This window comes from Tamandua tetradactyla, chromosome 3 (assembly GCF_023851605.1).
Source record: "Tamandua tetradactyla isolate mTamTet1 chromosome 3, mTamTet1.pri, whole genome shotgun sequence".
Classification (NCBI taxonomy): domain Eukaryota; kingdom Metazoa; phylum Chordata; class Mammalia; order Pilosa; family Myrmecophagidae; genus Tamandua; species Tamandua tetradactyla.
Genome location: NC_135329.1, coordinates 11,703,423 through 12,672,169, shown reverse-complemented (window position 1 = coordinate 12,672,169; position 968,747 = coordinate 11,703,423). Strand labels below are relative to the sequence as shown.

The window sequence follows — 968,747 nt, the reverse complement described above, 5'->3', positions numbered from 1 at the left end:
GATCAGTCAACCGCGTGTGACAGTCTTTTGGGCTCAAGGTGTCTGAGCGCAACCTCTGACCAAATCATAAGCTGACCACTAATGCATGTGGATTCAGGAGTGATCCTATGATACCAGACCTACAATTAAAATTTAAAAAGACAACAAACAATTGAGTAGGGATATTAGTGGCTACACAACCTGGGAGAGACAGATTCTACAATTTAAGTCCAGAAAATTACTGAAAAACAAACCAAAAAATCCTTAGAAAAGTAAAACAGAAGCTAGAATTGCTACATTATTTTACTGAAAATGTCTATGTTTCAACCAAAGGTTATTAGATACACTATGAAACTGAAAGTGTGTCCTTTACTCAGGAAAAAAGAAAGTAGTCAATAGAAACTGATTTGAATGCGCCCAGATGTTGGATTTTGCAGACAGAGTCTTCAAAGCACAAAATAATTTAAAAAACCAAGTTCAAAGAATTAAAGCGACATATGAAGGCAACGACTCGACAGATTGAAAATTAAAGAAGAACCAAATGGAAATTCTATAGTTAAAAAGTACAAAAATTGACATGAAAGAGTCACCAAATGGGCTCAAAAGCAGGTTTGAGATGGCAGAAAAAATGAATCAGTAAACTTGAAGATAGAACAAAAAAAAAAATACAGAGGAAAAAGAGTGAAGAAATGTAAAAGAGTGTCAGAGACCTGTGGTGATAATGTCAAGTGTCCAAACATAATGTAATAAGAGAAGGAGGAAGAGGAGAGGGTGGAGGAGGAGGGGGAGGAAGAGGAGGGGGAGGAGGGAGAAGGGAGAGGAGGGAGGAGGAGGAAGAGGAGGAAAGAGAATGGAAAGAAGAAAAAGGAAAAAGGGTGGGGGCAGAATACATTTGAAAGGATAATAGCTGAAACCCTACCACATTTGCTAGATCACCCAGCTTTGAATCACCCTGATTAATGAAAAATATTAAGCCAGAGAAGCAAGAAGCCCCCAAAACTTTGAGGTTGAACACAAAGAGAATGAAGACATAAAGCTTGGATCTAAAGCCAAAGAAAAAATCTTGAAAGCAGCAAGAGGAAAACAATTCTTCATGTACAGGAGATTGATATTATGATTAACAGCAGACTTACCATAAAAAATGAAGTCAGAAGGCAGTGGAATGACATATTTAAAATGCTGAAATGATCCCATGGATCATGGAGATGTAAGAAGGAATGAATGAAGAAAAACAGGAAGAGGTAGAAATATGTAGGTAAATCCAAAATAATTTTGCAAGTTGGCAAAATAATATAAACCAGGGTAACAAAGTATGGCCCATGAGCCAAATCTACCCAAGACCTATTTTGTATGACCTTCTAGGTAAGAATGTTTTTTTACATTATAATATCTGATAGAGACCATATGTGGTTCATGAAATTTAAGTATTTACAGTCAGGCCCTTTATAGGAAAAATTTGCCAACCTTGATACAAAACAATAAAAATAATGTATTATGGGGGTTTAAAATATATGTACTACATGGCTGGTGGGTATGCAAAATGATACAACCCATTTTAAGGGGGAATTGGCAATATGTAACAAAACTACATATAGATTTTCCTTTGACATAGCAATCTTACTTCTACAAATTTATCACCAAAGTAGACTTTTATCAACACAAAAATATGCATGCAATAGATTACTAACAGCATTATTGCAAAAAATATTGGAAACTACATAAATGTCCAAGCATAGGAGGTTATTTTAATAAATGGTTGTCCTTCAGAAAAATGGAGTACCATGCAGCTGTAAAAAAGAAGGGAAGATCTGAACTAACTGACATGGAGTGATTTCCAGGAGATATTAAGTGATAAAGTCAAAGCACAAAGAGTATAAAAGTATGCTAACTTTTGTGCTAAAAAAAGCAAGAAAAAGCAAGAAAAATATGCTTACTACAAAAAAAAAATGAAAACAATAAAGCTGGCTACTTATAAGGGGTAGGGGAAATAGAGTGGAAGGAATTTGGAAGGGACTGTTACTATCTTAGTAAACCTTTATGTACACTTTGGGCTTTTGAAGCTATATTAGTAGTCTACATACCCCAAAAATTAAATTAATAAGAATGGGAGGGGAAAAAAAACCTAAAAAAAAAAAAAAAAAAAACACAGAAACAAAATTAATCTAATATATTTAAATGAGTATCATAACCAAAGGAAGGAAGGAAAGAAGGAAAAAAAAAAGGTAAGGAAAAACACAACAAAATAAACAATCTAAACAATATATGGACACAGTATTTGACTACATATATTTAATCTTGGGAAAATTACAGCCTTTGGGGCCGGTGGGGAGAAGAATTGCAAAAAAAATCTTGAACTCTTTGAGTAGATCGGTGTTGTTGTGGTACATAGTGAAATTCAGAATTCTGAAACTATTTGAACATATTATAGGACTTAGCAAATAAGTCAATGGTTCAATGTGTTGATGTTTTGTGGAGGAAGGAAGATATAAATATGGAAGAGAAAGTCTAGAAAGTCTAGAAAAAACACATTGTGGGTGGAATGTATTGGAGTTAGTGTGAACTCATGATTTCTAAAAATGTATATTTAAGTCTATATATGCTTATCTGCACGTATGTATGTGTGTAGACATGTATGTGTATATGTAAGTGTATATATATATATATGGGTTTATAGAGACATGCCCTCCTTTCTGTTGAAAGGGCCGAGTTGCAAAGACATCTCACTAGCAATGAGCCCTTCTAGTGCCCAGATCTTGGCTTCTAATCCCATCCCCTATTAAAAGGATTGATGGTTCTGGAGAAATAGCTGATTCTAAGGCTGGGACAGGTTATATCATCAGATAAGTCTGGAGCATCTTGTTATATCAGAAAAGAAGAAAGTACTCAATAAATAATAGATGTCACAAAGCTCCTGGAACCACATGGAGGGGTCTCCCACCAGCTAGATCTGGGACAATTTGAACACCAAAATATTTTAGTATAATTATAAAATATAAACCATGGAGAAAGATGAAAGAGACAAGTAAACACATGGGGAGAAAGGAGGGCTCCTGTTTACTACAAAATACTAACGATCAACTAATAAATATGGAAGGAGTGTAAAGAGTTGAAAATTATTTTGCAACTCTCATGGCAAAGATTGGATCAGGCAAAAATACTAATGTTTCCCAAACCTCTGGGAAATGTTGGTGAAAAGCAGCATGCTTAGCTCATCTTACAGATGGCTTCTTAGTTACTAGAGAGATTTTTTAAAACCAAACAAAATCCATAGTTATGAAGTGTGGAAACCAGGCAAAACCTTGACCAGGCGATCGAAATCCGCATCACCCACTGACCTGTGGGACGGGCACGTGCCCCAGAGAGGCGACCCTGAGGACACAGCAGCATCGGCTAGCAGGGTTTTTAGCCAAGAATGCATGACCTCATTTCAATCACGAGGAAAGGTCAGGCAAAAGCAAAATGAAGAACTTTCTATTATTATTACTAAAAGGTGGGGAACTGTATTCTTCAAAAATATCAATGCCATAAAAGATACAGAAAGGCTGTTGGAAACGTTCCAGATTGAGAGGCTGAAGAGACATCGTAACTAAAAGCAATACTTGATCCTAGTCTTGGTCCTGCTTTGGAAGGTCAAATGCTATGATGATGATGCCAACTGATAAAATTGGACTATGGATGGTAGATTAGAAAGTATCCATTTAAATCTGTGAAGCTGAAAACTATACTATGATTATAAAAGAAAATCTGCCTATTCCTAAAGACATACTGAAGTATTAGACTATGGTAATGTGATGGTTCTGGAAGAATCTATGCTATGTTTTGTATGTGTGTGTGAGAGAGAGACAGAGGGAGCAAGAGAGAAAGAGAGAGAGAGAGAGCGTTCACAAATCTGGTAGGTAAATCTGGTAAAAGTACAGCGGGGCTTTGTACCCTTTTTATTTTTACAAAATTTTTGTAAATGTTCTATTACTTCCAAATAAAATGTCACTAAAATTAGAATATGTATAGAATGTAAATATACGACATGAGTAGTACAAAAGGCAGGGGTGGGCAGTACATGCAATTAATCTGCTTTGAATTTTTTCCATTATCTGGAAGGTTGTAAAAGTACTAATTTCTATTAGACTTTAATAAGCCAAGCATGAATGTTATCATCTTAAACACCAAAATGATAGCAATAAACATATTATCAGCAAGCTAATGTCGGGCAGGGTGGGGTGGTGGGACGGGAACAATAAAAATTTTGCTTAATCCAAAAGAAGGCAAGAAAGGAGAGGGAAAGAACACAACGCAAGTAGAATAAATTGAAACACAAATAGTCAGGTAACATATTTCAACATAGCCAGGAAGACTAGAAAAGAGAAGAGGAGAGTTTATGAGAATTTCCCTGAGTCCCTGAGGGGCTGGATGCCAAGGGGGACTGGCCCTGCTCTGTGTGTCCCCAAACCAGGGCTTAGACCAGTGAGCACAGGTTACCCTTTGGCAGAACAGCTGGAGCTGTCCACACAGGCGTGGGCTGCCCCGGGTGCAGTTTCACTTGCAGCCTGGGGGTCTTGGGTGGGCATTGATAGGCCACACCCGGCAGAGGTTAGGAGCTTGGGCAACCCTTTCCCCTTAAAATGAGACTGATAACACTACTTGGCAGAGTTACTGCAAGGGGGGAGTGCAGGCAAGCAAGCAGCAGCGTGCCTAGCATGCAGAAAGGGCACCGTGACTGGGAGATGTGATTACATATTATTATCATTTCAGCATCCGAGAAGAGATTGGCATAGACCACGGTTAAGACCTTGCCAGCTTCAGTTTTCTGTGATTTCTTCAGGAGTTCATGTTTTTAACTTGATGATGTGAGTCATCCGCGATAATTGCTGTGCGGTGTCACAGAGGCTATGCCTGGAAACTAAAAAGTTACGTGTTTCAGTGACCTGAAGACCGAGACAGACGCTCAGGCCTGCTTGGTCCTGTCCTCCCCCCGACTCCTGGGGTGGCACATCCATTTCTCCATGCTCCCACCGGCGCATGGGATGCAAAGCCCTTGCCCATTCCCAGAGCACCCGAGGATGTGACGAAGAATCCAAGTGCCTGCTTGGCATCAAGGGATCCTAGCAGAGACTGGGCGGCTGGCTTCTCCCTTCTGGAAAGCTGTTCCACCGTCAGGCTCGTGGGCCTGTGGAGAGTGACGAGCTCCCAGAACAGCTCCTGCCTTGGTAAGGTCAGGACAGGAAGAAAACAGGTAGTTTTCCACCCCGCTGGGAGCGAAAGGCACTGGCATCTGTGCACACACACTACGAGAAATGAGCTTGGCTGAGATCAGTCATCCGTGTGGGACAGAGCTGGGGCCACTGGGGACCTGGAACCGACAAAGGGCCACCAGGGCCTCGGGCCTTGGAGAAGGCAAAGACGCACTTGGGTAGCCCTTAGGGAAGCAGCTTCTCAAGCTGCCATCACCTGCGAGTTTTAAGAGCACGGACACCGACCATCAAATGCAGAGATCAGTTTTAATTGGCCCAGGGTGGGGCCCGGGCATCAGCGCTGAGCGATGCGCATGTGCTTCCAGGGCTGAGAGGCACAGATTACAAGGAAACCCAAAGTATGTCAGCCTGACAGCTGGCCAGGGATGAGCTGGGTGATTTCCAAAGCAAAATGAAAGCATCATATGCTCTCTAAATATATAGATCTCCTTAGTGTCTGTCCACACAGAGACCCAGGATACAACTTTCCACCACTCCCTTCCTTGAGGGAAGGCAGCCACTTTGTGCCCTCGCTCAAGCATTTAAATACTCACTTTGAACTCTGACTCCCTCATCTGTAAAATGGGGAGAAGACGCCTCCCTGCCTTTCTCATGGGGTTGTTGGGAGGCTGTGTAAATAGCCCAGGTGCCCACAGGTAAGAGGTGACTTTTCCCCCTGGGCAAAAGACCTGAGTTGCCCCAGGTGAACCCATGTGGGGAGGCCACTCTTCAGGACATCTTAAATTCTCCCTGAAAAGTGCAATGTCCTCCCAGCAACCTTACAGGATAAGGAGGGTCAGGATTTATGACCCTTTTGCATTTTAAAGGCTCAGAGCAGCCAGGTGACTTCCACACGTCCCCACAGGGCACCGCCAGCCACCATGGCCAGCCACCCAGCCAGTCTCCTCCTTGGCTGGGAACTGGAGCACCGGAGATAGCCGGCGTTTGTCCCCTGCACTGTTGGGGGCTGTGAGCAGCTCTTTTGGCTGTCACCCAGGCTCCTACTGTTGGCCTGCGAGCAGACCTGCATGGACCAGCTGAGGGAAGCTGTTAGAGAGCCGCGAGTCCAGCCCAGCTGTGGTTCTAACACTGAATGCCCAGTGCGCTGAGCGTGGGACGCTAGCCAGCGCCCTCTGTCGGCGTGGTGCTTGGACATCACACGCCGGTCAGGAGACGGTGACACCCAGGGCCAGAGAACCTCTCTAAATCTTCATCTTAGAGCCTAGAATGGCCTAGAATTCGAGAATTGGCGGATCTTGGAAATCATCTCACTTATTGTTTCAGGAAACTGATCCAGACAGGTTATTAAATTCACCACACTTCTCCCTAACATAGTCTTGTATGCTTCCCTTGAAAGCAAAGTCTTTTTGAAAGGATGTTACGAAAATGTTTATGATGTATATTGTCATTTATCCCAAATTCCCAGAAAAGGGCAATTTATTTTTTTGCTGTATCTACAAGACCAGGATTTTTCAGCAGCCTGAACCCGCCAGTCAATCCAGATATATCATCAGGACTTCCAGAAATGACAGAGGATTAACAGTGGCACAGTTTTTGGGTGGACACAATTTTTAGTAAAACCTGATTACAAAACCCATCAGATATGGTTTGAAAGGCCCCAAACCACCTATTTCTAAATACTCAGTGGCCTGGGCTGACAGCCATGGGGAGAGACCAGCACCAATTTCAGACCCCATCCCAAGCACAGAGCAATGCCCCAACCACACCCACTCAATATCCAGTGTCATCAGCTTTGCCCCAAGAGGTGGGAGGAGGTGTGAGGGAGCAGCCCTACCAGGAAGCAGCATATCTAAAGCTGACCTGCAATTTTGCCTTTGGCCCACTGGGTGACCTCAGACAGGGAATGCTTCACTTTGGGATTGGGTTTTCCTCAACTTCCCCATGGGGACAATTGAGGCCAGCCCCGGGCCAGGAAGGCGTGGCCCACGGTGGCAGGTTCCAGAGCCTGGGCTCCTTCCACGCTAACATCCCCCACAATCACACGCAGCTCCAGCTTTACCTCAGCCACCACAACCAGAACTCTAAAGGGGACCCGGGCCACCCCAGAACTGGATGGGGAAATAACGATGGTCAGTGAGAACCCACGGGGCAGGGGTATCCCAGGAAACTAAGTGGGGTCTCATGATGTGGGCACATCAAGAGGGTCTCCTCCCAGAGACAAGTCAGAGGTTCCGGTGCAAAGGAAGAGGGCATTCAGTGCCTAGGGACACGTTATTTCCCACAGAGATGTCCCAGTGCAAGGGAAAATGTGGCCTAAAGCAGGAGAAACACTCACCTTTCCCAGAATACCGCAAACTCATTGCTGAGCATCTCTCTACAAGCTAAGCTTCTATTTACTGGTGTGTTATCTCTTTCAACTCAAGACCTTTTATGCCTGAATCTGGCACGTTGATCTTTGCCCAAAATACTACTTGTATCATGCCACCTTCCTGCTGAAGAACTTTCAATAACTCCCTATTTCCCACTTCAGCAAAGTCAAATTCTATGCCGGCCACGTGACTTTGGACAGGTCACTCAGCCTCTCTAGGGTTCAATTTTTGTCAATGTAAAATAAAAGGTTTAAGTTAAATCATCTTAGAAGCCCCTTTAAGCCAAAGACCCAATGATAATCTCTATTGTCCTTGTACTAGGTTTCAAAGTCCCACTTCATCTAACTCATCGCCTCCTCCTGACACCAAGCCTGCTCTGAGTTGGGCAGGCCTGTTCCCTGTTTCTCAAACCCTTTGCCTTGAGACCCCACTTAACCCTTGGGTATCCCCCAAATGTCCTCCCTGGCCCTCTGTATTTATCTCAGCCCTTGTCATCCTTCAGTGCTAATCTTGAGTCTTACCTCCCACAGGGAACTTCTCCAGCCCACATTCATCTCTCAGTTCTCTTGGAATCCTGTTGCTTTTAAAACTAGTTTCACCTATTTTGGTGCTCAATTCTTCTCCGGTGATTTTATGCAGATCAGCTTCTCTTCCCAGAGCACTCCTTACACCTGGTTTATAATCTGTCAGAGGGCTCAGCCTTACTCGGGGTTTCAGACAGCTAACTGACAGAAGCAAAAATGTAACTTGATGAAAATGAAGAGTGACAATAAAGTCCCCCAAATCTACAGGGTATAATACCATCCTGGGAAAGTAGAACTCTTGATCCCCCAGAGAAAATCCTACGCTTTCCGCTCAGAGCAGGAACTTGGAGACAAGTAACCAAACTGGGCTGGGGGTGGGGATTGAGGTGTCCTGATGCAGAGGAGAAAGTGACACGAGAGTCCCAGGGACATCTCTGTCACCAACTAGATAGGACCCGAGCAGGGGTCTTGTTAATAACTTGAAGTTCTTGGGTCCCTAGAGTTCTCTAAGGTGCTTTTCCACTTGTTTTTGGAAAAATGGCATTTTTAGAAGGCTGGACCTGCAATCTCCAGGGAGGACTCCACGCCCTTGCAAAACAAAGTTTGATGTGGTCGGTTGACGCTGTATATACACAGAAAAACACGTTCTTAAATTTAATCCATTCCTGTGGGTGTGGCCCCATTGTAAATAGGACCTTTTGAAGAGGCTACTTCAGTGAAGGTGTGGCCCACCTCATTTAGAATGGGTCTTAATCCTGTTGCTGTAGTCCCTTAAAAATGGAATGAATATAAAATATATAGAGAGAGAGGAGGAAGGCAGGGAAGCAAGACGCTGAAAGCAATGACATCCAGAAAAGAAGTGAGAGATCAGCACATACCACCTGTGCCTTGCCATGTGACAGAGGAGCCAAGGATTGCTGGTAGTCTGTCTCCAGGGAGAAAGCATCACCTTGATGATGTCTTGATTTAGACATTTTCACAGCCTCAAAACTGTAAGCTTGTAAGCTAATGAATCCCCATTGTTTCAGCTGAACTATTTCATAGTATCTGCTTTGAGCAGCCTAGGAAACTAAATAGTTGGCTACATTTATTTGTTTTAATGGTGAAAGAGGTATCCTTTTCTCTAACAAAGAGCTCATCAAGCACCCAACTTTGGCTTTGTATTGACAGGCCTGTCATGAGTGTATTGCCAAGGCACTGAGTTTTTATTCACAGGCATGACATCCTCCTGGGAAACTTATGAACAACCCGAGGAAAATTAAATCATAGCAAAAATAGTATTTTATTATAGACAATGGTTTCTTGCCAACTTGCTTTTGCCAACTGCGGTTTTGAGATAATGAAGTTTCAGATTTATAAATCCAAATTTTCAATGCAGGAACCTGTTTTACAGGTGTTTACTGAGCTTACGTTAAAGTTTAAAGAAAAGCCTTGTTTTGATTATTCCCCCTTAGGCTCTGTTGTAATGCAGGGTGCTCTGGACTCAGACTCAGAAGTGAATCCAGGCTCCTGGAATCTGATGTCACGCAAGTTCCTTAAAATCTGAATCTCAGTTTTCTCAGCTATAAGATGAGGATGATAGTATTGTTTACCTTAAAGTCATCTTCACCCTAGACCGAAAGCAATCTCACATACATGTATCCTTGGACTCTGAGTAGCATGCAGTAAAAAAAAAATCAGGGCTGTAAAAATGAGGTACCCATGAACAAGAATTAGCAGGAAAAAAAAAAAAGAGCAGAAATGATTGCAAAAACTTTAAATACAGAAATTATCAGACAGAAATTATTACACTGTTATGTTTAAAGAGTGAGAGGCAATCAAGTATATCTATAGGAACTCAAAACTATAAAAAAGCAATAGAGGAGATTTGGTAAAGAACTAAACACAAATTTTAGAAAAAAAATCAATTTTCAAAATCATCAATAATCAGGTTTAACAGCAAATTGGACACAACTGAAAGATAACTAAACCTAAAGATAAATATAAAACCTAAGCACAATTTACATAAACTTAAACACAACAGAAAGATAACATGGAAGATATTTCATAATAAATGGCTTAGAATACAATATAGAAAGACAAAAAGAGGGCATCATTTAAAAAGAGATTAGGAGACACGGTGCATAGAGTGAGAACATCTAACAAACATTTCATTGGTATTCCAGAAAGAGAAGTCAGAAAGAATGGGGTGGAATTAAGAGATACTGTCTGAGAAATTTTCAAATCTGATGGAAGATATCAAGCCACAGATTCAAGATACACCACCAATGCCAACCAAGGTAAATTAAAAGAAAACCATTCCTAGATACTTCATAGTAAAACTATTGATAAATATAAGACAAAAAGAAATTCTTAAAAAGCAATCATAGATTTTAAAAAAAGAGACCACCTTTAAAGGAGTGACAGACTGATAGGCAACTTCTCAAAAGCATCAAGGAAGCCAAAACACAGTGTAATGATATATTGAGTGTGTTGAATGAAAGGGAGAGAAAAAAAATCTAGAATTCTAAATCTAGAAATAAAATCTCGTAAGAATGAAGGTGACTTTTAAGAAATATATACTTGGAAGAACTGAAAGCAGGAACATGAGTGGACATTTGCACACAGGTGTTTATGGTGGCAGTATTCACGATTTATAATGAATGGAGGTGGCCTAAGGGTACACTGACTGAGGAATGGGAGGGGCAGCTGTGGTGTATACATACGATGGAATATTGAGTGGCTGCAAGAAGGAGTGAAGTTGTGAGGTATGCAACTAAATTAAGTGAATGAACTTTGAAGACATTATTTTGAGTGAAATAAGCCAGAAATGAAAAGAAATATTGTAAGGCCTCACTAACATGGACTAACTATAATATGCACACTCTGAGAATTGAATTTGAGAGCATAGGTTATCAGGTGATAGAACTTGGGCAGAGATTGGGCAATTGACAGTTAAGGAGTACAGAATGTTCAATAAGGCTTATTGTAAAGGTTCCTAAATTGTAAGTTCTTACAGAAGTCACATCTATTCCTGAGTTGTAACAATTATTTCTAAATTCTGAGATACTGAGTTCCTTGTGTGTAACCTGGTAGTTCCCTAGAACTTTGGGTATCTGTGTGACACCTGAGACTCAGTGTTCTACAGCTTTGAAGGTTGACATTACTCCATACAGCAACTGTCAAAGAAGCTGAGAAACAGACAAGACTTCAGTGAGAGATATGAATGCAGCTGATCTGGTAAATCAGAATACAGGGTAAAGCATGATATTGACTGCATTTTTAAACTTCAACTTCTGTGTGAGACCAAAGGAAGAGATGTTCATTTGGTACAAAGTTTATATCTTCAGTAGCACAGTACCTAATTTAACCTGCATGGTCAGTTCATTCAAACAATATAATTACATGGAATCTTGAATAGGGGATGAGATCTTGTTATTTTGTGCAGTTTAATATAATACCCTGATACACCCCCCAGAGTAATTTGGGCAGAAAATAAAGTATTTACAAAGTCCCCTTGAGGGACTGGGGAAAAATGTGGAAATATTAAACTTTCATCAACTGTAACAAAATTAATGTGTGCAATTTGGGGGCAATGAACAAACCCTTATGGCACTTTTGGATGCTGTGCGAAAGTGACTCTTATTCATGGAGATAGAGAGGGGAGGAGACTGTGAATGTAGCGGGTGGGAGGTGTTGGGCATTCCACACAGGTGTGGGGCCCAGAGACTACTACCATTGAGAGTCTGCCCCACCCCCCGGCCCTCCTTCTACATCTGTGTTCAGATTTCCTTCTGGGGAATTCATCACGGAATTGATATCCTGCACTGCTGCCCGCCCAGCAAAGATGGTGAGGATGTAAATCCCATTCCCAAGTTCTGGCCATCACAATTGGGCAAGAGGCAGAAAGGGCATCCTAAGTGCTTCCAGCTCCTCACCATGTTGTCCAGCAGCAGCAACACCACCTCCAGATGGCATCGCCTCTGACCAAGGACTCTACTTTATTGCATAATCCACTTAAAACGGGCCCAGACCCAGGGAACTAGATGGCCTTTCCATGTCACCACCACCCACAGGAAGCCAGCATTGTGGAAAACTTTAAGGGCCACTCAAAAATGGAACTTGATGTCTATACCCTGACAGCTTTCTTACTGGATGGACTGTCTACCTTACCTGTGTAATTGAGAGATTGGGATTGAAGGGATGATTCTGATTACTGAATTATTGTAGGGGCGTTCCTTCTTAGAATAGACAGAGGGAAATATCTGAAAACTTTTAATTGTAATCCAGCTGCCTTGATCTCTGATAATGATTGTATAGCCTTTATCTTGTGCCCTCGTGATTGTAAAACCCTTGTGACTAGCCTTCACTTGTACCCATGTATCCAGTTTTTCAACTTTAGAAGCTTGTGCCCACTAAACACAGCCCCTAATGCTTATTGATGAAGGGTCCAGGGTCAGTCCAGAACTAACCCACCCCAAGTACAAAGTTATCTTGATAACTAAGACTGGCTCCAACCAAAATGGGTCCGCCTGACATGCACAGTAGCTTAGACTTTAACCTATAAGTCCCCTATACTGCATTAGAATACTAAAAATCACACTGATTATCAGGTTAAGACCATAATTTTTCTTTCACATATGCTGTTGACTAAGCATGCCATCAATCTGCAAACACTCCATCATTAAATCACCTCTGCATCATCTGGAGCCATTGTGCTCATTATCCTAAACCCTGCCCATCTTTCAAGGCTATAAAACTATCAGAATTCCTGCAGTCTGAGGAGACAGATTTGGAGCCAATAGACCATCTGATCCCCTGCTCGTATGCATCTAGTAATAAAGTTTTTCTCTCTCTGAAACTCCAGTGTCTCAGGAATTGGTCATCTGAGCACATTGGGCAAAAGAATCTACTGCCTTTGTCCAGAAATAATTTGGTGACCACAAAGGGATGATGCTTGGGGCTCTGGAGCCCCAGGAGAGCAGGTAAGCCTGGTGGCTGAGCCTTTTGTGACAGTTGCACTGTATTTAGTCTAGAGGCTGGGCAACCAGGCTTCTCTGTTCTGCTGGCACTCCAGAGACCTTCGGCACTTTAAAAAGATTCAAAGAGAAAAAAATGTTTCCAGTCTGGACATCTGACTGGATGAGTGAGTCAACTAGGAGTAAAAGTGGATTAGGGCCTTAAATATGGTGGAGTTCCCTAGATCTAGGCCTGGGCCATGCTTCCAGAAAGATCCTCCTTGCTCTGACCTCTACAATTCTGTGTGGGGTTTGAGGCCCTGACCTGAGTTTGATTCTTCAGCATATTCCTGGAAAATAAATGTTGGTGTTCGATGAAATTAAGTAGGCCAATTTAACTGCTGGCCAGTGTGTTACCTAGGAATAGTGTTTAATGCTTGTTAATTGGTGTGTTAAGCATTTAATGCCTGTTTAATTGGTAGCTGGTGTGTTTGGTCTAGTTATTAATTGGTATGTTATTTAAATATAATACGTCAAGTATCTGTTAAATTTGTTAATTAATGTCTTACTGCATTTGTATTGGTCAAGTGTTCCTAATTGGTTACTGACTATGGAAATTCTTTAAAAAGGGAACTTTGGGGCTGAATTGAAATTGGAAATATTTTAGTTGTGAGTCTATGAAAAAAGACTTATTTCTATAACATAATCTGGCATCAATATGATTTGTAATGAAAAATACAACCATTACAGTTAAAGTTAAAAATATTACCACTAAAATTGTTCTGCAAAAAGGCATAAATGGAATAAGATAATGTATATTCAATCCTTTATTTGTCCTTCTCAAAAATATTTCTGTTTCTATTTCTTGTGTAACTAACTTCTTATTTGGGTCTGCCTGTTCAATGTATATTCTCATACTTCCGGATGAGAATAACAAAGTAACAAAAATTCTTTAAAAAAAAACTCTATTGGAATTGCTTAAGAAATAAATAGGTGGATTTACATAAATACATAAATTATACTTTCTTTCTGAAGTAAGAAAAAAGAAAAAAACTCTCTGAGCAGCAAGATTGAAAAACATTAGTTTTGTAATTACTCTAAACAAACCCGGAGAGTAGAAAGAAACTATGCTGAATTTCCCTAAAGGCATAACAGTTTGCCTTTCCTCTGGGAAAGACCTTTTCCAATTGTCTCTGTCACAGTTTTTAGTGAGATAGACCCAACAACTGGAAGTGAATTAAAGAAGGGTGTAGGAGCTCTGAAAATCCATGGCCCTCACCTAAAACTTTTAACTAGCCAGCCTTCATTCTTTTTGTCCAACCTATCTCTGCCCCCAGGGCTTTAACACCTAAGGTAGTGACGAAAAAGGTGGGGGAGGTGGGGTTTAGATTCTTTTTACTTGGCCTGGAGATTAGAAACCATAATCACAGAAAATGCTACAGAATAAACCATGTTGGTTAATATTATTTTTTCCAATATTACTTCTGCAATGGTAACTATAGAAATTAGATCATTATTAAAATGTGAATATTCTTGGGATAGGAGTAACTGAAAAAAATCAAATTACTGGATTTCAGTAAGTGAAACGAACAGTCTTTGAAACTATGGAAAAGTTTTCCTGGATTTAGACTTGGCACAGATAAAAAAATATTTTTCAGAACTTGATGATCAATATACTTTTAAAATTGTTTGTAATTTTAAGATATTATGAAAACAAAGAGTTTTTTTTTCAACCTCTGATAAAAGGAATTTTATGGTAAAATTTGAATTGAACAAATGTGATTTTATTCTGCTTGGGTATGTTCTCCCTAAGTTTATACAAGCTTACTGATAAAATAAGCTAGTATTATAAGTATATTCTCAAAATTCCTCTAAAAATAGCCTAACTAGACAGGTTAGGTTACTAAACTGAGCAACTGTACCTGGTAATAATAACAGTATAATGAAATTTAAAATATGCTAATGCTTCAAACATATCCTATTTAAGAGATCAGTTAAGTCTAGTGGGAAATATAAATGAGATTTTTATAACTTTGATTGCCTGAATTTCAAAGAACCTAGTTTTTTAGTTACTTACCATTTGTTACCTGAATACGTGGAAGAATTTAAATTTGTAGTGGCTTTGTTAATGTCAATCAGTATTTTTTGTTATGAATAGGGAATAGGGAAGACCTAATTCTTAGCTTCAAAAAGTTTATATTCTAGTTAAAATATGCATGTACAAGGGCATACATAATAAAATAGTAATTATTATTATTATTATTTTTGTCATGGGCAGGCTCCAAGAATTGAACCCAGGTCTCCGGCATGGCAGGAGAGAATTCTGCCACTGAGCCATCATGGCAGTGCCCTAAAACAATAATTATAGAGGAATAAAAATGCTGGGAGAATTTAAAAAGCAGGTAGGTAAATAAAGAAAAAAAAAAACAGTAGCATTGAATAAATAGGGCTCTAATATTTTTTTAAAACCACAATTTAATTTTGTAAACTAATATATTCTTGGTATTATTTAGCACTTGGGAATAATGTTGAAAAAAATTTAAGGTTTTTTCCTAGAAATAAATACCTTAAATATTTAAAAGCTGTTTATATTTCAAACTTGGAGTTCTGACTTTTGAAGGTAGTGCTGAATTGAACTGAGACATTTTAAGCATATTGTAACGTAATCATTTGTGTGTCGTAAATATAAGATATATAAATGCCTGGCTGTGTTCCGAACCCAAGCATAAATTTCTTTTTTCTTCCATTATTTTGTAGTATCTCTGTCTCTTCTCCCCTTCATGAATAGTGTTATTAGAAAAAAGTATGCATGTTCAAAAAGTTTTGTGAACTTGCTATCAAATTATTATTTCTGATTATGTGCAGCCTAACTAAATAAAAACTATAGGTGAGATAAATAGTGTCTTTATTATTTCCCATACTAAAATGATCATATTTTGTCTGATTAAAAGTGAATTTTGTTCATATGCTGACTACAAGCCCTGAATACATATAGAAAGTTATAGGTTTGTAAAAGTGAATTCTGTCTGTCATAGTCAATGCTGACCAAAATTTAATATGCTGATTTAGCATATATTTCAAAAAAGAAAGCTTTTGTGTCAAACCAGGTATTCATACAAAACTAAAGTTTAGTTTTCTCCCTGTTAAAATGATGTGAATTTTTAGCCTGCTCTTAAAGTTTAAAAACGTTTTTTAAATCATCTGAGTACTCTGTCTAGAAAACAAAGATTTTACATCAGAATAATATCCTTGTTAATGTTTTTGTTGGTTATCATCCTTTATTTCAGAAAACAAGTCTCCTCACTTTTAAAGAAAAACTGTTACAAAAAAATTTGTTTATTCACCTTGTAAAAGTGAGGTGCTAAAATAGTTTAACATATGCATGTAAGGTTTTGGGAAGTATTACAGTGTTTAAAGGGGTTTTCTATCCTGCTGCTAGTTAAATTTGTATAGGTAAAACATTATTCATATATTTAGAGATTGTACAATATACAAATATTGTACAGTGTCCATGTCATACCTTGGTAGTAATCTGTATGAGGTTAAACAATGGTATGGCGTCGTTAGTGATGGTTTCAGCTATTGTTAAAAAAAAACTACAGATCATAGAAACAGCCAGATTTACTCATCAGTTGCACTGCTTTGCTCTGATATGTCTCTAAAAGTATATGTGGTCAGCTATAGGTCAGAGATTCATCTGCAACAAAGAAAGACTAAAAAAAGAGGCAGGTGCTCACTTTGGCAGCACATATATTAAAACTGGAACAAAACAGAGAAGATTAGCATGGCCTCTGCACAAGGATGACACGCAAATTTGTGAAAGATTCCATATTCTTTTAAATAGAAGAAAAAAAGAGGCAGGACAAATATATAAATTTTACTTTATCTGTTAATATACCTCTGGTAAATGTGTAAAAGTGAAAGAACGAAACCTCTGCCATGGTTTGTTAATATCAAACAACTGTCTAATGTTTTTATTTCTGAAAGTAGCTTCATTTAAAAATGCTTATAAAAATTAAAGCACAGATTGTACGCTTTAACTGTTACCTTTAAATTCTAACTCTTTGCCCTTAGTATAACCTAGTACTTCCCTGGCACTTAAATATCTGTGTAACACCTGAGACTCAGATTTAGTTCTCCGGCTCTGAAAGTCAGCATTTACTCCATATAGCAGCTGGTTAGAAAAAAAACAAACTGAAAAAATATAAACTCCAATTAAAGATGTGACTAACTCTTATCTGGTTAAAAGTAAGATAAATTAATATACGAAGTCAAAAATAATATTGTCTATATTTTGAAACTTTTAACTTTTGTGTGAGACCAAACAAAAAAATGTTTATTTTGTCTAAAATTTAAATTTTCTGTAGCACACTATCTAATTTAACATGTCTGCTCAGTTTATTTAAACAACCTAATGCAGCTTTATTTGATATGAAACCTAGGAAAAGGAATAAAATTTTAATATGCTGTACAAGTCAATGTTATACCCTGATGCATTTCAGAGTGTTGGGGGTAAAAATAAGAAAGTATTTGCAAATTCCCTTGAGGGACTAGAAAAAATGAAACTATTAAACTTCCTCATCTGGGGAATTTCTGACATTTTCTCAAGCAAGAGGGTCTCCCAATTTCATAAACCAAGGCCTCAACCTTGAGGCTTGCCTTTATGAGACTTACTTCTATACTAGCAAACTGAGGCGATTTAAGATTAGTGCCTAAGAGTCATCTCCAGAGAACCTCCATTGTTACTCAAACATGGTCTCTCCCTAAGCCAAACTTTGACCTTTCCTCCTACACAGGACATGATTTCCAGGGGTGTGAGCCTGACCTTGGCATCATTAGGTTTGACTCCTGAGAATGAACCTGGCCCTGGCATTGTGGGATTAGTTGACCAAAAGAGGGGAAAGAAATAGAGTTTTAATGGCTGTGAGATTTCAAATTGAGTTGAGAGGTATCAAACTCAATTTTGGAAGTTACTCTTAAGTTTCAGTAGATACTGCAAACTGCCGCAGTATAGCAAATCCCAACCAGCAGTACTCCTGGAAACCCTAAAAGATATCCTAAGGCTCCAGAAAATTTTAGTAAGTTTTTTTTCAGATACTTAAAACCTTGAAATTGTTCCAATACCAGATAAGATCTGAAACCCAGAAATACCAGTCTCCCAGAGGACAGAAACCAGTTTCATCCATTTGCCCTTTAATGACAATGTCCCTTTTCAGCCTTGAAGAAGTTGGAAGAGTCATCGCTCAGATATCCCTCAAGATTGAGAGATAATTATCAAATAAGAGAGAGGAGTTGTGACTGAGAAATTGGGATTTAAAGGGATGATTTTGATTACTGAATTATTGTATAGATGTTCCTTCTTGCCTTCTGGTGTATTAGAATAGACAGAGGGAAATACCTGAAATCTCTGAATTAAAATCCAGCCGCCTTGATCTCTACTAATGATTGTATAGCCTTTATCTTGTGCCCTTGTGATTGTAAAACCCTTGTGACTAGCTTTCACTTTTACCCACTGATCCAGTTTTTCAACTTTAGAAGCTTGAGCCCACTAAAGACAGCCCCTGATGTTCATTAAAGAAGGGTCCTGGGTAGGTCCAGAACTAACTCACTCCAAGTCCAAAGTTATCTTATAATACTAAAAAGCACACCCATCATCATATTAAGGCCACCATTTTCTTACATATGGCCTGTGACTAAGCATGTAATCAATCTGCACATGCGCGATAATTAAATCACCTCTAATTGCATCATCTGGAGCCATTGTGCTCATTATCCTAAACTTTCCCATCTTTTAATGCTATAAAACTATCCGAATTATTGCAGTTGGGGGAGACAGATTTTGGGCCATTAGGCCATCTGCTGACCTGCAGTTTATTACCCAGTAATAAACTTCTTCTCTCTTTGAAACCCTGGTCTTTCAAGAATTGGTCATTTGAGCACATCAGGCAAAAGAATCCACTGTCTTTGTACAGTAACACCTGAGCAGGCTGATAAAGATTGAGGCCTACATAAAAAAGAGATAATATGGAAACTAGAGGAAATACTCTAGTAAATCATTATGCCAATCAAGCAGCCTTAATCACGTTTATGATTCTAACTAAACCCTCAAAAGATAAACATCCCGAGGGATTCAAAGGGGCCATTATGAAATATCAGCATTTAGCCCTTTCACTCAGATACTCTCTGGCACTCCTAAGAGAACTGCACAGTGTTACCAGAAGATTTCAAATGAACATTAGGCAAATTTCTGCATGAAAATACTCAGCATAGTACACACAAATTAGTTACCATCTTAAATTAACATTGGTGGGGAAACTTGAAAAAGACAGCTGAGGTTATTTACAGTCATGTGTTCAGTCCAGTCCCTTAGGGACACATTGACTATCCTCTATGAATTGGAAACTGGAAGGCCCATGCATTTAGGAATTTCACTTCTAATATGAGATTCTACCCTTCTGCATGCAGACATGGCAAAATATCGCAAGGGACTCATTGACTGTATTCAGTCCTATTAGCAACAGGTTAAAGCTGCCTTCCCTCAATATGTTATTGACAGTCTCTTCATGAACTCCAACAAGCGATTTCATCTATTGGAAGGTAAATTAGAGAAAAACTAATCTTGAACCTCATCAGAAGAGGCCCTATCAGATACTGTTAACAACAAACCCAGCAGGCCACTCCAGGGAATCAATCCTTGGGTTCATATGTTACCATTAAAGCAGGATTTCAGATATTTCACACAATTTAAAGGCTATTCTAATAGAGGACCTAAAAAACTGAGGACTTTCATAGATAACACAAGAAACAGCCAATTTTGAAAGTAGATGCTGACCTGAGACCTTCAGAGCAGGCTCTGATGACCTTGGCTAGTGGGCAGCTTCTGTCCAAGTCATTGGACCAATACTCCTGTTTAGTTCCTAGCTTGTTTTATTAATTATTCTTTTTGTTTCCTGTAGACATTTCTTTTTCTCTTCTATTCTAATTGTAAGGTGAATACAGACTGATTCTATCTCTTTTCTTGGATGACCCTGCACAGTAGCCTCTGCCATCGATCTGGATTGTTGTGTATCTCCAGACCCCCATGATAGAAGCCTTGGAGCAATTCCAGTCTCATCAAACAAGACCATAGAAAATTACAGCTGATGGCACTTCCAATTTTACCTCCATGGACAAATTACCTTAAAAATAACCAACCTGTGACTTTGCTAGTGTCCTCTCCCAAAAATAGAGCCAATTATTACAATCTACTATTTAGATATTAGGTAATTCCAAATTTGAATTCAACAGCCTTTAAAGAGGAATGAGCCAATTACTAGACACCTGGAAGAAACCAAACAGAGATCAAATATATGTAACTCAACTAAAGTAAGACCTTGGTGCCAACCTCATTTGTGACAATTCCATTTTATTTTGGATCTCCATGTGCTCCCACTGGCTACTAACCCCCTTTGCAGCCAGGATGCCTGGTCCTGTTTGTCTCAGACTAACACTTCGGGCACTTTAGGCATAGTGTCCCAAAACTTGTCTCTAAACAGAAACTCTAGTTCTGTAAGTCACTCAGGCTGGAAATTCTGACTTAGGCACATGCTTCAAAGCAAGGCCACCCTTGATTATCCACACCCTCTACAGAGGGTAATTAATTACTAATTGTTTATGTGAACCATCAGAGGAGTGCTCCTAACATGGGAATTATACAAATAGCAAGGACTTAAGAAACTTATCACTAATTGTTGGAAATGTATTAATAATCCACGTCTGCCCTAGATGAAACAAAAATCAGTCTCAACTCATTGGCATGAGTAGTGATGGACAATCATACTGTTCTAGATTTCTTATTGTCTATCTATGGTAGGGTATTTCTAATACTTCTTGATGTACTGGGATCCATGAAACAGTCATGGTGGAACAGGCTATACGTCACCCAAAGGAAAAAAACTATCTGTCTCCCTAAGATTGATCTGCATGGACTATGGGATTTGTTCTCTGGGCCTGAATTGAGCTACTGAGGTCCCTGGCTCTGAAACATTTTACAGGGACTAGTAGTTGTTCTGGTTTTATCACCAATGGGCACGGCATTGGTCCTCTGCATTCCACCCAGAATCTTAACTGCTTCTGAGCAGCCACAATCTTGTTAGTTGATCACCAAGATGATGCAACAACAAACAGGTTAAAAAGAGCTCCCTCTTTCTAATATGAAAAAGTTAGAAATACCCCTAAAGATTGGGAGAAAGATCAAAGGAGAAGCAGGAGTTATGACAGAGAAGATAGAATTTAACAAATGAGTATGATGGCTGAATCATAATACTGATATTTCTTTCAGTCTCCAGTGTCTTGGAGCAGCTAGAAGATAAAACGTAAAATTATGGATCAGTAACCCACACCAAACTCTGAAATCTGTTCTGTAATTACTTGTTACAGTGTACTTTGAAATATGTTACTTTTTTGTATAAATGTTATATTTCACAATAAAAAATGTTAGAAAAAGAAAAGGTAATAAGAAGGAAGAAAAGTATAATGGAAGGAAATTACCTTTCATAATACTACCAAAACTGTAATGTATCTTGAAATAAATTCCCCCAAAAGAGGTGAGGTCTAGATGAAGAAAAATGTAAATATTTACTTTGAAACATTTTTTAAATGACATGAATAAATAAAAACATATACCATGTTTCTGGATGTAATGAATAAATTAGTAAATTTGCCATGTCATCACAAACAAATTTGTTAATTTAACGAAAGCCATAAAATAATGGTGCTAACCTCAAAACACTACCAATTCAAATGTTGAATAATTGGAGATTATGTGAATTATTGTACATCCAGTGTTCAGAGTACAATACAGTCATTAAAATGTTGTTTTGAAACATATTTTATAACTTGAGAAAATGCTAACAATATAATGCTAACTTTAATTGTTCTTTATTTCAAAATATAAAAGACATGAAATTGTTTTCAAATTTATTTTATAATTAGCAAATTATAGGAAAGAAGTATATCAAAACTTCACAGTTGCAATTTCTGGGAAGTAAAATTAGGTGATTTTGTTTTGCTTTTATATGTGTTTGTAAATTTACCATGATAAGTATGTTGTTTTTTTCTTGTCAAAATAAAAATGCTTTCAAAATTGAAAAAAAAAGAGAGAGAGAGAGAGAGGATCTCACTGATTTTGGAGAGAATTGACCAACCTCCAGGCACTGAAGATCTGGATTTCCAACCTTACCTGGATTAGTCAAACTCTCACAAGAGAATAACCAAAAGGCAGGGTTGAGAGACTGAACAGACAGACAATGGCCAGATCATGCTAACCCACAACCTCTGTAGCAACCAGTCCAGAGAGTCAAATCACAGCCTCTGTAGCAGTCGGCCCCAGGTGGTCAGGAATTGGTCGATGACTGTCATTGTCCCTATTTTGGGGCCCTTATTTCCAACTCCGGAGCAGCCAAAGCCAGATAATCTCCCCGAACCAATCACACGAGATGCTTCACTTCTAGTTAGCCCAAGGCCAACATCCCAGGTCAACAACCTCCCATCAGAGCATATCTAAAGCAGTCCTTCCCCTCCCCCATTTTATGTTTACTACAAAGCTTTCTGGCTCCCCAGCTTGCTTTTGAGTCTCTGCCAAATGCAAATGATGGTGGCTGACTGCTTTGCTGAAGCGAACTTTGAATCGTCTCTGCTTGCTCTCAGTTGGATGGTCTCCATATTTATTTCCATAAAATTAAGAATTTTGCCCATCAAAAGTCTCCATAAAGAGAATGGAAGGACAAACCTCAGAGTGAGAGAAGATACTTGCCATACATGTAACTAACAAAGAACTTGTGTGCAGAATATATGAAGAACTTGTGCAACTCACTGGGCCAAATACCAACCCAGAGAAGAAAAATGAGAAGAAGGTTTGCATGGGCACTTTGCAAGGAGGAGCTCAAATGGTCAATAACCACGTGAGGAGGTCCTCAGCCTCATAGGCAGTCAGGAAAATACAAATCAAACCCATAATGGAATTTTTTTTTCATAATGAGATTTTTAAATGGCAACACCAAGTATTGTTGAAGCTGGAGCAACAGACACTCTCATGCATGGCGACCAGAAATATCCATTGGTAGAACCATGTTGGCAAATGGCTTGCCTGTATACAGTCAAGTTGAGCGTGTGAATACCCTACGGGCCAGCAATTCCACTCCCAGGTATACAGCCCAGAGAAACTCATGCCCACATGTACCAGGATGCGTGCGTGTGAATGTTCATAGCGACCTTGGATTTACAGCAAGAATCTGGAAAACACCCAGACATCTGTTGGTGGTAAAATAAATTGTAGTATAGTAATTTATTGCAGAAGTATAGCACTATGCTTTATATAGTATATATATGTTACAGTAGGATAAGTCATTAATTATAATAGTATAGGCATTTGTTGTAGAGCACTAAAAATGAACATAAGTACAGCTAAAAAATTCAATATGAGTAAATCTCACAAGCGTAATATTGAGTGAAAGAAAAAAGTGCTGTGAAATACCACTTATTTAAAGTTAAAAAAAAATGGGCGAAACAATGACTTGGTTTAGGGATGCATAGACAGGGAATAAAACCACAAAGAAAAACAAGAACTCATTATTACAATGTCGGGATAGTGATTACCTTGGGGAAGAAGGGAGCTGGCATTGGAAAGGGCCACACTAGAAAGAACTCTCAGGATACTGGCAACATTTGATTTCTTAATTTGGGTGGTGGTTGCACACACGTTTGCAGCTCTTCATTAAACTGCATTTAAATCGTAACGTACTTTTCTGAATGTTTTCCATAATTCCCAATAAAATAATGGGAGGGAGGAAGGGAAAAGAAAGCGGGAGAGTGGAAAGAGCTCTCAGCCGAAGTAGAAGGGGCTGAGATCACCGTCTAAAGCCACCACTGATTTAGCATCTGCTTGTGCCCAGCCCGCCGCCGGAGTCTACCCAGGGGGCCCCCACCCGCTGTGCCATTTGTGGCTCATAATTGCCCAGAACTCTGATTTTCTCCATTTTCAGATGAGGTCCTGAGGCTTAGAGTGGGCAAATACCCTGTTCAAGGTCAGCAGCAGGACCGGTGCTTGAATTCCGTTTCAGGCACAGTCCTCCACCCTGTGCCTCCTTCCATCCCTTTGGGGGTTCAAGGGCAAGTGCCCCTCACCCCTGCTCCAGCACTGGGGCTTCAGCTGGAGAGGGTCAAAGGGTTGGCCTAGAGCATGTGTAAGGCCCTTGGCAGTTTAGAGGTCTCTGCCTTTCTAAACAAAGGGAGAAAGGAAGAACGAGGGTGGGAAGAAGGGGCAGAGAGGGACTGTGGCAGAGGCACAATCTTACTATAATCCTCAGTGTCGGGAGAAATTCAAAGCCCTGGCTGGCCGTCCACTCATTTCAATCAGCACCCAATAGAATATTTCATACGATTAAGGAATCTGGGCAATGCTTTAGAATTTATCATTGTGAAATCTGCCTTCCTCTCTCCGTTTAGCAAAAATGAAACAGAACCAAGTCCACAAGTAGTAATAATCAACATATGCTAGTAGTAGTAGTAGTGTTCCCATTTGAAGGATGAGAAAATCAAGGTGGGGGGGTGGGCAGAAGAACTTGCCCGAGGCCACACTGCTTAGCAGGACCCAAACTAGAAGCCGGGGTCTCTAGGAGCTGACACCCAGGGCTTTTTCCCACTACAGCAGAGCTGCTGTCTGCACGTCTCTCCTGTCCTGACACCTGCCTCTCGCCCCACAGCTTTTGGGCATCAAACCTCAGTATTCTGTAGGTGTTCCCAGCATTCCATTGCACAAGAGGCAAACCAGCCTTCCTGTGTTCCAGCTGAGCCTTTTGTGCTTCATCCAAAGGACTCATTCCACGCCCCAACCCCTCGCCCGAGCAAGATGGGACACCAGCCAGGCTGGTGCATGCTTACCTTGCCCCAGCAGCAGCAGCAGCAGCCCCAGGAGGGAAATGCTTGGCCGCAGCGCCATGCCTGGATCCACCAGGTGTCTCTGGCCTCCGGATGAACCGCGTGGGTGGATGGATGGGCTGCCTCTTGCTCCTGCTTTTATGCTCCTCTGTGGGCTGATAGTGCACCTGTCATAAATTTTACTGTGTTCACCTTTGAAAGGGGGCAGTGGCTGCCTGTAAATGATACACATTTGCATTTAGACAGAAGATTTCTTAAGGTAGATGGGGCACAGATGGGTAGTAGGCCCTAGGCATGGGCACTAAAACCCGAGGGCCCCGAGCCCCCTGCAGATGGTCTTCTCCTCTGGCGGGTGCCTTGGGAGTGCCAGTGTTGGGGGCCTGGTCTGCCCAGAAGAGCCCAGGTCTGAAGAGCCAGGGGCTGGGCTGGGATTCCAAGTCGCTCCCAGCTATGGGAACTTAGGTGGCTCCATTAACTTGGCCTTAGCTTTTTCACCTAGAAGCTGCAGAGCTAAACAACATAAAGGGAGGGGAAGGAGTTCATAAACCAGACAGCCACCTTCCAAAGTGCGATTTCTTCTGCTCAGTCTGAAACGTGTTCCCACCAGGTCTCAGGAGTGCTGCTGGGATCCAGAAAGGTTTGTTTCTGTCCCCACCTCCAAGCCCCACACCCACCGGGCCTGGGAGTGCTGGGCTGGCACGCACACTGCACGTGCTTCGTCTGCGCATTGAATTGAGAGATGCAGGCTGGAGCCAGAGGACTGGGTTTGCGGGATCAGCAGTTTCCTTTGGGAGAAACAAGTCAGGCCTACTGGGCTGGGTCTAAAGTGGACAAGCAGAGCTAGAATCTGAAACCTCCTGGGAGACAAAATATGCTTGAGGGTGAAATTTGGCCTTTCTCCATGAATATCAAGGTACAATCACCTTTGGTTAATATTAACAGATATATCTAAAGCATCTTTGCATTTTGACCATCCTTGAGGTAGCAAGTCTGCAAGCCTGAACTCAGACCTAAGAGACCGGAGCTGGTTTCCGTTAACCAACCTCAGACCCTGATCTGCGGCTGCTGGACATTTTCCTCATACTTAAAAAAAATCAATTATGGCTCTGTTGTCTTGAGTATGAAGTGAAGATTAGGTGCCCTCAGTTCCTGGCCCCCCTGATTTTAGGATGCTATCTTCCTTTCTGGTCTGCTCAGAGAAATGAAGCTTGTGGGTGACCTGCAGACTGGGCCATGCCAAAGGGCTCAGCCTCAGCCTCAGGGCTGCAGCGGGGTCTCCGGCCATCAGGCTGGACCCAGAGCCTGCCAGAGAGCAGCACTCCTAGAAAATGAAGAAAGGACAGCAGGGGCCATGTGGGAGCAGACACCCCACACCCCAAGCAATCAGGTACTCACTATCAGCATTGAACTGCCCCCAAGTTCAATGACAGATCCAAAGCTGCTGCCCCACTAAGAAAGCTCTCAGGAGTCCACCCAGCTCTATGCCAGCAAACAGCTGTAAGGAGCATCACTGAACTTGCATGAACCAAAGGGGTGTTCACAAGTCTCACTCATGCACGAACCAGCTGGGGGTGGGGAGGGAAGCAGGATGGGAAATGGGCAAGAAAGGCCCAGCTCTACAATCTGCCGATTCACTCTACTCTCTTACTCTTCTCTTGGCAACCACCACAGCCCGGCAGGGCTGGACCACATGCCCTCTTCTATCTTTTACACGTAGAAAAGTTGGGAAAGGCCTTAAAAATATTTTTAACTTCTGTGAGGCATTTTTAATAAGACAGTCTGAGTTACCTCTTAGATACAAGAAAACTTTGAGTCTCATCAATGCCTGAAGGAATCCTTACCAATGGGGAGGTGGCAGGAGGGTGGGTACCATTTCTTGGGCACTCTTTCCAAGCACTGGAAGGGCACTTTGCATATGTTAGCTTGATATGCACCTACTATCTACCTGATCTGCTGACAGCTGCAAAAACATAAGCAAAGCTCGTTATCAACAGCCAGGTAAAAGCTCTGTCACTTGTCAGTAAACGTTTGTTCTTTGACTTTCACTTTCTCCTAGAGGAGAGAAGGAGCTCTGTTTTAGCGTCCGTCAGCAGACGTTCCTTTTAAAGGGAAAGGCCCATGCCTTCACTGCTTTCAGGAATGGCAGTCTGTCTCCGCCCTGCTCGGAAACCTTCCTGGTGATGTGAAAAAGCTGAGCATTTGCTGTTGTCCAATAATCCATAAGGGGGTGCTAGACCAAATCTCAACAGGCCCAGTTGAATTACAACAGCACAGCCTGTAGACTATTTTTTAAAACTGGGAGTTACTACCCATTATCATCCCACGAATTTAATTCCATGGGTGATCATCCTGTTTCAAAAAAAATGAAAGAATAGAAGTCAAGGACATTGAATTTGGCAGGGGTAAATAATGTTTCAGGAAACTCTTGCTTCAGCTATCAGTAATGATGGAAAAAGTATTTCTTAATGTGGGTTGTAGTCAAAATAACTTCAAACCGCAACCTTATAGTAGGAGGTCCACCAAGAAATCCCTAGACTTCAGGAAAAAGACAGAGGCTGATTTCTCCCTCTGGTTAAAGATGCAGCTAGACCCAATTCCCTAGCTCTAGAGCTAGAAACAAAACTTGGGAAGGGCTCAGGCCTTGGAAAGAAAGAGATGTACAGTCAAACTTTTTAGTGGTTGTGAGCAGACAGTAAGTCAAAATGTTGTCTTCTTTCAAAACACACACGTGATCTCTGGTCATGGGAAGGGGAGTGCGCACCAGCGACCTTTCACCTCCAACAAGACCCACAGGGGGCCCTTTCCATGGAAGACACCCAGCTGGGAGAGGGAGGCTACACGCCAGAACTGCGGGGGAGGTGGAACTCAGCACTTTCCTTCTCAAAATAGCTCTAATCAATTCCAGTGAGGGCCTGGGAATTGTCAGCCCCCAGTTTCAGCTTTTCTGCAAGGTTATCACAGATTTAAAGGATATTTGAACAGACTGCCTGTTTTATCAATACTGCTTAGAAAGAAAAGTGTCTTCACATAGGAATATTAAACAGAGGAGATCAAAACATCATCCACTCAGAGAGACTCAGACAGAAAAGGAGCCTCTGAAGTTAACTGACCCAAGCCTGGACTCTCTACAATTTCCCCGCAATTGGTTGGTTGTCCAGCCACTTCTTGGTTGCTAGTAACTCCTCTGAAAGGTTGTTCGTTGTCAGAATGCTCTACTTGTCAGAAGATTCTAATGTGTTGGATTAGGGAAGAGTGATTGGATGAGGTACCAGCAGGCAAAGCAAAGACCTAGTGATAGAATTTTAAGGGTCCTCAGCAGCCGTCTCATCCGTTCTTTCAGTTAAAGCCTTCTGTAATCTAGCTCCAGTCTTGATCCCAGGGCATGACGGAAGTCAAGTAGAGGCTGACAGGTTTCCTAGAGTCCTCTGTCAATTTGAATGCTGGCCGACACACAGCTTTGTCTATCTCTTGAGCCTGCAAAGAAGAAAATGGGATGCAGGAGGCTGCTGCGATGAGAAATGTGTGGCTGAGGACCCCCGGTGGATAGGCCCTTACCAGCCCTTCCACCTACCAAGGCCTGAGGCCTGGGGCCCACTGTTCTCTGAGGATGACTCTATCCCCCACAGCACAGGGATACCTAGTCTGGACTCCCAGGGAAAGCACCTGCTGGCCTCACCACGCTCACTCCTTCTCCATGGAAATAGTTTTGATGTTCCTGGTGGGTGCCGAGGGAGAGGTGGGGATCTTCCCTTTCTGCCATCTTGGCACCCCCGACACACACCCCAGGATCACCTATCCCACTGTCCTGGGCAAACAGGCCTTCAACAAATATTTATTCATTGGGTGAGTATTCTCCAGGGCAGATGGACAACTGGCCTAACCAAGCATGTGTCCGCAAAGACCCTTCCCAGTCACAGAAGTAAAAGGGGACTTGGGTTAGGACACCCAGGGCTCCTTCGTGAACACAAGGCCTGGGCGCACACACGTAAAACACTGTCCCACGGAAGTAGTTTGACTGGCTTAGCTTCCCTTGGGCCGAGATTTTGCTTACAATCAAGATGCTAAAAACAAGAAGAGCCTATTAAGGAGTAAATCAGTAAGGGACAAAATTAAGAAAATGCATTTCCGGGGGGAAAAAAATCAATTTTCAAATGTTGTAGCCTTATTAATAAAAGGAGAAGGAATGACAAGGCAAATCCCCATAGAATGAGCACTCCATGAGAAGGGAGCTGGGCTGGCTTGTTCTTTGCTATGTCCCCAGCTCCAGCATGGTGCCTGTCATAGCAGATACTCAGCAGAAAATGGGCGACTAAATAGGTGAATAAAAGACAGGGCGTAAGAGACCAAGACTTCTACTAAAAAAATCAGCTCAACAAAATCAAAGGAATTAATAACAGCTAAAAATCATGTTTTTAGGATAGAAAGCTAGGGAAAAGGAGAGGGGCATGTTACTGCAATACCAGGAAGCATATTGAGAAAGACAGTGGAGAAGCATCGTTGGGGACACGGGGTCCCTGACTTTCCCGAGGTCTCATCCTTATCCTCCCATATAGCAGTTCTCAATCCTGGCTGCACATTGGAACCATCTGGGGGAGTTTCTTAAAATATGCCTGGGCCTTGGCCTCACCCTCAGAGATTCTGATTGATTGGTCTGGGTGGGACATGGACATGGGTATTTTTTAAAGTTCACTGGTGGATTCTGATGTGCAGCCAGGGTCGAGAGCCACTGCTCCAATGGAGCCAGGATTCGCAAGGACCCATCAGCACCCAGCACTGAGGGATGCACAGGGCTCCATCTCTTCTGTCATGGACAAGCTGGAGGTCCAGTGGATGTGGCCTGACAGCAGAACAGGCTACCGCCAGCCAACAAAGTCAGGCTAGCCTGGTGGTCTCGCCAGAGGGGGATACACGGGAGCACACCGGGTGAGGCACCGGGGCTTCTCCCTCAGAGATCAAGGACTAGGTGGGAAAGGGCTGAATTCCGGGAGAACTGGAGATGGAGTCCCTGAGCACCAGGATGTGTGGGCAGAAGGTCCAGATCTGCCACAGTGCCCTCAGCAACCCACAGCTGTTTCTTTTCTTGTGTCTCAGTTTCCTCATCTGTGAGACTGACAGAACGACTTCCATCTCTGACTTACACAGTGAGGAAAAGGCTCAGGGCGGTTGGGGTGAGATGACATGTTCATTTCAAGTATAGGGGAGGTGATGGGGGAGGTCCCTTTACAGCTGAGGGGGTGATGGGAGAGGCCCCTGCAGCACGAGCCCTGACATTTTCCAAGTCACACGGTTCCTCTGCCTATGGGACCCTCTGTCTCCTCTTCCTCCAGCCATCTCCAAGCTCCATCCCCCAGATGCCCTCGCAGCACTGACTAGGTATCTCATTAGTGCAGGGCTTCCCAGCTGTGCTGGCTTGAAGCTGTTATGTACCCCAAAAAAGACCTATCCTTTTACTTGATCCAATCTTGTGGGGGGAGCTATGCTTCTTTTAATCCTAATTCAATGTTGTGGGGTGGAAGCTGATTGGATTGTTTCCATGGGGATGTGACACATCGAGTTGTGGGTGTGGTTTTTGATTAGATGGTGATGTGACTCTGCCCATTCAAGGTGGGTCTTTATTAGTTTACTAGAGTCATTTAAAAAGGAAACATTTTGGAGAAACCTCAGAGCTGACAGAGATGTTGGAGAACAGTTGCTTCAGAGCTGACAGAGATGCGTGGAGTTGCTTGGAGTGCCGACAGAGAGTGCAGGTGCCTAGACAGGGATGTTTGGAGCCCTACAGATGTCGGCATGTGCCCTCCCATGAGATGCTAAGTAAGCCAGAATCCACCTACAGGAGCTATGTGAAGGCCAACAGACGCTTAAAGAGGAAACCACTGGCATCAGAAGCTAGACGCAAAGGAACCAGGAACAAGGAACAGTGGGTGCCAGCTACATAGCTTCCCATGTGACAGACATAGGACTTTCTTGAGTCAATGTATCTTTTCCTGGATGCCTTTGTTTGGACATTTTTATCTCCTTAGAACTATAGACTTGTAACATAATAAATTTCCTTTTTAAAAGCTGTTCCATTTCTGGTATAGTGTATTCCAGCAGCTTTAGCAAATTGAAACACTGGCCTTTTTGCTTCAGCACCCATGGAAGGTGGTAAGGTGTAATGCACACAAGATAAACAGATCAAGCTCCTTGGGGCCTGACGTGATCAGCCAGGGGTCTTGGACAACCCCAGGCCCCTGTCACTCATTCCTGCACCTTCAACCATGTTCAGATTTAAACAAGACTCATCAAGAATCTATCACGTGCCAGGTACTTTGCTGATCACTCACTCATACATGTGATCTCATTCCATCCCAGCTCAGGGGTTTCGGAGCCTTCCTCATCCAGTAAGTTGTAAACAGGAGGTTCTGATCCAGTTATTCTTATCCCCCATATCCCTAGTTTCTCCCTGGGATGCACCTTGTGAAACAGCTTGAAACATCTTTCAGGAGGGAAGCCCAGGGAAGCCTCTTGGATTCTGAACTGGTCGGAGGCAGCCTTTGGCAGGAGTGCGGCAACGTGAGCGTCCCTCCTGGGTGCTCAGTCTGAATGACCCATATGCCCTGACCAACGCACAGCCTGTACTCGGGGCACTTGCTAAGCTGCGGAGGAAACATAACCTCTGGTGCAACCACCAGAGGAATTTCCCCCCCCGTGCCCTTGGTACCATCTCAGAAAGACCAGAATGTTCCTCTATATCCCAACCAGGTAGGCATCTGGCTGTGTCCCCCCTAACCTCACGTGGTGTCACCAGGTAGGGAAGGTCAGAACTGGTCCGTGAGCTCCTGAGCCTTAGCAGTCATCAAGGCCACTCCACCCCCATTGCACAGATGAGAAGATTGAGGTGAAGAAAGAGGAAGGGCTGGTCTGAGTCTATGGCCTGAACTACTTTTGGGACTCCCGATCAGAGTCCAGTGCTCTTTCTCCCTCATCGCGTAGAGCAGAACCACCATGGCCGCTGGCAGCAATGGTGTTTGAAGTCCAATTTTACGGATGAAAATACAGAGAGGTTTAGTAACGTGCCCCAAATTTCTCAGCGACTAAGGTTATGGCCCAGAACTCTTGCCCTCTCCACCACAGTCCAGGGATGGCCAAGTTCAAGACCTGGAAGATGCAACACAGACCCTGCCTAGTAGATACCAGTGTAAATCCCAGAGACTGCCCCACCTCTGTTTTGGAGAGGAGAGGGCATGGACCCAAGGAGAAGCTCTTTGCTGCCACTTCTAGAGCTAAAAGCCCCTGGTCAAGGCATTTGACTCATCCGGGCCCTGTGCGGCCGCAGTAGTTGGATGCTCTGGGGAGGAAGTGGTGTGAAGTTGGGTGCTTTCCTCACCAGGGGGGATGGGGATCCCACAGGAACTAATTTTCCCATGGCTAAATTCCCTCTGCAGCTTGTCTAAGGAAGCTGGGATCCGTTTCTCCAATCCCCAGGGAATCGCCAAAGTTTTTCCTCAGAATCCCACATGCTTCAGACCATGCTGGTGGCTCCCACATCAACCCTTTGGGTCCTGACCCACGCGCCCCCCCCCCCCCCCCCCCCCGAGCATTCAAAAGGCATGGAAGGCTTTCCCTGAACCAGGGACCCGGAGGGTGGGAGTGGGGGGGCGGGCGCCTCTCCCGGGGCCCAGGGCAGCTTACCAGTTGACGTCGCCTCTCCATCTGCACTGCCGCTGGGGAATGGGGCCTCTGGGCCTTTGGCTGTGGGGCAGGGAATCGCTGCCGCATGGCGTCACCAGCTTGCTCCCGGGGCTGGGCACGCGGGTGTTTATAGCTTTGGCGATGATGCACAAGCGTGTTTGCTTTGCCAACTCCCCCGGCAGGCCCACTGTTTAGCTTTGATTGCCTGAGCTGGGGAGAAGACAGTGGCATGAGGGAGGGCGGGGAGAGGCGAAGGTGAGGCAGATGTGGGCCGACGGGGCCAGGCAGGTGGGTGCTGAGTTCCAGCCACTGGAGCAGCCTCCGAGGAGCAGTGTCACTTCCGGCTTCTTTCTCAGCCCTCTCCACCCTGCCGCTGTCCCCGCGCACCTCTGCCTTCAGGCTCCCGGCGCCCCTTTCCTTCTTCAGGGATTCAGGAAGGGCCTTGTTCATAACTAGAGGGCTAGCACTCCAAAAAGACATTGAGGAAAAGGAATTTACAAGTTCCATATTTTCTCCATTCTAATCCGCACATGTTTGCATACTGGAATATTTTCATAAATGGGCTTTGCCTTATCCACAGGAATGCTGGAAACTTGCCCCAGATCACACAGCTATAGAGCCTGCCTTAATCCTGGTTTGACGGCTCCACAAACCAGTTCTCTGAACGTGATATACAGTCCATTCTTTCTCCTTAATTAGTCCTCAGGGGTCCCCTGGGAGCACGTGGGACCAGGACCAGGCAGAGGTGTGGGCCTCAAGGGTGGGTTCTCCAGACAGTGGCCTCTGGAAACCCGGGGTGCCCTCAGACAGAATCCTGGAGGCTCCTTCCAGCTCCCTCTCACTTCCCTCTTTGCTTCTGAATCAAAGCCACCTTGACCCAAGTGTTCAGTTGTTGCTCTTTCTTGACTCTGAGACCCAGGTTGTCCTCACCAGGGTGAGGCTCCAAGATCTAGAACTTCGTCTTCTCTTACCTGGGTCCCTTTGGGCACCCCTGAAGGTGCACCAGCCAGGCCCATCCTCCTCCCTCACCAGGGTCCTCTTTCTAAAATACCTCCCTCTTTCCCATCTTGCAACGTGGCTTCTGCCCTCCTGCTGTACGTGGATGCTCTAAGGTCAACAATTTGCTCAATCCAATGGGCACTGAGGTCCTCAGACCTCCTCTTACTTGCCGTTTCACCCACATTTGACACACCTTTATCACTCTTCATGAAACCACTCTCCTTTGGCTTCGTGCTTCTGGTTTCCTGGTCCACTCTCCTCCACCCAGCCCGGCTCCTTCTCACTTCTGTATCAGTTTCCCGTGTGGCTGCCATAACAGATTACCACAAACTGGGTGATTTAAAACAACAGAAATGTATTCTCTCACAGTTCTGGAAACCAGACATCCAGAGTCGCATTGGCCCCAGGACCACACTCTCTCCAGTGGCTCTAGGGAAGAATCCTCTCTCGCCTCTCTGGGTTTCTGGTGATGGCTGGCAATCTTTGGAGTTCTGAAACTAGCACTTGCAAAACTCCAGTCTCTGCCTCCATCATCAAATGGCCTTCTTCCCTGTGTGTGTGCGCACACATGCGTGTCTCTGTCTCTTCTCTTATTACAAGAACCCCAGTCATATGGGATGAAGGGTCTACCCTGCTCCAGTGTGACTTCATCTCAACTGATTCCATCTGCTACGACCCAATTTCCAAATAAGGTCCCACTCTGAGGTCCTAGGGGTTAGAACTTAAACATGCCTTTTTTGGGAGACACAATTCAACCCACAACAAGCTTCCTTTGTCAGCTGGAGCTCTTCCAGCCTCTGGCCTGGACCCTCCCATCCCTACGTCTCTCTCTCTCTCTCTCTCTCTCGCAAGGTGAGCTCAGTCACACTCATGGCTTCACGTAAAATCTGAGTCAGTGATTCCTACAACTTCTATCTCCAGGCAGTCCTTTCTTCTAAGTTTCAAATCTCATAAACTCATTCACTGACGCCACGTCTCCACTTTGCTGTTTCATAAACACCTCAAACTCATGGAGTAAAGAACTAAATGCATGCCCTCCACCCATTCGTGTGTACCCCTGCAGGAGACGGCCATGCTGGTTGCAGACAGGTCCCAAGGCCCATCCTTGAAAACTCTCCTCAGCCTAGATAGATCATTAGTGGGTGGGTCCCATCAATTCCAGATCCTGAAACACCTCACAAAACCGTTCACCTTTTTCCATCTTCACTGCCCCAACCTGGACAAGCTGCTATTGCTGCTTTCTAGGAATGACTGCCGTAGCTGCTCCCATGTCTACCCTCCCTTGTTTCAATCCCTTTTTTTTTCTTACCCCTCACAGCAGCCTGAATGATTTTTTCAAAGAGCACACCCGATGTCACAAGTTTGTATAAAATCCTTCAACAGTTTCCCCCTATCCTCAGGACCAAGTCCAACCACCTGGCTGTGGCTAACCAGGCCCTGAAGAGGTCTCCTCCTCTCCAGCCTCGAGCCCCACTCTCTCCCTCTTCTCTGACCCCAGACTCACTGGACTCCTTTCACTTCCTTGAACAGGTTGGCCTTTTTACCTCCTCAGAGCCTTAACACATGCCGTTCCCTCTGCCTGGAATTCTTGTGTCATGTCAACCCCCATGCCACAACTTAGCTTTACTCACTCTCCTTCAGGACTCAGTTTAAAAATCTCTTCCTAAAATGCCTTCTCTGACTCAACCAGTTCCCGTCTCATGCCCTCCTGGCCCTCTCTGCTTATTCTCCCACACTAAGCACACTTGTCATTACTTGTTCAAAGTCTGCCCTGTCTGTCGGTCTGACTGTGAGTACCAAGAGGATAAGGGGCCTATGGTTCACCGCTGTGTCCCCAGCACCCAGCATGGAGCTGCACCACATCAGGTGCCGATGATTGCTGAGTCGATGGATAAAGTCCAGGCTCACTCTGGTCACCCCTCCAGGTCTCCTGGTGAACAGAATCAAGCCCTGCCCTCTCTAGCAGTTTGCTTATAGCTCCATTACATCACCTATGTCAACTTGTTGGGTATAAAACACGTGGCTAATTGGGGCTGTGTCCTCTGCTGGAAAGGGTAGGGCTTATGTTGTACCCATCTCAGTAGCCCCTGCCCGTCCCCAGCATGGTGCTTCACCCACAGAAGGCAGACATGGCCCAACAATCCCACTCTTGGGACTACAAACAACACACTGTTGCACAAAGGAAGGGAACCCTGCCTGGCCTCTGCCTGATCAGAAATGCCCCTCTGCTCTCCAGAGTTAAGAAATATCTTAAAATCGCCCTCCTGAAAAACAGGAAAACCTGCAAATTTCTCAGCAGTGTAAAACACAGATAGTAAACCAATCAAGGATTGCCAAATGTACTTGAAGGTCCACCAGCACCCCACCCTGAGATGAGCCCCCGGTGGAGTGAAAGTGATTGCAGAGGGCCTCCTGGCTGCTGCAAGTTTATAAATAAACAGGCTTTGCTAATTTTGCTTGAGTTTGGTCTTCTTTTTTTTTTTTTAACTTTTTAATTTTGAAATAATTTCAAACATTGTTTGAAATAAGGATAGTTGCAAAAATAATACAAACCCCATACAGAAAACTCTATATAACCCCTCCAACCCCAGAAACCCAGATTACCCAGTTTTTTACATCTTTCCAACTTTGTCACATGATTCTATTTATCTACCTATATCTATCTATCCATCCGTCCATCTGTCCGTCCGTCCATCCATCCATCCATCCATCCATCCATCCATCCATCTATCTGTCTATCTATCTATCTATCTATCTGTCTGTCTATCTATCTATTTATCTATCTATCTATCCTCTGAATATCTGAAACCAGGTTACCCACATCATACTCCTTAAACACATAATACTTCCATGTACATTCCTACGAGAAAGGGTATTTACTTACGTAATCACCTTAGGTGCAATTATCAAGTTCAAGAAATTTAACATTGATAGAAAGCTTACATTCTATATTCCATTTTTTTCTTATGTCTCAATAATGCCCTTTGAGATTTTTGTCCTCCTTTCTTAGATCCCATCCAGTATCATATAGTGCATTTAATTGTTATTATCTCTGTAATTTCTCTTCCTTTTTTTTTTATAATTGTGGACACATACATACAACATAAATTCTTTTCTTCCCAATCCCTCCCAAGCACATCATTCATCGGAATGAGTCGCATTGATAAGGTTGCAGTACACTCACCACTATCCTTCACTAGACTTTTCCCTTCACTCCAAACAGATACTCTACACTCGTTTCACATTAACTCCCCACTACCCTTGCACCCCACCCCCAACCCTGGCAAACTGTACTCTAATTTGTCACTATGGGACTTAAGTTTAATATCCTAAATCTATAACAATTTTGTTTGCTTTGATACCAACTTAACAACTTCAATAGCATATATATCTATGTTCTTATTATGCCCCCATTCCCCCACCTTTATGTAGCTCTCTTCACAGCTTACATATGAATACATCATGAGTCTGAAACCACTGATTTTTCATTACATTTTATGCATTTGCCTTTTTGATCCTGTAGGAAGTAAAAAGCAGAGCTACAAACCAAAAATACAACAGCATTTGTATTTATCTCTATCCATGTCATTACACTCACTGGAGATCTTTATTTCTTCATTTGGCTTTGATCTATTTCTATTGTCCTTTCCTTTCAACCTGCAGAACTCCCTTTAGCATCTTTTGCAGGGTTGCTCTAGTGATGGGGAAGTAACTTAGATTTTGTTTATCTGGGAATGTCTTAATCCCTCCCTCATTTTGAAAGGCAGTTTTGCTGGATATAGAATTCTTGGCTGGCAAGTTTTTCCTGTCAGCTCTTTAATTATGTCGTCCTGCTGCTTTCTTGCCTCCATGGTTTCCAAGGAGAAATTGGCACTTAATCATATTGAGGCTCCCTTGTATGTGACATGTTGCTTCTCTCTTTATCTCTGGCATTCAACAGCTTCATTATAACATGGTGTGGTGTGAGGCAGTTAGGTTTAGCCTGCTTGGAGTTTGTTGAGCACCTTGGATGAGTGTTTCATGTCTTTTGTTAAATGGGGGAAGTTTTCAGCCATTATTTCCTTGACTATTCTCTCTGTCCCTTTCTCTCTTTCTTCTCCTTCTGGGACTCCCCCAATGTGTATGCTTGATGGTCTCCCACAGGTTCCTCAGGCTCATTCATCTTTCTTCCTTCTTTCTTCTTTCTGATCCTCAGACTGGATAATTTCAATTGTCTTATTTTTCCTTTTAGCAAAGGTTTTAGGTTTACCAAAAAATCATGCATAAAATACAGAGTTCCCATTTACTTCCCTATTATTGACACCTTGCATTAAAGTGAGAGATCTGTTATAGTTCATTGTGTTATATAGTCTTGTGTTGTTGCTTTTTTTAAAAAAACTATTCTAGTAATTTATATAAACAACCTAAAATTTCCCCCTTTTAACTGTATTTGACTGTATAGTTCAGTGCTGTAAATTACACTCACAATATCTTCAAGTCAACAGACTCTTCTGCTACTAGCTCCAATTTGCTATTGACTCCTCCAAGGAATTTAATTTCTGTTCCTGTGGTCTTCAGCTCTGTTTGCTTCCTTTTCATAATTTCCATCTTCCTATTGATATTGTATTTTGTGGTCTTCTATTCTTTTCCTGATTTCATTTAGTTCCTTGTTCATGTTTTCCTTTAGTTTTTTTGTGCATATGTAAGATCATTTTTCTAAATGCAGATGTTGTACGTTTTCAGGAAAATCATGCATAAAATACAGAGTTACTATAAACCACTCTATTTAGGACCATTTAAAAAAATTATTTGAAATGTCTTAGATCTGGTGCTCCTCATTGATGGTTTCTAATGCTTTAAATGTTCTTTTGCTTGGGCCACCACTTCCTGCTTCTTTGTATGTTTTGTAGTCTTTTGTTGAAACCTGGACATTTTAATGTGTTATTGAAGGAATTTAGACCCTGATACGTCTGTTCCTTAAGCTTGTATCCAACTAGTTTTATGACAGAACTTTCCTAGAATGCCAGGAGCTAAAAAAGAAAGAGAAAAAGAAAAGAAGGAAAGGGAAAAAAAATTTTTCCCCAGTCTTTGAAGATTGACCTGTGCAAGTGTGCTCCCTCAGGGCTTATCCATACAATGAGTTTAGGAAGTACCTCTAAGCCAAACCATAGGGGCATTCCTGGTCCTTTCTTGACAATCCCAAGCGCCCACTGTATGTCTTGCAGCCAGCAATTCCTGGTCCCAGCAGCCACTTGACTGCTTTCCCACAACCTTCTGTTGGAGAGCTCGTGAGCCACCTTCACACAGAGCAAGTTCTGGAACAGCAAGTCCCTCAGGCCACCACAGATGGGACCAGATATGCTATGTGCACGAGGGTTACTCTGCTCCCTCCAACACTGGGACCAGAGAGCTGCCCTGGAATGAAATCCTATCACTTTTAAGTAGACCTTTCCTTGACTCACCCTGTAACTGTAATCCTGTAACTGCTTTCTGGAGCTTTGAGAAAGATGCTTCTGGAAGTTCTTCTGGTTGCTCAAAACTGGGCCTGAACTCTACTCTCTTTGTGTTGATTTCCTTGGCTTTTTTATTCACTTGTCCAATCCTGTGTGTTTATATTTTGTTACTGTTTCCTTTTGGGGCTGCATCCTTGGTGACTTGCTTCTGCCTGTCCCTTCATATTGTCCTTTGTCCTTGAGTGTCCTTTTGCCTTGAGGAGGAGAAATATGGAGCAGAATGCAGATGTAGGGCCTATGTACCTGCTGTTCAAGCAGGACGCACAGAGTTGAGAGTTTGCAGTTTTCTCCAAGCCAGCATCCTTTGAGGACAAACTTTGCTGTGGGTCACCAATAAAACCAGATGAGACTCTCCTCCCATCCTATTTGTCCTGAGGCTTGGCCTTGATGTATATTGATATATTTTGCCTTCCAGGGGATTCAGATTGTTGAGTCTGGGTTCAGAGGTGGCTGACCATTTAAGCCAGGGGCCCAAGACGTGAAGTTTTGTAGCACCACTTGACATTTAACCAGGGGTCTTTCCAATCTAACCAAACTCCCCCTCTCAGAAAACTCCTGCTTCCTGCAGGTACTGTCATGACCACTATAGCTCCTGTATCTCTATAAATGGGAATTTCACCAAGGATAATTAGGGCCTTCAGTGGACACTTTGGGGAACATTTCATTTAATAGACCTCCTCATTTAGGAGGTATCTTACTGCACAGAGAAGTAAAATTCCTCAAGGTCAATAGGCAGCATGTTTTGATTGGTACACTGAAACTTGTAAATGGAGTTCTGATTCCAAAATTGCTTCTTTAAAGAAGTTTTGGTCAAGGCTGACAAGGAACTTGGTGCCTTAAGGTATTAAACCACCTGGGATGAAACCACCTCCCTCATTAAACCTGCACCTGCTAGCTCCTACTCTTCATTATTCCCTGCTCTTCCACTTCTTCCTTACACATCTAATCCAACCCTTCTGCCTCCACCTCCTCCTTCCGCTTGTCCGGATCCCTTGCCTTTTCTTAATGAGCCCCCTGACACTCCAAAACATCAGTTTCCTTTAAAAATATCCCCTGTTTGAGAATCAGCCATGTCTTCTACCATGGAGTTTAAACCCTGGTCTCAAGCAGAACTAACAGCTGTTGTCAAAGATTTCCCCAAGTCCTGTCCAGGCAGACATCTCTTCCTGAAGAATTCAGAATCTCTTAGGGGCCTATAATCCAGGTTTGACAAATATTTGCCAACAAATGCACATGTTGGTAGAAGCATCAGACGTTTAATTATCAATGGGAAAAGCAGAATAGACTAATCCAGAGTCAAATTCAAGGGGTGCCATTGTACATACTAGGCCAAAAGGTCTAAAGACAGCCCAGAAAATAGGATGGAATATTTTTTACCAAAAGCAATTTCTGAAGCCTTCCCTATAAAAATTGATTGGACCTTGATTCGGTCATATTAGCAGAGAAAAGATGAATTAAAAGGAGATTTTAGGGACACACTAGAAATTACCTTCCAACAAGATTCAGGAGTCAGTATCAAAGTTGATGGACCAGCAACCCTCTCAACTTATTCATTTGTTAGTGGGGTCATGCCTGAAATCAGAGACAAGATTCGCAAGCAGAAAGCAGCAATGGGGCACGGCGCTGCTGCCTGAACTGTAATGTCTTTAGTGGAGCACTTTGAAATTTGGAACAGAAACAACATCAAACTCAAAATAAGCGTATGGCCTTGCATATTAAACAATTCTAATTGACCGCCCCCCCCCCCATTGATAAAGATGCCTGTAAATATTGTAAACAGAAGGGACACAGGAAAAAAATATTGGGCTCATGCTATCCTGTTTCACCAGAGGGAAAGCCCTTCCTGGTATTGAAGGCAATTGCCTGGAGGCAGAGCTCCTCCCAAACCCACAGCTGTCTGCCCTAGATCCCTGTACCTGGGCTGCCACAGCTGGTTGGGACTGCTGCCTCCGATTGGCCTTGGGGTGATTGTTTCCTGAATTAGGACAGCGGAGGCAGCATCGCCCCAGGGGGCTGGGCCTCACCAGCTCTGCCAATCGCTCTGCACCATCTTCTGGGTTGGATATGCCCGTAGCAGGGGCCAACCCGCCGTGCCCCACCCCCAGCCGCCCTGCCCTGGAGGGAAACCCTTCTGTCCTGCACCTGAGTTTTTAGGACACGCTAGGTATCAACCCCTATGGTCAAAAAGGAAATCTGAATTGAAACAGAGCTTAGAGGATCTAGTCTCACCTACCCAAAAGATGGTCTAGTATTGGAGTCACTGGAGGGAAGTACCTGAAACTGTAGAACTTTGTTCCAGCAGCCTTGATTCTTGAAGACAATTGTATGAAGTCACAATTTTTACAATGTGACCGTGTGACTGTGAAAACTTTGTGTCTGATGCTCCTTGTATCAAGGGTATGGAAAGATAAGTAAAAAAATATGGATAAAAAATAAATAAATAGGGTGGGCCACAGTGGCTTCAGCAGGCAGAGTTCTCACCTGTCATGCCGAAGACCTGGGTTCAATTCCCGGTGCCTACCCATGCAAAAAAAAATGAATAAATAATAAACAAATAAATAAATAATACAGGGATAAGGGGTAAAATAAATTGGGTAGATTGAAATATTAGTGGTCAATGAGAGGGAGGGGTAAGGGGTATGGGATGTACAAGTTTATTTATTTATTTATTTTTTTTTCTGGAGTGATCCAAATGCTCTAAAAATGATCGTGGTGATGAATACACAACTATGTGCTGATATTGTGAGCCACTGATTGTATACTATATATGGAATGCATGTGTGTGAAGTTTTGTCAATTAAAAAAAAAAAAAAAAGATGGTCTAGGACCAGCAGCATCAGCGTGATTTGGGAGCTTGTTAGAAATGTGGACTTGTGAGGCAGGTGTGAAGAAAAGTCTGCAGCTTCTCCTGGAGTTTCCCCACCCTGAATTGGGTTGGGGAGGACATTTTCAAGAGAATTGAGTGTAGGGTTTGTCGTTATCCTTGGGCTAGATATTTGATTACGTGAGAATGACCAGGAAAGCTGGGGGAGCTGGGAAGAATGGGTCCAAAGAAAGTCTCAAAGGGGGCTGGTGAGAGAGAATAAAGGCCCTTTCTGCCTGTGCCTTGTGTCTGGCTCATGCAGAAGACAGCTACCAGTGGTTTCGCCTGCTTCCTTGGGTTAGCATACTCTGCTTCAACAGACACGAACCTCCACCAGGTGCCAAGTACGGGGCTTCTTTTTGTTTCTTCTGGTTTTTTGCTGCAGCTCTACCTGTTGAAAGCTTCTTACCCCATTTGGAGATCTGAGAACTCCCGTGTCATGAAAGCTCTACATGAGAGCCCAAACGTCCCAGGCACCAGACCCTGTGCGCCTGTGAGGGCACTGCCCAGGAACCCAGCAGGGGAGGGAATCACAGCACCTCGTCTCAGGCTTCTTCTCCCTCGGGCCTCAGAGACCGCGCCCTAGCCAGGCTGTGCCGCAGCCTGAAGAAGGAGCTTTCTCCTCTCCTCTGGCCACACTTGGCTCCTTCTGCCAATAAGATCCCACAGTTAAGAGGCTCCAAGTCTCCCTATAATTTGACCTAGTGAGGAGGTAGGGCTTTAAGGGAACATAAAGGTCGCCCACCTTGTAATAAAGACTCTCTTTCCCAGTTACTTCTGGAGGGCCTCTTTTGTGGCTCAGATGCGGCCTCAGTCATTCTAAGCTCAATTCTGTAAGTGAAATCATTGCCCTCCCCCCTACATGGGACATGACAACCAGGAGTGAAAGGAACCCTCGTGGCATGGGAGACGACTCCCAGGGATGAGTCTGGCCCTGACACTATTGGATCACCAATGCCATCCTGACAAAGGGGGCAAAGTATAACAAATAAGAGATCAGTGGCTGAGAGTTCAAACAGAGTTGAGAGACTACTCTGGGGGTCACATTTATGCAAGCTTCAGTTAGACATTGCTACCTATCATAGCTTGCCAAACCCCAACCAAAATCATTCCTGCCAATCCTGAAGAACACTTAGGGCATTAGATAAGATTCTACAAAGGTTCCATGCACTATGGTAATTTTCCAGAAATCAACAACTTTCAGTTGGTCCCTGAACCAGATAAATCCTGAGATGCAGAGGGGCCAGCCTCTCCAGAATATCGATCCCCCCCATCGCAAATTATCAACAGCCCCTTCCAGCACAAAAAAGTTAGAATGGGCATAGCCAAATACCCCTAAAGAGTGGGAGAAAGATCAAAGGTGATAGTGGAGTTATGCAAAGAAGGTAGAGTTAAACAAATGAGTATGATTGCTGAGTCATTATATTAATATTTCTTTTAGTCTCCATTGTCTTAGAGCAGCTAGAAGTAAAAACCTAAAATTGTGGAATTGTAACCCATATCAAACTTTGAAATCTGTTCTACAACTAATTGTTTTGATGTGCTTTGAAATTTGTTACTTTTTTGTATATATATATATTATTTTTCACAATTAAAAAAATGTCCATTGTGATGATAACTGCACAGCTGTGTGATGATATTGTGAACCACTGATTGTGCACTTTGGATGATGACATGGTATGTGAACATATAACATATATCAATAAAAATAAAAGAAGACTCCCTTTGAGCTACCACCCTTGCCAGCCCCCCGTCTTTGTTCACACCATAACTCTGGCCTGGTGCCTTCTTCCTGTTTTCATCTGACAAATTCCATTCCACCCTCTAGGTTCATCTCAAACTCCACCTGTCTCAGGCAACCGCAGTTGGGGGCATCTGACTTCAATCCCTGCTCTGTCATTTTCTGGCTATGTGGCCCCAGGCAAGGCACGTCAGAGTCTGTTTTCCAATCTGTAAAATTAGGGTGGTGATCCCTACCTTGGAGGGGTGTGGAGTAAATGCAATCAGGTGTATGAAATGCTCGGCTGGCACCTGGTTCCTAGTGGTACATGAGGATGGTACACGAGGGGCGTTTATTAGGAGGAGGCCATTTCCAGTCCGCTCTCCCCAGCTGCATCTCTCTGACAGCCTCCAGACTGACCTTCTGTTATGGGAGAAAACTTGCTTAAAGCCAGGCCTTCTCTGGGTATCCCTTTTGGTCTTGTACAAAAGGCATTTGTTGAATGGAAATGAGGAGTGACCTGCAATGACCTCTTGGAAAGAAAAGCACTTCTCTGTGCCTGGAGGTGCCCCAAAGCCCACACAGGCCTCACTGCAAGCACCTGCCTTGGGAGCCCAAGGGTGGGTCACAGTCTAACCCCAGGGTATTGGAGCATGTTGGCCTCTTCCTGTTCCCTCTGCTGCCTCCTGCACAGGGAGAACAGTGAACAGCAGGTCTGGGCTTCGGAACCCTCCTTGGGCAGGGATGGGCCTGGTTGAGTGGAGATGACACTAACAATGGCCCAAAAAAGGAGCTGTGCTCTATCTAACCCCCTGCTTCATCTCCTTGGGCACTCAGCACAACCTATGTCTTCGTACCAAGCAAATCGAATGGTGCCAAAAGGACTGTGAGGTGGATTCCCATGTACTGACATGGTAGGAGATAACATTATTGAGTTTTTTGAAAGCAAGATTTAGAATTGCCATATAGAATGATTTCATTTGTGCAAAGCAATGCAAAACAAAACTAGTCAAACCAAATTATATCTATATTTTTGTATGTGCAGAGCAAAATCTTTTGAAAGGTTGCCTTCCGACTTCTAACAATGGTTGTCCCAGGAGTAGAGAACATTTTTAAGAAGGAAGATAAAATATATATATATATATATATTGCTTTAGAGAATTTTTTATTTAAAAATTTTCTAAGAGAAATAATGTTTTGGAAGACTAGTTTAAAAAAATGAATGAACAAGTCCACAAATAAATAAACCAACGGCTTGAGCCTATACTCTATCTTCTCAGGAGTTTACTCTTCCATAAATCCAATCTCCCCTCAGGTCCTCACTCTGTGTAAGAGCTCAGCAGTACCCAGGCTCATCCCCTTGAAAGAGAAAACTGGCTGGGTGATGTTTTCTTTTGGGCTGTCACTGTTGAAATCACACAGCCAGGGCTGTCCCTATCTCTTGCTGTGGCTGTCATGACTAAAGCAATAGCTGCTGTCAGTCTGGCCAGAAGCCCTCCAGGGAAAGGGAGAGGAGGAAAGGAAGACTTATCCTTCCAGCACACTCAGAGTCACCCCAATGATCTGGGACCTCAGCTGGGCCAGGGCACTGGGCCAGCCTCTCCCACTCTGAGGGTGTTTCCTTCCCGAAGTTCCTGATGTCCTCTCCCACCAGCTGACTCCAGATAGGGGCACCTCCAGTCATTGAGAGGTTAGTGCTGGTGTTCCTCAAACAGCAGAAGTCGGGCTCCTGAGGCTGTTCACCTCCTCCCCAGCCACCTCCAAGCTCTGCTTGCATGGGATTATGTAAAGAGAACAGGCCCAAATTGTCCTGTCCCAACTATTCTTCCCCCAGGGCAGTAGGTGTCCACTTACAGATGTCCCTATGTGTACATCTGTACATCTGAGTTGTGTCAGAGCAACTCAAAGCAAGGAGAACCTGCTCAGGCTGGCAAAACAGAGTCTCTTCTTATTTCAGTCCCCTTCTTCTAGGATGAGACCAAAATGATGGACTGATCAGAGGTATTGTCCACAAAAAGAGACAGGATGAGCCCTTGTCGAAGTGGAGTGGACCTTACTAGAAGGCCAAATAAGGGGTGAGTTAACTAGCCATCCAGCAGCCTCCCAAAGCTAAAGTATTCCCTAGACCCCCCCAAGATAAACCGAAGGCATTTCTGGGGTTCACCTTCCTGGTCCCCTCTCCTGCCCTCTACTCAAATCCCACCCACCCCCAACACCTCATGCTCCAGCCCTACCAAATGTGTCACACTCTCTCACCTCTGAGAATCATATGTCTCTTTCTCTTACTGCTGAAGGCCTTCCCTCACTATCCATCTTTCTCCATTTGGTTAACCCTTGCTTGCAATCTCTGCCCCTAAAAAACCAACCTTCTTTTCGCCCTATCCTCCTGGGTGTTCCTACTCTGTCCAGGCCCCATGGCACCCTGTGCATCCCCCCGGTAATGACACTCATCCCTGTTTGTTCACCCATGAGTGCAGAGCTCGCTGAGTAGGGCTGCCTCTCTACAGCTCCAATTCCCAGTATGTGCTGGTACATAGTAGCTGTTCAATAAAAATGCTTTGAAATGAGTGAAACCATAAATTTGGGATTTAGACTAAGACCTAGAACTTAAACTTCTCCCATCAGTGCAAGGAAGAAGTCAACTGAAGTCTCCCTTTCTTGGCATACCAAGCTCAGTCTGAGGATCTCTGTTCTCCCTGTCTTTCAATCCCCAAACCTCTATCACCTGAGTCCGTCTATTTGTCCTTCACCTTCCTGAAGCCCTCTCAAACCAGCTTGTGTGGTCACATCCCTAGTGCAGGAGGAGGAGCTCGGGGGCTAAGCGTGAGAGGCCAATGCCATCTGGCTTTGGTTCTGACTTACTGTGAGGTTTGGCTATATATACCTCCCCTGCCTGTACCCATCCGTTTTCCTTCTTCATTGACCCTTTATTGTCACTACAAGACACATGCTTCAGCTGGGCATATAATAGGTGTTCAATAAATATATGTTGAATGAATGAATGCTAATTAAGGTTGGGCCTGCCTGTCTTGTGGAACAAGTAACACTCCTCTCCCACTTGAGAATCCATTTGTGTCTTCTGGTCTCTAGAAGGTGAAGAGCCTCCAGGGTTAAAAACAAACTACAAAATAGCCAGTAGAGTTGAGTCCACAGTGGGGTGGACACATCTGGTAGACGGGGGTGGGAGGGGGAGTGGCCCTGAGCAGAGAAGCCGGATTCCCAGAAGACACTGGGTGAGACTGAAAGAGACATCTCACTACCCGCCCTCCACCCACACCTCCCAGCTGGGTGATCCCATGCCTTGTACAAAGGTACGAGGGGGTAGAGGGGGCAATTCTCTCCCTGCTTCATAACAGTTGTCCATCGGGGTAGCTCCCAGGAGTTGGGAGTGTCGGGGGCAGCAGAGGGGGCCAGGACTGCATGGGCAGCAGTGGTGAGACCCCCTCACTTGGCCATTCATGAGCACAGACTCCCTGGAGGTCCACAGAGCGAGATGGAGGGATTCCACAGGAGTTGGTAAGGGCTGGGGATAAGTGAGAGTCGGGAAGGCCAAGGAAGCTGGGGAGTGTTGGGGACCTTCGAGGTATGCAATTAACTGCACAGGGACCCAAGGAGATGCTTGTCCAGGGAAGACACTGCACTCAGACAAGGTAACACAGAACACTCCAGAATGTCCCCTCCCAGCTCTGTCTCTTCAATATTCCTGGAACTCAGCTTCCATTTCTCCCCCAGTCAAGGGAGCCAACACTGATCTTTCTGCTCTCCTCAGGCCATTCCTCCAGAATGCTCATTTGTTTCTTGAGGCTGAAACACACCCACACCACCCTCCCCACTGCCCCTCCCCACAGCCACGCTGCCAATGCACACTGGTCTATGGTCCCCAGGCAATGTCTCTCCTCTCCCAAATGGTGTAAGGGGGGTCCAGGATCCATCCCCAGGGTTGAGCCATTGCAGGCACTGCTTCTGTCACTCCACTGAGTGGGATGGATGGGCAGTCCTTGTGGGGAAGACAACCTTTTTAGCGAGAGCCTTGCTGCCTTCTAAAAGCACTGGTCCCATGCGCCAAGCCCTTCAATGTTGTTTCCACAAAGAACTTGGCATAACACTAAAGGCTGGTTGAGTTGAGTGAAATGGAATTTCCTGGTAGTCCCCCGGGTGGCCTCTGTGAGGGAAGGAGAAAGGACAATTGTCATTGTCTGAGCCTGGGCTTCCTAGGAAGCCCTGTAGTAAAGACCCAGCCCTTGTCTTCCCCTCTGTGCTTGTGTACCCAGCCCGACTCCTGCCTATGTCAGCCAGGATGCTTTCAGCCGCAGGTACAGATGGCCTGGTACCACGTGGAGGTGGCTCAGGGCTCAGCAGCTCAGGATGTCAGGGCTCTGGCTTTGAGTCAGACTTCTCCTTTGATTCTTTTTGCTGTCCCTCATGGTTACGAAATGGCTGCTGAGTCTCCCCATTTTTAAATTTAAAAGGCCTGTGGGCAACAGCTTTTTTCTTGCATATCTTTCTCTCTAATCAGGTCTGGATGGGCAGAGCTGGGTCACGTGGCCAACCCTAAAACAGTCGTTGGCAAAGGGCGGGAGGGGGAGTGAGGTGCCCACGACTGGCTTAGACCAAGAATGACTCAATTCCTAGGATGGGCACCACCTTCCATGCATATTGTTGATCAACTTCCTAACACAACGGGGCTTCTATGGAAGACCGAAGGCAGTGTTGCTGTCGGGAGGACAGCTAAATTTGTCTTCCACATCGCTCACCAAGAGCTCTCATGCCAGAGAGGGTTTCATTCGATCAAGAGGAACAATAAAACCTGCTCAGTAGGGTAACCAGGCAGTTCATTTTATGCGAAAGATACATTTTGAAATTCTTGACATTTTAAAATTCGCATAAAGACCAATCCTGACCATGTACGGAGGTAATTTTTGTTTAGCAGCTAAACTTGTATCCCTGCGTGGCCATGGCGTGAACACAGCATAAACTTGCCCAGCCAGATTTAAAATTATGCAATTTGTTAAGAACTTGAAAAACTTTACAGACTCACATCATTTCATCAGTCATAGATAAATTGAGGCTCTGCTTATATTTTTATTTCGTAGAATTTCTAATTTGCACAAAATATCCTGCTGTCCATTTCAAAGCCGAGATAGCCATGCTGTGAAGTGAGCAAGTGGGTGGGTGGCACGAGGGGCAGGTGACCTTGGAGGATTAACTGAAGTAGCACAGGAGCCAGGGAACCAGCACCGAGACTTTAGGCAAATTACTCTTTGCCTCAGTTTACTACATTTGGCTGGTCAGCTGGCTGGAAGGCCCTTCTCACCCTAAAACTCTATGAGTTCATAATCTCATAATGATTCTAAAAAATTGTGTGAAAAGCAACAACTTCTACATTTTACACTCCCATGGAATGCTTTTCTTCTGAAAATATGCAAAGGCAGTTTAATGTTTACTACTTTGAAGATAAGCAAACAGTCACTGGGGAAGAGATTTTGAAGTCAGTCAGGACTCCAAAGGCCAAGGAAAGACAGCAGCTTCTTCCCTCTCCAACGAGCGGGCAGAGAGTTTATAAGTTGAGTCTTCCTGACCCGTGATGGGGAGGGGGTTGGGGTTGGATTCCGTTTACAGCCTTCCTTGACACTGCCTTCAAGTCTCAGTTGCTCTCTCCATCTGCCAAGAAAACACACACAATTATGAGACCCAGGCAAACTCCCGGGTCCTCAGATAACTTGGATCTTTCCCCGAATTTGGCCTTGACTCCAGCAGTGATTTGAGAACTGTCTGGCTGGAGGGACTGAAGTCACCAGGCTTGCACTTCCCCCAGCCTCCCAGCTCTCTAAAGTGGGGACCCGAGGTCACTGTGTTCTTGTTTTGTTGGACACTGTTGGCTCATGCAATATTTTGAAATGACTTTGGATTAGCTCATGTTTTAAAATGGAGCAACTCCATATTTTAAAATTCAGATTTCTGGCATCTCTTGAAAAGTTGGGTGGTCTAGAAATATTGTAACCGGCATTCCTATAGGATAATAGTTGGCTTGAGCCGAGTAAGCCCTTCTGCCCTGAGATATCCTCTCCCAGCTCCTGATGGAGACGCTGAGGTTCGGTTCCCAGATGTTGTCTTGCAGGGCCCAGGCAGCCATTCGGATCTGAGAGCTCCGAGGCAGCCAGCGGGTACTAGGGCTCGAATCCTTCCAGAATGCCAGCCTGGTACTTTCCCAAGGGAGGGCACTCTGGAAGGAGGGATGGCCCCCTCCCACTACTCCTTGCCCTGCTCCAATGTGGGCCCCCAAGAACCCAGGGCAGAGTTATTAGCTGCCAGGCTCCCGGGTCATGGGAAGGAGAGACTCACTGTCCTCCACCTGGTTCCTGGAGAGTGTGGAGCAATTGTGAGGGCCACATTTTCAGAGCTGCATCAACCTGTCAGAACCCAGCCTGCATCTGGGGGACAGTGACCCCACTGCGAAGGCTCAGGAAGCCGTAGGACGTGAGGCCGCATCAACAGAACTTGGGTGTCTCAGCGTTTGAAAGAGAAAACCTGGGCCCACCTGGTTCCTTCCTCGGAACATGGAAAGGGCAGCTGCGTGAGGAAAGGTTGGATTAGTTACTGCTGTTAATAAAGCACTAACACATACAGCTAATTAATACTGGTATAGTGCTTACGAGGGGCCAGGCACTGCTCCAAACACACAATGAATCACTAACTTTGATACAAACACTAAGAAATGGAAACCTAGGAGAACAGATCTTGGCTTAAGCGTTGTTGTGCAAAGACTGAGGAGGTTGCCCAAGTAGGTAGTAAGCTCTCTGTCACTGGGGGAAGCAAGCAGACTGGAGACCATCATGATGCATCAAATAGGTGGTTGAATTAAATAATTCTTAAGGCCCCTTTCACTCTGGACACTATGATTTAAAGATTTTAATTTCAGGGCCTCCTATGGAGGCTGAGTCAGGAAAGCCGGAGTGCTGGTGCAGGAGATTGGATAAGGCGTTTGCAGAGGGCACAGAGTGGGGAGTGCCGCGAGGCCAGTCTGTTTGAGGTTGGGTCAGGGACAGACTGTCCATTTACATAAAATTCCCCTTAAGTTCCTCTGTGCACTTCTGCAGGAACAGGTAGCTACGCCATGCCCATAACTGGTGCATGAGACTTCTGGGGGCCGCTGAGCTGTCCACCGGTGCTGATTAGCCTCTTGGTTAATTTTCCAAACCACAGGTGAGAACCCATTAGTGGGTGATAGAATCAGTTTGTTCGGTTGTAACGAGCATTAAAAAAGAGTAAAAAATATCCGAGAGCATCAGAAGTAATTAAATAGTACAAATCGTTTCATTACATTTTTGTTTCAATTGCATGTGTTTACAAATACATATGTAAAATCATATATGTGCGTGCACTGAATCATGGTGGAAAAGTGTTTCAAAGCCACGGGGTTGCGACAGGGCAGGCGGGACTTGGCTCAGGCTAACTTTAGGGAGGCAGGTTGGGGCGGGCCGCGGGGGCCGGTCCTGGGGGCCGGGGAGGCCGGTGTGCAGGCCCAGCCAGGGAGTGCACCCCCCACTGCCCATCTGCTTCCAGGAGACAAGGGCGGACGCCCACCACCCTTAGAAAAGAGCCCCCACGTGGCCCCTATCGGCCACTCCTCCCAAGGCCAGGGCAGAGGCTTCCGGAGCGGCCTGGCTCCCCCAGCTCCTCAGAGCAGACGGGCTGCAGCCTGGAGCCCCCGCTGCAGAGGGGACGCCTCCCTCGGCCGCCACCTGCCCTCCGCGCCAGGCCGCCCACCCCCGTCCAGTGGGCCAGGAAGTCCCGAGGCCCCGGCATGCTCCCATCCTCCCTCCAGGCCCAGTCTCGAGGCAGGCTGCACTTCGGGGGAGCCCAGAGGCCCGGGAGGGCCCCTCCGTCCCCGCCCGCCACACTGGCTCCCGCCACACTGGCTCCCGCCCCGGCCCCCTCTGTGAGTCACATCCATGGCCCTGCGTCCACTTCAGCCCCTTCTGGGGCCCGGGTCCTGCCACGTGCAGTCATGCCTCCCTGTGACAATGGTCACCGTGCGGACACTGAGACACTGCCCACACTCCTCCCCCAGCCGCGGGCTCAGCCCGGGCCTCTGGAGTCTGCGCCATCCCCAGGGCTGCTCCTGGCCCTTTCCTCATGCGGCCGCCACTTCCTCCCACTCGAGACTGCCTGGGTCGGGGCTGAGAGTTCGCAGCGGCCCCTGTGACCCATCCTGGGCTCCAGAGCTACTTACTTCGTTGAACAGAGTTATTTAGTATTTTGCGTCTGCAAACTGGCAAAGCAACAGCGACGTGGCCTTGGGCAGAGCTGTGCTGAGCTGTCCTTCCGGGCGGGAACTGGCCTCCAGGAGCAGTTCCTTCCTAAGGGCCTGTGGGAGATGGCAGGTCTCAGCATTCGTTCACTGCCTGAGGCCTGCAGCAGGCGGCTTAGGTGCAATATTAAAAGGAGCTTGAGCTGGGACAGTGTCGTGTTTTATGCCTTTCGCCTTTCATACTGGGACTTCAAAACCCCATTTCTTGAAAAATCTGTATTCCCTATGTGCTCACGCAGCTTGACCTTCCAGGGTGGTTTGTCTTCAAATCAAATGCCAATAATGAATCAGCAAATGTTTAAAAGTTTTAAATTTTTCTGCAAATGTTTTTGAATAAGTCGTGTGTGGGTTATTACACAATTCAAAGGAACAAGAGGATGTATACCCTTCTCACTGCAGGGTAAAATGCAAGTCTCTTTCCTTCCCCCTCCCCACGCAACCAATCTACCCCACACCCCACACCAATTGGAAAACAGAGGCCAGTTTCTTTTTGTATCCTTGTAGGGATATCCAGCACATTCTCTCTCTGTATGTCTTAGATCATCTAGTAAAGCCTTACCAATGAAATGTGTCCTAGTTTGCTAGCTGCCAGAAAGCAATATGCCAGAAACAGAATGGCTTTTAAAAAGGGGAATTTAGTGAGTTGCTAGTTTACAATCCTAAGGCCGAGAGAATGTTCCAATGATAACAAGCCTATAGAAATGTCCAATCAAAGGCATCCAGGGAAAGATACCTTGGTTCAAGAAGGCCAGCGAGGCTCAGGGTCTCTCTCTCATCTGAGAAGGCACATGGTAAACACGGTCATGGTTTCTCTCTCATCTGGAAGGGCACATGGAGAACACAGTGTCATCTGCTAGCTTTCTCTCCTGGTTTCCTGTTTTTTGAGGCTCCCTGGGAGGCGTCTTCCTTCTTCCTCTCCAAAGTCTTGGCTGATGGACTCTCTGCTTCATGGTGCTGCAGCATTCTCTGCTCTCTCCGAAACTCTTTCATTCTCCAAAATGTTTTCTCTTTTGTAGGACTCCAGAAACGTACCAAGACCCACCCAATAGAGTGGAGACATGTTGTCACCTAATCCAGTTTAACAACCACTCTTGATTGAATCACATCTCCAGAGAGATGATCTGATTACAGTTTCAAACATACAGTATTGAATAGGGATTATTCTGCCTTTATGAAATGGGATTTAGATTAAAACATGGCTTTTCTAGTGGACATACATCCTTTCAAACCAGCACAAAATGAAACGAAGCGTCCACAACAGATAAGATGGTTTGTGTTACCTGGAGTGGCTTCTGTTTTCTACACTAAACCCAGATTGGTATAAAACCTACGAGGTAGGTGTTCCAACCCAGCTCTCGAAGAGCGCAGGTCGGTGCAGCCTTAAGACCAGAGAACATGCCAGGCAGAGAGTTAGACATGCATTTTATTGGGACTCCTGATCAGGAGAAGATCTTCCCCAGAGGTGGCCAATGGGAAAGCAGAAGTCAGTGGTCTGCAAAGGGGCAGGGGGTGCCAGGGCTTTAAGGGTTTAGGACAAGGGTGTGAGGACAGAGCTTCTGAAGAGTCTCGTGATACAGGGGGTTGGAGGTTTGTTTTCAACAGTGGTCAAGGGAGGGGAGTTCTAATGCTTTGTTTACTATACCGCCTGTACATTTTTCCCTCCCTCCGGTCCTGGGGAAGCCTGATGACCTTTAATTTCTGTCCTTGTCATTGTAGGCTGCTTTGTGCAGTAACTTATTCTCGACATGGGGTGGGGGTGGGGGAGACAGGCGCTGGGTCTCCACAGTCAGTACTATTGCTATCTCCATTTTACACAGAAATTGAGGTCCAGAGTGATTAAGTAACCTGTCTAAAATCACACAGCTAGTAATTGCAGAGCCAGGATTTGAACCTAAGCAAGATGATGCCTTTACTTTATGCTGTTAGATGTTTTTGTAAAGCATTCCCCTTTTAATCTTACTGGGTAAACTCTTAATTATTATGTTGACAGATGAGGAAATTGAAGCTCAAATACGTTTCTTATGCAAGGTTGCATGGCTAATAAATAGAAAAGCCAAGACTGAGCCCGCCTTCTCTGATCTCCAGTCCATTTCTCATTCTGTACTTCCAAACACCGCTCTGAGTCCTTTCTTCCAAAGAGCTAAACTCACACAAGGATTTCAGGGAAATTAGCGGTAAAAATGCCTGACGTTCCCTTTGGTTTAACTCAAGATGCAGATTCACTGTGAAAGAAAATTGAGTCCAGGTGACCCTTCTGTGGCTGGGTGATTGTCAGTCTCTCCACTGAGACCTTGAAATAAGGCCCCAAAGTAGAAAATGTGATTTCCCTCAGGAATCTACACATCAGAAGACGTGAAGCCTATGACAACTGTTTTTCTTGACATTTGCTGCATATTTCGTGAGCTGAAAATATTCCACAAGGTCAAAGAGTCAGGCTTACCAAGAGGAATTCAAGAGATGGCCTTTCACTCCAGAAGGACAAATTCTGGACAGTTGCTGGTTTCTTTTCCATGATGACACTGGATTACATTGGGCTTTCTGTGGAACAGGTTTTGACCTAAAATGATATTACCACTCAGCTCCAATTAGCCTTTGTCTATTTCTAACACCAAATCCACCAACAAAAACCATGATATATCATTTTTGACGGCATTCAAAATATGTAACCCAGATTTTAAAGGCAATTCAGAAACAAACAAGCAAACACAGAGTCCAAAGATATTTTGAGGTATAGCAATATTCTTTAGGAATAGTTCCCCAGAAGTACATTAAAGCCTGACTATAGCCCTTTGGACACACAAGTTCTGGTCTGTCTATTAAAATGGAGTCTCATTACTTTGTACTCACTTCTTATGAATGATAAAGTTCTGATCTATGAAAATTCATTTACGAAATAGTTATACCAGCTATATCTATCATTTAAGGCAATTTTCTTTCTAGGCAAAATGTAAACTGATTTAAGGAATAAAGGATCTATCTGCACTGACATAGTGAAGTGAGAGTCCAGAGGTGGGATAGGCCCAGGCGGTTTTGATCCATAGTGTTAGCATCAGGGATATATGCTCTGCCACTGTCTTGGCTCTTCCCACTGCCTCTTTGACATCCCCCAAGACTAGGTCTTCTCACCATAGTCTCCTCCCCCATCATGTCTCCTACCGCCCAGGCTCTGTGCCCTTCCCTCCACTTGCCATGAGGCCACCTAGGGCCATCTTCTCCAGTATGCATAGGATCCTTCCCCTTCCCTCTCTTGACACATCAGCTAGTCCCTCCCAGTTGCTCCCTACTTTAGCATGACCACATGTTGTCACTTTTCCCAATGTCAAAAATCAAAACAAAACTTCTCTTGACCTCACATCCCCCTGCAGCTTCTTTTCCACTTTTCTGCTTTCTTTGATGGTAAAATTCCTTGAAAAGTTTCTCAAAACTCTTAGACTCTAATTCTGCATTTCAGTGGGTTCTGACTTCACAATGCCAGCAACACAGTTTCAGGTTCCTCCATGACCTTCATGTTGCTAAATCTAATAGTCAGTTTTTAATCTTCATTTTATCCTATCTATCAGCGGCATTTGATAAAGTTGATTACTCCTGGATTCCAAGAAAACACATTCTTTTGGTTTTTCTCCTCTCTGATTGGCCACTTCTTCTCAGGCTACTTTGCTGACTCCTCCTCATCATATTGACCTTTAAACACTGGAGTTCGCCAGGGTTTGGTTCTGGGACGATTCCTCTTCTCTATCTACACTCATACCTTCAGTGATTTTATCCACTCATTTGGCTCTAAATTCCATCCATATCCTGTCAAATGTTAAATGATCTTTCTTCTGAACTTTAGGTACATATAGCCAACGGCCAAATGAACATATCTACTTAGATATCTGATGGACATCTTAAACTTAATATTTCCAAAACAAAATTCTTGACGGTTCTATTTCCAGGATAACTCAGCAAGCCACTGCTAGACAAACTCCCACTGGTCACGACTATCAACTCTGAACAAAATATAAAAAACTACCTGGAGGTGCTGGAGAATAAGCAAAAAAGCAGTCTCTGGAGAGGATTCAATTCTTAGAAAATAGGGAATGTAAGGAGTGAATTTCCACTTTTTATGACTTTAAATCTGAAGCTAGGCCACACTAGGGCTCCTGCAGAGAGAGCAGATAAAACTATGTTAGAAAACCTCCTGTCCTTCTGGGCCGAAGATCCAGAGGACAAGGTTTTGCAGTAACTATGGACATTGAAAAGGGAGGTGGGGAGAATCCAGAAAGAGAGAGAACCTTAGGGAAAGAGATCCAACTGCCCAAATCTCTGACCAATTCCTAAACCATGCACGTATGCATGAGGCAGATTCAAGCAGTCCAAATAATAATACAATAACTGAACTGAAACTTGAACAGTGGACAAAGAGACAGTTTACAAGTGATCCAAACAAGTTAATTGCCTGCTAAAAAACAACAACAATAACAAAAACAACAACAGCAGCATTTTTTTGAGCTTTGTAACAAAATCTAGAATCTCCATAAATTAGCAATCACAATATTAAAAATATAATTCAAAACTATTTGATATATGAAGAAATAGAAACTGTGACCAACTCTCAAGAGAAAAGATTATTAACAAAGACTGATCCAGAAATGACCTAGATGTTGGTATTAGCAGACCATAATTTTTAAGTGGCTGTTATGACTGTGCTTCATGAAATAGGAAACTTCAGTAGGGAAATGCATACTGTTTTGCTTTGTTTTTTTTTTGCATGGGCAGGCACTGGGTATCATACCCTGGTCTCCAGCATGGTGAGAACTCTGCCTGCTGAGCTACATCCATTTTTAAAAAGCCAATGGAGTGTGCATGGGTGGCTCAGTGGTAGAATGCTCACTTGCCTTCCATGTGGGAGACCCGCGTTTGATTCCTGGGCCATGCACCAAAACAAAAAACAAACAAACAAAAACCAATGGAAATGTTACAACTGAAAAATACAATATTTCAAATAAAAAATTCACTGGATAGGCTTAATAACAGAATGGAGATAACAGAGGAACGAGTCAATGACTGTGAAGTTCGTGCAATAGAAAATATCTCATCTTAAGAACAGAGAGACTGGGGTAAAAAAATGAACAGAGGCTCAGAGACCTGAAGAACAATATTGAAATATCCATGTATGTGTAATTGGAGTCCCAGAAGGAAAGAAGAGGAATGACGGGACAGAAAATATATATATATTTGAGGAAATAATGGCCCCAAATTTACCAACTCTGTTAAAAGACATACATGTGTAAATTCAAAAGCACATGAGAACACTCATCATAGTTAAACTGTTAAAAACTAAAAATGAAAAGAAGATCTTGTAAGCAACCAGAAAAAAAGGAAACACAACATATAGGGGGGAAAACAATTCAAATTACCATTGATTTCTCATTGGAAACAATGGAGGCCAGCAGCCAATGGACCAACATTTTTAAAGTACTGAAAGTAAAATCTTTCAACCCAGAATTCCATGTTGAATAAAATATCCATCAAAGAACAAAAGTAAAATCGGAACTGTTTGTTCCTACAAAGTCAAACATAGAGTTACTATACACCCAGCAACTCCACTTCTATATATATATAGTCCCAAAATTGAAAACAGTGACTCAAGCAGATACTTGAGCACCAATGGAAATGGGAAATTTATGTTATATGTATATTACCACAATAAAATCTTTTAAAGAAAAAATGAAGGTAAAATGAAGATGTTTTCAGATAAAAGAAAACTAAAAGAATTCACAAGTAGCAGATCTTCACTACAAGAAATGATAAAGAAAATTCTCAGACCAAAGAAAAATAATACAAGAGGGAAATTTGAATCTTCAGGAACAAATGAAGAGCATGGAAAATGATAAATAAATTCCTGATTCTCACTCTGCTCCACCCCAAACTTCTTCCACAAACTTGCCTATCTCAATAATGGAAATTCCATCTTAACAGTTCCTCAGACAAAATCCTTGGCATCAGCTTTCTCTCACACCCCAAGAAGTACTCTTGGCTCTACCTTCAAATCAAAATATATTCAGAAATTTGCCATTTCTTTCTACCTCCTTTTGCCTTCCTGGCCCCATACCGCCATTATCACTTGCCTGGATTAGTGCAGTAGCCTACTAATCAATATCCCTTTTGTTACCAGTAGATTCTCCATATCATAGCCAAAGAGATCCTTTTCAAAGCTTTGCCAGTTCTTTCACTCTTCTGCTTAACACTCTCCATTGGGTTCCCCATCTCACTAAATAGAGGGGGAAATCTTTACAATGTTCAACAAAGAGTCCAAGTGATGCAGCCCCTGCTACTCCTCTGGGATCAGTCCCTTCTACCGCTCTTCCCTCTCTCCTTCACTCCCATCTGGCCATCTTGGCTTCCTTGCTGTTCCTCAAACACATGAGGCATGTTCGTTTGCATTTGCCCTCAGTACTTTTCTCTGATATCCACATGGTTGACTCCCTCAGTTCTCTGCTCAAATGGAACCTTTAGCAGAGACATCTTTTCTGACCATCCTGTGTAAAAAGCAACATAACACGCACACATATTCCCTCCCTCCTTCACTTGTTTCAGTTTTCTTTATAACCCTTAGTGCCTTCACAGTAAATGAAATGTTTGATGAATGAATGACAAAAATACCATAATACAAGGCTAAAAGTTCAGATCAAGGGCCATGAGAGTTCAAAAGGAAGAAATTACTTATTGAGCATCCTCCAGGTTCTATCACTGTTGGCTATATCATATCATTTAATCTGCATTACTATCCTGTATAATCGTCTATTGCCATTAATTTATGGAGAGATGTTGAGTGTTTTGTCAAGGTCGCAAGGATAGTCATGATGCAGCAGAATTCAAGCCAAAGTTGTAATCATTTCCATCGATACATTCATTATATAACAAAGCTCCTAAGATTCCATCTGGCTTAGGTGAGGGGAGAGAGAAGGAGTGTCTAGGTGAGCTGTTTTGAAGCTGTTATGTATCCCAGAAAAGGCCATGTTCTTTTAATCCATTCCTGTGTGTGCAGATCTATTATGGGTGGGACATTTTTGTTAGGTTATTTCAATTGAGATGTGACCCACCCCATTTAAGGTGAGTCTTAATCCTTTCACTGGAGTCCTTTATGAGAGGATAAAAGACATAAAAAGCCCAGAGAGCTTAGAGAGAAAAGCCCCAAAGAAGAAAGCAAGGACCCACAAAAGCTGAAAGAGTCACTGAAACCAGAAGCTGAAAGCAATGAAACCATTGCTTTTAATGGTTTGAAAGGAGGACCAGCAGACACTGGCCATGTGCCTTCCCACGTGACAACGGTGCCCCAGATGCCAGCAGCCTTTCTTCAGAGAAGGTATCCTCCTTAATTTGGACATTTTCATGGGCTTAGAACTGTAACTTGTAAGCTAATAAATCCCCATTGTTAAAAGCCAGTCCATTTCTGGTTTGTTGCATTTTGGCAGCTTTAGCAAACCAAAACAGAAAGCTTTCTGGAGGAGATAGCATTTTAGTTCCCAAGGGATAAGATATAGGCAGGAGGTTAGCATAGCTCAAGATCACAAGGGCCTGGGATAGGGTGTGAAGCTGCTGAAAGGTGAGGGACATAACAAGGCATATGTAGGGGGAGGGGTGCTACCAAGAACAACCTTTGTTATTTCACAACTGAGCCTGAACTTTCTGGCAATCAGAGCTGTGGCCAAAGAAAGCTGATGATCATGGGAGGCAATAAGAATGATAGTGAAAATGGTGCTTATCTGTAGAGACTGCTCCGGAGTTGACAGAGCACTTTCACATCTATGACCTCACTGACTCTCTACCATAGCTTGGGAACACGGAAGCTGGGCTGGGGCAACTGTAATTTCCCCCATTTTACATAGGAGGAAGCCGAGGTTCCACGCTTGGGCACCAGCATGGGTCCTTCCACCTGAGGGCCGATGCTTTTCCAAGGCATTGAGGTCTCTATTCTTGTGCACGGTGGGAGCTGCAGGACCCCGTGTTGACTGCCGTGGAGGGCGTTCGTCCACCGTCATGATAGAACAAGACTTGACGACCCTGTGGTCAAACTCAAGGACAGAAGGCAGCAGCCTGATTCACCTGAAATGTTCTTCCCTTTAGGCTGTCAGACCCAAGAGCAGATCCTATTAACATCCCTTCTCCTCACCCCAGGGAGGCTCTCCCCATGCAAGCGGGGCTATTTGCACAGGGAACCACCTACTCGGGATTGTATCCCATCATGAAGACCCGGCTCCTGGAGGGTTCTGGTCTTCTAGGAGACAGTACTGCGTGAGGGCAGGGCACTGGAACTCCTTTTTCCTGGAAGAACAGAAATGGCAAAATGCTCCACATTCTCTCCTTTCCCCAGACCAAGAACTGCCAGCTCAGCTGCCCAGGTGGCCTGGGGAGAGTGAGAGAGGAAGGCTGTGGGGGGCAGCCACCTTCCCTATCATATTCCTTCCCACAGTCCTTCAGGAATCCTCTATCCCTTGAGTCTCCACCCCTGGAAGCCGGCCAGAGCAGGGTGCTGTGGCCACCTATTGGGCACTGGGGATGCTGCAGTCTTGGGGGCCCAGACAGGCCTCATCTTTTGGAGCCAGGTGAGCGGGGATGCCCCCACAACTCTCCCTGCTCCTCCTCACCTCGGGAAAACAAAGGGGGCTGCAGGCTGGAATTGCTGGATGGGAAAAGCTAGATAAAAACCAAAAGAAAAAGCAAAAGCCACACAAAAATATCCCCAAATACCCAGAGCTCTGCGGAACCAAGGATGACCCCTTCACACACACACACACACACACACACACACACACACACACACAGCCACAGTGACTCAGCTCCTGGCTTGGAAATTCTTGGTCTCCCCAGGGAAGGGCCTAAAGCCCTGTTTTCTTTTCTGATGAATTCTTTCCCCCTGGGTGCAGGAGATGGAAAGGCATTCCTTTGCGTTTTGATTTAGGGGTACAGAAGGGTGCTCTGGAATCCTTCCTGTCTCCTACTCGGTTCACCATTTTGGCAACTTGCACTGAACAGTCCTTGCTTGGTCCCTCAACCTTCCTGCCTCCACCAGGCTTTTAGGTGCATTTGTACCACGTACCCTGCTTCCTTCCTGAGACTGTGGAAGGGCACCTTCTGGGGGTCCGGCTTTCTCACTTCTCAAGGATCCTGGCCCTGCATTTACCCCCTTTCTTGCCCACATTATCCATTTCTCCCCCACTTCTGGATCACTCCCAACTCATGTAGCCACGCTTTAATCTTGCACACTTAAAAATATTCGTGCCCTCCCTCCTCCTGATACCGCGTCCCCTTTTCTCAGAGCAGAACTTGAAGGAATAGTCCAGGCTGTGTCTCTACTTCCTCGTTCCCTGCTCCCTCTTCACCCGCTCCAATGGGGCTTCTGACCTCACCGCCCCACAGAGGCAAGGCCTGCAGCGACCTTTTGTTCTCCTCTAACTCAAGCTCCCAGCAGTATTCGGCACAGTAGACTGCTCCCTCCTGTTGGGGACACCCCTTGTTCTACGTTTCTAGTGGGTAGCATCAGTCCCACGGACACTGATGACTCCCGCATTTCTGTCTCCAGTCCCGACCTCCCCTGAGCCACAGGCCCATTGGTGTGACATCCAATAACCGAACTGGTGTGGGTGAAGCAAGCGTCTGATTCCCACCACACCACCCCAGCCATCTCCGCGCCACACTTTTATCCCGATTGATGACATCACGCTTCTCTCAACTTCCAGGGCCAGGACCAAGGTATTGTTCTTGATTCCTTTTTTGAACTCACCCTCCATTTCCCACCTACCAGCAAAGTCCGTGGGTTCTACCTTCAAAACAGTCCAATCTGACCGCTTCCCCTTGCTTCCACCCTCAGGCTCCCCATCCCCGGACTGTGGCAACAGCCTCCCCTGCTGCTCTACTAGCATGTATGCTCCACGGGGGCAGGCAGAGACTTTGTTTAGTGCCTGAAATGGAGAATGACACAGGATAAGAGCTCAATAACCATTTGTTCAGTGACTGGAGAGCTCTGCTCCCGACCAGCTGTGTAACCTAGGGCAAAGCAGCTACACCTTTCCCGGCCCCCAGTTTCCCATCTGTAAAATGGGCAGTTAGATGTAGCAATTGGGTCTTCCTCTGGCTACAACCCTCTGGATGCCTGATGTGTCTGAATTACTTGGTTTTTCGGCTCAGGGATTCTGCCAGGCCATCCTGATGACTGTGGGCAACTTGGGGAAAAAGGCTCTCATCAACGAGGTGGCCTAACCTTGCAGGCAGGGGTTGCCAGGGCAGCTCAGAGGGCAGGACGTGAACTCAGAGGTGAGAAGGAGGGCATTAGGGTCTGTGAGTGTTCTTCCCCGGAAAGTGGCCTCCAGGAGGGCAGGGATCTTTGTCTGGTTCATTTAATTTTATGGTCCCAGTGCCTAGAACAGTGCCTGGACACAGCATGCCCAATAAATGGTTACTGGACCAGTCCATCAACAGTGCCAGGCCCTTAAGCAGCACCCAGAACTTGCGGGCTTCCATTCTTGTGTGAGTGTGCTCTTTGGGTCATGCATGGTATGAAAATAGCAATAATAATCCCTTCCATCAGCAGCGTTCTTTGCAAAGCGTTTTCCATGCGTCATTCCATGTGACCCTCATGACAACCCCATGAGACTGGGACCATTAAACGTTATTATCCCCAATTTACAGATGAGATAACTGAGCCTCAAAGGGTTTGACTTGCCCAAGGCTACGTAGCTGGTAAATGGCAAAGCCTGGTCTCAAACCCGCGTTCTTAAAGTGTGCTCCAGGTGCTATGTTTGTGTGTATGTGTGTGTGCTTGCTCACACGTGTGCAGCTACTTGTGGCAAGCTCTGAGAATGAGCAGGAACTGAAGCCTCCGTCAACACCAGGGCCCTGGGGAGAGGAGGGGTGCTGCGGGGAGAGGAGGGGTGCTGCGGAGAGACGAAGGGTGCTGTGGGGAGAGGAGGGGTGCTGTGGGGAAAGGAGGGGTGCTGCAGGGAGAGGAGGGGTGCTGCAGGGAGAGGAGAGGTGCTGCGGGGAGAGGAGGGGTGCTGCAGGGAGAGGAGGGGTGCTGCGGGGAGACGAGGGGTGCTGCGGAGAGACGAAGGGTGCTGCGGAGAGACGAAGGGTGCTGCGGGGAGAGGAGGTGAGGAGCTCCCGTGGCCTGAGCCAGATGAGCCGGGCCTGTGGTGGCCTGTGCGGAGGGGACTGCCAGCTCTGGACACTGCCTGCAGCGGGAGCCGAAAGGGGACGGGGCCTGGGGTGCAGAATCGGACGCTCCCTGGGCTCCGAGAGACGAAGAGGCCGCGCGTGGGCACAGCCGCCCTTGGGCCCGGGCCTGCACAGCTCCCCACAGGCCCTTCCCACGCCTCGGAGGCCGAGGAGGCGGGCACGATGGTTGGAGGAACGAGAGAACCAACTCAAACCTTTCTCCCCCTTCCTGGAGAAGGCACCAGACTCACCCCTTTCCGCTTACTCTGGAAAACGCCTCAATATATTTGCCCAGACCCCAAATCCCCCTGATTACCAAAGTCACTTAAATGTCTCTGTGAATCATACCTGCAGTGTGCACGCACGCACACTCACACACACACACACTCACACACACACACACGCTCCAGCTACCCCAGCCACCCCTCGCCGGACCCTCCACGCTGAAGCCTGGGCCTGTGGCACCCTCACCCCCACCTCCACTGTGGAGGTCCTCTGTGCCCGGCTGCAGGCTGCTCTCTGTGCTCTCGGTCAGGAGCCCTCCCGCCTCTGCCTCCGAAGCCTCCCGCAGTCTCTGCCCAGCTCTAACCTCCTGGGCCTTCCACTCACAGCCCCTCCCCCTCCCCCGAGTCTTTCCCCAGCAGACACGAGGGCAGTGATGAAGGAATGATGGGGTGAGGGTCGGGGGAGGCCAGGACAGGTGACGCCCCCCCACCTGCCTCCGGTCATCCCCGAGAGTGTCCAGCAGCATGGCGGTCACCTCTAAAGCTAGTGCAAGGGGGATATGTGGGGACACGGAGCGCTCACCTGCAAAGCCGGCAGGGAGATACGCCATCCCAGTACCCGTGTCTTGCTGGCAGGGCAGCGTTCCCTCTGGGGTCCCCAGCAGGCCTGGAATCGCCAGAGGAGGGATGTTGTGATTAATCACAGGTGGGTGTTTTGGGTTCATTCGTTCAGCCAGTACGTGCTGAGCCCCATGCCAGACTCTGAGAACATCAAGTCCTTGTTCCTGCTTCACAAGGAACTTGAAGGTGCAGCTTCTCCGGTCCTCCTATCTGGAAACAGGCCCCAGAGCTATACCAAACAGATGATTCCTACTACAAAGTATGGTTAGCAGCTGCTTATCAAGCGGGTATTCACTTGTCCCTGTGATGGTAAAGTTCATAGATCCACCTAACAAGGTCATGGTGTCCAGTTGTTTGGTCAGACAAGCACTGGCCTGATTGTGACTGTGAAGGAATTTCATAAATTTGAATCATCCATCAGTTAATTGCATCTACAGCTGATTGCATCTACCATCAACAAAGAAGATTGCCTTCAGCAATGAGAGAAGTCCCGGTCAATCAGTCAAAGACCTTAAAGGGAGATCTCAGCCGTCAGAAAATAGAATTTCCATCCCTACTTCAGCCAGCCAGCTTCTCCTAGGGAAGTCATCAAAACCTTCATTGAAGTTCCCAGCTTGCAGCCTGCCCTGAGGGATTTGGACTTGCCTATCCCTACAGGCGCGTGAGCCAATTTCTAAAATAAATGTCATAATATTTACTTAACCTGCCAGCTCTGTTTCCCTGGAGAATCCTGACTAATAACGATCACCTACTCTCCCAGGCCCTCCTTTGCTAAGCACTTCACGTGAATTATCTCATTTGATAGGGAGGCAGCCGGAGAAGGTTCTGGTGGCAACAGTGGGAGGTGGCTACCCACCTAGGTCGGGTGACCAGATGCCCCAGCTTGCCAGAGACAGTCCCATTTGATGTCCATTACTGACATCGTTAGTCACAGGGCCCTCTTTCACTCTCAGGAATATCCCACTTTGACAGGTAAATTACAGGTCTGGAGGAGGGTTCACGCACCCGGGTCCCTCCAGTGTGGTGCACCCTGTTCCCGAAAGGGACACCTGGGCTGTGATGGCAGGCGCTAGAGGGCACCAGTTAGCTGTGCTGGGTTGGCCAGCCACACGGGCAGCCAGAGGGCATTTTCTGCCAGAGGAGCAGAGAGGCAGGACCTGAGAGCCAGAGGGGCAGGTAGAGGAGTAGCTGGGGAAGGGTCCAGCGTGCTCCCCCACCGAGTCCTGGCTGCACCTTTTCCTGGCCTAGACTCAGCTCCCCACCCACTTGCCCTCCCCTGAGCAAGCAGGGCCCACCCTCTGCACCCGGGACTCCTACGTGGGCACAGGGTGCCTGGTGTTCACCTCCCCTCTCCTTCATTTCAGCCTGGCCAGGTCCTGCCAGCTGCCCCCAGGGCTCTCCGGTGGGGTTTAGCCCACCCTGGGCTGCGGTCCTTGGATTGCTAGCCCTGCCCTTCCGATGGGTTGGAGCTGGGCCGCTCCTGGGTCAAGTTCAGGGGAAATGGCCAGGCCAGGTGACCCCACAGCCCTCCCGAGAGTGGGGGTGGGGAGGGCAGGAATCAGGTGGAGGGAAGGACCCACAGCACAGCAGGCCAGCAGCTGGGAGCTGCCCCCCCACCCCCCCACTCCCCCTCTCTCACGTGCCGGTCTCAGCGTGCTCACCTGTGAAGACGCCTGCCGCCCACCCAGAGCCCACCTCTCACTGTCCAGGTCCAGCCAGAGGTCCTGGGGGTGCCACCGCCCAGTCCAAGACTCTGCCCAGCAGCAGGAGGCAGGGTTGGGCTGCCTGTGGTCACCTTCTCTTCCCTGGGGACCACGCTTTGGTCCCAGGTTCCCCGCTGGCCTCTTTCCAGTTGATGGGCCTGAGCTCTGGGGCCAGCATAGGGGAGAGCCAGCCTGCCTCCTGCACTGGCCGCCCGGGCCTCTGTCCTGAGTCTGTCCCAGAGAGAGGAGGGCACAAAAGGTGGGGGGGGAGGGGTCTTCATAGCACAGACTTTGGAGCCCCACAGATTCGGGCGTGGGTTGCAGCTCTGCTCTCAGCTGGCCGGGTGACCCTGGGCACGTGATCTAACTTCCCCGTGCCTCAGTGGACTCACTGGAAGAGGTAAGAAGCGTGTCCACTCGGCAGGGTTGCTGTGAGGACTAAAGACGGTAAGGCGGGTGGTGTGGTGCCCGGCGAGCCGGTCTCGCGGCCAGGGGGCCCCCCGCCGCCTCGGCACAGCTTCCCTTTCTGTTGTGGGGTCCTTGTTTGCGACGTTAAGAACAAAGCTGGGTCTTAAAGCACACAGCAGTGGCTTCACCCAAGCCACACAGATCGCTTTTCTGGTTGAGGGTGACATCACGCACGCGGGACCCCTGTCAGCAGCCTCCGCCTGCTGCCGACCCATTCGCTGGCACTCTCAGCTCATTCGGCAGACACCCAGTCCAAGGATGGAGGGCAGGTGCTGGTTTGCCCAGGAGAGTCTCAGATTTCAGCTGTTGTCCTGATTATTATTTAACTATTAATTATTGGTGCCCCCCCCCTTCAATCTTGAAGTGTCTCGGTCTGGGTGGAGAATCCCACGGCCACCCTGCCTCTTGAGCACTGGGCATGGAGAGGTGGCTACACAGCCATGCCATCAGGGCTCACAGGCCAGTGAGGAGACAGACTTACAGCAAGCAGACAGACGGCCAGCACCCGTCTGCCCCTTCAGGAACTGCCAAGAAGTATCCCTGGATTTACCTGCCCTTCTTGGCTTTATTTGTTCCTACTTATGTACAAAATGACCCTCTGGGGCCAACTGCCACCCTACATTTCACACCTGCTAAATGACAGCCCCGGTATGTGTTCTAATATGATTCAGGCATTTGTGAATTTTTTAAAGAACTGTGACTATCCTATCTGCTTTCCTCATGTCCTCTAGACACCGGTTTTCTGGAAGAAGGGCCCCAGTTTAGGTTTTCATTCTCATGGAAAAGTGCATTGAAGGAAAATGAGTGTTTTCAAGGCGCATTCTGAGTAGCCACTCCTCCCAATTCATGCCGGAGCCCCCTCCGTGGCCTTTAATGAAATGGGACAGGAGGAATCTCAGGACAAAGGAAAGGAGGAGTAAAAGGAGAGGAAAGGAGATGAGAGAGGTGGTGAGTGACGCCCCTGAGGTTGGCCGGGGCTCAGGGCTGGAGGGACTGCAGAGCGGCTCCCACCTGTGCATCCGAGTTGGGCTGGAGAGGACAGCTGCCCCCCAGGGACTGTGGTCAGCCAGGCAGGGGCGGGGGGCGCCCACCCCCCACCCATGCCAGACCAGGGATGCTGTGGGATGGGGAGGCTGCAAGAGACCAAAACCTTCTGACACCCTCCCGCCCCCAGGCCCATTCTCCTTGGCCCAGGCTGCCTCAGTGGACCACCCACCCCCAGCGCCCGCTCCTCCCAATCTCCTGCTCAGTTAGCTGGAGAGCACCAGGGCCCCGTATTTGCAGCAGAGTCTCCTTGTCCAACCCACAGGAGTCTGACACCTTCTCACCCAGGGCCCCATCTCATGACTCTGTCTCAGAATCACCCACCATGAAATCACCCAAAAGACTTGCAGCGATGAAAATCTTGACGCTATTGCAGGACCGTCCAACGAGCATCACCTTATTTAGATGTGCCGCCCCCGAAGGAGAAGAGAAGGAAGGAGGAGGAGGCAGGAGAGAAGCAGATAGGGACAAAAGGAGAAGAAAGAAAGCCTGGGTGATTCTGAGAATCCAGGGGGAGCGGTGGCGTCATCACGCGGAGGGTTGCACCCAGGTCAGTGGGTGGGGACAGGACACGGCGACTCAGGCTCTGTGACTCATTTACAAGACGGGGCCCCCCATGTCCAGGAGAAGTCTTCCACTTAGTAATTCCTTCAGCACACGGTTATTGAGCTGGGTGACACTCAGATGGGGCACAGTAGAGGGAGAAAGCACTGACGGGAGCTGGTGGCCTAGAGAGGAAAAATCCTTCAAATGCAGAGCAGGGGGCTACCTGTGGAGGGAGGGCTCGGGAGAGACTTCCCTGGGGTGGCGTGGGCAATATCTGAGGCAAGCTTCCTAGGAAGAGTAGGCGGGAGCCAGCCAAGGGGACGGGCGTGGAGATTCGGATAGAAGGAAGACTTCATGCTGGAAGCCACAGCTGGAGGGTGAGAGAACTCTAAGTAGTTCCTTAGATTGTGCAGGGAGGGGTGGTGAGAAATAAGCCTGAAGAGGTCAGCGAGGGCAGATCCGAAAGGGTCTGAGATGGTTCTGCAGGCACAAGGACGTAAAGGAGCATGTGAGCAGACGCCTTCTTCAGGAGAAGCCCAAGTCTGGCGTGGGCAGGCCGGGCTTTCCTAGACTAAGGGCTGGTTCTGTCCGGGAGAGGGGACTGGCTCCCGGGGGCCAGCCTGCGCTTTATCACCCATCACCCCACGCCATCCTCCGTCAACCCTAAAAGGGGGCCAAGGCCCCTCACCAGCGAGCAGCAGAGTCGAAGTTGGAAGCTGGGGCCGCTTGAGCTCCTCACCACCTGCCACGGTCCCAGCTCCCGCGAGGACGCCCCAGGACCTGCTGTGCAAATGCCACTTTGCAGAGCTCCCTTCTGGCCCGTTCACGGGATGCCTCTTAAAACAGGCTGGATCCAGCCAGTTCCCGCCTGGTCCCACTGCAGAGCCACGGGGCTGGGGGCTTCAGGGCTTATGGACTCCCATGGCCTCTCCCTGCCCCGAACCTCCATATCTCCAGGGCACCACCAGGGCACCCGCCCCTTCTTCGGGCCCCAGAGGGCTCAGAGGGATCCTCAAGCTGACATTCTCTACTTCAAACAGGAGATTCAGGTGGGACCCATGAGGATGGGGGCCCTGGACGCCAAGAGGCTGCTTCCACGGAGCAGGAACAACCCCAGCCCACGGCGGCTGTCCCACCAACTGAGAAGGAAGGAAGATCATCCTGCCCTGGGCTCGCATACCGACATTGCTGATATTTCCTTGCTGGCAAAAAATTTCCAAACTTATTTTTTGCTTCTCCCTCTAACGTTTAATCTCGGGCACAATTCAAGGGAAATGCAACTCAGCTTTACTTCTGATTCATACCCGCTGAGCTCACCAAAACCAGAATTATTTGGTAATAGCTGCTGGGTTTACTGGACGCCCTCTGGGATCTGTGAAAATCACTGTTCCTCGGAAACAGGAAGTTTCGACAGGAGGAAGGAGGCTGGTTGCAAAGATAAAAATTTGCAGCCTCTCCGTCTATTAGAGAGGCACGACGCTCTCAGCACTTCCTTCCTTTAGTCATTCAGCCAGCACATATTCAGCACCTACTATGTGCAGGTGCTGGGGATGCAGAGAGCACCTTTTTAAAGGCTCTCTGACCTCAAGAAGTCCCGTCACTACGTCTTTCTCTCTGAAGCTTAGCATCCTGGAGGAGGTGGCTTAGGGGTGTGTCCTGGGCTCTGGTAGCCTTGCTATGGCAGGAGGGTTGAGTGGAACGAGCCCTGAGCTGCCAGATCTGGATTCAAATTCTGCCTCCTTCACTTCCTAGTTGGGTGATGCAGCCCAGGTTATGTAACCCATTCCCTCACCAGTATAATGAAGATAAAAATACCTGCCTCATGGGGAATCTTTGTGAAGATACAAATAGATAATACACTTAAAACATAGCACAATGCCCATGATAGGGTGGGCATCCACAGAATGGAGGTTCTCCTCCAGGTGAGTTTCCTGCAAGGTTTCCTCTCCCAGGCTCCTGGGGTGCCTTTCATCAGCTCTCTGGGAAGGAGTGTGCTCCAAATGGAAGCAGCTGAGGCCCGGGGCTCGTAAACCAGGTCCCTCGACCAATCCGTAGCTGAAATATGCCAGCGCTGAGCTCCTCGAACCTGGGTCAGAGCTCCTTGGTCACCTCGTGCAGTCTCAGCTGACCCCCTCGCCCACTCTCTACCCTCTGCGCTGTCTCCTGGCTCTTCCCCTTGGAGAAGGTTCTACTTGGAAGGCGGCCAGGTCTCCGGGCCAAGGCCAGAGCAGACGGAGGGCAAGACCAACCTGGAATGGAGCCTTGTCCGGGAGCACCGCTACCTGGACCTCCGTGAGAGCCTGGATGTAGGAAAGGACGGGGGAGCCTTGGCCATCCAAAGGAGGCCCAGGGCCCCAACACTCACCCATGCTGGGGCCAGGTGGGCCAGGCTGTGGAAAGCTGATCTTGGACAGACAAGTCTAAAGACTGGCAGAGCCCCCGCTTAGGGAAGGCCACCAGGGTCTGGAGGTGGAGGGGCTAGCCTGGCGGTCAATTCCATCCCAGTACTCCCAGCAATGGGACACTAAGCAATCCACAGGACCACTCTGACCCCCAGCTCCTTGACTCTGCGATGGAAATGACAGTCTCTGACCTCCTCCCTTGCGGGACCAAATGGGATAAAGTGTGAATCTGTGAGGTCATTTTGTTAATGTGTCAAAAAAGAGTCGTTTGGAACCCCTCCTCTGGGCTAGAAGTGAAGGCAGATGTCCTCATTGCCTTGCTTCCAGGTTCCTCTAGCTGTCAGCATTCAACAGACACAAGTGCACACACACACATATGCACACACAACTTCTGAGCAGATAGGGACTCACCCCTGCTCAAAAAGAGTAGCATTTCTGGCTGTGAAGTAAGGGAGAGGGGGGCATCTGCTGTCTCCCAGCTCATTCTGGACCACATGGCCTCGCTCAACATCTTGCCTCCCCCACCCTCCCCGAATTACTCACCCTCCTGGAAACACAACTGGTGACTTGTGGGTGAGTAAGAGGCCCAGGCGCGTCACGGGCAGCTCTGGGGAGGGTGAGTGAGTTCAGCCCTCCCTGAAGCAGGGCCACTGTGCTGGGCACAGAAAGGTACCAGGGGACCGGACCCAGGGGACCCCTGGCTGCACCCTAACGCCCCTGAAGTTGGCAGCTCAGCCTTTGCTGGGACGCTGCTCCTGGGGGGCCACCTGTGTCGATGCTCCCGTGACACCCATTCGCTACTAATGGCCAAGCAAATATTTTTGGTCTGCTTCCTATTTTCCATGTGTTCCATTTCCGAAAATTTGGTGAGAATGGGATCACAGCAAAGAAATGTACAAATTCAAAGTGTTTTGACATTTCTGCTTTACATTCTTAGAGTAGGGTGCAAATGGAACCTGCTACTATAAGCCAAACAATATGCAAACTAGACCGTTCTGGCATTTAATAAATAAATAGGGCTGCATGCCAGGTTCCCCATACCTCAGATGGGTGTCGTCAGGCGTAAACGGCAAGGAAAATCACGCCAGGGCTGCAAAGTATGAGGCAGCCCCACCCCGGTGTTCTCTGCAACTGGGACAAGTGTCCTTACTCCCCAAACAGTCACTCCCACATGGGAAATGGGGGTCACCCCCAGACTCTGCTTCACCCAGCTCGTGAGGGGTGTTGCTTAGAGCGGGTTGTGATGTCCTCTGAGTGGCTCCAAATGAGAGGGATGCATTCAAGATGGAAGGACTGCATCAAGCATTTTCAGAAACGAGGTGCTCGATCTCAGAAGAACATGTTATGGCGATGAGCGGGTTGATGGCACATTTATCTCCGAAAGGTGGGGTGGGCGCACGGACTGGCCCCCCACCTTCTGATGCCCCCTGCCGGCTCCTCTCCCCATCGTCACTCTTTATTAGCACTGGAATTGCTTACTTCCATGCTGCTTGTTAGAAGTCCCACATAAGGCGGAATAAACTTCAAGCAACAAATTTGGGTGTTGAAGAGATAGGACTGTGTTCCCTTCCTACAACTCGCTTCTCCACCAGAGCCGCAGAAAATTAATCACAGTCCATTTAGCATTCTCCCCTCTTCCCCTAGGGTAGGGATTGATTTTCTGGAGGTTCATGGACAGCCAAGACATCGGGTGACTTTTCTCGTGGTCACCTGTCCCCACGGGCCTCTGTTGGGACGGACACTTCTCCTACCCCCAGCCCCTTCTGGACACAGCTCTTTCTGGATCCCACTGAGGCCACAGGAGTCATTTTGCGGCTGTCAGCCATCCAGGGACAAGGATGTCTCTGCAAGCCGACTCTGTCCTACTCCCTCCTTCCGTGGTCTTTCTGGCTCTCTGGACCGCATTCCCAAGACTGCATAACCTCTCTCTTTCTCGTTCCCCAACTTCTCCTCTCTCCACCCAGCCCTGGGGATTTTTCTTTCGTCTTAGAAGGGTTGTTGGCTGGAAGTGAGAAAGAGAGCTGCTCTCTATCTTACTGTTTTCCCTAAACTTTATGTCTTGGTTCCCCTAAGGACTTGGGTTTAGGGAACCCAAACTTGGAAGGTCACCTTTGTCTACCTGCATTTTATGGTGTCTGCCTCTCCTCAGCAACCAACCCAGACCTGCTTGAGAGGTCAAAGAGCAAAGAACAGACCCTGGGGGGATGGGTGAGTGTTTCAAAAATACCCTGTCCCACGAGGATTTCCGCCACCTGATTTAGGACCTACAGGACAACTGTAGTCATGAAGTTCGGGTGGCCCAGGCATAACGGTAGACAGTGAGATCAGTAGAACAGAACAGAGAGTCCAAAAGTAGACTCCCCATATGTGGTCAACAGTTTATCAGCAAAAACCAAGGCGGTTCAATAAAGAAAGAAAAGTCTTTTGTAATCTTAAATGGTGTTGGATATTCATCTGGGAAAAGTGGGCATTGACCCTTAGCTCATACTCAAAAAACATTCTGAGATGGATCATCAACTTAAACATAAAACCTAAAACTATAAAGCTTCTAGACGAGAACACAGAAGAAAATCCACATGACCTTGGGAAGCCAATGATTTCTTTAAAAGTTCTCATAAAAAAAACAACAATCCCAAAACATAAAAAAAAAACACCAAAAATGATTGACAAGTTGATCTTTACCAAAATCTGTTAAGCAAAAGACATTTTTAAGAAAATAAATAGGCAAGCCAGTCTGTGAAGAAATATTCACAAAACATGTATCTCACAGAGCTCTGGTATACAGAATATATATTAAAACTACCAAAAAATCAATAATAAAAAGACACATCTCCCACAAATACAGCCCCAAAAGATGTGTCACAAAAGAAGATTACAAATGGTCAATAAACATATGCAAAAATGCTCAACTATGATTGTTAATGAAGAAATGCAATTACATACCACAGTGTAATACCGCTTTGCACACACTAGACTGACTAAACTTAAAAATGCTGACACTACCAAATGTCGGTGACAATATGGAGCACGTGGAACTCTCAGACATTGTTGGTGGGGCAGAAAATGGTAGAGCTATTTTGGAAAATTGTTCAGCAATTTCTTTTTAAAAAAAAATAAACATGTACCTTCCCTGTAGGTCAGCAATTCCCCTCCTAAGTATTTACCCAAGATAAATGAAAACAGGTTCACAAAAAAGCTTGTACAAAAATCTTCAGAGTGCCTTAGTCATAGGAGCCCCAAACTCCAACAATCCAAATGCTCATCAAGGTGAGTGAATATAAATGGAGGTATCGTCATACAACAGGCCACTAAGTAGAAATAAAGGTGAAGTAGCCACTGGTAGACACGACATGGATGAATCTCAACTTTATTATGTTGAAAAAAAGAAGCCAGCACAAATGAGTTCTCGGACAGGTAAAACTAATCGATGATGATAAAAATCAGAACAGTGGTTGCCTCAGGGTGGGTTGGGGTGGGGAATTGACAGGAAAGGCACGTGCAGGAGCTTTCTGGGGTGATGGAAACATACTCTATCTAAACTGGAATTGTGGTTACACGGTGTACATATCTGTGAAACTCATCAATTGCGCACTTAAGATTTATGCATCTCACTGTATCGAGCGTATCCCTCAATGAGAAAGAAGTAGCAAAATATGCTCCCATTAAAACTTAGCAAACTTGACTCATGAGACTCAAAACAACTTAATTTCTTAATACAGCATGGTTTCCAAAAAAAGCATTCAGGTATGGCTGTGACCCCCCTCTCAGGGCTCCTGGTGCTGTTTGCTGTCTCACGGTGGTGGGGGACTGCGTTCCTCAGCCACTTGTGAGGGGAGAAATCTCGGGGCTTCTCAGCGGTTCTCTCTGCCTCTGCTGGTCCAGGGCCCAAGATGGCGCAGGGCTGGAGGGTCAGGGGCTGAGGAGAGCCCACCCGGGGCAGCGCGCCAGGCCCCACCACTCCGCCCCCAGCCGTGTGGCTGGGGGGCCAGGTGGGTCGTGAAACTGGGGTGGCAGCAGCTGTGGGGCCCAGGTGGGAGGAAGGCAACCAAAGATGATGTCCTCAGGAAGGGGTCCCATAGGCTGTGCCATTCTGTAATTCAGACAATGAAGAGACAAGCTTGGCAGGCACCGGTGCTGGGCCTCTGTTAACATCTGGCGCTCACACTCCCCCCACCCCCCCAACCTGCTCCTTAGGCTTTTCTGCCTCCTCTTGGGTCCCCATGCCTCAGGTTGGGGTGGGAGGTTACAGAACCTCTGCCTTCTGGGAGAGAAGGAGACACATGCTCTAAGCACCTCCTGTGTGCTGGGCCCGTGCTAGAAGCATCCATGAGCATTCCATCTCATTCCTTACAACACCCGGGGAAATGGGAGTCGTCGTTCCCATTTCGTGGATGGGGAAATCGAGGCTGAGAATGTGGCATGGACTTGCCCAAGGCCTCATGCTAAGGTAGGGCTAGCCCAGACACAAAATGAATTTCTGCCCCCCTGACTTCATTCCCTTCATCACAATATGTCATCGTCTCAGTTGCAAGACTGAAAATCGTTTTAGATTTTCTACTCTGACCCCCTTTATGGCTGCCCCCTGCCTTAACCACCAGTTCCTTCGAGTAACCCCTTCCCTTGTTGGAGATGCTAACCCCTTCCACTGAGTCAGATTTTAAGGGTATGGCTGAAGAGTGTTCTCCCAGGAGACAGAAGGTAAGATTTTCATTTTTCTGAGATAAATTGGACAAACAGTGATGAGAACAGCAGTTTGAGTGTGTTGTGCCTTCCAGGGTTTGAAGAAGTTCCATTCTTTTTTTCAAACTTTCCAACATCACTGCGGGTGGGTGCTAGGGACTCGCTCTTAGAGACTTCAGAGAAATGAGATGATGTGACCTCACAGCGAGGGCTTTTGACGACAGATCAGAGAACTTCAGTGACTTGAGCTGCCTTGAAGAGCTTACGAGCCAGACTCACGGGGCACCCCCCAACCTGAGTAACAGCCCCACTGTCACGCCCCTCGGGAAGCCTTCCCGGATACGCTGGCAGGCTCTGGGTTTCTCCCGTGGCTCCTCACCACAGTGACTTGTGTGTTTTTTTGGAACCATTCCCCCGCCCACCGCCCCAGCCCCGTTTCTATAAGAACGTGGAGGACAGAAACGACGTCATTCATTCAATCGGCACCCACTGAGCAACTGTCAGGGGCAGGGACTCAGGAACACACGGCAGCCTGGCCCAGCCAGCCCTGGGTTTCTTGGGACAAGCAGTCCCATGGGAGAGGCAGCCATCAAACACAGCACGTGGGTGTATGGCTGTAGGCAGGTGAGGGATGTAATGTTTTTGAGGTCTTAAGTCCATGTTCACTCTCCTTCTTATTTTGCTCCAAGGAAGGGTAGACACGGTTAAGAGAAAAGGGCGTTTACCTCTGTGTTTTAAATTGGATTTTTTAAAGTTCCTAGCAAGAAATTAAAAAAAGAAAATCTTGAAAACTAGACTTTACTGAGAAAGAAAGGGCTTTCTAAATGTTTAAGGCTCCCCTTTACCTAGAAGAGCAAAGTTTGGGGCTGAACAGAGCTTCCCCTTACACCAGAATCTGCGATGGGAATCTCCAGCCCACAGAAGGCACTGGTCTCTTGGTGCCAAGGAACTTGGAGAGAGAGATTTGAGGCAGAGACCCTGTGCCTCCACCCAGGGGTGAGCGAGGAAGCAGCACGGATAGATTTGAGGAAGACCCCACACGTAGAGGGGCTTTTCCTTCACGGTTGAGCCTCGGGACTTAGCTCCAACATGGGGGTGGCTAAGATAGAAATGGTGGATTTTAGGCTGAAAAAGACCCAGGAGCCAACGCCTCTGGTTCCCCAGGGCCTGATGGCTGAGATCAAGAAGTTCCTACAGAAACCCGTGGCAGATGTAGAGCTGGGGGCCTGGGCAAGGGGGCCTGGCGGCAGGGGCTGGACAGCCCCAAACCAGGGGCAGGCCAAGGGCGTGGCTGCAGGAGCTGGGGGGCCAGAGCTGCATGCCCAGGGGCCCATCTTGGCTCACGGCCCGGGCTGAGCGACCAGACCGTCAGGTACATCAGTCCCAGCAGGAGGAGCAGCAGGAGAGGCTGGGAGCACCACGCCAACAGCTCCGAGCTGGGAGGCCACCCACCCCCTGAAATCACAGGGGCCTGCAGAGAATGACGGCATTGAAACTGGACAGCTGTCCCCACCTCCACCACCCCACCTGAGCCTCCACCTGTGCCCCGCTGACAGTGAGAGGAAGGGGAAGACAGAGGGATGGCAGAAACCTGAAAACCTGAGGATTTTCCTGAAAAGATAAGGCTGCCTGAAAAATCCTTTTAAACCAGAAGGGGCTAAGCTACCTCAAATAGGCATATGTAAGGCTCTTCCTCTAGAGAAGGGTGAGATCAGTTATAGGAAACAAAGAAGCACCGTTTTGTACATCTGAGCTACAGGTTTTGGTCCAGTCCCCTCCCAAGCACACACACATACACATACACACACTCTCTCCAAATATATTGTTACACACCGAGAAGTGTTAAGTGTTTCAAAGAACAGGCCACTTTGAGAGTGAGTAACAGGTGGGAGGGGGTTAATTTATATTAATGAAGGTCCTCTGGGCTGAGTAATATTTAGGATGAACCCCAAAGAATAACAGCCAGGAGAGATCCCAGACAGACAGAGTGGCATGTAAAATAAATACCCTGATGGGAGAAAGAGCTCAGCAAGGCAACAGCCTGAAAGGGGCCACTGGGTCTGGAGTATATGGAGAACTGGGCAGGGGGGCTGGCAGGAGACCTGGGTAGGGGGGCTGGGGGAGTACATCACGAGGTTTGCATTTTATTCCAAGGTCAATTACAGCATTGCTGGGTGTCAGCAGAGAAGTCAGTCCTGCCTGCTGCCCGCGGAAGACCGGATAAGTGGGGTGAGGGCAGCTCAGGGCAGAGATCCGGGCTGGGGACAGAGCAGAACTGTGATGACAAGGGGTCCCCAAGGCTCACTTTTTCTTTCAGTGTCCCCTGAGCCTACCACAGTGGCTGCAAAGCTGCCCAATGAAAGAGTGACTGACAGTGAAGTGAGCAGATGCCTTCATGGTAGAAGAAGCTTCTAGAGGAAAGACTCCCATTTGGGGTCCTAGCCCAGTCCAGCGGGTCCGGCCTTCCCAGGCCAGCACTCTTCGCTGCCGGCTCTCCGTGGACTGCAGCTGGGACGCAGGACGGTCTTTAGAATCTCAGTGTTCTCGGACCTCCGCACAGCCTCGCTGCCCCACAAGCCGATGTTTCTGAACTGGAAACCTCCCAGCCAACAGCAGGGCCCGGCATGGAAGCTCCCAGGAAATACCCAGGAATTTCCGCAGCGGTCACCGACGGGTCCACGCCGGGTACCAGCCAAACCAAAGTGCTCTCGATGGAGACGGGGCACGAGAGCCACGGTGGGGAGGGGACAGCCACGCAGGCTCACTTCAGGCGTTACTTGGTCAAAAACTCCGTGAGCTGCCGAGGTCTCAGTTAACAGCCTTGGCCCCAGAAAACCAAGCCGGGCCGGGGACTCCACCCTCTCTCTAGGAGCGCTGCCAACAGATCTCGCAACCCGGGGAGGAAACGCAGGCCGCGGAGCACCAGGTACCTTTGCCTGCCGAGAGCCGGAGAGCAGGAAGTGCCCCCAACCCGGGAGAGGCCTGGAGATAGGGCCCGAGGCCCCAGGGATTTCCCAGGTTTCTTCCCTTTGAAGGTGGGGGAAGGGCAGGTGAAGGAAGGAGACAAGGACCCAGTTACATTTCCGGCGTTCCACCCTCTGGGTGACCGGGGTACATCCTACAGCCCTGCCTGGTCTTTCCCAGCGCACGGAGCTGGGGCTGCAAGAGCGTGAGCACCGCGTCTCTCGCGTACCTGAACTCTCCTCCCAAAGTGCAAAGTTGGGCCTGTGTTGCTGTTGTTGTTTTAAAAGAAACAAAAGGTGAGAACGCCACCGCACAGGTGACTTGCGCAAGCCGCCAGCCGAGGGCGACCCACCCACCACCTCCCGCCCCCAGCTGTCGCCCTGCTCCTGACCACCCCACCCCGCCCCCACCCCCGGCACACCCTGCTCCTCAGGCCGGCCCCGCCCGCCGCCAGCTTCCCGGTTTAACCAGAAGGCGGGAGGGGCGGCGCCCCGCGCCCCGAACAATGGGCCACGCAGCCCTCAGCCCGGCCCCTCCCGCCGCCAGGCCCCCTCCCGCATCTCCCTGGAGGTCGGGGAGCAGCAAGGGCCCCCCACCTCACCCCACCCCGCCCCGGGAAAGCCAGGCTGAGCTCTAGGCAGTAAAAATAGACTCTGTTTGGAGAGCGCTGAGCACCGCAGACATTATCTCACCCCTGCTCCAGGTCCCCGCAGGCAGGTGAGGGACTCGTTCCTGCCTTATGGCCAGGAGCCCAAGCGGAGAGGATGGGGCCGGCAGACAGGAGGCCGCCTGGGCCCGGCCCAGCACCTGCCCCATACCTGGCCCACACCTGGGCAGACATCCTGCCAGCCCCTGCCGCTGCCCCCAGGAAGCCGGTGCTGCCTCTTCGGGTGGGAATGCCCCCAGCTGAAGCCCTCTGCCTCCTTCCAGCCCCCTAATCCCTTACACCCACACCCACCCCCCACCCCAGGCCAGCTCCCCGCCCTCCTCGGAGGCTGCATCCCCACCCGCCCGGCCATCCCTGGGGTGCCGGGTGGCGGGAGGAAGGACAGGGCTGCCCGGCCCAGCCCCCCCGCCCCCCACCCCTGCCCCGGGACTGCGCCTCACAGGTGCTCCTGCTAACTCAGGATAAACCGGATTGGGGTTAGGCAGGTGGGGACATGTCGCTCCTGGAGGAGGCTCCTGGCCTTTCAGCTTCGTGACACCAGGAGGGGGAGGGCGGCCACCGCCTCTGCCCAGTCGCTGGACTCTGCCCACGAAGCCCACATTGGAGCCACGGCCCATGGGCCCGGGGGAGGCCCAGAGGCAGCCTGGAGAGCCGAGGACCGGCAGCGGCTGGGAAAGAGGCAGGCCCGGGAGGCAGGAGACTCCACGCAAGCAAACCCTGGCTGGCGCCTCGGCCAGCTGGCACCGCCTTCCCTCCCGGGTCCCCACCTGCCCAATGTGGAGTTGGAGTAGAAGAGATCATCTCCCTGCGTAATGTTCTCACTGTCATTAGGTTCCCAACCCCTCCATCGCTTCTGTCAATAAAACCCAGCCTACCCGGAAGATGAGAGTCAGCCTTTGTCTAAATTCAGTTCAGAGCTGGGTAGGGAGTAACAAGGGCCACGGTGGGCAACGGCTGTGCAGGGCCGCTCTGCGGGCACTGGGGGTGCTGGGGGACAGACCCCAGGCCTGCAGGGCCTGCTCCCTCCATTCTCTTGTCTCCAAGGCCAGGGCTGCCACAGTGCCCTGGAGCTCTCAGCCCAGAGTCCTGTCCTGGGAACGTGGCCGGGGGGTCCTGCAGGAGGCCATGTGGGAAGAGCCACTTGGTGAGCCAAGGACAACTGCAGGGCTCGAGGACGAGTCCTAGAGCCTCTGAAAGCCAGTGCTGCCCCAGTCATCCACCAGCAGGGAGGGCCCAGAACACAGAAGCTCAAGGCCTGGCAAACTCCTTCACTTAGCATTGGAAAACTTACTCATGTGCAGAGCCTGCTTTGGTTTCTGGTTTACAAAGTATTTTCCCATACGTGAAATCACTTGACCCACACAACAACCCAATAAGACACTCCCCCGTCCTATAGATCAGAAAATTAAAGCTCAGAGAGCTTAAGCAACTTTCTTAAGGGATTCCACCTGGAAAGTGTAAGACTAGCACTGAACATCTGGTGGTCCAATCCAAAGATGAAGCTCTCTCCAGGCCAGCTTGTGCCCTCTCCAGGCCTGGCAACCGACATGTTCAGCCAAGACTCAACTCGTGGGCCCAGGGCCTCCCAGCTGGCATGGCTGTGTGGCCATGGGTGAAGGAGCCCACCAGGCTGCCACCGAGAGCCCGTCTACGTCCCCCGGGAGCAACGGTAAAGTGAAGCCCCTCCATCCATGTGCTGGGCCTGAAAGTCAGGGCAAACCTTCCCCAAGGTTTTACAGGGCCAGATTTCTTTCCTCCTGCTAAACCCAAAAATGTTCCCTCTTAGAAGAGTCCCATTAGCTGCCTTCAAATATCTGAAAAGTCATGAGGAAGAGGGAGTAGCCACCTTCCATGGGGACCAGTGATGGAAGGTGCAGGTGGCACACCGTGCAGGTTGGGGGTGGGTGCATGAAAGGCTGAGCTCTCCAGCAGCAGGAACTTCCTGGGGATGTTTCAGGCTGCGTCGGAAGGTGGTAAGCTCCCCGTCACTGGAGGAGTTCAAACAGAGACTGGCCCACCATTCTTCCCTGGCAATACTTTGCAGGAAATTCAACCACCACTACTGGATTGCTGGGTGGGAAGAATGGACTGCATGATATTCAGACTCTAATCAAGAGTCGAGGATCTTAGGTAGGAGCTATGTTCGCAGCTTCTATCCAGTGCCCCAGTTTCTCTCTACAGGTGCCGGGTTGCATCAAATTACAGTGTGGCTTAGCGTCTCTTCTTCCTGCTGTCACAGACTGGATGGAGTTGAGGGAAAGAGACAAGAAAAGGGAAGGGTAAATCCTTGGGCCACAGCAAGCTACAGGTCTGACATGGGAAGGTTCCCCCGGAGCTCTGTGCTCCGAGGATTGAATGCTTTGAGACTGTCATTACCTGCCCTCCCGATCAGGTAACTGGGGCACTCCCATTGATTTGGGCAGCCGCCTGTCCCCTTTGCCACAGTGACCAAAATGAGTTGTCAGGCTGGGTCAAGGCAAGCCCCAACTCAGCGTGTGGGTGTTGGCCAGCTACCTGCATCCACAAGACAGCTGGTCTAGCCCCCGGCCGTCCCTCCCCCGCACAGCAGCTGCCTGGCCAGACTGGCACAGTGGGGAGGGGCTCTCTTGGGATGTCTCTTGGGCATCTGGAACCTGGAATTTCAGGTGGAGGACTTTGATCCCAGCATCCCAGCGCTGTCCAGGGCACACCCCGAGCTTCACAATTGTCTGCCGCAGTTCCCTAAGGGTTACAGGACAGTGCACAGGACAGACCCCCTCCTCCAGGAAGTCTCCCAGAACCTGTGTTCAGCTGAGTAGAGAGGACATGGCGCCTCTCCTCTCCACTCCCTCTCCCGCCTGCCCCACTTCCTGCTTGGCTTCTGGTTTTCCCCTAGGGGTATTTACTGACAACCTGAGTTGGGGTGGGGCACAACCAGACTCCAGGCTTGCCACCACCTGGCCCATTGTCTCTTAGGAGTCCCAGGAATTGCCACCACTTGTTCTTTCTATCGGCAAGTGCTCCCAGAGCACCTCAACCCTGCAAACCAAGACCAGACATCCACCTCAGGGAAAAGAGGGCAAAGGCGGGTCTGGTTTCACCACTTATGTGCTGTGTGTACCTGGGCCAGTTACTCAGCCACTCTGAACTTTTGTGCCTCAGTTTCCTCATCTGTAAAATTACAATCGTAATGACTCAAGTCACTGAGTTACCATGGAGCCTGAACGAGCTAACCCACATAACAGCTCATGTGATGTTAGAGCTGTGCGGCTGTCAGCATTCAGTAAATGTCAATATTTACTACCATCAGGATCGTTGTTTTTCTCCTTGGTACACATGCTGTGGTCATTTCCCATGGGGGCTGCAACAAATGACCACAGACTTGACCTCTTGCAGCTCTGTAGGTCAGAGGGACAAAATCGGTGCCGTGGGCCTAAAGCCAGATCATGGGCTGGGCTGGTTCCTATACCGTCGCCTCTCCCAGCTGCTGGAGGTGCTTTCATGCCTTGGCTTGTGGCCCCTTCCTCCATCGTCCAAGTGAAGAGTGCAGCATCTCCAAATCTCTCTGTCTAGGACTCTGACCCTCCTTTCTCCTGGTGAGGAACTTCACGATTACACTGGGTCGTGTGAATGATCTAAGCTTCCCATCTCATTTGCAAAGTCCCTCTTGCCGTGCAAGGTTAACATGTCTGCTGCTTTGGGGGACTGGAACAAGCATGTTTTATTCTGCCTATTACACCAACAGTCTATTATTAACTGAAGAAAAGGAACTGATAGGAAAATGCCAATGGACTAATGTCATTTCTGTAAAACACAACCCCACTAGTACAGAGAGAAAATAGAACGAAATAGACGAAACCATAGATCACAGTATTCTCTGGGGGGGGGGTGCTCAGGACTGATGCTTTTTTCCTATATTGTTTTAATTATTTTACAATAGGCACATACTCATGAATAACGGGTAATTAAAACTTTTTAAAGCAAATTGAAAGGAAAAATGCGAAGAGGCAGAGACCCCATCCTCGCAGTGTTCGGCTCCGGGTCACCCAACAAACCAAGGCCAAAACCTCGGAAGGGTGGGCCGAGCACCCTGGGCGCCGGGCCTGGTGGGCGAGGGCCCTTTGGGGGTCCCCACACCACCATCTCCCACCCCGCACCAATCACCTGCTAACACTTACCCTCCAGGACTGGGGTGCGGGCCGGTCCAGGAGGGCTCGGGGACAGGAAAGGGACGGGGCATTGCCATGGAGATTGGCCCTGCCTCCTGGCTGGACTGGGAGATGAGCCGGGAGAGGCCCAGGTCGGAGGTGAGGGAGCGGCATTGCCGTGGGGCTCTGGTCCTCCCTCTTGCTCCCTTCGTCACCCTCTCCTAGTGTCGGACGGCCCCGGGAGTTCTCAGAGAAATCGAGTCCTCAGCCAAGGGCCGGCATCGTGAGGGCTCTTGACTCAGTCACAGGAAAGAATGCAAGGACTAGGCAGTGTGTACAACCAAGTAATTTTAGTAAGCTCGATGCTGGAGAGCCCTAGGAAGTTCTAGGCTGGATGCTGCAAAGCTCCAGGAATTCTCTGCTGAGCGCTGCAGAGCTCTGGGAATTCTTTGCTGGATGCAGGACAGCCCCGGGAATTCTTGGAGTAGTGGAGCCCTCCACCAGGCGCTGATGCAAGGTTCTTGACTCAGCTGCAAGAAAGAACTTGGAGTCGTCAGTGTGTGCAGCCAAAAAATCCAAAGACTAGCCAGTGTGCACAGCTCTAACCTTTAATATGCAGCGAAAGTGCACGCTCGAAGGAAGATGAGCTTGGCCTTCTCCAAAGGAGGAGAAGCAGTCTGAGGTTGGGATCCTCGAAGTGTAAGGCCGTGGAGGGGCCCTTCCCGCTCCGCCCCTGTGAATGAGCGATTTCTGGGCTCACGTTCCACTTCGCAGGTGCTGACCTGAGCGAGGGCTGGGTGAGCGCGGGCTGGGCAGGTGTGCGCTCCGAAAGGAACTTTTGTTACGGGTCTTACAGTCACCTCCCCACCCTCCGCCCCTATCTAAATGCCTCACTAGAGCCCCACCCTGCCCAAACCCCCCTCCAACCTCTTTCAGGCCCTTTCCCATCCAGGTCAGACCCTCTCTCTTTCCATCAAAGCACACAGGCTCGTGCACGCGCATTGAGTGAGGCCGGGCCCCGGGCCCTGTGTGGGCTGCCCTCCCTTCGGCCCAGCGCCTCTCCCAGGGCTGGCGCAGGCCCCAGGCCTCCCTGCTGACCCCCACGGCCGGACCACGGGCAGTCTCCTTTGGGCCCATTGTTGTCCCCATCCCTCTGCCCGGGGCCTCTTCCTGTCCTTAAGGATTCAGCAGAGGTGTCCCCTCTTCCAAAGCCCCCAGGGTTCCACTGGCAGTGAGGGGCTCCGAAGGGCCACGGCAGGGCAGGGGGACAAGAGGGAGCAGGGTTCACTCCAGCTGCATCGATGTGTATGGAGGCAAAGGAGGGGGGAGTGTCACAAAGGCAGAGAATCAACTGTCGGGTCCTGTTCTGCTCTGGAGAGGGGGCTGGGGGGCGCTGGCACTTACTCTGCTGGCAGGTGGGGCGGACAGGGGCTTGGGGATCCTCAGTCATTCGGGGAGAGGGAGAGGTGAGTAGGCCGGTTCAGGAGGCAGCTACCTCCCAGAGCGAGGTCCTGTGCCCGCGGGGGTGGGGTGGGCGGTGGGGGGTGGGGAGCTGACCCAAACCCTCCCAGCCTGTCCAGCAAGCCAGAGGCCGGGCTGGGGAGAGCTGAAGCCTGTGGTTTCCCAAGGCCATGGCCAAGTGGGGGGAGGGGAGGGCGGCAGACCAGGGTGTGAACTGCGAGGCTGTCAGTTCATCTGACTGTCAGGAATTGTTGGAAAAGGCTCGCCCAAAAGAGCCTTTGGTTGGCGGTGGAGCCCTGGGGGGGCCGCCTTGACCCTGGGCCCGCCTCCCTCGGGCCAATGAAGGAGGAAGGTCTAGAGAGGCCGGCATCAGCCAGTAGCAGCACTGACGATGGTGGCCGAGTCACCTTTGGGACAAGATCTCAGGTCATCCTTAAAGCCCCCGAAGAACTCGGTGTTACAATCCTCACTTTGCAACTGAGAAAATGGGAATTCGTGGAGGCTACATGACTTGCCCAAGGTCACGCTTCTAAATGAGTGGCCAACTGGGATTTAGACCCTTGGAGAGCCTGGCAGACCTAGTGCGCCCCCCACCCCCCAGCTCGGCGCTGCACCGCGGCCTCAGCATGGAGAATCGGGAGTTGCTGCCTCCTGGCTCCTCGCTGCTGCCCACCGACATCTGTGGTACGAGATGGGCAGGGCTGGGCCTGGCCTGTCACCAGGACCCTGCAAGCCTCTCGCTGTCTCCTGCTCTCCCAGTGCCCCGGAGCGCTTTGATCACCAATGCGTCCACCCTGCTAGGACGGGCTGTGGTTTGTAATGGATTGTCCACTGGAAGCAGAAAACCATGCATGATCTTCAAACGTATCATTTTAAAGTGTCTTGGCCATTTTTAAGAACCTTTTGGTTTGGGAATTTGTTTGGGGGGGGCAGTTTGCTTCCAAAGCAATGGAATAAAATCATATTGTTTATTTAAAACATCATGACTAAGACAAAAAAAAAAAAAAGACTGCAGATTTGAATATTCTCTCACATCCCAGCAACAACACGCTGCCTTGGGTGTCATCTGAACCCTTCTTTCCAAGCGCTTCATATCCTCTACACAGCCACTTTGTAAACTTCCATCTAATAAAATGACAGCCTTTAAGATAAGAGCTCTCCCAAGAGCCTTTCCATACAGGGCCATGTAATGCCGGCAACCCCCAGGCGGGCCATGTTGGCACCATTTCACGGTCAGCTGAGGTGGGAGAGCCAGCGCTGGCTGGTTGCTGGTGCTGGTGACAGCTGGGCCCCGGCCCAGTCACCCCCCCTCAGACCCCGGCTTCCTCGTCTGGGCCGCAGGGCCGGCTCACACGGGGCCGAGGGAACGCTCACATGTGATGGCTATTTTCAGCCGGAGATGAAAGCCTCTCCTTAAAATGACACGGGCCTCGAGTGTCACCCAAGTGCACAAGGGACCCCCTGAGGAGTTTCTAAAGCACTTTATGTTTTAGAAACTCATCTTTCCAATCCAGGGGGAGATCACAGTGGCCTGAGCTGGAGAGACACGTTCTGCCCTCCTGCAGCTTAGGTTTCAAGGAGGAGAGCAAGCCCTCAACACCTCGTTAACCACACTCAATGACCACAGGGGAGCAGGGCGCTCTGGGGGGAGGTGGGGTGATGTGGGTCAGGGGAGCTCCTCCCCGAGGCCGCGACCTTTACAGGGGAACCTGAGACATGAGCAGGAGCTAATTAAAAGGAAAGGCAAAGAACTTTCCAGCCTAGATGAAAGCTTTAGCAAGCTCCTGAGCAAACTGTGTTGAAGGAACTGAGAAAAGACCAGCGTGACAGTTACAAAAAAAAAGTGAGGCTGGAAGTTTGAGCAGATGAGGCTGGAGGCGAGCAGGGTCAGACCCGGGAGGACCCTCTTACACATTTTGGACTTACCCACGGCAAAATGGGAAGTCCTTCATGATGCAAGCAGGATCTTATTTTGAAAAATAGCAACTGCATTTTTCTTTTGCATGTCTGTGCCCGTGACCCTCTTCCCGGTTGGCTCAGTTATCCCCTTGCCTGGGAATTGGTTTTAGGATTATCAAAGCAAAAGAGCAATGAAAGAGATAATTAACATGACACCCAAAATTGGCATTTTTCAGCCAGACAGTAGTTTTGTTAAGAAAGAGAACATTCTGGATATTTAACTCCCTCTTTAAGATGTCATGGAGCAAGCTGATGGAATTGATCTTAAAGCTTTACCTAAAGAAGGGAATGGAGAAGAGAGGAAGCCCTGATCTTTGGGTCTGGAGGAAAGAGGGGAGGCAGAGAGAGAGGAGCAGAAGGGAGTTAGGGTACATCCTTGTCTTCCAGCCCCCAGCCGAAGTCAGCAGAGGTAAGGTGTGTTAAATGAAGGAGGGAGAGGTGGCCCTTGGAGGAGATTTCCCCAAGCATCTATCTAGAAGTCATCAAATCAAAATATATTTGGCAATTTGGTGTGGTCAGGCACAGGGAATATCTAACTTCAACTCTTTCAGGCTACCTTGGGTTTCCGTGTGACTTTAAAATGATGCTGACACTATTTAAACTAAAACTAAAGCTCTTTAGTTTTAGTCTTGCACTAGACGTTGGGCAGAAGCAGACAGATTGGAAACCCACTAAGTTTTTAAGGAAAATGCATTGACCCTAAAAATTGCATTGACTTTGGCCTGTCATAGTCTTAATAGTTAAAGCCTAAAGCAATCCCTGGGCTCCAGACCCTGTCGCAGCAGGAAATAGGCATGACATTCCCAGACCCTTGGGGAGGGGGGGGAAGAGGGGTAGTGGGGACCGGCAAGGGGATTATGGACCAGGCAAAGCCTCCCAGAAGGAGAAGCCCAGAGACAGGGGACAACAAACAAGGGAATTCTCCCCTAGAAAACAGTGCAAGGGCTAAGAGATGGGCTAACCAAGAATTTTACTCCACAGCCGGGGAAGAGAGCCTTCACTTTATTACGATTATCCTGTTCCTCTTCCATCTGGTACATTGTGGATGGAGTGGAGACTTTTGGTTTATATATTGTCAGACGACAAGGAGCTAAAAGAAGACCACACATCGTCAGATGACCCAGGACCTTATTCAGGGTGAGCCTTTGGGTTGCCTCCTCTGGGGAAGGAAGGTAGGAGTATTGTTCAATGTATGGGTCTAGGGGAGCATATGAATTTTGGGGTGTCCAAAGGGCAGACTATCATAGAATTGCTAGTTGCTTATCCCAATATCTGTTCCTCCACTCTTCCTTAGCAATGCAAACCCCAATTCTGTTACCTAAAGATTACCTTTCTCAGGCTCTCTTGAACTAGCTCTGACCTTATGAGTAAGTTCTAGGTAATATAACATGAAGAGAAGTGTCATAAAGTTTTTCAGAGAAGTCTCCATAAAAGGGAAGGGTCAAAATGGAGAGGGGGGGTGGGGGGAGCCCTTGTTCTTCACTTCCTCCGGACTACTTCCTGGGAAGTAAACATGATGACAAAGTTTTGCTAGACCTTGGACCATGGAAATGAAGGCCACCTTTTGGAAATGGCAGAGAGAAAAGCTGGAAGGACCCCGGTCCCCGACAATGTTAGGAAACCACCATCTGGCCCTCAACTTCCTGACTTCAGACTTTTATATAAGAAAGTAAAGCTTTGAGTATTTGAGGTTCTGTTTACTTGGTTTCTCTGAATGTTTTCTTATTTATTTGGACAGCTGAATGTAGCCCTAACTGACAGGTCTCCACAACAGGTTTTGAGCAGGGGAATTACATAATCAGTTTGGTGTTTTAGAAGACCTGTCTGGTAGGTTGAAGGTGATCGTAGGTATCCAGGTGAGAGAAGACAGGCCCTTGTACTGGATAGCCAATGGGCAGGATAGAATGGTAAGCTTCGAAACATATTGAGGCAGTGGAATAGACAGGACTTGGTGGTGGCATACAGCGATATGGGAGCATAAGGTAGAGGTAAGAGCCAAGAGCAGGAAGAGGGCAGCTAAGGAAAATGGCATTTCACAGAACGGGGGAGGGTTGTTTGCAGTGTTGACTGCTGTGCAGTGGTCAAGTGAGATAAAGTCTGCAATGCCTTTTCAGGATTTAGTCACAAGGAAGTTAAGAGTCTCAGGACAGGGCGGGTGGAAGCCAGAGTCCAGTGGGTTGAAAGCAGAGTGCGAGATGAGGAAGCAGTGACTACAAAGAAAGATAACACCTTCAAGACTCTAAGCTATAAAGCTGAAGTGGGAGGTGGGGTCAAAGGAAGGGTTCTGTTATTTTTAAGATGGGTGGGATTTGACCTTGTTTAATGCTCCTGGGAAGGGACCATTGGAGAGGTGGAGGTCAACGATGCAATGAGAAGAGGGGGACTATGACTGAAGAGAGTCCTTGAGAAGTAGGAACATTGGTGTGACCCAGAGCTCAGAGGAGGAAGGGGACTTGGGGAGCAGAAAGGACCTTTCTCTGCGGTAGCAGGTGAAGGAGGAAAGGTAGGAGGCACATGACAGGTTGGGAGATTTTGTGATGGGAATCCGAGGAGAGTCCCATCTGATGGCCTCCATTTTTTGAGAAGTGAGAGATGATGTCATCTGTGGAAAGTAAGGGATGAGGACAAGTTTTGAGAAGAGAGAAGGGCAGTTTGAGATAACCCATCTGGGGAACGGGAGAAATTGCTGGCCAGAAAACTGCAAACGGGCTCCCGGCTGCACCGAGGCCCAGGGCAGGTGGGAAACGCTTTATTGGCCCCATCTTCAAGGCTGTGTGATGTTTTTTTCAGAAGAAAATTCTTACTCTGGGTCTCACACCCCATCCTTGCAGGGTCAGCCTTTCCACTGCAGCCGAACATTTACACCTGCAGATCCTCCCAGCAACTTGCCTGAAACTGAGCTCAGGATCTGGGCCACCCCAACCCCTAATCAGGTCCTGCTCTGGCCCAAGTTCTAGTCCCAGAACCAGGCACCCTGGACTCTGGCCTCCCTAGGGGCCCCGTCTCCCCATCCTGTCTTCACCAGCCTTCTCCTGGGCTGTTGGAGAGCACCCCACCCCCCACACCTGCTGGATTGATCCCCCCAAGAGTGGCTGCGGTGGTTGTGCCACTCACCTATCCAGAACCCTTTGCAGCTCCCAACAGGTAGAAACAAGGCCCACATTTCTGCTCACTTTTAGGGTCTCATCTTAAATACCACCTGTTCTGGGGAGCCCTCCTGGACCATCTCCAGACCAGGGAGAGTTCACAGTACCTTCACCCCCCGACACCTTCTCCACCTCCTTTGAGACCCTCAGAGAACTTGAAATTATTAGATCCTCCCCCGACGAGACAACAGGCCAGGTGTGGGGGTGGGGAGGGTTGCTGAGGACTTCCTTGTCCCCTCTGTCTCCCCAGCTCTGAGGACAGGGCTTGGCATCACCGGGCACTTCACACAGTATGCCGACTGACGGACTGATCAGAAGATCCAAGCCTGTCATTCAAGGCCCTCAAGAGCTCAGCTTAAATTTCCAGCACCCCCTAAATTGACACAGGCCCCAGGCATTTGGGATGGATCCCCAACCCCCAAACAAGTCCCACACTTTCCTTGGCCCAGGCTTTTGCTCAGACTGTGCCCTCTGCCAGGCGTATCCGCTCGGCACCCCACCTGACCTGCTTGTCCTCCAAGCTCTAACCCAGACCCCTTCCTCTGTGAACTCCCTGTTACCCCCTCACCTGGCAGACCCCTGCCGCAGCCGTCAGCAGCCGATGCCCAAATCACAAGCGCCTCCTGCTCACACGTCTGTGCTCCCCGCCCCTGTGGGCCCAGCAGCTTGTCGTCTCCCCAGTGGCTGCTTCGAGTTTGTAGTTAATTGATATTGCAAGTGAAAACATTCGCTTGTGACGCAAAGCGATGTCATGTAAACTATTGGTATGAAGTGTCTTCTACAACTCTGGGTCATCAAAACAGCTTCTCCCCGTGTCGTGCACTTAATCAGGACCCAAACAGTCTTTTCTGAATGAATGAGACCGTTTCTCCCTCACACCTGTAGGAACGTGAAGCATCCGTCTCCATTTGTACATTTGTGTCCTAAATGTGGGTCTCTCACATTTACTGCCTGGAAAAGGTGTCTGTTTCCATCAGTGAATGAACTTTGTCTTTTCAGGTTTATTCCATGTTTGCTTGGGAAACAAATGCACGCCTTATGCGTGGGAACAAGGTAGCGGCTGTGTTTGCCAGGTACCGACACGCCACTGCGTAAGGGAAAAGGAATCTCTTCTGCAGCTGATAGATTTGAACATGTTCGGCAACGTCTGCCTGTCGGGCTGCTGCACGAGAGCCTGTCGTGGAGGCCACAGAGAAGTGTCAAGTGCTAAAATAGGGAGGAAATGACATCACTTTTAATGGCTTTTAGTTTATTTTTCCATACTAAGCTTTCATGATTGTTTTCTCGTTCAGAATATAGTCATCGGGGTTCTCAGAAAATATTACCTAAATCACCCCAAACGCCTTTCTAAATGTCTGGAAGGGCAAGGCAGGGCGTCATTCTAGAGCACCGCAGATCTCGAGGACCCACAGCACCGGGTAGGTGCTTCTCCTTTGGGTAAGGGATGAGGTTTTCCGTATATCAGCAGGACCATATCCCCGTCGTATCCTCAGAGACTCTGGGCCAAACACTGTGGCTCAGCAGCTGAGTGTTGATATTTTGGTTTCTCCCTTGCTTACATAAGAACTTGTTAAGTCATTTAGTTTAAATTCCAGAGGTGGAGGCTGAAGCAGGTCTTATTTATCTTGTCCTTCAAATAAGTGGAACTTTCCAGAGACAGCAAATCATGGAATATGGCCAAGGTGCTGCGAGCTTCACTGCAGCGCTCTGTCTGCCAGGCCAAGGGGAGCCCGCCTAGAGGGCAGAGCCAGGAGTTACAGTTTCTCTCCACTCCACGCAGGTTCTGCAAAGGCTGGTTGTAAAGAAGGGTAGGTGGACCTGTCCTAACAGCTCGCAGCTTCTCAGGAGACAGTCTTTTCGTTGTCTTGTTGGAGAAGGAGTGGAATTTCTGTTGTGGGAGCACGGGCAGGTACGATGGCAGTGTCCTGGCTCAGGTGCACGTCCCTGCCCGGGGCTGGCCCGGGAAGGTGACCCGCGGCCCTCCTGCTGGAACTGTGCCGGACCCGGCGGACAGCAGGGCCCAGGCTACCCACGGGCAAGTATCCCATCCATCCTTAGAGCGTGCAGAGCCCAAGGGAAATCACACCCTTCCCTTTCAAAGATAGCATGGAGCCCAGTTTCAATGACTGTGCCAAAGCCAAGTTGCATCCATCAGCTTTATAACTAAGGTCGTGGGGTTTAACTCCTTGGATTTCCTTATTTCAGTGCTGTCTTCCTCCTCAAATGCCCTCACGTACAGGGTCTTGTTCAGGAGCCCAAGGGGCACACGTGTCTGGACCGGGTAGAAAAGACAGGCTCCAGGAGGCATTTCTTTTCCCTTGCGCAGTGGTCGCCTAACGAACGGAGAAAGGCTGGTGACCAAGTTGCACTCACTTGGGAAATTCTAGGTTGTCCCAGGAACCCCTCGCCAAGTCATCTTTCCTGAGGAAGAGGAAAACTGCCCGTCCTTGAAACTCTAAGTGTCAGAACTTACCATCAACTGAACTGGTTTGGCCCACGATGGTCTAGGAGTCGAGGTTTACCTACCAAGTGTGAAATTCTCCTGACAGACCCTGCCAGTTTGAGAGCCCCGTGGAGGGTTTTTTATTGTTTGTTTGTTTTTTTTCTCAACACCGAAAAGTGACCTGAATGCTTTTAAGGCATTTACAGCTGTCCCAAGAAGCAGGACTGCTGGTAGTTCCATCTAATGATCGCCTGGCAATCCTCAGCCTCTCTGCTTACCAGGTGGGGGTAAAGGCAGAAAGGCAAACAAATGAAGTGGATTTTGACAGGTTACTGGAAGCTGAGACATGTTATAGATGTGCCTGGTCATGAGAGGTAAGCGTAGAGACATAAGCACACGCGTATCTCTGCACAAAGGAACCCCACAAGCCGGTGGACCCCCGATGGAGGCAGCCTGAGCAGGTGCCTCCTGGACAGGTCACACACAAGGGAATACCCCGGGTGCTCGAGGAAGTGCAGGTAAAAGCGCCCAGATGCTGTGTCTCCTTGGCCTCTTGGGCAGAGCAGGCCTGTCTAGGGCAGGTGCTGACACTTCTGACCGGTCCCCTCCCTGGTCCTGGGCCTTTGGAAAGAAAGGGAGGAGAAGTGATCTCCTCTGCAGGGCTCTTCTGATATGACCGTTATCCCTGTCCTCAAATAAGGCTCAGAGAGGTTAAGGCTTTCTCAAAACCTCAACAGCCAAAGAGGAGTGGGGAGGCCTAAGGGTTCAGGCTTCTTGGACTCCTGGCCAGTGCTCCCGGGTCTCCAGGGCATGCGGCCCATCCGCTGAGCTTGGCTGAAGCAGATCTGAAGCAGGTGGTAGAATTTCTTCTCAGGGGGCTACTTCTCAGCCAACTTCAAACCACCTCGGGCATTAACTCATGAAAGCGTGCTCCCCGCCATCTACACTGCAAGGGAAAAGCACGGGAACAGATGTTACCGGGTTACTGACAAGGGGCCTCGCTGGCACTTCTGGGCCTTCTACCTCACAAGCCGTGTCTATTCCGAAAGGGGATGAGATGTGCTCATTCTGCGTATTTGCATGCCCCAGCTGTTCTCAGAGCCCTTTCCAGCCCGTGATCTCATTTGACCACATCTGCAGTATTCTTTGAAGATTGCTGGGTTTCCAGAGTCAACCTGCCCAAACAAAATACCCCCAGGAAGGGATGGCACCTCAAACTTTTACTGGCTGACACCTCGGTGGGAGTTGGCAGCTGGCTGAGAATTAGGCCCTGAGAAGTGGGATGGAGCTGGTGGGGGGAAGGGGAAGGGAAGAGGCCAGAAAGGGGGAGGTGGGGAAATCTTGGCAGCCCACCCCACAGTGTTGCAGAAAAAGATTTCAGGAGAGGCATTATTCTCTGCTCTTCCCCTGCCAAAGACAGCAGCACCTGTAAACAACTGGTGGAGGGTGCTAGGAGAAAAAGAGAAGGGATAGGAGAGGTGAGAAGAAAAGATGGAACAAACCAACCAGCAGAGGCTCTTCGATCTTAATTCATTTTATTCTACAAAATGCTACTCAATTGAAAGTGGAAAAGCTAAACAAAAACAAAAACAACAAAACAAAAACCCGCGGGGGGGGGGGAGGGGGGGTTAATATGTTCTTTCTTCCATAGCAGCAAGCTTTTTCTAACAAGCTTTCTTTAGTGCAAATACTGTAGGCTTGTATTACAGTAAAATAACAAAAAACAAAACAACAATAAACACCATCAGAGCTGCTTCAGGGCAAAGCTACTCCTCAATTTTCAAGACTATACAAAGATTTTGGGCTCGCAGTCCTGCCTGGAGAGGCCTATTCAGGAGGCTCTCCTATGGAACCATTTCACCATTACAATTAAAAAATAATAATAGTAATAAAGGTGCTCAGAAAAGTCATTAAATTCCCCACCCAGCTATGTGAGCCTCGTGCAACCGTGTGTTTGCCTCCAGGGTCTTCAGTAGATGTCCCCCAGATTGCTGACATGTCTCAAGTACAGTTGCACAATATGCTTGTGATTCTCCACTGGACACCCAAATGCTATATATACATCTCCCACCACAGACCAGACACCCAGACACCTATTCTCTATACAAACTCGAATATTTTCTTCAATATCAAGTAACCACAAACTAAAATAAATGGAATAAACCTTTAATCATACAGAGAAAATAATCTGAGGGGAACAGGACAGGATCTCGGCTATGTCCTCTTACAATACAGACTTCTGGGCAGCCACTGTCCCCAGAGGAATGGCAATCCATCTTTAAAAACAGAACATTTTTATACAGTTTATACAGCACAGATCAGCAATCATTTTAGAAACGAGACAAAACAAAAAAGCATCATTAACCTAAATCAGAAAAAAAAAAAAAAAAAAAAAGAAGGCAGAGGGGGAAAGAGGAACTGATGATTTAATGCTATCTGTTCCTATTCAGGCTTGGTACAACACAAAGAAGCTGTAAACATTTAAAATAAATAATAAAATAAAGGTAGATTTTCCTCCCCCACTTCCCATGCCTCCCTCCAGATGGACCCGGCTCAGCCCGAGCGTGTTGTTGGCATTGGAAACTTAGATCCTTGGGTGCTAGATGGCCCAAACGCTGGAAGGCTGAGGAGGTGTCAAATTAGTAGCCGGATGACCGGGCTTCCTTTCAAAAAGCTATCCGAGGACATGGGCACACCTGGAAGTGCACACGCACGCACACACACTCGCACACCAACCTGTCAATAAATAGTGAGATGCTGGCTTTTAAGATGAATGCCAAGAAGAGTCAGCAAGCAGAAAGTAGCAAGACCGCTTTCCTTAAGTTTAAAAAAAGAAAGTTCTACACACACGTATCCTATTGGTCCACAGATTGTACAAGGACTCGCACGACCCCTCAACCATCTGAGGGGCCCTCGGAGGGGCGATGGGAAGAGAGGGAGCCCCGGGAGGTGGGGGGATGTGGCGGGGATGGAGCTTTGAGAACAAATTCCAGACTGAAGGAAGTCCTGCCTCGGAGCAGAGAGGATGAGAAAGGCCATCTCCCCTGAGTGCTTCTGTTTTTCTTTTGTTTGGGGATTCTGATAAGGGGGTGCTCTGATGCCTGGTCTTGTCCTCAGGAAGGTTTACAAAAGGGCCTAATGCTGCCTGGCGCATAGTAGGTGCTTTGTCTTTTCCTTCCTAAAGGGACAACGCAGGCACCTGATCAGGGAAGGAAATCAACTAAAAGTTAAACGATGAGACTGCAAGGAGCACGGCTGGTCCATCGAGGAAAGGGGAGAAAAGTCCCAACGCGCCAGAGAGTTCAACCCATGCCTGCACCCCTGGCCAAGTGGGAGCAGAGCCCGGGTAGGAGCTGCAGCGGGCTCTGATGGCTCTTGGCCCTGAGAGGCTTGTGTGACAGGCTGGGGCGGGCCTGCCTGGCCCTCTGCACAGATAGAACGATGCTTGCCTCTTTTGGAAAACCTGCCCGATGAATCCTCTGCTTGGAGTCGGCTCCAACAATTTCCTAAGCTTCGTGCAGGCTGTCCTTCCTTCCCTGGGTCGGCAGCTGCCCCCATCCACCCAGCCAGGAAGAGGACTGCCCCCAGAGAGGCCGGCCAGGGGGCCAAAAGGGGTGCATGTGTCACACCAGCCGGTCAAGGAGGGCCTGCCCGCCCTGCCGCTCACGGCCCAGCTGGGAACCCAGGGGCAGCCAGCAGCTCCCAACCCAGGCACAGAGGCACCCCACCCTGGCCCAGCTGCTCCCTTAGGTGGAGCCCAGGAGAAAGAAACAGCAGCAGGCCTGATGTCCAGTGATTCTGGGGCAAGGGTGCGTGCATGTGCATGTGTGAGAGAACTGGAGAGCCTGCCAGCAGGAAGAAAACCACAGACGTGCTCATGATACAGGTGAGGGTTCAGTCTTCCCCAAATCCCCTGGGGCTTGGAGATGTGGCTCCCAGGACACAAGCAGGGAGCCCTGCACGGGACGGCAGCTCCCAGGCCTCCAAAAGCCTGTGGGTTGGCTGGGGCTCGGCTTGCTGCTCGTCCCCAAGCCAACTCGGCTTGAAAGCTGAACCGCAGCCAAACTCTGTCTCAGGAATGTCCAGCTTGGCCCCAACTTCCAGACTGACATACCTAGGAGCAGAGCTGCACTAAGTGACAAAGCAAGGCGTAAAGGGACTTCTAGCAATAAGACCAGAAAGCAGCTCCATTAAAGAAATATATATTAAATATATATATGCGATATATATATATTTGATTAATCTGAAGCCAGAAACCCAATCTCGCGAGGAAACCCCTTCCTGGTGCCTCTTCCTGGTGCGAGGGGGCAGCATCACAGCCACAGAACGTGGGGAATGGAGACTTTAAAATATTCTGAACAAATCCTTTTCTAAAACCCTCCCTCTGCCTGGCCACCCGTCCGAGTGCGCCGCCCGGTCATCCCGGGATGGGGACATGACGGATCCGGCTGCTCCACGTCCGCCCGGCTGGCCCGTGGAAGTGGGGATGGACATGAAATAAACCCACCGGTGGCCGCGGCGTGCGAAGGGAGCGGCCGAGGAAACGTCTCACTGTTCAGTCTAATTTTGAAATCTACCCCTCATGGGTGGATGTGAGCAGCACAACACACCGATTTCCAGGGCCAGCAATCGGTTCGAGCGCTGCACGGCCCACCACGGAGCGTCCCTCCAAGCAGAGGCCGATTCCGGCCAGAGGCCATGTCCCAGGACGCCGTGTCCAGGTCCTGCTGGGTGGGAAGACCGGCCAGAGCTGTGACCGGGGCGGGGGGGGCTGCGCAGGGCTGGGCTGTTCCTGGAGGCCAGGGGGGCCCTTCCCGTGCCTGCCGCGGTGGGAGGGGGCAGCTCGCACTCAGATGGCAGCAGCCGGGCAGGCGGCGACACCGACCACCAGGCATCGGGCATAACAAGGGCTCGGGGCCAGCTGGGCCCCAGAGCAGAGTGGAGTGGTGGGCAAAGGGAAGGGAAAAGAGGAAGCACTTGATCCCTTGGGGAGCTGATCATCACCGAGAGCAGAAACACTCCCAGGGCCCTCCCAGGACAGAGGCTGAGCAGCGGCGGCAGACACCACTCCATCTGTGGCCTCCGGCCTCGGAGTTCCCGGGAGGGGCTGCTGGGCAGCCGTCTGCGGAGGGTCCAGCCCACGCTCATTAAATCTCCGTGGGTGGTGTCGCCCTGAGAGCCAGCGTGGGGGAAGGGCAGGGCCCGGCTGGAGTGATGGGTGGGTCCTAGGGAGGGACGCCACCCCGGCCTGGAGAGAAGGGTCCAGGGGCAGGACAGTGAGGCAGTAATTAGGGGAGACGCCCTGCTCGAGACAGCGGGCCAGGGACGCTGGAGAGGACACCCGTGCGGCTTCGTTGGCACACTTCCCGGCCCGGTAATTAGGCGTTCAGCAAATGCACCATGCACTCCCAGCTGTCTCACTCACACCCCGTCCCCTGGCCAAGCTGCTCTTCCAAGGGCCATCTCGGAGGGTGGGAAGGAAGGGTCCTCAGGCCTCCAGGGGCCTCCCAGGGCTGGTGGCTTCTGCAGCTGAGGGTTCCGTAGACGGTGGCAGGCCGGGAAGTGGAAGGGGAGGGAAGGGTCTGTATTGCACGTTGACTGTCCCCCAAGCAGAAGAGTCACCTGCTGCCCCATCTCCAGAAGCGAAGGCTTGACTATTCAGACCACCCGATGAAATGTCACGGCCAGTTTGATGAAAACCAAGAGGGAGCAAAACGGAGCTAGGGGGAGGTGGGTGGAGCCCGAAGGCGCCATGCACGCTCGGTGGGGCTGGGGAAGGCGCCCCTCATTCCAGAGACAAGATGGATCAAAGGGACGGCACGGTCCAGGCCTGGTCTCTTCAGAACCAGGGGGTGATGGAGACGCCCCAACCAAGCTCCCCGAGGTTTTTCAAGAAGCAGGACTTGCTTTGCAAGATGGATGACAGAGGAGGCCTCGGGACTCCCGTGAGACAGCCCCGAGGGTCCTGCCGTGCCTCGGTGCCAAATCCCACCTGGAGCTCCCCAGAGCCAGGACACTGCAGCAGGGTCCCCCTCTGGCCCTCCGGGCCCTGGAGCATTTGAAGATGCTGGTCCCTGGGGAGGAGGCAGCAATGAGCGGCCCCCCCGGGCGGGTTACAGAGCCAGCAGGGTGGGGGAGTTCAAGGAGTCCGAGGACTGGTCCCCGCTGCTACTGCTCCTGCGGTGGGCCTTGGAGCAGGACTCGGAGGGCGAGGCGGGCGACTCCTGCTCCAGGACGCTGGGGTAGGTGAAGACGAGGTTAGAGGTGCCCGGGGTGATGGCGGGCGTGGAGGTCACCACGATGGGGGTGTGCAGGGGCTCCTCCCCATAGAAGCCCCCCGCGATGCTGATGGGCTTGATGACCGAGCGCTGGGCCTTGTCCAGCCCCGCCGCCGAGGACGCGGGCCCGTCCTCTTCCGGGGGCTCCTGCTTCACCACCACGGCGCTGACTCCACTACCCCCAGCGCCCAGGGGCTGCAGCCCGGGGGCCGGGGGTGACCGGCGCTCCTCGGGACTGACCTTGCACACGGGCCCGTGGGCCACCAGCATGAACTCCAGCTTCTCCTTCTCCTTCTGCAGCTCGGCAATCTCCTTCTGCAGGCCCGACTTCTCCTCCTCCAGCTCCTCCGTCTCCTGGGGTGGGAGGGAGAGGAGGGGGAGGGGTGAGGTCACGCCGGGGGCCTGCCAGGGCAGCCCAAACCCTGATGAGAATGGAAGACGAGACAGTCCTCCAGCCGGGTCACACACCTGGCCACCAGCCCGCCTGGCCTGAGCCACCTGGACACTCAAAAAATGTCCTTTGCTTGCCAAGGCTCAGGATGCCTCCGGGAGGCCTGAAATAACAGCTGGAGGCTCACCTGGTGCCCAGCCCTATGGGGAGTGCCTCACTCAGTCCCAACATTCATTTTATTTTATTATTATTATTTTTTACCGGGAAAAGCAGAAATGCAGCCACCCACCCCACCACAGATGATGGAGTTGAGTTTCCCATTTGGGGAGTTGGTGGGGGTCAGCACATCAGAGTGTGGTGGGTTAGCCCCACCTGGGAAAACCACCTTCCTGGTGGGGGTTCTCCCCTGCCAGGTAAGTATCCAGCCGCCTTTTAAAGCAGGTGTGATTGCATGCCCATTTTGCAGAAGAAGCTGAGGTCAGAGAGGTTTAGCCAATTGCCCAGGGTCACAGAACGGGGGGGTGGGGGTGGCCGGCCGCTGCAGGGGTCCTCGCTCTGCTCACTCCCTGGCCTTGGCCGGGACTGGCCCGCGGGTTCCCCGGGGGGTGAGGAACAGTGCGATGCTGCGGAGAAAGGAGCACGTGGGGGCGGCTCTCCCTGGCGCCAGCCCCACGCCCCAACCTGCACACCCCCAACTCAGCACTAGCAGCTCCCCGAGAGTAGGGGAAAACCTGGTGGCGCCCGCCACAGCCAGCCAGGCAATGGGCTCAATCCCTACTAGCTGGGGCGCCGCACCCCCACACGCCCTTCGGCTCCAGGTTCTGAACAACGTGGTGGCACAGCCCCCTTGCCTGGTAAAAGGAGCCCCCAGCCCGCGTCTGCCCAGGTCCCCCCAGCCCCCAGCGCCTCCCTTAGAGGAGCCAGGGGAGGCCCAGCCTGTCTTCAGGGAGGGAGAGGAAGAGGGGTGCGTCACTGGTGCCCCCAGCACGCATTCCCATCCAGAAAGGGGGGGGGGCAAAGGCAAGAGCTCCGCTAAGCAGAGAAGCTCCACTAAGCATATTCCGGAGAGAAAAAAAAAGTTTCCATCTGTCTCAAGGGCCTGGCGGACGTCATGAGCTGGCGGGGTTTCCTGGGGAGGATGTGGCTGAGGGCGCGGGGGTGGGAGGCAGGCAGCGGGGAGGTGGGTGTCAGGGGGGCTCTGCTGGGGGAGCCCCAAGGGCTCTGCCTCCCCTGGGGGCCGAGGGGGCCCCTCATCACGCACGGCCCTAACGCGTCTAGGCGACTAATACATCGTCTAACACGACGACGGACACCCCAGAGTTCTCACGGTTCCCATCCAGGCCCCAGGGCCCAGGGCAGGGGACGGACAAAGGGAAGCCCAGGTGGCGGGTGGCACCAGGAGGAGGAAACCGCAGCGAGGACCTGCGAGGTGCGCGGGGGCTCCCGGGCCCCATCAGGGCTGCTCCTCACGGGGCCCCGTCTCCTCGCCGTGAGGACATTCCACCCAGGACGGCCAGTCCCGCCCCGGCCTTCCCCGGGCACACGGCCTGCCTGCAGGGCCAGGTGCCACCCCGAGCGACGCGCCGCTGGTCAGATGGGCTCCCTGGGAGCACGAGAATGAGGGGCTACCAGGCGGCATGAGAATGAGTTCTAGGGCTGAACAGGGGTGGGTGCCAAGGCCATGGCTCAGGCTCCAGGCAGGGTGGGAAACCTCCGTAAGAAGGGAGTAAGAAAACTCACGAGAATAAAACTCGCCTGCCCCCTGGACCTGCCTCCACCAGGACCCAGGAGCACCAAGGGTCCTGCAGGGTGAAGGAGCTGAGATGGAAGGGCTCCCCCGTGCCCAAACCTGAGGGCATTAGCCAGGCAGAAGCTGCTAGAAGCACGGGGGTGGCCGGCGTTGCGGGTCTGGGCCTGCCGTGGTTCCTGGGGCCGAGCAACGCGCCCTCGCCAGGGAACCCAGCGAGTCTGAGGCTGGGGCCGCTCAAGTGCAGGGGACAAAGGTGCTGGGGCCAGGGTGGTGGCCAGGCCCGTCGGCCCAGGCTGTGCCAAAGGCCGGCTCCCTTCCCTCTCCCTTTTAACAGCCCCATGCGGACGTGTGTGCCCGAGGCAGGCGTGGGTCTGTGTCCACTGACAAGTGGGCAAGGATGGGTGGGGGGACGGGTCGGGGCTCCCACCCCACGCTGGGCTCCTCACCGCCTGCAGCTTCTCCGTCAGCTCCCGGCGCCGGTTCCGGCACTTGGCCGCGGCCAGCTTGTTCCTCTCCCTGCGGATTCGACGCTTCTCCTCCTCTTCGGGGGACAGCTGGAAGCCAAGGTTAAGGACAATTAGGTTGGGGCAAAGGTCCACAGGCAGTTGTTTTTTTTTCACTTAGGCCGGGGAGGGTGGGAGGGCAAGGGGGAGCGCGGCCGTCGGGGAAGCCGGGGTGGGAAGCCCCCTGGGGGTGCAGGGGCCCACGTGAAAGGGAGGGCAGGGCAGTGCCAGTGGGCGGCTCGGTGGCCCAGGCCGTACGACAGCGTTCGTCATGGCGGCCCTGACTCATGGCAGTGCCAGCGCCAGAGAGAAGCTGGCGACGCTCCCCCAGGGCAGCCCCTCCCCGGCCCACCGCAGCCAGGCCTGGCCCCACCCACTTAAGCTGCTTCTTCAATCCCTGGCCAAATCACCCCTCCTACCACTCCGCAGGCTCTGCACCCTTATTATCCTCATTTGGGTAAGTAGCTGCACCCCAAACCCCCACACAGGTAAGGGCCGTCCCGGGGGGCAGGGGAGGGGACCGAGGAGCCACTCCACATCTGATGTCCTGGGTGGCAGCTACTCGCGGGTCAGCCCGGAGACCACACAGCACCAGGCTGCACAGGCCAGGCAAGGGGTCGGGGGGTCCTTGGGCAGGAAACTCCCACTCCCCCGTGCCCACTGTCCAGTCATTCAACCAGTAATCACCTGCCGTGTGCGAGGCACAGGGCTAGGGCATGGGAATTTTCAATGAACCAAAGACAGCTCACCCCCTCTCCACCCTGCAAAGAGCTTAGTCTAGATTCTTCCAAGGAGGAGGTTAAGGCTCCTTCCAGGCTCTCCCCTACTCATACCAGAGGGCAAGGCCTGCTCCTCTAGCAGGGAGGGTGTCCTGTTTACCTAGAGCCCCTTCAGAGCGGGGTCCCAAGGCCCCTCTTAGGCAGAAACGACACAGGAGATGGTTGGGCCAAAGCAGAGGGCAAGTCAAAAGGAAAGACCATCCCATGCGGTTACCAGGCACCCATGTGTGCACCTACTGTGTGCACCTACTGTGAGCCAGGAGCTGTGCTGGGGCTCAGAAGCCCCCTAGGAGATAAGACCCAGGTCCTGCCCTCAAGGAATGCCGGGGAGAAAAGATGAAGCTGCTTCGGGGTCAGAGAGCTGCCCCACTGAGAGGTGCAGCAGCCCCCCACGAGGAAGGGAGCCACCCTTCCGGCGGGGCACAGGTCAGCGACCCCCAGCTCCCCTGCGGCCTGGAGATCTGCAGCTGCAGTGTCCTGCACAGCAAAGGAAGACACGGCACCCGAGAGGACAACCCCATTCCTGTCCTCACTGAAGTGACCCTGCAGCCAGGGAGGGAGCCCCTGCCCCCAATCCTCCAAATGCTGGCAGGAGACCCTGCCAGGTAGCTGCTGAGGAGTCAGGCCATTTGGCCCTCGGAATGTCCTTATGTCTCTTGACTTTCAGACCCTCTTCCAACAGGCATGGTGCATGGCCCAAAGCAGGCAGTGACCTGCCGGGCTGAGGAAGGGGCCACGGCCAGTCTCGCCCTTCGCCCCGCCCCCCACCCCTGAGGCTGCCTCTGCGGCTCCCTCGGCCCACCTTCCTCACCTCCTCCGGCTGCCCCTCCCCCAGCTCCCACCAGGCCGATGCCTCCAGGGGGAGGTGCCAAGTGGGTGCCGCGAGCCCACCCAGCTAGTAGGGCCCGGGCCGGCCTTCCGGTCCCTCCCAGAGACTCACTTTCCCCAAGCCCTGGTCCTGGAGTCCCGCGTTTGGGTCCCGACTCGGCCCTCCACCGCCCCGGGCTCTGAAACCCTCCAGGCAGGCCCAGAGGCTCCGCATTTGCAGAGCAGGGTGGAGAGATCCGCAGGGTTCAGAGCCGCGCAGAGAAGGGCCATCTCCACATGGCCTCGGGCAAGCCACCCTGCCTTCCCCACCTCCGCCTTCCCATGCAGGAAACGGGATCCAGAATCCCGGCCCTGCCTTCCGTGCTGATCAGACGAGACACCGTGTGGAAGCCCCTCTAAGCCGCCGGGTGCGGTCCAGAGACCTCCTCTTGGACGCTTCTCCTGGGTCCTGAGAGCGTCCCAATCCAGCTGCGGCCGCATCCACGGGCTGGGCCGGTGGCCCCTGGGCAGAGCCCCGAGGACGTGCTGCTCCCGGACGGCCTCAACCCGATGCATAGTGGGTGCCAGAGGCCTGCTCTCCTCCGTTCCAGGTTCGGGGCTCACCACAGACAGGGCCGCCAGGGCCCCCCGGATTCCTGCCTGACGAGGAGCAGCAGGGAGGCGGTCCTGGCCGGCTCGGGCCTCCCTCCCCCGGGCCACTTCCAGGCCCTGCCAGCCCCCAGATTGGCGTGAAGCCTCTGCTGTCCCCACCCCCACCTGGCGGGGCAGGGGCCGGTGCGTGGGAACTGTCGGCATAGGAAGTGCTCAGGGGCGGGGACGTCCACATGGTGGTGGCGTGAGTGTGGCGGCTCGGCCACCGGCCTGCCCACAAGCCGCACATGCCCGGCCCTGCCACGGCCCCGGTGTCACGGCCCAGCCCTCAGACCGGTGATCCTGGCGGGCCTGGGGGCGCCACAGAGGCACCGGGCTGACTCCTGGGGAGGTTCTCCCTGACGGGGGGCACCAGGATGGTGGAGGGTGGCTTCAGAGGAGAGACGAGGCCAAGGAGCCCAGAGGGCCAAGGCTTAGGCCAATGCTGCCCAGGCTTCCTCAAAGCTGCCAGAGGCTGCCTGAACTCCCAAGTGATGTGGATAAAATGCTCCCGGCTCTCTCCCTCCCTCTCAGAATAGGAAGGAAATTCTCCAGACAGATTGTCTTAGGGCATGCCTAGGTGGTGGGCCGGGAAAACCAGGACCTGGGGGTCAGTGGGGTGGAGCCCCGGCCCGGCTCTGCTCTAACTCCCTGAGCGACCTTGGGCAGGGCGCGTCTCCTTTCTGGGCCTCAGTCCCCTCCTCTGTAAAATGGGTGGGAAGGGAAAACTAGAAACGATGGCCTCCAAAATCCCTGCTAGGTATAAACCTCTAAATCTGGTGTCTTCGGCTCAGAAGATAATGACAAGTGCTCACTGCACCCCGTTTTGCTGCTCGGCTCGCCCAGAAGGTCCCTCAAAGCCTAGCTGTCATTCAGGGGCCAGGTCCATCCTGGGAGACTCCAGCTCACCGAGACTAAAACTCTGTGCCCTGGACTCCCTGGAGGAAGCAGAGGTATGAATGGCAGCACCATTCCAGCTGCAGTCACGGGCAGTGACGGGGAGGGGCTGCTGGACAGGGCCCCAGGGCTGACCGCCCCAGGTCACCTCCCTGGGTCACCTGGTCCAGGCCCTGCCATGGGCAGAAGAGACCCAACAGCCCCAACAGCGTCCTTGGAGGAGCCGGGCCCCTGCCAGAGCTTCCAGCTTCTTGGAACAATAATCCCTGTGACTCTTCAGTATCCTGGGAACTTCCAGTCCCGGATTCATGGTGATCCACCAAGTCCCTGGGTTAGAAAACTATGAGCCCTGGAGAGCTCAGAGTGGGAGGGGGGACAATAGTGGAAATGGGGTGTCCATGCTGCAACTGGAGCAGTTCTCTTTTGTAACAGTTCATTTGCACAAAGGGATCCCACAGCTCAAGGATCTCCCATTCCAGTTCAGCTGGCGGCACACACAGAGGGAGCCACGTGCTTCCCGGGGGAGCAGGCCCAAGTGCAGGCTGTCTGCCCACTCTTGCCCAGTGGCCCCAGGCAGGTGTGGCCGGGCCAGAGTTACATTATCTGTCAAGGCAGCATTCCCTTCTTTCTGGAATTCTGTGTGATTCCCACAGCAGGGCTCACCGCTGCCCTGGCTCACGGCTGATAGAGAATTTCCAGGGCCCTGCCTTTTCCTGGTTTTCCTCTCAAAGCTGGGCCCTTGGGGGGAAGGCTGCTGTCTGACCTCCTACCAGAGCCCCCGTCCACCTCCAGCATCTGAGGAGGGGCCCAAGGCCGCAGAGCCACTGCCCGTGGGGAGAGTGCACGCCAGGCCCTTGACATGGGCTCCCGCTTCAGCTGCAGGCCTGGGAGGGAGGGAGACAGACATGGCCAGTGCCAGCCCGGGGTCTGACCCTTTGGGTGGGCTGGGGACCGACCTGGGTTCAGACACAGGGGAGACAGCGAATCCCAAAGGGCCCACAGCCATGGCTCCACGCTCCCTGTCCCGAGGTCCCAAGGACACTGCTGCTGGCAGGTCACGGCAGTCCTTCCCACCTGCCTGCACCTGACCCCTGACCGCTGACCTCATATGAGCAGCAACAAGTCCTGCCTGACAGTATTAGCCCCATGTCACAGCCGATGAGACAGAGACCCAGAGACTCAAAGGGACCCAGGTGAGATGACAAAGCCAGGTAGGCGTCACTCCCGGGTCTCCAGCTCTGCCGCCCACGACGGGGAAGAGGGGCTCCTCGTCCTCTTCCCAGTGCCCCCAGGACATGAACTCCCCCCCCCCAGGCTGCAGAACCACATGTGGGTTCCCGAGGCCCCCAAAGCCCCCCGGCGGGGCCCGGGTCACGGGTCTGAGACGTACCTGCTCGTCTCTCCTCCTGCGGCCCACGGTGGTGCCGATGGTCTTGATGACGCCAGGTCTGGGGAGGGCCATGTGGCCAGGGATGGAGGCCAGGCCCGGCAGGGGGCTGTAGGGGTGCGAGCGGGGGTAGGGGCTGGACATGGAGGTGATGACAGTGGGCTGCACCATCCACTGCAGGTCCTGGCTGGTGGTGATGGCGTTGATGGTGGGGATGAAGGCGCTGCCCGAGCCAGGCATATCGACCCGGAACTTCTGAAACGAGGAGAAGAGCTAGATGGGGCCGGGCAACGCGGAGCAGAACAAGGACAAGCAGACACGGGAGGTGAGCGGCAGGGGCCGCGCCTGGGGGGGACAATGGCAGGACACCAAGTGGGCTTTCCCGACAAGCCCTGAGCAAGCCCTGCACCCAAGGCTCAGGGGTAAGGGGAACTGCTTGACGTCCAGGGACCTCCCGTGAGACCTGCTCCGTGCCTGGGGTCCTGGGAGCTCCCTCCCTCCCCAGGGGCTCCGTCCGGGAGGAGGCGGTCACGTGCGGAATGACTTCCACGACAGAAGCCGCCCCCCCCCCCCCGCCACGTACACCCAGCTGCCCGCTCTGCAGCCCTCCAGGTGGGCTGTGCCTACGTCTGCAGGGGGCAGGCCTGTACCCAGGACCCCAGAGCCCGAGTCACCTGCCAGTTATGCCCCAATTATTCCCCAGGCACCAGCTCGGGACACCCTAGGAGACTCACACGCCAGCAGCTTCCAAACAACCAAGATCACCAGGAACCTTACGGTGCCCAGGTTTGCCCCTGAAAAGGTGTCCTCCAAGCAGGAGAATGAAAAGCGGTGGTAGCTGTGGCCAGACTGCCTCGGGCTGGCTTTATTCCTACTTATCCCCTCCCCCCACCAACCGCGCATTTTGCTTGAGGCAGATACGCCACCTTTCTCCCTATCGACTGATCGATCTGTGTTCACAGATGGTCTGGGGGAAACGTCGGGGTTGCTAGCTCTGAGCTTTCTCCCCATCTCTTAATTTGTGGCCAGAGCACATGGCAGACCTCTCCAGGACAGGCTACAGGAAGCATCTTATTTAAAGTACGATGACAGAGTGTGAAAATGAAACGTGCGGGGCCCCTCGGCAGCTGAACTTGACCTTTCTGCAGGGCAGCGACTGCAGAAGGCGCGACTTCCCCAGGCCTCCTGCTTCCCGGGGAGAGGCTGCCCTAAGGAAGCCAGGTGAACCCTCAGTCCTAGGAGATTCCTAGTTCCACAGAAAGGCTCTCTGCACACTTCCTTCCTCAACTTGGTGGCTGAAACGACAACACCAGTAACAGCTCGCATTTGCCGAGTCCCGGGTACAGAGCAGCTGCTGTGTTCGTGATCTACACAGATTAGATCACTGAGTCTCCTTCTGAGGTAAGAGCTACCCTTATCTCCACTTAAGAGTCAGAAATTTAGGCTCAGAGAGATTAGGTCATTTATCCAAGGTGGGATCAGGGTTCACATCCAGCTTAGCATGACAATGAAACCAGTTCAAACATGGTGCCACCCAAGCTTCTTTAGCACAGCTTGCTTCTCCCTCAAAGCCCATGGTGTCAGCCCTGCCGTGGGTCCCTGCAGACCTTCCCTCTCCCCTCTCCCCAAAATGCTTGGCCCTAAGTCTCTGCCCCTGGTGACATTTGGGTTCCTGCTGCGTAAGAGAAGAAAAGTCCCGCGCTGCAGCCGAGGGAGCGTGGGGACTCACTGCCCTGCCACTGCCCTGTCCCTGGTCCGGGCAGTGGAACGCGACTCCTTCCCCTCCCAGACTACCCCCCCCCCCACCCCCGCGGGCCTGGGTCAGGAGCAGTGAAGAGACCAGGCCAAACAGCAGATTCTGGGGATCCCTGAGGAATGCCACCCAGCGTGAAGCTGTGCTTGTGAAGGAGGGAAGGGTGCAGTGGACAGGGAAGTCTCCGCATGCAAAATGGCCTTCAGGGAGAAAGAAAGGACAACAGATTGCACTGTGAGGGGGCAGAGCATGAGAGAACACGCGGGCACAGAGGAGCAGGCATGGACACCGATTCCCAGCCAGCTCCTTTTCTCTTGGGCTGCTGGATGGCAGGGCGGGCCTGGCGAGGACGAGGGCGGGGAGCAGCACAGCACTCGGAGTCAGGAAGCCTGGGTTTGAGGCCAGGCTCAGCCACTAAGTGCCATGCCCTTGACGAATCACAAAGGATGGGTTCCCAAATTCACTGCACTGTCACGAAGATTAAATAAGTAGCTGCTTGAAGAGGTAATCACAGACTGCAAAGCACTACGGATCAGTGGCTCTCAACACTGGCTGCACACTAGAATATTCTGAGTTTTTAGGGGAGCATCAAGGCCAAGCCTCACCATTACAGCTCTGGAATCACTGGGTTGGGAAGGGGTTCCGATAATGGTATTATTTAAAAGCTCCCAAGGAGAATTCTAAGGGGCAGCCAGGGTTGTGAAAGGCTGCTCCAAACAAATGGAAGATGGTAACATCCCATCACCACCATCATCTCCTCATCGTTTCCTACCACCGTCCGTGTGTCTGCACTCTGCACAGGTGGCTTCTGGGAGGATCGCCAGCTCCCCACTCCAGGGACGCACCCGGCATCTTATTCTCTCTTCCCAAGTCAGGTCCTTTCTCAGCGGCCTGGCCCGGGGTTTGACGTGCACACGAGGCATGCAGAGTCATGGCTTGATGTGACTCCTCACTCCCATGGGGGATCTGTCAGCACCCAAGATGTGCCCTCCCCACCCCAACAAACAAAACTGCTCCCATTTTAAGCTTGGGGAAGTAGCTAAAAGCCTGGGGCAGAGATAGCTTAGGAATAAAGGGATGAGCCTCGGGCTCTCTTGGGGGCCTCCAGGCCACTCGTCCAGTGGACAGCAGGTCTATAGAGCGCATTCCCAGCGCACACCAGCTAAAGTCCCTACAGCAATCAGCCTGGTCTAGACAAAACAGACAACAATAAAAACAAGGCAGTAGGTAATAACTGCCTTGAAACACATGCACACCTTGCTTCTGATGGGAGGTACAGCCATCTGGCCAACACACTGGCTCCGAACCATGAGGAAAACAATGTCCCCTGCCCAGGGGGCACTGGAGCTCCAGGGAAGAAAGCTTTTGTCTCCAAGAGGAGCCTCTCTAGGAGACACACTCAAAAGTTTAAATTAGATCTGGCAGATGTGCTCTGTCTTGGTTCCGAATGCATTATTCAGAAAGTGACAAAGGGAAAGGAAAGAAGCGGTGAGGTTAGCAGTTTGGGGCCCCGGGAGTTCGCCTGATATCCTCGGACGTGACAGAACCCCAGAATCGGTCAAAGGCCACCCCAGGGATACAGCATGGTGTCCCGTGAATGAGTTCACAATACACGGAAAGCAAGACAGGGGCTCCCAACTGTGAGCACCAGGGCACCCGTAGCTCTGCTGCAGCTCCAGGTGTGCTAAGGGTGGGCGGGACCTAACTTGGCTCCCCTGGGGTGCTCCAGCCCCTCTGGAGGCTCCCCCTTCAGGGACGGGGTTGAAGAGGTGGGGTGGCTGTGCAGCATTCCTGCCTGGCAGCCTCCAAGTGCTCTGCAGACCCGTGTCAACCGGCCAGCCACTGGGTGGTGGTAAGAATGTCGAAAAAGGACAAAGTGACCCCCACCAGCCTCCAAGAGCAAACTCTCCCCATAAAGGGCCAGGGGGTGAACACTTTAGTCTTGGCGGGTAGTGCACAACTCAACTCTGCCACTGCGGCACGAAGGCAGCCAGACAACAGGCCAGGCAGTGTCCCAATCAGGCTTATTTACCAAAGATCTCAGGCCACAATTTGCTGACCTCCTACCCCAGAAGTTCATTCTCATCAGCTGTGCTCAGGTCAGAAGGAAAAGAATAAGGAGAACATTTAAGAAGGAAGAAAAAGAAAAAAAAAAAAAATCAGACCAGAAGCCAGGGATGACTCTGGCTCCCTGACGTGACTGCAGATCCCGGGGTCAAAGTGGGAGCCCGGGCACAGCTACTGCTGGTCTCTGGGCACCAGACCCTCCTTCACCACGTGGCCCCCCGTGGCCATGGGCTGCTCAGGAAGTACGTGTGTGCCCCCCACCTGCTGCCTCTAAGGCTCAGACCACACGGCTGCCCTAACTTCATCAGGTCACGGAGGCCTCCACGGCTCGGCTCGGCTCGGCAGCTGCTGACTTTGGAAAACGACCTTTGTGGACGCACAGCAGGGCTGAGGATTCAAATGAGGGTCACAACAACAGCCTTTTGCAGAAGGATCTGGCACTTGCGTTTGGAGCCCCCAGGCACGGCTGGGGCAGGGGTTAGCCAGAGACTCCCTCCCGAGCTGGGCAGAGAAGGGGTGGAGGCGGAAGTGCGGCCGGCACCCTGGACCTGTGCCCTTTCCGTCACAGTGACTCGACGAGGCCACCACACTCTCAAGGCAGGAACCTCTGTGGCCTCTGTGACCTGCGTCACCAGGCAGGCAGGCGTGATTGTACGTGCCTGCGAAGGGACAACCCCCTTTTTTTGATTCCCCAAACAGGCCAGGCCAATTCCGACATCCCAGCAGATGGGCTCAGGGAGTATCGGGCACAGGCTGCTTCCTGCAACCCATAATACGCTGTCTGAGGTCCAGTGGGCCTCCAACGCTCTATATTTTTACAGGATTCTGGATGCTCTCCAAAGCCGTCTATGTGGGGCTCAACCATTCCTCCCAGATTCTGCAGTTGACACCACACAGTGCCTGTGCCCCCGCCTCGCACGCAGCCCCTACGACCCGGGGAAATGCCTGTGGGTCATAACGAGACCTGCTGCTGCTCACCCTGGCCTGCCCCACGCTTTACCGGACGCAAACACCACCTCAGACGGCCTGCCTCCGCCCGCCTCGTCCCCCTCCCTTGGAGACGACCACTCTATCTTCTTTTACCTAATCACCAGGGCAGAGCCAGGGAAAGAACAAAGTGGCTGAAATGGCGCATCCTCCAAAGTGCCTGGCTTCCTTCTTCCCAGGGACTCCGAAGAAAGGACTCCGAAGAAAGCAGGGCCCTTCTGACCCAAAGCCTCACCCTGAAGCCCTGGAGAATTCACTCCACCATTCTGTGAACCCTCTCGTGACCCCACCACACCTGGGACCCCCCTCTGGACCCCACCACACCTGCACTCAGTGAGAAAGGCATATCGGCCCATCTTCCGTGGAATCTGAGGAGGGAAAGCACAGGGAGTGAAGCCTCGGTGCCACAGGACGGGGCTGGGAGACAGGGCCAGGCCGAGAGAAATCTGGCATCTTCCCTCCCTGAGCCAGCAAGTTGCTGGAGGATTGAGTTGCCAAGTGGGATCTGGAACAGTAATAGATATATTTGCCTCGACCAAGGCAGCTGCTGTCATTTTGAAACGTGGCCACCAGAAGATACCACACGGATGAAACGTGTCCACAAAGTAATGGGGCTCCTCTGCTTTTTCCTTTCTTGCTACAAACAGACCAGAAAGTTAGCTTCCTGAATTCTCAAAATCATTATTTCTGTTCGACGGAGGGAAAAAAAAGTCTAATGCCGAGAAGACAAAGTGTCGTCTTCAATGAAGCCTGTGCTGGTGGGCCTGGTTTGGAGTGCATTCTCTCAGCCAGACACCCGAGGCAGAGACCAAGCTGGGCTCTGGGTCACATTTGGCCTCGGCCCCAGCCTGGTCACCCAGACCTTATTTGGCAGATTTGGTTCCAAAGAGCTTTCGGCAATTTCCAAAAAAATCAAATTTGCCATCAAAGCACAAAAATTGCTAGGAGGGAGGATTTTCAAAAGAATTGGCTGAAGATAGTTCCCAAAGAGAGGCATGGAGAGACCTTCCAGAATGTTAGCAATCCAACGAGTAAGGATTCATTCCCCTCAAGGAGCCAATACAACAGTAATCTGAGCACACAAATCTGGTGTGCTGGCATCCAGAGGAAAAATAAAAAGCTTGGTTCCTAACTTCTCACTCACCTCGAGCACTTCGGCAGCAGAAGGAAAGTCATGGAAATGCATTCCGGGTTTCTGGTTAGGAAAATGGCACTGCCACTCAGACAATACATGACTGCTGTCTCACCCCGTTCACTTTGATGAAAACACGACACTGACTTCCACTATCAAGAAGCAGAGCAACAGACAGATTCCTGGGATAACATTTTGTTTGATCCTAATCTACAACATCTGTTAAGATCAAGGCCAAAAAATTTAAAAAAAGAGGAAAGAAAAAAGGAAAACACCAGACCCTTAATATACACTGCCTACTTTCCTACCAATTCTGAATCCCTTCCCCCAAAAAAGCAAACTCCAGTGTCCTAATACAAACACATCAAGAGAGAAAGCCTTGGTAATTCGAAGACATTGTGCAGGCACCCTATGAACAGACCGACTGAAAAAACAGGAAAAGATAAAAGCAGCCCCTTTTCAATGAGGCTTTATTTTGAGCAAAAGAATTTTTTTTAAGGAAAGTACATTTAGAAGTCAAGTGGTTACCAGTCAACCACTGTTAAATATAAGGCATTTATTTGTCCCTGATCAAAAAGAAAAAAAATCCTAAGAATTCCGAAAACTAACCAAGTTAACATTCTCCAAAGCTGGAAAAACACATTCCCAAGGTGGTTCTTCTCTGGATGTCCCCTAGGGGGCACTAAAGAGGCAGGATTGGGCCTGACTTGGGAATCACAGTCATTTCTGGTAAAAGTTCTTTGATGTGAGGAATGTCCCAGCCTGGTACAGTTGGCAAAAGTTCACTCCGGGGAATTTTGTGCGTTTGTGTGTGCGTGTGTCTTGCGAGGGCGTGGTTGCTGGGGAAAAGAAGAGAGTGAGTCTCGTACTCCTTGATTCAATAAGGGAAATATCCTCCTTGATTTATTTTCACAAGTTATCTGAGGAAGAGACAAATGGGAGGCCTTGGAAAAATTCTGCGTTTTGTTTCTGGTTTGCTTTTTTACAAAAAGGGGGCCCAGCTGATGAAAACAAGTTATGAAATGACCTATGTTTGTGTAACTGGCTGGATTGCGTAACGCCCAGAGCCTGAGACCGTAATAGCCAAGTGAGCAGGCGGTGCGTGTATCTAGGACGTGTTTTCCTAGGAAAGCTAGGAGAGAGAAGACAACAACATCAAGAGAAAGAAAAAAAATAAATCAATCCAGGAGGGGGAGATGTCTGCACCTATCACGGCCAAAACAAAATCACCAACGATCAAACTTTGAGATTAAAACTATAACTGGAACAGGAAATATTTTTCATGCTTCGAGTTCCAGCCATATTCAAGAGCAGACGCTTTTGAGATGAGTTATCTAGCCCCTCCAAACGTCACTGGAACTCACGGACAGTATGTTACGATCGAACTTTATGAAGCTGGAGAGGAGAGGAAAGGAAAGCTCTGGGTTGAATAAACAACAATAAAACTCACCAGAAATATTGTTCCCCTCCCCCCGGAAAATAGAATGTTCCCTTCCCCAAGAAAAAACCAGGGTCTTACATGGATGAGTCTTCTGAGAAGCCATAGAGGAGGAAAGCTCAGCCACTCTCTGCCATGACAGTCTCCGGGTTGAGGAAGCAGAGGCACATAAAGTGATTACAGGTTTTATCTGGTATGTAATAAAGTTACCTTGAGCCTGAGATTGGGTGGAGTCACAGCACAGACTTGTGAAATAACAAACGCGTCTCAGGTCAGCTTTGCTCAAACTTGGAGAGGCGATGGAAAAACCCTCCACCCCCAGGATCAGGCGGGCAGACAAACTTGTCTAAAGTGGCAGCACTTTGCCAGTCCCTCTGCTCTGGAGGCAGCCTCGCTGGCTGCCTGGTGGAAGGGGCAGGCGTACAGGCGAGAACCCCGTGCGCTGGTTATTACTAATTGCAAAATCCTCATGTGTTACAGCATGCTAGGAATTGGCCAACAGCTGTTTTTTGCTTCAGTAATGAGGCCCCATTACACTGTGCCGGAGTGAGCTCTTTTCCTTCTTCCTAGCACTGGTTTCCTGTCTGATTTTCTTCCAAATCAGGGAATTGCCTCCACTCACATCCTGGGCTCCAAGCCCCAGTGACACAGATTACTCAGTTGGGGCACTGGTGTCCAGACTTGGCTTCCCACACAGGCCCCAGGCTCTGCAGCCAGGTGGCGGGAATGGAACATTTAAATGTTCACTGTCCTGGGAACGCAGCTAAAGCAACAGGGAAGAAATCAAAAGATCCCTCTGGTGAGGGGAAGAGGAGAGGGGCGTTCCGGGGGTCAGAGGGAAGGGGTACAAATGACTTCAAGTCACTGCCTAGTGACGTTTACATTCAGTTTTAAAAACGAAAACAAAAACACCAACATGGCTGGAAAGCAGATACAATGAATCACTTTTCAGATAAGATTTCCTATTCAAACCCTCGGTCCCTTATTAACGGTGCCCCCGGCTGCACTGTCAAATGTGCAGACTCCAAACTGGGCTCTCTATGTGGATGCTTATGGGGGCAGCAGAGGAGGTAGAGGGAAGAAAAGGAAGAGCCGTTCTGGGGACTCTCCAGGTACGGCAGGTAGCCTGGTTCAGGTCTCAACAAGAGCCATATTTCCACTTTATCCCCCAACCGGCTGCACCTCTCCATGGGACGACCCCACCCCTCCTGGCTGGCTCCAAGAGGTCAAGTCCACGGCCCTCCTGGAGTCGCTCCTCCTCTACCCAACTTGCCTAAGGCTATCATAGATCCTGCTCAAGGTGGGCTTCAGGTTGTCCTGGGGCTTGAAGACTGGCTGCCAACCCCACCCAGTAGGCACCCCACCGCCGCCACCACCGCCGCCGCCACCCCAGCAGCACTTTCTGGTATTTATAGACACGCAGAGGGCACACACAATCCCTCCAGCGCAAACCAGTCCGGCTGCTTTAGAAACAAGTTGTTTTCTTCTCCCAGGACTATCCGGGAGCCTAAGCGAGGTCTCTTTCCTTCACTTCTCTCTGGGCCTCTTGCCCAGAGAACCCCCAGATTCTCAAGGCATCCCTTCCGGAGGGGGGCCATATAGGGGATGGACTCAGGGACCCGCAAGCAGACACCGAGTCACTCAGGGCTGGCCTCCTCCTGCCTGACCTTCGCACCTGGTTCCCAGGGCTGCCACCCTCACCCCCGTCCTGGATTACTTGAAAAAACCCCACCTTTTTAGAAATAAGGCTGCTGGAGAAAGCGGGGAGTGGGGAGAGGGCTTTCCCATAGGACGGGCCCCTCGCTTACTGGAGGGGCATAGATTTCCCGATTTCCTTGTCTGTCCACCACGGGGAGCGCGGGGGAGTGGAGGCGGGGAGGTGGGGGGGTGGGGGTGGCGGCGGGGGAGTAGGGGTGGGGGTGGATGTTCCCCGGGACGGGAGTAACAGGCTCCTGGGAAGGGAACCTGCAATCGCAGAATAGGAGCTAAGCTGGATGCGATGGATAAAAATGGGGTTTTCAAGCCCTCTCCCCGCTCCGATTTAAAAAAATAATAATAATAAAAGTGGGAGAACTAGGTAGGATGAGAATCCCGAACTTGGAACGGCGGGCCGCAGGTATTTCTTCGCAAAGACAAGAAAAGGAAAAGAAAGAGAAAGAGGCAGAGGCGGCGAGAGGAGGGCGGGGGGTCCGCCCGCGCCGCCAGGTGCACCAGAGGCCGGCACCTACCTGCTGGCCGCCGCCGCTGGAGTACGACTCGGCGTGCGCAGGAGAGCCGCTGCTGCCCCGGGACGAGGTGTCAAAGTTCCCGGGATAATCCTGGAACATGATCCGCGGTGGGAGCCCGAGAGGAAACAGGGTGTTTGTCTTCCCCCGCCCTCGTCGCGGCCGCGCACTGGCTGCTGCGCGCTCCCTGGCTCGCCGGCCGCGCCCCGGGGTCTGGCCTGGGCGCTCACGCTTCTCCCCCGGGGCACCCGGCGCGGGCGCGGGCGCGGAGGGCGAGGCAGCGACCTCTGCGAGGCAGGACCCCCCGAGCGCCTCTCGCCCAACTTCTCTGCGGCCCTCGAAGCGCCACGGGACCAGCCGTCCACCCGGTTCCTCCCTCTAACCAGTCTGCGCGTCCGTCGGTCCCTCCCCTGCTCGCGCCCTCCCGCCCCCGCCGGGACCGACGTCCAAATCGAAAAGTGGGAATTAAAAAAGGATGGGAGCTCCTCGAGCCCTGCCTGCCGAGTGTGGGAGCCCCAGATTGTAGAGCGATCAAAAACTAAAAATAAAAATAAAAGAAAGAGAGCGAGAGAAAAGAAAGGCTGCCCTTGGTGGAGAAACTTCTATTTCCTCCTTTTCGAAAAGGGGCCCGACCATAAACTTCCTGTGGCTAGACCCGCCGCCTGCCTTTCGGGGCTGCCGGACACTTGGCCAGCAGGAGCAAAGCAGCCCGCGCGCGTCCCGGGCCCCTGGCGCGCCGGCGGCCACGCACGCCCGTGAACTTCAAGCCCAGCCCGCGGGCGGCGAGAGACGCGGGCCCGGCTCCAGCACCAGCTCCCGGAGACACCCGCACTGCTTCCCGGCGCCCGCGCCTCGCCCGTCGCCTCGCGGGCCCTGCCTCTGCCCGCCGGCGCCTCTCCCTCGCTCTCCCCGCCGAGCGCCGCTCGCTCGGAGCCCCTGCGCTCTGCCCGAGATGAGTCACTACAGTGGCACGAGTTCAACTCCACACTCTTTATTATCCAGCCCCCGTACCATGTGGATTCACTCACGTCAACCCGACTCCACCTTGCAGGGAGGAGCGCGCCCGGAAAGGCGGGAGGGGGAGGGGGAGGGGGAGGGAGGAGGACGCGGAGGAGGAAGGGAAGCGGGAGACGGCGGGCCGCTCGGACGCCAGCTGCCTGCCCCGGAGCAAGAGAGGAAGAAGGTGGCGGCGCCTCGGCCGCGAGTCCGCGGCGCGGTCCGGGGAAGCCGAGGCACCCGGGTCCTCTCCCCACCCTGTCCTCATCCCCTCCCCACCCCCAGGCCCAGAGCCCTTGGTCTCTTCCATTGGCGCACGTTGCCAAAGATGGTCATTTGCGTTAGAGGACGTGAGTGCGGGTTTCCTCGCTCTCGGGTGACGTGGAGGGAGAGGGATTCCCTCGCCCGCTCCCGAGCGCGCCGCTCCGGCTCCCCCCTCCGCCCGGGCCGGGGCTCGGGGCCGCCGCGCTGCGCCTGAAAACTGAATCACGGCCCTGAGGAGCGAGCGGGCGGGTTTCGGGAGGCGCCACCGCGAGGCCGGGAGCCGGGCGCGCACAGCCGCTGGCAGGGAGGGCGCGGCCGTGCGCGGTGGCCCGCGCCCTCCGCGGCGCCGCCCGGTGTCCCGGCGCCCTGGGCGGGCAGGCGACCCAGGCTACCCGCGCCGCCCTGCGGCCAGGCCTTGGGGCGCGGCGCCGCGGGCCGCCGGGGTCGGGCTGCCAGCTCTCTGCCCTTGGTGGCGGGCTGCCCACTGCTGCTTTTTTTCTTTTTTTCCTTTTTTTTTTGTCCCCCAGCGCTCGGGTTAATTTGTTAGGAGTAGCCTTGAAGCCGAAATTAACCTGTCAAGACATTCCGACCGCCCTCCATACCGGACAATTAGAACGCATCTAATAGGAGGAACTGGGCAAACTGCAGGTTGTTAATTAAAAAAAGCAGAGGAGGAGGGAGGCCGGCGAGAGGGTGTGTCCCCACACAGTCTTCAGCTGTTTGGAGCGAAGTTTGGGGCGCGGGTAGTCGGGACTCCTGGGTCTTCCCGCCTTGCTGGGCGGGGCGGGGGGAGGCGCAGCGTAAGAGCCCCGGCTTTGGAGTCTGAACGTCTGACTCTGCTATTTACGTGCTGTGAGACCTTGGACGAGTCCCCGAACCTCTCTGGGTCTCAGTTTCCCACTGTAAATCGAATACGTTGGGCCAGGTGACTTTCTAAGGCCCCTGTCAGCGCTGGAGCTTCCTCAGTCCTCTGCAGAGATGATGGCGTGTGAGCGCAGAAGCACGGTTCTAGGAGTGAAGGGACGTGGGTCCTGATCCAGCCTCTGCCTTAGCCTCGGTTTACCCGACTAAGTGGCGCCTTGTGCACGCCACAGGGTCCTTGAGAGGACCTTAACAGACTGTTAAACGCTCTGCGCTCTGACCCACCACAGTTCCGCCCTCAGTTTCTTGATCTGTAAAGTGGAGGTGTTGCTAAGAAAGAAAAATAGAGGCGGGAATTCGAAGCTTTCCCGGGGCTCTATATAAAGCGCAGGCGTTTCCGGGACGGCTGGCGGCATCTGGTCGCCTTAATGGCCCCAAGATACGGTAATCCCGAACAATACTCGGGGTCATTGTTTACAATTATAAAACACATTCTGTCCTGAGCTCCATCCCCAAGGACGCGCGCAGCGAGGCGAGGCCGTCCAAAGACTCCTCGCACCTCGGCCGCCGCGCTCCACCCGGGGTCCCCAGCTCGGCGGGCCCGGGTGTGGGTGGGGCGGGTGAACGCGTGGGTGCTGGGTGTTTCTTTTGTTTTGTTGTTTTTTAAATCCCTGCGTTCTGGCCTGCCTGGGTGTTTACGCGCCTTTCCCAGCAGGACTGAGTAAATGCAGGCCTTTGACGCAAGACGGATCAGCTCTGTCCTCAGCGGCAGCAGCAAAGCGCAGAAAACTCAGAGTGGGGGTGGGGATGAGTGCAAAAGAAGAAATCGTGATACGTTTTCCCCTCGTCTCTCCGCCCCCTCCCCGTGCCCAATGCCCCCAGGCGCGGGGAAGGCAGGCCACGAGGGCCTCCAGGCACCCTAGCGAGAGCTTGGGGGGCTGCGAGGGGAGGAGCGGCGGGTGCGCCCGGGGCCCTCCCCCGCGCAGCCGCGTGTCGGAGCGGCGGGAACAGACGCACTTTTGGTTTTAGTTTGAGCGGCAGCGGCAGCCCGGCCCTCCCCCACCCCGCGCTCGAAAATCCGGGTGCCTCTGGGTCTCTCCCACACGATCCTTCCAGTAACGCCGGGTGGGGAAAAGGAGGGGGGAAGGGGAGCGGGAGCGTCCACCGTGGCCTCCGCGGTCCCGGGCGCGCCCATGCCTCGGTAGGCGCCGCTGGGTGCAGGCGGGCGAGCGCATCCTCGCGCCCTCGCCCGCCCCCGCCTTGCCCGCACCCTCGGCCCTTTCCTTTCTTGTGGGTTCCCGTAAAGCCCAGCAGCCCCGAGACGTCTGCAGAGCATCATGGAATCTGTGCTGATGCAAGTAGGCAGCCATCTCCTTGGTGCACCCCCGGCCTGCCTCAGAGCGCTTTGATCCCGCCTTCCCCTGCTCCACAGCCTGCGCTGGCTCCCACCGCCCGCCGGGAGGTCTGCTATCCTCCCGCTGCGGTCCTCCGACGCGCAGAGCTGCGTCCTGCCCCTGTGGCAGGACTGACCGCGCGAACCAGTGGGTTCCTCAGCCGGACTGTCTATGCCAATCGGAGCATTTCGTCTGCAAGCCCTGCTTTCTGCGCCCTCCGACGGGAACCATTGCAGGATCGCCCGGTCAGAAAGAGGCCCTCGTGGAGGTCCCCCCCCCCCCCCCGCCGCCTGGAATAACAAGGAAGATAGAGCCCGACATTTATTGTGCATTCACCAAGAGGCAGACAGCACGTGGAATGTTGTAGAGGGATTGTCTGTTGTAGAGGGATTGTCTGATGTAGTGCTCACCCAGCCATGGGAGGTGGGCATCATTTCCCAGTTGCAGAGGGAGAAAGGGACATTAAGCAGCTTGTGCAGGGAAACTGGTTGTAGCAGGTTAGTGACCCAGTCGGAAGCCCAGCTGGGCCTCTCGGGCCCAGGCCATCCTCCTCTCACCCAGGACATGGAATGAATCCTCTGCCGCCTGCTGGGGTCTTTTCGTTTCTGTTTTATGGGTCTCCTGAAAGCATGGACTTCATCTGGTTCAGGGCTCGAGGTGCCCCTCTTAAATAAACAGTCCGGTACCATCGCTCAGTTCAAGAAGGGGGTGATGTCAAGCGAGGGAAGGGAAGGAGAGGAATGGGGGGCCACATGTGGTTTGGACCATCTTCTTGCCGCCTCGCTGGGTCTCCAGGACCAGCCGGCCACACTTTTGCCAGTTTCTTCATGTGTCCATCCAGCCCAAAGTTTGGTCCCCAAGAGTAACACCAGGAGATGACACAACTCCCAGTGTGGTGTGCGTCCGGCTCGCGGCTGCACTGGGCACACTTCTGAGTGCCACATGTTCATAAAGCCCCTTTACAGGGCATGGTCATACTTGTCCTCACCAGGACAGCCCTGCAAGGGATGTGGACAGCGGTCAGTGACTGCCAAAGAGGAGGGCAGGGGATGGCATGGCAAAGCCACTGACTGGGTTCTAGCCAGTGGGGGTCGGAGCCTGAACTGGAACTTAGCTTACCTGCCTCTAAATCCAGCCCTCTGCCCCTTACCTACACTCCAACCTCTCAAGGTTAGAAGACAATTCTGCATCTTGATTCCCTGTCCTCTATCTGTCATGCCTGACGGTGGCTGTCATCGGTTGTCTATAGTAACCGTACATTTTGGTCATGTCTTAGCATTTCTGAAAGCCAATGCGTCTTAACCAATGACTATTTAATAGAGAAGTGTTTCTGTCTGTCCACAGGTCTGCCAGGGCTCCATCAGGAAACTGGCTTCAACCCGGATGGGTCCAAGGAAAAAACCTGAATGGAGAAGCTCCTTGCAGAGATGTGGCGGGGTCCAGCCCTGGGGTTGAAAGGAAAAGGGAAGGGAACAGAAATCCTCCAGCCTACTGAGCACTGGGACCATGGGAGACAGGCTGTCCCCGGGGCGGGGGAGTGGGGCTGCCGCTGTGGAGAGCCAGAGACGCTGCTGAAGCAGGGAGGGAGGCAGGAGAAAATGCTGGACTTCTCCCCCAGGTCCTGCCAAAGCAGTCCTGCCTGCCGGGAGGGAAGGGACAACACACGGAAGGGTGGCTAGTGAAAGAGGGTGGGGTGAAGAAAGAGGGCACTCAGCAATGGGGACTAGACCAGAGCTGTGACGACACCCATGCTGCACTCACCATCAGGGGCATTACAGGATGGGGAAAATATAATATATCTGCGAGTCTCACTCCTTGCTCAGAGGGGCTCAGTATCAGAATAACTCCACCCCCAGATTTATCAAACCACACCCCCTGTTCCTTCAAAAGTCACTAATAAGTTGAGCCACTAATCCAACTGTGTTGGATCACTGAGTTGAAACCACTGACCCAAAGTGACATAACTTTTCAGCATCTGGGGGAGGGGCTGCGAAGCCATGTGTTCCTCCCCTCCGGTGGCTTCGCACAACCTGCGGAACGGGCACCCTCCCAGCTTGAGTATTCTGAGATGTGCCCTCTGCCTTCCCCCCGACATGATTTTGGACACCAGAGAGAAGAAGCAAAATCGAGAAAGTCCAGAAATGAGCCCACTAGAGACCATCGTACTGCTAATACTAAAACTGAATGCTCTCTATCTGGGTGGTGGTTACACGTGTGTGCATGTGGGTAAAAAAATCATCAGGTTGTATTGAGATTAGAGCACTTGATTCTTACCCCTCATACTAAAAAAAAAAAAGAAGAAGAAGAAATAAAGAACGAACAAAACAGCAACATTTTTGTCGCCTAAGATTGCACTTGGAGTATATTAAAGTTTGGGCAGACTTTTCGGAAAGCAGAAGGCGTGGAAGTTTTCCTGGCTGTGAAGGGCACCTGTGTGTGGCCCCTGGCAGAGTCACTGCCCTCGAGTAGGACCTGGGCAGAAAGAGGGGACTTCCCCATAACTAGATTTAAGCCAGATACATTCCAGAGATAAAGCCACAAGCGCTGTATTCAGAACCATCTTTATGAGTCAGAACAGAAGTTCCCCCTGGTAGGAATGCTTCCTGGGTCCGGAGAAGAGAAACAGGGCAACTTCCCTCGTTTCCCTTTCTGGTTCTAAGATCTGAACAAGGAGAACCTGTGCCTTGTGCCACGCCGGGAGGCTGCAGGTAGAGCCTGCTCAGGGCCCTGCTGGGGCCTCCGGGCCGCTCCTCAGCCGGGTCCCAGGGATTTGCTGAGCATTTGCCGGGGAGGGGAGCACAGGAGAAGTCAGGCGCAGTTTGCGATCTGGCTGGAAAGAGTAAAGAGTAACACACACGTGGGGTGGTCTCTACCCCACCCCATCCGGGCCTGGCCGAACGGGACGCCCCGCGGTCAGGATTGCATGGATGAGCTGAGACTGGACTGTGAGCGTCAAACCTGAGGCTTTGATTTGAAACCCTTGGGAAACAAACCCGCTCTTTTCACTGGGAGCCCAAGCGCCTCACCACGGGCTGCCGGGAGTAGAGACGACCCGAGGGAGACAGCGCTGCGCCATGCAGAGATTTGTAGTGCGGCCCACCCATGGGACTCAGTTGGACCTCAAGTGGTCCTACGCTTAGGCTTTCCAGTCCTTTGGATTCAGAAGTTTCCTTTGTTCTTTAAGCCACTGTGAGCTGGGTAAAAGTGTTCTCACGAATGCATCAGGGAACAGACAAGGAGTCCCTACTATTTGCTAGACATTTCAAGGAAGACAAAGACAGGCTTTAAAAAAAAAAAGAAAAAAAGAGCCTTTCCGCAAAGAATCTGGGACTCGGTGAGGAATGAGACTGTCCAATGACTTTAAAATGAGTCAGAACACACAAGCGCCATAAGGCAGCCACCGGGTGCCCTAGCTAATGCAGGGGGAGGAACATTCCAGATTGAACACACCAGAAGAAGCCTTGTGAAGGTGACAGCAGGTGGAACCGGCCTCGGGGGTCCGTTGGGATGTCAGCAGCTGTAGGTGGGGAGTTCGCAGAGCAGATGGCCTTAGGAAAGGCCCAGATCCTGGGAAGCACACGCAGGCAGAGGCAAGGGTGATTCGATCAGATTGACTGAGGCCAGGGGAGGATTTAAACTGATTATCGGGGTGAGTGGTGGGTGGAGAGAGAATGGTCCTGGCTGTCACCAAATACCTTCAGGACAGGCGAAAGCCACAGGTGGATGCTGGCGTTGGGGGAAATACATCTGATCTCAGTTTAGGGAAGACAGCACCACCTGAAAATAGCACAGAAAGCTTCCAGAAGATCAAAAAAGAGGCTGGAGCTGCGTGGGAAAGGTTTCCAAGGGGATTCAGAAAACAGAAGGGGGCCTAAATCATCGGACCCTTAAAACTCTGTTTTGTGCCCGACATGAGACCACTGTGGAAGTCCTTGCCAGAGTTTGGATTTAATTCCAAAGGCAAGGCAAATGCACACAACTTTAGAAGCATCCTTACCTCTGGGGGGTAGGAGAGGTGGTCTGGGGGTCAGAGCTTCACCTGTATCTGTGAGTTTCTTTTATAAATATGCAATTTATTACTTTTAGACGTTGTTTCTCTTAAAAATACACAACCTGGGAATTTTTTTATATAGACCAGATATTGGATGATGTCCCGAAGTTGTTTTTAATTTTGCTGTGTGGGACTATGGCATTACGTTTCCGTCAGATATTATCCGTATTTTTCAGAGATTCCTGCTGAGAGCATAGGTTTTTTTGTTTTGCTTTGTTTTGTTTTGGGAGGGGTGCATGGCCCAGGAATCAAACCCAGGTCTCCCCCATGGAAGGCGAGCATTCTACCACTGAACCACCCATGCACCCCCATGTTTGGTTTTTGTTGAAAATATTTCAGGCAAGAAAGGGAGGGCGATCATACACACACATGCATACACGCAATATATGTGTATGTGTGTGCATTTGTGGGTGTAGCAAACACAACATTGAGCAAAAGAAGCCAAACACAAACAATATTTACGGTGTTGATTGTTCCCTCTATATAGATTTTTTAAACGGCAGCACTGATCTATGGTTCCAGAAACAAGGAGAGTGGTGGCGCTCGCAGGGGCCAGCAGAGATGGGGAAGGGCCGGGCCTGAGGGTGGCTCAGTTGTGTTTCTTGGCCTGGGTCACGCTAAGGCAGGCGTGGGTTCACGTCGTCAAAACTCAGCAAAACTGTGCACACGATTTGTGCACTTTACAGTTTGCAGGTTTTACACTTCAGCACACTTACCAAAAAAAGTCACCCCTGAGACCCCCGTACCCACATCTCTATATGAGAGAAGGGCAGAGAGCTGAAGCAAATACGACTTCCCTTAAAATGCTGTAATTTTTGAGAAGCAGGAAGACGTGATCTGAGCTCCGCATTAAGCCTGAGTTTTCCAAACAATCTTGTCTGCTCCCCACAAAGGGGAATTTTTTTTTCTTTTTTCTTTTAATGATTCAAGGGGCACATGTAATGGGGCTGTGGTCTGAAGTGGAAGAATCCAGCTTTATCACCCTATGGCAGGGGTGTACCCAGAGCAGAGACGGAGGCAGCCCAGGAGGGCAGGGAGGAGAGGCCGGGGAGGGGGGCAGGGGGCGGGCAGGGGGCCTGCCGAGGGGGAGGCCCATGCAGTGTGCCCACCCAGGCAGCTCAGGCCGCCCCCCCTCCCAACGGACCCAGGCTTGCTCAGATTGGGGCTGGGGGGTTGGTGCGGTGCAGACTTGCCCAGCCTCAGCCAGACACCCCAAGTACAATCCATGAGGCAGGGCCGGAGCAGCTAGCGCCCTGAGAGCACCCTGCTTTAGGGTGGTGGCAGCTGTATGTCAGCTGCCCTAAGCCACTGGGCACGTGGCTGCTGGGTGGCCTGCACACCAGAGTTGCCTTCTGACCGCAGCACCTTCCCCCCACCCCCACCTCTGAAGTCTCCAGAGCTGGGGAGTGGCAGCCCTGTTATCTTCACAAGTGAGCCCAGCATGCGATTTCCTGCCCAGGCCACGTGAGCACTTGAGCGGGTAGGGGGTGTCCCTGGAAAGAAGGAAGCAAGGGGAGGAAGGAAGGAAGGGACTTCGCTGTTCTTTTTTTTTCTTTTGAAGCAGCTGTGATGTTTCCGGAAACTGTCCTAGGTTTGCAGGCAAGAGACCAGGCTTTGGGTCCTGGCTCTGCCAGTCAGAGCTGCAGAACCTTGAAAAGGTCACTTAATCTCCAAAGACCTCCATTTACTCATTTGCAGAGTGGTGCTAAGAATGCTGGTTCTGAGCATAGCTCATTGCCTCCGAAAGGGCCCCGGGGCTTAGATCAAAGAGCCCTGGGTTTGAGCCCTGGTTCTGCTGCCCCACAGCCCAGTAGCTACTGCCCAGGGCCCCTTTGAGCATCACCCCCCACCCCCACCCCCCCAGATGTGGCAGTGATGATAACACTAAAATCTCAGCCCTGGCGATGGGTACGTGTGTTATGTATTTATCCCTGTATCTCTATCCACCGTTATTAATTTACACTCTGCCTAATTCCCAAAAGGAGGTCTGGGGCCATGGGGAACGTTCAGTGACAGCCTGAGAAGGACCTGGCAGGGGGCTGATGCCCAAAAGTAGTGCATTCCTTTCTCTGCCTGCGTGGCGGGATAGTGGCCAGGCTCAGGTGGGGATACTGTCTCTGAAGATGTCATGCAAACTGGGAAATCTCCTATGCAAGAGAGCTGGAGAAAGTGGGAAAGAAAGGAAGGGCCTGGGGAAAGCAGAGGCAGGAACGGCCACCAGCTGCGCCACAGAGGAGGAGATTGGGGTCTTGGAGCTCTGAGGCCTTCCCCTCAGCTAGGGGTCCTGGGGAAGTCATTTCTCTGCGCATACCCCCCGCCCCCTGCACTCACCACAGCTGGGTTGCCCCCTAAGCTTTGGCATCAGGAGCATAAAGCGACTCTAGGAGGAGCAGCGTCTACAGGGGTCTGTAGATGCCAGGGCTGGAAGGAACCTTAGAGCTCATTTGGTATAACCCTCTCCCCATTATACACATGGGGAAACTGAGGCTCAGAGAGGGAAAAGGGTGTCACCCAGGACGGCAGAGACACAGGTGGGACCAGACTCCAGTGCCCAGGTGCCAAGTGCACAGCTCTGCTTCCAGGCCTGCAGACCCTGGAGCCGGGTGCATTTCCCTCACTCAGGACAAGGGTGTCCGGAAGCAACACTGCGGGAGCCTCATCCCCTCCCCAGGTAAGCGTGCCTGGGGCGCCACCCTGGTGTCCATGCCCAGGGGCACCTAAGCCAAGGGATTGAATCCACAGCTGAGAGCAAACACAGGGCCTTATGGCGAGGGCCACGATCACAGGGCGGGGCTGGTCCGGGTTTATTATCACGTCCATTTCTTTTCATTTGCAGAAGGCAAACATTCCCCGCCCAGGGAGCTGGGAGCCTCTTTACCCGCACCAGAGGACAGGGTTCGCTCAGCCTGCTTACTTGGGTGCTTCCATTGTATCCAGCTCAGGCAAGGGGAACAGAGATGCAGGTCAGACCTGCGGGAGAACTTCCCACACCACCGGGACCCAAATAACATCAAAACAACAAATAACATCGAAAGCTGTGCCATGTGGGATTGGGGGGCGAACAGCTCCGGCCCTATTCCTTGCTTTGCTTCTTGACTTTTGACAAGAGAGTTAACCTCCCCGAGTCTCAGTTTCTTCACCTGTAAAAATTCAGAGGTTATGAGGATTAAATAACACATGCACGAAAGCAGCCAGCGTAAGTCCCTGGCACAGGAGCACACAATAAATAGTCCTTGCAGCTGTGTCTAGCAGGGTGGGGAGCCTGGTATCTGCAGATGAAACTGTTGCGTAATAGGTGCTTGTACGAGGTTGGCTCTGAGGCTGTTTTGCCTTTTGCGGCCTTAAAGACAGGAGAGGAAAACGACCCAGGTGTGAGGTCACTGGGGGGCAGGGCATGGCCTTGGGGGCCTTTGCAGCCCCCTCTATTCTCCCAACTTCGCTTTCATTTCCACGGTCCCGCATCTCCCCTGGGCCCAGAACAGGAGCCTTCTGCCTCCTTCCCAGGCCTCGGGAATTCACAGCCGCCCCTTTCCCCGGGGCGCCTCTGCAGGCCCTTCCCTTCCTTCCTCCTGCCCTTGGTAGTCCAGGTGTTCTCGCTCACTCCCATTTCATAAAATCCAACTCCTCCGAGCGGCTCTTTTTGTGTTTGTTTGTTTGTTTTCCAGCAAAGCTGGGAGGGATTTAGCCTAGACCTTCAGCAAAGCTCACAGAAGAATGACGGGGTCCAGAGGCTGCAGCATCTGACCAGGGAGGCGGAGCAGCCTCGAGCCCGAAGTGGCGGCGAATGCCCAGGGGGCGAGCGGATCCTGGGGGCAGGGCAGCGGACATGCCCCTTCCTCACCTCCTTCCTCCGGGGGTCCCGTCTCTGCAGTCAGGGCTGGGGGAGGCCTGCACCCAGCGCCGCGCCCTGCTGTCTGCGGCTTGGGGGAGGGGCGTCCCAGCTGCCAGATTCTTATATCTCCTCCTGCGGGGATAGTTTGTTATCGCCCGAGAAATACTTAGCAACAGGGCGGTGGTGGGCTCCAGAGATTGGGGCTCCAACCGTTCGGTTTGACCTAAACAGATTGTGGGAGCTGGAAGAGACCCCCAGGACTCAGAGTCCAGCATCTCCCCCCAAAATAGCACAGAAGTTTTGCAGGGTGGTAAAAGGTGGTCATCGATAAAAGGATTCTCATTTCAAATAAATTTGGAAAATCCTGGCTCAGAGCTTCCCAGAGCTCTTAATAAGCCTTTGTGGACTGTGACTGTCCAGCTGGGGTTAGGGGACGCCCCCAAAAGCATCTCCTGCACACAGTGACACAGCGCCCATCTGGTGTTATGGAAGGGGAAACTGAGGCACCGATGCATCAAGGTCTCCCGACTCCGTGGCCTGTAGGCTTTCTCTGACATCGGGGCCAACCTGACCTGTCCTCTTTCTGATTTTGTTTTTGCATTGTCATCAGGGGCGGGGGCAGTGGGAATGGAGAGTTTGTTTATTTTGACAGATTTTGTATGCTCTGAAGGACAAAAGTAGGGCCGACCGTTGAGTTGAATTTCAACTCCACCCAAGTAAGAACTTTAAAATAAGTGGGCCTGCCTGGACGCAGACCAGGCTGACTCGGGAGTTGGTGGCTGTACACCACGGGAGATGTCCAAGCCACCAGTGGCCGTTGGGTGGCCCCCAGAAGGCACGCCCATGAGCTCATCCCCAGAACCTGGGTCTGGGACCTTCCTTGGGAAAAGGACTTTTGTGGATGTAATGAAATTCAGGGACTTAGAGGAGGACCTTATCCCTGGGTGGACCCTGAGGCAAGCGTCCTCTGAAGAGCTGGCCAGTGGGAGAGCCCGTGGAGGAGAAGGCCGTGGGAAGGCCGGGCAGAGAGCTGCAGCCACGGGCCAAGAAGACTGGCAGCCTCCAGGAGCGGGAAGCAGCGAGACCTTCCCCCAGCCTCCCGAGAGGGCACGACCCTGCCTGCCCCTCGATTTCAGACTTTGGGCCTCTGGAACTGAGAGAATAGATTTCTGTTGTTTTAAGCCATCAAGTTCATGGAAACTCGCGGAGGTAGGGATGCCGTGGAATGGAGATGCGCTCTGGGTGCATGAGAAAAGCCACCCTGCACACCCCAGGGCCTCCCTCAACCCTGAGCTTTGCCCGTCACCCCTCAGCCCTCAATGACATCTGACTCATTATTGGGACAGCTGTGCCAGGCTTTCCCATCTGTCACAGGAAGGGGATGCCACCGGGACACCTGAGCCCACTTAGGAGAAGCCAGCAGAGGCAGCTCAGTAGCCAGACCTAGGCTGCAGCTTCCCAGGGTGCTGCCGTGGATCAAAGAACCTCCACCCAGCTCCTGCCCACAGGGGCGGCGGCTCCCTCCACCGGGGGTTCGGATGGCCTGCTGGGCCGGTGTCTGGTGGCCGCCAACCCCTAGGAGCTGTGGGTATCAGAGCAGCTCCTGGTCATCCACCCTGGGGAGGCTGGTCAGCAGGGTCCACTTTGTCTCCTCGGGTCCCCTGAAGTAGGCCTGAGCGGCGGAGATGGGCGCGACCTGCCACCTCCCGGCCCCGCCCCACCCCAGCTCCCCACACGGTGCAGGAGGACTGGGCACTCAGGACGGCGCTCAGCCGGGCCCCTCCCTCGGTTACACGCGTGCACTTCTACACGCACTCAGGGGCTCTGTTGCAACAGCCTCCGGCCTGGAGACAAGAGATAACACGCCCGCCTGCCCGCCTCTTCTTGCCTTTCGTCCTGGCAAATTAAGACCAAATCCAAGTTGCAGGGCAGGAGAGGATCGGTTACCGGGTAAACAAGAAGGCTGTGCTTCGACTGTCTCGGCAGCAGTTCAGGGAGCCATGGGGGCAGGAGGGAGAGGGGCTGAAGCCGGCACCCCCCCTCGGAACGCCCCGCGTCGCAAAGGCAGAGCACGTCTCAGTTGCTCTGACCTCAGAGCCAGGAGCCGAGCTGGCTGGGCCCATTGGGGCAGCTGTTGCCATCCTCCCCGGGGAGCAGATGAGCTCTGCACCCCTCCATGTCACGCCTGCACCCCGGGGGAGAGCACGGCTGGGGCCTGGAGTGGGAGCCGGGTGCTCCTGTGCTGTCTGTCTTGCCCAGAGCCCAGCAGCCCTCGGCACCCCCTCCTCTCAGGGTTGGGGAGGGGTCCCCCTGCCCCGCTGCAGGTACACCAGGACCCCCCAACAAGGGCCCAGGGCCCCAGGAACCCAGCCTTGGAGAGGGCCTCTCTTTACTTCTTGGTTTCCCTCTTTTCTGAATTCTCCACAAATCCCAAAACCCACCCAAAATACAACTTAAGGGAAAGGGGGAACATGGCCTTGTCCACACCTCATCAGACACACCAGGGTCTGGGCCCTGCCAGTGTCTTCCGCGTGGGGTTGTTTTGCTCACTGGGGCAGGGTTGGCCCCAAGCCCCCCGTCCCCCACCGCCTTCTCCCCCTCCCTCCACTGCCCTAATTTCAGGCTCAGCCGTGCACATTTAGGGCTTAATTAAACTCTTGTCTTGCTTTCAGAAAAGACATTTTCTGCCCCAGGGAACTGCTACCGCGTTTCGTGGGGAGGGCAGGTCTGAGCAGGCTCTCAGGTGAGTATCTGCTGAGAGAGAGAAGGAACAGTGCCACCTGGAAGCTGCCAACCGGCAGGGGCTGTGGGGAGCCAGCAGGGCGGGCCCCCAGCTCCGCCAGGGCACCCCGGGGCGCAGAGAGGCCTCCCCGCTGCGTGCTGTGTGCTGCATCCAGCGCTGTCCAGGTCACGCTGTTCCCGGTGCCCGCCCTGCCCCGCCAGCGGCCTCCAGCGCCACTCGCCCCTGCCCACTGCCAGCCATACCCTGGCCTCGCCCTCCAGGGACTCCTCCCCACCCCAAGGCACCCTGCCCGCCTTCTGGGGCCCAGCAAGTGGGGCTTCCAGCCCAAGGACAAACTGCCCTGTGCTGCTTCCTGGAGGGACTCCGCGGTGCAGAACCACCTAGGAAGCGGTCTCTGTGGGATTATGTAGTCTTGCCGGGCCGCAGTGCCCTCGCCTGTAATACTGATAATTTGGGCTATGGTGGAAGGATTGAATGGGAGAGAACACGTTTTGCAAACTTAAATAAAAGGCTATGCAATGATTAGACCTTATTTCTACCAAGACTGAACAGGCCATGAGCAAAACTGCCAATGGGGCGTGTTTCCCAAAAGATCAGCCCAGCTCCCTTCCCCCACCCTCCCCCCAGTCCCGTTCTGTGCTAGAAGTGCTGAGTTCTCTGCTTGCTCCCTGCAGCCCCTGCCCTAGCCCAGAGAGAAGCTGATCTGGCCACCCCCTGCATTCCCTTCCTCGGGCTTCAACACCCCTCCCACCCACCCCCAACCCACCCCACTGCCGCCCAGATTACTCCATTGGTGTCCGCCACTGCTGTGTTTACCAACAGGGAAACTGAGGCAAGGAGTGGGAAGGCCTGCTTGTGAGATGGCCAGTGGCTAGCTAGGACTCCTGACACCCCCACAGTTCCAGATGTCCTGCCGCTGCACCGGGACGAACCTGCTTTCCAGAGAATTCTTAAGCTCCTGCAGGGGAAATAATTTAAGAAATAGACAGTGTCCTGGGGCGGGTGTTGGAGGTCAGGAAGCCAGGGGCTGTCAGAGGCCACCCGGCTCAGCCCCCTTGGGAACCCGGGCGCTGGGGTAGGGGTCGCCGCCCAGTGCCCGGCCTGGCCTCACACCCTCGCTGCTGTCTGCACGGGTGGACAGGGCCGTCGCTCCCCCCAGAGGCCGGCGGCCCACAGGCAGGATGCAAGGGATTGCCCACGGCCGTCCCCAGGTGATCCCTGCTGGCCCAGTGACCCTGCTGCTTCCGTTCTTCCAAGACCCTTCCTGTGGGATGGCCCTGCCCCAGGACGGGGGGCTTTTCATCTTCCCGTGGGAGGCCCCGGCTGACATGGTTTCAGGGCCCTCGCCCGTGTGCTCGGGGCAGGGAGGGGGTTGGGGCTGGCAGGACCAAGGAGGTGGGGGTGGGCGGAATGGCAAGGGTGCTGAAGAACGGAGGTTTGGCCAAGGTCGGCCCTTCGAGCAGCTCAGTGTTCCTCTGCGTGCCTCAGTTTCCCCATCTCTAAATGGTGTTAGTCATCCTTAGAGCTACCTGGGCGACTTGTGGTCCGGGTTAGTGACGGTGAAGGTTAGATGTTGGCCCATCACAGGTGAGAACAAATGGTGGCCCTTTGTGCTCTGTGACCTGGGGACCAAACACCCCATCTCACAGGTGGGGTGGGACCACACAGCGTCACAGTGCCCCGTACAGGGCCCGGCACGGAGATTGCCAGGCCCAGCCCCAAACCCAAGCCTACGGCCCTTCCCACTTCCCCAAGGCTTCTGGGGGCTTGGAGGGTCCCACCTCCCTGGGACCTTCTCTTTGCTGGCAGCTGAGTCACCTGAGCCTCTCCTGGGGCCTGGGCTGAGAGCTCCGGCCCTCGCGGGGCTGCCGGCCAATGGTGTGGCCTCAAACCAGTCTCCCGGCTCCTCTCAGCTTCCCCCCCAGTGAAAGAGAGCCAACGGCCGCAGCTTCCCGCACTGGGGTGCTGTGGGAATTAATTAGGGCTGGTTCCAGGCTTTGAGATCCCTGGATGAAAGGCTGTGGCGAAGGGCAGAGGGTTATTACCCATTATTAGCTCTGTTATATCCCACCCGGGGAGCCCAAAGCCTCCTGCCCAAGGTAATTAGCACCTTGCAGGGGCGTTTTGAGGGTGATGATTTTCCCATTTCACACGTGGGAAAACCAAGGCACGGAGAGGAGTGGCGTCACACGGGGCAGGAGGGACGGGACTGCCCAGCGCCCCTGGAATCTGGTGCCGCCCTGGCCCCCGAACCCCCAACTCCAGGGTGCATTCGGGGCGTCTTCCTTTGGACCACTGGGTCAGGGCCACAAGGGGCCCATGAGGGGCTCCGAGGCGGCGCCCCAGCACCTGTTTCCCCGAGTCTTCATCCCCATTACGTGGTCCCAAGGCTCCTCGGGCCCCAGGAGCAGGCACTGCAGGGAGGGTGGGGGGGAGGGCAGGGGAGAGGGTAGGGGGAGGGCAGGACAGAGGGCAGGGGGGAGGGCAGGGAGAGGGCAGGGGGAGGGCAAAGTCACGGGGGTGGGTGGCAGGCAAGACCCCAGCAGCCTCCCCCCACCCCCACTCTGAGCCTCTGTGTATAGACTCTTCCTTTCTCTCTCTCTCTCTCTTTTAAAAAAACTTTTTTATTTATGGTGCTAGAATATACATAACATAAAAATCATTTTAACCATTTTAAGTGCTCAATTCTTTGCACACTGACAAAGCTGTGTAATTTTCACTGCTATTTCCAGATCATTTTCATCGCACTAAACTCAAACTCATGCTCGTTTAGTAGTCGCTTCCCATTCTCCCTTCCCCAGCCCTGTAACCGTTCTGATTTGGTCGCTATGAATTTGCTTATTTCACGTAAGAGAAATCGCACAAATGTTTGTCCTTTTGCGTCGGGCTTGTTCCGCTCGCCGTGAAGTCGTCAGGTTCCGCCACGCTGTCGCCTGCACCGGCACCTCCTTTCTTTGTCGGGTGAAGGCCACCCCACTGCGCGCAGGCACCACGCCGCCATGGATTGCTCTGTGGATGAGCCTTGGGGTTGCTTCCGCCTTTCGGCCGCTGTGAATCAGGCTGAGGTGGACATCGATGTGCAGATACCTGCCACGTCCCTGCATCAGGGCTTCGTGCTATAAATCTAGGAGTGGGATTGCCGGGTCGTTTGGTAATTCTATCTTCAACTTTCTGAGGAACCGCCAAACTGTTTCCCACAGCAGAGGCGCGTTTTACACCCCACCACGGTGCTCGGGGGTGACTGTTCTCCCCATCCTCACCAACTTCTTATTTTCAGCTTTTATTTTAAACCATGGCCCACCTATGGCTGAGAAGTGATGTCTCACTCTAGTATTAATCTGCATTTCTTTAGTGGTGAATGATGTTGAGCAGCTTTTCATATACTTACTCACCATCTTAATATCTTTATTGCAGAAGTATACCCAGGTCCTTGCCTCGTATTTTATTGGTTGTTTGTCTTTTTGCTGTTGAGATGTAGGCATTCTTCATATGTTTTGGATAGTCAAGTCCTCTATTTCCTTACTGCCGTCTTGTTCAGATGTACTATCAATGATCAAAAGTGGTGCATTGATACCTCCAAATATTAGTATAGAATTATCAGTTTCTCCCCTCAGTTAGGTCAGTTTTTGCTTCATATATTTTGGGGTTCTGTTCTGAGGTGTAGATATATTTAAAATTATTATATCTTCTTGCTTGATTGAACCTTTTATCAAAATATAATTTTCTTCTTTGTCTTTTGTAATCTTTTTTGACTTAAAGGCTATTTTGTCTGACAGTGCTATAGTCACGCTGGTTCCTTCTTTTATTTTTATTTTTTTGTTAGAGAGGTTGTAGGGTTACTGAAAACGCGTACAGGAAAGACAGAGTTCCCGTAGGCCCTCCCTATTGTTAGCACATTACATTACCTTGGTACTTGGTTACATTACCTGGTACTAGGTACATTACCTTGATATTTTATGGTACATAATCCACAGTTCACGACAGGACTTACTGTTTGTGTGGTACATTCCTATGTTGTTGTTTTTTTAAAAAATTATTCAAGTAATATATTCTACTTAATTTCCCCCTTTTTTGTTTTGTTTTTTAAATGTAATTTTATTGAGATGTATTCACACACCATACAATCCATCCAAAGTTTACAATCAGTGGTTCACAGTATCATCATTAGTTGTGCCTTCATCATCAGAATCATTTTTTAAGAATACTTGCATCACTCCAGAAAAACAAATAAAAAGAAAACCCCTTTCCTCCCCTTTTACTGGCTACTTTTATTGCACTCTACCCAATTTTAAGACTTATCGTAGAAATAGGTTACCAGGACAGTGTAGTAGTGTCAAGTAATATAACAGTGGAACAGAAACAACACCCAGCAGTAGATCCGAACCAACACCAGCAACTGACTCTTTTTTTTATTTTTATTTTTATTTTTTTGTCTATATAGTTACACAGTCATTATCAAAGATCAGGGCTACGGGATTATGGTTGCACAAGTTCAAGTTTTTCCTTCTGGCTATTCTAAAACACCAGACACTAAAAAAGTATCTGCACAGTGAGTCAGCAATCATAGTCATGTGTCAAATCCTAGTTTCTCAATTGCACCCCCTACCTCTCATTTGATCTTTCTCGCAGTCCTCAGGGATACCTGGGCAAGGATCATTTTAACTTCTTCGTGCTGGAAAGGGGTGTTGACCTTACAAGGTAGAGGAGTGAAGCTGGTTGATGTCCTAGGCCTCATCTGGCCTAGGATCACTAGGGAAGCCTTAGGTTTCTGAAAAAACAAACTTAGAAAAACTTTTATAGTCCTAAGTAGAGCGCAGGGCACTTTCTAGGGCTTTCAGGAATACTGTTGGTTGGGGCATGGCATACTGCGGTAGTTTAAAATATCTGGCTAAAGCTCACCTAAGAGTCACCTCCAGAATGACCTCTCGATTCGATTTGAAATATTTTAGCCACCGAAACTTTATTTTGTTCCCGTTTATTTCCCCCTTTTTGTCAAGAATGCATTCTCAATCCCATGATGCCAGGGTCCGGTTCATCCCTGGGAGACATGTCCCACGATGCCAGGGAGACTTACACCCCTGGGAGTCATGTCCCACGTAGAGGGGGAGGGCAGTGGGTTTATTTGCAGAGTTGGTTTAAAGAGAGAAGCCACATCTGTGCAACGAAAGAGGCTCTCTGGGGGTGACTCTTAGGCATAATTATAAGCAGGTCTAGCTTTGTCATTGCAAAAATAAGTTTCATGAGGGCAAGTCTGAAGATTGGCTTATTAAATTGGGAGTCCCTAACACTTGAGAGAATATCAGGAACTGCCCAGATGGGGAAGTTGAATAGTTTCACATTTTCCACTAGTCCCTCAGGGAACTTTGCAAATATGTTCTGCCCACAATACTGTGAAATGTATCTGGCTATTACATTAACCTTTACGGAACAATAAGATCTCATTCCTTATTCTAGAGCCCATGTAATTAAGTTGTTTAGATAAACTTACCAGAGAGGTTAAATTAGATAGTCTATTACAGAAAATATAAACTTTGGACCAAATAAAACATCTCTTCCTTTGATTTCACACAGAAGTTGAAGTTTTTTAAATACAAACAATGTCATCCTTTACCCTGTGTTCTGGTTTGCCTTAGTTCTAACCATGTCCTAAATTTCCCCTTTAACCACATACAGATACATATATATTTCAGTGGCATCAATTATATTCACAAATTTGTGCTACATCAACCACCATCTAACTGAGTATCAGAACTTCATTCTTTCTATGGCTGAATAACATTCCATTGGAATAATATTGCATTTTGTTTATCCATTTATCAGTTGGTGGACACATTTTCCATCTTTTGGCAATTGTGAATAATGACACTAGAGCTTTGGTGTGCAGGTATTTGAGTCCCTGCTTTCAATTCTTTTGGGGTGAATAACTAGAAGTGGGATTGCTGAGTCATAGGGTAATTCTACACTTAACTTTTTGAGGAACTGCCAAACTGTCTTCCACAGTAGCTGCAACATTTTACATTCCCACCAACAATGAACCAATATTCATATTTCTCTGTACCTTCTCCAATACTTGTTATTTTCTGTTGTTGTTGTTTTTTTAAGTAGCCATTCTACTGCTTGTGAATGGCGTTACATGTGGTTTTGATTTGCATTTCGCTAATGGCTAATGATGTTGCATCTTTTTGTGTGCTTTCGGCATTTGCTTATATTTCTTTGAAGGAATGGCTATTCACGTCTTTTGCCCATTATTAATTAGCTGTTTTTGGTCCTTTTGTTGTTGAGGTATAGGATTTCTTTATAAATTCTGGATATTAACCCTTATCAGATATGTGGTTTCCTCCAAATATTTTCTCCCATTCTATAGGTTTTCTTTCTTGATAAAGTCCTTTGATACACAAAAGTTTTTAATTTTAATGAAGTCCCATTTATCTACTTTATCTTTTGTTGCTCATGGTTTGGGTCTAAGAAACCATTTTCTAACACAAGGTCTTAAAGGTACTTCCCTACATTTTCTTCAAGGATGAAACGAATAAAGTCCTGGTTCTTTTTTTTTTTTTTAATATATATATATATATATTTATTACATGGGCAGATACTGGGAATCGAACCTGGGTCTCTGGCATGGCAGGTGAGGACTCTGCCACTGAGCCACCGTGGCCCGCCCAAGTCCTGGTTCTTATATTTAGGTCTTTGATCCGTTTTGAGTTAACTTTTGTATATGGCACGTGGTAGGAGTCCACTTTCGGTCCTTTGCATATGGACATCCAGTTTTCCCAGAGTCATTTGTTGAAGAGATTATTCTTTACCAATTGAGTGAACTTGGTAGACTTGTAAAAAATCAGTTGACCATAGATGTGAGGGTCCATTTAAATTCCATTGGTCTAAAAGGTGTCCTAGTCCAACATTTGACTGTTAATAATTCCAGAAAAAGAGGATGGAGAAATTGGATGGGAGAAAATAAAGAAATAATACACGGCAAATTTCCTAGAACTAATGATATGGATGTCCAGTATGAAAGGGCCCTCAAAGTGCCTTGTACGTGAATGAAAAAACATCTGTCCCAAGAAACATCACTATAATATTTCAGAATGGGCAAACAGAGAACTTTCCCAGGGTGGGAAAAAAGAGTTCAGATGCAAAGGATCACAAATGGAATGAAATCAGACTTCTCAACAGCAGTGTTGACCGCAAGAAGGCGTTGGGGCTACGTTTTCAAAATTATGAGGGAAAATAATTTTCAACCTAGAATTCTATACTCAAACTATTAACCAAGTGTGAGGATACAAAAATGTGCAAAATTTCATACCTGCAGAATCTTCACAAATGCAAAATTTTTTTTAAAAGTTGACCTCCTGTGGATCCTTTCACAGGAAGCTGTTAAGATGACATCCTTTCCCCTCAAAATGAGGTAAAAAGAGGTTGATTTAGGAAACTAGGGATTTAAACAGGTGAGAGGTGAAGAGAAGTCTCAGCTGACCACTGTGGAGGGAGTCTGAAGCTCCTCCAGACTGGAGTCAGAGGATGAGGGTCTCCATGGGTTAAAACGACATGGACCTGACTGATTACCCGGGGAGGGGGGCAGATTAAGGGGGGCTTCTGCTCTGTCAGGTGTGGGGTGGCTGGACCATAGTGCAGCGCCTTGAGAATTCGTGCTGAGAATGGACATAGAGAGAAGTTAGGGAAGTTTGGAGAGACCCTTCCTGATGGCCCATGTTTTTTTCAGAAAAACAGGAGGTTAGCAAAAAGGAGAGGGAGAGGCAGACAGATGGGGGTCCGAGGCCATTGGTAAAAGTTTGGAATATCTGTCTCAGGAATGAAAAACACAGTTGATCAGGGACAAGTGAAAGGACTCCTGAAAGTTGGGCACCACACATTTGCGTTGGCATTTGGTCATTTGTGAAAACCATCTGCACGGGGCAAGGTCAAAAGCCTGATACTTCCACTAACCCGTTTGGTAGTTTTGGTCACTAATAATTTATTTTGAAATAACGTTAAACTTACAGAAAATTTTCCGGAGCTTCTAAATCCCCAGATTTCGATGAACGTTTTATCACATTTGCGTCATCATCATCTCTCTCTCTGTATATCTTTTGTTTCCTCTGAACCATTTGAGAACAAGTTGTAGATAAGATGCCTCATGACTTTTTAATACTCCGGTTTCCATTTCCCAAAAACAACACCCTCCCCTCATCATTACCAAGCAACCCTCCAAGTTAGGAAAGCGACATGAGGTCAATGTCATCGTCCAATCCACGGATCCATGCGTGACTTCACATGTCCCAACAATGGCTCACCTGCATTGCCGGTCCAGGACCCGAGTCAGGGTGACACATTGCATGCGTTTGTCACGCCTCACTAGACTTTTTCAATCTGGGACAGGTCCTCAGTCTTCCTCTGTCTTTCATGATCTTGACAGTCTTAAAGATTTTAAGCCGTGCGATCTGTCAGCTGTCCCTCAACCTGGGTCTGCCTTTTATTTGCTCACATCCACTCTCAGGCCATGCATTCTTGGCAGGAAGCGGGAGAAATGACGCTGTGCTTGTCTCAGTGGGGGCATCGGGTCAACCCGTCCCACCGTCAGATGCTGACCTTCGTCACCAGGTCAGGCTGGTGCCTGCCAGGGCTCCCCACCACGGACTCACTGTCTTTTGCTTCGTCTTGGGTAACCATATGGTGGGGAGAGTCCCCGCGACTGCACTGATTTCTTGCCTTAATCAGCCAGTGTGAGAATGGGTGCTGAATGGTGAACATCTGTTTCTAGCATTTGTTTTGCATTTATTAGTTGGCACACTGGGGTTAGGGGAAGCTTTCCTTTCTCCCTCATTCATTCACTTATATCAGTGCGGTGGTTTGAGCTGTACGTACACCAGAAAAACGTCAGCATGTTCTTAGGCTTGGTCCATTCCTACAGGTATGAACCCATTGATGAGGTCATTTCAGTTAAAGGGGTGGCCTACCTCAGCTGGGATAGGTAATAATCCTATTACTGGAATCCTTTATAGCAGAATGAAATTCAGGCACAGAGAAAGCCTTGGGAATCAAGAGGCTGAAATTCAATGAACGCAGAAGAGAAGGGAGAGGCCAGGAGAGGCCACCACACGCACTGCCACGTGGCTGAGAAGCCCAGGACCGAGGGCCACCAGCAGCTAGGCCCTGGAACCCCAGTCTTTGGGAAGAAAGCATCTCTCCCATGATGCTTGGATTTGGACTTTCTCTTAGCCTCAAACTGTGAGCTCATCAATTCCTATTGTTCAAATCGACCCATTGCATGGTATTTGCTTGAGCAGCCAATGAAATCAAAACAATCAGCATGGATCCCGAGTTTTATTCAGAGGGTTGTCATCTGTTACTACTCTTATTTATTCTGAAGCCCACGTTGTTGCAGATTTAGCCAGACAGAGACCCCTGTGCTGTTGGATGTATCCTTTTGAGCATTTCCTTGCATTTTTGTCACAAAAAGGCGTTCCAATCCCATTTTATGTTTTCCCTGTTCCAGCCAGTTCTCCGAGGAACCCTTGTTTCTTTTAGTGGAGAATGATATAAGAAACTGAGCTCTGGATGCTGGGTGGCTTACTGTAATTGGGGTGTCATTACCGCTAGGTGATTGCCTCTAGCCAGCAGCATTGGCTGGTAGTTCCAGAATAATGTTAAGTATAAGCAGCCATCCTGGCACCTCTTCTTCCTTTCTTTAATAGCCAGATCTCTGGTGTTCCAGCACCATACGCGATGCTGCCTATTGGTTTGATGTAGGTGGTTTTAAATCATGTTTTAATTATACTAAGAGCTTTTTAAAGCAGATATGGATGTTGAATTTATAAAATACATTTTTTGACATCTATCTAAATGGTGAAATTGTTTTCTCCTTATGACTTAATATGAATGTATATTAAGTGTAAAGGTCAACAGTATTAATCCACACTTGCATATTGTCCCTGAATAAACTCTATTAACTTCTAAATACAAGGCTTGATTCAATGTGCTATTTTCTTTAGAAATCATACATCAGTAATCATAGGTGAGAAGAGCCTGGCATTCACTTTTTTATCGTTTTGATCAGATGCTGCTGGAGTAGGTGAGACAGAAAAAGAATGCAGGTGAGAGCAGCAGGGAGGGGACTAGGGGCCAGAGAGGAAGGAGAAGTGTAAGGAAAGTGGCAGTGGGGGTCCCTGAGAGGCATGGGAGAAGAGGATGCCCAGGAAGTTGCAGCTGTGGGGGTGCAGCCTAGAATTAGTTTTAAGAACGGAGCCCTTCCAGGTGGGGTTGGGGCTCAGATGTCATCCACAGGAGTGACTTGTTGAAGGAAATTTAAAGTCACAACCTGGGCGAGGTCAGGAGGCTGCAAGGATGCTGGATTGGGAGCTTGCCTGGGTGCAGCCATCTCCCCGGATGGAGGCAAAGCACTGGCTGTGCCAGGAGCAGCGGGGTGGGGGTGGGGGGGTGGGGAGCACATGGAGGAGAGGGGGTGCTCAGCTGCATGTGAAGACCCCACAGGGGGAGCTGGTTCTTTTCCTTTGCAGTGAGGGTGAGATGGCCTGATACGGAGCCAGCGGTGTGGCGCTGGAGAGCGCTGGCCTGGCCTGGCCCGTGAGGGGGTGAGAGGTGAGAGTGGGGAGCTGAAGGCCCTTCTTAATGGAGGAGCAAAGGGGGTGTGGGGGGATGCTGGCCGTAGTGCTGCCGAGGGAGGGGCAGCTTTCCTGGGGGCCCGTTCGGCTAACTGAGAAAACAGATGCAGGGCACTGGGCGAAGGCCTGTGCAGACCCGCGTCCCACGATCGGCACTTCAGTTATTATTATTGTTGTTGTTGTTTGCACTAAGTCACTAACTGGTCTCCGCCGATGCGCCAGGCAGTTCCAGACACTGCCCCCAAACTGTGACCGGCCCTTCCTGCTGCCCGGCAGAACTGGGTGTCTTTCCCCCACCCCTCTCTCCCTTCCTGGCTTCCAGAGCCTTCGGGCAGCCTTGGCATTGGCCGGGTCCCGGTGGCCCCCCTGACAGGCTGCGCGGGCCTCAACTGAAGCGCGAGGAGCAGCCGGTCCAGAGGGGACGAGGGCGTCCCTGCCGGCCACCTGGGTGCCACCCGCAGCCTGAGCCCAGGAGCGCCCAGATCCCGGGGTGGGACAGGGAGGGAGAGGCCCCTGGCAGGCCCGGCCCCCGGCCAGGCAGGAGCAGGAAAGAAGGGGGTGGGAGTGCGGCCCCGGGGCCCTGTACGCGGGAAGGGTCAGGACTCACGATCCTGGAACAACCCAGCGCCCGGGCCTCCGCGCTCCTTCTGACCTCCCCAGGGTCCCAGCCGGGGGGCCCCTTCCCCGGGGTAGGGCCTCACTCCTCAAAGGACAGCACATGCAGGAGAAGCCAGCGTCCCCGAGACACCTTATCACAGAGCTGGGAGGAAACAGAAAGGAGAGCAGGGCAGGAGGTGAGGGACCCCCTCAGTGGGACACGCTTCCCCAGCGGGGGCTCTGTCCGGGGCTGGGGGCCCCTGTGATGAGGAGGGTATCAGTATTTATGGGGTACCCACCGTGTGTCACAGCCCCCGTTCTGCAGATAACAAGAGCAAAGCAGAATTCGAACCCCAGTCACTGGACCCCCCAGACCCGGGGCTCGATACCCTCGTGGGCAGTGCCGTGCCCTGTCCCCACTGGACTTTGAGGCTCCCCCATGACCTGTCGGGGACTTTGTGTGAGCGACATCACCTCCCTGGATCCCAGGTGCCCCTGGTGGAAAATGGGGAGGATGGTGGTTCCCACAGAGAGATGCAGGAAGTAGGAAACCAGAAAGTGTAGGTGTAGCCTGGACGTCAGGGTCCCCATGTGCGAGGCAAGATTGGTGTGAAATCCCCAGGATTTCCTCAGGGCCCCTGAGTTAGGGGTTCTCTCTCTGTGCCGCGCTATGCTGACCCAGGCTGACCCCCCACTGTGTCCACCCAAAGCCCTCTCCCTCCCCAGGGCTGGGTCACCCCTGTACCGCACACAGAGAAGGGGCAGCGGGCACTGCCGTGGCACCCAGCACGCTGCGGGGGGGTTTCAGCTGCCCTCCCCCCTGCACAGCCCCGAGGCCCCAACCTCAGCCTCTCACAGGCTCCGGCCTCCCCCCGTCCCTCCCCCCCACCTTTTCGCTCCCTGTTGTGCCCTCCCCGGGTTCTTCTCCCTCCTTCTAGAGGCTTCTCTGCACCTCCAACCCAGCCAGGCGCTCGTAGACAAAAGGACCTGCGAGCTGCAGCCGCCCGGAGAGACCCGCCGGGCGCGGCAGGGAGGGCGTCACCAGGGAGGCAATCTGCCTCTCGGGCCACCAGCCCCCTTGCTGGCCACCTGCCCTAAGGTGTGGATGGGGTGGTCCATGGCAGAAGGTCAACTCCTGGGTTCTTTTCTTTGAAGTCCCTTTGGAAATAAAATGAAATGAAGCAGCATTAAGGGCACATAAGAGCCCAGGGAGGGGCTGACTTAGGGAAATGACAACCGACCCGGCCCACTGACAGCTCCGCGCCCTTCAGGGACCCTGGCTCTGCCCCCCCACGACCGTGCTGGGGGCACTGGGGGTGGCAGCCTCGAGGGCCCCCTGGAGAAGCCTCGGGAGGGGCAACGGGCCTGCTTCACCCTCAGCCAAGCCTCTGCCATAACCCTGGGGCAGGAGGCGACGGCAGCCCTGCCCTGGGGACGCCCTGCTGGGGGGATGGGGGGTGGGGGTGGCCGAAGCCAGATGCGGGCAGGGGGCGGGGCCCCGGGGGCGCAGGAGCAGCTCGAGCTGCAGGTTTGCACTGCGCCCCCGGAAGGGAGAAGTGGGTCCCGCTTCCGGGCGCAACCACTGGCTGTTACTCGGAATAAGCTGCTTCCTTTCTCGGGGTCTTGGTTTCTCATCTGATAAGAGGTAGTGCCTGGCTTCCTGGTGGGCGCTGGGCAGGGGCTGGCCGGGCCCTGGGTCCGGGGGACACTGGCTGGGGGCTCCCCTTTGGGGCTGGGACGGGGCGCGGGGCTGGGAGCCACCGCAGCTGGCTGGGGAGGCCGGAGAGACCAGGAGAGGGTCCTGAAAGGGTTACCCGGCACCCAGGCTGCTGCGGGCCTGGAGACAGCAGCAGAAGAGAAGAGCAGCCTCTAGCCCCAGGAGTGCACAGTCCCAAGGAGAAGTGATTGGAATGGCTCCCCAGCGCCAGGTCAGCCACTGGGTCACTCTGCAGACATGTGCTTGGACCCCCTGGTTGCTGGGTGAGGCCACAGCCCAGCCTGCCATCCCCGGCCCGAATACGCCCCACCCCAGCCCCATCGTGGTGTCTCCACCCACTCCCGTCTGCCCCCAGTTGTCACCACGACGCACCCCTCCTGAGGGGCAACATCGCCTCGGACCCCCCACCCCTGGCCCCCCTCCTTCCGTCCCATCCCCCCTGGGGACCGGATGAATGACGGGTGACTGTGCATCGGGCTCCGAGTTATGCCCCGAGTGTGGGGACAGCGTGATGCACCATCGGGGGCCCCCTTGGGTGAAGGACTGGTGTGGCCTCAGCCCCAGGGAGCTGCCCCTTCCAAGATCCGGCCCTTGCAGCCCAGGCCCCAGCGCTGCGGGAGACCAAGGCTCTAGAGGCCCGACCTGGGACAACTCCGGAGAGCTGCGCAGCTGCCCCCGGGCGAGCCGAGGCTGTCTCTGGGCCTGCAGCCCAGCTCGGCAGCTCGGCCCAGTTCTGCTTCCTTCCCCCTTGTCCACAGGTGTCCCTCCAAGGACACTCCCCAGTAAACATCCTGCAGGCTGACTCGGTCCAGGGCTTGCAGGAAGCCAGCCTGACACAGACAGGAGAGACGTGGCCCTCGCTCCTGAGTTCACAGCCTAGTTGGGAAATCAACAACAATAACAATAACCACCATTTACAGAGGGCTTCCTATCGGGCAGACGCTGTGCGACGAGTTTATCTCCGTATTAGGCCTCTCTCCGTGGTGAGACAGGAATGCAGTTCAAACTGCTGAAGCAAACACGAGAATGCATTGGCTCAGGTAACTGGCCATTCGGGAGTTTATCTCTTGCTTCAGCCGCCGCTGAATCCACGTGTCTCATAGCATCAGCATCTGGCCGGACTCGGCAGGTGGACTCACCGCCCTCCCCGTACATGGGACGTGACTCCCAAGGGTGTGACTCTCCCTGGAAACATGGAACAGGACTCCCAGGATGAGCCAGGACCCGGCATAAGGCACTGAGAAAGCCTTCTTGACCCAAAAGGGGAAGAGAGAAATGAGACAAAATTAAGTGTCAGTGGCTGAGAGATTTCAAGCAGTCAGGAGGTTATCCTGGAGGTTTATTCTTACACATCATATAAATATCCCCTTTTTAGTATATGGTGTATTGGAGTAGCTACAGGGAAGTACTTGAAACTGTTGAGCTGTGTTCCAGGAGCCTTGATTCTCGAAGACGATGTGTGACCGTGTGAGTGTGAAAACCTTGTGTCTGATGCTCCTTTTATCCAGGGTATGGACAGATGAGTAAAAAAAATGACAATATATATATATATAATCGGGGGATAAGCAATAAAAAAATTGGGTAGATTGCAATACTAGTGGTCAATGAGAGGGAGTGAGGGGTATGGGATGTGTGTTTTCCTTTTCTGTCATTTTATTTCTTTTTCTGGAGTGATGCAAATGTTCTAAAAATGATCATGGTGATGAATACACAACTATGTGATGATATTGGAGCATCGATTGTATACTTTGGATGGACTGTATGTGTGCGAAGATTTCTCAATAAAATTATTAAAAAAAAAAAAAAAGAATCTGTGGCTCTGATAACAGTGTTTGCTTTTGCCACAGGCAAGATCTCTCCATTTGGTGGCCCAAAGCCCCAGCTTTCATTTGATCAGCCGAGCAAAACTCCAGGGGAAAGAAAGTTTCAGCGGCTCCAGTAAGTGCCCAGTAGGATTCCTACTGACCTGGCTGGGCCACCCGTCCATTCCTGGGAACCGCCCAGAGCAGGGGAATACCCTCATCAGGTGGCCTGGGTCACGTGCTCCCTTTGTAGCCAGGAAGTGGGTCAGCCCCACGTGGACCACGTGGATGCAGCTGAAAATCCAGGTGGTGTCACCAACCAAAAGAAAGGGGAACGGATCCTGGGGGCGCTGGCAGCCTACAGCACTCGTTCCCGGGCACCGAGCAGGGCTGTGGCTTGGCAAAGTTAAGGGAATTGCAACTAGTTAAGGAGATAGGAGGGGGACTAGAGTTGAGACTCTAACCCGGGCCTATCTGGCTCCAAAATGAGCCTCTTTCCCCTCTGAATGAGGGGGAAGAGTTCAGAGAATGTTCTCTCGTGCTGGCAGAGTCAGGCAAGGCCTGGAGGAGGAGATGGGAGTTGGGAAGGGAGATGAGGACGTTCCGGGAAAGGAGAAAACTGGAGTCACCCACGGCCTTTGGTTGGAGGCAGAGGGTTCTCTTAGGGGCGGGCTGGCAGGGGTGGCAGGAAATGCGGCTGTTTTTCAGGGGCAATGGGGAGTCACCGACATTTCATGAGGGAGAGACTCGGCCCTTCATCAGCTCACACGCATGGCCTCAGAGGTCATTCAGGACGCAGTGGCAGAGATAGTGGGAGGATGCATTAGATGGGGAGAGACTTGAGGCTGGCAGGCCAGGAGAAGGCCATGGCCACAGCCCAGGTAAGAGGTGCTGAGACTGCATGGGCTGGAGAGAGGGGGCAGCAGCTTCACCACCACCCACCCAACAAGGGCCCAGCCCAAATCTAATCACACCCTGTCCCCAACCACCCAGCCCCCTCCCCACACCCCCTGCTGTTTCCAGTTTTGTGGGATGGGTCCTAGGATCGTCTGGGACTTCCCCACACTCAGCTCCAGCAGGGCCGCTCCTGAGCCCCTCTCAGCAAGCTGTTCTCAGGGCCTGCCTAAGAGCTGGCCTGGCATTTCCTCAGCCAAGACAGACAGCGACAGAGCCTACTGCTGGGCCCACTTCTCAGCTGCCTGCGGTGGACTGGGGGAGGGAGGGTGGACCCTCCCAGCTCCCAGCGCAGGTGGCTTGGGAGGGGTGCACTTGCAAAGAGCGGTGCGGAAAGCGAGCAGGGCTTCCTGCCCCCCCCTGCCCCACGAAGGCCTGGGGCTGATGATGCAAACCACGGAGTGTGGAGGTGTGGTGGGCCATCACTGCCATCAAAGCCCAGCTGGGCAGCCCAAGCTAAGAGGCGAGGGGTGGAGGGCTGGGTCCTCCAGGAGGATTTCACAGCAGAGCAGAGCCTCCCGGCACTGGAAAGAGATTCCCACTGTCCCCTAGCCAGGCAGGTGCGTGTGCACGTGTGTGTGCGTGTGTGTGCGTGTGCATGGTGTGTGTGCATGTGTGCATGCGTGTGTGGCCTTCGGAGGTCCCATTCCCTGGAGACACCTATGCCTGTGGACATGGCCTCAGGCCACATCTGGCTCCACGCTGCTCCCCGGGGCTCTTGGGGGAGAGGGACCGAGACATGTCCTCACGGGGTCCCCAAATCTTCCAGTGAAGTGACTCACGGGGCGCACTGCTCCCTGTCACCTCGCCTGCCGCAGGAACTCTCCTGGGCCTGCCAAAGGGGAAGTGTGTGGGCAGCTCCGGGATTTCTCAGGCAGCTCCTGGCCCGCGCGCCCCAGGGCACTTGCTTCCTGGGAAGCAGCCCCTCAGGGATGGGGCCCCTCGGGAGGGGTTCACTGCCCCAATGGGCAGCCCTCCACGGTCTCAGTGATTTGGCTCTTTCCGCAAATTTCCACTGGTGCCGAAAGGAGCAGCTCTGGCTCCCTAAACCTCCTTTCTTGGGGGAGAACTGAAGGTTTTGCTTTGGGGCAGCAGTGCTGGGGTTTCGCAGCTCCCGCCTCCTCAGGGTCTGGGGGTCAGCGATGGCCGGCGGGGTGGGGAGTGGAGTGGGTGGAAGAGGAGGGGACCCCAAGTTGGTTCCAAATGATGGGGGTGGGGGAGGCTCTGCCCGATATAATTCTTCAGATCATTTATGACGTTCAAACCAGAAAAATCTACTCTGAAAAGCTGCCACACCGCCCTTTATCATTAAAGACAGCTGAGGCCCACGGCATTCAGCTTTGGGACCGGACTGCCGGGAGCCCCGCGGGCCACAGTAGCGTGCTTAGCCCCAGGGTTCGGGATATCTTGCTCATCCGCAACCCTGGGCTCCTGTTCTTTTAACTTTACTTTAAAAGCCTATTATATTGACAGTTTCAATTGCCACTTATTTAAAATCTTTTTGGAAGCAGGCAGGAGAGAATGAATGCATGAAAACGTTTATTGTGAGCGTCCTCCGTGCCAGGCCTGGTCCTCAGCCCTTCACAGTGTGGACTTCGCTCAGCCACCCCAACCCCTGAGGAAGCTACGAGGAGCATTTGGGTAACTGAAGGACAGTGAGAATAAACGATGGGCCCCAGGCCACCTCCAGTGTCCTCCCTCTTACCAAAGATCCTGCCCCTGAGACAGAAGGAGTGGAAAGAGCCCCGAGCCCTGACACAAGGGGGACGTCAGGACGCTGGGGGCAGCAGATGCTGTCAAGGGCAGCGGCGGAGGTGATGGGTGGTGGACAGAGGGTCCCTCTGGCCTGGCTGTACCCAGCCCTCCCGTGGAGGCATCCTCTGGGCAGCTGACGCCCTGGGAAGGGCCCTGGCGCCAGACCGGCTCTGGCCCTCAGGAGCCTGCAGGTCCTTTCAGCTTAGACAGCCCCAGCTCCTCCTTCTGGTAAACCTGGTTCCCACAACAGGGATGAAGCCCAGAGACCACCATCCCGACCTTCCACTGCACAGCCAGGGAAACCGGGGTTCAGAGAAGGGAAGAGAAGCTCCCCAGGCCCCACAGTCAGCCCGGGCGCTGCAGGCAGGATGCCCTCAGTCCCACTCGGCCGCGGCCTGCTTTCCTTAGAGTCCAGCAACGGGATAGGGGTGGGCAGATGCTGAGTGGCGGCAGAAGAGATCTCTGAGCTCCTGGTCGGGCCGGTGGAATCTCCGCTGGTTCCCAAAGGGCTTTTGTGTCACCCTGGGCTGTGAGTCAGAAAAGTGTCATTGTCACACCAACCCGGTGCCCTTTGGCTTTTGGGGTCAGCCAATGGCTTCTGACTCATCCTAAACCAGCCCCGGGAAAGTGGTGACAAAGGGCTCTCCTTGGCAGCCTCCTCTGGCCCCAGATCCCTCCCCAGCTGCCACCCCCACCCATCCCCAGCCTGTGCTCGCAGCAGGTGTCTGGAAAGGCTCTGTTGGGTGGTTCGCCTGAGGATGGCAGTGGGAGTGAGCAGCCCTGGGTTCTGGCTTGGGCATGGCCGTCAGCTAGCTGTGCAGCCGTGGACGAGGCCTCGCCCTCTCTGGTCTCACTGTCCTCATCTGAGAAGGAGGGGATTGTGCAGGGGGCCTGGATATCCCTCTGCACTCGGACACCCCAGGACCGTGAGTTGCTGCCTCTCCTTCGTGCTATTTGCGTTTTAGAGAAAAAGAACCGAAAACCGTGAGTCTTCTCACAGAGAGCAAGTGACTGGTGAAGAACTGCTAGGCATCAGAAACAAACGCCCTGCTCTCTTCTCAGGCCCTGTTCCTGTAGGCCCTTGGGGCAGGTCAAAGCAGTCCTGGGGCCCAGGCCAGGCCAGGACACAGGGACAGTCTTGGCTGAGAACGTCACACCCACCCGCGCCCCCGCGCTGGCACACCCTGACACCCTGAGCACTTCCTCGGGCACCCCCCACACCCCCAAGCTGAGGCAGCCCTGGAGTGGGGTGCAGAGGCTCCAGCTTCTTAGAAAAAGCAAGGCCCCGCCTGGCCCAGGCCCCCTGCTGGCTCCCCTGCCCTCAGCGTCCCCCGACCCCCATCACCCACAGGCACCCCCCCAGGCCGCCCCGATGGAGTGAGTACCCACCTCCCTCGAGCCCACCAGGACCCTTGCCAGGGCCTCCACTTCAGAGAAACCCGCTGAAGGCAGCACCCCCAGGGCCAGCCCGGGGGAGGGCAAGGGGTGCCCCTCAGCAGACCCTCACCCATGAGGGACAGAGGCCCTCTCCATCGCACAGGTGACAGACGAGGCGGGCAGGGGTCACCCACAGGCCTTGGGACAGCCAGGTGCCCAGGCTGATGCACTTTGGAGCTTGGAGGTAACCAGTGCTGGGGAGCGGCCCCCCAGCTCCCCCAGTGACCCCTTTCTACCCTCCCTGAGCCCCCACCCCTGCCTGCTCTCCCATCCGTGGGTCACACGACAGGGTGATGGCGCCACAGCATTCTGATCACTCGTGGTCACCAATCTCATCGCCATTGCTGCTCCTCCGAGGTCCCCAGCGGTGGCCGCCCGGGCACTGTCCCTTCCTGTGTCCCTGTGGGAAGTCCTCCCCGCGTCGCCCTGGGCCCCTCCCCTTCCTGTTTGCAGGCTCGGGCCCTGCTGGAGAGGGAACTCCTGGGTGCCACCCAGGCACAGGGGACCTGGGGTGACCGAGGGGCTTTCCGGGTACAGGCTGGGACAGGGTGCTCCCCGTGTAGGAGCCGCCGGTAAGGCAGCGAGCATGGGGAACCCTGCCTGGGGGTCCTTCCCCCCCCCACACCCCAGGTGCTGAGCGCCGGGCCCTGAGCCCACCAGTGGGGCGGGAAGAAGGAGGCAGCCTGCGGAGAGCACCTCCCGTGGCCCCGCACGCCCCCTCCCCAGGCCTGCTCTGCGGCAGCAGACGAGGGGGGCAGCACCCCCAGGGGCCCCTTTCCTCCCACTGTAACTCAGTGCTTGCTGCACCCATCACGCTCCCTCCCAGGGCGCAGGGGCCACGGAAGGGTGGGGGACGAGAGGCATGGCCACCCGCAGGGACCTATGCTCTTTCCAGGGATGGTACCAGGACCGTAATCCCTGCCACCACCCCCGCCATGTTCAGTGATCCCAATAGCTGCGTTTACTGAGCGCCTGCTGTGTGCCAAGCCCCCCACTAAGCTGTCACATACAGGTCTCATTAGTCCCCGTAAACAACCGGTGAAGTCGCCGCCGTTGTGCCCATTTCGTAAATGAGACAGTTGAGCTTCAGTCTCTTGCCCAAGGTCACCCAGCTGGGAAGTGGTGGAGCTGGGATTTGAAACCACGACCGTCAGGCTGCAGCACCTGGGCTCCTGGCCACCGCACACCAAGGACCGGGAACCAGGGGCCAGGGGGATGAGCTCACAGAGGAGGGTCTCCTGCCCGGCTGGGGCACTCGGGGTTTGTTCCAGCAGAGATGAGTGGAGAGTCTCCCCAGAGGGGGAGCAGCGTGAGCACAGGTTCAGGGGTTGTGGCGTGCGTGTGGGGGACTGTGGGACTGAGCCCAGGGTATGGGGGGACCAGGCCAGACCTGTGCAAAGCCAGGCCTGGTGGGGGAGTTCTGTGGACACAGGACAGGCCCCTTTGGTTCGGCCTGTGCTCCCCAGGGTCGGGGGGCTCCTCCCACACCGTGCTCCCTCCCCAGCCCGTAAGCCAGCCTCCGGGACCCCCCCCCTCCCGGTGGCCCAGATGCCTGCAGGGCCCAGAGAGGAACGCCAGAGCTGCCCAGAGGCGGCTGGGTTCCCTGGCTGAGCCGAGATCTGGAGAAAACCCGGAGCTGACAGCCCATGTGGGTGGTCTCTGGGAAAGCCTGGGAGGGGACAGGGGGCAGCCTGCTCTGTCCTTGCCCGGGGCTCCTGGAGCTCAGCTGGGAAGGGCTTGGAAAAACAGGCACATCCAGGCGGGGCTGGCTGCGGGGGGGCCTCCAGACCGCGGCAGTCCCCAACTCCTCACGGGTCACCCCAAGGTCGCCCCCACTGCCCGCCTGCCCGCCCTGCCTGCAGCGCCTGGTGGAGCTGGGACAGGCTTTCTTGCACCCCTGGGGGGATCACTCCACAGCCACAGAGCCCCGGGCAGCCTCTCTGTGCAACCCCCGTCCCCGGCCCCAGCCCCCGCCTCCTGCCAGCCTGTGCTCTGCTCCCCCAGCGCCAGGACTCCTGAGCCCCGGGGCGGAGGCAGCCAGGCCCCTCCCGGCGCTCGGCTCCCAGCCCCAGGGAGACTCGGAGGGGCAAAGGGGCCGGAGAGGGAGGCCGTGGGGACCCTGTTCCCCTTGGGCTCCCCCTGTTCCTCGGGCTCCTGGCAGGAGGCCCAGGTCCGGGCGGCCCCACAGGCCGGTGCGTGACTGACATGCTGCCTCCCGGGCCGGGCTGGGCCTGGCGGGAGGGCCTGGGAAGGTCGCGCTGCTGGGCTGCGGGTGGCGGCCGGGGAGGCACGGAAAAGCCATTTTCTTCATTAAGCATCTGGGTGGAGACCGGAGGCAACAGCAGGAACGCCAACGTTCCCAGCTAACCAGACTCGGCCGGTGGGCTGGGCCGGGAGCAGGCGGGCTCGCCTCCTTGGGCCCTTTAAAGCTCTCCCTGCTGCCCCTCCTGCGCGGCCAGTCATCGCGACGCATTTGTCCCACTGGGTCTGTGGAAGCGGAAGAGGGGCCGAGGCTCCTAGGACACGGTTGCCATCTGGGTGTGGGCTGGGCCCGCCGGCGCCCACTCACCGGCCTAGGCAGGGAGGGTCAGCCACAGACCGCCACGCGCCCCGACCGCTCCGGCCCAGTCTTCTGCACCCTGGCAGGATTTCAGCCCAAATCCACCCCAACGCACCGAGGCCGAGCAAACCTCCACCCCTGGCACTGCTCTTGCCTTCTGCCATCCAGCCTGGGTGCCCCAGGAGCTGGGACCTTGCCCCCGCAAAGCACCAGGCCCACAGTTGGGCTCAGAGCTCATCCCCTAGGCCAGAGCTAAGTGCTTCTTTCTGCCAAATGAGGGACTGGCCTGGGGAGGGGACAAGAGTCCTGCCAGGAGCTGTTGGGGTAGGCTAGTCCAGAGGTGACAAAGGTAGAGGGGTGCAAGTGTTCTGAAAATGATCATGGTGAAGAATTCACAACTGTCTGACAATATTGTGAGCCCCTGATTGCATATTATGGGTGGGCTGTACGTGTGCGGAGATTTCTCAATGACAACGTAAAAAAGACGAGTACGATTGCTGAATCACTATACTGCTACTCCGTCGGACCTCCAGGGTTTTGGAGCAGCTAGAAGGGAAACACTGGTATGGTGGAATGGTAGCCGGCAACATACTCTGGGATCTGTTCTGTAACTACTTGTTGAAGAGTGCTTTGAAAACGATTGCTTTTTTCTTTCTTTGCTTTGTATATATGTTATATTTTATAATTAAAAAACATTTAAAAAGAGATGATAAAGGGGGCTTCAACGAGCCATGTGGGGTGGGGGCAGAGGGGATGGGGGGAGGCAGGCGGATTAGAGAGGGACTTGGGAGGTGGCATCAAGGGGACCAGGGACGGGGCATGGAGGGTGGAGACAGCAGGAGTTCCATGTGACTACCTCGGGGTGCCAACCCCGGAGCCGGGGCCACGTCCGTGGGACCTGCCATGGGCCTCTCTGGGCCTGGGCTCCCCCCTCCCAACTCCAGGGGGTCCCTCTTCCCTCCGACTTCCCAGGGCAGCAGCGGCCACGGTTGTGTCCACCTGCTCCAGCCCCTTGCAGGCCCAGCGCCCTGGAACCCTCATGCTCCCAGCTCTACTTGCAACTTGATCATGAAAAAGCTCAAACATATACAAAAGAAGGAAAAAAATATATATCGTGACCGCCCCCCCCCCCCGCCACTGAGCCTCTCATGCAGCTTTAAGATGCAGCAACATGTTCTAATCTCTCTCACTTCCCGCTCCATTTTTTTCTTGGTATTTTAAGACAATCCCAGAATTCATACTATGTTACCCATGAATAGTTTGTATCTCCAAGGTCACGCATATTTCCTTATCATAACCACAACGCCACCTCTCTGCAATTGGTGACAAAGTTCTCGGTGATTTCTTAGTATGGTAACATTTGGTTTGTGCTCAAATTTCCCCAATGGTCTCATCTGTCTAGAAGCGGCTGTGGACTTGATTTCTGGGTCAGGGAGGTGGTCGTGGGCCTGGGGGCAGCGCCACTCAGCCTAGCGTGTCCCACCCGGGCAGGTGACAGGGAGTGGCCCTGTCCAGAGGAGTGCACGGCGTGGGAGGACACGCAGAAACCGCTCAGCTCTCCACTGCGGGGCCCTGCGAGGGGAGGGACCTTCCCGGACCAGCCTGGAACCCGGAAGACGTAAAATCCTCTCGCCTCCCCAGCATGGTCAGGACAGACTCAGTGGACTGTGAGGCCCTGAACCCAGGCCGCGCCTTCCTCACCGGCTCCCCTCTCAGCGCGGCCTGTGCCCTGGCCTGCCCCTGGGCCCGGACCTCTCTCCCTCCCTCCGGGGTCCTGCCCAGACCCCTCTGCAGAGCCCTTCCTGACCTGTGTTCCTCCTCTGCCCAGCCCAGGGCCCCTCCTGTCTTGTGTTCTAGCATAATCTCCCCGCGCCACTGGGGAGACGGTTCGGTGCGGCCGAGGGCTCTAAGGGGCAGCGGCGCCTCTCTCTCCTCTGCGTCGCACGGCCCCGCGCGGACAGCACCCTGCACGCCTGCGGCATGAGTGTGATGTGCAAATAAAGGACTGAGGCAGCCAGAAAATAAGTGGAGGAGTAGACAAATGCTGGAGAAGTGTGAGGAGGGTCCAGCACTTTCCCCAAGTTTTCTGTCTCCAGAAACCGGGAAACAGATGGAGCCGGCGCGGGTGGCAGGGGTGCTGCCGTCCTGCCCGCGCCCCCTCAGGCGAGGCCTTCCTGCCCTCTGCCCCTTGTTCAGGGGCGTCCTTCCCTGTGGCTCCTCAGGCCCCCACAGGGCTTTGCTTTCCTGGCTGGCTGGGCGCGGAGCGGGCACAGCTCACCCCCAGCCCCTGTGCCGCTGGTGGGCTCTGTTTGCCCAGGGTCATCTGGTTTTAATCCAGTGGAATCTTCAAACTTTCCACGGGAACTTCTTCTATTCTACACTCCTTCCAGGCGGGCTGGGTAATCTCAGCGCAAGCAGGCCGTGTGCTTCTGGACTGCTGCTGGGGGATCTGCCTGCCCCAGCGGCCCCCAATAGATGCATGTTGGCGGCGAGGGGCAGGACCTGGGCCCAGCGCCACCTCGGTGCCACTGGACCTTGAGCAAGTCCCTTCCCCTTTCTGGGCCTCGGTGGCCTTGCCTTTACAGTCCACAGTCCACCGAGCATGTCCCCAGACTCTGATCCGATAGTCACAGGAGTCCCATTATCCCCTGCTAGTTTTCCATCTGCTAAAATAAATACCAAGCAATGGGCTGGCTCAGACAATGGGAATTTATTGGCTCACTGTTTTGAGACCAGGAGAAGTCCAAAATACAGGGGTCAGCAAGGCGATGCTTTTCCCTGAACTCGGCAGCGTTCTGTGGCTGCCGGCGCTCCGTGGCCCTTGGCTTTGCCGTCACGTGGCGATGCACGGGGCGAACTCTTTTTTCTCATCTGGGTTCTGTTGACTCCGGCTTCTGGCTTCTCCCTGTGGTTTCCTTAGAAGGCCTTCAGTAATAGGGTTAAGACTTCTCCTGGTTCAGTCAGGCCACACCTTAGCTAAAAATAACCCTCATCAAAAGGTCCAATTCACAATGGGTTCCCGCCCACAGGAACGGAACATGTTCTCCTGGGGTACACAGCCCCAAGCCGCCACACCCCGATTCTGTATTTTAATAAAACCAGGGCTCAGAGGGGGAAGTGATCTGCACCCCTGGCAGGGCCTGGGTTTCCTTTTCCTTGGCCGGTGCCTCCTGGCCCCGCTGTGGCTGCTGAGGGACGCCCATCCCAGCAGAGGCCGCAGCTCATGGGCAGGGGTGCTGGGCGCAGCCTGGACGGGCCCCGGGCCTCGGGCTCCAGTCGGGCTGGCTGACAAGGCACCTTCGGCCAACTCCACCCCTGGCGTGGGGAATTCCCCCTCACTGGGGTGCCCAGGGGTTAAACACGCCCCAGAGAATGATAAAGTACAGAGCACGAGCAAGACGGCAAGCGGGGCGGAGGCAGGGGGTTAGTGCTTATTAAAGTGCTTGGAACTCCCTGGAAGGAAGGACACAGAAAACCCAAAGCTTCGTTCCACCCTTGCTGTCCACTGTCCAACGGCCAGGGTGGCTCTGAGCTGCAGGGGGGTAGGGGGGTGGGAGGGCTGACCTGCGCTTGTGCAGCCTGGGAGGGAGGGGCATGGGGGAAGGGGGAGAGGGAGGGGGAGGGGTGTCCACCTCGCCCCTCCCACTCAGAAAACCCTGGCCCTCCCTCTGGGAGTGAGGGTCAGCCCCTGGCACAGGCAAAAGGTGGCCTCGTCTGCCACCCCATAGCACCCAGGGAGGAGGGCTGGGGGCCCCTGCAGGGGGACTCTGAGGGGTGGTGAGCCCGAGGCACACAGCCGCGGAGGCACAGGGAGGCCAATCCCCGGGGCTCTGCTGTGGCCATTCACACGTACAGGCCTTGGTGCCCTGGGACCCAGCACGGCCGTCTGGGTGGCAGACACCAGGCCCAGGGCCCGGGGAAGCTGAAGGCCGTGTGCAAGCAGGCCGTGGCAGCGTGCACAGGTGTGGCAGCACCCTGGAACGGAGGGCCGCCTTCATGGGGCTGTGTAGGGGCCGAGCCTGGGCGGGGGGTGGAGCCGAGACCAGGTGGCAGGACCCTGGAGGAAGGGCACAATGCGAGGAAACAGCCGTGGGTAGGACCAGACTCCGGACACAGAAGGCGAATCTCAGCTCCCAGGCGGGCGGGAGGAAAGAGGAAATCAGCCCAGGGCCCGGCCAGCCCTGCCCGGCGCCGGACCCCTCCTGCCCTGCACCCAGGCTGAGCTGCCGCCACCACCCCGGCGGAGCTCCCTTCCGGGAACAGGGGCGGGCGCCCACTCAGGGCTGCAGGTCTCTATGGGGTCCATAGGTGAATTGGGAAAAGGTGCTACCTCAGGGTAGCTGTGGCCTGAGGCTGGTGGACAGATAGGTGGGGGGGGCCGCTGCATTTTCACCCCCCTCATCCCTCGTACAAGGTGGGTGTTCCCCTCCACACCTGGGACCCACCAGTGCTGCCTCGGGGCTTCTGAGATCTTCCTTCCCAGCCCTACCCCCAGCACCCCTGTGGCTGGGGGACACCCTGCTTTGTCCTCCCCCCAGGCTCACAGAGGCGAATGAAGAAGCCCTGAACAAGGAACCAGTGGTGGCTCAGCCTCCGCTCTGGACTGTCTGCGGGTCCCTCCCCTCTCCAGGCCTCAGTTTGCCCAGCTGTGCTCGCGCTGGACCACATGGCCTTGGTGACCTTGGGGGCTCGGACATTTGATGATCGTTGACAATAGCCGGAGTGAAGGTCACCCCCAGTCGGGGCAAGGCCCTGCCTGCCCTGCCTGCCCTGTCTGCAGAGTGGCCGGAGGCAGGGTGGGGAGCAGGGAGGGACCAGGCCTTCCCCCACTGCCTGGGTCTCTGGGGTCCCAGGAAGATGCCATAGGTGAGAGAGGCACCTGTGGGGATACCGTGACCTTCCTAGAGTGGACTGACAACTCGACAACTGGGCCCCCCCACTCAGCACCCTGAGCCCCATGAGCTTTGGCTTGGAGAGGCGGCTCCGCACCAGGAAGCCTGCTGCTGGGGCCAGGGCCAGGGCCGGGTCCTCACCTAGCGACCCTGCCAGTAACCGTGCGCTGGTGCTTACCAGCCTCCGCTCCCCGGTGTAAAGCAAGGATCACTCTTACCTCTTAGGGCTGTCATGAGGGCCGGAGACGATGCAGGTAAGGATCTCCCACGTGGCCGCCACGAGCCAGCCCCTCAGCCAGTGGTCGCACCACCCTAATCCCGCCTCAGTGCTCACATGCCCCCCTTCTGTCCAGCCAGTACCCCACGGTCGCCTCCCCCCGGGATCCCCAGGCCTGCCAGGGGAAGCCCATGGGTCCTCTGAGGATCCCAGTAACATCTCTGGTCTCCTTGCCAGAATCTCGCTCAAGCCCCTTTAGACCTCAGCCAGAGCTTTTCTCTCTTTTCCAGAGCTTCCTTGGAATGCACGTGCTTCTCTAGGGGTCCCCTGGGCAGGCCAGGTCCGGTGCCCCTTCGAGCTGATTTCCCAGTGCCTGGCACAGGTCCTGGCACTCACAGGCATTTTAGAAGAGAGGGTGAGGTGCCCTGACGTGGCCCCACATGCACAGCGGGCTCACTGAGGCCAGAGCGCTGAAACAAGGGGAAACCTCCAGCCCTGGTCCCGACTGAGCTAGGCCAGGTGCTGGGGTCCTGAGCTGACCCCCTGCAGCCTCCAGGACTGGCCAGGTGGGGTGGGCTAGCATTGGGCTGGCCTGAGGACTCCTCAGTGACTGTGCTAATTGCCATGGTAGTGCCCATCCACGGAAGCTTATGACATCTCAGGTATGTTGCATCCATCACCTTGTTCGGCCCTGGGGCCTCCCAGTCAGAAACACTCAGCGGTGAAGCCAGGGGGTCGGGACGGGTCCTGGCCAGGATTCTCAGCTCTGGCTCCAGACCTGGGTGCCTCACCCTGATGGGAACCTGCCTTCCCTCCGGCCGGGGAGGTCTGGGCGCTGTTCAGGCCAAGCACCCTTGGGCCTCCCCCCAGCCCAGGTGGGAAGATGCTGGCACAGGAAGACCTCCCCACCACCCTCTGCGGCTCCTGCGCTGGGCAGGTGGTTGCCCACGGCCTTCCCTTCCGCCTCACTGCTCCTCCCAGGTTTCAGGGCATTCCCAGGGGACCCCACCCACCCCACCCCACGCCCCGGCCCTGGGCTGCCCCCACACCCATGCTCGGGCTCTCCCAGTCCTCACAGTGTCGCCCAGGCCTGCAGCCCGGGCCCTGGCACCTTGGCTGGCTGCCCCCATCAGCCTCTAAGCCAAAGGAGTCATCTTCCAGGCAGTTCTTACCTCCATCTCTGCCTGGTCACTCCTCCAAGCACCCTCTCCTGCTCTGTCCCTCCCACCCCAGGTGAGACTCCTACCAACGTTGCCAGCTGGGAGCTCCTTCCGCTCAGCTGGCCTCCAGTCCCCACGCCGACGAGCCTTCCTGAAACAACGTGACTTTGATCCTGCCCCTGCCCTGATCACAAGTCTTCTGTGGCTCCCCATTTCCTCCTGGAGTAGCTGGACCCCCACCTGGAGGGGAGGCCCTGAGGAGCTGCATTTCCCCTCGTCCCCACCCCAGGCTCAGCCTGGAGACGCTCCCTCCTCACTGCCTCACTGCAGGCACCTGCCTCAGTGCCGCCTCCACCTTCCTGCTAGGACATCCTGCCGCCACCTCCTGGCTCCCCCTGCCCTGCCATCACACCAGCCATCACACCCACCATCACACCTGCCCTCACACCCATCCCTGCAGCCTGCCCACGGCTCCCTTCAAGGTGGTCTCACCCCAGTGCCTTCCCCACAGGTGGTTATAAGCAGTTACCCACAGGATATATCGATGACAGAGAAAATCAAGAAATAATTCAAAGGAATGAAAATAAGGGAAACGGTGTGAGAAATAATCCGAGGCAGACACGCCAAAGATGGGCGTGAAGACTAGCAAGACCGCACATGTTTATGAAATGATGTTGAGTGAAAAGCAAAGCAGGGTACAAAGGTGTCTTATATTGTTTTTTTTAAACACATCAAAAACTAAATCGGAGGGCAGGCCACGGTGGCTCAGCAGGTAGAGTTCTCGTCTGCCATGCCGGAGTCGCGGGTTCAATTCCCATGCAAACAACAACAACAACTGAATCAGAGACAAGACGTGAAGGAATTGACCCTCTGCTCCTCAGGACACAGCTGGGATGTCATGTCTCGCACCGAAGAAGACTGGGGTTGAACCTGTGCCTGCGCCCTGCTGCTTCCGTCAATGGCGGCGACGGGCCGGGGACGTGCTGGGGACGTACTGCTGGCTGCGGGGGACCCGCCTCCTGGGTCCAGGGCCAGGCAGCCGGGCTGTGGGGCGGGACCCTGGCGGGCACTCCCCGGACACCCCGAGGGTCCCACTTGCCTGGCCGGGCCTGTAGGGCTGAGCAGGAGGGGAAGGTGGTGGCGGTGGTGGCTGCGGCAGCCTCGCCTGTGCTCGCTGTGTCCTCAGCCCGCAGCTCAGTGCCGGGGACGGCCGGGGCCTGGGGGCAACGCAGCCTGAAGTCAGTGGCCATGGCCTTGCAGCCCGGCAGCTCCACCGCCACCTCAGGACTCCTCTGCCAGCTCCTTCCCGGGCCTGGCAGCTGCAGGGACTCGGTGGCCGTGGCCACACTGCTGCGTCTTGGGTGGCTGTGCCATGTCACTGACTCCAGAGCCCCCCGAGCCTTATCTGTCTTACTCTCCTCACCGGCCTGGAGAGGGGGCACCTCTTTTACAGATGGGGACCCTGGGGCTCAGGGAAGTTAGCGCCCCCGTGGTGGAGAGTAGCCTGTCAGGGCTCCGCCCAAACTCCTTGCGTCATGGCTCTTGCCATCACCCTGGATTCAGGGTGTTGTGGATTCAGTTCCCAGAGGAGCTCAAGGCAGTGGGAATGGGGCCCAGGAGCAACTCCATGGGTGTCTAAGGGAGGGGCAGAAGGAATGCTGAGCCCTGACTCTGCCTTACTCGGTCCTTTGCCTTCTTCCAGTCAAATGTCACCTCCTCAGTGCAGCCTTCCCTGACTGCCCTAGTGAAAAGTGCCCCCCCCCCGCACTGCTTTGCTTCTCTCCATAAATTGACCTCTGCACACGTCACACAGTTTACTACGCACCTCGCCTATGTTCTCTCCCCTGACAGGGTTGGTAGTCTAGGAGGGCAGGGGGTTTTGCTTTTTCCACTGTTCCATCCATGGGGCAGCCTTGGGCACTGGGCCTGGGGAGCCAGGGGGCCTCCGGAAGTGTGAGGCCAGCAGCAGGGGGTCGGGAATACTAGAGGAGACTGTAAGGCAGAGGCAGAAAACGTATTTTTTTCTGTCACTTGAAGCTCAAGACAGGGAGTGGAAAGGAAAGGAAAGAATTAAAAAAAAAGGGCAAAAAAAAAAGTCAATAAAAATAATAATAATCAAACCTAGCATTTTTAGAGTCCTTGCTCTGTGCCAGCCCCGGCCTAAGCATTTTACATGTCCTGCCTTGGTAAACCCTTCTGCCAACCCCGGTAAACCCTTCTGCCAACTCTGCAAGGTCTCTGCTAATAGCTTCATTTTGCAGAGTAGGAAACTGAGGCCACAGGGTGGGCTTGACCCAGGCAAGTCGGCTCTGGGGCTCGGGCCTCAGCCCCGCCAGAAGCCGGTGAGCTTGGGGTCACTGAAGTGGGCCTCTGGCCGGGAGCTCATCCAAGGGGACGCGGGCCAGAGGTGGGGTTGCATCAGGAGATTGAGTGCCCCTGAGCCTGGGCGGCCAGGGAGGGCAGGATGGCCGGCGAGGCAGCTGGGGGCGGCTGGCGGGTTGTGCAGTCGGCCAACCCCTGTACGTGGGACCGCTGCGTGGTCTGAGCGAGTCCCTTCTTCCTCCCGTCACACTGCGGGGGAAACCAGGCGTGCGCTGGAGTCTGGCTGGCACTGAGACGGGACAAAGGGGGATCGGCCACCTCAGTCCCCAACTCAGTGTGCGGGGGGCATGTGCAGCACTTGGGGGCACCATTGAAGTGTCTCCCCTCCCCAGGGACTCTCAGAACGTGAGGCTGACCTTTGCCCAGACCACCTGTCCTCGGGCATGACAGCCGCCCCCAGCTGGGCTGTGACACAGGTTCAAGGTAAAATCCCTCCGCAAGCTTCCTTCAGCTTGGACATCCACATGACTGCGAACGCCTTCGAAGTTGGTCGTTGGATAGGGGCACTCTTCGGGGGCATCGCCTTACGCTGTTGATTTCTGGACTTCCCAAGAGTTGCCATCAGAGCCCTAACTCCCTCCCTTGCTCTCTGCAGTGGTTGCCTACCCCGGAAGAGTCAGGGGATCAAAAGGGTAGATGCGTGTGAAGTACCCGGAACAGAGCCTGGAATAGCAAGCGTGGCTCTTGATAAGCGCAGACCTGGCTCTTAGCACCCACCGCCACCTCATTTTTAGGTGGCATTTAGTACCTCTAACTTCTACTCTGTTGGCACCTGCACTAGCAGCTAAAAGTTATCTGGGGTTGGGGAATTCTGTTTGGGGTCAAAAGTGTGATCATGGAGGAAAAAGGGACAGATCTGCTTGGGCAGCTCCTAAACTGACTCAAAAGGCATGCCCCAAGGAGACTGTCTGGAACAAGGCCTCTGTGGAGGGACTGTTCCACTGGGCTCTGAAGAAGGGGGCGGTGGGCTCAGAATATGGTATGACTTTGAAGTCAGATTTTTTTTTCCAATTGTAGTTGACTCTGGTTCAACCATCTGAAAATAGGTTGGTATTTGTTTATCTCTATGTAGCCACATGGATATTCCTATATACACATATAAAGATGACGCCCAAGTATCATCTGTTGGGTGCCTGTAAACACACAGAATGTCCTGTGGTATGTCTGGCCTTGGAAGGAACAGGCCTGGGCCTGCCTTCTGCTTCCAAGTCATCTCGGCAATTCCAGCCCCTCCCGCCCCTTCCCCCTGGGGAACAGTGGCAAAAACACATAAATGAATGTCATGTACAGGGGCTTGCACATAGTACGTGCTCAATAAGTGCCTCTCCATTTGGAGACGTTGAATAACATAAGTTGAAAGAAAAAGAGAGACATGGGTTCACATGGTTTGAGTAATAAGGGTGATAGAGAGGGAGAGAAAGAAGGCGACGGAGGATGGAAAGAAAAAGGAAGGAGAGAAAGAATAGAGGAATGAATAATAAATATACTAGCTTCATGGTAAATTATTTAACCTCTTTGAGCCTGTTTCTTTACCCATAAAATGAGGACCGTAACACCTACGTCATTAGTTATTATGAACACAACAAAAGACAATGCAGAAAATGCATCAAGTATAGAAGGTCACTCTCTGCTCAGTAGGGCAGTTATCACCCTCACCAGCCAGCCCACACCCCAAGTCTAGCTGGCATCTGGTGTACTCCCCCACTCACTCTCCTGGCCCTGCATGTAAGCACTATGGGTGCATAGACAGGGGTGAGGTTTCTTCTCTTCTGTTCCTTTCAAAAAGCAGTAATGATTATTAATCATTATGATACCATTCGTAGAATTAGACTTCAGCTTACTTTTGGATGATGTAAGAAGAATTGTGGGACGGGCCAGTCCCATAAACTGGGGCAGGTTCTGGGGTTAGTTCTGTTCACGGGTCTGAGCAAGAGGCAGACCAAATGTGGTCGTTTTTCCTGCAAATCTGTGTCTCCAAACCAAGAGTGTGCAGCCACCAGGAACCGAAACTGAGTCAGAGGCAAAAGTGAACTGTGCTGCTGCTCTGATTTCACTGCCTGGGGGAAAGCATGGGCTCGGGCAAAGAAACAGGTCACTGGGTTGTCTGTTCTCCAGCACTGCCCGGGGCCTGCAGCCCTGCCGAGCGTTACAGCAAGGCCTGGTGTGCGGAGTGGGGGGAGCTCCCACACGTACAGCTCATCTCTCATTCGTTAAACTCAAGATGACTAACTGTTCTGTCTTCCTGGTGCTCCAGACAGGGTCACTCATCCAAAGGCCACATTCATTGGCAGGACTTTTTTATAGGGCCATTTAGACTCTTTTAGAAGGCCAAAGTCAGCATCAGAAAAACTTTTTTCTGGTTTGCAATAATAACTGTTACTATTTATCAAACGTCACGGTACCCCAAGCACCATCTTCTGTGTTTTGAGTGCTTTCCTTACTTAGTTCTCACAACCTGGGAGGCAGGCATCATTTATTTCCATTTTACAGATGTGGAAAATAAAACTTGAAGAGATAAAGCAACTTGCCCGGAGTCCCACACTGCAGCTCAGGCTCTCCTACCCCCACCCTCTTCCCACCTCTGTGTCCTGTGACCTCACATGGGTGGCTCGAAATCAGGCATGGTGGGAGTATTTGCACCACGGAAACCAGCACACACTGCGAATCGGGCCCTTTTCTTTGCCGTCTGAGCACAGTTGCTAATTATTTACCAGCCACTAAGTAGGCAGAGCCAGGATTCAAACGCAGGTCTCTCTCATCCTTGAGCTCATACTCCTTCCAGTCCTTGGCCCCAGCAGAAATGGGCTCTGACAGGGCACTGTTAGATGGTGGGGCCTCAGGCAGCTGAGCCCGGGAGGAAGGCTGACCGCGGCCAGTCAAGTTCTCTTGTGCCACCTCCCCAGGGCTCCGGAGGAGACACCCCGATCAGTCCGAGTACTAGTAGTGAGCCCTCCTGAACACTTGTCCTTGGCTGTGCTGGGCTAAAGATTCAACTTAAAGAACAAAGGCTGAGTAAGCTGGAGACAGGATTTATAAGGTAGTAATAAGAACATGCTCTCATACATGGCACCTTCATTTTCAAAGCATTTTATAGCTGCTCACTCATTAGTCCTGCACAGCTCTCCATGTGCAGAAAACTGCTCAATGGCAGGCTCAACAGGCAAGAAGTGTTAAAAAACGTACAGGCAACCTTTGTCCATTTACCAGTACCATTTGCTGCTGCAGGAGCCTTACTGCACTTGGGGGTAGAGATAAAGTCTCACCAACAGTGGTGATTGAGTCCCTGGCAATTTAAATATGAAGCAGTTATTCTGTTGTTTAGTCCCCTCTAAGAAAATCAGTTCAAGCCTCCCACACATGGGAATCACCCCTATACATAGGAATACCAGTGGTAAGGGCTTAAAAGTCTTTAAAAAGAAATCATGGTGCTCGCTTGCTTCGGCAGCACATAAGCTACAACTGAAACGATATGGAGAAGATCAGCACGGCCCCCGTGAAATCCACCCACATTCATGAAGCGTTCCATATTTTTTACTTTGGATGGATTGTACAGTGGGTGAATATATCTCAATAAAATTGAATTAAAAAAGGCAAAAAAAAGAATTCTCGCCTGCCATGCGGGAGACCCAGGTTCGATTCCCGGCCCATGCACTTTCCAAACAAACAAGCAAGCAAACACACAAACGAAAAACCAATCAAACAAAAAAAGTCAGCAAATGGTGCTGAAATAGGGGGATACTCACATGGAAAAAAGAATGAAATGTGACCTTCGCCATACAGCATAGAAAAAAAAAATCATGTACTTTGCCTTCCCACAAACCTATGCATAGCACAGGATCCTTCACTGGGGAAGAAAAAGGAATTCGTCAGTTAGAGAGCTGCGCCCACACGAGAAATGGCTCTGGGTCTGGAGCAGGGGCCTGGGTGGAGTGGGACTCTAGCCCTCACTGGCGGGTGGCCTTCCCTTGCCCTCTCCTCCAGGGATGGGGCCACCCCCAGGCCTGTGGGGAGGCCACGCTCAGGTGGGCAGCTGCAGGGCCCTGTGCTGACGGCGAGCGGGGGCGTCACTACCCGCCCAGCCGCCTGGGCATCTGCAGGCCCCCGAGGGTCAGCAGGGGTGGGAGGTGGCCCTCCCAGATTCCCCGCCTGCTCCGGGCTGCTGACCCTATGCCAGGGCTCTTTGAAACGCTCGGGGTCCGGTCCACAAGACTCACCACGCCCCACAACCGCGAGCCCCTCCGTGGGAAGTGCAGCTGGAAGCCTCTCCTGACCTCACGCTAACGCTCGGCTTTGAGGGCAGCGGAGCCCGTCTCACGGCTCCGTGGGAGGCATGTGGCCAAGTCACGGAGCCTCAGAGGGTGGACCAGGGCAGGGGGTAGGGCTGGCACACGCCGCCCTCAGGTGGAGAGGGCGGTCAGCCCCCTGCGCCTGGAGACTCCCAGGTGGGTGCTGGCTCGGGGGCCGTAACCACTGCCCAGTCGCTGGAAGCTCTGCTAATGCAGCTGGCCAAGCCCAGCTGGCGGCCCCTCGGGCAGGCCTGCCCCAGCTGTTCTGCAGCTCCCTGAGAACATTCCCTGATGGCTGCAGAATGCAGGAGGGACAGGTCTGGCCCCCAGGTTCCCTTCCAGATACATGTGGCAGAACTGGGTGCCAAGGGCCACAAGGGGAACTGAGGGAACAAGAGAGAAAGGCCCGGTTAAACCCCGGAGTGCCCTGCAAGTGGGGCCTGTGGCTTCCCGGGCAAGAGAAGGCGGTGGCTGTAGGTGTGAGCCCTTCACTGCCCCGTGGCTGCTGCGTGGTTCTCTCACCTCGGTGAGTGGGCTCTACTTCCCTCTGGTGACAGCCTTCAGCGTGGAAAACGGTTAAACGGAATTGTACGTCTTACTGTAACTGGTCAAGCAGACTACATCAAGTTGTGCGTACATGAGGGAAAGCTGTGAGCGGTGTGCAGAGACCTGCAGCCCGTTCTCAGATTGGCCTCGGATTCTTCAGCCCTCGAACCTCGGCTGTCTCCTCTGTGTGACTGAAGGGTTAGAGGGTGAAGGAGGAGTGGGGAGAAACCAGCTGACTTCTGGGACCCCCCCCCTCCAGTTCTGATAATCTGTAAATCTGGGGAAAATGATACGTGCCCCAGGTGTCCTTCCCAGCTCTGTTCCTGGATGGCTGCAGAGCTGCCAGGCCCCAGCCCCCCTAACCCATGACACGACTTTTGTCTCTCAAGGATAATTCACATGGTGCTGCCTAAACTCAAAAAGCTCCCCCCTTGCCCAGGAGTGGGGCTGGGGAGAGAGAGAAGGGCAGAATCACAGATGCACCCAGTTAACATGTGCTGTGCCCGGTGACAGTGTGGCCCGTACACCTGGTGTGCACGTTGTTCCCGCACGCTGGCCTGGGCCTGGCTGGCTGAAACCCTGACGGAGTCAGATTTCTTCAGGCAGCTTCTTTTCCCAATGGAGGACTGCCCCAAAGGGGATAGGGTGGGGCTTAAAAAATGCACACACACCCACACCTTACAGAGGTAAGACAAAAGTTTCGGGAAAGAAAAAAACACAAAGTGGCATTTAATTGTAAAACAGGTCTCAGAGACAAAGACTTTGGAATAAGGGGTTATGCATTTGTGACGTCTTACTTTCCCTGGAAAACTGGTGCATCACGATACGCACTTTTATTTCTTCCAGCTAAAAACCATAATGAAGGAAAGAAAGTGGGAGCAACCAGAAGCGAGGGGGTCTTGGATTCAGGTTTGGGTTCCAGGAGAGTCAGGGCTGGCTGGGGCACTCAAAGCTGCTGTGTGAGCAAAACACTGCCATGAAGATATTCCAAGTGGCTTCCAGGAAGCAGTCATACGTGCTGACATGCATGTGGACAGAGCAGTCTGGCTGGCCACCTCTCAAGACTGGTGTTTCCTAGAGCTTTCCATTGGCAAATGCTGCCTCCTGGAATTGAGGGACAAAGGTTTTGAAATAAGCCCTGGTGGGAAGGAGAGGGAGAAAAAAAATGTGGTTAGAACAAACAACTTGAAAAAACTGCAACTCAGAGCTTTCACCCTAACTCAGAACAGTTGTTATTTATTGTGCATGCATCTTGGGCTGGATTTCCCTTCCCTGCCGAAGCAAAGCCCTCTGGATTTTTCCAAGGGAGGGACGTGCAGTTCGCTACTGTGATACTGTTCATGGCTATTTAAACGGCCTGTACGTAGTCCTTTCTGGCTGCCGATTCTTAACAACCATCTGTGCTGGTGGGGTGAGGTGGGGTGGGGGCAGAAGAGGAGACAGAGGGGTCTCAGGTACTGTGTGCCCTTTTCCCAGCCAAATACGGGGCATGACCCAAACTACTAGGCACAGAGTGACCGAGTCAGCCACCCTGTCCTTTCAGCAACCTGAAACATCAAGAAGATTGCATTCTTCATTCCCTTGGCTCTTTGACTTCATATAGACAAAGAAGAGCTAATAAAAAGGATTTCAAAATGTTCTCTGGTGTCCATTTATGCCTAAGCGTCTTTGTGGTTTGGTCTACTGTAAAGAATTTCAGGTTGGGTAACAAGAGAATCTTCCCTGGTGAAAAACCAGTGCTCTGACCACTTAGAAAGTGGGGCCCTGCATCCTTGATGAGTTGGTGGGCATGTGCTAGGCACACTGCACCAGGCGCTGTCGGAAGTGCAGGGGTCATGGGATGGTGCAGGCATGCCCTGCCAGGGAGGAGACCTCAGTTTCCAGGAGACGGGCACATGAGTGATACTGTGCAGTCAGGGAGGTACCGTGGGGCCCCCAGCCTGGGGAGATGGGGTGTTAACCACCTGGGGGAGTTGCCGGGGGCAGGGGGTGGGAAGCAGAGCAGGCATGATGGGTTCCAGGCTAGGAGGCAGCAGGAGCAAAGGCCCAGAGGCCCAGGACGCCCTACAACGAGCCAGCAGCTAAGAGCCCTGGAAGGGAGGGGGGAAGCTGGAGGTCTGGGAGGGGGGCCCCAGGCCCGGTCGCCCATACTTGAGGTCACACCTCACTCACCCACAGGTGGTGTGCCCAGCAGTCTCATCTGCCCTCAGCAGTGACAGGGATGAGGGAAACTGCATGCGAGCAGGGCATCCGGCACAGGGGGCCGCAACTCAGCAGCCTGGTGGGCACCTCTAGCACACAGCACCACCCTGTTAGTGGTGACAGCTAACTGTCCCCCCGACTGCCCCCCCAGGTCAACTGTGAGGGCCATTTCACACCTTGCCACTTGGAACCCGCTGACTCTCTCTCAGTCCTAGCCCCTGAGGCCTCTCGCAGCATTTAAAAATGCCAGCTCCCCTTTCTGGAAGCCTGCTTTCCCTGTAACCTGTGATGTTGCACATCATGGTTCTCCTACCTCTCCTCTGGCCCCTTCTCTCCCCACTGCCAGAGGAAATCTGTCCTTGGGTCGCCTCCCTTCCCATCTCCATTCTCTGCCCCCATCCCGGCAGAGCAGTCACTCTCAGCAGAGAACACCCCCGTCTGGCTCCCAGACCTCCAGTCCCACTGAAGCAGGGTAAAACAGGACAACTGCAATCTGGACCGGGGCTCAGCTGGCACCACTGCCAGTCGGGCACCGGTTACACCACATTTCCAACCATCCACAGGGACATTTTCACCTTGATGTCTCTCCAGAATTCAAACCAGGGTCTACTCAATGGCAGTTTTCACCAATGCTTTGGCCAATTCAGATTCTCAGTTTTCTTTGCAACCAATTTCTACTTCTCCCTAGAGCTGCATGTGAGATCAGCCTGAAAATTCTTTCTGTTCCTCCACAAGGTCCTCCGCCCTCAGTGACAGCCCCAGGCTCCCGGCCTTGTTACCTGTCCACAGAACCGCTGCAGGGAGGCCTCTAACACCTCGACACTCCCCCTTCCCTCAGCACCTACCTCTTCTTTCTGTTGCACTTAGATTCTTAGAAGGCCCCAAGATCCTTGCTGTTCCCCCAAAACCTCAGCCTGGCATTTGATGGCTTCCACCCCCGGGCTCCATCTCTTTTTTTTGGAGTGCATGGATCAGGAGTCGAACCCAGGTCTCCCGCATGGCAGGTGAAAATTCTACCACTGAACCACCCGTGCGCCCCTTCTTCTTCATCTCTTTTTTACCCTTTCGTCCTCCATCACATCTTTGGGACCATGTTCGCCTTTAAGAAGCTAATGAAAGGTTAGGATGTTCTACCTAGAAAACGTGCAGGTGAACCCCTACTTCACACATCCCACACTCTGGGGGGTGTTCCAGACCCCCTGAAGGCCCTCTGGGAGCCCAGAGCTAGAATGTCTCCCCATTCCATCCCCTTTGACCTCTTGCTCCTCCTCAGGCCATTTTCCACCTCTGGGCTTCATTCATGCTCAGGTCAAGCGCCCTGGATCCCATCCAGTCACCCCCGGTCACCAGAAGCTTCTCTCTCTGCCCGCAAACCTCCTCGGTGTGTCTTCCGGGGGCATCTGTCACACGTGTGCCTGTCTGACTTGCTAGCCAGGCTGCCAGCCCCCAGAAAGAGTGATTCCGGCACTCAGGGAAGGCCTGTAGCTTCAGTTCACATAACTGCTGATGGCCACCATTTTGCAAGAAGCCTCCAAAGCATGTCCCGTAAATGCTGTTTCAGGAGGGAGTGAATATGGCAGAAAGTAGATAGTATAATATTTAGTCCATTCCCAGATTTCAAACTGTGCCAATAATTAGTGAGAAAGAAAGACAAAGCACCCTCCCCCACCCACGTTCTGGGCAGCACAGTCCCGAGGCAGCCACAATGTCACCTTCTCCGATACTTATGACCTCAAAGCCCCTACCCATGGGACACCAGGCTGCCTTAATGCAAAAGGGGGGACCGTGACGTGGCAGAGAGAGCCCTGAACCCAGGGAAAGGGTGGGCAGGGTGCAGGAAAGCCCTGGGCTCTGCTTCCTGTATGATGGGTGGGGGTGACAAGCCCATCCTGACGTGACACTTGCACGGGACAGTGTGTGGGAAGGGGCACTGCCACGCCGCGCGCCTTACGCATTGATTCCGCCTGCTGCTGGCTTCCCGGCAAGGCGTGGCGGGCCTGTGGCCTCTGTCAGGGCCTCAGATACTGAGAGGCTGGTGGCCCTCTCCGCTGCGCTGGCATGATGGCTTGAAGTGCTCGCTGGGGCGTGACCCCCCTGCCCCCACTTGGCAAGGAGGGCAAGGTGGTGCCACCCTGGGTCCCATCCATGCCAGGGCTCCAAGGCAAGAGGCTATGGCTAACCCGGCTGCCAGGTGCCCGCGGCTGCGCAGGCCCTGGGCCCTGGCCTGAGCTGGGGTGCGGGCCGGCGGGGGCTGCGCTGCCATCCTCCCCTCAGGCCTGGAGCCATGCTGGCTCCCGAGGACAATCTCAGCAGCTCAGGGTCTCCTCAGAAAATTGCCCCAGAAGCTGCCGCAAGGCAAGCTCCTTAGACAAAAGGGTCTTGGCAAGAGGGAGCAGGCTGAAAAGTCAAGCTCTTTCCTTCTTCAGAAAGTTCTAAAGTTCCCTGTTTGGTCCCGGGCTTTCCCTGCCAGGGTGAGCTGCGTGCCGCCAAGGGGAAGCGGTGTGGGGAGGGCTATTTAAAGACGTGATGCTCCCAGCTGTTTTCATGGGGCCTCTTGGCCCGGATTGGCAGCAAGCCAGGGCGGGGGGTGGGGGTGGGGCACGGGCAGAATGGATTCCCACCAAGTTACAGATTTTTTTAAGGCCATTTTCATTTATTTCACTTTTTATCAGAGAAAATGGAGAGCTGCCCAAAGCTTAGCTTGCCAACAGCAGTAGTTATCTGTCATCTTTTAAAAAAGGTTTGACCCAAAGACAAAGTGCCTGGTGAGTTTTACAAGGGTAAGTGTGAGGCAGGGAGGGAAAGGTCTCCTCACCACCCCCTCAGTGGGCCACGGGGGGCCACAGGGAGCCAGGGCCCCGAGTCAGGCAAGCTCCCCATTCTACTCACGTTGAGAGAGAATTTATTTTTAGACTAAATCAGAGCTCACATTTGCCTTAGCACAAAATAAGGTTTTGACCTTCATTCACAGGTCTTAGTTCTTTGGCTCAGGGTTTTGTAAACTCACAATCCATTCCCATCTAAGAGTCTCAGGTTAGCAAAACAAAGTTAAGGTGCAGCTCCCAGGCCGAGACGGGCAGGTACTCGAGGACCTCAGCACAGCAGAGGCCCCTGGGCTGGCCTTGGCTCGTGGGCAGGTGGGGTTGGGGGGTGCAGGCAGAGGCCTGGGCTGGACTCCGGGGGCTGGAGGGCTCAGTGGCCCTATACATCTGGGCCTTGGGTCTATGGGTAAACCTCTTCACTCTCTAGGCTTCAGTTCCCTGGCCTAGAAAGCAGGGGGCTGAGCTCGAAGTTCTCTCAGGTGCCGTCAGTGCCCATGGCTGCAGGGGAAGACATGTGGTGTGGTGTGGGAGCTGGCCTGCTCCTTACAACTCATGTAACTCAGGCAAGGAAGTCCACCTTGTTAGGGTTAGTTTCTTCATCTGTAAAATAGGCCATCTTGTAAGGATCCACTGAGATGGTACAAGCAAGCACTTGACCTTGACGCCTGGCACAATACACTCCACAGATGCCAAATGCCACCATGGGGCCAAGCCAGGTCTAAGGGAAGGCTTCTGAGTCGTCAGGAACAGCCAGAAGCATGTGTGGCTGCAGAAGACAGGGCTCCCGCACAGGGGTCACTGCTCTCTGCTCCTTCTCCTCCCTGTGACTTATGGGCTGGGCCCTTCACACTTGTCATATTGACCTGGCAGTTGGAGACACAGCTAGCCACTCTTAGGGTTGGACACTCAGCCAAGGTCACTGGCACACGGTGCCTCTCTCGAAACTCCAGCCCAAGCTGCTTGGGGCATACTTGTGGTATCTAAGGATGAACTCTGCAGCTAGAGGCACCACCATGCCCTTGGCTTGTCTTCTGCCTGAACTTGCTGTGTGTGTGCCCTGTTTGTGGCTGTGTGGCGGGGGCCACAGCTGTTGACTAGAGGAATGCTTAAGCATCATGTTGCTCTGGCTGCATTTGCTGGGGGGTGTCGGCATTTGGCCTCCTCAAACACGTCTCTTTCTGTCCCAGTTTGACATGTATCATAAAGCAAAAGCTGGGGGGTAGGGGTGGGGTTGGGACAGAACAAGCATTGAAGCACACAGCAGAAGACATGGGTTCTCGCCCAGGCCCTGGCTCATTTGGTCATCTGGAGTTAAAACTCAGTTTCCTCACCTGTGACATGAACATTTGTACTCGATCAGCTCTAAGTGCCACCCAGTTATGGCTCTGTGATGTTAGCTATGCGAGCTTTGCACATGCCTCACTTCTTTGAGTCTTGGCTCTTCATCTGCTAAATCCAGGGAGGTGATGAAGAGGATGGAAGGTGTGCAGAGAGCACAGGCCCTGCCACCCAGAAGGTTTCAATAGGCAGAGGCTGAGCTGGATGGGTGCTATGTGGGGCGGGGTTAGCACCAGCAGGTGCTCAGCGGGACCACAGGCAGCTCGGGGGAGGGCAGGAAGGCCCATCCTCTCGGCCACCCCACCCCCACCCCCACCTGCTGCCATTCCCCTGAGAGGAGGAGGTCTGTAGCTGGGAGCTCCCAACAAGTTGTCCAGGGACACAATGATGGAAAACTAACTAACCTACAAATGTTGGGAAGGAGATCTGGGAGATGAGGAGATGTATGCCAGGTAGCCACCAGGGTCATCATCAGGGCTTGGAGTGGAGGCAGTTAGGAATCTTCACTCAATGACGACTTAGCAAAGGGATTTCCCCCTATGGATTTATAGTTCTCCATTTATTTAATGAATCTTTTCAAGACGAAAAATCCATGAAATCGACACCTAAAAATTGGAATCATTAAAAAAAAGGAACACAAAAACGGAGAATATGTACCCAAAGAAGTTGGGGACTCTGAGGTAAGGGAGGAAACCACATGGAGTGGGAGATTTGCAAAGCTGGCACAACACCCGACCTGGGGCCGGAGCCATCCTTCCCATTCGCAGGTGAGAAAACAGAAGCTTCCAGAGTCTAATTAAGAGATCTGCCCAGTGTCACTCCGGGGCCAGGGCTCCTCCCATTGGAGGAGGAGAACTAGACTCTAGTGTCTGGGTGCCTTTAGTGGGGACCTTTTTATTTGGGACCTTTCATTTTACAAAAGCCTACACAAATGCTTTCTTCCAACACTCAGTACTCTCTGGGATTCAAAAACGCTTTTCTTTGGGCTGTGGTAAGAAGAGCCTTCTGACGTTTGCTAGAGTTGGGCCAATGTGGTGGTGGGGTGGGGTGGGGTGAGAGAAGTGGCTCAGGAACAAGACCCCCACCGTCAGGAATTCAAGGACATCTAACTGAAGTCAGAGGTCATGTCTGCAAATAGAAGCAAGTTCCCAAACATCTAAGGCCCATTTCTGTTTCCAGCCTTCTTCTGCAGCTGTGGCTTCAATTGGCACATGTTTTTAATCAGTCATATGAGAACTGACTGTGGTCTGAAAATCAAAGCGGGCCCTTCAATAGGGTAAGACCAGTCCCGCTAATCATGCCTCGTGGTCTCGCTTTGTCCACGTTGTCCTGAACCACTAATGCTGACTCATTTGGGGTTACTTTCCTGGTGTCAAAGGGGCCAGCCTAACAATAGGACCTCTACAAAGAGTCCTGGTTCAACTTCAATGCCCTGTGCTCCAGGCCCTCCCAAAGCCCCCATGACAACTGCCCATCCAACATGAGTGCCTTGGTGAGCAAGTGACTGGCACGACAACAGCTCACTTTGTAGTTATGCCCTGGGCCATGCCAGCCTGTCTTGCTCTCTCTCTCTCTCCCTTTCTCTCTCTCTGGTGTGGGCTTTAGAAACAAACAATGGTTGTAACTGGTTCACTCACATAGACCTGCTAAAGGCACCAGCCCTTGAGCAGGCCTGGTTTCTTTTCAGGGGGTCCAAACTTGCAAAACAAGGAAATGAATGCACTTGAGATGCAAAAGCTTGGTAGCATGTTGAGAAGAGTGTCACATGCTCACAGCTTCAGGCAAAGGCCCTTGCGCTCAGCTGGAATCAATCTGTCCTTCATTGGCTTCCGTGGCACGCTGGTCCTCTAAACTAGGGCCATGGTCTCCCTTGAGTTTGAGATGTTGAGACTGGGATTTGGATGATGTCCTAAGCAGTGTGGTCTCCTTGCCTGTGAGAAGGCCCAGGCCCGCAGGAGCTTGGCCAGTTCCTCTGGGGCTAGAGCAGCTTGCAGGCATCAGGCCTTACTTTCAGAGGCTACAGGCATCTTTACTGCCTTGGCACTCCTAGTGCAAACGTTTGAGGAGAGACAGTGGTGGTGGTGGGGCAGCTGGCCAGGGGAAAGGGACGGGTGGGTGGTCTTAATGGGCTCCTGATCCTTTCCATCTGTACCTGGCATGCCTTGGGTGGCAGATGCCTTGGCAGTGGGTACTTTGCATTCTCCACTCACTCTATCCTGGGCTGTGTGAGCATAGCTCAGCACAGGCTCCTGCTGGTGGTCATGTGAAGTGGGAGATGGTACCAGGACCCCCCCAACCCAGCCAAGGAGAGGGCCATGCACGCAGCTCACTTGCTGGTGCTAGGCTGTTGGGGAGAAGCTGCTGGGGGTGAGTCAACACAAAGACCACCAAGATCACCCTCCACTTCTTAGTCACCCAAAGGGGAAAAACCAAAGGATGGCTCTCAAAGAGGAAGTGCTCAGGGTCCAGGCAGAGCTGACTGTATGGGGTGTTGGGCCCTGGTCAACTTGGGGTCCAGACCCCAGCCAGGAGGCCACCCTCGGGGCTGTACCTCTGGGCTTCTGCTCAGCATTGCCAGGCATAGGCTTCCACTGGACTGAGACGATACCCAGGAGATCAACTCTTCACAGGCATAAAACCATCTTCTTTTCCCCAGATAGGCCTCTCTAGGGCTTTTAAGTGTTGTTTGCCTGGTTTTACATTTCGTTTCTCCCACTAGACTGTCAGGATCCAGAGGCCACAGGTCACATCTTCCCCAGCTGCAGGGTCTGTGCTTTGGCCTCACTGCCTGCTAGCTTCTGGGGCAGCCCTTTGTCACCTCAGCCCCTCCAGGTGTTGCCCTCCTTGCTAGCTGTTCACATTCAGCCCTTGAAGACGTGGACGGAGGGGCAGTAAGGATGACCACTGCCCCTCTTTCTTTTACTCTCATGGCCTGGCCCCACAGCTGAGATAATATTCCCAGATACTGGCAATTCCAAAAGAAGAAACAATTCAAAGGGAGAGGATAGCCAATGTCCACCCTTCCTGTCTCGGTGCAATGGCCTTCTGCAGACAGTGGTCTTTAGTGAAAGGAGTAATTCTGAAGAGAAATTTCAGGTTCCTTTAGGCTAGCATGGAGGTGGGGGCAATTCCACGGCAGGCTGGCAGGTGGCAGAACTTTCGGCAAGTGGAGGGCCTGACGAGTTCTCTCAGATCGTGCCGGGTGCACAGGACGTGTGGAGAGGGAGCATGGGAGGAGGAGACCCCCCTGCCTGTGAACCCCCAGGGCTTGTTCCACTCTGCAAGCACCCAGGGACTGGTGCATGCTGTCACCAGGTATAGAGGGAGGGAAGGTGGAAAGGACAGGAAGGACTTAGAGACAACACTATTAAATGGTATCTAGATGGTGCAAAGCAGGCTTGTTCAAATTGTGGGCTGCATTCCATTTGTGGGTTGTGAAATCAGTTTAGTGCATCCCGACCAGCATGAAAATAAAATGACACAGAACAGTATCAGAGGGCCTCCAGGGTAGTGAGGGGACAACTTCATGAAGCTTCGTACACTGAGGGTCTTCCTGTGGATTGTGGTAAAAGAAGTTCTGGAGGTCATGAGTATATGGGAAGGGAAGTGCCTGTTAGACACCTACAGGCTATCTGCTGTAGGCTAGACACCAGGCTATCTGTTTTCATGTGTATATCACTCTACACTTACTTCTCCTAAGAAACCTACTACCAGGTATTACCTCTGTTTTTGCCATTGAGAAATGTAGGATTCAGAGAGGCAAAGGAAATTTTCTAGGGATGCATGGCTAAAAGGCAGCAATGCTGCTTATGAGTCTGGAGCTGCACGACTCTAAAGTGCACATTCTTTCCACACTGCTATGATTTCCAGTGGAAAGAGCATTAGCGGTTGGGTTGGGAGATGTGGGCTCTTCTGTGTGACACTGAATCACTCTTTCTCCATTTCCTCGATAGATGACTCCTAAAATTTTTTTATTTGCTTGATTCTCTCCCCCACCTCCACTCTTCAAACATCATTTCAGCTGTATTTTAGTCTTCTCCATTAAAACTGCTGGAATTGCCAACAGCCCAGTAATGAATTTTTACAGCTACTTACTGCCAACTTCCATTCCACCCACATCTGTTCTTACAAAACCCCCTAGAAGTCTGGGGGTGTTGACTGGCATCTGTAACCCTTATCTAGGGACCAGTGACTTTTAAGTAGAAATATGACTTGATAACAAGTAACAAAAGGGATGAACTTGACCTCTTCACTTGCTCATGTGGTTCCTGGAAGTACTAATACCACCTAGTGAAGACTGAGGTTATTCTAAGTGTCTGGAGAAGACAAAGAGAGCAAGAGGGGTATGTGCAATCCACCAAAGTGCAGATAGGAGGCACCATGAATTTTTTTCTAAATAATCAACCCGAGAAGAGTCAAAAGGGACCCAGAAAGTTCTTTAAAAATTAGAGTTGTTTGGCATTTAAACAGTCCCTAGGGTTGTTGAGAAATAACACCTCTGGAAAATGCTATATCCTGACATGATAGAGCTATGGATTGGGAATGGGGAGGTTTGAGTTGTGATCCAGGTTGTTTCTCACTTGCTATGGGACCTTGGCCAAGCCCTTTGCCTCTCTGCGCTGGATTCTGCATCTGTAAAGTGAAGGGATGGTTTTTAAGGTCACCTCCAGGTCTAAGATACTATTATCCATTTCTGTTACTATTATTATTATTATTACTTCATATCAACCCAACCACATTAGCCAGAGACAGTCTCTCAAGTGGAACCAGTAATTTAATAAATGGCCTCTCCCTGTGCTTTGCCAGAGAGGTTCACTTCAGAGCCTTAATAAGCATCCTCAGAGGTATTGCACTTGTCTGTCACTTCTATGTATCTACCCCAAACCTTGTCTTCAGATTTGATGTAGGACCTCAAGAATGATGGCCAGCATCTGCCCTGGCCACCTTCCTTCCATCTTTCAAACCAGCAGACAACCAAACGTTCACTCATTCATGGATAGCTCTGGCACTAAGAATGGGCTCGTTCCTACAGGAGGACAGGAATGAACCTGAGTGGGGCCCTGGCGCTCAGGGGACATCTAGACCCTTGGCTCCCAGAGCAGAGAGCCACGTGCTAAGCCTGGTTTGGATCTGGGTGCCTCTGCCTGCACAGCCTTGGGCCAAGGCCCTTGGCCTGCTCCTTCTTACTGCTATTGCTCTGGAACATCCGGAACAAACTTTCTGCCCAGAGCTTGCTTTTCCAATCAGAGTTATTCCAGGGCATCATCTACCGGGCCAGACGTCTAGTACCTTTAATGACAATAGTAATAATTTGCATTTATACAAGGCCTTTCATCGGTAGATCTTAAAGTATATCAAAACAATAATTAATTCCCTTTTGCACCTCCGGGAGCCAGCTAAGCAGGAGCCCTGTACAACCCTGTAGGTTGGCCCTGGGCCCTGCAACATAGTTGGAAGCCTTCCCACCTATCCTCAACCTACCCAACCAGGAGGTCTGACGGAAGCACCAGGCCCACCATGAGGCCTGCTGCCGCCACCCCCAGGCCATAGCCATTTGTCCTGCCACTGAAGTTCCAGAGCACAAACGGGTGAGCCTTTCACTTGGTACCAACCAGAGAAACTCACAGTTGGAAGGAATCGCAGGATCCTGCCCAAGGCAGGACTTGCCCTAACAACACCTCTGAGGGGTGATTCTCCACCTCTTTCCTGAATACTTTTAGTGATGGAGAGCTCATCACGTAAAGGCATGTCTGATAGTTCTAATGTTCTTCCTTCTCCTGAACTGAAATCTGTCCCCATGGAACTTCCACCCATGAGTCCTACTTCTGTCTTCTGATACAAAACAAACCTACATAAACTGTCTGGAGGTGCTGGCTAATGCCTCTTTTATACATGTTTTCAACCTCTGTGAACACCCTAAGGCTGAGCTTGGTGGCTCACAACTAGTAGAGGTCCAGGGACGACTTGTGAACTGCATGGAAGGGACAGCTGGAGGCCTTGACCACACACGCTGGGCTCCAAGGCCAGGCTGCCTTCCTGAGCACTGCACCAGGGGTTCCCTGGGTGTTGCTGGTCCTGGCTCCCTGGGTCTGTCCAGGTTTAAATGCAGCTCTTTAGATTTTTTTTAATACCTCTGGTATATAGACACCCGAAGCCTCTGTGTTCATATTTTGACACAAAAATATGCTTAATTTTCTGTTGAGTGATTGACTGGCTGAATATCCTTCCTTCCCAAGTCTATTTTTAAATGTACACAACTGTCAACTGCAGGGACTGGATTTTGGAGACCAAGCCAGACAATAGTTACTTAAAAAAAATTTGTTTTAAAACCATACTTTATCAGAATAATACTTGGTGCTAAACTTGAGAAAGGGATGCAGCACTTGATGATCTGGGAGCCAAGCCCCAGGACAGAGAACTCCATGAGCATCCTCTTCTCCAGGGAGTGAGAGGCAAGGGGAGGTCTCTGGATAGGGGTGGAGGGGGATAGGGAGGTAGAGGGGCATGTGAAATACTGTGCTATGTTTTTTTTTCCAAAAATCTTTATCTCCTAGGGAAATTAATAACATTCTAAGGGGGATTTGTGGTCCCTACTTGGTAAACTTCGGCCTGAAAAGACAAAACACACACACACCTCCTCCAAGAATACATTGTTTGGGTGAGATTTTTCTCACGGGGCCTTACCAGGGAAAGTTTTCAAGCATGCATTAAAGACTGTGCTGTATGAACGTGCAGTGTGGCTTGTAGGGCCTTATTCTCTTTTGCCCTCACACGATTCCTAGGACCAGGGGTGACCATTTTTGGCTTGGATTTGGCTTGGGCATTGATCTGAGGGATCCTGGGGAGAAGAAGACCAGACGAGAGATGGGGGCCTCCTGGTGTGGTGAGGAGAAGCCCCTGCAAACTTTCCCCACATGATCCAGAAGTAAGAAGATGGATTTATGAATCAGAGAGAACTGAATTCAAGTATAGATCCATCACTCAGTATGTGTGTGTCTCTAGAAAGTTCCTCAACCTCCTTGAGTTTATTTCTCTCAACTGGGTCCACAGTTCTCACTTGTGTGGTGGTTATAAGGCAACATGCCAGGCACATGGAAGAACACAAACCATATTTGTTTTCCTTCCTATCATCCCTCTACTCCCATCATATAACTGTCTACACACAGAGAAACACACACTGAGGAACTTCTCAATTTAACTCAACACACATTAATTGAATAGATTCAATTTCTAAGAGGGCTTGAAATACCTGAAACCACTGCTCAAAAAGTGCCTGGCTTCTGGTAGGATTCAATATTTGTTGAATAAGTGGATGAGATAACTTAATACTCAATATTTTATGGTTTAAAACATGTTGTTTTTTTTTTTTTTTTTTTTTTAAAGGAAAGACAGAGAGAAGGAAGGAAGGATAGAAGGAAGGAAGAGAGGAAGAAAGGGAAACATTTTTTAAACATTTTCTTGTTTTATTGTATTTTGTTTCTCCGTTTTCGTTACATGGGCTGGGGCCGGGAATCGAACCGAGGTCCTCCGGCATAGCAGGCAAGCACTTTGCCCGCTGAGCCACCGCGGCCCGCCCTAAAACATGTTTTAAAAACATCTGACTCCCAACAGCATTCATGTGTATGAAACAGATAATATTACTCTACTCTCACTATATATAGAAGGATGTAGGTTCAGGCATATGGCAAAGATCTTATGGGACTTGGGTGTGTGCTAGGGCCCTGCCCATAGCATACTACCAGCCCTGGAGGGTCTTCTGTGCCTTCTGTGGCCATGGAGGGCTCAGATTGCAGCAGGAAGGGCCTGGCTCTGGGCATAACCACGGTGCACTAGCCAGGAGCCCTGCTGAGTGCCACCCCTGCTCCATATATCTGTCACAGCATCTGCAACTAACATTGAGGGCCTCCCCATGAACCTGGGGATTTGGAGTGGGAAGTTTTTCAAATCAGAGACACTTCCTAACAGACTTCTTTCAGATCCTGGGCCTAGGGTCCCATGCTAATTGACCTAGGGTCCCATGCTAATTGACCTAGGGTCCCATACTAATTGGTGGTTCCCCCATGTTGATTCCCTTGGGCTCATAAGGATGCAAAAACAGAGATGCATGGGTGCTGCTCTCCTCCTTCCAGGTCACAGAAGGGCATGCTGTCATCCTCAGGGCTCAGCACACTTGAGGGGCTCAGAGCAGTGACAAACCACATTTCCTCTTGTTCCCAGGAGCAGCTTAGATCCAAGAAAGCAGACAAAATGTAGGTAGTAAGTCCTAGGCCACTCTGGGCTTCTCAGCCTCTCTTTCCTCTCAATCCTCTAGCCCCTGCTGGGAACCAGTGATACACGTGCAATGAAAAGGGTTGGTTAGGGATCTTTCAAAATTTACCCACACATAGCTGGCCCAAATACAATTTCCAATATGAACTGAGAAGAGGAAATTAGATTTGACCACAAAGCTCTACCACCATGGGGAGTTTCTAATAGCCTTCTCAAAGCCACTCTTGACAATACTCCCTGCCAAGGAGGGGTGTCCTGTGGAATGTCACCACTGAACATGCTGGGCAATGCGCAACCCAATGCTTCAGGGGTGAGGTCAGTCCCCACCCCTATAAGCTTGTCTAGTCTGGACTTCTTAACACATTTCTTTGTATTGCTAGCATATTGCCTGTAAGATATAACTGTGTGGAAAATCATGTGAATTTCTTAAGCTGAGCCAGTTTTAGGTCAGAAGTTGGCAAGGAACAGCCAGGTCTTAGTGGCTCCGAAACAAGCACATAACCAGATTAGGGCCAATGTGTCTGTTGTAGGGGACCAAGTCTCTGTGTTTGCAACCACCAGGCCCCTATCCTGCTGGGGCTGTCCCAGTCTGCTGAGTCTTCTCTAAGCTACGTGGGAAGCTCTCTGAATGGACTGTGGTCTAGGAAACCAAGGCCTAGCAGAAGGGACCCTGGTGTTGGCCCTCAAGGCCCCTGTGAGAGGACCCTACCCACTGCTAACATGCCAGGTATCAAGCAGGCCAAGACAGCAAGTGGGAGCTGCAGTTTCGCCTGTGTTCTGCCACAGCATTGTGTGCTCTGACAAGGGTAGCTGCTCAGAGAAAGGCACACCTTTTTCTTAACCCAAACTCTGCACTGACTCAAACAGGGCCTCTGTTTTGGAATTTGCACAATGGTTTATATAGGCCAGAGTGGCCCAGATAAGAGGACCACTCAATTCTGCATTCTGGTTATCTAATCTGCATATGGTTCATGAACAAGAGTATGGGAGAACTTCATGGAGATCCAAATTCTGTTTGGATTGGGTTGGGAGGAAGAAGGTTAAAAAGACAAATTATTTCTCTGCATTTTTTAACAGCAGCTCCAGAAACCATTCCTGCTTTGCTTGCCTCAGCTAACCTCTCTACCCTGCCACCTTTAACTATTTCTCTTCTATGCTACCATCTAAACTCAGAGACTAAGGCAAACACAGACAGATAGGCTGTAGCTGTGTTCCAATAAAACTTTATTTATAAAAACAGGCAGCTGGCCAGATATGGCCCTTGAGCTGCGGTCTGCCAAGCCCTTATTAAATCTAGGCCCTTCCACTTGCAGAGGAGAAGAGGTTGAGTGACCCTCATGGTCACAGCCAGTGGCCTAGCTTGAAGGGACAGAGGTACTGGCTCAGGCCTCAGCACCACTGGCTCAAATGGCTACCAGCTACCTGAAGACTGGCTGAAATGCTTAGCTTCTCTAGGATTTCTATCCTAGATAGAAGTCTGCTTAGAGAGGGCCAAAAAACAAGTGGAAAATCATAGGTTGTGCACTGAATTATATATGTGAATGCGGTTATAAGGTGGAAATTTGAGGTAGTATATATGGTACTTGAAAAAAAATTATTTAAAAAGCACCATAGGGACTGTACAACACAAACAGTGAGCCCCAGTGAAAACCATGGACTACACTTAATAGCACAATTATAATAATATTCTCCCATCAGATTGCAAGAAAGGTACCACACTAATGCAAGGTACTAATAATAGAGTAGGGTGCATATGGGAGCTCCTTAGTTTCTACAAGATTTTCTGTAAACCTGCAACCTCTCTAATAAAAAACAAAATATTTATCAAATAGGATTCGGAAAGACAACCTACATATCAGGTTCAGCTTGCACAAACGCAACCACTGACTGTAGCCTCATAAATATATGTTGCTCATGTTTGCTCACCAGTTGGACTCAGACTCAGTCTTCAAGTGACTCTAGTAAAATTCTGGAAAAAAAGGGACACAAGGAGCTGGAAAGTCACTGACATTTGTCTGTGAACAATAAGAAGAAAACAGCAAATTCATTTTTTCCAGTCAGCAGCTAGTCAAACACCTAACAGAATGTAAATGGTCAGAGAGGACAAACCCACTCGTCCAGAGCTGAGAACAGGTTGTTTTGGCTGTCAAGCATTTGCAAAACAAGTTTTCTTGGTCTCATGACAGGTTGTGGCAAGAACAAGAAAATAAAAAGAGTGGAAGATCCCATGATCGCTGCTCGGGCTTCCACTGGGCTGCTCTGCTCCTAGTCAGGTCAGGTCTGCTTTCAGATAAGGCTGGTCTTAGGCTTAATACCGCCTGTCGGTGACACCATTTAACAAAGTGATTCCTCTAAGGACTCTCTGACAGCCAGATAATCGCCCAAGTCTAGGAGGAATAGGTCAAAGTCACTCTTAAGCCCCAGGGTGCTGTTCTGCTTGCACCTACGCTCAGCTTCGTTTTAATTTTCACCTCCCATTACAGGGACAAATTATTTCCTTGGAACTGAGGTTAAAAGCTATCTGCTCTGAGGTGTCTTTTTTCCTGTCTCAACTGCAGAACACTTGGTCAGGGTGGGGCAAAGAGATCAGCAAGTTGGCACTAATGAGGCTGGCTGGGTGGGGCTGGACTGAGACTGTGCCCCCTGTCCCTAGTCCCCCCAGTGGTGGGCCCCTGCGCAGGGGCTTAATGAATCAGCTGGAAGGAGAGGAGGCACCAAAGCACATGCAGCAAGGTAGAGGTCTGGAGATGACTTATCCAGGAATCCAGAGAAAAGATTCAGAAATTAACCAAACAAGGCTGCTGAGAATTCCCAGGCCCCTGCTTTGTTATTGAAGAGCCCAAGGCAGCAGACAGAAGATCCAGACTCAAATTCCAACTACATTCCGAAGAGCTGTGCCATGCTGGGAGGCAAGGCCCTGGTCAGGGCCTCCTGTGTTCCATTTCTAAAGTGAGGGGGTGGGACTGCCCTGGGACATTTCTGAGGTAGGGCCCTTCCAGCCCTGGCTCTGGGACCCTCAGATTCACAAGAGTGGAGCACATTTAGTCAGTTACTCTTGGGTCTGCTGCAGCGTCTTGAGTCACTCAATCACCCGTCTCTTCACCAGAGACAACCAGACTCCCCCACCTTCAGCGGCATCCCCGGAAGAAACTGTGAAAGAAGGCACTCTGCCCCAGAGCTTGCTCTTTTTCCACTAGACACGTTATCAGACCACAAAGGTCCTTCATTCTGTCAATCATCTGTGAGAACGTTCTGAAGAAAGGAAAGAAAATCTTCCACGAGCCGTTTAAGGCAGAGGCAGTAAGCCTGCTGGGTATTTGTGTTCAGACGCAGAGAGGGCCAGGGAAATGTGAAGGATGGCACAAGATATTCTCCTCGCCCCCCTGCCCCACTTCACCCCTACTCCTGCCCCCAAACACACAATGGGGCCGGCAGCATTGTAAAGGGATCTGAAGGCACTGCCCACAGCTGGTAACACTTGAGAGAGGTGGGGAGTCCCTCCTTCCCCATAAGGGAAGAGACTGTTCTGAATCCTGGGCTGCCCCTCAGTACAGGATGCCGGGTCAAATCTGAATTTCAAATAAACAATGAGTTACTTTTTGTAGTAGTATGACCTAAATATTGCACGGGACGTACTTCTCCTGAAATACTATTTGTTATTTACCTGAAATTCAAATTTAACTGGGCATCTTGTGTTTTTAATTGCTAAATCTGGCAAACTGAACTCTGGAGAAAAGAAGTAAGTCTTAGAAACCCTTCAGCATTGGGGAAGCAAAGAAGGGGTAAAGGGCCAGTGACCTTTCCTTTATAGTGTTCCACCAGCATGATTGCTGAACTTCAACTTGAGATTTTACTGTTTTCCATAATACTCCAAGAAGGATCTATTAGGATTTACATCTCTGCACCAAGGCAGATCATTATATCAATATGTAATTTGTTAGTTTAAGAAAAACTTTATCTACAAAAAAAACCAACTGTTTTAGCACAACAGTCAATAACAACAGCACCATTAACTGAATGCCAACAATATGGTAGGCATTTTATAATCATTTTTCCATTTAATACTCATGATTCCCATTGAGGGAGGGCTGTTACCCTCAAGTACAGATCAGATGAGAAATCCAAGGCCCCAGAGGTTAAAAAAGAATGTTAAAAGTGATAGAACCAGGATTTGGACTCTGGTGGGTCTGATTCCAGAGCTCATGCTCCCTCCACTCTGTGGAACTCTTCTGCCTGCCTCTTTTCTTTCTCTCTTTCCTGCCTCATCTACTGCTACCCTCTTCAATGCACAATGGTCTACCTGTAACTCCTACACTTCCCTTCCTCTGGGTCTCCGGCCACTCTGTTCCCTCTGGCAGGAGTGTCTTTCCTCCATCTCTGCACAGTCACATCAGACCCATCCTCCAAAGGTGACTTCTTGGAGCCAGAAAGCAGACACAATCTCTTTTCTTCTGGACCACCACACACCTCACCCACATATTGCATGTCTCTACCTTATAAAAGTTATTTATCTAGCATTTTCATCTCTTCTGCAGTTCAGTGAAGGTAGGGATCATGCCGTACACATCACTTAACATAGTGCTCACACCTAGGTGGAATTCAATGAACATCTGCTGAATGAATGAATGAATGAATGGGAAAAGTGCTGATGATCTGGGCAAAACCTCATCAAAGGGTCTGCCCCTACAAATCCGCATTGGTGCATGCCAACCCTGAATACCAACAAAGGCCAGGAACTTAGACACTCTTCAGTTCTCGACAGAAAGCTGAGCTCAGTTGTCTGAGAATTTGGGATAACTCAGGTAACTGACCTGAAGAAAAGAGGCAGTATAGTACAAGAGCAGAAATCTAGTCTAAAAGTTGGGAAACTCAAGATATATTCTCAGTTTCTACACAAAGTTGCCCTGTGACCTTGGATAAATCAATTCACTTTGCTGGGCCTCAGCTTCATGATTGGTAAAACTGGTTAATAGCAGCATCTAGACATAGGGTTGTTATGAAAATTACATGGGATACAATAGAAAAAGTAATTGGAGCCATGCCAGGACACTGTAAGGACTTTACAATAACTATTATCTTTTTATCTAATTTAGTATCTATAAGACGAATAGGATGGACTAGATGATTCATTATCATTTATTTAAAGAAAAACAAGGGAGCCTGGCCTTTATATGTATGCTCATGTAAATTTTACTTTTCTGGGCAGCTGGAATAATGGCAGTTTTAGTATTATCTAATCTCCCAAATGATCAATAATGTAAAATTTTTATTTTCTAAAATTTTTTTCGTATGCTGTATGGTAGGGTCACACGTCATTATTTTTCCATGTGAGTATTCCGTTATTGCAGCACTATTTGTTGAATTTTTGTTTGCTTGCTTTTCTTGTTTGTTTGTTTTTTGGGAAGTGCATGGACCAGGAATCAAACCTGGGTCTCCCTCATGGCAGGTGAGAATTCTACCACTGAACTACCCTTGCATCCCCCTTACAATTTTTTTTATGGGGGGTGGTGGTGCATGGTCTGGGAATTGAACCCAGGTCTCCAGCATGGAAGGTGAGATTCTATGGCCCACCCATGTACCCCTTGACTTCCTAAATTTTGATTTTGATTTTTAAGAAAAGCTCAAGAGCTTTCTACTTTGCAATTCTGGCTTATAGTAGTCAAATGCCATGGATGGCCCAATATCAGAACAGAATCTCAAACAGTGATAGATCACTCCAGAAATCAATCAGCAGGCTTTGGAGTTAAAGCTCTTCAAAATATAGGTGGACGGATTTTAGCAGTTGGAGACTAATAACATTGTGTGTGCATATGTATGTTTTGTAGTCCCTGGTGTTTTGTATATACCCTGTATAAGGTGGGCTTTTAAATGTTTGCTGAATGAATTTCTAGCAATGAGTTAACTGCAGCTACACACTGAGCATGGAGGCTTCCTAGTAGATACTTTTTGGGTAAATTTGGGAAACCATTGTTACACTCTGATTCTCACCACCATGGCTGCTCTAGAGTCTGTTCCCCCATTGCCCATAGGTTCACGTTGGGGCCTCAACCCTGACCAACCATGGCACACAAGAAGCCATTTGTGTGGCACCTTAGGACCCACGTGGACTACTCAGATGTTTCTCTGAACTAAAGGCTACCCAAGCTGACCATGGCCTCACTTCTGCTTTCTTGGCTTCCATTTTCCATTAGGCATGACTAAGTGCCAGAGGTTCTGCTTGTCTGGGAAGATAGGAGTCACTGGAATTTTCTATCTTTTTCTAAATATATAGCTTTCCCACTGATTCTGAGGCTGCCGTAAAGTGATTTCTTTCCTTTGGGGATGTAAAAACAGACTGTTCCTTTATAATATCCCTCTTCTTCTTTTGCCATCAGACCCTAATAAAAAGTTTCAGACACAGGGACGTTTACTTTCTCTTAAAGTTACCCAGATTTACAGGCTTCAGACTTTCAGAAGAGAGATTTCTTCTCAAAGATACCCCAGGCTTTCCCCATGGGCACAGGGACCTTTAGCCTTCTGGGTGAGCCACTAGGAAAAAGGTTCAGTGAGGCATGTGTGTAGGCAAGGTGCTGCTCCCACAAAAGAGGGAGGAAGCCAAGAAACAGGCAAAGCAAAGGTGAGATTGGTCAGAAATGGCTTAGGGTGTGCCTTGGACTACAAATCAGAGCCATAGGATTCTTTTTTTTTTATGGCTTAAAGCAATAATCATTTATTTAGCTCATGATTCTTTGGAATGGTAGTTTGGGTTAGGCTCAGTTGGGTGGTTATTCTGGGCTGGATTTCAGCTCATGGGTCAGGTTTGCTGGAGAATGCTTGCACTGAAGCGCCTAACCTGGGATGGCTTCTCTCTGCTCTACAACATCTCTTTTCCTTTAGCAGGATGGCCTAGGCTTGTTCACATAGTTAAGAACAGAAGTTGGCCGTCCTCTTGAAGCCCCAAACTTAATGTTAAAATACTCTTGAAGCCCCCAAACTTATGTTAAAATAGCAGCGATTTATTTAGTTCATGATTCTACTCAAAATGTCACTTCTGACACACATAATTGGCCAAAGAAAGTACCGAGGTCAGTCCAGATTCAAAGGGTGAGAAAGACATGCTACCTCTTGATGGGAGGAGCTAAAAGTATTGTGGCAATTTTTTTTCCAATCTACTACAGTAAATATCGTGGAATGGCAGTGTGCATGCATGTGCTCTCAGAAATATATACTTAAGTGTATCCCAAAATGCAATTAAATGTGACTAGTGGCTCTGATAAATGAATCAGAGTCAGTATTTGTTTCAATTTGATTTTTATGGATCACAATATAGGTGATTTAGACCCATAGCCCCTAAGTCTTATATGATATCAAGAGAGCTGTACAAAGTGATAATGCTTGCTAAATACTCACATTAGCTGTGAAATATTTGGACCTATCAATTTTTAAAAATTTTTAAATATTTTTATTGAAAAATCTTCATATACATACAGTCCATACATGGTACACAATCAATGGTTCACAATATCATCTCAAAATTGTGTATTCATCACTATGACCACTTTTAGGACATTTATATCACTCCAGAAAAACAAGTAAAAAGAAAAAAGAAAAAACCCTTACATTCCATACCCTTTACCCTTCCCTCTCACTGACCACTAGTATTTTAATCTTCCCTATTCTTTATCCTGTATCCTCCCCTATTATTTATTTATTTATTTGTTGCTGTAGATTTTTTCTAATAAATTCAAAACGTTTCAGTATAAAAATAATATACTGATGTGAAAAAAAACAACAGAAGTTTAGAGAGTAAACAGTCAAAGTGCCCATTCACACTCCGTCCCACATCCATTTCCCCTTCCATCTATAATTACTGTTAAAACACTGAGTGTATTTCCTAACTTCTTTTGATTCTAAGTAAAATACCGAATTATGTTATAAATATTTCCATGATTTGCTTTTTTTTAAACTTTTTTATTAAGTAAAAAAAATTAACAAACAGAACATTAAGATATCATTCCATTCTACATACACAATCAGTAATTCTTAATATCATCACATAGTTGCATATTCATCATTTCTAGAACATTTGCATCGATTTAGAAAAAAATAAAAAAGACAACAGAAAAAGAAATAAAATGATAACAGAAAAAAAAAGATTATACATGCCATACCCCTTACCCCTCGCTTTCATTTACCACTAGCATTTCAAACTAAATTTAACATTTGTTCCCCCTATTATTTATTTTTATTCCATATGTTCTACTCTTCTGTTGATATAGTAGCTAAAAGGAGCATCAGACACAAGGTTTTCACATTCACAGAGTCTCATTGTGAAAGCTATATTATTGTTCAATCATCATCAAGAAACATGGCTACTGGAACACAGCTCTACATTTTCAGGCAGTTCCCTCCAGCCTCTCCGCTACATCTTGAACAACAAGGTGATATCTACTTAATGCATAAGAATAACCTCCAGCATAACCTCTCGACTCTGTTTGGAATCTCTCAGCCATTGACACTTAGTCTCATTTCACTCTTCCCCCTTTGGTCGAGAAGGTTCTCTCAATCCCTTGATGTTAATTCTCAGCTCATTCTAGGGTTTTACTCAGTCCCTTGATGCTGAGTCTCAGCTCCTTCCAGGATCTCTGTCCCACGTTGCCAGGAAGGTCCACACCCCTGGGAGTCATGTCCCACGCAGAGAGGGGGAGGGTGGTGAGACTGCTCGTCATGTTGGCTGGAGAGAGAGGCCACATCTGAGCAACAAAAGAGGCTCTCTTGGGGGTGACTCTTAGGCCTAAATTTTAAGTAGACTTGACCTATCCTTTGTGGGGTTAAGTTTCATCTGAACAAACCCCAAGACTGGGGGCTCAGCCTATAGCTTTGGTTGTCCACACTGCTTGTGAGAATATCAAGAATTCAACTCGGGGAAGTTGAATTTCCCCCCGTTCTCACCATTCCCCGAAGGGGGCTTGCAAATACTTTTCCAGTCACTGATCAAATCACTCTGGGGTTCATCGGGGCATCACTCTGGACAAACCAACAAAATCTCATGTCCTACCTGAGATTCCAAGTACTTGTGACATTCAATCAAACTATCTATATGAGTTATATTAGGAAACGCTCTAGTCAAAATATAAATTTTGTAACAAATAAACATTTTTTGCTTTAGTCTCACATATAAGGTGACATTTTAAAGTATTAATTATCATCTGTTTTCAGCACCCTGCAATAATGACATTCCTTTGTTCTTTCTCATGCAAAAACATTTTTAAAATTTGTACATTGTACATTTCACTATTATTATACACTCTAGGCATTCCTAGATTATACCATCTCGATCTTTACCATCTATCTTTCTTTCTGATTTCATTTATGTCCCCAGCCCTCCTTCCTCTATCATTCTCACATGCAGCTTCATTCAGTGTTTTAACATAATTACCTTACAGTTAGGTAGTATTGTGCTGTCCATTTCTGAGTTTTTATATTCAGTCCTGCTGCACAATCTGTATCCCTTCAGCTCCAATTACCCAATATCTCACCCTATTTCTATCTCCTGATGGTCTCTGTTATGAAGGAAATATTCCAAGTTTATTCACTAATGTCAGTTCATATCAGTGAGACCATACAGTATTTGTCCTTTTGTTTCTGGCTAATCACACTCAGCATAATGTCCTCAAGGTCCATCCATGTTATTACATACTTCATAACTTTATTCTGTCTTACAGCTGCATAATATTCCATCTTATGTAAATGTCACAGTTTGTTTAGTCAACTCTCTGTTGATGGACATTTTGGCTGTTTCCATCTCTTGGTAATTGTTAATAATGCTGCTATAAACATTGGTGTGTAAATGTCCATTTGTGTCCTTGGCCTCGTGTCCTTTGAGTAGAGACAGCATATAGATGGGTCCTGTTTTTTAATCCATTCTGCCAGTCCATGTCTTTTGATTGAGGAGTCTGATCCATTAACCTTTAGTGCTATTAGGTAGTACTTTCTTCTACCATTTTGCCTTTTGGATTTTATATGTCATGTCTAATTTTCTTCTCTTTACCTTTACTCATAGTCTTCCTTTCTACAGTCTTCTCCACACCTCTCTCTTCTGTCTTTTTGTATCTGCTTCCAGTGCTCCCTTTAGTATTTCTTGCAGAGCTGGTCTCTTGGTCACAAATTCTCTCAGTGATTTTTTGTCTGAAAATGTTTTAATTTCTCCCTCATTTTTGAAGGACAGTTTTGCTGGATATAGAATTCTTGGTTGGCAGTTTTTCTCTTTTAGTAATTTAAATATATCATCCCACCGTCTTCTCGCCTCCATGGTTTCTGCTGAGAAATCTATGCATAGTCTTATTGGGCTTCCCTTGTATGTGATGGATTGCTTTTCTCTTGCTGCTTTCAAGATCCTCTCTTTCTCTTTGACCTCTGACATTCTGATTATTAAATGTCTTGGAGTATGTCTATTTGGATCTATTCTCTTTGGGGTACGCTGCACTTCTTGGATCTGTAATTTTAAGTCTTTCATAAGAGTTGGGAAATTTTCAGTGATAATTTCCTCCATTAGTTTTTCTCCTCCTTTTCCCTTCTCTTCTCCTTCTGGGACACCCACAACACATATATTTGTGTGCTTCATATTGTCTTTCAATTTCCTGAATCCCTGCTCATATTTTTCCATTTTTTTCCCTATAGTTTCTGTTTCTTATCGGATTTCAGATATTCCGTCCTCCAGTTTTGAAATCCTATGTTCTGTCTCTTGAAAGCTACCATTGTAAGTTTCCATTGTTTTTTTCATCTCTTCTACTGTGTCTTTCATTCCCATAAGTTCTGTGGTTTGTTTTTTCAGACTTTCAGTTTCTTCTTTTTGTTCTTTCCTTGCCTTCTTTATATCCTCCCTCAATTCACTGATTTGGTTTTTGATGAGGTTTTCTATGTCTGTTCGTACATTCTGAATTAATTGTTTCAGCTCCTGTATGTCATTTGAATTGTTGGTTTGTTCCTTTGACTGGGCCATATCTTCAGTTTTCCTAGTGTGATTTGTTATTTTTTGCTGGTGTCTATGTCTAGGTATTTAATTACCTTAATTATTTTATTCTGGAGATTGCTTTCACTTCTTTTATCTAGGGTTTTCTTGCTGGATGAATTTGTTGTCTATCTGTTCTTTGACATTCTGTTCAGCTTTATCTGGACCTTTAGCTTAAGTTTTGTTTAACAGAGGAGAATTTTTCAATTCTTGTTTTCTTGTTTCTTGCCCTGCTTGTGTGGTGCCTTCCCCCACACACACTTAGGAGGGTCTACTTAGATATTATAGACCCCAGCCAGATTTTCCCAGACCAAACTGGCCTCCTGTCAGGAGGAAAGAGTCACCTGCATCGGTTTTCCCAGCAGGTTGAAAGACTTTCCTGTGAAGTCTCTGGACTCTGTTTTTCTTATCCTGCCCTGTGTGTGGCGCTTGTCTGACTGCAGGTCCCACCAGCATAAGATGATGCGGTACCTTTAACTTTGGCAGACTCTCCCTGCTGGGGGCATGGTGGAGACAGAGGAGAGGTTGTAGGCTGGTTTTAATGGCTTCAAATGACCAAGCCCTGGTGTCTGAATTCCTTGATGGAGGGATTCCATCTGAGTTGGGCTTCATCCCTCCCCTGGGGAAAGCACAGGCTCCAGAGAAGCCCCCAAAAGAGCTCACTTCTGCCTATGCCTGGGGCAGTTGCAGCCTGAAAAGTCCTGCCGCTGTATCCAGAGGCAGTCAAACCTTTGTAGATACACAGCCACAAAAACCTCTGTTTCCTTCTTTTTTTTCCCCCCTTTTTCTGTCAGTCCTGCCCCCGTAGCACCGGGGTAAAAATGAGCAACCTCCACTTTGATCAGGTTCACCTAAGCTGTGGGCCTATTTTCAGTAGTCAGAATTTGTTAATTAGTTCCACAATTGGTGTTTGATTGTGCCCAGTCCCTGCTGCTGGTAAAGTCCTTTCCTTTCCCCTTTGGGAAGCGGACTGTGGGGGAGGGGCGCTGGCTGCCGCAGCTTTGGGAACTCATGGTTCGGGAGGGTGCTCACAGGTCCAGCTGGTACAGACTGGGGTATGCTGTGTGTCTGGTCACTGACGTGGCCCCAGGAGCTGTTCTGTACTGTTTCTGGTTATTTAGTAGTTGTTCTGAAGGACGAACTAAAACCTCTATTATTTATTTATATTTTATCCTTATTTTTTTTTACTCATCTGTCCAGACCCTGAATAAAAGGAGCATCAGACACAAAGTTTTCACAATCACATGGTCATATTGTAATAGCTATATTGTTTTACAATCACCCTCAAGAATCAAGGCTACTGGAACACAGTTCAACAGTTTCAGGTACTTCCGTCCAGCCATTCCAATATATCATAAACTAAAAAGGAATATCTATATAATACATAAGAATAACCTCCAGGATAACCTCTCAACTCTGTTTGGAATCTCTCAGCCATTGACACTTTGTCTCATTTCACTCTTCCCCCTTTTTGTCTAGAAGGTTTTCTCAGTCCCTTGATGCTGAGTCTCAGCTCCTTCCAGGATCTCTGTCCCACGTTGCTAGGAAGGTCCACACCCCTGGGAGTCATGTCCCACGTAGACAGGGGGAGGGTGGTGACTTTGCTTGCTGTGTTGGTTGGAGAGAGAGGCCACATCTGAGCAACAAAAGATGAGGCTGAGCATCTTGGGGGTGACTCTTAGGCCTAATTTTAAGTAGGCTTGACCTATCTTTTGTGGGGTTAAGATTCAAATGAACAAACCCCAAGACTGGGGGCTCAGCCTATAGCTTTGGTTGTCCACACTGCTTGTGAGAATATCAAGAATTCAACTTGGGGAAGTTGAATTTTCCCCTGTTCTCACCATTCCCCAAAGGGGACGTTTCTACTCACTGATTGAATCACTCTGGGATTCATTGGGGCATCACTCTGGACAAACCAACAAAATCTCACGTCCTACCCAAGGTTCCATGTACTTACGGTATTCAACCAAACTATCTACATAAGTTATATTAGGAAATGCACTAGTGAAAATATAAATTTTTTTTACCAAATAAACATTTTTTGCTTTAGTCTCACACATAAGTTGAAATTTTAAAATATTAATTACCATCTATTTTCAGCACCCTGCATTAATGAAATTCCTTTGTTCTTCCTCATGCAAAAACATTTAAAAATTTTGTACATTTAGTCACTATCATTATACACTCTAGGCATTCCTAGATTATACCATCTCAATCTTTATCGTCTATCTTTCTTCCTGATTTCATTTATGCCCCCAGTCCTCCTCCCTCTATCATTCTCACATCCAACTTCATTCAGTTTTAACATAATTGTATTACAATTAGGTAGTACTGTGCTGTCCATTTCCGAGTTTTTATATTCAGTCCTGTTGCACAATCTGTATCCCTTCAGCTCTAATTACCCAATATCTTACCCTATCTCTACCTCCTGATGGTCTCTGTTACTAATGAAATATTCCAAGTTTATTCACTAATGTCAGTTCATATCAGTGAGACCATACACTATTTGTCCTTTTGTTTTTGGCTAATCTCACTCAGCATAATGTCCTCAAGGTCCATCCATGTTGTTACATACTTTATAACTTTATTTTGTCTTAAAACTGCATAATATTCCATCATATGTATATACCACAGTTTGTTTAGCCACTTGTCTGTTGATGGACATTTTGGCTTTTTCCATCTCTTTGCAATTGTAAATAATGCTGCTATAAACTTGGTGTGCAAATGTTTGTTTGTGTCCTTGCCCTCATGTCCTTTGAGTAGATACCCAGCAATGGTATTGCCAGGTCATATGGCAATTCTATATTCAGCTTTTTGAGGGAACACCAAACTGCCTTCCACAGTGGTTTTACCATTTGACATTCCCATCAACAGTGGATAAGTGTGCCTCTTTCTCCACATCCTCTCCAGCACTTATCATTTTCTGTTTTATTGATAATGGCCATTCTGGTGGGTGTGAGATGATATCTCATTGTGGTTTTGATTTGCATTTCTCTGATAGCCAGAGAAGTTGAGGATCTCTTCATGTGCCTTTTGACCATTTATATTTCCTCTTCTGACAAGTGTCTGTTCAAGTCTTTTGCCCATTTTGTAATTGGATTGGCTGTCTTTTTGTTGTTGAGGTTCCATGTACTTATGGTGTTGAACAATCTCTTTATAAACTTTGGATACTAGACCTTTATCTGATATGTCGTTTCCAAATATTGTCTCCCACTGTGTAGGCTGTCTTTTTACTTTCTTGATGAAGTTCTTTGATGTGCAAAAGTGCTTGATTTTGAGGAGTTCCCATTTCTTTCTTTCTTTCTTCAGTGCTCTTGCTTTGGGTGTATGTAAGGTCTATAAAACTGCCTCCAAGTATAAGATTTATAAGATATTTCCCTACATTTTCTTCTAACAGTTTTGTGGTCTTAGATCTAATGTTTAGGTCTTTGATCCATTTTGAGTTAACTTTTGTATAGGGTGTGAGATATGGGTCCTCTTTCATTCTTTTGCATATGGATATCCAGTTATCTAGGCACCATTTATTGAAGAGACTGTTCTGCCCCAGGTGAGTTGGCTTGACTGCCTTATCAAAGATCAATTGTCCATAGATGAGAGGGTCTATATCTGAATACTCTATTCGATTCCATTGGTAAATATATCTATCTTTATGCCAGTACCATGCTGTTTTGACCACTGCAGCTTCATAATATGCCTTAAAGTCAGGTAGCATGAGGCCTCTGACTTCATGTTTTTTCCTCAAGATATTTTTGGCTATTCGGGGCACCCTGCCCTTCCAGATAAATTTGCTTATTGGTTTTTCTATTTCTGAAAAGTAAGTTGTTGGGATTTTAATTGGTATTGCATTGAATCTGTAAATCAATTTAGATAGAATTGACATCTTAACTATATTCAGTCTTCCAATCCATGAACATGGTATGCCCTTCCATCTATTTAGGTCTTCTGTGATTTCTTTTAACAATTTCTTGTAATTTTCTTTGTATAGGTCTTTTGTCTCTTTAGTTAAATTTATTCCTAAATATTTTATTCTTTTGGCTGCAATTGTAAATGGAATTCATTTCTTGATTTCTCCCTCAGATTGTTCATTACTAGTGTATAGAAACATTACAGATTTTTCAGTGTTGATCTTGTAACCTGCCACTCTGCTGTACTCATTTATTAGTTCTAGTAGTTTTGCTGTGGATTTTTCATGGTTTTTGACATATAGTATCATATCATCTGCAAACAGTGAGAGTTTTACTTCTTCCTTTCCAATTTTGATGCCTCGTATTTTTTTTCTTGCCTAATTGCTCTGGCTAGAACTTCCAATACAATGTTGCATAAAAGTGGTGATTATGGACATCCTTGTCTTGTTCCTGATCTTAGGGGGAAAGTTTTCAGTTTTTCCGCATTGAGGATGATATTAGCTGTGGGTTTTTCATATTTTCCTTTATCATTTTAAGGAAGTTCCCTTCTATTCCTATCCTTTGAAGTATTTTCAACAGGAAAGGATGTTGAATTTTGTCAAACGCCTTTTATGCATCAATAGAGACGATCATGTGGTTTTTCTGCTTTGATATGTTGATATGATGGATTACATTAATTGATTTTCTTACGTTGAACGATCCTTGCATACCTGGGATGAATCCTACTTGGTCATGATGTATAATTCTTTTAATGTTTTCTGGATTCGATTTGCTAGAATTTTGTTGAGGAATTTTGCATCTATATTCATTAGAGAGATTGGTCTGTAGTTTTCTTTTTTTGTAATATCTTTGTCTGGCTTTGGTATGAGGGTGATGTTGGCTTTGTAGAATGAGATAGATAGGTTTCCCTCCTCAATTTTTTGAAGAGTTTGGGCAGGATTGGTACTAATTCTTTGTTGAATGTTTGGTAGAATTCACATGTGAAGCCATCTGGTCCTGGACTTTTCTTTTGGGGGAGCTTCTTAATGACTAATTCAATTTATTTACTTGTGTTTGGTTTGTTGAGGTCGTCTATTTCTTCTCAAGTCAAAGTTAGTTGTTCATGCCTTTCTAGGAAGTTGTCCATTTCATCTACATTGTTGTAATTATTGGCATAAAGTTGTTCATAGTATCCTGTTATTACTTCTTTTATTTCTGTGGGGTCAGTGGTTATGTCTCCTCTTCCATTTCTGATCTTATTTATTTGCAGCCTCTCTCTTCTTCTTTTTGTCAATCTTGTTAAGGGTCCATCAATCTTATAGATTTTCTCATAAAACCAGCTTCTGGTTTTATTGATTTTCTCAATTGTTTTCATGTTCTCAATTTCATTTATTTCTGCTCTAATCTTTGTTATTTCTTTCCTTTTGCTTGCTTTGGGGTTAGTTTGCTGTTCCCTCTCTACTTCTTCCAAGTGGACAGTTAATTCCTCGATTTTTGCCCTTTGTTCTTTTTTGATATAGGCATTTAGGGCAATAAATCTCCCTCTTAGCACTGCCTTTGCTGCTTTGCTGCTATTGCTGTCCCATAACTTTTGATATGTTGTGTTTTCATTTTCATTTGCCTCGAGATATTTACTGATTTCTCCTGTAATTTCTTCCTTGACCCACTGGTTGTTTAAGAGTGTGCGATTGAGCCTCCACATATTTGTGAATTTTCTCACACTCTGCCTATTATTGATTTCCAGCTTCATTCCTTTATGATCTGAGAAAGTGTTTTGTATGATTTCAATCTTTTAAAATTTATTGAGACTTGCTTTGTGACCCAGCATATGGTCTATCCTTGAGAATGATCCATGAGCACTTGGGAAAGAGGTGTACCCTGCTGTTGTGGGGTGTAATGTTCTATAAATGTCTGTTAAGTCTAGCTCATTTATTGTATTATTCAAATTCTCTGTTTCTTTATTGATCCTCTGTCTAGATGTTCTGTCCATTGATGAGAGTGATGAATTGAAGTCTCCAGCTATTATGGCAGATGTGTCTATTTCTCTTTTCAGTGTTTGCCACATGTGTCTTGGGGCATTTCGGTTTGGTGCATAAATATTTATGATTGTTATGTCTTCGTGCTTAAGTGTTCCTTTTATTAATACATAGTATCCTTCTTTGCCTCTTCTGTTTTACATTTGAAGTCTAATTTGTTGGTTATTAGTATAGCTACTCCTGCTCTTTTCTGATTGTTATTTGCATGAAATATCTTTTCCCAACCTTTCACTTTCAACCTATGTTTATCCTTGGATCTAAGATGTGTTTCCTGTAGACAGCATATAGATGGGTCCTGTTTTTTAATCCATTCTGCCAGTCCATGTCTTTTGATTGAGGAGTCTGATCCATTAACCTTTAGTGCTATTAGGTAGTACTTTCTTCTACCATTTTGCCTTTTGGATTTTATATGTCATATCTAATTTTCTTCTCTTTACCTTTACTCATAGTCTTCCTTTCTACAGTCTTCTCCACACCTCTCTCTTCTGTCTTTTTGTATCTGCTTCCAGTGCTCCCTTTAGTATTTCTTGCAGAGCTGGTCTCTTGGTCACAAATTCTCTCAGTGATTTTTTGTCTGAAAATGTTTTAATTTCTCCCTCATTTTTGAAGGACAGTTTTGCTGGATATAGAATTCTTGGTTGGCAGTTTTTCTCTTTTAGTAATTTAAATATATCATCCCACCATCTTCTCGCCTCCATGGTTTCTGCTGAGAAATCTATGCATAGTCTTATTGGGCTTCCCTTGTATGTGATGGATTGCTTTTCTCTTGCTGCTTTCAAGATTCTCTCTTTCTCTTTGATCACTGACATTCTGATTAGTAAGTGTCTTGGAGTATGTCTATTTGGATCTATTCTCTTTGGAGTACACTGTACTTCTTGGATCTGTAATTTTAAGTCTTTCATAAGAGTTGGGAAATTTTCAGTGATAATTTCCTCCATTAGTTTTTCTCCTTCTTTTCCTTTCTCTTCTCCTTCTGGGACACCCACAACATGTATAGTCATGCACTTCATATTGTCATTCAATTCCCTGAGTCTCTGCTCATATTTTTCCATATTTTTCCTTATATTTTCTTTTTCTTGTTGGATTTCAGATGTTTCGTTCTCCAGTTCATTAATCCTATCTTCTACCTCTTGAAATCTACCATTGTAGGTTTCCATTGTTTTTTTTTTCATCTCTTCTACCGTGTCTTTCATTCCCATAAGTTCTGTGATTTGTTTTTTTCAGACTTTCGATTTCTTCTTTTTGTTCATTCCTTGCCTTCTTTATATCCTCCCTCAATTCACTGATTTGGTTTTTGATGCAGTTTTCCATGTCTGTTAATATATTCTGAATTAATTGTTTCAATTCCTGTATCTCATTTGAATTGTTGGTTTGTTCCTTTGACTGGGCCATATCTTCAATTTTCCTAGTGTGATTTGTTATTTTTTTGCTGGTATCTAGGCATTTAATTACCTTAATTAGTTTATTCTGGAGATTGCTTTCACTTCTTTTACCTAGGGTTTTCTTCCTGGATGAATTTATTGTCTATCTGTTCTTTGACATTCAGTTCAGCTTTAGGTTTTGTTTAACAGATCAGAATTTTTCAGTTCTTGTTTTCTTGTTTCTTGCCCTGCCTGTATGGTGCCTTTTCCCTCCCACCCTTAGGAGGGTCTTCTTAGGTATTATAGACCCCAGCCGGATGTTCCCAGACCAAATGGCTTCCTATCAGGAGGAAAGAGTCACCTGCGTCAGTGTTCCCTGAGGGTGAGACCCAGCAGGTTGAAAGACTTTCCTGTGAAGTCTTGGACTCCGTTTTTCTTATCCTGTACAGTATGTGGCATTTGTCTGCCTGCAGGTCCCACCAGCATAAGATGATGCGGTACCTTTAACTTTGGCAGTCTCTCCCTGCTGGGGGGCGTGGTGGAGAGGTTGTAGGCTGGTTTTATTGCCTTCAAATTACCAAGCCCTGGTGTCTGAATTCCTTAGGGTGGGATTCCACCTGAGTTGGGCTTCATCCGTCCCCTGGAGAAGGCACAGGCTCCAGACAAGCCCTCAAATGAGCTTGTTTCTAACTATGCCTGGGGCAGTTGCAACCTGAGAAGTCCTACCCCTGTATCCAAAGGCAGTCAAGCCTTTGTAGAAACACAGCCACAAAAACCTGTTTCTTTTTTTTTTTTCCTTTTTCCATCAGTCCTGCCCCCTTGGCACTGGGGCAAAAATGAGCGACCTCTGCTTTGGTCAGGTTCACCTGAGCTGGGGGCCTATTTTTGGTTGTCAGAATTTGTTAATTAATTCCACAATTGGTGTTTGGTTGTGTTCAGCCCCTGATGCTGGTAAAGTCCCTTTCCTTTCCCCTCTGGGAAGTAGCCTGTGGGTGAGGGGCGCCGGCCACTACCGCTTGGGGAATTCACGGTTCTGGGGGGCTCGCAGCTGGTCCAGCTGGTCCAGACTGGGGTATGCTGTGTGTCTGGTCACTGACATGGCCCCAGGAGCTGTTCTGTACTGTTTCTGGTTGTTTAGTAGCTGTCCTGGAGGACAAACTAAATTGCACAAGATGCTATCATCTTGGCCCAGAACTTGGGGTATAGGATTTTAATTTTGGTACAGTATGGCCTTGAACAAAGTTTTCCCGGAAATAAAAATGATGAATTGAATATCACCTCTAGAACAATTACTGTGCTAAGGGTTTTGTTTTTGTTCTTTTAAATCAATTATTTCATTTAATTTCCACTATTGTGGTTAATTCTTACCACACTCATACTCGGCTGACTCGGTGACCTCTAAAGTTCCTTCCACGTTCCATATGCTGAGTGTGGCCTCCAGTGTCAAACGTACCTTCCTAGGATGTGATCTGTTCCTGCCTTGGTCACCTGATTGAGCTCGACCACCAGCAGGTGGTCGTGGATTTTGCAGATGACTGATGAAGGGGAAGCTGCCCAATACTTCCTCCCCACTCTCGCTCACCTCTGTGAATCCTCCATTTCAACAAATCATGTATCTAGTTCATTTTCATAAATGGTCTCTGTGCCAAATGATCTGATAACAGCTGAGAATTCCATTTCTGCAGAAGCCAGGCTTCTGCGTCTCATTAGCGCTCTGCACGAAATGGGCAGTCCTGGTAATTCTTTGATGTTTCCCTTTCTTCTAGAATTCCTACCTTAATGAGAAATGACTAGAAATAAGCAGCTCGGCCTAACTTCCTTGGTTAGACTCCACATCACACATGACAGACCTGAGCAGTCCTGGTGGCACCATTAGAAACCAACATACACATCTGAAAAGTCAAGCCTAATTCCCAAGAAGTTGTTTCAACTTGACATCTAAAAATGTACTACATCTAGAATTATTTTCCTGGGTGTGTGTATGTTCGGGGCATATGTGTGCATGTTCTGCAACTGAAGAGTTCTATAAATATCAGATACAGGTTGTACAGAAAAGCATCACATACACAGTGTACTCTATTCCATTCAGTAATGTTTTTTCAATTTGTGTCTGACCTCTGGTAACAGAGATGGAACTTTTCAAACATGAATTAAAAAGTATGCTAAGCTACTTTAAACATAATTTTCACTTAAAATCCCAGAAATACATTTGAGCTTTGAGGGCATTGAACTTGTTTCTCTCAGTTGAGGGTACTGAAGCCCAGAAAGATGAAGTGTCTTTCCTAGGATCACACAGCAGATGAATAATGGAGCCTAGATGTGACTCTACACTCCTAACTCCAAGACCAGTATTCCTTCCAATTTTTTCACTTATTTTCTGTTTCTTTTTCCAATTGTTCAAAAGCAACTCTGAGTCCCTTAAAAAATGGATGTTTCTACTTGTTATATTATAAAAATCCCAAACCAGCTCCTTTATGCTTTTCTTTCTGATTCTATAAGCTATATGCATATTTTTCCAAGGGAGAAAATATGTAAGAACAACTCACAAATAAGGAACTAGCTGCATGTTGTTGTTAGGAATCTTTTCCCAAGGGCCAGCAGGGGTGCCTCAGATGTGGTCTGTCCCAGTGTAGTAGCTCTCCCGGCAGGCACTCCCTGATAAAAGGTGTGTTGTCCTCCCAGGGATGACTTCTATATGGCTTCCCTGATAACCTGCTTCAGTGCAGCTTCTTCAGCCTGGCATGCCTGAAGTCAGAAAGTAAACCCTAACCCTGATTTCCACAAAGAGAGTAGGAGGGCTAGGGTGCTCAGTCCTTAAAACATCCAGCCAAGTGGCTGAAGAGTAGAACCAAATAAAGCCAGGAACACGGAGTTCCCAGGAGAAGATGGCCTGAGGGGTCCTGCAGAAGGGCTTCCCCTGCCATCCATGCCGCAGGCAGGGAGAAGGCTGAGCTGGGCTGGAAACATGCCCCACTGGTTCTCCTAGTTGGTGTGGGCTGAAAGCATGGCTAAAGGGGCTCGCTTCAGGACGAGGTTGGATTAGCAGTAACTGATGGGCGGGCTTTTTAATGGAGCTTATCATTTCACAGCCACAGATGTCAGGTTCTAATAAATAACAGGTTCCCTCTAACCTATGCAGTGTGGACAGGATGCCTGCATGGCGGACAGATCTGGATTCCTCCCCATCCCTTTTGTTCTCTCTTCTAAAAGGAAAATCCAACCAAATCCCTCAAAGATACTTTTCAAATTGATTTTCTTTGAGAGTGTAAGGATCCAATAATTCCATGTTATTTATTTGACCTATTTTTCTCTTCACAGTATCTATATTTCTAAATGCCATGAGGAAAGAGGAAAGAACCCAGAAGGGACGGCAGAGCCTGCATATACCCGGAACCCTGAAATATGCGGGTGAATCAAAGGCCTTCCAACCACAGCCTCCCCGACTCCCCTGCCAGCCTGCCATCACGGGTTCCTTTACTGTCCTCTGAGGGTGCTCCAATCACCCAAGTATCCTACTTGGGGTCTAGAAAATTCCCTCTCCTCTCCCAAGGGGAATTCAGCTGAGATAAAGTTGGGCTTTTTTAAAAAAGGGAACTATTCCTAGGAAACTCAGAGCAAAACAAAAGAAAAACAATAACCCATGAATCATAACCAGCAGCTGGACTTGAAGGGTCTGTCATAAATTGACCCCAAATAGGCCCCTCTGGCAGAGCTTCCTAGGGCCCAACTCTGGGGCCCTAGCCCTAGGGCCCTGCCTAACACAGTCTGCTCCCTTCTGCCTCTTACCCTTCCACCAGAGCTCCACTGTGGGTGGGGATGTGGGGGACGAGCAATCATAACTGGCCACAATTCCTGCCTTCCTCATTGTGCCCTTACCCTTGGGTGTCAGTTCTAGGAAGGTAGACATAGGGGGAGGGGACCACGTTGCAGAACATGGAAAGTCTTTCCCTGCCAGGACCTTCCCTAACACTGAGTGGGGGTCTGGATAAGGGGGGATGAGGAGTGTGCTTTGCAGAGCTGTGCTACCCTGGCTGCCCCTGGCCGGGATACCAAGTGCAGGGACTACAGAGAGGCTTGACTTCAGGGCTAAATTTCAACAGGGACAGAGGATGACATGAGCTACCAACAAGTAGTAAAGAAGGGAGTGATTAATTCCTAGAGAATTGGGCTCGATTTGAACCACTTATACTCCATGAAAAGCCTTGCCCCAGCATCCCCCACCCCAAGTCCTCAAAGAATTCTCAGGCCTTGGGGGCTCCTGCAGCCAGCACTGTGAAGTCCTCTCTTAGAAGTGGGATTCCTACAGTGCTCCACGGAGTCCTAGAGTTCTAGGGTGCCTCAGAAGGCCATGGTAAAGGGTGGGGATGGGGAGGAAATCTGGTGGGGATATCTATACCTCTTCTCTTGAATTAAGGAAGCAGATCTATTTCTTGTGCTTTTTTTTTTTTCTTTGTGGTACATGGTCTGGGAATCGAACCCGGGCCTCAGGCATGGAAGGCGATCATTCTACCAGTGAACCACCCGTGCACTCCCTAGCAGATCTATTTTTAACTTTTTTTATTCAGAGGACTGAATGCTTAAGAGTGGTTCGAGGAATTTGACAGCTAATGGGAAATTTGAAGAAATCAGCATCTTTGGGAATACTAGGCTATTAATAATGAAAAGCTATTGAAATAGTCCAGAATGTACACTTATTTTGTTTTAATTCTTGAAAGAGAAAGCTACACTGCGAAGGCAACTGGATGACAAATGATAAAACTATGCCTGGTGAAGAGCAACAGAGGGGAAATTAGACTGCTTTGGAGAGTTCAGATTCTTTTCTAAAGAACGTAACATCTGATTTGAAACAATTAGAATAAGCAAATTCATAGAGTCAGAATCTAGACTATAGGTTACCAGGGATGGGGGTGGGTGGGTGGAGAGGGAATGGGAAGTTAAGGCTTAAAATGTCAGGGTTCCTTTTTGGAATGATGGGAATGTTCTGGAAATGGACAGTGGTGATAGTAGCATAACATTATGAATGCAATTAACAGCACTGAAATATATCTGAATATAATTAAAAGGGAGATTGTTAGATATGCATGGTAACAGAATAAAAATTTTTTAAAATCCATGGAACTATACTATACAAACAGTGAACTTACGCTAAACCATGGACTTTAATTAATACCACAATTATAAAAATGGGCTATCGTCAATTGCACAAATGTTCTACACCAATGCAAGTTGTTGTCGACAGAGTGGTATGTGGGTATTTTGTGCATGATTGTTCTGAATACTCACAACTTCTCTAATTAAAACAACAACAACATAAAGATAAAAGAACATAACACATCTCTTTCTGACTCTGAGGCAAGAAGGGAAACAACAAATGGATTTTGGGAGACTCATGATGAATTATTACCATGTATTGACTGGGAGGTTATTTTGTGAAACAGTTTTTAATAATTCTATTTATATAATGGATTTAATGTGAGACAAGATTACTGTATGTGGTTTTGGGGTTAAATTCTATGTTAAGCCGTCTAGGATCAACCTGATGCTTTCTACAATGACATCCTTGGAAAAAAATCCCTCCATCTATTCATTACTTTATCAGACTAGAAATGATTATGAAAGTCATCTGATTCATTCTTCTAGACAGGTCTGAACTAAGTACAAGATACCAAGGTAACTAATGTGTTCAGTTTCTTTCTTTCTTTTTTAAAATTATGGTTGGTTTTATGTAGATTGAATATTTAAGGATGGAATTTTTCTAGTTTTCAAATTGGTAATGTTGGCCCCAATAAGACATAATCATCAGCGATGGCCGCCCATGGATGGGGGGACAAGCTGGAACGTTAGAATCTCTGGACAAGCCACTGAGTTTGGGGGCTGTTTACTGGGGGGCATGTGAAAGTATCAATGCTGACTCTGCGCTCTTTTAATTAAGAATCTCTTTTTCTGCAGGGATGATAATGATACATGTTATAGCTAGAAATTTTAACACTACCTTTCAGTAGGTGATATAATGAATAGATAGAGGAAAATAAAACAAAAATAAACATTAAAAAACAGTAAGATACAGAAGATTTGAATAACACTATCAAGTTATCAAGAAGTCTTACTTATTTAATATATAAATAGGATACTCTACCAAAAATGGCAGAATATATGTTCTTTTCAAGTGCACATGGAATGCTCACCAAGACAGACCACATACTGGGCCATGAAATAAGTCTCAAAATTTTTGAATGAGTGATATAATTCAAATTATGATCTCTGATCACATGGGAATTAAATTAGGAATCAATAACAGTGAGATATCTAGAAAAATTCCCAAACACTTGAAATTTAAGCAACACACTTCTAAATAACCTATGTATCAAAGAAGAAATCACAAAAGATATAAGAAACTATTTCAACAAAATGATGATGGAATTACCACATCTCAAGATTTGTGGGATGAAGCTAAAGCAAGCCTTCGTGAATAATGTGTAGTTTTAATGCTTATCTAAAAACGAGAGGTTTAAAATTAATGATCTAAGTTTCTACTCTAACAAGCTTGAAAAAGAACAAATTAAACTGAAAATAAGTAGAAGAAAGGAAAACATAAAGATAAAAGCTGAAATGAATAAAATAGAAATAAACCATGGATAAAATAAACAAGTCAAAAGTAGCTTTGTTGCAAAGCTTAGTAAAATTGATAAAGCGATACACTGATTAAGGAAAAAAAATGAGAAAGAAAAACTCACAAGAGCCAATATAATGAATATACAAGGATGCATTACTACAGATATGAAAAGGACAATGAGAGAATATTACAGACAATCTTACACTATTTGATTCAACAAATGCAAGAAAAAAATTTGAAATATCCTTATAAGTAGTAAAGAAATTGAATTTTTTCCCACAACGAAAACTCTCTCAAGCATTTGGAAAGAATAAGAAACGTATACAAACTTTTCCAGAAAGGAGGAAGGAAAACTTCCAAACTTGTTTTATAAGGCCAGCACAGTGCTGATAACTGTTAAACCTGACAAGGACAACACAAGGAAAAAAAACACTTCAGATGAATATCACTTGTGAACATAGAAGTAAAAAATTTTTACAGGCCAAATCTAATAATATAAAAAAGAATAATATATCAGGACCAAGAAAGGTTTATCCTTGAAATACAAGGTTGGTCCACCATTAAAAAATTATTAATGTAGACATGTAAGGTCATCACTTATAAGAGATGACTAAAACAGCAAATCCAGACAGAAAGTAGATTAGAGTTATCAGGGAACAGGGAAGCAGGGAGGGGGAGTGTATGTTTGGTGGATACAGAGCGTGTTTAAATTTTAAAAAGTATTAATATAACATTATATTAACAGGATAAAAAAAATATGATAATCTCAACAGATGCAGAAAAAGTAGCCTATAGAACTCAACAGCAATTTGTGATAAAAAATATGCTTAACAGAGTAGGAACAGAAGAGAATTTCTTCAATCTGATAAAGAAGATCTATGTAAAACCTACTGCTAATATCATATTTAATGGAGAAATACTGAATATATTTCCCCAAAAGCAGGGAACAAGACATGGAAGGATATTTACTCTTGTGCTTATGTACAATATTTTACTGGAGGTCCTAATCAGTGCAAGAAGGCAAGAAAAAGAAATAAGAAACCATAAAACTGAAAAAGAAAAAAAATAAAGCTATTTACAGATGACATGACTATTTATGTCAGAAACCCTAAAGGATCTACAAAAAATTACTAGAAATATTAAGTGAATTTAGTGAGCTTGTTGGACATCAGGATAATACATACAATAAATTTTGTATTCTTCTATACTAGCAAAAAACAAATGGAAAATAAAATTTTAAAAATACCATTTACAGTAGCAGCAAAAATATTTTAAAATATCCTGGTTTCTACAATGAAAACTCAAAACATTTTAAAAGAAATTAAAGAAGACATAACTAAACCATGTTCATGAATTGGAGAACACAATATTGTTAAAATGTTATTTCTTTCTGGTTGACCTACAGCTTCAAGACAACCCTCAAAATGCCAGCAGGTATTTTGCTTTGGTTGATGTTGGCTACTTTTCAAATGTATATGGAAATGCAAAGAGCCTAAAACAGCCAAACAATCTGAATAATGGAGAACAAAGGAGGATTTATACTACCTACTTTCAAGAATTATTGGTTTCATTTGATTTTGTCAATGGTGCAAAGGTATTCAATGCGGGGGCGGGGATGGGGGCAAGGATGGGGGGGGCAGTCTTCCATAAATGGCGCTCAGTACCTAGATATGTATAAACCAAAAATGAACCTGAGCCCTTACCTCACACTCTACCCCAAAATTAATTTGAGATGGCTCACAGACTTAAAACTAAACCTTCTAGAAGAAAACATAGGAGAATTTCTTCAATACCTTGGGGTAGACAATTTCTAGGACACACGAGGCATTAACATAAAAAGAAGACACTGATAAAATGGATTTCATAGAAAATAAAAATTTTCCGCTTGGCAAAAGACACTGATAAGAAAATGAAAAGGCAAGCCACTACTAGGAAAAAAATATTCATAATACATATACCTGACAAATATATAAAAAACTCTTGAGCTCAATAAGAAAATGACAATTCAGTTAAAAATAGGCATGTTTTGAACAAATATTTCACAAAAAAAGTTTATGTCTAACATGAATGAGCACATGAAAAGATGTACAACATCATTAGCCATCAGGAAATAGGAATTAAAAACACAATGAGGGCGGTGCAAACATGGCTCAGTGGCAGAATTCCCATCTGCCATGCTGGAGCCCAGGGTTCGATTCCCAGAGCCGTGCCCATGCCATAAACTAAAAACACAACAATGAGATCACACCATACACAAAAATGAACTCAAAATGGATAAGTAGCCTAAATATAAAAGCTAAAACTATAAAATTCTTAGAAGAAATTACAGGGGACTATCTTCAGGGCCTTGTATTAGGCAATGAATTCTTAGACTTTATACCAAAAGCATGAGCAACAAAAGAAAAAAATAAATGAAACTTCATCAAAATTTAAAACTTTTGTGCATCAAAAGATATTATCAAAAAAATGAAAAGAGAACTTACCGAATGGGAGAAAACATTTGGAAATGTATACCTAATAAGGGTTTAATATACATCTTATATAAAGAATTCCTACAACTCAACAACAAAAAGAAAAATCACTCAACTAAAAATGGGAAAAGACCTTGAACAGACATTTCCTTAAAGAAGATATACAAATGGCCAATAAGCACATGAAAAGATACTCAACATCATTTGCCAATAGGGAAATGAAAATCAAAACCACAAAGAGATACCATCTCACATCCACTAAAATATGTTATTAAAAAAGGGAAAATAAAAAGTGTTGGTGAGGATGCAAAGAAATAGGAATCTTTGAATACTGTTGGTGGCAATGTAAAATGGTACAATTGCTGTGGAAAACAGTTTGATGGTTATTCAGAAAGGTAAGTACAGAATTACCATAAGACCTGGCAATACTACTTCCCAGGTATACACCCAAAAGAATTGAAAGCAGGGACTCAAACAGAAATTTGTACACCAATTATTTACAATAACCAAAAGATGAAGCAACCCAAGTGTCTATCAACAGATGAATGGATAAATAAAACATGGCAGATATATACATAAATATTTATAAAGAAATGAAGTTCTGATGCTTGCAACTACATGGAAGAACCTTGAGTGAAATAAACTAGATTCAAAAGGACAAATATACTATTTCACTTGAATGAAATACCTCTAATGTGAAAATTTATAGAGACAAAAACTAGATCACAAGTTACCAGAGGCAAGGGTGAGGAGGGATGGGGAGTTAATGCTTAATGGGTACAGAGTTTCTGTTTGGGGTGATGGAAAAGCTTTGGTAATGGGTGGTGGTGATGGTACCACTGCCGTCAGTGTAATTAATACTATTGAATTGCACACTTGAAAGCGGATGAAGTAGGAAATTTTACATTGAAATTTATGTTACCACAAGAAAAATTTAAAAACCACCCAAACAAATAAAAAAGCATGAGGTATCACTTCATCCCTCTCAAAATAGCTAAAGTTAACAAGACTGACAATACCATGTGTTGGTGAGGATGTGCAACAACTGAACCACTTGCATATTGCTGGTGGGAGTGTAAAATGATACGACCACTTTGGAAAACGTTTGTCAGTCTCTTATAAAGTTAATCATACACATCCGCCCACTCCTGGGTGTTCACCCAAAGAAAGGAAATGTATATCTATAAAAAGGTTTGTACAAGGATGTTCACAGCAGCTCTATTTATAACAGCTCCAAACTGGAAACAACCCAAATGTCTGTGTATAGGAGAACAGATTAAAAAAATTATGGTATGTTTATACACTGGAATAATACTCAGCAGTAAGAAAGGAATGGACAACTAACACATTCAATAACAGATAAATCTAAAAATGTCGTTGAATGAAAGCAAGATACAAAAAAGAGTACAGTCTGTATTATTCCAATTATAAGAAGTATCTAGAACAGCAAAGGTAAGATACTGTGATAGAAATCGGGACAGCAGTTGCCTTAGGGGTGAGGAGGCTAACTGGAAAAGGATAGAAGGAAACTCATCAAAACTCATCAAAAGGTATCCTTAAAATCTGGCCATTTCATTGTATGTAAAGTATACCGAAATAATAAGAGATATTTATATAAAACCTTTGCCTTCAAAGAACTCGCAATGTGGTTAAGGAAATGAGACAAAAATGAAGACTAGAAAGTCAAACAATAACACAAAAGATATTTCAAAGCATTACAAGGACAACAATCAAAATAAGACTGCAAAAAGGGGAAGGAGCTGCTTGCAAGTTGAAAGTGTATAGGAAAAACCTCATAGTAGAATTTTGAAGGACCAGTAGATTTGAGTGGATGGAAAGGATGGAGGAAAGGGTGAGCTAAGCTCAAGGGTCTGCCATATGCAAATTCACTGGATGACCCTTCACATCTAATCCACTGAATTGGGTGGGGGAAGTAGAGAAGTTCAGAGAGGCTAAGAGCCCTGCCCAAGGCCACACAGCTTACAGGATTTACAAGTTGCAACAGGAACTGGAACCTACAAGACCCAAAGCCTGTGCTCACCCAGTACAGAGTATTTCACTTGTCAGAGACAGGTTTGCTGGACAGCCATGAGATGAGCATAAAGCATACGTGGCAAAAAAGGCCCTGGTCGGTGCCAGAAAGTGTCCTTCCTAAGTTCATGTGTTAAGAATTTTGCTCTACAGGAGGGAAAAAACAGCTGACTCCACTCAAAGAGCTCCACTGCTGTTCATAAACCATGAGAGTGTTTATGTCATGGGCAGAGCTGCCCAAGTGAATTATAGCCTTTTACGCACTGTGTACATACAATGTTTTCACAGGACAAAGAAACAGGGCGTGTTAGGAATGTTGTCGTTGACCTTTTTCTCTCTCTCTGTCTTTTCTCTTCAGCCTTTTCCACCAATCTCAAGTCTACCCTGCAGGACAGTTCCCTGGTTGTGTTTATCCATTAGCTGGCCTTTGACACAGCCCAGAGCAGTTACTCTGTTCAATTTTAGAATGGAGCTTTTAAACTATTTTTTTCTTACTAGCATGAGCTGCTGGCTTTCTCTTGTATTACATTTAAAATGGATCCATCTTCGCTACAGTATAAAGCAGATTCTTTTAAGGTTATTTCAGATGTTTTCTTTAGACTGGTGTTAACATAAAGCAAATGTCTCTTGAAACTCTGAACCCATCTGTTAAGATAAACAGGCTTCACTTACAATATTCCTAAACTGAAATCACAGGCTTGTGGTTTGCAGTTTCTTAAAGATGCGATTCATACATACGAAAATGCCTACTTAAGAAAAATGCACAGGCGCACACACACTTAACACACACACCAAGACAGCTTTGCCATGGAAACCACAAAGATATGTCTGGTTCAGACTGCACTGTATGTACCACAAATAACAGCCATCTTCTGAAGGAGATCCTACGTATATTTGGGGAAAGCCCAGAATATTAAACAATTGCAATACTTGAACATGAAACTTATTTTATAATTCCTTTTTTCAACTGTGTTTCTCTCTGTATAAGTCTTAATCATTGTTACTAGTTGCACTTGTGTATGCGCAATTTTGAGTTAAGCAGATTTCAGACTTGGGCATCATGGAAAAAAAGGGAAATGCAGGAGAAGAGGGCACTCTGGAGTTTCAGATAACAACTCTGGATTCCACATGTGAATCTGGTGAGGTCTACAGTTTAAAAAAAAAATCCACTCTGTCAGCATTTGGAAACTGGGCCTGCTCTAAGTGAAGACCCTGCACCATACAGTGTAGAAGATGCCAGGAGGTAGCACCTGGGGTGAGGGATGGGGAGGTCTTGGTGAGGGGGGGGCGGTGCGTGGGAGGCAGGGGTAAAGCCTGACTAATCAAGAGCACTGCAGGTAGGGAAGCCAGGCTTTATAAGTGGGCACTTTCAAAACTGTCAGAAGTTTTATCTGACAAGGGCTTTTATCTCCCTTGCTAGGCCATAAGCTCCATGAAGACATGGCCAATTTCTCTTCTGTTTACCACCGTATCCTCAGCATGGACCACAAGGCCTGAAACGTAGATGCTCAATAAATATCTGATGCATGAATGGAGAGGATACTTAAGAGGAATTCTTGGTTTGTGTGTATCTTTGGATCTGTTCATCCTTCAGCTGGTATCACAAGTGTGAGAATATGGCTGTTCAGAGTTATAAAGGGCCAACCATGCAACACTCTATTTTTGGAAAATATCATTTTGAGCCACTGCTGTTTCAGTCTAGGAGGCCATGGTCTGTGAAGCCTACTGTCCCAGATACTAAAAAAGTATCTACAGTCTTACCTATAAAACCACTCAGTCTATTTTCCGCACTTACTCATTCCATAGCACGGAGGTGGGCTGACTTGCACCATGGACAGAGAAGTTTACAAGTAATAGCTCACCTCTGAACTCTACATTCTAATTTCAACCTCTAAAAATTCCCAATCTACTTCCACAGTGATTTTACTAACTCTAAGCTATTTGTGTAGCCATCTTTTCAATCAAGGAACATGTAACCCTTACTTTGGGCAGTGGCCATGGTACCTACTGCAGAGGTGTGATGAAGCATGTAATAGTGGAGATAGGTGTGAAAACCAGGAACTGGGTCCACGTATTGGCCATTAAGCAGAAATTCCATTTGTTTACTGTCACCTAAAACTTTTCGTTTTTTTCAAATATAAAATTATCTGCCAGCATTTTCATCATTGACACCATTAATTCATAGATCTAATTCTCATCTAGTAGTTCTCTAATTTAAATAGAGTAGGAGGTTTCTAATAAATCCTTTAATCCATTAAAAAAGTAAAGAACAGTCCTAGCCATTTCTGAGAATAACAGAAACAGAAGGAAAAGGAAATACTTTCAGATATAGGTCAGCTTCTTCCTGATGAGGCTAGATCAAGGGTTGGCAAACTCTTCCATAAATAGTAAACAGGCTTTTGCTTGCCATATGGTCTCTGTTGCAACTACTCACTCTGTCATTATAGCATAAAAGGAGCCATAGATAATAAATAAAAAAAATGGACGTGACTGTGTTTCTATAAAACCTTATCAATACAAACAGGCACAGGGTAGGATTAGCCTGCAGGCAGTAGTTTGCTGACCCCTGGAATAGACAAAAAAAAAAAATTCCTTTTCTGTAGGAAATAACAATGGCTTCACTTACTTTGCCCTTTTGGCCATTTCGTTGCCATCCCATCTGGGGCTGTATGGATAATTCTTTTGGGCCTGGGAGTAAAGCTGTCCGCTGTTGGTAAAGTGATAGACGGACTGAAATGTGAGGGTTGGCTGGTCTCGAGGGAAAAACAAGGGCAGGTCAACTGCAAAAAAAAAAAAAAAAGAAAGGAAAAGAAAGTTAAGGCTTAAACGCACCTCAAGACACTTTTCTGGCTAAATTTGATATGTAGGTGCTGAGCAAATACTATGAAATGGTTATAGAAGCTTAGGGCTGACGAGCCCTCAGCCAGCTGAACTTACCTTATCCAATATTCCACCGCGGAGTTAGCTGTGTTAAGTGTCTATTATACCATACGCACTTCTAGAGTTGGACAGCCCTCATCTACAATTTGGTGGGAGAGGTAGGACTGAGGCTGACCTTGAAGAATGGATTTGGATAGGGGGTACAGGGGACAGGTGACAACCTTTCTATTTTATAGGATATGTTGACTGAACCACTAGAAAAAATAAAAAATGTTAACATTTGACTTCCAATCAAGAAATGAAGTCTGAGTATTACAAGGAGTTAACAGTAGAGAGATATATGGGGGAAAATGTACCTATTGCAAACTATGGACTATAGTTAACAGTAATATTTTAATATTCTTTCAGCAACAGTAACAAATGTACCACACCAATACTATGCATTAATAATGGGGGGGGGTTAAGGGGTATGGAGGATTTGGATTTCCTTTTTTATTCTTTTATGGAGTAATGAAAATATTGTAAAATTGATCATGGAGTTGTATGTACAACTATGTGATTGGACATTTCGAATAGTCTGAATGGTGTGTGAATATTTCTCACAAAATGGCATTAAAAAATGAGCTCTGATACCCAGTGATTTTCAATTTTTTCCCATTTGTATTACCACATAAAGATCACTAAATATGATACTTGCAACAGTAGTGGCAAGTTCTTAATGGTATACCATAAAGACTCATCAAGTACTACATGTAGATGCTGTTACAGTATAGACTAAACCTAATCCTTACTACTAATATGTATTATGTGCATTACCTTTTCACTTTGGGATTCTTTAATCCAATTTTTAACACTAAAATGGCTTAGTATTTTTGGGTGAGGCAAACCATCATTAAAGATACAGACTGTTTCAAGAACACATTCATAAGGTATATATGTGGGCTTGTGTGAACTTCTAGGACAAAGAACAGGCACATTCATTTATCCAGAATAATAAGAAAACTATGTGTAGATGTTTCTACCTTTATAGAGTAGTTTAAAAGGTACCCATAACTCCATGAAGCAGACATTCTTTTTTACCATCTCCATTTAACAAAGGAGCAAAACTGAGGCTTCAAGAGGTTTATTAACTTGCTCATGTCAGAGCTAGGCAGAGGCAGGGCTGGAATGCTAAGCTCCTTCTACTGTGCTGCAATGCCTCTTGTCCTTAAGGATACTGGTATAACCTGCTTCCAGCTCTCTCACTATGTCATTACTATAATTTAGTAAGGCCAAGTTTTCACGGTGAAGTGTGTACAAGGTTCATATTTTTGGCTGCATGAGACAAATGTATTAAAAAAATACATTTTTTAGATAGTTACACATTTACCACCCTTACCACCCCAGTCTGGGGTGACCACTTGTCCTGGGCTAGACCCTATAAACATCCAATATGCCTTCTTGAAGGAAAAAAACTAAATTTGCAGTAAACTTTAAAATAAATAAATAAATAAAAATAAAACCCCAAAAATCATTCATATGATTTTTGACCTCTTAGACATCTGTGTATATTTGACTTGTTGATAGCTGACTCGGTGCTGAGGGGGGTTTGTGTCTATAAATCACACTACAACCAAAGAAAAGTGGCAAAGTTTTGAATGTTCACTCTCCTGCCACATTTTCAAATTACTTCAATAAGGCAGTCTCAATACATGTCTATTTGTGCCAGAGCCAGATATTTAATACATGTAGAAACAATATAAAATATGAAAACAGACTAATTTAAATTACAAATAATTCAATTTAGAAACCCCTTTTTGAATCCTTTCATATATAAAGCATGATCTGGATCATTATCAGATCGGTCACTTGGAACAGATAATGCTTTCTAAAATTAAGCTTATATCTTTTTCCTGATTACTCATTTCATTTCCCCTGATAAATTTTTGAAAAAAAAGTGCTTATTTATTTATACTTTAATTTGACTTCAATTATGTTTATATTATGTACAAGTTACAAAATATAAAACAAGATTCAGATTAACCCCAGAGCAAACATCAATAGCACAAAAGTATTTAACTTATAGGTGTCCCTTTAAAAATGCAACAATTTTAAATAATAGAATTAAATGGAAATAATGTACAAATAGCAAGTAACAGTCACTCAATATCAAAAGCAATGCAGGTAATACCAGTCTACGGGATTCTAAGCCACTGGCTCTTTAGGCTTTAGAATGTATTATATTTTTTGTTCTTGTCATTTGTTGCATAGAAAATGAGCTGCTGGTATTAGTATTTTGATACTGTGCAAAATGCTCCCAGCTAGTTCTGAAATCACCCTCTCTGACTTCATAAATGCCCAATTAGCATCAGAAACAACTAAAATATATGAGTACCAATTTATTTACCTAGGCAATTGAGTAGTTCCAATTGAAAAAAAAAAAAACTATATGCTGATGTATACCAGGACCAAAGCTTTGATTACATGATTATTTCTCCCTGGAGATGTGCCTCACTAAGTGTAGTTGAAGCCAATGGTAAAATCGGAATCCCTTTTCTGTGCACACAGTGGCTGGAGCAGGAAGGGTCAGAGTACTTCATAAAATCGGTAATCCACTTATTCAATTCACATATGTGAAAATAAAAGGGAAAAGATACAAATACCTTGCTGAACTATCCCGTCTGTATCAGTCAGGAGATAATAAAAGGATGATCTCTTTAATGATGTTTATGCACAAGAATGAGTTAATAACTAAGATATTTATGAGGAATACTTCGCATTCCTCTTATAAGAATGATTTGAATGGTACAAAACATTAGGAACAGTTTTTGAAACACTGGGTTTTCTTATTCCCAAATGTTTCTATCACTAAGAGATTAACACATTAACTCAGAGGCTAACACATTACTTAGCCTCTAAGCAAAAGTTAAGTGACAACTTTTACTTAGAGGCTAACACGATTTTCTGATTAAACAAGGACGTTAACCCTTCAAACAGCTAACTTACTCTGAAGGAACCCCCTGGGCTTGAAGCAGTTTTGACTCATAGTTCCAGATATATCATAATTGCATATTTTAACCATTTGCTTTCTTAGACTCCAATTTGTCTACTGGCTCAGGTTTGTATTTCTGGAGCATTCATTCTGTTTGGTTCAATTACTCATCATCAGTAGTATTTTGACTTTGACAACTGTTTCCTATTTCCTTCTTCCTCTATACAGACTGAATGGTGGTCAGCTCTCTATCTGCAGATGGTCTCTACCTGTTAAGTAGAATCTGAAACAACCATTTTTGAAGCATTACTTTCTTCAAGAATTGTTGAAACAAGTCACAATCAAACACTTCCAATTCCGAACAACTTGAGCAGTTCCCAAGATTCAGTCCCAGGGCTCTGCTTCTCATCAAGGGCTTTCCAGGCAGGTGGCAGCCCTTCCCAGCCTCATGCTGGACAGTGGCTGCAGGGTTAGGTTCCCTTCGTCACAGTCTCAGACCTAGATGGGTTCTCCATGCCAAAACCATCCTGCAGCTTTGGGAAGGAGCTGAATGCACTGATAAACCTGATAGCCTTTCTCCAAACCATGCTGGGATTCAGGTGGTCAGATGCTGTTTTATCTTCCCTTATAAACAAGCTTAACTACTCCCATTGCTTATACTTTCACCATTAAGATTTCATTAAAGTGGTATCTAAAATTCATGTGACTCTTTAGAAACTCCTTATCCCAGATCCTCAATAATGGAAAAATGGCCCTGAAGAGCCAAAAGAAATGCTACATACTCAGAACATATCAGGCATAATTCAAATAAATTTGGTTATATGATTTTTCCAGGGGTAAAAATATATCCAGTTATGGCAAGATAAGCAAGTAGTGACAACTACCAATCTGGCACAAAGGAAGGAGAGAATAGAATAAATAAAAGCAGACTTAGGAGGCCAAAAGAATCCCCATTTGGGGCCATTGGGTGGTGGGGCAAAGGAGCGCCATGATCTCTCAGTCTATTGCCACACATCAAGTGGGGTTCACTCTCCAGCCTCGGTAATGGTGGGGAACACTGTTGGTGGCCTATCCAACAGCCATTCTCCATCCTTCACAAGAAATTATGGGCAGAGTCCTTGTCTACTCTAGAATCTGAAAATTCTGGATATTCAATCTCAACCCTGCCACTGGGATCCAAGGGGAAGTCTCTAGGGGTCTTTGAGACATATTTTCCTCTCTGATTAAAGACATATACAAGGAGAAGTTCCTAGTTTTGTTGGTGCCTTTGATTTTATCATGTAAGGTCTGGAGGCTTGGAGCTGTGGCACCCATTTTGTGATCATGAGGGGAAAGTCAAAGAATTACAAAGAAGGCAAGCCAGAGAGCCTGACATCACTGAGCTGCTAAAGTCATCATCTCTGGACTGCCTACCTCTGGATTCCTTATTGTGAGAAAACTACAAATCCTTACTGTTTAAACCTCTTTTAATCAGGTCTCCTCATACAGGCCGTCCACAGCATCCAGGGAAATGTTAATTTATTTCTTGTAGCTTCTGTACAGGAAGGCAGGATAATTGTATAATCTATTTCAGAAATATTTCCACCAAGCATGGTTAAAAAAACATTCAAGGCAAATAAATAGGAAAATTTTACTTTCCTGGAAAATTCAGTTATGTGGGATAGTCAAATCCTTGAAAATGCCAGACAAATGAGGGGTTAACCATAATTGATTCCCTGGGAGTCACATCATCAAATGTTTTCATCATTATTCACAAGTCAGCCATTATTTCATTTCTGCAAACATTCAAAACTACATATTTCTGTGCTTTTTCCCTGTGTAAAAGTAGGGAAGGTACTCCTGTATTCACTTCGTGGTGGTTATAGTTATGTTCCCATCTCCAGTCCCCTTAGACCTCTTCAGTTCCTCAAGCCCTCATTATGGGATAGCTTAAAGCCCTGTGGACTCGCTGTAAACTCACCGTGCAGTAACGATTCCATCTGAGGTTAATTCTTCCTTAGAGCAGTTTGAACACATCCAATTCCCAGGCAACCCCCATAGCGGGCATCCACCCAGCATAGAAGACCACCACTTATTCCTGACCGTCCCCAATCTTATGAACTACACACTAAATCTTCGAGAGGCATGTGTTTCACCACTAGAAAATTAAATACCACATATCCAAAATACTTGTCTGCAAGAAATATAAAGTTTTCCAATTTAGAAATATCTCTATTCATGGTATTAAAATCAAATAGTGTCTCCTTTTATCATCACTGCCTTTCATTTAAGTGACAGGGGAGACTAAATATTACCTAGACTTTACTAAACTAATACATCAGTATGCAGAAGGCTGTATCCATTTTTTTCACTACCCTTTATGTGATCTGATCATGGAAACAGGTAACCTTCAGGGTTTTAATTTAAGCAATCTGAGTCCTAAACATTCTTGAATTTTGCCGTAAATGTAAAAACTCCTAATATGGAACAAGAGAGGATGCTATGGTGGGAAAAGGTGAATCAGCCTTTGGAGTCAAATAAAACTGAACTCAAGTCCTGGCCCCATCATTTCCTACCCAGGTAATACATCTAGCCTCTTTGAGCCTTGATTTTCTCATCTGCAAACTAAGAAAAAGGAGCATTTAAGGACAATGCAAATTAAAATCTCAATAAGATTTCATTTCATACCCATTAGATTGACAGCAATTTAAGTGACAACCAAGTGTTGTCAGGGCTGTGGAACCCAGGGGATTATCATTCACTGATGAGAATGTAAACTGCTGTGACCTCTTGTTCGGTAAGAATGAAGATGCATATTCTATGACTCAGCCATTCCACTCAGAAATCACCATATGTGCACAAGAAGACATGTAGGAGAAGGCTTGCTGCTGTATTATGTCATATACTATGACAAAAACTGGAAATACCACAAATGTCCATCTATAGGAGACTGGGTAAATAAATTGTTAAAAAATTAATAGAACACCTCAGAGAAGTTTAAATGAATGAACAGAAACTTCACATACCAACAATGATGAACTTCAAAAGCATAATGTTGAATGGAAAGAGCAAGTTAGAGATGAGACAAACAATGTTCAATATATATTTATAAAGTTCAAAAACACGCAAACAAAATTGTATACTCTTTATGACTGTCCGTATTAATAAAAGTATAAAACATGCATAGAAATGAGAAATACCAAATTCTGGTATTTCTGTGGTAACCTCTGGCAGCAAGGCAGAGGGAGAGAGGTACAGGAATGGGTCCAGGAGGGGCACTCAGGGGCCTCCAACTGAATTGATACTGTGTTAATTTCTTTAAAAATAAACAACAAAAACCCTAGAAGCGATTACAGCAAAATGATAAGATTTGACTGAGGTGAATACATGGATATTTGCTTTATTTAGCATTTAAACTTCTGTAAGCTTTAAATATCTATAATTTCAGAAGGCTTTAAAAAATTGAGCATTGATATTCACAGCAGCAGAATACAATCAACATGATTCCATTTGTACAAAGTTCAAAATAGAAAAAAAATAAATGATGTTTTGAGCATTTATGTAGGTGATTAAGTATCAAGGGGACAGTTATTGTAAAATTCAGCACAGTGGTTACTTTTGGGAGGGGCACACACAGGGCTGCTAAGGTCCTGGCAACGTAAGTCTGTGGTGTGCTTGTTTTATTACTCTTTAAAGTACATGGGTATATTTTCTATGATCTTTGTGCTTCTTTTTCAAATAAATATTAATTTTAAAAAATGGGGCATTTATAAAACTAAGAGGGTCAGGAAAGTTGAATGGTCTTCATGAAGAAAATGCAATGCCAGTGTTGTAAAGACATAAAAAGCATGAAAGAAAAAGGTGCATAAAAACCAGAACATAGTGAATTAATATATTTCTAACAGGTACATGGGGCCTCATGAGAACACTATCAGGTTGGCACAATGAGCTGGTTGGGCAGGTGTCTGCTGTCTGTCTCTTCTTTTCCTCCAACATTTACTAACTGGAAGGTATTGTTTTGGAAGGAATGAAGGTGCCCATGCCCTTGAGCTCCTGTTGGAAAAGGAGACAGAAGGGTCAGTAAGGTACCCGAGTGCAGCTCATCCAGGTGCTGGCTGAGGCATGTACATGGTGTACGTGCAAAGGGATGGCGAATCTGCTTGGGGTTAGAGTTCTGTGGAGGAGGCAGACTTTGAGTTGATTATAGGAGGTTAAGAGGTGAACCAGAATTGGAGTCTGGGGAATATTCCATAGAGAGGGAGGAAGTCAATAAAGCATTTGATGCTGTGTAGAAATACTAATTTTCCATTTTTTATTTGGTTCTTTTGGTATCATATGTATTCGATTCAGAAAAGTCATAACCTGCCCTACTTTATCAATTTCACTTTCTTTCTTTCCCTACTTCCTGGACGTTTGTGCATGAGGGGTGACATGGTGTGATCCAAAGATAAAGGACACAGGTGCTGGCCTCAGGAAGCTCAGGAGCCAAGCTGTTCTACCTACTGAAGGGCTCTCCTTCCTTTCTGGGGTTTATTTGGGTTCACTCTCAGCAAGGCTCAGCTTGTTAGGAAAATGGTTCTGTCCTGGAACTCCGCCAGCTCCTGACTCAGGGGTTGCTCAGGTGTGGCCCTCACTAGGATGAATGGAGAATACCTGTGGCTGAGGCTGGGGCGAAGTGATGCCCTTCCTTGCCCTGAGTGCTTCTCAGTCTGCCTTCCCTTTGCTTCATCCATTCCCTCATTGCTCACAAGTGCAGTGAGCATATTCCACATACCAAGTGCTACCTTATAACTGAGGACCCACATTTCCTGGAGGTGGACTGTTGCTGCATGCTGGGCCTCCTGCCTTGCTATGCCACCTGGGTTCTGTGTTCTCTGGATATGTTTCCCACTTGGATTCTGGTCCCCTTGTTGCTCTGACATTCTCATTTCCTCAGGCTTGGCCCCTTGTTCAGTGCCTTCAACCTGCTATTGCTCCCAACTATGGGACACAGGCCAAGCCTATTTTCTTTCAGGAAGCCTTCCTCGCCTGCTTGGTATCTTGGCAATTTCTCCACTCCCTCTGCCCATACAGACCAACCAACGTTCTCCCAGCCGGATTACTAACAATTTAAGTGCACTTGTCTTGATTCTATATCCTCTGCCTGAGTGGCACAGGGCTGACACACAGTAGGCTGGCAATGTATATTTAGTGATTGACTACATAGATGATGAAATGGAGGAAATGCTTACTGAACTAGAAGCATAAAAAACAGAAAAGAGAACATGCTTTTATTAGATACAGAAATGAATCTAACAAGAGGATGCCATAAATAGCTAGCATTAGGTACTGTTTTAACATCTCTCTTTAAAATAATTTAGTCACAATAAATAAAACTCCTGGCCTGGGAGGATTAAAAAAGAAATCTGGCTACATTAAATATTTTGAATATAAGAGTAAAAGGATCCTTAAATAAATGAAAATGTACTCAAACACAAAATTCTTACCATTTAAAAACTGGGCAAACTCCCACTATGTAGGACATGTCATCCAGGGGTGAAAGTCTTTCTGGCGGCATGGGAGATGACTCCCAGGAATGAGAAGCTACTCTGGGGGGCAAACTTCAGTTAGACTTTGCTCCCTATCATAACTTGCCAAATTCTAACAAAAACCATTCCAGCCAATCCTAAAGAACATCTAGGGTAATACATAAGATTCTACAAAGGTTCCATGCATTAGGGTAACTTTCCAGAAACCTACAACCTCCACATGGGTCTCTGGACCAGTTTGGTCCTGAAATGTAGGGGGGCCAGCCTCTCCAGAAATCAGCTAGTTCCATCTTCCTATCCCTTATCATTGACAGCCCTTCCAACATGAATGTTAGAATGGGCATAGCCCAAAAAGCCCTAAAGAGTGGGAGAAAGATCAAAGGTGATGGTGGAGTTACAAAGGCAGGGTAGGGTTTAGCAGATGAGTATAATTGTTGAACCATTGTGCTGGTATTTCTTTGGGTCACCAGTATCTTAGAGAAGTTAGAAGTAAAAACCTAAACTTGCGGAATTGTAACCCGTACCAAACTCTGAAATATGTTCTACAGCTAATTGTTGCATTGTGTGTTGAAATTTACCGCTTTTTTGTATATATGTTATTTTTCACAAAAAAGAAAAAAAGCGATGATTAAAAAAAAGATATATATATAATCCTTCTAGCTTCCAATGTACTGGAGCAGCTAGAAGGAAAAATCTGAGATGATGATACAGTAGCCCATACCAAACTCTGAGATCTGTCCTACAACTACTATTGAAGAGTGGTTTGAAAACTATTGCTTTTTTCTTTCTTTGCTTTGCATATATGTTATATTACACAATTAAAAAAGTAAAAAACAAAAACTTGGCAAAGTCTATAAAGAGTCACAAGTTTTAAATTTAAAAAATGCATGGACATACTGAGTGGTACGGCAGATTTCCCGCCTGCCATGCCGGAAATCCGAGTTTGATTCCTCGTGCCTGTCCATGCAAAACAAAAACAAAAGCAAAGCAAAACAAAACAAAAATGCATGGGCAATGTTCCACATGTAAAAGATTAGAAGGAAAAGGACTGGTCAGTTTTGATTCCAGCCTTGAAACATTTGAACAAACCAGCAAGGCTTAAATTTGCAAATATTGTGATTATTTCAATGTAAAGGATGACTAACAGGACTTTATGAGGAAGAAGAAAATTCCTCAAGCTAATCTAGTATTTTTTTTATGAACTTTGTACGTTAGAGACAACAACAGCAACATATATCCAATTTGACAAACATTTCCCAAGCATCTACTACCCCAACTCTAGGTGGGGAGGCCAAGCTCTCAGGAAGGCCCTGCTCCTCCTTACAGGGCTTGCACAGGCTCACCCGGATTCCCAGGAAGGGAGACGAGGAGAAAACAGTAACGGAGGCATTAGCCACTGTGGGGCAAGGGGTGGGCAGATATATTCCATCTACAGGCTTCCACGGGGGCTTGCTACATGAGATGGCTTTGATCAGGGCCCTGAAAGATGACTGGCATTTTGGCAGCAATTGCAGTAGGAGGATCATGACTTGGGGGAGAGGGAGAAAGGTAAGGGAGCCCCAAGCACAGCGAGCACTGCGCAGTCACAGCAGTGGAGAGTGAGGAAGTGTGGATGTGGGGTGAACAGGGTGGGCGGAACGGAGGCTGGGGGATAGAAAGCTCGTACAAAGGGATTCCGGATAAAGATGTGGAATGATGGAGAGTTCTGAACACATAGCAAAGGAGTGTGAGCTCCTAAAATTTCTATGAGCAATTTTACCCTTGAACATTTCTAAGGAAATATTCCACACAGCCCATGCCAGTGGGTCAGATGTTTTTGATAATTTTAATAAGCCAGCACAGTATAAATCCATAATGAAGACTGCTTTGGAAAATATAATGAACAAATAAAAAAAGTTATTCATTATTAGAAGAGAGTAGTTCTTTACTTTTTGGTATGGAAATTGACATCTACAAAACATCTCTTAAGACTTGTGTGTCCTTTATATTCAAGGGAGGCTGTGAGTGGAAAGCATGATAATTTGCCATTAACGCTTAGATGAATCTTCCTTTTTCTCTCAAACCACTCTGACTTCCTGACAATCCACATAATAGGGCCTGAGGCTTGGGGTTGGGGGGAAGATGGGGGTAGGACACAGTTAAAGTCAAATATCAGGCAGTGCTTGGAAACAGCTGCCCCCAAGAGTGATTACAAGTTCCCTCACAGGACAGGTTAAAAGACCTGGTCACCGAGTCACTCCCTATGCAGAAACCTTCATTGCCTTATTTCAATTTATACATTATATCTTCTAAAGCATTCTCTGTTCTGGATTTATACTGTGCTGGGGGTATTTAACCAATCTAAAACTGAATAGATGTGTGGGATATTTTCCCTGGAACTGTTCGAGGGTAAGGTGCTCCATTTTTTGGTCACTTTAGGTTCAGTTCAGTCTGGTGGCTGGGACAGGCACCAGCTTACTTGGGGGGAAGCTGAGTATTCAGATTAAAAGAGCATTTGCTTTGGAGGTGGGTGACCTGGGTTCCAATTCACTTGGCAGTTGGATGATTTTGACAGATTAATTAAGCCTCTTCTCTCTAAGCCTCTTTTCTCATCCATAAAACTGAAATAACTCTAACCTTCAGGGTTGAAAATGAACCATGTAAAGCCTTTGTATATGCAGTACAGTGTCTGGCATACAGAAAGCGCTCAATAAATAAAGGTTGGAACTTAAAGGCAAGCAAGAACAGGATGGTACAGTGGAACGAATATGGTCTTTGGGAGTTTTCAGATCTGAGCTTGATTCCTACTCTGCTAGTTCTTACCTGAGATGACCTCAGGCAATTTACTGAAGTCTCTGAGCCCAGGTTTTCTCATCTTTAAAATGGGATAATACCTACCTTGCAAGAATGTTGGGTGGTTTACATGATATAATGAATATATGCAGAATACTTGGCATGTAGCAGGTATTCATAAATGGTACCTATTATTACTTACTTTTTTCTTAGAAGCAATTAAAAAATAAACAAACCCGGGTCTATATAATTTATTTTTCTAGCCTGGCATCCAACTGGGAAAATACAACCTATCAAAATACAACATATCAAAAGTAGCCATGTGTTCTTCCACTTACGCTTCCAATTTAGTTTTGTTTATCTTTTTAACCCAAGAATTCTTAGGAACTCTTCATTTTTAATTCTACAATCTTATTCTTTCAAATAAAAAAAATCATAACTCTAAAGAATCTAAGGTCAAGTGGAGTTCTGCCGCGAAAGACCAGAAAACATTTGAATAGAAAGCCTGCTTGATCAGACAGGCTTGCAACTGGGTTGCTACCTAAATCTGTGCTCCCCGAATTGCAATTCTAAGACCCCCAATAAACACCTTTATTGCCTTGCAAGAAAACAAAAACAAAATAGTTAGTCAGATGTTTTTGTGGGTGGGGGGAAGGGGGTTAGAGAATGCAATATTTTTCCCATCCTCATAGGGACTTTCTTTAAGGGAAAAGACTTTCTTTTTGAGGCTAAACTATCTGTTAGTGAGTGATTTTGTTCTTTGAAAAAAGAAGACAGGAGATATAATCAGCTTTTGTATAGTTAAAAATTGCACAGTTGGTATATGAATTATCCAGGTTTTTATTTAGTTTTTTGTTTTGTTGTTGCTTTTTGGCCAGCTTCTTGGTCATTATTTCTTCTCTGAGAATAGGTGGGGATGGGGAAAATGGAAATCAATTAATGTTATTCTTTGATAGCAAGTCCAATTAGAAATTTCATTTGACATAAAGGTATATGATTGCTGTCTAAATGATGTTTTAGAATTGTCATATTACTCTCACATTTAACGCAAAGAGAATAAACTATGTAAACAAAAGATGAGCACACTGACACAAGCCCTTGACTTAAATGGGTTGTTTGACTTGGTCATATGAAATGACAGGAATAAGGTTATTTTCAGTGAAAGTCCTGGATCTGTGTCATCCTAAGAAAACAACATTCACACCAGTAAACCATTCCTGAAGGCTGAGCTTTCCAGATAACCAAAGGCTTATTCTTGGAAGCCCCCAAACATTTTTGTTTTTTGTTTCTTCTGTTTGTGATGAAGTCTTTCTAAAACAGCCTTCACATTTACTTCTTCCCTATTCCTTTCTGAATGAGTGGGCCATAGAGTCATGATCTCATGGCCTGACGGGGCATGCCAGCCCTAAGTTAGTATTTGTACTCTGTAGTTTCACAGCTCCCTCCACCCTTACCTCAGCCCCCAAAGAATTAGGCTGCCCCTGAGAATTTTTACAGTGGTAGGTGCCTAGGGACCTAAGACCTTCTCTGAGGTTCTACAGACTTGGCAACTAGCTCACCAAGCTTATGGAAGGTAAAGTGTCAGGCTGGAGGGCTCACTATGAGAAAAACACATAGATTTTGTGACACCTCTCTTGTCTACTCTCCTCCTCTTAGCTGTGTTTTGAACAGGTGTGCATACAGGGCAGGGCTGAACTGCAGCTAGGTGATAAATTTACCTAGAAAATCCCCAGGTCTTATCTTAACAGAGGATATACTCATTAAACCACAACTGAGAAAGAGACCTTGGAAATCAACTATCTACTTTATAAATGAGGACACTGAGGTACAGAGTGATGAACTGCTTCAGTAGCCAGAGAACTCCAGGGACTGAACCCCAAGTTGAGTGAGTTATATTATGCCATACTACTTGTAATACAGCACATCTCCTTGCAGGAACAAAACAATTGTCACAAAAATAGATGCTTTAACAGTATGTCTCTGGGTTCTTCATTAACCCAAATCTAAAAAATCTCCTGCTATATGCAACAGGTAAGCCTGGTGGGTTTTTGTTCTGTTTATAATTCTAACAACTACAAAGAAAAAAAAATGCTTAAGCAAAAGGAAGAAAAATCAACATTTATAGAACATCTACAATGTGCTGGGTACTTTCTGCCAAGTGATTCTTGCTCCTTTTTATAAAGGAGTAAGCCTGTCCCTGGGGAAGTCAGAGAACTTGCTCAAAGCTGTGAAGAGGAGATGGGGTGAGGATTAGACTCTGGGGTAGGTCCATCTGACTGCAGAACCCATGCTCTTTTCACCACAAGTGTTACAAATGATATTTACAGCTTGTTTCTGACATTCTGGAAGGAGCTTCTACTCAGGTGCATCTTGGCTCTCCCACCATCTAAGCCAGGAGTTGCTACAAGCAAGCTAGTTCTCTGGCCACAGATGAAGAAAACTCAACAAAAGTCTGAGAGGTGGACATGCACAGCCATAACAACTGAGGAGGAATATGATGTGTTGTCTTTCAGATCAAGTTAAGCTCAAGGGTACAACGATCTCAGACTTTTAAGAATTTTCATTCTTGATGTTTCAATTTCCTTGTTTTCTTCCACTTGACTGGGAAAGCATTTTATGGTCACATCTATGGGTTTGAATGGTATTTGACACTGTTGTTCACTTCTGGTCTTCTCCCAAGGTTTCCGTAACACAATATGGATCTGCTACTCCCCTTTCACTGTTTTCATTTCTTCCGTCTGCATTCCCTAACCCCTAAAGCTCAGCTGAGGGACTTGTTTGCCCTGAGTTTTGGCCCTCAGCTCTCCTCCATTAGAAAGTCCCACCTACCAATACTGCCTGTTGACCTAAAAAATCCCCATATTCTTCCCTAACTGCTCACCTGCACTCACCATATAATATAATTTTACATATACTGTTTCATTTGGTCATCCATGTAACCTCTGACATGGGCATATTACCCCATTTATAGGCAAGAATACTGAAACTCAGAAACAGAGTGGCTTGTCTGAATTACAGTTATATGACAGAGTAGGACCTTGAAATCAAGTTTCCAGATTCCAGATCAGAATCCAATGGTTCTGATGCCATTTGGATGTTCTGTTATCAACCAGGGAAGAATCATACCACATGTCTGAAATAAAAAACACAGCTTGCTCCCTATTCACCTACATATCAGATTATAGATTCCCTTTGGTAATGTAAGGATTGAATTTTCTGCCAAGCACCTCTGAGTCACCTTTGACTCTTCATTTTGCTGTTTTCCATCTCTAAAATGGCACCCTGCTGAGAGCACACCAGTGCACAGCACAGTCCTCAAGGCACTGTCCTGCCAGAGGGGACTATTTGGGCAGGGGTCACACGTTTACATTCCCCAAGGATAAAACAAAAGTGGGAACATTTATTCTTTAACAGCAGCCTGTTTTATACAACTGGAAATATTTTTGGTTAAATCCAAGTACAACTGTTTAGGCCTCCAATGCCACCATTTTAGTTCAGCTCCAAGTACTTTTCAATTCACACTTGAAGTGCTTCAATAATCTTTCTTTCTGCCTCAAGAATTCCTTTTCTATCTATTCTACATGATGATTCCAGCTTAATTACCTTAATTCTACCCCTTGTTGTAACTTGTAGCGACTAACCAAGGTCTCCTGGACAAAAGTATAATTCTTGAAAGCTGGTAGAGCCAGCTCAAGGGAAGCTTATCTAGCCTTTCCCTCTGAACAGGGTGTGGCACAGCCCCTCAGGTTTAGGGTAGAAGATTAAGGTTTGAATATAGAAGTTAAAGTTCACATATACAGAGCACTTAAAGACAGATGAAAAGAAGCAGATTAGAAATAAAAAAAAAAAGAGAGTTCCAAAGAGCTTTAAATAAAGAAGCTTAAATGTGGTCACACCTCAGCAGAGCCTGATATGGACTCAGCAGTTAACCCTTTCTCAGTCAGACCACCTGATGCTCTTAGGAGCAGCTGTTGTCACCAGCCCCACCTTACTTATGACCCTTTACCAATACCTGCCAGAATGAAGGCTCTTTGTTTCTGTAGGCCAACTTGTTCATTTTAGATACATTATTCATTGGTTTTTGCGGAAAAACAGGTTTAGTTTTTGAATGTTCAACTTGCTAAGTCATCCATTCAATCTTAGTTCATAGATACATTAAAGTCAAATTTGCCTTAGCAAAGAAGTGCTAAGGCAGCACCACCATGGAACAGGAGGAAAGGCGCAGAAAACCTGGTCGAAAGGAAGGCTGTACCAATATGTACACACGCACACATGCACATTTCTATATGAATGCATACGTGTATGTATGTAATTGGTTAGGAGGAGGGCAGTTTGATACATGAACGAAAAGAGAAGAACTGCTTATCTGAAACTCAAAGAAGCTGACTGTAAACATTTTTGACCAGGAGATTCTTGACCAGTGAGAGTTAAAGCAAATTTTAGCATAGATTAGAATGATTTATGGGGTTTTAACTATTTAAGAATCAGTTATGATTAGGTTTGAGAGTAGGATCAAATGCATGGTCACAAATTAAATGAGAAAAGAGTTTGTGAGCTTGTACATGTATTTTCAAAGCCCTTGAGTTGCCCTGTCAGCACTAATCCCTGTGCCATGGAAGATTTTGAGATGAAGCAAAAATGAACTGTGTCCTGAAAGGCTCATCATCAGGGAGTCAGTAAACAGAATAATCAAAATCTAGAGTGAGAAGTATTAAATGAGGAGGATCCAATAAATGCTACTGGGGTTCAAAGGAAGAGAGACCAGTCATTGCTCAGGTTTTCTTTTCTCTTCCTTTGTTTCATAATGTGCCATTTTTATTTAGTGGATAATTAAAACAAATTGACACCTTGCTTTGTGGCTGCACATCACTGCTGTACTGCCCTGAGGTTTCTGACCCACTAAATCTCCAGCGAGGGATGGCCTCTCAAGCTGCCTACTCACCTGGTGGGGGCAGAGAAAACAAAGGGTAAAGGACAGCACAGGGGCTCTGAGACACTATCAGACAGGCCAGTTAGAGGCAGGCACCAGCTGAGTGTTGTGCTGTCTTCCACATTTTGCCCAGGAGGGGCTGAACTCTTATGATCAAGAAATATTGTGGTTGGACAGGCAGCGCTGGTCACTGGGATGAGAGGACCCCTAAACGGAGGAGTGACATGTGTCTGTAACAGGGCCTCACGCTGGAGTGGAAATGCTGGAATGCTGTGCACCTCAAGCTCTTCCAGGGGAAGGGCCAGATTTGTTTCTTTTAATTTCTGATCTGTCATGAGCTATAATTGGATAAAATAAAATAAAACTGAGTGACTAGAAAAAATGACTATGTGCTTGGATGTCATAGCAATGCCAACTTGTCATAGAAGTTTCTAAATGTTTACTGCCAAGTGCTGTAGGTATCTCTTCAAGAGTCAGGACACAGCACCCTCAGCGGGCCACACTTTGAGGAGTGCTGTGGGAAAGTCCCTGGCTGGGGGCCCCACGAGACGTGCCTGATGCACTGTGGGGCTAGGACACCTCCACAGTTTGCGGTAACAGCTCTGGTGACTATTATGAAACTTCCCCTCTCTTTAACACCCCAAATTCCATTCCTGACACCCTCATTCTCAAGAGATAATTCTGCTTTCAACTTGCTGGTGAAAATGCACACCCAAGGGAAAATGTCTCCATTTTCTGGATCTTCTTCCTCACACCTCTTAGGAATCAGTATCTGTCCATAGCCTTTCCTTCCGTCTCTCAGGAGCACAAATTCCCTCTTGTGCAAGATTTATCCTTGACTTGTGTTCCAGGTTCAATATAAGCTACAACTAGGATTTTGCTCTTTCAATTATCTCTTTCCCTTTCTTAAAAGGGGTTGGCTAGGTTTCTTAGCACTATCAATGACTTCAGCACCTCATTAATACCCTGGCTTCTACCTATTCTAATGTAAGAATGTTTCTTTTACTATATCCATCATTGAGGACAATGACCATTAACCACCAAGGCAAATGCTCTTCATTCTCACTTTACTGGTCACTCCTGCCTTCTTAAATCCTGTTCTTTCTTGCCTTCCTGGCTTCTCTCTCTCTCTCCTGGTTCTCTTTCCTGCTGCTTAGTTGTCTCCATACAGGAATCTTCTCCTGCCCACCATCAAATGTTGACCTTCCCCAGGGTTGTTTTCAGTCTTCTCATCTTACAGATTTGTCCTGAGGGAATTCCACCAGCCCCAGTGACTTAACTGCCACCTCTGCATGGACCACACACAAATTTGTATCAGTCAGGGCTGGTCTTCTAAGCTTTGATCTTATATTTTTGGCTACTTACTGAGTTTCTCCATCTGCTTATCATAAACATTTCATGCTTAATATGTTCAAACTCATAATCTTTCCCTCAATTCTGGTCCTTTCCTTATATTTGTACTATTTATTCAGCTATCCTAGTTAAGAATTACACAGTAATCTACAGTTCCTCCCTCTCCACCTTCTAAAGTTCTGCTGATTCTACCTCTTAAGTATTTCTAGAATCTCTCTCTCTTCTCCTTCTCTACTCCCACTGTTTTGATACCTCATATTCTCTCGCCAGAACTAGTTTCCCCAAGTGGTTTCCTTACCCTGGGCTTCTTCCCACTTGATTTCATCCTCCACTCTGCCAGTATCACTCTGTAGTTGAGATAGTGTCATGCCGCTGTTTAAAATTCCTCTAAGGCTCCCCATCAGTCATAGGATATATTGTGATCTTTTCACATACAAGGCTCTTCTAATCAAGCACATTTCTTTTATGCCTCATCTCTCATGGCTCGGTTGACTCATACAACCTAAAAATTCAGTCTTCTGAATTACTCTCAATCTTCAGAATGTACTACATCAGTCCATAAACATACTGCCTAGGCAGTTTCTATTCACACTAGCCAATTTCTATTCATACTAAGAGACCCGGCTCTAAGGGTATTTCTTTAAAATTCCTCAGAAAGCGGAGGCCACCTCTGCTTTGTAATCCATTGACACTTTTATACACCTGCATTAAAGCACTTTTCACAGTATCTGTGTTAGTGTGTGCACATCTGTCCCCAACCTGACTACAAACTCTTTGAGTGTCAACTCCCCATTTCTGTGACTGCAGGGCTTATCTGCAGTAGATGTCAAATGTTTGCTGGCTTGACTTAAAGATACAAGCTAGACTTTTCTCTCTGATTACAGAACCAAGCTTTCAACCTCTGCATGCCCTGACATTCTTAGTAAAAGTGTTAGAGACATAGCAGGTGAGAAACAGAACTGTTCTAGTTAGCTTTGGAAGTAAGCACGGGACAACAGAAATATTGAAAAGTGGTTGTCAGTGAGCAAGGGTGGGGCAGGGTGCTCTTGCTTTTCATTATGGCTTTCTGGGAGTATTAGTGTTTTTAACCATATTCATGATTCTCTGATTTTAAAAAACTTAATTGGTTATGAGTAACAGATTGTTATACCTTCAAAGTGCAAAGGAACATTTTCTGTATATTTGAGAGGGCAGTTTCTGCTCAAAGGGCTTAACTCTGAGCAGGCTGTACAATCAGTGTGTGTTAAAGTCAAAGGGAGGGGTTACCTGTGAGGCTGAACCTCCAGGTTAACTTGGCCAGCAGATCCCCACAACTGGGAGCAAAGTAGCAGCCTGGCAGAGCAAACAATCCATTTGCTTTGACAAGTCTGTTTACCTGTACAGATAATGCTTATCAATGAGTATACACACACGTATATGTGTTTGTGTGTATTGCTTTAAAAAAAACATAAGAAAATACTTTAAGAAAATATGATGGTATTTCTTCTAATCTCTGACATGGGTGGAGTGTGGAGGGGAGGTAGACTTTGAAAGCTATTTCTGCCAAATTATGAAAGCTACAGTTTTAGGTTAAAATTTACACATATATGTATATGTGTATACACACACATTTGGTTAAAGAAAGTGGGCTCTAAGGCCAAATATCTTCATGTGGAAAGGCTATAGCTGATATTTCTGAGGACATTCATGCACTTGAATCAGTAAAGGAAACATGAAGAAGATGGCATGGTAATGTGCAGCAGCGGACTGAACGGGCCTACGACCCAGTATGGATCACAAATAGATTCTTTCAAAGGCCAGAGATGAAGATAAATCACTCGTTGCTAAAAGCATCTGATGGCTGCATGGTAGGAAGGCATATTTTGCTTTGGTATGTTATTTCCTCATTGCTTAACTACAAAAGTGTATCAGAATTGAATCCTAGTGCTCTTCCTAAATGGGAGCTGAGTCACAGATACCTCGATGCCATGTCTGCAGACTAAAGTGGATGACTCACGTCTGTAAAATTCTAAGAGAAAGTACCAACCGACCCCTTTCTTAGTCATCTTTTGCATGGATGCTGGGTTCATGAGCTCTGTAAACTATAATGAGCGATCTAGCCTTTTACCATCTCTTTATTCTTTTCTAAACAGTACAAATTACATCTCTAAAAATAACTTCATCTGCACAAGTGAGTCACTTCGACCTAACAAGCTTTCACACGTTACCCATTTAAATTGTAATATTTATTTGTGAAGGTACAAATCTTGCTGTCATATTATGCACTCCTCCCCCACTTTTGGAGAGCAAAAATTTGTAGACTTGGGGAAGGGAAAAAGGTTCCATCAAATGTTTAAAAAATATATGGCTTACTCCTTCTGACCTCTGACATGGGCAGGAGAGTGGGTGGAGAATGAATGATTTGAAAGCTAATCTCAACAGTTTATCAGAACTAGAATTTGAATATTTCAGGCTAAGGATTAATCAAAGACTGCATTTTTCATCTAGGGAGAGATGCTCATTGGCTGTTGAAAAATAAATATCAGTAATTTTACTTAGTTAAAAATCCCAAACTGTAAATTTAAGACATTTTTGATAAATGACTCTGTCATGCTAATAAATGCATATATATTAAATATGAATCTTTGCTCTCCCAGTAGCTGTTTCCTTGCCACACCCTCAGTTCTCTAGACATACAATTGGGTTTTGGCATTCCACCGTTTTGCTGTGTGACTTTCCAGCCTTCAAACTGCCATTCTGGGCCTGGCATTGCCCATTCTTGCCAGCAGGTCTGCCCAGTTAGTCAGTGAGGACCCTGAATTCAACTGGTGGCAGGAGGTTACCTGCATGAAGCTTACACCTTCATCAGTTAGGCAACAAGACTGAAATATCAGAGCACGGTTCATTTATACCGCCTTCCACCAGAGAAGACTAGCAGGGATTATCCATAATGTTTAGCCAGGAGTGGAATTCTGACCCTTCTAGACCTAAAAAGTTTCCACTGCTGTTTCAGCTTCTCCTTTAAGAGATCAGCCTATTCAGCCTTATCCCGATGGCCATGTGAACAATCTCTCCAAGTGCACAGGGATGCCTTAGAATAGAAAGATAAAATCAATGGTCCATCTGAAAATTCCCCAGGAAATGGGTGGTAAAGCCCACAGCCTGGCTCTGGCCAGGACAGAGTCTGAGTCACCTAAATCCTTCCCAAGCCCCCTAGATCTCTTCTCTGCTTGACTTGTACCAAGCAGACCGCTGGAGTGGAGGTTGGGGGTTGGGGGGTGGTGGTGGTGCTCTTTGGAGCTACAGCCCGGCAGGCAGTCAGTCCCCTGCCTCTGCCCCGGAGCCCCAATGCCTCCTGCAGCATGCCTGGCGGCTCCTGCTAGGTCTCCACTCAGACCCCAGCCCTGCTAAGCCCTGTGTGCCCCAAGTTGGGCAATCAGTCCACTTCCATACCCTCCACTTGAAAGCTTTGCAAACTCTCTGGCTCACCTCAGGGACATGGTTTCCCTCTTTTTAGTTTCATCCCTACAAGTGTGAAGTTTCTTTATCTTTCTAGGTTTCACTTTTGTCATTTGCAAAGTGAGGATAACAACACTATCTACTATTCAGGGTTGTGACGATGAGAAGAGACCCGGTACATGAATGTGACTCACTCATAAACTTCCAGTGTGCTGTGACCTCATCTGCCAGGGGCTGGGGAGCCCTTGCTAAGCCGTGAACACTGTGCTAGGTATGGAAAATAACACAATTAATGAAAAAAATGGCACAGACATGGTCTTGGATTTTGGTGAGCAAATTAACCGGAATGATGACACAAATACACACAACAGTCAAAGAACTAGCCAAGATAATATGTTAAAATCTCAGAACTATGCTATTTGGATCAAGTGCTATAGGAGTGGGGAGTGATCAGGTTAGAGAAAAAACTAGAGACCGGTTTTAAGAAATGACGTGAGAGAGATACCGAGGTCCAGGAGAGACAGCAAAGAAGGACAACAAAGCAGCCGCAGCTGAGTGAGAGAAAGCCTGATGGCCAGAGTGACCGTATCTGCTCAAAGAAGAAATTGGAGGCTTCTCAACAGAAAAGAAACAAAATGAAACTGGCGTTTCTATGAGATTAACTTGCTGGCCAGACATACACAGGACAGGGGTGGGCAACAGACAAAGCAGCAGATCAGTGAAAGATTCTGGAGTGAGGTGACTGGATATATACCTGGGCAGGAGGCATGGGGGTGGAAAAAATAGGAATGAATAGCACCTTATATTTCTATAGCACATAATGGTTTCCAATTTGCTTTTTCGTTTGTTTTGTTTTGTTTTGGTGCATGGTCCGGGAATTAAACCTGGGTCTCCTGCGTGGAAGGTGAGCATTCTACCACTGAACTACTACCCGTGCACCCTCCAATTTGCTTTTATGTTACTAAATCTTCACAAAATCCTGTGAGGTGGGTGCAAGGGTAGTTCAGTGGTAGAATTCTTATCTGCTATGCAGGAGAAACAGGTTCAATTCCCAGCCCACGCACTTCCCAAAAAACCAACAAGCAAACAAAAAACCAACCAAACAAAAATTCAACAAATGGTGCTGCAATAACGGGATGCTCACATGGAAAAAGAATGAAATGTGACACTCCCCCCCCCCCCCAGGATATAATACAAAACAAACAAAAAATCCTGCAAGGTATACAGTATTCCTATCAATCCCACCTCATAGATGAGGCTATAGCTATTCAGAGCCACTATGTGGTGAAGCTCTGAACGCAGTCTGGCTTTTGAGACTCTGAGACTAGTGTTGTTTCTACTACATGTGTAGTTCTGAAGACGAGCTGTACATCAGACTCACCTCTGAAGCTGGTTTTGAAGTATACAGGTCAGCACCTCCCCATCCCCTGGCGATTCTGACAGAACAAGTAGGGAGGGGAGAGGCAGAGAGGGGCTCAGGCATCAGACCTTTCAAACGCTCAGTGGTGGTCAGGATGGAACTGCCACACTTCAGTGAATGACAGCACACAGTGTCTAAATGGATAATGGGGCTAAAAGGGAAGGAAACATTAAACATGGCTCCAAGGTTCTAAGGTTTTGAATTTTAGTTCATAGGAGTCTGGTACTGCCACTAAATTAAAGCTGTGTGGAGCAGCAGATGCTCAATCCAGGGAATCAGGGAAGAATTGTCTCCTAAATAGAGCTGCGGCCTCAGCTCCACGTGCCATGTTGGCTTTCATCTTTGAGCTTAGCCAGAGTAAAAAAGTTTTGTGGCATTCCAGAAGACTGGCCTGAGAACGGCGTGGCTGTGAAAATGACTTTCTGTGATCAGAGGGCTTTACAGCTCCCATTCTCAAGACAAGGGTGGGCCCTGTGAGCAAGGACTGGCCCCACTGGGCTCTCCTGGCCTCCTCATCGCTTGTGACTCCTCAGTCCACATGTCGTTTCAGCCCTGTAAGCACCTAGTTCAAATGGCGTCTTTGTGAAGCTTTCCCTGGCTTTCTCAGGCAGAGGGACCTGCTGCCCTCTCTGGTTTCCACAGAACTCTGTAAGCCCCTACCCCACTGAGAGCTTTCTTGGTCCCTCAGGCTTCCCTTCCGGACAGTGAGTAACTTGAAGACAGGCACTCGCTTGTATCAACTTGTATTTCTGACACAGGAGAGGCTCAATAACTATTTGCTGATGGACTGAATAAATCTCTGTCCACTTTTCCATCTTTTGGAGCAAACATAAACTATCAATTTGTTGTTCCAATTTATACTGAGGTCTGAATCCCTGAGTTGAGACAAGTCTGCTTTCTTCTTATCTTTGAACTCTTGCCTAAGCAAAGGTTATTATATGGGGTTCCATCACCCACTCTGCTACTTTTATTATATGAGGTTCTATCACCCACCCCACTACCCTCCCCAGAGCTACATATTTGAAAGCATTTTTGCCTTATTGACAATTTTCCCACAAGATATCCATATTATTAAACCAAGTTGACACAATTCTAAACCCAAAGTAAAAAACAGATATTCCATTTAGCTTGAACAATTTTATCATGGGTGAATGAATGATTTCTTTTAGGCTTTTTGAATTACAGTTCCTAACATAGACCCCCCTCCCCCATTGCTGTCCTTGTGAAGAATAAACTGGTTTAAATAATAGAATGAATCTCTTTTCTCTTCTTTGTCATACCACACCCCACCTTCAAAATGGAATCTTAAAATTACCTGCTCTTAGATGTTTTCTCAAAAGAATTCAGCAAATTCTCTACCTGTGCACGTAACTCTACCCTCCCTACCCTTCCCCTCTCAAAATGTACATCCACGGTGCCTGTACTCTATTTGTCTCTACACACATGCTAAATTATTGTTAATGCCCATCATGTATCTAGAACTCACCAAGTGACCACTGGATACAATTAAGCTTCAGAGACTGACATAGATGACACAAACTTAAGGATAATTACCAACCTTGAGTATATCTACTATGAAACTTGAGAATGCATTATAAACCTGCCATTTTTAAACTGGTATGTGGAGTCTTCCAATATTACACTGTCCAGTTAACGTGACTGGCGGGGCTTTTCCCTTTTAATTAATGGCTTCAGGGTGAGCCACAGTGGCTCAGCAGGCAGAGTTCTTAATTAATGGCTTCATAAAGGCTGGGGTGAAATGTGCTTTTTGGGTCTACCTAAAATCTGTTTCCAATATGATGGACTTGCTTTAATTTCTGTCAGTGGAACAACAGAACACTTGCTGTATAGGGCATGGGCCTTTAAGAGATTTGTTTCCTTCACAATGTGTTGACAGGTTGATCTCTTTCTTTGAAAAGGAAAACCGGGAATTATTTGAAGACTGTGCCTGAGTCACGTCACTACAGGTGAAAGCACTGCCATCCTTGTGGGTGCCCGAGTCATGAAGGGAGGTCATGCTGGTTCACTGCCTGGGCAGGCGAGGCCTTGAAGAAACAATCTCCCTGATGCAGAAGGAAGTGGTGGTGGTGGCAGGTGGTGGCTCTAGTCCAGCTTTAGGCTCAACCAAATCAAACACACCCAACCACCTTGCATTGAAAGAAACCTCCTCTATTTGGAATGATGGGTGAAAACCCTAAGACTCTGGGCCTGTGTTCTGCTGAAGAATCCCACACGTGTGAAGCAGCTGCCTCCTTTGATCTCAAAACACTGCCAGACAAGTTAAGCATTCCTCTGAGACATTACTGTGTGTTCATGGATGGACTTCTAAATTGGGAAACCCAAATAGGAGGTTCCATGTCATTTTTTTTCTTTTTTGCCCCCAGGGCTCTGGAACATACTCTATAGATGCCTACTCAGTGTTTACGCATCCCTGGGTAAATGAATCCCAGGGCAATGGGTCAAAATCATATCACTAGAAACATGAAGGAATATTAGCATTTGATCACTGTGTGAGTAAGATAAAGCAGAACAGAGCAGAAAGAGCTCAGAGTTTGAATTTGAACATTTGGGACACGGGTTTAAATCTGGTTCTGCCATTTACCACCTCTATGATCTTAGGCAAGCTGCCTTCTATCTTTCCCAGTTGTTGAACGGCACTCGTCATTCTTATCTTGCAGGACTGTTATGAGGACATGAGATAATGTTCACAAAGTTTCTGGCACAGTGCTGAGCTCATATGTAGTGGGGATCCATAAATGACAACTATTACTGAAACTCCATGTCTTCCATAAAACCAAAGACAGTAAAAGCATACTGAAGGAATAATCATGCTGTCTGGGTGAGCAGGCCCAGGAAGGGAAGACCAAGGTGGTATTTGGTTTAAGTACAATGAAATACATGACCAATAGCAGCAGTGGCCAAAACCGTCTCCAAAGCATAAAAGCCACAGAGTGGATACGTGTGTGCCAGAAACACCGCTTAAAGAGTTTTTCCTAGTTGTGATCCTTTCTTAAGGAACAATTTAAATATTATTTTCTGATTTTATGTTTCATGAGGAAGGGACCATGACAGGAGTCCCTTCATGGCTGGCCCAAGACAGGAGTTCATAAACAATTTTTAACTGAATTATAATAGTGTACTTGACCCTGTTTTCCATGGCAATAGAAAGTAATACATATGTTATAAATAATTCCATTGCAATAATTCTTCTGGCATTTTTGTAATATGTATAGTCAGCCAAGTACTATTAGAGCCCTGATGTGATCTTCAATGTAAAAAATGGCAATAACAACAACAAAACCTAAAGTGTTCCGAGATTATTCCTATTGAACAGGCTAGGTTTGTTCTGAATCTTTCCACAGCCCATGTTCCCATCTGCAGCTTCCCTTTTATGGGCTCTGTAGCTATAAATCTAAATAAGACAGATAAGGTAGGAGCCTGGTTAAACAAAACCCCCACCAAAATGACAAACATTAAAACAGGAGTGGCCACTTTTATCTCTTCACCACCCAGTCTTGACAGTCTGTTTCCCTTTTACAAAGGGTTTGCTGTCTGAGAAATGAACATTTTACTCAGGAGACCAACAGTCACTCCCCAGCCAGGTATTTCCCAAATGAGTTGTACTGTATGTTCCAGAGTATTGCTTCTGAGCTATTTGGGTTGCTATAATAAAGTACCTTGATTTTATCTACGGTTGGACAGATTAGGTTTTTGATAACCTTTGCTTATTTCCCTAGAAATGAGGGTATGTGTCCATATGCTGACTCATTCCCAGGGAAGAGAGCGCAGAGTCCCTACAAAGGGTGGAGATTGCAAACACTAAAACTTTCAAGCTGGGGAGTGGAGAGGGAAGAGAGAACAGTAGGAGCAAGCAACCATCCAGAGTAGTTCTGGATTGATTATTTACACACACGTTAGCCTGCAGCAGGATAAGGGATGGACAGTGTTGATTCCATTTTAAGATAAAAGAGATTTGGCATGTTTATTAAGCAATTTGGCTTTCATTTTAAGATAAATGAGATTTGGCATATTTAGTAAGCAATTTGGCCTGGAAGTTGGGCATGTAGCTATGGTGATAACTGCATAGTAATTTCTCTTGTTTGTTACAAGCCTCAGTGTTTACTTGCTGAGATGTTGACTATGCTTATGTTTTTATAGGCATAAGATAGTTTTAAGGGGGTAGTATTCAATAAATTTAGATACGTAAAACTTGCCTTTCATTGGGAAGGAACACAATATAAGCAGTGAGAATTTCTCTGCAGGGAACACACCACAATTTCATAGACTCAGTGGGACAGGGTAACTGATTTGATGGAAACTGCAGGGGAAATTTAAGAAAACTGCAGGAGAACCAGACAGTGTTCTGACCGGGAATGGGGCTGATTAAAACACTGGAGGCCAGCAACATTGTGATCTCAGGTAGAGCCAGCCCAGATGTGGGTCACTTCAACTGCACCATGTAGGAAGACCAATTAATGTGGATGCTGAGTCACCTTTTCAAGTGATGGGTCTCTTACTTGTCCTATTCTTATAATTATAAAGATTTATTTTTATTACTGATAGTTATAGTGTCTAAATTCATTCTCTTTAAAGTTACTATATAATATTTGATACATACCAAAGAATACAAGTTCTGAAACATACACAAAAAAGAATACACCTGAATTTACTTCCTCTCAGAAGAAGAGCATAGAGCATGAGACTGAAGCTACCTGAGGGGTACCCACCCCCATCAATGCTGTCTTCTTCCCCAGAAGGAACCACTATCCTCAAGTTTCTGTTTATCATTCTTTTGCTTTCTTTTTTTTAAGTGGCTTTAATACATATTTCTGTACTCCTAATAATATAGTTTGATTTTGCTTGTTTCTGAGCTTCTTATATAAAAGTTAACTCCTACTGTATATCTCATACTGCATATCCCCTGGGATGTGCTTTTCTCAAACAATATTAGGTTTCTAAGATTTCACCTTTATTGTGTGTTGCTTGTCATTTTCTCAGTTGTATAATTGTCCACTGGGTGAATTTAACTCTGAACATCTGGGTTTTTTCTCCAGTTTTTACCACAACTAACAATGCTATCATGAGTACATGTCTTTTTAAACTTCTGGGGCAAAGCACTGCAAGACGCTGATCACGCACTTCTTCCTTTTCCTCCTGGGCATAGTACCTAAACAAAGTTCCCAGATTTCTTGCAGTGAGGTGGAGTCAAATAACTGAATTCTGACCAATGGAGTGTTGGTGGAAGGGATAAACTTTTAAGCCTGATCCCTAAAGCCCCAATATGTTCTCTCGTCCGAGCCTGCCTACTGGCCTGGGGCGGAGTATCCGGTGTGGGGTGCTGAGGCCATAAGGGATGGTAAAGTCTCTAGAAGAAAAAGCCAGGACTCAGAATGCCTTCATGGAGCACAGCCCTGCCTCTGATCCCCAGCGATCACTACTGAATGGAAATGGCAAGAAATAAACTTTCACTGTGTTAGCCACAGAGATTTCAGGGGGTTTGGTACAACTGTTATGCTTTCCTGACTAATACAATCTCCATTTCAGAATACATTAACGTGTGTGTGTGTGTATGTGTGTGTGTGTGTGTGTGTGTGCATTTGTGCTTGTAATGGGGTCAGGGCTGGAGGAGTGGGGTGCGGCTATAGAAGGACACCACCATGGATCCTTGTGGTGAAGGAGATGTTCTGCATCTTGATGGGCTCCATGTCAATATCCTGTCACAATACTGCACTACAGTTTTGTAAGATGTTCTCACAGGAGGAAGCAGGGTAAAGGGTACACAGGAGCATTCTGTACTACTTCTTTCAACTGCATGTGAATACAATTATCTCAAAATAAAAACCTTAAAAAAACACACATGAAAAACTGTATGGTGAATATGGAGATGTCTTAACCAGATTATAGAAAGCGGTTTCTCCCTTGTTTCTGAAGAACAGGGAAGTAAAGTGGCATTGGGTAAACAGGATGGCCCTTAGAATCAGATGTGTGACCTGATGCAAATCCTTTAACCTTAATTGCTGACCTTAACAATAAGGATGATAGCTGTTCTACTGACTTCATGGTGTTTGAGAAGGATCAAATTAAAGGAGATGATAAGTGGGTTAAGCACTTTGAAATAATGAAAGGTATTATCACTGATATTGAACAGACATTTCTAATAATAAAGTGGGATTGACAGAAGCATAAATATAAATCCCAACTAAATTTATTAATGAAGAAGAACTGCAAAGCTGTTAGATTCTGAGCCTTTGTATCAACTCAGTGATCAGATTCCAGAGAGGTTAGGAGTTACACATCCATTGTAACAAGACATCAAAAGTACTTGCTGCAGGTGCAGACAGGGTGTGCAGCATGCTATTTTTCATAAGAAAGGAAAATTAAGAATATGTGCTGGTATTTAATTTTATTTGTATAAAGAAACTCTGGAAGGTTGTGTAAAAAACAACTAATAAAAGTGATAGTAAGAGGAACAGGGTGGATGGAGCAGGAAGAGAGCAAGATTTTTCATATAGTGTGTGTCTGTGTTTACTTAGGTGAATATATTGCCTATTCAAATGATAAAGCAAACATTTTTGTAAAAGGAACATTCTTTGAGAGAGTCCCTGTATTTTGGGTATATGCTGGAGAGAAGGGCAGCTTCTTTTTGTTTCTCTCAAGTACTACCACTGGAGTCTGTGTGATAGCTGTGTGTGTCTGTATGAACAAGTCTGCACATGTTAGTGAATTCTGGCCAAGCTTTACCTTCTTCTGTCTCCCAAAGCTGGAAATGCCCAGGAGTCTTGGAGAAGTAGTTATATATAGCAACAATCCCTGGTTCTCAATTTACTGTACTTTGGTTCACTTTGTTTAAGAACAATGTGGCAGGTTGAATTATGTACCCCAGAAGAAACATGTACTTAATTTTAAACCTTTCCTGTGGATATGAACCCATTCTAAATAGGATCTCTCAAAGGTATTATTTTTAGTTACAGTGTGACCTAACTGAAAGAGGTTGGGTCTTAATCCAGATTACTGGAGCAACTGATAAAAAGAAATTCAGAAATAGTAAGAGAAAGCCATATGAAGGAGAAGAAGCTGGAAGTCAAAGGAACCTAGAAGAGAAAGGAGAGGACTTTGCCATGTGATGGAAAAGCCAAGGACCCAAGGATTGCTGGCCAGCCAGACCGTGGGAGGAAAAAAACCTTCTCGCCTCTGAAATCTTGAGCCAATAATTTCCTGTTCTTAAGCCAACCCATTGTGTGGTTTTATTATGGAAGCCAGGAAACTAAGACAGTTTTTGGTACCAAGAGTGTGGTGCTGCTATTACAAACACCTGAAAATGCAGTATTTGTGACTTTGGAACTGGGAAATGGGTAGTGGCTGGAAGAATTGTAAGGCATTTAACAGAAAAGCCTAGAATGCCTTGAACAGACTGTTGGTAGAAATATGGACACTAAAAGTACTTTCAACGAAGTCTTATAAAGAAATAACACATATGCCATTGGGAACTAGAAGAAAGGCAATCTTTGTATAAAAAGCAGCAGAGAATTGGACTGAATGGGAACTGAAATCAATGAGCTTGTCTATTTAGCTGAGAAGATTTCCAAACTAAGTGAGGAAGGTACAGCTTGTTTCTCTTTGTATCTTATAGTAAAACGCGAGAGGAAAGGGGAAAAGATGAGGATTAAACTCTTAAGCACAAAGGAACAAGAAATGGATGATTTGGAAAATTCCCAGACTATTCAGAGAGTGTGCTTCAAGACTAGGGCCAAAAGCAGCTTTACCAGGGACTTTGCTGAGCTTCCGGAAAAGAGTCTCCAGAGAACTGGGCTCCGCATGAGGGTTTAACTAAACAACCCCTTGCTATACAGAGTATAGCTGAACATGGATTCAGTTAGACAACTCACGGGAAGTCAAGATTACAAATGTAGCTATCCAAGAAGGATCTGTGAGAAACCCTTTTGTCTGACAGTTTGGATCTCCTTGAATTGCAGGCAGAGCTGACAAGGTTTCTGTGAAGGGGGCTGAATCATCACCACCCAGGAAACTAAGATGAACACTAATCTATTGAATTACATTATTACCTTATATTGGGAAACTGAGGCTGATCTAACACTTCGCAGGGCACAATGGGATCAGAAATAGAAGCTGAGGCCTTTAGTCCTATTTAATTACCACATCCTTGGATCATAAGTAGCTTAAAAACTAATGCTATCTCTCAGGCACCAAAGTTAATCTGGGTTGTTTCAAAGGACTTTCAAGTTAAAACTTGAATAGCTCAAATCAAGAAGTAATTCTTTCTGAGTGTGTTGGTTTTTTGTAGCCCCCATGATCTCTGGCATAATGGAAACAATGAATGATGTTGGAGTAAATGCTCTTGGACCATGAGAGTGTATAGTCTTTTATTTATTCTGTGTAGAGTCCACTGAGCCTGCAAACTTGGGCTGTTCATCTCCCAGAAGGATGGGTCCTCTGAAGTATTCTGTCTCCTTGCTTAGAGATCAACTGAGCATGTTTTCATCTTCTTGTAAATACAGTGCTCAAGCATCATCCCATTGAAATGGATTCTAGCTTCTCACTGACTGGTTGTGGTAGGCCAGTCTGAATTGAGTGTTTTGGCCTACTCCATTCTTCCAACATAAAACAAAGACTATGTCATCTGGAGATGCTTTGTCGAGACTACAGCTCATTTCTGAGGTCCCAATAAAAAAGAGCTTAAGAAAAACTCTTTGAAGTCTTTTAATTTGTCTGACATAGGAAATAGATGATAATACATATGAGATTTCCAAGCATATGCCAAATAAATATGAAAATATTAGCATTGTCAAAGACATTTAAAAAAAAAAAAACGTTCATTGAGAAAAGCCTCAGAGAGTCATCAGATTGAGTTCCTTAGGAAAAGGACCAGGACCCATTCAGCCCATAACTTTAGTATTCAGTATTGTGCCAGGCACAAAGAATATGCTTAAATGTTCATGGGGTGAAAGTGAAATTCAGCTGGCACCTGGGAGTATATAAAATGGCAAGCCTCATCTCTTCAAATGCTAAAGCCTATAAAACAAAGTTAAATAAAACTTGATGTCTAACCTGAGAGACTAACTGGAAAAATGAATGGAACGAAATGTCTATTTCCTTTAGGAAACAAAGCTGAATTGACACAATGGTTTAAATCAGAGATTACTGGGTGGTTGGCATTTAAAACATGAGTGTGACTACTAGTTCCCTGGCCTCAATCACACTGATAGATTCTTTTTGGCAATATTTGCATTAGGCTCACCTGTTTGCTGATCACTTGGTTCTATGATTTCCTTGGAGATGTGGAATCCTTAATACACCTTTTCCACACTGGGGAGAATTCAAAAGACTCACAGTACAGGACAGCTTCCCAGTTGAGAAGCATTGGAAGTAGGAGGACTCTGTAGCACCGCATTTGCAGAAAGGAACTAGAAGCTAGGATCCTACACACTGTACACTGGGGATAGGATTTTCCTGGCCACAAATCTCCAACCCTGTAACTGTTATATGAGAGACTGTGTAGGGTTGCAGCGTGCTCCCAACTTTCTTCGAATCATGGCCTTTACCCCCAAAATGGTACTATTTTATGGTACACTGGGAACAATGCATGAGCCTGGCAGAGGCTACTGACCTGTGGGTTCCTGCTCTCCCAAGGACTGAAGAAATCAGTAGCCTATCCAGAGCCTATCCCCAACCTAGCAGTGTCTCCCTGAACTTGGACTGGAAAGATTTGGTGGAATCTTGAGAACAAAAGTTATGGAATCTGAAGGTCTTGGCTCAAAGGCTATTTTCTTACTAGCTATGGAACTTCTGGCGACCTACTTCATTTCCAGGTGCCTTAGTTTTCTCATGTATAAAATAGGGATAATAAGCAGCATCTTCTTAGGGCTGTGAGAGTATTATATGAAATTATGAATGCAAGTACCTAGCACAATACTTTGCATTTAGTGAGCACTCAATAAATGACATTATTTATATAAAATAGTGGTATTATTTTTATCATTATCTATCACTAAAGGTTCTTCTTATCATTTCCACAATCTCTGATTGAGAATAAATTTGACAGAAAATAAAACACCAAGCTGACTGAGACTGAAGAAGGGTTGTGTTAAGAAAGAACCTCAGTCGAACGTTAGCTGCCTTTCCTCTGCAGAACTATACGTTATCTAAATAAATCCCCTTTTATTGAAAGCCAGTCCGTCTCTGGTGTGTTGCATTCAGGCAGCTAGCAAACTAGAACAGGTTGTCATATAAGATGCCTGCTAAAGGCGAACATTGAGTTGCTATTTCCCTCACCGCGTCTCAAGTTCCGCCAAGAGTCATTTACAGTCCAGAAGTCACTCCCCAAAGCCCCCTTCAGGACAACCAAAGTCAGAACATCTCATTAAGGGGAGACAAGGTTTCTAGATCCAGTGTGAAGTCTGACTGAATCCTCTTATTCAGGGTTCAGCCAGGGCAATTTGTTCAGGACCATTTGGACTAGAATCAGGGTTTTTAGATTTCTAGGTTAAGTGGTAAAATCCTCTGCCGCACATTTGTTCCATGTAATGTTCACTCATTCATTCCTCATCTGGATGTCCTAAAACCGATCATATCCCAAACCGGGCTCATCATCTGCAAAACTGTTCCTCCTAATATAATCCCTGCTTCAGCTAAGCAGATGACTAAGGAAGGAATTCGGAAATCATCCTAATTTTTTCTAACCCTTCATTTTCTACTTGGCATCAATCACTAATTTAAGTTTCCTTGAAATGTTTTCCTCAACTCCATCTCTATTATGACTGCTCTAGTTCAGATTCTATCATGTTTTGCCTGAACTTTCTAAATAGGTCACCTGGTCCCTACTCTAAATAATCGTCATAAAACAAGAATAGTGTATTCTTAAAAAGCAAATATATATGACATCTATCTACTGATCATTCTTAAATCACTTGCTGCTGTCCTAAGGATACAGTCCAAATTCATGATTCTGGTGTATAGAGTGTTTGCTGTGTTCTGGCCTCTGGCTGCCTCTTCAGCTTAACTTCTCACTACTCCCTAAAATCCACTATACAGTCAAGAAATACTACACCACTTATAGTTCTGCACACACACTCTCCCATTTCTTTCCTCAGTGCCTTTGTTTACACTAGCCCCTCTACCTCAAATGCTCTTATAAACTCCCTGCTCTATTAGTTTGGGTGGCCCTTCTCTTTGTTACTACAACATTGGTATATGCCTAGCAGTGCACCTGAAATCATGCTTCATTGTTGTTTTTATATGTTCATCTCTCTCTCTCTGTGACCCACTGCAGGGCAGGTACCATTCATCCTGGTATTCCTGAATACCAGGAACTATTTTGGGTGAGTGCCATGATTTGAAAGAGGTTGGGGAGCACACTGAACCAGAGCAGATGCTTGATACATGATGAAGAAAGGAATAAATGAACAAAAGAATGAAAGAACTCTTGCATAGATCACACCAGGGGGTTCCAGAAGGAAGGAAGAGAGGGAGGGAGAAAATATACCTTTGAAAGGAAGAAGTAAAACTGCTTTTATCTGTAGGCAACATGATCATGCACAGAAAATTCCTTAAGAATCTACTAAAGGTCAATATGCAAAAATCAATTATATTTCTCAATATTAGCAATGAACAATTAGAAATTGAAAATCTAGAAAACTCATTGACAATAGTAAAAAAACACATTTAGGAATTACACAAAAGCTATGTAAAGTCTGAATAAAGAAAACTATAAAACATTGCTACGAAAAATTTAAGATCTACATAAATGGAAACATATAGCATGTCCATGAATTAGAAGACTGATTATTACGAAGATGGCAATTCCCCCCCAAATTGAGCTGTAGAGTCAATGCAATAGCAACCATACTTTTCGTGAGGAAACTGACAATGATTCTAAAATTTATATGGAAAGGCAAAGGAGTAGAACAATATAAAGAATTTTGAAAAAGAAATAAAAGGTTAGAGTATTTATACTATCTGATTTAAAGATTTTATATAAAGCAAAAGCATAGATCCATACTGAATATGGCCAATTGATTCTTTACTTTTCAAATATTTTGTCTTATTAGGGAAGTTGTAGGTTTAACAGAAAAATCATGCAGAAAATACAGGTATTCCCTATATTCCTCATCTCCCATTATAAATAGCTTGCATTAGTGTAGTCCTTTTATTGCAACTGATTAAAGATTATTATAATTGTTCTATTAATTATAGACCATAGTTTACATTGGGGTTCACTTTTTGTGTTGTACAGTCCTATGTTTTCTTTTTAAATTTTTATTCTTACTAGAATATATGTATTCTAGTATATAACTATATATATATAGTGAGAGATATAAAGCTTCAAATTTCCCCCGTGGTAGTTAGATTCAGATGTCAACTTGGCCAGGTGAAGGTGCCTAGTTTTATTGCTGTGGACATGAGCCAATGGCATGTGAAACTCAACTGTTGCTGATTACATCTGCAGTCCGCTAGGAGGTGTGCCTGCTGCAATGAATGATGTTTGATTTAATTGGCTGGAAGCTTAAATGAAAAAGCGCAGCGTAGCACAGCCCAAACAGCTCAACATACCTTATTTCAGCACTTGTAGCTCAACCCAGGCCTTTGGAGATACAGAAAAGAATCACCCTGGGGAAAGTTGTTGGAACCCAGAGGCCTGGAGAGAAGGCCAGCAGAGATCACCCTGTGTTTTCTCGTGTAAGAAAGAACCTCAGTTGAAAGTTAGCTGCCTTTCCTCTGAAGAACTAACGAAATAAATCCCCTTTCATTAAAAGCCAATCCGTCTCTGGTGTGTTGCGTTCCAGCAGCTAGCAAACTAGAACACCCCCTTTTAAGCACATTCAAATACATAATTCAGTGCTGCTAAATACATTCATGGTGTCATGTTACCATCATCATCATCCATTACCTTTCAATCACACCAAACAGAAATTCTATACCAATTAAGCATTAACTTACCATTTCCTATCTCCACCCTGCCCTCGTAACCTGTTTTAGTTTCTGACTCTGAATTGCTTATTCTCATTAATTCATATCAGTGAGATTATACAATATTTGTCCTTTTGCATCTAGTTTATTTCACTCAACATGATGTTTTCAAGTTGTTGTGTATACCAGAACTTCATTCCTTTATACACACAATGGAATTATATTGAATTATATCCCATTGTGTGTATATACCGCATTTTGTTTATCCATTCATTGGTTGATGGACACTTGGGTGGCTTCCATTGTTTGGCAATTGGGAATAATGCTGCTATGAACATTGGTGTGCAAATATCTGTTCAAGTCCCTCTCGATTCCTCTGGGTATATATCTAGCAGCGGGATTGCTGGGACATATGGTAATTCTATACTTAACTTTCCAAGGAACCACCACGCTGTCTTACACAGTAACTGTGCCATTTTACATTCCTACCAACAAGAAACTAGTATTCCTATTTATACACATCCTCTTCAACCCTTTTAGTTTTCCATTTTTTAAATAGTAGCCAACCTAGTGGTGTGAAATGGTATCTCTTTGTGGTTTTGACTTGCATTTCCCTAAAGGCTAATGATGTTGGGTATATCTTCATGTGTTTTTTTTTTTTTTTTTTTGCCATTTGCATATCTTCTTTGGAAAAATATCTTGTCAAGTCTTTGCCCATTAAAAAACTTTTATTTTTAAGTTGCAGGATTTCTTTATATATTCTGGATATTAACCCCCATCAGATATGTGGTTTCTAAATATTTTATCCTATTCTGTCAGTTGCCTTTTTACTTTCACAATGAAGTACTCTGATAAATAAAAGTTAATTTTTTTTTTCTTCTGTTGATCATGCTTTGGGCGTAAAGTCTAAGGAAACCATTGCCTAATACAAGGACTTGAAGAAGCTTCCTTATGTTTTCTTCTGGGAGTTTTATAGTTTGGTTCTTATGTTTGGGCCCTGGACTCATTTTGAATTGATCTTTTGTATATAGCATGAAGTAGGAGTACCTTCTACCTTTTGCTTATGGATATCCAGTTTTCCCTGCAATATTCGTCAAAGAGAATATTCCTTCCCAATTGAGTGGACTTGGTACCTTTGTCAAAAATCAATTTGCCATAACGTGAAGGTTGATTTCTGAGCTCTCAGTTTGATTCCATTGGTCTATATGTCTGCCCTTGTGCCAGTGTCAACTGTTTTGACTGCTGTGGCTTTGTAATAAGTTTTAAAACTGAAGTGTGAGTCCTCCAACTTTGTTTTTCTTTTTCAAGATGGATTTGGTTATTTGGGACCCCTTACCGTTCCATATAAATTTGATGATTGGCTTTTCCATTTCTACAAAATACGCTGTTCAAAGTTTGATTGGGATTATGTTGAATCTGTAAATCACTTTATGCAGAACAGACATTTTAACTATTTTTCCAATCCATGAACATGGAATGTCCTTCCATTTATTTAGGTCTTCTTTGATTTGTTTTAGCAACATTTTTTTTTTTAGTTTTCCATGTACAGGTCCTTTATATCCTTGGTTAAAGTCATTCCTAGATCTATCTATCTATCTATCTATCTATCTATCTATCTATCTATCTGTCTGTCTGTCTGTCTGTCTGTCTATCTATCTATCTATCTATCTATCTATCTATCTATCTATCTATCTATCATCTATCTATCTATCTATCTATATACATTTTTTTTTTTTTTGACAAGGGCAGGCTCCAGGAATTGAACCCGGGTCTCCAGCATGCAGGTGAGGAGTCTGCCACAGAGCCACAGCTGCCTGCCCTAGATATTTTATTCTCTTAGTTGCTGTTGTAAATGGCTGTTTTTTTCTTGAGTTCTTCTTCTGACTGTTCATCAATAGTGTTCACTACTAAGTTTTGCATATTGATCTTATACCCTGCCACTTTGCTGAATTTCTTTAGTAGTTTTGTTGTAGATTTCTCAGGATTTTCTATATATAGGATCATGCCATCTGCCAACAGGGAAAGTTTTACTTCTTTCCAATTTGGATGCTTTTTATTTCTTTTTCTTGCCTAATCGCTCTGGCTAGAATTTTCAATACAATGTTGAATAACAGCTATGACAATTGGCATTCTTATCTTGTTCCTCATCTTAAAGGTAAGGCTTTCAGTCTTTCACCATTGAGAATGACATGATATTTTTATATATTCCCTTTATTATGTTGAGCAAGTCTCCTTTTATTCCTAGTGTTCTAAGTGTTTTCATTAAAAAGGTTGCTGGACAATATCAAATGCCTTTTCTTCATCAATTGAGATGATTATGGGGATTTCTTCCTCTGATCTGTTAATGTGGTGCATTACACTAATTGATTTTATGTTGACCCACCCTTGCCTTCCTGGGGTAAATCCTACCTGAACATAGTGTATAATTCTTTTAATGGGCTGTCCAATTTGTTTGGCTAGTATTTCGAATTTTTGCATCTATATTCATAAGGGATATTGGTCTGTAATTTTCTTTTCCTGTGATGTCTTGATCTTGCTTTGGAATTAGGGTGATATTGGCATCTTAGAATGAGCTAAGGAGTGTTTCCTCCTCTTCCATTTTTTGAAAGATTTGAACAGGATTGGTGGTATTTCTTCTTAGAATGTTTGATAAAATTAGCCTGTAAAACCCTCTTGTTCTGGCCTTTTATTTTTGGGAGATTTTTTATTACTGATTCAATCTTTTTACTAGTTATTGACTTGTTGAGAGCTTCTATTTCTTCTTCAGTCAGTATAGGTAGCTTGTGTGTTTCTAGGAATTTGTTAATTTCATTCTGGTTATCTAATTTACTTGTACACAGTTGTTCCTAGTATCCTCTTATAATCTTTTTTATTTCTGTGGGGTAAGTAGTATTGTGCCCCCTTTCATTTCTGATTTTACGTATTTGCATCTTTTCTCTTTTTTTCTTTGTTAGTCTAGCTAAAGTTTCATCAATTTTATTGATCTTTTCAAAGAACCAACTTTTAGTTTTGTTGATTTGCTCTATTTTTTAAAATTCTCTATTTCATTTATCTCTGCTTTGATTTTTGTTATTTCCTTCCTTCTCTTCACTTTGAATTTAATTCTTTTTTTTTTTTTGTAGACACTCCGATTTGAGATATTTCTTCTTTTATAATGTGAGCATTCAGAGATACAAATTTCCCTCTCAGCACTGCCTTTGCTGTATCCCATAAGTTTTGGTATGCTGTGTTTTCATTCTCATTCACTGCAATGTATTTTCTAATTTCTCTTGTGATTTTTTTTTCTGACTATTTGGTTGTTTAAGAGTGCATTGTTTAGTTTCCACACATTTGTGAATTTTCCATGGCCAACTGATTTTTGACAAAGATGCCAAGGGAATTTAAAGGTAAAAGGACAGTCTTTTCAATAAATGGTGCCGGAACAACTGGATACTAGTAAGGAAGAAAAAAAAGAATCATGTCTCTCATCTCACACCACATGCAAAAATAACTTGTAATGGTTCAGAGACCTACATTTAACAGCTAAGACTACAAACATGCTATAAGAAGGCAATGTAGAAATTCTTTTAAATCTGTATAGGCAGGAATTTCTTAAACAGGACACAAAGAGCATGACCTACAAAATTAAAAAGTGATAAAATGGACTTCATCAAAATTAGAAACTTTTGCTCTTTGAAATACATAGTTAAGAAAAGGAAAAGGCAAGTGACAGATTGGAAAAAAATATTTTCAGAACATCTAACTGATAAAGGGCTTGTATCAAAAATGTATGAAAACCCTTAGAACTAAAAAATAAGATATTAAATAATCCAATTAAAAATAGGAAAGAGTTGACAAACACTTCACAAAAGAACTTAAATGGATTATAAATAAGCAAGATACTTAACACCATTAGTCATCAGGGAAATGCAAATTAAAACCACAATGAGATATTACTATAATACATCCTAAAAAGGCTAAAATGAATAAGATTGACAAAGCTACTGCTGGAGAGGATGCAAAAGAAATGGAATGCTCATTCACTTTTAGTGAGAATGTAAAAAGTTGCTACCACTTTGAAAAACAAAGTATATTACAGAGTTACATAATCACCGACCATATGGCCCAGCACTCCTACTCCTAGGTTTTTACTCAAGAGAAATGAAAACATGTGTCTTACACAAAGACTTGCACTTGAATCATGTTCATAGGAGCATTATTCTTAGCCAAAAAATTGGAAACAACTCAAATGGCTATTACCTGGTAAATGAATAAACAAAGGAAAGAAACAATGGAAAACTACTAAGCAATAAACAACAATGAAACACTGACACAAGAAATAACATGGATGAATGTCATAAACATTACACAAAGTGAAAGAAGTCAAACACAAAAGACTATATATTGTATGATGCTTTTTTAATGAAATTCTACAAATTCAATAATAGAATTAATTGATTATAGTGACATAAAACTGTGGCTGGAGCTCAGGGGAGGAGATCACCTCAAAGGAACATGAGGAAACTTTTTAGGGTAATGGAAATGTTCTATGCCTTGATTGTGGTAGTGGTTATGTGACCGTTTGCAGTTGCCAATATTCATTAGTTTTTACTTAAAAAGCGTGAACTCCAATGTATGTAAATTATACCTCAAAAAAGATGGAAAAACTAATCCTCCATGGATTTAAAATTGTAGTCAGTTAGGAAGCATGCAATATACAAATGAAAAAGTGATTAAACCTTAAAACTGAATAACATTTTCTGGCTATTTTTCTTATGGTGAACATTATTGACTTCTTTAGGCTAGGGCTGAGATGTCAGCTGTACAATATCAAACACACAGTTGTAAAAGTGTGTACTAAGGCATTCAAATATAGGAAAAATACTTAATTGGGTTTTTAAAAACCTGATATCTAGTCTTGTTCTCTTACCGTTATACCGGACCTTGGGCCAGATGCACAGCACTTTGAACTGTGAAAATAATGGAGTTTCAGAGATTCTCAGTTGGGGTCCACAGACCCCTAAGGGTCTCTGGTTAAAATTTAGGGCATCTGGAAACTTGAATGGGAAAAGAATATCTCTGTTTACCCTAACTTTTATCTGAAGTTTAGCATATCCTCCAATTATGAATGTAGGCAACAATCCACAGAAGTATTAGCAGTGCCTGTGACTCTGATACCAAGAAAAATCACAGGTATTTTTATATTACATTGTAGGTGTTGCATATTTCAAAATACTATTTATGCTCATCACTACTTCAAAATTACAGTGGTTATCAGACTTCCCACTGGATATTGTTACTTCATGTGTTAACAAGGAAGTTCTCATATCCCCATCTCATTATCTTTTTACATTTAATAATAATATCTCAATGTAACTGTATTATTTTGGAGTCTTTTATATTTCATTTTAAAGATTTAAAAACACTGTTCTGAGAATGGATCCACAGGCATCACCAAAGGGGACTCTGGCACAAAGAAAGTTAAAAACCCCTGTGCTAAATGACCTCTAACAGTTCATTCTAGTGCTAAGAATTCCAACTTTAAGGGTTCTGGTACAGAGACTAGATGCTTCATATTCTAAACTAGATCATTAAAAGCACTTTGAGACTGTAAGATGATATACAAATATAAGACGTGACTTTCTACAGACCATTTTCATACCAAAATGGTATGAATATTTCTTCCTTGTTTTGCTATGAGTATGTTTGTGTTTGTACATAAAGCAAATATCTTGTTTTCTTCTTATCATATGACATAAGTTGTATTGTTCATGTTATAACAATTATGTTATAGGATGTCAAGTTTAAAAGTGAAAGTTACCAGGACTTGCACCCTTTCTGTAGAGATTTAGTGTGTTTCTAGTTGTATGTAGTACAGTTGAGTATTGTTAGGAGAATCACAAGTCTGTCATTATGTTCTATTTAGAAATTAAGCATGTTTCAAGGTGGTGTGTATAGCTGCTAAGTCGACAAGGGGTGGACTGTGATGGTTAGTTCTGGTGTCAAGGTGACTGGCCAGGGAAGCACTGACCTGACTATTGTTGCAAAGATATTTCATGGCTGGTTTATTAAATCATCAGTCAGTTGATTGCTGCTGTGGCTGATAACATTTACTATCAACTAAGGGCGTGCCCTCACAAGTATTAAATATTAGATAATATTGAAGAATTAGGTATAATATGGATATTGTGGCTATATTTAAAAAAATACTTATCTGTTTGACAGGCACTCTGAAGTATTTATAGGTGAAATGATATATCTCATATTTACTTCAAAATGCTCCAAAAATAAAAGCAATGAAATTAAAAAGGAAGAGAAAATAGATAAAAGTGCAATATGGCCAATAAGCCCATGGGAATTCATTGCACTTTTTTCTTTACTTTTGTGTGTTTTTTGAAACATCTATAATAAAAGGTTTTCTTGAAAAAGACTCGCAGGCCCTCAGTTTAGATTGAGCTCACAGAAATGTATGGACTGTAATCTGTTTAAGAAATGAAAGCATATAAAAGTGCATGCAGTTTGCTACAGACCCTATCCCTCCCTTTTGTTTCAGAACCTGGCTTACTCCCACTTCTCTTCTGCCCATTCGCCTCCTGTAGGCATGACATTGTGAGGTGGCATGGAGTTCTTATGCTGAAGCACTAGAACGGACCACATTCACTGTGCTTAAACAGGTTAAATAGAGTTTCCCATAATCAGTGGATTATTCTTTATGTCACTTATGGTAATTCTTTAAGTCACTTGGTTTTGCTCTTTCTATGATCACAGAATAAATCCCTAATTCTGGCTACCACATATGCCACTGGCCACAAAGAGGAAGGGGCAAGGGATTACCCCTGGATGGAAAAAAACTTGTCACCACCACTGAGAAACAACTCCAGCTTTGTACCCTGCTGCCATCAGATCAGTAATGTTGTCTCTGCTAAGCTGTTCACTCATGTTCCTCAGAGATGAGTCATTCTACACCTGTTCAACTCATGCATGGTTGGACAGTGACCCTCCACTTTTGTCCCTGGGGTTACAGTTTCTCTGTGAAGTTCTAAAGGCTTTCTGCATTTCTGAATTCATCACACTTACTTGAGAATACTTCCAACCAATTATCAGAGGCACTATAGTTTAATACATGGGCTCTGGAATAGTTACTCATTTAAATCCTGGCTCCGTTACATATAGGTAACATATTTAATCTTTCTATGCCACCTTTTTGTTAATTGTAAAATGGGGTAATACTAGTAATTACCTTCAGGACGTTGTGAGGATTCAATAACATTATCTAACTAGCTAGCTAGTCTAATCATTAAGAGCAATATTTGGAGCACAGTATACATTTACTGCTTAAATGTTAACTATTATCACTATTACTATTATCATCAACAACAGCAAAATGTTCTGCACCAACCTAAGGCCACTGCTACACCAATAACAAAGAAACTTTGATATTAATTCTAAGAAAAAACTATACTGAATTAGGTCAATACTATAAAAGTTATTCTTTGTAAACAGCTTTCTTTTTTTTTTTACTGAAAGAGGTCTTCTCAGTTAAAATTTGTTATTTGATATCAGCCAATTAAGTCAGCAAGTCAAAATCGCTGAAAGTTTTCATGACCTTTCTTTCATCAGAGAAGCTCACTTTAGCAATTACTTAAGTCCAATAATTACAACTGAAAGAAAGAAAAACTTACAACATAATTAAGAGGGTACAGGGGAAAAATTTTATTGCATGGTATTGTGCATCTGATCTATAGCCTCCTTACAAGAAGTCCTTTAAGGTCAATAAAAAAGGTGTCCAATGTATTATAATGAGGAGAACATTCCCAATGCAAATTAATGAAATACATTCTCAAACTGGTGTCAAAATGATAACAACAACAACAAAAAGACTTCCCAGAAGGAGACTCTAAAGGTGAAAGAGAAGTTTCAACTCAAATCAATAATAGTGACAGTGATTGCTAAAGGACTATAGACATTTAAGATGGTAAAGCAAGATAAAACCTGAAGTAATTGGGTATGCTTGTGTGTATAATCAAAAGTTGAAAACTGTTTTGCCTAACAGGGCTAACCACATTCAAGGATAAAAATTAATAAAAATGTTTAAAGTATATGAAAGATTTGACAGTTCTCATAATTTAAAGCAAAAAAAAACATGCAGAAAGTAAAATAAATTTTCTTTTATCTTTTTAAATATTCTTTTATCATTTCAAATAATATAGAAAATAAGTTTCAATTTTTGTTCATGACAGTTTTAGGTCCTGCTATTTTAAATATTATTATTACTATGAGAAATTATAAATTCAACTACAAATCTTTATATATGGCTGATATGAGGTAAACATGCTAATTCTAAAATAATATTATACTTTTTATAGATTTGGCTTGGGATGAATTCTAATACATACCATGGGGTTCCTTATTTTAATCACTTAAACAATTCTGATTTGCTCTTCAAATACATTCATTTATATAAAAATGTGATTTGAATCTAAATAAAGTAAGCAAGTTTTGAAAAACAATGCAGTTTTGGTTTTATTGAATTATCAAATAGTCATCTTCTTTTTTGTTGCTAAACAGCCTACAACAAAACAATGGTACATTTTTTCTGTGGCAAATCTGCTCAGAAACTGAGTGGCTACTACTCTGATAGAGTTGTCTCTTAATAATGAAGTTACAATGCATAAAAACTAGTCTGAAGAAGTGAATTTTCCTTTGGCTTCAAACAAAATAAGTGTCACCAGAAACTGAGCTCTTTGAAACCAAAATCACTGTTCTCTGGATTTAATGTAATGTCAAAATGAGTGATTGGACAGATACATATAGATATAGATAGGTAAATGGATGAAGACAAATACAAAAAGAACATGTATAAACTTTAATCATTAAAAACAAAATAAAAAATAAGAATAAGAAACTCATCATCCACTAGGCCAAATAAACCCTGCCACGTCCCTCTGCATCTATTATACAGATGTAATACATATGACAATAATAGCACAAATGAGGAGAAAAAGAAGCAAAATTATTGTATTTTACTGTAATTAAATCACTATTAACCTGAAGTGAATTAAGTTAAAAATACTTTCTACAGGGGGTGCAAAGGCAGTGGTAGAGTTCTTGCCTGTCATGCAGGAGACATGGGTTCAATCCCTGGCCCATGTATTCCACCCAACACCCCTGCCAAAAAAATTCAACAAATGGTACTTAAATAACAGGTAGACACATGGAAAAAGAATGAACGTGACCCCCACCATACAGCATACCAAAAAAAGTAGCAAAACCTTTCTATAATCCCTAAAACAAAGCATTAAGCAAAACAAACAAACAAACAAACAAACAATCTAGATAAAATCAAAAGAGAGGGTGGGCCACAGTGGCTCAGCAGGCAGAGTTCTTGCCTGCCATGCCAGAGACTGGGGTTCATTTCCTGGTGCTGCCCATGTAAATTAAAAAAAAAGAGAGAAGCAGAGAGAGAGAGAGAAATGAAAGTGGTATATTACAATCAATTGTTTACTACAAAATAAGACAGTAAAAGGGGAACACACAGAAATGAGACTATAGAAAACAAATATCAAAATGCCAAAACTAAATCTAACTATATGAATAATTACATTAACTCTCAATGGTTTAAACCCTCCAATAAAATGGCAAAGACTTAAAATGGATACAAAAGCAAAACCCAGCTGTATGTTATCTATAAGAGACACACTTTAGAATTAAAGATTTAAAATAAAGGTTGCAAGCAATAGGGTAGAAGAAGATATACCCTACGAATATTGAACATGAGATCTTAAATGGCTATATTAATGCCATATAAAATAGACTTCAAGACAAGAAATATTAGACAGGGGGACATTTCATAATGATTAAAGGGTGAAAAAAATCAGGAGCTATAACAATTATAAATGTATATGCACTTAACAAAAATATATATAATAAAAGGAGAAATAGACAATTCAACAATTGTCATTGAAGATTTCAATATATTTCTCAGTAATTTATAGATAGACAATATGCTAGGTCATAAAACAAGTCACAATAAGGCTTCATTTCAGAAACCCAAAAGAGTAAACCAAATCCAAACTAAGTAAAAGGGAGAAAAAGTAAAGATAAGAAACCCAAAGTAAGTAAAAGGGAGAAAAAATAAATGAAATAGAAACAAGAATCATTTTTTAAAATCAATGAAACCAACAGTTGATTCTATGGTAAAATCAATGAAATTGAGATAATTTGCCACTACAATGATTAAAAAAGAGGGGGAGAGGAGAGAAGACAAAGATACACATATAGAAATTAGGAATAACAGAAGGGACATCACCTCAGACCTTAAATAAATTAAAAGGTTCTATAAACAACTTTATGCTAACAAAATAGACATGTTAGATGACATGGACAAATTCTTAGGAAGATATAAATACCAAAACTCACTCAAGAAAAATATAGAAATTCTGAATAGACTCACTAAAATGTAAAGGAATCAAATTTTCCTTTGAGAAGATGTCACTGAAATTGGTAAAAAGATGACCTAAGAATTGGTCCCTCCACTGAAGAAACCAAACAATGACGGAATCAACTTTATTGGAATGCTGGATTCTAATCTAGTATTTAGAACAACCAGGGGGGTATCTAATGAAGAAAGAAGCTGTGAAAATTTGGTCAGAGAGTGTTGTAGTACTTATTCTCACTCCCTGTCTTGACAGGGCACAGCAATTGTGTTCCTGGTACAGCCTGCTGGTGCCAGGGGATAGAGGTGGTGGCAATATGGACTTTGTTTAAAAAATTGTGGATGTGTGCTTTGACCTGTCTGGTGGTACTCTGAGGTACCAGTGCAGAGGCTTCCCTTTGTACTCTCCTCCTCCATGCTCCAGGCTCTTTCCAGGCTGTGTCTGTCAGAAGAATATTAACACATATACTCCTCATGATTTCCTGAGGCAAGGGACAACAGACAAACTGAGCAGCAGATGGACCCAAAAAGTGTGGATAGGAGGAGGTGTTAGAGAAGGATCATTAGGGAAATAAGGGCTTTGAAGAGGGTGGCAGTTTGGAGCTATGTACCCCAGAAAAACATGTCCTTAAACTTAATCCATACCTATGGGTGGTAGGTAGGACATTTTTATGAGGTTACTTCAGTTAATGTGTGGCTCTACCCAACCAGAATGGGTCTTTTTTAAGTAGAATGAAATTCAGACAGAGATAGAGAAAGCCATAGGAAGCAAAAAGTTGAAGGTCAATAGAATCATGAAGAGAAGGAAGAGGCAGCCAGAATAGGCTGCCATGTATACTGCCATGTGACAGAGGAGCTTAGGACCAAGGATCTCTGGCAGCCAGCCCCAAAATGACAGTCTCCAGAAAGAAAATATCACTTTGGTAATGCCTTGATTTGGGCTACTCCTAGCTTCAAAATCATGAACCAATAAATTCCTATTGTTTAAACCAGCCCATTACATGGAATTTGCTTTAGCAACAAGAGAACTAAAACAAAGGGTGTCTCATGTGGGATGTACATGTTCAGTAAAGATGTGAGAGGATCCTAGATTTATACCTCTAGCCAATCCTTGGACTCTGCACAAGCAAAAAGTAAAGACTGGGTGAGCAATGAAGAAGTGCCCAAGCTGAAAACCAACTTGCAAAGGCTAGGTAGGAAAGGTTTTTTCCCCTTCCCTTTTTAGCTCCAGCAACTTAAATCTCTGTCAAGTCACTGGCTGACTGCTGAGATAATGGAACAGAGATTTAAGTGACCACACATGACAAGGAATACAGTCTCTGCAGAATACAGTCTCTGCAGAAAGCTTGAAAAAGTCACTGAACAAATGGATAGCTGCAGCCCTGTAAGAACAAAACCAGCAAATCCTGGGGAGGAGGGTAAAATCTGATTTCCAGAGTTACCAAATTGCAACTGTTTTCAACAAGAAATTACAAGGCATAAAAAGAAACAGGAAAATATGCCCAGACATTGGATTTACTAGATAAAGACTTTAAATCAACTGTCTTGAATATGCTCAAGGAATCAAAAGAAACTATGAACAAAGAAATAAAAGAAACAAGGACAGTGATTATGAACAATCAGAGAATATCTATAAACAGATAGAAATTATAGAAAAGGACCAAATAGAAACTCCAGGGCTGAAAAGTACAATAGCTGAAAAGAAAAAAATCACTAGAAGGTTTTGAGAACAGATTTGAGCAGGCAGAAGAAAAAAATCACCAAATATGAAGGTAGGAGAGTTGAAATTATCTATTTGGAACAGAAAGAAAAAACAATGAAAAATAAATAAAGCCTAGGGATCTGTGGGACAATATCAAGCATGCCAACATACACTAACGAGAGTCCAAGAAGGAGAGGGAGAAGGAGGGAGAGAGGCAAGGGTGAGGGAGGGAAGGAGAGAGAGAGAGAAGGGGGTAGAAAGTATATTTGAGGAAATAATGGTCAAAAACTTCCCCCTAAAGACATGAATTTACACATTCAAAAAGCTCAACCAACTCCACATAGAATACACTCAAAGAGAACCACAATAAGAAATATTATATGTAAACTGATGAAAAGTAAAGACAAAGAGAGAATCTTGAAAGCAGCAGCAGTCACTTGTCTAAAATCAGGGCTCCTCAATAAGATTAATAGCTGATTTTCATCAGAAATCTTGGAGGCCAGAAGGCAGTGGGATGACATACTTAAAGTGTCATAAGCAAAAATATTATCAAACAAGAATTCTATTTCCAGAAAAATTCTTGTTCAAAGCTGAAAAAGAAATTAAGACATTTCCAGATAAACAAAATCTGAAAGAGTTCAAAAAGAAATTAAGACATTTCCAGATAAACAAAATCTGAAAGAGTTCATTACTAAAAAAAACCTGTCCTGCAAGAATTACTAAAGGGAATCCTTCAGGTCAAAATGAAATGACACTGGACAGTAAATCAAAATTATATGAAGAAATAAAGGTCACTGGTAAAGGTAACTATACAGGTAAATATAAAAGCCAGTATTACTATATTTTTGGTTTGTAACTCCTATTTTTGATTTTCATATGACATTATAAATCTATGTGAATGGGCACATAATAAAAAAAGATGAAATTTGTGATGACAACAACATAAAGGTGGGCTAAAATGTAGCCATATAGAAGCACAATTTTTACAGGCTATTGAGGCTAAGCTGATATCAATTCAAAAAAGATTGTCATAAATTTAGAATGTTAATTGTAATCAAAGTAACCACTAAAAAATAGCTAAAATATATACAAAAAAGGAAATGAGGAGGGAATCAAAATAATACTAGAAAAAATCAATGCAAGAGAAGATAGTACTGGAAGAATTTAGGAACAACAAAGATACGAAACTTTTAGAAAACAAATAGCAAAATGGCAAAAGTAACAATAAGAAGCAAGTGCTTTCTCAATCATTTTAAATGTAAATGTTTTTACTTTAAATGTGCATATATTAAATGCAATAAAAACAACAGAGAAATTTACAGCTGTAAATGCTTATATTAAAAATGAAGCTCTCAAATCAATAACCTAGGTGCATAACTTGAGAGTAGTCTAAAATGAAAGCTAGCAGAAAGATGGAAATAAGATTAGCTTGAAGATAAACAAAATAATAGAGAAAATCAATGAAATCAAAAGGTGGTTCTTTCAGCTTAACTGAACACCATAAGTACATGGAACCTTGAGCAGGACATGAGATTTTGTTGGTTTGTCCAGAGTGATGCCCCAATAAATCCCAGAGTGATTTGAACAGTGAATAAAAAAGTATTTGCAATGGTGAGAAAGGGGGAAAATTCAACTTCCCCAAGTTGAATGCTTGATATTCTCACAAGCAGTGTGGAAAACCAGAGCTATAGGCTGAGTCCCCAATCTTGCAGTTTGTTCATATGAAACTTAACCCCACAAAGAATAGGTCAAACCTACTTAAAATTAGGCCTAAGAGTCATCCCCAAGAGACCCTCTTCTGTTGCTCAGATGTGGCCGCTCTCTCCAGCCAACACAACAAGCAAACTCACCACCCTCCCCCTGTCTACGTGGGACATGACTCCCAGGGGTGTGGACCTTCCTAGCAACGTGGGACAGAAATCCTAGAATGAGCTGAGACTCAGCATCAAGGGATTGAGAAAACCTTCTCGACCAAACAGGGGAAGAGTGAAATGAGACAAAATAAAGTGTCAATGGCTGAGAGATTCCAAACAGAGTCAAGAGGTTATCCTGGAGGTTATTCTTACGCATTAAATAGATATCACCTTGTTAGTCAAGATGTAATGGAGAGGCTGGAGGGAACTGCCTGAAAACGTAGAGCTGTGTTCCAGTAGCCATGTTTCTTGAAGATGACTGTATAATGATAGAGCTTTCACAATGTGACTGTGTGATTGTGAAAACCTTGTGTCTGATGCTCCTTTTATCTATCTTATCAACAGACAACTAAAACATATGTAATAAAAATAAATAATAGGGGGAACAAATGTTAAAAATAAATTTAGATTGAAATGCTAGTGATCAATGAAAGGGAGGCGCAAGAGGTATGGTATATATGAACTTTTTTTTCTGTTTCTTTTTTATTTCTTTTTCTGAATAGATGCAAATGTTCTAAGAAATGATCATGATGATGAATATGCAACTATGTGATGATATTGTGAATTACTGATTATATATGTAGAACAGGATGATAAAAAAAAAAGTGGTTCTTTGTAAAGAGCAACAAAATCGACAACTTTAGCTAGACTGAACAAGAAAAAAAGAAAGAAGACTTGAAACCTTCCAGGCCTTCAGGTCTCAGCTCAGTCTCTGACCTTCTCAGGGTGCCTTCTCAATTATTCCAGTTTAACTGAACTCTCTCTTTGTCTGAACTCCAGGAGTACTAATGGCTATAGCACTTAACCACAGTCAGTGATTGGCATAACTAAGGATTTTGTTCCTCCAGGTTACTGCCATTTTTTCTACATCAAAGATGTCTATTTGTGCCAGTCTGAAAGGATTATGCACCCTAGAAAAGCCTTGTTTTAATCTTGATCCATCTCACAGAGGCAGCCATTTCTTTTAATCCCTACTCAGCAACATAGGTTGGAAACTTGATTAAATTATCTCCATGGAGATGTGACTGACCCAATTGTGGGCACTAACCTTTGATTAGAGGGAGGTGTGCTGCCACCCATTCCAGATGGGTCTTGATTACTTTACTGGAATCCTTTAAAAGAGGAAATATTTGGAGAGAGCTGCAGATTCACAAGAGATGAGAGAGCCATGAGAGCCCACATAGCCAGAGACCTTTGGAGATGAAGAAGGAAAATGCCCCCAGTAGAGCTTCATGAAACAGGAAGCCTGGAGAGAAAGCTAGCAAATTTCACTGTGTTCACCATGTGCTTTTCTCGTTGAAAGAGAAACCCTGAAAGTCAGTGGCCTTCTTGAACCATCTTTCCCTGGATGCCTTAGATCAGACATATCTATAGCCTTGCTTTAATTTAGACATTTTCATGGCTTTAGAACTGTAAACATGCAACTTAATAAATTCCCCCTTTTAAAAGTCATTGTGTTTCTGGTATATTGCATTCCAGCAGCTAGAAAACTAGAACACCACTTCACTACTGGATCATTTCTATCAATGTACAACTATGCTATATTATTCCCTTTAAAAATAAAATCTTCCTTGCTAGAATCCATTAGCAAAGCGTGCCATGGGAGAGGGAGGAGAGGAGTGGAACATATAGTTAACAAAGAAATCTTTCTTGACTGATTTATATGCCATATTATGTATTTGTGAAGGGTCTGTTTCTCTCAATTGGAATGTAAACCCCATAAAGGGAGGTACTTTTTCTGTCTGGTATACTGCTGAATCCTCAGCATTTAGAACAATACCTGCCATATTAAATATTTGTGGAATATGTGAATAAATGAATCTCCTGCTAGCCATTTTTCAGTTCCCTTCCATATTCAAACTTCTAAAGAAAACTTTTTCCACGTGCTGTCTCCATTTCCATACTTCCACTAACTTTCTCTTTCTAAAATAAGTTTTAAATTTTTCATTCAGTTTTGAACCCACTCCCGTTTGTCTTCAGCATTCACCACTTCATTGAGGGAAATTTTGTCAAGATTCCAGGTCTCTTCCTGAAACACTCTCCTTTCTCAGCTTCTGTGACCAAATATTCTCCCAATTTTCTTCAATTCCATTTGATCTTTCTCAGCTTCCTTTGCAAGGTTTTCCTCCTCTGTTGAACTTGCAGATATTTAACTGTCTCTGGGCTTGATCCAGGCCGGGGACCAGAAGGTAGGAGAGAACACAGGATATTTATTCTCCCAACTCCTTCTATGCAGGGTGACAGGGAGCAACATACATAATATGGCAGATAAATCAGTCAAGAAAGATTTGTTTGTTTGTTAACTATATGTTCCACTCCTCCTCCTCCCTCTCCTGTAGCACACTTTGCATTTCTCTACCAAAGGCCTCCCCAGCTGCTGTCAGCTACAGCATTCATTTATTTCAGGTTCTGGAAACCACACCCTCCTCTTGTCCATGCAAGCCTAGGGATGGTAATGATTCCCCACTTTTGGTTTTTCTTAAATCTACCCATGCCCTGAGCACAGATCTTCCATTGAACTCAACCAAGTTACCTGCATGATGTGCCATCTGTTTTCTGACGGGACTCTAACCTAGGATAAAGTACAAACTTCTTGCCTTGGTTTGGAAAATACATTAGTTGGCTACTAAACATCAATTTTCTCCTTCTCACTCAAGGTAATAGTGAAATTTTTAGTGGATGTTTGCTGCTCCAGTTAAAGAACTGTATTTCCCAGCCCTTCCTAACTCACATGTTGTCACTACATGAACTAAGTTCTGGAACAATGAGATATAACCAGAGTGGTGAATGGGACTTCTGGGTAGTGTACTTTTCTTCCATCTTTCTTCTATTCTGCTGCTTGGATTGCAGATGTGATGGCTGGAGCTCCAACAGCTCTCTGGAAATGTGAGCAAGAAGACCACACCCCAGGGATGGTGGCATGTGAAGCTGAAAAGAACTTGGGTCCTGGATGACTCTAGATATGCTATTCTAGCCCTTGACTGCCTACCTTTGGAATTCCATGGGAATTCCATGGGAGAGAAACAAACTCCTATTTTGCTTAAACCACTATTTTTAAAGTATGTATTACTATTCAATGCTCACAGATACACACAACCTATGAGGTGCTATCTGATCTGGCCCGACTTTCTTCTTAACCTCATCTTGTTTGACTCTCCCCTAGCTCACTATACTCCAGCCACATAGGCCCATGCAAAACTCTTTTTGTTTGCACAAGCTGATTCTTTTCTCTAGAATCTCCTCCCCTGGCTCTCTGAATGGCTGTTTATTAAGGTCTTAGCTGAAATGTCACCTCCTATGAGAGGACTCCCATGGGCTTCCAAAGACAGACTCCCTCTTAGTGTCAATGACAGCCCTCAGCTTTATTTCATCCTGGCATTTGTCAGCATTTGAAATGTACATATTTGTGAGTTTATTTCATTATTGTCTGCCTCCCTAATTAGATTTCAGTAGGGAGGGTCAGCTTCTCTCTGTCTAACACATATCATTACTTTATAGTAGGTAAGTTTGTGAAACACTTGCTTACCATTGTACTTTACTTTTATCTGACTTTCTGCCTCATCAATTAGACCAGAGGTTGTAAACTTTTTCTGTAAAGGGTCAGACTGCAAATATTTTAGACTTTTCAGTTCGAATCCTATCTCTGCTATGTATTTTTCTTTCTTTTCTTTTTATCTTTTTAACAACCCTTTAAAAATGTAAAACTATTCTTAGTTCCAGGCTGTGGGGAGAATTTGGTCCATGGGCTATAGTTTGCAAACCCTTGTGCTAGACCACAAATGTCAAACCTGAGTTCCTTATTTTCATCCCCATATCTAGGGTATGTAGTAGGATCACAGTAGGAGATATAAAAGTGGTGTATGGGGCCAATGCACTGCAAGCTGATGTTAGTCTCCATGTGTTCACCACGACTAACCTCACATAACACACCAATGAGACCCACCCATCAACTGTGGTTGTGGTGGCATATGTACTTCACCTACATAAATAATTGGCACTATAGCCCCAAGAAAAGAGATCCCATGGTAGAGGAGCTTTCCCCCTTGCACCTAATAGAGGAGTGTTTTCTCCCCTTGTAGAGCCTTCTGTAAGGCAGGATGCAAGTTTGTGATGAGTTAGTGACAAACTTATAATACATTTGTGTAAAGAGTCATTTTAGGCTGCAAAGTCAAGCAAATAAAAGTTGGAGATTTCTAGACTTCCTTAAAGGAAGGGATAAAAAAAACAGTTATGAGGTGTATTGAAGGGCAGGTCATCCTGGTGGTTCATGCCATTCTAGCAGACACAGAGGCACTTTATTGTACAGCCAACTTTGTAAATGATACTTGCCCAGGCTTCATCTCTGCCCCAATGAATGAGGAAACTTTTTTTTTTTGGTCTCTTTTTCAGTGGTTACTGAGGCTGTCCTGGCACCAGCTCAAATCTCATGCTTCATCATTTTGCCTTTTTTCCAACTTGTCGAGGATGTGCTGGAACTCATGGTCAGATTGATTTCCCCATTGACTGGGGTGGTAGATAACGGGTCTGCAACTGAGCTCAGTTTTTTGCTGGCCACAGCTTAGATCTTGTGGTGCTTTTTGGCTTTATTGCCAGCTACAATCCAGGACCATAATTTCAAGGCCCAGGACTACTGGTATGGTAATGACAGTGGACAGGTGCCCATCCACCAGTGCCCATCCCCATGCTGGCTGTGACTAGAGCCCCATCAATGGCATCTACAAAATCGATGCCATAGTGGTGATTTCCGTACAGGGTGGCCTGCATCTCTTGCTTGTTCTCTAGCATTTCAGTTGGCATGTATGTTGTAGCTGGTAGAGATGATCTTTCAAGGCGGGCTGAGTGCAGGTCTCAGTGCACAATGCAAGGTACAATGGGTTGCCTTATCTCACATGACTAGTATGCAGCCCTACACTGCAAGTTCAATAGGAGATGCCTTGTCTGGGAAGAGAGGCACAAGTAAGAAATGAGTTTGGGTGCTTTGTTCTTAGGATATAAGAGTGCGTATTTTTCTTAACAAGAATGCCACAAGTAGGAACCTGCCATGTGCAGGTTTCTTGAATCTCTAAGGAAAAACATATGCTCCAACTACTCCAGCTAGAATCACTCAGGGATGACCCCTGCTAGTGCACCTAGTTGGAGCCTGTCACTGCCTCTAGTGATCAGCATCACTAGGCTGTGGTGAGATTGATGACACGGACCTTTGTGAGACCATCTATAACATCATAATCAAAGTAGAGACACACAGTGTTGATGCAGGTCTCTAGGTATTCCCCTGCAATACAACTGGGACCTGGACAATCAGATTGGGCATGTCAAACACACTCCAAGCTCCATTCAGGTATGCCTTTGAGGCAGAAGCAACACGTAGAGACCAAGTGGGGTCTTCAGAAGCCAAGTGTTGATGAGAGGTGCTATCCAGACTTCCACATAGTTGTGGTGACTGCATACTGGGCTGCGGTGGGTTTGTCACCTGTCTGATTTTTAGGCTCCCCCTCTGACCTCATCACCACCATACAGACCTTGGTGACTGCATCATGGTCTACCACATTTGTGACCCAGTTGTACCCATGTCAAAGGTTCCAGTCATGCTATCACTAGCCTTTGGCACTCACATTCTATCTCAGGTATAGATGTAGATCTTTTCAGTGTAGTCAATCATTATTGTCCTTACAGCAGACATCAGGTCCATACATGCTCATTTTCTAATTAACTCGAATACCAAGAAGGTTGGAAGTCTGTGATTGTCAAGACATTTTCGAGTATCATCTCTAACTTGCTTGCTGTACTGTCCTGGAGGCACCTGAATTCAGGGTGCTTGACTAGAACTGTGTTGGAGTTGCCTAGCAAATGGTACCCAAGCCAGATTTCTGCCAGAGCTGTGGAAGGGACCCATCTGCAACACTAGGCATGCTGTTGATCTGATTGAGGTGTCCATTAAGTGTTTTTGCAGCTGTGAAGTTCACAGGGTGGTTGCCCTCATAAGTTCCTTCATGAAGCCATTGCCCATGGGTCCCACTGTCAAGCCTGAATAAGGTGAGCAGGCCCTCTAAAAGCCTGACTTCTTGGTCAGCCAGGATGATAAGTGTTATCAGATCAGTTACTTTACTCATGCTCCAGGCAAGAGTCACCCCTCAATTTTTGATAAAATCTTTCAATTGCATGAAGCTCAAAAGACCTGAGGAAAGGTCAGAGGTATGGTTGATGCCATGAGTGCCCTGCTGTGAGAGTGTCTCCTGTGGCCCAGTGCTGCCCTGGGCAGGTAACAAGGTGGGGACCAACTAGCAGACTGGCTGCCTGGCTGGCACTAGCTGGCTGGAGACCCCATTACATCTCTGAACATTTATCAGTGTGTGAAACATAGTTGTGTCTATGGATACACAAGCCTTTAGCTTTAACAGGGATGCAAAATACCAGATGTACCAGGAAGTCACACAGCTAACCAAGCCCAGCATTCAGGTCCAAACAGGGACAGTGGGGGCTTTCAAAACCCAGGTCCTCAACATGTTTCGAAGGTACCGGCTGTCTAATATTGCATCTGACCAGCTGATACAGTCGTTAAACAGCCAATCAGTGCAGTTCTGACAGAAAACAAGTGAATTTTGGCATATGGTGTGCAAAGATAGGTTGTAGTATATCAGCACAGGACCATCTTGCTACTGCCAATCCTTTGATGCTGTCACTGTATTACTTCCATGTATACTGCCAGGTTTTCAGTCTCTTGGTAGAAATACGGGTCCTGCTGAATGCAGATCAGGCCTGGGTGGCCTTCAACAACCCATATGATCAGAGGGAATATGAGTGAATTTGTAGCAAGTTTGGAGTCTCCCCATGTACTTACTGGCATATTAAGTCCTGAAACCAAGGTCTGGGGCAGGTGCATAACTACTAAAACAACAATAGATATCGATCACCTTGTGGCAGACAGGGTTACAATCCAACATGTGTGTCTTTCACAAAAGAGACAACAAATGAGGTCCTACATGTAGGCACTGTCAAGTGAGACTCTTTGAATGCGGATAGTGCTTGGAGCACCTTTGTCCTTGATAAAGCATAAGGATTCACACAGTCATGGATTATGCGGCTAAATGAAAGTATCAGGATCTACATGTGGGCAATCCTAGGGGAACAAGCTCAGACATGAACACATTTTCTTGGGGCTGGGACTGTTTGACACCCAGAAGTAATTCTTGGCCAATGTGGAAGAAGCCATCAAGTAGTTCTTGGCCAATGTGGAAGAAGTCATCTTTTCCACAGTAGACCTCTCTTGAGTAATCAAGCACTATCAACACGTGTTGCAGTATGCCAGCTCCAAGATGGACTCTGTCTTTGGAGTTAGGCTTTATGTGGTTCCAAGCAACATGTTGCTACCTACTGGCCAGGTGGTTCGGTGTAACGACCAGCTCATTATCATACCTGAAAGCCAAAGTATCAGTGTGAATGCCATACTAATGTTTTAGAGGCCCCATCAAGTGAGGAATCCAGAGTAATGACAACTACAGTGATGATTTCTGGTGATATGTCTGGAGGAATGGATCAGATAGAGCCACAAAAACTATCTGCCGGGGCAGGCCACAGTGACTCAGCAGGCAGAGTTCTTGCCTGCCATGCTGGAGACCTGGGTTCAATTCCTGGTGTCTGCATATTTAAAAAAAAAAAAAAATCTGCCAGTGACATTATGCTCTCCAATCTAAGCGCAGTGACTGAGAAACGTGAAGATGATAAAACTGCCTTTATAGTCATCGGCCTACTCACACTTTGGTTTCTTCATTGATGCTGCCAGCAATCAATTGCAGCCTTCACTAGGAGAAGTCCTCTGACTGTGTGGCCAGCCATTTCTGTAAGAATGGTAAGAAGCCAAGAAACAAGGAAGCCAATGATTCCTGGAAAAGCTGCAGCTGCCTTCCCAGCCAGTGTGGCACGAGCACTTCTAAGGGCCTTCAGGTGTTCCCCAGCCACTCCTTGAGGGAGCCCCCTTATCTTGACACTGTTGGAGGAGGAGGAGGTAGAGTTGGTTATTTAATTTGCTGTGAGGATAGATGTAATCACGATTCTCTGCTCCTGAAAGAAGGTGTGGATGTGCTAGGCAAGCATCACATCCTCACTGAGGATCTTGTCCCTCATTAAGGATCTGGTCTCTTGGATTCAGTTCTATTTGTGGAGAGTACTTCAGGTGGGTGGCTCATGCATCTTCTAGGTTGCACAAGCGCTATATAACAGAAAATGGTGAATTTATCCACCTCTTCTGGCTTGCAGCTTTCTCTTTCTCAGGGCAATGTGCTCAACCAGTTTGGACAATTTGGCCAGGCTATTGGTCAGCTCACCTTAAACTGTCTACTTTGTTATGTCAAGTCCTTTGAGCTCTTGGAGATTTAGTGGAGGGTCCTGAGAATCTTTCCAATATTGGTATCTGTTAATGTGGTTTCATTCATGGACTGCATCTGAGGCTTCAGTTGTAACCTGTCCAGGTCTTGCAGTTCAGTACTCTCTGCCACAGCAGCTCTCCATCCGGCTTAGTGTTAGTTTCCTGGAGGTCTGTAGTTACCTTAAGTGGTAGCTGTTTATCCCAGCCCTTCTTGCAATTGGTAAATCCTAGCTCCTTGTGGATAACAGTATACTGATCAGCAACTGATGTTTAAGGAGCTTGCTGGTACAAAGATTTATGAGATTCATTCCAGGGAAGACCCTCAACCACAGTTGCTAGAGATTGTCAAGCTTGAATCCTGAATAACCTTGGGTAGTAGTTGGCCATCTTCTGTCAAGGTATTGTAGCCTTCTTTTGCCAAGGTGTTGTAACAGTCACTGACAGCTGGCTGTACCTGCTCTTGTAATGATGTAGTGGTTCTAGCAGTGGGGTCAATAGTAGGCTCTACTGTGGGGCCATTAAGTGCCACCTACATTGACAGATGAGTCAGTAAAGTTAGTTTCTTTAACTGAGTTGGTATCAAGCCTCTGTGGACTTGCTGAATTCACTTAACTCAAGGTATGCCATTATGCTTTTGTGTTTTGAAGAATCAGTGGTCAGTTTGATATAGTATACACACCATGGCTTCCAGCCAATATGGTCACAAGCTTAACCAATATCATTGCCTCTAGGGTCCTGGGGTAGAACCAGAACCAGCAGCTTCTGGTCTGGTTCCACAATGTTGGTACCTATTACATCATTATCCTTGGGATTGTCTGCCTGGTACTTACAATCTGCACTTAACTGATGGCAACAGAATTGTGGTTCAGGACCTCAGTCAGGCTGTGGTGATGATGACAACAATTAAGATCAGCAGCAATAAGGTCAAAAGTGTTGACAACTTGGACATCTCCTACCACTGTAAATGAACTTTGGGAAACCTCTGAGGAGAGGACTAATGGCCTCTATCAGGGGACTTAAACCTCTATGGGCAAAAACATCACTAAGTTATGATTCATAGCTGGAGATGCTACAACAAACAGTGTAACAGACAATGCATTTCCCAGTGCCTCTGGGAACCACTTCTCCATCCTGATCAATTTTGAGTTGCTGGAGAGTCATATGCCCTTCTACCAGAGCACCCTCAGCGACAGGCTCCAGCATGAGCTAACTTTCAACAACTATGGCTGAACAATGCCACTGATGACAGAAATGCCAGATATACTATTGACAACATCAGTCTGGAGTATGACATGGTCACTCAGCTGAAACCAGCCCAACTGATTTGCCACCGGTATGCAAATCAGTTGGGCTGACCTGTACAATAGAGTCTTGAGGTACCATAAAATTGCAGCCAACAAAAGTGACACTCTATAGAACATCAACATAAACATACTAGCTTGCAGCATGAAGGGAATTCTGATGCTGTTTGAGGCCCCCGCTGCAGCCTTTGCTTGGGATACAGAGGCCTTCCATAACCTAAGGTAGAGGTGAGCTTTGAAGGAGCCCTCACCTACAATTAGCTATACTCTCAGGGTATGCACACCAACCAGGATAGGGACAAGGTAAAAAAGTTCTTTGCAGCTTTTCCCAGTAGCAAAAGACATCCTGAGGTGGCCATGGTTTCAAAAGACCTGGCAGATTTTTCCCTATTCCAGCTCCTCTCCAGCAATAGGTCTGTGGCTTGGCCTCAGGACAACTGATGATGACCAGCTCTATGGTAGTAGCTGCTGCATTGAAAACACCTCAGAGAGTGTCACCCCTGGATCACAAAAACTGCAGAGAACACCAGTGCTTTGAACATCTACCTGTATGTCATTATAGACAACCAGCTCAGCGCTGAAAATGCCCACTTGTTCAGTGCACTCTATTGATTCCCAAAGACCCACACTCAGTCATCATCTGTGGCCAGACTTGCTATGGAAAAACAGTATTCCTTTTTGACTTGCTAGAGAGTCCCTACTGAGGCACTGTCAAACATATTGTGATTCTCATGTATCCTACATGTGATACAAAACCTACCAAACGCACCCAGGGTTATGGGTTGACCCAGAGGTCTACATAGTCAACCTGGATGTGTAGCGCCTTATTATTTCCGACCCTTGTATAGTTGTTTTGTGGGTGATTCCACTTACATAGTATTGTGATTAATCAACTGCTCAGTCATAAAGGCCCTGACAAAAAAAAAAGCAAAAATAAAAACAAAAAGAACATGCTCTCAGAGTCGGCTTCCTCTGGTCACCACGCACAGCAAAGTTTTTGGATATTAATACAATAGTACAATTCAGTCTTCAAGGACCCGTGCAAACAGACATGGTGAATAGACTGTTTCACTATAAGACTGCGACTTTTGAGGACTGCCTTCTAGAGAAAGACACGATTCCCTCATGGGAAGAGTGGGCCACAGTCTCCCAGCTGCAGGCAGAGACAAAGCCTAGCAAGGTGCTGATGAACAGTGATCATCCCACTGCATATAACGTGCTGGAACATGTGGGATATACTCTTACTAATCACACAGATCCTAGTTCTGGTTATCTTCACATGGAGGGAATACAAATACCTTAGACTTAGATGGTAGATGGCTATCGTTGCCAATAGAGTGGCAAGACTCATTTGTCTTGACTGCACAAATTTGGAAATGGAATGTAACAAGCCTACAGAAATGACGCTAGCAGAAACCACAGATATCATAGGGCCCATATTGGCAGAGCAATCAAGGATTGCCTTGACTGGACAGGAAATAGCGAAGTCCAAGGTGACAGAGCCAGTGGTGGGTGCCGTTGCAGGACCCAAATGACAGAGGCTAGCTGTGCTGGTCACTAGTGGGCAGACCAGACAGTATCTGGGAAAGCCCCTTACCACTGACCAGATCAATTTCACGGGTGATGAGTACACTGAGAAGATCTATACTTGCTATGAGAAGCAACTTGGTGCAGACTGACAAAGATTCTAGGGCAAGCCACACTGCAGCTATATGCAGTAGTTGCTGACATGGTTCTGCTGATACCCTCAGAAAATCAACCAAAGTTGGTTGTTGACCTTGACGCTGACCCATTTGTCGGGAATGCATTGAGTACTGCCATACACAAGCTGTACCACTGATACAGTGTGTGTCTTGCTCTAAATTCAGTAGCTTTGACCACCTCTAAGTATTGTCAGTTTGGACAAGCCTGCACATACACACACACAATACAAGACAAGGAGATCAGGGATGTGGGAAGAGACCCTGGAGATGGCAAAAGTGACTGTGTCACTGCAAGAGCTGGAGACACTGACTACTAAAGATGCCATGAAAAAGACCCTACACCAGTGACTGCACAGAGGGCTGGGACTACTACCAGAAAGACCAAGCAGGAAAAAATTCTGGCCAAATTTTGGAAGGTGAAAGCAGCTATCTCGTGCCCATCAGCTTTGCAAGATAAACCATGGGCTCTCTCCTCTACCCTTGAACCCCCATGCAGCCAGAGAAGACGAACAGAACATCAGTTGGCTGTGTGACTTGACAGAGTGAGCCACATCATGAGTGTCAGTGGACTGAACCCCTTGGATCATTGGGGGTCTTGGATTGGTGGGCACAATGTGGTTACTACAGTTGTGACAACACATTCTTATAAAACTGACTCTACCCTCCACCCACTGCTAAACAGCCTGCTGCTCCCAAGCAACTACAGCCATAGCCTAATCCTTTCTATATGGAAGAATCTTTCTTCATGCAGTGAGGACTGTTGTGGTAAGTAATGAAACATGTCTTCTTCAAGTACTAATGAAAAAATGCTATTCGATGTGCTAAACCTTAACATCATTGACTCTGGCCTGGCTATGGGCTACAGACAGCCATTGGCAGCTATCCCTAAGCTTGACTTTACATCCCATGTTGTAGGCATTGTGATTATTGATGTCGCCCTGTCCATAGCAATGAAAGACATGATCATTTAACAGGGCATCATGCCTTCAGATATCATGAACTAAAATTGGCTTGATTTCCACCCCAATCTAGATAGCAGAAAAAGAAATTTCAGGATTCCATTCCCCCAACAGAAATTATGAACAACAAGCAAAGACAGGTAGAAATATCTTTCTCAAAGTTCCTGAAAACAGTTAAAGGACTGCAGTAACAGGGTGAGCACCAAATCAAGAAAGAGGCTACTTAAAAGTGTTGGATCTCATGGGGCCCTGGGTGGCCCCTCCCCTACCCCTCATTGGCTCAGTGCAGAGCTGGCTAATGCTCCCAGTGTGGAGGGAGCAGAGTAACCTCCATACAAATACTAGGAGCATGAATGTCTGACCCAATCGGTCTGGTGATGGCCTGAGGTACTCACTATCCCAGAACTTGCCCTGCATGTAGAAAGCAGCTCATGGAGCTTTCCTAAAGACTGCTGTGGGAGAGCAGTGAGTCATCCCTGAGGCAAGGGATTCTTTGCTGTAGGACATATAGTGCAGTGCACGGACCATGAAGAAACTGTTTCCTAGGGAGTGGAGATACTTGAAACTGTGTGAACAGGGAATTCCTATGGCCACACATTTAGGCCCAAGACAAGATGTGTGTGTAGAAAGGATCAGGGATGTCCCTATGCTTTGGCCAGGAGCTATCCTACAAACTCATTGTATGGATAAGTCCTGAAGGAGAGCACTCCCACAGGTCAATCTGCAAACACTGGGAATAGTGTTTCTTTCTTTCTTTTGTTAGCTCCCGGCATTCAAGGACTGCTGTGTCAAAACACTAACAGGACAAAAGCTTAAAGAGCAGATGCTTCTGAGTCTAAATTCCAATAATAACACATTAAAATATCAAAATGTCCAGGTTTCAGCAAAAGGCTACAAAACATACAAAGAAACAGAAAATAATGGTCCAGGCAAATGAGAAAATTAAATATTAGAAACCTTCAATGAAGAGTACAAGACCTGGGACATTCCAGATACAAACTTTTAAAAATTAGTCCTGAATATGCTAAAAATTTGTACAAAGAACTAAAGCAAATCAGAAAAATGATAGATGAACACAAAGAGAATTTCAATAGAGAGATGAAAATTATGAAAAGAACCAAATAGATCTGAAGACCACAGTAAAAGAAATGAAAATTTCCCTAGAGGGGTTTATCAGCAGATTGGAGCTGGTAGAAGAAAAGAACTTGAAGACAGGACATTCAGTGTGAGGAGCTGAAAGAATTACAAAGTGAAGAAAAGTGAACAGAACATGAGGAACCTGTGGGACGCCATCAAATGTACCAATAAGTGCATTGCGGGAGTGCCAGAAGAAGAAAGAGAGAAAGGGACAAAGAGAATACTCAAAGAAATAATGGCTGAAAACTTCCTAAACTTAATAAAAGACATGAATATTCACATCCAAGATGCTCAATGAACTCCAAAAAGGATAAACCCAAACAGACCCATGCCATGACGTATTATAATTAAATGGACAAACGCCAAAGATAGAGAATTCTGAAAGCCACAAGAGAGAAGCAACCTGTACAAGAGAGACTCAATAAGATTAAATGCTGATGTCTCATCAGAAACCAGGGAGGCAAGAAGTCAGCGGGAAAACATATTTAAAGTTCTGAAAGCAAAAATTTCCAGTCAGGAATCCTATATCTGGCAAAACTATTTCAAAAATGAAGAAGAGATTAAGACATTTCCAGATAGACAAAAGCTGTTAATTACTACTACACAGGCCCTAAAAGAGATGCTAAAAAGAGTTCTGCAGGTAGAAGGACAATAGACAATAGATTGAAGCCACATAAAGAAATATACATCTCTGGTGAGATTAATAACATGGGTAAATATAAATGCCAGTACTATTGTACTTTTGGTTTGTAATTCCACTTTTTACTTCCTACAGAATCTAAAAACTCAACACATAAAATGTAATGAGAAGGTGGGCAATGGTGGCTCAATGGCAGAGTCCTGGCCTGCCATGCTGGAGACCTGGGTTCGGTTCCCGGTGCCCACCATGTAATAATAAATAAATAAATAAATAAATAAATAAATAAATAAATAAATGTAATGAGAGAGCAGTGGCTTGGGACTCATAATGTATAAACATGTAATTTGGGAAAAGAGCTACTTAAAGGGTGGGGGGATGGAGGGGTATAGGAACATATTTTGTGTATGCTATTGAAGTTAAGTTGGTATCAAAGCAAATGAGATTGTTATAGATTTAATATGTTAAAGTTAAGCCCCATGGTAACTACAAAGAAAACACTGAAAAATATGCAAGCTCATAGAGACAGAAATTAGAGTACAGGAGTGGAGGACAGGGGGCATGGGGAGTTAATGAACAATGGGGGTGGGTTCCATCTGGGGCAATGGGAAAGTTTTAGTAGCAGAAGTTGGTAAGAGTACTCCAATATTATGAATGTGTTTAATTCCACTGAATGGTTTGCCTGGAAGTAGTAGAGATGGGAAAGTTTACATTGTATATGTGGTCCCACAATAGAAAGAAAGAGGAAAGAAAGGAAGAGAGAATGAAAGGAAAGAGAGAAAGAAAGGAAAGAGAAAGAAAAAGTAAGTAAGTAAGAAACAAAGATAGAAAGGAAAGAAAAATAGAAAGAACAATGAAAGAGACAATGACAATTAAACGGAATACATGATCCTGGATGGGCTCTAGCAAGGGAAAAGAAAAGGCTCAAAGGAAAATTATTGGGAAACTTAATAAGTTGCAAAATAGACTGTAAGTTCTATATCAATGTTGAGCTTCTTGAACTTGATAACTGTACATAAGTGAATGTACACTTAGGAAACATACAGGGCAGTATTAAGTGTTCAAAGAGCATGGTGTACATAGCCTACATTATGTTCAGAAATGGACTGATAAATAGAGAGATAGACAGACTGTTTTAGTTTGCTAGCTGCCGGAATGCAACACACCAGAGACGGATTGGTTTTCAATAAAAGGGGATTTATTTCGCTAACGTATAGTTCTGCAGAAGAAAGGCAGTTAACTTTCAACTGAAGTTCTTTCTTACATGGGAAGGCACAGGCCTTCTCTCCAGGTCTCTTGGTTCCAACAACTTTCCCCAGGGTGATTCCTTCCTGCATCTCCAAAGGCCAGGGCTGAGCTGTGAGTGCTGAAATGAGGTATGCTGAGCTGCTTGGGCTGTGCTATGTTGAGCTCTCTCATTTAAGCACCAGCCAATTAAATCAAACATCATTCATTGCAGCAGGCATGCCTCCTAGCCGACTGCAGATGTAATGAGCAACAGATGAGATTCGTGTACCATTGGCTCATGTTCACAGCAACAGAACTAGGCACCTTCACCTGGCCAAGTTGACACCTGTACCTAAGTGCCACATGTCTACCCCTTGTCAACTTGGCAACTATGTGCATCACCTTAAACAATATTAAAGTGGCACAAATTCCCTTCTGGCTGTGGACTTGTGAATCTCAAAACAAGTTATCTGGTGCCAATATGTAAAGGAGGGACAGTCACAGGATCCATAGGGAGAAATTGGAAGGAAAACCTGCAGGGCAAACACCACTGGATTTCAAAGTCTGAAAATCATTTATCCTTCAACTTTAGAAAGTGGCAGTCCCACCCTTTCCAAGGGCCTATGCAGTGGCCCACCTCTTTCCAAATCAACCTTAGGGAAAGTTGTTAGAACCCAGAGGCCTGGAGAGAAGGCCAGCAGAGACCACTCTGTGCCTCTTCATCTAAGAAAGAACCTCAGTCGAAGGTTAGCTGCCTTTCCTCTGAAGAACTATATGTTAACTAAATAAATCCCCTTTTACAGAAAGCTAATCCGTCTCTGGTGTGTTGCATTCCGGCAGCTAGCAAACTAGAACAGATTTTGGGAAGAGAGTAGTGGTGCTACTGCTGCATTTTGCAAATACCAAACATGTTGGAACGGCTTTTTAAATGGATAAGGGGAAAATTCTGGAAGAGTTGTGAGAAGCTTGATAGAGAAGGCCTAGCATGCTTTGAAGAGACTGTTGGTAGAAATGTGGACTCTAAAGACACTTCTGATAAAGACTTAGACAGGAATGAGGCACGTGTTATTATAGACTGGAAGGAAAATAAGTCTTGTTTAAAAATGGCAGCTAATCTGGCAAAATTGACTAGTGGCTTTGGCTGGAATACTGATTTTAAAAGCCATGAACTTGGATAGTGAGCATAAGAAAACTCCAAATTAAATTTTGAAAGTGTAGCCTGGTTTCTCCTCACAGTTTATAGTGAAATGCGACAGGAGAGAGAGAAACTGAAAAATGAATTCTTTAGTTCAAAGAAACCAAAAATTGATATCCTGGAAAATTCTGTGCTTCCAGGAAGGGAGACCCCAGAGAATAGTGCTCCATGTGAAGATTTGACCAGATGTGGAACAAGTCACCCATTCCAGAGAAAGCCGGGATCAGACATGGAGTTATCCAGGAAGGATTTGTGGAAACTCCTTATGTCTGATGGGCATGATCCAAGGCTACTGCACAGAAAGCCAACAGGAGTGTTACGGGATCTGTATAAAGAGAACCACTGCCAGTATGTTGGAAGCAAACAACTTGTTCTGACTTTTACAGGTCCAGAGCAAATGGAGAAAATTTTGCCTTAGGACTGTCCATGTCTTTAACTAACTTTGATGAGACTTTATTCTGATTTTAACATTATATTAATCTTGTATTTGAAATGTTACTGGAATGGTTTAAGGGTCTCTGATATTGTTATGGAATGAATGTATTTTGTATACAGGGAAAACATGTCTTTTTTAGGGTCTAGAAGGTGGAATGTGCTGGTTTGAAATTATGTATGTACCCTAGAAAAGCCATGTTTTAATTCTAATCCCATTTTGTAAAGGCAGCCTTTTCTTCTAATCCCTATTCGGTATTGTATGTTTGAAACTGTAATTAGGTCATCTCCCTGGAGATGAGATTTAATCAAGAGTAGTTCTTAAACTGGATTAGCTAGAGGTGTGTCTCCATCCATTTGGTGGGTCTTGATAAGTTTCTGGAGTCCTATAAAAGAGGAAACATTTTGGAGAATGAAGGAGATTCGGAGAGAGCAGAGAATGCTGCAGCACCATGAAGCAGAGAGTCCATCAGCCAGCACTTTGGAGATGAAGAAGAAAAATGCCTTCTGGGGAGCTGCATAAAACAGGAAGCCAGGAGAAGAAGCTAGCAGATGACACCAAGCTCACCATGCACTCTTCCAGATGAGAGAGAAACCCTGAACTTCATCAGCCTTCTTGAACCAAGGTATCTTTCCCTGAATGGATGCCTTTGATTGGACATTTCTATAGACTTGTTTTAACTGGGACATTTTCTTGGCCTTAGAACTGTAAACTAGCAACTTATTAAATTCCCCTTTTATAGGCCATTTCATTTCTGGTATATTGCATTCCGGCAGCTAGAAAACTAGAACACAGATACAGAAAGATGGATATAGATTGAATATGCAAATGTGGCAAACTGTTAAAACTGGTTGATGTGGTATCTGGCTATGTTGGAGTTCCCCATTTGAGGTTTATATTACTTTTATAACTGTCCTGTAAGTTTGAAATTATTTCAAAATAAAAAGTAAAAAAAAAAAAATGTGCTGACATTTAGTGGAAGAAACTACCACTTCCCAATATTGCACAGCTCAGAGACTGATACAGAGCAGGAGCACTACAATAAAACATAGAACAATTACAAGCTGTACAGGCCAAATGGTCTTAAAAACAAACCACGTGCCTTAACCGGATTAATGAGGAGCTCTGTTAACAGGTCCAATCCAAGTCCCCCAAACTTTCTAACACATCACATCACAATCATCAGTAGGCCCTGGTTATAGACAAAACACCTGATCCTACTGGCCATGAATCTCAGATTTCAGATGCTGTCAGATGGTGAAAATAACTTCAGGACAGCCTTCCTGATTTCAGGAATGGTCATGATGGGCCTTATAAATTCACCAAGTATTGTGAAAAGACTATTTTTCATCTCTACAGTGAAATTTTGGGGGCTACCACATTAACACAACCTGAGTAGCGAGGCACAAGTTTTTGTTGCTTTGGCATTTTTTGTGCACATGTATAGACACAATGCAAACATCAAGCATTGGAACCCCCAAAGAACTTTACTGTGTGATACTGGAAGTTGGGCATTGCATCAAAAAATAAAAAAATTTCTGGCCTACTGGTACCAAAGATGATGGATGTAATCCAGAGCAGCTCAAACTGTGGCACCAGGACTTCAAGACGTCCTCCTGGTTCATGGCCATAGTTTTGTTGGGAATGATTAACCTATGGGGTGCAAGTGCTCAGTTGCCAGTTGAAGTGTTGGCTGCCTATTGGGACTCACTGGAATATTGGAATAATCTGTTGTGATGATGAAGAGAAAGCTGGCTCAGATAACTACAGCCTCAAGAATTACTGGCATGGACTAGCTGCAGATAAGTAGGTGGCCATAGAGGCAAAGGACTCAGAGCAGGTTGCCTGCAACTGGCTGAGAAGTCAGGCTTTTGTGACACATCTCATGCCCCAAGTTTGAGGAAGATCACTCAAGTGTACTCTACTAAGTGAGCTTATAATACCTGCCACATGACCACATGGGCTGCAAAACCTATAAGTATGCTTTGCCTGTGGTTGATGTAGCCAGCCGCTACAAAGCAGCACAGCCTCAAACCTCAAAAGATACAGCTGAGGTAGCTGTAGCATTAAGCTGCATCTAATAGCATGGTCCACTGATGTGGCTTTAGCTCTTACGTCCATCCTGGGTGTGAGTTCCTGGTCATCATCTACAATTTCTGGCTAAGCATAACATGCACGCCTACTGCAGCCAAGTTGTAAACCACTGTAAGAAGGATATCACTGAGCAGTTTAACCGAACATTTCTGAGTGGCTGTTTGGGGTACAGTATGCCCAGGACCTGCTTTAAAAAATGTTTTTTATTATTAAATATAACATATATACAAAGAAAAGAAAAAAAAAGCAATGATTTTCAAAGTACACTTCAGCAAATAGTTATAGAACAAAGTTCAGAGTTTGTTATTGGTTACCATTCCTCTACTTCAGATTCTTCCTTCTAATTGCTCCAAAACACTGGAGGCTAGAAGAAATATATATATTTTTCTTTTTGTGTGAAAATAACATATATACAAAAAAGCAATAAATTTCAAAGTACATCACAACATTTAGTTGTAGAACAGATTTCAGCATTTGGTATGGCTGACAATTTCACAATTTTAGGTTTTTACTTCCAACTGTTCTAAGATACTGGAGACTAAAAGAAATATCAATATACTGATTCAGCAATCATACTCGTTTGTTAAACCCTATCTTCTCTGTATAACTCCAACATCACCTTTCATCCTTCTCCCATTCTAACTTTTTCATGTTGGAAGGGGCTGTTGATAATATGGGATAGGGGGATGGAACTAGTTGATGCTCTGGAGATGCTGGCCCCTCTGCATTTCAGGACTTCTCTGGGCCAGGGACCCATGTGAAAGTTGTAGGCTTCTGGATATTTACTCTAGTTCATGGAACCTTTACAGAATCTTATATAATTCCCCAGGAATGGTTTTGGTTAGGGGTTGGTAAGTTATGGTAGGTAGCAATATCCAGCTGAAGATTGCAAAAAAGTGACCTCAAGAGTAGCCTCTCAACTCTACTTGAACTCATTCGGCCACTGATACCTTATTTGTTACACTTCCTTTCTCCCTTTTGGTCAGGATGGCATTGTTGATCCCATGGTGCCAGGGCCACAGGACCTGCTTTGAACTGCAACAGATCCTCAGAGTGAGTGCATGTGCCATCATCAGTGACCCCCATTCTGAATGATGATTGGAGGTATTTGATGGGCCAAAAATGTCATCAAAGCTGAGAAGGTTTTGCATAGAAGCCTGTTCTGCCAGCTGGTTGTATGGCTGGCCAAGATGAACCTTTGATCTTGTCTCAAGTTGGACCTTGGACTTTTTCAGTAGAGTATCCCAACACATTTCACAGGCTGATGTAGCATGTGGGTCAAGGTCACAGTGCCACCTTGTCATACTGTGAAAAATGTCAAAGTCAGTAGTGAGCAGCAGGAAACTGGGACACAAGAACAGGTAAGGTGATCACCAAGTATCTTGCAGTCAGACTTCCCATATTTGCTGGATGTGCTTATAGTTCTCATGGATGTCATCGTATAATAATCTGCTTAGAAGGCTTCTCTGGGTGGCAGTTGTGCCTTGCCAAATCTCTCAAAGCTACCAACTGAACACAAAGAATGAATATAGACATTCTGGCAACACAAGAGCTTGAATTTCATCTTACTGCTATGGGTGGTAGCAGTAAGTCATCTAGCCATGGACTGCCAGCAAGCTTGTCTGTGGACTATCCAGGAACAGCAGGCTATTGATGAATGGCAGCTGGCTGACACCAATTCTTCAAGTTGTTGGGTAAGCATGATGTCTTCTTGCCTTCAGTGGACTCCACAGTGCCAAGTGCCTGTACAATTAGGAGCACATCATAGCCTCTGAGGTTGTGAAATATGATTGTCATCTTCATCTTGTCTGGGCACGTTTGCAGCTTGAGGTTACAAGCATTGTGGGCTGCTCTGATTATTTGCTTGTGATGTTACATGACAATGGTCTCCGTTCTTTATCTTCTACTAGGGCTCCACCACAAATGTGGCACTTTATACCTTTGGCAAAGCTGCTCCTATGATTACCATCCATTTGCATATTAGCTTTGTGGTGGAGCTGCTGGTAGATATTGGCTAAGTTTACCAGAAGACATCGCAAGAACACTTCCATAGTGTTTTCTTCACAGTAGAGCTCAAACTCATTGGCATGCCCATCACAGTGCACTGCCACATAACAAGTCACAAGGTTTCTATTCTGCAGTAAACTTCACATTGCTGTGGTCTGGGTTCATGAATATGCCCTTGATTGGAGTGTTTAATGCCTTGAAGTCAGCATGGTTCTGGAATTTGAGAGTGTTTTTATCTTCTTCTGGCATCACTATGCAGTGCAGCTTTCTTCCTAAATCCTGGCAATCGTTAACATGGGTAGCTAGGAGTGCCTCTCTGGAGAAGCTGTGCATGTAACAATGATATGTATATTCAGGTTCATTGTGCTTGCTGTTATGCCTAACTAGTCAACATAAGTCCTTTATCCAGACATGATGATGTGCAGCCTCTCTATCTTAGAACCCTGGGTTGGGTGTGGGACTTTGTTCCAACTGAATGCTTAAGTTTTGACTCTTGAAGTTGTCAATGTCAGTAACCTTGACTGGGAAGCGCATTCCCTTGAACATCAACTTACTGATGTGGGCCTCAAAGATGATCATACAGGCAACTGGGTACAGAGCTGACTGCACAGCCCACTCAAAGTACCTATCATCACTACTTTTCACACTGATGATCATTCACAATAGAAGGTACTTCTGCATTGGGAAGTAATTGTGGGCATGGAATGGCCGATACTGGACTATGCCTGGATCCAATACCTCAATCCCCTTGGACCTCCAGCCAGACCCTCCACTAGTAAACTCCTCTTGAGGCCTTAATATTTGTGCCTTTGCCGTATGGACAACATCTTGGATGTGCCCATGCTGAGGACCAGTGCTGCACCTGAGTGCAATTAGGCTGTCACTGTGGTCAAATTTGACTCTGTGTTGCAGACTTGGTCAAGTGTTAATGTTAGCGTCTCAAGTTGTGTATAGGGACCATTGTAAATGTTATGCCATTGTTGCAGACTAAGGCTTCTTCCAGCTGAACTACTGTGGTGGAGGTCATCTCACTGAGAAATGCAAGTATATCTCCCTCCAGTCTATGTTGCTGTGGTATGCCTGTGTGATAATCATTAAAGGCGCCGCTTTCCTGAAGCAAGATGTAATAGTTGAAGCTGACCCTTCTAACAGAGAGGGTCCCACTTCTCCCAGTTCCTTGGAAGGATCTAATCGATGGTATCACAGTGCCGAGGCAGCACTGGAACCGTCTCTCATGTGGCTGATGCAGAGCTGGCACTGCACTCTGGTGTCATGGCGCTGGGAAGACAGCTTTCACAAGGCAGGAGGCGGCACCCAAGGCGTGGCACTAAGTGTGGCCCAACAGTGTAGTTGTAGAACATAAAACACCTGGTGATACCTGGTTGAGCTATGTAACTTATGCAAAGTATCTCTCTTAATCACATTTGGGGTCGCCTGCAGCTCATCAGGGATGCATCTATATTGCTTTTATTCCCATTCCTCAGTGTTCTGAAGCTTTTGTGAGACTTTCCTGTCTGACAATGCTGCTGACTGAATGTTATCCTCACCTCAATGGCTAGGCACTGGTTCAATGGCACCTCTTCTAAGCAGGGCACGATGCTGGGCACAGTGCTCACTGGTGTAGCTCTTGTTCTATCTTGTGCCCATCCTGCCATCATGAACTGTCTGCATGCTTGAATGCCAATATCAGTTTAGCGGCTGCTCTTACCATAAATGTCTCCAAAAAGAGTTCAGAGGGCCTTCTAGACAGCACAATAGCGTGGGTGTGTGAATTCTTTGTTAATGTGGTGTTGCGAGTGCACAAATGTGTTACAAGCTTGAAGCAAACCTGTCTCACACATTCGACCTGCCTTACCACAAGGTGAAAAAACACCTCCATTGTAAATTCTCTTTTCTCAGACTGCAGTGCCAGTTATTTACATACGTGAGGATGACCACGACTGATGTCTCATGGGTGAAATGTGTGAGGCTAGTCCTGGCAAACCCACGGAGACTAACATCGGCTCGTGGTACATGGGCCCTTTACACCCCTTATATGTCTACTTCAGTAAACTTAGTTAAATCAAGTTGATGGGAGTGTGGAGGTGGGGCAGAGAAGAGAAAACATGAAATGGAGCAGCAAAAATGGTCAGATTTTATCTACTAGGCATTTAGCACAGAGACATGGCCTCTGGTCCAGGGTGGGAGACTCAAAGTGATTTTGAGATCACTCAAAATGATCTAAAAATCATTTACCAAGGATTTATAGATAATGGGAAAAGACGGATTCTCCCACAGTCACAGATTCTCTCTGCATTGCCTTGGAAGTGACAGATCTCAATTATTCTCCCTCCCAAGCAGCAACCCTGCTCCCTTTGGCAGCTGCTTTCTCTTAAGCCTACTCATAAAGCAGTTGATTGGGACCCATGAAAAAGAATCTGTTTTTTGTGTTTTTTGTGTTCTGCTGCTGTGCCTTACTATTTGGTTTTCTTAATGATAACATCTACCTCCAGAGGCAAAAAAATGGCATATATGGATTTACACATGCAACCATTATGAATAATTCTTAGATGATTACCAAGGAATCTTCCAGAAAACAGTATGTAGATGGGAGCAAGCCCCTGGCCCTGGTGCAGTTCCAAGTCTTAAGATATGTTGGTAATGAATGAAGAAGGAAGAGATGGATGGAAAAGCTCCAAGGACAGAATCATGGCCATAGTCAGCCCATCCTGGAACTGGCATAATGTGAGGATATGCTGAACCTCCTGAGAGACCCTAGAATACGTTCAATCATTTTCCTGAGGGCATTCTTGTTTCTGCACACTCACAAAGTCTGAGGTCAGAGCCATCTGCCTCAAGAGAGGAGGCATCCCAAATGCTCAGAATTATTGCCAGCACCTGCCCAATCCACAGTCATCTTCCTGAGTCTGGGGAGAGCAGAGAGGGAAGGGAAAGCAGAGATTTCTATCTGGTGCTCCACTAGATCTTCAATCTCCACTGGGTAGTAGTGGAACCTCTCACAGAAGGCTGGCTCCAAATAATGATACTTCCCTCCTTCTCTTTCACATTCTTGAGATCTCAGAATAATTCACTGCAATGCTCTTTGCTGAATCTCTGCCACCCCATACTCACCTCCCATCATCATGGAAAGAAATGAACCAGTGGTCCCTTGGGTGTTGTAACCAAGCAAGCAGATGCTTTCAAAGGAAGGTAAATGTCAGATGCTTAACTGCATGATTGAATAAAACATGGGATCTAACCAAGTTTCACCCTGATGTAGCCGTACTACATTTTAGATGAGAAAGAAGCAAAAGGATGGAAATAATTCATTATAAGATAGGCTGAGTTAGTTGATGGAGCAGGAAGCAGCACCAAAGTCCCTTGATTCATAGACTAGGCCTTATCTACCTGAAAAGCCAAGAGTGTGGGCAGTGACACTAAGAGCCAAGGAGCAAACAGCCAGGAGTACAGCCTGAGGAAACACTTTGAAAAAAATAAATTAAAAGAAATCCCAAAGCCCTTTGTAGCTGTGTCTGGGAGGTCTATGTTTCTGATGAAGGTAATTCAAAACAAAATGAAAAAATGACTTTGTGATTCAATCTTGCATGTATGACTTGGAAAAGCTAAGATAGGAAGGTGGCAAACAAGCTGTTAGAAATATTGGACCTTCAAAAGCAACAAGAATTGCTGTAACACTGAATGCACTAACAAGAGCATCAGCAGGAACTATTTGCAGGATCTTTTTTGGGGGGTGGGGGTGGGGGGTGTGCATGGTCCAGGAATCGAACCCGGGACTCCCACATGAAAGGCGAGCATTCTACCACTGAACCAAGGATAAACGTTCTTTTATCCTGTTTTAATGGGCTGGGATAATCATGCCAGGCAACTGTCCAGGATCATAAGAAACAAACCAAGGATGCAATCAGTATTGGGGGTTGGTTATCAGACTAGAAACAGAAATACTGAGATCAAGGCAGGGGGGTGAAGCGGATGTGCTGAATAGGAAGTGAGCTCTTACAAAGTAACTAAGACTCAGAATGCAAAACCAAAGCAGGGACACATGAGTTCAGAATCAAAAGTGGTGGCTGGAAGCCCTGGGATTCAGCTTAGATCAGTAGGGATGTAGAAGATTGTGAGTAAAGAGGAGATTGCCAGGAGGTCTTAATCATGAGGCTTTCTCTTCCATCTGGCCCCATCTCCCAAGTTAGGCCCCATATGCCTATGTCTCCATGGGTTCTGACAACCAAATCCCCAGTGTACAAATGAGGAAACCTAAGCAGAGGAAGGTTTGCCCTACTGATTTGAACAGGGTCACAGAATTAGTGAGAGGCACACAGATTAAAATCTTTACCTCTCCAATCCTCTGTTTATCTGTTTACATAAGTAATAAAAAGTGATATGCTTGCATTTTTCAGACACATTTGCAAAGATGGCACCAATTTATAAATAGCTACTGAGTAGGAGCTTAACACAAAGCAGTGCATTCCAAGGCAGTGATTGTTGGGGAACACCTAAAGGGCAGGGAGGCCCAACTCCTTAAAAGTAGGGCCAACTCTCAATTATCTCTATGTGGATTATACTTTGTAAGGTTTCAATGAGAGGCTTTCCTCTCTCTACATTCTTGGGTTTCTTCCCTTATATCTGTGTGAAACTAAGACGAAATAATTGTTTTAGCCTAAGCAAATTACAACCAAGAAGGTAAACTTGTAGGGGAACAAAAAGCTCCCAAAGTTAGTATTTTAAGACTATCTGATGCCTTGGCTAAATAGTCCAAAGCTTCTCTGTCTGAAATAACTTATTAAGGTACAGTCTATTTCTATATAATGAGTGAAATCAACCTAATCCTGCCATTTTTATCTAGCTGGGAAAACTGGAACACCTTGGCCTTTGGCTTGAAGACCAGCCATTTTGCATACCAATTACCAAATAAAGGTCTAAGTTGATTTACAACTTGAACCTGGGTCACTTCTTAGATGATAAGGAATTAAACAAAAGAGGTCTAAATTATTCATCAGGAGAGAGCTAGACCAATGATGACCGACTGACAGATTAGTATAATACAAGAAACAGTTAACTACACTTACTACGTGGAAAACCCCTGAAGACTGATATGGGGGGATACTTTAGAATATCGTCCCATCTTTAAGTTATGCATCAAAGTTGTAGACTTTTCTTTTAATAAGGATGATAATCAAATGATCAAAGCAAGTAGGTTTGAGTAATTCTGAGAGTTTTGAGACCTGATACTGGAAAGTTGCTTTGAAAAAAACGAATAACAACAACAAAAAAACCCTAGATAGGTTTTCTCAATCTTGGCACTGCTGATACTTTGGATTAGGTTGTTGCCGGGCTCTATACTGTGCATTGTAAGATGTTTAACAGCATTCCTGACATCTACCCACTAGATGCCAGTAGCAACCCCTTAGCTGTGACAATAAAAAATGTCTCCTGACACATTGCCAAATGTCTCCTGGGGGGCAAAATCACTGCCAGCTGAGAACCACTGTTCTAGAGATAGTCTTTCTTTAAGACCATGCAAAAAATATGCATATGCTAAAGTAAAAGGAACCGATTCAGGACACTAAATTGTCATGCTTATTATTACATGTGGTTTAGAACATTTTTGCAATATATGCTGAGAGCAAAATTATACTCACTGTGTACAAGAAAACAAAAATCTTTCCACATCAGCAGCAGAGTGAGTTTTGTAAAGCCTTCTGCGTCATATTCCACGACACCTCTAAGTAATAAAAACATACACACAAACAAAAAACTCCCATAAAAATAAGGTATAAAAGAGTATAAATAAGGTTTAAATGCATCAAAATGCATTTAAGGTAAGTGTGGTAAGAGAGGAAGAGATTTGGAATGAGAGCATCTCAGCTTAAGTCATAACTGTGCCTGATAGTCTCTATTATAACCTCAGACAAATCACTTAGGCCTTGGAGCCTCAGTTTCCTCATCTGTAAAGCAAGTATAATATTACTTGAAAACTCTATCACAGTAGTGTGAAAACAAATAAACTAAACCATAAAATCCTATGCAAATTAGGGCAAATTAAGAAATCAGGCAGCAATGACAACTTATGTTGCCAAATTATCTGGACAGTGATTGTTAAATCTCATTTTTGCTGGACACAGTAATGAGCAATGATGATCGCTAAGTTTAGGATTATATATGACTTTTCTTCCACAGAACTTGGAAGTTGTGATCCCTTGTGTTTCCCCTGTCCTCCCCACTGGGTTCAAAACAAAGTAGCCACCTTAGCTTGGAATATGCAGGTTCAAAAGGGAGATGCATACCTCCAGGGGCAGGGAGAACAGCTGCTGACCCCTGAAAGGGCTGGGCAGAATTCTGGCAGGCTCACCGCCCCCATCTCCTTCAAAAGCCGAATGCCTGGGATATTACTGTGACATGGCAATACTAAACCCATGCTGAGAACAGGAATAGTTTCTTTCTTTTCCATCAAAGAGGTCTTTGATGTCCTGAGACATCTCCTTGGGCAAGGCAGGCTAATCAGACCACTGATGTTGAAGACCTCCCAGTTTAAATAGGAAGGGGCAGTTGTAGTCATTATACAGGAAAAGGAACTGAGACATTGAAGGCTAAATGATTTGCTCAAAGATGTGCGATATAGAATTCAGATCTTTTGACTTAAGCCAACAATTCTAATCATCAGTTCATATTCTTTCTTTTTTTTTCCATGGGCAGGCACTTGGAAGTGAACCCAGGTCTTCGGGATGGCAGGTGAGAACTCTGCTACTGCACCACCATTGTTCACCCAGTTTATATTCTTTTTATGAATTTATAATGAACCCAATACGTTATAACACTTAAATCTAAACTTTGTAGATCCTGCATCCCATCAGCAAAAACAAGCACATGTTCTTTATTATCATGCATGTAATACAGAAATATAGTAGTACTTATATAGAATTTTCTAACAGTTGTTCACAATTATTACTATGCTACATCACATGTATAATAAAACATACATAAAATAAACATTTAAAGACAATGTAAATGCATTCCTGGACCATGCCTCACTCCCTAAAAAATGCTTAAAAACAATGTAAATACAATTTCCATATTTTTCTTGTACCCCAAAACAGTGAATCGTGTAACCTGTAGGATGTGTGGTCTCGACTTTCCCTTTGTCCTAATTTCTTCATTTGCTTATTTAAAATTTTAAATTTGTTATTATATAAATTTATATTTATGTATCTCTAAACCTTCTCTGGAGTAAGGTAGGATAGAAACAGATCATTAGAACCCCTTAGGGCCTGGCCACCCCAAAGGGGTAGTAGGCCCCACCTTTGCAGGCATTCTCTGCCCTACTGAGCCGGGCCCCAAGTGGAGCTCGCGCAGGCCTCCGGCTTCACCACCAGGAACAAAGCTGCAGAGCTGCGCGGCCTGCAGCAGCCTGGAGAAGAGGGCGCGCTGAGGGCAGCAGCGGGGGACAGGCCCTGCGAAACTGCAGCACACACCGCCTCCTCCCTCTCGCTGCCTCCTGACAACTCCTGAGCTCAAGTGTAAGCCACAGCTTAGGTGTCTAAATGCTAGATTTCCTTCCCAAACTTGAGTGGCAAAGGGATTTCTGTCAGGAGAACTGAGTCCTAGAGAAACAGAGTTCCCACCATCGAGTTATTGAACTTCTCAGAGTTTCAGGACTTTCTTCAGTAAAATGAATCAACGATATCTGCCCGTGTGCCTCACGTGTACTGTGAGCTGATGGAGGGGAAAGTGCTGTGCAAACTGTAAAGCCTTCGACAGCACGCAGGTGCTATGACCACCACTACTGATATTCTGGGGTCGGTCACACCGCTGCTCCAGGAAAGAGATTTGACTCTATTAATTTACTAAAAGAATGCTAAGAAAAACTGTCTTCCAAAGAGCTTTGGTGTAAGCAACATAGCAGAGAATCAAAGTGGCACTGAAAAGGTAATATATATATATAGGAGCAAAGTGCCATTTTCTTAATCAAACCCCCAAATTATGGTCATATTATAGTCAACTTACGTGCCAAAGTGACTGAGGAAAGCAGCAATATATTCTCTCCTTTTGTGGTATCCTTGAATCACATATTGTACCTGTAATAGAAACCCAAAGCTGAGAAGTGAAGTAGGAAATTTTTAAATGCTTTATTATAAAGAATTCCAGAGATTCAGAAGCAGAAAAGATAGTAAAATGAACACCCATTTCCAACACCTGGATTCAACAACCATGAATGTTTTGCCCGGGTGCTCCACCCAACCGTACATCAACCTACCTATCTCACAACCTAGCAATCAATCTTGTTGAAATATTTCAAAGGACATTAGAGACAGCTTCATAGCTTGTCCCTAAATACATCCATCTCCAAAAATCAAGAATATTCTCCTATATAATCACAATACCATTATCATACCCCCAAAATTTAACAAACATTTTCTGAATTCATCTAGTACCCTGTTCGTTTCAAAATTTCCCAACCATTTCCAATTTTCTTATTTTTTATTTTTAATTGTGGATATATGGCTTTTAAGTCTTCTAATCTAAAATAATACCACCTTGTTGAGTGTGGGTATGTGGGTATATGTGTGTCTAGTTGTGTATATATGTGTGTTCTGCACATACATATGATGTTGACTTTTTAAAGACCCTGACCTAGTTGTCTTATAGAGTGCCCTGCTGTCTAGTTCTGTGGCTGTTTCCTTCCTTTTCCCTCTGTAAAAGGAATTTCCTGTAAACTAGAATATAGAGCTAAAGGTGTGATTGGATTCATGTTAGATGTTTTTGGCGAGAAAACTTCATAGGTAGTCATAAATTTGGTTACTTGGTAAAGGTGGTGAGAGCCAGACTGCCCCTTGTAAAGGATGCTCCCCTTTGTCATAGTGAGTGGTCTATGAGTACCTCTTAAAGCAGGTGAAGATTAAGTTCCCAAAACACCTTTCATGTAATGGCTTTAGTATCTGTTGCAATCCTTATCTGAGTCAATTATTTCATTCAGGGCTCCAAAATGGCAAGTTTTGAATTGTATCATTCTTTCTGCATTTACCAGTTGGCATTCTCTGTAAAGAAGAGCTTTCTCTCATCAACTAGGGCTATTTGGTTATCTGGAACTACAAATCCTACTGAAACATCAGGATAATGCTTAATCCTTTTCAGATTCCTAACATTCAAAATCAGGAGTAGTATAACAGGAGATTTTATTTTGACTTTTAAAAATTTCCTTAGTAGCACCAAATGACAGTTTCTAATAAAAAAAATTGTGAACTTGTAAAGCTAGGCGTCTGAAAGTAAGTCATTTATCCTTCAGCTTCTAACACAAAAATGCATTCCTTACAATGTCCTCATAATGGCTGAGAGAAATAGCAGGAAGGAGAGACCCCCAAAACTGTTTATATTGGCCATAGCCACATTGAGTTTCCATGACTAACAAAAGAGTGAAATAAAGTGATTGAAATAACCTTGACACAATTGGGACCGATAGCTGTATTGTACCCTTTAAAACTAAAACAATTCTATTTATAAAATAGAAGTTTATATCAATTTATAAAAACAGTGCTTACTTTGCAGGCTTAATGTAGGATCAGAAATGTTATTTTGGGAAAAGAAAAACAGATGATAAAGTTTGCTTAAGTGGTTTTGTTTTTAAAAAAGGCTGAAAACAGTTCTTTCTGGATACTTGGTTTTAAAAACAGAAATCCATTTTAACAGAAACAACAAAACTAGCTATAAAGATAGATTCCAATGTAATTATGGAAATTCATTTGAAGAGATTGTTTCTCAGAGCAGCCCATACTGTTCTCATTTGTAGCAAACAGAAGAAAACCAATTTTAAGAGACAAGTAAAATTAATGAAAGGGAACCGATAAGAGAAACCGACTGATTCTTGTACTTCTGGGAAAATGGTATTATAATTTTTTGAGGAAAACGTATGACCAGAAATTACTCTCAATTGGAGAGCTTTAAAAAAGGCTTTTCTTCTCAGTTCTGGAAGACTAAATTTACATTTTTCTCTAATACTGAGAGACAGATTTGAATGCAGTGCAAAATCCAGAATGTAAACAAGAATTCTGTCCTCCGATCAGTTCTGTAGGAGGACAGACGCTGGGGGAATGCGGTCCAATAAGAGGCAACCGCTCTATGAGAATTAAACCCCCTGGAAATCTATGCCAGGCCCACAGACTGCAGAGTTGCCAGATTTTAGTTTCTCTGACATTTAAAAAATAATAATGAAGTCTTTGAAATGTTATTGCACTTTAAATATATTTTCTATATAGAGATGAGATATCTCTTGAATGAGAGAGAAAAACAAAAGATCTATTTTCCAAGCCAACTGGAACATGTCAATAGAAGCAAAGAAAATAGCACTTTGGCTATTAAACTAACTGCGTCACAGTCCATGTGGGAGAGGAAAGACAGTCAGTATTACTTGTGGATTGATGTCTCCAGTTTTCAGATAAATATACTGGTGTGTCATATTAACATGTATATTCCTACACTTTTTGGAAATAGCTGACAATAATCATTAAAGTAAACTCAGCTACTTGCCAATGTAATGGCTCATTAATGTTGCTAACAGAAACCTGCAGAATATCTGATGTGCTTGGGTATAAGACCAGCTGACCTGGAAATCCTGCCCCAAGGGACAGGACTCTAGAAAACTACTACCAGACATGACAGAGAATGAGAAATTGACAATTAAATGAGGTACAGAAAAGCAGAAAGAGATGAAGACAGCTTTCAAAAGAATTATACTGATTATCAACTAATGGCAAACACATACGAGTACACATACAGACACACACACACCAGATAACTGGGAGATAAACAGGTTCTAAAATTTAAAACCATAAGAAGGTGCAAGATCTAGCAAAAACTTAAGTCTTAAGGGAGAGTTAAGAAAAAAGACATTTAAATATTCAGATATGAAGTTCGGAGTTGAAGATAAGACTAGAATAGGATATCACAATCCTAAGAAAAGGAAGAAGTAGGGCAAAGAAATAGGGAGAGAAACAGATAAATTGTAATTTAAAGTAGGAAAGGCAGTTATTATATGAAGGTTGAAACTAAGAAGACTATCTGAGGGGGATGGTACATACATGATGATTCTGGGTACAAGGCACAGAGGAGAAAGAAGGGGAGCCTTGCAAGATGGAGGGCCAATGGACTTGCTTTACCTTGTTGGTGAGCAGGTGGCATACTTGAGGAACATAATCAATGAGACATCCTCCTCCTGGAAAAGCTGGGATATGAAGAGCTGAGGAGCCTCCAAGTGCACTGAAAGGACAAGAGTACAATGGACACTTCTCTTAGGGCTCATGTAACTTAAGAACTGATAAACACAAACAGTCCTGGCTTCTCCTACCAAGGTCTGGCCACCAAGTGCCTAGATTAATGATGACTGGAACATGAGCTTCATTTTATGATTACACTTCTACACTTTAATCCATTTTGTTAAACAAGCATGTTGATGTCACACATCATTAATAATAATGATCTTATCACACAACAGTATAAATTAGTAAATTTTGATTGGCAAGTGTAAATGTTTATACCAACATTAATGAGTTGTGTGTATTATTGAACTACATGGTTTTATACTCTTCATTATGCCAAATTCAGTGCTGGACAAGAAGAAATCATTTATCAAATCATCATTTAGTTACCTGAACGTAACTAAAATGAAGTGATACAATATTGTACCAATGTACTGGGAATAAAGAGACTGGTTTTGCAGCTTCCCAGCTCTGTTATTTTGGGCAACCTCCTTAAGCCTTAGTTTCCTCATTTTTAAAGTGAGGCTGGTGGTCTAGAGCAGGGGTTGTAAACTCCAGTGTCTACCCAGCCCAAGCAGCAATGCAAATGAAGGGAGAGACTTGGTGAGAACTGTAATGAGCTGGAGATTTTGTGCACAGTGGGAAGAGCTTATTCCTTTTTAGCACCGGCCTGTTGCTTACAGGTAGGGGTGCATTCTCATTTTTCTAGCGAATTCAGAAATTCAGATTTTTGCATGTAACCTCTCATTTTTAAAATTGTGATAACTCAATTTTTAAAAAAATATTGTGCTGTCTGGTCCCATGTCTATGGACCAATATGAGCAGAAGTTTGCAACTTCTACTCCAAGGAAACACTGACATTCAATTCATGTAAGCAAGAGAATAAACTCAATAATCATTGATCCAAGCACTAAGATACAATGTTTGATTCAAAAATAGTTTCCAGAAACTTTCAAGGAGATTCCACTCAGTTTAAATTATCTAGCATATGATTATTAAAATTGTTCAGAACCTTACAGCATGCATTTCATATAATATCACCCTTAATCTTGATTTCAGTGTCTCTCTTACTCTTACTTTCCTGTTGCCCTAATTCATTTTGCTTATTTTAATTGTTAATTTTGTTTTAATGTATATGTTTCTAAAAGCCTCTTAAACCCTCTCCGTAATATAATGGGATATAAAATGACCCCTAAAATCCCTTATTGTTGTGATTTTTCATTATCCATCTTCCACAATAATGTTGTAAATGAAAGCAAAAGGTGTCACAATAACAGCTTTGAAAATCATTCCTAAAGTGTTTAAGACACATTGACTAAGCCTAGGGTTTGTGATAACAGGGAACAAATATAAAACTATTAAAAAGACTCCAAATCCATCCCTGTCTCTCTCCTTCCTACACATTTCTAAAATTAAATTTTCAGGTAAAAATGAATTATATGTTTATTATGATAAGTCTTCGTTTATGGGAATGAAAAATCCCCCAAACAAACAAAACCGCAGGCAATATGAGGAAGTCATTGTGGAGTGGAAATATTCACTGTTGGCTTTTTCTACATAAATGATACCTAGAAGCATGACAACTCTGACAGTGAGAAAATTATAAGACAGCATTTGACTAAGCATGACATTAATGAATCATCTATTCTCTGCAACTGCAAGACCATCATTTCCTTTTGCTACTTTTCAAGTAGGAATTGGATTAGATCTTGTCTAAACTCTGAAGAAGGCTAGGAAAATTCTTAAGACTTCCTGGGCACCAGAGGAATGCTATTTGTCCCATCTTTTGCTTGCACAGGGGGCACACATATAAGTGGAAGGGTCTAATAGTTCCATTGGGATGGAAAACGGGTTAAGAAGAAAATTGTATAGCACAAGAAAAACAAACCCAAAATTTATATTTATATTCAATTATCTGTGTATGATAAAGAATGTCAGGATCCAAGCTACTCATAGCTTTCTTAAAGGAATGATCCTTGACATTAACAATAAGATTCTGAAAAAGAAAATATTTGGACAGTTGGCCGGAATAGATTGTAATGGACTTTGACCTGTATAAAATATTACAGAGTAAGTCCTTAATCATTCATTAACCTGCTGACAAGGAATGAAAATAGTTTGTGGATAATACTCTAAACCTGACTCTCTCTGCCAATATCATCTCATTCTGAAAAACAGCCATTAAATAAAAATTACCTTAAACAAGAAGCAGAGGTGTAGAGAAATCTGGAGACCAGCTTCTGAGCTGCTAACCCGAGGAATGGTTAACCCATTTTCTGTCCCCTGCTTCTGTGATTAGCAAGAACTAGTACTTGTTGCTAGCTGCTTTCTCACATTATCTATAAATTAATCCTCTCCGCAATTCAACAAGGTGGGGATTATCAGGAGAAGAAATCCAGGCTCAGGGAGAGGAACAAATTTCCTCAGGCCAAGACAACCAGACAGTGTTAAAGCTGAGGTGTGAACGTGGGTCTGCCTGTCACCAGAGTCCATGCTGTTTCTGTTGAAATATGGCGCCTGCCTGAGGGCAGGGGGATTTCCATCATGAAAGGGCTGTAGGGATGGGAAGACACAGTGGGCCTGGCTGTCATCAGCTGTGCCAGGATTCCAGTGATGAAAAAGCACTCTAGAGGTGCCCGGTCCACCACCACCATTACAGCAGACGCTGATGTACACCTCATCTCCCTCACAATTTTACATACAGTAGCAGAGCAATCTTACTGCCATTTTTTTTCATACATGTGTAGTCCTCCATCCCTACCATCAAGCACTTAGGTGCCCATGAACTTGGACCAACCATCCTGTCCTGTCTAATTATGAATCACTTAGGTAGTATGCGGGTAAACCTTGATGTGTGAAGCACTTCAGATACTATGAAGAACAGTTCTAAAAGCGTTTGTTTTTTAAAGGATGCTTATTTCACCCTTTATTTAATTAAGTAGTTTCTTAGCTTGTAAGGGCTGAACCTAACATTCAGTGGCACACACTGATAAGTACTGCTGATTCATGTATAAATATCCGCCTTATGGGTAAATATTTAACAGTCTTGCTATAGCCTGGATGTTGCTCTGATCACACTGAATAAACAAAGACAAGTGCCATGAAATAAAAGAACTACTGTGTTTTTAAAGTGTGCAAGATGAGGGAGATAGCCCTTGTGATCACTAATTATTTAGTATTCATGAGTCAAAATATATTGGGCTGAGCAAGTAAAACAGAAAACTCACCATGTGAGTGCCAGGGCTCACTAGGATATTCCGAGGATTGCAGGGCTGGCAGGAGAGAGGGCAGGGGCTGACTTACGCTCTTAGTGGCTGAGCTGGGGCTCAGGAAAGGGGTGAGGAGGAGACGAAAGGGACCAGTCAGTGTTGGTTCTTCTGATTTCTAGAGTGGTGCAGTGAGAAAGCAGGGGTAAAAAGTAGAGGAAAAGTAAATGGGTAGGCTAGGGCTCAGGCTGACCTTGGCAGAAGAAAAGGGTGAAAAGGGTGAAAAGGGTAAGTATCTTCTGTGTCTTTATGGATTGAAATGAAACATGGAATTAGTTGATAATTCTTAGAAATGCAACTGAATTGGTGGATATAAATTAGAAGGGCAAGGCCAGAGTTTGAGAAACCTTTCTGACAGTGGGGTTAGTTAAATACACTAAAAGGTAATCAGGAAACCATTTCCAGGTAGTCTCTTTGGCTTTAAATGTAAGAACTGTCTATATTAAACATATTAATAGTATTCTTTCCCATGCAAATGCTGGAAATAGCCTTTTGTCACTATTGCTGTCTGGAAATATTCAGAGTGACTCTAATATTCAAGGCTTGACTTGGTTATAACATGACAGAATAAAGGAAATATTTTTGAGTATTTTAATATGGAAAATGCAGGGAGTAAGCTTGTCTGAAAGCTTGACTTGGGACAATGGGGTTTCATATTTGACCCATTATGGAATAGTACCATCCTCCCCCGTCATGTTTACTGAGCAAAACATAATTTGGCACTGGAGAAAACCAGAAGGGCCAGTGGTTCTCGTTATAATTCTTGCTTCTGCCAAGCCTTCTTTCTTTGGTTCTACTTAACTTTCTCACTGGTAATATTACTTCTCTCAAAAGAGACTTATCTCTCTCAGAGTGGTAAAAGGATTAGAGTAACAACTAGGGATATGCTAATACTAAAACAGCACCATGCAGTCCAAGAGAGACTTTATTCTTGAACGCCCCTTCTTTGTGTGTTCTATGTCTAAGAGTCTGTTTGTGGCACTGTCAGAAACACTTGGGCCAGCCTCAGCATCCTTTCTTGCCCCCGAATTGGCTTCTGAGGGAGAAGGAGTTGATCTAGCCACCTACTCCACTCTATGAGTCAGGACAGTGTTAGGGGTCAAAGCAGAGTAACGGGGAAAGTCCTGCTTGGTGGGTGGAGACAAGCTGCCTCTAGCCCGCAAGCTAAGGCAACTCATAAGGAAAGGTATGCCTTCAGTTCAACTCAACACTAACTGTATGCCTATGTGTAAAGACCTGTTACCCAATCTAAATGTGTGACTTAGAGCACTACTGATAAGGCCCTTCAAGGGAGAAGAATGTCAGGGACCTCAAGAATCTGGGGCTCTCTATACTACCAAGCTATGTTTCCTGGCAGCCTGCAAAGAGAGGCATTACAATGAAACAGAAGCCACTAATATTGACTGAGCATCCACTTTTGCCAGACACTGTACTAAGCACTTCACCATCTCTAAATCTCACAAGAACCTTATGAAGTATATCTTATTTTCCCAATTTACAGACAAGGAGATTGAAGCTCTAAGAGTTCAAGTATTTCGTCCAAAATTACCCAGTGAGTAAATAGTAGGGAGGGGCTTGAACCCAGGCCTCTCTGCTTCCAAAACTTATGTCCTTCCCCATTAGGAATTCCTTCATAGAAAGATGGTATGGAATTTTTTTTTTAACTTTTTAAATTGTATAACATTACATATATACAAAGAAAGAAAAAAGCAGTAGTTTTCAAAGCACTCTTCAACAAGTAGTTAGTTATAGGACAGAAGAAAGATGGTATGGAATTTTTAAAAATTTAATCCTCTACTGAAACAGCAGTATGAGTGGCCAGAATTGTTCTCAGTTTTTATCTATAAAGTTCATCACCCTGCCTACTTTTTCTCACCTTAAGACATCATGTCACAATAAGCTAACTTAGTAGGATTAAAACAAACATCATTTATAGATTCTGCAAACCCAGAGAGGAATTAATAATAAACTACCGAATGATTCTGTTTTGTTTTTTCACCTAACTAGATTTTTTTTTCTGGTAAGGCATTTTCTAGACCTGTTGTTAGCCCTCATAATCAGGATGGGTTCCAATATGGAAAAATCTCCATGAGTGGAAGAGCAGGAAGAAAACATATAAAACAGGTGATCAAATCCTAAAGAACACCTAGGGCAATATATAAGATTCTACAAAGGTTCCATGCACTAGGTAACTTTTCAGAAACCTACAACCTCCAGAAGGGTCCCTGGAACAGATAATTCCTAAAACATAGAGGGCCCAGCCTCTCCAGAATATCAGCTAGTTCCATCTCCCTACCCCATATTACTAACAGCCCCTTCCAACATGAAAATGTTAGAATGGCCATAGCCCAAACATCCCTAAAGAGTGGGATAGAAAGATCAAAAGTGATGGTGGAGTTATACAGAGAAGGTAAGATTTAACAAATGGGTATGGTTGCTGAATCATTATACTGATATTTCTTTTAGTCTCCAGTATCTCAGAGCAGCCAGAAGTAAAAACTTAAAATTGTGGAATTATAGTCCATACCAAACTTTGAAATCTGTCCTACAACTAATTGTTGGGCTATGCTTTGAAATTTATTGCTTTTTTGTATATATGTCATTTTTCACAAAAAAGAAAAAAAAGTTTATTGTGATGATAAAAAAATATTTATTCCTCCTAGCCTCCAATATTATGGAGCAGCTAGAAGGAAAAATCTGAGATGATGGTATGGTAGCACACGACAGACTCTGGGATCTGTCCTGTAACTACTTGTTGAAGAGTGCTTTGAAAACTTCTTGCTTTTTTTCTTTTTTCTTTGTATATATGTTACATTATACAATAAAAAAAAGCTTAAAAAGGTGATCATAATGATGATTTTTCCTACAAGTAGGAAAAGCAAATTGGGGGAAGTCACACTGGGCCATAGGCTTTAAAGCATCACTGTAGGTCTGGCTATATGACATTTATGACTCATCTAATCTTTTCATTTAATACACTTCACAGTGTAAGTTGGGCCTTTATAGAATGTTATGAACTGTTTCATGTTTCCCACTTTTAGAGGAACATATATAAATGGGAATGTTTTGAGATAACAATAAATATGATTAAGTACTCCGAAAATGCTCCTCTTTGGAGCAAATCTCAAGTTAAAGTTGAAATTGTTAAGTTAAATAATGTAGGAGTTTATAGAATTATTAAATAAATAAATTTTAAAATGTGAAGGCATATCATATGGATAATTTTGACCAACTGTTCTCTGTTTAGGTGTGATATAAATGAGAAGAGTTTTAAAGGTAATAAGAGGGATTTGGTTGGTAAAATCAATTCTCTACAGAAGGAAGTAGTGAAGAATAATTCCATTTATTAAGCACTATATGTGTGCACTACGCTCTATGATATTATTGACTCTTTACACCAACCAATGAGAGAGGTATTATCCCATGTGGTGACTGCCTCTTACAGAAACTAAATAACCTCTCTGAAGCCAGAGAGTGGTGAATGAATTACAGTGGCATCTAAATCCAGGTCTTAACCTAAATCTTGCAAGTCTTCAGTTATCACTTTGTAACTTCTAAATCCTTATCTGCAGACTTGATATCTCCTTCCAAATGCATCAGATTCAACAGGCTCCTTCAGCTAAGGTGTTTCAAGCAGATGCCTAGATTGACTAAACCCTCAAGGCTGTTTCTAGGAACATTTATTAAATTTATTTAGGCCCTGAACTAAAGAGATTTGTGCCTTTTTCTTTTTAGGCAAAGGATCAGCTGGAAACCTGGAAGAATTGTAAGGGGCAGAGGCCTCGATGGACCTTTCCAGCTGAGAGAAGGTGGAATGTAAGCAAGGAAACTTCACATTTAAACAAATACAAAAGGTGGGACTATTACAATTGCAAACAGACTATGCCTAAAGACATGAAAACTAACCAGGTTTTTGTTCAGAAATGTGTTTTTTAGAGTTTGTTAACATCTCAAAAAAGCCTCTAAGGGCAGTAATCTTAACAGATGTCCACCATCAGGATTTTGTTAGCATGTGGAAAACCATTTTAAGTAAACCCCAAAATACAACAATGGACTTAGCAGATGTTGTTCTATTAAGATTTGGTATGAACTACTTAAAATGATGTTCAGATACTCAAGACACGAACAGGCTAAGGGAAAGAAAAGCTTTCTTCCCCTTGTGGCCTCTTGATCACTGGCATATTACCTGATGTTGATTCCATAACAATTTCTTTAAGAAGCTAAACTATGTTCAAATACCAGCGTTCAGGAATGAGTGAATTCACTGTGTGTTTGTTAAAAATTTCCAACTTTAAGCTCTACTGAGTGGCTTTACACTCTGTCATTATATAGGTATAAGTTCTTTTCCCTACAAATTACCTTTAAAATTTAACATTTCTATTGAAAAAAATTCAATGCATTAAATAGGCACACTACACTAAATATGTACCTCCCCCCTTCACTGAACACAGGTTTTAATGATGGTAACAGGAAAAATGCAGAGAATAAGAAAAATCCCTCTGCTTTATGAGCACAGTGAAGGGTATCACCGGATTCCTGTCAACTGATATTTACTGCAGACTCAGGGGCATGCACAGCCCGAAGCTTCTTCATGGAGGCATTGCTGGTCTCTGCACTCAGAGAGCTAAGCTGCAGGCAGCTGGAGCTTGGCTGAGAGGCTGCACACAAAATCCAGATGAGATCAGCCTGGGTATTGGTACATAGCACTTTATAATTCATTTGAATGTGCTCCCCATTTGATTTTCTACAACAGTCTTACAGAGTAAGTAGCAAGTATTAATATACTATTCCTTGCACAGATGAGAAAACTGAGAATTGAGGTGAATGACTTGTCCAAGGTCTCAGCTGGTTAACAGTTATACTGGGATTGAAATCTCTTCTCTGCATTAGTGGTTCTCAAATTCATTTACTTGAGAATTATCTGGGGATATAAAATAAAAAAATAAAAAAAAGAATCATCTGGGGGCTTATTAAAAACTCAGATACCCAGGTCCCACCCCAGTCAAGCCAATTTATTAGGTTCAGCAGGTCTGAGATGGGACCTAATAGTCTGCATTTATCTGGTTCCCTAGTACATGCAGATGCAGGTGGTTCTCACACCACTCAAGAAACACTACTCTGCACCTCACTCTGGGGATTACAACACAGGGACTGAGAATAGAGGGGAGAAGGTAAACAACAAACTTCCTTCCATTTTCAAGGCAGTGGGTCACTGACTATTTGAAAAGTGCTGTGGGCAACGGGAAGGTGAAGAAAACATAGGCATGCTCTTAAGGAGTCTAAGTTCTAGAAGGGGAGAGAAGACATTTATGCAAACAGAAACAAGGTAATTAATGCTAAGTGTATACATGGACAAAATGAAGTGCGGCTGCATGCAAGTAACCTGAGGGCCAGGCAAGAAGGCAGTCCTATCAAGACTGCAGCTGGAAGTAATAGGGACACAGATACTATTTAACAAGGCAAGGCAGAGGATCAAAGGCCAGGACTCGGGTCAGGAACTCGGTGGTGACAGCAGACCATGCATGGGTCTTGGAGCACACTGAGCATCTTTTTTTGCCCCAATGAGAAAAGCGTATTTCATTTTTAGGGCTGTCCATGGTTTCTAATAATAGGGCACCTGCCTGCAATGGAAGTAAGAGGAAGGCAGACCCTGATGTAATACTAATGGCGAACTGGGCAGACAAGAAAAACTGAGGCTAAAAACCAAACAGACTGTGGGATAGATTTGGCCCATGGGCCAGTTACTGACTCTTTATCTAGGATTATAGGCAGAGAAAATTTTAACAGTTCTATGGATGCTGAAAGCAGAAAAAATTATTGAAGAAGAAATATAGGTTAGAAGATACTTCATTAGTTTAGCAAAAATGAAAACCAGGCCCTTTGGTCAAACCTCTTAGAAACTCTATTTGATCAGCAGGTAAACCATACGCATCAGGGTTTTTCAGGCAAGGGCAAGGTGAATATTAGGCAACTCGAGGCCTGTGGGAGTTCTCACAAGAATGCAGGATGGTAACTGTGTAACAGAGAGCTATTTATATGATCTCAAATGAAGCTTGAGGCATATTCTGATGCTTTTTACTTCTTTGCTAGGTGAAAAAGCTGCCTACAAAAGTTCCTCCCACCCAAAATACTAGCTGTTAGTTGGTGACTGATCCTCAGAAATATTAAGATGAATCATATATGCTCTTTTCACAGTGCAAAAAGAGACAATTTTATTTAAAACTCAGAATATGTCACTTTGAGTAGTCACAAACCACACAATAGAAAAGCTACCCAGCCTTAAAATTGTAAATAAACAGAATTCTGTTCCTGCATGGAAACTTTTTTTTTCTCATGGGATCCCAGTTCTTCTCTTTGGACTTGCCTCCGAGGTTGGCTGGTGTTAAAACGTGTTCAGTCCCATAATCTGTTCATGGCAGGCAGCCTTTGTTCTCATCTCTTGCTCAAGTTGCCACTCTACCCGCTACGGCCGGCTTATGGCCTCCATGTCTCTACTACCCTCAGCCTGGGTAGGCCTGAAAGGTGCCAGCTGACAACAGAGCCCAGTCTGTACCCAAGCATAGGGAAAGGACTCCCATATTTCATTCTGCTTCCTGTTTGGAGAAACAGGTATTTTTGTCTTTGATCCCTAAGCTCTGTTTTCTTTCTCTTGTTACTAAACAGTCACTCCGTATCCCGTACCATTCTTTTTTCTTTTTTTTTTTGCAACTTCATCATTTTTTCCACATTGCACCGTTTGGCACAGAAGGAGGGAACCACATCAAATAAAGGAATGCAACCGCAAAAACTGCTTTGAGAAGCAAGGCCCCAGATTTTTTTTTTTTTTTTTTTGTCAATTTACCATTTTTGGACTTGTTCTCCCATAATCAAATCCTCCCTATCGTGTTAACAATGTGGTGGTGTGTCAAAGCATTGGAATTCTGCTTCAATCAGCAACCCAGAGCTTAACAGAAAACGAAGCAACAAAATGTTGGTCTTACTGTTAACCGTCAGCAGGGCCTGTACTTAGGGTGGGAATGTTGGCTTCTTCATGGCCCATGGGCCAAAGCTTCAAAGTTTTGTGTGCTCAGGAGAGGCAGAGACTTGGCTGTTTCCTAGGCCTCTGCCACTGCTAGAGAGACAGTCACTCCAGGCCCCACTAACTGGAGAACGCTGCACTAAGCCACTGCAGTTTTGTAAGCCAGAGAAGAGTTGAGACCAAATTCCCTGGTAAAAAGTCAAAAGCGGAATTCATCTTACTGGCAGCGATTCCCTGGCCAGGCTCTATGACACCCTTGATGACTGTAGTTATCAATAAAGAGCTAGTAAAAAGTTAAAATTTTCTTCCCTTTTATTTTAATCGAAAACATGGCTCCAACGTATAAACCATTTATGGACAACAATAAGATGCCACCATTCCAAAATATTTGAGAATCATGATTATATATACCCTCAGGATATATGTGTCACAGTTAATGTTTAACAATAGCTGGCTGATATTCATCATGAAAGAATAGACCAGTTAGAGGTTGATTACTCTTGATTTAATGATTTTTATCTTTTGTGACTAACCTGGTAAATTAAACTGTTCATAACATGAAGCCAAGTATTTTTATTGTTGTTGTTTTGGTTTGGTTTGCATGAAGTAGTCACCAGACGTTTTGGTTAATGTTGGGAATTAGCCTGCTCGTGAACACCGTCCGCAGTACATATAAGCAGTCAGCAGAAGAGCCTTGAGGCAGTGACACTCCGCCTCTATCTGCTACAGCACACCCAAGTAATGTGACATACCTCCTGAGATTCTCTTGGGGAGAGGGGAAAGAGTGGGAGAAACATTCCCCCCTCCCCTTCCATCTCTGTTCTAGGGTAGGGTATAAGAGTCTTTGAGTGGAGAAATGCCCTATTTGGAAAAAACCCTATAGCTGGTTTGATATGGACTAAAAGGGCAGATTTTCCAATTGCCAAGTCCCCTTCCCCCCAACCCTGGTATAGGGATCACTGAGTCAGATATACAGAAGGAAGAGTCCTCTAACCTTAGAAGTTAAAGACCTTCTCAACCAATAGGCTACATGCAGTACTTCTCATTTTGGCAACATTTAGCCTGGCCCCATGTCATTTCCAGTTGCCCCCTGATCTTCCTGTCCCTTATCTCCCTCTCCCTGCCCCGTGACACACACCATAGCGGCACAGTATGATAAAGTCAAGGCAGTAGATAATGAAGAAAAGAAGGACAGAACCAAAGCGAGAGGGCTGCATGCAGGCACTTTCTTAGAAGCACTCCTCTCTCTCCTCAGCATTCTGCTGCTAGGCTGATGGGCCAAGCCCAGGTGCCTGGCTCCTGGTGCCAGCTGCCGCCCCAGGAAGTGTCCACAGCTGTGAGGAAAGGATATATCAATTTGCCAAAGCAGGACGCAGATACTAGATAGGGGCACTATACCCCTCCAAAGAATCCCCACCCATCCACGTAGGGTGCTCCAAGGACCCACCAGAAAGCAGGAGGAGCCGCTTTCAGGAGCAGATTGGGGAGAGGGGATTGAGGATAAAGATGACAAAAAAGGACATTTGAAAATTTGGAGAGGTAAGAAAGCTAAAAGCATATTCAGTATTTCATCAAAAATAAGATGGATTCAACATATTCCTATCATCTAAAAAAACATTTCATCTTACTAAATAAATTGTTTACTTACTAATGGAGAAAGTGGGAGTTCAGTTCTGTTAATACCCATCTGTGCAAAACTGGGAGCCTGCTTCTGAATATCATAATTTATCTACCTATATTTTTATTTTAAAAATACCCATCAATTTCAATGCTATTTTTATCAAATTCTCTAAAATAGATCATTCAAAACAGCTGCAAGAGTAAACAAGGGCTTATCCATTCCCAGACAAAGACTGGGGCAGGCCTGAGAAGCCCAGGAGGGCCAGGAGGAAGGCAAGCTTCCACGCTGCTTACAAAGGGGGATCTGTGTGTGCGGGGGAAGTCGTCACTCAAGAAGGCAGAGGTGTTTGCATTCTGAACACAGTGGCACCAGATGCAACAGAAGGAGAAAGGTCACAGGTTCTGGCAAATTCAGACAAGGACAATGTCAATTTAATTGGCCTAATATATTTGCGGTTGGCCTAATACTTTCTTAGAAAGCCATTTTCTTGGTTGCCAGAAGTTTGATTACTACAGTTTCCTTAAGCTTTCAGAATAAAAACTTACTCAAAACTTACTACTAGAGGAATATTAATAGCATAAAAGGCAATGTAAACATGACAAGTAGAGAGCTATATGGTTGAACCATAGCTGTTAAATGATGACTCCACAGTATGTGAATGTCTCAATATTGCATCAGTGGTATCAATGGGCCTGAAGCAATTTCACCCAGATAAACTCAGGCAGAAGAACAATGTTAAGTAGACCTTTTGGTGTAAGGATCCAGTTCAAGGCACTTTTCACTCGCAGGAGTCCTGGTACTCTCCCAAACCAAAAACCCCATAGAATTCTATATAGATATTTTTCGTTTTAAAGGAGAAAGGCAGGGAGGATCCACTATCTTCTGAGTGACCTGGAAGACCCTGAATATCAGAGTGCACAGGACCGAGTGGTCTACCAGGCCCGCCTTCAAAGCTTCAAGCCACTCAGGAAGGGCCCAAGGCCCCAGGCTCGCAGATGCACCTCCCTTTCCCGATCGGCTGGAGACTGCTTCTCAGCAGAGCCAGGGGCTGCCTGGACCAGCTCTCTTTCCTGGGTGCTTTCCCATTTCATGAGGAACTAGCCTAGTAGTCAGGGTCACCCCAGAGCAAGGGAGGCACTTAAGCTCACTCACATTACATCTCAAACTAGCATACTCAGGCCTACTCATTGCCTGGAGCAAACACACCAACTGTCCTTGAGACTCAGTGTATGGGTCAGGTCTATTCTGAGAGAACTGAGCCTCCTTGGGAGGGTTGGGGTTGGTGCCAAATGCTGAAGAGAACAAATGACAAGTTCAGATAGGTAGGACCAAATCACAAATGTGAACAACAAATTTTAAACAATTTAAATATCTATTGATTGCGGAGTTGAATACATTATAGTGAAACCTTGCAAAGGAATACTATGTAGTCACTAAAGAGAGGGAAACATATCTAGGAAAGAGAGCAAGTTGCAGAATAATATGTAATGCATCACACCATTTTTGTGGCTAAATTAATGAAACAACAACAACCCCCAAAAACTGATGTAACAGGGACTACACTGTGAAACTATTAAATACACGTTCTCCTCTGCCCTTTCATTAAAGCTAAGCGTGAGGCTCACTGACATAAGAGCAGGTACTCCCCAAGTCCGAGAAGCCCACGGGGGTGGGGTGGGAAGAGGACAGAAGACACAGCACTGGAAGCTTCCCTCACCTCCCCCTACTCCTGCCCAAGACAGGAATGGAAAGAAGTAGAGGTAGACAGGGGAGAGATTCAGAGAGTGTGGGTGTGCCTAGTTCTCTCAGAGAACTTCCTCATGCTAGGCTGGTGTGTGTGTGTGTGTGTGTGTGTGTGTGTGTGTGTGTGTAACAGTGGTGGTGAAAAGGACAAAAGCCATACATTACCTGAGGGAAAGCCAATGGAGAGGGCTTTTCCCCCACTTTCCACTCAGGAACTGAGGAGTCATCGACCAGTAAGGAAGAGCTACAGTAGGACACAGTGACCACCTTACACACTTTGTGGTATGGGAGAGTTGTAATTGGCACATATTATCTTTGCAGTTGAGAAAAACAGAGAGACACCAAGGTATAAAAATAAATAAGCACAAGAAGACAAGGTACTGAACTCAGGAAGTGAGTGTGAAATGGGAATGGCAAGGACAAAATGAAGGAAGTGCTGAGTGGGCAGCACAGTATTTCATATTTTAGGTCTGGAATGAGACTTTTTTACTCCCAAGGCCTATGGGTCTCTAGTTTTGATCTGATTTGTACTACTGTTTAGAAGAAACAGAAAAATAATAGCTAATACATTGAGCACTTTTTATTATATTTATTTAATCCTTATGAAAAGCCCTGTAAGATTGATATATTTTACAGATTACCAGCAATACTTAGCAGGTTAAGTAACAGACTTGGACTGAACCAGACCATCCGATTCCTAAGCCACATTTCACCACAGCTCCCTCTACCCCCACCCCATATCCCACTACAGACCAGGGCTGGGGGGCTTTAACAACAACTTAACTTTTCTGGTGTCCAGTTTTCTCATCTACACAATGAGGGTGGGAACAAGTAACTCTCAAATCCCTTCTTGTTCTATCATTCTACTCTGGGTTAATGCAGTGGTGTGTGTGTGGGGGGGTGGGCAGGCGGGTTTTTAGAAAGCCAAGAGTATGTCTTATTAAAGAAAGCCCACAAAGAAATAACAATTCAAAGTTACAGTCTTAATATACAAACGTTCCAAGCACAAAATTAAGAAACAGTGACTAGTTGATTAACGAACATTATCAGAAGCAGGTCTCGATGCTATGAAAAGTGAGGGTGCTAAATTCAGGGAATAGGAAAACCAAGCCATGACTTGTCCAGTGTGCTTTTTTTCTCATATGCTCTGGGTGCTCTGAAGTCTCTGCAGCCAGTAGCACATCAGCTGCATTTTACAACAGGACACTTGGACATTAAGACCTACATGCTTGCTTGGCTCCTCCATAGCTTGTCCAACTCTCTAAGCGCTGTTTTTGAGGTTCTGTTACTACTATATATTCTCCTTAGCATCCACTCTTGACTATAAGCCTATTCTTTTTAACTGAACATGAAACAATCGCCACTGAACAGCTTTCTTTACTTGTAATCCTCTGCTTGACGTCTTCTCTGAGTCAACAGAAATAAGTGCCTAGTACAACCTTGAACTAGGGTTGGCATTTGTGGTAGCATGACAATAGTTCTCACAAGTTGTCCACAACTTGATCTCAGGGTCTGTGAACATTACCCCACATGGCAAAAGGGACACTGCAGATATGATTAAAGTCAAGGACTTTGAGGTGGGGAGATTATTCTGGATTACCTGGGTGGGCTCAGGCTAATCATTTGAGTACTTAAAAGTGGAAGAGGAAGACAAAAAAGTGGATCAAAGAGATGAAACAAGAGATAGGAAAGATGTGAAGCATGAGGCAAACTGGACCTGCCTTTGCTGGCTTTGAAGATGCAGGAAGGGGGTCATGAGCCAAGGAATGCAGGAAGCCTCAAGAAACTGGGAATGGTCGTTAGTTCACTGCCAGCAAAGGCACAGGACCTTAGTTCTGCAACTAAAAGTAACTGAATTCTGCCAACAATCTGAATGAATAAAAAGATAGATTTTCCTCCAGAGGCTCCAGAAAGGAAAACAGGCTAACGCCTTGATTTTAGACTGATGAGACCTATGTAGGACTTCTGACCTGCAGAACTGTAAGATAATAAATTTGCATTGTTTTAAGCTACTAAATCTGTGGAAATTTGTCATGGCAGCAAAAGAAATCTAACACAACATTTAAAATATACATGTTTTTTGAAGGAAAGACAATATGAGGTTATCTTTCTTTATGCAACAGAATAAATAATGATGGTAATGGATTATAACCCACTGAATAAAACAATCAATAAGTCTTTCTGACATAAATATATTAATGGGTAAATAAATAAATGGGGAAAGCGCTTCCTTACAGTAGAAACCAATAATGTAAAAGGAAAGATGGACTATAAAATCATTAGTGGATGTTAAAACCAATGGGTGAAAGCCTGCTGAAGATATCTACATAATTTCTAAGTAGTTCCCCGGCAATTTCTTATTATTAAGAGAAAATCAGTGCCTTTAGTGTTAAGATGGACACCACCTTAATCAAGTGATCAGAGTAAACCTTGCAATTAGTGGGACAAACTGACATGCTATGTGTGCTGGTTTGAAAGGATGTATGTCCCCTAGAAAAGCCATGTTTTAATCTAAATCCCATTTTGTAAAGGCAGAATAATCCCTATTCAATACTGTATGTAATTAGATCGTCTCCCTGGAGATGTAACCCAATCAAGAGTGGTTGTTAAGCTGGATTAGGGGAGATGTGTCTGCACCCATTTGGGTGGGTCTTGAATAGTTTACTGGAGTCCTATAAAAGAGGAAACATTTTGGAGAAAGGAGCAGATTCGGAAAGAGCAGAGAATGTTGCAGCACCACAAAGCAGAGAGTCCACAAGCCAGCGACCTTTGGAGATGAAGAAGGAAAATGCCTCCTGCGGAGCTTCATGAAACCAGAAGCCAGGAGAGAAAGCTAGCAGATGATGCCGTGTTTGCCACGTGCCTTTCCAGCTGAGAGAGAAACCCTGACTGTGTTCGGTATGTGCCGTCTCACTTGAGAGAGAGACCCTGAACATCGGCCTTCTTGAATCAAGATATCTTTCCCTGGATGCCTGTGATTGGACATTTCTATAGACTTGTTTAATTGGGACATTTTCTCAGCCTTAGAACTGTAAACTAGCAACTTATTAAATTCCCTTTTTTAAAGCCATTCCATTTCTGGTATATTGCATTCTGGCAGCTAGAAAACTAGAACACTATGATACAGTGAAGACACATCACATCTGTGGTATCACTGCCAAAACAGCATAACCTGAACCTAATCATGAAGAAACATCAAACGAAATGAAATTGAGGACCATAATAACTGGCCCATACTCTAAAAATGTCAAAGTCAAGAAAGATAAAGAAAGACTGAGGAACTGCTCCAGAATAAAAGAAAAATAGAGACATGGGACAAGTGAAAGCAATATGTGATGTGGAGGGATCCTGGACCTGCATTAAAAAAAATAGCTGAAAGGGATATTTTTGGGATAACTGACAAAATTAGAATACGGGCTGTGGGTTAGATAATAGTACTATGTCAATGATACCTTTCCTGTTTTTGATAACTGTACTGCGGTTATGTAAAAGATATCCTTGTTCTTAGAAAATAAATCCTAAAGTATTTGGGGATAAAGTCGTACCATGTCCCCAATTTATTCTCAAATGGTTCAGGAAGAATACGCGTCCATATATGAATATAATATAGAGATAATAAGGCAAATGGGGTAAAATACACACAATTGGAGAATCTGGGTAAAAGGTGTAAGGGAGTTTCTCTATTCTTGAAATTTTTTTAAGTTTAAATATCAACATAAAAGATTACTAAAAAAGCCTGTTATTTATCCTTTCAATTCTTATACTTATATTAGAGCCATAAGATCCTGTGTTATATTATACACACAGAAAATTATAAGGAAAGAAAATCTGAGTTCAATGGGCTTAATTTTCTTTAATGTAATGAAATATATGTGGCTAGCTGATATACCTGTAGACTGTAGAAATATCTGTAAGCTGATCAATTAATTAACTTTTAGTAGGAAAGTCTGCATCCCAGATGAAAATATATAGATACACAGTTACATAACATGTTATAAAATATAAACTTTTCAAAAATTGACTTACAGTGATTAGGCAGTAAAAGGAGGACGTAAAGAGCCCTTGCTCTGGGATGGGATGAGCCACTTGGTTTTGAAACCAACTCAATCACTTAGTAACTGACCTTGGGGCAAACTGTAAAAGGCCCCGAGCCTCAGTCTGATTACCTGTGAAATGGGAATAATAATAACAAGACTCTCAGGGCCACTATGAAAACTAAACTGAGGCATCTGTTAAGGTACTTTAGCAAATATCTTACACATAGTTTTTCTTATTATTTACTATTATTATTACTGAGCTCTAATACTTCTGTACTTGTCTATTTTGTAAGAAAGAAAATCAATATTTAGACCAAAATTTTCAAAAAACATTAATTTAGTGTTTACCTACTGTCAAATGCTTGAAAAATCACACTTTCAATTAACTGGACAAACCAATTTGTCCTGGAGGAAAGTGAAGTTAAAAGATTCTTTTCAAATTTCCTAGGCTACTAGTCTAATTGGCTCCCACTGCCCCACCCCAACTTTGAGACTCTACAGCTTGAGACCTGTTCCATTAAATGGAGAATTGCTGAAGCACGCTAGACTTCCTGCTTTTTCTGCTTTAGGCCCACTGCTGATTTTCCTGAATCCAGAATGGCTCCTAAACTTTGGGTCAAACTTGAACTGCTTCCTTAACATTGGGAGTTCCAGCTCTCCAGTAGCCTTCATGCTCACTCTCCAAGTGGCCCCTGTAGCACAGGGCAGCAGGCTTTCAATAACATTTTTGCTGAACAAATGGTTAATGGCCTCTACATGTCACTCTGTGCAGATTATTCCACACACATAAAAAGCCTCAGCGACTCAATAAACGTTTCACTCACTACATTTATTTTTCAGGAACCTAAAACCTCCAGATGGTTCCTAGGCCAGATAAGCCCTGAAACCCAGAGTTCCCAGTCTCTCTAAGAGCATCAACCAGTTGTATCCCCCTACCCCATAATGTCGACACCCCTTTACAACATGAAGAAGTTAGAATGGTCATTGTCCAAATATCCCTAAAGACTGGGAGAAGGATAAAAGGAGGAGGGGTTGTAACTGAGAAGATAGGATTTAACATAACAAATGAGTATGACTACTGAGTCATTATATTGATATTTCTTTTTAGTCTCCATTGCCTTGGAGCAGCTGGAAGGAAATATCTGAAATTGTGGAACTGTAACCCATACCATAACTTTGAAATTTGTTCTATAACTACTTGTTAAAATGTACTTTGAAATTTATTGCCTTTTTGTATATGTATTTCACAATAAAAATGTGAAAAAAAAATAAAGGCCCTCAGCCATTATTTCTGCTCAGTCATATCCATCACCTTTTCCATAACAAGGAAGTGTTAATCCATGAAGTCTTTCTTGACCACTATGAAATTCAATCACTCCATTCTCCATTTATTCAACAAATATTAATAGATAGGCCAATGAACAAGACAAATAAGGCCCTTGCTTTTATAGAATTTATATTCTAATAAGAGACAAACAATGTATGAATAAAATGAAAATAATTTAAGAGAAGGAAAGCTAAGAAGGGAAGGAAATATAATATCTCTGTGACTGTGTTTTGGGAGGTTTAGAACATTGGGGGAAAGCCTCCCTAAGGAAATACACTGAAACTGAGACCCAATCGATAAAGTGGAGCCACCTGAGGGAAAAGAGTTTTTCTCATAGAGAGCACAGCAAGTGCAAAAGCCCTGAGGCAAGAACGATCTAGTGTGTGTGAAGCACAGAAAGAGGTCAAAGAAGCCAAGTGGAAGGAACAAGAGGAGGGTGGGAGGAGAAGAGCTCAGAGGGGCTGGCAGGGGCCAGCTTATGAAGGTGACAGTAAGGCATCTGATTTTATTTTAAGTCCAGGAGAGGGTTTTATATTGTTTTTATTATTACGCAGATATTTATAGGTTTATATAAGGTCTCCATGTAATAGGTGTTTACTAAATGCTTTCCAGGTGAATAAATTAGAAAAGACGCTAAGGGGGGAAATGGAGCCAATACTCTGAAAGATCTTGAATGCTGCTTCTGTCATTAACATGAATATGCGTTTCATCAACCTTAACTTCAGATCCACAGGTCTGTACTACCGCAAGAAAACAGAGTTGTCATGGCAACTCTAGTCAGATGCTTGTTTGTTTTTTTCCAAGGATGATGAACCAAATACTGCACTTACGGGCAGGTTTGGTTTTTCAAAATTGCAGCCTGCAAGGACTGCAATCCTCTACAAGTTGGAAAGTTTAGTTCAGAGAATGCCCAATTTATCCACAAATTCTGCTCCCAAAGTAGGCTAGTTTGTGAGGGTTTAAGGAATGCATTTTCCTTTAGAAATAATGTTATAACTGGAGGTTGGACTCTTAGACCAACACACAAAAGCTTCTTAAAATTCATAAAGTGGCAAAAACACTGTAAATTTGCATTGAAAAAAGAAATGATTTATTTTGAAATGTAGCAATTAAAAATTAAGTCATTGCTTTTAATTTATCTTCATGCTGTTATCTGAGGAACACAGGCTTTAATTAAGGAAAATAAGGAGAGAGGTAGAAAATTTAGTGGGGATTTTATTAAGGAATTCTGGGCACCATCAAGGCTGTAGAGGTTAATATTGCTAATTAAAAAATTATTTTGAATTGAGGGGTCTCAGGTGGCTTAGTCATGATCACCTTTCGTTGCAGCTTGGGAAAAAGAAAGAAAAACATGATGAGTGGCTGTTTCAGGTTCCTTGAGAAAAGGGAAGAGAGTAAAGAGAAAAACTGCTTAAAATACAATTAGAAGAGGGCCACAGTGGCTCAGCAGGCAGGAATCCTTGCCTGCGATGCCAGAGGACCCGGGTTCATTTCCCGGTGCCTGCCCATGTAAAAAATATATACAATTAGAAGGGCTATGAAAAACCAAAAATGAGAAACAAAGGAGAAAGGGAATGAGGACATTCCCATGAGAGTAGGCAAGAATAGAGGAGTAGAAACTGACTCACCTAACTGGATTGTTACCCAAAAGAGAGAGGAAAGAGGTGGGATGGAGAGAGGGAGACAGGATAAGGGGTAAAAGAAAGAATCAAAGACTGACTGGACTTGGATAGGTGTAGGAGAAGGAAGTTTTCATTCATCTATGGGATATTTGAATGTTAAATAGCACACTTTTAAGACTGAACATATTATGTGTCATCCCAAATGCCCAGTACAGTGCTTTGAATGTACACGAGTTTCAGAAATAATTGTTAAACATATGAATGCAGCAGCAAAACCAACTAACACATGAAATGCCTATTGTATGCTAAGAATTTTATAGACATGAACTCATTTAATCCTCACAAAACTGAGATAGTTATTAGCCTCATTTTACAGATGATGAAACTGAGGTCAGACAAGGTAAGTACACACATACCTTGTTTGGTTAAGGACACACAGGGCTAGTAAATGATGAAAGCCACTTGAGAACCAAGTCTGCCTGACTCCAGAGCACATGCTGTTAACCACTCCGCTCTAGACCTGCATGCTCCAGCTCCCACCCCCACCTCTATGGAAGTTAGTAAGATCAATAATTTATTATAAAATTGCCAAAAGAAAGAACTCCAAAGGCCAAACCTACAGCAAGTATCTAATCAATTTCTCTTGACATTCATCTGTATAGACTTAAACAATAAAATGAATTCATATCCCAAACTGTTTTCTCTGGAATTCTCCCCTTCTCTGGATAACCACAGTTTAGCACTAGCAATGTGGAGCCTGCAATGAGTGCCTGGGGATGGCAGTAGTTACAGGATAAGATTTCTCTTGCCAAGTGCTATTTGTCTGAATCAAGAACATTCCATGAGGGCAGAGATTTTTGTCTGTTTTGTTGCTGTTGTATCTCCAATGATTAGAACAATCTATGGCACAAAGTAGGTGCTCAAAAAGTATTTGCAGACTGAATGAATTAAATAGACAGATCAGATATATTGCCCTACCTACTCCAGGGAGCCAGTCTCAAAAAAAGGTCTGATCATCAAGCTATGGATTCCAACTGATTGAACAACTAGACCAGGAAATGAGACCTGGAACAATCCCTGAAAAATACAATAAAAGACTGCTCTATTTAAATTTACTATTTTCTACATTTTCAATTCTCGTATTTCTGCTGTCATGTAAAGTGACAAAGACTACAATAGAAAGGACTTTTACTATTTTAAAGTTATTCAGAAATTTAAAAAATAAATGAAATAGATTTCTGTAACCCCCTTCAAAATGAAAAATCTTTGGCGTGGATTTTAGTGCCAATAAAAACTGAAGGGTCAAGGTAAATTAATTCCAAGAAAGCAATATACATTAAGTCTTTGAGACTGGAAGTATGCTTATTCTCTTGGCCAGGAAAAAGCACCCTTATTCTCATTAGATGTAAGAATAAATCTAAAACCAAAAGTTAATATCTCAGTCATCACCTGAAATAGAAGAATTAAAAGCAAGTTACATCCACTCATGATTAAAAACTCTCAGCAAACAAGGAATACAAAGGGGGAACTTCCTCAGTTTGATAAAGAACACCTAAAGAAACCTCTGGCAGACATCATACTTACTGGTAAAAAACGGAGTGTTTTCACCCTAGGACTATAGGGATGTCTGTTCTCACCACTCTTATTACTGGAGGGCCAACCCAGTGAATTAAGGCAAGAAAACAAAATAAAAGGCATACAGATTGGAAAGTAGGAAGAAATAAAACTGTCCCTACTTGTAGATGACATGATTATCTATGGGGAAAAATCCTAAGGAGTCTACAAAAAAGTTTGTAGCACTAATACACAGTTCAGCCAGGCTGCAGGCTCAAGATCAGCATGCAGAAATGAATCATATTCCTACATATTAGCAATGAACAGTCAGAAACCAAATTACTTTTAATGTGGACAGTAAAGAACTAGAAATATTATATCTTTGAATACACAGCCATATTAGCTTTTAACCATATAAAGAAATTTCCAAAGGATATAAGAAAATAAAAATACAATTATCTGGGGTTTCGTCTGATGTGGGACAAAGGTGAAATGGAGACTTCACTGTAGCTTGTTATACTGTGTAAATTTTGAACCATGAGAATGCATTAACTACTCAAAAAATTAAATAAAAAGGAAATGTTCAATTTTATCCAGCAAATCCAGCACCTAGAATGGCACCCGACACACAGGAGGCAATCTGGTGCTAGCTAAATGAATGAATCATACATATCACATGGCTGAAATTAAATTTATGAACATTTTTACTTCTTCTAAAAGCAAATTGCTTTTTACAGATCTTAAGGTATTTCAATATACTGGAAATAAAGAGGACAGAGGAGGAACTTAAACACAAGCAAGGAGACATTTCCAAAATATGGGACATTCTATAGGACAAATGACTTGGTTGCTCGAGTCATTTTTTGGGGGGCATGGGTAGGCTCCGGGAATCAAACCTGGGTCTCCGGCTTGGCAGGTGAGATTGAGTCAATTTTAAGGGGGAAAAAGTTGAGGGAATGAGAACTGTTCTAGATTAAAAGATTTATGAGAAATAACAAATGCTCTGGACCTTAATTTGGATCCTGGTTTGAACACAACAATTATAAAAAGACAAATTTGAGACAAACGGGGAAATCTGAACTTAGACTGACTTTAAATGACATTAAAGAATATTTTGTTACCTTTGTTAAGTGTGATAGTGGGTGGTTGCTACATAATTTTTAAAATTATTTTAAGTATATATATGAAATATTTACAGTGAAATGACAATATCTGTGATTAATAACTACAAGCCCTTCTCCAAAAATAAAAGAGAAAAAAAAAAAGGATGGAAGGATAGATAAAGGGAGAAGAGACAGATAAGTGAAATATGGCAAAATGTTATAAAATATGAGAAATGATTATCTGGGGCCCACTATCTCTTTTTTCTAACTTGTGTAAGTTTGAAACTTTTTAATAAAAAAATATTTTTAAGTTCTAACTTAAGTCATCATTCCGACAACAGCTGACCTCTTCGAGTTTCTAAAATCAGTATGATTACCCTCTCTTTCATTGACCCATAGGAAATTCAGGTGATATTAGGATGAAATTCTGTGTCCCCTTTGTAGATTTTATCTCCTTCTGCCTATTTGTTCAGAGAATGTAAACTCATTTTGATATCAGTATAAGAAAAATATCATGGTAAATTTGGAGAACCAAATTGGGCTGATTTGAAGCAGTCATGCACCCCAGAAAAGGCCATGTTCTTTTATCCATTACTGTGGATGCACATCTATTGTGGTTGGGACCTTTTGGATAAGTTATTTCAATTGAGATCTGACCTGCCCCTTCCATCCAAGGTGGGTCTTAATCCTTTTTCTGGAGTTCTTTATGTGAGGAAAAAAAGATGAAACCTAGAGAGCTCAGAGAAGCCCAGAGAAGCTGAGAAGCAATGACACATGCTCAGGAGCTGAAAGAGCCACTGAAGCCAGAAGCTGAAAGCAAGGAAACCTGGGAGAGAAGGACCAGCAGGCCTGGCCATGTGCCTTCCCATGTGACAGGTGCCTCAGATGCCAGAAGCCTTTCTTCAGAGAAGGTATCTTCTTGTTGATGTCTTAATTTGGACATTTTCATGGCCTTAGAATTGTAACTTGCAAGCTAATAAACCCCATTGTAAAAAGCCAGTCGATTTCTGGTATACTGCATTTTGGCAGCTTTAGCAAACTGAGACACAAATCACATAGATTGCATTCTGAAACCAGATTTAAAAGATCTGAATTGTCTTTACCACTCCTTCATTTTCACAAGAAATTAAGAGTTAACTTTGGGATGAAATCATTTCACGTCTGTTTCAAATTCTCTGTTAAATGTTCTACTTAAATGTTTAGAATGTTTTGTTTAGAAGAAATATAATCACTTCAAGAAATTTGGTCTGAAGAAGCATTTTTTTTCCTATTCTTTTGGAGAGTCATTTCTAAGAGACTGGCCAAAAAAGTATTTAATGACTAAACTTCAGTTTCATAGAACACCTAATCCAGGAGCTTCTACTGGCAGTTTCTACTGGGAGGAAGGGGACTTGCTTGCCCTTATATTTGCTTTCCCTTCCTCTTGCATTTATAATTCTATTTCTTAAGGGGAATAAGAGAAAATGATTCCTGTTACACTGAAAAAAAGTCACTGAAGCATAAGCTTTTAGCATCTCTTTTCTTGAGCTATGCAGGTGGAACACTGTCTCCTGTTGCTGCCTTGGCTACTTGGCAAACTCCAAGGCCTTCTTCAATACCTACCTCAACTGTCACTGGATGTCCATGAAACCTCACTTTCTAGTCCTGCAGGAAGTTACTAGCACTCTCTTCTGTTATTCTATTGTACTCTGTTTATAATACAAACATAATACTTTCTACAGTGTGGTATAATTTACTATTTTATATTTTGTTTTCCCTCCCTAGGCTGTGAGCAGCAAAAGGGTGGAAATATGTCTTTCTTATTTATCTTTGTAGCTAGAGGACCTGGCTGTTTCTGGGCACTTAGCAGGTACTCAATACCTTACAAATTAATAAACAACAGGAGGGCAGGCCACGGTGGCTCAGCAGGCAGAGTTCTCGCCTGCCATGCTGGAGACCCGGATTTGATTCCTGGTGCCTGCCCACGCAGAAAAAAAAAAGACAGGAAAGCAGTGAGAGGAGATACAAGGAGGAGAGGTTATTCCCCACCTCAGATCATCCTGTAAGCTGTTCTTTTTCAAGAGGCTGAATGTTGGAGAGATGGAAGGACAATGTGGGAAGTCACAGAGCCAGTGAGCTATGTATAAACCCATGGATTTCTACATAAGGTATAAAGTGCAAGAAAAGAATGGAGAGCTCTTTTAGACCCTATGGAAATGGAGCTGCAGGTTTAGAAATAAGAACAGTCAAAGGTATGTGAGTAAGGTATCCAATTATACCTGGATGCTTGCTTTCTTTTAAATTTCTCCCTATATCAATTACTTTAAAATAAAGGTGTCTAGTCATAGAGTTTAAGATTAGTTATTTTACTAAGTAATTGTATTTCCAAAAACGAAAACTATGCAAAGAATTTGCATCTCAGGTAAACCGTGTCTACATCTCATCCCCTAGGGCAGGATTATTATCATGATCAACAGAATCACTACCTCCTAACTGTAGACCCAATGTCTAAGAAAAAAGCAAATAGTACTCAGTACTATGCTTAAGGAATTCAGAACCCTCAGTGGCAGTACCAGTGTCTGACACATGGAAACTCAGTGAATTCATACTGAATAACTGAATAAGTAAAAACAATAACCAAACAATTACAGTTTATGCATCATATTCTACAAATCTGACAGTCTCCGCCATACTCATTTGGCAGTGCTTTTAATCTAGTGTCTAAAATCTTAAAAATTATTGCCATTCTGTATCAAGGTAGCTCTTCCTCCCTAACCCCCCACCCCCTACCCCACCCCCAGCCATACCTTCCACAGAGAATCTGAAAATCAGACCAAATCTCTATTATTGGTAAAGTCCCCAGCCCCAATTTGTGGGATGCCAATCCCAGCATATCAGTAAGAGGTATTCATGACCTTCTCTACCCAACGCAGGTACTATACACAACAACACTGCCTCAGAGATAAACAAACACATCATCACCCCAACTCTATACCCCACTCTAAGGAAGAACTAGGAGTGAGGGAGATGTTGACTTCCTGCTATGGACGCACACACCCAGCCTGCCTATATATAACCAGCGAAGGACACCGAGCTGTGGGAATGGGCTTGAAAGCATATTAACTGACTGATTTGGTCATGAATATCAAAAATCATTATTGCAAATGACTTGACATTGGCCTTCAGACTTCATTTAGCCCCACCATTGCACATTTCAGGAAACTGAGGCCCAGACTCATAAAAAAACTTGCCTGGGAACAGAAAGTCAGTGAGGACAAAGTTGTGATCAGAACAACCAGTTCCATGCATCCAGTCTTCCATGAGGAGAAACCAAGAAGCAAGGAAGAGGGCTGAAACTACAATCGGTTTATTGGGAACTGAGGCAGCTAGATTTCTTCATCAGCAGGAGCTATTCCATCATCCTACTAGTCAATGTCAAAGCCTGGCATAGGTTTGCCAAGTTTTACACAAATATTTTGAGGATGTAACTGTCAAGATATAACTGTTTAGGAATTTACATAGTGGTCTGAAAAATCAGAGAAAAGGGTGAGGGCTCAAGCAGGCATGGGAAAAAAAAGGACACACAAATTGCAGGAAAGGAAAAATAAAAGAAGAATTTGCCTAGAAAGTCATGCCTCAGGGGAGCCCCTATGGATGTGAGAAAGAGTAGGCAAGCAGACTCCTGCTAGGCTAGGCTCTGATTCTATGTTGTGCAAATTAGTATTGGAAAAGTATGTGGGGGGAGCGGGGAACGGATTCTACTAATTTTTTTAAAAAAGTCTCAGAATCACGGTCCTAAGCTACTTATAAACTAAGCTGAACAATTTAGCACTTAAAAAAAAAAAATAGCAACACCCAGTTACGAAACATTCCATAAACATACATGGCCTGTTGCAAGCATCTTGGGCCGGTATCACTCTGTCCAACCTGAGTCTTTGCTGATCACAGCCAGGCTGTTCTGGACCACCAGGGACTCTAAGAGGGCAGAACAGGGAACTAATACCCGCTAGTGTCTTATCACAGTTCAGGGAAACTACTCATAGGTGTACACACACGCAGGCACCCAACAGGCAGATACACGTACACAAACGCGATCTTTCTCCTTTAGCCTCCAATAAAATGTATTCCTTCTCTTTGTTCCATTTGTGAAGCAAAGAAACAAGGTAAAAATGAGATAATAATAGCAGAAACCAGAAACCTAAATCACAAAGTTAGCAGACAAATAATGAGTATTGAACTAGTTATGTCCATATTTAGGAAAAGAAATTGAAACTGGACCCGAAATTCCATTGAAGATGTCCCAAAATCATCATCAGAGTTTTCACAAAAAATATCTATTTATTTTTACAATATCTCTTATTTAACCTTATTTTCTCTTCAAGTGCCAGCACTCAAGCTGCATATGCATATAAATCAAGTTAAATGTTTGACTACTAAGCTGATCTATCCCTTGCTTGTTTTAAAAATTTTGCTTTTGTTGTTTTATTTGATTTCTAATAGTACAGTAGTTTTGTTTTCCTAGCTGTTTTTTCCTAAGTATGCAGGGGGAGCACTAGTATAGTGGTTATGTCTGCAGACTTTGGGGTCAGAAAGACTAGCTTTGATCCCCATTCTGCCACTGAAAGACAGTAACAGCACCTACCTCACAGGGCGAGCCTGAAGATGAAATGAAATAATGCATATAGATCACTGAACACTGTGCCTGGCACATAGTAGGCACTCAAAGAATGTTTGAAGCTAATCTTTTCCTGTCCTCCTTCATAGTAATAGAAGTTGCGGGGGTACTTGTAACAGTAGGAAATAATCGTAAAAAAAAAGAAAAAAAAAGTTATAACACGGGGTTTGCAATCAGGTAGGATTAGAGACAAATCCTAGTTCTGGTACTTAACCAGGAATGCTGCTGGCATATAAAGAATATTTATATTATAAAACTGTGTGTGTGTATGTGTAAAATAAAATGGAGCCCCCTCCAGAGGATGAATGAAAAGATATCCCTTCCTCTTGATTGGCTCAGCCCCAAAGGGCATATAGCTTGGCAAACAGAGCAGCTGGGCAAGTGGAGTGCCATTGGGCTTTCAGCCCCACTCACTAACTCATCAGTAAGTACCATCATCATGGTTATCACTGTCATCACCATCATCACTGTCATCAAGAACTGGGAAGAAAAGCTAGGACTCTGAGAGGATTCCAGTCCTCACCATGCCAGTTACTCCTCAATTCTGATCTTGCCAATATTCCTGAATTCTATTTGTCCAATTGAGAGTCTTAATCTCGGCTATGATTATGTCATCCCCTCTTTAGGAGACCCCCTGCTCACTTAAGGACAAGTTCCTCCAACTGGCATTCAGGGTTCCCCAGGGTACAGCACCTATTTACCTCTGAGACACATTTCTTCTTTTGTAACTGGCAGTTTGGCAAACATCTGCCCTATTCTTTCCCACCTTGGCTAAAAGGTAAGCACCATGAGGACCAGATATTTCCCTGTATTGTTCACGTATGTACCCCAAGCACATGGAAGATTGACTGGTACATAGTAGGTACTCAGCAAATATTGGAAAATGAATGAATTTGCTCATTGCAGACTCTTTCACCTGGAAACCCCTCCAGTCTTCACAACTTTATCCTTTCTTTAACATCTATCTTACATGAAAGCTTCCTGAGTCCTACTTTATTTTTCCATGAGACAATGTGAACAAATTGCCTAATTTGAAAAGAAAACCAGCAATTAGAACTTTAAAGATTTTAAAAGCTGAAGTGTTGGTAAAACAGTTACTCCATTAGAACTGGTCAAATTATTGTAATGCCTTTTAGGATAAATACACTTATATTCATCCATTATGGTTTTAAGTCAGATATACATAAATATCACAGATTGGTAATGCCTATTTGATTAAAATGAGCAAAGTTACTCAACTTCACTCCATACTCTACAAAAGGTTTGGGACCTAGTCCAACTTAAATTTCAGATCACACTACATTCACAGTAAATAAAGAAGCTAAGACTATAGATTCTGGTGTCAGACTCACTATGTGAATAACTTGGACAAGTTAACCATTCCATGCCTTGGTTTCTTCATCAGTAACTACTTTATTAGTTAGGATAGGTTAGGCCATGCTGCAGTAACAATTAACCCCCAAATGTCAGTGCTTTGTCACAACAAAGTTTATATTTTGCTTATGGAAAGTCTGCTGCATACACAAATGGTAGTCCTAAGCAGCTGTCTTCAGTTCACTGATTCAGTGATCCAGATTGGCAGAAGAAGAGAGTTACTGGAGAACCACAGAGTCCCATTTCCAACCTGGAAATGATGCTGCCAATTCTGTTCATATGCCAGGCCAACCACAAGAGGGCTGGGAGGTATAGTTTTCTAAGCGCCCAGAATGGAGGAATATGAAATGGGATTTGGTGAACTTATACCTCTGTCATATCTACTTCATCAAGGTGTTGTGTATACTGGATAGACAATAAATAGAGATCTAGGGATATACCTGACATATAGTAAGCACTCAATAAAGTAAATTAAGTTGCTACTATTATGATTCAGTAACATAAGAGCCTTCTATTCTAAAATTTCCCATTGAGTGAAAATTCAGATTGAGTTAGAATTTAATGACTGATCTCTGTGCATTTGAAATTATCCTGTTCCTAAACATGCTGAGAAAAGATACTTCAAAGAGTCAGTGCAATCTGCGCATATGACTCAGCCCTGGTGCATGCTGTGGATAATTATTGAGCTCACTGTGCTTAAGCTTGCCTTGAAAGTCCCTAAGAAATGCATTCTGTACACTGCTTCTGTTTCAGATATAAGGTTTGCTCTTGGATTTTCTAAGGTCTTCCCCCAAACATCATCATTTTCATACCATTTATTGGCAACCTCTAGCTCAAAGCAAATACAAAGTCATATTATTTCCAGAAAGCTATAAAAATTTAAGTAGAATAAATAATCAGGATTTCTGTTCAAAGATGGACATCAGACACAAAATTAATAAATAGGTAACTTACAGGGAGAAGATAATGGCCAAGACTAAAACAAGAGATTAACATCTAGAATATATAAGGAATGCCAACAAATTAATAAGGAAAAGACAAGAAGCAACATAAAAATACAAGAAGCAAAAAACATGAATAGGTAATTCACAAAAGAATAGCTAAAGGAAAATAAAGTGATTGTAATCCTACTGGTAATCAGAGAAGCACGAATTAAAGTACCGTAAATTGGCAAAAATTACAAATCCAGATAAAATCAAGTGTTAGCATTATTGTGGAAAAGTGACCATCCTCAAGCACTGCTGGTGTGACTGTAAACTAGTGCAGCCTTTCCAGAAGAGCAACCTGCCAATGATGTAAGGATGTTCGCCAAAAGGCAATTTAGCTGTTCATCCCTTTGGGAATGTGAAGTTATTGTCATGGATACCTGCTATGGAACCCCATGTGACAATCACATTCAATATATAGATGTAAACGGAAAGACCTGAAGAGCATAAATCCTAGGGAATGTAAGAAATACAACGTCAGTCTTAGGATATCACTTATGTAAATTAAACACTATTTCTTAGGGAAAATTCACAAAACAACACTCTCTATATTTTTAAGGGCACAGAAATAACCAAGGGCATTATTAATGGGAATAGAGTGGAGATAAGGAAATGAAGGAAACAAAAGAAAACAAGAGCAGGGCCTTAGAGAATAATGAGGTATTTGCAATGTCCCCTTAGGGGACTGGGGAGAAAGGAGGAACTCCTCAATTTCTCCATTTGGAGAAACTTCTGATTTTTTCACAAGTAGTGAAAAACAAAATTAATGGACCAAGCCCTCGATTTGGGGGTTCACCCCTATGAAACTTATTCCTGCAAAGGATAGGCTAAGCCTACTTAAAGTTATGCCTAAGAGTCACCCCCAGAGAACCTCTTTTGTTGTTCAGATGTGGTCTCTCTCTCTCTATGCCAACTCAGCAGGTGAACTCATTGCCCTCCCCACTACTGGGACATGACTCCCAGGGCTGTAAATCTCCCTGGCAATGTGACACAGAACTCCTCGGATTTGCTGGGACTTGGCATCAAGGGTTTGAGAATGTATTTTTGACCAAAAGAGGGAAGAGAGAAATGAGACAAAATCAAGTTTCAGTGGCTGAGAGATTTCAAACAGAGTCAAGAGGTTATACTGGAGGTTATTCTTATACATTATATAGATATCCCTTTTTAGTTTATGGTGGAGTGGAGTGGCTGGAGGAAGTACCTGAAACTGCTGAGCTATGTTCCAGCAGCCTTGATTCCTGAGGATGACTGTATAAAGATATAACTTTTACGGTATGACTGTGTGACTGTGAGGAAAAAAAGAGCAGGGCCTTGTACAGCTGAGTGATGATAATGTGCTTCTCATCAGGAGTACAATAAACTCAACTCTCTACCCCTGAAGGTCCACAGACACCCACACATATACATACACAAAGTAGCTAATCATTTGCAGGAATTAGTACTTCTCCATGAGATTCTTCCTAAAATTACTAATAGATTGATTGATGTGTATAGATAATGGAATAAAATAGGCTATGGGATGATGGGAAACGAAATTGAATAGACTTGAAAGCAAATAAAACATACTGATGTTGTTACTTATTTTTAAACTGCTAGTGAAGATAAAAATTTTTTCTCAACACCCTTTAGCAGTGAGCTTTCTTTTTTTAAATTGAATTAATTGATAATGTTTTGAAACGAGAAACCCAGATCCTAAAATATGAGGCAGCCCTAGCAGAACATGTTCAAAGACTTTAAAAATGTAAATTACATAAATTCATCATAAAGGTTAAAGTGTAACCTGTCACCTTAGCTCACTCTGACACTTCATTTTGGCTTTCTTAATTCTGGTGCGTGTTAATTTTGGCATATCATTACTCTATTCATAAGACAGGATGTGCCCTACAATGATTCATCAATAAGAACGTATTCTTTTTGTGGGGGTGTTTTAAGGACACAGGTGAGGTTAAGGTACAAAATGCATGCTAGTACTTGTTCTTAATCAACTACAATAAAAAATGGGAGGGCTTTCTTTCCAGGTTTGAAGCACTCAAGGCATATAATTGTGTTGTGGCAATGTTTTACAGGCTTTAAACTGGACTATTATCTGATTTTATTATACTTAATTTTTTTTCTTTTCCCTCTCTCCCTCCTTCCTTAAGAAAGAAGAGAGTCTGATTTGTACTCCTAGGTTTAATATTTTTTACATATTCAAAGGTAACACTACGGTCTCATCAATGTCATTTCCTATTCTCCCCAAGCTGCATTATTGAATTAACGAAAGCCCCAACTCAGATGTTCCCATCACACAAATTAGTGCAACAATATTAAGTTCAACTTCAGCGAATTCAATTCACCCAGCTGTTTCTGAAACAACTAGATGTTGGAACTAAGGTAGATTTTTCTAGCCTTGGAGGAACTTCATCATTGCAAGATATAAGCAGTACTTGATAAAGCCAGTGAGAGAACAGTTATATTTTTCAAGACAGAAGGAGAAAGGAGGTGACTGGAAAGAGGGAAAGGAAAGAGAGAGAGAGAGGGGCAAAAAAAGGGGAAAGTTGAAAAGGGACAAGGGAGGGGCAGGAAAAAGGGTAAGGGATAGGATGGGGGAGAGACCGGGAGGGGAGAGTGTGGGTCAAAGTTAAGGAATGCTATAGAACAGGGCTAAAATAATCCAAAATTAGGAATACAATACGCACCCAACAAGTTCTACTCTGTAAAAAATAGTACTTAACCAACTCTCTCTGGTATCTTCCCTGGGATTTATTTTCAGTAGCTGATCTAGTAGCACTTTTCCAGCTGGTCTCACAACCCCTTATCTGAGTGGAGGTGTGAAGTGCATCCAGAGATTGTTCCCAGACCTCTGAGCACTCTCAGTTCTAAAAGCTTTTAACTTCCTCTGGCAAAGGATGCCCCTGGGCCGCTATTTCCAATTGTCAGCTGAGCCCCAGGGCTCACCACACATGACCTCCCAAGCAGGGGAACAGCGTGTCTCAGTTTTTCTAGGTCCACGGTGACCTTTCCCCATTCAGGGCTTCATCTCTGTTTTGTGGCCTGGCCTCTACTACTCCTCCAGAATCTTGCCAGAGGCTTTGTCTTCTTATGCAACCTGTTCCTGCTTATGCACAGCAGATTCTTGTCAGCATCATTGTAAGTCTCAAGACTTAAGAAATCTCTGGCAAGAAGCTATGGAGGATTAGCTGAGAGTACAAAATGGAGATGAAACTCTTGAAAAAGCCAAATCTTAAGAATCTGGCTAAACTTGGTCATTTGTTTTTTCTTCCTTAATATTAACAATGCACCTAGGCACAACAGGAGAGTATTAAACAAATTCACAATGTTCTCTTCATGGCAACTAAAGCCACAAACCAAAGGCTTTATCTCAATACCTGCAGAGCTTTAGAGCCCCACATAACACCCAGGCCACCTCCATGTCCTTTTTGAGTGGGCCCTGGCTTCCTCAAAAACATAGTCTCTCTCGGCATCTCACCAGAAATTCCATATGTATATATACATATTTTCATATATATGGAAATATAAATGGAAACGGGTGTGTAAGGCAATAAACAAATGTTGAGATTGCGTCCACACTAGCCATAAGGTATTTTGGGTACAAACAATCATTATGTGATATTAGAACCAAAGAATATGAAATTCAAATTTATCTCCAAAATCCGGCAACCTGTTTACTTCTGATATCATGCTGCACAATAGGATTTCTTTCCTTACAGTTAAATCTTCCTTCCAAAGACACTTTAATATAGAACAAGAGTAGACTGCTTTTTTTTTTTTGAAGGGGACACAACTTCATGTTATTACTGAAATCTACTCACCTTTCCTCATTAAAAAACAAAACAAAACAAACCTTGGTAAACTTGAAGACAGTCGACAGTCTAGAGTTTTTAATAACAAAAGACAAACAGGTAGTGTTAGTCTCTTTTTGGAAAGGTCAGTGGATGCTATCTATTCTTTGAATACTGATTGGCTGTTTCAGTTAAATGAGCAAGGGGAAGTTATTTAAACTATTATTTATAGATGACAAAGCCTGGTAATTGCTCCAGCAAACTCCTATGCCGCCTGCTAATACGCATTTTGCATTTTAAACCTCTGGCTAACTGAAGGTGTGCACGGTATGGTTACAAATGGAGAGCTCTTGGTCTTTTCCTCCCTCTGAGATACATACTACAGTTATTAAATGAGAGTGAAGAAGAGGGTTAATCTATCAATAACATTATATTTCATCCACTTATTTAACACATTAGCTGTCCTAGCCTTCCATTAGTACAGAATAAAGAGGGACTAACATATTTCAATGTAAAGACACTTGAACATATTGGGATGTAGCTGGTGAATGACGATCCATGAAAAATTAGTACACAAGACTCAGCATTGACTAACAAGGCTGAAGAATTTAGTGAAAAGATCCAGCATCCTATCCCACCTTTTCTTTCTTTTAGTGTTGTTCACTGTCAATAAATAGCCAAATAGATGGCAAAGATTGTTTTGGAAAGGTGATTCCAAACTGTCTATGAAGAAGATAAACAAAAGATTGATAATGAGTTGTATTTCATTACCTAAAAGGCACATCCAACACATTTAGTAGAGAAGTTACTGGGGCTAAGTGTACCTAGCAGTTCACTTTTATTAATACACATAGTATGAACAGGAGTTCTTCATATTTACTATACAAAATAACAAGGTGTTAGGAACAGCCCTGGTCTACCACACTGTGCCTCAGTACTAGCCCTAGGCAATTATTTAGGTCTTACTGTCCAAGGGTATTTTGTTCCAAACTTGTTGACAATGGCTCCTAAATTTCAGCCAGAAACTCCTCAGTCCAGGTGCTTCAAACTTCCAATTGCTGTACACTGATGCCTGCTTAGAACCCAACATATTAGTTGGTTCTCTATTTCTCACCTGCTTTACTGACAACTAATGGGATCACATAACTCAGGACCTCTTCTTCAGCTTTGGCTTAGGACACTGCTCCCTAGCCAACCTCATCTCCTTACACAAATACCTAGTCTTGGTTTTATCTTCTGGGCTCAAATTTTTGTAGGGCTGGCCCTAGCATAATTAACTGATAGACAGAAAGCATCGCCCAGCCACACCCACTCTTCTGTGGTATATACACACTGTCCTAATGCATCACCTTGCCCATTCCCTGCCCCCTTCCTCTGTGGGTGGAGACTTATTTCCAGGTCTCTTCCCCAAGAATAATCTTCTGAACTCAGTCTCCACCTCTGCTACCTTTGCCTCCTTTCCATCAGCAGGGTCTCTGAGGCAGTAGGCAACGGTGTAGGGTGCTCATAATTTCATTTCTGATCTTTACCCTAACTGATGCTACTTCACATTCCAATCTCTCCTTCACTCTAGTTTTCCTCTTGGCGTTCCCATTTGACATTTTTTCCCCAAATCTTTTCCTCACTGTCCTTGTTGCTGTTGTTGTCTGAAGTCATGCATTTGGGGGAGAAAAAAATATTTCTTTTACCTCTTCTATCCTATTCCTCTGCTCTTATCTTTTCCCAATTCTTCAAATTAATGGTTGTGTAGTTAATTAAAAATAAGTGGTAATGTTAAAAAAAAAAAAAGAAGGTATATTATTAGATGGTAAGCATCACTAAGAATGGTAAATTATATGTAGCAATTTCGGTCATCTGTTCATAGAAGTGTAGGAGATACAGGAGGCGTCTTCAGTTTCCTTGTCTGTAAATATGAAGGAGTTGGACTAGATGATCTCAGATTATCTTCAATTCTCAAATTCTGTGACAAGATTTATGTGCAGAAAACAATAGCTTTATAGAATAAGAACGATCTCAGAGGTAGAAAGAATACCTGGAGACTATCCTTTCTCCACTTAGACTACCGACATGAGGCTGGCACTGTAGATAAATAGACCCTTGCCTCTGTCCTTAAGAAAGACACAATCCAAGGAGAGCATGTCACAAAAGGAGAAAATCAGATGACTTCTGAGGAGGGAGCAAGCAGTGGAGTCAAACGTAGTTGAGAAAGAGGGTGAAATCTAGGAAAAACTAATTGGTTTGAAAAACAATCAATTCTAAATAGTGCATTAAGGGGAAATGGAAGATGAGAACACAGAGGTAACTAACAAAAGCATAGTCAGAGCAATCTTTTCTATTAGTGTTGAGAAAGGAGCCAGGAAAGGCGGGGTCTAGCATTTAGCACCATGGTAGGCAAGCTAGGAATCCATGCTTGCTCACTCTTGTACTAAATGCCAGATCCCAGCCTCTCCTGGATGCAGGGTGGTCAGGTTGGTGTTTTTGGAAACACTTATCTCCCCAATACTCTGATATATCTAAAATATGTGTGCGTGTATGTGTGAAGTACCTGAAAGATATCTGTGAATTCATTCTCTATCCACCCTGCCCCAGAACAGGACTACAGAAAAATCATACTTATTCCCCATGAGCTACAGCTCAGTAGTTTCAACACGAGAAGAAAATATTGAGTTGGTTCTCTATTCCTCACCTGCTCATATCAGAAGATATGAATTCATATCCTAAGAGGCAAATCAAAGGAGCATAGCAATGAACGCCAGAAGCCAAGAGGCTTCAGGGTCCTGCTCTGCTGAGAATGAGGTGAGACACGGACTGCTCCGTGTCTCAGTTCTCTTTCCCTAGTATGAGGACAGGGAAACTTGATCTAAAAGTCTCTATGGATATCTATACAAAATAATAATTTATTCAAAAAAAAGTTTACTGAGTGCTGACTATTTGTCAAGCACAATTCCAGGTCTTAGGTGTATAGCAGTGAACAAAGTCACTTGTGAATTTTTCAAATTTAGAAACAAAGGCTAGTAATCTGCTTAAAAAAAAGAAAAGAAAAGAAAAAACTACAGCCCCCTGAATAGTAAATACAAGTTGAGAGCAGGAAGCACTGGGTGGCACTTACCTGTGCCAGCCTAGCCAAGGATATACATACAAGACATGCAACTTGCTCCAAGCATGTAATGAGAGAATAGAGGATGCATGTCGGCCAAGAAGTCAATTCAGCATGTAATGTAACACATGCCACCTGGCTTCTGGGATTACACCAACTGGCATAATGCTTCTAAAATCAATTGTTTGCCCTCAATGCTGACCCAGCAAAGGGATTAGCACTACACTATAAAAACATTGAAGTGGGAGAACAGGCACTAGAAAATACGCTGGGATAGAACCATGGTAAACAGGTAACAAATTTGAGCCAGCAAACCAAAAATTCTCTTAATAATCTTATGTACACAGTGGGGATTCCTGAAGATGCAGGCCCAGGGTGGTTAGTAGGAGTGGCCTGTGGGGAGCCCTGAGGCCCAGTAGACTCCTTTCTCCTCCTTGGGCTGCCCTGGGGGTTTGCCCTGGTGGGAAACTCCCCCCTCAGTCAGGCTGCCAAAATTATACCACTGTTTCTCAATCCACATTCCCTGGCATGTGTCTTTAAAGCCCCCGGGGACCTGCACTAGGCTTTCTTTTGTGGGGGGTGGGGGAGGGGAGGGAGGGAGCATTATTATTGTTAGAACTTATTTTGAATATAAAAAGGCTCTCTTTCTTTTTCTTTCTTTTTTCCCTCCTCCCATTTGTATCCTGCAGGTCAGGACCAAAGATTGTGGATGCTACTGTGGGTCTCTTCTATCTAAAGGCCTGAGGGAAGACTGCTAATAATGAAAATATTTCAGTGAACTATAAACTCTAATATCTGAAGGTCTAGAGAAGAACCTGATATTTAGTCATTGACACTGGAAGCAAGGACAGGGGCACAGTCACTTTGGATCTGGAGCAGGAAGGCGCCCAGGTGAGAATGGAGATGGGCCTGGTGGGGACACTGCAGGTTTGCAGCTGGACCTCAGGTGGGGGTGTCTGGGGGGAGGCGTGGGCTGTCCCATAAAGCAACTGTGCATATCCGTCTTGGACCTGAGGGTCACAAAAGTAAAACGTATTATTTATTGAAGTATTGTCACTTTGATGGTTCATCACGCACCAGCTAAACCCCTTAAGAAAGTGGCACTTTATCACATAGTTTTATCAGTTTTGGAAAATGGCCAAAATCAAGAAACAGAAGAATTAACACACAATGCCCATATTATTATAAGGAGTGTGATAAAACCAAAATAGCACCTTACCTCTAAAAAAACCTTTTTTTTTTTTTTTTTAACATTTCCTACCATTTTCATATCCTACTGTTGTCCATAACATTTCTTGCCTTCTATAGTATTCTCTTGGACTCTACAGTGATGGCCTGGGTTTAATCCTGCCTCAATTATTTACTTGCCCTGTGACTGTGGGCAAATGATAAAAGCTTTCTGTGCCTCAGTTTCTTGAAGTAGAAAACAGAATTGTTACTAACTTCCTCATGGGTACAAGTGTCCTGAGGATTAAATGAGTAAATCCCTTGGGTCTCAGTGAGTGCTCAGTCAGGGTTAGTGGTCATTATTATTCAGAAGGTTTGGGAAATTATCCTGAATGGATTTTCTCAAGACTTCAGGGCCTCTAGTGAGAACCCCAGAAAGGGAAGGGGTTCTCTGGGGAAGGAACCTAGGAAAAAATATTTTTAAATTGTTTCTATTAAACATTGAAGATAGAAAGCCTAAGAAACAATATTAGCAGTCACTGTAAATTCCTCCTTAACCCCATCTCTCTCTCTTCCTAGAGAAAAGAGTACCGTAAATTTTGTTATAATTTCTTTCCTTTTCTTTATAATTTTTACAAGATATGCATGTCTCCCTAAATAATATATTGTTTAATTACGTGTTTTTTTAAATGTTTAAAAAAATGAAATCATATTGCTGGAGATTCAGCAATGTTGATACAGGTAGTTAGAGTCCATGATTTCCATTGCAGTTAAGTATATCACTGTATAACTGTACCACCATTCATTCATTCATTCATTCATCCATTCCACTGTCAATGAATATTTGGATTGTTTCCAATTTTCTGCTAGCATAAACAATGCTGCATGACCATTTTAAGGTGCATGAATGACTTTCTCCAGAAGTGGGTCTGTGTTCATTATTTCCTTCCTTCTCTCTTTGGGGTGTATTCTGCTATTCTTTTCTTAACTTCTTAAGAGGGACATTTAGATAATTTATTTTTAGTCTATGTTCTATTCTAACATAAGCATCTGTGAGCTATAAATTTCCCTATAAGGACAGCTTTAGCTACATTTCATAAGTTTTGATATGTAATATATTTTATCATTCAGTTCCAATTTCAGTCTAGCATTTCTTCTTTGACCAATGAGTTATTTAGAAGTGTGTTTTAGAATTTGCTAGCATATAGATTAAAAAAAAAAACACATCATTGTAGAATAGTTTTAGATTTACAGAAAAATTACAAAGTTAGTAGAGAGAGTTCCCATATGCCCCACAGTCAGTTTACCCTATTGTTAACATCTAATATTAAAAATGGTAACATTTGTCACAACTAATGAACCAGTACTGATACATATATTATTAAAGTCCATACTTTATTCAAATTTCCTTCCTTCCTTCCTTCCTCCCTCCCTCCCTCTCTCCCTATCTTCCTCCCTCCCTCCCTCCTCTCCTTCTTTCCTTCCTCTCTCCTTCCCTCCCTCCCTCCCTCCTTTCCTCCTAAATGTCTCTTAAATGGGTTTTGCCTGATGTTCTTCCTCATGATTAGGGTATGAGGTTTTGGGAGGAAGACCACAGAGGCAAAGTACCATTCTCATCACATCATACCAAGGGCACAGGATCACCCGGCTGAGGTATTGTCAGGATTCTCCACTGTAAAGTTAGCTTTCCGACCCCTCCTTTCTACACTGTATTCTTTTGAAAGGAAGTAATTTTCTGTAGCCTACAGTTAGGGCGTGAGGAGTATCTCTTTAAGGGGGAGTATCTCCATAAATTATTTGGAACTTTCCTGCACAGGAGATTTATCTCTTCCCTCATATGGATATTTTTGAGTTATCTTTTTGTTATTGTCTTGTAGTTTTTTTGCATTGTGGTAAAAAATTATGTGCGGAATTATTTAAATTCACTACCAAGTGTGCTTCATCACAAGATATGTGGTCAATTTTCATAGACGTCCATGAGTCCTTGAAAGGAATGCGCATCTTCCAAATGCTGTGTGTGACATTCTCTATGTGTGTGTGTGTGTGTGTGTGTGTGTGTGTGTAGTTTAGTTTAAGCTTATTAAGTTCAATACTCCAATCTTCTACATAGAGATTTCTATAAAGAGATTTATCTTCCTGAGCTATCCTATTATTTCTGAAAATGATATGTTAAAAACTTTTATGTTAAAAAAATTTATGGTGGATATGTTAATTTTTGCTTTTGAGGTTGTGCTTCCATATACGTTTAGAATCATAGCACTTCCATATATGTTTAGAATCATACCTTGTGGATTTATTATAATCATTTTATAGTAATCCTCTTTATATCTAGTACACGAGCTTTCTTCTGGTTGATATTTGCCTGGTCCATCTATTTTCCTTTCTTTTACATGCAAACTTTCTGAGTCCTAATGATTTTTATTAGTCCTATAAATAGCTTATAGCTAGCTTTTTTCCATTCAATTTGATAATCTACTTTTAAGTGGAGAGTTTAGTCCATTGACATTGATAGTGATCAATGATATGTTTGTTTTCATTTCTACCTTCTAATTCCGTCCTTTTTGTTTTTGTTTTCCTTTCTTGTCTTCTTTTAGATTAACCAGAATCTTTTCCTTCTTCCAGTTTTTCCCCTAAATTCAGTTTCCTTCATTTAGTATTTATATTCTTCTAGTGATTACCCTAAAAATTTTCCCATAACACACTCAATTTACCTCTAGTTAATCTAAATCTATACTTTCTTTCCAAACAATATATGGACCTTAGGCTACATTATTATCAACTGAATGATATACCAATTCTTTTTCAAATGTCTTATTGACATGTATTATTTTATACAGTAATTATTTGCACAGATTTTACCTGCAAGGTAAACATATTCTTTGTTCACCATTCTGTCTTGCATCTTAGACCTCCTCTATGGGCTCACTTTCATAATTCCTAACGTATAGCCCTTAAACTTTCCTTAAGTGAAAGTCTGTTGATAGCACTCTCTCTGTTTTTGTTTGCCCTAAAATATTTTTATTTCATACTCATTCTTGAAAGATAGTTTGTCGCATATGTGGTTTTTTCTCTCAACTAATTTAGGTTATTATTCTTTCTTATAATTCCCATTGTTGTTGAAATTTAACTGCTGGTTTAATTGTTATTCCTATCTAGATAATCTTTTTTTTTTCTCTTGTTCATGGACTATTCGTCTTTTTTGAGTTTATGAACCATTTCTCAGAAAAATATTTTTAAATGTATAAAATAAAATAGACATAGGATTAAAAAGGAGACCTATTATATTTAAATATAGTTTTACTGACAGACCCCAAAAAGTCCATGGATCAAGCTGGTTTTAAGCTCCTGCCTTTGATATTCTGCAATTTCAACATGATGTGTCCTCCTTGGTATTCACAGTGGTCTTTGAATTCAAAGATTAATATTTAACATTCTTATTTGTTATGTCTTTGCGATTTCCCTCACCATCCTCTTTTTTCTCCATTCTTATTCTTTTTCTCACGTCTCTTATCCTAGTTTTATTTTCCACTGTATTTCCGTACTGCATGCTGGATAATTTCTGCAATTTTACCTTCACTAATTCAAGTGAATATAATCTGATGCTTAACCCATTCACTGATTTTTTTTACTTCAATTATATTTTTCTCTCTTAGAAATTATTTTTTATTCTACATATCTGCTTGTTCTCAGTTCTTTTTTGTTCTATATATCTGCTTGTTCATTTTTATAATCACTTCTTTTTAACTCATATTTAATTCCCACCCACTTTATTTCTTTAAAAGTACTTATTCTGGGGCTGTGTGATGGTTGCTTGGTGGCAGAATTTTCACCTGCCATGCTGGAGACCCCGGTTCAATTGCTGGTGCCTACCCATGCAAAACAAACAAACAAACAAAAAATGTACTCATTTTGTTTTCTGTTTTGTCAATTTCAGTTACTGAGGTCTTTGTTGATCAGGTTCTGCTATTATTCTGCTGGTTCTTGCTGATAGTGCCTTGTTTCCACGTGTGTATTATGAAGTAAGCTCCGGTTTCTTAGAATTTTACCTGGGAATTCTTTGCGGACTAGTTGCAGGTGTTGTCCTTTAAAAAGTATTTTCATTGGCTTTTGCCAGGAACCTTGGGCATCATCAATCCAAAACTATGTTAAAGAAAATTCTTGGCTTGAAGTTTTTCAGACACTCTGATAATATAAACTTGGTTTGAAAACTTGCATGAGAGCTACTTTGTGGTTGTGATTTCTCTAGACTTTTTTCCGCTCTTATACCCAACATCAAAGTCAAGGCAAACATGTTTCTTTGCTGTCCCCATTTGCAGGATAAATTCATTTCTAGTAGAGCAATTTGGGATCCCAATTTTATCTGGAGCCCTCTTATTAAGTGTCTCACTTTAGGAAAAATCTTGGATTTGTCTTCTGTTCCTTGTATACAATAAATTATTAGAACCTAAATTCAAGGGTATCATGATAAGGCAGATGCCCTTGGGTGGAAAGCTGATTATAGACCTCACTTATTTCTCTGGATTCCTGCTTAAAGGTCATTTTTGGCCTCTGAAATTATATTACTTTATGTTTCACAAAACATTTTATTTTATTTCCAGAATTTATAGCCAAAAGATTTGTTTCAGTTTGCTAAAGTTGACAGAATGCAATATACCATAGATGGGTTGACTTTTTCAGTGGGGTTTTATTAGGTTACAAATTTACAGTTCCAAGGCCATGCAAATGTCCAAATTAAGGCATCAATAGGAAGATACCATTTCTCAGGAAAGGCTGCTGACCTCCAGGGTTCTTCTGTTGCATGGGAAGGCACATGGCTATGTTTGCTCATCCTTCTCTCATGGTTCTGGTCTCTATGGATGTCTCCAAAGTCTCCGGGCTATCCTCTCTCTCAGCTTCTCTGAGCTCTTGGAGTTTCATCTGTCTTTTACCCTCTCATAAAGGACTCTAGCAAGGAGATTAAGAACCACCTTGAATGGGCTGGGTCACATCTCCATCGAAACAACCTAACCAAAAGGTCCGACCCAACAATAGGCCTGCCCCTACAAGGCTGGATTAAGAGAACATTACCTCTTACTGGTACAAAACAGCACAGGGTTGTTTAGGTACCTACAAAATTTTATTTATTTATTTACTTTTGTTTAGATACTTAATGTAACTAGGAGAAAAAGAAGTTGGAAACTTTTCAGAAAGTTTTCCAGATGATACTGAGGTGGAGACAGATTTGGTTACTAAATTGTTCTCTAAACTATCCAATGGATATATTTCCCTGATTCCTGCTAACAAAAACAACAATTTATAATCTCTTTCATCCTATTTTCATCTTCCCATTTAGGTTTAAGAGTAAGACATCTAAATTGTTAAGAGGAAACATTATAAGTCAATGTTCCAGGCCCATTTTTTATAGAGAGTATTTTTGGTACTTATAGAAAAGAGAAAAACTAGCATTTCTGAGCACTTGCAAATCACAAAGTACTCTGTTTTGTGATTTCACATACAGTATCTTTTACTTCTTCCATCGGCCTAGCAAGTTGAGTATCATTAGCTGTATTTTTATAGATAAAGAAATAGGCTCAGAGAGATGAAATAAATGGGCCAAGGACATACATCAGCAAGTACTGAAGCTGTGTCTTGAATCAAGACACACAGCTTGATCAAGTCAGTGTAACTCAAAAGAATACGTTTTCTCTTCTATATGATCTTGTCCCACAGAAATATAAAGTATTATACATCTACCCTCCCGGAATCTACATTTTCATTGGTAAACTGATGTGCTTAGAAATGAAAAAACAGAGGTGAAAAAAGAGTTAGTGACAAGCTCATGGACTCATGCCAAGACAATGATTAAATGGGCACTGTAAACCAGAGTCTCTGGTTCCAAATGCCATCGTTAACCTAAAACAATTTTTTTTTTGACAGAAAGTCTTAACTTGGGCTAATTATGCACTAACGTGAAGAACATGATGCTCATCATAGCGGAAATTGCTATAAGCAAGTTGCTGCTCACTTACCAAGTACAGCAGCCCACAGCACACCTTCGTCTAACTTTTAGCAGTGCCTTTGGGATTCTGCACGGGAGACTTTTTTTTGTTTCCATGTACAAGGATTTTGTAAATGTGCATTACACTTGCCCAAAGCTACTTCCATATTAGGCAGACTAACTTTTCAACAACTTTTGTGTGAAAAATATGCTATGCTCAACCCGGTGCCTTCATTTCTGCTGGTAAGCTGACCAGTGGCCTGTTCCAAATATGCTTACTGAGGCTTTATGTCCAGTGAGTGCCAGATTTTACAGACAGGCTATTCATGTCCAAATGGTACAACTTATATGTGTAATAAGAACGGACACCAGTATTTTGTTCAATGACAATTCACTGGTGCACCTGGAGGACCCTAAGCCTCCCGACAGACTATCCTCACCCTCACCTTGAAGAAACCATGTTCCTTTAGGTGCTTCAGTGTGAATCTACATGTTTGCCGAATAGGGGCCACACTGCTCGTTGGCATTCTCATATTATAGAAGTATTTCCCAGGCAAAAATTTGGTATAAAAATGGACAAAAATCTATCTTGATAACTTTCCCCTTGATGGGGAAAATTCCATCAAGATTTTATGTTATTACCTACAAATGTACAGTAAGAGGCCTGACCAAAAAAACTTAAAGCTATAAAAATATAAAGCAAAGTCCAACACAAGCACCAACAAATAAAAACTGAGGTAAATGGACTCTGGCCGACTTGAAGGACAAGAGGGATGGCTGCTTTTCATGCATCTTGGGATTTCATAAAATCATGATACTCACAGTTATAGTGTGGCTGGAAGTTCAGATGAAACAGCCTCACAGTCTGAGTGGCAACATGGACTGTTGCAGGAAGCCCAAATGGGAAGGCAGGAGCCTGGGGTTTCTGTCTTGGCTCTACCATTGATATTTCTACAACTGAGGGGAAATAACTGAACCCCCTGTGTTTCTACTTTCTACTTCTTTTGCTGTGAAACTAGGGGACAGAAGCTTCCTATTCCGAGATATTTCAAGATCCATGGAGACAAAAGCTGGGAAAGAAAGATGGGAAAACACTGCTCATCATTAGCACAAGTCAAAGGATTCCTTTTGAAGAATGAAGGCACTTCTCACATCTGCCTTTGTGGGCAGGCTGGCTCGCTTGATTGGGGTGTTAAGTCTGTTTCATCCCTGCATGCCTCGTGAGGTGCATGTGCTGTACTCAGATGTCTCACAGATGTGCCTCTGGTCCCAAGATATCCTAGGCAAGGAAGCCCCAGGTGATTCAGTGCAGCCCATTTTTCCCTGTAGGCAAACCTATCAAGTCAAGCTTTTACAGCTAATGAGAAAATAGAATTTTCTTTGTTTTTCAGGATAACTCAAGTTCTAAATATGTTTCTTGCAGAAGCATTCTTATTGGTATTATTGTGGCTTATAAATGTTAGCACATCTTCCCCAAAGTTTTTTTTTTAATGTCAATGTACCATTTGAGAAAAGGGAATAGGAAACTAATTGCCCTACTGTTTTTTAAAAAAAGAGCAAACATTGCATTTGACCTCAGAGACTTTGATGGTAAAATTCAAATCTTTCTGACTGTCTTTTCAACAGCACAACTTTCTCCTGGTATAAGATTCTCATTTTAACTGTCTACGATGCAATCATACACAAATTGTGAGGGCAATACTGAAGGTCATTGTTTATTTAGAGAGGTTTCTGTTTTCTTAGCTGAAGAACAATGTAAACAAAGTCAGTTTGGTCACTGTAAGCTAAGTTCTATCCAAGAAAATCTTGCCTAGAAAGAGGTCAGTAACCTTCCTAATCTTAAGGACCACCAAAGGGTGGTAACTTCAGGAGCTGAGGAGAAGAGGCTTGTTATAGAGTCAGGAAACTGGCAGATCTAATCATGTTGATTCCCTGCTTAAAACCCTCACATCAGGTGCACAGGTGGTTCAGTGGTAGAATGCCCACCAGCCATATGGGGGACTCGGTTCAATTCCCAGCCCGTGTACCCCCCACCTTCACCCCCCAAAAAAGCCCTTACATGGCTCCCAGTTGCTCTTAGCATGGCTTAGGAGGCCCCAACATGATCTGAATCTAGAGAACCTCTCAACGCCATCTTGTCCCACTTGCCTTCACACTCTAATCTCCAGTCATCCTAAACTTTCATACTGGCCTCTGGACATGCTGTTCCCTTTGCCTGGAACACTCTTCCCCATGCTTTGCCTGGCTAGCCCTTACTCAACCTCAGTTCTTAATTTAGATGTCTCTTCCCCCAGAAAGCTTCTCTTGACTTCCCAAATCTGGGTTAGGGATCCTTCCAGGTGCTCCAGTGCACCCCATACTTTCCTCTTATAGCACTTATCAAACTGTACCACAACCCCCACTGGAATATCAGCTCCTCAAAGGCAGTGACTCTGACGTCTTCTCCTTGTTTTATTACTATTGCCTACAAGGCCTGGTACCTGGCAGGTGCTTAATATCTGTTGAATAAATGAATAAAGCAAAATAAGGGAAGAAAGAGAAAACTTATGCGGAAGCAGGGTGGAATGTTCATGGCAATAGTGTCATAAATCTTAGTGTCATCATCTGTTTTAAATAGAAGGTATAGCATGACATGGCCCTACTGTCCTTGTAAACTGCAAAGATTATGTCCCTTTGGTTTTCCTGAGCAATAGATTGGAAGGACAAAAAAAAACAGAAAAAATAATGACCCTCTTGCATTTTTATGCCACTTTACAGCTTTTAAAGAGCTGTCATGTGACTCTTGCATTAATTCTGGGCAGAACTGGTATTACTCTCATTTTACGCATGAGGAAACTGAGGCTCAGCAATGCGTGACTTATCGAGGTCACAGGTTTATTAAGTAGTTGAGCCAGTGCCAGAGATTAGGCCTTCAGACTCACAGCTGAGGGTGGATTTGGGCCCACTTAGCCTAGTATGTATATACAGCACCAGGGGCTCAAGAGAGCAAAAGTTTTAGCCTCTATCTCAAACAAAATAAAATCTATTCAAAGCAAAATTGTATTATGTGCCTAATTTGTTCTCCATAGATACCATAAACAGAACTATTGCTTAAGAGCAAGCACTTTGAAAGCTAAAGGATGAACCATGGAACTGTATAACATAGTGAATCCCGTTGCGGAGATGAAGGTGGCTAGTAGCACAAATATAAGCATGTTCTTCCATGAAGAACACTATTACAAGGTGTTAATAATAGGGTGGTATATGGGAAAATATACACCTAATGAAAATTATGGACTATAGTTAACAGTAATATTATAATATTCTTTCATCAGGTGTGAACAAAGATACCACCAATGCGAAGTGTCAATAATAGGGGGTATAAGGGATGTGAGGTTTTTCTTTCAGGAGCAGTGAAAATGTCCTAAAATTGATTGAGGTGATGAAAGCACAAATCTGTGATTATACTGAAAGCTATTGATTTTACACACTGGATGGACTGCATGGTGTGTGAATAAAACTCCCTAAAAAAAAAAAACTGATCCACGGGAAATGAAACAACAGCAACAACAACAACAAAAAAGAACAATTTTCTTGAAGCAAATTTCAGCTAAAAACAGGTGTTAGAAATCCAGTCAAGTTACCGGAGAGCCACAAATTATGAGTGCTTTAGCTTTTCCACCTGGCTTAAGGTATAATCTGCCAACGTCAACAGGGCATTGAGCTCATACTGGATATATCTTCTTGATTTATGTCACTGGGCACATGAAAACTACTACATTAAATAATCAATACCTTTTTACAGCTTTGAAAAAAGCTGTAAAACTATAGCTATAGATTTTTAAACTATACAATTTAATAACTTTTGACATATGTGTACATCTGAGATACCATTATCACAATCAAGATAATGAAAATATCCACCATCCCCTAAAGTTTCCTCTTACGCTTTGTAATTCCCCTTTCCCATAACTACCCCACTTACACACAATTTATTGAATTTTCTCTTTTATATTTCATATATGTGTGTCATACTCAAGAAATCTTTGCCAAACCCAAAGTCACTAAGATTTTTCCCTGCTTTCTTCTAGATTTTTAAAAATAGTTTTAGCTCATGCATTTAAGTCTACAATCTATTTTAAGTTAATTTTGTATATAATGTGAGGGAAGGACTGAGGTACATTTTTCTTTTTTTTTTGCTCATGGCTAGCCAATTGATCTGGCATCATTTGTTGAAATTATTATCCTTTCTCTACTGAATGCCTTGGCATCTTGGTCAAAAATTAGTTTTCCATATACATGTAGGCCTATTGCTAGACACTGTATTCTTGATATGTTTACCTCTTTTTATGCCACCCCCACACTGCCTTTTTATTGTAGCTTTAGAGTAAGACTTGACATCAGGTAGTATAAGTACTTTCTCCAACTTTGCTCTTTTTAAAAATGGTTTTGCCTAATTGTAGTCCTTTGCATTTACATAATACATTTTAGAATCACTTGTTGCTTCCTACAAAAACAGTTTCCTGAGATTTTTATTTATTTTATTATTTTTTTTACATGGTCAGGTACTGGGAATCAAACCCGGGTCCTCTGGCATCGCAGGCAAGCATTCCTGCCTGCTGAGCCACTATAGTCTGCCCGTTTCCTGAGATTTTAACTGGGATTGCCTTGAACTACAGATCCATTTGGGGACAAATGACATCTTAACAATATCTAGCCTTCTTATCTATGGACAATATATTTCTCCAGTTACTTAGGTCTTGTTTAATTTCTCTTTAACATTTTTAAGCATATAAGTCTTGTACATATTTTGCCAAATTTATCCCTAAGTATTTCATATTTTTGATGCTATTGTAATGGTATTTAATTTAGCTTAACTTTTTGAATAATTTTGCAATGGGAGGATGTAAACTTTTCCTTCTATTGTGCCTATCCGTATTCTCTCATCCTTCTGCTCAACAAATATTTTCTGTACAACTGCCACGTGCCAGCCTTGGAAGACTCCAGCCCATGCTGATGTCTTCCCTTTGACTCCCACTGCCTGCAATACTTAACCAGTACCATTTACTCTAATTGTACTACAAAACTTAACACTTCGTTATATATAGTGCTATGTCCTTTAATTGTTTCTTGTGCATATCTCACCTGCCCAACTAAATCTCAGTAAAACTTATAATGATGCTTGGAATATTGATAGGAAGACAGGAGATAAATCCTTTTCTAATGAAGGAACTCACAAAATTAAGTGAAAAAAAATTTTTCTGAAACTGTAGTCTGTGCTCAATTCTAATTTACAACTAAGCAGATTAAAAAACAAATATTAACTATGGGTTTGCTGACCTCAACAGTAACCAATGCACTAAGGGGTTCTAAGGAACTTTGGATTTGCTTTCTTTCCCTTGGGGAGCTCACAGGGAAGGAAAGCACTGAAGAGATGGGAGCTCACAGGGAAGGAAAGCACTGAAGAGATTATCCCCTGATATCTAGATGTCAGTACTGAAAGGAACCCATGGCCTGTTTTGGGGGAAGCCTAATTCCATGATGGCTTCTGTCCACTTTCCATTTCAGTCCCAGGTATGTAGAATTCAGACAAATAGCCATTAGCATCTGACTGAATCTGTTTACAAGATACAGGGAGATGTTTACAAGACACAGGCCAAATTCCACTCTCTATAATCCAAAAACTATTTTCAGTAATTTCAGATCCATTATTGGAGTCTGGCCCTGCATATTTCTCAATAACTGTTTAACATGATAGCTTGTTTTTAAGCCCTTGAACTGTAGGTGGGGGCTAGGGTGGGAGTTGTCCAGAGTAAATCAATCTCAAGCTTAATTACCACAAACAATGCAAGACAATTTAAGGAACTAATAGGCAGTGTTTCTTAAGTGGCAAGCCAGTAGAGGGTTGGGATATTATGCCACTGTCATGGTACATGCTTTAGGTAGAACAGGGAAAATGATGTCTACTAAGAAACAATGGCAGGGAAGGAGGCATTGGGAGTGTTGTGTTGTGACTCACACAGTGGCACATGTATCAGAGTCTACCAGGTCTAGAGATTAGAACATTAGACTTGAAAATAAGATACTTTGGATCTAGTCCCTGTTTGCAATTTACTGTATCATTTTGTGCAAACCTTAGTTTTCGGAGTTTTTTCAAGTCAACCATCTCAATCCACATTGCAAGCTTTAGCTAACAGAGGCTGTGAGAGTACTATGCAATGCTATATGTGGAGGATAGTTGCTTACCATAGATGCACTACAGAGAGTGCCACGGATAGCCCATCCATACTATTCTCTTAAAAATGAAATTAGGAATAATTATTTTTCCAGTTTATACTGTTTATTACTAAACAACTGTCACCATAGCCAGTTAATTAAGGAACATTAGTTCAAAATCAACCTTACCTCATTATAAAATTTGCTGACATTTATGAACCCACAACACGAGCAATAGATGGCAGATGTGCATTTTATTTCTTAAACCAAGCAACTCAAAGAATTCATACATATCTACTACCTGGATGCAAAAATCTGTCCTTCTTTAATTGCAAAGGTAATAGAGAAGCAGCTTATTAAAAATTAATCCAGTGATCCCGCTATAGAAGAGAATGCTAATGATTATATTGTGTGCGAGAGGTTATTTCAATTCTTTTGGAAAACTCAGAAGCTATTACCAAGATAGTTTTTCAGGTTTTAAATAGGTAGGCAAGTAGGCTGATAGAAAGATGATTGATAGACAGACAGACACACAGACAGATAGATAGATAGATAGATTTCACACTAAAAGACTCAAAGCACAAAGAATACCATGATCTTTTGGAACCAATGCTGAGAGTGAAATCTTTACCTTCTTAAGAAAGGGAAGGTGAGCTGTAACTAGCATGAAATGGCTTTCCAAAAACTCCTAACTAATCAAGAGGAAAGAGGGGGCATGGGCACTCTTCTGTTTTATTTTTTATATCTCCATCTCCCTCATATTTCTTCCTAGTTACTTTTGTTAACTAAACCTCCTTACTCCTCCTCAACTGCCAACATAGCTGGTTGGCTTTTAATGGTAGAGGGTGCCCATGTTACTTTCCTTAAGTTAAAAGTCCAAGTCATTTCTATGCTATTTTATACACTAAAAGTAAACCAGACTTTTTCTGTTACCTCAGTAGAAGATGTCTGCTGAGGAACAATTCAATATTTTCTAAAACTTTATTAGGGAAAACCTGCCCTTGCTTTGTCTGTAAAACACTATGGAGGGAAACCACATGTGAAAAGGGCTCTACCCTCCACCATTAACTTAAATGAGAACTCTACAGATGGAAGAATCTACTAATTCAACAACCAAGAGGCAGGCACCATGTAAGCCAGGCAGTGTTGCACAAAAAAGACAAGGCACCTGCCCTCAAGATGCTTCATTCTAGCAGCCATTCTCTACATGTCTCCAAGAGCTTAAATACCTTGCCTACTGCACTTCTCTACGCCATGGCAATCTCCTATACTGGACTCACACTGAGTTAAAGAGGTCCTCATGAGAGAGCTGAGCACACTTGATAACACTTATTCAGCAGTCAAGGCTCATACGCCACAGCTGCCAGTGACATGGACAATCAAAACCTATTTTTCCTTTTATTAACAATGTTGAATTCCTCATATGATGCACAATGTTACAGTAAATAGTACAGAATACCGGAATCGGTTGCCACCCTTCCTCACTCTACTGTTCCATTTTCCCGAGCCTAAGTCCTAACATTCTTTTCTCTCTTCTCTCCTTATCCTCTCTATTTTATCTTCTTTATATACTTCTCATCTTTCTTTTGCTAAGTGTGTGACAGTAATGTCCTCGTAAAACCAAAAATTCTTAAAATCATCTTTTTGGATTTGCATCAAAATTCAGCACCCAGCGGGTAGACTTGGACTGGGAAGCCGAGGGGTGCAGAGCAAACGAGATCGCAGATAAAACGAGCTGGATGGTGCACACATTGGGTTCATTATATTCTACCTTTATTTTGTAAATTCTCTTAAAAAGTTAAAATAAAACAAACACATTAAAAAAATCTACCATATCAACATTTTCCTCTGAAAATATGGCGGTAGGCTAAGGTAGGAATTAGCCATGGATTTGCAGGCCATGACGGAAATGCATTAATTTGTATTCATGAGTCACTTACTCTTAAAATAAGGAACGCCTGTCTACACCCTCTCTTTCACTTCTCCTTACCCTTTTCCACACAGAGATCATACTTGAATCTCTGAGTTGGGTATTCACCAGGTTTTTAAATAAAGAAATCAATGATATTCCATCTGAGACCAACTCTGCCCACAGTCACTTTAAACAGTCACATTTTAAAAAAACTGTTATGAATTAGACATATTTAAAAGGACAAACAATATTCAAATACTTAAAATATTTGTGAAAGAAAAATGAAACGTGGTGATCCAGGCAGTTTGCTCTGCTTGCTAAGTAATTTGTCCCATTCTTCTCTATGATGATGGGGCCCCATGCATTGACCCCCGCCCATGGGATTATTAGGGGATTACTTGTGTACCAATATGGGATGAGAGAGGTCTTTGGGAAAAGACTGGAATCTGAGACCTAACATTTTTTCAATATAACCAAAGCTTACTATCACAGAAATCCAAGTCGGCTCCAAAAAAAAAAAACTGTTCCCAAAAATGTTTCTGGCACACTTGCATTTTGGATCATCCAGGAAGCTATTTTAAATTACTTCATATATAACCATGACAGATTTTAAAGCTCAAAACACAGGTGTGTATCAATGTTGCACAATTCTGCGCTAAGGACAGAACATGAGATCATTCCACCTAGAAACAGACCCAAACACAAATACTCAACTGGGTTCAGGTGTATGGCTTAGTCTGAAGGCAAATTAATTTACCTCTGGGGTTTTGTTCTGATATAAATATGCTAGGTTCAGACACGGAGTTTTGACATATTAATGAAACTATAAACTGGGTGGGGCATTTTTAGCTGACAAGTATTTTATATACCTGCCTTTTTGTTCCTTTAAACCTCTTTAAAGACCCATTTCTCAATGTAAATGGATTATAGCCACCGATAATTTAAATAGCCCTGTTTATTCTTTTCAGCCTCAATAAACCTGAGAGAGCAGCACAAATGTTTCAGGACAGTAGAGACACAAAGCTTTTCAATCTCATTACGAGTTAAGAAAGCAAACTATCAAAATAGGAAATTAAGAAAATAAGTGACTTAATTAAAGCCACCGTATGAAGTAGTACGTTCACTTAATCCAGTGATTCATTTGACGTGAAATATCTCTTCCGTGTAAGGCATTACGCACTAAGGTTTCATGAATTTTAAATCTACTTGAGGAAAGAGAGAGAAAAAATGGATAGGGAGACAGAGAGATACTGACCTGGAAAATTCAACAACAGAAGACAGTCCAGGCAATCTGCAATGGTCCTGGAAGTTTCATTAAGGTTTTCACAATAAATAAGAGATTTATTTCATTTACAAAAGAAGCCTCATAATAGCAAAGGAAGTACAATCCAATTGAGCAAGTGTACCCTTGTCACCTATGCCCAAAGGCAAACTTTTATTGTTTAACAGCCCAGAAATTAGTTTTTTTGTGAAAATGAGTATGAACGAAAGCGTTGTTATGTGTGACACTGTAAGAAAAAAACTACAGTGTGACTCCCTAATATTAAGCCATCCCAAGAGGAAGAAATTCTATTATTTAAAAAAAAACTATGCAAAACACAGCCACACACACATAAACCTAAATAGGAGATGCATTTGTATGCCACTACCATTTGGTTAACAGATATTGGTGTCTGTCCTCAGCTCTCACAAACAAATCAGTGTACTTTATTTTTGTGTGACATCTTCTATACAAAAGTAATATGAAAGCTGTGTAGCTGGTTTGACAGTGTGTTTGCAAATCTGCATAAGAATCATAGTGGAGGGAACAACTCTCAAGCCTGTTTAGATGCTGTCTGAACCAGTGATTAGCTCCATGATGAGATGGCTCGTGGGCTGGAGAAATGTTCAGCCTTTTTAAAGTAAACCCAGGAGCCATCATATGTTATATAGTGTAGCTATTGCTTATTTACTTCATAGCTTATTACTATATGGCCTCTACTTATCTTGAGAGAAGAAGGATATTTTGCAAATTTTTCTAACTAAAGGGATGTTTTAGATTAATGGGAACCACTAATGAAATACTTAAAAAAAAATACAACTCACTTTTAGATCCAAAAGAACTAGGATCTAGTCTCAATTTTATTACTGACAAACTCTGCAACTGTAAACCAGTCAGGTGACTCCTCTGGATTTCAGTGGCCTAACATACAAAATAAGTATGTGGAATGGGGGGTGGTGGGGCCAGGGGGAGGTTGGACTAGATTTGTGCTTCTTGATCCTTTTCAAGCAAGAGACTTTTTAACACAAAAGTTCCTCTCAGATTCACCAAATGACAGCAGTTTTATTTTAAGGATTTTTGCAATGAGAACCTATAGAATGACAAAATTGAATGCAGTAACAGTTGAAAATAAAATTCCATCACAACAGTCTACATTTAGTTTTAAAGGAATGGTATGCAGATGTTAGACATTATTTACTTAGTCTACAAACAATAGTCGGTATATACATGAATTTGCAATAACTCCATAGCAGATCTCCCACCCAAACATGGTCTTCTGTTCAAAGGCTGGGAACCCCTGACCTACATACAGATGCTCCAGATCCTTTCTGGTGCTAACTCCACACAACTCTAGTCTTACAACTGCCGTTTGCTAGGCTGTGTGACTCTGAACATGGAGAGGATATCTCTGTTCTGCAATTTCCTCGCCTGTGTGGTGGGTGATGTGTACTAATGATGTCTCCCCATAGCACTGTAGAGTTATGATTCTGTTTGTGACACATTTTAGCAGAAACCTTGAGATCCTCAGGAGAGCTGTTCTACTAAAAATGTAACATAATCATCCAACTCTTCTCGGTGCACTTGGGATGTGTTTCCACATTCACCTTTCAACATTGTCTTGTAGAGGAATAATCCGCTACAAGTGGGAAGTCATCAGCTCTGGCACACCCCTACACATCCCATCCTCCACACAAGTAAAGAGAGATTCCTGTGAACAATCTCATTGGACCTGAAACAACATCTAGGGGCTCCCATACTTGACTATCTCCAAGAAAACCTGTAGCTGTGGGTAAAAAAAAATACTGAAAGGAGGAAAGAGGGAAGTTGCTATTCAACCTAAAGCAGGTTTACAATGGTTCTTTCTCCAACAGTTCAGAATTGGTTCTACAGTTCCAAATATCACTGAACTCATGAGGTCCTAAGTAATGAGGCCACAACTAGAAGACAAGATCAGCAAAACTATTCTTCACAGTCTTTGTGAACTCTGTCATTAGCATCAGCATATCTAGATAATGACTGTGAACTGAAATACATTTATTGCTTAGACAAGCAATTACATAATATTAAACTCACTTATGTTAGAGCCTTTTAATGGACTGATTTCTCAAAAATGACAGGAGACAAGGCTGTAAAAATAGCCCTTTTTTTTGAAGGATAAAAAATCATATTTTTTGTCTTTAGCAAATTTTTACTACTTAACACTTGTGATTATCATTTACAGTTCTTTGAGCAATTTCATGGATCTTCTATATATCAATGGCAATTTGTTTAAAATATACTCCTAAACCCACCCACTAAACTAACCAATCAATGAACAAAAAAGGGCCAGTCAAAAGATAATTACAATCAATGGTCAAAAAGAGAACACAATGCCATATTTTTATGCCATTGTTCTACAGCTATAAAATGCAAATAAATTACCCCCAAATTATATAAATAACATCAAAAAGCAAAGTCAAATGAAAAAACACCTTCTAATACAGTTTCCCATGGACTCTCTTAGGTGAATTATTTAGCAATCTTTACCATCAAAAAACTTATAAATTATATACAACCTAAATCTCTTGTACTAAAATGTTCTTCTTTCTTCTGGTACTGACCTCCACTGATTATACATCTTCACATCCACAGTAATGTTTTCTCTTGCATAATCCAATTAAAAAATAATAGGGCAAAGATCTGAAAGTAAAATCTCTAAATTTAGGACTTTTATGGCCAGACCACACCAGATCAACAACGATCTGGATCTACTACACACTCTGACTGTCTCAACAAAAGGGAGCCTGAAAGAAGGTCCTATGGTCTAAGAAAGAAAGAAGAAGGTCCTTGCATAAAGATAAGTGCTAGGATGCACCAGGGTCAGAAAACTATGGTTTTCTGGGCTTAATTTGGCCTGTTCCCTCTATTTTTTTGGTTAATAAAGATTTATTGGACACAGCCATGTTCATTAGTTTATATGTTGTCCATGGCTGCTTTTACAATACACTCACAGAGTTGAGTAGTTGACCCACAGAGTGCAAAATATTCACTGTATGACTACAGAAAAATTTGCTGACATTTGACTTAGACATTCATCATTGCTCTGAGACAATTAAGATTAGATACTCTAGGGCTCAGGCTTTGGTCTTGTTCTCTTCTCCATCTATACTTGCTGGCTACATGATCCCATCTAATCCCATGACTTTAAATGTCACCTAAATACCAACAACTCCCATATATATTTCCAGGCCAGACCTTTCCCCTGAGCTTCAGATTCATATATACAACTGTTAATTTAGAGGTCAAATTGACATCTCAAGCTTAACACATCTAGAACTTCACTTCTGATCTTCCTCCCCAAACCTGCTTTTCCCACTCTTCTCAGTTTCAATAAAGGGCTACTCCATTCTTCAGGTTAAACAGGTAAAAGCCAAACAAACTAACCCTGAAATCACTTTAATTCCTCCTTTGCTCCACATCCAATTCATTAGCAAATTTTCAACTACTTTAATATATCTACAATCAGCCACTCTCTATTACCTCTACTGCTATCACTCTGCTCAAAGCTATCACCTCTCAGGCAGATTCTTGCAGTAGCTTCACAACTGGTTTCTTAGCTTCTTCCCTTGCCCTTTACATATATTCTCAGTATGGCAGTCAGAATCAAAACGCCAGTCAGATCACATCATTCCCTTGCTTAAAACCTTTTGTTGAGTCTCATCTCCCTCAGAATAAAAGGCAATGACCTTCTAGTGGCTCATCAAGCTGTACATCATCAAACCCTTAGCTACTTCGTTCTTCCATCCACCACCACATCCATCATTCACGCTGCTCCAGCCACCGTGCTATCCTTGCTGATCCTTGATCCTTCTCAGTTGTTCCTATCTCAGGCCTTTGTGCTTGAGGTTTCTTCTTTCTGGAGCACTCCCCAGATATCATCGGCTCACTCCCAATTACTTCAGGTCTTTGCTCATGTAAAAACTCAGTAAAGTTTTTCCTTGATCATCCCATCCAAAATTGCAACCTCATTCTCCAGCCCTGCCCATATCCCTATTCCAATTTCCTGCTTTTTTCTCCACATCACTTGTTTATTTTATTGTCTGTTTCCACCAGCTGGAATGTAATCTCCCTGATGACAAGAATCTTTGTCTATTCTGCTCATTGCTGCATCCCCAGTGCCAGAGCAGTGCCCATCACATAGCAAATACCCAATAAATTATTGTTCAATGAATGAACTCAGTCTTATGGAAAAACCACATTTCTGATATTATTATGAAAATCAGTGGGAAAATTAGGACTCCTTAGAGAAATATGCTTCTCAGACAAGTTGGCTAGAAGGCACTATTCTAGTCTAAAGCAAGGGATACTGTCTTTCAATCACTTTTATGTTTCTTTTTCACTTGAGTACATGTATATTTAAGAGGTTTATGGTTAATCTTATCTTTCTCTTCATCCTCCGAATTCTCTTACCCTCTATAAAAAACTACCTCTCAATTTAGTCTTTTTTGTTTGTTTGTTTTCTTCTGATTATATCCAAGACTCAAAAACCCAAAGGTCATATACCAACCTGTACCACAGAAATGCTTTAAGCTGCCAGAAATTTTCACTGGCAATACAGAGCTCTTATTAATTTCTTGGCAGTATATTGTCAAAAGATGTACTGAAAAATCAAACAGAAAAGATAGTATCATGTTGATCTAACATCAAGACCAAGACTGAGATCACAGATGCTATGGTCCCAGCATGAAGTCAGTCTACATGCATGAAAGCTGCACCCAGTATGATACAGAAGCCTTCCTTCCTGTTGCACTCAGTCAGATCCCTGGAGCTATGTTGGGTCACTGCAGTTGCTTTTAATGGCTCCAAATACATGCTCCAGTACTCTGAATCCTAGGACATCTCAGGTAGCTAATTAAAAACATGACCTCTCCACATTTTCTGGGACTGTTTTGATCTGGGAGAGGGCAACCTATTTGATTGCCCTGTGAGGCCTAAAAGCTTGGACTTCAGGGAGAATTGAATTCACTAAAGTAAATAGTCACTTATTTACACATCATTATCCAGGTTTTGCTTAATTAGGGTCTTGTCAAAAGTAAATGATAACCTGTACCAGGGGACCCCCACAGGACTAACTAAAATGAGATTCTAAAAGTGGCTTTAAATTGTCAAGTCCCAGGGAACATATTTGGGATACTCTGTTAGTACTTGTTAACTTGATTTCTTCTTCTACTCAATAAGAAGGTACTGTCCATTGCTAGCCCCTCTCCCACCCTCTGCCAACTCACAACACCCCTCTCAAAACACACATACACACACAGCCCTGTAGGCCTGTGAATATAACCATACTAGTTGAGACAAGGTTTACTTTGCAGGGAAGTATAAGCTGATAGAAAGGGCAGCTCCAAGATGTCTTGGGGTACAAAAAAAGACATGCCTAGGCAGAGTCCCATGGTCCCAGACCTCTGGGCCAGACTCCTTACAGTGCCCTCCTTGTACATAGGAGCCACAGAAGCAAAACAAGGAAGCAGATATATGCAGGGTGGGGGCATTGGGGCTAAATATGTGTGTATTATGTGTGTGTGGGGGGGCAGACATGAAACACACATGGATTTTCCCTTTTCTGAAACCCTTCAGAGGAGAGCATCCAAATTCCTTAAAGAAACTGTTCTTAGGATTACGGGAAGATGGTGGAGTAGGATGCTCCAGGAATCAGTCCCTCCATTAGAACAGATATTAAACAGGCTGGAACAGTTTGAATAAACTATTTGAAACTTCAGGTTCTAGGGGAACACTGCAGCATCCAGAGAAAAGTGGGAAGAAAGGGCTGGTAAATCCTGGTAAATCTTGGGAAATTGGACTCTCCCAGCAGAAGCTACTGTGGCCCATACCCCAGCCTCCCAGGCAGGCAGCACTGAGGTCCTCACCCGCGGCCCCTGGTGTAGCTTGCTGGTGCCAGATGGGATATAAAGACATAGTTTCCCAAGATCTGGGGGTGTGCAGCCAATAACTGATCATTGCTTTTGAGTAGCTGCTTCAAATCACTGGGTGCCGGCTATGGGGACAGCCATTGTTCCAACTCACCCCATGCAAAAATGGCAGAGAAGCCTTAAAGAAAGACCCGTCCTTAAAACTGTGGAAAACATTTAAAGAGCTGCATTTACTAGGCAATAGCCAAATCAAGAAAATGCAGCTTCCAGGAGCCAAAGGAGAAACTCTTGCTGCTCTTTCTGGCCCCTCTTTCACACCCTCCCCAGGCAGTGAGGAGCAGGCCTGTGTTTCCTTTGTGGGTCACTGGCCTCCTTCCAGCTGGGAAGGACTGACCTGAGTTAACTCGCCTCTGGCTTGCACCCTCCCCTATCTCAGAATTTGCCCTCAAGGCAAAAGCAGGTAGAGACAGCTAAAGCAGTGAACAAACAATTAAGTCAGACACCCTGGAGCAAAGATGTACCGGCTCTAAATTCTACAATACAGCACTCAGGAGAGGGAGAACGTCTGTTTCATAGGGAGTAAAGGGAACATTCAAATTCCTGTAAACAAGGGAACTCCTAAGGCTACTAACAAGCACAAACCCAGAATAAGACTCAAGTCCAGAAAAGACAGGGAGGACCCTGCATTTTGCGTTTGCCTTGAGCTGAGCATCCTGGTAGGAGGGCTGAATGCTGAAGTCAACGCAAAGCCAATTTTCAAAGCTTGTAAAAGGTGTGGGTTTTTTTGCCTTGGTTTGGTTTTGCTAGCTCTCTGCACTTGAGAAAATCTCTGACATATCATAGCTAGATACAAACTCAAGAAACAAACAACCTAGGAACTAAATTCCAGAGTTTACATTTAAAAATTTTTAAATGCAAAATATGCAACAAAGATTACATGACAAAGAATCAAGAAATGATAGCCCATCCAAAGGAAGAGGATAAAAATCCAACATCAACAAAGAACAGACTGTTGACCTGTGCAACAAAGACTTTCAAAAAATGATTGTCAACAAGCTCAAGGAGATGAAAGAAAATATAGAGAAAGAACTAAGGGATGTAAGGAAAACAATGACTGAGCAATATGAAAATCTCAACAAAGAAAAAGTTTAAAGAGGCACCAAACAGAACTACTAGACTTAAAGACCCCAACAACTAAAATGAAGTTTCCCAGGAGGGTTTCAACAATAGATTGGAGCTGGCAGAAAAAAAGAATCAGTGAACTTGAGAATAAGAAAACTGAAATGAGTCAGACTGAGGACAAGAAAGCAAAAAGCATTAGAAAAAAATAGCCTAAGAAACCTGTGGGACACCATCAAACACACGCATTATGGGATTGCAGAGAATGAAGGATAGAAAGGAGGACAAGAAATATTCCAAAGCAATTATGACAGAAAACTTCCCAAACTTGGCCAAAGATGTGAATAAACACATCTAAGAAGGCCATCAGACACCAAACAGGATAAACTTGAAGATATATATGCCCAAACACATGAGGTCAAACTGTCAAATGTGAAGGACAAGGAGAGAACTCTGAAAGCTGCAGGGGAAAAGCAACATGTCATGTACAAAGGAGTACCAGTTAGGTTAAGTGCCAATTTCTCATCAGAAATCATGGCAGTAAGGAGAGTGTGGGTTAATACAGTCAGAGTGCTGAGAGAAAACAATTGCCAACCAAAAATTTTATATCCAGTGAGACTTGCTTTCAAAAATAAGGGCAAGATTAAGATATTTTCCAATAAACAAAAGCTGGGAGTGTCTGTTTTCACCAGACCTAATACAAAAGGGAGTTCTTCAGACTGAAAGGAAAGGTATACAAGAAAGTAGATCAAGGTGGCATAAAGAAAGACCTCCAGTATGTGTACTTATAAATGCCAGTATTTATTATATTATATTGGTTAATATGTAACTCCACCTCTTACTTCCTATAGGTGCTAAAAAGAAAGTACAAACAAAGTAAATATATAGTTTGGGACATACAATGTACAAAGATAGATTTGATAAGTATAAAAAAAGACATGGGGGAACAGAGCTCATAGATAGGAACAGTGTACGCTCTTACAGTTAAGTTGGTATCAAACAAAATATGATTGTTATAGATTTAGGAGATTAAAATTTGTTTTGTAAGGAGGTTATTTATTTATTTTTTTGCATGGGCAGGCACTAGGAATCAAACCCCGGTCTCTGGCATGGCAGGCAAGAACTCTGCCTGCGGAGCCACCATGGCCCGCCCATAAGGAGGTTAAACTTTAACACCATAGTAACCACAAAGAAAATACATAAGAAGGAAATATATTTTCAGAAAGAAATAAGAAGGGACTTAATACAGTATAATACTAAAAATCAAATAATATGAAAGTATGCATTAACAGAAGTATTGATAGTCAAAAGATATGACTTGCAAAAGCTAAATAGCAAAATGGCAGAAGAAAATCCTGCATTATCATAGTTACTTTAAATGCAAATGGCTTACACTCTACAGTCAAAAGGAAGAGATTGGAGAATGAATTAAAAAATCATGACCCAACTATATGCTATTTATAAGAGATTCAACATAAATTCAAAAACATAAGCAAAGTGAAAGTGAATGTATGGGGAAAATTATGCCATGCAAGTAGTAACAAAAGAGATATCAGATAAAATAGACTTCAAGTAAAAAATGATTATAAAGGACAAAGGCAGTCATATACTGATAAAGGGGTCAATTCAACATGAAGAAGTAACAACTATAAATGCACCTAATAGCAGAGCCTCAAAATATATGAAGAAAGTATTGAAAAATTTGAATGTTCTACATTAACCAACAACTAGATGGTTCCACATTAACATTAACCATGAAAAAGATGGTTCTACATTAACAGGAAACTTAAATACACCATTTTCAATAATGGAGAGAACATCTAGACAGATCAATAAGAAAACAGAAACTTGAGCAATACTCTAAATCAATTACACCAAACAGACATGTATAGAACACTTCACCCAATAGAAGTAGTTTACAAATTATTCTGTAGTACATGGTTCATCCTCTAGGATAGATCATATGTTAGATCACAAAACCCACAGCTAATATCATACTTAATGATAGAAGATGAAAGCTTTTACTCTAAGATCATGAACAAGACAAGGATGCCTACCTAGTGCCACCTCATCAAAATTAAAAACGTTTATGCATCAAAGGACTTTATCATGAAAACAACAAGAAAGCCTATACAATTATGGAAAATATTTCAAAATCATATATCCAATAAGGGTTTAATATCCAGAATATAAAAAGAAATCCTTCAACTCAACAATGAGAAGTCCAGCTACCCCAGTACATAATGGACAAAAGACTTGAGTAGATATTTTTCCAAGGAAGATATACAAATGGCTAAAAAGCACATGAAAAGATGGTTCAATATCACTAGCCATTAGGGAAATGCAAATCAAAGCCACAAAGAGATACCACTTCACACCCACTAGAATTGCTACTTCGAAAAAAAACAAACATTACAAGTGTTGGAGAAGACGTGGGGAGATAGGAACACTTATTCATCGTTGGTGGAAATGTAAAATGGTGCAGATGCTGCGGAAGACAGTTTGGAGGTTCCTCAGAATGTTAAGTATAAAATTTACCATACGACCTAGTAATTACACTTCTAGATAGTCAAAAGAACTAAAAGCAGGGACTTAAACAGAGATTCGCACACCAATGTCCATAGAAGCATTACTCACAACTGTCAAAAGATGTAAGCAACCCAAATGTCCACCAACCAGTGACTGGATAAACAAAATATGGTACATACACACAATGGAATGTAATTCTGCCATAAAAAGTAATGAAGTTCTGGTACACACAACATTATGGATGAACCCTGAAGATATCAGGTTGAATGAAATAAGCCAAACTACTGGATAAATACTGTACAACCTTGCTGATATGAATAATCCAAATAAGCAAATTCACAGAATCAGAAACTAGAATACAGGTTATCAGGGCCTGAGATGGGCATAGGGAATGGGGAGTTAATACTTAAATTGTATAGAGCTTCTATTTGGGATGATGGGAAAGTTTGGGTAATGGATGATGGCGATGTTAGCACAACATTGTGAATGTAATTTACAGCTCTGAAATACATATTTGAATGTGGTAAAAAAGGGAAATTTTAGGTTGCATATAATGTTACTAGGATAAAAATTGGAAAAAAGTCCATAGGACTGTACAATACAAACAGTGAACCCTAGAGTAAACCATGGACTAAGTTAATAGTACAATTATAAACATATTCTTTTACCAATTGTAGCAAATGTACCCCGCTACTGCAAGATGTTAATAATAGGGTAGTATATGGGAACTCTGTATTTTATGCATGATTTTTCTGCAAACCTACAACTTCTCTTAAATAAAAAACCAAAAACACTATTCTTATTCTTCTGATGAGAACAATTAACAAAATGAATATTAAACAATTAAAAATAGGGTGAACAAAACCATATATAATGTCATAACAGACATTGTTCTTCAAAGCCCTTATGTGACCATGCTATTAGATCCAGGAAAAAAAGCAACAGTCAGTTCCTTTAAGGACAGTATTCTGGATAATGTAACCACATACACACATTAATACACATACACAGAAATACTTGCACATGCCCCAAAACAAAACATAGAAGAGGGCCTACATTTCCTGAGTTCCTCTCACTTCTTTCCCCCTTTTAATCTCATTTCTAAACTAAACCCTGAGTAGGATATTATATGTTAAGAAAGTCCTTTGTTCTAAAAGTATACACACAAAGAAATCAGATAGCCATTGTTTCTAAGTTATCCAAAGAGAAGAAAAATGAAATTAATTTTAAAAGTTGAAGAACTTAAGGTCCCAATCTATCTTCATTGACATGACTTCTAAAAATCACAAGGTACCAGATGCTACACATGCATAGGAGATCCAGTCCTGGTATCAATGACACAATTTAGTAGATTATATGGAATTGGAAGGTGCCTCAAACAAGGGGCCTCAAACAACCACAACAGTCCAATTAAAAACGAGCAATGGGCACTAACGATGAGAAATAATTAGAACACAATGAGATTTCCCTCCTGTTTCTCCTGTTTTCAGTTAGTACTGATAAGAAAACTTCAACTGTTAAAAATACCTCTATTATGGAAAGATCTGTTGGACAGGGAAGCAGGAAAGAACTGCCTCAGGCCTCTGCTCCTCAGCCAGAAGACACCTGCCAACAAATCAGTGCTTCATCTCTCCATAGCAGTCTGCTGTTGATTGACTACCTCCAGTAGTGGAGAACAACCATTTCTGAAGGCAGATCATTCCAAATAGAATGAGGCAAATGAGGCAATATATGGGAAAGTAGTTTGAAACCATCAAGTACAATTAGAATATGAGAATCCCACCACCATCTCTCATCATTTCTCAGATGTGACTATTAGAATAGTGCTCCTCAGAGTATGTACAAAGATATTTATGGTTAATTAATTGTAGTAGCAAGAGACTGGGGCAATCCAAACATCCATAAATAAGGGGTTGGCTAAAAAAAAATTACATTACAGTCATCCAATGGATCTATATAGACTCATATGGAATAATCTCTAAGACGTAATTTATAACATGCTACCATTAGAGCAAAAGAAAGGGTATGTTCATAAAATGTATGTAATCCTGGAAGGATACACAGACTGGGAACAGTAGCTGCCTTTGGGGAAGACTAGGGGTCCAGATTAGAGGAAATGTGCTCTGCATTGTGTGCCAGTATGAAGCCATTATGTACTCCAGAAAAGCCATGTACGTTAATCCTCACTCAGTATTGCTGGGTGAGATCCTTTTTATTGTTTCCATGGAGATGTGACCCACCCAATTGTAGGTGGTAACTTTTGATCAGATGGTTTCCATGGGGCTATGTCTCCACCCATTCAAGGTAGGGTTGCTTACAGGAGCCCTTTAAGAGGGAACTGTTTTGGAAAAATCTTTAGAGCCACCAGAACCAACAGTGCCAACAAAATGGACACAGCCCCAGGGGAGCCATTTAAGAAGCCTGGAGAGAAAGCTAGCAGATGTCGGCATGTGCCTTTCTAGCTGAGAGAGAAACCCTGAACATCACTGGCCTTCTTGAACTAAGGTATCTTTCCTTGGATGCCTTCATTTGGACATTTTTATAGTCTTGCCTTAATTTGGACATTTTCATGGCCTTAGAACTGTAAACTTGCAACATAACAAATACCCATTTTTAAAAGCTGTTCTATTTCTGGTATATTACATTCCTATAGCTTTCAAACTAAAACACATTGTATATCCTTTTTAAATGTTTTCTATACTTAAAAATTTTTTAATGTATATATCCTTTTATATTGTTCAATTTTCATTTACTTTTAAAAATGTGAGGGAGAAATGAATTTCTTACAGTCTTTTCCTCTACTGCTTCTACTCATGAGTCTCTGTTTAATCTCTTACAACCATAAAACACAAAGCAATAACTACATAAAGCCCTGTATTCCTCATTTTATAGTTACTATGATTCTGTGGCAGTTCGCAAACATTTAGGAACTTTTAGAAATGTGACATAACTATCAATCTAACAAAGTATGGAGCATAGCTTTCAGCTATTTTAGGGAGAACATTATATTTTAATTGTTCTTTATTTTCAGCACTAATAGCTAAATTAATTACTTTAACGTCAGCTGGTGGATGAAGTTAACATGCCTAGCTTTTTATCCACACAAATTTTGATACTTTGGGCATCAGAGTAAGTCAAAATACTCAGAACAAAAAATAGTACGTGTTCATTGCAGAAACCCTGAAAATAGAGACAACACGGAGAAAAATCAAAACAATTCATAATCCCACCATCCCAGAGAGAACCACTATTAATTTTGATATATGGTCTTCCTTTTTATTTCCAATGCATGCACACATATATTGCACACATATATTTTTGACATAATTGGAATCAATTTTAAAAATCTGCTTTAAACAAAAATCTTCCCTACTTCACCTTTTTAAAAAAATAATTATTGTGGTTAAGATGATAAAATATACACTAATTTCAAACAGATATATATTCTTGTCTCTTAAATCAGTTTGTGTTTAACAAAAGTAGAATAAAAACACCTTGGAGTTCAAAACTTCCCTAATGCAACAATTATCCCCTACGAGGTTAGTCCCAAAGAAAAAAGTTAATTGGAGGGAAGTAACAGGAAAATTTTAAGTCAGAATTATACATCTGGTTGCAAATTGAGCTTAATCATGGTCAGAGGCCTCAATATGTTCCTCCAGGTTTTCAACCATTAACAACCCAAAACAACTGTTTCCCTCATACCAACACCTGTTGTCTGAGGTAGTTCCCACTCTGTTCTTTAACCAATTGGAACCTCATTTCCTCTGCTTTTTTTTTTTTTTTAATTTGATTTACCCTTTGGTATGAATGATTCAGGAGGGACACATGATCTCAGGGCATTCATAAAACTTCTTTGCCTCAGGACATATGCTTAGTAGCCTTTCTATAGAGGTTGATGTCAGCAGCTATTAGCATGGTCCATGCACCAGGCTTCCACACAGTTGAGTTCAATCTGGCTCTGGGAGAGGTGTGGACAGCAGCTGATTGAGATGTATCCTCAACTAGAGACAACACTGCCACTAACAGAAGATGTGAGCTGTGTCTAAATCCATTCTGATGTTTGGCCATGTCTGCTCCGTCACTCTATGGAACTCTTCATACAACATTTTAGCACCATTTTCCAGCAGATCTTTATCAGAGCTGTTGATTATGGCACGCAGGGGCTCGATCAGCATTCCAAGCAGTAAGGTTTGTAGATGATTCAGCTTTGCCTTGGCCTCTGTGTGCTACAACTAGTAGCAATCGACAGCAATGGGCAACTTCAATGAAATAGGGTTTGGGTTCAGGACACTCTGTTTCGTCTTCAGGGTTTCTAACAGAAACATCTGCCATGTAACCAAGGAGAGCTCAGTTAATTTGCTTAAGTCAGAATTGTCCTTGGGCAGTTCTGCTGCGTCAACAATTGATGCTTTGATATTTTTATTAATCCTTTTCATTTCACTGAAAACTAAAGGCCAGGAGGTGATGCACTTCCGGGCATGTTTTCCAGATGTGGATTAGCATTCAAAAGAAGTCCACAGATGACTTGTTGAATGGGCTGAGATATTCTTGGGCATTAGGTTGTTGCATGTTTTCTACCTGTGTGTGAAAAATGGTGTGTCTTAGCAACAAGGCATCACTAATGAAAGGAGATAGCTGGCCTTTCACTAAATCCACCAGTACCCATTCTGGCAAGCTCAGATTCAATACATCTGGACAGTTGTCAAGTACCATACTGGAAGAAGTTCTACAGCTTCACCTAGGGCTTTAGGTATTCTTCCATGGAACATCACAGAAGCTCTTCAACATGGTTTTGATCCTTTTTTGGAAGATGTTTCAGAAAATTATCTAAAGCTGCAGAAGGGTCAGCAAACTGAGAAAACCAGTTCAGAAGTCCCAAAACTCGATGGTATCACCTTCCCTTGGCACTGGTACCTCCAAGAGAAAGGCATACTTTGCTTAAGAAGGTCTCCATGATGGGCAGATTGATATGGTCATTTCCACAGAGCACCTCAAAGAGGGGTAATAGAGCCTTGCTCGTATTGCTGAAGTGATGGCAGAATGTATCAAGAGGAAAACATCTGGCAGGGATATCATAGTCTCATGTGCCCTTAACAGTGCTCACATTTCTCCATTGAAAGCCATTTATTGGTCAAAACCCAGCTTTCAGGTCAAAAATGCAAAAGTCACCATTCAAAGATAATTCCAATGATGAGTAAGTATCATAATGTCCCGATCTGCTCCTAAAAAGCACTGGACAAAACATACCTGCAACTTGATCAAACCCTGTATAAACACTTCCCTTACAAGTAAGGGACACACATACCCAGCCCCACCAAGAGAAAGTGAATGGGTATTTGGATTTCCTCTCTGGCCCCATCCTTTAAAATCATAAGCTTTTTATCTGAAATGTCACATTGTCCAACTAACACAACATACGGACATATGGTACAAGCAAACAATGATTCAAAGAACTTTTGTACAATGTCTGTAAAAGAATCATAGTTCCTTTCACACCGGAGTTCCAACTTTGAATTGAAGCAAAGCCAGTGGGAAAGAGCATAGCTATCAATGATAATTTTTGTGTCCCGCAACTTCACATCAACGAAGAACTCATTCTATGATCACCCACAAAACTCATAAGTCCTTGGATACCCATGATGACAGTCTAAAGAACTGCCTATATCTACAGGCAGCACAGCCAGCTGAGAGCTTTTTTCATTCTCTTTTGTTTTCCCCATGTGTTACAAGGCACAGATACAACAGTTTCATGGGGTTTGACTCTTGGATAGGGGTGCAGGCTGCTGCTGATTCTAAACAAAAACCAAAGGCCATTATTCATACACCAGTATAGTACTTCTGTGGACTTGATTTTAATACTGAGAGAGTCACCATATTACAACAACAGAATATTTGTTCTGGAAAATCAAAATTAAAAGTTATAAACTATAAAAAATGATGTCTTTGTCAATCTCATAATAAATCAGGAAACACTGGACTTCATATAACTAAAGTGTATGAAGGTGTTCTAGTTTGCTAGCTGCTGGAATGCAACACATCAGAGACGGATTGGCTTTTAATAAAAGGGGCTTTATTTCATTAGTTCTTCAGAGGAAAGGCAGCTAACTTTCCACTGAGGTTCTTTCTTATGTGGAAGGCACAGGATGGTCTCTGCTGGTCTTCTCTCCAGGCCCCTGGGTTCCAACAACTTTCCCTGGGGTGACTTCTTTCTGCATTTCCAAAGGCCTGGGCTGAGCTGCAAGTGCTGAGATGAGAATGTATACATGTTATTTTTCACAAAAAATTTTAAAATGTCAATTATGATAAAAAATATTTATTCTTTCTAGCGGTCCATATTCTGGAGGAGCTAGAAAGAAAAAATTTGAGAAGATGCTATGGTAGCCCATGGCAAACACTGGAATCTGTCCTGTAACTACTGGTTGAAGAGTGCATTGAAAACTATTGCTTTTTTCTGTCTTTGCTTTGTATATATGTTATATTATACAATAAAAAAGTTAAAAAAAAGTGATTTTTTATCAGAAACTATGAAGGCAAGAAGGCAGTAGGAACCAAAACTCTCATTCAAAAATGAGAAAGTAAATTAAGACATCCCTAGATAAACAAAAACTGAGGGAGTTCACCACCACTTGACCAGCTCGACAAGAGATGCCAAAGAGAGTCCTGCAGGTTGAAAGGAAGGGTCAATAGACAGTAGATTAAGGTGGCATGAAGGAATAAAGCTCTCCAGTGAGGGTATTGACATGGACAAATATAAATTCCAAGACAGTTGTATTTTTGGTTTGTAAACTCCACTTTTTACTTCCCACAGGATCGAAAAGGCAAATGCATAAAATGTAATGAGAAATCAGTGGGTTTGGACTCATAATGTATAAATGTGTAATTTGGGACAGATCTACAAAAAGGTGAAAGGATGGAGGGCTATAGAAACATATTGTCTGCTATTGAAGTTACGTCGGTATCAAAGCAAATGATATTATTACAGATTTAGGGTGTTAAATTTGAGCCCCGCAGTAACGACAAAGAAAATATTGGAAAATACGAATGCTCATAGAGAATGAAATTAGAGTTGCCAGGGATGGGACAAAGGGGAAATGGGGCTTAATATATAATGAGCACAGGGTGTCTATTTGGGGTGATGGACTATTTTAGTAGTGGCAGGTGGTGAGGGTAGCAAATATTGTGATTGTGATTAATCTGATTAAATGGTATGGCTGGGAGTGGTTGAAATGGGGAAGTTTATGTGGTATATGTGTTCCCACAGTTGAAAAATAGAAAGGGCAACTAAAGAGACAAGGACAATTAAATGCAATATATGATCCTGGATGAGACCTAGGAAAGGAGGAGAAAAGGCTCAAAGGGACATTATTGGGCATATGAAAATACTGGAATATATACTCTAAGCTTTAACTTGATCACTACACTTAAGGTGGCTCTCCTTGTTCTTAGGAAATGTACTTGGCAGTGTTCAAGGAGCATGATGTAGAAATCAACACTCAAGTGTTCAGAAAATGGATGTATGGACGAATAGATAAATATAGAATGAAATGGCAAATGTGGCAACATGTTAAAATTGGTGAATCTGGGGATCTGGTGGTGGGTGGTGAGACGGGGTTTGTTGGAATTCTCTGTATGGGGGTTGTGTTTTTTGTAACTGTCCCGTAAATTTGAAAGCATTTCAAAACAAAAAGTTTTTTTTTAAAAAAATCAAATGACCATAAACATCCTCGTGGAATTTTTCTTTTCTTTCTTTCTTTCTCTCTCTCTCTCTCTCTCTCTCTTTTTTTTTTCCCTTTGCATGGGCAGGCACTGGGAATCAAACCTGGGTCTCTGGCATGGCAGGCGAGAACTCTGCCTGCTACGCCAACGTGGCCCGCCCTTCATGGAATTTTGAAACAGATCTTAAATATCTTATTATTTAATCTATAAATAGTTCAATATATTTAAAAATAGAACTGATAAGAAAATAAAATATAACCACAATAACATTATACATTTTAAAAGGTAATATTTTCTTAATATAAAAAATATTTAGTCAGCATTCATAATTCCCCAACTGTCTTGTAAATTAAAAAAAAAAACCCATAACGTTTGTGTATTTGAATCAGCGTCCCAGTGATTCCCACACATTGTTCACTTGCAAGTAATTTGTGGAAGAAACCGAATCGCTTGTCCTGTAGTATTTCCCACAGTCCAGATTTTATCAATTCAGTCGCCTTGGGTAGTTTTATGTTGCTCTGTTCTCTGATTTTCTCTAAATTTATAGTAGAATATAGTGACTTAAATGAAAGTCAGGTTGTTTTGCTTGCATATCCAGGTCTCAGTTGGTGGCATTTCCATCAGGAGGGACATAATGTCAGGTACGTGTTATTGTGATGTTCGCAGCCCTTGATCAGTGCCTAAGTGTCACCTCCCTTTTACAGCTCAGCCAAATTCCCCCGCATTAAGACTGAGCCATCGTGCCTCAGAGGTCAGGCCACATTTTGAACCCACCACTGCCATAAAATTTATTACCCTGTGTTCTAGTTTGCTAGCTGCCGGAATGCAACACACCAGAGATGGATTGGCTTTTAATAAAAGGGGATTTATTTCGTTAATTCTTCAGAGGAAAGGCAGCTAACTTTCCACTGAGGTTCTTTCTTACGTGGAAGGCACAGGATGGTCTCTGCTGGTCTTCTCTCCAGGCCCCTGGGTTCCAAAACTTTCCCTGGGGTGACTTCTTTCTGCATCTCCAAAGGCCTGGGCTGAGCTGCAAGTGCTGAGATGAGGAATGCCGAGTTGCTTGGCTGTGCTGCGTTGCGATCTCTCATTTAAGCACCAGCCAATTAAGTCAAACGTCACTCATTGCAGCAGACACGCCTCCTAGTTGACTGCAGATGTAATTAGCAACAGATGAGGTTCATGTACCATTGGCTTATGGACGCAGCAACAAGACTAGGTATGCTCACCTGGCCAAGCTGACAACTGAATCTAACTAACACAGAAGGTAATGATATGGATCTAGTTTTTCTTTTTCATTGATAATCAGAATCTGGGAATGTCTTTCAGGCCTTAGGCTTGTGGGCTCTTCTTAACTGGCATAGTGTTGATGAGGAAAACCATTCCATGCCTCAGAGAACCCATCTCTCCAGTTTCACTCAACCAGGGGCTCTTTTCATCTACTTGTCTTTGCATATGTGGCCCAATTATCTGTCTATACCATCACTCCCTTCTCCATTTGGTTAACAATTCAGAGGATCAGTATTATTGATTTCCCCTTTTGCCTCAGGATCCAGTATGCCTTAACCAGCAATGTTACTGATCCTGTCTTTATTTCAAATCATGGCATTTTGTCAATCAAGGAATGTTTGCATTTTTATTTTACAAAATAATGCATTAAAATCTATATATCTTCATAACTGAGTTTTTTGGTGTCTGCTTACATTTTACACCCAACTTAGCTCACCCATCCCAGCCTTGTCTTTATCTCAGCACATTATCCTGTACAGTACTCATTTCTATATCACTTTGTCTTGTCAAGTTCCTTGTGAGCAGAGACTGTGTCGAGTCATTCTAAAACAATCAGGACAACCTTCCACTGAGTAGTTGTTCAACAAATGGACATTGACTAGGGGAAAGGCACAAATAAGGTTTGATGTAAGAGCTTATATACCACACAACCCCAGTCCTCACAACCCGCCATCAGTCGAGCAGCAGGTCCCACCCACTCCATCCTTCTGAAGGCCCAGCCTCTCCATCAGAGACCTGGAGGACCAGAGGAAAGCCTGAAACATGAGACTTCAAACAAATATATTTTTTATTTTAATTCTTTTGCTTAAGTCTCTCTGATAAATATTAACTGAAAAAAATAAAAATTTATTACCCAAAATGTACCAGGCTAAATAAGTATAAAAGTACTCAAAATTACTGAATTTTCAAATGATGTTTTTTCAAAGTTTGATGCATCCATACTTCTGAAATTATTAAAACTTAAAACTGCAATAAGACTTTTAGAATAGCCTGTACTATTAATGTACTCCCATGCCAATATATATATTTTTAAATGGCTGAACAAGATTCTGTTATACTGATTTATCATAACATACTTAGCTAACCCCTCATTATTGGACACTTAGATGTTTATTTGAAGAGGTCAAAAAGAATAAAGACAGGTGAATTCATGCTTGGTAGCTAAAATGATGCCACTCATGTTAAAATTATATTAATATACTAAAATCCTGGAACAACAGGTATCAACCTTTAAAAGTTTTTAACACATATTATATAAGGAACAATGCCATTAATATTGACTATACTTAGAAAAAGTAAAATAAAATGTCTTTAAAAATATAAGTGATTTTTTTCCCTTAACCAAAAACACCTATAACAACAATTAAAGCAATATATTTCAGGCTTACTTTGTTACCACAGCTTGAAATAACATTCTAATATGTGGTTCAGAAAGGCTTTTTTAAAAAGCTGGCCTAAAATTCTTACTGGAGTTTTAAAGAAGTAAAGTTTTAAATAATTCACTAATGAAATAGCGTTAGCCAGATCTTCATGTGAGTAGTAAGAAGACTGAGAAGCCCACAAGGCTATTCCGTTGGCGCTAAGCTATCCATAGCATCATCAGGTTGCTCAGAATCCCTGCCTTATCATGAAGGAGAATAAAAGGCAAACCAGTTAACAACTGGGCAAGAAAACAGAACCTTTACCTACCAGTGGGTAGGTAAGGTAGGTTCTACCTACCTGTCACTGCCTTTCTGAAAGTTTAGTAGAGGATAATTGGGAAGAAGTCATGAGACTAACCATCGTGGACTTTGGGGGGAGTTACTAGATCTGTGCCCAAATAAAACACAAAGTTGAAAGGAAGGATAGGAACCACGTGAGGTTACTGGCATCCTACCACATTTTCAGGTCTGACTTGAAGCCAGCTTATAAAGCAAGCCCTTTGTTCTAGTTTCAAGCTGCCGGAATGCAACATACCAGAGATGGATTGGCTTTTAATAAAAGGGATTTATTTCATTAGTTCTTCAGAGGAAAAGCAGCTAACTTTCAACTGAGGTTCTTTCTTACATGGGAAGGCACAGGGCAATCTCTGCTGGCCTTCTTTTCAGGCCTCTGGGTTCCAACAACTTTCCCCAGGATGATTTCTTTCTGTATCTCCAAAGGCCTGGGCTGAGCTGTGAGTGCTGAGATGAGGTATGCTGAGCTGCTTGGGCTGTGCTACGTTGCATTCTCTCATTTAAGCATCAGCCACTTAATCAAACATCATTCATTGCAGCAGGCACACCTCCTAGCCGACTGCAGATGTAATCAGCAACAGATGAGGTTCACGTACCATTGGCTCATGTCCACAGCAACAGAACTAGGTGCCTTCACCTGGCCAAGTTGACAACTGAATCTAACTACTATACCCTTCAAATCTCTTCCAGAGATTAGTAACTTGCTTGGAAGTAAGCTTCTTGTCATCAGAGAATCATAAATGTGCAGGAAATTTTCAACGATGCATTGGACAAAAAAGGTAGTGAAGGCCTTGGGCCATAAACCATTTCATTTTTACATGCCCTTCACCTTTCAAAACCTCAAACGGAACGAGAATTTTGAGTAAACAACAACAAAAATATCACAGCCACTAGGGGTAATCATTGCCCCTACAAAGCATACTGGACAAACTCCCATGATACCACATCAAGTCACACATGGATTTCCAGAAGTTGTGGGCCACAGCTTATAAAAGTACCACATGTACTCTGAGTGATGGCCTTCCAGGAAAATCAGATTTGGCTGAATTATTTAATTCGGAACAGAGAATGCAATTTTTATACTAGCCAAAGAATGGATACATTTTATTCACACGAAATAGGCAATTCTAGTCCTTTATAATAAAATGGTTCAACTGTGCACTACACCTTCTCTAAAGGTATCTTCTGCGTCTAGACCACAGGAATGCCTTTTAGGTGAAAGTGTATTACCCTGGTCTCCTTCAGCGCGTCAGTTTTTCTTGGATGGGGTCCAAGAAAGCCTTTCCAAGTATTAGTAAAAACCCTCATTTATTCACATAAAGTGAATAGAAGAATTAGGTTCTGACATTTATTATGTGGTCTCGGAAAAATTATTAACATCTCTAAGCCTGTTTCATCATCAGTAATGAGGAAGATAATCATGGCACTCACCTTGCTGGGTAGAAATGCAGTTTAAATGAGACAATGAAGGAACATCACTTAGCATCTAAATATTATCATTTCCTTGAGTTTATAGGTAATATCAGTTAACTAGTTTAGAATATATAGAGTAATTAAATCTTAGCCAACAAAATTTTGCTACCAAAGGGACTTAGCAAACTGCTTTAACAAAGAGATAAAAATGACCTGTCATTAAAAACACAGATTACTTACAAATAAACATATCTCTGAAATCCTTAAGGATGCTTGAAAATGGTTTCCTTGGTTAAGCTATTTAAGTAATCTCTCTGAAATTGTCTCACTAGTCATTGGTATCAAACTTCAGTGCCTAAATCACTAGTGCAAATATTCAGTATGAATTATTCATTTTGAATTATTCACAAAATCAGAATGAAAAAGATTTGCATAAATGAGATTGTGTTGGTTGCAAAAAATTTTGGCCAATTCCCGAAAAGTTTATTTTTTTCTAGCATTCCAACGAGGACCCTTTTCCTCTTTACATACTATATCATCAACAACCCATGACTTAAACTACCACCTGCATGCTGATAAAAAATCTATATCCAAACTCCTCTTTCCAAAGCTTTAGTTCTAAATTTCCACTGTCTGTTGGATATCTTGGATACCTCCACCTGGATACCCACTAGGCACCTTAAATTCATTATGTCCACATAGATCAGGGTCAAGGCAGGAAAGACATGGTGCACTCAAATGAGGAGAATGAAGACATTATTTATGAAGCTGTGGAGACAGTTAAAAGAAACAAATAAGGGAATGAGAAGCATCCTAGGCTAGCAATGCGTGGAGCCATTATTTACCTCTAGGCCAGAACAAGAAAACTGCCGCTGCTGGAGAGTGCCCCCAACAGGATCTATGGTCTCGTGTAGAAGAATGGAGCTGCCGCCACACCAAGTGCAAAGCAGGGTGGGTGCCAGGGGGAGAAAAATACTCCACCTCACTCTCCTCCTATCCTCTAATCTCTTGCTAAATGCCAGAGGGCAAGAAAGCTCATTTTGATGCAGTCTATATATAGATCTGCCTCCAGGGCACAAACCAAAGTGAAGAAGTCCAAAGCCAAATTTGCTATTTTATGGCACCTATCCCTTTCCTTCCCTCTCCAAATGTGTTCCTCCTATGATATTCACTATTTTGGTTAATAAGCTCACTCACTGGCACAGTCTTTGGTCTCACCACAGCCCTTGTGTCATTGCCTAGACCTGCATAACAGCTCTGATTACTGCTCCTACCTCAAGTTACTGTTCTGTCTAAAGCAGCATCTTATATGTAGTCCAGTAACCTTTATAAAACATAAACTTGAGTCTATATTTTCCCTGCTTCAAAGCCTTCACTGGCCTCCCATTTTCTATGACAAAGTCCAGATTCTTAAACCTGGCATGCAAAATGCTCTTAACAACTGGGCTGCCCAGCATACTTTTCTAGCTTCAACTCCTGCCTTCCTGGACCTCTGCACCTTAGATATTGATCCCCCTTGACCACATTTTCTTCTCTGAACAAACTCTGTCATATCTCCTTGTCTCTATATATGTTGTCCTCTCTGTCTAGAACACTCTCAAATGTCAAGTATGCTGTGAAATTATTTTGTATGCCTGAGGCAGAGCCATTACTCCTCAAAGAACCATGATTACCCTACTATTATAACATGTATTGCCTTGAATTGCAATGAGTTCTTTCCATGTCTCTCTCCCCCACTATACTGAGAATTCCTTGAAGGCAAGGAACATGTCTGAGTTTGCTCGTGGCTGATCCCTCCATACTCAGGCACAGCGCCTGGCACACAGTAGGAGCTAAAATATACATATTTTTTAAATAAAGAAAATGAATAAGGAAGGAAAAATGAACAAACTAGTAGATGAGAGAAGGGTTTGATTTCTCTTTTAATTTCTAGTATAGTGGCATGGTACCCTCCAAATTTAGTACACGCTTAATAAATGTTTGCTGAATAAAATACTGACTGAACTATAGGGGAAAACCCATGAAACAATGAAGGGATCAGGAGTTATTTACTTTAAGAAAAGTTGTGGAAGCTGATCATCTTTGGGGAAAAAAGGAAATGGAGTTGAAAAAGCCTATAAACTTCAGGGAAGAAGTGCCAAGATACATGTGATCATGCAATCTGAGCTTCTCTCAGATCCAAGAACAAAGGGTTCCTGGTTTAAGCTATGGAAGAGTCTGTTCCAGAAAGCAGCTGGGCAGAATTTCCTCACACAAATAGTTCTTAATGTATGGGAAAAAGAAAAGAGCAAAACAACAAGCAAAGGCAGCAAAAGGGAGCAATCAGTGTAAATAGTGGTTTGTTGTTGTTTTAATGCATTGGACAAACCCCGAAAATAAAAATAAAAAAAATATTGTGGGATAAACATCTGCTCATCTGGAACATGATAGAGCCCTTGACAGAATCCGTGGCCTGTTTGTGTCCTCATGTGCCCTAGGTTTATACTTGTGCTTCCAGTGTCTGGACAGCCGAAACAGTGCCCCAGAAAGAGGCCTATCCCAGGCCACAAAGCTCCCCAGTAACGCCAGTGAGGGGTGTGTGTTGGGGGCAGTGGGGGATCTTTCCTCACTTATGTTTGACATAACAAGGGCAACACAGAAGGGAAGAGATACCACTCATACATGCAGAACTGCCTTGCTCTATTTGTACAGGTTTCCACCAACACTATATTTTCACTCTTGCATGTAAAGTGACCACAGGTTATACAATCAGAGGGATTAGCATTTTTTTTCCATTCCTATGATTCTTGGTACCAAGAAACTAAGCACAACCAGTTAAAGGAGTCTGTTTTCTTGTGATAGAGACATGGGAGCTGTGTATCCCTTGAAATCATTCACTAAATCTAGAAGTTTCTGTTAAGAAGAGGTCTCCATGGGAAAATTCTTCTTCAATATTTGGTATCACCTGTTAGATTCTGCCTCCCAGCAGAGTAGAGGTGAGTAGCTGTGGGCCTAGAGATAAAGCTAGAAGGCACAAAAGAGCAATCTTCAGTGGGCAACGTTGGGGAAAACACCTCCCAAGAGTGGATGGCCTCAATTTTCATCCCCATAACTCTTCATCATGTCACCTTAGAGCCTCAGATCACCTAAGTCCACATGTAAGCCCTCTTGACCCAGCTCATCAGCTCAGCTGGTTTACAAGTCTCTCTCTCAGGATTATGCTGGGTCAAAATGGCAATGAACTTTGCCTCATTCTTGACCTTTCTGGCTGTGTTCAGAACCTCTCTTGCTTAAATTCCAATTTCTATTCCTCTTCTCTTTCTTAGGATGGATGCTCTCAGTTTTTCACTGATCTCATGGTATAACTGTCTAAGTCTGGCTCTTTATTAAATATTCTGTGGCTCCTGCTCAGCAGGCTGGTCGGTGCCTTCAGGCAGAGGTGACTGTGTCTCCCACTTCCTTCCCAGACCTTAGTTCCCAGCACCTTGTGATCCACACAGGGAGTGGTGCTCTGGTCATCCATCCAAGCCATGTGATGTCTTCAGATGTGCATTTTCTTTGACCTGCCTCAAGTCCAGAAAAACTGTTATTTATTGTTAGTGATGGCCTATGGGCACATAGCTCTTGATTTCACTAAAGTCTCTCGGAACAGCCAGACACCGACTTACTCTATGTATCACAAGAGGCCACATTTGACAGTTGAGAGTGGCCAATCGGGACTGTTAAGAAAACTAATTATAAAACTTAACCTGGTCCACCTCCAGGGTTGGCTGGAACAGCTCTGGCACTCAGAGCTTCACACTCAGAAGAAAGTCATCGAGAAAACAGCGTAGCTGCAGGCTGGGGAAGGCGTGCAGGGAAGAGCAAGGATTTCACCAGTAGGAAAAGTCCACAGGCTGGCCATAAAAGACATTTCAACATCTTTTCCTTGGGTGACCCCACTCTATGTGTCCACACATCCAGAATAAAAAATGTTCATAAATAAAGATATTTGGTACCAGTTTTGATTTTCTACAGAATTATGTATGAAAAACTAATTTATTCTTATACTTAGGTTATTCCGCTGTTTAATTTTATCAAAAGGAAAAAAAAAGCTGACATCTAGCAATTAAACAAGTTTTTGTCACCAAAGGCCTGTGACACAAATCTTGATGATATTTTATGGGAACATGTATAGCTTTTCTTCATTTGTGGCTATAATTGCTGCTGGAGAAGCCCCAACATGTAAAGGTTGATGCTTCTGAATGTGCTGAAAGATGCTGGAACTAAACCATGCAATGACAGCTATCAAAATGTCACCAATGCAGTGTCATATTCAGTCAAGATGCTTAAAAATTCAAATGTTCAAATAACATTGGTCTAGCTGTAGACAGAGGAAGATTACCTGGCTGGGTTGGGTAGGGGGATTAAACTAGCCAGTGCATGGAACAGCAAGGAGCCTGGCACAGAGAGGGCCAACACCGAAACCCTGGGTCTTCTATGTGTGAAAGTGTATGCCAGTCACCATCCCCCATGCTTTACATGCGTTAACTCAATTAAACCTTACAGCTATGGGGCAGGCACGATCATTACGGTTGACAAGACTGAAGCACAGAAAGGTTTAAAAACTTGCTTGGCATCACCCAGCTGGTAAGAGTAGAACTGGTATTTAAACCCTGGTCTATCTAAGTTCAGAGTATCACTTCAACCATTATGCAAATTCTAGCTTCTCTGTGTCATTCTGAAACACTGGAGTTTAGTTCAGGTGCTTTTATCTTTACTGTCCAAGTGTGAGCCATGCACTACAGAGCCCACAAGTGGAGGTGCCTTCACCATTACCTAAAAACTTTCTGGAAGGAAAAGGGGGGGAAAAAGCATGAAATTTGAAAATTTCTAAATAATTTCTATTTAAACAATTACAATTCTTAGCCACTTGATCATGAATTCAATAGACTTCATTTGAAACCACTGATACTCATTTTAGGAATTAGTAATTGGTCTGAAGGAGTGGTTGCAGTAACTAAAATTTAAACTTATACTATTGAAGACACAGGAAAGAATGCAATCTTGTGAAACACGTTTGAAATTGAAAGTAAACAAAAGGAGGTCCAAATGTTTAGTTCTAGATTTGTCTAGAGTTCATCTCTAGCGTTAAATAAAGATTCCATCCCTCAGTTTCCCCCAGCTGCAAAATGGAAATAGTACCTCACCCAACAGATGAGTGGTTAAATTAGCTTCAGCTGTGCCAGCTTGGCATTCAGTAACTACTGTGCAAGACTCTTTGACCACAAAGAGCAATCTGGAGGGAAACAAGTGTCCAAAAGGACATACACATTTGTGGTCCCTTGCTGTGAATACAGCGGCTCAACACTGTGAAAGAGGTTTAAGGAAAAGATTTTGGACAGGTCTGCCACAGCCTTGGTGGGGCAGCTATGGATAATCCTTGCTTAAAAAGAGAAAGGAGATTCTGAGTTCTAAGCAGTTCCAGAATAAAGAAAGGGCCTTTGAGACACTTTGAGACCTTGGACCAAACAAGAGACTTATCTGCAAAGGAGGCAAATAATCTGGAAAACACTTGAGGGCTTATATCTAATTTCTGCTGTCCACCTACTCTTAGCCCAACTCTTGTCCCCATCATACCCCTCCCATGCTCAGGGGTCATTTGGATTGGAACTGGTTCAAGCTGAGTGGATCAATGGCTTCATCCAGTACTAATCTAGACCTCTAGAGCCATCTCAGGAATCCCAGAGGCCACAGAGCAGCCCAGGGGTTCAGGCAGCTCAAAATAAGAATGTGCCAACAACTGTCCTCCCCTAAAAAGGGCAATGGGTGCCTGTGCTCTCTGCCCACATGGCACTCACCAAATGCGTTATAAACTACATATAAAGAAAACTGCCTGCCTATAATTCCCTGAAGAAGTCAGCCTGGATTAAATAACATTTTTTTTTCAGTTATTTGCTTTCTTCTAATGGAAATCTATTGCAAAGCTGACTATGCATAACTGGAAAACTCATGATCATGATGATTAGAAACTACCATTAATAAATTCATAGAGAAGCTTACCTAATAGTTTAATTTTGTACTAATCTCAAGAAATCTGACTAAATAATCAGTTAAAACAACAAAGAAAACAAAACAAGGAGGAATCTTTCATGTACCAGATTCTGACAGCTCTTAATCAGATCACCTTTGTACTTTCCAAACTCTCCAATTTGCCCAATCACCCACTGCCTCTTTCTAACAACTATCAAATCACAGCCTGTTTGTTAATCCACACCTACTCTACATCTACCTACTCTTTCTATTTATTTTTAATAATATGTGTCCCTTTCCATGTTTATTTAATTTAGTTCTCTGAATAAATGTATATGTAATATTTGCATGTGCTAGATGTTACTGCTTGTGCTGTTTGTGCCAAAAATAAATAAATAAAAGTGGCCCAATATTTAGAAAGTACCTTCTGTGGAATAATGGATGGGATGGAATACAGAAAGGGATATTTGTGAGGCTGAATGCAATGTGTGAGGATGTTTTTGCATGGATGGCAATTATGCACATGTGTGGGCTCCTTTAAACTGCTGCCTCTGATGCCCAATGCTGTGGGTGACTGAACTGGAAGAAAATACTCTTGAAAATAATGTCTCCCGGGAGCTATCACCATTGCTGAATAGGTATCTGAGGACGCAGGGGGGCATCTGCATTAGCCTAAGCATTAAGCTCTGCACAAAGGAGGATGCAGGGCCCAGAAAAAAAAACTTACTAAAACCCAATAATGTTCTCTCTCTTTTTTCCTTTCTATTTTTTGTTTTTTTGTTTTTTAGGATGTGAAACCTTTCTGAATTGAAACCTTTTATCTGACTATATGTAGGTACTGGATTGAGCTGCAGCCAGGAGATGAGGGGTCATCATCATTAAACATCTGTGTGGACACATTCACAGTGCCCTGAAAATGCCAGGCACATTCTTGCTTCTGTCCTTAGTTCACATGTCCCCTGGAATGTCCTTCCTCTCCTTGGTCTCCTAGAAAAATCTTATTCTTCCTTTAAGGTCCTATTCAGATGCTACCCTATTGTGCATGCCCCACCCTCATGCCCCCAGCAGACAGAGAACATAGCCCTCTCTTCTGGGCTCCTATGCTTCTTTTTACATAGCTCCATTCTAGAACTCACCACCCTGCATTCTTGTTATTTGCTTCTAGGCTTGTTTCTTCAGTAGATGGTATTCTTCTTGAGGGTAGGACAGCTCCATCCTTATTCCATCTTGTCCCTTCCCCCAGACAATGCCAGTAGAGTGTCTGGCATATGATAGGTACTAAACTAAATAAAGGTTGGGTTAAATGAATGAATGACTACACTTTAAATTTCTTCTAAATAAACAAAAATGTAAAACAAAAAATACAAACTTTTGAACTGCCTTGACATAAATCAGTTCCCTCAGAATGTAGGAATTTCAGATCTAAAATGTTTTCTCTTTCAGCCATTGAAGTGAAAAGAGAATTTTGTTGATAGTATTAAAGCTCTAAAACTGTTTTCCATACCAGTAAAATTCCAGGCATGAACTGAAACAGAATTGAAGCTGTCAGACAGCTTAAACGACTGGTGATAACTTCAAACAGAAAAGGAAAGCACAAAGGCATTAATAAGAATAAACCAAGATTTCCTACTCTGCCAACTGCAAATTTTTTCCACTTAAAAAAAAACAAACACCCACAATCCCTATGTAAGAATTCAAAGTGTAAACTGTGCAGTAATAAATAACAATAATATAGGCAAAAGCTGCATGAGGCAAGTAGGGTCAAGATATGGAGTGGAAGTTTTGAGTAATATTACACTGCTGCCTGTAATGCTAAAAGAGTAAGAATTTGGCTTCCCCCAAACGAAGGGAACATGGAGCAGAACGGGCCAAGAAAACAGAAGATAGAAATATAAGTGTGAATATTGCCAGCCTAAGACTACTAGAAACTCTCACTGGTAAAAAAGAGGTAGCTTTTGGACTCTTTTAACAGCTTCTACCTCTTCTATACTGCTGGAATCTTAAATGTTCCTCTGATCGATTTATACAGAAAGGGTGTTAACTTTTTGTTGTTTTTGTAGCAGATATCTTTCTAGTTTGTTTTAAACTGTTTTCATGATATTTCTAACATAGAAGAAAAGCTCGGCTCAAATGGTTGGCTAAACTGCCTGTTATTACGTCCTTAGTACATGGTATAGCGAAGTTTAGAACCCAGGCCTATATGACCCACAGGCCACACCCTTAAATAATTTGCCTAACAGAATTAGATTTGGGTACAAGCTCGTTTATTGGATGAAGTGGGACTATTACTTGGAACATCAGTTAGCATTTTGTGTTCGGAGTTTTGGCTGCTCTTTATATAATGTCTTTTGTTTGCTACAAGCTTTTTGCTGCTATCAAAGCATGTCTATCCACAGAAGCTTGCCTGCTTTGAAGTTGTTTCATATATGTTATAGGTGTAAAATAGGCTAACAAAATTTGCCAGAAGAATATAAAACAAAATAGGTTCTTTAGCTACTCAGATTTTCACTTTTCTGAGTCCAGGGTTCAAGGCTTTTCCCAGGGGGCCGCCAGGAGTGAGTCTTGCCTCTGGATAAGTGGGTTTTTCCCAAGGGACTGTTAATATGACCTTCCCATAGCAAGCACTTGATAAATATTTGTTGAGGATGATGAAATTCTTTTTCTTTTTTTTTTTAGTTTTCAAATTGCCCAGGAGAAACTTTCCCAGTCAATATTAGAGAGATGGAAATTTTCCATACACAAGGAAACAATTGGGAGGTTATTTTTTTAAGGAAAAAAAGTCTTATGTGTTAAGTAGAAAAAGCTTACTATTTTCATACACCAATACATTTGTTTTCTACAGAGAAATACAGAATTCATTTAAAGAAAAGTTGACTCTGAAATAGATTTTGATCAATTGAAATGGAATGAATCACATTTTTTCCATTAAATTATACTTAAAAATTAGTAACATAGAATCAAGTTCATTCCACTACTCAAAGACCTCCTTGGACCACTTAAACTCATTTTTAAAAAGGTCTATGTTTAAACCAAAACAATAAAAATAGCATTCCAAATAAGTCACAAAATTAAAAGTTCCAAATATAAAATTCCATACATCTTCTACATTTAAGCCAACCTACAGTGAGGTAAGATATGCTTTCTGTATTACATGAGCTTTGGAATTAATACTACAACCCTTTCCCCTCTTAAGATAAATACTCCTTTCTACAAGTTTTTTAAAATAATTTCTTTTGTAGGGTGGCTCCTGATAGCTTAATCCTGGGGAAGACTGCTCAGGAACTGGTAACAATTTAACATATTAAAAAAATAATAATAATAAGACTATGAAAAACAAATATTCATGAATATTTATAATTTGTTTATTCTGTGCCTAATACAGGCCAGGTTTTGTGTATAGCAGTGGGTACAGAAATGTAAATAATATACAAATAATATGTGGTCTTGAGAATCTTCTAATTAGCAGTCAGATAGAAAATAACTTTTATTCAAACTGATAAGAATTATGATAGAGCATAAAGAGCCATGCAGGAGTAAAAAAGATAGCTTTCTTATCTCTATCTGGTAGAGGGGTGATAAGCAAGGCTTAGGAGAGGAGGTGACATTTAAACTGAATCTTGAAACAGGAATAGACATTAACTAGGAAGACAAGATTGCAGGCAGAGAAAATAGGGAAAAATTTTTTTCTCATGTGAATCTTTTAACATCAAGTATATATAGTCAGAAATATGTATCTGCATTCACTCCCAAAATAATTTTGCAAACATCAAAAAAGAGAAGTTATTAATAATCAGCATTATTTGAAAAACAAATCTAATTATTTTAATTTTCTTTTCAAATAGAAGGGGTGGATCTAAAATCATAAAGTTACCTAGAGAAGAGAGGCAAGCATTTTACCTAAAATATAGGTACTCCATTTTATGCATTATCCATATGTGCAACTAATTTCACACTTCCTCTACTATCCAGTGGGAAGGCCTTATGAACAGCAACTGAACTGCTTATGGCTGACTGCCCCATCTTGTGCTCATCATAAGGAACTACTTGATATAGTGCTTTTTGTCCCTCCACCTCTTTTCTTCCATATAGCTCAGTATCTCCAGTACCTGGTTCTTAGCACACAATAAATATTTTCTTTATAGTCCCAATAAATATTTATAGAACTGAGCTATGTTAAGTAAGAAATAATTAGGACAAGGCTTTTTATGGTCCTTTCCATTTTTCCAAAACACATTTACATTTATTATCTCAGCACCTTTAGTTTGATCGTCTTAGTATGAAAAATAAGAATCAGTGTTGCATAAATCACCAGGATTCTCATCTGTTTGCATGAAAATATGGTGTATTCTCTAAGGACATGAGCTCTATCAATCATTTGAAGAACAAATAAGCTTCCTATCCTTCTCTCTACAAATTCTTAATCTGTTCTTAGAACTGTCCTTCATTTTATTTTTAAGGAAAAACCACCATAAATCACCCATATTTGCTATTATACATATATTTGCAGCTGAACAGGCTGCAGACGGTGATAATAAAGAGCCGTCTACTTCTATAGCTGTTGAGTGCTTTAAAAAAAAAAGCTTAAGTGTTCTATGAGTCTCCAAGTACTTCTTTATCCTTTATTTAAGATTGCTTCTTCTAATGTGTTGATCTTTGGATTTTTATTTTATTTTTTACTTATTCAATTTCTATTTTCTGGAATATTTAAATTGTGACATTATTAGTTTATAAAAGTATAAGAGAGAGAAGGCAGATTATAAGAAGAGTACAGGGGGAAAAAGAGTACTGAAAAGACAAATTGGAGAAAATTTAAAAGTAAGGAAATACTTTAGTGCCTCAAGTTGAGGTTTTTTAAAAAAATATATAAAAGAAGAAACATGGAAGAAAAAAATGTTGATAACTAAACTAAGGTCTGTGAAAGACTAGAACTATTCTCAACTCTAAATTGTATTCATTTAAAGTATACCCTACCTCATTTGAGAAAAGCTAAGTAATAAAACACACAAATACAAGAATTTAGTTAATAGTTCCACTGTCAGCACATCTCCCCCAACCAAAGTTTCTGGGCCATTTTGGGCAAGTCTTTTCTTTAACCTTTTCTAGTCTCAAGTATCCTGCCCTGTAAAATTAAGGGGCCTGACTACATGATCTTTAAGTTCCCTTTTAGAAAGTTGTTGTTGTTGTTTTTTGTTGTTTGTTTGTTTTAATTCTCTGAGTCTATAAATGATTAAGAGATAGCTAAAGAAGGCCAGGTAAAAGAAAAGCAAATGAGAGCCAGAAGGGATATGTTTTTAATGCACAGAAATGCTAGTAAGAAAAACAACCTTATCCAGCTAAACACCTCTAGTTATTATAGGCATTAATTAGAGTAATCAAGTATGGCTGCTATCCCTCAGGTTATACCCCTGGAATGCCAAAATAGCCACCATCCTCCATACCCAACCCCCACAAATTACAAATATCTCTTGAAATATTCCTATTTCTCCAAGTGAATGTGCCATTAAACAAGAGAAGTGCCTAAGCTAAACTCTCATAATGCTCCAGGTTTTAAATCTATAAAGTAAGGAACTTAACACTGACCTCTCTTGGCAGGGTGTTGAATACTTTCTTTAATACGGCACTTTAAGGACTTAAGTTTAAAGACACTTGCAAAGTACAAAGTATCATTACATTAATTACTATTATTATAAGGCTCCAGAGCCTGGACTAGCTATATTCTAATGTCTAATGTACTAAACAGTCATCTATGACCCAGGAAGGTGATTTCCAAGCATCACATGTAGGTCTGTTTTTCTTGGTGATACATTAGGCAATCCTGACGGAAATATTATGCCTCCAATTAGCATAAAAGGAACAGTATTTGGGGCTTTGGCAATGATTGTTAGAGTCTAACCTTCTCTGCAACTCTGTTGATAGGGTTATTCCTTCCTAGGAGGAGAAAGTACATTTGTCAGAGAAATCAATCAAAGATAAACAGTAGAAAGTCCAAAATTCAATTATGTATGTGCCTGGAGAAAATTAGGTAATAACCCCCAAATAAAATAAGTGCTGAGTCAACTTCAAGGAAAAAGTTCTCAAACTTTATTATACATACAACCACCTATGAAACTCATGAAAATATAGATTTTCAAGGTCCCAAAATTCTGACTTGGTAGGTCAGGGCTGAGTTCAAGGAATCTACCTATTACAAATGTTCTCAAGGCAGATGTAGTTGGTCCCCTGACCACATTTTTGAGAAGCAGTACTTTGGGTTCCAGAAAGACATCTAATAGAACAACAAAATTATGATTCAACATGTTGAAGAAAAGATTTAGAGGCTTCAAAGACACCAAAACCAACTGGAATATATTAATTACTTTTTAACACAATTGCAATTTAACAGCAATTGAACTGCTTAAGAGTTGAACTACTAATTCCTAAGTCTTGACCAAAATGAAATTTCCCAAAGTGCAAAATCAAGATTTATATAGAATAAGGGAGAGGAAAAGTCTTTTAGAAAGTAAAAGCCATTGTTGTAAATTTTGCATTTTCAAATACACCAAAGAGCAACTCAGAGAACAGGTGTGGCAAATAAAACTATTTATACAGCAATGAAAATTTCAAATGAACGGATTTAATGCCCATCGAAGAAAAAATATGAGCAAAAAGCCATTTGTGAATAAGCTTCTGTAAGGAGGCGCATCCAAGAAATAGGATCCAAAATCTGAATGTCTTTTCATTCTTAAATGCTAAAGTCATGGGGAAGAAAAAAAAAATTTCAAGTGAAATGTTATGAGGTGTTAATGTATCAAAGTGTTACCCACTAAGAATAACACACAAACTGCTCAAATGATTTCTGGAAGGTTTTATTACAGAGTCAAGCAGGGATAAAGGAGACAGAGCTGAATGGTGCAGAGGATGGCTTTGCAGAACAAGTGAGGAAATATCTCCCTACTGCCAAACTCCTGGTATAATACTGCTTAATTAGTTGTACAGAGACATTTAAAGTCAACCAACTGGATTTGTAATTAGAACTCAGTGTCCAGTGGCTGGTGACCCCCCTACTTATCCTTTAAGACTCAGCTCAACTCTTACCTCTTCTGTGAAGTCTTCCCTTCCTTATCTCAATAAGAGAAATTTACTAATGATTACAATAGAGGCTATTGGTATTCTGATATCTTTTCACAAACCAAAAATACAGATATTTCTGTTGGTGTGATAGTATTATTTCAGAGTGGATGAGCAGCTTCATTCATCCTTGGCTGTCTTCAATTCCTCCCTGACCCCCAGTCCTACTTTCCCAGCCACGTATCCCAGACATTTCAGCTCTAAAGCCTGTGAAGGCTCCTAGTATCTTCTTACCACTCAACTCCTGGCATTCCCCTCCCTGCCCCCAAACCAAAAAAGCCTGAGGCTAGACTTGGAGAGACAGACAAGATCCCTTGAAGCTGAGGGACCTCTTCCCTGGGGAAGGGTTATCTAAAAAAGAAATCCAAGCTAGTATGGAAGCCACTGGCCAGAGCTGAGAGACTGCCCAGAGCACAGCAGTGGTCCTGAAAACTCAACTCAGGGAAGCGAAACACGACAAGAAAATTACCAAGCCCCTCTGGAGGTGTTGTATCTGCCGTGGGAGTCCCAGGGTACATGGGAAAAGGGGCTGCAGTAAAAGGAGTGGCTGGGGAAGTGTTGTGTAAGAGATTTATTCACTTTCTATATTAAAAATGAAACATTTAGTTTTACTAATTTTTTCTTTCTGATTTCTGAACGCTTAAGAAAATTAAATACAAGCATTTCATATTTATGAGAACTAAATCTCAATATTCATACCAGTATCAATGTATATTCCTTTGAGAACTAGTGAGCTATTGCACTCCCGAACCTTGTGCTTTCAATAGCAGTCATTGTTTATCTGCTGCTTTCTCATGAGCTCCCTATGAGCAATGGTCATGTCTTCTATACCTTGGATTCCCTGGTACCTAGCACAAATCTTGAGTTCACAGTAAAAATTCTTTAAATGTTGGCTGAACTGAAGAGGCTTAAGATGGAGGTAAGTATCAAAAGACCTGAGTAGAAATATCCCCCAAAACATTTATTGTTATTATTACAGAAGTTGTAGGTTTACAGAAAAATCTAAATGTTTTAAAAACCAGACGTGGATATTTCAATGAGATACATTAACATAGCTCCTACCAATCCTAGATTAAAAATAATAAATCCTCAGGTATTTAGAAATCTGCATAACATTTGAGGGTTAATTGGTGTAAGTGTGTTTTACAATATAGATCCCTAGTAAGAAGTGTATAATCCCTTTCCGAGGCAGGCTTAAGGGTAAACTGCTGCCCAAGAGAATTGAAAACATATGTCACACAGACACAGAGCAGCATTATTCACAATAGACAAAATGTGGAAGGAATATGAAGTCATTCAACTGATGAATGGATAAACAAAATGTGGTATATACATATACCACCTTTGTATTTGTATTTGGTCATAAAAAGGAATGAACTACTGATTGATACATTGATCTTGAAAACATGCTATGTGAAGGGAATCAGAAACAAAGGGCCACATGCTACATGGTTGCATTTACATGAAAAGCCAAGAATAGGCAAATTTGCAGAAACCAAAAGTAGATGAGTAGTTGCCAGGGGTGGGGGTGGGGTAATGGGAAGTGGCTGTTAATGGGTACCCTAGGGTTTCTTTTTGGGATAATGGAAATGTTCTCAATTAGATAGTGGTTATGACTGCACAACTCTCTGAAGGTACTAAAAATCACTGTAGTATAAAGATTAAATGGGTAAATTTTACGGCATGTGAATTATATCTCAAGAAAAGTTATTATTTAAAAAAAACTCACTCTGAAAAACAAAAACTCAATCTTCAATTTAAAAAAAGAAAAAAGTAAACTATAAGTTTTCTAGAATAGTGTCTCTAAGATCCCCTTTAAAACAAGCAAATTTTTCCCTAAATTGTCAGTGCTGACTTACTTAGAAAAATAGAAAACCTTACACTAAAAATAATATCTAGAAACATAAAACCTAAGCATAAATGCCTTATACTTAGAGCAATAGTTCTCCTACAACCAAAAAATCAAAATAAATTTATAAATTAAATACAAATATATAAAATCAAAGAAATTAAAATTAAAACACTAAATTAATAGATGGATGATGTTTTGCTGAAATTAACATGCATATAGTTCAGACTGCACAGTTCTGAATTTAGTATCTTGCTGCTCCTGGCTATGTGATTTCTCAATCCTCCATCACTATTCTCTTGCTAAACTATGGCTAAACTTTCTTTGCGCAGCTTGTTCTGACATCATTCACCTTGGCACAAAGCATCACTGATACAGCAGGCCTACCTCTGCCCTGCTCTCATTAGCCCACAGGAACTAATGCAATACCCCTGGGCTTTATCAAGTTCCACATTAGTACCTGGTTGGTGGGGCTTACTACACACATATACCCAAATATAAGGGCATCCCAAATATAAGACAGACAAGTAAGTCCCTATTTTTCCAAAAGAAAAAATTTTTAAGAGTTTTGACAACCTGAATATGTAACCTTTAAGCAATATAGATAAAATAGTTTAATGTATGCTTGTAATATTTAATTACACATAGATGTTTAAAGTCATAGATATCAAAATCATTTATTTAAGTTATCAAAATCATTTATTTAAGAAGTGACTATTTTACTCTCATTTTTCATTAAATAGCTTTAATCAAATTCTTCCTGTATCTTTGAAATTGGTATCTTTGCCATCACTAGAATGACTTTCTGAGTCATCTAACATTGCATTTCATCTAAGGTTTCTGAGATATAGTCATTCTGAAATTGGGTATGAATACGCTGTCTCTGAATGTGGTATATGACATGCCATTTGCAAACATTAGGACAGTGAGATTTTTCATTCATCCTCTAAGTGTATACTCATGATCTCTACAACTTAATCACTTATGGTCTTTTAAATGCAATGTTTAAAAGCCTTGTTTACAAGACAGTCCTTAAAAATGATGAAGTCATATACTCAGGAATATTAACAAAATATGTGTTAAATTCTTTGGCCTCTTTAAAAAAAAACAAAACAAACTTGATTATATCAGGTGCCCTACACAAGCATCCAAACGTAGCTGAACGGTTGCTGCTTCAGACACATTTTTCTCAATCAATATTTGGCTATTCAAACTGAAGTCATTGAGGGTGTGCCTCATACATGAGAATTTCATAACAAATCAGATATAAGGTGATTCCCTCTTTTCTGAGGGATAATTTTAGAACACCTCTTCTTAATTCAAAATTATAATTTTTATATAATTTAAAAACATAATTTTTTAAAAATTATTATGGAAATGAAAGTATAAAATATATATATATTCTTACAGACAGCTTATGGACCATGGAGAATAAGTATGCAGACACTTAGAGGTGCACGGATTTTCATTCTAAATAGTTTAAAGCAAGAGTTTAAAATCTTTAAGTGGTGAGCTGCTAAGTGTGGAATTTTTGAGCATTACAGGAGAGCTACTATGGACAGTTTATTACAGCTAAAAGGCCTCATGACAACATACCTACTCAGAAAGTTTATCTAACATAATAGATTCATTTATATTAGTCCTTTTAAATTTCTTTTAAAATAACAACAGCCTCTGGAAGAATTAGGTTTATCACTTACTTGCAGTGCCACATAAATAATACCCCAGTCGTCCCAGCACACACACTTGCCCAGTCTCTGTGAGCTGTTTAGTGCTCATGAGAAGAGAAAACACTGTGTGAAGACCACTGATCTACCAAAAGGGGTCTGGTGTTCCAAGAAAGGCCTGGGAGGTCACCTCCCCAAGATAAGATTCAAACTAAGTTTCTCCTTAGGGAACTCCAGAGTTAGACTAAGTAGGAAATATTCAAATTTTTAATTTATTAAGGAAGAGACCACATTGTGTCAAAGTTTTTAAATGATTTTACTCTAAAATATAGATTTCCTTATATGATATAAATATTAGTAATTATTAGTTTAAGCTCACTCTTTAAGCATTATTGTAGAGAAACTTGATGTACAGAGAGAAAGCAGGCCATTGCCCTTCTTTCTTAGTTAGCCATGCCTCGAGAGCAGCCTATCTGGGCTGTAGCCCACAGACATAAACAAGGCACCAAAAGTCAACCGGAGTCAGCTAAAAGGTCTGCAGACATAGAGTCCATGAAATTATAAAAGCTCATATTTATTTCCCTTAGAAATTTAAATCTACAAAGTAAAGCCAAGAATCACAGGTATAATTAAAGACCTTGGATATTATTCACTAATCATTAACTACTGTTAATAACTGTTTTGCCCACAAACTTGATTGGAACACTGCCTTCCCAGTCTCACTCATTTCCTTAAAAGAATCAGACCTCTGGGAACTGATAACTATAGGTTCCCTATCAGAAACTGTTATTGATAAGGACATTGAATAGCAAGAGGTTTTTCATTATTCCCACATTCTTCTTTACTGATGATTCTTTCTGCTAGCATAATAAAGAAACTTCAGTGGATGATAATGAAGCTGCAGTGGGCAGGAGGGGCCATCCAGTCCAGTTTCTATACTTTAGATGTGAGGTGACTTACCAACCCAGGGTCAAAGTTAGAGGTAGAAGCCAAGGGTGAACACAGCACTCCTGACCTCTGCGTCCTCTTTCCCCAAGTCTCGCTGCCTTTCCAGGAGGAAGCACCACTCATTCAAAGCAGCTTTCTGACTGGGTGAAATCTATGAACTTTGTCTTAACAGCCACTAAAATGCTCACAAGTGGTTTCTTGGTTAGTTGACCTTAGTTCAACTCAGTTACAAATTCAAACTTACATCACAACATTTATCAAGAGTACTTTCACATGCTCTCTGAAATAGAGAGAAAAGAGTAAGTTTGTCCCTATCTGGCAGTTGTCAGGAAAAAAAAACGGCTACACTCCAGCTTTCCCTCTTCTCCATCGTATCACTATGGAGAAGACATTCTTCCATTTGTTACTATAAGTACTGAAAATGGCCATCTTTGCTGAAGAGGAAGCCAAGTTGTATAGTAGATAGTCTGTGAGTCTTTGGATCAGAGAAGGCTGAATTTTAATATTTCCTCTATTAGTTACCTGTGGTATTAGTTACTTAGCTTGTCTGAACTATAGTTCCTTCATCTGTGTTTTGGTTTGCTAAAGCTGCTGAAATGCAATATACCAGTAACAGACTGGCTTTAATATAGAGGGTTTATACAGTTACTAGTTACAATTATAAGGTCATGAAAATGCCCAAATTAAGCCACCCACAAGAGGGTATCTTCATCAAAAAAGACTGATTGAGTTCGGGGTTTCTCTGTCACATGGGAAGGCACACAGTGACATCTGCTGTCCTTCTCTCAGGATTTCTGGTTTCAAACGGCTCTCTCTGCATCTCCAAACATCTGTGTCTGAGCTTTCTCCAAAATATTCTCCTCTTATAGGACTCTATTAAGTTAATGAAGACCCACCTTGAATGGGTGGGGTCACATCTCCATGGAAATAATCTAATCAAAAGATCCCACCCACAAAAAGGCTGCACCCACAAGACGGGTTTAAAAGAGCATGTCTTTCCTGGGGTACACAACAGTTTCAAACAGCTTAATCAGTAAAACATGGAACATTGCCTACTTCAGAGTGTTTTTGCAAGGATGAACTGAGACCAAGTATGTAGAGTACCTAGCATGGTGTCTGGTTCATGAGAGTTTCTCAAAGAAGTTACTTCCCTTTTTCCCTCTTCTGCTTTTATTGTTAAGATTTTAGACAACTGATGTAACCAGCTGGCATCTCTTATATGATGGAGGATAATATATGCTTCTGATGAAAAGACACTATATAAAACAAAATTTGACCACTAACCATCAAGATGCATACCTAAAGGCATTAAATCATTTTTAAAAATATGCAAAGGTACCAATTCACTAATAAATATGCTATGGCAGGAGCTTGTCCTAAGGTGCTAATTTGCTGAGGTAAGAGGTATGGTAGGGCCCAAGTGCATACTTCTTTAAACAGCCAAAGAGGGAAGCTCAGTTCTCTACTAAAGATATTCAGCACTGAAGTAAAAATCCCTTAAGTAATAAACAGAGCAGAAGGAATCAGCAAGCAGTACGGCAGGCAGCATGGTACAAGGAGAAAGAACAGCAGGAAACTGGGTCCCAGAAGTCCTGTATTCTAGCTCAGATCTGTTAGAATGGTTGTGAGAGTTTGGCAAGGCCCTAAGATGTTGGAAATTAATTTTAACTCTGAAAAATAGGGTGACAACACCTGCCCTATCTAGCTTGCAAAGATAATAGTTGAGAATATACTTTGTAAAGGATGAAACACAATATAAATGTAAAGTTAAATTTTTGTTTCTGAGCCAACATACAAAGATAGGAAATAAAAAGCTGAAATAAGGAAGCCCTAAAGGGAAATGATAAAATAGGCAGGCTGAGACACCCCCCATCCAAGAGTACGCCAAGTGAAGGCACCAAGGAAATAACGCCCAAGGGCTGATTACTGTGTACCTAGCACTCAGCTTGTCAATAATACTGTCATGCCAAGGTAACAAGACAGGCTCTAGTTCTAAACAAGCCCAATAAACATTTAAGTTTTACCCAGGTTTATGTCAAAAAAGACTCAATAAAAAATACAACTATCACAATGCTGTTACCAATTCTACTCCTTGCCTTTAACACAGTACAGTGGGCCTAGTGCTCTCTCAGTTCCTATCTTTACAGGGATTAGTGATGTATAATAGGGAAATGCCCTGCTATTAATACCCGAGAACCCAGATCATGGGGTAATAGGCTTTAGTGTGCAGCCTGCATGTCCTGTTTGAACTGGTCTGATTTCTCTGGGTGACATGGGCCCAACAGACTACTTACAGAGACAATCACCTATTGTAAGGACAATTGGGAACATGAGGGAGAAAGGAAAGTACTTCATCCGCACTGAACTCACCCTGTTTCCTGTTCTCCTGGCTGTGAGATATGGGGTGGGTTTCATGAGCAATAAGGAAAAGGTATTGAGTACGCTTCCAAATAATAACGCAGAATTGAGTGACAGCTCAGCTGTTATTTGCCCTGCATTTCTATTTTGTACAGAGATGATCTGACTGGACTTTTGAAGTTCTTTAGGATATGGCCTTCTATTGGGTGAATGGAGCCTGTCCAATCTGCTGGCTCCCTGCCCTAACCCCCAACAAGGCAAGCGTACAACTGACAGAGAAAATGGATTGGGTTCAATGTGGTTATGTATGTGGCAGGCACTATAGCTTGAGGAACTCCTTCAGTGCATCCTCATTTCCATGGTAACCTAACTATGTACTAAATGGTTCCCATGGCAAAACATGTCCCAGAGTCCAAACAACCCTCATACACATTCAATTTGGAATGCAACTTAATTTGTGAGGGGGTGCCCATATTTGATAAAATCAATAGGCTTTAAAAACAGAAAACAATCCTGATAATTTTATTGTGAACCAAAGCAAACACCTCTGTGGAGCCATTGTTTCAGGGAAGGGCAGCAGAGAAGGGCACAGCCAAACCCCCAGGACTCCAGACTGTGCTATGTGACATCATTTTTGCAGTCTGCTATATTCCAAGGGAAAAGATGCAGATTTGAAAGCCATGGATACGGCTTTACTCTCTTATTCTGTGCTTGAATAAGAGTAAGAAGTATTCCTGGGATTCCTAGAAATCGCTTTTAAGAACAGAAATAAGATTTCCAAATAAACAACCTAACAAGGTGTTCAACTTAAAATTTGGAACTCAGAGGTAAATCATCTTTTACCTCCTTTCTCAGCTGGGTGATACTATCACCTCAGGGGCATATGTAGGAATCTGCAGCGACACATGAGGTGATCTGAACTATGAAGGGTTGTTCATCCAGCTCGCAGCGTCCAGGATGCCCAATGTCACTGCAAAGGACAGTCTCTCACAGTAAGATAAGTATAGGGGAGAGCTGGGACTGTCCTTCCTGAGATTATATAGGAGGTAGACAGTGAACTGGAGAGACTCTAAGAGAAAGTGGCCACACAGCCCATACAATGCATGTAAATACTACAGGCATGGGGTAGGGGGGGAGACAGGAATTATTCCTAAAACTGGATAGTACTGAAAGGTATGAGATTTTATTTCAGTTTCAAATTGCTGAAATTTCATTATATTAAAGGAAAACAGCCCAATGTTCTGAATGCAAGATGTTTCTAAAGCTTAGCCTGGGAAAATTAGGCTCTTCAAGGTTTCTGAAGGATGATGATAGCAGATTGGTAATGCTCAAATGAGGCTGATTTTGACCCTCAGGGGATACCAGGCAATGCCTGGAGATATCATTTGTCATGATTGGGGAAAGGGGGTGCTATTGACATCTAGTGAGTCTTTCAGTGCACAGGGTACACCCTCAACCTCCCCCCACCGCACACACGCACAAAAGAGTTATCTAGCCCAAAATGTCAAGTGATGAGGTTAAGAAATCACGTAGTAGATTAGAGGCATTACACCAGAGTTCTTGAGGCAGTTACATTACCAAATGTTTAGCATCCCACAAAGAACAGCATTTACTCTACATGGAACAATGGTTCCACAATAAAAATACTTAAACCATGGAAGATTTTGTAAATTTTTGTAAGATCTAGCAAAGTTTTTCCAATATGATTCTTTTCAATTTTTTTATAAATTAATTTTAATTTCATAATTTAAATGTCCAAGTTCAATAAGGCCAAAGTTCCCTTTGAGTGCTCCCTTCAATCCTACTAGAGCCAAACTACCTAGACCACTTGCTAGGTATGTGACCTGGGCGAGTTTGAGAACCTCTCTGCACTTTGGTTTCATCATCTGTAAAATGGGGATAATAATATAAATCAAACTCACACAGTTTTTGTGAGGATTCAGTGAGTGTAGAAATACAGAACACACAAGACAATGTGTGACACAGGTACTCAAGTGTTTGCCACTATTAGTATTCAGTATAACCACACCCACAATATACACACTAGCCTGTAGAAAATATACTGTGGTTCTAATGGTCGGCTTTTTAAAAAACACAAAGTATCATTCTGCATGTCTTTCTAATATTTGTTCTTTTTCTTCAACTTGGAAATCTTCTCATGTGAGTACACAGAAGTTTACCTAAATCTTTGCTAGTTCACTCTACGCTGAAGTATTTCAAGTCATTCTCCTTCTGATAACCATTTATATTGACTCCACCATTTGAATTCTTAGCATTAAATTCCCTACTGGCCAAGACCAAAACAGGGCCAAGTTTATCTACACTTTCAAACACCAGTTTGCAAAATAAATGACCAGCTACAGGTGAGTAATCTTAACAGAAGAGAAATAAGAAAGATCGCTCGTACAAATATCTAACATCTACACCCAAATATTTTAAGGGGTTTCCTTATCGTAAGAACAGAAAAAAAACAAAAATTTTTTAACAATAATATGCTCTTTAATCTGTGTTTTCTCAATGAGCCAGATATGATATTATACATAAGGAGTCCTTTAAAGTTTTCAAAACCAACTTATAAACTTTAAATCATATATGAAATTGTTCATGTTAAACTCTGGCAAAGTTAAATTTAGGAAAAAAGTACGAGGTCAGAGGAGGAAATGAAACCATGAAAGTGTTATCACCATTTGGTCAGAAATTCCTTTTCCCAGAGAAACATGGCTATAAAAGTCTGTTCCAGAATGAAAACTTGGCACAAAGCAACCCAATCTTACATCACACTTTTTAAAGACTGGGGTGGAGTAGGGAGGGAAGGGATTAAAATGTGGGAGGGGAAAATTATTTGCCTATAGGAAAAAGACTCTTGTCAGAAAATAAATTTTCCACTGATGTACAACTGCTTCAAATAAATGGTGTCTGGTTCAGCTGAAATTTGGCAAGTTAGATTTTAGTCTTTTTCAAGAATGACCTCTGTTTTATTGAAGCTGTCTATAAGAGATAATGTTCACAGACAGGATGTTCATTCCCTATTATGGTCCTGGTTACAATATTATGCTAACTCATCATTTGTTGTTTTGAACTAAAGGCTTCTCCATTCATTAAAGTCATTAGTTCTTTTAGTGAAAGACAGCTTGTCTACATTTTAACAAGGACAGAAAAACTCCAACATCATCATTATCCCTGTGTTATGAGGACAAAAATGAGACATACCAGGCAGGATCAAATTACTTGTCCTAAAATGAAACCTTATACAGTAAAATCTGACAACATTGGTGTTGGATCTGTCTTCCAATAACAACACTATAAGAAATTCTACTTTATATGTGAATTTTACACATTAAGAACCTTAATCATTACTTTTTTGACACCAACACTTGTAATAAGGAACAAGGCTATTAATTTACTTAGCAAGTAATTACCCTTTGAAACCAGGCTGAGGACATAACATACCATATAATTTTTTAATTAGAGAAGTTGTAGGTTTACATAAAACTCATGTAAAAATACACCATTTCCATATACCTCTATTGCTGACACTTCACATTGGTGTGGTACCTTTGTTACAACTGATGAAAGAATATTCAAATATTACTGTTAACTATAGTCTACAGTTTACATTAGGTATATTTTCCCATCTATCACCTGTGCCAGTTTGAAGCTGTTATATACCCTAGAAAAGCCATGTCTTTTTCCTGATCCAATCTTGTGGGGTCAGCCATGTTTCTTTTAATCCTGATTCACTATTGTAGGGTGGAAATGCTTTCATCAGATTGTTTCCATGGAGTTGTGAATACCTATGTGTGGGTGTGACCTTTTGATTAGATGGAGATGTGACTCTGCTCACTCAAGGTGGGTCTTGATTCATTTACTGGAGTCTTTTAAAAGGGGAAACATTTTGGAGAAATCTCAGATACAAATGTTTAGAGAACTGTTGCTTCAGAGCTGACAGAGACATAGATATCTGGAGATGCTTGGAGTGCTGACAGAGAGAGCAGACACCTAGGCATGGATGTTTGGAGATGCACAGCCCAGCAGACAGCACCATTTTCCCATGAGATGCTAAGCAAGCCAGAACCCAGAGCTGAGCTGTGTCCTGGAGGAGCTAAGTGAAGGCCCACAGATGCTTAAAGAGGAAATTACTGGCATCAGAAGCTGGAAGCAATGGAACCAGGAACAAGGACCAGCAGATACCAGCTAAATGCCTTTCCATTTGACAGAATTGACCTTTCTTGAGTCAAGGTATGTTCCTCTGGATATCTTAGTTTGGATACTTTTATGGCCTTAGAACTGTGACTTATAACTTAATAAATTCCCTTTTTAAAAACAGCTCCAATTCTGGTATACTGCATTCCAGTAGCATATTCTGGATATAAAACACTTTCCAATAAGTGGTTTCCAAATATTTTCTTCCACCAAGTAGTTTATCTTTTCACTTTCTTGAGAAAGTCCTTTGAAGCACAAAAGTATGCAATTTTGAGGAGTTCCATTTATCTATTTTTTCTTCCTTTGCTTCTGCTTTGGGTATAAAGTCTAAGAAACTATTGCTTACCACAAGATCTTGAAGATGCTTCTCTGCATTTTCTTCTAGGAATTTTATGGGTCTGGCTCTTGTATTTAGATATTCAATCCATTTGTGAATTAATTTTTGTATAAGGTGTGAGATAGGGGGCCACTTTTCATTCTTTTGCATATGGATATCCAGTTTTCCCAACACCATTTGTTGAAGAGACTATTCTGTCCTAGTTACATGGACCTGACAACCTTGTCAAATATCAATTGGCCATAGATGTGAGGGTCTATTTCTGAATTCTCAATTTGATTCCATTGGTCAATATATCTATCTTTATGCAAGTACCACGCTGTTTTGATCGGAGCAGCTTTGTAGTATACTTTAAAATCAGGAAGTTTGAGTCCTCAAACTTTGCTCTTCTTTTTCAAGATGTTTTTGGCTACTCAGGACCCCTTACTTTCCAAATAAATTTGATAATTGTCATTTCTGAAAAGCAAGCTTCTGGAATTTTGACTGGGATTGCACTGAATCTGTAAATCAATTTGGACAGAATTAACATCTTAATGATATTTAGCCTACCAATCCATGATTACAGAATGCCCTTCCATTTATTTAGGTCTTCTTTGATTCCTTTTAGCAATATTTTATAGTTTTATAGTATACAAGTCCTTTACATCCTTGGTTGAATTTATTCCTAGATATTCTTTTAATTGCTATTGTAAATGGCAGTTTTTAAATTTCTCCTCAGCTTGGTCATTACTTGTATATGGAAACACTAATGATTTTTTGTATCCTGCCACTCTGCTGAACTTGTTTTTAAGTTTCAGTAGCTTTGTTGTAGAATTTTCAGGATTTTCTAGATATAGGATGATGTCATCTGCACATAGTAAAAGTTCTACTTCTTCCTTTCCAATTTGGATAACTTTATTTTTCTTGCCCAATTGCTCTAGCTAGAACTTCTAGCACAATACTGAATAACAAGACAAGGTGGCCTCCTTGTCTTGTTCCAGATCTTAGAGGGAAAGCTTTCAGTCTCTCCCCATTGAGTATGATGTAACCTGTGGGTTTTTCATAAATGCCTTTTAACATGTTAAGGAAGTTTCCTTCTATTCCTATCTTTCGAAGTGTTTTTACCAAGAACAGATGCTGGATTTTGTCAAATGTCTTTTCAGATGATCGTTTGGTCTTTCCCCTTCAATTTGTTAATGTGGTGTATTACATTAAATGATTTTCTTCTGTGGAACCACCCTTGTATACCTGGGATAAAACCGACGTGATCATGGTGTATAATTCTTTAAATATGCTGTTGGATTTGATTTGCAAATTTTTTTTGAGGATTTCTACATCTATATTCATTAGAGAACATGGACTGCGATTTTCTTTATTTGTGGTATCTTTATCTGGCTTTGATATGAGGATGATGCTGACTTCAGGGAATAAGTTAGGCAATGCTTCCTCCGCTTCAGTTTTTTGGAAGAGTTTGAGCAGGATTGATATAAATTCTTCATGGAATGATTGGTAGAATTTACCTGTGAAGCCATCTGATCATGGGGTTTTCTTTCTTGAAAGATTTTTGATGATTGATTCATTCTCTTTACTTGTACTTGGTCTGTTGAGGTCTTCTACTTCTTTTAGAGTCAGGGTAGTTTGTTCATGTGTTTCAAGGAATTTCTCCATTTTATCTATGTAGTCTAACTTGTTGGCATATCGCTGTCCATAGCATCCTTTTATGATCCTTTCTATTTCTGTTGGGTCAGTAGTAATGAAACCCTGATCATTTCTAATTTTATTTATTTGCATCTTCTCTCTCTCTTTTCCATTGGCACTTTAGATAAGAGTTTGTCAATTTTATTGGTTTTCTCAAAGAATTAACTTTTGGTTTTGTTAATTTCCTCCATTGTTTTTTTAATTCTCAATTTCATTTATTTCTAATCCTTATTATTTCTTTCCTTCTGCTTGCTTTGGGATTAGTTTGCTGTTATTTCCTAGTTACTCCAGGTGTGCAGTTAGGTCTTTGATTTCAGCTCTTTTTTAATGTAAGCATTGAGAGCTATAAATTTCTCTCAACTGCCTTCACTGCATCCCATAAGTTTTGATATGTTGTGTTCTCAACACAACATTTGTCTCAAGATATTTACTGATTTGTCTGCAATTTCTTCTTTGACCCAGTAATTGTTTAGGAGTGTGTTTTTTAAGGTCCATATATTTGTGAACTTTCTATTTCCCCACCTATCATTGGCTTCTAGCTTCATTTCATTATGGTCAGAGAATGTGCTTTGTGTAATTTCAAACCTTTTAAATTTATTGATACTTGTTTTAACTCAACATATGGTCTTTCCTGGAAAATGTTTCATGAACACTTGAGAAGAATGTATATCCTGCTGTATTGGGGTGCAATATTCTGTATATGTCCAGAGTCTAGTTCATTTATTGTATTATTCAAGTTGCTATGTTTCCATATTGATCCTTTGTCCAGATGTCCTATCTATTGATGAGAGTGGTGTATTGAAGTCTTCCACTGTTATTGTAGAGATATCTATTTTTCTCTTCAGTTTTGCCAATATCTGCCTCATGGATTTTGGGGCATCATGGTTAAGTGCATAAGCATTTATGGTTGTTATTTCTTCTTGGTGACTTTCCCCTTTTAATTAATATATAGTGTCCTTCTTTGTCATGCATTTAAAGTCTGTTTTGTTTGTATTAGTATAAATACCAGATCTTTTTTGGTTACTGTTTGCATGGTACATGTTTTTCCAAACTTTCAACCTATTTGTGTCTTTGGGTCTTAAGGCAGGCAGCATATAGTTGGATCATACTTTTTTTAAAATCTGTTTTGCCATTTTGATTGGGAGTGTTCCAGTTTACCAGTTGCTGGAATGTAATATATCAGAAATGGAATGACTTTTTAAAAAGAGGAAATTAACAAGTTTATAGTTCTAAGGCCATGAAAATGTCCCAATTAATGCAAGTCTACAGTAATATCCAATCTAAGGCATCCAGGGAAAGGTATCTTGATTCAAGAAGGCTGATGAAGTTCAGGGTTTCTCTCTCAAGTAGAGCGGCGCATTGCGAACATGGCATCTGCTAGCTTGCCTCATCTGGAAAGATACATGGTGAACACAATGTCATCTACTAGTTTCCACTCCAGGCCTCTTGTTCATGAAGTTTCCCCAGAGGCATTCTCCTCATTTCCAAAGGTCACTGGCTGGTGGACTCTGCTTTGTGGCTCTCATCATTCTGTCATCCTTCTCTGCTCCCTCAGAATCTCCAAAGGTCACCGGTTGGTGGCCTCTGTTGGTCTCTCAGTCTCATGGCTCTGCTCAGCTCTGTGGCTTTCTCAACATTCTCAAAAGGCATTCTCTCCAGAAATTCTCCTCTTTTATAGGATTCCAGTAAACTAATCAAGACTCGTGTAGAATGGGTGGAGACACATCTCTACCTAATCAAGTTTAATACCCGCAATTGATTGAGTCACATCTCTGTGGAGATAATCTAATAAAGTTTCCAACATTCAGTACTGATTAGGGATTAAAGGAAATGGCTGTCTTTACAAAATGGGATTAGGATTAAAACATGGCTTTTCTAGGGTACATATATCCTTTCAAACCGGCACAGGGAGTTTGATCAATTAACATTCAATGTTATTACTGTAAAGGGAATACTTCAACCATTTTATCCTTTTTCATTTTTATATGTCATATCTTATTTTTGTGCTTCTACCCTTTAAGTTACTCTTATTGATGATCTCCATTTCTACACTTCACTCCAAGCCTCTCTCTCCTGTCTTTCCCCTTCAGCTGGCAGAACTCTCTTTAGTATTCCTTGTAGGGTAGGTCTCTTGTTGATGAAGTCTCTCAGTTTCTGTTTATTTGTGAATATTTTAAACTCACCCTCATATTAGAAGGACAGTTTTGCTGGATAAAGAATTTTTGTCTGGCAGCTTTTCTCTTTCAGTACCTTAAATATATCATACCATTGCCTTCTCACCTCCATGGCTTTTGATGGGAAATTGGCACTGAGTCTTATTGAGGATCTCTTGTATGTGATGAATCATTTTGTCTTTCAGAATTCAGAATTCTGATGCTTTCATCTCTGGCATTTGACATTCTGATGAGGGTATATCTCAGAGTAGGTCTATTAGGATTTACCGTTTGGAGTATGTTGTACTTCATGGGCAAGTATATTTATGTCTTTCATAGAAGTTGGGATGTTATTTCCTCAAATATCCTTTCTGCCCCCTTTCCCTTCTTTTATTCTTCTGGGATATCAATGGTATGTATGTGTGTACACTTCATGCTGTCATTCAAATCCCAGAGACCCTGCTCAATTTTTCCCATTCTTTTCTCTCTGTTCTTCTGTCTGTAAGATTTTGATTATCCTATCTTTTAGTTTGCTGATGATTTTTTGTGCCTATTCGAATCTACTATTGCATGCCTCTAGAGTATTTTTAATTCCTTCTATTTGCCTTCTGTTCCCATAATTGTTGTTATGTTTCATTTCATACTTTCAAATTATTCTATATGTTTATCCATATAAAATATCCTTTATCTCTTTAGCCATATTTCCCTTCATCTCTTTAAATTGATTTAGGAGATTTGTTTGAATATCTTTAATTAGCTGTTTCAAATTCTGTATCTCTTGGGAAGTTTTAATTTGTTCCTCTGACTGGGCCATATCTTCCTGTTTCTTAGTATGGCTTGGAATTTTTTGCTTATGTCTAGGCATATGATTATCTTAATGAGTTTACTCTGACATTCAGTATCTCTCTTGCCTAAGGTTTTATTGTTGATTGGCTTGCTGTGAAGGCTCTTCTTTGATACTTGGTTCTACTTATTCTAGACCTTTAAAACTGCTTGTTTAACTGATCAGATTTTTTCAGCTCTTCTTTATTTGATTCTTGCCTGAATGTGAGGTATAATTTTTAAGACTGCTATTGTGTAATTGTTTAAACCCCAAGAAAAATCTTCCTTTCCTCTTCCTTCTCCAGGAATCTTGATCTGTTCTGTTTGTTTGTTTTGCCACCTTAGTTTTTTTTACACTCCTTTCTGACCTCTAGATGTTTTTGCCTGGAGAGCAAATTCTGGGAAGAGGGTCACCCCAGAAAGGACTTTCCCAAGTTGGTATTTCCCAGCCAAAACAGATTCAGGAGACATGAAGGGGACACAGAACAACTTCAAAGAGCCCTGGGGAAAGGGTCAGGAAAGATGCCCAAAAGCCTTTTGTGATAGCTCCCCAAAGCTGTGATTTTCTGGCCTTCCAAGTAGATGGCACTCTTCATAAAACTGTTCTCTGCAGTGTAAGGAGGCACTTGTCTTTAAACCTCCACCAGCTCTGCACCTGTTGGGGACAGGGTTGAAATAATGACTGCAGAGTTCCCTGACCAGGGCAGGCTAAATTAGCAGCTCAGAGCTGGGACCCAGCAATCCTAATTCACTAATCAAAAGCCGTGATCAGTGCTTGGCCATGCCTCCCCCATTCTTCGGGAAAAAAGGCTTCCACATCCATCTTCCTCCCAGAAGTCAGGGATCTGTCCCCAAGGCATTCCATCTTGAGAGAGGAGGATGGGTGCCAGCAACAGCTGTGGAACAAATTACTCACAGTTCTTTATAGCAGTTTCTCAGTATCTTTGTCCTGCTCTTCCCTGTATGCTTTCAGCGCTCCCCCTGGCCTCTGGAGCCCCAGATCAGTTGCTTCAGACAGTTCCTAACTGTCAACTGGGTGTGTTCGTAGGAAGAGTCCTAGAGCTTCCTGTTCCACTTCCTTCACAGAAGTTACCACATGCTTTTTGGGAAGAACTGAGGTTTTTGAATATTTTATTTTTAAAGCCCAAGTGCCAAATGCCCCTATCCACACCCATACTATGGTCTGAAAGCCAATCATGTGATAACTTATTACTATAACAGATGAATTCCCAGATTATCATTTAGATAGAAACATACTGTTTTGAGAAATAGTGGAACTCAGGGCCAAGAGTCATGGAAGTAGAAGTGCTATGAACCAGATGAGCTTCACAGAGGTCCAAATACAGAAAGGATTATAGGGAAGGTAACTGAAACAACAAGAGAGTAGGAAATAAAGACTTGGAGGAGTTCAGATTTGAAGGCACTATGAAGAAAACATGCTGGAACTTGATGACAGACTAGTTATAGATAATAAAAGAAAGAAATATGCCTGGTAGATACAGAAAAAAGCATGAAATTGCATAAAGTTAATGGAGAATCATTTATGAGAAAAAGTAATGAGCTTTGCTTTAAAGCAAGAAAATGATGAGATTTAGATTTGTGTTTTTTAAAGACTACTCTCCTGCAATGTGGCAACCAGATTAAAGAGTATATTAAGGGAGAACAGTTTGAAAATTATTTCAGTACTCTAGTTGAGAGATGATAATAGCTCAAATAAGTTATCTCAAATGACAGAGGTTTAATAAAAAAACTACAAGGAGAAGTAAAAAAGAATAGGAAAGTTTCAACAGTTACATAGCTAGAATATCACTGGAATGTCATTTAAAGCACATTCACAATAATAGTCAATCCTTGTAGAAAAATGGAATAATCAAGACACAGTACAGAAGGACACCTAGCAATACAACCAACCAAAGGGACCTACTTAAAAAACATCTAAAAATGCTGGATAAAACATGACATGACTCTTTCTCATACATACATATACATACGTATATATTTGTATATACAACAAATATAGCTGAACTCCCCCCAAATTAAGGGCAATTTCCGGGAGTACCTATCCCTGGTTCTATCACCTGTAGTTCAGGTTTCTAGGATAATAAAGAGAGCTGTAAGTATGCTGGGTAATGACATTCTCAGACAGGACAGTATAATATGCAGTTTTCTTGCAAGGCCTGTCCAATAAAGAAGTGTTGAAAGTGTTTGAGCAAGAGAGTTACATGAACAAGCTCTGCTTTAGAAAGAATAATCTGGCAGAAGTAAAGGACATAGACGCTTGAAATAGGAGTAGAGAAAAAGATGAGAAGATAAATGTAAGAGATACCATGGAAGCAAAATCAGCTGACAACTGTTTAAATGTGGGAAACAATAGAGAGAGAATGGTCAAACAGGCTGGGGTCACTAGAATGATAATAAAGCTATTAATGAAAATAAAATAGAAGAGTAGATTTATGGAGGTAAGAGATGGGCAGTGTTAAATGATAAATTATACTTTAGATTTTAAATTTGAAAGTTCAGTGAAACTTCAGGAAGAAACAATATAGAAGTCATTTAAAATGCAGAACTGAATTTTAAAACAAGGACTTGTACATGAGGTTTATGAATTGACTTCAGGAGAGGGTATGTAATTCTCAAAACTGTATTTAAACTTTTGTGTCTGAACATTTTTCTGGGGAAAAGTCCATGGCTCTAATCCAATTTCCAGAGATCTGTGTCAATCTACTATTCCTTTAAAAATAATCTTTTAAACTTTTGTATACTTTTTAAATCGACTTTTGGTCTTTGGTGTTCTGTAGTTTCATTATGATGTCTAAGTGTCCATTTCTTTGTATTTAGCCTATTGATAATCACCGTACTTCTTCAATCTGAGAATTCTTGTCTTCCATCAGCTCTGGAACATTCTCAGCCATTTTCTCTTCTATTTTCTAATTTCTTATGCTTCTACCTAAAACATAGCCCAATGTTTTAGTTAACTAGAACTAAATAATAACCAGTATCCAGAGCTTTGCTATTGAGATAAAGTATTAACCTGAAAGTCAAGAAATTCTCATATACATTGAAAAAGGAAAAAATAAAAGATCCTTCACAAACCCCTGAGATATAGTAGAAAGGTGATAGGCCTGATTTTACAATAAAGGTATATTATATCTTCTAGTTTTTTAGCTAATCATCATGCTGTAAGAGAGGGGAACAACATTTAAGAATAATAAGGCACAGAATGGCCCAAAGACACAAAATAAATCTAAGACAGAACTTAAGGGTCAAACAAGTTTGAGAAACAAATACTAGTGAGATTTGAGTTATCCCAGATTTATACATATCTTTCTAAATGTGTATTTTCTGCTTAAAAAGGAAGCTAGATAAAAACGCAGAACTATCACTAATCCAGACAGCTGGAGAGGTGGGAGTTCTACTCTAGCATGTTTCCAAAAATATGATACTTGGGGACTGAATGATTCCCTCCCCTCAACTAAATTTCCTTCTGTTTTGCTGTTGTTGTTGTTGTTTTGTTTTGCTTTGTTTTTGTAATGTTTCAAAGCAGAAGCTGAGCTCTTGATCTTTTGGGAGGCACAGGCAATACAAAAGGCCAAGCTCACTAATGAAAACTTGCTGAACTTGGTTTTCAGAATTCCATTCTAAGTCACGAAGAACCCTTTTGGCCCTGCTCCCAGGCTAGTAAAATGAGCATCTCAAGTCCCTAGAGGCTAAGCAGCTTGCTCCACTAAAACCAAATATACATCTTCTCCTGACAGCTAGCTGTCTTAGCAAACTCAGGACAGTATATTTATCAAGGGAAAAAACCCTCCAGAAGCACAATATTTATCATAGGATTATCTCAGTGACTTAAGTAAACATGAATAAAGCTAAATTAAACCATGTTTACTATGACGTCCTATTACTAAAATCCTGACACAAGATTACCCTAAGAAAAATTTGGGGTCTCTTTTTAGAGACAACTAATGTAGGATTTTAAAAGGCAAGATTAAAAGGATTAAAAAGGCACAGATTTTTCTTTTCAAATCTGTGTTTAGTTACAAAATTTTTCTAATTATTTAAAAATATATTTTGAGTATTTAATACAAAAAAGTTTTGTATTCCATCCTGTTGAAATGTTGGAATCAGTATCAAACATAAATAAAAATCACAATATATTTCAGTTGTTTGCTGCTTAAAAAAACTTATTTTTTTCTGACTTATCTGAATTTAATATCCTTAGCAACTATTCTAAGTAGTAGTATTTTAATTTTCAGCTTCCCCTGACTTTCCCTAAACCCTTTAGTTAAAATTAAGCTTATATCAAAACTTTGTGGATTACAGTGTACCCAAAAGTTTCAAGTGACTAGGTCTGTGACCAGGTACATGACACTTGAGTAAAGCAGGGGAAGGGCAGCTGAAGATGTCACAACAGGAGTAGAGGCAAGGTTACTAGAGATCAAAACCCTACTTACCGCCTCTAGGATTCAGCCTATAAACCACTCCCACAAAATAAAGCTCCACCTCACAGAAACATGACCCAAGACCATAAGGGAAACTAATCCGCTAGCCAGATACCCTGGCACAGCAAAAACCAATAATGATGGAGACCACATGTCTCTGCTGGTATAGAGACCCAACAGTGTCCAAGCTTTCTGCCCTTCCAGGGAGTCCAACCAGTGGGTCGATGGTTAGACTCAGACAAGGATGAGGGCAGAGCCGGCATGGCAGGATATAGGCTGTGGATCACCAGCCCTCACCTCCTAGAAACAGAGGCCAAGGGAAAAGAGGAACACCTGAGCTCTCAGCTGGGACTTTAATAGTAATTCAGGAAAGAAGCTATCCTCCTTCCATGGATTTTTCACCAAACACTAAAAGAAATGGAATTGAGGTCCAGGGCTTTTGGAATACAGTTTGATAGCATAGTGCTTAAACCAAGAGACCTAATAAACACTCAAGATGCTTTGAAAACTGAGCAGTGAAGCTAATACTCACATACTGAAAACTTGGGGTGAGTGAGTTTGGATGGGTTCAGTGTAAGTCATACTTAGTATTGGGAGAGTAACTTGAGAGGAAAAACACGGCCGTGAAACCAATTTGATAAATATTTCTTGATTGCTGTTCACGTGCTAGACTATAATGGATCCAGAGATGAATATGCCTTAGTTTCAACCTTTCAAGGAATTTATAGTCCAGGGAGACAATTTGACAACAAAGCCACAAACATGGGATGGGAAAAGTGCAATCTTGACCAAGAAGCAGGTGTTCCGGTCAGGAAAAGTTCCATGGAGGAAGTGGTGATTGAAAAGATCTAAGAGGATAGATAGAACTTTGACAGAACCTGTAGAAAGGGGAAGAAATTCAAGGCTTGGTATAAATAACAGCCCAAGCAAAGGTACAGAAGTGAAAAAATACAATATATGTTTAGGAAATCTCTCTCTTTCATACACATACACACACACACACACACACACACACACACACACACACACACAAGATTGTTTGGCTGAACAATGATATATATGTAGAGTCCAGACTAGGCTAAGAAGTTCAGCTGGGACCACAGCAGATAATACTTGGAATACCAGAGGGAGATGTATACTTAATTTAGTGAGCGATAAGGAGACACTAATGGTTTTGAGCAAGGACGTGACATGACTAGAACTTACTTCAGAAAGATTAATCTGACAGTCTTGTGCTAGATAGATAAAACAGGAAGAAACTGCAAGTTAAAAGGCCAATCAGGACACAAGGCAACTTATTACTGACTCAGTAACAACAATAGAAATTACAAGAATGAGAGACATTGTGAAGAGATGATTTCTAGTGTAGTAGGTGCCTTTAGATATTGTATCTAGGGACCTAAGAAAATGAGAGTGGCATGAATAGAAATAGGGCAGTAATTACAAAAAAATTAGTTTATTGGGGGAATGATGAGTCTATTCTCAGAAACTTTAAATTTTATTAATTTTTATTTTTGTAACATATATGCAACCAACCTAAAATGTCCCCCTTTAACTATATACAGATATATAATTCAGCTGTGTTAATTATATTCACAATGTTATGTTACCATCACCCTCATCCATTCCCAAAACACAAGACACTTCGAATTTGAGCTGTCAGCTGAACACACAAATATGCCCACTGGGAGGAAAACAGATCTGTAAGCAAGGAGAAAACTTGGGATAGAAATGGGGATTTGGGGATCATCCACAAAGAGGTAAAGCCACTCAGAAGGTCTAGAGATGTAATTACAGGAGACATAATTTAACATAATGGGTAGAAAAGGAAGTCAAGGGGATGAAGGAGCCAGGATGGGTCTAAGAACATCAGGGTATAAAGAAAAAGAAATATACTATAAAACATATGCTAAGAATACTTATTATGAGGATCAGATGGCTTGGAAAAATGGAAAGCAGTCTGAACATTTTAGAGTACTAAACCAATGCCTATTTACTATTTTTACAGTATTACATATATAATCTCTAGAAAAGCCACATTATCTTAAAAGAGCCAGGCTTTCCAAACTCTCCCAAAGCCCTCCTCTCTACCCAGTAAAAGGCAAATGTGAGCCTGTCCTCCCTTGAACTCTTATAGTGATTGATTAGTATTTTCCTAGGTATTTATGCAGCTCCAGTAGCACTAACTGAGCAGCAGCCATGTGCCAAACACTACAGCAGGCACTTTCATATATATCCCCACTTAGAGAAGATAAAACAGAAACTCAGATTTAACCCCCTTCACAGAAGTTGAAATAAAGCCAGAGGTTAAGTAACTTGAACCAAGAATACCAGCCAAATAAGTGGAAGAACAGAGGCTTCTGATGCCAAGTTTTATTGTGCCTTTTCTACTAACCCCCAAGTTACAACTCACCATATTTGTTCTTATCTCCTTTACTATAAGTAACTGAAGGGCATGGATCACACATGTCGTTTATTTCATACCTTCTAAAGCACCTAGCAAAGGCCCTCACACTTGGTCAATTTCCTTTGCCTTCTTGTTGCCTGGAAGAATAAATGTGTATACATTTTTAGGCACATAGGCCTCACTGATGGAAAACTTTTGTGCAATTCAAAGCTTTGAGTCCTTATTTCCAGGGGGCACTGCATCTTAACAACAAAAAGTTCTAAAAACAAATTATGTACTTGTGAAAGATGCCACCTGGCCTGCCTCAGGGGCTGAAGTCCTCTTTTAATCCATAGGGAGTGATAAAACTGGTTTTCTCCAAACCACTCCCAGAACTGGCTCAAGCTAAAGAAAGAGCCACACCTTTCAGGGAAAAGGACCATGAAGCCTCTCATTGCCATTTAACCTTTGGTTTCATTGTTCTGACTGCCAACAGTCTAGGAAGGAGAGAAAGGTAGATCATGTTTAATGCCAGGTTCTGATGATGAAACCTGAAAATTCACAGCTTTTCTTCCAGGAAAATTTTTAAAAAGGCAACTGGCTTAGAAACAAAATATTTCCCCTCTCCTAATACTCAATCCAAATCTCTTTTGCATAACTTTTTTCCTTTTAATTCAACCGATTGGCTTTGGTTCCTTGGAAAACAAATGTATAGGGCTTGAAATATGTGTATTTCATAAAATTCTCTTGTGCAAGAACACAAAGTTCTTCTCAAAACGCATTTACTTTGCAAGTCATACACATATGCAGTGGGAGACCAGGAAACAACATGCATCTAAATATCAAAACGATGTGCAGTCATGTGTGATAGGGCTGCCAGAGATACCAAAGGAACTATTCCAGGGTCCTGGATAAATAGACAAATTTCAGAAGTGGGACTGCTTTTCAGAGCTTCATCAAATTATAATATGTTTGGGAGTTTTCTAACCAGTGTAATTGCCAGATGCACCCTTTTGTAGACACTGTCTAATTTGGGGACCTTTGGTATCCAAGGCCCTAGAAATCTTTAGGGTACAACAAATTGTTCTATTTTCCTATGTGTGATGGTAAGACCCAGAAGTAGCCCTTTTCTTTATCTATTTGCAAGACTAGTTAATACGAGCATAATATCCTTACTCATGACACAGACAAGCTAGGACAGAGAGATAACAGCCAGATTGCAATGGGTTTTTTCCCAGGCCCAAGATATTTCTCCATGACCATAAAGAGCAGATGGCAGGAATGCAAGTGTTTCTTGCCAATTTTTACCCAATATGGATAAGGCTACTGGTCATCTCTGAGCCTTGAGTGTCAAATGCACTCAAGGGCTTGGGACTTCCTACAAAACAAAGAGCCACAGCAGAAGCCAAAAAGAATACAACTGTGTGAGACCAAAGGAAGAGATATTTATTTGGTATAAAATTTATATTTTTGGTAGCACACTATCTAATTTAACTTGTATGGCCAGCTTATTCAAACAAGATAATTACACAGAACCTTGTATAGGGAGTGAGATCTTTTGGTTTGTACAAGTTGGTATGATACCCCGATACATCCCAGAGCAATCAGGGCAGAAGATTAAAAAGTACTTGCAACTTAAAGTTCCCTTGAGGGACTGGGGGGAAAACTGGGAATATTATACTCCACTACCTGGGGAATTTCTGATATTCTCACAAGTATTGGGGACCGCCAATTTGACGGGCCAAATTTGACTGCCAATTTATCTTGGGGCTTGGCTTTATGAAACTTATTCTTGCAGAGGAGAAGCTAAGCCTACTTATGATTTGCCTAAGAATCACCCCCAGAGAACCTCTTTGTTTGCTCAGATGTGGTCTCTCTCTAAGCCAACTCCACATGTGAATTCATTGCCCTCCCCCCAACAGAAGACCTGACTCCCAGGGGTATAAATCTCCCTGGCAATGTACAGCCATAACTCCCAGGAATGAGCATGGCCCTGGCAATGTGGGAATGAGAAAGCCTTATTGACCAAAACGGGGGAGAGAAAGGAAACAAAGTAAAGTTTTAGTGGCTGAGACAGTTCAAGTAGAATTAAGAAGTTATTCTGGAGGTAAATATTCTTATGCAGTATATTTATTGATAGCCCTTTTCTGTTTTTGGTGTATTGGAATAGAGAGAGGAAAATGCTGTTGAACTGTAATCCCATAGCCTTGATTCTTGAAGATGACAGAAAAACAATAGAGCTTTTAACGTGTGTCCGTGTGATTGTGAAAATTCTGTGACTGATACTCCCTTTACCAAAGGAGTAAAAAAAAAAGACAAAAAATAAAAAAAAAAATTAGGGGAGATGAAGCGGATGGGATGTTTTATGTGTTCTTTTTAACTTTTATTTTTTATTTTTATTTTTTTTGGAGTAATGAAAATGTTCAAAAATGAATCACGATGATGAATACACAGCTATATGATGATACTGTGAACCACTGATTGTCACCCTTTGGATGATAATATGGTATATGAATATATAATATATCTAAATTTACAAAAAAAATAAAAGAAAAGGAATACAAGCCTATGCTAGGGCAAGAGTCTGGCACTGAACTCTTTGGGCAGGTCTAATGGGATGCTTTTCCCATGAGTGCTGAAAGAACTCTCCAAGTCTGAGTCTATAATCAATCCTTGAATAACTCAGAGTTGAGGATGGTGTAAAAACACAGAAAACAAATGAGAGCCTAAACCAATATCAAAGATAGTACCAACCCCTCTTCATTCGGTTCTCAAAATCTATCTAATGGTCTTGACCTGGCTTAAATGACATGACTTCTATTTGATGCTACAAACTCTTTATCAATTAACCAAAGGAATTGATAATTTTAGCAAATATGTAAGCCATTAAACCTCATGCTCCAATTTTATCACTTTCTATTTTAACCTTTCTCTAAAACCTCATTTTGAAAATCTCTTACTTAAGGCTATAACAACTTTTGGTAGTTTTCTTTGGTATTACGAAGATGGCTTTTCAAAAGCAAACTTGCACGAACCAGGAAAAATTTCTCAAGGCACCATTTTCAAGTTTCCTTATAAGAATTAGTAACCTAGAATATTGCCAATTAGGCAACTGTTTACTCTGTATTACATTTGTGCAAGACATTAAAGGCACAAAAAGATTTGCTCCTTGCCCTTGAGCAGCTTGCAGTTTAGTAAAAGATAAAAAAAAAAAATGCACATCACTAGCTACAGCTATGGTGGGCAGATTATAATAGTCATATAAATTCAATGTTATAACAGCTCAGAGAACAGGATCTAGAGTGTTCTGGGAAAACGGTTGGTGAGATGGCATTTGAATAAGACCTGAGAAAATATAGACTATTTCAAGAGGAAGAGAGGGTTAGAGAAAGACACTTTACATTGAAGGAACAGCTTTAGCAAAGGCACAGAGGCAAAAGAATATAGGTGAAATTCAAGGACTTCAGAAATCAGGTCTGGCTGAAGGACAGGCTACATGAGGGGAAGTAACAGGAAGCTGATCTGGAAAAGTAAGCTATGGCTGGTTCTTAACATAAAAGAAGGGGAGAAAATTATAGAAAGCTAGATTTAAGAAATAGAAAATAACTTTAAATATATGCTTTTCACTAATGATTTTTCATACCATATATTCCATTTTTACAATGAGAAATATTTTATTAGCAAGTTTATTTGAAAACTAGGTATAGTAACTTCCAAGGATTAAAGCCTGGCTGCTAGAAAAGCTATATTCCTAAGCTGGGAACTTCTTGGCTGCAGCTTAATTAATATATTCTCATTACCTACATTCTGTGATTTTTTCATTAACTCTCTTTTCTCTTAACACCGTCTAAGTTAACTCAAGTTCTTCCTGAGCGGCTACTCTAGATGAACTAGTATTTACCCACTTATTTACCTATTCTCTCCTTCCCCGCTCCATTTGTCCTGCTCACCACTCACTCTTCTCCTATGAACCACATCCACAATAACAACACTAATAGCTGCTGCTTGCTGAGCATTTGCCATAGTGGCAGGTGTTGCGATTAACACTTTATGAACAGATTTAATATAGTCCTCAAAACAACACTATGAAATAGGTATTATTATCCCTACTTTACAGATGAGGAAACAAGCTTAGAGATATTAAATTCTGTGCCAGCTGCTAAAAGGCAGAACCCAGCTTTAAATCAGATTTGCTTGACTCAAGAGTCCTTGCCTTTTACATTGCTATACTGCCTCTGGCACCCTTTGACCTCTTACTGATATGGATCGGTATTTTCAATTAAAAAATAAAGCACTTGTTGAGTGCCTGCTACTATAAAATCCTGTGCTGGGTGCTGCCAGAGCTACATAAATAAATGAGAGAATGCCTGTTCTATAGAGGCTCATATTCTCCTATATTGGAGTATGAACAATCTATTTCTTTTATCAGTTTGTGAAATGATGTGTCCATGATTCATGAATTAGAGCCACTAAGGTCAGAAGGGGTACAAACAGCTTTGTATATGAATGTTGGATGGTGACCACATCTACTTGCAGACAGAAATCAATCAATCCTGACTAAATGACTTGCAGAGAACTTTAATAACACATTTCAGAGTCTGTAAAAACTCTCTCTGCCAATCAAAGATCTGTCCCATCAGAAATTCCCAAACAAATCTACTTATGGTTCATTTTCAATGAATCTCAGCTTCCTCTGAAGTAGAATAAGCTACTAAAATATTTTAGCCAACAATACACACACTCTGAGACTTGTAAAATTCATTACTGATGAATAAAGTTACCCGTTAAAACAAAAGTGTGATATCAAACTACTTTTACCATGTAACCTGAATTTTGTGTAAAGCTATATAGAACTATTTAGACAGACAAAATCCAAACATGTCATCTTTCTAAGCTATTTCCTTTTAATACTGCCTTTACTAACTTCTAAGTAAGTTTTTGCTTAATATTTTGAGACTAGTAATATTTTTACAAATAACAATAATATTTACAAATACATAAGAAATTGAGTCAGATGGTGTTTGTTCAGCAGCCCTCTTTAACCATAACCTTAGTAACCCAGGAAGCATTTGGAGGGACTCACAATTTCAGATGTAGTTTGACTATTCTCACTCAATAAAGGTTCAGTATTCATACCACAACTGCACAATTCGATGATTCACCAAAAGATTGCAATGACAAATACTAACTTAATTTACTCGGCAATCTAAACGCCTAATACAATTCATTTTTAAGAAGACAAGTCAATAAAGAGAGACAATTCTAAGAGTTCAAGAGTGGCAAAAGAAATAGCAAGGTATGTTTGGTTAACAAGTATAAGTGGCAGGCTTCAAGAAATTCCTGACACTTGGCACTTACTGTTCAATTCGGGGTGACAAGTAAAGCTTGGGGTACACCTGAGTGGCTTCAGTGTCCTCAAAACTGACAGAAAGGAGGGCCACATCTTCTCCAGGGTCTTCATTTACATCCTTAAGCAGGAAGTGAAAAACACAATGTCATCAGCACTTCTCTCATAACATCTTATTGTGATGAGCTCACAGTCCCCTGGCATTGAGGCCACTGGGTATGAGATACCTGTATTTCACCTTAGCACCTCAGCACATGCTTTGCCACACACCTAGTCATTCACCTCAAGTTATGGCTTTCAAATTTTCCAACCAAAGCTCACTAGGGTATAGCAAAAGACCCTATGGCCCACCTATCTCACTTTTTCCCATATTCTAGGGAAAAACAAAGAAGGCCCTTCAGGTCCTGTGAGGCATGGAAGGAAGTTGGTGATAACCAAGAATTAGGCAAAAACAGAGTTAACAATTGCAGCAAATATGTTGCTAGCAATATGTAAATGGCTTATGATTTACTTTTTTATAAGAATGAGTCACAGACACGATTTATACTTGTAAAACACCAACAAAACATTAAAATACCCTGTAGTTTCATTAGCTCTACTTTGATAGTATGTTGTAAGTTATTTAAATGACAAGAATTCCTAGGAAGTATATCACTATGAAGTGTCACTGTACAAGCAAATAGGAGGGGAATATGTACACATCTATTTCAAGAAAATGATTATGAAGATTCATCTGTAAACCACAGGCATACGTATCTTTTTTTTAACTTTTATATTGTATAGTATAACATATATACAAAGCAAAGAAATAAAAAAGCAATTGTTCTCAAAGCACTCTTCAGCAACTAGATTTTAAGAGGCTGTTTTTTGTTTGTTTGTTTTTTGAGGGGGTGCATGATCTGGAAATCGAACTCAGGTCTCCCACATGGAAGGCAAGCGTTCTACCACTGAACCACCTGTGCACCCCAAGAAGCTGTTTCTTTAATATATATATATATATATATATACAGAAATAATAATCACCACCCTGGACTTAATGTGTCTGCTCTAAAAGCTTACAGTTAGGCTCCTGCTTTCTTATAAGCGTTTTCCAATGGAGACCACACCACTGTTGATGTTCTTTTGTTCCTGGCTTATTTTGCCGGTCAAGTTGTAGAATAAGTTTAAGAATACAGAGTAAAGGATGGTATCGTCCACAGTTTAAAATTCCAACTTCTGTCTGAGATTAAAGGGAAAGATGTTTACTGGGTTCAAAACTTATATTTTGGGTATGCATTTCCTAATTTAACTTGTATGGTCAGTTTAGTTGAATACCTTAAGTACATGGAATCTTGAATAGGGCATTAGATTTTATTGATTTGTCCAGGTTAGTGTGATGCCCTGATAAATCCCAGAATAATTTGGGCCGTGACTAAATATGTATTTACAAAGTCCCCTTGGAGGAATGGGGAGAAAGGGGGAAATATTCAACTTCCCCATTTGGAGAATTTCTGATATTCCCACAAGCAGTGGAGACAACCAAATCAATAGATGGAGTTCTTGATCTTGGGGTTTGCCCCTATGAAACTTATTCCTGCAAAGGATAGTCTAAGCCTACTTAAAATTAGGCCTAAGAGTCACCTCCAGAGAACCTCTTTTGTTGCTCAGATGTGGCCTCTCTCTCTAAGCCAACTTGGTAGGTGAACTTACTGCCCTTCCTCCTATGTGGGACATGACTCCCAGGGGTGTAAATCTCCCTGGCAATGTAAGACAGAACTCCCAGGATGAGCTGGGACCCAGCATCAAGGGATTGAGAAAGCCTTCTTGACCAAAAGGGGGAAGAGAGAAAAAATAAAGTCAGTAACTGAAAGATTACAAAGATGAGAGGCTATCCTGGAGGTTATTATTGTGCATTATATAGATATCTCATTCTAGTTTATGATGTATTGGAGTGGGTAAAAGGAAGAACACTTGAAGCTGTGTTCCAGTAGCCTTGATTCTTTAAGGTTACTGTATAGAGATGTAACACTTACAATGTGATTATTGTGAAAACCTTGTGTCTGCTGCTCCTTTTAGTCAGGGTATGGACAGATGAGTAAAATATATATATATATAAATAAAATAAATAAATAATGGGGGGACAAAGGGTAAAATAAATTGGGTAGACAGAAATACAAGTGGTCAATGAGAGGGAGGAGTAAGGTGTATGGTATGTATGAGTTTTTTCTTTTTACTTTTTATTTCTTTATCTGGAGTGATGCAAGTGTTCTAAAAAATGATCATAGTGATAAATACACAACTATGTGATGATATTGTGAGCCACTGATTGTATACCATGTATGGAATGTATGTGTGTGAAAGTTTCTCAATAAAAATATTTCAAAAAATATAATAAGCTAAAAAAACACTGTTGGTGTACATATGCATCACCAAACGTTGTGGGATTTACCAAACAACCCACAATAAATTAACCTGATATGATAAGGCTAAACTTATTGAAGTTATAATTAAAAAGCTACAATAGCAGCAATTGAATGTCATAACCAACTCAAGTCAACACTGATGGCATACTGAAGTATCCTTAATCAAAACTGTCAGACTTAAAAGGTAGAAGCAACCCTAGCTTCCGTCAAAAGATGAATGGAAAACAAAATATGGTATATACATACAATCGAATATTATTCCTCTGTGAAAAGTAATTAAGTTCAGATATGTGCTGCAACATGATGAACCTTGAATAAATCACTTTGAGTGAAATAAGCCAGACAGAAAAAGACAACTATTCCCAGATCTCACTTATAAGAAATACCTAGAACAAACAAATTATGGAAACAGAAAACAGATTACATGATACCAGGGGCCAGGGGTAGGGGGAGTTATTGTTAAACGAGTACACGAGTACAGAGTTTCTGTTTGAGGTGAGGACAAAGTTTGGGTAACGGTTGTTGGTGATGGTAGCACAATATTGTGAATGTAATTAATACTATTTGATTATGCACTTTAAAGTAATTAATATTGAGTCATATACACACATATATATATAACCACAGTAAAAAGTTAAAAAATATAGAAAAAATGAGAACATATATCTATAACTAAAAAAATGGAATTTACAACTATGTCCATGTGCTTTACAAATATTGCCAAGCATTGAGTGCCAAGTTTCTGAATAAAATACTGAATTAAAATAAATTCTAGTATCATGTTGATTTTATCCCTAACAATTTATTTTTGGTTGATAGTGGCTACAAGTCCAGTATATATTTTTTAAAAAGTTAATAAAATTACTCATCATTTATCCATATGGACTGGTAAAACTGACCTACATTTCTGGATCAGTTCATAGGTCCTCAGAGGGCTCAGCATCCACCCCAGGGGAGTCCCGTTGTAGACTCTAAGAATTACTGCATATGAACATTGAGGACCTGAGGTAACAATGACCTTCTTTCTGTCTAAACCCACCCTCACCCCCATCCCACTCCATTTTTTCTCTGCCTCCTGGGAAAACTGGCCACTGCACAGTCATCCTGCTGAGCTTCAATATCCTCAGTCTCCTTGTTCTGCCTTCTATGGTGCGTGTAAGATGCATGGATATAGCCAGTATACCCAGGAACAAAGACTGCAAGTCTCTTCCATCTTAAAAACTAAAAATTTAAAAAAGAAAGAAAATCTTGCTGGACTTGATGTAGTTCTCTGGATTTCTTCTCCTCCCCTTCACAGTCTGCTGGAAACAATAATCTACACTCCCTGTCTCTACTCCCTTCCCTGCCACTTACCCCTTGGCTTACTATAATAGGCTTCTGGCCTTACTGGTTCATAAAGATTCTTCCCATCAGCAGCATCCATTAAAAACAGCAAAGTTTCTCTGTCCTTATCTCACTTGATCTCTAAACAGGATTTGGTATGGGGGGATCACTCTTCTGGAGAAACTATCTTATCTTGATTCTTAGATACCATCCTCTCCTGGTGTTCTCCTGCCTCTTTGGCCATTCCCTCAACACCCCTTTTTAACTTTTTCTTTTTGTCACGGGCAAGCTCTGGGAATCGAATCCAAGTTTCTGGTATGGCAGGTGAGAATTCTGCCACTGAGCCACCATTGTGCTACCCCCAACACCCCTTTTTATATTCTCAATTTTTCAGATTTAATTACAAAATTTTGGGCTTGTATAGGTCAAATAGTACAGATGTTTATAAAGGAAAAGTGCTTCCATTTCCACTTGACCCTAATTTTCAAGGCAACCCATATTAACTGTGACTGTGTAACTTCAAACATCTTTCTCCATGCTCATAAAAACATATACACACAATAACACACTTGCATATAAACAGCTCTTTAACCTTTTGTGTTTTTTTTCCCCCAATGGAATCATATTACACACACCATTCTACCAGTTGCTTTTTAAATAGCCATATAATATTCCATGGCATGGATTTTTTTTTTTCTATTAAGCCATTCCCCTAGCAACAGACTTGAAGGCTCTTTGAAGTTCTTAGCCACTTGATAGTGTTGCAATATCCTTGTATACACATCTTTCAGAAGTGGGATTTATTGTTCTTAAGAGTAAATAAAAGTGAGTTTGCTGGGTCACAAGTTATAAACATTTTTCATTTTAATAAAGTTTAATAAATTATTTTTCTAAATATGTTATAGCAATTTACATTAGAACCCATGAATTTGTATCGTTACGAGGTAACCTGTTTCCCTTTATCCTGAATAACTAGATAACACTAGCTGTTATCACTCTTTTAAATTTAATTTTGGCAATCTGATAGCTGAAAATCATATCCCAATTTAGATTCAATGAATGAGGCTGAGAAATTTTAAACTTCCTTATTGCCCATTAACATTTCTTCTGTAAATTTTCTGGTCAAATCCTTTGCCTATTTTGCTTTTGGATTCTTGGATCTTTTTATGAACAATTCGTAGGAGCTCTTTGTTTATTAGGTTTATTAACCCTTTGTCTATCACATGCTATAAATATTTTCTCTGAATCTAGCTTTTGAGTTTTTGCTTTGTCTAAGGGTTCTTCTGTCACTGCAGAAAATTTAGATTTTTATAGTTAAATCTGATTAATATTTCCTGCCATCTGAAGTTAATTATTCATCTAATTTTTCATCTAACACTTTTATAATTTTATTTTTTACATAAAGATTTTTAATACACTTGGAATATATTTGTGGCATGTTATAGGAAGGATGGCTTTATTTTTTCCAAATCATTGTCATGGAAAGGGGAGAACCTTATATAATACCTGGCACAGAAAAATCACTCATGTTGAAGGAACGTCTGAATCAGTGAACAAATGAATGTTAATTCCTAAAGTTTATTCGCTACACCTAGTGATGTTCAGGAATCTGCTTTATAGAAGTTCTTGTTTACTAAAGATGACTGGAAACTAAGTGCTGACTTCTTGCCTCTTATAAGACACCAAGTTCCCCAGAAGAAAAGAGAGCTGAGATTGGGATTCTGACCTTACCTACCACTTCTTACTCGTTGACAGACGATAAAATATTCAACATTGATTTTTCTTTCTGTAAAATGGAAACTTTTAAAAATACTTAGGGTCCTCAACAAACAAAGACATCTTAATTAAATAAACACTCTAAATCACATACAATATCTAAAATTAAGATTGAAGCTGAGCTGGGAAATACATTCATAGAGACAATTTCAAAATATGATCTAACGGCAGAAGTAGCCCTCTTCTAAAAACAATAAACAAGAAGAGTGACTTTCAAAAACCTTCCCCTAAGAGCTAAGTTTCCTTGTTCAAGGTCAAGGCTGGAGGCTTTGACCACAAGTCACAAAAACCTGCAAAAACTCACTGCAAAAAACTGAGGGCGCTGAAAAACTTCTTTAACAGTTTCATTCCAGATGCCTATGGATAATTTATAATTATTTCCCTTTTCTATTTTTAACTTACCATTTTACTGCTATTCAAGCAAAAAACAGAAATGCGTACAGACAATTCTCCAAACAAATGGAATGACCTTGGCTTATAGAATCAACATTCATCATCTGACATCCTGTGGAGTACACAAAACATTAGTCCAAATATGAAAACAGTTATTTCCAGGAGTTCCTTTGATGAACCACCTGAATATATTTTATTTCTCATGGTGTGGCACATGAGTTTCCCCTGCATTGGGATTTGATTCCTAATGGATATTTAAGTTTGACTTTGAGCGCTTAAAAAAGCCCAGAGTTCCAAAAATATAAATCCACAACAGTGTTGTTGCCAGTTTCTGCAACCAGAAACTAACCAGCCTGTACATGTGCTCCTTCCCATCTGAGGAATTATAAAAGGAGCTCTTGTACCATGATTCTTAGAAGCTAACATTACAGATGATTACTTTAACCACTAATGGCAGCATCTGGAAAATGGGGTGGTTATAGTGTAGTAGCGGACATTTAAAAATGCACGAGTATACAGTTTCAGGGCTTTCTTTCTGTGCTATTTGAAATTGCCGTGAGCTAAAATGGAGGAATAGAAGCCAAATCTGCGAAGCTAGAGAAGAATGTTGTCTTATCTTTATAAAAGAATGTCAAGCGCTGACATACATACGATGAGGCAATAAATGATGGCCATGATATCTCGCTGAAATTTAACAGTGGATTTGGCTCAGCATGTGAACAGAGCAGAGAGGGGTTCTGATGGGTTCTGAATATCGGCTAGAAGTTGAGTTTCTTGCAGGCTGGAGCTTTTCCGTCCACCTTTGTATCCCCAGTATTTGGAACATAGTACATAAAAAGCAAATTGGTTGAGAAAACTGAATTAATGCATAGATGACTAAAAGAATGAATAAATGAATAAAACAGACCACTGAACTTGTTTTTCTAGACTCAGGAATATTTGGAGTTTTCAGATTCATAGTATAAAACTAACGGAAATAAGTAGAAAATGTTTCAAGTTACAAAGATTCTTAATATTCAGTTCTTTAGTTCTTTAAGTCTTTGATTACTTAAGATTTTTAAAATTATTTATTCTTATTGATACATATTATATATTCACATACCATGTAATCATCAAAAGTGTACAATCAATGGTTCGCAATATCATCATGTAGCTGTGCATTTATCATGACAATTGGACTTTGTTTATGTGTATAAAAAAACCATATACACAAAAAAGCAATAAATTTCAAAGTACATCCAACAATTAGTTATAGAACAGATCTCAGAGTTTGGTATGGGTTACAATTCCACAATTTTAGGTTTTTACTTCTAGCTGCTCTAAGATACTGGAGACTAAAAGACATATCAATATCATGATTTAACAATCATACTCATTAGTTATACCCTACCTTCTCTGCATAACTCCACTATCACCTTTGATGTCTGTATAACTCCATCATCACCTTTGATCTTTCTCCAACTCTTTAGGGGTATTTGGGCTATGCCCATTCTAACTAAAGTGGAAGAGGCTGTCAATAATATAGGATAGGGAGATGAACTAGTTGATGTTCTGGAGAGGCTGGCCCCTCTGCATTTCAGGATTTATCTGGTCCAGGGACCCATCTGGAAGTTGGAGGTTTCTGGAAAGTTCCCCTAGTGCATGGAACCTTTGTAGAATCTTATATAACACCCTAGGTGTTCTTTAGGATTGGCAGGAATAGTTTTGGTTGGGGCTTGGCAAGTTATGATGGGTGGCAATGTCTAACTGAAGTGTGCATAAGAGTGACCTCCAGAGTAGCCTCTTGACTCTATTAACTCCCTCAGCCAGTGATATCTTATTTTTACATGTCTTTTCCCTCTTTTGGTCAGGATGGCATTGTAGATCCCACAGTGCCAGGGCCAGGCCCATCCCTGGGAGTCATCTCCCACACTGCCAGGAAGACTTTCACCCCTTGACATCATGTCCCATGTAGCAGGGAGGGCAACGATTTCACTTGCAGAGTTGGGCTTAGAGAGAGAGAGAGAGAGGCCACATCCTAGCAACAAAAGAGGTCCTCCAGATGGGACTCTTAGGCATACCTATAGGTAGGCCAAGCTTCTCTGCTACATACATAAGTTTTACAAAAGCAAGCTCAAGATCAAGGGCTGGGCTTATTGATTTGGGTGTCCCTAATGTTTGACACAGTATTAGGGGTTTCCCCAGAGGTAAAGTTTAATAGTTCCATATCTTTTCTCCCATCCCTCAAGGGACTTTGCCAGTGCTTTTTGATTATTTGCTTAATATACTCTGGGATATATCCAGGCATTACATTAAACTATACAGTATGAAAGACCCTCATTTTTATTTTGGGCTTCTTGTGTTTTGATTATTTAAATGATCTATACAGACAGGTTGAGTGAGACTGAGTGCTATTTAAAATTTAGGTTCTGAACAAAGTAAACCTTTCTTCCTTTGGTCTCAAAGAGTAGATGAGGTTCTAGACAATGCCTTCCTTACCCCTGTATTCTGAATTACCTTAATCCCAATGATTAAGAATGATCGGCTTTATTCTTATCTCTAAATACCAGGTTATAAATATAAAAACACCTCTAAAAATCCAGAAATAACAATTACCACTCCGGGCTAATGTGACTGCCATAAGAACTCACAATCTAGGTCCCTGTTTTCTTATAAGTATTTTCTAAGTGAGACCATATAATATTTGCTCTTTTGTTTCTGGCTTATTGTGTCTCACCAAATGTCCCACAGGTTCATTCAAAGTGCTGCATGCCTCATGACTTAGTTCCTTTTTGTAGTAGCACAATATTCTATCATATCTATACACTATCGTTTGCCAATCTACTTCTCAGTCAGTGTATCCTTCAGCCGCCTCCATTCATTGGGCATCAAGTAAAATGTCCAAAGTCAGCAGTCCATCAACACCCTTAATTTTAGATAATTTCATTGTTCCCAAAAGAAAGATAATCAATAAACACACCCTCACCAAACAGAAAATTGAAACCTGCCCCTAACTCTTGGCCCTCACCCCATTATTTATCCCTGGTATTGCTGCTGTATTGTTGTTTTCCTGTTAAACAGCCCATAGCATGCAATAGCAATTTTCCCCCTACACCCCAAAATTATACACTGTTTGTAAAAGATTCATACCTTTGCAGTAGTTCATGCAAGAATTTATATTTGTAGTGTCAATCAGTGGGACACATAGATCTATATAGCCCCTTTCAATCATGTCCACCTTCAATAAGTGATTACTTAATATTTTATTAAAAAAATCAAATCAGAACCATGTATCAGTAAAGCATACAACTTCTAGTAAGAGTGAACATTTCTGTTTACATGATAATTTGTTTCTTTAACTATTCGCAATTGGGGTTCTTTGTAAATAACAAAGGATGCAGGGAAAAAACAACAATTAGCCTTGGAAATGGAAGTAAAAACAAGTACAATTTATCATTATGTTGTATTCCTTTGAAATGTTAATTATCCAAATAAAGATAGCAGCCATTAAACAGGGCCCTATACGTTGAGATCAGAAGTGTCAATGCAGGTACAAACTACCAATTAACTACTGCTGATAGACCTTAGCTGAATAATAAATATCATAAATCACAGGTCACATAGGAAAATTGTAAAAAAGACATCGTATTTCTCAATTCAAAAAAGCTTATGACAAAGCTATAACCATTACTAGCAAAACCAGTCTGTGGGCATGACTATAAAGAAGTGACTATATAGTATGCCAAAAATCAAGTATGCACCAATTTAAGTTGTATTAAAAATGGCATTAAGCTACACTTGGGAATAATCATGATTTCTAGGGTGACCAAAAATCAGGTATGGGTAGATACCCTCATTATATAAAAGAGGTGAATTTTTTAAAAGCTGTAAGCAAATTAAAATTTCCAAAACAGAATCTTATTTTAAAATATACTAAAAGGCCCCAGTAGTTTGTTTATTAACACTAATAGATTACATAAATTCAGATTTTTTTCAAAGTCCAGTTTTCTCAAGTGGGAGAGAACAAGACTCTCATGAAGCTATCATTCATTCATTCAACAAAAAAAAGTAAAATATAAAGCATGTTTAAATGTCATGGAGAAAAATTAAAGCAAGGAAAGGAAATAGAGAATGGGGAAAGAATAAAAGTTTAAAGAGGGTTATCAAAGGTGGTCTTATGGAAAATCAGCAGTGGCCTAATACTTAAGACAGAGATTGAGGAAAAAACTCCTTTTGTCTTTTTAACTGTGTTATAAATCAGCATAAGCAGCCCCAACCAAACGTTTACAGTTTGAATCTGTAAACATTAAGATATGACAATGAAGATGCCAGGAATGGAATGAAATCTAAGCAGAAGAAATATTTAAGAACAGGGAAAACATGCATAGACAATAAGACAATGGTCTCACTGCTAAGGGGTCTCAGTTAAATAATGACACTGATCATTTTGGAAACCAGGTCATTTCCTCTTCATAAAAATGTTGGGAAATGGAGAAGTGTAATTAGAAAGCCAAACAAATCTAAAATTAAGGAGTAAAACTGAGCTGAATAGATTAGGAAGAGCAATAAAAAGGTGGCCTGTGCAGCTCTTTGGCCTAGCAGTGTGACTCCCACGCCCCGTGCTGCCCAGCTCCTTCCCCCGCAGCACGGTGCTGAGCACTGCTGGGTCAGGGGCCCCAGGCCCACTTCTGTCCTATCTACACCACATACGGAGTTCTCAGTGAAAAATTCTTTTGATATGTTGTTACGCTAATGAAGGTAGTATGTAACACAGTTACTTTTGATTTGGTTTCTCCAAATATAAACTGGGAGCACACTGATTTTCTCTGCCTGCTCCAGACAAATTGGGCCACCCTCCACATATTTTACTAGATCTTGAATGAGACCTTTGTCTCACCATTCCCCTTATCAAAAAGCTCATTCTCTCCTTTCCTTGACCCATGCAGCTTTAATTTCTTTAATTTGACTTTCACTTGCTCCATTAGGATTCCTTTCAATACAGTCTGATCTGTGCCTGTCCTCAGTAGTTTTCACCATGTGGCTTTATGAATTCCCTATATTGCTTGAGCTGAATGTATTTTATATTCCAAAATAGATTGCAAATTTCTAGATAGCAGGATACAGATCTTCTACTTCCTACCATGCCTAACAATAAAGCTGAGTTTATGGAGTGTTTACTCAGAAGCCACTTAGTTTAAGTGCTTTATAAGCATTATTTCCGAAATCTTCCTAACGACATTATAAGGTAAGTACTATTATTATTCACACTTGCAAATGAGGAAACTGAGGCTCAGAGATATTAAAATAACTTGCCTTAAGGTGTGAAGCTAATAAGTGGCAAAGAAAAGTGTGGAACCTATTATATACACTGATTCAGAACCTGTGTCTAATCCATGATGCCATACACCCTAGCATGGTCTTGGGCACAAAGAGACTTTGTATCAATGATCAAAGGAAGATATTAACAACTTGAGCATATCAATGTACAAAGAAAGAGGTGCAGAAAAGATATAAGATTTATAATTATTAAACATTTACATGTTTTAGACTTAGTGTTTAAGTCTTGTTTGCTCCAAAAGACCATTAGCAACTTCAGGAACCATTTCTTCTCATATTATCCAGTACAGACTATCCCTCCTGCACCAGACACATCATGGGTATTCACAACAGACAGATTGAAAAATATATCCTTTTTTGTGTGTTTTGATGTTTACATTTAAGAAAGTATGGAGCAAGAAATTAAAGTTCATAAGGGCATAAAGACTATAGGGTATAGAGGCCACTATGTCAAATAAAATGCACTCAGTTGGTATCTTTATACAGACTCAGTTAAAGAAGTGAGGTGGCTTCTCTAAGAGAGCCCTGGAGTTCTGAGGCCTCCTTCAATAACGTGTATGTAGGCACATTCTATGATTAATTATTCAGTGAAAATAAGAGCTGATTGTCCGGTTAGGAAAGGATAACAGCGACATGTTTAAAATAGTTCTTACAGGGTGTGTCCAGGACACCAGGAAAGAGTTGTCACCACCTGCCCATGTTTTCCAAAAGTGACATCTTGAGTTCATTTCTTCTAGATGTTATGATATGGTGTGGAGTTTGTTGTTGTTGTTGTTGTTGTTGTTAATATTGCTTATTATTTTCATAAACAAAGACCATTTCACTGTTCTTATTTATGCAGGAATCTGCTTGTAAAGTATACTTACCATTAACAGGCTGGTTATAGCTGCTGTTCATAAATTGAAACACATAATGTACAAATAAACTTTGGGGGAAAATCCTGGCTCCTTTAAAATAATGATGATCATGATTTAGCTGGTCAAATACTGTCTTGTCAGCTATTAGAGCTAAAGATTTATCCTTGAGAACCAGCACTTTTGCCCTATCTCCACCACATACCAAGTTCTTGGTGAAATGCTGAGTAGCCAAAGCATTACTCAGGAGGCTAGAGAGGCATGCTGAGATTATCTTTGTAGTTCAGGATTCTCACTGGAAGCAAGTCCTGTTTCCTCACTTCTCCACTCATTAGGGTTTTGAGAGAGAGAATCTGGGAGTGTGGGGTATTCCCTGTTGTCCTAATAATTGTCCTTTAAATGGGCCTGATAGAAAGCTTCTTCTGGGCTGATTCAAGGCATCATTTTTATAATTGTTTTACAAACCATATAGAGTCACATCTCCAGACATCTCTGAATTGTGATTTTATATGCAATTCCTCATAAAAACCTTGTGCCAGATTTTTATCCAAGAGCCCAATGAAATGAGTTAACACAATAGTGCTTTTTAATTTAAGCACATTAAGAACAGCTATAAACACCAATTACCATATCCCTAAAATGTTCCCAAGCTTGATAAGATGGATCAAGTTCTTACCTAAATAGTTTACCCAGCTCTTTGTAAAAGATAAAAACACAGATTTAATGTGGCATTGCTATAGGGGACATCTGTAATATTGCTTGGCTGGCATCCTGTCTTCTCCTGGGAAGTCATTCGCTCTTCTAGTCCCCACCGCTAGGCCCCAATCCATATGCCTTCTGAAAGGCTGCCCTGTCCCTACCCCCTGGGAACAGTCATTGGGTCCAGGTATGAGCTGAGTTGTTTACAGGATTTGTGAATTTGGGAGCTAAATCCAGTCCCTCTCTACTGGCAGAAGAAACTCAGAAGCCGTATTTCCCACCCAAGGGAGAGACCAGCCCACGTGTGAGAAGCGGAAAGGAGAGAGCCCTGGCTTCATTCATGCCCTTCCTTCCTTCCTGTGATTCTTGGTCCAGCTGGGTCCCTGCTCTTATTGTGGTTTGACTATTCAACCTGCTCCTGGCTTTTGAAAGTTATTAAATTGCCCTCTATACCTAAGCTGGTTTGAAGTGGTTTTCTTTCATTTACAGCTAGTATTTGCTCTTGTCAATTATTAAACAAATACAGATGATAACCCATGCCAAATCAAAATCGAAAGAATTAAGTGCTAAAAAGATACTTTCAGCCCTGGATTATTTGAATACTCATTACATACTATGGAATATCTGGCCCTGATCAGAACCTAGAAAGGACTTTTAGGACTAAAGTTGAGCCTCACGCCTCCACACATGCCAGAAGAAAGTCTGCTAACATAATCTGCAGCATCAAGCTCTAGCTACTCCCTCTCATCCTAACAGACTTCAAACAGCACAATGACCCATACTGGGCCTTGGAACACTTTGCACTCCCTTCTCTACAGCCCTCCTCAGCCTCACCCAATGAATGAAAAGTACAGAGGTGCCAATGGTGAAGGCAGAAAAATCCCTGGCAGCATGCCATTTAAATATATAAAATGTTTTGCAAGTTTGTCATACAACTTAAGAACTGCACAAATATGGTGATCTTTTAGCTAAAGAAATTTTTTCTTGCAAAGAGTTTACATGTTCTTGTTCTTTTCATATGATTTGCTAAACATAGGCACTTGGAGAAGCAACAGGCTTGCAATGACTTTGCAAATAACTGTATACTCCAAGCAGCTTGTTACTTTTGTATCTAGCCCCAGCAGAATGCATATACCTGGTAGCTACGGAACAGTGGGGTATCTAATATTATAAGAATTAAATAAGAGAATATATCTGAAACACATAGAACAGAGCCAGTCATGAAGAAGGTGCTCAATAAATGTCAGTTTCTCTTCTCTCACTCCTTCCAGATCCTCAGTCTGATATCCTTTCCATTATCATACTTTTTCCTACTATTAAAGCTACACACCTTCCCCTCCTCTCCCTTTTCCTTCCCTCTCCTTTCTAGGTTTCCTTGAGTTCTGGGGTTTGGGATTCTTCCCAGGTGGTTTTGTGTATGAGGACAGAAGGGAAAAGCACCCTAGTAGTTAATAACGACTTTGCACCCACCCACACAGCAGGTCACTTGGCTCAGACTGTCTGGTGCCCAAGGAAACTAGGCAATTGATTATTTCTAAGTTATTTCAGTTACCTGGCACCCTACCTTCATTAACTAGAGACAACCACAAATCATAGGTATTAAAAAGCACCTACCAGAGACTCTCTCTTGAAAGAAATGAGAGATCTTTTGATTTGTACACTGTTATCAGCAGAACCTAGAGGGCAAATTGCAGCTCAGAAAAATGAGAGGCTCAGAGCCATCTGTCTCTGGAACTGGCTGAAGAAAAGGGTTCCCATGGAGAAAATGAGCTCTTAGAAGTTCTGCAAATACTGCACCTCTTTCCCAGCCTCAAAAGCCCTCCTATCATCCAGTGGACTGGCATTCAAGCTCCTCTGAGGCTTTTTTCCAGTCTCATTTTCCATTGCTTCTGTTGACAAGCCACACTGCAGCAGGTTCCCACATTCCATCCTGTTACTACACTGTCTCTTCTAATCCCATTCATCCTGAACGCCTTCTTCCAGTCCTGCATCCCCCAACCCCAAGGCTCCAAATTCTACCTGTTCTTTAGGGTCCAACTCAGATGCCATTTCTCCTCACGAGATTGCCTTGGTCCTATCATCTCATGTCATGGTTTCCCCTCTGAAACCCTTCAGGACTTCAGCTACACCTACTGCATGGTAATATTCAAGTTTGTTTTGTGTGTGAAAGTTATGTACAGGCACTTATCACTTATCGAAGTTCCTTCACAACAGTGACTATGCTTCATTCATTTCTGTATTTCCAGTGCTCTCATTACATTGTATGGTACTTTATTTGTATGGGGACTGCCTCAAAAACAGGCATCCAATAACTATTTGAAGAAGGAATATATGAATGTGTGTATGAAAGAATAACTACATATGATTGCCAGCAAATTACAGATCCAAAACTGGGTTTCACAAGCAAACTTCTACTAAAAAGAACAGACAGTTATATAAATTATCAACTTGACTTTCCAAATATAACTCACTTGGTGTAAGTTTGGGCAGAATGAGCCCTTTTTCTCCAGGTTGAGGTGATCCCCTGGAATAAGAGGAAAATTCAGTTTCATACAATTAACTGGGAGCTCAAACTCTAGAGTACAGAAAGGTAAGAACATGATCTTATCTCCTACACCTAAAGATAATAAACCTCACAACAACACAATATATGTTGACACTGTCAATATTCATTTATGATTTGCCTACCATGTGCAAGACACTGTGGTAAGTACAATAAGGGAAAAAATTATTACAAGAATCAGTCTCCCCCTCAAAGATGTAGATATAAACACATGAACAGAAGAAAAGTTTACTTCTTCATAAAAGATCCTACAAAGATAACTGTAGGATTTGATTAACTGTCAAAAGCTCTATAAGGAAAGGCTGAAGAACTCATCAGCTGTTTGCATATACTGAAAATCAGTTCACCAGACTCTTTCCTGGCATTAGATTTAGAAAAGGGAAGAAATAAAGGAAGCAGAAAATGATTCCCAGGAAGGGAGAAATTCAAAACTTCTCAAAGTGGTAAAAGGTGAAGAAAAAAAGTTCTGTCTTCCTCAGCAATTTTTCCTGCAGTTTGCTGTGTATGATGTTAAATAGTGAGATTTGGATGTTTACCAAATGAAGATAGTTCTACCACTTGCTTACTTCAGGCTCTCTAGTTCAAAATGCATGGAGATAGATTGTAAGCTCTTACAGAAGCCATGTACATTCAGGAATTGCAACTTTTATTCTAAATTTTGAGATACTGAGCTATTTGTGTATAATTTAGTTGTTCTCTGAAACTTCAGGCATTTATGTGACAGCTGAGATTCAGAGTTAGAGCACTGAAGCTATGAAAATACAGCATTACCCCATACAGCAACTGTTTAAAAAGTTTAAACAGTTTTAAAATGCTTAAAATGTGATCAAATTTCCACTAGAGTTATGAATGACACTGATCTGGATAGGACTAGGGTAAATCAGAATACAGGGTAAAGGATGATATGGCCCATATTTTAAAACTTCAACTTCTGTGTTAGACCAAAGGGGGAGATGTTTTTGGTGCAAAATTTATATTTTGGATGCACACCACCTAATTTAACTTGTATGGTTAGCTTAATTGAACACCGTGAGTACATGGAATATTGAATAGGGTGTGAGATCTTGTTGGTTTGTCCAGGTTAGTATGATGCCCCGATACATTCCAGAGTAATCTGGGCAGGGAATAAAGAAGTATTTGCAAAGTTCCCTTGGAGAACTGGGGAGAGAGGAAAAAATATTCAACTGCCCCATCTTCAGAACTCCAGATATACCTGCAAGTGGTGGGGACAATCAATTTATTAGGCTGAGCCCTCAATCTTGGCCTCACCTATGAAACTTATTCCTGCAAAGGGGAAGCTAAGCCTACTTATAATTATGCCAAAGAGTCACCCCCAGAATAGGACTGGAGTAGATTGGAGTGCTGGGTGGAGGATGATACTGGTCAAATTTTCATGTTTCGGCCTCTGTGCAGGACCAGTGGAGAGATGTTTGGTATAGGGTTTGTGTTTTGGGTGGCACCTTACCTGATTTGGCTTTTGCGGTTGGTTTGCTTGAGAACCATGGTTGCATGGAGTCTTGGGTGGGACGTGGGATCTTGTTGGTTTGTGCAGGTTGTTGTGGTGCCCCAATATATCCCGGAGTGGTTTGGGCAGAGAATGGAGGAGTGTTTGCAGGGTACCCTTGGGGGGCTGGGGAGAGGGGAGGAAGTGTTCAGCTTCCCCATCTGGGGAGTTCCTGGTGTTCTCACGGGAGGTGGGAACAGCCAGTTCAGTGGGCTTTGCCCTCGATCCTGGGGCTCACCTCTGTGGAGCTTATTCCTACAAGGGAGAAGCTAAATCTACTGATAATTGTGCCTGGGAGTCATCCCCAGAGAGTATCTCTTGTGGCTCAGATGTGGCCTCTCTCTAAGCCAACTTGACAAGTGAACTCACTGCCCACCCCCAACATGGAACATGACTCCCAGGGATGTGTATCTTCCTGGCAACATAAGCCGGGATCCAGCATCATGGGATTGAGAAAGGCTTCTTGACCAAAAGGGGGAAGAGAGAAATGAGACAAAATAAAGTTTCAGTGGCTGAGAGATTTCAAACAGAGTTGAGAGGTTATCCTGTAGGTTATTTTTATGCACTACATAGACAACCCTTTATAGTTTATGGTGCATTGGAGTGGTTGGGGGGAAGTACCTGAAACTGTTCAGCTGTGTTCAGTAGCCTTGATTCTTGAAGACAATTGTATAACTATATAGCTTCGACAATGTGACCATGTGATTATGAAAACCTTGTGTCTGATGCTCCTGTTATCCAAGATATGGACAGATGAGTAAAAAAAATAATTATAGCACAGGCCACGGTGGCTCAGCAGGCAGAGTTCTGGTCTGCCATGCCGGAGACTCAGGTTGTATTCCCGGTGCCTGCCCATGCAGATAAAAAAAGGATAAAAAATAAATAATAGCGTAGATAAGGGTTTAAAAAAAATTGGGTAAATTGAAATACTAGCGGTCAATGAGAGGGAGGGGTAAGGGTATGGGACGTATGAGTTTTTTCTTTTTTCTTTTTATTTCTTTTTTCTGGAGTGATGCAAATGTTCTAAAAATGATCATGGTGATGAATACACAACTATGTGATGATATTTGAACCATTGATTGTACACTTTGGATGAACTGTTTGTGTGTGAAGGTATCACAATAAAAAATATTTTAAAAGGGGGGGGGGAGGGAAATGGGTGGAGACAGAGGATGAGTACCAGGACTGAAATGCAGGTATGGTATATTATTTGTGAACTGATGGCAGCTGAAACCTAAAACTTGGCCATCAAAAGCATCAGCTTCACCTGGGAGACATCTTAACAAATTCCTGCTAATTTGTATGCTTACAAAAGTTTGAGAAGCACTAGCTTAGAAGACTGGCAGCTAAGGAAAAGAAAATGGGTTCAATGATGAAGACAGAATTGAAAAGCAGTGGGCTGAGGTGTCATCCAGTGCTTAAAGAGGAGGAGGAAAATACCACAGAAGTGTGATGTTTGACTGGGGTGGAAGACTGGAAGGTATCTTGGCAAGATTAGGATTTAAGAATACAGTATGGCAAATTCCAAAACTTAGAGGTAAAATAGAAGAAAATTTAAGAATAACAGTATTCTTATGGCAAATTCCAAAACTTAGAGGTAAAATAGAAGAAAGTTTGGTGATGGAAGCTGAAAAGTACAATAAGTTACCACTCAAATATCCATATACTGGCCACATCCATATGCTTTGGAGGAGCCACTGAAAGGGGCCAGGCAGAGATGGCTGGCCTTGCAAAGACAACCCCCTTGGGGTCAGAGATACTGATGAAATTGTACTCTAGGTACAATAATGAGGATAAGGGTTAAATCAAATCACAGAATGTTAAAAAATTAAAGGACCCTAGAGATCTGGTCCAGTCAGTGGTAACCCTGTGTTCTGAGGTGAACGAGAGATCATGTGTACCTTAAGGGCACGTCATAAGAGCAGGCAAGGGGAAACCAAGTGTGGAGGCCTCCAGGCTCTTGACCCCCTCTTCAGTGGGGCTGTTATTATTCTACCTGTTTTATATACTGGGGGGCTAGGAGAAAGATTTCACTTGGTAAACATATTTCTAAGATGTTAAAAACAAAGTGTGTAACCATTGATACCAACACCTTGACCATTAAAGATGTAGGGTTGGAGAAACTGACATAATGAAAGTCACTGGTCCAAGGCATAGAGCTAATTACTCACCAGGCTGAAACCAAAACTCTCGACTCCTGATTCCTGAATCAGTGCTTTTTTTCCCACTACATTGCTCTGCTATTTCCAAATTTGCTTTGAAAACTCTTTATCACATACTAATGAGGTCTGTAGGAATCAAAAATGAAATGTGAACTGTAAGATCCCAAAGAGGAAGAAAATATCAAAAGTGGCTCTCAAAGAAGAGAGAAATTTAGATGAGGAGGAATGTGTTATACTAAAAGCTCCATAAATGAAAAACTATAAATGTTGGATTTACACTAATTATTGAGTGGGTGGCTTTGTTAGAACTTTAGTAATTACAGAAGTGCTGATGGCCAGATTTAGAACTATAAATTGATTTAGATTTTATCACTGCCATGGGTTAGTGAAAAATATTCCTTTAATTTCTAAACTAATGACAGATTTCAGATAGAGCAATTGACGAACATTTACAGTTTTGTGTTTGTGAACAGATATTGTGACATTTCACGATGCATAAATGATGATGAAAGTATTGAAGCAACCTAGCAAGTTGCAATTCTCCAGGGAAGCTATTAACAGCTTAACATTTCTAGTTCACATTGGACTGCGGATTCAATTTACTGAAAGAAGTTGATACTAAGTAAGCATGAAAGAATGCAATTAAGGTAGCAGACCAGGTTGGGCATTTTAGCTGGGTTTCTTAGATCTATTACTTATTGAATCAAATGTTGATAAGTATATAAGAAAACCTGTATAAAAATCCATACCAGGTTTCACAAACTATGTGAAAATTAATAATTATCTTTAAAAATGACACAAAAACCAAACCACTTCCCAATGCCTCAACACATCAAACTGCACTTTTCCCCTATAACCATAGCTGGATCCACTACTACTTATGTAACCAAGGCAGGCACCATTATGTTGCAGATTCTTTTTCTTGTCTTCTGTCACCAGTTACTTTTATTCTCCCACTATACTGAACAAAAGCTCCCTTTGGAGCTTCTCTCAGGATTCATTAACATAGGATCCACCCATTCATTCATTCTAGGAACATTAAATTCATGCCTTTCTATGTGTTAGGCACCGCCTAGGAGGCATTAGGAATACACGCCCTGGAAGTCATCAGTCAAGTGGGAGAGAAACAAGTAAACTGACCATCAGAGGCTAAAACTGTTACAATCATGGTGTATTGGAAGAGAGGTGGGTACAGAATCCTATGGCAGAACAAAGGAGGGGGGCCAAAGAGAGGGCCAAGCTGAGAGTATCGCATAGGCTTTCATGGAGGAAGTGATATTCTTAGTTGGGAGGAATCCAAGTGATAAAAAGGAACAAAAAATATAAAGGAATGGCAGGAAGAGAGAACAGCACATGGGAAGGACACAGCACATTCAAGACTCTACTGAGTAAGGCTGAGACATTGGCTCTGGGCACGAGGACTAAGTTTTAGCTCTCATCATCAGTTTCTCAGAGTGTGCTTTCAAAGGAATACTCTGCCAAGCCACAATTCAGGGACCCCATCTTGCCGGGTTGGTTACGTAGTCACCCAATTCTCAGGCTTATCAGGTAATATGGCTCAATGAAGTCACACAAGTGTGGGTCGTTTTTGTCAGTGGGTAGTTTGTGCAATCCCAGTAGTGACTGATTTACCCTTTTTTCCAAGTGTAATGCATACTCCATTGCATTCAGCCAGCTCTCCCAGTCTCATTGTGGTTTCTTGCAATCCTGAAGGAAGATTCTGCCACCTCGTTAGTTCTGCAGCTTCCTAAGTTTCTCAGCATGTTCCCTTTCCTCAGATTGGTGAAGAAAATATTTGGCAAAGTTCTTCAAAGCCACATCATCATGGTCAAAGAAGTAAGACCTTGACAGGTAGATGTAAGAGGCGAAGAGCTCCAGGTTGATGTGGCGGGTGAAGGCAGCCTCTGAGGCCTGGTAGAGTTCTGGGGCCCCTGACAGGGGCATGGTGGTCATGGCGGGCGGGTGAAGAGGAGGGCAGCAGCTGTGGGAGCTAGACAGTGCCTGGGGCTGCTCAGAGGGACCCACAGGGCGAACCCCATTCCATGCAAGCACTGCTGAAACAGGAAACCACAGCGACTCTCCAGGAAGACTCTGCCTGGCAGTGCTTCTTATATAACATCGCTTAAAAAGGCTTATTGCTGTTTAGGCACCACACACATTCCAACTAAAACATCACCAACTCTTTGAGATAGATTTTGTTATTATCTGTATCTGACAGATTTAAAAATTTCTCAAAGAACTTAAGCAAAATACTCAGAGTCACTTCATTGGTACATGGAGCATCAAAAAGCAAATTCAGGGGGCCAAGGTGGCGGCTTAGCGGGGTTTGGGATTTAGTTCATCCTCCAGAGCAGCTAATAAATAGCCAGGAATAGTACAGAACAACTGCTGGGGCCACTCAGTGACCGGACACACAGCGTACATCAGTCTGGACCTGCTGGACCAGCTGAAAGCCCACCCAGAACCCTGAGTGCCCCAACATGCAGCGGCCAGCACCCCTCCCTTCAGGCTGCTTCCCAGAGGGGAAAGGAAAGAGACTTTACCAGCAGCACAGGCTGAGCATAACCAAACTCCAATTGTGGAATTAATTAACAAATTCTGACTACTGAAAATAGGCCTCCAGCTCAGCTGAACCTCAAGTAAAAGCGGAGGTCGTTGGTTATTGCCCTGGTACAGAGCGGGCAGGGCTGATGGAAAAACAAAAAAAAAAAACAAGAAACAGAGGTTTTTGTGGCTGTGTTTCTACAAAGGCTTGACTGCCTTTGGATACAGGAGCAGGACTTCTCAGGCTGCAACTGCCCCAGGCATAGGCAGAATTAAGCTTGTTTGAGTGTTTGTAGGGAGCATGTGCCTTCCCCAGGAGAGGGGTGGGGCCCAGCTCAGGTTGAATCCCTCTCTCAAGGAGTTCAAAACCCTGGAAAAGTGAAGTGATTAAAACCAGACTACAACCTCTCCTTTATCTCCACCACGCCCCCAGCAGGGAGAGTCTGCTGAAGTGCAAGGTACTGCATCACCTTACACTGGTGGGACCTGTCAGCAGACAAGTGGCACATACTGGGCAGGACAGGAAAAATGGAGAGCTCAGAGGCTTCATAAGAGAGCCTTTCAATCAGCTGGGTCTCACCCTCAGTGTAAACTGATGCAGGTGGCTGTCTCTTCCTGACAGAAGGCCAGTTTGGTCTGGGAAAATTTGGCTGGGGTCTATAATACCTAAGTAGACCCTCCTCAGGGGTGGGGAAAAGTACCATATAGGCAGGGCAAGAAACAAGAAAATAAGAACTGAAAAATTCTGATCCCTTAAACAAAACCTGAGCTAGAGGTCCAGAATAAGCTGAACTGAATGTCAAAGAACAGACAGACAACAAAGTCATACAACAAGAAAATACTAGGTAAAAAAAGTGAAAAAAATCTCCAGAATAAATGACATAAGGTAATTAAATGCCTAAACACCAACAAAAAATGACAAATAATACTAGGAAAACTGAAAATATGACCCAGTCAAAGGAACAAATCATCAATTCAAATGAGATGCAGGGGTTGAAACAATTATTCAGAATGTTCTAACAGACATGGAAAACCTCATCAAAAATCAAATCAGTGAATTGAGGGAGGATATAAAGAAGGCAAGGAATGAACAAAAAGAAGAAATTGAAAGTCTGAAAAAACAAATAATGGAACTTTTGGGAATGAAAGGCAGCATAGAAGAGATTAAAAAAACAATGGAAACTTACAATGTTAGATTTCAAGAGGCAGAAGATAGGATTTGTCAGCTGCAGGGCAGGACATCTGAAATCTGACAAGCAAAAGATAATATGGGGAAAAGAATGGAAAAATATGAGCAGGGACTCAGGGAACTGAATGATAATATGAAGTGCACAAATATATGTGTTGTGGGTGTCCCAGAAGGAGAAGAGAAGGGAAAAGGAGGAGAAAAACTAATGGAAGAAATTATCACTGAAAATTTCCCAACTCTTATGAAAGACTTAAAATTACAGATCCAACAAGTGCAGCATACCACAGAGAATAGATCCAAATAGACAGACTCCAAGATACATACTAATCAGAATGTCAGAGGTCAAAGAGAAAGAGATAATCTTGAAAGCAGCAAGAGAAAAGCAATCCATCACATACAAGGGAAGCCCAATAAGACCATGCGTAGATTTCTCAGCAGAAACCATGGAGGCGAGAAGAGAGTAGGATGATATATTTAAATTACTGAAAGAGAAAAACTGCCAACCAAGAATTCTATATCCAGCAAAACTGTCCTTCAAAAATGAGGGAGAAATTAAAACATTTTCAGACAAAAAATCACTGTGAGAATTTTTGACCAAGAGACCAGCTCTGCAAGAAATAATAAAGGGAGTACTAGAGATAGATACAAAGACAGAAGAGAGAGGTGTGGAGAAGTGTAGAAATGAAGACTATCAGTAAAGGTAAAAAGAAGGAAAATTAGAAATGACATACAAAATCCAAAAGGCAAAGTGGTAGAAGAAAGTATTACCCATACAGTAATAACATGAAATGTTAATGGATTAAACTCCCCAATCAAAAGACATAGGCTGGCAGAACAGATTAAAACACAGGACCCATCTATATGCTGTCTACAGGAAACACAACTTAGACCCAAGGATAAACATAGGTTGAAAGTGCAAGGTTGGGAAAAGATATTTCATGCAAATAACAATCAGAAAGGAGCAGGAATAGCTATAGCAATATCCAACAAATGAGACTTAAAATGTAAAGCAGTTAAAAGAGACAAAGAAGGATACTATGTATTAATAAAAGGAACAATTCAGCATGAAGACATAACAATCATAAATATTTATGCACCAAACCAGAATGCTCCAAGATATATTCTGAAAACACTGAAAAGAGAAATAGGTACATCTACCATAATAGCTGGAGATTTCAATTCACCACTCTCATCAATGGACAGAACATCTAGACAGAGGATCAATAAAGAAACAGAGAATTTGAATAATACAATAAATGAGCTAGACTTAACAGATATTTATGGAACATTACACCCCACAACAGCAGGATACACCTTTTTCTCAAGTGCTCATGGATCATTTTCAAGGATAGACCATATGCTGGGTCACAAAGCAAGTCTCAAAGAATATAAAAAGACTGAAATAATACAAAACCCTTTCTCAGATCATAAAAAATGAAGCTGGAAATCAATAATAGGCAGAGTGCCAGAAAATTCACAAATATGTGGAGGCTCAACCACACACTCTTAAACAACCATGGGGTCAAGGAACAAATTACAAGAGAAATCAGTAAATATCTCAAGACAAATGAAAATGAAAACACAACATATCAAAAGTTATGGGACGCAACAAAGGCAGTGCCGAGAGAGAAATTTATTGCCCTAAATGCCTATATCAAAAAAGAAGAAAGGGCAAAAATACAGGAATTAACTGTCCACTTGGAAGAACTGGAGAAAGAACAGCAAACTAACCCCAAAGCAAGTAAAAGGAAAGAAATAACAAAGATTAGAGCAGAAATAAATGAAATTGAGAACATGAAAACTATTGAGAAAATCAATAAAACCAGAAGCTGGTTTTATGAGAAAATCAATAAGATTGATGGACCCTTAGCAAGATGGCCAAAAAGAAGAAGAGGAACAATGCAAATAAATAAGATCAGAAATGGAAGAGGAGACATAACCACTGACCCCACAGAAATAAAAGAAGTAATGACAGGATACTATGAACAACTTTATGCTAATAAACTCAACAATGTAGATGAAACGGACAACTTCTGAGAAAGGCATGAACAACCCACACTGACTAGAGAAGAAAACAGATGATCTCAGCAAACCAATCACAAGTAAAGAAATTGAATCAATCATTAATAAGCTCCCAAAAAAGAAAAGTCCAGGACCAGATGGCTTTCCATGTGAATTCTACCAAACATTCAACAAAGAATTAGTACCAATCCTGCTCAAACTCTTCAAAAAAACTGAGGAGGGAAAGCTAACTAACTCATTCTATGAAGCCAACATCACCCTCATACCAAAGCCAGACAAAGACATTACAAAAAAAGAAAACTACAGACCAATCTCTCTTATGAATATAGATGTAAAAATCCTCAACAAAATTCTAGCAAATAGAATCCAACAACACATTGAAAGAATTATACATCATGACAAACTAGGATTCATCCCAGGTATGCAAGGATGGATCAACATAAGAAAATCAATTAAAGTAATACACCATATCAACAAATCAAAGAAGAAAAACCACATGATCATCTCAATTGATGCAGAAAAGGCTTTTGACAAAATTCAACATCCTTTCCTGTTGAAAACACTTCAAAGGATAGAAATAGAAGGGAATTTCCACAATATGATAAAGGGAATATATGAAAACCCTACAGTTAACATCATCCTCAATGGGGAAAAACTGAAAACTTTCCCCCTAAGATCAGGAACAAGACAAGGATGTCCACTATCACCATTGTTATTCAACATTGTGCTGGAACTTCTAACCAGAGCAATTAGGCAAGAAAAAGAAATACAAGGCATCAAAATTGGAAAGGAAGAAGTAAAACTCTCATTGTTTGCAGATGATATAATACTATATGTCAAAAACCCTGAAAAATCCACAGCAAAACTAGTAGAGCTAATAAATGAGTACAGCAAAGTGGCAGGTTACAAGATCAACACTCAAAAATCTGTAGTGTTTCTATACACCAGCAATGAACAATCTCAGGGGGAAATCAAGAAACAAAATCCATTCACAATTGCAACCAAAAGAATAAAATATTTAGGAATAAATTTAACTAAAGAGACAAAAGATCTATACAAAGAAAACTACAAGAAATTGTTATAAGAAATCACAGAAGATCTAAATAGATGGGAGGGCATACCATGTGCATGGACTGGAAGACTAAATATAGTTAAGATGCCAATTCTATCTAAATTGATTTACAGATTCAATGCAATACCAATTAAAATCCCAACAACTTACTTTTCAGAAATAGAAAAACCAAAAACCAAATTTGTCTGGAAGGGCAGGGTGCCCCAAAGAGTTAAAAGTATCCTGAGAAAGAAAAATGAAATCAGAGGTCTCATGCTACCTGACTTTAAGGCATAGTATGAAGCTACAGTGGTCAAAATAGCATGGTACTGGCATAAAGATAGATATATTGATCAATGGAATCGAATAGAGTGTTCAGATATAGACCCTCTCATTTATGGACAATTGATCTTTGCTAAGGCAGTCAAGCAAACTCACCTGAGACAGAACAGTCTCTTCAATAAATGGTGCCTAGAGAACTGGATATCCATATGTAAAAGAATGAAAGAGGACCCATATGTCCCACCCTATACAAAAGTTAACTCAAAATGGATCAAAGACCTAAACATTAGATCTAAGACCATAAAACTGTTAGAATAAAATGTAGGGAAATATCTTACAAATTTTATAATAGAAGGTGGTTTCCTAGACCTTACATCCAAAGCATGAGCATTGAAGAAAGAAATAAATAAATGGGAACGCCTCGAAATTAAACACTTTTGCGCATCAAAGAACTTCATCAAGAAAGTAAAAAGACAGCCTACACAATGGGAGACAATTTTTGGAAACAACATATCAGATAAAGGTCTAGCATCCAGAATATATAAAGAGATTGTCCAACTCAACAACAAAAAGACAGCCAATCCAATTACAAAATGGGCAAAACACTTGAACAGACACTTCTCAGAAGAGGAAATACAAATGGCCAAAAGGCACATGAAAAGTTGCTCAACTTCCCTGGCTGTTAGGGAAATGCAAATCAAAACCACAAGGAGATATCATCTCACACCCATCACAATGGGTATTATCAATAAAACAGAAAATGACAAGTGCTGGAGAGGATGCGGAGAAAGAGGCACACTTATCCACTGTTGGTGGGAATGTCAAATAGTACAACTGCTGTGGAAAACAGCTTGGCAGTTCCTTAGGAAGCTAAGTAGAGAATTGCCATACGACCTGGCAATACCATGGCTAGGTACTACTCAGAGGACATGAGGGCAAAGACACAAATGGACATGTGCATACCAACATTTACAGCAGCATTATTTACAATTGTCAAGAGATGGAAACAGCTCAAATGTCCATCAACAGACGAGTGGCTAAATAAGATGTGGCATATACATACGATGGAATATTACGCAGCTGTAAGACAGAAAAAAGTTTTGAAGTATGTAACAACATAGATGGACCTTAAGGACATTATGCTAAGTAAAATTAGCCAGCAATAAAAAGACAAATACTGTATGGTCTCACTGATATGAATTAGAATTAATAAATGAACTTGGATAATATTAGTCAAGAAGAGAGGCCATCAGGAGATAGAAATAGTGTAGACATTGGGTAACTGGAATTGAAGGGATACTGATTGTGCAACGGGACTGATTGTAAAAATTCAGAAATGGATAGCACAATACTATTAGAACACTGAATGAAGCTGAATGTGAGAATTATAGAGGGAGGAGGCCTGGGGACACAAATGAAATCAGAAGGAAAGATACATGTAAAGACTGAGATGGTACAATCTAGGAATGCCTAGAGTATACAATGATAGTGACTAAATGTACAAATTCAAAAATGTTTTGCATGCGGAAGAACAAAGGAATGTCAATAATGCAGGATGTTGAAAATAGATGGCAATTAATATTTTAAAACTTTAATTTATGTGTGAGACTAAAACAAAAAAATTTGGTACAAAATTTATATTTTGACTAGTGCATTTCCTAATATAACTTATGTGGACAGCTTAATTGAACACCATAAGTACATGGAACCTTGAGTAGGGCATGAAATTTTGTAGGTCTGTCCAGAGTGATGCCTCGATAAATCCCAGAAGGATTTGAACAGTGAATAAAAAAGTATTTGCAAAGTCCCCTTGGGGGAATGGTGAGAAAGGGGGAAAAATTCAACTTCCCCAAGTGGAGAATTCTTCATATTCTCACAAGAAGTGGGGACAAACAAAGCAATAGGCTGAGTCCCCAATCTTAGGGTTTGTTCATATGAATCTTAACCCTACAAAGGACAGGCTAAGCCTCCTTAAAATTGGGCCTAAGAGTCACGCCCAAGAAAACCTCTTTTGTTGTTCAGATGTGGCCTCTCTCTCTCAGTCAATACGACAAGCAAACTCACTGCCCTCCTTCTTTCTACTTGAGATAGGACTCCCAGGGGTGTGGACCTTCCTGGCAATGTGGGACAGAAATTCTAGAATGAGCCGGGACTCAGCATCAAGGGACTGAGACAACCTTCTTGACTGAAAGGGGGGAGAGAGAAATGAGACAAAATAAAGTGTCAATGGCTGAGAGATTCCAAACAGAGCCAAGAGATTATTCTGGAGGTTACTATTACACATTAAATAGATAACATCTTTTTAGTTAAGGCGTAACAGAGAGGCTGGAGAGAACTGCCTGAAAATGGAGAGCTGTGTTCCAGTAGCCATGTTTCTTGAAGATGATTGTAAAATGATAAAGCTTTTGCAATGTGACTGTGTGATTGTAAAAACCTTGTGTTTGATCCTTCTTTTATCTACCTTATGGACAGTTGAGTAAAACATATGGATTAAAAATAAATAAATAATAGGGGAACAAATGTTAAATTTAATAGACTAAAATGCTAGTGATCAATGAAGGGGAGGGGTAAGGGATATGGTATGTATGAATTTTTTTTCTGTTTTCTTTTTCTTTTTGTGAATTGATGTAAATGTTCTAAGAAATAATCATGATGATGCATATACAACTATGTGATGAAAAAAAGTTCATATTGTATGTTGATTGGTTTTATTAATAAAAGTTTAAAAAATAAAAAATAAATTTAAAAAAGTAGCAAATTTAGTATTCTAACTCCTAGTCCATGCTTTTGCCACTCTAATTCAGCAGCTCCCCCTACAAGGCACCATGCTAAACATTATGGGACAGATAAAGGCAAATCAGACATGTTTTCAATGATTTCTGCCTTCTTTTCTTTATGCTGCAGTAAGAATATTTTGTCTCTTACCTCCAGCCATGACTCTCCCACATACCAGTTTTCATTAATAGGTAAAGTCAGGACACCATTTATTTTACTTTTTCCCTCATTCCAGAGATGCCTCAGCAATTCTGAACATTTACAAATGTGCCCTAGAATATAAAGAAATGATTTCTTAATGTACTATGTCAAATGAGAGTATTGGCTAAAAATGGAAAGAACAAAAGACATGATAGGAATATAAAGATATATAATAGAGACTCAATAAATTCCTGGTGAATAACTTGATGTTGGATAAGAAAAGTCAAAGATCAATCCAGGAAATTTTAGGAGCTCTGCTCCCCAACTGTTTCTGCTTCCCTTGGTGGAACAGATCTAAGAAGCTCACAAAAACCAGTCAGGCCCCTGACTAGAAGAAGTGGGACTGGTACTTCATGAACAAGCCATGGGACTTTGAATTCCTTAATTATCTCTGGGGTAAGGATTACAATATTGTCCTCATTTCATTAAAAAAATAGACTGCCAAATAAAAGCCAATTGAGCAGAATAAGAAAAGGGACAGTAAAAAACAATGAGCAGAAAATGAAAAATTTTAAGTGAACGACAAATAAAAATACATGTTTATCAGAAATGGAAATGGGGACATTGCTACTGATCTCACAGAATTAAAAAGGATTACAAAGAGATACTGTGAACAATTGTACACCAACAAATTAGTTAACCTAAATAAAATAGACAAATTCTTAGAAATAGACAAATTACCTACACTGACTTAAGAAGAAAGAGAAAACCTCAGCAGATCAATAAGTAAAGAGATTGAATCAGCAATAAAAAAAACTCCCAACGAAGGAAAGTCCAGGACAAGATAGATGGCTTCACCAGTGAATTTTACCAAATGTTCCAAGAAGAATTAAGATCAATTATTCTGAAAAACCTACCAAAAAATAAAATAGGAGGGACCATTTTCCTACCCAGCATTACCCTACTATCAAAACCAGATAAACACTTCAGAAGACCAATATCCCTATGAATAGAGATGCAAATATCTCAACAAAATACTGGCAAACCAAACACAACAGCACATTAAAAGAATTACACATCATAACCAAGTGGGATTTATTCCAGGAATGCAATAATAGTTCAACAAAAGAAAATCAATCAATGTTGTATATCACATTAATAGAATGAAGGAAAAAAGTCACATGTTCATCTCAACTAACACAGAAATGGCATTTGACAAAATCAAGCATTCTTTCTTGATAAAAAAGTACTCAGAAAACTAGGAATAGGAGGGAAAGTTCTCAATATAATAAATGGCAATTATGAAAAACCCACAGTTAACAACATAATGGGGAAAGACTGGAAGCTTCCCTTTAAGATCAAGAATAAGATAAGGATGACTATTTTACATCTCTGCTATTCAACATTGGACTAGAAGTCCTTGCCAGAGAAATGAGGCAAGAAAAAGAACTAAAAGTCATTCAATTTGGAAAGAAGAGGTAAAACTATCTCTATTCTCAGAGGACATGATCCTATATATAGAAAATCCCAAAGAATCCATAGGAAAGCTACTAGAGTTAATAAACGAATTCAGCAAATTTGTTGAATTTATAACAGCATTGTTTACAATACCCAAAAGATGGATACCCAAGTATCCATCAAAAGGTGAATGGAGAATATAGTGGAAAAGCTTAGCCTACCTATAGGTATGTCTAAGAGTTACTTCTGGAGGACCTCTTTTGTTGCTCAGATGTGGCCTCACTCTCTCTAAGCCCAACTCTGCAAGTGAAATCATTGCCCTTCCCCTTATGTGGGACATAACATCCAGGGATGAATGTCTCCCTGGCAGTGGGGAGATAACCCCCAGGGATGACTGTGGCCCTGGTACTATGGGATCAACAATGCCATCCTGACTAAAAGGGAGCAAAGAAGTATAACAAATAAGCTATTAGTGGCTGAGATAGTTCAAATAGAGTCAAGAAGCTACTCTGGAGGTCATTCTTATGCAAGCTTCAGTTAGACAGTGCTACCCATCATAACTTGTCAAAACCCAATCAAAACCATTCTAGCCAATCCTAAAGATCACCTAGGGCAATATATAAGATTCTACAAAGATTCCACGCACTAGGGTAACTTTCCAGAAACCTACAACCTCCTGATGGGTCCCTGGACCAGGTAAGTCTTGAAACCTAGAGGGACCAGCCTCTCCAGAACATCAGCTAGATCCATCTCCCTATCCCATATTATTGACAGCTTCTTCCAACATGAAAAAGTTAAAATGGGCATAGCCCAAGTACCCCTAAGGAGTGGGAGAAAGATCAAAGGTGATGGTGGAGTTATACAGAGAAGGTAGGGCTTATCAAACCAGTACGACTGATGAATCATTATATTGATATTTCTTTTAGTTTTCAGGATCTTCCAGTAGCTAGAAGTAAAAACCTAAAATTGTGGCATTGTAACCCATACCAAATTCTGAAATTGTTCTATAACTAATTGTTGCAATGTACTTTGAAATTTATCACTTTTTTGTATATGCTATTTTTCCCAAAAAAAATCAATTGTGATGATTAAAAAAAAAAGATGGAGAAACCAAATGTGGTGGTATACACACAACGGGATATTATTCAGTCATTAAAAGGAATGAAGTTCTGATGCATGCTACAACATGGGTAAACTGTGAAGACATCATATTGAATGAATGAAATAAGCTAGACACAAAAGGATAAATATTCTATGTTTCTACTTAGATGAAATATCTAGAATATGTAAATTCACAGAATTGGTTACCTACTGTGAAGCTCAGGGGTGAAGAGGGAGGGGGTGGGGAGGCAGGAATGGGAGTAATTGCTTACAGGATTGTACAAAGGTTCTGTTTGAGGTGATGAAAAAGTTTTAGTAATGTCCAGTAGTGACAGTAGCACAATATTGTAAATGTTTAATTAATATCACTGAATTGTAGACATGAAAGTAGTCAAAATTTTAAATTTTGTGTTAAATATATGTTACCACAGTAAAACTTTTTTTAAAATACATTTTCTGTGTTGATTTAGCTATACAGAAGTTGCCAAATGATGCCATTTTAAAAAGGGGATAAAGGATTTTCACAGCCAAGCTCAGAATACAAAATATGACTTGGTTTAATATCACTTCTGTAATTCTGATTTATTCATTTGGAAGCTGGATATAGGGCCTTTTTAAGAATCTTAAACATACTGGGCAACTTTTCCCAAGAAACAAATATTCTACAATGAAAGATTTCATATGAGGGACAATATAATCACCTACAAGATTTTATGGAAAAAGTAAAAGGAAGCTCCTCACCATCAAAAAAGAAATCTATAGGCAGCCTATATGTTATTCAAATTTAATTATAACTTAGAAAAAGCATTACCATAGTAACTTAAAGGAAAACTCAATGCAGTTGCTTTTTGTCACTACTATTATATCAGAGAGAACAGGAGCTTTGGTTTACCTATACTGGTCTCTCTCAAAAATACCAACTGACTGCATCTATTCCTGGAATTGCTCTAACCCCCTAGTATTCCATCCTCTCACACACTATAATGCACAAGGAGTAGTGGAAATGAACAAGTTCAAAGATCCCAAAGTGGAAGACATTGTTTTCCTGAAGCCTACCTACTGTAACTGAAAACTGGGAACTTACTGGAATTGAAGATTTATTATGAGTCAGATGGCCGATAGCCTTTCCAACCAAAACATCTGTTCTACAAAGACACAACTGCTACAATCCGTTTCCTCTTGGATCTGGAGAATGACCAAGTTGTAGCTTAGCCCTTTTCTTAAAGTCAAAGGGACGTGAAATGAAACTGAAATAAAAGCAGCGCTCCCCCTCACCTTCCAACCACCACTACTTCTTTTTAAAATACTTTTTAATTAGACATAATTTGAAATTTACAGGAAAAGATCCACCAATTTTTAACATTTGCAATTTTTTTCTCTCTTCTCTAGTCTTCTCTTCTCTAAACTTTAGGGTGTGGCCTGAGCCTTCTGGGTTCAAACACTCAATTCTGTCTGTACATCCACCACAGAGCCATCGCCTAGGTCATACTAATTCATTAGTTTACTATGGGAAGTTGATTATGTACTGAAATACTCTCAGGTTCATAAGGTTACTACACCCTTTACCCATGTTAAGTCAGCCTATTAATTTGTAATGATAAATCACCATCACAAGAAATGGCATATTCCAAGCCCCTAAATTCAGTGTATTCTCTTCCTATGACAAAGAGCTGTGTGGATTGCTAGATGCGAAGGATCAGAAAAAGGGAAGTTAGAGAAACGAACCTTTAGTTAGTTTTAAAAGGCCTGATATACCAATCTCAACCTAGGTATAACCTTGTCAGTGGGACCAGTGGGAAAACCCAGAGTGCTTAAGGTCTTTTGGCCCCACATCCTCCTGCATCCATCTCCACCTTCAGATTATTCAAAGCTCACCGGCATAAACATCCTTTATTTTGGACAATGCTGGAATAGCTATTTTCAATTTTTGACTCTATATTATTCCTTTTTCCTATTATTTCCCTAGCTTTACTTTGATACATTCTTTCTTCACATACATGAATACAATCAAACAGATTATATGTCTAATATTACTTACCTGGGATCCATTTCATCTTCCAAAATGAATATCATACATTTATACCATAATCCATTTATGTGCTGCTGATTACAATTTTCACAGAGTAATGTCACCTAATTTCCTAATTCTTAGGAAAGCTAGAGACGTTATTTCACTGAATGGACAATTAGATATTAGGGCTAAAAAAAAAGAATTAAGTTTAAACATAGGAAGGAAAGAAATAATACATTCCATATATGACATAATTCTATATCATCAAGTTTTAAAGTTATGTGATAATATAACTCAATAAAATCTATTTAAAATGACTAGTGTTAAGAAATAATTTCAGCAAAGTTGCAGGATAAAAATCCATTTGAAACCACTACAATCCTATGTATTATGGCCCACAGTTGGAAAATGCAATGAGAGAGATCCCTTTATAATACTGACCAAAAATTCAGTAAATGCATATTAATTTAATCAGAAAATTAGAAGCTTATTCAAAGAGGCATAAAGTCTGATGGCAGAATTAAAGAAACACGGAGAAATGGAGAAATATAATTTGCCTATGCTGGGGAAACTAAATATAGTAAAAATGACAGCGCTCTCTAAATTATTATGTAGATTTACTAAAATACTGATTTTACAGAATTTGATATTCATACTAAAACACATATGTTGGGAAAGCAGGCAAAAATGCCAAAGGAAAAACACTTAAATCATGAAACTGGCTTCAACCTTTCAAATTTTAAAATGTTACAAAAGAAAAGTGTTTTTTTTAAAGATATGGGAATAGTTGAAATCGAAAAAACTCAAAATGGAATTCAGAAATAAGTATAAATGATTAATATCTGCAGGCCAGAAGCAACCCCATTTCAGAGGGGAAAATGTTACTAGTAACTGTTGTTACTAGTAAGCAACAGGAGAGAGAACAATAATGACAAGAACTAAGTTAGAAGCTTTCCCTCATACCATACATGAAGCCTAAAGAGTTAAAATAAATGCAGAAGAACCAGATAAGTCCTGAAACCTAGCCCAACCTCTCTAGAACATCAGATAGTTCCATCTCCCTACCACATATTAGTGACAGACCCTTTCAACGTGAAAAATTTAGAATGGCCATAGCCCAAACACCCCTAAAGAGAAGTATGGAAAGATCAAAGGTGATGGTGGAAAGAAGATAAGATTTAACAAATGAGTATGAATGCTGAATAATTAAATTGATATCTCTTTTAGCCTCCAGTATTTTAAAGCAACTAGAAGTAAAGATCTAACATTGTGAAACTGTAACCTATGTCAAACTCTGAAATATGTTCTACAATTAATTGTGGTGCTGTGTTTTGAAATTTATAGCTTTTTTGGTACATATGTTATTTTTCACAAAAAAAGAAGTAAAAAAGTCGATTGTGATGATAAAAAAAAAATTTAAGCCCTCTAGCTTCCTATATTCTGGAGCAGCTAGAAGGAAAAATCTGAGAGGATCATACAGTAGCCCATGACAAATTCTGGGATCTGTCCTGTAACCACTTGTTGAGGAGCGCATTGAAAACTATTGCTTTTTTATTTCTTTGCTTTGTATATATGTTATACTATACAATAAAAAAAGTTTCAGAAAATAATAAGTGCAGAAGAAAACAGAATAAGATATTTATTCCAACTGTGCAAGGGGATAACTTTATAACAGCAAAAAGAGTATAACATTATCACAGACAAGATATTTTCAAACACACAGGAATGAAAATTTCTATTCCCCCAAAACATATCAAATATCAATAAATCAATAACAAAAGGATGGATAGAGTAAAGAAGAGCTAAAAGTGTCAAATGCAAATCATATAAAGTAGCATATAAATAAAGAGGGTCGGGCGGGCCGCGGTGGCTCAGCGGGCAAGAGTGCTTGCCTGCCATGCCGGAGGACCCCGGTTCGATTCCCGGCCCCAGCCCATGTAACAAACAAACAAACAAACAAACAAACAAACAAAAAATAATAAAATAAAAAAATACTTTAAAAAAAAAATAAATAAAGAGGGTCAATAATCCAACTTTACTTGAAAAAGCAGTTCAAGGAGATGAACCTGGAAAACTGTACAATCTAACAAGATAACAAAAGATCATTTTGAGGTATCAGTATATAACTATTAATTTACCAAAAATAAATAAAAATGATAAAAGCCCAATTAGGCCAGGGATACAATACACAAAGCTTTGTTTTCTGGCTCCCACCCCTCTTCTCAGGTAGTCCCAGATTTTGGTGCCAGTTATATTATACAGGTCTTGCCTGGTTCCTTATGCTCAAGGCCTTGCTTCTATTCTATAAATGAATCTGAGTTTTTTTCCCATCCCGCATCCTTTTCTGCCTTACAATCAGGGCCCTGCATGTTCTTCTTCATCCTCTTGGGCACCAGAGGCCTGAAACAATGACTGCAATGAGATCTCTCTTTCTGCCAGCTTGAAACCCTTCCCATTATTTTCTCCTGTCACCTCCCTAGAATGATTATCCAAAGCAGGATACTTGGCCTGACAAATCCCACATAAAGCAGGGTCTTGATTAATCATGGAAATATATTTTCACATTGTTGCAAATACCTGTCTAGTTTTCTTGAATGAAACCTAGAAATATGTAGCCAGATGTCCTTATTCTTTGACTCAAAGTTCTACTTTGGGGAATACATTCCAAGGAAATAGTTCAGAAGAAAATGACAGGAATTAGTAGAAGGTGTTCAGGGCAGCACTACAGGAATCAAGGAGAGAGCAAGAGTGAGAGGGGAAAGGAGAGGGAGAAAGGGAGGAGGAGGGAGGGTAGAAAGGGAAGAAAATAGAATGGTTGGTAAAACTATGGAATATCATCATAAAGAAATGTTCTAGAACTTTGAAAAATGATAGTTATATAGATCACAGGTACATGGAAATAGTTATAATGAACAGTTTGGAGGAGCATGCTGGTTCAGTTTGGAGGAGGATGTGGTGTGTTTTAGAAATGAAAAGATTTAGTAATTATTTGCTTCAACCCCTATGACCATCCCAAAGTCTGCAATGCCTAGTATTCTTTCTGAATATTCTCCCTACCTACAACCCCACCAGGGAAAAAAAAAGTGGCCCTTTATTTTTTTCTATCATAGCTAAATAGGTTACAGATTAACAACTACTCCTAAAAATTGTGGTAAATTCCCTGCTTCTGAATGAGTATCTATATATCAACAGGTTTTCAAGCTTTGTACAACTGATGAACAATCCAATTTTAAAACAATGGCATTTTTGAGAGGTATCGGCCATTCAGCCTTTGCTTTGCCTGAATACTTTTCTTTCAGGTCCACCTACCCCTGCCCTGCCCGGCTGTAAGGGCTATTACTAGGCTCAAACTCATCGAGGCCCTGAACCAATGGGAAACTCAAGGGGCATAGTAGGAGCCCCTTTTTCCATTAGTGAACAACAAAGGGAGAGGAAATGAATGCAGTGATTAGGAAGATACACTTTGGTCTGAATGTAATCTGGCTTTGAATCCAAACATATTGCTTAACCCTAAAAGGTTTCTTAAGTTCCCTAATCCTCAGATTTCTCATCTATAAAAAGGGGGCACTAATGTCTATTTCATTGGACTACTGGGAACATTAAATATTTGGCCTATAGTAAGTGCTCCATAAATGATATTATTTCTTAATTACTGATCTTATTATTAGCAATTATCATCCAGTGTTCAATAAAGATTTTGCCCTTGCACTATTCACTATCCACAAGAGCATCAGATCACATTTATCCTATGCGACCTTTGGTGCATGTGGCCAAGTACATGACTAGTTCTCATGCTAGTTACCTACTAAAACTACAGCCCAGTTCTAAACTTCAGGTCACTTGAGTAGGGTGTTAAATATTTCATAAGCAGGACTTGATCCTATTGCCAACATTTCTCCCATGTCCTCAGGTTTTCTTTCCTGACACACTGCAATCCCTTGGAACCGGCCCTGTGGAAATCTCTTGTGGTGTCTCCCTAGAGAGATGTCTCTCTGAAAGAGAAGACATTCTGGTGGCTGGACTGGTTCCTTCTCCGCACAGCTCTAGATTTCTTTTGTTTTCTTTAAGAAGAGCACCTAATAGCCAAATCATTTTGCAAGGCAGTACATTCTCTTTGGGATGGGATATTATGGGAGCATGGAAGAAAGAAATCTGTCCCAGACTTGGTCAGGAAAGATTTCTTGGAGGAATGTCCAGGCTTCACCAATCCTAAGGGATGAAAACGCCCAAAACCCGTTTCTTCAATTATAAAATGAAGGGACTGCTATGGAGGAAACCTGGGTCTGTCCTGAACAGGCTAGAAAACACTCCTGGCTTTTACAGTGTGTCCCTTAACCAGGTTCTAGACAGATAAGAATTTGGTTATCATTTCATAAAGTAGGCCCCCAGCCACCTGGTTTCCAGTATGTTCATGCTCCCTCTCTCTCTCAGCAGAACTAATGTTTGATTCTTTTATTAGGTCCAAATATTTCAATATAGTCTATACTTTAGTCTTATTTTAATAATTGATTTATCTGTTTTTCCCATATACTGAAAAAGACATAATAGATGTTCAATAAACATTTGCTAGCTGGATAAAAGAATGAACAAGTGAATGGATAAAAGAGTGATTAATTCACAATGAAACTAAATTCAGACTTATTATACTTGAAAAGAAACCAATAAACTACAAGAAAATTAATATTCTCTATTTATTCCCATTGTAGGCCTCCTTGGTAAGCTGGCTCTCAGCCCCAAGGCCATGCAGGGAAATGCTAGCAGGGTGCTGACATTATGCCGATGACAAGCCAGCTTTTTCAAAAGAGAAATAAATATACCAACCGAGATGGGAGTGAGAAGTATGGTGCAGTAAAGAAAAATTAGTTTTACTACTTACCAAATATGAGACACTGAGCAAATTGTTGAACCTCTCTTATTTTCACTTCTGAGAACGGAAAAAATATCTGCCTTGCCTACCACATGGAATTATTGGGATGAGCAAACAAAACATTCTTCATGAAAGTGCTGTTTGATAGTAAAGCAGAATACAGTTTAAAGGACAAGAATGGTTACTCTCCAAATCTGAGTCAAAATAATTCAAAGATTTATTAATGATTAAAACCAAGCAATAGGGGAAATTACATCTTAGCTAAATGGTTAAGTTCTTCAAAAGTTTCTATTATTTTATGTTATTATATTATTTTACATTTTGATGGTAACTGTGAAGAGTTACCCAAAGATAACACCCACAGAAGACCCCACTCATAGTCCCAGGGACTATGCCAGATGCTGAGAAGGTGAAGACAAAGACAACATGATCCTATGAGCCTGGTCCTTTAAAGAGTTCACAGTCTGGAAGCATGGCAAAATAAGTACAAATGATTAGTGTACTCTGTGTGTGTGTGTGTTTGTATGTGCACACACATGCACCTGTCCACATATATGCGGGAGTGTGGGGGATTATAGATATTAAGACTGATTGGTTAGATACAAAATACCATGGGAGAATGGAGAACTTATTCTACCCTATTAGTCAAAGCATCCTAGAGGTACTTTGAATATTCCTGGGCAAGACCCCATTATGTTTCTCTCCATTTATCTGGGTTTTATATATTTTCAGCAAAATTTTGTAGATTTCAGAGTAGATATCTTCCACATCTTTAATTAAATTATTCATAAGTATTTTAAGTCTTTGATGCTATTTTAAATGGTACTTTTTCATTATATTTTACAACTTTCTTTTATTAATACATAGGAATGCAATAATCATTCTTTATATTGATCTTGCATCCTGTGACCTTGCCAAATTCATTCTTTGTTCTAGAAGCCGTTTTGGTAGATTTCATTGTATTTTCTACATATACAATTATGTTGTTTGCAAACAGAGACAGTTTTACCTCTTCCTCTCCGTATGTCTTTTCTTTCTTTTTCTTGCCTAATTGTACTGTTTAGCAAATCCAGTACAATGCTAAATAGAAATGGTGACAGAGGACATCCTTGTTTTTTCTACAATGTTAGGGAGAACACCTTCAGCATTTCACCATTAAGTGTGATGCTAGTTATAGGTTTTTTATAGACAGCCTTTAACTGATTGAGGACATTCCCTTGTACTTCTACTCATAATTTGCTAACAGCTTTTTTCTTCCTTTTATCATAAATGAGTATCGAATCTTTATTTCACTAAACTATTTATTTTGAAATAATTTCAACCTTACAAGAAAGTTGCAAAAATAACACAGAGAAATCCAATTTGTCGCCATCCAGATACCCATATTTAACTAACTTTCAACATTTTGCTGTATTTGTTATATCTGTCTATCTATCTGTCTGTCTGTCTATCTATTTATCCATCTATCTATCTATTTTCTTAACATTTGGGAGTATATTACATACATCATGCTCCTTGAACACTTAATTCTTCCATGTGTATTTCCTGAGAACCACTTAAGTACAGTTATCGAGTTCAAGAATGCTAACAATGAAGCATACAAACTATATTTTGATTTTTTTTCAGCTGTCCCAACAATGTCCTTTGGGGCATTTTGTCGCCCATCATTAGATCCAGTCCAGGATCATGTACTGCATTTAAAAATCTGTTATTGTCTCTATAGTCTCTCTTTTTTTTTTTGTAAATAGCAGTAACATATTGTTCTAGTTTGCTAGCTGCCGGAATGCAGCACACCAGAGATGGATTGGCTTTTAATAAAATGGGATTTATTTTGTTAGTTCTTCAGAGGAAAGGCAACTAACTTTCAGCTGAAGTTCTTTCTTACGTGGGAAGGCACAGGATGGTCTCTGCTGGCCTTCTCTCCAGGCCTCTGGGTTCCAACAACTTTCCCTGGGGTGATTTCTTTCTGTATCTTCAAAGGCCTGGGCTGAGCTGCGAGTGCTGAGATGAGGTATGCTGAGCTGCCTGGGCTGTGCTATGTTGAACTCTCTCATTTAAGCACCAGTTGATTAAATTAAACATCATTCATTGCAGCGGGCATGCCTCCTAGCCGACTGCAGATGTAATGAGCAACAGATGAGGTTCATGTATCACTGGCTCACATCCACAGTAACCTAACCAGGCACCTTCACCTGGCCAAGTTGACAACTGAATCTAACTACCACACATATATACTACATAAAATTTCTCATCTCATCCACTCCCAAGCATATCATTCAGTGGGATTAATAACATTCAGAATGTTGTACTACCCTTAACACCATCCATTATCAAAACTTTTCCATCACCCTAAACAAGAACTGAGTACCCATTATATATGAACTCCCCATTTGCCTTCTTCCCAATCCCTAGTACCTTGTACTCTACTTTCTGTCTCTATGAATTTGCATATTATAGATATTTTATATAAGTGGAATCATATAATGTGTCCTTCTGTGTCTGACTTATGTCACCTTACTATTATATCTTCACAGTTCACCCATGTTGCAGCTAATATTCTATTGTACGTATATACCATGTGTTGGTTATCCATTCACCTATTGATGGACACTTGGGTTGCTTCCACCTTTTGGCCGTTGTGAATAACACTACTATGAAAACGGTGCACAGATACCTGCTTGAGTCCCTGCTTTCAGTTCTTTGGGCATATACCTAGAAGTGGGATTGCTGAGTCATATAGTAGTTCTATGTTTTAACTTTTTGAGGAACTACCAAACTGTTTTCCACAGCAGCTCTATCCCTTTATGGATGTTAAATTTTGCTGAATATTTTTTCTGTATCTATTGATATAATCATATAATTTTTCTCCTTTATTTTATTAATGCAGTGAATTACACCGACAGTAGCGAATTATATCAAATGTTAAACCATTTATATTCCTGAGAAAAAATCCACTGAATCATGATGTATTATCTTCTTAAATAAAATATTACATTTTATTTGCTAATATTTTGTTAAAACTTTTTGTATCTATGTTCGTTCTTGTGAGATAATGGTTTGTAATTTTCTTTGTGCAATGACCCTGACATGTTTTGATATTATAGTTATGCTGATCTGATAATAATCAGTGCTACTGAACTACCCAGATGGATGAAATTTAAAGCTGATTTTAAGCAACATGCCAGACTGAAAATGCCAAGCCCAGAGAATGGTTACTACATTTCGCATGTAAGACAATTAAAGAAATTATTATATATGCATATTTTCTGTGAAGTATTTTTAACAAAATAAGTTGTATAAGGAGAAAACTAAGCTATATTTAATTTTAATTCCATATTACCTGGCTCTAAGCATTTCCCATTCAGGGGTAGGAGGCAATTTTGGATAGTGTTATATAAAAACAGTTTGCATTTATTTACCATTTATATCTTTATACTTCTTTGACTTTCAGGGGAAAAAAAACTGTTCCAAGTTTACTATTATTTGCAGTTCAGTTAAATTAGCTGACCTTTCTTGGCTATTCAGTTATAGACTCCCCAAAGTCTAAAGATGGAAGGAGCCTTGGAGATCCTCAGTCTTAACATCCTCAATATTTTTAGCACAACACACAAAGATGGAACTGACAGCCCCTAGTTCCTAGTGCAGAGCTCTCCGTTCCTTTCCATTCCTACTGTTACTGAAATGCTCCATTCTCTCCCCTTCTCCTGGCAAGCTAAGTTCAGTAGAAAACACTTTGAAACCCTGAAACCGTAACGCCTAAGTATCCCCATCCATTTGGTTAAAAGACTAATGTTAAAGGAGTTTGTGTTTGCTCATATCATTTTTATTTCTATGAGGTCAGTAGTCATGTCCCCTCTCCCATTTCAGATTTTATTTATTTGCATCCTCTCTCTCTTTTCTGTCTGCATAGTTAAAGGTTATTGATTTTATTGATTTTCTCAAAGAACCAACTTCTGGCTTTGTTGATTTGCTCTATCACTTTCATGGTCTCAATTTCATTTATTTATGCTCTAATCTTTGTTATTTCTTTCTTTCTGTTTGCTTTGGAGTTAGTTTTCTGTTCTTTCTCTACTTCCTCCCGGTGAACAGTTAATCCTCAATTTTTACTTTGTTCTTTTTTAATATAAGCATTTAAGGCAATAAATTTCCCTCTAAGCACTGCCTTTGCTGCATCCCGTAAGTTTTGGTATGTTGTGTTTTCATTTTCATTTGCCTTGAGATATTTACTGATTTGTCTTGTTATTTCTTCCTTGACCCAATGGTTGTTTAAGAGCATGTTGTTTAGCCTCCATATACTTGTGAATTTTCTGGCCTTCCACCTGTTATTGATTTGTAACTTCATTCCATTATGATCCAAGAAAGTGTTTTGTATGATTTCCATCTTTTTAAATTTATTGAGACTTGCTTTGTGAACCATGTGGGCTATCTTGGAGAATGATCCATGAGCAATTGAGAAAAATGTCCACATCATTTTAAATCAAAGCCAGGTCTTAACTGAGACAAGGCCCCATTTATATTGCTTTAGTGCTGGAAAATAAAAAGTTCTGATGGATATTAGAGCTAATGTGAAAACAACCAACTTTCCTATTTTTGAATATAATCTGAAATGTAAAAGAATTACCTTGATGGGGTAGTATAAAAAGAGGAAAATATATTAAGACTCAGGAGTGAGGAAAATATTATCATGAAATACAAAAAAATCAGTGATATTCAATATTATTCAGCTATCAACAACTAATGGTTAAAAAATATTTTTCACATATGTATTTCATTTGATTCTTCTCAAATCCAGGAAAAAAAAAAGATAAATAGCATTATGCCAATTTTTATGGTAAGAACACAAATCCAGAAAGCTAAGTAACTTGCTCAAGGTTACATCAACAGTAAATGGCAAAACTAAGACTTGAACTCTTGCCTCTAACTCCAGATAACAAAATCACTCTACTCTGCAAAGGGTCCTTTGGTTAACTATCCATACCATTTCCACATGAATATGTGCAGAAGCAAACCAAAAGAGATCTCTATCTTAAAAGTCGATAGATTTTAAAGAAGTATGCCCCCGGGGAAGTGACCCTGAGCCAGAACCAGATCTATCTATTTCAAGTGTAGAATTAAATATGCTGACAGGCAGAGAAAAAAATAACAAGGACACAGAAACAACAGCTAGAATAGAAACTACAAGAGGTAATTTGCCTTTCTCAAGGACCTAAGTTCTTTGTGTCACCTATAAACACACTGCCATTTGTCCATCTCTTGATTACTACCTTTTACTCATGTATTAGGAGTTAAGTTACAAGTACAATTTCTGTTAACAAGGACAGGTAAAAATTATCCAAAGATTATCTGAACATTGGAGACTGAAAAACCCTGTCTTATGTATTAAGACAAAAATTTGTTTTCAAATTTTCTACTGAATTTTTAAATTTTGGTATCACACTTTTCTCTTTCCTTCTAAGGATATTAATTCTGGTATTTTGGAGGGTTGTTTTTTAAAAAAAAACATATTCTTTGGCTTCTGAGTTGCTCCTTTTTGTGCTGGCCATGTTTCTGCCAGCTCATTTGAAGGCATAAGAAATGTGTCCGAATATCATTTCAAATCGGCAAGTCTTTCTATAAAATAACGCTAACTCATCAAAAACACCATCACCACCAAAGAGCTTAAAAATGATAACTACTAGGTAATTTCAAAACAAATACTAATGGCATCGAAACTAATTTATTATGACTAAAATTTTTAACAGTATTTAAATTCACTGCATGAAATAAAGAATCAGACCCACTCTGCCATTACATAACAAGTGGAGTATTAAGCCTTCTTACTCATCAAATTTGGAGTCAGAGGACCTCGACTGAAGTCCCAGTTGAGACACTACTGGCTTATGACTCTGGGAAAATTACTTAATGCTCTTTAAAAGTATTGCCTCACCTGTAAAATGAGGATAATAAAAAGAACTATTCTTTTTTTTTTTCCTCATCAGGTTGTTTATTGTCAACTTCAAACATACTTATGGATTTTATCATCTACTATAATATCTAGAAATCTATCATTTGGACTCTAGAGCAATAACTGATTTTTAAGAAAAGATTGCAAATCAGGCCCTAAAGTTGTACTTAAATATTACCTACCAATATCAGGTAGGTAATTTTGTTACGTTCATCTCATGATTTCCAATATCTAGAAGAGTATAATATCTAGAGAGAAACATGGCCAGCACAAAAAAAGAACAACTCAGAAACCAAAGAATATGGATTTTTAAAAAAACAACCCCCCAAAATATCAGAATTAATATCCTTAGAAGGAAAGAGAAAAGTGTGATACCAAAATTTAAAAATTCAACAGAAAATTTGAAAACAAAGTCTAAAAAATCTCCCAGAAAGCAAAAACAACAACAAAAACCACAAACATGAAGACAATGGGAGAGTCACTTCCAAAAGTCCAATATCCAATTAATTGGAGTTCTAGAGAAAAGAGATCAGAGAAAATACATGGGAGAAAATATAATTTTCTATAACTGAAAGGCATGAATCTCCACAGCAAAAGGGCCTAAACCATCTATATAACCACATCCTGCTTAGCCATAGTAAAGGTGTAAATTGTCAAAGGCAGATAATCTATAATTAGTTATATGAGAAGAATTTTTTTTTTTCTGAACAGCAGGGTTGGTTCCATGTTAATTAGGATTTTTTTAAACATATTGAAATTAATTTTGCATTCTTTGAACCAAAAATAGATCCGGAGGTTGCTGGAGTACTATGGCAGATCAGAGAAAACCAGGTTAAATTTTGTTTTTCCTAACTGAAAAGGCGTGTGATTGAAAGTTGATTTACACATATTTTGAAGATATATGAAGTTCATGGAAACAGTTCAAGTAGCTATATTAGAATCAAAGAAGAAGCATTTATTATAGATTTAGAGGAGATCTGCATGCTTGATCGTAAGAACTTTTTAAAAATATTTTTATTAATTTGAAGAGAGAGAAAAGTGCATCTTAAATAAGTTCTTATATTGCTATTTCAGTCCACAGGGCAATTTCATAGTAGTTAAATAACAGAATCATAACATAAGAAAAATAGATAATACCTTTGAAAACATATTTGAACATTCTCCTTCCTTCAGAGAAGAGAATACCTCCATCAACCCAGAAAAGTAGCCTTAAGGCATATTAGATTAAAAAAAAAATTTTAACCCTGAAACAGGTATACACTAGCATTAAACGAGTTTTTACAGATGAACGTGTTCACCTACAAACTAAAAGTTGTACTTTCTCCCAAGACGGAGAAAGTTTATGTTAGAGTCTAAATTAACTCAGTGTGGTTAACAAACAAATAATAAAATAAAATTAACTTAGGATGAAAAAGGTCTGTTCTATAAACTCAAAGGGGTCATTGTTTTTTAAAGCCTGAATCAAGTTTTTTCCTATACTTAGGAAGATTCCGGTTGCCAATGTGTTTGTACACTGGGTCATATACAAATAAGGTATTCTTGGATGGGAGCTTTTCACAGATATGTTCAAAATTCTTTCTTCTATTTGTCTAAGTTCTAAATCATATTTTTCCCTGTACTTGGGCATATCCTGTCTACAATTTACAGATGGACAAGCTCATTTGAAAATTGACTAATTAAAATATATTGATCATAAAATATGTACTGTTACAATTTTTTTTGCCTTAACACATCCTAGAACTAATCTTAGTTGAAAATGTCTATATACTTATCCCTGCAAAGCATAAGACAAGAATATAATTCAATGAAACCTTTACAAAATGTCAGATTAATTACATTTTTTCAGTGCAGATGGATTTAAGGAAATCATCTCTGAAAACAGTTCTTCATTTAAAGTAAAATAAAAGCATAATCTTCTCTGATAAGTCAATGAGTAGGAGCCAAAACATTAAAACTGCTATATATTAAAGATACTTAGATATGAATTTTTCAAGTAAATACAAGTATTTGTCATGATCCTGAGATATTATCCCAGAAACATTAAGGATCTTTGTGTTTGCCACAATAGGAAGGTTCATAACATGACACACAAGAAATGAACTCTGTGTCTTGTATGGCTAAAATTCTCCAATTTTAGAAAGATTAATAACACTTCAGTCAAGTAATGTGCTGTGCTAAATATTCACTTAGCAAGTACTTACTATCTACAATCTATAAGTATTTAAATACATGTGCAAAGGCAAAATCTCTGAAACACAAGTTGGTATGAAATTGACTGCATAAACAAATTCACCTCTTCCTCAACACAGGTCAGCATGACATTTCTCTAAAATGACTTCTTTACAGAGTTTTGAAATTCAGTGCATAAAAGTCAGATGCATAAATCACTTCTGAGACTACATTTATAATGCACTATGCATTGAGCAACGACTTTATGTCTCAGAGGGCTAAAAGATTTATTGTTAGGTAAATTAAACATTAACAAAGGCAAAATATTTATCTCTTTGTCCAATAAAGCTCAATATGGACCTAAAAACAACTTATATTTATGCATTTTGAACACCATAAAAGTAAAACTCTCATTTATCCAGACTGAAATTTAGTATCTAAAAAATTTCCTATGCTTTGTCTGACTAAAAATGGCATTTTAAAGCAATATTCAACTTAGGAAATGCACAACGTAGGGAGTGTGAAAAGTATTGTTTCTTGTAAAAATAGATTGGTAATCCTTTTTCTTTTTATTTTCCTTTTTATTTCTAGTGATGTTTGTCTTCATTCTGTGAGAGCATCTTTTTTTCATTTTGTTAAAGCCAAATGAGAAGAAATTCATTGCATTTGCTTCTAACACTACATTAAATTAAAATGACTCTAGAAATACCTGAATATACATTCTGTCTTAGTAAACAAATTACATGGAACTAAGAAAGTGTCAAAAATAGGGACACTTTAAGTTACTTTATGTTTCTCTCTTTATCATGGTTCCCTAACAGACTATGAGAAACAAGAATGTCTTTTGAAGCCCTGTTTTTATGAACCATCTAAACTACTGTCCCACATCTGTCAGAGACTAAACCTTGACTCCCTGGATTCCTTTAATGGCATAAACCTCCAGGATTACACCCTCCAGCAAGAAACTAAAATGCTGGTGTAAGGCATCAATACCATCTGTCAAGAAAGGACCCAAAATGAAAATACCCGAGGATAACAATTGCATGATAAATGTTTTCTCTTCCACTCACCTCTTGGCTCTCTCAATACCCACAACAACTCTAGAAAGGAGGAAGGGAATTGCCTGGTCTATAGATCCCATCCAAGTTTTACTTTTAAATACTATTCAACATGCAAAAAAAAGTTATAGGCAAATGCTGTCTATAAGCTTTATGGTCTACATTTACATTTCCTCTAGGGAAATGCCCTGTGTGCCCTCATCTTTCATCAGAGTGGAGGCCTGCCCTCAGCCTGCTCTGGCTAATATCTTCAAACACAACCCTGAGATATCCCTGGCAACTACCTCACGAAATGACACCTCTTTCTTCCAAGACCTGAGCTGACATTTCTTTTAACACACCTTTCAGGGACCTTTCTGGACTGGTTATTTATTTGGTTATTCTATCTGTTCTAGTTTGCTAGCTGCCAGAATGCAATATACCAGAAAAGGGATGACTTTTAAAAAGGGGAATTTAATAAGTTGCAAGCTAACAGTTTTTAGGCTGTGGAAATGTCCCAAATAAAACAAGTCTATAGAAATGTACAATCTAAGGCATCCAGGGAAAGATACTTTGATTTAAGAGGGCTGATGAAGTTCAGGGTTTCACTCTCAAATGGAAAGGCACATGTCAAACACAATCAAGGTTTCTCTCTCGGCTAGAAGGGCACATGGTAAACATAGTGACATCTGTTAGCTTTCTCTCCAGCTCCCCGGGAGGTGTTTTCCTTCTTCATCTCCAAAAGTTGCTGGCTGGTTGACTCTCTGCTTCAAAGTTTTGGGGCATTCTGTTCTCTCAGAATCTCATGGCTTTCCCTCTTGTTCTCTAGCTTCTTCCAAAGTGCTTCTTCTTTTAAAGGATTCCAATAAAACCAATCAAGACCCACCTGGAATGGGTGGAGACACATCTTCACCTACTCAGGTTTAATACCCACACTGACTGAGTCACATCTCCATGGAGATAAGCTAATTAAAGTTTCCAACATACAGTACTGAATAGGGATTAGAAGAAATGGCTGCCTTTATAAAGTGGGATTAGGATTAAAATATGACTTTTCTGGGGTACGTAAATCATTTCAAACCAGCACACTATCCAATTAGTTTCCTGCCATTAGACCTTCTCCAAGTATTCAGCACAAGTGTAACATTTCTCTACAGTTATCACCCATGTGTACAATAATGGCTATCACAGCCCTGTAGTCAGAAGGGAAGACAGCCATGCTACCCATCAACCCATACTTTATCCTGTACCTCAGGATAGGTAAGGATACCTTTAAGGTAAATGCATTTGTTGTTAGATCCAAGAGCATTATAATCAAGTTGTATTTAACTTAAGCAGTTTGCCTCCATTATCAATTCAGAGAAAGGGAGAGTAGGTTATGTGCTTTGCTTTGTTTTGTTTTTGTTTTTGTGTTACTACCTACCTATCACAGAACACTATACTGAACAAATGCAGATGACTGAATAACAAATATATACATACAAGTAAAGACTCATCTATTTCAAAGATGACCATTTTTAATTCTGGGATAAATTGGAAAGTTAGATACCTAGTTACTTAGCCTCTGAATCAGACCTCACAGATACAGTGTCGTTGTGTGGCATTCTGTTCATCAGTCTCCTGGGGACTATGTGATACAAGCACACCAGTGAATAACAGGAGTCTTCTCACTAAAGCAAGAGCAAGATCATGTCCCAAGAGGAAGGGAAGCTTATTTAGGACTAGAAGCACAGGAAGAATGGAAAATACTTATTAGTCATTCAAGAATTGTCAAGAAATTACTGTCAAGCCACAACACAGGCCCAACTCAAATTAAAATCACAACATTTTAGTGGGTTAAATTAATATGACTCTGGAGGGGGTTTCTTCTACAAATGCTCTCCCATAAGACTGCAAAAAGGGGAAAAGCATATAGCAACTCTCAAAGGTAGACAAAGCAGGTGGTTAGGAGGGCAATAGAGATGGTATAGAAGAAGCAGGTCTTCCAGATAAGGCTGGGCAAGGAATCAGGAGTGTCTAGGAGTGAATGGATGAAGACAAAGACCCAGTTCCAAAGATATGGAGGTGTGGGAGAGGCAGTAATACAGGTCTTTGTAAGCAGAGAAGAAGTATGCTGAGATCTTAAGAGCAGAACAATGATGATGAAGTACAAGGTATAACATAAATGAAGAGGTGGGGACTTAGAAATGGAGGTGGCAAAAATCGAACAGGCTGAAGAAAAATGATTGGGCCAGCATCTTACAGACTGAAATTGGTAAGAATGATGGCAAGCAACGGAGGAAAAATATGATTCAGGCATTGAGGCTACCTAGCAAGGTGAGTATGAATCCTTGAGTTGACATTATTTGAAGACAATGGGGCAGATGGACAAATTATTATATTTTCCTTTCTTAATGAATCAGGGTAAGTGGGGGAAGATGAGACTTCCACAGAAGAGGAAAGAATCAATTTTCACTTAGGATAATGGGGGAAGCAATCCAAAACAGCAGAGAAATGACTTAAGAATGAGGAGGTTTGTCTCCAGATAAAGAACAATATTTCCAACCACTGTAATATTGGGTCAATCAAGCTTAGAGTCTACTGGTAAAATACTCAGATAGCCTTTAAATTAAGGTTCCATGAAAATAACAACTATCACACACCTCAACTACCATCATTTTCCAAGGGTATAAGTTTGTACTAGGCACTATATGAAGTGCTTTACATGCATTATTTTCATTTCATGCTTATAATTAGACTATGAGGTGTACACTCATTTTTAGAGAAAAGGATACAAAAGTACAAATAAGTTAAACAACTTGCCCCAAGTTAGAGTCAGTGACAAAGCTGGGACTGTAACCCAAAGGTGATGTGGTAGCCCTGGCTTTCCTTAATCACTAACAGAATTCAGATGTCGTAGTGGTCCCTCTTTCAATATTTCTGCTCTTTGTTCTTTTATCTTTAAAGTGTTTCTTCTATAGCTTCCCAATGCCAATTTCCAACCACATCAGAGAATTAACACTGCATATTTATTTGCATTGTACTAAGAAATGCACTCTAGTGTCTTCTGGGAAATGCAATGCTTTTAACCTAAAACTAAACATTGCATTATGCTAAAAACCAATTGCTCTTTACTTTCGACTTGCTGATATCAGAGTGAAACGCTTGGTGGTGGTTGTTGTTGTTTTCCCACAACAATATGCTATGGTCACATTCAGAAATCTTAGAAAGCTATTATTGTTTAGTCTCAATATATGTTTCCACCCCTCCAAAGAAAACAAACAATTCTAGGTTGTCTTCATTTTGTTACTATTAACTCATTATTAACAAGCACACATTATATTATTCATTATTATCCTAATTCTTATACATGAATTGTTTTTTAAAAATAAACTGCATCTAAGACCATCTTCAGCAGAACATTTTAATAAAATCTATTCCTTTATCTTTTAGAAAATCACATGGTTTGTTCTGCCCAGAGATTAAAGCAAGTGTGTTTACTGAAAGGCAAGTAGAACTTACTTATAAGGGCTGAAACAAACTAAAGAAACCCTGGATCTCTTCTAATTTGGCTTTAAAAGAGACTCATTTAACAGAAATGTTCAGCAACTTAAATTCTTTTAGGGCTGAAATGAGGGAAATGGTAGGGAAAGAAGTGGGAGTAGCATTTTCTTAATATAAGAGGGGTCCAGGGTTAATTAGGCTGCTAGAAAATGTGACATTTAATAACCACTTTAAGCTGTTTTCATATGAACTGTTCATGTGCATTAATATTATTTAGTGATGCTGATCTACCAGGTTAAAGCTGCTACTGGATACGCTAACAGCAACTCTGTAATTTCCCTTAAAGAAGGTGTCTTCTCAACACAATGAAGACTTCTCTGGTCTTAACCACAGACTGGAATTAAGGAAGTTTGGCTTAGCCTGTCTTCACTAATGACCTGCACCACAAATTCTGACAAGTTCCTCTTCTAGAAGTCAGGAAGCTATTTACAACTTGTCTTGCCTACCTCAGAGGGCTGTGAGAGAAGTAGGGAAAGGTGCTTTGCTCCAGTCAGGTACTACACAGACCGAGTCAGACCCTGGCTGGATCAGGAGTCTGAGCTGTAACTCCCTGCCCTCACCTCCCCCTACTATATGAAGATTGTTTTTTACACTCATTATTGCTTCACAGACTGCTAGGAAGGAAATATTTCTATGTAATAAAAATTCTTTTGGTGTTTTTTACTCCCTTCTCATCCCTGCAAAACAGGAAAGCATGACACATTGCCTTTTACGGTTACAAAAGATCCAGACTAAGGTTCTTAATGTTCTTAGACAATTGTGCTCACATTATTACCATAACATTTTCCTAACTTAACACTGTGTGAAGAAGAAAAGATGCCTTCCATGCTCCAAGCTTAATAAATCTCCAGGGAAGATGTATCTAAACAAATGATTACTGAATCAGGTCACTAGTAAATCAGATAGGGAGTTCACGGAAATAATGAAATTAATATGCTTGCAGATGGCTACTTAAAATAAGAGAATGCCAAGGTAATTTGATGTGGTTTAAAAGCAATTTTCTTTTCTCTTTTACATGTCTGAACCATGCTCTGACCAATGTGGTCTGTAGGGCACTGATAACCTAAGGGCACAGATTGGACTCATAATATGATTACTTATTTTGTTCACATGGTTTTTGTGCTGGCTTGGAACTGTTGTTTTCCCCAGAAAAGCCATGTCTTTTAATCCTAATTCAATATCATTGGGTGGGATCTTCTTTATTATTTCCCTGGAGATGTAGCCCAGCCATTTGTGGGTGGCACCTTTGGATTAGGTAGTTTCCACGGAGATGTGTCTCCACCTATTCAAGATGGGGTCGCTTACGGGAGCGCTTTAAGAGGGAACCATTTCAGAAAAAGCTTCAAAATGCACTCAGTCAGAGGCCTTTGGATAGGAAAGAAAGTGCCTCTGAGGAAGCCATTGAAGAAGCCAGTAGAGAAAGCTAGCAGAATTTGCCATGTGCCTATCCAGCTGACAGAAGGGTCTAGAAGCCAAAGACCCCAGCGGACGCCAGCCATGTGCCTTCCCAGCTGACAGAGATGTTCTGGATGGCATCAATCTTTCTTGAGTAAAGTAACCTCTTATTGGTGCCTTAATTTGGACATTTTCACAGGCTTAGAACTACAAACTTGCAATTCAATAAATTCCCCTAGTAAAAGCCATTCCATTTCTGGTATATTGCATTCTGGCAGCTTTAGTGAATTAAAACAGTTTTCAATAATCATTATCACAAAGAACTAATATCTGGCTGGTCTCTAATCTAAAGCAACACCACCTTCCTATTAATTCTGGAGATTTTTCCCCTAATGTTGAGGCAAGTAGTCTATGGATTCTTTGGCCTCATTCAAGTAGTCTGCCCAAAAGACAAATAAACGTAGGTTAATGAGATCAAACCTGCCTCCTTTCCCACTCCCAAGCCAGTATGCTGATGCTGCTGTAAGGATACAAAAATCCGGAACAATTTCTTTAAAATGCTGCACAGTTATTTTTAAACTGAATATCACAGAATTTTACAGCAGAACCTCAGAGGATGCTGAAGGTCAAAGAGGTTTCTAATCTTGACCAGAGCCATACCATGTTACACAGATGATAAAAGGTACCACCCAATGTTAACTACCTTGAAAAATCTAATGTTGAAATTTAAACCTATAGAAAAGTTATTCGTTTTATAGAAGGATTGATTAAAATGTTCCTTAAATTTAATGAGGTTCTATAGTTTCTTCTTAAGAATTTACTATGCAAAATAAATGTACACTTAATCTGTAGGAATATGTCTGTGATATAAAGGTAACTACAAGCCTAAATTTAAGATTGACATTTGCATAATACATTTCTAAAATGGCATAGAATAACACTTATTGTTTATACCACTATCAATAAAATATCAGGCTAATTCTGACTTTTAAAAATGAAGGACATTTGAGAACACAAAAACAGTTTACCTTCAAATGTCTGTGACACTGTTTCAATCAATTAAATGCAATACACCCACCCTTACTTCAAATTAATGGCAGTGATTACATTTATAGAGAATTACATTGTTAATAAGCACTTTAAATTGAAATAATGTAATTAGACTCTGAATTTCCCATGAAAGAAATTGTGAAGAAAGGATACCTGGCTAAGGGCCTAGAGCTCAATGCTATATATAGAAAGATTCACGATGGCCGTGTTTCATCAAGTGAAACAATGTACATATTTACTATGTAGAATAAAGCTGAAATAACACAAATAATAATACAATTCAATAATTAATCATAAAGTTTTTCTTTAGTAAGCTACATTTCCAACAAAAGAAGCAAAGAGTTTCTATTTCACCTCTTTCTGCTTTACTTTTATGGCATCAAAAAGAAAATGAGGGGCGGGCCGCGGTGGCTCAGCGGGCAAAGTGCTTGCCTGCTATGCCGGAGGACCTCGGTTCGATTCCCGGCCCCAGCCCATGTAACAAAAACGGAGAAACAGAATACAATAAAAACAAGAAAATGTTTCCCTTTCTTCCTTCCTTCCTTCCTTCTATCCTTCCTTCCTTCTCTCTGTCTTTCCTTTAAAAAAAAAAAAAAAAAAAAAAAAAAAAAAAAATGAGGAAACACTGTCATTAGATTTATCAAATTCTGAAAAGTTTTTCTAGAGTTATGAGCAAGGGTGTTTTTCCCCCTTTAAATGAAATAATCCAGACACTGTTTTAAAGAATACCAATCTACCCACCATGCAGATGAAGAAACACAACATTAAGTAGAAAGGAAACACATATGTAGCCTGTACCCCTCACATTCCATTCCCTATCACTCTTTCCCAAATATCACTACCCTGAAATTTCTGATTTTCCACTTAATGGGCTTCTTTAAAGAGTCTTTTGAGGAAACTTTGGCACACCTGATGGCTTTTTAAGAAATTATTTTTCTCGTCATTTTTCCTTTGCAAATTTCTCCATATCAAACTTAAAGAAAGTGGTCAGAGAAATTGAAATCAATATTCCCCAATGTGTTTGACAGAATATGTTCATTTACATGGTCAACTCACTCATACACACTCACACAAAGAGATGAAATATTGGTTACCTGCTACAAATATGAATAATTATAAGTTAGATAAAATAAAGAACTTCTTGTTTAAAAATGAATAACTAAGGAATGAACAAAATAATGAAGAAATGAATTTAAAACAAGCAAGCTGGCCACCATACTTTTAACACTTCTCTGTTTTCCTTTCAGTCTGTCCTCAGCAGCATTAGACACAGTAGCCAAGATCTCTTCTGGGATATCTCCTCTTGGCTTTTGCATGTTATTCTCTCCTGGTTTTTATACCATCTCCCACCTGCCCTTCGTCAATCTCTTTGGTTGACTTCTCCTTTACTTGCTTTCCAAATGTTCCTCAGGACTTGGAGCCCTTACCTCTCTGCACCTGCTCCTTAGGTGATTTCAAGCATTCCAGTGCATGTAAGCAAAGCTTTCAAGCTGAACACTTCCAAATTTATATTTCCACCTTAACCTCTCTTCTGAACTCCAGATTTTAACTACTGGACATCTCCAAACTATCTGACAGGACATGTCCAACCCTGTAACCTGCCCTCCCCCCCGCGAACAGATATACAACCCAATCCCTAATCTCCCCATCTAAGTAAATAACACCCCCATATGCCCCAAGACTTAAAAGAAATCTAGTTGTCATCCTTGACTCCTCTGTTAGTATTTAATCTGCTTGACAGAATAATGGATTTCATGAAAACCACATTTCATATTGTCCTACCATCTCAAGATTTTGGTACTCTAAAGTACTAAGGAAAAACATTTGATGACATGATACAGTGCTTTTGTTGTATTTCAAGAGAATTTTCTTTGGGGTGGGGTAGAGGGAGTTAAAGGGAGGTTAGGAAGGCAATTGAGGAGACATGATCAAATAAGGTATTGCTAGACATTCTGGGGTGGTCCCAACAGTCTATGCTGAAGAATATTTGAAAGAAAAAAAAAACTTTTAACTTTTCTATGAAATAATATTTAATTAGGTTTAAATTCCTTCAGAAAGAATAGCCTTTATTCTTAGAATGTCATGTGAAAAATTTTTGTGAGATAAACAACTCCTCTATACACTAACTCTTCTCAAGTCTGTAATCAAGGATAATTACACTATGAAGTAAAAGCCAAAAGTTACTACAACTTTAATAGCATCTTATACACTCTATAAAAATATTTTAAATTCATAAAACATATAGGAACAAAGAGCTCTAGTCGTCTCTCTTAAAACTTTAGTCCTTAAGGAGGAAAAACTTTACTTAAATACGCTGTTAAAAGACATCCAACTATAGCAGGTTGTGCTTTGGCGTTACATCCATCTATGTACTTGTTATAACTAACCAGTCCTTCCACCCCCACTAATTATACTTAATTCTATTGTCAGTAAGTAGATAAAGTTATGGGTATTTTTAGTATTTGCCTTCAAGACCTAAAGGCTGAATGGTCTGTTCAGCCTCTTAAGATGAAAGAACACAGCATTTGAGAGAATATTTATAGAATTTTCCAAGTCATTTACTCCCACTGCTAATTTCCAATTAATAGCAGAATATGTCAAGTAGACAAATATTTGCTAATCACTTAAATTAAATACTGATGATGCAAAAATGAATCAGGCATGGAGTCTGTCCTTGAAGAACTCATAGTACAGAAGTACCATCATACAAAGTTAAAAGAAGTAATTGAGATTATAGGCATTTCTATTTGAAACGTTAAAGTCATCTGGCATTAAACTGATCTCAAACTATATACTGAATTAAACAAGAGTTATTTCCACAAAAAAAATGTTTAGTCTAAACTTTAATAGAAGCAGGGATGAAATTTTCTACCTCAAAAGATTTTAATTAAATAATCTATAATATACAATTTATGCAATATAAAAAACAGAGTTTTTACAATAAATGGGGAAAACACACGAGACAATATGGAAGTAAGACTTTTTCAAAGTAAAAATAATGATGCTCTAAGAAACATAAACGCTAAAAAAAAAACACAATAATTTGAGTTAACTGCCAACTACAGGGACTTCTAAGTTTGTATATAGTGTTTGAACAATCAGTTAAAATGATTTTCCATATCTGTCAAAAACTGTACACTGTGAAAATTCACAGATGAATAAGAGCATGTGAAGGCCCCTAAAAAGACACACACACACACACACACACACACACACACAGAGGAGTTTTGTTTTCATAGACGCTAACATTTGAAAGGGTACTAAGAAGCTGTAATGCTTATTCAAATTTGACTTCACTTTCATCCTTTCCTAAGTACAAATTTTCCTTGCCTAGAAGGGAATGTCATACACTAGGGAGCCACTGTTTACTACAGGGGTGGGGCCCCAAATTGTACAGCTCCTTTACTAACTTGTTAGCAGCCTGAAGGCCAAGTTAATCTGCATTAAAAAAATTTTCCCTCTCAGCTTTTAAACAGAGGTGGGGCCCAACCCAGGCAATTGTGTGTCCCAGCATGCTCTGCTAGTTCCAGACAGTTTCCATTGTGATCAAGGAAAAACGCTTGCTTGTTAGAACTTATATTAGTTATCTCGTGTGTACTCTGAACTAAAGATGGGGGCAGGCAAGGACAACAACTGGCTTCTTTAAGACTTTTTAGTTCAGAAAATGTTCAGTGTTCAGTGCAGATGTGTTCTTAAGGGTCCTTGAACTGAGAAACCTTCCATTCCCCTCCAAATCTTAGATTTTGAGGAACTGACTTAATCAACTATTTAATAAAATTTACCATTCCCTAGGAAAATTTACATTTCAAACAGGTGCCCGAAAATTCAAGTTCACTCAAATCAATGGAGAATCTCTGGGTGGTAAACAGGTACCTTGTATGCTTGGGTGACCCTTTCCTCCAGTAAGCACTGACTCTATCTTCCTTCACCCCTACTAATGCCTTGGAGGCCTGTAAAAAGAAGAAAATGCAGAAATCTGCAGGAAAGGAAGGTCACTCTACAGAAGATTTATCAATAGGTAGGATTAGGAGAAGTAAAAACCCCATTTTAGTCATAAATACACAAACAAATCTAAAAAGGACTAAATTAAGTTTTGCTCCTAAAGCCTTGGTTCTAGATTCTCTTCCAGAATTACAGTACTCTGTATCTGTTGAGTAAAGAAACAGAAATGATGTCAGTGGCATTAGAGTACAGATCACAGGGAATACAGCATAACTCCATAAAATGTTAATCTGAGTTTAATTTGAGATTAGATATAACTAAAGAGTTTAATGTGGGTTTACATATAAATAAATAAACATATAAACAAATAAATGTCATGCCACCAAGCCCAGCAGACTATGAAGTTTTCTTAAAGTGAGTGCTGACAACAGGGGGGAGAATCTATAGGCCAAGCTAGCTTGACCATTTGGAAATACCCCAAGAGAGGGACAGCATTTCACCCACTTCAACACCATCAAAGTTTCTAATTGGCTAATCACTAAAGTTGTCCTTCGGTAGGAATCAAGTTGAAGCAGGTGCTAGAGTCCTAGAGAGGAAATCAGGGTCAGAGAAGGAGTTTGTTGTCATGACTCCCATTATAAAAGTAAGGATGTGGAGACAAATGATTCTATTTCTTCATATACTACTTTAAATAGATTAGAAAAGTCAAATTGTCAAAATGCAATCTATTCTCTACAACCAATTCAAGAGCTGTCTCTATCAAGTTTACCCATTTCGACTTCAATAGAAACACCACATTTACAATTTTCCAGCTGTTATAATATTCTAAGGCTATGCTTTTTTAGTTTACTTGTGATTTGGAGTCAGGGGATTAGAAAAAATACAAAATACCAAAAGAGGGAAACCATGACAGAAATCAGGGCAATACAAAGCAGTAGCAAAGGGCCAACACTACTAGAATAAAACTGGACATCCTCACATGTACTACAGAAGACAAAGAAAGACAACTGGCATTCAACTTCACACAGAAAAGGCACAGGTAGGACAATACTGCCTAGTTTAAAAATCATGTGTTTTAGTTAATGCTGCCAGAAATGCAATATATCAGAAATGAGTTGGCTCTTATAAAGGGAATTTATCAAGTTACAAGTTTACAGTTCTAAGGTCATAAAAATGTCCAAACTAAGGCATTCAGAGAAAGATACCTTGATTCAAAGGTCAATATGAGAAGGCACATGGTTGGCATCCGCTGGTCCTCTGGCTTCTGATTTCAAACAGCTTCCCTGGGCCAGGTGGGAGGGGGTTCTTTCTGCATCAGCTCTAAGCTTTCTCTAAAACAGTTTCTTCTCAAAGGACTCCGGTAAGCAAATTAAGACTCACCTTAAATGGGCACATATACATCTCCATGGAAACAACCTAATCAAAGGGTCCCACCCACCATTCGGTGGGTCACAGCTCCATGGAAAGAATTTAATAAAAAAGATTCCATCCAGAATTGCGTGGGTCACATCTCTATGGAACCTATCTAATCAAAAGGTCTTACCCTAAATAATAAGTTTGCCTCCACAAGAATTGGATTAGGAAAAAGAGCATCACTTTACTGGGGTACACAACAGACTCAAACCAGTATACCATGTTAGGCTGAGAGTGATCAACATTGAACATTATAAATTATTGTGCTTCATAAACTAGTTTTCAATATATTTTTGTTCCCCACAAGAATGCTTTATGGTCAAAGGAATAAAGAAATGCCTATAGTTTTGCTAAAGGAATTGAACTCATACTGTTTCCCCTACATAAGAGAAAATACTTTTTAAATACTTTTCAAGAATTTTATCATTTAAGAATTATATTAGATCAACATATTTGCATTATAGATGCAAAAAGAGAAAAGAAAGTCACTGGTTTATAAGCAGGGGCAACTTACAACAGGAAGCAGGGGGAACAGTTCTACTAGCAGTCAGGGATGCTGTTAAACATCTTGCAAGGCACAGGACAGACTCCTTTTTCAGTCCCAACACACCCCTTTCCTTGCTAATGCCCACCCTCCCAAAATACTTATCTTGCTTAAAGTGTCAATAGTGCCAAGGCTAAGACATTCAAAGCCATAGACACTCTGCATGAATGGTTTGCAACCCCAACTCCTAATGGTCCCAGCAATTTGTCCCAAGTGCAACCAAACCTAAAAGCACCAATCATAACAATTACAGGAAGTATAAACTGATGCAATCTTCTGAAAGAAAATCAGTATCTCTCACTCCTCCTGACCTGCCCCACTCTCACACACTCTTTGTATCTATATAGCAATATTAAGCTTGGGTATTCCTTGATCCAGCAATGCTACTTCTAAGGCTTTATTCTAAATTGACAATTGGATATATGTATGTGTGTTCAGAGCTGTTCACTACAGCATTGTTTATAAGAACCACTCCCACCCCAAAGTAAAACAATTTTAATATCTAGCACTAGGACATTAGTTAAATTATGGCAGTCATTTAATGGAATCGTTTATGACCTTTTACTTTTTTTCAAGAATGAGGCAGACCTCTAATACATGGTTAACTAAAAGAAGCTAAGAAAATTACCAATCTGAATTGACAGATACCATATAATTAATAATGGTCATTTCTAAGGAATGGGATTTCAGGGCTTTTTCTAGTTCTATTTTATATACATTCATGCTCTCCATATTTTTTCATTGAGCATGTATTTTATAATAAACTAAAAAGTAAGGAGATTTAAAATTTGTTAATAAAAAAAGAAGAACGGTGGGCAGGCTACATTTGCAAAAAAAATGATGATGTAGGTTTAAGAAAACTTGGAGATCAGCTTGAATTGCCCCTCACTGAGGAGATGAGAAGATGGAGGATTAGAGAGTTTAAGTCACACCTAGTAAATGCTTGAGATCTGTAACAGAGGACAACCTAAGAGAAGAAGGGAAGGAAAGATAGCCAAAGGCATTTAAAACTAATCCTAAGAGGTGCAAGGGTAGTCCGGTAGTAGAATTCTCGCCTGCTATGCAGGAGACCCGGATTCGATTTCCGGCCCATGCACTTCCCCAAAAAACAAACAAATCAAAATTCAACAAACGGTGTTGCAATAACGGGATACTCACATAGAAAAAAAATTGAAATGAGATCCCCACCATACAGCATACAAAAAAAAACCTAATCATGGTTTACGACCAGTGTTCTCAATTCACAATTGATGGAGGTGGCCTAAGGGTACAACAACTGAAGGAAGAAAGGGGGAACTGTGGTGTATACATACAAGGGACTACTGAGCAAGCAGCCACAAGAAAGAATGAAGTTGTGAGGCATGCAACTAGGTAAATGAACCATAAGGACAGTATGCTGAATGAAATATCAGAAATAGACAAATATTATCTTGCCTCACTCATATAGACTATAATATACAAACTTGGTGAACTAAAGTCAAGAGCATAGGTTTATCAGGTTGGGGCCTACTGTAAAGGGGCCTCGATGTAAGCTCTTATAGCAGTCACATATATTCAAGAGTTGCAACTGCTATTTCTAAATTCTGAGACACTGAGCTGTTTGTATATAGCCTGTTCATTCCCAGAAACTTCAGGTATTTATGTGACACCTGAGACTCAGAGTTAGAGCTCTGAAGTTATGAAAGTCAGTAGTACCCCATCCAGGAACTGTTTAAAAAGCTGAAAAAGTAAACAGATTTCAACTCAAGATATGAATGAAGGTGATCTGGATAGGACTGTGGTAGATCAGAATATAAGGAAAAGGATGATATTGTCCATATTTTAAAGTTTCAACTTCTGTATGAGACCAAAGGAAGAGATGTTTTTTTGGTGCAAAATTTATATTTTGGGTAGTGCATTACCTAATTTAACTTGTATGGCCAGTTTAGTTGAACGTGATAAATGCATGGAATCTTGAATAAGGCATGAGATCTTGTTGATTTGTCCAGGTTACTGTGATGCTCGGATATATCCCAGAGTAATTTGGGCAGAGAATAAAGAAATATTGTAAAGTCCCCTTGGGGGACTGGGGAGAAAGGAGGAAATATTCAAGTTCCCATTTGGAGAATTCCTAATGTTCTCACAAGCAGTGGAGATAACCAAATCAATAGGCTGAGCCCTCAATCTTGGGGTTTGCCCCTATGAGCTTATTACTACAAAGGATGGGCTAAGTCTACTTATAATTATGCCTAAGAGTCACAAAGAACCCCTTTTGTTGCTCAAATGTGGCCTCTCTAAGCAAATATAGCAAGTGAACTCACTTCCTTCCCCACTATGTGGGACCCAGGATGAGCTGGGAGCCAGAATCATGGGATTGAGAAAGCCTTCTAGACCCAAAAGGAGGAAGAGAGAAATGAGACAAAATAAAGCTTCAGTGGCTGAGAGATTTCAGAGTCAAGAGGTTATCCTGGAGTTATGCATTGTATAGACATCCCTTTTTAGTTTATGGTGTATATAAGTAGCTGGAGGGAAGTACCTGAAACTCTTCAGCTATGTCCTAGTAGCCTTGATTCTTGAAGAATACTGTAAAATGATACAGTTTTTACAATGTTACTCTGTAATTGTGAAAACCTCGTGTCTGATGCTCCTTTTATCCAGGGTATAGGCAGGTGAGTAGAAAAAATATGGATAATAAAGAAATAAATAAAAGTGGGATAAAGGGTAAAATAATTGGGTAGATAGAAATACTAGTGGTCATGAGAGGAAGAGTAAGGGGGCATGGTAGGTATGAGCTTTTTCTTTTTTCTTTTTATTTCTTTTTCTGGATTGTGCCAGTCTGAATCTGGTGGGCCCCAGAAAAGTCATGCCCTTTGATCCTCATTCAGTATGGCTGGGTGGGAGCATTTTGGTTGTTTCTATGAAGATGTGACCCACCCTATGAAGATGTGACCCATCCAATTGTGGTTGGTAACTTTTGATTAGATGATTTCCATGGAGGTGTGTCTCCAACCATTGAAGGTGGAGTTGCTTGCTGGAATCCTTTAAAAGAGGAAACATTTTGGAGAGAGTCCCCTTTTGATAGAGCCACGTGAAAGCCAGCAGATGCCGCCATGTTCGCCATGTGACTTTCCAGCTGAGAGAGAAACGTTGAATGTCATTGGCCTTCTTGAACCAAGGTATCTTTCCCTGGATGCCATAAATTGGATGCGTCTATAGACTTGTTTTAATTGGGACATTTTCTAGGCCTTAGAACTGTAAACTAGCAACTTATTAAATTCCCCTTTAAACACCATTCCATTCTTGGTATATTACATTTTGGCAGCTAGCAAACTAGAACATGGATTGATGCAAATGTTCTAAAAAATGATTATGGTGATGAATACACAACTATGTAATGATACTGTGAGCCAATGATTGTACACCATATATGGACTGTATGCTTGTGAAGATTTGTCAATAAAAATATTAAACAACAAAAAAAACTAAGAATGAGCTGAAGTATTTACAGATGAAATATTATGATGCATGGAATTTGCTTTGAAATTATCCAGCATAGGGAATCTCTCTGGTAATTCTCTCTCTCATTGTATATGTTCAAAATTTCCCATGAAGAAATTGTCTTAAACATGTTGATTATAATTCCTAGTTCTGCACCCTGAAATGGCCTAGTAACTACAATCAACTCTGTAGAAGTGAGAGTTCCAAGAGCTAGACAGTAATAGCAAAACTTCACTGCCTCCCATTAAAAGAAACTAGTACTTCTAGGAAAAATGGTTGGACTCAGATCTGGGACAGGAAATACACAAATTGAGCTTTAAATATTTTATCATACCAGATATCAAAGACTACTACGGTCATATAAAAAAGTATAAGGAGTGATCTTGAAAAGGCAACCTCTGGCCAAAGATGAGATATTTGAATTTCAGTAAGGCGACGAACTACAATGGACTGAAACATAGCACATATGCTTAAAGTCATACGTTCAAAATGATTTTAACATACAAACAATTAATTAGTAAACTTAGAAAGATGACAGACCAATTCATTGTCTTGAAACCTGAGCAAATGAAATAATATTTTTATTATTTCTGCCTTTATATATGAAAAATATGCCACTGGATAACCATGTAATAGAAGATAGCAAGCATCTCCTCATAAAAGTTACTCCAGCTGAATATGTGAAAAAAGAGTGATAAAATTATAGTATCACCATTTCGCAATCCCCAGTGAATTAAAGGACCTAACCATTAGGCACCAGTAAGTGCTAACACTATATGCCTCCTGATGAAAGAACACAGCACCACCAAAGGAATTGAACACAGATATGATTAACATTCTGAATCCAGCTTCTAAGATACAGGAAATACATAGAACAGAGGAACATGCTGAACTACACAAGTCTTTAATTAGCAAATTCTATACTTAGGTCAAACGTGGAATGATCTGGGTTCTTTAAAAAAATAATTGTAAGGAAAAGAAAGAATAGTGGAGAAACCTGTACATCAAAAAAGGCTTAAACAATGAAACAAGTTATATAAGACTTGCCACATTATATAAGACTGAACTACACTTTATACTAAAAGCATTAGCAAAAAAATTAAAAATAAAAAAGGGACTCCATTAAAATTAAAAACTTTTGTTCATCAGATGATATTATCAAAAAAGGGAAAAGACAATCCAAAGAACTGGGGGAAATATTTGGAAACCACATATTTTTTTTCTTTTCTTTCGTTTGTTTATTAATTAAAAAATTAACTAACACAATATTTAGAAATCATTCCATTCTACATATACAATCAGTAATTTCCAATATCATCATATAGATGCACAGTCATCATTTCTTAGTACATTTGCATCGATTTAGAAAAAGAAATAAAAAGACAACAGAAAAAGAAATAAAATGATAATAGAGAGAAATAAATAAATAAATAAATAAACTATACCTCAGATGCAGCTTCATTCAGTGTTTTAACATAATTACATTAGAATTAGGTAGTACTGTGCTGTCCATTTCTGAATTTTTGTATCCAGTCCTGTTGCACAGTCTGTATCCCTTCAGCTCCAATTACCCATTATCTTACCCTATATCTATCTTCTGATGGTTTCTGTTACCAATGACATATTCCAAGTTTATTCTCTAATGTCGGTTCACATCAATGGGACCACACAGTATTTGTCCTTTAGTTTTTGGCTACTCTCACTCAGCATAATGTTCTCTAGGTCCATCCATGTTATTACATGGTTCATAAGTTTATTCTGTCTTAAAGCTGCATAATATTCCATCGTATGTATATACCACAGTTTGTTTAGCCACTCGTCTGTTGATGGACATTTTGGCTGTTTCCATCTCTTTGCAATTGTAAATAACGCTGCTATAAACATTGGTGTACAAATGTCCGTTTGTGTCTTTGCCCTTAAGTCCTCTGAGTAGATACCTAGCAATGGTATTGCTGGGTCGTATGGCAATTCTATATTCAGCTTTTTGAGGAACTGCCAAACTGCCTTCCACAGCGGTTAAACCATTTGACGTTCCCACCAACAGTGGATAAGTGTGCCTCTTTCTCCGCATCCTCTCCAGCACTTGTCATTTTCTGTTTTGTTGATAATGGCCATTCTGGTGGGTGTGAGATGAAATCTCATTATGGTTTTGATTTGCATTTCTCTAATGGCCAGGGACATTGAGCATCTCTTCATGTGCCTTTTGGCCATTTGTATTTTCTCTTCTGAGAGGTGTCTGTTCAAGTCTTTTTCCCATTTTGTAATTGGATTGGCTGTCTTTTTGTTGTTGAGTTGAACAATCTCTTTATAAATTCTGGATACTAGACCTTTATCTGATATGTCGTCTCCAAATATTGTCTCCCATTGTGTAGGCTATCTTTCTACTTTCTTGATGAAGTTCTTTGATGCACAAGAGTGTTTAATTTTGAGGAGCTCCCATTTATTTATTTCTTTCTTCAGTGCTCTTGCTTTAGGTTTAAGGTCCATAAAACCGCCTCCAATTGTAAGATTCATAAGATATCTTCCTACATTTTCCTCTAACTGTTTTATGGTCTTAGACCTAATGTTTAGATCTTTGATCCATTTTGAGTTAACTTTTGTATAGGGTGTGAGATATGGGTCCTCTTTCATTCTTTTGCATATGGATATCCAGTTCTCTAGGCACCATTTATTGAAGAGACTGTTCTGTCCCAGGTAAGTTGGCTTGACTGTCTTATCAAAGATCAAATGTCCATAGATGAGAGGGTCTATATCTGAGCACTCTATTAGATTCCATTGGTCGATATATCTATCTTTATGCCAGTACCATGTTGTTTTGACCACTGTGGCTTCAAAATATGCCTTAAAGTCAGGCAGCATGAGACCTCCAGCTTCGTTTTTTTTCCTCAAGATACTTTTAGCAATTCGGGGCACCCTGCGCTTCCAGATAAATTTACTTATTGGTTTTTCTATTTCTGAAAACTAAGTTGTTGGGATTTTGATTGGTATTGCATTGAATCTGTAAATCAATTTAGGTAGAATTGACATCTTAACTATATTTAGTCTTCCAATCCATGAACACGGTATGCCCTTCCATCTATTTAGGTCTTCTGTGATTTCTTTTAACAGTTTTTTGTAGTTTTCTTTGTATAGATCTTTTGTCTCTTTAGTTAAGTTTATTCCTAAGTATTTTATTCTTTTAGTTGCAATTGTAAATGGAATTCGTTTCTTGATTTCCCCCTCAGCTTGTTCATTGCTAGTGTATAGAAACACTACAGATTTTTGAATGTTGATCTTGTAACCTGCTACTTTGCTGTACTCATTTATTAGCTCTAGTAGTTTTGCTGTGGATTTTTCAGGGTTTTCGACGTATAGTATCATATCATCTGCAAACAGTGATAGTTTTACTTCTTCCTTTCCAATTTTGATGCCTTGTATTTCTTTTTCTTGTCTAATTGCTCTGGCTAGAACCTCCAACACGATGTTGAATAATAGTGGTGATAATGGACATCCTTGTCCTGTTCCTGATCTTAGGGGGAAAGTTTTCAATTTTTCCCCATTGAGGATGATATTAGCTGTGGGTTTTTCATATATTCCCTTTATCATTTTAAGGAAGTTCCCTTGTATTCCTATCCTTTGAAGTGTTTTCAACAGGAAAGGATGTTGAATCTTGTCAAATGCCTTTTCTGCATCAATTGAGATGATCATGTGATTTTTCTGCTTTGATTTGTTGATATGGTGTATTACATTAATTGATTTTCTTATGTTGAACCATCCTTGCATACCTGGGATGAATCCTACTTGGTCATGATGTGTAATTCTTTTAATGTATTGCTGGATTCGATTTGTTAGAATTTTGTTGAGGATTTTTGCATCTATATTCATTAAGAGATTGGTCTGCAGTTTTCTTTTTTTGTAATATCTTTGCCTGGCTTTGGTATGAGGGTGATGTTGGCTTCATAGAATGAATTAGGTAGCTTTCCCTCCACTTCAATTTTTTTGAAGAGTTTGAGCAGGGTTGGTACTAATTCTTTCTGGAATGTTTGGTAGAATTCACATGTGAAGCCGTCTGGTCCTGGACTTTTCTCTTGGGAAGCTTTTGAATGACTGATTCAATTTCTTTACTTGTGATTGGTTTGTTGAGGTCATCTATTTCTTCTTGAGTCAAAGTTGGTTGTTCATGCCTTTCTAGGAACCTGTCCATTTCATCTACATTGCTGTATTTATTAGCGTAAAGTTGTTCATAGTATCCCGTTATTACCTTCTTTATTTCTGTGAGGTCAGTGTTATGTCTCCTCTTCCATTTCTGATCTTATTTATTTGCATCCTCTCTCTTCTTCTTTTTGTCAATCTTGCTAAGGGCCCATCAATCTTGTTGATTTTCTCATAGAACCACTTCTGGTCTTACTGATTTTCTCTATTGTTTTCATGTTCTCAATTTCATTTTTTTCTGCTCTAATCTTTGTTATTTCTTTCCTTTTGCTTGTTTTGGGGTTAGTTTGCTGTTCTTTCTCCAGTTCTTCCAAGTGGACAGTTAATTCCCGAATTTTTGCCCTTTCTTCTTTTTTGATATAGGCATTTAGGGCAATAAATTTCCCTCTTAGCACTGCCTCTGCTGCGTCCCATAGGTTTTGATAGGTTGTGTTTTCATTTTCATTTGCCTCGAGATATTTACTAATTTCTCTTGTAATTTCTTCCTTGACCCACTGGTTATTTAAGAGTGAGTTGTTGAGCCTCCACGTATTTGTGAATTTTCTGGCACTCTGCCTATTATTGATTTCCAACTTCATTCCTTTATGATCCGAGAGAGTGTTGTGTATGATTTCAATCTTTTTAAATTTGTTGAGACTTGCTTTGTGACCCAGCATATGGTCTATCTTTGAGAATGATTCATGAGCACTTGAGAAAAAGGTGTATCCTGCTGTTGTGGGGTGTAATGTCCTATAAAGGTCTGTTAAGTCTAGCTCATTTATTGTAATATTCAAATTCTCTGTTTCTTTATTGATCCTCTGTCTAGATGTTCTGTCCATTGATGAGAGTGGGGAATTGAAGTCTCCAACTATTATGGTAGATGTGTCTATTTCCCTTTTCAGTATTTGCAGTGTATTCCTCACGTATTTTGGAGCATTCTGATTCGGTGTGTAAATATTTATGATTGTTATGTCTTCTTGTTGAATTGTTCCTTTTATTAGTAGATAGTATCCTTCTTTGTCTCTTTTAACTGTTTTACATTTGAAGTCTAATTTGTTAATATTAGTATAGCTACTCCTGCTCTTTTCTGGTTGTTATTTGCATGAAATATCTTTTCCCAACCTTTCACTTTCATCCTATGTTTATCTTTGGGTCTAAGATGTGTTTCCTGTAGACAGCATATAGAAGGATCCTGTTTTTTAATCCATTCTGCCAGTCTATGTCTTTTGACTAGGGAATTCAGTCCATTAACATTTAGTGTTTTACTGCTTGGGTAATAATTTCCTCTACCATTTTGCCTTTTGTATTATATATATCATATCTAATTTTCCTTCTTTCTACACTCTTCTCCACACCTCTCTCTTCTATCTTTTCATATCTGACTCTAGTGCTCCCTTTAGTATTTCTTGCAGAGCTGATCTCTTGGTTAAAAATTCTCTCAGTGATTTTTTGTCTGAAAATGTTTTAATTTCTCCCTCATTTTTGAAGGACAATTTTGCTGGATATAGTATTCTTGGTTGGCAGTTTTTCTCTTTCAGTAATTTAAATATATCATCCCACTGTCTTCTTGCCTCCATGGTTTCTGCTGAGAAATCTACGCATGGTCTTATTGGGTTTCCCTTGTATGTGATGGATTGTTTTTCTCTTGCTGCTTTCAAGATCCTCTCTTTCTCTTTGACCTCTGACATTCTAACTAGTAAGTGTCTTGGAGAACGCCTATTTGGATTATGCTCTTTGGGGTGTGCTGCACTTCTTGGATCTGTAATTTTAGGTCTTTCATAAGAGTTGGGAAATTTTCATTGATAATTTCCTCCATTAGTTTTTCTCCTCCTTTTCCCTTCTCTTCTCCTTCTGGGACACCCACAACACATATATTTGTGCGCTTCATATTATCATTCAATTCCCTGAGCCCCTGCTCAAATTTTCCCATTCTTTTCCCTACAGTTTCTGTTTCTTTTTGGATTTCAGATGTTCCATCCTCCAGTTCACTAATTCTAACCTCTGTCTCTTGAAATCTACCATTGTAGGTTTCCATTGTTTTTTTCATCTCTTCTACTATATCTTTCATTCCCATAAGTTCTGTGATTTGTTTTTTCAGACTTTCCATTTCTTCTTTTTGTTCATCCCTTGCCTTCTTCATGTCCTCCCTCAATTTATTGATTTGGTTTTTGAAGAGGTTTTCCATTTCTGTTCATATATTCAGAATTAGTTGTCTCAGCTCCTGTATCTCATTTGAACTATTGGTTTGTTCCTTTGACTGGGCCATATCTTCAATTTTCCTGGTGTGATTTGTTATTTTTTGCTGGCATCTGGACATTTAATCAGATTTCCCTTAGTGTGAGACCCAGCAGGTTGAAAGACTTTCCTGTGAAGTCTCTGGGCTCTGCTTTTCTTATCCTGCCCAGTATGTGGCGCTTGTCTGTCTGCGGGTCCCACCAGCAAAAGATGTTGTGGCTCCTTTAACCTTGGAAGGCTCTCCCTGCTGGGTGCATGGTGGAGACAGAGGAAAGGTTGTAGGCTGGTTTTAATGGCTTCAAATTGAGAAGGCCTGGGATCTGAATTCCTTGAGAGAGGGATTCCACCTGAGTTGCGTTTCACCCCTTCCGTGGGGAAGGTTCAGGTAGTAGAGAGCCATGAAAGCAGCCTGTTTCTGTGTTTGGGGCAGTTGCAACCTGTGTAATCCCGGCGCTGAGTCCAGAGGCAACCAAGCCTCCATAGAAACAGCCGCAGAAGGCTCTGTTTCGCCCCCTTTCCTCTTTTTCAGTTAGCCCAATAGGCGACTTCTGCCTTGATCAGTTTTGCCTGAGCTGGGGGCGTATTTTTAGTAGTCAGAATTTGTTTATTAATGCCACTATTGGTGTTTAGTTGGACTCAGTCCCTGCTACTGTTGGAGACTCTTTCCTTTCCCTCCGGGAAGCTGCCTGTGGGGGAGGGGCGCTGGTCGCCAGCCACCACGGCTTGGGGAACGCACTGATCCGAGCCTCGCAGCCATACTGGGAAGCTGCCTGTGGGGGAGGGGTGCTGGTCACCAGCCACCACGGCTTGGGGAACTCACTGATCCAAGACTCGCGGCCGGTCTGGAAGTCGCCTGTGAGGGAGGGGTGCCGGCCGCCGGCTGCCGCGGCTTGGGAAACTTGCCTCTCCGAGACTCAGTCGGTCCGGGGAGCCACCCGTGAGGGAGGGGCACCGGCCCCCAGCTGCCATGACCTGGGGAAGCACGCACCACTCGGGGAACTCACCACTGCGGAGTCTCGCAGCCAGACCAGCCGGTCCAGACTGGGGTACGCTGTGTGTCCGGTCTCTTTCATGGCTCCGGGAGCTGTTCTGTACTGTTTCTGGTTATTTAGTAGTTGTTCTGGAGGAGGAACTAAGACGCGCGCACCTTACTAAGCCGCCATCATGGCCCCCCTCCGAAATCAGAAACCACATATTTAATAAGGACTTAATCTTTAGAATATATAAAGAATTACTACAACTCAACAATAAAAAGACAAACAACCCAATTTAAAAATGGCCAAAGAAGATTTACAAATGGCCACTAAGCACATGAAAACATGCTCAACATCATTAGTCATTAGGAAAATGCATCTCCAAACCACAGTGACATACCACCCTCAGGTACATTAGAATGGCTATTATTTTTTAAAAAGGAAAATAATAAGTGCTGACAAGGATGCAGAGAAACAGGAAACTCTTGTATATAGTTGGTGGGACTGTAAAATGGTATAGAGTTAAGGAAAATAGTTTGGCTATTCCTCAGAAAATTAAACACAGAATTAGCATATGACCTGGTAATCCCATGTGTCAGTATATACTCCAAGAATTGAAAACAGGTACTCAAATAGGCATTTGCACACTACTTTTCACAGCAGCATTATTCATAATTGCCAAAAGGTAGAAGCAATCCACATGTCCATCAATACATGAATGGAGAAACAAAATATGGTGTATACACACAAAGGAATATTATTCAGCCATAAAAAGGAATGAAGTTCTAATATGTGCTACAAAACAGATTAATTATGAAGACATCATGTTGAGTAAAATAAGCCAGACACAAAAGGACAAATACTGTATATTTCACTTATATGAACAATTTGGAATATGCAAGCTTATAGAGACAGAAAATGGAGTATAAGTTTACCTGGGGCTGGATGGGGAGGGAATGAGTTGTTAAAATTTAATTGGGTGACAGAAAATTTTGGTAATGATTGGTGGTAAGGGAAGCATAACATTGTGAGTATGATTAATGCCACTGAACTGTATGCTTGGGAGTGGTTAAAATGGGCAATTTTATGTAGTATGTATGTTACCGAGATTTAAAAGAAAGAGAGAGACAACAGAGACAATAACAATTAAATGATCTTAGACTGGATTTAATAATGGAAGAGAAAATGTCCAAAAGGACATAATTGGGACAATTGAAAAAAAAAAGAGGAATACAAACTGTATGATTTATATCAATGTTAAATTTCTCAATCTTGATTACTGTGCTTAATGTGGTTTACATAGTGAATATCCTTGTTCTTAGAAAGTGTACATAGTAGAATTAAGTGTTCAAAGACCATGATATATATAACCTACTTTCAAATGTTTAGAAAATAGATGATTATAGATAGATAGATGACAGATAGATAGGCAGAATGATATTAAAAATATAACAAAATTTTAAAAATTGATACATCTTAGTATCTGGGCAGGGGGTTTATATTGGAGTTCTCCGTATTGGTTTTGTATTATTTTTACAACTCTCCTGTACTTTTGAAATTACTTCAAATTAAAAGTTTAGAAATAAAATAAAAGACTCAACTATATAATCTGAGATACACACTTGGGGGATAAAACCATAAAGAAACTGAAGGGTTTTTTTCTAAAAGTCAAGGTTGTGGTTACTTTTGAGGGGAGGGAGAAGGCTGTAATTGGGATAAACACATGGAATCAACAGAGAATTCTCTAATAAGATGATATTGGGGATAAATATTATTCTCAGCTGAGCCTTACATGTATTTTGTAACATGCCAAAGTTACACAGGAAGTGGTGGGTGTGCAGTTCAGAAACAGGCAATCTGACTTCAAGCTTACAAGCTAGAGCTCTTATCCAGGTCTTAATGTGGTTTAATGTTTTGTTTTGTTTTGTTTTTAAGGTATAACTTACAAAAACTAAAGCACACAAATTTTGAGCATACAGTTAAATAACTATGCATACGAAACACCATTTTCTTTCGTACTAGAGGTTTGAAATGTCCATATAAAGAGAGGAATGTGTTATCTAAAAAAAAAGGAAAAAATCTTTGTCAGCCTAAAGCCAGACTGTTAACAATTTAAGATTATAAGGAAGGTACTTCAAAGACTGCAATAATAAGCAAACTTCCTGGAACTGGGGATAGGACAGTAAGGAATCATGCTTCTTATGTGATCTGATGTTTTAATTTTCTTTCTTTTTCTGATCAAAATAAAAACTTGCCTGTGGACTTTTGAAAATTGCCAAGGCACAGCCATTGAAGGTAGGAGATGATAAAGCAGCTTCTCTCCATATAAAAACAGAAATCTGGACCTTAGTGTAGTGAGCTCACAGAGATATTAACTTAAAAAGTTTTCTTAAAGAGATTAGGGAAAAAAGTGATTTGAGGGGGTGCAACGGTGGCTCAGTGGCAGAATTCTCACCTGCCATTCGGGAGACCTGGGTTCTCCTGGAGCCTGCCCATGCCAAAAAAAAAAGTAATTTGATTATAGTTAGGGCTGACCAAACTGTATGAAAATCTACCTAAAAGAAATCTGTCTTAAATTTATATAACAAATCTAGACTTGGATTTGTTATATAAATCCTAACAATTAGCACTAGTAATTTGTAAATTTTTGTCCTGTCATTTTAAACAATTATTTTTTATAACAATTGTAGTAATGGGAATGATAATAGATAACATTTACCAAGTTCTCTGTGTTAGTCATTGACCTAAGCAGTTACATGCATTAACTCATTTAATTTTCATAGCCATTTAGAAGTAGGTCATTATATCTGCATTTTTTTTTTCAGGTGAGGTAACCAAGGCACACAACTTGTAAGTGGCAAAGCTAGAATACTGACAATGTTGACAGTGTTGTATATTTGCATTTACCCACTTCCTTGGGTAAATCCTGCTCTAATTTTTTACCACAAAAGAGCTCAGATAAGAGAACTCTTAGAGGAAATGCCTATCTGAATCAGTTTCTTTTCAGGGAAAGAAAAAATAGAAGTAGGCTTAGACTGTAAGCTAAATTTGCTATAACTCTTGGATCTATTGCATTCCAAAGACATCTGTAAATGCATCAGACACAATTTGGCCTGTAAATTGTAGGTTTTTCTACAGTGTTTAGCATATAGTAGCTGCTCAGTAAGTATTTATTGAATCAAAATGAAAATGAATGCATCAGATAACAATCACAGGACACGCAGAGATGTTATATAATCTGTCTAAAACAAAGGAAATAAACCAGGTAATTTCCTGAGGCCCCTTCCTTTTTTAAGTGGTAGCTGATAAGGCTGAACTACAGAGGAGAATAGAAAGGAGAGGCTACAGAGAATAGAAATGAGAAGAACAAATGCAGGAAGGGTATAGTTGAGAGAACCAATGAGGATAATAGACGATGTTTACTAATGCCTTAATTTACATAGACAGTTTTTTTTATTTTGAGCTTGCTAGGAGTTCCTATTATTCTGAAAGATGAAAATGTAATTGAGATGTATCTTTCACCATACAAAATATGTATATTTCACTAAAAAATGTGTATATTTGCACATACACATACACATTTACTCTCCATTTAAAATATCCTCTGCAATAAAAGTGAAAAAAATCACAGCATAATTTTTAGAATTCATATATTCATTTTTTTTAATCAACCCAGTTATTTTGGGTTGCTATTCACTAAAAACCGTAAGATAAACCATGTCAGGGCCATATGCTGAAAGTCATATAGCATTCTCTCTATTTTACTGACAGGTTTTCTTAGTAAAATCTGTCATCTGGAAGGGCTCATTTTGCACAGTTTTCCATAGGTTATGTTTGTAGGCTGAACCATTATCTTTTGTAGTCATGATCTGCTGAAATTTTCATCACAAAATACTTAAAATATTTTGGTTATTTTTTCTAAATGTAATATTAAGAGTTGTCCCCATCTTCATAATAGAAATTGTCTTGACAGAATGAATCTTTAATTTGGGGTTGGGGTGTAGGAAGTAATTAAATACTAGAATTTAAAATCCCACCACAGAGTTGAAAAACTTGGTATTTTATGTGTCCTTAACAAAGTTCATCTGAATCTGCCAAAAACGTTCACAAATACTATACTGCATGACTTGATTCTGATTTACAAATGAGATTGTTAGAACTTGTATTCTGTGCCCTTGCTACACATACACATTGCAAATATTGCATAAGAAGATTGTAATGCAATAGCCATAAAAATAATTGCAGGCTATTACATAATCAGAAGTCTGTTGTATTTTTTATTAGTCCAGTCTCACCATACCCTGTGAAATATATGTAGTGAATAAAAATAGCCTAAGTTCTAGAATTTATTTGTTTTTATGTTTTCTTTAGAGTTAAGATTTTAATTGCTATAATTATAGATCATAATTGTTCTATTTTGTTAGCTGCCAGAATGCAATATACCAGAAACAGAATGGCTTTTAAAAAGAGGAATTTAATAAGTTGCTAGTTTACAGTTCTAAGGCTGAGAAAATGTTCCAGCTACAACAAGTCTATAGAAATGTCCAATCTAAGGTATCCAGGGAATGAATGATACCTTGGTTCAAGAAGGCCGATGAAGTTCAGGATTTCTTTCTCAAGTGAGAAGGCATGTGGAGAACACAGTCAGGGCTTCTCTCTCAGCTGGAAGGGCACGTGGCGAACACAGCGTCATCTGCTAGCTTTCTCTCCTGGCTTCCTGTTTCACGAAGCTCCCCAGGAGGTGTTTTCCTTCTTCATCTCCAAAGGCCACTGGCTGGTGGACTCTCTACTCTCTCTGAATCTCTCACATTCTCCAAAATGCTTTCTCTTTTATAGGACTCCAGTAAACTAATCAAGACCCACCCAAATGGGTGGAGACACGCCTCCACCTAATCCAGCTTAACAACCACTCTTGATTAAATCACATCTCCGGGGGGGTGATGTGATCACAGTTTCAAACATACAATACTGAATAGGGATTAGAAGAAACAGCTGCCTTTACAAAATGGGATTAGAATTAAAACATGGCTTTTCTAGGGTACATACATCCTTTCAAACCAGCACAAAGATGTTTCTTTTTTAAAAAATAAGTAGAAGTAGGGTCCTCTTTAATATAAAAACTCATCCACATTATCTTGAAAGCATTTATATGTTTGTGTCCATATGTACATTGTGCATACATGCGGTAAAGGCAAATTCTTACTGAATATATACTGTGTTCAGGGTACTGTGCTACTTTGCAGAGAAATACAGAGGTGATCAGTCTATTATTGCTATAAGGTGCTTATACTTTTTCTTTTTACTTTTTTTGTAATTAGAGAAGTTGTGGGTTTACAGAAATATCATGCGCAAAATATGGAGTTCCCATATACTTCTCTATTATCAACACTTTGCATAAGTGTGGTACATTTGTTAAAATTCATGAAAGAACATTTTTATAATGGTTCTTTTAATGATAGTCTGTTTACAATAGTTCACAGTTTGTGTTGTACAGTCCTGTTTGTTTTAATTTTCACTCTAGTAACATACATATAACCTAAAATTTCCCTTTCGCATAGACTCTTAACATCATCCCTTTCTTCCTACATATAAGATTACTAGTACTGCACTTCATTTCTACACTTTTGCAGCCATTTTAACTTATGCTCCCTGCCTCCACATGCCATCCCAATAAAATCTTAAGGTACCACTTTAATCATACCTTGTCTCTGTTTTAAAACCTTACAAAACTTTTTAGCATGTATTAAAAAGAGTCCAAAGATATATTCAAGTCCTAAACCCTGGTCCTGTGGATGTGAACTCTGTAAATTGGATCTTTGAAGATGTTATTAGTTAAGGTGAGGCCAAACGGAATCAGGGTGGGCCTTAATCCAGTATAACTGGAATCTTTATAATCAGAGGAAATTTGGACACAGGGAATAGGATATAGGAAGAGACATGTGATAGAGGTAGAGACTGAATTATGGACTGCTCACAAGCTGCAAAAATGCTACAGACTTCAGAGAAAGCATGATCCTGCGATCATGCAGGATCATGCAGGATCATGCAGATATCATGCAGGATGATATCATGCAGGATATTATGCAGGATCATGCAGGATCATGCAGGATATAGAATGCAATATACCAGAAACAGAATGGCTTTTAAAAGGGGGAATTTAATGAGTTGCTAGTTTACAGTTCTAAGGCCGAGAAAATGTCCCAATTACAACAAGTCTATAGAATTGTCCAATCTAAGGCAACCAGGGAGAGATATGTTGGTTCAAGAAGGCCAACGATGCTCAGGGTTTCTCTCTTATCTGGAAAGGCACATGGCGAACACAGTCAGGGCTTCCCTCTTGGCTGGAAGGGCACATGGCGAATATGGCATCATCTGCTAGCTTCCTCTCCTGGCTTCCAGTTTCATGAAGCTCCCTGGGAGGCGTTTTCCTTCTTCATCTCCAAAGGTCGCTGGCTGGTGGACTCTGCTTCGTGGTGCTGCAGCATTCTCTGCTCTCTCTGAGTCTCTCATTCTCCAAAATATTGCCTCTTTTATAGGACTCCAATAAACGAACCAAGACCCACCCAAATGGGTGGAGACATGTCATCCCTTAATCCAGTTTAACCACCACTCTTGACTAAATCACATCATCTAGGGGGATGATCTCATTACAGTTTCAAACATACAGTATTGAATAGAGATTATTCTACCTTTATGAAATGGGATTTATATTAAAACGCGGCTTTCCTTAGGGGGCATACTTCCTTTCAAACCAGCACAGGACCCCACACATATCCAGTGATAGGGACCCAAGTCTGCAAAGACCAAGGTCAAATGCAAGCTGGTGGTGAGCAACAAGGGTCCAGGAAACTAAAGAGACTATAGCAAGAGGTGGTCACACCCGATCTTGATTGCCAGAGCACCTAAACAAAAAATAGGTGTGTTTGAACATTGATCCCATTTGAATTCCCAGGACAGGATACAATAATGGGAAGTTACTGAAAACAAAAAGTCTCAAAGACAAAAATGGGAAATTTCAACTGCTGTAAGGCAGGACAGTTCTCCTGGGACTGAAAAGTGTAATGAAAAGGGTGCACTAAATGAGGGAGAACAGTTAAACATATTATAGGAGCTGGGGAGAAAATTCTGTACAAAAGAAAACAGAATGGATCAGAATACTGAGAGAAGGAACAGAGCAAAGGAAGCTTTCACCTGGTGGTGAAACAATTGCAAATAAAATGGTAATCTAATAAATTGTACCACACGTCCAGGGCAAGAAACAAGTATAGAAGACCTGAGAAAACCTGAACAGTTAAACATGGGCTACTCTCAAGGTTAAGAATACACTGGACAAAGCAATACATAGCCAATCTACAAAAAACAAAGAAGAGTCATAATACCTAGTCAATCTACAAAAAACTCTAGGCAACAGTACTGCTATGATCAGATGCCCAGTCATCAGCAAAAAAATTACATGCCAGACAAAGAAACAACTCAGTCAAGGGAACAAATTAAAACTTTAGAGGAGACACAGACTTTTGGACCAACTCATCAAAAACATTCAAACAAATCTCCTAAATGAATTCAAGGAGTTGAAGAAAAATATGTTCAGAAATAAACTAAATAAGGATAACACTAAATGATATTAACAAGACAATGTGTGAACAAAAAATAAGAATTACAGAGTTTAAAAAGATATATAGAAATTATGTGAATGAAAAGCACAATAGTGGAAACTTTAAAAACACAACAGGCATACAACAGCAAATCTGAACAAGCATAAGAATCAGTGAAACAGAAAACAGGACAATCAAAATCATTCATTAAGAAGAATAAAGAACAGAAAAAAACTACACAGGGACTTGAGTGGCTTGAGTGATAACATGAAGCATACCAACATAGATATTATGGGAATTCCAAAGGGAGAAGAGAAGGAAAGGGGGGAAGAAAGAATATTTGAGGAAATAATACCTGAAAATTTCCCAACTCTTATCAAAGACGTAAATATACAGGTCTGTGGTGGTATGGAGCTTTATACCACCCTAGAAAAACATGTTCTTAAATTTACTTCATATCTGCGGGTGTAAACGCACTGGTTACTTCAGTTGAGGTGTGGCCCACCCCAGTTAGGATAGGTCTTAATTCTCTTATTGAAATCCTTTACAAGCAGAATGAAATTCAGATAAAGAAGAGAGAAACAGACATGGGAAGCAAGAAGCTAAAATTCAACAGAACCTGGAAGATAAGAGAGCGGATAGGAGAGGCTGCTATGTGCACCACCACGTGACAGAGAAGCAAAGGAACAAGAATCACCAGCAGCCAGCCCCAGAATGCCAATGTTCAGGAAAAAAGAATCTACTTGACGATACCCTGATTTGTAATTTCTCTTTGCCTCAAAACTGTGAGCAATTAAATTGTTTAAGCCAACCCAATGTACGGTATTTGCTTAAGCAGACAAGGAAACTAAAACTATGTCCAAGAAGTGCAATGTACTTCAAACAGAATAAACCTTAGGAGACCCACTCCAAGACTTATATATAAATCAGAATGCTGGATGTCAATGATAAAGAAATAATTCTGAAACCAGCAAAAGAAAAGTGATTCATCACATCCATGGGATTTTCAACAAGACAAAGTGTCAATGTCTTATCAAAAACCCTGGAGGAGAGAAGGCAGTGGTATGATATATTAAAGGCATTGAAAGAGAAAAACTGCCACCCCAAATTTCTTTATTTGGAAATAGAGTCTTTCAAAAATGAGGGAAAGTTAAAAACATTCACAGATAAACAGAAGCTAAGAGAGTTTGTCATCAAAAGATCTACCCAACAAAAATTGCTACAGGGAGTTCTGCAGGTTTGAAGGAAAAGACAGGCTTAGAGCACTGTGAAAAGGTGAAGATCTTCAGTAAAGGTAAACAAATGGGTAAAAGCAAAAACACAATAGTACTACAACAGATGAGATTTGAAAACCCAATAGCACTGTATCCTCAATAAATATCTACTCTTTAAATCACATAAGGGTGAGAACATGATTGACTAAGAAACAGTCATATTTCCCAAAAAGGTGACATATATAATAATAGACATGCAAAATATAAAGAAGTAATGTGGAACAATGACAACAAAAAGAGGGGGAACAGAGTGATATTGGAGAAGAGAACACTCCAATTGGAATCTTTTAAAAGTCTAAATTATGGACTTATGATATATAATACAAACCCCAGGGCAACCATAAAGACAGTATTTTTTAAATGTACAAAAATGGAAAAGAAAAAGCGATCAATTCAACATATCCTAAAAGATCAATTATATGGAAAAGGAGGCTGCAATAAAGGAGAAGAGATATAAAAAAGGTATAAGACATATAAAAATCAATGGACAAAATGGCTGAAGTAAAGAATGCTTTTATAAAAACAACACTAAATGTTAATGCATTAAACTCCCCAATCAAAACATAAAGGCTGGCAGAATAGATAAATAAGCAAAATCAACTATGTTGTTTACAAAGGCCAACCTTAAACACAAAGAAACATATACATTGAAAGTGAAAAGATGAAAAAATATATTCCATGCAAATAGTAATCAAAAGAGTGCTATGGTAGCTATAGTAATATCAAACAAAACTGACTTTTTAAGTCAAAAGTTGCTATAAGAGACAAAAAAAGAAAATATATATTAGTAAAAAGCTCAACCCACCAAGGAGAGAAACTGATCATAAATATTTATACACCTATTCATGGCATCCCAAAACACATTAGGCATATAATGGCAAAACCGAAGGAAGAAAGAGACACCTCTACAATAATGGTTGGAAACTTCAATATGCCACTTTCATCAAGAGATAGAACATCTAGAGAGAAAATCATAAGGAAACAGAGAATATGAATAATATGATAAATAAACTAGACCTAACAGATATACATAGAATACTGCAATGCAGAATAGCAGGAATCATTTTTCTAAAATGCACATGGATAATTCTCAAGGATAGACCATATGTTTAGCCACAAAACAAGTCTGATTTTAAACAAATCAATTTAAAAAGACAGCAATAATAAAAAACATCTCCTCAGACCACAGTGAAATGAACCTGGAAATCAATAACAGACAAAGAACTGGAAAATCCAGAGACATATGGAAGTTAAATAACACCATCTTAAAAATCAATGGGTCAAAGAAGAAATGAGAAAGGGTATCAGTAAATATCTTGAGATGAATGAAAATAAAAACAAAACATATTAAAACTATGGGATGCAGCAAAGGCAGTGTCTAGAGGGAAATTTAAAGCCCTAAATGGTTACATTAAAAAAGAAAGAGCTCAAATCAAGGACATAACTGCAAATCCAGAGGAACAACAAAAGGAACAGCAAACTAAACCCAAAATGAGAGAACAGAAGAAATAACAAAGATTTGAGGAGAAATACATGAAATAGAGAATAAAAATTAGAAAGCATTAACAAACCCAAAGGTTGTGTCTTTGAAAAGATCAACAAAATTGACAAAATTTTAGCTAGCCCACAGAGAAAATAGGAGAGGACACAAAACAGTAAAATCAGAAATGAGAGAGGAGATAGTACTACTGACCCCACAGAAATGAAAAGATCATAAAAGAATACTAGAACAACTATTTGTCAACAAATTAGATAAACTATATGAAATGGACAAATTTCCAGAAACACATAAACAACTTACACTAACTCTAGGAGAAATAGAAGATCTCAACAGACAAATTACAAGTTGGACTAGTAATCAAAAACCTCTCAATCAAATTGCTTCACAGGTAAATTCTACCAAACATGCCAAGAGGAATTAACATCAATTCTACTCAAACTCTTCCAAAATACTGAAGAGGAGGGAACAGTTTCCAACTCATTCTATAAGGCCAACATCACCCTAATTCCAAAGCACAGTAAAGATACTACAACAAAACAAAATTGCAGAAATGTATCTTATGAATATAAATGCAAAAATCCTCAACAAAATACTATCAAACCGAATCCAACAGCACATTGAAAAAAATTATACACCATGGACAAGCAGGATTCCTCCCAACTATGCAAGTGGTGGGGCATAAGAGCAACATGCAAAAATCTTCAGTGTTTGTATACACTAGTCATGAACAATCTGAGGAGGAAATCAAGAAAAAAATTCCATTTATAATTGCAACAAAAAGAATAAAATTTCTAGGAGTAATTTTAACCTAGGGTGTAAAGGGCTTATACACAGAAAACTACAAAATTTTGATAAAGGAAACCAAAGAAGACCTAAATAAATGGAAGGACATTTGATGCTCATGGGTTGAAAGACTAAATATTGTTGAGATGTCAATTCTTTCCAAAACAATTTACAGACATCACAGTCCCAATCAAAATTCCAAAAGCCTTCTTTTCAGAAATGGAAAAATCAAGCATCAAATATATTTGGAAGGATAAGGGGCCCCAATAGTCAAAATGATCTTGAAAAAGTTGGAGGACTCAAAGTTCCCAACTTTAAAACTTATTACAAAGCTAAATGGTCAAAACAGCGTCGTCCTGGCACAAGGATAAATATATAGACCAATGGAATCAAATTGAGAGTTCAGAAACCGCCCCTCACATCTATAGTCAATTGAAATTTGATAAGGTGGCCAAATCCACTCAATTGGGAAAGAATAGTTTCTTTAACAAATGATGCTGGGAGAACAGGATAACCGTATGCAAAAGAATGAAGAGGGGCCTCTATCTCACACCATACACAAAAATTAACTTAAAATGGATCAAAGATCTAACTATAAGAACCATGTTTATAAAATTCCTAGAAGAAAGCATAGGGGCATGTGCTGGTTTGAAAGGATGTATGTCCCCTAGAAAAGCCATGTTTTAATCTAAATCCCATTTCATAAAGGCAGGATAATCCCTATTCAATACTGTATGTTTGAATCTGTAATTAGATTATTTCCCTGGAGATGTAACCCAATCAAGAGTGGTTGTTAAACTAGATTGGGGGAAATATGTCTCCACATTTGGGTGGGTCTTGATTACTTTCTGGAGTCCTATAAAAGAGGAGAGCATTTTGGAGAATGAGAGAGATTCAAAGAGAACAGAGAAGAATGACATAGCCACGAGGAGCAGAGAGCCCACAAGCCAGCGACCTTTGGAGATGAATAAGGAAAATGCCTCCCGGGGAGTTTCATGAAACAGGAACCCAGGAGAGAAAGCTATCAGATGACACCTTGCTCGCCATGTGCCCTTCCAACTGAGAGAGAAACTGGAACTGTGCTCACCATGTGCCTTCTCACTTGAGGGAGAAACCCTGAACTTCATCAGCTTTCCTGAACCAAGGTATCCTCCTCTGGATGCCTTTGATAGGACATTTCTATAGACCTGTTGCAAGTGGGACATTTTCTCAGCCTTAGAACTGTAAACTAGCAACTCATTAAATTCCCCCTTTTAAAAGCCATTCCCTTTCTGGTATATTGCATTCCGGCAGCTAGCAAAGTACAACAGGGCACATCTTCAGGATACTGTTTTAGGCAATGGTTTTTTAGACTTTACACCCAGAACACAAGCAACAGAAGAAAAAAATAGACAAATCAGACCTCATCAAAATTTAAAACTTCTGTGCATCAAAGGACTTTTTCATGAAAGCAAAAGACAACCTACTTAATGGAAGAAATTATTTCAAAACCACACATCTGACAAGAATTTAGTATCCAGAATATACAAAGGAATTCTATAACCCAACCATAAAAAGACAAACAACTCATTTTTTTAAAAATGGGCAAAAGACTTGAATAGACATTTCTCCAAAGAAGCTATGCACATGGCCAAAAAAGATATGAAAAGATATTGAACATCAGTCATTAGGGAGATGTAAATCAAAACCAAAATGTCATACTATCACATATTCACTACAATGTCTACTATTAAATATATGGAAAATAATAAAGAGTTGGAGAGGATGTGGAAAAACAGGAATACTCATTGTTGGTAAGAATGTAAAAGGGTGCAGCCACTGTGGAAGGCAGTTAGGCAGTTCCTCAAACAGTTAAGTATAGAATTACTATATGACCTGAAAATCCCATTTCTAGGTATATACCAAAATAACTGAAAGCAGAGACTCGAACAGATGTTAGCACACTGATGTTCACAGCAGCATTATTCACAGTTGCCAAAAGATGGACATAACTCTAGTGTCCATCAATCAATGAATGGATAAATAAAATGTGGTATAAACACACAACAGAATATTATTCAGCCATAAAAAGAAATGAAATCCTGATACGTGCAACAACATGGATGAAACCGGAAGACATCATATTGAAAGAAAGAAGCCAGACACAAAAGGACAAATATTGTATGATCTCACTAATATGAAATAATCAGAATAAACAAACTTATAGTGTCAGAGTCTAGAATATACATTACCAGGGTGGCAGTAGGGAATGTGGTATTAATGCTAAAACTGTACAGAATTTCATTTGAGTTGATTGTAAAGTTTTGGTAATGGGCGTGTTCTAGTTTACTAGCTGCCAGAATGCAATATACCAGAAACAGAATGGCTTTTAAAAGGGGGAATTTAATAAGTTGCTAGTTTATAGTTCTAAGGCCAAGAAAATGTCCCAATTAAAACAAGTCTATAGAAATGTCCAATCAAAGTCATCCATCCAGGGAATGATACCTTGGTTCAAGAAGGCCGATGAAGTTCAGGGTTTCTCTCTCAAGTAAGAAGGCACATGGCAAACACAGTCAGGGTTTTTATTTCAGCTGGAAGAGCGCATGATGAACACAGCATCATCTGCTAGCTTTTTCTCCTGGGTTCCAATTTCATGAATCTCCCCGGGAGGCATTTTCCTTCTTCATCTCCAAATGTCGCTGGCTCGTGGACTCTCTGCTTCGTGGTGCTGCAGCATTCTCTGCTCTCTCTCTGAATCTCTTATTCTCCAAAATGTTTCCTCTTTTATAGGACTTCAAAAACTAATCAAGACCTACCCAAATGGGTGGAGACATGTCATCACCTAATCCAGCTTAATAACCACTCTCAATTCTCCAGGGAGATGATCTAATTACAGTTTCAAACATACAATGCTGAATAGGATTAGAAGAAACAGCTGCCTATACAAAATGGGATTAGGATTAAAACATGGTTTTTCTAGGGGACATACATCCTTTCAAACCAGCACAGGGCAGTAGTAAGAGTAGCACAACACTATGAACATAATTAACAGCATTGAATCATATATTTGAATGAGGTTAAAAAAGGAAAATTTTAGGTTATATATATGTTACTAGAATAAATATTTAAAGAAAAACATAGGACTTAACACAGTGTACCTTATTGTAAATGATGGACTATCTTTAATAGCAAAGTATAAAAATGTTTTTTCATGAATTTTAACAAATGTACCACAAAAATGCATTAATAATGGAGGGGTATATGGGAACTCTGTATTTTATGCCTGATTTTTCTGTAAACCTACATACAACTCCTCTAATCAAAAGAGAAAAAAGGGTGCACAGGTGATTCAGTGGTAGAATGCTTGCCTTCCAAGCGGGAGACCCAGGTTCGGTTCCTGGACCATGCACCCCCCCCCCCCCCCAAAAAAAAAGGCACTGCAGCTTCCTCCTCATACATGTTCTCTCAGAGGAAGCCAGCTTCCATGCTGGAAGGACACTCAAGCAGCCTACAGAAAGACCCACGCAGTGAGGAACTGAGCCCTCCTACCAAAAGCCATGTAAGCGAGCCATCCCGGAAGTGGATCTTCCAGCCCAGACAAATCTTCAGATGAATGCAGTAACGTGAGAGACCACGAGCCAGAACATCCCAGCTAAGTCACTCTCCAATTCCTAACCCAGAGAAACTGTGAGATAAAAAAATGTTTATTGTATTAAGCCACTGAGTTTTGGGGTAATTTATTATGTAGCAATAGCTAACTAACACACGACCTAATGACAAATGTCTACCAAGAAGCTTGTCAGTGACTTCAGGTATATTTATAAATCTTTATGACAGCATTCCTAAACTGCATATTAGAGAATAAACAGCTTTCTAACTTTTGCCACCACTGATACGATTTCTGAGCACAGTGAAGACACATTTACTACCATATGTATTCTCAGCAGCTAGCACATTACCTGACACATAATAATAATTCAATAAATATTTTTTGAATGTATGGATGGGCTTATTTCCAAAGATGTCTCTGAAAAACATTTTCTTACAGTATTATAGATTTCATAGCCCTGGTTTCCTTAACAAAAGGTGAGGCTAGGGCAAATGGAGAGAAAATAGAATTCCATAAAACTCTCCACATTCAATGTATTGTTATTATTATTATTTAACCTTTTTATTATAAAAGAAAGCACAAATACAGAAAACTACACACACAAAAATTCGTAGCTTAGTGATTTCTAAAAGACAAGCACCCTTGTAAAAAACAAGTCCCTCCAAGCTGAATGTATGCATGGTATAGTTTCCTTTCCCTCACCTAAAAAGGAAAGAACCATACTACTAAGACTTTTAAAATATAGGGGAAGGAGAATGAGCCCAGGGGGTGGCTCCTGGAATGGGCAGGATCTCATGAGCAGTGTTCCTATGGCAATCTACAGCTGCCTGTTGTAGTACCTGAGGGTGAAAAGCAGAAGCAAGGTGACAGGACCATGAATAGAGAGTCTCTCAGGGTGAATCTAGGAACCTATTATCTATTCCCTTTTTTAAATTTCAAGGCAGAAAAGGGGCCAGGATGGAATTTTCAAGTGAGAGAATGTGAAGGCAGCAATGGGTACAGTGCTCACATGTTAAACAGTGTAAGAGAGCACTTCTGCTTTGTAGATTTTAATTTGGGGTAGCTTTATGTTACACTACCAACTAACGTTTAAACTGCCTTGATTTGTTATGTCATTGTCCAACAATGAAACTTCTGATAGTGTGCTACTAAGATAAATAAATTAAGTTGAGCTTTTAGCTGTATGCCATCAAGTATAAATTTTTCTTCTGCAATTAGGAATTGCCTGGGTCCCCAGGCATAAACCTCAGCTCCATTCATGTTAATTTTTAAGCATACTGGGTCTGTGACAATTTTTCTATAATCGATCAATTATCAACTGAATATCATAGAATAGTATAAGCATTCAAAAAGATAGTTCTGAATATGAGAAGAGCCTCATGTTGATCTCCAGACACTTTTTTGCAACCACAATTATAGGAACTAGCAAAGATTAAATAATTCTAAATTTATTATGAGAACTTGCTTAATTTATTTAGGGTGGGAAACAGACTTAACCTTAACAGGGCCTGTAACTTTTGCTCTTTAATGACGTAATCGTTTAAAGGTACTAATAAAGTTTCCTGGACAGGTTACAATATATCAAATGAAACAAGGTTGGATTACTCCACCAGTCTACAAGGCAGCATGTGACACAAGATATGCAGTACTGAACAGGATTCCATTCACTGCCAAAGGATTTACTGAAGTTACTTTTTACATAGGGGTGGAGGTAAAATGTGTTGACAAGATGATCAAAAGTTCCCACTGATATGTTTCATAAAAAAAAAAAAAAATTTCATAATTCCATTAGGTCAGAAGCTAGAAACAGCTATGTTAGAACTTGAATGTGTAAGAATAAATTTCCATCCCTTTGGGCAGAGAAAAGGGCCTGCTCTACAAGTAGCTACTATGGCAATACAATTGGTGCAAAAAGCAGGAGTTTTCAAAATAAGACAGATCTGGATTGAAATCTGTGCCCTGCTATGTAAGTTAGGATAACTGGGTAGCCCATTTATCTGTCTCAGTTTAAGATTCCTCATCTTAAAAAAAAAAAAAGGATAATAACACCTTTCTATATGACACAAGACCTTTCTGATTACAAATGACAAGCACCAAATCCATATTAACTTAAGCAGAAAAGGTTCTAATAAATATATTGGAAATCTATGGCAGGGCTCAAAGACTCAAAAGAATAGCCAGTTATAGGAGCTGGAGCCCAGACAGCAACTCAAACCTCAAGAACTAAAATCAAATAAACTCACCACTGACAGTGTTCATTCTCTCTAAATCTCTGTCTCTTATCTTTGCTTCTTTTTTCCATGTTGGTTTGCTTTACTCCCATTTTATAGAACTGTGTATTCAATATGACAGCCACTCGCCAGATGTGGCTACTGAGCATTTTAAATGTGGCTGGTTTGAATCGAGAGGTAGATTTGAAAGACAGTACAAAAAAAACAGAATACAAAATAATTCTGTTTTTATCTTGAATATATATTAAAACCCTTTGAATATAACGGGCTAAACAAAATATATTACTAAAATTAATTTCACCTTTTTTTAGTCTTTCAATGTGGCTACTAAAAAATGGAAAATTACCAATGTGACTTGCATTTCTGGCTTGCTTGATATTTCTACTGGACAGGGCTGGTCTAGAGACTTTACTCACATGGTGAGGAACATGGCTGAGGATAATCCTGGATTCAATTCACCCCAGCTTGTCAACATCACAGCAAAGAGTAAGCTTTTTCTCTTCTTCAGTTTTAACATATCCTGGGAACGACGCTGACTGTTTCTAGCCCTGGGACCAGTCTCTGCCAGGCAAAAGGTTAACTGAAGCACACAGATGGAGTAGGAAAAACAAAATGGGCAGGCAACCCTAAAGAATGCCTAGGGCATTATATAAGATTCTACAAAGGTTCCATACACTAGGGTAACTTTCCAGAAACCTACAACTTCCCGATGGGTCCCTGGACCAGATAAGTCCTGAAACCTATAGGGGCCAGCCTCTCCAGAACAGCAGCATCTTCCTACCCCATATTATTGACAGCCCCTGCCAACATGAAAAAATTAGAATGGGCTATTCTAAGTTTTTTTTCTAAAACTAGTATTCCAGAACTCCTCTCATGCAGTGATGATGCAGAAAAGGCCAAATATTCCTAAAGAGTAGGAGAAAGAGTAAAAGTGATGGTGGGAGTTATACAGAGATGGTAGGGTTTAACAAGAGTATGATTGCTAAACCATTATATTGCTATTTCTTTTAGTCTCCAGTATCTTAGAGAAGCTAGAAGTAAAAACCTAAAATAGGAGAATTGTAACCCATACCAAACCTGTTCTACAACTGATTGTTGTGCTGTGCTTTGAAAGTTATTGCTTTTTTTGTATATATGTTATTTTCCACAAAGAAGAAAAAAAGAGTCGATGCATGTGATGATAAAAAATATATATTTATTCCTTCTAGCTTCCAATGTTCTGGGGCAGCTAGAAGGAAAAATCTGAGAGGATCGTATGGTAGCCCACAACAAACTCTGGGATCTGTCCTGTCACTACCTGTTGAAGAGTGCTTTGAAAACTATTATTTTTTTCTTTCTTTGCTTTGTATACATGTTATATTACACAATAAAAAAAAGTTTAAAAAAAGGGGGGGGGCTCCTTGTACCATCATTCACTAGCTCATGTAACACTCCCACACTTTCAGTTAAGAAACCAGGATGATGTGGTTATCAGTTTGTCCAAGATTTAAAGGTTATAAACAAAATACCAATCCCAAGATTTCCAGCAGTTTCTAATTCAAAAATCATCTCATCATCTGTCCCCTCAGGTTCCACCTACTTTATTATAATAAATCTATGTTTAGCATTCTTAAGTGTTGCTCTTGATCCTGAAAGTCAGTACCCATTTGCATTTATGTGGGAAAATGAACAATATACCTGGACTGTCCCACCTCAAGGATTTACACAGGCTTCCTCCTATTTCTCTCAGGTTCTTAATCTGTATCTACAAGACTTACACTTCCCCCCAGAGGTCTATTTTCATCCAATATGTGGAAGATCTACTCATTTGTCCTAAAACTAAGGAGGCTTGGGAGGAAGATTTCTTTAACTTATTAGAAGCGTTGGTCAAAAAGAGACATAAGTATCTAAGGATAAGCTACAATGCTTCCACAGGACTATATTTTATTTAGATCATGATCTTTCTCAGAAGGAGAAAAAAATAACTCCTGATAGGTTCAGCACCATTCTAAACTTCCCTAGGCCAATCACAAAGAGGTAGTTTAGGGGATTCATAGGGTTATCAGGCTACTGTCAGCAATGGATATCCAATTTCTCGGCTATTGCAGCCCCACTCCGAGACTTTTCTAAAACTAGTCTTCCAGAACTCCTCCCTTGCAGTAATGACGCAGAAAAGGCATTTATTTAACTAAAGACAGGTTTAACTAAAGACGGGTATCTTCTCCAGAACTTCCAAATTACCATAAGAATTTCTTCCTATTTATACATGAAAGAGATGGGTACTCTGGGTTTCCTAACTCAGAAACATGGGGACAAGTAGAAATGTATGGCTTATTATAATCTGAACTTTGATATAGTTGTCAAGGCCTAGCTACCTTGCCTTTGGGCTGTCCCTGCAGCAGCCAGATTTGTTGTGACTTCAGCCACCATGGTTCTTAGGCTCTCCCAAGACTATATGTAATGGTCCCCTATGCAGTAGAAAATTTTCTTCTAAACACAAACATCCAACATTTTTCTGCTGGCTGTCTGACTTCACATGAAATCCTTTTACTGACTTCTCATATTTCTATCTACTTATGTAATTCCATCAATCCAGCCACATTCTTTTCTCTCCTGGAGGAAGGTAAGACTCATGGCTGCTTGTCCCACATTCATGAACTTTTTCTCCCCAGAATGGATCTCTGAGATCACCCCTAGCCAAAATGTGGATATGATTCTTTCATAAATGGATTCAATCTTAGGACTGAAAATGGTTACCATCAGGGAGGCTGTGCAACAACTACTTCCCAGGAACCTCTTGACTATGAACACTTACCTGAGATTTAGTCAGCCGAAATGGCTGAACTAATAGCTTTGATCAGAGCCTATAAATAAGCAGACTCTCAGCAAATGAACATTTATACAAATAATAGATATGCCTTTACACACTGTAGTCCATGACTGTGGCATGCTTCAGCAGGGGCACACACAAAAAAATAGCCTCCTAGTAAATCACATCCTCAAGGCTCTGTTTTGGTTTGCTAAAGCTGCCTGAATGCAATATACCAGAAATGGATTGACTTTTATAAAGGGGATTTATTAAATACAAGTTACAATTCTAAGGCCATGAAAACATCCAAATTAAGCCACCAACAAGAGGATACCCTCCCTCAAGAAAGGCTGATTCTTGGGTTTCTCTGTCACATAGGAAGGCACATGGAAACATCTGTTGTCCTTCTCTCCCACCTTCTGTTTTCAAATGGTTCTCTCACCTCCTGTTGGCCTTCTGGCATCTCCTAGGGCAGTTTCCTTTTGCATCTCCAAACGTCTGAGTCCTGGTTTCATTTCTGTGCTCTCTGTGTAGGTTCTGAACTCTTTCTCCTCTCGGTGAGCTCCATTAAGAACTCCAGTAAACCAATTAAGATCCATCTTGAATGGACAAGGTCACATCTCCACCTAATCAAAAGGTCCACACACAACTGGGTAGGTTGCACCTCCATGGAAACAACCTAATCAAAAGGTACCACCCATAATAAATCGGTACCCACAAAATTGGATTAAAAGAGTGTGGCTTTTCTGGGGTACATAATAGTTTCAAACCAGCACAGGCTCTAAAATACCCAAGAGAGATAACCATTACAAAAAGAGACGCTTAATCAAGGAAAGACACTAAAGAAGATAAAGGAAATACTCTGGCTGATCTTTATGCTACAACGGCATCACAATTGACAATGTCAGGTCAACAACTTATGATTTTAAAACCTGTAGATAAGATTAAGGAGGGTTTTCAGGGGTTCCTGATTACAATTCAACAGTCAGCTTCTGAAATTGAAAAACAAAGTTCACAGATCCAGGTTGCTTTTCCTGAGATACCACTACAGTGGACTCTGCAAGACCTTCCACCAGGAGATTTGGAATACTGGAAGAGACATCAACAAAAGACTGCTTTAGAACCTAGCTGGAAAGAACCTTATCAAATCTTATTGAACACCACTACACAATGAAACTACAGGGGATAGCACCCTTGGTCCATGTGTCACAACAAAAATATGTTCCAAGCCTTTGGGAGGTCGCTCCTATTTTGGACCTCAAGCTGGACATGAGGATTCCAGAAGCAAATGGTATCTGATGTAGACAGCTTTTGGCCAAGATCTCAGAACAAGGAGATGACACCAAGATCCCCATCTGGATTTCCATATCTTATTTCCTATCTCTTCTTTTTCACTGGCTGGCTAAACATTCTGCAATTCATTGCATACCCCTTGCAATGATTAAACTCCATCTTCAATAATACCCTAACTTCACCATGATTTTCTTTTTTCTCCTCTTTATTCTGTTCTATGTATTCTTACCTTAAACACAATTCCTTCATCCTTCTAGCAAGTGAAACTAATCAGGGCAACTGCTGGGCCTGTGCCTATCCCCCTCTTAGTCTTCAAACAAGTATTCCTCTAATGCCTAAAGAATCCCCAAGACTGGATGACCATGTGGCCTTTTTAATTCAAGAAACGTGGTGAGTTACTAGAAACCAAACAGAAGATAATAGCCAACTTGTAGGGTGCAGTAAATGTTCACTTTCTATATGCTAAGATTCTTTTTACTTTCCTGAGACAGGAGCATAATGTTGGGGCCAGACCCCCTTTGGAAACACCATTTTACTCCAAGCACCCCAAGGTTTTAATAACATAAGAAGTTATTCCATACAAGGCACATATTTCTTGTGGGCTGAAGGGTCAGGCAGAGGTAATTATTAGTTAAATGAGATCAAGATATCAGATAAGAATGAAGATGATGATGGTTATAATCCTCCTTTGGGAGTTAACAACCAATTATCTCTTTAAGCCAATATCTCATACTCTAAAGATAACAGATAGCAATTACTCTGCAAGGCTATTATTTTGTATGTAGACACAAGGCATACAGAGTACTACCCATATATTGGGTTGGTTTCTATTATATAGCTTTTGCTGTTCCCCAAATGGCTATTTATGATAAGCTTCCAATGAGGACTCTTATGACCTTTTCCCATACCAGAGAAACTTATGAAGACATTATTGGCAGATCTAGATGGACCATGGGGAAAAAACATTAACTCAGGCTTAACTTGCTGGGTGTTCTAGTCTTAGTATTTTTCCCTCTTGTCATTGGGGCAGCTATCGCCTATGTTGGAAGATACACTATAAGAAAGCAGACGGTATTAGAAAAGGTAGCTTTAGACTTATAAAAACCTATCTCCCACCTAGGGCAGATTCTCAGCTCACCAGTTAGCAAGGTATCAGAACTTCGTAAAATAATTCTACAAAATTGATTGGCATTATACTATATTCTGACTTCCCAAGGAGGTGTGTGTGCACTAGTGGGTTCCCATCACTGTATATACCTTGTTAAAGGAAATTTACCAAGAAGCAGTGGCAGCAGAGGCCCATGTTAGAGAAGCAACCAAGTCAGTTTACACACGTCCTGAATCTAATTGGTCTGATTCTCTTTTGGGTGAGCTTTTAGGGTCATGGTGACCTCAGCTCAGAGATGTCCTAATGAGAGCATTTGTTAGCCTCTTAATTATAGCATTCATAATACCCCTCATTCATTCTCTGATCTTTCAACTCTCAAATGCTACCATATAGCCACTAATTTAAAAAATACAACAGAGAATACAAAACCAGCACTAATGGGATGATGAAAATCTCGAACTTCAGCTAACCCATGAAATCAATGATGAAACACAAGAATAAGTGAGAAATTAGCAACATCTTTGTTCAAGCCCTCATAAAATTCTTTACTCAAGAATGAGTAAAAGGGGGAAAATTGATAAAAAGAAAATCCTGAGGAAATCTCAGTGCCAAGACACCAGTATCCTACTTTCTCTTTGAGCCCTCTCTTGAGTTTCCTCTTGATACCTTTTGAAATTTGAAATCCCCTCCAAGGTGGCTGACCCAAATAGCCAATCAAGACCCTAGTTCATTTCATTTGACCCAATGTAAAATAAAGCCCACCTGCCCTAACGCTGTCTCTCTAAGACAGTCAAGCCCCTATCCAATCAATAGGAGTCAAGCTAACTTTCTTTTTATGGTTATAAAAATCATCTGCCATCCCTAGAAGATCAAAACTACTTGTAAGTGATCAGGTTTCCCTGCTACAGCAAAACTTTTGGCGTCCTGAATAAAATGCTGTAATCCGCAAACCTGACTCCAGTTTGTCTTTCAACACAGTAGAGAGGAAAAGAGAGAAATTAGTGAATATAATTCTATCTTAATTTCAGTGAAATATTTTCTACCTAGCCCTGAATAAATTCAATACTTCAAAATGAAAATTAAGGGCGGGGCAGTGGTGGCTCAGTGGCAGAATTCTTGCCAGCCAAGCCCAAGACCTGGGTTCAATTCCTGGTACCTGCCCATGTAAAAAAAAAAGGAAGAAAAAATTAAATGACTAAATAAAATCAGAAGTAATTTTGTTCTGTACCTACTCCAAACTCAGAAGTGTATCAACTGTAATCACATTGATTATCTCATTTAACACTCCCAGCAATCTTGCATGGTGTGTTTAAATCATGTTTAATTAATTAACATAATTAATCAGTTAATTTTTTAACTGACCTCATTTTAATAATCGGCAAAACTAAGACTTTACTAACAGAATACTTTTTTAAAAGAGAGAAAATAAAACCCAGAAGAAAAGAAGGGAGGAAAAGAGAGGCAGAGAGACGCTACCAAATTTGAAGGAGCTAGTAAAAAAACCATGACATAATAAAAGCCACTTATTCATTGAGCCAAATCCCTTCACTTATCTATCTGTAATGCACCAGGTGTCTTTGGGAAGAAATACTCTCCTCCATAATCTAGAGCAGGGATTGGCAAACTATTGTCCCCAGGGCCAAACCCAACCCAATGTCTGTTTTGAAAATAAGATGTTATTGGAATACAGCCACACTCACTCATTTACATATTGTCTATAGCTGCTTTGTGCTACATGGGCAAAGTTGAGTATTGTGACAGAGACCATATGGCTTGCAAGTCTAAAATTGTACTATCTTGCCCTTTATAGAAGTTTGCCAAACCCTGATCTAAGTGTGCATTTTCCTATAAGACTCACTTATCTAGAGGAGAAAGTCTGTGTGCTAAAGGGGGAACAAGAGTGGGGTGAGGAGACAAAGACAATGAACCAAAAGCAGTAACTGATTCCTTATTAAATGAAGGAATAGAATTAAGATGGCAGAATAAATTTCAGACCATCTTACTGATTTTTCTGTGATTAAGTCTCAAGTGTAAATTTTGGCTCAAACTTAGCAATGATAAATCAGATTTGTTACAGAAATTAAAAATCACCCTACTTTTATGGTACTTTCTTCCAGGTATACATTCCTACATTTATAAAAACATGCCCACTCCTATTTGATTGGACAGGAACTATTTCCTCTAAGATAAGAAGATGAGGGTAAGTTACCTGTGAGTTCTTTATGATCTTTCAAGCACCGGACAACTATTTCACTTTAAAGATAGAATTCAGAAGTATGCTAAAATAGTCTCTATTTCTAAAAGCTGCTTATTAAGTGTGACTTTATTGGTTCAAAAAAATTCCCTAAACTAAGAGGCCTTAAATTCTGAGGGATTATTTAATAAGCGCTTCAGAGAAAAACATTCATGAGGTCAGCCTTTGACTTTATCCTCATTTATCAGGAGCAGAGGGCTTTTTAAATGTTTACTATCTTATGCTTCCTGAAAAACAATTAAAATCAACACATATCATCCCTAGCAAACTTGCTGGCTTTTAAATAAAGAGAAAATTGAGGGAGAAAAGTTTCTTACCTACCAAACTGGCAAAACTAAATAACTTAAACCATTCCAAATAATAAAGGTCAATGCAAGAGCCATTGTTAAAAGAAAACTCCAGGGATATTAACCGAATTCTTTTTCGGGTCCACAGAATGTTAACTTCTCCTCTGTTCCTAAGGGAAGGGAGAAGAATGAGAAATTCTGCAGCCCAAATTACTATCTACTCCCCAAATCAATTGTGCCCGCACAGTCCCAGCACTACAGTCCTCCACATCCGAGCTGTCCTTTATCCCCTTCCAGTTTTCAAAAGTTACTCCTCTTTAGAAGTCTAGCTTATGCCCAAATATGGTCACAAATGTTTCCCTAACTATTCCAGTCCATAACCCCAGCCATAACCCTAACCTCTAACCCTAACCCTAAGATTGTTTACCTTTTTTAAAAGCCTATTCTGTGTAGTATACAAGTTAGTACTTCACTGGCTTTCAATTAATGTTTGTTAACTTTATTTTATCAACTATAAGAAAATGAAGACAATGATTCTCCATACATATTGTTTGTTTGTTTATCTAATCCTCTACAGATTCTAGTATCACTTTAATGCAAAAACAATACTTACGAATTCTGCAATCCTGTACTCAAAACCCAAACCAAGTTCATTTCTGGGCACTCTGTTGCAGTTGTTATAAGTAGCTTATGATACTGCAGGGTCGGGGGGTGGGGAGGAGTTGTGCTGTTCTTCTATCATCCACTGGGTCATACCAAGATGTCCCTTAATACTTTTCTACAGTGTAAACCAGAAAGAAAGGGAAGAAGCCTATAGCTCCCTCCTCAGCCCCTAATTTCTCCAGTAGCATTCCCATGTGCAAGCCTGCTTGACCTCCTCATTTTGGTTTTTAATTTGATATATTAACACAATTAAACTTTCTTACAATGGGAGAGAATTTCAGCATCACTGCAGATCAGCATAGTTTCCAATTTTCAGTAATCTTAACCTAGGACTAAAAACCACAAAAGACCATCTGAGGTTCTCCCAGGTCTCCCTCCTTTCACCCTTCTTTTCAACTTTCACCACTTATCTTCTTCCTAATGGTTTTAGCTCTTATTCTTGTTTGTGCTGTTCCTAGAATCCCCATGCATAACATCTCATACTCTCAGCAGATTCAGTGACCTTTTTCGTTTGTTCTAGCCATTTCAGCATTTCACAAAGCTCAGAGTACATCTGCATCATACCATCTGAAAACACTACAAACAAGTTTATACTGGAACACAGATACTACAGCCCTCAACTCAGGATCCCTCATTCTAACTCATTTATTCTCTCTCCATCAAGACAGATCTAAGGAAGCTTTGCTTCCCTCTTTGACTACTAAACTAAAACACTGATAGTAATGCAGAATTTTCTTGTTGCAGTGTGATAGGCTGGAAACACCACTAGCTTTGGAGCCAAAGAGACTTACATCTAGATTCCAGCTCCACAGATTGCTGACAGAAATAATTTCTTGACATATTTATTTGCACATCCTGAGTCCTAATCAAGGGGGCAGGGGGATCTTATCCACAGAGTTATTGAGATTATTAAATAAGATAATGTATATTAATCACTTAATATGGTGCTTTTACTCAAAACAACTTTATTCTGTTCTCCTTTCCCACCCTTCAAAGCTAATTACTGCCAGCACTCATTTGTAAATGATGCTAGAGGCATGAGGGACTGTTTCAGACATGCTGTCCTGCCAATAAAACCATCTGTATCCTAGTTTATTAACTCATGGCTTCTACATAACAGTTTTCAACCCTGCCACACATTAGACTCACCTGGGGAACTTTTAAAATAAAAAGATACATGGGCCACACCTCCACAATTCCAATGTAATTGATCCAGGGTGGGGTCAGAGCACCAGTGCAGCCCAAACTGAGAACCACTGACTTAGAATTAGCAGGGAACATTTAAGGTAAAATGGAGTCCCTGTTGTCTGGAAACTCCTTGCTCCCCTTTATGGGATTTCCTGGATAAGACTGCAGAACAGGTGCAATCTCCCCAAATTTACCTTGGCTCTGAATTAGCCTCCTACAATAATCACAGGGAACCAAGTTACCTCAGTGGTTCTCTATGACTTAAAGTGACTGCAATCATTAGGTGAATAAGTATCAAAAAGAATTTTGGTGTATCACATATCACAACTAAAAACACAAGAACACAAGTCAAGAGAAAATTTTAAAATATATTCTCTATGCCCTTAGAACACCTAAAAACCTGGGCCTGAACTACTCATCAGCCATCTTCCAGTGAGTAGCTATGGGCACAGATTTACTAGTCTGACATTAAATAAAAAAGGGTTCCTTCATTCAGAATCAGGGTCTCTACATGTAAAAGTGAATCACAGTATTAATCCATCAACTGATGTCATTTTTCAGTAATCAGTGACAAGCCAACCTGTGCCATGAAGAATTATACCAGAAACATTCTTCAAATCATTCTTTCTGCTGCTCATCTGGCTATCAGGCTCTTAGATTTTAGAGGAAAGGTCACATATAAACCCCCATGCCATGGCCAATATACAGAGGAGATCTATTTGGCCTGCACAGTGTTTGTTAAATCCATTGCTATAACTTTAAAAGCAGACATTTTTTCACATTAAAAAAAAAAAAAAAAAACAACTAACAGGCATTATGCTAAAACTAAATGTCAACAAGCAGGGGGCATGGGGAAGTGGTATGGATTCTATGCGAAGCAAAGGAAATGTCTTCATATAGATTATGGTAGTGAAGGCATGTCTATTTACTTAGGTTGGATTGTACAATGTGCAAATAAAATTGTTTAAAAACGAACAGAGAGAAGCAAGTGCTAGAGAAATGTAGAGAAAGAGGTGGACCTATTTGTTGTTGGTAGGAAAGCTGAGAAGTGTAGCAGCTTGGGAAAGCAGTATGGTAGTTTCACAGGAGTCTTGGGGAAGGGTTGCCATATGATCTTACAATCCCATTGCCAGATAACTGAGAGTGGGGACACAAATAGACATTTGCACACTGGTGTTTATGGTGGCAATGGATGGAGGTGGCCTAAGGGTACAATGACTGAGGAATGGAAGGGGGAACTGTGGTGTTTACTACTGAGCAGCTGTAAGAAGGAATGAAGTTGTGAGGCATGCAACTAGGTTGAATCTTAAAGACAGTACATTGAATAAAACATCAGAATCAAAAAGACAAATATTATCATGTCTCACTCATATGGATTAACTATAATATACAAACTCAGAGTATTGAAGTCGAGAGCATGGGTTATCAGGTTGGGACCTATTGTAAATGGTTCCAGATTGTAAGCTCTAACAGCAGTCACATCTATTCAGGAATTGTAACTGTTATTTCTAAAATCTGAAATAGTGAGTTGTCTGTATATAACTAGGTTGTTCCCTGAAACTTTGAGTATTTAAGTGACACCTGAGATTCAGAGTTAGAGCTCTGAAGCTATGAAAGTCAGCACACACCATTCAGTAACTGTTTAGAAAAAAAGATGAAAAAGTGCTCAGACTTCATCTAGAGATATGAATGATGCTGATTTGGATAGAGCTAAGGTAAAACAGAATAATGGGTAAAGAATGATATGGCTTATATTTTCAAAATTCAACCTCTGTGCAATACCAAAAGGAGAAATGTTTATTTGGTGCAAAATTTATATTTTGGGTAGCACATTATCTATTTTAATTTGTATGGTTACTTGAACACCATGAGTACATGTAATCTGGAATAAGGCATGAGATCTTGTTGGTTTGTACAGGTTAATGTGATGTCTCAATACATCCCAGAGTAATTTGGGCAGAGAATAATAAGTATTTGCTTTGTATACATGTTATATTTTGCAAAGTCCCCTTGAGGGACTGGGAGAAAGGAGGAAATATTTAACTTCCCCATGTAGGGAATTCCTGATATTTTTGTAAGCAGTGGAGAAAACAAATTCAATAGGCTAAGCTCTCAATATTGGGGTCACCCCTATGGAGCTTCTACCTGCAAAGGATAGGCTAAGCCTACTGATAATTATACCTAGGAGTCACCCCCAGAGAACCTCTTTTGTTGCTCAGATGTGGCATCTCTCTCTAAACCAACTTGGCAGGTGTACTCACTGCCCTCCCCGTTTACACAGACCATGACTCCCAGGGTATAAATCTCCCTGGCAACATGGGACCTGACTCCTTGGGATGAGCCAGGACCTGGCATCATGGGCATGAGAAAGCCTTCTGGACCAAGAAGGGAAAGAGAGAAATGAAATAAAATAAGTTCTCAGTGGCTAAGAGATTTCAAACAGGGTCAGAAGGTTATCCTGGAGGTTATATGGTATGCTGGTCTGAATCTGTGGTGGACCCCAGAAAAGCCATGCCCTTTGATCGTCGTTCAGTATTGCTGGGTGGGAGCATTTTGATTGTTTCCATGAAGATGTGACCCACCCAATTGTGGGTGGTAACTTTTAATTAGATGATTTCCATGGAGGTGTGTCTCTACCCACTGAAGGTGGAGTTGCTTACTGGAGTCCTTTAAAAGAGGAAACATTTTGGAGAGAGTCCTTTATGGTAGAGCCACGAGAAAGCCAGCAGATGCCACCATGTTCACCACATGCCCTTCCAGCTGAGAGAGAAACGTTGAACGTCGTCGGCCTTCTTGAATCAAGATATCTTTCCCTGGATGCCTTAAATTGGACATTTCTGTAGACTTGTTTTAATTGGGACACTTTCAGAAGAACCTAGCAGATGATACCGTGTTTGCCACATGCCCTTCCAGATGAGAGAGAAACTCTGACTATGCTTGCCATGTGCCATTCCACTTGAGAGAGAAACCCTGAACTTCATCGGCCTTCTTGAACCAAGGTATCTTTCCCTGGATGCCTTAGATTGGACATTTCTATAGACATTTTAATTGGGACATTTTCTCAGCCTTAGAACTGTAAACTAGTGACTTATTAAATTCACCTTTTAAAAGCCATCCCATTTCTGGTATAATGCATTCCAGTAGCTAGCAAATTAGAATATATAGATATACAGATATCCTTTTTTAGTTTGTAGTATATTGGAGTGGCTAGAGGAAAGTACCTGAAACTGTTGAACTGTGTTCCAGTAGCCTTGATTCTTGAAGAAGACTGTATATCTATATAGTTTTTACAATGTGATTGTGTGATTGTAAAAACCTTGTGTCTGGTGCTTCTTTTATCTAGGGTATGGACAGATGAGTAAAATAAATAAATAAATAAGGATAAAATTATTCCATCTAGCCTCCAGTGTTTAGGAGCAACCAGAAGGAAAACTCTCAGATGGTGGAATAGCAGCTCATGACAAACTCTGAGATCTGTTCTGTAACTACTTATTGAAGTGTGCTTTGAAAATTATTGCTCTTTTATTTCTTTGCTTTGTATACATGTTATATTTTACAATAAAAAATAAATTAAAAAAAGAAGAAGAAGAAGAAGAAATGAGGTTCTGGGCTTCCTTTAATAACATCTGTGTATCTGGTAACACTAGGCTCCTACTCTGACATGGAAAAAACTCTGCAGCTGAATAACAGCTGCTGCCTTACATGAGGCCCACATATGCTAGTTGATTACAGATCTCACTATTTCCTATTATATTAGATCATGCCAATTTCACTCCTTCTTATTACTCACCTGCAAATAACCCCTGCACCCTCCACTCCCATACGTGAACATCTGAGTCTGCAAACCTAAGTTTGACCAGAAAGCAGGCTAAGTGTAAGCATGTGAACCTGCTAGTCAATGTTAGCCTCAGGAGTAAGCACCTTTGCAAGATAACTTCAGCACAAAAGAACCCTCAGATACTCTTCTCCATATTAGTACCTTGTTTAGATCACCCTACAGTTACAACCTGGATAAATCACTACAACTGGATAAATCTTTCTGCCTGTATTTGGTAACTGCACCTCTCTTAATAAGCTGACCTCGGCTTGACGGAGTGTCAATTCACCTACAGTGGCTCCAAGAGAAGGATGGGAGCCTCACTTTCTGATAAACATGGCCTATTTTTAGCTTTTTCACCCTTAAATCATTTCCATATACTATTTATTTATTTATTTATTTATTTATTTATTTATTTTATTAATAAAAAAATTAACACAACATTTAGAAATCATTCCATTCTACATATGCAATCAGTAATTCTTAATATCATCACATAGATGTATGATCATCATTTCTTAGTACATTTGCATCGATTTAGGAAAAGAACTAGCAAAAGAACAGAAAAAGATATAGAATGATAATATAGAGAAAAAAATAAAAATAAAAATAAAAATAAAAAATAAAAAATAGATAAAAAAGGAAAAAGAAAAGAAAAACAAAAAACACAAACAAACAAACAAAACTATAGCTCAGATGCAGCTTCATTCAGTGTTTTAACATAATTACATTACAATTAGGTAGTATTGTGCTGTCCATTTTTGAGTTTTTATATCTAGTCCTGTTGTACAGTCTGTATCCCTTCAGCTCCAATTACCCATTATCTTACCCTGTTTCTAACTCCTGCTGGTCTCTGTTACCAATGACATATTCCAAGTTTATTCTTGAATGTCGGTTCACATCAGTGGGACCATACAGTATTTGTCCTTTAGTTTTTGGCTAGACTATGGTATGGTATACATACCATCGTATGGTATACATACGATGGAATATTATGCAGCTTTAAGACAGAATAAACTTATGAAGCATGTAATAACATGGATGGACCTACAGAACATTATGCTGAGTGAGTCCATATACTATTAAGATTCAGATTCTACAGTGGAACTAAATTGCAGCAAGCACTCCATCAGGATGAATGGGCTTGCTCTGTGATATTAAATGATGCCAATAAAACTACTGTAGAAACCAGAAATCTAAGTACTTCATTCCATCTTAGTAAACTGGTCATAGCCCTGTTTTTGGCCTGGGCTAGGCCTGAGCTAGGGCTCAATGATACCTAGTTTAAGAGACATTCTAGTAACTAAACTATATAAAAACTGCAGTCTTCTCTTCTACTAATCTCTTAAATGCTGCCAGAATGCAATACACCTGAAATGGAATGGTTTTTTAAAAGGAGAATTTACTAAGCTGCAAATTTATAGTTCTAAGGCCATGAAAATATCCAATTTAAGGCCAACCTATAATAATGTCCAAACTAAGGCATCCAGGGAAAGATACACTGGTTCAAGAAGGGTGATGACGTTTGGGGTTTCTCTTTCAGCTGGAAAGGTGCATGGCAATGTTTGCTAGCTTTCTTTCCAGGCTTCAAAGGCTTCCCTGGGGCTCTCTCTATTCTGTTGGCCTTGTCAGTTCTGGTGGCTGTAAAGCTTTTTCCAAAATGGTTCCCTCTTAACAGGCTCCAGTAAACAACGTCACTTGGAAAGGGTGGAGACACATCTTCATGGAAACAATCTAATCAAAGGATACCGCCCACAATTCGGTGGGTCACATCTCCAATGGAAACAATAAAAAAGATCTCTCCCAGCAATACTGAATGAGGATTAGAGGATATTGCTTTGTGGGGTACATAATACCTTCAAACTGGCATATCTCTTATCTAATGAAAAAAGTTAACATTTTTTTTACATTGATTTTTTGAAAGACTACATTTGTCATATCCATGATCAGTAGGAATAATTGCTATTTAACTGCCCAGTTCCATGAGATTCAGAGATTTTCCTAGATATTTCTTCTTTATGACGCTGCTGCAGGAGTTCCTAACTACAAGATTTAACTTCCCCATATTCTGTGTAAAGTTGGCTTCTTACTTTAAGAGGCTAACTCAAACACACATCATGTTTATAAGTAAGGTTGCCTTCCCCTCCAAATACTGTATTCTTAGTTTCTGAGTAATTCTTGTACAGATGATAAACATTTTTGAAGACAACTAGAACCTTTTCTTAGTTATCTTAATATGGAGTGTGATTTTCCAGAAGAAAAAAAAATGCTGTCTGAGTAAGCATCATGTCCTTAGGTTTAATAAATCTTAGGATAAAAATAAAGGCAGGAACACACATAAGCCAATTTAGAGCACCCATTAAAGAAAATAAAGAACAGCATCTTCTAATGACTATTTCTTCCTTGCCATAAAGTATGCAATTATAAAATAATCCTTAGCTTTAGTAACTAACCATAGTGAATACCACCCTTTTATCAAGTCGGCAACCCCCCTTTATTCTGCAGACCTCAATTTCTCGCCACAGACATACCAGGAGACACACCTGAACACTAATTGGGAGAGATGTGGAGAAGACAATGCAATATGGGGTCTGTTCTTGCTAGGGAAGCAGAAGTTTATACTAATTTTGCTTTTTGGTTCACACTAGTTTGTGCTGGATTTCTACCATCCACTGACAAAATTTTTATGCAAATGATTTATATAATCCTTTCACTTACCTCAATCAAGAATATAATCTAGACTGTGAATTTAGGCTTCATATTCAGAATGAATTCAGCTAGCACGTAAGAACCATATATGCTTAGAGTACAACATTAAACCAAATCTAATCACTGAGAATTTGCTCTCTTTTTCATTCTAACATTTAAGGGTTCTTTTAGTGGATAAAATAGCTATGCTTGATAATATAAACTTATGATTTGATGACAGCTTTCATCTTAATGTAATGAAATTTCACCACAGTATGTCAGTTGGGTACATGCTCATACTCTATGCTATCTCAATTTTTACACATTCTACTTTACCTTAGCATTTCTTGATGCTGATGAGGAGTATGCTGACTTGAGGAAACCAGAGAGTTTAATTCAGGATTTATACTCAAGATATTGACCAGTATTTAGATGAGGAATATTCACATGCAAATAATATGTAAGGCATTTCCTAATGCAAACTTCTTCGAAATGCATAGCCAAATGTTCTGAGTTGTTATGATATAATAACTGTAGAAACTATTAACAGGTATCTTAAAACAGGTATACTGGATTACTTTTAGTACACTGGCAGGCTTTGTTTTTGTTTTTGTTTTTCTTATTGTCAGTAACTTTTTATTTTGATATACTTTCAAACTTACAAGACATGAAAATAATACAAACCTCCTAATGGAGAATTTCAATATATTGCTAACACTTTTGTGATAGTTTGAAGTTACATGTACCTCAGAAAAACATGTTCTTAAATCTGATCTATGCCTGTGGGTATAAAGCCATTGTAACTAAGATCTTTTGATGAGATTAATTCAGGTAAGGTGTGGCCCATATCAACCTGGATGGACCTTAATCCTATTACTGAAGTCCTTTTAAGAGATTGAAATTTGAAGAAAGAAAACCACAGAAGCAAGAAACTGAAATGAATGAAACCTAGAAGAGAAGGGAGAGACCAGAAGACTCCACCATGTACCTTGCCATGTGGCAGAGGAGCCAAGAAAGCATCATTTTGATGATGTCTTGATTTGAACATTTTTCCTGACCTAAAATAAAACTATAAGCTAATAAATTCCCATTATTTGAGCCAATGCGTTCATAGTACCTGCTGGAACAGCTAAGGAAAAAAAAACAATACCCCTGTCCCCCAAACACCCAGATTCACATATTTTAACATTTTGTATATTTGTCTTATCTTTCTACCAATCTATCTTTCCACATATCTATTTTCTGAATATTTGTCATACTCACTGAACATTTCAACTGCCACACTGTGGGAAGACGGCAGAATAGGGAGCTCCAGGACTCAGTCCTTCCACCAAACAACTATTAAACAGGCAGGAACTGTCTGAAATAACTATTTTGACATTCTTGAGCCCATATCTTATGTACAGCATCCAGGGAAGAGTGGGAAGAAGAGACTGATAAATTACAGTAAAGAATAGTAAACTGCTCTCACCACATGAATGCCACCGGTGACCATCCCCTGGCAAACTCACTGGTGACAGAAAGAAACATAAAAACCCTCTTCCCCAAGAACAGGGGTGGGCACAGCTGATCACAACTTTTTTTTTTTTTGATCACAGGTTTTGATTAGCAAATTTGGATCTCTGGGGACCTATTTCTGAAGGCAGCTATTTTCTCAGCTAGACTAGACACTGGCAGTCATTGTTTCAGCCCTCCCTGAATATGGGCAGGGGCAGTGACAATGGAGACTTAAAGATACTGCGCTTCTTCAGGAATGCAAGAGATATTTAATCAGAAGGGCTGCATTTGATGTGCAGGCCAGGAAAGTTCAACTCTAGATACCCTTGTTGTAGAAGCTCATAGTACCCTTCCTGAACCCCTTCCCCAGGGCACCTTGGGGGCATTTTACATGCCATTCATGGATCCCTGACCCTATTTTGGCTGAGAAAGACTGATTTGCGAAAGTCCTCTCTGGTGTGCCCTCCTCCCAGAATTTATCCTCCTGGCAAAAGCAACTTGAGAATGAAAGGAGAATAAAAATCTATAGAGGCAAATAGTCTGGAACAAAGGCCCGCTAGCATCACACACCTAGGAGAGGGAGGTCTGTCTCCCCAGAAAAAGAAAAAAACAAAAAAAAACTCCTATAAGCAAGGGAACCCCTAAATAACCAACAAGCAAAAGCCTGGGACAGGACTTCCGGAGAAGATGGCGGCTTAGTAAGACGCGCGGATCTTAGTTTCTTCTCCAGGACAGCTACTAGGGGAGTAGAAACGATACAGAACAGCGCCCAAAGCCACAACAGAGATAAAAAAGACAGCATACCCCATCCTGGAACGGCTGGCTGGCTGAGAGAAGCCGCTCGGGTGAGATCGCCGAGGCGCGCGGGCTTCACCGGGCGGGGCGGCAAGCGGCCGGAGTCACTCCCTTCTCCCTTCCCCCTTCCCGGGCCGGCTGGGAGAATTGGAGAGGCGGTCCCCTGAAACCGCGGCGGCTGGGGCCCACACCACGCGCAGCCCCCCGGACCAACTGAGAGAATTGGATCGGAAATCCCCAGGCCGCGGAGAACGGCGACGTGTTGGGGAGGCCCCTTCCAAACCCGTGACTCCCTGGGAACATGCACTCTCCCGGGCAGGCCGCTGCTGCTGGCGCCCTCCCGCCATGCTTGTCGCCCGGGCGACTAGGAAATTCGGACGGGCGCTTTCCCGGGCTGCAGCGGCCAGCAACCCTCCCTGCGTTCGGACCCCGGGCCGGCTCAAACTCTTCCAAGCCGCTTCGGCTAGCGAACCTCCCGGACGGCGAGAGTTTTCCAAAGTTTAAGGTCCCACAGCACCTTTTACTGGTGGGACCCGCAGACAAACGTGTGCCACGAGCGCCACCTACTGGGCAGGATAAGAAAAACAGAGCCTAGAGATTTCACAGAAAAATCTTCCAAACTTTTGGATCCAATACCCAGGGAAATCTGTCTAAATGCGCAGACGCCAACAGAAGATAACGGATCACGCTCAAATAATTGAAAATATGGCTCAGTCAAAGGAACAAACCAATAGTTCAAATGAGATACAGGAGCTGAGACAACTAATGCTGAATATACGAACAGAAATGGAAAACCTCTTCAAAAACGAAATTGATAAATTGAGGGAGGACATGAAGAAGACATGGGCTGAACATAAAGAAGAAATAGAAAAACTGAAAAAACAAATCACAGAACTTATGGAAGTGAAGGACAAAGTAGAAAAGATAGAAAAAACAATGGATACCTACAATGATAGATTCAAAGAGACAGAAGATAGAATTAGTGATTTGGAGGATGGAACATCTGAATTCCAAAAACGAACAGAAACTATCGGGAAAAGAATGGAAAAATTTGAACAGGGTATCAGGGAACTCAAGGACAATATGAACTGCACAAATATACGTGTTGTGGGTGTCCCAGAAGGAGAAGAGAAGGGAAAAGGAGGAGAAAAACTAATGGAAGAAATTTTCACTGAAAATTTCCCAACTCTTATGAAAGACCTAAAATTACAGATCCAAGAAGTGCAGCGTACCCCAAAGAGATTAGACCCAAATAGGCATTCTCCAAGACACTTACTAGTTAGAATGTCAGAGGTCAAAGAGAAAGAGAGGATCTTGAAAGCAGCAAGAGAAAAACAATCCATCACATACAAGGGAAACCCAATAAGACTATGTGTAGATTTCTCAGCAGAAACCATGGAGGCTAGAAGACAGTAGGATGATATATTTAAATTACTAAAAGAGAAAAACTGCCAACCAAGAATACTATATCCAGCAAAATTGTCCTTCAGAAATGAGGGAGAAATTAAAACATTCTCAGACAAAAAGTCACTGAGAGAATTTGTGACCAAGAGACCAGCTCTGCAAGAAATACTAAAGGGAGCACTAGAGTCAGAACCGAAAAGACAGAAGAGAGAGGTATGGAGAAGAGAGTAGAAAGAAGGAAAGTCAGATATGATATATATAATACAAAAGGCAAAATGGTAGAGGAAAATATTATCCAAACAATAATAACACTAAATGTTAATGGACTGAATTCCCCAATCAAAAGACACAGAATGGCAGAATGGATTAAAAAACAGGATCCTTCTATATGCTGTCTACAGGAAACACATCTTAGACCCAAAGATAAACATAGGTTGAAAGTGAAAGGTTGGGAAAAGACATTTCATGCAAATAACAACCAGAAAATAGCAGGAGTGGCTATACTAATATCCAACAAGTTAGACTTCAAATGTAAAACAGTTAAAAGAGACAAAGAAGGACAATATATACTAATAAAAGGAACAATTAAACAAGAAGACATAACAATCATAAATATTTACGCACCGAACCAGAATGCCCCAAAATACGTGAGGAATACACTGCCAACACTGAAAAAGGAAATAGACACAAATACCATAATAGTTGGAGACTTCAATTCCCCACTCTCATCAATGGACAGAACATCTAGACAGAGGATCAATAAAGAAATAGAGAATCTGAATATTACTATAAAGGAGCTAGACTTAACAGACATTTATAGGACATTACATCCCACAACAGCAGGATACACCTTTTTCTCAAGTGCTCATGGATCATTCTCAAAGATAGACCATATGCTGGGTCACAAAGCAAGTCTTAACAAATTTAAAAAGATTGAAATCATACACAACACTTTCTCGGATCATAAAGGAATGAAGTTGGAAATCAATAATAGGCGGAATGCCAGAAAATTCACAAATACGTGGCGGCTCAACAACACACTCTTAAACAACGAGTGGGTCAAAGAAGAAATTGCAAGAGAAATTAGTAAATACCTCGAGGCAAATGAAAATGAAAACACAACATATCAAAACTTATGGGATGCAGCAAAGGCAATGCTAAGAGGGAAATTTATTGCCCTAAATGCCTATATCAGAAAAGCAGAAAAGGCAAAAATGCAGGAATTAACTGTTCACTTGGAAGAACTGGAGAAAGAACAGCAAACTAATCCCAAAGCAAGCAAAAGGAAAGAAATAACAAAGATCAGAGCAGAAATAAATGAAATTGAAAACATGAAAACAATAGAGAAAATCAATAAGGCCAGAAGTTGGTTCTATGAGAAAATCAATAAGATTGATGGGCCCTTAGCAAGATTGACAAAAAGAAGAAGAGAGAGGATGCAAATAAATAAGATCAGAAATGGAAGAGGAGACATAACTACTGACCTCACAGAAATAAAGGAGGTAATAACAGGATACTATGAACAACTTTATGCTAATAAATACAACAATTTAGATGAAATGGACGGGTTCCTGGAAAGACATGAACAATCAACTTTGACTCAAGAAGACATAGATGACCTCAACAAACCAATCACAAGTAAAGAAATTGAATTAGTCATTCAAAAGCTTCCTAAAAAGAAAAGTCCAGGACCAGACGGCTTCACATGTGAATTCTACCAAACGTTCCAGAAAGAATTAGTACCAATCCTGCTCAAACTCTTCAAAAAAATCGAAGTGGAGGGAAAACTACCTAATTCATTCTATGAAGCCAACATCACCCTCATACCAAAACCAGGCAAAGATATTACAAAAAAAGAAAACTACAGACCAATCTCTCTAATGAATATAGATGCAAAAATCCTCAATAAAATTCTAGCAAATCGTATCCAACAACACATTAAAAGAATTATACATCATGACCAAGTAGGATTCATCCCAGGTATGCAAGGATGGTTCAACATAAGAAAATCAATTAATGTAATACACCATATCAACAAATCAAAGCAGAAAAATCACATGATCATCTCAATTGATGCAGAGAAGGCATTTGACAAGATTCAACATCCTTTCCTGTTGAAAACACTTCAAAAGATAGGAATACAAGGGAACTTCCTTAAAATGATAGAGGGAATATACGAAAAACCCACAGCTAATATCATCCTCAATGGGGAAAAATTGAAAACTTTCCCCCTAAGATCAGGAACAAGACAAGGATGTCCACTATCACCACTATTATTCAACATTGTGTTGGAGGTTCTAGCCAGAGCAATTAGACAAGAAAAAGAAATACAAGGCATCAAAATTGGAAAGGAAGAAGTAAAACTATCACTGTTTGCAGACGATATGATACTATACGTCGAAAACCCGGAAAAATCCACAACGAAACTACTAGAGCTAATAAATGAGTACAGCAAAGTAGCAGGTTACAAGATCAACATTCAAAAATCTGTAGCATTTCTATACACTAGTAATGAACAAGCTGAGGGGGAAATCAAGAAACGAATCCCATTTACAATTGCAACTAAAAGAATAAAATACCTAGGAATAAATTTAACTAAAGAGACAAAAAACCTATACAAAGAAAACTACAAAAAACTGTTAAAAGAAATCACAGAAGACCTAAATAGATGGAAGGGCATACCGTGTTCATGGATTGGAAGACTAAATATAGTTAAGATGTCAATCCTACCTAAATTGATTTACAGATTCAATGCAATACCAATCAAAATCCCAACAACTTATTTTTCAGAAATAGAAAAACCAATAAGCAAATTTATCTGGAAGGGCAGGGTGCCCCGAATTGCTAAAAACATCTTGAGGAAAAAAAACGAAGCTGGAGGTCTCGCGCTGCCTGACTTTAAGGCATATTATGAAGCCACAGTGGTCAAAACAGCATGGTATTGGCATAAAGATAGATATATCGACCAATGGAATCGAATAGAGTGCTCAGATATAGACCCTCTCATCTATGGACATTTGATCTTTGATAAGGCAGTCAAGCCAACTCACCTGGGACAGAACAGTCTCTTCAATAAATGGTGCCTAGAGAACTGGATATCCATATGCAAAAGAATGAAAGAAGACCCATCTCTCACACCCTATACAAAAGTTAACTCAAAATGGATCAAAGATCTAAACATTAGGTCTAAGACCATAAAACAGTTAGAGGAAAATGTTGGGAGATAGCTTATGGATCTTACAACTGGAGGCGGTTTTATGGACCTTAAACCTAAAACAAGAACACTGAAGAAGGAAATAAATAAATGGGAGCTCCTCAAAATTAAACACTTTTGTGCATCAAAGAACTTCATCAAGAAAGTAGAAAGACAGCCTACACAATGGGAGACAATATTTGGAAATGATATATCAGATAAAGGTCTAGTATCCAGAATTTATAAAGAGATTGTTCATCTCAACAACAAAAAGACAGCCAACCCAATTACAAAATGGGAAAAAGACTTGAACAGACACCTATCAGAAGAGGAAATACAAATGGCCAAAAGGCACATGAAGAGATGCTCAATGTCCCTGGCCATTAGAGGAATGCAAATCAAAACCACAATGAGATATCATCTCACACCCACCAGAATGGCCATTATCAACAAAACAGAAAATGACAAGTGCTGGAGAGGATGCGGAGAAAGAGGCACACTTATCCACTGTTGGTGGGAATGTCAAATGGTGCAACCACTGTGGAAGGCAGTTTGGCGGTTCCTCAAAAAGCTGAATATAGAATTGCCATACGACCCAGCAATACCATTGCTGGGAATCTACTCAAAGGACTTAAGGGCAAAGACACAAACGGACATTTGCACACCAATGTTTATAGCAGCGTTATTTACAATTGCAAAGAGATGGAAACAGCCGAAATCTCCATCAACAGAAGAGTGGCTAAACAAACTGTGGTATATACATACGATGGAATACTATGCAGCTTTAAGACAGGATAAACTTATGAAGCATGTAATAACATGGATGGACCTAGAGAACATTATGCTGAGTGAGTCTAGACAAAAACTAAAGGACAAATACTGTATGGTCCCACTGATGTGAACAGACATTCGAGAATAAATTTGGAATATGTCATTGGTAACAGAGTCCAGCAGGAGGTAGAAACAGGGTAAGATAATGGGCAATTGGAGTTGAAGGGATACAGACTGTGCAACAGGACTAGATACAAAAACTCAAAAATGGACAGCAGAATAATACCTAATTGTAAAGTAATCTTGTTAAAACCCTGAATGAAGCTGCATCTGAGCTATAGGTTTTTGTTTTGTTTTGTTTTGTTTTGACTTTACTATTATTACTTTTATTTTTGTCTCTATATTAACATTCTATATCTTTTTCGGTTATGTTGCTAGTTTTTCTAAACCGATGCAAATGTACCAAGAAATGATGATCATGCATCTATGTGATGATGTTAAGAATTACTGATTGCATATGTAGAATGGTATGATTTCTAAATGTTGGGTTTTTTCTTTTTTTCCGTTAATTAAAAAAAAAAAAAAAAAGAGAAGGGGTAATTGGAGCTGAAGGGATACAGACTGTACAACGGGACTGGATATAAAAACTCAGAAATGGACAGCACAATACTACCCAATTGTAATGCAATTATGTTAAAACACTGAATGAAGCTGCATGTGAGCTATAGGTTTTTTTTTTTTCTTTCTATTAATGTTTTAATTCTTATTCTGTTGTCTTTTTATTTCGTTTTCTAAATCGATGCAAATGTACTAAGAAATGATGAATATGCAACTATGTGATGTTATTAAGAATTACTGATTGTACATGTAGAATGGAATGATTTCTAATTGTTTTGTTAATTTTTTTTAATTAATAAAAAAAAATGTAATAAAACTGATCTGGTTAAAACTAAAAAAAAAAAAGCCTGGGACAATACAGAGGTCTAGAAAGACAGGGCAAACTCTGAACCCTGCAGTCAACTTAGATAGACGTTCCTGATAGAAAGGCTAAAGTTCAAGAAAATTTCTGTCATCACCAGCTCATTACAAAACCAAGAAGCCCAGACCTCAATAAATAAATCAAAGAGTTAGCATTGTAAAATATTAAAATGTTCTAAGTATAACAAAAGAGAACAAGATAAAAAGAGAAACAGTTAATGACTACTTTTTCAAATGAGGGATAGATTAAGATATTCTCAGATAAACAAAAGCAGAAGGAGTTCATCACCAATAGATCTGCCCTACAAACAATGCTAAAAGGAGTTCTTCAGACTGGAAGGAAAGACAGCAGTTCAAAGCAGCATAAAGAAATAAAGTTCAAAGCAGCATAAAGAAATAATTTGGGCAATTATAAATGCAAATATCATTGTAGTATATTATTGTTGGTATGTAACTCCACTTTTTACTTCCAACAGTGCTAAAATACAAATGCATAAAAAGCAATGATAAAAAAAAAAGAAAATACAGAAAAAACAAAAATAAAAAATAATGATAAATCTATGTTTTTTGGACAAACAAGGTACAAAGATATAAGCGGTAACAAGTACAAAAAAAATAGTGGGGGACAAGGGGTAAGGAAAAGTACATGTGCTTGGTATTGAACTTAACTTGGTACCAAACCAATATTATATATTTATAATATATAATATATATATATATATAGTGTTAAATTTTAACCCAACAGTAACCACAAATAAAATAGATGAAAAATACATCCAGATAGAAATGAGAAGGCACTCAATATAGCACAATCCAAAAAGGCAAATAAATGTAAAAGTAGGCATTAACAGAATTGAGAGACCAAAAGATATAAGAACTACAAAGGCTAAATAGAAAAATGGCAAGACAGTCCAGTATTATCGGTTGTAACTTATATAAATGGATTAAACTCTCAAGTCAAAAGGCAGAGATTGGTACAATGGATAAAAAAGCATGACCCAATTATATGCTCTCTATAAGAGAAGTGCATTAAATTAAAGATACAAGTAGGTAAGGTAACAAAGATGGAAAAATATATAGCATGCCAGTAGAAACCAAAAGAGAGCTGTAGTGGCTATACTATTATCAGATAAAAATGGACTTCATGATTATAAGTTACAAGGGACAAAGATTTGCATTATACACTGATAAAGGGGTCAATTCAATGGAAAGATGTAACAATTACACTAATATATATGCACCTAACATTAGAGTCCTAAAATATATAAAACAAATACTGTTACAATTGAAGTGAGAAAGTGATGATTCTACATTAATAGTAGAAGACATTAACACACCATTCTCAACAATGGCTAGAACATCTAGACACAAAATCAGTAAGGAGGTGTAAGATTTGAATGATAGTTTAAACCAATTAGACCTAACAATCATATATAGAACATTTCCCTAGCAAAAACAGAAGACATGTTCTTCTTATGTGTACCTGGATCATTCTCTAGGATGTTGAGTCAAAAAACAAGTCTCTATAAATAAAAAATCTTGATACCATACAACGTATTTTCTCCGACCAGAACAGAATGAAGGTAGAAATAATAACACAGGGAGAAATGGAAAATTCACATACATGTGGAAAATAAACAACACTCTTAAACACCCAATGGTTAAAGAAGAAATAAGAGGCACAATTAGGAAATATCTTCAGAAATACATACAAAATGAAAATACAATATACCAAAACTTATGGAATGCAGTAAAAGCAGTTCTGAAAAAGGAATTTATTTATAGCTTTAATGACTTACATTAAAAAAGAAAAAAGGCTTCAAATCAGAGCCCTAACATTAAAATGGGAAAAATTAGAAAAAGAAAAGCAAACTAAACCCAATGTGAACAGAAGGAGAGAAATAACAAAGATTACAGTGGAGATAAATACAAAAAAATAGAATCAACAAAACCAACAGTTAGATATGTGAAAAGATATAAAATTGACAAACCATTACTCAGACTGGCAAAAAAAAAAAAAAAAAAAAGAGGAAAATAATGAAAATCAGAAATTAACATGGGGACATTACTACCAACCCCACTGAAATACAAAGGACTACAAAAGGATACTATGGACTACTTTATATTAATAAATTAAATAACCTAGGTGAAATGGAAAAATTCCTAGAAACACACAAACTACCTACATTGATTCAAGAAGAAAAAGATCTCAGCAAACCAATTATTAGAATAGAGACTGAATCAGCCATCAAAGTCTCCCAACATGGCTTCACAGAGAATGCTATCAAACATTCCAAAAAGACTTAACTCCAATTCTGCTCAAACTCTTCCTAAAAACTGAACAGGCAGGAACACTCCCTAATTCATTCTATAAGGCCAACATCATGATCATCCCAAAGCCAGATAAGATACCACAAGAAAAGAGAACTACATACTAGTATTTCTTATGAATATTGATGCAAAAATCCTCAACAAAACTAGCATATAGAATCAAACAGCACATTAAATGAATTATACACAATGGTCAAGTGGGATTTATCCCTGGTAGATTAGGTTGGTGCAAAATAAGAAAATCAATGTAATAAACCACATTAACAGAACGAAGGGAAGAAAAAAACATATGATAATCTCAATTGATGCAGAAAGGCATTTGACAAATACAATATCCATTCATGACAAATCACACAGAACACTAGGAATAGAAAGAAACTTCTTCAACATGGTAAGTGGCACATATGAACATCCCACAGCTAAAACTTACTTAATGGTGAAAGACTGAAAGCTTTCCCTATAAGATCAGGATCAAAACAAGGATACCTACTGTCACTACTGCAATTCAACATTGTAATGAAGTTCTTGCCAGAACAATTATGCAAGAAAAAGAAATAAAAAGCATGCAAATTGGAAAAGAAGTAAAATATTCCCTATTTGCAGATGATATGATCTTATATACAATAAATACTGAAAAATCCACAACAAAGTTCTTAAAGCTTTGAATTCAGCAAAATAACAGGGTACAAGATCAACACCTCAAAATCAATACTGTTTCTATACTATAAGCAGTGAACAGTCAAAAGAAGAAATCAAGAAAAACTCCATTCACAATATCAACTATAAGCATCAAATATCTAGGAATAAATCTAACCAAGAATGTAAAAGACTTGAACACATAAAACTACAAAACATGCCTAAAAGAAATCAAAGAAAACCTAGAAGAAGAAAAAAAAAAGGTACATCTCTTTCTCCACATTTTCTCTAGTACTTGTTTCTCTCTGTTCATTTTTAAACAATTTTATTCGCACTTCATACAATGCAACCTAAGTAAATAGGCATGCCTTTGCCACCATTATCTATACAAAACATTTTCTTTTCTTCCTCATAGGATCTATATCCTCCCCCATGCCCCTCACTTGTTGACATTCAGTTTTGGCATACTGTCTTTGTTACACTCAATGGAAGCATATTACAGTGTTACTGTTGACTATAGACCTTGGCCTGCACAAATTGTACTTTTCCTATATACCATCCATTTTCAACCCCTTGCAATATTGACATTCATTTGTTCTCCCTCATGCAAAAACATTCTTATATTTGTATATTTAATCACTATCACATTAACCACTTTAGGCATTCTTAAATTATATCGCCTCACAAAGAACTTAAGGGCAAAGACACAAACGGACACTTGCACACCAATGTTTATAGCAGCATTATTTACAATTGCAAAGAGATGGAAACAGCCAAAATGTCCATCAACAGACGAGTGGCTAAACAAACTGTGGTATATACATACGATGGAATATTATGCAGCTTTAAGACAGGATAAACTTATGAAGCATGTAATAACATGGATGGACCTAGAGAACATTATGCTGAGTGAGTCTAGCCAAAAACTAAAGGTCAAATACTGTATGGTCCCACTGATGTGAACCGACATTAGAGAATAAACTTGGAATATGTCATTGGTAACAGAGACCAGCAGGAGTTAGAAACAGGGTAAGATAATGGGTAATTGGAGCTGAAGGGATACAGACTGTGCAACAGGACTAGATACAACTCAAAAATGGACAGCACAATAATATCTAATTGTAAAGTAATCATGTTAAAACACTGAATGAAGTTGCATCTGAGCTATAGGTTTTTTTTTGTTTGTCTGTTTGTTTGTTTGTGTCTTTTTTTTTACTATTATTATTATTTTTATTTTTTTCTCTATATTAACATTCTATATCTTTTTCTGTTGTTTTGCTAGTTCTTTTCCTAAATCGATGCAAATGTACTAAGAAATGATGATCATGCATCTATGTGATGATGTTAAGAATTACTGATTGCATATGTAGAATGGAATGATTTCTAAATGTTGTGTTAATTTCTTTTTTTCTTTAATTAACTAAAAAAAATAATAAAAAATAAATTATATCGCCTCAGTCTTTATCCTCTATCTTTTCTTCTGGTTTCATACATGCCCCCAGCCCTTCTCCCTCAATCATACTCACATTCAGTTTCATTCTGCATACTTATACTATTGTGCTACCATTGGGTAGTACTGTGCTAACCATTTCTGAATTTTTACAATCAGTCCTGTTGCATAATCTGTATTCCTTAGCACCAAATGCCCAATCTTGGCCCTCTATTTCCTGATAACCTGTGCTCTTAACTTCAATGCTCAAAGTTCACTCACTAAAGAGATGTATCTATTCACTATTTCTATATACCATAAGAGATACTGGCATGTGGAGAGTTGGTAGGGAAGCTGTGAGGTGCAGCCCTTTCGAAGGACAGTATGATGGTCCCACAGGAGGTTAGGGGTGGGGTTGTCATATGATCTTGCAACCCCATTGCTAGTTCTGGAGCAACTGAGAGTGGGAATGCGAACGGACATTTGCACACTGCTGCTTATGATGGAAGTGTTTGACATTTAAAAATGGATGGAAGTGGTCTAAGGGTGCAAGGACTGAGGAACGGAAGGGGAACTGTGGTGTTTATATACAACACTACTAAGCAGCTGCAAGAAGGAATGAAGTTGTGAGCATGCAACTGGGTGAATGAACCTTAGGGACAGTATGTTGAATAAAATGTCAGGAACAAAAAGAAATATTATCATCTCTCACTCACATAGATTAACTATAATACACAAACTCAGAGAATTGACATCGAAAGTATGAGTTATCAAGTTGACTATTATAGTTTACTACATTGTAAGCTCTTACAGCAGTCACACATATTTAGGGTTGTAACTGATATTTAAAAATTCTGAGATACTGAGTTATTTGTATACAACCTGGTCATTCCCTGAAATTTCAGGTATTTATGTGACACCTGAGACCTGAGTTAGAGCTCTGAAGCCATGAAAGTCAGCATTACCTGAGTCAGCAACTGGTTAAAAAGCTGATGAGACTTCATCTAGAGATACGCATGAAGCTGACCTGGATAGGACTCAGGTAAATCAGAATACTGGGTAAAGGATGATAAGGCCCCATATTTTCAAACTTCAACTTCTGTGCAAGATCAAAGTGAGAGATGTTCATTCGGTTCAAAATTTATATTTTGGGTAGCACATTATCTAATTTAATTTGCATGGTGTTCTAGTCTGCCAGCTGCTGGAATGCAATACACCAGAAATGGAATGGTTTTTAAAAAGGGGAACTTAATGAGTTGCTAGTTCACAGTTCTAAGGCCAAGAAAATGTCCCAATTAAAACAAGTCTATACAAATGTCCAATCAAAGGCATCCAGGGACAGATAACTTGATTCAAGAAGGCCGATGAAGTTCAGGGTTTCTCTCTCAGATGGAAGGGCACGAGGTAAACTCAGCATCATCTGCTAGCTTTCTCCCCTGGCTTCAAGTTTCATGAAGCTCCCCGGGAGGCACCTACCTTCTTCATCTCCAAAGGTCGCTGGCTTGTGGGTTCTCTGCTTCTCATGGCTATGTCGTTCTTCTCTGCTCTCTGAATCTCTCATTCTCCAAAATGTTTCCTCTTTTATACGACTTCAGAAACTAATCAAGACCCACCCAAATGGGTGGAGACACGCCTCCAGCTAATCCAGTTTAACAACCACTCTTGAATAAATCACATCTCCAGGGAGATGATCTAATTACAGTTGCAAGCATACAATGCTAAATAGGGATTAGAAGAAACAGCTGCCTTTACAAAATGGGATTAGGATTAAAACATGGTTTTTCTAGGGTACATACATCATTTCAAACCAGCACATATGGTCAGTTTATTCGAACACCGTAAGTATATGGAATCTTGAATAGGGTGGGAGATCTTTTTGGTTTGTATAGGTTAGGGTGATGCCCTGATATATTCCAGAGTAATTTGGGCAGAGAATCTTAAAAAAGTATTTTCAAAATCTCTTTGGAGGACTGGGGAGATAGGGAGAAATATTAAACTTTCCCATCTGGGGAATTCCTGATATTCTTGCAAGCAGTGGGGACAACCACTTCAATAGGCTTAGCTCTCGATCTCAGGGTTTGACCCTATGAAATGTATTCCTGCAAAGGATAGGCCAAGGGTGCTGATAATTATGCCTCAGAGTCACCCCCAGAGAACCTTTTCTGTTGCTCAGAAGTGGCCTCTGTCTCTAAACCAATTCGGTGGATGAACTCACTGCCTTCCCAGCTATGAGGAACTTGACTCCCAAGGGTGTAAGTCTCCCTGGTAGTGTGGGACCTGACTCCTGGGGATGATCTGGGACCTGGCATCATGAGATTGAGAAAGCCTTCTTGACCAAAAGGGAGAAAAGATAAATTAGACAAAATAAAGTCTCAGTGACTGAGAGATTTCAAACAGAGTTGAAAGGTCATCCTGGAGGTTATTCTTACACATTATATAGATATCCCTTTTTAGTTTATGTATATTGGATGGTTAGAGGGAAGTACCTGAAACTGTTGAATTGTGTTCCAGTAGCCTTGATTCTTGAAGAAGACAGTATAACTGTACTGCTTTTACAATGTGACTGTGTGATGGACCAATAAGTAAACAAAAAAATAAAGGATAAAAAATAAATAAATAATAGGGGGAGATAAAGGGTAAAAACTGGGTAGACTGTAATACCGTGGGTCAATGAGAGGGAGGGGCAAGGGGTATGGGAAGTAGGAGTTCTCTTTTCTTATTATTTCTTTTTTTTTAGAATGATGCAAATGTTCTAAAAATGATCGTGGTGAAGAATACACAATAATGTGATGATATTGTGAACCACTGATTGTATAATATAGTTGGACTGTATGTGTGTGGATATTTCTCAATAAAAATATCTTAAAAAATAGAAGGACATTCCACATTCATGGATCGAAATACAGAATTTTAAGATTAAGATGTCAATATTATGCAAGGCAATTTAAAAATTCAGTGCAACCCCAATCAAAATTCCAACGACCTTCTTTATAGAAATGGAAAAGCCAATCTTGAACTGTATGGAAAGGTAAGGGCCTCCCAATAGCTAAAGCTTCTTGAAAAAAGAAAAATGAAGTGGAAGACTTTCACTGCCCAATCTTAAATTTTATTATATAGCCACAGTAATCAAAACAGCATGGTACTGCCACAAAGACAAGCCTATAGGCCAATGGAATCTAATTGAGAGCTAACAAATAAACCCTCACTATGGACAACTGATTTTTGAAAAGGGAGCAAAGAGCACACAAGTGGTAAAGAATAGTCTCTTCAAAAAACAGTGCTGGGTAAACTGGATTTCCATTAGCAAAAATGCTCACACCTTATACAAAAATCAACTCAAAGTGCATCAAAGACCTAAATATAAGAGCCAGAGCTATCAAACTCCTGGAAGAAAATGTAGAATAGCATTTTCAGGAACCTGGGTTAGGCAATGGTTTCTTAGACAATACACCCAAACTACAAGCAACAAAAGATAAATAGGATCTCAGCAAAATTTAAAACTTTTATACCTCAAAGGACTTTATCATGAAAATAAGATGACAAGCTACATAATGGGAGAAAATATCTGGAAACCACATATCTGATAAAGGTTTAATACCCAGAATATATAAATAAATCCTTCCACTTAACAACAAAAAGAAAAACAAGACAATTTAAGAGTGGGCAAAAGACTTACACAGACAGGTCTCAAAAGAAGATATATTAATGGCCAGAAAGCACATGAAAAGACACTGAACATCATTAGCCATCAGGGACATATACGCTAATCAGTACCACAATAACATACCATTTCACACCCATTAGAATGACTGCAGGGACTCAAACAGGTATTTCACACCAATGTTCACAGTGGTATTATTCACAATTGCCCAAAAATCGAAGCAACCCAAATATCTATTAACCAATGAATGAATAAATAAAATGTGGTATATATACACAATGGAATGTTATCCAGCTGTAAAAAGGAATGAAGTCCTGATACACATGACAACGTCGATTAATCCTGAAGACTTCACACAAAAGGACAAAAACTATATGATCTCACTAATTTGAAACAAGTAGAAGAAGCAACTCATAGAATCAGAATCTAAAATATAGCTTACGAGGAGATGGGGTAGGGATAAGGGAATGGAAAGTTAAGGCTTCAAAGGTACAGAGTTCCTATCTGGAATGACGGAAATATTTTGGTAATGGATGGTGGTAGTATAACATTGTGAACACAATTAACAGCACTGAAATATATATCTGAACATGATTAAAAGGGAACATGTCAGATTGTATATATGGTAACAGAATACAGTTTTTTTTAAATCTATGCAACTACACTATACACTGAACCCTAGGTTGAACCATGGATTTTAATTAATGCTACATTTATAAAAATGTGCTATCATCAATTGTAACAAATGTTCCACACCAATGCAAGGTGTTGGTGGTGGGGCGGTATATAGGAATCCTGTATTTTATGCATGGTTATTCCAAAAACCCACAACGTCTTTAAAAAAGGAAGGGAAAAAACACAAAAAACCTGCCATGTACATTGTTTCAAAACAAGGATATTCACTTAAGTAACCGCCTTAAACACAATTAACACAATCAAAGAATTTAACATTGATATAATGTTAAATTATATCAGTACAGTCTATATTCCATTTTTTTATATGTCCCAATAATGTCCCTTTCAGCCATTTCTCCTCCTTTTCTAGATCCCATCCAGGATCATGCATTGCTTTTATCACTGTCTCTTTACTTCCTCTTCTTTTTTTTAACTGTGGAAACATATATATCAGGTGAGTTTAGCCATCTCAACCACTCCCAAGCACATCATTCTATAGGATTAACCACATTCACAGTAATGTGGTACACTCACCATTTATCATTACTGTAACTAACTTTTAGGTACAATCTTAAAACTGCAAGGAAGCTGGAAGTTGTAAAGTAGACTTAGAGTGTAACCTTTAAAGCAGCTTTTGAATATAACTTTAAGCTAAAAGCACGCTGTTAATGGGAGCTCTTCATTTCACAAAGGAGCAATATGTAAATGTAAAGTCTGCACCCAGACCTGAATAAACTTTATTGCCCCATACCTCCCAGATATGAACAAGCCTTTTGTGTATCTCTTTAGGCTTGGTGGCACCTTTACCGAATGTCACAGGATGTCAAACCTGAAGGAAATAGGAAATAATTAAGATAAACTACTAAAATTCTCCAGACTTTTGTTATCTGTTAACTAAGATTATCTCTCTGTCTCTGATGGATATAAAACCCAATTGAACAATCACTTTGGAGATGCTGATTTAGGAAATCTCCCCAGTCCTCCTGCCAGCTTAAATAAACCTCCTTTTCCTCCTCAGCCCTGGTTCAGTGTGACCTCTGTTAGCCATGATGGTCATGGAACCCAGATTTGGGAAGTGCTCCTTCTACATTACTATAACTTTTCCATTTCCCCAAACAGAAAAACTACACCTATTACACAACTCCCCAAACTGGCAACCTGTACTCTAATTTCTGCCTCTACGAGCTTGCATATTCAGTAATATTTTCTTTGCAGTTACCACGGGATTAAATATAACATTGTAAGCCAATAACAGTTTCATTTGTATACTTTACTTCAATAGTATACATGAATTATTTTCCTATAGCCCTCCGTCCCCTCAATTTTATTCAATGTTGTCACAAATTACAAGTTTATACATTATGAGTCTAAACCACTGATTTATCATTTTATGCATTTGTATCGTAGATCCTGTATGAAGTAAAATGTGGAGTCACAAATCAAATATACAATAGTAGTGTCATTTATATTTACCCATATTGTCACCTTCACAGATACCTTTATTTCTTCATGCAACTTCAATCTCTAGTCTGTTGTTCTTACCTTTCAACTCCCAAAATTCTCTTTAGCTTCTCTTATAGGACAGGTCTAGTGGTAACAAACTCCCTCAGCTTCTGTTTATCTAAGAATGTCTTAGTCTTTCCATCTTTTTTGAAAGATAATTTTGCCAGATATAGAATTCTTGGTTGGTGTTCTAGTTTGCTAACTGCTGGAATGCAATATACCAGAAACGGAATGGTTTTTAAAAAGAGGAATTTAATGAGTTGCTAGTTTACAGATCTAAGGCCAAGAAAATGCCCAATTAAAACAAGTCTATAGAAATGTCCAATCAAAGGCATCCAGGGAGAGATACCTCAGTTCAAGAAGGCCGATGAAGTTCAGGGTTTCTCTCTCACGTGGTAAACACAGTCAGAGTTTCTCTCTCCTCTGGAAAGGCACATGGTGGACACGGTCAGGGTTCCTCTCTCATCTGGAAGGGCACATGGCGAACACAGTGTCATCTAACAGCTTCTTCTCCTGGCTTCCTGCTTCATGAAGCTCCCCAGGAGGCATCCTCCTTCTTCATCTCCAAAGCGCTGGCTGATGGACTCTGCTTCATGGTGCTGCAGCATTCTCTGCTCTCTCTGAATTTCTCATTCTCCAAAATCTTTCCTCTTTTATAGGACTCCCGAAATTTATCAAGGCCCACCCAAATGGGTGGAGACATGTCATCACCTAATCCAGCTTAACAACCACTCTTGATTAAATCACATCTCCAGGGAGATGATCTGATTACAATTTCAAACATACAGTATTGAATAGGGATTATTCTGCCTTTATGAAATGGGATTTAGATTAAAATCTAAATTCTAGGGGACATACGTCCTTTCAAACCAGCACAGTTGGCAATATTCTGCCTTCAGCACTTCAAATATTTTACCCCACTGCCTTCTTGCCTTCATGGTTTTGATAAGAAATCAGCATTTCATCTTATTGAGGTTCTCTTATATACAACATGTTGCTTTTCTCTTGTACCTTTCAGAATTGCCTCTTTATCTTTGGCATTCAAAAATTTTATTGTATCAGGGCCTGGATCTATTTGGATTTATCCTGTCTGAAGTTTATTGAACATATTTTATGTATATATTTATGTCTTTCATTAAACTTGGGACATTTTCAGCCATTATTTCTTTGATTATTCTCTCTGTCCCTTTCTCTCTTTTCCTTCTAGGATTCCTACAATGCATATGTTGATACACTTTATGGTGTTGCACAGATTTCTTAGGCTCCTGTTCACTTTTTTCCATTCTTTCTTCTTTCTTCTTTTCAAACTCAATGATTTCAACTGTCTTCAAGTTCATGGATTCTTTCTTCCACAGTTCCAATCTGCTGTTCAATCCCTATAGGGAGTTTTAAATTTCTGTAACTGTGGTCTTCAGCTCTATTTGATTCCTTTTCATAATCTCCATCTCTCTACTCAGGTTCTCTTTGTGTACATACATTGCCTTCCTGAGTTCCTTTAATTCTTTGTCCATGGTTTTATCTACCTCTTTACCCATATTTAGGATCAATTTTTAAAAATTTTTGCCTGGTATATGCCTCATTTATGGTCTAATGCTTTCATCTTCTCCTTTGCCTGGGCCATCACTTTACTGTTTCTTTGGTTTTTTTAACCTTTTGCTGAAAACTGGATATTTTGATATTTTAGTATATTATCACTGGACAATAGACTCTGAGGCATCTGTTCCTTAAGCTTCTTTCCAGCTAGTATTGTGATAGCCCTAAAGGTTAGGAGGTAAAGGAGAAGAAAAAAAAAAACATCTCTCCCAGTCTTTGTAGGTTGACTTGTGACTTGTGAGTACTGTCCTTCAGGACTCAGCCATACAATGAGTTTGGATAATAGCTCCAGGCCAAAGCACTGGGTCTCCCAGGTCCTTTCTGTGCTGCTGCTTCTTGGGCAGGCACATGTGGCCCTCAGAATTCCCTTCTTTACATAGTATGGAATGTGCCCTCTTCCCTAGGAAACAGTTTCCTCATGGTCCTGAACACTGGATATTTCCTATAGCCAGAAATCTCTGCCCCAGGTAAAACAACTTGACTACTCTCCCACGACATTTTGCAGAAGAGTTCTGCATTCAACATTCTACATGCAGGGCAGGTTCTGGGATGGTGAGTCCTTCAGGTCACCACCAGATAGAACCAGACACTCTAAAGGCATAACAAGGGTTACTCTGCTCCCTCCATTACTAGGATCAAGGATCCACATGGAGAGCACAGGCTGACTCCAGTAGGTGAGGGATGGGGGAGGGCCCAGCCAGAGTACCAAGCGATCCAAACACTTTTAAGTAGACTTTTTCTTTACTTGGCACTCACCCTGTTACTACAGTCCTTTGACTGTTCTCTGGAGCTTTGAGAAAGATGCTTCTGGTTATTCAAAGCTCTGAAGTGGGATAGATGCCTGAAGCATCCTATGCCACCATTTTTTTTTTTTTTTAACCTGGGCAGGCATGGGGAATCGAACCCGGGTCCTTGGGCATGGCAGGCAAGCATTCTTACCTGCTGAGCCACCATGGCCCACCTCTATGCCACCATCTTGATCTTCACCTTAAGAGTATAAAATCACTGCTAGGGATTTTTTTGTGTTACACAAAGATTCATCTTTTTTGTCATTATTGTTTTACTCTCTTTTCATGAACTAAAGATTCAGACAGACATCAGTCCTGCAATATTAAGAGAGAAATCATGTATAGGAGAGAAATCACTTCCTAGTGGCATGGAATGGGAAGCTTCCAATTTTGCCAAATAGGTTCCACCTTTCATCTATATGGCTTTCAAGGAAAGTAAGATCATAATATCTAGAGCTAGAATTCTTACAACATAAAATATGGAAATTTGATATTGAAATAAACTACATAAGATAGATTATGAGCCAAGAAGCTTTTTTTCTTTTGACCTCAAGAACATAAGCAGAGGCACATCAATTTTAAGTGAATAAGAAGACCATGCAAACCCATCAAGCCCAACACATCAGAACAGACTTCTAATTATTAAGTGTGAATTAAAGTGATCATATGAATAATGCTGTTCATGGAACACTGAATTTGGTTTTAAATGTACCAAATTAAAGTTTTAATTGGAACAAATAGACAAGGTCAGCAAGTCTGTGTTACAAGGGTTTCCAAGGAAACTGCTTACTATTGTAATAGTAAGTGCTTAGTAATTGCTGTAACCAATTTCATTATACTCAGCAATTACAGATCTAATATATATATATATATTTTTTTTTTTCACAACAGGGGTTTGGAGAAACTTATACAAATTGCTGAACTTCATCCTCGCTTGGACTTTACTTCTGTTGAGTAAAGAGTAGAAAAACAGTCAACAGGAAATTTAAAATGAAAATTTAATGAGGCACAAAAATCCCATGCTTTATTTACAGGAAAAGAAAAATTTTCCCCCTTAAGTAAAATGTATTAAAAATGTTTCCTAATATTTTCTATGGTCTATAGCTTATATTCTGTCTGACCATACTTCCAATTATTATTAAAATTAACATTATTTATTATTTAGTATTTATTGACTACTGCATATGCTGGGCACCTTGTACAAAGATTTGATCTTCTTTCTAGGCAATTGTAAATATCATTCTCTTTCTAAACAACATCAAATTAGGAAGGCAGAAGTTTTCTTATGTCAAACCGAAAGTATATAATGACAGACTGAAATATGGAACAATACAAATATCATTCCTAATGACATGGAAACCAGCATGGAAATAAATAATTCCTGAATGTCGCTGAATGAGACATAGGTTAAAATTCGGGGATAAAGGAAAAAAAAAAACTTCAGACATCCAAGGTAAATCAATCAATGGGGACTTCTGGGAAGATGGCCGAATAGAGTAGCTCGAGATTAGCCCTGCTCCATGGAAAAGTCAGAGAACGGACAGAGGGCGACTAAGGTGGCAATTCAGGAGTGTGGCTGACCTGGGAGAGCCTTCTACCACATAGGGCAGCCCTGGTTGCAGAAGCCAAGGAACTAAGAGACAGACAGCTGGAGCCTGGCGCAGAGGCGTGGAGCCCACGGGAGTACATGAACAAAAGCTAGGGAACAGGAAGTAAGCCAGGCCGCATTTCTTGGGCACGCAACCCTCACCAGCAGAGCCCTGTGACTGGCCACAACCCACCTACCCGAACCCCATCACCCACTCCCATTCCCTGTGCTCCAGGTGCCCCCACCCCACCAGCCCCCACTGCACGTACCTGCCCCACACTCCCTCCAAGTGCAGCTCAACCCACCTCTCTTGCACCCCTCCGGAGCACTACCTCCTCCTCCCTGTTCCCTGCAGGCTGTTGCCAGTACATAAAAGCTGAGGGCCCTTATCTCCATACCCAGGCTACCACTGTCCATGGTGTCACACAGCCTCACCCTGCCCCCCCGAGCTCTGTCCATCTGTTTATGGCACTCCTAGGCCCATGCATGCACACGGGCCCCCAGTCACATAATTCAGCTCTGGGAACTGCACTTTATAGCAGTCCTAGAACCACGCATGCACACGGCCCTTAGCCACACTTCCCAGCTCTGAGAAAGTGCTGACCTGCATAGTGGTCTGATAAAAACACTCCCAAAGATAGGAATCAAAGGTAACTACCTCAATATGATAAAGGGAATATATGAAAAACTGATAGCCAGAATCATACTCAACGGAGAGACACTGAAAGCTTTCCCCCTAAGATCAGGAACAAGACAAGGATGCCCACTATCACCACTATTATTCAACATTGTGCTAGAAGTTCTAGCTAGAGCAATCAGGCAGGACAAAGAAATAAAAGGCATCTATTGGAAAGGAATTTCATATCATCTCATTATTTGCAGGTGACATGATACTGTATCTGGAAGATTCTGAGAAATCTACAGTAAAGTTACTTGAGCTAAACAACCAATGGGGGAAATCTCTGGTTGGCCTTATACGTCTCCAAAATGATATTAAACAACACTAGATGAACAAACAGTGTCTACATAGTTCTAAAGAAAAAAAAAATGACCCAGGAATATAATACCTAGCTAGGTTGATCATCTAACACTGCAAATGAGATTTGAAGGAACAGAACATCCACAAGGTATTTTTAAAAAAATGCTTAACACTGAAATCTAGGCAAATAAGAAATCAATCAATGAATAATATAGAAATGGAAAAGTTATGATAAATAGAATAGAAGCGAATATTCAACCCATTCATATAGAGATCTCAAACTAAGCAACAGAAAAGTATTGTATAGAATATAAATATTATTAAAAATTAGGTAAAAGTCTCAAGACTTTATATCAGGGTATCAATCCAACCTATCTAAAATAAATACTATATATGAAGTAAAATAAAGATAATGTCCATAATCTTTCAATATTTTTTATAATGTATTTTTAATTTTAGAGTGAACCTTTAGAAAATACTCTACTTGGGGAAAAAATTTATCTGAACTTCAGTAATTCCTTCAATTTTCCCTCAATTTTCTTTTTTTCTATTAAATTAAAATTCAATTTAATTATTTTGTAAAACATATTTAAGATAATTTCATCCTTATAAAAGTTGTTTATCACTATATTTTTCTATTCTTCTATCATACACAGAGATATCTGGAATGAGGTGCTGAAGTGGTACACTAATCATTTCTGGGTGATAGGATTTAAGGTCATTTATTGCTTTCTTCTTTGTATGTTTGTGTACTAAGGGGATTTTTTGCAATACAGATATTGTTTTCATAAAAAATTGTTTTTTTAAAAAAAAGAAAATATTCCTCCACAAGAAGCAAGCAGCAGCTTCTTTTATTATTTTTCTGCATTTGAAAAGATAAAAGACATTCTACTAGAGAACTGGTATTGGCAAAAGATGCCTCTGCTCTTTCCCACTTCAAGGCCTTCACACAGGCCCTTCACCCCCTCTGCCCAGAACAGTCCTTCCTGCTTCACCTGGTCAACTCTCTCATCTTTCAGATCTCAAATAAACTGCTCAATGATCCTGTTTATAGTTTTCCAAACTAAGTTACAGCCCCAAAACACTCCAATGGCACCTGCATTTTTGCTTCCCAACAAGTATAAACATTTTTAATAATGTCTGTCTTCCCAGCTAAATAGTAACCTTCATGAAAGCAGGAAATAAATAAAACCTTTCTTATTCACTACTATATTCCAAGCATGGAGCAGCACACTGCCTGACACAGCAAAGATACCCAATAAATATTGCTGAAAGAATGAACAGACAATCACTAGGGTAAGATACAAGATTATGATTTTTTTTTCATTATTTTCTTCTAAAAAAAATGGAAAGGAAGAAATACATACTTTTCCAGTCTGGCTCCCCTGTAACTCCTGGGGAGAGTTACCTCATGCCTTCTAGAGGGCTGACCTACCAATCCCTGCCTATTGACAACCCACAGAATGTAAGTGACCAGGGCTATAAGCAGCCAGCCAAAACTTAAATTACATCCAAAAGGTCTTATCTATGATGAACGTGGGCCTTTGTCTGAAAGCTTCTGTTCTAGTTTGCCAGCTGCTGGAATGCAATATACCAGAAACGGAATGGCTTTTAAAAAGGGGAATTTAATGAGTTGCTAGTTTACAGTTCTAAGGCCGAGAAAATGTCCCAATTAAAACAAGTCTAAAGAAATGTCCAATCAAAGGCATCTAGGGAAAGATACCTTGGTTCAAGAAGGCCAATGAAGTTCAGGGTTTCTCTCTCAAGTGAGAAGGCACATGTTGAACACAGTCAGGGCTTCTCTCTCGGCTGGAAGGGTACATGGCGAATACGGCATCATCTGCTAGCTTCTTCTCCTGGCTTCCTGTTTCATGAGGCTCCCCGGGAGGCATTTTCCTTCTTTATCTCCAAAGGTTGCTGGCTCGTGGACTCTCTGCTTCTCATGGCTACATCATTCTGCTCTCTCTGAGTCTCTTTCTCCAAAATGTTTCTTCTTTTATAGGACTCCAGTAAACCAATCAAGACCCACTCAAATGGGTGGAGACATTAACAACCAGTCTTGACTAAATCACATCAACCAGGGAGATGATCTCATTACAGTTTCCAATATACAGTATTGAATAGAGATTATTCTACCTTTATGAAATGGGATTTATATTAAAACATGGCTTTTCTTAGGGGGCATGTATCCTTTCAAACCAGCATAGTTTCCTATTCAGAACTCTCAATTTCTATGAGAGCCTTTCATCACAAGAAGATGATGAAATAAAAGTGATGTTTTCAAAAGTATGCTAATTTTATCTAAGGAAATCTAATTTCTAAATAACTTTAAGGCTGCTATTTTAGCTTGTAGATAACAACATAACTCAATTGATCTTCATGCCATAAATATTTTTAATACAACTCACCATCTGAACAAAATGCTGGGAAACCACCATTACAAAGAGTTAAATAATTACTTAAAAACCTTATATCCTCATACTGAAAATCATATATTTTACCTTGAGAAGGTATGTGGGAATATTGCTGAAATCCACTGGTAATTTCAAAAGGAAACGAGCCGAAAACTCACCAGTCTATAGAAAGAAAAGTATGATAAAATTAGAATCAAAAATAGATTGTGAAGTGACAATTACAGTCAAGGCCACAAGTTCAACCTGTTCAAGATGTAGTTATCTTCAATTTGGGTTTCTTAACATCAGGCAAGAAAAGAAGATTGGAGAAGTAGGGGAGGATCGGAAAAGAATTATTAATTATTAGTTACTAAAAAACACAATAAGAATTTTTAATCTGCATTTTAAATGTGAAATAAAATTATGATACATTATTACCTTTTTGTTTCTCAAAAGTATAAAAAGAATGCATGAATACATTATTATATGATTGTTATTTTTAAAAATCCAAATAATAGAGCAGACCAGACCGCTGGACACTTGTAAAGCATTTAGACCACTTCACTAATATTTATAACCCACAAAGCCGATAATGTATATTGCCACTCTTTACAGTTTATCTGGAGGCACACACAAAGGTCAACCTTCTACCCATGTAAAGCAGTACAACAGTGGGCACTCCAAGTAAGATTTCAATCTCAATATCATCAAGAAATATTTTTCAGTAATTTCCTCTATGAACTAATCTTTTTAGGAAAGATGTACAGAGATTTGGAAATCTAAAACATTTAATTAGGCTCTGCATAACACTTTTATTTTTTTAAAAGAGAAAACTCATGTAAAAGAAAACAGTTTTTATAATGGGAAAGGCTGGAGAGCCACTTTTTTTTTTCTTTTGTAACTGAGTCATAGCCTAGAGGAGGGATTTTCCAACTGGGCCATGCAGAGGTATAGGGGTTCCAAGCATCCTCTGCAATGGCAAAAAAGATGGATGCTGAGCTGGTGAGGCTCTGGGTCTTCCACCCTCACTCACTGCAAGTATGTAGCTCAGGTTGGGATTTTGATACAGTAGTTGTCACTATGACATTTTGCTTGAACAACTCTTTGGATGATTTAAATTATTCTAAAGAATGGATCCCCCCATCCCTTACACAGCGTGATTAATAAACAGCTGTCAGTATGTCTACTCACTTTTCTCCCTTAAAAATTGGCAACTTAAACTCCCAAAAATATATCTTTGGACACAGCAGGCATTAAAAACAAAACAAAACAAAACAAACAAACAAAAAGAACTGGATGAGTGGATGCCTACACTAATAAGCACACACACATATCTCTTACAGATGATTTCCTAACAGTTATCTTTATTTTCTCCAAGCACCCTAGCATCAGGCTTTAAAGTCCTGGCCCTAATTTTAAAACTCTGACCTAACCTTGAAAACACAGACAAACACATAAACTTTGAGCATGGAAGATAACAAAAACTAGCTCCTTTTTTGTTATTTATTTTACTGTTTAAACATCATTTAACTTATATTAATCCTCACTAGATTAAGTGTTAAAAACAGAGCACTTCATCATCACTATAAGCCTAACCCTGTGAGATAAGGTAGAAATGAAAGAATTGACAGGACAGAATCAAAGCTGAGGCAAGCCAGAGAGAGTCACAGAAGCCACTGTACCATTGGGAATGCCAGTGATGAGAAAGAGGACCGCCCTTAGGGCAGAGCAACTGCACTCAGGATGGAACACCATGATGTTCAGGCTGCTCAGAAGCCAACCCTTGCAGGAAGAGTTAAGAGTCACCTGAGGGCCCACACATAGCATTGTGGGAGTGGGGGTAGAGGAGAGGGGGAGAAGGTTTGTGAATGATCTTAATACCATTTTCCACTTCTGTTATAACCCAGAAAGATGCATCTATGGTATTATACTAAGCTCCTGGAAGACTACAGAGCTAGTATACCCTGTTAAGTGTGGTTCTTTGGACCAACACACAGACAAATCTAAAAGAAGACTCTGTCTTTAAGTACAAGGGGTCACACCATGAAAGGGGTAAGTAGGGCAACATATACCAGTATAGAGTTCAACAGGAGTTTATAGAGATGCATGGCCCCAAGGGATTCTAGGGATCTAGGAAGAGAACAGAAAAGTCTTCCCTTAGTACTGTGTCCAGTACAACAGAAGAAGAACACTTGTCAATCAAAGAACACATGTTCCCAACAATTGTCCCCATTTAGTCTCTCTTGATAAAATCAATTTTTCTCCTCTTTACTCCTCACTCCAATCACTATGCAAGCATCGTTAAAATAATAAAGTCTTTCTTGACTCTACATGACCTTTCAGTTCCTATCACATTTGTTCTACTTAAAATATTTCTTATAAAGAACCTGTTTTTGAGGTCTATACTTCTTCCTTTAATAGGCTCTCTTAAGCCCTTTCCAGTCTGCCTTTCCTCCCCACCTCTCCAAGAAAACACCTCACGTCACCAATGACTTACCTATTGCCAAATCCAATGGTCATTTCTCAATCCTCATCTTATTACATATTCTATCAGCAGCATTTTGACATAGTTTATCACTCCTTCTTGCCTAAGTAGTCTTCATTTGGCTTCTAGAGTCCCACTCTCTCTTGTTTCTTCCTTATCTCACTGAGCCTCCCTCTCAGTCTGCTATGCTGGTTCCTCTAAATATTGGAGCACACCAGGGCTTAATCTCAAGAGCTGTCTTCCTAATCTATACTCCCCGGGTGATCTCATCCACATTAAAGAATTTAAATACCACTTCTACACTGATGACTCCCCAAATTGTGTAACTCAATCCTGGACGTTTTCCTATTTCAAGTTTCATTGGTCCATGACCAAAATCAAACTCCCAATTTTGAAACACTCTTTTTTCAGTGTTTATTCCTCATTTCAGTAAATGGCAATTCCACTCTTTTGGTTTCTCAAGCCAAAAACCTTAGTATCATCCTCGACTTCTATCTTGCACTCTCACCCTATGTTCGAAGTCTCAGCAATTACTGATGACCCTAATTTCAAAATAATAATCAATAACAATAATAATAATCAATCAAAACCAGTTCTCATCACCTCTATAACCACCACCCTGTTCTCAGCTACCATCATCTCCAGTCTGGAGTACTGTAGTTACCTCTTAACTGCTTCAGCCTTTGTTTGCCTGCAATTTATTCTCATCGCAGGCACAGAGTGATTCTTTCAACACATTAGATAATAATCCTCCTTTTCTCAAACCCCTCAAAGAGCGGGGATTTAAAGTAATCTGACAAGGAGACAATTGAGCCAATATATGTAAGAGGAGAGGAAGAAAAGCACATGGAATCTGGAGAATAAAGCATAGGAAGGAAGCAAAGAGAATAGCAAGTACAAAAGGCTTGATGCGAGACTATGCCTGTATATTCAAACAATAGCAAGAAGGCCAGTGTTGCTAGGGCAAACAAGTACAATATTGATCAAGGGTTACCCAGAAACTCTCTTCTCCATAGGGTGAGCAATTTCTAGATCCTATAGGATGTGCAACAATTATTTTGAACAGAATCAAGGGTAAAATTGGTGAACACTAAAATGGCTTTTACATGTCCATAGAACATTTGTCAAGTCATTCCTGAGAAAGTTGAGACAGGTTTTTAAACAACACCATGTGGTTGGAAAAGGTTAGGTAGGGGAGTTGGACAGGCAATAATAACCCAAACTCAATTAATTCCTTCTTCATTTTCAATTTGTAAAAACAAACCACATACAATCAATAAACAGCAATTTGTCCCTACTAGTAAAATGTCAACCTCAAAACGTTTGATTTGTTAAATTTAATGACTCATATTCTGTCTTGAAAAAAACAACAAAAAGTGAAATTAGGGTTAAAAAATTAGAAAAACTCTTGTTCATATAAGGCAAAAAGAAAGATAATCACATATTTAGCACTTGGACTCATTTGAACTACTAGTTATTTTAGTCCACACCCTGCATTTTAACTCTTTTGCCCTATTTTAGTTGTACAATATATTTTTATTCTACCAGCTATTTTAGACCAGAATTCTTTTAAAAATGCTCAGACATCCTTACTTTATTCCTTCTCAAAATGCTGATGCTAGAGCTAATATAAATTTGTGTTTATTGGCAAAAGGTTGATCTATACAACTAAAGTTTTTTATATATATATATATATAAAGAGACGATCCCTGAACTAATATAAATCTGTCATTATCAGCAACAGGATGATTTACACAATTAAGTACATAACAAAAAAAAATCAAAATGTAAAACTGTAAAGGGATTGGTCAATATCACATTATAGCCAACCATTGTGGATTCTTTACTTTGCACTTGAAAAAATAAAGAAATTAGCCGTTATTTTCAACAGCAATGAAAACTAGGATTCAAGAATTTTTTCAATTCTGCCACTGATTTTATTTGCCACCTATAAGCTAATCTTCCTCGGTAACACTGAGTAAATGGTAATCAACAACATAACATAGGGCAGGCCATGGTGGCTCAGCAGGTAGAGTTCTCACCGGCTATGCCAGAGACCCAAGTTCGATATCCAGTGTCTGCCCATGTAAAGGAAAAAAAAGTAAAAACATAACTTAATGTCAAAATTAAGTTACAGCCAATACATCAAGAATAAAACACAAGTGTAAAATCCTTTCTGAATTCTACCTCAGACAATGGTTTTTCCTGCATTTTTATATTTGTAGTTTCAACAGTTATTCAAAGCAATTTACTGTTACTCTGTTGAAATATCAAAGATTGCTTCCATAGCAATCTTTCCTGTAAGCTGAAATGAGACATTTAGATGCAGCCAAGTGAACAGAATAATTTGATTTTTTTTCAATGCTTGGTCAAATTTTCTCTTGGATAGATGTAGAAAATTATCTGACCTGTGACTGTTAAAATGTCAGCCTTTCTGCCAACTAAACTTAATGGCAGTTTCCCCAGCATTAGCAATAAAAATATGCATCCCTTCCTCTTTTCAAGTTATAGTCTTGGCAAGCAACTTAAACTAACAAAACTCCGGGTTTTGGCAATTTATTAGGTCTAAGCTTTTCTTCTGGCAACAGAAACTGTGTCACATGCAGTTCTTGTTCTCCTTTTAGAAGTGACAGGTATACATCTTGGGGGGATAGATCCTAAACCCAGGTTGCTCTATAAGCAGAAATGTTATTTCCGGGCGGGCCACGGTGGCTCAGCAGGCAAGAATGCTTGCCTGCCATGCCAGAGGACCTGGGTTCGATTCCTGATGCCTGCCCATGTAAAAAAAAGATGTTATTTCCTTTCTGAGGGACTATTCTCTTGTGAAAGAACAAGTTCTTTTAAATCTGAAATTGACTGCTCTTACATTTTAGAAAACTAAAAGCTAAGAAACGCTCAAGAGTGACTATAACTTGCTGGGTTACAATCCAGTAAGGGTGATTCTTCAAATGAATTCAGACCACCAATAGACTACAAGTGAAAATTGTTCCTTGGCAAATGCATATATATGTACTACATGTAAAAAGGAAAGCTAACATTAGTCTAATTAGAATTTTATAACATCTCCTATTTTATAAAATGTTTTCTGTTATTTTATTTAAGGATTCCAAAACCCCTGGTCAGTAAATATAATTCATTTATATCTATTTTAGAAATGAGGAAACTGAGACCTAGAATACTCAAGAAACTTGTTTATAGTTATTCAGAAAGTACTAAAGAGTCAGAACTCAACATCAAGATTCAACATTTCTTCATTCGTCCATTAGTATGTGTCCTATAAAATAGGACCGGCCCTCTGCTAGGCACTGTCAGTGTAGTAAGGAAAAGGGACATGGCCCTACCCTTGTGGGTGAGTCATACTTTCATCAAAATAATCACTCCTATAAATTTCAAACCATTGCAAATGCTATTAAAAGAGTGCTCTGGGAACAAAAGATTTGACCTGTCTAGGATTTGGGGCTCATTTGAGGAAACCTTTAAAAAGTCAAATTAAAAGACCATAAGAAAATATAAACAAAAAATACCAATCGGAAAAAGTCTGGAGTAGAAGAGCAATGAAAGGGGACTAGCTATATCAGACAGGAAAGCATATGATAAAAATACACTAATATAGAATGTCGTAATGACATTAAATCAACAGACAGACTAACGGAACAGAATGAAGTCCATAAAGAGGTCCAAATACATATACGATTAATGGTGTTGGGAGAACTGGGTAGCCATGTAGAAAAAAATAAAAGTTAGATCCATATTTCATATCATATATCAGGATAAAAGTCAAGTGGACTAAGGATTTGCAAGTAAAATCTGCAAACATAAAGAAGAAAACATCGGCCAATGCCTTTATAAGCTTGTAATGGAAATATTTTTCTAATATAACTCAAGATTCAGAAACCATAAAGGAAAAGATTTATACGTTTGATTACTTAAACCTAAAAAGTCTCTGGGTGACAAAAACACCATCAGCAAAATCAAAAGACAACTGACAAACTGAGGAAAATGTACTTGCAGTAGTAAATATATCACAAAGAGCTAATATCCCTAACGGGAAAAAAAAAAAAAAGATGAAAAACTCAACAGAAAAACAGGCAAAGGATATAAGAAACAAAAAAATACGCACGATTTTTAAACATAAGAAAAGATGGCTCACTCTTATTCATAATAAAAGGAATGCAAATTAAAATTATACTGAAAACTATTTTTCACCAAACAGACTAAGAGAAACACTATCGGTGCTTTAAATTATCACTGCATTGATTTCTGGCCTCCACTGTTTCTGATGAGAAGTCAGTGGTCACTCAATCATTGTTGCACTGTATATAAAAGTGTCATTTTTCTCTAGCCACTTAAAATTTTCTCCTTATATGTGATTTTCAGTATTTTGACTATGATATGCCTAAGCTTGGTTCTTCCTTACGTTTATCCTGTTTGAACAGGCTTATTCAGCCTTCTAAATATATAAATAGGGGATATTTTGGCCTTTGCTACATTAAATATGCTTCTGTTCTCTCTTTATCCCCTTTCCTGCTTCTGGGACTCCACTTTCATGTATATTAAATCTTTTTCTATTGTTCCATAATTTTGTCCTTGAGGCGCTGTTCATTTTTTTAACCTCTCCTTTACTCTGCCCTTCAGGTTGGATCATTTCTATTGATCTATCTTGAAGTTAAATGACTTTTTTTCTGTCATCTCCAATCAAGAGCCAAGCCCATACGATGAATTTTTCATGTTATATTTCAGCCTAAAACTTCCATTTCAGTCTTTTTTACTTATCAGCCTTTTTATAGTTTCTATTTCTCTGCTGTGATTTCCTATCTTTTGTTCATTATGAGCCTATTTTCCTTTATATTCTTGAGCTTAGATATAGCAAAATTCTTTAAAATTCTTGACTGTTAATTCCAATCTGGATCTCTTTGGCTTCATCCTCCATTAACTGCCTTTTTTCTTGAGTATAAGTCACATTTTCGTGCTTATTCATATGTATGGTGATTTTTAATGATACAATGTAGAAACACTTGATTCTGTAGTATTCCTCAAAAAGTACTGATTTTAAAATTTTAGTCAGCAGTTTATGTGGTTGAACATCAACTCCAAATTTCAAAGTCTCAGATTTGTTATTTTAGCTTTAGCTGGGCCACTTGATGTCTGCCACACATATAGATGATTCAGGAGTCAGGGATTTGGGTAGAGTTTACACACAAAATATGAGGCTCTCATCTATTATCCACTTGAAAAATTAAATAAAAAGTACCAAAGAATTAAAATTAAAATTGTGTATAATGAGATGTTTGTAATTCATTAATTCACATCCTGGAATATCACCCCCTCACTTTCTAGTTGCTGTGATCACCTTGAATTCTGTCCTCTTGTTCTTCAAGCCAATAAGACTGTGAATTTTCAATCTGGGTTTTGGCCATCTGGTGTCATGACTGGTGCCTATCCTTAGGCTAAAAGCCATACAAAACAAGAAACTCACCTATGTATTCCCTACTTCCAAGTATCAATATCAATAGAGTACCTGGCTGCTTTTGATCACTCTCTAGTGCCTTCAGGCAGGGCTTTAGATTTCCTCACAGTTTATAGTTACTATTTGTAGAAGATTAGATCAATAGGAGCAACTTGGTCAACAGTAGAAGAAGAACCTAAGAGAAATCTACAAATATATCAATAAACTATTGACAATATTATGAAGAAACAGCCACTCTTACCGACTGCTGTTGGGTTAATGCATTTAAATAAACTCTACTATGGGCATTTTGATGATAAAAATTATAAACAGTATTTGTTTCAACAATTCTATTTCTAGTTATTTGTCTTAGTTATACTTAAATACATGCAAAATGGCATATGTACAGGATTATTTGTTATAGTATTATTTGTAACAGCAAAAGATTAGAAACAACCTTAATGTCCAACAATAGAGTACAGATTAAATAAATTATGGTTCAATTGTACAACGTAATAATGTGCAATTGTAAGGGTGCACAGGTGGTTCAGTGGTAGAATGCTCGACTTCCATGGTAGACCCAGGTCCTACCCATGCACCATCTATCCTCCCCCCTGAAAAAAAAGTACAATTATAAAAGAGAATGTGGGACTTCTCTAGGTACACAGTTCTCTTGAGTTACAGAAAGTTAAAAGAGCAAGGTGCAAAATGAAGTGTATAATATGTTTCCTTTGCATGAAAAGGGGGAAAATGACATAGATACCTGATTTTGCTTATATATGCATAAAGAAACTCCAGAAAGCTACACTAGAAATTAATTACAGTGCTTATTAATTATTTGATTAAATAATTATAATTAGATAATTTAATAATTATATAATTATTAAATATATTTTTATATATATCCCACTCAAAAAATTAACTAAAAGAAACTTAAGAATTAAAATAAGAAGTATGTTTAATGAGATGTTTACTATTCATAAATTTACTCATTCAAAAAACATTCTCTGGGCACCTACTGTGCCAAATTATGGAGAGCTTAAGGCAAAATACAGTCTGTTTTCAAGGTGCTTAAGGTCTTTTTGAGACAGACAAACAAAATACACTTTGGAAATCGTTTAGTCAAGACTCTTATCTTCAAGTGACAATTTCAACTCAAACTAACTTGAGAATATAAAAGATAATTTACTAAAATTGATTAAAAGGATATAAAGTATATCATGACATCTAAGAATACAAATTCAGCCCAGAGTCAGCTCCAAGAATTCCAACTGCCCTCAGAATTTTCTCTTTGTCTTTTGTCTCTCCCTTTCTGTGGTTCATACAATTTTCTCTGTATTTAACAGTTTCTGCTTGTCTATATTAGATGATATGGTAAAAAAAGGCCATAGTTACTCAAAGAGAGTCTTATCTCCCTCTCTCAACACTAACACCAAATACTCAAGAAAGAATTCTGTTTAGCTTACGTGTGTACCTGATCCAATCAGTACCATATCCATAGTCCTTTGAAGTAAATAAGTTAGTGGTACAAGAAATTCACTGAAAATAAATGAAAAATGTGAGAACTTTTTTGGGAACAGATTGAGTCATATTTATGTTTCCCAAAAGTAAAAAGAAATCTGAGGAGTTTTCTTGTAGAACACTTCAAATACAGGATTCTTCATCCTTTTCCTTTTACTACATGGAAAGAAGGCTTTAAAAGTCCAAATCAGCTGGTCCTTTGAAGCCACTTGTACATTCCTTCCATGCCAAAAATACAATGCAAGGGGTGCTCCCTACATCCAAATGGCCATTGGAGAAATGAGACAAAACACCTAAGATTTCAGAATAAACAAGTGCCTCGAAAATACAAGTAGATGGTGTGATGCTAGTACTTTCTACACATGACACTCTGTAAAATGTAGGCAAAGTGAATGGAAAAGACTTTACAAGCTTCTATAAAACAAGGTCCTTTCCACTTGATGCAGTCTGCTGCTAAAGGTTTTTCTTTTCACAACACATCTCTATTATTTAAAAACAATAATAATGTTTTTATTAATGTCAGTAAGATTGAAAAAGACATCAAATTCACCTTTAGTGTCTTGAAATACAAACTAAATTTAGTTACACACAAATACAAACTTACACAAACAGTTACTTTTTTATGAATGAGGCAAAAACCTGAGTCATGAACTATTATGAGTAAGGTTCTAAGTACACCCACTGATGTACAAGTCAAAATTAAATATAACAAATCCCATTACAAAAACAATAAAAAATGTGAGCACCTGTCATGAGTTCATTTATTTCAAATCATGTTCAACTCAATAATTATTTCATATGGTGAAAACCAAAAACAAACATATCTGGTCAAGTCCTTAGAGTATGCGTATTTGACTACATACTACATCCTTTTCAAATGAGCAACCATAAATTTATCCTCTAATGGGCATAAATGAAATGCCACTAAGGGATAACCTAGAAGCAGCATAAATTAAAGGGAGATTATGAGAGGGGTCACTTGCTTTCCCCACTAAATATGGCTGACTGGCATCACCAGAATAGTTACTATATCCTCACAGTCAGGAATGAAAAGTCATCAACTTCCAGACCCTCCAGATACTTTGATCCCTCTCACAGCACTCTCATCCTCCACTCCCAACATTCCAGACCAATGCTATCCAAGAGAAAAATAATGCAAAGAAAAAATGTGAGCCACAAATGTAATTTAACATTTCCTAGTAGTCACATTTTCAAAAGTAAAAGAAGCAGGTAAAATTAATTTTAATAATATATCCCTATATATATAAAATATTATTTGCACACATAACATCTCCATTTGGACTAGCCATATTTCAAGTGCTCAATAACCACATACTGCTTGTAGCTACTACATTAGACAGCACAACTGTAGATATTTTTCTATTAATATTAATCCCTATATTAAGTTAGACTTCCCTGTGACAAGTACCTAACAGGTAGACTTGTAAATGTCACCAGGTAGGTGGGAATGTTTATGAGATCCTACTGCCTGTCCCAGCTAATATGTCTTTTTCTTCTTTCTCTACTGTCTAAATCTGCTAAATTACTTTTTCTTTTCCAACTTCCTTCCTGAAATCTGTCCTTCTACTCTCAGAAATCCATCAAAATTGCTCCTGGGAAGATAAGAATCACCCTCTTTCTAATAAAGTAACTTTCAGAGAACTTCCAGGGAAGATGGTGGAGTAGGGAGCTCCAGGACTCAGTTCATCCACTAAAATAATGATTAAGCAGAGAGAAATCATACAAAACAACTATTTTGAAACTCTGGAGGCCAGAAGAACATTGCATAGCAGGATAAAAGAACGGGAGGAAGCGGCTGATAGATTACTGTAAAGAACAGTAAACTGTTCTGTCCGTGCAGCGGTTAACAGCACCCATCCCCTATTCTCATGGCAGGACACCATGGGGTCCACTTCCTGGCTAGCTGCTGGTGAAAGAAAGGGACAAAAAGATCCTCTTCCCCAAAACCAGAGTAGGTACAGCAATGACTGCTCTTGGCTTTTAATTAGCAAGTTTGGATCACTGGGGGTATGGCTCTGAGGGCAGCTATTTTTTTCTCCCTAGACAAGGTCAGCATGAGCCATTGTTCAACATTCCCCTGACAAAGGGTGGAGGCAATAGAGATGCAAAGATGCAGCACTTTTTCAGGGCTACCAGACACAGTTAGCTGGCTGTATTTGCTAGGTAAGTCAGGAAAGCTCAGCTTTGCGGAGTCATCAGAGTAGTACTTGGTGACCTTCCTGAACCCCTCCACTGGGCACTTTGGAATCCATCCGTATCTCCTTTGTGGGTCCCTGGCCCTGTTTTGGATCAAAAAGACTGACTTAGAAAAGCTCTCTCCTGGGTGTCCTTCCTCCCAGAATTTGCCCTCCAGGAAAAAGCAGCTTGAAACACGGAAAAGTATGTAAAAAACAATAGAAGCAGACAGTCTGGGACAAAGGACTGCCAATTTCAAACACCAGGGAGAGGGAGGTCTGTCTTCTTCTCCTGGGAAACAGAGGAACTACAAAACAACTAACAAGCAAAAGCTCAGAACAAGACAGAACCCTGAACACTTCCAGGGTTTCACCTTGGAAACAGGCATCGCAGGGTATAAATCCAAGAGTTAACATGTTAAAATATTAAAATATAGAGAATACAACAAGAAGATACCAGACAAACATAAAAACAGGAAATGATGCCCATCCAAAGGAAGAAGATAAAAATATAGAAAACATCAACAAAGAAGATAAGAATATGGATATACAGAAAAAAAACGCTAAGAAAATGAAGGAAATGATGGAAAGTACAGGAAACGAACTAAAGGAAAACAAGAAAACAATGAATGAACAATGTGAGAGTCTTAGTAAAGAGATCAAAATTTTAAAAAGGAACCAAACAGGACCACTGGAGCTGAAGACCATTAGGTGCATCAATATATGCATCAGGGGAGTCCCAGAAGGAGAAGAAAGAGAAGGGGCAGATGGAATAATAAAAGGAATAACGTCAGAGAACTTCCCAAACTTAAAAAAACACATGAATATACATATCCAAGAAGACCAGAGAATACCAAACAGGATAAACATGAAGAAAAATATATCCCCTCATATATTGATCACATGACTGAATGCAAAGGGCAAAGTGAGTGTTCAGAAAGCTACAAGAGAAAAGTAACGTTTACATACAAGGGAGTTTTAACTAGAGTGAGTGCCTATTTCACATCAGAAACCATGGAGGCAAGAGGTCAATGGGTATGGCTACAGAAAGGAATGAAGTCATGAGACATGCATGCAACAAGGTGAATGAACCACAAGGACATTATGTTGAGCAAAATAAGTCAGAAACAAAAGGACAAGTATAGTATGGTCTCTTTTAGAAATAACTTTTAAGAAAATTGGGGCCTAGATTATAAGCTTTTACAGTAGTCACATTTATTCCCAAGACTTAAGAGTTATTTCTAAATTCTGAGTTGCTGTGATATATGTGTACAATCTGGTATTCCTGGAACTTTGGGTACCTGTGTGACACCTGAGACTCAGAGTTGGAGTTCTGCAGTCCCAAATGTCAGCATTTCTACGAACAGCAACTGTTGAAGAAGCCGAAAAAGAGATCAGGCTTCAATTAGAGATAAGAATGAAGCCAATCTGGTTGGGACTAAGGTAAATCAGAATACAAGGTAATGGGTAATATTGCCTGTATTTTAGAATTTCACCTATTGTATGAGACCAAAGGAAGAGAAGTTTATTTTTTCTAAAACCTAAATTTTCTGTAGCACATAATCTAACTTAACCTATCTGGCCAGTTCAGTTAAACTAAATACATGGAGCCTAGAATTGGGAATGAGAGCTTGCAGTTCTGTAAAGCTTAATGTAATTAATACCCAGATACATTCTGGAGTATATGGGGCAGATAATTTAAAAGCACTAGCAAAAACAAACAAACAAAAGTATTGGCAAAGTCCCTTGAAGGACCGGAGAAAAAAATATGGAACTATTCAAAGTCTCATAAATGCAAAAATAATGTAATCATACCATGTATATTCTCCAACCACAAAGGAATGCAGCTAGAAATCAATAACAAGGAGAAATGGAAATTTCACAAATACGGTGAAATTAACATACTATTAAACAATGGGTTAAAGAAACTATATTCAGAAGTGAAGTTAGGAAATATATCCAGGCAAATAAAAATTAAAACACACATATCAAAACTTATGGGTTGAAAAAGAAAAAGAAAAAACACTTATGGGATGGCAGAGTTATTTATTAATTAATTTTATGGTAGGACTAGTATGGATAGCTTTATAACAATTGCATGCTATTCAAGCAAAGAAGAATCAAATGACTCTGTTTTGAAGGATATTTCTCTGTATGTTAAAAATATATGAAGTAAAGTCTTGATTAAATGAAGATCACATGACTGACTCAAAATACATTTAAATGAATCTTGTTCACATTACCACTAAACATATTATCACTAAACTATTAATTGAATGCACAATACTATGTAACATAGCATAGTTTTTGTCAAATTCACTGAAGATATTCCATTTATATACCACTGTCTTTAATGGCATTCCAGCTTTAATATTCTGTGAGTCTTATAAATTTGACTCTGGAATGGCAAAATAACATTAGTGTGTAGAAAGTTAAATTTCATTTATAATATAATTGGTGCAGAGGTTCAACATTTTAAGTAAAAATACTTTCACATGCTCCCTCTCTCTTTTTCTCTTTTAAACAAAGTTTTAACATAATAAGTCTTCTCTTGAAAAAAAATACTTTAGGTCTTGACTTTTTGTCCAAATTTTAATTATACAATACAAATTTATCTTGTGTGTATTCATGAAAATCAAAGCTGCTAGTACTTTTAATTATTCTGCTAAGAGTATGTCAGTGGGGTTTTCAGCTAGATCTCTATCATTTAAATTGCTGGTGAAATAATTGATCTAGGCATATTGTAAAGCCAATAGATTTTGGTTATACAACAAAATATCAGCTCATTGGTAGTCTGAATCAATTATTTCATGTGCATCTCAATAACAAAAATAATCTGGATTCAGCTTAAAATTGTACAGCACTAAATGTTAAGCCTAACTATGAATTTTGTCTTGTATCTTAAGTAAATTTATGATAATGTTCTCATGAGCTATTGACAAAATACATGTACTTTTGTGAACTACAAATTTTCTAATTAAATTTTACATGCCACAACATGATTTTTACATGAATGATAATTTTTTAAACTATCAAATGTCAGTATTTTACTACAATTTTATTATAAAATGTGCATTATCACTAAATGAACAGATTTTTATAAAATCAAATTAGCTTTAGTTGTATCCTGTTTTTTACAAATAAAGATAGACTTGTATAAAGGCAAAAAAAAAAACCTTATGAGATGGGAGAGACAGGGAAAAATGGCAAGAAGGCAAGATAGTGAGGTGTGGAATTTAGTTCATCCTCCAGAGCAGTTAGTAAATAGCCAGGAACTGTGCGGAACAACTGCTGTGGGGACATCAGTAACCAGACACACATCAAATACCAGTCTGGAGCAGGTGGAATGGCTGAGATCCCACAAAGAACTGTAAGTCTCCCAAGTCACACAGGCTGGCACCCCTCCCCAATGGGCAAGGAGTTAGCTAAATCAAGCTCTACCTGTTGACTTAATTAACAATTTCTGACAATTGAAAACAGGCACTGAACACAGGTAAACCTGGAGTAAGCACTAAAGGAACCAGGAGTTTTACCCTAGCAGAGAGGGGGCAGAGCTGATAGGAAGAAAAAAAAAGAGAGAGAGAGAAAGACTTTTTGAGATGGACAGTACAAAATACTGGAAAAGGAAAGAAATGATAAAGAATAGAGCAGAAATAAATGAAATTGAGAATATAAACACAATAGAGAAAAGCAACAAAACCAGAAACTGGTTCATCGAGAAAATCAGTAAAATTGATGGACCTTAGTGAGGTTTACAAAAGAGGGAGGGGGGGACAGAGAGAAACTGCAAGTAAATGAAATCAGAAATGGGAGCAAGTACATAACCCTCACCCCACAGAATAAAGGAGGTAAAGAGAGGATACTATGAACAACCATAAGTAATAAACTAGACAGCACAGATTAAATGGACAACTTCCTACAAAAGTATGACCAACATTGACTCAAAAGAAATAGAAACCTCACAACAAACTAATCACATGTAAAGAGACTGAATCAGTCATCAAGAAGCTACACCCAAAAAACTTCGGGACCAGATGGCTTCACATGTGAATTCTACCAATCATTCAAGGAAGAATTAGTACCAGTCCTGCTCAAACTTCTCAAAAAAAATTGAAGAGGAGAGAAAGTTAACCTAACTCATTTTTGAAGCCAATATCACCCTAATACCAAAGCCAGATAAAGATATCACAACAAAAGAAAATTAAAAATACATCTCTTTAATGAATACAGATGTAAAAATCATAAATAAAACACTTGCAAATTGAATCCAACAGCACATTAAAAGAATTATACAGCATGATCAAGAGGGATTTATTCCAGGTATGCAAGGCTGGTTCAACACAAGAAAATCAATTAATGTAATATACTATACCAATAAGTGAAAGCTGATCATCATCTTGATTGATGCAGAAAAGACATCTGATAATATTCAACATCCTTTCTTGATGAAAACAATTCTAAGGACAGGAATACAAGGGAACTTCCTCAACATGATAAAGGGAAAATTGGAAAAACCCACAACTAACATTATCCTCAATGGAGAAAGACAGAAAGCTTTCCCTCTAAGATCAGGAACAAGACAAGGATGCCCACTGTCACCATTGTTAGTCAACATAGTGCTGGAAGTTGTACCCAGGGCAAGAAAAAGAAATAAAAGTCATGCAACTTGGAAAGCAAGAAGTAAAACTCTCATTGTTTTTCAGATGATATGATATTATACTTCAAAAACCCAAAAAAAATCTACAGCGAAGCTACTAGCACTAATAAATGAGTACAGCAAAGTGGCAGAATACAAGATTAATACCCAAAAATAATTAATGTTACTATACACACGTAATGAGCAATCTGAGGAGGAAATCAAGAAAAAATTCCATTTACAATAGCAACCAAAAGAATCAAATATTTAGGAATAAATTTAATTAAGGAAACAAAAGCCCTATACACATAAAACTAAAAGAAATTGCTAAGAGAAATCATGGAAGACCTAAATAAATGGAAGGGCATATGATGTTCAAGGATTGGAAGACTAAACATAATAGAGAGGTCAATTCTACCCAAACTGGCTTATAGATTCAATGCAATACCAATTAAAATCCCAACAACTTCCTTTGAGGAAATAGAAAAACCAATAACAAAATTTATTTGGAAGATCAGGGTAGCTAAAAATATCTTGAGAAAGAAAAACAAAGTGGAAGGTCTCGGGCGGGCCGCGGTGGCTCAGCGGGCAAAGTGCTTGCCTGCTATGCCGGAGGACCTCGGTTCGATTCCCGGCCCCAGCCCATGTAACGAAAACGGAGAAACAAAATACAATAAAAAACAAGAAAATGTTTAAAAGATGTTTCCCTTTCTTCCTCTCTTCCTTCTTTCTATCCTTCCTTCCTTCTCTCTGTCTTTCCTTTAAAAAAAAAAAAAAAAAAAAAAAAAAAAAAAAGTGGAAGGTCTCACATTATCTGACTTTAAAGCATATTATGAAGCTACTGTGGTCAAAACAGGATGGTACTGGCATAACCAATGGCATCAAATTGAGTGCTCAGAAATAGACCTTCTTATCTATTGACAATTGATCTTTGATAAGGCAGTCAAGCCAATACACCTGGGAGAGAGCAGCCTCTTCAATAAATGGTGTTTGGAGAATTGGATATCCATGTGCAAAAGAATGAAAGAAGATCTGAATCTCACACCATACGCAAAACAACTCAAAATGGATCAAAGACCAAGACATTACAGCTAAGACCATAAAACTTTTAGAAGAAAATGTAGGGAAATATCTTATAAATCTTGTAATAGGAGAAAGTTTCCTAGACCTTATACCCAAAGTACAAGCAATGAAAAATTAAATAAATAAATGGGAACTCCTCAAAATTAAACACTCTCACCTTAAAGACTATTGTACAACTATATAGCTTTTTTTTTTTTTTTCTTTTTTAACATGGGCAGGCACTGGGAATCAAACTTAGGTCTCCGGCATGGCAGGTGAGAATTCTGCCACTGAGCCATCACTGCACCGCCCAACTATATAGCTTTTACAATGTGACTGTGTGATTGTGAAAACCTTTTCTCTGATGCTCCTTTTATCCAGGGTTGGGCAGATGAGTAAAAACATAGGAAAAACAAATAAATAATATGGGAGGTAAGGGATTAAAAAAATTGTGTAAATTGAAATACTAGTAGTCAACGAGAGGGAGGGGTAAGGGTATGGGATGTATTCGTTTTTTCTTTTTTCTTTAGATTTCTTTTCTGTAGTGATGCAAATGTCCTAAAAATGATCATGCTGATGAATATACAACTCCATGATGATATTGTTAGTCAGTGATGTATGCTGTGGATGGACTGTATGTGTGTGAAGATTTCTCAATAAAAATATCTAAAGAAAACAAAAACATATGGGATGTAGTGAAGGCAATGCTGACAGGGAAATTTCTAACCCTAACTGCTAACATTAAAAAGAAGAAAAGGCAAAATGAAAGACTTAACTACATCCCTGGAGGAACTAGAAGAAGAACAGCAAACTAATCCCAAAGCAAGGAGAAGGAAAGAAATAATAAAGATTAGAGCAGAAATAAATGAAATTGAGAATAAAAAAACAATAAAATTAACAAAACAAAAATTTGGTTCTATGGAAAGATCAAGGAAATTTACAAACAGTTAGCTAGACTGACAAAGAAAAAAGGAGATAAGATGCCAATAAATAAAATCAGAAATGAGAGGAGTGACATTACTACTGACCCCACAGAAATAAAAAGGGGATAAAAAATAATAAGAGGAAACTATGAATAACTGTATGCCAACAAACTAGACAACCTAGATGAAATGGACAAATTCCTAGAAATACATGAATAACCTGTTTATTTAGAAACAGGCAATGGGCCAGATTCATCATTTTCTGACCCCTGCACCAAGTATTTAGTATAGCTTGTAGACAAATAATCTAGGGATAGTAGAGATGAGTGGATCATATCCCAAATATATGGTACCTTTTACATCAGTACCACAGTGTTCTCCCTCTGAATATCCTTTGATGATGCAGATAGAGGACACTGCCCTATAGAAATCACTAAATGTCCTTCCTGACATTTCTTACACCTGCTTTTTTGAAATCCATATTTTCCACCTAAAAAATTTCAAGGGGCACCTCATCTTCCATTTTATCAGGTTTTCCTGTCCTCTACCCAGCTCTCCATTTCTTGTCCCAGTCACCCTCCTCATCTTCAAGCAGGTCCCTTAACCATCAGTTTCCACCAATATTCTAAAAATAATTCTAACCCACAGCAGGAATGTATGCAGGGGGTACCTGCAGTAGACAGAATAATGGCCCTCAAAGATGTCTACATATTAATTCCTGGAAGCTATGAATGTGTTAAGTTACATGGCAAAGAAAAACTGAAGTAGAAGATGGAATTAATGTTCCTAATCAGCTGACCTATTAAAATAGGGAGAGAATCCTGGATTATCTGTGTAGGCCCAATGTAATCACAACGGTCCCTACAAGTGAAAGAGGGAGGCAGAAAAATGAACTGGAGAGAAGGCAGCATGAAAGAGGAATATAGACCATATCTAGACAGTGGAAAAAGCAAGGAAATAGTTTCTCCCCCGGATCCTCCAGAAGGAGCACAGTTCTATCAATACCTTGATCTTAGTCCACTGAGACCCATTTTGGACTTCAGACCTCCAGATCTGCAAGATAATTTGGTGGCTTGGTTTTAAGCTACCAAGTTTGTAGTAAATTGTTACACTACTGATACAAATCCCTGATTCAAAACTTTTTTGTTCAAAACCGCATTCCTTTCCGGCTGCCAGGGATCTGTATCTATTGCCAGAGTCTTGGTTTAGATATAGAGTCCAAAAGCAAAGCGTCTTTTAACATATTCCTGAAACCTCATGCCAAGTTATAATTTGTCTGATCCCTCAAGACTTATCTTTATATCCTATTCCTTGACCTATTTCCTGATTCTAACTCATGTGCCCACTTTTTACTTCTATAGCCTCCCCTCCCACTTCTACTAGGCTCACTTTAGACCTGGTCCACTGCAAGCTTAAAGTCTAAGTGCCCACCTTGCCCTGTGTAATTGTTAGTTTCTTTACTTCTCCTGAATCCATAACCATTGCCCTAATATTTATAAATTAACCAGTACAAAATCAAAATAAAATGGGCAAGAATGGCAGTAGTAGGTTTGCAAGTAAAAATAAAAAATAAAGCCTTAAAAACACTATAAATATAAAACTATCTACATGTTTTAAATGGATTTAAACCTAGATGAATTATCATTCAATAGTAGGTAAGTCACTAAATATAATTTTGATAATTCTTAGGTTAGAAAAATGCCACTAAATTTGATGTACTTATTTAAATTCAGCCTTACTATTAAAAGGGGGAAAGGGAGTAGTGAAACAAGTCCTGAAAATAAGTAACAACTAGCTTGACAGTGATTCTTATTTTCAAATGAGTTTATGAAAGCAGGTTCCCCAAGAAGTCATGCTACATTGCCCTAACACTTTTTTTTGCAAGATTAACTAAGTTGCTTCATAAGGTATATGCCAGGAATAAATAAACTGGGGTCAAAAAAGTTTTCCTTACTAAACTTGTGAATGCCTTAAAATTTCAAAATAATCAATAGGTTAAAACTTTGAACTGAAAAAATAAGATGATTTATAACAAGAATAAATTTCAGTCCTACTGATTCAAAGGCATAACTATGTATAAGACATTAGCCTAAGAAAAGGAAGACTAGGGTAAACCTAAAAAAGATAAATACAGAAAAGAGAAACTAAATTTATTCTGTGCTTAATTAGTCTAGCGTTTATTAAATCGTTCATCTAACAAATATTTATATGGAACACCAATGGTGCGGTGTTATAATTCTAGTTATATGGAATACATCAGGGAACAAAACAGAAATCCCTACTCTAGTGGAACTTCGTATTGCAGTGGGAATGACAGACAAACAATAAACACAATAACTGAGGGAGAAGGCTATTGCTAAGTGGCTCCCAATGATCGCTGGTGTTCACACTCTATTGTAATTCCTCCCCTAGTGTGGGCTGGACCCGAAAAATAGAATCCAGCAAACGAAATGGAATGTCACTTACAAAATTAGATTATAAAAGACTGTGACTTCAGTGTTGCCCACACACTCTTGCTCTCTCCTGCCTCCTGACTCTGACAGAACCACCTACCATCTTGTGGGCTGCCTTATAGAGAGGCCTGCATGACAAGGAATAAAGGACCAAAAGCTTGCACTGCACTAAGGTCCTCAATCTGACTGCTCAGAGGAACTAAATCCTGCCAATAAATGCCTGAGTGAGCTTAGAAGTGGATCCTTCTCCAGCCAAGCCTTGAGATGATTATGGCCTTGTGCCTTGATTGCAGGCATGTGAGAGACCATGAAGCACAGGATCCAGCTTCAGAGATTCCTGAGCAACCAGAGATTTCTGACACACAGACACTAAGATCGGAAATTTTGTTGTTTAAAGCCATTAAGTTTGGGGAAACTTACTTTACACAGCTCTATGTAACTAGTTAAATAAATTATAAGGTACATTAAAAGGTGATTTTAAAAAAAGGCAGAGCAGGGGTGCAATTTGTACATTTTAAAACAAGTGTAACAAAGACTTGCACATGAATATTCAGAGTAGCATTACTCATAACAGCCAAAAACTAGAAAGAATCCAAATACCCAACAACTGGTGAATAGACAAACAAAACATGGTATATATCCACTAAAATGGAATATTATTTTGCCATAAAAAGTAATGAAGCACTGACACAGGCTACAAAATAGATGAACCCTCAGAAACATTCTAGGTTAAAAATGCCAGTCACAAAAGACTACACATTGTATGATTCCATTTACATGAAATGTCCAGAAAAAGCAAACCTATAGAGTCAGAAAGTAGATTAGTGGCTGCCTGGGGCTTGGGGTGGCACTAGGAATAAATCATAACGAGGCATAAGGGAGGTTATTGGGATAATGGTATTATTCTGAAACTAGATTGCAGAACTAACTCAGTAAATTTACTAAAAATCATTACATTGTATAATTAAAACAGGTGAATTTATGGCATGTAAATTATACATGAAAAAAGTTGTGTAAAAAGAGGGGAGGGGAGTGCTAACATTAAGTACTGCTGAGAAGATAACATATGAGCATAAACTTACAGGAGGAAGAGTATTAGCCATACAGATATCTGGAAGAAACATGCCAAAAAATGGAAAAGCCTAGGCAGAGACCCACCACCAGGAGCATACCTGATGCTTTTGTAGGCCAGCGAGGGCACCAGTGTGGCTGGAGTTAGTAATTGAGAAAGATTATGACAGAGGATGGTGGTGAACTTTTTAAGATACTGGAAGGGCTTTTGCTTGCTGCACCATAAGAGAAAAAAATAAAAGGCACATAAAGGTCCTGAGTAGAGGAGTGAGATTATCTGACTTGTATTTTTAAAGGATCACACAATGTAAAGAAATCATAAAAAGAATTTATAAAAATTTCCACGTAAACTAGCTACATCCAGAGTTACTGACATCACTTATCTCACTGGGATACCAGAGAAGCTCTACATTGAAGTGTAGGGAAAATTCATCAGCGTTTCAAAACATGTACTGGAAGGCTACCTGTGGGAACCTTCAAATGCAGATTCTCAGGCCCTGGTCCTGATTTCTGAATATCTGGGGCTGGAGATGTGAGACTGAATTTTACAAACCTCCCAGGTGATATGCTTGAGCAATACAAGGAAGCAGATAAACATTTAAACTCTAAATTATGAGAAAGTATATAGGCTACCTAAACCATGTTCACTAAGGATATAGCTAGGGTTTACTATAAAAGGACATCTCAATTGACTATTTTATTTTATTATAGATGAAGTGACTTTTTTTCGTGAAAAAACTCACCCAGTTGTTCTTTTTCCCAGCATAAATTTCCATGTTCTCTCCATACTGTGGCTCTTCCAGTAAAGTCTGGTATTCAAACATGAGACGTGAGCTCTCTCGTAGGCGGCTGCATTGAAATTGGTGATACTGCTGCACAAGTTCCTTCACCACAAGTAAGAGACATTCAGGATTTGAAGGATTCCAGGAGGCAAGATTCTGTAGAAGTCATAAAGTAAAGACTAGTCAAAATGGATTGCCATTCAAATTCAGTAATATTCACATATCAAAATAGAGGAAAAGAGAGATGAAAATCTAAGAGGAATGGACTGCTCCTAATTAGGATCTTTTGATCTTGATGTCTCTTAAATCTGCCTTTGAAAATTCTCATGGAAAATCAAGGACGAACTCCATCATGAGGGGGCAGACAGAAACAGCAAAAGGTAAAAAAGTTATAAAACAAGATTCCTAAATATTCTAGAAGATATAAATTTAGCCCTAGAAGACTTAATTTGTTCCTTATTCTTTTATCATTTAAATCTCTTTCCACTCTTTACCAAAATTCAACATTAACGCTAAAGTCACTCAACTCAGATCCACAGTCCATCTGCAGCTATAATACCAGATATAAATAAATGCTTTGTAAACAGTAGAGTCCCACAGAAATATAGGCACATTGACTATAGGTTGGCCTAAAAAGACAGAAATGGAGTCAAGGCAAGGAAGAATACAATCAGGAAATTCAAGGTTCAAAGAAAAAGAGAAAGGAAATTGCTGTGCAACCTTATAATGAGGAAAGAAGCTGGGAAGGGGGAAGATTTGATAAGTATATCATATTTAAGCTAACATTGATTCATTCAACAAATGCCTATTATGTGTCCCCCACTATTCCAAGTAGTGAAGAAAATAAGCCAAGTTCCTACACTCAAGAAACTTATGTTTTAGTGGGTCAAAGTAAATAACAAATAAGCAATTAAGTATATTTGTGATGGTGATAAATGCTACTGAGAAAAATACAGCATGTATCCCAGAAGCCAAGTAAAGAAAGTAATCAAGGAGAACAAAGTGATCAACTGTGTCAAATAGTGTTGAAGAATAAGATGAGGCCTAAGAATTGAGTACTGGATCATCCAATGATATGCGGGCCAATCATGTCTTCAACAAGTATGGTATTGACGAAGTGAAAGGTTGATTGTTGAGGGTTCAAAAGAGAATAGGTAGAAGGAAATTTCTGATAGCTATTCATAGTATAGACAATTCAAACTGATAGCTACAGGGCAATGGGAGGATCACAGGAAAAATTGTTTGTGTTTGAAACCTGATGGGAATGTCCTGTAAAAAGGGGGAAAGTGATGATGCAAGAGAGAGAAAGGGGAGAATACCAAGGAGAGAAGATGAATAGGCAAGTAGGTATAGGATCTTCAACAGGGTTGTCCGTAGAAATGAAAAGGAGGAAAGGCCAACTGAATGCAGTCGAATGCAAGAAGAGCTATATGGTGGTGGGAACTTGTTGGCAGTTCTCTTCTGATTGTTTATATTTTTCAGTGAAATAGGAAAGAAGTTGATCAGCTAAGAGTGAGAAAGAGGCCAATCAGAAGTATAAGAACAAAGTGTGCAACAATAATTTAGGAGAGCCATTTAGAAGAGTAAATGGACTGAAGAAATGTAGTAAGAATTCTAGATACCACTATAGCTCACTAAAGTTAGAAGTTGATTTTAAGTGAAGTAAGGTCAATCAGTATAAACTCCAGCTACCTGGGTGCAGATGTTGGAGGTGCGGGTGGGGTGAATTTAACAAAGGTTGGAGTTTTCCAGACAAGTACAACGGAAGGAAAAAGGGGCAAAAGATTTAGCGGGTTTGTAAAAGAATGGTTATAATCATGGACCATGGAAATCTAAGGCAGGTTAAAAGCAAAGTAAATTCATAAGGGAAGTGAGGACTAAAGAAAGGATGGTAGGACCAGTGGGCTGCAGGTTCTCTTAGACTTGAAGAATGTTTGGGAATTTAGACACTAAGAAGAATGAATTAAAAAGACAGGAAGTTGGGCCGCGGTGGCTCAGCGGGCAAAGTGCTTGCCTGCTATGCCGGAGGACCTCGGTTCGATTCCCGGCCCCAGCCCATGTAACAAAAACGGAGAAACAGAATACAATAAAAACAAGAAAATGTTTAAAAATGTTTCCCTTTCTTCCTTCCTTCCTTCCTTCTATCCTTCCTTCCTTCTCTCTGTCTTTCCTTTAAAAAAAAAAAAAAAAGACAGGAAGTTGTGGTCAGAGATGATGGAGGTGATCTGTAACTGGTATTGGCCAAGTCTGGTGTACACCAAGGGTGTACATGGCTGAGGCAGAGCAGGGGACAAGATCACTGGAGGAAAGGAAACCGGGGAATGAGAGGGTGTTGGAAGGATGTTGGAAGGATCATTTATATGGATATTAAAACCACCAGGAACTATGACAAGAGGAATGCTAGGAGTAACAATGAACCATACGCTAAAATCTTCAAAGAATGATGGGAACAACTGAGGGGTCTCTAGATAAAAGCAAGGTGGGAGGGATTGATGGCATGAGTTTTAAAAATGGGAGTGAGGGTTAGGGAAAAGGGAATGATAATTTTCTTGGTAGAAGCACTGAAGAGCAAGAAGAATATCTGTTCCATCTCTTAGAATGCAAGGGTGGTTCAACATAAGAAAATCAATTAATGTATTATACTATATTAAAGGAAAGAAGGAAAAAAACACATGATCACTTCAACTGATGAAGAAAAATCCCAAACCCTTTCCTGAAAAAAATACTAAGAAAATAAGGAATAGAAAGAATCTTTATCAACATGATAAAGGACATATATGAAAAATACATAGCTAATATCATACTTAAAGGTGAAAGACTGAAAGCTTTTCCTCTAAAATATGGAACAAGATAACGATGCCCACTATCACCACTGTTATTCAACATTGTATTGAAAGTTCTGGCCAGAGCAATGAGACAAGAAAAAGAAGTAAAAGACATCTAAATTAGAATAGAATACATAAAACTTCCACTGTTTACAAATGACATGATCCAATATGAATAAAATCCACAACAAATCTCCTAGAGTTAAGAAATGAATTCAACAAAGTGGAGGGGTACAAGACAAACACTGAAAAATCAGCAGTGTTTCTATATACTAGCAGTGAACAATGGGAATTTAAAAAATCAAAAAACAAATTCAATTTCCAATAGTAACTAAGAGAATCAAATATCTAGGAATAAATGTGAGGATGTAAATGAGACACTACAAAACGTTACTAAAAGAAATCAAAGCAAACCTGAATAAATGAAAGGACTTTCTATGTTCATGGATTGGAAGACTCACTATGGTCAAGATGTCAATTCCATCCAAATGACTGACAGAGTCAATGCAATCCCAATCAAAATTTCAACAACTTACTTTGCACAAATGGAATAGCCAATTACCAACTTTCTTTGGAAAGGTAAGTAACCCCAAATAGTCAAAAACATGTTGAATGAGAAGCGTGAAGTTGAAGGATTCATATTTCCTGACTTTAAAGCATATTACAAAGCTAGAATTGACTTGAGAGTTCACATCTACGGCCAGTTGACTTTCTGACAAAAGCTGCCAAGTCCACTCAATTGGGAAACAAAAGTCTCCTCAAAAAGTGGTGCTGGGAGATTTGGATACCCATATGCAAAAAAAAAAAAAAAAAGAAAGAAAGAAAGAAAGAGGACCCCGATCTCACACCATATAGAAAAATTATATCAAAATGGATCAAGGACCTAACTGTAAGAATCAGTACTATAAAACCCCTAGAAGAAAATGTAGGAACACATCTTCAGAATCTTGTATTAGGCAATGGTTTCAGTGGCTTCTTAGACTTTATACCCAAAGCACAAGCAACAAAAGAAAATATAGAGAAATGGCACCACTTCAAAATTTAAAACTTTTGTGCATCAAAAGACTTTGTCATGAAAGTGAAAAGACAACCTATTCAATCAGAGAAAATACATAAAGAAATCCTACAACTCAACAATAAAAAGACAAACACTACAATTTAAAAATTGGTAAAAGACTTGAATGGACATTCTCTAAAGAGTATATACAAATGGCAAAAGAGCATATAAAAAGATGCCCAACTTCACCAGCTATTAGGGAAATGCAAATCAAAACCACAATGAGGTATCATTTCATATCCACTAGAATGGCTTCTATGAAAAAAAAATTTTCAAGTGCAGAAGAAGATGTGGAGAAATAGGAACGCTCATTCATGGGATGGCTTAGAAAGCTAAGATAGAATTACCATATGGCCCAGCAATCCTGCTACTAGGTATATATCTGAAGAATTGAAAGCAAGGACTTGAACAGATATTTATATACTAAAGTTCAAAGCAGTAATCGTCACAATTGCCAAAAGATGGAAACAACCCAAGTGTCCATCAACAGATGAATGAATAAACAAAATGTGGTATTACATACAATGGAATATTATTCAGCTGTAAAAAGAATGAAGTCCTGGACAGGCCACAGAGGTTCAGCAGGCAGAGTTCTCACCTGCCATGCCAGAGACCCGGGTTTGAGTCCCAGTGCCTGCTCATGCAAAAGGAAAAGAATGAAGTCCTGATGCATGTGATGACATGGATGAACTCTTAAGGACATTGTGCTGAGTGAAATATGCCAGACATAATGGACAAATACTGTATGATATTACTCTTATGAACTAATTATAATAAGCAAACTCACAGGATTAGAATCTAGAATTAGGTTTCCAGGGAATTGATTGGCTGTAGAGAACTGGGAGTAAACACTTAATTTATACAGAATTCCCATTTAGATTGATTGTAAAGATTTGGAAATGGATGGTGGTAATAATAACACATAATTGTGAGTATAATTAACAGCACTGAATTACATAGGTGAATATAGTTAAAATAGGAAATTTAGGTTGAATGTATTACTAGAATAAAAACTAAAAGATACAACACAGGACTGTATAACATGGTGAACCTACTGTAGATGAAGAATTACATAATTAATAGTACAAGTATAAGAATGTTCTTTCATAAATTATAACAGATGTACACCACTAAGACAAGGTGTTAACAATTGAGTGGTTTATGGGAAAAATACACTTAATGTAAACCGTAGATGATATTTAATAGTACTATTTTAATAACCTTTCGTGAATTGAAACAAAGGCAACTACTGTTAAAAAAAAAAGTACAATTACAAAAAGTACTATCATCACATGCAACAAATGTTCCACACCAATGCAAGGTGTTGGTGGTGGGGTTATATATAAGGGATCTTGTATTTTTTACATGATTATTCTGTAAATCCATGACTTCTCTAATAAAAAAATTAATGAAGAAAAAAAAAGAATGATAGCAGAGCCCCTTTGATCATTAACTTTAGGAGCCCAAAACACATCTTGGGGATATGGTAGCAGAAAATCAAGATTTTTATTTTTAGTACCAACTTCAAGCAATTGGTGGTGGTCACCTGGAGAGCAGGGTTAAGAAGAACTTTGATATTGTACAGTCTCATTTATGAAATAATCAGAATATACAAATCTGTAGAATCAGAAACTAGAATATACATTGTCAGGGACTGGGATGGACATAGGGAATGGAAAGTAAATGCTTAAATTGCACAGTTTCTACTTGGGATGATGGAAAAGTTTTGGTGGTGGAGGGTAGTGATGGTAGTACAGTATTGTGAAGGTAGTTACAAAACTGAATTCTGTATTTGAATATGGTTAGAGGGGAAGTTTTAGGTTGTATATATGTTACTAGAAAAAATTTTTTAAAAGAATTGTAGAACTGTAAACACAGTGAACCAAAGTCTAACTATAAACTATAGCTAATAGCATAGTTATAAAAATGTTCTTTCATTAAGTATAACTAATGCAATACACTAATGAAAGGTGTCAGCAATAAACAGGGGCTCTGTATTTTATGCATTATTTTTCTTTAATGTCTGGCATAATAAAAGACAGCTGAATTTTCATATCTGCTTCTACATCCAATCTGTTGCAATGTGTTGCTTTGACTGACGTATAAGAAGAAAATCTAGCCTTACACAAATATGTAGTTTGAAAAGGGGAGATCATTTCAATAGCCTTTTAGTATTCTTCTTGGATACTACACCAAAACTCAACAAGTAGTACTTTCTCAAAGGTTAGTTGCGATGTGAAATCTGAAACAATATCAATAAACATTCTGTACACTTACATTAAATTTCTTTCATCTATTCTGCATTTTGAATGGATCTTTTCCTCAAGTATGATTCTGTACCATCATGCATTGGTCATTTGGAAAATACTGATTCAATAAGTTATGAAAATCTTCCAAATGTTGATATATTTCATTTATACAAGATCAAAAATCACATTCATAATATCATAACTGATTTTGTCAAAGAAGTCTTTAACGGGAAGCCATCAAGCTCGGAGTGGTAAATATACGTTTTCATTGTCCACAAATACTGTTACTTGTTTTCCTGAAGTAACAAGCTGACTTTGTATGTTTTTGAGGAAATATCAGCTAGATACCCAAACTATATTTGTGTATCAGTATTTCTGCCAAGCAAAAATGGTAGTTCCAAGAAAAATGCAGCTAGTTGAGTTTCCGACTCAAAACAATCACACAGATGTTTTTTTTTCTTGAGACAACCAGCATACTTCTGTATGCAGCAAAAGTCCTGCATGTGTACTTCCCATTTTGTCACACAAAATACTGAAAAGATATATAACCAAGGATTGAGATTTAATAAAATTAATAATTTTTACTACTTCAACAAAGATATTCTTGGGGATCTGGCCTTTTACTGAGAATGCATGGCACCAAAAAATTGCAATGACTACTAGCAGAGTTTGATGCTGCTGCCCTAATTAATGCTAAGGCATAGATTTTATCCACCTCTGCTTTTGCACTCTAAGGGCAAATATTAACACAATTTAAAAAGTCAAATAATGTCTTAGTATTATTGCAAAAATAATTTTGACCTCATAGACAGGTCTCAAATGTCAGGACTCAAGGATGTCAGGACCCAGGCGTCCATAAATGGCACTTTGAGAACCATTGCACTGCATTATACTACCTTAAAGAGAAACCAAGCATCATGGCTTCTATCAAAAGAATACAAATAAAAGGCAAAGAAATGCACCCCTTAAAAAGAGATTAATAATAATAATAAAAAAAGATAGTAATGATCCTGCCCTACTGAATAGGCTGATTTACAGGGACAGAATGATAATGGGGAAATCATTAAATGCTCTTTCATTTATAGAAAAAGAGTGGGTCTTAACTGATGTTCAATCAAGAAAACTTGATGAACAGAGGGAAAGTTAAGAACTTTAGCATCATAGGGAGAATAAAAATGGATCTTACTATGAAAGAGATTTGATTAGAAGAGTGTACCAAATCTTCCCTGGCAAATCTTTCGGCCTCAACTGCCTAAAATTCATTTTGAGCTACTCAAGGCCGCATTCAAAGTACCATCAAGATCTATAACAACATAGTACAGAACTTATCACAATCATTATATAGCTTGCTATGCATTTACTTCAGAGATCAATGTTAAATGTTTATAAGTAAGAAAAATATATAATATTCCATTTCCTAATTAAGTATCCCTTTCTAGTCCTTGCTCCAGCACTGAAACAAAAAGAAAAAGCATTAGTTCCCTCAATTTAAACTTATTCTTTTTTAATTCTATCATTTCTCTTGAGCTGCTTGGCCAAGTTGCAAGCCTCTATCCACACAATAAAGAAAAATAATTATGAAAGCATTATAAGTTGGCAAACACCTCTTACCAATTTGAATTCATTTCAAGTGATTCAACCTAATTGTTAAATACATAGTAAAGACATGCCAACCAGCCCATTTCGTTAAGATACAATCTCCCAGTACGTGAAAATGCATTTGACCCCTTGGCCATTCAATGCACGCCTCATTGGGAAATGACTTCACTGAAATACATCCCCATCAACACACACTCAACAAGATAAAAAAAATCCTCTACTATATTGCTGCATAATCACTTTTACTTGTTAGGTGACTTGAGGTTTCAACCACTTTGCCTAGATGGGGAGAACACAGAAGACACATAAAGTTTTGGTCACTTCCTAATACAGGACATATTTTTAAAACAGGTCTAACAATGCAGCTCATTGGAGCTTTCCACTCCCTTGAGAAGGAGGTAGAGAAAAACGTCCAAAGCTCCCTTAGTGAAAGTGGGGGAGAGTAAATTAGCGGGCTAATTTACAAAGGAGGGAAAAATAAGTATTTCTGTCTATATTCATAAATTTCTTATTCTACTTACATTTGGTAATGCAAGAAGAAGATATCTGAAATGAGGATAGCCATGAAGAGTAGGCATAGAGCACCTAAAATATTAACAAGGAAAAAGAAACAGAAGGAATTCCAAAATTGATGAATAAAAAATACATCAAGAGCAAGTGTTCAAACATATATAGTAAAAGAAAAAAGACAAAAGCAAAAAAGCTATGGAGCAGTTCAAGAAAGATATAATGCTAGTTCTTTTTAAAGACTTGCAAACAAGAGAAGTTGTATGACGTTACTGATGTTCAAGTGTACACAACAACTAAGACTATGTAGAATGTAAATATGCCAACCCTCCTACCATCTCCCCAATTCAGTTCACTAAAATAACAGTTTCTAACCAAAGAACTGGCACCTGCCTCTTTGTTGTTATGATCAATTACACAGAGTAGCAATTCTGGATTCCCTACTTTGGCTCCCCTGTCCAGGCTACCTGATGTGAAGGATGATCCTGCTCATATGACCCTCAAGCTTCTCATATTTCTCTCTCAAAAATACACTCCACTACAAATAGTATACTCCCAAATCAATGACTCCATAGACCCAATAATTTTGGGCAATCCTAAGTTCCTTATTTGTGCTCCCTAATGTCAGAAAGACAACAAGGGATAATGTTTAATACTTAGGAAGTATCATAGTGGTAGGTCAGGAACTGTCCCCTTCCTCCACACTCCTTGAAATTTTACTTTGGTGAAGTTTTACACTCCTTTTGCCCTTCTTATTGTAGCAACTTCATTTTGATACCTCAGGCCTTGCTAAGAAGAATTCATAATCATAAAATGGCCTAGGGAACAGCACTGGACCACCAAGAAGATGTGCTGAAGAAAAACATCTACCTTAATTTTTAAGACTTTAGCCTCAAATCACCAAATTAGTCTAAAAATACACAGCTTATGCTTGACGTAAAAGATATTTGCCTCCTTAAACCAAATATATCCTGACAATGAGCAAAGTGGAATTGGCCTTAAGGATCAGCTCAAAAACAAGTCTGGGGCCAGTCATGGTTTACCTAGTGCTCTCCAAGGTTCTGACCTGCCTCTCAACCAACAACCAATTTCCTGTATCTTTTTTTTTTTTTTTTTTTTTAACTTTTTCTGGCTTAGGCTGTGCCTAACAAGGCATTTTTATTGGCCTGCAGCATAAAACACAGCAATCCATTCCCAGCATTAACATCAATAAAATCTTTTGGCTTTTGGGGATAAATATGATCCTGACTCAGAACACAACACCTACATATCCTTGAGAAGGACAAAGAAAATGTCTTGGGCAAAATAATACAACTACCTTGCTAGCTGAAAAATCATCTTCCCATGTTGTGAATAGTACCTGACAAGATTCATAATAGAGAAAAAGCAAAATAAGAAACTTTGAATCTGAACTTCTCAAAATGCCACACAGTAGGCAGCCTCACAAACAGTTGCTAGGTAAGCAAAATTTCCAATTAATAGAGGCATTCTAAGGGTATATTTTAAGAGATGGCCTAGATGCATCACAGCAGAATTCCTCTATTATCCGAATTCTGTCCTATAGTACTAGAATCACTGAGCTTGCATACTTCCCTTGTTTAGTTTCTTCCCTCAGCAAGTATACCTCTAAACTAAAATATACAAAAGAATCCCAAAATATATAAATACAGCTCCATTTATAAAAATTTTTTTAAAACCTATAATGTCCCTTCTTGCCCTAATGAGGGACTATAAGTTACTTTTCAGCTCCTCTTTTAAAAAGGCAGCCAGCACACAGCCCTACTCTGTGTTGAATTCCTACTGCAAATAGGTTTCTAGGATCACCCAGGTCATTTACAAGTACTGTTTTCTTTCTTCAGAATTGGGAATGGACATATGGAAGGAAACAAAGGTGAGAGAGAGCTAGGGAGGGAAAGAATCTTCAACCATATCTCTTGGTCCAGGCTTGCTTGTTTATTAAGTGGAAGAAAGTAGGCAAATTCCTTCCTATCTTGGAAACCCCCTCAAAAGGAAAGGGACTGGAAAAATAACTTAAAGAAAAAAGAAAGACTACCCTTTGAAGGAAAAGAACATTTATTCACTTTTCTTCTCCTCTGAAAAGTATAACCATTTAGAAAATAAGAACGATATCTTTCCACAACACACGTAAAAGAACTAAGGTCCCATAGCATTGAAATTACTGAACATAAGCACTTTGGAGAGTACTGGACTGAATAGTAACTAAATCCACTCTATTTCTTCCATAAGGTGTTGTGTTTAGCTACAAAACTTTAAGGAGATGCCTTTCAAAAACAAAATCAAATCTATTTACAGTCATGATGCTCAAGTTTTATGTACTGTTTTTCACATAAAGTATGAATAAATATTATTAAGTTCAATTGTGGATAAAATTCTAGCATTGGCTAAAATTTGATTAATGAATCTACTTTTAACAACTTTTCGTGGCCTCAGATTAGCTGTGGCTCTGAAATGAATGCTCTTATTTACCTGAGTCACGAAGCCACACACTTTCTCAATCAATGCTATTAAGAACCTAAGAACAAAAGGCAATGTTGCAATGGCAGAAAGGAAATTAGCAAATATGATTTCTAACTTAATTCAAATTGTTTTTCCTGGGGATGTATTTAAATTTTCCAGGTTGCTCGAATATCATCCAGGGATGTGATTTTAAAGAAGACAGCTTGTTACTGTTTTTCCTGGCTGTACTACAAGAAATAACAGTGTGAGCTTATTTTAAGTTAATGTGTGCTACTATGTTTCTTTACAAGAAATTAACTGCAATCATTTAGCTAAAGCAAACATTTTGTTAGGTTTCACTTTTAATTAGAAAATGTCTTCAGGAGTCTTTCAAACTTAGAAAGTTAAGAGCTTAAATTTCTGCCAAAAGACCTCAAATTGGAACAAATTATTTAAGTCACAGGAGAAGTTCATTCAAGCTTAGTGATCTTCCATTGGCACAGAGTGTTTAACAGTCCTAAGTGAGACACATCATAGATGTTCTATTCAGTCTCCCATATCAAGACAATAACTCTTTCCTGCCTTAGTCAGGATCATACCTCAGGGTATATTCTCATTTCCTTCTCACTATGACAATCATGGAGAAATGGGCAGTATGGAAAAGGCAGAGAATAAATAGCTTCAAGCAAGTTCTTTTTCCACTAGGGAAACACCTGCAGGTTCTGACACTTAGTTTCTGTCTCTGCCCTAGTTGGCTTCCCTAGCTGGATTTGGTCCCTTGGCTACAATGATTCATACTACACAACTTACTTCTTCTAACTTTAGCTGAGCTTCCTGGACTTAATCCTAGATCTGCAATATTTGTCAGAGCCTCCTCCTCTTGGTCAAAATCCCAGTCTTGGGCCTTTGTGGCTGGCTGGTCTTAAAGCCACCAATATCCTAGTAACACAATTTATGTGTAAACGGGCAGGGGGAACTCCAACTACAAAGGAGATGACTACTCCAGTTTCCACTTATTATACCATCCACAAGGACCTAAAAGAGCAAGAAAGAAAAAACAATGCATAGTAGACAGTAGACAATCAACCAAAGGGGAAAAAAATCCCAAAGTACAATACATGGGATAGTAAGAGCTTTGGGTTTACCCTTCCCCCTCAAAACTCCACCTCCTAGTCCATGTACTGTTCTTATACTCTTCTCAGCCTAAACCCACATTTGGCAGACATCTATTGTTTGATGTCCAACATCCATTCCCCTCTTCTTCTGGTAACACCAACCCAAATTTCGTCAAAGCCAGTGACATAAAAGAAGACATTAGCTAGGGCTTCTGAGAAATAAAAGCTTTCTTTCTTCCAACGGTATGAGAATATAAAGCCTGAACTGGATTATAAATTTTGAATTCACTAGGGAAAAGGGAGTTGAGCTTCTGGATGGCTACTACATGGAGACTAGGAGTAAAGAAATACAGTGGAAGACAGAGCAGAGAAGTAAGGAAATGGAAATAAACTAGGTCCGCAAATTATATTTCAGCCATTAGACCAAGTCTTATCTGAAGCCCACCTCTAGACTTTTAAGCTCTGCAAGTCAATGAATTTCCTTTTTAAAGTCAGTTTGAAACAAGTCTTTTGTCACTTAAAAAGTACTGAATGCCATAACACCATGTCATCATTTCACCTCCTCTATGGGATAGAGTAAGGGGATGTATGAACTCTTAGGTTATATAACTATTCAAGAACCCTTTATTTCAAAGTACAGATTAGTTTTAGATCCTATGCTTTCTGCTAGAGACAAAACTAGGGTAGCTTTTTACATTTTTCTGGAAGAAAATCTACATAGAGGATTAATCTATTTCTACTAATCCAACAATGACCATAATCATTTCTCTTAAGGATAAAAAAAATAGGAAGGAAGGAATGATGAAAGAATTTACTCTTGTACATTAAAACTCATCCAACAGACAAATTAAAATGGATCTGAGATATTCTCTGTATTAGTTTGCTAGAGTTGCCAGAATGCAAACTACCAGAAATGGGTTGGCTTTTATAAAGGGAATTTATTAAGTTATAAGTTTACAGTCCTAAGATCACCAAAATGTCCAAATTAAGGCATCCAGATAAAGATACCTTGACTCTTAAGAAAAGTCCAATGGCATTCAGGATTTCTCTGTCACATGGGAAGGCACACAGCAAGGTCTACTTGCTTTTTCTTCTGGCTTCTGGTTTCAAACAGCTTCCCTGGGGGATGTTTTTGTTCTGTATCTCCAACCATCTCTGTTGCTTTTTTCAAAATGGTTCCCTCTTAAAGGACTTCAGTTAACGGATTAGGACTCACCTTGAATGGGCAGAGATACATCTCTAAGGGAGCCACCCAATCAAAAAGTCCCACCAACAATTGGATGGGTCACATCTCCACGGAAGCAACTTAATAAAAAAGATCCCACCCCATCAGTGGCCAAGAGAGATCAAATGGAGTAAATAGTCTATTCTGAAGGCTGTTCTTATGCAAGCTTCAGTTAGATAGGGCTAATCGCCATGGTTTACTAAACCCCAATCAACATCATTTCTATTGTCTCTTAAGAAGACCTAGGTAGGGCTCGAACTGAGATTCTATAAGGATTTCAAGCACAAGGTTTGCCTTCCTGGAACATATAATTCTCAGAGGGTTCCTAGGTTAGATAAACCCTGAAACTCAGAAGGACCAGCCTCTCCAAGATTGTCAATTAATTACATCCCCCTATCCTTTAATGTGGACACCCCTTCTCAACATGAAAAAGTCAGAACAGGCATTGCCCAAAGATTCTATGGATTGGGAGGATTAAAAGAGAAGGAGGAGGTATAATAGAGAAAATGAGATTTAACAAACAAGTATAGCTACTGAATCACTATATTAATATTCTTTCTAGCCTACAGTGTTTTGGAGAAGCTAGAAGGAAAAATGTGAGATGACAGAATGGTAGTCCATGACAAACTCTGGGATCTGTTCCATAACTACTTAGTACAGTGCTGCTTTGAAAATTATTGCTTTTTTCTTACCTTGCTTTGTATATAAAAAAAAAAACATTTAAAAAAGTTACAAAGCACAGAAGCTAAGGAGTGCCTCCCCTGCAGCCTCAGTCACTCCTGCCCCAGGTGCCCATGCTCAGAAGCCTGGGTGCATCCTCCCTGCTGACCACTAGTGAAAAGGCCTCCCTGTGGACACAGATGGGATGTCAATGTTGTTATGCCAGTTAGGTGATTTTGTTGCTTGCTTTATCCCCCCAACAACCCATGAGCCAGGTACTGGGCCGTGAGTGTCTGGTGGAGATGGCCATGGCTTCCATGGAGACCCACTTTTGCCCAACATCCTCCTGAGCTATAGATATGGTCAACTGGGTAATTCGCCCAGAGGCTTCTGAATAGGTCCTCTGATGACTCTTGCTGTACCAATGAAGAAACTGAGGCACAAAGAAGTCACCTGCTCATGGCTACTCAGTCAGAAAGTGGCAGCAGGAGACGCTGGGACCTAGGCTGTGGGCTCTGGAGCCTCTGTCTGATGTTTCAGCATTCACAGCCTCTGCCCAAGAGCCCGGGGACACACTGAGGAGTTCCCTTTTTTTTATTTTTATCGTTATATCTGGCAAAACACTGCATTTCATTATATTTTGCATTTATGTGACACTGGGGAGTTCATTGTTTCACATGGATTATAAAAGCTGTTTATTTATTAAAGACTATTAAAAAAAAGAGCCTACCCACAATTGGGGGAGGGTCACATCCACATGGAAACAACCTAATCAAAAGATACCACCCTAAACAATAGAACTGCCCGGAAAAGATTGGAAGGAATAAAAGAGCATGTCTTTTCTAGGGTATACAACAGTTTCAAACCAGCACATTCTTCATGCCAGAGATTTTCAAATACAAATAAGATATTTGATTTAGTGGATAATAAAGCATAACTTCTGAAAAAGCCAGTATCCCCACTGAAAGAAGGAGAAAGAAAGAAACTTTCCAAACCAGATAAGGACATTTTGATCACTGGTATGTGTCTTGGGACTATATACAACCAGCATCACCCCAGCCCTTCATGAGCACTGAACTTAGAGAAGTCTTCATTGGCTTCATGGTCCTTTAATCAGAAGATATTTTTACCTTTCCTCTACTTACTGGAACACGTTCAGCATGTACAAACTGTCCCATGGTGCCTTATGAATGCTGGCTCTATGCCATGTTGAAATATGTGCCTTTGACCAGTAAACCTTTACATCTTTTTCATTCTCTCTCCAGAAAGATGGAAAATGGGTACCCACAAAGCAGCCACAATGTACCATTTAACAATTTAGCAATACATAGGAATTTCTCAGTTTCATCTCCCTTCACTTCCTTAAACTCCCCATCTCTCTCCAGCCTCCAAAGCCATTCCTGATTAAGTCCTTTAAAACCGTGGTACTCCTCACAGTCAGCCACAGAAAAGCATCTGTTTCAAATGTATCATCCAAATAGCCTTCCCTGGGCCTCAGTAAGGGTAACTAATCATGAACACATACACCTCCAATGGAGCTCCTCACAAACTTTAGCAAAGCCATTAGATCCTAACCTGTCCATTTCTATTGCTATTACTGATACGATGGGGTGCTTTTAGAAACAAACATAAAAAAAATTCTCCCTTAATAGAAGGCTATTATTATGCAATTATCATTGACCAAAGAAACTGGATATCTTCCAGCATATAGCTTCCAATCTGATTATCATTAAAATAACCATGGAAGCATCTTAAAAAGACAGAGACATTGATTCAGCAGGCCTGGAGAGAAACCAATTCCTTGACCCTAGAGAATCTGTTTTGAGATCTTGAGGCATTCAGATAACAAGGCAGAAACCTATACTTTTAAATGTTAATAAGCTTTCCGACAGATTTTCTCCTGGTGATCAGAGGCCCAAATATTTTCACACAAATTCATTAGGTTCTCACATAAAATTCACTAAATTCCCGGTGCCTGTCCAAGTAAAAAAAAAATTTTAAAAAAAAGATTCACTAACTAAATGATTGTTAATGGTCACCCACTAGAGCTTTCCATTAGAGGCGTCCCACACATTTCCCAGGAAGCAACAGAATGTGTGTCTCCAGGCCTCTGACCAACTTGTAGTAATGATAAACACCTGGCATTCAGGGTTGCCCTTATCCAGAAAGATAAAGAAATGTTTGCAACTGTGGACAGCCAACATCATTCTTGCTAATTCCTGTTCTCCTACAGTGATGGATTTTCCTAAACTTGATCTTCTTACCTGCCTACATCAGTAATATCTTCCTGATCCTCCTGGGATCCCATTATCCCTGATTTAATGTCACCTATGCCTCAGAAAGACCAAATAGCTTACTAAATGGTGTGATCATTCTTAAATTGAATGTATTTATTTGCATTCAATTTTAAATCATCATCCTTCCTCTGAAATGTTTTGTCATGGTTCCATTAATATAAGGAATAAAGGAAGGGTTGTAAATTGGTGGTCTCAACCTGAAGACATGCTTTCTTTGGCACACACAAATTTTCTATTTGAAAATTTTTAGACAGAGCATAGACACTTCAGAAGGTCACAATCCCCACCAATTACAATTGTTTCACATCTGTCCATTTCACTTATTTGTGGTGCTTCTCTGGCTCCATTAGGCATCTAAATTTGTAATCCCTGAATTAAGATTTTAGGACATTTTCCTAAAGAGACTGTTTAGTTCCTTCTGTGGTTCCTTCATTTATGGTAAATGTATCAGGTGTTTACTGGTGTCATGTCAACAAAATACAACAGAGAAAACACCTAAGGTTCCTCAGACATTAAAAATTCAAGATAAAAAGAAAACTCTCTAATTGCAGACACCCAGCAGTGTTTATGAGGAATCACTGATGCAATGATCCATTACTTCATATCACCTTCCCCCTCTATTAGACTACAAACTCTCAGAATAGTATCTTATTCATCTTTCTGCAAGTAATATGCTACACATTATGGGCACTCAAATTATTTGCCAACTGAATGATCACTACCATTCAATTCATTATAAACTGAATTAAGTATATTGAAGGATCCAAAAACATTTCTAGGATCAATAATGATACTAGCTACTAGAAGCCAGGATAATCTGTGGCTATGAGAAGCAGGCAAAAGGAAATGAATATCAATTCTGAAAATATAATATTGCAGTATGACTAATTATACCCATCTATTATTAAAAGTTTGAATAGTTTGAAAAACATTATCTTAAAAGCATTGTATGATATAATTTCTTTTCAAAATGCTCTTTGGTAATCCGTGAAATCTAAATGTTAGCACATTAAAAATAAGAAGGTAAAAAGAAAAAAATACAGAAATAAAAAACAAAATGAAATTATTATGGCTCAGTAGACAAGGTCTTAAAAAATACAAAATAACACATTTAGATCAGTTCCCAGTTTAAAAAACCTGCATGAGATGTTGATCTTCCTGTTTTTAAAAACCTTATCACTGTGCTTCCAGCAAACTACCAAGCATCTGCCTCTATGTAGCTAATTCTTTTAATCTTGGAGCTCTCACAAGGAAATGGAGAGTATACTGTGCCAGGATCACTATCTTCTCCAGCCAAAATCATTATGCCTTAGAGCCAATTTCCTCTTGGTAAATTTTGATCAAATTCCTTCAATTTACAGCTTCCTTAGTACTGGTAATGGCTGCACATGTCACAAGTCAATATATACATGAATATATTTAACAATACACTTTACAAACTTAAGAGTAATATGTACACATATGCATACAGGCAAACACATATTTATGTATACAGCCATACATATATATGCATACATACTAGCTCCTGTAGGTCTCTGGGTGACTCTCTGGGACTACCACAATCATGAAGCTTATTTGAGCTTTTTTAATTCAGTGATAATTCTCTGGGAACTAACATTGCTTTGAAACTCTGCAATAACTAACTTTACTACTCAGCTACAACATAATGATAATCAAGGTTAATAACAATAATTCTGATGCTATAAACAGTCCCTTAAAAGCTTCTGAATCAAAGAAGGATCAAATTATGTTCTACTTTTAATGTAAAAGGTATTTTATCAAAATTAAATTATTCTAAAAGAATTGGTGATCCATATAGATCTGTACGGTAAATTATTATGAGCCTGAATATCTGATTAACCAGTATATCTTACTCTCCAGTTATTCATGATAAAGTAATATTTTTCCAATTTTAAAATATGACTAATCTTTAGCTTGCACATATTATATATATTATTATAGGGATTGCAACTAACAACACCATCACAATTTTCAACCATAATAAGTTAATTCTTCACTCTTTAAAAGAACCAAACTATTGACTCTCCAGTTATTGTTATTATTGTTTACAATAAGCCATATTAAATACAATTCACTTTTTCTGATGAATCAAGGTCATTATTATAACACGTTATCGTGCAACTTTTTACAACAGTGATATTATTAGTTTGCTTGTTTTTTTAAGTGAATAAGTCTATCTGTCCTTAAAATAAAAGATTCCAGACTACTGTAACTTTATAATTCTATTGCTTTTGATAGTTCTTTTCTACTTCCTATATACAAATTTATCTTCTTTTGCTATAACTCATGTCACTGCCATTCCTATTCTGCAGCCATGCAGCATGCAAAATTAACTAAATAAAAACTTAAGGTGCCTCTATATCTCAGGTATACAATAAAGCACATAATTGCATGACATATTTTATAACCTATGGGGGCAGAGTTATTTTTGGTTTGTGACTACATACCAGGTAATTGAAGATGCAAAAAACTAGGACATATATTCACCTGCTACTTTACAGAAAATGTAAAAGAACAAAGAACCATGTTAAAATGTGCCATGGAAAATATAATCTGTAAAATACGGTCTGAGGTAATTTTACAGGACAAATGGCCCAGACTCTTCAATCATAATTGCAAAGGTAAGGGGGATGGAAATGAAGGAGAAAACATATCAATTTAAAAAGACATAACAACTAATCACAACACATAGATCCTGATTCAGACAATTACAAATCTGAACAATGGTTATTTGAAAGCATTAAGGAATTACTGTTCATTACTTTAGGCACGATAATGGTACTTTGGTTATACCTCCAAAAATGATTCCTTAGCTTTTTAAGTAAGATACTGGAATAGCTACAGATGAAATAATATACTGTATGGAATTTGCTTCAAAATAATTTGCTCAGGGGTAAGTGGCTGGTGGAATAGATGAAATGAGATTGACCATAAATTGACAATTGTTAAAGCTGGGTGATAGATCCACAGGGAGTCAATACACAATACTGTTTATTCCTATATATGTTTGAAATTCTCCATACCACCACACTACCAAATATTTTTAAATTGAGACAATTTTACAATTTTAATGCATTTTTATTGACCTTATTCTATGATTTTTAGAAATGGCTAGTTACAAATTTACAGTCAAGACATGATGTTAAAAGTTAAAGAAGCTATTATCATAATCATTTAATAACTTTAATGTCATTAAACTAATCTTAATTCTTTAACCTGGCTAAACAAAGAATTTCTCAATATCCAAAATCTTCATTAATCCTCTATCTTAAATACTATAAACATTTAATATTGCATTATTTTCTTAGAAAACAAAAATTCTCATAGAGCATGCTATACAATAACAAAAATTTGGACCCCAATTCTAAAAGTTATACAGAAAGGTAAAAAAAAAAAAAACATACTAACAAAATAAAAGAAATGGAGCCTAGGATCTACTGCCTTCAGAATTTTTTTTTTTTTTAAAGGAAAGACAGAGAGAAGGAAGGAAGGATAGAAGGAAGGAAGGAAGGAAGAAAGGGAAACATTTTTAAACATTTTCTTGTTTTATTGTATTTTGTTTCTTTGTTTTTGTTACATGGGCTGGGGCCGGGAATCGAACCGAGGTCCTCCGGCATAGCAGGCAAGCACTTTGCCCGCTGAGCCACCGCGGCCCGCCCTGCCTTCAGAATTTAAAGTCATTCAGTTAATGGATAGTACTTCAATTGCTTGTTTTTAAGTCTTAAAATTTGAAATTCACTAGTACAGATATTCTCAGTAAAATCTTATTAAGGATGCCTTCAATTTATTCACTATGAACTGGAAAAGATGTATTATGTAATCTATGACTGTGACTAAAATAAAAATTACTTCAATTTAGTTCTACTCATATATCAATATAAATATGTTAATTCAAACATCTGAAATAGTTATTTCCTCTTTTCCTGGCTCTAAAATGCTTTTAATTATTCTGATTAGATTTAGTGAATTTGGGTTTAGGGGTAGTAACTTGAAGGGGCTGAAAGTAAAACAAGTGGTTAGTTTATACTTTTAATAGAAAAAAATTAGTTTGTAATTAAAGCCAAACTTCAATACGACTAACTTTTTCTTATAATTGATTCAGGGCATGAGTGAGCTAAGGTTTATGTCAACCCTGCAAACATCTCCAAATTAATAAAATATACCTTTAAAAAAATACCTTTAATCATACAAGGTCATAATTTTATAAATTATATTACATACAACATCATTCATAATAATAAACAATTATTAAATCAATTTTCTTTAATCTCCTAAAGGACTGCATTTAAAAATGTGACCAATGCTGTCTGGAAGACTATTTTGGATACTAAATAATTAGCTGTATTTCTTTTAAAAATTCTAAAATAATCCAGACTTGTATTTTTCAATCAGTCTGCCTCACAAGTGTTCTTGAAACACATTCAAGAAACTGCATTAAATATGTTAAATATTTTGCTCATAATAATATTGTGCATCTATGGTATTTTCATAATCCCAACAACTTAAAAACATTTTAAAAATATTTACAAGGTCTATTGAGCCATTGTCAAGTCAAGGCTACAAACCACTGTCGTTTAAGGATTACATCAGACCAGTGTAAGGATCAGCTGGCACTCTACTGCGAAGGTTTCAATATCTTGGCTCTGATTTGAACAGTGAATAGGGAAATATTTGCAGAGTCCCCTAGGGGGAATGGTGAGAAAGGGGGAAAATTCAGCTTCCCCAAGTGGACAATTCTTGATATTCTCACAGGCAGTGGGGCCAGCCAAAGCAATAGGCCGAGCCTCTCTCTCTCTCTCTCTCTCTCTCTCTCTCTCTCTGTCTCTCTCTGTCTCTCTCTGTCTCTCTCTCTCTCTCTCTCTCTCTCTCGGCAGACACAGAAAGCAAACTCTACGTGGGACATGACTCCCAGGGATGTGGACCTTCCTGGCAGCGTGGGACAAACATCCTACAATGAGCTGGAACTCAGCATCAAGGGACTGAGAAAATTTTCTTGACCAAAAGGGGGAAGAGCTAAACGAGATGAAATAAAGTGTCAGTGACTGAGAGATTCCAAACAGAGTCAAGAGGTTATCCTGGAGGTTATTCTTATGCATTAAATAGATATCACCTGCTTAGTTAAGGTGTAATGGAGAGGCTGGAGGGAACTGCCTGAAAATGTGGAGCTGTGCTCCAGTGGCCATGTTTCTTGAAGATAATAGTATGATGATATGGCTGTCACAGTGTGACTGGGTGGTTGTGAGAGCCTTGTGTCTGATGCTCCTTTTGTCTACCTTATCGATAGCCAAGTAGAACATATGGGTTAAAAATAAATAAATAATAGGGGGAAAAAAATATCTTGGCTCTCTCCAAAGCTTGCACAGGGGCTGCACTTTGGCATAAAATTCTCAGCTGGATGCAGTTAATTTCCCTGAAAAATGTTTTTAATGGCTAAGGATGTTTTGCTGCTTAAAAATGTTGGAGAAAGCATACATTAAAATCAACTTCAAAAGTTCTAAAACACTCTTTCTTTTTAATATGCCTATCCCTGTAAATAACCCAAGTATACCAAAATAATCCCAAACCTAAAGACTTTCAACAGGTATAAAAGCTCACTTCTATACTAGTTTATAAAACCAAAATAAGCCACTTCAAATTATAAAGGGAAACTAGAGGGCTTTGAAAATATGAACTCTTTGCTAAATACTTTCTGGTTATGCTTATAAGTTTCCTTAGTCATTTTGGCCTTGGCACCTCTAGTTTTGCTTTGATTTTTGCATTCAAACATTACTTTTTATTTCACACAACAACCTTATGAAATAGATACTAATCTTTCCAGTTTTATCAATAAATAAAGGCATAGATGCTAAGTATCTTGGCCAGCAGAATCTACAATCCTATTATAAATCAGTAAAGCTGAGATTAGACTTTCAATCTGTCTCACTTCAAAGCCTTCATTTTTTTTTCACTACCCTAGTTGGTTTAATTATACATTAGAGTTGGCCATGCCCTGGCCCTACCACAAATTAAAAAACAAAATCAGAATCTTTGGAAGGTGGGGCTCAACCAGCAATATATTTCCGAACATTCCCATGAAAGAATCACAGCACTACACAAAGCTACACAAGAACAGAAAAGTTTAAATAACAAAGGTAGACCTGATCAATATTACACTATCCACTTGCACAGCCAAGTTTGAATGTCACACTACACTCACCCACCTTCCCACAACAATATCAGTAAACACCAAGAAACAGCCAAATAATGTTAATTATTTGCCTATGTTGAAGTGTACTAGGAACATAAATACTATCATCAAAAAGTACAAAACACAGAGTAGTTAAAACACTCTGTGGAAGATTTAAATTTTATACCATCTTTACTGCTGTCTCCCTTTATCATATTTTCATTGTTCTTCCTTCCTTTGTGCATCTCTGATCTTCTAATTGAGATTTTTTTTCTTTTACCTGAAGAATTAGTAGGTTTTCTAATGACAAACTCTCTATTACATTTACCTGAAATGTATTTAGTTCACTTAAATTCTTGAAGAATATTTCTGCCAAAGAATTCTAAAATGGTACTCGCTTTGGCAGCACATATACTAAAATTGGAACGATACAGAGAAGATTAGCATGGCCCCTGCACAAGGATGACACGCAAATTCGTGAAGTGTTCCATATTTTAAAAAAGAATTCTAAAATGATAGTTTTCTTTTGTCACGGTACAGATATCATTACACTGCCTTTCGTTTTCCATTGTCATTATTAAGAAGTTAGCATCTAACAATTGCATTTTTGTTTTCCCTAGCTATTTCTAGATTTTTCTCATTATCATTGGTTTTACGTGATATCACACTGATGCATCTAGGAATGGATTTCTTTACAGATAGCCTGCTTAACTTTAACTAGAACTCCTGAATTTTAAGGATTGATATTTTTCACTGGTTGTGAAAAATGTTACATCTTTATCTCTTCAAATATTGCTTCTGCCCCATTCTCTCTCTCTTCTTCATTCTCAGATTCCAATTAAAATATTTATGAGACTTCTATACTATCTTCTCACCCTCTCTTCTATATTTCCCATATATTTGCTTCAATTTGCTTCATTCTAGATATTTTCTTCTGATCTATCTTCCAGCACAATGACCCCAGCTGTGTATAACTTGCTGCTAAACTCATCCTCAAGGCTCCAATTTCAGTTATTATTCAGGTTAGAACCCGTATTTGCTTTTCTTAGTGTCCTGTATTGAGACATAATTCATATACCATAAAGTCCACTTTTTATACTGTATAATTCAGAGTTTTCAGTATATTCACAAAACTGTGCAAATAATATCACTTACTAATTACAGAACATTTTCATCACCCTCATTGCCTGCCCCCTCTTAGCCCAACCTCCAGCAACCATTAATCTCCTTTCCTTCTCTATAGATCTGTCTATTCTAGACATTTCATATAAATGGAATCTCACAATATGTGGCCTTTTGTTTCTGGCTTCTTTCACATAGCAAAATGTTTTCAATTTCCCCCATGTTGTAGCATATACCAACACTTAACACTTTTTTATGTTCAATGATTGTTCCACTATATGGATATATCACATTTTAGTTATCAATTCACCAGTTGATGCAATTTCTAGGTTGTTTCTACATTTTGGCTATTAGAATAATGCTGCTATTAGCATTCATATGCAAGTTTTGTCATGACTTGACTCCTAAGTATATACCTAGGAGTGAAATTTCTGGTTTAACCCTTTAAGAAACTGTCAAACTGTTTTTCACAGTGGCTCCACCATTTTACATTCCCACCAGCTAAGCATTAGAGTTTCAATTTCTTCACATTTTCACGAATACTTGTTATTGTACTTCTTTTTTGTTCTAGCCATCTTAGTGGCTTTGAAGTAGTATTTGTAATCTAATAAATCCCTTTATAAAAGCCGATTTATTTCTGATATATAGCATTCCAAGAGCTTTAGCAAACCAAAACATACATAAAACACTAACCTTAAAGGAAAAGATTAATAATCTTGATTATATTAAAATTAAGAATGTCTCTTTTAGAAAAGACACCGGTAAGAGAATGAAAATGCAAAGCACAGAATGGGAGAAGAAATCTGCAATGCATATAATCCACAAAGAGCCAGTCCCCAAAATATATAAAGAACTTGGACAAATCATTAAGATGTGGATAACAATCCAATTTTAAAAATGGGCAACAGAGTTTTTGTTTGTTTGTTTGTTTGCTTGTTTTGGGTGCATCATCCAGGAATTGAACCCAGGTCTTCTGCATGAAAGGAGAGCATTCTACTACCGAACTATCCATGCACCTTGGGCAACAGAGTTGAACAGGTGCTTGATGCACTTTATATTAGTCAGGGTTCTTTAAGGAAACAGAACCAACAGATGATGTCTGTAAATACGAGATTTTATAAAGGTGTTTCTGCAACTGTGGGGATACATGAGTCCAAATTTCATAGGACAGGCCATGAGGGGACAGCTCTGATGAAGGCCTTCAATAAATCTCCCAGGAGAGGCAGTCTGGCTGAAGCAAAGAGAGAGAAAGAAGTCTTCTCTGACTTCTCCCTTAAAGCCTTCGACTGATTAGATTAAACATCACTAATTGAGGGAGACTCTGTCCTTGGCCCTGCAAATGTAATCAGCCATGGATGCAATCTAAGTGTTAATGATTTAATAAACCAGCATTCTGGTTTATTAACCAGCCATGAAATGTCCTTGTAGTAATACAGAGTGTGAAATACTGATGGAGTGTTCTGGATGCAGTATCACTGCATTCAGCCCAGGGGGTTGGGGATAGGGTATGAAGCTATTTCCATACTCATGGAAGACCAGTGGTCAGAGTTGCATGTATACAAGTCAGGTGGTTCAAGAATGCTGATTGGTGCTTTTCTCAAAAACTAGTTTGGAATTTGAGGTATCACTACAATGACAAAGTCTAAAAGCTTGGGAATAAACAACAACAACAAAAATCAGTTTGATGCATGATGGACAGTTATGGGCTTAGACCTCTTTTCAGTTTAGTGTGACTTAAAGCTACATTGAGGTCAGTGACACTGAAGCAAAGGACCAGAGCCAGTCCCTCTCAGCTCAAGGCAACTCAGAAGAATCATCATGAAGTTACTTCTGCTATTTAGAACTAGACACGTAAGTGCATGCACTTTGAGGTTTTCTTTGACTTTCCTTTTACACAGTAGCATTCAATGGCATCCACGTGGCAAGTGCGCCTACATGACGGACATGCATCTCCTTGAGGTGAAAAGAGACTTCTGTCCCTGGCCCTTTTCTGAGGACCCACAGCCATCTTGTCCCGGGCACAAAGCACCTGGCACAGCCTCGAGCACTTGAAGAGCCTCAGCCACCTGACAATTAGGGACTCCATGGTCCATGTTAAAAGGAAACAGTAACTGCAACCTCCTGGCCAGGGGTCCTTGGGTTTTAACCTGTTCACAGAAATCCTTAAGTGCAACACTGGTTTAGTTCTAAAGGAATTTATATTTTAAATTACATTTTCATCATACTGCTTGCTTTTTCCCTCTTCATAATGGGAGATGAAATCTCTGAAAACAGTCCATTCATTACATCAAGAATTTTGGTCAAATTGATTGGTCAGTAAAAAAAAGCATTAATTTTGCCAAAACATTATAAATAGTTGTATTAGTTAGGGTTCTCTAGAGAAACAGAATCAACAGGGAACACTTGTAAATATAAAATTTATGAAAGTGTCTCACGTGACCGTAGGAATGCAGAGTCCAAAATCCACAGGGCAGGCTGCGAAGCCAATGACTCCAATGGATGGCCTGGATGAACTCCACAGGAGAGGCTCACCAGCCAAAGCAGGAATGCAACCTGTCTCCTCTGAGTCCTCCTTAAAAGGCTTCCCATGATTGGATTTAGCATCACTAATTGCAGAAGACACTCCCCTTTGGCTGATTACAAATGGAATCAGCTGTGGATGTAGCTGACGTGATCATGACCTAATCCTATGAAATGTCCTCATTGCAACAGACAGGCCACTGCTTGCCCAATCAGATGAACAGGTACCACAACTTGGCCAAGTTGACACCTGTCCCTAACCATGACAATAGTGAAGAATGTGGTCGGATGCCCATCAGCCCCATGTACTGGGGTGCACCCTACGAAACTCTTGTCTGTGTGGGTCAGAAACAAATGGATATCAGCAGCATCACACATTTCAACATACAGACTATCCATATCTAGGAGGAAAGCTCCTTTTCCTAAAATTCAGCAGTTAAGAGTATAAATATAAAAAAAAAATTATATCTAAATGATTTGCTTTTTAGAATGTATTAGAGGAGCAAAAAATTTCCACACAGAAGAGTTGACAGGTGCCACCCCAGCTGGAGCCTGCTCCAGTGCCCTGGACCCCAGTGCTGCCTTCTCCAAGAACCCCACATGGAGATGAGAATGTCCCCCCCACCCAGGCGGTAGCTGCTGCTCAGAAGGGGCCACCCAACTTCCAGGCCAGCAGGTCCACAGCAGCCCTGCTAAATTGCATGTGACCCCCAAACCCTTCCCTTTGGGTGCTGCATATTTCTTCAATACATAGTATACTCTTGTGTCCAGGAGTTAAACTTACAGCTGCCACTCTAAAAATACTACTATTAGAAAGCATCTTTCATTATAATTTCTGAATATAAAAAGACATATAAAAGTTACAAACTTAGATTTCTGAGGAAAAAAATCTGCATAAAAAAGTGGTAGGTTTTCCTACCCTGTTTTGATATAAAACAGCAGCTTTAGAACCGTGACCACCACCACTACTGACCACGCCTGTCAGATGGATGAGGGTCCGGGGACAGAGCATGGGTCTGGATGTGCTGCACGGCTGCGGGGATGGTGGAACCAGTGGGCCGCTGCAGGGACTACCCGCATGCTCTCAGACATCACCACTGTGGGCTGTGGGTCCGGTGGCAAGGAGGGAACACACCGGAACGGTCCCACACACGACCCGCTAAGGCTTCAGAGCACTCAGTCTGCTTGAAACCACCCCAGAGCGGGCGTATCCGCAAAAATCCCTGCTCCTGGCAAGTCTGGGAAGATGCTGCCTGTGGGGGTGTCCAGGAGTCCAGGTGTCACCAAGAGGATGCAGTCACTTGTTGCTGTGGGGTTTTGGTTTCAACATTTACCTGTTCAGGCCAGAAAAACTCAACTTCGTGTTGGCAATCCTCCTTTTCCTCGTCATCAGCATGTTACAGAAAGGATCCCTGCTGACACTTGCTTTGATGTACTTCTCCTTGGGGTCGTGGCGGAGACCCGCTACACCACGTGGTTCCCCTCCACCACGCAGCCGGCGGCTCCTGTCTTACAGGCTTTGATAACTTGCCCTTTGTGGCTGGGGTTATAAAGCACCAAACAGGTAGGTCTCAGTAGGTCTTCCACGGGATAATTTCCCTGGGCCCCTCAGCTGTTGTGTATCCAGAATTATCCGTCAGGAAGAACCAGCAGCGCTTCTGGGTCTTCACTTGCCACCGAGGTTCAGGAGCCAGTCTTCGCTGTCAAGGTTGAAGAGGGTGTGCGCCAGGTAATTGCAGTCATCCTCCGGGACTTAAGCAGTTCATTTTGAATACCCTCATATAAATTCCACAGCAGCTCCTTGGTGAGGTCCCCACCCTCGCTGAGCAGTTACCCACCCGGAAGCACTCGGCCATGGGCTTGTCCTGCATGCTGCGGTTGTGCAGGCTGTGGTTGTGCAGGCTGCTGTTCAGGGAGGTAGATGATAGCAAAGGCCAGCACAGAGCACGTACCTGTGGACTGGAAGACCTGGGACTGCAAAGGCAGTAGCGCACTGCGCAGCCTCCACCATGCAATCAATTTCTGAGCCTCCCCTGGGAATCAAAAGCTCCATGAGAACTGCCTCAAGGCTTGTACCAGGTTGAGATCTGCAAACTCATGGAGCTCCACGAAAGCTTGCAGAACTTTAATATTAAATCCGTCTCTTTCACCAAGATAGTCCCCAGTTATGATCTTATTTAGACCTTCTCCTTTATAAAGGAACTGACCTATATCTTCCAGGGAACTATGCAGGAGATAATTTTTTATTAGAAACTGAATTCCCTTTTTGGGATCCATATTGAATATATATTCTTCTCATAGCTATTTGCTTGTTCCTCTGAGTAGTTTTGCTTTCCTCTACAGACGTTAGATTGTCAAGCTCTGTCATCACTTCTGCAATTTCTATTTCAGCCTCTTGATGCCATCAATAAGTTCCTTTTTTCCTAAATGAATGTCAAAATTTCTCTCTCATCTAAAGAGAAGTTTTCAGGGACACTGCCATTCTCACCTCAGCCTTCTTCTTCCATCTTGACACAACTCCAGCTGCTGGCAAGCCTGGGATCAGGGCAAGGGGGTGCGGGGAAGGGGACAACAGGAGGGGTCCCCACCACTGATCCAGAGCACTCGGGGCCCACTGTGGGTCACAGCCGGGAACCTCCTCCAGCGTCCCCAACGTCCCTACTGAAATTTTCATATTTGGTTTTTATCTCCTTGAAAACAAAAGCACAAGTGTTTAACAGTCTATGTCTGATAACTGCAATATCAGGAGTCCCTGTCAGTCTGATCCTCCTTCTAAAGATAACTAAAAGAGATGGACAAAAGGTAAAAATTTAATGACTTTTTTAAGCACATCCTAGACTAGAATAGGGAGGAACTACTCAAGTAAAATGCAGGAGAGATCAGGAATCCAGAAATGTATATCTAGGATTCAGAGTCATATTTGTTCTGAGTACATCTCTGTTCCCAGAAGAGGTGGATCAGAGGCACAGCTGTGGTTTTTAGACAGTCTCATGAACTTTGGGGTCAAAACTCCAAGAGGAAGCACTTTCGAAAAAGGGAGCTCCACGAGAGCACAGAGCCCACACAGCCAGAGACCTTTGGAGATGAAGAAGGAATACGTCCCCGGGGGGGCTTCATGAAACAAGAAGCCCAGAAAAAAAGCTAGCAGACATTGTCATGTTCACCATGTGACTTTCCAGTTGACGGAGAAACCCTGAACTTCATCAGCCTTTTCTTCAGTAAAGGTAACAACCACCTGTTAGTGCCTTAATTTGGACATTTCTATAGACTTGCTTTAGTTTGTACATTTTCACAGCCTACAACTGTAAACTTGCAACTTAATTAATTCCTCCTTATAAAAGCCATTCTGTTTCTAGTATATTGCATTCTGGCAGTTAGCAAACTAAAACAGCATTCAAGATCTGCTGAAGCAATAAGAAATAAAGGGGGTGACTATCCAGAGAGGAGAGAATGTAAGGCAGATGCACTGACTTCTGCAGGTGCTTTTACCCTGGGAGCACCTCCCTCCCAATTCAGGGCACAGCGAGAAGACTAAGAATCCTGGCTTTGCACAGTCACATAGCTGCTGCTGAGGCTCAGAAACACCAGCAGAACTTCTGGCAGAGTTTTGACAGGCCTAAATTATGTGGCCTGTTCCCTCAAGACATCTGCTGAATTCTAAGGTAGCACAGGGCAAAAAACAATCTAAAAATTAAAGAAAATATCCCTAAAAAGCAGAGTGGAATTATCAGAAGTCTAGAAAGACAAAATTTAGAATCTGGGGTCCATCAAAGTGAGGATCTATCCAGTCTGGGTGTTTGAATACTTGAAAAATTATATGGCATTCTATTTTTAAATATGCTATATACCAAGGCATTTAACAGTTTCTATGATAGATAGAATCAACGAAAACAAAATTTGGTTCTTTGAAAAGATCAAAGAAATTGACAACATTTGTCTAGATTGATGGGCAAAAAAGAGAGGATATAAATAATGAAAAACAGAAATGAAAAAGCGGGCATTACTGCCAACTTTACTTAAATAAAAAGGATTCCAAGAGCATACTGTGAACAACTGTATGTCAACAAATAAGATAACCTAGATGACATGGACAAAATCCTAGAAATACACAAAGTACTTATGCTGACTAAAGAGGAAATAAATCTAAGAGACCAATAACAAGTAAAGAGAATGAATCAGTAATCAAAAACCTCCCAGGAAAGAAAACTTTCAGATCAGATGGCTTCACAGGGCAATTTTACTAAACACAACTAGATGAATTATCATCAATGCTGCTCAAATTCTTCCAAAAATGGAAGAGAAGGGAATACTCCCTAATTCATTTTATGAGGCCAACATCACTTTCAACCAAAGCAAGATAAAGAAACCAGAAGAAAAAAAATTACAGACAATAACTATTATGAATATACATGCAAAAATCCTCAATAAAATATTAGCAAAATGAATCCAACAGCACATTAAAAGACTTATACATCATGACTACGTGGGATTTATCCCAGGTATGCAAGGTGGTTCAACCTAAGAATATCAATTAATCGTAATACATTACATTACATTAACAGAATGAAGGGGGAAAAATATGATCATTTCAATTGATGCAGAAAGGGTATTTTGCAAAATCCAGAATCACTTCTTGATAAAAACAGTTAGAGAACTAGAAATAGAAGGAAACTTTATAACATGATAAAGGGCATATATGAAAAGCCCAAAGCTAATATCATACTCAATGGGTAAAGACAAAAGCTTTCCCTCTAAAATCAGGAGCAAAGCAAGGATGCCGACTGTCAGTTCTGTCATTCACCATTGTACTGAAAGTTCTAGCCAGAGCAATTAGCAAAAAAATAAATAAAAGGTATTCAAATTGGAAAAAAAAGAAGTAAATCTTTCCCTATGTATACATGACATGATCCTATATACAGAAAATCCAGAAAAATCCACAATGAATCTCCTAAAGCTAATAAATGAATTCTGAAAAGTAGTGGGGTACAAGATCAGCACTGGAAAATCAGTAGTGTTTCTACATACTAGTAATGAAAAATTAGAAGAAGAAATCAAGAAAAAAATTCCATTTCCAACAGCAACTAAAAGAATAAAATAGAATCAAATAGCTAGGAATAAATCTAACCAAGGATGTAAAGGACTTGTACAAAGAAAACTACAGGACATTGCTAAAAGAAATCAATAAAGACCTAAATAAATGGAAAGACAATCTGTTTTCATGGATTGAAAGCCAAAATATTAAGATATCAAGTCTACCAAAGCAATTTACAGATTCAATGCTATCTCACTCAAAATTCCAACAACCTTCTTTGCAGAAATGGAAAAGCCAATCATCACATTTATATGTGGGGCCTAAAATAGCCAAAGCCACCTTGAAATAAAAAAGAACAAAGCAAGAGGAAGCATAATTCTTGATTTTAAAACTTACACCAAGCCTGCAATAATCAAAACAGCATGGTACTGGCACAAGAACAGACATAAAGACCAATAGAATCAAATTGAGAGTTCAATTTATACCCTCACATTTATGGCCAAATGATTTTTGACAAGGGGGCAAAGACCACTCAATTGTGAAAGAATAGTCTCTTGAACCAATGCTGGAAAAACTGAATGTCCATGAGCAAAAGAATGAAGGTGGACCCCTGTCTAACACCATATCAAAAAAATCAACTCAGAAAGGATCAAAGACCTAAATATAAGATCCAGAACTATCAAAGTCCTAGAAGAAAATATAGGGAAGCATCTTTAGGACCTTGTGTTAGGCAATACTTAGACTTTACACCAAAAGTACAAGCAATATAAAAAATAGATAAATAGCACCTCATCAAATTTAAAAGTCTTTATAAATCAAAGGACTTTATCATGAAAGTAAAACAACAACCTACAAAATGGGAGAAAATATTTGGAAACCATATATCTGACAAGAGTTTAATATTCAGAATATATAAAGAAATCCTGGAACTCAACAACAAAAAGATAAACAACCCAATTTAAAAATGGACAAAAGACTTGAACAGATATTTCTCCAAAGCAGATATACAAATGGCCAAAAAGGACAGGAAAATATGCTCAAAATATTAACTATTAGGATAATGCAAATGAAAACCAGGATGAAATACCATTTAATAGTAGAATGGCTACTATTTAAAAAAAAAAAAAAGGAAAATTACAAATGCTGGAGAAGAGGTAGAAAAACAAAAACACTCATTCATTGTTGGTGGGAGACAATTTGTCAGTTCCTCAAAAAGTTAAGTATAGAATATTCATATGACCCGACAATCCCACATCTAAATATATACCCAAAATAATTAAAAGCAGGGACTTGAACAGATATTTGCACACTGATGTTCATAGCAGCATTGTCAAAAAAGGGAAGCAACCCAAGTGTTCATCAACCAATGAACTGATGAACAAAATGTAGTATATACACAAAATGCAGTATTATTCAGCCATTAAAGGAATGAAATTCTGAAGAATGCAACAACATGGATAAACCTTGAAGACATTTGTTGAGTGAAAAAAGCCAGACACAAAAGGACAGATACTGTATGATCTCACTGAGATGAAATAATGAGACTAAGAAAACTCATAGAGTCAGAATCTAGACTATAGGTAACCAGCAGACTGGATGGGAATAGGGAATACAGAATTAAAGCCTCAAAGGTAGAGAGTTTCCGTTTGGCCAGATGGAAAAGTTTTGGCAATGGATGTGGTGATGGTAGCACAACATTGTGAAGCAATTAACAGCACTTAAATGTATATCTGAATGTTAGATTGTATATATGATAACAGAATAAATTTTTTTTTAAATCCCTAGAACAACACTACACAAACAGTGAACCCAAAGTTAAACCATGGACTTTAATTAATAGCACAATTCTTAAAATGTGCTATCATCAATTTTAACAAATGTTCCACACCAAAGCAAGGTACTGGGGAAAGGTGGTGCATGGGAATCCTACATTTTACTGTATTTTATGGATACTTGTTTTGTTACCCAACTTCTGATAAAGAAAAAAAGAATGCTCTGCACTGCCCTAACCATTTCAATAAAAACAAAAAATAGCATAAATGTCAACCAATGGTAGACTAGCTTAACAGTGGTATGTTCATACGTTGGAGTACTATACAGCAATAAGCATAAACAGCAATAACAAGGAAAAGCTACATGACTAAATCCCACAAATAAATGTTGAATGAAAGATGCCAGGTCTACAACAAATACATTGTTTGATTCCATTTGTATAAAGTTTTTAAAAAGAAGCAAAATTAATGATGATACCAGTAACCATAGTAATTGCTCTTGTGCAAGGTGGTCAGAGTACTGGAAAGGACATGAGTAGGGATTCTGGATGCTAGAAATGTTCTTTTACTTGATCTAGATATTGGTTACTTGGTATGTTTATATTTTAGAAATGTACACTTATTATTTGCATGCGTTACTGTATGTATTTCATTATTTAATAAAACAGTTACATAAAAATAGATATTATTTATAAACAATCAAGTGATATATGTCTAAGTCCCTGATATTTACCATACCGTTCTTTCTATAAATTCCCAGAGTCCCTGTGCAAAAACCTTTATCTGTACATTTATTACTCTATGCTGCAATTCTAGTTACTTACCTGTCTTGAGTGCTATGTCCAGTCTGAGAGCTAAAGCTAAGTCTTTTATATGTATCACATGAGACATTCAATAGATACCTGAAAAATGACATAACATTCTATTTTAAAACAAGTTGTAGGCCGAGGCACATATCACATATATGGATGGCATTTTTCAAATGGCACCTCATGTACTCCACCTCAGCTTAGTACATTGTGAGCATATAGCCCATGTACACAGGAATAGGGACTATTTTGTAAGGACACATTCAAAACATGCCTTTCAGTAGGCAGCAGTGAAGAGCAGAGAAGGAGAAATTATAAGTGTTAGTACCGTACTTTTTTCTACACTTATATCCCATGTAAGCAGAACAGTATAAAGGAATTATACAACCAGTGGGTAGTACGTGCAGTTGCATTAGGTTTACTAGCCTGAAGATGCATGTACAAAACACTAAATCAGGGCGGGCCGCGGTGGCTCAGCGGGCAAAGTGCTTGCCTGCTATGCCGGAGGACCTCGGTTCGATTCCCGGCCCCAGCCCATGTAACAAAAAAAACGGAGAAACAGAATACAATAAAACAAGAAAATGTTTAAAAATGTTTCCCTTTCTTCTATCCTTCCTTCCTTCTATCTGTCTTTCCTTTAAAAAAAAAAATAAAAAAAAAAAAAAAAAAAAAAAAAAAACACTAAATCACCCCCACCTTCTTTAAACCAGGAAGTCAGATACCACTAGTTATATCTTGCTATAATTGCAACACCCTCTTCTCATTTAAATTTATGATCCACCCTTCCTCCTTTATGCAACTTTATTTTAAATTAACATGAATTATCATTATGACTTTTGGGAGAAAGAATTTCATAATACTCTTTGAGGTAGCTGGACTTACCACAAGGTATTGCAAAACCAAGGCTGAAAATCACTGCTTTAGAAATTCTTTTAATTGGTTTTTTTGTACCTCAAATTTCTCTAAATTAGGATTTTTTTTTCTTCTATTTTGAAATTTTCATCTAAGGCATATTTTCTAGTTTTGGAAATCAAGTCCCTTATGAAATATAGAACTTTAAAGGAAAACTTTAATGAACATGTACTGGTTACCACTACACATCAGGCACTCTTCCAGATACTAAGATAGAGTACTGAACAAAACAAATTCCATTCTCTCATAAAGCTTCCACTTCAGTAAAGACACAAAGGTGTCCCCCCGACCCCAGTTTACATGGGACTGTCCTACTTTTAACATCCATTATCGCACATCCCAGGAAACCCTCAGTCTAGGGCAAACCAGCGTAGCTGGTCACCCAAGCAGAGGCAGCTATCAAACAAACAAACAGCCCAAAATTATCAAATGGTGATAAGTGCTATGAAGAAAATTAAGCATAGTAAAGATCAAAGAGTAATGAAGAGGGTGTTACTAATTTGTATAGGAATATCAGAGATGGTTTCTCCGATATAATGTTGTTTGGATAAAGGAGGTTAGCAAGTTACGAAGATATCTGGAGAAAGAAAGTTCCAAGCAGAAATGAATTAAAACAATAGATAACATATAAAGATCATGAGATGGGAGCATACTTAGAATGTCTAAATACACTCTTGTTTCTATGAAAAAAAATAAAGTAGGGTGACAAAGGAAGAATTAAAGAGACTGGTTTGAAAGTTACTGCAATAATTCAGGACAGAGTTGAGGGTATACAAACAAGGTGAAACTAAAATAATAGACAGAGTAACATATAAGACAGCAGGAAGGTAAACATAGTTTCAAGTGTTTTGAAGTCTGTGCATTGATCAAGAATAGAGCAGAAATACTATTTAAATTTAGAGTTTATTAAATCAACTATGCATATCAAAATTGTTAGCATAACCTCCCAAAAGACTAGAAATAACTTTCATACTCACAGAAGTGTAATGGGGGAAAACCGAGATCACTTCAGAAGAATGGAGGAAAAAATTAAAAGCTTAGAAAAAGCATAATATATAATAAGCACAAAATAAGAAATACATCCATATGCATTAGTTATTAAAACACATATAAATGAACTAAACTCATGGTTTAAGGACAGATTGTTAGAAAAAAAATTTTTTAATCTACTATATAAAAACATATTTCCATTGTAAACTATTTTCAGGACAGTGATAACTGAGGAAAGGGGAACTCATGGGATGAATGCGTGCTTATGCTGGCTCTCTGCATTGAGAGAATTTCGCCACCATGGCACTGGGAACTACAGCACAAAGACCACAGAGATTCCATGGAACAGAAGAAGCAGACATTGTAGTTCATGGCTACTGATGTGCCCAGAATACGCTGAGGAGGACAAGGGAAAAGCTGGAGATGTAGAGAGTAAGGGCCCAAAACTCTATGAGGCACTGTCTCTGAGACTCTCAGGCAAGGGCCAGGCTGCACACACACAGGGCAAGAGTGAATGAGGCTCACCGGAATGCAGATACCACAAGGCAACACTGTGAAACAGGCTTACATGAAAGGGGCTGTTGTGTTGCCAAGAGTAAAACATAGGTACTAGAGGAGAATAGACCTGGGAGATATTAAAGTTCCAGCCTTACCAGAGTGGAGAGAGCTCAGTGACAACTCATTAACACAAAGTGTACAATTAAGACAATAACAACAATAAAAACCCACTCTAAGAGCAAACTTTTTCTATGAAGGCCCAAAGAACAAAAATTTTAGGATTTAAGGGCTATATACTGCATCTGTTATTTATTCCTCTCTGGGGTTGTTCCTTTTTCACAACCCCTTAAGAATATAAAAACAACTCTTAGTTTGCAAACTATATCAAAACAGACTGTAGACAATAATTGACCCACAGGCAATATTATTTGCCAATCCTTGCTCCAAACTAAGGTCTATTCTATATATGTCCTACATAGCCTAAAACCAAGCCCTAACAAGATCTATAGGGAAGAGAGACTTTGGGGGTTGAATCTTATTAAGTTGGAGTGGCTTGGTAAGAACCTTGGGCTTTTAAATGTATCAGTCCTATAAAAAAAATAAAACCATATCTCCCCACATTCAAGATATCAGCCCATAGTTGAACTGTCTATTAGAACAAAAGTTAACTCTTCAAGATAGATAAATTCAAGTTCTTCAACACATATCTACAGTGTTCAATATACAAAGTTATTAAACATGCAAAGATGCAGAGATAATGTGACCTGGAAGAGAAAAAAAAATTACTCAGTAGAAACTAACACTGACATGGCCACCACATTGGCTTTAACAGAAAAAAGACTTTAAAACACCTATTACAGATGTTCAAAGACTTAAAGGAAAATATGGCCTTAATGAATGAATACACAGGGAAATAGACATCTTTTTTTTAAAGACCCAGATAAAAATTCTACAAGTGAAAAGAACCACAGAAGGGAACAAAATCACTGGATGGCCTTAAAGTGGAGACAATAGAAGAGAGGGTCACTCAACTTGAAGACAGATGAAAGGAAATCACCCAATCTGAAGAAGAGGAAGAAAACTGAACAAATCCTAAGTGGCTTGAGGGACAATATCAGCCTAATACATGTGTTCTTTGAATGCAAGAAGAAAAGAAGAGTAATAATAAGGTAGAAAACACATTTAAAGAAATGATGACTGAAAAAGTTTCAAATTTGGTGAAAGACATCAGTTCAACAAATTTGCAAAGGTTAGCAAATCCTAAACAGGATAACCACACTGAGAAATACCAGTAAAAATGCTGAAACAAATATTTTTTTAAATCTTGAAAGGAATAGGAAGAAAAAGCACATTATATATTAGGGAACAATATGATTGAGGCTGATTTCTCATCAAAAACCTTGAAAGCCAGAAGGCAGTGGAACAGCATCTATAAAGAAAAAGGAGAGGGTGAGGGAGAAGGAGAGGGGGAAAAACTATGAGCCTAGAATTCCATAAGCAGAAAATTATCTTTTAAAATAAGAGTTAAATAAAGACATTTTAAAATAAACAAAAAAATCAGAGCTTTGTCACTAATTTTGCCTTCAAAAAATGCTATAGGATGTTCTTTAGGGTCATGGTGAATGGAGGGGCTGGGGCTGGAATTGTAGTTATGTGGGTGTGTACAGAAATAAGAGGAATGCAAAAAAGAATATGAACTGATAAGACTGATTTCTATTAGGAATTACCAAAAGAAAACATTGTGAAGTAAATGTTGGCCTTCTAAAGTGCTAATTTTAATTACTTTACAAACAAATTGTTTTCTGTAAACATAAAATATAATTTCCATAAATAGAAAAATTATTTGAAATATAAAGTGATTTTTCATATCACTTTGTAAGAAAATATATAATGTGCAAAGAAACGTGAAGGTATAATCTGAAATAAAAAGAAAAGAGATAAAAGTTGAAAATTCCTCAGAATAAGAGTCCTAGAACATTTCCCTTCATTGTCATACTTTATTTAAAATTTAATAAAACATGTCTGATTCTAAAATTATTTGATAGTTCACAAATTAAAATGATATTATAAGATACGACATTTAAAGATAAAACTAAAAAGAACTCATTAAAGGAAAAAGAGGGAGAAGACATTCTTAAGTCCATGAAATATAAGATTATAACACTTGAGCAATCCATTTGACTCTCAGCTTTCTGGTAGCCTGGGCAAAAAGGGAAATGTGAGTTGCCTTGTATTTATTTTCAGGCAAGAAAAAGCATACAAATTCATCTGCAGAACCAAAATCTTTCTTAAAAATAAACATAAGCAGAAACTTATTTTGTGGCTTCTCGTATGAATTAGGACATTGAGAAATACGGTAGAAAAATTATTTTTTCCTTACCATGATTATGGAAAAGATGTTGTTCCTCTCCCTGCAACAACTTGATGGTTCTTACAGTTAACCAATAAAAGCAAAGGGCAGGAGAGTTCTTGGAAGATGGCAGAATAGGACAGGTCGAGTTCACCCCTGCTCCAAACTAGAGAAGGAACCGGAAGGAAACTGGGATAACGATTCCAGGGTGTGAGGACCTAGTAGGGTCTTCTACACCACACAGGGAGGCCCTGTTGCAAAACCAGAAGAACCGAGATACAGAGAACTGGAGACAGTCCAGCTAGTGCAAACAGCCTAATACGCCTTTTTCCAAAGGGAAACCCAGAGCCCTCAAGAGTGCACAGAAAGGGAGACAGGGACTAGGAAGTAAGACAAGCCACATTCCTTGAACGCTACCCTCAGATGCACCAACCCTGCCCCGCAACTCATCGCACACCCCACACACTTGAACTCCATCACCCGCCCCACCCCATCCCCATGCTCCATGTGCCCCATGCCCTGACCCCACCCAGAGGGCACACATGCCTGCCCCAGGATGACACACCTCTTTCACGTAACTGCACAGTCTCACCCCACTGTCCCAAGAATTGCCCACCTACACCCAGCCCCACAACACCCACCCCCACTTCCCTGCCCCCTGCAGGTGATCACCAGCACATTAAGGCTGCGAGCGCTCACCTTCATACCCAGGCTACACCCACCCTCAGCTAATTAGTTACACGACCCACATCCTACCCCCGCTGAGCTCTACACATGTGTACATCAGTTTACTGCCCTCTCAGATCCACATAAGTACATGTGTGTAACCCCAACATGCCCAGTGACTTGAGCATCCAGGCCACACCTGCTCCCAGCCCATGCAGGTGCAACCTGGTTGCAGCCCCTGACTCCTGCACATGGGCAATCAGGGTGCCGCCCCCTAGACCAGGACACACCAGGGCTCCACCCCCAAGAACCACACACATACAGCCACACCCTCCCCATCCGCATGGTGGCCAAGCATTCGTACACCCACCTTTAAACCTCTGCACTCCAACCCCCTGTCACACACACATGCACCCTTGCTCCACCCTCTGGCACAAGCACCCTGCAAGCACACCTGGCAGGTTCTCACATGTGCATCTACATAGCCACCACCCTGAAACAAGTGTGCACCCCTGCTCCAACTTCCCATCCCCACTCCATAGCTGCGCACCTGTGCCAGGGCACCACCCACCTGACATCACCCACCCTTGACCCATACCCCACAACCCCTGTAACCAGCACCCCGCCCTTGCACACTCCCACATATACCTCCTGAGGCCCCTAGACCCCTCTCCCTAAATAAGGACACACCTAAACCCTGCACTCCCTGTGCCCCAACCTCTGTGCCACCTACCCTACACACTGATAGGCATGACCCACATGCTCCACCCACCCATCCACTGCCTGCCTGTGCACCAGCACCCATGCATCTGCACAGCCCCTCCCATCTGTCTTCCACAGCACTCTCCCTCTGTGTCCCCTACACTGCACCCTGCTCCTATATACCAAGGCTGGCCTGAGCTGCGCTGTGCCCCCATAGACCCTGCACTGCACCTACACAACTCCGTGCCCCTCATCCCATGCTCACAGGCACCAAGGTAGCATCCCCAACCTGTGCCTATACCAGCACTGCAAACCATCACTACACTGTTGTGCCCTGCCCCATGCCCCACATCCTGTTCCACATCCATCCTGCAAATACAAAGCTTTAGACTACTGAAGGAAATCAACTTCCAAAGTAACCCTATGAAGATATTCACATGCCTTGAAGGCAACAGAAGATCACTAAGCATATCTAGAGGCAGACAGATACAAGCCAATCTAATGATCAAATTAAAACAATGGAGGAGATACAGACTTTGGAACAACTAATCAAAGATGTTCATATAAATCTACTAAATAAAACCAATGGGATGGCTAATGACATAAAGGAGATCAAGAAGATACTACAAGAGCATACAGAGGAATTTGAAAGAATAAATAGAAAGATAGCAGATATCACAGAGATTAAAGTTGCCATAGACCAAATAAAAAGTATACTAGAGGCACACGACAGCAAATTTGAAGTGGCAGAAGAAAGAATAAGAGAACTAGAGGACAGGGCAACAGATTTTGAATGTACAAAAGAGAAAATGGCAAAAAAGATGGAAAAATTTGAATTGGATCTCAGGGAAATGATGGACAAAACAAAACGTGCAAATTTAAGAATCATCGGTGTTCCAGAAGGAGAAGAAAAGAATAAAGGGCTGAGAAGATTAGTGGAGGATATAATCTCCTCCTTGGGTGAAAACTTCCCAACCCCTATGAAGGTCATAAATATGCAAATCAAAGAAGCCCAACAAACTCTCAATAGAGAGGCCAAATAGGCCTTCCCCAAGACACATACTAATCAGTCTATGAAGTGTTGAAGATGAGTAGAAAATCCTGAAAACCACAAGAATAATATAATACATACAAGGGAAACCACATAAGACTGAGTTCAGACTCCTCAACTGGCACTATGGAGGCAAGAAGGTAGTGGTATGATACATTTAAGATACTGAAAGAGAAAGACTTCCAGCCAAGAATTCTGTACCCAGCCAAATTATCCTTCAAAACTGAGGGAGAGATTAAACATTTCATAGACAAGCATGCTGAAAAAATCTGTTGACAAGAGACCGGCCCTATAAGAAATACTAAAGGAAGTTCTGCCAGATGAAAAAACAAGACAGGAGAAGAAGGTCTGGAGGAGGGCACAGAATCTAAGAGTACCAGTAACAGCCACTTAAAGGATAAAAAGAGAAACAGGGAAAAGAATATATAGATCTGACAAATAAATTCCAAAGCATAACATGGTGGATTCAAGAAATGCCTTTACAAAAATAACTTTGAACATTAATGGACTAAATTTACCAAGTAAAAGATAGGGATTGGCAGAATGGATTAAGAAATATAATCCAGCTATATGCTGTTTACAAGAGACTCATCTTAGACACAAGGATACAAATAGATTGAAATTGAAAGGATGAAAAAGAGGTTCCACACAAGCTGTAACCGAAAGAAAGCAGAAGTAGCTATACTAATATCAGACAAAACAGACTTTAAACGTAAAGACATCATAAGACTCAAAGCAGGACACTATATATCAATAAAAGGGACAATTCACCAAGAAGAAATAATAATCATCAATGTTGATGCTCCTAATCAAAGAGCTCCAAAGTACATGAGACAAACATTGGCAAAACTGAAAGGAGCAAGAGACGTTTCAACAAAAATGGTAGGAGATTTCAATATACCACTCTCCACTAGAACAACCAGACAGAGAATCAGCAAGGAAATAGAAAATTTAAACAATTTGATAAATGAATTAGACCTAACAGAAATATACAGGTCACTATACCAGAAAACACAAGGATATATACATTCTTTTCCTGTGGTTATGGAACATTCTCCAGGATAGATCATATGCTAGGGCACAAAACGGGTCTTTATAAATTTAAAAACATTAAAATTATTCAAAGCACTTTCTCTGATAACAATGGAATTAAGCTGGAAATCAATAACAACCAAAGAATGAGAACTTTCACATATATATGGAGATCAAATAATGTACTGTTAAACAACCAATGGGTCAAAGAAGAAATTGCAAGAGAAATCAGTAGCTATCTGGAGACAAATGAAAACAAGAACACAATATACAAGAACAAAGGCTGTGCTGAGAGGGAAATTTATTTCCCTAAATACCTACATTAAAAAACAAGAAGGAGCAAAAATTGGGGACTTAATTACTTACCTGGAGAAACTTGAGAAAGAACAGCCAACTACCCCAAAGCAAACAGAAGAGAAATAACAAAGATTAAAGCAGAATTAAATGAATGGGAGCACAAAAGAACAATAGAAAGAATCAATAAAACTAAAAGTAGGTTCTTTGAGAAATCAATGAAGTCAATGGACCACTAGCAAGGCTGACAAAGCAATAAAGAGAGAGGATGCAAATAAACAAAATCAGAAATGAGAGGGGAGTTCATTACCACAGACACTGAGGAAATAAAAAAATCAACAGAGGATACTATGAACAACCAAATGCCAACAAACTAGACAACTTAGATAAAATGGAAAAATTCTTGGAAACACATGAATGAGCTACAGTGACTCAAGAAGAAATAGAAGACTTCAACAAACCAATCACAAGTAAAGAGATTCAATCAGTCATCAAAAATATCTACAAAGAAAAGCCCAGGGCCAGATGGCTTCATAGGAGAATTTTATCAAAATTCCAAGAGAACTAACACTAATCTTGCACAATCTTTTCCAAAAATTTGCGGGAGAAGGAACACTACCTAACACACTTTATGAAGATAGCATCACTTTAATACCCAAACTGGGTAAAGATGTTATAAGAAAGGAAATCTACAGGCTAATCTCCCTAAAGAACATAGATGCAAAAATTCTCAACAAAATACTAGCAAATTGAATCCAACTCTTCCCTTTCAATTTCTTAATGTGTTGTATTTCATTAATTGATTTTCTTGTGTTGATGTCACATTAAAAGAACTATATACCACAACCAGGTGGGGTTTGTACCAGGAATGCAAACATGGTTCAACACAAGAAAATCAATTAATGAAATATAGCACATAAAGAAACTGAAAGGGAAAATTCACATGATCATCTCAATTGATGTTGAAAAAACATTCAACAAAATTCAACATCCTTTTCTGATAAAAACACTTCAAACAGTAGGAATCACAAAAGCATTTATTTTTGAGGAGTTCCCATTTATCTATTTCTTTCTCCAATGCTCGTGCTTTGGGTATAAGATGTAGGAAACCATCTCCTATTATAAGATTTATAAGATATTTCCCTACATTTTCTTCTAAAAGTTTTAAGGTCTTAGATCTAATGTTTAGGTCCTTGATCCATTTTGAGTTAATTTTTGTATTGGATAAGAGCTATGGGTCCTCTTTCATTCTTTGCATGTGGATATCCAGTTTTCCATGCATCATTTATTGAAGAGACTATTCTATCCCAGGTGAGTTGGCTTGATTGCCTTACCAAAGATCAATTGTTCATAGATGAGAGGGTCTACATCTTGAACACTCTACTCGATTCCATTGGTCAGTATATCTATCTTTATGCCAGTACCATGCTGTTTTGACCACTGTAGCTTCATAACACACCTTAAAGTCGGGTAGTGTGAGACCTCCGACTTCATTTTTCTTTCTCAGGATAGTTTTAGCTATTCGGGGCACCCAGCCCTTCCAGATAAATTTGGTTATTGGCTTTTCTATTTCTCAAAAGTAAGTTTTTGGGATTTTAATTGCTACTGCATTGAATCTATAAATCATATTTATAGATTTGTTAATTATATTTAGTCTTCCAATCCATGAACACAGTATGCCCTTACATTTATTTAGGTCTTCTGTGATTTCTTTTAGCAATTTCTTGTAGTTTTCTTTGTAGGTCTTTTGTATCCTTATTTAAATTTAGTCCTAAATATTTTATTCTTTTGGTTGCAATTGTAAATGGAATTTTTTTCTTGATTTCTTGATTTTTTCATGGGTATGGTAGTCCATAACAAACTCTGGGAACTGTTATGTAACTACCTGTTGAAGAATGTTCTGAAAATTATTGCTCTGTAGATATACAATTAAAAAAAGTTAAAGAAAAAAAAAGTTATCCCTCTTCGGAGAGCCAATAAGGTTTATGAGAAAGAACTTTTGAGTCTTTTAAAGTCTATATTGTTATATAGATTTCAAAGGTCTATTCCAAACCAAATGGAAGAGAGAAGGCACTTGTTTCACAGCAGAAATTTACCCTTTGTTTTTATTTTTCAGATTTCTCTGAGATCCAAACAGATGACAGTGAAAAGATCATGCACAACCAGAAGATTTTGCTTTAGACTGCTCTACTTTAAAATACTGTCTCCATGAATGTACTTTGGGCTGCATACATTTCACTAGCATCTGGTTACTGAAATATTAAATATTTCCACTCAAATCAAACTTGAGTTCATATACTTTCTATAAAGTCATTTACAAAATTTTCTTAGCATTCCATTAGTCATGTAAACATAATTATTAGAAACCTTCAGGGATCATCTTTCCCAACTCTACCTAAAAGCAGGACAAAAAACTAACAGATCACTAATTGCTAAAGATGTCCAGGAATTGCCCAACCATTATAAAGGCCCTCTAAAATATTGTTCTACCCCACCTATCCAAGTCCAATCTTCCCTAGCCCCCCATAAGATACATTCTGCACTGCAAAGTAAAACCTAAACACATCATGCTTATTTTACCTCTGTACTATATGAAGGAACTATTTGCATATTTAGAAATGTCTTATGGAACCAATGTATCTGCTTACACATTAACAGTCTATAAATGTTGGTTAAAATGATTTCCTGAATTATTAGCATATACAGTGAAAAGAGATGAAACTTATTTTTAACAAACACACAAAACTTATGACTGTTGATGCTGAAAGTAAATCCCAAGTATATTATAAGCTTTTTACAGTGCTGCTTCCATTTCTATCTTAGGAAATGTTTTAAATTCAGCTAATGTATTCAAGAGAAAAGCAATGTCAACTATTATATAATCACATCTCAATACCAAAACAGGATCTCATCCAGCTTCTTTACCCAATTCATCTGAAAAAAGCAAAAATATAAAGAGCATAAATTTGTAACGAATATGTTTGGTCAATAAGAAGAAAAACCTTACACTAAAAATTAGAGCTCAGACAGCAGGATAGAAGATTGATGTGTAAAACATAATTGTATTTCTATACAGTAATGATGTCAAGTGGAAAATGAAATTAAGGAACAATATCATTTAAAATAAAATTTAAGGAAGAAAATACTTACAAATAATTTAACAAAATAAGTGCAAAACTTTCACTCTAAATATTCCAAACCACTGCTGAAAGTGATTATTATTCAAAACTCCCAAAATTGATTTCCATATTCAACAAAATCCCTAACCAAATCCTAGATGGCTTCTTTGTAGAAACTGACAGGCTTATCCTAAAATTATGAAAACTCATGGAGCCCAGAATAGCCAAATCAGTTCTGAAAATGAAGAACAAAGTTGAAGGACTCACACCTCCTAATTTAAAAACTTATTACAGGTCAATAAAGACAGTGACCTAAGCCACTCTAGGGTTATGTCCCCCACAGAATCCTTGAATAACTAGCAAGACATTAGCAAGTACCAAATCAAGTAACTCAATTTTTTAAAAAAACATATGAGAAACTTTTTTTTAACTTTTTTTATTAAATTAACAAACAAAACATTTAGAAATCATTCCATTCTACATATATAATCAGTAATTCTTAATATCATCACATAGTTGCATATTTATCATTTCTTAGTACATTTGCATCGATTTAGAAAAAGAAATAAAAAGACAACAGAAAAAGAAATAAAATGATAATAGAGAAAAAAAAACTATACGCACCATACCCCTTACCCCTCGCTTTCATTTACCACTATTTCAAACTGAATTTATTTTAACATTTGTCCCCCCTATTATTTATTTTTATTCCATACGTTCTACTCTTCTGTTGATATAGTAGCTAAAAGGAGCATCAGACATAAGGTTTTCACATTCACAGAGTCTCATTGTGAAAGCTATATCATTGTTCAATCATCATCAAGAAACATGGTTACTGGAACACTGCACTACATTTTCAGGTAATTCCCTCCAGCCTCTCCACTACATCTTGAACAACAAGGTGATATCTACTTAATACGTAAGAATAACCTCCAGGATAACCTCTCAACTCTGTTTGGAATCTCTCAGCCATTGACACTTTGTCTCATTTTACTCTTCCCCCTTTGGGTCGAGAAGTTTCTCTCAGTTCCTTGATGTTAATTTTCAGCTCATTCTAGGGTTTTTCTCAGTCCCTTGATGCTGAGTCTCAGCTCATTCCAGGATCTCTGTCCCACGTTGCCAGGAAGGTCCACACCGCTGGGAGTCATGTCCCATGCAGAGAGGGGGAGAGTGGTGAGACTTCTCATCATATTGGCTGGAGAGAGAGGCCACATCTGAGCAACAAAAGAGGCTCTCTTGGGGGTGATTCTTAAGCCTAAATTTTAAGTAGACTTGACCTATCCTTTGTAGGGTTAAGTTTCATGTGAACAAACCCCAAGACTGGGGGCTCAGCCTATAGCTTTGGTTGTCCACACTGCTTGTGAGAATATAAAGAATTCAACTTGGGGAAGTTGAATTTCTCCCCACTCTCACCATTCCCCGAAGGGGGCTTGCAAATACTTTTCCAGTCACTGATCAAATCATTCTGGGATTCATCGGGGGATCACTCTGGACAGACCAACAAAATTTCATGTGCTACCTGAGATTCCAAGTACTTATGACATTCAATCAAACTATCTACATGAGTTATATTAGGAAATGCTCTAGCCAAAATCTAAATTTTGTAACTAATAAACATTTTTGCTTTAGTCTCACACAGAAGGTGACATTTTAAAGTATTAGTTATCCTCTATTTTCAGCACCCTGCAATAATGACAATCCTTTGTTCTTCCTCATGTAAAAACATTTTTAAAATTTGTACATTGTACATTTCACTATTATTATACACTCTAGGCATTCCTAGATTATACCATCTCGATCTTTAACATCTATCTTTCTTTCTGATTTCATTTATGTCCCCAGCCCTCCTCCCTCTATCATTCTCACATGCAGCTTCATTCAGTGTTTTAACATAATTACATTACAGTTAGGTAGTATTGTGCTGTCCATTTCTGAGTTTTTGTATCCAGTCCTGTTGCACAGTCCGTATCCCTTCAGCTCCAATTACCCACTATCTTACCCTATTTCTATCTCCTGATGGTCTCTGTTACCAATGACATATTCCAAGTTTATTCACTAATGTCGGTTCATATCAGTGAGACCACACAGTATTTGTCCTTTAGTTTTTGGCTAGTTTCACTCAGCATAATGTTCTCTAGGTCCATCCATGTTGTTACATACTTCATAAGTTTATTCTGTCTTAGAGCTGCATAATATTCCATCGTATGTATATACCACAGTTTGTTTAGCCACTCATGAGAAACTTTTTAAAATTTCTCTTTGTTGAGATTTTTATATTGTTCATTCATTGATTTTCCTATATCCTTTAGTTCCTTCTCCTTGTTTTCCTTTATCTCCTTGAGCATATCATGGATCATTTTTTCAAAACTTTTATATCCAAAGTCTAGTCCTTTTCATTGATGGTCTCTGGATTTCCATCTTGTTTCTTTGGGTGAATCATCATTTCTGTTTCTTTACTTGACTTTTATTTTGTGTACAATGTACATTTTAATATTTTAAAGGTGTTAACTCTGGGATTGAGTCCCTATACTGCCTGTTTCTTAAATTTGCATCTAGCAGGTTTCTGTGAGTACCAAAAGCTCATAAAAACAAACCAAAGCAAAATGCACTTTCACAGTCTTTGCAAATTAGCTCTGCTTTGGCTAATGGTCTCTGTCAGTGCTTAGCCTTCCTAACACAAAGATTAGCAGGAGGTGAACACAAAATACAGGGTCCTTTCTGTCTTATCCAAGCCTGCACAGAGGCTGCTTCTTGTCCTGGGTTTGTGCTTACTCATGGCCTTAGGAATTCCCCCATTCACAGGAATTCAAATACCCTCTCTTATTCTATATGAAATAGAATAGGTCCAGCTAGAAAGGAGTGTCCTGGTTCGGTCTTTCACCTTCTACCCACTAGACTGGCACTGACACACAGGCACCCCAGTGTGTACATAGGCATTACTTCTGCTCCCTCCAGAGCAGGGCCAGACTGAGTACACCACACCCACAGAGGATAAAAGGGAGGAACTAGGAAGGGTACCATGAGTTTCACCTACCATTTTCAAAGCAGTGTTGTTTTGATTCTGCAATTCTTTGACTCTTTTTTTTTAAGTTTTGAAGAAAATGGCTCTGTTAGCTTTTGCTGATTGTTCAAGATTCCGTGGTAGAACAGCACACTAGAGTGTCTCAGGCGCCATCTTGGTCAACTAGAACCTTGTCATTTAAGTCTTGACAGGAGGGCCAAGCCCTTTCAGCAAATGGTTGAGCAGTCTTTTCAACAACCGGCTAGGACAACTGGATATCTATTTGCAAAAGAATGAAGTTGGGGCCCTAATCTCACATCATCTGTAAAAATATAACTCAAAATGGACCAAGTATCTAAATATAAAGAGCTAAAACTATAAAAATTTTAGAAGAAAAACAATTCACTCCATGAACAGGCATAAATATTCATGACCTTTGATTTGGCAATGGTTTATTAGATATAAATCCAAAAGCACAAGCAACAAAAGAAAAAAGATAAATCGGACCTCATAAAAATTAAAAACATTCATGCTTCAAAGAACACAATCAACAAAGTGAAAAAACAACCCAAAGAATAGGGGAAAAAATTTTCAAATCATATATCTGATAAGCGATAAGGAATATATAAAGTAGTCTTACAACTCAACAATAACAGACAAGCAATCTAGTCAAAAAAGTGCTAAAGATCTAAATAGATGTTTCTCCAAAGAAAATTTTAAAATGGCTAGTAAGCACATGAAAAGATGCTCAATATCACTAGCCATCGGGGAAATCAAAACTATAATGAGATATAACTTCACACTCACTAAGATGCCTATAACCAAAAAAAGACCAAAAATAAAAAATTCTTGGCAGGATGTGTAGAAATTGGAGCTCTCCTACACTACTGGTAGAAATGTAAAATGGTGCAATCACTTTGGGAAACTGGCTGTTCATCAAAAAGTTAAACATAGAATTCTAAAAGTGATTGTGGAAATGGTTGCACAACTCTCTGAATATACTAAAAACCAATGAATTGTATACTTTAAATGCCTGTATTCTCTGGTATATGAATTATGTTTTAATAAAGTAGTTAATAAATACAGTTGTCCCAAAATAAAAAAATGATACCTCCCTAAATATAAATGTTAAACAAAAGTAAAATGGCTTTCTGTTGGGTATGCTACTATAAAAGATGGATACAATCCATGGTTCCCAATGGTCATTCACAAGTAAAAATTGTCTAAGGAATTTAATGGTTCATGGGCTGCCTGAAGGTTCTAAATCAGTAGGTTGATGAGGTCCAGTAATCTGTGTTTTTAGCAAGCTTCCGAAATGATTCTAACGTATAGAGCCAGAATCAAGACCCACTGGACTATTAAGTCCTGACTAAAACGATTTCATGATTCTCTACCTATGACCCTCTCAGTATTTTCCATTTATCCAAGAATCTCAAGTTCCTTCATAGAATTAATCTTCTTGATTAAAGAGTCTGATTTTAGAAAGAGGGAGCCTCATCTGAAGTATTAGAGTACCACACATATTTCTATTAATCTTATGTGTGTCTATTATTTTAACTACCTCAAATTTTTATCTGGAAAGAAACGGGTATAAATAAATTGAATAAATAAAAGATCAAATGTATCCTCTAAAACCTTATTTCTCAAACTGGGACACACTGGAGAGTCCACATTTTTCTCAAATATTTATAATTTGATATATTTTATGTTAAAAATACAGGTATATTATAGTATCAAATGCAAAGTATTAATGAATCTTTAAGATAAAACCCGGATACCTCAAAACAAATTCCATATTTGCTACAGAATCACTTTGAACTACATCGCCATGTTCTAAGGGTACCCATCCATTCTCTCCTGCAATTAGGAGTACTTCAGTGGAAAAATACGAGAAATCTAGGCACTCTGTTTTCCACTCCATGGGATGAAATATCTAACTTTTTTTGGACCACGTGTAGATTAGTCAAGCTGTTGGTGACTATGCTCTAAGCACGTGAGGAAGGGGTAAAATTTGAACTGAGTATAATAACTAAACCATAATCTATTAACAATTCAGTGAAATGTCATTCAAAAGGAAGTTGCATTCAGGAAAAAGCCCTGGGTAGCCTCTCTGGGGCCTCAATTTAATTAAATATCACAAAAGAGAGATGTTCCCCAAGATTTGCAATCTTTCTCTTAGATCTAGTAGTTTGATTCTTTTATTGTTCTTTTCAGCTAATTTCTCAAAAACATTGACAAAAACTTCACAAGTGGATTAAACAGCAAAAATTATATAATCAGAATTATATAATTCCAGGTCCATTTCCTCAGCATCAAAATTGAAGAGTGGAATAAAATGAACGTTAAGGTCTTTTCCAGATTTAAAATTTTATATTTTCAAAATACTTGCCAGTGTTGAAGACATGTAGTATAAATTTTTAAGGCAATTCCAAAAAAAATGGTCTTATCCTTTCCATCACAGTGTTTCCTTTTGCATCATCCTAACTCAAAACCCCTTCTTCCACCCCTGGATTTTTTTTAACAGTTTGCTAAAGCACATTCTGGTCTTCAGTCTTTCCTTAATCCACTACATTAACCACATTGCTGTTAGTCTTCCTTTATCATTTTCTTCAATGGCTCTTAGCCTAGCATTTGATGTATTCTACAGTCTTGAAGCAATTTATCTTTCTAACATCTTTTCTAGTCCTATCTTATATTAACTTACATTTCAGCAAACTTGTCAGTTCCTTCTTCTACTACATACACACAAATAGTTCTGGCAAATTTGCCTATTTCTGTCACTAACTCTCAAGCTATCTTCCCATTTTTGCTCCATTCTTCAAGAACTCTGCTCTCATGGGGGTACAATGGAGCCTCCACTACAGACCTTTTCTGTTCATCTTCTTTAAATTCCTGGGCATTTAGCTTTAATGCACCTTTGGCATTAAGCATATGCGACCCTCCATTGGGCACATTCAATATAGGAAAGTTCTGCAATGATACCTCTGCCTTATTTTCTTCCAGGTATGCCCTTCAGTTTTAAAATTGGGTTAATAAAAAAGCATAGCATCAGAAGAGGCCATATATTAACTTACAAATTTTTAAAAAGCAATACATACAGCTTATGCCTAATTATTAGAAAATTTGCAACAAGCTCATCCTACTCTTGCCAACAATATTTTACAGATTTATTCTCAAATGGAAGGAAATTCTTCATATTTGGGTTAAAACTTCCTGCTTAATATTTCTCCTTTAAAAAACAAAGGCAACATTTCAAGGTAAGTCACCAAAAGTTTTAACTACAAAACTTTATTGAGGCCCCCCCCCCCAAAAAACCCACAAAGTTCCTGAAACTGTTGTTCTGTGTTCCAGTAACCTTGATTCTTGAAGACAATTGTATAACAAGATAGCTTTTACAATGTGACTATGATTGTGAAAACCTTGTGTCTGATGCTCCTTGTATCCAGGGAATGAATAGATGAGTAAAAAAATAAGGATAAAAAATAAATAAATAATAGGTGGGGGATAAAAGGTAAAAAATTGGGTAGACTGAAATACTGGTGGCCAGTGAGAGGGTGGGGTAAGGAGTACAGGATGTGTGAGCTTTTTTCCTTTTTCTTTTTATTTCTTTTTCTGGAGTGATACAAATGTTCTAAAAATGATCATGGTGATGAATACACAACTATATGATGATAATGTGAGCCACTGATTGTACACCATGCATGGACTACATGTGTGTGAAGATTTCTCTACAAAAATAAAAAAAATTAAGAAATATAAAACTAGGAACATAGTTTGTACAACAGTAAAACTTCTTATTGTATAGACAGTATAGCAAAATTGAATTTGAGGAGGGAAAAGAAAAAGACATTTTGTCTAGTCAAAATCGTATAAACAAAATGGCACATATTTTCTCCACCAGCCATGCAAAACGCTTAATTTTTATAAAAGCTACATGTGCTCTGACAAGTACCAACCCCCCTTTCCCCAATAGTGAATATTCCTGCTTTAATTTCAGAAATATTTTATTTCAACTACAAAGTTTTTGGTCTAGCTTAACAAAGAACACTGAATCAGAGCTTTATCCTCTGATAATAATACTGAGATAATGCTGATACAAGTCCCAATCTGCCACTTTCACTTCTATACCAAAAGAAAAACTATTGAAGAGCCAAGAAACACACTCTTAACAAGCCCTGGGATGAAGGGTCAGTAAACCTTAGGATATAGATTGCAATCATGAAATATTAAGTTGAGACAAAAATGTTTTTAATATGTCTCTTTAAAATAAAAGCATTTCACTAATTCAAAATAGTCTGAAAGTCAAACTTCAATGAAAAAGTCTCTTATTTGACTAGGTTGGCAGGTAAAAAGTTGTACTTATTTTATGAGACAGAAAAAAGAGGGGTGAAAGAAATTCACGTTTGGCACATTTATCTGTTAAGCAATTGCCAAAAGCCAATTTTGTTCTCCCTTCACCAAATAGAGACCATCTGAAGGAGCCTGCCGTACTCACATGAAGAGTCGAGGGGTCTGGCAGGAATTCAGCATCTTCTCCAAAGATAAAATCGGGCGGCAGTTCTGGGTATTGGGCATTGAAAATTATATCCCCTGAAATAAAAGAAAATGACAGGCTATTCTTATTTCCTTGCTAAAGTACAAACATTCTGAGTAGTGCACCAGAAAAACTTCTAAAACAAGTTTATAAAATTTAAGAAAAAATTTTGAAAAGCACTTTCTGAACGATTAATTCTATAACTAAAAGAACTGATTTCTTCTCCTAAATTTACATCCACAAATACAATCAAAACTGATTTAAATCCTAATACACTATAAATATAAACATACAAATAGAAAGATAGAGACAGCCACATCCAAAGTGCATGCTGATTTTTGTAGGATATATTATTGTTCAATCATTGCCATCATGATAATTAATGTCTTTACTGAGTACTGATTGCATAAAGACATAGTCCTTGTCTCACAGAAATTAAGCATACATACTTTTTTATAATGAAAAAAACACTGGCTTTAAAAAGTTAGATTTGTATCGGCAAGGTCTCCTAATTACTTATCAGCTCAAATGACCTTCAGTTTCTTCATCAGTAAAAGGGGGATATAGCAGTACTGGCTACACAGATTTGTTGTGAAGATAAAAAGACACAGAATACCCATCATTTACATAATAAGTGACACAGGAGTAACACTACTTTATTTTGAAACATAAGAAAAATTACAAAGCTCATTAGCAAATTTGTATTTTAAGTTCTTCTACCACACTGTTCCTTTTCTGTCTCCTTCTTTAGCTCCCTGTGATTTCCTCTGCTCACCCCACAATTGGTCCTCATGACCCTGTTAATATACAGAAGCAGATTAGTATATCAACAATCTAGCATATATTGTTAGATCTAAAGTTCTAGATACATTGTGTATGCATAAGAATGTGTGTGCTTGTGTAAATGATTACAACCTCTGCACAGACTTATATCAGTCAGGTCATTTTTACTGCTCAAACAATAATATTCACACTGTTGATATAAAAATTTAAACATTCAGGCTTCAGTTGTCATTTGAATTCTTATATCTCTATGTACTGGCATTTCAATGTCAAACTCAGTAAGTCTAAAAACAAGGTCACGACTGTCCCTTTTCATGCTCTCTCCCCATGGCTGACTTCCTTATTTCTTGGGATGGCATTGCTATTTCTTAACAGGTATGCTGAAACTTTGGCATCAAGTGTGCCTTAAACACTTACTGTATACTCTCAGACAGCATGTCATCTCAATTTTTCCTCCAAAATGTATCTCACATGGGTATTTCTTACTGCTAACAGCTTTACCTAGGTTCAAGTCACCTAGTCCATACATTCATGCATCTATTCCACAGATATTTTAGCTTTCTCTCAGCACTGAAAATCGATTTAAAAAAAAGAAACAAAGAACCCTGTTCTTAAAGAGCTCACAGATTAAAAGAACTCAGTTCTTACTACAGCCCTCTTATATATCCTCCCAGCGGCAGTCTCTCTTCACTCAATAATGCATACTACCACCAAATAAATCTTCTTAAAAGCACTACTTTGCCCCAAAACTTAAGTCAAAAAAACTTTAAATGACTCTCTAATGTCAACTGATATAAGAACAAATTTTTAAATTGGCATTTAAGGCCTCCAAAATATGATGCTCCTACCTATTTACCATCCTCCTCTCTGTCCACAAACCATACCAATCTCTCCACTGCCCTGCAAATACCATGCCACCCAGTTAAAATTTTCTCTTCTGGTGTTCCGCTCTTACCCATTCCTTAAGGGCACACTTAACCACCTCTCTTGCATGACGGCTTCCCTAATAAATCTGTACACACTGATCATTGTTATTCCAACAAAAATTCAACAAAATTCAACAATACCTATTGGGTATACCACTCACCTAGGTATTTAATTGTAAATACCCTTATACTGGTATATTCTTTCTTCATTGAAAAATAATTCATAACAAACACATACCACATTGGCAGTGCTGTTAGAAACATTGTGTCAATACAAAGATGTTTTTCTTCAAGGAGCATATAGTTAGTGAGCACAAGACACATAAAAAGGACCACAAATACACAGCAGTACAAGGTAAGGATATATAGTTGATCTTCCTAAATATACTATCAGCATTCAGTGAATAGAAATGTTCTTATACTCGATTCATGTCTCTGACAGGGCAAAGTTCAGTTCATTTAGAATATATTTGAGAAATAATAATGAAAGAAATTCTATTTTTTGAATTGGATATCTAAGTACTGAGAAAATCTACAGTATGGAATAAAATATGTTTCTCCATCAAAGGACATTATCAAGAAAATGAAAAGGTAACCTACAGAATGGGAAAAAATATTTGCAAATCATTTATTTGATTAAAAACTTGCACTCAGAATATATAAAGAACTCATAACTGAATAAAAAGACAACCCAATTAAAATATGTGCAAAGGATCTGAATAGACATTTCTCTGCAGAAAATATACAAATGGCCAATATGCACATACAAAGATGCTCAACATCATTAGCTATCAAGGGAATGCAAAGCAAAACACAGTGCAATACCACTTAATATCCATTACAATAGCTAAAAAGACACATAATACTAAGTGTTGGTAAGGATATGGAAAGACTGGAACCCTCACATATAAAATGATGTAGCCACTTTGGAGAATAGTTTGCAGTTCCACAAAATGTTAAATGTAGAGTTATATATCACCCAAGCAATTCCACCTCTAGGAATACACCTAAGAGAACTGAAAATATATGTCCTCATAAAAATTTGTTCATAGCAGCATTCATCATAAAAGTCAAAATGTGACAACAATCCACATGTCCATTAGCTGCTGAATGGATCAACCCATTCATTCAATACATCTATACAATGGAATACTACTGAGCCATAAAAAGTGAAGTACAGACAAATTCTACAACATGGGATGAACCTTGAAAATACTGGCATAAGTAAAAGAAGCCAGACATAGAAGGCTACACATTGTATGATTACTGTATGATTCCGTTATATGAAATGTCATAAAGCCAGAAGTTTGGGGAAAGGGGAATTGGGAGTGATTGTTAACTAGGCCAGTATTTCTTTCTGTGGTGATGAAAATGATCAGGGACTAGACAGTGGTGATGGCTTCACAATTTTGCTAATATACTAAAAACCATTGAATTGTACACTTTAAAGGATGAGTTGCATGATATGTGAATTATATCTTAAGAAACTGTTTTTTAATCTGATCCAAAGAGTTGTCTCACTTAAAAAAAAAAATCTGAGGGCAGGCCATGGTGGTTCAGCAGGCACAGTTCTCGCCTGCCATGCTGGAGACCCAGGTTCAATTCCTGGTGGCTGCCCATGTTGAAAAAAAGAAATCTGAACTTATATACAAATAAATTAGCATTTCCTGAATGCTTATTGGTAAATTTAATTTTTGTAAATAACATCACTTTGACAATGCATTTTAAGAGATTTCCATATTAAGGAATGCTGCAATGAGAGCTTTTTAAAAGAAAGGAATATTTTTATAAGATGAATACCCAAAAAGATCATTACTTTTCAAGAAGTTTTGCCAAATGAGTCCTTTTAAAAGACAGGTCTTGGAGCATGTTAAGTATTAGTTGATTAAAAAACAATTTAAGCAACTAAAAGTATTTGAATATACAATAGAATTGAATAAAAAACAACAGGAAGAGATGTTTAACAAATTTATCTATCTTGTTTTGTTTCATCGCAGCTTCACAGCTTCAACTCAAAAGGTTTTTTGAAAGAGAGTTCACTACATTACATATAGTAAAAACATCACACACATAGTTTTAAAAACAAGGAAGTGAGTTTAAATATATTTCAGAATCTCATACTCTAAACTTTTACACTTTCTCAAACAGTACCTTTAACCTCAAAGAACTCCAGAAACACTTTGCTTCAATACTCTATAGTCTCTTTGAAATAATATGTGGCATTGTTTCTTGCTATGGAGAACAATCAGTAAATCAGTCAAGAACATTTATTAAAAACTCACTATGCACAGATGAGCATATTGGACATATGGGGAGGTATACAGGAAGCAAAAAACATAGTACCTGACCTCGAGGCAAAGATGGTGGGGACAAGACCAACACAAATCAAATAGAAGACCAATAACATCACATTACCTTTATTTCACCCTGGAGAAGATGATATGAAGATAGAGTACAGATTCCTTGGATAATACTTCTTTAAGTTTTCGGAGGGTAGACAGGAGAACAAAGAAATAAAAACAGAATCAGAGGTGATGTGAGGTGAAGAAAAAGAAGGAAAAAATGAAAACCCATAGTCTGGCTAGAAGTATTATGACCACCTAACAAGAAAATAGTACTTAAGAACATTTTTCATTACTCCTTGAAATTTTCCAGGCTATATAAGTGGGACCAATGGGACAGAAGCCCCTCTATTTGAAAATACACATACACAGGCTTTATAATATGACATATACATGAAGTTTCATAAATTCCACCACAAGACAGTTTTTACATGCTGGTCCTCAGCCACGGGCAAGGTATCAGCACCATCTCAGGAATGTCCAGTCACCAGTTCTGCAGAGTGGACCATGTGCCCTGCTCCCCAGTTACAAAAGGAGAACAGCCTGTTTATAGACTCCTTTCTTTATTCTTTACCAATGAAATATTGTGTCCCTTTGTCTATTTTAAAGTTCATAACTGCCTGGAAAATATAGTTTCAAAGAAACAATTCAAATGATAAATAACTGGAGTTTGGCCAGTGAAAGAAGAATTATTCCTACTAGTTGTTGCACTAAGTGATTATTTACAGAAACTCCAGGTTTCAAAAGTAATGGTCAGACAAGAAATCTTCTGGAAATGCCAGGGTGAAGGAGATTCATATTGGAAAAGGAGATTCAACCAACAGAGATTTACAAAAAACCTAGAGGTAAAATTTCCATGATTAATGAGCTCTAACTCTTAGAAATTGTTTCCTTACATGAAATTTAACATTTCTCTCTGAAAATTTTATCCACTGGCTTTAGAATTTTATGGAACAAATCTAATTTCTCTTTAATATCAAAGTCATTCAATTATTTGAATGCAGTTCTCACAACATTTCCTTCAACCTCACTCTGAGTCACCTCTTAGCCAGGCTAAATATCCCAGTTTCTCTCACTATTTCTCATTTGTCTTGGTCTCAGTTTCCTTTACCATCCTATCCTATTCTCTCCTTACACAATGTGCGTCGATTTATCTCTAGCCCTTTTAGAGGATAATATCCAGAAGTAAACCTAAGATTCCAGGTTTGCTCTACACAGGACAGAATATAATAAGAAAACTCAGGCCTTCACTTTACCTACTAAACTTCTATTAACAATTTTGCAAACTGATTTAATTTTGACAGCCACATCAAATATGACTCATATTATGCTTCCTATCAATTAGAAGCTTCAACAATTTTATATATGTGCAACTGCTAAGCCACATCTGCCTCATTTTTTTTTATGGGACAGTTTAATTTCAGAATCACCTTCAGAATTCAACTTCAGGATTTTAAATGTATCCGTATTAAATTTCAATTTTGTTAGATTTACCTCTTTATTTACAACATCATAATATTGTTAGATTCTACTCCAGTTTTGGTTTGGCACTCCTAGCTTCGAGTCATAAACAGTTTGGCTAAGGCATGCTTCTAAAAATTTTCCTCATTGGCAGCCACAGTCCAATTCATCAGTACCTCTTTGTGCAATCATTCAAACAATAGTATCTACCCAAAATACTATGAACCTGAACATTAATCACAAAGATGTCATGAAAGAAGCATCAAATGCTTTGCCTACAAATTCAGGGATACCTTCCATGATTCCAATGTGCAGCATACTTTTTATCTTGAGAAGTAGAATTTATTTTCTGATACCAAGGAAAAGAGACTATAAAGGATTGTCACATCTGAGAGTTGGTGTAATTTACATAAATCAGACCCTCAAAAAATATTTGTAGAAGAAAGGATGCAAAAGAGGGTGGAGGGGACTACACTTAAATAACCTAATCTGCCTCCTCTCCTTATAAGACTTCCTTCTATCAGATCCCTATCTCTAGGCTGAGAGCTCTGTGTAGGAGACATCTAATCTTCTTTCCACTTCTAATATCTAAAGCAGTGCTGTCCAATAGAAATATAAGGCAAGTTACAAATACATTTTTAAACTTTAGTAGCCACATTTAAAAAGGAAAATGTGAAATTAAATTTTAAATTATTTTTTAAAATCTTATAGCCTGTAAAATTCATCTCTATTTTTTAATGCAGTATTATTGAAATATGTTCACACATCATACCAACCATCTGAAGTATACAATCACTTGCTCATAAAATCATCACATACTTGTGCATATATCCCCATGATCAAATTTAGAATATTTTCATTACTCCAGAAAAAAATAAAAAATAAAACCCAAATTCTCCCACGCCTCTTATACCCCCCATTATGGTCCCATAGTATTGGTGTGGTATATTTGTTACTGTTGATCAAAGAGTATGAAAATATTACTGTTAAATATAGTCCATAGTTTGTAATAGGCACATCTTTCTCATATACCCTTCTATTATTAACTCCTTGTAATAGTGTCAGACATTTGCTCTACTTCATGAAAGAACTTTTTCATATTTGTTCAGTTAATCACAGACATTGTCCAACACAAGTTCACTGCTTTGGACAGTTGGACAAGCTTCATCACATGCATAGATTCATGTAACCAACTCCAAAATCAGGATAATGAACAATTCTATCACTCCTAAGAATTTCTTCAGGCTATCCCTTTGTAATCAAACTTTTCCACCATATCTAATCCCTGGCAACCACTGATCTCTTCTCCAGCCCTTCAATCTTGCATTTTCCAGAATCACAAACAAATGAGTCATATAGTATGTAACCTTTTGAGACTGGTTCCTTTCATTCATCATAAGGCATTCATCCAAGTTTTGCATGAATCAATAGTTTGTTCTTTTTTATAGCTTATACCTGATTAGCATTTCAAGTCTATGGATGTACCACAATTTGTTTATCTATTTACCCAATGAAGAACATGTAAGTTGTTTCCATTTTTTGACAATTATGAATAATACTGCTATAAACACCCATGTACAGGTTTTTGCATAAACATTAAGTTTTCACTTCTAGAGAAATGACCATCATTTCTGGATAATTAAGAGTGGAATTGCTAAGCCATGTGAAAAGTGTCTTTAACCTTATAAGAAACTGTCAAACTGTTTTCAAGTATGGTTGTTCTATTTAAGATTCACCCCAGCAATGCATGAGAGTTAAAATTGCTAAGTGCTCTCCCCAGGACTATTTATTTGCTGTAGTTGTTTCTAGCCACTCTAATGGGTATGTAGTGGCAACTCCTGGTTTTAATTTACATTTCCCTAATAACTAACACAGGTGAGCACCTTTGCATGTGCTTAGTTGCTATCCATATATCTTTTTGGTAATGTTTCTGTTAAAATCTAGTGCTCATTTTTTTATCCATTTGGTTTCTTATTGTTGAATTTTGAGAGCTCTTTATGTACTCTTAAAATGTGTCCTTTGTCAAATTTGCAAACACTTTCTTTCACTGTGGCTTGTTTTTTCATTCTCTTAACAGTGCATCAGCTAAACAAAAAATTTAATTTTTGTGAAGGCCATCTTACCAATTTTTTTTTCTTGCACGGATTATGCTTTGGGAATGTTGTATCTAGGTACTAATTACCTAACCCAGAGTTAGGTCTACCTGTCTTCTAAGAGTTTCATAGCTTGAAATTTTATATTTAAGAATGTGATTTATTTGAAGTAATTTTTGTACTCAGTTTAAGGTTCATTTTTTTCTTACACATGGATGTCCAATTGCCCCAACACCATTTGTTTAGAAGACTATACTTTCTTCCCTGAACTACCTTCATATCTTCATGAAAAATCAATTGACCATTATTCATATGGACTTTCTAATTTGTTTTAATGATCCATGTGTCTATCTTTTTGTCATACCACACTGATTCAACAGTAAGTCTTAAAATTGGGCAGTGTGACTTCTCCAACTTTGTTCTTCATTTTCAAAAAATTTCAGCTATTCTAATTCCTTTGTCATTCCAAATAAATTTTACAATAATCTTATAAATATCTGCAAAGTATTTGCAGGGATTTTGATGGAAACTGAAATGCAACTGTAGATTAATTTAGAGAAAAGTGACATCTTTATTCTATTGAATCTTCCAATCCAAGAACATGGTATATCTCTCTGTTTATTGAAGTCATCTTCAATTCCTTTCATCTGCATATAGACTCTGGACACATCTTATTAGATTAATGCCTGAGTATTTCTTTCTTTTTTTGCTTACTTTCTTTACTTGTGTGTATGTGTGTGTAGGAGAGCTCTTATAATTGGTACTATTATTTAAATTTCTGTTTCCCCAGTTGTTCATAGCTAGAATAAAGAAGTACAATTGATTTCTGCATGTTGACCTTTTATACCATGGTAAACTTGTTTATTATTAGTTCTATGAGTTTTTTTGAAATTCTTTGGGATTTTCTACACAGACAATCATGACATCTGCAAATATGGGCAGTTTTATATTTTCCTTACCAATCTGTATGTTTTTTCTTTTCTTGTCTTACTATACTGTCTAGTATTTCCAGTATAATGTTGTATAGGAAGTGTGAGAATGAATACCCTTGCTTTGCTCTCAACCTTAGGGGAAAGCATTTGGTCTTTCCTCATTAAGTGTGATATTAGCTGTAGGTTTTGTATAGATGCCCTTATTAGATTGAGAAAATTCCTAGTTTGCTAGGAATTCTTAGTTTGCTAAGAGTTTTTATCATAAAATATTTCTAATTTTGTCTAATTTTTTCCACATCTATTGATAAGATCATATGGTCTAGTCTGTTGATATGGAGAATTACAACTGATTTTCAAATGTTGAGCACTACCCAATTTTACGACTTACTAATGAGCCACTGTGGTACAACAAAAAGATAAACACATAGATCAACAGAACAAAATTGAAAGTCCAGTAAAAAGTATAAATATGGTCAATTGATTTTTCAGAAAGATGCAAAGGAAATTCAGTGGAGAAAAGATGGTCTTCTCAAGAAATAAGATAAAAACTAATGAATCATGTAATATTATGTTTATAAAATAAAATAATTTCTGGATTCAATTTGCTAATATTTTGAAGAGTTTTACCTCTCTCATCAAATGAGAAATAAGTTCACGAGAGATAGTCATCTGTAACTGTTAGCTTTTTTCTTGTACTTTCTCTGTCTGATTTTGATATCAGGAGAACACTCACCTAATAAGACAAGTTGGGAAGTATTATGTCCTATTCAATTTCTAAAAGATATTGTGTAGAATTGTTATTTCCTCTTTAACTATTTGGCAGAATTTACCAGGGAGGCAAATCTGGGCTGCAGTTTTATTTCTTAAAAGCCTGAGATTTCATACACAGATTCAAGGATCCTTTTCTCCAGCTCAGTCCTCTTTGTGATTTCCCCTATATTATCTGGCTCCCAAGGGTCACTTTTCCTGGTGTTCTGGTTAGAAAATGAAGCTTCAGCCTCCTTGTGCTCTCATGAACTTCCTGTGACCATCTCTACCTTACAGTGAAGCAGCAAAAGAAAGAGTCTGAGAGCTGCATGACTTCAGTTTCATTACAGGAATTTGCCTGAGTTAGGGCCAAGAGAGTTCAAAGAGTTCAATCCACAGGTCTCCAGTCACTTCTTGGTTTTCTGGCCTGAGAGAAAAGGTTTTTATTGGAACTTTTTCTGTCCATGCCCACTTCACAGTTGCAGGATCTAAGCTGCCCTGGAGTCTAAGCCAAGAGGTAGGGGAAGGGGGTGGGGGGGACAACACAGAGAACAAATCTCCATGTGGTTCATACTTCTGGTTTTATTTCCTTTCTCAGTACAGTTGTTATTATTTACTTCTCAGAGTTCTCAGGTAGTTGCTGTATGTGTACTCTTTAGATATGCAAGGTTTTGGGTTATAACCAGTGAGAGAGATAGAGTAAGAGATAGGAGTATCTACTACTTCTATATGAAACTGAAACCTCCAGGTCAAATTCATTGTAATATATTTTATTTAACATAATATATACAAAACAGTATCATTTCAATATGGAATCGGTATAAAGATCATCAGGGAGCTATTTAACATTCTTTTTAATGCTAATCTTCAGAATGGCATGTGTACTTCATACTTAAGAGCAGGTCTCAATTCAGACTAACCACATTTTACTTGCGTAAAATTGGACTAACCACATTTTACTTGAGTAAGTACTTGGCCGCAGCCACATGTGGGAAGTAGTGAGTTACTGGACAGCACAGATCTAGAGAAACTGGTTGGAAGGGGAGGGAAACAAAGGGAATGAAGGGAAGGTAAGAGGGAAAGCTCATCCAGCTTTCGGTGAATATCTCCAGGTAAAAAGGTACTCATTAATTCACCACACAGCACATTCTACAGCTGGGCAGTTTTTAGCTGTGAGAAAAATTCTTTTATTCAAAAAAATATATGACTAAAAATCACTTTTACTCATGTTAAATCTGCCCCAAAGCAGCATTTTTCTAGAAGGTAGTCCCTAAATCATCTGCAGATCACTAACATGTCTTCTTTTAATATTCTCTATTTCAGGTTTGTTCTAGTTTGCTAGCTGCCAGAATGCAACATACCAAAAATGGAATGGCTTTTAATAAGGGGAATTTAATAAGTTGCTACTTTACAGTTCTAAGGCCAAGAAAATGTCCCAGTAGCAACAAGTCCAAAGAAATGACCAAGCAAAGGCATCCAGGGAAAGATACCTTGGTTCAAGAAGGCCAGTGAAGTTCAGGGTTTCTCTCTCAAGTGGAAGGGCACATCATGAACACAGTCAGAGTTTCTCTCTCATCTGGAAGGGCACATGGCTGTTATCATTCATCTGCTAGCTTCCTCTCCTCACTATCTGTTTCATGAAGCTCCCCGGGAGGCATTTTCCTTCTTCATCTCCAAAGGTCGCTGGCTGGTGAACTCTGCTTCTCATGGCTATGTTATTCTGCATTGCTCTCTCTGAATCTTTCATTCTCCAAAATGTTTCCTCTTTTATAGGACTTCAGAAACTAATGAAGACCCACCCAAATGGGTGGAGACATGCTGTCACCTAATCCAGCTTAACAACCATTCTTGATTAAATCACATCTCCAGGGAAATGATCTGATTACAGTTTCAAACATACAGTATTGAATAGGGATTATTCCACCTTTACGAAATAGGATTTTCATTAAAACATGGTTTTCTAGGGTCCATACATTCTTTCAAACCAGCACAAGGTTAAACATGCCTGCATTCTTTTAAAAAATGGTCTTTTAAAAAAGACAGTTTTCAGGAAATTAAGTTACATGATGCTTAGGTATATCAGAAGGAATCTGCTATGATGCTAATTCATAACAATTAGGAAAGGGGTATATAATGTCCCATGTTCAGATGTTACAATGTGCTTTAAATAAACCTTTAACCTTGTATTTTTGTATATTTATTTCAGTGCATAAAATAACAACACTTTAAGCCAAATGCTATGAATTAGCATTACCTTATTGAGCAATAAATATTCTACTGGAGAAACTTTAGTCTTAGTAATTTTCTAATACATATTCACAAGCTGTTTCATTAATGAAATCTATTACTAATTCACTTTTAATGACTGAAATACATAAAAAGAAAGTAAGCTTTCTCAACCTTTCTATGATTCTGTTTGTTGTTCTTATAAGTAGTTAGGAATGAAACATAATTTTTAAACAAATCAGTTAGGATTGCTGCAATAAAATAGTGAAAAATTGGGGGGCGGGCCGCGGTGGCTCAGCGGGCAAAGTGCTTGCCTGCTATGCCGGAGGACCTCGGTTCGATTCCCGGCCCCAGCCCATGTAACAAAAACAAAATACAATAAAACAAGAAAATGTTTAAAGATGTTTCCCTTTCTTCCTTCCTTCCTTCCTTCTATCCTTCCTTCCTTCTCTCTGTCTTTCCTTTAAAAAAAAAAAAAAAAAAAATAGTGAAAAATTGGGAAAATGAAAAAAGAAGACAACAAATAAGCTTGACTTTTATACACGCACACACATACCATTCATTTACATACACCTCTAAAATATTATGCATTATATTTCATTTTCTATAATCATAATAAGATATATCATAATCATAATAAGATATATAAAAAGGTTGTTTTAAGGTACAAAGTACCCTTGCACTTACAAAGAAGAAAAAGAAACATGGCCAATTGGGGAACATTATGAAAAAAAATTCTGCAGTATTAAAGCAACAGGAAAACAATGGCAATAAATTAATCTATACTTAAGGAAGCTAAAGAAAAAGAATATGTGATTGGAGGACACAAGGGTAGATCAGTGATAGAATTCTCCCCTGCCATGCGGAAGAAATGGGTTCAATTCCTGGTCCATGCACTTCCCCAATAACAAATAAACAAACAAAACCAACAAACAAAAATTCAACAAATGGTGCTGCAATGACAGGATACTCACAAGGAAAAATAATGAAATGTGACCATGCAATACAGCATACAAAAAAAAAAAAGAATACGTGATTGTAAAGATTTGGACTAAACTGATGTAAAAAAGAAGACTTCTCATCTCATAGGGAAATATTCTTCACTTATATTAGTTCACTCAATCTCACAAAAACTATTAAACATATACAACATTTTAGTTAGTGGCAGTAACTGAAAAAAGGGTTAAAAGACTCTGTCCCAATAAAGTTTGCAGTCGAGGAGACAAAGTTTGCAGAGAGGTAAGACATTTGTAACAACAAACATAAACAACAATAAATAATTGGTTAAGGATAGGATAAGCAACAGATGCTAAAACCAATAGGCAAAAGATTGTTGAGGAAAAGGATTCAGTCCCAAAGTAACACCCCACAGATTACGAATTAATAACAATGAAGAAAAGGTGCCTTTATGATGGAGAAATGTGGAGCTTACCCCCTTAATTTAATCAAGTGTAGTAGCATCAACAATGGGACAAACCAACATTCTGTGCCTTGTGAGGAGCTGCTTTGAAAAGGAGACATCACCTATGCAGAAAGTTTGAAAAAATGTTTAACTTGAATACAATCACAAATAGACAGATAACAAACTGCGAGACATTCTACAAAACAACTGTTCTAACCTTTACAAAACTATCAAAGTCATGAATGACAGAAAAAAAAGGAGAAAAACTGTTCAAGATTAAGGAAACTAAAGAAATATGAATAGTAAATACAGTACAGGATCCTTCCTTGGATCACAGATTAGAGAGTGCATTAGCTAGGGTTCTCTAGAAAAACAGAATCAGCAGGGCATATCCATAGATATAAAATTTATAAAAGTGATGTAACCACAGGAAGGTAAAGGTCCAAGGCCTGCAGGGAAGGCCGCCAGCTGGTAACTCCATGAAGTTCCTCAACGAACTTTCAGGAGAGGCTGGCTGGACAATCGTGGGAATGCCCCAAAATCCATAGGGCAGGCTGTGAAGCTGGCGACTCCAATGAAGGGTCTGGACAAACTCCACAGGAGAAGCTCACTGGCTGAAGCAAGAAGAGTGACTGTCTCCCCTGAATACTCCTTAAAAGCCTTCTGGTGATTAGGTTAAGCATCACTCATTGCAGAAGACAATCCCCTTAGCTGATTACAAATGCAATCAGCTGTGGATGCAGCCAACATACTCATGATTTCACTCCATGAAATGGCCTCATACCACAGACTGACCAGCGCTTGCCCAACTATACAACCAGGCATCAACACCTGGCCAAGCTGACACACGCACCTGACCATAACAGTCCACCCCTTGTCAACTTGGCAGCTATACACATCACCTTAAACTATACCTAATCTTGAAACAGAAAACAATAATAGACGCATTTTTCCCTTGCCTAACAATACTTGCTGTCCCGCATAAAACTGGGAACACATTAAATCTCCCCAGAATAGGGTACAAGTCCTTGGGTAATAGTCATTCTTAATAAGTGAGGTTTTGTTTTGTTTTGTTTTGTTTTGCATAGGCAAGCTCTAGGAATTGAACTAGGGTCTCTGGCATGGCAGGTGAGAATTCTGCCACTAAACCACCATTGCACCGCCCAATATTCATTCTTAAACTTGGTATCTTACAATTTAAATAGTATAACATGAACAAAACAGCATCACAGTCCTTGTTTCTGTAACTGATCATGTGATCATAGCTCATATTTATCACTACCTTCTTCCAATAGCCATTCTATGTTCCCTTTACCCTCAGCAAGCACTTCAGCTGGCCATGATTCTTTGCCTGGTGGGGTGACCCAAACCTTCATTCCTGAAGTTTCAGAACCATTGGTAGTCCTGCCTGGATTGGGTTCTTGAAGTTTCCCATTGATTTTAATCACAGGGCATGGTAGTACTAAAAGACACCCTAGGGGATCTCCTATATTCCAAGAAAACTCTTCTTTACCTCCATTGTGTAGCTGCAGTCCTATTTCCTCCTGATAGTCAGGGTTAATCACCCCAGCCAGTAAAGTAATCCCCTTCTTGGCTTGTTGAACCAGACGCGTGAGTAGCCCAAAGTGACCCAGGTGGCAGTCTTAGATTCCAGGGGATCATTGTTATTTCTCTTGGTGGAAGCACTCCCCCTTTTGGAACTAAAACCTGTAAACCAGCAAAGCTTAAGGTTGCAGGGACAGGAAGTAAAAATCTACCTAGTGGATCGCTAGGGGTAATAGTGAATAGTGCCACTCCCATTTCCACCCCTTGGTTCCTGGACCCATGGATCCTGGCTATGGGAGAAACAGTACCATACAGTAGATGCTGATTCAGAGCATACTCAGCCTCCTGGAGAACATTACCCCAGCCATGCAAAGTATTAGCACCGTAATGGAGTTTCCAAAAGGCCATTCCATTGTTCTATCAATCCAGCTGTCTCTGGATGATGGGGAACATGGTTAGAACAGAGAATTCCATGAGCTTGTGCCCATTCCTGCACTTCATTTGCTGTGAAGTGTGTTCCTTGATCAGAAGCAATGCTGTGTGGAACCACATGATGGTGGATAAGGCATTCTGTAAGCCCATGGATGGTAGTTTTGGCAGAAGCATTGCGTGCAGGGAAAGCAAACCCATATCCAGAGTATGTCTATTCTAGTTAGAATAAATCACTGCCCCTTCCATGATGGGAGTAGTCCAATATAATCAACCTGCTGCCATGTAACCAGCTTATCACCTTGGGGAATGGTGCCATATTGGCAGAGTGTGGGTCTCTGTTGCTCGCAGACTGGGCACTCAGCAGTGGCTGTAGCCAGGTCAGCGTTGATGAGTGAAAGTCCATGTTGTAGAGCCCATGCATAACCTCCATTTCTACCACCATGACCACTTTGCTCATGAGCCCATTGGGCAATGACAGAAATTGCTGAGGAAAGAGGCTGACTGGTATCCACAGAATGGGTCATCTTATCCATTTGATTATTAAAACCTTCCTCTGCTGAAGTCACCCTCTGGTGCACATTCACATGGGACACAAATATTTTCATGTTTTTAGGCCACTCAGAAAGGTCTACCACATACCTCTTCCCCAGACCTCTTTGTCACTAATTTTCCAATCATCCTCTTTCCAAGTTCTGACCATCCAGCCAAACCATTAGCAAGCCCATGAGTCAGTATTCAAATGTGGCTCTGGTCAGTTCTTCTTCCAAGCAAAATGAATAACCAGGTGCATTGCTCAAAGTTCTGCCCACTGGGAGTATTTCCCCTCACCACTGTCCTTCAGAGACATCCCAGAAAGGGGTTGTAGTGCTGCAGCTGTCCACGTTCATGTGGTACCTGTATATCATGCAGAACCATCTGTAAACCAGGCCCGACTTTCTCTTCCTCAGTCAATTCACTGTAAGGAACTCCCCAAGAGGACATGGCTCTGGTCTGGGAAAGAGAAGGCAATGTGGCAGGAGTGAAGACCATGGGCATTTGGGCCACTTCCTCATGTAATTTAATTGTGCCTTCAGAACCTGCTCTGGCCCTATCTCGTATATACCATTTCCATTTTATGATGGAGTACTGCTGCATACACCCAACTTTATGGCTTGGTGGGTCAGACAACACCCAGCTCATGATAGACATCTCAAGTCTCATGGTAACTTGGTGGCCCATGGTTAAGTATTCAGTCTCTACTAACTGGCCCACTGGCCCCTGTGAGACAGACCTGAGCTAAAACTCCATCGATCACCTGACCTCCATAAGCACTGACTGGCGGACCAAAGTGACGTTTTGGGTCCCCTAGAATTAATGTCACTTCTGAACCAGTGTCTAATAATCCCCCAAATATCTGATCATTACCTTTTTCCCCAGTGCACAGTTACCCTGGTAAAAGCCATTGGTCTCCTTGAGGAAGGCCTGGAGGAAGATTAACAGTATAGGGTGGGACATGGTGGCTCAGCAGGCAGAGTTCTTGCCTGCCATGCTGGAGACCAGGGTTCGATTCCCGGTGCCTGCCCATGGAGAAAAAAATGCAAAAAAAAATAAAAACTAAAAAGATTAACAGTATAAATTGTAGCAGTGTAACAGGGTCCTTCCCCAAAGGGACCTGGTCTCCCCCCCATTCAAGGGGCTCCGGGTCTGTAAATTGTTTCAAGTCTGGAAATTGAATAAGGAGCCACGACTCTCTGTTTTTGTAATTCAAGTTAGCCTTCTGTTCACTTGGCCAAGAACTGTTTTGTTTATACAGCTCATACAAGAATTTAGTAGACTTCCCAGTGCCTGCCCATGGGAAAAAAAAAAAAGTATTTAGTAGACTGTCCATCTATTGTACTCTGGATACACCATGATCTACTAGCCAATGCCACAAATTTCTGCGAGACAGATTATTTTGACTCCTGCTTTGAGTCTGCTGTCCATTATGATAGCAACATCCACCTTGTCTTTGGCGATTAAGCGCTGCTACTTGGCTTCTACCAACTCAGGATCTAGTCATTCCCATTGTGTTTAAGGATTCCAGCTCAGTGACAGCAGTTCCTACAGTAATATCTGACCTACAGAGAAGGGCAACTTCAAGGATAATGGAGCTAGTCTCACAAATTTATCTCTCACAGTTCTGGTAAAAGGTTCATCCTTCAGACATTCCTGTAGTGCATGAGCAGGCTTTCCATGATAAATCCCACTCTAACATTCCAATCTCTCTAAGCCATTGGATCCCCTCATCTACATTATACCAGGGCAGTTCTGGAATTTCAACCTCAGATAATGTGGGCTACCTTTTGATCCATGTTTCAACCAATCATCCAAACTATTAATGCCTTTTCTAACCCTTCAAGCTGTAACACTGAATGCAGAATCTCTGCTTAGTGGGCCCACATCAATAAATTCAGCCTGATCCAGCTTTATATTCCTCCCACCATTATCCCACACCCTTAAAATCTATTGCCACATATATTCCACTTATTTCTGTCTATATAAATTGGAAAACTCATGCAATTCTTTTGGAGTATAACGTTTCTCTTCATGGGAGAGACTTCGTACCTCACCTTTTGGGGCCTGTTGGGACTTTAATTATAGGTCTGGAAGAAATGCGGGGTGGTGGGGGTGGGTCATGAAAAGAATTACAAGCATGTGCCAAGCCAATTGCTTCAGGGCAGTCATTTGCAGTTTCATCTGGTGTAACATAATCACTCTAGGGTTAATCCCTTCAGGTGGAGGTTGGGTGGCCACCTCCTCAGGGCATGCTGGAGGTGAGGCGGCTATGCCCTCAGGGCAGACTATTACACGGTTATCTAGAAAAGACAGAGCACAACAGGGTTTCAACCTCTCCACTGACATCATTATCAATCCATATGTCACCATCCCATTTTTCAGGGTCCCACTCCTTTCCAATCAATGCCCTCATTTTAACGGCAGAAACCATGCAAGATTGAGATTTCTGTATACATTGTAAAGTTGCTACTCTAACAATAAGATTCTGAGTCTGATTTTCAGAGATCTCAATTGTGGCTATATGAAATAAGATTTTCCCTCAGAGCACTCAAAAAAAACGTTTACATCTGTCATACGGTGCATAAGTTCATTTGAAGCCTTCAGCTCATCCCTTTCCCTTGTTAATGCATACAGCATATCTAACAACCAGCCAACATGTCTATATCTCCTATTTCCCCAAAACACCATAAAGATGTCAAAAACATTACCCCCCAAAGCCTGGCTTTGTACAAGTGAAGCATTAGAAGGAGCCAAAGGTGATATTTTGACTATCTCTTTTGCCAGCTCACCCCATGGATTGGCAGTGTCATTGTGATTATGGGAAACAAGAGTCCTTAGTGCCTCTGAGGCGAATCAGAGTAGAAAACCAATAATAAGAACCTATTTTTAAGATTCTGTTTCTTAAGACCCAATACCAAACTGTATTAGCTAGGGTTCTCTAGAGAAACAGAATCAGCACGAGATATCTGCTGATTTAGATATAAAATTTATAAAAGTGTTTCATGTAACCATGGGAACGTAGAATCCAAGGTCTGTAGGGCAGGCTGCAAGCTGGTAACTCCAATGAAGGTCCTCAGTGAACTCTCAGGAGAGGCTGGCTGGGCAACCATGGGAATGTAAGGGTCTAAGGTCTGTAGGGCAGGCCATAAGCTGGTAACTCCAGTGAAGGATCTGGACGAACTCCACAGGAGAGTCTCACCGGCTGAAGTAGGAAGACTGAGTGTGTCTCTTCTGAATTCTCCTTAAAAGCCTTCTGGTGATTAGATTAAGCCATCTCTCATTGCAGAAGACACTCCCCTTAGCTAATTACAAATGTAATCAGTTGTGGATGTAGCCAATATACTCATGATTTCACTCCATGAAATGGCCTCATATCACAGAGAGGCCAGTGCTTGCCAGACCAGACAACTGGGCACCACCACCTGGTAAAGTTGACATATGCACCTGACTGTGACAGAGAGGAACTAAAAGAACACTAATGGGAGAACTGGGGAAATATGAATACAGAATAAATATTAAATAACATTGTATCAATGTTCAATTTTTTGAGTATGATAATGGCATTGAGATTACATAGGAGAAAATATCCTTTTTCTTGGGAGATAAATAATGAACTATCTAGGGAAAAAAGTGTCATAACGTTCACAGCTTAGTCTCAAAAGTTTCCACAAAAAGAAACTTTTTTTGTGGAAAATGAGGGTGGCCCAATGAGGGTGGGCCATGGTGGTTCAGCAGGTAGAGTTCTCGCCTGCCATGCCAGAGACCTGGGTTCGATTTCTGGTGCCTGCCTATGCAAAAAAAATGATCAATGAAAATATAAATATGCATCTATAACTGCAAGAGACATATACATGTGTGAGTAGAGTGATTAAATTTGGCAAAATTTTAACAGATAAATATACATGGGTTTACAGATGTTCATTTCTTTCATGTAAAATTCTTTCATTTTTCTATAAGATAAAGATTACTTCTAAAATAAAAACTTGAAACTGCAGTACAAGGTAAAAATTGATTTGAGTCATAATAAATGGCTTCACTGAGTAACTGGCACTAGAACTAGGTGTTAAACAACAAAAGAGACTTTAGGAGAAAAAAATATTTATAAAACACATTAATACATTCTTTTATATTGTGAAACAATATAGAGTATACACTAAAATTTAAAGTATGAAAAGCATTTGAATATGAGGACGTGAAAGGAATACCATGAGCACAGAGGGGCAGGAATTCCAAGGCCATATAGGGCAGTGCAGCAGGCTCTATTGACTGCCCCACCCATAACTCCTCAGTCCACCCCAGAGGTCACAGGCAGCTCTGAATTGGTGGACACAGGGGTTTCTAACCTCGAAACTATTGACATTTTGGACCAGATAAGCTGCTCTGTGAATCATAGGATGTTTAACAGCATCCCTGGCCTATATGTACCAGATAACAGCCAGTAACAACAACATCCTCCGTCCTTCCATCCCCAACCAAAAATGCCAGATATTGTCAAATGTCCCCTGGAGAGCAAAACCACAACCACCACTACCACCACACCTGCCACACCCCTTTTCCCTTTGAGAAAAAACTACTGCTATAAACCAAAGGTCATCCTGGCTCAAGTAACTGCATCTGTCTGTATGAGAGCATTCTCTGGACTAGAGAAGGACTTGGCCAGAGCAGAAAAGGCTGGAGTGCCTAGAAGTGAATGATCCCAAGAATGAAGGAGGGGAATGATTTCATAAACAATTTCCTTACTCTTCTTTGGGAGAATTTTGTGGCAAGCTCAACCGGTTGAGGGGTTATAAGCAAAGCTTAGTCCTATTTACCCATAGTAATATCCACTCATAGATGCACCCTCTTTGGCGTTTTCCCTCCCTATTCTCTTTTCCTCTCCTTCAGAGTACTTCCAGGGATGACCTCCCCTCAAAACTCTGCTGTTTGGTGAATTCAAACTAAGGCAGGAAGTTTGTATAGTGAAGAAATGCATATTTCTCCTGTAGCAGTGAAATGTTTACTATCCAAACATGGGCATGTGTGATTTTCTGACATCACTTCTGGAGCAGTTATCCTTGTTCTGTAATAGCTCTACAAGAAGTCAGCACTCATTCTGGGATGCTAAACATTGATGCCACAAGAAGGGGCTTCAGGACTGCTATTTCTATCCTACAACTAGTAAAAAAAGGTTGCATAGCTCGCCTATCCCCAAAAGGCAAATAAAAGAACATGGATTGAACAAAGTTACTTAAAGCAGAGGAGAAAGGTTTAACCTCTTAAAGCAGCTTGATACCAACTTAAACTAAAAATGGAGCTTGGGCACTCGGAGTACTATGCTCAATAACTCACCAAAAATAGCTAGACAACTTTGCAAAGTGCAGCAATTTCTTACAAGTGTTACAGCCTGGGGAGATAAAAGAATGAAAAGGCTGGCCTGAAGCCCAGAGTGAAAAAAATCAAGATGAACCAGGAATATCTGGTCATCCCAGAAAACAAGGCAGCTGTCAGACTTTTGGGTATGAGGCATGCAACTAGGTGAATGAACCTTGAGGATAGTGTGTAAACATTGAGGATAGTAAAATAAGCCAGAAACAAAAGGATAAATATTGTAACACCTCAAAAATATGGACAACTATAATGTGCAAAATCTTTAAGAACTGAATTTGAGAGCAAAGGTTACCAGGAGAAGGCCAATTATTAAGGTTCCTAGACTGTAAGCTCTTAGAACAGTGATACCTACTCTAGAGTGCTAACTGTTACTTTCAAATTCTGAGATGCTGAGCTCTTTATACATTTCCCTAGAACTTCGCTTATCTGTGTGACACCTGAGATACAGAGCTAGAGTTCTGCAGCTATGAAAGTTAGCATTATACCATACAGCAATTGTTAAAAACACTGAAAAAGTTATCAGACTTCAATTCGAGATATGAATGAAGCTGATCTGGTCAGGACTAAGGTAAATCAAGCTAAAGGGTAAAGGATGATATGGACTGTATATCAGTATTTCTCCTATATTGTGGTACCTCCATGTAAACATGACCCTGATGTATGGTCTACTATGTCACAGACACATCACAACAACCTCATTCTATGATGTGGACCCGATGTTTCTATTAATGCAGCACAAGATCATATTAGCTTTTTCAGAGTCACATCACATTATTGACTCAACTATAAATCCCAGGGATTTTTTTTCATGTAAGTGGCTTATTCTCTACCAGCACAACTAATTTTTGGAAACCTACATAAGGGACCTACATTTAATCAAGATATAAAATGTTTTTAATGCTTTCAAAACATTTACTTAGCAATCAGCTTTTGAATCCAACCCAATATCAATATCACAATTAGCTGTAATTTTAAAACTATATTCTTCCTTTTTTTCTTTAAATATCAGAACTATGCTTTTTTTTTATCTGTAGTCTGTTGCCATTGTCCACAATTTCTTGATTCTGATGATTATTTGGTAATTCTAATAAATCCATTTTTTTCAAATGTCACCACTATTGAAGGAATGTGGGCATGCTAATTAATTCCAACAAGAATTCTGCTGACACCTCCTTTCAATAACATAAAACTGTCACGCAGATGAGGAAATAATTTTCCTCATTTTTGTTTGTCCGTATGACAAAAATATTTGTTGACCGAGCACTGTTATGCTGTCTCATGTGTTAATAAGGTAGTGGCTATATATCTAATTCCAAGGACAAATCTAAAGAAATTGCTACAATAAGTGTCTTAGAAAACATCAAAGGGTCTTTAGCTCTAAAAATATAGTTCTTTCACATCAGTTAATTATTAGGATTAACTAATATTATTAGGATTAATAATTTGTCACAAGTTCTGACAAATCCATATCTCTTAAGAGGTCTTACAGCAAGACTACTAGGTTAAGGAGTGAAATATTATATATATATATATATATATATATTTTTTTTTAACATGGGCAGGCACCGGGAATCGAACCCGGGTCCTCTGGCATGGCAGGCAAGCGTTCTTGCCTGCTGAGCCACCGTGGCCCACCTGAAATATTATATTTTAATTAAATTTGCTCTTGATCATATCCCACATTAGGTCTTTCTGTTTGTACCTTAAAATTGGGTACTTAGTACTTAAAGTGTATGCTAAGATGAAAGAATTTTTTGATAATTTTATTTCTAAATAAATGTTAAATACATTTAAAAACAAGAACCTATTTTTTTTACTCACAAATGCCTAAAGAATTAATCTATACATATCTAGTCCATCTCATTATTTTAACATTTAGACTTTCTTCCCCATATTAAAAAAAAGACATCCAAATGATTTTAGAAAATGGTTCAAAACTGCCATTTGCTTTAGTAAACAAAAGATAAAACTAAGTAAATTAAAGATATGTCAAGCCAGACAATAGACCTGAATCAAAAAAACATTTTACTGTATCAGGGCCTAGAAAATAACTTAAGATCATGCGCTAACTAGTCTTAAAGACAGATATAGTAAGCTTAATGTAATGCCAGGATACATCCCAGAGTATGTTGAGCAGATAATTTAAAAGAATTGGCAAAATCCCTTGAGCGACGGGACAAAAAAATATGGAATTATCAAACCTTACCACCAGGAAAACCCCTGACACTGTCTCAAACATTAGGGACTCCCAAGTCAATAAACCAAATTCTTGATCTTTTTATTTATTTTTTTTTCTTGATGGACTTTATTTTTTAGAGCAACTATAAATTTAGAGAAAAATTATGCACAAATTACAGAGTTTACATATTTCCTCCTCCCAAATACGTAGTTTTTCCTATTATTAACATTTTGCATTGATGTGGTATATTTGTTTCACTTGATGAAACATATTATTATTATAACAATATTAGCTAAAGGCCATAGTTTACGTTAGGGATCACTCTGTGTTGTACAATTCTATGGGGTTTTTCTTAAAGTTTTTGTTCTGCTAACATATATATAACTTATATATAACATACAATTTTCCATTTTAATTACTTTCAAGTATACAATTCAGTGGTGTTAATTACATTCACAATATTGTGCTACCACCAATATCCATTACCAAAAGTTTTCCATCAACCAAAATAGACACTTTGTTCCCATTAGGCATTAAATTCTCATTCCCCACCTCTATCCCTAGCAACTTGTACTTTACTTTCTGTCTCTATGAATTTGAACATCAAATAATTTCACATAAGTTGTCCTTTAGGATCTAGGGTCTGGCATATTTCACACAGCAAGATGTCTTCAAGGCTCATCCATGTTGAAGCATTTATTAGAAAATTTTCTCTTTTTACAGCTGAGTAATATTCCATTGTATGCAATTACCACATTTTATTTAATCATTTATCCACTGATGGGCATTTGGGTTGCTTCTACTTTTTGACTACTATGAATAATGATGCTAGGAACATCAGTGTACAGATATGTGTTCAAGTTCTTGCTTTCAATTCTTTTGGGTATATAACTAGAAGTGGAATTGCTGATTTACATTTAAAACATCCTCACATTTAAATTTCTGAGGACCTGCCAAACTATTTTCCACAGTGGCTACATCATTTCACATTTCCACTAACGATGGACTTGGGTTCCTAATTCTTTGCATCGTCTCCAACAATTTCTGCTTTCTGTTTATTTAAATATTAGCCTACTAGTGGGTATGAAGTGGTATCTCATTGTGGTTTTGAATTGCATTTTCCTAATGGTTAATGATGCTGCACATATTTCCATGTGCTTATTGAACATTTGTATACCACCCTTTATCATGCTGAGAAAGTTTCCTTTTATTCTTAGTTTATTGGGTATTTTTATCAACAAGGTGTGCTAGATTTGTCAATTGCCTTTTCTGTATCAATTGACGTGATCATGTGTTTTTCTCCTTTATTCTATTACTGAGGTGTATTACATTAATTGACTTTCTTATGTTGAACAATCCTTACATTCCTGGGATAATCCCACTTGGTCAAGGTATATCATTCTTTTAACGTGCTGTTGGATTTGGTTTTCTAGTACTTGAGGATTTTTGCATCTACATTCATAAGGGAATGTAGATGCAAAAAACAGTCTATAATTTTCTCTTCCTTGGATATTTTTATCTGTCTTTGGTATTAGGGTAATAGGCAAGCCCTTGATCTGAGGCTTGCTCTTGTGAAGCTTATTTATAAAACAGAGCTTAGCCTGCCTATAGTTATGCCTAAGAGTTACTTCTAGGAAAACCTCTTTTGTTGCTCAGATGTGCCCTTTCACTCTCTAAGTCCAACTTAGAGTGAAATCATTATGAGTTCAAATAAAGTTTCTGGAGGCTACTCTTACACAAGTTGCAGCTAGACATTGCTACTTATCATGGTTTGCCAAACCCTAAAGAACACTTAGGGCTTTATCTGAAATTCAACAGAGGTTTCAGCCTCTCCAGAACATCAACTAGTTACATCCTTCTATCCCATATTATTGACAGCCCTCTCGAAAATGAAAAATTTAGAATGGTCACTGCCCAAATACCCTTAAAGACTGAGAGAAAGATCAAAGGAGAAGGTGGAGTTATAACAAAGAAGACAGGATTTAACAAATAAGAATGATTGCTGAATTATTATTTTTTATTTCTTTTGGTCTCCAGTGTCTTGGAGCAGCTATAAGGAAAGACCTAAATTGTGGAACTGTAAACCATACCAAACTCTGAAATCTGTTCTACAACTAGTTGTTGCAGTGTGCGTCAAAATTTATTGTTTTTTATATGTTATTTTTCACAATTAAAAAAATACATTAAAAAGACAGATACAGGGAAATACAACCAATCAAAAGTTGTTACTCCTCAACAGTCCAAGAGACGTCCATACAATAGTAGGAGTTTTTCCATTAACTTGCCAATCAGATTTTAGCCAAGTGGCCACCACCTTGCCCAGCTGATGTATGGTAGAAAGCCCCATTTGATGTTTATTTCCTATTCAGCATTGCTATTGCTTGTTCTCATTTCCTGCATATCTCTCTCACCATGAGCTGCTGATTAATAACAATGATTTGCTCTCATACACTTCTACTGAGAAGCAGATCATTATTGCATAGCAATAAAGACAACATTTCTTTTCAAGTATGTCACAGTGGAAAAAGCACTGACTGGGACTGGAATGAAGAGCCCTGGATTTGTATCTCAGGTCCCTCATTCCTAGCAAAAGAGCTTAGGCTAGTCACTTAACCTTTGTGTGCCTCCCTTATATGTAAAGCAGGAATAGTCAGATCTCAGAAGGTTATTGAAAGGATAGAATGAGATCATGTAAGTAAAAATATTTTGGAAAATCAGAACACTATACAATTATAAATACTTCTAATTTCTAGTCATATTAATCAGAAAGCTAAGGAATAGTTGGCTTATGTGGCACAGATTGAAACAGACAAGCAACACTTGTTAAGAAATCAGGAGAAAGAACGATATAATCCTAGATGGGGGACAATAACACGTGAATCTGTCTTTCCGTTCTGAGTTCAGTGTTTAACAATGTGTCTTTTGCTGACTGCATACACAGGCACAAACCCAAGGACCAGCAGCAGAATCAAACTGCACAAAAAGGACAATCTCAGACTGGGCATCAACCTGAAGCTACCACAAAACAGTGTTTGGAGGGTCATGCAAAAATCCATCCACTTTCATAAATTTTGTGAGCACCAAGCGTTATAACGCCTGTGGAATTCATAAAAAGAAAAGTGAACAATACTTGGTACTATCAAATACTGCTGAAATGCCCAGCACTGTATTAAGATCAATCAATTTTTTTTAAAATAGTATGAAGGATTCTTTGAGTTCACATAGGACAGATCTAAACAAGTGTAACAATAGAGTAAAGCAAATCCCATAATTCATAGAATCTAAAAAGGGGGGGAAAATCTGAAATGAATGAAAAAATTAGGATGCTAAAAAGTAAGTGACTAAATTAAAATTCTTCAAAAGTAAATGTAAGTATATGCCTTTCAGAAACAATTAATTAAAAATGAAAATTAAACTACTACCAGAGTAAAAACAGCTAAAAGCACTCAAAGTTCTAGCCAACATTCAATGAAAACACTCAAAAAGACACAAATATCAAGCAACCAAAATAAGCAGGGTTTTTTTTTTTTTTGAGTTTTCCTATTGATTTTTTTTAACTTTTTTTATTGTATAGTATAACATAAATACAAAGCAAAGAAATAAAAAAGCAATACTATTCAAAGCACTCTTCAAAAAGTGGTTACAGGATAGATCCCAGAGTTTATCATGGGCTACCATACAATCCACTCATATTTTCCCTTCCAGCTGCTCCAGAATATAGGAGGCTAGAGGCTTAAATACTTTTTTATCATCACAATCAACTTTTTTTCCTTCTCTTTTTGTGAACAATAACATAGATACAAAAAAGTTATAAATTGAATTTCAAAGCACAGCACCACAATTAGCTGTAGAACATATTTCAGACTTTGACATGGGTTACAATTTAAGGTTTTCACTTCTAGCTACTCTAAAATACTGGAGACTCTAAAATATTCTAAAACAATGTCGAAGAGATACAACAGCATGTCTCTTCATAAAACATTAAATAAAAGATTTCAACAACAAATTAGATATTGTGTTTCACTAAATGGAAAACTATCCAAAACATGCAGGATTTCCAGACCCTTAAGACTATAGTCAGATGGGAGCATGTAATCCTTCACAGAACCAAACTGGTGGCCAGACTGCTGGATGCAATAGAAAACAATTCTTACTTTTATGGAAGCAATTCTGCCATTCAATTAACAGCACCTGCTGAGTCCTCATTGTGGATAGAAGCTTCATAACTACAACTATACGTCTCTTTCCCTCTCCTCTCAAGAAAGTGCTGCTTAAAATCAAAGTCCCCACTCTCGTGGCGAAATCCCTTTCATTTTACAAAACCACAAGCAAGTTTTGGGCTATTCAAAATCCTAGAGTCATTTTAAGAATCAGAACTCATAAAAAGAGAGTGACGGTGGGTCCAAGGCAAGCCTCTAGGGAGAATAACTTTTATATTTATACTGAAAATATATACTATGCATTAAACTCTCCTGAGAAAGGCAGACCACATCACACATATTGATAATATGTGTGCTAATAGGCCAAGCCTCTGCCTATCTTTCCTCATAAGAATTAAAGGCAAGGAGTTGAAAGTCAGCAATCTGTACTGTCTTCAATACTCTCCACCAAGTAGGCAGCCCCTTTCCAGACTTCCACTTCTTGGTAGGTGAACTCAACACAAATGTCATCCAAAAGAAAAAAATATATATATTATTAGTATTAATAATAATAGGACAACTAGATAACTACATGCAAAAAATGAAGTCAAATCATTATTTCATACTATACACAAAAATTGACTCAAAATATATCAAAGAGCTAAATATAAGACTTAAACTATAAAGCTCCTAGAAGAAAACATAAGGATTTCCTTCATGATCTTGGATTTGGCAAAGGATTCTCAGGCACAACACCAAAAGCACAAGCAACAAAAGGAAAAATAGATATATAGGACTTGATTAAAATTAAAAACTTTTGTGTTTCAAAGAATACCATCAAGAAAGTGAAAAGACAACCACAGAATGGATAAAATGTTTGCAAGTCAATTATCTGATAAGGGACTTGTGTCCAGAATATATAAAGAACTCTTACAACTCAATACTAAAAAGACAAATGACCCAGTTCATATATGGGCAAAGGATCTGAACAGACCTTTCTGCAAAGAAGGTATACAGATGGCTAATAAGCTCATGAAAAAAAGCTCAACATCATTAGCCAACAGGGAAATGCAAATCAAAACCAAAATGAGATACCACTTTCCACCCAGTTGGATGGCTGGAATAAAAAAGTCAGAAAATTACAAGTGTTGGCAAGAATATGGAGAAATACAAATTCTCCTACACTGCTGGTGGGGATGTGAAATAGTGTAGCTGCTTTGGAAAAACAGTATGGCACTTCCTCAAACTTTAAAAACATAGTTACCATATGATCCAGCAATTCTACTCCTAGGTAGATACCCAAGATAAATGAAAACATATGCCAGAGCAGAAACTTGTACACAAATGTTTTAGCAGCATTATTCACAATAACCAAAAGGTGGAAACAATCCAAATATCTATCAACAAATGTATGGATAAACAAAATGTGGTATGTCAATAAGGTGGAATATTATTCAGCCATAAAAAGGAATGAAGTACCAATATTTGATACAATGCAGATGAAATATTATGCTAAATAAAAGAAGGCAGTCCCAACAGGCCACATATTATGAGTCCACTCATATAAAAATATCCAAAACAGGGGAATCTATAGGGTCAGGAAATATATTAAGTGGTTGCCCAGGGCAGGGTGGGGGTAGGAAGACCTGAGGTGGTTAGAGGAGTAATAGTTGAAGCATAAAGGGTTTCTTTTTAGGAGTGATAAAAAGGTTCTAAAATTGATTGTGGTGATGGTTGAACATATCTGCAAATATATTTAAATATATAAAATGAGATGTGAATTTCCCACCCTTTCAATAATGACTGGATAAATTAATGGACTGATGAATGGATGAAAGGAAAGACAAGTATGATTTGAGAATGCAGATTATTTTCTTTCTTTTCTATAGGAGATGGCTAGCCTTGCTAAAGCAAGGGGAAAATCTTGATGTTTGAGCATGGTCACCTGGAACTTGTCTTAGTCAAATGTGGTGAGATTACACTTAGAAAAAAAGAAAAAGGAGAAACAAGATGATAATGCAATAAAGAAAAATATAACTAAAGAAGAAACAATTTTGCAATTTGTTCTTTACTAGGATGACAAAATTGTCTGATTTCAACATTAAGTAGCATTCATTTTTTACTTATGACAGACTTTAGGAATACTTTCAAGCAACACATTTTATGTCTAATTAATCATTTCATGGTCTGCTTATCAAATCCATCCCAAGGACAGAATTAAAAGCCCAATTTATCCTTTTCTTCTCAATATATTATATTTATCATTCATAATAAGAGATTAATCTTATATTAAGAGCACTCTTTACAAATCAAAACTGCTGACCTTTGGCTAGAATAGGAAAAATCAAATGACTTCTGTGATTCTTTTTCCAGGTCTTTCTAAGTATCATGTCAACCTCTAAATCCATATAATCTTTTATAGTTCTCTCTCTTTCCTCAATGCAGATGCTATACTGCTCCTTTTTAACTCTTCAGATATCTCCCTGGCCCATTGAAAGAGCTCCAAAATTCATTAGTGTTCTTCCTATTTAGGCTTTCCACATAAGACATAATCTTTTAATACCTCTGTTTCACTCATTTAATGAACAAGCATTTCCTGATCATCTACTCTGTGGGTCACACTCTGCAACAGAACTTAGAGATCACAGAGGGTTCCTACCCTTAGCGTTTAACAATAATATTATATCAGGGACTACAGATTTGATTTGATATAAATAAACTGGATATCAAATTCTCCTACGGTTAGAATCTAAATTTCTCCCTTCACACCATCTTTGATGCAACAAGATTTGGCCTTTTTCTATGATGATACTGCCTGGTGTCCATAAACCTGACATAAACTCCATCTTCAGAAAGTTCACTATTTTCCGTAAAGCAACACAAGCTATCTTTCCTTACCCTTCATTCATCTTAGGAACAAGAACAGAATAGCAGCCAAGAGCTACACAAATGATGTTGTTAAACTTCACAGAAGATAGAGTTTTCACCAAAAAGAATCAAGTAGAAATGACCTGTATCATCACTGGGTGAAAGGATATCATTTAAAATAACACATGAGTGAGTATGTATTCTCTTTAGAAACAAGTTTTCCTTTTAGATGAACTGAACAAAAGACAATTCTCATTCTATAGAAATAAAATTAAGTTGCCAAAACGTGTCCGATGAAACTCAAGAAAGGAGGAAGATCACGCACTTTTCTAAATCCCACAGAATGGTTCACCCACTATGGCATGATAAGTTGGAACTAACATGGCACTTTAACTTTAATAGTAAAAAAAGTGTGTTTTTTGTTGCCATATTGCATATAGTTTGAAACTTACATGCAAATACTCAAGTCATATCCATTAAATAGTCATAATGAATATTGGTAATAGAAATTATTTCCTAATTAAAAAATCCCACTGGTAAGGGAAAGAAGCATCGAAAATAAATAACTGGGCAATGACATGAACTGGCCTTAGTAATTGGACTGTACAAGAGCCAAAAGCAAAAAACCCTAAGATAACTCTCTGAAGGCTTAAACATAATTTCAGTTGCTGAGAGGGGGATAAACTTACATAAATGCACATTTCTGCATCATAAAAAAAGAGGATAAGTTTACAAACGTTGTGAAAGATCACTAAAGTTTTTGCCCCAGAAAGACAAAATGGAAATGGCAATTTCAAAGTGCTACACAGTACCTTTAGTATTTACCAAAGTTCAAAAATGTGTTCTTTCAAAGTAAGAAAGCAGCAACGAGTCTAACAATAGTGTGCTTCCTGGCCTTAGGAAGAGACAGGAGTTCTCCAGCTGCACTTCCTAGACAACTATGTCAGCTGCCTTCTGCAAGCTGAGATCAAATTGCCAAGAATTTACAGAATAGCAGTTTTGAGGAATAACCTAAAATACTGATCTGTTGCAAAGAGGATGTGGTGCAAACCACACAGGAACTGACAGGAAATCAGCCCTCGGGTGGCATCTACACATTTAAGAAGGCCAGGAATCCTGGACCTTTGACTGCCCCAATTTCATCATCTTCCTCTGTAGGAAGAGTTATCCTTCAGAGAGAACACTCAGAAAATTTTGCACAAAGCTTCTTGGTGCTTATTCCTACTTAAGAACACTGTCCCCTTCCTGAACCTGTGGTTTCCATGTGTTAAAAGTCCATCTGAGGTCCTAGAGCAACTATATTTGACCAAAGTGCACATTTGCTGGCACATATGTTCACTCTACCAGTCATGAGGCCCCTGAATGCCATCAACAATTTCCAGGTTGTGATGACGCTAAGAAGAAAAACTAATATTTGAAATCCACCAAATAACAAGTCATACTCCTGGAAGAAAAAGAACTCCTTACAGTTGGTAGCACTTTGGTATGAAATTTTTAAAATTGTTTTTAACATTAATTCCATAAAAGTTGACAAAAAGAAAATAACTTAGAAACATGTGATATTTGGTTTGCTTATGCTTTATAGAAGTCCAGTTCATGGTCCAAGAAAAACAATGAGCAGAATAACTAGTACCTATTCCTAGACTTGCCTTCAGCACCCACTGCTGCCAAGTTATTCATTCTCCCACACAACACTTTTCACACTAATTTTGACCCTTAAGAATCAAAAAAGAGTCTTGGCTTCTTTGTATCCAAATGCCAAAATGGAATCTTGGGTACTTCACCTTTATAAAGGGATTGTTTGAAAACAGGACTCCCGGCTGTGACATCAGTCAGTTGCTGAGGTCTCTAAGAGCTGGAAGAAACATTCCCAATCCCTCACAGAGCTGCTATACTCCTACGGTGCAATCTGGCAATGGCCAAGGACCAAGTCTTTAAAGCTGTTTTATGGTATTTAACATATGGTCATAAATTGCTCAGCGCTCTAAAGAGGGGCTAAATTTGCCACCCTTATTGATGAGAAATGTTCTTATTTATTTAAATTTAGTAGCAGACTGGCACTTCTCCAGATGGAGAGGTTTAAGCATAAGTACAAAGGAAGAACTAACTAGCAAAAGATTTGTACCTTTCTATACATCAAATGAAACTACACCAATTTGGGCTTTCCAAACCACTATCGAACAGAGTGTACTATATAGATATAACATTTTTTAAAAAAACCCTAATTTCTAAAGGCCAAGGAGGGGGGAAACATAAATTCTATTCAGACTGCATAAGTATGCTAAAAAGAAAAATCCCCTTATCTTCTCAAACTAGATCTATTCCCATTTATCACTGTCTTCCCTAATACTTGCATTTCCTTCACAAATTAGATAAATCTAGTCTTCATCTGAAATCCCATTTCTACAGCATTCTCTGGAACTTCCTAAATCCTCTTCTGGTCCTCTATTATTTGCTTCCTACTTTGCATCCATCATCCTATTTTGCCATATTTTTTATTAGGCTGTTTATTTTTTTAATGGTCCCAATTCCCTATCAAAAGGACATGATTCTACCAAAACATTTTGTTCCCTTTCTTCTACAACCTAGTCCCGTAGCCAAAGGCAAAAGAAAAACAAAAGACTTTTTTTGGTGGAATTATTACTAATGGTATTAATGCAAATGATATCAAAACAGAAATGCGAAGGGTAGAGCCAATTATTGATTTTCTTTTTTATGTGCATAAGTTATAGAACTTGCTGAATAATTAAAAAATAATTATCTCAACCAATTCTGGAATGTGAAGAAGGATTTCAAAAAATCGGAGGTTTAGCTGAAGGAAGCCAGTTAAAAGAACTGTTACTTTTATGAAAATCTATTAACAATATAGCAAAATATTAGTTGCAACGTACAACTTAGAGAGATATATGTAGTCTTTTTGTCAACCATATTTTTAAAATTCTTTGAAAAAAAACTGTTTTATAAAGAATGATTTTTTTATACCAGAAAAAGTCTCACTTTTAATTTTAATAGCTAGATAAACAGAAAGACAGAGGGAGATTTTTACTAAGCATCAATATACACAAGTTAATATGAATGATGTCATATACAAGAACTTTAAAAAATAGTTCATATCTTCTGGGAAAACAGAAATTAAAAATCTCAATTATTTTCCCCAAAGCTGACTAATGACCCAGTGAAAATCAATGGAGAGCAGCAATCAGATAATCCCACATAAAGCCTGCTGTGCAATCTGAACAGATTTGGAGTGCCTGTGACATCTAAAATGGTCATAAAATATCCCAAAGAGTCATATGCCAACTTTTGTCTGCAATTTTCTAGAAATGAAGACAGTTCAGTGTCATTAGGGCCAGATAAGCAAAGGAAAAGGTTTAGTTCAGGACTTACGGAAGCATATCTGAGTACTCAGGATATTTCCACTAAGGATCTAGCTTTCTAAGTACCCTTCACTCTGAGGTCAGACCAGAATATGAAATCTCTGCTTTATCTGCTCTGAAAAAGTATGAGTATCTTCTTTTCTGATATGAAAAGACAAATGGCAGTGTCATAATCTCACAGAGCAGGAAATCACCTTGAGCCACAAAGACAAAATAGCTTACAGAGCAGGGAATCACTCTGAGATACAAAGACAATTAATAGAAATATAGGCATTTATTGACACCAACTAAGTACCCTCCCAAAATGCTATACATCTTCTTTATTGATAACACAGATTTAAACCCAACAAATCAATAGTAACCTTAAATGTAAATGCTCTAAACATCTCAATTAGGTAGAAATTTTCAGATTTAAAAGCAAGGTCAAACTATATGCTGCCTACAAGAAACCCACTTTAAATATAAAGACATACATAGTTTAAAAGTGAAAGTATGGAAAAAAGATGTACCATCTTATATTAATAATTAATCCAGGTAGATTTCAGAGCATAGAATATTTCCAAAGACAAAGAGTATCAATTAAAGTGGACTAAAAATCTTACATGTCTGTACCTAATAGCAAATTCAAAATACATGAAGCAAAAACTCACAGAATAGCAAGAAAAATAGACAAATCCACAATTATAATCAGTGATTTCCATACTTCCATCTCTATAACTGATAGAACAACCAGGCAAAAAATCAGCAAAGATATAATAGAATTGAACAACACACATCCACAATTATAGTCAGAGATTTCAGTATCCCTCTATCAATAGCTGACATAAAATGTAAACCAAAAATCAGTAATGGTATATTACATTTTAGTCACTCTCTTAACCAACATGACCAAATTGACATTTAAAGAACACTCCACCAACAGCAAAATACTATTTTCAGTGTATATGGGACATTTACTAAGATAGACAATATCCTGAGCCATAAATCAAGTCCAATACATTTAAAACGATTCAAGCGACACAAAATACGTTCTCTGACTATAAGGGTTAATTTAAATTCAAAATGAATAAAAGAAAATATATGAAATTCCAGAAAATATTGGGAGCTATATAAAACATCTCAAAAATAAACCATAGGTCAAAAAAGAAAACCAAAAGTGAAATTAGAAGGTATTTTGAGATGAATGAAAATGAAAACACAACATATTAACATTTGTGGGAAATAGCTAAAGCAGTACCTAGACGGAAACTTATAGCACTAAACACCTTCAATAGAAAAGAAGAAAGATCTCAAATCAATGACTCAGCTTCTACCCAAATAAGATAAAAAAAAAAAAAAAGAAGAGCAAATGAAACCCAGAGTAAGCAGAAGAAAGGAATAATAAAATCAGAATGGAAAATAATGAAATAGAAAACAGAAATACAATAGAGAAGATTAAGGAAACCAAAAAGTGGTTCTCTGAGAAGGTGATTAAAATTGATTAACCATTAGCCACACTAATTAGGGAAAAAAGAGAAGAAACAAATTATCCATATCAGGAAAGAAAGAGGTGCTATCACTAAAGTTTTACATACATTAAAAATTAATAGAGGAATATTATGATAAACTTAATGTCAATAAATTCAGCAACTTCGATGAAATGGACAAATTTTTTTATAGATACAAACTACCAACACTCACTCAAGATAAGAAAGTAACCTGAATAGTTCTATATTTACCAAGTAACCTGAATAGTTCTATATTTACCAAGTTTATTTAATTTGTAGCTTAAAACCTTCCTACAAAGAAAACTCTAGGCCAGATGATCCCACTGGCAAATTTCACCAAATATCTAAGGAAGAAATAATTACAATTCTTCATAAACCATTGACAAAGATTTGAAGAAAAAGGTTCACTTCACACAACGCATTCTATTCTAAAGCCAGAAAAAAAATGCATTTAAATATATATATATATATAAGCCTATCATTCATAAACACAAATGCAAAACTCTAAACAAAATTTTAGCAAATTAAATCCAACAATATATAAAAAGGATAATAAATCATGGCCAACTGGAATTTAGTCTAGGGGTGCTAAGTAGGTTGAATATTCAAAACTCAATGAAATGTACCATATTAATTACATTAAAAAATAAAAACCACATGGTCATTTCAGTAAATGAAGAAAATGTATTTGCCAATACCAAGTATTCATTACTTATTTTAAAAGAAAACAACTTTCAGTAAACTAGGACTAAAAGGGAACTTCCTCAACCAGATAAAAGCCATTTCTGAAGAATATATAGCAAACACTATACTGACTGGTGAAAGATTGAAAACTTTTCCCAAAAAATCTGGAACAAGGCAAGAATGTCTCCTCTCAATGCTTCTATTCAGCAATCCACTGTAGGTTCTAGTCAGTGTACTAAGGCAAAAAAAAAAAGTAAAAGGCATTCATATTGGACAGGAAGAAGTAAAACAGTCATTATATAGAAATGAAATGATTTTCTGAAAATCCTATGGAGTCTAAAAACAAGCCACTAGAACTCATACACGACCTTATTAAGGTTACAGGATTCAGGATGAATAAACAAAATAAATCAGTTGTACCTCCCTATAAGTTTGTAATGAACCATCAGAAATTAAAATCTACAAAACAACACATTTACAATAGCATTAAAATATATTAAAAACAGGAATAAATGTGATGAAAGAAGTGCAGAAACTGTCCTTGGAATACTCACAAAAATCACTGGTGAGAAAAAATAAAGATCTAAATAAATGGAGAGATACGTAGAATTCATGGAAGATGTAATATTGTTAAATGTTAGTTTTCTACAAAATTAACCTATAGATTCAATGCAGTATCAATTAAAAGCCCAGAGGTTGCTTTGTAGAAATTGACAAAAATGATTCTAAATATATATGGAAATGCAAAGGACACAGAATTCTCAAAACAACTTTAAAAAAAAGAATAAAATCCTTTATTTCAAGACTTATAAAAGTACAATAATCAAGACTGTAAATTTAGACACTCAGTTCAATGGAATAGACTAGAAAGTCCAGAAAAAGCCCCACACATATATGAACAACTGATTTTTGACAAAGGTACAAAGACAATTCAGAGGAGCAAGGATTTTCTTTTTCAACAAATGGTCCTGAAACAATTGGATATCCATATACCACCCCCTCCAAAACAAAATTTAATCCACACTTTGACCCATAAACAAAAATTAACTCAAAATGGATCACAGAACTAAATGTAAACCTATAACTATAAAACATAGAAAAAATCTTTGTGACATTGGGTAAGGCAAAGTTTCATACATATGACAACAAAAGCATAATAAAAAAATATATGATAAAATTAAAACCATCAAAATATTCTCCCCTTGAATGTTAAAATAATGAAAAGGCAAACTGAGAAAATATTTGCAAATCCTACAACTGATACATGACGTGTATCCAAAACATAAGAAGACCTCTCAAAAGTTAATAAAAAAACCTTTCCAGAAAAAAATAAAGGAAAAGATTTGAACAGGCACACTATATGAAGATAGCATACTGTAAGATTTATGACATATGAAGAAATTAAATGCATGACAAAATACTGTGAAGGACAGGGGTTGAATCAGGGGTAAAAGAAGCATACAGTTGTAAAGTTCTTACATTATTGGTTAAGTGTTACAATATTATATAATATTTTCAATGGTAGAGAGTGAAAAGTTAAAGATGCACATTCTAAATACTAGAATGGCCAATGGGAAAAAAAAAAGACAAAATGGAATCCAAAAATATTAATTAATCCAAAAGAAGGCAGGAAAGAAGAAATAAGGAATATAAAACACATGCAACAAATAAAAAATGAAGAGCAAATTGGTAGATTTAATCTCAACCATAAAGTAACTCTATTTAAACTAAATGGTGTAAACGCTCGAATTAAAAGTCAGTAGTCTCAGAAACAATAAAGAGGATAAATCAATGATATATAAAGCAGATTAAGAGAAAAAAGTCAGTGAAACAAAAAGCTGGTTCTTTGAAATATCAACGTTATAGTTTGCTAGCTACCGGAATGCAATATACCAGAAACAGAACAGCTTTTAAAAAGGGGAGTTTATTAAGTTGCAAGTTAACAGTTTCCAGGCCATGGAAATATCCTAATTAAAGCAAGTCTACAGAAATGTCCAATCTAAGGCATCCAAGGAAAGGTACCTTGATTCAAGAAGGCCTATGAAGTTCAGGGTTTCTCTCTCAAGTGGAAAGGCACATGGTGAACACAGAGTTTCTCTCTCATCTGGTAGGGCACATGGCAAATACGACATCATCGGCTAGCTTTCACTCCTGGCCAAAGGTCACTGGCTGGTAGACTCTCTGCTTCTCGTGGCCATGTCATTCTGCTCTCTTAGAATCTCTTTTTCTCCTCTTTTATAGGATTCCAGTAAACTAATCAAGACCCACTTAGAATGTGTTGAGACATGTCTCCACCTAATCCAGTTTAACAACCACTCCTGGATTAAGTCACATCTCCAGGGAGATGATCTGATTACAGTTTCAAATATACAGTATTGAATAAGGATTAGAAGAAACAGCTGCCTTTACAAAATGGAATTAGGATTAAAACATGGCTTTTCTAGGGTACATACATCCTTTCAAACTGGCATAATCAATAAAATGGTTAAATCTTTTAGCAAAACTAACCCAAGGCAGGAGTTTGGAAGAAAGGAGGGAAAAGAGAAAAGACAAGACACAATTTACAAATGCCAGGAATGAAAGAAAAGACATCAGTACAGATCCTATAAACATTAAGAGAATATTATGGATAATTTTAGTCAATAAATTTGACAACTTGAAGAAATGGAAAAATTCCCTAAAAGATAAGATGGCGAAAAATCATTTAAGAGTAAACAAATAACCTGTTAGCCCTATATCTATTAAAGAACTTGCCTTGTACTTAAAGACCTTCTCTCTATCACGCATGCACACACACACACACACAGAAATTTCAGGTCCAGATGACTTCACTGGGAAATTCTATCAAACATTTAAGGAAAAAATAAAACTAATCTTTCACAAACTTCTTCAGAAAATAGTTGAGTGAACACTTCCCAACTCATTTTGTGACCATAATTACTCTGATAAATTAAGCAAAGAGCTATAAGAAAAGTACATAGCCTTGTATATCCTTTTAAATATCCTTAAAAGAATATGAATGAATCAAATACAGAATATATAAAAAGTATAATAGATTATAATCAAGTGGGATTAATTCCAGGAAGGCAACATTGGTTCAGCATTAGAAAATAAATCAGTTTATTCATCTTATTCATATAATAAAAGAGATAAACCATGTAATCACCCCCATAGAGAAAAAACTTCTAACATAATAATATTTTGTTCATAATAAAACTGTCAGCAAAGTAAAATAGATGGGAACTTCCTCAACATGATAAAGGGCACCTACAATAAAAGATTATAATTAGTAATGAAAGACTAAACACTTTCCCCTTAAGATCAGGAATAAAGCAAAGATGTTTGATCTCACTCAACATTGTGCTGAAAGCCTAGCCACTGCAATAAGGCAAGAATAAAAAAAATTAAATCATATTGATTGGAAAGGGAGAAGTAAAACTGTCTTTTTTTATAAACAATGTGATTGCTTTTGAAGAAAATACTTAAGAGATTTATTTTTAAAAGGTACTAGAACTAACAAATGAATTTAGAAATATAGCAGTATTTAAGATCATCATACCAAAATCATATTTATGTAAATTAGAAACAAAAAATAAAAGAAAATTTGCTAAATTAATTTATAATAACATGAAAAAATATGAAATATTTAAAGGTAAATTGAACAAAACTTGTACAAGAGGTATTCACTGAAGAGCACACACCACAATGGGAAGAAATTAAATAAGCCCTAAATAAATGGAGAGGTTACAATTTTCATTTTTGGAAGCTGTGATGTTGTTAAGATGTAAAGTCTTTACAAATTGATCTACAAATTCAAAACAGCCAAGCACAATTTTTATAAACATTGATAAGCTGATTCGAAAATTTCTGTATAAATACAAGGGCCCTAGACTAGCCCAATAGGTTTGAAAAAGAAGTTGCATACTTAAACTACTTGAATTAATACAAAAGGACAGATAACTGTACAATTTCCCTATTATGACTCCGGTAAAGGTAATCTCAGAGGTCACACTATAGAATATAGCAGACCTAGAGATACACAGAAGCTGGAGATGGGGGAAAGGCTATCCAAAGAGGTTGAACCTAAAGGCAAGGGAGCAGATAGAAGTAATCGTAAGTAATTAGGAGGGTTATAGGTAGATTGCCAGATTGAAGGTGATTATGACTGAAAGGGGATGTATAGTGCCATGTATCCCACCGATTAAATCGACAATTATAAACAAATTCTTGTATGAACTACTTCAAAGGTTCAATAGTGGACAAAGAATCAGTAGTAGAGCAGTATAGGGGGAAAACTAAAAACACATGCTATGGCCAGTAGTTAACAGAAAGACACCAACAGTACCCAGATCAATTCATGGGGGCGGGGAGGGGAGGGGGTGGTGAACAAGTGATAAGGGGTAGTTTTGACTTGACAGTTAGGGTCGCTGGGTTTGCTGATTCTTTGTCTTCACAGACCAATGAAAACTGTCTAAAATTGAGAGTGTACAATCAAGTGAGGATACTGTAAGACATGGATTGTCTGTTTTGGACATTATCCACGATGTCCAATAGATGGAGAGAGCTGAAGGGTACAATGACTGGGAAGCAGAATGGTGGACTGTGATACACTTATGTGATGGAATATGGTTATAGAAAGGAAGGACATCAAGAGGCACACAATTGGACTTCCGGAGAAGATGGTGGCTTAGTAAGACGCGCGAGTCTTAGTTCCTCCTCCAGAAAAGCAACTAAAGAAACAGAAACAATACAAAACAGCTCCCGGAGTCACGACAGAGACCAAAAAGACAGCGTACCCCATTCTGGAATGGCTGAACTGGCAGGGAGAATCTGCTGCGGTGAGATACCCGAGGGGCATGCGTTTTCCCAGCCGGGGCGGCTGGCGACTGGGGTCCCCTCCACGCACGTGGCTCCCCGGTCTGACCGGGAACGTTGGATAGCGGGGCCCTCCCGTCACGCTTGGCGTCTCGGGCCAGCTGGGCAATTAGGACCAGCACTCTCCCAAGCCGCGGCGGCCAGCGACCCCCGCCTCCACGCGCGGTTTCCCGGGCCCACTGCCGTGCAGACAGACGAGCGCCACGAGCGCCACCTACTGGGCAGGAAAAGAAAAACAGAGCCCAGAGATTTCACAGAAAAAGCTTTCAACCAGCTGGGTCCCACACCCAGGGAAATCTGATCAAATGCCCAGACACCAGCAGAAAATAATGGATGACGCTCGGAAAATTGAAGATATGGCCCAGTCAAAGGAACAAACCAATAGTTCAAATGAGATACAGGAGCTGAGACAACTAATGCTGAATATACGAACAGAAATGGAAAAACTCTTCAAAAACCAAATCAATAAATTGAGGGAGGACATGAAGAAGATATGGGCTGAACAAAAAGAAGAAATAGAAAATTTGAAAAAACAAATCACAGAACTTATGGGAGTGAAGGACAAAGAAGAAAAAATGGAAAAAACAATGGATACCTACAATGGTAGATCTAAAGAGAAAGAAGCTACAATTAGTGAACTGGAGGATGGAACATCTGAATTCCAAAAAGAAACAGAAACTATAGGGAAAAGAATGGAAAAACTTGAGCAGGGGATCAGGGAACTGAATGACAATATGAAGCGCACAAATATACGTGTTGTGGGTGTCCCAGAAGGAGAAGAGAAGGGAAAAGGAGGAGAAAAACTAATGGAAGAAATTATCACTGAAAATTTCCCAACCCTTATGAAAGACCTAAATTTGCAGATCCAAGAAGTGCAGCGCACCCCAAAGAGAATAGACCCAAATAGGCATTCTCCAAGACACTTACTAGTTAGAATGTCAGAGTTCAAAGAGAAAGAGAGGATCTTGAAAGCAGCAAGAGAAAAACAATCTGTCACATACAAGGGAAACCCAATAAGACTATGTGTAGATTTCTCAGCAGAAACCATGGAAGCTAGAAGACAGTGGGATGATATATTTAAATTACTAAAAGAGAAAAACTGCCAACCAAGACTCCTATATCCAGCAAAATTGTCCTTCAAAAATGAAGGAGAAATTAAAACATTTATAGACAAAAAGTCACTGAGAGAATTTGTGACCAAGAGACCAGCTCTGCAAGAAATATTAAAGGGAGCACTAGAGTCAGATACGAAAAGACAGAAGAGAGAGGTATGGAGTAAAGTGTAGAAAGAAGGAAAATCAGATATGATATATATAATACAAAAGCCAAAATGGTAGAGGAAAATATTATCCAAACAGTAATAACACTAAAAGTTAATGGACTGAATTTCCCAATCAAAAGACATAGAATGGCAGAATGGATTACGACCCAGCAATACCACTGCTAGGTATCTACTCAAAGGACTTAAGGGCAAAGACACAGACGGACATTTGCACACCAGTGTTTATAGCAGCATTATCTACAATTGCAAAGAGATGGAAACAGCCAAAATGTCCATCAACAGACGAGTGGCTAAACAAACTGTGGCGTATACCTACGATGGAATATTATGCAGCTTTAAGACAGACTAAACTTATGAAGCATGTAATAACATGGATGGACCTAGAGAACATTATGCTGAGTGAGTCTAGCCCAAAACTAAAGGACAAATACTGTATGGTCCCACTGATGTGAACCGACATTCGAGAATCAGCTTGGAATATATCATTGGTAACAGAGACCAGCAGGAGTTAGAAACAGGGTAAGATAATGGGTAATTGGAGCTGAAGGGATACAGACTGTGCAACAGGACTAGATACAAAAACTCAAAAATGGACAGCACAATAATATCTAAGTGTAATGTAACTAGGTTGGAACACTGAATGAAGCTGCACCTGAAATATGGTTTTTTGTTTGTTTGTTTGTGTGTTTGTATCTTTTGTTTTTGTTTTTTTTCTTTTTCCTTTTTATATATATATATATATATTATTAGTATTATTATTTTAATTCTCTTCTCTATATTAACATTCTATATCTTTTTCTGCTGTTTTGCTAGTTCTTTTACTAAATCGATGCAAATATACTAAGAAATGATGATCATACATCTATGTGATGATACTAAGAATTACTGAGTGCATTTGTAGAATGGAATGATTTCTAAATGTTGTGTTAATTTCTTTTCTTTTTTTTGATTAATAAAAAAAATAAAAAAATAAATAAATAAAAAAAAGAGGCACACAATGAACTGAATAAACTTTGGGAACAATTTGTTGTGCGAAATAAGCCAGAAAGAAAAGAACAAATATGCAAAGGTCTCTCTCAGAAAACATTTTTATGAAAATGGGAGACTAGATTGTAAGCCCTTGTAGTAACCATACTTAGTCTGAAGCTGTAAATGTATTTCTAGATTCTGAAACAGTGAGCTTTGTGTGTATCAGCTGGTATTTTCCTGGAATTTTGGGTGATTCTGTGATGTCTAGGACCCAGAGGTGGACTGCTGCAGCCCTGAAAGTTAGCACAGTTATATATAATAACAGTTAAATTAACTGAAAAAGAGATCAAGCCTCAATTAGAGTTTAAAACCAGGCCAATCTGGATGGGTTTGGGGTGAGTTCGAATGCAGGGTAAAAGATGACAGTGTATGTATTTTAGACCTTGGCCTGTTGTATGAGACCAAAGGCAGAGAGGTTTATTATGCCTAGAATCTAAATTTTCTAGACATAATCTATATTGGCCTGTCTGGGTGGCTCATTTAAACAACCCAGTCCTGGAGTCCAGAATGGGAATAGGCCTTGTAGTTCTGTTGGCTTAATGTAAATACCAGGATACATCTCAGACTATGGTGGGCTGATAATTTAAAAGTATTGGTAGAGTCACTTGAGGGTCCTATATATAAAACATTCCAATCTGGCAAACCCTGGGCACCCTCTCAACCATTGGGGACCCCCAAGAAAATTGGCCAAACCCTGGATTTTGAGGCTCGCCCTTACGAAACTTATTTCTGTAGGGGAGAAACTAAGATTACCCATTATGGGTCCTAAAAGTTGCTTCCAGGAACCCTCTTTGTCACTCAGATGTGGCTTCTCTCTCTCTCTCTGGGCTCAACTCTACAAAGAAAATCATTACTCTTCTCTCTACATGGAACATGACATTTAGGAGTGAAAATCTCCCTTCCAACGTAGGGTGTAATTCACAGGAATGAGTCTGGTTCTGGCACCATGGGATTGACAACACATTCCTGATCAAAACAGGGAAAAGAAGTATAATAAAATAAGACATCAGTGGCTGAGACAGATCAAATGGAGTCAAGAGGCTATTCTGGAGGTTACTCTAATATGAGCCTCAGTTAGACAGCACTAATTGCCATGGTTTTTAAACTTCAATCAACATGACTCCTTTGACTTTTAAGAATATCTAGGGCTCAGACTGAGACTCTGTAAAGGTTTCAGGTACTAGGTTTGCTTTTCTGGAACCTGTCATTTCCAAAGGGTCCCTAGGTCAGATAAATCCTAAACTAAGAGGGACCAGCCTCTCCAAGATTATCAATTAGTTACATCCCCTTCTCCTTTAATGTTAACACCCCTTTTCAACATGAAAAAGTCAGAATGGGCATTGCCCAAAGATCCCTACAGATTGGGAGAAGGATCAAAGGAGAAAGAGGAGGTATAACAGAGAAAACATGAATTAACAAACAAGTATAACTGCTGAATCACTATATTAATATTCCTTCTAGTCTCCAGTGCTTTGGAGCACCTAGAAGGAAAAATCCGAGATGGTGAATGATAGCCTATGACAAACTCTAGAATCTGTTCTGTAACTACTGTTGAAGTTTGCTTTGAAAATTATTGCTTTTTTCTTTCTTTGCTTTATATATATGTTACATTTTACAATTTAAAAAATGATAAAAGAAAACATATAGATTAACAGAAAGATCAGAAGTGGGCGTAAATGGTTAATTCATATATATAAATGGTCAAAATTAACTCAATGGATCATAGACCAAAATGTCAAAACTAAAAATATAAAACTTCCAGGAGAAAACCTTCAAGAACTTCCTCAGGCAAGCAAGATTTCTTAAACAGAAAGTCAAAAGCATAAACTATAAAAACTTAAGCTGGACTTTAATTGAATTTCATCAAAATTAAAAATGTCTGCTCTTTGAAAGATAACATTAAGAAAATGAAAAGGGGAGTCACAGTTTGGGAGGAAATATTGATGATTCATATAAACTGACAAAGGATGCATTTCCAAAAGATATAAAGAACACTTATCTCAACAAAAGGACCAGCAACCCCATCAAGAAATTGAGCAAAAGATTTGAACAGACACGTCAAATGGGAAGATATATAGTTAGCCAATAAACATATGAAAATGCAAATTAAAACCACAATGTGTATTAAATTAAAAAGACCAGCAGTGTGCTCGCTTCGGCAGCACATACACTAAAATTGGAATGATACAGAGAAGATTAGCATGGCCCCTGCACAAGGATGATACACAAATTCGTGAAGCGTTCCATATTTAAAAAAGAAAAAAAAAAAAGACCAACAGTCCAGTAGACAGAGCAGTGAAAAGCTCTCACCCATGTGTAGGGGTGGACTATGGCCCCTGAGGAGACCCAGAAACCTCACCATGAATGCCCACTAGTCCAGTTCAGGCCCTGGGACAGCAATGGAACCCTGCCCTCCCCTCCCCTTATGTCCTCTCTGAGCTTGGACTCCGCTGGCCACCAGGTTTCCCTGACCAAACCTGCTGGGAGGTGACCAAGCCCCACCAGGCCCAGAGGACTCTGCCTTTGGATGGTCCACAGGCATGGCAAGGAGCGTAGAATGGCAGCTACCCAAAGGCTGTGGAGGGGCCTTAGGGGCCTCCAGAGCCCAGAAGGCAGGTCTGCATGGACTCATTTCAGCCATCTCTTCAGACCATGGAGATGTACATATCTGGGACCTAAGGTGATGGCTCTGCACAACTGGACGAGATACCACTTGGTCCCAACAAAGATGGACAGAGATCTTCATGGACCTGGAAGGTGAGTGGAGCCCTGGACGATGACTGGAGAAAGGTTTACTGGGTCATTGCATGGTTAGTCTTTTTCCACCAGACCTTCCTTGATATTGGAAAAGAGAAATACTTTAACAGCATGGCACATTTTTTCAATAAGAAGTGCCACCACCCTCTGGGGAGATTTATTGGCCATCTGTAGAAGGCCTGTGTGTATAATATGAAAAAGCTGCTCTCAACTTTCCCCCCAATCTTTTAATTGAAAACATTTGCTAGTCTAGGCTTTCTAGATGTAAAGAGGTTGCCAACACATGACAAAGTTAGAAAATTATACATCTTGTAATGTCCATTTGTTATTTAAAAATAATAATAATAGAAAAGAAATATCTTCTGGAAATGACTTTGAAATGGAATTTAGACTGTCTCTGGGAGCCACACTGGGAGCAACACAGATCCATACTTGTCCTGTAGGTTTGAGGATGTGGAGCAGAAGGCTGAAAAGAGGAAGAGAAAGTTCTATGCCAGACTGGTTGTATTTAGAAAATATTTTCATATTATAACCATCGTTCTGGGTGAGCCTTTTATTCCTCACTATTCTCTATATATTTGACAATGCTAAGTACTTTTTTGAAATATCTCCTTTTCCTAGATGTTCTGAAGTGCCTGACATATGTTAAAAGTAGAGGCAGTAAAAGAACACATTTTGTAAATATCTCTTTGTTAAAAATTCATACAAAATATTGTGGAATTTTTTTGAATGGCCAAATCACCTCTCTGGGTAGTACACATCTTGGGGGGCACTGGTTTGGGGGCAGAGAGAGAAGGAAGTACAAAGGGCTCTGTGCCAGCATGTTTTATAATGAAGCAAGATTAACTACTGTCCCTATATTTGTGCATTTGGTTTTACCTTGCTGTATATATAGTATATGTAATGGACAAACATTCTAATTTATGCATCTAGCCTTCTAGATGTTAAAGAAGTTACCATTGTATGACAAAAATAGTAAACTAATACATTTCATGCATTTTGTGCTAAAATTCCTAGGAAAGATTGTCTTCCTGAAATTTTTAGCACTACAGCCCACAGGATTGGTGGAAGCATAAAAGGAAAGGGTTCTAGACCAAAATGTTCATACTTAGAAGACACAGATTATAACTGTTGTTATATGTATAAGTTTACTTCAGACTGTTCTGAGTACAATGGACAAAGTAAGTCCTTCTTTGAAAAATCTAGTCTGCCTAGATGTTTAGAAGTGCTCAATACATGTTCCAAGTAGTTGTAAAATACTACTTTGTAAATATCATTTTGCTCAAATTCATAGGATGTAGTCTATTTTGGAAATGGGATTGCTAAACCCATCTCTGTGAGCAGCATACCACTGTCTATATACTTGTTCAGTTGTTTGGAGGAAAGAGGGAAGCAACTGCAAAATATAATATGCTAGTGTATTCACACTTGGACAATTTCATACAAAACATTTTTTTGCATGTTCTGCTTGAACTGCTGTGTACTGTATGTAGAGTACACATAAAGGACAAATCAGTCCTAATTTTGCAACATGTAGTCTCTAGATGTCAAAGAGGTTGCCAGTTGGCATGTTTTGTATACTTTGTATTGAAATTCACTAAAAAGCCTGTCTTCTATAAATGACTTTGGGGTAAGAATTTGTTCCACCACTTCTAAGCCTTACACTTGCCACACTCGTCTACTGAACTGGTGGTGGAGAAAAGGAAGTAAGGAAGGTGGTTCAAGGCCAAGACGTTCATGTTTAGGAGATACCTCAGATTATAACTATTGTTATGTGTGTGCAGTTTTATTTAATAATACTATATATGTAGTAGACAAGTAAGTTTTTATTTAAAATATCTAGTTTTTCTAAATGTGTAGAAGTGCTTGATGTGTTTAAAAATAGAGGTGATAGAATAACATCATAAATAATTTTTTTTAATTGGTAGGAAATACTGTCTTTGGGAATGGAATTGTTAAATTACCTCTGAGTAATGTACTCTTGTCCTTGCTCATTGGTTTGAGGGAAGTAGGAGGGAAGAAATTACAAAAGGTGGTTTGCTAATGTGTACTAGAAAATTTCTGATTATCCATTGCCCTGTATGTTATGTGCATTCATTTAACTTTGCTGTACTCTACATATCGTGTAAATAATAAACCATTGAATCCTAACTTTTGATATCTAGTCTCTTGATATTAAAGAGCTTGCCAATGTATGATAAAAGTAGAGTGAGGAAACGAACACATTTTGTACATTTTGTGTTAAAATTCATAGAAGTTCTATCTTCTGAAAATGACTTTTGCAAATGAAACTGGAAAATCCCATGTACCTATAACTCATCCACTGCATCTGTGGTAGAGAGAAAGAACTGGGAGAAATGAAGGGGTCTAGACCAGAATGTTTCTATTTAGAAAGCACTTTCAAATATAGCCCTTGTTACACATGTGTAGTTTATTCAATATTAGTTTGTTTATACTGGACAAATTTTAGTCCTTATTTGAAACACCTAGTCTTTCTCAATGTTTATAAGTGCACAAAGTATGTTAAAAGTAGAGAGAGTAAAGTAACACATTGTGTAGAGACTGTTTTGTTAAAATTCAAATGAAATAATCTTTTGGAAATGGAATGCTAAAACCACCTCCAGAGCAGTATGCATTATGTTTGTGCTGGTTCAGGGAGGAGGGAGAAGGAAGAGCCAATGCCTCGATGCCCATACATCTTTAATTAGGCAAGATACACCACCATCCTGTATGTTTGGTACATTTTTTTACTTTGCTCTGTGTATAAAGGATAAATGAGTCCTCTTTTTATGTCATTTAGTCTTTCTAGATATCAAAGAGTAGCCATGATGACAGAAGTAAAGTTAATAAACTAATACATTTTGTGTTAAGAACTTTGTTCTGAAACGACAGAATTTTGCTTGTGGAAGCAAAGTTGTTTAAAATCTCTTCTAAGCACTTCACAGATGCAACCACTGGGTTAACAGAGGTGAGAGGGGGAAGTATTCTAGATGAAAACATTCCTATTTAGAAGACACTTTCAGATTATATCCTTTCTTACCATGTGTGTGGTTTATTCAATGCTACCGTGTGTATCGCGGACAAACTTAAGTACTTATTTGAGACATACAGTTTTTCCAAGTGCTTAGAAGTATATAACTTTTTTTTTTAGTAGTATATAACATTTTAAAAGTGGAAAGTATAAAATAGCTCTTTAAATTTTTTTCTGCTAATACATAGGAATGGCTTATTTTGGGAACAGAATTGTTAAATTAGAAATCTTTGAGCACTATGCTAACAAGGTGTGGGGAGGTGCAGGGAAGGAAATGCAGAGAGAGGGAAGGGTTCTTAACCTGTGAGTTGTTAGACAAGTTCAGATTGTCTGACCATTATTCTGTATAGGCATTTTACTGATTGTTGGGCATTAAAAGGCAAGTCCTAATGTCCAAAGCATGTTAAAAGGAGAGGTAGTAAAAATAATTCCTTTAAAAATGTCCCTGTGTTCATTTATAAGAAGGACTATCTTCTGAAGTGACTTTGTTAATTCACCTCTCGGAGCTAGACATATTTCTGCACTGAGTCACTGAAATGATGGAAGAGGAAGGGTAAAGGGAAGGGTTCCTCGCTAGTATCTCTATATGTAGAAGACAGTTTTTGAATATAACCATAGTTCTATATGCATGTTTTGTAAAATATCTATTTATTGCAAATGTTTCATTCTTTATTTCACATCTAAGCTTTTTAGATATCTTAAGGTGAGAATGTATGATAAAAAGTAGAGCTAGTGAATTAATGAATTTATAAATATCCTTTTGTTAAGTCAATAGAAAAGAAGCATCTTTGAAATGGAATTGGTAAGCCACCTCTGAGCAGTATGCATCAGGACTTGTTCATTGACTTGACTGCAGAGGGGCAGAAGGACATGCAGGGGGAGGGATGTATTCAAATATGTTCGTATTTTCATTTCAATGCTAACCATTGATGTATGTCCACATCTCTTGGCAGTACCACAAGAAAAATTATTAAATAATTCAATGGAAACATATGTTTGTACTAACAATTCAATATACATCTGATAATGAATTCTCTTAGAAGCGTTATACTTATTGTACTCTGTTGCTTCATGTCTCATTTTAAATTGAACATTCAGGGAATGAAGTATATGTAACTCTGCCAATATCTATAGAGGACTGTTGCCATTTTTATCTTTTATGAAATTTTTATCCCCAAGAAAGGCAGGAATACATTCTTTTCTCCTGATTGAGTTGGTGTCATATATTCTTAGTTATCACAGTACTCATAGCTTTGGGACGTTGAATTGGTAAATATCAATGATGTGTGAAAAATCATAATGTATTCTGTGTGATCCGAACCACATAAAAACGTATGATCAGTTGTGTGCATATACACACAGGAGATAAAAGGATATGTCAAACTGTAAACTGCTTGCGATCCTGGATGACTTTTGTGTTCTTTGCTTTATATGTTTTTCAGTTTTCTATATTGCACAATTGTGCTGATTTGAAACTGTTAGGTACCCCAGCAAAGCCATGCTCTTTTAATTTAGTCTTATAAGTGCAAACTTATTGTGAGTGGGATCTCTTTATTAGGTTGTTTCCATGGAGATGTGGCCCACCCAATTGTGGTAGGACCTTTTGATTAGATTATATCCATGGAGATATTAATGCTAAAACAGACAGAAAAACCAGAAGCCCAGAGAGAAGTACAGCAGACATGACCATGTGCCTTTCCATGTGACAGAGAAACCCAGGACTCGATCAGCCTTCCGTATCCTCTTGTTGGTGCCTTAATTTGAACATTTGCACAGCCTTAGAATTATAACTTGTAACTTAATAAATTCCCTTTATAAAAGCGAATTCATTTCTGGTATATTGCATTCTGAAAGCTTTAGCAGGCCGAAACAACAATTAACTTAAAAGTTTGAGGGGAAAAGTTATTTTAAAAACCTTCAGAATAAAAATAGACCAAAAATACCAAATGTTGGCAAAGATATGAAATAACCGGAATGCTCATAAACTGCTAATAGGAATGTAAAATAGTAAAACCACTATGGAAATTAGTTGGGTAAATATGAATAAAGTTAAACATACTTAGCTTATGACATAATGATATCATTCCTAGGAATTTACCCAAGAGAAATGAAAACATATCTCCACAAAAAATGACATGGGGCGGGCCGCGGTGGCTCAGCGGGCAAAGTGCTTGCCTGCTATGCCGGAGGACCTCGGTTCGATTCCCGGCCCCAGCCCATGTAACAAAAACGGAGAAACAGAATACAATAAAACAAGAAAATGTTTAAAAATGTTTCCCTTTCTTCCTTCCTTCCTTCCTTCTATCCTTCCTTCCTTCTCTCTGTCTTTCCTTTAAAAAAAAAAAAAAAAAAAAAAAAATGACATGTACAAGAATGTAATAGCAGCTTTAATCACAAGATCCAAAAACTCGAAACAGCCTGAATGTCCTTCAACAGATGAATGAATTTTAAAAAAACAGTGGTTATCCATACAATGTTATACTATTCAATAATTAAAGGAGAACAAGGTATTAATACTAAAAATAATATGGACAAATCTCAAAAACATTATGCTGAGTGAAAAACAGCAGCAAACATATATACCAAAACTGTTTATATGAAAATCTAAAAAAGGTAAAACTGCTATATAGTGACAGAGAACAGATCAGGCTCAGGGACTTGGAGGATAGTGATAGAGGGGACTGACTTTTGCAGGAAAGGAAATGTTCTATATCTTTAGGGGGGGTGGAAATGTTTTCTATTTGCACTGTGATGTAGCTTCACAACAAATGTCAAAGTGCAGGGACCTGCATGCTGAAAAACAGGTGCATTTTATTGTATGTAAATTATATATTTCTCAATAAAGTTGATATAAAAAAAGAGTAGATATAAATCCCTAACTCAGAATTGTTTTATGATTAAATGAGATTGTATATCATTAAGCCTAATCTTCTCTAAAATAAATATTCAATAAGTTAGTCTAGCAATTTTATCAGTCATTTTTTAAAGAAAATATAATTAACTTCAAAGCCATATGTGCTGGTTTGAAGATTTTATATACCCCAGAAAAGCCATGGCCTTTAATCCTCATTCATTATCGCTGGGTGGGAGCTTTTTTATTGTTTCCATGAAGATATGTTCTCCACCTATTCAAGGTGGAGTTGCTTACTGGAGACCTTTAAGAGGCAACCATTTTGGAAAAAGCTATAGAGCCACCAGAACCAACAGAGCCCACAGAGCCAGAGACCTTTGGAGCAGAAGGAAAACGTCCCTGGGGAAGCCTTATGAAATGAGGAGTGAAGGCTAGTAGACATTGCCATGTGCCTCTCTAGCTGATAGAGAAACCCTGAACATCACTAGCCTTCCTGAACCAAGGTATTTTTCCCTGGATGCCTTAATTTGGACATTTTCATAGCCTTGCCTTAATTTGGACATTTTCACAGCCTTAGAACTGTAAACTTGTAATTTATTAAATTCCCCTTTTTAAAAGCCATTCCAACTCTGGTATATTACATTCCAGCAGCTAGCAAAGTAAAACACCATATTATAGATATATACTGTTAGCTAGAACTAATTTTTCAAATATAAGTTAATAATATTAGTTGCTAGTCTTAAAATATTTCTAACAGTCCATGAATTCCAAGAAAATATTATACTATTCTAAAACACTGGGACAAAGAATCCTCAAACCCTAAAGGAGAGATAATGTCTCATCCACAAAATTAGCCATTCAATGAGCATTTTTTAGAACACTCGCTAAAATCAAAGGTGACCTACCTCCCTAATTAACTTCTAAAAATACCTGAATGCTAGATAATAATAATCTTTAAGTAAATGAATCTTTTAAGAGATAAAAATAAAATTAAAATGGACTGTGCTATCAAGGAAATTATAATGCCTCCCAGCATGATGCAAAATACTAAGTTCCTGGATTTAGTATCCAACTTTTTCACTTAGTTTAACTGTTAAAAGACACAGTAAAAAAAAAGGTGAACTCCTACTCTCCTTGGAGGTGATCTTGGGGACTAGTAGAGAGCTGACCAAGGAACCTCGTAATACAGAACATATCCAGCAGAGTAGCATATTTGTGAGTTCAAATAAAAAAACAAATATGTCACAAGACTGTCTATTATTATTTTCATGGCCTGTCCTACTGAATTATCATTCTAGGAAGCTAAACCAATGTGAACAAAAGCAGAAGCAGGAACAGCAAGCTGTTGGGAAATACCATGAGCAAATGGATGTGCCAGCTTTTGACTTGGAATGTTGTTAGCCGAGGCTCCAAATGGGGAGGACTGGGAGGCTAGAGTGTCAAAGTTGGCCAATTGTGACTGGCCTTGAATGCCAGGCTGAGGAATTTAGACCTCTTAAATACTGAAAGGGAGAGGGAAAAGGTTACAGCAGAGAGATGACTCAGGTTAACATTTTCCAGAATATTTATTTTAAACAAGAAATTCTTCAAAAAATAGCATTATCATCCCAATAAAATGCAAACAACTATTGGCCACATTTCAAAATGTAAGATTTAAAAACAAACCAAAGTGCAAAATTCTTGCAGATAAGATTCAATCAATAAAGCCTTAATGTCTGTTCAGCTGATGCAATAAATTTCTCCAAAAAAACACTAGGACCTACCACTACCTCAAAGTAAATGCCATCAAATTGGCTACTGATTTCTGCTTGACGGCTATCAGTGCCAAGCCTCTTAGTGTCTCCAAGTGGCACTGCATAAGTAAGGTTTTAGAAGACAAAGAACAGGAAATGAAGGGGCACTCTGAGATTACTATTTGTTCTAATTTACTAGCTGCCAGAATGTGATATATCAGAAACAGAATGGCTTTTAAAGGGGGGAGTTTATTAAGTTGCAAGTTTACAGTTCTAAGGCCATGAAAATGTCCCAATTAAAGCAAGTCTATGAAAATGTCCAAATTAAGGCACCAACAAGAGACTACCTTCACTCAAGTAAGGCAGATGAAGTTCAGGTTTCTCTCTCAACTGTGAAGGCACATGACAAACATAGCCAAGTCTGCTAGGTTTCTCTCCAGGCTTCTTGTTTCATGAAGTTCCCCTGGGGGTGTTCTCCTTCTTCATCTCCAAAGATTGCTGACTATCATGGTTCTCATGGCTCTGGAGCACTTTCCAAAATGTTCCCTCTTTTAAAGGATTCCAGCAAACTAATCAAGACCCCCACCTGGAGTGGGCGGAGTCACATTTTCCTCTAATCAGAGGGTAATACCCACAATTGCTTGTCATATCGCTGTGCAGATAATCTAATCAAGTTTCTAACCTACTGTGCTGAATAGGGATTAAAAGAAACAGCTACCCATGCAAGATGGATCGGGATCAAAACATGGCTTTTCTAGGGCACATAATCCTTTCAAACCAGAACACTATTCTGATTAGCTAAAACAAATTAATATGTAAGAGATCTGAGATACAAGAAGCACTGTGTTAAAATATACACACACACAAACAGCAGGCAATACACTGCTTGATATAAATAAAAAATATGGCTGAATTTCCAGTAGCTTCAGTAAAGGAGACATTCTGGAGTTCTATTTGCACAAGTCTGTACAAACTTTGTATGTGTCTGGCCATTGTTTAATTAAATAGTATATCCCATTTAAATAGCAGATCTTAAACTGATTTCATTTTGTTGTAATTATTCTCAGAAAAAAAATATTAATTTAAATCTAGAGATGTGGTATCCAATCATTAGAAATGAATAGCAATTTTATACTGCTTCTCTGAGGATGTAAGAGAGAGTATATTATCTAAACCATAATCTATTTTTTTTTTCCAGACATTTTCCTCTGAAGGGAAAGTCTTTCAACTTCAAAACCTTTGAAGATAATTTTGGGGCATGACTTCTTTACTCCATCACAAATAGCTTTAAAATCTTCTCAGATGATAAGCAATGGAATTTCTTTTATTGTTAAAAACAAAGGGAAAATGTCTATAGTTTCATTTTGAAGCACTTTCACTGAAATACTATAATTGACTCCTCTATGGTTACCTGCCCAGCCCCTGCTCCTGGCAATCAGGCTGGTAATACATGTCCCAGAACTACTTACCATATGACTAGGTCATGGCCCAAGCTGCCAGGCAGACCCTCTCTCCCAGGACCCAGGAATTTAGACTCAGTGATCACAGGCTATCCCTGAACTGAGTCACCCTGTAGGACACACAGGACATTTCTACTATCGTGAGGAGAAACAGAGAAAGCTAGGGAAAAAAAAATAAAATGAATGTCTTGACAATAAAATATATTGAGGGAGAAAGACAAACAAGGACACAGATGCTGGCTGGCAACTGTAGTTTCTGCCAGCTTTCCAGGCCCTGATTCAAGTCCCTTTGAGGCAGGGCTATATTTCCTGCCTTGGGGCACCATGGAATCCATTTGTTTGCTTATAATGACAAATAAACAAAAAATTCTCTAATTTGTATTAGTTCCAATAGGTTTCTTATACCCAAACAGTCCTTGATTAAAATTGCTAGTATGAAACACAGACAAACATTTTTTAAGATTTCGAATTTGAAACCAATGTTAGCAAATTGTTTGATTTATCAACCATAGACATGTGCAATATAACTTAAGACATTTCAATAATCTCTCTTCATAGATGCATAAACAGTGTTATTCAAAGAACCCATAGAATTGAGAATGCTTCAGAGTTCTTTCACTTCCTCATCAAACCTCATCACTGCCAGATCCAAAGAATGAACATGATTCATTCATTCCACAAACACTTTATTGAGCCCCTCCAACTGCCAGCAAAAAGTAAGAGATTAGAAACAAAATATGAGCAAAACTGCCTCACTCCTTGCCCTATCCCTACTTAAATAGTGTAAATAAAACACAATAATTTCTTCAAGAGTTAAGTACCATAGAGTGCGACTGTTCGGGCTTTTTAAAAGAATATATGTGTATACGAAGTTCATAGCTCTCCCTCTGTGAACTTTTTATAACTGGTAAATTTTTATTCATTCTAGTTGTTTCATCACAGAACTGAACATATGTTTTATTCAAATTAACCTTGATCACTACAAATCCATTTTTTAATCCTCTTTAAATAAATACCAGTGTCTCTTCTACAATAGTGAAATTCAAGGACTTTTCTTTAATTAAGATAACCTTTGACATTTTCCATGAGTATCTGATACAAACTGACAACTCTTTCATTGCCGGGCAGTTGTATCTTCACTTACCGAAAGACTTGAAGAAACAATAAGTTCATATGCATAATGCACTATAATAACTGTTTTTTTATTTCAATTATTTAATTTTTGATGTGGGTGATTCTGTAGAAATCAGTTCATGAATTCATGGATAGAAATATGCCCTCTCCTTTGTGTTTCATTTTCAACTTGTTAACTGCATTGAATTTCCTTTATTCACAGATTAAACGGATGCATAGAAGTACTGTTTTCTGATGTAAAAAATAATCAGAAATATAAATTTTAGCTACATTTCATTTTCATTAATCTGTTTTGAGAGGGCAGAGTAAAATACACTAACACAAAACTGATAAAGACTCCAAATCTACAAAGTGCTGTGCATCATTCTTGTCTTCTGAATTATTAAGAGCAATGTTCCAAATTCCTTATACAATAACTTTTGGGAGACTAAATTTCAATTGGAAAAAGACTGCTACAAGAAACAAAAGTCCACATTCTTTATAATACTATACTTCAACCAACAAAATTGAATACTAAGATTCATTAATTTAAGCAGTCATACACTACTTACATTCCTTCAACACATATTTAATTGAATATCTTTATTGTGCTACGGACTAGAGATATAATTTAATCAACAAAATAGTCTTAAGGTCTAACTTCATGAGCTTAAAATTATGAAAGAAATTACTGTAAGTTTCAAATACTTGGATTCATCCTTGGTTAAAATTATAGTTTAAACCACATACCACACATTTACAATTGAATTTAATGAAAAAATTTAGATAAACAGTTTGTTTACATATGTGTTTTTGAAACTGCAAAGCACTGGGTTAACCATTACCCTTTCCTTAAAAAGATAAAGGAGGAAAGTAGAGAATATTTATATATTAGCTACAATAGAGCACAATTTAAATCGATACTTATTCATTTTCTTGTTACCATAAAATTGGGTTTCTTTCTAGGTCTATTTCCTCAAAGAGGCAAACGGCATTTCTGTTTGCTGTGATAGTTAAGCTCCAAGAACTGTTAAAGTATATAACCTTGCAATAATGAATGTTTGTTTTAGAAAACTGCATTTATTAAAATGTTTATTGTAGAGAACTGTATTTGTTCACCTAACAATGGATATTTAGTTGGTTATAGGAGGTTAAATTCCATCAGGAACTTTTAAAAACTTAACCATTACACAAAATTTATATTTTGACTAATGCAGTTCCTAATATAACTTATGTGGACAGCTTAATTGAACATCATAAGTACATGGAACCTTGAGTAGAGCATAAGATTTTGTAGGTTTGTCCAGAGTGATGCCCCAATAAATCCCAGAGTGATGTGAACAGTGAGTAAAAACGTATTTGTAAAGTCCCCTTGGGGAAATGGTGAGAAAGGGGGAATATTTAACTTCCCCAAGTGGAGAATTCTTGATATTCTCACAGCAGTGGGGACAACCAAAGCAATAGGCTGAGTCCCCAATCTTGGGGTTTGTTCATGTGAAGCTTGACTCCACAAAGGATAGGTCAAGCCTACTTAAAATTAGGCCTAAGAGTCACCCCCAAGAGAACCTCTTTCGTTGCTCAGATGTGGCCTCTCTCTCCAGCCAACACAACAAGCAATCTCACCACCCTCCTCCTGTCTAGGTGGGACATGACTCCCACGGGTGTGGACCTTCCTGGCAACATGGGACAGAAATCCTAGAATGAGTTGGAACTCAGCATCAAGGGATTGAGAAAACCTTCTCGACCAAAAGGGGGAAGAACAAAATGAGACAAAATAAAGTGTAAATGGCTGAGAGATTCCAAACAGAGTCGAGAGGTTATCCAGGAAGTTATTCTTATGCATTAAATAGATATCACCTTGTTAATCAAGATGTAATGGAGAGGCTGGAGGGAAGTGCCTGAAAATGCTGAGCTGTGTTCCAGTAGCCATGTTTCTTGAAGATGATTGTATAATAATGTAGCTTTCACAATGTGACTATGTGATTGTGAAAACCTGTGTCTGATGCTCCCTTTATCTACCTTATCAACAGACAAGTAAAACATACGTCATAAAAATAAATAATAGGGGGAACAAATGTTAAAATAAATTTAGTAGATTGAAATACTAGTGATCAGTGAAAGGGAGGGGTAAGGGTTATGGTATGTATGAATTTTTTTCTGTTGTCTTTTTATTTCTTTTTCCGTATTGATGCAAATGTCCTAAGAAATGATCATGATGATGAAGATACAACTATGTGATGATATTGTGAATTACTGATTATATATGTAGAATGGAATGATCATTTGTTAAGAATGTTTGAGTTTCTTTGTTGTTATATTTTTAAAAAAATTAAAAATAATTTTTAAAAATTCCAGAAGTAATAGTCACCACTCCAGACTTAATGTGGCTGCTCTAAAAGCTTACAATCTAGGCGCCTGTTTTCTTATGAGCATTTTCTAAAGATGACCATACCATTGTTGCTTTTTGTTTCTGGCTTATTTTGTCTCACCAAATGTCCCACATGTTCATTCACATCATTGCATGCCTCACAACATTGTTCCTTTTTGTAGCAGCACAACCTCCGATCATATGTATACACCGTCCTTTGCCAATCTACTTCTCTGCCAGGGCATCCTTCAGCTACCTGCATTCATTGAGCATCATGTAGAGGGTCCAAAGTCTATCAACATTCTCAATTTTAGATAATTTCATTGTTCCCAAGAGAAAGAAAGCCAATAAACACACCCTTGCCAAATAGAAAATCTAAACTTCTTCTTAACTCTTGTCCTTCCTCCCATTATTTACCTCTGCTGTTGCTGTGGTAGTGCTGACGGTTTCCTTTTGAACATAGCTCATAGCAGGCAATAGCAGTTTTCCCCCGTACCCTAGACTTAAAAACTCTTTATATAAGAATCATATATTTGAAGTAATTCTTACGAGAACTGATTCATTTTTCTAGTGAGTCCGTGGGACACGTAGGTCTACACAACCCCTTTCAGTCTTGTTCATCTTCAATATGGTAATATTACTTCTAGACCCACTAGAGAATCCCCTTCATTCCTATCTATTTCCCTACACTGGAGTTCAACCTCATTAGCTAACAGTTCACCCATCTCTAGCTTCTATGTATCTCTAAGTTCCATGTATTCTATATTATAAGTCTCTGATTATACCTTTATGCTGGTCATAAAAGTAAAATCATACAGTATCTGTCCTTTTGTGTCTGGCAAATTTCAGTCAGCATTATGTCCTCAATACTCATCCAACCTGTCGTGTGCTTCAGGACGTCATTTGGTTTTATTGCTGCATAATATTCCATCATATGTATATACCATTTTGTTGATCCACTCATCTGTTGATGGGCATTTGGTTTGTTTCCATCCTTCCTTGAATTTTCCACATATTTTTTCTGCTGATATCCTAGAGCACTGTGGTCTTGGAACAACATTGTCAGCATCATCTGGGAATTTGCTAGAAATGCAAGCTTTTAGGCCCCATGCCACTCCTCCTGAACCAGAAATTCAAGGAGAGTGGGACCCAGCAAACTGTCTCAATAAGCCCTGCAGGTGATTTCGATGCAGTCCAAAGTTTGTTTTTTTAATATTTTTATTGAGAAATCTTCACACACATACAGTCCACCCATAGTATACAATCAGTGGCTCACTATATCATCACATAGTTGTGTATTCATCACCTGTGCTGGTTTGAAATGATGTATGTACCCTAGAAAAGCCATGTTTTAATTCTAATCCCATTTTGTAAAGGCAGCTGTTTCTTCTAATCCCTATTCGACATTGTATGTTTGAAACTGTAATTATATCATCTTCCTGGAGGTGTGATTTAATCAAAAGTGGTTGTTAAGCTGGATTAGGTGGAGGTGTGTCTCCACCCATTTGGGTGGGTCTTGATTAGTTTATTGGAATCCTATAAAAGAGAAAACATTTTGGAGAAAGTGAGAGATTCAGAGAGAGCAGAGAACAACATAGCCACAAAAAGCAGAGAGTCCATCAGCCAGCGAACTTTGGAAATGAAGAAGGAAAACGCCTTCCAGGGAGTTTCGTGAAGGGAAGCCAGGAAAAAAAGCTAGCAGATGATGCCGTGTTTGCCACATGCCTTTCCAGACGAGAGGAAAAGCCTGACCTTGTTCACCATGTGCCTTCTCATTTGAGAGAGGGACCCTGAACTTCATCAACCTTCTTGAACCAAGGTATCTTTCCGTGGATGCCTTAAATTGGACATTTCTATAGACTTGCTTTAATTGGGACATTTTCTTGGTCTTAGACCTGTAGCAACTTATTAAATTCCCCTTTTAAAAAGCCAAAAAAAAAAAGAACTTAACCATTAACTGTGACCTAACTGATCTAGGATACAATAGGTTCAAAGTTATAAAAACTGATGGGGGCTGATGCCCAATAGACGGAGGGAGTCAAAGGACACAATGACTGAGAAGCAGATTGGTGTACTGTGATGTATACATATAAAGTAATATTGTGCAACTACAAAAGTCTTAAGATATGCAACAAAGTGAATGAATCTTGGAGACATTTTGCTCTGCAAAATAGGCCAGAAACAAAAGAAAAAAATAACATCACCTTTTTAGAAAATATTTATAAGAAAACTGGAGCCTAGATTGTAAGCTCTTATAGCAGTCACATTTAGTCTGGAGTAGTATTTCTAGATTCTGAGATGCTGTGCTATATAAGCTGGTATTTCTCTAGAATGTTGGATACCTCTATGATACCTAATACTCAGAGCTAGAATTCTGCAGTTCTGAAAGTCAGCATTGTTATGTACAGTAATTGTTAAAGTAACTGAAAAAGAGATCAGGCTTCAATTAGAGATAAAAATGAAGCCGATCTGGTAGGGACTAAGGTAAATCAGAACACAGAGCAAAGAATGAGAATGTATGTATTCTAGAACTTCACCTATTATAGGAGACTGAAGATAGAGAGGTTTTTTGTGTCTAGAATCTAATTTAAGCAGCACACAATCAACCTGCCTGGATAGCTCATTTTAATAATATAAATGCATGGAACCCAGAATGGGAACAAGGCTTTGTAATTTGGTATGGCTTAAGGTAATAACACAGATATATATCTCGGACTATGGTGGGTTGATAATTAAAAAGCATTGGCAGAGTTTCTTGTAGGATGGAGAAAAAATATGGAACTATTAAGTTTCCCCATCTGGGAAATTCCTGGTATTCTCTCAAATCTCAAACTTAGAGGACTCCTAAGAAAATAGGCCAAACCCTTGATTTTGAGGATTAGTCATATAAAACTCATTTCTGTAGCAGAGAAGCTAAGACTACTTATAATTATGCCTAAGAGTTGCTTCCAGAAAACCTCTTTCATTGCTCAAATGTGGTCTCCCTTTCTCTAAGACAAACTCTGCAAGGAAAATTACTACCTTCTCCATTCCATGGGAAAGGATAGTCAGTGGTAAAAGTCTCCCTGAAAGCGTAGGACATGATTCCCAGGGATAGCCTGGCCCTAGCACCATGGGATTAACAATGCCTTCCAGACCAAAAGGGGGAAAAGAAATATAACAAAATAATATATCAGTGGCTAAGAGAGTTCAAATGGAGCCAAGAGACTATTTTTATACAAGCTTCAGTTAGATATTGCTAATTGCAATGTTTTGCCAAACTCCAACCAACATCATTCCTGTTATCCCTAAAGAACACCTAGGGCTGTATCTGATACTCTACAAAAGTTTCATACACTAAGTTTTCTTTTCTGAAACTTATAACTTTCAGAGAGTTCCTAGGACAGATAAGTTCTGAAACCCAGAGGAGCCAGCCTCTCCAAGAATATCAGCTAATTCCATCTCCTTATCCTATATTGTCAATATGCCTTTTCAACATGAAAAAGTTAAAATGGGCATAATCCAAAGACCCCTATAGATTAGCAGCAGGATCAAATGAGGAGGAGTTGTAATAGAGAAATTAGGATTTAACAGATGAATATGACTGCTGAATCGCTATAATGATGTTTCTTTTGGCCTCTGATTTTGGAGCACCTATACGGTAAAACCAGAAGTTGTGCCATGGTAATCCCATACCAAACTTTAAAATATGTACTGCAACTACTTGTTAAAATGTACTTTGAAAATTATTGCTCCTTTTTTATTATTTCTTACTTCATGTATATAAATTATGTTTCACAATAGAAAACTTTTTTTAATCTAATGGTGGCAAAATGGCAGAGTAAGGAGATCTAGTAGATCCCTTCACCAAAACAACCATCAAGCTAAAAAGAGCAACTGAAATTAATTACTGTAAACACTGGTACCTGATTGGACACTTATAACCACAGGAGAGCAGCTGATGAAGGGAGAGGCCACTGATCTTCCACAGGTGAGCCACATGCAGGACCCTGTGGCCAACCCCCATTCCTTAGCCCCTTCATAACTGAAGGAAGATGTAGAAACAAAATGATATAAATAAAGAGATATAAGTTATGAAAAGAAGCAAACAGAAATTCTGGAGCTAAAACATACAACCAAAATGAAAGATTCACTACTGGGGGGCCACAGAAGATTTAACCTGGAAAAAGAAAGGATCATTAAACTTGAAGATAAAACTATGAAATCATATAACCAAGGAGGAAAAAAGAAAAAGAATGAATAAAATTGAACAAAACTTGAGGAACCTGTGGGACATGAAACACGCCAATATATGCATCCTAGACATCTCAGAAGATGAAAGGGTAGAAAAAAACTGAAGAAATAATGTTCAAAAACTTACAAAATTTGAAGAAAGACATGAATATACACATCCAAGAAGATCACTGCCTGCCAAGCAGCATAAACTCAAAGACATCCATATTTACACACATTACAGTCAAAAACACAAAAACAGAGAATTTCGAAAGCAGCAGGAACAATGATAAAGGTAACTACATAGATATATATAAAAGGCAGTATTACTTTACTTTTGGTTTGTAACACCTCTATTTTCCCTATAACTTTTTAAGTTTTTTTATAACTTTTTAAGCAAATGCATAAAACAATAATTAAAATCTATGTCAATGGACAATATATAGAGATGTCATTTGATATAAAGAGGGAAGAAAGGAGTTTTATTGGAACAGAGTATTTGCATACTATTAAAACTAAGTTGCTACTACTCAAACTACATTGTTATAAATTTAAGATTTCAATTGTAATCCCCAACGTAACCACTAACAAAATGAATAAGAAATAAAGAAAAAAGGAAAGGGGGGGAAATTATACATTACAAAAAAATAAAATATAAAAAGAACACAGTAATAGGGAAAGAAAGAACAAAACGTAACAAGATGCACTAAAAACAAACAGCTACATAGTTACCTCTGCTATCTAAAATGTAAATGAATTAAACTGTCCTATTAAAAGATAGACTGGAAGACTGACTTTTTTTAAAAAGTCATCCACCTATATACTAGTCTACCAGAGATCCACTTTAACAAAGTCACAAAGAGGTTCAAAGTGAAGAGAAGTAAAAACATATTCCATGCAAATACTAACTAAAAGAGAGCTCAAGTGGCAAAATTACAGCAGACAAAATATACTTTAAGTTAAAAAAGGTTAAAAGAGACAAAGAAGGACATTATATTCTGATAAAAGATTCAATTCATATAATAATTACAAATATATACACATCTAACAACGGAGTCCTAAAGCAAAAAATTGACAGACTAGAATGGAAAAATAGACAGTTCTATAATAATAGTTGGAGAATTCAATATCTCATTTTCAATAACTGGTTAGAACAATCAGACAGAAGATTATTAAGGAAACAGAAGTCGTAAACAACACTATGCACCAATTAGACTTAACAGCCATAAAAAATACTGTACCCAACAACACCAGAATATACATTCGTTTCAAGTGCACGTGGAACTCTCTCCAGGATGGACCAGACGTTAAGCCACAAAACAAGTCTTAGTACATTTAAAAAGAATGAATTCATATAAACATATTTTCTGATTGCAATGGAATAAAGCTAGAAATCAACAACAGAAAGAAAACTGAAAATTCACAAATGTGTAGAAAATTTTAAAAACTACAGAACAATACCCCTAATGAATGTAGATGGAAATGTTCAACAAAATACTTCAAAACAAATTCAGCAGCATGTTAAGAGGATTATACAGCATGGTCAACTGGGTTTTAACCCCTGATGTATCCCTAAGATCCAGTGGCTTTTGTCACTCTTCTTCAATCCAGTACTAGAAGTTCTAGCCAGAGCAACTGGCAAGAAAAAAAAAAGATATCCAAATTGAAAAGGAAGAAGGAAAATTATCTCTCTTCACAAACAACATGATCTATGTCCGGAATCCTAAAGAACCCACACAAAAGGGGGAAAAAATGTTAAACTAATAAATGAATTCAGCAAATTTACATCATACCAAATCAACTCACAAAAATGAATTCTATTTCTACCTGCAATGAACAATTTGAAGAGGAAATAAGAAAGCAATTCCAATTTCAATAACAACAGCATCAAAAGAAGTAAATACTTAGGAATAAATTTAACCAACGAGACAAAAATCATGTACTCTGAAAACTATAAAAAATTGCTAAAAGAAATGAAATAATGCTACATAAATGGAAAAACATCCCATGCTCATGGATTGGAAGGCTTAATATTTTTCAGATTACAATACTATCCAAAGTAATATACAGATCTAATGCAATCTCTATCCAAATCCAACCAACAGTTTTTGTAGAAAAAGAAAATCCATCCTACAATTCTTACAGAATTTCAAGTAACTCAGTGTGCCGGTTTGAATCTGTCATGGACCCCAGAAAAGCCAAATTCTTTAATCTTCATTCAATATTGATGGGTGGGAGCTTTATGATTGTTTCCATGGAGATATCACCCACCAAATCGTGGGTGGTAAATGTGATTAGATGGTTTCCATGGAGATGTGTTTCCACCCATTCAAAGTGAGGTTGTGTGCTGGTTTGAAAGGATGTATGTCCCCTAGAAAAGCTATATTTGAATCAAAATTCCATTTCATAAAGGCAGAATAATCCCTATTCAATATTGTATGTTTGAATCTGTAATTAGATCATCTCCCTGGAGGTGTAATTCAATTAATAGTGGTTGCTAAATTGGATTAGGTGATGATATGTCTCCACCTTGGGTGGGTCTTAATTAGTTTCTGGAGTCCTATGAAAGAGGAAACATTTTGGAGAATGAGAAAGATTCAGACAGAGCAGAGCAGAACAATATAGCCATGAGAAGCAGAGTCCACCAGCCGGCAACCTTTGGAGATGAAGAAGGAAAATGTCTCCCGGGGAGCTTCATGAAACAGGAAGCCAGGAGAAGAAGCTAGCAGATGACGCTGTGTTCACCATGGGCCCTTCCAGATGAGAGAGGCACCCTGACCGTGTTCACCATATGCCTTTCCAGATGACAGAGAAATTCTGACTGTGTTTGCCATGTGCCCTTCCACTTGAGAAAGAAACCGTGAACTTCATCGGCCTTCTTGAACCAAGGTATCTTTCCCTGGATGCCTTAGATTGGACATTTCTATAGACTTGTTTTAACTGGGACATTTTCTCGGCCTTAGAACTGTAAACTAGCAACTTATTAAATTCCCCTTTTAAAAGTCATTCTGTTTCTGGTACATTGCATTTCGGCAGATAGCAAACCAGAACAGGTTGCTTAGTGGAGCCCTTTAAGAGGGAACCATTTTGAAAAAAGCTTCAGAACAAATAGTGCCACCAGAACAGACAGAGCCCCAGGGAAGCTGTTGAAGAAGCCTTATGAAATGAGAGAAAGCTAGCAGATATTGCCACATGCCTTGCCAGCTGAGAGAGAAACCCTGAATAACATTGGTCTTCCTGAACCAAGGCATCTTTCCTTGATTCCTTAATTTGGACATTTTCATAGGCTTGCCTTAATTTGGACATTTTCACGGACTTAGAATTGTAAACTTATTGTAACTTAATAAATTCTCCTTTTTAAAAGCCATTGTTTCCGGTATATTGCATTCTGGCAGCTTTCAAACTAGAACACCCAGAATAGCCAAAATAATGTTGAAAAAGTAAAAAAAAAAGTTGAAAGACTCACTCTTCTCAATTCCAAAACTTACTGCAAAGCTATAGTGATCAAAATAGTATTGTACTGGCACAAGGATAGACATATAGACTACTGGAATAGAATAGAAAACCTAGATATAAACTCTCAAATATATATGGTCAATTCAATTTTTTTTATTTATGGTCAAATGATTTTTGACAATGGCCATGAGTTTTTAAATATGACATCAAAAACAAAGCAACAAAAGAAAAAAATGATAAATTTAATCTCACTGATATAAGTGAGGAAAAAATTGTGTATCAAAGCACATTATCAAGAAAATGAAGAGACAACCTACAGAATAGGAAAAATATTTGGAAACTATATATCTGCTAAGAATTTAATATCTAAAATAAATAAAGAAATTCAACAACTCAACAACAATTAACAAACAAAAAACCTAATTAAAAAGTAGGCAAAGGAACTGAATAAACATTTCTCCAAAGAAGATATGCAAATAGCCAAAAAGCACATGAAGAGATGTTCAACATCATTGGTTATTAGGGAAATGCAAATCAAAACGACAATGAAATACACACTGCACCAAGTGGATGATTATTATTAAAAGGAAGATAAGCGTTGGCAAGGATGTGTAGAAATTGGAAGCTTTGTGCAATGCTGGTAGGAATGTAAAATGGTATAGCCATCATGGAAAACAGTTTGGCAGGTCTTCAAAATGTTAAACATAGAATTGTTGCATGACTAGACAATTCCACTTCTCAGTAAAAACAGGCACTCAAAGATATATTTGTATACCAACATTTAGAGCAGCATTATTCACGACAGCCAAAAGGCAGAAATAACCCAAGGGTCCATCAACAGATGATGGATAAACAAAGTCTGTACACACAATGGAATATTATTCAACCTTATAAAGAATGTACAGATACAAGTAACACACAGATGAACCTTGAAAACATTATGCTAAGTGAAATAAGCCAGACATAAGATGACAAATATCAGATGATTCCATTTATACGAGGTGTCTAGAACAGAATAATTCATAGAGACAGAAGGTAGAATAGAGATTACCAGGGGCAGAAGGGTTTCCATGTGGGTGGTTGAAAAAGTTTCTGGGTATAGTGGCAATGGTCACATATTAAATAAATTATCAATGTATTTAATGCCAATAAATTGTACATGTCATAATATTTGATATGGTGCATTTCAAGTTACATATATAATTTCCACAATAATTTTTTTGTAAATTAATGGTATAGAACATATGTAAAAGTTCTCATCCTTGCAAGATTTTTTTAAAGTAAAATAAAGGAGTGAATACAAGAGATAAATTTTAAAGCAATGCAAACTCTGTCTTCCAAGAGGGAAAAACAGATTTCTTAAAAATTCATGACTTGCCATGAATGATTCACTCTTTTTCAGTAAACTTTAGTTGATATAGTAAATCCTCTATTTTCATGAATTTCAAGCCAGCTTGAAACTACAATAATTACTGAGGTTGATAAAATATTTAACTTTTCTGGATTTCCACTATTAATGTCATCATTTAACTCAATAAATTCTTAGAAACATTTGCAAAAAACTATAAACAGAATTAATTTTAAAATAATTTTCCATCATAAATGCAATGTAACTGAAAGAAATCTTAAATGCCATGGCCTAAATAACATACAAATAACTTGCTACTTTTTTGTTTCTTATTTTGGGGGGTGCATAGGCCAAGAATCAAATCCAATTCTCCCTCATTGCAGGCAAAAATTTTACCACAGAACTACCACTATTTGTGCACCCCATTATGTAAGTAAAGCCTAGCAAAGATGGCTTAATTGATGGCCACTGGAGTTTTAACCATGTATTCAAAGGGTTTATATGATTGATTGATTTCCTAACAACGTATATTTTGCAATTTTTACACTTTCAGAGAACAGGGGTTTAGATTTCGTAATTCATTTAGGAGATTTAATTTATTTTTGGTGATTCTATTAGATTTTTAGCAGATATTTAAAAAAAAATTTCCATCTGAAAATTTAAAGAGGTTTACATTTTAGCCTTCATATTGCAGCACTGAGGTACTCCTAAAGGGTACCAATTTGAGAGTTTTTAAGATAATTTTTTAAAACAAGGGGTGAAATGGTACCTTCAACACTTACAGTCATAAGGAATTTATATGTAGTATTATCTTTCCCTGGCTCTGCACCCCTTGCTACACCCTGGTTCCAACACTAAATTTAAACACATAGCCAACATCCTTAAGAAAGCCTTCTTAAATAAAGTCAAGAAATTCAGAAGAAAAACAAACTTGACTTAAACTTCCAATTCAATGCACTTTTATAAATATACTTTCCATGATCATTTGTCTGCTTCCTTTATTTGACTGTGGGCTGCTTAAGGCTAAGATTTAGATTTACCTGAATGTACAAGAAAGCTCTTTTATTATTTTTTCATTATAAAGCATACTATGGGCTAAATTGTTTTCCTAATATGTAACACTATGTATAGAAACAGCTTGACATAAAATAACTAACATACTGAATGCCAGTGTTAATAATACCCTACTCACCAAAATTATAAGAGATTTCCTGTAAAAAAAAAGATAATAGTAATTAAAGGATATAGGAAATTAATAAACTCTTCCTAACATAAACTCATAGAGCTAGAAAGATACTGGTAAAGTCACATTATTTCTGATTCAAAACTGCAGCTGTGAAAAGTACAGGCAGGTAGAGCCAAGATAGTTGGCTTAGCGAGGTGTGGAATTTAGTTGGTCCTTCAGAACAGCTAGTTAATAGCCTGAACAGTACGGAAAAACTGCTGAGGCCACATCAGTGACCGGACACACAGCGTACACCAGCCTGTACAAACTGGACCAGTTGTGATTCTACCCAGAACTGTGAGGACCCCAAGCCACAGAGGCCAGCACCCCTCCCACACAGGCTGGTTCCTGGAGGGCACAGGATAGAGACTTTACTAACAGCCGGGGACTGAGTGCAACCAAGCTCCAATTCTGGAATTAATTAACAAATTCTTACCACTAAAGATAGACCCCCAGCTCAGCTGAATTTCAAGTAAAATCTGGGGTTGCTGGTTTTGGCCCCGCAACAGAGGATCAAACAGCACAAAATACTTGAAACGGTCTGGGCTCTGAAGGAAAGGCGAAGGAACATAGGACCTGGAGATACATAAAGCAACGTACCAACTTGAGCTTTTCACTGACAAACCCCAAGGAAGGGGGTCCTGCTCTGAAAAAGATTTTTTGTTTTTTTGACTGCTCTTTAGATACAACTGCAAGGCTTCCAAGGCACCAACCACCCCAGGCAAGGGCGGAATTAAGCTTGTCTGAGAGACAAAGAGGCTGGTGAGGAGAAAGGAAGTAATTCCCTGGAGGCTGTGCCCTCCCCAGGAGAGATGTGGGGTCCAGCTCAGTTGGAATCCCTCCACAAGGAATTCAGACTCCAGGGTCTGGAAAACTGAAGCTATTAAAGCCAGCCTACAACCTCTCCTCTGTCTCAACCATGTTCCGAGCTAGGAGAGTCTGCTGAAGTTAAAGGCTTCAAATCACTTTGTGCTGGTGGGATCCACAGGCAGATAAGTGCCTCATACTGGGCAGGACAGGAAAAACACAGAGTCTAGAGGCTTCATAGGGGGAAACTCTTTCAACCTGCTGGGTCTGACCCTTAGGGAAAACTGATGCAGGTGATTCTTTCTTCTTGAGAGGAGGCCAGTCTGGTCTGGGAAAATATGACTGGGGTCTATTATACCTAAATAGATCCTCCTAAGAAAGAGAGAAAAAAAAAAAAAAGGCACCGTATACGCAGGGCAAGAAACAAGAACTGAAAAATTCTGATATGTTAAACAAAACCTATGAAGAGGTCTAGAATAAGCTGAACTGAACGTCACAGAACAGAGAGATAACAAAGTCATCCAGCAAGAAAAGCCTAGGTAAAAAAAGTGAAAACTATCTCCAGAATAAACTAATTAAGAAAATTAAATGTCTAGATGCCAGCAAAAACTAAGGAAACCTACTAGAAAAATTGAAGATATGGCCCAGTCAAAATCAACAATGCAAATGAGATAGCAGTTGAAACAACTAATTTAGGATGTTTGAATAGACATGGAAAATCTCATCAAAAATCAAATCAACGAATTGAGGGAGGATATAAAGAAGCCAAGGGATGAACAAAAAGAAGAAATTGAAAGTCTGAAAAAAATAAATCACAGAACTTATGGGAAGGAAAGGCACAGTAGAAGAGATGAAAAAAACAATGGAAATTTACAATGTTAGATTTCAAGAGGCAGAAGATAGGATTAGTGAGCTGGAGAACAGGATCTGAAATCTGACAAGCAAAAGAAAATATAGGGAAAAGAAAGGAAAAAATATGAGCAGGGACTCAGGGAATTGAATAACAACATGAAGTGCAAAATTATATGTGTTGTGGGTGTCCCAGAAGGAGAAGAGAAGGGAAAAGGAGGAGAAAAACTAATAAAGGAGGAAAATTCAGGAGAAGATGGCGGCTTAGCAAGATGCGAGGGTCTTAGTTCCTCCTCCAGAACAGCTATTAAAGAAATAGAAACGGTACAGAACAGCTCCCAGAGCCACAACAGAGACCAAAAAGACAGCGTACCCCATTCTGGAAAGGCTGAACCGGCAGGGAGAATCCGCTGCAGTGAGATACCTGAGGGGTGCGCGCTTACTCGGACCGGGGCAGCTGGCGGCCAGAGTCCCTCCCTCCCTCCTTCCCGGGCCAGCTGGGAGAATTGGACAGGTAGTCCCCTCAAGCCGCGGCGGCCGGCACCCCACCCCACGCGCGGCCACCCGGGCCGGCTGGGAGAATTGGATAGGAGGTCCCCCAAGCCGTGGAGGCCGGCGACCGGGGTCCCTTCCACACGTGTGGCTTCCCGGTTGGGCTGGGAACGTTGGAACGGCACTCCCCCAAGCCGCAGCGGCCGGCGCCCCACGCCACGCTTGGCTTCCCGGGCCGGCTGGGAGATTTGGACTGGCACTGCCCCAAGCCGCGGAGGCCGGCACCCCACCCAATGTGCGGACTCCCAGGCCGGCTGGGAGATTTGAATCGGAATTCCCCCAAGCAGCTTCGGCTGGCGACCCTCCCCTACAGTGAGAGTTTTCCAAAGTTAAAGGAGCCACAGCATCTTTTACTGGTGGGACCAACAGACAGACGAGCGCCACGAGCACCACATACTGGGCAGGAGAAGAAAAACAGAGCCCAGAGATTTCACAGGAAAATCTTTCAAACTGCTGGGTCCCACACCCAGAGAAATCTGATTAAATACCCAGAAGCCAGCAGAAAATAATGGATCACGCTAGGAAAATTGAAGATATGGCCCAGTCAAAGGAACAAACCAATAGTTCAAATGAGATACAGGAGTTGAGACAACTAATTCTGAATATACGAACAGAAATGGAAAACCTCTTCAAAAACCAAATCAATAAATTGAGGGAGGACATGAAGAAGACATGGGCTGAACAAAAAGAAGAAATAGAAAGTCTGAAAAAACAAATCACAGAACTTATGGGATTGAAGGACAAAGTAGAAAAGATGGAAAAAACAATGGATACCTACAATCGTAGATTTAAAGAGACAGAAGCTAGACTTAGTGAACTGGAGGATGGAATATCTGAATTTCAAAAAGAAACAGAAACTATAGGGAAAAGAATGGAAAAATTTGAGCAGAGGATCAGGGAACTGAATGATAATATGAAGCACACAAATATATGTGTTGTGGGTGTCCCAGAAAGAGAAGAGAAGGGAAAAGGAGGAGAAAAACTAATGGAAGAAATTATCACTGAAAATTTCCCAACTCGTATGAAAGACCTAAAATTACAGATCCAAGAAGTGCAGCGCACCCCAAAGAGAACAGACCCAAATAGGCCTTCTCCAAGACACTTACTAGTTAGAATGTCAGAGGTCAAAGAGAAAGAGAGGATCTTGAAAGCAGCAAGAGAAAAACAATCTGTCACATACAAGGGAAACCCAATAAGACTATGTGTAGATTTCTCAGCAGAAACCATGGAAGCTAGAAGACAGTGGGATGATATATTTAAATTACTAAAAGAGAAAAACTGCCAACCAAGACTTCTATATCCAGCAAAATTGTCCTTCAAAAATGAGGGAGAAATTAAAACATTTTCAGACAAAAAGTCACTGAGAGAATTTGTGACCAAGAGACCAGCTCTGCAAGAAATACTAAAGGGAGCACTAGAGTCAGATACGAAAAGACAGAAGAGAGAGGTATGGAGAAGAGTGTAGAAAGAAGGAAAATCAGATATGATATATATAATACAAAAGGCAAAATGGTAGAGGAAAATATTATCCAAACAGTAATAACACTAAATGTTAATGGAATGAATTCCCCAATCAAAAGACATAGACTGGAAGAATGGATTAAAAAACAGGATGCTTCCATATGCTGTCTAAGGAAACACATTTTAGACCCAAAGATAAACATAGGTTGAAAGTGAAAAGTTGGGAAAAGATATTTCATGCAAATAACAACCAGAAAAGAGCAGGAGTAGCTATACTAATAGCCAACAAATTAGACTTCAAATGTAAAACAGTTAAAAGAGACAAAGAAGGACACTATCTACTAATAAAAGGAACAATTAAACAAGAAGACATAACAATCATAAATATTTATGCACCGAACCAGAATGCCCCAAAATACGTGAGGAATACACTGCAAACACTGAAAAGGGAAATAGACACATAAACCATAATAGTTGGAGACTTCAATTCACCACTCTTATCAATGGACAGAACATCTAGACAGAGGATCAATTAAGAAACAGAGAATCTGAATATTACTATAAATGAGCTAGACTTAACAGACATTTATAGGACATTACATCCCACAACAGCAGGATACACCTTTTTCTCAAGTGCTCATGGATCATTCTCAAAAATAGACCATATGCTGGGTCACAAAGCAAGTCTCAACAAATTTAAAAAGACTGAAATCATACACAACACTTTTTCGGATCATAAAGGAATGAAGTTGGAAATCAATAATAGGCGGAGTGCCAGAAACTTCACAAATACATGGAGGCTCAACAACACACTCTTAAACAACGAGGGGGTCAAGGGAGAAATTAGTAAATATCTTGAGGCGAATGAAAATGAAAACACAACATATCAAAACCTATGGGACGCAGCAAAGGCAGTGCTAAGAGGGAAATTTATTGCCCTAAATGACTATATCAGAAAAGAAGAAAAGGCAAAAATTCAGAAATTAACTGTCCACTTGGAAGAACTGGAGAAAGAACAGCAAACTAACCCCAAAACAGCAAAAGGAAAGAAATAACAAAGATTAGAGCAGAAATAAATGAAATTGAAAACATGAAAACAATAGAGAAAATCAATAAGACCAGAAGTTGGTTCTATGAGAAAATCAATAAGATTGATGGGCCCTTAGCAAGATTGACAAAAAGAAGAAGAGAGAGGATGCAAATAAATAAGATCAGAAATGGAAGAAGAGACATAACCACTGACCTCACAGAAATCAAGGAGGTAATAACAGGACATTATGAACAACTTTACGCTAATAAATACAACAATTTAGATGAAATGGATGGGTTCCTGGAAAGGCATGAACAACCAACTTTGACTCAAGAAGAAATAGATGACCTCAACAAACCATTCACAAGTAAAGAAATTGAATCAGTCATTCAAAAGCTTCCTAAAAAGAAAAGTACAGGACCAGACAGCTTCACATGTGAATTTTACCAAACATTCCAGAAAGAATTAGTACCAATTCTCCTCAAACTCTTCAAAAAAATCGAAGTGGAGGGAAAGCTATCTAATTCATTCTATGAAGCCAACATCACCCTCATACCAAAACCAGGCAAAGATATTACAAAAAAAGAAAACTACAGACCAATCTCTCTAATGAATATAGATGCAAAAATCCTCAACAAAATTCTAGCAAATCGAATCCAACAACACATTAAAAGAATTACACATCATGACCAAGTAGGATTCATCCCAGGTATGCAAGGATGGTTCAACATAACAAAATCAATTAACGTAATACACCATATCAACAAATCAAAGCAGAAAAATCACATGATCATCTCAATTGATGCAGAGAAGGCATTTGACAAGATTCAACATCCTTTCCTGTTGAAAACACTTCAAAAGATAGGAATACAAGGGAACTTCCTTAAAATGATACAGGGAATATATGAAAAACCCACAGCTAATATCATCCTCAATGGGGAAAAATTGAAAAGTTTCCCCTTAAGATCAGGAACAAGACAAGGACGTCCATTATCACCACTATTATTCAATATCATGTTGGAGGTTCTAGCCAGAGCAATTAGACAAGAAAAAGAAATACAAGACTTCAAAATTGGAAAGGAAGAAGTAAAACTATCACTGTTTGCAGACGATATGATACTATACGTCAAAAACCCGGAAAAATCCACAACAAAACTACTAGAGCTAATAAATGAGTACAGCAAAGTAGCAGGTTACAAGATCAACATTCAAAAATCTGTACCATTTCTATGCACCAGCAATGAACAAGCTGAGGGGGAAATCAAGAAACGAATTCCATTTACAATTGCAACTAAAAGAATAAAATACCTAGGAATAAATTTAACTAAAGAGACAAAAAACCTATACAAAGAAAACTACAAAAAACTGTTAAAAGAAATCACAGAAGACCTAAATAGATGGAAGGGCATACCGTGTTCATGGATTGGAAGACTAAATATAGTTAAGATGTCAATCCTACCTAAAGTGATTTACAGTTTCAATGCAATACCAATCAAAATCCCAACAACTTAGTTTTCAGAAATAGAAACACCAATAAGCAAATTTATCTGAAAGGGCAGGGTGCCCCGAATTGCTAAAAGTATCTTGAGGAAAAAAAACGAAGCTGGAGGTCTCGCGCTGCCGGACTTTAAGGCATATTATGAAGCCACAGTGGTCAAAACAGCATGGTATTGGCATAAAGATAGATATATCGACCAATGGAATCGAATAGAGTGCTCAGATATAGACCCTCTCATCTATGGACATTTGATCTTTGATAAGGCAGTCAAGCCAACTTACCTGGGACAGAACAGTCTCTTCAATAAATGGTGCCTAGAGAACTGGATATCCATATGCAAAAGAATGAAAGAGGACACGTATCTCACACCCTATACAAAAGTTAACTCAAAATGGATCAAAGATCTAAACATTAGGTCTAAGACCATGAAACAGTTAGAGGAAAATGTAGGGAGATATCTTATGAAACTTACAATTGGAGGCGGTTTTATGGACCTTAAACCTAAAGCAAGAGCACTGAAGAAAGAAAGAAATAAATGGGAGCTCCTCAAAATTAAACACTTTTGTGCATCAAAGAACTTCATCAAGAAAGTAGAAAGACAGCCTACACAATGGGAGACAAAATATTTGGAAACGACATATCAGATAAAGGTCTAGTATCCAGAATTTATAAAGAGATTGTTCAACTCAACAACAAAAAGACAGCCAACCCAATTACAAAATGGGAAAAAGACTTGAACAGACACCTCTCAGAAGAGGAAGCACAAATGGCCAAAAGGCACATGAAGAGATGCTCAATGTCCCTGGCCATTAGAGAAATGCAAATCAAAACCACAATGAGATATCATCTCACACCCACCAGAATGGCCATTATCAACAAAACAGAAAATGACAAGTGCTGGAGAGGATGCGGAGAAAGAGGCACACTTATCCACTGTTGGTGGGAATGTCAAATGGTGCAACCACTGTGGAAGGCAGTTTGGTGGTTCCTCAAAAAGCTGAATATAGAATTGCCATACGACCCAGCAATACCATTGCTAGGTATCTACTCAAAGGACTTAAGGGCAAAGACACAAACGGACATTTGCACACCAATGTTTATAGCAGCGTTATTTACAATTGCAAAGAGATGGAAACAGCCAAAATGTCCATCAACAGACGAGTGGCTAAACAAACTGTGGTATATACATACGATGGAATATTATGCAGCTTTAAGACAGAATAAACTTATGAAGCATGTAATAACATGGATGGACCTAGAGAACATTATGCTGAGTGAGTCTAGCCAAAAACTAAAGGACAAATACTGTATGGTCCCACTGATGTGAACCGACATTCGAGAATAAACTTGGAATATGTCATTGGTAACAGAGACCAGCAGGAGTTAGAAACAGGGTAAGATAATGGGTAACTGGAGCTGAAGGGATACAGACTGTGCAACAGGACTAGATACAAAAACTCAAAAATGGACAGCACAATACTACCTAATTGTAATGTAATTTTGTTAAAACACTGAATGAAGCTGCATCTGAGCTATAGTTTTGTTTGTTTGTTTGTGTGTTTTTTTAATATATATATTTATTATTATTTTTATGTTTTTCTCTATATTATCATTCTATATCTTTTTCTGTTGTTTTGCTAGTTCTTTTCCTAAATCGATGCAAATGTACTAAGAAATGATGATCATACATCTATGTGATGATATTAAGTTTACTGATTGCATATGTAGAATGGAATGATTTCTAAATGTTGTGTTAATTTTTTTTAATTAATTAAAAATAAATAAATAAATAAATAATAGGGGGAACAAATGTTAAAAATAAATTAGTTTAAAGTGATAGTGGTAAATGAAAGCGAGGGGTAAGGGGTATGGCATGTATAATCTTTTTTTTCTGTTATCGTTTTATTTCTTTTTCTATTGTCTTTTTTATTTTTTCTAAATCGATGCAAATGTTCTAGAAATGATGAATATGCAACTATGTGATGATATTAAGAACTACTGATTGTATATGTAGAAAGGAATGATATCTTAATGTTTTGTCTGTTAATTTTTTTAATTAATAAAAAATTTTAAAAAAACTAATAAATGAAATTATCACTGAAAATTTTTCAACCCTTATGAAAGACTTAAAATTACAGATCCAAGAAGTATCCCAAACAGAATAGATCCAAACAGACATACTCCAAGACACTTACTAATCATAATGTCAGATATCAAACAGAAAGATAGAATTTTGAAAGCAACAAGAAATAAGGAATCCATCACATACAAGCAAAGGCCAATAAGACTATGCATAGATTTCTCAGCAGAAATCATGGAAGCAAGAAGACAGTGGTATAATACACTTAAGATACTAAAAGAGAGAAACCGCCAACCAAGAATTCAATATCCAGCAAAATTGTCCTTCAAAAATAGGGGTGGATTAAAACATTTTCAGGAAAAATAAATTGCCAAGAGAATTTGTAACCAAGAGACAGGATCTGCAAGAAATACTAAAGGTAGCACTAGAGACAGATAGAAAAAGACAACAGAGAGAGGTGTAAAAAAGAGTGTAGAAATGAAGACTATCAGTAAAGGTAAAAAGAAGAAAAATTAGAATCGACATATAAAATCCAAAAGGCAAAATGGTAGAAAAAAGTACTGACCTTACACTAATTATTGATGTTAATGGATTAAACTCCCCCAATCAAAAGGCATAGACTGGCAGAATGTATTAAAAAAGCAGGACCCATCTATATGCTGTCTACATGAGACGCATTTTAGACAAAAGGATGAACATAGGTTGAAAGTGATAGGTTGGGAAAAGCAATTTCCTGCAAACAACAATTAGAAATGAGCAGGAATAGCTATATTAATAGTCAGCAAATTAGACTTCAAATTTAAAACAATTAAGAGACAAGGAAGGACACTATGTATTAATAAAAGGAACAATTTAACAAGAAGACATTACAATCATATATAGCTATGCACCAAACTAGCGTGCTCCAAATACATGAGGCAAACACTGAAAAGAGAAATAGACACATCTACCATAATAGTTGAAGACTTCAATTCCCTACTCTCATCAATGGACAGAACATCTAGACAGGGGACTCAATAAAGAAACAGAGAATTTGAATAATACAATAAAGGAACTAGACTTAATAGATATTTATACATTATACCCCATAATAGTAGGATACACCTTTTTCTCAAGTGCTCATGGATCATTTTCAAGGATAGACCATATGCTGGGTCACAAAGCAACTCTCAATAAATTTAAGAAGATTGAAATCACACAAAATACTTTCTTGGATCATAAAGGAATGAAGTTGGAAATCGATAATAGGCAGAGGCCACCCCCATATGTGGGACATGACATCCAGGGGTGAAAGTCTCCCAGACAACATGAGCAAGGACTCCCAGGGATGAATCCAGACCTGGAACCATGGGATCAACAATTACATTCTGACCAAAAGAGGGAAAAGAAGTGTAATTAATAAAGTATCACTGGCAGAGACAGTTTAAATAGAGTTGAGAGGCTACTCTGAAGGTTGCTCTTATACAAGCTTCAGGTAGAACTTACCATCTGTCATAACCTGCCAACCCACAACCAGGACCATTCCAGCCAATCCTAAAGAACACCTAGGGAAATATAAAAGATTCCACAAGGGTTCCATGGTCTAGAGTAACTTTCCAGAAACCTACAGCCTCCAGATGGGTCCCTGGTTCAGATAAGCCCTGAAACCTAGCCCAGCCTTTCCAGAACTGCAGATAGTACCATCTCCCTACCCCATATTAGTGACACATCCTTCCAATATCAAAAATTTAGAATTGCCATAGCCCAAACAACCCCAGAGAGAGGTATGGAAAATCAAAGTTGATGGTGGAATTATACATAGAAGATAGGACTTAACAAATGAATATGAATGCTGAATCATTAAATTAATATCTCTTTTAGTCTCCAGTATTTTAGAGTAGCTAGAAATAAAAGCCTAAAATTGTAACCCAAGTAAAAGTCTGAAATACATTCTACAACTAATAGCGGTGCTGTGCTTTGAAATTTATAGCTTTTTTGTATATATGTAATTGTTCACAAAAAAAGAAGGAAAAAAAAACTCTATTATAATGGTAAGAAAATATTTAAGTCCTCTAGCCTCCTATATTCTGGAGGAGCTAGAAGGAAAAATTTGAGAGGACTGCATGGTAGCCCATAACAAACCCTGGGATCTATCCTGAAACCACTTTTTGAAGAGTGCTTTGAAAACTATTGCTTTGTTATTTCTTTGCTTTATATATATGTTATACAATATAATAAAACAAAAAGTTTTAAAAAAATAGACACAAATAAAACTCTGAAAATAGTAAAAAAAAGAGCTATCCAGCCATGAAAAGACTTGGGGGGACCTTAAGTGCATATTGCTAGAGAAAGAAGCCAATCTGAAAAGGCTACAGTCAGTATGATTTTAACTATATGGCATTCTAGAAAGGATAAAACTATTGAGAGAATTAAAAAGATCAGAGGCTATAGGGATTTGGGGAAAGGGTGGCAGATGAATAAGTGGAGCACAGGGCATTTTTAGGGCAGTGAAACTATTCTATATGATACTGTAATGGTGCACACAATTATATATTTGTCAAAATCCATAAAACTGTGCAACACAAAGAGTGAATCTTAAAGTAAATATGCACTGTAGTAAATGATAATTTGTCAATATCATTTATCAATTGTAAAAAAAGTATCCTACTAATACAGGATGTTAACAACAGAGGAAACTAAGAGTGAGATAGGGTACATGGGAACTTTGTATTTTCTGTGCAATTTTTCTGTAAAGCTACAACTACTATAAAAAAAGAAAGTATATTAAATTTTTTTTTAAATAAATGAAAAAATAAAACTAAAAAAAAGTAATAGGCAGAGGGCTCAAAAATTCACAAGTATATGGAGGCTAATCCCAAAGCAAGCAAAAGAAAAGAAACCACGAAGATGAGAGGAGAAATAAATGGAATTGGAAACATGAAAACAATCGAGAAAATCAACAAAACCAGAAGTTGGGTCTATGACTAAATCAAGAAGATTTATGGACCTTTAGAAAGGTTGACAAAAGGAAGAGAGAGGACACAAATAAATAATATCAGAAATGGAAGAGGAGAGACATAAACACTGACCCAGAGAAATAAAGGAGGTAATGAGAGGTGAAATAAAGGAAGTAAAATACTATGAACAACTTTATGCTGATAAACTAGATGAAATGGACAACTTCCTACAGAGGCATGAACAAACAACATTGATTCAAGAAGAGATAGACAACCTCAACAAACCAATCACAAGTACAGAGATTGAATTAGTCATTAAAAAGCTCCCAAAAAAGAAAAGTCCAGGAACAGATGGTTTCAGATGAGAATTCTAGCATTCAAGAAAGAATTAGTACCAATCCTGCTCAAACTCCTCAAAAAAACTGAAGAGGAGGGAAGGCTACCTAACTCATTCTATGAAGCCAATATCACCCTCACACCAAAGTCAGACAAAGATACTACAAGAAAAGAAAATTAAAGACCAATCACTCTAATGAATATAGATGCAAAAATCCTCAACAAATGCCAGCAAATCAAATCCAATGACACATTAAAAGAATTATACACCATTACCAAGTAGGATTTATCCCAAGCATGCAAAGATGGTTCACCATAAGAAAATCAATTAATGTAATACACCATATCAATAAATCAAAACAGAAAAACCATGATTATCTCAATTGATGCAGAAAAGGCATTTGACAAAATTCAACATCTTTTCTTGTTGCAAACACTTCAAAGGCTTGGAATAGAAGGGAACTTTCTCAGCATGATAAAGGGAATACATGAAAAACCCACAGCTAACATCATCCTCAATGGGGAAAAACTGAAAACTTTCCCTCTAAGATCAGGAACAAGACAAGGATGTCCACTATCACCACTGTTATTCAACATTGCATTGGAAGCTCTAGCCAGAGCAATTAGACAGGAAAAAGAAATGTCAGGCATCAAAATTGGAAAGGAAGAAGTAAAACTCTCACTGTTTGCAGATGATATGATACTACATGTGGAAAACCCTGAAAAATCCACAGCAAAACTACTAGAGCTAATAAATAAATGAGTACAGCAAAGTGGCAGGTTACAAGATCAACACTCAAAACCTGTAGTGTTTCATTACACTAGTAATGAGCACTCTGAAGGGGAAATCAAGAAAAAAATTCCATTTACAACTGCAACCAAAAGAATAAAATATTTAGAAATACATTTAACTAAGGATACAAAAGACCTATACAAAGAAAACCACGAGAAAATGCTAAAAGAAATCACAGAAGACATAAATAAATGGAAGGGCATACTATGTTCAGGGATTGGAAGGCTAAATATAGTTAAGATGTCAATTCTACCCAAATTGATTTATAGATTCAATGCAGAACCAATTAAAATCCCCAAAACTTACTTTTCAGAAGTAGAAAAATCAATAACCAAATTTATCTGGAGGGCAGGGTGCCCCGAATAGCTAAAAATATTCTGAGAAAGAAAAATGAAGTAGGAGGTCGCATGCTACCTGACTTTAAGGCATATTACAAAGCTATGGTGGTCAAAACAGAATGATACTGGCATAAATATAGATATACCAACCAATGCAATTGAATGCAGTGTTCAGATATACACTCTCTCATCTATGGCTAAATGATCTTTGATAAGGCAGTCAAGAAAACTCACCTGGGACAGAATAGTCTTCAATAAATAGTGCTTGGAGAACTGGATATCCACATGCAAAAGAATGAAAGAGGATCCATATCTCACACCATATACAAAAATTAATCCAAAATGGATCAAAGTCCTAAACATTAGCTCTAAGGCCATAAAAATTTTAGAAATAAATGTAGGGAAATATTTTATAAATCTTATCATAGGAGGCATTTTCTCTAGAGCTTACACCCAAAGCATGAACACTGAAGAAAGAAACAGATAAATGGGAATTCCTCAAAATTAAGCACTTTGGTGCTCAAAGAACTTTTCCAAGAAAGTAAAAAGACAGCTTACACAATAGGAATCAATATTTGGAAACGATATATCAGATAAAGGTCTAGTATCCAGAATATATAAAGAGATGGTTCAACTCAACAACAAAAAGACAGACAACCCCATTACAAAATGAGCCAAAGACATGAACTGACACTTCTCAGAAGAGGTAATACAAATGGCCAAAAGGTACATGAAAAGATGCTCAACTTCCCTGGCTATTAGGGAAATGCAAATCAAAACCACAATGAGATATCATCTCACATCCACCAGAATGGCCATTAGCAATAGAAAAGAAAACAACAAGTGCTGGAGAGGATGTGGAAAAAGAGGCACACTTATCCACTGTTGGTGGGAATGTCAAATGGTACAACCGCTGTGGAAGGCAGTTTGGCAGTTCCTCAAAAGCTGAGCACAGAATTGCCATATGATCCGGCAATACCATTGCTAAGTATCTACTCCGAGGACATGAGGGCAAGGACACAAACAGACATTTGCACACCAATGTTTATAGAAGCATTATTTACATTTGCCAAAAGATGGAAACAGCCCAATGTCCATCAACAGACAAGTGGCTAAACAAGCTGTGGTATATACATACGATGGAATATTACGCAGCTATAAGATAGAATAAAGTCATAAAGCATGAAACAAATGGATGGACCTTGAGGACATTATGCTGAATGAGATTAGACAGAAACAAAAGGACAAATACTGTATGGTCTCACTGATATGAACTGACATTAGTGAATGAACTTGGAGAATTTCAGCTAAGAATAGAGACTATCAGGAGATAGAAATAAGGTAATTGGAGCTGAAGGGATACAGATTGTGCAACAGGACTGATTGTAAAAATTCAGAAATGGATAACATAATACTACCTAAGTAATACAATAATGTTAGTTCACTGAATGAAGCTGAATGTGACAATGATAGCAGGAAGCGGGCTAGGGGCACAAATGAAAGCAGAAGGAAAGATACATGATAAGGACTGAGATGGTATAATCTAGGAATGACTAGAGTGTACAATGATAGTTTCTAAATGTACAAATTAAAAAATATTTTAGTATGAGGAAGAACAAAGGAATGTCATTACTGCAGGGTGTTGAAAATAGATGGTAATTCATAGTTTACGATTTTAACTTATGTGTGAGACTAAAGAAAAAAATGTTTAATTGGTACAAAATTTATATTTTGACAAGTGCATTTTATAATATAACTTACATGGACAGTTTAAATGAACACCTCAAGTACATGGAACCTTGAACAGGGCATGAGATTCTGTAGCTTCATCCAGAGAGATGCCCTGATAAATGCCAGAGTGATTTGAACAGTGAATAAAAATGTATTTCCAAAGTCCCCTTGGGGGAATGGCAAGAAAGGGGGAAAATTCAACGTCCCCATTTGGAGAATTCCTGATATTCTTGCAAGCAGTGGGGACAACCAAGTCAATAGGCCAAGCCCTCAATCTTGGGGTTTGTTCATATGAAACACCCTGCAAAGGACAGACTAAGCCTACTTAAAATTAGTCCTAAGAGTCACCTCCAAGAGAACCTCTTTTGTTGCTCGGATGTGGCTTCTCTCTCTCTCAGCCAACACGACAAGTAAGCTCACTGCCCTCTCCCTCTCTACATGGGACATGACTCCCAGGGGTGTGGACCTTCCTGGCAACGTGGAACAGAAACCCTAGAATGAGCTGGGACTCAGCATCAAGGCATTGAGAAAACTTTCTCAAACAAAAGGGGAAAGAGCGAAGTGAGACAAAATAAAGTGTCAATGGCTGAGAGATTCCAAACAGAGTCAAGAGGTTAACCTGGAGGCTATTCTTATGCATTATATAGATATCACCTTTTTAGCTAAGATCTAATGGAGAGGATGGAGGGAATTGCCTGAAAATGTACAGCTGTGTTCCAGTAGCCATGTTTCTTGAAGATGATAGCATAATGATATAGCTTTTGCAATGTGACTGTGATTGTGAAAACCTTATGTCTGATGCTTCTTTTATCTGCCTTATCAACAGACAAGGAAAACATATGGATTATAAATAAATAAATAATAGGGGAAAAACAAAAAAATAGAGTCACCCCTAGAGACCCTCTTTTGTTGCTCAGAAGTGGCCTCTCTCTCATCCAACACGGCAAGCAATCTCACCACCCTCCTCCTCTCTATGTGGGACAAGCCTTCCAGGGGTGTAAGCTTCCCTGGCAATGTGGGACAGAAATCCTAGAATGAGCTGGGACTAAGCATCAAGGGATTGGGAAAACGTTCTCGACTGAAAGGGGGAAGAGAGAAATGAGACAAAATAAGTGTCAGTGGCTGAGAGATTTCAAACAGAGTCAACAGGTTATTTTTACGTATTATATAGATATCCCCTTTTTAGTTTAAGGTGTATTAGACCAGAGGGAAGTGCCTGATACTGTAAAGCTGTTCCAGTTGCCATGTCTCTTGAAGATGATCATATAATGATATATCTTTCATAATGTGACTATGTGATTATGAAAACCTTGTGTCTGATGCTCCTCTTATCTATGGTATGGACCAATGAGTAAAACATATGGATTAAAAATCAATAAATAGTAGGGGGGAAAATGTTAAAATTAAAATATATATATATATAGGGTAAAAAAAAAAACTGCACCTGAATATGCACATTTATTTCTTCTCCCTCTGAGAGAAACCCCCAACATAAAATAGTGAAGAAATAGAATAAAAATCCCAAACAACATGAGCATGAGGAGAAGAGAGAAGCAATCGGTAGGGGAGAAATTTCATCAAATTTCTAGATGGCAAAATTCAAGTGAAAGAGTAAAATGGGATAATACAAGGAAGAAAAAATTTCAACCTGCAATACAGGTGAGGGAAAGGCTACTGACAAAGAAGAAGTCATCTTCCCTGGTGAACCCTTAGCAACTTGTAGTCATTCAGTGTAAGAGTGAAACATGGGGCTAAAATAAGCTCTATACTGAAGCCACAAAATGGCATGGTGCCCAGGTCAATATTCCCAGGAAAAATAAAGGGGATTCTCTAAAGAAATAGAACCAACCACCAGGGAAGAACAAGAACAGTTGAATTCTAAAATGTGTCCCTCATACTAACAGCTGACCCACCCTTCACCCACACACTTGATAAACCTGCTCATCTATTGAGAAGTCCCAATCTCAGAAATTAAGACATCTGATTGTGACCAAAGTAATAAAAAATTATCAGAAGTGCCATAGGAAAGAAGGGGGTGAGGATGGGAAGAATAAAACTTAAACATTTATTAGAGACTGTTTTCCTGTAAGAAAAGAGTATGACCTATTTACTAAGAGACAAGACAACCTACATTCTAAAAAACAAGGACATATCCAAGAGAATAATAAGGACAAAGTCCACTGTGACAAGCAGGCCTACAAAGCAATCATTTAAGAGTGAATCAAAATAAGGAATTTATAGATAAAACACAGAAGATAATTATAGATTTAGAACAGCCAATAAGTTATCAACCTTGACAATGCAAAAGGAAAAGAGCAGAAGATAAAAGTTGAGAAGTAAAGTAGGAAGAGTTGAAGAAGGAACAACGCTAATAACTTAGAAAGTGGGGAGCCAAGAGCCACTATGATTGATGAGAAAACAGGTATGTGAGGTGTTCATCATTATTGCACAGAGGTTGTGCTTAAGTAATGACAGTGCTACCTGCCAGGCATATGGTGTTTTTAGGGGTTGTTCATTTAACTGTATAATGCAATGCTTAAAGCAATCCTTAAAGATTAAATAAATATATTTCTAAAACCAAAACATGAACCAATAATAGTGATATAAATACTTTAGAGAGAAGAAAGAGATAAGGGGTACAATGAAATTAGGCTGATGCCTCATGAATCAGAGCAGGAAGTCAAAAAGTAATTATGCTTAAAATTGATAAATCAACAGAGGCATTATTCATTATTATTTAAGAGGTGGAGATCAGCCCCAGAAGAACTAAAGACTGTGTGCTGGTCTGAATCTGTGGTGGACCCCAGAAAAGCCATGCCCTTTGATCCTCATTCAATATTGCTGGGTGGGAACATTTTGATTGTTTCCATAAAGATGTAACCCATCCAATTGTGGTTGGTAACTTTTACTCATCTGTTGATATAAGGTAGATAAAAGAAGCATCAGACACAAGGTTTTCACAGTCACACAGTTACATTGTGAAAGCTATATCATTATACAATCATCTTCAAGAAACATGACTACTGGAACACAGCTCTACATTTTCAGGCAGTTCCCTCCAGTGTGTTTGGTAACTTTTGATTAGATGATTTCCGTGGAGGTGTGTCTCCACCCACTGAAGATGGAGTTGCTTGCTGGAATCCTTTAAAAGAGGAAACATTTTGGAGAGAGGCCCTTTTGGTAGAGCCACGTGAAAGCCAGCGGATACCGCCATGTTCACCATGTGCCCTTTCAGCTGAGAGAGAAATGTTGAACGTCATCGGCCTTCCTGAACCAAGGTATCTTTCCCTGGATGCCTTAAATTGAACATTTCTATAGACTTGTTTTGATTGGGACATTTTCTCAGCCTTAGAACTGTACACTATCATCTCATTAAATTCCCTCTTTTAAAAGCCATTCTGTTTCTGGTATATTGCATTCCAGCAAGCTAGCAAACTAGAACACACTGGAACAGTAAAAAGATTTAAAAATGGTTCTCTCAGGAAATAGAACTATGATTGGGGAAAAATGGGACAGACTACTTTCAAATATGAAATGTTCTGTGCTATTCACATTTTTTTTTTAACATGGGCAGGCACCAGGAACCAAACCCGGGTCTATGGCATGGCAGGCGAAAATTCTGCCACTAAGCCACCAGTGCTCACCCTTTGCTATTTTTACATTTTTAACTATGCGAATGATTTACTTATTTTTTTCAATCTCTGAAAACTTTCAGTCTAAATTCTAGCTTTGTTACTTAGAAATAAGTTTCCAAACAAGATAGAATAAAAACAATACATCTGTATTTTATACTGCTGAAGGAATTCAAAATTGCCCAGACATCTTCAAACCAGTCCCTTAGTACTAATTTCTTTGAAGAATCACCAGGTCATTTTGCTGGTAAACAACAGCCTCTTAAAATTAACAACAAAGGACCTACTGGAAAAATATTTTTGGGTATTCCTCTACCAGCTAAAAACCTGTACTCAATAACCTCTTTGCTTAAAGAATGCTAAATGGCCCCTAGTCCCAAGTTTAACAGCATTCATTGCTTGTCATGGTCCTGCTTCTTCTTCATTGCATCTCATTGTTTGTTTGAATGCTTTTTATGCTTCTCCTTGATGTTCTGCTTCCACTGGGGAGAATAACTGACTCTGCTTCACACTTGGAACTGGGCTTGTACGGGTGGGTTTGGTGCTTATCTGGATGTTCGTCTTTCTGGTTCTGGTCCTTTGCTGGTTCCTTATTGCTCTCTTTTTGTTCATGGTCTTGTTCTTTATGAGGGGGCAACATTTATGAGGGGCTGACATTTTCTTGGCCTTAAAACTGTAAACTAGCAACTTATTAAATTCCCCCTTTTTAAATGCCGTTCTGTTTCTGGTATTTTGCATTCCAGCAGCTAGCAAACTAGAACAGATTTTGGTACCAGGAGTGAGGTGCTGCTGTTGCAGTTTGCAAATACCAAACATGTTGGAACGGCTTTTTAAATGGATAAGGGGAAGATTTTGGAGGAGTTGTGAGGAGCTTTGATAGACAAGGCATAAAATGCCTTGAAGAGACTGTAAGTAGAAATGTGGACTCTAAAGCTACCTGTGATGAAGCTCTAGACAAACGAGTCATGTATTATTTCAGACTGGAAGGAAGATGAGCCTTGTTTTAAAATTGCAGATAATCTAGCAAAATTGACTAGTGGTTTTGGCTGGAAGGCAGATTTTAAAAGCCATGAACTTGGATATTTAGCAGAAGAGATCTCCAAATTAAATGTCGAAAGTGCAGCCTGGTTTCTCCTCACAGCTTATAGTGAAATGCAACAGGAGAGAGATAAGCTGAAAACTGAACTCTTGAGTACAAAGAAACCAGAAATTGATGTCCTGGAAAATTCTGGGCCTCCAGAAATGGAGACCCCAGAGAATAGTGTACCATGTGAGGATATGACCATATGTGGAAGCAGTCAACCATCTCAGAGAAAGCCAGGATTGGACATGGAGTTTTCCAGGAAGGATTTGTGGAAACTCCTTATGTCTGATGGGCATGATCCGAGGCTACTGCATAGAAAGCCAGTGAGAATGCTGTGGGACGTATATAAACACAGCCGCTGCCTGTCTGGACTGGGGGGTTCAGAGAAGGGACACATTGGAGGAAAAATAACTTCAGAGGCAAAATCATGGAGACTGAGGTCTGAAATCAAGAAGCCTCAGGCCAGGAGAGCAGACCCACCGAAGCCCATGGAGAGGGCGAATTTGCCCCAAAGGCAGAGAATGGACCTTCCACCTGGTTGCAGTGGAAGAGTCATGCCGCCTCAGGCCTTGGAGAGGATGAAGCACATTCCCTGGGGTTTGGGGAGAGCCTGGCTGCCACCACAGGAGGGGTTGAGCATGTGCCCCAGAGATGGAAGAGAACCCGGGTGCAGCCCCGATGCTTGGAGAGGGTAGAGCCTAGAAAAAGGTGGTCTCCCCAATGTTCCCCAAGGTTGCATTCAAAGAGAGGCAGGCCTCTGCTTAAGCCCTTGGAAAGGGTGGGACTGCCACTTTCAGAAGCCCCAAGGATAAATGATTCTCAGACTTTGAAATCTAATGGACTTTGCTCTGCAGGTTTTCGAAACTGTATGGGTCCAGTGACCCCTGTGGTCTTTCCTCCCTATGGAAATGCACATATGTATCCCATGACTGGTCCTCATTTGTATGTTGGCAGCAAATAATTTGTTATAAGTTTTCAAAAGTCCAGAGCCAGAGAACTTTGCCTTAGAACACACCATGCCTATAACTAAATTTGATAGGAGTTTGTACTGTTTCTAACTTTGTATTTCATTTGTATTGTTACTGAAATGGTTTAAGGATTTCTGATATTGATATGAAATTAATGTATTTTGTATATGGGAAAAACATGTCTTTTTTAGGGGCCAGAGGGTGGAATGTGCTGGTTTGAAAGAAAGTATGCCCCCTAGAAAAGCCATGTTTTAATCAAAATCCCATTTGTCCACCAGCCAGCACCTTTGGAGATGAGGAAGGAAAATGCCTCCCAGGGAGCTTCATGAAACAGGAAGCCAAAAGAAGAAGCTAACAGATGACACTGTGTTCGCCATGTGCCCTTCCAGATGAGAGAGAAACTCTGACTGTGTTTATCATATGCCCTTCCACTTGAGAGAGAAACCATGAACTTCATCAGCCTTCTTGAACCAAGGTATCTTTCCCTGGATGCCTTTGATTGGACATTTCTATAGATTTGTTTTAATTGGGACATTTTCTCGGCCTTAAAACTGTAAACTAGAAACTTATTAAATTTCCTTTTTTAAATGCCATTTTGTTTCTGGTATTTTGCATTCTGGCAGCTAGCAAACTATAAGTGTTCTTAATTGTATTCATTAAAAATCTTTTTTTTATACCAGCAAGAGGACACTTCATCCACCCCATAGGTCCTATTGTTTCCACTCTGGTTTTTCCATGTTTTGCCTCCTTAAGCAGTTCTTCTATTGCATTCCTCTCCAGCTCCTGGTCCTCTTCCATAGCAGGGGTGGCTTTCTGACTCCTCAGGTGGTGCTCTCAGACCGGAAGCCCTGACCCACTGTGCAAATTGTGCAGGCCAAGCAGGAAGGAAGGCAAGAATGATTTACTTTGATCATTTTTTTTTATTTAGTCAATTTTTTTTAAGCAACGTAGTCAACTAATCTGTCCTACTATCTCAGGTGAAATCTTTTGTGTTTTAATGGTTTCCAAAGATTAGTCTAATAATGCCAGGTTACCCAATCAGCATGTCAGGCATTTCTTACTTAATGTTTCTACAAAACAATAAAATCTGGCTTCCTCCTGGCCTGTAATGGTAAAACACCCAGTCCATGGACTTAAAGACATTGTTTACCCATCTATCCCCTTTTTAATACTAGGTTCCTTATTTCTCTTTTTGAGATTAGAGAGACTTTACTACCCTGTCCAACTCAAGTATAGGTTCAAGAGAGAAAATTCCTGGTGAAATCACTGATACCAACGGTTTTAGTTTCTGTACATACTTATAATTTCTGTACATACTTACAATTGCAACTTATTCCCCATCAACTGCTTTACTTTGAATAAACTAGGATTATATGACAGATAAGAAAAGTGGTAAATTCTAGTGCTCAGTATTTCAGGAGATAATACAAACAGCTAGAAATAAAAAGTAAAGCACAAAGTCTGATAGCTCACACTGTAAGCTACATTATAGGTAAAATAGCCATCATTTACTTACATTTTAATGTCTCTCCAGCATATGGTATATGCAGTTTAAATCGGTCACAGTTAGGTCCAGGAGTCAATGATGTGCAACTTAAAAAAGAAAGAAGAAAAGATTTTCAAAAACAAAGGTCCCCACCTAATTATGATATTTAATAAAGTAAATTAAAAGTGATATATAGAGAGCCCACAAAGCCAGAGACCTGTGGAGATAAAGAAGGAAACCGCCCCGGGGCCGGGGGGGTGGAGCTTCATGAAACAAGCTGGGAGAGAAAGCTAGCAGACACTGCCATGTTCGCCATGTACTTTTGCAGCTGAGAGAAAAATCCTAAATATCACTGGCCTTCTTGAACCAAGGTATCTTTCGTTGGATGCTTTAGCTTGGACATTTCTATAGGCTTGCTTTAATTTGGACATTTTCACATCCTCTGAAAATGTTAAACTTACAACTTAATTCCCCCTTCTCAAAGTTGTTCTGTTTCTGGTATATCACATTCCAGCAGCTAGCAAACTAGAACCCCACACACACACAAACACATCTGCAAAAGAAAAACATTCTTAGCTTTGAGTCTTAAAAGACAACATTAGACTTCCAGGAAGATGGCTGAATGGACTAGCTTGAGCTTAGCCCTGTTCCATGGAAAAGTTAGAGAAGGCACAGGAGGGTGACTGAGGTGGTGATTCGGGGGTACAGCTGACCTGGGAAAGTCTTCTGCACCACACGCAGCAGCCCTGGTTGCAGAGGTCAAGGAACTGAGAGGTAGAAAGCTTAAACTTGGTGCGGAGCTGTGGAGGCACGGAGCCACAGAGCCCAAGGGAGTGCACAGATGGGAGCCCAGGACTAGGAAGTAAGCCAGGCTGTGTTCCTTGGGTGCACTACCCTCACCAGAGCTGCCCAGTGACCAGCGACTCACCCCACACCCCACGCAGTCAAACCTTATAACCCTTTCCCATTCCCCACACTCCAGGTGCCCCCACCCCACCAGCCCCCAGTGCACATACCTACCCCCCACCCCAACCCCAAGTAAAGCCCAACCTACCTCTCCTGCACCCCTCCTGAGCACTACCTCCCCCTCCCTGTTCCCTGCAGGCTGTTCCCCAGGCACAAAGACTGCAGGCACCAACCTCTATACCTTGCCTACCCCTGCCTCCCATCCCCCAGCCCATAATGTCGCACAGCCTCACTCTGCCTCGCCTGAGCTCTGCGCATTGGTTTACGACACTCCCAGGCCCATGCATGCACAAAGGCCCCCAATCACGTCATTTAGCACAGCACTGGGAACTGCACTTTTCAAAAACAGTCCTAGAACCGCACATGAGCACAGCCCTCAGCCACACTCTGAGAAAGTACTGATCTGCACAGCAAGTCACATCTGCCCCCAATCCATGAAGGTGTAACACTGACCTGCTGCCACAGCTCTATGCATGTGCACAAAGGGCCCCATGCCTTAGACCAGAGCACACCAGACTGGTGCACCCACACAGCTATATCCTCCCTGGCCACTGGGCACCCACATTCACAAGCTTCAGTGTAACATCCCCAACCTGCACCTATACCTGCCCTGAAACAAATCACCACACTGAGTGCCCACCCCATGCTCTGCTCCCTGCTGTACAACTATCCCGCAAACACAGGCCTTAGACTACTGAAAGAAATCAACTCCCAAAGTAAAATAATCAAGATATTTACATGCAACAAAGACAGCAGATCACTAAGCATATCACAATGCAGACAGATATAACCCTGCCTAACAACCAAATTAAAATACCAGAGGAGACAAAGACATTGGAACAACTAATCAAAGATGTTCATACAACTCTACTTAATAAAATAAGTGGGAAAGCAAATGACATAAAGGAGATCAAGAAGATAGCAGAAGGGCATAAAGAGGAATTTGAAAGAATAAATAGAAAAACAATGGAAATCACAGAGATTAAAGACTCTGTTGATCAAATCAAAAACATACTAGAGGCACACAACACCAGATTTGAAGAGACAGAAGAAAGAATAAGTGATATGGTGGACAGGATAATTGACTTCAAAGACTCAAAACAGGAAATGGCAAAAAATATGGAAAAAATTGAATGGGAACTCAAATGATAGATAAAACAAAGTGCACAAATATAAGAATCACTGGTGTCCCAGAAGGAGAAGAGAGGAGTAAAGGGCTAGGAAGTGTAGTTGAGGATATAATGGGGAAAAACTTCCCAACCTTCATAAAGGACATAAATATACAAGTCAAAGAAGCCCAATGAACTCCAAATAAGCCTTCCCCAAGGCACATACTAATCAGTCTCTCAATTGTTGATGAGAAGCAGAAAATCTTGAAAGCAGCAAAAGACAATCTACTACATACAAGGGAAGCCAGATAAGACTGAGTTCAGTCTATTCAACTAGCACCCTGGAGGTGAGAAGGCAGTGGTATAATATAGTCAAGATCCTGAAAGAGAAAGACTTCCAGCCAAGAATTCTGTACCCAGCCATATTGTCCTTCAAAACTGAAGGAGAGATTAAAGTTTTCACAGACAAAGAAGTCCTAAAAGAATTTGTCAACAAGAGACCAGCCCTACAAGAAATACTAAAAGGAGTTCTGCTGGCTGAAAAAAAAAGACAGGAGAGGGAGGTCTGGAGGAGGGCACAGAATTGAAGACTACCACTAAGGGTAATTTAAAGAATACAAAGAAAAAGGGAAAAGAATATGTAGATCTGACAAATAAAACAAAAAAGATAAGATGGTGGAATCAAGAAATGCCTTTTCAGTAATAACTTTGAATGTTAAAGGACTAAATTTACCAATTAAAAGATACAGATTTACAGAATGGACTCAGAAATATAATCCAGTTATATGCTGCTTACAAAAGACTCATCTTAGACACAAGGATACAAATGGATTGAAAGTGAACAGACGGAAAGAGATTGTCCATGTAAATTGTAGCCAAAAGAAAGTAGAAGTAGTTATACTAATATTGAACAAAATAGACTTTAAATGTAAAGCATCCAATTTACTGTATGTCCTATGAGAAAACTTTAAGACAATAATGGATATTTGCTTAAGAAGGGAATGGCATGTAGCATTTCCCAAAATATATTTGGAACATGTTAAAATCTGGATGTAACAGTGTTTGTGAAATGTTGGTGTTTTTGTTTTTTGTTTTTAATGTCAAAGTGCATTCCAATAAGTAGCCATATAACAGATTTAAAGTTTCATATGGTATGGATAACAGTTCCACATTTTCAGGTTTTTCCTTCTAACTGCTCCAAGTCATGGAGACTAAAACAAATACCAATAGCATGATTCAGCAGTCATACTCATTTGTTATAGCCTATTTTCTCTGTTATAACTCCTCCTTCTCCTTTGTTCCTCTCAATCTTTACAGATATTTGAGCTATGCTCATTCTAACTTTTTCATGTTGGAAAAGGATGTCAACAGTATGGGATAGGTGGATGGAACTGGTTGATGCTTTTGGAAAGGCTGGCTCCTCTGGGTTTCAGGACTTTACCTGACCTAAGAATCATCTGGAGATTGTAGGTTTCTGGAAAGTAACCTTAGTGCATGAAACTTTTGTAGAATTCTCAGTGTTATTGAAACACTAAGCAACCCTTTTGATAAAATAGTTTCACCTGTGTGTTTTGTTGTGTATGACTTTGGATAAGTTACTTAACCTCTTAGAGCTTCAATTTCCTAGTTTATAAATAAGTCTAGTCAGATCCATCTTGCAGAGTTAGTATAAGGATTAAATAAAATAACATTTCAAAGCACATTGTGTACCACTTGACATACAAAAAGCACTCAATAAATGATTATTAATATTAATTTACACTAAGACCTATTTCTCCAATGAAAAGAACAGTTATGGCTCTTATTCACAGCATACAATCTTCAGGACTGATTGCTTGGTGTGAATATAATTAGACCATGTTTCTCAAATCATGGCCTCCAGTGATCAATCATTGTATTAGTTAGGGTTTTCTAGAGAAACAGAATCAACAGGAAATACTCGCAAATATAAAATTTATAACAGTGTCTTACATAACCATGAGAACACAGAGTCCAAAATCCGCAGGGCAGACTGTGAAGCTGATGATTCTGATGGAGGGTCAGGACGAACTCCATAGAAGAGGCTCATCGGCCAAAGCAGGAAGAGTCTGTCTCTTCTGAATCCTCCTTAAAAGGCTTCCAGTGATTAGATTAAGCATCACTCATTGCAGAAGACACTCCCCTTGGCTGATTACAAATGGAATCAGCTGTGGATGCAGCTGACATGATCACGATTTAATTCTATGAAATGTCTTCATTGCAACAGACAGGCCAGCACTTGCCCAACCAGACAAACAGGTACCACCACTTGGCCAAGTTGACACATGAACCTGACCATGACAGTACTGTAGTTTCATAACATGCATTTCCCAAAATTGAAATGTAAAATTAATTACTGCTTCTATGCTAGTTAAAAAAAAAAATTGATGTATAGTGATAAAAGGACTTGCCTATACGAAATAAAAGCCCTTAGTTGTCATGTAGGCCATGACAATCAAGTCTTGCCCTATGACATATAATCACATGATAAAATGTATATGTCTTCTAACAGATATCATCACTGCTTCAGCTACTTCTCTCAAAGACATGCAGCTCAACTTTTAAGACAGGTCTGTATTCTTTGATGCCAAGAATTGTAAAAGAACAGTAGTTTTATGGTCATGTTTTAAAAATAGAATCTTAGTGCTTACTCAGTTTGTACCCCAAAAAGCCCACTATTGGCCTTTTCTTGGTACCAGAGGGTTTTCTTTCTTTCCATAAATGTACATGCTTCCTCTAGATTTGGTGCACCACAACTTTCATCTGCAGGAGAACACAATGCACTACAATGTATTCAGATAAAATGCAAATTTCAAAGGGGGTGAGTTAGTTACCTAAACTGTCTAAACAGTTTGTTGTTCACAGCTCCATGTTCTGTTCTTTACCCAGGTTTACTTTATGAGATATCTTTGGTAATCTTACAAATCACACCTACAACTAACTAAATTGCAGCATTGGCTTCATAAGTTAATAAAATATTGATGTGATGTCAACAGGGGATGTTACAGGTGTTCATTCAGTTAAAAAAGTGAGTTTTTAATTTATAAAGCAAAGCCAGGAGGCTAATTTGCCTTCATAATTACAAAACTGGCTCTGAAGCAATTCTGTAAAAGAACCTACAACAGTGACTTAATGAATAGAAGCACTGTTGGAATAAACGCACAACTATCCTATGTGACTGTTTTGAAGGGCAACCATCATTTGAAAATAAATTCAAGAAATGTTGGTTTTAAAAGGACTAACTCAGATCTCACATTAGACTTACTACTACTTTTTCCAAAAACTATTTGTATGTGAAAAAGAAAATAACCAGACAGAAACTTTTAACTCAAATTCTAAATGTATTTAACATAAATCACTAGCTCTGAAATAACAGCAGTAAATTCTCCTCTATTCTTAGAGACTACGTTAATCTCTGGTTGATTATCCCTCCTTATCTCCAGGGACCAGTAAAAACACCAGTTTATAAACTAAACAACATAGTAGCACTAGCAACTGAATAGTAAAACCTATTTTAATTTTTCACAGGTTTTAAGAACACGGTTTCCTTTTCCTTTCAAAATAAAAAATTCTTTGGGACTTAAAGAATATAAAAAGCACTAAAATATTTCCCTTATAGTGTAATCTTTTCTAGTTCACAGCCTAGTAGTTATTTGAAAATATTTACAGAAAACCACATTATTAGATTATATATGTATTATCTATATGACATATAAGTTAATGCAATAATAATCCTAAAAGTAAAAGAACGAGAAAAATTTTTCTGTTACTCTATATACAAGCTGCAATGGTTTACATGATAAAAAAACACCATTCATAATCAAGTGTCTTTTTTGGGTGTGGATATCAAATTATCGATCCACAGTCTTAATCTGATTTTAGTTTGTTTAAATAACTCACTCTTTCTTTAACACGAAATTATTTTGTTTCTGAATTGTTATACTCACTTCTGGGCCACATTTTATATTATTTGCTTTACATATTATTTATTTTATATTCTTTCAGGCCTAGGAAAGTGTTTTTGTGCTTCTGCCATTTCACCTCCCTTCCTTACCAGGAAGTTCCAGTGCCCTCGGGGTGCTAAAAAGTACATTTCTCCATCTAAGTGATTCATTCACTGACTTTTTATTCAGATAATATTTATTGAACATTTTTCTATATGTCATGGATACAGGATGGACAAGATAGACAAATCTACAGTCCCATGAATTTAAATTCTAGCAAGGAAAGGAGAAACAATAAACAGAAACAAATAAAAATGGTTTCAGATTGCTAAATGCTATAAACAGAGTACTGTAATAAAATAGAAGCTACTTTACATTAGAATATCAGAGATGATCTCTGGAGAAGATAAAATCTTAATAATACAAAGGAGCGAGCCAGGCAAAATTCTAGGGAAGAGTGCTCCAACAGAGGAAACAGCTGGTGCAAAGGCACAAAAGCAGGAACAAGCTTGACATATCTGGGGAAGAAAAAGGAGATCAATGCATCTGGAGCAGAGTGAAAAGAAGGGGAGAACAGCAAAAGATTTGGACAAAGGTGTAAGCAAGAGACAGATCAGACAGGGTTTCAACAGGCAGTGGCAGTTAATTCCACTTTTATTCCAAGCACAAAGGAGGGTTTTAAGCAGAAGAGTAATACTCTCTGATTCTTTGTTCTGAAAGGATTACTTTATGTACTATATCGAAAAAAAAGAGCCTGTGAAGAGTTAAAATGTAAACAGAGAACCAGACAGAAGGCCATTTTAGGCAAAAAAAAAAAAGATGATGGACATTTGGATAGGGTAGCAGCAGTGGGAAGGGAGACAGATTGTCTAAATAGGCAAGACTAGTAGAGGATCAAGTTTAGAGAAAAGGGAAAATAAGTGTGTGAAGCATGAAATTATAGCTGAATTTATATGGAAACAACCAGATTAACAGGTAGGCAAGCCAATCTATGTGGGTCATTAAAAGTTAACTAAATACCCTTCGGGGAATGGTGAGAGCAGGGAGAAATTCAACTTCCCCAAGTTGAATTCTTGATATTCTCACAAGCAGTGTGGACAACCAAAGCTATAGGCTAAGCCCCCAGTCTTGGGGTTTGTTCATATGAAACTTAACCCCACAAAGGATAGGTCAAGTCTACTTAAAATTTAGGCCTAAGAGTAAAAAAAAAAAAGTTAACCAAAAAGATGAAAGAACAGCATATTTACCAAAACTCCCCTTACAGAAAGCACTATATGTTGTTGGAAAGATAACTTACTTGGAGTAGGGATGGGAAGCATGCTCCCAAAAGAACATACACGTTAAAATGGACAATCTCAGGTTAACTGCAGGGCTTCTGTTTTGCTGAGGGGAATATACAAATTTGAGGCCAAGAGCAGAACTGTTCAAATCTATAGAGGATAGACTAAGCTGCCAGCAGCAGGTCTCTTTCTCCTTAAGCAGCACTCAGCTTCTTCTTCAATGAAATGTTTAGCAAATTATTTAAAATACCTATTATGCTTTATCTTCCAAAATACCTAGGATAAACAGGTTTCTGGGAAGCAAGCCAATGTCATGGACCTGAAGTTCTTTTAAGAGTCAAGTGTAGGTGGGCCACGGTGGCTCAGCAGGCAGCGCTCAGCAGGCAGCTTTCTCATCTGCCATGCCAGAGAACTGGGTTTGATTCCCAGTGCCTGCCCATGCAAAAAAAAAAAAGAGTCAACTGCTAAGAGATTTCAAATAGAGTCAAGAGGTCATTCTGGAGATTATTCTTATACATTATATAGATATTCCTTTTTAGTTTCTAGTGTAGGGTAGCTAGAAGGAAATACCTGAAACTGTTGAACTATAATCCAGTAGACTTACTTCTTGATGATGATTGTATAAACTATACAGCTTTTATCATGTGACCACGTGTTTGTGAAAACCTTGTGACTGACACTCCCTTTATCCAGTGTATGGGCAGATGAATAATAAAATAAAGACAAAAATAAATAAATAATGGGGGAGTAAGGAGTATGAAGTATTTTGGATGCTCTTTTTAATTTTTATTTTATTTTATTTTTTGGAGTATAAAAATGTTCTAAAATTGATTGTGGTAATGAATGCAAACTATATGATGATACTGTGAGCCACTGGTTGTATACTTTGGATGGATTATATGATGTATGAATACATCTCAATAAAATTGCACTAAAAAAGAGTAAACTAAGATGTTTCCCATCAAATTACCTCTGTCTAAAGTTGGTTTTAATCATGTTATTTAATCTACTGTGGAATTTCAAATAGTACTCAAATAGGGCATTTGTTTTTCAGTTAATCCAAAAAGGGCATGGGTTTTAAAAAGATTGAAAAACATATAGGCATAATATGATCTCACTTACGGAAAAGACAGATCTATGTGAATGTATATCTATGTATGTAAACAGATTTTAAAAGGAGTGCCACAAAAGTTGGTAGGATTTGGGGTGATTTTTTACAATTTTGTTTTTATTTTTATCACAAACTTGAACTATTTTACAATTACAAAAAAAATCTTAATAGCTCAAGTTACTAATAATGCATCAATATTGGTTCATCAATGGCAACAAATATAACCATACTAACACAAGATGCTAATAATAGGGGAAACTGTGTGTGTATGTAGTGGACATAATATGGAAACCTTGTACTTTCTGAATAATTTTTCTGTAAACTTAAAACTGCTCTAAAAATATAGTTTATGAAAAAAAAAGAATCTTTGGTAACTAACCATCATAATAATTGATTCACAAAAATCATCAATAGATGACAAAATTAGTAGATGTAACTTTGAGGATAATAACCTCAAAGTATCTCCCCACAAGATAAATTAATTACAAAAAGAAAAAAACGTAACTTCACAGTGAAGAAGGCACCACTTTTCAAGTGCTCAAAGTTAATGTCACCAGTGATAGGACATGTCAACATCATGATGTTCCTGACAGGATGCACTCAGAAGGATACAAGATCATTTCTGTGCTGCTCCTGCCAAAAATGCAGAACCTGGTTCTAATCATGTGGAAGCATAGACAAATTGGGGGACATGCTTAAAAAAATAATATGCCTGTAGTCTTCAAAAATGCCAGCGTCATAAAGCACAAAGAAATACATGATCTAGGGTTTTCTTTTTCTATAAAGGACATGTAGTAGGCAAAACCTGAATAGAGCTTGTAGATTGGAGAAAAAAATATTTAAGGCTAAATAAATCCTTTTGATATTTACTAACGGAACTTGGCTATGATGTCTTGATTTATTTTTTTTTTCAAAGTGCTCCATAATTTTTCCTATGGAAAGAATGCGGGGTGATTCACTGAAGAACAATCTTCAAGCACAATATATAAAATGCTTTATCTTACGATATCACAAAACTTCACATTTCTAGCATTTATTATCTCTCACAGTTTCTTTGGGTCAGAAATTTAGGAGGGGTTTGAATGGGCAGCTCTGGCTTAAGACTTCCCAGAAGTTACAGTCAGATGTCAGTAACAACTATCTAATACAGCGGGGAAATCCATTCATCTAGAAGGTCATTTCCTTACACAAATACAAAGCTCCTAAAGAGGTTTAATGGCTTCATCAAAATTATACTTGTATAATGGAAACTTGTCATAAAACACATTTAGATTCAAGATTTAAAAATCCAATATCTCAAACTGAATAACTTTAATAATAAAAATAAATTTAAATAAATAAAAATATTGCTGACAATTAAAAATGTAATTCCAAATTTGTCCTTCTACCATATTTCCTGAGTGCTTACTATATGTCAGACACTGTGCTAGGTGCTAAGAATACAACAGTGAACAAAAACAAAAATTAAACCCTGGCATTAATAGTATAAAAAGGGGTGTGGATGAAGAACTATGCTCTAAAAATGTTTCTTTCACCAATTTCGAATTATCCCAAAAGAGTGAGAATGTACTATTTTAAAGTTTAACACAGTGGGAGCATAAAGAAAGTTAAACTACCACTTTCTGCACAGTATGCAAATCAGAATTAATCAAATTCTTGATGGCATCAAAGGAGGTAGTTTACTCTAGTACCTTATTATAGAAATTGCAGCTAACCATTAATACAGTAAATGTTAAGCATAATAAGATTTGCATATTCTCCTCCCTATAGTTCCACATTTTACATTTAATACTTGACTCCTAATATTTTTTATTTATCTATTTTCTAATTGTGCTTTGTTTTCCTAGGCAAATCATAATATCCCTGGTGCTGAGGACTGATTTATATATTATATTGATTTTTTTAAATTCCTAGTATGGCACATAGCACAGTGCTAAGAACCTAATTCTGATGAAATTTTAGCATACACATAACCATAAACTCAAAGGCAAAAACTGTTATTTTATTTGACGCTGAAACCCTAATGGTCTCACAGGCTGTCAGTGAGAGCACTGCGATTGGAAAACATTTCCAGGGCACTCTGGCCACATCTTAGTCTGTCTGGCCAAGGTATCTTTCTTTAAATCATCTTTATATCTCCAACATTCAACACTAGTGCCCTGGACCATGAATACCCCAACAACTATGTATTGAGATAAAGGTTTGCTGAGTAAATGCATCGATCTTAATTATCAGTCTTCTGCTTTTTCATGATGAAAATTGCTGATTTAACTGGAATTGGGAAGATTCTTTCATCCTCACCTTTGAGGAAAGTAAAAGTATGATTATTTGCAAAAGGTTCTCCCTTGCAGAGTTGTACACAGGGTCCAGAATATAAGTTAAATCACTGTCTAACATTACTGTATTTTCACAATAAGAAAAACAGCAGCAGCAGCTAACATTTTGGGGGCATTTACCATGTAGCAGCACTATTCTAAATTCTTTGATCAGACTAAACCAATAAAAACCCTCTGACATAGATGTTATTACCATCTCCATGAGTTATATAGAAGATAATGTAACTTGCTCATGAGTGATAGAGCTGGGATTCAGACCCAGGATGTCTGGCTCCAGGAGAGTCTCTTAATCACTACACTAAACCATCTCTCAATAATTAAGGAGAAAACCACCAGTGAAAATTGTGGATTATAGATTTTTTCAAACAAATGCCATTTTTTTCATTTAAGTACCTACAATAACAAAAGTGAAATAGAACAAAATATTGCCAAAAAAGGGTTCCAGCACATATGCTTTAATGAAGAGAAAAATTACTGTATCAGGAATAAGTATAAGAACTGTATGCATGTAAATAAATGATGCAAGAGGGAACTTGTTAAAACAGGCTCTACAATATTGACACTATTGATTTATTTCACAAACTCTTTAAATAAATAGTGAAGGAAAAAATTGGATTTGATTCCTCTTTAAATTATTACTTGTGCTTAGTTACTGAGATCTGACTCAAACTACTAAGGTTTCACTATAAAGAGGAGGAGTTGCCAATTTTACACTATACTTTACATGACTTTAATGACAGCCAAGAATTAATCTGGATTAACAAAGCTATACAAAGATCTTCTACAACCTTTGAAACATTAGCATTTTTAAGACAATGCAAAATATATTCTTTCTGATTGATGCTTAACCTCCTTCGATGTACTTTCTGGAAATAAAAAAAAAAACAACCTATTTCTGTTTTTCAATCTACCCCAAAAGAACAAAGTAGATGAGCTCAAGATTTCTTCTCCATATCCACATAAGTTTCCTTTACCCTGACTATTAAATTACCATTTGGCATGTTCTTCTACATAGCTTCCTGTTTTCTTGATAGTGACGTTTGTTCTTAACCAACAAAATTTAACATCAGCTGAGAAGGAAATCTTCAGCTTTGGCAACCTAAAATAACAAATGACTGAAATAAAATATGCACAAAGACTTTTTAAATAAGTATTAAGTCACGAATTATGGTGAAATATGGTTAACTGATATTGACCACATTTTCACTTTACTGAATTATTTTATGTTCTCTGAATTAATTCTAACATGAATGATTCTACTCAGACAAAATCAATTTCAAAATGATTATTGTTTCTAGAGTGGATGTAGCAGTAAAGAAGCTAAAAGATTGGCCTCGGTATCTTAAATGCTATCTAAATAATCCATAAAATGAGGCTGCTCCTGCAAAGGCATGTGAACGTCTGAGTCACAGAATCATATACCCTCAGCCTTGGAAGGGAATTGTGTCCCATCTAGTTAATTAGATCAAAATCCCCTAGGTCAAGTCCAAGACCCTTCCTCAAGGAGGCTCAGAATTAAAAGGGGTAAAAAGAGACAACAAAATGTGCATCAAAGTAATTTTTATATCGTTTTCAGGGGAATAGGAGGATCTACTTGAGGATATACGATGCTCCGGATACACCAAGTATATCTTCTACCTCTCTGAAGCCTAAAAGCTATTTCTAGGCCCTAATAGAAAATGACGGATTTAATTCTTAGTATATGTTCCAAATGCCTTTAGCAAAGTAAGTGACTCAGCCCAGAATGTTTTTTAAATTATAAATTAAAATATTTAAGAAAATGTGTTTGCCAGTTCATGTGACATCAACTAATATCCCAGCTTCTATGTTCTATCATCATTTATAAAAGATAAACTCCAACTCTACTGTAGAGTAAGGAGTATTTTTACGTTAGTAGGTGTTCTTATAAAAAAGGTGGCTTAAATTATAATTTCAGTAGGAATGATGGGCTCAAATACTATTTTTAACAGTTAGCTAGGAGGGAAAAAAGCCATTAACTTTTCTAATAAATGCTTAGCTCATTCATTTTCAGCCTTTCTTCTTTTCCAATATGTGCATTTAATTCATTCGGTTAACAGAATACAAGAAAAAATGAATATGATTCTTTCAATAAGTACAGGAAAAGTGTTTGATAAAATTAAACATCCATTCAGGATTTTTACAAAAACTCTTAGCAAATGAAAATAAAAAAGAAACTTCCTTAATCTGATAAAGGCTAGCTACAGAAACCTACAGTAAGAACATCATACCTAATAATAAAATGTTAAAAGTGTTTGCTTTGAAAACAAGACAAGGATACCTGCTCTCACCATTTGATTATTCAGTATTGTACTACAGGGTCCCAGTTAATACAGACTAGCATGGGGAAAAAAAGCATATAAAGATTAGAAATAAAACTATAATTATTTTCACATAAAATGACTGTTCATGTAGAAGATTTTTTAGTCTTCATATACACATCACTGGAATTGTATGTGAGTTTAGCAAAGTTGCTGGACAAAGAACATACACAAAAATCAGTACTATACTTCTATATACCTTCAAGAACCAGGAAATAAAATTTTTAGAAAGATATCACTTAAAATAACATTGAAAAATCAAATACATAGGAGAAAATGCATTTATGTGCAGGATCTCTATGTAGAAAGCTAGTACTAAGAAAAAACTTTTTAAAAAAACAAATAAATGAACAGAGAAATGCTCATGGATTAAAAGACTCATAATGAAAAAAATATCAGTTATCCCCAAAATGATCTGGACCCTGAAAAAACTAATTCTAAAATGGAATGGAAGTTATCTTGATAACTGAAACTGGATCTAACCAAAATAGCCCTCCTGACAAGCTTAATAGCTTAACCTGTAAATCACTTATGCCTCATTATAATACTAAAAGTCAGCTCCATCATCATATTAAAGTTGCCATCTTCTTACATACGTTCTGTGACTTAGCATGTAATCAATCTGCACTTGCTCAATAATTAGATCACCTCTAATTATATCATCTGGAGTCACTGTGCACATTATCCTAAAATCCGCCCATCTTTTGATACTATAAAACTATCAGAATTACTGAAGTTCAGGAAGACAGATTTTAGGGCCAATAGGCCATCTGATCTCCTGCTTTGCACCCAGCAATAAACTCTTTCTCTCTTTGAAACCCCAGTGTCTCAAGAATCGGACACTGAGCGCATCAGGCAAAGAATCTACCGCCTCTGTCCCGTAATACTACGATGGGTTCAGTTCTACACGTTATAGGTCAGTGGTCTGTGTGTCTTCAGGTGAGCAAGTAAGACAATTCACTGGAGTTCAGGAAGAACATCTGTGTGTGTGTGTGTGTGTGTGTGTGTGTGTGTGTATGCATATATAAATAGAGAGAGAAAACAAAAGAGAGAAATTAATCCTTATCAATATGTTTTAAACAGATTGACCCTGGCACCTTCAGTTGGTTTCCACACAGTTGTTTAAGAGTCCTGAGGAAAGGTGGGAGTTCCACAACCTAGAAGGGTTGATGGTGGCATCTGCATTTATTCAGTTGCCTTCAGCATACTGTAATACACTTCAATTGACAGTTAAATGGATATAGAGAATATCTTATCTAGTTTTAACTATTTCTTAAGGGTTTTACTGAAACCCTGAAGAAATGGACGAGTGCAAAGAATTTGTGGATCGAAAATAATATCAATAATGCAAGGATAGACAAAGTTTCAACAAAATCTTTCATGTAACTCATGGGTACAACTGAAAATTAGTCTTATGGCATCATATGTGCAGTCAACCTTGTATCTCTTCCTTTAGGATCTACATATTCTTTCAAGATAACTTTTCAGGTACCACAAGTGAAAATACCATATTATAATTAATATAACTTACTTTTACAGAACTGCTTATTTCATCTTAATATTTTTTAATTTATATGTTATGTATGTTTTATAGTATATAAATATATTATAATTAAATAAATTTACATGTATTGAGTATTCATGCTTGACTATGAGTATGTAAAAATGTTTGTCAATCACTGCTATAAGAGGAGCCACTATCCTCAAGAACCTTGCACTGTATTTGGAAACAAAAAACAAATCTGTGAAAGTCAAACAAGACACAATTTAAATAACAATCCAAGCAATAATAGATACAAGTCACATAGCAAGAACGTGATTAATTGCCAAATTAGTGGTTAAAGAAAATAAGCACAGTAAGAATTGAGAGAGCATTTCTACTTTGAGCTGGTAATCAAGAGAATAGGACTCGCCTCTAAGAATCAGTTGCAACTGGTCAAGCTAGGGGGTGGAGAAATGTTTACCTGCAATTATCCTTCAGGAGATGCAAAATGGAGAGACCTCTGCTAGACTAAAATCTCCATGAAGAAACAGACTGCATTAAATTTCAGATCCCTTAGTGCATAGCACCATAACTTCCTAACACAGAGGAAGCGCCCAATGACTATTTCATAAATAGTACAGATTAGCAAAGTGGAGCAGGAGAGGAAAGAACTCACACTTTAAGGTCATGTCAAAATCAAAACAAACAAAGTGAATGTCCCAGACTAATTAACATTCCAATCACAGGAAAGCTAGCAATTCTTACATCCATTAATAAATATTATACGAAACTCCCAGGAAGAAAACAAATGCATATACTACTTCTATACATTTAATATAAATATAATTTTATAAAAAGTAATTTTTATACCAAACACTGATAAAGAAAATACATAAAAATATATGCCTGTAAGCTTTCTATGCCACCATTTTCATCCAGTGGCCCACAAGATGTCCTAAATGAATGTGCTCCCTATCCTTTGAAATCTAGGGTCTTTATATTTTATATGGATTTATGTACTATTTATCTAAATTACCAGCTCCTTAGAGGAAAGGGTACCGAATATTCATCTGGTTATTCTCCAGAAGCTCAGCTTCTAACAGAGTATGAACAAACAGAGCTATGATCTCGTTCCTTTATTAGCTTTCAAGCTACATGTTTTATTTATTTTTGTTCTCTCCACAGTGCTCCTCACTTATAGGTGCTCAACATATGTTTTTCTTATTAAAAACTAAATGTGAATGAATTGAATATACAAAGTTGGGTACAGAAAAGACTACAAGAGAAAACAGAGAAGAAAAAGTGGGGAGGGAGAATTATAGTGGAAGTTCATAACAAGGAAAAGGTAAAAATGGAGAATGTGCCAAAAAGGCAGAGTGGGGAAGAAAAGAAAAAGGAGAGTTAACAGGTTCAGATGTATCAATAATGGATAATCTTGTTGGTGAAAAGTGCTTTCTAAAGATGTAAGAAAGTTTTTTAAATCCTAAAATTGGTGTATTTAAGTGATTAAGACTTAACATCTGCTGTCTGAGTATATTATCTGGAACTACATGCTAATAAGTGTGCCAGCCATGTGTTTTGGTTTTGGGGATGTCTTAGAGGATTTTTTATTAGTTTTCTTTATGTTTTTCCTACCTACCAACAAAGTTGCTTGAGACACTATGAAATTTTAAAGTTTGTGCAAGCTACATAACCTCTCCATTCATAGGTTTTCTTATCTGTAAAATGGGAATAACAGTCACATTCCATGGATTTGTCATGAGGATCCATGACTCAGTACATATAAAATATTTAGAACAGTACCTGCCATGAGCATAGTAAGTACTTATTTACTGTTACGAGTATTAAAAAGCACAAACTTCAAAACCAAAAATTTGGAGGAGGAGGGTTGAACATATTTTCATTAAACCTTTAATTCACTTGGGCAATAATTTAAAAAAAATAAACTTCAATTAACTCCCACATCCCAATATTATGTTAGTTTCCTCTGTCATTTCACAAACAAAAATTCTCAGAGGAGGTCTAACCATGAAGAGAGATTGAATCAGAGCAGTAAAATAATTTTCCCAGATCCAAATGCAAGTCCACGATGTCCCATAGGGGTGGCAAAGAGAAGAGTATCAAGATGGGATATTAAAGTGGGGAGTAGAACAGAAGAGACTGGAAGGAGCTGCCAGAAAGTAAGTAGGAAAAGAAGCATCTAGTCTAGACCAAAGGCCTGTGAACTATTTGACACATAGTAAGAAACAGTTTTTATCACCACTCAATACAAAAATATGTGCATATATCTGTATGTCCATATATAAATTGAAACAAAACTTTCATGCAGCAATACTTTCCTTTATTATATGAAATTCACTACCTTTTTTTTTTTTTGGTATGGGCAGGCTCCAGAAATCAAACCTGGGTCTCTGACACAACAGGCGAGAATTCTGCCACTGAGTCACGACTGCACTGCCTGAAATTCACTACCTTTTACTTGATGGTATTTTATTTCTTTTTTTATCATAAAATATAACATATATTCAAAAAAGCAATAAATTTCAAAGTACATTTTAACAGGTAGTTATAGAACAGATTTCAAATCTGGTATGGTTTATAGTTCCACAATTTCAAGTTTTTCCTTCTAGTTGCTCTAAGACACTGGAGACTAAAAAGAAATATAATGATTCAGTAGTCATATTCATTTGTTTAAATCTTAATTTCTCTATCATAACTCCTTCTCCTTTCATCCTTCTCCCAATCTTTAGGGATATTTGGGTTATGCCAATTCTAACTATTTTCAAGTTGAAAAGGGGTGTCAACAATATTGGACGACGGAAGGAACTGATTAATGTTCTTTCAGCTTGTTCGTCTGTGAATATTTTAATCTCTCCCTCACTTTTGAAGGAAAACTTTGCTAGATAAAGAATTCTTGGCTGGAAGTCTTTCTCTTTCAGAATCTTAAATATATCATATGACTACCTTCTTGTCTCCATGGTGCCTGTTGAGTAGTCTGAATTCAGTCTTATGTGGCTTCCCTTGTATGTGGCAAATCACTTTCCTCTTGCTGCTTTCAGGACTTTCTGCGTCTCTTCAGCATTTGAGAGTCTGATTAATATATGTCTTAGAGTGGGTCTAATTGGATTTATTCTCTTTGGGGTTATTTGGCCCTTATTTGATTTGCATATTTATATCTTTTATAAGGGTTAGGAAGTTTTCCCCCATTATCTCCTCAATTCATCTTCCTAGCCCTTTACTCTTTTCTTCTCCATCTGGGACACCGATGATTCTTATATTTGTGCACTTCATGTTGCCCATCATTTCCCTGAGATCGAATTCCAAGTTTTCCATCTTTTTTGCCATTTGTTCTTCTGTACATTCATTCAAATTCAGTTGTCCTGTCCTCTAATTCACTTATGAAAACTTGCAATTAACCTAAGTAGCTGGCATTCTAATAATGTTAACATTTCATTTTCTCCATATCTATTAATGCATATATGATGTGTGGTTTTCTAAGCCATGACCAAGAGAATGATGAGGTCCCATCTAGGTTAGAGGACAAATCACAAGGATGGGGATAACCAGAAGCTGACTGACCTGAGAACAAAGAATGATGGACATCTCAGCACTGTCCAAATGGCCCTCCACCCTTCCTCTAAAGGAAGTATCTTTCTTTAATGAACTGCTCTTATTCCCATCCCAACCACGTGTTTTCTAAGAAAGGCTACATATTCTTACCCAACACCACAAGCAGGCCACAGCTGACTTTTCACAGGTGTAAAGGATGGGCACCCAACTCTGGCTGAGATAAGCAAGGTACTCTGCTGTCGGACAACTTATGGACCTTTCATAAGATTCCTTTCAAAATAGAGCAGCGGTGTTGCAAACCATACCACCCAGTTTATACCTTTGCCATTTATTGGCATTTTTGTTCCCTGACACATAAAGGAAACCAGCTCAGAAGGAGAAAAGAGAAAAGTAGAGTTCAAGAGAAATGAGAGACACACCCATAGAGAGAATCTAATCCATCTGAGTCCCTGTGTTCCTTTATTATGAAACTTTGCTATAGCCCCGACCTTTCCATGGTGTGGTCATAAATCCTTGCCTTCAATCACATGAGCTATTCTAGCATCCTTCCAACAATTTTCCCTTTTTGCCTAAGTTAGCATCATTTGGGTTTCTATCACTTGTAGGCAAGATTCCTAATTCAAACTGACATCAGATGCCTCAAAAGGGAGAAGAAAAGGTCATAATATAATTTATGTACACTTGTTACTAAAAATGCACAACTAAAATCTAATAGTGAAGAAATAATCAGACAAAGCCAAGTTGAGGGACATACAGTAAACCTTTATTCTTCAAAAGTGCCAATGTCACAACAGTCAAAAGAAAGCCAAAGAACTGTTCCAAATCAAAGGAGAATAAATAGACATGATAATTAAATCAATGTTTGATCCTGAGTTGGATCCTTGATCAGTTAGAAAAGAAAAATGCTTTAACAGTCAGTATTGGAACTACTGGTGAAATTTGTATATAGACTCTATATAAGGAACACTCTATATAGGAACATTATATTACCAGTGTTTTAAAATTTAATTAGGTTTATGTAAGAGAATGTCTGTGCACTGTCCTATGCTTACAACTAGGTCTGAAATGTTTCAAAAAGAAAAAAAAGTCCTAATTAATTCATCATTTCAATTCATTTTCTTCTCATTATTAAAGTAATATATATCCATCATATAACTGGAAAAAAATGAAAAGTATAAAGAAGCAAGATGAAAATCATCTACCATCTTATTACTCAGAGAACTCACTGATAATGCTTGAGTATATTTCTTTCCAGAATCATTTCTATTCAATTCTTAATACAGTTAGGATCACACTGCATATACCTTTTATTTCATGCTTTTCCATATAGTATTACTTCACAAACATTTTCATTTGGTATTAAAAATTTTTCATAATTATACTTTTCCAAAATTTTTATTTTAAAAATTTTCAAATTTACATACAAGCTGAAAGGTTAGTACAACCAACACCTTATACCTTCCCTACCCAAGAACTGTTAACATGCTGCTATTTACTTTCTCTCTCTTTCTACACACACGCGCACACACACACACTCCAAACAGCTATAGTACGGATTTAAGATTCAATAACATCAAAAGTAGGAATTCTACCACTTCTAAAGCTGAAAGTTTACTTATTTTCAATGTTGCCTCAGTGATAGGAACAGCAGACCTCTCTGTACTATTTCTTAACTTTTTGTGAGTCTATATTTCATAATGAAAAATTTTTAAAAATCAACATAACCACTATCTTGTGTTATACATCACTGTGGTCAATTTTTGAACTCTAAGTACTTCCATCAATTGTTGCTTGGTGACTGAAAGCCTTACACAGCCTGACTAAAGCCTAACCCCCAGTTCAGACTTAAGTCCCTTTCATTTGGACTCTAGTTTTCTACCTGCTGATATGCTGGCCTCTGCTTTGTTTGACTCACAAAATCTGTACTTCATCCGCCCTTTTCCCTATAAACATATGATCTGCCTCAGATTCATGTACCCTGTCTCCACACTAAAGTAATGGCCTACTGCATACTGATTTCATGCTTAAAGACCTATTGTTTCAGTTTGCTAATGATGCTAAAATGCAATATATCAGAAATGGGTTGGCTTTTTCAATGCGGATTTGTTAGACTACAAATGTACAGCTCTTAAGGCCATGAATATGTCCAAATTAAAGCATCAAGAAGAAGATACTACCTCTCAGGAAAGGCTGCTGTCGCCCAGGGTTCCTCTATCACATGGGAAAGTACATGTTGATTTCTGCTGGTCCTTCTCTCTTGGAATCTGGTTTCAAAATTGTTATTTCAGCTCCTGTGGGTCTTCTGGCTTTTCCGGGGGTGTTTTCTTTCTCTCTTAGCTTCTCTCCAAAATGTCTCTGCCTTTTTATCCTCCCATAAAGGACTCCAGCAAGGGGATTATGACCCACCTTGAATGGGCTGCTTGAAATAACCTAAGCAAAAGGTCCCACCCATGAATAGGTCTGCACCCACAGGGATGGATTAAAAGAGCATAGGCTTTTCTGGGGTACATAATGGATTCAAACCAGCACACCTGTTATCTCTTCAATCCTGCAAACCTATCCAGCCTCCCAATCCCAGTCTACTTCAGTATGAACAATTCTTTTGATCCCCAGAATATTATTTTGACTTATACATTCTTTTAATTTCTTATATAAAATATGTATAAATATGGATATAATTAATGTATTTATTAAAAACTGCCAATAATAACTCCTAAAGATATTTTTATCATGCAAAAATATGATGAATTCTATTTGGAGGAAAAATTAAATACACAGCGCAGGGCTGTAATTACTCCACCATACCAATAATCATACCATATTTTTTGCAATGTCATTCAAGCTTCCAACTCTTCAGTAACTTAAATAATAGGGGAAAAAAATAAAGAGTCTGAGAATTTAGGTCAAAGAGTAAATTAATGACAGATCAAAAAAATAATCATATGTACTTAATTTCAGCTCCAGTTCCAACAACAAAATTACATTCCCTCCCCATGTTCCTTGTAGACATTTACAAACCCTTGTCAGATTATCTGTTGCTCTGAGATCTAGCCCACTTGTGGTAAATTATTGCCTTGGAAAGACTGCTACTTAAAACAGATTTTTCTGAATCACTTCTAATATTGAACTATTATTGATATTCAAGTTTTTGTCTCAATCTCTTAACAAATTTATATTTTAATTCTACCCAGTGATTATTTTTTAAGTGTTCATACCCAAAGATGTTTCACAAATGCAGATGAATAAGATACCCACTTCACAGTGTACTATACAGATGTACCATGTTTTATTGTGCTTCACTTTACTACACTTGGCAGATACTGCATTTATTTTTTTCAAATTGAAGGTTTGTGGCAACCCTGCAATGAATGAGTCTATAGTTACCATTTTTCCAAGAGCATGTGTTCACTTAATGTCTCTATGTCACACTATGGTAATTCTCACAATATTTTAAACTTTTTCATTATTATTATGTATACTATGGTGATCAGAAATTAAGTATATACAATCATTTTACCTGTCATTAATTTATTCTTCAATCTAAATTCTCAGACTCTTTTTTACTTTTTCCCCATTATTTGATGTTACTACTGTAACTGTTTTGGTTCAGCACAAAACGGACCAAACTTAATCAATAAATGTGTGTGTTCTGACTGCTCCACAAACTGGCTGTTCCCCCCTCCATGGCTCTCTACCTCTCCTCAGGCCTCCCTATTCCCTGAGACAGAACAACATCGAAATTAGACAATAAATAATGGTGTCTGAATATTAGAGTGAAAGGAAGAGTCACACATCTCTCAATTTAAATAAAAAGCTAGAAATGATTAAGCATAAGGAAGGCATATTGAAAACTGAGTGAGCCCCAAAGCTAGGTCTTTTGTGTCAAACACTTAGCCAAGTTGTGAATACAAAGGAAAAGCTCTTGAAGAAAATTAAAGTGCTACTCCAGTGAACCCACAAATGATAAGAAAGCAAAACAGCCTTATTGCTAACATGGAGAAAGTTTTAGTGGTCTGGTTAAAAGATTAAACCAACCACAACATTCGCTTAAGCCAGAAACTAATCCAGAAGACAGAATAAAGTTACAAAGTATGTAGCAACATGGATGGACTTTAAGGACATTATGCTCAGTGAGATTAGCCAGAAACAAAAGGACAAGCAAGTACTGTATGGCCTCACTGATATGAACTAACAATAACTGAATGAATTTGGACAGTTTCAGTTAAGAACAGAGGTCATCAGGAGATAGAAATAGGGTAGATATTGGGTAATTGGAACTGAAGGGATACAGATTGTGCAACAGGACTGATTGTAAAAATTCAGAAATGGATAGCACAATACTACCTAACTGTAATACATAATGTTAGAACACTGAATGAAGCTAAATGTGAGAATGATAGAGGGAGGAGGACTGGGGGCACAAATGAACTCAGAAGGAAAGATATACAATAAAGACTGAGATGCTATAATCTACGAATGCCTACAGTGTATAATGATAGTGACTAAATGTACAAATTTAAAAATGTTTTGCATGAGGAAGAACAAAGGAATGTCAATAATGCAGGGTATTAAAAACAGATGATAATTCACACTTTAAAACTTAACTTATGTGTGAGATTAAAGAAAAAAATATTTATTTGGCACAAAATTCTATTTTGACTAGTGCATTTCCTGATATAACTTATGTGGACAGCTTAATTGAACACCATAAGTACATGGAACCTTGAACAGGGCATGAGCTTCCGTAGGTCTGTCCAGAGTGATGCCTCGATAAATTCCAGAAGGATTTGAACAGTGAATAAAAAAATATTTGCAAAGTCCCCTTGGGGGAATGGTGAGAAAGGGGGAAAATTCGACGTCCCCATCTGGAGAATTCTTGATATTCTCACAAGCAGTGGGTACAACCAAAGCAATAGGCTGAGCCTCCAATCTTGGGGGTTATTCATATGAAACTTAACCCTGCAAAGGATAGGCTAAGCCTACTTAAAATTAGGCATAAGAGTCACCCCCAAGAGAATCTCTTTTGTTGATCTGATGTGGCCTCTCTCTCTCACCCAACACGACAAGCAAACTCACTGACCTCCCCCTCTACATGGGACATGACTTCCAGGGATGTGGACCTTCCTGGCAACGTGGGACAGAAATCCTAGAATGAGCTGGGACTCAGTACCTAGGGATTGAGAAAACCTTCTGGACCCAAAGGGGGAAGAGAAAAATGAGACAAAATAAAGTGTTAATGGCTGAGAGATTCCAAACAGAGTCGAGAGGTTATCCTGGAGGTTACTCTTACGCATTAAATAGATGTCCCCTTTTTAGTTAAGGTGTAACAGAGAGGCTGGAGGAACTGCCAGAAAATGTAGAGCTGTGTTCCAGTAGCCATGTTTCTTGAAGATGATTGTATAATGATACAGCTTTCGCAATGTGACTGTGTGATTGCAAAAACCTTGTGTCTGATGCTCCTTTTATCTACGGCATGGACAGATGAGTAAAACATATGGATTAAAAATAAATAATAGGGGGAACAAATGTTAAAATAAATGGAGATTGAAATGCTAGTATTCAATGAAAGGGAGTGATAAGGGGTATAGAAAAAATAGGGGAAACAAAGGCTAAAATACATCGGGTAGATGGAAATACTAGCAATCAATGAGAGGGAGGGGTAAAGGGTATGGTATGTATAAGGTTTTTTTTTCTTTTTTATCTTTTTCTGAATTAATGAAATGTTCTAAGAAATAATCATGGTGATGAATATACAACTATGTGATGATACTGTGAGTTATTGATTATATACCAAGAATGGAATGATCATATGGTAAAAATGTTTGTTTTTGTATGTTGCTATGTTTAAAAAAATTAAAAAAGCCTAATCCAGAGAAGGCTCCAACTGTCTTCAATTCTTTGAAGGCTGAGAGGTGAGGAAAATGCAGAAGGAAAGCCAATTCTTTGAAGGCTGAGAGAGATGAGGAAACTGCAGAAGAAAAGTCTGAAGCTATCATAGGTTGTTTCATGAAATTTAAGGAGAGGCAACATCTCTATAATATAAAAGTTCAAGGTGACTTCAGGTCAAGATGGTGGCTTAACAACGTGCACATTTTAGTTTGTCCTCCAGAACAACTACTAAATAACCAGAAACAGTACAGAACAGCTCCCGGAGCCGATAGTGACCAGACACACAGCGCACTCCAGTCTGGACCAGCTGGACCGGCTGCAAGCACCCCCCAGAACCATGAGTTTCCAAAGCTGCAGCAGCCAGCGCCTCTCCCCCACAGGCCACTTCCCAGAGGGGAAAGGAAAGGACTTTACCAGCAGCAGGGACTGGGCACAATCAAACACCAATTTTGGAACTAATTAACAAATTCTGACTACTAAAAATAGGCCCCCAGCTTAGGTGAACCAGATCAAAGCGGAGGTTGCTCATTTTTGTCCCGGCACCAAGGGGGCAGGACTGACGGAAAAAGGGGAAAAAAAATAGAAGGAAACAGACGTTTTTGTGGCTGTGTATCTACAAAGGCCTGACTGCCTCTGGACACAGCAGCAGGACTTTTCAGGCTGCAACTGCCCCAGGTATAGGCAGAAGTGAGCTCTTTTGGGGGCTTATCTGGAGCTTGTGCCTTCCCCAGGGGAGGGGTGAAGCCCCACCCAGGTGGAATCCCTCCATCAAGGAATTCAGACACCAGGGCTTGGTAATTTGAAGCCATTAAAACCAGCCTACAACCTCTCCTCTGTCTCCACCATGCCCCCAGCAGGGAGAGTCTGCCAAAGTTAAAGGTACCACATCATCTTATGCTCAGTCAGACAAGCACCACACACAGGGCAGGATAAGAAAAACAGAGTCCAGAGACTTCACAGGAAAGTCTTTCAACCTGCTGGGTCTCACCCTCAGGGAAAACTGATGCAGGTGACTCTTTCCTCCTGATAGGAGGCCAGTTTGATCTGGGAAAATCTGGCTGGGGTCTATAATATCTAAGTAGACCCTCCTAAGTGAGTGTGGGGGAAGGGCACCACACAAGCAGGGCAAGAAACAAGAAAACAAGAACTGAAAAATTCTCCTCTGTTAAGCAAAACTTAAGCTAAAGGTCCAGATAAAGCTGAACGGAATGTCAAAGAACAGATAGACAACAAATTCATCCAGCAAGAAAACCCTAGATAAAAGAAGTGCAAGCAATCTCCAGAATAAACTAATTAAGGTAATTAAATGCCTAGATGCCAGCAAAAAATAACAAATCACACTAGGAAAATTGAAGATATGGCCCAGTCAAAGGAACAAACCAACAATTCAAATGATATACAGGAACTGAAACAATTAATTCAGAATGTACGAACAGACATGGAAAACCTCATCAAAAACCAAATCAGTGAATTGAGGGAGGATATAAAGAAGGCAAGGAAAGAACAAAAAGAAGAAACTGAAAATCTGAAAAAACAAATCACAGAACTTATGGGAATGAAAGACACAGTAGAAGAGATGAAAAAAATAATGGAAACCTACGATGGTAGATTTCGAGAGACAGAACATAGGATTTCTGAACTGGAGAATGGAACATCTGAAATCCGACAAGAAACAGAAACTATAGGGAAAAAATGGAAAAATACAAGCAGGGACTCAGGGAATTGAAAGACAATATGAAGCGCATGAATATACGTGTTGTGGGTGTCCCAGAAGGAGAAGAGAAGGGAAAAGGAGGAGAAAAACTAATGGAGGAAATTAACACTGAAAATCTCCCAACTCTTATGAAAGACTTAAAATTACAGATCCAAGAAGTGCAGCGTACCCCAAAGAGAATAGATCCAAATAGACATACTCCAAGACATTTAATAATCAGAATGTCAGAGGTCAAAGAAAAAGAGAGGATCTTGAAAGCAGCAAGAGAAAAGCAATCCATCACATACAAGGGAAGCCCAATAAGACTATGCGCAGATCTCTCAGCAGAAACCATGGAGGCGAGAAGATAGTGGGATAATATATTTAAATTATTAAAAGAGAAAATTGCCAACCAAGAATTCTATATCCAGCAAAATTGTTCTTCAAAAATGAGGGAGAAATTAAAACATTTTCAGACAAAAAATCACTGAGAGAATTTGTGACCAAGAGACCAGCTCTGCAAGAAATACTAAAGGGAACACTAGAGACAGATACGAAGACAGAAGAGAGAGGTGTGGAGAAGAGTATAGAAAGGAAGACTATGAGTAAAGGTAAAAAGAAGGAAAATTAGATATGACATATAAAATCCAGAAGGCAAAATAGTAGAAGAAAGTACTACCCATGCAGTAATAACACTGAATGTTAATGGATTAAACTCTCCAATCAAAAGACATAGTTTGGCAGAATGGATTAAAAAACAGGACTCATCTATATGCTATCTCTACTCAAAGGACACGAGGCCAAGGACACAAATGGGCATTTACACACCAATGTTTATAGCAGCATTATTAACAATTACCAAGAGATGGAAACAGCCAAAATGTCCATCAACAGACAGTTGGCTAAACAAACTGTGACATTTACATAAGATGGAATATTATGCAGCTGTGACAGAATAAAGTTATGAAGTATGTAACAACATGAATGGACCTTAAGGACATTATGCTGAGTGTGATTAGCCAGAAACAAAAGGACAAATACTGTATGGTCTCACTGATATGAACTGACATTAGTGAATAAACTTGGAATATTTCCTTGGTAACAGAGACCATCAGGAAACAGAAATAGGGTAAGATATTGAGTAATTGGAGCTGAAGGGATTCAGATTGTGCAACAGGACTGAATATAAAAATGGGCAGCACAATATTACCTAACTGTAATACAATTATGTTAAAACACTGAATGAAGTTGCATATGAGAATGATAGAGGGAGGAGGGCTGGGGCATAAATGAAATCACAAAGAAAGATAGATGATAAAGATTGAGATGGTGTGATCTAGGAATGCCTAGAGTGTATAATGATAGTGACTAAATGTACAAATTTAAAAAATGTTTTTGCATGAGGAAGAACAAAAGAATGTCATTACTGCAGTGTGCTGAAAATAGATGGTACTTAATATTTTTAAATTTCAACTAATGTGTGAGACTAAAGCAAAAAATGTTTATTTGGTACAAATCTATACTTTGACTAGTGCATCTCCTAATATAACTTATGTAGATAGTTGATTGAACACTTTAAGTACATGGAACTTTGTATAGGACATGAGATTGTGTTGGTTTGTCCAGGTGATGCCCTGATGAATCCCAGAGTGATTTGATCAGTGAGTGGAAAAGTATTTGCAAAGTCCCCTTTGGGGAACGGTGAGAACGGGGGAAAACTCAGCTCCCCCAAGTTGAATTCTTGATATTCTCACAAGCAGTGTAGACAACCAAAGATATAGGCTGAGCCCCCAGTCTTGGGGTTTGTTCATATGAAACTTAACCCCACAGGGGATAGGTCAAGCCTACTTAAAATTAAGCCTAAGAGTCACCCCCAAGAGAATCTCTTTTGTTGCTCAGATGTGGCCTCTCTCTCCAGCCAACACAGCAAGCAGACTCACCACCCTCCCCCTGTCTACATGGGACATGACTACCAGGGGTGTGGATCTTCCTGGCAGCGTGGGACAGAAATCCCAGAATGAGCTGAGATTCAGCATCAAGGGGTTGAGAAAAACTCTAGAATGAGCTGAGACCCAGCATCAAGGGATTGAGAAAACCTTCTCGACCAAAAGGGGGAAGAGTGAAATGAGACAAAGTGTCAATGGCTGAGAGATTCCAAACAGAGTCGAGAGGTTATCCTGGAGGTTATTCTTATGCATTAAGTAGATATCACCTTGTTATCCAAGATGTAATGGAGAGGCTGGAGGGAACTGCCTGAAAATGTAGAGCTGTGTTCCAGTAGCCATGTTTCTTGATGATGATTGTATAATGATATAGCTTTCACAATGTGACTGTGTGATTGTAAAAATTTGTGTCTGACACTCCTTTTTTCTACCTTGTCAACAGATGAGAGGAACATATGGAATAAAAATAAAGAATAGGCAGAACAAATGTTAAAACAGATTTAGTTTGAAATGCTAGTGATCAATGAAAAGGATCAGTAAGGAGTATGGCCTGTAAATTTTTTTTTTTCTGTTTGTTATATTTTTCTGTTGTCTTTTTATTTCTTTTTCTGAATTGATGCTAATGTTCTGGGAAATGGTCATGATGATGAATATGCAACTATGTGATGATATTGTGAATTGCTGAGTGTATGTGTTGGGAATGTTTGTTTCTTGTAATTTTTTTAAATTAATAAAAAATTTAAAAAAAAAAAGTTCAAGGTGAAGTTGCAAATTCTGAGTAGCAGCTGGGGAGATTTATCCAGATCTAGCTAAGATAATTGGTGAAGGTAACTATGCTGAACCACAGATTTTCAATGTAGATGAAACAGCCTTCTATTGGGAAAAGATAAGATCTACGATTTTACAGCTATAGGAGAAGTCAATATCTGTTTTCAAAGTTTTAAAGAACAAGTTGACTCTCTTCTTAGAAGCTAATGCAACTGGGGAATTTCAGTTGAAGCCTGAAAGAAAGGCCCAAACTCTGTTCAATTATAGGAAGGCTGAGAGAGGTGAGGAACCTGCAAAAGAAAAGTATGACGTTAGTAGAGGTTGGCTCATAAAGTTTAAGGAAAGACTCTGTCTCAGTAACATAAAAGTGCAAGGTGAAACAGCAAATGCTGATGAAGAGGCTGCAAATTATCAGAAGATCTAGCTAAGATAACTAATGAAGGTGGCCACGCTAAACAATAGATTTTCAATGTAGATAAAACAGCCTTCTGTCAAAAGAAGATGTCATCTAGGATTTTCATAGCTAGAGAGAAGTCAATGTCTGGCTTCAAAGCTTTAAAGGACAGGCTGACTCTCTTGTTAGGACTAAGGCAGTTGGTGACTTTAGGTTGAAGCCAATGCTCATATACAATTCTAAAAATCCTAGGACCCTTAAAAATTATGCTAAATCTATTCCGCCTGTGCTCTATAAATGGAACAACAAAGCCTGGATGACACATCTATTTACAACATGGTTTACTGAATACTGTATTTTAAGCCCACTGTTGAGAACTGCTGCTCAGAAAAACAGATTATTTTCAAAATCTTACTGCTAATTGACAATGCACCTGGTCACCCAAGAGCTCTGATAGAGATGTACAATGAGATCCATGTTGTTTTCATGCCTGCTAACACAACATCCATTCTGCAGCCTACAGATCAAGGAGTCATTTTGACTTTCCAGTCTTGTTAATGAAGAAACACATTTGTAAGACTGTAGCTATTATAGGTAGTGATTTATCAGATGGACTTGGGAAAAACCAATTGAAAACCTTCTGGAAAGTATTCACCATTTTAGATGCCATTAAGAATATGTGTGATAAAGGGAGGAAGTCAAAATATCAACATTAACGGGAGTTTGGAAGAAGGTGATTCCAACCCTCACAGCCGACTCTGAGGGGTTCAAGATTTCAATGGATGAAGTAACTGCACATGTCGTGGAAATGGCAGAGAACTAGAATTAGAAGTGGAGCCTGAAGATGTGATTGAATTGCTGCAATCTCAGGATAAAACTTGAATGAATAAAGAGTTGCTTTTTATGGATGAGCAAAGAAAGCGGTTTCTTGAGATGGAATCAACTCCTGGTGATCATTGCAGAAATGCAACAAAGGATTTAGAATATTACACAACTTGGTTAATAAAGCAGCAGCAGGGTTTTAGAGAACTGACTCCAATTCTGAAAGAAGTTCTACTGTTGGTGAAATGCTATCACATGCTACAGAAGAATCTTTCGTGAAAGGAAGAGTCAATCGATATGGCAAACTTCACAGTTGTCTTAGTTTAAAAAATCACCACAACCTCCCCGACCTTCAGCCACCACCCCGATTAGTCAGCAGCTATCAGTATCGAAGCAAGACCCTCCAGCAGCAAAAACATTATGACTCACTGAAGGTCTAGATGATGGTTAGCATTTTTTAGCAATAAAATATTTTCTAATTAAAGTATGTACATTGTTTTTTCAGATATAATGTTATTGCACACTTACAGACTGCAGAATAGTATAAACATCACTTTTATATGCACTGGAAAACCAAAAAATTCATGTGACTAACTTTGTTGTGATACTCACTTTATTACAGTGGTTGGAACCTAACCCAGTACCTCTGAGATATGCCTGCATTAATATGAATATGCCTATCACTCTCTGGTCAATGTTTTCTTGAAAAAAAGCATATCTGGTAGACAGGATCTGCATCCCAGTCCTGTATCTACTACTTATCAGCTAGGTACCCCTGAATGAGTTTCTTAACCCCTCTGAGACTTATGTCCTCACATGTTTAAAATTTTTTAACAGGAGGGGAGGGCTATAAAAACACTTCTCACAGATTTGCTAAGGGCAAAGACAGCCTGCATAACAGAGCTTTGTACTACTCACAAATGCTTAATTAATTTACTGCTAATTTCTTTATAGAAAATATATATATAATAAACATTATGTCTATTAAGAGCTCTGAATCCATTACTGCCCTTGCTCAGTGCCTACTGCCTGATTCATAGTGAAATCAATGCTGTAATCAATTTTGTATTCTTCCCAGGAAGGCCACAGAATATTCTATATTCTTTAGAATATACATTATATAGTTCAAGTGGGCAACGGTGGCTCAGTGGCAGAGTTCTCACCTGCTGTGCCAGAGACCCATGCGAAAAAAAAATTATAAACTTACACACAGAATCCTGATGATACACCTATACCGGGAAGAGCACAAAGAAGTGACAAAGATGTTCTCCTTTAAATGTGATCCTTCCTCCCAGACATTTCTTCTATCTTCCCTTTTTTTTTTCTCACAAATTAAATAGTAAAAAATTTTCACTGTAAAATATTCTAATAATATAGAAATAAAAGTCTCCCTTCACTTGTCATTCCTTATCTCTCTCCCAAATTTATTACTGTATTGGGTTGGTTAAACATCCTCCCAATTCTTTCCTTATAGCTACAGATATACATATGAGTACATATTTGGAGAACTTTTTTTAAACAAATATAAACATGCTATGCCTGCACTCTGTAGCATTACTCTTCACCTACCTGCCACTCAGTCCAGACCAATACTACTTTACTGTGGCAGTTTGAGATTCCTTCCTTCAGAGTATGGTTTTATAGAGTTTCGAAAAGTATTTCCTGAGGGTTCACTTTGTGCCAGGTACAGAGGGTAGGTACAGTGTTGAACAAAACAGGCATAGTGCCTGATCTCACAGAGCTGAAAGAATAGTGTCTAACACAGCATTGAACAGATAATCACAGCTATACACATATTACTTCAAATTGTAATAAATGCTAAAATAGAATGTTACAACAGAACAGTCAGGAGATCTAATTTAAATGGGGGCTAGGGGAAGCCTCTCTGAAAAAATTATATTCAAGATGAAGCTGAAGCATTGTAGAAATTAGGCTATTGACAACAGGAGAGGAAGAGCACCCCAGAAAAAAAAGGAACAAGGAAAGCAAAGCCCTAAGATGGTAAAAGGTTTGGGGTCCCCCAGTGTGCTGGTTTGAATCTGTGGTGGACCCCAGAAAAGCCATGTCCTTTAATCCTCATTCAATATTGCAGGGTGGGAGCATTTTGATTGTTCCCATGCAGATGTGACCCACCCAATTGTGGGTGGTAACTGTTGATTAGATGATTTCCATGGAGGTGTGTCTCCACCCACTGAATGTGGAGTTGCCTGCTCGAATACTTTAAAAGAAGAAACATTTTGGAGAGAGTCCCTTTCGTAGAGCCACAAAAAAGCCAGCAGACTCCACCATGTTCACCATGTGCCCTTCCAGCTGAGAGAGAAACATTGAACATCATCGGCCTTCTTGAAGCATGTTATCTTTCCCTGGATGCCTTCGATGTTAATTCTTAAATTTTTTTAAAAAATATGACAAGAAAGAAACACAAACATTCTTAATTTATGATCATTCCATTCTATATATATAATCAGTAATTCACTTTATATCATCACATAGTTGCATATTCATCAACATGATCATTTTTCAGAACATTTGCATCAATTCAGAAAAAGAAATAAAAAGACAACAAAATGGAAGGCAGATTTTAAAAGCCATGAACTTGGATATTTAGCAGAAGAAATCTCCAAATTAAACGTGGAAAGTGCCGCCTGGTTTCTCCTTGCAGCTTATAGTGAAATGTGACAGGAAAGAGATACGCTGAGAACTGAACTCTTGGATACAAAGAAACTAGAAATTGAAGTTCTGGAAAATTCTGGGCCTCCAGAAACAGAGCCCCCAGAGAATAGTGCCCCACGTGAGGATTTAAACAAATGTGGAGACAGCCAGCCATTTCAGAGAAAGCCAGGCTTGGACATGGAGTTATCCAGGAAGGATTTGTGGAAACTCCTTATGGCTGATGGGCATGATCCAAGGCTACTGCGTAGAAAGCCAGCGACAGTGCTGTGGGACCTGTATAAACAGAGCCGCTGCCAGTCTGTACTGAGGGGCTCAGAGAAGGGACACATTGGAGGAAAAATAACTTTAGAGGCAAAGCCATGGAGGCTGAGGTCTGAAGTCAAGAAGCCTCGGGCCAGGAGAGGGGACCCACCCAAGCCCGTGGAGAGGGTGAGTTTGCCCCAAAGGCAGAGGATGGGCATTCCACCTCGTTGCAGTGGAAGAGTCATGCCACCTCAGGCCTTGGAGAGGGTGAAGCACATTCTTTGGGGTTTGGGGAGAACCTGGCTGCCACCACATGGAGGGGTTGAACATGTGCCCTGGACATGGCAGGGAGCCCGAGTGCAGCCCCAAAGCTTGGAGAGGGTGGAGCCAAGAAAAAGGTCATCTCCCCAATATCACCCAAGGTTGCATTTGGAGAGAAGCAGGCGTCGGTGTAGGCCCTTGGAAAGAGTGGGACTGACACTTTCAGAAGCCCCAAAGATAAATGACTCTCAGACTTTGAAACCTAATGGACTTAGCCCTGTGGGTTTTCAAAACTGTTTGGGTCCAGTGACCCTGTGTTCCTTCCTCCCTATGGAAATGGATATATGTATCCTATGAATGGTCCTCTTTTATATGTTGGCAGTAAATAACGTGTTCTGAGCTTTACAGGTCCAGAGCCAGAGGAGAATTTTGCCTCAGGACAGACCATGCCTGTAACTGATTTGATGAGATCTTATACTGTTTCTAATTTTGTATTTTATTTGTATTGTTACTGAAATGGTTTAAGGCTTTCTGATATTATTATGGAATGAATGTATTTTGCATTTGGAAAAAGCATTTCTTTTGGGGGTCCAAAGGGTGGAATGTGCTGGTTTGAATTTGTGGTGGACCCCAGAAAAGCCACGTCCTTTAATCCTCATTCAATATTGCTGAGTGGGAGCAATTTGATTGTTCCCATGCAGATGTGACCCACCCAATTGTGGGTGGTAACTGTTGATTAGCTATTTCCAAGGAGGTGTGTCTCCACCCACTGAAGGTAGAGTTGCTTACTGGAATCCTTTAAAAGAAGAAACATTTTGGAGAGAGTCCCTTCGTAGAGCCACAAAAAAGCCAGCAGATGCCACCATGTTCACCATGTGCCCTTCCAGCTGAGAGAAATATTGAACATCATCGGCCTTCTTGAACCAAGGAATCTTTCCCTGGATGCCTTAGGTGGGACATTTCTATACACTTGTTTTAATTGGGACATTTTCTCGGCCATAGAACTGTAAACTAGCAACTTTTAAATTTCCATTTTTAAAAGCCATTCCATTTCTGGTATATTGCATTCCAGCAGCTAGCAAACTAGAACACCCAGCATGGATAGGATGGTGGGGCTACTACAGGAAAATGAACAGCTGGGAAAGCAGCATAAGATAAGATTGAATAGGGAAAGAAGAATCCAATCAGGTCGGAACTCATGAAGCATTTTGGGATTTCATTCTAAGTATAAAGGAAGCTATTAAATGATTTGGAACAACTGACTTGATCTTCTGAAGATCACCCTGACTGCTAGGTGGAAAACAGATTAGAGAAGAGCTAAGTCAGTTATGAAAAGACTAGTTACCTCTGGTGTAGATGACAGATTGTGCTGCTGACAGCGCAGATGAAGGGAAGTGAATGAATTAGAGTTGAAGAGAAGGTGAGAGGATGTGGATAAGGCTTAAAGAGAGATGTGCATTTCAAAAAGTAATAGTACCTTGAAGTTCAATTCAAAATTGGGACAGAGTTTCAGTTTCAATATTGCAAGTTACTTAGAAAACCACTTCAATGGTGAATGTTCAGCCTCCACTTTTCTTTACCCTTTCATCTTTTCTTCTTTTCCTTTCCCCTGATATTCTCTCTCCATCATATTGTTCTGCCTCCCTTCGTATCCTTCTCTACCTACCCCCTTTTCCTTCCTTCTCTAACCCTCTCTCTTAATTGGATACAGTGTGGAAGTGAAATAAATTTTCTACTTAATGAACAGTTTCTAATTTAAAATTCAGTGGGTTCAAACATGTATGCGTACATTAACCAAAAAGCATGTACCAGAATGTCCATGGCAGCACAATTCATAATCGACAAAAACTGGGAACTACCCTTCTGCCCTTCAACAGCAGAATGGATAAACTGTGGTATGTTCACAGAATAGAACACTCCTTGCTCAGCCAAGAGAATAAATCATCTGCAGCTATCCATGGCAATTTAGAATCTCACAAACATTACACTGGACAAACAGAGCCAGGCATAGAATTCCATTTTGTAGAATGCAAATTCTCATTTATATAAAGTACAAAAATATACAAAATTAATCTAGGCTGTTAGAAGTCAGGATAGTGATTATCCTTGTTGTGTGGGGGTGGTGCTGGGGAAGGGGGGGTTAGTGACTAAACAGGAACATAAGGAAGACTTTTGACATGCTAGGAAGTTTCTGGTTTTCTGGATATTGGTGACACAAGTGTGTTCAGTTTGTAAAAATTCACTAAGTTATGTACACTTTTCTGAATGTATATTATACATGAATAAGAAGTTCTTAAAAATCAATAGGTTTAAACTTTTAATGTCCCAGCGGGAGAGAGTTAATAACAACTAACCACTTTTTTGTTTCCCTGATGCTCCCTAATGATTTTTTTCTTTCACCCTAGGAGGCAACAGAGATACAGCACTGAACTTAGAACCGTGAAATCTACTTTCAGATCCCCAGCTTTATGTTTATTGTCGTCCTACTATTGTGGGGTTCTTTGCTGGGCACTGGGGACATAGCTGTGATGCCTGATGAGGCCTCTTCCTTCTTCTAGGAGACAGAGACAGTAAACAATGTAACAAACAAATATATAAAACAATTATAGCTTGAAATTGGCAGTATGACAGTGTGGGATAAGGAATAACAGAGGTCTGCTTTAAATGGAATGAACTAATTACACAACCCTGAACAAGTCATTTAACTTACTTGAGACTTGGTTATCTCATCTGCCTTAAGGAATTACTACAGGGATTGAATGTGATAATATCTTTCAAAGTACTTATATCAATAGCATTATTAATGATAACAATATTATATTGTTATATTATTGTCCTTACTGCTAAACAAAGAGTTGACATTTTTAAGTTAACCAATGTCTTGGCATGTTCTATGTACTAATAGTGTACTAAAAACAAAGACATCAGGATCACCAATTTTCAATTAAATGGCTTTCCCTCTGGAAGAAGCAGGTGCCTTCAGAAAACGGCCATCTTCTCCCCTTGAAGGGGATGCTAATAATACAAAGGCCTGGCTCAATTTCTGCACAGCATTTGTCAGCATTTAAAGAGAAGGGAACCACTAAGACCTTGCTAAGAAAGAAAAAGGCTAGAGAGGTGATCTTCTGAAAGGCCAAATTAGCCAATCAAAGGACAAATAGTGACAAGTACATTTCCTGGTGTCACAAGAGTTACATTGAATCAAGATCCATTTTTAAAGGAGCTTAAGATATGGTTACAGAATCAAAACCAAACAAACAAAGGCACTGAATTTAGGGGAAAGCAACAGAGCTATGTAATCAGAGACTTGGTTTAAAACTCTGGTACTGCCAACTAATAGCTTGGGACCCTACCCTGTACTCTCAAGAGACAGTTTTCTCATCTGTAATAAGAGGATATTAGTGTCCTCACCTCATACAGCATTGTGAGGTCTCATGAAGTAATATTCCTGATATGCCTAGGACAGGCTCTGGTACAGTAGCTGCTATTACTGCTATCGTTATTATGATTATTTTATAGGAAGAACCCCACCACAAGTGTGAAGGCAAATCTATGTCCTTGCACCGACTATAAAAGTAGGTTTTGGGTATGAGGGAATTCAGCTGCTTCTAAAGCTCGGAATATGTTCTCTCCTTCCCCTATTTATTCCAGCTTGAATCTTAGAGTAGCCTCCTTACAGCAGTTATTTTCATAAGAATTTACAATTCAAAGTAAGTTCACAATTTCAGCACTCTTTCAGATATCTTTACTGTCCTTAAGTTTGTTTGCTTTCTCAGTCAAAAGTTTGAATCAAAGCATGAATTAAAAAAAAAAAAAGAAACAGTATTTACCTAAGTCCCAAATAGAACCTACATGTTAATAATTTAATGAACAAAAAAAAATAAAAATAATAAGTTTTTTAAATTAAAAAAAAGTCTTAGGAGCCTGTCAATGAAAAAAAAAAAACTATTCTGAGGACTTTATACCTACTTAAAAGTGGAACATCAAAATGTTCCACAAAAAAGTGGAACAATCAAAACTTGTACTTGATTCAAGTTCTGCTATCAATAAGATGTCAAGAGCAAAGGTTAAAAGATAAACAACCTTTCAGAAAACAAAAAGGAAGCATTTATCAAAAAGTCAAGAGAAGCAAGGTCAAGGGGATAAACTTAACTTTCACAACATGCCATTAGAAAGATAACCAAATTACTCAGGAAATGTGGCCCTGAGAAGGAAGATTACAAAATTATTTCTCAAACAACATGACAGCAAAAAGTAAGATTATTCAAGCAAAAGAGAAGCTAGGAAAAGAGGCCATCCTACTTGGGCAAAAGGAGTCCTTTAACATGTAAGTGATGCCACAGTAATTATTAATTTGAAGCCCTAGAACAAATGTATGTGCACATTAACACCTACTAAAAGAGCCTCACCTATCTTGTAAACTCAAAGAACCCTGCATATTTGTTCGTTTCATCCTAATGAAAGAAAAACTGGTCCAAAAAATTACAACTGTAATTTTACAGAATGTAAGGGACAAAAGACAATAGTAGGAGTGATTTTTTTTTTGAAAAATGTAAAGTAAAACTAGGAAAAAAGGAAATATATCTTCTACCCCTTTACACATTAGATTAACTACTGCCCTTCACCTCTCTCTACCCCAGCCTCCATACCAAAACGTGGCAAAGGAAGTAACCCTGAAGTGTAGTAATTACAGACCAAGAAATACCCAAGATTCTCAAGCACCTGCTAGTACTTCCATCTCCAGACTCTGTGGGAGACAATGGAATCCTTTTCTGTTTATGATTTCTGTGACTTATACATGTGTGAACTCCTATCTTGCTCTGCTTGCCTGGGCCTAATTAGATGGCTCCTGTTATATTGCTTCCATGGACACTTGCTTTTTAGAGCCCCTTATTGTGAAACCCCAATGTGATTCTGACCTTTGTCTAACAACAACATAGCTAAATAATAATAATAGTATTAACAGCAGTTACTGCTTCTTGAGCACAATGACCAAGTTATTATGCTAAGCACTTTTTTGAGTTATCTCATTTCATCCACATAAGTACTTAATAAGGTAGTTATTAATATAATCCCCATTTAAAGGAAAACTGAGACACAGAAAAGTTATGTTAATTTAAAGAAAGTCATTAAGTGGTAAAATGGGATTCAAATTCAAACCTCATCAGCTAAAAAAATCCACATGCTTTCCACAACATTACGGTAATATCCCAAACCCTTAATGGCAGCTCACTGGGCCCCAGTCCCCATCCACCTTGACTTGAGGCTTGTGTTATACCAGTCCTTCCACCAGGCCATACTTGCTCTTCCAGTACTTTCTTTTGTTCCTTTTTTCCAAACTCATTTTAAGTATTCTGATAATAAATTATTGAATTACTAGATTTTCCAATATATCTTCTGAAAATACTCCAATCTAACTTGGATATCAGCTTTCATACATGCCAAAAAAACTTAAAATTTCCATACAATAGCAGGTAAAGAATATAATACCTAGAAATAAAGTTAGCAGTAAGTGAGCAAGAACAAAATAAAGAAAACACAAACTTTTATTTACAAACATAAAAGTGGACATGAATAGAGAGACTGACCATATTCTTGTAGAGGAATACACAATATTTTAATATTATGACCCACAGGCCAGTGGCCTGTGTTTGTTTGTTTGTTTTGTAATAATACATTATTTTTTTATGAGAACAGTTGTAGATTTACAGAAAAATTATGCAGAGAGTACAGAGTTCCATTTAACAAACACACACAGTTTTCCCTATATTAATATTTTGCATTAGTGTGATGCTTTTGTTACAGTTCATGAGCCAATATTGATATAATTATATTTTTTAAAAATATTTTTATTGACAAATCTTCATACACATACATTCCATACATGGTGTACAATCAGTGGCTTACAATATCATCACATGGTTGTGTATTCATCACCACGATCATATTTTAGAACATCTGCATCACTCCAGAAAAAGAAATAAAAAGAAAAATTCATATATACCATACCCCTTACCCCTCCTGCTCTTTGACCACTAATATTTCCATATACTCAATTTATTTTATCCTTTATCCACCCTATTGTTTATTTACTATCCATATTTTTTAACTCATCTGTCCATACCCTGGATAAAAGGAGCGTCAGACATAAGGTTTTCACAATCACATAGTCACACTGTAAAAGTTATATCTTTATATAATCGTCTTTAAGAATCAAGGCTACTGGAACACAGCTCTACAGTTTCAAGTACTTCCCTCCAGCCACTCCAATACACCATAAACTAAAAAGAGATATCTGTATAATGTATAAGAATAACCTCCAGGATAACCACTTGACACTGAAACATTATTTAGTCTCATTTCTCTCTTTCCCCTTTTGGTCAAGAAGGTTTTCTCAATCCCTTGATACTGGGTCCCAGCTCATCCTGAAAGTTCTGTCCCCTATTGCCAGGGAGATTTACACCCCTGGGAGTCATGTCCCATGTAGTGGGCGAGGGCAGTGAGTTCACCTGCCGAGTTGGCTTAAAGAGAGAGGCCACATGTGAGCAACAAAAAAGTTTCTCTGATTTTGTTGGTTTGTCCAGAGTGGTACCCCGATAAATCCCAGAGTGAGTTGAACAGTGAATAAAAATGTATTTGCAAAGTCCCCTTCAGGGAATGGTGAGAACGGAGGAAAATTCAACTTCCCCAAGTTGAATTCTTGAAATTCTCATAAGCAGTGTGGACAACTAAAGCTAGGCTGAGGCCCCAGTCTTGGGGTTTGTTCATATGAAACTTAACCCCACAAAGGATAGGTCAAGCCTACTTAAAATTAGGCCTAAGAGTCACCCCCAAGAGAACCTCTTTTGTTGCTCAGATGTGGCCTCTCTCTCCAGCCAACACAACAAGCAAACTCACCACACTTCCCCTGTCAACGAGGGACATGACTCCCATGGCTGTGGACCTTCCTGACAACGTGGGACAGAAATCCTGGAATGAGCTGAGACTCAGCATCAAGGGATTGAGAAAACCTTCTCAACCAAAAGGGGAAAGAGTGAAATGAGACAAAGTGTCAATGGCTAAGAGATTCCAAACAGAGTCGAGAGGTTATCCTGGAGGTTATTCTTACACATTAAACAGATATCACCTTGTTAGTCAAGATGTAATGGAGAGGCTGGAGGGAACTGCCTGAAAATGTAGAGCTGTGTTCCAGTAGCCATGTTTCTTGAAGATGATTGTGTAATGATATAGCTTTCACAATGTGACTGTGTGATTGTGAAAACCTTGTGTCTGATGCTCCTTTTATTTACCTTGTCAACAGATGAGTAGAACATATGGAATAAAAATAAACAATAGGGGGAAGAAATGTTAAAATAAATTTAGTTTGAAATGCTAGTGATCAATGAAAGGAAGGGGTAAAGGGTATGGCATGTATAAATTTTTTTTCTGTTTTCGTTTTATTTCTTTTTCTGAATAGATGCAAATGTTCCAAGAAATGATCATGATGATGAATATGCAACTATGTGATGACATTGTGAATTACTGATTATATATGTAGAATGGAATGATCAAAATAGGAATGTTTGCATTTGTTTGGTGTTTTTTGGTATTTAAAAAAATTTTTTTAATTAAAAAAAAAAGAATGACAAACAAAAACAAAAGAGGTTCTCTGGAGGTGACTCTTAAGCATAATTATAAGTAGGCTTAGTGTCTCCTTTGCAGGAATAAGTTTCATAGTCGTGAACCCCAAGATCAATGGCACACCCTATTGAATTGGTTGTCCCCACTGCTTGCAAGAATATCAAGAATTCCCCTGGTCCATTATCAACAAAACAGAAAATGACAAGTGCTGGAGAGGATGCGGAGAAAGAGGCACACTTATCCACTGTTGGTGGGAATGTCAAAGGGTGCAACCACTGTGGAAGGCAGTTTGGCGGTTCCTCAAAAAGCTGAATATAGAATTGCCATACGACCCAGCAATACCATTGCTAGGTATCTACTCAAAGGACTTAAGGGCAAAGACACAAACGGACATTTGCACACCAATGTTTATAGCAGCATTATTTACAATTGCAAAGAGATGGAAACAGCCAAAATCTCCATCAACAGAAGAGTGGCTAAACAAACTGTGGTATATACATACGATGGAATATTATGCAGCTTTAAGACAAGATAAACTTATGAACCATGTAATAACATGGATGGACCTAGAGAATATTATGCTGAGTGAATCCAGCCAAAAACTAAAGGACAAATACTGTATGGTCCCACTGATGTGAACGGACATTCGAGAATAAACTTGAAATATGTCATTGGTAACAGAGTTCAGCAGGAGTTAGAAACAGGGTAAGACAATGGGTAATTGAAGCTGAAGGGATACAGACTGTGCAACAGGACTAGATACAAAAACTCAAAAATGGACAGCACAATAATACCTAATTGTAAAGTAATCATGTTAAAACACTGAATGAAGCTGCATCTGAGCTATAGGTTTTTGTTTTGTTTTGTTTTGTTTTGTTTTGATTTTACTATTATTACTTTTATTTTTTTCTCTATATTAACATTCTATATCTTTTTCGGTTATGTTGCTAGTTCTTCTAAACCAATGCAAATGTACTAAGAAATGATGATCATGCATCTATGTGATGATGTTAAGAACTAATGATTGCATGTGTAGAATGGTATGATCTCTAAATGTTGGGTTAATTTCTTTTTTTCCGTTAATTAAAAAAAAAAAAAAAAGAGAAGGGATAATTGGAGATGAAGGGATACAGACTGTACAACGGGACTGGATATAAAAACTCAGAAATGGACAGCACCATACTAGCCAATTGTAATGCAATTATGTTAAAACACTGAATGAAGCTGCATGTGAGGTATAGGTTTTTTGTTTTTGTTTTTTTTGTTTTTTTTTCTTTCTATTATTGTTTTAATTCTTATTCTGTTGTCTTTTTATTTCTTTTTCTAAATCGATGCAAATGTACTAAGAAATGATGAATATGCAACTATGTGATGTTATTAAGAATTACTGATTGTACATGTAGATTGGAATGATTTCTAATTGTTTTGTTAATTCTTTTTTTAATTAATAAAAAAAAAAAATGAAAAAAAAAAAAAGAATTCCCCTGGTGCAGAAGTTGAATATATCCTCCTGTCTCCCCAGTCCCCTAAGGGGACTTTGGAAATACTTTTTATTCTCTGCCCAAATTACTCTGCCATATATCAGGCATCACATTAACTTGGACAAACCAACAAGATCTCATGCCCTATTCAAGATTCCACATAATTATGGTATTCAAATAAACTGACCATACAAGTTAAATTAGATAATATGTGTGTTAGTTAGATTCAGTTGTCAACTTGGTCAGGTGAGCATACCTAGTCTTGTTGCTGTGGACATAAACCAACAGTATGTGAACCTCATCTGTTGCTAATTACATCTGTAGTCAGTTAGAAGGCGTGTCTGCTGCAATGACTGACGTTTGACTTAATTGGCTGGTGCTTAAATGAGAGAGGGGCAAGTAGCACAGCCTAAGCAGCTCGGCATTCCTCATCTCAGCACTTGCAGCTCAGCCCAGGCCTTTGGAGATGCAGAAAGAAGTCACCCCGGGGAAAGTTGTTAGAACCCAGGGGCCTGGAGAGAAAACCAGCAGAGACCATCTTGTGCCTTCCACATAAGAAAGAACCTCAGTGGAAAGTTAGCTGCCTTTCCTCTGAAGAACCAACAAAATAAATCCCCGTTTATTAAAAGCCAATCTGTCTCTGGTGTGTTGCATTCCAGCAGCTAGCAAACTAGAACAATATGCTACCCAAAATATAAAGTTTGCACCAAATAAACATTTCTCCCTTTGATCTCACACAGAAGTTAAAGTTTTAAAATATGGACCATATCATCCTTTACCCTGTATTCTGATCTACCTTAGTCTTATCCAGATCAGCTTTATTCATATCTCTAGTCAAAGTCTGATCCCTTTATCAACTTTTTTAACAGTTGCTGTATGGGGTACTGCTGACTTTCATAGTGTTAGAACTCTAATTCTGAGTCTCAGGTGTCACATAAATACCTGAAGTTTCTGGGAACGACCAGGTTATACACAAATAGCTCAGTATATCAGAATTTAGGAATAACAGTTATAACTCCAGAGTAGATGTGACTGCTGAAAGAGCTTATAATCTAAGACCCTTTATAATAGGCCCCAAACTGATAACCCATGCTCTCAACTTCAGTTCTCCAAGTCTGCATATTATAGTTAGTCTCAATGAGTGACGCATGATAATATTTATCTTTTTGTTTCTGACTTTTCATTTACCATACTGTCTTCAAGATTCATTCACCTAGCTACATGCCTCACAACTTCATTCCTCCTTGCGACTCAGTAGTCCATTGTATGTATACACCACAGGTTCCCCTTCCATTTCTCAATCATTGTACCCTTAGGCCACCACCATCCATTGTGAATCACAAACACTGCCACCATAAACACCAGTGTACATATCTCCATTCCTGTTCCCACTCTCAATTTCTCCACTTAAACACCTAGCAACGGGGTTTCAGGATCATATGACAACCCCACCCCTAGCCTCCTGTGGAACCACAACACTGACCTCCAGAGGAACTGCACCTCTCAGCTTCCCTACCAACAGTAAATAGCTACATCTCGTTCTCCCCATTTTCTCTGGCACTTGTTTCTCTCTGTTCATTTTTAAAGAGTTTTATTCATACATCATACAATCCGACTTAAGTAAACAGACATGCCTTTGCCACCATAATCTATATGAAGACATTTCCTTTACTTCTGCAAAGAATTCATACTCCTCCTACATATCCCCCGCTTGATGACATTTAGTTTTGGCATAATGCCTCTGTTGCATTCAGTGGAAGCATATTACAATGTTATTGTTGACTACAGACCATATACTGTCTCATTCTTTACCTTCTTTCTATCTTTCATTCTGGTGTCATACCTGCCCCCAGCCCTTCTCCTTCAACCATACTCACATTCAGCTTTATTAAGCACACCTACATTATTGTGCTACCATCAGATAGTATTGTTTGCTATCCATTTCTGAACTTTTACAACTAGTCTGTCACATATTCTGTATTCCTTCAGCACCAAATAGAAAACTCTACCCTATTTCTATCTCCTAACAATCTGTGTTCTTAACTTTTGACTCTCAAAGTTCATTCATTAATGTTCGTTCATATTAGTGAGACCAAATAGTACTTGTCCTTTTATTTCTGGCTAATTTCACTCAGCATAGTGTCCTCAAGGTTCATTCACATTGTTACATGCTTCATGGCTTTATTCTATCTTACACTTACAATATTCCATCATATGTATATACCACAGCTTGTTCAGCCTCTTGTCTGTTAATGAACATTTGGGCTTTTTCCATCTCTTGGCAATCATAAATAATGTTGCTATAAACATCAGTGTAAAAATGTCTGTTTGTGACATGTCATTTTAAAAGAGAAAAAGATATAATCACAGAAGAAGGGGAAAATGTAAAATAAAATAGGAGATCTAAACTTTTTTAATCAATAAAAAGATTAGAAGATGAAGTTAAAATCTCTCAAAGTAAAGAGCAAAATTTAATATAATAAATAAAAAATGAAAAGAAAAGAACATTACAGAATCAGTCCAAATCCAACAGTTAATAAAGAGAAGAAAAAATAGCCAAAGAGATGATACAAGACAACTTCCAGGAACGAAAAGCCTTATGTCTCCAGATTTAAAGGATCAACTGAGTGCCCAATACAGTGAATGAAAATAACCTACAACAAGTCAAATAAACACAAAATTTCAGGATACCAGAAATAAAGTGAAGATTCTAAAAGCTTCCAGAGGGAAAAAGCAGATCATAAACACTTTACTTATAATTCAAATCCACTCCCACTATTTCCTATCCCTTTTTGTTTGTTTGTTTTAAACTTTTTTTATTGTGAAATATATACAAAAAAGCAATAAATTTCAATGTATATATTTTTGTGGTTTTGGGTGCATGGTCCAGGAATTGAACCTGGGTCTCCCACATGGAAGGCAAGCATTCTACCACTGAACCACCCGTGCACCCTCAATGTATATTTTAACAAGTAGTTATGGAACAGATTTCATAGTTTGGTATGGGTTACAGTTCCACAAGTTCAGGTTTTTCCTTCTAGCACCTCCAAAGACTCTGGAGACCAACAGAAATGTCAACATATTGATTCAGCAGTCATAATCATTTGTTAAATCTTATCTTCTCTATTATATTCCTTCTTGTTAAATAACATACATACTTAAAAACAATACCTTTCAAAGTACATCACAACAAATAGTTGTAGAACAGATTTCACAGTTTGGTATGAATTAAATTCCAAAATATTAGGCTTTTATTTCTAGTTGCTCAAAGGTACTGGAGGCTAAAAGAAATATCAGTAAATGATTCAAAACTCATTTGTTAAGCCCAACTTTCCCTGTATAATTCCACCATCACCTCTGATCTTTTTCATACTCTGTAGGGCATTTGGGCTATGCCCATTCTTTTTTTTTTTTTTTTAACCTTTTTTATTCTATAGTATAATATATATACAAAGCAAAGAAATAAAACAGCAATGGTTTTCAAAGAACTCCACAAAAAGTGGTTACAGGATAGATTCCAAGGTCTGTCATGGGCTACCATACAATCCTCTCATATTTTTCCTTCTTGCTGCTACAGAATACAGAAGGCTTGAGGGCTTAAATTCTCTTTTATCATCACAATCAATTTTTTTCCCTCTTTTTTTGTGAACAATAACATATATACAAAAAAGCTATAAATTTCAAAGCGCAGCACCACAATTAGTTGTAGAACATATTTCAGACTTTGACATGGGTTACAGTTTTACAATTTTAGGTTTTTACTTCTAGCTGCTCTAAAATACTGGAGACTAAAAGAGATATCAATTTAATGATACAGCATTCATGTTCATTTGTTAAGTCCTGTCTTCTATGTATAATTCCACCATCACCTTTGATCTTTCCATACCTCTCTATGGGGTTGTTTGGGCTACAGTAATTCTAAATTTTTTATATTAGTGTCACTAATAAGGGGTAGGGAGATGGAACTATCTGATGCTCTGGAGAAGCTGGGCTAGGTTTCAGGACTTCTGGACCAGGGACCCATCTGGAGGCTGTAGGTTTCGGGAAAGTTACTCTAGTGCCTGGAACCCTTGTGGAATCTTATATATTGCCCTAGGTGTTCTTTAGGATTGGCCAAATGGTCCTGGTTGGGGATTGGCAGGTTATGATAGGTAGCAAGGTCTACCTGAAGCTTGCGTAAGAGCAACATCCAGAGTAGCCTCTCGACTCTATCTGGACTTTCTCTGCCACTGATACTTTATTAATTACACTTCTTTTCCCCCTTTCGGTCAGGATGTAATTGTTGATCCCACGGTGCCAGGTCTGGATTCATCCCTGGAAGTCCTCTCCCATGTTGTCACGGAGACTATCACCCCTGGATGTCATGTCCCACCTAGGGGGGAGGACAATAATTTCACTTGCAGAGTTGGGCTTAGAGAGACTGAGGCCACATCTGAGTAACAACAGAGGCCTTCCAGAAGTTACTTTTAGGCATACCTATAGGTAGTCTAAGCTTTTCCACTACCTACATAAGCTTCACAAGAGTAAGCTTCATGATCGAGGACACAGCCGATTGATTTGGGTGTCCCTAAAGTTTGACATAATATCAGGGGATTCCCTGATGGTAAGGTTTAATAGTTGCATAGTCTTTCTCCCTCCCTATGGGGTCTTCGCCAATACTTTTTGATTATCTGGTTAATATACTCTAGGATGTTTCCAGGCCTTACAATAATCTATACAGGATTAAAGGACCGCTTTCTCATTCTGTGTTCTCTGTGTTTCAGCTGTTCAAATGAGCTATACAGATAGGCTGAATTAGATTATGCACTACAGAAAATTTCAGTTCCAGATCAAATAAACTTTTCTTCCATTGGTCTCAAAGAGTATGTGTGGTTCTAAAATATAGACACTGTCTTCCTTACCCCTATGTTCTGAATTATTTTAACTCCAACCTGTTCGGCTTTGTTCTTATCTCTAAACATCAGGTTATATATGTAAAACAGCCTTTCAAAATACAGAAATAATAATCACCACTCCAGACTTAATGTGTCTGCTCTAAAAGCTTGCAATCTAGGCCTTTGTTTTCTTATTTATAAGCATTTTCTAAAGGTGACCATACTATTGCTGTTTTTTTGCTTCTGGCTTATTTTGTCTCACCAAATGTCCCACATGTTCATTCACATCGTTGCATGCCTCACAACACTGCTTCTTTTTGTAGCAGCTCTCTTGGTCTCTTATAATGTCTTTACATTTAAAGTCTATTTTGTCCAGTATTAGTTTAGCTACTCCAGATTTCTTTTGGTTACAACTTGCATGGAAGATCTTTTTCTATCCTTTCACTTTCAATCTATTTGTATCCTTGTATCTAAAATGAGTCTCTTGTAAACAACATATAGCTGGATTATGTTTCTTAATCCATTCTGCCAATCTATATCTTTTAATTGGTAAATTTAGTCCATTAACATTCAAAGTTATTACTGAAAAGGCATTTCTTGATTCCACCATCTTATCTTTTTATTTTATTTGTCAGATCTATATATTCTTTTCCCTCTTTCTCTTTGTAGTCTTTAAATTACCCTTAGTGGTAGTCTTCAATTCTGTGCCCTCCTCCAGATCTCCCTCTCCTGTCTTTTTTTTTTCAGCCAGCAGAACTCCTTTTAGTATTTCTTGTAGGGCTGGTCTCTTGTTGACAAATTCTTTTAGGACTTCTTAGTCTATGAAAACTTAAATCTCTCCTTCAGTTTTGAAGGACAATATGGCTGGGTACAGAATTCTTGGCTGGAAGTCTTTCTCTTTCAGGATCTTGAATATATCATACCACTACCTTCTCACCTCCAGGGTGCTAGTTGAGTAGTCTGAACTCAGTCTTATTTGGTTTCCCTTGTTATAATAGATTGTTTTTCTCTTGCTGCATTCAGGATTTTCTGCTTCTTTTTAACATTTGAGAGACTGATTAGTATGTGCCTTGGGGAAGGCCTATTTGGATCTGTTTGGAGTTCATTGGGCTTCTTTCACTTGTATATTTACATCCTTTATGAAGATTGGGAAGTTTTCCCCCATTATATCCTCAACTACTCTTCCTAGCCCTTTACTCCTCTCTTCTCCTTCTTATATTTGTGCACTTTGTTTTATCTATCATTTGAGTTCCCATTCAATTTTTTCCATCTTTTTTGTCATTTGCTGTTTTGAGTCTTTGAAGTGAATTATCCTGTCCTCTATAGCACTTATTCTTTCTTCTGTCTCTTCGAATCTGGTGTTGTGTGCCTCTAGTATGTTTTTTATTTGGCCAACAGAGTCTTCAATCTCTGTGATTTTCGCTACTTTTTTATTCATTCTTTCAAATTTCTCTTTGTGTTCTTCTACTGTCTTCTTGATCTCCTTTATGTCATTTGCTATCCCACTTATTTTATTAAATAAAATTGTATGAACATCTTCGATTAGTTATTCCAACATCTGTGTCTCCTCTGATGTTTTAATCTGGTTATTAGGCAGGGCTATATCTGTCTGCATTGTGATATGGTTAGTGATCTGTTGTCTTCGTCACATGTGAATATCTTGATTGATTAACTTTGGGAGTTGATTTCTTTTAGTAGTCTAAGGCCTTGTGTGTGCGGGATGGTTGTACAGCAGGAAATGGAGCACAGGGTGGACAATCAGCATGGTGAATTTTTTCAGGGCAGGTACAGGTGCAGGTTGGGGATGTTACACTGATGCTTGTGAACGTGGGTGCCCAGCAGCCAGGGAGGATGTAGGAGTGCACCGGTCTGTGGGGCATAACCCTGGTGTGCGCTGGTCTAAGGCTCGGGGTCCTTTTTGCACATGCATAGAGCTGCTGCAGCAGGTCATCGTTACACCTTCTTGGATTGGGGACAGATGTGACCCAGTTGCGCAGGTCGGCACTTTCTCAGAGCTGAGAAGTGAGGCTGAGGGCTGTGCGTATGCACAGTTCTAGGACTGCTGTAAAGTGCAGTTCTCAGAATTGAAGAACGTGACTAGAGGCCCGTGCACGTGCGTGGGCCTGGGATGCACTGAGCTCACGAGGGCGAGGTGAGGCTGTGTGACACTATGGGCAGGGTACGGGTATAGCCTAGGTATGGAGGTTAGTGCCCTCAATCTTTATGCACTGGCAACAGCCTGCAGGGAACAGGGAGGAGGAGGTAGTGCTCAGGAGGGGTACAGGAGAGGTGGGTTGGGCTGCACTTGGGGTGGGGCGTGGGGCAGGTACATACACTGGGACTGGTGGGGTGGGGGCGCCTGGAGCGTGGGGAATGGGAGCAGGTGACAGGGTTCAGGTGTGTGAGATGTGGGGTGAGTCGCCAGTCACGGGTCTGCGCTGGTGAGGATAGCGCACCCAAGGAATGCGGCATGCTTACTTCGTAATCACGTGTTCCCGTCAGCGCACTCCCTCCACAGCTCCACACCAGGCTCCAGCTTTCTGCCTCTCAGTTTCTTGGCCTCTGAAACCAGGGCTGCCCCATGTGGTGCAGAAGGCTCTCCCAGGTTAGCCACACTCCTGCACTGCCGCCTAAGTTGCCCTCCTGTCCCTTCTCTAACTTTTCCGTGGAGCAGGGCTAATCTCAAGCTACTCTAGTCAGCCATGTTCTCGGAAGTTCCCTATCCGTTTTATCTGCTTTATTTTTCTTCATAGCACTTCTACCACCTCTCATATTTATTTAAATTTTCCTTATTTTAATTGTGGTTTGTGTACCACCCCTTTTACTCCACTCACACCTGCTGGTCTTTTTGCCATTTGTTGAATGAGCCAAGAATGTTTTCTTCTCAGATCTTCTGAACAGAACCTCTGCTCTGTCTGGTATGCGCTACCTGTTTCTATGGAATACCCCTTCACGTTCTTAAAGTTTCTGCTGAAATATCACCTTGTCAAAGAGGTTTGCCCTGACTACATTACACAAAATTGCACCTACATCTACTTTCACTATTTTATTATTTTTAATAAGACATCACAATCTGACATATATTTACTTATTGTCTCTTTCCACCCACTAATTTGTAAGTTCCTTGAGAGCAGAAACTTCATCTGTTTGCTTTATTGCTCTGTTCCTATATAACAGGGTCAGGTCTATAACAGCTGTTCAATAAATATTTGTGGAATAGATATGAAAAAATATTACTTACTTATTTTATTTATTTCTATCTCTCCCCCATTCCCACTACACTAGAATGTGAGTTCCGAGAAGTAAGAAATTTTGTTCTGTTTTATTCACTGCTGTATTCCCAACACCTAAGAAGAACAGTTGGTAGGTAGTAGACATTCTATAAATTTTTGTTAAATGAATGAGTAAACCAAAACTGAAGAAGCAAACATTACAATGGCATCACACATCTCAACAGAAACAATACTGGCAAGAAAACAGTAGAGTAACTCTAAAATTCAAAGGGCAGATAATTGGCAACCTAGACTATTTTACCTGCCCAAATTATCAATCTCCCTTTCTTAGGATGCTATTTGAGTATGTTCTCCAACAAATCAAGAATGTAAACAAAGAAAGATATGAAGAAAGAGCCAAAGAAAGACCTAAAATGAGAGGCAAAGGAAGATCTAAAATGATAGATGTTCAGTAGGTAAAGAGAGCAATCAATCCAGATTAGAGCAGTTCCTACACCAACTTCCCCATCTCAGAAAATGACATGATCTTTTCATTTACCCACCAAGAAACAGGGAGCTAAGAAATGAGAAGTCATTTTTGGTTCTCTCTCAAACCACAAATTCAATATCCTCATACTGAATTTTACTGTCTAATTGGCTTTGCAATCAATTTACTTATTTCTATCTTCATTGCCACCACCATATTCTAAGATTCCATCATCTCTCATCTGCCACAGCCAGCTAACTTATTTATCTTGTCATACTCCAAGTCATTTTCCATATAACCATTAGTGTTCTTTTTAATATAAATCGGATCATGTTACTCTGCTGTTTAAAATCCTTCAATAGCTTTTTATTCTATCCAGAATAAAATTCAAGCTTCCAAATAAAGCCCACCAGGCTTTGTATAATCTGGTCACAGACAACCTCTAGAATCTCTTCTCATTTCCTCTCACCCTCTCTCACTACACTGCAAACACTGAGGTCTTGCAGATCCTTGAATATGCCCAGTTTTTTACTGCCTTTGCACATAAAATTCCCTTTTTACATCAAATCACCTAGCCCTTCACAATGGATTATTCTCAATTTTCATGACTCAACTCAAATGGCATTTCCTCAGAGAGATCTTTCCTGACCATCAATTCTCAGCAAGCTCTCCACAAGATTAGCTTTCCATCATAACACTTTTCTCAATGAATTAAAAAAGAATGGGAACGGAATTTCTGTTGTGATGGAAAAATTCTGAAGCTAGATAGTGGTGATGATTACACAACACTGTAAATGTACTTAACACCACTGAATTGTACACTAAAAAATGGTCAAAATGGTAAATTTTATGTTACGTATATTTTACCACAATAAAAAAGGAGAGACTTTTGGGGACTTCCTGGAAGATGGCGGCTTAGTAAGACGCGCGGATCTTAGTTTCTTCTCCAGGACACCTACTAGGGGAGTAGAAACGATACAGAAAGCGCCCAAAGCCACAACAGAGATAAAAAAGACAGCGTACCCCATCCTGGAACGGCTGTCTGGCTGAGAGAAGCAGCTCGGGTGAGATCGCCGAGGCGCGCGGGCCTTACCGGGCGGGGTGGCAAGCGGCCGGAGTTACTCCCTTCCCCCTTCCCGGGCCGGCTGGGAGAATTGGAGAGGCGGTCCCCTGAAACCAAGACGGCTGGCGCCCACACCACGTGCAGCCCCCGGACCAACTGAGAGAATTGGATCGGAAACCCCCAGGCCGCGGAGAACGGTGACGGGTGGGGGAGGCCCCTTCCAAACCCGTGACTCCCAGGGAACGTGCACTCTCTCGGGCGGGCCGCTGCCGCTGGCGCCCTCCCGCCACGCTTGTTGCCCAGGGCCGACTAGGAAATTCGGACGGGCTCTTTCCCTGGCTGCGGCGACAAGCAACCCTCCCTGCGTTCGGACCCCGGGCCCGCTCAAGCCGTTTCGGCTAGCGAACCCCCAGGACGGCGAGAGTTTCCCAAAGTTTAAGGTCCCACAGCACCTTTTACTGGTGGGACCCGCAGACAAACGGGTGCCACGAGCGCCACCTACTGGGCAGGATAAGAAAAACAGAACCCAGAGATTTCACAGAAAAATATTACAACCTTGCTGGGTCCAACACCAAGAGAAATCTGAATAAATGCCCAGACGCCAGCAGCAGAAGATAACTGTCCACGCTCAAAAGATTGAGAATATGGCTCAGTCAAAGGAACAAACCAATAGCTCAAATGAGACACAAGAGCTGAGACAACTAATGCTGAATATACGAACAGAAATGGAAAACCTCTTCAAAAATGAAATCGATAAATTGAGGGAGGACATGAAGAGGACATGGGCTGAACATAAAGAAGAAATAGAAAAACTGAAAAAACAAATCGCAGAACTTATGGAAGTGAAGGATAAAGTAGCAAACATAGAAAAAATAATGGATAGCTACAATGATAGATTTAAAGAGACAGAAGATAGAATTAGTGATTTGGAGGATGGAACATCTGAATTCCAAAAAGAAACAGAAACTATAGGGAAAAGAATGGAAAAATTTGAACAGGGTATCAGGGAACTCAAGGACAATATGAACCGCACAAATATACGTGTTGTGGGTGTCCCAGAAGGAGAAGAGAAGGGAAAAGGAGGAGAAAAACTAATGGAAGAAATTATCACTGAAAATTTCCCAACTCTTATGAAAGACCTAAAATTACAGATCCAAGAAGTGCAGCGCACCCCAAAGAGATTAGACCCAAATAGGCGTTCTCCAAGACACTTACTAGTTAGAATGTCAGAGGTCAAAGAGAAAGAGAAGATCTTGAAAGCAGCAAGAGAAAAACAATCCATTACATACAAGGGAAACCCAATAAGACTTTGTATAGATTTCTCAGCAGAAACCATGGAAGCTAGAAGACAGTGGGATGATATATTTAAAATACTAAAAGAGAAAAACTGCCAACCAAGACTCCTATATCCAGCAAAATTATCCTTCAAAAATGAGGGAGAAATTAAAACATTCTCAGACAAAAAGTCACTGAAAGAATTTGTGACCAAGAGACCAGCTCTGCAAGAAATACTAAAGGGAGCACTAGAGTCAGATACAAAAAGACAGAAGAGAGAGATATGGAAAAGAGTGTAGAAAGAAGGAAAATCAGATATGATATATATAATACAAAAGGCAAAATGTTAGAGGAAAATATTATCCAAACAGTAATAACACTAAATGTCAATGGACTGAATTCCCCAATCAAAAGACATAGATTGGCAGAATGGATTAAAAAACAGGATCCTTCTATATGCTGTCTACAGGAAACACATCTTAGACCCAAAGATAAACATAGGTTGAAAGTGAAAGGTTGGGAAAAGATATTTCATGCAAATAACAACCAGAAAAGAGCAGGAGTGGCTATACTAATATCCAACAAATTAGACTTCAAATGTAAAACAGTTAAAAGAGACAAAGAAGGACACTATCTACTAATAAAAGGAACAATTAAACAAGAAGACATAACAATCATAAATATTTACGCACCGAATCAGAATGCCCCAAAATACGTGAGGAATATACTGCAAACACTGAAAAGGGAAATAGACTCATATACCATAATAGTTGGAGACTTCAACTCACCACTCTCATCAAGGGACAGAACATCTAGACAGAGGATCAACAAAGAAATAGAGAATCTGAATATTACTATAAATGAACTAGACTTAATAGACATTTATAGGACATTACATCCCACAACAGCAGGATACACCTTTTTCTCAAGTGCTCATGGATCATTCTCAAAGATAGACCATATGCTGGGTCACAAAGCAAGTCTTAACAAATTTAAAAAGATTGAAATCTTACACAACACTTTCTCGGACCATAAAGGAATGATGTTGGAAATCAATAATAGGCAGAGTGCCAGAAAATTCACAAATACGTGGAGGCTCAACAACACACTCCTAAACAACGACTGGGTCAAAGAAGAAATTGCAAGGGAAATTAGCAAATACCTCGAGGCGAATGAAAATGAAAACACAACATATCAAAACTTATGGGACGCAGCAAAGGCAGTGCTAAGAGGGAAATTTATTGCTCTAAATGCCTATATCAGAAAAGAAGAAAAGGCAAAAATTCAGGAATTAACTATCCATTTGGAAGAACTGGAGAAAGAACAGCAAGCTAACCCCAAAGCAAGCAAAAGGAAAGAAATAACAAAGATTAGAGCACAAATAAATGAAATTGAAAACATGAAAACAATAGAGAAAATCAATAAGGCCAGAAGTTGGTTCTATGAGAAAATCAATAAGATTGATGGGCCCTTAGCAAGATTGACAAAAAGAAGAAGAGAGAGAATGCAAATAAATAAGATCAGAAATGGAAGAGGAGACATAACTACTGACCTCACAGAAATAAAGGAGGTAATAACAGGATACTATGAACAACTTTACGCTAATAAATACAACAATTTAGAGGAAATGGACGGGTTCCTGGAAAGACATGAACAACCAACTTTGACTCAAGAAGACATAGATGACCTCAACAAACCAATCACAAGTAAAGAAATTGAATTAGTCATTCAAAAGCTTCCTAAAAAGAAAAGTCCAGGACCAGATGGCTTCACATGTGAATTCTACCAAACGTTCCAGAAAGAATTAGTACCAATTCTCTTCAAACTCTTCAAAAAAATCGAAGTGGAGGGAAAACTACCTAATTCATTCTATGAAGCCAACATCACCCTCATACCAAAACCAGGCAAAGATATTACAAAAAAAGAAAACTACAGACCAATCTCTCTAATGAATACAGATGCAAAAATCCTCAATAAAATTCTAGCAAATCGTATCCAGCAACACATTAAAAGAATTATACATCATGACCAAGTAGGATTCATCCCAGGTATGCAAGGATGGTTCAACATAACAAAATCAATTAATGTAATACACCATATCAACAAATCAAAGCAGAAAAATCACATGATCATCTCAATTGATGCAGAGAAGGCATTCGACAAGATTCAACATCCTTTCCTGTTGAAAACACTTCAAAGGATAGGAATACAAGGGAACTTCCTTAAAATGATAGAGGGAATATATGAAAAACCCACAGCTAATATCATCCTCAATGGGGAAAAATTGAAAACTTTCCCCCTAAGATCAGGAACAAGACAAGGATGTCCACTATCACCACTATTATTCAACATTGTGTTGGAGGTTCTAGCCAGAGCAATTAGACAAGAAAAAGAAATACAAGGCATCAAAATTGGAAAGGAAGAAGTAAAACTATCACTGTTTGCAGACGCTATGATACTATACGTCGAAAACCCGGAAAAATCCACAACAAAACTACTAGAGCTAATAAATGAGTACAGCAAAGTAGCAGGTTACAAGATCAACATTCAAAAATCTGTAGCTTTTCTATACACTAGTAATGAACAAGCTGAGGGGGAAATCAAGAAACGAATCCCATTTACAATTGCAACTAAAAGAATAAAATACCTAGGAATAAATTTAACTAAAGAGACAAAAAACCTATATAAAGAAAACTACAAAAAACTGCTAAAAGAAATCACAGAAGACCTAAATAGATGGAAGGGCATACCGTGTTCATGGATTGGAAGACTAAATATAGTTAAGATGTCAATCCTACCTAAATTGATTTACAGATTCAATGCAATACCAATCAAAATCCCAACAACTTATTTTTCAGAAATAGAAAAACCAATAAGCAAATTTATCTGGAAGGGCAGGGTGCCCCGAATTGCTAAAAACATCTTGAGGAAAAAAAACGAAGCTGGAGGTCTCGCGCTGCCTGACTTTAAGGCATATTATGAAGCCACAGTGGTCAAAACAGCATGGTATTGGCATAAAGATAGATATATCGACCAATGGAATCGAATAGAGTGCTCAGATATAGACCCTCTCATCTATGGACATTTGATCTTTGATAAGGCAGTCAAGCCAACTCACCTGGGACAGAGCAGTCTCTTCAATAAATGGTGCCAAGAGAACTGGATATCCATATGCAAAAGAATGAAAGAGGACCCATCTCTCACACCCTATACAAAAGTTAACTCAAAATGGATCAAAGATCTAAACATTAGGTCTAAGACCATAAAACAGTTAGAGGAAAATGTTGGGAGATATCTTATGGATCTTACAACTGGAGGCGGTTTTATGGACCTTAAACCTAAAGCAAGAGCACTGAAGAAGGAAATAAATAAATGGGAACTCCTCAAAATTAAACACTTTTGTGCATCAAAGAACTTCATCAAGAAAGTACAAAGACAGCCTTCACAATGGGAGACAATATTTGGAAATGATATATCAGATAAAGGTCTAGTATCCAGAATTTATAAAGAGATTGTTCATCTCAACAACAAAAAGACAGCCAACCCAATTACAAAATGGGAAAAAGACTTGAACAGACACCTCTCAGAAGAGGAAATACGGATGGCCAAGAGGCACATGAAGAGATGCTCAATGTCCCTGGCCATTAGAGAAATGCAAATCAAAACCACAATGAGATATCATCTCACACCCACCAGAATGGCCATTATCAACAAAACAGAAAATGACAAGTGCTGGAGAGGATGCGGAGAAAGAGGCACACTTATCCACTGTTGGTGGGAATGTCAAAGGGTGCAACCACTGTGGAAGGCAGTTTGGCGGTTCCTCAAAAAGCTGAATATAGAATTGCCATACGACCCAGCAATACCATTGCTAGGTATCTACTCAAAGGACTTAAGGGCAAAGACACAAACGGACATTTGCACACCAATGTTTATAGCAGCATTATTTACAATTGCAAAGAGATGGAAACAGCCAAAATCTCCATCAACAGAAGAGTGGCTAAACAAACTGTGGTATATACATACGATGGAATATTATGCAGCTTTAAGACAAGATAAACTTATGAACCATGTAATAACATGGATGGACCTAGAGAATATTATGCTGAGTGAATCCAGCCAAAAACTAAAGGACAAATACTGTATGGTCCCACTGATGTGAACGGACATTCGAGAATAAACTTGAAATATGTCATTGGTAACAGAGTTCAGCAGGAGTTAGAAACAGGGTAAGACAATGGGTAATTGAAGCTGAAGGGATACAGACTGTGCAACAGGACTAGATACAAAAACTCAAAAATGGACAGCACAATAATACCTAATTGTAAAGTAATCATGTTAAAACACTGAATGAAGCTGCATCTGAGCTATAGGTTTTTGTTTTGTTTTGTGTTGTTTTGTTTTGATTTTACTATTATTACTTTTATTTTTTTCTCTATATTAACATTCTATATCTTTTTCGGTTATGTTGCTAGTTCTTCTAAACCAATGCAAATGTACTAAGAAATGATGATCATGCATCTATGTGATGATGTTAAGAATTAATGATTGCATGTGTAGAATGGTATGATCTCTAAATGTTGGGTTAATTTCTTTTTTTCCGTTAATTAAAAAAAAAAAAAAAAAAGAGAAGGGATAAGGGATACAGACTGTACAACGGGACTGGATATAAAAACTCAGAAATGGACAGCACAATACTACCCAATTGTAATGCAATTATGTTAAAACACTGAATGAAGCTGCATGTGAGGTATAGGTTTTTTGTTTTTGTTTTTTTTGTTTTTTTTCTTTCTATTATTGTTTTAATTCTTATTCTGTTGTCTTTTTATTTCTTTTTCTAAATCGATGCAAATGTACTAAGAAATGATGAATATGCAACTATGTGATGTTATTAAGAATTACTGATTGTACATGTAGATTGGAATGATTTCTAATTGTTTTGTTAATTCTTTTTTTAATTAATAAAAAAAAAATAAAATAAAAATAAAAAAATAAAAAAATAAAAAAAAAGGAGAGACTTTTATTCATTGAATTATGGAATGTTTCCCAATGGAATACTACACAGCTACTTAAATGAAACAATAAAAAAAAAGATTTAAAATATATTTTTAAAGACAATTTTAAAAATTAGAACAAAACGGATAGGGAGAATTTGCTATACAAGCTACCATGACATTCTATAAAGCTGTAAAAGTTAAGAAAATGTGGAATAGGCATAAAAACAATGAGACCAACAAACCAGAACAGAAAGCCTAGAAACAGATAGATCTACATGTGATGAAAACCTGACATAATGAAAGAGGTGGCAAAGCAGAACCATAGGCAAAGGGCAGCCAGTTATCCATATCGGAGTGGGTGGGGTGGGGGGAAGGAAAGTGACTATATCTCTATCTCATGCCATACTTTTTTTTTCTATTTAGAGATCAAAAACGAGAAACATTAAAATGAAAAAATTCTTAGAGGGAGATGTGTGACATTTGGGTAGGAAAGATTTTCTTAAAACGCTTCCTCTCGGGCGGGCCACAGTGGCTCAGCAGGTAAGAGTGCTTGCCTGCCATGCCCGAGGACCCGGGTTCGCTTCCTGGTGCCTGCCCATGTTAAAAAAAAAAAAATACGCTTCCTCTCTTTCTCCTACACACATGTGCATGCGTATGTACATGTAAAATTAAAAAGGAAAACACTGATGAACTGATTTCATAAAAATTTATATTTCTGGACATCAAGAGCAGCATGGTAAGAATATGTCACAAACTGAGTGCTGATATTTGTAACACATGTAACTCCAAAAGATTAGTGTCTACAATATATAAAGAATTCTTTAAAATCTACTAAAAATGCAATCAAATCAAAAGATGAGCAAAGGATATTAACAGCAATTCCAAGAAGTCTGAACTGCTGATGAGCACATGAAAAGATTCTCTACCTCATTTATAATTAGAGAAATGAAAAATTAAAACAATAATGACATAACATTTCATACCTATCCCTTGGCAAAAATCTAAGTTTGACAATACAAACTAGTTATCAATGAGGATAGAGAATAATGGAACCTTCATACATTCTGGTGGAAAGAAACTGATACAATCAAAAAGTATCTAATAAAATAGAAGATGCATATACCCTATGAACCAGCAATCCTATTTCTAAGAATATAACAGAGAGAGATAATTTTCCAACTTTTTTGATCATCACACACATATTTTACATTGTGATCTAGAGCATATATACTTACTTATTTAACTGAAACAGAAGTTTCACAGTCAAGTAATTATCCTAACCATGTGTGATACATTCTGATAGTTTCCATTCTAGATCACTTTACAAAAGCTGAAATATAAACATACCCAGTTCAAAACACATGCCCCCAAAGAATACACTCACTGATTTCTTCTTGTGAGTATGTGGGAGAATATTTCTTGCAAGATTCTTTGTCAAAAATAAAAAATTTCCCCCCCAAATGCCTGGATTCCAGAGTTACCAGTGTCTCCATGAATATCAACCAGCTTCACCCCTCTAACCCATAAAGTCAACTCTGCAGCATGAAGAAGTTAAAGCAGTCACTGCTGAGATATCCCTGAGGAAAAGGGAATTATCAATTGAAAGGGAGGTGAAATAACTGAGCATTAGCATTTAATGAATGATTATGATTACTGACTTGTCATATGGATATTTCTTTTTAGTTTCTAGTGTATTCAAATAGCTAGAAGGAAATATTATAAATTTTTTGAACTGTAGTGAAGTAGACATGCCCTTTGATAATAATTGTATAAATGCACAGCAAAAAAAGTCAGTTCCCCAAGTTTGCATGAGTCTGTTTCCGAATATCTATTCTTTTTCACTGATCTAAACATTTATCTCTGAAAATACTATTTTACATAATCTTAAATCTTAAATTGTGTAAAGTGTAATATTAAGTGTCAATAGGATGGGGGTTAGTGTAATGGGTCTTTTTAATTTCTTTTTCTGGAATAATGCAAATGCTCTAAAATTGATCATGGTGATGAATGTACAACAATGTGAAGATACTGTAAGACATTCGTTGAATATTTTGCATGGGTTCTATGTATGTGAATACATTTAAAAATTACATTAAAAAGGAATCTCCATGACTACTAAAGTACTCTTCTATTTAGTAGTCTGAAAGTCTTCAAAGGAGATATTTCAAAATCCAGCAGCCAACAACTATTATTGTGAATCCATTCCGTGGCTTATAAAAGTGAAATATTGGTTTAGCTCATAACTAATGACATTATAGACAATCATTTCCAGAAATTCAAGAGTTTATCAAATCCCTCTGAAAAATTAAGGGAAAGAACTAGACTTCTCAGACTTCAAAGATCGAACCATCTCCCTTTTTGGACATGTTTATTCATTGATTAAAGTTTTCCCCTTGCAATGCTGTTTATATTTTCTGTTTGAACTTTTAAATAAAGGTCATTTATCAACATTAAAAAAAATAAAAATAAAAAAATAAAAAATTTCTAACAACATAAAAATGTATCAACAAGAGACTGAATATAAAACTATGGGCATACACATAAAATGAATACAATCTAGCAGGTCACAAGAAAGAATTATAAGTAACATACACATTTCATGAATACTGAGCAAAAAAAAGCAAGTTGCAGAAACATATATATATATATATATACACACACACACATATATACACATATATACACACACAGTATGATATCACTTGTATAAACTTTTTAAACATACAAAATAATACTATGTATTATTTAGTATTATTTACTAATGCTAATTATTTACTAATACTATGTATTATTTAGGGATAAATTTGTATAAAGTTGATATAAAAAGTATAAGGATACTCAAAGAGAGAAAGGGGAATGAGATGAGAGAACAGTTTAGAAAAAAGTGAATTAGAAAAACCAAGTGAACAAACTAGGTACCAAATTGCTAAGAGTTGCCCTGTTTTCAACTATAGACCACTGCCTCCCAGAGCCACAGTTTACATCAAGACACAGGCTAATACAAGACACTCCCCACTAGCTAGACAAACTAATTCAATCAAAATGAAATCAATCTTTGAAGCTTACAGCACTCATCTTTTTAAATTGCTCTGCCAATTTAATAATCAACTAATTATATTGACTATCTATTTTTAACCAAGTAATGAAATTCAGAACATGGGTAAAATAATGCAACAGTGGTGGGTGGATGAGATGTCACAGCAGATGCCCCAAACATAGCCATGTGCCAGTAAGGTTGAGTCACTGCAATATGCTGAAAAAAAGATATGAAGGTTCAGCTGCCATAGGTTGCAGTGAGACCTCTCTGATTTTCTCTCTGTTATATTTGCCAGGAATCATTCCAGAATGTTGAACAGACACTGAAACATCTTCAAGATTAGAAAAACCACTAAAAAGAACAAAATACGGCATCTTACAAATGGCACAGGCTCATGATCAAATTAACCCAGAGCAGAAATGCTAACAAAGATTCAGTAGGCTCAGAATAATTTCTAAATAAAGATGAATTGCTACAAAATTGTATTTTTTTCCCCTTAGAATAGATTCTTGCCTATCTACTCCCCCTATGACCCAGATCTAGGATACAGATACTTAAACCTCATCTCCTGATGGGCAGGTGGGGACATACACTAATGAGACCAGATCTTATAACCTCTAAAAAAGTCTCCTTTTTTTGTGTTTGCATGGACAGGCACCAAGAATCAAACCTGGGTCTTCAGCATGGCAGGTGAGAACTCTGCCTGCTGAGCCACTGTGGCCCGCCCAGTCTCCTCATTTTATACTTTACTTGTATACTGTGACTTATATAGTCCTAACCTATCAGGATTAATAGAAATTACAAACATGGATACAAAACCCCATAACCATGAGTTTTGCTGATCCAAAAAAAAAAAAAAAAACACAAGACAGAGGACTGTGAAAAGATGGTGAAGTAGAAAGCTCCAAGAATTAGTCCCTCCACCAAAATAACTACTGAACTAGTGGGAACCATCTATCTCAACTACTTTGAAACTCCAGAGTCTAATGGAACATTGTGCTTCATCCAGAGAGAAGTGAGGGAAGAGGCTGTAAATTGGGATAAATACCAGTGAGTTTCACCCTCCCTGAAGCATCTACCACCCCACTTCCCCTAACCTCCATGTAGGTAGCAGTGGGAAATGGAGCTCAGGCTCATAGCCCAACTTGCTGGTGCCAGGGTGGGTCATAAATATTTAGTCCTATAAACAACTGGGGTTTGTGGTTTGATCACAGAACTCTACCTATGATCAACTACTTCAGATTATGGGGGCCAGCATTATTCCTACCCCACATAGGCTGGGGAAGCGAAGGCATCTTAGGACTATAAGCTTCCTCAAAACTAAAGAAAACAGTTTGGATTAGGTAGAACTTATGAGATCCCACACAGAACTGTAAATTCCCCAAGCTTCAGAGGTCAGCACCCCTCCCCCATGGGCCCAGCAGGCTGATTCCCCCAGGAAAAAAGAAACAGACTTTACCAGCAGCAAGGCCTTAGCACAACCAAGCTCCAATTAGGGGATTCATTAAGAAATTATGACTACTGAAAACAGACCCCCACTACAGATAAACCAGGAAAAAGTACTAAAGGAACTAGGATTTTTTTCCCCAGCAGAGAGAGGATGGAGCTGACAGGAAAAAAATAATAAGAGGCTTTTTGAGTTAGCATAAAATACTAGAAAAGAGCTGGACCCCAAGAACAGGGGGTACATAGAGCCTGGAGATATATACAGCCACACAGCAACTCAAGCTCTTCATAGACAAACTTGAGAAGTGGGGGGTCTGGCTCTGAAAAGGCTTGTTTTTGCTTTGTTTTTACTCCTTAAAGAACTCATTAGACAGGACAGAAAGCACTCTCAGGTTTCAGCACTGCCCCAGACAAGAGAGGAATTAAGCTTGTTTCAAAGACAAAGTAAATAGTCAGGTGCAAAAGGTAAATTCCCAAAAGGGTGTATCTTTCCCAAGAAAAAGGGGACAGAGCCCAGCTCAAGTGGAATCTCTCCTCCAAGGAAGTCAGGCTCCAGGGACTGGAAAACAAAAACAATCAAAGCCAACCAATTACCTCACCTCTGTCTCAACCATGCCCCTGGCAGAGAGAATCAGCTAAAATCAAAGGCACCATATCACTTTAAGATGGTGGGAAGCTGTGGGCAGACAAATGCCAGATGCTGGCAGGAAAAGTAAAGAGTCTAGAGGCTTCATAGGAAAGTCGACAACCTGCTGGGTCACCCTCAGGGAAAACTGATGCTGGTTACTTTCCTCCTGAGAAGTGGGACTGACTGGTCTAAGAAAATCTAACTGGCATCTATGATATCTGAGGAGAATCTCCTCAAAAAATAAAAGGACTCCATACAGGCAGAGGAAGAAACAGAAAAACAAGAATGGAACAATTCTGATCAGTTAAATAGAACCTATGCTAGAGGTCTAGAATAAGTTTAATTGAATATCAAAGAACAGATAGAGAACAAAGCTATCCAGCAAGAAAACCTTAGGTAAAAGAGTGAAAACAATCTCCAGAATAAACTAATTAAGGAAATCAAATGCCCAGATGCCAGCAAAAAAGAATGAGCCATACTAGGAAGATAGGGCCCATTCAAAGAAACAAACCAACACTTCAAATGAGATACAGGAGTTGAAACAATTAATTCAGTATGTTACAAAGGACATGCAAAATCTCATCAAAAAATCAAATCAAAGAGTTGAGGGAGGTATACAGGAGACACTGGGTGAATAAAAAGAAGAACTCAAAAATCTAAAAAAACAAATCACAGAACCTAAGGGAATTAAAGGCACAAAAGAAAACACGAAAAAATAACGGAAACCTATAACAATAGATTTGAAGAGGCAGAAGAAAGGATTAGTGATCCAGAGGAATACACATCTGAAATCCAACACTTGAAAGAAAATATCAGGATAAGAATGGAAAAATATCAGCAGGATCCCAGGGAATGGAATGACAACATGAAGCGCGAGAATATACATGTAGTGGGTGTCCAAGAAGAAGAAGAAAAGGGAAAATAAGGAAAAAGACTAATGGAGGAAATAATCACTGAAATTTTCCTACCTCTTATAAAAGATATAAAACTTCAGATCTCAGAAGTGCATTTTTCCCCAAACAGAACAGATCCTAATAGACCTACTCCAAGACATTTACTAATCAGACTATCAAATGTCAAAGACAAGGAGACAATTTTGAAAGCAGCAACTGAAAAGTTTTCCATCACATACAAGAAAAGTTCAATAAGACTATGTCTGGATTTCTCAACAGAAACCATGGAAGCAAGAAGGCAGTGGTATGATATCTTTAAGATTCTAAAAGAGAAAAAACTGCCAACCAAGATTACTATACCCAGCAAAACTGTCCTACAAAAATGAGAGGGAGATTAAAATATTTTCAGAAAAACAATCACTCACTGACAGAATTTGTGACCAAGATACTGCCTCTGAAGAAAAACTAAAGGGAGCACTCCAGGCAGACAGGAAAAGGCAGGAGAGAGATGTCTAGAGTAGAATGTAAAAATGAAGACTATCAGGAAAGGCAAAAAGAGAAGAAAAAAATTAGATAAGCTGTAAAATCGAAACGACAAAATGGTAGAAGCACTGCCTTTAGAGTATAAACATGAACTGCTAATGGACTAAACTCCACAATCAAAAGACATAGACAGGCAGAATGGGTTAGAATACAGGACGAATCTATATGCTGTCTACATGAGACTCACTTTAGACCCAAGAACAAAAATAGGTTGATAGTGAAAGGTGAGAAAAAGATATTTCAGCTCGTTCGCCCGGAGGCTGAGACGCCGCATCCACTCGCGCGGTCCTGGCCATGGGGGTGGTCAAGGGGACCCGCGTTGGATCGTGGAGGAGCTGGAGGTACAGTGAAAGGATCTGTACGAAGCACAAGGGATTGACTGAAAGAAGAAGATGAAGAAGATCTGAAGAAGATGAAGTAGATGACACTGAGAAAGCAATAGTAGGGGTGACTTCCGGAGAAGATGGCGGCTTAGTAAGATGTGCGGGTCTTAGTTCCTCCTCCAGAACAGCAACTAAAGAAACAGAAACAATACGAAACAGCTCCCGGAGCCACGACAGAGACCAAAAAGACAGCGTACCCCATTCTGGAATGGCTGAACGGGCAGGGAGAATCCGCTGCAGTGAGATACCCGAGGGGCGCGCGTTTTCCCGGCCGGGGCGGCTGGCAACTGGGGTCCCCTCCACGCATGTGGCTTCCTGGTCTGACTGGGAACGTTGGATGGCGGGGCCCTCTCGCCATGCTTCGCGTCTCGGGCAAGCTGGGCAATTTGGACCAGCACTCCCCCAAGCTGCGGCGGCCGGCGACCCCCACGCACGGTTTCCCTGGCCGACTGCGAGATTCGGACTGGCAAGTTAAAGGAGCCACAGCATCTTTTACTGGTGGGACCCGCAGACAGACGAGCACCACGAGCGCCACCTACTGGGCAGGAAAAGAAAAACAAAGCCCAGAGATTTCACAGAAAAACCTTTCAACCAGCCGGGTCCCACACCCAGGGAAATCTGATCAAATGCCCAGACACCAGCAGAAAATAATGGATGACGCTCGGAAAATTGAAGATATGGCCCAGTCAAAGGAACAAACCAATAGTTCAAATAAGATACAGGAGCTGAGACAACTAATGCCGAATATACGAACAGAAATGGAAAAACTCCTCAAAAACCAAATCAATAAATTGAGGGAGGACATGAAGAAGACATGGGCTGAACAAAAAGAAGAAATAGAAAATCTGAAAAAACAAATCACAGAACTTATGGGAGTGAAGGACAAAGAAGAAAAAATGGAAAAAACAATGTATACCTACAATGGTAGATCTAAAGAGACAGACACTACAATTAGTGAACTGGAGGATGGAACATCTGAATTCCAAAAAGAAACAGAAACTATAGGGAAAAGAATGGAAAAACTTGAGCAGGGGATCAGGGAACTGAATGACAATATGAAGCGCACAAATATACGTGTTGTGGGTGTCCCAGAAGGAGAAGAGAAGGGAAAAGGAGGAGAAAAACTAATGGAAGAAATTATCACTGAAAATTTCCCAACTCTTATGAAAGACCTAAATTTACAGATCCAAGAAGTGCAGTGCACCCCAAAGAGAATAGACCCAAATAGGCGTTCTCTAAGACACTTACTAGTTAGAATGTCAGAGGTCAAAGAGAAAGAGAGGATCTTGAAAGCAGCAAGAGAAAAACAATCTGTCACATACAAGGGAAACCCAATAAGACTATGTGTAGATTTCTCAGCAGAAACCATGGAAGCTAGAAGACAGTGGGATGATATATTTAAATTACTAAAAGAGAAAAACTGCCAACCAAGACTTCTATATCCAGCAAAATTGTCCTTCAAAAATGAAGGAGAAAATAAAACATTTATAGACAAAAAGTCACTGAGAGAATTTGTGACCAAGAGACCAGTTCTGCAAGAAATACTAAAGGGAGCACTAGAGTCAGATACGAAAAGACAGAAGAGAGAGGTATGGAGTAAAGTGTAGAAAGAAGGAAAATCAGATATGATATATATAATACAAAAGCCAAAATGGTAGAGGAAAATATTATCCAAACAGTAATAACACTAAAAGTTAATGGACTGAATTTCCCAATCAAAAGACATAGAATGGCAGAATGGATTACGACCCAGCAATACCACTGCTAGGTATCTACTCAAAGGACTTAAGGGCAAAGACACAGACGGACATTTGCACACCAGTGTTTATAGCAGCATTATCTACAATTGCAAAGAGATGGAAACAGCCAAAATGTCCATCAACAGACGAGTGGCTAAACAAACTGTGGCGTATACCTACGATGGAATATTATGCAGCTTTAAGACAGAATAAACTTATGAAGCATGTAATAACATGGATGGACCTAGAGAACATTATGCTGAGTGAGTCTAGCCAAAAACTAAAGGACAAATACTATATGGTCCCACTGATGTGAACCGACATTAGAGAATCAGCTTGGAATATATCATTGGTAACAGAGACCAGCAGGAGTTAGAAACAGGGTAAGATAATGGGTAATTGGAGCTGAAGGGATACAGACTGTGCAACAGGACTAGATACAAAAACTCAAAAATGGACAGCACAATAATACCTAAGTGTAATGTAACTATGTTGGAACACTGAATGAAGCTGCACCTGAAATATAGTTTTTTGTTTGTTTGTTTGTTTGTTTGTATCTTTTGTTTTTGTTTTTTTTCCTTTTCCTTTATATATATATATATATATATTTATTAGTATTATTATTTTAATTCTCTTCTCTATATTAACATTCTATATCTTTTTCTGCTGTTTTGCTAGTTCTTTTCCTAAATCGATGCAAATGTACTAAGAAATGATGATCATACATCTATGTGATGATACTAAGAATTACTGAGTGCATATGTAGAATGGAATGATTTCTAAATGTTGTGTTAATTTCTTTTCTTTTTTTGATTAATAAAAAAAATTTTAAAAAAAAGATATTTCATGCAAACAATAATCAGAAAAGAGCAGCAGTAGCCAAATTAATATCTGACAAATTAGACTTCAAATGTAAAAAAATTAAAAGAGACAAAGAAGGACACTATGTATTAATAAAAGAAACAATTCAACAAGAAAACATAACAATCATAAATACTTATGCACTGAACCAGTGTGCTCCAAAGTACATGAGGCAAGCAATGACAACACTGAAGGGAGAAGTAGACACCTCTATCATAATAGCTGGAGACTTCAATTCCCTGCTCTCATCAATGGATAGAACATCTAGACAGAAGATCAATGAGAAAACAGATTTTGAATAAAACAATAATTTTATAAAATAATTTATAAACATTTATAAAACATTACACCCCACAACAACAGGATACACATTTTTCTCAAGTCATGGATTATTCTCAAGGACAGACCATATGCTGGGTCACAAAGCAGGTCTCAATAAATTTAAAAAGACTGAAATCATATACAATATTTTCTCAGATCATAATGGAATGAAGTTGGAAATCAACAAGAGGAAGGGGGCCAGAAAATTCACAAATATATGAGAAGAAACAATCGACCTACACAAACCAATCACAAGTAAAGAGATTCAGTCATTCAGAAACTCCCAAGAAAGAAAAGTCCAGGAACAGGTGGCTTCACATGTGAATTCAAGCAAATATTCAAAGAATTAGTACCAATCCTACTCAAACGCTTCAAAAAAATTGAAGAGGAGGGAAGGCTACTGTGCTGGTTTGAAATGATGTATGTACCCTAGAAAAGCCATGTTTTAATCCTAATCCCATTTTGTAAAGGCAGCCATTTCTTCTAATCCCTACTCAGTATTGTATGTTTGAAACTGTAATTAGGTCATCTCCCTGGAGATGTGATTTTTAATCAAGAGTGGTTGTTAAACTGGATTAGGTAGAGGAATGTCTCCACCCATTGAATGCGTCTTGATTAGTTTCTGAAGTCCTATAAAAGAGGAAACATTTTGGAAAGAGAGAGATTTCCGAGAGAGCAGAGAATGACCTAGCCACAAGAAGCAGAGTCCACCAGCCAGTCCACCAGCCAGTGACCTTTGGAGATAAAGAAGGAAAATGCCTCCTGGGGAGCTTCATGAAACCAGAAGCCAGGAAAAGAAGCTAGTAGATGACACTGTGTTCACCACATGCCTTTCCAAATGAGAGAGAAGCCCTGACTATGTTCGCCATGTGCCTTTCGACTTGAGAGAGAAACTCTGACTGTGTTTGCCATGCGTCTTCTCACTTAAGAGTGAAATCCTGAACTTCATCGGCCATCTTGAACCAAGGTATCTTTCTGTGGATGCCTTAGATTGGACATTTCTATAGACTTGTTTTAATTGGGACATTTTCTCGGCCTTAGAACTATAAACTAGCAACTTATTAAATTCCCCTTTTTAAAAGCCATTCTTTTTCTGGTATACTGCATTCCAGCAGCTAGCAAACTAGAACAGCTACCTTAACTCATTCTATGAAGGCAAAAGCACTCTCATACCAAAGCCAGACAAAGATACTACAAGAAAAGAAAATTACAGACCAATCTCTCTAATCAATATAGATGTAAAAATCCTCAACAAAATTCTTGCAAATCAAATCCAGCAGCACATTAAAAGAATTATACAACATGACCAAGTGGGATTCATCCCAGGTATGCAAGGATGGTTAAACATAAGAAAATCAATTAATGTAACACACCATATCAACAAATCAAAACAGAAAAACCACATGATCATCTTGATTGATGCAGAAAAAGCATTTGACAAAATTCAACATCCTTTCTTGTTGCAAACACTTCAAAGGATAAGAAGAGAAGGGAACTTCTTCAATATAATAAAGGAAATATATGAAAAACCCACAGCTAACATCATCCTCAATGGAGAAAGACTGAAAGCTTTCCCTCTATGATCAGGAAGAAGATAAGGATGCCCACTGTCATAATTGTTATTGAATATTGTACTGGAAGTTCTAGCCAGAGCAATTAGGCAAGAAAAAGAAATAAAAGGCCTCAAAATCGGAAAGGAAGAAGAGAAACTCTCACTGTTTGCAGATGATGTGATACTATATGTCAAAAATCCTGAAAAATCTACAGTAAAGCTACTAGAGCTGATAAATGAGTACCACAAAGAGGCAGGGTACAAGATCAATGCCCAAAAATCAGTAGTGTTTGAATACACAAGTGATGCACAATCTGAGGAGGAAATTAAGAAAAAAATTCCATTCACAATTGCAACCTAAAGAATCAAATATTAGGAATAAACATAACTAAGGATACAAAACATCTCTACAAGAAATTACTAAAAGAACTCATGGAAGACCTAAATAAATGGACAGGCATACCATGTTCATGGATTGGAAGACTAAATATAGTTAAGATGTCAATTCTACCCAAATTGATTTATAGATTCAATGCAATACCAATAAAAATTGAACAACTTAAAGAAATAGAAACACCAATAACCAAATTTATTTGGAAGTGTGCCCCTGAATAACTAAAAATGTCTTGAGAAAGAAAAATGAAGTGGGAGGTCTCACACTACCTGGCATTAAAGCATATTATGAAGTCACAGAAGGTCTAAGCAGCATGGTATTGGCATAAAGATAGACATACTGACCAATGGAATCGAACTGAGTGTTCAAAAATCTGATCTGTGGCAACTGATCTTTGATAAGGTATTCAAGCCAACCCACCTGGGACAGAGCAGCCCCTTCAATAAATGGTGTTTGGAGAACTGGATATCCATGTGCAAAAGAATGAAAGAGAATCCACAGCTCACACTCTATACAAAAATTAACTCAAAATAGATCAGACATAGATATTAGAGCTAAGACCATAAGACTTAGAGAAGAAAATATAGGGAAACATCTTACAAATCTCATAAGAGGGGGTAGTTTTCTAGACCTAATACCCAAAGCACAACCATTGAAAAAAGAAATCGATAAATGGGAGTTCCTCAAAATTAAACACTTTGGTGAAGTTTGTTGGGACAGTAAAACAGCAGGCTAGGCAATGGGAGACAATATTTGGAAACCACATATCAAATAAATGTTTAGTATCCAGAATACATAAAGAGATTCTTCAACTCAACAACAAAAAGACAACCCAATTTAAAAATGGACAAAAGATATGAACAGATACTTCTCAGAAGAGAAAATGCAAATGCCTCAGAGCACCACCTGCTGGGAAGAAGCTAAGTGTGATATGGAAAACTCCATATCTGCCTAGGTTTTTTTTAAATCTATTTTTCTATATCTTTAAATTAGTATTATTATTTTTACGTCTTTATTTTTATGTATATATATATTCATATTTTTATTTTTATTGACTTTTAATTTTTGTTTTTCAATTATTTTTTCATTTTTAAAATTTTCTCTCTCTTCTGAGTGCACCAATCTGAGTTTATTCCAAGTATATCTTGGAGTGTCTCCTTCTGATTTCAAGGCTTACTATCATTGAATTGTGTGTTTTATAATTTAATTATTAATATCATTATTTTTGGCATACCATGGGTAAGGAATCAAGCCCAGGACTCCCATGTGGCATGCAGATATTCTGCCACTGAACTACCTGTACACCCCAGCCTAGCTTTTAATAGCTCCTCAAGGAGAACTATACCCCCAAATGAGATTCAGGCCTTGATTTGGTGGGAAATTACTGCCAAACCAAGTGCAAAAGGGAAACTTCAACACAAAACCAAATAAATACAAAACATTAGACAAGCGAACAAAACAACTCATAAAATAATCTTATTAAGATAATCAAATGCCATGAACACAACAAGAAATCACAAAGGACATGAAGGTCCAGGCAGAAATGGCCCAGCCAAATGACTAAATCAAAACACTGGAGGGGACACAGAATACAGAACAACTAGTTAAGGATATTTATGAAGAAATAAAGGTTATCACGAAGATACTAAAAGAGCAGAAAGAAAAACTCAAAAGATTAAATAGAAAAATAGCAGATCTCATAGAGATGAAAGATACAGTAGACCAAATTAGAAATATACTAAAGATACATGATAGTAGATTCTAAGAAGCAGGGAAGAATAAATGACCTAAAAGATGCAACAATCGAACTAGAGTGCACAAAAGAACAAATGGCAAGAAAGATTGAAAAAATGGAACTGCATCATAGGGAAATGATGGATAACAAAAGGCATACAAATTAACAATCACAGGTGTCCCAAAAAGAGAAGAGAAGAGTAAAGGGCTTGGAAAGTTACTTGAATATATAATCAGGGAAAATTTTCCAACCCTTATAAATGAAATAAATATGCAAATCAAAGAGGCCTAATGAACCCCAAATAGAATAAGTCCAAACAGACCTTCTCCAAATGCATACTAATCAAACTGTCAAATGTTGAAGAAAAGCAATATCTTAAAAGCAGCACGAGAAAAGCAATCAACTACATACAAGGGAAAACTCCTAAGACTGAGTTGTACTACTCAACATGCACCATGAAGGCAAGAAAACAGTGGTATGATATATTTAAGATCCTGAATGAGAAAGGTTTCCAGCCAAGAATTCTTTATCCAGCCAAGCTGTCCTTCAAAATTGAGGGAGAGATTTAAATCTGCAAAGACAAAAAACTTTTAGTCAACCAGAAAGCTGCCCTTCAAGAAATACTAAAGGGAATCTAGTCAGCTGGGAAAAAAAAAAAAAAAAGACAGGAGAAGGAAGTCTGGAGGAGGGCACAGAATTGAAGAGTACCAGTAAGGATAATTTAAAGGATAAAAAGAGAGAGGGGGGAAAAGAATATATAGATCTAATACATAAAAATTAAATGATGAGATGGTACATTCAAAAACTGCTTTTACAGTATTAACTTTGAACGTTAACAGGCTAAACGCACCAATTAAAAGATTAACAATATAATCCATTTATAGTGTTCACAAGAGATACATCTTAGACCCAAGGACACAAAGACATTGAAAGTGAGAGGATGGAAAAAGATGCTCTATGCAGAAAAAGGCAGGAGTAGCTATAATAATATCAGATAGAATAGACTTTAAATGTAAAGAAGTTGTAAGAGACAAAGGACATCACATATTAATAAAAGGGACAATTCACCAAGAAGAAATAACAATCATAGATGTTTATGCTCCCAATCAAGGAGCTCCAAAGTATATGAGGCAAACACTGGCAAAACTGAAAGGAGCAACAGATGTTTCAACAATAATAGTAGACTTCAATACACCAGACATGTAAAGACAGAAAACTAGACAAAAGATGAGTAAAGACAGAAAACCAGACAAAAGATCAACAAGAAAATAGATATGATTTATTAAATAATGTGATAAATGAATTAGATCTAATAGACATATAGATCGTTACATCCCAAGACACCTGGATATATATTCTTCTCTAGTGTACCTGGAATGTTCTCCAGGATAAACCATATGCTGGAACACAAAATACGACTTTAAAAATCTATTAGGATTGAAATTATCCAAAGTATTTTTTTCTGACCACAACGTAATGGAGCTGGAAATTAATAATTACCAAAGAACAAGAGCTTTCACAAATAAATGGAAATTAAACAACACACTCTTAAATTATTGGGGGTCAAAGAAGAAATTGCTAGAGAAATTGGTAAATATCTGGAGACAAATGATAATGAGAACACAGTCTATCAGAACTTATGGGATATAGCAAAGGCAGTGCTGAGAGGGAAATTTATTGCCATAAAAGCCTATATTAAAAAACAAGAAAGAGCAAAAATCAAGGACTTACTTGCTCACCTGGAAAAATTAAGGAAAGAACAGCATATTAACCCCAAAACAAATTAAAAAAATAGAAATAAAGATTAAAGCAGAAATAATGAACTGGAGATCAAAAACAAAACAACAGAAAGAATCAACAAAACCAAAATCAAAAGTTGGTTCTCTGAGAAGATCAATAAAATTGATGGACCCCTAGCTAGGCTGACAAAGAAAAAAAGAGGCAGGACAGAAACAAAACCAGAAATTATAGGGGGGTCATTACCATGGATCCTGAAGAAATATTAAAAATAATAAGAGAATATTATGAACAACTATCTTTATGCCAGCAAACTAGACAAGTGAGATGTATTGGATAAACTCCTAGAAACACACAGGTTAACTATACTGACTCAAGAAGAAAGAGAAAATCTCAACAAACCAATTACAAGTAAAGAGATTCAGCCAGTCATCAGAAATCTTCCCACAAAGAAAAGTCCAGGACCAAATGATTTCACAAGGGAATTATATCAAACATTCCAAAAAGAACTAACACCAATCCTGTTCAAACTTTTCTAAAAAACTGAGGAAAAAAAGGAACACTATGTAACTCATTTTATGAAGCTAACATCACTCTAATACCTAAAATTTCCAGAGAATTCCTAGGCTAGATAAATCCTGAAACCCAGGGGGACCCGCCTCTCCAAGATTATCAACTAACACATCATCCTATCCTTTAGGGTCAACACCCCATCTGACATGAAAAAATCAGAATGGGCATTGTCTAAAGATCCCTATAGAGTGGGGGAAGGATCAAAGGAGAAGGAGGAATTATAACAGAGAAAATACGATTTAACAAATGAGTATGACTACTGAATCACCATATTGAAATTTCTTTTAACTTCCAATGTTTTGGAACAGCTAGAAGGAAAAATCTGAAATACTGGAACAGTAACACATAACAAACTCTGAAATCTGTTCTATAACTACTTGTTGAAGTGTTTTTTGAAAATTATTGTTTTTTTCTTTCTTTTCTTTGCATATATATTTCACAATTCAAAAAGTTTAAAAAAAACAGGAGAAATAGAAAATTCACAAATACGTAGAAATTAAACAACACACTTTCAAACAACAAATGGGTCAAAGAAGAAATCACAAGGGAAATTAAGAAATATCTTGAAGGAAATGTCAATAGAACATCCCAAATATTATGGGATGCAGCAAAGGCAAGTGCTGAGAGGGAACTTTGTCACTCTAATTGTTTATATTAAAAAAGAAGAAAGATTTCATATAAGAGGCCTAACCTTGGGTGGGTCATGCTGGCACAGCAGGCAGAGTTCTCATCTGCCATGCCGGAGACCCAGGTTTGATTCCCAGTGTCTGCCCATGCTAAAAAAATAATAAATAAATAAACAAAAAGAGGCCTAATCTTAAATCTAGAGGCTCAAGAAAAAAGAAGTAAAAACTAAACTCAAAGCAAGCAGAAGGCAGCAAAGATACATGAAACAGACCATAAAAAGAAATAATAGAATCAACAGAAACAAAAATTGGTTCTCAGAAAAGATCAGTAAAATGGACAAATCTTTAGCTAGATTTACGAAGAAAAAAGGAGGACACAACTAAAATCAGAAACTAAACTGGGGCCATTATTACCAATCTCACAGAAATATAAAAGACTATAAAGAGATTACTATGAACAACAGTAGGTCAAACAAGTAGATAACCTAGTTGAAATGGAAAAATTTCTAGAAACACACAAACTACCTACATTAGTGCTAGAAGAAAGAGAAACCTCAAAAGATCAACAACTAATAAAGAAATTAAATCAGTAATAAAAATCTCCAAACATTGATGGCTTCACAGATGAATTTTGACAATAATTCCAAAAATTAATACCAGTACTGCTTACTCTTCCAAAAAAATTGAAAAGGTGGTAACATTCCCTCATATCAAAACCAGATAGAGATAGCACAAGAAAAGAAAACTACAGATCATTATCCCTTTTGAACAGATATGCAAAAATCCAAAACAACATACTAGTAAACTAAATTCGTCAGCACATCAAAAAACTTATACACCATGTGATCAAGTGGAATTTATCCCAGATATGCAAGGGTGGTTCAACATAAGAAAATAAATAAATGCTATACACCACATTAACAGAATAAAGGAAAAAAATACATCATCATCTCAACTGATGCAGAAAAGGCATTTGACAAAGTCCAGCACCACTTCTTGATATAACACTTAGGAAAACAGAATAGAAAGAAACCTCCTAAACATAAAGAACATATACGAAAAACCCACAGCTAACCACATATACAATAGTGAAAGACTTAAACCTTTTCCTCTAAGAGAAGGAACAAGACAAGGATGCCCACTGTCCACTGTTATTCAACTGTGCTCGTTTGAAATGATGTATGTACCCTAGAAAAGCTATGTTTTAATCCTAATTCCATATTGTAAAGGCAGTCGTTTCTTCTAATCCCTATTCAGTACTGCATGTTTGAAACTATAATTAGATCACCCCCTGGAGATGTGATTTAATCAAGAGTGGTTGTTAAACTGGATTAGATGGAGGCGTGTCTCCACCCATTTGGGTGGGTCTTGATTAGTTTACTGGAATCCTATAAAAGAGGAAACATTTTGAAGAATGAAGAGATTCAGAGAGAGCAGAGAATGCTGCAGCACCATGAAGCAGAGTCCACCAACCAGCAACCTTTGGAGAGGAAGAAAGAAAATGCCTCCCAGGCAGCTTCATGAAACAGGAAGCCAGGAGAGAAAACTAGCAGATGATGCCATGTTCGCCATGTGCCCTTCCAGCTGAGAGAGAAGGCCTACGTTCGCCATGTGCCTTTCCACTTAAGAGAGAAACCCTAACCATGTTGGCCATGTGCCCTCTCACTTCAGAGAGAAGGCCTGAACTTCATCAGCCTTCTTGAACTAATGTATCTTCCTCTGGATGCTTTTGATTGGACATTTCTATATACCGGTTTTAACTGGGACATTTTCTTGGCCTTAGAACTATAAACTAGCAATTTAATAAATTTCCCTTTTAAAAGCCATTCCAATCCTGTATATTGCATTCCGGCAGCTAGCAAATTAGAACATCAACATTGGACTGGAAGCTCCACTCCGAGCAATTAGGCAAGAGAAAGAAATAAAGTAGCCGAAATGGTAAGAAAGAAGGAAAATTTTCCCTATTTGCAGATGACATGATCATATATACAGAAAATCCTGGAAAATCCAGAGCAGAGCTCCTGGAATTAATAAACATATTCAGCAAAGAGGCAGGGTACAAAATCAACATGCAGAAACAATGTTTCTATATACTAACAATGAGCAGTCTGAAGAAGTCAATGAAAAATTTTCGTTTACAATAACAATAAAAGAATCAAATATCTAGAAATAAATCTAATCAATTATATAAAAGACTTGTACTCAGAAAACTTCAAAACATTGTTAAAAGAAATCAAAGAAGACCTAAATAAATGGAAGGATACTCCATGTACATAGATTGAAAACTGAATATTGTTAAGATGCCAATTCTATCCAACACAATTTACACATTCAACACAATCACAATCATAACAGGCTTCTTTACAGAAAAGGAAAAGCCAATTATCAAATTTATATGGAAAGGTAAGGGACCTCAAATAGCCAAATCTTACTTGAAAAAGAAATATGAAGTTAGAGGACTCATGCTTATCTTAAAACTTATTACAAAGACACAATAATCAAACCACATGGTACTAGTACAAGGACACACAGATAGACCAATGGAATAAACTTGACAGCCCAAAAATTAATCCTCACATTTATGGCCAACTGATTTTTAACACGGGTGTTGTTCTAGTTTGCTAGTTTACAGTTCTGAGGGCGAGAAAATGTCCCAATTGAAACAAGTCTATAGAAATGTCCAATCAAAGGTATCCAGGGAAAAGATACCTCAGTTCAACAAGGCCGATGAAGTTCAGAGTTTCTCTCTCAAGTGAGAAGAAACATGGCGAACACAGTCACAGTTTCTCTCTCATCTGGAAAGACACATGGTGAACACGGTCAGGGTACCTCTCTCATCTGGAAGGGCACATGGTGGACACAGCATCATCTGCTAGCTTCTTCTCCTGGCTTCCTATTTCATGAAGCTCCCCAGGAAATATTTTCCTTCTTCATTTCCAGAGGTCGCTGGCTGGTGGACTCTGCTTCTCATGGCTATGTCATTCTGCTCTGCTCTCTCTGAATCTCCTTTATTCTCTAAAATGTTTCTTCTTTTACAGGACTCCAGAAACTTCTCCAAGTGGGTGGAGGCATGTCATCACCTAATCCAGCTTAACAACCATTCTTGATTGAGTTACATCTCCAGGGAAATGATTTAAATACAGGTTTAAACATACAGTATTGAATAGGGATTATTCTGCCTTTATGAAATGGGATTTTGATTAAAGCATGGCTTTTCTAAGGGACATACATCCTTCCAAACTAGCACAGGTGTCAAGTTCCCACAAGTGGGAAAGAAGTCTCTTCGACAAACATTGTTGTGAAAGGAGGATATACATATGTCCTCCCCACAAAAAAATGTTCCCCACCTTATGCCACATTCAAAAACTAACTCAAAGTGGGTCAAAAACTTATATTTAAGAACCAGAAATATAAAACTCCTAGAAGAAAGCACAGAGAAGCATCTTTAGGACCATGTGTTACAAAACAAAAAAATAGAGAAATGAGACTTCATTAAAATAAAAAAATATATATTCTGTATCAAAGGACTTTATCATGAAAGTAAAAAGCCAACCTACAGAGTGGGAGAAAATATCTGAAAACTACATATCTGATAAGAGTTTAATATCCAGAATATATAACAAATCCTACAACTTAACAATAAAAAGACAAACAATCCAGTTTGAAAATGGGCAAAAGACTTGTGGTGGTTTGGAGCTGCATAACCTAGAAAATCATGTTCTCTAAACTTAATTCATTCCTGTGGGTGTGAACTCATTGTAAATAGAACCTTTTGATGAGGTTACTTCAGTTAAGGTATGGCTGGGTCTAAATCCTATTACTGGAGTCTTGTATGAACAGAGAGAAATTCAGACAGAGGGAGAGAAAATTATGGGACCAAGAAGCTGAAGGTCAACAGAACCCAGAAGAGAAGGAAGAGGCCAGGAGAGGCCACTATGTGCACTGTCACGTGACAGAGGAATCCAGGACCGCAGATCACCAGCAGCCAGCCCAGAACACATGTATGGGAAGAAAGCATTGCCTTGATGACACCTTTAGTTGGACTTTTTCCTAGCCTCAAAACCATTAGCTAATAAATTCCCATTTTTAAGCCAACCTACTGCATTTTATTTTCTTCAGCAGTCAAGAACAGTAAAACAAGGCTTAAGTAGACATTTCTCCAAAGATCTACAAATGGCCAAAAAGCCTTTGAAAAGATGTTCAACATCTTTTAGATATTAGGGAAATGCAAATTAAAACAACAATGAAAAACCATTTCTCACACCCTGAAATGGCTACTATTAAAAAATAATAATAATAAGTTTTGGAGAAGATGTGGAGAAATAGAAATACTCATTCCTTGTTGGTGGGAAGGTAAAATGGTACAGCCACTGTGAAAGACAGTTTGGCAGGTCTTCAGACAGTTAAAAGTATAGAATTACCATATGATCTGGTAATCCCACTTCTTGGTATATACCCAAAAGATCTGAAAGTAGGAACTCAAACATATATTTGTATACCAATGTTTAATAGCAGAATTCTGAACAACTGCATCCCAAGTATCCACCAACTGATGAATAAATAAAATGTGGTATATACACACAAAAGAATATTATTTGACCATAAAAAAGGAATTAAGTTCTGATACATGTGATAACATGGATGAACCTTTGAAAACAGCATGTTGAATGAAATAAGCCAGATACAAAAGGACAAATATTTTGTGATCTCATTGATATGAAATCATTAGAATATACAAATTCATGGTGTCAGAAGCTAGAAATAGGTTACCAGGGACCAGGGTAGGTGTAGGGAATAGAGAGTTAATGCTTAAATTGCACGAGTTTCTATTTGGGTTCCTCAAAAACTTTTGGTAATGGTTGGTGATGATGGTAGCACGATATTGTTTATATAATTAACTGCACTGAATTATATATGTAAATGTGGTGAAAAGGGAAAATTCTAGGTTATATATATATGGGTTATAAGAATAAATTTAAAATAAAAAAAAGGACTGCACAACGCAAACAGTGAACTCTATTGTAAATGAACTATAGTTAATAGTACAATTATAAAAATATTTCTTCAAGAGTTGAGGCAAATGTACCACACCAATGCAAGGTGTTAATAATAGTGTGATATATGGGAATGATGTGTTTTATGTATTTTTCTGTAAACCTACTTCTTCAACTAAAATTTTCTCTAAAAAGGCAACTGCCAAAAGTGAAGGCCAAAAAAAAAGGTATTCTTTTCCATAACTCTGCCACTGTTTTGCTATAGAAATGAGGAATTCACACTTTGATGGAACAATTGAAAAAAAGAATTTTCAACACACTTCTAAAGAACTTTCATGAATCTTTCAGATAAATACTATATAAAAGGAATCAATAATTCTCAGGATTAACAAGAGTTTTCACACCATTTTATGCATAGTAACTTCGTTAATGTGGGTAAGTATATTTTATTCCTTTTTTGGGGGGGGATACATGGTTCAGGAATCGAACCTGGGTCTCCCGCACGGAAGGCAGGCATATTCCTTCTCTAAAGCTAAAGAAATTAAATTCCATAAATCTTATATGGCATTAAATTCCATTTAAATATTTTTCAAACAGAGCTAGTCCAGACAGGGTCATGACATGGGTTCATTTTAACTTAATTATCAGGTCTACTTTTTACACTTAAACCCTCAACTAAAGATTCAGGAAATTTAGGAGTACTAAAAGGGAATCTGCAGATAGAAAGCCATGTGGCTTTATGTTGGTTAATCTAACTGTCTTTCAGGATACTGATAAAAAGTATAAGATCAGGTTTATATCTTCTCACATAAACCCATGACCAGTCTCTGGCTTTATCAGTACCCTGTAATGTCTTCAAAGCCTCTGTAAAGAACCTTTGTGACAAACTAAAGAAGACAAGATCTATTTCCACATCTAGTAAACATTGCTGGTTCACGGGATTTTTTCAATGTCACCTTTATTGATCTATTCACATGCCATACAACATACCATCATACAGTAAACAGTTCAGTCGTTCACAGTGTATTCACAGAGTTGTGCAACCATCACCCCCCAAAAAACATTTCCATTACCCCCCAGAAAACCTTCATACCTATTAGCAGTGACTTGCTATTCCCTGAGCCTCTGGCAACAACTGACTTACTTTCTGTCTGCATGGGTTTGCCTATTCTGGACACTGCACACCATATGTGGCCTTTGGCGATTATTTCACTAAGCATAAAGCTTTCAATGTTTATCCATGTTGTATAGCATGAATCAGTACTTCATTCCTTTTTTTTTTTTTGGCTGAAAATATTTCATTGTATAGATATACCACATTTGTTTATCCATTCATCAGTTGATGGATTTTTCGGTTGTTTCCACAGGAGTTTTAACCTGTAAAAACCTTTGAAGTCATCTAATCTGATTCCTCACTTTATGGATAAAGAAATTGAGACACAGAAAATGGAGCCCCACTCTGTTTATACATACTTTAGACTCTTATTGCAGATCTGAAATGCCTTCATTTCTTCAGGTTCCTAGAAATGAAGAAAATTCCTAATGTGTGTAATCCTCCCAGTGAAATGCAAAATAGGCTAGTGAGAGGAGAAGACCTGGGGTGGAAATGAGGAATAAAAAGGTAGGATAGATATAATCTCATCATGCAAAAGAGACTCAAGAAAAGACTAAAATTTTTTAAACTTCAAAAACATACAGAAAAGGAAAAGAGAAATGAACCTAACACAGAAATAAAAGTAAGACAGAAAAATCAGAGATGAAAAAACATGAAAGAGTGGCAAAAATCTAGAGTCGCACTGTATCTTCCTGTGGTCCATTTGAAGATCTCTTTAATCTCAAAACTAGAAAAACTTTCTAAAGGTCTCAGAAAGATTAAAACAATATCAAACCAACAAGCTGTGACAAAATGGGCATAGTAAGGAAAGCATGTAACTTACCTCATGCTGAACAAAATTCCAATAAAGGCAACTAAAAAATACCCTCTTGGGATATTATTCTGATGCCTGCAATCACAGATGAAGTCCATCTAAAGAAAGCACTTTGTAATGTAGAAGTCCACAATCTGTATCTAGATTGTCTATAAGGATTTGGGAAATCCAAACTAAATGAATTCTATGCATAGTTTCCATTCCGCAATACCTACTTCTCACCACCAGTTACAAGCTTGAGAAGCCTATCTAAGCACTTGCTTGACTAAATGACGCAGAAATACCTAACCAGTAAAAGAAAGTAAAAAAGTCAAATTCCAATCCCTGACTACTCTAAGGAGGAAAGTTTATTTATAAATCCCTAAACATTTAAAGTTAACTTTTAGATTCAAAGTAGCAAGAAGTAACATTAAAACCTTCTTATCAACTCTGCTGGAGTTTTTTCTCCATATTCTTTCTTTTCATAAAAAAAAGAAGCAATATATGCCTAACACTAGCAAAATGCTTAACAAATAACAGTTGTAGAAAATAAACATTTTATTAATAAATTGAAGAAAACACTAAATATTCTAGTTTGAAACTGTTATGTACCCCAGAAAAGTGATGTTCTTTATCCTAATTCAATCTTGTGGGAGCAGACCTATTGTCTGGGTAGGATCTTTTTGATTAAGTTGTTTCCATGGAAATGTGTCACACCCAGTTGTGGATAGGACCTTTTAATTAGGTGGTTTCCATGGAGATCTATCTCTGCCCATTCAAGGTGGGTCTTAATCTGCTTACTGGAATCCTTCAAAAAGGAACCATTTTGGAAAAAGCTCAGAGCTAATCAAAGACATTTGGAGATGGAGAAAGAAAATGCCCCAAGGGAAGATGTTTGAAATTAGAAGAGAAAGGACCAGCAGAGGCCAATCATGTACCTTCCCAGCTGACAGAGGTGTTCCAGACACCATAAACCTTTCTTGAGTCAAGGTATCTTTATCTGGATGTCTTAGTTTGGATATTTTTATGGACTTAGAACTGTAAACTGGTAACTTAACAAATTTCCTTTATAAATGCCAACCCATCTCTGATATTTTGCATTACAGCAGCATTAGCAAACTAGAACACCAGAGATTTTAAAAAGTATCCTACCATTGAAGAGAGGTGTCCAACTTAGTCTTCTTTTTCTGACTGCTAAGGAACCTAGGCCTATATCTTTATTTCCAGGTTTTCAACTAAGCCAAAAAATAATGTGTAGATTTATAGAAGGTGAAAGGCAAGAGAGGCTAAAAAAAGTATCAAGACTGCAACATTTCTAGCAAGAAAGTGCTATGAAAACAATGGAGGCAAGTCAAAAGGACACAAAAGCCAACTTGAATGAGCTCCTAGTGACAAAAGCTGCAAAAATTGATCAACAAAATAAATGATAACAGTATCTGGATTATAATCCACAGAATAAAATAATATATGAAAATTCATACTGAAATAAATAAATAAATAATTGGGGGCAAAGGGACAGATTCCTTAAAGTGGAATTCAAATTAATAAATGTGGAAGGAATTAAGGAAAGAGAAAACTCACTCCTAGACAAGCACCAGAGTAATAGCTAGAACCATCCAATGGATGCCAAAGTTGGTGGACAAAAAGTACAATGAGAAACAGGATATTTTCATTGTATCAAAGCCTCTCCCCACAAGATACCAATCAGTAAAGGAAATTACTTTACTTTGTTAACTTTGGAGTGGAGAAACCTCATGAACACAACCTAACCCAAGTGATTTAAGTTACCATCAACAGTAATGGGCCACATGAACATCAAGCACAAACTCCTGAGATGATGCACTGAGAATGGCCTATCACTCCTTCAGTGTTCTTGGAAAAGAATACTTACACTTTAATCCAGAAAAGACACTAGACAAACCCATGTTGAGGGACATTTTACAACACAGCTGACCAGCAGTCTTGAAAAGTGTAAAGATCATAAAATACAAAGACTGGGGAACTGCCACAGACTGAAGAGGCTGAGGGCATGACAACCAAATGCACTGTGGGATCCTGGGTGGAATCCTGAACCAGAAAAAAGATATTAGAAGGACACCTGGAAAATTTCAAATGAGGCCCAAAGATCAATTTTTAGCATGGCAGCAATTAATTTCCTATGGAATTTATGGAACATTTATGTAAGCCTAAAACTATTTCAAAATTAAAAGTTGTTTTCAAAAATACAGCATTTCAGGCATGAGATCTAGCTGTTTCAACCCCATTGTGAGGAATGACTCATTTTGTTTACCTATTGTAACTTTCATAGTAGGAGAGATTATCAAATGACATCAGATTCAGGATCTCAAAATCCAACTATTACAGTATATATACATACTGGATTACAGCAGACATAACAAGAAAATAGGCCAATGAAGGAAAAACATACATGAGAAAAACCACATGGTGCACGGTTAACAAAGAGATAGGGCAGTAAAAAAAGACATGAACATTCTGGTCATAAAACAATGGTCCAATAAAAATAAAATAATGAAATATAAAAGGTCAAGAACTGGACAAAACCAATCAAATCAACAAGTGATGAGATCATAGCTCATGGGATTTCTGTGATATTTTATTTTGATGAGTCTGGTGAAAAAGGTTCATTATTAGGTAAAGGCTGAATTGGCGACAGCACATTACTTGAATTAGTTCTGGTACATACCCAGATTTCAAGTCAGTTATCCGCAAACAGTTTGTAGCATCCAGTCCCACTTTTCCATTCCGTACCACACTAGATATGAATGGGGAGAGCATTGGAGAAATTCGGTTCAAGGCCACTTCTGGGGACATTTTAACTTCACTTGCAAATCACCACTGAAAGCAGAAGCAAAGAATAGTGACCAGAGTATCCAAAGGAACCAGATATAACAAGCTTCCTGAAAACTGGCATAGCACACTCAAGTTTCTCTTGCATGAATAAATACTTCATTCCTATCTTTATAGCAACCTGTTCCAGTTATCCTGCAAAAAAAAAAAAAAATTCCCTGATGCTCAACTGCTCAGAACATGGGCCATATTACTGCTTTTCAGGAACAGAGGAAATCCTTGAAATACAATTCCCTCCTCCTTTCAAAAGCTGTTTTCTACACTGCCAGTCTCCTTAACACTTACAATTGGCAAGTTCTACTTTAATTGTGGTCAGAGGTCCTCCCTGACAACTCTCTACCACTAACATGCAATAACACAAACAGCATTGGGTTAGAAATGTAAGAACTTGATTGTTAATACTTAATATAAAACTTCAGAACATGCACAACCTGTCTACAATTGTTACTTACTAGGAACTGTTTACTTCTGATACACCTCTGTTAATTAATGTCCCTCCACAGGGCACTATAATTACATGCTTATGGGGTCCCTCCTCTGGAGGAACTACGTCTAGTGTTTAAAAGAAGTAGTTGGCATACCTTACTTAGCCAATATTTTTTAATAAATAAATGAATAAGAAAACAAAAGCTAGAGAGATATTTACACATGAAGAGAAGATAACATGTCCTCAAAAATTTGGTAGGATATACAGTATCCAAAGAATAAGTGATGCAAAACTCTACTTACTTAAATCATGAAAACATACACCAATTAAGATACTATTAAGCAACACAGGCCAACACAGATCTTAAACATTTCTGACTTTAAGGCACTAATAAGTTTTTCTCCTTAAACATACAGAAGTAAAACCAATAAATTATATTTTTATTACTTAGAAATTCATGGAGCTAGAAGAAGGAGTACATGAATTCCTAATAGGTTTCTAAATGAAAAGCCTCTATTTTCAAAGATGATCACTTAAATTGACTTAAAGTCATAATCCTCCATCAAAGGCAAATTAATTTCCACAAGTTACAATTACAAGTAAAGGATGTTCTGATGCTCTGGTTCTAGTTCTCATATATTATACCACATAAGAACTTATAGATCCTTGCTTAAATAAATGTTGAAAACACCTGTCTTGATTTATAAATTCAGACAGTAATAAAAGATAAATTGCAGAGATCTTTCAAAAAACAAGAATAAAATTGTGACCCTATATAATGATGACACCCAGATATATCTTTGAGGTGGTAAAAGCTTTATACTTTCTAGTTCCCAAATCACTTCCTTTCTGCAAATATAAGACAAGCTCCTCTTCTGACCACTTAGCAGATGAACTTCTCCTTCCAACCTTCTTGATATGTCACCACAAAGTAATAAACATCTAATACACTGTATTATCAATCATAAAAAGCGTGTATATTTTTATAATTATCACTTTTTAAAAGCTTCCATATACATTATGGCAGCTGATCTTAACCCTGCATAGTAAGGAAGGTATCGTAATTCCCATTATACAGAATATGGATAACTTTTGCAAGTAGCCTTTGAGCAATATATTGTCCCATATCATTTTGAAGCCTAATTTTTTTTTCTGTTCTGTATCATTTTCACCTTTATTGCTATTCATTGATGTCACAGCTCTTGAAGGGATGCTCATTTAGATCACATGCAAAATACAGAAATACTCATCTCAGAAAAAAGCAAAAGATTTCACCCTCATTAAATATTATTCTTCCATGTTGTTTTCCCCACAACACTGATTATTATTTTATCTCCTGTTTCTACAAAAAAGAGAAATAGCACCAGCACGCTCTGGTGCTACTATCTGCTTCATTTACTTGTCTCCAACTATGCTGTTCTCTGGTTAATAGTATTGTTCCCTTCTTACAGATAGGAAAACAAAAACTCAGAAAGATTAAGTAACCTGTTCAAGGTCACAAACAAGCAGAAGTATCAGAATGCAAATCCAGATCTTCCTCAAATAAACAATTAAAACTTCAGTCACCAAAGAGAAAAAAGCACCCAAGCGAATTTATTTTTTGTTTGGCTTTAAAACTATACAATCTTGTAAAATTCGAACAGTCCAGAATCAGGAATTCAAACTAACAGTTGCCGCACAACTAGAACTAGGCCTACTACTGAAGCTTCCCCAAGTGATTCACTAGTCAAATGCTAAAGGAAACAAACCTGCTTCAAAAGTCAAACTACATGAAAGGTGACAACAACCCATTCCAATTCAGCAACTGTCAGGATCTTAAAATGGCACCTGAAGGAATGAATTTCTGTCTTTGTTTTCACGACAGCCATAATACTATTTCTTGACAGCACAAGACTTCATTCAGTATTAAAAACTGTTTCAACTCTGAAGTGCTGTGACTTCTCCAAGGGAGAGGAAAAAATAAACTGACTCTAAAATCAGAGGTCACCAAACAGCCAAAGAGATGGTCCACAGGTGCCATCATTCGGAACAGAGACCAGGGCAGGGTTCCCTCCTTCGCGCCCTCCCACCCCCACCCCCCGTGGTAACTTTCACGTATCTCAGCACCTAAAGAGATCCCAGATATCGGCCCAAAATATCCGGTAATCAGCCTCTCTTGAATATTACTTGTGCAATTTATATTTCCTGATCTTGACGTATTACACAAGGAAAATTCAGAAGTACAATTTTTAATGTGGTCTGCTGCCCCTCAATAGGGTGTCACAGGTACTTTGATAGGAGATCTGGAGAACACAAAGACGTCTAAAGCACCGACCACGTTCTTGCAATTAAGAGGGGATGACAAACACGGAAACATGTGCCCCGCTGACGTAAGGGAACGGAAAGGGGTGGCATCCTGCTGCATCATGCCAACGTCAGAAGGCACCCGAGGGTTGTTGGGGAGGGTTGGGGGAGCCGGGGGCGGGCAATTTCTCCAAGGGACAAGGTGCTACAAAAACAGGTCGGCTGAGCGGGGATCACTCCCCCTTCTCCCGAAATGGATGCCTCCTGCACGAGGCGGGAGGGAGTCTGGGCCTAATCCCTGACCCAGGAACGGGCCAGATATGGAAAAAGGGAAGACTGTGGCCTTGCGTGATCGTTCCTGACGGGACCAGCGTGAGGGAAGTGAGCAGGACATCTCTGCAATGGGGGGGCGGGGGGGAGACCTTCGCTATAGGAAGAGGAGGCGAGCCCTCTGGCCCTATTTAAACCACGGTTCTCAGAGCCACCTGTGCGACTCGGCATCCAACCTCCCCTCACCAGCCCCGGTCCAGGTACCTGGAACTTAGTCCGATCGGTAACCGACGACTACGTGGGGTTACCAGAGCGCGCCCCCGACCGACACACCGAACTGCGCGCGCACCGCGGGCCGGACGCGAGCGTGCGCGCTCCCCTGACGCCCCGCCCCCCTGGAGGCCTAGGAGCCGGGCGGCGTGCGCGCCCCCGCGCTGCGCCCACTAGGGCGTTCGGAAAGGCGTCTGCGCGGTGCCTGAAAGGTTCTTCCTCGTCGCCTGACTCCTGGTTGGCGAGGCGCGCGGGGTCTCGAATACGAAGCGGGTTCGATAATATGAGGCGGAGGAAGGAGACACTTCCTGGAAGAATAGGGGGCCCTTAGTAACGGGTTATTTGGGGCATTCAGGTGGGCGCCCAAAGGCCCGCGTCGTTAAGGAAAGGAGCAGCGGCGTCTCTGGTTACGGGGTCGGGCAAAGGGCGAAGGTCAGCTTCCAGGTTGGAGAACATCTGTTAGCCATGGCCGCATCCGGGGAACCCGGGAGACAGTGGCAGGAGGAGGTCGCAGCGGTGGTGGTGGTGGGCTCCTGCATGACCGACCTGGTCAGGTTAGTCCGAAGTGGGGACGCAGGATCTGCGGCTCCGGGGAGGGGCGGGCTGTTCTCATTCCGCTGCCTTGGCGCTGGGTTTGAAGAGATGTGGAGTGTCAGCTTTGGGTGTGAGCTACAGCTTCTCCAGCCTGCAGCTTGCCAGCCTCGTGGGAAAGAGACAGAATTTGAGTTTGAGAATGTCCTTTGAGAAGGACCATGGAGGCCAGGGTTTAGTGAAACCCCTTAAAATTACTAGAGGCACGTTCAAAGGCCTGCTCCTGTTTTCTTGACCTAGGAGTTGAGCCTTTCTCCTGGCTAGCCGAGTAACCTCCGAGTTTCCCTTTCCTCGTTTGTAGAACGTGCCTATCTCACAGGGTGGTTGTGAGGACTAAATGAAGTAGTGTTTGTGAACAGTAACACTATCCAAGTTGGGTATTATTCGTCTCAGTTTGTTGAATTAAACAAATGAGTCGAGCTCTTCCATACTGTGGAAACCATGGGTTACTTTATTTGAGTCAAAATAAAAAAACATGAACACAATTAAAAAACCATGAACATATGTGAGTCAAAATAAAAAAACATGAACACAGTATTTACAACCATAAGATAATCGATGATCAAATAATGAAAAAATATGCAAAATGAAAAAAGTTGATTTAGGTCGATGAGATTGGGAAAATTTTTCAAGTTTATCTTCTTTTTTTTTTGCAAAATAAAATGTTGGGTTTTTTTAATTTTTGTTTTTGTTTTTTTCCTGAGTATGAAAGTAATATAGCAGATTGCAAGGGGGAAAAAATAAGATATTCCTAAAAAGTATAAAGTCTACTACTCAGATTAATTTGTTTAATATTTTAGTGAATGGCTTTTCATATATGTCCTGATTCACATGACTACGTAGTTTTTACATTATGAAAATAAAAATTAATCAGGAGTACTATAGTAAGACCTCACCTGTCTTGCAACCTTGCTTTTCCAAGCTATAGCAGAGATCCCAGAAGTAAACAGAAAGGCCTTAGTGCAGTCAAAATAAGTGACCAAAATCCTTTCCCCAAATCTCCTGTACTTTACTCAGAAAATAGTTTCAGGGTCTTCACTTAACCGATTTAGTCACTTTACTTTAAATGTCTATTAACTCCATTTTCATGTTTCCAAACCCAGATTAAGAAGGTCGAGAGTAGAAAGGGGGAGAGACTGCTGAGGACAGGCACAGTGATTGTTGAAACCTTGAAAATCAGGGAGGGGAGTATGTAAGAACATGTAACAAAAGAATTTTAAATGCCAGTAACCTTCCCCCCCACCACCAAATATTCGACCTGCAGCTTTGTCAGATCCTCTGCCAAGAAGGGTGCTTTCTTTCCTGTAATAGCATAAAGCTTGATCTAGTCTGTGGGTACTTGGTTAAAAGGCCTATACACCATGTTCTCCTAGGGCAACAGTCAGTAAACTTTTCCAGTAAAGGGCCAGGTATTTAATATTTTAGACTTTGCAGGGCACAGACAGTTTTGATCATGTGTTCTTTAAAAACCAAACAAAAACAACCTTTTAGCAATGTAAAATACATTCTTAGCTCCCAGGCTATACAAAAACAACCTACATGCAGCTAGGTTTGCTCTATTTTGACAGCTCTATTAGGTCATCACTGTCTTGCAGCCTGTTAGTAATTGGTATTTCTAGCAATGACTCTTTTCAAGAAAACTTATTATAGCATTCATTGAATTTCATGTAAAAATGGGGCATGTATTTCATTTTAGAAATCGTTTCATCAAAAATATTTTAAACAAAAATTTATTTACATAAAAGAATAAGCCCTCAGACATATGAAATAATGCAATTTTTGGACAACCCACCTAAATAAATTTTTACCATATATTTATAGGTGAAATGGTAGAAGAGTAAGATAGTTAAACAATTTTCCCACACACTCTACTTCAGTAAAAGTGTCAGGATGAAACTTCCAAGCCATTTTCTTGCTTAGCAACCTAAGTCTTAAATTTCTAGGGAAGCCTGACCCCAGACACCAAAGATAACCATAGTACTTTCTAAAATGATTACTCTTCATGTTTGGGGGAAGGAGGAGTCAAAGGCCCACTTTAGCGTCTCTCAAGATTTTAAAATCTTATTTCAGAGCTAGAAGAACTTGGAGAATAGCTATCGCAGCTCCTCATTTATAGATGGGTAAACAGACTCAGAAAAGTAAGAACTCTTGGATTGTGGATAACCTCTTAATCTCTCCTTGTGCCATTTTCTTTCCTTTGTAAAATATCCAAGTTTCTATCCTTCACTTGAAACCATTAGTAAAAAATTTGTTATCTTTATAGCCCTCCACAAATTCTCATGGCTTATATATAAACATTTCATGGTCTTTGACTACTTAAAGCTCTGAAGATCTTCATAGAGCACTTTATAGAATATTTATTTAAATCCCAGCATCAGTAATGAACTTGGATCCAACTTTGCTAGTTACAGTACGTATAGTGATTTTACTGGTTTCCTATTCCTGCTATAACAAATTATCAAATTTAGTGGCTTAAAACACACATTTATTATCTTGCAGTTCTAGAGTATTGTAAGTCTAAAATAGATCTTACTGGGCTTAAAAAAGGAAGGTGTCAACAGAGCTGCATTTCTTTCTGGAAACTCTTAGAGAGACTCTCTTTTCTTGCCTCTTCCAGATTCTGGAGGCTGCCTGTATTCTTTGGCTCATGGCCACTTTCTCCATCTTCAAAGCCTGCAATATGGTCAGTCTTTCTCACATTGTAACACTGACTCTCACTCTTCTGCCTCTGTCTTCCATGGTTTATGGACCTTCTGATTACATCGGACCAGTTTGAATAATCCAGGATAATTTCCTTAGGGCAAAGTCATCTGATTAGCAACTTTAATTCTGTCTACAACTTTAATGTCCCTTTGTCATTTAACATAAACAGTCACAGGTTCTGGGTATAGGGTATAGAAATCTTTGGGGGCCAGTGTCCAGCCTACCACAGTGAATAAGCTTAAAATCAAAACATAATTCCTAAAGCTGGCAGGATCTTTGAGGTTTGTAAGTCTGTCCTCCACATTTTACAGATGAAGTAGCTAGGAGGTTAAACAACTCCCCTGAAATCACACTGTCAATTGGTGCAGAGTGAAGGTTGGACCCCAGGTTTCCCAACTGCTGATTTTTTCATGATATCATTCTTCTTCTAACTCTGGCTTGTATTTATAACCCTTGTTACCTGCAGTTCATTTGAGAGTCTTTAGCCTGTATAATCATTATTTGACTTTGTAAGCCGATAACGATTTATAATTTTCAGGCCTAAGGATAGTTTCTTGATTACTGTTCCTTATTGTATCCCTAAGTTTGTAACCTAGTCTGGAAACCCATGCTATACTGTAGAATCACTTTAGAACTGAATCTACTTCAGTAACTAAGTCCTCCTGCACAGCATCCAAGTCTAACTCAGTTTTTATATTAGATTACTATTTGCCAGGCCCCACTGATTCAGCCAATGAGAAACTTTTTTTTTCATTTCTGATTTCAGTCCACTATGACTAGTAAGCTTAATGTAGTAATAATTGAAAAAAAATCATTAGCTTAGACAAAATGGAACATAGCAAACAGTGGACATTATTTAATCCCCACCTGTATTTACCATTATTTTCTTCCTTCCTGAACACTCATTTCTGAACTTCCAGATGGCAAAGATAAGAGAAATCAAGCCTATTCTTATGGAAAATAAAGTCAAAGTTCCTCCCAAGACAGATTTCTATGAAAAGCTACCAAAAATGAACTTTTTTGGACATTAGACTCAGACCTTGGTTAATTATGCTTTTTCTTAATAGTATGTTTCTTATAACATGTACTGTCCATTTTTTAAATTATTCATTCAACAAATATTTATTGAATTTATACTACATGCCAGTCACTGTCTTAGGTGATGAGGATACAGTATTGAACAACAGAGACAAAAATTCTAGTCTCGTGGAGCTTGCATTCTAGTGGTGGCAACAGAATACCAATAGAAATAAGTAAAACACATAGCATGTTAGAGAAATGTAAAAGAGAAAAATAAAATGGGTAAAAGGGGTGGGAGTTTTCATTGTAGATCACTGGCCATAGACATCACTGAGAAAGCGATTTTTAGTAAAGATCTGAAGAGAGGAAGGAAATAATACAGATACCTGGGGGTAGAGCATATAGAAAGGTCCTGAGGCAGGAGGATGCCTGTTATGTTCCAAGGAGTCCTATATGGCTGATGAAGGGAGAGAAAATAAAAAGAGGAAAGGGCAATTAGTGATTCAAGGATATCAGATCATACTCTAAATGTGATAAAAAGTCATTGGGGAGTGTTAAGCAGAGAAATGACATAATCTGATTTACATTACAATAGGCTTTCTCTGGCTACTAGGTGAGACTGAAAAGGAGCCAGGACATAAGTGGGAGACCAGATCAGAGTCAGTTGCAATAATCCAGTCAAGAAATTATTTAGCCTGGAAGCAGTACAAGTAGATTACATATTTTGATTACATTTTGGAAGTACAGCTGACAGGATTTGCTGAACTTTAATAATAAGAGATAGAAGAATAAGAAATAGGAATGAGGTAGATTACTCAGAGTTCTGTGGCCTCTCTACAACTGGAAGAGGGAGATAACTTTTGCTAAGATACAGAAGATTGTGAGCAGGGCAAGGTGGGGAGGGGGAGGGCAGTATCAGGAGCACAGGACAGACATGTGGGGTTTGAGAAGCTATTGGACATCCAAGTGAAAAGGTCAAGTAGACAATCAGAAATGTGGAGTCCAGAATTCAGGGGGTGGTCTACCCTGAAGATGTAAATTTGAGAAACATCAGTGTATAAATGGTATTTAAACCATGAGATTGGATGAGATCATCAAAGGTTTGAGCTCCTAGAGCTCTCCAACAATGAGAGGACACATATTTCACATAATTTTTTCCAGTCTCCCTTTCAGTCTCTTTGTACCCCTAAAACTTGCTCTGAGACAAGCTTAACACAAATCTGTGTTTGTAAAACCCAGTAGTACTGAATCCTCAATATACAGTTCTAATCTTTAATTCCTATATGGGTTAGAATACAATTGAATAAAAAATAATAATATTTCTTCATAATGGACACACAAAATATAAGGAGGTAATGTGGAACAAAAAACAGCATAAAGGGGAAATGGAAGAATATGGTAACAATGTGTATGCTATGGAAGTTAAATTTCGGTATCTTTTCAAATTATTAGGGTATAGACGTATGTTGTATAATACAAGCCCCCAGGGTAACTACAAAGAAACTATTTTTAAATACACAGAAATGACAAAGGGATGAGTCAGATATATCACAAAAAATCAACTATACAGAAAAAGAGCCTACAATAAAGGAAAAGAGAGACAAAAATTGTATAAGGCATATAAAAACCAAAGGATAAAATGGCTGAAGTAAGTACTGCCTTTACAGAAATAACACAGAATGTTAATGAATAAACTCCCCAATCAAAAGATGGATTGGCAGAATTGATTAAAAGTGAGAATCCATCTAGATATTGTTTAGGAGAGACTCACCTTAGACCCAGAAACACAAATAGATTGAAAAGAGAAGATAACGCATGCAAATAGTAAGCAAAAGAAACCTAGGGTAGTTTTGCTAATATCAGACAACATAGACTTTAAGTCAAGAGCTGTTACAAGTGACAAAGAAGCACACTATGTATTAATGAAAGAGTTAATCCACCAAGAAGAAATAAGTAGTAAATATTTATGCACCTATCCTCAGTGCTTTAACATTCATGAAGCAAACACTAGCAAAACTAAAGAGAGAAATATATACTTCTACAATAATAGTTGGAGATGTCAATATACCACTCTCATCAATAGATGCAGAACATCAATAAGGAAACAGAGAACTTGAATAATATGTAAATGAACTAGACCTGACAATTATACAGAACATTTCGCCCCAAAACAGCAGGCTACACATTCTTCTCAACTACACATGGATCATTTTCCAGGATAGAGTACATGTTGGGTCATAAAACAAGTTTCAATAAATTTAAAAGATTGATATGAAATAAAAATGGAAGTCAATAACAGGCAGAGAACTGGAAAACCTAGAAATCTATGGAAATTGAAATAACAGCCTCTTAAGCAATCAGTGGATCAAACAATAAATCACAAAAGAAATCAGTAAATATCTTGAGACTAATGAAACCAAGAATACAACATATCAACCGATAGGATGCAGCAAAGCCAATGCTGAGAGGAAAATTTTTAGTCCTAAATGTTTACATTAAAAAAAGAAAAAAGAGTTAAAATCATAGCCCTAACTGTACACCTGGAGGAACTAGAAAAAGAAGAGCAAACTAAAGCCAAAGGAAACAGAAAGAAATAAATAACAAAGATTAGAGCAGAAATAAGTGAAATAGAAAATTTTAAATAAACAAACAGTATTGAGCATTAACAAAACCAAAAGTTGGTTCTTTGAGAAGATCAATAAAACTAGCAAACCTTTAGCTAGGCTAGCAAAGTAAAAAGAAAGGATGCAAGTAACCAAAATCAAAAGTGAAAGGGGGGACATTGCTACTGGCTCCACAGGAATGAAAATGATCATAAGAGGATACTATGAAAACTGTATACCAACAAATTAGACAACCTGGATGAAATGGACAAATACCTAGAAACATGCAAACTACCTACACTGACTCTAAAAGAAATAGAAGACCTCAACAGATCAATTACAAGTGAAGAAGTTGAATCTGTCATCAGAAAACTTCCCCCCCCCCACCAATAAAAGCCCAAAGGACCAAATGGCTTTACAGTTGAACTCTGCCAAACATTCCAAGAAGAATTAATACTGATCCTGCTCAAGCTCTTCCAAATAATTGAAGAGGTGGGAATGCTGCCTAATTCATTCTATGAAGTCAACGTCACCCTAATACCAAAGCCCGGTAACGATGCTACAAGAAAATTACAGACCAATTTCTCTTATGAATATAGTAGCAAAAATCTCAACAAATACTTGCAAATAGAATCCAGTAGCACATTAAAAGAATTATATACCATGATCAAGTGGGATTTATCCCAGGTATGCAAGGGTGGTTCAACATAAGAAAATCAACAAGTGTAAATACATCATATTAACAGAATGAAGGGGGAAAAAAGATCATCTCAATTGATACAGAAAAGGCATTTGAAAGAATCCAGCAAATCTTCTTGGTAAAAAGACACCTTAAAAACAGAAATAGAAGGAAACTTCCTCAACATAACACAAGGCTTATATGAAAAACTGACTGCTGACATCATACTCAGTGGTGAGACACTGAAAGCTTTCCCTCTAAGATCAGGAACAAGACAAGGATGTCCACTGCACCACTGTGTTCAATATAGTACTAGAAGTTCTAGCCAGAGAAATTGGTCAAGAAAAAGAAATAAAAGGCATCCAAACTAGAAAGGAAGAAGTAAAACTATCACTATTTGCAAATGTCAGGATCCTGTATAGAGAAAGTCCTGAAAAGTCTTCAACAAAGCTAATAGAGCTAAAATGGCAGTATACAAGATCAACATGCAAAAATCAATAGTGTATAAAGAATCGATTATCTATGGAATAAATTTAACCAAGGATGTAAAGGACTTATACGAGGTAAACTTCAAAATTTTGATAAAAGAAATCAAAGACAATATAAATAAATGGAAGAGCATTCCATGCTTATAGATTGGAAGACTAAATATTGTTAAGCTGTCAACTCTTCCCAAAGTGATTTACAGATTCAACACAATCCCAATTAAAATTCAAACAGCCTTCTTTGCAGGAATGGAAAAGTCAGTCATCAAATTTATAAGAGCATAAGGGCCCCGAAATAGCCAAAACCATCTTGAAAAAGAAACGAAATTGGAGGACTTACATTTCCTGACTTAAAAACTTATTACAAAGCTACAGTAGTCAAAACAGCATGGTGCTGGCACAAGGAGAAATATATAGAACAATGGAATCTAATTGAGAATTCAGAAATAGACCCTCACATCTATGGCCTGTTGCTTTTTAGAAGTGTGCCAAGTTGGGAAAGAATAGTCTCTTCAACAAATAGTGCTGAGAGAAGTGGATATCCATGTGCAAAAGAATGAAGAGGGGAGGAACCCTATCTCACATCATATACAAAAATTGACTCAAAATAGATCAAAGACCTACGTATAAGAGCCAGTACTATAAAATTCCTAAAAGAAAATGTAGGGAAGAAGCATCTTCAGGATCTTGTGTTAGGTGATAGTATTTTAGACTTTACACCCAAAACACAGGCAGTGTAACAAAAATAGGTAAATGGAACCTCATCAAAATTAAAAACTTGTGTACATCAAAGTACTTCATCAATAAAAGAGAAAAGACACCCTACTCAATGGGAGAATATATGGAAACCAGATATCCTATATGGGTTTAATATCCAGAATATATGAATATATAAGGAACTCCTATAGCAATTAAAAGACATACAACCCAATTGAAAAATGAGCAAAAAACTTGAATAGATGTTTCTGTGAAGAGGATATAAAAATAGCCAAAAAGCACATGAAATAATGTTTAACGTCATTAGGTAGTAGGGAAATGCAAATCAAAACCACAAGATACCATGTTACACTAACTAGAATGGCTACTGTTAAAAAAAAAAAAAAGAAACTAAAAGTGTTGAAGAGGATGTAGAGAAATAGGACACTCATTCATTGCTGGTGGGGATGTAAAATTGTGCAGCTTGGCCTGTTTGGCCGTTTCTCAGAAAGCTAAGTAGATAATTATCATATGACATGGCTATCCCACTTCTAAGTTTATACTCAAAATAATTGAAAGCAGGGACCAAAACAGATACATGCACACCAGTGTTCATAGCAGCATTATTCAGAATTGCTGAAAGAAGGAAGCAACCCAAATGTCCATCAACCGATGAATGGTTAAATAAAATATGAAATATTATTGTCATAATATAATATGCATATATTAAATATATATATATACACACACACATAAGATACAAGTGATAGCATAGATGAACTTTGCAGGCATCATTTTGAGTAAAATAATCCAGACACAAAAGGTCAAATATTGTATGATCTCACTGATATGAAATAATTATAATAAGCAAACTCATACAGTCAGAATCTGAAGTTAGGGGCCTAGTGGGGGTAGGGAATGGGGATTTAATGTTTGCATTGTACAGAGTTTCTATTTGGGTTGATTGTAAAGTTTTGGTAATGGATGCTGGTGATGGTAGCTCAACATTGTATATGTAATTAACAACACTAAATGATGTGAATGTGGTAAAAAGGGGAAATTTTTGTATATATGCTACTAGAATAAAAATTTTTTAAAAACATTGCACTGTATGGTACAAAGTGTGAACCCTGTTGGAAAGATGGATTATGGTTAATAGTACAATTATTGTAATGTTCTTTCGTGAATTGTAACAAATGTGCCATTTTCATTTCTTTGGCATATATACTAATATGTAGGATTGTTAGGTCATTCGGTAATTCTGTGTTCAACTCTCTGAGGAGCCACCAAACTGATTTCCATGGTGGCTGTACCACTACCACTTTACAATCTTGGTTTGGGTTTTATTTTGTTTTGTTTTTTATTTGTTTGTTTCCCAAATACACCACCTATTTGATACTGGCTTCCCCACATCCCCACCCTTTACCCCACCACCATGTTCAAAAATATCTTCAAATGCACTTTTCTTTTGTACTCTTACAGAAAGTAACTTATGTAACATTTTGTAAGTGATCTTTACTGCATTTTATATGTGTTTTTTTAACACTGATTTTAAAAGTTATAATCTGTAGAATATTAGAGAAAAAATATTGACATTTTTTCCTGAAAGTAAGTCTTCATTCTCAAATAGGAAACACAGATCCAGGTCTTTACTTACCCAAGTTTTTAACCAGATACTCCATGAAAAATCTTACAATAATTCAACTTGAAAGTCCTTTAGGTTATCTTGATTAAAATCATAAGCCATTCTTTGATACTATATCAAAGAAAAGAGACAGTAATATCCAGTTAATGGTATTAATAGTTAAGGATAATTGGACAATTGGTGTCCTATTTGTACTAAACAGAATTAAGCTTTATATTTTTAAGTCTTTTAAAAACATCATGGTACCTAGCTCATGCTAGTCACTCAGTAAACATATGTGGACAGAGTGAAGGATGCTTGCATACCATGGTTTCCCAAGAAGACAGCCTGTAGAATGTGGGTGTGGGACCCTGATTCCAGCACAACCTAACCCTGACATCTGCAACCAACGCACAGTGTGCTACTTAACTGGTCAGCTCTTTGGGTTGAAATGAGCAGAGAAGTATTTAAGCTACCTCAAATGAAGGCAAATTTTTTTGCAAGATGGCCAGAAATAGCTGATAGCTATCAGGAGGAGCAGGAACCAGAGGAACGTTTTCCTGGACTTAAGAGACTTGATTGTTCTTGGATTTTTAAACTAATGCTCCATCATTACCTTGGTTCAGTGACCCTCCACATCGCTACTCCATACCCCAGTCCCCTTTCTCTTTCTAAAAGTGCTCTCTGGTGGTATAGTACCTCCTGCCTCCCAGCCCTGCCAGTGTTTTGCCTTTCTTGGCTTCCTTTACACTCCATGGTGTAGCTCATTTTTAATCTTTATGTAAATGGAATGGTGCTATGCAGCTCGCTTTTAGTAACTAAAAGCATTTTTAAAAATCATCCATGTTTCTGTTATGTGACATTCCATTGTATAAATATCCAACATCCTATTTGTTCCTTCTGTTGATATAATTTTTTTCCCAGTTATCTTGCCATTATAACTAAGTTTGCTGTGAACATTCTTATGTCTCTGAGACGTATATTCAGGAGTGTCTCAGTCTAAGGCATAGGAATAAAATAGCTGGGACATACAGATATTCACATTGTCAGCTTTACTGGGCAAGGCCAAAGTGTTTTCTGAATGGTTGTACCAGTGCACACTGTCAGTAATGTATGTGAGTTCCCGTTGTCCACACCCTTCCCAACACTCGATATTACCAATTTTTTTCCAACCTGAATCTTGTGAAATTTTCTTCAAAACTTTTCTTAGTCATATTTAATATTGTACAACTTACAAAAAGCCACCCCTTCCAGGCAGATGTGACAAGAGGAGCAGGATTGAGATTTCAGTGCCTGTTGCTCCCTCAACCCCGTTGTTGGTGCTTGGATAATCTGCACTACCAAATTTGGCAGTCCTCTTTATCCCCAATATTGGCATTTAAATCTGCTTTTTTTATTTTTAACTAAAAGGGTTAAACATTTTATCAAATTCTAGAGTATAATTAATTCAAAAGAAAGTAGGAAACAAGGAAAAAAGGGGCAAAAGCCAAAAACAAATAAAGGATGAGAGAAATAAAAAAACAAATAGCAAGACTTAATCCAAATATATCAATCAAGGTATTAAATGTAAATGGTCTAAATACTCCAACTAAAAGGCATAAATTATCAGATTAGATGAAAAAGCTAGGCCCAATTATATGCTGCCTACAAAAGACACATTTTCATTATAAAGACGTATAGGTTAAAAGGAAGTGAATGGTACAAATAAAAGAAAAAGTAAAACAAAAAAGTTTTAAAAAAAAAAAAAAGGAAATGAATGGATTCCTGTGGAAGTTGTAGGAAGAGAAGAGGGGGAAAGGATGAAGAAGGGAAGGTGGCCTAGACGTGGGGACCTGTCTGGGGCATCAGATGGAGCTGAGGTCCTTGAGCTCTGTCCAGAGGAAATGAGACTGTGCTTGCTCAGGAAATCAGAGGGGACAGGATGGGGCCGGCAGGCAGATGGATAGATTGGCCCTCTTGGCGACTGCACCATCTGGACCAGTCCTGCCTAGCTGCGGGTACCCCCACCAATCAATGGATAAAGTGGAGAAATGTGAAACAACTTCAAATACAGTGTCAGAATCCCTCAGTCCTGAGGGAGGAAGCCTAGTAAAAATATGGACATGAACTCCAACAGATGTTTATCTGTCAAGAACAGTTGTATAGGAGACCCAGCGCCTCAGCAGCAAAGCTGTCCCTGAAGAGAAAATGTTGCCTTACAACTGGGAATAAGCTCTTCCAAGGATTCTTCCAGGGGAAACCAGAACTGTGCCGCTGAAATCCCTCAGATTGTTGAAATAAACATTGAAAAGGATGAGGATTCATGTGTCACTCCAGGAACAAGACTTGCACGAAGAGACTCCTACTGTCAACATGCTCCATGGGGTGGGAAGAAGACACATTCCTGTTCTATAAAGAGACGAAGTTCATTGGATACCGATAAAAAACTTTGGTAGAACTCAAAGTGAACTTCAACAGAGAGAAAGGCACTACGCATGAGCTCCTGACATGATACACATAGCATTTCCAGTAGAACCCGTAGGGAGACAGAGGTTGCAGGATACTGCTGGGTTGCGTTTTCCCATAGGAATTTACAACAAGCAGTCTAGACCCCTCTTTTCTAATCAAATAAAAAATACGTTCTCTGAATTAATGCTTGAGAAATGCCCTTTTCCTAACTGGCTCAGATTTAGACCAAAAAAATGGCATTTGATTAAATAGCACACAGCTCCTGCAAGCCCACATACCACATTTTTTAATATATTTGATCCGTCTTTGGTTTCTACAGATGGAGATAGACTTAGAGAGAGAAGCAGCTTAGAATTGAGGAAGGGGGTGATCCCCCTCCCAATGCACAAATACATACATTTGAAGCTACCACACAGGTTAATCAATTATATAAACTAGGACCAAAGTTAGTTCCTGAATGACTGAAGTAAATGGGGACAATTCTGCAATTCCACAAGTTAATTGTGACTCAGAAGAGGATACAACCACCCCATGTTTGCAGTCACAGTAGCAGGAATAATACCAGGGATCTGGAGGCAGCCATGCCCATGTTAGCAGACGGGGAGCTTGGAAAGTCCATACACAAATCGATTACATACACGGCCTTGTGCCTGATTTGCTTCAAATAGGTAATCCCTGTTACTGGGGCGTGATGGACCATTGAGAAGCAGAGGCCTTCTTGAAGGGAAACCTGAAGGCACGTTTTTGCTCAGGGATTCTGCGCAAGAATCTTTTCTGTAAGCTTCTGTCACTCCGACAGTTCCCTGCATGCCTGCACAGAACATTGGAATCACAACTTTAGTTTTAATGCCCACGACCCGTGTATATTTCACTCCTCCTCCATAACAGGACTTTTGGAACATTACAAAGATCCCATTTGTCTGCAGAATAAGGTTTATTGATAAACAGATACATTTAAGAGCAATTATTTTCTTGATTCTTTTTTCAGCTAACATTATTGGAGCCTTACTTAAACAGACGAAGAAAAAGATCCCAGTTTTTGCATCTTTTTTGAAATTTTGCTTACTATATCACTAAGAAAGACTTTTTCTTTTAGCCTGCAATATATCTGCCATGCAGTAATCTGCAGAGACACTGCATGTGATGGAATTGATGGGCTCCATTTACCATCAGTGTTACAGGATTTTTTTTAAAAAATCACAATAAACAAAAAAAGTTAGGTTTCACTAGTTAGAAGGAGAACCAGTCAATGAAGTAAACTCTGCTATTCCCAAAGGGCATTAACTAGATCTGTATTTATGTATCGGACAGTCACCTATGGCAAACACACATATCCATGTCTCGTTTTTTCAGTACATCATGTAAGCTTAGTGTTAGTGTCCGTCAGGTGCAAGCTGCTGTTACTTACTCAGATAAACCTGGTGCCTAGTGGAACAACAGAGGTTAGAGCTACAGGGGTTCAATAAAGCCTACAAAAGCATTTTGCCAATTTAGCTGAAGGTTTGGTTTTTAGTGGCTATGGTAACTGAGTGAAGCAACTCTGTGTCATTTGCTATGAAGAATCCTATTTCTTACTGAAGAACTGATTATTAGTATTGGTTGAGTATTTCAGCAGTGTGACCAATGTTTGAAATTATTATTTTTTCTAAGAATTTTTCTGTAACCTTCCAAAAGTAGTGATAATTGAATTTTTTTATAACTCAAGCTTCAAAAGTCCAAAAAATAAAGACAGCCTTCCCTTGAGAAGAAAAACAATTTTCTGGCTATGAGGGCATACATAGTACAGTTCACTTAAATGTTGATATAGTTTATAGACAGTGTCCTTTTCTCTTCTGCAAAAGATACTGTTAAGTGAACCATGTTTTCTAAATAGCAGTTCTTAAGATTTCAGACTTGCAAAATTAGTAGCAGAAATTTATTTAAAGGCCCTAAGTATTATTTTTTTTAAATGAGTGCTTTAACTTAAAACCAACATTTCAAATAGCTCCTGCAGTGTAGTCCTGCATGTGGTTTATTTTTAACTTGACATGTGCAGTCTAATCATTGATTCATTAAAGTTGGATCTTTTCCTGTGCCCATGATGAGGTTGTGAACTATGAAGAAAATGAGGAAAGATGCCCAAACAAGTCAGATAATGAGAACTATAGTGCTTGCAGATGTCAAGATTATTGTTAAAGCATAATTAATAATTTGGTTTATGATATTTAACTCTGTTGAAAACTCTTGTAACTTAACAGAAGTATAATTTGTAGAATTTCAGTCAGCTAATTTTAATGGAAAACCTGAAACTAAATTACAGATTTAAAGGTACTGTACAATCATTGTATCTTTAAATAACTTAGCACCTTTTTGTCAGTTAGAAGAGTGTTACCGGACAAAGACCGTGGTTTCTTTTACGCAGTACACACAATAACAATAACCAGTTGCTGAGACACCAGGGTTTCAAAAACAGAAAGAGTTTATTACTAGGCCCAAAATCTGTCTCCCTGAGTTTCCGGGGTTCAAGTCTTTTAAAGATTTTAGCAAGGGCAGGTGAGGTCATTACAATTTTAAAAGCAGAAAAGGAGACGGTACTATCGTTATCATTTCAATAGGAGAACATACACTTAAGGTGTAAGCCAAAAGGAAGGGAGACAAGTTATCTTTCACTAGCACAGTTTAGCTGGTACAATTTACAGATGTCCAGCATTGAAACTAATTAATGGCTGACTTAAAATTCTTCATTGGCATTAGAGTCTTTACCCTACAAGAAAATGACCAGATAAAAGGAGTAACAGCTCTTACAGTCACAAAGGCAAAAGATAAGGGCTTTTACGATCAATTCAGATATCAGGGCAGCTGAATTATAGTTCAGGGATTTCGGGTGTTCCCCTCTGTCTGCTCCAATATACAGGAAAGCAAAAAGGAATAAAAATTCAGTAATCAGAATCATCCCTTAAATCCTAACTTCTCGATTGTATGCAGTACTACATGAGTGAGCTCTTTTTGAAAGTAAAACCGAGTTCTGATGTTTGCTTCTTAGTATTGAACTGAACCTACAGTTCTGTCCTAAACATTTTGCACCAAAGTAGTCACCTCCATTGTGGTGTCTTTTTGTTTATGTGCTCTGCACCACCAGTGAGTGCTTCTTAGTTTCCTTACCTTAGTTTCCTTCCTTCCAGCATAATGTTATTTTATACCCCTTATTGGCTATTGCCAAGGCTATAAAAAAGAGAAGCTGTATTTGTGTGCAACACTAACCCTTTGACTGTTGTGCCTTGTTATGGCTGGCTGGTGCCTTATTATGGCTGCTTTTTTGTGCTAATAAAGTTGTCTGGTGTTCTTGTATATCTGCTGTTTTATACATGTACAACAATTGCTTTTATAGTGGAATAGTTTGGGGTTTTTAAATAAGCATCACCTGGGGAGGCCATGTATTGTTACCAGGAAGTGGTTTGAGTCGTGATGTGCAAATGTTACTGGAACAAGAAGTAGTATTTTATGTACAGACGTCTAAGAGACAAGGAGTGGCTTTGGTGAAAAGAAGCAGATGGGTCCCTAGAAGACGTATGAGGAGGAGAATTTAAGGCAGTATTTGCTGTGAAGCTGTTAGAAGTGTTGCTACTTGGCTTTCGAGACCGCACTTTCCTGTTTTCTCCAGGGCCAGGCTGAATCTCCTCAGCACCCCTGGGCTGTGGGTCTCAAGTGCAGGTCGAGATGGAAGTGAATCCCCCTAAACCTGAGACCTCCTGGTGCTGAAAGGTTTGTGAGTCACCCTCTAGAATGGAATGGATAACTGGTACATCACTCTCTCTGATCAGTTCCCCTGCAGTCACCAGGCAGAATTTAACCACAGATGTTGATGTATGGGCACAAATTGATCCTGTTTTCCTCTGATTTGGAAAGATAATCAGTCCTGCAGTTATTCTAGCTCTTAGGAGCTCGGCTAAGAAATTTTCTCTTCTTTAAGAGTAACTGGATTACTGCAGAATGACCACTCACCCGCTATGAGATTTATTCCATGGTTTCCGCATAGTGAGTACAGATTTCCACTCGAACGTAAAAGGTCACCACCTGTGATTTCTAGGGAGACAGCTAAAGATGTGAAACAGTACTTAACCATTTCAGAATATGATGTTAATTCACAGAGTTATGATTGTACAGTAGAGCTGTTGGAGTTTCAGTCTAATTTGAAAAAAAGAAGCTCTTAATCTGGTCTCATGCACTGAATGAATGGTCTAATTCTGGAAATAAGAATAAACAATCAGAAAAAGGAAAACAGCACTTGAAGAGGTCTTGCAACATTTCAATTCCCAGCAGTAATTGCACTGAAAAGATTTTTCCTTTATCTAAAAAAATGCGTGATAGTTGAAAGGCACTAAATTTGCCTGTCTTTGCTCTTTATAGAGCAAGATGGACAACAGAACACACTATTTGTAACAGCCAAATTCTGGAAGACATTTGGGCAAAATTCAAATTATCAGGCACAATGAGCTACCATCTTGTAATGCACCAATTCAGAGATATTTAGCCCAAATATGGGTTTTCTGTGATGTTATATACTTATGAAAGCTTTTTTTTTCTTTTTTTTGAATGCTATATGATGGGGATCACATTTCATTCTTTTTCCATGTATCCCATTACTGCAGCACCATTTGTTGAATTTTTGGTTTTTTTTTTGGCTTTTGTTTGCTTGCTTATTTGTTTTTTGTGGGGGAGTGCATGGGCCCGGAATTGGACCTGGGTTCCTCACATGGCAGGCAAGAATTCTACCACTGAACTAGTTACCCGTGCACCCCCAGAAGAGTAGCTCTTACTATGAAACTGAATTTATTTGTACATAAATATGGTGTTATTTTTAGTATGTAGTGAATTTCAGTGATTGTCAGAAAGAATATTGTTAATGAATTCAGCATGGACTGAAATAGTGTAATGAATACATGTTTTTCTGGTTTAAAAGATAAAAAGTATTACCTGAAAACTTTTTATAGTTAATGCAGAATTGCTGTCAGTCTAACTTACTTATCACAATAAGGTAGCACTAAATTTAATGCTTTACATTATTCCAATCATAATCACATATTCTATGTAATAGTATCTATGGCTATTGTAAGTTACATACAGTTTAAATTGTAACAGAAATATCAACTAAACTTACTGATTCTTCTGCCTATAAGTGAACTATTGAAGCTATCAGTAACATGTTATAGTAAATGAAACTCTATAGTTCCCCCTGCATCAGAAGCAGGTTAAATGAAATCTTGTGACATAATAATATCAGATCAGCACCATATGCTGGCTTGAGGATTATTTTAATTGATAATAAATGTCCAGAATGTAGAACTTTAACCAAACACTTGTCCATTTAAAGCAAAATAGCGGTTGGAGGGACTTATAATTCCTGTTAAATCCAATAGAAGTCTTTGAGGAACATATATCAAAGTGTTTGAGAATTTCATCCAAACTTACTTTAAAGAAATATCTGCAGTTAAGTTATGACATAATTATATTGCATAACTGTTGAGTCTATTTTCTTGAGCTTATGATGTACTTGGGAAAAGAAGAAGGACTATATACACAAGCAAGATTGCTTAAAGAAGTACCTTGATCCTCCAAGAAAACACTTGATATTTTTTATGTTTTTAGAAAATTGATGATCTAATTGTAGTTTTATAGAAAGTATTAATGCTTTTATGTATTTCAGAACGTTCATATATTAAATGGAAATGGTCTTAAATGTATATGTTTGAGTTTATTTAAGCATGTATAAAAAGGTCACTTTTTTCAGTTTGTTTATAATATTAATATGCAACTTTTGATTTAAAAAATTCCTAAAATAATAAATGGGTAGATGGGAGAAAATATTTGTAAATCATCTGGTAAGGGTCTGTTATCCAGAACATATAAAGAAGTTTTCCAGTTCACCAATAAAAAACTAATGACCCAGTTTTAAAATGGGCAAAGAATTTGAATAGACATTCCTCCAAAGAAAATATACAAATGGCCAATAAGCACATGAAAAGATGTTCAACATCCTTATTGTTAGAGAAACGTAAATCAAAATCTAATTGCAATACCACTTCACACCCACTAGCACAACAATAAAAAAAAAGACAGATAATAATGTGTTGTTGATTTTCTTAGCTGCCATTGCAAATACCACACAGTGGTTTGGTTTAAAAACAGTTATTTACTGTCTTACAGTTTTGGAGACAGGAAGGCTTGCTTCTTCCCGGGGCCAGTAGCATTCAGTTGGGCTGGCAATCTGGAGGGTTCCTTGGCTTTCCTGCCACGTGCCGTATCCTCTTCTTTGCCTTGCAGCATCTGCTCCTTCCATGGCTTTCTCTTCACAAAGCCTCAAATAATAGAATGAAGGACCAACCTCATTCACTTGGGCCACACCTTAACTAAAAATAACATCTTCAAAAGGTCCTGTTTATAGGGGGTTCGCACCCACAGGGATAGATTAGTATTAAACCTGTTTTTTCCTGGGGTAGATAATTCATCCTGCCACAGTGATGATGTGAAGAAATTGAAACTTTCAGCATCGCTGGTGGGAATGTAAAATAGTGCAGCTCCTTTGGAAAAGTTTAATAGTCCCTCAAAAGATTAAAAATAGAAGTACCTTATGACCTAGCAATTCCTTTCCTTGTTAAATGCCCAAGACTGAAAAAAGTGTTCAGACAAAAATTCATGCTGCATTATTCATAACAGCCAAAGTATGGAAATTGCCCAAATGTCCATAAACTGATGAATAGATAAGCAAATTGTGGTATACCCTACATTGGAATATTGTCCAGCCACAAAAAAAATTCTGTTAAACACTATACATGGATGAACCTCAAAAACATACTGCTAAGTGAAAGAAACCATACACATATTATATGATTCCATTTATTCACAATGTCCAGAACAGGCAATTCCATGGAGTCAGAAAGTAATTCCCTAAACCTGAAAAATGTTACCTTTGAAAAACTTACAGCTAACATATTACCTTAAGGTAAAAGATGAAAACTTTTTCCAAAAGATCAGGTACAAGGTAAAAACATCTGACCTGACTACTTCTGTGAAGGGTACAAGAGAACTTTGGTAAGATGGAAATACCCTCTAGTTTGATTGTGGTAGTGGTTACAACTATACATTTGTTAAAATGCATCAAAATGGGGGTGGAGGGGGTGTTGCAAGGGTAGTTCAGTGATAGAATTCTCACCTGTCATGCGGGAGACCCAGGTTCAATTCCTGGTCTATGCAGTTACCAAAACAAGCAAACAAGCAAAACAAAAAACAAACAGGGATGCACGGGCAGTTCAGTGGTAGAATGCCCGCCTCCCATGCAGGAGACCCGGGTTCAATTTCCGGACCATGCACCCAAAAAAAAAGGGTGGGCCGCAGTGGCTCAGTGGCAGCCTGCTGTGCTGAAGACCTGGGTTCAATTCTCAGAGCCTGCCCATGCAAACAAACAAACAAACAAAAATTCAACAAATGGTGCTGCAATAATGAGATACTCACATGGAAAAATAATGAAATGAGACCCCACCATACAACATACGGAAAAAAAAAATGCATCAAAGTATACACTTAAAGTGGTTGCTGTTTTTTCTATGCTGAAACTGTTAAAAGAGATTATTTTAGGATTTTTTTTCTTCTGTTTTCAGTATTTTCTAAGTATTCTTTACTGGTCATATTTTAGTTGTAATTTAAAATCTAAAATATTTCGAAATCAAAATTGTTAGGTGAACCTAATTTATGGTATTAGGAATTAAGAAAATGGTTGTTCTTGGGAGTAGGGCTGGAAGGGAACATAAATCATTGCGTCCTGGTCATATTCCTTCTCCTGAGCATGTTGTTGTTTACATGGTGTGTTCAGTATGTGAAACTCAAAAAGCTTAGACTTATTATGTGGGCCTTTTTCTGTGTGTATGATGTGCTTCAGCTTAAAAACATTTACTGTAGACCAAAGTATTCACATTGGGCATTGAGAGCTGGGGATACCACAGTGGCCCTTGATGAATCTTACATTGTAGTGGGGGAGCCAGAAAATAAATACACAGTGTTTTAAGATGTGTATTGAATTGTAAAGTGGTGAAAAGTGCTATGAAGAAAATTGTTGGGGAGCAATGCTTCAAGAATGTGTTCGTGCTTCTGCAGGTTCAGGGCTTTCTGAGCAAAAATTGCAGGCACATAAATTAAAAAATGGTTGACTACAGAGTGATGCCCCGATAAATCCCAGAGTGATTTGAACAGCGAATTAAAAAGTATTTGCAAAGTCCCCTTTGGGGAATGGTGAGATAGGGGGAAAATTCAACTACCCAAGGTTGAATTCTTAATATTTTCACAAGCAATGCGGACAACAAAAGCTAAAGGCTGAGCCCCCAATCTTGGGGTTTGTTCATATGAAACTTAACCCCACAAAGGATAGATCAAGCCTGCTTAAAATTGGGCCTAAGAGTCACCCCCAAGAGAACTTCTTTTGTTGCTCAGATGTGGCCTCTCTCTCCAGCCAACAAAACAAGCAATCTCATCACCCTCCCCCTGTCTATGTGGAACATGATTCCCAGGGGTGTGGACCTTCCTGGAAACGTGGGACAGAAATCATAGAATGAGCTGAGACTCAGCATCAAGGGATTGAGAAAACCTTCTCGACCAAAAGGGGGAAGAGTGAAATGAGACAAAGTGTCAGTGGCTGAGAGATTCCAAACATAGGCGAGAAGTTATCCTGGAGGTATTCTTAAATAGAATTAAATAGATATCACCTTGTTAGTCAAGATGTAGTGAAAAGGCTGGAGGGAACTGCCTGAAAATGTAGAGCTGTGTTCCAGTAGCCATGTTTCTTGAAGAGGATTGTATAATGATATAGCTTTCACTGTGATTGTGAAAACCTTATGTCTGATGCTCCTTTTATCTACCTTATCAACAAACGAGTAAAACGTATGGAATAAAGATGAATAATAGGGGGAACAAATGTTAAAATAAATTTAGATTGAAATGCTGGTGATCGGTGAGGGGGACAGGTAGGGGTATGGTATGTATGAATTTTTTTCTGTTTTCTTTTTATTTCTTTTTCTGAATAGATGCAAATGTTCCAAGAAATGATCATGATAATGAATATGCAACTATATGATGATATTGTGAATTACTGATTATATATGTAGAACGAATGATCTAAAGTTAAGAATGTTTGTATCTGGTGTTTTTTGGTATTTTTTTTTTAATTTAAAAATTAATTTAAAAAATTGGTTGACTAACAAACAAACCTTGGAAGCTGAAGATAGAGACCTCTGGAGAGAGTTAGAGATGTCTCCTCTGGAGACATGTGTTTCTATTCCAGGGTCTGTAAACTTCCAGATGGTCCCCTCCCCTCTCCTTTCCAGAGAGGATTTGTGTATATTACAAAGCAACTGCCAGTAGGTCCTCCTCTCCACCACCCCGCCCCCAGAGGAAGAGGAGCAGCTGTATCAGCTGTCCTATTAAGCTCCCAAACTCATAATTTGGGGATTCCATTCCAGTGGTGCAAAGCCCCTCTGCAGGCACAGGTGGCAGCTTCCCTCATCAAGTCACCGCATAGAGGAATTGGGGCAGGGAGATCTGTGAGTAATTAAAAGACTGTCTCTGATCCAGAATCAGTCAGAATTTTCCTTTGTTTCTTGTCAGACATAATTAACTCATACATTCCTTAAAATTAAATCAGGAAAGGGGTGTCAACCAGAAAGGCCTCTCTGAGGAGGTGACATTTGAGCGGAAATGTGAATGAGGTAAACCCTGAGAAATTCTAGGAGAAGCCCATAGCATATTCATCTTCATCATCTCTCCCAGGGCCTAGTACACTCGTTTACACAAATAAATTTGAAAGAAATAAGGGATCAAGAATTTGGCACTCTGAAAGCCTGCCTTCTTCTGGCTAGAATATTGTTTTTCTGTTCTGTAAATTCAGGAGTAGCTGCATCGTCAAAACAGAATGACCTTTTAGCCACAGACTTTTTAGCTGAGAAAAGTTTTGAGCCTGAAATCAAAATCAGTCAAGAACTAAGATATAATTCATGTTTCATTTCCCTAAATAAATAGTATATGTTTCTACAAATTAGAACTCAGGATTTTTAGTTGGGAGGCTAAATTCTTTTTACAAAGAGGAAAAAAAATGTCATTACTTTGGTTTTGCAATCACTCTCATCCTTCTAAATGTGACATAACACAAAGGCTAAGAAGGAATAATGGTTGAAAAATTCAAGCAGTTGGAATAATAAAGTAGCATAATGAACATTAATTGGGTAATAATTACTAGTAGGATTCCCTGTTATCGAGGTTTACAGTGTGTCAGAAGCTTGCCATCGGAGGAAGGAAAGATGGAATGCCAAAGCCAAAGGGTAACATTTTCCTTGACTTTGGGCTGGAATTGTGTATTAGCATGACCTTGATTGAAAGACTTCTCATCCCCGCATCACCAGGTCATTCCTTCTTTTGGTATGAGTAATCTCTGAGAATCTGTAACAACCACATCATTGTTAAGAAGTTAAAAGCAATTAATAAGTTGTTCTGATAACAGCTGTCAATGACATAAGTCAGAGCAGAAAACCCAGGCATTTATGGAGTTGACAGGTATTATTAAACCTGTTTTGCAAGAGAAGGAGCTGGTTCACAAGGGAAAAGCTGTCAAAGGTAGTATAACTGGTAAGGGGTTCGGGCCCCTCACCCCCCACTCCCGGGCTCTAATCACATGCCCCCCCCCCCCATGGAGGAAAGACTTTTGGGCCATCATGAACATCTATCGGCATTTCCTTCTGCCCATCTCTAAAATGTTGTAACATTTTTTAAGCTATGAATTTGTTTGAATCTGGGCCAAAATCTTTATTATGCCTGATCTGCTCTGTTTGGTTCCCTCCTCATTCAGAAGCTTGCTACTCTAAATGGAAGCAACAGGCTATTTCTACCAGTACAGCTTCCTCCTTGCTGCTCCTCCCCCAGCACTTTAATTTGTCTGTTTTGTCACCCTGTTTAACCTGCTGTTTAAATCTGGGTGAATCATAGTAATGCTTCCACCCAGGGGATGGTGCTTCATGCAGTACCTTCCTTGAACATAATCATCATTTCACACTCTCACTGAGGATAAAAGATAGGAAAGCCAATTCAAAGTTAATTAGGATTTATAACTTCAGAAATGCTTCTGCCTGTTTGTAACTAACTTCCTAGTTTTTCCTTTGTTCCATTCTTCACCCTCTAATTCATAAATAAATAAATAGCAAGCTGTCCTGGCCAGAGTTCCCCAGAAAGCAGCGCCTAAAGTAAAGCCTAATGTACACATACTCTATTTTTGGGTGTGATCCAGTGAGTAAGAGCAAGGGACAGGACTGTGAAGAAGAGAAGAAGGAAGAACTTATATGGAGATAATTTACATTTTCAAGTTGGCCACTCCTCAGGGCAGCTAACTGCTCAATCCTTTAGGACCACTCAAAGAACCATAGCAAAGAATCAGAGAAACCCCTGGCTTGGGAAGAGAGCAGTGCCCAGGAAGAAAAGGAAATGTCCTTATATAGATGGCAGTGGCAAAGGAATGGTTATATGATTATACTGGGAACCACTGATTTTTTTGCTTTGGTTGGTGTTCTAGTTTGCTAGCTGCCAGAATGCAATATACCAGAAACGAAATGGCTTTTAAAAAGGGAAATTTAATAAATTGCTAGTTTACAGTTCTAAAGCCGAGAAAATGTCCCAATTACAACAAGTCTATAGAAATGTCCAATCAAAGGCATCATCTAGGGAAAGATACCTTGGTTCAAGAAGGCCGATGAAGTTCAGGGTTTCTCTCTCAAGTGAAAAGGCACATGGAGAACAGGGTCAAGGTTTCTCTTTCATCTGGAAAGGCATGTGGGGAACACGACATCATCTGCTAGCTTTCTCTCCTGGTTTCCTGTTTCATGAAGCTCCCCAAGAGGCGTTTTCCTTCTTCATCTCCAAAGGTCGCTGGCTGGTAGACTCTTTGCTTTGTGGTGCTGCAGCATTCTCTAATCTCTCCAAATCTCTTTATTCTCCAAAATGTTTCCTCTTTTATAGGATTCCAGTAAACTAATCAAGACCCACCCGAATGAGTGGAGACACATCTCCACTTAATCCAGTTTAACAACCACTCTTGATTAAGTCACATCTCCGAGGAGATGATCTAATTATAGTCTCAAATATGCAGTACTGAATAGGGATTAGAAGAAATGGCTGCCTTTAAAAAAATGGTTTAGGATTAGGATTAAAACATGGCTTTTCTAGGGTACATACATCATTTCAGTCCAGCACAGTTGGATCATGTGGTATGTGAATAAAACTGTTTAAAAATGAACAGAGAGATACAAGTGCAGGAGAAAATGTGGAGAGATGTACCAATTCACTGTTGGTAGGGAAACTGAGAGGTGCAGCCCCTCTGGAGGGCAGTGTGGTGGTTCCACAGGAGGCTGGGGGGGGTTGCCATCTGATCCTGCAACCCCATTACTAGGTATATTCCTGGAGGAACTGAGAGTGGAGATGTGAATGGCCATTTGCACCCTGGTGTTTATGGAACATTGTTCATGATATGCAATGGATGAAGGTGGCCTAAGGGTATATAATGACTGGGGAATGGAAGGGGGAACCATAGTGTATACATACAATGGACTACTAAGTAATGGACTACTAAGAAGGAATGATGTTGTGAGGCATGCAACTAGGTGAATGAGCCTTGAGGATGCATGTTGAATGAAATGTCAGAAACAAAAAGACAAATATTATCAGCCTCACTAATATAGGTAACTGTAATAAACAAACTCAGAGAATTGAAGTTGAGAGCATGGGTTATCAGGTTGGGACCTATTGTAAAGGTTCCTAGATTGTAAACTCTTACAGCAGTCACATGTATTCTGGAGTTGTAATTTTTTTCTAAATTCTGAGATGTTGAGCTATTTGTGTATAACCTGCTTGTTCCTGGAACTGTAATGTGACACCTGGGACTCAAAGTTAGAGCTCTGAAGCTATGAAAGTCAGCATTGTCCCATATAGCAACTGTTGAAATGTAACGCGAAAACCAGGAACGAGGCCGCAGGCCTCCAGGAACATTCCGCGAAGTTAGAACAGACTGAGACGAAGGATCCGCAGTTTCGGGAGGCAGGCTTTATTAGCTCATGCGCACGAGGGCCCAGCTAAGTCACCTCAAAAGTCTGAACCCCAAACAAAAGGCAACCTTAGCTTTTATAGACTTTTTGACATGTTAAAGACAAGGTACACAATTGGCTGATTTAAGTTGAGAATGGCCCAAAGCTGAACCGTTGAAGGGCCCCCACCCCAGGAATGTCTTCTTTTGCCATCTTTACCAGTTCCTGAAGGCTGGGGGAGGGGGTTTCTATACCAGGAAATGTGCCTTATCTCACTTGCCTACAAGGAGAGGGGGTTTAGGGATTTTTCACAGAGAGCACAGCTAAACCAGAAAGACGGAAAGGCCTGCCTGCTACAAAAACACTGAAAAAGTTATCAGATTTCAATCAGAGATATGAATGAAGCTGATCAGGATAAGACTAAGGTAAATCAGAACACAGGGTAAAGGATGATATGGTCTATATTTTAAAATTTCAACTTCTGTGTTAGACCAAAAGAAGAGATATTTATGTGGTACAAAAATTATATTTTTGGTGTTGCATTATCTAACTTGTATGGTCAGTTTATTCAAACACCATAATTACATGGAATCTTGAATAGGGAATGAGATCTCATTGGTTTGTACAGGTTAGTGTCATGCCCTGATACATCCCAGGGTAATTTGAGCAGAGAATAAAAAAGAATTTGCAAAGTCCCCTTGAGGGACTGGGGAGAAAGGAAGAAATATTAAACTTCCCCATCTAGAGAATTCCTGATATTCTTGCAAGCAATGGGAACAAGCGATTCAAAAGGCTGGGCCCTCAATCTTGGGGTTCACCCCTATGAGACTTACTCCTGCAAAAGAGAAGCTAACCCTACTTATAATTAAGCCTTAAAGAGTCACCTCAGAGAACCTCTTTTGTTGCTCAGATGTGGCCTCTCTCTCTAAGCCAACTTGGCAGGTGAATTCACTGTTCCTCCCCCCCCCCCCCCCATGTGGGACATGACTCCCAGGGGTATAAATCTCACTGGCAACATGGAACCTGACTCCTTGGGATGAGCTGGGACCTGGCATCATGGGAATGAGATAGCCTTCTTGACCAAAACAGGGAAGAGAGAAACGAGACTAAATAAGTTTCAATGGCTATTTCAAATGGAGGCAAGAGGCTATCCTGGAGGTTATTCTTATGCATTATAAAGATATCCCTTTTTAGTTCATGGTATATTGGAGTGGCTGGAGGGAAGTACCTAAAACTGCTGAACTGGATTCTGGTAGCCTTGATTCTTGAAGACGATTGTATAATTATATAACTTGTAAGTGTGACTGTGTGATTGTGAAAACATTGTGGCTGGCACTCCCTTTACACAGAGTATGAACAAATGAGTAGAAAAGAAAAAAAAGGACACGGGATTGAGAAAGCATTCTTCACCAAAAAGGGGAAGAGAGAAATAAGACAAAACAAAATTTCAGTGGCTGAGAGATTGCAAACAGAGTTGAGAGGTTGTCCTTGAGGTTACTCTTATGCATTATATAAATATCCCTTTTTAATTTATAGTACACTAGAGTGGCTGGCTGGAAATACCTGAAACTGTTGAGCTGTGTTCCAGTAGTCTTGATTCATGAAAATGATTGTATAACTGTAGCTTTTACAGTGTAGTGTGACCATATGATTGTGAAAAACAGACAAAAAAACACTGCAGTAATAAAGACACTGTGATCTAGGCTCAAGAATCTGGGGCATGTAGACAAAGTAGCCTGCTGAGGTCAGTGAATATCCAGAGAGATGAATCAAGGTCTCTGGGCTCTGCCATGGGACAAAAATATGTGTCAGTTTACTGAAACAAATGAACGGAGGAAAAGTGAGTAATGAAGTTATTTGAAATAAACAAAGAAACAAAAAACAAAAAATAAGGACAAAAATAAATAATAGGGAGTGAGGGGTTAAAAAATTGGGTAGATTACAATACTAGTGGTCAATGAGAGGGAAGGGTAAAGGATATGGGGTGTACGGTTTTTTCCTTTTGCCTTATTTCTTTTTCTGGACTGATGCAAATGTTCTAAAAATGATCATGATGATGAATACACAACTATGTGATAATATTGCGAGCCATTGATTGTCTACTTTGGCTGGACTGTATGGTGTTTGAAGATATCTCAATAAAAATATTTTAAGAAAAGAGAGAGAGAGAGCAACACTCAGCCAAGCTCAGTTAAGTTGGACTGCACAAAGCCAGTTGGAGCCCACAAAGAACTGGTCATTGCAGCAGTAATTAGAAAAAGACACAGGGAAGACCAAGAGAATCTGAGGTAGTGACAAAGTATATCCCAGAATATTCAGATATATTCTTGTGGTATAGACTTAAACTCACATAAGTATAGAAAGTTAAACCATGAAAATTTGCTCCCTACCCTCACCTCTCTCTATAGGTAATTGCCATTAATGTTCCATTTTCTGTGCATCCAAACATCATATGGAAACATATACATATGTCTTTTTCCTTCAAAAGAAAAAAACATGACTCGGGTGATACTAATCTTGTTTTCTGACATATTTCCTTCACTTGTGTATCAACTGCATCGGGATTAGGTTTTATCCCATTGTCAAGTTGATTTTGCCCTGTAGGAAGTACATTGGGAAACACAGAATTAACACTTGTTGAATTCGTGCCTAACTGAAAGAATGATGGCCTGAGTTACGCTGGAGTTCTTGCAGAAGAGGAATGCTGCTAATATTGGGATTGCTGTGGGCCAGAGTTGGTGAAACCTGGAATTGTTATTGCCAGGCAAATGCACAGCCCAGTCATCCCTGCCAGCCTCTTGCCTTTCACTTACACCCTCATATCCTCCACCCAGAAGCCAGAATGGATGCTGTACAGGGCAGACATGAAGAAGAGGCAAAGGGACACACTTACAAAGTTTCGCTCAGTCAGCAAGTATCTGTTAACCTCATTCTAAGTACCAGACATTTATGGATAAAATGGAGAACATGACATACATGGCCCCTGCCCTGATGAAATTTCCAGTCCAACAAAGAAAGTCTCAAATCAAGAGAAGAAAGAGATTAAGAGTAGGGGGATTAGATGCAGAAGGAAAAGAAAAGAAAATAGAATACCAAAAGATTGAGGAATTTCGGTGATCGCTGAATTGCTGTGGTGCTTGTGTTAATATAAGTTGTTTGGAAATGAATTTCAATCCCAGCCATCTGCTCCACATCAAACATGCACATGCTGTATCCCTGATTACCTTCCACCCTCACACACATCCATACCTACACATCCCAATAATAAACTGTGATACATTTTCAATGATTTCCCAGTTGATGAAAAAAAAATACACTTGATTCAAACTGGTGAATTGTGACCCAGATCTAAGTATAAATATAGTGGAAGTCAGAAGTTTCTTTAGTGACAGTCTTACTAATTAAATTATTTGGCCTGTTTTTAGACACACTGGATTTTTTTTTCTTTGTAAGGTTGTTATGAATGTTGTTTGTGGCAGTAGCAACAAGCCAGAAATTCACATACTCAATTGCACAGATTACTCATCATTGCCTGTTCAAAACAGAATCCTAAAATGTTTAAGATTTCTGATGCAAATCAAAATCTTATAATCACTTGTCATTGCTAAATTAAGTGACAGGATAATAACATTACATCAAAACCATTTTCCTCTTGATTGAATACCTTTTTCAGAAGTGAACCTTCTAGAGGTGTATTTTTTTCATCAGTACTATAAATGCATTTAGAATCCAAGATAAAAATAGAATTGAAAAGGGGAGGAGTAGGGTGTTTTCAAATTATTGATGAATCTCTCTTTGAATCAAAAATAACCATATTTGACAGTGCACTGCTAGGGAATGAAGTAGTTAGGCTCAAATTTTTGACACTTTCCAAATGACATAAAGAAGGTTCACAGGTTAAACCTGGTCTTTATCGTGGGATCTTGACTCCAGTCCTGTGTCAGCCCATTGCAAACTGGTTGTTAGTGCTCTACAGGCCTCAGCATTGTTCTCTTATTCTGATACACAAAGTCATGGATTTCAGATCAATCACAGCCTATCTGGGAAATTACTATAAACTTCTCGTCTGTTAAAAGAAGTTGCTAAAGCAGAGTAGGTTCTCAGTTGACTTACTATTGTTAAGCTTATCTCTCGGTCTTTCCTATCCAAACCTAGTTAACCTTTTTGGTTCACCTGTCTTGCCACTTGGTCCTGTCTTTTTCACTTACTCCCATACCCAGAACTCTTCTATTTTCAAGTCAGTCCTGCTCCTTCTGTCCCTCAGAGGCTTTCTGTTTCCCCCCATCTTCCACCTTTAATTATACAACAATCATATCTGGAGCACACCTTTTACCTTTTTGCTGCATAATACTTTATCATTAAACAATAACACTGCAGTAAAAATCCTTTGCTCTTGGAGAAGTTAGTGGCATTATAGACTGAAACAAGGTTGGCCATGCGTTGAGATTCGTCAGATCAAGGTGGGTGGTACATGGGAGGAAGGGTGTTCAATCTATCATTTTTTCTCCTCTTATATTTTCAAAATTTACCATAATAAAAATTTTAAACTTTACTTAGCTCTTTAGGATATATTTTATTAAATGGATGTCCTTTCTTAGTCAGAACATGAGATGGTATGGTATACTGCATGAGTAGAACTAAAACCTGGTCTTACTATGGAAATACCCTATTCCTACACCACCCCCATGTAAACCAGTAGGATTCTTTGGTGCCTGGTCTTGCAACCTCTCTCTTCTCCTTAGGTCTGTACATGGTTCCCAGAATTATGGTACACTTCCTGCTTCTCATTGAAGTGACCAGATAAGCTCATAGAAAAATGCACATTAATTTCAATCCATTTATTATGTCCCCCAGTGAACTAAACTCTGAGCTAGGTATTTGGAAGGGGAAATAAGGAGTTTCTACTTTCCAAGAGTTCCCCAAGGTGGGAGACATAGGTACCCATGAATAATTCTGATGCAGTGCAGATACTAGTAATGTCATCTAAAGGAGAGCTGCAATAGCACAGTGGAGGGCCTGTTGGGGAGAGAGAGGAATTCAATTAGGAAGATGCATTCTCAATAATGATGCAGACAACTGAATGTCATCTTAAAGGAACATTCTGCTCATATCTCTGCTGAGACTCTTTAGAGCTCCATTAGATTAACCTGCTGTCTTCTAAAGAACTTAAATTGATATCATTACCAATATGCCTTTTTTTCTTCTTTTCTGTAATAGCCTTTCTTCTCGTTTGCCAAAACCTGGAGAAACCATCCATGGACATAAGTTTTTTATTGGCTTTGGAGGGAAAGGCGCCAACCAGTGCATCCAAGCTGCTAGGCTTGGAGCAAAGACATCCATGGTGTGCAAGGTAAGTGTACGGGATGGTGGAGAGGATTCTAGAGGCAAGAATTGGGGTTTAAGCTCAAGTTCATTGCTTATAAAGACCTAAAGAGGAGAAAGTGATCTTCCTTGCCCTTTTTATGAGTTTCTACCTTGCTGAATCCACTGGGAAATAGCAGTCCTCAAATAACTTAATGCTGCATTCCTTGAATTTAGTGAGTGTGTAACTGGAGTGTGAGCCTATCTGAATCTAAGGGTTCTGAAGTCCAGCTTCTAAACAAGCATAAGTCAGCGTGTTTTTAGCAGGTTTCACTGCAGCAGCACAGCTTTTGGAAACTTAGTCTAGTAACTAGTGGCTTACTTATCTCTTGATCATCTTCTATTGCTATATCTTAGATCAGAAAAAAATCTGGGCCTCAGTAAACTATGTATAACTGACCTTTTGGCATAGTCCTAGCTTCAGGTGTTTGTGCAAAGAAAGGATTAAAAAATATATGAATCCTATTTCTCGCCATCCTACTGATAGAAGGTAAATCAAATGAAACTGGCTGCCAAAGGTTCAACTTTGGCATCTTTAATGAAATTTTAAGATGCTAGCATTACCTGTAAAATAGGACAAGTATTTTATTTTATTTTATTTTATTCTATTCTATTCCATTTTTTAAATGAAATCTAGGGTAGATCTGCACAGTAAAGAATGAGAAAAATATAAGAAACTTAAAAGAACAAGCTCTTTCCTGTGAACTGGGGAGCCTTTACCAAAAATTCTCAGAAATGTCATTTGCATTATGTACGGCACTTTTCTCTCCATAGGAGTCTCTAAATGATGTATAAGCCTTACAATTATCACTTTATCTGCTAATGAAGTGGAGATTTATTTCTAATTTATGATTAACATGAGGTAATTCTCTGGCTACTCGGTTCAAAACGTCTCCCATGAAACACAAGATTTAAAGTAAGAAACCCTCATTGGCTAAAGTTGAGCTCTTGATAAATTTAAAATATCAATATAATTAATCATCAATTAATTAGTGCCTGTTGTGTGCAATAAACTTTGCTAGGAATTATGCCAGGAAAGAGGATTAAAACTTACAGGGCTGACCCAGCATTTAATTGATTAGATATAAAGTGTTTGGGAATAACCAGATGGTACTGACTTAAGGGGGCTTGGGAACTGGAAAGAGGATGATAGAATTTCCTGGCTGGAAATACCTGAGCAGAGAACTGATATTGGAAACAAGATACCAAAATCCGATCATCAGGTTAAGAAAGGGGCTCCAAAGCTGGTGGCCTCAAACATCAGTGCGCCCCACCCCCCGAGGCATTGTGGGAGCTATTCATGTAACCATTAAGTCACAATTTGCTGTTCTCCAGGGTCTCTTCCATATCCAAGATGTCGAGATTGTTTTTATTTTAGACATGTCGAATTTGCAGCAAGGAGAATACAGCAAAATAGAAATATTTGAATTGTGGAACTGAGCTTGGGAAATGAATCATGAGACTATAAGAATGGAAACAAGAGGAATAGAAGGGAGGAGGCTGCATTTTGGGATATGTTCCAGTTAGGAGGTTGATCAGAGCAAAGATGCTATTTGTTTTATTCTCATCCATGCATGACAGTTTATGTTAGCACCCGTGCATTTCTGAAGTTCTACACCTCTACGGGCCCACAGACTCACTCATCTCATATTTTCCCCACAGTCAAATTTAGTCTGAATCTGCACAGTACAGGATAAGTAAATAAGTTTTCAGCTAAAACCTATACAGGGTGCATTTTCTTAGGCAATCTGAGGACCTTTAGATATGCATTTACTTAAGCTTCAACCAATTGCATAACATTCTTAGATTTCTTGAAAAGAAAAAAAAACTATATTGAGTAGAAGTTATTGTTATCCATTAATGATGATTTTTTCATTGTAAAGTATTTTTATTATGCAGATTAGCTAAACTTGATGTATAGCAAGTGTAAAACCCCTACTTTTAAAAGATGACAAATTCCTGGTAGAAACCAAAACCATGAAATTACTCAAGATGAAAATGAACAGATGGAGCAAAAGAAAAGCAGACAGAAATTTTCCTATGATTTGCTCAGAACATTAATTTACCTACTACTTCCCTGAAACAAAGTAAAATTCAAGCTGTGATGAAATAAGACTGATGTCACCTGGAAAACATCTTATATTGAAACAGGGAGGGATGTTTGTTGAGAAAATTTGACAAAGAATATTAAGCAAGAGTTGCATCAATATTTGTACTGTAACACATATTTAATGAAATACTTCAAGTGGTTGAGAGTTGTATAGTCAGTATTCAACTGTGTCATGGGTCAAGGCTACAACCCAGTGATAACTAGAGATGGTATTTTGAGATTAAAGATGCAGGCAGATATTGTAGAAAATGGAAGTCTTTGCAGGGCAAAAAGTCTGTTAGAACAGCCTTCATAGGACCTTACCTGAGTAGTTTAAGTGCCTCCTCCTCTGCTAAACACTAGAGAGGAAGGAGTTATTTGCATTCATAAAAAAATTGGGAGCCCAGGAGGAACATGTTGGAGTAAAGAGTTCACGATGAAGTGACCCAGTATGAGCCCAGAAGCCACAGTAGATGGACCCAAAGGACTCAAGTAAAGAATCAGCAAACTGGGAGGGTCTTCCAGAAATTATCTGTCTTACTTTCTTCAAGCATGAGACTGTTTAACCGTTCTATTTCAGGAAGCTGTTTTCCCTGAAAAGGCGAGAAATCTGTTTTTGCCAAATATGAGTTTTTGAAAGATAGAGGCAAAAGACTCAAGGGGAAGGAAGGCTGGACTACTTGAAAATGAGCCTGGGGTCAGCAAACAATTGAAGGAACCCTTTCTGGCATTGCAATGTCTTGATACCAATTTTGAACCTTTCATGTGCCACCAACTCCCAGAAGAGTCACACTTAACTCTGCTCCCACTTACTTGTTTTAAGTATCCACCATGACTCTTCTCTCCCATTTTCATTTCCTCCACACAGACTAGATATAACACTCCTCTCAGCATTTAATGCCCAGTTCAGTGGTCCTCAATCTTGGCCACTCATTGTAATCACCTAGGAAGCATGTCGGAGTCTCACCTGCAGAGAATCTGATTTCATTGGTCTGGGGTTCAACCTGAGCTTCAGGATATTTTTGTAGCCAAACTTAAGAACTATTGCTCTCCAGTTTTTGGTTTCCTGTCTCCCTTAGAAAACTCACATCAATCCCACCCTGCAACCTGGCTCACATGGAACAATTTGAAGCAAAATGTATAGAATTATAATTAACTTGATAATGGCAAAACCAAAATTAGATTCCAAGTTTCCTGGGCCCAATATGTACCATTTTGCTCATGGCCAAGATACTTACCTTTAAATTGTTCTTACCATTTTCATAGTCTAACCAGTAAGACAGAGAAGTCAAAGATACCTATGAAATTTCCCTTATAATAATCCTTTTTATTGCAAGGACCTTCCATTTATATAGTTTCCTATATTTTTTCAAGGGCCTTTCATTCAGCTCTCAATGGCAGGCAATAAATGAAACCTTTTCTTGGGTTCTGACTTCTAGTTATTTAATGTCCAATCATCAGGAAAGAGGCTTAAATTTGAATCAGAAGTAAGCAAAGGGAATTGAGAGGTGTTCACTTCTCTCAACTTATGTTTTAAGTAAATCCAGAGGTATGAATGAATGTGCAAGAGGTTTTGAGGGTAGGGAAATAGGAAAGATGGCATTCTTTTAGAATAGTATGTCACATGTCATCTGTGCTAATTTACTCAGAATGAAAAAAGGGACCATTTTAAATAGGACTTGGATCTCTATTATTTTGTCTACACTTTATTGTGATTTAGATCCACTTAAATCTTAAAGATTATTCCCAAGGCATAGATTTGCTCACAGCTATATTGTTAATGATTGTAAAGGCTGCAGGATAAGTGACCAATATCAGTTATACCAAAACATTAATAGAAATGTTATGTTTTTACTGGAATAATAACAGTAATGCCATTTCATTTAACATTACTTTAATGAGATCCACACACGTTTCCACTGTCAAGTCCTCCTTCATTTGAAAATAGGGAGCAAGAGCAAGAATTGGATCCAAGCTGCCTTATCCTTTCCAAAAAAACAGAAGCAGCCATAGTAACAGCATAACAGCCTGGTCATTAACTCCTGCCAGGATGATGATGATGATGGTGGTGACGGTACCTAGTCCTCCTTTAGACCTTTACAGTTTCAGGTGTGCTTGCATGGATATTAGTTTATTTTATACTCACAACGCACTTGCAAGAAACAGAAGATATTATCCCCATTTACAGATATGGAAACTGAGGCCTAGGGAGAGTTAAAGTGGCTTGTCTCAGTCGCATACCTAGTGTAAAGGGGCCCCTAACTTCTGTAACAAAAAAGATAATTATTGTGTGGACAACCAAAGCTATAGGCTGAGCCCCCAATCTTGGGGTCTGTTCATATGAAACTTAACCCCACAAAGGATAGGTCAAGCCTACTTAAAATTAGGCCTAAGAGTCACCCCCAAGAGATCCTCTTTTGTTGTGGCCTCTCTCTCCAGCTAACACAACAGGCAAACTCACACCCTCCCTCTGTCTACGTGGGACATGATTCCCAAGGGTGTGAACCTTTCTGACAACGTAGGACAGAAATCCTGGAATGAGCCGAGACTTAGCATCAAGAGATTGAGAAAAAAACTAGAATGAGTTGAGACTCAGCATCAGGGGATTGAGAAAACCTTCTCGACCAAAAGGGGGAAGAGTAAAATGAGACAAAATAACGTGTCAATGGCTGAGAGATTTCAAACAGAGTCAAGAGGTTATCCTGGAGGTTATTCTTATGCATAAATAGATGTCACCTTGTTAGTCAAGATGTAGTGGAGAGGCTGGAGGGAACTGCCTGAAAATGTGGAGCCGTGTTCCAATAGCCATGTTTCTTGAAGATGATTGTATAATGATATAGCTTTCACAGTGTGACGGTGTGATTGTGAAAACCTTGTGTCTGATGCTCCTTTTATCGACCTTATCAACAGATGAGTAAAACGTATGGAATAAAGATGAATAATAGGGGGAACAAATGTTAAAATAAATTTAGATTGAAATGCTGGTGATCGGTGAGGGGGATGGGTAGGGGTATGGTATGTATGAATTTTTTTCTGTTTTCATTTTATTTCTTTTTCTGAATAGATGCAAATGTTTCAAGAAACGATCATGATGATGAATATGCAACTATGTGAGGATATTGTGAATTACTGATTATATATGTAGAATGGAATGATCAAAAGTTACGAAAGTTTGCATTTGGTGTTTTTTCGTATTTTAAAAAATATTTAAAAATTAATCAAAACAAGAAAACATTATGCTGAGTGAGTCTAGCCAAAAGCTAAAAGACAAATACTGTATGGTCCCAATGATGTGAATCGACACTCGAGAATAAACTTGGAATATGTCATTGGTAACAGAGTTCAGCAGGAGTTAGAAACAGGGTAAGATAATGGGTAATCGGAGCTGATGGAATACAGACGGTGCAATAGGACTAGATACAAAAACTCAAAAATGGACAGTACAATAATACCTAATTGTAAAGTAATCATGTTAAAATACTGAACGAAGCTGCATCCGAGCTATAGGTTTTTGTTTTGTTTTGTTTTGTTTGTTTTGTTCTTATTATTATTACTTTTATTTTTTTTTCTCTATATTAACATTCTATATCTTTTTCTGTTATAATGCTAGTTCTTCTAAACCGATGCAAATGTACTAAGAAACGATGATCATGCATCTATGTGATGATGTTAAGAATTACTGATTGCATATGTAGAATGGTATGACGTCTAAAAAAAAAATGGTCAGCACAATACTGCCTAATTGTAATGTAATTATCTTGGAACGCTGAATGAAGCTGCATCTGATCTATAGTTTTTTGTTTGTTTGTTTTGTTTTTTTTTCTCTTATATATTTTTGTACTTTTTATTTTTATTTGTGTTTTCTCTCTGTGTTATCACTTTATTTCTTTTTCTGTTGTAGTGCTATTTCTTTCTCTAAATCGATGCATATGTACTGAGAAATGATGACCATACACCTATGTGATGATATTAAGAATTACTGATTGCATATGTAGAATGGATTGATTTCTATTGTTGTGTTAGTTAATTTTTTTAATTAATAAAAAAAAGAAAGAAAAAAAAATTAATCAAAACAAAACAAACAACAACAAAAAAAGACAATTATTGGCTTCCCATCTTAGGCTTAGGTTAATGGAGCTAGAGTTGACTTCTCTTACTCATCAGCAGTGTTGTTACTTTTCCATTATTTTTTAGTTACCAGATTTTTACTTTTAGCAATAGAATACCAAAGAAAGAGAAAGCAAAGTACTTTTTTCCCATCCTTCACATAGCTTTTAGAAGACCAACCAGATTTGCCATGAAATCACTATAGAAATAAATCTGGAACCTTAACCATCACCAAAGGGTGTAGCCAATCAGTTAATTCCCTGAGTGAGAAGAAGAAAGCAGTTCTTTCTGCCTCTAAAATGAAACTGCAGCCAAGCCTGCAAAATGCGGTTACCATGAGCATGGAATTCCTTCCTAATGATGCCTTTGATGCACATGATATTCCATCTGGTATGATAGTTATCTCTGTATGTCTTTTTATCCCTTCTATATGATCAGCTTCTTGAAGGCAAAGCTTCGTGTCTTTTGAACTCCTCTTCACTGCAACAATTCTTCCTCATTCCTGCATTTTGTAATGTCAGTGTTCTTGCCTCCATTTATCAAGCCTGCACTTGATGCTCACCTTAGACAAATTATCTCTGCCTAAAACTTACAGGAAAGGGGAGAGAGGTTTCTACCATCTAATTTGTATCATGTCCCACATGCCTGGGAATGGCCTTTCTTAATCCCAACAATATTCTTATAATATACTCTCCCATTTATGTAATACCTTGATTTCCCAGGGGAGAGAGTTACATAATATAAAAGAAGTTAAGAAATGAAGAATTGTTTCAGTCATGAGTATTTGACCTAATCCATTGAATGCTTTGGCACTTATCTGGCAGGTAGATGCCCAACCTTCCATGAAGGAGACCTTGGTAGAGGAGCTCCTTCCGCCTGGGAATTCTCCCTGTGGGAACACTTTGTGTTGGGCCCTCTTCATCATAGAGGTCACTGCAAAAGAAATTGAATGGCCTACAAAGCCTAAAATATTTACTATCTAGCCCTTTACTGAAAAAGTTTTCCAGTATCTAATCTAGACTGTCCAAAAAACATACCAGGCAATTTTCGTCACTCACTGAGGCTCTCGAACCAAGTAAATCTCTAGGTTTTTCTCTTGAGATCCATAGAAGAACAATTTTCTGTGGAAGAACAGAACAAATGAGTTGTGGCTAAGACCTGAAAAGAAATATAATCCACTCAAGTAACACAGACCTGCAGGACAGAAAAGAGTGACAAGCCCAAAGTCTACAGGGGCCAAGCACGTAACTATTGGTGCACCAGGCAGGTCAGGTGAGGCCTCCCTTATTTCTGCAGGGCAACCCAGCTGCCCTGCAGGAATTTGGACCCAGTGTTACCAGATCCTTAGAATCTTCAGAACCTACTAGAAATATGTTGGTTTTTGTGAAGTCTTTTAATTTGTAAATGTTGACAACTGATTAAAACTGCAAATGGCAGGACAAATGAAACTCATCTATGAGTCAGATTCAGCTCTCAACCCTCCTCTTTGCAAGCTTAGCTGAGCTATCAGGCCAAAGACCAGCTGTTACAGTTTCCTAGGCTGCTCAAAGCAAACACCATGATTTAGGTGAAGTTAAACAATGGGAATTTATTTGTTCATAGTTTTGAGGACAAGAAAATGTCTAAATCAATGTATCACATCATCGAGGTGATGCTTTCTTCCCAAAAACCATTTGCCTGCGATCCTTGGCTCCTCTTTCACATGGCAAGGCACAGGGTGCTGTCTAGTGGTCTCTCCTTCTCTTCTGGGTTTCACTGCTTTCACTTCTAGCTTCTGTGACTTTCTCCTTATGTCTGAATTTCATTCTCTTATAAGGAGTCCTGTAATAGGATTAAGATATGTGCTGGTTAAGGTGGGACACACCTTAACTGAAGTAACCTCATCAAAAGGCCCTACTTGCAATGGGTTTGCGCACACAGGAATGGATTAAATTTAAGAACATGTTTTTCTGGGATACACACAGCTTCAAACCACCACACCTGCCAACATGGCAGTCCAGGCAAATGGTTAGCACCATAGAGATATGACAGAAGATACCAGGCATGTCCTGGCTAACACAGTGACCACAGCATGAAGGCGGCTAGGGGATTTGGTGAGCAGGCGAGCAGTTAGTTTCAAAGACTTTGCAATACTAGCTTTCTGGGTTTGAGTCACAGGTATAGAGTCCTGGCCTTTGGGGAAGGCTGGCCAGCCAAAGGAGAGCTCCAGTTTTGAAGGAGCTATAGGACTAATCAGATGATTAGGATAAACATTCATTCTGAGGGAAACAGGGAGATCCAGAGGCCAAAGTGGCCCACCACAGAGAAACTTGATCTCATGATCCAAGCAGAAGCAAAACTACTTGAATTATGGTTCGGGTCAGACTAAGCTGACTAGCTTTGGAGGCTGTTTTAGGCAGGACTTTTTGGGTAACATACAACAGACACCCAATTCAAACTACATTAAGCAAAAAATAAAAAATAAAAGGAATGCATTAGTTCATGTGATTGAAAAGCTTAATGACAGAGCTGGCTTCAGGCAGCCTAGGTGTCGATTAGGTCATTAGGAGTCTGTTTCTATCTGTCTGTTTGTGTTTCTCCCTCCTGTTTTCCATTACATTTCTTCCATTTTCATGCTGGCTTTCTCCACATAGTGATCCCCATTAGCACCAGTCTTCATTATGCTATATCTAGAGATCTCATGGGGAAGCACACTTGTCTTTTCAGTAGTTTCAATAAAATTCCAAGACTGAATCTTCTTGCCCATTCATGAAGGCCACTAATGGGACCGGGATGGTGAAACACACTTTTTGATCAAGCCTGGGTCCTCTATCCACCCTAGTCTTGTAGTCTAAGGATAGAAAAGGAATGGGCACCCAAAAGCAAAATCAAAGTCCTATTGTAAGAAGAAGGAATGGATGCTAGAATGCAAAGGTAACACAGTTCTGCTATACCAAGTTCCCCAAGTTAGCTAGGGCTTTTTTAAATTCCCTCCTCTTTGACCCCCCACGTCAAGCTCAGGGAAGAAGATACGAAGGTTCCAGAACACCAGCCGAGTCTTTGTACAAAGATACCCTAATCATAGTGAACTGCAGAAGGCTGAGATTCTCCATAAATATTGAGGAATACCTGGTTGATAATTTCCTCCAGTGATGGTGGACAGCCCTGTCCAATAGGAATTAGCACAAGAACAAATCAAAATGAGAGCAAAGCTAGAGAACTTGTGAGTCATTAAATGCTTCACATTTTTCGGCACGGCGTAAGTGGAACATAAATATATAATAATTCTTCGGGCTGAAATCAAGACGACCATCTTAAATTAAGATTAATTAGTTAATGTTTATAAAGTACTGCACAGCTATGCCCTTTTAAAATGCTAAGTATTCTAAAAACTACATTGTAGCATTTTGCTAAGTGTAAAAGATCTAATATTCATCATTTCTTTGGTACAGGTTGGCAAAGATTCTTTTGGCAATGATTATATAGAAAACTTAAAACAGAATGGTATTTCTACAGGTAAAATTTCATCTTTTTAAAAATTGTTTTTAATAACTTTCTTCTGTGATCTTGTTATGGGAAAATTATTAGATCCTCCCCTGGTGGCCAGGGAATTTTTCAGCACGGCTTTGTCTAATCTTGTTCAAATGTTCTTTGGTTATTCTTTAATGTACATTTCTCCAGATGGGAATGATGCAATAGGAGATCACAAACCTTCCCTATGTGGAAATGTTTCAAAAGCAGATGACAAGGAAAAGCATGTGTTGCATCACAGAAGATATTTTTTAAGGAAAGTCAATGAATGTCATAGCTAGAAATGATCTTAAAACCACCGAGGCCAATACCAACCATCATTTCTTAGAAGAGAAAACCGAAGGCCAGAGAGGTTCCATGATTTGCACAAGAGCACATGGCTAGTTGGAGCTAGAGCCAGAGCTGGGTGCAGGTCTTCCGACTCCAATTCAGTGCTCTTTACTGCCGTCAGACGCTGCCTGACCAGCATTTCTGTTGATGTGCCAGGCCATGACCCTTTATCTTTTTAACCATAAAAAACTTCTTTATTATAGAATAAAACACAAACACAGTAGACCAGACAAAATAAATGTAAAGCTTAATGACTTGTTATAAGGCAAGCACTCTTTTAGCCATCACACATGGTTGTACATCTCAGACCTTCCAGTAAAGGAAGGGCTGACTCCAGTTTCTCATAAAGAAACAGAACCGCGTCAGCCACCAGAAGCCCTCCATGCTCCTGCCATGTTGTAATCACAACAGCCGCCTCCTGAACACGATCACTGTAGTGTACTATGTCTTATAAATCTCTGTTAAAATCCACAGTTCACCCTCCAATCTTTTTTTTTTTTTTCACTTCTCCTGTACCTGCATGTGGGCAGGCAAAGCTGAGCTTGCTTTGTAGAGACCTATCCTAGAAGTCAAGAGAAGGAACCTCCTCTCTGGCCCTCTAAAGGGAGCCATCCCAGTTCAGTAACAAGAGCAGGGGCTCAGCAGGCAGGCAAGTGTGGATGCAGAAGCCAGCTGTACCACTTTCTACACCTGAGACCTGGAGCAAGTCCTTCCACCTGAGCCCCAGGAACTCCAGGCTAGCCTGTCCTGCTGGCTAGAAAATTAAAAGGGGTAGGATGCAAAATACCTAGCATTAATACTTGGCAAAGAATGGTAGATACTTGCATAAATGTTGGTCCCCCATCCCCACCCCTTTCATTTAGATTTTCCTGTGTGAAATGGTTGTACGTCTGGCCATGACTCTTTATGAGATACAAGGCTTAGGAGGACAAAAAAAAAACAAGTTCATGGTATAGATTTGACCTTTCATCTCTGTCTCAAATGTGTCATCTCTTTCACGGAAGAAGAGAAATGCGTAGTCTTGAAAAATGTAAATGTATGCAGCTATGAATAATTTGGGGAAATTGGAAGGAGGGTGGTTTTATGCGGCTGTTACTAATGCAGAGAAAAGGTGTAACTATAAATGTAAAGGCTTCTATTTTTCCTCATTTTGTGGGTGACGGGTATAAATTAGCACTGTTGATTTATTATCTTTATCATTCCAGATGGTTAAAGGTTAAAAAGTTTTTCCAAGGATTAGCAGTGCATTGAAACTGTTAGCATAGATTATCCATGCCAGGCTGGGTGTTCGTGATCGTAATTTTCTTTTTTCTTTTAGAATTTACACATCAAACTAAAGATGCTGCTACAGGAGCTGCTTCTATAATTGTCAATAATGAAGGTATGTGTTTCGCATTTGGGAGTGTCATTTCACAAAATGAACAATTTACTTCCAAAGCAGTTCAGAAGCATCCATTTTTACCCTAATCCTAAAGCCCTCTCTCTGATCATGCTTGCCTCCCACTGTTGAGCCTCACAAAGCCTAAAGCATGATCTTTCCAATCCAAATATAACTGCATTTCCCATTATCTACTCCCCAAGTTGATTATTCAGACATGAAGTTGTCCATCCCATATATTTGAGGTGTGTAGTTGCCTTAAAATAGCATATATATTCTGCAATATCCCGTTCCCCTTAACAGAAGCCCAGAATTGATACTTGTCTCTAAAAGTAGCCAAGGATTCGTCTGTCATTTCACTTACACTTAGGTAAACAGATGTAAATAGATAGGTGCTAAAGAAGGCTTGATGAATCATATTTATAGAAATTTGCGGACCAAATGGCAGCAACTAATGACTTCTAACTTACCTTCAGTGCTCAATGTTGCCTGCTCTCTAAACAGCAATCAAATTTCAAAAGGCTGTTATCATACAACTAAATCTGTGATAAGACCTGCTGAGAGTTAAGACATTTGTCTTTAAAAACAGTAATTTCCATTTGTCCTCAACTAAAGCTTTCTAGTTTCTGCCTACTGTTTTTAAGTGTAAATACACCTGCATAAGATTTTTTTTAATCAGAATTAATATTCAGCAGAACAAGCACTTTATCAGGTAGCTGGGATAGAACCTAGCATATGTATAGTGTTAAATTAGGGTTTGTCACAATATGTCTTTTACTTATAATGCAGTCTCGTAAAATCATTTCTCAAAGAAGAGATGGTAGTTTTAGCTTGACTTTAGTAATCCCAAAGTTGCAATGACAACAACAAAAAATGTATTTCACATAAAGATAGTAGATGAACGTTCTTGTTCTAATAATGGACAGTCGATTCATTGCTATAAGCTTTATCTTCAATAATTACTGCTGCCAGCATCAGCTCATTCCCTATTTTAAAACTCTTTTTTTGTCCTAGGGTTATCTTCAAGTTCTGTTTCTTCCTTATCTGTGAAACAAAATACTTCATTTTCCATGTGAAGATAAGACAGTGCTTACTTTGTAGAGCATCATAATTGTCCACAAAGAGTATGGAGTGTAGTAGAGGAGTTAGGACAAATACCCAGAGATGAAACAAATGGCTCCTTTAAACAAAGGCAGTAAAGGGGAAGGTAAAGTAGTGGGTTCAGTTTTGACAAGTTAACTCTGAGGCATGAATGAACTCATCATGTAGCAGTGTCCGCCAGGCAGCTGTTTAGTCTTGGGCTTGTTGCTCAGCAGCCAAGGGCAGGCCAGAAATATCAGTTCAAGAGTTAGTAGCACAGAAGCAGCAGTTGACTGCAGCAGGGAGAATGAGGTCACTGAAGGAGAAAAGAAAGAAGGTTGCTCTTTTTCAGGGAGTGGGCCCTTAGAATTTTTCTAGTCCTAAGGTCAGGTTTATGCTAATCCACTCCTACTTTATTAAGTCTTCTGAGTAGCCAACAAACAACACCTGCAGTAAGATGATAGGCTAGAGTTTGTTCTGTGTTCAGAGGTGATTTGAGGTCATGTCTATGCAAAATCAGCCCAAGCAGCCTGGAGCCCAAAAATGACCACTGCAGCTCATCCCTCTGGATTAGTGCTGTCCAACAGAAATATAAGTAAGCCACATGCATACTTTTAAATTTTCTAGTAGCCACATTTTCAAAAGTAATAATAAACAGGTTAAATTAATTTTAACAATATATTGAATTTAACCTAGTATATCCAAAATATTATCATTTCAATACTTAACCAGTTTTTTAAAATATTTTTATTGACAACTCTTCATACACATACAGTCCATACATGACTCACAGTCTCATCACATAGTTTGTGTATTCATCACCATGATTATTTTTAGAACATTTGCATTACTCCAGAAAAAGAAATAAAAAGAAAAAACTCATACATCTCATACCCCCCCATTGACCACTGGTATTTCAATCTACCCAATTTATTTTACCTTTTACCCCCCCTATTATTTATTTTTTATCCATAGTTTTTACTCATCTGTCTATACGCTGGGTAAAAGGAGCATCAAACATAAGGTTTTCACAATCACACAGTCACATTGTAAAAGCTATATCGTTATACAATCATCTTCAAGATTCAAGGCCACTGGAACACAGCTCATCAGTTTCAGGTACTTACCTCTAGCCACTCCAATACACCATAAACTAAAAAGGGGATATCTATATAATGCATAAGAATAACCTCCAGGATAACCTCTCAACTCTGAAATCTTTTAGCCACTGAAACTTTATGTGTCTCATTTCTTTCTTCCTTCTTTTGGTCAAAAAGACTTTCTCAATCCCATGATGCCAGGTCCTGGCTCATCCTGGGAGTTCTGTCCCACATTGCCAGGGAGATTTGCACCCCTGGGAGTTATGCCGCATGTAGGGGGAAGGGCAGTGAGTTCACCTGCTGAGTTGGCTTAGAGAGAGAGAGAGAGAGGTTGCATCTGAGCAACAAAAGAGGTTCTCTGGGGGTGACTCTTAAGCATAATTATAGGTAGGCTTAGCCTATCCTTTGCAGGAATAACTTTCATAGGCATGAATCCCAAGATCCAAGGCTCAGCCTATTGATTAGGTTGTCTCTCCACTGCTTGCCAGAACGTCAGGAATTCTCCGAATGGGGAGTTGAATATTTCTTCCTTCCCCAGTCCCTAAGGGGACTTTGCAAATACTTCATTCACTGCCCAAATTCTCTGGGATATATCAGGGCATCACACTAACCTGGACAACCAACAAGATCTCACTCCCTATCGAGATTCCATGTACTTATGGTGTTCAACTAAACTGACCATTCAAGTTAAATTAGGTAATACACTACCCAGATACATAAATTTTGTACTAAATAAACCTCTCTCCCTTTGGTCTCAGACAGAGGTTGAAGTTTTAAAATATGGACTATATCATCCTTTACCCTGAATTCTGATCTAACTTAGTCCTATCCAGATCAGCTTCATTCATATCTCTAGTTAAAATCTGGTCCCTTTTTCATCTTTTTTAACAGTTCCTGTATGGAGTACTGCTGACTTTCATAGCATCAGAGCTCTAACTCTGAGTCTCAGGTATCACATAAATACCTGAAGTTTCTGGGAATGACTAGGTTATACAAACAGCTCAGTATCTCAGAATTTAGAAATAACAGTTACACCTCCTGAACAGATGTGACTGCTGTAAGAGCTTACAATCTAGGAACCTTTACAATAGGCCCCGACCTGATAACCCATGCTCTGGACTTCAATTCTCTGAGTTTGTATGTTGTAGTTAGTCCATATGAGTGAGGCATGGTAATATTTGTCTTTTTGTTTCTGACATTTCATTCAACATACTGTCCTTAAGTTTCATTCACCTAGTTGGACGCCTCACAATTTCATTCCTTCTTGCAGCCACGCAGTAGTCCATTTATGTATACACCACAGTTCCCCCTTCCATTCTTAGTCATTGTACCCTTAGGCCACCTCTGTCCATTGTGAACCATGAACACAGCCGCATAAACTCCAGTGTGCAAATGTCCATTGCTGTCCCCACTCACAATTCCTCCAGGTATACACTGAGCCATGAGGTTTCAGGATCATATGGCAACCCCACTCCTAGCCTCCCATGGACCCACCACACTGCCCTCCTAGGAGCTGCATCTCTCAGCTTCCCCACTGACAGTAAATAGGTACATCTCTTTCTCCACATGTTCTCTAGCATTAGTCTCTCTCTATTCATCTTTAAACAATTTTATTTACACATCATACAATCCAACCTAAGTAAATAGACATGCTGTCATAATCTATGTGAAGACATTTCCTTTTCTACCAATTTATTTTTATAATGAGATATTTTATCTTCTTCATACTAAGTCTTTCAAATCTGCTGTGTATTTTACACTTAACGGCACATCTCAACTCAGACAAGCCACGTTTCAGGTGGACAGTAGCCACTTCTATATTGAACAGCGCAGCTCCTAACTGTTTACCTGGTAGATGGAGGTACCTATCCCTCCTCCATGTAGGTAGGATTATAGAGAGTGGGTCCAAGCAATGGGAATATATTAGATTCCTTAGTTCTGCTTCTGTTTAATCCATTACACTGGAGACCAAATATCACTCTCTCTAAAGTTCTCTGGTACAATTTTCCATCTTTTGATTTTACAAACTGTATTTCAATTTACATAATCGGTTTTTAGAATACCATTATATACACACCTATACTGATTGCATACAACGAAACATTCGTTTTGAGTGTTATGCAAGTTTCTTCCTGTTAATACTCATCAATATGACATCTGTCATTTTGGATTCAGAATCTTTGCCAGCCCTTTCCCAAAAGTGAAAATTTAAGAGTATTCTATATATCATTTGTCAGTGAATATTTTGTATATAAGAATATTGATAAGACAAATCTTTTCAAGATTTTGCTCAAAATGATTGGAAGAATGTGAATCATATAGAGATATTGCAAAAGATACATTTGGAATACAAACCTAACTGAAATGGTTTACAAATGTTAAAATTAATACTTATGAAACATTATATATAATGATTTAATAAGGACTATGGTAGCATTGCAGAAGACCGTTGCTTAGCTTTATGTAGTTTTTAATGTAATATGTGAAATTTCTTCATAGGCCAGAATATCATCGTCATAGTAGCTGGCGCAAATCTACTTTTGAACACAGAAGACCTGAGGGAAGCAGCCAGTGTCATTAGCAGAGCCAAAGTAATGATCTGCCAGCTAGAAATAAATCCAGCAACTTCTTTGGAAGCCCTGACAATGGCTCGTAGCAGTGGAGGTAATTTTCCATGTTTGTCATTTTTTTTTTCTGTAAAGGCTTTTATCACTGTCTTAATTAAAAGTAATGGTCTAAAGAAAGCAAAGTAATACTTTTTTCAGTAGTAAAATATTGTTTCTCCCATCTGTAAGATTAAGTGAATTTTGGTAGTTCTTGATAATGTTAGAAAACCTTACAAATAAGGTAAAAATAACATTAAATTGCATTTCTGACATCCCGCAATATAAATCTTAAATCTAGTTAGAAGAAATGATACAAGTACTGTGCTGGTTTGAAAGTATGTACATACCCTAGAAAAGCCATGTTTTAATCCTAATCCCATTTTGTAAAGGCAGCTGTTTCTTCTAATCCTTATTCAGTACTGTATGTTTGAAACTGTAATTAAATCATCTCCTGGAGGTGTGATTTAATCAAGGGTGGTTGTTAAGCTGGATTAGGTGATGACATGTCTCCACCCATTTGGGTGGGTCTTGATTGGTTTACTGGAGTCCTGTAAAAGAGGAAACATTTTGGAGAATGGGAGATTCGGAGACAGTAGAGAATGCTGCAACACCATGAAGCAGAGAGTCCACAAACCAGCGACCTTTGGAGATGAAGAAGGAAAACACCTCCCCAGGGAACTTCATGAAACAGGAAGCCAGGAGAACAAGCTAGCAGATACCGTGTTCGCCTTCCAGATGAGAGAAACCCTGACCGTGTTCACCATGTGCCTTTCCAGATGAGAGAAATTCTGTGTTCACCATGTGCCCTTCCACTTGAGAGAGAAACCCTGAATGTCATTGGCCTTCTTGAACCAAGGTATCTTTCCCTGGATGCCTTTGACTGGACATTTCTATAGGCTCATTTTAACTGGGACATTTTCTCGGCCTTAGAACTGTAAACTAGCAACTTTAAATTCCCCTTTTAAAAGCCATTCTGTTTCTGGTATATTGCATTCCGGCAGCTAGCAAACTAGAACAAGTAGTAAATAGAATCCCTGAAGCAGCCCAGTAACCAAGATATACCCCCAGGTGGTGAGACATTTTCCACTCTGGGAAGCAGAGACAAAGCTCCCAGTCCTGTATAATCACTGCCCCAGTTATTTTGATTACTTTCTCCACGAATTGAAGATTACTTTTTCCTCCTTTTTGTAGAACCTTATCACCTTTTCTATAAACAACCACAGATTATTTATTTATAAAAGTAACATTTTCTGCATTGCCTGTGTCCACTCAGCAGCTCTTCTGCTTTGTTTGGTTGACTTTTGATAGTAGAATGTTCAAGCATATACGAAAGCAGGTGGAATTGGGTAGTGAAACCAGTTTACCCATTGCCCAGGTTCAACAATTATCAGCACATTACTAACCTGGTGTCATATGTTCTTCCCGCCACCCCCTCCGCCCCCCTCACCACCCCCAACCCCCCCCAACCCCCGTCATCCCCAGCACATAACAGATTTTTTTAAAACTCCAGGTAGTTTCTTTCTTATTGTTTCTTTTCCCCCATTGACTAATGAGAAGAGCATCTTCTGACTTGGAATCCCATTTCCCTCCCTTATTAGCTTTGTGATCTTGGGAGAATTATCTGGTCTTTCCAAGCCTTGCCTATAAAATGCATATAGAAATATCCCCCTTCAGAATTATTCTAAGAATGGAATAAAATAAAATCTGATGTGAAGTGTGGTCTAATAAGTCTCAGTAAATTCCAATTTACTTCTCTCCCCTCTTCGTCTATTTTTAAATTAATATCCTGATCTTATCACCACTTGATAAAAATAATTCCAAATACAAAGCCGTCATTCCAAGACAGTAGCTTCTTCTTGATAATGTGGCAGTAGTTCTGTGATTTGAAACCCATATTGACTTTTCCAGATAAAACTTTCTCATCGAGATACAAAACTAAAAAAGAAGAAAAAGAACAGTGAGTGTATGTGTGTGTGTGTGCACGTGTGTGTAAGTGGTTTCTCCCAAACTGTATAGTGTTTTATGTAGCAATATATGGAAAATAAGTTACTGAAATGATTTTGTAGAGAACTTTTAAACGTATGTCATGATTTAACAAATTTTCTTCCTGGCAAAACAACGTGCCATGGCAAATTCTCACTGACATTTAATGTATTTTTAATGGACTCAAAGCTGTCAGAAAGAATTGCAAGCCAAAATCTACTTGGGTACGTTTTCTCAGGGCGTCACAGATAAGTCTGATGTTTGTGGCGAGCATTCTCTGCACTGCAGACATCTTGATCGGATGATGTGGATACAGCCTGCCACCTCGTTCACGCTCCGTTCTTTCCTTGTATGGATCAGAGTTTATTCTCACGTAACTTCTCTTTTTCTCCTACTGTCCCCTGCTTCTCAGAAGTTACCGTTTGCTCTCCCATTGTCTGGTCCTGTTACCTTCCCAGCTTGTGGAGGAGAGGAGGGTCCAGCAACTGCATTTAAGGGTCTCACTTTTCACAGGTGTGATTAAAGTCATCTGAGTGAGCCGGCAGCCTGACCTCAGGCTCTGTTGTGGGAAGGGCCCAGAAATCCTACATCAGCTGCCAGGCAGCGCTTCCAATTTGAGCATTGAGGAAAGAGAAGGCAGGCCTAAGGCCAATTAGCCTATTTCACACCTTCACTAAGAGCCAGCATGCCTAAGTAGCAATTCTGTTCGATCTTTTATATATAATAATACTGGGAGTAGGGTGGGCCACCGTGGCTCAACAGGCAGAGTTCTCACCTGCCATGCCAGAGGACCCAGGTTCGATTCTCGGTATCTGCCCATGTGAAAAATAATAATAATAATACTGGGAGTAGGAAGAATGTGCATTCATATGTACTTTTCAGCTTATAAAGCCATTTCATATGGAATTTGACCTTCAGAACTACTCTGTGGAACAGATATGGCAGGCATTATTCTCCCAGATTGAAGGGCAGAAAACTAAGACTCAGAGAAGATGAGTAATTTGTTTAACCAAGATCACACTTTTAGTATGTGTGGAAACTAGGATTTCAGACTCTAAGACCCATGTTTTATCTCCTCAGCCCCACTTTTCAAAGAAGCTGCCACATCCCATTGATTTCAGAGAACTGAACCTTTTTAAAGGGTATCTCTAAAAAAGTAAACCGCGTAAATTGTAACGTAGTCTAGCACATAGCCTAAGCTTTGAGTGTTTTTGCTCTTCAAGGCACAGGGAAGAGCCCCTAGAGTGTTTTCGGCCATGTATACCCCCACCCATCCCCATAACAGCACACAGATACACAGCACACGTTCTGTCCTGTGGCCAGTCCATTCATCCATCGTGACATTCAAGAACAACGAGAGCTCAACTCAAGCCTCCATTTCACAGAAGGTGAAACTGAGGCGCAGAGCATTTGGCCTCAGTTTCTGCCAGGAATTCCTCCAAGCCAGCAGCTTTCTCTGGCCAAATCACCTAGTCTCACTTAGCAGTTACCAGATAGATGCTGCGTAGATTCTACACCATGACTAGGGTGTGTGTGTGTGTGTGTGTGTGTGTGTGTGTGTATGTGTGTGTGTGTTAACATAATGCATCTTCGTTCTCACAGGAGAGAGTGGTATAGTGAAAGGAGTATTACGTTAGGAATTATGAAGTATGGTTTGAATTCAGTACCACTCATTCACCAGTGGGAGGGACCTCAGATAAGTAAATCAGTCCACTGCTCTGGGCCTGGGTTTCATCTTCTGTGAAATAAGAGACTTGAGTTGAGCTGTCATTGTTCTTTAATGTCACAGTGTATGAATGGAGTGGCCACAGGACAGAACAGGCAAAGCCGACTGACCAGCTGAGCACTGAGGGCCTTTTCCCTTGTACATGGCAGCTGTCCATGTGCTCATCAGCATTGGTCCATCTTCAGGAGAGATGGAAAAATCATCATCATCATCATCATCATCATCATCCTTTTGTTTATTACCACAGCTCACATATCTATACCACTTACAAATAGTGACGTTTCAATTAAATACATGATATGACTTGATTAAACATCAGTTATGAAAGTACAAAGGAAAAGACCCTTCCATCTTTGAATGTACTGTCTCAGAACTCTCTTCTTGCCTTTACCAAAATGGAAGCTTTGGTTTTAAGGAGACAGGACCTGGCCGGCCCCATCCTCGCTAGGTCGGGAAGCAGTGAGCAAGGCCCACTGCAGAGCTGGCGCCATAACTGCTTGTGGTGAAATCACACAAGTTGGTTTCTGGTCTGTGTAACCATTTCAAAGTGAACAGAATGTTACAGGAACAATTACAAATACTTGAGACTGTAAGATCGCCAAGATTAAATTCTCAGTATGATACAAAGTATCTTTTAATTCCACTTTTGTCCTTTTCTGTTTGGCACAGAAGAGCTCTTGGCTGGCTGCTTGGACTTTCACAATAACACTGTCCAGCACATACGCCCAGCTCAGAGTATTTTCTTTGCTGGTCAAGTCCCAGAGAAGAGGCCTGAGATGAGAGGCTGCCATGTCAGGGTTTTGGGAACCCTGGGCTTCTCACTAGTTCTAGTCATACCTTATACTTTGCTTAGGGGGAGTTTTCCCCATTTGTCCCAGCTTGTTACGAGAGCTGTCTTAACCAGCCAGCCCCTACCTTCCATGTGACACCACGAAGAGCTTCCGCCTCACTGCCCTGTCCTTTAGTCCTTACCACTGCTCCCCTAGTCCTCACTCGTTCCTGTGCCATTACTGTGCCAGAAATTGACATGCTGTTCAGACAACTAGGAGGTTAGTCTGTCTTACATCACAGTTAATCATTGCTGTAGGGTACTCTCAATCACCTCTGCAACTCCAAGTTACCCCGTGGTACATGTACCAAAACTAGAGAGTTTTGCCTAGTTTCAGGATGACTTTTTTTCTGTCTTATGTATTATAAATTTGCATTCTTCTTTGATTAAGTACAACTTTGAATTCTTCATGTTTCTTTCATCAGCGTAAAGTGGTTCTGCATATTTGTGGTAGCATGAGACAGGGAGAAACCATTCTTTATGCCACTTTCATTTTCCCCTAAATTTAGCTACTCATCAGATTCTAACCAGTGTCTCCAGTTACTGTTAGTAAGAATGCCTTCCCTTGGTAAAATCAGCAGATAAGGTGTGATTGATTTTTTGTTGTTGTTGTTGGGCCCTGAACCGTTGCACCCCCCACAATTATAGAGTCACATAGAATAGAGACAGTAGAGCTCCGTCCCAGAGTATTTTATTCATCTTTTTTGGTCAAACCTTTTTTTTTTTTTTTTTTTAATGGATGGGACCCCTGCCCCTTTTTAAAAATGATTTTTATAGTTGATTTGTTTGAACTGGGCTGTTCTGCATTCTGTGAATAATCACTTACAAAAACTGTCTCTCTTTTAAGCTGTTTGATTTACTTACATTTAAGGGACTGTTGGTTTTTGAAGAATTGGTGACTCCGAGAACTGTGTGGGTATGAGCCAAGTATAAATCTGGGTACCACAGTGGCTGCATGTAATTGATTTTTATACAATTTTTATGGTAAAATTAAATAGTACAGTTGCTCATTCCAGCTATGGATGCTTAACATTCACGCGAGTGTGGGCCACGGTGGCTCAGCAGGCAGATTTCTCGCCTGCCATGCTAGAGACCTGGGTTCAATTCCCAGTGCCTGCCCATGCAAAAAAATTTCAACATAATTGTTTCTTTAAAAATGTTTTATTTGGGAAAATATCCAATATAGGTAACAGTATGGTAAACCCAGGTATCCTGTCATCTAGCCTCAACAATTAGCAACATGATCAATCTTTGTTTTCTGTCCCCCAACTCAATATTCCCCACCCCACCCCCACTGCAACCCTGATTATTTGGAAGCAAAACCCAGGTGTGGTATCATTCATTCACAATATACTTATTTTTTTATGTAAGATGCAATGTACATTTTAACAGTGTTGCCTTTTCAGGGTATACAACAGTTCATCTGTAGTCACATTTATTCCCATCAGCCTTTTGTAACTATTCCAGGAAAATTCCTTGAAAAAAATAATTTCATTTTCACACCTCAGTATATCCATGTATACAGAAGAATGTAATATCTAGAGTAAATGTTTCAAAAATGTATCTACATCTACTTCATAGTGGACTGTTCAGAATTCAGAACAATCTGTTTGCAGCATTCCCGTTGCCTCTGTGGCCGTAAGCAAATTACCCAGGAGGAGGAGAGTCAGGGTAAGAAAGAACCATAATGCCATAAAAACAGTTCCTGCCTCAGAGAGGGACTCTGAGGAGTCAGCAACATTGAACTTGTAATGTGCCGGCCCAGAGAAAGCACTCACATGTTACTTAATCTAAAAGCTAAGAAGTAAGTGGGTGTGACAGAATGCTGGCCTCTGAGGGCCATTATGTATAATTGACATCTCTAAGGCCTTGCAGTGAGGCTGCTGCCAGGCTACAAACTCCAAACGGAAGTCAGAAGAGATGGGTAGACAAGTGGGGACGTCGGGCTGGGGAAAAAGACAATATAATAACAGTAATAATTCTTCACATTTGTGCAACACTTTATAGTTTACCCAGTTTTACATCCATCTTCTAATTTAAGCTGCACAATAACCATGTACAAAAATCTGAGCAGCCAAAAATACACCATAGAATTTCTGTGGCCGGACATTCTGTATTCTAATGTATTAAAAATGTAGGATTTGTACTATAGAACGAATTCTGGTGATGCTCTATAATAAGAAGCCCACAGAGAACTGCAGATCAGCATTATCCCTCCCTTTTTTTTTTTTTCATAACATCTAGTACATTTTTCCCTCATAATAAATAACAACATGATCTGTAACTTTTGGCATTCGGCTTTTTGTTCATATAAGGATTATTTCCTTAGGATTGACGCTGGATAGTAAGATTATTAGGTCAAAGAGTAAATGATTTAGAGTATCATTTACTGATAAGATAGATGCTATTCTGTTGTTTTATTAAAAAGTTGGCAAATTTTTCCAGAAAAAAAAAGAAACCTAATTATACCCATATTTGCAAATATGATTATTTCGAACTGACACCTTGTACAATGATTGACTTAGAATATACACGGTTCCTATTTGGAATGATGGAAATGTTTCTGGTAATGGATGTTGGTGATGGTAGCACAACATTGTGAACACAATTAACAAAAAAAGCACTGAAATATATATCTGAATGTGACTAAAATGGGAAGTATTAGATTGTATGAATGATAACAGAATAAAAAAAAAATCCACAGAACTACACCACTGAAACAACGACCAACCATGGACTTTAGTTAGTGATAAAATTATAAAAATATGCAATCATGAATTGTAACAAATGTTCCACACCAGTGCAAGGTGCTAAGTGCTAATGAAAGGCTGGTGTGTGGGAATCCTGTATTTTATGCATGATTGTTCTGTTAATCCACAACTTCTCTAATAAAGAAAATTGTTTTTTAAAAATGTAGGACAAGACCCACTGACCTACCCAAAATATCTGCAGAAGTAGAGTAGCTAGCCCCAACGGGCTGAAACAGTGGACAGTTGGCCATAGCCACTGCTGATTAGCTGCTCCCCAGGAATGCAGAATGGCTTCTTGCCAGGCTTGCTAACCAAGAGCTAGGGGCAGATTCCCTGACCCTACCCACCATGGATTCTGATTCAGTGGGGTTGAGGTGGGGCCCAGAAGCCGTGCATTTAACAAGCTTGCCAAGTGGTGTTGATGTGCAAGTTAGTTTGGAAACCACTTTTCCAGTGAAGACTCTCAGAACTGCAACTAGAAGATTTCACTCTGGGGCTCTGTAGTAAAGTGGGGCTACTAATCTCCTAAATCAGTGGACCTGGTTACAGAAAAAGAAGCCCTATGAATGCAACTGAGTACTCTGGTGGATAAGGAAATTTTTTGACAAAGGGGAGCTTTCTCTGACTCATATCTTTAAGAGATATATTTAAGTATATACATATGAAGTTTAAGTATACATATGAAGTTTCACACCAAAGGCTGATTTAAAGCCTTTGAAAATTGGGATTGGGAGCGGGTGTTGCTGTGGACAGAGTCCTGGCCGTGAGGGGCCACTGTTTTGAAAAGGACCAAACAAACCCTGGACCAGAGGAACTTTGGTAGGAACCTAGCTTAGCCACTTCCCAAGAATGACCTTTGACATATGACCTCATCTCTCTGAGCCTCGCTTTCTTCTTCTGAAAAGAACACTCCTCTGCCAGTGGCCGTGGCATTCTCATTTCTTCTGCTCCTTTCTCCACCCTTTCTTTTCCTGTGGCCTCCTAGTCTAAGCTAGAACTTAGCTTCTGATTTAATTTCTCCTCCTTTCTGCATCTTCCCTTTTATTCCCAGATTGCTCACAGAAGCCAAGAATGTGAGCATTCATATAAGTGTATACGTTTGCATGAGTAATTACAGTACTCAAGTACCGCTGTAGTTGAGTAACATACACAGGTGCACAAAACATTCATCGGTACTTGAGCTTCCCTTCTTACTCTTCTTATCAGGGGATATTTTGAGCCCTTCGTTGTAGTCTGATATCATCTCTTTGATTTGCTGGAAAAAATTTATGAAGTAGTCTCGCAACAAAACACTTCAACTCACCCACAAAATTGTTACCAGCCTGTTCGCATTTACTCGTGTCCTTTTGCGCCACAATATCGTTACTTTGCTTTAATGTTCTTGTTTCCTTTGCCTTAAGTTTGTAATCACCTTGTTTGTAAATATGGATGCTTGCCCTTGAAACGAAATTGTTGTAAAGTGAAAAGGCAAAGCGAATGGAAATAGGAAGGAATGGGTACTTACTTAGCCTAAGATAGAGATTGAGATTTCAGACTTTTCTTTATCTATATAACTCGTTTCATTTTTAATCTAATGGGAAAAAAATAACAAAACGGAGTTCATTTGAGAATGCCCCCTACTGAATGTCTATAAATACATGTTTAAAATGATAACCACCAAATCCCTTTTCCATTCCTTTGCAGTGAAAACACTGTTCAATCCAGCCCCTGCTATCGCTGACCTGGCTCCCCAGTTCTACACCCTTTCGGATGTGTTCTGCTGCAATGAAAGTGAGGTAAAGGGTGAAAAGCTTTGGTCTTCCTGTAAGAAACCAAAAGACTTTAAGGCAGTGAGGCAGAACTGACCGCATCACTTTGATCACAAGTGAATATTTAGGCACAATGAAAACAGATTTTTTCAGTTTACTGGATGTGGAAAAAAGGAAATTACTAAAACCTAGGGGTAAACAGAAGATTCTCTGAGTCGGTTCCATTATCTGGCACTTATCAAACCTGGGTTAATTTTAGGTCCTTCCCTGCCCTCACACTATTGAGGTTTTGTTTTCTTTTCTAATTATTCCATATTCTGTGGACTAATTAGCATTAGAGTTGCCAGATTTAGCAAGTAAAAATACAGCCCTCCCAGTTAAATTTGAATTTCAGATAAACAAGAAATAATTAGATTAAATGTTATATTTAAATTAAGTTATTTGTTGTTTATCTGAAATACACATTCAACAGAGCAACCTGTATTTTTCTTGGCAGCCCTAATTAACATGCAACCCCTGGAGCATCTGCCACCTGTTGTGAGGGCCCTGAGAATAGTGACAGTGCTGGTGGACACACACAGGTCCTCCATATGCTACCATGGAAAGGACCCTGTAGCTAGTCCCTTAGGGGACCACCTCCTCATCCATCTGAGGGTCACACTGCATATGTATGCATAAAATATCTGTCAATATACTGATACTGTACCCCTTACTCTTAAGTATTTTTAGGAAAGAAATTTCAATTTTCCTCTCTTTTTTATAGACCAGACATTCTTGGACCCAAGCTCTTCACCAACATTGGGACACAGGACATATTATATGCATTGGTGTAGGCAGTGTGCAGAGAGACAAAGTTAGTGATTAGTGGACTGCAGTAGTTCATTTTTCACAGGGCTCAAAGGCTAAATGAAGATTTTTAGGATATGCCGACCTGCCTTTTTGATAATTTCATCTCTCACAACATGAGGAAACAAGCAAGAAGATGGTTACAGGGAACCTAATTTTAACAAACCACGGAAGGTTATGCAATGTTTTTGAGCAACATTGTCCTAGGAAAAAGGAATTGTGAGAAAGAGTGACCATTTCACAATAAGAGGTCAGATCGTGCTCAACTGCCAAACTGGTTTAGATTTCCCTGCGTACTCAACACAACTCAGATGGCTGGCACCGTTTCAGTCTTCTCCAGTAAAGGACTAGTCCTTTGAGGGCAGGGACATCTATCTCATTCACTATTGTATCCCTAGAAATTATCATTATGTGTATAGCTATCTAATGCTGCATAATAAATTACCTACCCCAAAATTTAATGGCTTAGAACAATAATTATTTATTCACTCACAATTTCTGGGCATCAACAAATCAGACAACACAACATGCATGACTTGTGTGCTTCCTGGTATCTGACGTCTCAGCTGGAAGACTCAGAGACCAAGGCTGGAATGACCTGAAACTTCCACTCAAATGCTTGATAGCTGATGATGGCTATTGGCTGGGGGAATAATGGGACAGTTGGCAAGAACACCTACACATAGCCTCTCCTCGTGGCCTGGACTTCCTCACGATATAGTTGCTGGATACCAAGGTCAGGCTTCTCAAGAGGGAGTACCAGGCAGAACCCATAAGAAGTTATGAGTTGACTTTTATAACGTAGCTTCGAAAGTCACACACAGCATTGCTTCTACCCCATTCTATTGATTGGTTGAGGCAAGAAGGTGCTCCCTGGCGCCCCAGCTCTCAATGGAAGACTCACAGTGTAAGGAGAGCACGTAAGATGTGGCATTTATTGATGCAATTGTCTTTGGAAAATACAGTATGCTACACTGTACCTGGCACCCAGTAATCACCGAGTAAATGCTTATTAAATTGGAGACTGAATGGATAAATGAATGTACAAACAAACTCTGGCCTTAAAGGAAATTAACCTAAAAAATTAATGGGAAAAAGAAAGCTTTACTGGCTTAACATTCTTACAGAGGACTGCTAATCATGGTAATGATGTACATTGGTGCTTTAAGACATTCCCTCTGTTCTAAACACAAACCCATTGATAAGTCAATATAAAAAGAGAGCTAGTACTCTTGAAAATTAAAAATAGTAATTAAAAGTTTTTAAAAACACTCACTAGAAGGATAAACATTAGACAGGAATGGAAAATTGTGAATTGCAAAAAAAAAAAAAACTTGATCAGTTCACCTAAAAAGTAGCACAGGAAGAAAAAATATTTTTAAACATTACAGAAAATTTTAGAGAAATGAAGAATAGCTTGAGAGACTCCAAAACAAATCTAATGGGAGTAAAAGAAGGGAATGGAAGATAAGCAATATTAGAGGGAAAACTATTTTTTAGAATTGGAAAAAAGACAAAGAATCTACTTACAGATATTATATAATACAAGGATAAAGAAAAAAATATTTTTAGATGACCAGAGAAAAACGGCAGACTACTCATAAAGAAATGACAATTAAACTGATAGCAAACTTCTCATTAGCAACTATGAATACAAACATGTCAATGGGTTAATAGCTTTGGAATAGCTGAGAGAAGTTGTCAACTTGAAATTTATGCCCAACTAAACTCTCACTGAAGAATGTGAAGGCAAAATAAAGACACTTCCAGACGTTCAAAGACAAGAGAGTTTTCCACTCACAGATCTTCATTGAAGTGTTAAAAGATATACCTCGGAAGAGAAAAAATGAACCCAACGGAGGGCAAGGAATATAAGGAAAAAATGGCATGCACAGGAAGTGACAAAATCCATCGGTGAATTTAATTAATATTAACTTACAGAAGATGGCGGCTTAGTAAGACGCGCGGATCTTAGTTTCTTCTCCAGGACACCTACTAGGGGAGTAGAAACGATACAGAAAGCGCCCAAAGCCACAACAGAGATAAAAAAGACAGCGTACCCCATCCTGGAACGGCTGGCTGGCTGAGAGAAGCAGCTCGGGTGAGATCGCCGAGGCGCGCGGGCCTTACCGGGCGGGGTGGCAAGCGGCCGGAGTTACTCCCTTCCCCCTTCCTGGGCCGGCTGGGAGAATTGGAGAGGTGGTCCCCTGAAACCAAGGCGACTGGCGCCCACACCACGCGCAGCCCCCGGACCAACTGAGAGAATTGGATCGGAAACCCCCAGGCCGCGGAGAACGGTGACCCCGTGACTCCCGGGGAACGTGCACTCTCTCGGGCGGGCCGCTGGCGCCCTCCCGCCACGCTTGTTGCCCAGGGCCGACTAGGAAATTCGGACGGGCTCTTTCCCTGGCTGCGGCAACCAGCAACCCTCCCTGCGTTCGGACACCCTCCCTGCGTTCGGACCCCGGGCCGGCTCAAGCCGCTTCGGCTAGCGAACCCCCAGGACGGCGAGAGTTTTCCAAAGTTTAAGGTCCCACAGCACCTTTTACTGGTGGGACCCGCAGACAAACGTGTGCCACGAGCGCCACCTACTGGGCAGGATAAGAAAAACAGAACCCAGAGATTTCACAGAAAAATATTACAACCTTGCTGGGTCCAACACCAAGAGAAATCTGAATAAATGCCCAGACGCCAGCAGCAGAAGATAACTGTCCACGCTCAAAAGATTGAGAATATGGCTCAGTCAAAGGAACAAACCAATAGCTCAAATGAGACACAAGAGCTGAGACAACTAATGCTGAATATACGAACAGAAATGGAAAACCTCTTCAAAAATGAAATCGATAAATTGAGGGAGGACATGAAGAGGACATGGGCTGAACATAAAGAAGAAATAGAAAAACTGAAAAAACAAATCGCAGAACTTATGGAAGTGAAGGATAAAGTAGCAAACATAGAAAAAATAATGGATAGCTACAATGATAGATTTAAAGAGACAGAAGATAGAATTAGTGATTTGGAGGATGGAACATCTGAATTCCAAAAAGAAACAGAAACTATAGGGAAAAGAATGGAAAAATTTGAACAGGGTATCAGGGAACTCAAGGACAATATGAACCGCACAAATATACGTGTTGTGGGTATCCCAGAAGGAGAAGAGAAGGGAAAAGGAGGAGAAAAACTAATGGAAGAAATTATCACTGAAAATTTCCCAACTCTTATGAAAGACCTAAAATTACAGATCCAAGAAGTGCAGCGCACCCCAAAGAGATTAGACCCAAATAGGCGTTCTCCAAGACACTTACTAGTTAGAATGTCAGAGGTCAAAGAGAAAGAGAAGATCTTGAAAGCAGCAAGAGAAAAACAATCCATTACATACAAGGGAAACCCAATAAGACTTTGTGTAGATTTCTCAGCAGAAACCATGGAAGCTAGAAGACAGTGGGATGATATATTTAAAATACTAAAAGAGAAAAACTGCCAACCAAGACTCCTATATCCAGCAAAATTATCCTTCAAAAATGAGGGAGGGCGGGCCGCGGTGGCTCAGCGGGCAAAGTGCTTGCCTGCTATGCCGGAGGACCTCGGTTCGATTCCCGGCCCCAGCCCATGTAACAAAAACGGAGAAACAGAATACAATAAAACAAGAAAATGTTTAAAAATGTTTCCCTTTCTTCCTTCCTTCCTTCCTTCTATCCTTCCTTCCTTCTCTCTGTCTTTCCCTTTCAAAAAAAAAAAAAAAAAATGAGGGAGAAATTAAAACATTCTCAGACAAAAAGTCACTGAAAGAATTTGTGACCAAGAGACCAGCTCTGCAAGAAATACTAAAGGGAGCACTAGACTCAGATACAAAAAGACAGAAGAGAGAGATATGGAAAAGAGTGTAGAAAGAAGGAAAATCAGATATGATATATATAATACAAAAGGCAAAATGTTAGAGGAAAATATTATCCAAACAGTAATAACACTAAATGTCAATGGACTGAATTCCCCAATCAAAAGACATAGATTGGCAGAATGGATTAAAAAACAGGATCCTTCGATATGCTGTCTACAGGAAACACATCTTAGACCCAAAGATAAACATAGGTTGAAAGTGAAAGGTTGGGAAAAGATATTTCATGCAAATAACAACCAGAAAAGAGCAGGAGTGGCTATACTAATATCCAACAAATTAGACTTCAAATGTAAAACAGTTAAAAGAGACAAAGAAGGACACTATATACTAATAAAAGGAACAATTAAACAAGAAGACATAACAATCATAAATATTTATGCACCGAATCAGAATGCCCCAAAATACGTGAGGAATATACTGCAAACACTGAAAAGGGAAATAGACTCATATACCATAATAGTTGGAGACTTCAACTCACCACTCTCATCAAGGGACAGAACATCTAGACAGAGGATCAACAAAGAAATAGAGAATCTGAATATTACTATAAATGAACTAGACTTAATAGACATTTATAGGACATTACATCCCACAACAGCAGGATACACCTTTTTCTCAAGTGCTCATGGATCATTCTCAAAGATAGACCATATGCTGGGTCACAAAGCAAGTCTTAACAAATTTAAAAAGATTGAAATCTTACACAACACTTTCTCGGACCATAAAGGAATGAAGTTGGAAATCAATAATAGGCGGAGTGCCAGAAAATTCACAAATACGTGGAGGCTCAACAACACACTCCTAAACAACGACTGGGTCAAAGAAGAAATTGCTAGAGAAATTAGCAAATACCTCGAGGCGAATGAAAATGAAAACACAACATATCAAAACTTATGGGACGCAGCAAAGGCAGTGCTAAGAGGGAAATTTATTGCTCTAAATGCCTATATCAGAAAAGAAGAAAAGGCAAAAATTCAGGAATTAACTATCCATTTGGAAGAACTGGAGAAAGAACAGCAAGCTAACCCCAAAGCAAGCAAAAGGAAAGAAATAACAAAGATTAGAGCACAAATAAATGAAATTGAAAACATGAAAACAATAGAGAAAATCAATAAGGCCAGAAGTTGGTTCTATGAGAAAATCAATAAGATTGATGGGCCCTTAGCAAGATTGACAAAAAGAAGAAGAGAGAGGATGCAAATAAATAAGATCAGAAATGGAAGAGGAGACATAACTACTGACCTCACAGAAATAAAGGAGGTAATAACAGGATACTATGAACAACTTTACGCTAATAAATACAACAATTTAGAGGAAATGGACGGGTTCCTGGAAAGACATGAACAACCAACTTTGACTCAAGAAGACATAGATGACCTCAACAAACCAATCACAAGTAAAGAAATTGAATTAGTCATTCAAAAGCTTCCTAAAAAGAAAAGTCCAGGACCAGATGGCTTCACATGTGAATTCTACCAAACGTTCCAGAAAGAATTAGTACCAATTCTCTTCAAACTCTTCAAAAAAATCGAAGTGGAGGGAAAACTACCTAATTCATTCTATGAAGCCAACATCACCCTCATACCAAAACCAGGCAAAGATATTACAAAAAAAGAAAACTACAGACCAATCTCTCTAATGAATACAGATGCAAAAATCCTCAATAAAATTCTAGCAAATCGTATCCAACAACACATTAAAAGAATTATACATCATGACCAAGTAGGATTCATCCCAGGTATGCAAGGATGGTTCAACATAAGAAAATCAATTAATGTAATACACCGTATCAACAAATCAAAGCAGAAAAATCACATGATCATCTCAATTGATGCAGAGAAGGCATTCGACAAGATTCAACATCCTTTCCTGTTGAAAACACTTCAAAAGATAGGAATACAAGGGAACTTCCTTAAAATGATAGAGGGAATATATGAAAAACCCACAGCTAATATCATCCTCAATGGGGAAAAATTGAAAACTTCCCCCTAAGATCAGGAACAAGACAAGGATGTCCACTATCACCACTATTATTCAACATTGTGTTGGAGGTTCTAGCCAGAGCAATTAGACAAGAAAAAGAAATACAAGGCATCAAAATTGGAAAGGAAGAAGTAAAACTATCACTGTTTGCAGACGATATGATACTATACGTCGAAAACCCGGAAAAATCCACAACAAAACTACTAGAGCTAATAAATGAGTACAGCAAAGTAGCAGGTTACAAGATCAACATTCAAAAATCTGTAGCATTTCTATACACTAGTAATGAACAAGCTGAGGGGGAAATCAAGAAACAAATCCCATTTACAATTGCAACTAAAAGAATAAAATACCTAGGAATAAATTTAACTAAAGAGACAAAAAACCTATATAAAGAAAACTACAAAAAACTGCTAAAAGAAATCACAGAAGACCCAAATAGATGGAAGGGCATACCGTGTTCATGGATTGGAAGACTAAATATAGTTAAGATGTCAATCCTACCTAAATTGATTTACAGATTCAATGCAATACCAATCAAAATCCCAACAACTTATTTTTCAGAAATAGAAAAACCAATAAGCAAATTTATCTGGAAGGGCAGGGTGCCCCGAATTGCTAAAAACATCTTGAGGAAAAAAAACGAAGCTGGAGGTCTCGCGCTGCCTGACTTTAAGGCATATTATGAAGCCACAGTGGTCAAAACAGCATGGTATTGGCATAAAGATAGATATATCGACCAATGGAATCGAATAGAGTGCTCAGATATAGACCCTCTCATCTATGGACATTTGATCTTTGATAAGGCAGTCAAGCCAACTCACCTGGGACAGAGCAGTCTCTTCAATAAATGGTGCCTAGAGAACTGGATATCCATATGCAAAAGAATGAAAGAAGACCGATCTCTCACACCCTATACAAAAGTTAACTCAAAATGGATCAAAGATCTAAACATTAGGTCTAAGACCATAAAACAGTTAGAGGAAAATGTTGGGAGATATCTTATGGATCTTACAACTGGAGACGGTTTTATGGACCTTAAACCTAAAGCAAGAGCACTGAAGAAGGAAATAAATAAATGGGAACTCCTCAAAATTAAACACTTTTGTGCATCAAAGAACTTCATCAAGAAAGTAGAAAGACAGCCTTCACAATAGGAGACAATATTTGGAAATGATATATCAGATAAAGGTCTAGTATCCAGAATTTATAAAGAGATTGTTCATCTCAACAACAAAAAGACAGCCAACCCAATTACAAAATGGGAAAAAGACTTGAACAGACACCTCTCAGAAGAGGAAATACGGATAGCCAAGAGGCACATGAAGAGATGCTCAATGTCCCTGGCCATTAGAGAAATGCCAATCAAAACCACAATGAGATATCATCTCACACCCACCAGAATGGCCATTATCAACAAAACAGAAAATGACAAGTGCTGGAGAGGATGCGGAGAAAGAGGCACACTTATCCACTGTTGGTGGGAATGTCAAAGGGTGCAACCACTGCGGAAGGCAGTTTGGCGGTTCCTCAAAAAGCTGAATATAGAATTGCCATACGACCCAGCAATACCATTTCTAGGTATCTACTCAAAGGACTTAAGGGCAAAGACACAAACGGACATTTGCACACCAATGTTTATAGCAGCATTATTTACAATTGCAAAGAGATGGAAACAGCCAAAATCTCCATCAACAGAAGAGTGGCTAAACAAACTGTGGTATATACATACGATGGAATATTATGCAGCTTTAAGACAAGATAAACTTATGAACCATGTAATAACATGGATGGACCTAGAGAATATTATGCTGAGTGAATCCAGCCAAAAACTAAAGGACAAATACTGTATGGTCCCACTGATGTGAACGGACATTCGAGAATAAACTTGAAATATGTCATTGGTAACAGAGTTCAGCAGGAGTTAGAAACAGGGTAAGACAATGGGTAATTGAAGCTGAAGGGATACAGACTGTGCAACAGGACTAGATACAAAAACTCAAAAATGGACAGCACAATAATACCTAATTGTAAAGTAATCATGTTAAAACACTGAATGAAGCTGCATCTGAGCTATAGGTTTTTGTTTTGTTTTGTTTTGTTTTGTTTTGTTTTACTATTATTACTTTTATTTTTTTCTCTATATTAACATTCTATATCTTTTTCGGTTATGTTGCTAGTTCTTCTAAACCAATGCAAATGTACTAAGAAATGATGATCATGCATCTATGTGATGATGTTAAGAATTAATGATTGCATGTGTAGAATGGTATGATCTCTAAATGTTGGGTTAATTTCTTTTTTTCCGTTAATTAAAAAAAAAAAAAAAGAGAAGGGATAATTGGAGATGAAGGGATACAGACTGTACAATGGGACTGGATATAAAAACTCAGAAATGGACAGCACAATACTACCCAATTGTAATGCAATTATGTTAAAACACTGAATGAAGCTGCATGTGAGGTATAGGTTTTTTGTTTTTGTTTTTTTTGTTTTTTTTTCTTTCTATTATTGTTTTAATTCTTATTCTGTTGTCTTTTTATTTCTTTTTCTAAATCGATGCAAATGTACTAAGAAATGATGAATATGCAACTATGTGATGTTATTAAGAATTACTGATTGTACATGTAGATTGGAATGATTTCTAATTGTTTTGTTAATTCTTTTTTTAATTAATAAAAAAATATATATATTAACACATAATTTAAACCTTTGTGTTTAAAAAAGATAAAGCTGGAACCCAAATAACAGTCATAAAACAGCGGTCTTAATAGGTAAAGTTACTATAGTTCTTGTCTTTTTTCAGAAGAGGATAGAGATTCTGAATCACTGTAGATTGTTAAATACAAAAAAAATGGGAATCGTCATACTGTGCTCATAGGAGTAATATATCATGATCTGGCAATAGCTAATCAAGTTGAAACTCTATTCCTAGTTATATATGCTAGAGGAGTTCTCATACGTGTTCATGGAAAGACACATACAAGAATGTCCTCTGTATACATCGTTGCTTGTAAAAGGGGAAATATGGCAAAAACGAAAGTGTCCATCAAAAGGAAACAAGATTTGATTTACCTAACTTTTTTTTTTTTAATTGCATGGGCAGGCACCAGGAATCAAACCCGGGTCTCTGGCATGGCAGGCGAGAACTCTGCCTGCTGAGCCACCGTCACACCACCCAACTGATTTTGTTTAGACCTTAGAATAGTTACAAGATGGAGTATTGTGCAGAAGGGAAAAAAGTAGAGTTATGTATATCAACATGAATTAAATAATGTTAAGGGGAAAGAGCTCATTGCAGATACCATTTAATTTCCTTAAAGAAAAATATCTGTAGCAAATAAAGATTTGTTAGAGCTGGGTGGTAAGTACATGGCTCTTTGTTGCATTATTTTTTATGTTAAATATCTTTTTCATTAAGGAATGGTTTTAAAAAAGATTTTTAGAAACTTTAGCCCATGGGCCGGCAGTGTTTCTGAAAATAGACGTCCAACGCCACAGACATAAATGCTCCCAGTCAATAATAAGGATCTTCGCAAAAACTCCTAAGATGAAAATCAGTCCCGCTGTCTAATCATCTCCGACTGAGTCTGTGCAGATGGTGGGGCGGGGCGCGTGGTCAGGGAGCGTGTGCTGCTGGGAAAACTGAAGCCCTGAATGCGCAGACACCAGTGGGAAAATTATTTATAGACAAAAAAAGGGTTAATTTAGCCATGTTCATAGCAAGCACGAGGGACAAACAGACCCACACCTGGAAAGAAATGGCATGCAGTTAAATTGTAATACAGAAAAGACAGAATTGGTTGTAGAGCTTTTGAAGCAAAAGCTGTCTCAGAATTCATCTAGTCCAGTGGTTTTTAAACCGTCTATGTCAGAACCGTAGAGGTTCCCTGGAGACGCTAGAGGCTGTGGACTTTCACCCCTACTTCAGCCAGAGCACTTTTTCTTTCTGGGAAAGAAACACTGTTCCTGTCCAAACCCCTCCTTTTACAGATAGTAAGCAATTTGGGCAAGGTCTCAGACTGAGTGAGTAGTGGAGGTGTCCTGAACCCCGGGCATTGCTTTTTTCTTTCTTTTTTTTTTTTTTTTTTTGGCATGGGCAGACTCAGGGAACTGAACCCGGGTCTCCAGCACCGGCAGCTGAGAATTCTGCCTGCTGAGCCACTGTTGCACTGCCGTGGTCATTGCTTTTCCTGCTATGTAACATTGCCTCTCCAACTCTGCATCCCTCTTCCCTAGCAAAACCAAACAAGCAAACACAAGTGAGTGGTCTTCAGACATAGAAAGCTAGGACTAGTGATATGAAAAAGGCATTGTGGCCCAAGAGAGGTCCAAAGAATTAGGTTTTTAGTTGCAGAAATGTACAGGTGCAGTTTATACCAAAATCACTGGCCCCTTCCTTTCTCCCTCCTGCTCTCCTTCCTTTCTTCCTTTCGTAGAATTTTCCTTGTTTACCCTAATTCTCTATTATCATACAAACAGAAAATTTGAAAAAACAGTACAGTGGGCATTCATATACCTCCACATTAACATTTTGCTATATTTGCTTCCCCTCTCCTCCATATGTATTTATTTTTGTTTTTGTTTTAATCATTTGAGATTAAGTTGCAGACAAAATGATACCTAAATGCTTCCACATGCATCTCCTAAGAGTAACCACAATATCATTATCACATCTAAGAAAATTCCATACCATTATCTAATATCCTTGCCTAGTTGTCCCAAGAAAGCCTTTTATAGCTGGGTTTTGTTTTGTTTATTTTCCTGAGCCAAGATCCGTGAAGTTCTCCAGTGCATTGGTTGCTATGAAAAAGAAGGAAGACATTTTCTAGAAAAATAAATCTAATCTGGAAGTGCACCCAGTCTACTTATTTTCACCACTGTTTCTGTCCACTGTTATGTATTGCAGGCTGAGATTTTGACCGGCCTTCCGGTGGGCAGCCCTGCAGATGCTGGGAAGGCTGCGCTGGTGCTGCTGCAGCGGGGCTGCCAGGTGGCACTCATCACCTTAGGGGCTGAAGGTTGTGTGATGCTGTCACAGACAGACCCCGTCCCAAAGCACATTCCCACGGAGAAGGTCAAGGCCGTGGATACCACAGTAGGTTTTAAGATTTAAGAATCGTTTATGACCTTTGAAAATCATGATGCATTGACTAAGATACTGTAATTGAATTTTTGGATGATGAGTTAAAGGCACAGGAGGTGGTGTAGTAGAAGAGAACAACCAGGCAGGTGAACTGTAGCTTCACTCCTTTCCACCTCACTGTGAGACCATAGACTTAACCTCTTGGAGACCCCACTTCCTTATCCATGAAAGCAGATTGTCAGTAAAATTAAACCTGCACTACCTATATTCATTCATTCATCCCATAAATGAATATTTATTGAGCACTTATTGTATGCCAGTCACATACCAAGATGCTGGAGTTACAATAATAGACAACACAACGTCTCTGCCCTCAAGGATCCTTAGATTCTAGAACAAGTAACCCTGTCTTACAAGCTTCTCATGTGAAAATGAAGAGCAGTGAGTACTAGCTAGCAGAGGTCTTTAGGCCAGCAAATAATAATAGCTCACATGTGTTGTGTGCTTCCTCCATCTCTTTTGTGTCCATCTCATTTAATCTTTATGACAATCATATGGGGTAGATACTGTTACTGTCCTCATTTTATAGCTCAAGAAACTTGCTCAGGATCACATTGTTAGTAAATAACGGAGCTGGGAGTTCAAATGTAGGGCCTCTACATGGACGTTTCTGGAAGGAAATCACCATATTAAGGAAAATTGAGAGTAGCAACCATGGCTATGGTGTAGAGTGACAAAGAAGTTAGAAAGAAATTTTCATGCTTCTTCGGAGGCTGGGGCAATACTGATGCCTGTGGGATATAAAGGAATTTGGGGAAAAAAGTAAGTAAACTTCAGGGACAAGAAGCCAGAGGTGAGGAAGAGTCAAAATTTTAAGGTTTTTATTTATTAGAAACTGATAACAAATTATGTTAATTAATCATAATTAATTATAAACTGTGTTTATTTATTTTATGCTGAGGGGAAAACAAACTTAAATATAAGTCATTTCTCCAGAAAGGAATCTGAGGGGAACTGATGAAGTAATGGATATGAAAACGCTTTGCAAAATATATAAGTGCAAGGAATTCTTTTGTGACATGAAATTAATTTCTGATTGTCTTTCAGAAAGTGCCTTAAAAGGGATGTTTGGTAGATTATGCTCGATCTTGTTTTTCTCTCCATATATAATCATTCTGAAACCATTACTTTTTTCTCTTTGTCAAGGAGGGGTACAGCCTGAATTGGAGATGCTAACTATTAGTTCAGAAATCAGTTAATCGTTCATTAGACCAAAACTAATTCACACCCTGAACTAAAGCAAAAATAAGGCTTTTTCTTTCTAAAAATGAAATGAGGGGAGGAGGGGCCAAGATGGCGGCTTAGCAATGTGTGCGTTTTAGTTCGTCCTCCGGAACTACTAAATAACCAGAAACAGTACAGACCAGCTCCTGCAGCCACATCAGTGACCAGACACACAGCATACCCCAGTCTGGACCAGCTGGACCAGCTGCAAGCCTCCCCAAAACCGTGAGTTCCCCAAGCCGTGGCAGCCGGTGCCCCTCCCCTACAGGCGATTCCCAGAGGGAAAGGAAAGAGACTCTAAACCTGGCCAAGGCAGAGTTCGCTCATTGGGCTCACGGAAAAAGAGGAAAGGGGAGGAAACAGAGGTTTTAGTGGCTGTGTTTCTACGGAGACTTGGCAGCCTCTGGATTCAGCAGCAGGACTTCTCGGGCTGCAGGTGCCCCAGGCATAGGCAGAAACCAGCTGCTTTCAGGGCTGTCTCCCACCTGTGCCTTCCCCAGGGGAGGGGTGAAGCCCAACTCAGGTGGAATCCCTCTCTCAAGGAATTCAGACCCCAGGGCTTGGCAATTTGAAGCCATTAAAAACAGCCTACAACCTCTCCTCCTTCTCCACCACGCCCCCAGCAGGAAGAGTCTTCCAAAGTTAAAAGTGCCACAGCATCTTTTGCTGGTGTGACCCACAGGCAGACGCGCCACATACTGGGCAGGATAAGAAAAACAAAGCCCAGAGACTTCACAGGAAAGTCTTTTAAACTGCTGGGTCTCACCCTCAGGGAAAACTGACGCAGGTGACTCCTTCCCCCTCATAGGAGGCCAGTTTAGTCCGGGAAAACCCAACTGGAGTCTATAATACCTATGTAGACCCTCCTAAGGGTGGGGAGGGAAAAGGCACCATACAAGCAGGGCAAGAAACAAGAAAATAAGAACTGAAAAATTATCCTCTGTTAAACAAAACCTAAGCTAGAGGTCTGGAAAAAGCTGAACTGAAGGTCAAAGAACAGATAGACAACAAATTCATCTAGCAAGAAAAGCCTAGGTAAGAGAAGTGAAAGCAATCACCAGAATAAACTAATTAAGGTAATTAAATGTCTAGATGCCAGCAAAAAATAACAAATCACACCAGGAAAATTGAAGATATGGCCTAGTCAAAGGAACAAACCAATACTTCAAATGAGATACAAGAGCTGAAACAACTAATTCAGAATGTACAAACAGACATGGAAAACCTCATCAAAAACCAAATCAATGAATTGAGGGAGGATATGAAGAAGGCAAGGAGTGAACAAAAATAAGAAATGGAAAGTCTGAAAAAACAAATCACGGAACTTATGGGGATGAAAGGTACAGTAGAAGAGATGAAAAAAACAATGGAAACCTACAATGGTAGATTTCAAGAGACAGAGGTTAGGATTAGTGAGCTGGAGGACGGAACATCTGAAATCTGACAAGATACAGAAACTATAGGGAAAAAATGGAAAAATACGAGCAGGGACTCAGGGAACTGAATGATAATATGAAGCGCACAAATACACGTGTTGTCGGTGTCCCGGAAGGAGAAGAGAAGGGAAAAGGAGAAAAACTAATGGAAGAAATTATCACTGAAAATCTCCCAACTCTTATGAAAGACTTAAAATTACAGATCCAAGAAGCACAGCGTACCCCAAAGAGAATAGATCCAAATAGACGTTCTCTAAGACACTTACTAGTCAGAATGTCAGAGGTCAAAGAGAAAGAGAGGATCTTGAAAGCAGCAAGAGTAAAGCAATCCATCACATTCAAGGGAAACCTAGTAAGACTATGTGGAGATTTCTCAGCAGAAACCATGGAGGTGAGAAGACAGTGGGATGATATATTTAAATTACTAAAAGAGAAAAACTGCCAACCAAGACTCCTATATCCAGCAAACTTGTCCTTCAAAAATGAGGGAGAAATTAAAACATTTTCAGACAAAAAAATCACTGAGAGAATTTGTGACCAAGAGACCAGCTCTGCAAGAAATACTAAAGGGAGCACTAGAGACAGATACGAAAAGACAGAAGAGAGAGGTGTGGAGAAGAGTGTAGAAAGAAGGAAAATTAGATATGACATAGAAAATACAAAAGGCAAAATGGTAGAGGAAAGTACTACCCAAACAGTAATAACACTAAATGTTAATGGATGGAACTCCCCACTCATAAGACAAAGACTGGCAGAATGGATTAAAAAACAGGACCCATCTATACACTGTCTACAGAAGACGCATCTTAGACCCAAGGATAAACATAGGTTGAAAGTGAAAGATTGGGAAAAGATATTTCATGCATACAACAATCAGAAAAGAGCAGGAGTAGCTATACTAATATCCAACAAATTAGACTTCAAGTGTAAAACAATTAAAAGAGAGAAAGAAGGACATTATGTATTAATAAAAGGAACAATTCAATAAAATGACCCAAAAATTAAGATACTCACAGATGAACAAAAACTAAGAATTTTTTGCTAGCAAACCTGCCCTACAAGAAATTCCAAAAGAAGTCCTTCAAGCTGAAATGAAAGGACACTAAACAGTAACTTAAAACAGCAAGAAGAAACTAAAGCTCACTGGTAAAGATAACTACATAAGTAAATATAAAAATAGTCTAAATATATTTTTGTTTGCAACTCATTATCTTCTATCTTATTCAAAAGAAAATTGTATAAATCAATAATTATAAATTTGTGTGAATGGAAATATTATGTATAAAGATGTAATTTGTATGACAATAACAACACTAGGAAAGAGCAAGGGAGCAAACTGTATACAAGTGAAGTTTTTGTATGCTGTTGCTATTAAGTTGGTATGAATCTGAATTATATTGTTATAAATTAAGGTGTTAATTTTGTAATACCCAAGGCAAACACTAAGAACATAATGCAAAAAATATAGTAAAATTCAAGACACTTCAGGGCTCCGTCCCCCCCACAGAAGCTTTGAACAACTGATAACAACTGGCAAAAACATCTTCCTTAAACCTTCAGAAAACAGTTAAAGGTCTGCAATCACAGGGCAAAAACTGAATCAAGAAAAAGGCTACTTCGAAGTTGTATAATTTTATGGCACCGTGGCTGGACCTTCCCCCACCCCTACCAGCTCAGTGCAGAACTGGCCCAGTCTCCCAGTGGATCTCTGGTCCCATTTCTGAAGGGAGCATAATGCTCAGGCCCTTCCTGGGGGCTTGTATGTCTGGCCCAATCTGTGTGGTGATGGCCCGAAGGGTTTGCCATCCCAGAACCTGCCCTGCATATAGAACACAACTCACAGAACTCTCCTACAGTATGCTGTGGGAGAGCAGTCAAGTCATGCTACCTGAGATCACCAGCTGGAGGGTACACTGTGCAGTTCCCAGGAACTTGAGGAAACTGTTCCCCGCAGAAGAGGAGACATTTATATCAGTGTAAATGGGGGAAATCCTAGGATCACACATGAACACCTAAGACAAGATGCGTGTTCAGAAAGGACCAGGGGAGCCCCTGCACTTTGGCCTGGAGCTAAGCTCATTATATGGATGAGCCCTGAAGAAGAGCACTCCTAATCTACAAAGACTGGGAAAGGTGTTTTCTGTTTTTCTTCTTTTTTACTTTTTTTTTTTACCAGCAAAAAAATAAAAGATTCAATAAATGCCTTGTCATAACACTAGCTGGATACAAATTTAAGGAACAGATGTCTAAGAGTCTAAATTCCAGCGATATTAAAATATCAAAATGTCCAAGTATGCTGTTTTGAAATTGTTATGTACCCCAGAAATGCCATGTTCTTTTAATCCTAATTCACATTTTTGTGGAGACAGACCTGTTGTTTAGAGTGGAACCTTTGATTAGATTGTTTCTATGGAAATGTGACATACCCAGTTGTGGGTGTGATGTTTTGATTAGATTATTTCCACGGAGGCATGGCCCCACCCATTCCAGGTGTGTCTTGATTAGTTTACTGGATACCTTTTAAAGGGGAAACATTTTAGGAGAAAGCTTAGATGCAAATGTTTGGAGATGCAGAAGAAAATGCAAAGAAGACCCACAGGGTCTATGAGAACTGTTTGAAACCAGAAACCAGGAGAGGAGCCCAGCAGATATTGCCATGTGCCTTCCCATGAGATGTTAAGCAATCCAGGTTCCAGAATTTTGCCCCAGAGAAGCTAACAATGGACAAGCAGATACCACCCACATGCCTTCACATGTGATGGAGGAAACCTGGATGCCATACGGCCTTTTCTTTGGAGTCAAGGTATTGTTTTCTGGATATTTTAGTTTGGACATTTTAATGGACTTATAACTATAAACTTGTAACTTAATAACTCCCCTTTATAAAAGCCAATCTATTTCTGGTATATTATATTCTGGCAGCTTTAGCAAACTAAAACACCAAGTTTCAACAAAAGATTATAAAACATACAAAGAATCAGGAACCAGACAAAGGAGAAGACTAAACATTAGAAACCATCAATGAGGAAGACCAGACCTGGGATATACCAAAGACTTTTTTAAAATGGTTCTAAATATGCTCAAAGAACTAAAGGAAAACATGGACAAAATAACTAAAAGAAATCAGATAAATAATAGATGAACACAAAGAGAATATCAATAGAGAAATGGAAATTATGAAACGGAATCAAACACAGCTGAAGACCACAGTAACAGAAATTTAGAGTTTTCTGTAGGGGTTCAGCAACAGATTGGAGCTGGCAGAAGAATGAATCCATGAACCTGAAGATAAGAGAACTGAAAATCATATGCTCTGAGGAGCAAAAAGAAGAAAGAACAAAGAAAAGTGAACAGAGCCTAAGGAGCCTGTGGGATACCCTCAAGTGTATCAATATATATGCATTGTGGGAGTCCCAGAAGGAAAAGAAGGAGGTAGAGAGAATATTCAAAAATATAATGGCTGAAAACCTCCCAAATTTAATGAAAATGCACACCTAAGATTCTCAAGGAACTCCAAACCGTATAAACCCAAATAGACCCACCCCATGGCATATTATAGTTAAATTGTTGAAAGCCAAACACAAAGAGAGAATTCTGAAAACTGCAAGAGAGGAAAAAAAATGTGTCACGTACAAGGGAGCTTCAATAAGATTAAATGCTGATTTCTCATCAAAAACCATGGCAGCAAGAAGGCAGTGGGATGACATATTTAAAGGGCTGAAAGCAAAAGTTTGCCAGCCAAGAATTCTATATGTAGCACAACTGCCTTTCAAAAATAAGGGAGAGATTAAGGCATTCCTAGATAAACAAAAGCTAGTAACTTCATCACCTCTAGACCTGCCCTACAAAAAATGCTAACAGGAGCTCTGCAACTTGAAAGAAAATAGGCAATAGATTGAAGCTACATGATCTGGTGAAGATAACAACATGGGTAAATATAGATGCAGCATTATCATAGTTTTGGTTTCTATCTCCACTTTTTACTTCCTATAGGACCTAAAAGGCAGATGCATAAAATGTAATGATAAATGAGTGGTTTGGGACTTGTAATGCATAAACATGTAATTATGACAAGAACTACATAAAGGTAAAAGGACAGAGGGGTATGGGAACATGCTTTGTTTCTACTATTGAAGTTAAATTTGTACCCAAAAAATGAGATTGTTATAGATTTAGGATGTTAAATTTAAGCCCCATGGTAACTACAAAGAAAATATTGTGAACATGCAAGCTTATCAAGACAGAAATTGGAATACAGGTTTCCAGAGAGGGGAACAGAGAGAACATGGAGTTAATGCACAATGGGTGTAGGGTTTCTATTCAGAGAGATAAGAAAGTGTTAGTAATGGAAGGTGATTGAGTACCACAACATAAAATGACTGAGGTGACCCCCATTGAATGGTGTGCTTGGAGAGTAGTTGAGATGGGAAAGTTTTTGCTGTGTATCTATTTCCACAATTTAAAAAAGGGAGAGAGAGAGAAAGAAAGAAATTGCAACTAAAGAGGCAAATGACAATTAAATACAATACATGACCCTGGAAGGAATCTGACAATGGAGGAGAAAAGGCTCAAAGGGACATTACTGGGACATAATGAAAAAGCTGAAATGTAAACTATAAGCTTTATATCAATGTTAAATTTCTTGAACTTGATAGGTGTACTTAAGGTGGTTACATAAGTGAATATTCTTGTTCTTAGGAAATGTATATGACAATAGTAAGTGTTCAAAGAGCACGATGCATGCAGCCTACACTAGAGTGTTCAAAAAATGGATTAATGGATGGTTGGATGAGTGGATGGTTGGATGGGTGGGTGGATAGATGGATGGATGGATAGGTAGGGTAAGTAGGTAGATAAGTAGGCAGATAAAATGGCATGGCAAGTATTTTGAACCTAAAAGTTAAACACATATATATAGTATATATATATATATATAGTATATATATATATATATATATATATATATATATATATATAGAGTAAAAGAAATGGCAAGAGAATTAAAATGGCACAGAAGAAATCTATTGAATAGAAAAGGAGGCCATAATGGATAATATAGGAATAAAGAAGCTACTGTAAATTGAAAGATAAAACTAAGAAAGAGGAAGATACTGGATCCAGAAAAGAAGTCATGGAACTTAGGAGAGAACTCAGTGACGGTGAAGGAAGGACCGCAGCAATAGCTATGCAGCTAGTCCATGTCCGGTCAGTCCAGATTAGAGCAGGAGGGTGGAGCGCGCCAGGAGGAATATCTCCAGAAAAAATCAAAAACAAAACAGAAGTATAGAATAGCCAGTGTGTTTGACGTATTCAGACTGTTAGTTTACTTGCAAATTTTGAGGAGATGACTTAGTAATTGTTATGTAGAAAACTGAAGAAATGAAACAAATGAGGTAAATCACTGAAAATCTACAGGGGAAAAAAGTATGGTTAAGTAAATTTAATCTTTTTATACCACATGCCTTAATGCATAGCCATAACTGTGTAAATGCCAGTTAATGATTTAACCAAAAACAGAAATTATAATTATATTGTGAAGATAGAGTAAAAAGGGAGTATGTATTTGTGTGCAAGTAGGGGGAGATAAGAGAACTGAATGTTTGTCTTCCATAGTTGGAAGTTAAGAGATAATATCTAAAACTGATAAGGAAATATCAATATATACAGAAATAGAGATAAATTCTATTTCTTTAAAAAGAAATAGAGATAAATACCAAGAGAAACTGCTAAAATAATTTAAACTATTTGCCTCATGGAAATGAGAATGGGAGGCACAGGGCATTTTTATTTTAGGCCTTGTCACCTCTTAAAACTATGTTTATGGATAGTTTTGATTAAAAAAATAATAGTGAGATACCACGTCACACTCACTAGGATGACTATGATAAAAAGATAGACATTAACAAAAGTTAACAAGATGTGGAGAAATTGGACTCCTCATGCATTGCTGGTAGGAATGAAAAATAGTGTAGCCACTTTGGAAAACAACCTGACAGTTCCTCAAAGGCATGCGAAGAGTTCCCATATTACCCAGCAATTCCATTTCTTTTTAGATACCCTAAGGAAATGAAAACATATCCACACAAAAACTTTACTTGAATACGAAGTAGACACAACCCATATGTCTACCAACTGATGAATGGACAAATGGATGTGTGAAACAACTTAAATTGCAACCATACAATGAAATATTTTCCCATCATAAAAAGGAATGATGAACAAGGCAAAAGATACCAAATAGCCAACAACACTGAAGAAGAACAAAGAGTGCTGACACTGCCCCACTTCAAGTCTTAGTATAAAGCTAAAGTGACCAAGAGAGTGTGGTATTGCTGAAAGAATAGACAAACAGATCAATGGAACAGAATATAGAAACCAGAAATAGACCCACACAAATATAGTTAATTCATCTTTGACAAAGGAGCAAAGGCATTTCAGTGGAGAAAGGATTGTCTTTTCAACAAATGGAATTGAACAACTGGACTTTCATGTGCAAAAAAATTAATCAATAAATATCTTACCTTTCACAAAAATCAACCCAAAATGGGATCATAGACCTAAGTGTAAAGCACAAAAGTATAAAACTTGTAGATGATAACACAGGAGAAAATTGAGGTGACCTTGGGTTTGGCAATGACTTCTTTAGATACAATGACTTCTTTAGATACAATGACTTCTTTAGATACAATGACTTCTTTAGATTGTGCCCCAAAGCACAATCCATGAATGAAAAAAAAAAATGATGTTGAATGTCATTACATAAAAGCAACAAAAACTTCTGTGGATGACACTGTTAAGAGAATAAAAAAATAAACTACAGCCTAAGATTAAATATTTGCAAAACACATATCTGACAAAGGATTTGTATCCAAAATATACAGAGAACTCACCAAACTCAACAATAAGAAAACAAACAACACAATTTAAAAATGAGCAAAATGGCTGGACAGACACCCCACCTAAGAAGATACAGATGGCACAAAAGCATATGAAAAAATGTTCAACGCCGTATATCATTAGGACGTTACAAATTAAATGAGATACTACTACACACTTATTAGATTTGCTAAATTCCAAAATATCAACACTACCAAATGCCAGCAAGGACATAGAACAATAGGAACTCATTCATTGTTGGTTCAAATGCAGAATGGTTCAGCCACTCCCAGAAGAGAGTTTGGCAGTTTCTTACAAACACCCTGTGATCCAGCAATTTGGCTCCTATGTATTTACGTCATCAAAGGATTTGAAAACTGATGTCTAACATAAAAGCCTGCACATGAATGTTTAAAGCAGCTTTTTTCATAATTGCCCAAAATTAGAAGCAACCACGACGTTCTTCCGTAGGTGAATTGGATAAGCAAACTGTGACACATCCATACAATAGAGTGTCATCCAGCAATAAAGAGAAATGAGCTATCAAGATGCAAACACACTCACATATAACGTAGAATAACCTTAAATGTGTATTGCCAAATGAGAGAAGCCAGTCCAAAAAAAGGTACATACTGTATGATTCCAACAATTTAGCATTGCTAACATAAAGTGAACATGTTTAACATAGGGAAAAGAGTAGAGACGTGAAAAGATAAGTGGTTGCCAGGGAGGTGGGGGAGGGGGGAGGGATGTCAGTAATGGTAGACACATGATATTATGCATTTGTCAAAATCCATAGAGCTGAAAAATACAGAGAGTGAACCTCAGTGTGAACTGTGGACTTTAGTTACTCAAAATGTATCATACTAATGCAAAATGTTAATAATAGGAAAAACGATGTATATGTGGGTGAGAGGTGCTGAACTTTCTGTGCGGTTTTTCTGTAAACCTAAAGCTACTCTAAAAATAAAGTTAGTTTTTTTTAAGGCACTACTGAAACCTGCTACAATATGGTTGAACCTCAAAAACATTATAATAAGTAATAGAAACCTGGCACAAAGGTCATATATCATATGATTCCTTTTATATGAAATGTCCAGAACAGGCAAACCCGTAGAGAGAGGAAGTAGATTAGCAGTTGCTGGGAGAAGGGAAGAATGGAAGTGACTGCTAATGAGAAAGGAGTTACTTTTGGGGGTGATGAAAATGTTTTAGAATTAGATAGGGGTGATGGTTTGCACAACCTTGTGTATACACCAAAACACCGAATTATATACTTTTTTTATGTCCTTCAAATAATTGCAAATATTAAACAAGTATTAATTTAAAAGGTCATTTTAGTTTCTCTTTCATCTCCAATTGAATTATATACTTTTAAGGAGTGAATTTCATCTCAACTTTTTTTTAAAATTGAAAAAAATAACAAAAAGACCCATCCAGGCATTTCACTAATTAACGGGTACTGTCCGTGTGCTGCTACTGCCTGGCGCAACCAGAGCAGGGGAAGGGCTCTCGGCGTTCTCCCCTCAAAGGTGCAGAGCTGACACTGACCGGAAACAAGGGTTTAGAATCGCACACGTCTTTTTTACTGCCAGTATTCTGCCGTCTTTGTTCCTCTCACCCAGCACTCTATTAAAATCCTTGTCTGTTCAATGAAACTCTTCAGCCTCCTCGTAAATTTCATAGAGGAGATAATTCACCCGGTGAGCCGAGGGACACCCACGGAGCCATTTTCTTCTGAACAAGTGGGTCCTTCTCGTCTCTGTCAGGGCATTATTATTTGCTCTCAGTTGGTTGGAAACCTTCTCGCTTTCCCCTCCTCCTAGTCTCTTATTAAGGAATCGGTGATGACCTGGCTGATGGAAACACGCTTAGGTAGTTGGCATGTTGTCTGCTTAAGACAAACAGCCTGCCTGGCAGGAACCATTTCCCCTTCTACGTCAGTGTTTCTGCAGGCAGCTATATGCAGTTTTGCCTCACTGTTAATAGTTGAATATATCACTTCTATTTTTACCTCTGTTTTTTTTCCCGTTGTACTGGAGTGAGATAGTGTCAGTAGCTGCAGATGTCCTCGGCTCTGTTTGGAAGGCATGACAGATGTGTCTCTTTTCCCATAGCTGTGTGTTATCTGAATCTCAGCCTCAAAATGACAGGGTGCTCATGGTGTCACACTGGGGTTTGTCTTCTTTGTGCTCAGGATTGCACCAAAGAAGCAATCCATAGTCAGGGTGGCACCTATTTAAGCATGATAATGTCTTAGAATTATTGAGCTGGTGTGATTTAATATACTGTAACATTAATTTTCCCAAGCCTTGAATTTCCCAAGAATTGTAAAATTCTTGATATATAAATCACGTTTCATCTAAGTGGTATAGTCCTAGAATCCTACAGTAACACTCTCATTTCAGGAATTCAGCCCATAGGCTAAAATCTGTCTTCTCAAGAATCATTTACTTTGTAATAAGCCATCTTAATTCGGGATATATAAGTAATTTGAGAATAAATAAAAGCCAGGGGCATGGAGGATGGATTTCCCTGTATTTTACTCCCTCTTCTCCCTGTGTCTTACATTTGAGTCCTGTAGTAGTCAAGTATGCTCACCAGGCACTGGACAAGTTAGGAGCCCAGCTTCACGGACATCCCAGCGGTCAAGTTAGGGCTCGAGAGTCAGTCCTGAATTAGAGATAATTTGTTCAAGTTTGCATAGGAGCACTTATGAGGGCGAGATAATTGTTGGTTGCCCACAGGCTCCCAAGACATCCTCTCCTTGATGTGCTCACCCCACCCCAGGGCCTGGCCTGTGGCCTCCAGGCTGCTCTCAAGGATGGGCTCCCATTCAGCCCACCTCTGAGATGCCAGCCAGAAGGAGAGTTCAGTCTACGATAAAATAGCATCTGAGAGGCCAGTAGTTCCACTTTGGTATGATTTTCTCCATCCCTACCACCTTTAGAAAGCCAGAGTAATATTTCCAGATATGATCGGGACCAATGAAGGTAGGTGATCTTAAGAGGTGTTTTCAGTTAAGACAACCTGCGGCACTGTTGCCTACTTGGCCGTAGCCGTACCAGGGGCCTCAGTGCTCAGCAGTCCTACCTGGGCATGGCAGGTGCCAGCCTCGTGACTCTCCCTGTGTTTCCCAGCACACCTCTCTTGGTCCCTCCCACTCCCTTCTTCCAGGTCAACACATTCTTCCTTTGGATTTGTTAATACCTAGTGGGGTTTCTGAGGGGGGCCTTGTGGCTCAGAAGCCATTCTGACCTTGAACAGAGAGAGCCCTTGCACATTTCTGTGCAGAAATTTCAGTTAGGGCCAAGCCCCTGATTGCCAATACTGGAGAATGGAGTGGGTGGGTAAAATACTGTAGGTAAAGAGGGATGAGATGAGATAGAAGGGTGGGTCTTCCTTTGGGTATATAAGAGGTAATTATAAAGTTATAAGGCTGATTTTTTAACAGCCACGTGCATTTACTATCCAAGTGCCCGCTGCTTCCTACTCTGTTGATACTGCCACTTCTCAGGGTGCCTCTGGGAATCCTCTTTTAGAATCATCTTGAGAGCCTTCATCTCACCTTTATGCCATTGATTGCTGCATTGGGTTTTGTTCTTAGTTATGAAATGAATACGTGATGCCTAGTGTTTGGAGAGGGGAGGGGATGAGCAGACAACACAAAATATAAAGAAGGTCAGGTGCCCAGGATCCTACCACTTAAATGTAACCGCTCTTAACCTTCTGTTGCAAATTCTTCCAGATTTTTTTCCATGCACATTCATAAACTTTTGACTGTTAACAACAAATTTGAATTTTAGCAGCAGCAGAAGATTAATATGTGTAATTATGAGAAGCCCCTACAACTCAAAAAAAAAAAAAAAATCAAACATGTCTCTAGAATAATGTAAATAGGCAATTACTTTTCCGAAGAAGAAATACAGAAAATTAAGGCCTGAGACAGTGCTCAGCCTCCCTAGATAGCAGGGACTTACCCACTAAAATAACACAGGCCTACTCCTCATTGCCAGTCAAGTCAGCAAAAATTAAAGACTGATAATGTCGGAGTCCAAACAGATAGAAAAACAAAGTTTCTCATAAAATTCTGGTGTGAATTCATACAATATTTTTGTTTGTTTGTTTGTTTGCATGGGCAGGCACCGGGAATCAAACCCAGGTCTCCAGCATGATTTCATACAATATTTTGAGAGGGCTATTTGACTGCGTCAGCTTTTCAATAGACTTTTCCTTTGACCTTGTAAATCTCCTTCTAAGAGTCTATCCCACAGAAATGTTCACATATAGAGATATTGGTACAAGAATGTTTATTTCCACCTTGTGATAAACAAAAATTGATCATCCAAAGGACATAGTTAAGTAAATGATGGCTGAGTATGTTGCCATTTATTTACATTAACTCTCTAGCTATCTGTAAGTAAATGAGTGTTTTTAAATCTGGGAGAAAACCTACCAAACTATAATGATAGTGATATTCATGGGAAGGGGAATAGGATGTGGGGAAGGTGTTACAAAGGAGAATTTTCTACTTTCTGAATAGTTGGATTTTTTATAGATATTGTATTTTTCATGTATTACTTTGCAATTGGGAGTAAATTTGACCTTGGGGCATAGCCAAAAACTGTATGGAGCCACATTGCGCAAATAAGATAGGTGATACTGTTTCTCAGAGTGTATACAGGAGCCAAGGTGTTTTCCCCAAAAAGGAGCCCGTCTAAGTGGAACACTTACTCTTGGAGGCCTGAGCTGCCATGTGAGAAATCCAGCCACCCTAGGCCACTGTGCTGGAGAAACCCTATGCATGTGCTCTGATGGACAGGCCCAGCCCAGCCCAGCCCAGCCCAGCCTTCTAGCCATCCCTGTCAAAGCACCGGCCCTGGGAGTGGGCCATCGTGGATCCTGCAGACCTGCCCTCTGTTGGTAGCTGATGGCTGGGGGTAAGCAGCCATACTGAGTCAAGCACACAGCACACAGCACACAGTCACGAAGAACCGACTCAGGAGACAACCCTCAGGGGTGAGTGGAAGGCGTCTGCTTTATTGAGGAAGTGCACAGGCTTATATAGGCTGGGAGCATGCAGGGACACGTGTCGGGCTGGGATTGGTCACCATTGTTGCTAGGGTGGAGGGCAGATTTAAGGTTAGCGCTTTTGGCGTGAACCACCACCAGTTCCAGGAAGAAAGCCAGTCGCGGGTTAGGTCATTTTGTGTTGCCTTGCCTCAGCCACGGCAGCCATGTTTGGCAAGATCTTATGACTTCTCCATCAGCCCTCGGCCAGCTGACCACCACTGACCTCCATCAACACTGCAAGAAACAGATGCATCACCCAAAGTCTCTCAAAAATATTGCTTTTCCACCCCAACTCCATTATCATGGTTTTTATCATTTTACAAATGCGTTCTCAATGACAGATTTTCAAGTAGGAACTCTTTGGAAAAGAGGAAGAAGGAGCTAGTTATTTGCCACAGTTCTCTCTTGGTCTCGCACAGAACATCTCAAGCATTCCAGAAACCTCTGTTGTGCCTAGGGCTAAGGGGCCTGTTGACCAGGGAGGAGCCTGGAGGGATGGACTCCTCAAGACTGCCTTCCTGATCCATGATCTCCTTTACTGCTCACTTCTGACAGTTTCTCCCCCCGCCCCCCAATCTTCCTAAAGAAACAGTTTTCCTCCAAAATATGTTATACAGGTTTCTTAGAAAGATCAGAGTAAATGTCAAAGCCGCACTGTTTCTGTTCATCACTCAAGTGCAAAGCAGCTCTTGAGACTTTGCTCGTGCTCACAATTTCTTCCCGAGTGGGTCTGTTTATTTATCTAAATTTATCTCCTCCACCCTCCTCCTCGCAGCCAGTCATAGAATGAAGGCTCCAGACTTGTGCTTTCGCCACCATTTTTGGGTCTTGGTGAACTGGATGACGTGGAAGAGCAGGAACGAGGACAAGGCCATGGCCAATGCCTCATGTTTATATACTTAATATTTCTCATACTTATGGTTCACATACCTTCTATTTGAAACAGCCCTGGATGGAAAGGAGCAGAAGGGATGGAGGCACATGTGACCCAAAAAAAGCAGACGAGCATGCTTATGAGGTGACCTAAAGTGAATGTCAGGAAATTGGTGGTTTTGCAAGGAGATAATAATCTGAAGTATATTAACAGAATCAGCTTAAATCACCTTCTTGGTGAAATAGCTCAAGAGTTCTGTAGAAGGCTTAGCTTTGATCATTGTTCCCAGAGATTTAGAGCAGGCAATACTCTTGAGTTCTGATCCTGATTTAGCCACGAACTAGTTGTGCTGCTTTGGGCAAAGGACTCATTGTGTTTGGGGCTCAGATTGTGTACCTGAACACGAGGCAGCTGGAGCGAGTGATATTGGAGGTACGGGCGCCTTGATGCTCATGGACTCATGGAAACATGAGGCTTCTTAGGGCGAGTAATGAAAGGTGGCCCTCCTCCATGCCAGGCATCGGCTGATGTCCTTCTGGACAGAGCTTTATGCCTATTTTAGAGAGGAGGAAACTAAGGCTCCCCATGGTTAAATGACCTGCCCAGGGCCAGGCAGCTGAGAAGTTGGCTGAGCAAGGAATTGATTGTATGGCTGTCTGTCTACCCAACTCCAGCACCTCTGTCCTCGTCACCACATCATTCTGCCTATTGATTTGGTGGCAGTCTGCCTAGGCTTCAGTCTCTTCTACGTGGCACTCCAGCACCGACTTTTCTTTCACTCTTCATGGTACAGACTTCTATAATTGTTCCTTTTCTCTAGATCTTCAGAAGCTGCCAGAACTTCAAAAAGCATTTGTACGGTACCAAGAGGCCTCACTTAGATGAAACAGTCCCCGTGACACCCTAACAACTGTGCCTGGCATAGGTGGGTGCTCAGTAACTGTTAGCTCCCATTGGTCGGTCACTTTGTTCACTTCACCCGGATTGTTCTGGGGTGCCAGATGGTGTGTGCCAGGAGCTTGCATCACTCACCATTAAACAGAATGAGGATTTCCTAGGCTCTGTACATTACCGGAAAGGAGCCAGGTCCTCCTGCCTTTCAATTCCAGCTTTATGTACAGGCCCAGGAGCCAGCTCACATGGATGGCTGTGTGTCAGGATTGCGCCTGGTCGACATGGAAAAGGTCCTGGTTGAGCTCATTTTCACCTGTTCCTTTTTTTTTTTTTAAGTAAAGTTCACATTACCTGAAATTAACCGTTTTAAGCTGAATAATTCAGAGGCATATTTAGAGGAGGCTTGTAACCACCACCTTGATCTAGTTCTAAAATATTGTCATCACCCCAAAGGGAAACTCTATATCCATTAGCAGTCACTCCCCACTCCCCTCTTCCCCCAGGCTCTGGCAGCCACTAATTTGTTCTCTGTCTCTATAGATTTGCCTATTCTGGATATTTCATATAAAGGGAATCAGCATGTGGCCCTTTGTGTCTGATTTATTTCACTCAAGATGATGTCTTCAGAGTTTGTTCATGTTGTAGCATATATCAGTGTTTCATTCCTTTTCGTGGGTGAATAATATTCCATTATACAGATAAAGCACATTGTGTTTATCCATTCATCATTTGGTAGACATTTGGCCATTTCCACATTTTGGCCATTGCGAATAGTGCTGCTGGGACCACTCATGTACAGGTTTTTCTTTGAGTCCCTGTTTTCAATTCTTTTACTTCCATTCATCCTTGTCATCAAATGATCAAACCTGGAGGAGAAGCACCCCATGCTTAGGACCCATAATGGAGTCATATTTGCATTAAACAGCTGTAAATTGGGGCCTAATTTGCTAATTACAAAAGGTAGTGTTGGGGGTGCAAGGGTAGTTCAGTGGTAGAATTCTTGCCTGCCATGTGGGAGACCTGGGTTTGATTCCCAGCCCATGCACTTACCCCCGCCCCCCCCCCCCCAAAAAATAACAAGCAAACAGACAAACAAAAATTCAACAAATGGTGCTGCAATTTTGGTATACTCGCATGGAAAAAGAATGAAATGTGACCCCACCATACAGCACACAAAAAAGAAAAGGTAGTAAAAATCTAAGTCCTCTTTTTTTTACTTTTTTATTTTTATTTATTTTATATATATATTATATATACAAAGCAAAGAAAGAAAGATGGAACTTTCTGATGTTCTGGAGAGGCTGGCCCCTCTGCATTTCAGGACTTATCTAGTCCAGGGACCCATCTGGAGCTTGTAGGTTTCTGCAAAGTTACCCTAGTGCATGGAAGCTTTGTGAAATCTTATATAATGCCCTAGGTGTTCTTTAGGATTGGCTGGAATGGTTTTGGTTGGGGTTTGGCAAGTTATGATAGTAGCAATGTCTAACTGAAGCTTGTGTAAGAGTGACCTCCAGAGTAGCCTCTCGACTCTATTTGAACTCTCTCAGCCACTGATAACCTTATTTGTTACACTTCTTTTCCCCCTTTTAGTCAGGATGGCATTGTTGATCCTACAGTGCCAGGGCCGGGCTCATCCCTGGGAGTCATCTCCCACGCCACCAGGGAGACTTTCACCCCTGCTAAGTCCTCTTTTTTTATCATCCTCATACTGGCTCTTAGTTTGGGAAAAAAATAAATGCTCCTTTTTCTCTACCTGGCAAACTGCTATCCACCCTCAGTGTCCAGCTCAGAGAGTTCTTCTGGGGAAACCTAATTGTTTACATGGTGTTTGGTATATAGTAATAGGCCGTCTATAAATGAAAGAGTTGGAGTCCCTTCTGGGAAGCAACTAATTGTGTGATTCACGAGAGTCACTTAACCTCCCTGAGCCTCCTTTTTCTCAGGGGACTAGAGACTCTACAGAATTCCATATATTCCTTAAATTCTACATTTAATATGTCTAAGGAGAGAATAAATCTTAGATATAAATGTTCTTTCTTAATTATTTAGAAACAGAAAACCCAGTTTTCCATTTTAAAAGACGTCTTTAGATTGTTTAAATGGCCATCACACAAAGTCCAGGCCAAAGAAATTAAATTACAAAGTCAATGACATCTCTGAAATTGGCACCATAGATTGAAGAAGCAGCCCTTTTAACCTCAGGAATGATATCAGTAAAACTTCCTGTGAAAACTTTTGCTGACTCTAGCTGCCAGAAAAGATAAGGAGACAAAAAGAAGTTCACTGACTGTAAAGAAAGGACAGAAGACAAGGTAATTGCTAAAGAGGCTACTAAAGAGAATAAGGCACAAGACACCTGTCATGGCTGGGGGCCATATCAGCTCTATTGCATTACTTCCACACCAGAAGATCACCTCATTTATTAGGTAATCAAGCAGAATTAAATACTTTAAATTTACTTTCTTAATTCTGCCTGTGATCAGTTGAAAACCCAGGGCTCTAAAAATCTAATTGTAACTGCTTACCAGAAATGTCGTCTTCACTTTGAGGAGTTGGACCAGGGCCAAGTTTTTTGTTGTTTTGTGGGGGTTTTTCCCATTTTCTCAAGGCACTGGGAAAATGTCCTACGGCCAGAACTGGATGTGCACGCACACATGCCAGCCCTCCTAGGGGCTCCCCAAGGGGTATCTGGGTTCCTGGCCTTGCTCAGATATGGCCAGGCACCAAAAGAAGTGATGGGAGCAGAGAAGAGGGGCCTGCAGGTGCCGGTAGGATTTAGAGAAGAAACAACTGTGTAAGCCTTAGCAAAAGTCAGGAGACCAGAAACTGAATTAATCTGGATTTGAAATCCTTGGTAGGTGTAGACAGTCCCTAATTGATGTGACAGGCAATAGCCCTCTGCTGCCCAGGGAGCCAGTAAAAAGAAATGGTGGGAAGTTGTAGAGCATATATCCATCTTGGATTGGAACTTCTTCTAGCTTCCTAACACCCAGGCCCCATTTCTACCCCCTCCTCAAGTGTCCTAGACATCAGTGTGATGACATCACAGTGGGCCCCTTACCCATTTTCCTAGGATGCTGTAGTGGTATTCCAGATTTAGAGCAGGACTGCCAGGACTACCCTGTAAGCCTTCCAAATGGTTTACCTTGTGTGGCAGCATTTCCTGGGGAGATTTGAAAGTAAGAGGAGGTGGAAAAACCACCTGGAGCCAAACTCTAGAGGCCAGTGGGTTGGAGCTGTGTCTATTGCCCTCACTGCCTATAGCTGCTGATGGAGGTGGGCAAGGAAATAGGAAAGTCAAGTGTGTGGTTTGTGGCTTACTGCACATCTCTCTGCAATTTGTGTACGAGTGCATGTATGTTGTAATTAGTGGTGTGTAGTCTCTGTGTGTTATCTGTGTTGATGACATGTGCCCTGGGTGAGTAGCTGTACGGTGGCATGAATGTCATATGTTTGTGTGTGCATGGGTGTCACTGGAATTCTCTATAGTGAGACCAAGTTTAAAGGGACAGCCAGAAGAGCTCTTTACTATAGTACAACCCCAGAAAAGCTGTATGATTTGGAGGGAGAAGGGGTTCGGAAGTAGGTGAATTATATCCCTCCTGAGAGTACCTTATGAAAACTGAAGGTTTCACATCCTTTTCCTTCCTTGGTCAAAGCAAACCAAAATTGGGGAAAGAAAGATGATGGTTGCTTTGCTAGAGAACTTGCCCACAACTGTCCTTTTCCAAGTTAGGAGAATGCTTTTCCTCTACTTAGTCTTCAGTTTAACTTTTAGTTTTAACATGTTGAATCTAATTGCTTAGATTAGTTCCCTCGCGCCAGGGTAATCAGATTTCCTTCCTCCCTCTCTCCCTGCCTCCCTCCCTTCCTCTCTTTCTCTCTTTATAAATTATGCAGTATTTCATTTATACTGGTGTGATGGTTGGGTTTTATACTGGTGTGATGGTTGGGTTTACTTGTCACCTTGGCCAGGTGATGGTGCCCAGTTGTCTAGTCAAGCAAGCACTGGCCTAACCGCTACTGCAAGGACATTTCGTGGACTCAAATCATCAGTCAGTCGATTGCATCTATAGCTAATTACATCTTCTGTCAACCAAGGGGCGCACCTTCCCCAGTGAGAGACATTTAATCCAATCAGGTGAAAGCTTTTCAAGGACAGATGTTGACTTCAGAAGTCAGAAGAAAGAATTTTCATCTCTATTTCAGGCAACCTGCCTCTCCTAGAGAACTCATCAAAAACCTTCATCAAAGGTTTTTGCCTCCTATCCTACAGAAATTCAACTTGTGTATCCCCACAGTTGGGTGAGACATGTTTATAAAATCTTATACTATTTATGGATACCTCTTGTGGGTTCTGTTTCCCAAGAACCCTGACTAATATACCTTTGGTACCGCAAGTGGTTCTTGAGAAACAGAGTCTTAAAAATGGGTTCTTGCTATTGGTTTTCTACTCTGATTAGATTCAAAGGCACTAATGACTCCATTTCCAATAATCAAGATGGCACTGATAGTCCATGGCATGAGTTGGCAATAGAGATACACAAAATATCACCATTTGACTCTACTAATTGTATGCTTATACAAGGCAAGATCCTGGGTGAGAGTGTTATTGACACCTTAACCGTTTTGTGGAGTTTTAGCTCAGGTCCATCTCACAGTGGGTCCAGTGGGTCACCACACCCATTCTGTGGTTATATCCCCAGTTCTGGAATGCATAGATGGAATCAACATACTCAGCAACTAGCAGAATCCCCACATTGGAAAGTATAGAAAATAATATAAAGAATGCCAGTGGACCCACCACATAGCTTTGTCATTTCTTACTTTTTAGTTTTTTCTTTAAAAAGCTAAAATATAGTTTTTTTAAAGAAATAAAACATTATAAATATAGTGTAGCCTCTTTGCTTAAGATGCTTAATGTTATAAAAATTTAGCCTATATTAGAACTTAACTTTCAGGAACATCTTTGAACAGAATAATAGTATTATTTTCTAAGAACTCCCCTTGGTCTCTGTCATTTTGTAATTTTACTACAAAGGGTTGAGATCTGAATTTATTTATTTTATACTGCTTGTGACTCTTTGTTCATCCTGAATCTGAGTATTTGTGTTTTTCATTGATGCTGGAAAATTCTCAACCATTTTCTCTTTTCTTATTGCCTCTCCCTATTTTCTCTGTTCTCTTCTGGAACTCCTGTTAGATATACGTTAGACCTCGTTCTCTTCTTCTTGTCTTCTAAACTCTCCTTCATGATTTCTGTCTCCTTCTGTCTCTCTGTATTATGTTCTGGATTATGTCTTCAGTTCTGTTGCCCAGTTCATTAATTCTATTGTCAGCCATGTCTAATTTTTTTAACTCAATTTTAAGTTTAATAACCATATTTTTCATTTCTAGAAGTTCTATTAGGTACTTTTTTTGGACATGTCCATTCCTTTTTTCACAGTGTCATGTTATTTTCTTATTTTTCACTTCCTTCTTTTATCTTTAATCATTTAAAATATATTTACAGTGTCTTTTAGATGACTCTTATTTGGAATTGGTGGCTAATTCTGCTATTTCTGTCTGCTTACTCTCATTCATGGTAGCTTGTTTTGTCACATGTTTTATAAGTTTGTATTGTGAATTCATCTTATCTGCAGGCATCCTGTGTGGTCTCGGCTGAAGGTATTTCTTGCCAGAACACTTCTGCCTCTGCCAGCTGCCCAACAATATCCCTACCTAGGGAATACTTTTATTTTAATTTCTTGGCTTATGGATTTCTGAATTACACTGAAAGTATAACTTTCCAAACCCAAACCTGCATAGACAAGATCAGTTTTCCACATTCTCAGTGAAAGCAGGATTCCTTATTTCCCTGAGCTGTTGGATCACTTTTTTCCTAGTCCACTGTTTCAGCAGGAGTCTAAGTTCCAGGGTTCCAGTTTGCTCAAAGCCCACCTTGTATGTCAATGTGGTCATTAAAACCCAAGCCCAAGATTACTGAGACCAGCAGATGCCCTGGGCAGCCATAGCTTATACAGTTGTCTGCTTTTTCATTCTGTCTTTGTTTTGTTTTTGTTTTTGTTTTTGTTTTGGCATCTGGGGAAATCTCCTCTCTATTTTCTGGATGCATTTATAATGATGGGTTTTCTGTTTTATGCAGCAGTTCTGGGTATCTTGTAGTAGGGGGGCTTGGAAGTCTCTAGTCTACTATCTGCTCCAAAGAGCAGCCTCAGTAGGGTTTCTTCACAGCTAATGAAGATCACGTTCAAGATCCCAGGCTGCCTGTCAGCCCACTCTTAGAGCACCCTGGTTGTCCCAGGATTGATGAAACAAAAGTGGCCTCCAGAACTGAAAGGCAAGGGGCGAGACCCCTTTGGTAAATTACAACAAAATGGGGTCAACAGCGCTCCACTGGCCTCTCATTTATTCAGTACACTTTGTTCAGATTTCTTGCATGCCAAGCAGAGGGCTGGGCACGGGGTCAGGCTGGGGAAATACGCCACCCTGTCCACAAGGAGCCTGAGTCTGGAAGGTCTAGAAGGTCAGCCCAGAGGTCAGAATGAGAAGCGGTGCTGCGGGGATGTGCCCAGGATGCTGAGGGTTTGATGGAGGGTCCCACTCAGCCTGAGCAGCCCAGGGAGGCTGGGGTTGGGGGCTGAGGGAGGTTGGTAAGCCAAAGGCTGGCAGATTCTGCTTGGTAAGAGGTTGCCCAGGCAGAGGCAGCCGCCCGTGAGGCAGCCCCAAAGCCAGAGGGCTGCTGGTAGGTTTGTGCCTCACCAAGTTATTCTCTGGAAAGAAGGTTAGAGTACAAAGAGCCAAGAAGGATGAGGTGGAGAGGTAGCAGGGATGGGTGGTGAAGGACTTCCCTTGCCACTCCTGGAATTTGCACTCTCTCCTAAGGGTAATGGGAAGCCATTGAGGGGTTTCAAAAAGGGATAGATTTGATCAGATTAATGCTTTAGAAAAGATTATCATGGCTGCTGTGGGAAGAATAGACTGGAGGTTAGCAAAACTGGAGGCAGGGACAACATTCCAGAGACTGCTGTGTTAGTCTGGGTGAGAGATTATGGCAGTCTGGACTAGGAAGCTGCCAGTAGGTTTGTCCAGAAGTGGATTGAGCACTCTTAAGTTCGTTTCCTTAAAGAGACAGAAGGAGGGAGAGGGAGAAAACTCAGCGGTGTGACTGCTTCACGGTCAGAACACAGGTCATTCTGCTGGTCTTGGTGGCTCTCCACAATTTTTTCAGCCCTGACTCAGCCAAGGGCTAAGACTCCTCCCATTAGAAAGAGTTCGTATCATTGGTGATTGTCTGCAGAGGCACAAAAGGCATCTGTGTAATTTACAAACAAATAAAATAAAAGCTGTGTTTCCTCTGTGCTCTGCCATTGGGCAGACCTACCCACCTACCACCCCTGTTTGTGGGTGTCCCTGTTCTCCACCACAGATGAGCAGTGGAGGAGAAATCTATCCTTCATTTAAAGTAAATTACATTTGAAGGAAACCTTTCTGCAACATAATACAAGTTGAGATGTTTTGTTTGCCACCACCCATGCCTTAGACACTAGCTCACTTCCCATAGAAGCAGAGCCTTCTCGTGCTGTGCAGTATGTGATGAAGCAGTGATGTGGACAGATACACCAGTAATTTAGGCAAGGCATACACATTTTGTTGTGACTCATCCACACCAGCTTTCAGCAGAGAGCCACAGAACAACTGTTCAGTTCTTTCCTTCACTTTCTCAGTGTAGAGCTGGCCCAAGACCCAAGAGTAAAGCAGCAACTAAAAAGAGGCAGAAACAGTATAAATACCCCCAGAGAACACTTTTATAACATCAACTGCCTGCTGATTTTGTGGCCTAACAGCTTGGGCAAAAAAGATATAAATACAATATTGTGCAATGACTGATTACTCAGAATTTTGTGCATCAGCAGAAGTGGAACCTGTGGTTGGTGCTAATATTATCAAATGCCTTTCCTATTTAATAATCTGATAGTTGTACATTACTTAGCATGCAATTTTCACAGAGAACAATGATTTTATTTCAAGTACCTCTCATAGCCATAAAAAAAGCAGCTGTTGGAAGATGAACATTTGGCAGAAAACATTTTAACGGAATCTTTTGTAAGATACTAAATCATATTGGATTAACTGTTTTCTGTCTAGAATTGGTAGAGTCAAAAAGAGAAAAGATCACTGACCACAGAAGGCAAGGCCAATCTTGAGAGCCCGGTGAATCACTAACAGACATTTTAGTTTTAAGTGCTATTTATTCACCAATCTATAAAGTTATTTATATACAAAGCTTCCATTAATATTGCCTGAAGAAAGGGACTTTTTAATTCCGTTCTTAGCTCACACTCAGGATTCTGCTTCTCTTTCATTAATGTGGAATGCTTTAAATTTTAGAATAAATTAATCCACCACAGACATTTTGGCCAGAATGGGATTTTTAACCAGTTGGAAGTTAGCATAAGCCGTTCTTGTCTGTAGCCTGCTAGGCAGTAGGTCAGGGAGGGCTGGGGCTCAGCATGTGCCTGCTGAGCATGGCTTTATCCCTGCCTTGCCTCTGACTCTAAAGAGGAGCTGGGGGCAGCCAGTGGGCTCCTGGCTCCAGGGCCCACCCATCCAGGTTGCTAGCACATTCAGGCTGACCCAACCCTGTTCAGACTAAGGGTGTGCTGACGGGTAAGCGTCATGGTGACAAGGCTGCAAGAACATCCTGCGTCATGGTAGAGCTGCTTTGATGTGGTCATATTGATTTGGGGACATTTTGTTATATTAATTATTACAATTATAAATAAGCAATGAAATTCTCTTCTTTTTTAAATTATAAAGCCATGTGTACAACGAACAGCTTCACCTTATCCCCAGTTCCCATGCCAGGGGTGGAGTGGATGATGGGTAAAGATTAAAAATAGAGGAAGAGTCCCAGGGATGAGTCTGGCCCTGGCACCATGGGATTAACAATGCCATCCTGACCAAAAGGGGAACAAATAAGGTATCAGTGGCTGTGCTGGTTTGAAAGGATATATGTACCCTAGAAAAACCATGTTTTAATCCTAATCCCATTTTGTAAAAGCAGCCATTTCTTCTAATCCCTATTCATTATTGTATGCCTGAAACTGGAATTAGATCATCTCCCTGGAGATGTGATTTAATCAAGAGTGGTTGTTAAACTGGATTAGGTAGAGGCATGTCTCCACCCCTTTGGGAGGGTCTTGATTAGTTTCTGAAGTCCTATAAAAGAGTAAATATTTTGGAGAATGGGAGATTCGGAAAAAGCAGAGAATGCTGCAGCACCACAAAGCAGAGAGTCCACGAGCTAGCGACCTTTGGAGATGAAGAAGGAAAATGTCTCCCGAGGAGCTTCATGAAACCGGAAGCCAGGAGAGAAAGCTAGCAGATGACGGTGTGTTCGCCATGTGCCCTTCCAGCTGAGAGGGAAACCCTGACTGTGTTCGCCATGTGCCTTCTCACTTGAGAGAGAAACCCTGAACTTCATCGGCCTTCCTGAACCAAGGTGTCTTTCCCTGGATGAATACCTTTGATTGGACATTTCTATAAACTTTTTTTAATTGGGACATTTTGTCGGCCTTAGAACTGTAAACTAGCAACTTATTAAATTCCCCTTTTTAAAAGCCATTCTGTTTCTGGTATATTGCATCCCAGCAGCTAGCAAACTAGAACAGTGGCTGAGAGAGTTCAAATAGAGTTGAAAGGCTACTCTGGAGGTCACTCTTACACAACTTCATTAGACAATGCTACCTAAGATAGCTTGCCAAACCCCAACCAAAACCATTCCTGCCAATCCTAAAGAACACCTATGGCAATATATAAGATTCTACAAAGGTTCCATGCACTAGGGTAACTTTCCAGAAACCTACCACTTCCAGATGGGTCCCTGGACCAAGTAAAAACTGAAACCTAGAGGGACCAGCCTCTCCAGAACATCAGCCAGTTCCATCCCCGTATCCCATATTATTGACAGCCCCTTCTAACATGAAAAAGTTACACTGGTCATAGGCTAAATACCCCTAAAGAGTGGGAGAAAGATCAAAGGTGACGGTGGAGTTATACAGAGAAGGTACGGTTTACAAACGAGTATGATTGCTGAATCATTATACTGATAATTCTTTTAGTCTCCAGTATCTTAGAGCAGCTAGTAGTAAAAACCTAAATTTGTGGAATTGTAACCTATGCCAAATTCTGAAACCTGATCTACAACTAATTGTTGCAATGTGATTTGACATTTACTGCTTTTTTGAATATCTGTTATTTTCACAACAAAAGGAAAAAAATCTATTTCTTTTTGCCTCCAGTGTTTTGGAGCAGCTAGAAGGAAAAATCTGAAATAGTGGAATAGTAGCCCATAACACACTCTGAAATCTGTTCTGTAACTACTTGTTGATGTGTATTTGAAAATCATGCTTTTTCTTTCTTTTATTCGTATGTACATTATATTTAACAATAAAAAAAACATTTAAAAAAATAGAGGAAGGATCTTAAGGGATGAGCTGAGGATTTCTTGTCAGGTAAAGCTCAGGCTTAGGCTGAGGGTGGGACAGGGTGAGGGAGAGGGATATGGTCCAGGGATTTCTTTACTTCACATTTGATGCAGATGCGTCTCAGGACAGCCTGCCCAGCTTCAGTCCTGGTGTAACTGGCAGCCTAGAGCCCATCAGAAACAGGGGCTGAGAGTGGACTCTGAGACACAGCAGGCCACAGAGGGAGCCAGCAAATGGCCTCTTGTCCATACAGACCATTGGCTCACTTGCACCTAGAGCTGTTTCCTGCTCATGATGAGGCCAGATCAGTGTATGGTGCCAACCCCCAGTAACCAGAGCACCACAAGCATGTGTCCTTGTGCTGGTTTGAAAGGATTATGTGCCCTAGAAAAGCCATGTTTTAATCCTGATCATCTTGTAAAGGCAGCCATTTCTTTTAATCCCTATTCAGCAATGCAGATTGGAAACTTGATTAGATTATCTCCACAGAGCTGTGGCTCTGCCCATCTGGGTTGTCTTGATTAGTTTACTGGAATCCTTTAAAAGAGGAAGCATTTTGGAGAAAGTTTGAGAATGACAAGAGGGCCACCAGAGGGCTCTGGGAACCACCAGAGCCCACATAGCCAGAGACCTTTGGAGATGAAGAAGGAAAACACCCTTAGGGGAGCTTCATGAAACAAGAAACCTGGAGAGAAAGCTAGCAGATATTGCCATGTTCGCCATATGTCTTTCCAGTTGAGAGAAAAACCCTGAACTTCATCAGCCTTTCTTGAGTGAAGGTAATCTCTTGTTGGGTGCCTTAATTTGGACATTTTTATGGATTTGCTTTAATTGGGACATCTTCATGGACTTAAAACTGTAAACTAGCAACTTATTAAATTCCCTTTTTAAAAGTCATTCCATTTCTGGTATATTGCATTCCAGCAGCTAGCAAACTAAAACAGTACTCAAGTGTGCAGTACAGGATGGCTGAAACACACTGAACAAGCAGGTGATTTCCTTTGTCTTGGATTCAATTTTAGGGGAAATACAACTAATGTAGTTATAATAATCTGTAATTTTACAAATGGTTACCATATACTTGTAGGGTATTAATAAATGAAGAATCTGGCAGTTCTGGGAGGAAGATTGGTAGTTTTTTCTTGTTCTTTAGTAGCTGAATTGAAAATTGAAAGACCAGTGTCATTTTTAATACCATTTGCAGCCCTTCAGGGCAGTGAAAGGCTGCCCTGAACATAAATTAGCCCCGCCTTACTATTTTAATTTTACACTCAGCCCTCTTTGATCCATCTCTGTTTTCATCCATCTAAATGAAAGAAGGCATTAGTCCCATACAACCTCATTCCAGGTGGAAATACATAATTTAAGAAAAATACTGATCTCAAAGAAGAGAGGACACACCAGTTTGTGCCCACATTTGCTGTAAATTAAAGAGTACAAGGAGGGTTTAATGTAATGTAGAATGGAAAAAAAATTAGAGCCAGTATTTAGGCAATCCTCCACCTCTTTCTCCCTACTATGACACCAAGGTTGCCTCTCTCCAGCTTAAGCACCTAATGTAGTCAACTTACCTTTTCTTCTGGGATATTTTTCCCCATAAAATACTGCATACTTATTGCGGGCATCCAAAATTAAGTTCTTTTATCATTTCAGTTCTAATCTCAATAGAAGGAAGAGTCGAAGTATCCCTCTCATCTTCTACGCGCATCATATTTGCAGCAAGGAAAGACCCCTGCCATGTTAATCTGACTATTTCAGCTGCTGTAAATAATTCTGATATTAATTCTTCCTTAATTCGGATTCTCTCTAATGTGGAGGTCATCTCCATAGTTGCTTTTTCTAAAGCTGGAAAATAAAAGGTTGATAATACACATCGCACAAGGCCCCACAATGTCATACCGTACAAGATGTTCCTATACACTCATGAGAAGAATTCTTAAGCACACATCCAAAAGTGCTGTCTCCCTTTAAAGTGGTCTCCTGGGAAGCTTCACGTTTAGTCCAATTAGAAAACCTTTCCTCAGAACCTGCTGGAAGCCTTTTATTCACATTTTCCTCAGAGCCAGTGTTGGGTTTGTGGTTGCCCATGTTTTGGGCCAGTGGTGGTAGATTGCCTAACTGCAAACTCAGTAGACTCAGTTTTAATTGACCCACTATTTCCAGAAATCAGTTCCTGAGGATAGCAGTTCTCAAAATTTGGCCCCTACCAGTAGCATCAGCATCACCTGGGCACTTGTCAGAAATGCAAATCCCAGGCCCCACCTGGATTTAAAGGACCAGAAAGTTGTGGGGTGCAGCAAGCCTTGTTTTAACAAGGCTTCCAGGCCATTCTGATGCATGATCAAGTTTGAGAACCACTGACGTAGAAGATGAAATTTTTTTTTTTTTTTTTTTTTTTTTTTTTTAAAGAGGGAGGAAGGGAAGGAAAGACAGAGAAAGAAGGAAGGATGGAAGGAAGGAAGTGAGGAAGAAAGGGAAACATTTTTAAACATTTTCTTGTTTTATTATATTTTGTTTGTTTGTTTGTTTTTTACATGGGCTGGGGCCGGGAATCGAACCGGGGTCCTCCGGCACGGCAGGCAAGCACTCTTGCCTGCTGAGCCACCGCGGCCCGCCAGAAGATGAAATTTTGCCTCCATTCAGAATATTCAAAAGTGTGCTGTGGATTTGAAGGTATACCGAAAGAGACATTTCAAAAAATGCACTTATTTTATTTTTTTAATTAGAGAAGTTGTAGGTTTGCACAAAAACCATGTAGAAAAGACAGAGTCCCATATACGCCCGTTATTAACACCTTGCCCTAGTGAGGTGCCTTTGTTACAATCAATGAAAGAATATTATTTTAAATATACTATTAACTGTAGTCTATGGTTTACATTAGGGTTCACTCTTTGTGTTGTACAGTTCTCAGTTGTTGGTTTTTAAAATATGTATTCTAAAATTTCCCCATTTTAACTGCATTCAAATATATAATTCAGTTCTGTTCATTACATTAACAATAGTGTGCTACCATCACCACCATCCATTACCCAAGCTCTTCCATCTCCCCAAACAGAAACTCTGTAATAATTAAGCATTAACTCCCATTCTCTACCCCCAGCCCAGCCCTGGTAACCTATATTCTAGTTTCTGACTCTGGGTCTGCTTATTCTGATCATTTAATATCAGTGAACTCAGACAATATTTGTCCTTTTGTGTTGGCTTATTTCCCTCAACATGATGTCTTCAAGGCTCAACCATGTTGTTGCATATATGAGAACTTCATTCCTTTTTACAGATGAATAATATTCATCGTATTTATACCACAATTTGTCTAACCATTCATCTGTTGACAGAGACTTGCATCACTTCCATCCTTTTCACTATTGTGAGTAATGCCACTATGAAAATCAGTATGCAATAATCTGTTCAAATCTATGCTTTCAGTTCTTTTGGTTATATACCTAGAAGTGGGATTGCTAAGTAATTCTATATTTAGTTTTCTGAGGCACCAGCAAAGTGTCTACCAAAGCAGCTACCCACTTTACATTGCCACCAGCAATGAGTGAGTGTTCCTATTTCCCCCCATCCTCTCCAACAGTTGAGATTTTAGGTTTTTTTTTAATAGTTGCCATCCTAGTAGATGTGAAATGAAACCTCATTGTGGTTTTGACTTGCTTTCTCCTAATAGTTAATGATGTTGAGCATCTTCTTGTGCCTTTTGGCCATTTGTATATCTTCTTTGGAGAGATGTCTATTCAAGTGTTTTGCCTATTTTTTTAGTGGAGGGGTTCATCTTTATGACAAACAGAATATGTATATTCTGGATATTAGAACCCAATCAGATACGTGGTTTCCAAATATTTTCTCCATTCCTACAGGATGTGTTTTTAATTTTATGATGAAGCCCTTTGATACACAAACATTTTTAGTTTCGATTAAGTCCTATTTATTTTTTCTTTTGTTGCTCATGCTGACTTTTTGAGCACATTGGAATACATGTGTGGCCTCCTCAGAGTGCTGCTTTCATGGGTCTAGCCTTCACCGGAGGCATACAACTCTGCCACCTACTAGCCATTTGCCCGGGTACAAATGAAATTCCCACCCTACATACTTCACAGGACTGAGATGACATTCACATCAAATCACATCTGCAGACGTGCTCTTTAAACCAGAAAGTGCCATGAAAAAGTGAAAGTCACCTCTCTTGTAACCAGGATTCTGGATGTCTTAAGCATTATGCCAAAACAGAGAAGTGGAAAAGGATCTGCATTCATCATTTCCCTGGCCTGACCCTCCTTTTCGTCTCTATAGCAGACAAAAGGTCAGTCTCAGATGCTACCATTGCACCCCACCAATTCATCTGGTGGTAAGAGAGGAAAACCACTGACTGATTAGTAGCTACATGGGTGTAGAAAACTATATCCATTTGGGGGTATTCTGCTTTGTACAGCAGTGCCAGGAAAGTTTTGTGGCAGTGGGAAAGGACAGGCTGGGTTGTGTGGGCACTGAAGCTCTCCGGCCAGCACTTTTCACACACCAGCAGTGGGAGTCAGGGCTGTCCTGAAACATTCATTTCAGCCCTACACAAAGGAGGCTTGACCTTCAAGAAGGAAGCAAAGATCCTTGCCACATCTTAATCATTGCAGAGAGCACCCAAAAAAAAAGGCTCAAGCAAACCAAATCTTCAGCTCTATAGAAATTGAGATTTACAAACCAGACAAGCTCAGGTATTTGTGTTTGAGAAGGAGGTGCATGGGTCTTACCTGAGATGTTAGCTTTTACAAAGGATGTCATCACAGGAATTCTTAAATGGCAAACTCCTGGTACATTTCTCATGTGATTTTAAAATTTTACAGACTGCCTACTGAGCACACCTGGGCAGGAAGGAAACGGAACCTGTGGCCTCAATACTCACTGGGAAAGCCACTAGGCCACATCAGCCTCACTTTTCACACAAAGTGCTGGCTAAAAATCTCAAAGTGCTAGAGATTAGACATGACTCTCATTGGTTAATTGTGATTAAGTTATTGGTTATTTGTGGAAAGATAAAATATTAGCTAATGATGGAATAATAGGAAATAATTCTGATCAAAAATTTGTGCTTAGTTAACAAATCTACAGAGACAAAAGTAGATTAGTGGTTCATAGGTCTGAGGGGGAGGGAGGAATGGGAAGTGAGTATTAATGGGTAGGAGCTTTCTTTCAGGGAGACAAAAATGTTCTAAAATTAAGATTGTGGTGAAGATTGTACAACCCTGTGAATACACTAAAGAACACTGAATTGTATGCTTTAAATGGGTGAACTTGTATGGTATGTGAATTATGTCTCAGGAAAGCCATTTTTTAAAAAATAAATCAAACAACTAAACAATTTGTAGAGCTGGAGAAAAAGTGGTGCCTATTTAAAGGACAGAAATAAGAATAGTATCAAAACTTTGCTGCATACAGTTGATTAATATGAAACAATTAATACATTTCAGTTGATTAATATGAAACAGTGATTGTTTTTGTTTCCTGGCTGCTAAAACAAATCCCATAGAATCTGTTGTCTTAGTAACAGGAGTTTTTTGGCTCATGGTTTTGAAGCTAAGAGAAGTACAAAATTGAGGGTTCTGCAATGCAATCTTTCTCCCCAAAGTCTGTGGCATTCTGAGGCTGGCTGCCAGCAATCCTTGTGGTTCCTTGGCTTTTCCTCTTCTTTTCTTCCAGGTTCTGTTGACTTCCATCTTGTGTTTTCTTCCTGGGGCTTCTTTCAAGTCCAGTTTCCTTTGCTTGTAGGACCTCAGCCGTATTGGACTAAGGCCCACCCTCACCTTTACTAATAACATCTTCAAAGGTCCTATTTACAAATGGGTTCCCTCCCGCAGGAGCAGGGGTTGGGACCTGAACATGCATTTCATGGGGGACATGATTCAGTCCCCAACAGTGTTCATTTGAAATATCTTATTAAGCCAGAAAATATTTACTCTTTTCTTCAATCACAGAGTATTTTAAAAGTATACTGTCTCAGCCTAATAATTGAAATGTAAATAAATGAAATGTAAATTATGGCAGCTAACGGTAGAAGCCAAAATCTCGGACATTTACGACATAATGATATGTCATGTTCCTTATAGATGAAAAATTAGCAGCTCTTGCACAATCACATTAAGAGAACTGGATTCTCACTGTCCATGGTGATGCTCCTACACTAATTTGGTTAGAGAAGGCAGGAAGGTTGAGGTTGGGGAAAGAATGTGATCTCATCCTTATGATGTAAATATACACTGATAAGAGAAGATAGAAAAATTCAGAGCCAAGCTGTGTGGCTCTTGTGTAAGCAGCATCGTATCTGCTGGTACATTTCCCAGACAGGCCACTCAGCCTCCTCTGTCTGTGTTAGAGAGAACCTTTGTACTTTCCTGCCTTAGTAGTTATAGGCCAGGCTAGACTGGTTCTAATCTTCCTGTTAAATTCCTCACTCCAGGGCTTGGGGCTTGCCCAGGGCTCACTGGTATAAATGAAAACTGTAGAAGGAGGTAAATGAGGGGAAATGGCTGGGAGGTGTAGGAATTTCTGGCTCAGTGGATGGAACAAGGGAGCTGCCACACCTGCCAAGTGTGCTTTGCAATTTGGAGATTGTTGTTTAGGGCTTCTTAAGGCACCAGCAGACCCTGGCTGGGCCACTGGGAGTTCTTTGGGACAAGAGGCCCTAGATCAGTGTGTCTCAACCTTCTTTCATTATCATCCTTCCTAAAGAGCCTTTTTAGACATTTTCTTCCTACTTGGTCACCCTTCTCCTCATGAGATTTTAATACTACAGCTATGCTGTCCATTTACATACCATAGCCCTTTGGAGAGCCACAAACCATTGTAATATCTAAGTTTTTTTCGCTGCCAAGAATCCTAATTCTTGGGGTAGATACTGCCCCAGCTAGGAAGGCCTGCCCTGGATGGAGGGTCCATGCAGGACCTTCTGCTCACCCTGTGTGGGTGGTGAGGGTCACACAGAGAAGGTGGGCTGGGGGCCCTGTGGTCATCACTAGCCTGGAGAGGCCCCAACTTCAGGCTCCAGCATGGCTATAGGATTCTCCTCTAAAACCACGTTGTCCCCACCCACCTGTTCAGCTGTCCCCTGGCCTACTGCACCACCTCCTCTCCCTGGGCATCTGCGCTCTGCCCAGGGGCTGGCACGCTGCAGCCCCATCAAAGCAACAGTGGAAGTGGAGGGGCTGGTGGAGGTGCAGGACTTTCCTTGGCAGCCAGTAACCCGCTTCATAAGGCAGCCCTCCCGCCCTACGCTTCTGCCCTATGGTCTCTCATCCTTCACACTGTACTCAACCACCCCAAATTCAAATGCAAAGTTTATGAGGCTTCCACAGTCTTAAACTGACGAGAGGGACCTTTTGCCTTTTTTCACTTTACCTTTCTTTAGTCTACATACAACCTCTAAAATCCCCATAGGAGTAACGCCCTAGCCCCCCACAGGAGACTTTCAGAGCCCCTAGCACATCAGATGACCACTGCTAGGACTCTCTGGAGCCAGCCTTCTTCGTCTCTGGGGACTACAGGATGCTGAAGCTGCTGCCAAGCACACTCCTGGCAGCCCTCTTCCTTCCACCCTAGGCTGGGAACACAAAGCCAGTCATGGCATAGGCTCAGGCATCGGGACCCTCTTTGTTCCTTAGAACCCTTGCCTGGCCCCTTTGACTTAGTTCATGAGCTTCCAGAGCCAAAAATATTTGCCAAGAAAGTAGCCTCCACGATGAGACGGTCTGGTCTACCCACCCTTGCTGAACATCAGCTCTAAGCTAGGCCCTCCCTCTTATGCCATCTAATTCAATTTTTAAAATCACCCTATAATTTAGGTTCCCCTCTGAAGATCAACAAATGGGCACAGAGAGGTTGAACAACTTGACAGAGGTCACACAGGTAGTACATGGGAAAATCAAGACTTCTACCAGGTCTTTCTGACTCTAAACCATTGACTGTATTGTTCCTACTACAGAACATTTTACCCAATTCTGTTGACTATACATGAGGGGCTTGACAGTTGTGTCAAGGCAATGAGCTTACCATTCTTAAGGGATGAGGCAGCTAATAAAAGGGGAAGGAGACCAAATTCAACACCAGGTTTGTTAGTTCTTTCTGAACTGCTTCCACAAGGCTCATGACAACCGTGTCTCCTGCCGTTAGATGATTAGCCCCTTGAGGGCAAAGATTGGCTTTTCCTTTCCCAAGCCCTCTCAGATGCTCATGCCGCAGCCTCCTGCAAACAGGATCAAGGCAAAACCTCATCCTTGCAACTTGGAAGCAAGAGCAAAGCAGGACTTGCCACCAGGCCAGTCTGGGGGTGAGTCATCTCTGCAGATGACCTCCTCCCCTGAAGGAATTCTGGCCTAAGCCCAGGTGGAGAGCAAGGCTGAACCTCTAGGTGGAACCCAGGGGTCCCAGCATGGTGGTTGGAAGTAGACAGGGAACCTGGTGGCTTTACACGAGCTCACTCCCTGTCCTGAACTCACTGCAACATTTTTTTAAAAAAAGAAATAATAGTGCATTGACATGTGATTAAGTCATATTTCAGCCCATTTGCCTTTTCCCTGGCCCCTAAAACCACAAGTCTGGCTCTGGAATTTAGGTCCATAGTGTGGGCTTTGAATAGCTTTGTGTAGGGAGAGGTTTTGAAAATAAAGGAAAGTGGTTTCTACTTGTCTGAGGGAATGCATGAAGACATCGAGGAGGAATGCAAGGGCTTTAACCATTACAGTCCCTCGGCAGTTGGGGAATGACTCACCCAGCGTGGGCATAGATTCCTAACAAATGAAGCCTCGCTGATGACATCGTTCTGGCAAACTTGTCTGTGAACTGCTGTGGCTGCCGCCTAACAAGTTCTTACCTTGGGGATTTTCATTTCATGGTTTTTTTGTTTGTTTGTTTGTTTGCCGAACCACATTTAATACTCGTCATGCCTTCCAATTCATCTGCTTTTCTACCAGCTGGACCGTGGGAAACGAGAACTTTTACAAGACTGTTCCATTGCTGTCCCTCTTCCAGGCATTTTTGGGACACTGCTTCTAGCCTGACCACTGAGCACCCTCCTCCTAACAGTCCTTGATGAAGTCAGCGCCCATTTCGGCTTTGAGCTGGGTGCTGCACAATGTCTTGGGATACAGAGGTGACAAAGGCAATCTTCCCATCCTCAAGGAGGGCAGGGCTGGTGGAATCAGGGAAGGCGTCCTAGAAGAAGCCTCACACAGAGCTTTGAAATATAGTACTAGTTCACTAAGTATGTGATGACTAAGTTAATACCTGAATTGAGTCTTTAAAAGTGAGTAAGCCCCCTCCCCCCAAAAATGACTTTTTAGTGTACATAGGTGGTTCATTGGTAGAATGCTCACCTTTCATGTGGGGGACCTGGGTTCGATTCCCAGACCATGCACCAAAAAAAAAAAAGAGTAGGAGTTAACTAGGGAAAACTCCAATCCAGAGTGTCTCCATGAACAGATTCAAGGTTCCGTAAGTTGATAGGGAGAAGTAAGAGATGAAACTGGAAAAGTGGGCTAGGGAGCCTCATATGCACTGTCAAGAACTTAAAATTGTATCTTAAGAAAGATGAGAAACTGTCGGAGGGCTGCAGGTAAGAAGTGATGGAGTCAGACTTAGGAGTATTGTGGAGAACAGGGAAGGGGCCAGACCAGAGGCAGGGAGATGAGTTAGAAGTCACTGTGATCATCTGAAGGTGATGTGACCTGTATAGGGCAGGAGAGTGGGGATGGAGAAGAGAGGACAGATTTGAGAAATACTGAGGATTTAAACTTGGTAACTGGTGATGACCTCAGTGAGCAGGCTCACGGGTATGAATCCAAAGACTGAAGAGACTCTGGGCTCCAGAGACTGAGTTAGGACTCCTCATATTCATAGCAGTTGAAACAACAATGGTGGTTTATAGACACCCAGGAAGTTACGGAGGATAAAGGGCAGTGGGCCAAGGACAAAACCCAGGGTGGCCACCGATATGAATAGTGTAAGAGAAGGAAGAGGAACCTGAGATGGAGAATGAAGAGGAAGGGTCAGAGACACAAAGGACCCAGGAGAGTCCCTCACTGCCCTGGGCTTCTTCCCTGATCAGCTTGGCAGTGCTTCTCTCCCTCTGGCTTCCCTATGCCTGGTAAATAAGCTCCCTTGTATCCTTACTCCCCAAACTGCCCTCTTAAGTGAAAGCTGTTCCTGGTCCCAAAGCCCATTCTTGGCAGCTTTCAGCCACCCCCCCTCCACCCTCCCATACAGATTGCTACATCTTTGAGGTTCACGCAGTTTGGTTATAGCACCCTCGACCTCCTTTCCTGACCATTCTCTGTTCACCTAAGACTGTGGCATCTCCAGCACCACCTTCCTCTCCACCCCGCTGCTCCCAGCATATGGGATGGCTTCAGGCTGTGAAGATGAACCATTACTGACTCACGTGGTCCCTATTTGACTCCAGTGACTCTCCACTCCACACCACTTCAGCCAACCCTTCCAGAACTACTTCACTTCTGTAGTCACAGCCTCACATCCTGCTCAGCTCTCTCACCTCATCTCTTCCACTCATTCTTAACCCCCTTTTCTTAGTTCCCTCCGTTTTCTCCTGGTCTATTGATTCCCTACTGACCTCTTTGTCCTTCCTTGCCCAGACCAGACTTTCTGGCTGTTCTTCTGAAGTATTCTTTCCTGAAAACTTCAATTCCTTTGCACACCTACCCCTTCCCCACACTTGCCCAGAACGACACTAGCTTGCATTCCTTCTCTATTCCTGCCCCAAGCACACAGAGGTTCATGGTCTCCAGTCCTCCATCCCTAGCATTCCTCATCAGTGCAGAAAACATCAGCTCTCCCATGGTGACGTGGCAACATTTGAGCAGTAGCCAAAAGCCCTCTCCTTCCCCATACCCCTGCCCCAAATAGCTTCTCCACCTGCTCTGTAGTTAGATCCCACACAGATGTCCTTGGTACCAATCCCAATTCTGCCGTTTGCATTTTTTTTAACCTTGGACAAGTTATATAACCTTAAAATAAGGATCACCCAGGGGTGCCGCTAGCCTCAACGGCACTTTGTACAAATTAGAAGAAAGTGCGTCTCTGCATAGGCACCTCCTCACGCCCTCTGTGTGTTCCAGCTTGTATAACCAAACACTGCAGCCCCAGTGACGGCCACCTCCTCAGGCTTCTTGTGAAAAGTAAAGGTGGAAATGTGCAAAGTACCCGGCAGAAAGTCTGACTCTGAGCAGAACCTCAGTGAAAAGGAGCAAATGCAGGCCACTAGGACTTGGATTAACATGCAGGTTATCTGGTGGGGACACATCCAGCCTTTTGCAAGCAGTTACTGCCCAGCTCCCCAGGTCTTTCTCTCTCTAGAGTGCGGAGCCCTGAGGAGCTGGGTAAGTTCAGAGAGAGCAGACCCAGGGCACAGTCAAGAGCCTCAGGCAGGCAAAGGGCCATGGGAGCGAAAGGGAGGTGGGACAAGCAGACAGAGAGGCTGTTTCAGAAAGAGAGAAGGGAAATGAGATGCCAGCCTCCCCTCAACCACACTGCATCTCCGTTCTTTATGACAGAGACTCCCCCACCCTAGCCTGCACCCCCAGCTCTGGGTTGCTGTCCTTGGGAGCTTCCTCCTACTCTCCCTTTGGGGTCCTCTGGCCATCTCCCCAAGAGTGTCACCCCTGCCCACCAGCCTGCAGAAAGCACCACCCCATGAAGATCCTGGGGTTCCATGGGGCGTGTCCTTTCACTTCACTGATAGAAACTCCAAACTGCACCCATACATGCCACAGACCAGAACTCCTCGGAACCCAGGTGTGGGACAGCCTCAGGAGCGCAGGGATTTCAGAATGCCACATCTATTCTTACACAATGGGACGCTTCCTTAAGAGGAAATCATTGTGAGAAAGGCAATGAATAGTAGCCACATGGGTATTTTTACTAAAGGTAGATGGATTATGCCATCACCCCTTTTGGCACAAAAATAACTTTCATTAAACCCGTCAGGTTGTATCAATGAGAACTCTTCCATTATTCCAAGAATGACTGCTTGGAAAGTACTTTGCTTACAGGAAAATCACAGTGATACAATACAGCTCCCACTTTTAAAGCACTTTCCATTAAAAAAATCATAGCAATGTATAAAAATAGTTATATTGAAAATGTGAATCAACAGCCAAGTAATTTATTGGCACTTGAAAGCCTGTGGTATAAATAGATTCAACAATGAGAATATCAAGTAACTTGGCCATGGCAACCTAACCTTCGTTTTCACTAAAACAAAAGAAAGGCACATGTAATTCAGCAAGGGACATGTGGCCACCGTAGGAGAGATCACAGAAACAGAAGAACACGGTGGGACTAGCACCATTGGCCAATCAGTTCATGGTACTGGGTGAGGCAATGTGGAAGAGACAGAGGGGACAGAGAAAGGGTCCCTGCCCTCAGAGAGTTTTCAAAGTATCCTAGACTCTAAGCCTGGATAAAAAATAGTACAATGTAATGTGCCTTAAGAGAAATACAAAGGTTTATGAAAAGTCAAAGAGATTCTTCTTAGCCTGATGATTTCCTTTGTTCGTTCCTCTCTCCTTGCCTCCCTCCCACAAACATTTATTGTGTGGTGTTATATGAAAGCAGCTGGGATCAGCCAGTCCTAGATTCAAAGTACAGCTTTGCCATTTACTAGCTGTGTGATCCTGGACAAATTATTTGCTGTCTCTCAGACTCAGCTTCCTCAGGTTTCAGTGGGAGATGATGTAAAGATAAGAGGTCAGTGTTGTGTATGTGGATAGGAAGTACCCAGCTTTGCTGCCTCCTGATGCAGAGCAAACAAGAAAAGTTTACTCCCTTCCTTACCTTTCTATTCACCTGGGAAAGTTAAGGAGTACTTTTCCTCCTTCTTCATACTTAAATTTCAAAGAGCTTTTCCATACTTGGATGTAATGTGACTTTTCAGACAGCATTTGTTGGACTTCACATCATTGAGATGGCTCCTGTCAGCCAGGAACCTCCCTCCTGCTTTGTGTTTTGGGACTCAGTGATCCAGCTGCTGCCCTCTTTGCAAAGAAGAACATGGAAGCCCTGCCATTTCAATTTGATGATAAGGTGGAGCCTGGAGCAACTGGGGACTGGTCCATTAGCAAACATTTATTGAGCACATACTACTTTTAAGGGATTATATACTCTGGGAAGTTGTCAAAGAGAGAAAACAAAATTTCTGACCTCTCATAAATTTTAACACATGGGGGTTGCCTTAGTCAAGGTTCTTAGTTGAAATACACACACATACAAAAAAAACAACTTTGGATGATTTAAGCCGAATATACATCAGGTAGCTTACAGAATCACAGAGGTTGGAAGCACCAGACTCAGGGTCATGAACAGTACCACAAATCCAAATGCAGAGCTGGCTGTGAGAGCACCCAGGCTGCACTGCTGAGACCTGTGCTGCCATGAACATCCCAGACTTCAAGTTTTCTGCAAACTCTGTCATGGTCAGAAAAGTGTGCCTCCTAGTCTCCCCAACTATCACAGGGGTGTCACTGCCCCGTCCTTGGTTGCAAAGAAAGCTGCCTTGATGAGATGAGCATTCTCAAATGCAGGAAGGAGGTTCTCTGAATTCAGTTCAACCCGGCCTGTCAGAGATGTCCATTTAATTGAATTAAGCAAAAGAGAAATCATTCAGAGGCAGAAACTAGCCTATCTGCAAATCCACAGAGTGACCAATGTTGGTTTCTAAAACTACCTTGATAAAATGTTTAACGTTTTAATTTGAAAAAAAAAGTCAAACTTATAGGAAAGTTGCAGTATTTCCACATACTCTTCACCTAATTTCACCAATTTTAACATTTTGCCACACTTGTTTATCGCTCTCTCTCAAAATACAAAAATATACTCTTTTTTATTGCTGAACCATTTGAGAGTAATTTGCAAACATTAAGACTCCTTACCTCTCAATATTTCAGGATGTATCCCCTAAGAACAAGGACATAAAACTACAATACAATTATTAAACTCAGGAAATTTATCACTGAAATAATCTTATCTTACATACAGCCCAATAAGGTCCCAGCAAAGTTCTTTATAGCTGTGTTTTTGGTTTCTTTTGTTTTTGTCCAGGAGCCAGTCCAAGTTCAGTCTCACGAGCTCACTCTGGTCCTTCCTCCTCCACTGTTTTTGTTCTCTGAGGCCCTTCTTCCCTCTGTAACATCTCATTCTTTGAGAACCTCCTTCTTCAGGAAGGCTTTCTTCACATCTTTTTGTTGAAATCCAACAGCACTTATGAGTTCTGCCCAACTATTTTAGCACTTAATCCACTGTGGATTTTACTCCTTCTTTGGTGCCCATCACAGAGCTGGGCCCATAGCTCATTAAAGGCTTCAGCCGCTGGAACAATCTTGCATGCCAAGGCTCTTTATATAGGCTTAAGTATTGTCTAAAGATTTGTTATAAAAGCTCTTGGGTCTAAGGACCAGCAAACTGGGGAAAACCTAGGGAATGCCCCCTGGAAGCTGTTAAAAAACAGCATGGTTTTCAAATGGCATCAGGTAATCACATTTAAATTGCTCTAAACACATTTATTAGACATACATCTGATTAGGTATTGTCCTACCTCAAGATAGAAGTCATTAGATGTTTTTATGGTGCTTTTAAAATCCATATGGCTTTCTAAGTCATGGGTTCCTATATGGCCTTCACCAACTTGGGCCTTTGGAACCTCAGAAAAAAAGGAAAGAAATCAGGTATGTTCCTCTATTTAGTTTGAAAATAGCATCTGGATAGCACTCACCACTTGCTACTCTCACATTTTTTTTAAAGAGAAATGGCTGGTTCTAGGGCTGGAGTAGGGAATATGCAAGAAGAGCCTGGAACATCCTATAATGCCAGAAAGTTAAAAACAAACACTCAAAATAAAAAGGATTGGATATGTCATAGAGACATAGAAACCAACTTTTTGTGCTCCTAATGGCCAAAGCTAAAACAATTTAAGCAACAAAATAAATAACATAATATCAGATTATAACCCAAAGAATAAATATCCGTGAGTTCATACTAATACAAATGACTGAATAAATAGGACAGAATAGAGAAATTGCCTATACAGAGGAATTCCAAATAATTTATGTAGATACCCTACCCTAGAGCAGAACTCCCCACGCTTAAGTGTGGACTTTACTTGGTGACTTGCTTCCAAAGAGTACAATATGAAAAGCTGGAGATGGAAAAAATAGGGAGTAAATTTACAGTGGAGAAGCAGTACCCAGCCAGGTGTTCAAGGTCAACATAAACAGTGATGTTATATTCATAGTATATACCTTTGAAACAATGTGATGAGAAAGAGACTTCACCGTGGTGGTCTTCCTCCCCAAAACTTTAACTCCAGTCTAGCCATCAGAAAAACATCAAGCATATCCCACTTGAGGAACAGTCTACAAAATACCTGACCAGTACTCCTCAAAACCATCAAGGTCATCAAAAATATGAAAAGTCTTGAGAAACTGTTTCAGCCAAGAGGAGTCTAAAGAGACATGACAACTAAATGTAGTATGGTATCCTGGGTGGGATCCTGGAACAGAAAAAGGACATTAAGCAGAAACTAGTGTGGTCCAAATCAAGTGTGGCATTCAGTTAAATATTAAAATTAGTTCATTAGCTGTACAGCTGTACCACAGTAATGTGAGCTATTAAAACTGGGTGTGGCAACTCTGTACTATCCTTGCACCTTTTCCTTGAAACTATCCTAAATAAAGTTTACTTAAATATGTTTTTAAGAATGCATTTGGGCCACAGATTGACCACATGCTTATCTCCACAACTCTAATTTTAATTACAGGGTGCTGGTGACAGTTTTGTAGGAGCTCTGGCTTTCTACATGGCTTACTATCCAAATCTGTCCTTGGAAGAAATGCTCAAGAGATCCAATTTCATCGCAGCAGTCAGTGTCCAGGCAGCAGGAACACAGTCATCATATCCATACAAAAAAGACCTGCCATTCCATCTGTTCTGATTGCTTTTAATCCTAAAATAAATATAAATGGAAATAAAATGTATTGGGAGATGGGCACTCATAACTAGTGGTTTACCATGAATTGTCCTCTTCTCCTTTCTTTGTAAATATTATGTTCATTTACTAACAGTCATCCTCAAGCTTTCATTTGTTGACTTATAATGATTTATTTGCTTTGCATGCATTTGTAAGAGCCAACCAGAATTAAGGATTTAATGACCAGGATTGTACAAACATTCCCACTACTCAGGGACCAGCATTCTACTGCCAGAGGATCGGTAACGTGATACATGCTCTAAACAGCAGGGGTTGTGGACACGAGTGTCCAGAGTTGGGGCAGGAATGTTAAATAGGGGTCAGGGGGGCCACATGAACTGGGCAGCTCAGTTTCTAAGGGGGGCAGCTGACATTTAGCTTTAGCTTAGTGTTGTCAAAGCTTCTGGTTCTTTGAGAGAAGCCAGATTTTGGATATTTATTAAAATATTTCAATGTTTAAATATAGGCAATGATCTTTTTTTTTTTTTAATGTAAACACACCTTTGAGCCACATTCAGACCTTGGGCTGAACTTACAAGTCATTTGTTAAACCAGATTTAAAAAAAAAAAGCCATCCATGCATGTCACAGACACTTTATGTTTTAGTTTGCTAGCTGCCAGAATGCAACACACCAGAGATGGATTGGCTTTTAATAAAAGGGAATTTATTTAGGTAAAAGTTCTTCCGAGGAAAGGCAGTTAACTTTCAACACGGGAAGGCACAGGGCGATCTCTGCTGGCCTTCTTTCCAGGCCTGTGGGTTCCAACATCTTTCCCTGGGGTGATTTCTTTCTGAGTCTCCAAAGGCCTGGGCTGAGCTGTGAGTGCTGAGATGAGGTATGCTGAGCTGCTTTGGCTGTGCTACCACGAGCTCTCTCATTTAAGCTTCCAGCCAATTAAATCAAACATCATTCATTGCAGCAGGCAAGCCTCCTCGCCAACTGCATATGTAAACAGCACAGATCAGGTTCACAAGCCATTGCCTCAGGTCCACAGCAACAGAACTAGGCACCTTCACCTGGCCAAGTTAACACCTGAACCTAACTACCACACTTTACCTTGGCTTACCTAGTATTCGGTGAAGGGTTTTTCTTGTGATCTAAAGTCATTGCGTAATTTCAGCCTAAAACTGAGAATCAAGATCTCACCTGTTAATACCTTTTGAACCAGAGCTTTAACAAAAGAAGTTAAAAAAAATAGCTAATTGACTAGAATACCACAATCCTTTGACTCAACAGCTGTCTCCACCTAAATTCATTCTCAGAGAGCTTCTCTTGCAGTTCCTCAAGATGTAGACTGACTGAGCAATGAGGAGGGGGTACCTATTATTTCAGAGACAGCACTGGTTTCTTACTGCTTATGGACATGGTGGGCATGCTATCATTCTCCCATACAAATGCTTTAAATAGGTAGAGTTTGAGCCAGCAGAGCTTAAAAAACATCCTTCATACCTTCAGCCAGATATTTGGCAAATAAAGGAGAAAGGTGGACAATTTTTAAACATTGTGGGAAACAGCATGAGAAAAAGGGTACAGATCTGGGTAGGGCAAGGATCCTCATCCAGACATGAGTTTACCAGTGGAATTTCCAAGCTGGTTAGCTGTGTGGTACCACGGTACCCCAGAGGCCCTAGGAGTGGCTTTATGGAAATACAATATACTCCGTTTTTGAAAATAAAAAAATTTTAAAAGATCTAGAGGATAAAACTCTCCTAGAAAATCCTACGTATTGCTTTGGTGGCCTGGGTCTGAGAATATGGATTAATGGCGTTTTTCCAAGCTATACGGGCACAAATCAAAAGCAGATGTTTTCTTGGTCTCTTTTGTTAAAAGGCTTATCATTCCTCTTCACCCCTGACATCTTCGTTAATACAAGGTGACTTCGAGTGTGACTCTGTCTTTTCATGAAGTATAAGGAGGAGCAAGCTAGAAATGCTTACCCAAGTCTCATTATGGAAAATTTTCACTTATTATATGAAACAATGGTTACTTTTAGTAATATGGCTGACTTTTAAATTTCAAATAGTGGGGAAAAACATCAGTAAGAGACAATTATACTGGCTATTTTCATATTTTTATTAAGGGCTATAAAATATCCAGAAAGATAAATAAATGTGATGCAATGATACATGTCCTAATATGAAGAACTTCCTTTCACTGTATTGTTTTCCTTCACAATGGCCTTCAAATCACAGGAGGCAGTGGTTCCATGTCATTTCCTCTTCTTTTATTACATGCTGCAGGATTTCTGAATCAGTATCCCACCCTCCAGTCTTCTCATTTATAAATCAAATCCATTTTCAATCCATTGTTCAGAGAGAACGTATTTTTTTCTGTTCCACAAAGAGGACTTTTTTGTTCACTGTGGGGGGGAAAACAGGATTATAGCACAAAACTAAAAAATGTCATCACCATTTTAATTAAAAATACCCATGAGGCCATGAGCCCTCTCCTTTCTCTTATTTTACTATTACTGTGACATGAGGATGGAGCTGACAGAACTCAGTTTCTCAATCCCAGAGGCCAAAGCAGACTGGAGAAAATAGTAGGAAAAAAAGGGGAGAGCCACCAGCCGATCAGTGGCATCCTTGGTACCCCACAAGGTCAACTTTCAACCAATATGAAATATTCATGTTAAAAAAGAAAATTAGGGATGAAAGTGGAAAGCAGCATGATCACCTCAAGTCTACTCTTGTAGAAGGAAAGACCAGGAGCTGGACTCCAGAAAAGAAGGCAAGAACTGAGCAGAAAAGCCAGCCTGGCTAACAGAAAATACACACTAAACCTTGTACTTTCCAGATACGGTTTAATACACCCAACTATGTATTGTGTGGCAACACAACTGCTTTTATAACCAAAATTTCATTGTTGTAAATACCATTACAGAGTCTAATTCTCTGAAACAAAACCAGAATAAAAGTGCTCTCTGCCTGGATGAAATCAGATGCTGGGAAATAAGGTTTTCATAGTTCCTAACTAAAGCCCTATCACATTCCATTAATCTCTAACAACCCCCATCCACACCCCTAATTCCTCTTTGTCAAAAATACAAAAACACCACACCCATGAAGATCCAGGACCTCAATCCAGGACTATGACATAAAACTCATCACTTGTTTCTAGCATACTATAAAGAGACTTCAGCTGTTTTTTTGTCTTCTTCTGCAATCAATATGGATACTCTATATATGAAATTCCCAAACTTCTGGTTAACAATTAGCTACGGAGCTTATTTAAAATCCATTCCTACTTCTCACTCCTACCCCCACTCTAATTCTGGTTCAGTAGCCTCAGATGATTCTGTTGGGCAGCTAGATTTTAAAAATACTAACTAATCAATGGTTAGGATTTTCAGTGAAATCAGAATTTTATCTATAATAGTAACAATATATTACATTGTTCATTAGGAGTATGTTAACATACTTCAGATCATGTAAAATTAAATCTAAGTAGGAATGATTCTCCTGGACACCAAGGAGACAACAAAGCATTACCAGATGGTAGTAAAGAACCAAAATAGTTGGGCGGGCCACAGTGGCTCAGCAGGTAAGAATGCTTGCCTGCCAAGCCCGAGGACCCGGGTTCGATTCCCGGTGCCTGCCCATGTAAAAAAAAACAAAAGAAACAAAAAAAAAAAAACAAACTGGTCTCCCATCACACAATGTTATTAATTGGAAGAAATATTTCCCCCACATTATTCTACATGGAACTCAAAAAATGGGTAAAAAGGGAACTTGTCTCACTGATAACCCATCAGGAAACTCTTTAAATGACCCTGATAGGAGTAACCAGTTAAGTAAAGCAAGGTTTTATTTAGGAAAATTCTGACTCATTCACTGCCTTTATTCCCTTAATTCAAAGAGTATTTCAGTTCAAAGAACTATGCTAGGCAATATGGACTTTACAAAAGTGTCAAGAGTCCCTGATTTAATACATCAGTACATGGTGAGGGGCCCGTGTGAATGTCTGCTAAGCCCCACAAGAACTGAAAGCCCAAAGGGGACTGGATGGTGAGGGAGGGCCTTATGGAGAAGTCAAGCTTGGCCCCTGAAGAAGCAGCAGCAGTTGGATGAACTGAGCCAGGAGCAATTAACAGCATGTGTGTAGGGAAACAGTGGCAGGAGGTAGCAATGACAGTGGGGCTCCTTGGCCTTGAATGTTAAGTTTACCACAGGGGAAGGTTTTAATATTTTAAAAAAGTTTTAGGATTACTTTGGTTCCATGTAGTAGAAAAAACAAGGGAGCTTGAAGTCAGAAAGTTTGGGTTCAAACCTTGACTCTGCTGTTTATCAGCTGTGAGTCCCTGGGCAAATTTCTTAAAAACTCTAGCCTCAGTTTCCTTCCCTGTGAGAGCGCTCACACTATCACTGCCAGACACACCATCAACACTCGGTGCATAGTCACAGAGTGGAAATGACACACTGCTATCCACAATCATAAACATAATTTTGTCAAAATATTTGCTGTTAATTCATAGGAGTCTATCAGATTTTCTCCCTAGATCTAACCTAAATCTGTTCTGCTTCAATTAAAGTCTATAGTTTTGTTTAGTCACCCAAGGAATTAAAACTGACAAGTTTTCATTCTTTTTTACTGTATTTATATATTTAACAAAGTTTAATAAGCTTACTCCTTAGCCTTTAATCTTTTCTCCTTAAAAATGAGCATCCAGTTTTGTATGGGAAAAAGGTGTTCTGAAAGGGCAAAGGCATATGTGGCTGGTTCTTGCTATACAGTATATCAGGAAATACTCAAATCACTAGGAAATTTTCCATGTTTCCTTACCTGACTTCCTTCATAAAGCAGGCTAACAAAACACCCTCTAACCATTTACTCATTGAGGTATTTAAAATAATTTTTTTTAATTAAAAAAAAAAAAAACTGGGAGAACTGCCAAGCTATTTGGTATCCTGCAATGGGGCAGGCCCCAAGGCAAATATCTTGATCACGCAAGCCTACAGGGCATTCAAAGGTGGGCAAAGAGCCAGGCACTCTATCCCAGAACATTCTCTCCTCAGAAAAGATAAAAGTTGTGTGGTCAAGGCTAAGACCATTCCTTATCATAAAAGTTCTAATTCGGGCAGGCCACAGTGCCTCAGCAGGCCGAGTTCTCACCTGCCATGTTGGAGACCCGGGTTCATTTCCCAGTCCCTGCCCATGCAAAAAAAAAAAAAAAAAGTTCCAATTGTCTGTTTCAAATTTGTATCTGAATCTTTCCCCCACTTTCAACCTATGGTCAGAAGTGTTTATGGTTTTATCTTTCCCCAATCTCAAAACTTAAAATCAATCTGACAAATAATAAGTGCCTCCATACTAAGGATGAAATTCCAATACTTTTTCATAATTAAAATAGCATAGATTATTCAAGCAACATTTATTAAGTACTTATAAGGTATACATTTCTAAAAATAAACTCTAAAGGAGCTAAATGGAAGGAAAAATTACTGATTCACACAAAGAAATCAGAAGGAAGAAAAGGTCACATTGATCCCATATCATAATTTCTCATTCTAATAATTTTTTCCACCATATGAGAAGTCATCCTAAAATTCAGACTCCTAGTCCTTAGGTACAAACCATGAATTCCATTTTTATAATAAATGACCAGAAATTCCAACACCATAAAAACAGCAGGGAATATTTCTCTTAAAGAATGGAATTTAATTAAGTTTATAAATGTGCTTCTCAGAGCCTTTTTTTTTTTTTTTAATACCTCCACACGTTAGTACAGACCTCATCTTCATAAGAATCAATTTTAACAGGGCTGTTTGGAAACAAGGGCACAAAATTGATAGAAAAAAAACTATCCAGTGTTCTAAAATTAAAAATTTGTTTCTTACTTTACTTTGTATTAATCTGCACATGAAATCCAGAAAAAGGATAGGATTCCACCAATAGCAGTCTAGAGCTGACTCTATTTTGTTTATGAACAGGCAATCTGGCCTTGGGAATACCTGTCTCTTTGGACAAATACTCATCTACTAAGACCATTTAAAATTATCTATTATGACACTGTAGCAGATGGTACAAAATGGAAAATCAAATTTCCTACTTTCCTGTACTAAAATATAGACACCATACCTGTTTAACTCAAATCTGGACCCAGTAACTTGTTGCTGTCAAATGACCCAGGAGACCAGACCCTCTTTCTCAAGAACTCTTCTCTTCTGTTTCCAGAACACTATCACCTATTCACTTTACATGGCTGGTTTTTTACTTTCAGAGTCTTGGTTAACAGCCCCCTCCGAGGGAGGCCTTCCCTGATCCACCCTATCTAAAGTAAGTTCCCCACAATCGCCCTCCAACTTTATCCTACATCTCAACATCCTGGCTGTTTCTCTTATAGCACTCACCAACATTTGTAATTATTTCTCCCTTCCCCAAAACCAGACTATAAATGCCAAGAGCACAGGTACTGAGTCTGTTTGTTTCCTGGCGTACCCCAGCATATGGGTCAATAACTGACACCATAGGAAAGATTCAATACATACTTGCTGAATGAATGCTGTACTGTCAAAGGGGCCACAAAACTGCCAGGGATGTTCAGCATCAGTTTGGAAATGGAGCAAATAGCCTTGAAAGCATCTAAGTCTTTAGTGGAAGAACTCCTCTGAATCTTACCAAGTGGGTCATAACGCAGAAGAGTCAGTTTCTCTCGCAGTCGGCTTCTCTTGGTGTTAAAGCAGTAACCTGTCCCCGCTTGGCTCACCATTTGCACAAGAATGGTTCTAAGGTTAAAAAAGTAAACTGTTATTATTGATAAATTATAATATACATCCATATTTATTGTAGAAAATTTTCGGATGCTCTGCTTTAGCAGAGCTTTAAAAAAAAGGGAAACTGTTAAAAGCTGCGGAGAGACTAAAATCAGGCACAGAAGGCTGACAGATTTTGAGAACGCAGTTCAGCAGTAGTAGTTATGGGAGATCGCTTGGCCCTAAGAAGATTCGATTCTAAAACAGCCTACATTTGCCATAAAACACTATGTCAATGGTTTTGAATCCCAAGGTTTGTTTTAATGCACCAGAACGACTTGGTAGTGACCTAACTGGAGAAGTAAGAGCAAACAGGCCACGGTGCAGGGCTAGACTCAGACACTCACCTCTCAGGAAGAGCAAAAGTGTGGAGGGAAAAAAGTACAAAAGCACCACGAACATCAACTGACCAGTCAAAAAATCATAAAGACAGCTGTCTCAGAAGAGCCCTCTCTTCCGGGGCACCAGCAATAGTACAGTAAGGAGGGGCAAAATAAAGTGATTAAAACTTTTAGATTGCTAATATACAAAACCTCATTCCCTTCATTTTTCATTAAGACAAGTTATAGTCATTCCAAAACAAAAAAGTTCATGTTGGTCTCACTGGACACTTAGTACCTTTTACTAACTTTAGACTGTTGTTACTCTCTCATGTGTCTTGTCTCCCCATGTAGACATTGTTATTTTTTTTGCATCTAATTCCCAAAAGAATTTGAAGTCCTTAAGACTGTATTATATATCTGTGCATTACATGCCTTTCAGTGTTCAGCACAAAGCCTCATATAACAGGCATATAACAGTTATTTGTTGGTTAAGACAGGTAATAATCATTTATTCAAAAAAGATACCATAATAATCTATTAAGTACTTACTCTATGGAAAGCACTATGGGAAACACAAAGCCACATAAAGCTGCACCCTCTAGGAGCCAACACTGTAGTGTGGAAGGTGAGTTGTGGACACAGGTCTCAGACAACACATAATTGTCACAGAAAGGGTACCAAGAGCATGAGAGGCAGGAGGTGTTAAAGAAACCAAAGGCACAGGGGATTCCTTCACAACCAGGCTGTAGGGAAGGCCAACAAAAATAACTGTATTGTGGAAAGAGCTGTGGGAATCAATCAAAGATACTGAGGGGAAAACACTAAAATGCATGTTTTTCATGAACTTTAATCCAAAAAAGCCTAATTTTAAAGATTTTGCATGTCTTTAGAATTTTCCTATTTTTAGCACAGAACACCTTACTTCAGTTCTTGTCTACAAAATCTGAGACCAGTTTGGTATTTTTAGTCTCTCTGGTACAACATCTTTGCTGATTTTGAAATGGTTATACCACGATAGCAAAGGATCACAAAATGCATTAAAACAGGTTCTGTGATTTAATCAAATCACAGCTTGTTCCACTGGATTCCTGTGGTGGGCTCCAGAAAACTGCCCCTGGTCCTCAATTTGAGGAAACGGAAATATGGTGAGAGTCCAAATAAGAGGGCAGAGTAAGAATAGGGGTGGTTTGTCTAGGAACAAGACAGTGAGCGCATAAATCCTGAAACTGGATCAAGGTAGCAAGAGCTCTTGAAGCAAAGTATTTGAATAGCTCACTGAAGAAGGTTGTTGGATAGAAGGAAGATATTTTTTGAAAACGTTAATAGAGCTAAAATAATTCATCAAGTAAATCCTCAAACCAACTTGAGAAAATCAAAACCAAATGCTTAATTTAAGTATGTATTAGTGGCTGACTAACAAATCTAACGTAAAAGAAAAAAGAAAAAAAACCTTTACTTACTTTGACTTGCTCTTGGCAACTTTTTGTAAAGCAGGTTGGAAGAGAAAAGAAAAATACCAGTTAATTTCCTTATGCAAAATTTATATAAATGTCTGTAAATAAACCAAAAATCTTAACTCGAAGTATGCCAAGAATGGTCACTCAAGTAACTATTTCCTAACTGTTAGGGATCCCGTTAGGATTTTATAGAAGAGAGATGAAAAAAAGATCCAATCGAACCAACACAATTCTGGATACAGCGTTTTGCACAACTTCATTTCAGTTGGACTTGCTACCTTTTAAATCTATCTAAAATGAGATCTCTTCCTCTTGTAAGGTGCAAATATTTGCACTGGAACAAGCTCTCGCTTGACAAGTTAACCGGTCACATGAGGTGGAGAAGGCAAACTAAAACCAGGAAGTCAGCCTGGTGCTGGGAAGCGCACTGACGGGGAGTCGGAGGATTTCTTCACCGCCCCTCTCAGGGCTGGTTCCTCATCGTTAGAGTTCAAAACAAGTGGGCTAGAAATTCCGCGGTCCTTCCCACTTCGGACGTCCAGTTTCTATTGGCACATCCCTATGGAGGGCAGGGAGAAGGCAACCCACCCGCCACCCCACCAAGAATTTAGACAGGACCTGCGAATCACAAGTGACTGGAGAACCAGCACCGCAGACCCTCAGGACTTCATTCGCCCCCTCGGGGAGGCGCGCCGCGGGGCATGCCGGGCGTTGTAGTCTTCAAGCCTGGGAAGCCCGCGGCGGCGACTGCCCGGCGGGTCGCCCACCCGCCCCCGCATCAGCCCAGGGCCTGCCTGTCGCGGCCTCCCATCCTCGCCACCACTGCCGCCTCCGGCCTCACTTACAAGACACTAAGCTTAGGAACATGGCGATCGCACCGGTACAGTCTCCGTAACCTCTCCTACCTCCCCAACGAACAACTACTTCCGGGGCATATGCCCGTTCCGGAAGAGGACGTCCGGGATTGCCCGAAACCACGCCCCAACCCCATTTTACTCCCACTGCCCTCCCCACACTTCCCGCCGCCACCTGAGAACCTGGAAGCCGATAACCCTTTCCTCTGTTCTTTAAGCACTGGGTGCTTTACCCTCATGGTGGAAGTCCTCCTATCCCGTCCGTCCTAGCAAGGGACTTTCTGGGCGCTGAGAGTTCCCGTCCCAGGACCAGATTTTGGCTTCAGGGCCGGAGTTAGGCGCTTTGCATACCTGTTTTCACTAAAGAATCGCAACCACCTACGTTAGGCGGGAGAGGCCCTGTGGGAACAGCAGCAGCAGCAGGAACAGCCTGGAATAACCACCAGGACCTGACCTGAACTCAGAGACAGGAAACAGCACTTCAGAAATGATTCCAGGCCAACAAGTTTTACAGAATATCTCTCTGTGAGTCTCTCTTCAAGCTTTTGCCTCCTACCTCCACCATCAGTCCATAGAAATGACTTGTGAAGGCCCCCAGTGACCTTCATGCTGCCAGATCCCACGTTCAAATCTCCGGCCACTTTTTGTTAGGCATCTGTTAGAGTTATTTTGCAAGTTGCTCACTCTCTCCTCCTTGCCTCCTTGAACCACTTTCTCCACTTAGCTTCCAGGCATCCTCTCTTACTACTTTAATGACAGCTCTTTCTCTTTCTTCACCTCCCCACTACTAAATGGAGACAAACCCAGGGCTCAGTCTTTGGACCTCTTTTCTTCTCTCTCTCTCCAGACATTTTACTCACTCGATGAATGCACGCAGGCTCATAGTTTTTAAAAGTTTACAGGCTGACAAGTTCCAAATTTCTATTTCCAATCCCAGCCTCTCCTCTGAACTCCAGATTCATGAACTTAACTGCCTACTTAGCATCTGTGTGATGGTTAAGTTCATGTGTCAACTTAGGCAGGATATGGTGTCCAGCTGTCTGGTCAAGCACGGATTGTTACCGTGAGGATATTTCATGGATTTAAATTATCAATAAGTTGATCACATCTGTCGTTGATTACTTCTATAATTAACTGAGGAGATTGCCTTCAACAGGGAGAGAAATCTCGTCCAATCAGTTGAAGGCCTTAAAAGGAGAAGGATGATTTCAGCAGCCTGAAGAAATCATCTCTACTTCAGCCAGCCGAGTTCTCCTGGGTAATTCATCAAAAACCATCGGAGTTCTCAGCTTGCAGCCTGCCCTATAAAATTTGGACTTGCCCATCCCCACTCCTGTGAGCCAATTCCTATAAAACTCTCATAATATTTACCAGTTCCCTAGAGAACCTGACTAATAACAGCATCTCATGCCGTAAATCAAATTTCTACTTTAACCCAAAACCTGCTCCCTGAGTCTCCATGCAGGCTTACTCTATCTCAGTATGTAGCAATTCCATTCTTCCAGTTGCTCAAGTCAGAAGCCTTGGAGTCAACTCGCACCTGTCTCTCATACCCTCTATCTAACCCATCTGTAAATCTTGGCACTCAGAAATCACCTAGACAGTGATGTAAAATAGCAATCTTCACACACACACACACCCTACTGTCCTTTCCTGGTTATATTTTTCTATAGTACTTATCACCATTTGTTTGCTTGTTGATTTGTCTATTGTCTTTATCCACCAGAATGTTCACTCTCTGCTGTACCCCGGGAATCCCTGGAACAGTGCCTCTGCAGCTATTAAACATCTGTTGAATGAATGATTGGACCTGAGATGAGAGGCACCATACAAATGTTGTTATTAATAAATATTACGCTAAAACATGTACGTTTAAAATGGCAAACAATTATAAGTATTTGTCTATTAATGGTTTTAGGGCTCAAGGATTTATAAGCTTATTTTTGTTTTAACATTTTTATTAACAAAACAAAACACAAACACGAACATTCTTAACATATCAACATTCCATACACGGTGTACAATCAATGGCTCACAGTATCATTGCATAGTTGTATATTCATCACCATGATCCATGATCATTTCTTAGAACATTTGTATCACTCCAGAAAAAAAAAAGAGAAAAGCTCATAAATACCTTACCCCTTCTTCTCATTGACCACTAGTATTTCCATCTACCCAATATATTTTAACCCATAAGCTTGTTTTTAAAAGAGATCACACATGAACTATTTCTGGAAGTTCTTGAACGGAGTAGAAATGAAGCAGTCTTGAAAATGACTTTCTGGCCTCAGTTCATACCGCACCCACCTGTTATTTACACTTAACACGTTGTTGGCAGCTGGTGTTAATTAAAATGTTTATTAATACAGATGTAACTCATGACTTGAGTTTTTTCCTGAATTTACATAATGAGCCCTCTGTGCCTGATTAAAGTGCAGAACAATTAGGACAGCCGGGCAGTGGGCCTGGGCCCCCCACCCTCTTTTGGAGGGGATCTGCCAATAGTGAAGAGAAGGTTGAGCCTGGACCCTGAGCCCAGGGAAGTAGATGGAGGAAGAAGACAACATCTACTGAATATCTCCACTGGGCCAGGGCTGTATACCCAGTCTCTGCAGTGTATGGTGGACGATGTATTCCCAGCATTTACTGTGGGGATTTAAGCGCAAATGCCTGAGGGCTGTGCCCCTCCTCCTCTGCTGCACGGAGATACCTTTGACTGCCCATTTCCCAGCCACCGGCCACTGTTTTTGCCCAGAAGTCAGTGACCCTGGCTCCTCAGCCTGTCCCAGGGGCCTGTGAACATAGGCAGTGCAGTGAGGGGCGGGGGCGGGGGGGAGGGCAGCTCCCCCAGAGAAGCCTGAGGAGACACCTCCAGGCAGATGCGGCAGCTTCAACATTAGGCCCTCTATCAACAGCTCAGGGTTACAACGAAGGCTTTCCGGGAGGAGCCAGACTGAAAACTGGCAAGCCCTGGGGTCGCCAACCTGATTAGCTCTGTCCTCAGGTTGACACTCAATGACCTCCATGACCTGGCCCCACCCTCCTACTCCAGCCCCTCTCTCTTCACCTGGGCCTTCTGGGTGCCACATCCTTCCTGGGGGAAGCCTTTCCTGACTCTCCATTCACCAGCCCCCCACCTACCCACCCCCATCCCCGCTTCTCCCCTCCACAGACCCCTCTCAGAGCACCCGTTCCCCTGCTCTGCACTCTTCAGATCTGGTCTGCCTCCCACTTTGACTCTGAGTCCCAGGGCTTCTGAATCTGTCTCTCACCCTCCTATTCCCCTAAAACGGGCAGTCCTAACAAGGTGGCTATCCTCCCTCACCCGCCATACACACTTTTGACATCTCCTGTGCTGTTGGAACTCTGCCTCACGCCTTTCTCTGCCTCATCAATCCTACCTACGCCTCCCAGATCCGCCTGAGCAAGGCAGAGCATGAGGCACTGGGGTAAGAAAACATGCAAAAGCACAAAAAAATGGAGAGTGGGCACCCTCCTGGGGCTAGATTGTGGGAAGAAGTGAGAGAGAGAAGCTAGAAGCTAGGTCTAGGTAATGGGGACCCAGAACATTTGGACTGGGAGTTTGGCGCTGGCTCTGCAGTCTCAGGAGCCTCCAGAGGCAAATGGTGTGATCAGATCTCTGTAGCATCCAAAATCACCCCATCTTCCTGGCCGATTGGGAAAGAGGAGGTGACTCTCCCACCCCACACCACCCCCAAACCACATTCCCAAGGTCCCTTTCACTGGTAGCAACAACATGCAATTTTCCCGCTCTACATGTTAAAGCATATTCATTTAGTTATTGTTCTAGTTTGCTAACTGCTGGAATGCCACACACCAGAAACGGATTGGCTTTCAATAAAAGGGGATTTACTTAGTTGACATATAGTTCTTCAGAGGAAAGGCAGCTAACTTCCAACTGAGGTTCTTTCTTACGTGGGAAGGCACAGGGTGATCTCTGCTGGCCTTCTCACCAGGCCTCTGGGTTCCAACAACATTCCCCGGGGTGATTCCTTTCTGTATCTACAGAGGCCTGGGCTGAGCCTCTTGGGCTGTGCTACGTTGAGCTCTCTCATTTAAGCACCAGCCAGTTAAATCAAACATCATTCATTGCAGCACACACACCTCTTAGCCAACTGCAGATGTAACTAGCAACAGATGAGGTTCAGGTACCATTGGCTCAAGTCCACAGCAACAGAACTAGGCATGTTCACCTGCCCAAGTTGACACCTGAACCTAACTACCACAGTTATATTTACTTGGTGTTTCCTTAGTAAATTCTTCCTATCCATTTCTTTATAATCTTAGAATGGTCTTTCAACTATTTTGTTTTAGCAGGGATGGGGAATGGGGATGGTTATTTCCCCTTTGAGAATCTGCTAAAACCAAATGGATTAGCTTTAAAAAAAAAAAAAAACTTTTATTGAGAAATCTTCACACGCATACAGTCCACCCACAATATACAATCAGTGGCTCACAGTATCATCACGTTGTTGTGTATTCATCACCATGATCATTTTTTAGGACATCTGCATCACTCCAGAAAAAGAAATAAAAAGAAAAAAGAAAAATTCATGCATTTTACACCCCTTATCCCTTCCTCTCATTGACCACTAGTATTACAATTTACCCAATTTTTTTCACCCCTTATCTCCCCCCTATTATTTATCTATTTATTTTTCCTTATTTTTTTTACTCATCTGCCCATACCCTGGATAAAAGGAGCATTAGACACAAGGTTTTTACAATCGAAGAGTCACATTGTAAATGCTATATAGTTATACAAGAATGGATTAGCTTTCACAGACAGGTGCACATCTGCCCATCCACATGCAATTTACCTGTACTTTTCGGTGGTCCTCAGTCTTGGCTGCACTTTGGAATTATCTGGGGAGCTTCATAAGCTATTGATGCTTGTGTCCTTCCCCCAGAGTTTCCGATTTAATTAATCTGTGATGCAGTCTGGACATTGTTGTTTTGTTTGTTTTTTTAATTCCCCAGGAATTTAAACTCCCCAGGAGATTCTAATGTGCAGCCAGGGTTGAAAAATAATACTGAGCTAGAGATTAGTGGACTCCAGGTGAAGACCCTGTTTTAGACTATAAGTTCTAGGTATGTCTGTTTAATTCTCTATGCAGGGTGAGCAGCACCTACCTGGGAGGAGGAGACAGAGGAAAGTGGCCCATTTTGAAAGAATGAGAAAGTCTTGATGCTTATAAGCAAAGAGAAGGGGCACCCTGCTATTTTTCAGAAAGCTGCAGAACACTTAGGGAACGAAAAGACTCTGAAATGGAGGATAGAAAACAGGATGTTTGTCTTCCTGAAAGATGGATGGAAGTCCAGCAGACACCACCTTTCCCACCTGCATACTTCACCTGTCCTAAGAAGAATTGCAAACATTACCAAGAGGTTGACAGAATCAGTCTTTGGAGAAAGTGAACCATTTAATAATGTGTGGTTTAGTTGGTCAGTGATGTGGATGGGGAGAGGATGGCATCTGTTAGTGCTGAAGTAAAGCAACTATAAAGGGTGTGGAAGTTTCAAGGTAATGGGATGAAAGGCTGGAGGAAGAAAAGATTTGGGGTCATGGTCAAGAAGAGGGATTCCTGAGATGGGTGGGGAGCTAGACTGCACGTTGGCAGCAGGAGGCTGCTGAGGTACAAAGCGAGCCCACATTTGTGCTAGAGGCCTCACTCCATGTGACCGTGGGCAAGAACTTGACCCATAGTGTCTTACCTGGAACTTGTGTGATGAAATGATGACTTCAGAGGAACCCATCAAACTCAAGATGATTATTATCAGAACATCTCTAAGACTTCTTCTATCATGAAGTCCTATGAGCCTAGGGAAGTGTCCTCCTAAAACATGAAAGTATTCAAACCTTCCACCCATCAAAATCACTTGAGGTGTGCATGCCAGATAACATGATTCGGGGGGTGGGGGTGGGGCCAGGAGTACTTTATAGTGCTTACCTGGTGCATGTGATGCGGCATGTGCTTCCGAGACCATTGTTCTAGACCAGTGTTTCTCAACACCTGGGGATCTCGTTAAAGGGCAGATTCTAAGCCAATGGCTCTAAAGTGAGGCCTGAGGTTCTGCATTTCTAACAAGCTCCATATGACACTGGTGCCAATGCTGCTGGCTGTATATCCTTGCTACCCAAAGTATTTTCCGGGCAGCGTCCCTAGCAGCAGCATCAGTATCATTTGAGAGCTTGTTAGAAATGCAGAATTTCAGGTCTCACCCCAGACCTACAGAATCACAATCTGTATTTTAACAAGATCTACATTTTAATAAGAACTTTAATGTTCCATTAATACTATCATAGAAGAAGAGACTTACTGATCAGGGAACCAAGGTAGAAACCCGGGAATGCAAGGACAAGATAATTCCTTAAAACACAATACAAGCTAGAGAAGGGCGGGGCTTTTCATCTGTTTCACTGGCTGCCATATTCATGGGCCTAGTACAGTTCCTGGCACATAGAAGGTGCTCGATAAATATTTATCAAATGAATGGACAAGGTTAGAGTCCAATTTCTGGACCAGGGCATGAGGCCAGCGTGGAACCAGCAAGCATCATGATTAGATATTAACTACTAGGGTAAAGTTCCTTCTAGCCCCCTGCCCAGAACCAGATTGGTCTAGTCCTGGCACAGACTCAAGGCCATGAGGGTCAGGGAGCATGTTATGTTAGCTTTTCTGTGAAGATTAAAAAGGTACATGGAAATACAGCCAAGAAGATACATCGGCCTTCTCAGGGAGGTCTCTTCATCTAGCATCAGGGACTCAGCCAACCTGTGGGGAGGTGGGAGGTCAGAGAAGCCCTAGGCCCAGAAAGGACTCATCTGGTCTGTAGGAGTGATTCCACGAAGCTACCTCAAACATGTTTATATCCTTGGCATCAACTCTAATATCCCCCTTTCCACTGCTAGAAATATACATCACTAAAACATAGCCCATGGTTAAAGACAACCAATATGGCACTTCTGAGTTAAGTCTTATTTCCACATGATATCTGCAGTTTAGGCAAATGTTAAATCCTACCAGGAACAAACAGAGTGTTTGTTATTTACTGGCCTGAAAAGAGTGGGTCAGTAACCCACTATATATTTGCATTAATCATTATTCCCAGTCTTGAGGGGTGCCGGTCTGGAAAAAAAAGTATTTGTTTGATTTTCTATATGTTGCATTATCCAGACTTTCTGGATAACCTTGACAGTAGCTGAAGTTAGGATTTCCACCAAAATATATCCATTTTCATCCTGTCCCAGAAACAAATTGGGTTGATAATTTCTGACAGATTCTTCAAAAGGCCAGGCCCTCTTTCATGAGGATTATTTAAAATATACTGTGAACATGACAGACAGCTTTTTAAAACAGTGTTTTCTTCCTTGTCTGGCAGTGTGGCTTGCTTGATTCCCACAAGTGGACGGGGTCAGTGGTGACTGCATTCCCAGGATTCCCCTCCCTCGTAGGCGGCATCCCAGGTCTCTGGTGAAATGAAGTGGCCATGGCCATAGCAGCCATGACGAGATTCCCCAAGAATAACTGTTTTCAACAGAATAATAATTTCCCATTCCTGCTTCCTCCCCACCCACCTGGCCCTCAACCTAACTGCTGGTGAATCCCGGCCCCACAGAGGGGCAATTCTGTGAGAATCTCTTCAGCTTCTCCAGTGGTTTTAAAAGGTTGAGCCTACCCAGTACACAGTTGCCCCAGGTGCCCGGGAACAAGAAACAAGACTTCAGAACCATGGTTCTCATTTGCTGTTGGCCAAGAAGTTTAAACTCCCTGGAACCAATATTCCTTCTATAAAGCACTATAAAAAGTAAAGGCAACTTAACCCACAAAAAAGCTTTGGAAGAGCATTTGATGGCAAGTCACCATAATCATACAAAGTTCTCAGTCCTTAAAGCTATGTTCGAATGAGTCTGTGTTTCCTTATGTTGACTTAGAGAGCAAGTTGTCATGTTCACAGGATGACATAATGAGCTCCACGCTTTGGCATCATGCCTGTCCGTTCCACCCTGCTTTGGCTCCAAGGCAGGAGCCCACATCTCACAGCCAGGAGCTTGTGATTAGTTTCCTGGCCTCCAACAGAGGTGGGGACATACCTGCACCCCCAAGGAAGGGAGGGTCAGTGGAAGGTCCATGAGGCCAGGGCTGAGTCACTCAGCTGGCAGACATGTGAAAGGCCCTTACAGAGCAAGAACCCATGCAAAAAGTCTTCCGAACATTAACCGTCTAGGCTCTTTTCACACTACACCAAGGAAAGAAATTAAAAGTTTGGTGTCACCTGATTCTAGCCCTGGAGTTTGCTCTTCATATAAAATCACCTCAAAAGAAATCTCAGCTTTGCTCAGGAGACCACAGGTGGAGAAGGTCTCCCACCCATAATGTTGCATCTCACAGGCCTCTCCCTTCTACTCCCTGTAGTTCACAGTCCTGTTCTGAGACCATGAGAATTCAGAAAAATCACTCTCTTGGAAAATTCATTGAAATGTAACTGGAGTAGACCTGAGCCTTCTTCCACCCTTCTAAAAGTCCATCTTCACATGGTGTCCTGTTCCATAGACACATTGGTTTTACCCCAAATGCCCTGAAGTTGATGTCTTTACTTAAGTTTCTTGAAGAGGCAGCCATGTTTTCTCACCCCAAATCCCACTCAGCAGCTTCACCTGGTCCATCCTGGGCCCATAAGGTAGAGTCGTGCCTACTTATGTAGTTATGTACTTTCTTATGTAAATTCATTCAGCTTGTTAGATTTCTATCAACATTCCATCCTACCCTTCACCTAAATAGAGCCACCAAAAGATGGGAGCCAAATAGCACAAAATCCTCCCGTAGAAGGCTGGAGAGAGAGGAAAGGCTGTAACTACTTATGCCTTGGGGTCTCAGTTCCTGTCATGGTTTTGTGAGGGCTTGTGCCTCGGCAGTGAGAATGGGCCAAGGGAAGCAAAAGGATGGCCATACCTCGGTTAATGCCTCAAGGGCGCTGTCCTCAAGATGGCAGCCTCCTATGTGTTTTGTTTTGTTTTGTTTTTTCCTTTGTATACTGTATGGCGGGAGTCACATTTCATTCTTTTTCCATGTGAGTATCCCCTTATTGAAGCACCATTTTGTTAAAATTATATTTTGTTTGGTTTGGTTTTTCGTTTTTTTTTTTTGGAAAGTGCATGGGCCAGGAATCAAACCGAGCCTCCCGCACGACAGGTGAGAATTTCTGCCACTAACTGCCCTCGCACCTCCGCCTCCTTTGTGTTTTATGTTCGTCTTCCTTAAGTTGAATGGTTGCACCTCTTTTTTCTCTATTGTTTTTGGTTAATAAAAGCTATTAACCTAAGTACAATGTGTCTATACCCCATTCATTTTTATGTATTGCTGGATTAACTATTTTTTCAAATACATGTAACTATTCTGTTAAGCATTAATCTTTTACTAGAGAATTTTAGAGTTTTTATATTTTTTTAGGATGTTGAAATTCTTGACCTGTTAAAGTATATTCATAAAGAATTTTGGCCTTCTTTATAGTTCTGCAGTTTGTAACTTGATGGTAAAATTATGTGAACTCAATTATAATAATGTTTTCAGGATTTGTTTAGAAACAATAATTAATTAACATTCTTAGATGTTAGAAAATAAAATACATCTATGTTTTCTCATTTATTTTGTGCATCATTTAAGCTAGACATAGTAGACAATTAAAACATCTGATTACTTGTCTATTTTGTCTCCTTTTACTGCCAAACAAAATGTGGATTGATTCAATGTCACCTGGCTTTAATAAACAGTATTTAATTTACATTAAGGGAAAAAAAAAAAGAGATGGCAGCTTCGTGCTCAGGGCTGGGCTTCAACATGACTGCAGACCCCACTGCAGGTGATTCTCAGAGCAGCACCTCCCCAGGCACCTGGGACCGCCTTCCAGAGGCAGGAGTAGTCACAGCAATCTGCATATGTTTGTCTCTCTAAGGCCTTTGGAAGGTTTTGATGTAGTGTAGTGCACAGCCAAAAGAGAATCTGAGCAGGGTCTCGGACAGATATCTGTATGCTGATGTTCATATCAGCCTTATTCACACAGACAAAAGGTGGAAATAACCCCAAGTGTCCACCGGCAGATAAATGGATAAGCAAAGTGTGTTTAATATTATCCAGCTGTAGAAAGAACTGAAGTTCTAATACATACTACTGCATGGATGAACCTTGAAAACATATTGAGTAAAATCAGCCAGACATAAAAGGACAAATGTTGTATGATCTCATTTATATGAAGTAACGAGAATATAGAAATTCATAGAAACGGAGTAGATTACAGGTTACTGGCAGATCGGGGTGGGGGTGGAGGAATGGGAATTTGCTGGATGACTACAGAGCTTTTGTCTGAGGTGATGGAAAAGTTTTGGTAACGGATGGCGGTAATGGTAGCAGAATATTTGCAAATGTAATTAACACCACTGAACTGTATTTGAAAGTGGTTAAAATGATAAATTTTATGTTGTATATATGTTACCACAATAAAAATTTAAAAAACAAAACAAAACATAAAACTGCACAACACAAAAGAGACAAAGAGTGAGCCCTGATGAAAACCATGGACTTTAGTTAATAATATAATTCTAATAATATTGGCTCATCATTTGTAACCAAGGTACCACACTAACGCAAAATGTTAATAATAGGGAAAACTGTGTGATGGGAGGATAGAGGTAATATAGGAAATGTACTTTCAGTATAATTTTCTGTAAACCTACAACTGCTCGAAAAAAATCGTCTTTTTATTTTTCAGAAAGATACAAATAGAGAGAGAATCAAGGTTCAAATCTGATTTTCATTCCAGTGAACTATGTGAAATGAAGGTGGTAAAGCCTTTCAAAAGATGTCTTCTATGACTTGGAATAATTTGGTCCAGTTTAATTTGGTGCACAGGGAAGTTAAAGAGCTATGTGATTGCTTCAAACGCGTTTTGCAGTTCTGAGAGCCACTAATTAGCTCTACAACTTAAAGGTTAATGAGATAGAACATCTATAAATCAAGTTGATGGCTGATGCAAGAAAGCCCCTCACTCCTGCTGTACCACTGACACACCATAAATGCACTTTGTCTATCCATTTAATTAAATGTAATGATATATAAGTATATACAAACAAATGCCTTATAAAACTCAGATTATAAACTCTCTTGCCCAAGGCTACTTTCTGAATTTAGTTATTCAGTGCTGATAAGGAAATAAGTCAACCATCAATTAATTATTAACAAAATTAATCAATCATAATTAACTGAATTCTATGAAAGGTTTAGAAGTGCCCTTCCCCCAGAGAAATTCTATGCATGATATATGTTCCTTAAAATTTGGACAGAAACTTGGAAAATAAAATTATGAATTTTATTTACTGAGGATATAAGGGAGCTTGGAATTTAGGGATCATTCTGGTGAATCCGTTCATAATTTGAAGGCTCCTATACTGCTTACATTGTCTATTTGTACATGTGGATTTTTCAGATGCTTATGAGAATAGGTTCCAGAATCAGGGGTTAACACTGGCTTTACCACTGACTACCTGTGACCTAGTTAAATTTCTGTACCTGTTTCTGCACCTGTAAAATGCAGATGATATAATGAATTCTGTCTCATAGGATTCTTGTGAGGATGAAATGTAATAATTCATGTAAATTGCTTAGTGGGGGCTCTGGCACCCAGTATAAGTACTCAAAATAAATTATGTTGATCAAAGTGGAGCCCAACTGTATTTAGACCTTCCTTCTTGAGTCTTTTACAGGGAATATGCAGCCTTGAAGGATGGAATTAGTAGGTCAAAGTTCTTTGCAATTTGTGGTGGAGGTCTGATGTGATGATTTGAAACTGTATCTACCTCAGAAAAAAAAAAATGTTCTTAAATTTAATCCATACTTGTGGCTGTGAACCTGTTGGAAGTAGGAATATTTGATGAGGTTCCTTCAGTTAAGGTGTGGTTCAATTCAATCAGGATGGGTCTTAATCCTGTTACTGGAATCCTTTATGTGTAGAATGAAATTCAGAGAGAGAAAGGGAAGGAAGAAGCTGAAATTCAACAAACCAGGATGAGAACAGAGAGGCCAGGAGAGGCTGCCATATGCACTGCCATGTGACAGAGAAGCCAAAGACCAAGGGTCACCAGCAGCCAGCCCAAGAATGCCAGTCTTCAGGAAGAAAACGGCCTTAATGATGCCTTCTTTAGACTTTCTCTTACCTCAAAACCATGAGCTATAGAGTTAAAGCTCTGAAGCTATAAAAGTCAGTAGTACCCCATATAGGAACTGTTTAAAACGTTGAAGAAATGATCAGATATTGAGTAAAGATATGCATGAAGTTGATCTGGATAAGACTATAGTATATTAGATTACAGGGTAAAGGATGATATTGTCCATATTTTAAAACTTTAACTTCTGTGTCAGACTAAAGAAAGAGATGTTTATTTGGTGCAAATTTTATATTTTGGGTAGTGCATTTCCTAATTTAACTTATATGGTCAGTTGAGTTGAACAGCATAAGTACATGGAATCTTGAATAGGGTGAGATTTTGTTGGTTTGTCCAGGTTAATGTGATGCCCCCAATAAATCCCATAGTGATTTGAGCAGTGAATAAAGAAGTATTTGCAAAGTCCCCCTGGGGGGAATGAGGAGAAAGGAAGAAACATCCAACTTCCCCATTTGGAGAATTCCTGATATTCTCACAAGTAGTGGGGACAACCAAATCGATAGGCCAAACCCTTGATCTTGGGGGATTGTTTCAATGAAACTTATCCCCACAAAGGATAGGCTAGGCCTACTTAAAATTAAGCCTAAGTGTCACCCCCAGAGAACCTCTTTTGTTGCTCAGGTGTGGGCTCTCTCTCTCTCTCTCTCTCTCTCTAAGCCAACTCAGTAGGTGAACTCATTTCCCTCCCTCCTACATGGGACATGACTCCCAGGGGTGTAAATCTCCCTGACAATGTGGGGCAGAAATCCCGGGATGAGCTGGGACTTGGAATCAAGGGATTGAGAAAGGCTTATTGACCAAAAGGGGGAAGAGAGAAATGAGACAAAAGAACATTTCAGTGGCTGAGAGATTTCAGAGTTGAGAGGTTATCCTGGAGGTTATTCTTAAGCATTATATAGATATCCCCCTTTTAGTTTATGGTGTATTGGAGTGGCTAGAGGGAAGTACCTGAAACTGTTGAGCTGTGTTCCAGTGTCCTAGATTCTTGAAGACAATTGTATAAAGATATAACATTTACAATGTAACTGTGTAATTGGAAAACCTTGTGTCTGATGCACCTTATATCCAGAATACGGACAGATGAGTAAAAAATATGGATAAAATAAATAATAAATAATATGGGGGACAAAGGGTAAAATAAATTGGGTAGATGGAAAGACTAGTGGTCAATGAGGGGGAGGGGTAAGGTGTATGGTATGTGTGCTGGTTTGAAATGATGTATGTACCCTAGAAAAGCCATGTTTTAATCCTAATCCCATTTTGTAAAGGCAGCTGTTTTTTCTAATCCCTATTCAGTATTGTATGTTTGAAACTGTAATTTGACCATCTCCCTGGAGATGTGAGGTAATCAAGAGTGGTTGTTAAACTGGATTAGGTGACGACATGTCTCCACCCATTCAGGTGGGTCTTGATTAGTTTCTGGAGTCCTATAAAAGAGGAAACATTTTGGAGAATGAAGGAGATTCAGAGAATGCTGCAGCACCATGAAGCAGAGAGTCCATCAGCCAGTGCTTTGTAGATGAAAAAGGAAAATGCCTCCCGGGGAGCTTCAAGAAACTGGAAGCCAGGAGAGGAAGCTAGCAGATGACGCCATGCTCACCATGTGCCCTTCCAGATGAGAGAGAAACTCTGACTGTGTTTTCCATGTGCCCTTCCACTTGAAAGAGAAACTCTAAACTTTATCGGCCTCCTTGAACCAAGGTATCTTTCCCTGGATGCCTTAGATTGGACATTTCTATAGACTTGCTTTAATTGGGACATTTGCTTGGCCTTAGAACTGTAAACTAGCCACTTATTAAATTCCCCTTTTTAAAAACCATTCTGTTTCTGGCATATTGCATTCTGGCAGCTAGCAAACTAGAACAGTATGTATGAGTTTTTCTCTTTTCTTTTTATTTCTTTTTCTGGAGTGATGCAGATATTCTAAAAAATGATCATGGTTATGAATACACAACTATGTGATGATATTGAGCCATTGATTGTACACCATGTATAGAATGTGTGTTCTGTGAAGATTTTTCAATTTAAAAAAATGAGCTAATAAATTCCCATCATATAAGCTGACCCATTGCATGATATTTGCTTGAACAGCCAAGTAAACTAAAATATGTAGTTACTCATCAGGCTAGCTGCAGTGCAGTATTTATCAGTTTTCTTTCTCTTAAGGGTTTGATGCTCCTTCTCCTAATCCCCCTCACGAAATTGTTTTAAAAAACTTAAAATATTTTAAAAATTCTTGCATTCTAAGCATCCAGATCTCTGGAAGATGGGAAAGTGGCCCAGAGTCTTCTTTCTACTTGATAAAGGGGGCCCTGAGGAGAAAAAGGCACTAGCTGGGCCATATTTGAGGCTTTGGTCATTTGAGAAAAATTCTGGATCTTCTGAACTCTTTGATGTTTCTGTCTGGACTCCTTCCTCCTGGAAGAGCTTGTTGGAAACATGGGCTAGTGGGACAGAGTCACAAAACAAACCATCCCACAGGTGCCCCCTGTATGTGTGTGTGTGCGCGTGCACGCCCAGCAGACATGTGTCTTTTCTTTGGTTATAGGTTAAAGAACTGGGCAAATAATTAGATGTAGATAAATCCTATTACAAAGTATCAAATATTCATGCTGATCAGAGAGTAAGACCTCCTTCAAGACATGAGGAGAAAGAGTCAAGAGGAGAAGAGAAACCTGAAACTCCCCAGAGCAGGACCTTGCAGCTGTAGTCCAGGTTGGTCCAGCCCAATTGACCTTTGCTTAGTCTTTGAAGAAGGCAAACAGGTATCTGCCCCACCCCTCTCCACCCTGGGACGTGATGAGGAAGGTTAGGTAACAACATGGGAGGCAACTACTCAGGTAAGGGAAGTCTCGAGGAGGCTGTCCCACTCATCCCAGCCAGGCTCCAGCCAACGGGCTCTCCTCAAATCCAGGTCCATGCAGGGAAAGTTTTCATCTGCCCCAAAGAACTCCCCCCTGCCCTGATGCTGCACATGCTCTGTGCTGGTCTGAATCTGTGGTGGACCCCAGAAAAGCCATGCCCTTTGATCCTCATTCAATATTGCTGGGTGGGAGTTGTTGATTGTTTCCATGAAGATGTGACCCATCCAATTGTGGGTGGTAACTTTTGATTAGATGATTTCCATGGAGGTGTGTCTCCACCCACTGAAGGTGGAATTGCTTGCTAGAATCCTTTCAAAGAGGAAACATTTTGGAGAAAGTCCCTTTTTGGTAGAGCCACGAGAAAGCCAGCAGACGCCGCCATGTTCGCCATGTGCCCATCCAGCTGAGAGAGAAACGTTGAACATCGTCATCGGCCTTCTTGAACCAAGGTATCTTTCCCCAGATGCCTTAAATTGGACATTTCTATAGACTTGTTTTAATTGGGACATTTTCTCGGCCTTAGAACTATAAACTAGCAACTTATTAAATTCCCCTTGTTAAAAGCCATTCCGTTTCTGGTATATTGCATTCTGGCAGCTAGTAACCTAGACCGTGCTCCCACCTGCTTCCACCTGGACAAGGTGGGCTGATGTGCAGCACTTCCAAGTCTTCTGTTCTGGCCAAGGTGGGCCCCAGAATCTCAAAATGTTAAAGCTGGAAGACCTCAGAGAGCATCTGAAGCAACATTTCCCTTGTAAAGATGATAAAATTAAGGGCAAGAGAAGTCAAGGAACTTACCCAAGGGTCTAGCTAGATTGCCTCAACATGCCCAGCCTAGAGTCCACATCTCCTCTCTCCAGCTAAAGGACAAATCTTGGCCAACCTTTGGATGGCAGATGGCATCAGAAAGGAGTAGTCGGTGGAGTCACATAGCCTAGGCAGTAGGACGCTTCAGAGATTCCAAGGAGTCAGGGTGAAATCCACCCTTCAGAGTCCTTCAATCCAAGTCCGGAGGAAAGCAGGCCAATTGCAGGCTGAGACTGGGGCAGGAGGAGACCGAATAGGGGGCGAGGGACCCATGTTGGAGGCGTCCCTGAAAGTCTAACAACGTGGTCATCCCTTTGGCTGTCCTGGTGCCACTGAGGCAGGCCTGCAGGTTCCAGGCTCACGTTGAGGGGCTCAGAATGGACAAAGAGAGCAAGAAGGTATAAACACACGCCTGCGGGGATGGAACTGAGCTCAGTAACTACTGACAACGCATACTGATTTAAAGGGTTTATTAGAAACTACAACGGCAAACAAAACACATACACGCACATTCTTTACTAACATGTCGCTCCACTGATGCTCAGTCTGGGGGTGGGCAGCCTCCCTCTGTCACCTGCAGGGAAGAGGCGCAGCCTCAGCGAGCATCAGCTGATGACAAGTCAGCATCAGGTCCTGTTCCTCCCAGGGCCTCTGTTCAATAATCAGGCTTTTAGCACCACCCAACAGCCTGCAGTTTAGGCTTTTCCTGGACTCCGGAAACCTCCTGCTGAAAGTCTTACTCTGATCATGATACTGATTTGACAGACATTCAAGCTGCTTGACTTACACGATTTGGCTGAAAGCGGCCTAATTCTACCCAGTCCAGAAACTCCCCACCTTCTCTCCGGGCCTCGGGTGCTCAGACACTAAGTCCTCGTGCTGACACACAGTTCCTCGCTGAGTAAAATTCTTCAAACCACTTTTTGGATGCAGGGCTCAACTTGGCAAGGCAGATACTTTTCTCAAATCTTCATGATCCTCTCAAAGGGACAAGAAGCAGTTTTTCCTTCCCTGAAGCGCTGTGTAGGTTGGAGGTTTTCCAGCTGGGGGCCCACCAGGAGCCCTGGGACCCAGCCTCACCCATGGCGTGGGGGGGAACCCCTAGGAGGGCTCTTGGGTCCTCAGGAGAACAGCGAGTTAGGGCTTTGATGTGGCAGAGGGACACCCCACTGGGCCACCTGGGCACCTCGTAAGTCACCCGGACTGCTCCTGCCTCAGAAGAAGCGTGGGCGAATAAGAGCCTGTGGGCTGGGAGAGGAGCAGGCAAAGTACGTGAGCTCATGGGGGGCAAGGGAGATGTTTGGGTGCACGAGAGGGTCTGCCTTGTCACTTAGGGGAGCAGGTCCCAAGAGAGGGCCCCCAGCAGTGGGGTCCAAGGCAGTGGAGGGGCTTTCAAACAATGATCATCAAGTGATTTTTTTTTTGCCTAATAAAGTTTCCTTTGAGTCAACTCAAATATTTGCTGTCACTTTCTACACCTAAGGAAGAAGGTAGGCGATGGCTGGTCCAATCATTTGGAATTTGGAGTCATTCATTTCCAAGTATGGTAAAAATCCATTAAAAATTAACAGTCATCCTGCATCTCCATTCCATTCTTGTCACAGACAACACATTATCCCAAAGAGGGAGAGCCAAACAGTACATAAAGGGAAATCAGAAGCGAGATCATTGAGTCTGGCACTCTCATTTTACAGATGAGAAAACTGAATCCCGGGGAAGATGAGTAACTTGCTCAAGACCACTCGGCCAATAACTGCAGAAGCTGGGCTGGAACTCCGGCTTCCTAACACCTAGTCCTTGCTTTTTTTTTTTTTTTTTAACTTTTCTACCTGCAAGCCAGGTTCCCGTCCCCACTGCGTGCGCACCTGCCCTGGAGCGCCCTCCCCTGGCTGGGGGCAGCCGCTGCGGCCACATTGGCCTGGGCCAGTCTTTCCTGACCTGCGCTTGTATCAGGACCTGGTTAAAGCGCGGATGGCTGGGCCCCACGCCCGAGGTTCTGATTCGGTAGGTAGGTCTGGGGTGGGCCCAAAGAATGCGCATTTCTAACAAGTTCCCAGGTGATATGGAGAAACTCTTGTGTACACAAAAGAGCCCTGAGCTTACACCTGGAGCACGTGGGTGCAAGTCCTGGCTTTGCCACCTCTGGGCTGTGGCAGTGAACAAGATGCTGAATCTCCCGGCATCCCAGGCTCCTCATTCCATGATGGTAACAGAAATAACCACTTGGAGGGCTAATAAATAAATCAGATGGAAAATTACCTGAGGAGTGCTGTACCGATGCTGAGGAAAACAAAGCCTCACAAATACATGTCCTTGTCTGGAGAGCTAGCACTGTGGGCCTGGCAACGTCCATGCTAACAGAAACATTCTCTTACAATTCTACCCCAAAATATCAAAAATCCAGAAGAAACGGTGTTTCCAGTTGCCTGAGGAATTACAAGGGCCTGGAGTTGTACTGTGAGCTGAGATTACAAAAGTGAATGGCACCGTCCCTGCCCGGGAGAGCTCCTAGGGAGAAGTTTATCATGTAAATCCTAATAATCACTCCACTGGGTGAGGCGCCTGGGAAGGAGCCCTGTGCCTGGGAGCACAGAGCAACCAGTACTGTTCGGGGATTCGACAAAGGCTTTGTAGAGGCATCTGACGTTTGAGTAGGGTCTTGAGGATGAATAGGAGTTCTTTAAGGAGAGAAGTGACAGTGGGCATTCCAGGCAGAAGAAACAACAAACGCAAACTAGTCACAGAGGCATGAAAGCACATGGGAAATAGCAGGTAGTTCCATGTGACTAGAGCTCGGTGGGTCTGAGGAGAGGCAGGAGAAGAGGGGGCTGGCAAAGAGAGCTGGGACAGGACTCTGCAGAGCAGGGTGCCACACTAAGAAGTTTGGGCCTGATTGTGAGGCTGGTGGGAAGCCACTGGAAGCCGCCCTGAACACCTGCCTGGAGAACTCCTTGGAACTAATCCCTAATGAATCCCCAAGATGAAGATTTAGGAGCCAGGGGCCATCACCACACTCCCTCACCACCCCGCCCCCAGCCCCCACCTCCAGTGCCTGAGAGCCTCCCATGCCAGAAAGCTGAGCCCAGAAACGCCTCCTGAACTGGGTGGGGCCCTTGGGAACAAGCTTCCCCCAGAAGGCACAGGAGCTTAGGGGCAACCTCTTACCTTCATCAGATACAGGCTGCACCTTCCCGGTAGGTTGCCTCATTCTGGCGCCCACAGGTGTGGAGCCGCAGGGAAGAACAAAAGGATGTTATCTAGAACAAATGAATTCCGGGAGGAGGGGAGGGAAGTGTAGGCCCCTGCGGGGGCGCTGCCGATGCAATCCCGGCAGAGGCAGGTGGAAACGACACCTGGGCAACGAAGCCCTTGCCTCACTGACCTCATTGAGTTTGGGAGAGTTTTAAAGCTGGCACTTGAAGCTGGCAGGGGCTGAGAGGCCGTCCAATCAGGGCACCTCCTTTAAAGACGAAGTTAACAGCCGTTCCGAGCCTTAGGCGCCCGCCCGCGCGCCCAGGGCTCCGCATCCTACTCCAAGATGGAAAATCCCGCTCTCGGAAAAAAAATGGGTGATTTGGGGGTCGTTGCTCTCACTGTTTCCTCCTGGGTCTCTCCCTTTACCCCCGCCAGCCCCACCCTGCCCCTCTTTAAGGCTCAGGGTTTTGTTTCCAAATAAGTATGGGATTTAGAATATGATGGGATGTGCTGATAGTGCTTTCCGCTATTTTTGAAAAAAAAAAATGCAAAGGCAGGGAAAGAAACACTGCACGTTTTGTTTGGTTTTGGTTTTTTAATCCTAGTTCTGGGCTCTCCTGTGGAGGTGGAAGCAAATTGCTCTTGTGGGAATAACCTCTGCTGTTTTTAGGAAATTATTTGAGTAGGTCTTTGGGTTATGCAAGGATCAGAGTCGGGAAAGAGACAGGACCAACTCAGGACAATGCGAAGCTCCAGGGTCTGCAGAGTGACTGTGAAAGGTGGGAGAGGGCGTCTCTGTGGGGTTTGAACTGAAAGCTGGGCATGCAGAAGCGCCTCCCCCAGGGAAAAACAGCGTGTGGATGCCCAAAGGAGGATTCTTTGCAGGCCAGTAACAGCTCCCTGTCCACTCCTAGAGTGTCACTCGGCCAGACCGTATCATTCACTGTACCTTCTTGTGTTTAACCGTGCTGATCTCACTGCAAAGACCCTACCCTACTTCTCCATTGGGCAGATTCCATGTCAAAAGTCTCCTCCTCGGTGCATCCTTCCATCGTATCCCCCAATAGCATCCACCCCTCTCTTCTTAGCTGCTCTCGCTGTGGCAGGGGGCCATGCCCTCCTCACCTTTACCTTCGACCCAGCACCATGGCTGGTACAGAGGAGACCCATAATCAACACCCCTGGGATAAATCCTCTTCCAGAAAGAGATTAGTGGGCTTTCACCTACTACCGAGGGAATCCTGAACTTTCACATGGTCTCAGTTTCCATATGTTAATCATTTGAAACTAGGAGCAAGTTTCTTCAAGCAAAAGTTATAGCTGCTAATTAAGTTCTAACACCATGAAAGCAAATTTAACTCACAAGATAATGTAAAATGAACTAACTATATAGTTTTTTTGAGTTGTCATACTTAATGCATAAATGAGACCATGCACGTGGAAGTTCTTTGCAAATGTAAGAAATTATTATAATCCTAGATTATAAACACATTATTAATATTATTACCACTCTTTGCCCCATCATCCTTCTCACTCTCCTCTTTCTGCTTTTTTGGTTTATCTACTTTCTCCTCTTCCCACCAGGTCACCATCGTGCTTGGTTCACTAGGCTTCAGTGAACTGATAAGAAGGAGCAAGTACTAATTATAGTAGTATTTCCTTGGGGAAGGTGGCGTGTCATAATTTGGGAACACATCATTAAGGGACATGTCTATCATTCATTCCAGCCAAAGTGGCTTCTGAGCACATTGTCCTTGGTGAGGAAGAACATGAGAACTCTCCACTCTCCCAGAGAAGGTGAGCACTGCGTTTTACACTGCCTGGCCAGCTCTTTGGGGCATGGATTTGGGTAGGAGTCTGTCACTCAGAGAGTTCCTGGTATGAATACAGTACTTATCAGTGGATTCCAGGAAGACATTTCAACTGGAGAGAGGTCGGAGTAAAACAATTAAGATTGGAAAGCACCTGGAGAGGACATTGGCATGAGAATTGACTTTTTGGATTGTCAAATTGAACAGATCAGGGACTGTAAGGATAAGGTGACATAAAGTCCTTTATGGAATCCTGGACACTTGCAGTAAGTAGTTGGGAGATGATTAAAATGAATTCCTACTTTAAAAAGTGGTTGCTTGACTATATATATGCACTGGAATTGAACAGTTAAGTAAATGGATAGCAGATGGTGGGAGACAGTTTTCTTACCGTTGAAGTGGATGTTTACAGATAAACAAGGGGGAAAGGCTGGAATGATCCATGTGGTAATGGAATAGAGTTGAAGACTTCAGTATGAATTCATTTTAACTTACTTTAGATACATATGGTTGCATATGGAAATATTTATAGATATGTGTATGTACATGGTTCAGTGTACACACATATCTTTCCTTGCTCTGCCAGTTGGGAGGGCCTAGAAGCAACAACACCCCATAACAATGTGCACACCTAGCGCCCTGATCTTGGTTTCTAATACCATTCTCAACCAAAAGGAACCAGAGCACCTTGGAGAAATGGCTGATTCTATGACCAGACTAGGAAATATGTAAGATGAATTGGGAGCTTCATATAGTGCCAGAAAGTAAGAAAGTACTCCAAAAAAACTCTCAATGATGAGGGGTCGAGAGTCACAGGAGCCAAAGAAATGAGCTCCCAATGGCAAAGCTGGTTTTACAAAATAAATCAGGTAGTTTTGAATTATAACCCAAAGTATAAAACAAATTATCCATGCATTCATACTGATATAAGTAATTGAGTAAATAAATGAGGGAAATTATATAAACCCCCAAGGTAGAAGAATTCCCAATAATCTTTATGTAGCTACCCTTCCCTTATGGAGGTAGACCATAATCCCCACCCATAAGTGTGCGGGAAGGGGGTGGAGGAGTAAGTTTAGAGTGGAAAAAACGGGCAAACGCTACCTCAGGCAGGTGATCAAGGTCAACATGATAAGTCATGTTGAGAGTACGATGTGCTGAGAAGGACAGTTCATCTCTTGGTCTTCCTCCCCGCCAAAACTCCACAACCTATTCTAGCCATGAGAAAAACATCAGACAAATCCCAGTCAAGGGGCAGTCTACAAAATGCCTCCCTAGTACTCTCAGAACTGTCAAGGTCATCATAAACAAGGAGAGCCTGAGAAATTCTCACAGCAGAGAAGATTCGAAGGAAACGAGATGACTGAACAAAGCTTGGGACCCTGGATGGGATTTTGGGACAGAAGAGAGATATCAGGGAAAGACTAAGGAAATCTGAATAAAGTATCGGTTTAGTTAATAATGATGCATCAATATAGGTCCATTAATGTTAATGTAGGATGTTGGTAATAGGGGAAACTGGGTATGTGGTATATGAGAACTCTCTATATTGTCTTTTCAATTTTTTTCTAAATCTAAAACTATTGTAAAATTAAAAGTTTATTAAAAGAAAACTAGGTGGCTTTCTCATACACCCAAATGTTCATACTGATTATTTCTGGATGGTAGGATTATGAGTGTTTTAAATTTTCTTTGTTATACTCTTATATATTGCTTAAACTTTCTACAAAGTCTGCACTATTTATAAAATTGAAAACATTTGTTTAAGTAGGTATGAACCTCCCATTAGAGATGGCAAATTGAGCATATGCTTTTACTTTTTTTGGGGGGGTGGGAATAGGTGCATGGTCCGGGAATCGAACCCAGGTCTCCCGCATGGAAGGGGAGCATTCTACCACTGTGCACCCTTTGATCATATGTTTTTATCTTCTCTCTATCCAAAGATCCCACAAAAATGACAGAAAAGGAATTTTTTTAAAAAACCCATGAGAATACAGAAAAGGAAGTGAAGATATCAGTGGGCAAGAGAATTCAGCAAATTTTTGGATGATTAAAAGTGCAACAGAGTGAGAAAAATCCTGCAGAGAGAACTGATGATGAGAAGTGACAGATTCTTCCCAAAGAAACCAGAGAGGCCAGGACTTGGGGACAGTAGGTTCTGCAAGAAGTGAATGTGAAGCATGGGCGAAAGCCTAGGGAACTGGTTAAAAGTGGTGTGTGGAGATGCTACGACTCCAGGTCTCCTCCCAACCCGCATAGTCAGGCAACTACATCCCTGCAAGACCTGGAGATTTTTTCTCTCGAGAAATTGAATCAGAGCTTCCTGGAAACCTGGAATGTGCACAACAGCAGAGGGTGGCTGCCTGGCTGAAAACAGAGTGATTAAGTATATATTAAGTCGACACGCTAAATAGTATAGCAGAAGGCCTAATTTTTTTTTCCCTGATTGATGATTTTTTTTTAATAGGTAGTTAAGTTAAAACATAACTTAATCAACCTAAGACACAGAGAGGATTGAGAACTCGTTGTCTAATATTTATATCTATAGTTTATTTACATCCTATACAACTTTGTGAAAAATAGATAAGTAGAAAGGAAGATATCTAATGGAAACAGTATAAAGTGCATAAAGTCATTTCAAATTGTGTTGAATTCTTTTCACTTTTTTTTTAAACTATAGTCCATGGTTTAACTTAGGGTTTAATCTTTGCTGTACAGTTCCATGGGTTTTCTTTAATTTTTTTATTTTAGTAATGTACATATGACCTAAAAATTTCCCCCTAAGCCATATTCAAAAAATGTAATGCAGTGCAGTTAGAGTCATAATATGCTCCCATGACCACTATCTATTAACGAAATTTTCCCATTTTACCATATAGAAACTTTGTATATTTGAAGCATTATCTCCCTGTTCTCTACTCTCACCCCATCCCCTGGTAACCTACATTCTAGATTCTGACTGACTTACTCCACTGGAAGAAAGGGTCTGTCAGGTATATATCCCCCAGGTAAAAGATTGGAGTGTTTTGCATTGGAAAAAATATACTAGCCTCTGAGGAAAGCCCTGTAAGTATTGACTTTTCATGGTCTCCCAATGAAAAAGCCTACTAGTGAGGCCATCCTGTCAAACCCCAGTGTACTCGAGTTGCCAGTCATTTTGATGTCTCATGTGACAGCAGAGGATTACCAGGAACTTGCAGAAAGTATCCCACATGAAAGGGAGAGACCAAAACTAACAAACAGGAAAAAATGAGCTCAGAGGAAACGAAGGTGAATTAGGGAGATGAAAATATTTTAGAAAATGTATGTATATATTTAATTAATAGTCTCAGAGGTCTAAAAGAAGGTGCATATCCATGTAAAAAGAACAGGATACTTTGAAAAAAGAATAATCAGAGGATGAGAAAAAGGTCTTAGAAATTGGAAATATGTGACCTAAAATAAAAGATTCAGTAAAAGAATAGGAAAAAAGAGTTAAAGATATGTCCCAGAAAGTTGAATTAAAAAAGATAAAGACATGAAAAATGGAAGAGTAAAGAGTGTTGGAGGATAATTCAAGGAGTTCCGTCATCTGAATAATAAGAGCTTCAGAAAACAGAAAAAAAGAAAAAATAGGGAATTATAAAAATAATAGTAATATGAAAGAGAATTTCCTGGAACTGAAGAACATTAATCTCCAAATTGAAAATACCCACTGAATATTTAGTAGAACAGAGGAAAATTATCAAGGCAGCAAACAATTTTGAATTTCCGAATGAATAAAGGGAGTAACCTAACAGCTTCCCGAGAGAAAAAGCATGTCATCCATGAAGAAGTAAGAATCTGTTTGGCATCAGACATCTCAAGAACAGTACAGGATGCTGGAGGACAGTATCAAAGTTACAAATAAAAATTATTTTTATCCTAGAATTCTATACTTGGCCAAATAAAGAATAATGTAAGTGTGGAATGGAGCTATTTTCAGAGATGTAAGAATTCAAAATTCGAACCTCCCACACATCCTTTTGGAGGAAGATAGTGAAGGAGATGATTCAGTGAAATGAGAATCTAAGCCAAAAATGAGGGACAAAGGGACTCCAGAAAACAGACACAATCCAGAGAGGTTCTGATGAAAGTCCTAAGATAACAAATGAGTCCCACATCTAGAGATCAACCCAGCCAAACTGGAGCAAGATGGCAGAGAGTATAGGAGGGAGTCCTCCAGGAAAAAATAAATAAATAATTGATGGATTATTTGATACATGTGAGATCTGGAAAAAAATGTTGCTAGGTGTTTAACAGATATGTATAGACCATTTGGAAAATATTAGCAATAGCTATTTAAAGCAAAAGAAAAACTACAATCCCTGTTAACTATATAAAAAATGCAAAGTTGTAAGAAATGGGGAACGTAAATCTGCTACACCATTGTTAATTAGTGAACAATATTTGCAAAGTCATACTATAAACATTGACAATTGATTTAATTAAAAAATATTCTACAGCCAGATGGGAGAGTGAGGAGAAAGCAAGTGTAAGAAAATGGAAACCTCAAAGACCGTGCAGGAAATCATTAAGTAGAATCTGTCAAACTCACACATACAAGGCTGTGCAAGGCCGAGCCCTGACTGGCTCACCCAGTAGAGATCCAACAAGCCACTTTTTTATTTAGACAGTTTAGTACTTACATAGACTAAAAAAACCCGCCACAGGTGCCAGCTCGCTCTGCTCCTTGTCCCAGACACCAAAAAGGGTAACACTGAAGCAAAGGGGCTGAACGACTGAAACATGAGTCGTGGGAAACCCTGCAGCTGAGGAGCCAGCTCAGGGCTGCAGTGAAGCAGTTTTATATCCTGCAGCTCTCCTCTGAGATAGGGGACTTTAGTGATTGGGAAAAGAGAAGTGAGAAAGTCTCCTAGATCACAGCCAGACAGATAAAAGTGGGATGAAAAACAAATGCCAACATTCCTATAATAAGAATTCTGGGAGAAAGTGGAGAAGATAACAAAAAGACATTTTCCAAAGAGATAATGGTTGAGAATTTTCCAGAAATGAGCAAATATAGAAACATTCGAGTGAAACTAGAGAACATCAAGAATAAAAAAAAATTCTTAAAGTCAAGAGAGAGAAATAATTGATTACTTAAAAAAACAGTGGGGGGCGGGGGGAGAGGCAGGGGCGGGGCAGAAAGCCCCCCACCTCATTAGAAGTGGGAAGGCAACAAGAAACTGTCTCATGACAACCTTCGAGGGGATGCAGGAAGGCAGGTGGCAAATGGCTTCATGGCCGCTCCTTCCACGTCTCCCATCCTCTCACGTTCTGGGGGGTTACAAAGTGGTCTGCCAAGACTCAGCTCAGCTGTGGTTTCCGCCTTGGTCTACAAGGCCTAATTGGGGCATCATGGCAGAGCCGTTTCCCTGCACAGTCTATAATGGATTTATCAAGACATATCAGTATGATATTTCATACCATTTGGGCATATTATTTTAAAATAAGCAGATCTAATCAGAAGAAAACAACTAAAGAGTTGAAAGTAGCTACCTCTGGGGAGGGAGACTGCAGGTGGGAAGGGAGGGGTAGAGGGCTGAGGCTTCTCTATAAAAACTTATAGGTGCTATTTGATTTTTTTCTCCATATACTTTGATAAAAATAAAAATTAGATTTTCTGAAAGGGGTAATGGGTGCAGGGAGAAGTCACTGGACCCACAAGTCTTTGGCGCATAAGTGACACTGGGAGCCTCGAGCTGTAGCTTGTTTCTCATTTTCTGAGGCCTAAAGCCTACTTTCTGAGACATGGAAGCCCTGAGACACCATGCTGAAAGCACCATAAAGTGCCCAGCAGGACAAAGGATGGAAGACTCACATTGAGGCATCACAATGTTTCATAATAGGATGAAGAGAAGATCCTAAAAATTTTAAGGAGAAAAAACTAAATTAACAAAAAAGGCCTGGGAATCAGAATTACAGTTAACAACTCAAAGCAATATTGGATCCTGGAAGAAGATGGCGTCAAAATTCTCAGAGATGTCAAGAGGTTATCCTGGAGGTTATTCTTACGCATTATATAGATATCACCTTTTTAGTTAAGGTGTAATGGAGAGGCTGGAGGGAACTGCCTGAAAATGTAGAGCTGTGTTCCAGTAGCCATGTTTCTTGAAGATGATTGTGTAATGATACAGCTTTCACAATGTGACTGTGTGATTGTGAAAACCTTGTGTCTGATGCTCCTTTTATCTACTTATTGACAGATGAATAAAACATGGATTAAAAATAAATAAATAATGGGGGAACAAATGTTAAAATAAATTTATTAGATTGAAATGCTGGTGATTGGGGAGCGGGAGGGGGAGGGGTATGGTATGTATGAATTTTTTCTTTTTTCTTTTCATTTCTTTTTCTGGATTGATGCAAATGCTCTGAGAGGTGATCGTGGTGATGAATATACAATTATGTGATGATACTGTGAGTTATTGATTATATACCAAGAATGGAATGATCATGTGATAAGAATGTTCATGTTTGTATGTTGTTATGTTTTTAAAAAATTTTTTAATTCTCAGAGATGATTTTCACCCCAGAATTCTACTTCCAGTCAAACTATCAAGTAAACTAAAGGGGATAATAAAGACTTTTTCAAGACATGCAAATGCTCAAAAAATATTTACCTCCATGCACTTTCTCTTAGGAGACTGATCTTTTTGATGAAGGCAGAAGCCAAGAATTCATGGCCCATTCATGGATTAAGACAACAGTATCTCCTCTCACAGGCTGGGGATATAATTTGAGTTATGTATAGAAGAGTGGAATCTGGGGTCTAGTTCTGTACTTTCTAAATTGCGTAAAAACTCCAAATGTGGGCAATAATGTAAGAAATAGTTTCTGAAGCCAGTGTATCCCATGGTATTAAGCAAAAATAATCACTAAGCTGTCCCAAAAGAGGCCTCCCCAACCCAGAGTGTGTTCAAAAGAAAATTCCCACCTAAAATTACTTCTAGAGAACATGAACTCAAATACAAAAATTATATAAAATAAAAGGAAGTACAGCATCATGAAAGGCCATCTGCAACTTCAAAAATTGTACTATACACACCCAGGAATTAGAGATAAAAGAGCAATATGAAAGGGCTTCCCTAAAATAAGTATGTTTAAAATCCTTTAAAAAGTAAAGTAGGGTTTCCTGGACTATGCACACCAAAAAAACATGTAAAGTAGGAAATAATAAACATGAACTAGAAATAGGTGGATATAAAACAAGAATACATACAGATGAAGAGAAAATTAGTGATTTGTATAATAAAAGTGAGAAAATTCCCTAGATCACAGCTGGAGAGATGAAAGGAGTGGGATGAAAAAGAAGTGCCACAATTCTTATAATAAGCATTCCGGGAGAAAGAGAAGAAGGTGTCAAAAAGGTATTTTCCAAAGAGGTAGTGTTTGGGAATTTTCCAGCTATGAGAAAATAGAAGTATATCACAGTGAAACTAAAAAATATCAAGGATAAATAAAAAGTTCTTAAAGCTGAGAGAAAAAACTGATTATCTAAAAAGGAACTAAGAATTGGCTTGATAGAAGCATCTCATCTACCACAACTCGACTATAAGAGAACAGACTAATAACACTAATGTTCTAATGGAAAATCATTGTGAACCTAGAATTCTATACCCAGCTAAACTATAATTTAAGAGTGCAGGTGAAAAGAGGTTAATTTCATAAAACACTTAGAAATGTTACCACTTACGGATCCTTTTTTGAAAAAAGAAACATGGACCAGAAAGGAAGAACGGAATGCAAATTAGGAAAAGAGCCACTAAACTATTGATTATAAATAATAAGAATAAAAATAAGAACAATTCTGTGGGTTTAAAATAAGATGAAACCATATATCTGATAAGGGTTTGATATCCAGAATATATAAAGAACTGCTACAACTCAACAACAAAAAGACAAACGACCCAATTAAAAAATGAGCAAAGCATTTGAATAGACAGTTCTCCAAAGAAGATAAACAAATGGCCAAAAAGCACATAAAAAGATATTCAACACCACTGGTCATCAAGGAAATGTAAATCAAAACCACGATGAGATACCACCTCACCCCCACTAGAATGGCTACTATTTAAAAAAAAAAAAATTACACATATTGGTGAGGATATGCAGAAACGTGAACTCTCATAACTTTGGTAGGAATGTAAAATGGTGCAGCCTTCATGGAAGTCAGTTTGGCAGTTCTTCAAAAAGATAAACAGAGATCCTAATACCTGACCATCTCACTTCTTGGTATATACCCCACAGAACTGAAAGCAGGGACTCAAACAGATGTTTGTACACCAAAGTTCATAGGAGCATTATTCATAAGAGCCAAAAGGTGGAAGCAAAGGAAGCAAATGTCCATCAACAGATGTGATACACACACACACACACACACACACACACACACACACACACAAGGGGACATTATTCAGTCATAAAAACAAATGAAGTCCTGATAAATGCATGAAACAACATGGATGAATCTTGCAGACATCATGTTAAATGAAAATAAAAAAGATACAAAAGGACAAGTATTGTACAATCTCACTTATACAAAATACCTAGTATAATTTAATTCATAGAGACAGAAAGTAGAATACCAGGGATTGGGGGCTATAGGGAATGAGGAGTTATTGCATAGTTTTTGTGATGAAACAGTTTGGATAATGGATATAAGTGACATTAGAACAATATTGTACATGTAATTACTATCACTGAATTGTACAACCAAAAGTGTTAAATTGGGAAATTTTGAGTTGTATATATTTTACTGCAATAAAAGATTTTTTAAAAAAGCATAAACTACCTAGGAATAAGTCTAACAAAAGCTATACAAGACCTCTGAAAAATAAGACGAAGACAGAGAGTTGTGAGAGGAGGAAAGGCTAACTCAGATCCCTGTCTGGCTTGAGAGCAGGATAGAAATGGGCTTTGTTAGAAAAGTATAAATTTGTTTGTGTGTTTAATATATATATATATATATATATAGGTGTTATTAAAAGAATAGAAATAGAATATATATTTTTAATACTGGTAGATGTAAATAAAGAGAATAAAGCAAACTTGATCAATCCAATAGAAGAGAGTAAAGATAAAGAAGCAAAGAGAATGCATGGCAAATAGAAAATGCAAAAAAAAAAAAAAGTGACAGCAAAAAATCTAATATGACTTTAGTCTTGATAAATGCAAAAAGATTTAACGCATTAACTAAATATAAACTTTCCAATTAGATCTTTTAATCAAAATATAGATAAATACTATATAAGAGACACTCAAGTCTTAAAACAATGATTCAGAACAATTGAAAATAAAGGGACGGGGAAAGATACATTAAGCAAATATTAGACAACAGAAAACTGGTATAGCAATCTTAATACCAGTTAAAACATAATTTTTCTCTCTCTTCCTTAATCTTTATTATGCTTGGTGTGTCTATTACTCCAGCAAAGCTAATATAGAAATTGCTGCCCAGTATTGAGTATTCCAAAAGAAATTAAGAGAGGAAAGAAGAAAAGAAGGAAGAGGGGAAGGAGCAGCAGGAAAAAACAAAAGAAGGAAGGAAACAACTAAAATATGTATATTGGCATGGGGTTGGACAGAGGATGGTGAGGACGTTTTCCCGGACGATGGGAAAATAGCGACTTACACGCTGCAATGGTGCAACATTTGGCAAAGTGTTATTTGCAACTGTTTGGACAATGGCTAACATACATAGCGAGCCTGTGGATTTAATGAAAAGACCGAGAAACAGAATGTTTGGTCATGTCCCTTAGCTGTTCCTAGCTGCATTTACAATGGTCTGCAAGACAGAAAAGGGCTTAGAAAAGGGTTGGTTGATTTGCAAGAAGGGATAAAAGGTAAAAGAGAACCAAGAAACCTGGGGGCTTGTAGGGTTGAAAGATCAATAAAAATAAATAAATAAAACTTGGAAATGTTTTGTACAACAAAGGCCAATACATCACTTTAGGGCAACAAGTTTTGTTAAAACCGCTAAATAGAACCAAAGCTAGAGGCCACCAATGAGAAAACACAGTGGATCCAGCACCTCTCCCGTTTAATACAAAACTAGGTGGCCATATCCTGAGTCCTGGCCTGTCTTCTTCCTCCCCAGACAACATGCGCTTCACCACCCACCCCACTGCCTTCTCCACAGCTACCGATCCCTGGGCTCTGTCCGGTTGCCCAGCCACCGGGGCCGGTCAGCAGCACAGCCAGCGTCTTTGCAGGAGTGCGTGTCCTGCTCCTCTAGCTCCCGGGGCAGCCGGAGGGCCAGGGCGTGGCTGGCGGGATGGCGGGGGTCTGGCAGGGGAGGGCATCCAGGGTGAGAAGGAGGCCAGGCAGACCCTGAACGACCACCTAGCCTCCTGCCTGGAGTGTGAAGACTGAGAATCTGAGACTGGAGGGCAAGATTCGGGAACACCTGGAGAAGAAGGGACCACAGGTCAGGGACCAGGGCCACTACCTGAAGGCCATCAGTTCCATGTAAGGAACTGAGGCCTGAGATCTTTGAAAATTCCATGGACAATGCCCGCATCCTGTCTACTGATGACTTCAGAGTCAAGTACAAGACTGAGCTGTCATTGATGACAACAACATCTCTTGGTTGCAGCTGGAGACAGAGCTCGAGGCTCTTAAGGAGGAGCTGCTCTTCAAGAAGAAGAACCTTGAGGAGGAAGCAAAGTGCCGACAAGCCCAGATGGCCAGCTCTTGGCTAACCGTGGAGGTGGATGCCCCCAAGTCTCAGGACCTCAGCAAGATCATGGCAGACATCCAGGCCTAGTCAATGGCCCAAAAGAACCGAAAAGAGCTGGACAAGTACTGGTCTCAGCAGATGGAAGAGAGCGCCACAGTGGTCACCTCTCAGTCCGCTGAGAAAGGAGCTGCTGAGATAACACCCACAGAGCTGAGATGTACTGTCCAGTCCTTGAAAATCAACCTGGACTCTATGAGAAATCTGAAGGCCAGCTTGGAGAACAGCCTGTGGGAAATGGAAACCGGCTAAGCCCTTGCAGATGGAGCAGCTCAGTGGGGTCCTGCTGCACCTGGGGTCAGAGCTGGCACAGGACTGGGCAGGGGGCCAGCGCCGGGCCCAGGAGAACAAGGTCCTGCTGAATCTCATGGTCAAGCTGGAGGCTGAGATCGCCACCTACCGCCGCCTGCTAGAAGACGGGGCGGACTTCAGTCTCAGTGACACCTGGACAGCAGCAACTCCATGCAAACCATTTGCAAGGTCACCACCCACAGGACGGTGGGCGGAAAGTGGTGTCTGAGACCAACCACACCACAGTTCTGAGGCATTGAGGCAGCAGACGCAGGTGACCTTTGGGGAACAGGTGACCCATAAAAATTTCTGCATCTTGAAAAAAAAAACTAAGCTAAAACTCGAGATTAAGGTGGACCCAGTTCATCCTTTCAGTTAGACAAAGTGGCTCAGTGGAAAGAGATTATGGGCAAGATAAATTTTAAAATACTTATAACAAAAAAAATGTATATATATATATATTATATATTATATATATATATATATATATAATGAAGTCTAGAAAGAGAGGCATGCTTCCAAAGAATTGTGGGTGCAGCTATGGGCATTGGGGCTACCTGGAATCAAACAGTTTAAAAATCAAGAAGCTGACAAAGTTTTTCAGAGAAATGCATTGTCAAACAAGCCTCCACCCTGTTAAAAGACACTATGGCAGTTAAAAATGCGAAGTGACCTTTGAGTCCCTGACCCCGAGTTTGCACAAGGCTGCGATCAAGTGCCTCTTTAAATTGTTATTGAGATTTGAGGGTTTGTTTGTTAACACAGAAAAGCAGATTAATACATTATGCAGATTTTCAAACATATGCCAGAATAGAGAAAATAATGAAGGTCTATTTGTCCATTTTCAACTTCAGTAATTATCAATTTGTAGACAATATTGCTTCAACTCCATCCCCACTCATTTCCCCCCTCTTTGTCTTGGATTATTTTGTAGCCAGTCCAGGATCTCTTATTTAAATGTGAATATTTTTCAGCATATATCTCTAAAAGTTAAGGACTCTTGTCTATCAACAGATGAACAGATAAACAAATTGTGGTATATCCATACGATGGAATATTATTCAGCCATATAAAGGAATGACGTTTTGATACATGCGACAATGTGAATGAGCCTCCAAAACATTATGCTAAGTGAAAAGCTGGACACAAAAGTCACATATTGTATGATTCCACTTATGTGAAATATTCAGAATAGGTTAATCCATAGAGACAGAAAGCAGACTGGTGGTTGCAGAGGGGCTGGTGGAGAGGGAATGGGGAATGACTGCTTAAGGAGCATGGGCTTTCCTTTTGGGGTGGATGGAAATGTTTGGAACTAGTTAAAATGGGGAGTTGCACAACATTGTGAATATACTAAATGCCACTCAACTGTTCATTTTAATTTAAAAAAATTTTTTTAAGGCTGGGGTTGAAGTGAATTGGGATGTGCGGTTTCAACATTCAGTATGTAATCTTTCACGTAATGCCTGGTTTCAGTACATTACTCCCTTTTATAAATGGTTAATTTATGTTATGTGAATTTTACCTGAATTTTAAAAAGAGTTAAGTTCTCTTTCTAAAAATAACCACAGTATCATTATATTTAAAAATTAACAACTTTTTAATATCACATTACATTTGCTTGATATAACTTTTATGTCTCTTTTAACTCGTAGGTCTCCCCGCCTTTTATTTCCCTCCTGCACTTTATATATTAAAGCTGAGTCATCTTCCGGTAGAGTTTTCCACAGTCTAGATTTTGCTGATAGCCTGTCTCCAATGTTGTTCAAATCTTTCTTTGTCTCCTTATTTCCTGATTTGATAATAGAGCTGAAGTTTTGATCTGATTCAGGTTCAGTTTTTGGCAAGAATACCTAAATACTATTGCACACTTCTACCAAGAGGCATATAATATCTGGATATTTCTCTTTTTAGGATTTTATTGCTCATTGACAATTATTACATAAATCCATAATTTTATTAGAAGCTTGCTAAATGGTGATATTCTAAATCTAATATTCCTTCTTCATTTATTAGCTGGAATGCCTCTTCGATTATTTGGTCACCCTTAGATGCAGTTCATATATTATTAAGGCTAAATGCTTCATCTTTGCCCTTTATTTACCCATTTTCAGAATTATGAGGTGTTTCCATAGCATCCTCTAAGGTTGACTACTTTTTATTATTTGAGAAGTTGTAGGTAGAAAAATCATGCAGAAAATACAGAGTTCCAATATACCCATCCCACTCCCAGAGTTTTCCATTTTACTAGCACTTTGTGTTATAATTGATGAAACAATATTATGATAATTACATTATTAACTGTAGTCAAGCCTTTACATTAGGGTTCACTGTGTTGTATAGTCCTATGGTCGTTTTTTGTATTCTAGCAACATATAAACAACTTAAAATTTCCGCTTTTAACAACATTCAAGAATACAATTCAATGCTGTTAATGACAGTCACAATGTTGTGCTGCCATCACCACCATCCATTAACAAAATTTCTCCATCACTCCAAATAGAAATAATTCCCCATTCCCTACTCTCACCCCCCTGGCAACCTGTATCCTAGTTTCTGATTCTATGAATCTGCTTATTCTAATTATTTCATATCAGTGAAATCATACAGTATTTGTCCTTTTGTGTCTGGCTTATTTCACTCAACATGAGGTCCATTCATGTTGTCCCATGAATCAGAACTTCATTCGTTTATAATGCTGAATACTATTCCATTGTGTGTATATACCCCATTTTGTTTATCCATTCATCAGCTGATAGACCCTTGGGTCACTTAATTAGTTATTTGTAATCATATTAGTAACTCTTAGGTTTTAACATATTTTATGTGTTTCAATCCTTTGCAATTATTATTCTTATTGACACTTACCCCACCTTTGGCCAGTGGGAGATTCTTCTGGAATCAGAGTTCTTTTAACAAGATCCTAAGAATCTTTGATAACTTCCTCCCCTCTGGTTTAACTAAATTTTTCTACACTCATCTTGTACATTATCCTGTTCCAGAACAAGGCATTTTCTCAAGGAGATTTCTCCTTTTAGTGGAACATGAAATTTAGAAATCACAGTCTGGGGGATAGAAGTGCCTGCTGCCACTGGATGGGTCATTGTTTTTAGGCCTTTTCATTGGCCTCCACTACAGCTTTTGCTTATGTGATTTTTATATTTTTATCTCTTTTCTCTCACGCAGAAAATCAGGGATCCTATAATTGCTTATTCGCTTCATCTTACCTCTATGTAAGTTTCGGAATAACAGTATCAATTACATTATCAAAAATATGTTTACCAAAAAGAGTTGAAAACATTTGCAAGACTTTTTGTGGTTGTTCCATAGGGTATATCCTTCTAGAGTAGCACCCTCAAATCATTATGTTTAAAAGTCTCAAGAAATAATTCTGTTTTGCCACCAACTTGATACATAGTTAATATCATTTGTCCTTTTTTAAGAACTGCTTTTTCCATTTTTAATTTGTTTTGTTTTATAGTATATACATGTCTCCAAAGTCAAATCTATAAAATCATTTATTCAAAAAAAATCTAGCTTTTATCCCTGATCCTTCAGCCCAGTCTTGCCCTCTGCAGAAGGAACCACTTTATTTATTTGTTCATTTATTTTTTATTTATATTCTTATGCTTTTAAAAATATAAGCAAACACATACATGTAGATGCATACATCTCTTTCTTGGATAAACAGTAGCACATAAGATGTACTTTCATCTCAACAACTTATGCTGGAGCTGGAGCAATTTGTGCCCATCTCAACAATTATATAAAAGCTTATAGAGCTGTGCCCCATTCTTTTTTCAGGGTTACATGTTACTACCACATGTAGATGCTCCAGCATTAGTTCAACCAGTCCTTTGTTGATGTGCAAGAGAGAATAGAATTTAAGATAATAAGCATAAAAGAGAGACGTTCATACTGATAAAAGAGACAATTCTTCATGTACTAAACAACACAGCCTTGAAATATATGAAGCAAATACCAACAGAGTTAGAGACAGTATTTCATAAATCCATAATGGATATTTTGTATGTTTGTTTCAGAAAAAAAAGGTTAGCAAAATCTCACCCAGGGCCTCAGAATACATTTTCAACATAGCCCCTGCTTACCTGTTCTTCCTATGCCGGTATTACCCATCCTCTCAAAATCTTGACAGGTAGCTCCTTCCATCTTTTGGGACTCAGCTTGGGCGTCACAGCCTCCAGGAAGCCAGGGAAGGAGCTTCCCCAACACTGCGTCACCCCACACCCGGCCTGAAGGGCCGAGATTGTCGCTTCAGTTTTTTTTTCTTTTTTTTTAACTGTTGTACCTCCAAGCACCTAGCACAGTACCTGGCATACAGAGGGGCTCGGTAAATATTTCCTAAATAAATAAATAGGAGGCAGAGGTAGGAATTATAGAACCCATATGTTACTAAGGGAAGAACACAAGGTCCAAAGATGGTCAAGACATGAGTCAGTATCAGATGGAAGTGAAATCCCTAAACTTCTGGTCTATTAGCCAGCGCTCCAGCCTCAAGGTCTCATGGACCCATAGCAAGCTGTCAAAAACAAAAGTGGAGGGAGAAGATGGCGGCTTAGTAAGACGCGCGGGTCTTAGTTCCTCCTCCAGAGAAGCAACTAAAGAAACAGAAACAATACGAAACAGCTCCCAGAGTCATGACAGAGACCAAAAAGACAGCGTACCCCATTCTGGAACGGCTGAACGGGCAGGGAGAATCTGCTGCGGTGAGATACCCGAGGGGTGCACGTTTTCCCGGCCGGGGCGGCTGGCGACTGGGGTCCCCTCCACGCACGTGGCTCCCCGGTCTGACTGGGAACATTGGATAGCGGGGCCCTCCCGTCACGCTTGGCGTCTCGGGCCAGCTGGGCAATTTGGACCGGCACTCCCCCAAGCCGCGGCAGCCAGCGACCCCCGCCTCCACGCGTGGTTTCCCAGCCGACTGCCCCGCAGACAGATGAGCGCCACTAGCGCCACCTACTGGGCAGGAAAAGAAAAACAGAGCCCAGAGATTCCACAGAAAAACCTTTCAACCAGCTGGGTCCCACACCCAGGGAAATCTGATCAAATGCCCAGACACCAGCAGAAAATAATGGATGACGCTCAGAAAATTGAAGATATGGCCCAGTCAAAGGAACAAACCAATAGTTCAAATGAGATGCAGGAGCTGAGACAACTAATGCTGAATATGGAAATGGAAAAACTCTTCAAAAACCAAATCAATAAATTGAGGGAGGACATGAAGAAGACATGGGCTGAACAAAAAGAAGAAATAGAAACACTGAAAAAACAAATCACAGAACTTGTGGGAGTGAAGGACAAAGAAGAAAAAATGGAAAAAACAATGGATACCTACAATGGTAGATCTAAAGAGACAGAAGCTACAATTAGTGAACTGGAGGATGGAACATCTGAATTCCAAAAAGAAACAGAAACTATAGGGAAAAGAATGGAAAAACTTGAGCAGGGGATCAGGGAACTGAATGACAATATGAAGCGCACAAATATACGTGTTGTGGGTGTCCCAGAAGGAGAAGAGAAGGGAAAAGGAGGAGAAAAACTAATGGAAGAAATTATCACTGAAAATTTCCCAACTCTTATGAAAGACCTAAATTTGCAGATCCAAGAAGTGCAGCGCACCCCAAAGAGAATAGACCCAAATAGGTGTTCTCCAAGACACTTACTAGTTAGAATGTCAGAGTTCAAAGAGAAAGAGAGGATCTTGAAAGCAGCAAGAGAAAAACAATCTGTCACATACAAGGGAAACCCAATAAGACTATGTGTAGATTTCTCAGCAGAAACCATGGAAGCTAGAAGACAGTGGGATGATATATTTAAATTACTAAAAGAGAAAAACTGCCAACCAAGACTCCTATATCCAGCAAAATTGTCCTTCAAAAATGAAGGAGAAATTAAAACATTTATAGACAAAAAGTCACTGAGAGAATTTGTGACCAAGAGACCAGCTCTGCAAGAAATACTAAAGGGAGCACTAGAGTCAGATACGAAAAGACAGAAGAGGGAGGTATGGAGTAAAGTGTAGAAAGAAGGAAAATCAGATATGATATATATAATACAAAAGCCAAAATGGTAGAGGAAAATATTATCCAAACAGTAATAACACTAAAAGTTAATGGACTGAATTTCCCAATCAAAAGACATAGAATGGCAGAATGGATTACGACCCAGCAATACCACCGCTAGGTATCTACTCAAAGGACTTAAGGGCAAAGACACAGACGGACATTTGCACACCAGTGTTTATAGCAGCATTATCTACAATTGCAAAGAGATGGAAACAGCCAAAATGTCCATCAACAGAAGAGTGGCTAAACAAACTGTGGCATATACCTACGATGGAATATTATGCAGCTTTAAGACAGACTAAACTTATGAAGCATGTAATAACATGGATGGACCTAGAGAACATTATGCTGAGTGAGTCTAGCCCAAAACTAAAGGACAAATACTGTAAGGTCCCACTGATGTGAACCGACATTCGAGAATCAGCTTGGAATATATCATTGGTAACAGAGACCAGCAGGAGTTAGAAACAGGATAAGATAATGGGTAATTGGAGCTGAAGGGATACAGACTGTGCAACAGGACTAGATACAAAAACTCAAAAATGGACAGCACAATAATACCTAAGTGTAATGTAACTAGGTTGGAACACTGAATGAAGCTGCACCTGAAATATGGTTTTTTGTTTGTTTGTTTGTATCTTTTGTTTTTGTTTTTTTCTTTTTCCTTTTTATATATATATATATATTATTAGTATTATTATTTTAATTCTCTTCTCTATATTAACATTCTATATCTTTTTCTGCTGTTTTGCTAGTTCTTTTCCTAAATCGATGCAAATGTACTAAGAAATGATGATCATACATCTATGTGATGATACTAAGAATTACTGAGTGCATGTGTAGAATGGAATGATTTCTAAATGTTGTGTTAATTTCTTTTCTTTTTTTTGATTAATAAAAAAATTAAAAAACAAAAACAAACAAAAAAAAAAAAACAAAAAAAAAAGCAAAAAAACAAAAGTGGAGCGGGCCACGGTGGCTCAGTGGCAGAGTTCTTGCCTGCCATACTGGAGACCTGGATTCAATTCCCGGTGCCTGCCCATGCAAAAAAAAAAAAAAAGAGTGACTGGGTCTCTCACATACATAACAAAATGACCTTTGGGAGTTTCATAAGCAAAGCAGAAAGATAAGGAGCTTCTTTTAGTTGTTCAGCTGGGAGTGTCAGACCCAGGCTGGGTGGCCAAAAGCATGGAGGAAGGTGGGAGAAAGTGTGCCGCTGACACCAGGCCTTTCCTTCTGGCCTTCCACCCCAAAACTCCACCCTTAGAAGGGGTCTGTGCCCTTCACCCCTCTTCACTCCACCTTGCAGAGGGACAGCCAGCTTTATGGAGCAGAAAGTGCCACCCTGTTGGAAATGGGGGGGTGGGGTGGGGGTGGGGGACAGTGCAGAGGGGCAGGGGGATAACAGATGAGGCTAAATTAATTTTGGAAACCATTAAATCTTTGAAAAGGGAGTGTGTTTTCAGCAGGGACAGTGAATCACTGTGATTTGCAGAAACAGGCACAAAGCAATTAGCCATCTGGATGCAGTGTGGCTTCCAGCCCCCCCAGCGGAAACTTCAAGCGAGCGGAAGGCTGGTCATTACACAGCCCAGGCCCAACTCTGCAGGGCCCGCAGAGAACTCTGTGCCTCCGGGAGCCTGACCTGGGACAAAGGGCAACTTGGCAAAAGAGAAAAAGGGACAGGAAATGCAACACCAACCACAGGGAGCCAGTACTACTTCCTTCTTCCTGTGAGCCCCTGTTGGAAGCCTTCGCGACTGAGCCAGCAGTTCATGCATGCTATAAGCATTCGTTACCCACTCACTGTCTCCCAGGCCTCGTGCTAGTATATAGATCATGCCACTTTATCCTCAGCACGTGCAGAGAGCAGCTCTGGCCTTTGCACAGCTCCAAAGGGCTGCATCCATGGCATTCCCTGGGAATAACACACCCTGGAGTTATAAAGCAGAGCAGCCTGGACTGAGAGAGACTATCTCTTTTTCATCCATGAGGAAAGAGAAGCTAAGAAAAAGTGATGTGAACGTGCCCAAGGTAAGTAGCAGGGCTGAGAATTGAACTTGGAATTCTGTGCCCTTTCCCACATGATTCGTATTTGCTAAACTCCTGTCCTGCCCAACTTGTAGAGTTGTAAAAACCAAGTCATATGACACGTGGATATGAAAAGGTTCTATAAAGTGCCACAGACAGCTGAGCTATTATTATTCAGCCCTCACCCGGGCTTCATCTGACCCCCATGACAGCACCCCAGGGTGCCAGCCCTCAAGTCAGGCCTAGAAACTGCCAGGGAGTCATGGGCGAGCCCATGCAGGAGAGAAGTGAGGGAAGCCGGGCAGTGGAGACCTTCAGCAACTAAATGGATGGATGGATGGGTGGATGGACAGACAGGCCGGTGGACGAATGAAAGAACGAATCACTGCTGCCTCACTGAGGCAGAAGGAAACTGGTTCTGATTCTCTGGGCTCTTCTGGCCAAGGCTGAGCAGAGCGCCCAGGCGTCATGCCATCTCGGAAGGGCTGTGGGAGTTGGGGTTGGGGGTGGAGGAGGGGTGAGGGATGGGGGTGGGGGGTGGGGAGGGGGTGGAGTGGGGCACCTGGGACCGGGAGGCCCCACCGCGTACAGCGGCTCAGGCCCCATCTCCTGCCTCAGTCCCTCCCCCCTCCCCCTCCCCCCTCTCTGTCCTGCCCCCGCCCTCCACCCCTCCCCCGCCCTCCGCCCCGCGCCTTCCAGAGCTCCCGGCCGGGCTGCGGGGAGCCTGGAGCCCGGGGCGCGGGGAGGGCCAGGGGTGGGCCTCTGCCTCAAAGCCCTTCCCAGAAGGGGCGCGCCTTCCTAGCACTTTCCCCGCTGCTTTCCCCGCCGCCCTTTCCCGGACATCCCGGAGCCTCTCGCTGCGGCCTCTCCCCGGCCCGGCCGCTAGCAGCAGGGGGCCCTCAGCCAGGAGCCCGGAAACCTTTGCTTTTCTGCGTCCCTGGCCCCGAGACACACCGTCCTGCCGTCCGGGCCGCTGACCCCCAAGACGGCCACCTAGCTATTCCCGGGGAAGGGTCGGGGACATGGCCCGCAGAGCCTCGCTGTCTCTCGGAACTTCCCAGTAAACCCTCCGGGAGAGGAATTGTCGCCGTAGATCCTGGGCCCTGGGCCCGGGTCTGGGTGGGTTCCCAGAGCGGCAGAGCTCACGCCTCTCGGCCCCCAACTCTGCGCCCCCCCAGCACCCCCTCCCCGACTTTGGTGCCCACCGGGCTGAGCAGGCCCGCCACCCATCCGTGCAGACATCAGAGAAACCTAACCGGACGGGCATTTTACAAGGAAGGGCTGAGGAGCTGTGCTGGTCTGATTCATCTGTGGGGACAGGATGACTAAATGTGAAGCCTGATCCCGGATTGGATCTAGATCAGGAGAAGATTTGCCATAAAGGATATTAGTGGCAAAATTAGAATAAGGCAAAAATTTGAATTGATAATAATATTGTACCAATGTTAAATTTCCTGAATTTGATCATTGAAATGTGGTTATGCAAAAGCATATCCTGGATTTGTTTTCTCGGAAGCATTTGGGGAAAAGCGGGGATGATGTGTAGATTATGCACTTATGGTTTGGAAATAATAAGAGTACGTGTATGTGAAGAGAGAGAGAAAGGGAAAGTGTGTGATAAAGCAAATGTGGCATAACCTTAAAGACTGCTGAATCTGGAAGAAGGATATTCAGAAATACATTGTAACTTCTTGCTTCTCTAAGTTTGATATTATTTCACAATAAAAAGTTGATTTTTTTTTTTAAATCACCCATCTACCCTTCTTCTGTCTGGAGGCAGCTTGCAGAATCCAACACCCTAGACCCCAGGCTCCACTCTGTGCTGACACCCACCTTGGGGGACTAACCTGACCTTTCTGGGCCTCAGCTTCCTCCTGTGTAAAATGGAGATGCCAAAGGGCCTCACGGTGCAAAACCGTTGGGAGGATTAGAGACGATGCAGATTTCTGAGTTGTTTCGGGTGGTCAGTGCTCAATAAATGCTAACTATTACTATTCATTCAAAAGCAACTTAAAAATAATTTATTGGTTCCTTTCTTATTAGAAAAGTAACACATATTCATTGTGGAAATTTAGGAAAAGGCAGATATATAAGCAAGAAAATAAAAATCTCTAGCCTCTAAATCTTATGACAATCACTGTTAACATTTCAGAATATATCCTCTGGACTGGGATATATTTACAGCATACATAATGTACTATTTAACATATTGTGCATATTATTTGGTAACATTGTTTCTTCACCTTACATAATAGATAATCTGCTGAGTATTTACCATGTATCAGGTGCTAGAGATTTTGAAAAGAATAAGAGAGAGACATCCAGCCCACGGGAGTGAAGTCTAGTAATGAGCAAGGCTTATCAGCATATAATTAGAAGAGAACCTGATGATGTCCAGTTTAGCCTAGGGATGTTGGGAGGGCTCAGCAGATAAAGAGACATTTCAGCCGGAGAAATGGGCAAGTGCTAGGCGGAAACAGTAGATACAGACCAGCTGAGCATATTCGTGGCCTGTTTGGGTGGGTGGTTTGTGGTAGGGGGCAGTGGGAGCAGGGGACAAGAATGTGACAGGTTGTAAGGGATCTTGAATGCCGCACTGTGTCTGGAACACAGCATGGCATTCAGAGATTAGAACAGATTCTTTGAAGCCAGATTAGCCTAATTCAAATTCTGGTTGTGCCACCTCTCAGCTGTGTGACCTTGGGCAGGTTACTTAACCCTGCTGTACTTCAGTTTCCCATGTAGAAAATGGAGATAATATCTCCCTGGATTGCTGTGAGGATTGAATGAAATTGCAATACTTGGCACATGCTAACAGCAATGGGTTGCACGTGGGAAGCCCTAAATTTTTGCCATTATTTTTCACCTACCATCAGCTCCTCAACCCTCTCTTCTAGCAGCTGAATCCTCAGCAGTTTAACTCCAAGGAATTATAATCAAGAGCAAGGTGAGATGCTGGCAGCCTGAGGGAGCTCAGGCGTGGGCTGCTTGCCAGCGCTGGAACCGAGGCCCCCTTACAACCAAGCTTTGGAGAGTGGAGAGAGGGCCAGAAAGGGGCTTCCTATCTTAGGGAACTTGTGTTAGACGTTACACCCAAAGCACAAGGAACAACAGAAAAAATAGATAAATGGGACCTCATCAACATTTAAAATTTTGTACATCAAAAAGGACATTATCATGAAAACAAAAAGACAACCTACTCAATGGGAGAAAACATTTAGAAAGCACATATCTGATAAGGGTTTGATATCCAGAATATATTAAGAAATCCTACAACTCAGCAATAAAAAGACAACCCATTTTCAAAATAGGCAAAAGATTTAAATAGACATCCCTCCAAAGAGGATATACAAATGGCCAAAAAGCACAGGAAAAGGTGTTTAACATCACTAGCTATTAGGGAAATACAAATCAAAACCACAATGAAATACCATTTCACAACTGCTAGAATGGCTGTATTTTAAAAATGGAAAATTACAAGTGCTGGAGAGGATATGGAGAAATAGGAACATTTGTTCATTGCTGATGGGAAGGTAAAATAGTGCAGCCACTGTGGAAGACAGTTTGGCAGTTCCTCAGAAACTTTAGTATAGAATCATCATATGATCCAGTAATCCTACTTCTAAGTATATACCTAAAAGATTTGAAAGCAGATGCGAATAGATATTGCACACTGATATTCAGAGCTGCATAATTCATGATTGCGAAAAGATGGGGGGAAAAAAGTGCCCATCAACCAATGAATGGATAAATAAAATTTGGTATATACATGCAATGGAATATTATTCAGCATTAAAAAAAGAATGAAGTTCTTCTTCATGCGGCAATATGGATGAATCTTAAAGATATCATGTTGCGTGAAATAAGCCAGACACAAAAGGACAAATATTGGTTGATTTCACTGATACAAAATAATTAGAATAAGCAAATTTGTAGAGCCAGAATCTAGAATATAGGTTGCCTGGGGACGGGGTAGGGGTAGGAAATGGTGAGTTTGTGCTTAAATTGTACAGAGCTTCTATTTGGATTGATGGTAAAGTTTTGGGGATGGTTGGTGGTTTACTTGGTTCATGACACTGAATTGTGTGTTTGAGTGTAGCTGGAAGGGGAAATTGGGGGTTGTATGTATGTGACCAGAATTAAAAAAAAACTGCACAACATAAGCAGTGAACCCTATTATAAACAATGGACTATAGTTAATAGTACATTTATAAAAATGTTCTTTTCTGAAACGTAACCAATGTGCCACACTAATGCAAGATGTTGATAATGGGGGTGTATATGGGAACTCTGTATTTTATGCATAATTTTTCTATAAACTTACAAATTCTCAAGAAAGAGAGAGAGGAGGCTCATTTCCCCGGGGCCTGGCTAACGTCTGGGGAAGCCCCACACTGTTCTGTCCTCTCTGTGATGGGAACACTTTTCTCAAGGGAGGAAATGGGCAGGGAATGTCATTTGTATCCCTACCGGTATGCAAATCATCTTGTGAGGCAAGTGATTTTGCAGGAAAACACATCCTGTTTCCTCCAGAACATTTCCCTTGACGTCTGGGGTGCGGGGGGACCAGCTGGGGTGGGCAGGGTCAGCACAACTGCTCGGGGCGGGGGGGGGGGGGGTCCTGGACCACTGGCTCAACCCGAAGGGGCCAAAGATGGAGAAGGGAGGCCTGTGGTTTGGCAGCCCCAGCAGTGTCCACTGAAAAGGGAGCTGGCCTCGGCCACCCACCCGCTGCTGTCAACTTCTCCCAGGCCCCCAGGGGAGGGAGTAGAGGCCTGGTGGAGCCCACTGGGGGGCCAGGAGTTCTGGCTTCCATGCCTAGCTCAACCCCTCGCTCACCTCAGCAGTCACTTCCCTCTCTAGAGTAGGTTTCCTGATCCACGGTATGAGAGGGTTAAATAAGATCACTCCTAAGTCATAAATGGGCTTTAGGAGTTGGTGCAACCTCTCAATTGTCTGCAAAATTCTGTGCATATGTGTATTTTTCTTGGGAGGTATGCAAAGCTGCCCTCAGTTCACAGAAGGGGAACGGTCTATTATTCAGACAATAGGGAGCTGGTCTTGTGGTTGCTTGAGCTGGGGTTAGGTGGATGGAAGCTTCTGGAGGACAAGAATGTGTTTTATATGATCAGTATAGCAGAGTGTCTGGTGCACAGTAAGATGTTCAATAACTATTTGTTGACTGAATCAATGACACCCTTCAAATGCTGATCAGTGACCGCAGCAAGGGGTAGAAGTGGATGCTGGGTGCAAGAGCTCAGCTGGGGGGTGAAGTGGGCTGTGTGAGCGTCGGAGGGGTGGGGAAAGGAAGAAAAGCATCTGAGAATGCATCCTGGAATCTGCTCAGATGGAGGGCCATCTGGCTTGAGTCTCTCCTCTCTGGGAGGCACACACCCCCATCTCTTCTTGGTTCCTTTCGGGCATGGAAGACTTGGCCAAGCCAAGGCAAGCCCCAGGATTCAGCAATTAAACCTGCTTGGTTGCAGCAATTAAATTGCTGAGTTTTTCCAACTCAGCAAAATCCATTGACCCTGAAGAGTGTTGACTCACTGCCTGGTTTCTGGTTGGGGAAGGGATCCCTGGAGCTCGTGCAGGAGCGAGAGTCAAAAGCAGGGGAGTCTGCCTCCCGGTCCAGGACCCCCTGCCCCTAACAACCCCTGGGGGCTCCTATCTGGCCCGGCTGTGCCTGGCCTCCTGGGTGACCCCCGTCACCCTCTAGCACCGTTGAGCTCCTTTTCTCCATTTCATGCCTTCTTTGCCTACAAATATACGCTCGTTCCTACACTGGGCTCTCCAGTCCTTAAAATGCCTCCACAAGGTCTTTATGACATGGGAAAATGTTTATGATTTGGTGTTCCGTGAACTGTCTTAGGACCTTCTGCTAAGGAGGAAGTGTGCCCAGGTGAGGGCATTTGGGGAACTCAACAGCAGAGGAGGCTGGCTGGGGACGGCCCGGGGGCCGGGGGTGTCTGCAGGGCAGGGGGGCCCACAAGGAGCACAAACGTTTGGTCCAAGGGGGCAGGCACGCTCTGGATTTGGCCCTGGGGAGGCCACACCTGGGAAGGAAGATTCCAGCTCCTGAGGCTCCTCCAGATGGGACCTCAGACCCTGGGAAGTACAGGACCCAGCAGGGTCCAGTTCCCGAGAAGAGGGTGTCAGGGCTGGGGTCAGGCCTGGAGAAGGGACAGCATTCCCTGCCTGGACAGCTGTTTCCCCAGCCAGAGGCCGCACAGGGGAGGGGGAGGGGAGGAGGGTAAGGAGAGCTCCAGTCAAGATGGGGGAAAATGCCTTCCCTCACTTCTCAGGGGATACGGGCTGGCCTCTAGCCAACCGGTTTTCTGGAACCATTCTCCCTCTCTAAAGCCCCAAAGGCCTACTTTCAGTCCACACCCACAGGCTTTTCTCCATCCTCTTCCTTCCTGCTGGCTGGTTCCCTCCCCACGGGACTCTCTGCCCACTTGGCTTTCCTGACCTTGAGCTGCCTGTTCTCCTTCTTCCTTCACCGTCCCCTTCACAAGCCCTTCCTTCCCTACCGTGGCCCTTACCCCTGTCCACCCCCCCCACCCCCCCCCCCCCACCCCCAGTCCTTGGGCATCGGCTCCTTTTTCCGTGCTGGGCTTCCTCAGAATAATGAGCCCTCTCAGGGTTTTGACGGATGTCTCTCTGCTACAACACACTGGTTAGTGAAAGGACGTGCTCAATGCTGGCAGGTAGAAAGAATTTTATTATGTTATCCCCACTTAGCAGGGGAGGAAGGGATTCAGGTGAGGTAGCTGATTCACCCCAGGGCTACACAGCCAGGAAGGTGCAAGGACGGGTCTTCCCAGCCACGGCCATGTGGTCCCTTCCATCGGCTTCTCTTCCAAGTGGCCAGGGCTCCACAGCTGACCAGTGTGTCCGTCCCACAGAGCAGGCAGCATCTGCAAGCTCGCCGTGTCCTGGAAAGGAAGCACCTCTTAATCATGAGAGGGAGACTCCCCTGCCCACGCCCAGGCCATCCAGGTCACTGTCAAGCTGACACCAGGCACATGTCATGGTCACCCCCTGACCTGGCTGGAGCACTGATGGGAAGAAGGAATGCCAAGCCCGTGTTTAACTGTCTCTTCCTCTCTCTGCTCTGACAGCACCGAGGGAAGCAGTGCCTTTCTCAGCTCTGTCCATTTGCAGATCAACATTACAATAATCACAAAAATAGTGTGTGACTACTGTCTCCACTCACTATTCACTATGAAGCTGCAACTATATACCAAGAACATCCCTGGGCTGTAGGGACCAGCAGTGAGCAGAACAAAATCTTTGTTCTTATAGTGCAATAGAAATATACTGAATAAAGCATTTCAGCCTTGGATGGCCCATATACAAACCCTCAAAAGCCTGGCTCCCTGGTGGAGTCATCACTCAGTGAGCACAGATGGTCTGAGAACTCCCTTTTCCAGCCCTGGCCTTGTCAAAGATGGCCTTAAACAGGTCAACTTCTTTGTTTCAAGAAACACACACACACACAGAAAAAAAAAAAAAAAGGAAGAGAACAAGAATGAAAAGACACAGCAGAAGAATCTGCCCTCCCTCTTGGCTTTTAGTCATTGTAACCCGCCCCCCGCCGCCAAACTAAGTGAAAACTCATGTTATTAAAAATTGACAGTGAGTCTGGCCCTGGCACAGTGGAATCAGCAATGCATGCCATCCTGACCAAAAGGGAGAAAAGAAGAGGAACAAATAAGGTATCAGTGGCTTAGAGAGAGTTCAAATAGAGTTGAGAGGCGACTCTGGAGGTCACCCTTACACAAGCTTCAGTTAGACATTGCTACCTATCATCGCTTGCCAAACCCCAATAAAAACCATTCCTTCCAATCCTAAAGAACACCTAGGGCTATACAAGAGATTCTACGAAGGTTCCATGCACTAGGGTAACTTTCCAGAAACCGGCGACGTCCAGATGGGTCCCTGGACCAGATAAGACCTGAAATGTAGAAGGGCATCAACTAATTCCATCCCCGCATCCCATGTTATCGACAGCCCTTCCAACGTGAAAAAATTAGAATGGCCATAGCCCAAATACCCCTAAAGAGTGGGAGAAACGGTCCTCTCTTCAACTTATATTCTCCTATTGAAATGATAATGATAACACTGGCTCCTTTTGTGCTTTGAACCTGCTTTTCGAAATGCCCTCACCTCCCCTTGCTCAAATCCTTGAGAGGCTTGAACTCTTTAAATTCCCGGAGTCAGGTTTTGGGCGGGAAGGCCATCTGCTCTCCTACTACATGCCTGGTAATAAATTCTTTCTGTCTTTGAAGCCCCCCGTGTCTCAGGAATTGTTTATTGAGCACATCGGGCTACGAACCCACAGCCTTTGTCCAGTTACAGTTTGGCACGCCTCCAGGAGGGCTGCCCGAACCTCTGGAGCCCCAGCACGGCAGTGGCTCTGTCTCCTTCCCCCGCCTCCCAACCGAGACTTAGGGAAAATGAGACCCAAAACAAACAAACAAACAAGAAAAAGACGCCGAAGCTCAGAACAGTAACTCCTTCTGGAACCTCCTTCGGTCTCTGTGCTCCACCAGGATGCTAGAAAACAGAACTGGCCTGACCACTGCGTTCTCCGTTTTCCTATTTTTTAGTTTTGATGTCGTCACTCCCAACAAGAACCGACAGCCTGGGACAGCTGTCTCTCCTCGCTGTGGCCCAGGCGGGGCTCATTGTGCCGTTCGCCACGCCCCCTTCTCCCTCGCCGGAGGAGCAGTTCTTCGGACAAAGCGCCACCAGAGATTTTAGAAAAGAAACTCAGTAATCCGTGCTTCCTCCTTAAGATTCAAGAAACACAAAAAATCAAAATGAAAGATAATAGAACGAAGACAACCATAAAAAGCGCCCAAATGAATGAAGCAGTGAATAAGCACATGCTAGAAGCAGATGGACCAAACCACAGTCCCCTCCCCGACCTTTATTATTATTTTTTAAATTTATTTTTCTATTGTGAAATATAACATATATCCAAAAAAACCAATGAATTACAAAGTGGTCACAGAACAGATTTCAGAGTTTGGTATGGGTTACTGTTCCACAATTTTAGGTTTTTCCTTCTAGCTGCTCCACCACACTCGAGACTTAACGAAATATCATGCTCAAGAAAAAAAAAAGAATGGGAGAAAGATCAGAGGTGATGGTGGAGTGATACAGAGAAGGTGGGGTTTAACAGATGACTATGATTGCTGAATTGTTAAGACAATATTTCTTTTAGCCCACAGGACCTTAGAGCAGCTAGAATAAAAAACCTAAAATTATGGAGTTGTAACTTATATCCAACTCTGAAATCTGTTCTATAACTAATTGTTGCAATGTACTTTGAAATTTATTGCTTTTATGTATATATGTTATTCAAAGAGAAGGAGGAGTATAACAGAAGGATAGGATTTAATGAATGAGTGTGACTGCTGAATCATTATATTGATATTTCTGTTGGTCTCCAGTGTCTTGGAGCAGCTAGAAGAAAAAACAAAAAATCGTGGAACTATAACCCATACCAGACTTCAAAATCTGTCCTATAACTGCTTGTTAAAATGTACTTGGAAATGTATTGCTTTTTTGTATAGATGTTATATTTCAGGATAAAAAAAGATTTTTTTAAAAAAATCGACAATGCAGTTGCAGTTTCATAGAGACGCAACATAAACACATAAACATAGGCTGTCATTGTTCACATGGTAGTGTGTGTTTGTTCTTTTATTTCATCAACAAAAGAATGAGAACAAAAAGGGGAGCAGCTCAAGGTTTAGTCCTCTAGTGACATCGCCTCCCCCAAACCCTTGGCCCTGTCCTGCCTGGGCTGCTTCACCACTGAGAGCTAGGTGCTGACAAGTGACTTCTCTGGTTGACGTGACTTATGTTTCTAGAGAGTTCTGAGAACAACCCTTTTCAAGATACGATCTCACATCTCCCTGGAATAATTAAGATGGGATAAGGAAAACGTCCTCCATGGAGACGGAGGCCAAATAGTGAGAGAGGAACGAAGCTACAGGCTTCCCTCTCAAGCCTGGATGTCCGAAAGAAGATCGCTGGGTGAGGGCAGAGGGAGGAGGGCTGGCCAGGCCAGCGCTGGGAGGGCCGAGGGGAGGAGCAGCCCCCAGGGCCCACCTGACTAAAGGGAGACTTGGGAAAAGGGAGGCGGACAGGAGCATTTGGCGTGAGAAGCCACACGACCTCCTCTGACCCAGTGAGCCTTCAGCAACATGAACGTAAATGTTTGGTGGGAATGGGTTTTTTCCGGAAGCTGGTAAAGGGGCTGAATTTTGTGGTACATTTGCTGGGGTCACCCAGTCAAGTCACATCAGTATTTGTGACAAATACTCATGCAGTATTTGTCCTTTTGTGTCTGACATGAAATCATTAGAATGAGCACATTTATAACACCTGAAACTGGAATAGAGGATACCAGGCTCCGGGGGAGTGTAGGGAATGGGGCGTTACCGCTTAAATTATACAGCTTATCTTTGGGGTGGTGGAAAAGTTTTGGTCATGGGTGGTGGTGTTAGCACGGAATTGTGAACAATTCACGGCATTGAACTATATATCTGAATGTGATTAGAGGGGATATTTTAGGTGAATTTTACGTTACTTGAATAAAAATGAAAAAAAACAAACAAACACCAAACCGAACAACCGTTGGACTGACTGTACGACACAAACAGGGATCTAATGCACACAAAGGGCTATAGTTAATAGTAAAATTATAATATTCTTTCATCAATTGTATAACAAATGTACCACCTAATGTACAGTGTTAATAATGGGAGTGTGGGGGGAGGGGAAGGGACCCTACGTGGGACATGACTCCCGGGGGTATAAACCTCCCTGGCAACATGGGACAGAAATCCTGGGATGAGACAGGACCCGGCATCAAGGGATTGAGAAAACTTTCTTGGCCAAAAAGGAGAAGAGAGAAATGAGACAAAATAAAGTTTCAGTGGCTGAGAGATTTCAAACAGAGTTGAGAGGTTATCCTGGAGGTTATTCTTATGCATTATATAGATATGTCCTTTTTAGTTTATGGTGTATTGGAGTGGCTACAGGGAAGTGCCTGAAAATGTAGAGCTGTGTTCCAGTAGCCTTGTTTCTTAAAGATGATTGTTTAATGATACAGCTTTTGCAGTGTGACTGTGTGATTGTGAAAACCTTGTGTCTGATGCTCCTTTTATCTAGGGTATAGACAGATGAGTAAAAAATATGGATAAAAAATAAACAAATAATAGGGGGAACAAAGGTTAAAATAAATCGAATAGATTGACGTACTAATGGTCAATGAGAGGGAGGGGTAAGCAGTACCGCATGTCTAAGCTTTTTTTTTCTTTCTTTCTTTTTCTGGAGTGATACAAATGTTCTGAAAATGATCATTGTGATGAATACACAACTGTGTGATGATAGTGTGAGCCACTGATGGTGTGCTATGGCTGGACTGTATGTGTGTGACAATTTCTCAATAAAAATATTGTTTTAAAAAACCGTGCAGCTCATGTACAAAATAATAACAATAATAATTCGGTGGGGGGACTCTGTATCTTCTGCCTGATTTTTCAGTTCCTACTTCTCTCATAAGAAAAACTCAACTCACAAGCAAGAAAGGACAGCCTTTGAGACTCTCTTAGGAGACACCTATATGTGTGCATCTGTTTTATTCACACTTACATCCCCAGTATCTAGAATAGTGTCTGGCATGTAATAGATGCTCAGAAAATATTTGTGGGATAAATATATACCATTCTGCACACGTGCAGTTTCTGTCATACACATCTGTGTCTTTCTCCTTCTAAGTCAGGGCCAACCGTCCCCAAAGTGTGGCTGTGGTTGGCGTCCCCTCAGTCCCAGCTCCGAGGCCCTTGGCTCCTACCACAGGGCCGAGAGGCCCCCTGCTGCTTCCTAGCCTGCTCCTGGGTTCCCGCAGGGTCCCTCCCCAGTCACCGCACCACTGACCCCTGCCCCCTGCCCCAGGGAGCTTCTCCTTAAGAGCTCCATGGCCGGGAAGGGCTGGCGCTGAGACGGCCCTGGGAGAGCTCTCCAAGCCAGCCTTTTGGCTTTGGCCTATCGCCAAGGCAGGGCTGTGGCCTTTCCTGCCTGGTTCTTAGAGCTTCAGGCCTGTTCCTCCAGCTGGAGTAGAGAGATTTGTAGCCAGCATCAACCCCCTGCCTCCTTGGAGCTGCAGCATTATTAATTTCTTTTCTCTGGCCACAGTAATGGAACTGGCACAGAAGGCGAGGCATGCAGCTCCGCATCACGTGTCTGTTGGGAACATGTGACCATGGGCAAAGAGCAACCTCTCCAAGCTTCAGCTCTGTCTCCAGATGAGCTCAGGCCGGTGAAAGCTGCCCCAGCAATGTGTGGTGAGGCTGTGTTCTGCGAGAGGATCTCTGGAAATTCGAACACACGAACACTCTGCTGGTTTCCTTTTCTATCCCCCCCATCCCCAGCCAGCACCCCTCAGTGCAAGCTGCTGGCTGGCTGCCCAAGGGCTGCAAGGTCCTGGGCCAGCTAATGGGCCTGGGCAGCCGCTGACCAGAGGGGGAGAGAGGCGGCCCCTCATTTGTTGAGTCACAGGCTCAGAGGCAGCCCCCCAGGCGGGAGCCACAGCATGGTGGAGGGCTGAGCCAGAAGCTGGAAGCCCATCAGGGACAGGTCTTGCCCCCCATGGGACCCTGAGCTCCCCGGGCTCCCCAAGGCAGACTGTGGGGTACAGAGGCTGGTCCTCACAGTAATCTCAGAAAAAGGAAAGTCCCCAAGGCCCAGACGTGCAGGGCGGTGAGGTGCATCCTGTGCAGGTGCCAAACTTGGCAAATAAAAATGCAAGACAGGAAGTCCAATTCGACTTGAATTTCCAATAAGCATCAAATATTTTTTTGGTAGAAGTAGGTCCTATGGAATATTTTAGGGCATACTTCTCCTGTAAAGTTATTTGTTGTTTATCTGAAACTCGAATTTAACTGGGCATCCTGTCTTTTTTCTGGCAACCCTTCTCCGTCCCAGGCCCTTCCCAGAGCCTGCAACCTCCCCCCACTGGAGGTTCTGGAACTCTCCTGGGAAGCTCCCTCCTGGCTGCCTGTCCAGGCTGTGTCCTCAGTTTCCTGGATGGTGACCCATGCAGCCCAGCATTGAGTGGGAGAAGCGAAGAGACCATGACAGAGGGAAGAGCCGGGGTCCCCTCAGCACATTTCACCCTCAAGCCTCTGTGAGCAGAGAGGGCCTTGCCTGGATCAAAGGAGGGGGTGGGTGGGGAGATGCTCTAACGTTGCAAAAGGTGCTCCTCCTGTGAGGGGAACTGTCACTGGGCCACCTGTCTTTGCCCAGCTTGTCAATGTCCCTCATCTTCATCTTCTCTCTCCTGAATCTTCTCACCCTCCACTGGACTCCAATCCCCATCTATATGTGATGGCATCCCAGTGGGACTCCTGCTCCTTTACTGTGGAATAAAAATATACAGTTCATTCAGGGGTTACGGTCTCAGACCACTGCCACCACTGCCCACTGGACACTGTTCCAGGAGCCTTCCCGTCCCTCTTTGTGAATGCATCTGGGCGCTGCCCCTTCCTCTGCTGACCTCACCATTGGACGCAGCCGGCTCTTACCTGGGCCACGAAGGCTCCCTCCAGTCCCGCCCCGCTCGAGCTCTCGGCCCACACCACACCCACAGCCAAATTTCTAGAGCTCAAATCCAAGCACATCCCTCCTCTGCTTCAACCCCCTCAGCAGTTTCCCGTGAGTCCTGGGGTAAAGCCGCCATGCGGCCGCATTCTCATGTCCCAGGCCAGCGGCCAGCCCCGGCCCGGCTCGCGGTCCCCCACAGGCACCCCCTACCCCCCTTCACTGATCCCCTGCTGTTCCTTCCCTCTGTGAGCTTCCCTGTCCTTCCCAGGGAACTTCGCTGCCCTGCAGGCTTCCTCATCAGAGAAAATCAAATGGAAACGGGATGCGAAACTCTTTTGTAAACCGGAAAGTTCTGTGCGAGGTGAAGGAGAGGACGCAGGTCGTCCCAGAGCCTAGTTCTGGCCGCCTGGGAGGCCGCACTGCCCGCGGGGGCCCGCGAGACCAGGGGGCACGATGTGGAGGGGCAGAGCTGAGCAGCGTGCGGAGGACGATGGGGCTTGGGTGGGGGGTGATGCCTGGGGGGGCTGGGGGGGGTCAGGGAGTGGAGGTCCTCAGGGGACCCCTGAGGAAGCAGGAGCAGGTTGGTGGGGTTCTGGCCTCTTCCTTCCAGCTCAGCCTCGTGAGCCATCCGGAGGTGCTGACCCAGACCCCACCCTCCTCCCCTAGAGGCTGAGCCGAGATGGTCCAGAGGATGGAGACGGCAAGGCAGTGGGTGAGTCATGGGGCTGAGTTAGAACCCATTCACCCCTTTCAGGGCATGGAGGAAGGCTGTGCCAGCAGGGGCATTCTTCAGGTGTGCCCCTCCCCCAGCACACCCCCTGCCTCTCCCCGCCCCCACCCCCACCCCTTTCTTCCAGATCAGTGCATGCTTCCCCTGGCTGCTAGCCTCAGAGGTTCCATGAAAAGTCCATTGGCCTCCCGGGGAATCAGGCTTTCTTCACCTTCACAGCTATCATTCATTCATTAAACGTTCAGGTACTGGGGATTAAAAACCAGCCCTTGCCTTCCAGGAGCTCTCCACCCAGCTTCTGTGCATGCCCTGCCTCTGCAGAGGAGCCCCCTCAGCAAGAGACAGCCCCGGAAGAGCCTGGCACACCAGCACTGCCCGGGGCAGGCCAAGGGGGGTGTAGCTGGTTGGGACACCGCCCCTGAGAGCTGGGTGAGCTCAGAAGGCACCGCTCTAAGCTTCCAGCCTGGAATGCTCTGCTTCCCAGTGGGAAGACTGAGCCTAAAGGGTGTGTCTACAAAGATTCAAACAACATTGTTTCCTCCTCCTCTTATCCCCCTCCATCCACTTTCATGCCCCCCTCCTCCTCCCAGTTCTTCTCTTTCTTCAAATGAAGGTGAATACTTTGACACACGTAGGCACAGCCTGAGCTGATGGCTTTAGAACAGGCTCTAGTGTGATTGGTCCATTTTCAGTGTGAAGAATGAATTTTGGCTTTGAATCAGTAACAGCTCTGTGTGTTAGAGAACAGACACTATCAGAACTGGAACGACTTAAACGAAATCTAATTCCAATATAACCGCTCATTGTATAGATATGGAAACTCAACTCTAGAGAGGGCAAAGGAAGCAGAATCCTTTGATAATTCCCATCTATTTTCCTGTTCTCAAACAAATATAAACTTTACTAAAAAAATAAACCACATTAAAGAAAGGATGAAAAAGGAAAAACTCACCCTAATCCCAACTCTCTAGCATAACCATTGATCACACTTTACTACCATTTCTTAACTTTTTTTCCTTTTTTTTATTAATTAAAAAAAGAATTAACAAAACAATTAGAAATCATTCCAATCTACATGTACAATCAGTAATTCTTAATAACATCACATAGTTGCATATTCATCATTAGTACATTTGCATCGATTTAGAAAAAGAAATAAAAAGACAACAGAATAAGAATTAAAACAATAGAAAGAAAAAAAAAAAACAAAAAACCTATACCTCACATGCAGCTTCATTCAGTGTTTTAACATAATTGCATTACAATTGGGTAGTATTGTGCTGTCCATTTCTGAGTTTTTATATCCAGTCCCGTTGTACAGTCTGTATCCCTTCAGCTCCAATTATCCCTTCTCTCTCTTTTTTTTTTTTTTAATTAACGGAAAAAAAGAAATTAACCCAACATTTAGAGATCATACCATTCTACATATGCAATCATTAATTCTTAACATCATCACATAGATGCATGATCATCATTTCTTAGTACATATGCATTGGTTTAGAAGAACTAGCAACATAACCGAAAAAGATATAGAATGTTAATATAGAGAAAAAAATAAAAGTAATAATAGTAAAATCAAAACAAAACAAAACAAAACAAAACAAAAACCTATAGCTCAGATGCAGCTTCATTCAGTGTTTTAACATGATTACTTTACGATTAGGTATTATTGTGCTGTCCATTTTTGAGTTTTTGTATCTAGTCCTGTTACACCGTCTGTATCCCTTCAACTCCAATTGGCCATTATCTTACCCTGTTTCTACCTCCTGCTGGACTCTGTTATCAAGGACATATTCCAAATTTATTCTCGAATGTCTGTTCACATCAGTGGGACCATACAGTATTTGTCCTTTAGTTTTTGGCTAGACTCACTCAGCATAATGTTCTCTAGGTCCATCCATGTTATTACATGCTTCATAAGTCTATCCTGTCTTAAAGCTGCATAGTATTCCATCGTATGTATATACCACAGTTTGTTTAGCCACTCTTCTGTTGATGGAGATTTCGGCTGTTTCCATCTCTTTGCAATTGTAAATAACGCTGCTATAAACATTGGTGTGCAAATGTCCGTTTGTGTCTTTGCCCTTAAGTCCTTTGAGTATATTCCCAGCAATGGTATTGCTGGGTCGTATGGCAATTCTATATTCAGCTTTTTGAGGAACCGCCAAACTGCCTTCCACAGTGGTTGCACCATTTGACATTCCCACCAACAGTGGATAAGTGTGCCTCTTTCTCCGCATCCTCTCCAGCACTTGTCATTTTCTGTTTTGTTGATAATGGCCATTCTGGTGGGTGTGAGATGATATCTCATTGTGGTTTTGATTTGCATTTCTCTAATGGCCAGGGACATTGAGCATCTCTTCATGTGCCTTTTGGCCATTTGTATTTCCTCTTCTGATAGGTGTCTGTTCAAGTCTTTTTCCCATTTTGTAACTGGGTTGGCTGTCTTTTTGTTGTTGAGATGAACAATCTCTTTATAAATTCTGGATACTAGACCTTTATCTGATATATCATTTCCAAATATTGTCTCCCATTGTGAAGGCTGTCTTTCTACTTTCTTGATGAAGTTCTTTGATGCACAAAAATGTTTAATTTTGAGGAGTTCCCATTTATTTATTTCCTTCTTCAGTGCTCTTGCTTTAGGTTTAAGGTCCATAAAACCGCCTCCAGTTGTAAGATCCATAAGATATCTCCCAACATTTTCCTCTATCTGTTTTATGGTCTTAGACCTAATGTTTAGATCTTTGA

At 40.8% G+C, this 968,747-nt stretch overlaps 5 protein-coding genes, 3 long non-coding RNA genes, 4 other non-coding genes and 6 pseudogenes across 24 annotated transcripts in view; 10 read left to right on the top strand and 8 right to left on the bottom strand.

Annotated features, from left to right (window-relative positions):
• The window catches only part of PLB1 (phospholipase B1), a 141,490-nt gene extending 113,333 nt beyond the window's left edge, over positions 1-28,157 (bottom strand). Inside the window, exons 1-2 of the mRNA XM_077152488.1 lie at positions 28,025-28,157; positions 24,918-25,081 (exon numbers count right to left, since the gene is read on the bottom strand). Of these exons, the coding sequence (XP_077008603.1) occupies positions 24,918-24,975 (58 nt within the window). The 5' untranslated portion in view covers positions 24,976-25,081; positions 28,025-28,157. The remainder of the gene's footprint in view (positions 1-24,917; positions 25,082-28,024) is intronic.
• LOC143678391 (U6 spliceosomal RNA) lies at positions 16,728-16,834 on the top strand. The gene has a single exon (XR_013173203.1). It is a non-coding gene; the product is annotated as a U6 spliceosomal RNA (small nuclear RNA).
• Positions 28,158-93,771: 65,614 nt separating the features above from the next.
• FOSL2 (FOS like 2, AP-1 transcription factor subunit) lies at positions 93,772-114,871 on the bottom strand. 3 transcript variants are annotated; one of them, XM_077152485.1, is made up of 4 exons: positions 114,670-114,871; positions 105,068-105,319; positions 100,487-100,594; positions 93,772-98,253 (listed from the first exon to the last, which is right to left on the bottom strand). In XM_077152485.1, the coding sequence occupies exons 1-4, from the start codon at positions 114,766-114,768 to the stop codon at positions 97,735-97,737; spliced, it is 978 nt and encodes a 325-aa protein (XP_077008600.1). In that variant the 5' UTR covers positions 114,769-114,871; the 3' UTR covers positions 93,772-97,734. The 3 variants fall into 3 exon arrangements, with proteins under 3 accessions (XP_077008600.1, XP_077008601.1, XP_077008602.1); XM_077152486.1 differs by lacking the exon at positions 114,670-114,871 and adding an exon at positions 112,523-114,314; XM_077152487.1 differs by lacking the exon at positions 114,670-114,871 and adding an exon at positions 112,652-114,314.
• Positions 114,872-162,327: 47,456 nt separating this feature from the next.
• LOC143678538 (U6 spliceosomal RNA) lies at positions 162,328-162,434 on the top strand. The gene has a single exon (XR_013173331.1). It is a non-coding gene; the product is annotated as a U6 spliceosomal RNA (small nuclear RNA).
• A 1,998-nt stretch (positions 162,435-164,432) lies between these two features.
• BABAM2 (BRISC and BRCA1 A complex member 2) lies at positions 164,433-790,981 on the bottom strand. 4 transcript variants are annotated; one of them, XM_077152478.1, is made up of 13 exons: positions 790,873-790,981; positions 787,465-787,616; positions 703,571-703,647; positions 613,657-613,751; positions 561,075-561,269; positions 538,648-538,722; positions 408,952-409,061; positions 292,174-292,273; positions 289,028-289,098; positions 286,666-286,748; positions 210,377-210,530; positions 174,677-174,728; positions 164,433-164,872 (listed from the first exon to the last, which is right to left on the bottom strand). In XM_077152478.1, exons 2-12 carry the CDS (start codon positions 787,590-787,592, stop codon positions 174,680-174,682), a joined length of 1,137 nt encoding a protein of 378 aa, XP_077008593.1. In that variant the 5' UTR covers positions 787,593-787,616; positions 790,873-790,981; the 3' UTR covers positions 164,433-164,872; positions 174,677-174,679. The 4 variants fall into 4 exon arrangements, with proteins under 4 accessions (XP_077008593.1, XP_077008591.1, XP_077008595.1 ...); XM_077152476.1 differs by lacking the exon at positions 174,677-174,728; XM_077152480.1 differs by lacking the exons at positions 174,677-174,728; positions 210,377-210,530.
• Positions 265,202-422,150, top strand: LOC143677024 (uncharacterized). Of its 5 annotated transcripts, XR_013172347.1 has the most exons (6): positions 265,202-265,312; positions 287,720-287,755; positions 299,274-299,392; positions 330,146-330,347; positions 412,259-412,349; positions 421,958-422,150. It is a non-coding gene; the product is annotated as an uncharacterized LOC143677024 (long non-coding RNA). The 5 variants fall into 5 exon arrangements; XR_013172345.1 differs by lacking the exons at positions 412,259-412,349; positions 421,958-422,150 and adding an exon at positions 376,887-376,971; XR_013172346.1 differs by lacking the exons at positions 412,259-412,349; positions 421,958-422,150 and adding an exon at positions 336,540-337,746.
• Positions 332,065-397,272, bottom strand: LOC143677019 (single-strand DNA endonuclease ASTE1 pseudogene; annotated as a pseudogene). Its single transcript, XR_013172343.1, has 2 exons — positions 368,502-397,272; positions 332,065-364,389 (listed from the first exon to the last, which is right to left on the bottom strand). The product of XR_013172343.1 is annotated as a single-strand DNA endonuclease ASTE1 pseudogene (transcript).
• LOC143678358 (U6 spliceosomal RNA) lies at positions 583,682-583,788 on the top strand. The gene has a single exon (XR_013173172.1). It is a non-coding gene; the product is annotated as a U6 spliceosomal RNA (small nuclear RNA).
• On the bottom strand, positions 587,118-589,440 carry LOC143677018 (cytohesin-3 pseudogene; annotated as a pseudogene).
• Positions 658,552-658,658, top strand: LOC143678383 (U6 spliceosomal RNA). The gene has a single exon (XR_013173195.1). It is a non-coding gene; the product is annotated as a U6 spliceosomal RNA (small nuclear RNA).
• On the bottom strand, positions 692,473-703,647 carry LOC143677023 (protein POLR1D-like; annotated as a pseudogene). The gene is made up of 3 exons (XR_013172344.1): positions 703,571-703,647; positions 702,687-702,910; positions 692,473-700,662 (listed from the first exon to the last, which is right to left on the bottom strand). The product of XR_013172344.1 is annotated as a protein POLR1D-like (transcript).
• A 61-nt stretch (positions 790,982-791,042) lies between the features above and the next one.
• Positions 791,043-902,481, top strand: RBKS (ribokinase). 2 transcript variants are annotated; one of them, XM_077152481.1, is made up of 8 exons: positions 791,044-791,432; positions 822,030-822,162; positions 831,801-831,864; positions 833,528-833,590; positions 838,267-838,431; positions 847,345-847,436; positions 859,046-859,234; positions 901,961-902,479. In XM_077152481.1, exons 1-8 carry the CDS (start codon positions 791,344-791,346, stop codon positions 902,132-902,134), a joined length of 969 nt encoding a protein of 322 aa, XP_077008596.1. In that variant the 5' UTR covers positions 791,044-791,343; the 3' UTR covers positions 902,135-902,479. The 2 variants fall into 2 exon arrangements, with proteins under 2 accessions (XP_077008597.1, XP_077008596.1); XM_077152482.1 differs by lacking the exon at positions 859,046-859,234 and having other exon boundaries at positions 791,043-791,432; positions 901,961-902,481.
• LOC143676689 (suppressor of cytokine signaling 5-like) lies at positions 803,201-807,068 on the top strand (annotated as a pseudogene).
• LOC143675958 (shieldin complex subunit 3-like) lies at positions 807,078-808,575 on the top strand (annotated as a pseudogene).
• Positions 902,482-904,221: 1,740 nt separating the features above from the next.
• Positions 904,222-911,651, bottom strand: MRPL33 (mitochondrial ribosomal protein L33). The gene is made up of 4 exons (XM_077152483.1): positions 911,550-911,651; positions 910,708-910,726; positions 908,791-908,897; positions 904,222-904,531 (listed from the first exon to the last, which is right to left on the bottom strand). Exons 1-4 carry the CDS (start codon positions 911,569-911,571, stop codon positions 904,482-904,484), a joined length of 198 nt encoding a protein of 65 aa, XP_077008598.1. The 5' UTR covers positions 911,572-911,651; the 3' UTR covers positions 904,222-904,481.
• Positions 911,572-913,423, top strand: LOC143677025 (uncharacterized). Its single transcript, XR_013172350.1, has 2 exons — positions 911,572-912,083; positions 913,285-913,423. It is a non-coding gene; the product is annotated as an uncharacterized LOC143677025 (long non-coding RNA).
• Positions 913,424-942,601: 29,178 nt separating this feature from the next.
• On the top strand, positions 942,602-943,786 carry LOC143675957 (keratin, type I cytoskeletal 18 pseudogene; annotated as a pseudogene).
• A 14,568-nt stretch (positions 943,787-958,354) lies between these two features.
• LOC143675956 (uncharacterized) lies at positions 958,355-960,301 on the bottom strand. The gene is made up of 3 exons (XR_013171711.1): positions 959,985-960,301; positions 959,008-959,118; positions 958,355-958,581 (listed from the first exon to the last, which is right to left on the bottom strand). It is a non-coding gene; the product is annotated as an uncharacterized LOC143675956 (long non-coding RNA).
• Between the last annotated feature and the right edge of the window lie 8,446 nt (positions 960,302-968,747).

What these genes read in the sequence shown, in the direction of transcription:
- FOSL2 (XM_077152485.1), bottom strand. Translation starts at nt 114,768, where the DNA reads ATGTTCCAGGATTATCCCGGGAACTTTGACACCTCGTCCCGGGGCAGC. An exon ending in CCAGCGGCGGCGGCCAGCAG is followed by an intron (nt 105,320 to 114,669) that starts GTAGGTGCCGGC and finishes TCCTCGTTTCAG; the next exon opens with AAGTTCCGGGTCGATATGCC. An exon ending in GCAGGAGGAGAGACGAGCAG is followed by an intron (nt 100,595 to 105,067) that starts GTACGTCTCAGA and finishes CTTGGCTTCCAG; the next exon opens with CTGTCCCCCGAAGAGGAGGA.
- BABAM2 (XM_077152476.1), bottom strand. Translation starts at nt 787,592, where the DNA reads ATGTCCCCAGAAGTGGCCTTGAACCGAATTTCTCCAATGCTCTCCCCA. An exon ending in TTCCTCAGTCACTTTGGCAC is followed by an intron (nt 286,749 to 289,027) that starts GTAAGTTGACTA and finishes TTTATTACTTAG; the next exon opens with AGGTGTCGTGGAATATGACG. An exon ending in TTTTTGTTTTCTTGTACACA is followed by an intron (nt 210,531 to 286,665) that starts GTGAGTATAATT and finishes TTTTTTTTGCAG; the next exon opens with TTGACCTGCCCTTGTTTTTC.
- RBKS (XM_077152481.1), top strand. Translation starts at nt 791,344, where the DNA reads ATGGCCGCATCCGGGGAACCCGGGAGACAGTGGCAGGAGGAGGTCGCA. An exon ending in TCTGCTGCAATGAAAGTGAG is followed by an intron (nt 847,437 to 859,045) that starts GTAAAGGGTGAA and finishes TATGTATTGCAG; the next exon opens with GCTGAGATTTTGACCGGCCT. An exon ending in TCAAGGCCGTGGATACCACA is followed by an intron (nt 859,235 to 901,960) that starts GTAGGTTTTAAG and finishes TTTTAATTACAG; the next exon opens with GGTGCTGGTGACAGTTTTGT.
- MRPL33 (XM_077152483.1), bottom strand. Translation starts at nt 911,571, where the DNA reads ATGTTCCTAAGCTTAGTGTCTT. An exon ending in TCTGCGTTATGACCCACTTG is followed by an intron (nt 904,532 to 908,790) that starts GTAAGATTCAGA and finishes TCCCCCCCACAG; the next exon opens with TGAACAAAAAAGTCCTCTTT.